This window comes from Rana temporaria, chromosome 4 (assembly GCF_905171775.1).
Source record: "Rana temporaria chromosome 4, aRanTem1.1, whole genome shotgun sequence".
Classification (NCBI taxonomy): domain Eukaryota; kingdom Metazoa; phylum Chordata; class Amphibia; order Anura; family Ranidae; genus Rana; species Rana temporaria.
The window spans coordinates 326,294,917-327,448,349 of record NC_053492.1 but is presented as its reverse complement, the minus strand read 5'-3'; the positions used below and the strand labels follow the sequence as shown (position 1 = coordinate 327,448,349).

Here is a 1,153,433-nt window from a genome sequence, read left to right as displayed (position 1 = left end):
GGAAGAGGGGGGCGGATGACAGAGAGGAAGAGGGGGGCGGATGACAGAGAGGAAGAGGGGGGAAGATGACAGAGAGGAAGAGGGGGAGCGGATGACAGAGAGGAAGAGGGGGAGCGGATGACAGAGAGGAAGAGGGGGGCGGATGACAGAGAGGAAGAGGGGGGGGCGTATGACAGAGAGGAAGAGGGGGGCGGATGACAGAGAGGAAGAGGGGGGGCGGATGACAGAGAGGAAGAGGGGGGCGGATGACAGAGAGGAGGGGGGGCAGCTGATAGTGATGAGGAGGGGGCAACTGATAGAGAGGAGGAGGGGGCGGCTGATAGACAGGAGGAGGAGGGGGCAGCTGATAGAGAGGAGGAGGGGGCAGCCGATAGAGAGGAGGAGGGGGCAGCTGATAGAGAGGAGGGGGGGTGGCTGATAGAGAGGAAGGGGGGTGGCTGATAGAGAGGAGGGGGGCGGCTGATAGAGAGGAGGGGGGCAGTGGGAGGGTTGATAGAGAGGAGGGGGCGGCTAATAGAGAGAGGGGGGGGCAGCGGGCGGCTGATAGAGAGGAGGGGGGGGCGGCTGATAGAGAGGAGGAGGGGGGCCGCGGGTGACTGATAGAGAGGAGGGAGTGGCTGATAGGAGGGGGGGCAGCGGGCAGCTAATAAAGAGGAGAGGGGGTGGCTGATAGAGAGGAGGGGGAGTGGCTGATAGAGAGGAGGGGGAGTGGCTGATAGAGAGGAGGGGGGGCAGCTGATAGAGAGGAGGGGGGGCAGCTGATAGAGAGGAGGGGGGGCGCGGGTGGCCGATCGAGAGGAGGGGAGGGGCCGCGGGTGGCCGATAGAGAGGAGGGGGGTGCGGGTGGCCGATAGAGAGGAGGAGGGGGGCCACGGGTGGCTGATAGAGGGGAGGAGGGGGGCCGTTGGTGGCCGATAGAGAGGAGGGGGGCCACGGGTGGCTGATAGAGGGGAGGAGGGGGGCTTCCGGGTGGCTGATAGAGAGGAAGGGGGGGCCGCGGGTGGCTGATAGAGAGGAAGGGGGGGCCGCGGGTGGCTGATAGAGAGGAGGGGGGCCGCGGGTGGCTGATAGAGAGAAGGGGGGCCGTGGGCGGCGGGTGGCTGACAGAGCAGATGAGAGAGACGGTCACAGACCTCAGGAGACAGTGACACACAGACAGCGGGAGCATGCAGGGCTGGCGCGATTACCCACAGTCCAGCTCCAGGCGAATCACAAGCCTCATGTATGCCCCGTACATGACCTGCTCGGCCAAACACATGACACCCGCCACTGCCCATTGCTGAGCTCGGCTCAAACACAGAGTTAGGCAGCAATTTGAACTTTGATTTGCCGCTCCCCTGAAAGTGCCGCCTGGGACCGCGGGTACCATTGGGTCCCATGGTAGGGCCGGCCCTGGGGATGGAGATGCGTTTGTGATACCCTTATACATTTAAGCGTTTTTTTCCAGTGCTCTTTACTACTATACAAATCATACAGTAGGTAGGGGCCGTGACACACCCCCCAGTCACCTGCCCTCTATCTACTCATCAGTATTTATATGCATCTATTGAGGAGAATTTAAAAGTTTAGTTATGACTGCAGAATGCAGAGAGCCATGGCGAGGCCTGCAGCTTAACTATGTATTTGCAAATGCGTGCAACCAATCCTCTGCTTTTAACATACACAGTTAAACAGTTGAATTTGGCCTGCTGTTTGGGTGGTAAGTGTGAGCCTGGTTATCACGTATACAACTTTATTTATACTTACTGTTTGCTTAAAAACGCATCTCATTCAAAGTCCCAAAAACTCCCCTCTCTTTTAACCAACAGGGATGGAGGCGTATGTTTTTCATATGCCTCATTTAAAGTACCAATCCTAGTTTTCTTTATACTATGCTGGGATGGAGATGCGTTTGTGATACCCTTATACATTTATGCATTTTTTTCCAGTGCTCTTTACTACTATACCAATCATAGGTAGGGGCCGTGACACACCCCCAGTCACCTGCCCTCTATCTACTCATCAGTATTTATATGCCTCTATTGAGGAGACTTTAAAAGTTTAGTTAGGACTGCAGAATGCAGAGAGCCGTGGCAAGGCCTGCAGCTTAACGATGTATTTGCAAATGCGTGCAACCAATCCTTTGCTTTTAACATACACAGTTAGACAGTTGAATTTGGCCTGCTGTTTGGGTGGTAAGTGTGAGTCTGGTTATCACGTATACAACTTTATTTATACTTACTGTTTGCTTAAAAACGCATCTCATTAAAAGTCCCAAAAACTCCCCTCTCTTTTAACCAACGGGGATGGAGGCGTATGTTTTTCATATGCCTCATTTAAAGTCCCAATCCTAGTTTTCTTTATCCTTAGGAGAGTCTGTGAGAAGCACCTCTGGGCATTTCTCTTCCAGAGCCTTCAGTACTAATCCTCCCAGGGTGTCTTCCTGTTGGTCTCTCCTTAATTCCTTCTTTGACAGCTTCGGGAGGCCCTCTTCTCTCATCTGAGTTATGTTACAGTAGCACTTGGGTACTCCAGCAGGCAAGACTCCAACTTCTTCTGCCCTGGACCCTCCTCTGGCTTGGAGTTCAGCCCCTTGGTATAGGGCCCGTACTCCTTCTGGGGTCAGTTGAGTCCATTCTTCGGTATAATCACCAAGGCCATGTGGCCTTCTGGATAGGGCATCTGCATCTCTGTTCCCAACACCTGGTCGGTATTTCAGGCTGAAATTAAATCCTGAAAGAGCAGTCAAGCATTGATGTCCTGTGGCATCCAGCTTGGCGGGAGTGAGAAGATAGGTGAGTGAATTGTTATCATTTCTTACCACAAATTCGGCCCCATACAAATAGTCTTTCAACTTGTCTACAACAGCCCACTTGAGGGCCAGGAATTCAAGTTTGTGTGTTGGATAGTTCTTCTCAGCTGGGACCAGGCTCCTACTTACATATGCAACAGGTCGCAGGTGACCATCATATTCCTGGTATAATACCCCACCTAATCCATCTCGACTGACATCAACGTGTAGTTCATATGGTTTCTTGGGGTCTGCATAGGCCAAAACAGGGGCAGTGGTCAGGATTTTCTTCAACTGAATAAATGCCTCTTCGCACTTGGAGTCCCACTGATCCTGGATAGACTCCTTGGGCTTCCTGGGCCTGTAGCAGGCTTCACAGGCTTGACCGTTTCTGGGACATCATCTTCCCCCTCAATCTTCAACAACTCATTCAGGGGTCTGGCTATTTTGGCAAACCCCTCCACAAATCTTCAAGGAATAGGAGCAGAAACCCAGAAATGACCGGAGTTTGGTCACATTGGTAGGCCTTGGCCAGGAGGTAACAGCATCCAACTTCCCTGGATCTGTAGCCACTCCTTCTGCAGACACAATGGGGCTGATTTACTAAAAGCAATGCGCTGCAATGCAATTAATATGTAAAGCCGCCGCCAAACTCCCTTTAGAAGTCTATGGGAGAAATCAAAAGTGTTCATTTTAATGGTTAATGTGCTATTTTTTGTCCTAAAAAGTGTTTGGGGACCTGAGTCCTGCCCCAGGGGACATGTATCAATGCTTTTTTTATTTTTTAAAACAGCTGTTTTTTCGGGAGCAGTTAATTTAATAATGCTTAAAGTTCAACAATAAAAGTGAAATATTCCTTTAAATTTCGTACCTGGGGGGGTGTAAAATAAGCATGTGAAATAGCGCGTGTTTCCCGTACTTAGAACTGTCCCTGCTTAAAATTACATTCTTTTTTTTAAATCAAAACGTCGTTTATTGAGCATAATATAAACGTGTTACAAAAAAAAGGGGTATAAAACGGTGCAACATGCACCACAAGCAAGGATAAAGTACAATGTCAATTATCATCCGTCTAGATACAGGAGACATATTAAAATAGAGGGCTAATCATCCGTGCAATTGCAGAACACAACCGGGGTCATAGCTAGCATACAAGTCGGGTCCTAGAGGTAAGGAAAGGTAAATAGTACGGAACTTTATTCATCTGGGGCAACACAGGTGGAGGCTTCACCCAACCATCTATCCCAGACCTTATGGTATTTGTCGGGACAACCCCTGTGAACATAGAGAAGCTTTTTGTAGGGCAAAGGGGCATTAACAGCTCTAATCCATTGCTGAAGGGTAGGGGGGGGGCCCCGCATCCACGTTTTCGCTATCTGAAGCCTGGCCAGGAATAGTGTCTCTTGCAAAAAGACATTAAGATATTTCTCGGCCTCAGACAGCGAAAAGAGCCCAAGTAAACATTGGCGGGGGCTTAGGGAGAGCGGGGAACCCATACGATCGTGGAGAAATTGGACCACCTGGGTCCAAAACCCCTGCACACAGGGACAGTCCCAGATGAGGTGATAAAAGGAGGCGTTGGGAAAATCACAGCCCGGGCAGTTGGGATTGCTACCTGTTCTAAATTTCGAGATACGGTATGGGGTTAGGTACGACTGATGTAGGATATAGAGTTGGGTAAGGCGGTCGGAGATTTTGGGGGAAACGAATCTACAATTAGCGAGGACTTCGTCCCAGTCCTCCACCGACACCGCCCCCAGATCGGGTTCCCAGCGGGACTTTGTCCGCTGGAGAGTGGCAGCCGCCGAGGGCGCGAGGAGATATAAATAGAGTTGTGAAATCAGTTTCTTGGGGTCCGAACCCAGCACAATGTCAACAGGCAGCGGGATCTCTAGCACTGGGATATCAGTGCCGAACTGGGTGGCAAGTGCATGGCGGAGTTGAAGATACCTAAAGAGCATATGGTTTGGTAGAGAGTGGGTGTCTTTGAGAGACTGAAAGGTCCTGACCGAGCCGTTAGCAACAACCTGTGTGAGGTAGATAATTCCGCTCTTAACCCAAAGACCACGGTCTGGGACCGTAGCCAGCTCGGGCAAGAGAGGGTTATCCCAGAGGGGTGTGTGAGTGCGGGGACGGTGCCTCGCCAACCGATAGGGCAGTTTGCCATATTTTGCGGTGATGGAAGAGTGTTTGACTCCTGTCACCTGACCGTTGGAAGCCGCGGGGCACACAGAAGAGGATCTGAAAGGGGTGCGAGACCGGGCCAGGGGCCTTAGAGCACACCATGGCCAGATAGCGCCCCCTGTCCGAGTGGTTAATATAGTAAAAGTGGGAGAGCTGGGATGCCACATAATAGAGGAAGAGATCGGGGACCGAGGCGCCGCCTTGACTGGAGGGGCACTTCAGGACCCGCCACGGCAGCTTGTGCCTGGAGGAGCCCCATATAAATGAGTTGATAATGGATTCCATGGATTTAAAAATACGGGGGGGGATATACAGCGGGGCGTGCCAAAAGGCGTAGAGTAGCTTAGGGAGGAGAATCATTTTAACCAGGCTTATGCGGCCCATGACTCCGATGGGGAGGCGGGACCATGTTTGTGTTTTGGTTTTCAGAGTGTGAAACAGTGGCTCAATATTGAGGCGTATATAGTCTTGGGGACACCTAGTGACAAGGACACCCAGATACTTGATGACGTCCGTTCTCACCAGTGGAAGGGCAGCCTGCGCCGCAGTGGGAGGGCCGAGGTCCAGGGGAAGGATGTGTGACTTTGACCAATTGATCTGCAAACCCGAGTATTCCCCGAACTGAGATATAACTTGGAGAGCTGTTTGGAGCGAAGGACCCGCATCCGATAAGTAGAGGAGCATATCGTCGGCGTATAGACTGAGTAGCTCATTAACCCGACCGCAGCGCAGCCCGTTAATCCCAGGATGGCAGCGCAGGGCTATACTAAGGGGCTCCACGGCGAGGGCATACAGCATAGGCGAAACAGGGCAACCTTGGCGAGTGCCGCGCGAAAGGGGGAAGGGAGAGGAGGTTCTACCATTGACTCTAATGCGCGCCGTGGGGGCATGGTAAAGAAGCTGAAGCCACTTCACAAAGCGGGGGCCGAACCCGAATCTGCCAAGGCACTCCCATAAGTATTCCCATTCGACCGAATCGAAGGCCTTGGCAGCGTCTAGGCTAACCACCACTCTGGCGCCCACCTCCGCATGCTGAGCCTGAAGGTTCATGTACAGCCTGCGAAGGTTAAAGGCAGTGTTTTTGTTGGGCATGAACCCAGTCTGGTCAGGGTGTATCAGGCTAGTTATAATTTTATTGAGATGCAGGGCGAGGATTTTGGCTAAGATTTTCACGTCCAGTTGAAGGAGTGAGATGGGGCGGTAGGATTCGGGGAGTAAGGGGTCCTTGCCAGGTTTAGGGATAAGAACAATGAGAGCTTCGCGCATGGTGGAGGGGAGCGTGCCCGTGTCGAAGACATGATTGTAGAGCGCGCACAGCCTAGGGACGAGAGTGTCCTGAAAGTGTTTGTAGAATTCGAGGGGAAGCCCGTCGGAGCCCGGGGTTTTGGAAGTGGGGAGGCTTGCCATAGCTGTCTCCACACACACAGTAGTGATGGGAGCTTCCAGCATAGATACTTGGTCCGCAGATAGCGTGGGGAAAGTAACATCCCGCAGAAAAGTGGAGAGCTCCTCCGCGGTATGTTGTGAGGTGGAGGTGTATAGCTTCGAGTAGAACGACCTAAATTCGTCCGCCACCTGGTCAGGGTCCGATAGTAGAGCCCCACACGCCGCACGGAGGGACACAACCACAGGGGGCTTGTGTTCCAGATGTGCCATATAGGCAAGGAGTCGACCGGCTCGCTCTCCATGTTCGTACATACGCTGCTTACTGAAAAAAATACCCTGACGCGCTTTTTCAAGGTGCAGTTGGTCCGTTAGCCTAATCTGTAGCCGAAGTTGGGAAGCGGTGTTATCCGACGGGTCAGCGCGGAAGTCTCGCTCGAGGGTCCCAAGCCGCTCCTCCGCTTGGCGGAGTAGCGACCTGGACAAGGCCTTGTGTCTATTGATGCGAGAGGATAGAATCATGCGCACGTGGAGCTTAAACGCCTCCCAAACAGGACCCGCCGTGGCAGAGCCATTATTTGTGGTGAAGAAGCGGTCCCATTCAGCCCCGACAGTGTCCAGGTCAGGGAGGACTCTCAGCCAGAAGGGGTTAAGGCGCCAGGTCTGGGCCATGGGGGGCGACGGGAGCTTGAGTTTGACCCAGTATGGGGAGTGATCAGAAAGCGACCTAGAGTCAAAACCTACCTCAAAGAGATGCGGGAGAAGGGAGGGGGTTACAAGGATAAGGTCTATGCGGGACATTACTGCTCGGGAGGGGGTGAAACAGGAGAATCCTAATTGGGTCGGGTGCCTATGTCGCCAGGTGTCGGTCAGGGCGAATTCAGCTAGAAACTTACCAAATCTAGTGGTCCCCGGCGAGGGACCCACCGGGGCGCTAGGACCCAGTCTGTCCAAGGACGGGGAAATGACCATGTTAAAGTCACCTGCCCAAATGGCAGGCACTGAGGGATGTAAAGCCATATAAGCTACCCCACGCTGAAGGGCCTCAAATTGAAAGGGGGGAGGGATATAAAAGGCAAGGAGGAGTACCTCAAGGCCTCCGATGGTGGCATGCAAAAATAAGTAGCGGCCCTGGGGATCTGACTGTAACTCATGGAGTAGGAACTGCTGTGATCTTGCCACCAGCACCGCCACCCCGCGGGAGTTAGAGGTGTGGGGGGCCTGATATACCCACCCCACCCAGGCTTTCCTGAGGCACAGCTGTTTTTGCCCCACTAAATGTGTCTCTAACAAAATGGAAACATCTGCACGCATGGATTTCAAATGTGAGAGGACTGCCGAGCGTTTAACGCGGTCCCCCAGACCGCGCACGTTCCAGGTTACTACCTTAAGAGATGCCATGCGTAGGTACGTTAAGAGCAGGGACTGAAAGACCGCCCTCCCAAAAGCCGGGAGGTGGCCAGCAGATCAGGGCATACCAGCGCCTCCACACAGTTATAGGAAGCATATAGGGAAGCATAGAGTATCCGGTGGGAGTCACACGTCCCCCGGGGGTCTCGACAGCGACCAACCGGGGGAGGTGCGAGGCCCACCGGGCAATGGAGGGACCGTCTAACATGAGCAAGAGCACAGAAAAGTATTCAATAACAGTTGTGCGATACATTGACATTGACATTTGCAAGGAAAAAAGGAAAAAAAAACACAAAACATAAATAACAACTTCTTGGTCAGCATGAGAACCAAGCCCTGCAAGAACACTGGACCGGCATAGCAGGTTTAACACCCCACCACCCACCGAAAGTCTGGGGGTAGGGGCCGGCCAGGGAAACCTCGGCTTTGCGGTGGTTGCCAGGGGTGATGACATTACCCTAAGTCCAGGACAACCAGCGCGATCAGGGGGGCGACCAAACTGAAGAGCACGCAGCGGTGCAAGGGGGGTATCTGATTATGTGGGACACCTGTGGGGGTGAGCCGCCCGTGGCTCAAGGTAGGGGAAGCAGTGTCTGGGGGGGTAAGGTGAGGGGTGAGCTGGCCACCAGGGCAAACAAGGATAAGGGGGCAGGGGCAGGCCCGAAGGCAACACGGCCAACTCACGGTTAGGAAGTCTGAGGTGCAGGGACAACGATGCCAGGGAGAAGTATCAAGGTAGGCGCTGTGGGACGGATGGCCAGCACGTCAGGCAGGGGACGGGTATTCAGGTGTGGGAAGATCCGGCGCCCTCTCGTCGCTCCAGCCAGGATAGAACAGCCTGCGGGTCCTCAAAGAACTGGGCCTTGCCGTCACATACGACCCGGAGCCGTGCAGGAAAAAGCATGGCGTATGGAAGGTGGTGCACCCGAAGCTGCCGCTTCGCCTCCGTAAAGCGCGCCCTTTTCTTCTGAACCTCCGATGAGAAGTCCGGATAGACAGCGATAGTGATGTTACCAAGAGGGATGTTCCCCTTCTCCCGGGTGAGCCTGAGGACAGCATCTCGGTCACGGTAGTTGAGCAGTTTAGCGATGAAAGTCCTCGGGGGTGCACCTTCAGGAGGGGGCTTGGCGGCTAGGCGATGGGCGCGCTCCACAACGAAAGTGGGGGAGAAGGCCTCTCTGCCAAAGGTTTTGATGAGCAGGTTTTCAAGGTAGGTAGGGGGATCCGCTCCTTCAGAACGCTCAGGGAGCCCCACAAAGCGTAGATTGCACCTTCGAAGGCGGTTCTCCATATCGTCCTGCTTGGAGAGCACCGCCTGCAGCTGATGCTGCAAACTTTCCACCGAGACCTGGAGCGGGTGTAGGCCATCTTCCACGTGCTCAAGCCTGCGCTCCGTCTCCGACACCCGCTCGCGTAGCTTGTGCATATCGTGACGCATATGGGAGATATCTACCTTCACCTCTTCGATCCGGGAGGTGAGGGAAGTTTGGCAGGCAGCAATAGCTTCCAGGACCCGGGCGGTATCGCCAGAAGGCCGGTCCTCTCCCCCCAGCAGCATGGCGGCGCCATCTTCCTCCCCCGTGTCCCGCTCACCATGCCGGCCTTTGTCCTGCTTAGCAAGGGCTCCGGGTCTCTTAGGGGGCAACATGTTGGTCCCGAGTATCGGGGGAAGGGGTGGATGTGCCTGCAGTCGGTTGGTAGGGAGGATTCCCCCAGGATTCTGTTGAAAGGATCAGCCACGAGCGGAGCTCTCACTCAGCACGTCTTACTCCATGCGACTCCAGACCACGCCCCCCTTAAAATTACATTCTGAAGGAAAAAAAATAATTTAAAAAATCACTCACGGCTATAATGAATTGTCGGCTCCCGGCAATTCAGAACAAATTCATTCATTAAAAAAAAAAAAAGCGTAGGGTCCCCCCAAATTCCATTACCAGGCCCTTCAGGTCTGGTATGGATATTAAGGGAAACCCCGCCGTAAAATAAATGATGTGGGGGCTCTCCCCAAATATCCATACCAGGCCCTTCAGGTCTGGTATGAATTTTAAGGAGAACTACACCCCAAATTTAAAAAAAAAGTGGCGTGGAGTTCCCCCAAAAATCCACACCAGACCCCTTATCCGAGTGCGCAACCTGGCCGGCCGCAGAAAAGAGGGGGGGACGAGAGAGCGGCCTCCCCCTCTCCTGAATCGTACCTGGCCACATGCCCTCAACATGGGGAGGGTGCTTTGGGGACAAGGGCCTCATCCCCACAACCCTGGCCGGTGGTTGTGGGGGTCTGCGGGCGGGGGGCTTATCGGAACCTGGAACAACCCTTTAACAAAGGGGACCCCCAGATCCCCCCCCTGTGTGAAATGGTAATGGGGTACATTGTACCTCTACCATTTCACCAAAAAAAGTGTCAAAAATGAAAAAAAAAGTAGGGCTGGAAATTAACTATTAATTCATCGATTAATCTTTAATTCTTTTGATCAATCAATTTTTTTTTGATTGGTACTCACTTCCCTGCCGGCTTCTGGGCCTTCAGGGAGTCTATCAACCTGGGATTCTACAACCATCCACTGGGAGTTGTGATAGTTCCCTTCATGGGACATCTACATGCCGACGGACTGATGTTAACTTGTCCTCATCTGGATTCAGCAGTGGCATCGTTGTACACATTTTATACCAGTATCATACTTAGCTACATGTTTTTATGACTGCTTTTGTTACCGTTTGGTATTACTCGCACCATTTTTACAGTTTATGTAGCTACATCGATTTTATCTCCAGTGCAATATTTTTTTGTTACCTACTTAAAGACTATAAAAGTTTTAATGCTATTCCCATCCAGTGCTGCCTTTGTGTGTTTTTTGTATCCTGCTATCCATTTTTCCAGTGGTTGGTAGCTGCATTGGGAATCAGCCTGCAAGGAGGAGATCAGCTAAAAGTAGTTGGATCTGTATGTGCGTTATAATTAATCGAAATTAGTCGATTAATCGATTAAAAAAAATTGATTAATCGAACACAAAAATTTTGATCAGTAACAGCCCTAAAAAAAGACAATAGCCGATTTTTGACAATTCCTTTATTAATGTCTTCTTTCCGCGCTTCTTCTTCTTCTCCCATCTTCTTCTTTTCTGCTTTCATTCTGGTTTCCTCCTCCATCTTCTTCTTCCTCTGCTTCTTTCTTGGGTCTTCCCGTCCGGCTCTTGCACCGGCTTCTTCCTCCATCTTCTTCTCCTTCCTTCGGTCTTCTCGTCCGCATCTTGCTTCTTCTTCCCCGGACGATCCGCTTCCAATTGAATTTCCCGCTGTGTGACGCTCCTGTGACCCCGCCCCCTCTGATGCCACAGGGAAAGTCATAAGAAAGTCCCTGTGTGGTACATGTGCGTCAGAGGGGACGGGGTCACAGGAGCGTCACACAGCGGGAACTTCAATTGCAAGCGGATCGTCCGCATCTTGCACGGCTTCTTCTTCCCCGGATGATCAGCTTCCAATTGAAGTTCCCACTGTGTGACGCTCCTGTGACCCCGCCCCCGTCTGACGCACATGTACCACACGGGTACTTTCTTATGACTTCCCCTGTGGCGTTCCCTCTTTTCTGCGGCTGTCCAGGTTGCGTGCTCGGATAAGGGGTCTGGTGTGGATTTTTGGGGGAACTCCACGCCATTTTTTTTTATTTAGGGTGGAGTTCCCCTTAAGGGGAAGGGCCTAGTATGGATATTTGGGGGGAACCCCATGTCTTTTTTTTTTAATTTGATGGCAGGGTTCCCCTAATATCCATACCAGACCTTAAGGGCCTGGTAATTGGATTTGGGGGACCCCCACGTTTTTTTTTTTGTTTTTTTTATGAGCAATGACTGTTCTCTGTATTCTTCATAGCCATGAGTACTTTTAAATTACTTTGTTTTCCCTTCAGAAATGACATCTTGTACAGGGACAGTTCTAAGCACGGGAAACATGCACTACTTCACAGGCATGCTATACCCCCCTCCCCCCTATGAAATGTAAAGGAATATTTCACTTTTATTGTTTCACTTTAACCACTTCCATACCACGCCTATTCTGGCACTTCTCTCCTTCATGAAAAAAATATATTTTGTTCCTGGAAAATTACTCAGGACCCCCAAACATTATATATATTTTTTTAGCAGCCACCCTAGGGAATAAAGTGGCGGTCATTATTTTTTTTTATTTCCAACGGTATTTGTGCAATAATTTTTCAAATGCCTTTTTTTGGCCAAAAAAAACGGTTTCATGAATTAAAAAATAACAAAGCAGTAAAGTTAGTCCAAAATTTAGGGATAATGTGAAAGACGATGTTACACCGAGTAAATAGATACCTAACTTGTCACGCTTTAATATTGCACACACTCATGGAATGGCGCCAAACTTCGGGTTACCAGTTTAGAGATACAGAGACGGTCTGGGGCTAGAATTATTGCGCTCGCTCTAATGCACGCATCAATTCCTCACATTTGTGGTTTGAACAGCGTTTACATATGTGGGCGGGACTTACATGGGCGTTCGCTTCTGAGTGCGAGCTACTAGGGACAGGGGCGTTTTTATTTTTTTATGGATTTTTTTTAGTTTTGCACTTTTTTTTTGTAAACATCCCTTGTAATAGGACTAGTGTGTGACAGGTCCTCTTTATGGAGAGAGGCGGGGTCAATAAGACCCCACATCTGTCCTCCAGGCTAGAAAGCATGAGATCAGAAAAAAAAACACTGATCTCATGCTTTCAGCCGCAATCATGTTCGTTCAGCACAGTGGTGTAGTGGATAGCACTTTCACCTAGCAGCAAAAAGGGTCGCTGGTTCGAATCCCGCCCGTGACACCATCTGCCTGGAGTTTGCATGTTCTTCCTGTGCCTGCGTGGGTTTCCTCCCACAATCTAAAAACATCGGTCGGATACATCCGCTCCTTTCGCCCATGTCTGAGTGGGGAGCCGTGTGTCCTTCCTTGTTGACCCCTCAGGCCCATGATCACTGCAAGTGGTTGTATCCAATGCTTTAAACGTACTACATTCTGGTGAGTACAAAATCTTAAGGGGGATATCACAGAGAGATCCTATCAGCAGTCAAGCAGATTAGTGCCTACACCTTGAGATTGCTTCCAACAAGAGAATTGATATCTGAGGAATTGCATGGACTATTAGTAATGGGACTGCAAGGAGTGGGAATCCTTGTAAAATATTGACTAGGGATTATAGCATACAGATCTTCACCACCATACACCAGAGGAGGAGAGCCGATGTGTGATCACTGCAAGTGGTTGTATCCAATGCTTTAAACGTACTACATTCTGGTGAGTACAAAATCTTAAGGGGGATATCACAGAGAGATCCTATCAGCAGTCAAGCAGATTAGTGCCTACACCTTGAGATTGCTTCCAACAAGAGAATTGATATCTGAGGAATTGCATGGACTATTAGTAATGGGACTGCAAGGAGTGGGAATCCTTGTAAAATATTGACTAGGGGTATTTACCGTTACATATATAGTCCAAAATTACTTATTCAAGTAATATTTGCAGTATATGGGTGATAGACTCATAAGCCAATTTATAGGCTCATTCCAGCGCTGTTAGTGTCTTGTTAATATCATTTAATAATACATTGTTTTTTAGTACTTTTTTATTATAATAGCTGCTTTTTTACTGCGTTAAACAGTCTTTCATTTTTCCATCGAGCGCTAGGATCAGAATAATCCGTAGATTATTTCTGATATATTTTTTCAATCTAAAAACATGCTGTAAATCGGATCCTGTCTAAATAAGCCCTAATATGCAGTAGTATATTTAGGTTTTGTGCTGCCCTAGGCCTGACTAAACTTCTGCACCTCCTAATAGAAAAATGACCCACCACTTCCTGTCAAGACCACACCCTGTTTTTTTATGACCCGCCCAGAAATTTTCAGGGGGGGCACACACTAGTTCTGGGGGGAGGGGGGCATTGGATTCCCTTAATTTGCATAGTTTTTCTCTCACTTCCTGTTTGGCTATGGGGCAGGAAGTGAAGGGAAATCTCCGCAATTGGGCAGGGATGGTATAAAATAAACTGACAGGGCTATAACCCTCCCTCCCTTACTCTATCCAAAATGAAAAAAAAAAAAGTGTTGATTAAAGTTCTACTTTAAGCACAAATTTCTGATAATTTTATTGAGAGGACTAAGAAAATATAACCATGCCAATAGGCCAGGATACAGCGTTGCTAATATGTATGAATGTGTGTTAGGGACCCCCACAAACACCACCCAATGTTAAATAAACAATTTTCTTAATTTGAAAATAAGTATAATGCCTTCCACAGAGACATTTAGCAGCAGTACAAGCAACTTCCTGTAGGGGCGTGATGTCCTGTGTGCTGGCCACCGCTTTCCGAGAACCACATATGGGCATATCCAATACACTGTGGTCGCGCATCTACGTGCAAGACCCCAATTTTTAGGGAAAGTGATAGTAAAGCAGATGCTGATATATTTTTTCAATCTAAAAACATGCTGTAAATCGGATCCTGTCTAAATAAGCCCTAATATGCAGTAGTATATTTAGGTTTTGTGCTGCCCTAGGCCTGACTAAACTTCTGCACCTCCTAATAGAAAAATGACCCACCACTTCCTGTCAAGACCACACCCTGTTTTTTTATGACCCGCCCAGAAATTTTCAGGGGGGGCACACACTAGTTCTGGGGGGAGGGGGGCATTGGATTCCCTTAATTTGCATAGTTTTTCTCTCACTTCCTGTTTGGCTATGGGGCAGGAAGTGAAGGGAAATCTCCGCAATTGGGCAGGGATGGTATAAAATAAACTGACAGGGCTATAACCCTCCCTCCCTTACTCTATCCAAAATGAAAAAAAAAAAAGTGTTGATTAAAGTTCTACTTTAAGCACAAATTTCTGATAATTTTATTGAGAGGACTAAGAAAATATAACCATGCCAATAGGCCAGGATACAGCGTTGCTAATATGTATGAATGTGTGTTAGGGACCCCCACAAACACCACCCAATGTTAAATAAACAATTTTCTTAATTTGAAAATAAGTATAATCCCTTCCACAGAGACCTTTAGCAGCAGTACAAGCAACTTCCTGTAGGGGCGTGATGTCCTGTGTGCTGGCCACCGCTTTCCGAGAACCACATATGGGCATATCCAATACACTGTGGTCGCGCATCTACATGCAAGACCCCAATTTTTAGGGAAAGTGATAGTAAAGCAGATGCAGATTTCCAGGATCGGACTAACAAATGTTTCTAGTGAAAGGCAACTTCTATTAAAAACATAAACAAACGGTGGAGTAGCGCTAAAGACTGAAGGGCCTTCATATAACTTCTAAATTGATGAGAAGGCTACATAAAAGTCCAATAAATATCAAACAATGTGAACAAATTGATATAGGAAAAAAAGATGTGAAATAGACAATTAGTTAATAGTCCAAACGTGTATCAAATTTGAGTGTAACACACTGCTGTATCAACGAAGGAAAAACTCTGGCTCCAAATGGTAAATGTAGCTTGCTGACCCTTACCAGAATGGAAGATCCTAACGGATCTAGTCAAGCTGAAATCCCTGGATGGTGTATGTTGGAATGGAGCTTGTCTGTTAAGACGATCCTTCAAGGGGTCACCGATCCGCCAATAAAGCAACCAAGAGAAAACTGATATGGTGACAGCATTGCAAGGAAAGGAGTTTGGTGACATTGGAAAGTGTTGTAAAGAGAGAAGTAAAGGTAGGAGAGGAAACAAGAGAGCCTGTCCAGGGCCGCATTGGATTTTCCTTGCTTGAGGGCCACATCGGATTTCTGGCAGGACCAACAGGACCTTTGCTGGTGTATTTGTTGTTATTGGCTGAGACGTTCCATTACTGCTACATCCCCTCTGCTTTGATTGATCCTGACGGATCACAGGTTCTGGTAAGGGTCAGTGTGTGTACTGGTGGTGGTTTCTCTTGTTCACACTGTCTGTTGCCAGTCACTGGGGGATGCGCTTTATGCTTTATTTATCACACGGATTTACACCATATCAGTTTTCTCTTGGTTGCTTTATTGGCGGATCGGTGACCCCTTGAAGGATCGTCTTAACAGACAAGCTCCATTCCAACATACAACATCCAGGGATTTCAGCTTGACTAGATCCGTTAGGATCTTCCATTCTGGTAAGGGTCAGCAAGCTACATTTACCATTTGGAGCCAGAGTTTTTCCTTCGTTGATACAGCAGTGTGTTACACTCAAATTTGATACACGTTTGGACTATTAACTAATTGTCTATTTCACATCTTTTTTTCATATATCAATTTGTTCACATTGTTTGATATTTATTGGACTTTTATGTAGCCTTCTCATCAATTTAGAAGTCATATGAAGGCCCTTCAGTCTTTAGCGCTACTCCACCGTTTGTTTATGATTTATATGTTTGTATAACATTTTTGAGTTAGCGGCTTTATTTTCTTGTCATTTTTTGTAAGCGCACTTTTTAACTTTTTATACCCAACTTCTATTAAACAAGGGCTAAATGGGCCATTGACATGCATCACAGTTGATCTGAGGAATGTGTCTTTGCAAATTTAAACTAAATTAAATCCTTTTTTACTTGGGGATAGAGTGCAGAGGGATTAAAAGGCTGCTCATTTTTTGGGGACGTCTGCACCTCTGATAGGGTGAAGTCACCTTCCACATTTTGTCACTCTCTACTTCAAATTCATTCACTTCCTGTCACATAGCCAAACAGGAAGTGAGGGTAAAACCTTACTAATGTAGCCCCTGTGTACTTTCAGTACAGGTGCTATGTTAAATATAGAGGGGGATGAGAGAGTTACTTTGCTCTCATCCATGTTGATTTGTGTAAATTGGGCTTCTGCCAGGATGGGCTGTTCTGTGGTTTCATTTTGTGTTTCAAAGATACATTTCCATCTTTGGATAGCAGGTGGCGCCAGAGGAGTCCAGGCTGGAGGCGCCTTTCTCCAGCAGCCAATCAGAGGAGTGTTTTTGCCTCGCGGGGCATGCTGGGGGAGGGTATTTCTTGGGCAGACGCCATTTTGTGGGGTCCTTCGCCCGTTCCTGTTTCCAGGTGCGGCACCCACCTTTAGGGTGTGCGCACATCACAGGACCCAGGGAGATGGCCTACCAGGTCAGGGCGCACGTGCTACAAGGAGTTCCCAGTTCTGGGCCCTCATGGCCCGGAGCAACTGAAGCTGCAAAGGGGCACCAGTGACTTACTGGGTCCCCACATCCGATGAAGGAGATCCCAAGCGAGTTGTGCTGTTCGGTGGGGAGTCGGTCTGAGGTGAGCCCGGAGACAGGTGATCCAACAGGGCTTAGACAATCCATCAGGGATCTGGGTGACCGGACACTGAGAAGTTGTATGCTGCAACTTGTCAGTCGGTGACCCCAAAACCAAGAATTCTACCTGAGGGAGATTCAGGCTAAATTATATTCATTGAGAGGATTCGCTCTATTGTCTACGTTCCTGAGTAGAGGGCCTGTGGCAGAGGTTCCACTCCTAATTCTAATTCTATTAGAGCCAAGTTGGTGGCAGAGACTTGTTCCTTCTCAAAAGTTCCGAGTGATACTCTGGCTGCCAGGTCGGTGTGAGAGGCCTGTCCAGGTGCACTATACCCACTCCGGCTGGAGTGGCGACATGAGTTAAAGTCCCATTGGAGGCAGGACTGCTTCCGTTATCCATAGACCTGAATCTGCAAATTCTCCTTTCACCAACCTTTCTCTGTCTACCTCAAGTTGATTGTTTGCCGTGTTGGGCAAGTAATAAAAGCACAGAAAACGACATCCCGCTGTTTGGACATTTCGTCATTGCTCATCATCATCATCATCTCTAGACACATCACAGAGGTAACATAACATGCCATCCCAAATCTAACCAGCGGCTCCTGAGGAGGCTCATCCGGGATCGGCTGTTACCTCTGGCAACGGAACTGTAAGTTCAATTTTATTATCAAGAGCAAGGAATTGTCCGGTGTCTACTGTGTGGTGAAGAAGGAGTTAACCTCAGGTAGAGGTAACCTGGGCGTACGTGCGGTGAAGCCGCGTGCGTCTGCCACGTGTGAAGAAAAAAAGTTTCTTTAAGTGGGAGGAGCTACCCACCCCTGCGTCAGACGTAGGGCGAAGTTTCGCGCCAAACCAGCAGAGTGATTGCCCACCTACGAGAGAGTGCCACGTGCAAGAAGTCTGCTCCCTTGGTGCCAACCACAACTTTTCAGAGATTGAGACCCCCGATGACTGCTCCGGGAGTCCCCGCCATGTCTGCTGCCGCCGGAGTACCCCTCACTGACACGGGAGTCCGGATGCACACCGATGGCAAGTTCGTGCTGTATTCGAGCGGAGGATCAGAGGCCCTTGGACTGTCCTGCCCTCGCTGTACGGAGCTGGCCGTACGGATTCTGCCTTTTGCCCGCTGCCACAAATGCCGGGCTTATTTGTTTCGAGTCCAGCCACCCACTGAAGCTCCCCGGGAGTACAGGGTGGACTGGATCTCTGGGACTGTGACCGCGGAGGAGGAGACCCCATGGCCGGAACCCTCCCCATCCGTGGAGATCGTTGAGCCGGAGGCTGTTGACGCTGACATTTTCACTGTCTCATCCACTATGACTCTGCTCTCAGCTACCGCACCATCCCGTTCTCGCGAGCATGCGAACTGAAGCTGTGTCTGAGGCTACCACCACTAATGTCGTCTCAGTATGGCGTGCTGCTGCCAGAGAGGGCCCTACACAGGTCTCCCGCGGCCGCAGTCGAGACCTGTCTGCCTGTTTCCCGGATTGGCCTACTGTCCCATCCAAGACATCCAAGTATTTGCCTGCGGAGGAGTACGACTCTTCCGAACTGGAGTCCCTATCGGATGACGGGACAATTGACCATTGGTTGGAGCCAGAATTTCCGGAGTCCCAAGGCTATGGGGGATTTCGGGCCTTCAGCACAAGGAGAAGGAAGAAACGCTCCGCCCAGAGCGCAACGAATGTATCCAGCACTTCGAACCCGAGTGTTCCGCAGCTGACCTGGGGAGTTGGTGAGTCCATTCCTGCTTCTACTTTCACCAACCCCATACCTGCTACAGTGCCTGTGCTCAGACGGGCACCGGACTCTATTGTGTTGCCGGGGTTCGGAGACCCTCGTATGTTGCCCAAATTGGCCCATCTGCAGCGCGTTGTTATGAGCAGAGTCGCTGCTAACTATGGTTGGGAGTACCCGTATGTGCCCCCAGCCCTACTCCTCGAGATCGATCGGGAACGAGAGAGCTGGTGCCATGACGAAATATGGTCTCATTTGAATGTGCCCAGGTGTGTAAAGAGTACAGACTTAAACCTTGCTCACCTGAACCCCAGGTTTGAACGCTGTCTCAGAGAATGGAGCCCAGACCTTTACATTTTTTGTGATCGTGTGGTTCTGAAATGTCCGGGAAGAGATGATCAGGTATTTTCTGTGACCTCCACAAATTCAGGAGGAGACATTGTTTCATTGCCTGACCCCCATTTCTATAGATAGGCCACATGCCTATGGTTTCCAACTTGCTGCTTTTAAAGAAGATCTGGACAAGAACACTTACCCCTATTCAAGTTTATTTTTGTTTGTCCCACCAGATCCACATTTTGGTGTATGTGCAGAACTTCGGGCTGGGTTTATTTCAGTCAGTCAGTTAGAATAGGGTCTTGCCGGTTTCTTTGCCGCATCAAGAAGAATTTCAGCGAAAGAGATGCCATGTTTTATATTTCTTTTCCTTTGCTGTGCATTTTGAACTGAACTATAAACTGCCGTGTAGTACCAGCGCACTGACCACAAGGGGCAGTGTTCTTCAACTTTTTACTACTGCAGAGATTTATTGTATATATCTACCATATTTTCCGGTGTATAAGACGACTGGGCGTATAAGACGACCCCCTAATTTTCCTGGAAAAATTTTGGTTTTGGGATATACTCACTGTATAAGACTACCCCCTTCTTACTAGTCTTTCTGGAAGCTGAGGGGTAGCCAGAACCGCTGACAGAAACAGGCTTTTTCAAATCTCACTGCACTGTGCCATTACATTACATTCCTCACTGTGCCATTACATTGCATGCCCCCACTGTGCCATCACTTGCCCCTCACTGTACCATCACTTGCCCCTCACTGTGCCATCACTTGCCCCTCACTGTGCCATCACTTGCCCCTCACTGTGCCATCACTTGCCCCTCACTGTACCATCACTTGCCCCTCACTGTGCCATCACTTGCCCCTCACTGTGCCATCACTTGCCCCTCACTGTGCCATCACTTGCCCCTCACTGTGTCATCACTTGCCCCTCACTGTGCCTGAACTTGTTGCCCCCACTGTGCCTGAACTTGTTGCCCCCACTGTGCCTGAACTTGTTGCCCCCCCGTGCAATCACCGCAAACACTCACTTTTTTTGCTGGCGGTGACAGTCTGCGTACTGCGAGCGCGAGCGTCAATGATTTGAAAGCCGCGCCTTCTCTTCAGAGTGTTCTGTGATAGGCGGAACACAAATTTTCCCAGCAGCGCCTCTGTTCTGTGTTCCGCCTATCACGGACGTCTTCTCATCTCGTCCGCTGCTGGGAAGATTTTTGTTCCTCCTATCGCAGAACACTCTGAGGAGAAGGAGCGTCTTTTAAATCATTGACGTTCGCGCTCGCAGCACAGAGACTGTCACCACCGGCAAAAAAAGTGAGCACGGAGACCGTACCCGGCGTATAAGACGACCCCCGACTTTGGATGCATGTTTTTGCATCCAGAAAGTCTTCTTATACGCCGGAAAATATGGTATATTGTGTTTTTTTTCTCTTGCAACTTAGAGAAAGAAAATGGAGATGTCTAGCACTTATTGATGCCTCTCTGGGAGGAAGGGAAATTTCACACTCTGGCTGGAGGGTGCAGTTTCAACTCTGTGACTCATGCGACCTTAGAGATTGTATATAGAGATGATTAATATAGGAGAGTATATATATTTTTGCGTGTATTGACATGGCAAAATTGGCTGTACGCAGAGCATACCGCCATTTTGCCCTGTGCTAAAAAGCACATACTCCATCTTAATGAAATAACCCATATTTAAGCTAAATAGGTTCACTCACCATTCATACAAAAAGACACCATCACCCATCAGCTTGTTATCAAGTCACCGTCATTGCCATCATTTTCATCATGGCTCAGCACAGCTCATTTTATTCACCCAAACAGGAAGTGATCACTCCACCAGTTAATCACCTCCCCCATGGGAGTGGTCATCACAGGATGTCCCCTTGACACAGCAAACACCATATAAGGACATTCCTTCTGACAGGAAGTCCCACAGAATACATGAATAGAATATAATACAATGAATACAATACAATACAATGAATAGAAATACATACAATGCTGCTAAAGTCTTATGGGCGTGTCCGGGCAGGGAGTGCCCCCTGCCTCCAGAAAGATCATCTAACTCTTCTATTAATCGCTAATAGAATCCTTAATCTGCGCCATTCCATAGAATAATGCATATCCAGATTATACCCTTATTAAAGGTGGAATGGAGGCTATCTACAGGCGTACGCTACGAATCCCAAGCCATGCTGATCAGACAAGACCCAGATAAGAGCGCACATCTGTCCATAACCACTCGTGTGCTTGCGGAGTGAGCGCACCCCCTCCTCAACGATCGTTGGTGCTAAATGCACAGAGGGCCCCTCGCCGGCGGACATATGCCCACACCGCAAACATCACACTCCAACCTCAAGACATTTTCTACTACCAGGCGAGATTCAACCAGCCTCAGACTGCCCCAGTCAGTTCTATTTAGAGCGGGTTGTGGCAGTATTAAGACTGGGTGCCATTATGACAATACATCTTCAAATTTCCACCACAGTCCTCCCTTTTTGTCATATTGCTCCCACTTGTCCTTCCAATCTTCTTCTTTACACCTGGAAATGAATCAGTCCTTACAGTCATGGGCGTAGGAACCGGGGGGATGGGGGGGGGACGCATCCCCCCCCCCAGGAAATAATGCGGGGGGACAGGTATGGTAAAATCCCCCCCAGCTTAGGAGGACTTGGAGCCAGGGGCGTCCTTAGGCCCGGGCTTAGGGGGCTGGAGCCCCGAATGGGTCCCCGTAAAGCCCCGAGTCCCGGGCATTAGGGTAGCCATTGTTAGCCCCGAGTCCTGCCGAGTGCCGCCGAGTCCGAGGCTGGTCCCGCCTTCTGGAGCCCAACGCCTATGATGGACGTCCCAATGATCCAATGCCGAGACTGCAGGACCTGTGACGTCCATCATAGGCGCCGCAAGCTTAGAAGGCGGGAATTACAATGCCGCCCCGGCGCGCCATGCGACATGCCCGCTCCCTGCTTTCTCTCCATGGCACGGCTCCTGCATCCCCGCTCGGCGGCTCTCCTCTCCTCCTCGGCTCCCTGGCTGCACTATGACGGGCACACCACGGCTAAGGTAGGATCATTGTGTATGCCTCACGCTCCTACCCAGCCTCTGGAATCTACTTGAGGACCCGGAGAGGTTCTGAAGGGACAGCAGCTCCTACCCTTAGTCTGTGAAGTGTGGAGAGGGATCTGAAGGGACAGGTCAGTGTTAGTGTAGGACAGGTCAGTGTATGTTGGTCAGGACAGGTCAGTGTATGTTGGTCAGGACAGGTCAGTATTAGTGTAGGACAGGTCAGTGTATGTTGGTCAGGACAGGTCAGTGTTAGTGTAGGACAGGTCAGTGTTAGTATAGGACAGGTCAGTGTTAGTGTAGGACAGGTCAGTGTTAGTGTAGGACAGGTCAGTGTAGGACAGGTCAGTGTTAGTGTATGTAGGTCAGTGTTAGTGTATGTTGGTCAGGACAGGTCAGTGTATGTTGGTCAGGACAGGTAAGTGTATGTTGGTCAGGGCAGGTCAGTGTTAGTGTAGGCCAGGACAGGTCAGTGTATGTAGGTCAGTGTTAGTGTATGTAGGTCAGGTCAGTGTTAGTGTATGTTGGACAGGTCAGTGTATGTTGGTCAGTGTATGTAGGACAGGTCAGGTCACTGTATGTAGGACAGGTCAGGTCAGTGTATGTAGGACAGGTCAGGTCAGTGTATGTAGGACAGGTCAGTGTTAGTGTAGGACAGGTTAGTGTAGGACAGGTCAGTGTATGTTGGTCAGGACAGGTCAGTATTAGTGTAGGACAGGTCAGTGTATGTAGGACAGGTCAGTGTTAGTGTTGGACAGGTCAGTGTTAGTGTTGGACAGGTCAGTGTTAGTGTAGTACAGGTCAGTGTTAGTGTAGGACAAGTCAGTGTTAGTGTAGGACAGGTCAGTGTATGTTGGTCAGGACAGGTCAGTGTTAGGCCCCATACTCACGAGCAAACATGTCTGCTGAAACTGGCCCGCAGGCCAGTTTCAGCAGACATGTTTGGTCGTGTGTGGGCGCGAGCGGGCCGAATTCCAGCAAACATTTGCCCGCCGGGCCTTTTCCCAGCAGACAAATATTCCTGGACTTGTTTTAAAACAGCCCGCTGGAATTCAGCCCGCTCGGACATGTACGGTCGTCAGTACAGACCTACCGTACATGTCCAGGCGCCCGCCGTCCCTCGCATGCGTCGAATGACTTCGACGCATGCGTGGAAGCATTTTAAAGGCGGGCCGCGCACGTCGCCGCGTCATTGTCGCGGCGACACCGCGTCATCGACGCGGCGACACCGCGGACACGCCCCGCGTATTGTTTACGCGCGGACTTCTGTACGATGGTGTGTACAACCATCGTACAGAAGCCCTCTGGCAGACATGTATGGTGAAAACGGTCCGACGGAAGGGAGGGGAGCGGACGGATTGATCCGGTGAGTCTGTACAGACCACCAAATCAACCTGCTGGACCTGATTCAAGCGGATACATTTCTTAGCATGCTAAGAAATTTATATCCGCTTGAAATCGATCGGGCCGAGAAATGTCCGCGGATAAATATCCGCTAGGCCGTACAGACGACCGGATTTATCCGCTGGAACTGATCCGCGAGGCCACGAGGCCTTAGTGTAGGACAGGTCAGTGTATGTTGTTCAGCACAGGTCAGTGTTAGTGTAAGACAGGTCAGTGTTAGTGTAAGACAGGTCAGTGTCAGGCCCCGTACTCACGACCAAACATGTCTGCTGAAACTGGTCCGCAGACCAGTTTCAGCAGACATGTTTGGCCGTGTGTTGGCCCGAGCGGACCATTTTGGGACGGATCGGACAGGTTTCCAGCGGACAACTGTTTCCCGGACTTGTTTTAAAACAGTCCGCTGGAAACCTGTCCGCCCGGACATGTACGGTCGTCTGTACAGACCTACCGTACATGTCCTGCCGCCCGCATCCCTCGCATGCGTCGAATGACTTCGACGCATGCGTGGAAGCATATTTAAGGCGGCCCGCCCACGTCGCCGCGTCATTGTCGCGGCGACACCGCGTCATCGACGCGGCGACACCGCGGACACGCCCCGCGTAATGTTTACGCGCGGGCTTCTGTTCGATGGTGTGTATAGCCATCGAACAGAAGTCCCCGGGCAGTCCCCGGCCAGACATGTCCGATGGAAACGGTCTGCAGACCGTTTTCATCGGACATGTCCTGCCGTGAGTACAAGGCCTTAGTGTAAGACAGGTCAGTGTAGGACAGGTCAGTGTTAGTGTATGTAGGTCAGGTCAGTGTTAGTGTATGTAGGTCAGGTCAGTGTTAGTGTATGTAGGTCAGGTCAGTGTTAGTGTATGTTGGTCAGGACAGGTCAGTGTATGTTGGTCAGGGCAGGTCAGTGTTAGTGTAGGTCAGGACAGGTCAGTGTATGTAGGACAGGTCAGGACAGGTCAGTGTATGTAGGACAGGTCAGGTCAGTGTATGTAGGTCAGGTCAGTGTATGTAGGACAGGTCAGGTCAGTGTATATAGGACAGGTCAGTGTTAGTGTAGGACAGGTCAGTGTATGTTGGTCAGGACAGGTCAGTGTTAGTGTAGGACAGGTCAGTGTTAGTGTAGGACAGGTCAGTGTAGGACAGGTCAGTGTTAGTGTATGTAGGTCAGGTCAGTGTTAGTGTATGTAGGTCAGGTCAGTGTTAGTGTATGTAGGTCAGGTCAGTGTCAGTGTATGTAGGTCATGTCAGTGTCAGTGTATGTTGGTCAGGACAGGTCAGTGTATGTTGGTCAGCACAGGTCAGTGTATGTTGGTCAGGGCAGGTCAGTGTTAGTGAAGGTCAGGCAGGGCCGGTGATAGCGCAAGGCAACATGGGCACTTGTCTTACGGCTACAGGGAGCAGGGCGGAAAATTGACAGTGTCACTGTGTCAGTGTCTCTCTCATCTATGTGAGTCCCAGGATTACACACAGCAGGCATCTCCCACTGTGTGTATTGGAGCTTAGTGTGTTAACTTTGGCCGCGCTGTGAGAAAAGTCCCGCCCTCCACCTAGATCAACTCGTGTGATAGGCAGAATAATGCGTCTATCACACAAGCTGATTTAGGAGGAGGGCGGGACTTTTCTCAAAGTTTTCACACTAAGCTCCGATACACACAGCGGGAGATGCCTGCTGTGTGTGAAGTGTAGAGGAGGAGGGAGGGAGGGAGGGGAGCGCTGCAGCCACACTGGCAGTGTGTGTGATAAGCCCCGGCAGCCCCTCCTCTCTTCTCCTCCATCCCTATTTGCTTGTGACATCATCTGGGATGGACGAGAAGAGAGGAGAGGCCACCGGGGCAGCGTGACATGAGAGAGAACTTATCACAGATGCTTCCTGCATACTGGCTGCCAGGTAAACGCTGTGCCCCAATGTGCTCCAATATGCCCCAATGTGCTCCAATATGATGTGTGCCAATATGCCCTGATGTGTGCCAAGTGCCCCGTGCCCTGATGAGCCATGTGTCCTGATGTCCCGTGCCCTGATGTCCTGATGTGCACTGTATCCTGATGTGTTGTACCCTGTGCGTGCATGTGCCCCGGGGGGGGGGGGGCGGCAAAATGCACCTTCGCCTGAGTTGGAAAAAATCCTTGCACCGGCCCTGAGGTCAGGACAGGTCAGTGTATGTAGGTCAGGTCAGTGTTAGTGTATGTAGGTCAGGTCAGTGTTAGTGTATGTAGGTCAGGACAGGTCAGTGTATGTTGGTCAGGGCAGGTCAGTGTATGTAGGTCAGGTAAGTGTATGTAGGACAGGTCAGTGTATGTAGGACAGGTCAGTGTTAGGCCCCGTACACACGAGGGGATATCCGCTGGAAACGGTCCGCCGGACCGTTTCCAGCGGAGATTCCTCCTCCGGATTTGGATCCGATGGCTTGTACTGACCATCGGATCAAAATCCGCACGGAATTCATCCGCGGTGACGTGTCGCGCCGTCGCCGCGATGATGACGCTGCGACGTGCGCGACGCTGGAAGGTTAGTACTTCCACGCATGCGTCGAATCATTACGACGCATGCAAGGGAGGGGAGCGGACGGATTGATCCGGTGAGTCTGTACAGACCACCAAATCAACCTGCTGGACCTGATTCAAGCGGATACATTTCTTAGCATGCTAAGAAATTTATATCCGCTTGAAATCGATCGGGCCGAGAAATGTCCGCGGATAAATATCCGCTAGGCCGTACAGACGACCGGATTTATCCGCTGGAACTGATCCGCGAGGCCACGAGGCCTTAGTGTAGGACAGGTCAGTGTATGTTGTTCAGGACAGGTCAGTGTTAGTGTAGGACAGGTCAGTGTTAGTGTAGGACAGGTCAGTGTATGTTGGTCAGGTCAGGTCAGAGTTAGTGTAGGACAGGTCAGTGTTAGTGTAGGACAGGTCAGTGTTAGTGTAGGACAGGTCAGGTCAGTGTTAGTGTATGTAGGTCAGTGTTAGTGTATGTTGGTCAGGACAGGTCAGTGTTAGTGTTAGTGTAGGACAGGTCAGTGTTAGTGTTAGTGTAGGACAGATCAGTGTTAGTGTAGGACAGGTCAGTGTTAGTGTAGGACAGGTCAGTGTTAGTGTAGGACAGATCAGTGTAGAACAGGTCAGTGTTAGTGTATGTAGGTCAGGTCAGTGTTAGTGTATGTAGGTCAGGTCAGTGTTAGTGTATGTTGGTCAGGACAGGTCAGTGTTAGTGTAGGTCAGGACAGGTCAGTGTTAGTGTAGGTCAGGACAGGTCAGTGTTAGTGTAGGTCAGGACAGGTCAGTGTTAGTGTAGGTCAGGACAGGTCAGTGTTAGTGTATGTAGGTCAGGTCCACAATGACCCAGAAACGTTTGAACCATGTTGCTATTTGCAACATCCATAGAGACGTAATGGATGAACTAGACATTGAAGCCATAGCAAAGGAATTTGCAATGTGTTGTGATCGTCGCAAAAAAGTTTTTGGATTTTAAAAACTTGCGTTTTTTAGATTTACAAATAAAACAAAATAGGTCAGCGCTAAATCACAACAGTAGAATAAGGCAGCAACCCTAAGAAGGGGATCCCTCTCAACCCTTCAAAATAACATACACGTTATAAACAACTCCCAGTTTACTGAATAAGAATATACCTGGCGAGTAAAAATGCTTCCCCCCCAGATTTGTAAGGGTTCCTACACCCATGCTTACAGTCCATATGAGTTCATAAAAGGAAAACACAGCTTGACATGTAGACTCTGTTCTTCAGGAGACATGACTTATAAGGAGGGCACAACTTGGTGAGCTGTAGTAATCGCAGATTGGTCTGGGGTCCTCTGTCTTGTACGTGGGTCCGGCTTCGGGGCGTCTAATCAAGGAAGATGTGGGCATCTGCTCCAGGTCTGGTCACGTGTCCAGTCAGGCAACAGGAGCCTAGAAATAAAAACGACATGAGTATATGTATTCCCATTTCCATCTACCACGATCCGCTAAAAAAATAAAAATGAAATCTCCTCAGATTCCCAGACCCTTCAAAGGACTCCCAACCTTCACATAGCTACAGCTCTGGCTCTGCCTTGCAGGGACCCAAACCTTATCCATATGGGCCTGAACTCCAATTCCCAGTATTCCCGATCCAGGTATAACAATCTTTACTTATGAATTCCCAGAAATCGTCCTTGGACTGTGAGAACTTCCTTGTAGCTTCAACAGTTACATGAAACATTCCATCCTCAATAGGTTAGAATTGTTCAATCGTATCATAATGTTAGAATTAAGTTCACCTGCTGGTGACACTATTCTGCTCTGGGCTGTTTGCTGCAGTTCCAGTGTCCACCAGCAGGTGTCTCCCAGAAGCCAGCAGGTTCTGATCAGCCACACCTGGCTCCAGCTGCCAGGTGGATATTTAAGGCTGCTCCTCCCTTCCCCCAGTGCGTTACGATTCTGGTCCCTTCCTGTCTGTCTGCTACCAGCTTGTGCCTAATAACCTGCCCTTGTCCTGATCCATCCTGCACCCTTCTTGCCTTGTTTCATGCTCTTGTCTAGTGTTGCTCACGAATATTCGTATTGCGAATATTCGTCTCGAATATGGCATATTCGAGTATTCGTGAATATTTCGAATTTTGCGGTCAATATTCGCTATTCCGAATATTGGGATTTTTTCAATTTTATTTTTAGAACAGATCACATCCTAGAGATCTCCATTGACGTCTAAAAGCATTGCTGGTATGATTAGAGACCCTGGGCCGAGTAGCTGAAGTGATCATTTTATATTGCCGAATATTCGCAATGCGATTATTCGGCAATAGGAATATTGCGCGATTATTTTCTTCGCCCTTCTTCTGCATCAGAGCGATTTTTTCAATTTTATTTTTAGAACAGATCACATCCTAGAGATCTCCATCGACGTCTAAAAGCATTGCTCGTATGATTAGAGACCTTGGGCCGAGTAGCTGAAGCGATCATTTTATATTGCCGAATATTCGCAATGCGAATATTCGGCAATAGGAATATTGCGCGATTATTTTCTCCACCCTTCTTTTGCATCAGAGCCAATCAGAGTTCTCCTACCACAGTTGTCATAGGTTAGCAACCTCCATAGCAACCATTAGGAACCTGCCTGCACGGCCATTATATAAGGTCACTCCCAGCAGCATTTCATTGCAGATTCACAAGGTGGCTAGAGAGTGTGGAGTGTTTCTGTGTTTCTGTGTGATCTTGCAGCATCAGCATTGTGCTTCATTGCTAGTGATTCCAGTTCATATTATCCTTCTTCTAAACTGCTTTTTTCAAAGCAAAAGACCCAACAGCTTTTTTAAAAGCTACGTTTTGTGTTGTATTGTCCACTGTCCAGGTTAGTTTAGCTTAGTGTTAGATAGATTTCTGTGTAGTAAGTGTACATACTGTTAGTGTACATTTCTTTCAGCTAGCTTAGTTTAGTGTGTGTTTAGTGTCTGTGTTTTGTGTAAAAAAAAAAATTAGTAGTTAGTGTTTGTTTAGTGCATATTTTTTATATTTTTTTGTAGTTGTAGTCCTTGTCAGTCAGTGTAAAAAAAAAAAAAAAAAAAAAAAAAATTAGCTTTAGTTTATAGTCATATAACTTTGTGTAAGCAGTTAGTGTTTGTTTAGTGCATTTTTTTAAATTTTTTGTAGTCCTTGTTTTATTATAGTTTAGTAGCTGTCTGTCTACGTCTTTGTCTGCGTGCCTGTCTTTTAAAAAAAAAGAAAATCCTTCCTCACATTTCCCCCCCCAATAAAGTTTACCCCCCCCCCTCCACATCAGCAATTATGAGCGGCATACGTGGCCGTGGCAGCAGGGGTAGGGGAGTTACTCCCAGTGCTGGGTCGCTGCCAGCACGGGGTACCTCTCGCGCCCCTACTATTGGTAGAGGATCAGGTGGAACGGGAGTCCGCCTCATCCGGGATTTTTTTTCATCGGGCAGCCGCCCGATATTGCCCTCTCAGGCTCCAGTAGTGGTGGACTATATGGGGCACAGCAGTGCCACTGAGTTGTCAGTCCTGACTCCCAGTAGTACCACCACTACACCGGTGCCTTTAGTACCCCCCCCCAGCCCCCAAGAGTCCAGCCTCTTACTGTTTGACAGCGACAGTGAGAGGGATATCTTGGGGGATGCCATGCATCAGGCAGGCATGCAGTTCTGTACTGATGGTCAGGACCTTTTTGAAGGGATGATGGAGCCGGAGGATGGGATACCTGCTGTCAGTATCCCAGAGACATCCCTTCCAAGTGGTGCTGGTGTTTTTGTGCAGGAAACACCCGCACCTAGTCAGACCCAGGCGTCGGTGAGGGGACAGCGGAGCCAGGCTAACGGCTCCATGTCAGCTGGTCCCCTCACCAGGGAGACCAGCGTCAGGGTCTCCACTGGTGATGGCAGCAGGAGGTGTCAGCAGCAGCAGCAGCAGCAGGCAGCTCCACCTGTGCGCACCGAGTCCCAGCAGGTGCAAGTCAGCGTCACCCCATCTGACAGGAGGGCGGCGCTGAAGTCACCTGTCTGGGCCTACTTCACCCTGGTGGCAGATAACCCTACCGTGGCCATCTGCCAGATCTGTCATGTCAGGGTGAAGAGAGGGAAGTGTTTGGCTCGGGTGGGTACCACAGCCCTGAACCAGCACCTGAGAATAAATCACTGGCGGGTGTATGACCAGATGAAGCGTGGTGGTGGTAGCAGCGCCACCACCACAAGTGAGCAGGGTACAGCAGCCCCTGCCACAGCTTCATCTGTTCCCAGCAGGTCATGCCCCCCCGCTCCCTCTAGTAGAGGTACTGGTACTGGCATCCAGACCTCTACTTCCACAGCACCCTCCTCGTCTGTGTCCTGCACTGCTGTCCGGCGCCAGGCGTCACTTTCCGACGCCTTTGAACGCACCACTCCCTTCCCCCCTGGAGACCGACGTGTGCGTTCCCTCAATGGGCTCCTGGCAAGGGTTATTGCCCAACATCTGCTGCCCTTCAACATCGTTGACAGCAACCCCTTCAGGCAGATGTTGGAGCAGGCCCAACCCCAATGGCGTGTCCCCAGCCGCCATTTCTTTGCCAGGACTGGTGTCCCTGCCCTACACCAGCACATTGTGCAGAATGTAACCCTGTTGCTGGATCACGCTGTCAGCGACAGGGTGCATCTCACAATGGATGGCTGGACCAGCAGGCATGGGCAGGGGCGCTACATCAGTTTCACGGCCCATTGGCTTTCCCTCCGAGGCGCTGGGGAGGGATCGGCGGCAACAGATTTTGTGGTGCCGCCCCGGGGTGTCCAGGGGAGAACTGCTGGTCTCCCTCAAGCCACCGTCTCCGCAGCTGCTGAGCCTCCCAGCAAGCGCCCCCATAGCTACTCAAGTGTGGGGCACGTGCGCTGTCAGGCCGTGCTCCAGCTTGTTAGTTTAGGGGACCGGAGACTGGTCCAGAAGTGGCTGACACCCCGAAGGCTCCAGGCAGGTATGGTTGTCTGTGATAACGGCAGCAACCTACTCTCCGCCCTCCATGCTGGCAGTCTGACCCACGTGCCCTGTCTGGCACATGTCCTCAACCTTGTGGTGCAGAAGTTCCTGCGCACCTATCCCGGGTTGAGTGACATTGTGCTAAGGGTGCGTAGGATTGCCAGCCACTTCAGGCGCTCCCCAACCGCTACCGCGTCCCTGTCCAATTTGCAGCGGGTCAACAGGCTGCCCCTTCACAGGCTGATTGTGGACAGTGTGACGCGGTGGAACTCCACCCTCCACATGCTGGAGAGGTTTTGGGAGCAGTGAAGGGCGGTGAAGGAGTACCTGCTGGACCTAGGCACTGACGGGCCTTCACATACACTCCCGTACATCACCAGTGCGGAGTGGGGGCAGATACACCAGGTCTGCCATGTGTTGGCCCCTTTCGAGCAGGCGACCAAGATGGTCAGCAGGGAGCATGTCGGCCTCAATGACGTGCTCCCTATAGTGTTCCTGCTGGACAGGACACTAGATCGCCTGCTCGAAGCTGGGGAGAGTGCCTTGGTGGAGCAGGAGGAGCCAACACTGCTCCACCAAGACCAGGCCCAGGACGAGGAGGAGGAGGATGATGATGAGGAGGTTACTGGTGTCGTCCTGGAGTCAGGGCCTGGTCAGGAGGGAGAGCCGGTGTTGGGGGCACCGATAGTCCGGGGGTTGGGCATCTCTGAGCGTGAGCAGCAGCGCCTCCGGGATGAAGAGTCGGACGTGATTGACCCGGGCAGCCTTGCGGAGTCACAGCGGGCTGTGCTCTTCCCCATGGCTGCCCACATGCTGAGATGCCTCAGGAGGGACCCCCGGGTTAAGACCATCAAGGAGAGGGATGAATTTTGGATGGCCACCCTTTTAGATCCCAGGTGCAAGGGGAAACAGTTCATCCCAGCCAGCCGGAGGCAGCGCCGGATGGAGGAACTGCAGGCAGGCATAGTCAGCCAGTTGGAGCAGGCAACTCCCCGGCCTCCAGTTGTCCCCCCTCATCTCACCCAGCAGGTGGCTGCACCCAGCAGCAGCCGAGCAGGGGACCTAATGGGTGAGATGAGGATGTTCTTCCAATCTGAGCGACCCAGTACCAGCAGCAGCAGCAACAGTCACCACCAGCGGCTGGCCCACATGGTGGCAGATTACATGGCATCCGTCGGTGCTTCTGACAGTATGATTACCGACGACCCCATGGAGTACTGGGTTGCCAGATTGGACACCTGCCGCGAGTTCGCTCAGTATGCGCTGGAGTTATTGTCTTGCCCCCCCTCCAGCGTACTATCTGAGCGGACATTCAGCGTGGCAGGTGGGGTGGTCACGGACAAGAGGACCCGTCTGTCCACAGACTCCGTGGACAGACTCACATTCATCAAGATGAATGAGTCCTGGTTCGGCGGTGACTTTCTGGCACCCGCCGTCGGTTCAGGGCGCTGAAGGGTCCCTTGTCATGCATTCCCTGATGTATTTACAGTGATGAAAATAATTATTTGCACACCTGAGAAAATCATTGTTAATATTTGGTACAGTAGCCTTTGTTTGCAATTACAGAGGTCAAACCTTTCTTGTAGTTTTTCACCAGGTTTGCACACACTGGAGGAGGGATTTTGGCCCACTCCTCCACACAGATCTTCTCTAGATCAGTCAGGTTTCTGGGCTGTCGCTGAGAAACACGGAGTTTGAGCTCCCTCCAAAGATTCTCTATTGGGTTTAGGTCTGGAGACTGGCTAGGCCACGCCAGAACCTTGATATGCTTCTTACAGAGCCACTCCTTGGTTATCCTGGCTGTGTGCTTCGGGTCATTGTCATGTTGGAAGACCCAGCCTCGACGCATCTTCAAAGCTCTAACTGAGGGAAGGAGGTTGTTGCCCAAAATCTCGCAATACATGGCCCCGGTCATCCTCTCCTTAATACAGTGCAGTCACCCTGTCCCATGTGCAGAAAAACACCCCCAAAGCATGATACTACCACCCCCATGCTTCACAGTAGGGATGGCGTTCTTGGCATGGTACTCATTATTCTTCCTTCTCCAAACACGGTTAGTGGAATTATGACCAAAAAGTTCTATTATGGTCTCATCTGACCACATGACTTTCTCCCATGACTCCTCTGGATCATCCAAATGGTCATTGGCAAACGATGGGCCTTGACATGTGCTGATTTAAGCAGGGGAACCTTCCGTGCCATGCATGATTTCAAACCATGACGTCTTAGGCCGGGTACTCACGGACAAACATGTACGGTGAAAGCGGTCCGTCGGACCGTTTTCACCGTACATGTCTGCCAGAGGGCTTCTGTACGATGGTTGTACACACCATCGTACAGAAGTCCGTGTGTAAACAATACGCGGGGCGTGTCCGCGGTGTCGCCGCGCCGATGACGCGGTGTCGCCGCGACAATGACGCGGCGACGTGGGCGGCCTGCCTTTAAAATGCTTCCACGCATGCGTCAAAGTCATTCGACGCATGCGAGGGACGGCGGGCGCCTGGACATGTACGGTAGGTCTGTACTGACGACCGTACATGTCCGAGCGGGCAGGATTCCAGCGGACTGTTTTAAAACAAGTCCAGGAATATTTGTCCGCTGGGAAAAGGCCCGGCTGGCAAATGTTTGCTGGAATTCGGCCCGCTCGCGCCCACACACGACCAAACCCGCGGACCAGTTTCAGCATACATGTTTGGTCGTGTGTACGGGGCCTTAGTGTATTACCAACAGTAACCTTGGAAACGGTGGTCCCAGCTCTTTTCAGGTCATTGACCAGCTCCTCCCGTGTAGTCCTGGGCTGATTTCTCACCTTTCTTAGGATCATTGAGACCCCACGAGGTGAGATTTTGCATGGAGCCCCAGTCCGAGGGAGATTGACAGTCATGTTTAGCTTCTTCCATTTTCTAATGATTGCTCCAACAGTGGACCCTTTTTCACCAAGCTGCTTGGCAATTTCCCCGTAGCCCTTTCCAGCCTTGTGGTGGTGTACAAATTTGTCTCTAGTGTCTTTGGACAGCTCTTTGGTCTTGGCCATGTTAGTAGTTCGATTCTTGCTGATTGTATAAGGTGGACAGGTGTCACTCTTTATGCAGCTAATGACCCGTTTATTATGCTAATTTAGCATAATAAACGGAGTGGAGGTGGACATTTTAAAGGCAGACTAACAGGTCTTTGAGGCTCAGAAATCTAGCTGATAGACAGGTGTTCAAATACTTATTTTCCTCACTGTATACCTTTGAAACTCATAGTGGGCAGGTAGTGTTAAGGGCATAAATATTTCCATGCTGTGTCATTTAGCCACTATAAGGAGTCCTGATGCTGCTGCCACATTATTTTAAAAAGTAATTGCTCATCATGAATTTAAAAAGTCACGGATGGCATAGAAATGACGTTAATCAAACTTTTAAATTATGAGGCACTATGGTATAGTCAGGCTACAGCTACTTAAGGCCTGTGTCATTCTGCTTTTCAAATTTAATCACCATGCTACTGCAACTTAAAGCTTTTGTAATTTTGCCACCATATGGGCTCCTACTGCTAATGCCAAAAGGCTGAGTGATTATGTACCGATATATTACTCATACTGCTGCTGTCACCTTTTGTCCGAGAGATTTGCCACTTTCTATTACTACTTCTGCTGCTGATGGCACCTCTTGGCCGAGCTATTTGCCTTTTTTTATTACTCTTACCACTGCTCCTGTTCATGGCATCTCTTGCCCGAGTGATTTGACACTATATTGTCTTGTACTACTACTGCTGATGCTCAGTCAAGACAACTGTGTCACAAGTTATTTGCCACTCTATACTACTATTGCCACTGCTGCTGCTGCTCATCATGGCACCTCTTGCCCAAGTGATTTGACACTGTATTGTCAATGTCTACTACTACTACTACTGCTGCTCAGTCAAGACACCTATGTCACAATTTATTTGCCACTCTATACTACTATTGCTGCTGCTGCTCATCATGGCACCTCTTGCCCAAGTGATTTGACACTGTATTGTCTACTACTACTGCTGCTCAGTCAAGACACCTATGTCACTAGTTATTTGCCACTCTATACTACTATTACCACTGCTGCTCATCATGGCACCTCTTGCCAAGTGATTTGACACTGTATTGTCTACTACTACTACTGCTGCTGCTCAGGCAAGACACCTATGTCACAAGTTATTTGCCACTCTATACTACTATTACCACTGCTGCTCATCATGGCACCTCTTGCCCAAGTGATTTGACACAGTATTGTCAATGTCTACTACTACTACTACTACTGCTCAGTCAAGACACCTATGTCACAAGTTATTTTCCACTCTATACTACTATTACCACTACTGCTTGTAAATGGTGCCTGTGTGATAATTACATTATATTTTAATACTACTGCTGCTGCCTTCATGCTGAGTAATGCTTCATGACCTCTCTGGCACAGCGGATCCACCAACAGCCTCCGCTACAAGCTACCAGACCGGACCGTAACAGCAAGTGTGACTAAAACACTGAACTTTATGTTAAACCCTGGTTTGCGGCCTTTATACTAAAACCATTGGCCTGTCTGCAAGAGCAAATCTGTATATAGGATATATATATATATTAGTATATAAGAGCAACTAGTATAAAATGTTTTTTGGTTATTATGAATTTAGATCTGTTGATGTTGATGTGTTAGATGTGAAGTTAGATGTGTTGAAAAACCTACCAATCTCAATAAGAAATGAAACATTCAAAAAAAAAAAATTTTATTACAAGAAAAAAAAATCAAAGATAGCTCTGTAAACGCTTCTGTATCTCTAACATCTCAGCATATTTCGTCATATGCTGTCGCTCCAGCTGAATATTTTGTTGCTCCAGATAACGCATTTTCTTTTGATTTGCGCGAATGCGATCATGGATCCTCTTCATTTCTTTTTGTTTCCCCAAAATCTCTTTCATAGCTGTTAGGATATAAGAAAAAAAAAATTTGATTTCAAAGACCGTTACCAAATACATAAAATATTTATGTTGCTTATTAAACAATCATAATCATGTATACACAATTGTTATGTGTCTAGCACATACTGTATACTTCTATCATAAATACCATATTATGGTTCTGAAATCTGACGGGTGCGCTTTAAATGTTGTCCATTTTTATATCTACATTTTATTGTTGAAATGTTATTAATCTTTGTGCACATATTTACCCTCCTGACCGAGGCTCATAGCAACGGTCTCTTCCACCTGCTCGACTTCCCCTGCAGCCGTAACTTCACCAGAAATTTGGGGGGGGAGGGAAGCTCCTCATCAGGAGCTGGGGGTGGCGAGTGGGAGGGCCCTGGCTGCTCCTCCTCATCCCTCTCCTCCTTTGCCACATCCTCCTCCTGCTCCTCCTCTTCATCCTCCTCCTGTACAGCCTGTCGCCTTGTGCGCTTGGGGCGCACAGCTGGTAGAGGAGCTCCTATAATAACACAATGTTTATATATGTAAAAATGTTTTCTAATGACGTATGCAAATTCTGTGTACTCTGCTGTATTGTATATGAATACAAATTAATTTATATAGACAGTTAACCAATGGGACAATGTTATATTAAAGGGTCTTGTGGGCACTACAGGGGACTGAGCGTGAGCTGGGCTGCCACCATGGTAAAATGAGCTGTTTTTGTCTCCTTTGTTTTGTTCAGACAATCTCATGTTAAAAAAAGGGCCTGATGGAGCACACGGGATTACTATAACAACCCCACGCCTAACACAGGAATTTAGTGGGAATCTATATATATAAAACTCAACGTGTGTGTGCATGTATGTATGTATGTATGTATGTTCCAGCATCACGTCCAAACGGCTAAAGATATTTACATGAAACTTGGCACACAGGTTACTTATATGTCAGCCACAAACATAGGATAGGTGGTTTAACCCTTACCCACCCCCATTTGCCATGGTCGGGGTTTTTCTTTAAAGTCCCATTCAACTCTATGGGAAATACATGTTACTTCATAACAGCTGTAGATATTTCGATAACACTTGGTCACATGTTACTTATACGTCCACTTAAAGTATAGGATCGTTAATTTATCCCTTAACTACCCCCATTGGTGAGGGTCTGGGTTTTTGTTTAACGTCCCATGCAAAGCAATGGGAAAAGTATGTTCTATAACTTCTGTGTTCCTGTCTGCTGTCCCATGTCTTTTTTCAACAGTACTATGAATACCTTGGCTGGTGGTGATATATGTTACCACAACATGGCGTCTGGGTTAACAACATCTGACCTTACATTAATTACATATGACCTTACATAACTGTCACCAATAACTTACCTGGATGATATTTAACCCGTACCCGTTTGACCCGGTGCATGTGGCGCCTCTTCAGGTCAGACAATTTTTTTAAAACGGCCATGCGGTCGTGTGTGCTGCCCTCTAGGTCGAATAACTCCCGCATTATGGAGCTTACGACTTTTTTTTTTCAGGCTGCCTGCGCAGCTGGTCGTAGCCCTTATTTAGGAACCTCTGCAAGATGAAGAACAAAGTATATTATAATACTTTTGTTTAAACCCTTAAGGATATATGACGTAAAGCTATGGTATTCAACAATTGGAAGCATTCTAGCATTATTAATCAATGACAGGGGTAACATGACAGATTTTATATCTTGCCATTTTGGTCGCCACCTTTTTTGCATAAATATAGCAGCCATTATCATTTGCATAATTATGTATATATGAGTAACAACACAGGATAAACGTATAGGGGAGAAATGCGTTGCTATTCATCTGACCGCTATAATTATTTTTGGACACTTATAATGGGCCTGTACAATAGATTATTTTTTTTCATCCCTATCTTTATATAGGAACAATAATATGTTTGTTTCTTTTGACTTTTTGATGAATTAATTTTGAATAAATAATGGAGTTGATGTTATTTAAAAACTACAACTACCATCATGCTCTGATACACCATGTAGCTCACCGTCACCAGCTGTACAACAATTATACTTTAACTCCCAGCATGCCTGGACAGTTAATGGCTGTCCGGTTATACCGGGGAGTTGTTTTGCAACAGCTGTAGGCTCCGTTTAGGAAACAGTGCCGTACCAGATGTTTTTTTTTTATTGTGGAGGGGAGGGTGGCTATGTAGGGGTATGTGTATATGTTTTGTTTTTTAATTTATATTTAGTGTGGTGTAGTGTTTTTAAGGTACAGTCAGAGGGGATTGGGGTTCACAGTAGTTTCCCGTTGAGGGTTTGAGCTGCAGCGCCAAATTTGCTTCAGCTAGAAGCACACTGTAAGCCACAGCCCATGTGAATGTACCCTGTACATTCTCATTGGGGGAGAGGGGGGGGGGGTTATTGCAGCCAGTTGCATGCAGGGAGTTGTAGTTTTGCAACAGCTGGAGGCTGAATGGTTGCAAAACACTGCGAGTTTGTTTTTTTTTTTTTTTTCACAATCAAAACGAGTTTGTTACCTAACTCAGGGTTTCAAGACCAGTCCACCTCCAGCTGTTGCAAAACTACTACTCCCATCAGCCATGGTCTGTCAGTGCATGCTAAGAATTTTACTTTTGCTGCATCTAGGGTGCCACAGTTTAGAGACCCATGTATAGTGGTCTGAAAAATGTGGGCCTGCAGAACTTGCAAAACTAGAAGACCCAGCATGCCCAGGCATGCTGGAAGTTGTAGTTCTGCAACATCTAAAGGGCAATATGTATTCGAACGTCCTTGGGCCGCAGCAGTCTGTGTGTCTTGTATACAGGAACTACAAGTCTCAGCAGTCTGTGTGTCTTGTATACAGGAACTACAAGTCCCAGCAGTCTGTGTGTCTTGTATACAGGAACTACAAGTCCCAGCAGTCTGTGTGTCTTGTATACAGGAACTACTAGTCCCAGCAGTCTGTGTGTCTTGTATACAGGAACTACTAGTCCCAGCAGTCTGTGTGTCGTGTATACAGGAACTACTAGTCCCAGCAGTCTGTGTGTCTTGTAAACAGGAACTACAAGTCCCAGCAGTCTGTGTGTCTTGTATACAGGAACTACAAGTCCCAGCATTCTGTGTGTCTTGTATACAGGAACTACAAGTCCCAGCATTCTGTGTGTGTCTTGTATACAGGAACTACAAGTCCCAGCATTCTGTGTATGTCGTGTATACAGGAACTACAAGTCCCAGCATTCTGTGTGTGTGTCTTGTATACCGGAACTACAAGTCCCAGCATTCTGAGTGTGTCTTGTATACAGAAACTACAAGTCCCAGCATTCTGTGTGTGTCTTGTATACCAAAACTACAAGTCCCAGCATTCTGTGTGTGTCTTGTATACAGGAACTTCAAGTCCCAGCAGTCTGCGTGTATCTGTCTTGCATACAAAAAATACTAGGAATACAGGGGGTATAGGGGGGTCTGGTGTTGTCTAGGAGTATAGAAGGTATGTGTTTGTGTGACTCCAGCTTGTGGCACAGCAATCAATGTACGCTGGAGGGATGATTTCAAATTGCCCTCTATGGAGATGGTTCACATCTCCACGCCGAACGCCGTACGCCTGCCGCCTGAAAACAAGTCCCGGACCTTTTTTTCAGGCGGCGTTCGGCATAGGAGATGTGAACCATCTCCATAGAGGGGGTGAAGGCTGCATTCACAATCGCAGCGTTTTGTCGCCGCAAATCGCGGTACAAAACGCCGCAATTTGTCGCCGCAATTCGCAGGACAAAACGCCGCGATTTTGGACGCCAAGGTGTGAATGCAGCCTAAAATGTCCCTTATTCTCAAGTTCCAAAGTTGGGAGGTATGCACTGGTCCTATGTCCACAACATGTTAATGCTAAATAGCAAGGAAAGTGCCAAAAATAAACATTTACCATTACCAACCAGGGTGTCTGCAGCTGTCCAGGCATGCTGGGAGTTGTAGTTTTACAACAGCAGGAGACACAATGTTTGGGAAATACTAAGATCTGATCTTATGTACTAACTTTTAAACTAGTCTAAAATGCAGTTAAAGATAATGAAATAACAGTGGTGATTGGTGAATACTTACACTGATCAACAGTTTCTCCTCACTAGGTGAAAAATTACTCCCCACCATTTTTTTGCTTCGCAGTGCAGCTTAAAGTACATGCGAAATTAGACTGGCATAGATCCAGGAAGTGCTCTCCGTTTCCGCATGTTGTTCGCGCGTCTGCGCATGCACAAGATCGCAATAAATTTGCATTTGCGAAATTTCGATAAAATATCAGGAATATTCGATTTCAGAATGATCCAATCAGAGTGCTCCTACAGCAGTTGTCGAAATTCCGCAATAAATATCGCTTTTTTTCAAGTACTCGCCGATACCGAATACCGATACTTTTTTTTTTTTTAATGTGATGTGACAGTGGCGTTTTTTTCTTTTGTTTGTTTTTTTTTACTTTTTTTTATTTTATTTTTATTTTTTACAGTGGCGTTTTATTTTTTATTTTTTTAGAGGGGGGGTAGTGGATTGTCAGTGTGTTTTTGAATTTTTTATTACCATTTACATTTTTTTTTATTTTTTATTTATTGCAATTTTTATTTTATTTTTTAATCAACCCTGTTGGGGGGGGCTTTGGTGAGATATCAGGGGTCTTAACAGACCTCTGACATCTCCCCTTTGAGACAGAGAAAGGGACTAGGGATACAGATTCCCCTGTCCCTTTCTCAGCAGCATCAGCTGCGCTGAAAATGAATGCAGAGAACACAGCGTCTTCTCTTCATTCATAAACTGAAACATTGTAATCAACAGGTTACGATGATTCAGTTCTGTGAATGGACAGAGTCATCGCTGACTCTGTCCATTCGGAACAGTAAGGAGCCGGGTTTACCGGCTCCTACCGCCGCTCTCCATCCTGACAGTTCCGGGGGGGGGCACAGGGGAGAGACGGAAACAGCGGGGGACGCACGGGGGGAGAGAAGGAAACATCGGGACGCACGGGGGAGAGAAGGAAACCACGGGGGGGGCACGGGGGAGAGAAGGAAACCACGGGGGGGGCACGGGGGAGAGAAGGAAACATCGGGACGCACGGAGGAAGAGGAGGAAACATCGGGGGTCACAAAGGAGAGAAGGAAACAGCAGGGGGGGCACGGGGGAGAGGAGGAAACAGCGGCGGGGGACAGGAGGGAGAAGGAAACAGCGGCGGGGGACAGGAGGGAGAAGGAAACAGCGGCGGGGGCACGGAGGGAGAAGGAAACAGCGGCAGGGGGGACAGAGGTTGAGAGACTGCATAAAAAGGGAGGGGGGGCTGGAGGAGGACACAGGACAAGTATCGGGTAAAGCATCGGGAGAATTTGCCCGAGTACAAGTACTCGGGCAAATGCTTGGTATCGGTCCCGATACCGATACTAGTATCGGTATCGGGACAACCCTAGTTGTAGATATTGTATATAGATAGCTGTTAGGTTTATTAGTTGTTCTTGTTTGCTGGAGTGGTTTATGTTTTCACTGGTTGTTGTGTATGTTTATTGGTGTATGTTCACTGTAAATAAATATCACTTAATATATATATCCTTTGTTTGGTCTCAGTTCCTTTGTGTAGCTACGTGTCTGGTCACCTTAGCTGCTGATCCTGACACATAAGCTCAAGCCCCCCCCCCCCACCACCTTGTACATGCAGGAAACCATGCCCAGACCTGGTCCGGGTTGGTGAACAATTCCCTTCTAGCTGCCCCTGACATTCCTACTTTCTCTTGCGCCATCAGATCCTTGCGATCGGCCGCGATATAGGATGCTGGGACAGCTTCACCACCATGCATGAACCTCTTGCATTGGGGGAATTACCTTATAAGCTGTAGATCTGCATAAACACCAACTAAAGTTACACACTTGTGGGCTACCTATTTGTCCTGATACCCAACCGACAAGAGGCAGAGCCATAAAAACGATAACCAATTTTAACCTCTAAAAACATCTCATTAAATTCCATTGACAAGTGTCTGTTTGGAATCTCTCTAATAGTTTGTCAATAATCCTCATACCAATAATAAATAGCATGAACCGCTGTTATCACTGGGGACTAAAGCTCGATGGAGACTCAGAACAGACCCCGCAATCGGTCCCGTTCACTTTCTTAATCAGTCATAGAATTCAATTTAAATAATAACTTGGGATGTATTTCATCATTACCATTGCTAAAATTCACTAAACAAACAAATACAAAATAAACAAAGATACTACTCATTTCTTTGATGTGGTTGAGCCGCTTCTTGCAGTGGCTGGCGTGGTCTCATCCATCAAGCTTCTTTACAAACGACCCAGTCACCTGGTTGGGAAAAATGAAAACCAATTACTGTGTCAGGGTTCAGGAGAGACTCCTGAACCCTTTGAAGTTCATGTTACAGTGATCGCACCCACCCCATCACCTGAGAATAGACGTGACAGCCGATGAGGGTAGTACGACCCTGGTTTTGGTTGACCTCCAAACAAACCTTATGTCAATAACCCAGACCTCGGGACTGTGTTCACTGCACAATCTGTGTGTGCCTCACCGTCGCCTGTAATCGCTTACCACCGCCTGTAATACCTAGAGCCATTGAGAGGTTCTTAGCATCTAAGATGGGAACCAACTTCACCAGACTGCTGCTTGCCGATTCAAATTCCATCAAAGAAAGACAGTCTTGGCACAAACTTGATTAGAATTAGAAAGATTAGTGTTTTTAGTTTGAAAAACTGTCACTTTTACATTTTTTTTCCCCCCCCCCCCCCCCATTACAGACTGGAGGAATAAATGTGTGGTGCAGGAAAAAAGAAACAATGAAGTAGCCTATGATACTTTCACCTCCTTAGACTCGTATTTATCCATGTGTACAGCTGTCTACATACACCTGCTCTCTATGTACAAACACTTCCAGAAACTCATTGGACCTGAAAAATACTTATAAGCAGAAATCATTACTCCATCCTTCATATTTATCCTGCAGAGAATGGCAAACAAAAATGACATTCCTGTAAATTTTCAATGACATTCTTTCAAAACCGATTCAAACAAAACTCTCTGTAACTCTTACTTTTCCCGTTCCTACAAAAATACAACAGCCGCGATGCGTCGGAGGATCGCCGCGGTAAATTCGAACATATTCACGTTACTACATAAAACATTCATATACAAATGTGGGGGATACATTTATAGTATCCACAACAAAAATGAATACAACAAAAACCAGACGGAAATCTGCCTTCACTTTCAGCAATAGAAGAAAATACAATGGGGAAAATATGAGAACAGCGTGAGAGCCTTGCATAGACCAGCTATATAAAGTTCTCCTCTGAGGGTCACCAAAGCGTGTACCACACCTCCATCCACACTCATCATTACAGATTTCTGAAACCGCAGCGAAACCACATCCACTCCAGAGGGATAACCAAATAGTATCCTTGGCAATCTTTTAAAGGGGTCTAAAGGCCTTTGCCCCCAAAACTAGGCTTTGTGCACCGTGTAACCGTCTGACTGTGGGAAGCCTTCCTTCCCATGCGATTCAAATCGGCTTATCGTCTTACCTCCTGCGTCCGGGAGAAACCGTTGCACCCATTTCGGGGAGCACCGCCCGGTGCCTTCTTCTATGGTGGATTGACGGACTACAACCACTATCTGGTCCAGTCCCTCAACTAGAAAACCCTAACCGAGGTATCATCTCTATGGCTTATTGTCCCAACACACTTGGCACAGAACTACAGAGTAACTATGCCAAATGATTCGTCAACAACCACAGATCAATCCCCAAATTAGGCCTCTACCCCTCACAGTGTATGCATCCCATACACTGCGTCGCCAGACTAAACTACACAGAACACTTACGCCCAGTTACCACCTGCAGAATAATGTGGCTTCTCTCTGCATCTAGATGTTACAACAAATAATAGTGATGCCCTCCCGTTTGCTCTCACATACCTAAAACTGTATTTACAGTATAAAACTTCACAAAAACCTGAAATTAAACTTAAACACTCTTTCAAACGCCAAAATTTTTCCATTGTCCCTACAGGACACAAATCTCATTGCTCATCTTTCAGAAGACTCCAAAACTCCTCCCACCAACTTCCTGTTGTATGCTCAGCTCTCAAACCCAAAAAATGGGTTTATTTACATAATGACAGGAAGAGGGAAGGGTGAAGCCTAGCCTTATTGCCTTTTCTCAACACATCAAAAAAATCCATGGACTACATATATATCCCCTGGAAGTATTATACAGTAGTAAACAAAGCCAAAACTGAATCTATTGCGCATTTTTCCTTTTAAAACAAAATACTTTTGGTTCAGGAAAGGGAAAAGGGTTGATCCCCCTGACCCTACGATCTTCAAAAACAATGAATTTCCCCCAGGGAAACTCCCAAACATTCAAACACAAAAACGCAATCAACGCCAGTCAACAATCCATCAAAATTCAGTGCATGCAAAGCAGCAAATCGGACCTTTTGCTAACACAGCGCATTCAAAAAATGTCAGTTACATGCGCAACATTAAAACAAAAACACTCTTTTTCTCAAAGCTCATGTAACAAGCCATTTAAAAAAATATATACACAGTGAGGTCACATCATTTAAAAAAAAAAAATTGGCTGTACGCAGAGCACACGGCCATTTTGCCCTGTGCTATTAAGAACATACTCAGTCTTAATGAAATAATCCATCTTAAAGCTAAATAAGTTCACTCACCATCCATTCTCTGCCTATCCATACAAGTCAAGAGACCTCACACCAGCTTGTTCTCAAGTCACTGTCCCAGTCATCACTGGTTTGCCGACCCCCTTACAGGCAGTTTTATTAAAGACCCAGTAGGAAGTGATGTCACAACATGTGACCGCCTCCATAGGAAGTGAGCTCACAGGGTGTCAGCTCCACCCAGCAGATGCCCATATACGGAAACCCTTCCAACAGGGATTCAATACAGTAATATAACAAAAACAAAATAATACAACACCACAATACAATACAATGAATAGAAATACATACAATGAATACAAATACATACAATGCTGGCTAAAGTCTTATGGGCGTGTCCGGGCAGGGAGTGCATGTGCCCCCCCACCTCCAGAAATGATCACAAGCATATTAATCACTAATAGAATCCTTAATCTGCGCCATTCCATAGAATAATGCATTTCCAGATTATACCTTTATTAAAGGTGGAATGGAGGCCATCTGCAGGCGTACGCTACGAATCCCAAGCCATGCTGATCAGACAAAACCCAGATAAGAGCGCACATCTGTCCATAACCACTAATGTGCCTGCGGAGTGAGCACATCCCCCCCTCAACGATCGTCAGTGCTAAATGCACAGAGGGCCCCTCGCCGGCGGACATACGCCCACGCCGCAAACATCACACTCCAACCTCAAGACATTTTCTACTACCAGGCGAGATTCAACCAGCCTCAGACTGCCCCAGTCAGTTCTATTTAGAGCGGGTTGTGGCAGTACTAAGACTGGGTGCCATTATGACAATACATATTAAATACATCTTTAAATTTCCACCACAGTATGTTCTTTTTTTTTTTTTTTTTTTTTTGCAGGTTGCTGACCTACTATCAACGCTGTCGGAGACTGGGGCAGATTAGATAGCTAGGGCTGTGTGATGTAATAGCTCTTATTGTAGTGTTGTGTAATACCATAGTTCTTAGGCCCCATACACACGATAGAATCCATGCGCTTGAATTTATCCGCGGATCGGTTTCAGCGGATCGGCGGATTTATCTGTTGGTCCGCTGGCACGTACACACTAGCGTATAAAAATCCCCGCGAACCAGAACGTATGCAACGTAAACCACGTAAGACGTCACTATAAAGGGGAAGACCAAAGTCAACGGCGCCGCCCTCTGTTCCGCTTTTCTAGTTCCGTGTTACAGCGTGCTAGTGAAGGTTTGGTTAGAGCCGATTCGTGCTTTTCAGTCTCCGCGTTTTGACAGGTGGTATTCTTTGGTTCAGTGCGTGTGCTTTGCGGGTTCGCAGTTGGCATTCGGGCACAGGCTTTCAGCACGTTTCAGCGTACTGTGCGCTCGTATCTGTGTGTTGTGCGGGCTTAGCAGGTTGTGCTGGATTTGGGGGTGCTTTCTGTTGGAGTGTGTTCTTGACTGACCAGCCGGCCGGTTTGAAGCCATGATGGAGCAGCATCGTCGATTCTCGCGAATTGGTGGTGTTTATGGGTTTGCTTATGGACAGGCTCAGCGAATCAGTTGTTTGGGCAGGGACAGTGGGAGGAGGCGTTTCTGGACCAAGAATTGGTTGCGCCAGCGTGACCATTTTTCTCATATGCCTCTGCTTAGGGAACTCCAGGAGAATAATCCTGATGATTTTAGGAATTTTCTCCGCATGACGGACCCCGTATTCAACCGTCTGCTGGAACTTCTGTCCCCCTATATCACGAGGCAGGACACTGTGATGCGCCAAGCCATCACGGCCGAGCAGAGGCTTATTGCCACGTTGCGGTACCTGGCGACTGGGAGGAGCCTGCAGGACCTCAAGTTATCGACAGGCATCTCTCCCCAGGCGCTTGGGGTCATCATACCGGAGACGTGTACTGCCATCATACATGTTCTACAGGAGGAGTATATTAAGGTAAGTTCCCTAATTTTAACATCACAATGTTTTTTTTTTTTAAATGTGTGCGAAAGTCTAATATTTTTTTCTTCCCTAATAACCATGAGATTGTAATCTGCTGTGTGTGGGATGTTCCCTTTTCTCCCCATGCATGTTGTTAACCTTTACATGTTTTTTTTTGGGCCTACCTGCATATTTTGTCCTTGCCCACCATAAACCTGTCCAGCATGCTTTCCTAGGCCCAAACCCACCTAGCCAAATTTTTTTTTTTGGCTAATCAATTGTAGCTCTGCCCCCCCCTCCTCCCCCCCGAAATTAGTTTATTGCTCTATCATCAGAGGGATGTGGAGTCTGATAATTAAGTGTGCCTATATTGTTTTAACTAAATACTCACTTCACAATGATTGTATGAAATTAGAATCCTGTTGTTGAAGTTGCACAATGATGGTTTTTGTATTGTGATTGCAATGTTTATCTGATAAATTACTAATATTTTTTCTTTTGTTTGTCCCCACAGCTACCCTCCACACCACAGGAATGGCAGTCTGTGGCTTCCCAATTTGCCCAGCGTTGTGATTTTCCGAACTGCGGTGGAGCAATAGATGGGAAGCACGTCCGCATTGTGCCCCCACCCCACTCGGGGTCCTACTATTTTAACTACAAGGGTTTTCATAGTATCGTGTTGATGGCGGTGGTGTCGGCACAGTATGAGTTTCTCTATGTGGACGTGGGGAAGAACGGCCGGCTGTCAGATGGGGGAGTGTTCTCACGGACTGAATTCTACGATCGTCTCCAAACTGGTGGTCTGGCATTGCCACCAGATGAAGATAATGTTGAAGGACTTCCGTTTGTGTTCCTAGCGGACGAAGCTTTCGGGCTTGGACCTCACCTAATGCGGCCTTTTCCCCATAGGACTCTCACCAACGAGAGGAGGGTGTTCAATTATCGGTTGTCCAGAGCTCGGAGGGTAGTCGAGAATGCCTTTGGGATTCTCACCAACCGGTTCCGCCTGTTCCTGACAGCTATACATCTGGCGGAATATAAATTGAACACCATTGTATTTGCCTGCTGCATTTTGCACAACTTTTTACGCAGGCATTCCCAGACGTACCTACCCGACAGAGTTTCTGAGGCAAGACTACTCTCAGATCCTCTCCCTGGTCTGGACACTGGTCGCGCTGGCATTGGCACCCAATCTGCTCGTGAGGTACGCGACAAATATGTTGAGTACTTCATGGGTCGGGGGGCCATTGCTATGCCAGATGATATTTCTTTCTAATTCGGCCCCCAAAAGAAAGGAATATTCACAGAAGTAATAAATAATTAGACCATTGGACTTTATACAGTTGTTTGTCATTACTGCTTTTTCTCTTTTTATCGGTCTTCCTGGTTTGCAACAAAAATAGTGCACTTCTAGTGCCAAATGTAGGGTTCAGGTTTTAGTAAATAAACACAATTGCACAGTATTCACTCATCTCCAAACTGGGTATTCAGCATATAAAAGAATAAAGCCACTCATTGATTGTATTTTGGAAAAGCTTTTTTTATTTTGAGCTTTTTCATTTACCTTGATTACTCAAAATATTTTTAGTAACAAACATGTCAACATTTTTGTTTTGCAAGGCTTTTATTTTTAGGTATATTTTTGATTTTTTAATTTTTCTTTTTTGGTACAATCATTATTAGCAAAAAATTTTGGTGTTCACAAACAATGTATTACAATTGTAACATTTTTCACACAAATATAATATTTCCCAAATGTAAACTTAACAAAAGTTTTATTTGATCATTTTTTTTGAATTTTTGCTTTCCCAAAAAAATTGGGATCTTATTTTTTTTGTTATTTTTTTTGAATTTTTTTTGGCAAATTTTTTTCTCAAATATTTTTTAACTTTTTTGTTTTTTGTATTTTTGCACAAATATTGGTAACATTTTTGTTAGATATTTCTCACCAAATATTTTTTTTTAAACTTTGAATTTTTTTATTGTTTTCGTCAAAAAAATCTTCAATTGTAGGAAATTTTTTAAACAATGTTTAAAATTATTTTTAAAATATATATATTTTTTTTTTCTAAAAAATTTGTTACATTTTTGTTATATATTTGTTACCAATTATTTTCATTTTTTATTTTTTGTTGTTTATATATTTTTTTTATTTTTTTAATGATTTTTCTGGCTTGTTGATTTAATCCTTTTTTTTAATTAAAACATATAAAATGTCAAACAAATATAAAAGACAAATGTGTCACTTTTACATCACAGTCATGGTGTGAGTTCACACCTGAACACGCCAAAATTTGAAGATGCACACATTCAGTGCAATTCGCCAAATGTCAGTTCTACAACATAGAAACACAGACAAAGGGCGACATGTGCTATCTGCCATCATGAGTGATCAATGTCTGTGTTATGTGGGAGCAAACCCTTCCTCAAAAACTACTTGAGAATCGAGGAGGGGTTTGTACCCACAAAGCACAGATAATCAATAATCTGTGATGGCAGATAGCACATGTTGCCACACTGTGTGTGCATCTTCATATTTTGGCGTATTGCTGAGTCCCAAAATAAAACAGGTTGGGGGATGGGCGGGTGGGGGGGGTGTTCAGTCTTTGACCCGGCCCATCATGTCAATGATGTTTTTATAGTTCTGTTCTATACCGATCATTTTTTGGCGCATAGTTTCCAGCTCTGTGCAGCACTCTAAAAAGTAACTTTTCACAATCTGTTCCATGAGAAGCAGTCGCATATTGTCCATCTCACTGCTGCACTCCATCACTTGCTGGATAATTATTCCAGCACTTGCGGCTGAAAAATGATGAACAACATCTTCATCCCCTACAAAATTAAGCCAAAAAAAAAAAAATTTGAAAAAGCCTATCTACATCTATATAGGGTTGTCACCTCATCCCTTTAAACCAGAACACATATTAATTTAACAGGTTCTGTGGCTGATTAAGGTGGTAATTAAACTCATCTGGTGCCATATCAGCATTACACTAGCCACAGAACATGTGTAATCCATATGTGTTTGTGATTAAAGGGATGAGGTGGCAAGCCTATCTACATCTGTTTTTCCATATAAAGCTGGTGTGACACTGACCTGATGGTGTGCTCCTTCCAACCTCCACATCTTCGCCATCTTCAATAACTCCTCCTTCTTGCACCACTTCCCCCTCATCCTCCACGACTCCTTCTTCATCTTCCATCAATCCACCATCTTCTAAATTGCAAAAATCCTCTTCATCAAATTCCCCTTCCTCATCCAGAAGTACAAGATCCAAAATGACTCCATCCTCCTCTCTTCCTTGCACATCCTCCTCCTCCACATCCTCCTCTCTTCCTTGCACATCCTCCTCCTCCTCCACATCCTCCTCTCTTCCTTCCACATCCTCCTCCTCCTCCACATCCTCCTCTCTTCCTTCCACATCCCTCCTCCTCCTCCACATCCTCCTCTCTTCCTTGCACATCCTCCTCCACATCCTCATCTCTTCCTTCCACATCCTCCTCCTCCTCCACATGGCGAGATGTTCGATTTTGGCCTTGTCTGGCCCTCTCAGCCTCCTCAAACTGCAGGCGTCTTCTTTCCCCTAAATAAACAAAGAAAAAAAGGTATACTCATCAACACACAGATATTGTAGAGCAGAAATCGCATACATTGCTTTATTAAGGAAGAGGCTTTATTTTTTTGCTAAATTGGGTCTTCTCCCCCCCCCCACTCAAAATTTTTGGATGACTTCTAGGCCAAGCTCTGATTCGGTCCCTTTTTAGCGAAGTGACACACATGGATGTCCCCCCCCTTAAAATTTTAACACGGAGACCATACAAATTTTTAGCTAATATTTTGGTGGAGACACAGGTGCTCTGGATTACAGATATGAAAACACCTGCTTAGTAGCACTGTTGGCATTACACAATCTTGGATTTGCATTTTCCACAACTATATTTGTACCCAATGTTTACAAACCATGTTTTTGGCCAGAGAGGCATGTCCAGGTGTTTTGTTCCTGGGCCAACATCGTATTTGGGAGAAAGAAGCTGATGTGAACGGTGTTTCCTATTAACAGTCGTTGCCCAAGCAAAATGTTTGTGCAAAACACCTTCTATTTCAACATGAGCTCAGAAGTACAACCAGGCCAAGGAGACAGATGTAGAAATGTACCTGACCAAGCTTAAAATCTTAAAATGTCCCCCCCCCCCAAATAATATAAATAACTTACTTTTCTTTAATATTTTTTTTATCTTCTTGTACTGATGTGGCTCCCTCAGTTTCAAATCGGACCACCGCTTCCGTAGCTGCTCCTTGGACCTGGTGATCCCAAACATCCTCTTCATTCTTCTTGCCACCTTCTCCATAATTTTCCCCTTTCTGCGGTTGGGGGTCTTGTATGGCCCATATTGGCCATCATAGTCCTTCCTCCGCATTATGTCCACAAGCTCAATCATTTCTTCAAAAGCCATATTAGTGGCCTTATACCGTTTTGGCCGGGATCGGGACGTTCCTGCCTCTGTCCCCTCACTTGTGGCCTGAGAGCTCCGTGCATGCTCGCCTGACATCGCCATCTTTCCTTCCCACAGAGATTATGGGCGTGGAAAACAGGAAATGTCCTGTCATGGGCGGGTACGAGGGCGGCGGTTCATGCATACGCGGAGTGTAGAGAATGAATAAGACGTGATTACGTAGGTTACGCGGAGATTATTCGCTCGTTTCACAGAAGTTACATAGTTCACGCCATATTTTTTGAGTTAACATTGATTAGGGGGCATGGCAAAGGTGACGAAGGCGGGGTGTCACGCACACGCGGAATGTATAGAAGGGAAGCCACGTGGTTACGTACGTTACGCGGAGATGATTATAACATTTGACAGAAGTTACACAGTTAACGCCATATTTTTGGAGTTAACATTGATTAGGGGGCATGGCAAAGGTGACGAAGGCGGGGTGTCACGCATACGCGGAGTGTATAAAAGGGAACCTACGTGGTTACGTACGTTACGCGGAGATTATTTCAAGGTGCTTCACGAGGAGCTAGAGATAATAAGGTAAGAAATTTTGAACATGGGATCAGCAGAGGCCTAAAAACTATAGAGCCATGGGATTGGGGTTTTGTCTGTTGTTTGCACCCTTTTAACGCTACTTATGTTTCTTGTGTCCCCAAAACGGTATTTACTTCTCACAATGCTTTCCCACATCACTTAAATCTAGATGTGAAGAATGCTCTACCTATTTGTACTTTTTGCCAGGTGTATTGTGATCATGCAAGTATTGTTCTGTGTTGGTTGGCCAGAGGTTATTATGAAGTGTATTTATATGTCAGGAATGATGAGGGGCATGCTAGGTACACATGAAATAGTGCCTTGAGGAATGGTCAAAATATCAAAAATGGAGGATGGTTATAGATGACACGTATTTAGCAAACTTTATTCCAAAATGGTCTGCATGTGAAATAATTGTTGGTCACAACAATGGGGCAGAGCTGGCCAGCATTTTAGCTGCAGGAGACACTGTGTTTGCATAGTACTTTTTAAATCTGGGGCCACATTATTACAATGTGAATGCTGTGCATTTTTTAATGCTTATTTATTTTGGTTTTAACAGTGTGTGAATTTTGAGTCTTGCAAAAATACCTTAAAAAAATCAATGGACCAGATTGAGGGCCAAGAAGCAATAAGTCGCCTTATTGAAAGGTATCGGGAGACGCCCCTACTTTGGGATAGCAGACACCCCCTCTATAAAAATCGGGCGCGACGAAGGACAGCACTTGCTGAGATTGCAACATATATGCAGACATGGGTTCCCGGCTGCACAGGCCACATAGTCAAGAACAAAATGAACAACCTGAGGGCCGCATTCCGCACCAAAAGAAAACAACTACGGGAGCAACGATCAGGAGCAGCAGCAAGCGAGTCCACGGAGGCCAGTCTGTGGTACTACCAGGAGATGGAGTTTTTGGGGGATCAAATGGATGGCTGGCGATCAATGTCAAGCCTTCCTTCCAGACAGCAGTGCAGCAGACCTTCCACGGATCACCGTAGCCAGGAGGAGAACAGTGAGGGGCTGGCTGGCATGCATCCAAATCTTCGACTGACCACTTCTTCTGAGGTAGAGTATTTTCCCCCAAATTTTTGTGCTGCTAATTATGGTTTAATTATTGAGTTGATATTGTAATCCCAAAAGAAAAAATGGCCTAGAAAAGTCGTGGGCATAAAAATAGGGGTCCTGGATGACAAGTGCAGGGATCAGAAGGAGAGTATATTCAAGATTAAAGTAAGATAAAACAAACCAGTCTAGAGCATGAAAATGTGTGTGATTTGCTGGTGTCAAATTGTAAAACATGTCCCTTTTTTTGCCACAGGAAGAAGTGACCAGCCAGGATTTGACGGCTACTGATGCCAAGATGCATGCCAGCCAGGAGGAAGGGGTCATTGGCAGCCAGGAGGAGGAGGCCGGCCAAGCACAAGTCAGGAGGGCCCCAGGCCCAGGGCTAGCACGAGCACGCATGTCCCTCCCCCCCAGGTCAGGCAAGCAGGCCTAATGAGGCGCAGGAGGGAAGTGGAGGATAGGAGCCTAGAAATGATAAGAGAGGCAAGCGCCATAATGAGGGCCCCCCTGACCCGCACTGAGGCCTACAGTGCCTATGTGGCGCACGAACTATCAGAAGGGGGGGAGGAAGATCAGAGGCGTGCCAGGAACCTCTTCAATAAGGTGATTTTATGGATGCAGAAGGGCTGGCTGACCGATGACACCGAGCTCAGTGACCCGGCCCATCCTGCCCAACATCTGTTACCTCCTCCTGCTGCCACATCCTCCCCACCTGCAAGGGGCCGTGGACGGATCCGTGGAAGATCTGCTGCAATGCAGGCTGCAAGGAGGGTTACAAGGAACAGGAGAAGATGATTCCCGGCCTTCCATTTGATCCCCCAAAAACTTTTATCTTTTTGGACTACCACAGCCTGGGCTCCATTGGCTCACTTGCTGCTGCTCCTGGTTTTTGTTTTTTGTGGTTGTTCTCTTTAGTTGTCGGTATGTGGTCCTCAAGGTTTGCCATTTTGTCCTTGACTATGTTGCCTGTGCAGTCTGGAACACAAGTCTGCATGTATGTTGCTATCTCATCAAGTGCTGCCCTTCTAGTTATTTTTTTTGTGAATTATGTTGAAAATAAATGGTGATTTTATTTTCAGAAATACCTTGTCTATTGTGTTTTTAGACTGTGTTGATTAGGCATGAAACATTTTTGGTAATATGTGTCATTTAGAAAGGACACCAACTCCTTGGGGGGGGGGGGACATTTGGTGTACCAACTTGGTAAAACAAAAAAGGAAAAACAGACGCATAACAAAAATGGTGACATAACTTCACCCAAAAAGAAGATAAATAAAAATGTGCAAGAAAAAACAATGGTGCCATAAATTGCACAAAAAAAAATATAAAAAAAAATGTGCAAGAAAAAACAATGATTGCCATAAATTGCACAAAAAAAAAAATATATAAAAAAAAATGTGCAAGAAAAAAAAAATGGTGCCATAAATTGCGCAAAAAAAAATATATAAAAACAATGTGCAAGAAAAAACAATGGTGCCATAAATTGCACAAAAAAAAATATATAAAAAAAATGTGCAAGAAAAAACAATGGTGCCATAAATTTCACAAAAAAAATATATAAAAAAAAAATGTGCAAGAAAAAACAATGGTGCCATAAATTGCACAAAAAAAAAATATATAAAAAAAAAATGTGCAAGAAAAAACAATGGTGCCATAAATTGCACAAAAAAAAATAAAAAATTAAACACAATAAAAAAAAACATTGAATTTAACAAAAAACAAAAAAACATAGACATGTGGAGGACAAAAAGAAAGTTACAACATCTGGATAGATAGCATCAGCAAGAGAACGGGTTTATTCTAGCAAGAGAACGCAGAAAAAAAAAGAGGCAAGAAACAACACAATAGAGATTTAAAAGGACGAATGTGCCATATCACAAACAAACGAGAGTTTTACCTGAACGAGTGCTCCCATCCCCTTATTTCGTCTGAGCATGCGCAGGGTTTTTATCCGCGGATATTGTGTACTAACCAACGGATCTATCCGTCGGATAGCTTCACAGTGGATTTGTTAAGCATGTCAGCAAATATTTGATCTGCTGAAAAGCCATTCGACGGAAAAATATCCGCGGAAAATTATCCGCTGGAGTGTACACACCATAGGATCTATCCGCTGAAATCCATTTGCACGGATTTATCCGCGGATGGATTCTATCGTGTGTATGGGGCCTTACTGTAGTATTCCAGGAAGCTAATGTTTTCTATCTCAAAGTTATGTATTTATTTTCTCACTTTTCTATTGCTGTTACGCAGATCAGGCCGGCATTCAGGCTTGAATGCCTTCTTTAGGACACTGGGGACAGTGTCATTTCAAGTGGGGGGAGTGTGTAGCGCCTGTGTACTTTCAGTACAAGTGCTATGTTAAATTTAGAGGGGATGAGAGAGTTACTTTGCTCTCATCCATGTTGATTTGTGTAAATTGGGCTTCTGCCAGGCTGGGCTGTTCTGTGGTTCCATTTTGTGTTCCAAAGATACATTTCCATCTTTAGATAGCAGATGGCGCCAGAGGAGTCCAGGCGGAGGCGCCTTTCTAAAGCAGCCAATCAGAGGAATGTTTCCCTCGCGGGGCATGCTGCGGGAGGGTATTTCTTGGGCAGATGCCATGTTGTGGGGTCCTTCACTCGTTCCTGTTTCCCGGTGCGGCACCCACCTTTAGGGAGCCCGGAGGCAGGTGATCCAACAGGGCTTAGACAATCCATCAGGGATCTGGGTGACCGGACACTGAGAAGTTGTATGCTGCAACTTGTCAGTCGGTGACCCCAAAACCAAGAAGTCTACCTGAGGGAGATTCATGCTAAATTATATTCATTGAGAGGATTCGCTCTATTGTCTACGTTCCTGAGTAGAGGGCCTGTGGCAGAGGTTCCACTCCTAATTCTAATTCTATTAGAGCCAAGTCGGTGGCAGAGACTTGTTCCTTCTCAAAAGTTCCGAGTGATACTCTGGCTGCCAAGTTGGTGTGAGAGGCCTGTCCAGGTGCACTATACCCACTCCGGCTGGAGTGGCGACATGAGTTAAAGTCCCATTGGAGGCAGGACTGCTTCCATTATCCATAGGCCTGAATCTACAAATTCTCCTTTCACCAACCCTTCTCTGTCTACCTCAAGTTGATCGTTTGCCGTGTTGGTCAAGTAATAAAAGCACAGAAAATGACATCCCGCTGTTTGGACATTCCGTCATTGCTCATCATCATCATCCCTAGACACATCACAGAGGTAACATAAAATGCCGTCCCAAATCTAACCAGCGGCTCCTGAGGGGGTAGCGCTACACTAATGTCTTTTCTTGGGGGACACACAGATCAATCTAAATAGTTTCCCATTATGTAAATTGCACTCTAGCATTTTGCTGTGTACACCCCAAATTATTAGGGATCTTGGACTTTGGGGTCCATTTACTAAAGGCAAATCCACTACAAGTGGACAAGCAAGGAAGAAAACAAAAAAAATACTTTGCTTCTACATGATTGGATGTTAAAATCATCAGTGCTTCCCCTCAGATTTTCAGCCACTACGCTTGTACTGCAGAGTGGCTTTGCCTTTACTAAACCCAAAACTAACTAATCATTTGGGGTGTACACAGCAGTGCTGGAGTGCAATTTGCTTAATGGGGACACTAGTTAGATTGACCTGTGTTTCCCCAAGAAAAGACATTGGTAGGGTTTTAACCTCACTTCCTGTTAAGCTGTGTGACAGGAAGTGAAGCCAATTTTAAGAAAAGGGACACAAAAAAAACCCAAGCAGGGGTTCTAACACTCACTTGGCTTCCCTCAAACACCCACAATTAGAATAGGATTGCCTTGCGCTAGATTTAAGCACAGTGCTGTAAATCAGCACTTCAAGCCTCTACGCCAACACACCCCCCCCCCCCCAACAGGCCATGTTTGCAGGTTTCCCTTCATCTTGCACATGTGCTTGGACAGCAATTCTTGATAAGATAAATCCACAAAACATGTCCTGTCGGGGATACTTGAGGACTGAGGCTGAGAACCACTGCAGTAAAAAGTAAAAAATTAATACTTACCGAGCTGTATTTTTCCTTTCCTCGTGACTACATGGCAGCAAACATTTCATGCATGAAGGCACCAGAAAAAGAGCTTTGAGACACAAATCACACCTGTTTTGTTAGGCTAATCAGCCTATTTCAGCTGCAGCTGTCAAAAATCTGTAGCATGAAAAAGTAGCAAAACAAACTTCAAAATTTGAAAGTAATTGTATTGGTCAACAAAACAAGGAAAGCAAAAACAAACAAAAAAAATCAAACAAAAATAAATAAATATAAAAAATAAAAATAAACATATGTTTATTTGAGACAGTAAACAGAATATGATTTATACTTTGGAAATATAACAGGATAAATAGACCCAGACATCTATTAAGAAATGAAACATTAATTAGTCACAACTAGGGTTGAGCGAACCCGAACTGTAAAGGGACTTTTGGGTTTTTGGTACCCGGACCCAAACAATTTACTGTAAGTTCGGGTTCGAGTTCGGGTTCGGCAATGTAATGGCTCACTGCAGGGCAGCCAATCAACATTTATTTAACTTGTGTGACCTAGAAGCCATCACAGCCATGCCTACTAATGGCATGGCTGTGATTGGCCAGTGTAGCATGTGACCCAGCCTCTATATAAGCTAGAGGCACATAGCACAGCACGTTACTCTGCTTTAGATAGGGTAGGGAAAGGCTGCTGCTGCTCTGAGGGAGAGAATTAGGAGTCAGACTGTCCTGCTTCAGAAATCAAATTACTCAGCGATCTACATAGCACAAAAGTGAAAATGGAGGAGGAGCGAAAAATGGACTTTGTAGGCACTTTTTATATAAAAATACAAAATTTTAATAAACAATCACATAGAAAGCATTGACAGGACAATAAATAATATAATTGATTAAAACATGTGTGGGGTAAATAGAACCAGATAGGTGGGCCGTGCTGAGTGATTGTGTTGGTATAAATCACTGAAGAACTTTGGTTCGCACTCGGTCCAGTCTTTGTTCAGCCCTTAACATGTACAATGTTCCGCAGATGGCTCTACTAGTTTCGCGGAGCTTATCCGTTTCATCGGGAGCTTGGAACTAGAATGTAGAAAGTATATGTATCAAAAACAATATAAAGACAGAATACAAGAGGCCTAGACCTGAGTTGAACCCAATCCAGGTAAAAAGGATTCCTGTAAAATGTACTCACCACATTAAATGGTATTTGTTCAAATGGGGAGCGCTATAGACAGAGGCGCCACCCGGTGGAGGAAACCACCACCTGACCGACCCAGCCGGGTCAGACACGAGTATACATCATCAGTCAGCAGGCATCAAAAAAGGCCGTGAGGGGCCGATCAAAAACAACCTAGGGGGGGGGCCACTGGTACTGCAAAAGTAATAATAGTGGTAATGAGCGCAGGCATAGTGTCCTGAGCATAATAATATGGTCAGGACTAACATGGACAAAAGGCTTATAGTGAAAAACGTGATTAGATAATAAAGTTTATAATTAAATTAAATAGGTTAAAGCTAAATCTAATGCTACCAAGAGAAAGCTGCATGTTGGATTAACAGCAAGAATATTTTGGGGTGCATAAAGGATAGTAAGGGCACTGACTAAGCAAACTCCCTAATTAAGGGTTAGACAGATACAAGATTCCCCATCTCATAAAAGATATATATAAACATATGTCATTAGATTGATGCACCAATATAACATTGGCTAGCAATAGCTAATAAATAAGTACTTGTCATGAAGGATCAATGAAACACAATTGACATAGCAAAGAAAAGGGGAGGAAAAAGTACAATTATTACCTGGTGAGGAAAAAACTGTCTACAAAGGAGCAGCTAAATTGGATGAAACACTTTAAGGCTGCAACGTTGCTGGGACCAGTCTAAACAGACAAAATTAGGGAGCAGTTGTTAGGGGGTTAATAATGATTCTGGGTAGAGCTAATGCCAGGGTCCGAAGGTTAAAGTCGCTTACCGAAGTTGTCTCTGGTGGTCCGAAAATAACAGGGCCGCGGCGGCGGTGTATAGTATGGCTCGCTCCACACTGACATTAAGTGTGTGCTGCCTGACTTAATATAGCCCCCCGTGCGCTGAACGTCAGAAAACGTCTGACGTCTTGCGCACCGGCCAAGAAGGGTCTACCGCGCATGCGCCAATCAGCGCCAGCGCTTCTGGGAGTTATAGGAAAAAACTCCCAGAGCGCTGTAGGGCGGATTCGACCATGGGCCGCTCGGTAAAAAGAGCGGTCCATTGGTTGCCACTAGGACAGAGGGATACCATTTAATCCTCCAAAGAGGACAAGCGGTAGCTTCGTGTAGTGGCTCGGGTGGCCACTAGGTTGAGGACTGGGTCCCCGGCCTGAGTGATGCTGCTGAGTGAATGGTGAGAATGGGCTCCCCCCTGAGGTTAGCCACCGTAAAAGCACTCCCCAGGAGAACACATATAAATTGGTATCAAGGACACGTTCTGAGGTAGTTCAGTTGGGGGAAAGATTGGTTGAACCCTCAACATGAATTACATATAAAAACAGTATTGTATCGAAAAAGATTTATGGCACTAGCCATTAGAGTATAAACAATTACATTTGATATTGGTTCAGAGGAGGCATAAATTAATATGGCACCATTCCAATAAACAGTGTGTAGTTGTATGTGTATAGGTCTGTAAGTACTCAGGGAACTAGAATAACAAGTTTTTAGAACAAATATGGTATTGACTAGGGCAGCATAAAGAGAAACATATGCCTTCAATGATAGTAATCAGCATATTTTTTCTCTGTTAGTAGAAGGGGTGCTTGGTGATATTTGCACATCAGTATGTTATTACATCTGCACAAGTGAAAATCCCACATTGAATACAAAGGCTATACTTTCCAGGAGAAAGAAAGTTAGGAAAATTGAAAGACCTATGTTTGCATAAAAATGAAATGAGGTATGACAGTTGTGGTTTAGGATCGTAAATATCTATAGCCATACGTCAGGGTAATTCGCCGGATGAACCTATCCGGCAGCTATCTAGGCACAAGGCCAATGGTTACAGAAAGGATTTGTAGGAGTGAATTTCATTGATGCCTGGGGGAATTGTCGCCCCTAACCGTTCTATCCAGAACGTTTCCTTCTGGAGTATACGTTGATCCCAATTGCCCCCTCTGGGGTCTTCAGGTATTACATCTAGGACTATGAATTTCACCTGGGATACATCAAATTTATGATATAAACCCAGGTTTCTGCTCACAGGGGTTATCATTTTTTCAAATTGCGAATAATATATATGATCGTACATGCGTCTTTTGAATTCTCTGATTGTCTTACCGCCATAAAATGCTCCACATTTGCATAACATAAGATAAACCACTCCTCTGGTGACAGGGCCGGCCTTAGGTGTTCAGGCGCCCTGTGCAAGCTAATCCTGTGGCGCCCCCCCCCCCCCATTTTCACCCCCTGGTCACCTAAACATACACAAAGAGGACAAAAATATCTCAGCCCTGCTATAAGTCGCTGATCTCCGCCATTACTAGAAAAAAAAATCATAAATAAACACTGATGATGGGGCAACCATTACTCACATTGACATCAATGATGGGACACAATATCTCTCAATGACATCAATTATGGGGCACAATTTCTCCCATTGACACCAAAGATGGAGCATTGTTTTTTCCCCACTGACATCAGTGCACATTGCAAAAAATGGCCTGTCATGAAAGAGGGGGGTAAATCTTCCAGAGGTCACGTGGTTAATCCGTGAAAATGTTTTGCCCAGAGTTTATTTATACTTTAGGCAATAAACCTGGGGTGTCACCAGGGCCGGTGCAAGGATTTTTGCCAACTCAGGCGAAGGTGCATTTTGCCGCCCCCCCCCCCCCCGGCATGCACATGCGCGCACACACATACACCATACATTATATATGTATATATATCAGACCCCCCTCCACTAACTACAGACCCCCCCTCCCGCAGTATGGATCCCCCTTACTAAGAACAGACCCCCCCTTCCTCAGTACAGAACACCCTCCGTCAGTATAGACCCACTCAGTGTAGAATCCCCCCTCTTATTGCAGACCTCCCATCAGTATAGATGTCCCCCCTTTAGTGTAGAACCCCGACTAGTATAGAATCCCCCTTAGTGCAGACCCCCACAGTATAGACACCCCCCGTCAGTAGAGACATCCCCCGTCAGTAGAGACATCCCCCGTCAGTAGAGACATCCCCCGTCAGTAGAGACCCCTCCTTCCATGGCAGCCGACAGGGGGTATCACGGGCACCAGCACACAGGGGGGCCCGGACAGCAGGGGGTTTGGAGTGGGGGCAATAAAAGAGGGGGGACAATTACAGAGATTGGGGGGGGCAATTACAGAGGAGGGGAGGTAATTACATAGATGGGGTACAAATAGAGAGGAAGGGGGTGCAAATACAGAGGGGGGACAATTACAGAAGAGGGGGGAATGCAGGGGGGGCAATGAAAGAAGAGAGGGGTGAAAATACAGAAGAGGGGGGAATACAGAAGAGGGGGGAGAAAATACAGAGGAGGAGGGGGGAGAAAATACAGAGGAGGAGGAGGGGGGGTGAAAATACAGAGGAGGAGGAGTGAAAATACAGAGGAGGAGGAGGGGGGGTGAAAATACAGAGGAGGAGGAGGGGAGGTGAAAATACAGAGGAGGAGGAGGGGAGGTGAAAATACAGAGGAGGAGGAGGAAGGGGGTGAACATACAGAGGAGGAGGAGGAGGAGGAGGAGGAGGAGGAGGAGGGTGAAAATACAGAGGAGGAGGAGGGGGGTGAAAATACAGAGGAGGAGGAGGGGAGGTGAAAATACAGAGGAGGAGGAGGAGGAGGAGGAGGAGGAGGAGGAGGGTGAAAATACAGAGGAGGAGGAGGGGGTGAAAATACAGAGGAGGGGGGGGTGAAAATACAGAGGAGGAGGGGGTGAAAATACAGAGGAGGAGGGGGTGAAAATACAGAGGAGGAGGGGGGGTGAAAATACAGAGGAGGAGGAGGAGGAGGAGGAGGAGGAGGAGGAGGAGGAGGAGGAGGAGGGTGAAAATACAGAGGATGAGGAGGAGGAGGGGGGGTGAAAATACAGAGGAGGAGGAGGAGGGGGGTGAAAATACAGAGGAGGAGGAGGGGGGGGTGAAAATACAGAGGAGGAGGGGGGGAATACACAGAGGAGGAGGAGGAGGAGGAGGGGGGGTGAAAATACAGAGGAGGAGGGGGGGTGAAAATACAGAGGAGGAGGGGGGGTGAAAATACAGAGGAGGAGGAGGAGGGGGGTGAAAATACAGAGGAGGAGGAGGAGGGGGGGTGAAAATACAGAGGAGGAGGAGGAGGAGGAGGAGGGGTGAAAATACAGAGGAGGAGGAGGAGGAGGAGGAGGAGGAGGAGGGGGGTGAAAATACAGAGGAGGAGAAGGGGGGGTGAAAATACAGAGGAGGAGCAGAGGGGTGAAAATACAGAGGAGGAGGAGGGGAGGTGAAAATACAGAGGAGGAGGAGGAGGGGGGGTGAAAATACAGAGGAGGAGGAGCCTCTGTCACTAGCGTAGCCACCGCCGCGTAGCCGACTCGCACACACTGACACTGACTACTCCGAGACCAAGTCCCCCTTCAGATGCCGCCCGCAGGCGCAGCGGCACACTCTCTCTCTGGGCAGACGACTCTCTACGTGCGGGCGACTGTCCCGGCGGCGGCGGTGACTCAGTGAATTTTCCGCCCTGTGTCCAGGGCGTGTGAGTATCAGCGGGCGCGACGCGCCCCCCCCCCCTCTGCAGCGCCGGTGTGCCGTGCCCATGCTGAACAGTGACTCGGGCGGCTTCTGTCCCATTCAACACATCTTTAACAGCAAACTGACTGCGAGCTGTGACAGCCGCACGGCGCCCATGTTGTCCATGGCGCCCTGTGCGGTCGCACAGCCCGCACAACGCAAAGGCCGGCCCTGTCTGGTGATACATGAAGCCTGGAATGGGGGTTTAAAGATTTCCCCATTGGGTAACTTAAATTTTGTACCTTCTAGTACCCATGGACAATATGTACACTGTCCACATTTGGTGAGGCCTCTAACCATTCCAGCGGTTGTCTGCTTGGGTTTATACTCACTAGCTGTAAGTTTGCTTCCCAGAGATGGGCATTTGCGAAACACAATTTCGGGTCTGTCCTTGACATATTTGCCCAGCACTGGGTCTTCTGTGAGGATATGCAAATGTCGCTCTAAACAGTTACGCAGTGCTCCATGCTGGGTAGCAAACTTTGTAATAAATTTGGTTGTTTGTAGTTGATCATCTTTTTTAGGATGTGAATATAGAAGAGACATTCTGTCTTTCTGGAGGGCTTGGTTATAGGCTTTTCTTAGCAGTGTTTTACTATAGCCACGTTGGAATAATCGGTTGCGTAGTTCTCTTGCTTGGTTTTTAAAGTCTACATCGAAAGTGTAATTTCTGCGCAGTCGGAGATATTGTGCATAAGGGATACTGTGCACTAATGTTTTGGGGTGCGCAGTGTCAGCGTGCAGAAGGGTATTTCCTGCAGTGTCCTTTCTAAATAGTTTTGTGCTAACGTTATCATTGCAGTCCCGAAAAACCAACACGTCTAAAAAGGATATTGCATTTGGATCCCAATTGTAAGTAAACTTTAAATTAAAGTTATTGATGTTTAATACATTTAAAAATTCTTCCAAAAGCTGTGGCGTGCCTGTCCAGATGACAAAGACATCATCAATATATCTGTACCAACATAAAAGCTGGCACAGATACTGCTGGTAAGATTCATTGGCAAAAATTTCACGCTCCGACCCCCCCAGGTACAAGTTGGCGTATGCCGGTGCACAGCAAGTGCCCATGGCAACTCCTTGTACCTGGAGGTAGTGGGAGCGGTGAAATGAAAAGTAATTATGCTTCAATATGAAGGACAAAAAAGAAATGATGAGTCGCTGGAAATTCCATTCCCTATGGTCTGTTTCCATAAGGAAGGATTCCACTATTTTTAGGCCTTTATTGTGTGGAGCAAAAACGAAAAGAACTCTGGACAGCCGCACTCCAAAATGACTTAAAATAAAGTTGGTCTTTTAATGTAAAAAGTACATTGCAGCGTGAAACGCGTCGGCCAATCTGTATCTGTTTGCAGTGCCTGTATGTACTTTTTACATTAAAAGACCAACTTTATTTTAAGTCATTTTGGAGTGCGGCTGTCCAGAGTTCTTTTCGTTTTTGCTATAATCAGCATTGCCGGCACCCTGGTGGTTCAAACTACCCTTGATGATCTACAAGACTCACCTGGAGCGGTGAAAGAAATTGTCTGTTTGTCTTATCTGGATTTTGCATCCTCTGATCACCAGCTCGGGAGTCTCTGTCTACGGGAATTCATTGTTGACACATTGGAATCACCAGTCTTTCTTATGGAACCAAGCACATCTTCATCTACGGCTTCAGATGCAGTTTTTAGCAGAACCCTCAAACCCTCAACAGAAAATCCGTTTCGATTGGGGACCCACACCACCTCGACACCCAGCCAAGATAACGGTACGTCCCTTCTGGCCATGTTCAGACGCTTGGAACAGTCCATGGCCAAGGAGATCAAATTGTATTGGGACACTCACTTTCTTTCGGATTATATTACTCTACAGCAAATACCTCGGGGTTTGCGCATTAAAAAGTTCCCCACCACAGAGTTATCCAATGAGACACTGAGACAGGAGTGGACTGACACATTGAACAAATGTTCATTTACCCTCATGAATATCCTTATTAAATCCAACTTGGAGCAAGTCAGCGTACTACAAGAGGAAATAACATCTGTTCAAAAGGAGCTTACAATCATGCAAACACACCCCGACTTTGCTGATTTGGATGGAAAGTTGAACAAGCGACTGGATAAACTGGAAAAACTCGTCATTGATACGAAAAAGGGAAAGCAATTAAGAGATCGTGCCGACTATGAAAACAATAAAGTTTACACACGCACACAGTTTCCCTTCCAGTCTAGACGTCCCCGGAAAAACAGAATTAAGAAAGTCAGTTTTTCTGACATTGAGAACGATGTGGCATATGACACCTTAGCCACATCAGGATCAGAGTCATCCCCAGATCGCCCCAATACCACCCTTAACTCACAGCCGGATCAGGAACCACAATCGGATGGACACCCTCACGGGAACAAAGACACCAAGAAAAGAAAACCCACCATAAAAAGACCAGAAGGGGAGGCAAGGGGAACAAAAACCACACACACCCCATATGCCTTGCGAGGAACCAGAAGGAAGTGACCGATAATGTCATTAATATTTCTAAGAAAGATTTAAACACGGATGAACTACATCTTTTATCCAAGGGTCTAAACTTCTGCCCTTCTAATCATTTTAATTTGTTTGGGACTATCCTGGATGTCAACAAGTTTGCCAGAAAGCTCACGCTTAAGAAACATTTTTTTTCATCATCCACCGAAGAGGACACCGCATCGATTAACAGTCTGGAGTCGGGTGAGTCAGTCTCTTCTCCCACTTTGTTTAAAGACGTGTGTTGTCTGCAAGATCTCACCGATCTACTCATAGAATCGGATCCCTGCCTTTTAGATCCTGCGGATGCCCCTACCCCAATATCTTTTAATGTACCATCTCGGTACTATCCGCTGGGTTCCAGGGGCAGTGAGCTTGATTTATATCAAAAATTAGTGGAGAGAGATCTTACTCACCTGGCACACAGATGTCATGGTGTTCCGCACCCCTCCAATTTGACACACTCCGAGAGAGAAGCCTTGACAGCACTAAGTTCTAACCGGGACATTGTCATAAGAAATGCTGACAAAGGGGGTGCGGTAGTAGTTCTGGACTCTTGTATGTATAAGGCTGAGGCCATGAGACAATTGTTGGACGTTTCCACATATGAATGCCTTAACAATAATCCCACTGCTAAGTTCACACAAGATCTAATTTGTCTCTTGGATAGGGGCGTATCTGCCGGTATCTTTTCAGAGTCTGACAGCAAACTTTTTGTTCCCCCACATCCTATTTTACCTGTTTTTCATTATCTGCCCAAAGTACACAAGGGGTTTACACCCCTGACCGGCAGACCGATTGTGGCCGGCATCGGATCGCTCAATGAGCGACTCGGTGAGTGGGTGGATGGCCAGCTGCAGCCACTAGTATCCGTCCTCCCGGGGTACCTTAGGGACACCAAGCATCTTCTATGCAAGTTAACGGGGGTTCCCTGGGGGCACGGATACAGGTGGATGAGCTTTGACGTGTGCAGCCTTTATTCCAGCATCCCACACCATCTGGGATTGCAGGCGGTGTCCTATTTTTTACAGCAATCGGGTTGCTATTCGCTTGCCCTACAAGAGTTCATTATTTCAGCCTTACGTTATCTGCTTACACATAATTTTTTTATGTTTGACGGGGTCTGCTACCTCCAGAGATGCGGGGCTTCGATGGGGGCCAAGTTCTCACCATCCCTGGCTAATTTGTACATGGGATGGTGGGAAAAGTCCCGCATATTTGGAGATACCAGCCCCCGCCGCCTAGATACTATTCTATATTGTCGTTACATAGACGACCTGCTACTTATCGTATCTGATGAATTTGCAGATTTAAACGAATGGCTGAAATATCTCAATGACAACAAGTTGAACCTGCAATTCACGGGTAATCTACAAACTACCACCATAGAGTTCCTGGATGTAACGCTCACAGGAGCTAATGGCAGTATCTCCACGGGACTCTACAGGAAAAGTACAGCAGGCAATGCTTTGCTGCGAGCTGACTCATCCCACCCGATACATACCATCAATAGCATCCCATATGGACAGTTTTTACGTCTGAAGAGGCTATGCACTTCTCCCAATGATTTTCTAAAAGAGGCAGATCAAATGGCGCTTAGATTTAGGGACAGAGGCTATTCAGCAACTGTCATTAACAACGCCCTACGTAGGGTTAACACTATATCTAGAGATTCATTATTAGCCAAAAAACGAGTAAAGGACATCCAGACTGGATCTTCGGCTCACAGATTTGCCCCCCTTTTTTCCACAGCCTACAGTACAGAGTACCATAAGATTAAACACATCGTTAATAAGTATCTACCTGTCCTTTATAGTGACAGTACTTATGCGTCTATTCTGTCTGAGGGAATCAAATCAGTGAGCCGTAGAGCCCCCACTTTAGGGGGTGTCCTTTCACCCAGCCTATACGTCTCACAATCTGCCTCCCCTACATGGCTTGATTTTGTTGGTACTTTCAGATGTGGCACTCATGGGTGCAGATACTGTCCTTTAATAGGCATTGGCAACACGGTTCAGTCATGTTCCAACGGCAGAGATTTTAAAATTAAACAGTATGTCAACTGCAACACAAAATTTGTAGTTTATGTCATCTCGTGTAGTATTTGTCATGTTCAGTATGTTGGTAGAACTATAAGGAGATTAAGGGATAGACTTAGTGATCATTTATACGACATTGAGAAGAATCATAACACTAATGTGGCCAAACACTGGAATAATTTACACAACAAAAATATTTCCAGTTTATCCATACAGGGTATGGAGAGGGTAGTGTGTCCACCCAGAGGAGGAGATAAGTTTAAGCTTCTCTGTAAACGGGAAGTTTTTTGGATTTTCCATCTTGACTGCAGACAGCCGCGGGGACTCAACTTTGACTGGGATGTCTCTCATTATCATGACTGAACATCGCCTTCCTTCCCCGCTTTTGTCTCATTCCCTCCTCTCGTGGAGATACATGCCCTCTCCTAACTTATCCTTCCCACATTCCTCTAGTCATATTATATCATATATTATCTATTCTTCTCCTTTTTTCCTTCTTCCTCATTCCACATGCTTATATCATATTATTTTACACATAGTGACTGCTTTTTATCCATTTACAATACTGCCCTAGTACACTAGGTCTAAAATACATGTGTTGTGCGGTGTCAATGACACTGCACAACACAGGTACATATTGGAACACAGATGGACCAGTCTCCATGCGGGTCCGGTATACATGCATCATTTTGCTGCACTTCACCTTTATTTAGACCAATCATCAATCGGGTTCCTTATTAAATGTCTTGAGATGCAGAGGGGTTCTGCTAGGAGGGGAGAGGGGACGGATTGGCACATATCTGTGTTTAGAGTATTCACAGTTATGGCCATTTCATTTTGAATGTCAATTTCATTTTAATTGATACACTTACTATGGACCTTTACTCAGTCTAGCTGGCCAGACACATAGTTATCATTGCAGTGTCTGTGTTGCTTTGTCTACCACATTTTTGTTCATCGACATTCAATCTTTATTTCCACATATTTCATTTCATAACATTTCACACAATATGGGAACATTTCTCATTTGTGTCTTGATACCAAAGATTTAAATCCCCCCCCCCCCTCCCCCCCTTTCGGTTCCAACGGTGCTTCTTTGAAGCCCAATTTTACGAAACATTATATCCATCACCATTTTTTCTTTTTTCCCTTTTTTTTTCTTTCTCTTCTTTTTTCTTTTTTCTTTCTTTCTTTTTTTGGGGACCATGTGTCCTCCTCTATAACATACATCATAACCACATCTTTCTTAAATCCATGATCTATTTTTCAGCTTAGTTCCACATATGCTGGATAATGCACATCAAGCATTATTGCCCTTAATGGTTTTACATTCCGGCCTTCTGGAGAGTCATGATCAGGGTCCCTATGACATATTGATTTTCCATAGTGTCTCACAGTGTTATATCACTGTTGACTTAATGTCCATACACACAAATTTTGTGTGTACTATGGACACAACACACCTGACCGTAATCTTGACCTAGTTATGATCATGTTAAACCATTAGCCATATATTACTGTTAACCTTTATGTACAGGGGATGTTCTTTTCCTTCCCGTTTTTTACGGTAAACTCTTTGAGCTTGTTCTATACTTATTTTTTGTCCATGAGAAAGACATTTACTCCATATACATTGGTATAGCCTTTTGGAGAGTCATGCCTCTGTGTTCTAGATATTGATTTCTGTATTGGAGAGCCTGTATTTGTCTCCCGACAATCAATCCTCACACTATAAGAGTACTATGTCTTCAACTCGTAACTAGACACATAGAGGCTTTAACATTAGCAATCTCCATATGTATACATTTTTTGGTCTGATATACATGACCTGGGGCAATCTTCTCGGGTTTACCGTATAAAATAGATGGATTACATCTTGACTTCCACTATGTGCTTATTAACACTAAGTCACAGTTGATATATTATATATAAGAATATCAATGAAATTTAAAATATTGGTATTAACACTAATACACAGAAGTCTATCTTTTCAATTGCAATTGCGATTATGATAATCTTCTATATTTAACACTTTATTTTTTCATTCTTTGTTTAGAATAACACATATAGTAAAACACCAGATAATTGATTCTTAAAAAACCTTTAAAAAACCTAAAAAAAAATTAATAATAAAAGACAAATATAGTCTAGAAAATATGATACACATAAAAAATAAAAAATAAAAAATGAAATAAAATATAAAAGATTTAGAAGCACTTCAATATTCACCCCCAGGACATAGTTCGATGGGTATATTCACTATTTCACACAGGAGTGTTTACATACATATTTTTATAATAGTTGTGTCTTTCACAAAACACAATAAACGAAATTTTATTTTATTTTATTTTCATTTTATTTTATTTTATATTATTTTTATTAACTCTAAGTGGAGTCATACACTAGTTACAAATGGTTATCTTGCCTATTTGGAGACCCCAAGATATATATAGGTGCGGTTTGTCTATTCACATGTCCTAGGCATATGTATGGTCTTATTTTGTTTTTGTTTCTTTTTTTCTTCACTTTAACATGTTAATTGCAAGATATGCTACATCACCTGTTCCATATAAATTGGTTTTAATATGCATGCAATTAACTATCTAATTGTTTAATTGATCCAGTCTCGCCATAGGCGAATGTTTTCTCACATGATGGTGGTATGGGTATATATGTATTTTCAGTGTGAACCTATGTTAGCCATGACTAAGCGCTGAATTGCAGCGTGAAACGCGTCGGCCAATCTGTATCTGTTGTTTGCAGTGCCTGTATGTACTTTTTACATTAAAAGACCAACTTTATTTTAAGTCATTTTGGAGTGCGGCTGTCCAGAGTTCTTTTCGTTTTTGCTATAATCAGCATTGCCGGCACCCTGGTGGTTCAAACTACCCTTGATGATCTACGAGACTCACCTGGAGCGGTGAAAGAAATTGTCTGTTTATTGTGTGGAATGCTGGAGTACAGCGCTTCCACATTGATTGTAACGAATAGGGCATGTTGAGGGATAGTGAGTCCATCTAGTTTCCTTAGCAGATCGATTGTGTCTTTAACCACTTGCTTACCGGGCACATATACCCCCCTCCTGCCCAGGTGAAATTTCAGCTTCCGGCACTGCGTCGCTTTAACTGACAATTGCGCTGTCGTGCGACATGGCTCCCAAACAAAATTGGCGTCCTTTTTTCCCCACAAATAGAGCTTTCTTTTGGTGGTATTTGATCGCCTGTGCGGTTTTTATTTTTTGCGCTATAAACAAAAAAGAGCGACAATTTTGAAAAAAAATACAATATTTTTTACTTGTTGCTATAATAAATATCCCAGTTTTTAAAAAAAAAAACACATTTTTTTTCTCAGTTTAGGGCGATACGTATTCTTCTACATATTTTTGGTAAAAAAAAAAAAAAAAATCGCAATAAGCGACTGGTTTGCGCAAAAGTTATAGCGCCTACAATATAGGGGACAGAATTATTATTTTTTTATTTTATTTTTTTTACTAGAAATGGCGGTCGATCTGCGATTTTTATTGCGACTGCGACGTTATGGCGGACACATCGGACACTTTTGAAACATTTTTGGCGCCATTCACATTTATACTGCGATCAGTGCTATAAATATGCACTAATTACTGTATAAATGTGACTGGCAGGGAAGGGGTTAACACTAGGGGGTGAGGAAGGGGTTAAATGTGTATACTGCTTAGTGTTCTAACTGTGGGGGAGGGGGGGTGACCGATCTATGTCCCTATGTACAAGGGACACAGATCGGTCTCCTCTCCAGAGACAGCACCGCTGTCTCTGTGTGAGCCGGCAATGAGAAATGATCTCATATGTTTACATATGAGATCCTCTCTCATTGGCCGCACAGATCGCATCGCAAACGGCCACTCTGATTGGCCGTTCGCGGCGATCTGTGATTGGCTGTGTCCAAGTGACACGGCCAACACAGACTTTCCCCGCAGCGCGCTCTGGAGCGCGCGCGGGGAACGCCCAAAGGGGCGGCCGTCAATTGACGGCCTGTTGGATATTTAGATCCGCGCTGAAGCCGTCATTCTGCTATAGCGCGGGTCTGTAGTAGTTAACGTATGAAGGTAAACTAATGACGTGTGGCATAAGGAAAAAGTCAACAAATCTACTGGTGTTTTCTGTAATAGAACCTATGCCTGAAATTATTGGACTTCCTGGAGGGTTAAGTTTATTTTTATGGATCTTAGGGATAGCATAAAAAATGGGTTGGTAAATGGTATGTTGAAGAACTCATACGTTTGTTTGTCAATTAATGCCTCTGTAAAAGCCGAATAAATCAGAATTTTAAATTCCAGTTTAAATTGATTGATCATATCTTGAGTAATCGGTTTGTACCAATCCTGATTATCCAAAATGTCGTAGCACATTCTCTCATATTGGTCACAGGTCTGTAAAACGATATTGCCCCCTTTATCGGAGGACTTGATAATTGAGGGCATTGAGAAGATGCTTAGGCAAGTTAGAGAGTAATGATGTTGCAGGCATAATTTTAATTTCTCTAACTGTAGCCATGAGAAAGGCAGCTATCTGAGGATTGATGTTTAAATCAGGAAATTGGTCAGACTTTTTTTTAAAAATTGGTGTTTTTTTATTATAGGCTTGGGCTACGGGGGTAGGTTTTTCTGATTGTGTTGGATTGGAGGTCTTATTCTCATCCAAAAGGAGCATGAGGTCTCTTAGAGCTCTAAATTCTTTCATGGAGTACTTTTTAATTTGTTGAGACAGTTCCTTCTCCTCTCTAAGTCTTCTTTTATCAGGATCAAAAATAAATTTGTATGTCAATTTACGTGCAAACAGATAGAGATCTTTAATCACTTCATACTTATCAAGATTTGCATTGGGGCAAAAACTAAGGCCTAGTTTGAGTACTGTTAGTTCGTCTTGGGAAAGTGGGTAGGGGGTTAAATTAATTACACTTAATTCTTCGTGATTGACTGGTTCAGGGAAGTCTCCCCTAAAGGGATTTCCAAGGTATGTATGTTTGGTCTATTAGTGTTAGGAGGCCTTGCTAGTTGTATATTAATAGCAGCTGGGCCATTGGTTCCACCTTCTGCTCCACGGGAAATTCCCGGGAGCGTGGGGGGTGCCTGTAAGGTGGGTTGAGTGTGTAGTTGTTGGAGGGCTTGTGCTGCAATAGGGCCCATGTAAGCGTATTGTGATAGGTCATAACTTGGTGCTTTCCCATCACCTCTACTCTGCCCACCGTGTGCTGGTGCCTGTGGAGTGAAGTTGCCTGTATTAGTTGGCTTTTTCTTACTATTAGGTGTATTGGGGTGCCCACCACCATAGAAGCCCCGCTTACATGATCCGTTTTGTGCGTATGTAGAGCTCGCCGTTTGTGTCCGATGCATCTGTGGAAAAGAAGAAACAGAGGAGTCAGATTCACTTTCACCTTCTGATATATCAGTATTTCTCCCTCTATTGTAGGGTTTAGAAACGGGACCACGTCCTCGTCCTCTTGGTGGTTGATCCCATTTGTATGCATATCCCTCCAAGAATGCCATTTTGTCTCTCTCAAATTTTGCTTGTTTTTTTTAAATAATATTTTTGTTAGTTTTATCAAGACACTATGTGGCTGATTTACCAAGCCTTTACTCCATGACTCATGGAGTAAAAGCAGGAGAAGCAGCCGTTTTGACATTTACTATTGAAATACGCTGCTAGTGCAGTGTATTTCAGTAGTTCCTAAAGTGCTCAGTGCGCCCAGGAGAGGGCGCATGGTGCGCCTGTATAGACCTGGCGCACGGCACATTGAAATGTAAATTGCGGTGGTTCGGGCGGGAGTTTATTAGGGGAGGGAGGGGGGTGATGCAGGGGAAGTGAAGTGACATGTGTTTGAATGTGTTTGGCGGGCCGAATTGAATGTGAAAGTGTTTTTTGGAAACCGATCCCCGTACGCTTGCACAGTGCGCCTGAACCTCGGGAGGTTCATTTTCATACTGGGCATGCGTACAGGGAAATTTCAGGGGTTCCCGTGCGCCTTGTCAGTACGCCGAGAAAATCTTGGTAAATACCAAGCTGCGTACCCGTGATTGCACTGCGTGACGCAGCGCACAGGAATCTCCGATCGGTTTTCAGCCTGCACTGACCATGAAGGGGAACTCCGCACCAAATTTCAAACTTGAAATCGGCGCGGGCCCCCCTCCAGGGGCACATTAGGCTCTTAGGCTTGGTCTGGAACGTGAGGGGTTAAACCCGCGCAGAAAATTTTCGGCGCGGGGTTCCCCCCCAGATCCAAACCAAGCCCTCATTCCAAGCACGCAGTCTGGCCGGACAGGAATGGGGGTGGGGACGAGCGAGCGCCCCCCCCTCCTGAGCCGTACCAGACCGCATGCCCTCAACATGGGGGAGTGTGTGCGGTGGGGGAGGGGGCACTGCCCCCCCCACCCCACAGCACTCTTGTCCCCATGTCGATAGGGACAAGAGCCTCTTCCCGACAACCCTGGCCATTGGTTGTCGGGGTATGCGGGCGGGGGCTAATCGGAATCTGATGCCGGCCCCCCACCCTATGTGAATGAGTATGGTGTACATCGTACCCCTACCCATTCACTTAGGGGAAAAGTGTAAAGTAAAAAAACACACAACACAGAATAAAATAATTTATTAGTCAGCTCTGGGCCCCCCCCCCCTTTCTTCTTTAGCTCTTTTAGAAGGGGGGGTTTCTTCTCTCCCGATCTTCCGCCGGGGGCCCTGGGCTTCGCCGATTTCTGCCGGGGAGGGCGCCATCCCTCGGTCCTCTCCGGAGCCTTCCGCCGGGGCCCCCCACCCCATTTAAGCTCTTTTACATTAGGGGGGGCATCCGGACTTCGGAGACTTCTGCCGGGGGATGGCGCCTATCCCCCGGTCTTTCCGGTGCCTTCCGCCAGGTCTCCGGTCTTGTTCCTCGTCTTCTGCCGGGGGTGCGCCAACTCCCCGGTCTTTTCTCTGCTTTCTTCTCTGTTCCCTCTTCTGCCTGGCTCCCCCGCGGAGCCAGGGCTTTCTTACCGCTTCTTTCTTCTCTGTTCCCTCTTCTGCCTGGCTCCTCCGGGAGCTCAGGGCTTTCTTTCCGCTGTCTCCTTCCTTCTCTTCCATTCGATGTTGACACGACATGCTGTGTGAGCGGCGGGCATCGACTTATATAGGGCAATGCCACCATGTGACCTCAACCCATGTGACATCACATTCCCTGGGCATGATGGGAATGTGATGTCACATGGGTTGAGGTCACATGGTGGCATTGCCCTATATAAGTCAATGCCCACCGCTCACACGGCATTCCAACGCCGGACCTCGCCGTGTCAACATCGAATGGAAGAGAAGGGAGAACACAGCGGAGACACGCCCTGAGCTCCCGGAGGAGACAGGCAGAAGCGGAAGGCACCGCAGAAGCCCGGAGAGTGGCGCCCTCCGGCAGAAAACGACGAAGCCCGGAGCCCTCCCACATAGGCAAGGAGCCTCATGGCGAAGGGGGCTCCGGCAGAAAACGGCGTAGAAGACGGGGGGTAGGTGCAATCCCCTGCAGAAACCGACGAAGCCCGGGACCCTCCCCCATAAGCAAGGGGCTTCATGGTGAAGGGGGTCCCGGCGAAGCCCGGGGCCTAATGGGGTGGTGGTGGGGGGCCCAGGCAGAAGACCCCCAGCTGACTAATACATTTATTTTTAAATGTGTGTGGTGTATTATTTTTTTAATTTTTTTTCCCCAGGTGAATGGGTAGGGGTACAATGTACCCCATACTCATTCACATAGGGTGGGGGACCGGAATCTGGGGGCCCCCTTATTAAAGGGGGCTCTCAGATTCTGATAAGCCCCCCGCCCGCATACCCCGACAACCAATGGCCAGGGTTGTCGGGAAGAGGCTCTTGTCCCTATCGACATGGGGACAAGAGTTCTTTGGGGTGGGGGGGCAGTGCCCCCTCCCCCACAGCACACACTCCCCCATGTTGAGGGCATGCGGTCTGGTACGGCTCAGGAGGGGGGGGGGCGCTCGCTCGTCCTCGCCCCCATTCCTGTCCGGTCAGACTGCGTGCCTGGGATAAGAGCTTGGTCTGGATCTTGGGGGGAACCTCGCGCCGAAAATTAAATTGTCGCTCTATTTTTGGTTATAGCTCTAAAAAATAAAAAAATGCAGAGGTGATCAAATACCACCAAAATAAAGCTCTCTTTTTGGGGAAAAAAAAAGGTTGCCAATTTTGTTTGGGAGCCACGTCGCACGACTGCGCAATTGTCAGTTAAAGCGACGCCGTGCCGAATCACAAAAACTGGCCCGGTCATTGACCAGTAATATGGTCTGGGGCTCAAGTGGTTAAAAATTAACAAAACACTAAAGTTAGCCCAATTTTTGGTGATAATGTGAAAGATGATGTTACACTGAGTAAATAGATACCTTACATGTCACGCTTTACTAATGGTGGTTTGAACGGTGTTTACATATGTGGGCGGGACTTGCGCAAGTCCCGCCCACATATGTAAACATCGTTCAAACCACACATGTGAGGTATTGACGCATGCGTTAGAGCGAGAGCAATACTTTTAGCACTAGACCTTCTTTGTAACTATAAACTGGTAACCTGAAAAAAAAAAAGGTCGCCTATGGGGATTTTAAAGTACTGAATTTTGGCCCCATTCCATGAGTGTTTGCATTAGTAAAGCGTGACATGTAAGGTATCTATTTACTCGGTGTAACATCATCTTTCACATTATCACCAAAAATTGGGCTAACTTTAGTGTTTTGTTAATTTTTAACCACTTGAGCCCCAGACCATATTACTGGTCAATGACCGGGCCAGTTTTTGTGATTCGGCACTGCGTCGTTTTAACTGACAATTGCGCGGTCGTGCGACGTGGTTCCCAATCAAAATTGTCATCCTTTTTTTTACCACAAATAGATTATTAAATGTGCGTGTTCACTTCTGACTAAGGACAGGGGCATTTTAATTATTATTATTTATTTTTGTTACGTAATAATTCACTAAGACCTCCCCTTCAGGCTGGAAAGCATGAGTTCAGGGGGGGGGAAAAAAAGCTCTCATGCCATTGCAGCTTTGTTCCTACATGTGTGATGAACTGAGTCTGCTCAGACACTTAGAAAAAAATTACCTTTCTTTTTAAAAGGTGAAAATCACTTGGATGCTCATAGAGCTTGGTTGGGTTAATACCAGGTGAAAGCACTTACAAGCTCACCCAAACTAGAGACTGAAATTTGTTCATGCGATTTCAATTGCTTCATTACTAGCACATGTTATAAAAAGCGTGGATCGATCAATCCTCAGCTGCCCTCATAGGGGCAGGCAGGCAGGAATGCTGTTGCTAAACAGAAATGTGGTTTGTTGCATGTTTTTTTTTATTTTGCCAATGGTTTTTGTTTATTTTTAAATGATGTTCACTTTGATGTATTTGTCTCTGCTGCCTTATTTTATGAAAAATTTGTGAAGATGTTGCGACGTTAAACCTATGTTTATTTTGATTTTTGAAATGTATTTTTGTTTGTGTGTTTGCTTGTTTGTTTGTCTTTTTTTTGCTTTCCTTGTTTTGTTGACCAATAAAAATTACTTAAAAATTTTGAAGTTTTGTTTTTTGTTACTTTTTCATGCTACATATTTTGACAGCTGCAGCTGAAATAGGTTTGGGCCTAACAAATGATGTGTGATTTTTGTCTAAGCTTCTTTCCTGGTGTGTAATCATGAAATGTTTGCCATGTTTATTCTCCATGACTTTAAAGACAAAGTGGTAAGTATTTTCTTTTTACTGCAGTGGTCCTCAGCCCTCAAGTACCCCCAACAGGACATGTTTTGTGGATTTATCTTATCAAGAATTGCTGTACAGACTGTCTTTTAAAGCACATGTGCAAGATGAAATAAAAAACCTGCAAACATGGCCTGTGGGGGGGGGCTATTGGTGGACAGGCTTGAAGTGCTGATTTACCAGCACTGTGCTTGAATCTAGCGCAAGGCAATCCTATTCTAATTGTGGGTGTTTGAGGGAAGCCAAGTGAGTGTTAGAACCCCTGCTTGTGTTTTTTTTTTGGGTTGAGCTTTGTGTCCCTTTTCTTAAAATTGGCTTCACTTCCTGTCACACAGCTGAACAGGAAGTGAGGTTAAAACCCTACCAGTGTCTTTTCTTGGGGACACAGGTCAATCTAACTAGTGTCCCCATTAAGCAAATTGCACTCCAGCACTGCTGTGTACACCCCAAATCATGGGTCTTCAAACTATGGCCCTCCAGTTGTTCAGGAACTACAATTCCCATCATGCCTAGTCATGTCTGTGAATGTCAGTGCATTACAAGGCCTCATGGGATGTGTAGTTCTACAACAGCTGGAGGGCCGTAGTTTGAGGATCCCTGCCCCAAATGATTATTTAGTTTGGGGTTTAGTAAAGGCAAAGCCACTCTGCAGTACAAGCATAGTTGCTGAAAATCAGAGAGGAAGCACTCACGGTTTTAACATCCAATCCTGTAGAAGCAAAGTTGTTTTGTTTTCTTCCTTGCTTGTCCACTTGTAGTCCAAAGTGGATTTGCCTTTAGTAAATGGACCCCAAAGTCCAAGATCCCTAATAATTTGGGGTGTACACAGCAAAATGCTAGAGTGCAATTTACATAATGGGAAACTATTTAGATTGATCTCTGTGTCCCCAAGAAAAGATATTAGTAAGGATTTACCCTCACTTCCTGTTTGGCTATGTGACAGAAAGTGAATGAATTTGAATTAGAAAGGGTGAAGACACCTCACAAATGTTGTCACTATCAGGGGTGCAGACATCCCCAAAAAATGAGCAGATAATACTTATTTGCAAATTACTAATTTTTTAGTTAACATTGGGTGGTGTTTGTGGGTGGCCCTAACACACACATTCATACATATTAGCAACGCTGTATCCTGGCCTATTGGCATGGTTATATTTTCTTAGGCCTCAATAAAACTCTCTGAAATTTGTGCTTAAACTAGAACTATAATCAACACTTTTTATTTTCTTTAATTTTGGATAGCGTGAGGGAGGGTTATAGGCCCTGTCAGTTTATTTTGTATTATCTGTGTCCAATAGGGGAGATTTGCCTTCACTTCCTGCCCCATAGCCAAACAGGAAGTGAGAGAAAAACTATGCGAATTAAGGGAGTCCAGTAACCCCCCCCCCCCCCATAACTAGTGTGTGTGTGTGCCCTGAAAATTCCTGGGCGGGTCATACAAAAACAGGGTGTGGCTTTGACAGGAAGGGGTGGGTAATTTTTCTATTAGGAGGTGCAGAAATGTAGTCAGGCCTAGGGCAGCACAAAACCTAAATATACTACTGCATATTAGGGCTTATTTAGACCGGATCCGATTTACAGCATGTTTTTATATTGTGGGAGGAAACCCACGCAGGCACAGGGAGAACATGCAAACTCCATGCAGATGGTGTCACGGGCGGGATTCGAACCAGCGACCCTTTTGCTGCTAGGTCAAAGTGCTATACACTACACCACTGTGCTGAACGAACATGATTGCAGCTGAAAGCATGAGATCTTTTTTTTTTCCAATACCATGCTTTCCAGCCTTATTGACCCCGCCTCTCTCCATAAAGAGGACCTGTCACACACTAGTCCTATTACAAGGGATGTTTACATTCCTTGTAATAGGAAGAAAAGTGATCCAAAATAAAAAAAGTGACAAAAAAGTGCAAGAAGAAAAATATGAGGTAAAAAAAAAAAACGCCCCTGTCCCTAGAAGCTCGCACTCAGAAGCGAATATGAATGTGACACCATTCAAACCACACATGTGAGGTATTGACGCGTGCGTTAGAGCGAGAGCAATAATTCTAGCCCTAGACCTCCTCTGTAACTCTGAACTGGTCAGCTGTAAAAAAAAAATCAAGCATCGCCTATGGATATTTTTATGTCCCAAAGTTTGGCGCCATTCCATGAGTGTGTGCAATATTAAAGTGTGACAAGTTGGTATCTATTTACTCGGTGTAACATCATCTTTCACATTATCCATAAAAATTGGGCTAACTTTACTGTTTTGTTATTTTTTAATTCATGGACCGTGTTTTTTTTTGGGCCAAAAATTATTGCGCAAATACCGTTGGAAATCAAATAAAAAATGACCGCCACTTTATTCCCTAGGGTGTCTGCTAAAAAATTATATATAATGTTTGGGGGTCCTGAGTAATTTCCCAGGAACAAAATATAATTTTTACATGAAGGAGAGAAGTGCCAGAATAGGCGCGGTATGGAAGTGGTTAAAGTGAAATAATAAAAGTGAAATATTCCTTTAAATTTCATACAGGGGGGGAGGGGGTTTACACGCATGTTTCCCATGCTTAGAACTGTCCCTGTACAAGATGTCATTTCTGAAGTGAAAAAAAAGTAAGTTTAAAGTACTCATGGCTATAAAGAATAGTCATTGCTCATTAAAACTAAAAAAAAAAAAAAAAAAAAAAAAATGTATGGGGGTCCCCCCAAATTAAATTACCAGGCCCTTCAGGTCTGGAATGGATATTAAGGGGAACTCCGCCGTAAAAAACAAAAAAAAATGGCGTGGGGTCCCCCCAAATATCCATACCAGGCCCTTCAGGTCTGGTGTGGATTTTAAGGGGAACTCCACCCCAAATTAAAAAAAATGGCGTGGAGTCCCCCTAAAAATCCACACCAGACCCTTATCCGAGCACGTTAACCTGGCCGGCCGCAGAAAAGAGGGGGGGACAGAGTTCGCCCCCCCCTCTCCTGAACCGCACCAGGCCACATGCCCTCAACATGGGGAGGATGTCCCCATGTTGATGGGGACAAGGGCCTCATCCCCACAACCCTTGCCCGGTGGTTGTGGGGGTCTGCGGGCGGGGGGCTTATCAGAATCTGGAAGACCCCTTTAACAAAGGGGACCCCCAGATCCCACCCCCCCCGTGTGAAATGGTAATGGGGTACACTGTACCCCTACCATTTTACCCAAAAAAGTGACAAAAGTGTGAAAAATGACAGTAGCCGGTTTTTGACAATTCCTTTAATAAAATCTTCTTTCCGCGGTTCCTTCTTCTTTCATTCGGGTTTCTTCCTCTGCTTCTTTCTTGGGTCTTCTCGTCCACCTCTTGCCATCTTGCCGTCTTCTCCCATCTTTTTCTCTGTCCGTCGACCTTCTCGTCCCGCATCTTCTTGATCTTCTGGGTGCTGCGCTTAAAATTGAAGATCCCGCCGTGTTCCCGCTCCAGGGACCCGCCCCCCTCTGATGCCACAGGTTAACTCATATGAAAGTCCGCGTGTGGTATATGTGCGTCAGAGGGGGGCGGGGTCACATGAGTGTGACACGGCGGGAACTTTAATTGGAAGCTGCTGCGGCGGCTTCTTCTTCTCCGGACGGCGCGCTTGAAATTGAATTCCCCCGCCGTGTGACGCTCTATGACCCCGCCCCTCTCTGACGCACATGACTTTCTAAGGAGTTTACTTGTGGCGTCAAAGGGGGGCGGGTCCCAGGAGCGGAACACGGTGGCCAATTCAAATTCAAGCGCTGCGTCCGGGGAAGAAAAAGGAGGTGGACAAGAAGGCTGGCGGACCGAGAAGAAGACAGGAGAAGACACCGGGCAAGATGCGGACGAGGAGGCTGAAGGACGGAGATGACAGGAGAAGACACCGGGCAAGATGTAGACGAGAAGGCTGAAGGACGGACGGAGAAGATAGGAGGAGACGTCGGGCAAGATGTGGACGAGAAGACCCAAGAAAGAAGCAGCGGAAGAAACCCGAATGAAAGAAGAAAAGAAGATTTTATTAAAAGATTTGTCAAAAACCGGCTACTGTCATTTTTAACACTTTTGAATTTTTTTTTGGGGGTGAAATGGTAGAGGTACAATGTACCCCATTACCATTTCACATAGGGGGGGCCAGGATCTGGGGGTCCCCTTTGTTAAAGGGGTCTTCCAGATTCTGATAAGCCCCCCGCCCGCAGACCCCCACAACCACCGGGCAAGGGTTGTGGGGATGAGGCCCTTGTCCCCATCAACATGGGGACATCCTCCCCATGTTGAGGGCATGTGGCCTGGTGCGGTTCAGGAGAGGGGGGGCGCACTCTGTCCCCCCCTCTTTTCTGCGGCCGGCCAGGTCAACGTGCTCGGATAAGGGTCTGGTGTGGATTTTTAGGGGGACTCCACGCCATTTTTTTTTTTATTTGGGGTGGAGTTCCCCTTAAAATCCACACCAGAACGGAAGGGCCTGGTATGGATATTTGCGGGGAACCCACGCCATTTTTTTTTTTTTACGGCGGGGTTCCCCTTAATATCCATTCCAGACCTGAAGGGCCTGGTAATTTAATTTGGGGGAACCCCTACACATTTTTTTCTCCTTTATGAATGAATCCCTTTAGAATTGCCGGGAGCCGACAATTCATTATAGCATTAAATGGCTTTTTTCCTTCAGAATGTCATTTTTTGCAGGGACAGTTCTAAGTGCGGGAAAAATGCGCTATTTCACATGCTGACATTACACCCCCCCTAGGTACGAAATTTAAAGGAATATTTCACTTTTATTGTTTCACTTTAAGCATTATTAATTTCACTGCTCCCGAAAAAACGGCCGTTTTAAAAAATAAAAAAAGCATTGATACATGTTCCCTGGGGCAGGACTGAGGTCCCCAAACACTTTTTAGGACAAAACTTGCAGATTAGCCTTTAAAATGAACACTTTTGATTTCTCCCATAGACTTCTATAGGGAGTTTGGCGCGGCTTTACATATTACTTGCAATGCGCCGGCTGCTACGCTGGTTCATGCGCTTAATTAAGGCTTCACCCGGCGCACTAATTAAGGCATGAACCAGCGCAGCGCACTGACAATAGTAAATCAGCCCCTATGCCTGCGCTCATTACCACTATTATTACTTTTGCAGTACCAGTGGCCCCCCCTAGGTTGTTTTTGGATCGGCCCCTCACAGCCTTTTTTGATGCCTGCTGACTGGTGATGTATACTCGTGTCTGACCCGGCTGGGTCGGTCAGGAGGTGGTTTCCTCTGCCGGGTGGCGCCTCTGTCTATAGCGCTCCCCATTTGAACAAATACCATTTAATGTGGTGAGTACATTTTACAGGAATCCTTTTTACCTGGATACCCCTTTTTTTGTATCCAATAGGGATGGAGGCGTGTGTTTTTCATACGCCTCATTTAAAGTCCCAAGCCTAGTTTTCTTTGTACCATATAGGGATGGAGATGCGTTTGCTGATACCCTTATACTATTATGCGTTTTTTTCCAGTGCTCTTCACCACAATACCAAGCATAGGTGGAGGCGGGGACACACCCCTAGTCACTTGTCCTCCATCTACCCATTAGTCTTTACATGCCTCCATTGAGGAGACTTCGCAGAGAGCTTTGGCGCGGGCTCTGCAGCTTACTCATGTACTTGCAAATGCGTGCAACCAATCTCTGCTTTTAACATATACAGTTAGACAGTTGAATTTGGCTTGCTGTTTGGGTGGTATGTATGAGCCTGGTTATAAACGTTTACTATTTTACTTATACTACTGTTTGTTTAAAAACGCATCTCATTTAAAGTCCCAAAAACCCCCTTTTTTTGTATCCAATAGGGATGGAGGCGTGTGTTTTTCATACACCTCATTTAAAGTCCCAACCCTAGTTTTCTTTTTACCTGGATTGGGTTCAACTCAGGTCTAGGCCTCTTGTATTCTGTCTTTATATTGTTTTTGATACATATACTTTCTACATTCTAGTTCCAAGCTCCCGATGAAACGGATAAGCTCCGCGAAACTAGTAGAGCCATCTGCGGAACATTGTACATGTTAAGGGCTGAACAAAGACTGGACCGAGTGCGAACCGAAGTTCTTCAGTGATTTATACCAACACAATCACTCAGCATGGCCCACCTATCTGGTTCTATTTACCCCACACATGTTTTAATCAATTATATTATTTATTGTCCTGTCAATGCTTTCTATGTGATTGTTTATTAAAATTTTGTATTTTTATATAAAAAGTGCCTACGTCCATTTTTCACTCCTCCTGCATTTTCACTATATTTAGGATGTGGCACTATGTTACTTAAGGATGACTGATTGCCATCCAAGGGCAAAGCAATCAAACCTTTACATAATTGTAGGTGGAAGCACCAATTTTGTCCACTGTTGTGGTCAGCCCTAATTACCATTATTGCATGTTCTGTAAAACATTTCTTTATAATTTACCAAAAATGTTTTCTTTTGTTGTATGTGTACTGTAGATTACATGGAACTTCTTTGTTTCTCTTTCTTCACTGAATAGACCTCTGCATAGGCCTGGCCTTTGTGGTTCTGTCTTGGATAACCGAATCTTGGAGGTTTACTCATACCTCTCTACAGATGGCACATGGAATATTTTAAATATTACATCTGTGAAAACAGTCCTCAAGGTCTAAGAGTTCAACTTTTTCCCACAATCAAACACACCTCCCAGGATCTCAAAAACTCCTGGGAAGGCGTGTTAAATAAATGTAGCCAGGATTGCATGCAACTCCTACTATCTCAATATTCCCTAGATACAGCGATGCTGGATCAGGAACTGGCCCTATTACATAAAACATATACATCTATTAAGACGCATGCTAAATTTGAAGAAAAGAGCTAGGAACTAAAATTATTCCTTGATAAAACCAACAAAAATATTATTTAAAAAAAACAAGCAAAATTTGAGAGACAAAATGGCATTCTTGGAGGGATATGCATACAAATGGGATCAACCACCAAGAGCACGAGGACGTGGTCCTGTTTCTAAACCCTACAATAGAGGGAGAAATACTGATATATCAGAAGGTGAAAGTGAATCTGACTCCTCTGTTTCTTCTTTTCCACAGATGCATCGGACACAAACGGCGAGCTCTACATACGCACAAAACGGATCACGTAAGCGGGGCTTCTATGGTGGTGGGCACCCCAATACACCTAATAGTAAGAAAAAGCCAACTAATACAGGCAACTTCACTCCACAGGCACCAGCACACGGTGGGCAGAGTAGAGGTGATGGGAAAGCACCAAGTTATGACCTATCACAATACGCTTACATGGGCCCTATTGCAGCACAAGCCCTTCAACAACTACACACTCAACCCACCTTACAGGCACCCCCCACACTCCCGGGAATATCCCGTGGAACAGAAGGTGGAACCAATGGCCCAGCTGCTATTAATATACAACTAGAAAGGCCTCCTAACACTAATAGACCAAACATACATACCTTGGAAATCCCTTTAGAGGAGACTTCCCTGAACCAGTCAATCACGAAGAATTAAGTGTAATTAATTTAACCCCCTACCCACTTTCCCAAGACGAACTAACAGTACTCAAACTAGGCCTTAGTTTTTGCCCCAATGCAAATCTTGATAAGTATGAAGTGAGGTGGTGCCTGCCATGGAGGGCAGGCAGGCACCACCTGCCAGGAGTGAGGAAGTAGGGGATGCTGCTCCTCCCCCCCTCCATCCCCACCCCATGCTCCATCCCCACCCCAGGCTCAACCACGCCGACTGAGGAGCCAGAGCCGGGGCACCCTTGGCACGAGGATGTCTAAAAAAAAAAAAAAATGTTTTTCCTGTCCCTTTATAGAACAGTACCCCTTCAAGAAGAGTGGGAAAAATCGGACTTTGAGGCTCGTGGAAGTATAAAAAATATATATTTTATTACATAAATTTACAAAATGTACACTAACAATGGTATAATGGAATGCAACTGATAACAATCACAATACAACCATTCAAAACAAGAGAATAGTGAAAGAATCCTATTGAAGTCGCCTACGCGTTTCACCGTGGGGCTTCTTCAGGATGAAATGAACAGGATTATTGCTACTATGTAGCCATGATTTGCACAATCTGTGAATAGTACACATCATATTAGTACAGCATAAAAAATGATAATGATGAAAAAAAATATGTCCGATCCGGGGGGAGTGGCTGGAGAGATGGCTGAGTGAGGACGTGCTGAGTAGGAGCTCCGTCCACCCCACTGAGCTCACCTGATGACCGTAATTTGATAGTGCTGTAAGGAGCGTTGTAAGGAGTTGTAAAGCCCTCTATCTCCCTGAACTTATCCGAGCTTATCTGCACGTCTGCTGTGCTGTGTTTGTTTGCATACTGTCTGCCTCTCTAAACATCAAGCCGTTCAGCATGAGAACAGCTAATCAGCGTGTTAAACAGCTTCAGACACGCCAGACACGTACATCCTGCAAGGCGGGGGCAGAACGGAGCGCAGCCTGCTATTGAGGAATATTTTACAAAGACAAACAAGCAGGAATCAGAATCCTCCACAGACGCTCAGGTGGAACTATTGAGAGAGGAGAGTGTTGCAGGGGAGAGCCCGGAGCTGAGCTGCAGTGGGAGAAGTGAGTGTGCCAACGCTGCAGAGAACTCAGCAGATCAGCCTCTGGAGCAGAGCGGCAGTGTTCGAGGAGAGCTCGCTGCATCAAAAAGTCCAGCAGACCAGCGTGGGGCAGTGAGTACCAAGGGGAGAGGTGACAGTACACGAGGTGAGACCGCGGTACCAAAGAGCCCAGCAGACCAACTTGGAGTGGTGAGTGACAGTACACTAAGTGAGACAGCTGTATTGAAGAGCCCAGCAGACCAGCGTGGAGCGGTGAGTGCTGTGGGAGGAAGCTTGGAACTCAGTGTCATAGGAGAGAAGCAGAGTGAGGCATTAAAGAGTCCAGCATCCCTACAAGAGATGGAGCATGATCTGAGGGCTTTGATACAGGCTCTTCCCACAAGAGTGGACTTAGAGGCACTGCCTACTAAAAATGACATAGAAGCTCTCATTGCTAAAATTGAAGAGGCACATCATGCTGACATACAACAAATATATGTAGAGATACAGGAGGTATCTGAGCGAGTGGAGGCAGGAGAGGTGAAAGTCTCAAAACTGGAGGAAAGAATTGGGAAACTAGAGAAGGAAAGAGAAGAACATACAGAAATGGTTTTGGAGATGCAGTTGCAGATAGAAGAGCTTGGGGACCGCAGCCGTCGCTGTAATTTAAGAATTAGGGGGGTACCTGAAGTTAATGAACAAGAAAATTTGCAAGAAAAGGCAATGAGTATTTTTCAATTGATTTTAGAGGGTAAAATCCCATCAAATTTGGACCTGGACAGAGTTCACAGAGCCTTGGGTCCCAAATCAGTGGACCCCCAGAGACCCCGGGACATTATATGCCGATTGCATAGATATGCACATAAAAAAGCTTTGCTTAGGAAAGCGTGGGACATGGGCACGATTAATTTTGAGGGGGGCTCAGTGAAAATGTTGCCTGACCTGTCTCGTGCCACATTACAGCGTAGGGCAATGTTGCGGCCTGTTCTGGATTGTGTGTGAAAGGAGGGGGGGACATATCGATGGAGGTACCCCATTGCAGTGGCTATAAGGAAGGATGCAGCTACGTATATACTACAAACGTATAATGACCTTCCAGGGTTTTTTTCTTTCCTGAAAGTAGAGCCTTTTACAGTCCAGAATTGGCGACTCCCAATTAAAAACTTGAGGAACACTGGGCATATGCGAATTTCTGAACGCTCGTAAATAAAATCATAAATAGACAACATATGAACTGATGTCCCTGCAGGAAAATTAACATTTAAAGAAGTATACTGGAGTTTGTGTTTTTTTTTTTTTTTTGAACGGCATATGCAAAGGAACTTCAATATAATGTTATATATCCTGTAGCGTAATTTTTTTTTTTTTTAAGGGAAATTTACAGCCCCACAGATAAATAATTTTTTTTTTTTTTTATCTAATTTTTTGGGGGGAATTGGAATTACTAAAAAATATTAAACTTGATTCCCCTCACTTTTTCCCCCTATTGGGGGGAATTTGTAATTTTTTATTTTTTATTTTTTCCTCCCGGCTGCGATGATATGAGATACAAAAAGTCTTGATTTTCCCCCTCTCATTTTTTCCCCCTTAGGAGAACCCTAGAAAGGAGCTATTTAGTCATTGCTATCAATTGATTATTAATGAATAATTTGTCTTAGAGCTCTCTTTAAATTATGGTAATAGGGTTTTTTTTTTTTTTTTTTTCCTCTTGCGCCCTTCCCCCTCTCCTTTTTCCTAGTGAAATAATGTATATGAGGATTTAATCTACGCTACCCCTCCCTCCCCCAGCCTCTTACCCTTTTTTTTCTTTTTTTTTTCTCTCTCATAATGGGGAAAAGGTGTAAGTGATAAAAATATGATTAAAGCGGGGGTTCACCCTATATAAAAAAGAAGATTTTTTTTTTTTCTCTAGCGTTGGGTTCGGCGTGGTGGCGCGGGATACGGTATGCCTGTCTGTGTTTTTTTGTCCCAGGGCTCGCTGTGCTGTTGTGCATTGGAGGTTCCGGGGGGTGGGCGTTCCTGTGGGGGGGGGTGGTTGGCGGCCGGCCCTGGAGCGTCGCGCTTCTCCGGGGATGGCCGGGGTGGGCTTGGCTCTTCACGGCGCCTGCGCATAGCCTGTGCGCGGGCGCCGTGGGGAGCCGGGGCCTGCTCCGGCTGTCTTCGGGGAGCGTGGCGTGCCGGGGCCGGCCGTCGGTCATCCTCCCTCTCCGTGGGCGCGCCCACTCCCCGCGGGAGTCGGAATCTTGGATGTGCAGTGGCGCTGTGGGTGCGGGGATGGAGGGATGCAGGCGGGCGTGCTGTGGCTCGCGCTACTGTGCCGAATGTAATGCTGCACTGTTGTTAAGGAGGGTGAACCACCGCTTTAAGATGTGACCAAAATTACGATATATGATATAATGTAACTGAATGGACTTTAAATGTTGGGTGATTATTACATTGGATATTGGCTAGTTGTAGGGGTTGGGGGCGGGGGGAGGAGGGGAAAGATAGGAATGAGTTGGTACATTGATATAGTAATAATATTAATAATTCCAATAAATTGGTAGGGGGAGGGTGGGGGTAGGGCACTAAGGGATAAATCACAGGCACATTATGAATCACCCTTTTTTTTTTTTTTTTTGGTTTGGCTGAGATTTGGGGATAAGAAATGGGAATCTGTCCCTATTGGGAGATTTACCTCGAAATGGGAGGGTAGGGAGGGGTGTTTGGTAGGTGGGAGGGGGGAGATATACTATTGGGGGAGGGGGGCAATGATGTTATTGTACACTATCACAGGACACTGGACACAAGTGGGTACTAATGGGCGTAGAGGAGACCCCCCACCTAGCTGGTAAGAGCGAGGGGGGAGGTACACGATAGATAGATGAGGGGAGGGGAGGGAGGAGTAGGGGATTGTGATGTTATTGAACACGGACACTGGAAATAATTAGGTCACATGGGGGATTAGGGGAGACCCCTCTAACTGGCTAAATGTAAATGGTAAGATAGCCCTTTTTTTTTTTTCCCTTCTTTACACTGAGAGGAGATGGAGTCACAGGACTAGAAATAGTACCCAGAGGATGGTTAAGAAATATGGGTAATGAGAGATATGAGAGGCAGGTGGAGAGAGGAAGAGGAGGAGGAGAGGGGGAGGGGGCGGAGGGTGATGAGGGGGAGGAAGGAGGAGAGGGGGAGGGAAAATTAGGGGAGACGAGAGGAAAAGGAGGTGTATTATTTAATGAAGATATTGGGACTTTTCCCCCTGAGGCCCCATACACACGAGAGGATTTATCCGCGGATACGGTCCAGCGGACCGTATCCGCGGATAAATCCTCTCGAGGATTTCGGCAGATTTTTATGCGATGGCGTGTACACGCCATCGCATTGAAGGCCGCGCCGAGATCCTCTGGCGATGATGTGTCGCGCCGTCGCCGCGATTATGACGCGGCGACGGGCGCTACGCTGTCATATAAGGAATTCCACGCATGAGTCAAATCATTACGACGCGTGCGGGGAATCCCTTTGGACGGATGGATCCGGTGAGTCTGTACAGACGAGCGGATCCATCCGTTGGGATGGATTCCAGCAGATGGATTTGTTGTGCATGTCAGCAAATATCCGATCTGCTGGAGTCCATCCCAGGGGAGATTTATCCGCGGAAAAAGATCCGCTGGCGTGTACACACCATAGGATCTATCCGCAGAGACCCATTTGCTGGGATTTATCTGCAGGTGGATTCTATGGTGTGTACGGGGCCTGAGGGGGTTTTCTTATTTTTTTTTTTTGATTGTTGTTGGATGGGACAGAATGAATAATGCTACTAAATTGTTTATATATATATATATATATATATATATATATATATATATATATATATATATATATATATATATATATATATATATATATATATATATATATATATATATAAATAGGTGGGCTATGGACGGAGAGTCCGCTCTGACTCAGCTGCTCTCTACCCTAACCCCTCAATAGGCCAACACTCAACTATAGGTTGGGAATTGAGTGTATAAAGCAAGAAGCTTTACTGACTTGTGCGGCCAAGTAAGGGTTGGTTGTCGAGTTATTAGGGGATTTTTTTTTTTTTTTTCCTTTTCTAGGGTTTTTTTTTTTTTGGGGGGGGGGGGTTTTTTTGGGGGTTTTTTTGGGGGGGGTTGTTTTTTTTTTTTTTTCTTCTCTCCTCTCCTTCTCTCTCCCTCTCTCTCTCTCTCTCTCTCTCCCTCTTTCTTTTGGCCCTCTCCTCCTCAGCGTTAGAGAATACTGTTATTCTTTATTCTCTCTCTTTGGACCTTGTGTACTGTTAGTCCTCTATTCAAACTTCGACCAGCTTTAAACGGGGTAAGGTAGGAAAAGGAAAAGGGAAAAATGGAAACTTTACAGATTATTTAATGTCAAAGGACTAAATATTCCGGAAAAACGCCGAATGTTAGCACAGGATCTCAAGAGATACCAGGTAGATATTGCCTTTATTCAAGAAACTCATTTTAAAGAGGAAAAGCTGAATTTACTTAGGAGTAGAGAATACTCAACGGTATACCATGCAACTAACCCAGAGGCAAAGACTAAGGGAGTATCTATTATGATATCTAACAGAGTAGCGTGGGAACATAGGGAAGTCTTGATAGATGCAGCAGGAAGATACTTGTTTATTAAAGGAACAATCAGAGGGATTACAATGACATTTGTAACTTATTATGCCCCAAATGTTCAACAAGATACATTTTTTAAAAGAATGTTGGGTGTACTCGTGGAGTTTTCAGAAGGGCAGTTAATTATGGGAGGAGATGCAAATATCCCTTTAATACCATGTGAAGATACATCAGGGGGAATATCATCAGTACCAGCTAAAGTTAGAAAGGGGATTTCAAAGGCATTGATAGAGGCAAGAGTAGTAGATATATGGAGATTATTACACCCGAATGAAAAAGATTTCTCCTTCTTTTCTAACCCTCATAGGTCTTACTCAAGAATAGATATTTTTTTAATCCCACATAAACAATTACAATTTGTTAAAGAAACTTCAATTGGTATAATTACCTGGTCTGATCATGCGCCAATTTTTCTAAAATACCAACCAGTAGAAGGGAAATATTTAATGGTAACCACCTGGAAACTTAATGAGAGCCTCCTCCAGGACCCAAGGGTCCTAGAGGACGTACAGAAAGAATTAGTATTCTTTTTTCAAACAAACGATAACTCGGAAAGCCCCACGGGGGTAATCTGGGAAACACACAAAGCCGTAATACGAGGAATTCTGATTAAGCATGGCTCAAGAATTAAGAAAATTAGGGAGGCTAAATTAACCGAATTACTAACAAAGATTCATACACTAGAAGCAAAACATAAACATGCTCAGACAACGGCAGTGGAACAAGAATTATTTAAAATAAGGACCCAGGTCATAGATTTACTACAATATAAAGCCAAAATGGCATTGCAGATAGGTCGCAAATGTAGTTATGAATCAGGTAACAAATGCGGAAGACAATTAGCTAGAGCACTAAGAGATGTACAAGCAAGGACTTATATACCCCTAATTAAGAAGCAGGATGGAACGGAGGTTCAGATGCCAGGACAAATTGCGGATGCCTTTGGTGATTTTTACTCCTCACTTTATAATCTAGATTTGGAGGCCCCAGACCAAGACGGAATGGAAGAATACTTAACATTAAGTGAAATGCCATGTCTGTCTATAGCAGATACTGAGGAGTTGGAATCACCAATAACAGTAGAAGAGGTGAGAGGAGCAATAAAATCATTAGAAAATGGGAAAGCACCAGGCCCAGATGGCCTTACGGCCCAGTATTACAAATCACTTTGCCCAGAACTTATTCTCTTTATGGTTAAAATGTTCAATGAGGTGGGAAATAAATCAGACTTTCACCCTGAAACAACAAAAGCCACAATAGCAGTGATTCCAAAGGAGGGTAAAGATCTGAGGCAATGCGGTAGTTATAGGCCGATATCCTTGCTTAATGTGGATCTTAAAATATTCAGTAAGATACTGGCCCTTAGACTGCAACAATATCTTCCCTCCTTGATCCATCAAGATCAGGCAGGCTTTATTCCAACAAGGGAGGCAAGAGATGACACTATTAGAGCAATAAACTTGATACACATAGCAGATTCGTCTAAAATTCCTTGCGTGTTCCTGGGGACGGATGCCGAAAAAGCTTTTGATCGGGTGGGGTGGGAGTTCATGTTCTCAGTTCTACGGCATATAAAACTAGGAGAGAAGATGATTGGAAGGATTGCAAGCATGTATAAGAACCCTGCGGCGCAGGTAAAGGTGAATGGAGTAACCTCATCCCCCTTTAAGATAAAAAATGGGACAAGACAAGGCTGCCCCTTATCACCCCTGATATTCGCCTTGACTTTAGAACCCTTCTTATGTAAAATAAGACTTAACAAAGATATCAAAGGAATTGAAATAAAAGGAACACAACATAAAATAGCAGCATATGCTGACGACATGCTATTTGCAATAACAAATCCGACGGTGTCATTACCGATCCTGATCAAGGAAATGGAATTATACGGTAGACTTTCATATTTTAAAATAAATTGTAGTAAGTCAGAGGCCATGATGATAGCAATACCAAAAGAAATATCAAAAGGATTGGAACTAAGTTTTAAGTTTAAATGGGCAGCTCATAGTCTGAAATACCTGGGGACAAGGATCGCAGTGACCTCAAAGGAAATGTATGAATTGAACTTTGTACCTCTACTGAACAAAATACGTGAATTGTTGGAAAAATGGAACAAAGGAATGTTTTCTTGGTTTGGAAGGAGCAATATAATTAAGATGAATATATTACCCAAAATATTGTACTTGCTCCAGGCAATTCCGATAACACTACCAAGAATTTTTTTTAAGAACTTACAATCAGTATTTACAGAGTTCATATGGGCAGGAAAGACACCAAGGATAAGGAGGTCACTGCTATCCTTACCAAGGCAATATGGAGGCTTAGCAGTACCAGATATCTATAAATATTACCAGTCAGTACACTTGGGTCGAGTACTTGATTGGTGTAGACATAAGAACACAAAGATATGGCCAAACTTAGAACAATTACAATGTAAAGAATTACTAAGTAAAGCCCCATGGTGCTATAAAGTAGTTGCAACTAACACAAAAAAAACACCCAACAATAGGCACAACGTTAAGGATTTGTTATAATTTGTTCTCTAGGCAATTAATTTCTACGGATAATTCGTCTCTTGCACCAATACTGGGTAATCCGCAGTTTATACCTGGCATACAGAAAGGCCCCTTCTCGGCATTGATTGAGAAGGGGATATACCAGATTTCCCATTTCAGAAACGAAGGCAAGTGGGTAACAATACAGAACTTGATGGATAAAAATGGACCTTATCAGCTGGAGTTCTGGCAAGCAGCACAATTAACACATTTCTTAAATTCCCAAGTGATTCCATGGTACCGGGATCGGGAAATGTCACAATTTGAGAAACAATGTATGGAAGAAGAACCAAGTATACATACAATATCTAAAATGTATGCAATATTGATTAGTCCATCAGGAAACTTCCAGTTGCCTTTTTTCCAGAAATGGGAATCAGACCTGGGTAGGATTTTTGAGGAAAAACAAAAAACTAAAATGATAAAAGCTATATTTAAGACAGCAACCTGTACCAAAATGCAGGAATGCAACTACAAAATAATTGCACAATGGTACAGGACTCCAGATAAGCTACATAGATACTACCCAAACATAAAAGACGAATGCTGGAGATGTAAGGCAGAAAAAGGTACGATGGTGCATATTTTTTGGACATGCTCTAAAATTAGGGGGTTTTGGGGAGGGGTCCGGAAGATTATACAAAAATTTAGCAAAAAGACTATACCAGAGGACCCAGCTTTCTTCCTGCTGCATCTGTCAGACATTTCCTGGGGAATAAAAGGGAACCCATTACTGTATCACCTGTTGAATGCTGCTAAAGCATGCATACCGCTTAAATGGAAACAAATACAACCCCCTACTTTGAGTATGTGGATTAGGAAGGTGGAAGAAGTAAATAGAATGGAGGATCTGATATGGGCAAGTAGGAAACAGGGAGAGGAGTAATGTACGTGGGGGGGGGAGAGATACAACTTCTTTTTTCCTTTCTTTTTCCCTCCTTTTTTTTTTTTTATTATTATTTTGATTAACTTTGGAATTAGATGGGGGTGGGGTGGGGAAATTTGTGAATGTATATTTTAATAAGGAACGAGAAGGAACTATAAGTACCATGGGGGGAGAGAGCACTGGGAGTGGGTTAAAATAAAATAATAGAAGGGAGGGCATGGGATAGCGTCCCCCCATGCCCAAATATTAGGGAATTTGAAATTTTTGTTTGTTTATCAAATGCTATCCCTTACAGTTCCCTCCCCCCCTTTGTTTATGGATTAATTTTGGGAATCAATTGGCCATGCCTTCAACTCGGCGAGTGGGAGGATGGGAATTAAATAAGGGAGATGGAAAGATCCCAATTGTAGGAATGTGATCGTTTGGTTCCTTCTTGTTTTGTTTCCTTTTCCTTTTCTTTCTTTCGTCTCTTCCTCTCTTGAGAGGAGTGAATAGAGAGATTGTATTATGCTAAATTCTTTGGAATGTATTTGGATTTATTTACTTATATTTGTTAAGATGATTGCTATTTCCCATGTTTTGTACAAATGAAGAGAAAAATTCATTTTGAAAAAAATAAAGAAATTGAAAAAAAAAAAAAAAAAGATAATGATGATATTTACATAAAAGAAAAAATTCCTAAAACATATATCTTTATCAGTTGATTAAAACCAGCAAAAAAACACACACATTTTTGCAATACATATGGGTTACAACATGTGGCTACATCACCTGATACACAGCGGTGGATATAATCATCCAGGAAGATTCCAATGATAGATGAAATATATACCGATGGTAGTAGATAGTACAAAAAATATGTTTAGAGATCGATGATCTGATAAAGAGGGGGAGGAAAAAAGCAATAAGCGCATATGTACGCTAACAATATATGTATATGTGTATAACCTTAAGCATTATAATATACGCCTATATATATATATATATATATATATGTCTACATGCGTATATATGTCCATGGAGAAAAAAGAGAGAAGTAAAGAAAATAAATTGCAAAGTCTTACATCCTATAATAGGGCAACAAGTAAACCATGTTGATTGGAAACATACCACAGGTCCAGGCCAAATATGTCAATAATGACATGAGCAAATACACATTACAGTCCCCAGCAGGGATGGACTGGGACAATAGAGTGGCCCTGGACTTCAGCCAGACCGGCCCACTTTATTTTTCCCAAACACACTAAAAAAAAAACATAAGTAAAAACATTCCACTGTAAGTATAAACAGGTTTTTTATTTTTACTCTTAATTTAGAAAAAAAAAAAAATGCATGCCAACATTACAGATGCCTTTAGAATGACATGTGTAAGTTACACTCCATTCAATGGCGGGTGTCATAAATAAGGAAAACAGTTATAAATAACATCTTATTTTTAAATATAACAACAAGAAACAGTTCAACCAATAACTTGTGGGAATCACAAACATAAAAAGACAGCGAAAAATCCACGCCAACATACAATTAACAAGGCAGTATAAACGGCTAACCACCCAAAAATGTTCAAAATCACTGGTAGGGCCTATAGCAGAAGCTTAGAAAATAATTCACTTTTCTCTGCAACTTTGTCAATGATCACATCAGAGTCAAGAGAACAGAGGATGTCCTTTTCTGTGGACATCAACATAAAAGCTTCCAGATGCTCTTGTGACAGCTTGGATCTGAGTCTGGTTTTGATGAACTTGAGTGTTGAAAATGTACGTTCACAAGCAACCTGAGTGATGGACAGGGTGACTAGGAACTGGTATGCAAGACCTAGGAGGTGGTAGGCATTTGACATTATATTGAACCTCCTGAGAATCTGGTAGCAACACAGTGGGCATTCTTTACAGGAGGAACACTTCTTACATTGGACTTCGACCTGCTCATCTTCACTTTCATTCTCCAATGTTTTCACCTTGTATTAATCTAGTGGAGACATTTTTAACCTTTCCCACTGAAGAGCAAAACTGCTTAATTCACACTGTAGATTCTCAGCACTTGCTTCGCTGTCAAACTTTGACAGACATTTGCTAAGTTCTTGGAACATCAGTGGTGAAATAGACGAGGACTTTAACTGAGTGAAGTTTCTTGGGTCCAGAAATGCAAGGTCAGCATAGAGTGTTCCATGACTCAGAAACCTTCTGTGCAATGTCTCTGTAGCTGTGTCCATTATTTGATTGTGTACGGTCACTCATATGCCTTTTCTGGACTTGTGATCGTTTCAGCATGAAAAATTTCTTTGCAGCTGCACTAACTGAGGCAAAATCTCTTGACATTTTTTTAAGACTTTCATGTGTTGCCATTACCATTCTATGAGCAGACAGTATATCCATCCCCTGTGTCTGAAGATATTTGGACAGTGGTGAAGTCTTCTCGAATATCCTGAGGAAGGTTTGTGCCGTAAGTATCATCTCATACTTGAGCAGAGCTTCTACAAATCCTCGTGCTTGAATGCGAGCAGTTGTTTTTATGGTAATGTCTTCCTGTATTGCTGTCAATGCAAGAATGACATCTACATAGAGACAATTGTCTGGATTTGCAAATGATCCAAATACTTTCCTGAGAGTGTTATCCTTGGCCCACCACCGTGTCTCTCCAATTAGTGAGAGTCGTCTCTGGTGCTTGTCTTGGCTCTTACTTTCCCACACATTCATCCTTTTATACGACTCTCGAAAGAACACTGCAATGTCATTAAGCACTGTAAAAAGTGATCCACATTGAATTACTGTTTGGGTTGTGTCAGCCAGAACTAGGTTAAGCACATGGGCATAGCACCAAACATGCACTTGATTTGGTGAAAATTTGGACATATGAGCAGAAAAGCCTTTGTAGCGGCCTTGCATGTTAGAGGCACCATCTGTAGCATGTCCGATGCACTTGCTCAAGTCCAAATTGATCTTATCCGCAAGCTCTGCAACAATATCCACAAAATGTTGTCCAGTGGATTCCTTACACTTGACAATGCTGATAAGCCTTTCATGAATGGTGTCCGTTACATATCGCAACACAATAGAACACTGGTCTTGTGAGGTTATGTCTTGTGTGGTGTCAATCTGCACAGAGAACATTACGGCATTTTTTATGTCTCTCACAATGGTCTCCTGAATAAGGTGCTGAATAGTGTCAATAACAGAATTAATGGTTCTTTTAGACAGTAACGTAACCAGGGAACCTCTGCCTGTTGCCCCAGTCTGATGTAGCTTCTTTGATTTTTCTGTGCATTCTTTTAAATGCTCTTTCAGACAGACATCATACTTACTTAATAGGAGTATCATTTCTAAGAAGTTGCCGTGATCAATATTGCTGTCATCAAGCATGTATGCAGCCTCATTCCCTGACCTATAGCTAAGACCTCTTTTGCTGATCAATTTTACTACATCAACCACACGCTCCAAGATTTGTCGTTTCTTTCTCATTTGTTCTCTGTGTGAGGACAGCTGACTTCCACTAAGTAAATGTTTAACGTCACATTTAGAGGCATTTAAGAAGTATGCTTCTGCGCAGGTTTTGTGTGCCATGCTCTTTTCATGTTCCACTATGCGCTGATGCACATGTTTCCAGTCTGTCATACCAGTTATGAACGGAGATCTGTCATATAACTTGGCAAATGCTATGCAGACAGAGCAATGTAATGCATGGCGTTCTTGGCAGTAAGTAAGCCAACCTCTATTAGTGCCATCCTTGCAACAGAACACTTTCTGTACCAATGGATTACTTGTGGTTTGTTGTGGATGATAATTAAAAAATATCTTTAAATTTTCCTGGTGGGGACGAATGTAATAATTCATGTTTTCCTCAGTGACTTCACTTTCATCTGTGTATGCTGCCATTACACTCTCTCCTTTGTTTCCATCTCCTCTGTCATCTACTATCTCATGCGTTATGTCTTCTCCTCTCTCTAATCCTCTGTCTTTTTTCAGAACTTCTCTCTCTTGTCTACACTCATGTTCCTGCTCATCTCCTCTATCGTCTTCACATTCATCGCCTGCCTCATGCTCCCTCTCCTCTCCACTCTCCTCTATTGTGGACCCAGCCTGAGAATAGACATATAGTAAGTCACAACTGTAGGCTAAATATGTTCCATAAAGTCCACAAATCTGTATGTGGTTTAAGAAGGAATAAATAATAATGTCTGACTTACCATAGCAGTCAGGCCCGCACTGCTCTCAGCTTTTGCGGACGTTCCAGCAAATAATGCATCTAATTTTACACATTTAGTGGCATCTGCCTCAAGTGCTTGCCTTTTTTTGTCTCTTAACTTCTCGGCTCCTCCCTTACGTTTAGTCTTGTGTTTTAACATGTTTGTTGTTGCAAGTCACACCTAATGGGTTTAGTTAAAGTGCAATACATTATTTAAAAATGTCTCTAAAATTTCAAAACTGCTTATATACTTCTGGAGTAAACTTCTATTAATCTTCTGTTATTATCTATGGTATAAAGGTTTGAACATGCAATACAGACACATATAAACTTTCGTGAATTGGCAAAATAATTTCAAAATCTAGGATAGGGCAATTGATCTGGAAAATATTGCTGCATTGTGCCCACTAGTCTTAAATAGAATATGTATTCAGGGGATTGGCGCTGCCAAGTTGGTACGGTAATGAGACTTCAATCTATTCTAGTCAAATAGGTGAATCCTATAAATAATGTCGGGTCCCCTCCTGAGATTAGCTCATGGGTAGAGCCACCACTAAGGTAAGGGTACCCCTTTTGTTGGTATGCAGTGTCCGACTGCGTATGTCCGTTGAAGGTGTGATCACCCCGTGTATCCCCAAACTCTATTGTGAATTAGAAAATAAAAAATATAAGAAGTTCCAAAGCCGTGTTCCCTTTGTCACTTTCAATTCCCCTTGTGTCACTTTCAATTTGTCCACTAGGGGTCACTCCTGTGCCCAGTGGAAAAATTAAATTATTATCCAGCAGGTGTAAGACATCAGTTTCCTGATGGTGAGAAGTGTAATAAAAAATGGAATAGAACTATTAATGGCAATCCTTAGTATAACTAGAGTAGTGTATCATTTATCTCAGATAAAACTATTAGTATCCAAACTAAGGCTTTAGTGAGCCGTGCTTAACAAAATAAAAGGAAGTGAAAAAAAACGTAAATCCAAAAAAGAAGAGATGTGCTATAACAATCTATCAGTGATTGTATGCTGATATCTGAGCCAATATCTGTTGTGTTATTGTTATATTATATATTAGTAAGTGCCTAAACTTGGAACCAACACATCATACCACAAAACATCAAATGAGTATTGGTCTGCGCCACTTAAACGAGAGGTTCAGGTCTGTGAACACCCTAGGGATACAGTGTTCTGATCCATTTTTTGATAGAACACTGTATCCCTAGGGTGTTCACAGACCTGAACCTCTCGTTTAAGTTTAAGTGGCGCAGACCAAATAGTCATTTGATGTTTTGTGGTATGATGTGTTGGTTCCAAGTTTAGGCACTTACTAATATATAATATAACAATAACACAACAGATATTGGCTCAGATATCAGCATACAATCACTGATAGATTGTTATAGCACATCTCTTCTTTTTTGGATTTACGTTTTTTTTTCACTTCCTTTTATTTTGTTAAGCACGGCTCACTAAAGCCTTAGTTTGGATACTAATAGTTTTATCTGAGATAAATGATACACTACTCTAGTTATACTAAGGATTGCCATTAATAGTTCTATTCCATTTTTTATTACACTTCTCACCATCAGGAAAATTATGTCTTACACCTGCTGGATAATAATTTACATTTTCCACTGGGCACAGGAGTGACCCCTAGTGGACAAATTGAAAGTGACAACATTTTCTACATTATTCTAAAGGAACAAGGGAACATGGCTTATTCCCTTTTTTCCAATCCTAGTTCCATTTATTTGGAACTTCTTATATTTTTTATTTTCTAATTCACAATAGAGTTTGGGGATACACGGGGTGATCACGGACATACGCAGTCGGACACTGCATACCAACAAAAGGGGTACCCTTATCTTAGTGGTGGCTCTACCCATGAGCTAATCTCAGGAGGGGACCCGACATTATTTATAGGATTCACCTATTTGACTAGAATAGATTGAAGTCTCATTACCGTACCAACTTGGCAGCGCCAATCCCCTGAATACATATTCTATTTAAGCCTACTGACCCTCATTGGAGGGTATTAACAGGGGGGCAGCAGCAAAATCACTTAGTCCTAGCGCGGATACACTAGAACATTAATTGTGCCCACTAGTTTTGCCAATCAGTCTCACCTAGCAGTGCCCATCATTGCCACCCATCAGTGCCCATCACTGCCACCTATCAGTGTCCATCACTGCCACCTATTAGTGCCAATTCTCACTGCCCATCAGTGCCACCTATCAATGCCCTTCAGTGCTACCCATCAGTGCCACCTCTCAGTGCCCACCAATGCTGCCTCTCAGAGCCCATCAGTGCAGCCTATCGGTGCCCATCAGTGCAGTCTCATCAGCGTACATCAATGAAGGAGAAAAAGTACACATTTGCACAATTTTATAACAAAATATAAAACGGTTTTGAATTTATTTATTTTTTATTCGGTCTTTAAAACTGCAGAGGTGGTCAAATACCACCGAAAGAAAGCTCTATTTGTGGGAATAAAAATGATAACAATTATATAAACAATTGTATTTGGGTACAGAGTTGTATGACCGCGCAATTGTCATTCAAAGAGTGAGAGCGCTGAAAGCTGAAAATTGGTCTGGACAGGAGGGGGGTTTAAGTGCCCAATAAGGAAGTGTTTAAAGAAGAGGACTGCAGCCCAGAGAATGAGAGCCCTCCAGAAGTGTCCTGTTTACCCATTTCCAGGGAGATAACAGCTCAGTGGTGGATGAGCACCTTAGCAGATCAGTTATTCCCCAAGCAGTGTGCTGCTGCCAAGACTGCCAGTACTGCCACTGGTCACTGATGAATGAATGTACTGCCACTGATGCATTGAAAGGGTTACCAAGTGGCTGTACATTCATTCATCATCAGTGACCATGACCAGCAGTGGCAGTACATTCATTCGTCTGTGGCCGTGGCCAGTGAATTAATTTGTCTGTGACCGTTGCCATTAAACTCATTCATTAGTGACCATCACCAGTGCAGGACATGTCACATTATTACATCAGTTACTCTGCCCAGTGGCAGACAGTACATCCCTCTCCCCGCCATGCTGCATATTAAAAAATCAGAATGGCAGTCACAGTTCATAATCTTCATACACATCACATTATTACATCAGTTAGGCCCCTTTCACATTGGGGCGTTTTTCATGCGGTACAGCGCTAAAAATAGCGCTGCTATACCGCATGAAAAATGATGCCCTGTAGTGTTCAATGTGAAAGCCTGAAGGCTTTACACTGAAGCGGTGCGCTAGCAGGAACGCTCCAAAAGTCCCGCTAGCCGCATCTTTACCGCGGTATAGGAGCGGTGTGTTCACCGCTCCTATACCGCGCCTTCCCATTGAAATCAATGGGAAAGCACGGTAATACCGCGGTAATACTGCCGCAACGCGGGCGGTATTAACCCTTTTTCGGGCACTAGCGGGGGTTAAAACCTCACCGCTAGCGCCTGAATATCGCGGTAAATACGACGGTATAGCCGCGCTACAAATAGCGCGGCTATACCGTCACCGCGGCTGCACGCCTCAGTGTGAAACCAGCCTAACTATGTCCAGTAGTGGCAGACAGTACATTTCCCTCCCCCTCTCCCCCCACCGCCCCGTCATGCTGCATATTAAAAAAATCAGAATGACAGTTACAGTTCATAATCTTCATACACAAATTACATTATTACATCAGTTACTATGTCCAGTAGTGGCAGACAGTACATTGCTGCCCCCCCCCCCCCCCGCCATGCTGCGTATTAAAAAAAAAATCAGAATGCTAGTCTGAGGGGGGGGGGGGGCAATGTACTGTCTGCCACTACTGGACATAGTAACTGATGTAATAATGTAATTTGTGTATGAAGATTATGAACTGTAACTGTCATTCTGATTTTTTTAATATGCAGCATGGCGGGGGGGGGGGGGGGGGGGAGAGGGGGAGGGAAATGTACTGTCTGCCACCCACTACTGGACATAGTAACTGATGTAATAATGTGATATGTGTAACACATACCACATTATTACATCAGTTACTATGTCCAGTAGTGGGTGGCAGACAGTACATTTCCCTCCCCCTCGCCATGTTGCATATTAAAAAAAAGAATGGCAGTCATCATGTGGATCATAATCTGCATACATCGGAATCTGCTAACTAAGGCATTAGGTAAAACATTCATAGCCAATAGGTAACACTTGTTGTTAACCTTACTTGCTGACGCTGTGGTGGTGGCACTGAATTATCGCTGTACTCGTACACTTTCTCGTTCCTCCTCGTTCCTCCTCGGCGGCGCTGGCTCCGCCTCCTCTTGTTGCTTGAACGGGCTCGGCTCCTCCCATACTCCTCCTCTCCTCCCGCATACGGCCGTGAGCGTGACCCCTGAGATACCTCACGTCGCTGGGGAGGTGATCAGGGCCGCTCTAAACATAGGAGGAGGCGGAGCCGGAGGGAAGTGGCAGGCCAGCGCAGCTTGATGGACGCCGGTCATTGGCTGACGGCGCCGCCGCCGCCAGCCGCCAGGTAAATGAATCAAAATCACACAGAAAATGACAGTGATTGACAGCCGGCCCATAATTCGATCGGCCCACCGGGATTCTCCCGGTACTCCCGATGGCCAGTCCATCGCTGGTCCCCAGGCAAAAGAAGACGTGTCGGGGATAGAGATGCAGGTAACCGAATCCCTATTCAGAGTGGAAAGGCAACACATGGATGCAAAGAAAAAAGGAAGAAAATGAGAGAAGAAAGGGGGAGAAAAAATAATAAATAAAATAAATATATTGGAAGTCCACGTCAGGCGGAGACGTATCTAAATATTAGACAATGTCTTTGAACCATTACATATAGCAAATGCCAGACATAAATACCTTAAAAATCCACTAGGGGACCTAAAGCTGGGGCAAAAGACAGCTCACAGAGGCAAACATAAGGCCATCCATCAATAAAGGAACAGCATCTCCCATGTAACAGAGATCGTCTTGCAAACACCTCTTTGGACATATAATAAACAGAGCACCGTTTTCAATAGACATCCAGGGGATATGGAAATGGATTAGGGAGATTAAGGGCGGTCAGCAGGTACTTACTGTGTGCATGTAGCGTCCGTGTATGCCCCAGGGTCACAGCCTGTGCTGAGTACACAGCTGATCTGTGCAGCTGGGTTTAAATACACTGGGGAATTGCATGCTGGCTTGATGACATCATCAGCAAGCGCCGTATGAATACATTGTGCTCCCTGAGAGTAGGAAGGGCTTGATTGGACAGCCCAAGTGGGAGGCACCAGGAGGCCAGAACCAGCCCTGATTGGCCAGATCTCGCCATATAGATAGAATGTAAGAACTGAATACAGCAGCCCAAGTGGGAGGCGCCAAGGAAGTGCACCGAATCCCTGATTGGTCGGGTATTGCCGTGTATACAGGGGGGCAGGGCATGTATAGTTAGTATCATAGATACAAGGCAGACACTGTGGGCGTAAAAAGAGGCGTGTCAGGGTGTAACATAGAAGTATAGGTAAAGCAGCAGGCGGCTAAATATTAAGGGACATTCTGAGTCCCAGCAGCAGAAAAAAAAAAAGAAAAAAGAAGGAAGGAACTGTCCACACGTCCCAGCACCATACAGATGGCCAAAAACGGGTCAACCAATGAAAAAACGAGACGACCGCTCAACACAATGCCATTTGGTAGTGTGTTCCTAAAACCCTGGTGGTAAGAAACCACTGCTACAGTAAATCATTTTCTGGTCAAATAATAAGAATAAAGGCCAGGAAAAGCAAAGCATCCCCTATTTAGCACAGTGATGCTTGCAAAAACAATCCCATCAGCCCCACAACAACATAGCAGAGGGCAGACATCATCAGCGCTTGCTGATGATGTCATCAAGCCAGCATGCAATTCCCCAGTGTATTTAAACCCAGCTGCACAGATCAGCTGTGTACTCAGCACAGGCTGTGACCCTGGGGCATACACGGACGCTACATGCACACAGTAAGTACCTGCTGACTGCCCTTAATCTCCCTAATCCATTTCCATATCCCCTGGATGTCTATTGAAAACGGTGCTCTGTTTATTATATGTCCACAGAGGTGTTTGCAAGACGATCTCTGTTACATGGGAGATGCTGTTCCTTTATTGATGGATGGCCTTATGTTTGCCTCTGTGAGCTGTCTTTTGCCCCAGCTTTAGGTCCCCTAGTGGATTTTTAAGGTATTTATGTCTGGCATTTGCTATATGTAATGGTTCAAAGACATTGTCTAATATTTAGATACGTCTCCGCCTGACGTGGACTTCCAATATATTTTATTTATTATTTTTTCTCCCCCTTTCTTCTCTCATTTTCTTCCTTTTTTCTTTGCATCCATGTGTTGCCTTTCCACTCTGAATAGGGATTCGGTTACCTGCATCTCTATCCCCGACACGTCTTCTTTTGCCTGGGGAATGTAATGTGTATTTGCTCATGTCATTATTGACATATTTGGCCTGGACCTGCGGTATGTTTCCAATCAACATGGTTTACTTGTTGCCCTATTATAGGATGTAAGACTTTGCAATTTATTTTCTTTACTTCTCTCTTTTTTCTCCATGGACATATATACGCATGTAGACATATATATATATATATATATATATATATATATATATATATATATATATATATATATAGGCGTATATTATAATGCTTAAGGTTATACACATATACATATATTGTTAGCGTAAATATGCGCTTATTGCTTTTTTCCTCCCCCTCTTTATCAGATCATCGATCTCTAAACATATTTTTTGTACTATCTACTACCATCGGTATATATTTCATCTATCATTGGAATCTTCCTGGATGATTATATCCACCACTGTGTATCAGGTGATGTAGCCACATGTTGTAACCCATATGTATTGCAAAAATTTGTGTGTTTTTCGCTGGTTTTAATCAACTGATAAAGATATATGTTTTAGGAATTTTTTCTTTTATGTAAATATCATCATTATCATTTTTTATGCTGTACTAATATGATGTGTACTATTCACAGATTGTGAAAATCATGGCTACATAGTAGCAATAATCCTGTTCATTTCGTCCTGAAGAAGCCCCACGGTGAAACGCGTAGGCAACTTCAATAGGATTCTTTCACTATTCTCTTGTTTTGAATGGTTGTATTGTGATTGTTATCAGTTGCATTCCATTATACCATTGTTAGTGTACATTTTGTAAATTTATGTAATAAAATATATATTTTTTATACTTCCTCGAGCCTCAAAGTCCGATTTTGCCCACTCTTCTTGAAGGGGTACTGTTCTATATTCTTATCATTACGGATGTGGCCAATGTGAGTGCTTTCCTTGTGGAACTTGTCCTCCCTCCCTCTCCCTCTTTCCTTTGTCTTTTCCTTTCTGATCATCCCTAGTTTTGTGTTTTTCCTTCCCTTCCCATCCCCCTCCTTCTTTTGTTTTCCTGTCCCTTTATTTTTTTTTATATATCCCTTGGTGCTCAGATAAGGAGCTTTTTCTATTTACTTTGATTATGCTCATAATTTTTTGATTTTTGGATATATTTTTTTTGCTCAGGTTATGAGCTTTTGTATTTTTCTTTAATGCTCAGATTATGAGCTTTTATATTTTGATTTTATGCTCAAAGTTTGAGGTTTTTTTTGTAGTCCCTACACACGGTGAGGAGTGTATACTACAGTGTGACTGGTGTGTGAATGGGGGGGGGTTGCTGCTCCCTAATACCATGGGGTATCCTTGGGTCTAATCCAATTTTGGGTGCATGTGGGGTGTGTGTGTTAGGGAACACAGTGGTGTGCACGCGTGAATTCTACTTGTGATATGATTAATGTTGTGTGTTTAACGTGCAAAGAGACGTTCCACGAGACCACTCCTGACTGCTCTTCCCTCAGTAGACCGGGTAGAGTTTCTTGGGGGGGGTTGTGTGGTTGGGGGGGGTCAGGTCATCACGTATGTCAATCTCCAGACCCTTTCTCATGGCGAAGTTGTGCAGAATACAACATGCCCCGATGATCTGGCACACAAAGTTTGGGGAATACAACAGGGTACCCCCAGACTTATCCAGGCATCTGAAACGTGACTTCAGGATGCCAAATGTGCGCTCCACCACTGCACAGGTACGTGCATGTGCTTCGTTATATCTTTCCTCTCCTGGGGTTTGGGGGTTCCGGAATGAGGTCATTAGATGAGACCCCAGTGCATATGCCGCGTCACCTGGAAGGGAAAAGACAGGAGGATGTTAGTCATGCATGTGCCCCTCGTGATGTCTGCATCATGGGGGGGGGGGACAGTCATACCTGACACCCATGTCACTCACCAACCAGCCAGCTGTCCCCATACATGTTCTGGTCAAATTCTGTTGGGATGCTGCTCTGACGGAATATAAAGCTGTCATGACAGGACCCGGGGTGTTTGGCACGGACGTGCCATATGAGGCCATGGGCATCCACTATGACCTGGACATTGATGGAATGCCAATGCTTCCGATTACAGTATATGTGCTCGGTCTCACGGGGGGGCTGTAGTACCACATGGGTACAATCAATGGCCCCCACGGTGCATGGGAATCTTGCAATCTGATAGAAATCTGTCACTGCCTTCTGCCGCAGGTCCTCCTGGGTGGGTTTGATAAATTGATTGGACATGCGTCTCAGGATTGCAGGGATAACCTGGTGCACACATCTGCTCATGCTGGATTGTGACGTACGCTGAAAAGAGCCAGTGGCCAGGAAATGCAGGGTTGCCACTACCTTGACCAGTGGCTTCACTGCATGTCCACGATGTGTCTGGCTGGTGATGTCATCATGCAGGATTGTGGCTAAATCCAGGATGACTTCAGGGCAGAATCTAAACATGCGATACACCTCCGAATCCCCCATGGCAAAGATGTTCCTGCGCACTCGGTATATCCTCTCCTGTGCCCTCCTACGAGTCGGTTCACTCAGTAGTATTGCTAGAACCATAGCTGCGCCTGGCATGTTGGCACACAGATGTGAGGTCCAGAAAGTGTGGGTGCTCTTCTTGCTCAGCTCGTCCGTAACGTTGCTGCTGTAGTGGCTCTCCAGCTGACCTGTGGACGTCTGTTGCCAAGTTGCCCCTGCTTTTATGAGGAGCAATTTTGCCCTGGCCAAACAGCTTGCGCGCTTGGTGTGCAACCTGCGCCTCACACGTGCAGGTTTTTGAATCAGCGTTAGTTCCTCATTTGCATATTTGCTGAGGGAAAACAATGAGAGCGCAAGTTGCACCCTGCGCAAAATTGCACATTACATGCGCCGGGGCAGAGAAACTGCGCCCGTGGAAAAATGCCTAATTTCAGGCTTAGCTTGTTTTCTGGGTCATCCGCATATTTGCCTGGGCGCAAATCCGTACTTGCGCGGCACATATCGCGATTGCGCCCGCGCAAGTCGTACCTGAATCCGGGCCACTGTTTATTGGAATGGTGCCATATTAATTTATGCCTCCTCTGAACCAATATCAAATGTAATTGTTTATACTCTAATGGCTAGTGCCATAAATCTTTTTCGATACAATACTGTTTTTATATGTAATTCATGTTGAGGGTTCAACCAATCTTTCCCCCAACTGAACTACTTCAGAATGTGTCCTTGATACCAATTGTGTTCTCCTGGGGAGTGCTTTTACGGTGGCTAACCTCAGGGGGGAGCCCATTCTCACCATTCACTCAGCAGCATCACTCAGGCCGGGGACCCAGTCCTCAACCTAGTGGCCACCCGAGCCACTACACGGAGCTACCGCTTGTCCTCTTTGGATGATTAAATGGTATCCCTCTGTCCTAGTGGCAACCAATGGACCGCTCTTTCCACCGAGCGGCCCATGGTCGAATCCGCCCTACAGCGCTCTAGGAGTTTTTTCCTATAACTCCCAGAAGCGCTGGCGCCGATTGGCGCATGCGCGGTAGACCCTTTTTGGCCGGTGCGCATGACGTCAGACGTTTTCTGACGTTCAGCGCACGGGGGGCTATATTAAGTCAGGCAGCACACACTTAATGTCAGTGTGGAGCGAGCCATACTATACACCGCCGCCGTGGCCCTGTTATTTTCGGACCACCAGAGACAACTTTGGTAAGCGACTTTAACCTTACTTGCTACAAGTATCGGACCCTGGCATTAGCTCTACCCAGAATCATTATTAACCCCCTAACAACTGCTCCCTAATTTTGTCTGTTTAGACTGGTCCCAGCAACGTTGCAGCCTAAAAGTGTTTCATCCAATTTAGCTGCTCCTTTGTAGACAGTTTTTTCCTCACCAGGTAATAATTGTACTTTTTTCCTCCCCTTTTCTTTGCTATGTCAATTGTGTTTCATTGATCCTTCATGACAAGTACTTATTTATTAGCTATTGCTAGCCAATGTTATATTGGTGCATCAATCTAATGACATATGTTTATATACATCTTTTATGAGATGGGGAATCTTGTATCTGTCTTACCTTTTAATTAGGGAGTTTGCTTAGTCAGTGCCCTTACTATCCTTTATGCACCCCAAAATATTCTTGCTGTTAATCCAACATGCAGCTTTCTCTTGGTAGCATTAGATTTAGCTTTAACCTATTTAATTTAATTATAAACTTTATTATCTAATCAAGTTTTTCGCTATAAGCCTTTTGTCCATGTTAGTCCTGACCATATTATTATGCTCAGGACACTATGCCTGCGCTCATTACCACTATTATTACTTTTGCAGTACCAGTGGCCCCCCCTAGGTTGTTTTTGGATCGGCCCCTCACGGCCTTTTTTGATGCCTGCTGGCTGGTGATGTATACTCGTGTCTGACCCGGCTGGGTCGGTCAGGAGGTGGTTTCCTCCGCCGGGTGGCGCCTCTGTCTATAGCGCTTCCCATTTGAACAAATACCATTTAATGTGGTGAGTACATTTTACAGGAATCCTTTTTACCTGGATTGGGTTCAACTCAGGTCTAGGCCTCTTGTATTCTGTCTTTATATTGTTTTTGATACATATACTTTCTACATTCTAGTTCCAAGCTCCCGATGAAGCGGATAAGCTCCGTGAAACTAGTAGAGCCATCTGCGGAACATTGTACATGTTAAGGGCTGAACAAAGACTGGACCGAGTGCGAACCGAAGTTCTTCAGTGATTTATACCAACACAATCACTCAGCACGGCCCACCTATCTGGTTCTATTTACCCCACACATGTTTTAATCAATTATATTATTTATTGTCCTGTCAATGCTTTCTATGTATTGTTTATTAAAATTTTGTATTTTTATATAAAAAGTGCCTACAAAGTCCATTTTTCGCTCCTCCATTTTCACTATATTTAGGATGTGGCACTATGTTACTTAAGGATGACTGATTGCCATCCAAGGGCAAAGCAATCAAAGCTTTACACGATCTACATAGCACAGCAAGTCACTCTGCATTAGATACTTTAGGGAAAGGTTCCTGGTTTGAGTCAGTCCTGCTTCAGAAATCAAATTACACCAGCACTGCATATGTTACTGTGAGATACTCTGCATTAGATACTTTAGGGAAAGGTTCCTGGTTTTGCTTGTAGGGAGAGAAATAAATAGGAGTCCGTCCTGCTTCAGAAATCAAATTACACCAGCACTGCATATGTTACTGTGAGATACTCTGCATTAGATACTTTAGGGAAAGGTTCCTGCTTTTGCTTGTAGGGAGAGAAATATATAGGAGTCAGTCCTGCTTCAGAAATCAAATTACACCAGCACTGCATATGTTACTGTGAGATGCTCTGCATTAGATACTTTAGGGAAAGGTTCCTGGTTTTGCTTGTAGGGAGAGAAATATATAGGAGTCAGTCCTGCTTCAGAAATCAAATTACACCTGCACTGCATATGTTACTGTGAGATACTCTGCATTGTCTGAATGGTCCAATGTTATCAGTGGTGTACCCCAAGGTTCAGTGCTGGGACTAGGGTTGTCCAGATACCGATACTAGTATCGGTATCGGGACCGATACCGAGTATTTGCGGGAGTACTCGTACTCGCGCAAATGCTCCCGATACCTAAATAGAATACTTTTTTTGTATTTATCAACATGTTCTATGAAAATTCTTTGAGTTTTTTACTACTGCGTGACAAGCAAATAAAACATTTTTATTCATTTTTACTCATTTTTATTCTTTTATAATGTCTTGAGTTAGAGTTCTTCATAATTCTAAAGAAAATATCCTTAGTCTGTATTGTGGTTTGAAAACTGTCACATGACATTTAAAAAAAGTATCGGTGACTACATGAAAAAAAGTATCGGTACTTGTACTCGGTCCTAAAAAAGTGGTATCGGGACAACCCTAGCTGGGACCCTTACTTTTTAATATATTTATAAATGATATTGGGTCTGAGATCAAAAGTAACATTTCTGTCTTTGCAGATGACACCAAGCTATGCAGTGGAATAACGTCCTTGCAGGATGTCGCCAATTAACAAGCCAACCTCAATGCTCTGTCTAATTGGGCGACTGAGTGGCAGATGAGGTTTAATGTTGATAAATGTAAAGTTATGCACTTAGGGAATAAGAATATGCATGCATCATACATGCTAGGGGGAGTACAACTGGGGGGGGGGATCTGTAGTGGAGAAGGATCTGGGGGTCTTGGTAGATCATAAGCTCAATAATAACATGCGATGCCAAGTTGCGGTTTCCAAAGCGAGCAAAGTCCTTTCTTGTATTAAGAGAGGTATGGACTCCAGAGACAGAGATATAATTTTGCCCCTGTACAAATCATTAGTAAGACCTCATCTGGAATATGCAGTTCAGTTTTGGGCCCCAGTTCTCAAAAAGGATATCGGAGAACTGGAGAAAGTGCAGAGAAGGACAACCAAACTGATAAGAGGCATGGAGGAGCTCAGCTATGAGGAAAGATTAGAGGAACTGAATTTATTCACTCTTGAGAAGAGGAGAATTAGGGGGGATATGATCAACATGTACAAATATATAAGAGGTCCATACAGTGGACTTGGTGTTTAGTTATTCACTTTACAGTCAAAACACTGGGGACAAGGGGGCACTCTTTACGTCTAGAGGAAAAGAGATTTCACCTCCAAATACGGAAACGTTTTTTCACAGTAAGAGCTGTGAAAATGTGGAACAGACTCCCTCCAGAGGTGGTTCTGGCCATCTCAGTAGATCGCTTTAAGATACTTTCCTAAATGTACATAAAATAACTGAGTACTAAGATTTGTAGGTAAAGTTGATCCAGGGTAAATCCGATTGCCTCTTGGGGGATCAGGAAGGAATTTTTTCCCCTGCTGTAGCAAATTGGATCATGCTCTGCTGGGGTTTTTTGCCTTCCTCTGGATCAACTGTGGGTATGAAGCTGGGTGTATGGGATTGTACTGTGTTTTTTATTTTGTTTATTTTTTGTGGTTGAACTGGATGGACTTGTGTCTTTTTTCAACCTGACTAACTATGTAACTATGTAATTAGATACTTTAGGAAAAGGTTCCTGGTTTTGCTTGTAGGGAGAGAAATATATAGGAGTCAGTCCTGCTTCAGAAATTAAATTACACCAGCACTGCATATGTTAGGCCCCGTACACACGACCGGATCGATCCACTGAAACTGGTCCGACGGACCAGTTTCAGCGGATAGATCCGGTCGTGTGTAGGCCCGACCGGACAATTGTCCGGCGGATCGGCCAGTTTCCAGCGGATCAAAATTTCTTAGCATGCTAAGAAATCTATCCGCTGGAAACCTGTCCGTCGGACGTGTTCAGTCGTCTGTACAGACTCACCGGACACGTCTGACGGTGGTCGCACAGAGCCACCAGCACAGTAGAAGAGGGAGCAGGGTGCAAAAGCGGAGCGTCCATCCCCTAGACAGTACGCCTGCTTCTGCCCAGCACACCAAAGCCAGGTCCAAGGAGTTCCCTAGTGTGGCAGTTCTTCACACAATGTGCTGATGACAAGACACAAGTTGTTTGCACGCTGTGCAATCAGAGCCTGAGGCGAGGCATAAACGTTCTCAACCTGAGCACAACCTGCATGACCAGGCATCTAAGCGCAAAGCACGAGCTGCAGTGGAGTAGACACCTCAAAAACCAAGAAAGGTCTCTGGCTCCTCCTGCTTCCTCTTCTGCTTCAGTCTCGGCCTCTTCATCCACCTCTGTAGTGACAGTGGCACCTGCCACCCCGCAATCAGAGGATCGGCAAGCAACACTACCACCTGGGTCACCAAACATCTCCACAATGTCCCATGGAAGCGTTTAGCTCTCTATCTCCCAAACACTGGAGCGGAAGAGGAAGTACCCCCCTACCCACCCACGATCCCTGGCCCTGAATGCCAGCATTTCAAAATTCCTGGCCTTTGAAATGCTGTCATTCCGTTTTAAAAGCCTGATGGCATTGGCTGTCCCACAGTACGTCGTGCCCAGCCGCCACTACTTTTCCAGGCGAGCCATCCCTTCCCTGCACAACCAAGTGGGGGACAAAAGCAGGTGTGCACTGCGCAACGCCATCTGTGGCAAGGTCTAACTATGGATACGTGGACCAGTAAGCACGGTCAGGGACGTTACATCTCCCTAACAGCACACTGGATAAATGCAGTGGCGACTGGGCCTGAGGCGGATAGCAGTTTGGCGCATGTCCTTCCACCACCGAGAATTTAAGGGCGCTTCAGTTTGCCTCCTGTTGCTAACTCCTCCTACTCCGCTTCCTCACCCTCTACCGCCTCCTCATCCGGTCAGCGTAACACATTCACCACTAACTTCAGCACAGCCATGGGTAAACGACAGCAGGCAGTTTTAAAACTTTCCTGTTTGGGGGAAAAAACCCACACCGCCCAGGAGTTGTGGAGGGACATTGAACAACAGACCGATGAGTGGTTGGCGTCAGTGAGCCTCAAGCCGGGCCTGGTGGTGTGCGATAATGGGCAAAATCTCGTAGCAGCTCTGGGCCTAGCCGGTTTGATGCACATCCCTTGCCTGGGGCATGTGCTGAATTTGGTGGTGCAGAGGTTCCTTAAAACTTACCCCGATATGCCACAGCTGATGCAGAAAGTGCGGGCCGTCTGAGCGTACTTTCGGCGTTCTCACCCTGCTGCTGCTCACCTGTCAGAGCTGCAGCGTAACTTCGGCCTTCCCGCTCACCGCCTCATATGTGACGTGCCCACAAGGTGGAACTCCACCGTGCACATGCTGGCCAGACTGTGCGAGCAGCAGCAGGCGATAGTGGAGCCTCGGCTGCAGCACGCACGCGTGAGTTGCTCTGCGGAACAGAACCACTTCACCACCAATAACTGGGTCTCCATGCGAGACCTGTGTGCCTTGTTGCGCTTCGAGTACTCCACCAACATGACCAGTGCCGATGACGCCGTTCTCAGCGTTACTATCCCAGTTCTATGCCTCCTTGAAAAAAATGCTTCGGGCGATGATGGAAGAGGATGTGGCACAGGAGGAGGAGGAGGAGGAATCGGGATCATTTCCAAGGCTTTCAGGGCAGTCATTCACAAGTGGCTACGAGGGTGGGTTCCTGCACCAACAAACGCCAGGTACACAATTGTCCAGCAAGGGCACAGTTCTGGAGGATGACGAGGTGGAAGATGAGGAGTAGGAGATGGAGGAGGAACCATCTTGAATGAATGAATGAAAGACTTATATAGCGCGGCACATGCAAACTGAATCGCCTCTGGGCGCTTGTTGTTCCTGTCTCTTGACATCAGAAGAGCAGAGTTTTGATCTGTCTTCTGAAGGCCAGGTGGTTTTCCTCCAACCGAATGCTGGCTGGTAAAGCATTCCATAATCTAGGACCCTGGAAAGCAAACCTTCTTTCTCCTTTGGACTTGTATCTTGCTTTGGGTACCTTGACCAGATGTTGGTCGGTAGATCGCAGAACGCGATTGGAATTATAGGGTTCTATCTTGTCGCAAAGATATTGCGGAGCCTTCCCATGGATGCACTTATGCGTCAGACAGAGTGCTTTAAATGCAATTCTGTCCTTTACTGGCAACCAGTGAAGGTTTCTCAACGAAGGTGAGATTGATTTCCATGTTTTTTTCCCAGTCACAAGTCTGGCGGCTGTATTCTGAACGACTTGCAGACGAGAGATTTGGTACTTTGGGAGTCCGAGGTAAAGGGCGTTTGCATAGTCCAGTCTGGAGTTCACAATTGTTCCCACCACGACTGCTACATCTTCTTTGGGAATAAATGGAATAAGTCTGTGTAGTAGACGCAACAGATGGTGAGATCCGCTGACTACTGACCCTATTTGTGCGTCCATTGTCATGTAGGTGTCGAAGATGACCCCAAGACTTTTGACTTTGGAGCTAGGGGTGATGATTTGGCCCAGAATGGGCGGGGGTGTCCAGGTTGGTGTCGGTTGACTCTTGCGGCTGGCGTGAAACATGAGAAGTTCTGTTTTAGAGCTATTGAATTTAAGATAACTCTTAGTCATCCAGTTTTCTATTAAAGAGAGACATTTCTCTAAACTGAGATGATGATCCTTTTTGTTGCAAATGCGAAAATACAATTGCGTATCGTCTGCATATGAGTGATAAAGTAGTTCTTGGCTACTGATGATTTTAAAGAGAGGCCGAAGATAGATGTTGAAAAGCACCGGCGACAGGGGGGAACCTTGGGGGACTCCACATGACACCGTGCGCTTCTCCGACGTGAAAGATCCCAGTTTCACTGTTTGTGATCGGTTTTCAAGAAAAGAGGAAAACCATGGTAGATCACCTTCTGCGACTCTGGCTACTTCAGCCAGTCGCGTCAGTAACAGTTTATGGTCTACCGTGTCAAAGGCAGCACTTAGGTCCAGTAAAACCAGGAGACAGGATTCTCCTTCGTCTGCTGCTTCAAGAACGTCGTCCCATATTTTCAGTAATGCTGTTTCCGTCCCGTGTCCGGGACGGAAGCCTGATTGAAATGGATCGAGTAGATTATGGGTATCCAGATGCTGTTGCAGCTGTTGTACCACTACTTTCTCCATTACCTTGGAGAGAACGTTTAGGCCTGTTATGGGACGGCGATGAGTTGGGTCCTTAGGGTCTAGGGTAGTTTTTTTCAAGATGGGCTGGATTGTGCCCTCTTTCAGCAGGGAGGGCACTGTGCCTTCCTTAAATGACTGATTAATAAGCTGCGTGATGGGTGGTGCCAGGATGTCGGCACATACTTCAGCAGTTTAGTAGGGATAATATCATTAGGTGCTGTGCTGTTTCGCAAAGTACCAATGATGGTTTTTGTGGCATCAATGGAAGTGGGTTCCAGAGTGAACATTGTCGACTGTGGGAAGTTTTCGTTGGTGTTATATGGTTGATTGAAGGGGGTATTGTTCTGCCGAATGCTTTCCCGGATTCCCTCAATTTTGTTGATGAAGAAATCCGACAATTCATCGCAAAATTCTTGGGAATCTGAATTGGGGGCTTCAAGACATCCTGGACTCATGGTCTGGGTGACCATCTTGAAGAGTTCGCGGGGGCGGTTTAAGGCGCTGTTGATAACCATAGAAAAATGTTGTTTCTTGGCTTTGAAGATTTCTTTATGGTATTTTCTCGTTATTGCCTTGTAGATGAAGAGGTTTTCCTCTGAAGCGCTTCTTTTCCAGGCGGCTTCCGCCCTTCTGCGCTCTTGCTTCAGTAGCGACAGCTGGTTGTTGAACCAGCCGGACTTGTTTTTCCGGATGCAGGCTTTGCGTTTCGGTGCTACTAAGTCGGCTGACTGTAGTAGGGCTGCATTTATGGCATCCAGTGTATCTGAGGCTGTTTGATGTGGATGGATTGTTTTGATTTTACTTCCCAAGGTAGATTTGAAAAGTTCCGAATGGAGCTTCTTCTGAGATCTAGTCCAGTGTGTTGTCACTGGCTTGGGTGCTTTTATCAATGAGGGAGTTTTTGAAATTGTGAATTTAATTGCATGGTGATCTGTCCATGGCAATGGTTCATTTTCCAAAATGCTTATTTTCAGATTATGTCTGAAAATTAGGTCGAGCGTGTGACCTGAAGCATGTGTTGGCCCGCATATAAGTTGCTGTAGCCCTAACCCTTCCAGGTGGTCAATACAGGCGTCGGCAACGGGATCCTGTGAGGAGTTGGCCCAGAGATTGAAGTCCCCGAGCAGCAAGAGGTGTTTGCTGTTAAGGGTGTAAGTGGAGATAAACTCTATCAATGATGGTAGGAGCTGCGATTTTGGCCCAGGTGGCCTATAGCAGAGAAGAATGTGGACAGTCTCCTGGGGGTTAGTTTGAAGTTGAAGCGTAAGGGTTTCCATGAATGGAAGAGGATTTTGAAGGGCCAGCTTAGTGATCGCAAGGTGAATCTTGAGGATCACCGCCAGGCCTCCTCCTCTTTGTCCTATTCTGTTTTCCGTTATAATCCGATAGTTTTCTGGCACCAGTTCTCCGAGAATGGTGTTACAGTCGGCAGAGAGCCAGCTTTCTGTAATAAAGAGGCAGTCTAGATCGTATTGTAGTATGAAATCGTGGATTTCTAATCAGTGTTTTACAGCAGGGTGGCACCCAGACCAGCTCATGGCCATCACTAGTGCGTGGCTGGGGGATACAGAGGACACAGATAATACACCTCCCACAGAGGACAGCTTTTCGTTGCCTCTGGGCAGCCTGGCACACATGAGCGATTACATGCTGCAGTGTCTCCGCAACAACCGCTGTGTTGCCCACATTTTAACAGGTGCTGATTACTGGGTGGCTACGCTGCTGGATCCCCGTTACAAGGACAATGTACCGTCCTTAATTCCCTCACTGGAGCATGATCGCAAGATGCGCGAGTACAAGCGCACGCTGGTAGACGCGCTGCTGGTGGAATTCCCACCTGACAGCGGGGGCACAGTGGAAGCACAAGGCGAAGGCAGAGGAGGAGGAAGAATTTGCCAACGCAGCCGGGGCACCGCCAGCACCTCAGAAGGCAGGGTTAGCATGGCTGAAATGTGGAAAAGCTTTGTCAGCACGCCACAACAACCAGCACCACCAGCTGATATGGAACGTTTTAGCAGGATGCAGCAGTGTGTGTGCACACGCCTACACGTACTGAATGACGGGTCTGCCCCCTTAAACTTCTGGGTCTCCAAATTGGGCACATGGCCTGAGCTTGCCCTGCAGCCAGTGTATTATCTGAACGTGCATTTAGCACGGCAGGGGGCGTTATCACAGACAATGCTCACATTCATTAAAATGAACCAGGCATGGATCCCACAGGACTTGTCCGTACCTTGTGCAGAATAGAAACGTATACCGGCCATACCCATCCATTCTGTATTTCTGTTCTTTCTTACTCTTTTGGGGTGTTCCCTAAATTAAAAAATAAATAAATTAAAAACAAAAACCTGTGTTGGCTACCTCTTCCTCCTTCACTACCGCTTCCACCTACACCGCCACATCCACCGCCACATCAACCTCCTACTCCATATGGACCTCGTGCATTTTATGTTATTTTAAGTTATTTCCCTATCCACATTTGTTTGCAGAGTACTTGCCATGCTCTTACCAACATTTTGCTGCCAGTTGCAGCCCTCTAGCCCTTTCCATTATTTTTTTAGAGACATTTTAGTACTGAAAAGTTCGGGTCCCCATTGACTTCAATAGGGTTCGGGTTCGGGGTCAAGTTCGGTTCCGAACCCGGACTTTTTTTCCGAAGTTCAGCCGAACCCGTCGAACCCGAACATCCAGGTGTCCGCTCAACTCTAGTCACAACATCTTGAGAAAGATTTAGCAAAATAATGCAGCGCAGACAATTACATCAAAGTGAACACCCTAAAAACAACATACATTGACAACCTCACAAATATTTCAGGCGAAGATAGCCCCCACCCCAAATAAATAAATAAACCAGTCAAAAAACCCTTGATCAAAAACATATATCAGTTTTGCAAAGACATTCGATAAGGACACACAAATTTAATCTTGCCAGCTGGCCCCACACACAATCTGGCCTCTTTTCAGGGCAGGTAACAACTTCTCTATGCAAGCTTATTAGGCTTGTGTGCTAATGAGGCAATTGAAAACACATGCACAGCCCATGAAACACACAAAACACAAGTTCACCCAATGTAGAGACTGAACTTTAAAGTGGGTACACCTGTCCTTAAATTACTAACCCAAAAACACGGTCTATGAGCATGCCCAGAAACAAGTGCTGTTCACACACAAAAAGCAACAAAAAAAAAGGAAAAAAAACTGTGCAAAAAGAAAAAAAATTACGTAAAAAAAAAAAATAATTAAAACGCTCCTGTCCCTAGTAGCTCACACTCAGAAGCAAACATGCATGCAAGTCCCACATATGTAAACGCAGTTCAAACCACACATGTGAGGTATTGACGCATGCATTAGAGCGAGAGCACTAATTTTTGCACTAGGCCTCCTCTGTAACTCTAAACTGGTAACCTGTAAAAAAAAAAACAAGCGTCGCCTAAAAATGTTAAGTTAAAAAAAACACACTAGACAGGTTTTTGAAGCAATTTATTAGTCAGCTGGGGGGTCGCGGCGGGGCCCCCTCCCCTTTAAGCTCTTTTACATTGGGGGGTGCGCCCGGTCTTCTCCGTCGTTTTCTGCCAGGGGGAGCCGGTCTTCTACGCCGCCTTCTGCCAGGGCACCCTCCCCCTTTAAGCTCTTTTACATTGGGGGAGGGTGCGCACGGTCTTTTTCGTCATTTTCTGCCAGGGGGGGGAGCCGGTCTTCTCCTCTGCTGCCTTCTGTTCCCTTTTCTGCCGGGCTCCAATGCGGGGCCCGGTCTTCTCCTCTGCTGTCTTCTCTGTTCCCTCTTCTGCCGGGCTCCAGCGCGGGGCCTGGTCTCCTCCTCCGCTGTCTTCTCTGTTCCCTCTTCTGCCGGGCTCCAGCGCGGGGCCCGGTCTTTTCCTCCGCTGTCTTCTCTGTTCCCTCTTCTGCCGGGCTCCAGCGCGGGGGCCGGTCTTCTCCTCTGCTGTCTTCTCTGTTCCCTCCTCTGCCAGGCTCCACCGCGGGGGCCCGGTCTTCTCTTCTAGCGATGTTGACACGACAAGCTCTCCCGCTGTAATGCTGTGTGAGTGTTGCGCAACGACTTATATATGCATGGGGCCTATATAAGTGATAAAAAAAAAAGAAAAAAAAATCGAAAAAAAATAAATGAAAACGCCCTGTCCCTAGTAGCTGGCACTTAGAAGCAAACACGCATGTAAGTCCCGCCCACATATGTAAACGCAGTTCAAACCACACATGTGAGGTATTGACGCGTGCATTAGAGCGCGAGCAATAATTTTTGCACTAGACCTCCTCTTTAACTCTAAACTGGTAACCTGTAAAAAAAAAACAAGCATCACCTACCCATTCACCTGGGGGAAAAATGTTAAGTTAAAAAAACACACACTACACAGGTTTTTAAAGCAATTTATTAGTCAGCTGGGGGGTCGCAGCGGGGCCCCCTCCCCTTTAAGCTCTTTTACATGGGGGGTGCGCCCGTTCTTCTCCGTCGTTTTCTGCCGGGGGGAGCCGGTCTTCTCCGCCGCCTTCTGCCGGGGGCACCCATCCCTTTAAGCTCTTTTACATTGGGGGGTGCGCCCAGTCTTCTGTCGTTTTCTGCTGGGGGGAGCCGGCCTTCTCTGCCGCCTTCTGCCGGGGCACCCTCCCCATTTAAGCTCTTTTACATTGGGGGGGGTGCGCCCGGTCTTCTCCATCATTTTCTGCCAGGGGGGAGCCGGTCTTCTACGCAGCCTTCTGCCGGGGCACCCTCCCCCTTTAAGCTCTTTTACATTGGGGGGGTGCGCCCGGTCTTCTCCATCGTTTTCTGCCGGGGGGAGCCGGTCTTCTACGCCACCTTCTGCCGGGCACCCTCCCCCTTTAAGCTCTTTTACATTGGGGGGGTGCGCCCAGTCTTTTCCGTAATTTTCTGCCGGGGGGGGGAGCCGGTCTTCTCCTCCGCTGTCTTCTGTTCCCTTTTCTGCCAGGCTCCAGCGTGGGGTCCGGTCTTCTCCTCCGCTGTCTTCTCTGTTCCCTCTTCTGCCAGGCTCCAGCGTGGGACCCGGTCTCCTCCTCCGCTGTCTTTTCTGTTCCCTCCTCTGCCGGGCTCCAGCGCGGGGCCCGGGCTTCTCCTCTGCTGTCTTCTCTGTTCCCTCTTCTGCCGGGCTCCACCGCGGGGGCCTGGTCTTCTCTTCTAGCGATGTTGACACAACGATCCCTCCCGCTGTAATGCTGTGTGAGTGTTGCGCAATGACTTATATAGGCATAGGGTGTGGTCACCAGCTGATACCACCCGGTGACCCCACCCCTTGTTACATCAGATTCCCGGGTATGATGGGAATGTGATGTAACAAAGGATGGGGTCGCCGGGTGGCATCACCCGGTGACCACGCCCCATGCCTATATAAGTATTTGTGCAACGCTCACGCGGCATTACAGCGGGAGAGCTTGTTGTGTCAACATCGCTAGAAGAGAAGACTGGCCCCCGCGGTGGAGCCCGGCAGAAGAGGGAACAGAGAAGACAGCGGAGGAGAAGACCGGGCCCCGCGCTGGAGCCCGGCAGAAGAGCAAACAGAGAAGACAGCGGAGGAGAAGACCAGGCCCCACGCTGGAGCCCAGCAGAAGAGCGAACAGAGAAGACAGCGGAGGAGAAGACTGTCTCCCCCCCCGCAGAAAACGGCGGAGAAGACCGGGCCTACCCCCCTTGTAAAAGAGCTTAAAGAAGAAAGGGGGGTCCGGCAGAAGACCCCCCAGCTGACTAATAAATTGCTTCAAAAACCTGTGAAGTGCATTTTTTTAACTTAACATTTTCCCCCCAGGTGAATGGGTAGGGGTACGATGTACCCCATACTCATTCACATAGGGTGGGGGGCCGGCATCTGGGGGCCACCTTATTAAAGGGGGCTCCTAGATTCCGATAAACCCCCGCCCGCAGACCCCGACAACCAATGGCCAGGGTTGTTGGGAAGAGGCCCTTGTCCCTATCGACATGGGGACAAGAGTGCTTTGGGGTGGGGACGCAGTGCCCCCCTGCCCCAAAGCACACACTCCCCCATGTTAAGGGCATGCGGCCTGGTACGGCTCAGGAGGGGGGCGCTCGCTCGTCCCCACCCCCATTCCTGTCCAGCCAGGCGGCGTGCTCGGATAAGGGTTTGGTATGGATCTTAGGAGGGAAACCCCACGCCGTTTTTTCGGCGTAGGTTTTCCCCCTTACAATCCATACCAAACCTAAGGGCCTGGTATGCTCCTGAAGGGGAACCAATGCCGTTTTTTTTTTATTTGGCGCGGAGTTCCCCTTCATGGTCAGCGTAAGCTGAAAACGATTCGGGCATTCACGTGCGCCGCTTCAAGCCATGCAAAGGCAGCTACGCCGCTTGATATTTACCAATATTTTGCCGGCGTAGTGAAGCGGCATGCGTAAGTGGCCGAATTTGCCACTCGCGCATGCGCAGTACACAAATAAACCTCCCGGAGGTTTAAACGTACTTGTTGGCGTAGCCGCTCGTTTTTACAAAAATCACTTTCACTTTCAATTCGGCCCGTAAATGTTAAACAAACACATGTCACTACACTTCCCCACATCACCCCACACCCCCCCCAATAAACTCCCTCCCAAACACTTTCATTTCACATTTCTAAATGCTGTGCGCCAGGTCCATTGGGGCGCACCATGCGCCCCCTCCTGGGCGCACTCAGCATTATAGTAAATAAGGAATTGTGCTGCTTTGGCAGTGCATTTCTTTAGTAAATCTCAAAACGGCTGTTGCTCCAGCCTTTGCTCCATGAATCATGGAGCAAAGGCTTGGTAAATCAGCCCCAATGTATCCCAGGTAGTGGACCGAGGACTGGAAAAATTGACACTTCTCTGGGGACAGCTTCAGTCTTTCCTCATGAAGTCTCTTTAGGACCTTCTCCAGCCTTTCTTCATGCTCTTCTAGGGTTTTTCCAAACACGATGACATCGTCCAAGTATACCAGAACTTCTATCAGGTTCATGTCCCTACTGTTCTCTCCATCAATCTCTGGAAAGTGGCCAGGGCCCCGGACAGACCCTGGGGCATGCGGTTGAACTCGAAAAACCCCACTGGAGTGATAAAAGCTGTCCTCTCCCTGTCTCCAGGATGCATGGGAATTTGATAGTACCCACTCTTCAGGTTCATCACACTGAACCACTTAGCCCCCGATAGACTCTGCAGGGCATCTTCTATCCTGGGGGTAGTATAATGGTCAGGGATATTTCCTGGGTTCAATGTTCAGTAGTCGATGCACAGTCTTAGGGATCCGTTCTTCTTTCGAACTACCATGATTGGGGAGGCGTAAGGATTCTAGGATTATTCCTGTCCTCTTGAGTCTTCTAAGTCGCCTAGAGGGACCCGTCTGACTCTTTCTCTGAACGGTTTATCTTCCTCTAAGCGGATCGTGTGAGTGGCACTTCTACTCCTCGCACACCCCACGTCATATTCACCTTTGGAGAATATTTTCTGCCATCTGGCCAACTGAGCTCTGGCCCTTTCTCTCCATTCCGGTGGGAGGGCCATGTCCCCCGTGCAGAGCTTCTCCAACGCTGCCTCACCCCCCTCTTCCTTCTTCCAATCAGATGGGGAGACTGGACTGGCAGAGTTCAATTGGCCTAGCAGCATTCTGGCTGGTACCTTCACAGGTGTGCTCATAGTGTTCCTGATACTCACTGAGACCTTCCCGTGGCTCCTTCGCAGTACCTTCAATGGGACCACTTCAGGGATCACCTCTATCCCTTTTTGTCTTTCCTGTGGATCTGCTTCGAGGACAACAAAGGGACCCGGCTGCTTCCAGGTTAGCTTAACAGAGGCCTTCAGGCAGGTCACTTCTCCTGACTGCAGTATTCTTTCCGATCTATCCAGACGCCAGATTTTACTGACTCCTTCTGTGGGAGCCTTCTTTTCCAAAACTAGACGCTGGAAGGCCTGCTTCAGCATTGGGTGCACTCTTGCAGGTGGGGTATCCTGTTCTTGAGCTAAAGGTGCCAGGAGCCTCCGGACTAAATCGGTGTTAGTCCCTATGATGAGGGAACTTTTTCCAGCTCCCGGTGGACGAGGACAGACTATTGCCAGAGTGTCAAAGGTTTCGGCTTCCCCTAACACTGAAGGGTCAAAGGTCAACCTAATTGGCAGGTATCCATCGTAAGGGAAGTTTTGAGTTCCGATTCCCCAGATCTCCAGCTCTTCCAGCTTGCGTAGCGGTAGGTGCTTAAGGTGTCTCAGGTGATCAGCCCAGAAACCCGCTAGCACCAGCCCAGCCCACCCAAGTGCAGTATCGATCGATCACTGTCACTTACAAAACACAACATACATAACTGCAGCGTTCGCAGAGACAGGCCTGATCCCTGAGATCGCTAACAGTTTTTTTTTGGTAGCGTTTTCTACATTTGCTGACAGGTCAGGTGCCTTTTTACCTGTGAATCCTTACTAGTGTACCACTAAAATTAGAGCCCAAAATGGCAAAGCGAATGTACACTAGTAAAGAGGCCTACAAGTTTCTGAGCCTGACATATAGTGAAGAAGGAGGTCACGCATCTGTCAGATTCTGGCTCAGAATACAATCCCGTAGAAGACAGCTGCTCCATGTCAGATAGCTCTGACGGCGAAGAAGAAGAGGTCCCTGCTAAGGGCAGGCGTACCTGACCCCATTCTGCTGTTGTTGAGGTGCAAGAACCGCAGGGCCCCCGTATGGAGCAGAGAGCCAGTACTAGCGCCTCCATTCCTTCTGGTGAACTGGCAAGCACCAGCGGCCTAGTACACCCTGGTCGTTCATCCTGCACTGCAGTATCACGTGGTGACGTGGCGAGTCCCATAAGTGCAGTTCAAGCTGGCGAGGCGGCAAGCACAAGTAGTGTCCCGCTGCTACTAAGAAGAAGACAAAGACCATAGTGCCCTTCCTGCTGCAATAGCCAATCATGATTGGGTCCCCACCACTTCTGCAGCACCCATACTTCCCCCATTCACTGGCCAACCCGGTATTCAGGTGGAAACAGCTGATTTTAAGTCACTTGATTTTTATTCGCTGTTTTTCACGGAAGATATCTATAGATCTACTGTGGACCAGACTCATTTGTATGCTGGTAATTTCATCGCCGCTAATCTCCAGTCCGCCCCTTGCCAGACAATGGAAACCACTTACGGTTTCCGAATTTAGGACCTTTTTGGGCCTTTGCCTCAACATGGGCATACATAACTTTCTGAAGTTGCGGACGTATTGGTCCACACGTCCACATGACTATATGCCCGTGTTCTCTGCTTCCATGGACAGGACACGATACAAGTCGATCTTGCAGTTCATGCACTTCAACGACAATGAACTTTGTCGTCCACGTGGAGACCCTGAATACTACCGTCTCTACAAAATTCGGCCCCTCATAAACCACTTCAACTAACGTTTTTGCAGCCTTGTATAGTCTCCATCAAGTTGTCGATGAGTCGGGGGGGAGTGGCTAGAGTATGGCGGAGTGAGGACACATTGAGGAGAGTTTAGCCAAGGATCAGGTGCACCCTTACAGGAGAACGACAGGAAAGGACCCCCCCGCTTAAGCCGAGATAGCCGAGATAGCGGTGTGCCGTGGTTTTCGGCTTGCGGCGGTTTGCGGCGGCTAATGTCGTGGCGAGGAAGGAACGCTGCCAAAAGCACGGGAGGAGCGCAGAGACCTAGCCACTCATATATCACCCGGTATATGACGGTATATGGTGGTGAACAGGAGCGAGGTGCAGAGGGAAGAGGACGGGCTAGTTGGAGGTCTGAGGAGACACTCGCTATCAGAGAGTTACTCCCTAGCCACTGCAGCGACATTCACTTCAACCACAAACTTTAAAACAGCAGAAGGAAGGCAAGGTCAACCTGGAGGTGTGGTGCATACCCCAGGTTTAGCCCCGGCGGGAACCCCAGACACAAATCTATTAGCGGCGGTAGCCCAGGAGCTATAGTGAGGACCTGCACATATTCCAGGGGGAGGGCGGCCACCATAAGCAACGGCACCAGCAACGGAGACAGAGAAGGAGACTGGAGGTGCTCTACAACCCCCCACAGAGGTACTGTCAACTCTTTCTTCAATGTTAAAATGTATTGGAGGTGCCTAGGGGATCCCCAAAACTCCATTGGAAGAATCAATTACATTGGGCAGGGCTATGGAGATAAAGAGTAAAGCCCAGGGAGGGGAAATGTGTAGATCCAGGGATACCGGGGCGGATCTAGCGGAGGAAATACTGCCTGGGCCACAGAATGCATGGGTCATGCAGGGGGGCGAACATGAGCTGTCCCCCGATATTAGGCAGCTTAGCAGGCTCATCCAAGCCCTCCCAACCAAAGAGGATATTCAAAAAATGTTAATGTGCATAACAGATACATTGAGAGAAGAGATTGAGGATGTTCGGTCAAAAGCTGCAGTGGGTGAGCAAAAAATATCTATCCTAGAGAAACAGCATGGCACCGTGGATATAAGGCTGACAGTCCTGGAGGAGAAATTGGAGAAACAACAACAGCATATGATCAGACTGCAGTTATACGCAGAAGAAGCCGATAACAGGAGTAGAAGGAACAATCTCCGCATTAAGGGGATACTGGAGAACTATGAGGGACAGGCTTTAAGGGAAGCTACTATGGCTATCTTAAATAAAGTCTTAAAAAATAGCCCAGATACATCACTAGAATTGGATAGAGTCCATAAGGTCCCCACAGTACGTAATCCAGCCCAGACCAACCCCAGGGATTTCCTATGTAGGATACACTTCTACAGAATAAAGGAGGAGATATTAAGAGCAGCATGGAGAGAGGGAGCAGTGACGTGGGAGGGAGTGGACATACAGATATTCCCCGATTTGTGCTGGCAAACCAAAACTCGACGGCGTCTGTTAAAACCTCTACTAGATTATATACGCAGCAAGGAAGCCACATATCGTTGGGGGTTCCCACTAGCTGTAATCGTTAAAAAGGAAGGGAGGAGCTTCAATCTGAGAGAACCCTCTCAACTTCCAGCATTTTTTGAGTTCTTGGGCTCTGAACCAATAGAGGTCCCCAATTGGCTGGAACTTCCAGTAAGCAGCGGAGAGAGGATATAAATGAATAGACAGTAGTGATGGCCTGATGACAGATTAGAGCCTGACCTAAACAACCTAAGTATCATTTATTCTACATGATATCATACAAAAGACAATTTATATCAGAAAAAAACAAATTCTTTTTTTTTTACAAGTCAAACAATAAAGGAGGAACCAAGAAGTTACAGAGACTCAAAGACACAGGAGGATAGAGAAAAGAAAAGAAAAAGGGAAAACATAGGGAGGAGATAAGACAGGATCGTTTTTCTATCCGTCCCTTTTTCTATACGTCCCTCCGTTGGGGTTTTTTCTTTTTTCTTTTTGCTTTTATGTCTGACTCTTTCTCCTTCTCTTTTTTTTTTTGAAGGAGGACAAGTTTCTTGTTAAAAGAGACATGTGAAGGAGGAGTCTGCCCATACTTTAGGAGACAAATGTTCCCCCCCATTTCCGTGAATTTTTTATTTTTTTTATTTTTTAGAGTCCCCCTAACCGAAGGGGCTTCTTCTCTTCCCCCCTTTTTTTTGGGGTGGGGGAGGGGGAAGGGGGAGAGGGTGGAGGGAGTTTTTTTTTTCTTTTTTGTGTTGAGTTGTGACGTAAATGTTGGGTCAATGATGGGTTTTTGGGGAGGGGGGAGGCTGGGGAGGGGGGGGATGTGGTTTTTGTGAATGTGGGGGTAGGGTTTATTATTAAGGTATTTAGGGGTTAGCTTAAGGAGTGAGGTATATAACACAAAACACCAACACAATAATTTACTAGTTTCCACATAAAGACAAAAAACAAAAAAAATAATTAAAAAAACACATTTAGAATAAAAAAACACAGACACAGATAAAATTGATCAATTGGATCTCGTTTAATTGCACAGGTCACAAAATGTTGACACAATAGGAGGACCCATTAGGCATATTAGGTGCAAGTAGGGGAAAAGGGGGGCGTACATTTTGAACACGGTGTCTCTTTTTTTTTAGGGGGGGGGTTGAAGATAGGGGGGGAGGGGGGGGTATATGACCTTGGGGAATGGGGAAGGGATAGGGAGGAAGAAATTGGATAGGTTTGGGGGGAGGCAAGGGAACGGAAGAGGGCAGATAACTAAACTTGGGGCAGTAGAACTACGGAATAATAAATAATAATGGAAGAGGGGGGAACTGCTATGTAATTAATAAATCAAATTAAAATCATGTAGTAAGGGAGGTTTGCTTAAGGAAGGAAATGGAGATATGGTGGGATAAGAGGAAGAAATTATGTGTACTCAGGCTAGAGGCTTTTTTCTGTTGATGATTTTTGTTAGATTTCCGTCTTATGCCATAGAGCAGTGGTTCTCAACTCCGGTCCTCGGGACCCACTTACAGGCCAGATTTTAAATATTACCTTGAGGAGAATGTTTCAGTTAATTTCAGTTATTTTGAAAACGTTTCAGTTATTTTGAAAACGTGACCTGTTAGTGGGTCCCTTGGACCGGAGTTGAGAACCACTGCCATAGAGGGTATCAGTATTTCACATCTCTACTGTATATGTATATGTTCATACAATGATTGTATATTATGGATAGTGTATCGGTTTCTAGGGGTCTAGAGCGATGGAGGGATGGGGGGACTCCCCCCTCTCTTCCCACGGCTGCCCCCCCCTAAGAATTGGGGGGGGTCGGGCGTGGGGACAGGGTGGGGGAGAACTTCTGAGAGGAGGGTGTGGGAGGGAGGAGGGAATAATCTAAAGTTGAATATTAAGAGGGTGCACCCAGAATGATACCAAGGCGTGCCCCTCCGCGGTGCTCTTACACTTACCCCCATAAGAGCGTCTCTCCTCCTAAAAGGAGGGAAGTCGGAGACACTTAATTGGGTTTTTTTTTTTTTTCTTGCACTTTCTTCCTGCAGCAGTGAGACATCACCGGGACTGGTGACGGACACTGAGGAGGAACGTAAGACTACTCGGAGACTCGGACGGTGGACTTGGAACCGAGAGACAAGGGGGGGGTTTCCTTCTCGTTGTTGTGCTTTCCTCTCTCCCTCAGCCCCTCCCCATTGTGTGCCTTAGTCGACTGGGATATCACCTAATTAGACGGAAGAGGGGTGGGGAACGGGGGAGAAGTGAGAGCTAAAATTAATAGAATAAATATCACCACTTACAATGTAAAGGGGTTAAATATCCCAGAAAGGAGAACTAAAATATTAACGGAATTGGGAAGACTTAAATCACAAATTGTGTTTATGCAAGAAATGCATTTTAGAAAAGATAAAATTCCAAAGTTTAGGAGCCAAAAATTCCCAGTAGTGTACCATGGTGCCTCCCAGATGTCAAAAGCAAATGGTGTTGCAATTCTGATAGCCAAGGGGATAATAGGGAAGGAAGAGAAGGTACTAGCAGATGATGAAGGTCGTTTTCTCTTGGTGAAAGGGACGATGAATAAGCAAAAGATCACCTAGTTAACATATATCTCCCAAACGAGGACCCAGTATCGGCGTTAGAGAAGTACTCAAACTTGATAAGTCAGGAGAAAGAGGGAGCCCTGATCCTGGGAGGGGATTTAAATTTGGTCCTAGAGCCTAGCTTGGATTCATCTAAAGGATCTTATTACATATCTAATATAAAATTGCGAAGAGCAAGGAAGATCCTTCAAGAGCTACAGTTAATAGATAGTTGGAGGACCTTACATGTCCATGAGAGAGACTACAGCTTTTACTCAGCAAAACATAAAACATATACAAGAATTGACCATGTATTTTTAGATCAAAATATATTGTTAATTTTAAGGGACGCATCAATGGGCTCATTTACAATATCTGATCACGCCCCAGTAAACTGTTCCATTGAATGGGGGATAGCAGGCCCAAGAGAATGGAATTGGAAGATCAACGAAACATTAATTAGGGATCCAGAGTACGAGTGAAAGATAGTCCAGGAAATAAAAACTTTTTTTTTAATGATTGACTCTATGACGCATCTATGTAGATGGGAAACGCATAAGGCCCCGTACACACGAGAGGATACATCCGCTGAAAAATCTCAGCGGATCGGTTTCAGCGGATAGATCCCCTGGTGTGTACGTTCCAGCGGATATTTATCCGCGGATATTTCCGATTTCCAGCAGATAAAAATTTGTTAGCATGCTAACAAATCTATCCGCTGGAATCGGCTCCAGCAGACTCACCGGATCGATCTGTCTGAACCCGTCCCTCGCATGCGTCGTAATGATTCGGCGCATGCGTGGATTTCCTTATATGACAGCGTCGCGCACGTCGCCACGTCATCATCGCAGCGACGGCGTGACACGTCACCGCGGGTGAATTCCGCGCAGATTTGGATCCGATGGTGAGTACATGCCAACGGATCCAAATCCACCAGAGGATTTATCCGCGGATACGGTCCGGAGGACCGTATCCGCGGATCAATCCTATCGTATGTCCAAGCCTCAGTGCTACTTGAGAGGGATCCTCATCTCATTAGGAGCTCATCGAAAGCGCTCTCTTAACGCAAAGCTGGACAGCCTGTTGGGGGAGATTAAAATCTTAGAAAACCAACATAAGAAATCACAAAGAGCAGATATTGAAGAGAGGTTAACTATTCTGCGAGACAAATTAAATTTGTTATTAATTGACAAGGCGAAAGCAAAATTAAGCCGATGTAGAAGGGCATACTATGAGTATGGGAATAAACCTAGTAGGATGCTAGCGAACGCGTTGAGAGAGACAAGAGCAAAGAGCCATATTCAAAAAATAAAAATCCAAGGGGATACTCTAGTAAACTCATCTCAGTCAATAGCTAAAGCTTTTAGAGAATACTATGGTAGCCTCTACCAATTGGAGAAACAACCAGTAACAACAAAAAATCATAGTATAGATCAGGTAAAGAAATATATAGTGGCCTCAGGAATGCCCAGGATACCAGAAGAAAGCGTTGGGACTATAGAGAAGCCGATAACATTGGAGGAGTTCTTAGAAACAATCAAAGCAATGAAACTGGGTAAAGCCCCTGGCCCAGATGGATATACCTTATTATATTATAAAACTTTTCATAAACAATTGACATCAAAATTTCTTGCAGCCTTTAACTTATTAAGAGAAGGAAAGCCGATGCTAAGGGAGACATTAGGGGCGCATATAGCAGTGATTCCGAAAGAGGGAAAGGACCCTACGTTATGTTCCAGTTACCGACCAATATCCCTGTTGAACGTAGATTTAAAAATCTTCTCGAAAATACTCGCTAACAGATTGATAATGTACATCCCATCCTTAATACACCCAGATCAGGTAGTGTTTACACCCGGTAGAGAGGGGAGGGAAAATACACAAAGAGTATTAAGCACTATTTATTTATCCCAACTCCAAAAAAAAACGTTAGTATTAATTTCAACTGATGCAGAGAAAGCCTTTGACAGGGTGGACTGGGGATTCCTGGGAACCATATTACAACATATAAGGTTAGGGAAAGGGATGCAAAATTGGATCTCAAGCTTATATTCCTGCCCCACGGCAAGGGTGAAGATAAACGAGGTGATGTCTGAACCATTTATAAAAAGGGGGGAACCAATGCGCACCACCAACCTAACCAGGGCATATAAATCTAAAATCTAAAACTAATAATCAAACAAACAGCAGCAGCCACAACTAATAGTGCTCACACACTGATCCTATGATTAAGTGACGTGTGATCGTCACGATACGCGTGAGGACGTGGAGGGTTGCTGGTGACGTCATCCGCTCGCGGCCGCAGAGCGGAGACATTCGATAGATGCTGTTACTACACGCTGTCTACGCTGTCTACACAGAACTGTCTGTAAGTTATTTGTTTTTACTTCATTAAATGCATAACGATTTTATACTATGGAGGCGTCCTTGTTTCTCCTTTTGAGTGCCAACGCTGGGACCTGGTGAGCTGCCTTGTGGGGGATCAATAACAGCAGGCTGGCTGTGGTTTACCTGGTTACCAGGATTTATTACAGGCTTATAAACAAGCCTACTTAAGGTAAGGGGCTTGTGAGAACACCTATATTCACACTGCGGATCGCCCTAGCGTTTGGATTTACAAGCACGTGTGCACTTTATTAATTTGCACTGCAGAATATTCTGTGAAAATTCGATTATCGGTGGAGCACACATACACTTTGAAGATTTTTGGATGGTCATTTATTTATTTAAACTTGCACGGTTGTGCACTGGACACGTTTTGTATATATATTTTTTTACATTTTTTGATACTAACTTTTAATCCCTTTTTTATATATATATTTTATATATATATCTTTATTTTTATAACTTTGTGAAATTTTTTTGGGACTATATACTGTATATATTTTTTTTTCACTATAGACACTTTATGGATTGGGTTATTCACACCCATGCATGCTGAACATTTTTTGAGGAATTTTGGTGCACGCATTATTGTACTGTTATTTATGTATTAGGTCTGACACTCACTCTTGCAATTTTGCACTCTATTGGATGGAGCACTGTTATTGATTTATCACTCATTTCTATTACTTATATAGTTCATTTATTCATATTGCTGAGCATTATTTGGACACTGCTAAGATTTCTTAAGTGTTTCTGACCTCATCAACACTGTGCTTTCATTGGCACGTTTGTTTAGTCTTATTCTTATTATTATTCCACTCTTATCACCCTCCACTTTAATCCATTGATGTTGGATGGTTATCGGATCTTATTTGGAGTGGAACACTTTTAACTAACAGGAAGAATTTCTATTTGGGACGCACTATTCCGTTTGAATTATTATTAAGAGATTATTAATATTACTTATTATTTTGCAAGCGCCATTACACCCCCCAATTTTTAATGTCTGAACCATTCCCAATACGGAATGGGACAAGGCAAGGATGCCCACTCTCCCAGATTATCTTCACCCTTACCCTTGAACCATTTTTGAGAATGATATGTGCAAATGTGGATATAAGAGGTATACGGGTACAAGGGGATGAATACAAGGTGGCCGCATTTGCAGACGATCTACATCGTTATTGAAAGAAAGAAGGGAATATGGAGACCTGTCCAATTTCAAGGTGAATTATAGTAAATCGGAGGCGATGGGTGTGGAGGTGAATGGACTGATGCAGGAACAATTAGCGGCAAATTTTCCCTTTAAATGGACAGGTTCCCATATATGTTATCTGGGTACAAAGATTCCGAAAAATTTGAATAGGACTTTTGAACTGAACTATGTTCCTTTAATAAAACAGATCAAAGTAGACTTCCAACGATGGGATAAGGAGACCTTTACATGGTTCGGAAGAATTAATATTATAAAAATGAATGTGATGCCAAGACTGTTGTATCTATTCCAGACCCTTCCTGTAAAGATTCCCATGGGATTTATGAGAGATCTAAGATCTAGATTTGCCAAGTTTATTTGGGCAGATAAACCGGCGAGAATAAGGAGGGATATTCTTACATTGCCGAAAGAGAGAGGGGGGGTGGGATTCCCAGACCCTATCAGGTACCATGATGCCTCTCATATGGCAAGGGTAGTAGAGTGGTGTTCCCACCAGAAGGAAAAACCGTGGATCCACATGGAATGGCATGGATTGCAGAAGTAGATATTCCACCTAGAGTGAAGAAACACCCTACAGTGGGAGCGACGATAAGAGCGATAAAGGATTTTCAGGAAAACCAAAATTTCAGAATATCTAAGCCCAATGATGCAGGTTCTTGGGAATCCGAGGTTTGAGATAGGCCTAACAGACTTACATTTTAATAACCTAAGACGAATGGGAATGGGCAGACTAATACATTATGGGAGCAATAATCAGTGGAGGACTAGTGGAGAAATTGAAGAGATAGTCAGGAGGGAACTGGATCCATTAAGACAATTGCAATTGAAAGCGGCAATCCGAGCAATGAAATCACAAGGGGGGACGACTAGAAGATTATCGGAGTTTGAGGAAGTATGCTTAAAGGGAAAACCAACGAGAAATGGCTTGTCCTGTATGTATAGTTTGCTAGTAGAATCAGAAGCCCCACAGACTTTCCTATTTATCCAAGCCTGGGAAACAGAGTTAGGGGTGACATTTTCAGAGACCCAGAAAAAGAAAATTTTCAGGTTTACACATAAGGCCTTGCTAGCCACCAAATACCAGGAATGGGGGTATAAAATTTTAACGAGATGGTATAGGACTCCAGTAGTACTTAAAAAGATATTCCCAGAAGTATCAGATCAATGTTGGCGATGCAGAGAGGCGGAGGGCACCATGGTGCACATATTTTGGGAATGCCCGAAACTGAAAGATTTTTGGGAAATGGTTGCGGATACAATAAGGGAAATCACAGAGGTGAATCTGGGAGATAGCCCAGCTGCATATCTGTTGAATGATTTCCCGATTTCCATTTAAATGGACAGGTTCCCATATATGTTATCTGGGTACAAAGATTCCGAAAAATTTGAATAGGACTTTTGAACTGAACTATGTTCCTTTAATAAAACAGATCAAAGTAGACTTCCAACAATGGGATAAGGAGACCTTTACATGGTTCGGAAGAATTAATATTATAAAATAAATGTGATGCCAAGACTGTTGTATCTATTCCAGACCCTTCCTGTAAAGATTCCCATGGGATTTATGAGAGATCTAAGATCTAGATTTGCCAAGTTTATTTGGGCAGATAAACCGGCGAGAATAAGGAGGGATATTCTTACATTGCCGAAAGAGAGAGGGGGGGTGGGATTCCCAGACCCTATCAGGTACCATGATGCCTCTCATATGGCAAGGGTAGTAGAGTGGTGTTCCCACCAGAAGGAAAAACCGTGGATCCACATGGAACAAAAAATTACAAATATCCCCTTGGAGGGAATGGCATGGATTGCAGAAGTAGATATTCCACCTAGAGTGAAGAAACACCCTACAGTGGGAGCGACGATAAGAGCGATAAAGGATTTTCAGGAAAACCAAAATTTCAGAATATCTAAGCCCAATGATGCAGGTTCTTGGGAATCCCAGGTTTGAGATAGGCCTAACAGACTTACATTTTAATAACCTAAGACGAATGGGAATGGGCAGACTAATACATTATGGGAGCAATAATCAGAGGAGGACTAGTGGAGAAATTGAAGAGATAGTCAGGAGGGAACTGGATCCATTAAGACAATTGCAATTGAAAGCGGCAATCCGAGCAATGAAATCACAAGGGGGGACGACTAGAAGATTATCGGAGTTTGAGGAAGTATGCTTAAAGGGAAAACCAACGAGACATGGCTTGTCCTGTATGTATAGTTTGCTAGTAGAATCAGAAGCCCCACAGACTTTCCTATTTATCCAAGCCTGGGAAACAGAGTTAGGGGTGACATTTTCAGAGACCCAGAAAAAGAAAATTTTCAGGTTTACACATAAGGCCTTGCTAGCCACCAAATACCAGGAATGGGGGTATAAAATTTTAACGAGATGGTATAGGACTCCAGTAGTACTTAAAAAGATATTCCCAGAAGTATCAGATCAATGTTGGCGATGCGGAGAGGCGGAGGGCACCATGGTGCACATATTTTGGGAATGCCCGAAACTGAAAGATTTTTGGGAAATGGTTGCGGATACAATAAGGGAAATCACGGAGGTGAATCTGGGAGATAGCCCAGCTGCATATCTGTTGAATGATTTCCCGATTTCCATGGTAAAGTTTAAAAAATCTCTGATTAGACATTTGCTGACCGTGGCAAAGGCATGCATTCCAATTCTTTGGAAGAGTACGGTTGTTCCGACAAGAAGACAGTGGTTGGCCAGAGTAACGGAAATTCAGCAAATGGAAAACTTGACCATGGGAATGAGGGAACAGGAGGAGAAATACAGACAGATGTGGACCCCATATATTACATATAGAGGGCAAAACCCCTGAAGTGGGGGGGGAGGGAGGGGGAGGGGTGGATATCCGAGAGGGAATTTTTTTGGGGGGGGGGGGGTTGTTTAGGGGATGGGAGGGGAAAGGGGGAGGGAGTTCATAACGATAAAGTTTTTGTTTAATAACTGTCAAGAAGTTAAGAAAGTAGAATTTTGAGAATGAGAGGAATAACAGTAGCTAAAATACTAAAGTAAGAGATAATTGAAATGTTAATTGTATCACTGTAACTATTTTTGTTTGAACTTTCGAGAAGAGAAAGAAAAATTTATAAAATAAAGAATTAAAAAAAAAAAAAGTTGTCGATGAGTCCCTAATTGAATTTTCTGGCCACTTGTCTTTCAAACAGTACCTTCCCAGCAAGAGTGCCAGATACGGGGTCAAGCTCTATAAGCTCTGTGACAGGGCAACAGGCTATACATGTATAATAAATATATTGCGCTAATCTGTAAAAACAAATGAAAATAGGCAGCCAACACAACAATGGAAGTTTGTGACAAAGATAAAAGGAAAAAAGTGCAGCGCCAATATAAACACCCCCTGGATGGCAGGAATTCACATAAAAAACAAAAATATAAAAATATGTAATGGTATAAGTGGTCAGGAGCAGATATTTCTCCTCTGGAATGTATGTCCCTCCTACCGTAATAGTGGGGACAATAACAAAGGGCCAAATCCACGAAAGAGATACGCAGGCGGAACTGCTGTTCAGCCTGCGTATCTCTGTGCCTAACTTTGGAAACGATCCTCAAAAGGATTTTTCCAAAGTTAGGCAGAAGATCTGACATCTGTAAGACACTTACACTGTCAGATCTTAAGATGCAGTACCGCATCCGCCGCTGGGGGCATTTCGAGTCGAAATGCCGCCTAGCGTATGCAAATGAGTACTTAAGCAGATCCACAAAGCTTTTAAGCTTTGTGTTTTCTGCGTAAATTACGATTTGCTTGCGCAAAATTAGGGCTGGTTTTACAATGTGTAAAGTTAGTACACCATGTAAAACCAGACCTTTTTTTCGATCGCCGCGTTTTTTTTAAAATTTTGATTTTTTTTTTTCGGCGCGTAACTTTTTTTTAACCCATCGCAACTTTATTGTCCCGTCGCAATCCACAAAGCCCGGCGTAAATTACGTTTGCACGCTGCCCGTCGGGAAAAATGACGTCACACGCATGCGCAGTACGTCCGGCGCGGGAGCGCGCCTAATTTAAATGGGAATCGCCTATTTTAATTAGGAACGCCTTAGGATGCACTGAGTTAAGTTGCACTGCCGCAATTTTCCGGGTAAGTGCTTTGAGGATCGCTACCTAAATTCGGAGAATTGCGGCCGTGTAACTTAACTCTCAAAAGTTAAGTTAGGCAGCTTTTCTGTGGATTTGGCCCCTAAACCTTAAAGTAAGCCCTGTGAAAGAAATTCAACAAAGAATGTGCAATAAGTGTGAAATAAACATTTCAATAAAGTTCAAAAGGTGCATCTCGTAGATATACTCCAAATCCAAAATAGAAGACAGTCCATACACTGTGAAAGTGATAAGGGAGTGATTCCCATAAGGAAGGCAAAAGATGAGGTATTTTCCCATTGATATAATCCCAGGAACAAGTAAAAGGTGAAGGTACCCTTACCGGATGGAGTGGACCCACAACTCACCATACGGCGGGGGGGTCACAAAGGCTTATTGGGCCGATTGCCCTCTCTGGTCACCGTCTCGGTCGGCTGGACTGTTTGACAGATGTGGTATGGTATACAAAAACAATTTTGTGGCGCTAAAATAAAAAGTGATATAATACTTATAATCTGTATCAACACCAATTAACAGTATGGTCAAGTGAAAAGTCCATGTAATAATGGTGAGTTATTGTAAATAAACTGTTGATAGATGAGTGGTCAGATGAATAGTTTCAAACACCACGATGAATAAAAGTGAATGAATAGTGAAAAAACCACCACCAAGAGCAGAGGCTTACCAGAGATATTGAACCCAAATAAGCATACGCCCAAAGGGTCAATATAGACTGAATGTAAATGGATGAAGACCACATCAACCGGATCTGGATATATGATTGGGAGGATATCCTGAAGACATCACGTACACAAGCACGAGGGGGAATATCGGTGACTCAAACGATCAGACCGTATCCAAAGTGCATAAAGAAAAACGAAGGCACATAGTGTGATACCGTAACAATGTTGAAATTTAATAACGGTTAAAAACACTTACAGTTTTGCTGTATAAAAAGGACATCAATAAAACATGGCGCATGGCAGCAGCAGAGTCCCTCCTACCGTAATAGTGGGGACACAGATGTGGTATGTACCAAGTTCGATCAGAATCGATCAAGATGTATCCGCGACCAGGTATCAGGCTCCAAACCGGATTCCGTGAAGGGAAATAATTCACCAAAATATTCCAATCGGGGGAACAAAAAAGAGAAGAGAGCGTCTCCTCAGTGTAAAAATGTAAAAGTTATTCTAAAAATATCAAAGATTAACACTGAAATCCAGCACACTAGCAAACCAAATCCACATCAGCCAAAAAACAAAAAACAAACAGTCTCCCAAAAGAAGGTTACATAGATGGAAGCTGTCGTGAAAAATGTGCAGTGAGGAAATGGTGAGGAACAGTGTACCCGACCGGTTTCATCTCAAAAAGACTTCTATGGACCCCCTAATGTAAAAGAGCTTAAATGGGGTGGGGGCCCCCGGCGGAAGGCTCCGGAGAGGACTGAGGGATGGACCCCCATTTCCCCTGCGCTTAAATAGGGACTGCAATGTACTCACGTGTGACCTGCTTTGCTCGCAATCAGCGTGCGTTCCAAATTATCCCTACTTCCGCCCACTCACAACAGCGTGCGTTCCAGGGACCGGAAGCGGAAGTATGGACCTTTCCCCTTTGCTTAGTAACCACTGGCGTGTCTGATTGGGTCAGTGCGGGATAGGGGATGTCTCTCCCCTTGTCTCATCCTCGGATGCAAAAGGTGGAGAGAGACAGAGCGCGCCCCCCAGACGTGCGCACTGCGTCGCCCGCGTGACCGATCACGCCACGCAGGGCATTGCAGCCAATCACGTGAGAGCTTGGCGAGGCTGAACTCCACCCCTGACATTATGCGCTCCACCAGCTCCCGGCTTGCGCTCTATAGGGGTTCATAGAACATCTGCCAACCAAGTGGCGATACTTGTATTTTAAAACAACAGTCTTGTCGCTCCTGCCATATCACTTCCAATGACACGACCACGGGTAACAATTCGCAAAGAAATGCAAAAATTATAATATGGGGAAGGAAAGTCCTATATCACTGCAATACGCCTCACTTGATGCAAAATGCCAGTCTAAATGGTCTATCCATTCATGATCATAGGAAAATGCAGGAATGTTAAAAAATAATTTTGGATACAAGATGGGTCACATAGGAAAAATAAATTGCAGTTATACAAATCGATAATCAATAATATCCATATATCTAAATCTCAAAAACTGAAAATCTAAAGAAGGGACAAAAATTAAATGAAAACATGTATAGGTCTATACAACCAACCTGAGTGATGAAAGCTATCAGGACTGGTTAATGAAGGCAATGATATCCCACTCAACATTAAGGCCAAAAGGCACATAACATTTGAGTTGGTATATCCAATACACTTCAAGTTTCGATACCCCTCTGACACTGGGTTCACCTCTCCAATGGGGGATGAATTTATCAATAATCTGGAAACTGGTACCTTCCACTTTCTTGTTATGTCGCTCAAGGTAGTGCCTGGGTACCGTATGATTGGTGAGGCCTTTTTTAATGTTGGTGACTAGGGATGAGCTTTGAGTTCCAGTCGAACTCATGCTCGACTCGAACATTGCCTGTTCGGCGAACAACGAACAATTTGGGGTGTTCGCGGCAAATTCGAAAAGCCGCGGAACACCCTGTTAAAGTCTATGGGAGAACACTAAGCATTTGTATTGTCCCTTTCCAATAAAATATCTCAGCTGGAAGCTCAACATAAGCTTTCTCAGGCCATTCAGATAGCTACAGAATAAGTGGACACGCGAACCTTGTTGTTGGAGGAACTATACAAGAGGGCGCAAAGAAGACATATCTTGTCTCAAAAAGTGTTTTATGAACAGGGGAACAAACCAGGCAAATTGTTAGCCAGATTCACGCAAAAGCGTACTTTAGCTCATACGATACATCATGTGACTGAGTCGGCGGGGACGATTTTCTCCAAAAATTATGACATTGCACGCCATTTCTGTGACTTTTACAGCAAACTCTACAATCTTAAAGGGGAGTTCCAGAACCAGTGTCCAGAGACAGCTGAGACCCGCTCCCGTTTGATTCGGGATTTTCTTAATGCTTACAGCCCGGGGGCTCTGTCAGAGCCTGATTGGACTGCATTAGAAGCCCCGTTGTCCTCTGAGGAATGGACGGAAGCCCTGAAAGCTACAAAACCGGGCAAATGTCTGGGTCCAGATGGCTTCTCGGCGCAATATTATAAATGCTTTCTGGAAATATTAGCCCCACACTTCCTTAAAGCCTTTAATACTCTGGCCACTGACTGCTGCTCCTCGGATACCTTATAGGAAGCGTACATCACGGTGATCCCCAAAGACAAAAAGGACCCAACTAATGTTGCTAATTACAGGCCGTTTTCCCTTTTGAATGTAGACATCAAATTTTTGTAAAAAATTCTGGCTACCCGTCTGGCATATCATGCTCCCACTTGGGTAGGCTTGGACCAAGTTGGTTTTGTTCCTGGCAGGGAAGCCAGGGACAACACCATAAAAGCCCTGAATCTTCACTACTGGCTCACCGCCTCCAACCAAGAGGAGTTCTTCCTGATGATGGACGCTGAGAAGGCGTTTGACCGAGTGGCCTGGGACTACATGGAGGCGGTACTGTTGGCTCTAGGATTGGGGAACCATATGCAAGCCTATATAGGCGCACTCTATGTGAACCCACGAGCTAGAGTCCGTGTGAATGGCCACTTGTCGGACGCCTTCTCCATCCATAACGGCACTCGGCAAGGGTGCCCGCTCTCGCCTCTCCTTTATATTCTGACCTTGGAACCGCTACTGCGTTGCATCCAGGCTAATCCAAATATAAAAGGCATACAAGTTCACCAAAAAGAATACAAGATTGCGGCCTTTGCAGATGACATCCTGCTATTTCTTTCCTCGCCACTAACTTCCCTGCCCAATCTCATGCCTGTACTAGACCTTTTCCAACGTATTTCGAACTTAAAGATCAACTTGTCAAAATCGTATGCCTTAAATATCTCGCTGCCAGGTAAGGCAGTGCCAGGTGAACTTCCCGTTTAAATGGGAAAAAGAGGCTATCACCTATCTGGGTATCCAGCTACCTAGCAACTTGGGGACACTGTATGACACAAATTTCCTGTCGGAATTGAAGCTCATTCATCAGGACCTTCTGAAGTGGGATGTACCCACCCTCTCTTGGCTTGGAAGAGCGTCTATCTTAAATATAACGGTCTTACCCCGTCTGCTATACAAGATGCAAACTGTCCCGATTCGCCTTCCGCCATCCTTTTTTACGGCCTACAGGAAAATGTGTAGATCCTTCCTGTGGGGAGCAAAGTCGGCTCGTATCAGCTGGGCGAAACTAGTACTGCCTAAAGAAAAAGGTGGCATAGGGCTTCCAGACCTGCAACGGTACTATTGGGCTGTTCATCTGTCCAGAGTAGTAGACTGGAATATACATACCCGCTGTAAAAGCTGGGTGAATCTTGAAAGTTGGATTGTGGGGTCTGATCTTGGCTTGACGCCCTGGATTTCTAAGCAGAATGTGCCGTCTACCCTTCCTGCTCATCCACTGACGGGCGCTACCCTACAGGCTTTTGATAGAGCTTATAAAATGTATGCTGTATCAGGCATTGACTGTCCGATTACTCCCGTCAGAAATAATCCGGATTTCTACCCGGGTTTATCAAAGTCTTTCCTTGTAAAGGAATGGCCGCACATACGTATGCAGGCCAAACACTTATTTCATAGAGGCAGGTTTCTGACGTTACAAGAGCTTGCGACGCGGTCCAACACTAAATCCTTCCCCTCTTGGCCCTACAGGCAATTAAAACACCTTCTGGATCTCCCAATGAAAGTGGCAGACTATGCGAGAAACTCCACAGTACTCAAATCTCTCTGTTCAAGCTCATCCCCCCAGTCTCACGTGATTTCGGCCCTGTATGCTTCCATGTTTGGGGAACCGTATTCTTCCCTAAGTGCGGACCATGTGTTTTGGGAATCGGCCTTGGACAGGGAGATGGGGGACGCCAGTTGGGATCGTATCCATTTACTCATACACAAAGGCTCTCTGAATGTAAACATACAAGAGAATGGGTACAAGCTCAAAACAAGATGGTATAAGACCCCGCAGGTGCTCCATAGGATCTCCCCAACAGTGCCTGAGCATGTTGGCGCTGTGAACGGGCAGTGGGCACTTTTCTCCACATTTGGTGGTCATGCCCGGCGATCCCGCAAAGTGCATGAAGTGACGACTGCCATCTCTTCACTACCCCTGGAGTTTACGCCAGCACAGTATCTCTTGCACCTCTCCAAGATTTCCCAAAGAGTATATTTCAAGTCCATAGCGATGCATTTGATAAACGCTGCTAGACTTTGCGTACCGGTACATTGGAGGTTCACGCGGGTGCCCTCTATGAAAGAGTGGGTGGCACGCGTTAACCGCGTGGCAACGATGGAGGAGCTGATATCTGCCTCGCAGGACACGATTTCCAACTTCTCGGCAATCTGGGAGGCGTGGATCACATTTAAAACGTCCCAAGCATATCAAGATCTGTTGCAACATATCATGTAACTCATTATCTAGATGCTTGATAGTCTGATGGTTCATTCCGGAACTCCAGAGGACTTTGTGGTGAACGGCAAGCAGTGGATGGTGGGGGTAGTAGGTGGGTTTCCACCCCCCCTCTTGTCATTTCCCTTCTTTGCTCTTTTTTTTTATTTATTTACCCCCCCCCCCCTTCTTTCCCCTCTTACTTTTTATGTTCTCTTCTCTTCTTTCTTATTTGAGCCCTTTATGGTCTGGGGGCTGGAGGTTGGTGCTGATCATTTGGGTTGGTAATGTCCTGCAGATTACCGGACAGAGATGCTAGAATTGGGTAATACAGGACTGCTATGGATAGGCTACGTCCGATGGGTCGGATAGCCCCTGAAAGTGTTAGTGGTTTATGTTAGAGTTCCATATGGTAGTGTCCGAACCATTGTCTAGAGTGTTTGCAACCTGTCAGTTATTATTGACTTTTTGTTTTATATGGATCCTGTATTCCAATTGGTTGTGTTTTCTTTTTGTTTTTGTATATTCTGTGGAAAACCCCAAAAAAATATTTAAAAAATAAATAAAAAAAAGTCTATGGGAGAAATCTAAAGTGCTAATTTTAAAGGCTAATATGCAAGTTATTGTCCTAAAAAGTGTTTGGGGACCTGGGTCCTGTCCCAGGGGACATGTATCAATGCAAAAAAAAGTTTTAAAACTGTCTGTTTTTTCAGGAGCAGTGGTTTTAATAATGCTAAAAGTGAAACAATAAAAGTGAAATATTCCTTTAAATTTCGTACCTGGGGGGGTGTAAAGTTAGTATGTGAAATATCGCATGTTTCCAGTGTCATTTCTGAAAGAAAAAAAAGACATTTAAAACTGAAACAGCTCAGCGGAATGACGCGGCTGGAGCTTTGACATTTCTTATATAGGGGAGGCGGGGCAACCTGTCACGTGACCCCGCACCCTCTGACGCACCTTCTGCTACATCACTGGGGAAGCCCAGTCTTCCCCCTTGCGTCAGAGGGTGCGGGGTCACGTGACGGGGGTCCACGCCATTTTTTTTCAATTTGGGGTGGAGTTCCCCTTAAAATCCACACTAGATCTGAAGGGTCTGGAATGGATATTTGGGGGGAACCCCACGTCATTTTTTATTTAAATTGACGGCGGGGTTCCCCTTAATATCCATTCCAGACCTGAAGGGTCTTTTTTATGAATGAATTAGTTCTGAATAGCCAGAGCCGACAATTCATTATAGCCGCAAGTCAGTTTTAAATGTCTTTTTTTCTTTCAGAAATGACACTTTGTGCAGGGACAGTTCTAAGTATGGGAAACATGCGCCATTTCACATGCTAACTTTACATCCCCCCTAGGTACGAAATTTCAAGTAATATTTCACTTTTATTGTTTCACTTTTAGCATTATTAAATTCACCGCTCCCGAAAAAACTTCCGTTTTTAAAACCCAGGTCCCCAAACACTTTTTAGGACAATAACTTGCATATTAGCCTTTAAAATGAGCACTTTAGATTTCAAACGTTCGACGTTTGGTGTGTTCGCAAGTTCTGGTGGGAACAGAACAGGGGGGTGTTCGGCTCATCCCTATTGGTGACATGTTCACCTACCCTTGTGGAAAAGGTCCGTATGGAGCTTTATGGTTTATGAGGGAAAAGATAGTTAGGTAGAGCCAGAGGACTGCCCAGATTACATAGGGAGCGCTGGCAAGATTGTGTGGGACTTGGTGTCACCCTTATTCGGAAAGGGGTACCACTTGTATGTGGACAATTATTACACGAGCGTGCCACTTTTTAGTCACTTGTTTGATCATCAGATTGGAGCATGTGGCACCGTGCAAACTAATCGCCGGAGCTTTCCCTAGCGGCTTGTAGATTCCCGTCTTATCCTGGGGCAGAGAGCCTGCTCAAGGTGTAATCATTTGCTTGCTGGGAAGTGGAGGGACAATAAGAATGTTTTCATTCTTACCTCTCTTCACGCAGACACGACAGTACGAATTTGTACGGTGGCAGGTGTTGTGGATAAACCCCTCTGTGTCCACGAATATAACCTTAATATGGGAGGGGTGGACCTCATCGACCAGTTGTTGCCACTGTATCATATTGCCCGTAAGGCGAGACGCTGGTACAAAAAAGTGTCTCCAAACTTATTTCAATTGGCTTTGCTGAACGCTCATGTGATATACAGAGCTTCAGGATGGACTGGATCCTTCCTTCAATTCCAGGATGAGATCATCACAGAACTCCTGTATCCAGGCGGTTCTGCACCTCACCATTCCCAACCAAATGCAGTAAGCTGACTGCATGAAAGGCATTTTCCTTTTGTCCTCGAGAGTACCCTTACCCAACAAGCCCCCCAAAGAAGATGTTGTGTCTGTAGCAAGCGCGGATATAGGCGTGACACCCTTTATTATTGTCCCCGCTGTCCTGACAATCCTGGTCTTTGCATTGGGAAATGTTTTGAACGCTTCCACACACTAGTGAAGTTTTAACGTAGGGTACAGCATTTCATAGGCTAGGACACACTTACACAGGGTCTCCCAAGATGCTATCGCATTTTGAGAGACCCAAACCTGGAACGGAAAAGTTGAACAGTTACAAAAAAAAGTAAAAAATAAAAAACACCAAAAACATTAAATTAAAAAATACAAAAATAGTTGTTGTTTTATTGTTCTCTCCCTCTCTATTCTCTCTCTATTGTTCTGCTCTTTTTTACTGTATTCTATTCTGCAATGTTTTATTGTTGTTATGTTTTATCATGTTTGCTTTTCAGGTATGTAATTTCTTTATACTTTACTGTTTTCAGGTACGCCATTCAGCTGTTGTGCGGATTTATTTATCTTGACCGCAACAGCGTTTTTTCCCACGATACATAAAGCTGTGACTCCAGTGCTGTAGGAGGTGATTATACCACCACAGTTAAAAAAAAGCATATATGCCGAAGCATGGGGGCAGCAGGGGCGGAGGAGCAATTTTTCTCCTAATGCCACGTACAGATGGTCGAAATTCCGACGGAGTCTTGATCGTAGAAAAGTCAGACCGTGTGTACGCGGCATAACTTTTTTGTGGGAGAATGCCCCCATTCTTTGGCATAAATTAATGGTGCATGTATGCTCATCATTAGAAGTGGGTGGATGGAGGGAGGTATTCTAATGGTGGGCATACCCACCGATCAATCTCCTTTTTTCGTTCAGCCAACAGGCTGCATGAAAAAAAAAAAGATTACAATACATGTCCAACAAGGACGATCAACGTATGGTATGTTGCTGGACTTTGAACGGTTATACCAGAATGATGCCTGCGGGTTTAGGTATCCTCTTGGTATCATTATTTTCAGCCAGCAGTCGGCTTTCATGTAAAAGCAATCCTAGCGGCTAATTAGCCTTGTACAAGCAGTGGGAGGGAATGTCCCCCCCCCCCTGGATATAAACAGCGCCATTGGGAAAGCATTTTATCACACTGATTTTGGTGTGGTCAGATGCTTTGAGGGCAGAGGAAAGATCTAGGGTCTAATAGACCCCAATTTTTTAAAAAAAGAGTACCTGTCACTAAAAATTGCTATCACAGGGGATATTTACATTCCCTGAGATAACAATAAAAATGGTAAAAAAAAATTGAAGGAACAGTTTAGAAATAAAATAAAAAATCACAATAAATAATAAAAAAAAAGCACCCCTGTCCCTTCCTGCTCTTGCACAAAGGCGAACGCAAGCGTCGGTCTGGCGTCATATGTAAACAGCAATTGCACCGTGCATGTGAGGTATCACTACGAAGGTCAGATCGAGGGCAGTAATTTTAGCAGCAGACCTCCTGTGTAAATCTAATGTGGTAACCTGTAAAGGCTTTTAAAAATGTATGTAGTTTGTCGCCACTGCGTGTTTGTGCGCAATTTTAAAGCATGTCATGTTTGGCATACATGTACTCGGCCTAAGATCATCTTTTTTATTTCATCAAACATTTGGGCAATATAGTGCGTTGTATTTTTTCCCCAAAAAATGCATTTGAAAAATCGCTGCGCAAATAATGTGTGGGAAAAAAATGCAACACCCACCATTTTATTCTGTAGGGCCTTTTCTTTAAAAAAATATATAATTTTTGGGGGTTCAAATTAATTTTCTTGAAAAAAAAAGATGTTTTCATGTAAAAATAAAAAAGTGACAGAAAGGGCTTTGTCTTCAAGTGGTAAAAGAGTAGGTGATGTGTGACATAAGCTTCTAAATGTTGTGCATAAAACGCCAGGACAGTTCAAAACCCCCCCAAATGACCCCCATTTTGGAAAATAGACACCCCAAGCTATTTGCTAAGAGGCATGTCGAGTCCATGGAATATTTTATATTTTGACACAAGTTGCGGGAAAAAGATTTTTGGGGTTTTTTTTCTGCACAAAGTTGTCACTAAATGATATATGTGGCATTACACCCCAAAATATATTCTGTTGCTTCTCCTGAGTACGGGGATACCACATGTGTAAGACTTTTTGGGAGCCTAGCCACGTACGGGACCCTAAAAACCAAACACCGCCTTCAGGCTTTCTAAGGGTGTACATTTTTTATTTCACTTCTCACTGCCTATCACAGTTTCGGAAGCCATGGAATGCCCAGATGGCACAAAACCCCCCAAATGACCTCATTTTGGAAAGTAGACACCCCAAGCTATTTGCTGAGAGGTATGGTGGGTATTTTGAAGATCTCGCTTTTTGTCACAAAGTTTTAAAAATTGAAAAAAGAAAAAAAAAAAAAAAATTTCTTTCTTCATTTTCAAAAACAAATGAGAGCTGTAAAATACTCACCATGCCTCTCAGCAAATAGCTTGGGGCAAAAAAAAAATATTCAATGGGCTCAACATGCATCTCAGCAAATAGCTTGGGGTGTCTACTTTCCAAAATGGGGTGATTGGGGGGGGGTTGTGTGCCATCTTGTCAATTTATGGCCTTCAAAACTGTGATAGCCTTTAGAAATCCTGAAGGCGGTGCTTGGTTTTTGGGGCACCATACGCGGCTAGGCTCCGAAAAAGTCCCACACATGTGGTATCCCCGTACTCAGGAGAAGCAGCTAAATGTAATTTTTGGTGCAATTCCACATATAACCATGGCATGTGTGAGCAATATATCATTTAGTGACAACTTTTTGTAATTTTTTTTGTCATTATTCAATCATTTGGGGCAAAAAAAAAAATATTCAATGGGCTCAACATGCATCTCATCAAATAGCTTGCAGTGTTTACCTTCCAAAATGGGGTCATTTGGGGGGTTTGTGTGCCATCTTGTTATTTTATGGCCTTCAAAACTGTGATAGGTAGTGAGGAGTGAAATCAAGAATTTGTGCCCTGAAGGCGGTGCTTGGTTTTTGGGGCCCTATACGCGGCTAGGCTCCCGAAAAGTCCCACACACATGGTATCCCCGTACTCAGGAGAAGCAGCAAATTGTATTTTGGGGTGCAATTCCACATATAACCATGGCATATGTGAGCAATATATCATTTAGTGACAACTTTTTGTAAATTATTTTTTTTTGTCATTATTCAATCACTTGGGGCAAAAAAAAAAAATATTCAATGGGCTCAACATGCATCTCGGCAAATAGCTTGGGGTGTCTACTTTCCAAAATAGGGTCATTGGAGGGGGGGGGGGGTTGGGTGCCATCTTGTCAATTTATGGCCTTCAAAACTGTGATAGCCCTTAGAAATCTTGAAGGCGGTGCGTGGTTTTCGGGGTCCAGTACGCGGCTAGGCTCCGAAAAAGTCCCACACATGTGGTATCCCTGTACTCAGGAGAAGCAGCAGAATGTATTTGAGGTGTAATTTCACATATGCCCATGGCATGTGTGAGCAATATATAATTTAGTGACAACTTTGTGCAAACAAGGTTTGTAATTTTCCCGCAACTTGTGGCAAAATATAAAATATTCCATGGACTCAACATGCCTATCAGCTTGGGGTGGCTACTTTCCAAAATGGGGTCGTTTGGGGGGGTTTGTGCTATTTTCGCATTTTATGGCCATCGAAACTGTGATAGGTAGTGAGAAGTGAAATCAAAAATTTGTGCCTTTAGAAATCCTGAAGGCGGTGCTTGGTTTTTGGGGCCCCATACGCGGCTAGGCTCCCAAAAAGCCCCACACATGTGGTATCCCCGTACTCAGGAGAAGCAGCTAAATGTAATTTTTGGCGCAATTCCACATATAACAATGGCATGTGTGAACAATATATCATTTAGTGACAACTTTTTGTATTTTTTTTTGTCATTATTCAATCACTTGGGGCAAACCAAAAAATATTCAATGGGCGCAACATGCATCTCAGCAAATAGCTTGGGGTGTCTACTTTCCAAAATGGGGTCATTTGGGGGGGTTGTGTGCCATCTTGTTATTTTATGGCCTTCAAAACTGTAATAGGTAGTGATAGGTAGTGAGGAGTGAAATCAAAAATGTATGCCCTTAGAAATCTTGAAGGCGGTTGTAACGAGACCCTTGCTTCTGCTCTCCCGACACTCCTCTGCTACTATTGAGTCAGCTTGCAGATTGCAACGTCTGATGGTTTGGTCATCCAAGGCTCTGGGATCCCAACTACAGCTATGTGCCGTTCGGGATCCATTAGAAAAAAACACCAGGCAGGCTGTATGGAAGTTCAAACAGGAAGACCTTTATTGGAAGTACACAACACACTTTTAAACAGAATTTGGAACATCCCGCCCCCAACAATCGCTTTCCTATTGGTCAATTGTAAAGTACATCGAGTTCTCCTTCAGGTCCTCATAACCATGCAAATGAGGACTTGAACATGAGTCAGCAGGGATTGGTCCGATAGCTTGAATGGAGGGACAGAAGCCCCAGGGGGCAATCAATGTACACAATGGCCAGACACAGAACAATGGAGCCGTCTGGCCTTAAGACAGAGCAGGAGACCCCCCACTGTGTAACAGATTTCAAAGAGATACCCTTAAGAATTCCAAGGCCCATGACATTACTTCCCCTGGGAAACAGTCCAACAGCCACAGTGGGACCCCGAACGGGTCAACTCGAGGATGTTGGAACAGTATGGAGAGAAAAAGTAACTAGGGGCAAGTTGTTGGACTTTTCAGGCACTGTATGCTGGTGAGAATATAGTCGCACAGAGAGAAATTCTCTAAAATTGAATTTATTTGAACATAAAAGTACAGTTGTCATGGACCTGCCCGACCACTAGGTGGCGCTAATCACGCATCAGCGCGCAATCGCGGCAATAGCGCATCAGCGAGCACGGGAGCGCGAGCTCGCGCCATGTCGGGGCGCACGGGTGCGCGCAATAGCGGCAGCGGCGCGCGGGCACGTGATGACGCCATTTTGGCGCCAGTTGGGCTATTTAATGGGGCTCATCCCATAGCCTCTTGCTGCTCAGTCAACAGCGTTCCTGTTACCTTACCCGACTTCTGTTACCTGATTGTCTCCTGCACCTGTGAACCCGGCTTACCTTTGGACCCTTCTGATCTCCGCCTGCCCTGACCTCCGGCCTGTCTGACTCCGCTCCTGCCTTCTCCTTCCAACGGCCTGCTGCCCGCCTGTTACCGACCCGGCTTGAATCACGACCCTGCCTCTGCCTCCTCTCTGTACCTGATCCGCCCGCCTGTGTTTGACCCGGCCTGCCTGACTCCGCCAGCATCTGTACTACAGTACACCTCCCACCTGCTGCCTGCTTCCAGCCATCTGCACCAAGCTCCTGTCGTCTGCTGTCTGATCTTCCCAGCATCTCCGCAGTTCCTGCACAGCATCTTCGGGGTCTTCAGGAAACCACCGCAGACCTGCACAGCACCATACCAGGCGCTTGTGCGACTCTGAACTCTTGCGCTCCCTGTCTGCTCTATCAGGGGTTCCGGAGTCAGAGGAGCAAGAGTTGCCACTCCCCGCACGTCAGGCTCTGCTCTATACCAGGTACGTGACAACAGTTCACATATTAAAAACTTGACGTTCCAACAGAACTATCTAACAAACTAACTAGACATTGCAAGATGCCGCCAAGACATAACAGGAAGTTCTAAACTAATGATCAAACATGGTAATACAGCGTTTCAAAGATAAAGTACAAACTATAGAAGATTAGTTAGATAATTAGAATATCCTGTATAAATGAAGGAGGTTCAGACATGAACTGTCTGAAAGATGGAGCTTGCAATGTAATGACTCGACCGGTTTTGCGCGTCTTACAGCGCTTCTTCGCAGAGTCTCTTAGGTGTAGTTTGCTACAAGACAAACAAATAAAAAATGGAAACACATACATAGTAAAACAGTTGGATATCAAGCAATTTATTACAAATATAAGTTGATGGGCGTGTGAAAAGGGCCAATCATTCACTCAAACATGGAAAAGGGGGGGAAAGGGGTCAAGATAAATGGGAAAAAGGAACAGGGACAAACAGGAGGGAAGGCAGAGGGGGCTGTCCCGAACGAGGAGAATGCGGCCCAGAACAGTCCATTCATAAGCATAGTGGGGACGAGGATATACAATAATGCATATAGGGGATCAAGAATATTTGAACGGCAGGGGAAGATCAGACAAGATAAGTGTGGTGGTATTAAATAGCTGGGTTACTTACATATAGTATTAAAACATCAGTAAATTCCAATAGTAGGTATACAGCATAGAAGAAAAAACTTCTTATAGAGGCTTAGTAACTAGGTCCAGGCTGCTGGACACTAAATAAGTGGAAAAGAGCCCTTCTGGGCGAAAAGATCTATAAAGTAAATATGGCAGGTTATTTTGTTTGTATTGAAGAGGTGTAGCAGAGGATATAAGTTTACAAAGTAGCTGCATCTTACCTTAGATGGAGTGTTGCATTGCCAGAGAGGGGGGGGCGTGGCTCCCAACACTATTGTAATATTCAAGTATTAGGAGGTTTGTGCCAGGATTTACGCCTTTAAGGGCTTGTGGCCCAGAGGCAGTATTAGTTCTGATGGATTAAGAAACAAAGAAGACATGTAATGTCAGTGTGACACGGTCAGTGGGATAGATCAAAAGGTATACGATCGGGCTAGGATTTAGAAGCTTACCTAGTGGTTAAAATGGCAGCGGGTGTATTCCATAAGCCTCCCAGGAGACTGCAGCATAGCACTATGTCTTGTAGCAAACTACACCTAAGAGACTCTGTGAAGAAGCGCTGTAAGACGCGCGAAACCGGTCGAGTCATTACATTGCAAGCTCCATCTTTCAGACAGTTCATGTCTGAACCTCCTTCATTTATACAGGATATTCTAACTAATCTTCTATAGTTTGTACTTTATCTTTGAAACGCTGTATTACCATGTTTGATCATTAGTTTACAACTTCCTGTTATGTCTTGGAGGCATCTTGCAATGTCTAGTTAGTTTGTTAGGTAGTTCCGTTGGAACGTCAAGTTTTTAATATGTGAACTGTACTTTTATGTTCAAATAAATAACATTTTAGAGAATTTCTCTCTGTGCGACTATATTCTCACCAGCATATATGTCATGGTCTTACCTCTCTTCTGTCTCCTTCGTTTGACATGTGCTGGCGGCCATCTTGGTTTCTGGGTCTCTTGTAGCCTCCCACCTGCGGCTCCTCCTTCCCCTGGGAGGAGCTGATGCCTGGCTCATATATATATGGGAGGTCTGTGGCTCAGTTCCTTGCTTGGTCCTCCTGTGTTCACATGCTTCTAAGACTGCTGCTGGTTCCTGATCCTGGCTTCGTCTGACTTCCCTACTGGTTCCTGATCCTGGCTTCGTCTGACTTCCCTGCTGGTTCCTGATCCTGGCTTCGTCTGACTACCCTCCTGGTTCCTGACCTCTGGCTTCGCAAGACTCTGCTTCGGATTCACCATCCGTTTGGACTTTGCTTCAATGCTTGATTTTCAATAAAGCCTTCTTATTTTCACTTATCTCTTGTTGTACGTCTGGTTCATGGTTCCGTAACATTAGGACCAAGCCATGAATTTTGACGGTACAGGGCCATCCTCGCTACCCACGCTGGTTGCCAGACTTGATCAGCTGGAGTCCCTGGTGGGTCAGTTCGCCGTGGCGTTGCAAACCCTGCTTGAACGCACGGCTCATTTCGCTCCCGTTGCCGATGGGTCGGTTGTCGCTCCTGGGTCCGCTCCTACTGTCGCTCCGGTTGTTGCGCCAGAGTCTACCCCGACACCTGTTGTTGCGCCTGCGGTGTTTCGGGGTATGACCGGTTCTGCCCCCCTTCCACAGCGATTTGGGGGAGAGCCAACTCAGTGCCGAGGTTTCCTTAACCAAGTGGGCATTTATTTCGAGTTGCTGCCACATGCCTTTCCCACTGAGAGATCAAAGGTGGGGTTCTTGATCTCGCTGCTCTCGGACAAGGCCTTGGCCTGGGCCAGCCCTTTATGGGAGAACAACAATCCGGTGGTTGCCGAGTTCTCCGGTTTTGTTGCTTCTCTTCGGAAGGTATTCGATGTGCCGGCTCGCGCCGCCTCTGCTGCGAAGCTCCTTATGTCCGTCAGACAGGGTTCACGATCCGTAGCCGAATACGCCATTGAGTTTCGTACCCTGGCAGCAGAGGTAGGTTGGAATAATGAGGCTCTGGTCGCTGCTTTCTCTCATGGTCTCTCGGATGCCTTGAAGGATGAGGTTGCAGCTAAGGACCTACCAGTGGAGCTCGAGGCTCTTATTTCTTTCCTGATTTTGATTGACACCAGACTCAGGGAGAGACCTTCCTTTAAGGTGAGCCTGCGGAGGCCTCCTAACAGTTTGGCGCCTACGTTTGCTGTCCCACCCGTGCCTCCCTCTCCTCCCACACCTCCTGGTGTTGACTTGTCTGGGGGTGAACCCATGCAGCTGGGGTTTGCTCGCCTGTCCGAGGGGGAGAGGGTACTCCGGAGACGCGAGGGCCGATGCATGTACTGTGGTCTCGGTGGGCATTTTCGGTTGGCATGTCCGAACCGTCCGGGAAACGCTCGCACCTGAGATCCTGTCGGGGGCAGATCTTGGGTGGAGTCTCCTCATCCCCGGCTTCCCGTGTTGATAAACCACTGATCACTATTGTCCTCTCCTGGGTCGGGGGCTCGGTGACGACCCAGGCGTTGGTGGACTCTGGTGCTGGTGGTTTTTTCATTGATAGTGAGTTCGCTGCCGCCAATTCCATTCCTCTACAGGCTCGAGGTTCCCCGCTGGCTCTGGAGGCGATAGACGGCAGACCCCTCCAGCCGTCACACGTGACTCATGAGACCCTTCCAGTGGGGATAGCCATTGGTGCCGTTCACAGAGAGTCGGTCTGCTTCCAAGTTATTTCGTCTCCACACTACTCGGTGGTCTTGGGGTACCCCTGGCTCCAGAGGCATAATCAGATTTTCGACTGGAGATCGGCCGAGATCCTCTCATGGTCACCACAGTGTGGGGCTAGTTGCATCCATGGGCCTGTCAAGTTGCTGTGTACTTCCTCGGACTCTATGTTGCCTCCTGAATACGAGGAGTACCGGGATGTATTCGATAAGGTGCGCGCAGTTGCCCTACCTCCGCACCGCCCCTATGATTGTGCCATAGAGTTACAACCTGGTGCCGTTCCTCCTCGCGGCAGGGTCTATCCACTGTCGGTTGCGGAGAATGAGGCCATGGAGGAGTACGTGATGGAGGCGCTGTCCCGTGGTCACATTCGCAAATCCTCGTCCCCGGCAGGGGCTGGATTTTTCTTTGTGAAAAAGAAGGGCGGTGAGTTGAGGCCTTGCATCGATTACAGGGGCCTTAATCGCATCACGATCAAAAACGCTTACCCGATACCCTTGATTTCCGAGCTGTTCGATCGCCTTAAGAGGGCCACGGTCTTTACCAAACTCGACCTGAGGGCGGCATATAACCTGGTAAGGATCAAGGCGGGCGATGAGTGGAAGACCGCGTTTAACACCAGGACCGGTCATTATGAATCCTTGGTTATGCCCTTTGGGTTGTGCAATGCGCCCGCAGTCTTTCAGGAATTCATCAACGATGTTTTCCGTGACCTGTTGCAACAGTGTGTGGTGGTCTATTTGGATGACATCTTGGTATACTCCGAATCCATGGAGGCCCACATTCTGGATGTCAAGCGAGTGTTACAACGGTTACGAGAGAACAAGCTGTTCGGTAAGCTTGAGAAATGCGAATTTCACCGATCCCAGGTAACCTTCTTAGGTTACATCATTTCCGCTGAGGGGTTCTCCATGGACCCTGATAAGGTTTCGGCTGTCTTACAGTGGCCTCAGCCCAGTGGTCTTCGTTCCTTGCAGCGCTTTTTGGGCTTCGCCAATTATTATCGGAAGTTCATCAGGGACTTCTCCGTGCTGGCCAAGCCTCTCACGGATCTGACAAGGAAGGGCAGTAATTCCCAGGTCTGGCCGCCCGAGGCCATCCGGGCTTTCGAGGTCCTAAAATCCGCCTTTGTGTCGGCTCCGATTCTGTCTCATCCCAACCCTGGGTTGCCCTTTGTCCTCGAGGTGGACGCGTCTGAGACGGGAGTAGGTGCCCTTCTGTCTCAGCGTAGAACACCAGAGGGTCCGCTGCTTCCTTGTGGGTTTTTACTCCCGGAAACTGTCACCTGCGGAGTGCAACTATCAGATTGGTGACAGGGAGTTATTGGCCATAGTGCAGGCTCTCAAAGAGTGGAGGCACTTGCTCGAGGGCTCGGTGGTTCCGGTTCTCATCCTGACGGACCACAAGAATCTGACCTACCTTTCTGAGGCCAAGAGATTGACACCACGTCAGGCCAGATGGGCTCTGTTCTTGTCACGTTTTAATTATGTGGTCTCCTACCTACCCGGTTCCAAGAACGTCAGGGCGGATGCCTTATCACGGCAGTACTCCGAGCTGTCCAGGGAGGAATCTATACCGACTTCGGTCATACCTCCGAATCAGATCCTGGCCGCCATTCGCACCAGTCTGACCTCTCCCCTTGGTGAGCAGATTTTGGCGGCTCAATCTGGTGCTCCCTCTGGGAGACCCAACGGCAGATGTTTTGTGCCTGGGGAGTTGCGCACTCGGTTGTTGCGAACCTACCATAACTCCAAGACCGCGGGGCATCCTGGTAAGAATCAGCTGTCCTGGGCTGTTTCACGTCTGTTCTGGTGGCCTTCCCTACGTTCCGACATCGCCGCATATGTAGCGGCATGCTCCGTTTGTGCCCAAAGTAAGTCCCCTCGGCACCTTCCGTTGGGTCTGCTGCAACCCATAGCCACCGGGGAGCGTCCATGGTCACACCTGGGGATGGATTTCATTGTGGACCTCCCTGCATCCCGAGGCCATACAGTCATTCTGATGATTGTGGATCGATTTTCCAAAATGTGCCACTGTGTTCCTCTCAAGAAGTTACCCTCTGCACAAGAGTTGGCCACGATTTTTGCCTGGGAGGTCTTCCGGTTGCACGGTTTGCCCAAGGAGATAGTGTCGGATCGGGGGAGTCAGTTTGTGTCCAGGTTCTGGCGCGCCTTTTGCTCCCAGTTGGGGATTCATCTCTCCTTCTCCTCGGCCTACCACCCTCAGTCCAATGGGGCCGCAGAACGATCCAATCAGGCATTGGAGCAATTCCTTCGTTGCTATGTCTCCGATCACCAGGACAATTGGGTTGACCTCCTGCCTTGGGCTGAGTTTGCCAGGAACACGGCGGTGAACTCTTCCTCTGGGACGTCTCCCTTCTTGGCCAATTATGGGTTCCAACCTGCCGTGTTACCGGAGGCTTTCTCTCCCCAGGATATTCCGGCTGTGGAGAATCACCTTTCCGTCCTACGCGCCTCTTGAGTACAGATCCAGAAGTCCCTTGAGGTCTCTGCGCAGCGCCAGAAACTCCAGGCTGATCGCAGACGAGCGCCTGCTCCTTCCTACCAGGTCGGAGACCGTGTATGGTTGTCCACTCGCAACCTCAATCTTCGAGTGCCCACTCCCAAGCTGGCTCCTCGCTTTGTTGGTCCCTTCCGAGTGCTTCGCAGGGTAAACCCGGTAGCCTATGCCCTTGCCGTCCTGGCATGCGGATCTCCAACGTGTTTCATGTCTCCCTGTTGAAGCCACTGGTGTGCAATCGCTTCACTTCCTCGGTTCCTCGGCCTCGTCCAGTCCAAGTGGGCAATCATGAGGAGTATGAGGTGAGCAATATCCTGGACTCACGCCTGGTCCGCGGTCGGGTGCAGTTTTTGGTCCACTGGCGTGGTTATGGTCCAGAGGAGCGTTCCTGGGTTCCCTCCGCAGATGTCCATGCTCCTGCTTTGCTCCGAGCCTTCCACGCACGCTTCCCTCAGAAACCGTTTTTTGCACCGCGGAGGAGGGGCCCTTGAGGGGGAGGTACTGTCATGGTCTTACCTCTCTTCTGTCTCCTTCGTTTGACATGTGCTGGCGGCCATCTTGGTTTCTGGGTCTCTTGTAGCCTCCCACCTGCGGCTCCTCCTTCCCCTGGGAGGAGCTGATGCCTGGCTCATATATATATGGGAGGTCTGTGGCTCAGTTCCTTGCTTGGTCCTCCTGTGTTCACATGCTTCTAAGACTGCTGCTGGTTCCTGATCCTGGCTTCGTCTGACTTCCCTACTGGTTCCTGATCCTGGCTTCGTCTGACTTCCCTGCTGGTTCCTGATCCTGGCTTCGTCTGACTACCCTCCTGGTTCCTGACCTCTGGCTTCGCAAGACTCTGCTTCGGATTCACCATCCGTTTGGACTTTGCTTCAATGCTTGATTTTCAATAAAGCCTTCTTATTTTCACTTATCTCTTGTTGTACGTCTGGTTCATGGTTCCGTAACAATATAGTGCCTGAAAAGTCCAACAACTTGCTCCTAGTTACTTTTTCTCTCCATGCTTATTAGGACGTGGCACCTTTTGACATTACTAAGTATCCACTTGTTCACTACATGTGAGGATACTGTTCCCCTTTCCTTATTCATGTTGGAAAAGTAGTCTTAAGGTTCCAGGTCTGTCTGTTTGCCGGGATAACCCATCAGCATTGCCATCTAGCTTACCAGGTCGGTAGCTGATGGTGAAGGTGAATAATGGAATTCAGTTCTGGAACAGTCACTTGCTTTGCTCTCTCAATGGCTCCCAAAACCTGTTGTTGATGCTCTTGGGAGAGATAGGGCACAACCTGCGCGCAAATCCCATTTAACCTTTTGACAATTTCAGCCTGTTTGTGCATTTCAATGTTCAAGCCATGGGACATCTCATAATACATGACGTAGTGTCGTTGCATCTCCGATTTCTCACTGGCCAACTTGTCACATTCCCATTTTAGACTGTGATATTGTGCCGGATCTACGGTACATGTCGGGGAAGGTAGTCTTACCCGGGTCTCCATAGGAGTGGAGTTGCCTTGAAGTTGGCTCTGACGTCTGGTGGTCACGGCCATGGCGGCCTCTGGGGCATACGAGGAAGTTAATGGCCCAAATCGCTCCCCAAAAAGTACTTCTGCGGGTAACTCGCGTAGTAATCCCACTCACACATGTCGCTCCCCTGAGCCCCAATCCAAGAGGACTTGGGCGGTGGATAAACATAGCACCTTGCCCCCTGCTACCCTGACTGCAACAGTCTGGTCGGTCCGGGCTGACTGGGGAATCATGTGACGCTGGATGAGAGTAATCGTAGCCCCGGAATCGCGGAGTCCCTGGGCCGGCTGCCCATTAACCCATACTGCCTGGCAATGGTGCTGCCAATTATCTCCGGCAGCAGCTTGGACAGGATCCGCTTCGAAAAGTTCGCCGCACTCTTCCTGAACATCTCGATAGTTGGGCTCATTCTGGAAGCAATGAGCCGTTGGTCTGGATGGATGATTAGTCTCTCGATACCTCGTGGATTGGGTAGGGCAATATCGTTGCAGATGACCGGTTCGGTTACAGGTATAGCACTTAGGTCCGGTAGGAGGGTTGGGTCGGGCTGGGGGTCTAGAGGCAGACCACTGAGGTACTGAAGTTGGCTTAGAGGCTGGTAAACTGGGCCAAGATAGTGGATAGCGCTCGTTTTCGCCTGACCTTCGAGAGTCCAGATATTCATCGGCCAAAGTAGCCGCTTGCTGTACCGTCCGTGGTTGCTTATCTCGCACCCAATCCTGTACTACCGGAGGGGTGTGGATAAAGAACTGTTCTAATAGTACTAGCTGGGTGATGTCCTCTATGGTATGAGCGTGGCTTCCCTGGAACCAGCTCTTAAGGTTCCGCTGCAGACGATGTGCCCACTCCACGTATGTTGTGTTGGTTTGTTTACGGGATTTTTGAAACTTAATACAGCTGGCTTCAGGTGTAATGGCAAATCGGGCTAGCAAAGCGTCGTAGTCTTTAGCGTCCTCGTCCTCCAGGGCCCGATATGCATCCGCCGCTCTGCCAGTTAAATTACTCACCAGTAAGACGACCCAATCTTGGGACAGTACTTCATGTATCTGGCATAGTCTCTCAAAGTCCTGCAGGAATCCTTCAATTTCCTCCTCTCCTTCCTTAAATAGTTTGAACGCCCGAAAGGGCAACTTACGGAAAGTCGCTGCATCTTTAGGCGTTTTCTCCGATTGCCGTATTTCTGCCATTCTCTGCTCATGTTGCCGCTCTCGTTCTCTCTCTTGTCGCTCATCCTGCAGCTTGATGTCTCTAATGGCATTCTGTATGGCATTCTCTGATGGGTTAGCACCATATAATTCCAACCGCTCTCGAACTCGTTGCTGAAACAAGTCTTCAACTGACCGGGGTCCTGCATCACCATCCCTCTGATCCATCTCGGCTAGCTCACTGATCAGGGTGGCCTTGTTCTTTGTCCCACCGGTCCCTCCACGGCTCTCAAGTTAGTCTTTCAGCGTGGCTCTCCTGCATGCTGCATAGCTGGTCATTGACTGTGGTGGTTTGGAGTGTCCCAGTAACTGGAGAGCAAATCCCACCGCTGCCAACCAATGTAACGAGACCCTTGCTCGCTCGCTTCCTCTGTCCCGACACTCCTCTGCTACTATTGAGTCAGCTTGCAGATTACAACGTTTGATGGTTCGGTCATCCAAGGCTCCGGGATCCGAACTACAGCTATGTGCCGTTCGGGATCCATTAGAACAAAACACCAGGCAGGCTGTATGTAAGTTCAAACAGGAAGACCTTTATTGGAAGTACACAACACACTTTTAAACAGAATTTGGAACATCCCGCCCCCAACAATCGCTTTCCTATTGGTCAATTGTAAAGTACATCGAGTTCTCCTTCAGGTCCTCATAACCATGCAAATGAGGACTTGAACATGAGTCAGCAGGGATTGGTCCGATTGCTTGAATGGAGGGACTGTTATGTGTATTGAGACAGAAGCCCCAGGGGGCAATCAATGTACACAATAGCCAGACACAGAACAATGGAGCCGTCTGGCCTTAAGACAGAGCAGAAGACCCCCCACTGTGTAACAGATTTCAAAGAAATACCCTTCAGCATTCCAAGGTCCATGACAGCGGTGCTTGGTTTTCGGGGTCTTGTTACCGGCTAGGCTGCCAAAAGGTCCCACACTTGTGGTATCCCCGTACTCAGGAGAAGCAGCAGAATGTATTTTGGGGTGTAATTTCACATATGCCCAAGGCATGTGTGAGCAATATATAATTTAGTGACAACTTTGTGCAAAAAAACGTTGTCATTTTCCCGCAATGTGTGGCAAAATATAAAATATTCCATGGACTCTACATGCCCCTCAGCAAATAGCTTGGGGTGTCTACTTTCCAAAATGGGGTCATTTGGGAGGGTTTTGTGCTATTTTGGCATTTTATGGCTTTCGAAACTGTGATAGGTAGTAAGGAGTGAAATCAAAAATTTGCGCCCTTAGAAATCCTGAAAGCGGTGCTTGGTTTTTGGGGCCCTATACACGGCTAGGCTCCCAAAAAGTCCCACACGTGGTAGCCCTGTACTCAGGAGAAGCAGAAAAATGTATTTTGGGGTGCAATTCCACATATAACTATGGTATGTGTGAGCAATATATCATTTAGTGACAATTTTTTTTGTCATTATTCAATCACTTGCGTATTCCCGGACGTCTTGATTCACAAAGAATATTCCCGGACGTCTTGATTCACAAAGCACTTGCCTGTAAAGTTGCGGCGGCGTAGCGTAAATCCCCCCGGCGCAAGCCCGCTTAATTCAAATGATCCGTGTAGGGGGCGTGGATCATTTAAATTAGGCGCGTTCCCGCGCCAAACGTACTGCGCATGCGCCGTCCCTAAAATTCCCCGACGTGCATTGCGGTAAATGATGCCGCAAGGACGTCATTGGTTTTGACGTGAACGTAAATGGCGTCCAGCCCCATTCACGGACGACTTACGCAAACGACGTAAAATTTTCAAATTGCGATGCGGGAACGACGGCCATACTTAACATTGGATACGCCACCTAGGGGGCAGCTTTATCTTTACGCCGCGTATCTCTTACGGAAACGGCGTAAATTTACTGCGACGGGCAAGCGTACGTTCGTGAATCGGCGTAACGACTCATTTGCATATTCTACGCCGACCGCAATGGAAGCGCCACCTAGCGGCCAGCGTAAATATTGCACCCTAAGATACGACGGCGCAGGCCGTCGTATCTTAGGCATGTTTAACCACTTGAGACCCGTGCTATTGACAAAAGACGTCAACAGCGCGGCTCTCAAGTACCAACTGGACGTCTTTGGACGTCATTTAAAAGCATCACCCGCGCGCGCCACTGGGGGGCGCGCAGCGGGTAAACACTGTCTGGCGCATCGCTCGGGAGCCGATGCGTGTACCTGGCGGCCGCGATGTCCGCCGGGTACACGCGATCGTCGTTAAGACAGCAGGGACGTGGAGCTCTGTGTGTAAACACAGAGCTCCACGTGCTGTCAGAGGAGAGGAGATCGATCTGTGTCTCTTGTACATAGAGACACAGCATCGGTCACCTCCCCCAGTCACCCCCCTCCCCCCACACAGTTAGAACACACCTAGGATACACATTTAACCCCTTCCTCACCCCCTAGTGTTAACCCCAATACTGCCAGTCACATTTTTACAGTAATTAGTGCATTTTTATAGCACTGATCGCTGTATAAATGTGAATGGCGCCAAATTTGTGTCAAAAGTGTCCGATGTGTCCGCCATAACATCGCAGTCCCAATAAAAATCGCAGATCGCCGCAATTACTAGTAAAAAAAAAATAATAAAAAAAAAATAATAATTCTGTCCCCTATTTTGTCAAAAAATACGTATCGGCCTTAACTGAGAAAAAAAATTGTTTATAGCGCAAAAAATAAAAACCGCAGAGGTGATCAAATACCACCAAAATAAAGCTCTGTTTGTGGGGAAAAAAGGACGTCAATTTTGTTTGGGAGCCACGTCCAGGGGCGGACTGACCATTGAGTCACTCGGGCACTGCCCGAGGGCCCCATGCCACTAGGGGGCCCCATCAGGGTTGCCAGGCTTAGTAAAACCAGGGACAGTATGTAAAAATCTGTGTTTTTTTTAGATCTGTCCCTGATATGTCCGAAACTGACATGCTTTTAATGTGAATATCCCAAGATTTTAGCTGCCCTGCCTCTGCACTGCCTCCTGGCGTGGTGGCCATCTGTAAGCCAGAGGGGCCCCATAATCTTCTATTGCCCGGGGGCCCCATGAGTTGTCAGTCCGCCCCTGGCCACGTCGCACGACCGCGCAAATGTCAGTTAAAGCGACCCCCTTCGCCTGGGAACGAAGGGGGTTTATGTGCCCAGTAAGCAAGTGGTTAAGTGTATCTCAGTTTGAGAATACACTTAAACATACAACGGGCTTAGATTCGGAGTTACGTCGGCGTATCTGCTGATACACCGGCGTAATTCTTTGAGAATCTGGCCCTATAACTTTTGCGAAAACCAATAAATATACGCTTATTGACATTTTTTTTTACTAAAGACATGTGGCTGAATACATTTTGGCCTAAATGTATGGCTAAAATTGAGTTTATTAGGGCCAGATTCACAGTGGAGATACGACGGTGTATCTGCTGATACGCCGTCGTATCTCTGTTTCTGTTTCTATCTATGCGACTGATTCATAGAATCAGTTACGCATAGATAGCCAGAAGATCCGACAGGTGTAATTGTTTTACACTGTCGGATCTTAGGATGCAATACCGCGGCCGCCGCTGGGGGGAGTTTGCGTCGTAAACCAGCGTCGGGTATGCAAATTAGGAGTTACGGCGATTCACAACGGATTTTCGCGTTCGCTACGTCTAGTCTAGTTTCCCGTCGCAAAGTTAGTCGTCGTTTTAGGTGCCCTAACTTTAGTCAGCAAGTGCATTGCTGTCTAAAGTATGGCCGTCGTTCCCGCGTCGAAATTTAAAAATCAACGTCGTTTGCGTAAGCCGTCCGGGAATACAGAATTACGCTACGCGCGTCGCCGTTCGAAAAAATGACGTCACGGCGCGCAATGCACGACAGGAGTTCGGAAACGGAGCATGCGCGGTAGGTCCGGCGCGGGAGCGTGCCTAATTTAAATGGCACACGCCCATTTAAATTGGCCCGCCTTGCGCCGGAGGCCGTCGGCGTAGGTTTTCATCGCAAGTGCTTGGTGAATCAGGCCCTTGCGATGAAAAATTGCGGCGGTGTAACGTATCTACGATACGTTACGCCGCCGCTCTCCTATGTGAATCTGGCCCTTAGATTTTTCTTATAACAAAAAGTAGAAAATATCATTTTTTTTCAAAATGATCGGTCTTTTTCCATTTATATATCGCAAAAAATAAAAATCACAGAGGCAATCAAATACCATCAAAAGAAAGCTCTATTTGTAGGAAGAAAAAGAATGCAAATTTTGTTTGGGTACAACATTGCATGACCAGTTAAAGCAGCGCAGTGCCAAATTGTAAAAACACCTTGGGTCCTTAACCACTAGGCACTTAAAGCGGAGTTCCAACCACAATTAGCATTTTTTAAATATATGTCCTTTCATCCTGCGTTTTTATAATATAAATCCGGTCACTTACAATTTTTCAATCCGCCGCCGATCCGCATAGATATTCAAAAAAGATAGTTTATAAAACTATGTCTACACGGTTGTCATTTTGCTTGTGGGCATTGTGAATCCTACAAGCACTTAGGGCCAGATTCACAGAGGAGATACGACGGCGTATCTCCTGATACACCGTCGCATCTCCTGTCCTATCTATGCGGCTGATTCATAGAATCAGTTCCGCATAGATAGCCCTAAGATCCGACAGGTGTAATTGACTTACACTGTCGGATTTTAGGATGCAATACTTCGGCTGCCGCTGGGTGGAGTTTGCGTCGTTTTCCTGCGTCGGGTATGCTAATGAGCATTTACGGCGATCCACGACGGTTTTCGCATTCGTTACGTCGTCGCTAGTAATTTTTTCCCGTCGCAAATTAACACCTGCTTTAACATGGCTTAACTTTAGTCGAGCCATGTTAAAGTATGGCCGTCGTTCCCGGGTCGAATTTCAATTTTTTTTTGTTTTGGCGTAAGACGTCCGGGAATACGAATGGACGCTACGCACGTTGCCGTTCTAAAAAATGATGTCACATCGCACAAAGCACGGCGGGAATTTCTAAACTGAGCATGCGCAGTACGTCCGGCGCGGGAGCGCGCCTAATTTAAATGGTACCCGCCCCATTTGAATTTGAATGTGTTTACGATACACCGCCGCAAGTTTACAGGTAAGTGCTTTGTGGATCAGGCACTTACATTGAAAACTTGCGGGGTTGTAACGTAAACGGGTTACGTTACACGGCCGCAATTATTCGTGAATCCGGCCCTTACTTCCTGGAAGTCTTGGATGGGGAGTGATAATTGGACAGCACACTGCATCCTGGGAAATGATGACACACATTTCCCAGGAGCATTAGAGGGAGATGTCAGAATCCTAGGTGGTTTCAAAGGCAGATTTCGTGGGACCGCATAGCAACGGGCATTTCCAGATGAGTAAAAAAAATATATATATTTTTTTTTTTACTTTTTTAGGTCTAATGAGCACAATAATGAAAAAACAATTGGGATGGAAACTCCACTTTAAACCCCCTTCCTAACCAGATCAATTTTCAGCTTTCGGTGCTCTCATAATTTGAATGACAATTACTCAGTCATACAACATTGTACCCATATGACATTTTTGTCCTTTTTTTCACACAAATAGAGCTTTCTTTTGGTGGTATTTGATCACCTCTGGGTTTTTTATTTTTTGCACTATAAAAGAAAAAAGACTGAAAATTCTGTAAAAATAAAGACATTTTTCTCGTTTCTGTCATATTAGCAGGATATTTCTCACACACAGCATTTTCATACCACAAATTACACCCCAAAACACATTCTGCTATTCCTCCCGAGTATGGCGATACCACATGTGTGAGACTTTTACACAGCGTGGCCACATACAGAGGCCCAACATGCAGGAAGCACCATCAGGCGTTCTGGAGCACCCAGGCCAATTCTGACATTTCTCTCCTACATGTAAAAATCTAAATTTATTTGCTAGAAAATTACATAGAACTCCCAAACATTATATATGCTTTTTTAGCAAAGACCCTAGAGCATACAATGGCGGTCATTACAACTTTTTATCTCACACAGTATTTGTGCAGCAATTTTTCTAATGCGTTTAAAATAAAAAAAAAACGTTTTGTGCTTAAAAAAAAAACAGTAAAGTTAGCCCAATGTTTTTGCATAATATGAAAGATGAAGATACGCCGAGTAAATAGATACCAAACATGTCACCCTTCAAAATTGCACACTTTTGTGGAATGGCGCCAAACTTCGCTACTTAAAAATCCCCATAGGCGATGCTTTACATATTTATACTGGTTACATGTTTTGAGTTACGGAGGAGGTCTAGGGCCAAAATTATTGCTCTCGCTCTAACGTTTGCAACGATACCTCACATGTGTAGCTTGAACCCTGTTTTCATATGTGGGCGGGACTTACGTGTGCGTTTGCGTCTGCATGCGAGCACACAGGGACAGGGGCACTCTAAAAAAAAAAAAACATTTTATTGTTCATTTTACTTTATTTATTTTAGTTTGACACTTTTTTCCCCAAAAATAAATTTTTGATCACTTTTATTCCTATTATAAGGAATGTAAACATCCCTTGTAATGGGAATATAGCATGACAGGTCCTCTTTACAGTGAGATGTGGAGTCAATAAGACCCCACATCTCACCTCTAGGCTGGGAAGCCTGAAATAAAAAATAAAAAAATTATCCTGGCTTTGATCGTAGCGGTGAGTTGGTAGAAGCATCGGAGGGTGGCGGGAGAGGGGGACGTATTGCGGGGTATTGCAGAGTATTGGCAGGGTATTGCAGAGTATTGGCAGGGTATTGCAGAGTATTGGCAGGGTATTGCAGAGTGTTGCAGGGTATTGCAGAGTATTGCAGGGTATTGCAGAGTATTGCAGAGTATTGCAGGGTATTGCAGGGTATTGCAGAGTATTGCAGAGTATTGCAGAGTATAACGGAGTATTGCAGGGTATGGCAAGGTATTGCAGGGTATTGCAGAGTATTGCAGAGTATTGCAGTGTATTGCAAAGTATTGCAGGGTATTGCGGAGTATTGCTGGGGTATTGTGGAGTATTGCAGAGTATTGCAGGGTATTGCAGAGTATTGCAGGGTATTGCGGAGTATTGCAGGGTATTGCGGAGTATTGTGGGGTATTGGCAGAGTATTGGCAGGGTATTGGTGGAGTATTGCAGGGTATTGCGGAGTATTGCGGGGTATTGCAGAGTATTGGCAGAGTATTGGCAGAGGGTATTGCAGGGTATTGTGTTTTGCAGAGTATTGGCAGGGATGGCTAAGCATGGAGGGATGGATGGCTGGATCTGTGACTGCAATTGTCACAGATCCAGCCCACAGCACTGCTGCTGCCATCCGCTCTCTCCCCTTCTCCTCTCACACTGTACCGAGAGGGGAGGAACGGGTGTCATCACATGACGCCGGTTTGTTTACAACTGATCGCTCCGTCATTGGACAGAGCGATCACGTGGTAAATGTCCGCTGTTCGTATGCATCCGAATTTCCGAATTACAAATTTAACGAATTTAAACAAACTTGAAAAAACGCGAACGAAATTCGAATTCGATTTGAATCCGAATCGAATGCGAAAACAAATTCGAATCGAATTTGAAAAAATAGAAAATCGATTTTCTAAAAACTACAATAAAATAGAATATAAAACAATAAAGCAATAGAATCAAAAAGAATAGAATAGAAGTTAATAGAATGTAATAAAATAGAACATGACAGTCTTCCGAAATTCGAATAGTATAAATTTGAATTCTAGAATAGATTGGAAAATAATTAAAATTTATGGAAACTAAAATATAAAAGAATAGAAAAACAATAGAACATAATAGAATCAATTATAATATATATTATATTTTATTATATTCTCTTGTTTTTCTTTTCTATTCCATTCTAATCTTTTCTATTCGAATTTGAATTCATTTTATACAAAATTTGAATTTCTTATTGAATGAAATCGAATTTGAAGAGAAAAGATTATAAAAGATTAGTTTCATATTAGAATTTGAAACATTTTTTACCGAATTCCTAAAAAGTCGATCAAATTTTAAATTTTTTATTAGATTAGAAAAAATCTACTGCATTCGAAAAAATTCTACCGCATTTGAAAAAAATCTACCGAATTAGAAAAAAAAAACCGCATTTGAAAAAAATCGACTAAATTAGAAAAAACTACCAAATTCGATTTTTGTTTTTTACATATAACCATTTTCCAAAATTTGAATTTCATATAGAATGAACTAGAACTGGAATAGAAAAGATTAGAATAGAATAGAAAATAGAAAAGTTAAAAAACTAGAAAAACAATAGAACAGAATAGAATAAATTATAATATATATTATATTTTATTCTATTCTCTTGTTTTTCTTTTCTATTCCATTCTAATCTTTTCTATTCAAATTTGAATTCATTTATACAAAATTCAAATTTCTGAATGAAATCGGATTTGAAAAGATTATAAAAGATTAGTTTCATATTAGAATTTGAAAAAATTTTGACCGAATTCCTAAAAAGTCGATCAAATTTGAAAAATGTAATTAAATTAGAAAAAATCTACTGCATTCGAAAAAATTCTACCACATTAGAAAAAAATCCACTAAATTAGAAAAAACTACCACATCCAAATTTTTATTACATATAACCATTTTCCAAAATTCGAATTTCATATAGAATGAAATCGAATTTGAATAGAAAAGATTAGAATAGAATATATTATATATTTTTTTATATTCTGTTCTATTGTTTTTCTATGCTTTTCTTTTCTAATCTTTTCTATTGGAATTCGATTTCATTCTATACAAAAGTCTAATTTCAGGAGATGAGATATATATTGTTGTAAGTTTTTGGCGACAATAAAAATATTATATTCAATATTTTTCCGGAAAAAATATGGGAAGTCCATTAAACCTCAAATTTGAGATGAATCACTGAAATGAGAACCTTTCAGGAACTAAGCCATATTTGCCCAGTTCCCAATGCATTAGCTATTTTAACTTTTACTAATTTGAGTAAAAGTGAAACAATGACATTTTTCTCACAGAACAAAGTGTTTGACCCAGCTTTGGTGTATAAACAAGAAGAGGTGTATTATCACCACTGGTCAGCTATCCTGCCATAGGGAGAGCTTTCACAGATACCTAACTGGGCTATTATCACGTTGGAGTAGAATAACTCCCATTGTATCACAGAAAAAGGTTGCTCTAAGGTAAACAGACAGTATTATCTCAGCTGCGACTTAGACAATGGCAGAAAAATCCAATTCATGGCTCACACCAAGGACAAGACATGCCTCTATCTACGAGATGGACAAATATGATACAAGTCAGAGATATTTTATAATGCATTGTATTGGAAGAATATATATCGAAATGAAATAAGTAATGTTTAGATAATCGATGAATTAGGACCGAGGGAAACATACCCGGTAGGTTAGAGCTTTGTTCGAGGAAAGAAATATATGAGAAATTTGTTTTATAAATAGAAGTGCTTTAGATAAGCTACCGTAATTGACATTATAAAAGATATCACATTGTGATTATAAAAATATGAAATGTAACACATATCCATCAAGGACATATCAAAATATTTCATGCATCTACATTAATAATTATTTTGCATTTGATTGAGAGATGTAACCTATGCATTGATTGCAAAGACTGTTTGAAAAACATTTATAATGGAATATAAGAACATATTGTATTGAAATCAACAGTATACTAATTGTATTTTATATAATACTAGCTGAATACCCGGCGTTGCCCGGTCTTCCTATCTTAACCTTTTGGGGAGGAAAATCATAGTAATATAAATATACCCATCTTTTATATAAGGGTGTATGTAAGGGTTAATTTAACTGTCATATATTTTTATTTGGCATATAAGTAATATGTGTACCAGGTATTATTGAAATATCTCCAGGCGTACAGAAGTTATGTGGGAACCTACACTTCCCATTGATTTGCATGGGACTTTAAACAAAAACCCCGACCCTCACAAATGGGGGTAGTTAAGGGATAAATTAACTATCCTATAGTTTAAGTGGACATATAAGTAACATGTGACCAAGTGTTATCGAAATATCTACAGCCGTTTGGAAGTTATGAAGTAACATGTATTTCCCATAGAGTTGAATGGGACTTTAAAGGAAAACCCCGGCCATGGCAAATGGGGGTGGGTAAGGGTTAAACCACCTATCCTATGTTTGTTGCTGACATATAAGTAACATGTGTGCCAAGTTTCATGTTAATATCTTTAGCCGTTTGGACGTGATGCTGGAACATGAAGTAACATGTATTTCCCATAGAGTTGAATGGGACTTTAAAGAAAAACCCCGACCATGGCAAATGGTGGTGGGTAATGGTTAAACCACCTATCCTATGTTTGTTGCTGACATATAAGTAACATGTATGCCAAGTTTCATGTTAATATCTTTAGCCGTTTGGACGTGATGCTGGAACATACATACATACATACACACGTTGAGTTTTATATATATAGATTACTAGCTGAATACCCGGCGTTGCCCGGTCTTCCTATCTTAACCTTTTGGGGAGGAAAATCATAGTAATATAAATATACCCATCTTTTATATAAGGGTGTAGGTAAGGGTTAATTTAACTGTCATATATTTTTATTTGGCATATAAGTAATATGTGTACCAGGTATTATTGAAATATCTCCAGGCGTACAGAAGTTATGTGGGAACATACATTTCCCATTGATTTGCATGGGACTTTAAACAAAAACCCAGACCCTCACAAATGGGGGTAGTTAAGGGATAAATTAACTATCCTATAGTTTAAGTGGACATGTGACCAAGTGTTATCGAAATATCTACAGCCGTTTGGAAGTTATGAAGTAACACGTATTTCCCATAGAGTTGAATGGGACTTTAAAGGAAAACCCTGACCATGGCATATGGGGGTGGGTAAGGGTTAAACCACCTATCCTATGTTTGTTGCTGACATATAAGTAACATGTGTGCCAAGTTTCATGTTAATATCTTTAGCCGTTTGGACGTGATGCTGGAACATACATACATACATACATACATACATACACACACACACACATTGGGGCTGATTTACCAAGCCTTTACTCCATGACTCATGGAGTAAAAGCAGGAGTAGCAGCCGTTTTGCCATTTACTAAAGAAATACGCTGCTAGTGCAGTGTATTTCCCTAGTTACTAATGTGCTCCGTGCGCCCAGGAGAGGGTGCATTGTGCACCAGTACAGACCTGGCGCACGGCACATTGAAATGTAAATATCGGGGATTCGGGCGGGAGTTTATTAGGGGGGGAGGTGGGGGGATGCAGGGGAAGTGAAGTGACATGTGTTTGAGAGTGTTTGGCGGGCCGAATTGAAAGGGAAAGTGTTTTTTGAAAACAGATCCCCGTACGCTTGCACAGTGCGCCTGAACCTCGGGAGGTTCATTTGCATACTGGGCATGCGCAGAGAGAAATTTCGGCGCTTCCCGTGCGCCGTGTCAGTACGCCGTGAAAATCTTGGTAAATACCAAGCGGCGTACCCGTGAATGCGCTGCGTGACGCGGTGCACGGGAATCTCCGAGCTATTTTCAGCCATGAAGGGGAACTCCGCGCCAAATTTCAAACTTGAAATCGGCGCGGGTCCCCCTCCAGGGCTACATTAGGCTCTTAGGCTTGGTCCGGAAAGTGAGGGGTTAAACCCGCGCCGATTCGGCGCGGGGGTCCCCCCCCAGATCCAAACCAAGTCCTCATCCCAAGCACGCAGTCTGGCCCGGACAGGAATGGGGGTGGGGACGAGCGAGCGCCCCCCCCCCTCCTGAGCCGTACCAGACCGCATGCCCTCAGCATGGGGGAGTGTGTGCTGTGGGGGAGGGGGGCACTGCCCCCCACCCCACAGCACTCTTGTCCCCATGTCGATAGGGACAAGAGCCTCTTCCCGACAACCCTTGCCATTGGTTGTCGGGGTATGCGGGCGGGGCTAATCGGAATCTGCGAGCTCCCTTTAATAAGGGGGCCCCCAGATGCCGGCCCCCCACCCTATGTGAATGAGTATGGGGTACATCGTACCTCTACCCATTCACATGGGGGAAAGTGTAAAGTAAAATAAAACACCACACAATAAAATATTTTATTAATCTGCTCCGGAGCCCCCCCTTTCTTCTTTAGCTCTCTTACAATGGGGGGGTTTCTTCTCTCCCGATCTTCTGCCGGGACCCTGGGCTTCGGTGATTTCTGCCGGGGGAGGGCGCCATCCCTCGGTCCTCTCCGGAGCCTTCCGCCGGATGCCCCCACCCCATTTAAGCTCTTTTACATTAGGGGGGGGCATCCGGACTTCGGGGTCTTCTGCCGGGGGATGGCGCCTATCCCCCGGTCTTTCCGGTGCCTTCCGCCAGGGTTCCAGTCTTCCTGGTCTTCTGCCGGGGGTGCGCCAACTCCCAGGTCTTTTCTCTTCTGTCTTCTCTGCTCCCTCTTCTGCCTGGCTCCCCCGCGGAGCCAGGGCTTTCTTCCGTCTTCTTTCTTCTCTCTTCCTTCTTCGGCCTGTCTCCTCCGGGAGCACAGGGCTTGTCTGCGCTGTCCTCTCCCTTCTCTTCCATTGGATGTTGACACGACGAGGTTCCGCGCTGACATGCCGTGTCAGCGGCGGGCATGGACTTATATAGGGTAATTCCACCATGTGACCTCAACCCATGTGACATCACATTCCCATCATGCCCAGGGAATGTGATGTCACATGGGTTGAGGTCACATGGTGGCATTGCCCTATATAAGTCCATGCCCGCTGCTCAGACGGCATTCCAGCGCCGGACCTCGTCGTGTCAACATCGAATGGAAGAGAAGGGAGAAGACAGCGGAGACCAGCCCTGTGCTCCGCGGAGGAGACAGGCAGAAGCGGAAGGCATCGCAGAAGCCCGTGGGTGTCGCCCCCCGGCGGAAAACACCGTAGAAGCCCGGGACCCTCCCCCAAAGGCAGGAGCCTCACTGGTGAAGGGGGTCCCGGTGAATTACGGCACTGAAGACGGGGGTGGGGTGCCAGTGCATCCCCCCCGCAGAAACCGTCGAAGCCCAGGACCCTCCCCCAAAGGCAGGAGCCTCACTGGTGAAGGGGGTCCCGGTGACTTACGGCGCTGAAGACGGGGGTGGGGTGCCAGTGCACCCCCCCCGCAGAAACCGTCGAAGCCCAGGACCCTCCCCCAAAGGCAGGAGCCTCACTGGTGAAGGGGGTCCCGGTGAATTACGGCGCTGAAGACGGGGGTGGGGTGCCAGTGCACCCCCCCACAGAAACCGTCGAAGCCCAGGACCCTCCCCCAAAGGCAGGAGCCTCACTGGTGAAGGGGGTCCCGGTGAATTACGGCGCTGAAGACGGGGGTGGGGTGCCAGTGCACCCCCCCCGCAGAAACCGTCGAAGCCCAGGACCCTCCCCCAAAGGCAGGAGCCTCACTGGTGAAGGGGGTCCCGGTGAATTACGGCGCTGAAGACGGGGGTGGGGTGCCAGTGCACCCCCCCGCAGAAACCGTCGAAGCCCAGGAACCTCCCCCAAAGGCAGGAGCCTCACTGGTGAAGGGGGTCCCGGTGAATTACGGCGCTGAAGACGGGGGTGGGGTGCAAGTGCACCCCCCCCCCCGCAGAAACCGTCGAAGCCCGGGACCCTCCCCCAAAGGCAGGAGCCTCACTGGTGAAGGGGGTCCCGGTGAATTACGGCGCTGAAGACGGGGGTGGGGTGCCAGTGCACCCCCCCGCAGAAACCGTCGAAGCCCAGGACCCTCCCCCAAAGGCAGGAGCCTCACTGGTGAAGGGGGTCCCGGTGAATTACGGCGCTGAAGACGGGGGTGGGGTGCAAGTGCACCCCCCCCCCCGCAGAAACCGTCGAAGCCCGGGACCCTTCCCCAAAGGCAGGAGCCTCACTGGTGAAGGGGGTCCCGGTGAATTACGGCGCTGAAGACGGGGGTGGGGTGCAAGTGCACCCCCCCGCAGAAACCGTCGAAGCCCGGGACCCTCCCCCAAAGGCAAGGAGCCTCACTGGTGAAGGGGGTCCCGGTGAAAGACGGCGAAGCCCGGGGCCTAATGGGGTGGTGGTGGGGGGCCCCGGCAGAAGACCCCCGGCAGACTAATAAATTAATTTATTCATGTGTGGTGTTTTATTTCTTTACATTTTTTTCCCCAGGTGAATGGGTAGGGGGTGGGGGGCCGGAATCTGGGGGCCACCTTATTAAAGGGGCCTCTCAGATTCTGATAAGCCCCCCGCCCGCATACCCCGACAACCAACGGCCAGGGTTGTCGGGAAGAGGCTCTTGTCCCTATCGACATGGGGACAAGAGTGCTTTGGGGTGGGGGGGGCAGTGCCCCCCTCCCCCATGTTGAGGGCATGCGGTCCGGTACGGCTCAGGAGGGGGGGGGGGCGCTCGCTCGCTCGCTCGTCCCCGCCCCCATTCCTGTCCGGCCAGACTGCGTGCCTGGGATGAGGGCTTGGTTTGGATCTTGGGGGGAACCCCACGCTGGTTTTCGGCACGGGTTTAACCCCTTATGTTCCAGACCAAGCCTAAGAGCCTGGTATGCACCTGAAGGGGAACCCACATTTTTTTTTTTTTGGTCTGGAGTTCCCCTTCATGAACAGCGATCTGTCATTTACCCATGTCAGTCCCCCCCCCCCTTCAGTTAGAACACACCCAGGGAACATATTTAACCCCTCCCTTGCACCTAGTGTTAACCCCTTCCCTGCCAGTGGCATTTTTAGAGTAAGCAATGCATTTTTAGAGCACTGATCGCTAGAAAAATGCCAATGGTTCCAAAAAAGTGTCCGATGTGTCCGCCATAATGTCGCAGTACCGATAAAAATCGCTGATCGCCGCAATAACTTGTTAAATAAAAAATACAACAAAAATGCCATATTTTGGAGACTTTTGCCGAAACCAATCAATAAACGCTAATTGCGAGTTTTTGGGAACCAAAAAGATGTAGAATATGTATCGGCCTAAACTGAGGGATTTATTTATTTTTTAGAATATATATTTTAGGGGATATTTATTATAGCAAAAAGTCAAAATTACTCTTTTTGTTTTTTTAAATTGTCGCTCTATTTTTGGTTATAGCTCGAAAAATTCAAAAAACGCAGAGGTGATCAAATACCACCAAAATAAAGCTCTCTTTGTGGGGGAAAAAAAGGTTGCCAATTTTTTTTGGGAGCCACGTCGCACGACTGCGCAATTGTCAGTTAAAGCGACGCCGTGCCGAATCACAAAAACTGGCTCGGTCATTGACCAGCAATATGGTCCGGGGCTCAAGTGGTTAAAAATTCACAAAACACTAAAGTTAGCCCAATTTTTGGTGATAATGTGAAAGATGATGTTACACCGAGTAAATAGATACCTTACATGTCACGCTTTACTATTGAAAACACTCCTGCTGTAGTTTGAGGATCCCTGCCCCAAATGATTATTTAGTTTGGGGTTTAGTAAAGGCAAAGCCACTCTGCAGTACAAGCATAGTTGCTGAAAATCAGAGAGGAAGCACTGATGGTTTTAACATCCAATCCTGTAGAAGCAAAGTTGTTTTGTTTTGTTTTCTTTCTCCACGCCATTTTTTTTTTAAATTTGGGGTGGAGTTCCCCTTAAAATCCACACCAGACCTGAAGGGCCTGGAATGGATATTTGCCGGGAACCGCACGTCTTTTTTTTTTTTTTTTTTTACGGCGGGGTTCCCCTTAATATCCATTCCAGACCTGAAGGGCCTGGTAATTTAATTTGGGGGAACCCCTACACATTTTTTTGTTTGTTTTATGAATTAATCCTGTCAGAATTGTCAGAGCCGACAATTCATTATAGCCGTGTGTGAATTTTAAATGGCTTTTTTTCCTTCTGAATGTCACTTTGTGCAGGGGCAGTTCTAAGTGCGGGAAAAATGCGCTATTTCACATGCTGACATTACACCCCCCCTAGGTACGAAATTTAAAGGAATATTTCATTTTTATTGTTTCACTTTAAGAATTATTAATTTCACTTTTTAAAAAAAAAAAAAAAAAACATTGATACATGTCCCCTGGGGCAGGACTGAGGTCCCCAAACACTTTTTAGGACAAAACTTGCAGATTAGCCTTTAATAATAACACTTTTGAATTCTCCCATAGACTTCTATAGGGAGATCGGCGCGGCTTTACATATTACTTTCAATGCGCCGGCTGCTACGCTGGTTCATGCGCCTAATTAAGCCTCCACCCAGCGCACTAATTAAGGCATGAACCAGCGCAGCGCACAGAGCATAGTAAATCAGCCCCATTGAGTTTTATATATATAGATAAAGATACCAGAGTCATACATAGAGGTATGGATAGATATATGTCGATAGTCTAAACCTAAAATATAGATATCCAACGTATAGATTATCTCACAATAAAGGTGAGACACCTAGTGGCTGGAAGTAATATTACTCGAGGTTCTCCAAGCCCAGAGAACAAGTCAATTATTAAGCTGTCAGCGAATAGAAACCAAACACGTCTTGGCAGGAACGCCCATATGTGCCACAGGCCTATGATTTAAGGACAGCTGTCAGAGGGGCAGAACTGGGTAGGATCTTGATAGTCCTATTGTTTTAATCAATATAAAAAGGGAAACCCATGAGATAGAAGGGATCCCAATCTAAGATCTAAAAATCTTAATCTTGAGCTCAATGGGAGGATGAGAAGAGGACCCCATCAATAGGAGCGCCCCAGGAGAGCACGCTTGCACTATGCATGAAGACTGCAACGATTTTAGCTCTGGTCACTTGCCAATAGGAAATAGCCACCTTGGGAATTGGTAATTATGTCATTTTGATTTTATCTCAAATATATTGTTGTTCCCTAGAAATGTTGAAATATTGAAGTATTGAATATCCTGTAGTTCTGGTTTGTTCTCATATCAATAACTTGTCACTTTTCCTTAAGAGCACAATTTTTATTATATTTTTATTTTTACATAGTTTCAATTTTATTGACAAAACTAACGTCCAATATATTTCACATTATTTGATCTTTTACTTACCTGCAGTAAAGTAACGATTAGACGTGTGAAATAGACGTTTTGTTTCATTGTCATTTACATAAAAGTTATCTTGATAACCTACCATGACTCAGATCAAAGGTATTGCATGCCCACTTTGGGGGTATTTTATTGATTTTCAAGTCGTTAATGTGACGCAACTGGTATTTTAATTTCATGTAAATATTCATATTTTGTCTACCAATAAATTAGCTATTTTGTATGATCATACGTCTCCGTGAATACGTTTCATATTACAGACTATGGCACATAGATTGTCTTGTATTTAAAAGCATCTTTGTTATAAAAGAATTCAAAGTAAATTACTGTGCGGGTAAATATGACCTTAAAAAAGCACAACAATATATATATATATATATATATATATATATATATATATATATATATATATATATATATATATATATATAGAGATATATAAAATATTTTTTTTTTCTGTTCTGTGCTATTGTTTTTCTATACTAATCTTTTCTTGTATTTTCGATTCTATTTTAATCTTTTCTAATCAAATTCGATTTCATTCTATACGAATTTCGAATTTCAGGAAATGGTTATATATAGTTTCGTTTAAATGTGGAAGCATTATTTCGAATTTGATCATTTTTTTCGAATTCGGTAGATTTGTTTTCGAATGCGTTAGAATTATTTTGAATGCAGTAGAGTTTTTTCGAATGCAGTAGAATTTTTTTTGAATACGAAATGAATCCCGAAAACGAATGTAATGAATGCAACGAACTTAACTAAACAAATTTAATTAAATAACGAATCGAAACAAAACAAAACAAATTTTTTCATCCTGCACATGTCTACTAGATACGCCTGAAAATAGGCTTCTTCCGACCGACGTAACGTTACAACGTAGGCGTATCATGGGCGCATATTTACGCTGGATGCATCTGGCGCACCCATTGATTATCTATGCAAATATGCAAATGAGGGAGGTAGGGCGATTCACGAACGTACATGCGCCCGACACAGGCTACGCGATGTGCGCGTAAGTTGTACTTCCGGCCTAAAGTTATACCTCATTAAGCAGGTGTAACTCAGCAACAGACGTGCACAGGTCAGCTGGAGAGCAGCTGCAGCAGCACCGTTTCGGACGAGCTGAGCAACCACACTTGCAGGACAACACATCCGTATGCCAACATGCCAGGGGCAGCCATGGTCATAGCACTACTACTGTGGCCCACCGGGACGTAGGAGGGCACAGGAGAGGATATACCGAACGCGCATGAACATCTCTGGCATGGGGGAATCGGAGGTGTATCGCATCTTCAGATTCAGCCCTGATGCCATCCTGAAATTAGCCACAGCCCTGCATGTTGACATCACCAGCAAGACACAACGCTCACATGCAGTGCAGCCACTGGTCAAGGTACTGGCAACACTCCATTACCTTGCCAGTGGATCTTACCAACGAACAAGTAGAGTCATGTCTGGGATGTCACAATCCACCATGAGCAGATGCGTGCACCAGGTTGTCCCGCAATCCTCACACGCATGTCCCACCACATCATCAAACCCACCCATGAGCATCTGCGGCAGAAGGCAATGCAGGATTTCTACAGAATATACTGCAGTCGTAAGCAGTGGCATTCCATCAACGTACAGGTGATAGCCGATGCCCAATGCCTCATATGGCACGTCCGTGGGGCCAGCCACGACAGCTACATATACCGTCAAAGCAACATCCCAACAGAATTTAAACAGAACGTGTACAGGGACAGCTGGCTGGTTGGTGAGTGACATGGGAGTCAGGCATGACTGTCCGACCCCATGATGCAGACATCACGAGGGGCACATGCACGACTAACATTCTCCTGTCTTTTCCCTTCCAGGTGACTCGGCATATGCATTTGGGCCCCATCTCCTGACTCCATACCGGAATCCCCAAACCAGAGGCCAGAGAAGATGCAATGCTGCACACATACGCACCCGTGCAGTGGTGGAGCGCACATTTGGCACCCTGAAGTCCCGTTTCCGATGCCTGGATAAGTCCGGGGGGACCCTGTTGTATTCCCCAAACTTTGTGTGCCAGATCATCGGTGCATGTTGCGTGCTGCACAACTACGCCATGAGAAAGGGCCTGGAGATTGAAATATGTGATGACCTGACCCCCGAACCAGACAGTCCCCCCCTAACCCAGGCTACCCCGTCTGCTGAAGGAACAGCAGTCATTAGTTGCCTTGTGGAACGCATCTTTGCACGTTAAACACACACATTCATCATGGCACACGGACAATGCACGCATGCACACCACTGTGGTCCCTAGCTCACACACACCACATCCACCTCACATTGGAGTAGCCCAAGTCCACCGCACGGGACTTGGGAGCAGCAACGCCGTGCCAAGGCCCCAATGGTGTTGCTGTCTGTAACAGGAGTGACTTTTGGGCACAGATTGAGCCAGGAGATGGGGTGGCAAGTGAATCATAATTCATGTATTACATGAGATGGGACATTAATAATAATTCATGTTTGCAGGATGTCTTGAGATATCACAAGTTGTTGGCTTATTCAATGTGGGGACACATTCTTTTTAAAGGTGTTAATTGCATCAAATCCTAGACATTTCATTGTCCATTGTGTAAAGGTGTTAATTCAGGTCTGCTCCTAGACCTTTCCATCGTGTGATAACACGGTTTAAAGCCTATTGATGCCCAGGTGTGACTACCTGTCTGTTGGAGACAGGCCATCTGTCTAAAGATGTGGATTGAAGGGAACTCATTGTGTGATGGTATTTTGTGTGAATTCTATTGATAAAAATATGTGATTGAAGCCCCATGGTGTGAAGGGGGTGGAGATTTCAATGTCCCTTTGATTACGGTCACCTGCTTGTAACTGCATAAAAAGCTGAGAAGAAACCATTAAAGCATTCTTGCATTTGAAACCAGAAAGCACAGAGCTGTGTCTCGTCTTATTCTGGAAAATGGGATGGATCGGATCCTGTTGGTTGGAGTGTCGATAAGCTGTCTTGGATGGGATGGAATATCGTGAACGGATTTAACCCCTGTCCCATTTGGGGTTCAGTTACACTGTCCATTCAAACCACATTCACACTGTCTTGGGGATAACCTCTCCCTGACAACCCAGGGTGACACGCCTTGCTGGCAGGAATGTCACCCACACCAGTCACACTGCACTCCTCACCGTGTGCATTCACTACAAAATAAAAAAAAAGGGTTCATGCCATTGGCCGACATGGCATGCCCTTACTGGAGGCCAGCAACATCCCTCTGTGCACGACACTCCAAAATAAAAAAGCTCATAACCTGAGCAAATAAATAAAATAAAAAAACTCATAACCTGAGCAAAAACAAATAAAAAAAGACACTCATTTGCCCTGTCGTGGGCCACGCATGGTGCCACGGCTCTGGCTCCTCAGTTGCCTGGGGGGAGCCTCGGGAGGAGGATCATCCCCAGGTCTGCCACTCCTGACAGGTGCTGGCTGCCTGCCCTCCAACGCCAGGGCAATGCGGGTGAGGACCGCATTAGTCTGCGCCTGCATCCGCAGCTGGTGGGTGGTGTGGTGGCGCTGGTGGCGCCTCGTCTGCCTCCCCTCTGCCTCGATGGCAGCAGTATTGGCCTTTAAAACCACTGCCAGGCTCTTTACCTCTGCCACGAGGCCTGCTGTTGTGGCCTTCAGCTCACCAACGCAGGTGACAATCGCAGCACAGTTCCCACTGACATCCTGCAGGCTGTCATTTATCTGGGCCGAGGAGGCCAGGCTGTCTGCCACACGTCGCAGGTCCCGGCTATAGCACCCATCTGGCGGGCCTGGTCCCTCGCAATATTTTCCTGGAGGGATTCAGGAACACTGCTTGTCTTCCTCGTAGCCTTCCTGGGGGCAGGAGAGGCTTGGGTCCGTCTGGACAGGGAGGCCCTTGAGGGGGTTTCCCTGATGAGGGTGGACCCTGAGGGGGTTTCCCTGATGGAGGAGGAGGGTGAGGGGATTGCCCTGATGGAGGAGGAGGGTGAGGGGCTTCCCTTGATGGAGTAGGAGGGTCCAGGGATGGGGACCTCCTCCTGGAGGTAGACACCTTCCTGAAGGTCCACTTGCTCCTCCACAACTTCCTCTAGAGGAGAGGTGTGGGCACACTCCTCCAAGGATGGCATGGGTCGTCCAGCAGCTGACGACGGGCCCGCTCCCTCCTGCACATCTGTGGATGACACAAAGCATTCACATGTTGGTGGACCCACACACTTGTCACATGTTCCCTTCCACCCCCTCACATGCTACACACCGGATAGGGGAAAAAAACACACTTACCTGTTCTCAAGGCCTGATCAATGGAGTCATAGCCCTCCAGGCCCTCCACCTGCTCACTCTCCAGGCATTGGGCAATCTCCTCCTCATCAGCAGTGAGCCTGATGGTAGTGGCTGGTCCGCCTCCCGTGCCCCTGGCGTGCCTCCTCACCTTGGCCAGTTTCTCTTTGACCTGACGACGCAGGTCGTTGATCTTTTTGCCAATGTCCCTTGAGGTCCTCCGCTCATGTCCAAAGGCATTGACCTGCATGGCGATCTCCTGGAGGATCTCCTTCTTGACTTTGCTGGTCGTGCCACTCTGTGCCCCATGGAGGTACACGTTGTACCTGGAGATGGCAGATATCACGATTGCCTTCTCCTTCGGGCTAAAATTCTTTTTCCTCCTCTCCCTCTCAGTCACAGGAGCAGACATCGCTCAGAACGCAAAAGTACCCACACCAAATGCTGCTGGTGTACTTTTGCGCTCAACGGGCGCATGTCTGGGCGTATTTATGCTCTGGGCGTAGGCGGTGGGCCGGCGTATCTTAGGGGTTACGCCGGGCGTAGTTGTAAGCATGCGCAGAGGGGAGCGGGACATGTCCACGTCACGGCGCATGCGCCGTTTAAGATACACCGGGCGTAAACCACTGCGACACGCTCGGACAATAATTTGCATGGGGTCACGCCCACTTACACTGGCCTGCGCCTTCGAAAATACGTTACGCTGGCGCATCTTGGTAAGCAATGGCTTTCTGAATACAGTGCATGCCTCTCCGCGCTGCTACGGCGTAGTGTAAAAAAGATACGATACGGCGGCATAAATATGCGCCGATGTATGTGAATCCAGGCCTATATATATATTTACTGTATGCCCAGAAAGCCAGTGTGGGGGAAGTAGTATGCAAATTAGGGGTGGGCATTAATTTGTGGGTGTGTTTCAACTGTAGTTTAAAAAAATGCGGCGCGCAGTTTGTCTCAGTAAAAACTGGGAGTATTGGGTGTAGCTTAAAGGGGGTGTGGTTAACCAATTGCCAACCAGGCCAATTCTGACATTTCTCTCCTACATGTAAAAATCATATATTTTTTGCTCGAAAATTGCATAGAACCCCCAAACATTATGGTCCGGATTCAGATAGGAGTTACGACAGCGTAACTCTGGATACGCCGTCGTAACTCTGAGTGTGCGGGGTCGTATCTATGCGCCTGATTACGCATAGATTTCCCCAAGATCCGACCGGCGTAAGTCTCTTACACCGTTGTATCTTAGGCTGAATATTTACGCTGGCCGCTAGGTGGCGCTTCCGTAGATTTATGCAAGGAATATGCAAATTAGGTAGATACGCCGATTCAGAAACATACGCCCGCCCGGCGCATTTTTTTACGTCGTTTACGTTAAGCTTTTTCCGGCGTAAAGTTACCCCTTCTATATGAGGCGTATCCTATGTTAAGTATGGACGTCGGGCCAGCGTCGAATTTTCCGTCGATTACGTAGTTTGCGTAAGTTGTTCGCGAATAGGGCTGGGCGTAATTTACGTTCACGTCGAAAGCATTGGCTTTTTGCGGGTTAATTTGGAGCATGCACACTGGGATACATTCACAGACGGCGCATTCGCCGTTAGCCAAAAACTTTATTTACGTGGGGTCAGCCTTCATTGCCATACAACACGCCCACTGCATGGAGAATTTGAATTCCGCGGGCTTACGCCGGATCACATACGCTACGCCACCTTAACTTAGGGCGCAAGTTCTTTCTGAATACGGAACTTGCGCCCTAAGTTACGGCGACGTAACGTATCCGAGATACGTTACGCCCGCCGATAGATACGCAATTGTATCTGAATCCTGGCCCTTATATGTTTTATTTTAGCAGAGATCCTAGAGTACAGTACTTGCACAGCAATTTCTCAAACAATTTAAAAAAAAAAAAAAAACTGTTTCTTGATTAAAAAAAAAACAGTAAAGTTAGCGCAAGAAGAAGAAGTTACGCTGAGTAAATAGATACCTAACATGTCACGCTTAATAATTGCACACACTCGTGGAATGGCACCAAACTTCGGTACTTTAAAATCCCCATAGGCGACGCTTTAATTTTTTTACTGGCTACATGTTTTAAATTATAGAGGAGGTCTAGGGCTCAAATGTTCACGGCGACACCTCACATGTGTGGTTTGAACACAGTTTTCCTATGTGGGTGGGCACTTAAGTGCGCGCTCGCTTCTGCGAGCGGAGACAGGGGCACTGTTAATTTTACTTAAACAAATTTAGTTTGACACTTTAAAAAAAATATATAATAATTTGATCACTTTATTCCTATTACAAGGAATGTAAACATCCCTTGTAATAGGAATATGGCATGATCGGTCCTCTTTACAGTGAAATATGGGGTCAATAAGACCCTACATCTCACCCCTGAGGCTGAAATAAAAATAAAACGATCTTGGCTTCCTAGCCGAGGCAGTGCCGTTTGTTTGAATGTAGAGGCCGGGCGTGATGTCATAACATCAGACCCAGCCTCCGTACAATCATAGAGACGCCGGGGACCATCTGGTACGCCGGAAATATCTATGGTAAACATACGGGGCCGCCAGATCCGTTCTACAACTAACCGATCGCCGCGACAGGAGGACGTCCCCTCTCGTCGATATGATCATTCTTATGGTGTAGGCAATCGCCGGATGAAAAAGTTAATATCTAAATGATAGCTGCAGGGATCATTCAGATATATTGGCACAAAGCCCAGGACGTCATATGACGGGCAGCCATTGGCAATTGGTTAAATAGAGTGAGATGACTTACATAGTGGAGAATGTAGTAATGTTAAATAGGGAATGTAGGCAAGGCAACGTACAGAGGCCCATAGAATGTAGGGCAGAGTACAGAGTCCAGACAGAGCCAGGTTTTCATATAGGAAAGCAGAGATAGTCAGAGACTGCAGGCGTACTACAGGAGAGAGAGGGTCAGAGACTGCATGGGTACCACAGGAGAGACTGCAGGTGTACTACAGGAGAGAGGGTCAGAGACTGCTGGCATACTACGGGAGAGGGTTAGAGACTGCAGGCATAGTATTCGACTTTTGGGTATTCGACTTTCCTTCTCTTCGACTTACCACCCTCAGTCCAATGGGGCCGCAGAGCGATCCAATCAAGCCCTGGAGCAATTTCTTCGTTGCCATGTCTCCGATCATCAGTACAATTGGGTTGACCTTCTGCCATGGGCTGAGTTTGCCAGGAACACGGCGGTTAACTCTTCCTCTGGGATGTCTCCCTTCATGGCCAATTATGGGTTCCAACCTGCGGTATTACCGGAGTCATTCTGTCCCCAAGATGTTCAGGCTGTGGAGAACCACCTTTCTGCCCTACATGCTTCATGGGTACAGATCCAGAGGTCCCTCAGGGTCTCTGCGCAGCGCCAGAAGCTCCAGGCTGATCGCAGATGGTTGCCTGCTCCTTCCTACCAGGTCAGAGATCGTTTGTGGTTGTCCACTCGCAATCTCATCCTCCGAGTGCCCACTCCTAAGCTGGCTCCTCGCTTTGTTGGTTCCTTCCGTGTGCTCCGCAGGGTGAACCCGGTTGCCTATGCTCTCGCGCTTCCACCTAGTATGCGGGTTTCCAATGTGTTTCACGTTTCCCTGTTGAAACCACTAATATGCAATAGTTTCACCTTCTCGGTTCCTCGTCCTGTCCAGGTGGGCGATCATGAAGAATACGAGGTGAGCGATATCATGGACTCATGCTTGGTCTGTGGCTGGTTGCAGTTCTTGGTCCACTGGCGTGGGTATGGTCCAGAGGAGGGTTCCTGGGTTCCTTCCGCAGATGTCCATGCTCCTGTCCTCCTCCGAGCCTTCCACGCGCGCTTTCCCCAGAAGCCGTATTTTGCGCCGCGGAGGAGGGGCCCTTGAGGGGGAGGTACTGTCATGGTCTTACCTCTTTGCAGGCTTCTCATCACTGACCTGTGCTAGCAGCCATCTTGCTTCATGGGGTTCTTGTAAGCTGCCACACCCTGCGGCTCCTCCTTCCCACTGGGAGGAGCTGGCTGCCCAGCATATATATATATATATGACGGCAGCTGCAGCATTTCCTCGCTTGGGCCTTTTGTCTGACACCCCTTCTGTGATCGTGCTGCCTGCTCCTGGACACCAACCCGGCTACGGACGTTCCTTCTGGTTCCTGATCCCCGGCTTCGTTTCACCCCCTCTCTGGCTACAGACTCCGGCTTGACTTACTCCCATCCCTGGCTATCGACCCTGGCACCGTTGGACTACTCTTCTGGCTGTTCCGACCATCAGTGTGGACTTTGACCTTGCTGTTTGGTTTCCAATAAAATCTTCTTATTCATTTATCTGTTTTGTACGTCTGATTCATGCTTCCTTGACACGCGGTGACGTAAAACACAACGACGTGCAGAGAAAAATGAAGTTCAATGCTTTCAAGCATGCGTCGACTTGATTCTGAGCATGCGCGGGTTTTTAACCGATGCTTTTGCATACTATCCATCGGTTTTGACCTATCGGTTAGGCGTCCATCGGTTCAATTTTAAAGCAAGTTCTAAAATTTTTGACCGAAGGATAACTGACCGATGGGGTCCACACACGACTTTAAATTTAGTTTTCTGTTGTACAGTTTGTGTATTTGTCGTCTGATCTGTGATACAGTACTTGTATTCAGGACGTATTTGTTTTGGCAGTGCGTTCTTGTGTGCACGGTGCTGTTTTGCAGGTCGTTCTTCAGAGGCCATTCTGTACTTCAGGTCGTAATTTAGTCTGATCTGATTTGACGACCGTTTTCTAGCCATGTTGCGGGTACGAACTCGTCGCCGAGATCGTGCTGTGCTTGCTGTTAGGATGCAGCTTTTGGCTTCGGTGTCGCCATATATCACCAGGCAGGACACTGTTATGCGGGAAGCCATCACTGCTGAGCAGCGGCTAGTTGCTACCTTGCAACAGGGAGAAGTCTGCAGGACTTGAAGTTCGACGGGCATCTCCCCCCAGGCTCTGGGCCTCATAATCCCGGAGACCTGTTCTGCCATCATTCAGGTTCTGCAGGAGGACTATGTTAAGGTAAGTGGTGTCCTTTCAATGCCCAAACTATGTCTATATTGTCTGCTTAATTTTGTTTCCAAAAACACTCCCTAATTAACCTGTTTGTAATATGCTGAGAATGTTCACTTTGTCTCCATGTATGCTGTTTTTCTAAATATTTTTTAGCCTACATGTATCTTTTAGTTAGCCAACCTGTCCAGCATTCTATTTTGTGGCCAAACCCACCTAGCCTAGTCCCTATATCCCCCTTCATTTGTGGCCTCCATTGTAGTGCTGCATTTTGTGTGTCCCTATATCCCCCTTTATTTGTGGTCTCCATTGTAGTCCAACCCCCCCCCCCCCCCCACACACACACACACACAATTGTTAATTTTTAATGTTAATATCTAGCAAAAATATATTATTTTTTTATTATTTTTGGGTGTTGTTTGTCAGGTCAAACTCATCTCGGGCCTCCCCCTAATGTTTTTTATTGCACATCAGAGGGGGTGATTAATCTGCTTAGTGATCCCATATTATTTAGGAATATTAAATTAAGTTATTTTATTTTATTGTGATCCCTTGAATGTTTATAGATATTCTGTTCTCAATGTTTGTTTGAATGTATTTTTTCTTATTGTTCTATACAGTTCCCCCACCACGCCACAGGAATGGCAGACTGTGGCAGCGGACTTCTCCCAGCGTTGGAACTTTCCGAACTGCGGAGGAGCCATTGATGGCAAGCACATCCGCATCGTGCCCCCACCCCATTGTGGATCCCATTTTTACAACTACAAGGGGTTCCACAGCGTTGTTTTGATGGCGGTGGTGTCTGCCAACTATGATTTCTTGTATGTGGATGTTGGGAAAAATGGCCAGATGTCGGACGGCGGTGTCTTTGCGGAGACGGAGTTCGCCCAACGGCATCAGTTGGAGGACCTTGCTTTGCCACCTGCGGAGGAGAACGAAGAGGGTCTGCCCTTCATGTTTTTAGCAGATGAGGCATTTGGATTGGGTTCCCACCTAATGAGGCCATTTCCCCAACGCACCATCACCCCTGAGAGGAGGGTTTTTAATTATCGGCTGGCCAGGGCAAGACGTGTGGTAGAGAATGCCTTTGGAATCATGGCCAGCCGATTCAGATTGTTTTTAACTGCAATGAACCTTGCGGAATACAAATGGAATCACATCATATTATGCTGTTGCATTGTACACAATTATTTGAGAAGACATTCGCCATACAGGCTTGGCCCCCCAAACCGCATGTGCAGTGCGTCAATCCTATGTTGATTATTTTATGGGGAGGGGTCATTGCAATGCCCGATCTTGGGTAAAAAATAAAATCTTCTTTTTTCTTGAATAAACAGTGTAATTAATTTTATTTTAATTGTGTTTTATAATTTTGGGTATTGTAGCTTTTTCCTAGGTTCTCATAGAGCCATGTGTTTGGGATGTACTAAATTCCCATCATTGTCAATCTTAACCAACAAAATATACCTGAGTTATTTAATGAGTCAGCATTGATACAAAGAACTAGCCACACATTTTTGATCGTACAAATATGTTTATTTTTTAACAGAGCAAAAATAACTTTTTCATATTTTTTGGGGTTTTTCATTATTCAAAAATAAAATCACTTTTTTTATTGTTTTGGTCTTTTTCATTATTCAAAAATCTAATTATTTTTTTATTTATTTTTTTGTAAAATTGTAAAAATTTAAAATCACGGCTTTTAAAACAAAAAAGGCCCCCAAAAAATTAAACCCTCCCCAAAACATTTATTAAAATTTTCAGCTGGCGTTCCAGAGTTTTGGCTTTGTGCCGAATTTCGCGGGAGGCAAGACGGATGTCTTCGACTTGTGCCCTGCACGACAAGACCTGGAGCTGGGCACTATAGGTGTCAAGTCCCTCACCAGCACGATTTGTTCCTGAAATGTGGGACCAAAACATGTATTAACATTATGTAGGCCTACATCTACATTACCTGAGGCTGTGGTATATGATACTTTACCCGATGTTGTGGCAGGTTCCCCTTCGTCTACATCCCTCGGGGGTGTGGCTTGTTCTTCTTGGGACTCCTGCCTTGCTGCTTCATTGTGCCCTACGAGAATGAAAAAAGGGAAAACATGAGTTTAAAACATTATAGAGGCCTGAAAGTCAAAGAAACTATGTTTTTTAAAATAAAAGATGGCACTATTTTTTTTTTGTAAAACCCTTCAAAAACCAGAGATCAGCATTTTAGCCATTCCCAAAGCACTTTAAAATCTTGGTATATTTGGTGTCGTTTTCTACATGGAAGATAACCAAGTATCCACTGGATCAGCTCACCTCTGTGTGACACCCGACATAGGTTGGGATTGTGACAAATAATTGTGCTACTGAGTCCACATGTGTAATGAACTGCTGAGCAAACGCTCCTTTTTCTGGATATTAAGGTATTAATTATTTGAAAAATCTAGTTAGAAACACATCTACATCAATACCACAATTGATGTCACCTCAAACCAAAAAGATGTCACAACTTTCATGTTTGTGGTTCGAATAATTGGTCCTAGGAGTCGTCCTTCGTTCGACCCTAAATAATCAAATAACGCTATTTTTGTCTGATACAGTGATTCAACTCCCCTTTGCCCATGCGAACTAGGCATGATGCCATTTCTCACAAAAAACGGCTTTTCTTATTAAAAGTCAGCGAATGAACGACGACTCCGACGACAAAATCTTGGGTCAACAATCATAATAACAATTCTGGTCAACCTGAAAGAAAAACCACATGGCACAAAGAACACACCCAAATAATTGATACACATGAAAATTACTTACTACTTCTTTTTCTAATCACCCTATTTATTCTAGCAAGTTGTTGGTGTTCTCTTTTCTTGAGGTCTGACCACCTTTTTCGCAGTTGCTCTCTGCTCCTGCGTTTCCCAAACTTTTGATGGAGCCTCCTGATCACCTTCTGCATTATTGCGGCCTTGACTTTATTAGGATGCCTGTACGGGCCATGCTTGGCATCATAATCCTCTCTCCTAAAAATGATGACCATCTCCACCATTTCGTGGAAGGACATGTTGGAGGCTCTGCACCTGGTTCTTCTGCCTGGTTGGGCCTGGCCTGCCTCCTGGCTTGAGCTAGAAGCTACATTCTCATGCATGTCGTCCATCATCATTCTCCCTCACAAAACGACAGAGAAGGGGCGGGGAAAGGACGATTCCGAACGTCAGGGGCGGGGTGTCGTGCTGAGCGTCACGCGTGCGTAGTGTAAAAAGGGATCGGATGTGTTTGAAAGCGGCGTGCAGAGTCTGTTGAAGAAGGCGGATGTAACGATCATTTCAAACGACGGTACGTAACTTAATTTTTGACTTTATTATAGTGAACAGGGAATGAGTTTGTGGGCTAGATATGGTGATAAAGCTTAGTAGTTTAGTAGTAGTGGCTTGACTGACATTAGGTTTTTGATTATATTTTCATTTTGTTTCATTTGCAGAAATAATGGATCCCTTCAAGGATGTGGACTTCATGACTGAATTCATTCAGAAATGGAAAGAACATCCTGTTCTGTGGCAAACAAAAAAGACAATTAATAAAAACAAAGATGCCAGGGAAAAAGAAAAGGAGAGCATGCTGGAATTTGTTAAAACAAGGGTCCCCCACGCCACAACAGACACAGTGAAGAACAAAATTAATTCCATCAGGGGCACCTACAGGGCCCAACGGGTCCAAGTCCTGGCCTCAATGAGGTCTGGGGCTGCAGCTGACTCCATCTACAAACCTACCCTGTGGTACTACAGTCAGCTGCAGTTCCTGGACGACCATATTGAGACCAGACCATCCCTGTCTACCCTTCCCCCAAGAGGTAGCTCCCAGCTTCCCAGCAGCCAATCCTCCAGTCTTCCCTGCAGACAAGAGCAGGCAAGCTCGGAGGAAGAGCAAGAGTTCCTGGAGGACCCCAATTGTGACCCATGGAGCCAGGTATGTCATTTTTATATGAATTTAGTATATGACAAGTATAATAATGATGTCAAATTGATGTTACTAGTGTTCTAAATTCAAAGGGAATGTACATTTTTTTTAGATAATATTAATAGACAGTAGTGGCAAAACAGGATGGGGACAAGATAGAAAAATGAAGGGGTCGGAATGATTGTGTGTTATTATCAGGTAGGCCAGTAGGGGGGGGGGGGACGCAATACACCTGCAAGGGGTCCCAGATGTCAAACACCCTTTTTGGGTAAAATCTAGTTGACACCAAATAGACTAGTTTGCTTTTTGGGGTAAAGGCCCCCTAATTCCCAAACTCAGCCTGCAACAACCCCCACAACTCCAGGGGGACCATGTCTGAAGGTGTGTAAGGGGCCACATAATTAGGGATGGCGACCCTGTGTGTAATATATATTGACATTCAATTTGCATCTCTCATGATTTGAAAAATGTGTGTGATTAATGACAAACAAAAATAAAATATGATTAAACCATTTTGTTTTTCCAATTAAACAAATTGATAGGGGGTGTACCATCGTCCTAGTATTGTGAAATAAATTGAGGGGTCTCAAGGATTCCCCAATGAACCCTGGGACTCCAGTGAATAAATGTGGGCAGGGAGGACTATACCGGTACTTGATAATTGGCTTCAAAAGCCTGAGTAGTTCATGTTTAAGAAAATGTTTATTCACATATACACATTGAAGACAAAAATAAAATTACATCACATTAAAACATTACAAGTATACAAACTTGACCACAATCAGGTCACCGGTTGTGCAATCCCCATTTAACAGACGGGGTAAAATATCGGTGAGAGAATTGAAATCATGAGACCAATAGTCTCGAGTCTCGACTAGTTTCGCTTTCGCTTCGTCAGGAGACGGTCTAAAAACATAACATAAAACAAACATCAGGCATTAAAAACCAACACAATTGTTATTCATAATGGGGGTCTTTTGTGTAGAAAGACTACCCAAAAAGTATTGTAATACGTAAGGGGAATTTTTTGTCAAATCATGTCTCCTACCTGGAGGCACAGAGGTCCCTTGTTCCCAGAGGGGGGGTCCCAGTTGGACGGTAAGTCAGTGGGTCACACGTGCACCAAGACCAAGTCTAATGAAACAGACCTGGATAATAAAACGGTAACTAATGAGTTGATTACGTGAGTAAATCTAATAGAAAAAGGAGCTCTGAAAGGTACAGAGTGTCACGTGCAGTGATGTGAGTCCCAAAGGATGGGAGGGGGGAAAAAAAGGGGGGGGAGAGGAAAGGAGGGGGGGGGGAAAGGGGGAGGGGGGAAAGGGGAAAAGGAGGGAAAGAAAAGGGGGGAAGGGGGGGGAAAAAGGGGGGGGGGGGGGAGAACGGGGAAAGATTGACAAGAGGGAAAAAAGGGGGGGGGGGAGGGAAACAAGGAAGTGCCCGACAAAACCTGGTACATAAATATATGTATACTGTAGCGCATAAAAGGAACCAAATCCAGGTAAAGTCCTACAAAGGAGTGCATATGTTTGTGCCTGGAGGTCGTGGTGAAACACCCAGAGTGAGAGTGAGTAGAATGAATAGGGCAAAGGAAACGAGAAAACGGGAAGGGTAAGAGGAAAAGAGGGGGGGGAAGAGGGGGGGAGGGAAGGGAGGGAAAAAGGAAAGTGAGAGGGGGGGGAAGGGGGGAAAAAGGAAAGTGAGAGGGGGGAAAAAGAAAGGGGAGGGGGAGGGGGAGGGGGGGGAAGGAAACAGGAGGGACAAGAGGAGAGAGAATGTTGGAGGGGGGAGAGAGGAGGGGAGGGAAAAATTGAAAGAATGCAAGGAAGGGAACCGAAAAGGAAAGGGGGGAGAAAGAAGGTGGGAGGGAAGAAACAGTGGAGTTGGGGGAAGGGGAAAAGGAGGAGGAAAGGGGGGAGGGAAAGAAAGGTGGGTTGGAAAGGGGGGAGGGGGGGAAAGGGGTGGGGGAGGAGTGAAAAAGAAGGGGGGGAAGGGGAAGAGGGAGGAGAGAAATGTGGGGAAGGGGGGGAAAGGTAGAATATAAGGAGGAAAAGGAATTTGTGTGAAAGGGGTGGGGGTGGGGGAACGCCGCGGGGGGGGGGGGGGAGGAGGGGGGGAACATGCGGATAAGTGAAGATCCAGTGCTATGCGGCCGTAGCCGAAAAGGTCCCATGAACAAAGATGGTGAAAATGACATAAAAGGTAGCCAGAGCATGCGCCATGGAGTATATAGTGTGAGTGAAACAAAATCACAGTGTGCTAGAAACGAAACGATCATTAAGCCCAAATCCCAAGAAAGGGCTATATAAAGTCTGATATAGTGTTAGTGTTAATACCTGTGTGCCCAATTGGGCATAGAATATTAAGGGGGTTGTGGGTCCCAGGACATAAGAGTCCTGTGAATCTGATCAATGCTCGCAGTAATGGCCAGGTAAACAAGCCAATGCAGAGGACTGGTAATAGTTCAGTTGCCAGTCTGTGGGGGTAACCAGAGAGCGAGCCTAATAAAACAATGGATGGTGGTAAAGGATCAGGGGATTGGTATCTATATCTATCCATCCAGTGCTCAATATTGTCTAGTACTTACTTTTAGTTGTGAAGGTGTGCATATGTCCTGGGACCTGGCTCCTGTGCACTGTGTCCTGCTGAGAGCTGCATTTAAATAGTTCCCTGTCTGCGTCTCAATCAGGAAGGGCTCCTGGACGCAGAGAGCGTGCTGGCGTGTGTGAGGTGGGGTCACAGAGAGGCGTGATTGCCTCTAACTGTATGGATAGGTCTGAACTGGTAGTTCAGCTATCCAATTAGATGCCCGCTTTACGTATGGCCGGGGGAGGCGCCGACCGTGATGGCCGCCGCCTACTCATGCATAGCCAGACTGACACAGCATGTGGGGAGGGCGGGATCAAGCGCTACTCTCATGGTGACCGCCGATGGGCGTCACCTTATGTAAATAAAGCCTCTAGTCGCTTGGTCTAAGTGTGTGGGAAGGCTAAATTGTGTAGATGTAGATTAATATACATGCGGCTCGTTGCAGAGAGTGCATAATGGAGCGTGGAGACAGGGGATATTAATTCTAGGGGCACAGATGCATACCACTTACAGTAGTTACTTAAATTGAATAAATTGATATTCTGGAATGGAGCAAGGACATAGATGGACAGGGGGATGGGAGGGGGGGAGAAATAGGAAGGGAGGGGGGATGGAGAGGAAGGATCTGGGCATCCCAGCTACAGGGATAAAGGGGACATTTCAGGTATGGAGACATGATGGACAATATAATATAGGATAATCAAATACATCAGCAATCATAGATATAGTTTACAATTTGTACACATTGCATTTGCAAGGTTTATATAGCAATACAGCCACATTTAGTGTTTAAACATATAAAGCAGTCTCCTGTATACCAGGAGATTGGTTGCAAGACATTTCTACAAACAGTATGTTACCTCAAAAACAGAAACAGAAATAAAGATGGTATTTGGGTGACATTAGAGGACAATTGACTAGGCATAGACAGCGTGTCAGAAAGCAAATTATTTGTATCTTTCTGACCCCGATAGGGGGAATTCAAGTTGCGAGTCGCACGCTGCTGCCTAGACAAATTGCTGTCCATGTCAGGACGGGTCAACTGTATGGATGGACCCTGATTGGCCCCCTGTCCCCAATAGGGGGGCAGGGTCCCAATCCAGGTCCACTCCATCAGAGGAATGGTTTGAATGAGTTCATTTCATTCAGGCCGGGGGACACAGTGGCCCCCAGTCATTCGATCCAGAGGCATTCACGCTGAAGTAGCGTTTTGTCTCTGTCGCCCCCTCGTGTATCCAAGGGTACTACCTCCAAAACAAAAAACTTAATAGCATTGGGATTAAATCTATGGTAGAGCCCTATATGTCGGCCAATAGTTGTTAATTTGCCATTTGTTGAGTAGTATAGGTGATTACCTATACGTTGGCGTAATTCCCTTATTGTTTTTCCTACATAAAATGCATGGCATTCACAAATCATGAGGTAGATGACTCCAGTAGTGCCGCAGTCAACCGAGAAGTGTGGGGCAAATAATTCCCCGTTTGGTAAAGTGTGTTTGTGACCAGGAAGTATCCAAGGACAGCGGGGACAAGACCCACACCTCGATGTGCCCCTGGGGCCTACTACTTTCAATTTGGGTGGTTTATAATGGCTGCTTGTCAGCCCATCGGCGGTCACCATGAGAGTAGCGCTTGATCCCGCCCTCCCCACATGCTGTGTCAGTCTGGCTATGCATGAGTAGGCGGCGGCCATCACAGTCGGCGCCTCCCCCGGCCATACGTAAAGCGGGCATCTAATTGGATAGCTGAACTACCAGTTCAGACCTATCCATACAGTTAGAGGCAATCACGCCTCTCTGTGACCCCGCCCCACACACGCCAGCACGCTCTCTGCGTCCAGGAGCCCTTCCTGATTGAGACGCAGACAGGGAACTATTTAAATGCAGCTCTCAGCAGGACACAGTGCACAGGAGCCAGGTCCCAGGACATATGCACACCTTCACAACTAAAAGTAAGTACTAGACAATATTGAGCACTGGATGGATAGATATAGATACCAATCCCCTGATCCTTTACCACCATCTCTTGTTTTATTAGGCTCGCTCTCTGGTTACCCCCACAGACTGGCAACTGAACTATTACCAGTCCTCTGCATTGGCTTGTTTACCTGGCCATTACTGCGAGCATTGATCAGATTCACAGGACTCTTATGTCCTGGGACCCACAACCCCCTTAATATTCTATGCCCAATTTGGCACACAGGTATTAACACTAACACTATATCAGACTTTATATAGCCCTTTCTTGGGATTTGGGCTTAATGATCGTTTCGTTTCTAGCACACTGTGATTTTGTTTCACTCACACTATATACTCCATGGCGCATGCTCTGGCTACCTTTTATGTCATTTTCACCATCTTTGTTCATGGGACCTTTTCGGCTACGGCCGCATAGCACTGGATCTTCACTTATCCGCATGTTCCGCCTCTCCCTCCCCCCTCCCCCCACGGCGTTTCCCCCACCCCTTTCACACAAATTCCTTTTCCTCCTTATATTCTACCTTTCCCCCCCTTCCCCACATTTCTCTCCTCCCTCTTCCCCTCCCCCCCCCCTTCTTTTTCACTCCTCCCCCACCCCTTCCCCCCCTCCCCCTTTCCAACCCACCTTTCTTTCCCTCCCCCCTTTCCTCCTCCTTTTCCCCTTCCCCCAACTCCACTGTTTCTTCCCTCCCACCTTCTTTCTCCCCCCTTTCCTTTTCGGTTCCCTTCCTTGCATTCTTTCAATTTTTCCCTCCCCTCCTCTCTCCCCCCTCCAACATTCTCTCTCCTCTTGTCCCTCCTGTTTCCTTCCCCCCCCTCCCCCTCCCCCTCCCCTTTCTTTTTCCCCCCTCTCACTTTCCTTTTTCCCCCCTTCCCCCCCCCCCTCTCACTTTCCTTTTTCCCTCCCTTCCCTCCCCCCCTCTTTCCCCCCCCCCTCTTCCCCCCCCCCTCTTTTCCTCTTACCCTTCCCATTTTCTCGTTTCCTTTGCCCTATTCATTCTACTCACTCTCACTCTGGGTGTTTCACCACGACCTCCAGGCACAAACATATGCACTCCTTTGTAGGACTTTACCTGGATTTGGTTCCTTTTATGCGCTACAGTATACATATATTTATGTACCAGGTTTTGTCGGGCACTTCCTTGTTTCCCTTCCCCCCCCTTTTTTCCCTCTTGTCAATCTTTCCCCGTTCTCTTTCCTCCCCCCCTTCCCCCCCTTTTCTTTCCCTCCTTTCCCCCCCTCCCCCTTCCCCCCCTCCTTTCCTCTTTCCCTCCCCCCCCCCTTTTTTTCCCCCCCTCCCATCCTTTGGGACTCACATCACTGCACGTGACACTCTGTACCTTTCAGAGCTCCTTTTTCTATTAGATTTACTCACGTAATCAACTCATTAGTTACCGTTTTATTATCCAGGTCTGTTTCATTAGACTTGGTCTTGGTGCACGTGTGACCCACTGACTTACCGTCCAACTGGGACTCCCCCTCTGGGAACAAGGGACCTCTGTGCCTCCAGGTAGGAGACATGATTTGACAAAAAATTCCCCTTACGTATTACAATACTTTTTGGGTAGTCTTTCTACACAAAAGACCCCCATTACGAATAACAATTGTGTTGTTTTTAATGCCTGATGTTTGTTTTATGTTATGTTTTTAGACTGTCTCCTGACGAAGCGAAAGCGAAACTAGTCGAGACTCGAGACTATCGGTCTCATGATTTCAATTCTCTCACCAATATTTTACCCCGTCTGTTAAATGGGGATTGCACAACCGGTGACCTGATTGTGGTCAAGTTTGTATACTTGTAATGTTTTAATGTGATGTAATTTTATTTTTGTCTTCAATGTGTATATGTGAATAAACATTTTCTTAAACATGAACTACTCAGGCTTTTGAAGCTAATTATCAAGTACCGGTATAGTCCTCCCTGCCCACATTTATTCACTGGAGTCCCAGGGTTCATTGGGGAATCCTTGAGACCCCTCAATTTATTAAACAAAAATAAACTATGTCCCTTTTTTTGATACACAGGCAGAGCAAAGCCAGGAGGAGGCAGGCCCCACAGGGAGCCAGGGGGAGGCAGGCCCCACAGGGAGCCAGGGCCAACTGCAAGGCAGGAGGTGGCAGAACCCACTGGGAGCCAGGAGGTGGCAGGCCCCAGTGGGACCCAGGAGGCACGCCGGCGGGATACCATCTCCCGGATCCCTCCACTGCGCACTCCCGCAAAAAGGGTCAGGAGTCTTCGACAAATGGAGGAGGAGACCCAGGTCCTGCTTCGCCAAGCTACTGCGGCCATCCGAGAGCCACCCAGTGAAGTAGAGGGGTTCACAGCGCTCATTGCAGCCAAGCTCCAAAATCTGGAGCAGAGCCAGCGTGTGCGCTGCGAACTCCTCATCTTCAAAGCCATAAGCATGGCATCCCTGGGGCAGCTCGATGACGACACCGACATTGTGCGGATTGCTCCTCCTGTCCTCCTTTTCATGAGGCTGCTCTGGCTCCTGGCACTACATCGCCTCCAGGAACCCAGCCCCCAAGGACTCGGGCTACAGGGAAGGCTGCAGGGAAGACTGCAGGGAAGGCTGCTGGGAAGAGAAAGACAAAAAAATAACAAGGTGCCCCTGATGGAATTTTTAGTTGACTCACAGCCTGGATTGGTGGCTTGGGGGACCCTTGTTCAAGCACGCTCTCAAGTGCTTGAACAAGTGCTGCCTTCCTTGGCATCTTTGTTTTTATTAAGTTGTGTTTTTTGTTTGCCACCATTTTATTTATTCATTTTTTGCCAGAATAAATGCACTTTTGATTTATCATAAAAATTTGACCATGTGTATTTTTTTGCTATTTGAGAGATCATTAGTGAGTGGGCAGACCCATTTTACAAAACTTTTAGGAAACATTAACAAGGTAAAAACACATGCTTGTGGGTAACTTAAAAAAAAAATTATGTTGTTGCAGCCACTTCACACACACTCCAAAATCAACCCAAAATATAGATTTCACCAAAAGTTTGGGCCAAAATAAAAACACACAAACAAAATGGTTGCCAAGATATATATTTTAAAGTTTGAAGATGGAAGATACACCTAAATAACACAACACAAACCTAAACATTATCTAACAAGAAATAATCAAGTTAAAAGCTTGTCATAACTTTGTAACAAGATCAGCCGCAACAAACGACCATTTTTGTGTAGCATTTAAAAGCAGGGTGTAAAGAAGCACATTCTTTTCTTCTATATAAGCTGAAAACGACCTAACGAATGTGCTTAATCCATTCTGAACAGTAGTTTTACCAGAACGAGCGCTGGCGTCTCCTAACTTGCTTCTGAGCATGCGCGGGCTTAAAACAAAGTTTTTACCTACACACGGTCAATGTTTATGACACAAAAAACAACGTTGGGCAAAAACGACACATAAAATTGAAGCATAAAAACAGAAGACATAAAACAACGTTTTCTCCCACACACGGTCAATTAAATTGACATTTTTCAAAACGTCGTTTTTTTAGATCGCATAAAGTGATGGTGTGTACGCGGCATTAGAGACTGCAGGCATAGTACGATTGTTAGGGGACAGAATGATCGGCTGTAAGGGGAATGTGAAGATCACATGACGGTGGATCAGGAAATGGTTGGTTTGCTTTTGTTTGAGCCTTGATGAGACCCAAGTTTTTAAATAGGAAAGCAGAGATTGTCAGAGACTGCATGCGTACTACAGGAGATGTTCAGAGACTGCATGCGGACTACAGGAAAGGGTCAGGGACTGCAGACGTATGGCAGGTGAGGGTCAAAGACTGCAGGCATACTACAGGTGAGGGTCAGGGAATGCAGGCGTACTACTGGTGAGGGTCAGAGACTGCAGGCGTACTACTGGTGAGGGTCAGAGACTGCAGGTGTACTACAGGTGAGGGTCAGAGACTGTAGGCGTACTACAGGTGAGCGTCAGAGACTGCAGGCGTACTACAGGAGATGGTCAGAGACAGCAGACGTACTAGATTGTAAGCTCTAACAAGCAGGGCCCTCCGATTCCTCCTGCGTGAATTGTATTGTAACTGTACTGTCTGCCCTCGTGTTGAAAAAGAGCTGTGCAAACTGTTGGCGCTATATAAATCCTGTATTATAATAATAATACTACTACTACAGGAGAGGGTCAGAGACTGCAGGTGTAGTACAGGAGAGGTTGTGTGGAAGAGAAATCCAGATGAATTTCTTTAAACAGTGCGGATTCAAATCAAGTGACCAAAGGAAAAGATCCTCCACCAAGATGAACAGATGGCCTCTCACCTCAATCATTCGACCCTCAAGGAGTCATAAAGCATGGTATACAATCATGGATCCTGATTCTGACAGTCAGCAGGTCAATAAAACAGCTCCGGATGGCAATAGTAGGCTCAGAAAGATATCAGCAATGGTGGACATATAAAAGAAAAGAGGGAGAGATCTAATGCTCTCAGTAGCAAAAAAGGGGGTGTTTATTAAAAACAATAAAAACCACTCACATGGTAAGGCACTCAGAACCGAGTGCAGGTTCACAGGCAGATAAGTATAACAAGTAAATTATGCGCAAAGACTTTCCAGAATATTGTCATTGAAGCAGCATAGTCAGTATAAGAAGCAGCACATAGAACAAGTATCTGAAATCAGAAAAAAGTTCCAGCTGCTATAGTGGTGATGGGAGATGTGCGGGTATGCTTGAGTGGGGGTATGTACTCAGGGCTGCCATCAGTAGGGAACAGAAACCATGTTCCAAATCTAGGAGACAAAACAAGGAAAGAGGCGCCTTTGGGTGCAATACTTTAAAACAGTTTTAATTTTAAAAGAGCCACAAGTTAAAAACCACTCACATTTTGGTGGTCAATCAAAGGCATATAGAAGAAGTTTCTCCAGAAGAGAGGTGGGTGTCATCTGGTGGGTTTCTCCCTCGGGTCCCTGGTATGGCGCTGTGGAGTGCAGGGGATCAGTCCTTCTGCCGCTGGTGGTTTTCCGGTGGTTGGCGGTGGACAGGGGGATCCTGAGCAGACACTGCAGGCGCGTGGGTACCGATGGACGATCGGGGATGACGTCACCAGGAAAGCGACGCGTTTCCGAATGCTGGCAGCGAATGACAGGGCTGCCGCATTCCTTTCTCAAGCTAGTGACGGGGAAGAAGGAGCTAAACTTTGTATGGTAAGGAGGTGGGAGGGGAAAGTCGGGGGCAGACTGCGATAGGTTAAGGGCTAAGAGCTGGGCGGGGGGATGTTGGCACGAAAAATAAATAAAAGGCGGAAGTAAAGCAAAAAATAACAATGGGACAAACAATGTGTGGGCATGAAAGAGTGTATATAGTAGAAATATGGGATTATGTTATGGTAATGAACTGGAAGGTATGACTAAAGAAAAAAGGACTAATAGTGGACTGGGGAAGGGATTAAATTATGACTAGAGTGGGTACAAGAAAAACGGTGGGAGGGGGGGGGGGGTTTGTTATATAGGAGAAAGGGATTTAGGTTAAGGAAGATGATAATGAAATTAAATTATTAATAATAATAATATGTGGCCAACAAAAATATGTAATATAGAGGGGATATTTTAAGGATCGTTTGGGGTTTTTTTTTTTGGAAAAGGTGGAAAGGGGAAATTAGGAATATGGTTTAAAGGAGATTAAGGGTGAGTTAAATTAAATTAGAGGTGTATACATAAAGCGTTTTGGCCAAGGATGGAAAGGGAAGGGAAACCGGGGGGGGGGGGGGGGCAAGGTGGTCGATGTGGAGATATATATATATATATTTTATTCACACCAACGTGGGGAAAAGTATACATACATGTAGGAGTGGATACAAAATAAAAACAGCAATATAGATACTAAAAATTCAATAGGATAAACCATTTTGGACGAAAGCTTATACAGTCGAACAAACCATTGTTATGAACAAACAATATTCTTATAGAGAAAAAGATATATGCAATAATAAATATATATATATGTACATATACACACAAACGCACGAATATACACGCACATATATATATACATACATACATACATACACACATACATGTACATAATTATATAATACATCGTGTGTATTATCCAGAAGGTAATGTAGAATTGGGAAAGGTGGGGGGGGGGCAAAAGAGGAAAAAGAAGGGGGGGGGGGTTTTGGAACGGGATATTGGTTTTCATATTTAGGTAATACTTACACCCACCAGACTATAAGGAAACACCCGCCAATTAACCCAGACTATGGATAGGCCTGAAAGTAGAAAATATATAATGAAGGTGTTAACAATGGTTTTTAATGTATGGTATGATGGGGGGTATGGAACTATAAAGGGGAAGGGGGGGGGAAGAAACAGAGGCAAGGGGGGGGGAAAGGTTTTATTGAGGGGGGGAAGGAAAAAAAGGGGGAAAGGGAGTGGGTGGGGGATGGATATTATAAGATGGTGGAGATTTCAATGCTCTCATTGATGCCGCCAGGCGAGAGGGTATCCAGGCTGTAGATCCAGTATGTTTCGCGGGCACACAGTTTTTTTAATCTTTCAGCTGGGGGGAGTGTTTTATCGATTTGTTCTATTATCCAAACTTGGAGTCCTAAAGTTGATTGTTGATGTAGCATAGTGAAGTGTCTGGGGAAGTGTCTGAACTGTCTAACTAGGCCCCTCCCCCAGGGGTCTCCCCATTGAGAGCGGTTGGGCAGTTGGACTGTAGTTATCCCTTGTTGCCAGAGGAGGTGAAATCCCAATGGACCAGGGCATCTCCGCCACTAGGTCCCCCTATGAGGGATCTCCCACAGCCCTCATCCAGGGTCCCCAGAGTCTCACAAATTTCCCATAGTTCCCTTGTCTGGTAAAGGACACTCTCTCGCTGGAAATGGTTAGGTTAATGGTCGCTACCCAATTTTTTACGGACGGGGGGGCATGTGCTTGCCATTTTTGAGCTATTATCTTGCGTGCCTGAAAAAGGCATCTTAATATTGCTTCCAGGTTGCCAGGTGTAACTTGATTGTCCTCCATGCATCCTAGCAGGCAGGTTAGCGCCACTGGGTCGAGAGAAGACCCAAAAACCCTATTAATCCTCTCAGTTATCTCCACCCAATAGCTGTAGAGCTTTGGGCACCTCCAAACCATATGTAGGAAATCACGTTTACCTCCACATCTTGGGCATTCATTGTTTTGCCTCCACCCTAGTGTGAACAATTTTTGGGGAGTATAATACACCCTGTGCAATAGGTACAGGTGGGACAGTCTCTGCGCTGGAGCTATTGAAACCAAAACTCCTCGATGCAGGATCTTGTCCCACTGTTCAGGGGTTACTGTCCCGATGTCCCTTTCCCACCCTTCTCTGCTCTTATTGGGGCCCGCTCGGCTTATTGCTTTAGTCCCCAGAGTGATGTATATTACTGAAATTAGGCCTTTCGCTGTTCTTGCCTTAATTAATCTGAGGAGGGCGGGAATCTGGGTCCATGTAAGTGTCTGTGAGGCAAATTGTGATTGGATGGCATGGCGCACCTGGAGATATTTATAAAATGTCTTATTTGGAATGTTATATTCCCTTACCAATGCAGAAAATGGTTTTATGGTGTCACCCTCGAATAAGTGTATTAACCGGGTTATACCCTGTCTCTCCCATTCCACTGGTTTCTCTATATTCATCACTTCCTGTAAATTTTTATTATTCCATATAGGGGAAAATTCTGTTACCCCGGTATACCCCAATATCGCCTTAGCTGTCTGCCATATTTTACTCACTAATTTTGTAGTCGGGCATTTGTAAAAAAAAAATCTGCCTCTAAAGCTTCCACGAGTAACCTATGGGGATTCCCTGCTAGCAGCAATCGGCTATTGGGATTATCTAGCTCCATGGTTCCACAACCCGCCAGATGCTGCAGCTGAGCTGCCACAAAGTATAGTCTAGGGTGTGGAACCGCCAAGCCCCCCTCTTTTACCGGCAGTTGTAATGTTTGCAGGCTAATCCGGGCTTGACCCCCCCTCCATATTAGTTCTCTGAATAGCGTCTCTATTTTTTTGAACCACGTTTGCCCTAGCCAGATCGGAGAGTTATGGAGCAGATATAGTATCTGTGGCTGCCATATCATTTTTATTAAGTTGCAGCGTCCTGCTACCGACAACGGTAAACGTTTCCATATATCACATTTTTGTTTTAATTTAAGTAAGAGTGGGGCGATATTAATATTTGCATATTGCATGACATCCTTCGTAACCCAGATCCCTAGATATTTTAATTTGGTGACCACACTCAGTTGCGAGATTCCTGGAAATGTCTGAGGACCGAGTGGGTCCAATGGTAACAGGGCAGATTTTTCCCAATTGATAGTAAGACCTGAGAACTGTCCAAATTCCCCGACCATTTTCATCACTCTATCTAGTGAAGTTTCCACGTCCCCTAGAAAAAACAACACGTCATCTGCAAATAGTGCGATCCTGTCCTCCCCCATCTGTCTTCTGAACCCCCATATGTCCGCCCTCGTCCTGGCCATAATAGCCAGGGGCTCCATAGCAAGGGCAAACAAAAGGGGGGACAGAGGGCACCCCTGTCTCGTCCCTCTTTCCAGGTGGAACACTTCTGACAACATGTTGTTTATTCTAACTTTAGCTCTTGGTTCCTTATACAGTAATCTAACCCAGCTAATAAAGAGAGGTCCAAAACCAAAATTTTCTAGCAATTTCCATAAGTACGACCATTCTAGGCTATCGAAGGCCTTTGCCGCGTCAAGTGACAACACCGCTCTAGAGCCCCCGTTGTCTATTGGTGCCTGTAAATTCAGAAAAAGCCTTCTAATATTGGTGCTAGTTGCTCTACCTGGTATAAAACCTGACTGGTCTGGATGGACTAAGTAATTAATACATCTATTTAAACGAGTCGCTAGTACTCTGGCCAGGATCTTTACATCAGTGCATAATAGCGATATTGGGCGGTAGGATGAAGGGTCCAGTTGGTCCTTCCCCTCCTTGTGGATTACAATTATGGTCGCTTCCGACATTGAACTAGGTAGTGCCCCCCCGCTAACTGCCCCCTCCAGGGTCCTAAGCAATTCTGGTAATAGTACCTCCCCATATCGCCTGTATACCTCTATTGGGAGCCCATCGGGGCCTGGGGACTTCTGGTTAGGCATGCCAGCCACTGCTTGCTTTATTTCCTCTAGGGTGATTGGTGCCTCCAGGTCCTGCATGTCCTTCACTGGCAACGTGGGGACTGTTATTGCTTGAAAGAAATCTTCCATATCACCACGCCTCGCCCCTTTTTTGGATTTATACAACGTTTTGTAATACTCGCAAAACGTGTTTATCACCACTTGGCCATTGGTCGAGATTTCTCCCCCTGCTGTCCTTATTGCTGGAACATTTGATGGAGGGGAATTAGTTCTGCACAAAAGCGATAGCATACGGCCCCCTTTCTCCCCTTCACCGAATTTACACTGCCTCTGTAGTATTCTCTTGCTCTCTAGCTTCCTCATGATGGCTGTTTTATGCTCCAGCTGCTTCCCCAGCCATTCTTTCTGCCCGGTTAAAGTAGGCTCCTCAATAAACCTCGCTTCTGCTTGGGCCACCTCCAATCCAAGTTTACCCTCTCGCTCTCTGCCTTCTCTTTTGACTCTTGCTACCTGTTGGATCAAAAGGCCTCTTAGATAAGCTTTCAAAGAGTCCCAGACCACCCCCGTCGGTGCCGACCCTGTGTTGATTTGTAGGTACTCTTTCAAACTAGGAGCCAGGTCTCCCGAGTCACCAATCAGTTCGAGCCAGCCCGGGTTAATTTTCCACTCGTTTCGGGGAGCCTTAACCCCTATTCTGATTGTCAGCACCAGCGGGGAATGGTCCGAAACCCCCCTGAGGCCATACTCCACCCCCTTCACCAAGGGTAGTATTTCCTCGCTACCCACCGCCATTTCAATTCTAGAAAGGGTTCGATAAGAGCTAGAATAGCACGAATATTGACGTGTCCGTGGGTTGCAGGTGCGCCATATGTCCCTCAGCCCTATTTCCTCCAGGAACCTTGCCAGTCAGCCCTCAGTTAGAGTAGTGGATTTGTTCCCGGGAGGAAATCTATCAAGGCTTCTATCCAGTACCTCGTTATAGTCACCAACAGCTATCACTGGGACTCCGGTTTTATCTGACGTAAACTCAAGGAGCCTATATAGAACCTCAAACTTAAATGGGGGTGGAATATAAATATTAGCCAGAATATATGGTCTATTCTCGATTAAACAAAAAAGGAATATATATCGGCCCTGATCGTCAATACAGGATTTTATACAAGAGAACATTGTTCCTCTCCCCACCAGTACACTCACCCCCCTTGAATAGGAGGAGTGTACCGAGTGGTACTGGGCTTGAAATCTACGACTATTTAGCTGAGCGACTGTATCCCTAGTCAAATGTGTCTCCTGTAGGCACAGGAGTCCCGGCATTCCACCCTCCAGGAGTGACATAACCGATGTTCTTTTAATTGGGTCCCCCATGCCTCGTACATTCCATGAGGTAATAGCCAATGTTTTATCCTGCATCTAGGGATATAAATGTAGTAACAGATAGGTCAAGTCCCGTCCGGTAGCAAAGATCTATATTTATCCTGCTCCACAATGTGCAGTCTCCCAGGTCAAGCTCTATCCTTCCTCCTCTTGGCTCGCCCCCTTCCCGTCCACTTCTTCTGAAACTTCGAAGGTATTAGTGCTTGTGATGCACGTTCCCATCAAAAAAGAAAGTCCTACCCAGAGCTGTTACCCTCAGTCGGGCCGGATACAAAAGAGCATATGTGACCTTATATTTTTGTAAAGTCTGTTTGATAGAGATAAACGCAGCTCTGCGCTTCTGTAGTTCAGGAGAAAAATCAGGATATATTGAGACCCTTACTCCATTATATGTGATGTCTCCTAGCTCTCGAGCTTTTTGAAGCATAGTCATCTTATCATTATAGTTGAGAAGCTTCAGTAACATGGGCCTGGGGTACCCCCCTTGCTGAGGTGCTTTAAAGGGGACCCTGTGGGCCCTCTCTATAGAGAAAAATGATGATAAGGTACTAGCACCGAAGATCTCCCTGCACCATCCCTCCATAAAAACTATGGGATTTGGGCCTTCACAACGCTCAGGGAGGCCTATCACTCTCACGTTGTTCCTACGGAGCCTGTTTTCCATTATGTCTAACTTAATTGCTTGGAGGCCTGTTTGCTCCTGGAGCCCCCTGAGTTCACCCTGAAGGGGATACAAAGCGTCTTTTACTGCACTTAATCTTTCCTCCAGTTCATTAGTCCTTACCACAGTCCTTTGCAGCTCATGATTCATAATTGACAGTTCCTCTTTAAGACTTATTAGCTGGTTATCGAAATGAACTATGTAGTCCTTGCACGAGTTAACTGCACATAACACATCCCTTAATGTGGGTTCCTCCTCTGCGACTACTGGGGGCGCAGGCATAGCAGAAATTACCGGGTTTGTAGATGAAATTACAGTTCCACAAATTTCTCCCCCCGGCCCTTTGGTACTCACATTTTTGACGCTTGATGCGCTGGCTGTACTAGGAGCGCTGGTTGGTTTTGCAGCTGCTGGGCCCTGACTTCTTCTATCAGACGCAGATCCCGTCTGTGGCTTGGCCTGTGACGTAGCTGGGGGGAGATGACCTTTTGCTGGCGAATTGGACACTGTATGCACAAATAACTTGGCCGCCGCTGCTGCCTGGTTGCTTTTAGCAGATCTGGTAGTTAACATCCCGTCCTGGAGCTGTTGGTCCTCAAGCCCCCGTCTCTTAGCTGCATTTGCAGTGTTAGGCTGCATTCACACCTGAGCGACAAAACGCCCGACGCCGGACGCTTCTGCCGCTAGAGGGGAGAATTCCCATTGCTGTCTATGGAGATGGTTCACATCTCATAGACGCCAAACGCCTGTCGCCTGAAAAAAAGTCCCGGACCCTTTTTTTCAGGCGACAGTGGCATTTTCCCATTGACAGCAATGGGAAGACTTTTGAAAAAAAAAAAAATTGAAAGTTTCACACCCGCGGCAAAATATGCCGCTACCGCCGAACGCGGCTGTTGCTCAGGTGTGAATGGGGTCTTAGTCATGTTATGTTATGTTGTAACTCTGGGTTTTCTTTTTTTTTTTTTGTCTTTCTCCTTCCCTTCCTCCTCTCCCCTCCTTAAATTGAGGCCAGTAATAGTGCAAAGATTTATTTTCCTTCCTTTCTTTTGCCCCTTTTTTTCCCCCCAGAGCAAGTCTATAGACCAGGGGATGTATCCTGCAAGTTCTGCAAACTTGTTACAGCGGCCCTCAGAAGTTTGGCAGCAGAGGGACAGACATAAAAAACTTAAGCAGGCAAAAAAGGGCTCTGGGCTCTGGCAGTAGCGCTTTGGGGGATTGGGGGATCGCGGACAGTAAGCTGTAAGGCGCTATGGCGGTTAGTATGGTTAGCCTACAGTCCCATAGAAGTTGTAGTTTATTTGCGTATTATTGCCTTTCTATTTACTGAGTAATTTTATCTAGATTTTTATAGTCTCATATTTTGCGCCTTTATACCAGGGTAAAGAGAATTTGAAGTGCACATCAGGTAACAGTCATAATTGAAAGTGATAAAGCCCATTTAAATCCAGCAGTGAATCAGATTCAGGGCATTTTCTGCTTACTTCAGTACAACAGGTGTCTCCTTACCAGTACCCTACTAGTTGCAGAGCGGGAGTCCTCTATTAGCTGCTCTATTCAATCCTCTATTGGGATCCTCTGTTAGTACCGCAAGGATCAGTAGTTTTCTTCCAGCTCTCCTGCGCCCTCCTCCAGCTCCGGTCCGTGCGGCAGTGAACTGGAAAAGACGCACACGCTCGCGTCCTCAGCGTCCTCGGGGTCCCGATATCTCGCAAGATCCCAACTTTCTGTGACATCGGCTCCAATCACCCACTGCTCCTCCGTGCAACCTCCGTCCTGCGAAAAAGCTGGCTCGAGGCAGGTAGATAGAGGCACACACGCACAGCCGCTGGACTCACCACACTGCACCGAGCAGCAACTAAGTCCTAATCACAGGGAGGCAGGGTAAGGATATGGTGGTCTTTTAAGTTGCTTCCCGGGGGAAGAGATCCATCCATAGCCGGAGCTTTAATACATGGAACGCTCACATGAGGGGAGAGGTGGCAGGATCCTCACACACTCACACCACCATTCTAACTCTCACTTCCTCCTGCATCCGGTCACGCCCCGCTATTCTCTAATCTCCCACGACGGCCATGCTTAACATAGAAAACGCCGCACATACCCCTCATATAGCAAGGGTAACTTTATGCCGAAAAAAAAAAAAACGAACGCAAACAACGTAAAAAAAAAGCCTCGGGCGGTCGTTCGTTTCTGAATCGACGTAAATAGTAATTTGCATATTCCTCACGTAAACAAACGGAAGCGCCACCTATCGGTCCGCGTAAATAATCAGCCTAAGATCCGACGGTGTAAGACACTTACACCTGTCTGATCTTAGGGATATCTATGTGTAACTGATTCTATGAATCAGTCGCATAGATACGACCAAGCGCACTCAGAGGGCTAGATTCACATAGATCAGCGGATCTTTAGATCCGCGTGATCTATGTGATTTAAGATCCGCTGGCGCAAGTTTGAGAGGCAAGTGGCTAATTCACTAAGCACTTACCTCCAAACTTGCGGCGGCGGATCGTAAATCCCCCGGCGGAATTCAAATTCCGCGGCTAGGGGCAGTGTACTATTTAAATCAGGCGCGTTCCCGCGCCGATTTAAATGCGCATGCGCCGTCTGCGAATTTTCCCGGCGTGCATTGCTCCCAATGACGTCGCTAGGACGTCAGTGGTTTCGATGCTTGCGTAAATGACGTCCATCCGTATTCGAGAACGACTTACGCAAACGACGTAAAAAAAAACAAAAATCGACGCGGGAACGACGGCTATACTTAACATTGGCTGCGCCTCATAGAAGCAGGGGTAAGTATACGCCGGGAAAACCGCTACGGAAACGTCGTAACAACACTGCGTCGGGCCGCGTACATTCGTGAATTGTCGTATCTCGCTGATTTACATATTTCTCAGTGTAAATTAGCGAGAACGCCCCCCGCGGCCATTTTTAAATTGCAGTTAAGATCCGACGGTGTAACACAGTTACACCTGTCGGATCTTAGGCATATCTATGCGTAACTGATTCTATGAATCAGTCGCATAGATACGACCAGCCTAAGTCAGAGATACGACGGAGTATCAGGAGATACACCGTCGTATCTCTCTGTGGGCTAGATTCACAGAGAGATACAACGGTGTATCTCGAGATGCGCCGGCATAAATATAAATGTGCGATGTCGTATCTATGCGCCGTACCCACAGAAGCAGATACGCGCGAAAATTGGCTTCATCCGTCCGACGTAACTGTCCTCCGCCGGCGGAACTTAGGCGCATATTTAGGCTGGGCGCATCTTTCGTTCCCATTGATTTCCTATTCAATTATGCAAATGAGGGAGATATGCCGATTTACATGCGTACGTTTGGCCGGCGTAGGCTACGCGCGGTGCGCGTAAGCTGTACGCCCGATCTAAAGTTACCCCTCATAAAAGCAGGGGTAACTTTGCACCAGACTTGCACAGGTCAGCTGGAGATCAGCAACAGCAGCAGCGTGACAGACGACCTGAGCAACAACACTTGCAGGACAACACATCTGTGTGCCAACATGCCAGGGGCAGCCGTGGTCATAGCACTACTGCGTCTACAGGCACGTAGGAGGAGGAGGAGGGCGGCACAGGAGAGGATATACCGAAAGTGCATGGACCTCTTTGCCATGGGGGAATCGGAGGTGTATCGCATGTTCAGATTTGACACTGATGCCATCCTGGAAATAGCCAGAATCCTGCAGGATGACCTCACCAGCAAGACACACCGCTCACAAGCGGTGCAGCCGCTGATCAAGGTACTGGCTACACTGCATTTCCTCGCCAGTGGATCTTTTCAAAGAACAAGTGGAGCTGTGGCTGGGATGTCACAATCCACCATGAGCAGATGTGTGCACCAGGTTATCCCTGCAATTCTCAGACGCATGTCCCACCACATCTTCAGACCCACCCAGGAGGTCCAGCGGAATAAGGCAAGGGCAGATTTCTACAAAATTGCCAGATTCCCACGCACCATCAGGGCCATTGATTGCACACATGTGGCACTACAGCCCCCCGTGACGCAGAGCATATGTGCCGCAATCGGAAGCATTGGCATTCAATCAATGTACAGGTGATAGCCGATGCCCAATGCCTCATATGGCACGTCCGTGCCAAACACCCAGGGTCCAGCCATGACAGCTTCATATACCGTCAATGCAGCATCCCAACAGAATTCGAACAGAATGTGTACGGGGACAGCTGGCTGGTTGGTGAGTGACATGGGTGTCAGGTATGACTGTCCCCCCCCCCCATGATGCAGACATCACGAGGGGCACATGCATGACTAACATCCTCCTGTATTTTCCCTTCCAGGTGACTCTGCATATGCACTTGGACCCCATCTCATGACTCCATTCCGGAATCCTGAAACCAGAGGAGAGAGAAAATACAATGAAGCACACGCACGTACCCGTGCAGTGGTGGAACGTACCTTTGGCCTCCTGAAGTCCCGTTTCCGATGCCTGGATAAGTCTGGGGGTACCCTGTTGTATTCCCCAAACTTTGTGTGCCAGATCATCGGTGCATGTTGCATTCTGCACAACTTCGCCATGAGAAGGGGCCTGCAGATTGACCTACGTGATGACCTACCCCCCCAACCACACAATCCCCCCCTAACCGAGGCTACCCCGTCTGCTGAGGGAAGAGCAGTCAGGAGATGTCTCGTGGTAGGCTTATTTTCACGTTAAACACACACATTAAACATGGCACAATGAGAATGCACGCATGCACACCACTGTGGTCCCTAGCACACACACCCCACAACCCCATTAAATTGGATTAGACCGAAGTACACCGCACGGTACTAGGGAGCAGCAACGCCACATCAAGGCTCATTATGTTGCTGTTTATTCATTTCAAAAATAAAAATACAACTCATATCGAGTATAATAATAAAATAATAAGACTCATATCATGAGTATAAAAATAAAATAATAAGACTCATATCGAGTATAATAATAACAAAATAACACTCATAATTGAGTATAATAATAAAATAATCTAACTGGCACTCATCTGGCCTGACGTGGACTACGCCTAGTGCCAAGGCTCCTGGCCCTCTGTTGCCTGGGGGCAGCCGCGGGTGGGTCATTGGGAGGAGGATCATACCCCGGTCTCTCCCTGGCTGCCTGGATTCCCTCCAAAGCCACGGCTATGCGTGTGAGGACCGCAGTTGTTTGAGTCCCCACCGCCTCAATGGCTGCTGTATTGGCCTGTATGGCCACTGCCAGGCTCCTCACCTCTGCCACAAGGCCTGCATTTGTGGCCTCCAGGTCACTCACACAGGTCACTAGTGCAGTGCTGTTTACACTGACCTCCTCCACACTTTCTGTGATGGCGGCAGTGTAAGCAGCCTGGGTCTGCTGCAAGGAGGCCAGGCTGTCTGCCACCCGGTGCATGTCAGACGCCACACAACCAACATGGTGGGTCTGCCTGGCCTGGTCCCTTGACAAAGTGGCTTCTAAGGTGTCTGGATCACCCCTCGTCTTGCTTGTAGCCTTCCCAGGTGCAGGTGTGGCTTGGGGCCGACTATATGGGAATGCCCTTGAGGGTACTTCCCTTATGGAGGAGGAGGAGGGGCTTCCCAAAATGGTGGAGGCCCTTGGGGGGCTTCCCATGATGGTGGAGGCCCTTGGGGGGCTTCCCATGATGGTGGAGGCCCTTGGGGGACTTCCCAAATTTGAGGAGGGCCTTGGGGGGCTTCCCATGATGGTGGAGGCCCTTGGGGGGGCTATCCCCTATGGAGGTATGGGAGGGTCCTGGGATGGTGGTCTCGTCCCCCAGGTAAATTCCATCCTCAAGGTCCCCGTGCTCCTCCTCTACTTCCTCTAAAGGAGAGGTATGGACACTGGCATCATGGGATGTGGTTGGTTGCCCTGCAGCCGAGGATGGGCCCGCTTCATCCTGCACATCTGTGGATGACACAAAACATTCACATGTTGGAGGACCCACACACTTGTCACATGTTCCCTTCCCCCCCACACATGCTACACACCAGATAAGAGATCAAACACACTCACCTGTCCTCAAGGGCTGATAAACTGACTCAAATCCCTCCAGGCCCTCCACCTGCTCCCTCTCCAAGCACCTGGCTATGACCTGCTCATCAGGTGTCAGCGTGATGTTCAGGGCTGGTCCACCTCCGGTGCCCCTTCTGTGCCTGTTCATCTTGGCCACCTTCTCCTTCACGAGACGCCGCAGGTCATTAATTTTCTTGGCAATCTTGTCTGGGGTCCGTTCCGCATGGCCAAGGGCACTGACCTTTGTTGCTATCTCTGCCAAGATCTCCTCTTTACGGACATTGCTGGTCTTGCCACTCTCCGATTCGTGGAGGTACTTGTTGTACCTTGCCATGCCATAAATTATGATCGCCTTCTCCTCTTTTGTAAAGTTTTTTAGCCTCCTTTCCTTAGGCACTGCTGCTTCAGACATGTTTAAATAAATACAAGACAAAAGTAGCCACACCAAACCAACCAAAGCTGCTGGTGTACTTTTGCGCTTGACGGGCGCATGTCTGGGCGTATTTATACCCTGGGGCGTAAACGGTGGGCCGGCTTATCTCGGGGGATACCATAGGCGGAGTTGTGCGCATGCGCAGTGGGACGCGGGACATGCGATCACGTGACGGCGCATGCGCTGTTCGATCGGCCCTTCATTTGCATGGGGTCACGATTCATTTAAATGGATCACGCCCACTTCCTTCCCACTTCGTATTACGTCGGCTTACGCCGTCTAATTTAAGTAACGCCGTCGCATCGCAGCGCGCATTTGCTTTCTGAATATGCTGTTTGCCTCTCGAAGTTTCGCCAGCGTAGTGTATATTTGATGCGCTACGCCCGCGTAAAGATGCGCCGAGGTACGTGAATCTAGCCCTGTGAATCTATAGCAGAGATACGACGACTTATCAGGAGATACGCCATTGTATCTCTTTCTGAATCCGGCCCAGTATAGTTTAGCTAGATCAGCTATTCCTATTTGTCAGGCAGTTGATTGTGCTAGCTGCAGTGTTCTAATTGCCCGTGTGCTGTATAGTTTGCACCTAAACGTACTTGGGGCCAGATTCACAGAAAAAGTACGCCGGAGTATCTGCTGATACTCCGGCGTACTTTCAAATTTGCCGCGTCGTATTTTTAGTTTGAATTCTCAAACCAAGATACGACGGCTTCTGGCTTCGATCCGACAAGTGTACGGCTTTGTACGCCTTCGGATCGTAGGTGTAGTACTTCGGCGCCCGCTGGGTGGAGTTTGCGTCGTTTTCCGCGTCGGGTATGCTAATTGGCTGTTTATGGCGATCCACGAAGGTACGCGCGGTCGTCGCATTCGCTTACGTCGACGCTAGTCGGCTTTTCCCGGCGTAAAGTTACGGCTGCTATTTCGTGGTTTATATTTAGACTTGCCATGTTAAAGTATGGCCATCGTTCCCGTGTCAAATTTTTTTTTTTTTGCGTAAGTCGTCCGTGAATAGGAAAGGACGTAACGCACGTCGCCGTTCAAAAGATTACGTTGGTGCGACGTCATTTCGCGCAAAGCACGGCGGGAAATTTCAAAACGGAGCATGCGCAGTACGTTCGGCGCGGGAACGCCGAATTAGGTGGGCTTGCGCCGGACGGATTTACGCTACGCCGCCGCAAGTTTACAGGCAAGTGCTTTGTGAAGCAAGCACTTGCCCGGAAAACTTGCGGCGTTGTAACGTAAATGCGATACGTTACGCCGACGCAATTCTATGTGAATCTGGCCCTTTGTGTTTACTGCACTTGTGCTGTTTAGTTTGCACCTAAACGTAATTGGTGTTTACTGCACTTGTGCTGTATAGTTTGCACCTAAACGTACTTGGGGCCAGATTCACAGAAGAGATACGACGGCGTTTCTCTGAAACGCCGGCGTATCTCTCAGAGTATCTATGCGACTGATTCATAGAATCAGTTACGCATAGATAGCCCTTACACCGTCGGATCTTAGGATGCAGTACCTCAGCCGCCGCTGGGTGGAGTTTGCGTCGTATTCCAGTGTTGGGTATGCAAATGAGGTTTTACGGCGATCCACGACGGTTTTTCGCATTCGTTACGTCGTTGCTAGTCTAGTTTCCCGTCGCAAAATTAGTCGTCGTTTTACCTGCCCTAACTTTACACAGCCCATATGGCCGTCTTACAAAAATTCTTGCGTAAGACGTCCGGGAATACGAAAGTACGCTACGCACGTTGCCGTTTAAACAAATGACGTCACTTCGCGCAAAGCACGGCGGGAATTTCAAAACGGAGCATGCGCAGTAGGTCCGGCGTGGGAGCGCGCCTAATTTAAATGGCACACGCCCCTTTGAACTACGCGGGCTTACGCCGGAGGCCGCCGGCGTCAGTTTTCACGCAAGTGCTTGGTGAATCAGGCACTTGCGATGAAAACTTGCGGCGGTGTAACGTATATACGATACGTTACGCCGCCGCGATTCTACGTGAATCTGGCCCTTGGTGTTTACTGCACTTGTGCTGTATAGTTTGCACCTAAATGTACTTGGGGCTAGATTCAGGTAGATGGGCGTATCCTTATTCCTGCGTAGTGTATCTCATATGCGCTACGCCGGCGTAATTTTGTGAGGTTAGTATAGTATTCACCAAGCACTTGCTCATTACGTTGCGCCGGCGTACCGTAAATTTGCAGGCGCAAGCCGGCGTAAGTGTAAGTGGATGTGCCCTTATGCAAATGATGGGCTGAACGTGGAGCAGTGGATTACGCCCGGCGTATCATGGACGGAGCATGCGCAGTCACGTGGATGTATGATCTCTTCCCTGTGCGGAAAAAGCTAATTAGCATACCCGCCGCGGAAAACGATGCAAACTCCACCCAGCGGGCGCCGAAGTATTGCACCTACGATCCGAAGGCGTACGAAGCCGTACGCCTGTCGGATCGAAGCCAGAAGCCGTCGTATCTTGGTTTGAGGATTCAAACTAAAGATACGACGCGGCAAATTTGAAAGTACACCGGTGTATCAGTAGATACTCCGGCGTACTTGCTCTGTGAATCTGGCCCAATGTTGGCGGCACTGACCAAGTACGATGCCGCCCTGCATGGTGCCAAACTTAAGGATACCACCAAGGCACAGAGGAGGGAAATTTTTGAAAACATCACCCTGGATGTTAATGCCATTAGCAACGAGACCCGGATGACATTCAGAAGAAGCTGAATGACATGCGACGTCGGGTCCGGGATAAGTTGGTCCTGATTAAAAAGCATGCCAGTGGCACGGGAGGAGGACCAGCCTGTGCATTGCGATTGACACCTGAGGAGGAGATCATTGCCAGGTTCTTTCGCAGGAGCAGGTGGAGGGCGTTCCTGGATATGTCTCCACTGATCGGGACTTGGGGACAGGTAAGTGTGTTTTATCCTCCATTCGGTGTGTAGCATGTGAGGGGGTGGAAGGGAACATGTGACAAGTGTGTCGGGCCAACAACATGTGTTTTTTTTTGTGTCACCCGCAGATGTGCTGGATGAAGCTGGGCTGTCGTCGGCTGTTGTGCGACCCACACCCTCCCCGGAACATCGTGTGGCTCAGTCGGCCCCCCTGGGAATCCTGGGCATGTTGGTGGAGGGGAGTGCCCATACCTCAGCTCTTAAGGTTGTTGTGGAGGAGTACATTGATCTCCACCAGGAGGACTCCATCTACTTAGAGGAGGTTTCCAGCATCCCTGGACTCTCCACCACCTCCCCGACCATCCGGTCTACCCCATCCAGGGGAACCCCCTCCAGGGGAACCTCCTCCAGGGGAACCCCATCCAGGGGAACCCCATCCTGGTCTTCCCCATCTGGACGGCCCCAAGCCTCTTCTTCCCCCAGGAAGGCTTTAAGGGAGACGAGGGACCTGCGACATGTGGCGGACAGCCTGGCCTCCTCGTCCAAGTCCCAGGCTGCATGCGCAGCGACATTGCAGCAGACCCTCACCCTGCATGCTGATCAGGGCGGCAAAATGACCAAGAGCCTGCATGATGTCAGTGCGAACTGTGTGGCGATGGCGACGTGCATGGTGGAGCAGCACGCTGCAACAGCAGTCCTCACGGAGGAGGTGAGGAGGTTGGCAGGGGCTGTAGAGGCCAACACTGCTGCTGTGCATGCGGAGGGGAGTCAGACCCGGCGGTACCAGCACCACAACACGACCCGCCAGCTGAGGATGCTCGCACAGATGAACTCAGTGCTCACCCGCCTCGCCATCGCTATGGAGGGCAGGCAGTCACCACCTGCCAGGAGTGACCGAGCAGGGGATGATGCTCCTCCCCCCTCCCCAGGCTCCCTCCCGCCAACTGAGGAGCCGGAGCCGTGGCACCCGTGGCAACAGCCTTGGCCCACATAAGAGCAGATGACTGCTCATTTTTTTGTTAATTTCTGCTCAGATAATTTTAGATTTTTTTCTTATGCTCAAAGTATGAGTTTTATTTTTTAAGTTGTAGTTCCTACACACTGTGAGGAGTGTAAACTACAGTGTGACTGGTGTGTGAATGTGGGGGGGGGGTGAAACTCCTGCCGGCAAAGGGGTGTCACCCTCGGTCGTGTGAATGGTGTATGAATGTTCAGCAACATAATTGGTGCCTTGGCGCGGCGTTGCTGCTCCTAAGTCCTGCTTGGTGGACTTGGGCTAATCCAATTGGATGAGGATGTGGGGTGTGTGCTAGGGACCACAGTGGTGTGCATGCGTGCATTCTCCTTGTGCCATGATGAATGTGTGTGTTTAACGTGCAAAGATACGTTCCATGAGGCAACTCCTGACTGCTTGGGGAATACAACAGGGTCCCCCCGGACTTATCCAGGCATCGGAAACGGGACTTCAGGAGGCCAAAGGTGCGTTCCACCACTGCACGGGTACGTGTGTGTGCATCATTGTAGTTTTGCTCTCCTGTGGTTTGGGGATTCCGGAATGGAGTCAACCAGATGGGGTCCAAGTGCATATGCCGCGTTACCTGGAAGGGAAAAGACAGGAGGATGTTAGTCATGCATGTGCCCCTCGTGATGTCTGCATCATGGGGTCGGACAGTCATGCCTGACACCCATGTCACTCACCAACCAGCCAGCTGTGTACATGTTCTGTTCAAATTCTGTTGGGATGATGCTTTGACGGTATATGTAGCTGTCGTGGCTGGACCCGGGATGTTTTTTGTCACGGACGTGCCATATGAGGCCTTGGGCATCGACTATCACCTGTACGTTGATGGAATGCCAGTGCTTACGATTGCGGTATATGTGCTCTGTGTCACGGGGGGGCTGTAGTGCCACATGTGTGCAATCAATGGCCCCCACGGTGCGTGGGAATCCTGCAATTCTGACAAAATCCGCCATTGCCTTATTCCGCAGATGCTCCTGGGTGGGTTTGATGATGTGGTGGGACATGCGTCTGAGGATTGCGGGGACAACCTGGTGCACGCATCTGCTCATGGAGGATTGTGACATCCCAGCCACTACTCCACTTGTACGCTGAAAAGATCCACTGGCAAGGAAATGCAGTGTTGCCATGACCTTGACCAGTGGCTGCACTGCTTGTGAGCGATGTGTCTTGCTGGTGATGTCATCATGCAGGGTTGTGGCTAATTCCTGGATGGCTTCAGGGCTGAATCTGAAAATGCGAAAGACCTCCGAATCACCCATGCCAAAGATGTTCATGCGCGTGCGGTATATCCGCTCCCGTGCCCTCCTACGAGTTGGTTCAAACAGTAGAATTGCTAGGACAATGGCTGCCCCTGGCATGTTGGCATACAGATGTGTTGTCCTGCAAGTGTGGGTGCTCAGCTTGCTCAGCTCGTCCGTAACGGTGCTGCTGTAGCTGCTCTCCAGTTGACCTGTGGACGTCTGTTGCTAAGTTGCCCCTGCTTTTAGGAGGAGCAAGTTTGCGCTGGGCGTACCAATTACGCGCACCACGCTTAGCCTGCGCCGAACACGCGTATGTTCGGGAATCAGCGTATCTCCCTCATTTGCATAGGAAATCAATGGGAGTGCAAGATGCGCCCAGCGTAAAAATGTGCCTAAGATACGCCGGCGGAGGAAAGTTACGTCGGTCGGAAGAAAGCCTAATTTCAGGCGTATCTATTTTGGTGGCTACGGCGCATAGTTACGACGGCGCACATTTTGACTTACGCGGCATATCTCGAGATACGTCGGCTTAAGTCCTACCTGAATCTAGCCCTTGGTGTTTACTGCACTTGTGCTGTATAGTTTGCACCTAAACGTACTTGGGGCCAGATTCAGAAAGATCAGCGGATCTTTCTGCTGGCGTAACGTATGTCATTTACGTTACGCCGCAGCAAGTTTTTCAGGCAAGTGCTTTATTCACAAAGCACTTTCCTGTAAAGTTGCGGCGGCGCAGCGTAAATCACGCGGCGGAATTCAAATTCGGCAGGGTAGGGGGCGTGTATCATTTAAATGAAGCGCGTCCCCGCGCCGAACGAACTGCGCATGCACCGTCCGTAAAATATCCCAGTGTGCATTGCTCCAAATGACGTCGCAAGGACGTCATTGGTTTCGACGTGAACGTAATTGACGTCCAGCCCCATTCACAGATGAGTTACGCAAACAACGTAAAATGTTTAAATTGCGACGCGGGAACGCCGGCGATACTTAACATAGGATACGCCACCTAGGGGGCATGTTTATCTTTACGCGGCGTATCTCTTACGGAAACGGCGTATCTTTACTGCGACAGGCAAGTGTACGTTCGTGAATCGGCGTATCTACTCATTTGCATATTCTACGCCAAACTCAATGGAAGCGCCCAGCGTAAATATTGCACCCTAAGATACGTAGGCGCAGGCCATCGTATCTTAGACAGGTTTAAGTGTATCTCAGTTTGAGCATACACTTAAAGATACGACGGGCTTAGATTCCGAGTTACGTCGGCGTATCTACTGATACGCCGGCGTAACTCTTTGTGAATCCGGTCCTTGATGTTTACTGCACTTGTGCTGTATAGTTTGCACCTAAACGTACTTCGGCCCAGATTCTCAAAGAAGTTACGCCGGCGTATCTCGAGATGCGCGGCATAAGTGTAAATATGCGCCGTCGTATCTATGCGCCATACCCACAGAACCAGATACGCCTGAAAATAGGCTTCTTCCGGCTGGCGTAACTTTTCTACGCCGGCGTAGCGTAGGCGCAGATTTACGCTGGGAGCATCTTGCGCTCCCATTGATTTCCTATTCAAATATGCAAATGAGGGAGATGCGCTGATTCCCAAACGTACGTCCGCCCGACGCAGGCTACGCGCGGTGCGCGTAAGCTGTACGTCCGGCCTAAACTTGCCCCTCATAAAGCAGGGGCAACTTTGCACCAGACGTGCATGGTCAGCTGGAGAGCAGCTTCAGCAGCACTGTTACGGACGAGCTGAGCAGCCACACTTGCAGGACAAGACATCTGTATGCCAACATGCCAGGGGCATCCATGGTCATAGCACTACTAGTGTGCGCCCAGGCACGTAGGAGGAGGAGGAGGGCACGGGAGAGGATATACCGAACGCGCATAAACATCTTTGGCATGGGTGATTCGGAGGTGTATCGCATCTTCAGATTCAACACTGATGCCATCCAGGAAATAGCCACAGCCCTGCAGGATGACATCACCAGCCAGACACACCGCTCACATGCAGTGCAGTCACTGGTCAAGGTCCTGGCAACACTGCATTTCCTTGCCAATGGATCTTTTTAGCGATGCCTGGATGAGTCCGGGGGGACCCTGTTGTATTCCCCAAACTTCGTGTGCCAGATCATCGGGGCATGTTGCATTCTGCACAACTTTGCCGAGAGAAAGGGCCTGGAGATTGACATACGTGATGACCTGACCCCCCAACCAGACATCCCCCCCCTGCCCGAAGATACCCCGTCTGAGGGAACAGCAGTCAGGAGTAGGGTTGAGCGAACCCGAACTGTAAAGTTCGGGTTCGGTACGGACTTTGGGTTTTTCCCGGACCCGAACCCGAATAGTTGGAAAAAGTCTGGGTTCGGGTTCGGTGTTCGGGTATGTTTCGGCGCGCTGCACGGCAGCCAATCGCCATTCGTGTTACAACTGTGACTGGGAACTGATTACAGCCATGCCTACTTATGGCATGGCTGTGATTGGCCAGTGCAGCATGTGACCCATCATGTGACGTGCCTCTATATTAGATAGAGGCACACAGCACAGATCGTCACTCTGCTTCACTGTAGATAGGGAAAGGCTGGTGGAATCTGCTGCATTGGGAAAGTTAGGTGTATCTGGCTGGATTTCACTTATGTGAGGGAAAGGTTCCTGATTGTTCTTCTGAGGGAAAGTGTTAGGTCTATGCTGTTCTACTGATCCAGAAATATCAAGAGGCACACTTTATTAATTTGATATCTGCATCATCTTATTGTATCTGGCTCGTTGTCACTGCTGCACTTATGTGAGGGAAAGGTTCCTGATTGTTCTTCTGAGGGAAAGTGTTAGGTCTATGCTGTTCTACTGATCCAGAAATATCAAGAGGCACACTTTATTAATTTGATATCTGCATCATCTTATTGTATCTGGCTCGTTGTCACTGCTGCACTTATGTGAGGGGAAGGTTCCTGATTGTTCTGAGGGAAAGTGTTAGGTCTATGCTGTTCTACTGATCCAGAAATATCAAGAGGCACACTTTATTAATTTGATATCTGCATCATCTTATTTCTGAATATTTCAACAACAGTACACCTGCCACAGCACCTGTGCACCTGTGATATACTGTGTTTCTGTCAAGTTCCTTAGCAGGCAGGCACAGTTTGCTGAAATATTTGTTCTGTAGGGGCAGTCAGCACTAAAGGTGACTGAGTATTTCAACAACAGTACACCTGCCACCCCACCTGTGATATACTGTGTTTCTGTCAAGTACCTTAGCAGGCAGGCACACTTTGCTGAAATATTTGTTCTGTAGGGGCAGTCAGCACTAAAGGTGACTGAGTATTTCAACAACAGTACACCTGCCACAGCACCTGTGATATACTGTGTTTCTGTCAAGTACCTTAGCAGGCAGGCACACTTTGCTGAAATATTTGTTCTGTAGGGGCAGTCAGCACTAAAGGTGACTGAGTATTTCAACAACAGTACACCTGCCACCCCACCTGTGATATACTGTGTTTCTGTCAAGTACCTTAGCAGGCAGGCACACTTTTCTGAAATATTTGTTCTGTAGGGGCAGTCAGCACAAAGGGTGACTGAGTATTTCAACAACAGTACACCTGCCACCCCACCTGTGATATACTGTGTTTCTGTCAAGTACCTTAGCAGGCAGGCACACTTTGCTGAAATATTTGTTCTGTAGGGGCAGTCAGCACAAAAGATGACTGGGTATTTCAACAACAGTACACCTGCCACCCCACCTGTGATATACTGTGTTTCTGTCAAGTACCTTAGCAGGCAGGCACACTTTGCTGAAATATTTGTTCTGTAGGGGCAGTCAGCACAAAAGATGACTGGGTATTTCAACAACAGTACACCTGCCACCCCACCTGTGATATACTGTGTTTCTGTCAAGTACCTTAGCAGGCAGGCACACTTTGCTGAAATATTTGTTCTGTAGGGGCAGTCAGCACAAAAGGTGACTGGGTATTTCAACAACAGTACACCTGCCACCCCACCTGTGATATACTGTGTTTCTGTCAAGTACCTTAGCAGGCAGGCACACTTTTCTGAAATATTTGTTCTGTAGGGGCAGTCAGCACAAAAGGTGAATGAGTATTTCAACAACAGTACACCTGCCACCCCACCTGTGATATACTGTGTTTCTGTCAAGTACCTTAGCAGGCAGGCACAGTTTGCTGAAATATTTGTTCTGTATGGGCAGTCAGCACAAAAGGTGACTGAGTATTTCAACAACAGTACACCTGCCACCCCACCTGTGATATACTGTGTTTCTGTCAAGTACCTTAGCAGGCAGGCACACTTTGCTGAAATATTTGTTCTGTATGGGCAGTCAGCACAAAAGGTGACTGAGTATTTCAACAACAGTACACCTGCCACCCCACCTGTGATATACTGTGTTTCTGTCAAGTACCTTAGCAGGCAGGCACACTTTGCTGAAATATTTGTTCTGTAGGGGCAGTCAGCACTAAAGGTGACTGAGTATTTCAACAACAGTACACCTGCCACACCACCTGTCCACCTGTGATATACTGTGCTTCTGTCAAGTACATAGTCAGGCAGGCACAGGTTCCTGAAATATTTTTTCTATAGGGGCAGTCAGCACTCTATAGGTGACTCTGTATATTTCAACAGCACTGCACCTGTGATATACTGTCTGTGCAGTACATTGTTTAGTGCTGGCTTCCTGCTTCTTGCTATAGGTGGAGAAATATATAGGTGAATCTCTGCCTATTTCACCAGCTTACACTTTTTTGTATTTAAAATTTGTCAAAATAAGGGCAAGACCCTAAATTTGAGAAATATGAGGAAACCGTCAAATAAGGGACGTGGCCGCGGGCGTGGTGCTGCTGGTGGAGCTCCTGTTACAGGGAGAGGACGTGGTCGATCTGTGCCAGCTACAAGCACAAGTGAAACACCTTTCTCAGGTGCGAGTAGCCGACAGAGCCTGCAGCGGTATTTGGTCGGGCCTAATCCAGCTCTACGAATGTTGAGGCCAGGAGCAGAACAGGCGGTAGTTGATTGGGTTGCTGACAGTGCCTCCAGTTCCTTCACATTGTTTTCCAACCAGTCTTGTGCTGAAAGCTCAGAGTTGGCGCCTGCAGCCGATGTCCACCATCAGTCTTTCACCTCACCCCCTTGCAAATCAGCCAAGCAGTCTGAGCCCCAAAGCATGCAGCAGTCTCTTCTTCTTTTTGATGAGTCTGTTAGCATGTGTTCCCAGGGCCATCCACCTAGCCCAGCCCCAGAAGGGTAAGAGATTGAGTGCACCGATGCCCAACCACTTGTATTTCAGGATGAGTTCATGGGGGGACCATCACAGCACGTCTTGCATGATGATGATGAAACACAGTTGCCAACTGCTGGTGCTTTTGCAATTGTGCAGACCGACAAGGAGGGCAGTGGTGAAGACTGGGTGGAAGATGATGTGGAGGACGATGAGGTCCTCGACCCGACATGGAATCAACCTCATGCAGGTGACCCATGTAGTTCGGAGGAAGAGGCGGTGGTCGCACAGAGCCACCAGCACAGCAGAAGAGGGAGCAGGGTGCCAAAGCAGAGCGTCCGTCCCCTAGACAGTACACCTGCTACTGCCCAACACAGCGAGGGACCGAGCACACCAAAGCCAGGTCCAAGGAGTTCCCTAGCGTGGCAGTTCTTCACACAATGTGCTGATGACAAGACACGCGTGGTTTGCACGTTGTGCAATCAGAGCCTGAAGCGAGGCATAAATGTTCTCAACCTGAGCACAACCTGCATGACCAGGCATCTAAGTGCAAAGCAGTGGAGTAGACACCGCAAAAACCAAGAAAGGTCTCTGGCTCCTCCTGCTTCCTCTTCTGCATCAGTGTCGGGCCTCTCTGCCTCTTCATCCACCTCCGTAGTGACAGTGCCACCTGCCACCCCTCAATTAGAGGACCGGCAAGCAACACTACCACCTGGGTCACCAAACATCTCCACAATGTCCCATGGAAGCATTCAGCTCTCCATCTCCCAAACACTGGAGCGTAAGAGGAAGTACCCCTCTACCCACCCGCGATCCCTGGCCCTGAATGCCAGCATTTCAAAATGACTGGCCTTTGAAATGCTGTCATTCCGTCTGGTGGAGACGCAGAGTTTTAAAAGCCTGATGGCATTGGCTGTCCCACAGTACGTCGTGCCCAGCCGCCACTACTTTTCCAGGCGAGCCATCCCTTCCCTGCACAACCAATTGGGGGACAAAATCAGGTGTGCACTGCGCAATGCCATCTGTGCTAAGGTCCACCTAACTACGGATACGTGGACCAGTAAACACGGTCAGGGACGTTATATCTCCCTAACAGCGCACTGGGTAAATGCAGTGGCGGCTGGGCCTGAGGCGGATAGCAGTTTGGCAAATGTCCTTCCACCACCGAGGATTGCAGGGCGCTTCAGTTTGCCTCCTGTTCCTAACTCCTTCTACTCCGCTTCCTCATCCTCTACCGCCTCTTCATCCAGTCAGCGTAACAAACTCACCACCAACTTCAGCACAGCCATGGGTAAACGCCAGCAGGCAGTTTTAAAACTTTCCTGTTTGGGGGAAAAACCACACACCGCGCAGGAGTTGTGGAGGGACATGGAACAACAGACCGATGAGTGGTTGGCGTCAGTGAGCCTCAAGCCGGGCCTGGTGGTGTGCGATAATGGGCGAAATCTCGTAGCAGCTCTCTGCACATTCCTTGCCTGGCGCATGTGCTGAATTTGGTGGTGCAGAGTTTCCTGAGAACATACCCCAATATGCCACAGCTGCTGCAGAAAGTGCGTGCCGTCTGTGCGCACTTTCGGCATTCTCACCCTGCTGCTGCTCGCCTGGCAGCGCTGCAGCGTAACTTCGGCCTTCCCACTCACCGCCTCATATGCGATGTGCCCACAAGGTGGAACTCCACCTTGCACATGCTGGCCAGACTGTGCGAGCAGCAGCAGGCGATAGTGGAGTTCCAGCTGCAGCACGCACGCGTGAGTCGCTCTGCGGAACAGAACCACTTTACCACCAATAACTGGGCCTCAATGCGAGACCTGTGTGCCTTGTTGCGCTGTTTTGAGTACTCCACCAACATGGCCAGTGCCAATGACGCCGCTCTCAGCGTGACTATACCACTTCTATGCCTCCTTGAAAAAACGCTACGGGCGATGATGGAAGAGGATGTGGCACAGGAGGAAGAGGAGGAGGAGGAGGAGGAGGAATCGGGATCATTTGCAAGGCTTTCAGGGCAGTCATTCACAAGTGGCTCCGAGGGTGGGTTCGTGCACCAACAAAGGCCAGGTACACAATTGTCTAGCAAGGGCACAGTTCTGGAGGATGATGCGGTGGAGGATGAGGAGGAGGAAGACATGGAGGAGGAGGAGGAACCATGTTCACAGCAGGATGGCATCCAGACCAGCTCATGGCCATTACTGGTGCGTGGCTGGGGGGATACAGAGGACACAGATGATACACCTCCCACAGAGGACAGCTTTTCGTTGCCTCTGGGCAGCCTGGCGCACATGAGCAATTACATGCTGCAGTGTCTCCGCAACGACCGGCGTGTTTCGCACATTATGACAGGTGCTGATTACTGGGTGGCCACGCTGCTGGATCCCCGTTACAAGGACAATGTACCGTCCTTAATCCCCTCACTGGAGCGTGAACGCAAGATGCGCGAGTACAAGCGCACGCTGTTAGACGCGCTGCTGGTGCAATTCCCACCTGGCAGCGGGGCCACAGTGGAAGCAGAAGGTGAAGGCAGAGGAGGAGGAAGAGGTCGCCAATGCAGCAGGGGCACCGCCAACACCTCAGAAGGCAGGGTTAGCATGGCCGAAATGTGGAAAAGCTTTGTCAGCACGCCACAACAAACAGCACCACCAGCTGATATGGAACGTTTTAGCAGGAGGCAGCATTTCAGCAACATGGTGGAGCAGTATGTCAGCACACCCCAACACGTACTGAATGACGGCAATGCCCCCTTAAACTTCTGGGTCTCCAAATTGGGCACATGGCCTGAGCTTGACCTTTACGCCTTGGAGGTGCTGGCCTGCCCTGCGGCCAGTGTATTGTCTGAACGTGTATTTAGCACGGCAGGGGGCGTTATCACAGACAAGCGCAGCCGCCTGTCCAGATCCAATGTGGACAAGCTCACGTTCATTAAAATGAACCAGGCATGGATCCCAGAGGAGTTGTCCGTACCTTGTGCAGAATAGACACCGGGCCGGCCTTACCCAGCCATTGTTTTTTTCTGAGCTTTCTAGGGTTGCCATCTCATCCCTTTGAAAGCAAAAACATATTAATTAGTTAATTTTTTTTTTATTCTATTGCTCTGGTTAAGAGTTTTTTTTGTGGTAATAATGCACATGGTGAGGCGTGCAGATTAGTGTGACTGGTGTGTGAATGTGGGGAGGGTGACACTCCTGCCGGCAAAGGGGTGTCACCCTCGGCCGTGTGAATGTGGTATGAATGGTCAGCAACATAATTGGAGCCTTGGCGTGGCGTTGCTGCTCCTAAGTCCTGCTTGGTGGGCTAATCCAATGTGATGAGGATGTGGGGTGTGTGCTAGAGACCACAGTGGTGTGCATGCGTGCATTCTCCTTGTGCCATGATGAATGTGTGTGTTTAACTTTAACTGAACTAGATGTGTTCCACGAGGCAACTCCTGACTAGAGTTGAGCGGACACCTGGATGTTCGGGTTCGGACCCGTTTCATGTCCTCCCGTAAGCTGTTTATTTCCCCTTTTATAGAGGACATTAATCTTAATTCCATACCTGCTAGCATTTCTGCCATCTCCCCTTTAGTTAATTGTTGCTTTTTTTGTCTTGTTTCCATTTCCCCGTCGTCCTCTAATTCCTCTCTCAATAAACTCGCAGAATCAGAGTTTGTTTTAGCGCCTGCCTTATTACCAGGGCTAGCTTTTCCCCCTTCCTGTAATATATATTTTCTTATGGATCCAGGGATCGCACTTGTCCTGGGTATATTTGCCACCGCTCCTCTCCCCGATCTCCCCCTCATCTTTAGACTCATGCAAAGAGTGCCCTGTATGTGCCCCTTCAGTAGGGGAGAGCAAGGGATGATGAGGGATATGGAAACCTAGCGGGCGATATTGGACCTCACTTAAATTAGTCCAACATGAGCTCTTTGAGCTCTCCCTGCCAATCAGTTGCTGCTAGTAATAGGAGTTTTGGCTAGATACCCTTACAAACTTGCTGTCTGGGGAGCACCAACACTAAAAACAACCAATGAAGTATGAAAGCAACTATAAAAATGTGGAATCAAACATAGGACTTCATAAGTCCAAGTAGGCAACAGTTGGTATAATGGAGTCCGTGAGAAAAGAATCTATTTTGACCAGTGTCAGTTAGCAAAGTCTTTAACAATAGAGCCTCAACCCCCCTTTTTTTTTTTTGCGGACAAGAATCACAGATAGACACTGCAGATCATCAAGCACAGCAACAAATATATTGAGACAAGTATTTATAATACCAGTAATTCGCCAGCAGTTACCAGTAGTTACCGGTAGTTCCAAAAAGTGAAGGTATTTATTCCGTGATAGAGATAGATATATAGCAGCGGGTAAACTCGAAAATCTCCCCGAAGATCCATATAGCAATATGCAGTATAAGTGGTAGCAAGTGATAGCATCAATAATCCATGATAATGAGATATTAGCGATAATGTCAGCGATGATATCAGTGATAATATTGGATATATAATTAGATATATGATGAACAAATGGTAGTAAATAATTGTGCAATCCGCTGACAACTATTAGCAGAGATGTTAATCATTCCTTTCCAAAATATTCCATAATTTCTATGGCATTTCAGCTTCTAATGTCTCTATGCAACCATACCATTTCCAGCCTCTTTGACCATTTAATCACTTGATCATTGTAACATCATAACCACCCGTTGACTGCTTCATTATCTTCCTTAGCTTCCCCCTGGTGCATACATATTTCATACTTTTATGCTTTAATTGCTGTACACCAGACTAACACCGATTACCTGACGTCAGACAACCGTCGGGTCACCGGGGAGGCCAGCCGCCCACCTCCGCTCACAGACACCCGAGTACCCGGGCTCAAAACAACAAGGGTCAGTATAAGTCAGTGCAAATCAGCACTGACTGTAATGGCAAGTGGCTTGGGTGTCACAGGTGTCATGAATGTGACTTGAATGTCACGGGTGTCACGCACTGGCGGGCACCTATCAGGCACTGGCCGTGTGTTCCGTGCTATACACTGCACTATGGTGCGAATCTCCGGGGGTGGGCGAGCAGCGGTAGCAGCAGCGGCGGTGGACGGTGAGCGGGTAACAGGGAGCAAGGGAGCCCAGAAGCAGCACCCAGCACCAGCACCCAGCAGTACCCAGACCGAGACCGAACCAGCCCGCTCCCCTGCCCTCCACGTCTCCCGTATCCCCCAGGGGTGCGATGCACTACTGCACAGCCCATTCAGCTCCGGCACCGGCTCCGGTACAGACCCGCTAAGAGATGAGATACACGAGAGTCAACTACTGCTGCTACAGTTGTAAGCAGCAAGGATAGGATGCACAGTGTACCTGTCACACGACTTGCAAATGACTCGGTTACGATATGCCTACGGCGTGTACGGCGTGTAGTCATCCCAGAATGCTGCGGGGGCGCGTGGACTGGATGGACGCTGGAGGCAGGTCTAGATCTCCATGCCGCTGGAGGGATAGGACGCGCTCAGCAGCAGCTCCGTCTCCAATCTCCCATCAGGCCTCCATCCCTTCTAATCTATCCCATGTATCCTCTGTGCACTCTGGACATGTCTCTGGGCCTTCATCCCTTATAATCAAACCTGTGTATCTTCTGTGTTCCCTGGAGATGTCTCTGGGCCTTCACCCCTTCTAATCTAACACATGGATCCTCTTTGTTCTCTGGACATGTCTCTGGGCCTCCATCCCTTCTAATCTATCCCATGTGTCCTCTATGTACTCTAGGCCTCCATTCTTTCTAATTTAACCCACGTATCTTCTATGTTCTCTGGACATGTCTCTGGACCTCCATCCCTTCTAATATAACCCATGTATCCTCTATATTCTCTGGACATGTCTCTGGGCTTTCATCCCTTCTAATCTATCCCATGTATCCGCTGTGTACTTTGAATACAGTACAGACCAAAAGTTTGGACACACCTTCTCATTCAAAGAGTTTTCTTTATTTTCATGACTATGAAAATTGTAGATTCACACTGAAGGCATCAAAACTATGAATTAACACATGTGGAATTATACATATCAAAAAAGTGTGAATCAACTGAAAATATATTTCATATTCTAGGTTCTTCAAAGTAGCCACCTTTTGCTTTGATTACTGCTTGGCACACTCTTGGCATTCTCTTGATGAGCTTCAAGACGTAGTCACCAGGCGCAGCACCCCATCACTCTCCTTCTTGGTCAAATAGCCCTTACACAGCCTGGAGGTGTGTTTGGGGTCATTGTCATGTTGAAAAATAAATGATGGTCCAACTAAAAGAAAACCGGATGGAATAGCATGCCGCTGCAAGATGCTGTGGTAGCCATGCTGGTTCAGTATGCCTTCAATTTTGATTAAATCCCCAACAGTGTCACCAGCAAAGCACCCCCACACCATCACACCTCCTCCTCAATGCTTCACGGTGGGAACCAGGCATGTAGAGTCCATCCGTTCACCTTTTCTGTGTCGCACAAAGACACGGGGGTTGGAACCAAAGATCTCAAGTTTGGACTCATCAGACCAAAGCACAGATTTCCACTTGTCTAATGTCCATTCCTTGTGTTCTTTAGCCCAAACAAGTCTCTTCTGCTTGTTGCCTTTCTTTAGCAGTGGTTTCCTAGCAGATATTCTACCATGAAGGCCTGATTCACACAGTCTCCTCTTAACAGTTCTAGAGATGTGTCTGCTGCAAAAGGTGGCTACTTTGAAGAACCTAGAATATGAAATATATTTTCAGTTGTTTAACACTTTTTTGTTATGTATAATTCCACATGGGTTAATTCCTAGTTTTGATGCCTTCAGTGTGAATCTACAATTTTCATGAAAATAAAGAAAACTCTTTGAATGAGAAGGTGTGTCCAAACTTTTGGTCTGTACTGTATGTCTCTGGGCCTTCATCCCTTTGAATCTTACAGGGGGAACTCTGCGAAACCTGATGTAAAGGGGAACACTGATGTAAAGGGCAATGCTGCAGACCATGATTTAAGTGGGAACTCTGATGTAAATGGGAATGCAGTGGACTCTGATATAAGGTTTAGAAAAATTCCCGGATCGGGGTAGGATATGGGACTTTCGTGATGCAAAAGGGAAAGATATGACACACACAACATAATGTGAAGTAAATAGATAGCGGCGATTTTCACCAAACCCACAACACATGAATAGAACAAACTGGTATTTTGATATAAAATTGTAACATTTATTAATACATATCATTGTAGAAAAAGTGCTACTTATGCAATCATGTGCAACGAGACTTCTTCGAAACACCCGTGTTATTAATTCTACATGTTTCGCCCTAATATGGGGCTTCTTCGGGAACACACGGGTAAATAGTGATTTATATGAAAAAAGTATCAAAAATCAAATAACAAATAATGATAATTCAAACAGATAAAATTATCAAACGATTAAATATTTTTAAATTTTTAGATTTTTTAGATACAGCGTACATAAATTACACAGATTTCATGATGTATAAGATTACATTAAGGAGTAAAATGTGTTTTATAAAGCAGGTCTATATTGTTCAATTAGTTTAAGACTTGAGCCATACCTCAAAAAATAAACCGGAGAGTTACTCGAGTAACGCAGTGGAAACAGTCTCCCCTGAGCAGATAGACCCTGTCTCGGAGGGTATGTCTAAAATGCATACACAGCCCATCCAGCTGTATGCAGACCTATTGAGAGAGGTATAGGGTGAGCTGAACCCCAGATTATGGTGTACAGAGCATCTATATATTAATTCTAATTAACAAAAATACAAACTCTACTTACTTTTGTGTAAATTAATACTTTTGTAAGCAGATGCTGGGAAAAAAGGTAAAATATGTGCGCAATCACTGTTCAAACGCTTATACAACACATGGTGCGGAGGTGGTATTGTTTAGTCAGCTGCCAAGTTCTGGTCAATCAGAACTGTGGAAAACAAGAGATAGAAAGAAAAAGAAAATATATAATACATATATATCTTCACAAGGGTAATGGTGTGAAAGACCTAGAGTGATGCGCTTGTTTCCTCTGTAGCTGGTTAAATACTGCATACAGATGGCCCGATTACATCCACAAAGGGATATAAGATGCCCAATAAGAGGAGTGGTAGATACAAGATTTAATAGCCTAACTGCTATAAAGATATGTGGATAATGATATACCTGTGTCACCAACAGTCCAGGGATAGAGGCTCACCCAGCAGAGCTCACGTTGACGGCGTCAGCTGGCGGGGCTCTAATATACCCGACTCGCTATGATGAAGCCGGATCACGTGTGAGGTGGGCGGCGTACATAGCGTCAGTGGGCAGGGGGAGGTGACCTGTTGGCTGGGGGAAGCCCTCAGTCTGGAAGCCGCAATCCACGCATGCGTGTTGATGCAAAAAACGCGGAAACGTGTCTCCAATGACGGAGGAGTGGCCGAGCCATCCCTCCAATAGGAGGGTACGGTGGCCGGCCAATCCCAGCAGTCACAGAGCGGACCAAGGCAAGCATCCGAGCCTCCGCTCGGGTTCAGCGTTGTATACACTCAAATTGGAGGGACGGCTCGGCCACTCCTCCATCATTGCCGCTATCTATTTACTTCACATTATGTTGTGTCATCCGGTGACCGGATGCAGGAGAGTGTGAGAGTGAGAATGAGAATGCCTGACTTGCGTGAGAGTCTCTTCGCTCCTCTCTCCTCCCCTCTCTGAAGAGAACCCACTGACACTTTAGATGCCTGAGTCCCCTTAAGCCAATACCTTTTTTGCGCTTCTGTGCTTTTTACTGCTACTGACTGTTGGCTTCCAGACTTTCCTAAGAGACCAGCGCTGTGCCGACATCTCCAGCCATACCCCCCCCCCCCACTCTTACCTGGGCTGTGAGAGAGAGTCTCGGCTGTGCGGGGGGCCAGAGACCGGAGCTTGTGCCCCGAGCGGTGGTTGGCTGCCTCTGGGGGTGTGGGTGTGAGAGCGGACTCTCGTCTTTTTCCGTCCGGAATTGGCGGAACTGTCAGACAAACCCTCCTGAGGAGCGGGGAAACCTGGGCTTCACGGCCCGTGATCTCGCGAGACTTCGGGGGCATCGCAAGATCTCGCTATCCCGCTGCAGGGGGAACGGACAGTGCGAGCGGTGAGTGGCGGCGAGTGGCGCCTGCAATCGAATAAGGCTGGTGCTGTACCTATGTTTCTGGGGTGCTCCACAAAAGCAAATATCTGCTGTAGGGTGGCTTGGCACAATATATAGAGCTTATATAGGAACTTCCCACCTGGGGGGTAACCCTGGACAGATTCTTGTCTTGCTTGGTTTTCTACTGAGTTGTGGAACGTTTGAGCTGTTGTTGGGCACCCCCAGCACTAATTTAAAAGCCCCCAGAGACACAATATGGCTAATGCAGCTAAGAAGCGGGGGCTCGAGGACCAAAAACTCCAGGAAGGGATATCAACTACCAGATCTGCCAAGAGTAACCAGGCAGCAGCGGCCCCTAAGCTATTTGCGCATACCACGTCTAATTCGCCAGCAAAGGGTCACCTTCCTCCAGTTACATCACAGGCCAAGTCACAGACGGGACCTTCGTCAGATAGAAAGAGCCAGGGCCCAGCTGCTGCAAAAACAACCAGCACATCCAGTACATCCAACACATCAAACGTCAAAAATGTGAGTACTAAAGGGTCGGGGGGAGAAGTCTCTGGAAATGTAATTACACCTGCAACCCCTGCAATATCTGTTATGCCTGCGCCCCCAGTAGCTGGGGTGGCTGCAAAGGAGGAACCCACATTGAGAGATGTGTTGTGTGCGGTTAACTCGTGTAAGGACTACATGGTTAATTTTGATAACCAGTTAACGAGTCTAAAAGAGGAATTGCTATCAATGAATCACAAGCTGCATAGGACTGTGGTAAGGACTAACGCTTTGGAGGAAAGATTAAGTGCAGTAGAAGATGTTTTGTATCCACTTCAGGGCGAACTCAGGAAGGTTCAGGAGCAATCAGGCCTTCAATCGATTAAGCTAGACATAATGGAAAATAGTCTCTGTCTGAACAACGTGAGAGTGATAGGCCTCCCAGAGCGTTGTGAAGGCCCAAATCCCATAGTTTTCATGGAGGGCTGGTGCAGGGAAATCTTTGGCGCCAATAGCTTCTCATCGTTTTTCTCTATAGAGAGGGCCCATAGGGTTCCCTTTAAAGCACCTCAACGACTTCCGTTTCCGGGGACGGTAGCGTGAGCATGGAGGAGTGAGAGCGCGCTAATTCAGCAGAGGTCCGTGGTGCACTTCGATAGGAGAGCGGAGGATTTGAAACCCCGACCAGCATTGGAGACGACAGGCGGGGAGAGCGGCTTCCGTAGCGACACCTGAGAGCGGCTTCGGTAGCGTCACCTGAACAGCTGATGCCGCGGCGGGGAAGGAGAGCTGGAAGCTCGGGAAGCATACAAACGCCTAGTCACACGTATATAACGAGGTATATGACGGTGAGGAGGGAGAGCACAGAGCTGGCAGACGCTGGTGGACGCAGCACTCTAAAAAGGAAATCCCTCATAGAAAGTTCCTACCAAGCCGCCGCTGTGACACTTGGAGCAGCGGCAGAGGTGAGAGCTGAAGGAAAAAGGCTGGACGCCGGAGCGGTGGGGACCATAACATCTATAGCCCCAACTACAGCTCCAGGGGTTACAGCGCAGAGCCGGGAGACGCTGAGAGAGACAGCCGCAACAGGAAGCTCTACAGTACCCCCTGAGGTGGAGACAGAGACGGAGGAGCAGCTCAGAGGGACCCCACACCCCTCTGCAGAGGTACAGATAGTATCAATAATTAAAGCATTAACTGTACAAGGTACACGAGACCTGGCAGGGGACTATATTGTAATGCCTACGGAAACACGTCCTGTAACAAATACATCTGAAGCCAGGACAATAAAGTGGACAAATTAAGGCAGGATGATGGTCCGGTGGGGGGGAACATACAGCCAGATCCCCAGAGTGCAGGGGTAATGACGGAGGTATGTGAGCAAGGGCTACCCCCTGATATGAAACAACTAAGTAGGCTTATCCAGGCCCTCCCATCAAAAGAGGACATTCAAAAAATGCTGATGGATATAACTGGCATGTTGAAGGAGGAGATGGAGGAGGTGCGGGTAAGAGTATCCGCCGGTGAACAAAAAATATCTGTCTTAGAGAGCCAGCAAGCCACAGGGGACTGTAGATTGGAAGCACTGGAAAGAAAAGTCCAAATACAGCAACAGCAGCTGATTAGATTGCAATTAAAGACAGAAGAAGCTGACAATAGAAGCAGGAGAAACAATGTTCGCATAAGAGGCATACCGGAAAGCTGCGAGGGGCTGGCATTAAGGGAGGCTGTCCCAGCAATTTTTAATAAAATCCTAAAAAAAAGCCCAGGATCACCAATAGAGCTGGATAGAGTACATAGGATTCCCGCAGCAAGGAATCTAGATCAGAGTGACCCTCGAGATGTACTGTGTCGGATACATTTTTTTGGAATAAAGGAGGATATTATGAGGGAGACCTGGAAAGCTGGAGAGGTGGAATGGGAGGGGTCGAATATACAGTTGTTCCCAGATTTATGTTGGCAAACAAAGGCAAGACGCCGCTTGTTACGGCCGTTGCTTGAGCACATACGCTCCCAAGAGGCCACATACAGATGGGGGTACCCGCTGGCTATTAATATTAAAAGGGGTGGCAGAAATTTTAATCTAAGAGAACCATCACAGCTCCCAGCACTTTTCGAATTTCTGGGTACAACGCCCATAGAGGTACCAAACTGGTTGGATCTGACGCCAGCCGAGAGTGGCTTCGAAAGGATATGAGATGAGATGAGAATAACAGTGTGCATTCGCCCTTCCCTCTTTCTCGCCTTGCGGACCCTGGACCTCTCTCTCTCTCTTTGCCCCTTTCTCTAATGGAAGGGTCCTTTGTCTTTTTTCTTTTTCTAGGACTCTCTTCCTTATATAAAATTTTTTTTTTTTTTTTTGAGAGAGATATCTCGTATTTTGAACAGAGAGGGGTAAAAACCTGAAACCTGAAAGCTGGAAGTTGCTGGTTTTTGATTAGGAAACCCTTTTTCTTTTTTTCTTTTTTTTTTTTTTTTTTTTTTTTTTCAAACTTTAACCCGGAAAGGACATAATTTTGTGATTCTTGCATAGACATTGAATAAGAAAGTTCTACTGATGGCGTAACAATGATATGTAATATTGCTATGCATGCGTTTTGGGTTTAAGAGATGCGGATATGATTAGTCTTCTTGTCCACCGTAGGGAGGGAAGGGAAGGGAAGGGGGGGGGATGGGTGGGACGGAGGTGAGGGTTTGGTGTATTTTGGGGTTTGAGGGGGGAGGGGGAGGGATATCTATGGGCTTCTTTGTTTTTTTTTGGGGGGGGGGGGGTTTTCATATATATATATATTTTTTTTTAATTTTCTTTTTTGGGCGTTTTTAATTTTCTTTTTTGGGGGGGTTCATGTGTGGTATTTTCTATGCAGGGGGGTGAGGATAAGGGGGGGGTGGATGGGTGGGTTAGGGCGGGGGGGATTAGGGGAGTTCACTATGTCACTAAGACACTAATTCATCAGAAGGGGGGCCAACACTATATGATTAAGGTAGAAGGGATTCAGGGGTGCATGAGAGTAACCCCTCACAAGGGTACTAATTAGAGGGATATAGGGAATGTCCAGTATTATTTAGTGACACTAAAGACACTAAAGATAAGGGGTACATAAGGCCTTCACAGGGTCAATTCACAATTCACTGAAGTAACAGGGGGGGGGATAGGGAACGTCAAACCTGGAGGGAGGGAGAGGATGGGGGATTGGGATAGGAGGGTAGGGGGGGGGGGTCGGTGGGCAAGGAGGGGGTAATAAGCAATTACCAAAGCGAATGAAAGGAGAGGACGGGATTAATGGGAGTTAAAGAGTGGAGGGAGGAGAGAGAGGGGGAAGAATGGGGGGGGAGGGGAACGTTATGTATATAAAATTTATGTATAATATTGTATAATATTGTGATCATGGAGAAGCGGAGGTTGCTGTGGGTGGATGAGCGGGGGGGGCGGGGGGGGTGGTCAATTGGGGGGGGGGGTATTTTCCCTCCAGCACCCGGTTCCTCCCCATTCCCTGTTTGGGCCCTACTCCTCCACCGGATAGATTGGAGGGGGGGGGTTTACAAGAGATAATTAGATGAGGTGCACCCGGACCTGTGCGAAGGCGTGACTCGCCTCGGTGCTCATATACTGATCCCCATTTTTAGCGCCTCTCCTCCGTGTGGAGGGAAGTCAGAGACGCTAGGGGGTTTTTTTTTTTTTTTGGTTAGTTGCTCGTCCGAGATCCTAGGGGATTAATCGGTGCGGGCCTTTTGTTGTGTGTTTTTTTTTTTTTTTTTTTTTTCTCTCTTCCCGCTTGCTCTCTCTCTCTTCGCGCGCACGGCGCTCCCCTCCCCCCCCCCGCCCCCTACCCCTCTTGTGTGACGGGTGTTCTCGCAACCGAGGGGAGCCTCCTCTCCCTCGATCCCCAGTTTAGGGGGAACACGGTAAAATTTAAAGGGAGAGGAGGAAAAAAAAAAGGGGGAAAAATGTCAATCACAGTAATGTCCTATAATGTCAAAGGACTGAATAGTCCGGAGAAACGATCTAAACTAAGGGCAGAATTATGGAGAGCGAAGGCACAAATAGTATTTCTCCAAGAGACTCATTTTAAAAAAAACAAAACACCAAAACTAGAAAATTATAGATTCCCAAAGGTGTATCATAGTTCTTCAACTTTAACAAAAACAAAGGGAGTATCAATCTTGCTCTCTAAAAATATCTCATGGAAAGAATTAAGCGTAATACAGGAAGAGGAAGGAAGGCTCCTTATTGTGAAAGGATACATTGACGACCGGAAGGTGACCCTGGTAAATGTATACTTGCCCAATGAGGGTCAAGTTGGAGCATTAGAGAGATACATAAACAGGATACAACAGAATATGGAGGGGATTTTAATAATGGCAGGAGACCTAAATATTGCCTTGGATCCAATTCTAGATACATCGAGGGGATCCTCACACCTGGCATACAGTAAATTAAGCAAAGCTAATAGACTCTTGCAAGAGATACAGGTAGTAGATTGTTGGAGAACCAATCATCCCTATGAGAAAGATTACACCTTCTTTTCAGCTAAATATAGAAGCTATTCTAGAATAGACTATATATTTATATCACAAAATTCCCTACAAAGTATAGAAGAGGCTTCCATTGGGTCATTTTCAATATCAGATCACGCACCGACAAAATGTACATTAAAATGGGGGAGTACTGAAGCACGGGAATGGCAATGGAAAATTAATGAGTCCCTTATAAAAGACCCAGAATATGAAGGAAAGATAATTCAGGAGATGAAGATGTTTTTCTCCAACAATGTTGCAGGAGAGGTGTCCCCAATGTGTATTTGGGAAACACATAAGTGTTTTGTTAGAGGAATCCTGATATCTTTGGGGTCCCATAGGAAACGTAAGACAGAAGCACAGATGGAAACCTTGTTAGGAGAAATTCGAAGATTGGAAAAAATGCATAAAAAATCATTAGCTATACAGGTAGAGAAGAAGTTGAGGAAGACACGAGAGGAACTGAACTTATTACTAACGGATAAAGCAAAAGCATCGCTGAGAAGGTGTAGACAAGCTTTTTACGAATTTGGCAACAAACCAAGTAAAATGTTAGCAAGAGCTTTAGGAGAGGTAAGAGCGCAAAACCATATAGAGGGTATAAAATCAACAGGAGATAAGATAACAAAATCCCCACAGGAAATGGCGGAAGTATTTAGGAACTATTATGTGGGTCTGTACCAGTTGAAGGGGGAGCAGGAGTCAGAAGAAACAGGGGAGAGGGAGAGAAAAATAAAAGAGTATATAGAGAAGTCGGAAATGCCAAAGCTATCAGAAGAAATAGGAAGAAGTTTAGAAAACCCAATAACAGCGGAAGAAGTTAAAAATACGCTAAAGCAGTTAAAACCAGGTAAAGCACCAGGACCAGACGGTTTTAACCTCCTGTACTATAAGACATATGTAGAAGAACTGTTGCCGAGATTCTTAGATGCATTTAATTCGATACGGGAGGGACAGGAGATGCCAGAGGAAACCCTAATGGCACACATAGCGGTCATAAAGAAAGAGGGTAAAGACCCAGCGCAATGTGCCAACTATCGCCCAATTTCATTGCTGAATGTCGATCTAAAAATCTTTGCAAAGATCCTTGCTAATAGAATAATACCATACATTCCTGGGCTGGTACACCAAGATCAGGTGGGCTTCACGCCAGGAAGAGAAGGCAGGGAAAACACCCAACGAGTAATAAATGCTATCCACCTCTCGCAGACATATAAAATGCCCTTAGTACTAGTATCTACCGATGCTGAAAAAGCATTCGATAGGGTAGATTGGAAATTTTTAAAAGCAATTATACAACATATAGGCCTGCGAGAGGGGATGCAAAGATGGATCACGAGCCTTTATTCCAGACCTAAAGCGAAAATTAAGATAAACAGCATGATGTCCAAACCCTTCGAAATACGAAACGGGACGCGGCAGGGATGCCCCTTGTCACCACTGATTTTTATTTTGACGTTAGAACCTTTTTTGAGGACAATAAGATTATGTACAGATATTAGAGGTATAAAAGCGAAGGGGGGAGAACAGAAACTAGCGGCATTTGCTGATGACTTAATGTTTTTTGTCTCGGAACCAGTGCTATCTCTACCCCCATTGTTAGCTGAGATAGATAAGTATGGAAAATTTTCAAATTTCAGGGTGAACTATAACAAATCGGAAGCGATGGGGGTAGAGATGAGCATTATACAACAACAACAACTGACTAACTTTTTTCCATTTAGATGGACAAACTCGCATATAGGTTACCTGGGGACTAATATTCCAAAGAAATTAAGCAGAATACATGAGTTAAACCTAGCACCTTTGGCAAGACAATTGAAAAAGGACCTACAGAAATGGGATAAGGAGGTGTTTACCTGGTTTGGTAGGATAAACATTATTAAGATGAATGCAATGCCGAGAGTGCTATATTTATTACAGACACTACCAACAAAAATATCTCAGGGAGTCCTCAAAGAAATCAGAGGGAAGTTTGTAGGATTCATATGGGCAGGGAAACCAGCTAGAGTAAGAAGAGATATCCTTACATTACCTAAGGAAAAGGGGGGAGTAGGATTTCCAGACCCGCTAGCCTATTACGAGGCAGTACATTTATCGAGAGCACTAGACTGGTGTGTAAGGCCAAAAAATAAACCTTGGATTCTACTAGAACAAGAAGTGACAGAGATTCCACTGGAGGGACTAATATGGCTCTCGAAATCGGTGATACCTCAGACAGTGAAAAGACATCCGATGATAGGGACGACAATTAACATTGTGAAAAAAATATTTAAAAATGTAACAGATGAAAACGGGGCGAACCCGATGACTCCAATCCTAGGGAACCCAGCGTTCGTACCGGGTATGAAGGACTTAGGGTTCGCGAATTTAAAAAATAGCGGACAAACCAGACTGATACATTTCCAGAGAGAGAATCGGATAATGACAAAGGAAGAAATAGAAAGGGATTTATCAGAGTACATAGATCCCTACAGGAGGAGACAGTTAGGGGGATTTCTTCGATCTATACGGGGACATATTAGGATGAGAGAAACACCAACAGAGTTCGAGAAAATGTGTCTTAGGGGAGAGTCGGTGAGACATTCACTTTCTATATTCTACTCCTTGATAAATGAAATGAAAGCACCGCGAGAGATAGGCTTTATTCAGAAGTGGGAAACAGACTTAGGGGTTAGATTTACGGAAATTCAGAAAAAAAAAATCTTCCAATTTAACCATAAAGCATCAATCGCTTCCAAATTTCAAGAAGGAGGATATAAGATACTGAGCCGATGGTATAGGACACCGGAGGTATTAAACCAGATTTACCCTCAGGTGTCAAATACCTGTTGGCGATGTCAAAAAGAAGAGGGAACACTCTTACATATTTTTTGGAACTGTGAGGGGGTTAAAGATTTCTGGAAAATGGTATCTGAAGTGATAGAAGAAATAACGGAGACAGCACTAGGAGAGGAACCGGCGACTTATCTGCTATTAGACATACCTATGTCAATGGAGAAATACAAAAGATCCCTTGTGAGACATTTAGTGGTTACAGCTAGATCGTGTATCCCGGTACTTTGGAAGAGCACATGCTATCCAAGTAAAGCACAATGGCTAGCTAAAATCAAGGAAATGCAATGCATGGAGAACCTTACGGCATTTCTAGGGGAGAGGGAGGAGATAGTGAGGGAGACATGGGAACCCTTTGTGAGATGGGAGCGGGGGGGGGACTAGGGAGGGATGACGGGGTGTGGGAGGAGGAGGGAAGGAGAGAGAGAGGGGATTTTTCCCTTTTTTTTTTTTTTTTTGGTGTTTTTTCTCTAAGCCCGGAAGAAGGGCTTGGGGGCAAGGGGGGGATGTGATGTTTTGAACCAGGGGAGAACACGAGTAAGGGGACGATACAATAGGATGAAGTGGGATAGAAAGGAATAACAGTTCTTGGAAATGCAAGAAACACAGCAATAGAAAACTGTTTATATTGTGTGTATTGATACTAAACTGAGTTCAAGACAATGTAAAAGGTGAAAAATGTAAAATAAAGAATATATAAAAAAAAAATAAAGCACCTCAACAAGGGGGGTACCCTAGGCCCATGCTCCTAAAGCTTCTCAACTACAATGACAAGATGACTATGCTTCAAAAAGCCCGAGAGTTGTGGGACATCACATATAACGGAGTAAGTGTCTCAATATACCCCGATTTTTCACCAGAACTTCAGAAACGCAGAGCTGAGTTTACGTCTATTAAACTGACTTTACAGAAATATAAAGTAACATATGCTCTCTTGTACCCGGCTCGGCTGAGGGTAACAGCTCTGGGTAGGACTTTCTTTTTTGATGCTCCGGAGGAGGTGGCCAGTTGGCTGGAGGACAAAAAAACAGAACTATAGCTCTCTAGAGACAGCGAGGCCTAGCATATAATTGTTGTCATATATAGATAATGTGTAGTAAGGTTCACCAAAAAATATAAAGCCTAGCCCAGTTGTAGGGCATTAGCACTAGGTGGTTTGACAATTGGGAGAGAAATTCCTTCTTTTTTTTCTCTCCAAAATTTTTTTTTTTTTATCAGAAGTGGTATGGTCATAGAGAAACGCATATTTTTAATGTCAGTTTAGTCACTTCAGTAAAACTTATGTAATACTTCAGTAACATTTGAAAACATGTAATAATGCTGATATGTTTTTTTTTTTTATGTTTATTAATGATTGGGGATGCTTTTTGTATGTCCTTAACACTAGGTGATTCACCAAAGAGGGGGTTGTACCCCTTTTTCCTTTTTCTTTTCTTTTTTGTTCTCTTTCCTTTTGGGGTAAACATCTCTGTGGGGGGAGTGCTGCTCTTGTTTTCTTTTTTTTTTTGGTACACATATTTCTCACTTGCTTTTCTTAATTTTATTTTATTTTTTTAGGGGGGAGAGAGGGTGGGAGACACTTGGATGGGTGTTCAGCTGATGTATGATGGTGTGAGAAGGTAGGTCATAGGAAAAGCCCCAAAGGGGAGCCCAGTTGGGCAGGGTAAGGGTAATGGAGGGATGGGAGGGAAGGGGGGGGACTAGGGTAGGAATCAGGGAGTGTACATTACAATTACACTTACTAATGCTTTTGGTGTCACAGGAGAAGTGGACGGGAAGTGGAGAGGCGAGAGGAGGGAGGATAGATATTGACTTAGGAGACTACACACTGAGGAGTGAGAGGAACATAGATTTTTGCTGCTGGAGTGGACCTGACTTTCCTGTTACTACATTAACATTCCTAGATGCAGGATAAGACACTGGCCATTACCTCATGGAATGTGCGAGGTATGGGGGACCGAATTAAGAGACTATTCGCTCCTGGAGGAGGGTATGCCGGGACTTTTGTGCCTACAGGAGACACATTTGACTAGAGACACAGTTGTTCAGCTAAATAGCCGGAAATTCCAATCCCAGTACCATTCGGTACACTCCTCTTATTCAAGGGGGGTAAGCATATTGGTGGGGAGAGGAATGACGTTCTCTTGCACAGAGTCCTGTATAGACGACCAGGGACGGCATATATTCCTTTTCTGTTTAATTGCGAACAGACCATATGTCCTGGCTAACATTTACATTCCCCCTCCATTCAAGCTTGATGTTCTATATAGGCTCCTTGAGTTTACGGTGGACAAAACGGGAGTTCCAGTGATAGCTGTCAGTGACTATAATGAGGTTCTGGATAGAAGCCTGGATAGATTTCCTTCTGGGAACAAATCCAGCACACCAAGCGAGGGCAGATTGACACGGTTCCTGGAGGAAATGGGGATGAGGGACATATGGCGAACTTGCTACCCACAGACACGTCAATATTCGTGGTACTCTAGCTCTTATCATACTCTTTCTAGAATTGACATGGCTGTGGGTAGCGAGGAAGTACTGCCCCTGGTGAAGGGGATAGAGTATGGCCTTAGAGGGGTTTCAGACCGTCCCCGCTGGTGCTGACAATTAAGATCGGGGTTAAGGCTCCCCGCAATGAGTGGAAAATTAATCCGGGTTGGCTCGAGTTGATTGGGGACTCGGGAAACCTGGTGCCTAAACTGAAAGAGTATGTACAAATCAATGCGGATTCGGCACCGACGGGGGTGGTCTGTGACTCTTTGAAAGCTTTTCTAAGAGGCCTTTTGATCCAGTAGGTAGCAAGAGCAAAAAGAGAAGGTAGAGAGCGAGAGGGTAAACTTGGATGGGAGGCTGCCCAAGCAGAGGTGAGGTTTATTGAGGAGACAACTTTAACTAGGCAGGAAGAATGGCTGGAAAAGCAGCTAGAGCATAAAACGGCTATCATGAGAAAGTCAGAGAACAAGCGAATACTACAGAGGCAGTGTCAATTTGGTGAGGGGGAGAAAGTAGGGCGTAAGCTATCTCTTTTGTGCAGAACCAACTCCCCTCCATCAAATGTTCCAGCAATAAGGACAGCAGTGGGAGAAATTTCTACTGATGGCCAAGCGGTGATACACACGTTTTGCGAGTATTACAAAGCGCTGTATAAATCCAAAAAGGGGGCGGGACGCGGAGCCATGGAAGCTTTCTTTTAGGCAATAACAGTCCCCACCCAGCCAGTTAAGGACAAGCAGGGCTTAGAGGCACCAATCACCCTAGAGGAAATACAGCAACCAGTGGCTGGAATGCCTAACCAGAATTCCCCAGGCCCCGACGGGCTTCCAATAGAGGTATATAAAGGACATTGGAGGGGGCAGTAAGCGGGGGGGTACTTCCTAGTTCAATGTCGGAAGCGACCATCATCGTAATTCATAAGGAGGGGAAGGACCAACTGGACCCTTCATCCTACCGTCCAATCTCGCTACTATGTACTGATGTAAAGATCTTGGCCAGAGTACTCGCAACTCGTCGAAATAGATGTATCAATTATCTAGTCCACCCAGACCAGTCAGGTTTTATACCAGGCAGGGCAACTAGCACCAATATTAGAAGGCTCTTTCTGAATTTACAGCCACCAATAGACAATGAGGGCTCTAGAGCGGTGTTGTCTCTTGACGCCGCAAAGGCCTTCGATAGCCTAGAATGGACATATTTATGGAAGGTCGATTTTTTTTTCTATAAATGCCCGACTATAAAATTAGAAAGTAAAATATGGCAGACAGCAAAGGTATTACTGGGGTATGTTGGGGTAACAGAATTTTCCCCTCTATGGAGCAATGAAAATTTACAGGAAGTGATGAGTATAAAGAAATCTGGGGAATGGGCGAGACAGGGCATAAGCCGTTTAATACACTTGTTCGAGGGGGATACCATGAAAACATTCTTAGAATTGACAAGGGAATATAACATACCAAATAAGACATTTTATAAATATCTTCAGGTACGCCATGCCATTCAAACACAATTTGGCTCACAAACAGTTATATGGACCCAGATCCCCGCCCTTCTTAAAGTAATTAAGGCAAGAACATCGAAAGGCTTAATCTCAGTAATGTACACCACTCTGGGGATTAGAGCAATCAGCAGAGCGGGCCCCATTAAGAGTAGAGAAGGGTGGGAAAGGGACGCGGGGTTAGTAACCCCTGAACAGTGGGATAAGATCTTACAACAAGGAGCACTGGTTTCAATTGCTCCAGCGCAGAGACTGTCCCATCTGTTCTTATTGTACAAGGTATACTATACCCTCCAAAAATGTTTAAACTAGGGTTTGAGGCAAAACAATGAATGCCCAAGAAAGGGGGGATTCTAAAGCGCTAGCCAATAGTGAAACGTGAGGTATACAAATAATAATAAAGTGAAGTGCAAACAAACTGCTGCTCAAATCTAAAATGTTACTAACAACAAATGCAGTGGTATGAATAAAAAAGTGATGAGCGCAATAATACACTGGGTGATAAGACTCAGTGGCACTGAGAGGGGGTGCAAACAAATATAAAGTGACAAATCACAAGGCAATCAAATAAGGACCACCACTAAAATAACTAAAGTGAATGGAAAACCAAAAATGCAAAATAAGGAATACATCTAATTCTGCTAAAAGAAAAATGTCCATATAAGTGGATAGACTAAATCCATAAATAGATGACAGTGAAATATATCATAAAGTGATGATAATCCAATAGATCTTCACAGGACGCTGGGCTCACAGAGCGCTTACCTCCCTGATGTGGGAAAAACACTTTGAATGGATCCTCGAATCGAGTGTATGAGAGCTGCTGTGTTCTCTCAACTGTAGTCCACAATGCGGGGCTTCAAGAAAATAGAGGCTCACCAGGGGATGTAGATCAATGTCCCAAATGAGAGAATAAAAAATAGAAGACTCCCATTGTGGAGTAGTCAAAATAAAGGGGAGTTTATTGGGCTAAAAATATGCTTACACGCGTTAAAACATCAAAGACGCCAGATACAGATACAGTCCTTCCGGGTTGAAGAACGGGGTTCCGCGTCACTTCCGGTTTAGGTCTAGCTACGACCTTACGTGTTACGTCTGTCAGGTCACCCGTAGCCAGGTGACAAGTGCACCCCGTAGGGGTCAGGGATGCACCACAGGGTGGTGAATCCTATGGCCGACTGCTGCTAGCAGAGACGAAGCGTGAACCTAAGATCACCCAGGGCGCGGAGTCTAAGACCCAGTATTGTATTCACCAGAGCCTTTGATGGTAAGGATGGTCTTGGCCGCTACTGGGTCCAGGTCGCATCCCCGAGATTCCTCAAGTCACACTCCGCAGGGAGAAGGGGGAAGCAGCCAGCAGACCAAACAGTGGTGATGGACAGGCCGAGGTCAGGGCAACAGGCAGACAAGGATAAACGTGGAACATGCAATTAGTCAGGGGCACAGGCAGACAGGGAAGTCAGGGACAAGCCAAAACGGTACACGGAAGATGATCGTAGCACTCTGCAAACAGGAACTAGCAATACACTGCAGACAGGAACTAAGCATGGAACACTGTTGAACAGCACTGCAGACCTGTAGAGCAACGGTTAATATAGGCTTCCTGGGATGGACTAGGGTGGAGCCATACAGGAAGAGGAAGTGACAAAAAGGGGAACCAGAGCAGGATCTGCCTCTAATGAACACATGGAGATCAGGTAGGCAGACAGGCTTTATGCATATTCATGACAACGTCACGGCACAGGACTTCAACAGATGCTGCTGATTGGCTGGGCTGAACTTGTTTATATACAATACTAAGCGGAAATAGAGCCGCGGCCATCTTGGAGACTGGATGCCCTAAAGCAACCACCGCGGACATCATAAATATAGGAATTCTCATGGGCAAATAGAAAATTACGTTAATCTCTTAATCCATGGGCATCAATATGCTATAAATAGTCAACATATGACCATAATTAAATATATAATTAAAGAATTGGACTACCCAAAGATCTATTCCAGGAACTGGTCCAACCACTAAGGCCCCGTACTCACGACCAAACATGTCTGCTGAAACTGGTCCGCGGGCCAGTTTCAGCAGACATGTTTGGTCGTGTGTGGGCGCGAGCGGGCCGAATTCCAGCAAACATTTGCCCGCCGGGCCTTTTCCCAGCGGACAAATATTCCTGGACTTGTTTTAAAACAGTCCGCTGGAATCCTGCCCGCTCGGACATGTACGGTCGTCAGTACAGACCTACCGTACATGTCCAGGCGCCCGCCGTCCCTCGCATGCGTCGAATGACTTCGACGCATGCGTGGAAGCATTTTAAAGGCAGGCCGCCCACGTCGCCGCGTCATTGTCGCGGCGACACCGTGGACACGCCCCGCGTATTGTTTACGCGCGGACTTCTGTACGATGGTGTGTACAACCATCGTACAGAAGCCCTCTGGCAGACATGTACGGTGAAAACGGTCCGACGGACCGCTTTCACCGTACATGTTTGTCCGTGAGTACCCGGCCTAAGTGTTAAACCAATAGATAATCAAATGGTCTCCTAATAGCTCATGGGGAAACAAATACACCACACAACTCACTTCATAAACTTTAATAAAACCATGATGGAAATTTAATAAAATGGGTGCGGTGTTAACCATACCCACTACCCAGCTAACCGCAAATACTGGGAGAAATTCAATAGTAAAAAAATATATATAAAATAAAAAATGTATAATAAAAATTGCGCAGACTAAACAGGGGTGACCCATAACTCCTTTCAATTACCTAAATATACATGTTTAATCCATATTATCTAGAATCTTTATATAAAAATTAAAAATTACTTAAAAAACAATTTATATCAAACTCCACATTTAAGCCATCTGGCACCATTGTGTTACGTACCTGGTTACCAGAGTCTGATGCAGGGCAGCCTCTCTTACAGCTCTGGTTCGCGAGCCACTGGATATGAGACAGCGGACTCGGAGCACAGAGGGGTAGGAGTGCCGGGTGGTGATGAGTAGATGCAGATGGACGAATATCTCTGATGAGAAGATGCAGGAATGCTGAGGGTGAGGATGGGTCAGCGACCCGCACGAGAGCTGCGACTACAGCGGCACAAGCTGGTAAATAGTTCAGGTATACTGGAATAGCAGAGTCAGACAAGCCGGGTCATAACAGGTAAACATGCAGGTAGAAGGCTGAAGAGTAATCGGTTAAACAGGCAGGTGAATCTGGCAACAGAGAGGTCAAGCAGGCGGATGGTTAAACAGAGCCGGGTCAGGATTGGAGAGGTGCGAAGCGTCAGACAAGCCGGGTTCAGCGTTCAATCAGGATTCAGGTAGAGTAGTCAGACAAGCCGGGTTCAGAGATCAATCAGGATTCAGGTAAACAAACAACAGGTCTCAGACAGGGATCCACGTCAGAACTGCAGATCAGGCAGCAATGTGCTGCAAACAGCAAAGGGTTTTTAAAGTGTCTTTTTGGCGCCACAGCCAATTAACGTGCACGCGCGCACTCCCGTGCACGCACGCGCTCCCGCTAATGCGCGTGCACGAGCGCTGGACCCGCGATGGCGTGCTGTCTGAAGGAAGCCTGCATGGAGGGTGTCTGCCGGGATGACGACGGCAAAGAGGTGAGTCCCTGACACATTGTATGTAAAGTATGAATCCACCGGGATTCTTTTTGGCTTATAGTTCTAACTAGATGAGCCCCTCTCCATGGCTTGTTGAACTTATCTATTTCCACTTAGTATTGTATATAAACAAGTTCAGCCCAGCCAATCAGCAGCCTCTGATGAAGTCACGTGCCGTGACGTAACGCGTAAGGCCGTAGCTAGACCTAAACCGAACCGGAAGTGACGCGGAACCCCGTTCTTCTACCCGGAAGGACTGTATCTGGCGTCTTTGATTTTTTAACGCGTGTAAGCATATTTTTAGCCCAATAAACTCCCCTTTATTTTGACTACTTCACGATGGGAGTCTTCTCTTTTTTATTCTCTCGTTTGGGACATTGATCTACATCCCCTGGTGAGCCTCCATTTTCTTGAAGCCCCGCATTGTGGACTACAGTTGAGAGGACACAGCAGCTCTCATACACTCGATCCGAGGATCCATTCAAAGTGTTTTTCCCACATCAGGGAGGTAAGCGCTCTGTGAGTCCAGCGTCCTGTGAAGATCTATTGGATTATCATCACTTTATGATATATTTCACTGTCATCTATTTATGGATTTAGTCTATCCACTTATATGGACATTTTTCTTTTAGCAGAATTAGATGCATTCCTTATTTTACATTTTTGTTTTTTCATTCACTTTAGTTATTTTAGTGGTGGTCCTTATTTGATTGCCTTGTGATTTGTCACTTTCTATTTGTTTGCACCCCCTCTCAGTGCCACTGAGTCTTATCACCCAGTGTATTATTGCGCTCATCACTTTTTTATTCAATGAATGCCCAAGATGTAAAGCTAAAGGAGATCTCATACATATGGTTTGGAAGTGCCCAAGGCTTTATAGCTATTGGGTGGAGATAATTGAGAGGATTAATAAGGTTTTTGGATCCTCCCTCGACCCAGTGGTGATGACCTGCTTCCTAGGATGCATGGAGGACAACAGAGTCCCACCAGGCAATCTGGAAGCAGTATTGAGATGCCTTTTTCAGGCATGCAAAATAATAGCTCAAAAATGGAAAGCATATGCCCCCCGTCCGTAGAAAACTGGGTAGCGACCATTAACCTAACCATTTCCAGTGAAAGAGTGAGCTTCACTAGACAAGGGAATTACGGGAAATTTGCGAGACTGTGGGGACCCTGGTTGAGGGCTTGTGGGAGACCCTTTGTAGGGGGACCCAGCGATGGAATCCGCCCTGGCCCACTGCGAGCCCACTTCCTCTGCCTATAACGGTCTACCGCGGTCTAACCCTGTCGCTTCTAGTGTGGAGTCTCCTAGCGTGGTTCTTAATTGTAATGTTCTCCTTGTAGACTCTCCCCGTCAATAACCCAAGGATGCACTGAGTTTATCTGTATGGTCCATTCTCTTTCTAGGTTAGGCAATTACAATGGAGGTAAGCTCCTTAGAGATGGGGTGGGGTGGGGTGGGGGGGGGTAAGGGAGCCACAGGGGAACAGACACAAGGGGAAATAATAGGAAGAAGATACCCTTTTTTTGTATTAACATAACAGTACACTTTTTCCTTATGGTACATGTATTGTATTTTGCCATTTCTCTATTTTGTAATTATGTCAATTGTACCTGTCAATAATTGAACTAAGAAAATAAAATAAAAATAAATGATTTAATGTTGTGTCATATCTTTCCATTTTGCATCACGAAAGTCCCATATCCTACCCCGATCCGGGATTTTTTCTAATTCTTACTCTTTTAGGGACATTGATGCAATTGGATACTGTAATGTAACAGTGCCTACAATTCACTTATATCTGATATAAGGTTGTCTCTGGTGACCAGAGCATCCCTTACATCAGAGTTTCTCCTTAGATCATGCTCTGCAGCATTTTCCTTTACATCTGAGTTCCCATGCACTGTAAGGGGGAGGAATTCTGCACACTCGGATGTAAAGGGTAATGCAGGGAACTGTGATGTGGGGACGACGACAACGACGACTCTGGTGACCAGAGACCACCTTCCACAGAGTGAGAGTGAATACAGGAAAATAATGGGGGGGTACCGATATAAGGGGAAACCTTTATATCAATGACCCCCCTCAGACTGGCCTGACAGCGCTGACACTGACCTCCTCTCAGGTGCACTGTGCAGGGCTCAGTTAGATGGCTCCAAGTTGGTGGCTCTGGTTTTATTCTATAGTCTCTTCTCCACAGTCCATACACGTCTGACTCCTCCCATAATCTCCATCCCGGTGGCGCTCTCACTCTTGATTCCTCTCCCAACTTCCCCTTAGAGAATGCAGACATGATAAAAGACAAGAGATAGTCAGAGATTGGAGGCATTATACAAGAGATGGTTAGAGGCTGTGGATGGGATACAGGAGGTGGTTAGAGGCTGCAGACATGGTACAGGAGGTGGTCAGATGATGCGCATAGGATACTGGCACTTCCAGCCCCTCCTTTGCTGAACCTCTGGGGCGCTATCGCACTGTCATTTCATACACAAGGTTAGTGCTGCTCACAGGGTAGTTCTATGGACTCTTGCCTTTTGGCTATTGTGGCTTTTACTTAACTAGGTAATTTTCTCTCTCCCTTTCCTTACTGATCATGCTGTTAGGCCGACTGTGTCTTTACACTTCGGGTAGGGTATAGGCATTCAGCCCAGCATTCCATTGTCAGCAACCAATTTTTGTGTATCTTCTATCTGGTCAATTGTTTTGAATGTCTAGGCAGGCATTGCACCTGTTTTAGGTAAGTGGTAGCGCTTTTTGATCCTGTGACCTAGGGGAGATGGGGTCCCTTTCTCCATGGGAGACAGGATGCCTGTACCCAGGGCATATGGGGTCCCTGCCTTTAGGGAAGATAGGTCAGACCCAGGGGAGATGGGGTCCCTGTCGATGGCTTTGTATGGCCTCTGCTAAAACATCTGCATTGCTTTGTATAGCGTCTGATAAAACATGTGCATTGCTTTGTATATTGTAAGCGTCTGCTAAAACATCTGCATTGCTTTGTATAGCGTCTGATAAAACATGTGCATTGCTTTGTATATTGTAAGCGTCTGATAAAACATCTGCATTGCTTTGTATAGCGTCTGATACAACATGTGCATTGCTTTGTATATTGTAAGCGTCTGCTAAAACATCTGCATTGCTTTGTATAGCGTCTGATAAAACATGTGCATTGCTTTGTATATTGTAAGTGTCTGATAAAACATCTGCATTGCTTTGTATAGCGTCTGATAAAACACGTGCATTGCTTTGTATATTGTAAGCGTCTGATAAAACATGTGCATTGCTTTGTATAGCATATGATAAAACATGTGCATTGCTAGCCTATGATTAAACATGTGCATTGCTTTGTTAAGCGTGCATTGCTTTGTATATTGTAGGTGACAGGGGATTGTAAACAAAGACCGCACAGGCGCAGTGCAGCGGGGAGTGGAGTTGGTGTATTTGATTTATTCACTGGATTATTGTGTGTTAATGAAAGGCCGCACAGTGTGGAGTTGGCGTTTCTGATAGGAAAACAATTGTGAAGCAGAAAGTTCTCGTGGACACTCGGTTGGAGATTTTGATAAATTGGAACTTTTGACAGAACACAGGCACTTCCAGAGTCTGTATGATTTAACGCTCTGCGTTGCCCCAAAGTGCACCTTCACCTGGGTAGACAAAATATCCTTGCACCTGCCCTGTCATTTAGTACGTCCCCATAACTGATCACATGTGCAGCACCAGAGCAGTTGCAGACAACGGCTAAGCTTCCTTTGTCGAAAATGACTAGGAAGGAGGCTTTACCATTTGGTGCAATCTGCAATGTGTAACTCCATAAAGTTTTTAGTTTCCACAAGCTTTTTGTGGGAATGCATATAAAATCCATCTTACCCATTTAAAGGTGCAGTCTTACTAAAGGACAGTTACAATCAGCCATTAATTCCCGTTTACACGAAACTCTAAACTCTACTATCTCGGAAACTGCTAAGAAGGTGACAGTCACGTGGTGGTGCAATCACATGACTTTTGTGCGCAGAGGGTTACAGCGCAGTCCCTGAGACTCCGGTAGTGACAGCGGAACAAGAGCGGACGGGCGAAGCGACATAAGTGGTATAGAGGACATGGACAAGTTGCGCAGAGTGTTAAATGGCCATGAGGATGAGGAGCGCGGGCTCACAACTCAGGTAAAGCTTAGTTACATTGTAAGTGCACAATATCTGAAAACCATCATGACATGCCGGGTACTATCGTGTTTTATTTTGCATGCATACAGGTAAGTTGGGGGGGGGGGGGGCTATTTAGAAGTAATTGTGCACTTTCAATGAAGTTACAATGGGGTGTGGTTAGCCAAATAGATGAGACTGAACTAAGAGTATGTTAAAGTAATTGTAAAGGCTTGATTTTTATCCCCCCCCCCCAATATAAAAAGGAACTTTTTTTACTTGCCTGCTCTGTGCGGTGGTATTGCACAGCATAATCCTTGTCTCCTCTTGGGGCCCCCATTGGCACAGTCGGCTCCTTTTCTCCGTGTGCCCACATAAGGAGGCTGCTTAAAGCGGTTGTAAACCGCATAAACTTTTTTTTTTCTTTTCTTTTTCAAACCTGAAAGGCAAAAGGCATAATCGGCTAGTATGCACCGCATACTAGCCGATTATGAAATACTTACCTCGGAACGAGGTGAACACCACTTACCTGGTCCACGCCGAGCAGGATGTCATCTTGCTCGGCGTGTCTTCCGGGTATCGCCGCTCCAGCGCTGTGATTGGCTGGAGCGGCGATGACGTCACTCCCGCTCGGGAGATTTAAAATCGGCAGGGTCCGGCGGATGCCGGTCCTTTCGCCGTGGATTCCCCCCTGCGCATGCGCCGCCCGCATTGCGGGGGGAATATCTCCTAAACCGTACAGGTTTAGGAGATATTCTCCTTACCTACAGGTAAGCCTTGTTATAGGCTTACCTGTAGGTAAAAGTGAAAAAGTAGGTTTACAACCACTTTAATAGGGGGGTACACACAAGGGCATGCTCCTGAGCTGTGCAGTGTGTCTATAGACACTTCTCCTACTGCTCTGAATCTGTCCTGTGAGATGAGAAACAGAGACCAGAGATGCTGCAGACCAGCAAGGCGCTGGAGAGGTGGGGGGGATTTTAAAGCAGTGCTCCACCCAAAAAATTAAACGTCCGGACCCCCCCCCCCCATTAGGTGTCAATTTGGCACCTTTCAGGGGGAGCAGATACCTGTCTAATACAGGTTTTTGCTCCCACTTTCGGCGAAAGATCGCCACAGTATTTACACCATGTCTGCCCCCCCCCCCCCTCCATCCCCCTGCTTTCTTATGGGAGACACACAGGTCCCAGAACACAGTAGGGTCCACTCAGAAAGCTCAGCGCGATTCGCACATGCGCAGTAGGGAACCAGACTGTGGGCTCCACTTCCTGCAGTGGCGTACTAAGTGGTGGGTGGGCCGCCCCGCGTGCCACACACTAGGGGCTGTCAGGCCCCCCCCCCCCCCCGTGACTGCAATGGACTAACGGCGATAGCGGGCAGGTAAAGACAGCAGCACTGCGGTGACAGGCACACGGAAAGCCTGAGGCGAGCTGCGGTGGCTGTGCAGGAGGGGGGGGGGGGTTGCGAGCCACTCCCAGGACCCGTCCATCCCCTTCTCTCGTGGCCGCGGCTCTGATTAGTCTCGGCTGTCATACACAGCCGAGCAGAGTGAAGCTGCCTCCCCCTCCTCCTCCTTTATATTTACACATGGGGAGGGGGCCTGATCATCTGAGGACTGAGGTACATTATGGGTCTATAGGGGGGGGGGTGTCTGTACTGTAGAGGTGGTCTTTAGAGGGGGTGGGTCTGTATTGTAAGGGGGTCTTTACTATAGGGGGGGTCTGTGTAACATGCAAGGGGTCCACAACTGTTAGGGGGTGTCTGTGTAATGTAAAGGGGTCCAGAGGTGCAGGGTGCTGTGTAATGTAAAGGGGTGCAGGGTGCTGTGTAATGTAAAGGGGTCTAGAGGTGCAGGGTGCTGTGTAATGGAAAGTGGTCCAATGGTGCAAGGGATGTGTAATGTAAAGGGGTACAGATGTGCAGTTGTGGAGAGGGGAGGGGGTACACAGTAGTGACAAAGAGATATTGAAGGATGCAGAGGGGGCACAGTGGGGTGTTTTTACATTTTAAGGTGGGGGTGCCAGATATAGGATCCGCCCCGGGTGCCAAATGCTCTAGGTACGCCCCTGACTTCCTTATTCCCTTACTAACAATGCCGGCGCCTCCACCCGGTGCCAAGGGACGGGTCGGCTTCGGGTGAGGACATCGAGCTGCTGGCTTGAATTATTATTTTTTTTTTAGGCAGAACTCGGCTTTAACCACTTAAGCCCCGGTAAATTGAAGAAAGAATTACTAAATGTTGGGACTTTAAATGAAGCACACTGCTGAACTCAATGAATCAACTGAAGTAAATACATTTATTAGTTACAGATAGGGCATGACAAACGCCACTAAGGAGTAGGTAGGTAGAATAGTAATGAGTTACAAAAACTAGAGTCTAAACAGTGCATGGTAGTACCTAATAATAAAAGCGTACATGGTAATGCATAGCAATTGTAGGTTACACTGAATATATATTAGACAGTACATAATTGTAAAAATATCTCATAAAAACAAAGCATGACAATAAACCTGGCGTGTGAAGGCCAAAGCTGTATTGGTAACACGTAAATAAATAATATGGTAGTTGATCCATGGAGATAATTGGTAAGGTAAAGGATAGGCCTATACTGTGACATATCATAGTGTAGAAGCTCTACGCGTTTCGTGGTTTGTACCACTCGTCAGGAGCAGATATGCAGTATGGGGGTATCTACAATAGAAAGAAAATGCCAATATAATAAGATGGTAATGAAACTATAAAACATATAATGCATAAAAGAAAGAGGGGGAGCAAACAAGGTCCCAAACACTCTTACCTATTGGTAGCATGATAATGTGATGATAGAATAATATCAATGGTAGGGGGCGGCTATGGACAGTATCTTCACCGGGAGCTGAGATGGTTAAACCCAAGGGTCCAGCGGCTACACCAGCAGAAGGTGAAAAACGTGGTAAATGATCGGTCGTCATCAGAAATGTATCAAATAATATAAACCATTCCCAGAGGTATCTGTGGAGATGGGTGGGTAAAAATGGTTGGTAATGTAGCTTGTGTTTTGGAAGAGAAATTCCAAGTGTAAAAGTAATAATAGTGCATAATTAGAAGAGCGCAGATAACCAAAACCAGGAAGGTGCCAGGGTAAAGGTGTAAGAAAAGTGGAGATAGGTGACAAGTAAGTTAGCAAACAATACCTGGTAGGGTATATGAAAGGGAATAATCCGAATAGGTGCAATCGTGTCATAAAAGGAAAATAATCCTAGAGTGTATGAGCGGTGCAGCTGGAGAATAAATAGTGGCCGCGGACCAATGGTGACCATCAACGCCACGCAACGTCATTACAGAGGGAGGAGCGGCACCAGCGTCCAAACGGCATGACGCGCTCGGCGCTCGGTGCCCAAGCCTCCCACATGACAGACGCAGATGGACAGACGTGGGAGCCCTGCGGCGTCACAAGTGACGCCGCACGCTAGCCACGTGGGCGTGGCGTCGACCCGCAGTGTGTGTCCGCCCCAACCCCCACGTAAGGAGGGGAGGGGGAGGTCTCAAAGCGGGTCGCAGCTCCCGGAAATGAAGACAAGCCAACCTAAACTGCATAAACTGGTCAATATAGCAGAACGAAGGGAAACATAGGCATATAGACAGATCACAATGGTATTAAGCATACCTATGGTAATAATGGGACAGTGTGCTTCCATCCCCGATAAGTTGGAAGGATTGCTAAACTAAAGCTAAAGTGGGACTTTAAATGAGGCAAAACCTAGTATATACCTCCATCCCCGGTAAATTGAAGAAAGAATTACTAAATGTTGGGACTTTAAATGAAGCACACTGCTGAACTCAATGAATCAACTGAAGTAAATACATTTATTAGTTACAGATAGGGCATGACAAACGCCACTAAGGAGTAGGTAGGTAGAATAGTAATGAGTTACAAAAACTAGAGTCTAAACAGTGCATGGTAGTACCTAATAATAAAAGCGTACATGGTAATGCATAGCAATTGTAGGTTACACTGAATATATATTAGACAGTACATAATTGTAAAAATATCTCATAAAAACAAAGCATGACAATAAACCTGGCGTGTGAAGGCCAAAGCTGTATTGGTAACACGTAAATAAATAATATGGTAGTTGATCCATGGAGATAATTGGTAAGGTAAAGGATAGGCCTATACTGTGACATATCATAGTGTAGAAGCTCTACGCGTTTCGTGGTTTGTACCACTCGTCCGGACCAATATGCAGCCTAAAGACCAAAGGTGTTTTTACAGTTCGGGACTGCGTCGCTTTAACAGACAATTGCGCGGTCGTGCGACGTGGCTCCCACACAAAATTGGCGTCCTTTTTTCCCCACAAATAGAGCTTTCTTTTGGTGGTATTTGATCACATCTGCGGTTTTTAGTTTTTGCGCTATAAACAAAAATAGAGCGACAATTTTGAAAAAAAAGCAATATTTTTTACTTTTTGCTGTAATAAATATCCCCCAAAAACATATATAAAAACATTTTTTTTCCTCAGTTTAGGCCGATACGTATTCTTCTTCCTATTTTTAGTAAAAAAAATCGCAATAAGCGTTTATCGATTGGTTTGCGCAAAATTTATAGTGTTTACAAAATAGGGGATAGTTTTATTGCATTTTTATTTTTTATTTTTTTTTTACTACTAATGGCGGCGATCAGCAATTTTTTTCGTGACTGCGACATTATGGCGGACACTTCGGACAATTTTGACACATTTTTGGGACCATTGTCATTTTCACAGCAAAAAATGCATTTAAATTGCATTCTTTATTGTGAAAATGACAGTTGCAGTTTGGGAGTTAACCACAGGTGGCGCTGTAGGAGTTAGGGTGCACCTAGTATGTGTTTACAACTGTTTGGGGGTGTGGCTGTAGGAATGACGTCATCGATCGTGTCTTCCCTATAAAGGGAATGACGCGATCGATGCGCCGCCATAGTGAAGGACGGGGAAGCCGTGTTTACACACGGCTCTCCTCGTTCTTCAGCTCCGGGGAGCGATCGCGACGGAGCGGCTATAAACAAATAGCCGCGCCGTGGTCCCGGATCGCTCCCCGAGCGGACCCGACCTCCGCATGTAGCGGGGGGGGTCCCGATCGGACCCCCCACCCGCTAATAGGCGAGGACGTACCTATACGCCCATGTGCCTGTACGTGCCATATTGTGGACGTATATGTACATGGGCTGGTCCTTAAGTGGTTAAAGGAGTTCTCTGACCTAAAACTTTTAACCCCCGCTGTGCCCGGGCTGTAAAAATATACAAAATAAACTGTCACTTACCTGCCTACGATCCCCCGTTGTTCCGATATCGCCGTCCCGTTCTCCGGTCCCGGTCTCTTCCGCTTCCTGTGTGTCGGTGACTCATAGTGCGCTCAGCCTATCAGCGGCCGCGACGGGACATTGCTGCGGCCGCTGATAGGCTGAGCGCACTATGAGTCACCGACACACAGGAAGCGGAAGGGGCCCGGGACCGGAGAACGGGACGGCGATATCGGAACAACGGGGGATCGTGGGCAGGTAAGTGACAGTTTATTTTGTATATTTTTACAGCCCGGGCACAGCGGGGGTTAAAAGTTTTAGGTCAGAGAACTCCTTTAAGGAATCGGTAGTGGGATTTTTTTTTTTACATTAATGCAGAGAATGCATTATGATAAACATAGATTAGACATTATAACCACTTTAACTGCTTCCCACCCACCGGCCGTCATATGATGTCCTGGACTTTGAGCGTTGATATCTGAATGATGCCTGCAGCTACAGACATCATTCAAATATCACAACATTTTTGATAAGAATTTCAGAGGAGGCTACGCAGTGACGTCACCACGCAAAGGAGGAGGGCTCCTTGTACGCCGGCCGGCATTTGTTTGGTTTTTACACGCTGTTTTAACCTTTATGCTTGCGAGTATATCTCATCATTTTTAAATAAACTTTTTTGTAAAACGGAGTCACGATATGGTGCACTTCTCTTTTATGTCCTAACCGAATGAATTGGAGCAATCTGCCATCGAGTGCCTGCTGTTAACCCTTTCCATCCTGGGTTCTTGAGGAGTTAAAGGCCGCGGCTGGGCTATAGCCAAATGCTCGATTTGCTTGCCCTCTGGTAAGCGGCCTCTTATTCCGGTGGAGGGTTCACCTATATTGCCATACATGTCACTTGGTGGTGTGGAATTTAGGATATTTTCTGCAGTGATCCGATCAGCAGGAGTTCTATGCTAATCACTCAAGTGTTATGCCATACTTTCCCACAGGCTTGTATGTATTTGAGAGTGATTCATGGTGCAAGATACATGTATATGGACTTTAAAATACCTATCCTCTGAAATTCTTATCAAAAATGTTGTAATATTTGTGGCGCTACTTTTTGTTTTTGTCATTTGTGTATCGCACGCCAGCTGCTGCCTATAGTGTGTTTTTTTTTTTTTTTTTTTTTTGATTTTATTAGCGCAGTTTTTTGTTTTTCCATCATTCAAATATCGTCTTTTAGAGCCGGTGATTCCCAACGCCATAAGAATGATCATAGCGGTTGTTCAACTGCTTGATCGTTCTTACGGGTGGCGAGAGGGGACATCTCCCCCCCCCTCACCCGGCGCCCTCCGGTTGTGACGTCGATGAAAGGAATCTGCCGGCCCTGGATGCTGACGATAGAGATTTCCGGAGTCTTTGTGGCTGTTTGGAGGCTGGGCGTGATGTTATGACGTCGTGTCTGGCCTCTGCATTCGAAAAAATGGGACTTCAGCTGGGATCGTTTTTTTTTTTTTTTTCCAGGCTTCCCAGCCTAGAGGTGAGATTTGGGGTCTTATTGACCCCACATCTCACTATAAAGAGGACCTGTCATGCTTATTTCTCAAATTGCCTTTCAGGACAACCTTGGAGAGAGCGCAGCTCCGCCCACTTTTTAGGAAACACGCATGATCCTTTAAGATCCCTCCTCTTCCACCATGGCCTCAGTTATTGTGTTTCCTCTGCCATGGTGGAAGCATCATAGGGAACCAGGGAGCTGCGCTCTCTCCAAGGCGGAGGGGTTGTTAGCTTACCTTTTGTTTGTATGCAGTGACCATCCCGGCCCCCCTCTTCAGGGAGGGGGCGTTCAGGAGTCCCCAGGCGCTCCGGCTCAGTGGAGCTTTCGGCTCCCTAGGAGGTGGCGGCGTGTGCCCGGGTACTGCGGTAGGGCCTGGTGGCCGAGCGGTAACCGCCGCAGGTCGGCGGTGTTCCGCATTACAGTACCGGGTCCCGGCCGGCGAGTGCGTTGCGCCGGTGACGCTGCTTCCTGGGGGGCGTGGCGCAGTGGTTCTCGACGCCTTGAAACGCAGCGTCTGTGGGGCAGGTCAGGTGACCGGCGCCGTTTCCGGCCCCCGATGATGACGCGGGACGACGGGAAAATTAAAAAAACAGAGCTTTTCAGCTACTATCTCGCTGCGCTCTACGATGGAGGAGAGACAGAGAGCTCCAGCGGATACAGGCGCTGCAAGCACCGTTCAGGCCCAGGTAAGAGGGGTACAATGGTGCCTTTTATTCTTACTTTGATGGGCTTATTTGTGTTTTATTGTTGATCCTCCCTGAGGGAGCCTGTGGTTACCAGACCAAGTTTTAATGTTCTTGGTCTGTATAGCCGTAAGGGGTAGTGGCACTTACTTTCCCCTTGTTTGTTTCTGGTGGTGGCAGCACTGGGTGTTTGAAAAAAATAAATAAATGGGTTGGTAATTTGGTTTGTCATCTCGTTGCAGGAAAAATCTGCAGGCAAAACCAAACACTTAGATGCACCAAGGAAATGCCCATCTTGCAGGAATCCTTTAAGGGATTCTTGGCAAAAACCTATGTGCAGATCCTGCATTAAAAATTTGGTGCAAGAGGAAACTTCACAACAATATAAAGACCTATTCTCTTCAGTTCAGGAACTGGCAAGCTCTTTAGGTTCGGTCAAGGATCTGATTGCACAAGGCTCCGCAAGTCAGGGGGAGCCTCAGCAGCCACCACCTAGCCCGAAAATCCCGTTGTCTAGGCAAACAGATGGGGATTCGGCAGATGAAGGAACTAGTACTCTCCCCTTCCTCAGGGATTCAGATGAGGAGGAACAAGAGGAAGATGATAGTAGCAAAACTTCTAAATTTAAATTGTCCTTAGAAGAGGTTCAGGAGTTACTTAAGGCAATTTACACTACCCTGGATATCCAGGAAGAAAAAGTCCAGTTATCCATACATGATAAAATTTATCAAGGATTGGATGAAACCAAACATCGGGTTTTCCCAGTCCACAAAGTCCTCTCGGACACAATCAAAAAGGAATGGAAAGACCCTGAACGGGCTCCTTTTTTTTTCCCAAGACCCTTAAAAGAAGGTTTCCTTTTGAAGACAGTGATTCCAAGTTATGGAACAAGAGACCTAAAGTAGACGCCGCTTTTTCGCAAGTTTCGCGTCATACAGATCTGGCGTTTGAGGACATGGGGGGTTTTGAAAGATCCGATGGATAAAAGAGCTGATTCCCTCCTAAAGAAGGCCTGGGATTCCGCTTCAACCAGCCTGAAGCCAGCCATGGCCGCCACAGTTGTTGCCCGCAATCTGGAGTGCTGGGTTGAAAAGCTACAAAGTCATGTAGAGGCAGGCACCCCAAGAAAGGATCTGTTAGAGTCCTTTCCTTTAATTTTGAAAGCCATCAAATATATGGCAGATGCATCTGCTGAGTCCATCAAAATGGCCGCAAGGTCTGCAGCCTTGGTAAACTCAGTAATGCGAGCGGTATGGTTAAAGACCTGGTCGGGTGATACACCCTCTAAAGTAAAACTTTGTGGTCTACCCTTTTCAGGGGATCTGTTGTTCGGTCAGGATCTGGAAAAGGTTCTTGACAGAACGGCCGATAAGAAAAAGGTTTTTCCCCTTAAGAAGGGTCAGAACCCCAAAAAGAATTTTCGTCCTTTTCAACAATCCCATAAGAATAAGGAAGAAAATAAAAAACGTTGGGGGTCCCAAAGAGGTAGAGGTAGAGGGGGTATCCTTTTCAAAAGCCACTCAGAACAGACTACCAAAAATAAGTGACGATCTGCTTCCGGTGGGAGGAAGATTGTCTGCCTTTCTCCCACGGTGGAAACAGATGCCCATCAGCCCCTTTGTGGAAAGAACAATAACAGTCTGGAATTTTCAGAGTGTCCCCCGAGAAGGTTCTATATCACAGCCCTTCCCCGGGACAAAGAAAAAGCTTCTGCAATGACGATCCTGCTTCAGGATCTGATGAGTCAGGGGGTTGTAATCCAAGTCCCAAAACATCAAGAAGGCCAGGGCTTCTATTCCCTCATTTTTTTAGTAAGGAAGCCCTCGGGCAAATTTCGCCTGATCCTAAACTTAAAGGTGTTAAACAAGTCGATCAGATACAAACATTTCCGTATGGATACCATCTACTCCATAACAAAATTACTGACCCCCGGTTGTTTCATGGCATCCCTGGACCTCAGGGATGCCTATTTACACGTCCCGATTGCCCAAGCATCCCAGCAATTTCTCAGGCTGGCGGTGAACCTGGGGTCCAGGGTATGGCATCTTTAATTCAGGGCTCTCCCCTTCGGCCTTTCCTCCTCCCCCAGGATCTTCATGAAGATCATGGCGGAAGCCTTGGAACCGATGAAGCTGAAAGGGATTTCGGTCGTCCCGTATCTGGACGACCTGCTGTTTTTCGCGGACTCCCGGGATCTAGTTGCGACGAATCTCCAGGTGTCACAGGTCCATCTTGGAGGTCTAGGGTGGTTACTAAACCGGGAGAAATCAAATCTGGTACCTTCTCAAGAGACAAGGTTTCTGGGATATACCATAAATTCTATCCTTCAGAAAGTCTTTTTACCCCAAGAGAAGATAGAGAAAGTTTTGGTTTCTGTAGCTCAGGCCCAGACAAACTTGGGGGTGTCAGTCAGGACAGCAATGGCAGTCCTGGGACTACTCACAGCCTCAATCCCGGCAGTTCCATGGGCGAGGTTTCACTCTCGTCCTCTTCAGAGGAGCATTCTTCAAACCTGGTCACACCAGGAGTCTCTAGAGAAACGTATCAGATTAACATCAAGCGTCAAAAGAGCACTCTGGTGGTGGAGGTGGTCTTCCCTGGGTCTTTCCGGTAGAGAAGCGCCTCACAACAGACGCGAGTTCCTGGGGGTGGGGAGCCCATCTAGAGGGACAAACTGCTCAAGGCACCTGGTCCAAACCAGAAGCCAGAAGGTCCTCAAATTGGAGGGAATTAAAAGCTATATTCCTGGGGCTTCAGGCTTTTTATCAAACGGTGAAGGGTCACCACGTGCAGGTCCTGTCGGACCATACCACAGCAGTGGCTTACATCCTCAAGCAGGGGGGAACCAGAAGCAGAAGTCTGATGCAGTTGGCCACTGTAGTCTTGGAATACTCCGGGAAACTACAGCTCCGGGGGCCTCCGTATCCCCGCTAGTTAGGATGGTAATAACACAGTCCACAACAGGGATTAAAACAACGAAGGCTTTACTGGCATGAAGGCAGGTGTCAAAATCTTCACATCGTTTAAACAGAGTGTCAAAATATTCTGCAGGCAGTCTCTGGATCACACAGCTGATAATGCTTGAGCTTAGTTGATCATATACTGTATATACTCGGCTGCAAAAGCCGGAATAGTAATTCAGGGCCTATGCTTAACTAGGCTGAAAAATAGATACACTTACTGAAGTGTCTGTAGACTTGAGGCTTTTCGCCGGAATAACGGATTGATCCGATAAATGAGCTGAAGTACTGGTTCTGTAATGTTTAGGGATACTCCACTCTTTGCTGTATTTTATCCTGGAGGCTTCAGGCCTGCACTGCTTCTCTGACTGTGTGTTGCTCTGCTCTGCCAGGAACTGAGGGAAGCATTAGACTGGCTTAAACAGGAAGTACAATCCCTTATAAGGGCCTGTTTAGACTGAAGCCTATTGGTTGAGAGCTGTGGATCATAGAGACTGACCTGCAGTATAACACAACACAATAAGTATTGTCTAGCATTCAGTCCTCCCGACTCTAATACACTTGAACATGAGATGGTAATACAACCATCTGCTATCTTGGGCAGAGCTAAATGTAGCGTCCCTGTCAGCAATACACCTAAAAGGGTCTCAAAACTTGTTAGCAGACCTACTGAGCAGGAGGTGCATAGTGGAGGCAGAATGGAGCTTAAACATGGAAGTTTTCATGTCAATCACTCAGGAATGGGGTCAGCCACAGATAGACCTGTTCGCCAACCAGCAGAATGCGAAGGTGCAAAAAATGTTCTCCCTTCACAGAGAGGACCAGGCAGTAGCCATAGACACTCTAGCTCAGCAGTGGCACTACCAGCTGTGCTACGCCTTCCCCCCCTTCACACTAATACCACTAGTCTTAAGAAAGTTCAGGGAAGAAAAATCCAGTCTGATCCTAATCACTCCCTACTGCCCAAAAAGACCTTGGTTTGCATCACTTCAGAATTTAGCCACAAAACCACTGTGGAAACTACCACTCAGGAAAGACCTTCTGTCTCGGGGTCATGTGAATCATTCGGAGGTGGAACGTCTACAGTTGACGGCCTGGTTTCTGAAGAAGACCTTTTAAGATCAAAGGGACTCTCTGATAAAGTGATAAAAACTCTGCTAGACAGCAGGAAAAGTGTAACCAGAGCAATTTACCTCAAGGTCTGGAGAAAATTTAATTCCTGGTGTACGTCCAAAAATTTCCAGATTAATAGCGTCATTTCTGTTGTGGAATTTCTTCATGCAGGAATGGAGAAAGGGTTAGCAATTAGCACCCTAAGGACGCAAGTAGCAGCTCTTTCAGTTTATTTGGAAAGAACTTTATCTAAGGAACATTTAATTTCAAGATTTTTTAAGGCACTGGGTCGAAGTAGACCAATAGCCTTTAAAACCTTTCCCAGTTGGGATTTATCAATTGTGTTACAGGGTCTCACGGGGACTCCGTTTGAACCCATAGGAAATATTTCTTTGAAAAATTTAGTATTAAAAACTTTTTTTTTTGGTGGCCATCACGACCGCAAGAAGGGTCAGTGAAATCCAAGCTTTGGCAGTCACAGAACCTTTTTTAAGAATTTTTCCGGACAGGCTAATTCTTCGAACAGATCCAGCCTTTCTTCCTAAGGTCTCATCAACCTTTCACAGGACTCAGGAAATAATCCTTCCTACCTTCTCTTCAGCTCCCTCTAATGCAGGGGAAGAAACCTTTCATACTCTCGACGTAAGAAGATGTGTACTTCAATACCTCTCTGTCACCAAAGAGTTCAGGAAGTCAAACGCCTTGTTCGTAATTTTCTCAGGGTCACGAAAAGGAGAGAAAGCTTCTAAAAGCACGTTGGGAAGATGGCTTAAACAAGCCATTGTAGAGAGTTATCAAGCCAAAGGAGAGGTGCCTCCTACGGGAATCACGCCCCATTCATCAAGATCTACGGCAGTTTCTTGGGCCGAAAGAGCCGGTGCTACGCCTGACCAAATCTGCAAGGCAGCTACATGGTCCAGCTATTCGACCTTTCTACGGCACTACAGGCTAGACTTTCTGTCCGCTGCGGAGCAAGCCTTCGGCAGGAAGGTACTGCAAGCAGTGGTCCCACCCTAGGGTAAGTTACTCGGTTATCCTCTCCAAGGTTGTCCTGAAAGGCGATTTGAGAAAGGCCTAGTTAGACTTACCGTTGACGGTATTTCTAAGAGCCTTTCAGGACAACCGCTATTTTCCCTCCCTAGGTATTTGAATAAGAATATGTTTTAAATGTCTATCATGGTTTGTTGTGGTTCTTCTGTGCTTTGTTTTCCAGTTGTCGGAGACCACAATAACTGAGGCCATGGTGGAAGAGGAGGGATCTTAAAGGATCATGTGTGTTTCCTAAAAAGTGGGCGGAGCTGCGCTCTCTCCAAGGTTGTCCTGAAAGGCTCTTAGAAATACCGTCACCGGTAAGTCTAACTAGGCCTTTCTATTACAAAGGATGTTTATATTCCTTGTAATAGGAATAAAAGTGATCAAAAAAAAGTGTCAAACTATAAAAATATAATTAAAAATAACATAATTTTTTTTTTTTAGTGCCCCTGTCCCCGTGTGCACAGTGTTTAAATCACACATGTGAGGTATCGCCGCAAATGTTAGAGTGAGAGCAATAATTCTAGCCCATCTAGGTCTACTCCTCTGTGAATCAAAACATGTAACCAGTAAAACAAATTAAAGTTTTGCCTATAGGGATTTTTAAGTACCGAAGTAGGTGCCATTCCACGAGTGTGTACACTTTTGAAGTGTGACATGTTGGGTATCTATTTACTTAACGTAACATCATCTTTCACATTATGCAAAGAAATTGGGCTAACTTAACTGTTTGTTTTTTTTTTTATTTATTTTTTAAAAGCATGAAATATTGCTGTGCAAATACCGTACGAGATAAAAAGGTGCAACGACATTTTATTCTCTAATGTCTCTGCTACAAAAATAAAATTATATATATATATATATATATATATATATATATATATATATATATATATATATATATATATATATATATAGCTGGATTCACATACCTCGGCACATATTTCTGCCGGCGTAGCGCATCTCATATGTGCTATGCCGACGTAACACAGAGAGGCAAGCACAGTATTCACAAAGCACTTGCTCCCAACGTTGCACCGGCGTAACGTAAAATCCTATGCGTAAGCCGGCCTAATTCAAAGTAGGTGGAAGTGGGCGTGATCCATTTAAATGAAGCGTGACCCCATGCAAATGATGGGCCGAACGGCGCATGCGCCGTCCCGTGGACGTAGCCCAGTGCGCATGCTCAGAATCACGTAGAATATACTCCCTAAGATACGACGGCTCAATGCCTACGACGTGAACGTAACCTATGCCCAGCCCTATTCACCTACTACTACGTAAACGACGTGAAATACGACGGCTGTTCCCTGGTCTATACCTTTGCATGAGTTGCAAACCGCGTATATTATGCGCCGGGCGCAACTACGTTCGTGAGTCGCCGTATCTCCCTCATTTGCAATGAGGCGGCCAGCGGAAATATGCACCCAAGATACGCCGGCATAGGAAAGTTACGTCGGTCGGAGGAAGCCTATTTTCAGGCGTATCTAGTTCTATGGGCACGGCGCATAGATACGACGGCGCACATTGACACTTACGCGGCGTATCTCGAGATACGTTGGCGTAAGTGCTACGTGAATGCGGGCCATAATGTTTGGGGGTTCTATGTAATTTTCTAGCAAAAAAATTATGATTTTTTACATGTAGGAGAGAAATGTCAGAATTGGCCTGGTAGGCAAGTGGCTAAATTCAAGGCATGCCTTAATCACTTGACCGCCGGAAGCTTTTAACCCTTTCTTGACCAGAGCACTTTTTGCAATTTGGCACTGCGCTGCTTTTACTGGTAACTTTGCGGCCATGTACCCAAACAAAATGTGCATCCTTTTTTTTTTTTTTTTCATACAAATAGAGCTTTCTTTTGGTGGTATTTTATTTTTACAATATAAACAATAAAAGTCTGAAAAATTTGGAAAAAATAAAATGTTCTACTTTTTGTTATAAAAAAAAAATCTAATACATTTTTGATATACATTTAGGCCAACATGTATTCAGCCACATGTCTTGGGTAAAAAATAACTTCAATAAGCGTATATTTATTGGTTTGCGCAAAAGTTATAGCTTCTACAAACTAGGGTATATTTACTGGAATTTACACAGCTTTTAGTTTATGACTGCCTATCTCATTTCTTGAGGTGCTAAAATGGCAGGGCATTGCACCCCCCCCAATTGCCCCTTTTTGGAAAGTATACACCCCAAGGAATTTGCTTAGAGGCATGTTGAGCCCACTGAATAATCATATTTTTTATTAAATATATTTTTTGTGATTGAAAAATGAAAAAAAAAAAATGTTTACACAAAGTTGTCACTGAAATGATATATTACTCAAAGTGCCATGGGTATATGTGATATTACACTCCAAAATACATTCTGCTGCTTCTTCCGAGTATGGGAATACCACACGTGAGAGACTTTTTGGCAGTTCTTTCTCAAGATAGGCCAATTTGCCCCAAAAAAAAATCAGGAAAAAAAATAAAAGATCGAATTCGGGGGGTTGTAGCTCGACGACCAGAGGTCACAGAAACGCCACATTTGGGGGGTAAGCAGTTGAAGACCTACCCCAAAACTGGTCAAAATATGGGACGGCTATCATTTATGGTTCCTGGAGATACAGGCCTGCTTGCACAGCCTGTCAGAAGCTACATTCAGAGCGGCCAATATAAATACAAGCTGACACTGCAGCAGACTGATAGGATCACAGTGCTTATAATCAGGCCCGGACTGGCCATAGGGCATACCGGGCATATGCCCGGTGGGCCGCAGTGGCCCACGAACGGCCCTCGGCGGCCCGCAGGCCGGTTGCAGCCCGCGAACGGCTTTCGGCGGGCCGCATGTCACATCTCCCCAGGCAGGGCTGTCTTATTGGGTGGGAACAGCGCAGGGGCCCCAAGTGGTCCTAGGCCCGATTAGGGCCGGTTCTGTCACAACCCTGCAGGATGCAGCAGAGCTGAAAAGACAGCACAGCAGTGTGGTCTGGTCTCTGCAGTGGAGCGCTGGCGCTGCCTGGTTCGGGAGTCAGTCGGGCGGCTGCTTTTAATGTGGTTTTGCCTGTGGGGAAGTGGGGCTGGCAGCTGTCACTTGTCTCTCTCCTCTGTCCTTCACCTTTTGTCTTCCCTGAGTCTGAGAGATGAATGTCAGCACCCGGCAGAAGCTCCTCCTCCACAGTCTCCACAAGGCAGCAGGTTGGGACTCCCCAGTTAACTGCGAAAGTGCTGCCTTGGTATCTGCCTGTGCCATTACTGCAGGTCTCACTCATATTATCGCACAGGACCTCAGAGTGCTGAAGACCCATCTAAACTGACCAATCCCTGATTTCCTGCTGTGCCCAGCCATGTTGGCAACCCCACCCACTCATGTGCACACAGCATGGTGCAAGGTGTGTGTGCAGCTGCAGCATGAAAACTGCAATTGGAGGAGACTAGAAGCTGAAAAATCGGTAAGTCCACTGTCCAGAGTGACATCCCCTTCAACATCAACACATGTCCTTCTCTGCTGCTCTGAGGCGGTTCACACTATGCGGTGCGGGAACTGCATGCAAGTTTGAACAGTAATCGCACCGCATTCCTGTTCAAATCACATGCGATTCTTCAGCAGTGCGAATTAAACCATTCATTCTGTATGGCTCAAATCGCTCCAAATCTGCACCATAGTGTTGCAAGACCCTTTTTTTTGGCCACCCCTAAATCAATTCTGCAAATCACACTGCGTTTTGCGAACTGATTTCAGTGTGTCGTTACCTTAACCTACACACCTGCAGCGGTTCGCATTAACAGGGTGTGATTTGGATGTGGTGCGGAATCTGCACAGAATTTGTTGCGAATTCAGAGAGCAAAAGTGTGAACTGGCACTTAGTCTCTTACTGTATAAAACTGCTGCACTGCAGTGGCGGCTGATGCTCAAAATGTTTGGGGGGCGCAAACAAACTGGAAAAAAACAAAAACAAACATCAAACGCAGCCACTGTGCCAGGCAAACGCAGCCACTGTGCCAGGCAAACGCAGCCACTGTGCCAGGCAAACGCAGCCACTGTGCCAGGCAAACGCAGCCACTGTGCCCATAAATTGCCACCACTGTGCCATCAAATGCAGCTACTGTAACCATCAATTGCCACCAGTTTGCCCCGTCAATTGCCACCAGTTTGCCCCGTCAATTGGCACCAGTGTGCCCACCTGCCTGTCTCGGGTCACGGCGCTGTCCTCCACGCTCCCTCTGAGCCCTTGATGTCTTCTCCTGTCCTCTTCTGCTATGATTTGACGCCTGATAGGTGTCCAATCACAGCACCTATCGCTTTAGCCAATCAGGTGACAGGTAGTCAGACCCGGTGCACCTGATTGGCTGAGAGGCGGGTCAGTGTTAGGGAAGCAAATTTATTCACTTCCCTAACACAACACTGTGTAAACGGTGAACGCACAGCATTGCACCCACTGTTTACCAATTTGTAAGCCTATTAGAGCCTATGGCTTTAATCAGGATGCCTATTAGAGCCCATGGCTCTAATCGGACGCTTCCAAAACACCCCCACCGCTATAATTCAGATGCCCGGTGCCCGACAAGGGGCCAGACACCTGAATAGGGGTTGTCAGTGGCGACAATAGATAGGTTCATGCAATGCATAAATCTATCTATTGGTGATTGACGGCAGAGAGGGGGTGGCACTCCTGCACCCTCTATGGACGCACTGACACTGTGCACATGGCTTGCTTTTCAGAGGTATTAGATGGGCGGTGAAGAGGTGATATGTTGCTTCCTCACCACCTATTTTAACCCACTAAAAGCTGCATCACCCCCACCACAACTATGTGCATTGGAAAGTTGCAGCACAGACTCTTATTTGATTGCATTTGGTAAGCAGTAGTGCCCACCAAATGCAACTGGTGATATAATTCTTGTTGCACACAGTCACAAATCAAAGCATTGTGGCTCCAGCATGTATACACCCCCCCCCCCCCCAGCTGCTGCCTTGTCAGCAATTCACCCAAGCTGCTGCATTACAACATGCTGTGCTTTATTTTTTAACCACTTGCCAACCGTATAATGTGTGTGTGTGTGTGATATATATATATATATATATATATATATAGTGTATGTATGTATGTATCGGTGGCGGCCCGTCCATAGGGGGCGCGACTGGGCGCCGCCCCCCCCCCCCAAGCTTTTGACAAAAAAAAAAAAATCACTTCGGGCGCCGAACACACGGCAGTCTATGGGAAGCTTCCCAGCTTGCAATCAGCTGATTGCAAGCTGGGAAGCTGATTTGTTCGCGTTTAGGGTGTGTGCAGGGCGCAAGCTGTGTGCCCGCACACACTCCCACTGATTTGTCCCTGGCTCCTGCCCTGTCTTTTTTATTGGCCAGACCGGAGGGTGATTGGGCGGTGCTTTTTCGGCACTGCCGCGTCACTTTCCCGGCACTCGGCAGGCTCACTGACTGCGACTTGTGGAGTGCGGACTCCGCAGAGTAAGGCAAGGACCGGGACCCTTTTGTAAGGCGAGGATCGCAGCGGATGGATGGATACAGAGCTGCAGCTGGCAGTGTACCAGAGAGCACCAGGTGAGTGCGGGGATTGGAGAGGTGTCTCTCTCTCTCTCTCTCTCTCTCTCTCTCTCTCTCTCTCTCTCTCTCTCTCTCTCTCTCTCTCTCTCTCTCTCTCTCTCTCTCTCTCTCTCTCTCTCTCTCTCTCTCTCTCTCTCTCTCTCTCTCTCTCTCTCTCTCTCTCTCTCTCTCTCTCTCTCTTCAGCACCATCATGCTTCCGGGCAGCTTCCTCCTCCTCGGTCTCCTCTGAGACCGAGGAGCAGCAAACCGAGTGTGTGACTGTTCCATCCAGTGAGCTGAGCAGTGAGTACTGTATCCTGCCCCCACCTCTGATCACTTTTCACAGCTGCATGGAGGGGGGGGGGGGCTGCTGAGTGTTGTGGTTCGTGGCAGTGACTGGCAGCTGTGGGGTTTCTCCACCCTAAACAGTGACAATGGGCACAGTGGCAACAATTAAAGGGAACAGTGACATGCACAGTGGCATCAATGGGCACAGTGGTGACAATGGGCACAGTGGAAACAATTAAAGGGCACAGTGACATGCACAGTGGCAACAATGGGCACAGTGGCGACAATTAAAGGGTACAGTGGTGACAATTGGCACAGTGGCGACAATTGAGGGGCACAGTGGCTGCTTTGATGGCATGGCACAGTGGTGACAATTGATGGCACAGTGGCTGTGTTTGATGGCATGGCACAGTGGCTGCGTTTGATGGCATGGCACAGTGGTGCGAATTGATGGCATAGTGACTGCATTTGATGGCATGGCACAGTGGTGACAATTGATGGCACAGTGGCTGTGTTTGAAGGCATGGCACAGTGGCTGTGTTTGAAGGCATGGCACAGTGGCTGTGTTTGAAGGCATGGCACAGTGGCTGTGTTTGAAGGCATGGCACAGTGGCTGCGTTTGATGGCATGGCACAGTGGCTGCGTTTGATGGCATGGCACAGTCGCTGCGTTTGATGGCATGGCACAGTGGTGCGAATTGATGGCATAGTGACTGCATTTGATGGCATGGCACAGTGGTGACAATTGATGGCACAGTGGCTGTGTTTGATGGCATGGCACAGTGACTGCGTTTGATGGCATGGCACAGTGACTGCGTTTGGCATGGCACAGTGGTGCGAATTGATGGCATAGTGACTGCATGGCACAGTGGTGACAATTGATGGCACAGTGGCTGTGTTTGATGGCATGGCACAGTGGCTGCGTTTGATGGCATGGCACAGTGACAGCGTTTGATGGCATGGCACAGTGGTGATAATTGATGGCACAGTGGCTGCGTTTGATGGCATGGCACAGTGGTGACAATTGATGGCACAGTGGTGACAATTGATGGGCACAGTGAGGCTGCAATTTTTTTTTTCGTTTGCGCTCCCCCAAAAATTTTAAGCACCAGCCGCCACTGGTATGTGTGTGTGTGTATGTATGTATGTATGTATGTATGTATGTGTGTATGTATGTATGTATGTATGTGTGTATGTATATACACATAATGTCCGCCGACACCCTAGTAAAAGCACCTCCCCATAGTAACCAAGCACAGGCTAGGCACACAGTTAAGCCCCGGGTATCATTAGTACAGTGACAGTGCAATGTGTTTAGCACTAATCACTTTATTGGTGTCACTGGTCCCCAAAAGTTGTCACATTGTGTCCGATTTATCTGCCGCAATGTCGCAGTCTTTATACATGTGTCTATCATTTTGAGGAAGGATGTTGTGCTCTAGAAGTTTTTGTACACACACTTAATAAGGCAGTTATCTTCTCTTATGTTTAGGGTACTACTATCTGTGTTGCGAAAAGTGTCTATAAGACAATATATTTTTTTGATTTGAGATTAAGATTTTCGTGTGCAATGTTACTTGTATATTTTTTGAGGTGGATAACCAAATTGGGGAAAGTTTGTAGGGGCCCCAGCGCATTACTTTGCCCAGGGGCCCATGATGATATTAGGATGGCCTTGTACCAAGGGGTTGCAGGCCAAGAGGGGACGCCCAAACTGGTAAACACCTGATAGCAGAGATCCCCCCACCCCCCGCCACCAACACAGTGCCAGATAGAGATGAGCAGGGCGATTTCTACCCTCCCCTTGCTGCCAGCAGGACCAGTTATTACCCATCATTAACCCCCGCCGAACCCCCCCCCCCCCTCCCGGGCTGCTCAGTCTAAAATGGCCGGGCCTATTTTTTGTCCCAGTCCGGGCCGGCTTATAATAATTATTCGTATATTACTCATGGTAATTAAACCCCTTGCCACCCAGGCCAATTCTGTAACTCTACTACATGTAAAAATCATCATTTGTTTTTTGCTAGAAAATTACTCTATGGTGGTCTTTGCAACTTTTTATGTTGCACGGTATAGAGCTGCACGATTCTGGCTAAAATGAGAATTGCAATTTTTTTGCTTAGAAGATAGGTCACGATTCTCTCACGATTCTTGCAGGGTAACATCATCTTTCACATTAAAACAAACAAAAAAAAAATGGACTAACTTTACTGTTTTGTTTTTATGGTTTTTATTATTCATTGAAATGGGCAAATGCAGTGTGACATAAAATATTGCAGCAATAGCCATTTTATTCCCTAGAGTCTCTGCTAAAATATATATGTTTGGCGGTTCCAAGTAATTTTCTAGCAAATATTGCTTTTTAACTTAAAGGGGAGGTTCACCCAAAAAATAGAAAGAAGCCGAACGTCGGTGTACAGGCGCCGTATAGAGCCGCAACGACGTTCGGCTTCTTTCGGCAACTCGTGATGCGCTGTATGCGACAGTCGGAAGCCTGTCAATCAGATAGGAACGCCCAGTCCCGCAGAAGACATACCCGGAAGCGGCGGTGAAATACGGTATGTACGGGGAAAAAAAAACAAAAAAACAGCCGATTGTCATTAGGACAACTCGGCTGAATGTAATGTTAAAAATATATATTTTTGGGTGAACCCCTGCTTTAAGAAACAAGTGTTGGACTTTAAGTGGTTCAATTTCCTGCATTTACACACAGACGTTTGATCTAAGAAGATAGTTAGTTACAATGTTTCATGTTGTTACAAACTTGGGGGATTTGTTCTTTACACACAGAAGTTTATGCCTTTGATCTAAGAAGGAAGCGTTGGTTACAATGTTTCCTGTTAAAAACTTGGCAGACTGCCCAGATATTTTCTTTTGACAGCTGAAAGTCTCTCCACTTGTTGTATGAAAGAATCAGCAAACTCTGAATTGGAGATCGTCAGAGGGGTTGAATCGAAATCACGATTTTTTAACGATTAATTGTGCAGCTCTAGCACGGTATTTGCACAGCAATTTTTCAAACGTGTTTTTTTGGAAATAAACTGTTTCAGTCATAAAAAAAAAACACTAAAGTTAGCACGATTTTTTTTTGGTATCCTAAGCGATGCTTTAAATTTTTTTTAGGTTACATGTTTAGCGTTACAGAGGAGGTCTAGTACTAGAATTCTTGTTCTCGCTCTAACGATCGTGGCGAATGTAACCTGTGTGTATCTGGCTCTGATACTAGCCAGTGCCTACCCAGCCACTGACTAGTATCTCTCCCCAGCCTGTCCCCACGCACCCTCTCACCTGCTGACCTGTGGATGGGGGAATCACTCCTGCAGTGTTATTGTGTTCTGCCAGTGCGTACAATGATCAGTGTTGCTAACTATAGCTGGCAGCACTGATTGTTTTGGGAAAAATATTTGTCACTTGGGCCCCCCCCCTCTTCTGGTGTCACTGGGTGTCCCTTCCCCTCTTCTGGTGTCACTGGGTGTCCCTTCCCCTCTTCTGGTGTCACTGGGTGTCCCTTCCCCTCTTCTGGTGTCACTGGGTGTCCCTTCCCCTCTTCTGGTGTCACTGGGTGTCCCTTCCCCTCTTCTGGTGTCACTGGGTGTGTCCCCCCCCTCTTCTGGTGTCACTGGGTGTCCCCCCCCCTCTTCTGGTGTCACTGGGTGTCCCCCCCCCTCTTCTGGTGTCACTGGGTGTCCCCCCCCTTCTGCCCAGGGGAGTGCAAGCAGGTCTGGTGTCACTGGGTGTCCCCCCCCCTCTTCTGGTGTCACTGTTCTGGTGTCCCCTCCTCCGCTCAGCACAAACAGCCATGCTCCCCGGGTGATGGTGTCTCCTACCGGCAGGTGCAGATCTCGGAGATGCTGTCTCCACATGTCTGCAGTTCCCGGGTCTATAGTCAGCGCGCTGAGGAGTGTCACGCTGTCTCCACTGGGGTGGAGCAAGATGGCCACCGCTCCGGAGCTAGGCCGAAGTCGGGGACTTTCCTACGGCCGCGGATCGCGTGGTGTGCCGATCCAAACGGGGTGGCCCGTTCGGATTACACGGATCGGTGACGAACCGTTGCACCCCTACTTTGCACTCCTCTCCTGTACATACTGCCCACTGTCATACCCTTCACACTCCTCTCCTGTACATAGTGTCTTTTGCCGTACCCTTTGCACGCCTCTCCTGTACATAATGCCCACTGTTAGGCCCTCCACATTCCTCTCCCTCACCTGCACATACTTCCCACTTATATACCAACCATACTCCTCCCCTATGTCGCTTACCCACAAAAACAGTTCTTTAAAATTATACTCAATACCCTCAATGTTACCAGCTCTAGAATGGACACACTTTTGATAGTTCAACTAAAGGAAATCTCCGTTCTCATATTTGTTCTGCCCCATTATTAGTACTCATTTATTTTTGTGATTACTACTGTGATGTATAGAGGAACATAGGGGATCTCAGCTACTCTAAATATAGCACTTGTATAAAAAAGTGTCCCTGAAAATATTTTTTAAATGTTGGCAACTATGCACTTAGGCACTGCCCAAGGGCCACCGCCCACCGGGTCAGTAGGGGGCCCCATGAGAGGTTCCTGGGATCCTGTGATATGTGGATATGATCAAATGGGTCATTTGATCATATCCACCCCAACTGCGCACTTTTTGTTCCACCTTCCTTGAAGTTTGTGTGCTCAGATGCTGTGATTCGTTTGCAGTGTTGTCCAATTTTGGATTTTTTGGTGTGATATTGTTTTGGAGACCCTTTTTCTGATATTTAGGGAACATGTCCTTTTGTGAAGTTTTTAATAAATTTTTTACGCGATGAGGAGGTGTTCTCTCTCCTTTTATTTTTATATTGGCACATTGGATTCCTTGAAAATTCCCACCGCTTCCAAGAACATCACATGTTCCTGGTTCCTGGTCTGATCAGTGTGAAAGAACCCTGCAGTCAAATTGGTCTAGGGTATACCCTATTGACCTCTGAATTTGTGGAGGATATTTTTGTCACTCCCTGTGTATTCATCATTCACCTATATTGCTCTTGTTGAGTTTACACGTGATCTTGCCCAACAGGGCATATCTGTTCCTATTGGCGCTGCACTTTTTCTTTATATTTTGTTTCACAGTTTTTCCATGTGGTGCTGGCAGCCTTACACATTTTTTTCATTTGCACATTGTGTTCACCATCACATTGTATTATAGCGCAGTATTATTTATTTTTATTTAAGGAAACACAATTAACAGAGTTTAAAAGACCCCACCCTTCCCTCTGTCCCACAGTTCTTGATTGTGTTTCCCACAAGATGCAGCCAAGCCTTTTTTTTTTTTCCATTCCTCAGGACCAAGGCCTGGGGCTGAGACCCCCCCGGGCGTCAGACCCGCGTCAGACCAGTGGTGGATGCAGGGTCTGATAAAGCTTGGCTTTGCCCAGGGGGATATTGTCCCCAAAGAGTACTCGGGGGGGGGGGGGGGGCAGCAGGATTTAGAAGAGTCCCCCTGAGAGCTGGAGGCCACTGGACACAATGAAAGTGTGTCCAGAACTCCAGGGACCACATTCCCTCTTTCTCCTCCTACCACACAGTGGTGCCAGGCAGAGGGTGGAGCGCACGCACGGCATCACTTTCCTTTCGCTAGGTCATTTCCAGGGTCGGAGGCTCTGGCAAAATGTTGGCAAACGGCACTGTTAAGCGAGCGTTAAAGCGGAGTGGAGTGGATGTCCGAAGTCCTGGTGCCTTCCAAGACTGCTTAAGGCAATCCTTCCCTGCATGGTCGGAGTAGCCTGGAACAGATGGAGAGGGAGGACGGGTCAAGTGCGGCCACAGCACTTGAGAAGACAACAGGGGACGAGTCTACCCAGCTGTTGTGGGGGTAAGGTTAGGGGCCCTATATCCTCACCCCCGCAGGACACCTTAAATGGGCGCTAGGCTAATGGGGATTTGTCTATTTGTTTTTACAGAAACAGAATGCCCTGCCCAGGGGAGTGCAAGCAGGTCCAAGTCAAAGGGCCCCTCTAGGTCAAAGCGGTGTGGGTACGGCAATGAGAAACTCTCGCAGGCCCACAACAAGCCATTTTGCTTCCAGTGCATACATAAGTTAGCGGGCAAGGAAAGAGTGCCTTGCTCTGCAGTCCGAGATGCTAGTGACTCTCCAGTCATTCAAGTCTACAATCGAGCCAGGAACCCAGGCGGGCCTCTCTGAGGACCATCATGAGAGTATTGGGGTAATGTCATCATGCATTCCAGCGGTACCCCTGGCCCAGCTCCATTCTTGGGTTCTCCGGGGATGCCTTCTTTCCTCCTGGGACGGGAGAAGAAAACCCTGGGACGTAAGGGTATCCCTCCCAGGGGAGATAAGAGACTCTCTGGACTGGTGGCTCAGTCCGAGCAACCTGTTGGGGGATCGGTCCTGTGCCCAGCTAGATCTGTTGAGTGTGACAACCGATGCAAGTGCCTGGGGATGGGGAGCTCACTTGGGAGATTTCTGCGCCCAGGGCCTCCTCCAATTTCAGGGAACTCCTGGTGGTCGGAAAAGCCTTAGAGTTTTTTGAGGACCAGATCTGGGGGAGAGAAGTGCAGGTCTTCTCGGACAATGCGGTGGATGTGTCCTACTTAAACCAACGAGGAACAAGGTCCCGGAGGCAAATGAAGTTGACCCAGGAGATCCTGGGGAAGCAGAGAGGAGAATCCCCTCAATCTCAGAATTCCATATAAGAGGGACCCTCAATACACAGGTGGACTTCCTCAGCAGGCAGCCCATCCATCATGGAGAGTGGGAGCTAAACAGCAAGGTCATTTCGCTGGTAAGCCAACACTTTGGCAGACCAGAAATAGATCTGTTTACTTGCAGAAAAAACAGGTCCAGAAGCTCTCTCTCGCCAGAAGTTGTCTCAAACACTGTTGTCTCATTCAAATTGCACCTTGGTGGCCAAGGAGGACATGGTTCCCCACCTTAAAGGGGTAGTCGATCGCCCCTCCGTTACATCTTCCATCCAGACTCGATCTCCTCTGCCAGGGACCAGTTCTACATCCCGACCTGGGGTTGCTTTCCCTGATGGGCTGCTGCTTGAGAGGGAAATCCTCAGGTAGAGGGGGTGTTCAGAAAAGGTGATTGATACCCTCTTACTAAGCAGGAAACCAGTCACCAGGTGGATTTACGCAAAGGTTTGGAAGGTCTTCTCTCATTGGACTCAAGCTAGAGAAGGCTCTCTCCAAACGCTCCAGATGGTCCTGGCCTTCATCCAGGAGGGGGTTGACCAGTGCCTGGCAGTCAGTACCCTCAGGGTATAGGGTACGGCCCTATCTGTACTTTTTGGATAGTAGACTCGTCCTGGACCCTCTCATAAAGATTTTTGTTGGCCAGGGAAAGAGTAACCCCGGTGAAAACAAACAGGTTTCCACAGTGGGACTTGTCCCTGGTACTGAATGCCCTAACTAAAGGGCCCATTGAGCCGGTGGCTCAGATTTCAGTTAAATTTCTTTCCCTTAAAATGTCCTTCCTTCTGGAGAGTTGGTGATATACAGGCTCTGATGATTAAATATCCTTTTTTGTTGCTCCTAGAAGATAGGGTAATCCTCAGACAGGACCCCCTGTACCAACCTAAGGTGACCTCAGTTTTCCACAGGTCACAGGAGATTGTGCTTCCCTCATTTTGTGAAAACCCCCAGAATGATATGGAGGAAAATTTTCATTTTCTAGACGTTAAACGGTGTCTACTAGTCTATTTGGAGAGAGTTGGATCTTTTAGGAGACCCAACCACTTATTGGTTAGTTTTTGTGGCTAGATAAAGGGTCTTCAGGTCTCTAAACCGACTGTAGCGAGGTGGATAAAACAGACTAACCCGGTAGCTTACGAGTACTCGGGTAGACCAATCCCGGATCACCTTTAAAGCTCACTCGACTAGATCACTGGCGACTTCCTGGGCAGAGAGGGCAGGCGCATCAATTCACTAGATCTGCAAGGCAGCCACATGGACGAGTCAGAACACCTTTCTGAGGCACTACAGGGTGAAGCTGTTGTCACCTCAGGACCTGGCATTCAGCAGGAAAGTCCTACAAGCGGTGGTCCCACCCTAAGGTAGGCCTGAGCTTCTTGTTAATTGTCTCAGGTGTGCCGTCCTGGAAGATGACTGGAGAAATTAAGGTAGGCCTGAGCTTCTTGTTAATTGTCTCAGGTGTGCCGTCCTGGAAGATGACTGGAGAAATTACCAGTTACACTTACCGGTAACGGTGTTTCTAGGAAATCTTCCAGGGCGGCAGGCCTACTTCCCTACCCTTATTTGTTGGTGATGTCCAATTCTTACAGAATGTACCCTCTTGCACTGGTGTGGGCTAATACTCTGTCACAACTACGGGACTGAGGGAAGGGTGGGGCCTTTTTAACTCTGTTGTTGATTTGTGTTTTCTGTCAGGTGAGACAAGTCATCTCAAATGTGCCATCCTGGAAGATTTCCTAGAAATTTTTCCCAAATTTTGTGGCAAAATATAAAATTTTCCATGGATTCAACATCCCTTTTCAGCAAATAGCTTGGGGTGTCTACTTTCCTAAAAGGGGTAATTTAGGGGGGGGGGTTGAACTGTCCTGGCATTCTATGCCCAACATTAGAAGCTTATGCCACACGTCACCCAATCACCTAACCACTTGAAGACCAAGCCCTTTCTGACACTTTTTGTTTACATGAAAAAATCATTTCTCTTATCGTCCATGGACGGACACAGCTCCTTAAATCTTGACAAGTGGGTTATGTTCCCTGTTTACAGGAGAGGACTAGGCAGAAACATGTTAAATACATGTTACATTAACAGAGTTAAACAGCCCCGCCCAGGGGGCGGTCCCTCCAGACATAACCCTCCTCACTACAGCTTGCAGCCTCAGTTTCGTTCTGCCTAGCATAGGAGAAGGACGTATGGCTCCCTTTGGGCCCAGCACCCTGAGGAGAAATTTTTATTTTATTTTACTTTTTCTTTGAAGAATCTTCTTTCAACTGTCGGCTGAGAGACAGGCTGGATAATATAGATCCTTGTAGTCTACTCAGTCCGACCAGCAAGCGTGGGCACACATTTGCAAAGAGGCTTGGTCTGCCACGCTATACCCCATGACTCCTGGGGTGGCCGGTGAGCTTTGCTCCGAGGTCCACATATTACTGGGCTGTGGTGTTGTCTCACTCACAGTGGACCTGGCCGACGGCTACCTCCGTTGCGGTTGTAGTTCTGTCAGGAATGCGTCAGCGAGTCCTCGCTTGGACGGGTAAGTACAGTCCCTCCTGCTTCGGTGGGTTGGTACGGCTGGGCATTCCTGGGGTTTGGGGGTCCCTTCTCCCTTCCCTGCTCCTTTCCCTTGCTGCATTGCTAACATTGCCGCTGTCAGGGGGGAGGGGGCCTTCCTGAGGGGACTGTGTTATCTGGCCTGTGTTTTTTCTTTTTTGTATTGGGCTTTCCTGTAAGGGGTTTTTCACTGTTAAAAAGCCCTGTGATGAGCACATATGTTTATGATTATACTTCAGCAGACGCTGACTGATTGGTGACACCTGTAACGGTTTTGCTTTTTATGCTGTATCTGTGTCTTATCCTTACATAAAACAGCCCTAGGAGGCTTTTCCTGTTTAAACACAGGTCCCTGCAAAGTTACCTCACGGTTCTTTTCCTCTCAGAGGCAGCGCTGGGCAGTCTCCTCCTGAGGGAATCCCCTGGTTACTCCTGGTCAGCGCAGCAAGTGGGTGAGAGGCCCTGAATAGGGCTCTAGGAGCTTTTTTCTATTTGTATGGACAGGTGTGCATATTATAATACACACTATGTAAATATTGGAGTCCGTATCTGGGTCCTTCCACACATGCTGGTGGTGGCAGCAGGTGTTAGCACCTGGGATTCCCACAGAGTTTTTATTGTTAGTCCTGGACACAGTTTGTGCCAGGGTGGGGGTGGACTGCGGGCGGGCGGTAAGAGTGCCCCCTTCCCCCGTTATCCCCTGGGGAATGCTCTGTTATGAAGCCATGGACCAGGTACCTAGTTAAAAAAAAAAAAAAAAAAGCAGAATAAGGCATTTATGGGTGCGCTTTTTACTGCTGCATGGGACTCTCCTAAGCTGCATAGTACAGCTGGGTTTCCGCCGAGGGCTCGGTCTTTTTTGGATCACACAAATCAGACCGCTGTGTAGGTTTTTTCCTTCTGTGCCCTTCTTTGATAATTTCTGAGATGCGGAATGAGAAAAGCCGCTGAGGGCTTTTGTAGTCCCTCACCGCCGGGCGAGAACCCCCGCTTGTATGGATCTGACTGATAGAAGATCCGAAGTACTGACCCGTTCCATGTTTACCATGCTGGGGTCTGGCTTGCGGCCTATTGTGGCCACTACACTGGGGTCTCAGTCTCATTGAAAACTCCCATTGGCGCCCATTTTGTCGTAGCCGTGCTATGGCGCAGCTTACATTGTGCCGGCCATTTTCCTGTGGCGGCGTTCTGAACGCTTAGCAGCCATCTTGGAGTAGTCCTGACCCCTAGTGCTGTATACAACTCACGGAGTGAGCATTTTGCACCAGACAGTGGAGGAGCACCGACTCTCTCCTGAGGTTATTAGGCTAGCGGACCAGCTGGTCCAGGGCCTCATATAGGTCTGTGATGCTTCATTGAATGCTGCGCCCTTGTTATCCAGGGCGTCTGTTTCAGAATGGTTTTATGCACACGGTGGTGTAGTGCTTAACTCCATTACTTGGCAGCAAGAGAGTCATTGGTTCGAATCCGGACACTGACGCCAATCTGCCTGGAGCTTGCATTGTCGCTCCCTGTGTCTACGTGGTTTCCTCCAGGTACTCCGGTTTCCTCCAAAGGCATGTGTGCATACATCTACATAATATACATACACATTATGTGTGTGTATTATTTAGGGGCAACCCTCCCAGGCAGTCAAAGGCCCAGCTGGGGGACTAATCCATCCCTGGGTGCGTAAGCCGATCACGCCGGCACCCAAATCCTGCCAATGTCCTTCCCTCCCTGTCTCTAGGGGGGAGGGGCGGCTTGCAGGTTCACAATTCGGTGAAACCTCCCTGCTCTCCGACCAGTGGGTCTGCGAGGTGGTCTCTTCGGAGTACTAGATAGGGTTTCCTCCTATCCACAGAAAAAAGTTCTTTGCTCGTGTCTTCCTCTCCTGGCCTGTCGGTCTGCCTTGGGCAGTGTGGGATTTGCTAAGCTGCGGGGTAATTTTACCTTTCCTGCAGGACGAGAGTTTTGGGGTTTTCTATGGGCCTCAGGCCCTAAATACCTTTGTGAGCGTCGGGTAGTTCCGCATGGAATCCATTTGTTCGGTGGTAGCTACGCTCCATCCGGGGGATGTCCTCACGTCCTCGGACATCAGGGACGCATACATTCATGTCCCGTTTTGCGCATGTCACAGTGTTTTTTTCTGTGCTTCGTGATGAGAGAAGGGTCTCTGTCAGCCTGTGGCCATCTCTTTTGATCTGGAGTCAGCACCATGGGTTTTCAGCTAGAAGCTCGCACTTATCCTAACTTTGTTGGGACAGCGAGGCTTTGCCTCATTGGCTACTTGGACAACTTTTTTTCTGAGAGCAGCTTCTGTCTCCGACCTAGTGGATGGGTTATTCCCATTCAGACCCTCCGAAGATTCGGGTGGGTGTTAAACGTTTAGGCCAGAAGGTGTAGCTCAGTGGCAGCAAGCCTGCCCTCCATGTGTGCGACCCAGGGTTCAAATCCTGGGCATGCTAGGTTCCGAATCAGGGTTGGAGTATCTAGTGTTGATCCAGACTCCTCGGTGGCAAAGGTCCTTCTTCCCCTGGAGAAATTGCATGCTCTTCAGTCTGCGGTGAAGGTATTGGCATCACGCAATCGGTCTTCTCTCCGGGCGCCTGCTGGTTCAGGGCCTGTGGGTAGCCTCCTTCAAGGCAGTACTGTATGCCCAGTTCCACACCCTGGTTTTCCAGGGGGAAATACTGTCCAGGTGGTAAAAATCTCTTGTCTCTGAAATCATTAGATTCCTGTGCGCCACCTAGTCAGAGTCTCTCTGAGTTGGTGACAGAGATCCCTGACTCTTTGGTCCGGGAAGTTGTTTCTTCCTTCCAGTGGTCGGTGTTTATGACGGATGCCAGCTCACGGGTTGTGAACCTGGGGGGTTCACAAAACTGGGGGGTCCAGTCGGCCCTGAGTCACTGGACTTGCGTGGACCTATGGCCACACTTCCCTGAATGTGTCTGGTCTCGGTAGCTACCCAGGGTCGGGCCTGGCTAGTGCCAGGTGGGAGACCGCCTGGGAATACCAGGTGCTGTCTACTGTTCATTGCCCTACTATTTTAGGCGATCTCCTTATGCTCCTCCTTATGGTCGACCGATCTGGTTTCAGCCGGACAACGCCACGGCCGTAGCTTCGGTCTACCATCAGGTATGCCGGCAGGCGGACTACTGGAGTCGCCAGATGCTGGACCAGGGCGACTGGTCTTTGTGCTTGGGGTTTTTCGGCTCCCTTGCAGGAGGTGAGCCTCACAGGGCATGGATATCCTGGCTGCTCGTCTCCGCCGCAAGGGTTTCAAAGTTAGTGGCCAGGTCTAGTGATCTGGTACAGACGCGTCAGTCACGCTGGTGGCCCTGTGGGGTATGTATCGGTGATTTTTTGCATTCTCCATGGTAGTTGCTCCCTCGGCCGCTCCACAGAGTAAAGGCTGAGGAGATCCCGATGATTCTAATCGCTCCAGATTGACCTTGGCGTCCTTGGTACGCTGATATCGGGCGCCTGGTAGTGGAGGTACCCTGGCGGTTGCCTGGGCAGGAGGTTCCTCTGCCTCAAGGTCCCATACTTCCTCCTGTTGTACAGTCACTGACTTGCTTAACATGGTTATTGGAAGCCAGACTTTAGGTGACCGGGGTCTGTCTGACTCGGTCATCTCAACAGGGCACCGTAGTCTTCTTCCGGAGGATCTACCGTCGCACCTCTCTTGGTGCGAAGGGATGGAGTGACGTCCACGGACATACTCGGTGTCCAGGGTCCTGCTGTTTTTAAAGCTTGGAGTGGATCTAAAAATTGCTTAAAGCACCGTTTGGGGGCAGATTTCAGCCTTGGCTGTGTTCTTTCAGTGGCCTTTTTGCGGCCCGTTCCCTGGTGGGTCCCCTTTTTTTGTGTGCAGGGGTTTGTCATATACTTTCCCCTCTTGGCCCATCTCTTCCCCCATGAGTTTTGACTGGTGCTCTCGGTTCTTCAGGAACCTTCCTTTTGGAAACATCAGAGAGATTTTCTCTTGACACTATCTCAGAAGGTGGCCCCTTTAGTGGCCTTTACCTCTGTTAGAGGGGTTTCTGAGTTGGCGGTCTTGTCTTGCAAGCCGCCATACTTGATCCTCCATAAGGATTAGGTGATGGTGCGCCCGCGACCTTCCCTTCTTCCGAAGGAGGTTTCGGCCTTTCATACTTTAGGCGTAGTACGCGCTTTGCGGGTATACCAGCCTACTACGGCTCCATTTCGGAGCTTCTGACTCTCCTTTTGTGTCGGTGTCTGGTCCACAAAAGGGCCTGGCGGTCTCGCCGACCACCATTTCTTGGTGGATCAGGCAGGCCGTCATACAGGCCTATGCTCCTAGGGGCGGGCCCCCCTTTCCGGTCACGGCACTTTCGACCAGGGCAATTGGTGCTTCCTGTTTTTTTTTTTATTTTTTTCGACATCATGCGTCGGTCTCACAGTTGTGCGAGGCGGCGATTTGCTCGTCCATTCACGCTTTTTCCAGAATTTACATGGTTGCTGTGAGCGCATCTTATGATGTTTTTTTCAGCCGCTAGTTTTTGCCGGCGGCTGTTTAAAGTTGCACCTCCTCCGTTGAGGAGCTCTGCTTGTTTTGGGGTGAAGTTAAAATTGGTTTTACTGATATATTTCCCACCCCTCATTTTTTGACACTGCTTGGGGACGTCCCACTTGTCAAGATTTAAGGAGCTGTGTCCGTCCATGGACGATAAGAGAAAATAGGATTTTTTGTACTCGCCGTAAAATCCTTTTCTCTTAAGTCCATGGACGGACACAGCTCCCACCCCTCCTTTTTTAGGTTTGTACTGCTTGTTACGAATTGAGGCTGCAAGCTGCAGTGAGGAGGGTTATGTCTGGAGGGACCGCCCCCTGGGCGGGGCTGTTTAACTCTGTTAATGTAACATGTATTTAACTATTTAACATTTTTCTGCCTAGTCCTCTCCTGTAAACAGGGAACATAACCCACTTGTCAAGATTTAAGGAGCTGTGTCCGTCCATGGACTTCAGAGAAAAGGATTTTACGGTGAGTACAAAAAATCCTATTTTTTTTGCTAGAAAATTACTTTGACCCCCCCTAAACATTATATATTTTACAGATTAAAATGATGGGTGTTAGTTTTTTATTTTTTTACAATTGCTGTGTACATACGACACAAGACCGATGCATGCGGGTGCTTTAAAAAAAAATTATTGTCACAGGGAATGTAAATATCCCCTATTATAGTAATAGGTAGTGACAGGTACTCTTTAAAAAAAAAAAAAAAAAAAAACTGGGGTCCATTAGACTCTCTAGATCTCTCCTCTGCCCTTAAAGCATCTGACCTCCCCCGCCGTGCGATCGCGCCGGCCGGTAATTGAGGCAGCGGCTTTGCGGCCTTCTGCAGGCCTAAGCTTCCTTCTGTTATCTGGCGCCATCTTGTGGTGCCGTTGGCATGACAGACAAGTTCCCTCTGTCCCTCAGTTATTGATTGTGTTTCCCACAGGATGGCAGCGAAACAGTTTATTATTTTTAGAAATAGACTGTCTGGGACCAAGGTCTTCCCTCCTTGAATATTCTGACCAAATAGCAATCAGTGGGGTTTGTGTGGACAGATAAAGGCTCTAGCTTCATTCCAAGGAGGGTCCCCCATTCTATATTTTCAAAAAGCAAGGTATGCTGGGCTTCCGCAAAGCTTCCTGAGAATACTGGCGGCATTTTGATCACGGTGAGGGTGTCTATGTCCCCAGGGACCATCTATCCCACTCTCTCCTCCTACCTGATAGTGGTGAATGGTAAGGAGGAGCCGCTCGGATGTCCCATTTGGCTGGGGAGGAGTCGCGCTGGCTACTGGTGTCTTTCCTGCTGAGGATTAGGCACAGAGAAACTTCTCTCAGCACTGTGCGGGCTTCAGCGTCCACGGGGTTCCACTGCGCATGTCCGGAAGCCTAATGAGCGGCGTGCTGAGATGACGTCCCTTCCGTGCGCCTGGGCTTCGCCAAAATGGCGGCGATTGGCATGCTGCGGGCCTCAGAGCGGCAATGGAGCGGGGGTCCACGGTCCTACATCTCCCCCCAGCCTACACTACAGGCAGTGATCTTTTGCCTACGGCGGGGCTGCCTTGGAGCAAGATGAAGGACAGATCGATTCCAGCAACACAAGTCGACACAGGGGGTGAGTGACTTAGCTGGTGGGGGTAGTGATTCTGGGGTGGCCCTTTATTTACTCTCCCCCAAGGGTAGCCCATAGGTAACAAGGGTTTCTTATTTGTTTTTCAGAAACTGAATGCCCTGCCCAGGAGACTACCAGTAAATCTAGGGGCAAGTTGTCTAGTAAATCTAAGTGCTGTGGGAACGGTGGTGATAAGCTCCTACAGGACCATACGAAACCCTTCTGTTTTAAATGTATTTATTAATTAGCAGGTAGGGAGACGGCGCAGGCCATGAAGGAGTGCAGAGCCTTACAGACTGAAATGCTCGCTACTCTACAATCCTTTAAAGCCATGGTGGCAAACAGGGATTTAGCCCCCCTAGGGAAGGAAGATTCCCCTTCATTGGGTGAGACCCAAACTAGTGTTACAGATGGGTCTCAGGGGCCGTCTTTGACCTACTCGAATGAAGAGTTAGAATCCCCGGGTCAATCATCTAAGAAAAAAGGGGAAAGATTCTGACCACCGTAGCATGAGGGATACTAGACCTGGCTGCCACCTGTTTTCTGTGGAGGATATGGAAGATCTCCTCAAAGCAATTTATACTTCTGAGGACATCCAGCTGCCGCCCACACAGATCTCGGTACAAGATAAATTGTACAGCGGACTTGGTAAAGCACAAACCAAATCCTTTCCTGTACATAAATCTCTTAAAGATATTATCTTAAGAGAATGGAAGGAACCGGAGTGCAGGGTGTTAAGGCTTAAAACCTGGAAGCATAGGTGCCCCTTCAAAGTAGAGGAAGAAGACAGATTCTTCAAAGTCCCACGTTTGGATGCTTCTTTAGCTCAAGTATCCAAACACTCGGATCTATCCTTTGAAGATTCCGGTAACATTTGGGATGACATGGATAAGAAATCCAAGACTCTGGTGCGCTGAGCATGGGATGCCAATGCAGCTGCTATGGGCCCTGCATTGGCCTCTGCATGTGTCGCTAGAAATGCGGACACTTGGGTCCGCAGATTAATGGACCACGTACACGTAGCACAGGACTGCAAATCCAAAGAAGTACTAGACTCCCTAGAAGTGGTGGGGAAAGCAGTGGCCTATCTAGCAGATGCCGCAGTGGAAACATTCAGAACTACTGCCAAGTCAGCAGCTCTTTTAAATTCTGCCAGAAGAGCCCTTTGGGTAAAGACATGGGATGGACATTTCAAATGCAAGTCTCGCCTTTGTGGGATTCATTTTGAGGGATCCCTGCTCTTTGGTTCTGACTTGGAGCAGGTACTGTCTCGTTCCACAGAGAAAAGAAAAAAGGTCCCTGCTAAGTCCAAAAAAGATAAAGGGAAGACATTTTTTCGAGGCCCCCCTTCAAAAAAACGTTTTCAGGGAAAGAAGGAACCAAAGAAAAAGTGGGGATTTGGTAAAGGCAAGGAAAAAGGTGGGATCCTAAAGTTGGCGTAAGGCTCTCGTGGTTTCTCCCTCAGTGGGAAAATATCACGCAGAGTCCTTATATTCTGAATCTGATAAAGGAAGGGTACAAGTTAGAATTTTTGTCTCTCCCTCCACCAAACTTTATCCGGACCCATTAAAAGCGGAGGGCCTATTGGAGAGTGTTCGGGAACTAGCGGGACAGCAGGTCATCATTCCTGTTCCAGTAGATCAAATCGGCCAGGGGTTTTATTCCCACATATTTGTGGTACCAAAACCTTCCGGAAAATTCCGGCTGATTATAAATCTTTGGAAACTAAACCAATTCTTGGTTTACAAAAAGTCCAGGATGGAGAGCATCTACACGGTCAGGAGACACCTCCAGGAGGGAGTCTTTATGATAACATTGGACCTAAAAGATGCTGACCTGCATGTTCCCATTTCCCCAGAACATCAGAGGTTCTTGAGGTTTGCAGTGCAGACAAGACAGGGCGTATGACACTGGCAGTTCTAGGCTCTCCCCTTCGGCCTAGGGGCCAGTCCAAGAATTTTTACCAAAGTTCTAGCCGAGGTGGTGTCATTCCTTCACCTCCAGGGGCTAGCCTTGATCCCATACTTGGCCGACATGCTGATTTTCAGTCCGGCCTTGGAACAGCTCCAGGCAAACCGAGACAAGGTGCTGTCCACACTAGAATATCTGGGATGGCTGATCAGCAAAGAGAAATCCTCCCTAGATCCCACACAATCCAAGGTGTTTCTAGGGTACCGGGTGGACTCAGTGAACCAAAGGATCTTTTCTTGTGGTACCACAAGAAAAGATCACCAAAGTGCAAAGAGCAGTCTCTGCTCTGCTCAGTACCAGAGAGGTTTCTCTAAGGGCCATGATGAGAGTGCTGGGACTCATGTCATCCTGCATCCCAGCGGTTCACTAGGCCCAATTCCATTCCCGGAAACTACAGGGATTCCTTCTCTCCTCCTGGGACGGGAGAAGAGAATCCCTGGACATAACAGTGTCCCTTTCAGAAGAGGCAAGGAACTCCCTAGACTGGTGGCTCAATGCGGACAACTTGTCAGAAGGTCGGTCCTGGACCGAACAGAATCCATTGATTTTGACGACAGATGCAAGCGGCTGAGGGGGTTATATAGGAAATCTCTTTGCCCAGGGCTCTTGGGACCGGAGCAGAGCAAAGCCTACTCCTATTTCAGGGAACTGTTAGCGGTTGGAAAAGCTCTAAAAAATTTCAAAGACCAGGTCCAAGGAAGAGAAGTACAGATCCTCTTGGATAATGCAGTAGCTGTGTCCTACCAAAATCATCAGGGGGGAACAATGTCCAGCAGACTGATGAAACTGACCCAGGAGATCCTGGGGGACATGGAGAAAAACATTCTCTGTTTCGGCGGTACACGTAAAAGGGTCCCTCAACATTCAGGCAGACTTCCTCAGCAGGGAGAGTGGGAGCTAAACAACAAGGTTTTCTATCTGGTAAGCCAACACTTTGTCAGACCAGAAATAGATTTATTTGCCTGCAAGAAGAACAGGAAAGTCCACAAGTGCTTCTCTCTCAGAAGAGAGCAGGACGCTTACGGGATAGATGCCTTGGCACAGAAATGGGAGTTCACTCTAGCCTATGCATTCCCTCCTCTGGCACTGATCCCCCCGGGTGGTACAGAAGTTATGCAAGTCAAAAGGATACCTTATTCTGATCGCATCCTGGTGGCCGAAGCGAGCATGGTTCCCCACATTGAGAAGGTGGTCGATGGCTCCTCCGCTACATCTCCCGTCTAGATGTTCTAACCAAAGAGCCTTTTGAGCCGGTGGCTCAAATTCCTGTTAAATTTCTTTTACTTAAAGCGGAGTTCCAACCACAATTAGCATTTTTTTAAATGTATGTCCTTTCCTCCTGCGTTTTTATAATATAAATCTGGTCACTTACTATTTTACAATCCGCCACCGATCCGCATAGATATTCAAAAAAGATAGTTTATAAAACTACACCGTTGTCATTTTGCTTGTGGGCATTGTGAAGCCTACAAGCACTTACTTCCTGGAAGTCTTGGATGGGGGGGTGATAATTGGACAGCGCACTGCATCTTGGGAAATGACACACATTTCCCAGGAGCATTAGAGGGAGATGATGTCAGAATGCTAGGTGGTTTCAAAGGCAGATTTCGTGGGACTGCATAGCAACAGGCATTTCCAGATGAGTAAAAAAAAAAACTTTTTTTTTTTAGTCGTAAGCTACAGTTTAAAGCAAAATTGTTTTTTTGATGGAACCTCCACTTTAAGATGGCCTTTCTTCTGGCAATCACGACAGCCAGAAGGGTTAGTGATTTACAAGCTCCGACTATAAAAGAGCCTTTTTTGTTGCTTTTAGAGGATAGGGTAATCCTCAGACAGGATCCTTTATATTTGCCGAAAGTGACCTCTGAATTCCACAGGTCACAGGAGATTGTCCTCCCCTCCTTTTGTCAGAACCCAAAAAATGACAGAGGCAAGATTTCATTTATTAGATGTTAGAAGGTGTCTTCTAGCCTATTTGGATAGAGTGAGTGAGTTCAGGAGATCAAATCATTTGTTAATTAATTTCTCCGGTCAAAAGAAAGGGCTTCAAGCCTCTAAGCCTACAATAGCTAGGTGGATTAAACGGACTATTGCAGTAGCTTATGAACAGTCAGGAAACCCTGTTCCAGCTCACATTAAAGCTCTCTCAACCAGATCTCTGGCGACCTCCTGGGCAGAGAGGGCAGGCGCTTTGATCAAATCTGCAGAGCAGCAAATTGGACGAGCCAAAATACTTTTCTGAGGCACTACAGAGTGGATCTGTTGTCCCCTCAGGACTTGGCATTCGGCAGGAAGGTCCTACAGGCGGTGATCCCACCCTAAGGTAGGCCTGAACTTCTTGCTCTTCGTCTCAGGTGTGCCGTCCTGGAAGATGACTGGAGAAAAGTACCAGTTACACTTACCGGTAACAGATTTTCTAGGAAGTCTTCCAGGACGGCAGGCCTACTTCCCACCCTTAAATGTTGGTGATGTTTGTGTTCACAGAAGGTACCCTCTGACACCGGTGTGGGTCTATACTTTGTCATAACTGAGAAACAGAGGGAAGGGTAGGGCCTTTTAAACTCTGTTGTTGATTGTGTTTCCTGTCGGGTGGGACCGTCATCTCAGGTGTGCCGTCCTGGAAAACTTCCTAGAAAATCCGTTACCGGTAAGCGTTCCCATGGAACATGTTCACATTAATGCATTTTTGTGCCTCTGCGTTTTTGGAAAGGGTCGGGGACTTTGTTCCGGCAAAATGCAGCGTTTTGCATGTAATAGACTTCAATGGACCCGCATCCAAAATGCATGTACTGCGATTTTGCGATTGTGTGTTTTTGTTTTTTTTGCTGTACATTGACTGTATATAGCTGGTTGCTTCCTGGGATCGGGAAGCCGGCCACGTACTTAACAACCAATTAGTCATCAGCTGTCAACGGGCTTCCCCGCTGAATGTAAAAAGAGTTGCCGGCCCAAAAAAAAAAAAAAATCGGGGGAAAAAAAACAGCGTGGGGGGGCCCCCAAAATTCATACCAGACCCTTATGCGAGCACCCCCCCCTCCTGAACCATATCAGGCCGAATGCCCTCAACATAAAGGGGGGGGTGCACCTCCCCCCCCCCCATGTTGATGGGGACAAGGGCCTCTTCCCGACAACCCTTGCCCGGTGGTTGTTGGGGTCTGCAGTTGGGGGGGCTTATCTGATTCTGGAAGCCCCCTTTAACAAGCCCAGCCTCTCCCCCATGTGAATGGGTATGGGGTATATTGTACCCCTACCCATTCACCAAAAAAAGTAGTGTGAAAAGATACTGTAGACAGTTTTTGACAAGTCTTTTATTAAAAATATCTTCTTCCCTGCTTCTTCATCTTCTTCCGCATTTTCCTCTTTCAGGCTTCTTCTTTTTCCGCTTTTCTTCTTTCTCCTGTCTTCTTTGTCTGGTGTTCTTCCTCTGCCACAGCCAACCCACCTCTGATGCTGCGTCCCGCTGATCTGTCTGCGCCGATGTCAAGAATGTCTTGGGTAACGATGGGGGCACTGCCCCCTTGTGACATCACAGACCCATCATGCTGCGGGCGGTGCCTCTGATTAACCCCAAACAAAGTTCAGCTGTTTTAGTAGGTCTTTCCTGACATTTCATTATTGTACATCACGGGACACAGAGCACCATAGTAATTACTATTATTATTATTATACAGGATTTATATAGCGCCAACAGTTTGCGCAGCGCTTTACATCAGGGAAGACAGTACAGTCACAATACAATCAATACAGGAGGGATCAGAGGGCCCTGCTCGTTAGAGCTTACAATCTAGAAGGGAGGGTCAAGTGGAACAAAGGGTAGTTAGCTGTGGGGGATGATCAGATGGACTCAAATGAAAATAGTTATGTGTGGGAAGGGTAGGCTTCTCTGAAGAGAAGGGTTTTCAGGGATCCTCTAAAAGCTGATAGAGAAGGAGATAGATGGATAGATTGGGGTAAGGAGTTCCATAGGCATGGAGAGGCTCTAGAAAAGTCCTGGAGACGAGCATGGGAGCAGGTGATGAGAGAGCTAGAGAGTAGGAGGTCTTGAGAAGAACGAAGAGAACGTACAAGTTGGTATTTAGAAACTAGGTCAGTGATGTAGCTGGGGGCAGAGTTGTGGATGGCTTTGTAGGTAATTGTTAGTATTTTGAATTTTAATTTGTTGGATGAGCGGAAGCCAGTGGAGGGATTGACAGAGAGGAGTAGCAGAGACAGAGCGGTTGGTAAGGTGGATTAGTCTGGCAGCAGCATTCATGATGGACTGAAGGGGGGATAGAGTATGCAGAGGTAAGCCAATGAGGAGGGAGTTGCAGTAATCGAGGCGAGAGATGACCAGGGAGTGAATTAAGAGTTTTGTGGTGTCATTGGTTAGAAATGGGCGTATTTTGGAGATGTTGCGAAGGTTGAGGTGGCAAGATTTGGACAGTGATTGAACGTGAGGCTTAAAGGAGAGTTCAGAGTCCAGGACTACTCCTAGGACCTTGACATGTGGGGATGGGCAGATAGTTGTACCATTAATTTTGACAGAGAGATCAGGGGAAGAGGCACGTGGGGGAGGAAAAATTATAAATTCCGTTTTGGATAGGTTGAGTTTGAGAAAGTGGTGTGACATCCAAACTGATATATCTGATAGTAAATTAGTGATACGTGAGGAGAATGAAGAAGTGAGTTGAGGGGTAGAGAAATAGATTTGAGTGTCATCAGCGTAAAGATGGTATTGGAAGCCGTGGGAGGCTATCAGCTCACCCAGGGAGGAGGTGTAGATAGAAAAATAGGAGAGGTCCAAGAACAGAACCTTGGGGGACCCCAACAGAGAATGGAAGAGGAGAGGAGGAAGTAGAGTTGTAAGCAACGCTGAAGGTGCGGTTGGATAAGTAGGTGGAGAACCAGCGAAGAGTACAGTCACGGAGACCAAAATTGTGGAGTTTTTTGAGGAGGAGTGGGTGGTCAACCGTATCGAAGGCGGCAGAGAGGTCCAGGAGTAGGAGCACAGAATAGTGTCCCTTAGTTTTGGCTGTTAGTATATCGTTTGTTAGTTTTAGGAGAGCAGTTTCTGTGGAATGTTGAGGACGAAATCCAGACTGAAGGGGATCATGGAGGTTATTTTGAGCAAGGTGGACGCTCAGTTGGTTGTAGACTAGACGTTCAAGGAGTTTGGATAAAAAGGGGAGCAAGGAGATGGGGCGTAGGTTGGACGGGTCCAGTGAGGGCTTTTATAAGTATGGGGCTGACTAGTGCATGTTTCAAAGAGTTAGGGAAGATGCCAGAAGAGAGGGAGAGATTGAAGATGTGGGTTAGAGAGTGTAGAATCGAGTCAGAGGGTGAACGTAGCATTTGCGAGGGAACAGGATCCAGAGCACAGGTGGTAAGATGGACGTTAGCAAGTAATTTAGCGACCTCGTCTATAGTGGTGGGGTTGAAAGAGGGAAGTAATGACTGTACCTGTAGGCATGAGGCGTGAGGCGTGGAGGGTATCTACTATGTGGATTATACGCCACCTATAGGTGAATGGACACTGGTACACTCAAAAGTCAGGAAGTCCCCCCCTCTATATAACCCCTCCCCTACTGGGAATACCTGAGTTTTTTCGCCAGTGTCTAAGGTAATGGTCAAGGTTAGTGAAGTGCTAAGAAGAGCTCCGCTAAGAGATCCCTGATGGGATCAAGGGGCTATTCAATCGGATCCATTCAAAGTGCCTGAAAGAGCCAAAATGGATGGTACACAAGCCTCGAGGAAGAAAAGCGAGGCTTTGGGGGGACCATCTGCCTCCAGCGCAGCAGTCAGGGTCCCCCTGGTGAGCACTCCTCGTCCCCCAAGCCGTCTCCACCAATAAGGCTTACCTGTAGGTAAAAAAAAATCTCTTAAACCTTCACGGTTTAGGGGATATTCCCCTCGCAAAGAGCCTCTGACTGCAGTGGCGCATGGGCACAAGAGATTCTCGGCTAAAGGCCCGGCAGACGCCGTACCTTGCCGGAAAGAAGTCTCCCACGCGCTTGCGTTGGAGTGAGGACATTGCGGCTCCAGCCACTCACATCGCTGGAGCCGCGATACTCGGAAGACTCGCGAGGCAACATGTCGGCTACCTCGGCATGGACCAGGTGAGTTACGACGCCTCGTTCTAAGGTAAGTATTTCATAATGAGCAAGTATGCGGTGCATACTCGCTCATTATGCCTTTTGCCTTACAGGTGACAAAAAAATAAAAAATACATTTGGACTATACAACTGCTTTAAGCAGGTTATAAAGAAAGTACCTGCTCAAGGGGAAGAAGCCCAATATTTATCTGAGCTACCAAGGGCTTTATGCTTTGCGTTAGATGCTATCAAGGATTCTATCCATCAGGCCTCACGCCTTGCGCTCATGTTGATGCGTATGCGTAGGATTCTGTGGCTAAAGAATTGGTCAGCTGGGTTGCCATGCAAAAAGCTCTTGGCAGGTTATCTCTTTCATGTGGAAAGGTTGTTTGGGGAAGATTTGGATAAATCCAACAAATTTCTAGTGGTAAAAGTACCCTTCTGCCGGTTAAGAGAAGGAGTAGGCCTCCTTCATTTAAACGTGGTTCTTCAGTACCAGGGGCAACAACCTCCAGGCAGTCACAATTGTCTCCGCCGTCAGGGTCAAAGGGTAAGCCTCATGGCCAAGCACAGGGCCAGAAGAAGCCCCGGGGTCAGAAGCCCACAAAGCAGAATCCCATGGTTTCCTTTAATGAAGGGGCGAGTGAGGGGGGGAAGACTTCAGAGGTTTTCAGAAACTTGGCAAGAGGAGATCCAAGACAAGTGGGTCATCTCTGTGGTAGCCCTAGGCTACAAGCTAGAGTTTCAGGCGTTTCCACCATTTTGTTTTCTAAGATCAAACGTTTCCAAAGACCCAGTAAAGAGAAAGTCCTTATTTCTGGCACTGGACCAATTGATGTCTCAGGGGGTGATAATGGAGGCCCCCTCAGAAGAACGGGGCACTGGGTTTTATTCAAATCTCTTTACGCTACCAAAACCAAATGGGGATGTCAGACCCATTCTAGATCTCAAGGATCTGAATCGCTTCCTAAACATCCACTCTTTGCATGGAGTCAATCCGGTAAGCCATCTCCACCCTATGGGGAGGAGAAGTTCTAGCGTCAATAAACATCAAAGATGCGTATCTACATGTGCCAATTTTTCCCACTCACCAGAAGTTTTTGTGGTAGAACAGCGCCATTTTCAAATTGTGGCCTTGCCCTTCAGGTTAGCCACCACTCCCCACACAGACAAAAGTTCTGGGGCCAGGGTATAGCAGTAATGTCAAACCTAGACAACCTGCTGCTGATAGATCAGTCAGGGGCATGTGTAAAAGGGGAAAGGGAAAGAGGAAAATTTGCGCTTGGTGAAATAAAGTGAAAAATATATTAATAGTCCCTGAGGGTAATATTTATAATCCCTGAGGGATCCTGCAGCTAGACACTAAAACCTCGATAACCAGTAAAAAAAACGTATGTAAATAAACATTTGTAGCGCTGGATGAGTAAAACAATAAACGTAAGAAATGAAAAATACGTGACATTCAAAAACCTTCAAAAAAACAATAAAGTGAAAATCTTAGGAAATATGCAATGACATATAATATATTCAAATGGTGAGTGATCAGTGAAAACAATTAAGTAGATTCAGGTAGAGTTAGGCCGACTTATCAGTAGATAAGTCGACCTAACTCAGAATCTACGCCGACATGTTTAAGCGTATGCTCAAACAGAGATACGCTTAAACGTATCTAAGATACGACGGCTTGCGCCGTCCTATCTTAGATTGCAATATTTTGGATGGCTGCTAGGTGACGCTTCCATTGCGGTCGGCGTAGAATATGTAAATGATGAGATACGCCGATTCACGAACGTACGCCCGGCCGACACAGTACTTTTACGCCGTTTACGTAAGAGATAGGCCGCGTAAAGTTAGAGCTAGGCCCCAGTGGAATAGTAATGTCAAGTATGGCCGCCGTTCCCGCGTCGAAATTCAAATTTTTTACGTCGTTTGCGTAAGTCGTTCGTGAATCGGGGTTTACGTAGTTTACGTCCACGTCAAAATCGATAGGCCCGTGCGGCGTACTTCGCTGCAATGCACACTGGGAAATGTAGGCGCCCGGCGCATGCACAGTAACAAAAAACATCAAAAACTTAAGGTCAAGCCTTATTACCATTAAACACGCCCCCCCTAACACAGATTTGAATTCGGCGCCCTTACGCCCGCCCGCTTTAGGCTACGCCGCCGTATATTAGCAGACAAGTACATTGAGAATCATTACTTGCCTAGCTAACTTACGGCGGCGTAGCCTAAACACGCTAAGCTACGCCGCCATAACTTTATTCCATTCTACCTGAATCTACCTAACTGAGTCCAATGAATCAGCAGATGGAAATCCAGAAAGGAAAGTTCAAAATTCAAAAGGAAGCTATGAACATCCAGTGTGTATTGAGTAGTTCCAGATAAACGTGAAATCAGCCCATCACCTGATAGTAAAATGGAAGGCTTACCAGAAAGCCTGTGACCGCCCTTCTCAGGGCGGCCAAAACAGGTTTATATGATGAAGTTATCCTGCAGAGCAGCTGAGAAGATCCTCCGTCTCTCACACCTTCTATGGCTCCAACCACGGCTCACAGGTCCTTCCAGGAGTATCACAGTTGTGTGTGTATAGTGTTGAATACACACTGAAAGTGGGGGTGGCTGTGCCGCAATGGAAAAGAAACAGAAAAAGAGTTCCATAGTGCAGGCGTTTAAAAATCAAGAGGGTTTATTGCGGGTTTAAAATCTAAACTCTCGTGTTCAGCGAGAGGTAATAAAATATCCTTGCAAGGAATTCTAAAACAAAGTAGCTCCGTTTGGCGTCAGGCCGCCTATGGGGAAGAAAAATCGCGCATGTGCAATGCATGTCGCCCGACGATCGTTTCATCACACTGACATCATCAGGGGCATGGACAACCAGGGGGTGTCCAGTACGGTCAGGTATCTGGAACACCTGGGTTGGATTCTCAACCTAGAGAAGTCATCCTTGCAACCAGTAAAGAGACTGGAGTATTTAGGTCTGGTTATAGATACAGCTCAGGAAAGGGTATTTTTGCCTCAGGCAAAAATCTACGCTATAAGAGAGCTGGTCCAGGTAGTCAGGGCAAGAAAGGGTCCTTCCATTCGCCTTTGCATTGAGATTGCTAGGGAAGATGGTGGCTTCCTATGCCCAGTTTTATTCAAGACTGTTGCAAAACAGTATTCTGTCTCCCTGGAACAAGAAGATCCAAGCCCTGGATTATCCAATGAATTTGGCCCCAAGGGTGCGCCAGATTCTCAGTTGGTGATTGATAACCAGGAATTTACAAAAAGGAATATCCTTCATACCGGTTACGTGGAAAGTAGAAACAATGGATGCCAGCCTATGGGGCTGGGGAGCAATCCTAGAAGAGACCACTGTTCAAGGGAAGTGGTCAGAGAAGACCTTGCTTATCAACATCCTAGAGATTCTGCAGTACGTCTGGCTCTAATGGCATGGACGTTCAGGTTGCGGGATTGTCCCGTCAGGATACAGTCCGACAATGCCAGAGCAGTGGCCTATATCAATCACCAATGGGGCACCAGAAGTCACACAGCCCAGAGGGAGGTGATCCATATTCTGACTTTGGCAGAGGAACGTGTTCCTTGCCTATCTGCAGTCTTCATCACAGGAGTGGAGAATTGGCAGGTGGATTTCTTGAGCCGTCTCTACATCCCGATGTCTTTCTGACCATATGCCAAAGATGGGGTACCCCAGACATAGATCTATTGGCGTCCAGGTTCAACAAGAAGTTGCACAGCTTTGTGTCAAGAACAAGGTATCCACTCGCGCTCGCGACAGATGCATTAGTGACCCCGTGGGATCAGTTTTCATAGATTTTGTGCATTTCCCCCAGTTCAGCTGCTACCGTGGCTTCTTCGCAGGATCAAGGAGGAAGGCAAGCCGGTAATCCTAGTAGCCCCGGCGTGGCCCAGGAGATCCTGGTATGCAGAGATCATAAGGCTGGCAGGAGGGGATTCATGGACCCTTTCATTTCGTCCAGACCTGCTGTCGCAAGGGCCAGTATTCAATCCTGCCTTACAATCGCTAAATTTAACGGTTTGGCTATTGAAGCCCACTTTCTAAAGAGTCAAGGGCTTTCAGGTTCAGTAGTTACCACCCTGATTAATGCTAGAAAGCCAGCCTCTAGGTCCATTTTATTATAGGGTCTGTAGGTCCTATGTCTCCTGGTGTGAAACCAAAGGTTGCCCCCCCCCTTTGAAAGTATGTAATGGGTAGAATTTTTGGAGTAGAGATGAAGCTGGCCTTAAAGCGGAGTTCCAACCACAATTGGCATTTTTTAAATGTATGTACTTTCATCCTGCGTTTTTATAATATAAATCCGGTCACTTACTATTTTACAATCCACCACCGATCTGCATAGATATTCAAAAAAGATAGTTTATAAAACTATGTCTACACCGTTGTCATTTTACTTGTGGTCATTGTGAAGCCTACAAGCACTTACTTCTGGAAGTCTTGGATGGGGAGTGATAATTGGACAGCACACTGCATCCTGGGAAATGACACACATTTCCCAGGAGCATTAGAGGGAGATGATGTCAGAATCTTAGGTGCTTTCAAAGGCAGATTTCGTGGGACCGCATAGCAACAGGCATTTCCAGATGAGTAAAAAAAAAAATATATATATATATATATATATATATATATATATTTTTTTTACTTTTTTAGGTCTAATGAGCACAATAATGAGAAAAAAATTTGGGATGGAAACTCCACTCGATCAAGGGTCAGATCTTGGCCTTGGCAGTATTTTTCCAAAGGCCGCTTGCTTCGCCAGTTAGGACACCCTTGTGCCCATGAGATTTGAATCTAGTTTTGTCGGTTTTACAAAGACGGCCCTACGCAATATTCCTTTTGATTCTTTTGACAAGGAAATCTTTTTTTTTTTTTTTTTTTTTTAGTTGCGGTAACCTCCGCGAGAAGAGTGTCGGATTTGGCTGCTTTTTCGTGTAAAGAGCCATGTTCATAAGGACAAGGTGGTTTTGCGTCCTCTTCCAACCTTTTTGCCCAAGGTAGTGTCAGGTTTTTATCTGAACCAGGATGTCTCCCTGCCTTCCTTTTTTCCAGAGCCTCGTTCTGCAGAAGAAAAATTGTTACATTCTCTCAATGTAGTGAGAGCAGTCAAAGCCTATCTGAGGGCGACAGCTCAGATATGGAAAACTGATTTTTTGTTGTTGCTGCCAGAAGGGCCCATAAAGGGCCAGGCAGCATCGAAATCAACTATTGCTAAATGGATTCGTCAGGTGATTAGTCAGGCTTATGGTCTGAAAAGAAGGGTTACCCCTTTTCAGGTTAAGGCGCACTCTACCAGGGCAGTCAGTGCTTTATGGGCAGTACATCATCGAACCTCTGACTCAGATTTGGGCGCAGTGTGCTGCAGGTGGCAGTATAGGTCCTCACGCCTGGCGGCGGTTGCTTTTGGTTTGTGTCTCCCTCCCCTCAGATGGCATTGCTTTGGGACATCCCACATAGTAATTACTATGGTTCTCTGTTCCTGGTGATGTACGATAAAGAAAATAGGATTTTACCTGTAGAATCCTTTTCTTGGAGTACATCACGGGACACAGAGGTCCCTCTCCTCCTCTTGGTGGGATATATATATATATATATATATATATATATATATATATATATATATATATATATATATATATATATATATATATATATAGTCCCTGACAAAAGTCTTGTCGCTTGTGTACAAATTTGACCTGAAGTGCCGCTAAAATATATTTCTAATCAAGATTGTGTTACAAGAAATGGGTCATTTTAATCCCAACAGCTTTTGTAATAGGGTTTCAGTGCAAAACAAAACTGACAAAGTATTCTAATATTCACAGCTTGGTAAAGCCCATTGAGTCAATTTTTGCCAAGACATAAGTGTTGTCGCCTTGTTATATGAGCTTCACCTGTGACTAAAAAATGGATAAATTGGGTCTCAGGTGTGTATAAAAACACCAGTACACCAGGGCTCGACAAATCCAGGTCGCCATGGCAACTAGAAATGGCCTCCTGGCGACTTGGCTTGTGAAGTCCCCAGCTCTTCCTTGTGTGAGCTGGCGCCATCTGGTGGTGGCTGTTGGTATTACAAGTTAAGCATTACAATGTCATTTTTCACTATTTTCACTGCCATCTTCTTCCCTCTAATTAGAACCCCCAAACATTATATATATTTTTTTATCCTAACACCTTAGAGAATAAAATGGCAATCGTTGCAATACTTTCTGTCTCGCCGTATTTGCGCAGCGGTCTTACAAGCGCACTTTTTTGGGAAAAAATTACACTTTTTTTTTATTTAAAAAAATAAGACAACAGTAAAGTTATCCCCATTTTTTTTTAACCACTTGCTTACCGGGCACATATACCCCCCCTCCTGCCCAGGTGAAATTTCAGCTTCCGGCACTGTGTCGCTTTAACTGACAATTGCGCGGTAATGCGACGTGGCTCCCAAAAAAAATTGACGCCCCTTTTCCCCCCACAAATAGAGCTTTCTTTTGGTGGTATTTGATCACCTCTGCGATTTTTATTTTTTGTGCTATAAACAAAAAAAAGCAACAATTTTGAAAAAAAAATCAATATTTTTTACTTGTTGCTATAATAAATAGCCCAGTTTTTTTCCAAAAAAAACATTTTTTCTCAGTTTAGGTCGATACGTATTCTTCTACATATTTTTGGTAAAAAAAAAAAAAAAAATCGCAATAAGCGCTTACAAAATATGGGACAGAATTTATTTTATTTATATATATATATATATATATATATATATATATATATATATATATATATATATTTTTTTTTTACTAGTAATGGCGGCGATCTGCGATATTATTTTTTGTTTTATTGGGACTGCGACATTATGGCGGACACATCGGACACTTTTGACACATTTTTGGCGCCATTCACATTTATACAGCGATCAGTGCTATAAATATGCACTAATTACTGTATAAATGTGACTGGCATTGAAGGGGTTAACACTAGGGGGTGAGGAAGGGGTTAAATGTGTACCTGTATTGTGTTCTAACTGTGTGTGGAGGGGGGTGACTGGGGGAGGTGACCGATCTGTGTCCCTATGTACAAGGGAGACAGATCGGTCTCCTCTCTCCCCTGACAGGACGTGGAGCTCTGTGTTTACACACAGAGATCCACGTCCCTGCTCTGTCATTACCGATCGCGGGTACCTGGCGGACATCGCGACCGCCAGGCACGCTCATCGGCATCTCGGGGGCGCGCGCGCCCCCCAGTGGCCGGAGGAATCCAGGACGTCAATAGACGTCCTGTTGGATTTACAGAGCCACCGTGAAGACGTAATTTTACAATGACCCGGGGCTCAAGTGGTTAATATTATGAAAGATAATGTTACGCCGAGTAAATTCATACCCAACATGTCACGCTTCAAAATTGCGTCCGCTCGTGGAATGCCGACAAACTTTTTTACCCTTTAAAATCTTCATAGGCGACGTTTAAAAAAATGTACAGGTTGCATGTTTTGAGTTAGAGGAGGTCTAGGGCTAGAATTATTGCTCTCGCTCTACCAATCGCGGCTATACCTCACATGTGTGGTTTGAACACCGTTTACATATGCGGGCGCTGCTCACGTATGTGTTCGCTTCTGCGCGTAAGCTCGTCGGGACGGGGTGCGTTTTCTGGCTCCTAACTTTTTTAGCTGGCTCCTAGATTCCAAGCAAATTTGTCAAACCCTGCAGTACACTAGACCAGTGTTTCCCAACTCCAGTCCTCAAGGCACACCAACAGGTCTTGTTTTCAGGCTTTCCATTATTTTGCACAGGTGATTTGATCAGTTTCCCTGCCTTAGTAATTACCACAGCCGTTTCATCTGAGGGAAATCCTGAAAACATGACCTGTTGGTGTGCCTTGAGGACTGGAGTTGGGGAAACACTGCATTAGACCTTCTCAACTGCAATTAGACCTCTGTAAACATGCCTAAGATTCACCCCGAGACTAAAGTGTTGATTATCAAGAGGCTGAAGACCAGATCTACTGCTGATGTGGCAGACACCTTAAATGTGTCTCAGCGTCAAGTTCAGAGGATAAAAAAAAGATTTGAAGAGACTGGAGACATTTTGGACAAGGCCAGGTCAGGCCGACCCCGCAAGACAACTGCTCGAGAGGACCGTTTGTTGGCTCGAAAATCCATGGCCAGCCCATTTTCCACTGCAGCAGAGCTCCACTAGACCTGGTCACCTGAAGTCCCTGTGTCAACCAGAACAGTTTGTCAGATTCTGTCTCGAAATGGCCTCCATGGTTGAATCAGTGCCCATAAGCCAGCACTAAACAAAAGACAATTGAAAAACCTGTGTGGCATTTGCCTAGGGCCACAGCCTGCTAAAAGGATGGACTCTGGAAAAGTGGCAGAAGGTGGATTTTTCAGATGAATCTTCTGTTGAATTACACCACAGTCGCCGCAAATATTGCAGGAGACCTACTGGAACCCGCATGGAGCTGAGATTTACCCAGAAAACTGAAGTTTGGAGGCAAAATCATGGTCTGGGGTTACATCCAGTATGGAGGTGTGCGAGGGATCTGCAGGGTGGAAGGCAACATCAATAGTCTAAAATACCAAGAAATCTTAGCTACCTCTTATATTCCCAACCATAAAAAATGCCAAATTTTGCAGCAGGATGGTGCTCCATCGCATAATTCCATCTCCACATCAAAGTTCCTTAAGGCGAAGAAGATCAAGATGCTCCAGGATTGGCCAGTCCAGTCACCAGACATGAACATCATTGAGCACATGTGGTGTAGGATGAAAGGGGAAGCATGGAAGAAGAAACCAAAGAATATTAATTAACTCTGGGAGGCATGCAAGACTGTTTTCTTTGCTATTCCTGATGACTTCATCAATAAATTGTATGAATCCTTGCCAAACCGCATGGATGCTGTCCTTCAAGCTCATGGAAGTCATACAAGATATTCAATTTGGATCTCACAGCACCACTACTTAATTTGCTGACATATTTTTGGATTTTCAGTAAAGTTGTTCAATTTCTGTATAGGCGACAAAACTTTTGTCTTGCCAAAATTTGACCTTTCTGTCTTGATTAAATGATCAATCTTTTTTTCAGTGAAACTAATTTATTTCAGTGCATTAAACATCATTTGGGAGGGCTTTAGCTTTTCATATGAGTTATTTCTAACACCAATTGATTAATTAAAAGTCAGGTTAATAGCAGGAGTTTCTACAAAATAGAGAAGCGACAAGACTTTTGTCAGGGACTGTGTATATGTGTAATATATATAATTAGGTTTGCAACTAACGATTATTTTCATAATCGATTAGTTGGCCGATTATTGTTTCGATTAATCGGATAATAGCCTTAAAAAATAAAAAATAAAAATAGGATTTTTACAATTTTTTGGGCCAATTTGTTGTTGGGCAGATTACAAAACACAAATTGCCGCAAAAAAACATTACATGCTTTTCTGCAGCTTCTCCATTGAAGTATATTGAACCAAAAAAAACAGAATAGCACCGTTTTGCATTAAAAAGTCCTTGCCCTTTCCAAATACGCAGCAGCTGAAAAAAGATCATGGATGTGAATGTGTCACATAGGAAAACATGTAAATGAACTGTAGTGTGTTTCTGCAAAAAGCACCAAAAAACAGGTGTGACCCAGGCCTGGGATGTTTAGTAACATAATGGGGTTAAAAAAAAACAAAAATAAGTACAAAAAGAGCAAATAATCGCTACTGTAAGGGGTTAATTTTTTTACTGTGGGACAGTGAAAGTAATATTTACAGTAGCGAGTTGCATTTTTGTACTATAAAAGGTAGGGTTGTCCCGATACCACTTTTTTAAGACCGAGTACAAGTACCGATACTTTTTCCCAAGTACTCGCCGATACCGAATTCCGATACTTTTTTTTCTCAATGTCATCTTGGTACACCCTGCACTCCGTTGCAGCAAGCAGCAGCAGACATCTTGTTACACCCAGCCCATATAGCTCAGGCTGGGTGTAACAAGATGTCTGCTGCTGCAGCGGAGTGCAGGGTGTACCAAGATGGGCGTTGCAGCATTTATTTTTATTAAATTCAGTGTCATATAACATAGACCCCCCCCCCCCTACAATAAAGACACACCCCCCCCTCCTACAATACAGATTCCCCCCCACTTCACACCCGTAATTACTGTAGGCTGCTCAGATTACCAGCGTGCGGCATTGCTGTGACAGAGAGACAGTGACACACAGGTTGAAGCCTGGCTTTGCGGGGGGGGGGGTCAGCCGCGGCTCTGACGAATCTCGGCTGTGACTGTCTCACAGCCGAGCCGACCGCAGCTGCCTTCCCCTCCTCTGTGTATACTACAAGTGCTGTGCACGGCGCACAGCACTTGTATACACAGAGGAGGGGGAGGCTGCTGCGGTCGGGTCGGGTCGGCTGTGTGACAGTCACAGCCGAGATTCGTCAGAGCCGCGGCTGGGTCCCGGGTGTGATGACGGACCCCCCCCCCCCCCGCAAAGCGAGGCATCAGCCTGTGTGTCACTGCCTCCCTGTCACAGCAATGCCGCACACTGTTCTCATCAGTCGCGGAAGCACCAGCCAAACTCCGCCTGCACTCCCCCCGCCCTCTCCTGCCTTCCCCAGACACTGACTCCTCTCCAGCCACATAAAAAAAAAAAAAGTATCGGGGAAGCATCGGGAGCATTTGCGCGAGTACAAGTACTCGCGCAAATGCTCTGTATCGGTCCCGATACCGATACTAGTATCGGTATCGGGACAACCCTAATAAAAGGCTAATTTTAGTTTTTTTAACCCCATTATGTTACTGGGCGATTAATCGATTATGAAAATTGTAATCGATTAATTTCATAATCGATTAGTTGTTTCGGCCCTAATTATATATATATATATATATATATATATATATATATATATATATATATATATATATATATATATATATATAAATTAGTGCCTTGCGAAAGTATTCGGCCCCCTTGAACTTTGCGACCTTTCGCCACATTTCAGGCTTCAAACATAGATATAAAACTTAATTTTTTTTTGAAGAATCAACAAGTGGGACACAATCATGAAGTGGAACGAAATTTATTGGATATTTCAAACTTTTTTAACAAATAAAAAACTGAAAAATTGGGCGTGCAAAATTATTCAGCCCCTTTACTTTCAGTGCAGCAAACTCTCTCCAGAAGTTCAGTGAGGATCTCTGAATGATCCAATGTTGACCTAAATGACTAATGATGATAAATAGAATCCACCTGTGTAATCAAGTCTCCGTATAAATGCACCTGCACTGTGATAGTCTCAGAGGTCCGTTTAAAGCGCAGAGAGCATCATGAAGAACAAGGAACACACCAGGCAGGTCCGAGATACTGTTGTGGAGAAGTTTAAAGCCGGATTTGGATACAAAACGATTTCCCAAGCTTTAAACATCCCAAGGAGCACTGTGCAAGCGATGATATTGAAATGGAAGGAGTATCAGACCACTGCAAATCTACGAAGACCTGGCCGCCCCTCTAAACTTTCAGCTCATACAAGGAGAAGACTGATCAGAGATGCAGCCAAGAGGCCCATGATCACTCTGGATGAACTGCAGAGATCTACAGCTGAGGTGGGAGACTCTGTCCATAGGACAACAATCAGTCGTATACTGCACAAATCTGGCCTTTATGAAAGAGTGGCAAGAAGAAAGCCATTTCCTAAAGATATCCATAAAAAGTGTCGTTTAAAGTTTGCCACAAGCCACCTGGGAGACACACCGAACATGTGGAAGAAGGTGCTCTGGTCAGATGAAACCAAAATTGAACTTTTTGGCAACAATGCAAAACGTTATGTTTGCGTAAAAGCAACACAGCTCATCACCCTGAACACACCATCCCCACTGTCAAACATGGTGGTGGCAGCCAGGGCTGTGGAGTCGGTAGATAATTGTTCCGACTCAGACTCCTCAGTTTTATGTACTTCCGACTCCCCAACTCCAACAAAAAGACAAACACAATGAAAACAAAGTTTTATTTTTTATTTTTTTATTAATCAATCAAGTGGCTGGATAGTAGCCGCAGGCATAAACATCAGGAACAGGATCTTTACCAGTTCAAAAATACAAACCACATTATTTGGTTGTTTTAGAACAAAAACAAAGCTTATCTATAATGAACCAAAAACAAAATCTGTAAAACCTAGAAATGGTTTATATTAATCTTGAAATGTAGTTATAGGCTTAGCAAATGCAAATCAATTCAATGCAGAGTTCTAAGGAAGAGAACTGCCTCTGCCAGATCCTCTTTCATAGAGTCTCTTACGTCAGACTTTATTATTTTTAGGGCTGAAAATAATCTTAGAGAGGTAGTTGGGCTGCTGCTTTCTCCTTTGTGTGCTTATGTGCTGCTTATTCTTACAGTAGAGAAGTCATTAATTATAACTTTTTGTGAATTGGGACATTTAAACTTGCTTTTTTTTTTTATTCCAATCTAAATTTAGTAGGAGTCGGAGTCGGTGCATTGTTTGCCGACTCCGACTCCAGGTACCCAAAATTTCCCTCGACTCCGACTCCACAGCCCTGGTGGCAGCATCATGGTTTGGGCCTGCTTTTCTTCAGCAGGGACAGGGAAGATGGTTAAAATTGATGGGAAGATGGATGGAGCCAAATACAGGACCATTCTGGAAGAAAACCTGATGGAGTCTGCAAAAGACCTGAGACTGGGACGGAGATTTGTCTTCCAACAAGACAATGAACCAAAACATAAAGCAAAATCTACAATGGAATGGTTCACAAATAAACATATCCAGGTGTTAGAATGGCCAAGTCAAAGTCCAGACCTGAATCTAATCGAGAATCTGTGGAAAGAACTGAAAACTGCTGTTCACAAACGCTCTCCATCCAACCTCACTGAGCTCGAGTGGTTATGCAAGGAGGAATGGGCAAAAATTTCAGTCTCTCGATGTGCAAAACTGATAGAGACATACCCCAAGCGACTTACAGCTGTAATCGCAGCAAAAGGTGGCGCTACAAAGTATTAACTTAAGGGGGCTGAATAATTTTGCACGCCCAATTTTTCAGTTTTTTATTTGTTAAAAAAAGTTTGAAATATCCAATAAATTTCGTTCCACTTCATGATTGTGTCCCACTTGTTGATTCTTCAAAAAAATCTACAGTTTTATATCTTTATGTTTGAAGCCTGAAATGTGGCGAAAGGTCGCAAAGTTCAAGGGGGCCGAATACTTTTGCAAGGCACTGTATATACACATATATATTAAATCTTTGCTACAAAAACTGAGGTACTCCCAGTATGGGAGGGATTATATAGACGGGTACTTTCTGTCTTTTGAGTGTACCACCTATAGGTGGCGTATAACCCACATAATATTTACTATAGTGCTCTGTGTCCCGTGATGTACTCCAAGAAAATGATTTTTACAGGTAAGCTGTTCTAAAAATCCTATTTCTCTTCCGTTCATGGACGGACACAGCAGCAATTGATTTTAGGGTATTATATCCTTCCTTCCAGGAGAGACTAGGCAGAAAAAACAGCACTTCAAGTGTTAAACTTTTCAGTACAGCTCCTCCCAGGGGGCGTGGTCCCCCGGGTATAACCCACTCTCTGAATCAGCAGCTCCAGTTTTTTTCTGCCTAGTGTCAGGAGTAGACATGGCCTTCTGGAGTCCAGTTCTGTACTCTGGAATTTTTGGGCGATTTTTTTTTTTTTTTTTTTTTCGCTTTTTATTTTGTTTTGTTCCTGCATTTTTGAATCCTGAGATTCTATCAACTGCCGACTGGGTGACAGGCTGGATCTCGATCCTTGTAGTCCCCCCAGATGCTCGGCCATCAAGCGTGTGCCGGCCCTTAGCTCAGCTCTGGGTCGTCCACGACATGCCCCATTGCTCCAGGGGTGGCCGCGGAACTACATGTTCAAGGACACACATATGACTGGTCTCTATGGCTTTGTCACAGTGTGTCTGGCCGACAGCCATGCCGTTAAGCGGACGTTGGTTCTGTCCGGAATGCCTCCAGCCGGTGGTCGCAGGACGGGTAAGTAGTGGCCCCTTGCCCTGGCAAGGTGGTATGGCTGGTGCTTTCCTGGGGAGGTTGAATGAGGGTCCGCCCTGCTTTCCTCTCTTCCTTCCTCTCCCTCCTTCCCCATGCTGGGTGGCGGCTGTAAGGGGGGGGGGTCCGCCTGGGGCTCTGTCACTACCGTGCTGCTGTGTGGTGCTATACATTTTTTGTAGTGCCTTTTTCACCATTAAAGGCTTACTTTTTTAAGATTCGTTAGTGTGCGGCTGTCCATACCCTGCCTTCAAGTTTTTGCCTCATGCATTGCAGGCACCCACCTGTTTCTGAAAGGACATTGATTGCTCAGGTGTGCTCACCTGGAGCAGCAGCTTCTCCCATCTTATTAGTTTGTTGTACTGGAGTTGCTGTGTGTGCTGGGCTGTGTTTTCTGCTGTCACTGTGCTTCCTGAGGGACGGCGCAGAGCGGACAGCACTCTCAGCGCTTCAGCAGCACTACAGCCTGGCCGGGTGGTGAGTTACCTGGGGGTCCCCTGCTCTCTGTTTTGTGGCCGGGAGGGTGACCTGTGGGTCTCTGCCTTGCAGTACTAGGGCGGCATAGCGGTGGGACAACATGGAGTCTGAACAGAGGCTTCTACCCCCAACCATGCCTGAGTTAACCCTTAGTGCCCCTGCGGTCTCTGTAGAGCCCATACGGCAGTCCCTTGGGCGTTTATCGCCAGGATTGGAGTAACAAGCGGCCAGAAGGGGGGTAAAAACCCCCTCCCTGTGCCTGCTTCTGGGGACTGCTCTGACACGGAACCAGACCCTGCTGCTGGCTTTGGTTCTGTCATGTAAGATGTTGCAGGCTTAGCCCACACGGTCAGTGAGGATAACTCTGCTTCAGGGTCAGCGCTTGACAAAGGCGTTTTGTTGGAGCTCTTATCACTGCGGTGCGGGATACTCAAAAACTTGAGGACGGCGGAGACATCAGAGACGCCGGTCCCTTTTGTGTTCCGCACGCAGCCCCGCACCGCAAAAGTGTTTCCTTTTGTTCCTTACCTGGACAAAATATTATACAAGGAATGGGATCGGCCGCAGAAAGTTTTTGATGTACCAAAATACTTTGCGGTCCGTTATTCTCTTGAGGAAGACTTAAAAAAAAAAAAAAAAAAAAAAAAGTCATCCGTCAGCGGACCCCCCTGTGTCCAGACTGAACAAGTCTACCACGTTACCTGTGGAAGGGGCTCCCGCCGATAGGAGAGCTGAGGCCCGCTCCATGTTCACAGTAGTGGGGTCGGCAGTGAGACCGTTTTTGGCTGTAGCTCTAGTGTCACAGACAATTACCGAGCGGGCAAAGTCCCTGCTGCAGGAGCTGGAGGCGCATAATGCTCCTGAGCTCCGTGTGGGACCAGTTGGTGCAGGGCCTGCAGTTTGTCTGTGAATACGCTCCTCTTGCTCTCCAGGGTACTATGCACCTCCTTAGGAGGACTTACCCTTGAAGGGTGTATGGCCTTTTGGGGCGTCTCTGGATGACCTCATTATAGATGCTACAGGGAGTAAGAGCACTCTGCTCCCGCAATCTGGGAAGGGTAAGGAGCCTCGTCATTAGCAGGGTCCCTCCTTTACCCCCCCCCCCCACCAATTTTTTTATTTATTTTTTCGCCTCAGGTGGAGGCAGGAAAATGTTTTCCAGGGTGCTAAGGCGCCCGCTGTAGATCAAAAAGCGCACCTGGTACCGCAAGCCCAACAAGCCTGCTTCTGCATGTAGCTCTGCCCCCGCCAGACACTCGGATGGGGGGCCGACTTTGCAGATGCGCGGCTCGGTGGAGATCCCTCTTTCCGACCGCTGGGTTTGCGAGGTAATTTCCTCGGGGTACAAGACAGTTTCTCTCTTGTCCACCAAACAGATTTTTCCTTCCAGCCTCCAGCTTCCTCCGGTATGCCGGGTGGCCCTGTCAGGGGCTGGTCAGGATCTGCTGGTCAGGGAAGTGATTATACCGGTTCCTTCAAAGGAACGGTTTCAGGGGTTTTTACTCCAATCTGTTGTCCCCAAAAAAGGAGGGGGTCCGTCCAATCCTGGACCTCAAGGCCCTTAACTCTTTTGTCAAAGTGCAAAGATTCAGGATGGAATTGTTTGCTCGGTAATGGCGGCTCTCCATCAGGGGGACTTTATGGCGTCCTTGGGTACTCAGGACACGTACCTGCATATTCCCATACGCGCGAAACACCAGAGGTTTCTGCATTTTGCGGTCAAAGAGGACTATTTTCAGTTTGTGGCCCTCCCCTTCGGCCTGGCTTCTGCACCACGAGTTTTCACAATGGTGCTCGCTCCGATTCTGGCCCTGCTAAGGCAGCGCACAATCACTAATGTGGGATGCCTGGATGACTTTCTCCTGAGAGCTTCTTAAAGCTCAGACTTAGGGGAGGATGGGTTCATCACCTGCCAGCCCCTCCAAAAGATTTGGGTGGCTACTGAATGCCCAGGAGTCAATGTTGGTTCCGTCCTAGTGACTGGAATACCTGGGGTTGGTCCTGGATTCCTCAGAAGCAAGTTTTTTTCTCCCGACGGAAGAACTCCAGACACTGCAATCTGCAAGAGAATTCTGGGTCCCATGGTAGCCTCTTTTTTAAAGCGGTTCCGTATGCCCAATTCCACACCCGAGTGTTACAGAAAGAGATTCTGTCACGTTGGCACAAACTCCCTTCGTCTCTGGATTACCAGATTTGGGTGAAGTCGCCTGGTCAGGTCCTCCCTAGTGTGGTGGCTGACATCTCCGGTACTTCGTACCGGGAAATTATTTTTGCCGTGCTATCGGACAGTGGTCACGACGGATGCCAGCCTCTCCGGCTGGGGGCGTTCTGGAGTGTCCCGTCTGCCAGTCAATGTCCTGGAGCTCCGGGCTATCGGGCTGCGTCTCCCCAAGTGGTTTCTGGGTCTGCAGGACTGTTCGGTCAGGATCCAGTCCGACAACACCACGGCCGTGGCGTATGTCTACCATCAAGGGGGCACGCAGAGCTCGGCCGCGGTGGTGGAAGTTGCACACATCCTCCGGTGAGCCACAAGGTACGCTTCGGCTCTGTCGGCCGTGTACATTCCGGGGGTGCAGAGTTGGCAAGCCGACTACCTAAGTCGCCAAACAATGGACCAGGGAGAATGGTCGTTGCACCAGGAAGTGTTTTCAGAGTTGTGCCAAAAATGGGGCACGCCAGGCGTGGACCTTCGGGTGTCCCATCTCAATCGGAAGGTGTCACGTTTCGTGGCCAGGTCAAGAGACCCTTGGGCAGACGCGTTGGTGGCACCGTGGGGTCACTATCGCCTAAATCTACGATTTCCCTCCTCTGAAGCTTCTCCCTCACCTGTTGCGCTGAGTGGAAGTGGAGGGCTTCTCCCTCACCTGTTGCGCAGAGTGGAAGCGGAGGGGATGCCAACAATCCTGGTCGCTCCGGATTGGCCACGCCTTTCCTGGTACGCAGACCTGGTGCATCTGGTGGCAGACGTACCTTGGATTCTACCCCTGAGAGTAGATCTTCTGTCACAGGGTCCGATTTTTTTTTTTTTCCTCACCCTGCTTTAGTCGATGGCTTTAACGGCATGGCTGTTGAGAGCCAGGAGCTGGAGGTCCTTCGGACTCGGTGATCTCTACCAGGCTACTTGCACGGAAGTCTAGGATTTGCCACCGTACGTGGAAGGCCTACATCTCTTCGTGTGCAGAGATGAAAAGACACCCCCGCACATACGTGCTGTCCCAGATGCTGCTGTTCCTGGGTAAAGCTCTCGCCTTAAGTACGGTTATGGGTCATATTTCAGCCTTGGCTGTTTATTTTTAGCGACGCACTCCCTGGTGCATATGTTTTGTACAGGGGGTCAGGCTTGTGACCTTCCTGTGTGTCCTCCACTGCCTCCTCTCGGTGCTTCTAAAGGGCTCCGTTTGAGGACATTCGGGAGATTCCTCTTTCTCTCTCTGTCCCAGAGGGTGGTCTTTCTTAGTAGCCATTCCTTCGGTCAGACGAGTTTTTGATCTGGCGGCCTTGTCTTGCAGGGCTCTTTTATAATGAGGACTATTCTTATGTCCTCAGCCGAAGAACTCGAAGGAGGCCACGTTACTTCCCTTGGACGTGGTGCGAGTCCTACGGGCGTACTTGTCTGCTATGGCTCCGTTCCAGAGATCGGACTCACTGTTCATGTCAGTGAATGGTCCTGAGAAAGGTCTGGCGGTCTCGTCGGCCTCCCATTTTCAGGTGGATCATACAGGTCGTGCTCCAGGCCTATGCCCTAAAGGGGCGGGCGCCTCTCTTTCTGGTTACGGCGCATTCAACCAGGGCGGTTGATCCCTCTTGGGTTTTTCGCCATCAGGCGTCTGTTTTACAGGTGTGTAAGACAGCGATCTGGTCGTCCATCCACACCTTTTCAAGTTTTACAAGGTGAATGTGAGTGCATCTGCGGATGCCTCCTTTGGCCGCAAGGTTTTGCAGGCAGCTGTTTCAGGTTGAAGTTCCTCCGTTGAGGAACTCTGGTTTGTTTGGGGTGAAGCTTAATTGCTGTGTTTTTTTTCCCCACCCCTCATATTTTGACACTGCTTGGGGACGTCCCTAAGGTCCTTAATTGCTGCTGTGTCGTCCATGAACGGAAGAGAAAATAGGATTTTTGTACTCACCGTAAAATCCATTTCTCTGAGTTCATGGACGGACACAGCACCCACCCCTCCTTTTTGTTTGTACTGCTTGTTACGAACTGGAGCTGCGGAGTCAGAGAGTGGGTTATACTTGAGGGACCACGCCCCCTGGGAGGAGCTGTACTGAAAAGTGTTTTAACACTTGAAGTGCTGTTTTTTCTGCCTAGTCTCTCCTGGAAGGATATAATACCCTAAGGTCAATTGCTGCTGTGTCCGTCCATGAACTCAGAGAAATGGATTTTACGGTGATAACAAAAATCCTATTTTTTCATAGAGGCAAAAACCATGGTCCGCAGGAAGCTTCCAAAGCATCCGAGGGATCTCATTGTTAAAGGGTATCATTCAGGAGACGGTACTAAAGAATTTACAAGGCATTAGATATACCATGGAACACAGTGAAGACACTCATCATCAAGTGGAGAAAATATGGCGAAACAGTGACATTACCAATAACTGGACGTCCCACCAAAATGTATGGAAAGACGAGAAGAAAACTGGTCAGGGAGGCAGCCTAGAGGCCTACAGCAACCTTAAAGGAGCTGCAGTTATATTGGGCAAGTACAGGCTGTGGTGGTACATGTGACAACAATCTCCCATATTCTTCATATGTCTGGGCTATGGGGTAGAGTGGCAAAGACGCCTTTGCTTTTACGAAGAAAAACAAGCAAGCCTGGCTAAATTTTGTAAAAACACATCTGAAGTCTCTCAAAAGCATGTAGGAAAATGTGTTGTGGTCTAATGAAACCAAGGTCGAACTTTTTTTTGGCCATAATTTTAAAATGTATGTTTGGTGCAAAAAACAACACTGCACATCACCAAGAGAACACTATACCCACAGTGAAGCATGGTGGTGGCAGCATAATAACGTGCTCCTAAGGGAGCATATTCGGCACAGTAGAAAACCCGTATCAAATCATGCTTCGTAGCTGTGTTTCTTCAGCTGGAACAGGGGCCTTAGTCAAGGTAGAGGGAGTTATGAACTGTTCCAAATAGCAGTCAATATTGTGACAAAACCTTCAGGCTTCTACTATAAAGCTGAACATTAGGAGGAACTTCATCTTTCAGCATGACAACGACCCAAAGCATACATCCAAATCCACAAAGGAATGGCTTCAACAGAAGAAGATTAAAGTTTTTTTGAATGGCCCAGCCAAAGCCCATACCTGAATCCAATTGAAAATCAGTGGGGTGATCGGAAGAGGACTGTGCATATGAGATCTGACAAATTTGGAGGGTTTTTGCAAAGGAGAGGGCAAATATTGCCAAGTCAAGATGTGCCATGCTGACTCATACCCAAAAAGACTGAGGGGGTTATTTACAAAAGGCAAATCTACTTTGCACTACAAGTGCACTGAAAGTGCACTTGGAAGTGCAGTCGCTGTAGATCTGAGAAGGACATGCAAAGAAAATAAAAAAACAGCATATCGGCTTGCACATGATTAGATGATAAAATCAGCAGAGCTCCCCCTCATTTCAGATCTTCCCCCAGATCTACAGCGACTGCACTTGTAGTGCAAAGTGGATTTCCCTTTTGCAAATAACCCCCTGAGTTTTGTTATAAAATCAAATGGTGCTTCCACAAAGTATTAGTTTAAGGGTGTATACACTTATGCAACCATATTAATATATATTTTTTATTTTTACTTCCCTCCACCTAAAAAGATTTGTTTGTTATTCAACTGAGTTGTACAGTTTATAGGTCAAATAAAAAGGTGGACAAAGTTCTGAAATTATTTATCTCTTGTCTTATTTTTTTACATCACAGAAACCTTAACAGGGGTGTGTAGACCTTTTATATCCACTGTATATTAGGCCTTGTTTAGAATCTCCTACATACCAGGGCAGAAAAAACCCTGGTTAGCCTTCTTTTTTTATGCAAAGAAAGACATTACCTTACATTGGAGAAAACAGGCTCCGCCTTCCATTCCCTTCTGGAAACATTTGATCTCAAATAATCTTTCACTATATAACGATACTTATGCTATTCTGGGATGCTCTGCCAAATACGATAAAGTGTGGGCCAAATGGTTGGCAGATCCTGCTATGGCTTCCTAGATATTAAATGAAGAGCCTAGAGATGCTAATTTAAACTCCTGGCACTTTCATGCAATGTGAGGGAAACTGAGTCAGCTCTCATCCCATAGATTGGGTTTTGGCAGCTGTCGGTGCAGGTTTTACGGTCACATCATTACCATCCTGGTGTTGCTCTATTTTACAGCCAGTATAACGTATGTTTGGAGTTTGTCCCCTGCATAGACAACGCAAGTCTATCCACTGTATTGTCTGTGTTGTTTTTTGTTGTACTTCTTTTTGTACATGAAAACTTTTTAATAAACAGATCTGAAAACAAAAATGTCCTTGTTGGGCATATATTGTAAAATAACAGATTCCTCCATTCACATCGATCGATGTGGATGAAAGAATCTCTGCCAGAAAAAAAGTGTGTGGTATGCCCACCATTAGAGAGACCAGGTTCGCCAGGACAGGAGGGACAAAAATGGCATGTGTCATGCTTGTATCCGTGCTTGCTACAGACACATCTTTTTTTGGGCCCTCTTTGGGTAGGGGTAGCAGGGAGGACATTCAGAAAATGCCTCTCATGCAGCCAGCTTACTGCATCTGGATTGGGAAATTTGGCCACAGCACCTTCTGTATACAAAAGGACTGCAATCTCTTCCTGGAATTTTAGAAGGGATCCACTTCTTCCTGACACTTTGTATAGTACATAAGAGTTGAACAGAGCCAATTGGAATAAATATACAGACGCTTTCTTGTACCAGCATCTGGCCTTACGGACAACTAAGTGCGGCTCCATCATCTGGTCGTTGAGGTCCTCCCCTTCCATTTTACGGTTGTAGTCGTGGACACAGAGGGGCTTCCAACACCAGTCGCAGTTGTAATTTGGGCTACCGTATCTGTGTGAATGGAAGACAGAACAAAAACGTTTTGTTTGTCCTTCCACCTCGCTGCAAGCAATTCATTGCACCTTAAGCAGGCGCTCTACCCCTGTCTAAGTGGGGCATTTACAAGTCGTTGGGGGGAAACCCCAGCGATTAGATTGCACGTTGCCACATGTGCCAATTGCAAATTAAAAGAGGTGTTTGACCACTTCCCGCCTGGCCTATAGAAGAATGACGGCCGGGTGTTGGTTCCGTTATCCTGACTGGATGCCATATGACGTCTTTCAGGATAACAAGCCAGTGCACACCCGCGGGGGGCTTTACCACGTGATCGGTTGTGACCAATCACAGCGTGAACCAAGTGCCGGTAATCGGCTTTTCCTCGGTTCGTGCTGACAGGAAGAGCTAATCGGAGGCTCTCCTGTCAGAGGGGGGTGTGCGCTAATAATCAGCACATTGATTGTCAGTGCAGCCCCCATCAGAGGTGCCCACCACACCTGCAAATCAAATCACCAATCAGTGCTCATAAAAGTGCCAATCAGTAACGCCTGTCAGTGCCTCCTCATTAGTGCCATCTATCGGTGCCACCTATCAGTGCCCATCAACTTTATATATTAGTGCCTACTCATCAGTGCCACCTCAACATTGCCCATTAGTCTCATCAGTGCCGGTCAGTGAAGGAGAAAACAAAATTTGGGGGGGGGGGGGTATTTGTACTTTTTCTGGCATATTAGGGTCTCAAGAAATGAGATAGGCCGTCAGTACTTCAGGTGTGATAAATTGTCAGATATTGGCACCATAGCTTATGGACTCTATAACTTTCACAAAGACCAAATAATATACACCAATTTGTACTGATTAGCCTCATCAGTGCCGGTCAGTGAAGGAGAAAACTAAATTTTACAACAGAAACTAAGAAAAACTTTTTTAGTTTGTTTAGCAAAAAATAAAAAACCCAGTGTGGATCAAATAACACCAAAAGAAAGCACTATTCGTGGGAAGAAAATTATAAAAATGTAGTTTGGGTACAGTGTTGTATGGCCGCGCAATTGTCATTTAAAATGTGACAGCGCTGAAAGATGAAAATTGTCCTGGTCAGGAAGGGGGGAAAGTGCCCTGCATATTGCAGTGGTTAAACAGTGTCACGCTTGTAGAAAAATTTTTCTGAAATTATAAAGTGCCACGCTAAATAATAAATATGTAGCAAATAAGTGTTATACAAAACTGTACAAATGTGCTAATAAAAACTTATAAAATACCTTAACCACGTGACAACTGGGCACTTAAACCCCCTTAATAACCAGACAAATTTTCAGCTTTCGGTGCTCTCACATTTTGAATGACACTCAGTCATGCAACACTGTACCCATATGGAATTTCCGTCCTTTATTTCACACAAATAGAGCTTTCTTTTGGTGGTATTTGATCACCTCCTGGGTTTTTTATTTTTTTGTGCTATAAATGAAAAAAGACCGAACATTTTGTAAAAAAATGAATTTCTTTGTTTCTGTTATAAAATTTAACAAATTGAGTAATTTTTTCTTCATAAATGTTGGTCAACATGTATACTGCTACATATCTTTGGTAAAATAAGTACAAATTGGTGTATATTATTTGGTCTTTGTGAAAGTTATAGAGTCCATAAGCTATGGTGCCAATATCTGAAAATGTATCGCACCTGAAGTACTGACAGCCTATCTCATTTCTTGAGACCCTAATATGCCAGAAAAGTACAAATACCCCCCCCCCCCCAAATGACCCCTTTTTGGAAAGAAGCCATTTCAATGTATTTAGAAAGAGGCATGGTCAGTTTTTTTGAAGTTGTCATTTTCCCCCCACAATTCTTTGCAAAAATCAAGATTTTTTTCCACAAAATTGTCATAGGTTATTTCTCACACACAACATATGCATACCACAAATTACACCCCAAAACACATTCTTCTATTACTCATGAGTATGGTGATACCACATGTGTGAGACTTTTACACAGCATGTCCACATATAGAGGCCCAACATGCAGGGAGCACCATCAGGCGTTCTGGAGCACCCAGGACAATTCTGACATTTCTCTCCTACATGTAAAAATCATCATATATTTGCTAGAAAATTACATAGAACCCTGAAACATTATATTGTTTTTTTTAGCAAAGATCCTAGAGAATACGGCGGTCGTTGCAACTTTTTATCTCGCACAGTATTTGCACAGCAATTTTTCAAATGTGTAATAAAAAAAAAAAAAGTTTTGTGCTTTAAAAAAAACAGTAAAGTTAGCCCAATGTTTTTGCATAATGTGAAAGATGAAGTTACGCCGAGTAAATAGATACCCAATATGCCACCCTTCACAATTGCACACGCTCGTGAAATGGCGCAAAACTTCGCTAATTAAAAATCCCCATAGCCGACGCTTTAACATTTCTTACTGGTTTTGAGTTACAGAGGAGGTCTAGGACCACAATTATTGCTCTCCCTCTAACGTTCGCAGAGATACCTCACGTGTGGTTTGAACAACGTTTTCATATGTGGGCGGGACTTGCGTATGCGTTCGCTTCTGCATGCAAGCACACGGGGACAGGAGCACAATAAAACATTTTTTTTTTCATTGTTCATTTTACTTTATTTTAGTTTGATACTTTTTTCCCAAAAAAATTTTTTTGATCACTTTTTTATTCCTATTACAAGGAATGTAAACGTCCCTTGTAATAGGAATATGGCATGACAGGTCCTCGTTACAGTGAAATATGGGGTCAATTATTACACTTCAAGCAGGCTCTCTCCCCCAGCCTAAGACTGGAATCTACAAGCCGCTGGAGATTGCACAGTGTCACATTCGTCAATTTGATGATCAAATAAGTGACTAAAAAGTGGCATGCTCGTGAAATAATTGTCCACATACAAGTGGTATCCCTTTCCGAATAAGGGTGACACCAAGTCCCACACAATCTTGCCAGCGCTCCCTATGTAATCTGGGCAGTTCTCCGGCTCTACGTGACTATCTTTTCCCTCCAGAACTTATTTCTTTTTCTCCTTTTTTCCAGTATGCCAAATAAGGTGGTCTTACTTTTTGTATATCTACTAAGATTATGATGCACATAAGGAATAATTTTTTTCTGTTTTTAACCACTACCCGACGGCCGTACGACTTTATACGGCCGCGGGGTGGTTCTGAATCTCTAACAGGCTGTAAAAACACGGCCTGCGCGCGCAATCCAGCGGCACGGGCGCGCGCGCTCGCCGCATCGCTGAGATGCCGATGCGAGTGCCTGCCGGCCGTGATGTCCGCCAGGGACTCGGGATCGGCGGCTACAGGGACATGACGTGGAGCTCTGTGTGTAAACACAGAGCTCCATGTCCTGTCAGGGGAGAGAGGAGACTCTCCTTGTAAATAGGGACATAGATCGGTCACCCCCCCTCCACCTACAGTTAGAACACAATTTAGGGTACACATTTAACCCCTTCCTCACCCCCTAGTGTTAACCCCTTCAATGCCAGTCACATTTATACAGTAATTAGTGCATATTTATAGCACTGATCGCTGTATAAATGTGAATGGTGTCAAAAGTGTCCGATGTGTCCGCCATAATGTCGCAGTCACAAAAAAAATGCTGATCGCCGCCATTAGTAGTAAAAAAAAAAAAATAATAAAAAATAATAATTCTGTCCCCTATTTTGTAAGCGCAATAACTTTTGCGCAAACCAGACACTTCTTGGGATTTTTTTTTTTTTTTTTTTAATTTCTTCCCAAAAATATGTAGAAGAATACGTATCGCCTAGACTGAGAAAAAAATGTTTTTTAAAAAAAATTGGGCTATTTATTATAGCAACAAGTAAAAAATATTGTGTTTTTTTTTTCAAAATTGTCGGTCTATTTTTGTTTATAGCGCAAAAAATAAAAACCGCAGAGGCGAACAAATACCACCAAAAGAAAGCTCTATTTGTGGGGAAAAAAGGACGTCAATTTTGTTTGGGAGCCACATCGCACGACCGCGCAATTGTCAGTTAAAGTGACACAGTGCCATAAGCTGAAATTTCACCTGGTCAGGAAGGGGTATATGTGCCCAGTAAGGAAGTGGTTAATGAATTTGTTAATATTTGAATGAGAAAAAAAAAAAGAATAAAGAATGAATAAAAAAAAAAAGTAGTTTGAGGGGCGAATTTTGTAGAGCCAATCGTATTCAGGGCCTCCACGAGGACGACAAAGTTCATTGTCGTTGAAGTGCATGAACCGCAAGATCTGCTCGTATCGTGCCCTGGCCATGGAGGCAGAGAACGCGGCATATGGTGAATTGGGCGTTTGGACCAATACGTCCGCAACTTCGTCAATTCATGTATGCCCATGTTGAGGGAAAGGCCCAGAAAGGTCTTAAATTCAGAAACCGTAATTGGTTTCCAATCTCTGACAAGGGAGGGCAACTGGGGATTAGTGGCAATGAATTGACCAGCATACAAATTTGTTTGGTCCACAATAGATCTATAGATATCTTCCCTGAAAAACAGCAAATAAAAATCAAGCGGCGTAAAATCAGCTGTTTCCACCTGAATTCCGTATTGGCCAGTGAATGGGGGAAGTACGGGTTCTGCAGAAGTGGTGGGCACCCAATCAGGATTGGAAAATTCTGCAGGAAGGACACTATGGGCACGACAGGCCTGTCTTTGTCTTCTTGGTGGCAGCTGGACACTACATGTGCTTGCCACCTCGCCAGCTTGAACTGCACTTATGGGACTCGCCACGTCACCAAGTGTTCCTGCAGTGCTGGATGTACGACCAGGGTGTACTAAGCCGCTGGTGCTTGCCAGTTCACCAGAAGGATGACTAGTACTACAGCAGAATGGGGTCGGGTACGCCTGACCTTAGCAGGGACCTCACCTTTTTTCGCCAGAGCTATCTGTCATGGAGCCGCTGTCGTCTACAGGATCGTATTCTGAGCCTGAATCTGACAGATGAGTGACCTCCTCTTCACTATCTGTCATGCTCAGAAACGTGTAGGCCTCTTCACTAGTGTACCTTCGATTTGCCATTTTTGGGCTCTAAATTTACTGGTACAACTAGTGAGATTCACAGGTAAAAAAGCACCTGACTGTCAGCGATTGAGTGAAACGCTACCCAAAAACTGTTGGCAATCACAGGGATCAGGCCTGACTCTGCGAACGCTGTGGTTATGTGTTTTTGTGTTTTGTGACCGATCGATACTGCACTTGGCTGGGCTTGGCAGAGGGGCAAAATGCAGGTGCTAGCAGGTATCTGGGCTGATCCCGCTAAAAATGCGTTTTTGGGAACCCTAAACGGCTGGGGATGCTAGTATAGATCTGATGCGTTCAGATACTATACTACTAAGGGAGGTGTATGCTTCGTGCGTGGGTGTTAGTGCTACTGGCACTAACCTGACGCTGCCTGGGGCGACGCACACCATATCTGACACTAAACCTAATTGATATCACCCGCCGAGCGATCAGGGGGTTAAAGCAAAGAAATGTGGTTACTGCGCTGGTCTAAATGTGAAATGACACAAAATAGTAAATTAAATCTAATACAATAAAGTGCTGAATCCAGTGCAGTGATATGCGTGATAAAACACAATAAATAACTATACAAATAAATAAATAAGTAAATAAATTGCAATGTCCAGCTGTCACCAGCGTGTGCTATTGCGTAGTGCTAAGTGCAACTACTGCGCCACCAAACAAGATTTAAATAAATAAATAAATAACAGTAAAAAATCTCACAAGCATGTGACTAAATAAATATCAGAATGTCATTCTGTTAGACATATGAGATATATACGTGATACTGTGTGCAACTAGTTTACCAACAAACAGATCTAAATTAATATAAATATGGGTACAAAGTGCAAAGTCATAACATATGTGCAAAAAGCTTTTTACAAAGTGCAAAGTCATAACATATGTGCAAAAAGCTTTTTAAAGTTCATGTGCCTGTATAACACAACTCCAAAATTGCCTGGAAAACCAGCAACTTGTCAGTTTGGAATCCAGTAAAGGGGAAAAAAAGTTTTGTGGTAGTTTGTCCTGGAGTTATATCTCATACATCTAGGGTGCAGCTATCTCTTCCACACGACGGAAACAAGTGCTACCACCACTAACTGCTGAAATACACACTCACCAGACCCCAGCTGGTAATAAGCCCAAAGCCTTATTCCGTTATGATCGATTGTGTCCTCTTTTCCTCTCTCACAAGATTTTCCTTTGTGCCTCAAAAAACAGGGGGCTCATCATAGTATAGTATGTTTTTAAAAGGTTTATTTCTTTAAAATGTTTAAAATCAAACTACTCACAAATGAGGTGCTTTAACCAGCACCTGGTGTATTTGGCAGTATCGGGTTTGGACAGCCGCTCACCAGCTTGTCTTTGGGTTGCACGCCCGGCTCCTGCTACACTTGTGGTTCCACTGGTCAGATGTACCCCCTCTATGCGTTGTCCACCTGGCTTCTACACGTTTCGCAAGTCTGCGTCATCAGGAAAGCTGGTGGGTATTGATAGTGCAACTGTATTTATACTCTCAACTGTTATTTCCATGAAATGGCGAAACCGGAAGTGGTTCTGCCGCCATCTTGGCTAAACCGGAAGTATCCCGGCCGCCATCTTTACTACTGTATGCTCTCAGCTATACTCTCAGCTGTCAATTGGGTGGGATGGCGAAACCGGAAGTAGTTCCGCCGCCATCTTAGCTGTACCGGAAGTACTCCGGTGGCCATCTTTACTGCTGTATGCTGGCCAGTACTATATATAGATCGTTGGGAGGATGTTTCTGCTGGGTGGCCGCTATGTGTGATTGTGCAGCAAAGCCCACGCTAGCACACCGCTGCCGCCGTTACCTCCCCTTTGTTGGTCTACCTCCCCTCTCTCTGTTTTGATCTGGGAATTACTGAATCGAAACCGGATGTACCCGTTCCACCATTTTGATGTCTGGCATATGCTACATATGTTATATAATTCCTAGTACCCTCACTATTTCTACCAGAAGTACCCGGTCGGCCATATTGGGTGCTGGATTCCGCCCTGACTTGCTATGTGCGTCTGTGCCCGATGCTGCCATAGACACCTTACAGAGACACATCGACATTTATCAAATAGTTCTTGTTGCTATTGCCCTTAAATGCCAAAAAACCTTAATAATGGGGAAAACAGTAGAGCAATCTTCATATGACAAATGGATGATTGCATCTATACATTTTTTTTTTTATACATTTTTTCATGTACTCTTGATGAAAAAATGTATAGATGCAATCATCCATTTGTCATATGAAAATTGCTCTACTGTTTTCCCCATTATTAGGGTTTTTTGGCATTTAAGGGCAATAGCAACAAGAACTATATGATAAATGTCGATGTGTCTCTGTAAGGTGTCTATGGCAGCATCGGGCACAGACGCACATAGCAAGTCAGGGCGGAATCCAGCACCCAATATGGCCGACCGGGTACTTCCGGTAGAAATAGTGAGGGAACTAGGAATTATATAACATATGTAGCATATGCCAGACATCAAAATGGCGGAACGGGTACATCCGGTTTCGATTCAGTAATTCCCAGATCAAAACAGAGAGAGGGGAGGTTTTTCCCCTTTACTGGATTCCAAACTGACAAGTTGCTGGTTTTCCAGGCAATTTTGGAGTTGTGTTATACAGGCACATGAACTTTAAAAAGCTTTTTGCACATATGTTATGACTTTGCACTTTGTACCCATATTTATATATATTTATATTAATTTAGATCCGTTTGTTGGTAAACTAGTTGCACACAGTATCACGTATATATCTCATATGTCTAACAGAATGAAATTTTGATATTTATTTAGTCACATGCTTGTGAGATTTTTTACTGTTATTTATTTATTTATTTAAATCTTGTTTGGTGGCACAGTAGTTGCACTTAGCACTACGCAATAGCACACGCTGGTGACAGCTGGACATTGCAATTTATTTACTTATTTATTTATTTGTATAGTTATTTATTGTGTTTTATCACGCATATCACTGCACTGGATTCAGCACTTTATTGTATTAGATTTAATTTACTATTTTGTGTCATTTCACATTTAGACCAGCGCAGTAACCACATTTCTTTGCTTTCACTTATAAACCTTTTTGGAGGTTTACACAGTACCGCAGCAGGTCAATATAATATAACCTGTTTTTTGCGCCGGTGACAATCGCATATAGATCAGGGGGTTAAACCTTTATTGGGTTATATACAGCGGGTGCCCTGATGCTATAAACAGCAATGTAACTAACCAGCGTCACCCGTAACACTTATACGGTGATCTCTGGTAAAAAGGTTAAAGGGGCTGTAAAGGTAAAAAAAATAAAAATTCCCTAAATAGCTTCCTTTTCCTTAGTACAGTCCTCCTTCACTTACCTCTTCCTTCGATTTTGCTTTTAAATGTCCTTGTTTCTTCTGATAAATCCTCACTTCCTGTTCTTCTGTCTTCTGTCTGTAACTACACACAGTAATGCAAGGCTTTCTCCCTGGTGTGAAGAAAGCCTCTTGAGGGGGCGAGCAGGCAAGTCAGGACACTCTCTACTTTGCAGATATAGAAAGGAGCAGTGTGATAGTGGGCGTCCTGACACTCCTGCTCACCCCCCCCCCCCCAAGAGGCTTTAAAGGAAGCTGTTTAGTGATTTTTTTTTTTACCTTTACAACCCCTTTAACTAGGGGAAATCAGGGGGTTAAAACCTTTATTAGGTAATATATCAGGGTCCCTGACACTATATAAATACCTGGCGGTGAACCTAAATAACTAACTGGCTAACCAGTGTAACCAGTGACACTTATACGGTGATCACTGGTGAAAGGGTTAACTCTAGGGGCAATCAGGGGGCTAAAACCTTTATTAGGCAATATATGGGGGTACCTGATGCTATTAAAACCTAGCGGTGAACCTAAAAAATTAACTGGCTACCTAGCCTCACCAGCGACCAATAATATGGCGATCAGAAAAAAAGATTGTTTAGTGACACTGGCGATGGGGTGAAAGGGGTACCTGGGCAGCAATCAAGAGGTTAAACCTTTATTAGGGGGGTACACTAAAGCTAACTGCCCTGACACTTTTTACAGTCACAAATGACACTAAATGCAGTGATCAGTAAATGACCACTGCAATCAGTGACACTGTGACTGGGGGTGATTTGTCTGCCTATGTGTACTGGTGTTGGTGTAGTTTTGGTGCAACTTACTATTGATGTCTTCTCTACTTGAGCTCCGGTCAAAAAGACCACCTCGAGTGACATCACTTCCTCCTGCCTGTGTTTACATTTCACAGGCAGGGGAAGCTTCACATTCACCATCAGCGATCGGGAGGGGGTGGCCAGAAATCAATGGCCGCCCCCTCATCATGGATCGCTCCTGAAGCAAAATGGACTGCACCCGGGGGATCGGACCCCCCACCCTCTGGAAGGCAGGCACGTACAGGTACATGCTTAGGCCTGTCCGTGCCGCCCTGCCGATGTATATGTACAGGTGGGGGTCCTTAAGTGGTTAATAGGGGTGCAACGGATCAAAAAACTTACGGATTGCATCGATCCTCGGATCAGAGTCACGGATCGGATCATTTTTCGGATCGGCAAAAAATAAATACAAAAAGACAAGAAAAATCTTCTTATACCCACCGGAGTTTTAGATTTCAGTTATTTTCAACACAACGGACTGACGGACTGTTTACATGTTAAATTTTAAAAGCCGCACCAAACCTGCTGACCTTACATGGTTGCTAATGTGAAAGAACACCTCCGATTTTTACATTTAACTAAATGTTAAAGAGGTGTTCTGTCACATTAGCAAGCATGTTTGCTGCTGCTTTTAAAATTTAACATGTAAACAGTGGTTGGATTTCCAAATACTGTATTTAAGCACATAAGCTCCGTTTTGTGTTGAAAAGAACTGTGAAATCTAAACCTCCGTTGGGTGTAACAAGATGTCCGCTTGCACCCTTCTCACTATCATTACTGTGCAGTAGTGTGGGGCGGAGCAAGATGGCAGCGACAAAACGTCACTTCCTGATGAGACAGCCACCGCCGGGTGTACCAAGATGGCCGCCACTCCGGAGCTAGGCCGAAGCCAGGGACTTTCCTATGGCCCAGGCTGCGGAGCGCTCCGCGGATCGCGTTGTGTGCCAATCCGAACAGGGTGACCCGTTCGGATCAGGGATCGGTGACGATCTGTTGCACCACTAGTGGTTAAAGAATTACATTTATCCTCAACTTTTGTATTCCATTGGGTATCAATTTTCCCCAGAGGGTTTTTGTAAGCGGCAACAACTTCATCCTGCAGAAGTAGATTCCAAGGCCTTGTTCAATCGTATGGATTGAGTAGGATGTATTTTTTCAGTTTGGTGGGAAACCCCCATTTGTATATTATTTTGTGGTTGTGTAACATTTTAGTGATGGAGTTTAGGTTTTTGCGAGCTTGGATGGTCGATTGGGACAGATCCGAGTACAAGATTATCGCTGCATAAGGGTCTGGAAACGTTGGGCGCAATCTCGCAAAATGCATCAGCGCATCTTTCACATGAAAGAAGTGAATTTTGGTGATCATATCCCTTGGCAGTTTTTCGGGTATGTGTGGTGGTTTCAGCAGCCTATGTGCTCTGTCAATCACTATTTCTCAATTTGGTAGTGAAGGGGGTAGATTTAGGATAATTTTCTGAAGAAATTGTTTCAAATCTTTGTTTTTGACGTTTTCAGGAATACCCCTGAATTTGATGTTATTCCTTCTAGATCTATCGTCGAGATCTGCCATTTTAAGTTTCAGTTGTTTAAGTTCCTCTTTTAGTGCAAAACGATCATCCACTAGTTTGTTATATAAACTCTTTAATTTTATTCTCTTATAATTAGGGTTGTCCTGATACTAGTATCGGTATCAGGACTGATACCGAGCATTTGCACGAGTACTTGTACTCGTGCAAATGCTCCCGATGCTTCACCCGATACCTGGGATGGAAGAGAGAGGCGGCATTCAACAGGAAGTCAGCGGGCGGGGACAAATCCCTCACTGTACTGAGATGGCTGCAGTGTGTGCGGTGGAATGGGCTCCCCCCGACAGATGCCCTCTAGTGCCGGCCCTGCCGTGACATCAATCAGCGGTTCAGGAGGCGAGATAGCTCCAGCAGCATTTTATTCTGCTCTCCTATCGGTGAACAGTGTGCATGTGAGTAATAACCTGCTGATCTGTTCTCACTCACACACACTCTGCATGGAGCGTGAGTGCGAGGAGCCCAAGAGCAGCTCTGCCCCCCCCCAGCTCATCTCTCACACTTCCCTCCTTGCAGTGGCTCCCAGGTCACGCTTGTAAAACATGAACAATGTCTTAAAGAGGGCAGGGCCTGCTGATCCCTGGAAGTCTCTAAGGAGGGGGGGGCTTTGAGCTAATGGGGGGTCTCTAAGAGGGGGTACTGACTGCTGATATAATGTGTGGTAACCAACCATTAGATCAGCAGCACCCCCCTTGGAGACCCCCATTAGCTCACAGCCCACCTTATATCAATGCCCCCCCTTATCAGTGCCACCTATCTCTGTCCATCATTGCCGCCTATCTGTGTCACACATCAGTGCAGCCCTATAACTGCCACTTCATCTGTGCCCATCATTGCCGCCTATCTATGCCCATTATTGCCGCACATCAGTGAAGCCTTATAAGTGCACTTCATCTGTGCCCATCATTACCACCTATCGGTGCCATCCTTAAGTGTGTGCCACCTATCAGTGCCATCTTTCAGTGCCAGCCATCAGTGCATGCCACCTATCAGTGTTCATCTGTGCTGCATAATCAGTGGTACCTATCAGTGCCCATCCATTAGTGCCACTGCCAGCCATCAGTCAGTGCCACCTTTTAGTGCCCATCAGCCAGTGCCATCTATTAGTGCGTCACATGACATTAAAAATAAGTATCTGTAATCGGTATCGGCGAGTACTTGAAAAAAAGTATCGGTACTTGTTAGAGGTCGACCGATATATCGGCAGGCCGATATATCGGCCGATATTTGGCCGTTTTGGAGAAATCGGCATCGGCTAATTTTTATCCAAATCGGGGCCGATATTTTACAATTCCCGCTAGCGATGCCAAGGCTCCGGAGCTAGGCCAGAGCCGCGGCCTTTCCTGATGCTGTGACCGCTGCGGCAATCCGCGGATTTGCGGATTGCCGCCGCGGTCACAGCATCAGGAAAGACCGCAGCTTCGGCCTAGCTCCGGAGCCGCAGCCATCTTGGTACACCCAGCGCGGCGTCCCTCCTCTGTTTACGCCCACAGAGGAGGTGGGGCCCGCGCTCGTGGGACACACACTGCTCTGGTGTCTGTACTACGGGGGGCAGGGGGGGGTGTCTATACTGGAGGGAGAGGGGGTCTGTACTGAGGGGGGGTGACACCATTTTTTTGCACCAGTGCCACCTGCCAGTGCCACTTGCCATCTGCCAGTAACAATACCAGCGCCACCATCCGGTGCCATCCGCCAATGCCACCTGCCAGTGCCAATTCCAGTGCCAATTAGTGCCACCTTCCATCAGTGCCATCCGCCAGTGCCACCATCCAGTGCCAATTAGTGCCACCTTCCATCAGTGCCATGCGCCAATGCCACCTGCCAGTGCCAATACCAGTGCCACCATCCAGTGCCAATTAGTGCCACCTTCCATCCAGTGCCATCCGCCAATGCCACCTGCCAGTGCCAATACCAGTGGCACCATCCAGTGCCAGTAAGTGCCACCTTCCATCCAGTGCCACCTGCCAGTGCGATCCAGTGCCACCTACCAGTGCCAACTAAAGCCGTAAGTGCCACCTGCCAATTCCAACCAGTGCTAACTATTGCCACTCAGTGCCACCTGCCAGTGCCATCAACCAGTGCCATCTGCCAATCAGTGCCACCTGCTAGTACCATCTTTCAGTGCCATCCAGTGCAACCTGCCAGTGCCAATAAGTGCCTTCTGCTAGTGCCATCTTCCTTCCAGTGCCAATTAGTGCCATCCAGTGCCACGAGCCAGTGCCACCAATAAAAAATAAAAATCGGCCTAAAATATCGGCCGCAAAAATCGGCATCATATATCGGCCATCGGCCGCCCAGATTTCTAAATATCGGCATCGGCCAGAGAAAAACCCATATCGGTCGACCTCTAGTACTTGTACTCGGTCTTAAAAAAAAGTGGTATCGGGACAACCCTACTTATAATCCACTCTTTCTCCTAAACTGTCTATTTCTTTTCTGGATGTTTGCATAAAGGCTCTCATGTCATATATTGCAGTGCTCCCCTCAGTGACTGTAACTTTCCTTTATGTCCTTGTCTAAAACCGCTGTGCCTATGGTTGAAAAGGCTGCTAGTTTTTCCTCATAAGGGTTACTAGGAAGTACAGGGTCACAATCAATGGGAGTTTCACTGTCATGGACGCACGGCTCTTAGACCTGTAACGGTGCTCAAGTGCATCCCTGCCAACAGGCTTCCAGAAGCGGACAGACGTGCACCAATGCACGTGCGCAGATTGCAGAGAGCGTGCATGTGCACACAGTAACTTTGCCTTGGCGCCCAGGGGCCTTTAAAAGGGGCTCCTACTGTTCAGTCCTTTGCTGTTTGTTTGATCTGCAGCTTATCATATGACCTGATCCTGAATGTGCACCTGATCTCATACTGACCCGGCTCTCTGACCTCACTGCTGTCTCCAGTCCTGACCTTTGGCTTCCTTGACCCTGCTCTGTTTACATGTCTGCCTGATCTTCCATTGTCAAAACCAGCCTGAAATCTGACCATCCTTTTGCCTGCCGTTTTCTGCCTTAACTGATCCACTGTGTATTACCTGGCTTATCTGACCCTGCTCCTGCCTACCTTTTGCAGCTGCATGCACCTGCATCCTCAGCATCCTACCAGTGCACCTGCTCCTGCATGCACATGCTGTTCCCTGGCGCATCAGTATCCTGCTGACCTGCATTCTGCTGATCTGCATCCTCAGCGCTCCAGCCGGCTACAGCCTCTCCCAGTGGTAAACATCTCCAGTCTCGGAGAACTCAGCAGGCACTCTTACCTCATTGTGCTCCTACGTCACTGTCCCAACTCCAGTGACCCTGAAACCAGGGCTGTACGAGAGGTCTCCCCCTGCACGTCAGGCTCACCTCCAAGGTACGTGTCATTCACTTGTTCCTCTGACACAGACAGCCTTCTTTTCTGTCTCACAGGACTGTAGCCATCAGACTGAGAGGAGTCTGTATCCTAGTACCGCTGCTGTGGCTGCATCTGTCCTCTCCCTTTCTCCTCAGAGTAGGCTGCTTGCCTGCTTGTGTGTGAGAGGAGGGACAGGCGCCATTATCATACCTGAGAGACCCGGGTGCGCTACAGAATTTGCGTAATTTGTGGGGTTTATTCCGCGGCTTATGCTTCTGCATTTGTGGGGTATTGTTCTCCCTACCTTCCAGCTACTTTTGTTACCCTTAGATTAGGGTGACCAGACATCCCCAGTTTCCGGGGACAGTCCCCAGATTGAGGACACTGTCCCCGGCCCAAGACTGTCCCTGGTTTTGTCCCTGCATTGCAGGGGCGGACTTGGGGTTGCCACCTGTCTGTTTTTTGAGACATGTGTCTGGGTTTCTGCCTGCCTCTAACCCAGACAGTACCTCATCCGACCCTCTTGTGGCTCACTGTGCCGCCATGGACACGGACGGGGAGGCGGAACCTCCATGTTGCTGGGTGATCTGGCTGGCTACAGACGGGACACAGAGGTGGAGCCTCCATCTTGCTTTGGGCTCTGGTTGGCTTCAGGAGGCATACGGAGGTGGGGTTGCAGGTGGAGCCTTGTGTTTGGGGTATTGTGTATCTCAGGAATTTAACAAAGGGGTTCTCACCTCCCCCCATACACCATCCATCAATGCAGTCCTCACCCCCCCCCCCATACACCACCCATACAGTCAGGGCCATTTAAATTAATTTGGGGGCCCCAATGGACATGGAGGACCGCACGCACGCAATGCCTACAGTACAGAAACTACAGAATATCGATACAGATTATAAATTATATAGATATTGGTCTAGCAAATTTCAAACTATTTAGGAACTATGGCTCCTTACTACCCTGAAGTGGCCCCTCTGAGCATCATCCCTGAAGATGCTGTTTAGCCATCCATTAAATTCATCAAATTGTTACTAATATGTCTGTTCTTCCTTGCTCGTAAACTTATAGTAGACAGATGATTGTCTTCCTGTCCCCCCTAATATGGCACAATGGTGAGATGCAGTTAACACTATATTGTAGAGAGAGAAACTTACCTACCAGCAGGGGCTCTCCAAAACTATTCCAAAAAGTGTGGTTTCCTTGTCATCCTCCTTGTTGACATCTCCAGCCATCTCTTCTCTGAACTAGCAGGAGTCAGGACCCATATAGTCATCTACAACACATATATATGTGTCCACAGGTTTGATGTACATATGGAACTGTCTTTTTTGCTCCTCATTAGATATCGTTGGATATACTGTGTCCACTGTACAAGATGTTTATCCCTTATCCATTATATGCCCAGCCATATGGGTGCTTTAAGACCTCATTGTTTACTGCCACAATGCTTCCATGTTGGTGTGTATCACAGTGTACGTAACCCTGCTATTTTGGTTGTTCCACTCTGGAACAACCAAAATAGCAAGGGTTACATACACACCAACATGGAAGCATTGTGACAGTAAACAATGAGGTCTTAAAGCACCCATATGGCTGGGCATAGAATGGATAAGGGATAAACATCTTGTACAGTGGACACAGTATATGTAACGATATCTAATGAGAGAGAGCAAAAAATAAACATTTACCATAGCAACAATTACCATAGCTTTCTTCCATTTTATTTCTTTACCATCCCATTTCCATCGTATTGCTTCTTTTTTGAATCAGCAGGTAATATTTATTAAAGCTTTTTTCAAAAATGTACAAAGCAGAGAAAAGACTTTACATTAGAGTCTACTGTAGAGTCTTTTCTCTGCTTTGTACATTTTTGCAAAAAGCTTTAATATATATTACCTGATTCAAAAAAGAAGCAATAAGATGGAAATGGGGTGATAAAGAAAGAAAATGGAAAGAAAGCTATGGTAATTGTTTTGTTTATGATACATATCATCCAAGTGAGGTTATGGTCAGCAAGCTACCATGTTTTTCATACTAAATGGGTCTTGATACCTGCCTCCCCCCTTACTCCCCCCCCCGTTTTTTTTACCCCCCCCGTCTACCACGTACCACGCGGCTGGAGATTTGCTGTTCCCAGCCGGCCAGACTAAAAGCAAGTGAGCACTCAGTGTGTGCACTTCCTGTGGGTCCAGCCGGGAACAGGAAACCATCGCCTGTACCGCGCGGTACCCGACCGGACTGCAAGAGGAAGGAAAAGGAGCTTGGCCACGCTACAGGCTGCAGCATTTATAGGAAGTGGCAGCGTGGCAAGGACCCGCCCTGCTGGGGCCTCAGGCCAGCTCGGGGCCCCAAGCAATTGCTTGTTTTGCCTGCCCTGTCGTGACGGGCCTGCATACAGTTCTCACCCCCCTATACACCATTCATACAGTCCTCACCCCCCCCCTCCCCCACATCCATCCATCCATCCAGTTCTCCAACCCCCCATACACCATCCACATATACAGTTCTCCACCCCCCCCCCATACAGGGCAGGCCCTACCATGGAACCCAATGGGCCCATGGTACCAGGCGGCATTTACAGAGGGGCGGCAGCCGGCAGTAATAAGTGGGCATAGCGTGAAGGGATACAGCTGCTGAATTGCCATAGTGACCCGGCTCCTGCTTCAGGGGGGCGGTGCATGTAGCAGCCACTTGCCTGGGAGGGGCACGCTAATGTGGGCGCACACCCCATGCAGCTTGTGCGGGGTGTTTGCTGCCTGTGCCACGCGATTTCAGCCTCAGCTCTTCATGGCAGCCGACATTGCTTCCTGCCGGCTGCCTCTCTCACTAGCAATGCACACAGTGCATGCCGATGAACCCACCCCTACCACGCCTCCTCTGATCTGACGCCTTCTGAGTACACAAACAGGAGGAGGAGCCAGGAGCATCTAAAGGTCTGTTTCCATTACACACACACTATCACACACACACTATAGATGCAGTGGGGGAGCTGATATAAATAAAAACCTGCAGTGATTTGTGTGAGGGGAGAGGGTACTGCATGTGCTAGGGGGCGTTTTAGGAAAATCTGCCCCCACCCCCAGCACATGTCCTCTCTCCTCCCAAAGTGCCCCCTAGCACATGCAGTATCCTTTCCCCCAGCCCTGATTCAAAGAGATGCTGGCTGTAACACAGCGGACAATCATGGCATCCCGCTAAACATGCAGGACAATCGCCCCAGGTGACAACACTATTACACTCCTGCCAGGCTAGTCAGTGGAGCCAGGTTTCCAGGACACGTAGCCAGTTCACACGATGAATCACGCAGGATCGCACTGCGTTCCTGTGCGATTCACATGTTTTCCAGAAATTGTGCTGAACCACACCAAGAGTTATAAGACGCACATGAACTGGATTGCAAGGTATTACTGTACTGTACGATCCTATGCAGGTAAACGCATTACATTTGGGGACCTGCATTTATGGTGCTATTAAGTTAACATTGACACCCACTGCAGATCACAACTGGAGTGCATTTTAAATGCAGTGCGAGAAACGCACATGGAACACAGGTTTTCAGGAATCCAGAAGTGGGGGGGGCTATGTATGTAAAGGGGTCCAGAGGTATGGGGGTTGTGTAATGGAAAGGGGTTCAGAGGTATGGGGGACTGGCAGTAGAACATAGTAAGTGTGCAGATGCCAGTTACGTGTATTCCTGTCTGGCACCAGCCACCCAATGACAAACCTCAGGTCAGTCAGCACCATTTTTGCAGAGGGGGGGGGGCTGGGAAGCAGAGGGTGGAGGATTCTTCAGGTTCCAGGCCACAGTGCACGGAGGCGCTACATGTACGTCACTTGGCTGCTAAATGCTGGTTAAATGCGCACGCTAGCGGCCGAAATGCGCTGAAAATTCCGCCTATAGCGTCGGCGGTAAAAAAATGTATTACGATTTTCTGATAAATTTAGTTTTAATTGTCATGATATAAAAATAATGAATGTGGGGCCTTTTGGTGGCGTGATTTTTTTTGTTGGGGGGGGCAGCATTTCATTCTTGGGCCCAGGCAGCACAATGTCTTGGGCCGCCCTGCCCCCATACACACACACACACACATAATAAATATATAATCATTTGAGGAAAATATGCCTATTAAATCGTTTACCATTCGCAAATAAAAAATGTCCCAGGATTTCATATTTTAATAATCTGGTCACCTACCTAGATATGCTTTGGGTCACTGTTAGCCGCTATAGGGTAACCCGTTGTTTTCGGAGCTCAGCTAGTGTGCACCCTAAGCCGCAGGCCCTGCCCCCTTGTGGCAACTTATTTTTACATGTCCAAATATTTATTTTTCTGGAGTTTAGCTCTTAAGGCCTCATTTACAGTTGCAGTACATGCAGTGTAGTATAAATGTCATCAAATAGTACCATACTTCATGTACCTACTTAAATCAGATTTACATTCTGGAAAGTTTATTTAGTAGATAATGCTAACTGATATGAACGCTTGCAAAAAGTATATAATCTGCAAAAGAAAAATGTACAATATGGAACCACGTTGCCTCCTACATGTTGATTGGACAAAGGTTTGGCTCATCCTGATGGTATCAAAACTTGCCTTCCACCTATCACCCTACTACTTTTAGCCAGGGAGGCCCATTGTAGCTACATTGATGGAAACAATATATATATAGAGGGCAGCAAGTTGCCTGAGTATAATTGTATTGCATTCAGTAGGGGGGATGGGATGTGCTGAAAGTATCTGTTGTTGTTTGCACTTTACACCCATCAGCGGCCTTTAATGGTAAAACCGGCCGTGGATTAGAGCTGCACGATTCTGGCTAAAATGAAATCACAATTTTTTTTTAGATTACAATAAAGATCACGATTCTCACGTATAACAACTTCTTTCACATTAACAAAAATAAATAAAAAATTGGGCTAACATTACCGTTATTTTATTTATTTTTAATTCATTAAAGGTGTATTTTTTCCCCCAAAAATTTAACTTTGAAAAACCGCTGCGCAAATACGATGTGACATAAAATATTGCAACAGCCACCATTTGATTCTCTATGGTCTCTGCTAAAGAAAAAATATATATCATGTTTGGGTGTTCCAAGTAATTTTCTAGCAGAAAATAATGATTTTTACCTGTAAGCAACAATGTCAGAACAGGTTTGGTCATTAAATGTTAAACTTCCTTCATCTACATGCCGAATTCTTTCATTTGATAAAAGAATGAAAAGATACTTTATTTCACTTATTTGCGTGTTGTAATAAAACTTGGCCGACTGCCTGTGATTTTTTTCCAGCTGATAAAGACGCTCTGCACTTGTTAGAAAGATCGTGACATGCTGTTTTGAAGATCTGGAAGAGAAAAAGATTGCGATTTTGATTCTTAACGATTAATCGTGCAGCACTAATGAGGATAGTGGGAACTCACTGGATTCTCCATTCGTGCTTGAGGAACTATTGGAAGCAATCACTGATGCACCGTCGGGTAAAAGTCCCGGTCCTGATGGTTTTACATCAAAATTCTACAAGACTTTTAAGGAACATACAGTGTAACACCAGTTATGCTTTGGTGTTTAATAGTATATCTGCTACCAATAGGTTACCAGCTCAGACACTTGAGGCGCATATCATATTACTTCCTAAACCAGATAAGGATTTAAAGCTTTGTATGTGTTATCGTCCCATATCATTAAACGGGGTAGATGTAAAAATATATGCCAAACAGATCGGATCACATCTTCAACCCCTTATCCCAAGTTTGGTACATACAGACCAAGTTGGGTTTGTCCAGGAGAGAGAAGCTTGCGATAATACGCTTAAATTGCTAATGCTCATGGATTATGCTCAATCAGCAAAAATACCAGCTTGCCTTCTCTCTGTTGATGCAGAGAGTGCCTTCGATCGTGTTGGCTGGCCTTTTTTTGAACAAATCTTGCTACAAATTGGACTAGGGCCAGTATTGTTGCAAACAGTTATGGCGCTATATACTAAACCAAGTGCTAAAATACGGGTTAATCAATCTTTGTCCTCAAGCTTTTCTGTTCAAAATGGTACTCATCAGGGATGCCCACGGTCTCCCCTCCTGTTCGTCTTAGTTTCAGAACATTTAGACTAAACTCCTCAATCACAGGTATACTTCAGATCAGGGGTGGGGAACCTTTTTTCTGCCAAGGGCCATTTGGATTTTTGTAACATCATTCGGGGGCCGTACAAAATGATCAACTTAAAAATTAGCCTGTTATAGCGGGGATTAAATGTGTCCCCCCCCCTGCATCACTGGACCCCTTTACATTACACAGCACCCTGCATCACTGGACCCCTTTACATTACACAGCACCTTGCACCTCTGGATCCCTTTACATTACACAGCACCCTGCATCACTGGACCCCTTTACATTACACAGCACCCTGCATCACTGGACCCCTTTACATTACACAGCACCCTGCATCATTGGACCCCTTTACATTACACAGCACCTTGCACCTCTGGACCCCTTTACATTACACGGCACCCTGCATCATTGGACCCCTTTACATTACACAGCACCCTGCATCACTGGACCCCTTTACATTACACAGCACCCTGCATCACTGGCCCCCTTTACATTACACAGCACCCTGCACTGTGCAGGACATTAATACATGAGTTACCATGACCATTGACCAGTGCAAGACATTTACCTAGGGTTGCCACCTGTACGGGATTGACCAGGACAGTACGGGGTTTGAATCATGTGTCCGGGTCTCCTTCCGCCTTCTACCCGGACACATGATTCAAACTGTACTGTGGCTTAGCTGGTGGAGGAACACTAGTAGTTAAAGTTGGTAGGGGAAAGTTCTTATCCTTATACAGCAGTTCGGACAATTTAATCTGAGCCCCAATGTCCTCTTCTATACAGATACACTGAGTAATGTAATTGCCAGGATCAGCAGCACAAGGATTACTCTGCAGAGACTATTTGATGGTTTTCGGGCTCAGGCGGAGTAATCCTTGTGCAGAGGTTCTCGGCAATTACATTACTCAGCCAGGGTATCTGTATAGAAGAGGACGTGGGGAGATTAGATTGTCGGGACTTAGAACTGCTGAATAAAGATAAGAACTTTCCCCTAATGACATTGTGATTTTTTTTTTAATATGCAGCATGGAGGGAGGGGGTAAATGTCCTGCACTGGTCATGGTAACTCAGTGCAGGACATTAATACATGAGTTACTATGACCAGTGCAACTGTGTAGGTAGGACATTTACCCCCTCCCCCCGCCGCCATGCTGAATATTAAAAAAAATCACAGACCGTCCTCACAGTTAATAATCTTCAGACTGCATACAGAATGATGCAGTCTGAAGATTATTAACTTTGATGACTGTCTGTGATTTTTTTTAATATGCAGCATAGCGGCGGGGGAGGGGGGTAAATGTCCTGCACAGTGCACAGGACATTAATACATAAGTTACCATGACCAGTGCAGGACATTTACCCCCCCCCCCCACATGCTGCATATTAAAAAGATCATATTCATCATTTACATTTAATAATTTTCAAATTGAATCATTGATGCAAATTGAAAATTATTAAATGTAAATATGATGAATATGATCTTTTTAATATGCAGCATGTGGGGGGGGGGGCGAGGGGGGGTAAATGTCCTGCACTGGTCATGGTAACTTATGTATTAATGTCCTGTGCAGGACATTTACCCCCCTCCCCCCGCCGCTATGCTGCATATTAAAAAAATACGCCGTATTTCATGATGCTGTCAGCATAATATTTATGGCTGCCTTACTTGCTGCTGGAAATGGTTCCTCGTCGGTGGCGCTGGCTAGTGCAATCCCAGCCAGCCATGAATGTAATCCCCGCCCGCCGTGAGTGCCGTCATGCCGCCGCCGCCGGGCGGGGCTGTAAGCCTAGGGGAGCAGCTCATCAGCTGCAGTGCAATGGCTGGAGGCTGGCGCCGGCTAACAGGGGCGGGCCGCAGGAGCGGAGTAAATGCTATTGGCTGGAGGCTGGCGCCGGCTAACAGGGGCGGGCCGCAGGAGCTGAGTAAATGTATTGCTAAACACACGGACAATGAATGAATGATCGCCATGATCATTCATTCATTGTCAGTGTGTTTAGCAATACATTTACTCCACTCCATAATGACAATCGGCGGCGCTTTGTTTCTGATCGCATGGGGGGCCGCATGGAATGATTTCGCGGGCTGCAGGTTCCCCACCCCTGCTTTAGATGGACAGGAGGTGAAGTTGGCTGTATTTGCTGTTGATTTGTTACTCTGTTACCAATCCACATGTGTCTATGCTCTCTATTCTGTATGAATTTCAACGTTTTGTGGCCTTGAGTAATTTATCCAAATCAGAAATTCTGAATGTATCTTTTACTACATCAAGTTGGAAGTCATTTCCCATTTATAATGTGTACCACAACGCTTAAATATCTGGGTATTAGAATTTCACCAAATCTTACTAAGTTCGAGAGGATCAACATCTTAAAAATGGACATAGTACCGCGTTTTCTTTATCTTTTTCAAACCATACCCATTGTGGTCCCCTGATCCTTTTTTGCTACGCTACAATTTGCTTTCACAAGGTTTATTTGGGGATGTAAGAAACCTAGATTACAAAGGAGAATTCTATCTCTGTAATGACACTGCTATGTGAGTATATATTGATACAGTTGGATCTCAGCTGCAGAGGCTTCCCAGGTCTAACCACCAGTTCACTCTCTATGCAATCAGAAAGTTTGGGGTTAACTCATCACAACCTCAGTTTGGTACCAACATAAAGCTAGCTTATTCCATCATAAGCGTGGCCAATAAAGGAAAACAATATTAAAGTCTCTCTGATAGGAGGAAACGTAAGTGTGCAAACTTGCTAGGCAGTATTTAGGAGATACGGTTGTATGCGGCTGAGTACTTAGTATATGGCAGTTATATAATGTTACTTCACATTAGTTAGGCTCTATACTGATACAGGCACAGTCTTTAAGAATATAGGATAACCTCTCAATGGGAGAGGTCACTCGGACTAGCAATCTCTCTACTTAGCAATGCAGACAGGGTAAAGGTAACAAGGCAAGTAATATATATCAGATGATGATACTTGCGGTTCTGCTGGGTCTTGTGGTACACTGTCTGGAGCATGCAGGGTGCATATAGCAGAGTCCCAGGGTCCTGGATGAAGGTGATTCCGTGTATGGCTGATCCTTCTTTGTGTCTGACAGGGTGCAGAGAGCTGAAGGCTTGCAGCCTGCTGGTTCAGGGGGAGCAGTTGTCCATAGGCAGGTAAGGAGACAGGGAGACAAGTTCTCTCCTGGAGTTGTGGGTGCAGATAGGGTGTTCCCAGGTGACGGCAGGCATCCGACAAAATAATGGAACACCCTGCCGTCATCTCTGGGGAATTTAAATAGCCGCAAATTCGTGGGGAAAGAGGAGGAGGACGCTGAGTCGCACTTCCGCGTTCCAGCGTGGAGCGCAGACGTCCGCGCACCGGAAATGACACAGACGTCTTACAGAACGGAGCGCAGCTGCTTGAATGAGGCACAGCTGCGCTCGTTCTGCAGATAGAGACAGCAGAGGTGATACAATCTCTCCCTAAAGCAAAGGGGGGGTTTAGGGGTACAGGTCCTATACTATTACCATGCCACATTGGTTTTGACCCGGTTAATGAATTGGTTCCACCATAAACAATGGGTTCAGATAAAGCAGTTGATTGCCTCTTTTGATCTCCAGGTACTTCCCTGGTTAGACACTTCTGTCCGTGGCCCACTCTCTGCTTTACCTTTTCTTACAGCGCATTTTGTGCATATCTGGGATAAACTACAAATTCAAAGTGGGACCAATGACTCCCTTATTTAGTAATCCACGGTCTCCTCCGGCAGTGGCTCGGAGTCGCTTCTTGTCATGAAGTAAGAAGACAAACTGCAGAATATCTCAAGATCTAAACCAGGGAACTCGTTTTCATTGTGGTCAAGTCTGATTCCTATGCAGCAAAAATTAATTACACATTGGCTGGAATATAGGCAATTATCGTCCTTTTATCTTTAATTCCTTCAAGAGACATATTTAACCACTTAAGGACTGAGCCTCTTTCTGAGATTTGGTGTTTACAAGTTAAAATATATTTTTTTTTGCTAGAAAATTACTTAGAACCCCCAAACATTATATATATTTTTTTCTATCACCCTAGAGAATAAAATGGCGGTCATTGTGGTGTATCTGTCACACCGTATTTGCGCAGCGGTCTTACAAGCGCACTTTGTGTTGGAAAAAATAAAAAAAAATTGCATTTAAAAAATAAGACAACAGTAGAGTTGGCCCAATTTTTTTTTATATTGTGAAAAATAATGTTACACCGAGTAAATTGATAGCCAACATATCGCGCTTCCAAATTGCGCCTGCTCGTGGAATGGTGACAAACTTTTACCCTTAAAAATCTCCATTACTCGTAAAAATAAAAATATTAATAAAAATGCCATAAAACTATCCCCTATTTTGTAGATGATATAACTTTTGCGCAAACCAATCAATCGCTTATTGTGTTTTTTGTTTTTTTTTTACCCAAAAAATAGAAGAAAACCTATCGGGCTAAACTGAGGGGGAACAAAATGTCCCGTTAAAAGCTATGGGAGGAAGTGACGCTTTGACGTTGCTTCCACCCTGCAATGGTATGAAGACTGGTGGGGGCCATCTTACCCTCACTCATCTCCATACCTAACACCGAGAAAGATCTGATCTCCAGTAAGCGGGGAGGGCACTGGGCACCAAAAAGTGGTGGGAGAGGGGGGGGGCTCTCGCGCCGCCGATGATGAACGTGATCTTGCGGCGAAACTATACCAGACCATATTTTTTCTACAGTATATAGGGCTCTTATCTTGAAAACCTATCCACACCTTCCAAAATATACAAATAGGTGGACATTAGATTTGAATGTTCAAATTAAACCTGAGGAATGGGAAAAAGGGCTTACTCGTACTCACTGCATGTCATTAACAACTAGGGCACAGGAGATGAATTTCAAGCTTCTCTCGTTGGTATAGATGCCCGACGTTGCTCCAGCGGACATACCTAAATGTTTCCGACCTATGCTGGCGTTGTCATGCCGCTAAGGTTTCGTTATTGCATATCTGGTGGGAATGTCCATGATTTCTGGGATGCGATTCTTCAGCTTTATACACATGCAACTGGGATAATTGTCCTCAGTATGCCACAAACTACTTTTTCTATCTATTTTAAACAGGCTCTTATGATAGCATTAAAAATGGTCTTCTTAGGCATTGGCTAACAGCAACAAGAAAAAACGGTCATACAGTGCCACTGCTGATCGGCCCATGCCCCACTTTTTTTAAATTTTTTTTTATATAAATTCTTTATTTTTCACAAGTTTCACTTTACAGATTATCACATTTCATATCATCCGTTTGTATCAACTATATCAAAGAAGGAAGAAAGAGAAGGGAAGACATCTTTGCCGTCGCTTCCCATCCCACTCTCCCCACCTCTTCTCTAGTTCCGTGTAACTTCTCATTTTTTTTCTACCTTACTTCTCGCGATTACCCCCCCCCCCCCCCAACTCCCAGCACCTTCCGGTAGAGCCATTGTGCTCTAGATGGGGAAATCTCCTGTTTCCACAGGGCCGGAATACACGCCCTTGCAGCTATTATACGATGTCTTGACAAATTTTTATATTTTTCCATTGACATAGGAATATCTAGTATTAAAACAGCTGCTGGTCTATCTTCTAAGTTAGTTCCTGTGATTTTTTTTATTGTATCTATTACCATTTTCCAGAATTCCTGTATTTTTGCGCATTGCCAGAAGATATGCAATAGTGTCTCTTCTGCTGCTTGACATCTCCAGCAAGCATCTGATGTTTGAGGATATATTCGATGTAGTACTGTTGGTGTTCTATACCATTTAGTTTAGAATTTTATATCCTCCCTCCTCATATTTACTTGCTACTGAAGCCTTATGTGTAAACCGCAGAATCCTAACTTTCTGTTTTTGGGAGAATTTTAATCCCAGATCTCTCTCCCATGCTTGTATGAACTCCAGTTCTTGTGGCGTGTCTAAATTAGTGTTGCATAGAAATATGACAGTGAGTGTCTCATAGGGTTCCCCTCTAAACATATCTGCTTGAATTTTGACAAAGTTCTAACTTCTGTATAATATGTTTGCTTTTGTCCGTAGGAACGCTTCTAGTTGCAACCGCCTGAGAAAGTCTAATTCTGGTGTAGTTTCTTTCAATCTCTCTCCCTGTCATTAGTCGGTTGTCTTTTAAGAAATTAATGATCCTGCTAATGCCCCTTTGTCGCATTGCATTGAATCTTGAATCTACCAGGCCTGGTTGGAATGCCTTAGTGCCCAGGATCGGAATCAGCGGGCTTGGATACATAGACATATTCGTTTTTTCAAAGATCTTTTTAAATATTCGTATGGTGGCTCCTATCATTGGATGTTTCTTTACATCTGTTATTTCAGTTTCTGGAAACCAGCCCAGGCCTTCCAGTGCTATTTCTGGAAGCACATTGCTCCATTTTTATCCAAGGTTTCTTATTCCGCCCACACCACTCCACTACTCTGACTAGATGAGATGCTTCCTGGTATTTTACCAGGTCTGGAAATCCGATCCCTTCTTCCCCCTTGGGAAGTGATAAGATAGCACTTCATATTCTCGCCGGTTTTCCCACCCATATAAATTTCAGGAATCTTGATCTCAATTCCCTTAGGAAACTTTGTGGGATCTTGATTGGTAGGGCCTGAATTAAATACAGAACTTTTGGGAGCACATTCATCTTTAATATGTTTGTCCGCCCAAACCATGTAAAAATGTCCTTATCCCGTCTAACTAGATCAGATTTTATTCGTCTAGCCAGTGCTACATAGTTAAATTCAAATAATGTATTTAAATTCTTCGTTATCTTTGTTCCTAAGTAGCTTATGTGGGAATCTGTCCACCTAAAATCAAATTGTGTTATCTGATCCAATAGTGCCGCTTTTATTTCTATTCCTATTGCCTCTGACTTCCCATAGTTAACTTTATAGTTTGACAGCTTTCCATACTCTCTTATTTCTGCCGCTAAGGACGGTAGGGATATAACTGGGGATGTTATATAGAAGATTAGATCATCCGCATATGCCGCCAATTTTTGTTCTTCTACTTTCGTTATTAACCCCCTAATATTCAGATTTGCCCGCATTTTCCTTAGAAAGGGTTCAATTGTCAAAATAATAGGTGACAATGGGCACCCTTGTCTTGTCCCGTTTCGAATAGAGAATGACTCGGATATCTTACCCTCTATTCTAACTTTTGCACTCGGTTGTGAGTATAGGTTCGAAAACCAGCTCATCTTCCCTTCTCTCAATCCTATGTGTTGTAACGTTGTTTTTAAAAACATCCACTCAAATCGGTCAAAATCTTTTTCTGCATTGCTAGATACTAATATCATTGGCTTCTTTTGTTTTTGTGCTAAATATATCGCATTCACCACTCTGTGTATTTTCTCAATTCTCTCCCAGGTGTAAATCCCACTTGATCTGGGTGTATCAGATCTGGGATATATTCTATTTGCCTTGTAGCAAGGATCTTAGTGAATACTTTTAGGTCCACATTCAACAGTGATATAGGGCGGTAGCTAGCGCATTGTGATGGATCTTTACCCTCTTTTGGGTTAACTGCTTAATGTGCCAGCAGCATCTCATTTGGTATTTCCTTTCCTTCCCGCAGTGAGTTGTAGGCTGCTGTGAATCTCTGAGCCAATTTCTTAGCAAACATCCTCTAATATGATAGGGTAAACCCGTCTGGGCCTGGTGCCGTGCCCAATTTTAACATTTTTATTGCTGCCATAAACTCCTCTGTTGTGATTGGTTTGTCTCATTTTCCAGCTGTTACCTCTATTTTTGGCATTTATGTTTCTTTAATGTATTCCCTGGCTGTTTCCAATTTCTCTTGGTCCTTCTCTAGAGAGGATTTCTCCTCCAGCTGGTATAGTTTCTCGTAGTAATCCTTAAAGCATTTTGCAATCCCCTGCGGGGTATTAACCATTTTGTGTTTGGATGTCCTAATTTGTGTAATCTGTTTACATATATGAGCTTCTTTCAGAGCATTTGCTAGCATTCTACCTGGTTTATTCCCATACTCATAGAATGTTCGCCTCCCCCTAGGTAATTTGGCTTTGTCGATCAACAGAAGGTTCAACTTTTCCCGTGTTTTATCTAATTCTTGTTCTATTGATTGAGCCTGAGATTTTTTATGTACGGTTTCTAGCTCCCCAATCCTTTTTTAAACATCAAGTCTATCTGTTAAATTTTTTCTATGTGCTCCCAATGCGATAAAATTGCCTCTCATTACGCACTTATGCGTTTCCCACAAACAGAAGGGGGTTGTTTCGCCTATAGCTTTCTCTGTAAAAAAAAAAATCTAGTTCTTCCCTTAAAGTGGAGTTCCACCCATAAATATAACATTACATCAGTAGTTTTAAAAAAATGTCATTAGTCCTTTAAGATTTTTTTTTTCTTTTAGATGCCTTCAAAGTGTTGTTGCTAGGCAGAATAGTTAATCCTTCCTCTTCCTGCACCTAGGTGCTTAAGCTTCCTAACCTACACCGCACAGACTCCTGGGAATGTAGTGGGTGTAACTTTACAGGAGTCTGTGCACTCCCCAGTCTCGAAGAATCATGCGACTTGGACAGTACAGGTGCTGAAACCTGATCTGAAACCTATTGCACTGCTTGTGCAGCACTGAGCATGTGCGAGATCTGCAAGGCTGAAATCCAGGAAGTCATACAGTCTGGCTTCATGATGCCCACACTTAAGATGGCCCCAGTCAATTTCTATTTTATAAAGTGTCTAAATGCTGTAACAACCTAACAAAACTGACCTTAGTTTACAGACTAACTTTACTAGAATACATTAAGCTTGTGTATTACAGGGGTATTTATATTTAAAAAGTGAAATTGTGGCCGTAACTCCTCTTTAATTTCTCTTCGTATTCACTGTCTTTTAACCACTTTAGCCCCGGACCATTTGTCAGCCTAAAGACCAGAGGTGTTTTTACAAGTTGGCACTGCGCTGCTTTAACTGGTAATTGCGCGGTCATACAATGTTGTACCCAAACAAAATTTGCGTCCTTTTTCCCCCCCACAAATAGAGCTTTCTTTTGATGGTATCTGATTGCCTCTGCGATTTTTTATTTCTGCGCTATAAACGGAAAAAGACTGACAAAAAAAAAAGATATTTTCTACTTTTTGTTATAAGAAAAATCGAACAAACTCAATTTTAGTCAAACATTTAGGCCAAAATGTATTCAGCCACATGTCTTTAGTAAAAAAAATGTCAATAAGCGTATTTTTATTAGTTTGCGCAAAAGTCATAGCGTCTACAAACTAGGGTACAGAGGTGCTAAAATGGCAGGGCAGTACAAACCCCCCCCCCCCCCCCCCCCCCCCCCCAAATGACCCTATTTTGGAAAGTAGACACCCCAAGGAAATTGCTGAGGTTGTGGATTCAAAAATGTACACCCTTAGAAAGCCTGAAGGTGGTGCTTGGTTTTTGGGGTCCCGTACGCGGCTAGGCTCCCAAAAAGTCTCACACATGTGGTATCCCCGCAGAATGTATTATGGGGTGTAATTCCACATATACCCATGGCATGTTTGAGCAATATATCATTTAGTGACAACTTTGTGCAAAAAAAATTCTCTTGTCAAAATATAAAATATTCCATGGACTCGACATGCCTCTCAGCAAATAGCTTGGGGGGTCTACTTTCCAAAATGGGGTCATTTGGGGGGGGTTTTGAATTGTCCTTGCATTTTATGAACAAAATTTAGAAGCTTATGTCATACATCACCCACTCTTCTAACCACTTGAAGACAAAGCCCTTTCTGACACTTTTTGTTTACATTGAGATATATTTTTTTATTGCAAGAAAATTGCGTTGAACCCCGAAACATATATTATTTTAAAGCAAAGGCCCTACAGATTAAAATGGTGGGTGTTGCATTTTTTTTTTCACGCAGTATTTGCGCAGCTATTTTCCGAAGGCATTTTTTTGGGCAAAAATACATATTTTTTTTATTTTAATGCACTAAAACACACTATATTGCCCAAATGTTTGATGAAATAAGGTGATCTTAGGCCGAGTACATAGATACCAAACACGACATGCTTTAAAATTGCGCACAAATGCGCAGTGGCGACAAACCACATACATTTTTAAAAGCCTCTACAGGTTACCACATTAGATTTACAGAGCATGTCTACTGCTAAAATTACTGCCCTCGATCTGACCTTTGCGGTGATACCTCGCATGCATGGTAAAATTGCGGTTTACATATGACGCCAGACTGACGCTTGCGTTTGCCTTTGTGCGACAGCAGGGGGGGACAGTTTTTTTTTTTATTATTATTATATATTTTGCTTTTTTAATTTTATTTTAAACTGTTTCTTCCTTTTTTTTTTATAATTTTTATTGTTATCTTAGGGCATGTAAATATCCCCTATGATAGCAATAGTTAGTGACAGGTACTCTTTTTTGAAAAAATTGGCGTCTATCAGACCCTAGATCTCTCCTCTGCCCTCAAAGCATCTGACCACACCAAGATCGGTGTGATATAATGTTTTCCCACTTTCCCAATGGCGCGGTTTATATCCGGGGGGGGGGCATTCCCTCCCACTGCTTGTAAAAGCAGTCTAGAGGCTAATTGGCCACTAGGATTGCTTTTACATGAAAGCCGACCGCTGGCTGAAAAGAATGATACCAAGATGATACCTAAACCCGCAGGCATCATTCTGGTTTAACCATTCAAAGTCCAGCAACATGCCATACGTTGATGGTTCTTGTTGGACATGTATTGTAATCATCTTTTTTTTTTCATGCAGCCTGTTGGCTAAACGAAAAAAAGAGTGATAGGTGGGTATGCCCACCATTAGAATACCTCCCTTCATCCACCCACTTCTAATGATGGGCATACATGCACCATTTATATATGTCGAAGCATGGGGGCATCCTCCCGCAAAAAAGTTATGCCACGTACACACGGTCAGACTTTTCCACTGTCAAGCCCCTGTCGGAATTTCAACCGTAATGTACGTGGCATAAAAAGTTATGGCGCATCCACACGGTCGGACTTTTCCACGGGCAAGCTTCCGTCGGAATTTCGACCGTATGTACGCGGCATTAGGAGCAAAATCGCTCCTCCGCCCCTAATGCCCCCATGCTTCGGCATATATACTCTTTTTTTAACTGTGGTGGTTAAATCACCTCCTACAGCATTGGAGTCGGGGCTTTATGTATCGTGGGAGCAAACGCTGTTGCTGTCACGCTAAACAAATCCGCGCTGCAACTGAATGGCGTACAGTACCTGCTAAGCAAATGATGGTTAACAATAAAACAATCATTACAGGTCAGGACAGGACAGGAGGGACAATAAAAGTGGGTGTCACGTCCAAATACCTGCAAAGTAAATACAATAAAACATTGTAAAAATAGAGAGAACAATAGATCTAGAACAATAGTGAGTCGACAGTAGAGAGTGAACATAAGAGAGAACAATAACGAGAGAGGAGAAAAATACAACCACAACTATTTTTGGATTTTTTATTTTATATTTTTTTGTGTTTTTGTGCTTTTATAAAAACTGTAAAAAAAACTGTAAACTGAACGTTGCAGATTATGGTCTCTCAAAATGTGATGGCCATCACATCTTCCGAGACCCTGTGTTAGTGTGCCTAGGACTGTGTGGTGCTGTACCCTACGCTAAAACTCAACTAGTTTGTGCTAGCGTTTGAAACATTCACCAATGCAGAGACCAGGTTGGTCAGGACAGGAGGGACAATAAAAGCGGGTGTCACGTCCAAATCCGCATTTGCTGCAGACACAACATCTTTTTTGGCAGTTGTTTTTGGTAGGGGTACCAGGGAGGACAAAAAGAAAATGCCTCTCATACAGCCGGCTCACTGCATTTGCGTTGGGAAGGGGCACAGCACCGTCTGGAAACAGAAGGGCTGCGACGATCTCTTCCTTGAATTTTAGGAAGGATCCAGTCCGTCCTGAAGTTCTGTATAGCACATGAGCATTCAGCAAAGCCAATTAGGGCTGCAACTAACGATTATTTTCATAATCGATTAGCTGGCCGATTATTGTTTTGATTAATCGACTAATCGAAAAGTCTTAAAAAAAAGTGTGGTGAACAATTTAGTTAATATGTAAATAATAAAAAAAAGGCAATTTATTCTGCAATATCCATATGCAGTGGTATATATAAATAACCAACTACAGTAATTGTAATGCCTTCTATTACCTCCACTTTCTCTGGGTTTAGATGTAGATCTTCCCTGCACAGAGTCTTTAAAGTGATTTTTTTTTTTAAACAAACTTGTTATAATGGTTTTGCACAGAGCAGCCCAGATCCTCCACTTCTGGGGTCCCTCACCGATGCTTCTAACTCCTCCTGCCTCAATAGGTCTGCAAAGTATAGTATAGAGCGCCCGCTATAGCAAGGTAAAAAACATCTGCCTTTAGAACCACTCACTTCCAGGACTACATGTCCCATGAGGCATTGCTCCTCACACTTTCACATTCACAAATTCTCAGGCACTTAGTGACATGTATGGATGGTGTACTGAGCTGTATGTGTGCTGCACTGTATTTCCTGATATGTAAACAAATAATGCATACTATATGCAGGCCAACTACTCAACTGGCCGATTAATCAATTATGAAAATAGTTGACAACTATTTTCATAAACAATTAGTTGTCGATTAATCGATTAGTTGTTTCGGCCCTAAAGCCAATTGAAACAAATAAACGGACACATTTTTGTACCAGCGTCTGGCCTTACGGGCAATTGGGTACGGCGCCAACAACTGGTCATTGAGGTCCACCCCTCCCATGTTAAGGTTGTACTTGTGGATACAGAGGGGTTTCTCCACAACACCAGTCACGTAGGAATTTGGACTGCCGTGTCTGCGTGAAGTGTGGACAGAACGAAAACATTCCGTGAATCCCTCCACTTCACTACTAACAAATTATTACACTGTAAGCAGGCTCTCTCCCCCCGACTAAGACGGGATTCTACAAGCTGTTGGGGGAAGCCCCGGCGATTAGGTCGCACGGTGCCACATGCGCCAATTCCATAATCAAAAAGGTGACTAAAAAGTGGCACACTTGTGTAATAATTGTCCACGTATAAGTGGTGCCCCTTTCCGAATAAGGGTGACGCCAATTCCCACACTATCCTACCAGCGCTCCCTATGTAATCAGGGCAGTTCTCCGGCTCTACGTGACTGTCTTTTCCCTCGTAAACCATAAAGCTAGATGTATAGCCTGTTGCCCTGTCACAGAGCTTATACATCTTGACCCCGTATCTGGCACGCTTGCTGGGAAGGTACTGCTTGAAAGACAAGTGGCCAGAAAACGTAATCATCCGCAGCTCACTCTTTTTAGTCATGCCCATGATGAGGGAAAGGCCCAGAAAGATCTTAAATTCGGAAACCGTAATTGGTTTCCAATCTCTGGCAAGGGACAGCTGGAAAATTAGCGGTGATGTATTGACCAGCATACAAATTGTTTTGGTCCACAATAGATCTATAGAGATCTTCGGTGAAAAACAGCGAATAAAAATCCAGTGACGTAAAATCAATTCCACCTGAATTCCGGGTTGGCCAGTGAATGGGGGAAGTACGGGTGCTGCAGAAGTGGTGGGTACCCAATCAGGATTGGCGAATGCAGCAGGAAGGGCACTATGGGGACGGGCCTGTCTTTGTCGTCTTCTTCTTGGTGGCAGCGGGACACTACTTGTGCTTGCCACCTCGCCAGCTTGAACTGCACTTATGGGACTCGCCACGTCACCACGTGATACTGCAGTGCTGGATATATGACCAGGATGTACTAGGCCGCTGGTGCTTGCCAGTTCACCAGGGGGTCTGGTACGCCTGACCCTAGCAGGGACCACGACTCCGTCGTCAGAGCTATCTGTCAGGGAGCCACTGTCGTCTACAGGATCGTATTCTGAGCTAGAATTTGACAGATGCGTGACCTCCTCCTCACGATCTGTCAGGCTCAGAAACAAGTAGGCCTCTTCACCACTGTACCTTCCATTTGCCATTTTGGGCTCTAAATTTAGGGGTACAGTAGTAAGATTCACAGGTAAAAAAGCACCTGACCTGTCAGCGACTAAGTCAAACGCTACCAAAAAACTGTTAGTGATCGCAGAGATCAGGCCTGACTCTGCGAACGCTGCAGTTATGTGTTTTTGTGTTTTGTGACAGTGATCGATCGATACTGCACTTGGGTGGGCTGGGCTGGGCGAAGGGGCTAAACGTAGGTGCTAGCAGGTATCTGAGCTGATCCCACTAACAATGCGTTTTTGGGAACCCTAAATTGCAGGGGACGCTAGTAAAGATCTGATTAGATCAGGTATTGATCCGTTCAGATACTATACCACTAAGGGAGGCGTATGGTGCGTGCGTGGGTGTTAGCGCTACTGGTACTAATCTGATGCTGCCTGGGGCGACGCAGACCCTATCTGGCGCTACAACCAAAATTTGATCATCCGCCGGGCAATCGGGTGGTTAAACCTTTATTGGGAAAAATATGGCGGGTGCCTTGATGCTACAAAAAAATAAACTAGCTAAACTGCGTCACCCGTGACACTTATACTGTGATCACTGGTGATGGGGTAATCAAGGGGTTAAACCTTTATTGGGGGGGGGTCCCTAGACTTATTAGGCCCTAAGACTAATTACCCTAACAATTATTTTAGTCACTAATGACACTAGTACAGCGATCAAAAAAAAATCTGATCGCTGTACTGGGTGACACAGTGACAGGCAGTGAAGGGGTTAATTTGGGGGTGATCGGGGGGTTAATTGTGTGCCTATGTGACCTGGTGTTAGTGTGCTGTTGTGCAACTCACGTTTTAGATGCTCTCTCCCTCTCGGTCTGGAACGAAAAGACCGACACGAGGGAGAGAGCAGCACTTCCCCTGTCAATGTTTACAAAACAGAGACAGGGGAAGACAACCATTGGCTGGGAGTGATCACCAGGTCCAGGCCAGATTTCATTGGCCTGGACCTGGTGATTGATCAGTTCCAAAGCGAATCTGATCGTCGTAAACGGCGGGGGGGGGGCGCTCGCCCCCTAGCCGTTCACACGCCCGACTGGGGCCCCGACCGGGGCTCTCGCGCAGGAGTGCCGACCTGCCGCCGTAAAACAACGGCGGCTGGTCGGCAACTAGTTAATAGGGTCTCGTTTATCTTCCAGTGCCATTCTTTCTTATCTACCTCTCCCCATTTTATTGTACAATCTGTTGGAGCATGGTCTGAGAGTGTAAAGGGTCCAATGGAGGCATCTACCAAGACTGAGGAATTAAAACATAATCAATTCTAGTATATGTCCCATGTCTTGCCGCAAAGAACATGTAGTCCCTCTCCTGTGCATTAGCCGTCCTCCAACTGTCAATCAATTGTAGCTCTTGTAAGAGTTTTTTTAGCTTTTCTTAATTTGATATGACAGATGAGAGATACCTTTCGAGGTGTCTTTTATAGGATCCAGGGCCATATTCAGATCACCCCCTATCGCCAATATTCCCTCCCTATGTTAATGAACCATTTGTAGACATGTTTCTAGAGAATTTATCTGATCAACATTGGGTAGATTGTCATGGTCTTACCTCTCTCCTGTCTCCTTCGTTTGACATGTGCTGGCGGCCATCTTGGTTTCTGGGTCTCTTGTAGCCTCCCACCCTGCGGCTCCTCCTTCCCACTGGGAGGAGCTGGATGCCTGGCTCATATATATAGGAGGTCTGTGGCTTCAGTTCCTTGCTTGGTCCTCCTGTGTTCACATGCTTCTAAGACTGCTGCTGCTTCTGGTTCCGATCCTGGCTTCGTCTGACTTCCCTGCTGGTTCCTGATCCTGGCTTCGTCTGACTTCCCTGCTGGTTCCTGATCCTGGCTTCGACTGACTTCCCTGCTGGTTCCTGATCCTGGCTTCGTCCGACTACCCTTCTGGTTCCTGACCTCTGGCTTCGCAAGACTCTGCTTCGGTTTCACCATCCGTTTGGACTTTTGCTTTACAGCTTGATTTTCAATAAAGCCTTCTTATTTTCACTTATCTCTTGTTGTACGTCTGGTTCATGGTTCCGTAACAGTAGATATATATTTACTAGCGTAACCTTCTGTTGGTTCAAAGTTCCTTTAACTATTAAGAGGCGTCCCACCTCATCCCTAATCACCGCAGATTCCTTCCAGGCCATTTGCTTAGAAATTAAAATGGACACTCCACATGTTTTTGAGCTCTGTGATGCAATCTTACTAATTTTTCCGGGGAAATTTTGCCCCTTGACATTATACGTAGTGAATGTTATATTAGTCATGTTTTGTCCTGTCAGCTAAAATTACCCAGCCAGAGGGGGGGAGAGAGGGGAGCACGACGAGAGAGAGAGCAACAAAGAGGGCAAAGGCAACCGGCACACAAAAAAAAAAAAAAACAAGCATCCTTCCCCTACCTTTATCCCCTCCGCCCATTCTATCCTCTTTATGATCTGTGTATACTACTTTCATTTACCCGATCCGTGATCCCCTTTCTCTTAACTCTTATTTCTTACCCCTATCTCCCTGTGAGTCGGCAAGACTTATTGCAAGTCTTCCTACAATTAATCAGTGTTTTCTCCTATCACCTTCCAGGACGGCACACCAGAGAGATGAGGGCTCCTCCCCACAGGAAACACAATCAATTGACAGTTTGTTATAAGTCCCCACCCATCCCCTTGCTCCTCAGTATTGATTGTGTTTCTCCCGAACACAGCGACATGTTTGTTTTTTTGTTAAAACCTGGAGACGGTGAGGTCGAAAGGTACCCCTGTTGAGGCAGGTTCAGGAAGGCCGGGGAGAGCTGAACTAACCTGTAGGCTTCGGCCCGCTCACAGGTCGCCCCAAAGGCGTGCACTGGCGCTCTGAGCTGCTGTGAAAAAGCCATCGCCTTAGTGCAAAAACGCCGCCACGATACTGCTCTCTCCTTCCTGAGGGGGTTGCCACCATTAGGAGCATTGCGCTCCAAGCCTCTCTCTGAGAGAAACAGGAACCGCGCCATTGGAGCGTGGGCGGTTCCTTACAGCGCAACCCGGAAGTGACGCATCGGCGTGGAGAGCAGCGTGGAGCGGTGGAGGTCGGCGGCGGATAAACCCTAACACAGGTACCGACAAGCCAAGGACCCAGCCAACCTCCTCATGGAACAGGAGGAGAGGAAGGCAAATGTGACTGCAGGCAAATCCAGGTCCGGGTGTGGTGAGTACAAATCCCCCTTGGAAAGGGAGGAGGAAAGGGAGTGAGAGCTCCTGGCTTTTAGGGGTCTGAGATCCCGGAACAGGACTGGATTTCACTTCTCAACTTACCCTTTCCCCTCCCCAGTACAAACCAGCAGTCCTAGGGGAGGACAGAGTAATGTGTATATCTCTTGTCTTTAATCCCCCCAGCGGAGCCCAGGAGGCCCCAAATAAACAATCTCCTGCCGCTACAGGGCATAGCTCCTCTAAAAATAAATATGTGGGTACTGTAAGGATAAACTCCCACTCAAAGCCCTTTTGCTAGGAATGCATTAATAGCTTAAGGGGTTCCTGCAATAATGAGGTATCTCTCATCTATCAAGACGGAAAGGCCAGCAACAGTCAAAACTTTCCGTGAAGCCACCAGGCAGTCAGTAACTTAAGGTCTGACATCCTCCCAGGAAGGCCTTGTCTGAATGGGATCTAGTGCCCTTCCCCCGCTTTCACAGTCATTCCCTCTAGTCCAGTAGAGGAAGCAAAGGGAGGATAAGGGGGAGCCGAGCAGAATAGGACGCCCCATTCACCCTAGAGGGTCTGGGTGGACTTCTGCAGGGAAAATCGGCCTCTGAGGACATTATAGAAGTCCCTAGAATAATTTCATATAGGGGCCTGAGCAAGGCTCAATCCAGGGTGGTGGTTTTCCACCCCATTAATCCCTAAAAGATTAGAGCCAGCTGCTATGAATCTGACAGCTTACAATGGTGCTGTTAGAGGTTTTTAGCCCCGCAAAACCTACCTCCTAAACTCTTAAGGGGGGGGGGCAGGGCACTCACAGGGGACATCTTAATAAATATATATATATATATATATATATATATATATATATATAATATATATATATATATATATATATTACCCTTGGGGGGGTTGCTTATTAGAATGTGAGCTTGCAACCCTTAATTGAGAGTTTTTTTTCTCTGGTGCAAACCTCTATGCTAAAGCTATGAAAATTAGCCTGTGTTTAGTGTGAAGCCCTACAGGTGTCTGATTGCCTCCAGCCTAAGATTGTGATCACCTCTTCTTGAGAGATCTAAGCGATTGCTGGGTCTGTGCTCGTTAAGACCTTAAAGACCAGGACTCGCTCCCACCTGTGTGTATGGACCAGTCACACACCTCAGGCTTACATTATTGGAACTACCAGGTTCCTCCACTAAGTGAAGGATTAGTATCTGGAGTTCAGGCTTTGCCTAGGATAGATTGTTGGCCTGACCGCATCAGAAATGCTATCCTATGGCTCACTAGAAATGCATAAGGTTGATTATGTAATGGCACACAGTTGCCTACCAAACGCATAACATTGAAATGTTGGTAACACTTCTATTATATAACCATACACTGTTGCTATTCAGAAATGCTCAACATAGTTTATTGATAGTAACATTTCTGTGGGTTACGCGACTTTACAAGGTTGCTAGTCAGGAACGCACAGCATTGGAAGTTTACCTTGTGTCTTTTCTGTTATATAAATATCCTATGGCTCATCAGAAATGCATAATATTGACTATGTAATGTTACACTGCTGCTTATCAGAAACACATGTCTTTGAGTTACTGATAGCGACATTTCTGCTGGTTGTATGACTGTACAATTTCTCTAATCAGAAACGCACAACATTGTATTGGATATTTATGTAGGTTAAGTGACCGTACACGGTGGCTATTCAGATATGCACTGAATTAAGCTTTTAGTTTGCTAGTGACATTTCTGTTGATTAGATGACCCTATAAGGTTGCATTAAATGGTCGGCAACATTCTGTTGGTCATATAACTGTACACGTTTCTAATCAAAAAATGCATAACATTGTATTGCTGGGAATGACACTTCTGTGGATTCAGTAACGGTATACTGTTGCTATTCAGAAACGCACAGCATTGAGTTTTTGGCTAGTGACTTTTCTGTTGAGTTGCCGGCAACATTCTGTGGTATAGCTGTGCAGGTTTTCTAATCAAAAAATGCACAGCATTGTATTACTGGCAGAAACGCACAGCATTGAGTTTTTACTAGTGACATTTCTGCTGGGTATATGACGGGGTTGTGTTACTAAACAGAAATGCACAATGTTATTGTTGGTAACGTTTCTGTCTTATGTCCTATACCCTATTAATTATTTGAAGTGTGTTGGTGCCACTCTCTGCTGGTTATGACTGCAGGTAGTCTAGCACCAGCAATACACAGTTGGGGTCACCTATGTCCTTTTTTTGTTGTCATACTGGCTATGCGACTGCATTTTCGTGATCATCAAAAATACACAAGAGGTGCTAGTATTTTTCTTGGTTATATGACCGTACTGCGGTCCGTATCAGGAACACACAACACTGAAGCTGTCCTTGTCCTCCTGTTTTGAATCTATTACCTTAGTTTGCTGTACATCAGAAAAACACAGCAGTGGAAGGTGCCCGTGTCTTCTGTGTTTAATTACTCAGAAAAACACCATAATTGCTATTGTCCTTTCAGTTGGATGAAGGACCCTAACCTATTAAGCATCAGAAGCACACATTTGGAGCCTCTGTCCTTTCCCTTTGCTTAGGTTACATGGTATCTTATTACATATTAGAAATACACAACATTTTAAGTTTGATTTGTGTCTTCTCTGTCCTACAGGTGACTGTATATCAGAAAATATAACAGTGAAGGCTGGGTGTGTCTTCCTGTTTTAATGTTCCATATTAAACCTGAGCTTGCTACCCTTCAGAAATACAGGATTTATGACCTGTATATCTGTGATATTAATTATATATCTGTCACTTTATTTCAGACCTTATTTTCCATGCACATGGAAGGCACAGGATTTCTGATGGCAAAAGATTCAGTCCTTTACATCTAGGCATGCCAGAGACATGCCCTAGACCAGAACCCAGTAGGGTTATAGGGCACTGGAAGAAGGTCATAAAATCACCTATCATGATTTTTTAGTAAAAAAGGGGTTACGCTTTTAGGAGTTGGTTGCTTGAAGATACAGCATCAGAGCTTATCTGACTAGTTCACCCAATCCGATAAAATTACAGCTCGGTATGTATCCTTCAGGTCACCCCATTGGACAAACTGGATGTGACTAACCAATATTCGTTTCTTACTCCTACTATAGAATTAATCACTTGTGGTAGGGATCTGCTTAACTTGGCACTCTTTGGTGCCTGGAGTAGATTATGCTCTCAAAGTCAAACGCCGTGTATTTACAAAATATTGTATTTTGTTGGCGTGTGGCACTCACGTGTTTTGCCCTGAGAATATAGGGCAAACTGTGCCTGCGTGTTATACGCAGGGGTGCCGTGGAGAGTTTCTTCCCCCGACACTTTTGTTTTATATGCCAGAAAAATGCAGTGGTTACTCGCAGTTCCACCAGGCTCCTTCTTGCATAGTTTAGCGCATCTGCCCGCAAGACTATAAGGAGATGGGGGATGTAGAACACCTTCACATCTGACATGTCAGCATTCAGATGGGAAGAGAACCAGAAGTTGGGAATGCCCAGGGGAAGATTGGACTTGCTTGCCAACAGGCTTGCAGAGCAGCCGTCTTGACCTGTCTAGTAGTGTGTGTAGGGGTTTGGTCCGCACGCGTTGGCGGGCGCATGAGTGAGCCACGCCAAGGCATCCTGTGGACCTGACACTGACCAATAGGTGTCCCTGCTATAGAGGCACATGCATTCTGATGAATGGAGGGGGGCAGGTGAACTGAAGGGGAACCACCCCTCCTTGAAGGTGCAGGAACACACCAAACGCCCTGCTTGGTTACATACCTGCCCAGTCATTTGAGTCCAGGGAATAGGCTTTCCTTAATCTAGTATCCTTGAGTGGGTTGATTTCCTTGTTTCACCATGACTATGACGGACAAGAAGGGGACTCACAAGGATTGTCCGTCAGGAGACCTTTTTTCCTCTAAACCATTCTCCTGAACAGACTAGTGGCTTAAAACCAGATGTTTTTTCTTGGTCGATCAAAGTAGTTCCTTGTTCCACAGAACAAATCTCTGATTAAACTTTTGATGGTCCTATGCAGACATTATTGACCACGACTGCTAGAATATTGGCACAGCCAATCTTTCTATCTTAAAAAATTCACAGGCTCTCAGATTTTTCTTTGAGAGCACATGCCACCTAGTTCCTGCATCCGAAAAGGAGACAAGGACATAGGTGGAGCAGACCTGCAGGTCAATTACATGATCCAGCTAGGATACCTTCATCACACACTAGGTAGTGGAGGTGGTGAAACAAAGTCAGATTCTGACATTTAGCAGAAAGACCTTGCAGGCAAGGGTCCCACCCTAAAGTAGGCCTGTGGTTTCTTTAATATCCTCTCTGGTGTGCCGTCCTGGAAGGTGATAGGAGAAAACTTACGTTAGATCTACCGGTAACGGTATTTCTACGAACCTTCCAGGGCGGCAGGCCTACTACTCGCTCTATTTGGAGGGGGAAAAAATAAGCTATACGCTAGGTGGTAAGTACCTATACGGAACAATGTCCCTTGTGAACCAGTTCAAGATTACTTTAATACATACTGAGGAGCAAGGGGATGGGTGGGGACTTATAACAAACTGTCAATTGATTGTGTTTCCTGTGGGGAGGAGCCCTCATCTCTCTGGTGTGCCGTCCTGGAAGGTTCGTAGAAATACCGTTACCGGTAGATCTAACATAAGTTTCCCCCCCCCTCCCCCCATTTTATCCCACCCCCACAAAAAAAAACATACACACCAATAATCTTCCTTCCTTCCGTACTACCCCTCCCCTCTATTCCCTCTTTGAATTGTGATCCCATGTTGCCTCTTCTCCCCCCATCCTCCCTCCAGTCGCTGTGCCTCTCTTATTACTATCCCCCTTTACCCCTCCGTGTCCCAACTAAACAACCTCGTCTTACCACTGTTATCCTAGAATTAATCCCTAGTGCCAGAAAAAAATAAAAATATTTTTCCCCCTTTTTTCTTCCCCTTTCCTTCCCTTGTATACATAAAAATATCCACCTCCCCCACACAGAAAAAAAAAGAAACCCCCTCCTAACACCCCACCACCTCACCATCCCCACCTTAATCTGATAGGGGCCGGGGGAGGAGGTCCCTCCCACCCGGATAGATGCAAAAAAGATGCAATAAGAAAAACATCAGTTTTGACCATAAGTTGTCCTTATCATGTATCAATTGGAGGGTTCCATAAACATTTTCTCCTTCTTGCTTTCAAAAAAAAAAACGGGGGGGAAAAAAAGGGGGAGACCTCCCCACAGCAAAAAAAAGTACTTTAAAGGGAGTAAAGTTATTTTTAACTATTCATTATTATTTAGTGGCCTACTGAGCTCCGGCGAAGCTATCTTTTTACTCTGTCTCCTCTGTAAAGTCGCATCTCTAACTGTATTGTTCTGTATTTCTCTCCAATTTGGTACTTCAATGGCTTCAGAGCCCAAGAACTGAAATAGTTCGGGTAGCTGTTCTGGGTCATATAGGTTAAATATTTCACCGTCTCTCTTGATTGTCAGGGAGATTGGATACCCCAATCTATATGACCCCCCCCTTTAGTCGTATGTGTTCTAGTAGGGGTTTTAGTCTCCGTCGTCTATCTCTTGTTTGGCGGCATAGGTCAGGAAAAACCTGAATTTTATCTTTATTTAGTTCTATCGGCCCTTTCTGCCGTGCTGCCCTCATTATCTCCTCCTTTATCCTAAAGAAATGCACCCTACAGAGGACATCTCTTGGAGATTCTTCTATCGGATTGAGCCCTGTAGGGGTCCTGTGCACCCTGTCCAGTTCGATATAGTTGTCAGGGGTATTACAAAGTAATTTGTTAAAGATGGACATCACTCTCCCTCTTAGCTCAGCTGTGGTAACTGCCTCTGATACACCTTTGATCCGTATGTTATTCCTTCTGCTTCTATTTTCATTTTCTTCTGCCTGCAGTTGTAATGTCAGCAGTCTCTAGTGTTGTAATCTAATTGTCTGCTCCTAACTGATCTAAACGTACATCAGTCTGTCCTTGTGCAGTTGTACAGCTGTGTATCTTTTTATCTAACACTTCAGTACTCAACCGTATCTCATCCAATTCCTCTTTCATAGGGCCCAGCCATTTGTTCATCATCCCTTGGATATCATCATTAGTAGGTAGGGTATTTAGCAGTTTTCTGATATCCTACTCTTCTCCCGGGTCTCTCTCCCATTTGTCCTGTACATTTAAGCGGGGGTTCTTATCAGCTCTATCTGTCAGACCAGCCATATCATCCAATACTGCCTTTGTACCCTCTACTCCCTTTACTTTTGAGCTGTTGACCAAAGAGTCCTGATCATATTTGTCTGCCATATTAGCCTCAGTATCTTGTACTATGCGCTGTATAATGTTTATATCTGGTGACTATAACTGGGAACGATATTTTTATATGCTCCGCTCTTCTCTCACCTGGCATACAGCGCTGTATCTCCAACGACTCCTTCACCTGCCGTGTCTGCTGAGATTGCTTTGATTGCTTTGGCTGCTTTAGCTGCTTCTCCGCCGGCAGATGGTAGTGTGGCTCTCTATCAGCTATCCTCTTGGTAGCTGGGTGAGACAGCACGCTCGTTCTCACGCTGCTTTCACTGCTTCCAGCTTGAGACTGCAGGCATGTGACTTATGAATGGGAGGGGGTATTCTGCCCTCTTACCTGCTTCTCATGTCCTGGCATGAGCCGCTCCACTCTCCCAGCTTCGGCACACGTACACGCGCACGTTTTAGCTATCAGTTCTCGGGTCACAGCGCACAGGTCGGATCGGATCCCCGCTCAGGTTTGCTCGGATCCCGTTCTAATTCAGCCCAGGTGCCTCCACGAGCTTCTCATGAGAGCCTTGTCAGGACGCCTAGCTCCGCACACAGCGTCTCACTCCGTCATGCTCAACCACACCCACCCACACTTTGCCCCACCTTTGAGCGGGTTATGGAGATGGACCATTTTTAAATGCTTTAGACGTCCTTGGCACGTGAATTGGACACACATGAACAATGTTGACAAATCTGTCTCCCTTGGAAATTGTTCAGAGTATCCTCTGAAATAAGAAATATATGTATGGGTCGGTTGTAAGATTTTAATTGGGGCTAGCGTTAAAATGAACGTGGAGTCGTCGGTATGTACGAGTGCCTATTCCTGACTGCGCTAGTCCCTTTTTTTTTTGTGTGGTGTTATATGTCTTGCACCCTTGCAGGAGTGGAAGAGGGGGAGAAGTAGCCATAGACTATAATTTGGTTGGGGTGAGGGAGATTTAATATGATTATTTTCTCCAAGGGTCCAGTAATCTGAGTAGTTGGGTAGACTATTCTATCTACTTTTCATAACATATAAGCAAATATATTGTTGGACTTATCCCAATAATACCTTAATTAATCAAGGCCATTATTTGGGCAAGGGTTTATGTAGGGGGGTTTGTGTGTGTGTGTGTGTGTGTGTGTGTGTGTGTGTATGTATATATTTGTAATCAGAGTGTTCGATAACCCTAATAACCAATGGCCTGAGTGTGTGCCTTTTGGCCCGCCGGTAGGTACGCCTGAAAGAGGGCATACCCTGAATAAGAAAAAGTACAATGAGAATATATGAAAGCTGAGGGAATGGGTGGGTGGGACCCAGAAACCCACGGCGACCCAGCCCTGACCGGGAGGGAGTCTTAAGTACCCTCAGACTCCTCCCACAAATACAGGCTGGCCTGTGGCCAGCCTTCTAACTTGTAATCAGAGTATTCGAGTAAGGGATGCGATAACCCTAATAACCAATGGCCTGAGTGTATGCCTTTTGGCCCGCCGGTAGGTACGCCTGAAAGAGGGCAAAAAAGACCCATATTTAGGTGGAGAGGGGTAGATAAGCGACCAGGAAGTAAAGCAGCACGCGCCCGGATGGAAACCGTATGCATACCCGATAAGTACGCGAAGAAGCTACCGACTCATGACCTATGAAAGAAGGAAGCCCCTGCCGAACGTGTGAAGCAGCCCCTGACCTCGACCAATGCCCCGAGAAAGATAGGTTCGAGCCTGCTGCCTGCGACAACCCAGCCGAGAGCCTGAAGCGTTAATGATACAAGGATACTTGGGGGCAACTGAACCGGAACTGGTCCGAGAAGCCCTTGCAACCATGCCTAACAACGAAACTATAACCGGACGCCAGGCTTAGCTCCGTGAGGAACCCCCCAACCCCTGGCCTACCCATACCTGATACGGAAAGTGAGTAGGTGAGTTGCAACAATTGACAACTGACAGGAGCCTGAGGTGCTGGATACCTAATGGATAAGTTGACAGAGCAGAAGGACGAGGCCCATGCGCTACGGCAGCAACAACCTAACATGGAACCATGTCGACACACGAAACCCGTTCCTACCTGATAGACTTGGCTGAAAGTACCCATAGAAGGGACGTCAGAGAATCGGGGATGGGAGATACCACCACCACCTCCCACAAGGAACACCCATGGCTCAGACATAACTAGAAGGACTGATAGACCGGACCCCAAGGGATGATGACATGGCCGGCCGAAATGGAAGAAGAGCAGGAACTGGGGGTGCGCAGACACAACCTAGACAAGACAGAAAACACACATGCAACAACAACAACACCCTATGAGCCTACCTATATATGATCAGAACATCAAGACCGCTGCGCATGAATGACCCCAATGACACCCCCACCCAGTGTGACTGGCACGTGAGCCTGAGTAACCTGCCGCGCAGAGACAGACAATTTAATTGAACACTCAAGGCTAGTGTACCCACTGACGGTGGTGGGTAATCGTATAGGTGTAATGAATGAACGTGCAACGTATGACGTATGTAAACAGGCGAGAAGATTGTGGTCAACAATCAATTAAAAACGAAAACCTCAGCCCGTAAGAATCTGAAGACGTGACAGATCCTGAGATGTGAGCACTAGCTAATCAACCCAGATGCAACATGGACAAATGGTATGGGAGACCCGCTGAACCCGAATACTGAGGCAAAAAATAAATAGGACAAAAATAAAGACAAAACCCTGGGGCATACATGGTATGAGAGCGACACTGAGCCTGAAATGCTGAGACAAACGCAATGACAGACAGAAATAAGACAAAACATGGGGGCCATAGTGCCCAGACAGAAAACGTGGGGGCCGTAGTGCCCAGACAGAAAACGTGGGGGCCGTAGTGCCCAGACAGAAAACGTGGGGGCCGTAGTGCCCAGACAGAAAACGTGGGGGCCGTAGTGCCCAGACAGAAAACGTGGGGGCCGCCGTGCCCAGACAGAAAAGGTGGGGGCCGCCGTGCCCAGACAGAAAAGGTGGGGGCCGCCGTGCCCAGACAGAAAAGGTGGGGGCCGCCGTGCCCAGACAGAAAAGGTGGGGGCTGCCGTGCCCAGACAGAAAAGGTGGGGGCCGCCGTGCCCAGACAGAAAAGGTGGGCAGAAAAGCTATGGCAGAAACGCTAAGACAGAAAACCAGGGGCAGAGACGCTATGACAGACAACCAGAGGCAGAACCGCCATGACAGACAACCAGAGGCAGAACCGCCATGACAGACAACCAGAGGCAGAACCGCCATGACAGACAACCAGAGGCAGAACCGCCATGACAGCAAACCTGGGGCAGAAACCCTATGACCGAAACCCTGGGGCAGAAACCCTATGACCGAAACCCTGGGGCAGAAACCCTATGACCGAAACCCTGGGGCAGAAACCCTATGACCGAAACCCTGGGGCAGAAACCCTATGACCGAAACCCTGGGGCAGAAACCCTATGACCGAAACCCTGGGGCAGAAACCCTATGACCGAAACCCTGGGGCAGTAACCCTATGACCGAAACCCTGGGGCAGAAACCCTATGACCGAAACCCTGGGGCAGAAACCCTATGACCGAAACCCTGGGGCAGAAACCCTATGACCGAAACCCTGGGGCAGAAACCCTATGACCGAAACCCTGGGGCAGAAACCCTATGACCGAAACCCTGGGGCAGTAACCCTATGACCGAACACCTGGGGCAGAAACGCTATGACAGCAAAACCTGGGGCAGAAACCCTATGATCGAAAACCTGGGGCAGAAACCCTATGACCGCAAACCTGGGGCAGAAACCCTATGACCGAAACCCTGGGGCTGAAACCCTATGACCGAACACCTGGGGCAGAAACGCTATGAGGGCAAAACCTGGGGCAAACGTAAAGACAGAAACCTGAGGCAGAATGGTCTGACAGAAACCCCAGCCTGGAACGCTGAGGCAAAATCTGGCAGAAACCTGGGCCTAAATGGTATGAGAGAAGCTGTGCCTGCAACACTGCGGCACAAATGACAAATGACATGTAATGACAAATGTTGTAACCGAAACCGTGCGGCCCGAACGCTATGACAGCAACCTGGGGGCAGAAACGCATAATACGTATGAGCGACTACCATGAGAAACGCATGAGCGATTACCATGAGAAATGTCACCAAATGAACGACTGCAATGCGAACCGTAACGTATGCGAAATGCCATGAGCCACATGAATGCGTGAGAAACGTCATCGCATGAGCAACCACCATGAGCACGTCACCGCATGAGAAACGTCACCGTATGAGAAACGTCATGAAAACCAGGGACAGAAACGCAATGACAGAAACCCAGGGACAGAACGTAATGCCAAAACCCAGGGACAGCAACGCAATGACAGAAACCCAGGGACAGAACGTAATGCCAAAACCCAGGGACAGCAACGCAATGACAGAAAGCCAGGGACAGAAACATAATGCCAGACATGAATGTACCCACCCCCCTCCGTGAGAACCGTAATCGCATGGGAACCGTGAACGCATGAGCAACTACCATGAAACATAATCGCATGAGAAAATACCATGTGAAACGTGATTGCATGAGAAACCTAACCGCATGACAAAATCGCATGAGACACAAATTCGCATGAGAAAATACCATGAGAAACGTGATCGCATGAGAAACGTAACCGCATGACAAAATCGCATGACACAAAATCGCATGAGAAATACCATGTGAAATGTGATCGCATGAGAAATATGACCGCAAGACAAAATCGCATGAGACACAAAATCGCATGAGAAAATACCATGTGAAACGTGATCGCATGAGAAATATGACCGCAAGACAAAATCGCATGAGACACAAAATCGCATGAGAAAATACCATGTGAAACGTGATCGCATGAGAAACGTAACCGCATGACAAATCGCATGAGAAACGTAATCGCCCCTCCCCCCGGCGTGAACACCGGAAGAAGCGGCGGGCGGCTCCCTCCATGCTGGAGGGAGTGAAACAGCGGGCGGAGGACCCCTCCCCCGGCGTGCACCTAGAGAAGCGGCAGGCGGCTCCCTGCTGAAGGTAGCAATGCAGCGGGCAGAAGTTCCCCTTCCCTCGGCGTGAACACCAGGAGAACGGGTAGCTCGCTGCACACCAAAGTAGCCATACAGCGGGCGGATGCCAACACCCCCCCACGCGATCCCTGGAAGAAGCGGACGCGCAGCTCCTCCTGCATTGCCAGATGGAGCCCCAAAAATAGCGGGCGGCTGAATCCCCTCTCCCGGGCGGGCAGGTCCCCATGCCAGAGGAGCCTCGATCAATTGAGCGGGCGGACTGCACCCCGAGCGGGCGGACCCCATGCTAGATGAAGCCCCGGAAAACATTAAGCGGGCGGATGGACACCCTCCCCGTGCGGGCAGCTCCCTCTTGCCACGTGGATGGAAAGGAAAACCTGAAGCTGCTGCCAACACCCTCTGCCGGAACGTGATGTGTACGGCTGCAAGACCCACCAGAAACCCACGGCGACCCAGCCTGACCGGGAGGGAGTCTTAGTACCCTCAGACTCTCCCACAAATACAGCCTTCTAACATATATATATATATATATATATATATATATATATATATATATATATATATAATATATATATATATATATATAATATATAGTATCTATGTATATATATCATAGTAAAGTTGGGGGTTGTTAGCTCAAGTGGGATATGCGTTTTTAAGTGATTCACGCCAGTCCTATATATTAAGGGCTTGTTGGCCCGTTTTTATTACAAAAGGCAAAAATAAAAGTCCAAACAAAAAAATGACTTCAGCCTCCTGGCTTACACATGCAAAAGAAAATACAGAGCCACCTGGCTCTTGTCAGCAGTAGCACAACTGCTCAGGCTCCAGCATGGAGCCCTCCTGACTCCTGTCAGGAACCTTAGACCTCAGGTCTCTGGGGCTTTACAGTGCAGCCTGCACTCTCCAGCTCTCTAGCTAATTCCGTGCACACCTGCACTCTCTGGATTCTCCCTTCCAAAGCCTGGACTCCTCGGGAGGGTGGAGCCCAGAACCATGGTCAGGTGTCTATATATGGGCCAGTACACACCTGACCAGTCAGTGTGCTGGAAAACCTGAAAATCTGGACCCAGGACTGGGGATTTCATCCCACCAGATCTCTACGAAATCCCGGGCTCCAGGTCCCAAAGTGGACTTTATTAACAATTGAGGAAACTGGCATTCCAGTTTCCTCAATTGTTAATAAACTGCAAGCTCCCTGGATATATACATTTTTATAAAAAAAAAATTGGATCCGAAAAAAGATTTTATTGTGCCACAAGGTCAGTTGTACAAATAGAATAGCACAGAAGAAAATATGATCAGATATACAGTAGAAATTAGAGCTGCACAATTCTGGCTAAAATGAGCATCACAATTTTTTTTGCTTAGAAGATAGATCATGATCTCACGGCATAACATCATCTTTTACATTAAAACAAAAAAAAATGGCTAACTTTACTGTTTCTTGTTTTTTATTATGTATTTTTCCCAAAAAATTGCATTTGAAAGACCGCTGGTCAAATGCAGTGTGACATTAAATATTAACATTTTTTCCCTAGGGCCTCTGCTAAAATATATATAATGTTTGGGGGTTCCAAGTAATCTTCTAGCAAAAAATATTGATTTTAACTTAAAACAAGTGTCAGAAAAGATTTGGACTTTAAGTGGTTAAACTTCCTGCATTTACACACAGAAGTTTGCTCTAAGAACGAAGTTAGTTACAATGTTTCATGTTGTTACAAACTTGGCAGACTGCCCATTTTTTCTTTACACACACAACACACACACACCACACATCCATTTGATCTAAGAAGGAAGCATTAGTTACAATTGTTTCCTGTTATGAACTTGGCAGACTGCCCTGATATTTTCTTTTGACAGAACAGCTGATGTGAGCAGATAAAGTCTCTCCACTTGTTATATGAAAGAATCGTTTAATCGAGATCATGATTTTTTAACGATTTATTGTGCAGCTCTAGTAGAAACAGTATATTATACATGAGACGGTTCATGGTTTCCAGTCACAGCAAAGAATACTGTGAGATTGGGGGATCAGACTCCAAGGGTAGATGCGTTTTTTCAGTGAGACGCCAATCCAATACTGAGTTTTTAAGGGCTGGTAGCCCACTTTTATTAAAAGCAAAGTTCAAAGAAAAGAAAAGTAGCCCTCGCAGGGGGTTTTCATCATTCCTGTATCTTGGAAATACGTCAACAATTCAGCCTCCCGGCTTTCACATTTGCCATCCGGCTGTTCAGGCCTTTAGCTTAGGCCCACGTTCTGCTCCTCAGCAACTACCCGCTTCTAGCCATAAGCACACGTCTAGCTTACGTCCTGCTGCAGCTAAGCACACACCTAGCTTACGTCTTGCTGCTCCAACAGTAGTCACCTCTGCCTCGTGCAGAGAATGCATCCACTCTGTCTTCTCTCGCAGAGCTTTTGGGAGTCACCTGACTCCTTAGCACAGACCTCCTGTCTGTGGGGTGGGGCCCTCAATGCTGCTCAGATCAGCCTTTAACCACTTCCGACCTCCTCATGTACATTTACGTCGGCAGAATGGCACGGACAGGCACAATCACGTACCTGTTCGTCTTCTCTAGACGTGGGTGGGGGGTCCGATCGGGACCCCCCCCCCCGGTACATGCGGAGGTCGGGTCCGCTCGGGGAGCGATCCGGGACGACGGCGCGGCTATTGTTTATAGCCGCTCCGTCGCGATCGCTCCCCGGAGCTGAAGAACGGGGAGAAGCCGTGTGTAAACACGGCTTCCCGTGCTTCACTGTGTCAGCGCAATGATCGCGCCATCCCCTTTTATAGGGGAGACACGATCAATGACGTCATTCCTACAGCCACACACCCCTACACTAGTAACACATACACAGTGATCCCTAACTCCTACAGCGCCCCCTGTGTTTAACTCCCAAACTGCAACTGTCATTTTCACAATAAACAATGCAATTTAAATGCATTTTTTGCTGTGAAAATGACAATTGTCCCAAAAATGTGTCAAAATTGTCCGAAGTGTCCGCCATAATGTCGCAGTCACGAAAAAAATCGCTAATCGCCGCCATTAGTAGTAAAAAAATAATAATAAATAAAAATGCAAAAAAACTATCCCCTATTTTGTAAACGCTATAAATTTTGCGCAAACCAACCGATAAACGATTATTGCGATTTTTTTTTTTTACCAAAAATAGGTAGAAGAATACGTATCGGCCTAAACTGAGGAAAAAAAAAAATTATATATGTTTTTGGGGGATATTTATTACAGCAAAAAGTAAAAAATATTGCATTTTTTTCAAAATTGTCGCTCTATTTTTGTTTATAGCGCAAAAAATAAAAACCGCAGAGGTGATCAAATACCACCAAAAGAAAGCTCTATTTGTGGGGAAAAAGACGCCAATTTTGTTTGGGAGCCACGTCGCACGACCGCGCAATTGTCTGTTAAAGCGACGCAGTCCCGAACTATAAAAACCCCTTGGGTCTTTAGGCAGCATTTTGGTCCGGGGCTTAAGTGGTTAAAAACCCAAAACACAGCTGACCAATTACCATGTGTTTCTTTACAGAATCTGGCATTAAAAATCCATTTCTCACCCAGCTCAAGGTCCTATCCTCACATATCCTCCCCCCCTGTTTCGAACCCGAGGGAGGAACACCTAGACCTCCCACCACTAATGGGACACCTCCAGGCCAGCCATAGGCTGCGTAGGCCCATGTTTTCCGGGTATGTTGCCAACACTTCACCGTGGCGCCCTTGTGCCAAATATCAGCAGCAGGAGCCCTAACCTGCCCAACCTTTTCTCTAAAGGGGCACTCCACCCACATCATCTTCCGGGTGTGCTTCCACCAGCACTTCTTCCTGAACCGTGGGCTCCCACTAATGTCTCTACCCCTTCTATCTGCTGGCCTCAAGATCCTTCTTTTACCTCCCACTGACCTACTCTCCTAGGACTGTTGGGGACCTACTTCCACAGGGTCTGTCAGGGACTGACCGCTCTCACTACCTGACTCAACATTAACCAACAACATTTGTTTATCAGGTTCACCAACCCCCACGTGGTTACCTTTGGCAACCAAACCTTCTGAGATCAACACCACACCCTTCTGTGTAACCTCACTGGCACTGTTCCACAAAGGGTTACTCAACTCAACATTGTCATTGGGACCTCTTGTCTTGCTAGGACAGTGTCTATGGAGGGACCACCTACAGGCAAGCAGCCAATCCCTATGGGACAATCCCGCAGTTTCACATCGCCCCCTGTTTTCCAACACTCCGATAGCAATTGTCCTACCAACGCACATTTTTCCATACCACTCTCTTTAACCACTTCTGTGTCCATTGGTACCTCAACCAATAGCTCAGAATTGTCTGACAGTGCTCTACAGTGCTTCTCACACACGTTTCATTAGTTACCACTACTGGTATTTCTGTCAAAGTTGTCTCCGGGTACCTCAAACTGCACCTCTTGGCGAGAGATGGACTGAATTCCCACTACTGCCACGTCCATTTGAGCCCTTCCTTTACATGAGGTCTAGAGGGTGAGACAGTAGGCGCGCCAAGTGTACCAACCACTGCTCAGCCGTACTCGGACCGCACCAGTAGGAACACACTCCATCACATCAGCAGACGGAGAGACTTCCACTATGTATACTATTTCTAACAATTCTCCTGAGCGCCTTCTGCACACAACCGACCGCTGGAGGCACTCTCGAAGAGAACTGTGAGTGAAATAAGGTTCTTAACTTGGCTTATATTTAAATAGCACACTTTCTGCTATTACATCAATCGTGAGACAGATTCGTGAATAAAATAACCGTGTGTTTAATATACACACTTAACATAAGTACAAGTACAGTCACAATGTATCAATAGCTTCAAATAAAAGAACAGTCTTAGAGCACATGTCCTTTAACATGGCTTCTCTGTATGCTTGAGAAAATGTCTGTGTGGTCCTTCCTTGATGATGGTAAAAAGAGAGAACAGCCTCAGGAGCAGACCTCATGTTTAAATATCAGACAGCATTCTTTGTTTGAATCCGCGCCGAAAAATAAACCCTCCCAAAGGGAGTGGTTATAATGAAACCTGAATACAACATGTGTTTTACATCTAGACAATCTCTATAGGAAATGGTTCTTGGTATGCAGTCTAAACATTTTAAAGCACCAGTCTATATACAGGATGTGGCCTGGCTCACTGACATTGGATCTTAAACTAAACATTCTGTTATCTCAGAGGAAATGGCTTGTTTACGTAAAAAGGGGGGTGGTATGCAGACACATTTTAAACAAGTACAATTCTCTTCTTACAACCATTTGAACATACATATAATATTTACAAAATCCATCAAACCTGTCAATTTCTGGAGTTTCAACTAGAGTTCAAGGGTCACATCAAGAATCATTAGTTCAAGAAGTCTAGCATTCATTCATATTAATCAGGGGAATATTTATATATTTAAAAATTCTACCCGGATAGAATTTTTAAACTTTAGAATATAACAGTGAGACAACCTTACACAAAATTAACCAACAAATACAGCGACCAAATTTTCATCAACCCTGCCTAACACATGTCTGGTACCACCTGTGTCCACCGATTGGTACTACGCAGTACCACGTCACTGCTCTGCTGTGGATACACGCAGGTGCACATCGGAAAGGTTCCCACCAATTGCAACAACATTTCAGTTATTTCTAGACATGCCACGTCTAAAACACACAACTCTAGGAATTCTCCCTTTACCAACGATGTGGAGGCTCATTCGCTAAAGCGTGAGAGGCTGAGTCATTTAAAGAGACCTCTACCTCAGAGGCAACTGACAAAAGCCATGATTAAGCACTAGCAGAGTGCGAAAACTAGTCGGCTGTCCTGGTTTATGGTTGTGGTGATTATGCATGTTCCTGCTTGAAAATAAGACAACTTTTTTGAAAAGTTATTTCGGAGTGCGGCTGTCCATCTCCTTCCTCCTATTGCTACAACTGACAAAACTTGCGGCTTCCCTTGAGCACTGCAAATCGCATGTGCGACACTCATCCTCTCACTTTCAGCAACACTGAGCGGTTCCAAATCGCTACCCATTACCATATCATTCTGAAGCGCAACATTCCTCATCTCTTTTGCTGAGGACAAAACTTCTGCCATGTATGCGCCCTTTTCAGATCCTTCCAACTGGAGAGGGTTAACTTCTGCAAAAGCCAACGCACCCGTGTCTACCGACCTTGCAGTCTCTCCATTTTGCATAGCATAATTTGTGTCCACCGCAAACACATTTTTAAACACAGCAGGCTGCAATAACATAACTTGACCACTGTGTGGCGCTTCATTAAACTCATGAGGACTTTTTCTGTCAGCAGTGACAGACTGTAGTAACACATCACTACAAGCAAATTCAGACATTTCAGTTTTACCATTTTTCTCATCACGAAGGTCAAGTACCCTCTTATTCATCAGAGCGGCACAACCGTCGTCCCCGGCAACCTCTGGCTCCAACACACAGAGCTCCCTGGAGGTTTCTAAGGACACCTCTGCAACCTTACCTACTGTTGCTAGGGAAATCGCATAACCTGTTTAGCGATCACCCTACCTCCTTACTAGTGAACACATCACCATAAGGTGCATGTATCATCATCAACAACATCATCATCATTCATAAACATAGCAGTTCTATAACCTTTATCAGATTGACTTTTATCAGAACGCACGGCACCCTGCATGCGACTCAGCACATTAGCCTTCCTCTCTAACGGAACTATTTTGCCACTAGGGCGGCTTCACAGTTCTCCTGGGAAACCCCTTGCCTTACCAATACAGGCTCCTTGGTGGTTTTCCTTGGCAACTCCGCAGCAGCTGTCTCTATCGCTAGGGAACATGACACACCGACTGTTTTGGTCACCCCTAACATATCTCTCTCAACATACTGCTGGACTACTTTAGGTGTACCCATAGTCCATATGTCATTTCAGACCTTGACCTTGCTGCAAGCAGGGCTTTACCGTGTGTCTCCCCACTGATCTGGGTAACACACTGCAGCAAGTCCTTCTTTACACCATCTGCAGATCTCCTCCTCACCGGGCACACCGCTACTTCCCTTGAATCACAAACTGTAACAGTCTTACCGTATCTTGAAACAGGTAACTCTGTCTTCATTTGAGGGAGCTGTCGTTCAGTTGCATTTTTATTGGCCAAACTCCCCCTGGTGGCCACAGGGTGAAATCGCAGCAGGCAACTCCCACTGTTTAGCACCCCCTGCAGGCACAGCAGAAAAAACTCCTTGTTGCCAGGGGTGACTGCAAACATATCTGTAAAGGAACCTTGGCCTACCGATAAAGAGTTCTGCTTGGCAACATCACTTTCAACGGACCCCAGAATCTAGGGCAAGAAATTATGCCGTGCCCCAGCTGACCACATTCAGGCATGGCACTTGGCGACGTTCTCCTGTTGCTAAGGGAGATGACACTCTCCCAACACGCAGAATTTCACTTGTATCTGACCCATTTTCTCCGGTTGCTAACAGAAATGGTGCTCTCCCAGCTGCACGTTGCTGGCTCTCCGACACATGTAGACTCTCTCCATGAAGCGGCGTTGCTTTAAACTTGCCAGGACTCTCTGTAGGCAATACTTTTTGTCTTGCGGTCCACCTACCTGACACCATAAGTGTTGCTTTGGGCAACTGCACCCAACTGCTCACTCTTCACATCAGCGCAGGCTTCTCATACCTTTGCTTTGTTGAAGCCTGGGACAAAGGGCATTTTGGACACTTCATGCCCCCAATCACTGCATCGCAAACAGCACACCTGGCTTTCAAAACGTTTCACCTTGACAGTTGGCCGGCCTGCACCAGCGTTGCTAGGGGCAACAGCATGAACTTCCCTTTGGCTTGGTTCAGCGCAGCCAAGTGCTTTTTGCACAATTCTGGGGCTTGTTCTGTCGGCAACAAACCCTCCAGCCACAAAGTTCTGTCTCTCATTTCAGCAAATATTGCTTTCTGTTTGCGATTTGACCTTCCCATCGCTGCAAACGGGGCAATAGTTTATCACACAGTTCCTTCTTAACCACTTGCCGACCTCCTCATGTAGATATACGTCAGCAGAATGGCACGGACAGGCACATGTACGTATCCGTACGTCCTCTGCTTGACGTGGGTAGGGGGTCTGATCGGGACCCCCCCCCGCCACATTCGGCATTCGGTAAGCTCGGGAGCCATCCGGGACGATGGCGCAGCTATTCTTTTATAGCCGCCCCGTCGCGATCGCTCCCCGGAGCTGAAGAACGGGGAGAGCCGCGTGTAAACACGGCTTCCCCGTGCTTTACTATGGCGCATCGATCGAGTGATCCCTTTTATTAGGGAGACTCGATCGATGATGTCAGTCCTACAGCCACACCCCCCTACAGTAGTAAACGCACACTAAGTGAACACTAAATGTTACAGCGCCCCCTGTGTTTAACTCCCAAACTGCAACTGTCATTTTCACAATAAAGGATGCAATTTAAATGCATTTTTTGCTGTGAAAATGACAATGGTCCCAAAAATGTGTCAAAATTGTCCGAAGTGTCCGCCATAATGTCGCAGTCATGAAAAAAAATCGCTGGATCGCCGCCATTAGTAGTAAAACAAATTAAAAAAATAAAAATGCAATAAAACTATCCCCTATTTTGTAAACGCTATAAATTTTGCGCAAACCAACCGATAAACGATTATTGCGATTTTTTTTTTTTATTTTTTTTTTTACCAAAAATAGGTAGAAGAATACGTATCGGCCCTAAACTGAGGGGAAAAAAAATTGTATATGTTTTTTATTATAGTAAAAAATATTGCATTTTTTCAAAATTGTCGCTCTATTTTTGTTTATAGCGCAAAAAAAAACTGCAGAGGTGATCAAATACCACCAAAAGAAAGCCTCTATTTGTGGGGAAAAAAGGACGCCAATTTGGTTTGGGAGCCATGTCGCACGACCGCGCAATTGTCTGTTAAAGCAACGCAGTCCCGAACTGTAAAAACCCCTGGGTCTTTAGGCAGCATATTGGTCCGGGGCTTAAGTGTTAATACAGGAAAAATGTTGGTGTACTTGCAAACAGCACACATTCACATGCAGACTTTACTCTCTGCGACTCCACTCAAAACCATCCATTCACTGGGCGTTCCCAAATGGATATGTCTTCTCAGAGCTCACTTCACAGGTATACCACTGTATGCAAACACAGTCCATTAATTGAAATCCTGTGCAATGCAGTTCTGATTACCACACACAGCTAACAGAAGTTCACAGCAGAAAACTTTTAACTTCCAGTTCATATTGGCTGTTCGTCATAGCATTGCTGCAAAAACCGCACGGTTGCTTTCTACTCACTGTTGGTATGCGTGGATCTGAACTCTTCCAAACTGCCCGTAGCGATACCTCCACCATATGTGAGATTGGGGGATCAGACTCCAAGGGTATATGCGTTTTTTCAGTGAGACGCCAATCCAATACTGAGTTTTTAAGGGCTGGTAGCCCATTTTTATTTAAAAGCAAAGTTCAAAGAAAAGAAAAGTAGCCCTCGCAGGGGGTTTTCATCATTCCTGTATCTTGGAAATACGTCAACAATTTCAGCCTCCCGGCTTTCACATTTGCCAGCTTAGGCCCCACGTTCTGCTCCTCAGACTACTCGCTTCTTAGCCATAAGCACACGTCTAGCTTACGTCTTGCTGCAGCTAAGCACACATCTAGCTTACGTCTTGCTGCTCAACAGTAGTCACCTCTGCCTCCTGCAGAGATGCATCCACTCTGTCTTCTCTCACAGAGCTTTTGGGAGTCATACTGACTCCTTAGCACAGACCTCCTGTCTGTGGGGTGGGGCCCTGAATGCTGCTCAGATCAGCCTTTAAAAACCCAAAACACAGCTGACCAATTACCATGTGTTTCTTTACAGAATCTGGCGTAAAAAAAGCCATTTCTCACCCAGCTCAAGGTCCTATCCTCACAATACTTATAACAAATGTACACCTTGCCAGATTTTACCACCATACATGCCAACGATGAGCGGACAACCAATTAGGGGACACAATAATAATCAAATAAGCAAAGGTAATATAGAGGAACTAGCTACCTTCCAACGGGAAGGTAAATAAACGGGAAATTCTACAGTAACAGTTATCTCCATTAGATGGCCAGTGAAAAAGGGGATACTTGGAATGATCTTTAATTCTGTGATTAGGTCCAAAGCCCTATAAATTGTTGTGCTATGGTGAGAATGAATAGCACTGGTTTCAAAGAGACTAAAAAATTACATTTGAAGAAGTCGACTGAGGACTAGTTGGGAGGGTGCTAAGCCTGGGGTGTCTAGCCAAGTTTGCCATATTTTTAAAAATGTATTAGCAGCGTTTCTATGTTGATATGTTATGTATTTACCTGCTCAATCCACTGTTTTATTGTTTGGATATGCGGTGATAGCCATAAATGAGCTGCTTGCGGGCATTATACAGTAATCTCAATACCGCCACATTAATTGGAGGGGTAAAAAAAATCCTTATCAACCTTGCCTAGTAAGCAAGTAACGGAACAGTGGTTTGATAAACGGACAATATAATACCGGTTACGGCTTTCCAATATCTAAAGAGTTTGGGGCAGCGCCACAGCAAATGTATGAGGTCCCCGTTGGCCTCCTCACATTTGGGGCACAAAGGGGACTCCCTTCCACTCCATCTGGGATACATCACCGGAGTACGGTAAGTTCTATGCAGGATGAACAGCTGCGAGAGCCTGTAAAAGAGGGAGACTGCGATGGTTGGCATAAGCTGCAAACACAGTTCCCAGTCCTCACCCCCCAATCTCACCTAGGTCTTGTTCCCACCTGTGTCTACTTGGTAGTTTAGCTGCATCCCTTGTCCTTGAGGAAAGAGTACTATATGTCTGAGAAATCATGCCCCTTTTATTCTGTGTGGCGAGTATGTCAGTTATTAAAGGATGTTCCATGAGTTCTAACCTGGATTGTTGTACCTGAGATTGTAAAGCATGCCGGAGTTGGCGGGGATCTATAAAAATGGTGTTTTGGCATCCCAAACTCCTCCTGTAGGTCCATAAAGGATTTTAAAATGGTCTGTCTGAGTTCGGAAATGTAGCGAATACCCATGGCCTCCCAGGACTGAAACCCCTCTAATTTATGTAGCGAGGGTTACGCCACAATAGAGTATGTACCATGACACCCGTCATACCCAGGCTGTGTTAAGATAAGGGCCCATAGCTTTGTCAGTGAATGTATGGTGGGCATCGATTTAGAGTACTGGGGCAAGCCGGCCTCAAGATGAGAAACAGCGGGGAGACTTGGTGTGCTGGATAATAGTAAATTACGGATTGGACCTGCCGTATCTACCTCACCCCAGCTGCCCAGGTGTTGAAGCTGTGAAGCCAGGAAATAGAAATCTGATGTTGAGCACTGCCAGGCAACCCTGGTCCTTGTTTTACTGCAGCGAGGAGAGTTTGATTCTAGCCGTCTTCTTTTTTCCAAATAAGACTTCTAAATAGAGTGTCAATGCGTGTGACCATCTAAGGCAGTGGTTCTCAACCTGGGGGTCGGAAAACTATCTCGGGGGTCGAATGGGGATTTGCCAGGGGTCACGAATCCTGGGCTGTTCCTGAAGCCCACACCACTCTCCTAGTCTTTTTGCGACCCGAGATAGAAACACAGTGAGTAACACTACCTGTCATTATAGTTGCCATTAAAAGTCCCCACTACAGTTCTCAGATCAGCAGATGACCTTGATCAAGAGCACCTAAGTTGGCTGATCAGAACTCCCTCAGCACTGCCACTGATCCCAACTCCCTGCCAGCACTGCCACTGATCCCAACTCCCTGCCAGCACTGCCACTGATCCCAACTCCCTGCCAGCACTGCCACTGATCCCAACTCCCTGCCAGCACTGCCACTGATCCCAACTCCCTGCCAGCACTGCCACTGATCCCAACTCCCTCCACCAGCACTGCCACTGATCCCACCCCTCACCAGCACTGCCACTGATCCCACCCCTCACCAGCACTGCCACTGATCCCACCCATCACAGCACTGCCACTGATCCCACCCCCCCACCAGCACTGCCGCTCATCTCATTCCCTCCACAAAGGAGTAAGAGAAGGAATACAAATAAAGAATACATGGAAAGGAGAGAAAGAGGGGGAGGAACAAAGAAAAAAGGGAGAGAAAGGATGGGGAGGAAAAAAACAAGAAGTTAGGATATAGAGAGATAAAAGGGGTTTTAATACTGTACGGGTGGAAGGGACCCAGGGAACGCTAAATGTCCGTGGGTTAGGGGCGCAAATTACTTGGCCTGCCTTGGGTGCTGACAACCCACGATACAAAAATGATTTTTCTGTTATGGGTCCCCACAACTTTGGAAAATGTATCAAGGGGTCACGGCACTAGCACGGTTGAGAACCATTGATCTAAGGGGAATCCATTGCGGGGAATTGGGAAGTATGTACAGGAGCTGATGTGCCCATACCATCTTTATAAGGTTATACCAGGCAGTGCATTTGACTTGTAGTTTAGTAGGAATAGGGAGTAAGTTAAGGGTTAAATACCTGGAAGTGTCTGGAGTGACCTGAACCCCCAAATACTTAAAGTAGGAGACAATCTGGAGAGACTGGGTGCAGTCCGGTAATGAGGATGGCATCTCATCCAGAGGAAGGAGAGCCGACTTACTCCAATTTATGGAGAAGCCAGAAAAGGTATCGAATTGTGCTATTAGGGCCATCGCGTTTTGCAGTGAGGTGGAGATATCCCCTAAGTAAAGGAGAGTGTCGTCTGCATATAAATAGACTTTATCCTCTACAGGACCTCTTCTAAACCCAGACATAATTGGTGATACTATCCTCATCTCCTACAGAGGTTCCAGGGCTAATGCGAACAGGGGCGACAATGGGCACCCCTGTCTTGTACTTCTGTGCAGCCAAAAAGGGTCAGAGAGATCGCCATTAATGCGTAGTCAAGCAGTGGGATTTGTGTATAGCAACTGGACCCAGCTGATGAAGTTTCCCCCCAATCAAAATCTCCCCAGGACCTCCCACAGGTACGGCAACTCGATGCAATCAAAGGCTTTGGCATCGTCGAGTGACAGTACCGCCCTATTGCAAGGTATATCTACTGGGATCTGCAAGTTAAGGAATAAATGCCTTATTTTTAACGCTGTTGACCTAGAGGAAATAAACCCTGACTGATCACGGTGAATGAGTTTCTGGATTAATTTTTTATTTATAACAGAGACATCGGTCCGGCCGGACCTTAACATTACAGTCAACGCATCAACATTGGCATGGGGTAAGAAACATTACATTGCACATACGTTTTAATACATGGTGAACGTCTCAGTTGACCCCCCGCTAGGCCCGCCCCCCCAAAGGGAGCCGCGGGGCCCAGGCGGGCGAGCCACCAGGAGTCCCTCACTCCCCAACACCCAGCCCAGCTGAGCTTTTTCCATTGATTCGTATCAAGGATTGCACTGACTTCCACTTATAACAAAACCTGTGTAACTGAGTCCAACCGGTCCAGTCTCTCCATCAGTTTTCCTGTTTCAAGGTAGTGAGATATAGTAGATAGTAGTAGAAAGTGAGAAAAGTGGGGGATAGGGGGAAGAAGGGGTAGTAGAAAAAAGGAGGGGGGGGGGGGTTTCGCACAAGCATGGACCCATTAAAGCGCCCCAGGGGGGCGTAAGTGGCACATGGGCCGCAGTCACACAGAGCCTCTAAGACTCTGTCCCTCGTCAGAGAATTTGAACACGTTCCAGATTTGCCAAGTTTTGGTGTAGGCCTCTTGTCTCTGCTGGCTTGAGAGGATCAGATCCTCCATCAGGCTTATTTAATCGACTTTCCTGAGCCATAAAGCTATGGTCGGCGGCTGAGGGGATTTCCAGTGTAGAGGCACGCAGGCCTTGGCTGCGTCTAGAAGATGGCGCACAATTGATTTTTTGTACAACCTCGCAGGCACATCCGTTGCATGTAAGAGAAAGTACGCTGGGTCATCCGGCACTGTACGTTCTGTAAATTTCTGGGTAATGCGGCGTACCTCCCTCCAGAATCCCCTAATCCGTGAGCATGACCAAAACACGTGCAGAAGTGTGCCCCTTTCCTGTCCACATCTCCAGCAGGTGTCTGTGGAGCCTGGGAACATCTTACTCAGGAGGTCCGGTGTTCTATACCACCGCACGAGTATCTTGTAGTTTGTCTCCTGGATTTTGGCACACAAGGAGGATTTGTGGGTGAATCTGACTATGTTTTGTTTCTTAGTTGCCGAGAACTGAATGCCCAGGTCCCGCTCCCACTTTGTAAGAGCCGGAATCTGGTATTCCCCCCGGGGTGTGATCAGCATGGAGTACATCAATGATAATGCATGGGGTAGCACCCCGGATTCCTCACAAAACTCCTCCAGAGTCGTAAGGGGGGTCTGTGGTCCCCTAGGAGGAGAGAGGCTGCAAAGGAAGTGGCCCAGTTGGTTTGCTCTCATGAAGTCCAGTCTATATATCCCTGTGGGGTCTGCTAGCTCTGTCACTGACCTCCACTTTCCCGCAGCACTAAAGTGAGATGCCTGAAAAAGCCCTAAGCGTCGGATGTCGAGGAACACCTTGCCCCGCATCCCAGGTTCAAAATTAGGGTGTCCAATAATAGGTCTGAGGGGTGAGGTCTGGTCTAATAGTGAGTATTGTGAGAACAGTCGTGCGCATATCCTGATCGTGTTCCCTACCACTGGGTGTCGTGCGAACTTGGCTGGCAGTGCCGCGAGGCACCAGGGGGCTCTGTGTAGTGGCACCTCTCCCTGTCCCTGTTCTATTTGTGTCCAGAGCTTGGTAACACTGTGACGGCACCAGTCGAGTAGTCTCCCTAAATGTATTGCTTGGTAATAGAGCCGAACCTCCGGTAGCGCCAGCCCGCCCTGAAGTTTTGGCAGAGAGAGCACTGTCCTTTGGAGGCGTGACTTCTTCCCGGCCCATAGAAAACGCAAAAAAGCTGAGTGTATTTGTTTGAAATAGTTACTCGGGATGTGGATCGGGATGGCCTGCATAAGGTAGAGGAATTTGGGCAGTATGGACATCTTGAGTATGTTACAGCGGCCTACCCAGGAATGTAGGCCGCCGGACCATTGATCAAGCAATTTCTGGACTTCCCTCAGCAGGGGAGGAAAGTTCAATTCAAATAGTTGCGAGAAGGAAGGTGGAATACGTGTCCCTGAGTATTTTAACGCTACTTCTGTCCAGCTCAGGTGAAAACTGTTTTTGAGGCGGGAGAGTTGTTGTGGCGGTATCCCTACCCCCATGGCCTCTGACTTTTTCAGGTTTATTTTTAAGTTAGAAAGCTGTCCGTATCTGTCAAACTCCCGCAAAAGGGGTGGCAGGGAAACTTCCGGTCTCGTCGGTGTAAACATTAAATCATCCACGTAGGCGGAAACTTTGTGCTGTGTGTCTTTAAGTTGTACGCCCACAATATCGGGATTGAGCCGTACACGGCATAGGAAGGGTTCCAGGGAGAGTGCAAACAAAAGGGGTGACAGGGGGCAGCCCTGCCTCGTCCCGTTAGTAATGGGAAACAGGTCAGAAAGTACCCCGTTGGCCCTAACTTTAGCCGTCGGTTCCCTGTATGCCGCCAAGACCCAATTTTGCATTTTGTCTCCCAGGCCAACGTATTGTAGTGTCGTCTGCAGGAACTGCCAGTCCACCCGGTCAAACGCCTTTTCGGCATCTGTTCCCAGGAACAGGCATGGTGTCTTACTGTCCGTCACTATGTGTAAGAGGTTGAGCACTTTAGTGGTGTTGTCCCTTGCCTCTCTGGATGGAACGAAACCCACCTGGTCTAGGTGAATTAATTGCTGAAGTTGTTTCTGCAACCTGGTTGCTAGGATTTTGGTGAACAGCTTTAGATCCACATTCAGGAGGGAAATCGGGCAGTAACTCCCGCAGAGGGCCGGATCTTTGCCCTCCTTGGGTATCACCGATATCTGGGCCTGCAATGTTGCAGCATGTAGGGAATTCCCTGAGCTTAGGTCATTATACAACCCAACCATGTGGTGTCCAAGGGAGGGCAGGAGAGCTTTATAGTAGGCGGTGGTCAGGCCATCAGGGCCCAGGGCCTTCCCTGGCTTTGCAGTCTTCAGGGCGAGCTGAAGCTCAGACAAGGCAAATCGGTTCCTCTAGGCTCTCCCTCATCTCTGATGTCAGGGAGGGCATGAAGGACGAGGCGATGTATTCCAGAGAATCCTCTCGGGTAGTCAGGACTTTCTCCAGGTTGTACAGGGCGTCGTAGAAGTTTCTAAATTCCTGCGTGATCTGTTGGGGTAGGGACCGCTTCTGTCCGGTATCGGAGACGATATAGGTAGCGAGACGTTGCGTGCGCAGTGTATTAGCCAAAAGCCTCCCGCATTTGTTTTCCCCGACTCGTAGGTTTTCCGCCTACAGATTTGCAGAGCAGATTTAGCTTTAAAGTGGAGGACATCTGTCACTTGTAAGCGGGTCAATTCAAGTTCCGCACCGAGCTGTCTAGTGGGGGTCAATTTGTGTGCCGTCTCCAGCGAGTGCAGTTTAGTAAGAAGCGTGGTCAACTGTGCGGATCTCTCGCGTTTTAGTCTCGCCCCATGCTTTATAAGCACCCCCCGAATCACGGTCTTATGTGCCTCCCATACCACTCCCACAGTGCAGCCCGGGGTTGCGTTTGTTTCAAAATAGTGTGCTAGTTCCCTGACTACATCTGCCAATACCTCTGAGTTCTGCAGAAGGCCCTCGTTAAGTCTCCATACATATCCCTGTCCCCCCGTTGGGTCTGAGATGGAGCATTTCAGGGTAATCGGGGCGTGGTCGGACCAGATGATCGACCCGATAGATATGTCTCGGACTGCTTGTAGTTGTCCGTGGGGTAGCAGGAAATAGTCTATTCTCGAGTATGATTGGTGCGGTTTAAAGAAAAAGGTGTAGTCTCTCTCTCCCCCATGGAGCAGGCGCCAGTCGTCTACTAGCTGCATAGAGTGGAGAGCGTCTCCTTTTCTTCTGCGTACGTCCCGGGATGTGGACTTCCCGGAGGAGGTGTCCTCTAGCGGGTTCAAGGGGATGTTCAGATCACCCCCCACTATCAGAAGGCCCTCTGCGAAACGTCGGAAACGAGCTAGTTTCTTTTTAAGGAAAACGTCCTGTTGGGTGTTGGGAGTGTATAGATTGGCAAAGGACACTTTCCTGTCCCCTATCGTGCCCTTTAAAAACAGGTATCGTCCCTCATTGTCCGAGCAGACCTCTAAGGGTTTCCATGGGACCCTCGAGGCCACAAGGATGGAGACACCCCTAGATTTCGCCTCCGCATATTGCGAGTGGTAGGTTGTGGGAAAGTGTCTATTTTTCAGTAGTGGCAAGTTACTTGCCTTAAAGTGGGTCTCCTGCAACATCACCACATCAGCTTTCATACGTCTCATGTCGTGGAGCAGCATACGCCTCTTTTCGGGCGTATTGAGGCCCTTCACGTTCAGCGATACAACAGTGAGGTCGTCCATGCCTGTGCGAAAGGAGGGGATGGGGGGGGAGCCCCCCGGCAGGGGAAAGGGAGAGCCCGGGAGGAGGGTTCTCTAGTAGAGAAGGAGTGAGCGGGGGGAATGAGAGGAAAAAGAGTTGAATGTAGACAAAAAGGGCGTACACTAGGGTGTGTAGCCAAGGGGAGTATACTAAGGTAGCCAAAAAACGGCTAAGACGCTCTCCGGGGAAACCCGGGTATTGAGCGCAGTCCTAGGTGGGGTAGGGACTAGAAAGAGCCAGGAGGTGAGCTCCCGACCCTCTCCGCCCAATCCCGGCGTGCAAGTATGGTGTTGTAACAAATACATCTCGGCAAGATGGGTATAGCATTAGCAACGTAACTGGTCAGCAGGTAAAGCTACAAGCAAACAGATCACATGTAATAATATATACTAACTGAGCAAAGAAAACTGAAACAGGTATGCATTTTAGTGACATGTACAAGCATTCGAGGACATCAGGCCTGGGCAGCATGAGGCGCAACATGAGGATCCCCCACAAGGGGGCGTCCAAAGACATATCCCTTCACCCCTCACCCCACAACGCAACCCACCTCCCTCTCCTCAGGACAATGCCCCAAAACAGGGGGGGCAGAGTAACGGTCGTTCCTCCTCCAACAGCAACATTTCGTTCCAGTTCAAGTTCCCTTGGCGTCAGCGCCCAAACCGTGGGCCACGCACCTCCATGCCGCATCGCTGCTCGCATTCCCCCCGATAGCCTCCCTTCCCCCTCCCGGGGAGCCCTGCCAGTTGTTTCGCTCAACCCCCACCCTCCTACACGGTAGTTCGTCACACCGTGACAGTCCAGGGAGCAAAACACTGTCCCGCATATTCCCCTCTCACCGTTGCACACACAATGCTGGGTTCCCGAGTGAGTTTCCCATTCCAGCCTAAGGCAAGGGCGGGGGAGCGGTGTCTCCGGCCGGCGGGGTACAAAATGGTCAGGTCTATAGGTGAGGGCTGCAGCTCTGGGGGTCCCATCCAACGGGGTCAGCCTCAGGGGGAAAGAGAAAAAAGAGGGGGCTCACATCCTCAGAAGGCGTCGTACCATGGGATCAGGGCAGCGTTAATGCAGGTGGGATGCCAGGGTGGGAGAAGGAAAGAGGGCACGGACCAAGTGTCCAAAAAAATGGGGGGACAACCTAGGGGATCCAGTGTCAGGGGAGTGCGGCCCAAGGCCTACTCACGTGGGGCTCCGACTTCGTTCTAGTTGCGCCGCCTCCCGTTCCTCCGCTGCCTGGGTTGCAAGGGACCGCGGTGGGCTGCTATTCCGGAACGGCCGGTCTGCCGGGGCAGGAGCTGTAGCCAGTCGGGCACCGGTATGGGATCCGTCTCCATAAACCGAAACAGAGCTGGGAGGTCTGCCGTCGTCTGGAGCGTGAAGGCGTCTGCATCTTTGCGGAAGGTGACAGCCAGGGGATATCCCCAGCGGTAAGTATGGTCGGTCTGTCTGGCGAGATCCAGCAGGGGTCTCAGCAGCGCCCTGCGGCGGAGCGTAGTTCTGGACAGGTCTTGCATAACTCTGACCCGGGCACCATCCACTCCGATGTCCTCCTGATCTCAGGCCCTTCGGAGGATGGCTTCTCGTTGGACATACCGGTGGAGCCGGCATATTATGTCGCGGGGTCTGTCCGGGTCCGTCGGCTTGGGGCCTAGCGCTCTGTGCGCCCTGTCCAATTCGATCACTGCCTCCGGTTCTCCCAGTATGCCCCGGAAGATCTCTGTCACTCGGGCCCCGACATCTTCCACCTCTGCCGTTTCTGGGACACCCCGGAGCCGCAGATTGTTACGGCGGCTCCGGTCTTCCACGTCCTCCAAGTGTAACTGGAGGGACACCGCCGACTCGTGGTGGTCCCGGGCCTGTTCAAGTGCTGCCACTCTAGCCTCCAGGGAAGACACCGATTCCTCTCCTGACGCCACTCTCTCCGTGAGGCCGGAAACCTCTCCCCGCACCTCCTGTATGTCGCGCCTGTGCGTCTCCTCCAGGCGCAGGATCAGGGCCTCAATGTCGGACCTGGTCGGCAGGGCTTGCAACAACGCCCGGATATCTTGGTCCATCCCCCCGTCACCCAGTATCTGTAGGGTCGGCATCTCTTCTGGGGGGTTCTCCGGAGAACTGGCCTCGGTGTGCGCGTTGCTGGTAATCTCCTCACTACAGTCCGGTGGTTGGGCCTCTCCCTCTGCTCCACGTGCAGCGCCTTGTGGTGTGGTTAATGCGTCCTCGGGGGGGATCTCCTGCAGGGACTTGAAATACTTCTGTATTTCGCCCGAGATCTTGCCGGTCGGTGTCTCCTTCGTTGCCGCTCTGGTTTTGTACCGTTTGGCCGAGTACATGCCGGTGTAAGGGTTATTTTAGCCGGTAATTGGGGGATCAGGCCGGGAGCTCGATGTAAAAGCGTCCTCACTCAGCCATGTCCAGGCCACGCCCCCTGGCCAAATGTTTTATGTCCTTCGTTAATAGTGAAATGGGCCTGTAGGAGTCCGGAAGGAGAGGTCTTTGCCTGGCTTAAGTATAAGAATTATGGTGGCCTTCATAATGAACGGAGGCAGTTGACCTAGTTCCAGAGCCTCCATCAAAATCTGCTTCAATTGTGGTAGCAGAAAGTCTGCATACTTTTTGTATAACTTTGCCGGTAGTTCGTCCGCCCTAGGGAGATTTTCTAGGAGGGGAAAGGGCCAGAGCCTCCAGTAATCCCTTGTTTGTGAGAGGAGCATTAAGCATACCCCTATGAGACCAAAAGTCGCTGCAAAGTGCACCCTGAGAGAAAGTCCTGGATTGCTGTGGTAGTATATAAGAATTTAGGAGTATAAGTCTGAAATGTTGTCATTACATCAGAGTGGGAATTTACCACCTGGCCTGAGATATCCTGGACAGCAGATATAAAGGAGCCTCTACTTGGCCATCATGAGGGTTTGTATATGTTTATGTGTAATATGTTTTATGTGATGTATATTTCTTTAGTGAAGTATGTTGAAAATTTCTTGTTTTGTAAAATTATATGAAAAATTTCAATAAAATTACATTGAATATAAAATGACTGTGACTGGAACTCTGTCAGGGTTCTCCTGCCACCTTGACCAAGTCTTACCTTTTTTTGTTCTGCTGTGTGTGTGTGTGTGTGTGTGTGTGTGTGTGTATGTATATATGTATATACGTATATGTGTGTGTGTGTGTGTGTGTGTATATATATATATATATATATATATAATCGTTTTTCACAAACGTGAGTATACCCCTCACGTTTTTGTAAAATATCTTATTACTTCTTTTCATGTGACAACACTGAAGAAATTTCACTTTGCTACATTGTAAAGTAGTGAGTGTACAGCTTGTATAACAGTGTAAATTTGCTGTCCCCTCAAAAAAACTGAACACACAGTCATTTAATGTCTAAAACACTAGCAACAAATGTGATTACCCCCCTAAGTGAAAATGTCCAAATTGGGCCCAAAGTGTCAATATTTTGTGTGGCCACTAATATTTTCCAGCACTGCCTTAAAGCGGAGGTTCACCCATAGAGAACACATTTTCCCCTTAGCTTCATGCTCGTTTTGTCTAGGGGAATCGGCGAGTTGTTTTAAAATATGACCTGTACTTACCGTTTACGAGATGCATCTTTTCCGCCGCTTCCAGGGTATGGGCTGCGGGACTGGGCGTTCCTTCTTGATTGACAGTCTTCGATAGTCGCATCCATCGCGTCACGATTTTCCGAAAGAAGCCGAACGTCGGTGCGCAGTATAGAGCAGCACCGACGTTCGGCTTCTTTCGGCTACGAGTGACGCGATGGATGCGACCGTCGGAAGCCTCTCGGAAGACTGTCAATCAAGAAGGAACGCCCGCTCCCGAAGACCCATACCCGGAAGCCGACGGAGAAGATGCATCTCGAAAACGGTAAGTACGGCTCATATTTTAAAACAAATAGCCGATTCCCCTAGACAAAACGAGCATGAAGCTAAGGGGAAAAGAGAAAAAAAAAAACGAATTGGGTGAACTCCCGCTTTAACCCTCTTGGGCATGGAGTTCACCAGAGCTTCACACGTTGCCACTGGAGTTCTCTTCAACTCCTCCATGATGACATCACAGAACTGGTGAATGTTAGAGACCTTACAACTCCTCCACCTTCCGTTTTGAGGATGCCCCACAGATGCTCAATAGTGTTTAGGTCTGAAGACATGCTTGGCCAGTCCATCACCTTTACCCTCAGCTTCTTTAGCAAGGCAGTCTTGGAGGTGTGTTTGGGGTCATTAATATGTTGGAATACTGCCCTGCGGCTCAGTCTCTTAAGGGAGGGGATCATGCTCTGTTCAGTATGTCAGAGTACATGTTGGCATTCATGGTTCCCTCAATGAACTGTAGCTCCCCATTGCCGACAGCACTCATGCAGCCCCAGACCATGACACTCCCACCACCATGCTTGACTGTAGGCAAGACACACTTGTCTTTGTATTCTTTACCTGGTTGCCGCCACTCACGATTGACACCATCTGAACCAAATAGGTTTATCTTGGTCTCATCAGACCACAGGACATAGTTCTAGTAATCCCATGTCCTTAGTCTGCTTGTCTTCAGCAAACTGTGGATTTTCTTGTGCATCATCTTTAGAAGAGGCTTCCTTCTGGGATGGCAGCCATGCAGACCAGTTTGATGCAGTGTGCGGTGTATGGTCTGAGCACTGACAGGCTGACCCCCCCACCACCTCTTCAACCTCTGTAGCAATGCTGGCAGCACTCATACGTCTATTTCCCAAAGACAACCTCTGGATATGACGCTGAGCACGTGCACTCAACTTCTTTGGTTGAGCATGGCAAGGCCTGTTCAGAGTGGAACCTGTCCTGGTAAACCGCTGTATGGTCTTGGTCACCAATTTCTTCAGTGTTGTCCCATGAAAATATGTAATAAAATATTTTACAAAAATGTGAGGGATGTACTCACTTTTGTGAGATACTGTAATATATTAAAAAAATTGCTACCGAAAAATGCTACATTATTTTTCTTTGTCAAAATGTTTTCTGATCTCTGTATTTTCAATGCTGTTATATTTTTTCATAGTGTACTTGATCAACTTTATTTGTAAGTATCTGTGTTCAATAGGTCCTGGGGGGAGGGGGGGGGACTTAAAATTGGAAGTAACGTGTATTTCTGCAAGTAACTGTCTTTTTTGTTTTGCTTTTGCTTGCCAAAGGATTGCCATCAACTTCAGAAAGGTAAAGCTGTTGGTTAAAAACAAGGTTGACAAGCTAGCAGTAAATTATAAGTTAGGCTGGCCATACATTATACAATTGTTTTATTCAATTTCCTTTACATTTACCTTCAACTATGTAGTGCAGGGACCTGTCTAATTGCATACACATTTAAAGTGTTTAGATTTGAACTCCTATTATATGGCTTTGGTAAATCTAAGGGAAAATTGTACAATGTATGGCCAGCCGAAGTATTGTGCTAACCATAGATGGTAGCCATAAAATTAGAAATATAGGATGCACCATTTATTTACTAACAATGTAGTTTGCAGTGCAAGCTTTCAAGCCTATCAAGAATTTGTTATTCTCAAACCTGCACTATGGTATATTAAACCAATCAAATATATAGACTGAATTTTCACTTTTCTGCAGCTTAAAGCAAGTAATATACTTTGACTCAATATTTCTCTTCTAAAATGCATGTTGTGAAATTCTTTGCATGCAAAACTACAATTTAAAGAGTTTGTTTTTATGTATTTTATTTTATCAGCAAATTCTTTCAGACAATGACAAAATCATTCTTAATTTGTGTTTTTAAGGTTTTGGATTCAACATCGCTAAGTTTTGGCACACGTGTGAAGTGGTTTGCAGTATTCTTTACATTGGGAATTGCATTTTCAATTCTAGTAAGTAAAAGTCACAGACTAAGGACTTCACCTACCAAATACATTTTGTGAATTTTCTTTTAACCCTGTTAGAAATGTCTATCGTGCAATTACATTTGCTTTGTTGTTTGTTTTTTGCCCTGCATGTTCAGTTGGTACCACTGGATTGGAGTAAGGCCAATGTGGTACCTATATTAAAAAAGGGATCAAAGTCTTTGCGTAATTACAGTCCTTTTAGTTTAACTTCTATTGTTGGGAAGACACTGGAAAGTTTATTAAAATACCACATAAATTAGTTTTTGATAGAAGAAAAAAAAAAATATTTCAAGCAATAGACAGCATTGATTCATGAAAGACAGAAGTTGTAAAAACAAATCAGATTTTTTTTTTTTGAGGAGGTAAGCAAACCTTAGACGTGGCTGTTGCAAAATAATTAACGTGTAAGTCTACAGGCTTGTCAAAATCATTTTTTTTTTAAATGGATAGAAAACTGCCTAAAAGACTGTATTTAAAGAGTACTAGTTTATAATTCATTCTCTGAATAGTCTAAGGTTAGTGTTTTGACCCTTACTTTAAATCTATTTCTAAATGAAATAAAGTCTTGGATTAAAAGTACAATTTCAGTCTTTGCGGATGACACCAAGCTTTGCAGTGTAATAACATCATTACAGAATGTCTCCAACTTACAAGCTGACCTCAATGCACTGTTTAACCACTTCAATGATGTCCGCAGATGGGATCTCCCATCCTGGGTGGGCGTCATATGACGTCCTCCGTTTCCTGCCGGTATAGACACATACTAGGGGGAGTACAACTGGGGTAATCGATGGTGAAGGATCTGAGTGTTCTGGTAGATCCTAAGCTATATAATGGCATGCGATGCCAAGCTGTGGTTTCCAAAGCAAGCAAAATTGTTTCTTGTATTCAGAGGTATGGACTGCCGTGAGAGACCTAATTTTGCCCCTGTACAAAACCGTAAAACCTCATCTAGAGTATGCACTTCAGTTTTGGGCACCAGTTCATTAAAAGGATATTGGGGAACTGAAGTAAGTGCAGAGAAGTTTCCAAACTGATAAGAGTCATGGAGGAGCTCAGCAGAGGAAAGATAAAAAAATTCTCTTGTGTTCATTGATGGACATAGCTCTTTCTTATTTTTGACAGTTGGGTTATATGGAGTAGGACAATAGGCACAAAAAAACACAGCACTGCCTATGGGCATTCCTAGCTGATAGTCGACCCCTTCTCTGCCATAAGCAGCTCAGTTTTCTTCTGCCTAGCTCCCTTCTGAGACCTGTGGTTTTATAGCTTTTTTTTTTTTCCTTTTTTCTGGGATTTTTTCTTCAGAGATCTTCAATGGCTGGGCGACATGCTGTATAATCTAGATCCCTGTAGTCACCCGAGCCTGGCCAATGAGAGCGTGACAAAGCCCCATCCTGGACTGGGGAGGCCAGCGAGTTAAACGGCTTGTGGGAACACATATGAACAGGCGCTAGAGTCCGTGTCAGTGTTACCCTGGCTGAAAAGCCTCCCACTTCAGTGGAGAGGAGGATTTGTCTTGGGAGCAGTTCTCGCTATCTCGACTGGACTGGTAAGTAGACGCCCCCTTTTTCCCTGAGGTGCAGTGGCGGACTGCGGGTTCTCCCTGGGGTGGTTGGCCCTCCACCATTTTTCTCCACCCTCCAGGATCTGGTCCTCTGCATCCAGGCTCTTCCTCCCACACCTGCCCTCCTATCGCCTTCTGCAAGGTTGTGTGTCTTCCCCTGGGCTTAGTGGATTTGGGGCTGGTCAGTCACCACTAGGACACCCCTCCCTTTTTCCAGTGGCACTCCCCTCCTGTGGTGCTGAGGAGGAGCCTAGCTAAGCAGAAAACATGCAGTGGCACCTCCTTCCCCTCTCTGGGCTCACTCCGGCTGTACGGTACCTGGTGGCCTCCATGTGGATGACAGCAGCCATTTTTTCTGGGTGGTTGGCTTTTACCTAAGTGGGCCTCCTCCTCCCTTTCCAGTTGGTATGTGAGTCTTGGGGCTGTGGGAATGTACGGTGTGGGTTTCCTGTGTGCCTCTGCTATGCAGTCTGGCAGCTCCCACGTTTTGTCCGCGGCTTGTGGCCTACTGAGGCAGATTGCAGCCATTTTGACTCGAGGCACTGCCCTTTTCTGTGTCAGTCGCCCACAATCTCTCTCTGAAGGGGGCAGATGTGTGTGCCTCCAGTGTCATCCTTTCTCTGGCCTGCAAGGGGAGGGGGTTGGCTACATCTGCCATTTTGCCTGTGGGCATTTGCCCTTCCGTTGCATTTTCTCTCCTGTGCTCTGCTTCCTGGCCAGGGGCGACGGTTTTTGTCCCACGCTCATTCTCCGTCTTGACAAAACAGTGCGGGCAGGTCTTACAACAGATCCCTGGTGTGCCCGTAGTACGGACTCTCTATGGCTGATTGGGCATGGCTGGTGCTGTCAGGGTCAGAGTCTAGGAGAGAGCCTTGCTGAGGTGACAGCAGAAGACAGGGTGGCATGGAACATCCAACCCACTCACCATAGCTTCACCCGCCTTTCTCCCTAGATGTCCTTGGAAGTAGCCTGACTGGCCCAGTGCAACAGATGGCCGAGAGTACAGCTCAACATTTCAGCAGGCCCTGCCACTTGAGTTGCACTATGCCTTGGATGGGTCCTCACCATATCTGCATCCCACCATGTCTGTGCCTATTGTGGGGACTTGGGTGGTGGCAGTTACGTCTGCTGCATCATGCATGTGTATGTTTGTCAGGGGACCCTGTGTAGTTATCCTTTGGGTCATAGGTCTGTGCATTTCCTTATGCTGAGGAATGGGTGTCCGTGGCCTCTCTGAGTTTTGTAGGCTGACCTTTTTGTTTTGTGCTGTTCTGCTTTGGTTTTCTCTTGTTATGACTGTTTCAATACATCTATTACATGTACTGGGAACGCCCGGAGCGGCCGTTTTGTGGTCCTGAGTCATTCTCAAGTACAGCTCCTCTTTGAGGAGGCCCTTCTATAGCAGTCAGCATCTCCTCCTGTCCTGGACACTGCCATTATTGGGTTTCTGGGAGTCTATGCTATGCTGTCAGGGTCCCTACCCATCCAGGATTGATCTCCCACCTGCTGTTTGCAGGTTGGCCCTGCCCCTTGCTTTGGCGGCAGATTTTGTATCAGAGTCTGTGGTCTAAACTCTTTTTTTTTTTGTTGAGTCTGTGTATGGTGCTGGTTTCACAGGTCTACCGGTGGCCTGGCTGAATCAATGACACAGCAGGGTATAGGAGAGTGCTTCTGTGTCATTGATTCGGCGGTCTGGCTGGTGTGTCCATTGCTCAGCTTCCACAATGCCTCATGGTTTTTGCATGTCTAGAATTTACTTCTGACACTTATGGGACACGTGTCCCCTTTTATCTGATTTTACTTGCCTTTGTTGCTTGTAATATTCAGTCAATTTAACACTATAACCAACGCACTTACTTACAGCGGGGGTTCACCCTATCGACAGGAAAAAAAAAAAATTTTTTTCTTTTACCTTTAAATCAGGCACTGTAGCGCGAGCTACAGTATGCCTGTCCCGAATTTTTTCCCCCCATACTCACCTTGTAGTCGTCCATCGAAGATACCGGGGAATGGGCGTGCCTCTGGAGACGGAGGATGATTGACGGCCGGCTCTGGCGCATCACGCTTCTCCGGAAATAGCCGAAATAGGCTTGGTCTTCACGACGCGTGCGCATAGCCTGTGCGCACGCGCCGTGAAGAGCCGAGACCTACTCCGGCTGTCTTCGGGGAGAGTGACGTGCCAGGGCCGGCCGTCAATCATCCTCCCTCTCCATAGGCACGCCCATTCCCCGCGGGAGCCGGAATCTACGATGGACGACTACGAGGTGAGTACGGGGTTAAAAAAATCGGGACAGGCATACTGTAGCTCGCGCTACAATGCCTGTCTCGATGGTAACATCATGGGATTGTGGGTGAACTACCGCTTTACTGATCGTTTTTGGACAATCCACCAGCCTTCTTTAACATCAAAACCGCTTGATGAAAGGAAACTACGCAACTTTATTATATATTTTATAATTTCCTATTGAGTTCAATCCTAAACCATTTCCATTACCGTGGATGAAATACCAATAGCTCCCGATGAAGCGGATCTTCCCGCGAAACATGTAGAGCTTGCCCTGAATATCAATATATATGATAGTCATCACTCTGTTGATGCCTTCTTTGGACCAGTTTTTGGTTTAAAAGTGTTTTGTAATCATTGTAATTTATGTCATTTTTTATTTTGTACCTTTTTTATGTATTTTATTCAATGTAATTACCTAGTGTTGATGCAACTACCCATGCTGGGTTTGTTTCAATAAAATAATATTTCTACAACAATTTTGTTTCTTGCTTTAGTCAAGGACGTGGCACTGTGCTATTTTGAGACACCCACAGTCCATCCTGTGGTTTGTGGACTCTTACATTTTAAATTCGGCATTCTTAGATGTTATTCCTCTGCTTTTCAACCCCCACTTCTCGGTAGTGGACTTCCAGCGAGTTGTTCGGTCTAAGTGGTGGTCTGCAGGCCTTGCGTGTTAGCGAGCCTAGACTGCATCCCACCTTCGGGGGGTGCACTTATTATTTGCATAGTGGGATACGGTACTATCTTATGTTCTGCTATCCAGGGCAGCACTGACGCTACTGTGTGGTAAGGTCCTCCTTCTCTGTTTACCGCTGGTGACACTCTGCACCCCCTCCTTCTCGAGTTCATGTGACCAACAACATAGCTCCACATACTGTGGTGGCTTGCTCCCGCCTACCTCCTGCAGGGTGAGGGGTCATCATTGTTGCGGTCCCATGGGCCTCTGTCTATTGGTAGTCACATGCCTGCCTCTCTGTCTTCTTTTTTTTTTTCCTGTCTCCCCTACCGGGTAATTATGACACGCTGCGGGAGGCTGTGTGTGCTGTAACGGGGGTCGCTTTGGGTGGGGGGCTCATGAAACCCAGAATCACTTGGAGAGGTTGGGAAACCATTGTTTCAGCTCCCCATGCACCTCCTATGTCCAAGTCGCCCTGTGTCTGTTACCGAGAACCCCAGTTTGATCTGTACTAATCGGACCTGCTGTACAACCACACTGAAATGATGTGTGTATGTATGTGTGTGTGTATATATAGATATATATATTGTATTGTCTCATACTGTTGGGGACTCTTTGCTGGGTCGTTTGGGGTGTGGCTGTATTCCATTGTTCTATTATGTCTGTCTGCCCTGGGTATTATGGGATGTATACAGTGGATATAAAGTCTACACACCCCTGTTTAAACCCTGTCAGGTTTCTGTGATGTAAAATAATGAGACAAAGATAAATCATTTCAGAACTTTTTCCACCTTTTGATGTGATCTAAAAAATGTACAACTTGGTTGAACAACAAACTGAAATGTTTTGGGTGTAGGGAAGTAAAGAAATTAAAAAAATTGAATTAATATGGTTGCATAAGTGTGCATACCCTTAAACTAATACTTTGTTGAAGCACCTTTTGATTTTATTAACAGAACTTGGTCTTTTTGGCTATGGCTATCAGCATGGCACATCTTGACTTCTTGATACTTACCTATTTTTCTTTGCAAAAACATTCAAAATTTGTCAGATTGTGAGGACATCTCCTGTGCACAGCCCTCTTCAGTTCACTTCACAAATTTTCAATGGGATTCAGGCCTGGGCTCTGTCTGGGCCATTCCAAAAATGTTATCTTTTTCTGGTGAAGCCATTCCTTTGTTGATCTAGATCAGTGTTTCTCAACCTTTTTCTAGTCAGGGCACCCTTAAAAAGTATTTTCAGTCTTGAGGCACCCCAGTCCAAGGCTTGGTTCACATTACGGTGTGTCGCAGAACACGGGCAAAATCGTGCTCACAGACAAATGCTCTGCTTCTTAATGGTACCCCCACAGATTGGAAAACGTGTGGTGCTTTTGCTGCAGTGCAATTTAAAAAAAAAAAAGTTTGGGGACTTGTTTCCCTGCATTTTGTGGGTACGGAAATTAATGGACTGCCCTACATGCAGCTACACAGATGTGAACCAAGGACTTGTTCACATGTCATAGGGGCGGTAAAACCACATGGTTGAACTGTTTTACCACCCCCAACTTCTCCACCTTAGCTGCAGAGGCAGCAGCTGAGGGTGTTCACATGCTGTGGCTGCAACTGGAGGTATACCGAGGGTGAATAGGGCTGCACTGAAACTACCCCGCAACTGTGTGCATTGCACAGTTGCAGTGTAGTGATGCTGCATTTACGGGCCTAAAACAGGTGGTGAGGAAGCAACATAATGCCTCTTTACCGCCTGTCAAATGCCTCTGAAAAGCGATCTGTGCATGGATTGCTTTTCAGAGGAGCAGCAGTCCTTGCTGCTATTAAACAAGCCCTACAAAAGCCATTCTGATGGTACAGGAATGGGGGGGGGGGTCAGGATTAAAAGTAACATACACACATACATACAGACATATGCTTACACACGCTTACACACATGCTTACACATATGCTTACATGCATACACACATGGAAAAGAGAAAAGCCCTAAGGCTGACGCAGCGCTAAAGGAAATTGGTGAAAATAAAAAATGATTGTGTATCATATGTTGAAAAAATAAATTAAATAAATGAAGCAGCTAGCACTAAAGTTCAGCACAAAAACTTCAAAGCAAGACCTAATACAAAGGAGTGCAGCGCTACAATACCCACTCATATAGAAAAATAAAGTGAAAAAAAAAACTATGGATTTATATACCACTTTTTTTCACTTTACGCATACACACATGCTTACATTTACACACATGCTTACACACACACATACCTACATGCACACACACGCACACACACACACACATACATACATGCACTCACATGTGCACACACACACACAGACACATGTATAAAGCCATTTTAAAATGAATAGCTTCTAGCTCAGTACCTTTCTAGATTCCTCATTGAGCCGGGTACTGCACTCTAGGGGGAAGCAGAGAGCACAGCACACTCCTCTGCACTTTACTTTCTATTTTGAAGCCGACAGAGCTTCTCACAGTTCGGCAGGAGAGCTCATCTGACAGCCTTCTCTCCACTGATCCTGCGGCACACCTGAGAACCTCTGACGGCACACCAGTGTGCCGCGGCACACTGGTTGAGAAAGGCTGATCTAGATGTATGCTTTGGGTCGTTGTCATGCTGAAAATTAAGTTCCTCTTCATGTTCAGCTTTCTAGCAGAAGTCTGAAGGTTTTGTGCCAATATTGACTGGTATTTGGAACTGTTCATAATTCCCTCTACCTTGACTAAAGCCCCTGTTCCAGCTGAAAAAAAAACCCGGCTCTAAAGCATGATACTGCCACCACCATGCTTCACAGTGTGTATTGTGTTCTTTTGGTGATGTGCAGTGTTGTTTTTGCGCCGGACATATCTTATGGAATTATGGACAAAAAGTTCAACATTGGTTTCATCAGACCATAACACATTTTCCCACATGCTTTTGGGAAACTTCAGATGTTTTTGCAAAATCTAGCCGGGCTGGGATGTTTTTCTTGGTAAGAAAAGGCTTCCTTCCGTCTTGCCACTCTACTCCATAGGCCAGACATATGAAGAATTTGGGAGATTGTTGTCACATGTGCCACACAGCCAGTAATTCCAAATCCTCCTGCAGCTCCTTTTAATGTTGCTGTAGGCCACTTGGCAGCCTCCCTGACCAGTTTTCTTCTCACCAATTTTGGAGGGACGTCCAGTTCTTGGTAACATCATTGTTGGTGCCATATTTTCTTCACTTGATGATTGTCTTCACTGTGTTCTAGGTATATCTAATGCCTTGGAAATGTATTATGTATCCTTCTGACTGATAGCTTTTAACAATGAGATCCCTCTGATGCTTTGGAAGCGCTCTGCAGACCATGGCTTTTTGTTGTAGGATGTGACTAAGAAAATGTCAGGGGAAAGACCCAATAGAGCAGTCAAACTTTAGCCCAGGTTCACACTGGGCCTGCGGGAATGAAGCTGTGTCAGTTCAGCTGAACTCTCACGATTTAACTCCAGCTTGTCAGTCCCAATTTCGGACGCGATTTCGGAGACATCTGTGCAGGTTTCTGAACAGATGTCAATGTAAATCGCAGCCCGAAATCACAAAAAGTAGTACAGAAATCACTTTTTAAAATTGGAGCAGATGCGGCGTTGCACCGATTAGGATGGTGTCATTGCCGGCAAATGCCGCCGATTTGACATGTCAAATCGCATGTCAAAATGCACCAGTGTGAACCAGGGCTAATTTGGGAATATTCAGAGTCACTTTAAATTATGGCAGGTGTGTACTGACTAGGGATGAGCCTGATGTTCGCGTCGAACAATTTGGGGTGTTTGCGGCAAATTGGAAAGCTGCGGAACACCATTTAAAAGTCTATGGGAGAAATCAAAACTGCTAATTTTAAAGGCTTATATGCATGGTATTGTCATAAAAAGTGTTTCGGGACCTGGGTTCTGCCCCAGGGGACATGTATCAATGCGACAGTTTTTTTGAGAGAAGTGATTTTAATAATGCTTAAAGTGAAACAATAAAAGTGAAATATTCCTTTAAATTTCATACCTGGGGGTGTCTATAGTATGCCTGTAAAGTAGCGCATTTTCCCGTGTTAAGAACAGTCCCTGCACAAAATGACATTTGTAAAGGAAAAAAAGTATTTTAAAACTACTCGCGGCTATAATGAATTGTCGGCCCTGGAAATACAGATAAAAGCCATTGAAAAAAACGGCATGGCCCCCCCCCCCCCCCCGTCCATTACAAGGCCCTTTGGGTCTGGTTTGAATATTAAGGGGAACCCCCAAACCAAAATAAAATGCGTGGGGGTCCCCTCAAAAAGACCCTTATCCGAGCATGCAACCTGGCAGGCCGCAGGAAAAGAGGGGGGGGACCAGAACCCCCCCCCCCCGAACTGTACCAGGTCACATGCCCTCCTCAACATAAGGAGGATGTCACCATGTTGATGGGGACAAGGGCCTCATCCCCACAACCCTTGCCCAGGGGTTGTGGGGGTCTGCGGGCGTGGGGCTTTCCGGAATCTGGAAGCCCCCTTTAACAAAGGGGACCACAGATCCCGCCCCCCCATGTGAATTTGTAACAGGGTAAATTGTACCCCTACCATTTCAAAAAAGTGTAAACAATTTTAAACCACACCAGACAGTTTGGGACAAGACCTTTATTAAAAAGAAAAAAAAAATCCATGTAAATCCATTCTCGAGCAATACGGAGAAGAAAAAAAAAACACTTGATCCTGCCTCCATGGGAGGCACCCATGGAATAACGTTCTCCCGCCGTGACAGCTCTTGTATAGCTGAGTGTCCAGTTGCGTCAGAGGGGGCGGGGTCACCTGTACATGTCACTGGGTAACCCCAGTGTTTCCCCGTTGCGTCAGAGGGGGGTAGGGTCACCCGTGCACGTGATGGGTGGCCCCGCCCTCAGTTATATAAAAGCTGTCGTGGCGGGAGAGCATCATTCCGCGGGTGCCTCCCATGGAGGCAGGATCGATTCAGCGTTTTTTTTTTCTCCGTATCGTTCTAGAATGGATTTACATTGCTGGATTTTTTTTTCTTTCTTTTTTTCTTTTTGATAAAGGACTTGTCCCAAGCTGTCTACTGTGTTTTTTTTTTACTGTGAAATGGTAGGGGTACAATGTACCCATTACCAATTCACATCGGGGGGCCGGGATCTGGGTGTCCCCTTTGAAAAAAGGGGCTTCCAGATTCCGATAAGCTCCCGCAACCACCGGGCAAGGATTGTGAGGATGAGGCCCTTGTCCCCATTAACATGGGGACATCCTCCCTATGTTGAGGGCATGTGGCCTGGTACCCTCTTTTCCTGCGGCCTGCCAGGTTGCGTGCTTGGATAAGGGTCTGGTATTGATTTTTTGGGGGAACCCCATGCCATTTTTTTTTTATTTTGGCACATGGTTCCCCTTAAAATCCATACCAGACCTGAAGGGTCTGGTGTGGATTTTGAGGGGGACCCTTATGCCGTTTTTTTTTTTCAATGACTTTTTTCTGTATTGCCGGGACCTGACAGTTCCTTTTATAGCCGCGAGTAGTTTTAGATGACTTTTTTTCAGTTTTTTAGAAATGTCATTTTGTGCAGGGACTGTTCTAAACACAGGAAAAATGGGGTATTTAATCAAAGATCAATCGCACCCAGACCTAGCACGAGCCGTAGCCAGGACGGTCCAGTTCTTGGAACTCCTGGGTCAGGTTCTAAATGGGGAAAAATCAGCCCTTCGCCCAGTTCAGGTTCTAGAATACCTGGACCTGATTCTGGAAATGGCCCAGGCAAGTTTTTTTGCCTTCCATAAAGGTCAAGGCCATAGTGGAGCTTGTCCGGATCATAAAAAGGAGCCTACTATTTGACTATGCATGAGGTTGCTGAGCAAGATGGTGTCATCATTCGACGCAGTCCCTTATGCACAGTTCCATTCCAGAACAACATTCTGGGAGCCTGGAACAAAGACGGTCAAGCTTTGGATTGTCCTATGTCTCTGTCCCCGAGGGTAAGACAGAATCTCTCATGGTGGCTGAAGCCCAACAACTTAAAAAGGGGGAAATCATTTCTGCCAATAATCTGGAGGATGGTGACCATGGACGCCAGACTTTTTGGCTGGGGGGCTGCTCTGGAGGAGGCATCAGTCCAGGGGAGATGGTCCCAATCAGAAAGAAGCCTACCCATCAATATCTTAGAGATTTGGGCCGCTTGGTTGGCTCTAGTTTTCTATACAGCCAGGTTTCAGGGATCCCCTGTCAGGTTTCAGTCCGACAACTCCACGGTGGTGGCATATGTCAACTACCAGGGAGGAACCAGGAGCCAGTTGGCCCAAGAGGAGGTAAATCATATTCTAGCTTGGGCAGAGAGAAATGTGCCGTTTTTTCTGCAGTGTTCATCTAGGGAGTGGACAATTGGCAGGCAGACTTTCTGAGTCGCCAACAGTTGTTTCCAGGGGAATGGTCCCTTCATCCCAAAGTTTTTCCTCAGATCTACCAACGTACCCCAGATATAGATCTATTGGCGTCCAAGTTCAACACCAAACTGGACAAGTTTGTATCCAGGACCAGGGATCCGTCTGCTGTCGGAACAGATGCGTTAGTAGTTCCTTGCGACCAGTATTCCCTGATGTATGCATTTCCTCCAGTTCAACTTCTACCGCGGCTGCTGCGCAGGATACAGGAGGAATGGAAGCCAGTGGTTCTGGTGGCCCAGGAGAGCTTGGTACGCAAAAATTGTAGACTGGCAGTGGGGATCCATGGTCTCTTCCATGCCCATGTTCCATACTGCTTTACGGTCGCTAAATTTGACAGTCTGGCTATTGAAGCCAGAATCTTGAAAGAAGGTATTTCGGGTTCGGTTTTATCAACCCTGATAAATGCTAGAAAACTTGTCTCTAGGGGCATCTACTGTAGAATCTGGAGATTGTATATTTCTTGGTGCGAGACCAAAAAAATGGCACCCTGACAGATATGCGATTGGGAGAATTCTTGCCTTTCTACAATCAGGGGTGGAATTGAAATTAGCATTAGGGACAATCAAAGGGCAGATCTCGGCCTTATCAAAAAAAATTCAGAGACCGATTGCATCACATTCATTGGTGCAAGCCTTTATTAAGGGGGTGCCGCACTTGGTCCCACCGGTCAAGCCGCCTTTATATATCTGGGATCTAAATCTAGTACTATTAGTTCTGTAAAAGCAGCCATTTGAGCCTATCGGGCATATTCCATTGATCCTGGTGTCAAGGAAATTGGTCTTTTTGGTTGCCCTTACCTCAGCAAGAAGGGTGTCGGAGTTGGTCGCCCTTTCTTGCAAAGAGCCTTTTTTGGTTCTACACCAGGACAGGATGATCATGTGCCCACGTCCTGATTTTTTACCTAAAGTCATTTCCAGTTTTCATTTGAACCAGGATATCATTCTCCCCTCCTTTTTTCTGAATTCTAGGACTACGGAGGAGAAGTCGATTCACTCACTTGATGTAGTTCGGGCAGTCAAGGCCTATTTAAAGTCCGCTACATTTCGGAAGACTGATTCTTTTTCTTTATCGTACATCACGGGACACAGAGCTGCATAGTAATAACTATGTGGGTTATAGAGTCTACCTTCAGGTGCTGGACACTGGTGTAATCAATTAAACAGGAAGTTCCCTCCCTATATAACCCCTCCCATACTGGGAGTACCTCAGTTTTTTCATCAGTGTCTGAAGGTGTTGGTCACGAATGAACATGTGCTCTTAGGAGCTCCACTGGAGGGATCCATGTTGGATGTAAAAAGCCTCCATAAATTCCGGATCAGTCCAAAGTGCTTCATAGCCAAAGTGGTCGGTACCCGGGCCTCGGTTGGAAGAACGAGGTTTGGCCTATAATGCTTCTCTCTGAGAGCTGGACACTGGGTTCCAGAACATTGGTCGATACCAAAGACCAAATGTTTTTCTGCTGCCAGGGTGCTATATAGGTCCAGGGGAGTGGTGTTCCTACGGATGGACCCCGGTCCCTGAAGGTCTTTGACAAAACCCACGGTGAGGGGTGAAGATTGGGCCTCTTGCTTAAAGCAACACCCTGCAGCGTGGAGAGGTAAGTGAAGGTGCCTACGGGACTTGGTCCGACAGTAGGTCCTTCAGTTTTTTCGGGGTCTATGGGGTGGCCTGTATAATGCTGCTGTGCATGGGCAACTTAACCACTATGTCTTTGTAGACAGGATGGCTCTAGCACCCATACACCTCCTCGAACTGGTCCTAGTCCTCTCCTGTGGTGGGGGATATTGGGTCTTGCCCATAATGCAGGTGTGCCTGAGCAAAGAGACCATGTCTATTAAGACAGGATGGCTGTAATACCCATATGTCTCCCCTGGAGAGGGCTGGATGGCCATGAGTAGCTGCATGTCTTATCTGTTCTCCACTACTAAAGGCAGTAAAAAGCATGCCTGGTGTTTCACTTACCATGCTTTCCAGAACGGAAGCTCAAGGTTAGCTGATCTATGGTGCGGCTTACTTCCTCCGCTTCAGGCTCTGCCATGATGGGGGGTCCCTCGTAGTCCGGGTCCACGGTGCTCCTTGGGGGATCCTTCTCTCCCACCGCCTTCACCATTCCCTACGCGCGAGGGGGGGGGGGCGCACTTTGTGGGCAGGGGGGCGATGTGGCAGACGCAGGGTGGCCCCTTCGATAGGCCCAGACGTCAGAGCTCGGTAAAGCCAGGGGGACACAGTAGCCTGGGCACATAATACACCTTGTGGATGTTGGTTACAGATTCATCTAAGACACCTACTCAGCACCTGGCTGTGCAGATTAGCAGGCATTATTTGCTAGACTAAGGATGCACCAGGGTTAAGTTCCTCTGTTTTTGGCTTGGGAGAAAAGCTCACACAATGAGCGATGAGCCCTGTCAGGTGTTGTAGCCTCCCCCAAGGTGAAGTCTCTCTGCATATGTTTTGTTGCATTGCATCTATGGGTCTATAAGAGGTTAACTGTTATATTCACAGCCTCACAAGCAGAAAACAGGGTGTGTCCCTTTCCCTGCTCTAAATTCCCAAACAGGGGATTGAAAGACCTGAGGATGAAGGTTCACTATCAGAGAACAATAGCAGGTGTCGGCATAATGAGGGGAAAATCTATCGGAAGCCCCACAGGCTCTGGTTGCAGATGCAGTCTTTTCAGAGATTCAAGCAGCATATAAATTCCCTCAGCCTAAACGGCCAAAGCCTCTGTCTCTATAAGGTCCTCATCCTGGTGTTGGCTTCAGGCTAACCGAATGCACAACGGGGGGGGGGGTGCACAGTTGCTGCTGTGCACATGGCTAATGTTGCAGGTTGGCGAAATCGCATATCTGGAGAGCATAAATGCCTCTTTACCAGTCCGCATGTTTGCATGATATACATGAGTTTGGAATGTTCAAAATGCATGTGGGGTAAAAACAAGTAACAAAGCATGTTTTATTGTTGATCACATAAATATTTTTTTGTTTATATGATGTTACATGGTCACATAAGGGTGTTTTAATCACAGCAAAGTGCCTAAAATCGCATAAAATGCTTAAGTGCATAAAGATGCGGGATCTCACATGGTTACCTGATAACTCGAGTCCGTGATTATCCAAGGATATTGGTTCACACGAAGAGGCTTGTTTCCACAGGATGCCTAAAATCGCATAAAGGTGCTCAAGGGCATAAAGATGCGGGATCACACATGGTTGCCTGTTAACTCGAGTCCTTGATTATCCAAGGATATCTGATCACATGGAGAGGCTTGTTTCCACAGGAATGACTAAAATCGCATAAAAATGCTTAAGTGCATAAAGATGCGGGATCAAACATGTTTACTTGATAACCCGGGTCCTGGATTACCCAGGGATATTTGGTCACACAGAGATGCTTGTTTCCACGGGAATGCCTAAAATCGCATAAAGATGCCTAAGTGCATAAGGATGCGGGATCAAACATGGTTACCTGGTAACCTGAGTTCTTTGATTACCCAAGGATATTGGGTCACACAGAGAGGCTTGTTTCCACAGGAATGCCTGAAATCGCATGAAGATGCTGGAATGCATAAAGATGCGGGATCACACAGGGTTACCTGGTAACCTGAGTCCTTGATTACCCAAGGATATTGGGTCACACAGAGGCTTGTTTCCACAGGAATGCCTGAAATCGCATGAAGATGCTGGAATGCATAAAGATGTGGGATCACACAGGGTTATCTGATCACCTGAGTCCTGGATCACTCAGGCATGTTGGTCACACAGAGAGCCGCAGAAATGCTAAAAGTCGCATTAAAATGCTTAAGTGCATAAAGATGCTGGATCGCACTGGGGTGCTCAATCATACAAGAATCCTTGGTCATACAAGAATCCTTGGTCACACAAGGGTACTTGTCCGCACAGGAGTGCTTAAAATGCATAGATGTTGGATCGCATGAAAATTGCTGAATCGCATAAGGATGCATGTTTGCCTAAATTTTGAGTTATGAGACATGATAATTAAGTTTTCCTTAATTATACAGGATTCCTTGGCCTTACATAGGAATTCGCGTCTGCAGGGGTGCATGTTGTGCAATGCTGCATAACACGTTCATAGTGCATACTTGGTTGCAAGATGCTTATTCATAGCTCACGTGCTGTATGTGTGCGTGTATGCAGCACGCCCCCTTTTATGTTTTTTGCCGAAAACATATTTGCATGATTTCATATTTCCATGTACACACGCTTCCATAGAGGCATGTGGCTTTTAAAAACTGGCCATATGCAGGTGTGTTTATTTACGAGGCTGCTAGGGCCCGCCTCTACCTAAGGGCCCAGGGTATAGCAGTAATGGCATACCGAAGCAAACTCCTGCTGACAGATCAGTCAGTAGCATGGTTGGGCCTTGGAGTCCAGCATGGTTATATATCTGGAACTCCCGGGTTAGGATCCCAGTCTAGTGGGAATATGCTGGCTTCATTCAGAGACAGTTCCCTATGCTCAGTTTTAATCAAGGCTGATATAGACATTGTTCGGTCGGCCTGGAACAAGTGGATCCTAACCTAGCATTATCCTAGTAGTCTGGTCCCAGGGATATGCTGGAATTTCAGTTGAGGGTTTTGACTGAATGATTGACAGAAGGGAAGATCCTTCATACCAATTACCTGGGAGCAGGTTGCGAGGGCTGGCCTCTAGGAATAGAATCCAGGCCTGGAAGAGACCACGGCACAAGGAAGGTGGTCATGCTCCAAGGGAGCTTTATCTGTCAGCCTTCTAGAGCTGCGGATGGTGCATCTGGCTTAAGGGCCTGAACGTTTAAGTTACGGGGTTGCTCTGTCTGAATACAATCTGACAGTACCTCTCTAGTGGTTTTCTTTATTTACCAGGGAGGAGCCTGTGCCTTGCCTATTGACAATCGTCAATTCATGGAATACTAGATTGGCAGGCGATTCGCTAGAGCCATCTACGATTATGTCCGGGGGATTAACCTCTACACCCCAACTTGTTTCTGACCAAATGTCACAGAAACGGTACCCTGTACATAAGGGGTGTTGACGTCCAGGTTCAACAAGAAATTGAACAACTTTGTGTCAAGGACAAAGGATCCACCTGCATGCGGAACATATGTGTTAGTGATCCTGGGGGACCAGTCATCGCTGGTTAGGTGTTTTTTCCCCCCAGGGCCTCAACTTTCGTGGCTTCCATGCTACATCAAAAGAACGGAAGCTGACCTAATTGCTCCGGCATAGCCCATGCGACCTGACTGTGCAGGCACAGCAGAAGTGATTGTATAGGAACTAGGACTCCTTATGGCTTGTCCAGGCCTGCTTCGCAGGGTTACATCCTGTCTTGCATACAGGGGTATTATTTGTCTGGCTGTTATAGCCCGCATTCTTGAGGATCAGGGTTTTCAGAATCAGCGGCAACTACCTTGATTCATACAGGAAAGCTGGCCTCCAGGACCAGATATCCTAGGATCTGGAAGGCCCATGTTCCTGGTGTGAAACCAAGGGGTGGCATCCTTGGTAGTATGTCTCAAGTAAGATTCTTGCCTTCCTACAGTGGTAAGGAGATGGAGCTAGCTTTAAGTTCCATCAACGATCTCGGCCTTGTCAATATTTTCAAGGGTCGCTTGTGTGTCACTCTTGATCCGGGCCGTTGTACAAGGGGTGACGGGTATAAGTCCGCCAGTTAGGTCGCCCTTAGGCTCGGAAGATTGGATCTAGGTGTGTCAGCTTACAGGGTCAGCACCTTGGGCTGATGCACAATACTCCCTTCATTCTTCTAAAGAGGGAATTGGTGTTCTTGGTTGCGGTTTCATCTGCAAGAATGTATTGGCAACTTTCTTTGTATAGAGCCATACTTAATTATTTGCACAAGAAGGGTGATGTTAAATCCTCACCCAACCTTAGTTACTAGAAGGATCTAGTGTTCTTTTGAATCCAAGATATTTTTGCCTTCCTTTTTTCAAAACCTTGGTCCGCGGAAGGAAGGTTATTGCTTTTTCTCTCAATAGAGACGAGAGCAGTTAACAATCTATCTGAAGGTTTTCAGACATAGAAAGCTGGCGTTTTTATGGTGCTGCCAGAAGACCCTAGATATGGGCAGGCAGTATTCAGATCAGCTATTAAGATGGTCTCTCTCTCTCTCTCCCTCTTGTTAGAGTAAGAAGGGTCAAGGCCTAGCTGAATCTACTCGGATACAGAAAACTGAGAGGTTTGCGCTGCCAGGAGGCCCCAGGAAAGGGCAGGCAGCGTCTAATTCAACTGTTTTCAATAGCCTAGATTCAGGTACGATTTGCGCATTCTCGATATGCGCCGCATAAGTACGGATTTGCGCCCACGCAACTATGCGGATGACCCAGAAAAAGAGCTACGCCTGAAATTAGGCTTCTTCCTACGGACGTAGTTTCTCTCCGCCGGCGCATTTAATGTGCATTTTTACGCATCGTGTCAGCCGCAGTTTGCACACAAAGCGCGCAAGCTGTACGGCCAGGGCAAACTTGCTCATCATAAAAGCAGGGGCAACTTGGCAACAGACGTCCACAGGTCAGCTGGAGAGCAACTACAGCAGCACCAATACGGACGAGCTGAGCAAGCAGAGCACCCACACTTGCAGGACCTCACATCTGTGTGCCAACATGCCAGGGGCAGCTATGGTTCTAGCAATACTACTGAGTGAACCGACTCGTAGGAGGGCACGGGAGAGGATATACCGAGTGCGCAGGAACGTCTTTGCCATGGGGGATTCGGAGGTGATTTGCATGTTTAGATTCAGCCCTGAAGTCATCCTGGAATTAGCCACAATCCTGCAGGATGACATCACCAGCAAGACACATCGTGGACATGCAGTGGAGCCACTGGTCAAGGTAGTGGCAACACTGCTTTTCCTGGCAAGTGGATCTTTTCAGCGTACAAGTGGAATTGGGGCTGGGATGTCACAATCCTCCATGAGCAGATGTGTGCACCAGGTTGTCCCCACAATCCTCAGACGCATGTCCCACCACTTCACCAAACCCACCCAGGAGGACCTGCGGCAGAAGGCAGTGACAGATTTCTATCAAATTGCCAGATTCCCACGCACCGTGGGGGCCATTGATTGCACCCATGTGGCACTACGCCCCCCCCGTGACATAGAGCACTATACTGCAATCGGAAGCATTGGCATTCAATCAATGTCCAGGTGATAGCCAATGCCCAATACCTCATATGGCACGTCCGTGCCAAACACCCAGGGTCCTGCCATGACAGCTTCATATACCGTCAAAGCAGCATCCCAACAGAATTTGAACAGAACGTGTACGGGGACAACTGGCTGGTTGGTGAGTGACATGGGTGTCAGGTATGACTGTCCGCCCCCATGATGCAGACATCACAAGGGGCACATGCATGACTAATATCCTCGTGTCTTTTCCCTTCCAGGTGACGCGTGTTATAGAAATAATTAATAACGCACGTACATAATTAATAATCAGAGAAATATTAATATCGCACGTAAATAATTAAAATAAGCTATAAAAACCTTTTTGTCTATATAAAAATTAAAACAAAGAATAGCTCTGCGAAAAAGAGAAAAGTATTACATTTATTGATACAGAGAAGAAACTTGTATTAGCCTAGGTTCACACTGCTGCGAATTCAAAATCGCGGTAAAATGCGCGATTTTACGGCTGCGATTTTGCCGCGATTTCGGCCGCAATTTAATGTAAATCGCGGCCCGAAATCGCAAAAAGTAGTACAGGAACTACTTTTTGAAATCGCAGATGCAGCGTCGCACTGATTAGGACAGTGCCATTGCCGACAATTGCAGCCGATTTGAGATGCGATTTGACATGTCAAATCGCATCTCAAATCGGTCCAAATCGTACCCAGTGTGAACCAGGGCTAACTCCAATATATACAATCATAACATAACACCTTTAAAACCAAGATAATATCCAAGGCACACAATTATACAAACAGTAAGACGGCTAAAAATGGATACATCAGTTCTGAAATGACAAGTTACAGGAAAGGAAAAGTTACAGAGATTAATCTTAGGCCCTATCTTAAAATAGGGGGGGGGGGGGAGAGAGATGAGAGAGAAGGGAGAGAGGAAGAAGGAGAGAGAGAGAGGCAGAAGGGGAGAGATAGAGAGATAGATAGAGAGAGAGAGAGAGAGGGGGGAGAAAGGGAGAGAGAGAATACTTCACCATGGTTCCCAAGTCAGATCATGATCCAGTCTGCTTTAGTCTGCCTGGTCAAGGCATCATACACTGATTTTATACCCCTCAGACTACACCTTTTCCCTCCAAAAAACTCAAGTTTCCCGCGGATACGATTGGATGACTTATGTTTCTTTACAGAATGACAGTTAGGGACCCTTTTTTAATATACACACACACCTAGTAACACAGTCCAAAATGTGGTCTTCAAACAGCAGATGACAGGAAATTCCTGTACTTCACTGAGGGGACACTTCTTATCAGATCCCCATCCCTTTGAGATAACCTCCCTATGTTATTATAGGTTTAAAAGCCTTTTGTTAGGTGAACTGTAACATCGAGTCACTCTGTTGACTAGAAAAACAGGACAGTCGACCAACGACTCATTAATAAAAAAAGCCTTGTACAAGAATTACATATACACCTTCATACAAATCTTATAAATATGGATTTGAAAAATCTCTATCACAGTTCCCCCTGAAGTTCATCCTTGAACTTATGTCCTCCTTCAATGATTCGGTACCAGCACCACTACCCTTGGCCCAAGTATTTTACATAAGGTTGGGACAATTCCTTGGCATCCAGGAGACACGACCCTTCCTTGTGCCAGCATCCACCAGTATCAATCATTTGAGGTTGTTCAGACTCAGAAACCATCAGATCATGATGGACTCGGGTGTGTTACACGGTAGCCCGCTATCTGTCCGGTGAACTTCTGTTTCATTATCTCAGACAATGAGGCAGTAGCTTCAATATGAGCATGTTGTAGATTTTCAAGAATATGATTCACATCTAGCTGCACCTCAACCCCTTCCCCAACCTGCTGTGCCAACCTACCTAGCTTGTTTCTGAGTACCTCTAAATCCCTTGTGTTTAGGCTACTCAGGACAACACCTCCTGCTCCTAAGGCAGTATCTATTAGGTTTCTCTTTGCTCTAATGGGGGAATATTCTCCCCACCCCCATATGTCCCACCAGGCGCTATCCTTTCCACACCTAGGTGTCCAAAAAAAAAAATATTTCTCTTATCGTCCATGGACGGACACAGCTCCTTAAATCTTGACAAGTGGGTTATGTTCCCTGTTTACAGGAGAGGACTAGGCAGAAACATGTTAAATAGTTAAATACATGTTACATTAACAGAGTTGAACAGCCCCGCCCAGGGGGCGGTCCCTCCAGACATAACCCTCCTCACTGCAGCTTGCAGCCTCAGTTTCGTTCTGCCTAGCAAAGGAGAAGGACGTATGGCTCCCTTTGGGCCCAGCGCCCTGAGGAGAAGTTTTATTTTATTTTACTTTACTTTTTCTTGAAGAATCTTCTTTCAACTGTTGGCTGAGAGACAGGCTGGATATTATAGATCCTTGTAGTCTACTCAGTCCGACCAGCAAGCGTGGGCACACCTTTGCAAAGAGGCTTGGTCTGCCACGCCATACCCCATGACTCCTGGGGTGGCCGGTGAGCTTTGCTCCGAGGTCCACATATGACTGGGCTGTGGTGTTGTCTCACTCACAGTGGACCGGGCCGACAGCTACCTCCATTTCGGTTGTAGTTCTGTCAGGAATGCGTCAGCGAGTCCTCGCTTGGACGGGTAAGTACAGTCCCTCCTGCTGGGTCCAGTCGGCCCTGAGTCGCTGGACTTGCGTGGACCTATGACCACACCTCCTTGAATGTGTCTGGTCTCGGTAGCTACCCAGGGTCGGGCCTGGCTAGTGCCTGGTGGAAGACCGCCTGGGAATACCAGGTGCTGTCTACTGTTCATTGTCCTACTATTTTAGGCGATCAGGCTATGCTTCTCCTTGTGGTCGACCAATCTGGTTTCAGCCGGACAACGCCACGGCCGTGGCTTCAGTCTACCATCAGGTATGCCGGCAGGCAGACTACTGGAGTCGCCAGATGCTGGACCAGGGCGACTGGTCTTTGTGCTTGGGGTGTTTCGGCTCCCTTGCAGGAGGTGAGCCTCACATGGCATGGATCTCCTGGCAGCTTGTCTCCGCCGCAAGGGTGTCAGTTAGTGGCCAGGTCTAGTGATCTTGTACAGACGCGTCAGTCGCGCTGGTGGCCCTGTGTTGTCTGTATCGGTGATTTTTTGCCATTCCTCCATGGTAGTTGCTTCCTCGGCCGCTCCACAGAGTGGATGCTGAGGAGATCCCGATGATTCTAATCGCTCCAGATTAATCTCGGCGTCCTTGGTACGCTGATATCGGGCGCCTGGTAGCGGAGGCACCCTGGCGATTGCCAGGGCAGGAGGTTCCTGTCTCAAGGTCCCATACTTCCTCCTGTTGTACAGTCACTGACTTGCTTAACATGGTTATTGGAAGCCAGACTTTAGGTGACCAGGGTCTGTCTGACTCGGTCATCTCAACAGGGCACCGTAGTCTTCTTCCGGAGGATCTACCGTCGCACCTCTCTTGGTGCGAAGGGATGGAGTGACGTCCACGGGCGTACTTTCAATGTCCAGGGTCCTGCTGTTTTTAAAGCTTGGATTGGATCTAAAAATTGCTTAAAGCACCGTTTGGGGGCAGATTTCAGCTTTGGCTGTGTTCTTTTAGTGGCCTTTTTGCGGCCCGTTCCCTGGTGGGTCCCCTTTTTTTGTGTGCAAGGGGTTTGTCATATACTTTCCCCTCTTGGCCCATCTCTTCCCCCATGAGTTTTGACTCTGGTGCTCTCGGTTCTTCAGGAACCTTCCTTTTGGAAACATCAGAGAGATTTTCTCTTGACACTATCTCAGAAGGTGGCCCCTTTAGTGGCCTTTACCTCTGTTAGAGGGGTTTCTGAGTTGGCGGTCTTGTCTTGCAAGCCGCCATGCTTGATCCCCCATAAGGATTAGGTGATGGTGCGCCCGCGACCTTCCCTTCTTCCGAAGGAGGTTTCGGCCTTTCATACTTTAGGCGTGGTACGCGCTTTGCGGGTATACCAGCCTACTACGGCTCCATTTCGGAGCTTCTGACTCTCTTTTGTGTCGGTGTCTGGTCCACAAAAGGGCCTGGCGGTCTCGTCGACCACCATTTCTCGGTGGATCGGGCAGGCCGTCATACAGGCCTATGCTCCTAAGGGCGGGCCCCCCTTTCCGGTCACGGCACTTTCGACCAGGGCAATTGGTGCTTCCTGGGTTTTTTTTTTCCCGACATCATGCGTCGGTCTCACAGGTGTGCGAGGCGGCGATTTGCTCGTCCGTTCACGCTTTTTCCAGAATTTACATGGTTGCTGTGAGTGCATCTTATGATGTTTTTTTCAGCCGCTAGTTTTTGCCGGCGGCTGTTTAAAGTTGCACCTCCTCCGTTGAGGAGCTCTGCTTGTTTTGGGGTGAAGTTAAAATTGTTTTTACTGATATATTTCCCACCCCTCGTTTTTTGACACTGCTTGGGGACGTCCCACTTGTCAAGATTTAAGGAGCTGTGTCCGTCCATGGACGATAAGAGAAAATAGGATTTTTTGTACTCACCGTAAAATCCTTTTCTCTGAAGTCCATGGACGGACACAGCTCCCACCCCTCCTTTTTAGGTTTGTACTGCTTGTTACGAACTGAGGCTGCAAGCTGCAGTGAGGAGGGTTATGTCTGGAGGGACCGCCCCCTGGGCGGGGCTGTTCAACTCTGTTAATGTAACATGTATTTAACTATTTAACATGTTTCTGCCTAGTCCTCTCCTGTAAACAGGGAACATAACCCACTTGTCAAGATTTAAGGAGCTGTGTCCGTCCATGGACTTCAGAGAAAAGGATTTTACGGTGAGTACAAAAAATCCTATTATATTTTATCCAGGAAGCCTACCCCACCTCCACCTAAAATGTTCTCTCAGCCAGCTCCATATCCGATAATTCCCAGCCGTTATTATATTTGTTCCACCCCCTCCCCTTAGCTTATAAACCCCTTGAGACGGGCCTTTTTATTCACGCCTTGCACAAACTGTTGGCACCATTTAAATCCTGTTGCCCGAAGTTTAACTACCTAACTTTTAATTCCTCCCCGAATCCCAACGGAAGTTTCAGTAAGTGTAAAGGGGATGTCAGGTTTGCTATAAAACCTTTCTTCCGGGCAACTCGGGGTGTAACCCGGGGTTCCGTCTATATCCATCCCAAGGACAAGAGAATAGGTACAATAGACTCCCCAAGGTAGTGTACCCTGTTGAGTACAATTCAACCTAATGCTGACAACAGTGCATCACTAGACCAGCACCCATACCCCAGCATTCGGTATTGAGTACAACAGCACATATACCATTGAAACAATGACAAAACCCACAAAAACTCCATCCCTGTGACTTGATTTTAGTGACCATGCCCCACTACCACCTGGTAGGTCCAAGGAACACCCTAGTTCCATGACTAACACCCCATCGGTATCCTCTAGGACAAAGAAACAAAACTCGCCTATGTCCTAAATTATACCTAGGTGTTTCCTCCCCCGTAATGATCTTCTCATCCAGAACCCACAGTGAAAATACCTTCCCAACATTCCTCCTTCACCACCGTGTATTGACCTGGAATGCAAAAGACATCGTGGTCACACTTCTGACAGGGGGAAATATCAACCTGCTCTCAGCTTCCGTACCCTCTGATCACATGTGGGTCACTTAGCCCCAAATGCACCAAGATAGAATCCCCAGTCAGTAAGCTCATTGATGCCAACATCTCTACAGACCGAGTCTGCACTTCCGTATATGGGATCATACAGCACCTCATCTCTCACAATCCAAACCAGTACAGCCCATCCCGGCATTTGACTATCATTTTGGATTAGTGTAAGCGACGAGTTCTGTCAAAGTCTTACTGAGTGGTGATGCTAACTCCTCAGGCTACCGCCCATCATACAGAGCTTTGTACAATCAGCCTGATACTGGTCAATAACTCTGCCTGCCCCTGCAAGTACGCCAGAGCCAATGACATGTTTTTGTCCTATACCCTATCACACTCTCTTCCAACCTCTTAACATGGTCGATAAAATCGTGAGCCATATTAAACTGGGTATTTATGTAACTCTATTGCATGTTGTCACAACTGTCACCAATCTCTCAGAGCAACAAAGCTGTGCTTATTGTCTGAAGCCATGGCTGCGGGTCTGTTCCTCAGGAGACCGCTGTCCACTCTATTACTAACACCCATCCCAGCTCCTATTACCCCTATATAGTGCTGAATACACCCCTCCTCTGTTGGGTTACTCCTCAGAAATAAGCGTCCTGCGTGAACCTTATGCTGTGTCTGCACATCTCTGGGAGAAAGCCACTGGTCACTTGACAATCACTTGATTCAGTGTATACTCAGCACATACAGGGTAATAGTCTTATCCACCACGCGGTACCCTGTTAGCCCGCGTGTATTCCCTTTATTTAACAGGGCATGTTCCTGTATGTAGTTACTGTCATTACTTGTGCAGGGATTCAACCTCTCAGGTGAGACATCAACTAGGTGTACCTCTCCCATGTCCAGTAAGCGAAAGCTTCTTTATAGGACTGCTAAGCTTGAGACACTGCCTCTACGAGGAAGTTTTCACCCCATTGATGTATCACCTGGCACCCTCTAGTTTGGCCAACAGACACCCTATTATGCATAGATGCCAGTCTCCTGGGTACCTGCACCACATACATTGATGTCATACTAGTCACCCATTCCAACATTTCTTTCAATTCCTATCTGGACTCACAACCCTCAGAACAGGATGGACTCCAGGGTGTAACCCAGTAGAGTCTGATAAAATAGTACACAAATTGACCGTGATATATGCACAAAGTTCCGTCCCTGCCCTTAGTTCCTTCCCTTAGGGATGAGAATAGAACGAGTTGGATTTACCTAACCCTTCCCTGATATGTAGCCCAGGGCCTCCCAATGTGTTCCCGATTATCTCCAGCTCTATAGTGATTACGGTACCCAATGACCCATCTCCCACTCCCAAGACAGTCGCCATTGAGCCTCTCTTTATTATGGGAAATAGTCTGGATACCCGGATTGAAAACCACCTGCCACCAGGTACACCCAATCCCTCATAGAGGCTGCACACTTTCTCCCTCCTCTATCAATTCAGTAATTAAACTATGTGATCCTTCACCCCTACAAAACACACTGCCTTCACCATTCAGACAGGACTCCCATGAAAGACAGGAGTCTAGTGCCACCCTGGGGCACTGATATTCTTGGCATGCAAGTCACAGACCACCAGTTAAGGTACCCAAGTAATCTAGGACAGGAAGGACACCTATGGATATTAACTGAGGAGAATACTGCATGCCCACATATATATCGGAAGTGAGGGCCTCTGGAACAGCCAAGAGCTGATATCACCCCATACAATCTTCCTGCACACCTTTTATCCAGACTCAACCCAAAAACTATACAATACGAGGCCATACCTATGCACTTTCAACTTGTATGCCACCAGGCAGGCCCTCGTACTACATGTCTGCCGGTAACTCTAAAAGAAATTGGAAAACAAGAATTGCATAATGTGTATCCAGCTCAAGGCAACGGGTGTTGACCAATAGACTACGAAAATTCCCTTGTAGCACTGAGGCGCCGGGATCACTGAACAGTAGGGGATACACGAGCCGACCAGTGTGCCTGGACACACACAGCTATTCATTAGGCAATTGGTAACAACTAGCCACCACAACTGACAAAAATAAAAACTCTAGGAGAGAAAAAAAATAAGTGTTGCATGGTGACACGAAAGGAAACCGCTGTGAACTTAATTTGGGGACATACAGATAGCTAGGGACATTAGCATACCTTAGCCTGAGGCAATGCAACCTTGTACAGCCAGGCTTAACAGCGGGGGGAGTTTAAGACGTCCTAAAAACACAAGTCTGGCCAAAGTAGCATCAGGATTTTATCTATTAGATCTATGGAACTACACGTGTCAGCATGGCTGATCTTCGGTAATAAGAAAACAGATATGCCACGGATCTATGGTCGATCCATTTCAACCTCTGGAGAATACCCCAAAACCCTTTTACCACTAAGTGTGGTACCCCTGAACGCTACTTAGCCTAATATATGTGTTAGAGTGCCAATTATCCCTTGCAGTCTTACTCAATTTTTCATAAAAAACGAATACACGGACCTCAGTTAGTTGGTTCTGCTATTCAGTGGATCAGAACATGTAACCCCCACTAGGTGGTCCAAAAACATAGCCAAATGGACTGACCACTAGACGTTCCAACTAGATAATGGTCATGAAAACCTAAACCTTGTGAAACCCGACCGACTGACCATCATAAAGATTTCCTCTTATTCTGAAATCCTGAAAACCCAGTTATCGATTCTGAGGGATTAAACACAAAATAAAAGTTAGTAATAAACATTAAATTTTTTCTTAACCTGGAAACAAAAAAAACAATGGTTATATACCTGTAACCAGACATTAGCATAGGAAACACAAATATACATTACATTATATTACATAAACCGTGCACTTTCTTTTAAAATACCAAAAATTGTTGAGCTCAACGTTTCATTAATATGTATTACTATAATACATATTAATGCCATATGGATTTTTGTTCTATGGTATACCAATAATTCCCCCCTAAAAAATGTATTTACCATGGTTAAAAATGAGCAGTTTTAAAACAAACACATGTTTTATAAGTTTCCCTTTTGTCTTGCAAGACAGTCATACTTCACCTATTCTGAGTACATTGGAAACCTTCAAAAACAGTTTCTTCTATGGAAACAAAGATTACCGTTAATACAAAAAAATACACACACATATATATATATATATATATATATATATATGAGGCATCTTACTTTTCTTTTACCATTTAATCGGCTCACTCAATTTGCATGACAATATAGCTGTTCACACACTCTCACAGAATAGAAGGGGGGTCATTCGGGCTGTCAGCACTGAGTCAGCAGCTGAGAACACACGTCACACACTCTCAGTTTGACTTGTGTCAAGGAAAGAGAGGGGGGTGGTTGCTCTGAACTATAGAACACCATTCCCAATTTTTAAACCTTAACCAACACAAAACAAATCCTCATGCCATCACACAACCTCACAATCCATGGATCTCACACATTTCCGCACAACACATTTAGCTAGGTCAAATATGACCTCAAGACCTTACACGGATCCACATGTTCTATATCCTACTTAAACCCATAACCTCTGTTTATCACTTCAAGGTTTAGGCTCTCTGGGAATGTGGATTCCCTATTAAAAATACTCACCTCATCAGTTCTGTTATCCTACCATCCCTGTGCTCCAAGCATCTTGCATTTCTCTTAAAAATACAGTTTCCAGTCTAGCGATTCCCATCATTTATATATTTCCCAACCCAAGGTCCATATTTATCTATCATTTCTTCCCTCGGAGTCAAGTGGTAAGGTTCCCCACGGTAATTCCGTTTTGAAGCGATTTGATTTCCCATCTTTTTACGAATGTAGGACCTTGAGCTGTTCCCGCAACCCTTATGGGGCGCTTATTCCAAAGCTAGCTACACTTTGACATGATTGGGTTGACAGGGCTTGCACCTGCCACCTTTACCGATTTTTTTTTTTTCACTACTTGCCAGAACAATCCCTGTACTGATTATAGTCCTTCAAAAAATTAGCCCGGAGATTTTCCAAACCAAACGGTTCAACCTCCCCGCAGACTTTCCAAAGTATTCTAAAAGAAATGCTTACTGTTCCACAGGGCTTCCCAAGCGTTAAGCATGATTAGACCCTATGATGGCTTGTACTAAAGGAGGCAATCTTAACTGACGAACACCTAATTACACTATGATTTTTTTTTTTTTTTTTTTTTTTTTTTTAGCAGTTACCATATAGCCAGTGTTTCCAGATTCAATTACACCGCTTACAACCCCCAGTTATTTGTTTAAACAGAGGAATAGATTCACACACATCCAGATAATTCAGTGTGATTTTAGTCTCCGTTTCCACTGATGCGATTTGCCATGCGACTTTGGACCCAAAGTCGCATTACAACTCGCAGCCCATTGATTTCAATAGCACCCATTCCAATCTATGTGGCTCAATGCTGCAGCGACCGATAAAGGTACCTGCACCATTTTGATGCGACCTCTGGATCAAAAAAACGCATTCAAAGCCACACCACAGTCGCATTAAAGCTGAATTTCCAAATCGCACCCTGAATCAGGCGACATTGGAGTTGCACCAGTGGAAACGCAGCCCAAAAGCATAGGTGCTGACGAAACTGAAAATTAACTTTTGTGAGATGGATAGGGAAGCTTTGCTCAACAAGAAAAAGCTTCATTAAGCACCTACCATGGATCTGGACTTTATCACAGTATACAGCAACCAATACCAACAATTGGAAAAGATCTTCAAATAGTATTGGCCCATTTTGAAAGAGCACAGAACTTTAGCAGCGGTATTGCCATCACGACCCAGACTCACCCACCGCAGAGCACCAACACCACGAACACACCCCGTCCACACTGCACTCGATCCCCCCCAGGGAAGCGAACACCCGTCCAGAACCTGAAGGACTCCACAGACGCCAGAGATGCCCACCGTGCAAAACAAATAAACCCCAGCCCCGGAGACAAACCACCCCCAAGTCCCATGTCCACAACAGAGAACCCCAGACAAAACAACTCACCACCTGCAATAGCACCCATGTGACCTACGTCATAGAGTGCCCCTGCCGACTCCAGTACGCGGGCCGTACCACCAGACCCTTACGTGTAAGAACACGTGAGCACATCAAAAACATACGTAATGGATTCCCAAAACATAGTCTCTCTAGACATTTTGAGGAAAAACATAAGGATCCATCCTGCCTCACGTTCTATGGGGTTGACCTTATTAAAGACCACTGCTGGGGGGGGGCAACAAAAAGATCCAGGTCTCACAAAATGAGACCCGTTGGATACACAGGTTGGGGTCTCTAGCCCCTAGAGGCCTCAACCTGGATATTGATTTGAACTGCTTTATTTCTATTTTTTTTTTATCACAAGTCACTTCTCTTTGCTGGCCTGCACAGGGTCCTGACTTTATTCATTCATCTATTTCTCCTACTAACGTGGAGGTTTCTTGGACACCAACTATTGGTGGAGGTTCACCAACTGAGTCACATAGGTTTAATAACCACTACACCCACACCTTATTGAATATTAATCATTATAGCGGCGCCATCGCCCCACTGTTTATTTACAAAAGCATAGGTGTGTTTCACTCACAAAGATTGGCCTAATCTCATTCAAAGGGTCAACTGCATAGAGGCACACTGGGCCAGATTCACAGTCAGCGGGGGAAAATTTGTGCGGGTGTAACGTATCCGCTCTACGTTACGCCTCTGCAACCCAGACGGGCAAGCGCTGTATTCTCAAAGCACTAGCTCCGTAAGTTTTGGCGGTGTAGCGCGAATCAGCCGGCGCAAGCGTGTTTTTTTGTAAATCTACTGTGACCCGATGTGATTGACGTTTTTGCCGAACGGCGCATGCGCCGTCCGTGGAATTTCCCAGTGTGCATTGCTCCAAAGTACGCCGCAAGGACGCCATTGGTTTCGACGTGAACGTAAATGACGTCCAGCCCCATTCACGGACGACTTACGCAAACGACGTAACTTTACTGCGTCGGCCGGGCGTATGTTCGGTAATTTGCGTATCTAGCTAATTTGCATACTCGACCTCCCTATGTTATTCTAGGTTTAAAAGCCTTTTGTTAGGTGAACTGTAACATCGAGTCGCTCTGTTGACTAGAAAAACAGGACAGTCGACCAACGACTCATTAATAAAAAAAGCCTTGTACAAGAATTACATATACACCTTCATACAAATCTTATAAATATGGATTTGAAAAATCTCTACCACAGTGAAGTACAGGAATTTCCTGTCATCTGCTGTTTGAAGACCACATTTTGGACTGTGTTACTAGGTGTGTGTGTATATTAAAAAAGGGTCCTTAACTGTCATTCTGTAAAGAAACATAAGCTGGGACCCCAGCTCATGACTCCATTCCGGAACCCCCAAACCCCAGGAGAGGAAAGATACAATGAAGCACACGCACGTACCCGTGCAGTGGTGGAACGCACCTTTGGCCTCCTGAAGTCCCGTTTCCGATGCCTGGATAAGTCTGGGGGTACCCTGTTGTATTCCCCAAACTTTGTGTGCCAGATCATCGGTGCATGTTGTATTCTGCACAACTTCGCCATGAGAAAGGGCCTGGAGATTGACATACGTCATGACCTGACCCCCCAACCACACAATCCCCCCCTAAGCAACTCTACCCGGTCTACTGAGGGAAGAGCAGTCAGGAGGTGTCTCGTGGAACATCTCTTTGCACGTTCAACACACACATTAATCATGTCACAAGTAGAATGCATGCGTGCACACCACTGTGGTCCCTAGCACACACACCCCACATCCATCAAAAATTGGATTAGACCCAAGGATACCGCACAGTATTAGGGAGCAGCAACGCCGCGCCAAGGCTCCAATTATGTTGCTGTACATTCATACACCTTTCACACGGCAGAGGGTGACACCCCTTTGCCAGCAGGAGTGACACCCCCCCCCCCATTCACACACCAGTCACACTGTAGTATACACTCCTCACCGTGTGTAGGGACTACAAAATAAAAAAGAAAACTCAAACTTTGAGCATAAAAATTAAAACAAAATACTCATAATCTGAGCATAATAAAAATAAAATAAATAAGCTCATAATCTGAGCATAATAAAAATAAAATAAATAAGCTCATAATCTGAGCATAATAAAAATAAAATAAATAAGCTCATAATCTGAGCATAATAAAAATTAAAACAAAAAACTCATAATCTGAGCATAATACAAATAAAATAAATAAGATCATTATCTGAGCAGAAATCTAGATTCAAAAAAAAAAAAAAAAAATGAACCGCAGGAAAATCCTCATCTTTTCCTTTTGGACATCCTGGTGCCAAGGGTGCCCCGGCTCTGGCTCCTCAGTTGGCGTGGTGGAGCCTGGGCTGAGGATGGAGCCTGGGGTGGGGATGGAGGGAGCATCATCCCCTACTTGGTCACTCTTGGCAGGTGGTGCCTGCCTGCCCTCCATGGCGTTGGCCAGGCGGGTGAGGACAGAGTTAGTCTGTGCCAGCATCCGAAGCTGCCGGGTGGTATTATGCTGCTGGTGCCACCAGGTTAGTCTCCCCTCCTCCCGCACGGCGGCAGTGTTGGCCTCTACCGCTACTGCCAACCTGCTCACCTCCGCTGTCAGCAATGCTGTGGCGGCCTGCTGCTCCACCATGCAGGTGACCATCGCCACACTGTTTGAGCTCACTTCCTGCAAGCTCTCCGTATCTTTTTTGCCCAGCTCCGCATGCAGGGTGAGGGCCTGCTGTACTGAGGAGGAGGAGGCCAGGCTGTCCGCCACCCGCCTCAAGTCTCCCACCATGGCCCCTATATGGCGTGTCTGCCGACCCTGTTCCTCCTGCAGCCCTTCTTGTAGGCCTAAGGGTACACCCCATCGTTTTATATATAGCCTTCCTGGGAGGAGAGGCTGGGGCCCGTACTGAGGAAGAAGATGGGGAGGGGGCTGCCCTGGAGGGGGCGACACTGGTGGGAGGGACACTGGAGGGGGGGACAATGGTGGGAGGGACACTGGAGGGGGCGACAATGGTGGGAGGGACACTGGAGGGGGATGACATGATGGTCGGAGAGGTGGTGGGGAGGTCAGGGATGGTGAGATCCTCCTGGAGGTAGATGGAGTCCTCCTGGTGGAGGTCAATAGACTCCTCCACCACTTCCTCCTCCATAGATGGCCTATGGGCGCTCTCCTCCTCCACCAACATGCCCAGTATTTGCATGGGGGCTGACTGGACCCCATGATGATGTGGGGATGGCGTGGGTCGCCCTGCAGCCGACGATGGCCCAGCTTCATCCTCAACATCTGTGGATGACACAAAAAAAAAACATGTTGGTGGAGCCACACACTTGTCACATGTTCCCTTCTACCCCCTCCCATGTCCTTAGTCCTTAGTCATGGCTAAGCACTGACGCCAGTGCGAAACGTTGGCCATACTGATTTTTGTGGGCTTGCAGTGACTGTATGCACAGTTGAAAATAAAGACATCTCTTTTAAAGAAAATTTTGGAGTGCGGCTGTCCAGCTTTTGTTCTTTTGTTTTTTCCCAATGGCATTTATGTCCAGGGTGATGGATTCATATATTGCCCTCCTTTGGGCTGTGCTGGTATTTTTACGCTGGGCACCATACAGGGCAGCATCATGCTTGGTCAGTGCCACCAGCATGACCTCCATCTCCGTGGAATTAAAATTATTCTTCCTCTTTTTTACCCTCTGAGGAGGTGCCATAGCAAATTTGGGGCAAAATTACCTTGCTCAGGGGGGGGGTGAAAAAAGCAGGATGTAATTTTGCGCAGGACGTGCGCATGTCTGCCCCTATTTATTTGCTCTGCGTAAGCAGGTGGGCCGGCGTAGTCCAGGAAGTAGGACAGGCGTAGTTGCACGCATGCGCACATGGAAGCGTTCGATCTGCTCATGCTCCGTCGAGGTTACGCCGGGCGTAAGCCACTGCTGAACGGTCAGCCCATCATTTGCATAGGGGCACGCCCACTTTCACTTGCGCCCTCAAATTTACCTTACACCGGCGCAAATTAACGCGAAAAGGCATCCTGAATCAGGTGGCAACCTCACACGATTGCGCCGGCGTAGCGCAATTGAGATGCGCTGCGCATGCATAAGAATGCACAAATCTACCTGAATCTAGGCCACTGTTGATTCGTCAGGTTATTATTCAGGCTTGTGGTTTAGAGAGTGGGATTCCCCCTGGCTTTTGTTGGGGCTCCCTACCAAGATAGTAATCGCTTTGCGCGATGCATTACCAAGCCTTTATAACTCAGATTTGCAGGGCCGCAACTTGGTCGTCTGTGCTTACGTTCACGAATTCCTATCGGGTGAACATAAGATGGCAGGAGGACGCAGCTTTTTGGCGCAGTATACTGCAGGCAGCATTATAGGTCCTCTCATCTAATGGCGGTATGTGTTGTTGGTGTCTCCCTCCCCTCAGTAGGCATTGCTATGGGACATCCCACATAGTTATTACTATGCAGCTCTGTGTTCCGTGATGTACGATAAAGAAAATAGGATTTTTATATACAGCTTACCTGTAAAATCCTTTTCTTGGAGTACATCACGGGACACAGAGCTCCCGCCCCTCTTGTTTGGGGTTATGGGGACACTTATTGCTTTGCTACAAAAACTGAGGTACTCCCAGTATGGGAGGGGTTATATAGGGAGGGAACTTCCTGTTTAATTGATTACACCAGTGTCCAGCACCTGAAGGTAGACTCTATAACCCACATAGTTATTACTATGCAGCTCTGTGTCCCGTGATGTACTTCAAGAAAAGGATAACATCAGGTAAGCTGTATATAAAAATCCTATTTTTTGTCCTGCCAGATGGTCCTAAAAAAGGGCAGGCAGCGACAAGTTCAACTATTTCTCGATGGATTCGCCAGGTCATTATCCAGGTGTATGAGTTAAAATGCAAGGTTCCACCTTTTTGGTTTAAAAGCACACTCAACCAAAGCATTGCTTTAAGACATCCCAGATAGTCATCATTATGGTTGCTCTGTGTCTCGTGATGTACAATAAAGAGAAAAGGAATTTCTCTTTTCGTCCATGGACGGACACAGCCTTCTCAAGTCTTGATATGGGTTATGTTCCGTCTAATAGGAGAGGACTAGGCAGAACATGTTAGATATTTAAATACATGTAACTTTAACAGAGTTGAACAGCCCCTCCCAGGGGGCGGTCCCTCTGGTCATAAAGCCTTACTGTGCAGTCAGCCCTTTGGGCCCAGGGTCCTGAAGATTTTTTTTTTTTATTATTTAATTATTTTGAGAAATCTTTTATCAACTGCCGGCTGCGTGACCGGCTGGATATTGTAGATCCTTGTAGTCCCCCTAGTCCTGCCGTCGAGCCTGAGCAGACCTTGGCTAGGCACTCGGTCGGCCACCACGGACCCCATGGCTCCTGGGGTGGCCTATATGATCCGGGGTCCACATATGACTGGTACTCCGTACTGCTCTGTTGTAGGCCTGTCAGGCACGTGCCAGCTGGTTCTCGCAAGGACGGGTAAGTACGGTTCCTCCTGCCTCGGCAGGATGGAACAGCTGGGCATTCCTAGGATTCAAGGGTTTCTCCTTTCCCCCCTTTCCCTGCCCTCTGTCACCTTTTCCTCCTGCCCTCGCGGGCTCGCTGCGACCAGGGTATACCTGTGCGGGGACTGTGGGGAGGCCAGGGGCCTGCTCTCCTGGGGAAAGCATCAGCTGTGGCCTTCTCGTCCACATCGTTGTGTTTCTGCGCCATTTTGGTAGCGCTGATGCCATGTTTTCCTTGCCTGCTTTTTAACATTGAATTTTCAATTGGCGGCCATTTTACCATAGCCGCCCTGTGACGCAGGTTTACCTTGCGGGTGGCCATTTTCTTGTGGTCCACACCCTTTTCTCTGAGGCGTCAGTGGCCATTTTGGAGTGGGTTTTGGCCTCTAGTGCTGGCTGGCTTCTTACACGGCGCAAACAGCGCAAATTCACCTCACATGATTCCTCAGACACACGCTGTGTGCAGGTGGAAAGCAGGCAGTGGCGCTGAAGGTCTCTAGCTAGGTGGTGAGTCCCCTGGGTAGGTCAGTGCAGCAAGGAGGGTGGATTTTATTTTGGTTAAGGTGTCTTGACTTAGTCCCTGAGGGCTGTCAGTGGGCAATATGAAGTCAGTAGCTGGCTTGTCTTCCCCAAGCATTCCAAAGGCAGCAACCGGTGCCCCTGCACCTGCGGTTCCCATGGATACTTTGTCGGCTGTCCTTTTGTCATTTTGTTGCCAGAGTGGAAGCGGCGTGCGGGCTGAAGGGGGGTAAAAAGCGCCTCTCCCCCCGCTATAGTTAGGGGAATGCTCTGACTCAGATTCGGGCCTGGCTGCGGCACAGGTCCCCGGTTCTGGAGTGTCAGAGGATGCGGACCAGGACTTCCCTGGTGAGGAGGACCCCTCGTCCGGGTCAGCGCAAGACAGGGCACTTGTGAGTGCACTTATCAATGCTGTGAGGGACTCTCTCAAGCTGGAGGATACAGCTGAGACTTCCACGGAGGGGTCTCTTTTGGGTCGCACAAAGCGAACTGCTCTGTTAAAGTTTTTTCTTATGTATCTTACTTTGATAAGTTCATTGATAAGGAATGGGAACGGCCGCAGAAGTCCTTTGTGGTGCCTCAGTGCTTGGCGGTTCGTTATCCCTTTGAAGAGAGCCTTTCAAAAAAATGGGCTTCTCCTCCGGTCCCCCCCCCCCGGTCTCTTGGTTAAATAAAGTAACCACTCTCCCGGTAGAGGGGACCCCTGCATTTAATTTATGGTGTCTCAGGCACTCACTGAATGGGCTAAAATCTGGAGGAGCATCAGCTTCCTCCTGAATACGCGAGACTGGCCGACCAGTTGGTACAAGAACTTACGTACGTCTGTGATGCAACCCCTTTAATTTCCAGAGCCTCTGTATCTGCGGTGGTATTGCGCCACCTGATTTGGCTGAAATGCTGGTCCATTGACCAAGCTTCCAAGAAAGCTCTGGCAGATCTGCCTTTCAAAGGTGGGAGGCTTTTTGGTACTGATACATTATTAAGTATGTCACTGGAGGCAAGAGCACACTTCTCCCTCAGTCCACTAAGGGGAAGGAGCCGTGCTGTAAGCCTGGGCCCTCCTATTCCACGCAGAAGTGGTATTTCCGTCAGTCAGGGTCAGCTTGCAGATCCTCCCAGACTGACAAAGGTCTAGCTGGGGGACAAACGCGTCCCTGGGTGCGCAAGCCAAACAAGCCTGCTACCGCATGAAGTTTTGCCCCCTGCCCGACTCATGAGTGGGGGGGACGGGTTTGCGGCTTGGTGGACCTCTTTACTCTCCGACCAGTGGGTCTGCGAGATGGTCACTTCGGGGTCCAAGATAGTTTCTTTCCTGTCCACCAAACAGATTCTTTCCCTCAAATCTTCCTCTCCTTCTGACTCATCGGACTGCCTTAATGGGGGCATTGCAAGACTTGCTGAGGTGCAGGGTAATTTTACCTGTGCCACTGCCGGAAAGGTTTCAGGGATTCTTCTCGAATCTGTTTGTAAACCCAAAGAAGGACGGAGTCCGTCCAATCTTGGACCTCAAGGCCCTCAATGCCTTTTGTAAAGGTTCGAAAGTTCCGGATGGAATCAATTAGTTCGGTGGTTGCTGCGCTCCACTTGGGGGATTTTCATACTTGCTTGTCCCCATCTGCACCAGGCATCAGAGGTTCCTGCGCTTTGCGATAGGTGAAGACCACTATCAATTTGTGGCTCTTCCCTTTGGCCTAGCGTCGGCACCAAGAGTTTTCACCAAGGTGCTCGCCCCGATTCTGGCTTTACTGAGACAGCGAGGCATTGGTATCGTGGGCTACTTGGACGATCTTCTGAGAGCGGCTTCTGGCTCAGAATTAGAGGAGGACGTGTCTATAGCCAGCATTCAGAAGTCGGTTTTGGTACAGAATCAGCGTCTGTAGTACCTAGGTTTGATTCTGGACTCCTCAGAGGTGAGAGTCTTCCTTCCTTTGGAGAAGTTGCTCCAGACTGCGGTGAAGTTGTTAATGTCTTGCAAATGGTCGTCTCAGTTTTTGCATGCGAGTCCTGGGCCTCATGGTCGCCTCCTTCGAGGCAGTGCCGTATTCTTAGTTCCACACTAGAGTCTTGAAGAAGGAGAGCCTGTCCAAATGGAACAAATCTCCATTGTCTCTGGATCATCAGATTCAGGTAAGTCACCTGGTCAGGGCCTCTGAGTTGGTGGCTGAGATCCCCGGCTCTTCAGTCCGGGAAGGCGTTCCTTCCCTTCCAGTGGACTGTTATCACGATGGACGCCAGCCTCACAGGTTGGGGGGGGAGTCTGGGGAGTCCTGTTGGCCCAGGGTCGCTGGACACCGGACGAATCCTGCCTGCCGATCAATGTACTAGAGCTTCGAGTGATCAGGCTGTGTCTCTCCTCGTGGTCGCAGAGGCTACATAAGCGTCCAATCAGGATCCAGTCGGACAATACCATGGCGTGACTTATGTCATCCATCAGGGAGGAACACGGCGCTCGGCCGCGGTGTTGGGAGGTCGCTCACATCCTGCGGTGGGCGGAAAGGAGCGTGCCGGCTCTATTGGCCGTTTACATTCCGGGTGTAGAAAACTGGCAGGTGGACTATCTAAGTCGCCAGATGCTGGATCAAGGGGAATGGTCGTTGCATCGGGCGGAGTTTCAATCCCTTTGCCGGAGGTGGGGCACGCCGGACGTGGATCTCCTGGCTTCTCGACGCAATCGCAAGGAAGACCTTCTGTTTCATGGTCCCATACTTCATTCTGCTTTACAGTCGCTGGCTTTAACGGCATGGCTATTGAAAGCCAGGTACCAAGGGAGCGAGGTCTGTCGGATTCGGTAATTTCAACCATGCTGAGGGCATGAAAGTCTTCTTCCGGGAAGATCTACTATCGCACTTGGAAGACCTACATCTCTATGTTTCGAGGAGATGGAGTGGCGTCCACGGTAATATTCGGTTTCCAGGGTCCTGCTGTTTCCTGGTGTGGATCAGAAGCTTGCTTTAAGCACCATTAAGGGACAGATTTCAGCCTTGGCTGTTTTCTTTCAATGTCTCTTGGCGACCCATTCACTGGTGGATACGTTTGTGCAAGGGGTTCAACATGTGATCCCCCCAATTAGACCACCGCTTCCTCCATGGGATTTGAATCTGGGGCTCTCGGCTCTTCAGGAACCTCCTTTTGAGAACATCAGAGAAATTCCGCTCTTGACACTATCTCAGAAAGTGGCCTTTCTAGTGGCCATTACATCTGTCAGACAAGTTTGAGTTGGCAGCTTTGCAAGTCACCATACTTGGTCCTCCATAAGGATAAGGCGGTGCTACGCCCACAGCCTTCTTTTCTTCCGAAGGTGGTTTCAGCTTTTCATCTAAATGAGGACATTGTACTTCCTTCCTTGTGTCCTCGGCCGTCGCATCCCAGAGAGGCTGCGTTACATACTTTGGATGTGGAACGTGCTCTTCGGGTGTACCTGTCTGCTACGGCTCTGTTACGGAGGTCAGACTCACTCTGGTGGTGTCTGGTCTGCAGAAGGGCCTGGCGGTCTCGTCGGGCACCATTTCTCGTGGATCAGGCAGACCGTTATTCAGGCCTCTGCCCTTAAGGGGCGGGCGCCTCCCTTCCATGTTATGGCGTACTCGTCCAGGGCAATTGGTGCCTCCTGGGCTTTCCGACATCAAGCATCTGTCTCGCAGGTGTGTAAGGCGGCGACTTGGTCGCCCGTTCACACTTTCTCTAAATTTTACAAGGTTGATGTTAGTGCATCTTCGGATGTTTCCTTCGGCCGCAAGGTTTTGCAGGCGGCTGTTTGAGGTTGCACCCCCCTTGTTAAGGAGCTCTGCTTGTTTGGGGTGAAGTTAGTTTTTTTTTATTGCTGTGCCCACCCCTCGTTTTTTTTTTTTTTTTAACACTGCTTGGGGACGTTCCATATGTCAAGACTTGAAAAGGCTGTGTCCGTCCATGGACGAAAAGAGAAAATAGGATTTTTGTACTCACCGTTTTATGTTTCTTCTGCTTTTTGCCAAACTGAGTTGCTGACTGCACAGTTAGGGGCTATGACCAGAGGGACCGCCCCCTGGGCGGGGCTGTTCAACTCTGTTAAAGTAACATGTATTTAAATATCTAACATGTTCTGCCTAGTCCTCTCCTATTAGACGGAACATAACCCATATGTCAAGACTTGAGAAGGCTGTGTCCGTCCATGGACGACAGAGAAGGATTTTACGGTGAGTAGTAAAACATGTAAACTTTAGCAAAGCTGAAACAGCCCCGCCCAGGGGGTGGTCCCTCTGGTCATAACCCCTCACACTGCTCTAAACAGGTCAGTTTTTTGCTGCCTAGTAGAGAAGGACCTTGCTCCCTTATGGGCCCATGGTCCTGAGGAACTTTTTATTTTTAAAGATTTCAATTTATTTTATTTTATTTATTTTTTGGTCCTGAGATCTTCTATCAACTGCCGGCTGGGTGAAAGGCTGGATAATATAGATCCTTGTAGTCTACCCAGTCCGGCCATCGAGCGTGAGCAGGCCTTGGCTACGCGCTGTTTTGGCCACGACATACCCCATGGCTCCAGGGGTGGCCATTGAGCTGTTTGCTGTCTGTGTCACAGTGGGCCGTGGTCGGCAGCTACTCCATACTGCTCGGAAGTGGGTCTGTCAGGAACGCACCAGCAGTCCTCGCAAGGACGGGTAAGTACTTTCCTCCTGTCTCGGCAGGATGGAACAGCTGGGCTTCCTAGGGGGGGTCGTTTTGGGGGTCTTGGGTCCTTGGGTCCTCCCTCTTCTTCTCCTCCCATTCCTCCCCATACATTGACCTGCCGTGACTGACCTGGGAGCCTGTGGGGTTGTTTTCTCTATCCTGGCTGAGGGGGTCCGCTCTCTGTGTGGGTGGTCTGCTATGGGGGCCACTGCGTTTTTTTTCCCGGCCTTCTCGTCCACATCATGTTCTTGCGCCGTTTTTCTTGAATCTGCGCCATTTTCTTGTGGGCGTGCTGTTGCTATTACAATGCGGCATTTTCTTGTAGCCATGCTGTGACGCAGGTAGCTACAGTGGGCGGACATTTTCTAGTAGCTCGCGCTCCTTTTCCTGAGGCAGCCGGCGGCCATCTTGGTGTGTTTTTTTTTTTTTTTTTTTTACACAGGTTTTGGCCTCTAGTGCTGAAGGGGCTTTATGAACGGGGCGCGAACAGCACAGTTTTACCTCAGAGACACTCAGACACTCACTAATTATATACAAATATGTCAGCGTTCAGAAATTTTAAAATTCAATCAGGAAATTAGGACAAATTGTCCCACAATTTCTAACACAATAAATATACTAGTCCATGGATAAATGTGATGGAGATGTCCCTGAAATAGGCAATCTTTTTTTTTAAAGTTGATGCTGTAGCACATCTGAAAGGTGACAACTGTAAGCACTGAGGGCAAGCTTTCCTATAGAGCAGGGGTGTCAAACTCCATTTCATCGTGGGCCGCATCAGCATTATGATTGCCCTCAAAAGGGCCGGTTGTATCTGTAAAATTAGATGTCCAGCACATCCCCTCCCCTTACATTAGATGTCAAGAGCCACCCCACCATCAGAAGTTGAGTCCCCCGCCCTCCCTTACATCACACTGCACCCTCTTTCTTTATGTGGGAAGAAGCTGGATTGGATGCATTTCTTGAAAGCAGAAAGTAAGGGTCTGAAGTAGGACCAGATTAGGGCTGGAGAGGTGTGAGTAGGGTGACCATGTGTCCGGATTGCCCCGCATTTTGCAAGTCCCGGGCACATTCATTCCAGGACAATACAGTGTCCCGGAATGAAACTGACACAACCAAACCCCCCCCCCCCCCCCCGGGCCAATCTGATGCCCCCAAAAAAGGCTGCCACATCACCGCTTTACTCACTTACAGTACTTGTCCTGGCCCAGAATGCCTGCAGAATCACAATCCTGCCCCCTGCTTGTGATTGGAGAAATCATAAATCCCGCCTGTTGTGTCCTATCACTGTGCTGTGATTCGTTACAGCACAAGCTGATTTTTGGGAAGGGAGGGTGTCCCTGAATGGTAGTTTGGAAATGTGGTCACCCTAGGTGTGAGGGCCACATGAAATGGCCTGGAGGGCCGGATTCGGCCCGCGGCCCTTGTGTTTGACACCTGTGCTATATAGCGTAGCCAGATCTGGTAAAAGACAAGAAAAGAAAACAAAGAAAAAGCGCCTCTTCGTGCAAATGTTTATTGGTTGGAACAAAATGTAATTTCACACTTACACTTAAAGGGTTTGTAAAGGAATTTTTTTTTATCTGAATGGCTTCCTTTACCTTAATGCAGTGCTGTTTTCATGTCCTCATTATTCGTTTTTGCTCTCAAGTTGCTGTAATTCTTCTCTGATCTCCACACTTCCTGGTTGTCTGTTTCCTGATGACAACGGTGCTGGGAGCTTTCTCTCTGTGGTCACTAACTTCAAGGAGGTGTGATTACTGTGTGTCTAGTTTCTAGTTTCGTTTTCCAAACCATTACTGCTCTATGGCTCTGTATGCTCTGTAAGGCAGAGAGGCAGGAAACAACATGCAAAAACTAAACTAGAAACTACAGGTACATTATATGATTGATTTTTATCTATTTTTAATCGTTTTTAAAAATAATCGGTTAATTATTATGGCCCGGATTCTCGTAGAATGGCCAAACTTAGGGCGGGCGTAACATATCTCATTTACGTTACGCCGCCGCAAGTTTTTCAGGCAAGTGCTTTATTCACAAAGAACTTGCCTGTAAAGTTGTGACGGCGTAGCGTAAATCCCCCGGCGCAAGCCCGCTTAATTCAAATTAGGCGGGTAGGGGGCGTGTAGCATTTAAATTAAGAGCGTTCCCGCGCAGAACGTACTGCGCATGCGCCGTCCGTAAAATATCCCAGGGTGCATTGCTCCAAATGACGTCGCAAGGACGTCATTGGTTTTGACGTGAACGTAAATGGCGTCGAGCCCCATTCACGGACGACTTACGCAAACGACGTAAATTTATAAATTTCGACGCGGGAACGACGGCCATACTTAACATTGATTGCGCCTCATATACCCAGGGGCAACTTTACGCCGGGACAAGCCTAACGTAATTGTCGTAACGTTACTGCGTCGGCCGCGCGTACATTCGGGAATTCGCGTATCTAGCTAATTTGCATACTTGACGGGGAAAACGACGGAGGCGACACCTAGCGGACAAAAAAAAATTGCATTTAAAATCCGACGGCGTAAGAGCCTTACGCCTGTCGGATCTAATAGGTATCTATGTGTAACTGATTCTAAGAATCAGTCGCATAGATACGACGGCCCAGATTAGGACTTACGACCGCGTACATGGCGTTGCGCCGTCGTAAGCCCTTTGAGAATCTGGGCCTATGTCTCTATACCCTGTAAACAGTCATTTCAGCAAAAAATATTTTTTTATTTACAACCCCTTTAAGTAATGGATAAAAAGGACCCAGAGGATGAGGAAACTGGAAGCTCCTGAGTCCGTCACTCGGCCGGTTCCTGGCAGGCAAGACTTGACAAAGGAGCGCGCATGCCTGTTGTGAGCTTGGCGCATGCTCTGAAACGCCTTGTGTTTCTCTTTCTCCCTCTGGTTACGTCACACGCCAGCTGATCCCGTCACAGCATGGAGTCTCACCACCTTGTCCTGCACTCCGAGTTGGACTGTCGGTTCCACCGGACACCGCGGCCGCTCCCGCCAGTGGCCTCAATTACATCTGCCTGCCAGGAACCGGCCAAGTGACGGACTCAGGAGCTTACAGTTTCCTCACCCTCTGGGCGCTTGTTATCCATTACTTAAGTGTTAGTGTGGAATTACATTTTGCTGCAGCCATTAAACATTTGTACTAAGAGGTGCTTTTTCTTTGTTTTTTTTCTACTCCGACACTAACAGTGTAGCGCAGGAGAGCGGACCGCGGCGCTGTGCAGTTTCTTGTCAGGGTGGTGAGTCCCCTGGGATACCCCTTTTGGTCAGTACAGCAAGGAGGGTGGGTCTCTCTTTTTTGTGCACTTGTACTTTGTACCTTAACTATAGTCCCTGAGGGCGGTCAGGCGAGCGGGTCAGCATGGCATCAGAAGCTGGCGCTTCTTCCCCAGAACTTCCAGTGGTGGCAACCAGTGCCCCTGCGGTCCCTGTGGACACTTGGTCGGCAGTCCTGGAATCATTTGTTGCCAGGGTGGAAGCGGTGTGTGGGCGCAAAGTTGGGTAAAAAACGCCCCCTCCCCCACCATCTCCTGGAGATAGCTCTGACTCGGACTTGGGCCCGGCTGCGGTATCAGAGGATACGGACCAGGACCTTTCGAACAGTGAGGAAGACTCCAGATCCAGGTCAGCGCAAGACAAGGCACTGGTTGGAGCTCTTATCACCGCAGTGCGGGACACTCTTAAATTAAAGGATGCTGAAGGCACATCTGCTGAGGGGTTGGTCCATTTTGGGTCCCACAAGCAGTGCTAAGGCGTTTACTTATGTGCCTTTTTTTTATAATAAATTTAAGCCAAAATGTATTCTGCTACATGTCTTTGGTAAAAAAAAAATCCTGTGTATAATTGGTTTGTGTGATCACGGACGCAGATGATCATGTACAGATGTGCGCAGGTGACCATGGACATATGTATGCAGATAATCATTGGGACATATGTTATTTTTACATATGTGGGGGACAGGTGTTTTTACTGTGTGGGGATGTGTGTTTTTGGGACATTGCGTGGGAGCTTTGTGTGTTTACATGTGTGGGGAAATATATTTACAATAATGGCACATACTAACAAAAGATAAAATAGTTTTCCCACAAAATGTCCTTTGAGCTATAATGGCTCTAAATGGATCTGGGCAGCCTTGTGTGGGGAGCCAGAGCCGGACTCCAATACATTGAACAGAGAGAGAAACCGAAAACAGGCGCCACTTAGAAAAACTGTAAACTTTAATGTTAAAATGGCATCAAAGCACTCATTGAAATTACTGTGTGCAGGCATGTAGAGGGGTCCAGATGACAGTCTATCCTCGGATCTGATGAGTGGTCCCTTGTCGCTGTGAGGCTTGGTCGCTGAGCTGTGCTGCATATGTGGGAGCCAGTACACTGTTCGCCGAGAGGCGATTTCCGGGTAAGCTCTGCGGCTTCCAGACCGAGGGCTGGAGCGCAAGCAGCGTGAGGCGGAGTGACGTCAGACCCGAGGACCAAGATGCAACGCGTTTCGGTACATGCGTTACACCACTCTCATGTGACTTCAACTTGAGACCTCCGATGAGTCACGTGAGAGTGATGTAACGCGTAGGACGCAGGTATACGGACACCGGAAGTGACGCAACAAGGTCCCGAGCTGGCTGCTCGTTTTGATGCAATGCACTTTACATCATTTACAAATGTGAGTACCTTTTTTATCTAAATTAAATTGTGAATCTTAAAAACGCCAAACGTACTACACCAAGAGGCTCTGTATTCTCTTATTTCTCCATCCATAGTGGCCCTCCATCCCGCATCCACACATTACTGGAAACGCTGGAGAAGGAAGGAATCCCCTCCCCCACTTCGAATGGCCTAACATTCCACCATATCTTTTAATGCTGCTTACCTTACAGCAGTAAGGTAAGAAGGTAGTACACCCACGAGTGTTACTTACAACGAAGAGCCACCTCTCAAAGAAGTCACAGTGCCACCTGTTACTGTTACAGAGCCCCAGCAACACTACACTCTGCACCCTGGATCCAGAGGAATTGATTTCCCCTTCTGAGATTCACCAGCACTTTAGCACCTTTTGCTACACTCACAATGGACTTTATTTCCAGTTGTTTCTAATTCTACACGCATTGTTTTTTATTCAAATTATTATAAATTTTTGAATATATTGTATCATTGCACTTTATATCATTGCACCTGTAGTCACTTGTTTGCAGCACAGCAGCACTTTATTTATATAATTGTTATACAATGTATTCTCTCTGCATTCATATATCTAGGTTTATATGTTATATGTGATTTTCCCCTTCTGAGATTCGCCAGCACTTTAGCACCTTTTGCTACACTCACAATGGACTTTATTTCCAGTTGTTTCTAATTTTACACGCATTGTTTTTTATTCTAATTATTCTCAATTTTTAAATATATATTATCATTGCACTTTATACCATTGCACCTGTAGTCACTTGTTTGCAGCACTTTATATATTTATATAATGTATTCTCTCTGCATTCAGATATCTAGGTTTATATGTTATTTCATGAGGGAGCGCAACACCACTATTTGATTTTTTTTTGTGATTCAAAAGTACATGAGCTTCTTTTAGGCAGATTACAGGCGGTTTTCCTGTTTACATTGGTGTGCTTTTGACCTGTACAAAATCGTGGTAAAAATCGCGGCAAAATCACGCGACTTTCCGCCAGAAAACAATATACTGTGGTGTTACTGCAGCCTCAGGCATTTCACTTCAGGCGACAGAACGCTCATATGTGAACAGGGGCCATTTAAATTAATGTAATTTTGCTTGTTGGGCACTTTTAACTTTTGAGATGAGCGTTTTACAAGCTGAAAATGCTCAGGTGTAAATGCAGCCTAAAAGCTGATTTGCACATGAGGCTCTAGACAATTCTGTACTTTTTATATATTAAACAACTTCTAATGAAACATTTGTAGTTCAAGCATAAACTTACATGTTCTTTATATTGTCTGTCTTTTAATAGGGTAGTGCACTACTTTGGATTCCTGGTGCTGGAATAAAACTTTTTGCTGTATTTTATACACTAGGAAATGTTGCTGCCTTAACCAGGTAAGCATTTTAGTTTAACCCTTTCAGTTCTTTATTTTTTTTATTTTTACTTTTTATTAGGGTTGTCCCGATACCACTTTTTTTTTTCTCAAATAACTTTTTTTATTGAAAAAGATAAGATTGCATACAGCATACAGGAACATATGGCACAGCATAAGAAGGGATAAGAAGATAAGGCACACATCTGCCTGCATTACAGGTATTCAAGTAGTAAGCAATGTAGGCCATCTACAAGTTTCTAGGCAGTAGTTAGTACAAAGCTGAGGTCGAGAGTGCCACATCATATCAATACATATAATTGCATTGCAAAACATTACCGTATTTTCCGGCGTATAAGACGACTTTCTGGATGCAAAAAAATGCATCCAAAGTCGGGGTCGTCTTATACGCCGGGTACGGTCTCCGTGCTGCTGCGACCGTCAATGATTTAAAAGACGCTCCTTCTCCTCAGAGTGTTCTGTGATAGGAGGAACACAAATCTTCCCAGCAGCGCCTCTGTTCTGTGTTCCTCCTATCACAGATGCCTTCTCATCCTCGGACGAGATGAGAAGACGTCCGTGATAGGCGCATCTTTTAAATCATTGACGCTCGCAGCACGGAGACTGTCACCGCCTGCTATTCAGAAAAAAAGTGAGTAAATGCACCGTTTGCAGTGATGGCACAGAGAGGGGGCAAGTGATGGCACAGAGAGGGGGTGTTACCAAGTAATTGTATATTTAAGATTTAATATCTCACATATATAATATATGGTTAAAATAAGAGAGTTCTGTGAAAGCTTTAACATAACACATATTTTATTAGAGAAAAGATATTAGCTATCTAATACACTGCATACAGTTACAGTATTTAAACTAAGAGAGTAAAAGTTAGTTTGCAAATATAAAGTAAGTACATCACACTAAAAGTATTAAGAAAACAAATTATGACAAAGTATATGATAAGTGCAGGGGAGAAGATAGATTCTGATAAGTTACCTTGCTACAGACATCCCTCTACTGACATCCCGGGCCTGGGATATCTCATCCTCTCTCTCTCCATCTATTGATGAGACCTCCTGATTTTTATAACCCAGATGTCACTTCTGATTGGCTAACGTTAGCTTTTCCAAATATGGGCAACTTCCTTCTATCTTTAGCTATGCATAGGTTTGAAGTTTAAACTAATTACCTCTAGCTTGTTAATTTCCGGTCTATTCATGGAAGAGTACAGTTTTTTCCAGGTGACTCCATATTGTCTACCTTTCCCACTGTGATTTCTTCCTGGCTTGCTTTGTATCTCAAAAGATGTAGTAGACTGGTCGTCTCCTGCCACCTTCTCACAAAGCAATCATGCATATCAAATACGGAGAGTGCTAATTAGATATATTCAGGCTCTAACTGTCAGCCTATTTAAATTATCAGAAATTCTCCCCCACGACATATCTACTCTTATCGTAATATATATTTATATCTATGTACAATTATGGTGATTAGACATTAACGATTCACCCAAGGCAACAGATGACCCCTTGTGGCCAGTTGAGACAGATGAGACTAGGCCACACTTTAAGTAAGTAATTGTTTATGTCTAATCTCCATTAGAATGTTAAGTTTCTCCCTCTTCCATTTTTGGAAGTCGGCCAAGATATATTACCATCCCCGTCATGAAAATCAATACCCCACATTGCAATATGAGAAGACCTTTTATTCCCATTTCCATCCAGGTCCTAGTGGTGACTAAGCTAAAATCCCCATCATGTAAACGTTCATTCAACCTTTCCTCTGTTTTCACCATATCATTACTAATTTGATCCTTGCAATTAGATTGTGGAGGTTTACTGACAAAGTATACATTTTTACATCAAAATGGGTTATGTATGTGCTAAGATCTGGGACATCAGGGGTACTCTCAATGATATAGTCTGCTGTTAACACTGGTATGGGGGTTACTATAGTTTCACCAATAGTAGTGTACTCATGTGGAATGAAGCAAAAATTTGGATAGGGTATTGGACACGACTGACCCCCATAGAGAAATGTCTGGTGATTGGTAACGACACAGTACAGTCCATCCATGTGGTAGGTGACCCTTGTGCTTGGTGTTCTCAATTTTGACAACTTCACTGGGCAGTTAGCCTCCATTTCACTTGGAATGGTTTCTTGAGGTGGTTGGCGTGGCCTTTCCAGTTGGGGGTCCCTTGCTACATTGGCTGTGGGATCCGGGTAATTTTTTAGACCACAGACTGGAGTGTCCATTTCAAACACATCACAATGGCATAAGTATCTATTGTCTTTGACAGTGCAGCAGGCAGTATGCGGTGCTTTTCCATCGCCCTTGAATTTGAATGAGCATTTCGGGGAGGTGCAGCCTTTCCTTGTACACATCATTCTCGAGGTATCCGAGGGAGTGTATGGACGCCATTGTGTTAAAGTAGTCCTCTTGTGGATGGAACACGGGCAGCGACATTGTGAAGGATATGTACATTAGGTCAAGGTAGGTGCACAGTGACTGGCTTTTCTTGCAAGCAAATGGCACTCTATTTGGGTGTGGTGTCACTATCCCTATACTTCGAATTATGGAAACTGGCAAAGGTTTGCACTTGTCTCCAAAATGTACATTCATTCCACCACTAGTATTAGTGTGAGTACAATACCATTGTGTAAGATCTGTGTCTTTTAAGATAAAATTTCCCTACGCAGTGCATATTACCTCTTGGCCCATACCATCCTTTCTAGCTTCATGTTATAAACCGTAGAAAAAACAAAATAACAAAAACCTTTCCTCCCCTGCAAGCCCCTCAACACCCTGCAGAACTGGTTTCAGCACTTGCCGAACATTTCCGGTTCACAATTTCCGATATGCCTGCGAATCGCTGTCACATCGGCTTGGTTCCAAATTGACATGTCAGTTTCAAAAAGTTCTGGGATGGATGCTAGTATGCTGTCCGTGCCCTTTAACTTTTTGAATCTGAAAATGCCCCTGTGGGGAGGAAGGTTTGGTTCTGCAAATGGATCCTGAGTTCGCTTGCATGGGAGGCAATAAAAATCTACTAGCAAGGAAGAGTAAAACAAAGATACATTTGTCCGGGCACATGAGCCGAATTCGGCCATGTTCCACTGGGACAAATTAAGTACCACCTGCCCATGAATAAACTTAACGTTATTAAACAATATTCCAGGGATTGAGGTTTCCGTTAGGCCACTAGGTGGTTCCTCTTGCAGTGTTGGGCATTCCAAGGAGGTTGGTTTGTAATAGGGGATTGCAGCTGTATTTTTTGGAAAAATTGTAGGAGTAGGGGTGTTAGTCTTTGGGGACACCTGCAAGGTCATTTTTCCTGGGACGTACTGAAGAGTGGATGCATGAGTGTTGCTGGACAAGGGGATGGAGATAACAAAATAATATTTCCACTCTCCGGCATCCCTCAACCGTGTCTCTTGAATCAATAAAGATCCGTTGTGAAAACTCATGACTCTGTTCTGGTAGTCCGTGATATTCCCAGCAACGCCATTAATCCAGACTAGGTGATTATCAATGGGACTCCACCAATAAACTTGCTTCCCTACAGTCCCTACAATGGCCACAGGCAATAAGACGGATTCCCCCTCTAGACAGTAAACCGGATTCTGGTCAACGATCACGCTGATGAGCGGTCCAGTCTTCTCTCCTTTGGTATGTCCGATCAGATGGAGCAGGATCACAATCCACATCGACTTCATGGCTCTAAAAGGGAAGAAAGCAAAACATTTTAGTTGCAGAATTTTGTGAAGGCCCAAACAATGGGGCACAAAACTGAGTCCAGTAAATTCAAAGGAATTTCCCAGATCTCCCCCCCTTGTGCTCCTTGTTTGGCCAAGCAATCTGCTATGTCATTTTGTTCCCAGTATGGGGCAGTGCCTGTATGACCTTTTACTTTGCACCCCCATGTTTTGACTGGCAACTTTTGCCCCAATGTTACACTATATTTCACCAGGGATACGTGTTTAAGTGGAGACCCATCTGAGGACATGTACTGGTGGGTGTGCCAGAAGGGCAGAAATTCTGTAAGAGCATTACAGACCCACGCAGAATCTGAGTATAAAACAATTTCTTGATCCCCTTTCATAATTTCTAGGGCATGAGCAATCGCAGCCATCTCAGTGAATTGTGCTGATTTGACTTGACATGACCGAAAGATTGATGTTTGGGTCTTTGCATGCGGATCGATAATGTACATTCCAAATCCTGCATGTGGGAAACCCTCCACATAAAAACATGATCCATCTGTGAAAATTGGGACTGCCTTTTCCGGGACCTTTTCATTTGCTGACAAAGGTCTAGAGAAATGTTGTGCCACTGATTGTGGGGTGATAGCACATTTATGTGGTATTCCTTGGTAAAGGAGGCCATGGGCCCTAGTGGAAAGAATATTTGTTTGTTTGACTTTAATGTCTTGATTTTGGAGCAACAGAGCCCAATGGGCCTGTCTGGCATTGAATACATTGCCATCTTCCACTCCTGTCTGTGAGTAGAAACTTAGTGGGCGTGTGCAGAATGACTGTGTTAAGTCTTATGATGTATGTGTAGTATTTCGCTGCCCACAACGTGACAAGAAGGTGTTTTTCACATAGAGAGTACTTCATTTCCACAGGAGATAATGCTTTAGAAGCATATAATATGGGTCTTTGTTGCCCATGGATTTCCTGTGCCAGAACAGCTGACAGGGCTGTCTCTGATATGGCAGTCTCAATGGGAAAGGGCAGTTGGTACTCTGGGTTGGCTAATACTGGCGCTTGCGCTAAAGCTTCTTTAAGCTTCTGCACTGGATTGGTGTGTTGCTCAGTCCCGTGCCAACGGGTATCCTTTTTTCCCCAAACATACAGTGGTGCGGACTTATGCGCACCATCAGGGATGATATCCCACAAATAATTTACCACTCCTAGGAAAGATCTGAGAGTGGGCATACTCACTGTTAGAGGGAATTGTAGGATGATTTTTACCTTCTCCGTTGCTATCTTACTACCGTTTGCTGCCACTGTAATCCCCAGAAAAGACAGATTCCTGCGACAATTGTGCCTGGCCAATAATGGGATTACATTTCTGTCCCGTTTTTCCTAGGATCCGTCGGAGTTCCTCCAATAGCCGCAAATGCTTTCCTTTGTCGCATGTGGCTATAAGCAAATTGGCATTGTACTGAAAAAGATTCTTAGTAGAAGACAAATCGGTTAAAAAAACTCTCATGGTTACATGTGAAGTACTGTGTTCCCGAGATCTAATTTTGCTAATGACATCAGCCATACTCATAATGATTTTTACCGGTTAAATTGGGTATACATTGGAAATCATCTCATTCCCTTCACTGTCAAACCCTAAAAATGTTTGTTTTCCTTCATTAGAAGATAAGATCTGGGGAGTACCCATGCTGGGGAGCTTGTCCTTCTCCTCATTTCTGGATCGCTGGTCCCCATTGTCTGATGAGTCTATGACAATGGTTCCTTCTCGATTTTCATGTGGCTTTGCGATTTCTCCCATCGCCACAGGGAAAGTAGAACTAGGATCCATATCTTCCTCAATTTCAAAGGCACAGGTATTACTATGTTCTCGTATGCTAGCCACAGCCTGTCCTTTAAATTTTCCTTTCTTAGGTTCATGTAACTGATCTTGCAACACTTTGTATGCAATAGTTACATGGTCCAGTTCAGTTTCAACTTTAGTTAGCATGCTTTTATATTGTACCACGTCTTTTTGGGACAATTTGTAATTTTTAAATGTTCCTCCTGTGAGGCATTAAGTATTTGATTAAGGGCTTGTACTTGACTTTGTAAAGCTGTATTCTCCTGTTCCCTTTCAGAAATTGTAATATTTTTATTACAGACTATACCTTCCAATTTCTTTATTTTAGCATTCAAAGCCATGCAAGCAGCAAACATGCCTGCGAAGGCTAGATTTTTAAGTTTTTTGTTATTTTTGGTTGCTTTTGCTTGCTCTTCCAATACTTTAGTATCACAGGCAAAATCATTGTTCTCGTGTTTATGAGTAAACGTTGCTACAAAACTTTCTAGCCAGGAATCCATTACGAACAGCTAGTATGCACAATTTGTGAGCTAAATTAAATTAATTGTTCCCCTCTACTATAAAGTCATTTACAGTAAAGGAGAAAGAAGCAGAGAAAAACAACCAAATAACTCAAATAAAATAAAATCCCCAAAAATACAGTTTAAAAAAAACAATATTTTCAGCTGTCCCTAACACAGTCTTTTTTTTTAGATTAGAGTGGAAAACTAATTATCCTTAACAAAGCATTGTGCCTACCTTGTCTGAATAATAGACACAGGGAACAATAGAAGCCCCCAAGGATCAATTAGGATGAACACCTCTAAGCTTTCAATAGCAAAGGTAAATAGAGGAGTGTTTACACTGTGTAACACTCAATTCAGTAAAAACTGAACAAAAAAAAAAATTCAAGGTATAATGTATTTTTCCTTTCAATGCAACTTATTTTACATTAATAAACATCTTTCTCAGATGTTAGTTTCAGTATCAAGCCTTCCACAGTCTTGTACTTTAACTGACATTAATGAGAACATTACTGCTTGTAACAGTTAGAAAAAAAATCAAATAAAACAACATAAAATTAAAACAAAAAAATCACCTTTTGTAGATTTGGTTTCAATGTTAGTGGACATACGATTCCACTAACAAAACTTGATGAACTTTTGAACAACAAAGTCCAGTCAGCTTTTTTCAGTGTCTTTCTGCAGACAACAGAAAACAAGCACGTTTTTGTGTCTTAATCAACAAAAAAAAAAAAAAAAAAAATCAAAATAAAAGCTAAAACTAATAATATATATAAAAAATGAATTCTAAAAACAAAAATTGTATAAATTGCAAAAAAAAACAATAAACATTTATTTTATTTTTTTCCACAAAACCAATGACCACTCTTTTAGTGTGTCAAAACAAAAATGTTTTCATCCCCTTATCTCCTCCCCATTACATTGACCGGTTATAATGGTACATCCAAGATACTTTATCAATTATGATTTGGGGATATTAATGAAACAAACACAAAAAAAAATCAAATAACCTTAGATTATACCCATTAATAAAAGGAAAAATATTTACCTATATTTTCCCTAGCTAGATAGGATAAACTGACTCAGTTTGAATTCCTACTAACCTTTAAAATAAATTATTTGTGGTGTATAGCCACTAAAAAACAAAAATATTTTACTTATATTTTCCTTAGATATTTGTTATTATTAAATACTTTCAGTCTTGTTCACAATTCCGTGGTCGCCAAACTGTTACCAAGTTATATTTAAGATTTAATATCTCACATATATGATATATGGTTAAAATAAGAGAGTTCTGTGACCAGAGTGAAAGCTTTAACATAACACATATTTTATTAGAGAAAAGATATTAGCTATCTAATACACTGCATACAGTTACAGTATTTAAACTAAGGGAGTAAAAGTTAGTTTGCAAATAAAAAGTAAGTACATCACACTAAAAGTATTAAGAAAACAAATTATGACAAAGTATATGATAAGTGCAGGGGAGAAGATAGATTCTGATAAGTTACCTTGCTACAGACATCCCTCTACTGACATCCCGGGCCCGGGATAGCTCATCCTCTCTCTCTCCATCTATTGATGAGACCTCCTGATTTTTATAACCCAGATGTCACTTCTGATTGGCTAACGTTAACTTTTCCAAATATGGGCAACTTCCTTCTATCTTTAGCTATGCATAGGTTTGAAGTTTAAACTAATTACCTCTAGCTTGTTAATTTCCGGTCTATTCATGGAAGAGTACAGTTTTTTCCAGGTGACTCCATATTGTCTACCTTTCCCACTGTGATTTCTTCCTGGCTTGCTTTGTATCTCAAAAGATGTAGTAGACTGGTCGTCTCCTGCCACCTTCTCACAAAGCAATCATGCATATCAAATACGGAGAGTGCTAATTAAATATATTCAGGCTCTAACTGTCAGCCTATTTAAATTATCAGAAATTCTCCCCCACGACATATCTACTCTTATCGTAATATATATTTATATCTATGTACAATTATGGCGATTAGACATTAACGATTCACCCAAGGCAACAGGGGGCAAGTGATGGGCAAGTGATGGCACAGTGAGGGGCAAGTGATGTAATGGCACAGTGAGGAATGTAATGTAATGGCACAGTGAGATTTGAAAAAGCCTGTTTCTGTCAGCGGTTTTGGCTACCCTTCAGCTTCCAGAAAGACTAGTAAGAAGGGGGTAGTCTTATACAGTGAGTATATCCCAAAACCAAAATTTTTCCTGGAAAATTAGGGGGTCGTCTTATACGCCCAGTCGTCTTATACACCGGAAAATACGGTACACATGGAGGGAGTCATAAGGGTGCTCCCAATAGGTAGAAGAAGGAAAGAGGGGAGAGAAAGGAAATAAGAGGAAGGGTAGAGAGGGAAGAAGAGGGAAGGGTCATCGAGTTAGCTTGTTTACCAGATCACGGCGGGTCCTCCCGAAGGCACCAGGGCCCCCAGACTGCGTCGTGGGCTTCCAATCTGTCCTGTATCCTGGCAGTCATTCTCTCCATCAGCTCCACATCCTTGATTCTAGCGTGTAAAGCCTCTGGGTCAGGGGGAGAGCGTTTTTTCCAGTTTAGAGCTATGAGGCAGCGGGCAGCTGTGAGGATATGGCGCGTTAACTTTCTACAGGGCACAGAGGTCCTCAGGGGAGATAGGCCCAAGAGGAAGAATTTGGGGGACATAGGGACCTGTGTGTCTAGGAGGCGGCCCAGCAGTTTTTGCACCTTGGTCCAGTAGGGGACAATCAACGGGCAACTCCAGTAAATGTGGAAGAGGGAGTCCCTTTCTCCTTGACAACGCCAGCATCGATCGGAACTAGTGGGGTATATGGTGTGAAGCACGTCAGGGGTCATATACCAAAATAGAAGGATCTTGTATGTATTTTCTTTATACAGTGTGCAGAGTGAGCTCTTTGCTGCCTGGGACCAAATAGTCCGCCATTGCTCCTTGGGTATTTCTTCGTTAAGGGCCTTTTCCCATCTGATCATGTAAGAGTGTTTACCCTGTGAGTCCAGGGGGTAGGCATTCAGTATTTAGTAAATATCAGAGATTAAGCCCTTCTGGGCCGATCCAGCCAAGACCAGCCTTTCAAAGGGAGTTGGAGGGGAAAACTGCAGAGTGGGTGCTATGGACAGGGCGTAGTGGCGGATTTGCAGGTAACTATAAAATGCCTGCCGAGGGATATCAAATTCAGTTTGTAGGCTGGAGAAGGGCAATAGTTTGCGCGACAGGGGATCTACCAAATTCCCAAAGTGGAATAGATTCCGGGACGTCCACGGGTGAGACATCTGGTGAGTGAGGCTATCTGGCACCTTGGGATTATACATGAATGAGGTCAATAGCGAGCGTTCCGAGGACAGACCACAGGGTCGTGACAGTCGACGCCAGAGTCGTCAAAGCTGTGACACAGAGCCCAGCAAGCGTTCAGGGGGGACCTCCGCATTCGCACTCCAAAGCAAATTGTTAGGGTGAGTCGGGGCTAACCACAGTTTTTCAATCTCCGTCCACTTGTTGTAGGACCGCCAAGTGAACCAAGAAGTTACTGCCCGGAGCTGAGTGGCCTGGTAGTACTTAACAAGATTGGGGAACGCAAGACCCCCGTCCGAGCGCGCTGCCATTAGTACCGTCTGGGGAACTCTGTCTTTTGTGATTCCAAGTAAATTTAAGTAGGTTGGATTGGAGTTTTCTCAAGTGTTTATAGGGGACAGGGATGGGTAACGTTTGAAAAAGGTAAAGGAGCTTTGTGAGTATCGTCATTTTAATGGAGGCGATCCGGCCGAGCAGTGATATGTGGTGCTTTTTCCATTGCATCAATAAGGATCTTATCAAGCGGAATAGGGGAGGGAAGTTTTCCTGGTACAAGGTAATGAAGCTTGGGGTGATGTGTATCCCCAGGTATTTCAAGGAAGTTGTTTTCCATTGATAGGAAAAGTTGGCCCGCAAATGAGCAATTTCCGCTCCCTGACGGGAGAGGATAACGTCGTCCGCGAACAGAGAAATTTTAAATTCCCTGCCTCGGACTGATACCCCCCGGATGGACGGGTTGCCTCGAATCGTGGCCGCCAAGGGTTCAACACACAACCCAAATAGCAGGGGTGAGAGGGGGAACCCCTGCCGAGTGCCATTGGTAATGGGGAAGGAGGGTGAGAGGGCAAAGGGTGTCTTGACCTGAGAGGAAGAGTCGGAATAGAGATGACAAATCGCACTGAAGAATAGGCCCCGGATCCCTACGTGGCGCAATGTGGCGAACATGAAGGGCCACCCAAGCTGGTCAAAGGCCTTCTCGGCGTCCAGGCTTAAAAGCAGGGACGCCGTATTTTCCCTGTTCGCCACATCCACCAAATCTATTATCTTTCAGGTGTTATCACCCGCCTGCCTGCCTAAACGGCACAAAGCCCACCTGGTTCTTGTGGATGAGAGAGGGAAGGACCATGTTCAGTCGAATCGAGAGTAATTTTGTAAAAATTTTCAGAATTTAGCAGGGCGATGGGTCTATAGTTGGCACAGAGAACGGGGTCCTTGTCCGGCTTGGGAAGGCTTTGTAATATTCATAAGGCAGGCCATCTGGGCCTGGGGACTTAAGTCAGGGCAGGGATTTAATAGTCTGCTCTATCTCCTCTTCCGTGATCAGCATGTTTAGGGACGTTGGGTCAGAGGGCTGGAGTCGGGAGACGCCACTCTGTTCCAGATATTGTTCCATGCTACGGGAGATGTCCGGGGGGAGTGGGTCACTGGGTATGCCAGGATTATTGTAAATGTGCTTATAAAATTCCGCAAACGTGTGGGCTATATCTCTGGGGTGGGACTGTAGGCAGCCTGAGCTGTCATTAATTTGGTGGGGCGTCGTCGAAAGGTGGGCATCTCGCTGTTTCCTCGCTAGTAGGGTGTGGGCTTTATTGCCTTTGTCATAATAAACCTGCCGTAGCCTGACAAGGGATTTTTCTATCAGGCCCAAAGCCAAATCTCTCAGGGTCGCTCGTAAGTTAATGATTTTCTTAAGGAGGGTGACAGAAGGGGATGTTTGCAATCGGCGCTCAAAAACCTCAAGCTCCCTCTCAGTTCTCTGGTGGCCAGTGCGTCCTTTTTTAAGGCAGTGGACAATGCCATACATCTACCTCGAAGGACCGCTTTATGGGCTTCCCAGAGCGTGGAGGTGGAGACGGCAGTGTTGTTCTCCGCGAAATAAAGTTGTAGGGTGGAGGTGAGTTCTGTTTTGGCCGGTAAGTGCTGGAGGAGGAAGGTATTTAGTTTCCAATTGTAGGGCCTCTGGACAGGGGAACCCAGATCTAGTGTCAGTAATATAGGGGCGTGGTCCGACCAAGATATCGGGAGTATCTGTGCTTCCCGTATCACTCTGAGCGTAGAATTGTTAGTAAAAAAAATAGTCTATTCGGGAGTGAGCTCTATAGAGGGATGACTAGAAGGTATACTGCCGATCGCCCAGGCGGAGGGCCCTCCAGTCATCAAAAAGAGCATAACGTCTAGAGATTTGGCGGAATAGCTTTGAGTCCCTAAGGGCCCGAGCCGACAACGCCCAGGGACCCACCACGTGACGATCGGCAGTCGCGGATTGGGTCAGATTAAAGTCGCCCCCCACCACCAGGAGCCCATGTTCCGATCGAAAGAGGCGAGTAAACACCCTAGTCAAGAATCTATGTTGTTGGAGGTGGTAGACTTCTGCTTCCATGGGGGACTGGTTTAGACATGGCAGCGTGTGACTGCTGGAGATCGGAGCCTAATTTTTACCACTGTGGACCCGTCAGTAGACCGGCTGAAAGAAATCGTCAGTCCCGCGGTTAAGAGACACAGACCCCGCCGAGCATCTGACGGGCTGAGGAGAGAAAGAAGTGAGCCACACGGAGTGGGCTGTAAGGAATCTATAGCCCCGCAACTCAATAGCATAGACCTCGCTGTGGTCCCGCTGAGAGAGGGAGAGGCGGGGAGTTACAAGGAGCCATACAGAGCGGCTGAAGCACGGATCTGCACCTTCCCATAAAATAAATCACGGACTGTGTGAGTCTGATCAAACGGGGGGGGGGGAGCAGCATCGGCAGAGCAGCGGGTGGTCCATGTCGAGACGGGGGAGGAACACAGGAGTCCCGTCCACGCCAACCCACTCGTATATAACAAGATACTTAACTGTAAAGAAGGATCTGAAACAGTCCGTTGATAACAGCGCTGGTATGGCTCTGACACAGGAGCCGTATCCGGAGGCGGCTCGGCAGGCATCGCTGCAAGGGTCAGCTGTTCTACCATCGCAGAATGGAGCAGAACTAAGGAGGGGAGGGGAATTTTTGATGGGTTTAAAAAGGTATTGTGCCTTAAGAGGCAAGGTGAACTGGATGTAATCCCTTTTTTTTTTTTTTTCAGTGTTTTGGGTGTGTCAGTTACCTATCAATAGACAAAGAGGAAAAGATGTCGAGATAGTGATAAGATTTTGAAGAGGGGCCTTCTTTTTCTTTTTTTTTCCAAGGGGGAGGGGAAGTTTGATGATAAAAGAGATAGATAAGGGTCTGAGAAGATGGGGGGGAGAGACAAGAAGGGGGTCTATAATAACATGGTGCTTTAGTCTTTTTTTATTTATTTTTTTATTGGGGGAATTTACCCACCATATAGCCTGTTGAGGAGGGGGGAATCACAATATATCACGTGAATCACATGAAAAATACACTTATTTAGCCACAGGCAGAGGTTTAGCCTGTGCCGATCGATACTTTATAATTACGCACTGGCAGATATATATATATATAATATATAATTATATATAATATATAATTTTTTTTGTGTGAAAAAAAGAGAAGGGAAAAAATCCTTTTTTTATTTATTTATTTTTGGTGTTTTGTTCCGTATGAGCAGGTCAATAATGTTAATAAAGTCAATGTTAATGTCAATAATGTCAATAAGGTGAATAAGTAAGTCTGTGATAGGAGAGAGGGATGGTAGAAGAATATCAAGATTATATCGAGTTAAGAAGGGGGATATTAGATGGGTAGGAGTTTTAACAGGCCTAAAGGAAGCGTGGATTAGGGGAACAAAAGATGATGGTAGATTAAGATGAGTGGGCGAAAAGTTGGGTGCACGTGGGTAGATAAGTTGGCTCGGATCGTTGCTGTATTTATCCACTCTTCCCTAATTCAACGTCTCTCCTCCAAGTGAAGGAAAGTCGGAGACTTCTTTTCTTTATACTAGGCAAATTGCAGGCAGCGTTGCAGGGACATAGAGCCTGCAGCAGCCTAGAGTTTACAGTACTTGGAGTTCAGGAGAACTAGCCAGACCCCAAGGTATATTCCCTTTTTTTTTTTTCCTCTCTCTGGGGTGGGTCCCCTCCCCTGGGGTTACCTGGGGATTAAGTGGACCTGAAATAGCAAGATGACGAGGTTAAATTTTACTTCATATAATGTAAAGGGGTTAAATAGTCCCGAAAAACTTACTAGACTGCTAGCCGAATTAGGTAGACTGAAATCTCAAATCATTTTCCTACAAGAGACACATTTCAGAAATGATAAAATCCCAACACTGGGGAATCGAATATTTCCAAATGTATATCCTAGTGCATCCCAAACCACAAAAGCAAATGGTGGAACAATTTTGGTGTCAAATCAAGTACCATGGAAAGAATCCAAGATAGTCAGAGATGAGACAGGCCGTCGTCTTATTATAAATGGATTTTTGTGCAAACAAAAGGTCACATTGGTAAATCTGTATTTACCAAATGAGGATCGAGTTACAGCGCTTGAATCATATCTGAACTTGGTTCATCAAAACAGAGAGGGGATTTTAATAACAGGAGATTTGAATATGGCATTGGATCCTACTCTAGATGTTTCAAAGGGAGTGTCACATTTGTCCTATTCCAAACTTCGTAGAGCCTAAAGACTACTACAAGACTTGCAACTGGTGGATACTTGGAGAGTCTTAAATGTTCATGACAGAGATTATACTTTTTTTTTCAGCGAAACATAAGACTTGCACTAGAATTTATTACATTTTTATATCTCAGAGTGCATTGCCGTGTATAGTGGAGGCCTCAATAGGCTTATTTACGCTGTCGGACCATGCACCAACTAGTTGTGTTATGGAGTTGGGAGAGGCAAGCTCGAGGGAATGGAATTGGAGGATAAATGAGACACTCCTGAAAGAATCTGAGTATGAACATCAAATAGCGCAGGAATTAGAGGCTTTTTTCATGGCCAATGAATCAGAGGAAATATCTCCACTATGTGGATGGGAAGCGCACAAATGTTATATTGGAGGCATTCTCATATCATTAGGGGCACATAGGAAACATGCCCTAGGGGCCAAAGTGGATACACTGCTTGGAGAGATCAGGGTACTAGAACTAGCGCATAAGAAATCCCAAACCCAACGGATAGAAGAAAAACGTATGAGTTTAAAGGACAAATTAGATGTTTTACTGATGGATAAAGCAAAAGCGAAATTAACCCGATGTAGGCGCGCATACTATGAGTGTGGAAACAAACCCAGTAGAATGCTGGCAAACGCTCTAAGAGAGACTAGGGCTAGAAACCATATTGAACAGATAAAAACGCAAGGAGACATTTTTGTCAAATCTACACAGGAAATCGCTAAGGCATTTTAGAGATTATTATACCAAGCTCTATAAGATAGAGGGCCAACAGTATACTTCAGGGAGGTCCAATAGAGAACAACAGGCGAAAGAATATATAGCGGCATCAGGTATGCCTGGACTGCCTGAAGAAGAAGAAGAAGCAGGAGTTATCGATGGTCCAATTATAAAAGAGGAATTCTTAGTAGCTCTGAAAGCAGGCAGGGCATCAGGCCCCGATGGGTACACATTGCTCTATCATAAAACTTTTTCTGAGAAATTCTTGCTGTTTTTTACAACCTCACCAGTGTTATCTCTACCAGTGCTGCTTCTGGAGTTGCGCAAATACGGGGAAATATCCAATTTTAAGGTAAATTACAGCAAGTCCGAAGCAATGGGGGTGGAAGTGAGTGGGAAACTAAAACGACAGCTTTCGGAGAATTTTGGATTTAGATGGACTGACTCACACATCTGTTATCTGGGGACCAAAATACCAAACAAGCTCAATCGAGTGTTCGAACTTAATTTTGCACCACTGTTTCGGCAAATAAAATTGGATTTTTTTGAGGTGGGACAAGGAGATATTTACTTGGTTTGGGAGAATAAATATCATTAAAATGAATGTAATGCCTAGATTGTTATATTTGTTTCAGACTTTGCCTATTAAGTTGCCTGCTGGTTTTCTGAGAGACCTTAGATCTAGGTTTGTGAGATTTATCTGGGCAGGGAAACCCCCGAGAGTACGTAGATCGGTTTTGACCTTGCCTAAAGAGAGAGGAGGGGTTGGACTCACGGACCCGGTGAGTTATTATGTAGCTTCACATCTGACATGAGTTGTGGATTGGTGTACAGTACAGAAGGAAAAACCATGGATACAGATGGAGCAAACTATAACTGCTATACCTTTGGAAGAAATAGCTTGGATTGCGGATGATATGATACCACAGGAGGTGAAGAAACACCCTACGGTGTGAGCCACAATTCAGACCATTAAAAAATATTTAAGAAAACAAAGATGTCGATACATCTGAGTCCTATGACCCCAATTTTGGGGACACCAAGTTTTAAACCGGGATTAGTAGATCAGCGTTTTAAAAAATTAAGGCGGCAAGGAATTAGTAGGATTGTTAATTTCTTCAGAAAAAACTTTGTAATGACCAGGGGGAGATTGAAAGCGTGTTTTCTGAAGACCTTGACCCCTTTAGGTTAGCACAACTTAATGCTTTCCTACGGTTAATGTACGCAACATATGTCAGAGATCCGTACACTATCTGGGTTTGAACAGATATGTTTAAAGGGAGAGCCACTTAAGACATTCACTCTCAGCTATGTATGCCCTGTTGATAGTTAGAAGCCCCTCAAGAACTGGCCTTTTTACAAGCATGGGAGAGGGATTTGGGAATTACCTTCTCGGAGATACAGAAAAAGAAAATATTGTTATTCACACAAAGCATCAATGGCAACGAGATACCAGGAAGAAGGGTATAAAATCCTAACCAGGTGGTATAGAACCCCGTCAGTACTGAATCGGATATTTCTGCAAGTATCCAATCAGTGTTGGCGGTGTCAAAATTCAGAAGGTACTATATTACACATATTCTGGGAGTGTCCCCGATTGAGAGAATTTTGGAAAATGGTTTCTGAAACAGTTAAAGAAATTACAGATGTGTCTCTTGGGGGAAAAACACGTCAGCTTTCCTTTTGCATCATATTCCGCTATCTAATGAAAAAATATAAAAATTCTCTTGTAAGGCATTTACTCACCGCAGCAAAAGCGTGTATCCCGAGTCTTTGGAAAAGTACAGTAGCTCCAACGAAAATACAATGGATGGGGAGAATAGCAGACATTCAGCAAATGGAAAATTTGACTATGATATTGAGAGAGCAAGAAGAAAAGTATCGGGAGGTCTGGTTACCATATATGGGGTATAGGGGGTCAGGATCCTTAGGTGGATGGTGGGGGGGGGGGGAATGGGGCCTGATATTAGTTAGTTTCTTTTTTTTTTCTCTCTCCTCTTTTTTCTTTTTCCCTTTTCTTGTTTTCTTTTTTCTTTTTTTGCTAGCAGGTCTAGCTGTTTCGAGTGGTGAGGATAACTGGGGCTTGCCCGGGTTAAGGAAAATGTATGGCATTAATATTATGGAATAATAATTGAGTTGTTAAGAACTAAGAGATAATAGTAGGAAAAGATGAACATAGGTATGTTAAGACAACATAATTATGTGAATAGATGGTAATAATTGGTTAAGTTGAAGAGAATAAGAGTTATAATGGAAGTGTTAATATACGTACTTATGTTATTGCATAATGTTACTGCTGTTGAGAAAATAAAGAATTTATTAAAAAAAGAATCTATGTTGTTGGACATTCGGGGCGTATAATGCACAAAAAGTCACTTCCTGTGTCTGCCACAAACCTGTGAGAATAACAAAGTGTCCATGGGGATCGCTATAGTAACCAGAGCAAGTGAACAGAGATCCATGTTTAATGAGTATTGCGACTCCGGGCCGCTTACGGAGACCCGTAGAGGAGTAAATCTGCGGAAATTGTCTGGAGGCGAACGCGAAGAACCCCTTGTTGTCAAAGTGTGTTTCTTGGACGAAAACTACGTCAGCGCCCAATTTGTCTAAACTCCCTTAGTGCCAGATGCCTTTTCCTATCAGAATTTAAGCCATGTACATTCAGGACAATATCTTAGCCATGAGGTGAAATAGGGAGGGGGGGAGGATTCTCTTACCTGAGGTGACGTGAAGCTGACAGAGAGAAGAGGCCAAGGACAGAGGCGCCCCGGGAGGTATTCCAAGCAGAATTCACGAACTCCGTGGCGAGCCACTCGATGAATGAGGGGGAAGGAGGGGGGAAGAAAGACCAAAAGAGAGAATGAACATTAGTACACACAAATAACAGTGCGCAACTAAAACTAACATTTGCGTCAGACCTTGAGAGGCCAACAGACCTAAGTCAGCACGGATTCCCGAGGACCCGTCCGGCCACACTCCAGAAGAATGCGTCAGACGAGTGCCCGGGAGCCCTAAAGTAGTCATCAAAAACTAAAAACACAAAACACTGATAAATACAGTCACTAAACCAAGGGGGGGTGAGTGAGCAAAAAAGGCTCCCAATCTCTCGAGTCTCAAGGGAGACATGCCCATTAGGCAGATTGGGTATTAAGTGGAGGGCACGATATAGGGGACTTTGGTATTCAAAAATATATAAACAAGTACTCCAACACTTATTGAAAAGGTAAGTCCATTCAACAAAAATAAAGCACAACAGCGCTACTCTATAGGTGGTGTTATCACTCCAACCAAGCAGTCCAAAAATCAATGCTGAGAAGAAGATGAGAAATGTCCCAGAAGGAGTGTTGAAAAAGAAAGAAAAATAGCAGCGTGCACCATCCACCAAAAATCTTCTTAATTCACCAGTTGTGATCACTCGCCCCGTCGGGGTTCGAACTCACCGCAATGAAATATAAAAGACGCCTTTCAGTGAATAACACTTCATTAACCATGTATCTCAGCGGACAGCTTCTATCATGGAACCAGATGCTTTAAGGACCCTCAGGTAAAACAAGCAAGAACAGAAAAAGCCACCATAGCCTAATTCAGCTTTTAATATGTAAAACCCTCAAGTCCCATTACATCAGGCTCCCCTTATATATTCAACGTACATTCATTCAAACAGTAATAGGCATTTGAAAATATCACCAGATCCTCATGCGATCGGCGTCAGTGTCTCCTCCTCGCACCGCTGACAGGATACCAGGCAGAGTTACAGCTGCCTCGTCCTGCTTCGGTGGAGCGCAGGGATCCTTCAAATGTATAGTGTAGCCTACACTATACATTTGAAGGATCCCTGCGCTCACCGATCGCATGAGGATCTGGTGATATTTTCAAATGCCTATTACTGTTTGAATGAATGTACGTTGAATATATAAGGGGAGCCTGATGTACTGGGACTTGAGGGTTTTACATATTAAAACCTGAATTACGCTATGGTGGCTTTTTCTGTTCTTGCTTGTTTTACCTGAGGGTCCTTAAAGCATCTGGTTCCATGATAGAAGCTGTCCGCTGAGATCCATGGTTAATGAAGTGTTATTCACTGAAAGGCGTATTTTATATTTAATTGCGGTGAGTTTGAACCCCGACGGGGCGAGTGAGCACAACTGGTGAATTAAGAAGATTTTTGGTGGATGGTGCACGCTGCTATTTTTCTTTCTTTTTCAACACTCCTTCTGGGACATTTCTCATCTGCTTCTCAGCATTGATTTTTGATTTTTGGACTGCTTGGTTGGAGTGATAACACCACCTATAGAGTAGCGCTGTTGTGCTTTATTTTTGTTGAATGGACTTACCTTTTCAATAAGTGTTAGAGTACTTGTTTATATATGCTTTTCTTTTTAAACGGCTGCTTTTGTTTAGGTTGTCTGCTATTCATTTAGCAGTTAACCTAAGATTTTGATCTTTTTTCTTTTACTCTAGGTTGTGTATAGGTATTCATCCAAGTGGCGCTAAGCAGTGTATTATAGGCCTTTTTTACACTACTTTATTAGGTATTCAAAATGTTCAGGGCAGGAACAGCAGACATAGTGAAAAAAATAGATCATTCAAAAGAGAAAAAAATAAATAAAGAGAGAATTAACATCTCAGGAGGAAGGCATGTCATAGTTCAGGTGCCTCTGTGGCGATTCGCCTTGCGAGGGGCCTCCTTACTCCTGGGGCGATTGGATGGGGGTACGTTCTGCCAGACAACTGGCGGAACAGGAGGCGTGGCCACCAGGTCCCATTCAGGGAGTTGGGGACAGGGATCTCCAAGACATCACAAAAAGCGTTGAGATCCTCCGGGTACCTCAAGATGGCCGACTTGCCCTGATGTTTTGCTGTGAGGCTAAAGAGGAAACCCCACGCAGCAAGGGTTGCAGGTGTCTGCGCTTTTGTAGAGTGATCCATGAGAGGTCTGGATACAGTTGCACTGGTACATCCTGGAAAGTCACTTTCCTCGCCAAGCGAGCTTGGCGCATGATCTCTTCCTTCAAGGGGTAGGAGCTAATCCTGCAGATAATGTCCCTCGGTTTGGAGGCGGTATTTTTAGGGCGCAAAGCTCGGTGGGCCCTGTCCATCTCAATATGAGCAGTAGGGGGCTCTCCCAGGAGATTATTGAACACCGTCTGCAGTGTGTCCTGAAGATCCTCTGGGCCCTCAGTTTCGGGGACCCCCCGCAGCCTAATATTATTTCTGCTCCCCCTATTGTCCAGGTCCTCTACGTGGCACTGCATATCCTGCAGCAGGGTGCGATGGTCTGCACCCTGAAGTTGAACTCTGTGGACCGCTAGCTTGGTTTCCTGGAGTTCTTTTTCTGCCATTTCCACTCGATCTGTCAGGTGCTTCATGCCTGACTGGAGGAGCACCTGAATTTCTGAGCGGCACGCCGTCTTAACTTCCTCAATGTTTAAAGTTCTCTTTGGTAGGGATTGCCTGTAAGTAGGAGTGCCATTGAGGAGGGACATGGTGAGCATAGTCTGGCAGCGGTGGGTGCTCAGAGGGGGGAGGATGGGATGGCTGAGAACGTGGGGTGGTATATCCATGGGCCTGGTATGCCAGATCTGTGGGAGAATGTCTTGGGTCGCTCCATGAGGAGGCCTGGGTAGTCGGGCGGTGTCCCCGGCCACCCGCTCTGGGGGGATACGTTGCAGGGGAGCCCGTCTTCTGGGCATAGGTGAGTGGCGCAGGCTGCACTCCAGGAGAGCAGGGGGGCTGCCGTTACAGTCTCTGCGCTTTAGGAGGGGGTGGTTCCAGAGCATAGGGGCTAAAGGCCTCATGGATCCCCACAGGCTCTTGTAGTACCTGAAAGATTAAAGAAGGAGTAAGAATCCATGCTTAGGCTGTGTATAAAAGAGCTGCTGCCTCCCTAGAAAGTCTCAAAAGATAGACCAATAAAAATGAACAAACAATGGGATGGTGGTGCTGCTGTACCAATTATTATTCAATAGAGTGTGGGTGTACTGGTTATTATACCTGTGTTGGGTACCTAAATAAGGGATAAATCCAATAGACGTGGACCCCCTTTTTTAGAGTCACACGGGATATGTGTGTGTAGGTTACTCCGTTAATAGTGCCACAAAAAATACTTGCTGGCAAGTATGTGGCTGAATTAGTGAACCTCCACCATTAGTTGATGTCCAAAAGAACCTCTGTGTTAGTAAGAGAAATAAATCAAGTCAGGACCCTGTGCAGGCCAGCAAATTAAAAGTGAACCTGTGATCAAGAAATAGTGCTCAGGTGTACCTCAAAGCACGATACGCCTTCCTGCGTGCCTTGGTTTGGTTCCTATTTCCTCAAGAACCAATTCTGTGAAAACTTAATGACACATAAATAAAAATTATATAATGAAATGAAATAAATATAAACGGCCTCCAGTGACTCCTAGTGGAAGTGTAAATATAAATAATAATAGCAGAAAAATATATAATAAGTAGAATAACAAGTGGGAGGTCAGGACCCTGTGCAGGCCAGCCAATAAAAAAGGTGGCTGGAACAGTGATCCCTGTTCAATTAACAATAATTAATATTGAAAATAGACCACCTGGATATTAGACAAATAAATGTGAAAAATCAAGTGATTGTCCAGTATAGAGACAGGAATAAAAATCCCCTGTAACAGTGGCAAAATCCGCACAAATGACAACTCAATGTGCCGTGGGGGTTACACTATTCCTGCTGGAGATAGTAGAATCAGAGTTCAGACAACAGGTACAATCTCTGAATGCAAAGTATAGCAGAATATAAATGGTGACTTGGTGTGCCGATCCCTCGCAATCCAATGATCAGTGACTTTTGTGCTCCCCCGTTTGGGTCCCCACTCACCAGATGTCGGTACTCCAGGGGGCAAAAAGCGGTTGGTGATAATGCCTCGATCACTCCTGTGGTGCAGTGCTCTCTGTTGAATCCTATGCGGTGCAGCTCCTCAGAGATGTAAACCACTGGGAGTATGCCCCAAGCAGCAATGATGGTGTCACTCAGGAATGCAAAAAAAGGAAGGTCCACATAGCGTGATATGTTTTAAAAACTTCCAAAAAGTAATTTATTTAAAACACTCAGTGGAGAAAGCACTCCACGGCAGGTCCCAGAAACACCTGGGTACCTCCCAAAAATAAAATAATGACTTTAAAAACAACAGTGAACAAACTAATGAAAAGACGAGGGTACGCTTAGCTAGCCGCCTATCCCAAAGAAGCTGCAGACCTGTGCTGATGACACCGCCGGTAATCCCCTCCGTGGGCGTCCGTGTCGAGCCGAGCAGCTGACAGCTGGGATGATTACATGCGGGCGAGCTAGCGTGCGTACGTGTATGCGTACGTACATGCTTGTAAGGTGGTCACCTGACGCGTTTCGTCATGTGACTTTTTCAAAGGTGATACAAGCACCGTACGTCCTTGGTCATTTTATGTACAGCGGCAGATGCGTCCCGCCCCCCAGCGGGGAAATGGAAAATGGCGATTGGGTATAGCAGATCCCCTAAAACAATCCTCCCACCTGTTAACCCCTAGGGATACCAAATGTAGGACGCAGGGATGGCATATGCCGCCGTCTTTAATCCATCTTTAGCCTAACAATATATGACTTGTATGGAATGAAGATACAACAATAATAATGGCAATGACATATTGGAAACTATATTAGCGACTGTGGTAGGAGGTTAAATAATAAATATTGGATAATGTTTCATTTAATGTACTCAGTTTCTATATATAAACCCTAGACTTAGGCATAATTAAAGAGATCATCAAAGGAATACTTATTATTTATAATAGGGATTTTAACCCTCTATGTGAACCAATGTGAACCAATATCATGAACAATGATTAAATAGATAATGAGAGGAACTAAAGAGCAGCACAAGAGTCCAGCTCGATCTTGCATCCAGTGACAGGTGTGAAATAATATATATATTAACTCCCTATGTAGGTGTATAATGAGAACATGGGGGGAACATGTAACAAGGGATGTGCATCTATTAGAGGAACTGTTAGTATACCAAAATCCATAGTAGAGAGCGGGTATGGCATGTAGGTGGGCCAAATCGATGTAGTATTCTTAAGGGGATATATAATGGATCAGCTAAATATAGCGAGGGGTGGAGTACCTCCTGTCTAGTGACCATAAAAATCGATCTCTCATGGGCTCATATGAGAGTAATCAATAAGACTCCAGGAGTACCGGAGAGGTAAGTATGCATATGAGAAATGAACTCCCCCTTCCGCCCAATTGGGAATAAGTTGGTAGGAGGGTCATTTCAAAAATAGAAGGTCATTTCAAAAATAGAATAAAAATGTAAATACTAGTGGGGTGAGAGTTTAATGGCCTTTGCCATAAAATGTAACCTGAAAAAATCCAATGAGAGAGCAACCTGCCCTCCCTGAGAGTGGTCTAATACATCATGCTACAATCTGTATGAAATGTACACCCTAAGGTGGATCATATCATAGAGGGTGAGGAATCAGCAAGAGCCATTACCCCCTTTAACGTGAGGTAACCTAAAAATTCGATAAGGTAACTTGAAGAAAGGTAGAGTAGTCAACACATGTTTTGGTCTAGGGCAGTAACTGGGAGGTCAAATAATATGAGTGCCCAGATATGGGTCATGTCAATCAATGTCAGCCCATCAATATATTTTGAAACAGTTTATGGCCTACTAATCACTAAAAATTAGAGATAAAGCAATTCAAATCAATATCCAGGTTGAGGCCTTCAGGGGCCAGAGACCCCAACCTGTGTATCCAGCGGGTCTCATTTTGGGAGACCTGGATCTTTTTATTGCCCCCTCGCCACTGGTCTTTAATAATGTCAACCCCATAGAAGTGAGGCAAGATGGATCCTTATGATGATTTTCCTCAAAATGTCTGGAGAGACTATGTTTTGGGAATCCATTACGTATGTTTTTAATATGCTCACGTATTCTTACACGTAAGGGTCTGGTGGTACAGCCCCACGTACTGGAGTCGGCAAGGGCACTCTATGACATAGGTCACATGGGTGCTACATAGTTACATAGTTAGTCAGGCTGAAAAAGGACACAAGTCTATCCAGTTCAACACAAAAAATAAACAAACCAAAATAAAAAACACAGTACAATCCCCATACACCCAACTCCATACCCACAGTTGATCCAGAGGAAAGGCCAAAAAAAAACCCCAGCAGAGCATGATCCAATTTGCTACAGCAGGGGAAAAAAATCCTTCCTGATCCCCCGAGAGGCAATCGGATTACCCTGGATCAACTTTACCTACAAATCTTAGTACATTTAGGAAAGTATACAGGCCTTTCTTAAAGCAATCTACTGAGCTGGCCAGAACCACCTCTGGAGGGAGTCTGTTCCACATTTCACAGCTCTTACTGTGAAAAAAACCTTTCCGTATTTGGAGGTGAAATCTCTTTTCCTCTAGACGTAAAGGTGCTGTTACATGTAATAAGTTCTTTTATCTGGAACTCTCTTTTATACACATGGGACTTGAATGTTGTTTTTTCTCCGAGGCTGGGTTTTATTGGTTTTACACGGTAGGCATCTGTAGAAATCCTTTAAGTTCTGGACAAATATTCACTTCCTTGGAAGGATCAGGTACATTGTGGACAAGGTGTGTTCGTAATGTTGGTGCTATGCGGTAGATGAATTTAGGTTGTGGTGGCAATAACGCTGCTAAAGTTCTATCCTCTTTCAAAATGGGCCAATACTTTTTAAAGATCTTTTCCAATTGTTGGTATTGGTTGCTGTATTCTGTAATAAAGGCCAGGTCCATGGTAGGTGCTTGATGTAGCTTCTTCTTGTTGAGCAGAGCTCCCCTATCCATCTCACGAATATTATCTTTCAGTTTCGTCAGCATATCTGTTTGTAGCCCTTTTCTAAAAATCTTTTGACAAGAACTTGAGCTTGGGTATCATAATCCTCCACTCGATGGCAGTTCCTCCTGATTTCTTAGCAATTGCCCTTTGGGAATTTTCCCAATCCATTTCGGATGGTGGCAACTAGACGTGGGAATGTACCCATTCCGGTCCTGTCTTCTTAAAGAAGGTCTTCGTGGATAATTCACCTCTGTCCTTAAAAATTTGTAAGTCCAGAAAATCATTGCTGTGTGTGTGTGCAATTTCCCCTGTGAAGGTTATGCCATACCTATTAGTGTTGAGTTGTTGTATGAAACTTTCCAGAGATTCAGCTGTTTCGTCCCATAAAATCATTAAATCATCAATATACCGTCTCTAAAGTTTAATTTGAGGTATGTTCTGACCATATATGTATTCAGCTTCCCACATGTCCATGAAAAGGTTAACTACGCTAGGAGCGTAGCGTGCTCCCATGGCTACTCCTTTCTTCTGTACGTAGAATTCCTTCTTATACCAAAAATGGTTATTTCACCATAGCCATTTTTAGTCCCTCCAGGATGAACATAATTTGTTCTTGTTTCATCCTAGTTAGTTGGTGTAATGCCAACTCTACTCCTTTTAGGCCGTCTAATTGTCTAATGCTGGTATACAAGGAGTCTACATCAATGGTCGCCAGTAGGAGGTTCCCTGTGTTCTCAATACCCTGGAGTTCAACCAATCAATTGAGTACTGTCTTTTAGATGGGATCTGCCTTGAAAAAATGGGAATTAATGCCACTTACAATGGGCCTTCCTGGTGTTTTTTTCCAATCTCTTGTGTATCTTTGGTACCAGGTAGATGACTGGGTCTTCGTGGATTCAGATATAAGATAGGTGGCCTCTTTCTCATTCAGAATTCCCAGATCTGCTCTCTTCTTTACATACTTTAATAATTGTTTTTTGTAGATGGGTGCGGGGTTCTTTTTAATTTTTCATACGTGTCAGGTACTTCTAGCAAATTTTTCATTTCTGTCTCGTAGTCCGTTTTGACCAGCCCCCCCCCCCCCTTATCTGCTGGTCTATTGACCACTCCTTTCTTTTCCCCAAGATGTTCGATCGTCTTCCAAATATCTTTGTTTCCTCTGTGTTGTTTCTTTTCAAGACTTTCGATATCGTTCTCCACCATTTTCCTGAAAGCAGTGAGGCATTGGTTGCCTGGTGTTTGGGGGTTGTATAATGATTTGTTTTTTCAATGTAGTGTGTGTATACATTGATGTTGCAGGTATTGGTTGGTCTGTGTTCATGGCGAAATGTTTTTTGAGATTTGGTTTTCTCATGAACTTTTGCAGATCTATATAAGCATCAAATTTGTTCAAGGATTTTTCAGGTGCGAATTTAAGGCCAAGGTCTAGAGCTTGCCACTCTTTATCCGTGAAGGTAGCATTACTGAGGTTTCTCATATGCATACTTACCTCTCCGGTACTCCTGGAGTCTTATTGATACTCTCATATGAGCTCATGAGTGATCGATTTTATTGGTCACTAGACAGGAGGTACTCCACCCCTCGCTATATTTAGCTGATCCAATTATATATCCCCTTAAGGATACTACATCGATTTGGCCCACCTACATGCCATACCCGCTCTCTACTATGGATTTTGGTATACTAACAGTTCCTCTAATAGATGCACATCCCTTGTTATATGTTCCCCCCATGTTCTCATTATACACCTTCATAGGGGGTTAATATATATATTCTTTCACACCTGTCACTGGATGTAAGATCGAGCTGGACTCTCTTGTGCTGCTCTTTAGTTCCTCTCATTATCTATTTAATCATTGTTCATGATATTGGTTCACATAGAGGGTTAAATTCCCTATTATTATAAATAATAAGTATTCATTTGATGATCTCTTTAATTATGCCTAAGTCTAGGGTTTATGTATAGAAACTGAGTACATTAAATGAAACATTATCCAATATTTATTATTTAACCTCCTACCACAGTCGCTAATATAGTTTCCAATATGTCATTGCCATTATTATTGTTGTATCTTCATTTCATACAAGTCATATATTGTTCGGCTAAAGATGGATTAAAGACGGCGGCATATGCTATCCCTGCGTCCTACATTTGGTATCCCTAGGGGTTAACAGGTGGGAGGATTGTTTTAGGGGATCTGCTATACCCAATCGCCATTTTCCATTCCCCGCTGGGGGCGGGACGCATCTGCCCGCTGTACATAAAATGACCAAGGACATACGGTGCTTGTATCACCTTTGAAAAAGTCACATGACGAAACGCGTCAGGTGCCCACCTTACAAGCAAGCACGTACGTACGTACGTACGTACGTACGTACGTACGTACGTACGCATGCACGCACGCTAGCTCGCCCGCATGCTATCATCCCAGCTGTCAGCTGCTCGGCTCGGACGCCCACGGAGGGGATTACCGGCGGTGTCATCAGCACAGGTCTGCAGCTTCTTTGGGATAGGCGGCTAGCTAAGCGTACCCTCGTCTTTTCATTCGTTTGTTCACAGTTGTTTTTTAAAGTCATTATTTTATTTTTTTGGGAGGTACCCAGGTGTCTCTGGGACCTGCCGTGGAGTGCTTTCTCCACTGAGTGTTTTTAAAATAAATTACTTTTTGGAAGTGACACCATCATTGCTGCCTGAGGCATACTCCCAGTGGTTTACATCTCTGAGGAGCTGCACCGCATAGGATTCACACCGAGCACTGCACCACAGGAGTGATCGAGGCATTATCACCAACCGCTTTTTGCCCCCTGGGGGTACCAACATCTGGTGAGTGGGGAGCACAAAAGTCCACTGATCATTGGATTGCGAGGGATCGGCACACCAAGTCACCATTTATATTCTGCTATACTTTGCATTCAGAGATTGTACCTGTTGTCTGAACTCTGATTCTACTATCTCCAGCAGGAATAGTGTAACCCCCACGGCACATTGAGTTGTCATTTGTGCGGATTTTGGCACTGTTACAGGGGATTCTTATTCCTGTCTCTATACTGGACAATCACATGATTTTTCACATTTATTTGTCTGTAATATCCAGGTGGTCTATTATCAATATTAATTATTGTTAATTGAACAGGGATCACTGTTCCAGCCACCTTTTTTATTGGCTGGCCTGCACAGGGTCCTGACCTCCCACTTGTTCTACCTATTTATATATTTTTTCTGCTATTATTATTTATGTTTACACTTCCACTAGGAGTCACTGGAGGCCGTTTATATTTATTTAATTTCAATATATAATTTTTATTTATGTGTCATTAAGTATTCACAGAATTGGTTCTTGAGGAAATAGGAACCAAGGCACGCAGGAAGGCGTATCGTGCTTTGAGGTACACCTGAGCACTATTTCTTGATCTTAGGTTCACTTTTAATTTGCTGGCCTGCACAGGGGTCCCGACTGATTTATTCTCTTACTAACACAGAGGTTCTTTTGGGCATCAACTAATGGTGGAGGTTCACTAATTCAGCCACATACTTGCCAGTAAGTATTTTTTGTGGCACTATTAATGGGGTAACCTACACACACATATCCCGTGTGACTCTAAAAAAGGGGGTCCACGTCTATTGGATTTATCCCTTATTTAGGTACCCAACCACAGTATAACAACCAGTCACACCCACACTCTATTGAATAATAATTGGTACAGCCAGCGCCACCATCCCATTGTTTGTTCATTCTTGTAGTACCTGGTCTGCTGGGTACATTGGTGCAGGCAGAGCGGGGAAGTCCACTGAGGAGATTGAGGGAGTGGGGGATCCTGGGTCCGTCTCAGGGAGGCAGGGGTCTGACATTGTCCTCAGCAGCTGAGGAAAGGCCCCAGAGCACTGCGTGTAGTGCGGAGGGGGGAGGCCTGTCATGGCGGCCTGTGCACCAGGTGGTGAGGTCCCAGAGGGGGCCGGGCTGCTGGGGCTGGAGAAACTCACCGCTCCAGAGGCGGATGGAGGGTCTGTGGAGCCCGGTGATGCCGGCGGGTGTCCCTCGGGCGACTGGGATCCAAAGCGATCCGGCCTGGAGAGCTGTGTAGACGGCTGGGAGCATGCCTTGGAGGGGTCCGGTGCCATCTTGGCGACGTGCTTTGCTGTATCAAAAAAGACCGGAGACTCGCTGTGGTGCCTGGCGGGGGTTTTTGAGGTTCCCCGGGGTTTTGAGGCTCTGGTGTACCTGGATCTGCCCATGAAGGTGTGGATTAATGTCCCCAAAAGTGCCATTTTAGTCTGGGCTGAGAGAGAGCAGAAGTCTCAGGCTGCCATCCAGGTCGGCTTCCGGTCACGCCCCTGATACCACTTTTTTAAGACCGAGTACAAGTACCGATACTTTTTTTCAGGTACTCGCCGATACCGATTACCCGATACTTTTTTTTAATGGCATGTGTCAGTATTTTTTTTATTTTACAATTTAAATATTTTCACAATGCTCAGTCATATGAATGGACAGAGTCATGATCACTGACTCTGTCCATTCGGAAAAGGTAGGAGCTGGGTTTAGCGGCTTCTACCAGTTGGTCTCCTTACTGACAGAGGTGGCGGAGGAGGACACGGAGGGGGGACACAGATCACGGAGGGGGGAAGCAGCCGCACAGGAAGGGGGATACAGATTCACGGAGGGGGGAAGCAGCGGCACGGAGGGGAGAGCAGAACAGAGGGCGGCACGGAGGGGTGAGAGCAGAACGGCAGCGGCACGGAGGGGGGGACACAGGAGCATGGAGGGAGAGTCAGGTATCGGTAAAGTACTCGGGAAATGCTTGGTATCGGTCCCGATACTAGTATCGGTATCGGTGACAACCCTACTTTTTATTATATAATCAAAATAGATTGTCATGTTTATGGTATGTGCCCAAGTATGGTAAAAGGAACAGTTTACCCATAGTATCAGTCAGAAATATGTTTTACTTTCAGATCTTAAAAGCAAAAATTTATACAGTAAAACCTTGGATTGCAAGCATAATTGTTCCAGAAACATGCTTGTATTCCAAAGCACATATCAAAGTGAATTTCCCCATAAGAAAAAATGGAATCTCAAATGATTTGTTCCACAACAATTTATTCATCGTCCTTCAGTTTATAGTCTATATTAAAAGATTATAGCAATGTGATTGTGTAACCATAAAATGTCCATCTACAAATGGCAGCCTCCACAAAGGGTATTAGAAGCAAAATCCAGCAGAACTACAGAGTACAAAAAAGAAAGAGAGGCACATTTATCAACTCACATGTTACAAACACATGGCTACAACATTTAACAACTCACAATGGTTGATTAAAACGGGCACATCTAAATATGCAGGCATCCAGGGTAAAGCTGTCCAACATAGACCGTCCTCCACACCGTCAGCTGCCCACCGCTGTCAGTCTGCAATCTTGCTGGTCTCACTACTTGTTCTCAGCTGGATTCATGCAATAGGTCCAGTAAGGACCATCTTCCTCTGCTTTAAGGGCAGAAGATGATGATTCTTTCTGTTATAGTTGCTGAATTACCTGGCAGTAAGGGAACACAGTACAGTAAATGTTCAGGGGTTTATTGTCCTTAGACGTGGATGTCTGCGCAAACTGACGTACATGTACCTGTACATCAGTCCGTAAAAGCAGGATGTCTGCGATGGCCAGCAATTGCGGCGAGGAGAGGGAACGCGGAACTGCCTATGTAAACAATGTCTTTTCCCATTCTACCTAGTGATATGACAGGGATCTTCTGTTCCAAGTGATTGGAAGCGGTGATCTCTGTCATGTTTCAGTAAGCCTACCCCCCTACATTAGAACATGCTGATGGAACACACTTAACCCCTTGATTGCCCCCCTAGTGGACAACCCCTTCCCTGCCAGTGTTATTTTTACACTGATCAGTGCATTTTTATAGCACTGATCAATGTAATAATGTCACTGGTCCCAAAAGTGTAATTTGGGGTCATATTTGTCTGCCGCAATGTCACAGTCCTGCAAAAAATCGCAGATAGCTACCATTGCCAGTAAGAACAATTAAAAATTTAAAGTCCCTAAATCGATCCTGTAGTTTGTATACACGATAACTTTTTGCACAAACCAATCAATATACGCCTATGCGCTTTTTTTTTTTTTAACAAAAATATGTAGAAGACTATACAGTCAGTCCATAAATATTGGGACATCGACACAATTCTAATCTTTTTGGCTCTATACACCACCACAATGGATTTGAAATGAAACAAACAACATGTTTTAACTGCAGACTTTGAGCTTTAATTTGAGGGCATTTACATCCAAATCAATTGAACATTGTAGGAATTACAACAGTTTGTATATGTGCCTCCCACTTTTTAAGGGACCAAAAGTAATGGGACAATTGGCCTGCTCAGCTGTTCCATGGCCAGGTGTGTGTTTATTCCCTCATTATCCCATTTACAAGGAGCAGATAAAAGGTCCAGAGTTAATTTCAAGTGTGCTATTTGCATTTGAAATCTGTTGCTGTCAACTGCCAATATGAGATCCAAAGAGCTGTCACTATCAGTGAAGCAAGCCATCATTAGGCTGAAAAAACAAACCTATCAGAGAGTTGGCAAAAACATTCGGTGTGGCCAAATCAACTGTTTGGAACAGCCTTAAAAAGAGAGAAGCACCGGCTGTGCTCAGCAACACCAAAAGACCCGGAAGACCACGGAAAACAACTGTGGTGGAGGCCCGAAGAATTCTTTCCCTGGTGAAGAATACACCCTTCACAACAATTGGACAAATCAAGAACACTCTCCAGGAGGTAGGTGTATGTGTGTCAAAGTCAACAATCACCAGAGTGAATACAGAGGGTTTACCACAAGATGTAAACCATTGGTGAGCCTCAAACAGGAAAGCCAGATTAGAGTTTGCTAAACAACATCTAAAAAAGCCTTCACAGTTCTGGAAAAACATCCTATGGACAGATGAGACCAAGATCAACTTGTACCAGAGTGATGGAAGAGAAAAGTATGGAGAAGCAAAGGAACTGCTCATGATCCAAAGCATACAACCTCATCAGTGAAGCATGGTGGTGGTGGTGTCATGGCGTAGGAATGAATGGCTGCCAATGGAACTGGTTCTCTTGTATTTATTGATGATGTGACTGCTGACAAAAGCAGCAGGATGAATTCTGTAGTGTTTCGGGCAATATACCTGCTTATATTCAGCCAAATGCTCAGAACTCATTGGACGGTGCTTCACAGTGCAGATGGACAATGACTCAAAGCAGGATCCTCAAAATACGGCCCCTCCAGCTGTTGCGGAACTACACATCCCATGAGGCATTGTAAAACTTTGGTATTCACAGACATGACTAGGCTGATGGGAATTGTAGTTCCTGAACAACTGGAGGGCCGCCGTAGTTTGAAGACCCATGACTCAAACGCATACTGCGAAAGCAACCAAAGAGTTTTTTAAGAGAAAGAAGTGGAATGCTTCACCTGACCTGAATCTGAGCATGCATTTCACTTGCTGAAGACAAAACCAAAGGGAAAATGTCCCAAGAACAAGCAGGAAATGAAGACAGTTGCAGTAGAGGCCTGGCAGAGCATCACGAGGGATGAAACCCAGCATCTGGTGATGTCTATGCGTTCCAGACTTCAGGCTGTAATTGACTGCAAAGGATTTTCAACAAGTATTAAAAAGTGAAAGTTTGATTTATGATTGTCCCGTTACTTTTTTTTTTTTTTTTATTCTTTATTTTATTATAATTTATAGTGTACAACATTTCATTTACCATAAGCCTTTTCTCACGTCATACAAGTATAACAGAATATATTAATCAATTTCTATACCTATATCCCTTTCCTCCCTCCTACCCCGGGCTGTTGCTCCTCACTATGTACTCCTAATTTCACTATATTGCTTTTAGTTTAATTCTTTCAATCTTCCCATCTCTTAGAAAATCCTTCTCTTGTGTCTCATAACTATGTCTAAGATATTCCATATTTCAAATCTCTTCTATCTTATCAAACCACTCCCCTATCTTTAGGCTGTCTACTTCTCTCAAATTCTTTGGTATCAGACTTTTTGCCAGCATTCATCATATGAATTGTCATTGAGTTTTGTATTCTTTCATCGGAATGTCCACCCCGTGGAATAAGCATGTCCATGGATCTTCTGGTATGTCAGTTTTAGTAATCTTCTTTATATACTTTAATATTTCCCTCCAGTATGTTCTAATTTTGGGGCATCCCCACCAAATATGGGCATCCTGGTTCCTGTTTAAGTCAATAGTTTGGTTTTTCCGCGCTAGGACTAGGTTATGAACGCTGCTGCCTCCCCTTAAGTACCCTCAAAAGAGAGTCAGTAAATATATATGTTGACGTTTTGGGGTAAGTGGCGCTGTGGTCTGGTGAGGGGCTATCTATCTTTAAGTGGTGTGCAAGTATATAGGCAAATGACGAATGTTGGGTTCCTTCCTTTGGTTTAGCTTAAATATATAGCCACATTAGGATATGAGGTCCCCTTTTTTATTGATTGGCAGTGTATTTCCACTCTCAGTTGATGAGTGATTCCTATGTGTCCGCCAAGAACATTAAAAATGTTTGTAAAAAAAACTCAGATTATATGTGGAAATCGATGCATTGGAGAAAGGGTAATGGTTGTGACCCCTAGAACCAGTATAATATTTGATATGCAATATCGATTATATTTAGACACGGAAATTTGTAAGTAATCCGATGTGCAAGCTTGTGCTGATAATCAGTTCACTATAAAAATATATATATATAAGTTGGCCAGGAAAATAATATGGCCCCCAAGTGAAAAATTCTTGTTCCGTGATAAGTGCTCCTTATCTAAATCATATATAAGGTATATATACAATACCAATGTTCAAACCAAAAAAAAAGAAGAATTGCACAAAAATAAAATAAACAATACGAGCTGTGATAGCTTCAAACTGTGCCAATTAAAGTGCAATGTGCTGCTCAAAATGGATAGCAGGAAATGTATCCTCTGGTGATAATAATGCAAGTTAAAAAAGAAGAAAAAACATATGTGAAAAAAATTAAAAAAATATATATATATATATATATATAGTTCACTAGATTTCACATTAAGCTGTGAGCCCCGCAGTTAGTGATTAGTTGCATATTGGATTATTAATGTATTAGTATTCAAAGTTTCTACTGCGATCAGTTGTATAGATGTTAGAAAGTATTAGTCACAATTTCATTCAGAAGATTCCAAAACAAAAGTAAGAAAAACAAAAAGCCAAAACGTCAGGGTGTTCCTTAATGAGGGTTAATTGGCAATGTGTTCCCCAATTGGGTTATACAGATAATCCTTATTCTGCTATCATCAATTTTCCTCTATTCACACTTTGATTTGGCTGACGATCCCCCCTGTTGTCTCCCCCACTCACCGGACAGATGTCCCTCAAGGGGGTGTAGGGCTTGTCTGAAATAAGCTTCAGTGGCTATCAGATGATTACCTCTCCTCCTTATTTCAGTTGGTATGGGGCAGCTTTCTCCAGGGTGCCGTTGTCTTTTCTCATAAGTTATCGATATTATGAAAGATAAAGGAAATCCACATAGAGTAGTAGATTCTGGACTTGATGATCAACTTTCATAAAAGGAGATCACATCAAGTACATAAAAAGTTTAAAATTGCTATAAGCCAAGCAAAAACGAATAACACAAATAAAAGATAAAATAAAATAAACCCGTTCTTGTACTGACGGTAGGTGTAAGACTAGGTTCCAGTCCTCCGACTAGTTGTACACTCGCCCGGTGCGATAGGTTAGTCCAGCGGTTATCCCGCAACTCGTGTGGCGGTTTGTGCTCCAAGGCTCTGAAGGTCCGTACCCGGAAGTGACTAGTGGCGGTGCGTACGTGTGAGGTAGCAAACGCTGAGGTCACCTGACTAGTTTCGTCTATGGACGTTTTCAAAGGTGATACCCGTCTGTCACTTCACACTCATTTTTGTATAATATTCGGCAGCCAATTCCCTCCTATCAGGGAGGGGCCAAACCCCTTCAGTCAATCAAGGATTTTGGATGTAATACGGGAGGCGTGTTTGCTAAATACATGTGAAGAATGTAATTTGTTAATCACCCAGTTGGATTGAGTGTTTTAAACCCTTACGGGGATAATCAAAAATGGGAATATATGGAATTAAGGATATCAAATATTTATACATTTTACTTAGGTTTGAGGCGGATGTGTTTTTTATAGAGCAGGTAATTGGGTGCCGTTTAGTATACCATATGAATGTTCAGCTTATACTTAAAAATATGTTACATTATATTAGTCCCTCTGTAAGTCTATAGTTAGTGTTTAGTAATTCCACCGTTATGTTGTGAATAGTGTGGTGTCTATAACATATCGGGGGCTATATATTATTAGTGAATCCAATGGTAAGTTCAGAAAAAAGTTTATAGAGAGTTGATAATGACAGTCTTTGTGTGTGAGAACATGTCGCTTAAATAAAATTAGATTTAATTTCTTATGTGAGCCCCTTAACCATTTGTTCCCTGGATGCGAACTGACCTAAATTAGGTATTGTACCAATTCCCATTATATATTAGGTTAATGTTCCTGCATAAGTTCAAGAGCTTGGAGGAACCATGGTCTCAAAGGTGAAGGTGGAAGGGTTGTGTACCATGCTTTCAGGATGGCCCCAGATAATGCAATTTCAAATAAAAAGCTACTGTGGATGGGCTGTGTGGATTGTATGGTATTTCTTTGTCTTCCCTTATTTTCTGTTATATTTTAAATACTTGTATGCGTTTGCTCCCCTTTACTAAGGGAATAAGTTTAAGAAGGTTTGTGTGGTAATTCAGATAAAGATAATTGTAACTGAAAAGGCTGCATCCAAAAAACTTATTTCAAGAGAAATAATTTTTAAAAATATATATATATATTGTTTTGGTGTATCTTAATGTTGTTTCTTATGGATCCTTGTGGGTTTGTATAATTTTTTTTGTTTTTTTTTGTTCTAGCTCTTCTCAGTTGCAATATCCCAGCTTATATGCTGTATAATTTATGTTATATTTCCTAATAATAATATCAAATTAATTATTATAGGGTCATTTCCTTGGTTTAAGAGTTAGTAGTTGGATATGTAACAGTTAAGATCAATGTCTATGTTCATTCCTTTTGGTGCCAAAGAATCCCATCCTATAAATCCATTCAGTTTTGTTTTGTGAAATTTGTATTTTTCTATTTCCTCCTCTCAGTGATCTTGTACTGTAATCTATGCCATAGAATATCATTTGAGAAGGATCATTGTTATGTGCTTCACTAAATGTTTTGACAAACTGTGGTATGGGAACCCTTTGCGGATGTTTTTTATATGTTCCCTTATTCTGACTTTTAGAGGTCTTGTGGTTCTGCCTATATATTGCAATTTGCAGGGGACATTCAACCACATATGTCACGTGCGTGGTATTACAGGTTATGAGTTTTCTCAATACGATATTCTTTATGATAAGTGTTCGATGAGAAGGTGAGGCGTCTCGTGTTTTGTTTCTTGCTTGTTTTACACGGGAGGCATCTTGACATCTGTAGAACCCTTTTAATTCCGGGCACAAATTCAACTGGTTTTGGTGGGTTCACCACATTGTGTACTGTTGTTTCCTCAAGGTCGGTGCCTTCCGGTAAATGAAGTGTGGTTTGTTAGGTAGAATTTTTGCTAGTGATATGTCCTCTTTAAGAATAGGCCAATATTTTTTCATAATTGTTTCCAATGCCGATATTGATTACTATATTTCTGTTATGAAGGCTGTATCATACGTGTTTCTCTTTGGTCTTAAATTTGTATTCAGTAATAGTGCTCTATCCATATTTCGTATGTTTTCTTTTAGTTTTAGTAGTGGTAGATGTTGGTAGCCTTTCTCTTCAAATCTTTTGAGTAACAGGTCCGCTTGTGTGTCAAAGTCCTCAATTCTGTGGCAATTCCTCCTTATTCTAAGGAGTTGGCCTTTTGGAATATTTGATATCATTTACTGTGATGGCAACTAATTGTGGGTATATACCCGTTTCTATCTGTTTGCTTGAAGTATGTCTTAGTACACAATGATCCTTCATGCTTGAAGATCTCCAGATCTAGGTATTCGATAATTTCTTTATGCCATTTGCCCGTGAATCTGATGTTAAAACGGTTCTGATTAAGTTTTTGCATAAAAGAGTTCAAGTGTATCAGATGATCCTTCCCATAAGATGATAATATCATCTATATACCGCCTGTATAGTTTCATTTGTGGTATGTGTTGATTATAGATGTCTGTTGTTCCCACATATCCATGAATAGATTTGCGACGCTTGGGGCATAGCGAGCCCCATCGCTACTCCCCTTGTTTGCACATAATATTCTTTATTATACAAAAATGGTTGTGTTGCATTGCTAGTTGGAGTCCCTCTAAAATGTAATGGATTTGTTTCCTGTCTCATATCCGATTTTTCATGTAGCGCTTCTTCTACACCTTTAAGACATCAGTTTGATTTATGCTGGTGTACAATGATTCTACATCTATGGTGGCAAGCAAAAGATTTTCTGTGTTATCAAAGTTTTGAAGCTCTTTAATCAATTGTGTGCCATCTTTCAGATGTGATCTCCCCTGGGATACTATTGGTTTCAAGTACTGGTCGAGGTATTCACCTAGTCTCGAAAAGACTGAGTTTATACCGCTAATGATGGGTCTACCAGGCGGGTTAACTTGTCGTTTGTGAATTTTTGGTACTTGGTATATTACAGGAGTCTTGCTGGCTTCAGTTACCAAGTACTCCGATTCCTTTTTTGTCAGGATCTGCATATCTCGGCCCTTCTTAACATACGTCCTGAGTAATTTCTCATACTGGAACTTTGGGTTTCCTTTTAATTTCTTATATGTTCCTTCCACCTTCAGTAAATTTTCCATTTCTTGTTCGTAGTCTTTAATATTTAAAATCACGAGCCCCCCCCCCTTTGTCTGCTGGTCTGAAAACCACTCCCTTCTTCTTAGAGATTTCTTTAATGGTTTTCCAAATATTTCTTGTGTGTTTCTTTCCTTTATTTTCAATCTGTTTTATTTCTTGTTCCACCATTTTCTTGAAGGCCGAAATACATTGGTTACCTTTTGTTTGTGGGTTATAAACAGAGCGATTTTTGAGTTTGGTTTGTTTATAAATAGATTGTTGTTGTGTTGTTTCATTAGGGTTAAGGGAAAAATGTTTTTTCAAATTAAGTTTCCTTATACATTTTTGAAGATCAATATACGTATTGAAGTGGTCCAAATTTTTTTCTGGGGCATATTTGAGTCCCAAATCAAGTACTTTCAGTTCATCTTCGGAAAAAATGGCTTCACTCAAATTATAGATTCCTTGGCCTAATGTTCTCGCTGTCTTTTTCTTCTTGCCCCCTCTCGTCCCTCTTGGTCTTCTGTTCTTTCTGAGGACCAATCTTCCGTTGTGATATTCCTGTCCCATTGTTGTATTCTTCCTTGTCTCCCATGAGGGTCCTGAGTATGTTGATATGTCTGATATCCTGCTCCTTCCTGTCCTCTCTGTATATCTCGCGGGGTCCCTTGTACAGGCGGTATATAGATGATATTATCATCTTATGGGAAGGATCATCTGATACACTTGAACTCTTTATGCAAAAACTTAATCAGAACCGTTTTAACATCAGATTCACGGGCAAATGGCATAAAGAAATTATCGAATACCTAGATCTGGAGATCTTCAAGCATGAAGGATCATTGTGTACTAAGACATACTTCAAGCAAACAGATAGAAACGGGTATATACCCACAATTAGTTGCCATCACAGTAAATGGATATCAAATATTCCAAAAGGCCAACTCCTTAGAATAAGGAGGAATTGCCACAGAATTGAGGACTTTGACACACAAGCGGACCTGTTACTCAAAAGATTTGAAGAGAAAGGCTACCAACATCTACCACTACTAAAACTAAAAGAAAACATACGAAATATGGATAGAGCACTATTACTGAATACAAATTTAAGACCAAAGAGAAACACGTATGATACAGCCTTCATAACAGAATATAGTAATCAATATCGGCAATTGGAAACAATTATGAAAAAATATTGGCCTATTCTTAAAGAGGACATATCACTAGCAAAAATTCTACCTAACAAACCACACTTCATTTACCGGAAGGCACCGACCTTGAGGAAACAACTAGTACACAATGTGGTGAACCCACCAAAACCAGTTGAATTGTGCCCGGAATTAAAAGGGTTCTACAGATGTCAGAGATGCCTCCCGTGTAAAACAAGCAAGAAACAAACACGGAGACGCCTCACCTTCTCATCGAACACTTATCATAAAGAATATCGTATTAGAAAACTCATAACCTGTAATACCACGCACGTGACATATGTGGTTGAATGTCCCTGCAAATTGCAATATATAGGCAGAACCACAAGACCTCTAAAAGTCAGAATAAGGGAACATATAAAAAACATCCGCAAAGGGTTCCCATACCACAGTTTGTCAAAACATTTTAGTGAAGCACATAACAATGATCCTTCTCAAATGATATTCTATGGCATAGATACAGTACAAGATCACTGGAGAGGAGGAAATAGAAAAATACAAATTTCACAAAACGAAACTGAATGGATTTATAGGATGGGATCTTTGGCACCAAAAGGAATGAACATAGACATTGATCTTAACTGTTACATATCCAACTACTAACTCTTAAACCCAGGAAATGACCCTATAATAATTAATTTGATATTATTATTAGGAAATATAACCTAAATTATACAGCATATAAGCTGGGATATTGCAACTGAGAAGAGCTAGAACAAAAAAACAAAAAAATTTATACAAACCCACAAGGATCCATAAGAAACAACATTAAGATACACCAAAACAATATATATATATATATTTTTAAAAATTATTTCTCTTGAAATAAGTTTTTGGATGCAGCCTTTTCAGTTACAATTATCTTTATCTGGAATTACCACACAAACCTTCTTAAACTTATTCCCTTAGTAAAGGGGAGCAACGCATACAAGTATTTAAAATATAACAGAAAATAAGGGAAGACAAAGAAATACCATACAATCCACACAGCCCATCCACAGTAGCTTTTTATTTGAAATTGCATTATCTGGGGCCATCCTGAAAGCATGGTACACAACCCTTCCACCTTCACCTTTGAGACCATGGTTCCTCCAAGCTCTTGAACTTATGCAGGAACATTTAACCTAATATATAATGGGAATTGGTACAATACCTAATTTAGGTCAGTTCGCATCCAGGGAACAAATGGTTAAGGGGCTCACATAAGAAATTAAATCTAATTTTATTTAAGCGACATGTTCTCACACACAAAGACTGTCATTATCAACTCTCTATAAACTTTTTTCTGAACTTACCATTGGATTCACTAATAATATATAGCCCCCGATATGTTATAGACACCACACTAATTCACAACATAACGGTGGAATTTACTAAACACTAACTATTAGACTTACAGAGGGACTAATATGATGTAACATATTTTTAAGTATAAGCTGATCATTCATATGGTATACTAAACGGCACCCAATTACCTGCTCTATAAAAAACACATCCGCCTCAACCTAAGTAAAATGTATAAATATTTGATATCCTTAATTCCATATATTCCCATTTTTTGGATTATCCCCGTAAGGGTTAAAACACTCAATCCAACTGGGTGATTAAACAAATTACATTCTTCACATGTATTTAGCAAACACGCCTCCCGTATTACATCCAAAATCCTTGATTTGACTGAAGGGGTTTGGCCCCTCCCTGATAGGAGGGAATTGGCTGCCGAATATTATACAAAAATGAGTGTGAAGTGACAGACGGGTATCACCTTTGAAAACGTCCATAGACGAAACTAGTCAGGTGACCTCAGCGTTTGCTACCTCACACGTACGCACCGCCACTAGTCACTTCCGGGTACGGACTTCAGAGCCTTGGAGCACAAACCGCCACACGAGTTGCGGGATACCGCTGGACTAACTATCGCACCGGGCGAGTGTACAACTAGTCGGAGGACTGGAACCTAGTCTTACACCCTACGTCAGTACAAGAACGGGTTTATTTTATTTAATCTTTTATTTGTGTTATTCGTTTTTTGCTTGGCTTATAGCAATTTTTAAACTTTTTATGTACTTGATGTGATCTCCTTTTATGAAAGTTGATCATCAAGTCCAGAATCTACTACTCTATGTGGATTTCCTTTATCTTTCATAAATATCGATAACTTATGAGAAAAGACACGGCACCCTGGGAGAAAGCTGCCCCATACCAGACTGAAATAAGGAGGAGAGGTAATCATCTGATAGCTCACTGAAGCTTATTTCAGACAAGCCCTACACCCCCTTGAGGGGACATCTGTCGGTGAGTGGGGAGACAACAGGGGGATCGTCAGCCAAATCAAGTGTGAATAGAGGAAAATTGATGATAGCAGAATAAGGATTATCTGTATAACCCAATTGGGGAACACATTGCTCAATTAACCCTCATTAAGGAACACCTGACGTTTTGGCTTTTAGGTTTTTCTTACTTTTGTTTTGGAATCTTCTGAATGAAATTGTGACTAATACTTTCTAACATCTATACAACTGATCGCAGTAGAAACTTTGAATACTAATACATTAATAATCCAATATGCAACTAATCACTAACTGCGGGCTCACAGCTTAATGTGAAATCTAGTGAACTATATATATATATATATATATATTTTTTTAATTTTTTTCACATATGTTTTTTCTTCTTTTTAAATTGCATTATTATCACCAGAGGATACATTTCCTGCTATCCATTTTGAGCAGCACATTGCACTTTAATTGGGCACAGTTTGAAGCTATCACAGCTCGTATTGTTATTTTATTTTTGTGCAATTCTTCTTTTTTTTTTGGTTTGAACATTGGTATTGTATATATACCTTATATATGATTTAGATAAGGAGCACTTATCACGGAACAAGAATTTTTCACTTGGGGCCATATTTATTTTCCTGGCCAACTTATATATATATATTTTTATAGTGAACTGATTATCAGCACAAGCTTGCACATCGGATTACTTACAATTTCCGTGTCTAAATATAATCGATATTGCATATCAATATTATACTGGTTTAGGGGTCACCAACCATTACCCCTTTCTCCAATGCATCGTTTTCCACATATAATCTGAGTTTTTTTACAAACATTTTTTTAATGTTCTTGGCGGACACATAGGAATCACTCATCAACTGAGAGTGGAAATACACTGCCAATCAATAAAAAAGGGGGACCTCATATCCTAATGGTGGCTATATATTTAAGCTAAACCAAAGGAAGGAACCCAAACATTCGTCATTTTTGCCTATATAATGCACACCACTTAAAGATAGATAGCCCCTCACCAGACCAGCAGCGCCACTTACCCCAAAACGTCAACAACATGGTTCCTGTTTGTTTACACCCCCGCCAGCATTCTGTTGTCTGTCCTATTTGGTACTATCCCAGAATATCTGGGGTTCTATACCACCTGGTAATACATCTGTAATTCATTTTACTGTCCTACTATTAGACGATCCATGTACAAGTTTTAGATTTATACTTATTTCTTGATTCCTCCCTCGCTCTTCCAGTTCTTTCTCCCCATTTTTTTTATAAATGTTGGCACTTCCCACTCTTGCATTTCTATGAGGATTTTATATATCTTAGATGTATTGAAAAAAATGTGATCAAACAATGGCGCCCTATTGATTCACACCTCTGCGCTCAGGACAACAACAATAGTAGAAATCACAGCTGCTGTTCTAAAAGGTCAATATGAAAAAGTATATATAACGTGTTTTAAACCAATAAACCAAAAATTATATATAAAACAGCGCTCACGTGTGTGTGATCCACCACTGTGATGAATAATAAATAATAATAATCCAAATATAAATGCAAATGAGTCAAAAGCCCGTGATAAAAGTGTTCATAGAAAAACATAAAGTTCATGGAAGAGCGAAAAGGAAAAACACTTCTTTCTCTCCTTCAAGGTGTAAATCTTCAAAACATATTCAAAGAAATCTTCCACCCACACCCGATGTGAAAAATAGTGAATCCTCCACCAATAGAAATGGCCACTCACCGGAACTATATGCCTAGCACTCTCGTGTTTTGGCACAGTAGCTTTGTTATAGTTAGTTTACATCAGCAGGCGAGCTTCCGTTCCAGACAGCGTGGACAAGTAAGATCCTCATAAATGAAGAAAGTGTGACATAGTGTAAAACCGTAAAAGTAATTTAATCACAAACCACAAGCAAAATCTTCAAAAGATGCACTCACACAATGCCAACATTAAAAGCGTGATAAATACACAGCAAAGATTCCTCTGTATTGTGCGGCTGAAATGCAACGGTCTCGGCGGACCCAGAAAATAAAACCCAGGCAACTCACACCACTCGATCCCCACACTGTGTTGGAAGTGAAATTGAAGCTGGCGTGAACGAAAACGAACGCCGGTCACTGGCGAACAAAACACGCAACTGGCCTAGCTTCTCACGTTAGCAATTGGTCACTGATCAGATGATAACCAAGCTTCCGACATGTTTTGTCATAAAATTGACTTATTCATGGAATGAGGTAATACATCTGAGATTCACTGTTTAAATAATGGTGGATATACTTAAAAAATTAAGAAGGAACATGATTCACCTGTGCACTGGCTCCCAATGTTAGGTGTCATTTCCTGTGCGACGTTTCTGGGGGTGGTGAGTAAGCCAATAGGAATCTTAATCATCCATCCATCATAATGGAGGGCCCAGAGACATTCATCACTGCTAGGATGCGTGTCTCCCTATTCTATTCTATTGGTGGAGGATTCACTATTTTTTCACATCGGGTGTGGTGGAAGATTTCTTTGAATATGTTTTGAAGATTTTACACCTTGAAGGAGAGAAGAAGTGTTTTTCCTTTTCGCTCTTCCATGAACTTTATGTTTTTCTATGAACACTTTTATCACGGGCTTTTGACTCATTTGCATTTATATTTGGATTATTATTATTTATTATTCATCACAGTGTGGATCACACACACTTGAGCGCTGTTTTATATATAATTTTTGGTTTATTGGTTTAAACACGTTGTATATACTTTTTCATTAGATGTATTGTCTCTGTTTTTTTCAGTTGTGCATAAATGCTCCATTGAAGTTAAATCATCCCCCTCTCTTTACGGCAGAGGGAGCTCCGCTATAAAATGCTGAGTTGGAAGTACCTCCATTCATTTATGTCCATTAAATCCTTCTTCATTTTTAACTCCTGTATAGTGCATATTTCCCCCCCTCCCCCCTTGTGTTATATCCCTAAGTTGTGCATTTTCTTTTTTTTATCCAATTTCCCCCTATAGAATGTTTCCCCGGTGAAAAATAATTATTAAACAGTGAAAATTCCGCGCCAAAACTCTAAATAATAAAATCTGTGCATACATAAAATTAATATAAAATATAAATACACAGTGACTAAAGCTGCTCCTCTAGAAAGCAAGTAATACTTGTTGAAATTTTGGTAGATAGTTAAGGGCGCTAATTATTATTTAACGTGCTAATATCCACTCTATGTCATATAATAAATATAAGTCCATATGTGATATCCATAAATATATGTGAATCCAAATTCTGAATATATCACCAAAAGTGTACTTTCAAAAAGTGCAGTCCCAATTAAGAATAATTATTATTATTCTACTGGATCCAGTGATCTAAATGGTGAAAAGGCTGTCCCAAATCTTGCTCAGCGTGAATAGAAGTTTCCTTCACCACACTCGAATCTTTGTGACCACCCAAAGTGCTCAAATGGTTAATGCGCTTACCAGATGTCTCTGACTTCTTTGGTGAGAAAGAAAGTAAGATATAGCCTTTGCAGGTTAGTGCCTGCATACACATCAATCGGACAGGAAAAATTCCAACCTCTTGCTCAGGAGTATATATGTAAAGAGGGAATATAGAAATCCATCGCGTAATACTGCTTGGTTTATTAAAATTAGGGTATAAAAAAACGGCTGATTGGCCTCCTTCATTAAAAGGTGCCTGTCCCGGCACCAAGGCTGCTTGCTCGTCTGTATTGTGGGCTTATCCTCCACCTCTGTGGCGGCGTGCGTTCCACCCAGCGGAACAGCAACCAGATGTCCGGAACTTGCGTTGACTACCACGTGACCAGGTCCGCCGCCGCCGTACGTTTTCGTTTTTTCAACTGTCTTCAGGGCGCGTACCTGGTCACTGAAGGATCATAGTATTTGTAGTTTGTATGCACCTCCCCTCCCAATTCAAAATGGAGAAATATTAACTGATTGTGTTGCAGCCTCTGTGCCGGTCAGCTTCACAATAAGATTACATTCATGTTTGTACTTATTTTACATCTCATGCTCACATTTGGTATACATTATAATGATACTACAGTGCCTCTTAGCAATATGTTTAAAACAAACGGAGCTATATTTGGTTCTCCCTTGGTGCCGGGACAGGCACCTTTTAATGTAAGAGGCCAATCGACCGTTTTTTTATACCCTAATTTTAATAAACCAAGCAGTATTACAGGATGGATTTCTATATTCCTTCATTTACATATCTCACTATATACTCCTGAGCAAGAGGTTGGCATTTTTCCTGTCCGATTGATGTGTATGCAGACACTAATCTGCAAAGGCTATATCTGACTTCCTTTCTCACCAAAGAAGCCAGAGACATCTGGTAAGCGCATTAACCATTTGAGCACTTTGGGTGATCACAAAGATTCGAGTGTGGTGAAGGAAAATTCTATTTACGCTGAGCAAGATTTGGGACATCCTTTTCACCATTTAGATCACTGGATCGAGTGGAATAATAATAATAATTCTTAATTGGGACTGCACTTTTTGAAAATACACTGAGTACACTTTTGGTGATATATTCAGAATTTGGATTCACAAATATTTACAGATATCACTGTACAGCGGTGGAACGCACTCTTCACAACTTCCTGGATACGCCGTCGTAGCCACGCCCTGACGCGTTTCGTCACATCCGAACTTCAACAGAGGACGCCCTCTGTTGAAGTTCGGATGTGACGAAACGCGTCAGGGCGTGGCTACGACGGCGTATCCAGGAAGTTGTGAAGAGTGCGTTCCACCGCTCTACCATCCATAGCAGACCAGGTGTCCTCGGCAGTGTGCATCCAGCACAAGCGCGACCCCCTGTGTGTGGAGGAGAGCGGTGAAGTTGACTCTTTATTCTTATGCTCATTTACAAGTAGATACATTGTACGTAGATAGGAAGCGGGGTGTGTTACCATACGGGATTTACTTTATTAAAGCGATATTACACTATTTTGGTGCTATTTGTTTTTTTCTATGAACCCCTGCTTGGAGTTGTTTATAAAATCCTTTGCTGCTTCTGGAATGAGGTTGGAGGTCCGATCATGATGATTTATGTCAAGGCAATTTATATTTGATCTTCTGGTGAGTTTAAACCCCAGAGGGAAGTGTGTCTCACGATTGGTGAAGATTGGAAATCGGTGAGGGTTTACTACCATTCCTAGGAAACATTTCCGTTATTATCTTGAACTTTACCTGACTCACTGATATATGGACTTTTTTCCAACATCTTTTATCTATATGTTTATGCATAGCGCTGTTTTATCATTTTTAACCTTTACACATTGGTTTTATCTGATTGATACTTTGTTTATATATCTGAATGATGCCTGACGCTACGGCATCATTCAGATATCAGCATTTTCAGCCGGCGATTCCCTACACCATAGGAACGATCATAGCGGCTGTTCCATCGCTTGATCGTTCCTACGGGCGGTGAAAGGGGACGCCCCCCCCCTCCCGCCACCCTCCGATGCTTCTACCGACTCACCTGTGCGATCAGTGAGTCGGTGACAGGAACCGCCGGCCCCCGGATGCAGATCATAGAGATCTTCGGCGGACCAGATGGTCGCCGAAGTCTCTATGATCGTCGGAGGCCGGGCGCGATGTTATGACGACACGCCCGGCCTCTGCATTCAAAAAAACGGCGCCGCTTCGGCTGTGAAGCGGTGATCTTTTTTATTTTTTTTCTATCCTTCCCAGCCTAGAGGTGAGATGTGGAGCCTTATTGACCCCATATCTCACCGTAAAGAGGTCCTGTCATGCCATTTTCCTATTACAAGGAATGTTCACATTCCTTGTAATAGGAATAAAAGTGATCAACATTTTTTTTTTTTTTAAAGTGTCAAAATAGTAAAAAAATAAGTAAAATTAACAATAATAATAAAAAAAAATGTTTTTAAAGTGCCCCTGTCCCCGTGAGCTCGCACGCAGAAGCGAACGCATATGTGAGACCCGCCCACATATGAAAATGGTGTTCAAACCACACATGTGAGGTGTCGCCGCGAACGTAAGAGCGAGAGCAATAATTCTAGCCCTAGACCTCCTCTGTAACTCAAAACATGTAACCAGAATTTTTTTTTAAAGCGTCTCCTATGGAGATTTTTAAGTCCCGAACTTTGGCGTCATTCCACGAGCGTGTGCAATTTTGAAGCGTGACATGTTGGGTATCTATTTACTCTACGTAACTTCATCTTTCACATTCTACAAAAAAAATGGGCTAACTTTACTGGGTTTTTTTTTAAGCATGAAACTGTTTTTATTTTTTTATTTTTTTCATTTAACTTTTTATTAAAGCGGAGCTCCACCCTGAATTGAACTTAATCTCAATATTAATAATGCTCCTACACAATTCTTAATTGGATAGTTTCATATAAAAAAGTTTTACAATACCATCTGAACTAGATAGGCTTCCGGTCTGCAGCCCCCTCGGGTTTCCGTCGGGTTTTCTGTTTCCTGTCCCGCGCTGTGTCTTCTGGGTGCTTGAGTCATAGCTCCCTAATTATCATATTCGGCCCTGTTACAGCAAACATCGCACGACTTCGTTTACCAGGAAGTGGCGCGGATGTAAACAAAAGAAGGAGGGCGGGCCTTTTTAAAAATCTACATTACAGCACAGTTACTGATGCTGTAATGAGAAGCATCCAGGGCGGTAACGCTAGCCGTTACTATGGGAACAGAGACGCTGACGCCGCCGCTCACGGGTGCGAGTGCGCGCGGCAGATCGAGCGGTGGATGCTGGGATTACAGCATCGCCGCATCCAGGAAGTCTCTGCTGGTGGGATTCACAATGCCCACAGCGAAGATGGCAACCGCTGACGCCTGCAAATATAACTTATTATTACAGACGGCTAAAGATAGGGACGGACACTAAACACCAGAAACGTGAGTTTATTTAAACAATGCCATGTACTGTTTAACTAACCCCCCAAAAAAAAAAGTTTAGGCATGGGAGATCCGCTTTAAATATTTTTTTAACAAAAACTTAACATCAACATGACATTCTTACATTTATATACTAACATACATATAACAACACATACATGGTCTCCTTAAAACCCCTTATTTTGGTTAACATAAGGTGACCCCTTTTTCCTTTTCTCCTTCCTTCCCTCTTCCTTAGAAAAGAAAAAAGCGGAGACAAATATACCCCCCTCCATCTCCCCCTCCCCACCTCACTTAGAGACAGGGGGGCGACCTCTATGGGATATGTACTATTCAGTCCGACTAGGTCCCTGATACAGGTACTAATAGGGCAGGTAGAGGTAGGGGAGGTGCAAGAAAGTAGAAAGGGGGAGGGACAAAGATACAATAGGGGAAGAAAAAGAGAGAAAAAAAAAAACCCACCTCATTTTTAACTGTGACTAAACCATCCCTTACTTCAAGGGCACTACTTTTTTAAATTGTCCTTTATATTTCTAAGTGATAGCTACCTCCCATACCGATATGTGAATAAATAAAAAAATAAATAAAAATAAAATAATAATTATCCCTGTTGTGACCTTCCTATTTTAAAATTACAAGATTCTATTGCATTGTGGCTTAAGAGAGAGGGGGCTTCTACTATCCCCCTCCTCTTTCAGGAGGAAGATAGGGGAGCCCAAAAAAAAAAAAAAAAAAAAAGGAAGATGAGGGGGTGATGACCCCCCCCACCCATCTTATATGTGTATGTGCCAAGCCTTCTTAATTATAAGGGGGCAGCCCCTGCCCCTGCTTCCAACTCTAGTGATCTAAAAAAAAAAAAAAAGTAACAAAGAAATTTAACCTCCACCGCTAACCCTAACCTCCGAGGGAGGATCTCTAACCCTCCCAGTATATATATATATATGTGTGCCTAGCCATTATTAACACTGGAGGGGGGCAACTCCTGCCCCTTACCTCCCACCCTAAATCCGGAGGAAAAAAAAAAAAGGGGGGGGAGCCCCCCTCCCCATTTATTAACTGTGTCTAAATCATCCCTTCCATCAAGGGCACTACTTATTTAAATTATACTTTATAGTTCTAAGTAATAACTACCCACCATATAGATATATATATATATATATATATATATATATATATATATATATATATATATATATATAAAAAAATAAATAAATAAATAACTAAAAATAAAACACTAAAATACAAAGGGAGAGAATAACCAAAGAAAAAGGAAAAATAAAATAAATAGGGGAGGGGGAGAGTAATTAGGGGGGATCTACCCCATCTACACCTACCGCTCCCACTCTCTCCCCCCCTCTCCCCTCCCTAAACCTCCTCCATCCCTCCCACACCCCCTCCTGTCCCCTCCAGGGGTTACCCTGGGATGCCCACAGGTCCTCCATCTTTCTAATTCTGTCTACTTCACTGAACCATTCCTCTATGGTGGGAACCTCTTTTTTTTTCCAGTTCCTAGGAATAAGCATCTTGGCTCCATTTAATAGGTGCGGAACCATAGACCCCCTATATTTTTTCCTCGTCATTTCCGAGTTGTGAAATAGACATTCCCAGGGGTCTTGTTTTACCTCATATCCACTGATCTCCTTTATCTGTGCCAATACCTCCTTCCAATAATCCTGGATCAGGGGGCATTGCCACCATATGTGGGCGTGGGATCCTTCCATCCCACACTCTCTCCAGCATAGGGGAGATATCCCTCTATCTATCCTGTGCATTCTCGTTGGAACATAATACCACTTACACAGAAGCTTATAATTCATTTCCTTAACTTTAGCGTCCATTGACTTAGAATGGACGTATTCAAGTATCTTCCTTTTTTTTTTGTGCAGATTGTCTGGTTCAATTCTACCTCCCAATTTTCAACTACCTTCAATGCCTCCGGCTTGCCATTAGGTGTCAGGATTTTATAGATATTGGAGAGTCCCTGCTTTCCTATTCCTCCTAGGAGGGTACATTTTTCCCATTGATTTAAATCATTTGGGGCTCGTAATGGTTTCGGTAGTGTGTTTATGAAATGTTTAATTTGCCTATATCTCCAAGTATCTCCAGGGAGTGCTCCATATCTTTCTCGTAATTCTGTAAGGGAACACAGATCTTCCCCTTTCATCACATCCCTCAGTTTTAATGTTTCTGATGTTCCCCACCTCTGGAATAAGCCTCCTTCCCTACCCGGCTTAAAGTAGTCTGTTCCTGTAAGATGCATCAGTGGACTGTTGTATGGCCATTCTTCCCTTTTACATATTCTATCATATATTTTATATGTTTCTTTTGTGATCGTTGGAGCATCCTGGGGCAGTCCCCTATACTTTTTCGGTACCCTTATTTTCCCTCCTAGTTTATTGGCACTTAGACTTTCTTCTACTTCTACCCATTTATTTTTCTCCCTTCCCTCCCTCAAGAACCAATCCGTCATCCTCCTAAGTACCGAGGCCTCAAAATACCGTTTAAAATTTGGGAGTAAGAGTCCTCCTTCGTGCCTGGGTCTGTTCAGAATTTCTAATGCTATACGGGATTTCTTACCCCTCCATATGAATCCCCCTATTATCCTACCTAGAATTCTGAAAAAAGCTTCTGGGATTCCAATCGGGAGGGTTTGGAAAATATATAGGGCTTTAGGTAGTATCATCATCTTTACTGTATTTACCCTTCCTAACCAGGACACTCTACTTATGCCGTAGCATTTTAGCTCTGATCTTATTTTGTTTAAAAGGAGAATATAGTTATCTTCATATATGTACCTGTCGGTAGTAGATAGAAATACCCCCAGGTATCTCATTCTCCTCTGCTTCCACCTAAATGGGTATAAAGCCTCCAGATCTCTGTGTTCTCCATGACCCACCGAGATGCTCAAGATCTCTGTTTTCTCTTGATTAATTCTCAGATTTGAGATCTCCCCATATCTCTCATATTCAGCCAATATCGTCTGAAGTGTTTTCTTCGGGTTAGATACATACAACAGCATGTCATCCGTGAACGCAGAGATCCTATGCTCCCTCCCTCCCACTTCTATCCCCTCTATTTCCCTATTCCTTCTTATTGTCTCCATTAACGGCTCCAATGTCAAAACAAACAGGAGGGGAGAAAGCGGGCTTCCCTGACGGGTCCCGTTGTAAAGTGGAAATCTATCTGACAGGGTGCCATTTACCCTCACCTGAGCCGAGGGGCTGGAATATAATGCCCCTATCCACCTAAGCATATTTGGACCCAAACCGACATGTGACAGGGTGGCTAGCAAAAATTCCCAGTCCACCCTGTCAAACGCCTTTTCGGCATCCAATGAGAGAAACAATGTTGATTTCTTACTTTTTTTGGCCTTTTGTATCAACAACAGGGCTCTCAGAATATTGTCCCTCGTTTCCCTCCCCGGTACAAATCCCGCCTGGTCGTTCTCGATCAATTCGGGCAGAAGTGGTCTTATTCTCTCGGCCAGGATTTTTGAATAGATTTTTATATCCACATTGATCAGGGATATGGGCCTATAACTTGCACATAATGAGGGGTCCTTATCTTCCTTTCCAATCAGGGTTATGTGAGCCCCTAGAGCCTCCTCCCGTATTCTCATACCTCCCCCGATGGAATTCATATACTTTTGGAAGAAGGGCCCCAGAGTCTCCCCGAATCTCTTATAATAAGCTGAAGTGTACCCGTCTGGGCCAGGGCTTTTCCCCATCTTGATGTTCTTTATTGTTTGGCTTATTTCATCTTTTGTGATTTCCCCCTCTAGCCTACTGATTACTTCCTCCGATAGGCCCGGGATCTTTACCTTTTCTAGATATTGTTTAATCTTCCTTCTCTTATTCTGGGTTTCAATTATACCCTGTTCTTGATTGACCTTATATAAGTTTTGATAGTACTCCTGGAATATTCTAATTATTTCCTTCGTAGAGTGTCTCAGTTCTCCCTTTTTATCCTTTATTTTTAGAATAAAATTTTGTGAGTTTCGTGGTTTAATAATCCTTGCTAAGAATCTACCTGGTTTATTCCCCAAAGCATAGAAATTATTATTCATTTTATTAAATACCCATTTTGTTTCCAGTTCTAACATGCTACATAGATCCTCTCTCTTCCTGCTCAATAATTTATAGGTCTCTTCTACCTGTGATCTTTTATGTAGCTGTTCTAAGCTCCAAATTTCCTCTAATAACTTTTGCTTCTGTGCCTGCCTAATTTTCTTTCTTTTAGCTTTTTGAGCGATCAACCTCCCTCTCATGAATACCTTGTGTGTTTCCCATAGCGTCGAGGGGGCGACGTTTTCTATGTCATTTTCCTGAAAGAATAGACACATATCCCTTTCCAGATCATCGGCTATCTTGTTGTTATTTAGGAGTGATTCATCTATTTTCCAAATGTTCTGCTCCATCGGAACCTCCCCTACATCTAGAGACATCACCACTGGGGCATGATCTGACAGTGTTATAGATTTTATATCTATACTTCTCATTCCTTCCAGTAGCCGATGATCTAGAATGATATGGTCTATTCTTGAGTATGACCTATGAACCGGTGAGAAGTATGTAAAATCTTTCTCCCTTGGATGCAGAATTCTCCAAGCTTCTACCAATTGCATTTGGTGGAGTTTTTGTTTGATTGCCCTTAGGTATTTTCCCTCTGATCTCATTGACACCGGTTGGGTATCCAAGACTGGATCGAAAACAAAATTAAAATCTCCTGTAAGAATCAAGTTACCTTCTCTAAATCTTTCTAATTTGTACAGGATTTTCTTCAAGAATACAGCCGATCTCACATTAGGACAGTACACATTTGCTAATGTATATTTCACATTCAACATAGAACCTTTTATAAATAGATATCTACCCTCGGGGTCCATTGCTATAGCTTCTGGAATAAAATGTGTATTTCTGTCGAACCCAATTGCGGTACCTTTTGATTTGTTATTCGGAGAATAACTGTGATACCAAGTAGGGAAGTCTTTAGATTTAAGTATTGTCATTGACGTTGTTTTTAAATGGGTTTCTTGTAAAAACACTATTGATTGAGAGTCTCCTCATTTCCTGCAATATCTGATATCGCTTATTTGGACTGTTCAAACCCCGTACATTGTATGTGGCAATTTTTAATGCTGCCATTCTCTATCTTTTCTTTTCATGCCTAAAATCAGACTTCTGCTTGACATAGGGGAGACTCCCGATCAATTCTGAGGCCACCAATATCAACCAGAAAAACCCACAAGAAAACATACCTATATAGAATACCTTTCCGAGACCACATACACCACATATACCCCCCCCCCCCCCCCCCCCCCCCACCCCCAAATACATTGTTCAACAATGCTTAAGACTCCCTCGATCTGCGCCCAATCAGGCGCTTGCCGAGCGGGCCTTTCTAGGGGCCTCTAATATGTCCCACCCTCTGCCGGTCACCCCCCCCCCTCGGTCTCCCGGACCGAGAGGCGCAACATATTTACTCAGTGCTTCCCACCCCCCCCCCCGCGGACCTAACCGGACCCCTTTTAAACTTAATTCTTAACACACTCCCTCTCCCCCCCCGCCGGTCCCTCCCCCCCCCTTTAGAAGGGGGGGGAGGGGAGGAGCAGAGGGGGACTGGAACCAGGGGCACAGAAAACCCAAGCGCATACAAGCATATAAGCTTCCATCGACCAGAGCCCCCCCAAAAAAAAAAAAAAAAACCCAGAAAAAAAAAATACGGAAAAATCATCAATAAAATAGTACGTGGAACCCCCCTCCACAAAAAAAAAAAAAAAAAAAAAAAGGGGGGGGGGGTAGTCTCTCGGGTTCCTTGATTACTTATAGTTCATAGCCTATATCCTGAGCACTACGCTCTGTTCCATTCTTGATTCTTCCACCCTGGAGGTCTTCTTTCCCAGTTATCCACCTTAATACACTGTATACTTAGTTTACAACAAAATTCCTCTACATCCTCCGGAAACCGAATGTACGCCGACACACCCTGATTCTTAGCTGACAGGCAGGCTGGAAACCCCCATCTATAAATAATATTTTTTTCACGGAGATGGGTTGTCACCGGTTTCAGCGCCCTTTTGCGGGCCAGAGTTTCTGGGGATAGGTCTGAGAATATGAGCAGTGGTAAACCTTTATAGTCCAATGTAACTGAATTTCTTGTACTTTGGGACACTAGCTCTTTCTGATCAAAGTCCTGAAATCTTACAATAGTGTCCCTTGGTGAGTCCCTCTGGGCAGTATAAGACCTTTGTATTCTATGAACCCTTACAAAATGCATCTGGGCGGTTGGATCTCGATTAAGCGCTTTGTTAAATATCTCTCTGTGTCTTTCCAAGTTCCCCATCCTTTACTTCTTCCGAGAGACCCCTCACCCGCAGGTTCTTCCTCCTGCTACGGTTCTCTTGGTCTTCCAGTCTATACCGTGTGTTTCTCTATCTCTATCCAATCATTGTCTACCCGGCCTCTCAACTCATTAATTGCATTCTTATGCTCTTCCAGTTGCTCCTCTATTCCTTCAACCCTCTGTAACACACTCTGTATATCTTTCCTCGTTGCCCCCATCTCCCCTTTAACAGTCCTTTCTAAGCTTAGTATCGTCTCCATCATATCTGTCATATCCTGTTTAGTGGGGGCTAGTGATCCTTCCGGGGGGGCAATCCAATTGTTGCTGCTTCTCAGGGGATTTTTGATCCTTGCTTACCCCTTTACCACCAGATGCTGTACCCCTTTTACCCTTGTCCTTATTCATTCCCGGGGTCCCTTCCCCGGCTTGGTGTGTTTCTGTGTCAGCAGTATTTTTTGCTGGAGAGGAATGGGACCCTTTTTTCATCGGGCTTTCTACCCCCTGACTGGGGCCTTCAGCCACTAGGTACGATGTTATGGTGTTGCCTTTGGCAGCCTTCTTCACCATTCTCCTTACTCTTACAGCTAGGACAATTTAAGCAGTTTAAGACAGACAGATATCAGTCAGTTGGTTCAAGTAGGTTGGGGTATACGGAGTGGAGGCCCAACCCGGGGAATTTCCTGAAATAATCTGTAATCTGTAATCACAGTAAACCTCCCTACATACGGGTAGACCTTTGCAAAAAAAAACAAAAAAAAAACAGTAGGGGGTCGGGCAATAGGGGGCCTTAGGGCCACTGTCCTCAGTTTTTTCTCCTCAGTGTTAGGAAGAAAGAGAGATAAAAAAAAGAGAAAAAAAAAGCAATTTCTCCGCTTACTCTGCGCACTCTGTTCTTAAATACTTCATGGATACTTCAATGTACTTGTTATCATGATACTCAGCATGCATCATACATAGGAGGGCAGGTATAGAAAAAATGCAACAGTCTTACCAACTTCTCTGCTGTCCTCCTCTCTTTTACTGTATTTCTATGCTGTTGCTATTGCTGGTAGGATCCATCAGGTGTCACTATTGTGTCATCTCCTATACTGGCTTTCTTGGTGACACTTGTTGGTCACCCCTCTGCAACTCTCCGTTCACATACGCCTCAGCCCGGAGCTCAGCCCAGAGACACCTGCTACCGAGGGACCCTCCTCACCACTCTTCACCGGCAGCTTGATTGACGGCGTCCGCTCCGATGGTCCGCGCTGTGCACCGCCCCGCACTGCTCTGCAACTCGCCGCAGCCCAGGAGGACCGACCCCCCTCCTCCTCTGGATCTAAACACCGGACACGGCCAGATACATGTAAGGTTAGGGCACCTTCGCTGCGCTCCAACAAGCCGCCAAGCCGCTCGGGGGTCCAGTCCACCGCCACAGGCAGTCTAACTCCCTCCTCTTAGCACCGCAAGCAGGGTACGGCCAGCCAGACCGGGATCACACAAGATCAGTCAGGATGCTCTCAGGATCTCCAGCGCTCCACAAGCAACACACCAGCATACACCTCACGGACACCTTACTGCAGACCCGCTTGCTCAGTTTAACGCACCATCTGGCTCAATCAAAGCTTCATTAGTCCGGCCTTATTGGTCTCAGCGTGGGGGAGTTGTAGGAGCTCTGAGCATGCCGCTCTCCTACGGCGCCATCTTAGATGACTCCCGCCCCTCCAGCTGGGCTGTTCCTGAGACCTGAGCTGTGTGTGACTGTTTTTTTTTTTTTAAAACGCGTTTGAAAAATTGCTGCGCAAATACTGTGCGAGATAAAAAGTTGCAATGACCGCCATTGTATTCTCTAGGGTCTCTGCTAAAAAAACATATATAGTGTTTGGGGGTTCTATGTAATTTTTTAGCAAAACAATATGATCTTTACATGTAGAAACAAATAGGTAGATTCACGTAGAAAGGCTTATCTTTAGGACGGCCTAGCCTGTTTAGGCTACACTGCCGTAAATTAGTTAGGCTAGTAGTGATTTTCAAACCACTTACCTGCTAATCTACGGCGGCGTAGCCTCAAACGAGCGGGCGTAAGTGCGCCTAATTCAAATGACTTGGAGGGGGGCGTGTTGTATGGAAATGAGGCTTGACCTCACGTTTGACACTGCGCATGCGCCGGGCGACTACATTTCCCAGTGCGCATTGCGGCTAAGTACGCCGTACGGGCCTATTCATTTTGACGTGGACGTAAACAACGTAAATCCCGATTCGCGGACGACTTGCGCAAACGACGTTAAAATTTAGAATTTTGCGGCGGGAACGGCAGCCATACTTAACATTGGCTAGGCCACTAGAGCATAGCTCTAACTTTAGGTGGCCTATCCCTTATGGAAACGACGTAATTCGACAGCGTAGGCCTGTCGTACGTTCGTGAATCGGCGTATCCCCTCATTTACATAATCTACGCCGGCCGCAATGGAAGCGCCATCTAGCGGCCATCAGAAACATTGCAAGCTAAGATAGAACGGCCCAAGCCGGCCTATCTTAGCTTTGTTTAAGCGTATCTCTGTTGGAGCATACGCTTAAACAAACGCCGGCGTAGATTCAGAGTTAGGTCGGCTTATCTACTGATAAGCCAGCCTAACTCTTTGTGAATCTACCTATTAGTGTCAGAATTGGCCCGGGCCTGAAGTGGTAACAATACTGCTTCATAATATTTTTGGAAATCAGGAACACTGAATCCTCCTTGGCTTTTTGTTTTTTCCAATGTTGCCAGTGCTATTCTAGGTTTCCTGTTATGCCATATTAATTTTGTAATTGGTGTTTTTAATATTCTAAAGTACGTTGGGGGTAAATATATAGGGAGCATCTGAAACTTGTATATGATCTTCGGGAGTATTTTCATTTTGAAAATATTTATCTGACCTAGCCATGATAAAGGACGTATTGCTATTCTCTTTATCTCTTGTTTTAATTTCCTCTAATAGTGTGATGTAATTTGCTTGGTATGTTGTTTTTTTTTTTTTTTTTTTTTTAGGCGAGGCAGTTAATTTAATCCCCAGATATTTTATTTCCATCTTTCTCCAAGGGAATGAAAATTCCTGTTGTAGGCATTGTTCCTCACTTATTTTTATATTAATATTTAATATCTCTGATTTACTCGGATTTATCTTAAAGTTTGATAATTCTCCATATTCTTTTAATGCTCATCAAATTAGGCATTGTAATTCGGGGGTTAGATATGAAAAATAACACCTCATCTGCGAACGCAGCTAATTTGTGTTCCTCTTCCCCAATTTCAATGCCCCCAAAGTCCCCATCTCCCTGCACCGTCGCCAAAAATTGTTCTAGTGCAAGCACGAAAATTAGCGGAGATAGGGGGCACCCCTGTCCTGTCCCCATTCTTCATACTGAATGGGGGTGATAGTGTTCCGTTGACTTTTGTCCTAGCCCACGCGCCTCCTGACGTGGAATTATCGTCATTCAAATTTCACCCCCCCCCCAAACCATCCAAGTTAACTCAAATGTAACTTCCCCTTATTTTTAATCCTTCCTATGCTGTCTCCTATATCCTGCCTCTTCCACTTCTTCTGCTAAATACCCCTGCTTTTCTCTTTTTTTTTTATTTATTTAAGTCCATCCAGGTATGTCCATTTTTGAGGTACCAATGTTCTTGCAGAAATCTTCTAAATCTGGGTGTTTCAGTCTAAAGAATCTTCCTCCTTTCTGGACCACCAACACGGCTAGGAACCCCCAACTATATTTAATATTTGCCGTTCTCATCTGCACCAATAAAGGCCTAAGGAGTCTTCTTCTTTCCAATGTCTCTGCTGACAAATCCGTGAAAATTTGGAGAGCTGCGCCTTCGTATTTTAATGGTGGTCGCTCTCTGTCTCTTACATATCTCCTCCTTATCTTCATATATCCGGAAACATGCTATAATATCCCGTGGGATTTCTTTGTTTAAATGAGGAGGTTTCCTAATCCTATGAACTCGATCGATTTTAAGTTCTTGATCTTCCCCTCTATCCAAGAGGGGGTTAAATATGTCCTTCATTTTCTTCAGGTTTTCTCCTCTTCCCTCTGGTACTGTCCTTATCCTTAGATTCTGACGTCTGCTTTGGTTTTCCTGATTTTCTAGCCTGTATAGTATTTCTCTCTGGCTAGTTTGTAGCGTTTTGACTTGTATTTTTACCTCTTGGATATCCAGTCCTTGCTTATCGTTCTTCTCCTCTGTTTCCTCTACCCTTTTCAGCAGTTGTCCCAGATCAGCTCTCATTGTTGCAATTTCCATCTTGAATGAATTTTCGAATCTTTTTTCCAGTCCTTCAAACATTTTCAATTATTTCTCTTTCAATCTTCTTTTATTTGATTTTTAAGCAGAAAAAGTAACATAAACTAGGGAGGCACTCCCTCTGGTTTTAAAACCAGCACATAATACAACCAAAGGTATCAGCACATATTGCAAATAATTCAGTGTCATCGCAAAAAACAAACAAAAAAAGAAACATTTTGTATATTTCTTATCACATCATAACTCTTTTTTCCCATCCTCAGTGACCCAGAGTCTACTCAACTAATACCCCCTTTAAATCTTTGGATTCCGTTTCTGCACTCCTATGGGCAAATAAGCCCCCGTCCCTCTGGGTACCCTGTGTCCCCGAGGAATTTGGGCAATTTATCCTTCCCCTGTTCTGTCTCTCTCTGCTTTACCACCCCTACCCAGCCCCCGCCCTCCTCCAAAAACATAACAAAAAAAACTCCCAATGTGGGAGTTACAGACCAATATCACTGTTGAATGAAGACCTGAAGCTCTTTGCTAAGATTTTGGCAAGGCGGGTACAGCAGTACATACCCAGGCTTGTCCACAAAGATCAGGTGGGATTTGTGCAAATGCGTGAAGCTCGGGACAATACGGTTAAGACATTTGGCTGGAATTTCCCGAAACCCATGTGTCTTTCTTGAAACGGATGCTGAAAAAGCTTTTGACTGGATAAATTGGCAATTCATGTTCATGGTATTGAGACACATGGGGTTTGGTGATAAGATGTTACAGTGGATCGCAAGTAACTATACCCACCCGACGGCCCAGGTCAGAGTGAATGGAATACTGTCACCACCTTTTAAGTTGTCAAACGGGACAAGACAGGGTTGCCCCCTATCCCCTCTTTTAATTGCGTTATCCGTGGAACCCTTACTAAGTAGGATTAGATTGAATCCAGATATTAAGGGGGTGTCTCTGGGAGGTACAGAATATAAGATCTCAGCATATGCGGATGACATGATGTATAGTCTGACCAGCCCGATGGAATCCCTTCCTAACTTGTTACAAGAACTGAAGATATATGGAGATTTGTCAAATTTCAAGATAAATTATGACAAATCAGAAGCGATGGGAGTGGCGCTCCCGGAGAAAGAATTGAAGATACTGAAATCCAAGTATAAATTTTAATGGTCTGACACATCTCTTACATATCTGGGCACCTCCATCCTGGCGGACCTAACACAAGTTTTTAAACTTAATTTTGCACCATTATTGGCGAAAGCACGGATCCTCCTGGATGGATGGCAGAAAGGGTTCCATTCGTGGTTTGGGAGATCTAACATTATTAAAATGAATATACTACCAAAATTTCTGTATCTCTTCCAGACACTCCCTATTGCAATACCGAAATTCTTTTTCAAGCAAACACAATCCCTCTTCAATAGGTTTATATGGGCAAATAAACGTCCAATAATTAAGGGTCGGATATTATCTTTAGCCAAACGATATGGAGGATTGTCGGCCCCAGATATCTATAGATATTATCAGAGGGCACTATTGAACCGGCTGATTGATTGGAGTAGACATACTGTAGAAAAAATATGGCTGGGGCTAGAGCAAGCCCAATGTGGCAGTATGCTGGCAGTATGTATGGTGTTACAGGGACTTGCCGACAGATATTAAAAAGCACCCGCTGATAGGCCCTACTCTCCAAATGGCACACAGGCTATTTGTGAAGGGGAAACTGTCAACAGTGGACTCACCGCTTTTCCCAATCTTGGGGAACCCGCAGTTCGAACCAGGATTGTTGAAGGGATCTTTTAGTGGACTAATAGAACAGGGGCTGTTTCAAGCATCTCATTTTCTGAAGGAGGGAACATGGTATACTATGCAGGAGATGTTATCGGGTGTGTTGCCCTACCAGTTGGATTTTTAGAGGGCACTACAGCTGCGACATTTCTTGGATACTTTGAAGTCCCCAGCCAGATACGAGCGCAGACTGACAATGTTTGAAAGGTATTGTAGTGGGAGTGGGATGCTTCGGCACTCTCTCTCAAGAATTAGTGAGCTATTGAACGCACCTGCAGAGGACTCTCAAATACCCTTTTTTAACAAATGGGAGGTTGAGCTTGGAAGACCCTTTACAGAAGAGCAAAAGAATAAAATACTCGAACATATTTGAATCGTCTGTGTATGTGAAGACACAAGAGACAAATTTCAAGATTTTATCTCAGTGGTATCGTACTCCTAAATAGGTGTTACCCAGATATGTCAGACAGATGTTGGAGGTGTGGGAGAAAAGGAGGAACTTTAATGCACATCTTTTTGGCCTGTCCTAAGATTTTAAGTTTTTGGACAAAAGTCTGGAAAATAGTGCAAAAATTCAGTGAGGAGGAATTACCAGAGGAGTGGCCCTTTTACCTGCTGCAGGATACAGAGATCTCGGTTAGGCGGTATAGGAAATCTGTAGCGTGTCATCTTTTAAATGCAGCGCGTGCTTGTATCCCAGGGATGTGGAAACAGTCTCAGCCACCAACTGTAAGGATGTAGCTTAATCGAGTGGAAGACTTGCATAGAATGGAGGACTTGGTTTGGACTTCAAGGCAGAAGCGGAAGGTTTATTTGGCTTTGTGGGCGGAGTGGAATGTGTTTAGGTATTCGGAGGAGGGGAAGGTTTTGATAGATGCGGATTGACGCCAGCGGCGGGGGGCGCGATGGGGAGGGAGATGCTGTTTGAGGATTGGGGGGAGGGGCTGGAGGAGAGGGTTTTTTTTTTCAGTTATTTCTAATTTGGTTGGCATTTGAGACTGTATACTCTGCTCTCCATTCAATGCCTGACCATTCATCTTGGCAACTTCTTTGTTTTTTCTTGTATGTCTCCCTTCTTTTCATTCCTTTTTTTTTTTTTTTTTTACCGTTTGCTGTTTTTCCGGGGTAGAAGTTCTAGGACTTGGTAAAAAAAAAAAAGGATGAGACAGAGGTCTCAAATAATGTCTTTGAGGGAGAATCAGCAACAGGGTCAAATGGAATGGTAACAAAAACTTTATTGGTGAACACATATACAATTTAATAAAAAAAAGGTCCAACTGGGGTGGTACAGAGACCTCCCGAGTGGGACCCGTTGCTCCAATGTACAGTTATCTATAAAAATGCAAAAATGACAACGTTGTATAATAGTTTGCTAAAAGACTGACCAGCCGCTACTGACTGGGGAGATAAACACAAACCTCCGATATAAAAACTGATCGCTGGCAAAAAATATATATGTGAATATATGTGTGGCTGGCCCCACTAGTCTGGGTCAGAGAAAAGGGGGAAGCGGATGCAGATTCAATCAGTTCAAGGAAGGTATCCAGGAAGTGCTCAATAAATTGCAGGATATCTCCAAATGCAATGGAACAAAATTTATCGATCTCAGATTAATAAAAATCAAACAAAATTATTCCTTAAGCGCATCCTGCGCAAAGTTAGCTCAAACAGGTCCATTCATAAAGGCATGTAGCTGCCATGAACATACAGGAAATAGATATCACTGTCTCTGCCAAATTTGAAGCACTTATCAAACCTCAATATGAAAATATTATGAAGTGATTTTGCTGCTTGGAAGGTAATAGATTTCCCTTGGACTTGTTAGACTGCAGGTTCAGCTTGAAACAGCATAAACACAATGGATAGTCTCAGTGTTAATGCAGGTTGGAGAGGAGGGGGGTACAATCAACTGGTGATTAGTTCAAAAGCAATATGTCTCCTATGTAATATTAGTTCAAAAGCAATATGTCTCCACACATGCAGATCCTGAAATCCAATGATGTATAAAGGGTTCTTACCCTTACTGAAGTCTGCCACAGTTCTCTCTATAGAGTGTCTGCAAGCCGTGCAGTGCAGTTGTCTGTGTGGTATTCAGGCAGTCCTGGCAAACACAGACAGCGTTTGTAAAACACGTGTGGAGATGTAAGGTATCCTCTCTGGTACTAAACAGGAACAAGTGTTCCTCCAGTGGCCAGTAGATGGCAGTCAAGATCCAAGAAAGCTGAACCGCAGATCAAAGTGAGCTGTAGCACTTCCGTGTTTCAAAGGAGATTCATGCTGACACAGATGGATTACTCAGTAAATGTAGCAGTGGTCGTCAAGTAGCAAACGCATCGTACATCGACTAGTTTCGTGACCCAAACCAGTCACTTCGTCTGGATGTTATGTCTGGGTTGTTGTGATCATTAAATAGGGCAGATTAGCCAATCAGAAACCAGGACCCAAAGACACATTAATTGTATATTGCCATCTAGTGGCCACAACTAAAATTGCATGTTGTAAATAGACAGATAAATCTGTTTGATTAAATGAGTGAACAGCGATTTAGCATCCAAACAGTTGCTCTTATAATTTAAATATTCATTGGCAACGCTATTCACTAATATAGAGTACTTTAATTAAAGAACTCAAATCAAACGAGGGGGGGGGGGTGTGGTTTTTCATTTGGGGCTGGCTTTGTTAACAAGGATACTTATGACATTAATATTAAAAGCCTAGAAGCAGATCTGATAAGGCAGTTGCTAAGATAAGTCACCTATTATCACGTAGGGACAATAGATGGAATGCATGTACCACAACAGACAGTATTGAGATTATCATATGTTGTATACTGTCATGCAGTGTATTAAAGGATATTGAGCACATGTTGTTACCCCCTGTGTCAATAGAATAAGGCACATAAGGGAACAACGTGTGCCACGTCTGTCAGACAAGGGCCTATACAGTCAAATTATGGCTCTAAAAAGATTTTTAGACTCAATTCAGTATTGAGGCCCTTTGGCTGAAGGGTCTGAAGACGAAAAATCTATAGTTTTTTCTTTCTGAGGAGGACCGTGTCATAGTCACCTCTCCGTTCTGGAAGGTCAAGGGCATAAAATCCCTTGACAGTCAATCCAGATGTTTTATTCTGATGGAATTGGAGGAAATGTTGAGCTATAGGTGTATCCTCCTTGGATATAATGCTTTTAAGGTGTTCCCCGAATCTTACCCTTAACTGGCGTTTAGTTTTGCCTATGTAGAGTTTATAAATTGTACATTCTGGAATGTCCCTGCCATAAAGGATCTAATTACAAATGTTTGTCTAGACTCTGAATCTCTAAATGTTTTAGAGTGGTTTAGACATGCTCCCGATAGAAGTTGGCTCGCCAACATGCCCCGGGTAACTGGCATGTTTGCATGTGGTCATTGCAGCACATGCAAATATGTGGACCGCTCTAAAACATTTAGAGATTCAGAGTCTAGACAAACATTTGAAATTATATCCTTTATAAATTGTACCACCACCTGGGTCCTCTACATTCTGGAATGTCCCTGCCATAAACTCTACATAGGCAAAACTAAACTCCAGTTAAGGGTAAGATTCGGGGAACACCTTAAAAGCATTAGATCCAAGGAGGATACACCTATAGCTCAACATTTCCTCCAATTCCATCAGAGTAAAACATCTGGATTGACTGTCAAGGGATTTTATGCCCTTGACCTTCCAGAACGGAGAGGTGACTATGACACGGTCCTCCTAAGAAAGGAAAAACTATGGATTTTTCATCTTGACCCTTGAGCCGAAGGGCCTCAATACTGAATTTAGTCGAAAAATCTTCTTAGAGCCATAATTTGACTGTATAGGCCCTTGTCTGACAGACGTGGCACACGTTGTTCCCTTATGTGTTCTATTGACACAGGGGGTAACAACATGTCCTCAATATCCTTTAATACACTGCATGACAGTATACAACATATACAGTAATAATCTCAATACTGTCTGTTGTGGTACATGCATTCCATCTATTGTCCCTACGTGATAATAGGTGACTTATCTTAGCGACTGCCTTATCAGATCTGCTTCTAGGCTTTAAATATTAATGTCATAAGTATCCTTGTTAACAAAGCCAGCCCTAAATGAAAAACCACACCTCCCCCTCGTTTGATTTGAGTTCTTTAATTAAAGTACTCTATATTAGTGAATAGCGTTGCCAATGAATATTTAAATTATAAGAGCAACTGTTTGGATGCTAACTCGCTGTTCACTCATTTATTCAAACAGATTTATCTGTCTATTTACAACATGCAATTTTAGTTGTGGCCACTAGATGGCAATATACAACTAATGTGTCTTTGGGTCCTGGTTTCTGATTGGCTAATCTGCCCTATTTAATAATCACAACAACCCAGACACAACATCCAGACGAAGTGACCGGTTTAGGTCACAAAACTAAGCGATGTACGATGCGTTTGCTACTTGATGACCACTGCTACATTTACTGAGTAATCCATCTCTTGTCAGCATAAATCTCCTTTGAAACACGGAAGTGCTACAGCTCACTTTGATCTGCGGTTCAGCTTTCTTGGATCTTGACTGCCATCTACTGGCCACTGGAGGAACACTTGTTCCTGTTTGGTACCAGAGAGGATACCTTACATCTCCACACGTGTTTTACAAACGCTGTCTGTGTCTGCCAGGACTGCCTGAATACCACACAGACAACTGTACTGCACGGCTTGCAGACACTCTATGGACAGAACTGTGGCAGACTTCAGTAAGGGTAAGAACCCTTTATACATCATTGGATTTCAGGATCTGCATGTGTGGAACAATCCTGTGATATTACATAGGAGACATATTGCTTTTGAACTAATCACCAGTTGATTGTACCCCCCCTCCTCTCCAACCTGCATTAACACTGAGACTATCTATTGTGTGTGTATGCTGTTTCAAGCTGAACCTGCAGTCTAACAAGTCCAAGGGAAATCTATTACCTTCCAAGCAGCAAAATCACTTCATAATATTTTCATATTGAGGTTTGGCAGAGACGGTGATATTTATTCCCTGTATGTTCATGGCGGATACATGCCTTTTATGAATGGACCTGTTTGAGCTTACTTTGCACAGGATGCGCTTAAGGACTATTTTTGTTTGATTTTTATTAATCTGAGATTGATCAATTTTGTTCCATTGCATTTGGAGACATCCTGCAATGGATTGAGCACTTCCTGGATACCTTTATTGAACTGATCGGCTATACATATTCAACATGTGTGTGTTTAAAACTGCATCCGCTTCACCCTTTTCTCTGACCCAGACTAGTGGGGCTAGCCACACATATATTCACATATATATTTTTTGCCAGCGATCAGTTTTTATATCGGAGGTTTGTATTTATCTCCCCAGTCAGTAGCGGCTGGTCAGTCTTTTAGCAAACATTTATTATACAACGTTGTCATTTTTGCATTTTTATAGATAACTGTACATTGGAGGAACGGGTCCCACTCGGGAGGTCTCTGTACCACCCCAGTTGGACCTTTTTTTTATTAAATTGTATATGTATTCATCAATAAAGTTTTTGTTACCATTCCATTTGACCCTGTTGCTGATTCTCCATCAAAGACATTATTTGAGACCTCTGTCTCATCCTTCTTTTTTTTACCTGTTACTCAGTGTCTATTGGGAGGTATCCCGTCTTATATAGACGTATCAGAGGTTTGGAATATAAATAATACACCCCATTCAATTATTTTTACTTCATTATTTAGAAGTTATAGGACTTCCCTCTTTAATTTGAAATTTTTGAATTGCGCTGGTATTCAAACTTTCTCTTGCTGTCTTAGTTTCAGTTACTTTTGTTCCTTTTGTAGTTTTTGTATATCTCCCTGTCATTCTAGTATATGCCAATCAGGAGGCCACCAAAACGATTACGGGAGACAATAAAACACTACTGGGGTACCAGGCAGTTACTTCCACAAGTCTCTGCTCCACCCTAATTCCAGAAATGAAAGTGAAAGGGGGGGGGGGGGAAAGACACAGATATACAGATTTCTTCCTTTAAATTGAGTTCCCATGCAATGCTGGTCGGAGCCAATATAGAAATCCTATGTACTCAGGGGGCCAGATCCACAAAAACCTGACGTAACTTAAAAAATCCAATTTAAGTTACACTGGCTTAAAGTTTCTACCTAAGTGCCTGATCCACAAAGCACTTATCTAGAAATTTCAGGCTGTGTAACTAAAATTCCGCCGGCGCAAGGCGTTCCTATTCAAATGGGGCGAGTCCCATTTAAATGAGGCGCGCTCCCGCGCCGGCCGTACTGCGCATGCGCGTCGGCCGTACTGCGCATGCGCGAAGTTACGTTACGCCGAGTTTTGAGGATCGCGACGGCTTAAAGTTGCGTCGGGGAAAAAAAAAATGACAGCGGCATGCATTCCTGAGGGAGAACTCCATGCCAATTTTCAAAGAAAAAACCGGCATGGGTTCCCCCCCCAGGAGCATACCAGGTCCTTAGGTCTGGCATGGGTTGTAAGGAGACCCCCCCACGCCGAAAAATTGACGTAGGGGGTCCCCCTACAATCCATACCAGACCCGTATCCAAAGCACGGTACCCGGCCGGCCAGGAAGGGAGTGGGGACGAGCGAGCGCCCCCCCCCCTCCTGAGCCGTGCCAGGCCGCGTGCCCTCAACATGGGGGGGTTGGGTGCTCTGGGGCAGGGGGGCGCACTGCGGGCCCCCCCACCCCAGAGCACCCTGTCCCCATGTTGATGAGGACAGGACCTCTTCCCGACAACCCTTGCCATTGGTTGTCGGGGTCTGCGGGCGGAGGCTTATCGGAATCTGGGAGTCCCCTTTAATAAGGGGGCCCCCAGATACCGGCCCCCCACCCTAAGTGAATGGATATGGGGTACATCGTACCCCTATCCATTCACCTGGAGGCAAAAAGTAAAAGTTAATAAACACACAACACAAGGCTTTTTAAAATATTTTATTATTCTGCTCCGGACGCCCCCCCTGTCTTCGTTATTAGCTCAATTACCAGGGGGGGCTTCTTCTTCCGCTCTCCGGGGGTCTTCTTCCACTCTCCGGGGGTCTTCCGCTCTCCGGGGGGGCTTCTCCGGACTCCGGGGGGGCTTCTCCGGACTCCGGGGGGCTTCTTCCATCTTCTCCCCTCTTCCGCTCTTGACTCGGCGAACCCCGGTTCTTCTGCAGCTCTCCGGTGCCTTCTTCTTCAGCGCTGGCTGCCTGCTATGTTTGTGTGTTAGCTCGATTTCAAACAGGCAGCCGGCGCGGTCTTCTGTGGCGTCAGGGTCTTCTGGTCTTCTGTTCTTCCGATGTTGTCTCGTCGCCTGTTGTCGCTGTAATGATGGAAGCGCGCCTTGCATCCCATTTATATAGGCATCACCGTCCCATCATGCTCCGGTAGGTACCCACGTGGTGGGTGCCTACCCACGTGCACCCACCACGTGGGTACCTACCGGAGCATGATGGGACGGTGATGCCTATATAAATGTGATGCAAGGCGCGCTTCCATCATTACAGCGACAACAGGCGACGAGACAACATCGGAAGAACAGAAGACCAGAAGACCCTGACGTCACAGAAGACCGCGCCGGCTGCCTGTTTGAAATCGAGCTAACACACAAACATAGCAGGCAGCCAGCGCTGAAGAAGAAGGCACCGGAGAGCTGCAGAAGAACCGGGGTTCGCCGAGTCAAGAGCGGAAGAGGGGAGAAGATGGAAGAAGCCCCCCCGGAGTCCGGAGAAGCCCCCCCGGAGTCCGGGGAAGCCCCCCCGGAGAGCGGAAGACCCCCGGAGAGTGGAAGAAGACCCCCGGAGAGCGGAAGAAGAAGCCCCCCCTGGTAATTGAGCTAATAACGAAGACAGGGGGGGCGTCCGGAGCAGAATAATAAAATATTTTAAAAAGCCTTGTGTTGTGTGTTTATTAACTTTTACTTTTTGCCTCCAGGTGAATGGATAGGGGTACGATGTACCCCATATCCATTCACTTAGGGTGGGGGGCCGGTATCTGGGGGCCCCCTTATTAAAGGGGACTCCCAGATTCCGATAAGCCTCCGCCCGCAGACCCCGACAACCAATGGCAAGGGTTGTCGGGAAGAGGTCCTGTCCTCATCAACATGGGGACAGGGTGCTCTGGGGTGGGGGGGCCCGCAGTGCGCCCCCCTGCCCCAGAGCACCCAACCCCCCCATGTTGAGGGCACGCGGCCTGGCACGGCTCAGGAGGGGGGGGGGCGCTCGCTCGTCCCCACTCCCTTCCTGGCCGGCCGGGTAGCGTGCTTTGGATACGGGTCTGGTATGGATTGTAGGGGGACCCCCTACGTCAATTTTTCGGCGTAGGGGGGGTCCCCTTACAACCCATACCAGACCTAAGGGCCTGGTATGCTCCTGGGGGGGAACCCATGCCGGTTTTGTTTTTTACAAATTGACGTGGAGTTCTCCCTCGGGAAAGCATACCAAATGCCGTCGCTGCAATGGGCCTTTACAAGGTGTGACTAACTTTACACTTTGTAAAACGAGCCCTAATTTTACACTTGCAAAATAACACTTACGGCGCAAAAAAGAAGCTAGAAAGCTTTGTGGATCGCCTTAAGTGCTAATTTGCATACTAGCAACGGCATTTCGACTCGAAATGCCCCCAGCGGCGGATGCGGTACTGCATCCTAAAATTAGGCAGTGTAAATCAATTACACATGCCGGATCTTCTGTGTAACTTTGGAAAAAGCCTTTTGAGGATCGTTTCCAAAGTTACACACAGACTGAACAGCACTTAAGTCGGAGTATCTCTTTTGAGGATCTGGCCCAGGGTTTTTCTGTTTGTTTTATTTTTTATTTTTTTATATGGGCATTCATTTACGCTTGTATTACAGAGGCCGCCTCCAAATGGTTAGCCACAGTTTGCGTACCAAGTTTCTTCCTGTGTTGCATGTCATTAAATTGTGCAATTGTCATTCAAAGTGTGACAGCGCTGAAAGCTGAAAAATGGCTTGGGCAGGAAGGGGGTTTAAGTGTCCTGTATTGAGCTGGTCAATATCCACTTGTCTTATAGAGACCTCCATCCCCACTAGTGCAGAGCTGGAAGGGAGGAAGTGTAAACTCCACAGCTTTTTGATGAAGGACTTGTCATCTGGTGTAATATGCCTTCACTCACTTGGGATTTGACAATACAAGCTTTAGAAGTTATGTGGGGTTATGTTGGCCATACACATTCTCTGTGATAGAAATCTATGTCAGGGTAAATGTACAGCCTTAGCACAAGTATCTTTTGGGCCAAAGAATTAAGTGTTCTTGCATAGCAAGACCACTTACTGTTATTTCATATATATATATATTATTATTAGTGGGAATGCTTTAATAAGCATTCCCAGTATTGATATTCGTTTTTTATTATTAGTGGGAATGCTTTAATAAGCATTCCCAGTATTGATATTCGTTTTTTATTAGTGGGAATGCTTTAATAAGCATTCCCAGTATTGATATTCGTTTTTTATTATTCTTCTTCTTAATTAGTGGGAATGCTTTAATAAGCATTCCCAGTATTGATATTCGTTTTTTATTATTAGTGGGAATGCTTTAATAAGCATTCCCAGTATTGATATTCGTTTTTTATTATTCTTCTTCTTAATTTTAATTTTAATTTTATTCCGTACGTTTTTTGGCTCTGCGTAACTTCTGCATACTTTCAGCTATTGAGACCATTCAACTTTTAAAATGTTCATCTCGTTCAGCTAACGATGGGACTTCTTCAAGTTTTTTTGTACTATTTATACTTTTTAAAATATTAAGCTTTTAGACACTTTTTTTTAACATTGAAGTCAATGAGAACATCCTTTTTCCTGCTTCAAAACACACGTTCTGCCAAAAGTTTCAGCTCCTTCATACTTTCACTTACAGACACCAAACAAACTTTAAAGCGGTCACAAAATATTCAGCTATCCAAACATGACTTTTCAGATTGATATCTTTTACGGTTTTTGTGAAAACGCAATTTACGTTTAGCGATTTTTTCAGAAAATGGAATCGGTTATAATGTAACCCTATGGAAGGGATTTAGAGTGTGTCATGTGACCTTTACAGTGGAGATCTTTGAAAACAAAAATTATCTTTAAAAAAAGGGCGAACAAATTGCTCTCACGCCCACAAGATCTACTTGTCATACACAATTTATATATCAAAACGTAGGTATGCTTGTCTGGTTTCAGGCAATGTGATCAGTTTTGTGATACGTATTTTAGTTTTCGTTCCAGGAGCTTCTAAAGGACAAGAGCGACAAAACCACTCTCATTGACCGTCATGTTAAAAATTTTAAAAATTTTCCTGCAAAACACACAAAGACGCTCTTTTCTAAATCGCTGGCATGGCCACAATTTTAAGTTTATCAACATAAATTTCATATCGATGCGTTCACAAGGGCCGTGTCTTTCAAACGGTGAAGTCGCTGTATCGATCGCATGTACGGTTGTGGATTTATTACGTTTTGTTTGAAGGCGTAATTCATGTATTGGTCTGTGAATTAAAAGGCGTTTGTAATGGAATTTCTTTCCATAAATAGCTTTCTACCTCAGTGCAATATTCCTCCTCACTGACCTGGGGGGAGGGGAAACCTCTTGAGGGGGGAGGGGCGACCAGGAAGTCAGCATACTCTCTACTTTGCAGATAGAGAAAGGAGCTGTGTGTCCTAAAGATACTGTAGTGGTTATGGTGAATGGCTTTGGTGCGGGCTCAGCAATTCAGCATTCCCACTCGCATTTTCCTCAGGAAATGCATTTTCTAGTTCTTTTTCTTAATTAGTGGGAATGCTTTAATAAGCATTCCCAGTATTGATATTCGTTTTTTATTATTAGTGGGAATGCTTTAATAAGCATTCCCAGTATTGATATTCGTTTTTTATTATTAGTGGGAATGCTTTAATAAGCATTCCCAGTATTGATATTCGTTTTTTATTAGTGGGAATGCTTTAATAAGCATTCCCAGTATTGATATTCGTTTTTTATTAGTGGGAATGCTTTAATAAGCATTCCCAGTATTGATATTCGTTTTTTATTATTCTTCTTCTTAATTAGTGGGAATGCTTTAATAAGCATTCCCAGTATTGATATTCGTTTTTTATTAGTGGGAATGCTTTAATAAGCATTCCCAGTATTGATATTCGTTTTTTATTATTCTTAATTTTAATTTTAATTTTATTCCGTACGTTTTTTGGCTCTGCGTAACTTCTGCATACTTTCAGCTATTGAGACCATTTAACTTTTAAAATGTTCGTCTCATTCAGCTAACGATGGGACTTCTTCAAGTTTTTTTGTACTATTTATACTTTTTAAAATATTAAGCTTTTAGACACTTTTTTTTAACATTGAAGTCAATGAGAACATTCTTTTTCCTGCTTCAAAACACACGTTCTGCCAAAAGTTTCAGCTCCTTCATACTTTCACTTACAGACACCAAACAAACTTTAAAGCGGTCACAAAATATTCAGCTATCCAAACATGACTTTTTAGATTGATATCTTTTACGGTTTTTGTGAAAACGCAATTTACGTTTAGTGATTTTTTTATCGGTTATAATGTAATCCTATGGAGCAGGTTTAGAGTGTGTCATGTGACCTTTAGAGTGCAGATCATCCACAAAAAATATTATCTTTAAAAAAAGGGGGAACAAATTGCTCTCACGCCCACAAGATCTACTTGTCATACACAATTTATATATCAAAACGTAGGTATGCTTGTCTGGTTTCAGGCAATGTGATCAGTTTTGTGATACGTATTTTAGTTTTAGTTCCAGGAGCTTCTAAAGGACAAGAGACATGTTAAAAAGTCTAAAAAATGTTTCTGCAAAACACACAAAGACGCTCTTTTCTAAATCGCTGACATGGCCACATTTTTAAGTTTATCAACATAAATTTTATATCGATGCGTTCACAAGGGCCGTGTCTTTCAAACGGTGAAGTCGCTGTATCGATCGCATGTACGGTTGTGGATTTATTACGTTTTGTTTGAAGGCTTCGATAACTGATTTTGTGTGTGGATGAAAGCGTTTCTAATGGTATTTTGATTCCCTAAATAGCTTTCCTTACCTCAGTGCAGTCCTCCTCCCCCACCTCATGTGGAGAAAGCCTCTTGAGGGGGGAGGGGCGACCAGTCAAGTCAGGACACTCTCTATATTGCAGATAGAGAAAGGAGCTGTGTGATATTAGGCTTTATAAGTACTGAAGGAACACTGCTTGTATGTCCTAAAGATACTGTAGTGGTTATGGTGAATGGCTTTTGTGCGGGCTCAGCAATTCAGCTATTCAGCATTCCCACTCGCATTTTCCTCAGGGAATGCATTTTCTAGTTATTCTTAATTTTAATTTTAATTTTATTCCGTACGTTTTTTGGCTCTGCGTAACTTCTGCATACTTTCAGCTATTGAGACCATTCAACTTTTAAAATGTTCATCTCGTTCAGCTAACGATGGGACTTCTTCAAGTTTTTTTGTACTATTTATACTTTTTAAAATATTAAGCTTTTAGACACTTTTTTTTAACATTGAAGTCAATGAGAACATCCTTTTTCCTGCTTCAAAACACACGTTCTGCCAAAAGTTTCAGCTCCTTCATACTTTCACTTACAGACACCAAACAAACTTTAAAGCGGTCACAAAATATTCAGCTATCCAAACATGACTTTTCAGATTGATATCTTTTACGGTTTTTGTGAAAACGCAATTTACGTTTAGCGATTTTTTCAGAAAATGGAATCGGTTATAATGTAACCCTATGGAAGGGATTTAGAGTGTGTCATGTGACCTTTACAGTGGAGATCTTTGAAAACAAAAATTATCTTTAAAAAAAGGGCGAACAAATTGCTCTCACGCCCACAAGATCTACTTGTCATACACAATTTATATATCAAAACGTAGGTATGCTTGTCTGGTTTCAGGCAATGTGATCAGTTTTGTGATACGTATTTTAGTTTTAGTTCCAGGAGCTTCTAAAGGACAAGAGTGACAAAACCACTCTCATTGACCGTCCATGTTAAAAATTTTAAAAATTTTCCTGCAAAACACACAAAGACGCTCTTTTCTAAATCGCTGGCATGGCCACAATTTTAAGTTTATCAACATAAATTTCATATCGATGCGTTCACAAGGGCCGCGTCTTTCAAACGGTGAAGTCGCTGTATCGATCGCATGTACGGTTGTGGATTTATTACGTTTTGTTTGGAGGCGTAATTAATGTATTGGTCTGTGAATTAAAAGGCGTTTGTAATGGAATTTCTTTCCATAAATAGCTTTCTACCTCAGTGCAATATTCCTCCTCACTGACCTGGGGGGAGGGGAAACCTCTTGAGGGGGGAGGGGCGACCAGGAAGTCAGCATACTCTACTTTGCAGATAGAGAAAGGAGCTGTGTGTCCTAAAGATAGTGTAGTGGTTATGGTGAATGGCTTTGGTGCGGGCTCAGCAATTCAGCATTCCCACTCGCATTTTCCTCAGGGAATGCATTTTCTAGTTATTCTTCTTAATTTTAATTTTATTCCGTACGTTTTTTGGCTCTGCGTAACTTCTGCATACTTTCAGCTATTGAGACCATTCAACTTTTAAAATGTTCATCTCGTTCAGCTAACGATGGGACTTCTTCAAGTTTTTTTGTACTATTTATACTTTTTAAAATATTAAGCTTTTAGACACTTTTTTTTAACATTGAAGTCAATGAGAACATCCTTTTTCCTGCTTCAAAACACACGTTCTGCCAAAAGTTTCAGCTCCTTCATACTTTCACTTACAGACACCAAACAAACTTTAAAGCGGTCACAAAATATTCAGCTATCCAAACATGACTTTTTAGATTGATATCTTATACGGTTTTTGTGAAAACGCAATTTACGTTTAGTGATATTTTATCGGTTATAATGTAATCCTATGGAGCAGGTTTAGAGTGTGTCATGTGACCTTTAGAGTGGAGATCATCCACAAAAAATATTATCTTTAAAAAAAGGGCGAACAAATTGCTCTCACGCCCACAAGATCTACTTGTCATACACAATTTATATATCAAAACGTAGGTATGCTTGTCTGGTTTCAGGCAATGTGATCAGTTTTGTGATACGTATTTTAGTTTTAGTTCCAGGAGCTTCTAAAGGACAAGAGTCATGTTAAAAAGTCTAAAAAATGTTTCTGCAAAACACACAAAGACGCTCTTTTCTAAATCGCTGACATGGCCACATTTTTAAGTTTATCAACATAAATTTCATATCGATGCGTTCACAAGGGCCGTGTCTTTCAAACGGTGAAGTCGCTGTATCGATCGCATGTACGGTTGTGGATTTATTACGTTTTGTTTGAAGGCTTCGATAACTGATTTTGTGTGTGGATGAAAGCGTTTCTAATGGTATTTTGATTCCCTAAACAGCTTTCCTTACCTCAGTGCAGTCCTCCTCCCCCACCTCATGTGGAGAAAGCCTCTTGAGGGGGGAGGGGCGACCAGTCAAGTCAGGACACTCTCTATATTGCAGATAGAGAAAGGAGCTGTGTGATATTAGGCTTTATAAGTACTGAAGGAACACTGCTTGTATGTCCTAAAGATAGTGTAGTGGTTATGGTGAATGGCTTTTGTGCGGGCTCAGAAATTCAGCTATTCAGCATTCCCACTCGCATTTTCCTCAGGAAATGCATTGTCTAGTTAGTGGGAATGCTTTAATAAGCATTCCCAGTATTGATATTCGTTTTTTATTATTAGTGGGAATGCTTTAATAAGCATTCCCAGTATTGATATTCGTTTTTTATTATTCTTAATTTTAATTTTAATTTTATTCCGTACGTTTTTTGGCTCTGCGTAACTTCTGCATACTTTCAGCTATTGAGACCATTTAACTTTTAAAATGTTCGTCTCATTCAGCTAACGATGGGACTTCTTCAAGTTTTTTTGTACTATTTATACTTTTTAAAATATTAAGCTTTTAGACACTTTTTTTTAACATTGAAGTCAATGAGAAACCCTTTTTCCTGCTTCAAAACACACGTTCTGCCAAAAGTTTCAGCTCCTTCATACTTTCACTTACAGACACCAAACAAACTTTAAAGTGGTCACAAAATATTCAGCTATCCAAACATGACTTTTCAGATTGATATCTTTTACGGTTTTTGTGAAAACGCAATTTACGTTTAGTGATATTTTATCGGTTATAATGTAATCCTATGGAGCAGGTTTAGAGTGTGTCATGTGACCTTTAGAGTGCAGATCATCCACAAAAAATATTATCTTTAAAAAAAGGGGGAACAAATTGCTCTCACGCCCACAAGATCTACTTGTCATACACAATTTATATATCAAAACGTAGGTATGCTTGTCTGGTTTCAGGCAATGTGATCAGTTTTGTGATACGTATTTTAGTTTTAGTTCCAGGAGCTTCTAAAGGACAAGAGTCATGTTAAAAAGTCAAAAAAATGTTTCTGCAAAACACACAGACGCTCTTTTCTAAATCGCTGACATGGCCACATTTTTAAGTTTATCAACATAAATTTCATATCGATGCGTTCACAAGGGCCGTGTCTTTCAAACGGTGAAGTCGCTGTATCGATCGCATGTACGGTTGTGGATTTATTACGTTTTGTTTGAAGGCTTCGATAACTGATTTTGTGTGTGGATGAAAGCGTTTCTAATGGTATTTTGATTCCCTAAATAGCTTTCCTTACCTCAGTGCAGTCCTCCTCCCCCACCTCATGTGGAGAAAGCCTCTTGAGGGGGGAGGGGCGACCAGTCAAGTCAGGACACTCTCTATATTGCAGATAGAGAAAGGAGCTGTGTGATATTAGGCTTTATAAGTACTGAAGGAACACTGCTTGTATGTCCTAAAGATAGTGTAGTGGTTATGGTGAATGGCTTTTGTGCGGGCTCAGCAATTCAGCTATTCAGCATTCCCACTCGCATTTTCCTCAGGAAATGCATTGTCTAGTTCTTCTTAATTTTAATTTTAATTTTATTCCGTACGTTTTTTGGCTCTGCGTAACTTCTGCATACTTTGAGCTATTGAGACCATTTAACTTTTAAAATGTTCGTCTCATTCAGCTAACGATGGGACTTCTTCAAGTTTTTTTGTACTATTTATACTTTTTAAAATATTAAGCTTTTAGACACTTTTTTTTAACATTGAAGTCAATGAGAACATCCTTTTTCCTGCTTCAAAACACACGTTCTGCCAAAAGTTTCAGCTCCTTCATACTTTCACTTACAGACACCAAACAAACTTTAAAGCGGTCACAAAATATTCAGCTATCCAAACATGACTTTTCAGATTGATATCTTTTACGGTTTTTGTGAAAACGCAATTTACGTTTAGTGATTTTTTTATCGGTTATAATGTAATCCTATGGAGCAGGTTTAGAGTGTGTCATGTGACCTTTAGAGTGGAGATCTTTGAAAACAAAAATTATCTTTAAAAAAAGGGCGAACAAATTGCTCTCACGCCCACAAGATCTACTTGTCATACACAATTTATATATCAAAACGTAGGTATGCTTGTCTGGTTTCAGGCAATGTGATCAGTTTTGTGATACGTATTTTAGTTTTAGTTCCAGGAGCTTCTAAAGGACAAGAGTGACAAAACCACTCTCATTGACCGTCCATGTTAAAAATTTAAAAAAATTTCCTGCAAAACACACAAAGACGCTCTTTTCTAAATCGCTGGCATGGCCACAATTTTAAGTTTATCAACATAAATTTCATATCGATGCGTTCACAAGGGCCGTGTCTTTCAAACGGTGAAGTCGCTGTATCGATCGCATGTACGGTTGTGGATTTATTACGTTTTGTTTGGAGGCGTAATTAATGTATTGGTCTGTGAATTAAAAGGCGTTTGTAATGGAATTTCTTTCCATAAATAGCTTTCTACCTCAGTGCAATATTCCTCCTCACTGACCTGGGGGGAGGGGAAACCTCTTGAGGGGGGAGGGGCGACCAGGAAGTCAGCATACTCTCTACTTTGCAGATAGAGAAAGGAGCTGTGTGTCCTAAAGATAGTGTAGTGGTTATGGTGAATGGCTTTGGTGCGGGCTCAGCAATTCAGCATTCCCACTCGCATTTTCCTCAGGGAATGCATTTTCTAGTTATTCTTCTTAATTTTAATTTTATTCCGTACGTTTTTTGGCTCTGCGTAACTCCTGCATACTTTCAGCTATTGAGACCATTCAACTTTTAAAATGTTCATCTCGTTCAGCTAACGATGGGACTTCTTCAAGTTTTTTTGTACTATTTATACTTTTTAAAATATTAAGCTTTTAGACACTTTTTTTTAACATTGAAGTCAATGAGAACATCCTTTTTCCTGCTTCAAAGCACACGTTCTGCCAAAAGTTTCAGCTCCTTCATACTTTCACTTACAGACACCAAACAAACTTTAAAGCAGTCACAAAATATTCAGCTATCCAAACATGACTTTTTAGATTGATATCTTTTACGGTTTTTGTGAAAACGCAATTTACGTTTAGCGATTTTTTCAGAAAATGGAATCGGTTATAATGTAACCCTATGGAAGGGATTTAGAGTGTGTCATGTGACCTTTAGAGTGGAGATCTTTGAAAACAAAAATTATCTTTAAAAAAAGGGCGAACAAATTGCTCTCACGCCCACAAGATCTACTTGTCATACACAATTTATATATCAAAACGTAGGTATGCTTGTCTGGTTTCAGGCAATGTGATCAGTTTTGCGATAGGTATTTGACTTTTAGTTCCAGGAGCTTCTAAAGGACAAGTGCCTCAAACGCCCTCCCATTGACCGTCATGTTAAAAAGTCTAAAAAAAATTCCTGCAAAACACACAAAGACGCTCTTTTCTAAATCGCTGGCATGGCCACATTTTTAAGTTTATCAACATAAATTTCATATCGATGCGTTCACAAAAGCCTTGTGTTTCAAATGGTGTAGTCGCTGTATCGATCGCATGTACGGTTGTGGATTTATTACGTTTTGTTTGAAGGCTACGATAACTGATTTTGCGTGTGGATGAAAGCGTTTCTAATGGTATTTTGATTCCCTAAATAGCTTTCCTTACCTCAGTGCAGTCCTCCTCCCCCACCTCATGTGGAGAAAGCCTCTTGAGGGGGAGGGGGGAGGGGCGACCAGGCAAGTCAGGACACTCTCTATATTGCAGATAGAGAAAGGAGCTGTGTGATATTAGGCTTTATAAGTACTGAAGGAACACTGCTTGTATGTCCTAAATATACTGTAGTGGTTATGGTGAATGGCTTTGGTGCGGGCTCAGCAATTCAGCATTCCCACTCGCATTTTCCTCAGGAAATGCATTGTCTAGTTCAGTGTTTCTCAACTCCAGTCCTCGGGGCGCACCAACAGGTCTTGTTTTCAGGCTTTCTTTTATTGTGCACAGGTGATTTTATCAGTTTCACTGCCTTAGTAATTACCACATCAGTTTGATCTGAGGGAAATCCTGAAAACATGACCTGTTGGTGCGCCCCGAGGACTGGAGTTGAGAAACACTGGTCTAGTTAGTGGGAATGCTTTAATAAGCATTCCCAGTATTGATATTCGTTTTTTATTATTCTTAATTTTAATTTTATTCCGTACGTTTTTTGGCTCTGCGTAACTTCTGCATACTTTCAGCTATTGAGACCATTTAACTTTTAAAATGTTCGTCTCATTCAGCTAACGATGGGACTTCTTCAAGTTTTTTTGTACTATTTATACTTTTTAAAATATTAAGCTTTTAGACACTTTTTTTTAACATTGAAGTCAATGAGAACATCCTTTTTCCTGCTTCAAAACACACGTTCTGACAAAAGTTTCAGCTCCTTCATACTTTCACTTACAGACACCAAACAAACTTTAAAACGGTCACAAAATATTCAGCTATCAAAACATGTCTTTTTAGATTGATATCTTTTACGGTTTTTGTGAAAACGCAATTTACGTTTAGTGTTTTTTCAGAAAATTTAATCGGTTATAATGTATTCCTATGGGGATGATTTACAGTGGACGATGACATCACTAGAGTGGAGATCATTGGAAAAAAAAAATTATCTTTAAAAAAAGGGGGAACAAATTGCTCTCACGCCCACAAGATCTACTTGTCATACACAATTTATATATCAAAACGTAGGTATTTTTGTCTGGTTTCAGGCAATGTGATCAGTTTTGTGATACGTATTTTAGTTTTAGTTCCTGGAGCTTCTAAAGGACAAGAGTCTGAAATTTTCTCTCATTGACTCTCATGTTAAAAAGTCTAAAAAATGTTCCTGCAAAACGCACAAATACACTCTTTTCTAAATCGCTGACATGCCCACATTTTTAAGTTTATCAACATACATTTTATACCGATTTGTTCACAAAAGCCCTGTGTTTCAAACGGTGAAGTCGCTGTATCGATCGCATGTACGGTTGTGGATTTATTAAGGTTTGTTTGAAGGCTTAATTCATGTATTTGGTCTGTGAATTAAAAGCGTTTGTAATGGTAATTCTTCCCATAAATAGCTTTCCTTACCTCAGTGCAATATTCCTCCTCACTGACCTGGGGGAGGGGGAGAAAACCTCTTGAGGGGGGAGGGGCGACCAGGAAGTCAGGATACTCTCTACTTTGCAGATAGAGAAAGGAGCTGTGTGTCCTAAAGATAGTGTAGTGGTTATGGTGAATGGCTTTGGTGCGGGCTCAACAATTTAGCATTCCCACTCGCATTTTCCTCAGGGAATGCATTTTCTAGTTAGTGGGAATGCTTTAACCTCTTGACCACTGGGCACTTAAACCCCCTTCCTGACCAGACCAATTTTCAGCTTTCGGTGCTCTCACAATTTGAATGACAATTACTCCGTCATACAACATTGTACCCATTTGAAATTTTTGTCCTTTTTTTCACACAAATAGAGCTTTCTTTTGGTGGTATTAGATCACCTCTGGGTTTTTTATTTTTTGCGCTATAAAAGAAAAACGACTGAAAATTCTGTAAAAAAACAAAAAACAAACTTGTTTCTGTCATATTCGCAGGTTATTTCTCACACACAGCATATGCATACCACAAATGACACCCCAAAACACATTCTGCTATTCCTCCCGAGTATGGCGATACCCCATGTGTGCAACTTTTACACGGCGTGGCCACATACAGAGGCCCAACATGCAGGCAGCGCCATCAGGCTTTCTGGAACACCCAGGCCAATTCTGACATTTCTCTCCTACATGGAAAATCACAATTTATTTGCTAGAAAACTACATAGAACCCCAAAACATTATATATGCAGAGTATTGGGGTATTGCGGAGTATTGGGGTATTGCGGAGTATTGGGGTATTGCGGAGTATTGGGGTATTGCGGAGTATTGGGGTATTGCGGAGTATTGGGGTATTGCGGAGTATTGGGGTATTGCGGAGTATTGGGGTATTGCGGAGTATTGGGGTATTGCGGAGTATTGGGGTATTGCGGAGTATTGGGGTATTGCAGAGTATTGGGGTATTGCAGAGTATTTGGGTATTGCAGAGTATTTGGGTATTGCAGAGTATTTGGGTATTGCAGAGTATTTGGGTATTGCAGAGTATTTGGGTATTGCAGAGTATTTGGGTATTGCAGAGTATTTGGGTATTGCAGAGTATTTGGGTATTGCGGAGTATTGGGGGTATTGCAGAGTATTTGGGTATTGCAGAGTATCGCGCAGGGTAATGCAGAGTATTGCGCAGGGAATTGCAGAGTATCGGGGTATTGCAGAGTATCGGGGTATTGCAGAATATGGGGTATTGCAGAGTATGGGGTATGGCAGAGTATCGGGGTATGGCAGAGTATCGGGGTATGGCAGAGTATCGGGGTATGGCAGAGTATCGGGGTATGGCAGAGTATCGGGGTATGGCAGAGTATGGTGTATGGCAGAGTATGGTGTATGGCAGAGTATGGTGTATGGCAGAGTATGGTGTATGGCAGAGTATGGTGTATGGCAGAGTATGGTGTATGGCAGAGTATCGGGGTATGGCAGAGTATCGGGGTATGGCAGAGTATCGGGGTATGGCAGAGTATCGGGGTATTGCAGAGTATGCAGAGTATGGCAGAGTATGCAGAGTATGGCAGAGTATGGGGTATTGCAGAGTATGGCAGAGTATGGCAGAGTATGGGGTATGGCAGAGTAGGCAGAGTATGGGGTATGGCAGAGTATGGGGTATTGCAGAGTATGGCAGAGTATTGCTGAGCTGGGAGGGATGGCTGGATCTGTGACTGCAGTTGTCACAGATCCAGCCACAGCACTGCTGACACCCAGCGCTCCCCCCCTCCTCTCCTCTCGCACTGTACCGAACGGTACAGAGAGGAGAGGGAGGAACCGGCGTCATCAAATGACGCCGGTTTGTTTACAAGTGATCGCTCCGTCATTTGACGGAGCGATCACGTGGTAAACAGCCGCGATTCGCGGCAATTTACCGTGATCCGTGATGCGCCGGGTCTTCTAGACCCGGCGAGCACGGACACTTCCGCGAGCGTGCCCCAGGGGACGCGCAAACGCGGAAGTGCACGAGGACGTCCCAGGAACGTCCTGTCACAGTAACTCGACCGCGCTGTAGCAGTATTTTTGCTATAGCGCGGTCGGCAAGAGGTTAATAAGCATTCCCAGTATTGATATCCGTAAATTTATTATTCTTAATTTTAATTTTATTCAGTACGTTTTTTGGCTCTGCGTAACTTCTGCATACTTTCAGCTATTGAGACCATTCAACTTTTAAAATGTTCATCTCGTCCAGCTAACTATGGGACTTCTTCAAGTTATTTTGTACTATTTATACTTTTTAAAATATTAAGCTTTTAGACACTTTTTTTAACATTGAAGTCAATGAGAACATCCTTTTTCCCGCTTCAAATCACACGCGCTGCCAAATGCTTCTTCTCCTTCATACTTTCACTTACCGACACCAAACAAACTTTAAAGCGGTCACAAAATATTCAGCTATCCGAAAATGACTTTTTAGATTGATATCTTTTACGGTTTTTGTGAAAACGCAATTTACGTTTAGTGATCTTTTCAGAAAATGTTATCGGTTATAATGTGTTTCTATGGAGCAGCTTTAGAGTGTGTCATGTGACCATTACAGCACAGATCATCCACAAATAAAAATTATCTTTAAAAAAAGGGGGAACAAATTGCTCTCACGCCCACAAGATCTACTTGTCATACACAATTTATATATCAAAACGTAGGTATTTTTGTCTGGTTTCGGGCAATGTGATCAGTTTTGCGATAGGCATTTGACTTTTAGTTCCAGGAGCTTCTAAAGGACAAGCGCCTCAAACTCCCTCCCATTGACCGTCATGTTAAAAAGTCTAAAAAATCTTTCTGCAAAACACACAAAGACACTCTTTTCTAAATCGCTGACATGGCCACATTTTTAAGTTTATCAACATAAATTTCATATCGATGCGTTCACAAGGGCCGTGTCTTTCAAACGGTGAAGTCGCTGTATCGATCGCATGTACGGTTGTGGATTTATTACGTTTTGTTTGAAGGCTTCGATAACTGATTTTGTGTGTGGATGAAAGCGTTTCTAATGGTATTTTGATTCCCTAAATAGCTTTCCTTACCTCAGTGCAGTCCTCCTCCCCCACCTCATGTGGAGAAAGCCTCTTGAGGGGGGAGGGGCGACCAGTCAAGTCAGGACACTCTCTATATTGCAGATAGAGAAAGGAGCTGTGTGATATTAGGCTTTATAAGTACTGAAGGAACACTGCTTGTATGTCCTAAAGATAGTGTAGTGGTTATGGTGAATGGCTTTTGTGCGGGCTCAGCAATTCAGCTATTCAGCATTCCCACTCGCATTTTCCTCAGGAAATGCATTGTCTAGTTCTTCTTAATTTTAATTTTAATTTTATTCCGTACGTTTTTTGGCTCTGCGTAACTTCTGCATACTTTGAGCTATTGAGACCATTTAACTTTTAAAATGTTCGTCTCATTCAGCTAACGATGGGACTTCTTCAAGTTTTTTTGTACTATTTATACTTTTTAAAATATTAAGCTTTTAGACACTTTTTTTTAACATTGAAGTCAATGAGAACATCCTTTTTCCTGCTTCAAAACACACGTTCTGCCAAAAGTTTCAGCTCCTTCATACTTTCACTTACAGACACCAAACAAACTTTAAAGCGGTCACAAAATATTCAGCTATCCAAACATGACTTTTCAGATTGATATCTTTTACGGTTTTTGTGAAAACGCAATTTACGTTTAGTGATTTTTTTATCGGTTATAATGTAATCCTATGGAGCAGGTTTAGAGTGTGTCATGTGACCTTTAGAGTGGAGATCTTTGAAAACAAAAATTATCTTTAAAAAAAGGGCGAACAAATTGCTCTCACGCCCACAAGATCTACTTGTCATACACAATTTATATATCAAAACGTAGGTATGCTTGTCTGGTTGAAGTCGCTGTATCGATCGCATGTACGGTTGTGGATTTATTAAGTTTTGTTTGAAGGCTTAAATCATGTATTTGGTCTGTGAATTAAAAGCGTTTGTAATGGTATTTCTTTCCATAAATAGCTTTCTACCTCAGTGCAATATTCCTCCTCACTGACCTGGGGGAGGGGGAGAAAACCTCCTGAGGGGGAGGGACGACCAGGAAGTCAGGATACTCTCTACTTTGCAGATAGAGAAAGGAGCTGTGTGTCCTAAAGATAGTGTAGTGGTTATGGTGAATGGCTTTGGCGCGGGCTCAGCTATTCAGCATTCCCACTCGCATTTTCCTCAGGGAATGCATTGTCTAGTTGGTGGGAATGCTTTAATAAGCATTCCCAGTATTGATATTTGTGACGAGATCCTTCCTCGCCCAGGTCCTGCTCTCCCGACACTCCTCTGCTACCAGTGAGTCAGCTTGCAGATTGCAACGTCTGATGGTCCAGTCATCCAAGGTTCCGGGATCCGAATTACAGCTATGTGCCATTCGGACCCATTGAGAACAAACACCAGGCAGGCTGTATGTAAGTTCCATGACATTACTTCCCCTGGGAAACAGTCCAACAGCCGCAGTGGGACCCAAACGGGTCAACTCGAGGATGTTGGAAAAGTAGTCTTAAGGTTCCAGGACTGTCCGCTGGGATGACCCATCTGCCTTCCTGTTTTGAGGTCCTGGCCCATAATCGGATGGCAAGAGGCTCACATTCAGTCCTCTCCAAAAGCCCCTGTCCCGGCTAGGTCTGTCACACATCTCCCCCTTTGGCAGGAGACTAGCACTGGGAGAGATCCCAATTCCGGTACCCACCCAGTACCCCAGATACCTTGTCCCAAACAGAGCATTACTCACCCAGCCAATCTCTGCCTCTCTCAGAGAACACGCCTGCCGCTGGGGAGAGGCCTGGACTGGCCCTTCTCCCTGGAGTCCTTTCAGCCGCTGGAGAGAAGACAGGGTGGCTGGGCTCAGTTCATCATGCCGTTGGGAATCTGGGCCAACTGGCCACCATTCCTGGGGTATACCAGTGGAGACTGCAGTCCCATCCACTGAGGCTAGGTAAAAATCCCCCGGTGCTTGCAAAGCAAAGCCGACATCCTCCTGTCTCAGTGCCGCACCATGTTCTGGGGTTGTGTCCGTGGAGATCGGAGTCCCATCCACTACCACCGGAACCCCCTCTTCTGTTAGTTGAGAGCAGAGGCCCGGGGCACTCTGCTCTGTTGCCAGCTCTTCCGCTGGGTTGATGTGAGTGGGGACCACAGTCCCATCCACCGATATCCGCTCAAGCTGTAGTGGTGTGCAGCAGCCAGTAGCATCCTGCCCTGCTGCCAGTGATTCAGCTGGAAGTAACAGCTTCACTACCTCAGCTTGTTGCTGCGGAGGGGGGCCAACCGCCCCGGCTCCCTGGAACTCCACAGTTGGTCCCGGTGCTGGGCAGAGATGGCTAGCATTCTGCCCTGTTGCCAGCACTTCTGCTGGGGGTGCATAATCCATAACATCCTCTGAACAGTCCATACATTCTGTAATCTGTGGCTGGGGAGTGATCGCCATCTTCTCACCCTGAGCCTCCGGAACTGCCACGGGGGTGGGGCAGAGGTCTTGATCCCTCTGTCCTGTGACCAGCGCTTCAGCTGGGGAAGTTCCTTGTAACTCCACAAATACTGTCCTTGGTGCTGGGCAGAGCACAGTGAAGTTTGGCCCTGATACCAGCTCTTCTGTTGGAGGCTCCCCAGGTTGTTCTTCCTCAGCAGAAAAGTCTATCAAATCCCCTGTCTCTACAACTGGTGTCTGGGGATAGAGGTTCACCATCTCCTGTCCATGGAACCCAGCAGATGCTATGGGTACTGAGCAGAGGTTAGCAGAGCTCGGCCCTGCGGTCAGCACTTCAGCTTTGGGAATGGCAAGCTCCCGATTTTCCACTGCTGATTCATCAGCCAGGATTTCATCACTGTCAGCTGATATTTCCTCATAGTCCCAGGTAAAGGGAACCTCACCCTGCTGCTGAGCGGAGTCTAGCAGCTGTTTGTAGGCAATTTCCAGTTCCCATTCCTGAGCGGCCAGGAATTCCAAATCTTCCTGTAACCAGTGCACTTCCGGGACATTCAGTCTTCGCTCTCTGTGCTCCATTATTTCCTCCCAACGCCACTCCCGCTCGCTCCCAAAGTTGGGATCCCTGGACATCCTCCAATACAACAATCCCAGGCCATCATAGTCAAAGCCTTCCGTGGGGCTGTCATCCGCTGACCACGGGCACTCTTGGACTACATACCACCGGAGGGCTCTGTAGCTCTCGTCCAACCGCATCTCTTCCCGGATCAGCCTGCTTAACTCTGCTGTCCACTCCTGCTTTGGTTGTTCCCCCAATAACAACATCCGTACTTCATACTGTGACCAGTACCTTACATGGATGGAGGGGAGAGCTTTTCCCTGGTGTCGCTGCTCGCAGGCTAGCGCTTCTTTCCAGAGTTCGCAGCGGATCGAATCAGACCATCCAAGCAGGACCTCCTCTGATACTGGTCCTCTGCGCTGTATCTGCTTCTCTCGCAACCTCCTTCTGAATTCCTCTTCCATGGTTACTGATATCTGTACCTCTCCTCTTCTTTCATTTGGTGCTGCTTCTTTAGGCGTTGTCACCGATCGCCGTATTTCTGCAATTCTCAGCTCCTGTTGCCGCTCTCGTTCTCTCTGTTGTCGCTCTCGTTCTCTCTCATCCTGCCGCTGGAGGTCTCTAATGGTATTCTGTATGGCGGTCTCTGATGGGTTCGCACCATATAATGCCAACCGCTGTTGAACTCGCTGCTGGAACAAGTCTTCAACTGACCGGGGTCCTGCATCACCATCCCTCTGATCCATCTCGGCTAGCGCAATGATCAGGGTGGCCTTGTTCTTCCCACCGGTCCCTCCACGGCTCTCAAGCAAGTCTTTTAGCATGGTTCTCCTCCAGGCTGCATAGCTGGTCATTCATGGTGGTGGTTTGGAGTTGTCCCAGTAACTGGAGAGCAAATCCCACCGCTGCCAACCAATGTGACGAGATCCTTCCTCGCCCAGGTCCTGCTCTCCCGACACTCCTCTGCTACCAGTGAGTCAGCTTGCAGATTGCAACGTCTGATGGTCCAGTCATCCAAGGTTCCGGGATCCGAATTACAGCTATGTGCCATTCGGACCCATTGAGAACAAACACCAGGCAGGCTGTATGTAAGTTCCATGACAATATTCGTTTTTTATTATTAGTGGGAATGCTTTAATAAGCATTCCCAGTATTGATATTCGTTTTTTATTATTATTATTCCGTACGTTTTTTGGCTCTGCGTAACTTCGGCATACTTTCAGCTATTGAGACCATTCAACTATTAAAATGTTCATCTCGTTCAGCTAACGATGGGACTTCTTCAAGTTTTTTTGTACTATTTATACTTTTTAAAAGATTAAGCTTTTAGACACTTTTTTTTAACATTGAAGTCAATGAGAACATCCTTTTTCCCTTTGAAATCACATGCCCTGTCAAAAGTTTCAGCTCCTTCATACTTTCACTTACAGACACCAAACAAACTTTAAAGCGGTCACAAAATATTCAGGTATCCGGCTATGACTTTTCAGATTGATATCTTTTACGGTTTTTTGAAAACGCAATTTACGTTTAGCGATTTTTTCAGAAAATGGAATCGGTTATAATGTAACCCTATGGAAGGGATTTAGAGTGTGTCATGTGACCTTTAGAGTGGAGATGATTGAAAAAAAAGTTATCTTTAAAAAAAGGGGGAACAAATTGCTCTCACGCCCACAATTGCTCTCACGCCTACTTGTCATACACAATTTATATATCAAAACGTAGGTATGCTTGTCTGGTTTCAGGCAATGTTATCAGTTTTGTGATACGTATTTTATTTTTAGTTCCAGGAGCTTCTAAAGGACAAGAGGGACAAAATAACTCTCATTGACCGTCATGTTAAAAAGACTTTAAAATGTTTCTGCAAAACACACAAAGACGCTCTTTTCTAAATCGCTGACATGCCCACATTTTTAAGTTTATCAACATAAATTTCATATCGATGCGTTCACAAGGGCCGTTTCTTTCAAACGGTGAAGTCGCTGTATCGATCGCATGTACAGTTGTGGATTTATTACGTTTTGTTTGAAGGCTTCGATAACTGATTTTGTGTGTGGATGAAAGCGTTTCTAATGGTATTTTGATTCCCTAAATAGCTTTCCTTACCTCAGTGCAGTCCTCCTCCCCCACCTCATGTGGAGAAAGCCTCTTGAGGGGGGAGGGGCGACCAGGCAAGTCAGGACACTCTCTATATTGCAGATAGAGAAAGGAGCTGTGTGATATTAGGCTTTATAAGTACTGAAGGAGCACTGCTTGTATGTCCTAAAGATACTGTAGTGGTTATGGTGAATGGCTTTTGTGCGGGCTCAGCAATTCAGCTATTCAGCATTCCCACTCGCATTTTCCTCAGGAAATGCATTGTCTAGTTTTAATTTTATTATTCCGTACGTTTTTTGGCTCTGCGTAACTTCTGCATACTTTCAGCTATTGAGACCATTCAACTTTTAAAATGTTCATCTCGTTCAGCTAATGATGGGACATCTTCAAGTTTTTTTGTAATATTTATACTTTTTAAAATATTAAGCTTTTAGACACTTTTTTTAACATTGAAGTCAATGAGAACATCCTTTTTCCTGCTTCAAAACACACGTTCTGCCAAAAGTTTCAGCTCCTTCATACTTTCACTTACAGACACCAAACAAACTTTAAAGCGGTCACAAAATATTCAGCTATCCAAACATGACTTTTCAGATTGATATCTTTTACGTTTTTTGTGAAAACGCAATTTACGTTTAGCGATTTTTTTCAGAAAATATAATCGGTTATAATGTAATCCTATGGAAGTGATTTAGAGTGTGTCATGTGACCTTTACAGCACAGATCATTGAAAAAATAATTATCTTTAAAAAAAGGGGAAACAAATTGCTCTCACGCCCACAAGATCTACTTGTCATACACAATTTATATATCAAAACGTAGGTATGGTTGTCTGGTTTCAGGCAATGTGATCAGTTTTGTGATAGGCATTTGACTTTTAGTTCCAGGAGCTTCTAAAGGACAAGAGCGACAAAACCACTCTCATTGACTCTCATGTTAAAAAAAAATTAAAATGTTCCTGCAAAACACACAAAGACGCTCTTTTCTAAATCGCTGGCATGGCCACAATTTTAAGTTTATCAACATAAATTTCATATCGATGCGTTCACAAGGGCCGTGTCTTTCAAACGGTGAAGTCGCTGTATCGATCGCATGTACAGTTGTGGATTTATTACGTTTTGTTTGAAGGCTTCGATAACTGATTTTGTGTGTGGATGAAAGCATTTCTAATGGTATTTTGATTCCCTAAATAGCTTTCCTTACCTCAGTGCAGTCCTCCTCCCCCACCTCATGTGGAGAAAGCCTCTTGAGGGGCGACCAGGCAAGTCAGGACACTCTCTATATTGCAGATAGAGAAAGGAGCTGTGTGATATTAGGCTTTATAAGTACTGAAGGAACACTGCTTGTATGTCCTAAAGATACTGTAGTGGTTATGGTGAATGGCTTTTGTGCGGGCTCAGCAATTCAGCTATTCAGCATTCCCACTCGCATTTTCCTCAGGAAATGCATTGTCTAGTTCTTAATTTTATTATTTTTCTCCTTTATTCTGTACTTTTTTTGGCTCTGCGTAACTTCTGCATACTTTCAGCTATTGAGACCATTCAACTTTTAAATTGTTCCTCTCGTTTAGCTAACGATGGGACTTCTTCAAGTTTTTTTGTACTATTTATACTTTTTAAAATATTAAGCTTTTAGACACTTTTTTTAACATTGAAGTCAATGAGAATATCCTTTTTACCGCTTCAAATCTAACGTGCTGCCAAATGTTTCAGCTCCTTCATACTTTCACTTACAGACACCAAACAAACTTTAAAACGGTCACAAAATATTCAGCTATCCGGCTATGACTTTTCAGATTGATATCTTTTATAGTTTTTGTGAAAAAGCAATTTACGTTTTGTGTTTTTTTCAGAAGATTTAATCGATTATAATGTAATTCTATGGGGATGATTTAGAGTGGATGATGACATCACTAGAGTGGAGAGCTGTAAAATTAATAAAATTATCTTTATAAAGGGGGAACAAATTGCTCTCACGCCCACAAGATCTACTTGTCATACACAATTTATATATCAAAACGTAGGTATTTTTGTCTGGTTTCAGGCAATGTGGTCAGTTTTGTGATAGGCATTTTACTTTTAGTTCCTGGAGCTTCTAAAGGACAAGAGTCCCAAAATTCCTCCCATTGACCGTCATGTTAAAAAGTCTAAAAAAAATTCCTGCAAACGCACAAAGACGCTCTTTTCTAAATCACTGACATGGCCACATTTTTAAGTTTAATAACATAAATTTCATATCGATGCGTTCACAAGGGCCGTGTCTTTCAAACGGTGAAGTCGCTTTATCGATCGCATGTACGGTTGTGGATTTATTAAAGTTTGTTTGAAGGCTTATTTCACTTATTCGGTGTGTGAATTAAAAGCGTTTGTAATGGTATTTCTTTCCCTAAATAGCTTTCTTTACCTCAGTGCAATATTCCTCCTCACTGACCTGGGGGGGGGGGAGAAAACCTCTTGAGGGGGGAGGGGCGACCAGGAAGTCAGGACACACTCTACTTTGCAGATAGAGAAAGGAGCTGTGTGTCCTAAATATAGTGTAGTGGTTATGGTGAATGGCTTTGGTGCGGGCTCAGCAATTCAGCTATAAAGCATTCCCAAGCATTTTCCTCAGGAAATGCATTTTCTAGTTATTCCTAATTTAAATTTTTTATTCGGTAAGTTTTTTGGCTCTGCATAACTTCTTCATACTTTCAGCTATTGAGACCATTCAACTTTTAAAATATTCAGCTCTTTCAGCTAATGATGGGACTTCTTCAACTTTTTTTCTACTATTTATACTTTTTAAAATATTAAGCTTTTACACACTTTTTTTAACATTGAAGTCAATGAGAGCATGCTTCAAATCCTTAAAACATTCTCCAGCTACAAAAAGTTTCAGGTCCTTCATACTTTTACCTTCAGACACCAAATAAACTTTAAAACATTCACAAAATATTCAGCTATCCGGCTATATCTTTTCAGTTTGATATCTTTTACAGTTTTTGTGAAAAAGCAGTTTAAGTTTAGTGATTTTTTTCAGAAAATGTTATCGATTTATACAGAGTTTCCATGGAGCTGTTTAGAGTGAATGTTGTCATCCATAGAGCAGAGAGCTTTAAATAAATTATCAGTTTTGTGATACGCCTTTAACTTTTGGCTGGATGAGCTTCCAAATGACAAGTGTTCCACATTTTCTTCCATTGACTGTCATGTAAAAATTTCTTCAGATTTCCCAGTGAAACGCACAAAGAACCTCTTTTTTAAATCGCTGACATGCCCACATTTTTAAGTTTATCAACATAACATTTCATACCGATACGTTCACAAAGGCGTATGTCTCTTAACGGTGAAGTCGTTAATTCGATAGCATGTATCGTTGTGGATTTATTAAGGTTTGTTTGAAGGGTTCTCTCACTCATTAGGTGTGGGGATTTAGAAGACCTCTAATCTTTATATATATATTTTTATATATATATATATACATTTTTTTTGTTGTCACTAAAAAAGTTGTTTGTTTTTGTGGTAAGGAATTTTTTGAACCTGATATAGGGGGACGCACATTTTTTCTTCCTGTACTTTTTTTCTCATTTTCTAAACTCCCCCCCTTTTTTTCTCCCTCTCCTCAATCCCACTCCTCTGGGGAGGGCACCCGCGGAGGCGCAATCTTTAGCAGTATGTCGGTCAAGATCCTCTCTTGGAACGTGAAGGGGCTGAATTCGCCGGAGAAGCGCTCTAGCTGAGCTCTGGACATTGCTCTGCACATTGCATTTCTCCAAGAGACTCATTTAAGGGCAGACAAGATACCCAGACTATCCAGCAAAAACTTTCCGATGGCCTACCATGTGTAGTGATCTCATAAATGTCTAATAAATGTAGTGATAAAGATGTATACTATGATGACTATAAATTACGTTGTTTCGCAGCAACACACCAGGCTCTCCAGAGAACGCAATTTTAATTTACTGACTTCCAATACAGAATAAAGTCCAAATTCCAAAGATGATACACACGTCAAACAGAGTAATGTAGTGTCAGTCTCATCTTAGAGAATACATGTTCTGATCACTTCCAGACCAACATATGTCCATGCAGAGAATACATAGAGGTATATTCTCTGAGTGACAACCAGAACTCCCAAGATTATATTGCCTATTTACTGAATAGCTGAGCAATTTGATTGGCCATCTTTGATCTGAAAGACAGGAACTACATCCTGTCTTTTAGAGTGGCAGGTATATAACCCCTGCCGGAGTCACTAATTAGTATGCATTCTTGCATACTAATAAGCCCCCTCTAATAAGTAATTAGATTGGTTTGATGTGTAAAAACGGATTCATCCTGGCTTTTTGCATATTGACAATAGACAAACCTCTTTTGATGTGTGACATGTAATTACAAGTTTGATGTGTAAACTAGACTTATGCTGTCTCTTAATTCGACAAGCGTCTTTTGAAGTGTAACATGTAATTACAGGTTTGAAATCTGGCCTGGTCAATTTTGGACATATATAATATAATATAATATAATATAATATATATATATATATATATATATATATATATATATATATATATATATATATATATATATATTATATAACACCCAACACATTACTACATATACTACAACACCATGGTCAGTTCTTAACCTCAAAATCTAAGGGGACGAGTATCCTCATATTCAAATCCCTACCATGGCAACTCCTCGATGTACACCATGATCAGGAGGGTAGATTCTTGCTTCTAAAGGGAAAAATCTGCTCTCAGACTTTCACTCTTGCGAACATATACCTCCCAAACCCCAATCTACTCCCAACCCTTGAGATCTTTTTATCCACCCTTGACACTTTTCTCGAAGGAACCCTGGTCTTGGGAGGGGACTTCAACTTGACCTTGGACCCACACAGAGACTCCTCTTCAAACTTATTCCCTCTACCCCAGGGAGCCCGACTTCACCTCAAGAACCTTTTGCACTCGCATCAATTGGTCGATATATGGAGAATATTTAATTTGCAGGAGTGGGATTACACCTTTTATTCAAATATACACAGCTCTTATTCCAGAATAGAGTTCTTCTTTTTAAAACACTTGGCGATACCCCTGGTCACCAAGACAGACATTGACCACATCACACTCTCAGACCATGCCCCAATCACTCTGGAGCTTTCACTCTCCCAAGCGTCCCTCAAAACTTCCACGTGGCGACTCAATGAGGCCCTTTTAAAAGACCCCGATATTGCAGCGGATATCCATAAAGAACTTGCCTTGCATTTCTCTACTAATGTAGGTTCTGTGGAAAACCTGACCTGTGTGGTCAACACACACATTATATTAGGGGAATCATACTTAAACATGGCCATTCAGCCAAGAAACGTTGTCTCAAACCTTGTTTGACCTTCTAGCTAGACTTCACTCCTTAGAATGTCAACACAAAGCCAGACCAGACCGTACAATTAAATCGGAACTGACCAGGCTCCGAGAAGCCATAAGGGATCATTCAATATACAAAGCGAAACGTTCTGTTGAAGGCCCACCACTCTTTTTACGAATATGGAGATAAATGCGGCCGCTTACTGGCCAATGCCTTACGTACTAAGCGATCACAGACATATATACCAGCTTTACTTTCGTCATCTGGGTCTAAAGTCCACTCTTCTCCAGAACTGGCGGAGAGCTTCCGAGACTTTACTCTAAACTGTACAACTTAGACCAACCTTCCACCTCTGATTTATCGCCCCGGAGCCCCTCGGACATCTGCGACTATCTTAGGGAAGCCAATCTCCCCACACTGACTACGGAAGAGCATGAGATTCTTTCTAAGCCTATCACAGTAGAAGAATTTGCAGCGGCAATAGCTGACACTATGGGAAGGCTCCTGGTCACGACGGATTCATCCTTATAAGGAGTACCAGGACTCCTTGGCACCTCACTTTATCACAGCTTTTAACGCTGTCTTAGACGGACAACGATTCCCTGCGGACATGCAATGTGCATCCATTTCAGTGAACCCTAAACCGGGTATAGGCCTATTTCCCTTCTAAACTGTGACATTAAACTATTCACCAAAATCCTGGCTTCCAGGATGAATGTCTTGCTGCAACGTTTCATTGCACTAGATCAAGTTGGTTTTATTCAAAATAGGGAGGCTAGGGACAACACTATCCGGACTTCGAAGATCATAGACACAGCAAAATGCACCCGTATTCCACTCTTACTCCTGTCCACAGATGCCGAGAAGGCCTTTGACAGGGTGGACTGGACCTTTCTTCAAGAGACACTCAAATTTGTGGGAATACCGGACCCCATCCTGTCATGGATTTCAGACATTTATAAGAACCTCACCGCTACAGTACGATTCCAGTCCCCTCTCTATATAAGGGCAGCACAGTGGTGCAGCGAGTAGCACTTTCGCCTAGCAGCAAAAGGTTCGCTGGTTTGAATCCCAACCACAACACCATCTGCCTGGAGTTTGCATGTTCTCTCTGTGTCTGGGTGGGTTTCCTCCGGGTACTCCGGTTTCCTCCCACACTCCAAAGACATGCTGGTAGGTAAATTGGATCTCGTCCAAATTGGCCCAGTATATATGTATATATGTGTGTATGACTGTGTGTCCCTAGCGTGTCATGATCCTACGGGGTAAAAATGACCGCACCAGCCAAGCAGATACTGGCTGGAAAAAGCGCGATTCAGTTTGCATGCGTTTGCGCTATACAAGTCATTCATTCATTCATATCCAATGGCACCAGACAGGGTTTTCCCCTGTCCCCACTACTATTTGTTCTCTCTAGAACCTTTCTTACAACATATTAGAGGTAACCCCTCTATGAGGCATCACAGCCATCTACTACCAACACAAGATGGTGGCGTACGCTGACGACCTCTTATTTTATATCTTTGCGCCTCTTACCTCCTTACCCTCCTTGCTACAGGAGTTGGAACGCTATAGTAGTTTGTCTAAGTGTAATAGAAACAAAAATAAAAGGTCTGCAGTCACCAGTGATGCACCTCCATCCCTATATACATATACAGAGAAAAAGAGTCACCCTTGAGACTTTAAATTAGGTGGTCACAGTTTGCCACTGAGTAACAAAAGTAGAAACCGTATAAATGTTAAAATTGGTGTACATACATGAATAATATAGCGTAATAGCCAATGGATTTGCACATAAAGAGAATAATTAAAATTGATACAAACGTTATACAATGCAGTATATACAAATGCACACATCAGAAAACCTGACGCACGTTTCGCAAGATCATTGCTCGCTCATCAGGGGTGGATGCGGATGGGATGCATCGATGAACGAAACCAGTTTCCATTGCTGAACCCTCAAATGGATGGCAGCAGCCAGAGTATGGCACAGGAGCTGAGGGGGAGAAAACAGACACAGATACCCCCAGGGGGGAAGCCAGGTGGCAGACATGGCATGGGAGAAGGTGAATGGTCCTAATTGTCTCAGTATGTGACTTGATGGATATCGGCTGAAAATATAAATGTATATGTCTCAATGATTTGCCAAAATTAGTAAGATAAACGTCAAGTTATATAGTATAATAATAATTTGTATGAGAGCATGTATACTCTAACATAAGTATGTATATCAAGCCTTACTAAATAAGCAAAGTAGACAAAGGTTGTACAATTATTTGTATAGAAACATATGTGGACTAACCTGATCCAATAATGGAGCAGACATAGAGACCATGGGCAGGCCCGTCAGAATCTGACACGCAAACCAAACAACTGCCTGGGGCCCTGAGCTGGCCAGGGGCCCCGAGCTGGCGGACCCTTGCCGCACTGCTGCTTCCTCCTGCAGTCCTGTCCGTCTTGCGGAACAGGAGATTCAGTTTCCTGTTCCCGGCAGCAATCCCCCCCCAGGCCTTAACTTAATAAAACTCAGTAAGGCCTCTGCCCCCCCCCCCCCCCCCCGCTTCTCAACTTGAAAATGTGACATTTTTTTTCTATGCTTGGGGCCCCCAAATTCCTTCAAACGGCCCTGATCATGGGTAAGAAAGTAAATCCTTAAAAAATGTGTTTGGATGTCTTATGTTTGTCTGTTTGTCTTATGTTAGAGTATACTTGCTCTCATACAAAAATATTATTATACTATATAATTTGACGTTTATCTTGCTAATTTTGGAAAATCATTGAGACATATACATTTTTGTTTATCTGTGTCTGTTTTCTCCCCCTTAGCTCCCGTGCCATACTCTGGCTGCTGCCGTCCATTTGGGGGTTCATCGATGGAAACTCTGGTTTCGTTCATTAATACATCCCATCCGCACCCACCCCTGATGAGCGAGCAATGATCTTGCGAAACGTGCATCAGGTTTTCTGATGCGTGCATTTGTATATACTGCATTGTATAACGTTTGTATGAATTTTAATTATTCTCTTTGTGAAATCCCATTGGCTTAGCTATTATGCTATATTATTCATGTATGTACATCAATTTTAATAAACATTTATACTGTTACTACTTTTGTTACTCAGTGGCAAACTGTGACCACCTCATTTAAAGTCCCAAGGGCGACTCTTTTTCTGTATTTGTCTAAGTTTAAGGTAAATTTACAAAAATTAGAGGCATTAAATATCTCCTTAACAGATGCTACCAGAGCAAGCTTACGCCCTTATTTTCCATTCAAATGGGCTACCCGCTCGATTCAATATCAAGGAATGAAAATTCTGGCAAACCTAAATGACATTCTCTCCCTAAACTACCAACCTTTTCTGTCACCGCTAACCGCTGACCTCCAAAAAGTGGGACTCTCTTGCCCTTTTTTGGTTTGGCTGTTGCAACGTACTTAAGATGAACGCGATGCCCAGACTGCTGTACTCATTGCAGGCACTTCCGGTGAGAATACCTCAGACCTTTTTTCATGTGGTTCGGTCGGTATTTATCAAATTCATATGGAGAGGTAAACATCCACGCCTTGGTAGATCATTACTGTTACGACCTATGATGAACGGCGGAGTGGGTTTCCCGGACCCGGCCCTATACTATACTGCGGTGCATATGGCTAGGTTCATGGACTGGTGCCGACACAGTGCCTTAAAACTCTGGGTATTGCTGGAACAAGAAACAGCCCAGGCTCTGCTTCCTGGCCTGCCCTGGGCGGGGAAAACCCAAGTTACACACTTAAACTACTCATCTGTTGATTGGCCCTACTTTAAAGGAACTGGACAGGTTTTTCCGACTTTCTACACTAAGCAGTTTCCCTTCCCCAATGACGCCGATTGTACGGCACCCTGGGTTTTTTCCTGGTCTCACCGATCCGGCTCTTATCGCAAAGCTCAAGGGGACTCCTGAGGGCCTCGCAGCTATTGCGACCATCCTGTTGGATGTCTCCAGAGACATTGCTCTCTGGACGGGCCCCTCTTAAACCGTTATCAGCACTTTTTTAGATCATTGCCTAGCCCGGCTCTTTACTCGTCAGCTCCACTATTTTGAGGAGCTCTGTCTGGGAGAGGGCCCGATACGGAGATCCTTATCAACCTGGAGAAAAAGGATTGTGATCCAATCAAGCACAGATATAATGGTCGCACCTCATCCCTGGTATAGTAGAGAAAATTATTGGAGCAAATAATGTTGACGGTGCTTAGACATAAACAATATCAGAAAATTAAAGTTTTTTTTATAACAATTTATTTAAAACCTCAAGAAAAGTCGGGTTTTGTATATTACATAATACATCATTTAAAAACAGAACAAAATTGCCAGAGTGTCTGATTTGGGTTGCTGGAATTTCCCAATTTTAGGGCTAATGGTCGGTATAGAGATGTTGTTGGACCCAATATATTTCGCCGTAGCCGGCTTCCTCAGGGGTTCCACAAGCGACCAAATTTTATAAAGCCAGCTCTAAGCAAAGAAAATGAAAAACAACATATAAGAAATTAATACATCATAATTTACATCTATATATTTAACATTACACATGCTGAATTTTCTTGAGAGGAATGCACCCTGACCTGACAGCTCGGAAAAAGTAGAAACCGACACCAAATTGCACGATGACCCGGACCTAGGGACAGATCAGCCCCCAAACAAAGGAGGGGGAAAGGATGCCTTCACCCGATGTGTCTCTGCTGCATAGGGGCATAGGCTGGACCATAGGGGAGGAAAGGGACCAAGCTGTAGGGAACATAATACACCTATTGAGCATAATGTTCCATTTATCCTAGAGAAGGAATTGCTTCGATGAAAACAGCACTATTACACTTACTGGCAAACAGCAAGATGTTTAATCTCAGAGGACTGCCAGAAAGCCAACGTCTTGTATTACAAGGAAAGAGGAAATATATCCAAACCCATAATCTTGAAAGAGACACAGAGAACAAATAGGTTAATGAGTCAGAGATATAAGGAAAGAAAAAGAATTATAAGAATCATATATACTTAGGGTATGAGAATGTATCCTACCAATACCACTAGGGGTTGCTGGTTAGCCAGATACATAAGAACAATATAAGCAGGGGACATTCAAAATATCCAAAAGATTGCTGGCCAGTCACAGAAAGGAAAGAGATAAGCACAGCAAGTAAGTTTGAAGAGATGTCTGGGGATAGAGGGTCATCACCTGTGTATGGTCACCGATCATAGAGAGCGCAATAGGAAGCAGCAGAATGATGGAGTAGGCTGGCTCCTTATAAACCCCCCCGCATGCCCGAGCGTCTGACGTCATCGGGCGTGCGCGGACAACTCACGCAAACGGCGCATGCGCCGCGCGGCCAGAATCTCCACAGTGCCTACAACTCCCAAGATCCCCCAGGCCAACAATCCAACTAAGGATAGGTGGGCGGGAATAGGGATCCTGGTGATGTAAACCAAAACAGTGCACAGCACAGGGGGAGGAGGCAAAGAGGGGAGGTACGGCAGATGACACACAGCAGCAGCGTCGCTGCAAACAATGGGCATTCAAAAGAAGCCCTTGTGTGTCCATACAGCCAAGCCAAAAAACGCCTCAAAGAGGCAGCAAAAAACAACAGCGGGTACATTCTAACTGAGGTGTCCAGGACCAGGCAATCATGAAGACACACAGCTCTAATGGAGGAACAAAATTCCCAAATGAGTAGCTGGGTGTCATAAGGTGTCAACTACTAGATGGCCACAAGATGGCCAAGCAGAGTTTAAAAGTATTCCCTCTCAGGCCTTGTACTCACGGCAGGACATGTCCGATGAAAACGGTCTGCAGACCGTTTCCATCGGACATGTCTGGCCGGGGACTGCCCGGGGACTTCTGTTCGATGGCTATACACACCATCGAACAGAAGCCCGCGCGTAAACATTACGCGGGGCGTGTCCGCGGTGTCGCCGCGTCGATGACGCGGTGTCGCCGCGACAATGACGCGGCGACGTGGGCGGGCCGCCTTAAATATGCTTCCACGCATGCGTCGAAGTCATTCGACGCATGCGAGGGATGCGGGCGGCAGGACATGTACGGTAGGTCTGTACAGACGACCGTACATATCCGGGCGGACAGGTTTCCAGCGGACTGTTTTAAAACAAGTCCGGGAAACAGTTGTCCGCTGGAAACCTGTCCGATCCGTCCCAAAATGGTCCGCTCGGGCCAACACACGGCCAAACATGTCTGCTGAAACTGGTCTGCGGACCAGTTTCAGCAGACATGTTTGGTCGTGAGTACGGGGCCTTAAGGAAAAACAGCATGAATATCAAAAATGACACTTTAATCATAATCATAATTTATAAGGAGCCAGCCTACTCCATCATTCTGCTGCTTCCTATTGCGCTCTCTATGATCGGTGACCATACACAGGTGATGACCCTCTATCCCCAGACATCTCTTCAAACTTACTTGCTGTGCTTATCTCTTTCCTTTCTGTGACTGGCCAGCAATCTTTTGGATATTTTGAATGTCCCCTGCTTATATTGTTCTTATGTATCTGGCTAACCAGCAACCCCTAGTGGTATTGGTATGATACATTCTCATACCCTAAGTATATATGATTCTTATAATTCTTTTTCTTTCCTTATATCTCTGACTCATTAACCTATTTGTTCTCTGTGTCTCTTTCAAGATTATGGGTTTGGATATATTTCCTCTTTCCTTGTAATACAAGATGTTGGCTTTCTGGCAGTCCTCTGAGATTAAACATCTTGCTGTTTGCCAGTAAGTGTAATAGTGCTGTTTTCATCGAAACAATTCCTTCTCTAGGATAAATGGAACATTATGCTCAATAGGTGTATTATGTTCCCTACAGCTTGGTCCCTTTCCTCCCCTATGGTCCAGCCTATGCAGCAGAGACACATCGGGTGAAGGCATCCTTTCCCCCTCCTTTGTTTGGGGGCTGATCTGTCCCTAGGTCCGGGTCATCGTGCAATTTGGTGTCGGTTTCTACTTTTTCCGAGCTGTCAGGTCAGGGTGCATTCCTCTCAAGAAAATTCAGCATGTGTAATGTTAAATATATAGATGTAAATTATGATGTATTAATTTCTTATATGTTGTTTTTCATTTTCTTTGCTTAGAGCTGGCTTTATAAAATTTGGTCGCTTGTGGAACCCCTGAGGAAGCCGGCTACGGCGAAATATATTGGGTCCAACAACATCTCTATACCGACCATTAGCCCTAAAATTGGGAAATTCCAGCAACCCAAATCAGACACTCTGGCAATTTTGTTCTGTTTTTAAATGATGTATTATGTAATATACAAAACCCGACTTTTCTTGAGGTTTTAAATAAATTGTTATAAAAAACTTTAATTTTCTGATATTGTTTATATCTAAGCACCGTCAACATCCCATTTGCTCCAATAATTTTTTCATCCTTATCAACCTCTCATACAAATCTTTGTTGGATCTCCATGCCACAGAAGACCCTCAGTTCTCAGCCAAATGGGAGAGAGACCAACAAGGTACCTTTACCAAAACTCAAAAGGAGAGCATACTTTTTTTGCTCAGAAATCCTCCCTATGCAGTAGGTACCAGGAAACAACATACAACATTTTGACACATTGGTACAGAACCCCATCAGTTTTGGCAAAAATATTCCCTCTGCAGACAGACCGTTGCAGGCATTGTGGCCTCCATTTTGGTACCCTTCTGTATATTTTCTGGGAGTGTCCTACACTTGCCACGTTCTGGCAACCAGTGCTTAAGCTTATACATAAGCTCAGACATCTCACTGCACGATAACCCAGCTGCGGTCCTGCTTAACCTCACCCCATTGTCGAGGAAACTTAACCACAAATCACATCTCAAACACCTCCTTAATGCTGTACGGGCTTGTATTCCGCCTTTGTGGAAACAGTCTGCCCCAACGGTAGCCCAGTGGTTCGTGAGGGTATGGGACATAGGGCAGATGGAAGATCTGACAGCGACATTGCAGGATACGTCTGAGGAACACAAGTACAGATGGATACATTGGGACCTCTTCTGCTTCTCGGACAAATTCCTCCATAATACCCAATTAAGATCCTTTAGCGGAGGTTTCTGCTGCCTGACTGACGTTGCTGATGCCTTCCCCTGGGAAGAAACACCTCCATCCCTCCCACCCCCCTCTTTTTTTCTTTTCCTACCTCTTCACTCTTTTTTCTGTTTCTTTTCGAATTATTTTCAATTAAGTAAATAAAATATGGTGTATACAGGTTAGCGTTCTCTACCCCATTTTAGACTTCCCTCTATGATGTGACGGATTTCCATAGCAATCTAGAGGTTTCCCCCCTCGGACAGGCTCGCCTTCGGTATGACCTGCCATAGGGGTTTTCTACATGAAGATAAGAATGTTTTGTATTTCTTATTGCCTTTAATATTTGTTTTGATATTTCATAATATAGTACAGAGTAATGGTTGTACTTCAAAAGTTTTGCATTGGTTGCTTGTTCTGAGAAGTTGCCTTTTTTATTGTACCTGTGATGCTTTATTAAATAAAGAATAAATAAAAAAGAAAATGGAAATGTGGAATATGGCTGCAATGGATGAGTGCCATCATCCCTAATAAATGGAAATGGAGAAATCCCTCAAGGGGTGGGACTGGTAGATTAAAGTCAAAGAGGTAGTAGGAGTTGTAAAAATCTAATTTTATGGCGTGGCCTGGCGGGGAGCTAGATAGGACGTGTTGCGGCTGAGCTTCGGCCAACCAGGCTACAATCTTTGGCATCCAGCTCCTAAGGCCCCGTACACACGAGAGGATCTATCCGCTGGAATTTATCCGCGGACCGGTTTCAGCGGATCGATCCGCTGGTGTGTACGATCCAGCCGATATTTATCCGCGGATATTTTTCCGGGCGATGGATTTCCAGCGGATCAAATTTCTTAGCATGCTAAGAAATCTATCCGCTGGAATCCAGTCCAGCGGATTGATCCGCTGGTCTGTACAGACTCAGCGGATCAATCCGTCCGATTCCCTCCCTCGCATGCGTCGTAATGATTTGACGCATGCGTGGAAGTCCTTATATTTCAGCGTCGCGCACGTCGCCGCGTCATCATCGCGGCGGCGGTGCGACACGTCACCGCGGAGGGAATTCCGTGCGGATTTTGATCTGATGGTTAGTACAACCATCAGATCAAAATCCGCCAGAGGATTTATCCAAGGAAACGGTCCGCGGATAAATCCGCTTGTGTGTACTAGGCATAAGAGACCCATCCTGCCACTATCTGAGCACCTGGAGCTCGCTGGGCAAGAACCGCTCTCCACAAGCCCGAAAGTGCTGGGGACCACTCGGGAGACGGATCGTGGTTCCGGACTAGTCTGGGATCGACGGCCAACTTCATCTATCTGCCTGAGGTACCCTCATCTGTTCCCGGCCTCCCCGGGCTTGGCCCTCACTCGGGGCGGGCTCCTGAGCCCGGCCACAAGCTAACCCCTGCCTCTGATCCCTGGTGATACCCATCTTCGGCGGCCTGTAGCGGGATTAGTGTCTCCGGCCTACTGCACGACGGCCATCTTGTTTCACCCGGCTATAACATCTCGGTCTGTCTCTGATCCTCGAGACTCTCCACGCACCCGATTCTTCCAAGATACGGCCACCGGTGCATACTTACATGCCCTCCACTGCCCACAACAGTTAGCGGCACCCCTTGTTGGTGGCCTGCGGGCGGTGAACCAGTTACGACCCTGTATTAGGCAGCCATCTGGCTGCACCCTGGTGCCCACCATTTGGACTCTCCCACTATCTAATCAGTTGCCCCTGGAAGCCAAAGTACTCTAGCTGACCAGTCTATGGCCCCTGAGCTGGATAGCAGTATACACTGACTTGCGCTATGTACTGAACTCCCAGCCTTGGGGGGCGCATACGCAGGGCTGGGGAGGATGCAAACTTGATCTCCCTGCTCTGCGCCATCGGACCGCCTAATCTCGGCAAATAAGGCACATTTTGCTTCCTGACGCCTTCACACCAGCTCCCTGAGTGACGGACATTTCTTGGCACCCGGCGGGTATGTACAATACACCCCGGAACCGGCAGCGCTACCGCTCTCAACAAAAGGCCTCTCCTACTGTGGGGAAGGGCAAAATGGCTCCTAAGCCCCCAGAGCCGGATGACACCACACAGCATTCTGAGGACAGCTTGCTCCAGTTCCCCACTAACTTGGTAAGCCCCACGGACACTGGCTCTGATGCTTTGCTCCAGAAGTTCTGCAGTATAGTGTGGGATGAAATAAATGCTGCCTCCCGTAAACTCTCAGATGAACTGGTGAGGGGTCTTAAAGAGCTAGACCACCGCACCAACCATCTGGAACAGCGGATGTATTTAACAACAGTGATGGAGGGTCACGAGGATGAGGTCGAGAAGCTGAATGCAGAACTTTTGAGCCTACAGGATAAATTAGAGGACTCTGAAAATAGGGCTCGCAGGGATAACCTTCATATACGTGGGTTCCCAGAGACCATCACTGAATTGCAGGGGACAGCCACGTGACCACATACACAGGTCCCTTGCTCCCAAACCTACCGAGGGTCCCCACAGAGACATTATCAAATTCCACTTCTACAGGACCAAGGAACGGCTCCTGCAGGCTGCCAGACATCTCACGGACCTCTCCTTCCAGGGTAATCTCCAACTGTTTGCGGACCTCTCTCCGGTCACCATAGCCAAACGGCGGAGTCTGAAACCTTATTTGCAGATCCTGCAAACTCGGGGCATCCAATTTATAGATGGGGGTTCTCCTTTAAGCTCTCCGTCTATCACCTTGGCCTGTTAGTTTCATGCCTCCTCCTTGCCTGACCTACGGCGACACTTTCAGGATCTGCAGTTTGATCTTCCTCCCTCCCAATCGGAGCCTTCCTCAGCCCGCCCACAAACATCCCGGTCACCCCACGGTTTCCCGCAGATGTCTCCAGCAGAGGTCCCAGGCTCTTCGATCACTGCAAGCACAGCTATTACAGGATGTCCCTAAGGGATGACAGCTTTGACTCTCATTTGATGCTCCGAGGACCTTGAGGGGCTAACCTGTTGGCAGCCTGTTTTGATGAATCGACTGTTGGATCTCATCTTGAATTATGAGTTTGACTATACATCTCACCCTTGACTTCTTTTTATGAGGGCCCAGTTGTAGTACATGGGCATTTCTGCTTCGAGATCTATAAGATAACTGGACTGCCCCTCCCCCCTTTTTTTCTCCCCTCTCTGGGCTTGGTATCCTGGTCCTGCCCCCCTCCCTTGCTCCTGAACGCCTTACCGTGTGGTTGCCCCCTTGCCCGGTGTTGCCCCAACTGTGTGATAGTGGCATTGGGCTTCTGTGATGGGGTTACGTTTGCATGGTCATTTGGCCCACCTTGGTTTGCGCCCCCTGTTTCCCCTCCCTCCCTTTTTTGGGGGTGTGTGTTTTTGATCAAGAGGTCTATCCTTGTGCTGTGCTGAACATTCCCACTAGAGTTGTGGGTGTGTTCTGCCCATCATGGATCAGTTTGGCCCTCATTGATTCAGTTATAGTCCTATGTGTGTCGTTGACATTGCATTTGCTGTGGGTCGGTCTTGTGCTCTGAACTCCCCGGTCTTTGGGTGGGGGCTCCAGGGCGCGAGGTCGGCCCCGGCCTACAGTTTACCGTTTGCAGTTAAAATTGATGTTATACAATTTAGGATTAAGAATGCTTTAATCTTTAGGTGGTGTCTATCAAACATGTTTTTCTGTTTACTCTGTGTCACTGTTGACTTGACCTCAGTATTCAGTCTACTTTAAAACTATGCCGAGTGGTTTCCGACAGACCACTGCTCCCCCATGTATCAGAACTTGGCCCGAACTGAAGTTTTGGCCAACTCTCGACCCTCCAGTGGGCTTTCAGTCCCACTACTAATTGCAACCTTGATGTCTGGAATGTGTTTACTCCGAGTTTTACTCAGTCATTTTGTTTTTCTATGTCTACTTTATTTAATGTTATCTCTACTTGACTTTCTGGCCTTTTTATCCTTTCTTTCCTCCACTAGGTCCGCGGGGTGTGTGCTTTGGGGAATGGTCTTCTGCCTATTGTTAGATCTGCTATGACACTTAATTGGCTGTCCCTGAATGTTCAGGGTATGAATTCTCCTCAGAAAAGGATGAAAGTTTTCAAGTATCTTGGGAAGCAGCGGATTGATATTGCCTGCTTACAGGAAACCCATTTTTTGGCCATTTCCTGCCCTAAGTATTTTGATGCTCAGTTCCCTCAGGTGTTTTTGGCTAATGCCCCAACCAAGCAAAAGGGGGTGCTCATAGCTTTTCACAAATTTGGACCTATTTAGTTGTTCTAGACAGATTGCAGACCCTGATGGCAGATATTTATTGCTACGATGCGCTATCCAAGGAAAATAGGTCACCATAGTGACTTATGCTCCAAATTCTAACACAGGACACTTCTTAACTCACGTCTGCACCCTGCTGGCATCCCATCACAAGGGTACCCTCTTTCTTGCGGGTGACTCAAATTTAGTTCGGAATCCCTCGTTGGATAAATATCCCTCGGAGCGCATTGCTCCCTCGCCCGATGTTAAAAAATTTGCTCGCTCTTTACAATCACATGATCTGGTCGATCTTTGGAGGGAATGCCATCCTCAGGGTAAGCACTACAATCGCCTAAACTCCTTTTCTTCCTCGGTTAATCGGGAAGGACCAGGTCAGTTTTATACCTCAGAGACAGGCTAGTGATGCTATTCGGCGTATACTGCAACACATAGCTCACACTCGCTCGCTGGAATCCATGCTGTTGTCTCTGGACGTAAATAAGGCCTTTTGACACTTTGTCATGGCCTTCTCTCATGTCTGTTCTTCTGCATTATGGCTTTGGGTCTTCGTTTATGCACTGGATGTCAGTCTTATAAGACTCCCCTCGGGAAAAAAAATAAGTATTATGGATTTGAATCTTCTCCCTTTAATATCACCTGTCACCTCTTCTTTTTGTATTAGCTCTGGAACCCCTGGCGGAGGCGATTCGCTCATCAGCACATACAAGGCATCGAAGTAGCGGGCTGTCCCCATAAAATTTCCCTATTTGCCAATGATATTCTTCTTACTTTGACCTTCCCCAGAACTTCCTTACCAAATTTACAATTCCTTTTAGATACTTTTGCTTCCCTTTTGGGGCTCCGGGTTAATCCCTCTAAATCAAAAGCATTATCGGTTAATCTCTCTCCTGGTTTGTTGGGGGGTTTACAGGTGTTATACCTCAGAGACAGGCTAGTGATGCTATTTGGCATATACTGCAACACATAGCTCACACTCGCTCGCTGCAATCCATGCTGTTGTCTCTGGATGTAAATAAGGCCTTTGACACTTTGTCGTGGCCTTATCTCATGTCTGTTCTTCTGCATTATTGCTTTGGGTCTTCGTTTATGCACTGGATGTCAGTCTTGTATGACTCCCCTCGGGAAAAAATAAGTATTATGGATTTGAATCTTCTCTCTTTAATATCAAGAGGGGCACCCGCCAGGGATGCCCCCCGTCACCTCATCTTTTTGTATTAGCTCTGGAACCCCTGGCGGAGGCGATTCGCTCATCCGCACATACAAGGCATCGAAGTAGCGGGTTGTACCCATAAAATCTCCCTATTTGCCAATGATATTCTTCTTACTTTGACCTTCCCCAGAACTTCCTTACCAAATTTACAATTCCTTTTAGATACTTTTGCTTCCCTTTTGGGGCTCCGGGTTAATCCCTCTAAATCGAAAGCATTATCGGTTAATCTCTCTCCTGGTTTGTTGGGGGGTTTACAGTCAGCGTTCTCCTTCCAATGAGTCTCCTCGCTGCCCTATTTGGGAATCCACCTTACCCCTACATACTCTGGATTGTACCAGGCTAACTTTCCACCCTTGTTTAAAAGGCTAACAGATATGCTGTTGTCTTGGTCACATTTGCCTTTGTCTTGGTTCGGCAGAATAACGGCTATTCGTATGTCCTACCTCACGAAATTACTATATTTTTTTCGTGTGTTGCCTGTTATGGTTCCCTCGCATATTCTCCACATACATCAATGTAGAATTATGCAATTTATATGGAGTTCGACCCACCCTCAAATTGGCAAACAGGTTTTGTTAGCTAAGCGAATTAATGACTTTCAGTCCCTAATTTACGGGCCTATTATATAGCTGCTAATATAGCTCTACTTTCACGCCTTCATGAGACTTTAACAGCTTCCGTTCTGGGCTATGCTTCATTTGGTTGACATCGACCCTATTTCTATCTCCTCATTGCCCTGGCTCCCTCCTGTGCATCGTCCGGCGGATATAGGGCCCTGTCTGGCCCACTCCTTGCGACTATGGGACAAGGTAAAGTACTCTGCAGGGTTGATCTCGCCTCATCTCCCACTCTTGCGACTCTTACACTGCCCGCTATTTCCTCCAGGCGGTGATAGTCCCTCCCAATTCTCATGGTGGACCACAAACAGGTTCACAGATGTTCAGTCACTCTTAAAGGATCACTAAAGGAATTTTTTTTTAGCTAAATAGCTTCCTTTACCTTACTGCAGTACTGGTTTCATGTCCTTATTGTTCGTTTTTGCTTTGAAGTAGCTGTAATTCTGCTGTGATCTCCACACTTCCTGCTTGTCTGGCTCCTTATAACCACAGTACTGGGAGTTTTTCATGGTGGTCTAAGCTGTCATTACTGTGTGTCTAAAACTCCTCAGAACCAATCAGATTCATTTTAAAAACAAAACACTGCCCTGGATTTGTTTGTTTTTGTTCTGTGTGTCTCTTTACTTCACAGAAACATGAAACCAGTTTAAAACCGAAAGTGAAACTAGAGGCACATTATATGATTGAATTTAATCTATTTTTAATCATTTTTAAAAGTAATCAGTTAACTTTTATGTCTCTATACCCTGTATACAGTCATTTCAGCAAAAACAATGTTTTCCTTTAGTGACCCTTTAAGGCCTACTAGGATTTTGACATTTGAAGTTTTAGGCTCTTCTCACAGTATTCCCTTGCGAGAGCAATATCGCTATTTACAACTTTGCCACTTTCTTCAGAATCGTAATAAGTCTCAACCTACCCCTTATACTTTAACCCCCTTTGAGGGCCTCTGTAGAGCTAGACCCCATTCACCGGGCCTGATATCACTGATCTATTCGGCTGTGATATCCACAAAGAGACCCCCATTGAGATCCAACCACCTTCAATGGTAGAAAGAGTTGGGGAAGCAGTTGGACCCTGAGGACTGGCAGGCGATGACACTAACTTTGTCCAAGTGCTCACGTAATGTGTTGATTTTGCAAAATGCCTATAAGGTTTTGTACAGGTGGTACTACACACCGGTGAGATTGGCTCACTTTATTCCAAATTATTCCCTGCTCTGTTTTTGGGGGGTGCTCCCAGGAGGGCTCCATGGCACATATTTGGTGGTCATGCCTGCTGGCATGCAGACTGTGGATTAGGGTATACACTCTCCTTTGCAATCTATTTCAGATTAACATTAAAAGGGACCCTTATGTGGCACTCCTTGGTAAACCTATTGTGGAATTACTGCGTCCAGAAAGGCAACTAGCCCAGCATCCTTTTACTGCAACTAGGTTGACAATCGCGAGAGCATGGGAAAACCCCCACACTTAGCTTTGAGGCAGTAAAAAATTGCCTGAATGTCGTCATGGTTAATAAGAAACTAACGGGCGGTCCTTTCTGACACGCATGACAAGTTTCTTAGGGTTTGGCAGCCTTGGATTACACACTACCACCCTTCTAGGTTTGATGCTGCATTACTGTCAATATAGGGCGCCTTTTGCACACACCCCGTGGACCTCCTACTCCTATCCTCTATTTCTCCCTCTTCACCTTCTACTTCTCTTCTTGCTCTGCTCCATTCTTCTTCTCCTTTTCCATTCTCCTATAGTCTTTTTTTGCAGTTAATCCTTTCTACTCTTTCTAGAGGATGCTAACCTTCAGGTTCTCTTGTTGTGTATTGTATATTTGTTCTACAGGTTGACAAAAAAACTTTTTGTAAAAGAAAAAAAGAAAATAATAAGACATTTGTAAAGCAAAAATATCAAATTGTATTACAAACTGTACATGTACAAAACACCAAATGAAAATGGTGTATGACAATCATACATGAATATTGAAAAGATGAGATACAGATATCTAACACATTTTGGGACTCCTTTTTCAGAGGTGTCTTTAATATACAGTACTTTCTGCAAGATACAATTACATATTGATATATACATAGACACAGGTGAAACTCAAAAAATTGTGCAAAAGTTCATTTATTTTACTAATGCAACTTAAAAGGTGAAACCAACTATATAATATAGACTCGTTACATGCAAAGCAAGATAGTTCAAGCTGTGATTTGTCATAATTGTGATAATTATGGCTTACAGCTCATGAAAACCCTAAATCCACAATCTCAGAAAATTAGAATATTACATGCAATCAATAAAACAAGGATTGTACATAGAACAATATTGGACCTCTGAAAAGTATAAGCATGCGTATGTACTCAGTAATTGGTTGGGGCCCCTTTTGCAGCAATTACTGCTTCAATGTAATGTGGCATGGAAGCTATCATCCTGTGGCACTGCTGAGGTGTTATGGAAGACCAGGATGCTTCAATAGCGGCCTTCAGCTATTCTGCATTTTTCGGTCTCGTGTCTCTCATCTTTCTCTTGGCAATGCCCCATAGAATTCTCTATGGGGTTCAGGTCAGGCAAGTTTGCTGGCCAATCAAGCACAGTAATCCCACGGTCATTGAACCAGGTTTTTGTGCTTTTGGCAGTGTGGGCAGGTGCCAAGTCCGGCCGGAAAATGAAGTCTGCATCCCCATAGAGCTTGTCTACGGAAGAAAGCATGAAGTGCTCCAAAATCTCCTGGTAGATGGCTGCGTTGGCCTTGGACTTAATGAAAAAAGGTGGACCAACACCAGCAGATGACATGGCTCCCCAAATCAACAGACTGTGGAAACTTCACACTGGTCTTCAAGCATCTTGCAGTGTGTGCCTCTCCATTCTTCCTCCATAGTCTGGGTCCTTGGTTTGTAAATGAGATGCAAAATTTGCTCTCATCCGAAGAGAGGACTTTGGACTTTTTTTTTTTTTTTTAGCCCAGGTAAGACACTTCTGAGGTTGTTGTTCAGGAGTGGCTTGACAAGAGGAATACGACATTTGAAGCCCATGTCCAGGATCTGTCTGTGTGTGGTGGCTCTTGATGCACTGACTCCAGCCTCAGTCTACTCTACACTTTTTAATGGCCTTTTGCTGACAAACCTCTCCAGGCTGCTGTCATCCCTGCTGCTTGTGCACCTTTTTCTTCCACACAAATTTCTATTAATGTGCTTTGATATAGCACTTTGGGAACATCCAACTTATTTTGCAATTGGATTTTGAGGTTTTCCCTCCATATGGAGGGTGTCAATGATGGTTTTCTGCACAACTGTCAGGTCAGCAATCTTTCCCATGATTGTGATTCCTACTGAACCAGACTAAGAGACCATTTAAAGGCTAAGGAACCCTTTGCAGGTGTTATGGCTTAATTGGCTGATTAGAGTGGGACCCTTTTAGCGGAGAATATTGCACCTTTTTCACAATATTCTAATTTTCTGAGATTGTGGATTTGGGGTTTTCATGAGCTGTAAGCCATAATCATCACAATTATGACAAATCACGGTTTGAATTATATTGCTTTGCATGTAATGAGTCAATCCTTTTAACCACTTAACGACCCCTTCACGCCGATATACGTCGGCAGAATGGCACGGCTGGGCACATCAACGTATAGGTATGTTGTCCTTTAAGCCCAGCCGCAGTCCGAAGCTCCGTGACCGCGGGACTCGTGGACCCAATCGCCGCTGGAGTCCCGCGATCGGTCCCCGGAGCTAAAGCACGGGGAGAGCTGTGTGTAAACAAGGCTTCCACGTTCTTCACTGTGGAGGCAGCATCGATCGTGTCATCCCTTTTTATAGGGGGACACACAATCAATGATGTCACACCTACAGCCACACCCCCCTACAGTTGTAAACACACTTCAGGTCACACATAACCCCATCAGCGCCCCCTGTGGTTAACTCCCAAACTGCAATTGTCATTTTCAAAATAAACAATGCATTTTAAATGCATTTTTTGCTGTGAAAATTACAATGGTCCCAAAAATGTGTCAAAATTGTCCGAAGTGTCCGCCATAATGTCGCAGTCATGAAAAAATCGCTGATCGCCGCCATTAGTAGTAAAAAAAATAAATAATAAAAATGCAATAAAATTATCCCCTATTTTGTAAACGCTATAAACTTTGCGCAAACCAACCGATAAACGCTTATTGCGATTTTTTTTTGTACCAAAAATAGGTAGAAGAATACGTATCGGCCTAAACTGAGGAACATTTTTTTTAATATATTTTTTTATATATTTTTGGGGGATATTTATCATAGCAAAAAGTAAAACATATTGCATTTTTTTCAAAATTGACGCTCAAAAAATAAAAACCACAGAGGTGATCAAATACCACCAAAAGAAAGCTCTATTTGTGGGAAATAAAGGACGCCAATTTTGTTTGGGAGCCACGTTGCACGACCGCGTAATTGTCAGTTAAAGCGACGCAGTGCCGAATCGCGAAAAGGTCCTTTAGCTGCATTTTGGTCCGGGTCTTAAGTGGTTAAGTTGCATTAGTAAAATAAATAAACTTTTGCACGATATTCTAATTTTTCAAGTTTAACCTGTGTGTGTGTGTGTGTGTATATATACAGTACAGAACAAAACGTTTGGACACACCTTCTCATTGAAAGAGTTTTCTTTATTTTCATGACTATGAAAATTGTAGATTCACACTGAAGGAATCAAAACTATGAATTGACACGTGGAATTATACATAACAAAAAAGTGTGAAACAACTGAAAATATATTTCATATTCTAGGTTCTAGTAGCCACCTTTTGCAGCAGACACATCTCTAGAACTGTTAAGAGGAAACTGTGTGAATCAGGCCTTCATCGTAGAATATCTGCTAGGAAACCACTGCTAAAGAAAGGCAACAAGCAGAAGAGACTTGTTTGGGCTAAAGAACACAAGGAATGGACATTAGACCAGTGGAAATCTGTGCTTTGGTCTGATGAGTCCAAACTTGAGATCTTTGGTTCCAACCCCCGTGTCTTTGTGCGACGCAGAAAAGGTGAACGGATAGACTCTACATGCCTGGTTCCCACCGTGAAGCATGGAGGAGGAGGTGTGATGGTGGGGTGGTGCTTTGCTGGTGACACTGTTTGCGATTTATTCAAAATTGAAGGCATACTACCACAGCATCTTGCAGCATGGCTACCACAGCATCTTGCAGCAGCATGCTATTCCATCCGGTTTGCGTTTAGTTGGACCATCGTTTATTTTTCAACAGGACAATGACCCCAAACACACCTCCAGGCTGTGTAAGGGCTATTTGACCAAGGAGGAGAGTGATGGGGTGCTGCGCCAGGTGACTACCTCTTGAAGCTCATCAAGAGAATGCCAAGAGTGTGCAAAGCAGTAATCAAAGCAAAAGGTGACTACTTTGAAGAACCTAGAATATGAAATATATTTTCAGTTGTTTCACACTTTTTTGTTATGTATAATTCCACATGTTAATTCATAGTTTTGATGCCTTAGTCATGAAAATAAAGAACACTCTTTGAATGAGAAGGTGTGTCCAAACTTTTGGTCTGTACTGTATGTATGTATATGTATGTGTATATATAATATATTGTGACAGGAAGTCGGGTAAATCTCTGGGTGTTGTCACAGACGGGAGATACATTTCTGCCTTGTTTAGACAATATACCAATTATTATCAGGTGTCGGCTGCAGAAGCAGCCAGAAAGATTTAAGGGCGTTGAAAAACTTCAGCTGTTCAGAATGAGGCAATTAAGGCCTCTATAAGTAATCCAGAGGATTACTACTGAATGCTGCATCCTGAGGCTTTTTTAGTGAAGGAGAGCAGTGAACAGAAATACTTCTGAAGAGGTGAGGTGCTGTTGATTTTTCTGTGTGAAAAAATCAAAAAGACTATTTGTTTTTTTCTGCTGTATGACCAGCAGTGTCTGCTCAGCAGTAGGCTGTGCCAGACTCCATAGATAGGTTCCTGTGTGGTGAAGGTAGACGCCCCAAGGGGCCAGGGTTTATTTTATGTTTGATTAGTTTATGCTGTTTGGATGCTTGCTATTGTTTCCAGCAAGATGGAAGAATAAACCAAATTCTTTGTTTTCAACCGTCTTCGGCTGTTTCTCTGTATCGTTCAGTGTGTAGTGAACCCATCCAGGGGGTCACACACCCCCGCTACCGAGCTAATCCCTTACAATATATATATCTGCATATACATGAGCAGAACCATAATGCGACTGCACCTACCCCAAATTTTTGAGTGATAAATCATATTGTGGAACTTAAAGCGGAGTTCCACCCAAAAATGGAACTTCCGCTTATCGGAACCTTCCCCCCCTCCGGTTTCACATTTGGCACCTTTCAGGGGGGAGGGGGGAGAAGATACCTTTTGTAATACAGGTATTTTGTTCCCACCTCTGGGCATAAATGCCCGAGCCACCCGTGGGTATCTACGCTACTTCCAGTGCCTTTTCCGTCCCCCCCAGTCTTCTGGGAGATGCACAGGTCCCAGAAGACAGCAGGGACCAGTGGGAACTCGCAGCACGAGTCACGCATGCGCAGTAGGGAAGCAAGGTGATCAGTATTTCCACGCTGAAAAATATATATGTAAGCTCTGCTGGATACATGTATCCCACATTGTTATTCATATACACATTTTCCACTGTGGACTCACTTTTTGAGCTAGGAATTACTGACCACCTGGCTTCATCACCAAACAACTGACTCGGGACTATTGCTGATTCATGGGGGATTCTTTTTTCTGTGGTATACATGTTACCATACATCTGCATATTTGGGTGCATTAACACATACATTTACATGTCATTACCCCCTTTAGATCCAAGTTCCCATTTGGGGCTTTATCCATCTTGTATCATCACACAGTCCCCATCTCTTCAGACCGCATTCTGGGGCAATCTCTGCAGGTCTGTTCCGAGTGTTCACATCAAGCTGGGTGTCAGGGAATACCAACGCGTGGCCCGCTGATGCATGTTCTTAAAGCGGAGCTCCACCAAGAAAAAAAAAATCAAATGCTGCAAAAAATTATTATTTTTTTTTTTTGTTGTATACATACCCAAAGTGCCTGTTGCTAGGCAGATCGTCCTAAGTCTCCTTATAATGTTGTTTTTTTTGTTAAACCGGACCTCCGCTTTAAGTTTCACGATATGATTTATCAGTCAAAAATTTGGGTTAATCAGTCGCATAGATGGATATATATAAGGGCTGTTACTGATCAACATTTTTCTGTTCGATCAATCGTTTTTTTTTTTATCGATTAATCGACTAATTTCGATTAATTATAACGCACATACAGATCCAACTACTTTTAGCTGATCTCCTTGCAGGCTGATTCCCAGTGCAGCTACCAACCACTGGAAAAATGGATAGCAGGATACAAAAAACACACAAAGGCAACGCACGATGGGAATAGCATTAAAACTTTTATAGTCTTCAAGTAGGTAACCAAATAAATATTGCACTGGAGATAAAATCGATGTAGCTACATAAACTGTAAAAATGGTGCGAGTAATACCAAATGGTACCAAAAGCAGTCATAAAAACATGTAGCTATGTTGTAGCTCTCCTGGATTTTGCATGTAATATATAATGTTGACACTGTATTGTCTGTAACATTGTTCTCTTTCTACTTTCAATAAAATCTTTATGGGAAAAAAAAAAAAAAAAACATGTAGCTAAGTATGATACTGGTATAAAAATGTGTACAACGATACCACTGCTGAATCCAGATGAGGAGAGGTTAACATGAGTCCGTCGGCATGTAGATGTCCCGTGAAGGGAACTATCACAACTCCCAGTGGATGGTTGTAGAATCCCAGGTTGATAGAGGGAAGTGATAGAGGGAAGTGTAACAGCCCTTCTGTGTGGCAGATAGTAAGGTCCCGCCAGCATGCAGATATGAAGGTACAGCAAAGGAGCCCTTCAGATGGACACGGCAAGCCCCGCCGGTGTCCGTGACGTTACTGGATCTCCGACGGAACTCCCTGAAGGCCCAGAAGCCGGCGGAGAGGTGAGTGCCAATCAAAAGAATTTTAATCAATCAAAAAGATTTTGATCGTTCAAAAAAATTAAAGATTAATCGATTAATTAAAAGTTAATTTGCACAGCCCTAATATATATATATATATATATAGATATATATATATATATATATATATATATATATAGATATATATATATATATATATAGATATATATATATATATATATATATAGATATAGATATCAATATCAATATGTAATGTTCCTACTACCTCTTTCACTTTAATCTACCAGTGCCACTATAGTCCCATCACTTGAGGGATTTGTTTATAACCATTATTTTTCATCACTGCCTTAACCGCACACTGCATCAAATTGGTCTGCATGACTGTCGTCCCAGAAGGAAGCCTCTTCTAAAGATGATGCACAAGAAAGCCCACAGTTTGCTGAAGACAAGCAGACTAAGGACATGGATTACTGGAACCATGTCCTGTGGTCTGATGAGACAAAGATAAACTTATTTGGTTCAGATAGTGTCAAGCGTGTGTGGTGGCAACCAGGTGAGGAGTACAAAGACAAGTGTGTTTTGCCTACAGTCATGTATGGTGGTGGGAGTGTCATGATCTGCGGCTTCATGAGTGCTGCCGGCACTGGGGAACTACAGTTCATTGAGGGAACCCTGAATGCCAACGTGTACTGATATACTGAAACAGAGTATGATCCCCTCCCTTCAGAGAGTAGGCCGCAGGACAGTATTCCAACATAACGACCCCAAACACACCTCCAAGATGACCACTGCCTTGCTAAAAACCTGAGGGTAAATGTGATAGACTGGCCAAGCATGTCTCCAGACCTAAACCCTATTGAGCATATAGTGCCTGCCGCCGATAATGTGTTTTTAGCACGACAGCATCGCGCTGATTCTCGGCGACAGGGTGCCGACATCTCGCACTCGCTGGAATAGTAAAAGCACATTCCAGCAAGCGCGTCATAGAAGCGACGGGAGATCCGACTTGGATTCCCACCACTTCTACACGTGTGCAGCGTTTGTTATGAATCCTGAGGGGGAACTCCCCGCTGGATTTTAAATAAAAATCCATATCCAAAGCACGCTGGCGGGCCAGGAAAGGAGTGGGGATGAGCGAGCGCCCCCTCCTGAGCCGTACCAGGCTGCATGCCCTCAACATGGGGGGGTTGGGTGCTCTGGGGCAGGGGGGCACACTGCGGGCCCCCCCACCCCAGAGCACCCTGTCCCCATGTTGATGAGGACAGGGCCCCTTCCTGACAACCCTGGCCGTTGGTTGTCGGGGTATGCGGGCGGGAGGCTTATTGGAATCTGGGAGCCCCCTTTAATAAGGAGGCCCCCAGATACCGGCCCCCCACCCTAAGTGAATGGATATGGGGTACATCGTACCCCTACCCATTCACCTGGAGGCAAAGTGTTAAAGTTAATAAACACAAATGACACAAGGGTTTTTAAAATAATTGATTTGTCTGCTCCGGAGGCCCCCCTGTCTTCTTTAGCTCTTTCACCAGGGGGGCTTCTTCCACTTCTTCACTCTCCGGGGGTCTTCTTCTATGTTCGCCGCTCTCCGCTGTTGACTCGGCGCACCCCGGTTCTTCCTCCCGCTGTCCGGTGCCTTCTCCTTCAGGGCTGAACGTTGTCTTCTTCTGTTCTGTGACTTCTTCTTCTCTTCTCTTCTTCTGCCTTCTCCCGATGTTGACATGTCGCCTCTTCTCGCTGCAATGACGGGTGCGCGGCTTGCGTCCGACTTATATAGGCCTCACAGTCCCATCATGCTCTGGTACCTACCCACGTGATACCTACCCACGTGGGTAGGTACCGGAGCATGATGGGACTGTGAGGCCTATATAAGTCAGATGCAAACCGCGCACACGTCATTGCAGCGAGAAGAGGCGACGTGTCAACATCGGAAGAAGGCAGAAGAAGAGAAGAAGAAGAAGACGTCACAGAACAGAAGAAGACGAAGACGTTCAGCCCTGAAGGAGAAGGCACCGGACAGCGGGAGGAAGAACCGGGGTGCGCCGAGTCAACAGCGGAGAGCGGCGAACATAGAAGAAGACCCCACGAGAGTGGAGATGACCCCCCGGATAGCGGAAGAAGCCCCCCTACTAAAGAAGACGGGGGGCCGACAGAAGCGACCCCCCCGGCAGTGGAAGAGAACCAGACGGCGGCGAAGAAGAGCGGCCCCCACCCGAAGACGTCAAAGAAGAAGCCCCCCTGGTGAAAGAGCTAAAGAAGACAGGGGGGGCCTCCGGAGCAGACAAATTATTTTAAAAACCCTTGTGCCGTGTTTATTAACTTTAACACTTTGCCTCCAGGTGAATGGTTAGGGGTACGATGTACCCCATATCCATTCACTTATGGTGGGGGGTCGGTATCTGGGGGCCCCCTTATTAAAGGGGGCTCCCAGATTCCGATAAGCCTCCCGCCCGCATACCCCGACAACCAACGGCCAGGGTTGTCGGGAAGGGGCCCTGTCCTCATCAACATGGGGACAGGGTGCTCTGGGGTGGGGGGGGCCGCAGTGCGCCCCCCTGCCCCAGAGCACCCAACCCCCCCATGTTGAGGGCATGCAGCCTGGTACGGCTCAGGAGGGGGGGCGCTCGCTCGTCCCCACTCCTTTCCTGGCCGGCCAGGTAGCGTGCTTTGGATACGGGTCTGGTATGGATTGTAGGGGGACCCCCTACGCCGTTTTTTTCGGCGTAGGGGGGTCTCCTTACAACCCATACCAGACCTAAGGGCCCGGTATGCTCCTGAGTGGGGAACCCAGGCCGGATTTTTATTTAAAAATTGGCGTGGAGTTCTCCCTCAGAATGCATACCAAACGCCGGCTAGAATTGGCGGGAATCCAAGTCGGATCTCCCGTCGCTTCTATGACGGCTTTGTCTCCATCGCGGCAAGCCAGCTCGGCGCTGGCTCCCGCGATGGGGCTCGTAGGTGGTCAATCTCGCCGAGAAAGGGAGCGAGATTGACACAATATCGCGGTCACCCACTGTATGTGGAGCATCCACAAATGGAAGGTGGAGGAGAGCAAGGTCTCCAACATCCGCCAGCTCCGTGATGTCATCATGGAGGAGTGGAAGAGGATTCCAGTGGCAACCTGTGAAGCTCTGGTGAACTCCGTGCCCAAGAGGTTAAGGCTGTGCTGGAAAATAGTGGTGGCCACACAAAATATTGACACTTTCGACCCAATTTGGATATTTTCATCTAGGAGTGTACTCACTTTTGTTGCCAGCGGTTTAGACATTAATTGGCTGTGTATTGAGTTATTTTGAGGGGGCAGCAAATTTAAACTGTTATACAAGCTGTACACTCACTACTTTACATTGTGTCAAAGTGTAATTTCTAGGGATGCACCGAAATTTTGGCGGGCAAAAATTGTGTTTTCAGCACATTGCCGAAAGAAAGTAAGTGCCGATAATTGCACATGCACAGTAGCAGTGGCCACACAGCCAGGTGCTCTCCATTGCGGGGTGTCATCCTGGCTGCTCAAGGTCTTGTCCTCCCCTTCCTTCTCCGCTCCTTCTTCCTCTTCTTGTAAAGCGGCGATCTCCCTGTGTCAGGGAGCTGAATTGTCCAGGCCGCAGTAACAATGTCCTGCCTCCTGTGATAGATGGCACATTTTTTAATCGATAGTTTTTATTGTAGATTAAAGACATACACAAGGTGCAGTGATATACACGCCTTCCATCGTATACATATTACTGATACCAGAAAACATCAATAGTCAAAATCAATGTACCAAACCTGGAGAACATCAGAAGTATTTGGGCCATATAGACCAACAGTTTGTTTGCTTCTCATAGAATTGTTGGCAATAAGTCTTTCAAATGTGTAGTTTCTGTGAGTCCCAATTATCACGTCAGAAACATTTATAGTCTTGTTGGATTTCCAATGTCGTAAGACTAGCGATCTCGTTTCTAGTAGTATGTGCGTTACGACCGATCTCAAGTGCTGGGTTTGGTTTCGTGAGAACCCCTGTCAGGGATGAAATAAGTTGGAAAACCTGATTCCATATGCTTTTTATGTTTGGGCAGTGCCATAACATGTGCAAGAGATTGCCCGTGTGACCACATTCCCTCCAGCAGCCAGCTGAGGCTCCCGGGAAGAATGTGGCAATTCTCAGAGGCGTATAATGCCACCTTTTTGTTAGTTTGATTGCCAGCTCCCAGTGCTTGATGCAGTGAGAGGCTTTGTGGATTTCCTTAGGCCCCATACACATGACCGGATCGATCCGCTGGGATTGATCCGCGGATCAGTTCCAGCAGATAGATCTGGTCGTGTGTACGGCCTAGCGGACATTTTCAGGCGGATAAAAATCCAGCCGACGGATTTTCAGCGGATAAAAATTTCTTAGCATGCTAAGAAAACTATCCGCTGGAATCCTGTCCGCCGGACTTATCCGGTCGTCTGTACAGACTCACCGTATAAGTCTGTCCGATCCCATCCCTCGCATGCGTCGTAATGATTTGACGCATGCGTGGAAGTATTTACCTTCCAGGGTCGTGCACGTCGCCGCGTCGACGGCGTGGCCACGTCACCGCGGATGTATTCCGCGGGGATTTTGATCTGATGGTGTGTACAGCCATCAGATCAAAATCCACCAGAGGATTTGTCCGCCGGAAACGGTCCTGCGGACCGTTTCCAGCGAAAATCCTCTCGTGTGTACAAGGCCTTAAACGCAAGTGACCATTGCTCCACCGAGAACGTGGAGTTCAGGTCCACCTCCCATTTTTGCATTGCAGCGGTTTTGGAGAACGTTAGCTTGTCCTGGAACATGTTATAAAAGACTGCTAGGCCCTTGGTGTCTGGTTTCACTGTGGAGTAAAAACGCCAAACTGCACCCGGGAGAGATATGCGTGGAGGAGGCAACGGTCGGAGAAAGTGGGTGATTCTCAGACACTTAAACAGAGTGTTATCAGGCAGGTGTAAATGTGTCATAATGTGGTTGACCGGCTTAAGTACGGTGCCTTCATAAAAGTCTGATATACTCGCTACGTTATGGTTAGTCAAGTCAGTAACCATTAACCTTGGGATTTTGGCTTCCAGTAACTGCAGGGGTAGCTCAGTCGATGTCTTGGACATCTTGTTGCCTGCATTCTAGGAGATACCTCCAGGCCCTTAACGATATCTGCACGGTGGGGGGTAAAACGGTCAAGTCTCACACAGCCCACCTGACGCTCAGTAATAGGAGCTTCAGATCCTTAGTCGGTGATACTGCCGTTTCTATCTCTACCCAAAGGGGATAGTCAGAGTCAAGGAACCAATGTTTTAGTTGGTCTAAACGAACCACCCATAGGTAGTCAGGGATATCAGCCAGGCCCCCCCACTCGTCTATGTGATATGAAGTTGTTCCGTGCGCACCTAGCTTTATCTCCAGCTGAGCTTCATTAGACCTTTGAGATAATGAAGAGGTATATGAATCGGCACGGTGTGGAATACATACAGTATTTGTGGCAAAATTACATTTTGTAAGCAGAGATTCTACCCATCCAAGATACCTCTTTTTTGGACACATCCTTAAACTGTGAATCCAGTTTGGCTGTCAGTGGGGCCATGTTGGCTCTGGCAAATGATGATATCTTATTCGTAAGCGTTATACCCAGATACGTGATTCTACCCGGACTGCAGGAGTAAGGTAGATGGGCTTGCAAAAAAAATGTTATTCGGGGAGGAACGCCCATGTCCAGGATTAGGGATTTGGTAAAGTTAATTTTGTAATAAGATATCTCCCCAAAGGACGTCAAGACCTTGTGAGCTTCCTTTAAGGATGTTGCCGGGTTAGAGAGAAGTAGTATAACATCGTCAGCGAAAAGATTGATGGTGTGCTTGCCAGAGCCAAACTGAAATTCCGTAATCCCTGGATTCGACCTGATGGCTTCAGCCAGTGGTTCTATCATCAGGTTGAAAACTGAAGGGGATAGAGGGCAGCCCTGTCTCGTACCATTCGTAATTTCAAATGGCCGAGAGAGGAATCCCAAGGAGTACACTTGAGCGGAGGGACACGAATAGAGGGCTAATATAGCCCTCAGGATTGGACCCCGAAATCCAAATTTATGCAGAACCATTTCCATATAAGTCCAGTGGACTCGGTCGAACGCCTTCTCTGCGTCAATAGATAACAACAGAGAAGGCGTCCGAGTTGTCTCAGCATGGTGTATCACATTGATAATACGCCTAGTGGCGTCCGAGGTTTGTCTCCCCGTCACAAAGCCCAGCTGGTCTCCCTGGACAAGCAATGGAATGATATGTGTCAGTCTTGTGGCTAACAGCTTTGCGTAAATCTTGACATCTGTATTGAGGAGGGATATAGGCCTAAAATTAACTGGTGCATCAGGGGTCTTACCTGGTTTTGGGAGTGTCACTATATGGGCCCTCAACATTTCCTGGGGAAGCGACGCTGATTTTACAAATTCGTTAAAGACTTTTGACATTTGGGGCGCTAGAATCTTTTAGAAGGATTTAAATTATTCATTAGAGAACCCGTCAGGGCCCAGTGATTTACCCGCGGGGATCGTGTGTATAATCCTCTCTATCTCTTGGGCAGTGATTGGAAAATTAAGGCCTTCAAGCTGTTGTGTGCTATTCTGGACTTTGTGCATGCAGCTTTGTGACGGTATCGGTATGATATCCCCGCCAAGCATTCCCTCCTCTCCATACAAGAACATCACAGGATTCCCCACACATGAGTCAAGACTGGATGCTGGAACCAAGACACTTTATTGACACAAAAACTCAGCTTATATGTGGTTACAGCCTGTTAGGAACGCCCCCCTCACACAGTGGGGTTTCCCATACAGATTATAGGAGACAAGTCGGAGCCGACCATGCAGACACGTTTCTTTAGATAAAGACATCAGGGGAGTTAATTAATACACTGAAGCAATCAGAATAATTAACATACCACTTCTCTAATCATTTAGCCTGATGATACAATACACATCTTTTAAGGGTAAACACAGATCTTCTTTACACAACACAATAGATCAATTAACGTTTAGAACAGTGAGGGGACATTAAAAAAGAAAAAGTGCAGCGCTGAATATTCAATGAAATGAATCAAAAAATATGGTAAATAATCAAAATTCAGTGAAAAATCAAAGAAAAAAAAAAAAAAAAAACACAAAAAAGGGGGACACACCCCCAAGTAATGTACGAGCTCCTAGGCAGCCGTGATGTCAGTGGGGAAGCTGTTTGATGTGCCGGCCTTTAATCCGCCAGGACGGGTCCAATCCAATGAGAGGAGACAGCTCGTGCAGGTGTGGTTCTCAGATGAAAAAGTATGATATGCAGGCCAAACGTAGAAACCATGTAAGGGAAAACGTACTCACATAGTGCGGTTAATCCCAAAACAAGCCTTTATTAGGCATAGAAAATAAAAGCCAAAATAGACAAAAAACTGGATAAAAATATATAAAATAGATAAAAAAGTACAAGCCCAGTGAAAGACGAGTACAAGTGATCACAAGTAAAATATGGCGTAATGAGCGAGTAACGTATGAGCTATGTACCCGACATGTTTCGAGCGGCAGAGCTCTTCAACTGGGGCATTGTGAGGGGACATTAGCACGTCAATAACCTGTCAGAGGAATGAATCACACATGAAATTCCTTTCTACCTCTACCCATGGCTAGCAGGGAGCAGTACACTGAGACATATAGGCAAATGTATCACAATGGCCCCCCTTTTGCTCCCTGCTCCGGCAAATCCGGTTGGACCTTTCCTGGTCCAGTAGGGTTGACGGGTTCAGAGCTTTTAGTCCGAGGTTAACTCCGTTTGGCATGACTGACCTCCCTTGGCAACTGTTTCAGACTCAGGTATGTCACCGGGTCGTCAGATCACACGTCGGTCAGTCCCCAAGTCTTTGTGCGATCTGCAAAGTCACCAGAAGTCAGTGTGAAGACAGCGAATGGGTCTGTGCGCCGCCGTCTAGCTGTCCCGCTATGGGAGAGGGCAGGTTATGGCTCTGAAGTGACAATCACAGGAGATTCATAAAAAGAAAAAGTTATATTTGTTGAAATGCTGTAGCACTGGTGCTCAGAGTCCGGGGGGGGGGGAGGGGACTCAGAGCCCCATAAGGTCAGCCACCCCCTGCTCCCTCCGCAGCCGCCAGTTCTCCTCTTTGAGCTTCTCCAGCTCCATCTCCAGTTCATGGAGCCTGGGGGGGTCAGCCCGCTGTGACCTCAGGTGGTTGTTCTCCTCCTCCATGCGGCTTATGCACTCCTCCAGCTCTATGTACTCACGGATCAGCTCCTGCTTGCTCATGTCCTGCAGGCTCTCCACGTGGTCCTTCATCATCAGGAACTGGGTGGTGGTGTAAGGGGCCACCGGTGGGCCCTTGGCGAACATCTCGGCCCGCATCTGGGACGCCCGCTGCGACTCCCTCTCCTCCAGTCGCTTCTTCTCCTCCCAGGTCAGCTTGTTATACGGCTTCCAGGACCTCTTCTTCTTGAAGGGTGGCCGGCGGTGCCTCTTTCTGCCCAGCTCCCTCCAGGGCCCCTCCGGCTCAGGGCTGGAGCCCATGACCAGCTGACAATGGTGTTCCCTGTTGTCTGTAATAGCAGATTGTACCATGAGGGCTTCGTAAGGGGTGCCCAATGGTTCTTCCCGACCCAGCTCCTGGAGATCCCAAGCCGAGTCTACACAATGGGCTGCTGCTGGTGGGCGGTACCCAGGTTGAGACCAATTTGACTTGGTGTTGTCGTTCATGGGGCAATTCTGCTTTAAGTGACCCAGCTGTTTGCACCGGAAGCAGCGTTGTTCGTTGTCCTCCTGGCGTGGATAGCGAGGGCTAGATGTCACCGGTCTGTTAGGAGGTTGGTATCTAGCGGCTGGTGGGTGTGAGGGCACCGTTTGTGGTGGAGGTTGTTCCTGTGGTGTGATCTGGTTCGTCTTGCGAGTATCCGCATATTCATCCGCCAACTTAGCGGCCTCTGGTAGAGTCATGGGCCTGCGATCTCTCACCCAATCTTTGACATCCGTCTGGATGTGATTGTAAAATTGCTCCAGGAGCATTAGTTGCAAAATGTCCTCTGCGGTGGTGGCCTGGCTGCTGTTAGCCCAGTTAGAGGCCGACCGGGACAACTGGCATGCCCATTCCGCATAAGAGTCTTTCGTGGTTTTGCGTGAGTCCCTGAACTTCTGTCGGTGGGACTCTGGGGTTACTGCATAACGAGCCAGGAGCACTTCTTTAACCCTGGCGTAGCTATGGATATCCTGATCTGGCACGGTCCGGAAAGCATCAGAAGCTTTGCCTGACAGTTTGCCTGACAATATTGCAACCCAGTCTCCTCTAGCTATTCGGTGCAGGTTACATTGTCGCTCAAAATCCGCCAGGAAGTTATCAATCTCACAGTCCTTTTCATCAAAAGCTTTAAAAGCGCTAAACGGAATCTTCCTTGCGTCTGCTGTGCTGTACTCACTGTTTGGAGAAGGTGCGGCTGCTTGTCGGACTGCTGCCAGTTTTAACTGTAGCTCTGCATCTCTTATTTGTTTATCCTTCTGTAGCTCTGCGTCTCTTATTTGTTTAGCCTCCTGTAGCTCTGCGTCTCTTATTTGTTTATCCTTCTGTAGTTCTGCGTTTACTAACAGGTCCATCACTTTCAGCACCACATCCGGCGTTGGGTTCGGGCCGAACCACGCTAGATTCTCTCTCATTAGCTTGTTGGCTGGCGATTCCTCCTCCTAAATCCCTGGTGTCTCCATCTCTTGTACTGCTGGCGTTGCTGCAATCCCGTCCTCCTGGTCTAGCTCCATTGATTCTGCTATGATGACCCGCTTGGTTTTGTTGCTAGCAATCCTTCCACGAACTTCCAGTAGTTCTTCCAGTGTCTGCTTGGAATCCGGGTGTAAAGGAGAGTAGAAGGGAAAATCCCACTGCTACCAACCAATTGTGACGGTATCAGTATGATATCCCCGCCAAGCATTCCCTCCTCTCCATACAAGAACATCACAGGATTCCCCACACATGAGTCAAGACTGGATGCTGGAACCAAGACACTTTATTGACACAAAAACTCAGCTTATATGTGGTTACAGCCTGTTAGGAACGCCCCCCTCACACAGTGGGGTTTCCCATACAGATTATAGGAGACAAGTCGGAGCCGACCATGCAGACACGTTTCTTTAGATAAAGACATCAGGGGAGTTAATTAATACACTGAAGCAATCAGAATAATTAACATACCACTTCTCTAATCATTTAGCCTGATGATACAATACACATCTTTTAAGGGTAAACACAGATCTTCTTTACACAACACAATAGATCAATTAACGTTTAGAACAGTGAGGGGACATTAGCACGTCAATAACCTGTCAGAGGAATGAATCACACATGAAATTCCTTTCTACCTCTACCCATGGCTAGCAGGGAGCAGTACACTGAGACATATAGGCAAATGTATCACAAGCTTTTAGCCTGTTCGCCAAGTATTTACCCGCCCTATCCGCGTTGGAATAGTGATTAAGCCGCAGGCGCCTCAGGTGCCTGTCGTATTGCTGGGTCAAAAGCTCCCTAATCCTTTCTCTGAGGGATTGCAGTTTAGTTGCCAGGGCGGCCGAGGGCGACTGTTTATTTTGTGATTCGGTGTTGCGCAGTCCTTACAGGACATCTTGAAAAATTTTGGACTGTTTTCCAAACTGTATGAGGATGCCTCTCAAAAAAGCTTTGTGTGCATTCCACATGACACAGGGATCCTTTACAGATTCAGAGTTGATCAGAAAATAATTGGTTAAATGCTCTGTGATAGCTTTTTGATAGTGTGGGTGTTGTATGATTTTGGGGTTGCATCGCCAGATGGGTGAGGAGGAAGAGACACCCCTCTCTACTATAGCTAATGATATGGCAGCGTGGTCAGACCAAGTTATGTCATGTATTGAGACCTTTTCTACATTTTGCAGTAGCCATTTGTCCGTTAGGAACATGTCAATACAGGAATAAGACCCATGCCTGCCGGAGAAGAAGGTGTAATCACGTTCATTTGTGTGAAGGCATCTCCAAGCATCAAATAGTTCCTCGGAGTGGAGCAGTGGTTGCAGTGTTTGCGCACCTTTCGTCAGCCCCGAAGAAGTGTCCAACAATGGGTCAGATGTGATGTTGAAGTCCCCGCATACTAAGAGATTGCCATATTTCATGGAATTCACTCTCTTGAGGACTTTACGCAGGAAGCACAGTTAGTGAGAGTTCGGGGCGTACAGTGTGACAATGGTGTACGGCCTGGCATTGATGTCACCCGAAACTATCACGTACCTGCCCCTGTCATCTAGCAAGCAAGTTTTTAAATGCCAGTAGAACCCCCCCCCACTTTTGGTATCTGGATTGGAGTCCAAGTAAACAGTTGGGAAATCCTTATGTGCACAGTACAGGGTTTTGTCCTTTTAGGAAGTGCGTTTCTTGCACGCACAGTATGTCCGCTCCTGACTTGCAGGCCTCACTCCACATGGAAAACCACTTTGCAGGGTGGTTTAGGCCCCTAGAATTAAGTGAGAGGATTTTAATCGTCATAGCGATAGTAAGGTGGTGGTATGTGCAGTAGTGGTGCTTTGGTACTCACGATTCCTGCAAGACACAAGCTGTGTGTGGCCATGTTGGATGGTGTTTCCCAGTTACAGCGGCATCCTTTGAGATGGCGGATCGGAAGAGACTGTGCATATCAAGGGAACAAAAAGGGAAAGCAGAACAAAAAACAAAAACAAACAACTTGGCAAGTGTAAAAAATGGATCCATCAATTGATCCTAGCGCAGTCGTAGCTGCTATTGAACAAACGGAGGGAAAAGGAGAGTTAGCGTGTAACATCTCAGCCCCGGAGATAGCAATGTGTGGGCCAACTTCATATTGGACCGTTACCACCGGCCTTTTTCTGGGAGGCCAGCTTGCGTGATACTACCTGCCAGTCATCTTGCAGTCCCTGGGGATTCATTGGGATAGAAGGCAAATAAGATTGGTCAGGAATGATCCCCCATTGGCGCAGTGCTTCCAGACCGTCTTCCAGCTTGGAAACCGAAATGGTGCTCCCATTATGGGTGATCGTGAGTGTAGCAGGGTATTTCCACTTGTGGATAATATTGTGGTTTCTCAACGCTTTGGTGACTGACAGCAGATTTCGGCGACATTGCAACGTGTGCCGAGACAGGTCAGGCAAAAGCCTGATGTTGTCGTATTGCTGAGGCATGCTCCCTGGCTTGCGTGCTATTTGCAGCAATTGATCCTTGATGTGGAAGAAGTGCACTCTGAGCAGCACGTCCCTGGGAGTGTCTTCAGAGAGGAACGACGGCTTAGGGACTCTGTGAATACGGTCAATAAGTAAGTCCTGGGCTGTTGCTGTCGGCAACAGGGTGGAGAACAGAGACTGGGTGAATTGTAGAAGCTGATTGGGAGGCACGGACTCAGGAATACCCCTCAGCTTGAGGTTATTCCTCCTGGATCTATCCTCGAGGTCAGCCATCTTGTCTTTGAGCCATGCTATATCCGCCCTTTGGTCCGAATGCGCTTCCACCATTGTGTTGTATGAGGAGGTATACTCCTCCATCTTGTGCTCAATCTTACTGACTCTGTTACCCAGAGCCTGTACCTCTCTCTGGCACTCGTTCAGTCCTCTGTACATGTCAGACCGCAGGGAGGACCTTAGGGACAGCAACATGTCCTTCAACATGGTGTTCGACACTGGTCTGTCAGCCGTGGGGAAGTCAGTGATGGGATCCCCCCTGCTCCCGAGAGCCTGGAGCGGCATGAGAAGGACCGCTTACCTCCATGGTGTGTTCCATCCGCTGCCTAGGAGGGGAGTCCCTCCTCGGTTTGGACTTAACCGGGCTCCTGGTAGTAGGGCTGGCCGTTCCGGAGGACGATCCGCTGAGCGGTGCAGTCGGGTGGGAGTTGTTGTTCGGCACTTTGCCGCTGGCGTGTCGTGTCTCGGGCCTGTCAGCTAGTTGCTGTGCACTGGAGCCACCACCATTTTGCAAGATCCCACGCCCTGTGAGGGAGAAGAAGCTGTCTAATTTCTGCGGCTGCAGCGGCTTCTTACGGCTTCTCCCCATCTCCGATCTGTCCGGCGGGGATTCACGGGTCAGATGAATCGGATCCTGTGCAGGAAAGTCACCGGTGGACGCTGCTGGTGGCTGTATATCTCCGGCGGGCTACGGAGCTCTCAAGTTAAGCGGCCATCTCGGAGTCCGGTCGTCACGCCCCCCCCCCCCCCCTGATAGATGGCACATTGATTCAAAGCTGGGGCATTAAATCAGTGTGACGTGATCACAGGAGGCGGGACATTGTTACTATGGCCCAGGCAATTCAAATCCAGCAGCGTGACACAGTGGGAGATCACCGCTTTAATCCGGGCACAGGCAGGCTGCATCATACAGGCACTGGTGAGAGGCTGCATCTTATGGGCACAGGCAGGCTGTATCTGACATGCACTGGCAAGGCTGTATCTGACATGCACTGGTAGGCTGCATTGATCTCCTGTATCATCTCTGCTAGAGGTGCACCAAATGGAAATGTTGCTAATACTATTAGCAGTGTATTTAAGTTTAACTAAGAGATTGCAGACATGATGCAAGAGATGGTTAGAGTCTTGGATATGATACAAGAGATGGTTAAACTGCAGACTGCATTTTTCTTGAGCCAATATTGGCCAACAATAAATTTGTATTAATTTAAATAGATAATATTATAATAAGTTGAATATAATACAATTGTATACGGTATATAAAAATATTAATATTTTTTAAAAGCTGTCATTTTCGGTTTCAGTTTTTGCAGCCTGCATTTTTGGTTTCAGCACCAAAATTCCACTTCGGTGCACCACCTTTTTCTTCAGTGTTGTCACATGAAAATATAAAATAACATATTTACAAAACTGGGGTGGGGTGTACTCACTTCTGTTTGAGACTGTATGTGCAGTGTTTACTTATCTCTCTCCTAAGCTCTAATGCCGCGTACACACCATCACTTTATGTGATGAAAAAAAACGACGTTTTTAAAAACGTCACTTTAAATGACCGTGTGAGGGGGAAAACGTCGTTTTATGTCTTCTGAAAAACGATGTTTTTACACCCGCGCATGCCCAGAAGCTAGTTATGAAGCAAGCTTCAATGGAAAAACGTGGTGAACGTAACCTCGCTTTGCTAGAACATTGTGAGAAAAACGATGGTGTGTAGGCAACTTCGTCTTTGAAAATTGAAGTTTCAAAAACGTCGTTTTTTACTTCACAGAAAATGTCGTATGCGGCATAAGGCTTCATTTCCATGGATGTTTTTACAGCCACTTTCTGAGCGTTTTTTCAGCTTAAAAAATCCTGTTCATGTTATTAAGCACTCCTGGGAATGTCATGTGTTTACAGAGGCTACAGTGACCCAAGACATTTTTGCTGATAAAACGCTGGAGCTCTAAAACGCAGAGGTAGCGTTTTTAGCGTTTTTGCGAGTTTTTTAGCGTTTTTTAACATCTGGCGTTTTTACAGCTCTAACGCTGGAGCTTCAGAACGCACTGGTCCTGTTTTTTTTTTGCAGCTTAAAAACGGCTCCGCCATCTACAGCTCCAAAACGTCATGGTGGGCATGAGGCCATAGACTAACATGGAGAGCCGTTTTTAAGCTGCAAAAAACGCTCAGAAAAGTGGCTGTAAAAAAAACGTCCATGGAAATGAAGCCTAAGGCTCCATTCACACCTGAGCATAATAAATTACTGGTGTATTTTGCAGATTTTTACAAGCATTTTTAAAGTGTTTCAGAAGCAAATTACAAGCGCTTTACAGCTTCAGGGTGTTTTTGTTTAGCCAATAGAAAGCACTGGGGGGAGGAGAAGAAAATTAGGGATGAAGAGCTGCTGTTTAATCAGAAAATGAGCGGCAAAATGCTTGTAAAACTCAAGTCAGGTGTTTAAATTGAAGTCTGTGGGGCCAGAAACTCTTGTAATCTGCCAAAAAGAAGCTCATGTACTTTTTGTGAGTGACAGGTGTTTTGCTTCAGACAACAGAAAGACGTGAAAAATTCCATTTTCTTTAAATGTCATTAAAAACGATCATGTGTAGGCTCCAGAGCATTTTTCTCAACGTGAAAAATGGGCATTAAAAATTTAGAACATGCTCTAATTTTTCGCGTCGTTTTTCACATCGTGAAAAATGGTCGTGTGTAGGCTTTGACGGGAAAAAAACGCACATGCTCAGAAGCAAGTTATGAGACGGAGCACTCCTTCTGGTAAAACTAGCGTTTGTAATGGAGATGGCACATTCATCAAGCTGTAACAGACTGAAAAGCACGAAGACTGAAAAGCGCAAATTGTCTCTCACCAAACTTTTACTAACACAAAATCAGCAAAAGCAGCCCAAAGGGTGGCACCATCTGAATGGAACTTCCCCTTTAAAGTGCCGTTGTATGCCACCGCGCTTTGCTCTAGCATTTTTTTTTCACGATCGTGTGTATGCAAGGCGGCAGGTTTGACAAGAATCACGTTGAGAAAAATGGCGTTTTTTCTAGGACATGAAAAACGGTCGTGTGCACGCGTCATAAGTGCCATCTCTCTCTCTCTCTCTCTCTCTCTCTCCCCCCATTCCTCTGATATCAGCATGAGAAGTTTTCCCGACACAAGATACAATTTGTGTTGGGAAAAGAGAAAAGCACGGAGATTGTCTATTCAGAACACAGTTATTCTGCTGTGTAAAGGGGTGTGTGTTTCTTTCCTCCAATCAGCTCTCACACACTGTAACTGCAGTCTTTCCAGCCCCTCCTCTGTGCTCCTAAAAGATGAAGAAAGATAAAAAAAAAAAAAAGGTCCCCATGACGAGTAGAATTTTTGTCCTGGCGCCTGGGGGTTTGTCAGCCCCAGTGGCTGTAGCATGAGGGGGCAGCCGGGCATAATGGAAGTTGTGGAATGTCAGTCCTAACACTGCCGATCTAACACTGATCGCACCTCTGCCAGCAGCGTGTGGAGAATCCTCCTCCCTTCTCTACACTGTTGGCCACGGTGTGTGAAACTGTAGGGAGAGAGAGGAGATGTCCAAATTGAGGTTGAATGTTGGGGGTGGGCGGAATCTGGGGTGGGTGAGACCCAGCTATCCAACACCTGCCAATGGGATGGGATCTGGATAGGCTGCTACGTGTTTGTGGCCCCGCCCCTTTCATAAACAGCTCAATCATTGGCTGGATAGCTGCTGGGTTCTGCCTACCACGGGTCCCGCCACCAACCTCCGACATCACACTGAATTTGTCAGCTCCTCTCTCTCCATACAGTTTCACACACCACAGCGCTGCAGAGAGCGTTCAGTTTTACAGTTACACTATTGGCTGTGAAACCTGCCAGTGCCATCTGCCGATGCCAACCAGTGCTTGCCAGTGCCATCTGCCAATGCCAACCAGTGCCTGTCAGTGCCACCTGCCAATGTCAGCCGGTGCCAATTGGTGCCAGTGACACCTGCCAATCAGTGGAATCTGTCAGTGCCACCTGCCAGTGCCAGTCCATTGCCTGCCAGTGCCATGTTCCAGTGCCACCTGCTGTCAGTGCCTGCCAGTGCCACCTGCCAAAAAAAAAAAAATATTGGCCGCAAAAATCGGCATCATATATTGGCCATCGGCCGCCCCGGTTTCTAAATATCGGCATCGGCCAGAGAAAAAACAATATCGATCGACCTCTGATTAATGCCATCCCATCAGTGCTCATCAGTGCAGTACCCATCCATGCTCATAACTGCAGTACCCATCAGTGCAGTGTCATTAATGCCCCCTCATCAGTGCCCATCAGTGAATAAGTATGTCGTCACCCGCTGCTATCCACAGACTCGATGCCATTACTTGCTGTTTATTTTCGGCTTCAATGCGAGTAGCCTGTGTATTTTTATAATAAATGCTTTTTTAAGTTTAACGGAGAGCACTTAGATCCTCTTTTTTATTGCATTTCCCTACGTTGCCTGCTGAGTGAAGGGAGACCGCTCATTTCCCGGAGTATAAACTGTTATTTAGGAGACGTTTTTGAGGCATCTGATCCATGTTTATTCTGCTTGCATGACTTCCTGTTGATTCAGGGGTCCATGCTGGAAGGTGAGAGTACCCAGACAGACCTAAGGTGGAGGGATTGTCACAATAATTAAGAAAAATGCGGCTAAAAAATCCAAATTGATATAGTGAACAGTCCAAGAAAATTGTGATGGATAAATAATAAATAAATAAGGAGTCCACAAAAATCTTCCACCAGTTTAAGAAAAATGTGGATAAAAAATCCAAATTGATATAGTGAACAGTCCAAGAAAATTGTGATGGATAAATAATAATAATAATAATTGGCTATCCAGCCAATGATTGGGCTGTTTATAAAAGGGGCGGGCGTGAATTCTTCAGCACCGGTGGAAGATTTTTGTGGACTCCTTATTTATTTATTATTTATCCATCACAATTTTCTTGGACTGTTCACTATATCAATTTGGATTTTTTATCCGCATTTTTCTTAATTATTTATTTTATCTTGGTTTATAATATTAATGCACTGCACGTTTCTGGTATATAATAAGAAAAAATACTTTTTTATTTTATTTTGTGTTTTGTTTTTTGCAAAAATGAAAACCGACATTGATGATTAAATACCACCAAAAGAAAACTATTTGTGTGCAAAACAAAATATATAAATTTCATATGGGTACAGTGTTGCATGATTGTGTAATTGTCATTCAAAGTGTGACAGCGCTGAAAGCTGAAAACTGGGCTGAGAAGGAAAGAGGTGAAAGTAACCAGTAGGCAAGTGGTTAAAAAAAAAAACTGGCGGGGGCGTGGCTTGGAGCGCGAGCCGGATGGACGCGTGAGACTGGAGCTCTGGACTAACGGGAATCAGAGCGGCACCTAGCAGCTCGTGTAAGGCCCACTCACACCCCAAATACCTGGAGGAACTGCCCGAGAGACCCGCCACTATGACCGGGAAGCGTCACACGGAAAGAAAGCCACAGCGGCTCACTGACTTCTTCGTCCCGCACGGAAGAGCCGAGAAGCAAGATGGAGCGGGGCCTGCTCGCCTGCACACTCCTCCACGCAGAAGAAGCCAGCTAATGCAGGTACCCGCGCCCAAATTTTATTATCCCCTGACGCTATGCCATCTGCTCCCTCGACCCCATCCTCCCGCAGCCCAGCTAAATCCAAACCCAGGCTAGATGATGGGGGATACGATAGGGCCGCAAGCCTAGATGGGAGCCAGGCCTCAGACTCTGGGGATGACACGCGGGATCTACCCGAATCCATTGTATCCTATCCCACACAGAATCAACCAGTAGTTGATACTGTTCTAAAGGACATGTTGATTTCACTGAGAAGCACTTTACAGTCAGATATGGCATCCTGCATGCATCGCCTCAGTAAAGACATTCAAGAAGTGGGCAGGAGGGTGGATCATATAGAGACCAAAATGGAGGAGTATGCCACAACTATAAACGACCTGACGCAAATGAGGACAGGGAAGGTGACTCCGAATGGGTTAAAGCGAAATTCGCGGTTTTAGAGGACAGATCCAGGAGGAACAACCTAAAAATCAGAGGGATCCCAGAATCTGTGCTGCAACCTGACCTGTGTCAATACGCCACTACCATGTTTAAGGCCCTCATACCAGATCTCGTTGATCTAGATGTCACGATCAACAGAATCCATCGTTTACCTAAACCGTCCCACCTCCCCGATCAAGTCCCCAGAGATGTACTTTTAAGATTGCACTTTTTTCATGTTAAAGAGCAACTTATTTAAAACAATGCCACACTAGGCCTAGTGGCACACCTCAGCGCCAGGTTGCACAGCCACAAATGATATGTTGACAAATAAATCAATCACCCAGAGGTTAATATTCTGACAAATAACCTCTAAGCAGTTAGACCAATATAGATATATTGGTATTTACCAAATTATACTAAAAACAGGCAAATATTGTGTGAAAGCAGCTATTTAAAACATACTATCAAGAGACGTATGCATCAAAACATAATAATGAAAAAACCACTATAAAAAACAAAAAGTTCAATATGGTCAAACAGCACTGAAAAATTGGTTGTAAATGTCCAATTTCAATAAAATAAGAGCATTCATCTGAAAACGGATTTAGAAGATCAAGGTAGTGGAGAAAGTTGATAGAATATCCTACACCTCTTCCCAGGATAAGACACCACTTGTGGGGCACACTCCCCTTCGGGGTACTCACTCACCAGAAGGCAAAATATAATATACACTGAAAGGTATCTTTTCTCCCTGGATCCTCCGTTTCTCAAGTAGGTATCAGGTAAAGGAAAGGCTCCACATAGAAACACAAAGGGTACCAAACAATAGTGTAATCCCGTTTTTATTTCACAAAAAGAAGCATTCCCTTTAAAACACCAGATCCCCGCTCTAAATGCACGTACTGCAAAATAGATGATAACAAACGTATATCCTCGGTAAGTGAAGGTGTCCTCTGACCAGCATCCGATTCCCCAGGTAAACTTTACAAACAGACTTGCTGAAAAAGTTGCAGGAAACCGCCGCCTAGGGAGAGTACACTTTGGAACGCACGCTTGAAGCGCACGCGTCACTTCCGGGTCGCCGTTTAGAATCCCACCCTGACCAGTTTTGCTGTCCAATCAGCTTCTACAGAGGGCGTGGACTGACGGCTATAATAGCCCCTATATATACAGCTCATTGTTCACGTGGTAAACATGAGCGGCGCATATTAATAGCATCAACAATAACACCAGCACGGAGGCCGTGAAGGCTCAAAAAGGTGTCAATACAGCGGGGAAATTAAATAGTTACTGCACAAGTCAGTAAACAGAAAAAATGACATATATTTTGATATCAATATTCTGTATACGAAACAATTATTAGTCATATAGACTTGGCATATATTAATGCGTCAATATTATATAACTCACAAATAATTAGAAAAAAACGTCTATGAAAAAAGCAGATATTATATGTAAAGTGCCCTGGGGTCATGGATCACCAATCAGATACACCTCCTGAAAACAGGATAAATACAGTATAAACTTGAAAACAATATAAATCCTAATATGTACAATCTCATTTAAAAGAGACAAATAGGTATATATTCAATATAAACATTCTAATAACTAGTTTAAAGCTTATTAAAAATATATATGTCAAAAAATTCGTAATTAATATAGCACTCATTCCTTAACAAAACGAAATGATGTAATAGATACTCGGTCAAAATTCAATATATAAGACATATTTTAGTATAGATTAACCTATCACATATACACAATTAAATATATATGTGGTATCTGTGCATTAAATAGACGTATACATAGTATCTGCACAGCAGAATCTCAATATGAATATATATTAAAAAAAAGCAATAGGTTTGAAACAAGAGACAATATTAAAAACCAAGCACAACTGTATATTCACATTCATAAAAATTAAAAATTAATTTAAAAGACTATAGTTAAAAGTTATCAATTAGTAAAAACTGGAAAATAAGATAAGTAGTAAGGGAGATAATTAAAATAATATACTAATTAAAAATCACTGATAAAACAATTAATATCTAATTCTACGTTCAGGCCTCTTGGAGCCAATGTGTCAAAACAATGGATCCATTTAGTTTCAAGCTTGGAGAGCTCTCTTACTCGGTTACAGCCCCTCCAATTGGGGCTCAGATGCTCTATTCCCCAAAATTTCAATCCAACTGGATTTTCATCATGAAACATCTTAAAGTGTAAAGACACATTATGATCCTTATAGCCAATCTTTATGTTGGCTATATGCTCCGCGATCCGTATCTTAAGTTTCCTTTTTGTGCGGCCTACGTAGAGTAATTTACAAGGACACTCTAATACATACACTACATAGGTAGTGTTGCAAGTCATAAAGTCCCTAATCTGAAATATAGTATCATTACGGGATGTGAACTTATCTAGACCTCCCATCCTGCATGTTACCTCTTTGCACGGACCACACTTTCTACATGCAAAAAAAACATCTTTTTGCCAGAAAGTGGCGGGTTTAGTAGGTGGGTCTAGGATTTTCTTCACAATCCTATCACCGTAATTAGGAGCTTTTCGATAGATAAAATTAGGTTTTAGAGGAATCACATTTCTAATAAGCTTTAAACTAGTTATTAGAATGTTTATATTGAATATATACCTATTTGTCTCTTTTAAATGAGATTGTACATATTAGGATTTATATTGTATTCAAGTTTATACTGTATTTATCCTGTTTTCAGGAGGTGTATCTGATTGGTGATCCATGACCCCAGGGCACTTTACATATAATATCCGCTTTTTTCATAGACGTTTTTTTCTAATTATTTGTGAGTTATATAATATTGACGCATTAATATATGCTAAGTCTATATGACTAATAATTGTTTCGTATACAGAATATTGATATCAAGATATATGTAATTTTTTCTGTTTACCGACTTGTGCAGTAACTATTTAATTTCCCCGCTGTATTGACACCTTTTTGAGCCTTCACGGCCTCCGTGCTGGTGTTATTGTTGACGCTATTAATATGCCACGTGAACAATGAGCTGTATATATAGGGGCTATTATCGCCGTCAGTCCACGCCCTCTGTAGAAGCTGATTGGACAGCGAAACTGGTCAGGGTGGGATTCTAAACGGCGACCCGGAAGTGACGCGTGCGCTTCAAGCGTGCGTTCCAAAGTGTACTCTCCTTAGGCGGCGGTTTCCTGCAACTTTTTCAGCAAGTCTGTTTGTAAAGTTTACCTGGGGAATCGGATGCCGGTCAGAGGACACCTTCACTTACCGAGGATATACGTTTGTTATCATCTATTTTGCGGTACGTGCATTTAGAGCGGGGATCTGGTGTTTTAAAGGGAATGCTTCTTTTTGTGAAATAAAAACGGGATTACACTATTGTTTGGTACCCTTTGTGTTTCTATGTGGAACCTTTCCTTTACCTGATACCTACTTGAGAAACGGAGGATCCAGGGAGAAAAGATACCTTTCAGTGTATATTATATTTTGCCTTCTGGTGAGTGAGTACCCCGAAGGGGAGTGTGCCCCACAAGTGGTGTCTTATTCTGGGAAGAGGTGTAGGATATTCTATCAACTTTCTCCACTACCTTGATCTTCTAAATCCGTTTTCGGATGAATGCTCTTATTTTATTGAAATTGGACATTTACAACCAATTTTTCAGCGCTGTTTGACCATATTGAACTTTTTGTTTTTTATAGTGTTTTTTTCATTATAAAGAGCAACTTATGTTAGTGATGCGGAAGCACAAATCTATCCCTCAGCAATACCAAGATTTGCAGTTTTTTGCAGACCTGTCCCACCAAAGTGCTCCGTAATCACAGAATCATATACCGCTGGGGATACCCAACTAAACTCTCTGTCCCCAAAGACAACCGCACCTTCACAATTACATCATTAGAAAAAGGCCTTGACCTGCTCAAAGAATGGGGTATTCTACCTGACAACAATGAAGGGCATTCGACAGACCACAACCCCCGCTGGATAGAACCCGAATGGAGACAAGTCACAGCCAAGAATGCTAAGTCACACACCTGAAGTGGGCCAGGGGCTCTATCCACACCTAGGTTCCCTGTACCCGGAACCGACTCAGTCTGTTCTAACTTTCGGAACCGACTCAGTCTGTTCTAACTCCCCCCCCCCCCCCGTTGCAATTTGCAGCGTGTCGCTGCTGAAGGAAACTAACCTTCTGTTCTAGCTGCTGCTAGTACCGCAGTAGCGTTGTTGTTTTTCTCCCTTTTCTTTCTTTTTCACGTCTTTTTTGGTTCATTAACTAGTTCTTCTCCTCCTCTCCGCACTGGATGTCGAATGACGTGCAACAAACTCTCCGCGCCGAAAGTCAGAGTATGTTCTTCAGACCTATTACCGGACCGATCAGTCCCATACACCTGGTCATGTGAGTACTATGTTTCTGATAACCGATCCAATGTTGTATGGCCATGTTACCCGTTCAAAGGTGGCTGAGGTGGATTCCTTGAGACTATTCACCTTATGCCACCAGGTAGCACTTCCTACTCCCCTACACCATGCCACTTAACATTCTATCCATGAACACTAAGGGGCTTAACCACCCGGTCAAGCGGAAGTCCCTGTGGAAGGAGGGTCTCACTCATCACTGTGATATAATTTGTGCCCAAGAAACGCACTTTTGTGCGAAGGCCCCACCAAGATGCTCTCACGGGAGTTTTCCTCATGTGTTCACGGCCAACGCGGACTCAAAAACCAAGGGAGTCCTAACTGCCATCAGAGATACTGTGGTGTTTAAGTTGCATGACCTCTTCAGAGATCCCTTGGGAAGATTCCTGATCCTGATCTGTGACCTAGATACCACCACTTACACTATAGTCAACGTCTACTCCCCCAACAAACATCAGGTGTACTTTTTCAATAAATTGATGAAGACAGTCCAGCGGGTCCAACAAGGTTTACTTGTTGTGTGTGGTGACTTCAACATGACCCCTGACCCAACTATGGACTCCACCACCACCTCTACGCGCCATCTCCCGGCATTGTCCCCATCAATTATCAAGAATAACCTCTATGATGCTTGGCACTGTCTACATGACAACGAAAATGATTTTACTTTTTTTCCCACACCTCACTGTGTTTATACGAGAGGATTGATCTTTTGTTGGTAGAGCAGAGGGTCTTATTTCAGGTTGAGTCGGTAAAGATTAATGATATATCTTGAAGTGATCATGCTTCTGTAGTATTGTCTTTGGCTGATTTTGCTTCCTGTAAACAAACTCCGGTTTGGAGACTTAATACCTTCCTTCTGCAAGACAGGGAGATTAAGGACAAAATCCGGACCCACATATCCGAGTTCTTCAGAAACAATCTCTGCTCTGTGCAAAGCCCTTTTACACTCTGGAATGCCCATAAGGCATTTATCCGAGGAATTTTCATCCAAACAGGGGCAAGGTATAAGAGGCAGAGGCAGAGGCGATTTGCGGAGCTTATGAGTCAAATATCAGATCTAGACAGCAAAAATAAACATAACCCAACTATCACAGTGTCTGAACAACTCACAAAACTTAGTTTTAACCTTAGGCTTCACCTACTGGAAAATTTTGAGCGGGCTTCCAAGCGTTTAAAGATGACCTATTATGCATCGGGTAATAAAGCAGGGAAATTGCTGTCAAGAGCCCTTAAAGGACATAGGTACAAAACGAAGGTCCCTTTCGTAATACATCCTGACTCTGCCCAAAAAGTGTTCCACCCCCAACAAATTGCAGATGCCTTCAGCTGCTAATATGGCAAACTGTACAATCTTAAAGATGACCCGTCTACCATTCAACCAACCCCTGAGCTTATCTCCCAATTTCTAGAGAAATTAGACATCCCCAAGCTGTCGAGCGATCAGCTTAATTTTCTTAACCTCCCCTTTAGCGATAGCGAAATCTCTAAAGTTATAGACTCCCTACCTCTTAATAAGTAACCTGGCCCTGATGGCTTTAGCAGCAAATACTACAAAGAATTCAAACCTTTGCTATCATCATGCTTATTGCAGATGTTTCAGTCTGCTGCTGCCTCTGCCTCTTTCCCACCATAAATGTTAGAAGCTCTCATAGTAGCACTACCCAAACCAGGTAAAGAACCCACCTCCCCGTCGAATTTTAGACCAATCTCACTACTCAATATAGACCTCAAAATCTATGCTAAACTACTTGCCACGCGTTTAGTAGATATTATGCCCACGTTGATTCATCCAGACCAATCAGGCCTCACTAAAAATAGACAAACATCAGACGCCACTAGGCGCATGATCAACGTTATTCACTTAGCAAAAACGCAGCAAAGGCCTTCTCTGCTCCTCTCTTTGGACGCAGAGAAGGCCTTTGACAGGATCCATTGGCTGTACTTGTCCAAGACTCTGGAGTCGTTTGGCTTCAGCGGTAACATACTCACAGCAGTTCAGGCCTTGTACTCTAAGCCATCGGCCAAAGTGTACATGTCGGGTATATTATCAGCCCCATTTAATATAACCAATGGCACGAGACAGGGTTGCCCCCTGTCCCCATTGATTTTTAACCTGTTAATGGAACCATTGGCTATTTCGGTGAGGTCACACCCTAAAATAACCGGGTTTAAGGTTGGTAAAGAGGAACATTCTATCAGTCTCTTCGCTGATGATATCATTATGATTTTGACGAATGTAGATACATCACTTGCAGCAACGCAAGACATTTTAGGTCTATTCAACAAGGTTTCATATTGTAAAATTAATGAAAGCAAGTCGTATATTTTGGGTTTGGGTCTAGATGATGATTTGTCTGTTAAGATTAGGCACCAATATCCATACACTTGGAGCACTAATGGTATCAAATACCTAGGAATTATACTGATGGATAACACAGATCACCTAGTCGAAGCCAATTACAATTCCTTTCTACTCTCCCTACCCTCTAAACTCAGAGAGCTCTCCTGGACTGAATCCTCATGGGCAGGGCATTTAGCGGCGTTCAAGATGATATTGCTACCCCAATTTATCTACTTGTTTAGAAACCTCCCCATCTTGGTCCCCGATAAAAAAATTTCCTCAGCCCAGTCCCAAGTGAATAGGTTCCTTTGGCAGGGACGGAGGGCCAGATGTGCCTTCCATAAACTGGTTAAGTCTAAATCTGCTGGGGGAGTGGGGCATGTGCTTCTTAAAGATTATTACTTGGCCGCAATCCTAGCACAACTGATATGTTGGTTCCAAAGTGGAACCCAATCGAGGTGGCTTGCACTGGAAATCTCCCAGTGCCCAAACCTCAGCTTATCTAATTTACGTTTAGCTAGTACCCATATGGATAAATTGCCCACAAACATTTCCTCAACTATCAGAGCAGCCCTCAAAGCTTGGGGAAAATTTGTGACCGAACCTCTGGTTGATCCCAACCCCCAAACCATACCATTCCCTATAACTGGCTTGCAGCTATTGGTCCCTGACCTCAATATTAAAAATTGGGTAGACAAAGGTATTAGGACTATTGCAGATATCCGAATGGGTCCTGCGACTAAGTCGTTCAGATCTCTCCAAATTGAATATGGCTTATCCTCCAGGGATCAATATACGGCTATTCAAATATCACATCTCCTTGACGCTACTTCTAAGCTGTCTGTTGACGTTCCTTGGTGGGTATTCCTATATCTCACTAACCCAGTTACCTCTATAAAGGGCATATCCTTATTTTATGGTCTGCTCAGTCAGAAGAATCTATTGACTAAAACACCATCTATGAGATCCTGGGAGTTGGACCTTGCTATTAAATACGACATATCCCAATGGAGGCTTGCCATCACATCAGTGTACAAAGCTACTAGATGCGCTAATCTTTGGGAACTCTACCAGAAGATTCTGCTACGATGGTACCTGATCCCCACAAGGTTAGCAAACTTTCAAGCCTAATCTTCTCCTTTATGCTGGCGATCGTGTGGACACAGGGGTTCGCTATTGCATATTCTGGGAGATTGCCCTAAGTTAGGGAAATATTGGAGCGAAGTGTTTGTCCTTATAAGTTCGATCACTAACTGCGATTGCCCCCCCCCAAATAGAATTGGCTATTCTATCATTAGGAATAGATTCGTTTCCCACGTCCCATAGATTGATAGTCACACATATCCTCCTTAGTGCAAGACTAGAGCTAGTGAGAAAATGGAGGTGCACCGAGGTTCCTACCCTGAGAGAGGTGGTCAGATCTACAAATCTCCACATTAACTATGAAATAATGTTTGAAGCATCGCAACGCAGGCCTGAGAATAGGGACCATACCTGGAAACCCTGGGTAGATTGGTACAAGGCCAACGAGTCTAGGTTTTAGACTCAAATCTGATACTTTCCTCCCTTTCTTCTTTCTTACACATACCGGAGTAACACATCCAGTTCCTGTTTTCTCTCTCCTACTTTCTTTCTTTTACCTTTCTTCTCCTCACCCACCTTTCCTACTCCTACGTTCTCTCCTTTTTCTTTTCTTCCTATTCTTTTTTTTTTGTTTCAATAGTTTTTATTGAGATTTTCAGCTTTAACAAAGAAAATACACAATACCAATAAAAGCAACAGGAATATGCATAATCATGAAATGCATAGCAGTAAATTTAAAGCGGTCAGTACATGCAATTTCCAATAACGTTGTGGCATCAATTCAAGAATGTATAACCATCACAGTAACAGAGGGTTTGAGCATATCTTTTCCTAACGAAACGGCTATAGCCAGCCACCCACGTTCTCTCTACATGGTCGCGGCAGCCAGCAACAGGAATGCTCCAAGCAATATGCCTCCTCTAGTTTCAAATCTGTATAGTATTCTACCTGAGGTAAAGTGGTAGAGTGTGTAACCAGTAGTGATAGCAAAGGAAGCAGGAAGTAAGTAAGAAGAGAAAGGAAGAGAAAAATAATAGAGTGAAAAGGTCAGAATAGAGAACAATGAAAGAAAGCAGGTATAGAACATTTTAACAAGATAAACAGGTAATCTATGCCCTTATCTCGCCAATTCGTTTACCTTACACAGTCATTTTTTTTTTTTTTTTTAAGTTAACTAATCCCTTTGTCAGGATACCAAACTTGCCAAGGTCTCCATAATGTCGACGCTCTCACGTGTTTGCCCGTTGCTGACGCGTGTAGGAGTTCATAGGTGGCATGGGTTTGTACAGTGCCTATGATTTCTGCAAATGAAGGAGGAGCAATGTCCTTCCAGTGCCGAAGAATGACCAGTCTCGTGGCCATAAGAATATGTAGTATCACTGTCTTGTGTGAAGCGGGAAGTGAGTCAGCCCCTATGGATAATATAGCTAGGCCAGGGCAGAGTAAGGAGCAAGTAGGTAGTAAGTTAACTAGTAAGTCTCCCACTTGTGACCAGACGGGTTTGATTTTTGGACATCCCCACAATATGTGGATCAATGTCCCCCTTTCCCCAAATTGTCTCCAACATCCCGGTGAAGCACTTGGGAATATCCTGGACAGGCGATGCGGGGTGAGATACCAGCGGAGAAGCAGCTTCTGCTGCATCTCCAACAAATTGGTGCTTTTGGTGGAAGCCAGTTGGGTGCTTATTGCTCTCTCCCATTGTTTAACGGAGTAATCCGTTCCGAGGTCACTCTCCCACGCCAGGATGTTGTGGGATTTGACTAGAATGTCCTTTTCCTGAAGTCCCCTATAAATAACTAATATACCCTTGGACTCGCTAGCTGGTCTCTGGTAGAATTGGGCTATCTTTGTCGGGAGAAAGGTGAGGGTCTTGGCTGACTTTTTAATCCACTGGGATACCCGTATGTAATTGAACTTCTCAGCAGTTGGTAGGTTAAACCTCTGCTGAACAACCTCAAACTCTTCCATGCAAGAGTCAGTAATTATATCTTCAAGGTAATATATACCTTTTTCCTCCCAAAGTGTGAGTTTTAAATCAGGAATTTGATTTTGAACCGCAGTTATGGGTAAGTTTAACGGGAGGGTAGGGCCCGTCCAGCCGCTGGCCGTGCAAAGATGAGACCAGGCTCTCAAAGAAGCCAGGATAGGTGGAGCGAAATTCCTGCCCTGAGACCCTCGGGTACGAGCCGTCAGCAAAAAGTCTTTGAGATTTCCCCTCGGTACCTGCGTCCCCTCTAAATCTTTCCATAGCGTTCTGGAGGTGGAATCAATCCAGTGGCTAAGCTGTCCTAGGATTGAGGCAAAGTAGTAGTCCTGCAAGTGCACGTGACCAATTCCTCCCGCCGTTCTATGTTTAACAATTCCCCCAAAGGCGCACCTAGCCTTTTTCCCCTGCCACAGAAAACTATTTAAGATGGACTGTAGGGACTTAAAGTAGACACTGGGCAGCAGTATGGGAAGGGTCCTAAAAATATAAAGAAGTTGCGGCAAAATTTGCATTTTAAATGCCGCCAACCTTCCCAACCAGGAGAGTTCAGAAACGGCAATTTTTTGTAATCTGGATGTAAAGGAGCTCAGGAAGGGGGTGTAATTTGCGGCAATTAAATCATCAGGGTTAGAAGTTAAAGTAATACCTAGGTAGGTTATGCCCTCCTCTCGCCAAATATAGGGAAATGTCTCCTGTAATCGTGATTTCACCTCATCATCCACCCCTAAATTCAATATGTGAGATTTTGTCTCATTAACCTTGTAATAAGAGATTGCTGAAAAGGAATGCAATGCTGTGTGGACTGTCGCTAAGGATTTGTCAGTTTTTGTCAAGAACAAAATGATGTCATCAGCGAAAAGACTTATGACATGATTTTTAGTGCCAACACGGAGACCTTCAATCTGGGGGTGTGACCTAATGTACGTAGCGAGAGGTTCCAACACTAAATGAAAGATTAGTGGGGAAAGAGGACACCCCTGGCGCGTTCCATTAGATATCTCAAACGGAGTAGATAAAGCACCCGCTATGTATACTTGGGCAGTTGGTTGCGTGTACAGAGCCATGATGGCCGAGAAGACCCAACCCTCAAAACCGAACCTGCGCAAGACCTCTCCCAAGAATCCCCAATGGACTCTGTCGAACGCCTTCTCTGCATCCAGAGACAGGAGCAGAGAAGGCGTTCCCCTACGTTTGGCTATGTGAATTAAATTGACTAGCCTCCTAGTGGCGTCAGCAGTCTGTCTCCCCCTAGTAAAGCCCGATTGATCCATGTCGATAATGTCTGGTAATATGTCCACCATTCTTGTGGCCAGTAGTTTGGCATATATTTTTACATCACTGTTTAACAGCGATATCGGCCTGAAATTCTGCGGGACATCAGGAGACTTCCCTGGTTTGGGCAGGGCTATGATAGTAGCTTTGAGCATTTCTCTAGGAAATGAGGAAGACGCAGCAGCAGGACCAAATACTGTAGTAAGAAGTGGGCAAAGAACATCCTGAAATGTTCTGTAGTACTCTCCGGTGAAGCCGTCGGGCCCCGGAGATTTGTTAAGCGGTAGTGATTGGATAACTTTTTGCACCTCACATTCGGAGATGGGAGAATTGAGACATTCCAGGTGGGCCTGCTTGAGTCTGGGAAGTGCAATGCTGTCAAGAAACGCATTGATAGCCTCTTCCGTAGGCTGTGGAGTAGTATGATCTTCTTTAAGATTATACAGCGAGCTGTAGTAATTGCTAAAGGCGTCTGCTATCGCCTGGGGGTGAATTTGTTTTTCCCCAGATTTGGGGTGGTAAACGTGTGGGATTTGAGATTTGATTCTATGGCCTTTTAGTTTACTGGCCAAGAGTTTCCCTGCTTTATTGCCACTTGTGTAATAGGCTAATTTCAGCCTCCTAGAAGCCCTCTCAAAATCCTCAAGGAACTTAAGCCTAAGTTCCGTGCGGAGACAAGCTATTTGGTTGGATAAAGTAATGGACGGTTTGATCATATTTTGTTTGTCTAGGGCATCAATTTGGGAAATAAGTTTTACGGTCTGCTGCTGCCTTTCCCTCTTGAGCCTCGCTCCCATCTGTATCATTATACCCCTTACAAACGCCTTATGGGCGCTCCACAAGACAAATGTATCTTCCACCGACCCCTGGTTCAATTCAAGAAATTCTATCAGCTTCTGTTTAAGGTAAGACCTGGACGGACCCTCCCTGAGCAGATAAGGGTTAGCCCTCCACAAGTAGGTGGGCCTATGAAGGGAAGGATTTCCCACAACGAGTTTAACTGAGGCATGGTCCGACCAGGTGATACCATTAATTGATACAGAGGTACATTTAAATAACAATGGCCTATCAACCAGAAAAAGATTGATTCTACTGTAAGAACCATGCGGGTTAGAGAAGAACGTATAATCCCTATCGTTGGCGTTTAGGCATCTCCACGAGTCATGCAATTCGTATGCCTGAAGGGAAGATTTCAAAGAAGGTGGGAGTCTCTTAGGGGTGGAGGTCATGTCCACTGAAGGGTCTGGCGTGATGTTGAAATCGCCGCACACCACTAGTAGACCTCTCTGCATTGCTTTTATTTTCTTCATAAGTCTGTGGAAAAATTGAAGTTGCCTGACATTTGGGGCGTACAGATTTACCACAGTGTATGTAATTGAGTTTATATCGCACACCAAAATGATGTAACGTCCTTGGGGATCAACAATGTGGTCGTGTAAGCGAAATGCCACCGAGTCCTTAACCGCTACCATCACCCCTTTCTTCTTGGCATCAGCATTAGCAAAGTTAACGTTTGGGAATTGGGGGTGTGAACATCTAGGGTGCTGGTGCTGAATGAAGTGCGTTTCTTGTACGCACAAGATATCGCATTTTTGCTGCAAAGCGTCCTTCCACCCGTTTAGCCGGGTGGTTGAGGCCTTTAGCATTCACAGTGAGAAAGGTTATCGCCATATGTGCATTACTAATGTATGCTGGTAAAAGAGGGGATATAGGGCAACACTCACATGAGAGGGTATTCTGGTTCCCTGAGGCAAGGCCGTCGGTTTCCATCCGGACTCCGTAGGATTCGCGGGTTGTCTTCCCGGCGAGGGCTGTGCAGAGGTAGGCATCGCTGCAAGGGCGATCAGAAGGGCAAAAAAAACAGTCTAAACAAGAAAAATAAAACCGTAAAACAATGGCTTCTGGCCATGGAGAAGAATAGCAAATCAAAATGAAAGGGTGCGATATTCAATCGCTCAGTAGGTAAATGGGGTGTAAAAAAAGTACTTGGAGCAGAGAGGTGTTTCTCTCCAGCGGAAGGTATTGCTTAGAGAAGGCCCTATCCAGATCAATTGTGAGATCGAGCGTTCCTGCGATCAACCGTGCGCCATTCTTGCTCCATACCCCCAGCGTTGTTTTTATGGTGTGGCGGTGGTTGTGGTTCAGGAACAATCCCCCAGGACTGCAGTAGGGCCAAGCCCTTAGCCATGCAGTCTATCACATAGTCCTTGTTATCTTTTGTGACAATTAATTTTGTCGGGAAGCCCCATTTATAGCTCAGTTTGTGATTCCTCAGTGCTTTAGTAATCGTGACAAGGTTTCTACGTTTCTGTAATGTATATTGTGACAGGTCAGCGTAAAATTGCAGGCTAGAGTACGGGGCTGGTACTTCATCTTTTTGCAGATAGGCAGGTTTAGATAGGCAGGTTTAGGGAGTCTGTGGATTCTATCCACCGTGAAATCAAGTTCAGACAGATCAGGTAGTAAAACTGTAAGTAGCTGGGCCATATAGCCGCGCAGCTCTGGTTGTTTAACAGATTCAGGGATCCCCCTGACCTTGAGATTGTTCCTCCGTGATCTGTCCTCAATTTCTGCCATTTTGGCCTTAAGAATATCAATGTCATCCTCAGCAGATTCGTTTGCATCAACTAGGGCATTTATGGTTGATGCATATTCCCCCATTTTGTTCTCCACGTGGGAGACTCTGTCAGCTACATTGCTCAGAACAGTGCTGAATCTATGGACACATGAGACCATGTCCGAGTGCAGGGAACTCCTGAGAGACACCAGCATCTCCTTTAGAACAGTATCTAGCACTGGCTTATTTGTGGTAGGGAAGAGGTCAATGGAGTCTGGCAAGTATCTGGTGTCATCCCCTGAGTCTGTAGGGGAGCTTACCTCCGTTGCTGTTCCTGTGACTGTTTAGGAGGGCTGCTCCGTTTTGCTCCCTTCCCCGGCTGGTGTGAGTGCTGAGGTGGAGACTTGAAGGCCCTGGATTGTGGCGTGGAAGAGGCGCCGGTGCCATCTTGTTTGGCCTCGAGGGAGAAAAACTCCGTCCGCTTGGTAGGGCGACTCCCGTCCTTTTTGCGCCTCGTCATTGTCACCGCCGCTTGTCCGGCTCCTTAGGCAGTAGTACGCCCGCTTTCTGAGTCAGAATGCTCGGTGGATGGGCTGCTGTGTGCCGCTGTGTCGCCGCTGGATCCGGAGGTCAGCTACACTGCGTCCATCTCGATCTCCGGCTAGCTCCGCCCCCCTTTTCTTCCTATTCTAACTGCTCCCTGTTCCACTAGCTTACATACCATTTAGTTTTTCGTCACCTTAGATGCAGAATGTTAGAATAATGTCATTGTAAAATGCTGGTTGATGCTCGGTGAGTGCGGCTCCTACGCTGCTAGGCGCAGTCTGTTCCCGTTAGGGGCGCGGGCAGTGTGGAGGGCCCATTATTGATTCAATTGAATCCATAGTCCATAAGAATGCCAATGGCATTGGGCTATGCTAGGATTTGGCTAACTATACATACATATATGTTTTTAGTATCAAGATAGTGTATCTCGCGGAAACATTCTTTATCTTTGTATTGTTATGCCTTATTATGCATCTATGTGACCCACGTTATGTTACATTATACGCAAACGTATGTAAGGATTGTTGTTATTCAGATATATTAATAAAAGACTATTGAATGAAAAAAAAACTGGCTCCTAACTTTTTTAGCTGGCTCCTAGATTCAAAGCAAATTTGTCAAGCCCTATTTTAAATGATACACCCTTTTGAAGGGGTGTAGAAAGAAGAAGACTTCAGATAAACAAGTTAAACCTATGTAGGAGGATTGGTTACATCTCTCATATGACGTTCCCCTGTGCTCATGCGCCTGCGCCTCCTGCAGCACGCATCAGCAGTTTTCTGCGATAGCCACATTCTTCGGACACAGCTGATCGCAGATCGGGCTAAAGAGCCAATCACAGCGGCTCTTTACTATGTGACCAGCTGTGTCCAATCACAGCTGATCACAGTGTAAACAGAATTTGCCGGTTATCAGCAGTCCTCTAATATAGTCCGTGTGGGGTACTGGGTTTAGTAAATCTTTTATAGTCTATCCTGAACAAACTACATTTTAAAATGTTCTGCCCTCTTAAATTACCCCCTTCTTCCAAAGTCAACTAGGTAATTATGTTGGTTGTGGGTGGGTATATATAGCCGAGACATTGTGGTTTATAGACAGATAGAATCCTGGGTACCAAATGATTGTAATGCACATATAATTCCAATGTAAAATAACCAATCTATATGAAAATGTAATGGCAATTATTTCTCTTATTTTTATTAGCACTTGTTTTCTTATGGGACCGGTGAAACAGCTTAAAAAGATGTTCGAATCAACCAGACTTATTGCTACTATAGTTATGTTGGTAAGTATAGCAGACTTTTTATATAAAGATGTGACTATGACCGAAACGCACAGACATTTTTTGTATGCAACACTACCTAGTTGTATTTGTATTTACAGCTGTATTGTATTTATTTGTGTCCGTTTAGCACTAGGACTGTTTCATTTTATTGTATTGAACTTGATAGAAAATAAAACGAGCCATTAGATTTACAAAAGTGTATAAAAAAATAAATGTGCCAAACTTTATTAAACCAATATATTAAAGGCAAATTGGGTCTCATTCACACTGGACGTTATAAAAATTACATTAGCGTTGGTAGAAAGCTGTAGAATGAGTTTTGCAGTAGCGTGTTTTTTTTTTTTTTTAAATAACTCCCACGAAAGCTTATGGCTCTTAAACGCAAAATAGTCAGCATTTTTTTTAGCATCGTGTAAGAATGTTTTCTCTTCCGTTCATTGACGGACACAGCATCCTTTGACAGTAGGGTTATATCCGCTTCCTTTAGGAAAGTTTAGGCAGAAAAAAAGCACTTTAAGTGTTAACAACACTTTCCTCAGTGCAGCTCCTCCCAGGGGGCGTGGCCCTCCAGGGTATAACCCACACCCTGCTCTAGCAGCCTCAGTTTTTTCCTGCCAAACGACAGGAGAGGTCAGGCACTTCTGGAGTCCTGTACTCTGGAGATTTTTTTTCTTGCGATTTTTTTTCGCTTTTATTATTTTGTTCCTGCATTTTTGAATCCTGTGATTTTTCTATGAACAGCCGACTGGGTGACAGGCTGGGTCTTGACTCTTGTAGTCCCCCCCATGTTCGGCCATCGAGCGCGTGGCGGCCCTTAGCTCAGCTTTGGGACATCCACGACAGGCCCCGTTGCTCCAGGGGCGGCCGGGGAACATCTTGTTCTAGGGCACACATTTGACCGGTCTTTTATGGCTTTGTCACAGTGTGTCTGGCCGACAGCCATGCCGTTTAGCGGACGTTGGTTCTGTCTGGGATACCTCCAGCCGGTGGTCGCAGGACGGGTAAGTAGTGGCCCCTTGCTCAGGTAAGTGGTCTGGCTGGAATTTTCCCCTGGGAGGTCGACTGAGGGCTTGCCCTGCTTTCTTCTCTCCCTTATATCCTCTCCCTCCTTTCCCATTTGGGTGACGGCTGTGAGGGTTTTTTTTTTCTGGGGTCTCCTATCACCTGTGTGCGTAGCGGGGGTTGTGTGTGTTCACTACAGGGCATTTTTGTGTGCTGGAATGTGAATTTTGTGCTCTGCTGTTTTTGCTGTGTCACTGTCTTTTTAAATGCGCAACGGCCGCCATTTTGTCGGAGTCGCGCCTTATATAGCTTGGCGGCCATTTTCTTGTGGTCCTAGGCTGTTTTTTACTCATTCGGCGGCCATCTTGAAATTAGTTTGGCCTCGTGTGGCCGTTTTCGTGCTGGAGAAAGACCGCGAATCTGCCTATGGGAGACAGACGCAGCACAGTCGGCTTCTCATCAGACGCACAGACTCTCTCAGACCGCGCCGCACAGGGAGGGTGGTGAGTTTCCCTGGGGGCCCCCCCATGCTCTGTAACGGCCGGGAGGTGACTGTGTTTGTTTTTCTGCTTTGCAGGTTGGTGACACAGCGGGGGGGGGGGATTATAGAGCCTGGACAGGTACTCTTCTCCTGTAAGCCTGAGTTAACCCTTGCTGCCCCTCCCCCTACCACATCTGCTATGACAATGGCGGTGGCGTTTTTTTCTCGCCAGGTTGAAGCGACTAGTGGCCGGATGGGGGGTATATTAGTGCCCCCCACCCTGGCCTGCTTCTGGGGATATCTCTGACACTGTATTGTCAGATGATGCAGGCTTAACCCACGCGCACAGTGAGAGTGACTCTGATCAGGGTCGGTTGCTGTTAGGTATTGTTGGAGCTATTTTTTCTGCAGGTGTGATATTGAGGATGGAGCGGGGGCACCTACTGTGCCAGTCCCTTTTTGGGTCCTGCAAACCGCCACGCACTGACAATGTTTTCCTTGTGTTCCTTTTTTTGGGACAGTTGTTCTACAAGGAATGGGAGACGCCGCAGACAGTTTTTGCATTGCGATCCATTATCCCTTTGTGGAGGACCTTTTTTGTTAAGGTGGGTCTCTCCTTCGTCCGTGGACCCTCCAGTGTCCAGGTTGAGCTGACCACCATGTGGACAGGGCCCCCGCCTTTGAGGACCCCGCGGATGGGAGTATGGTGGCTGTGGCCCGCTCCATCTTCGCGGTATGGGGGTTTGGCCGTGAGACTGTTTTTTGGCCGGAGCTCTGGTGTCATGGACTCTGACTGTACGGTTAACGTTTTTTTTTGCTGCAGAAGCAGGATGCTTCCGAGACCTGCAAGTACCTTGCTGAACAATCAGTTCTGGGTCTAAAATTTGTCTGTGAGTCGGTCCTTGTTACGCTCTCGCTTTCCAGGGCTTCCGCCTATATGGTGGTACTGCGCCGCCTTGTGTGGCTGAAGTGCTGGTCTGCAGCCTAGTCCTCAGAGGAGGCCTTGGTGAATTACCCTTTAAGGGTCCTTTTGGGACTTCCCTGAATGGCTTCATTAAGGCTGCCACGGGTGGTAAGAGCATGCTGTTCCCACAGTCTGGGAAGGGCTAGGGACCTCACCATGAGCACGGACCCTCCTTTACTACCCCCAAGAGTTCTTTTCGCCCGCCCTGTGCGGTGGGACAAGGTTTGCAGGTGCTAAGACCCCCGCTGCGGGGCAGCAGCGCACCTGGTACCGCAAGCCCATCAAGTCTGCGGACATACCTGCTTCCGCCTGAGGTTTTGCCCCCCGCCCGTGTCTCGGGTGGGGGACTGGCTGCGCGAATTCGCGGCTCGGTGGAGGTCTCTCCTCTCCGACCGTTGGGGTTGCAAAGTAGTTTCCTCAGGGTACACGTTAGAGTTTTTCTCTTGATTACCAAACAGGATTTTTTCCCTCCATCTTCTGGATTCCTCCGGTTCGCCGGTTGGCTCTGTCAGGGGCTGTCCAGGATCTTCTGGTCAGGGGAGTGATTGTGCCAGTTCCTCGATGGAACTGTCTCAGGGGTTTTACTCCAATCTGTTGGTAGTCCCCGAGGAGGACAGGGTCCGTCCAATCCTGGGCCTCAAGTCCCTCGTTTGTTTTGTCAAATTGCAATATTTCAGGATGGTGTCGATTCACTCGGTAATAGCAGCACTCCCTCAGGGGGATTTTCTGGCGTCCTTGGAGGTCATGAACGCGTACCTGCAGGTTCCCGTATGCTCAAAGCACCTGAGATTTCTATGCTTTGCGGTCAGGGAGGACCATTTTCAACTTGTGGCCTTCCTGCTCGACTTGGTGTCGGCACCACGGGTTTTCACCAAGGTGCTCGTCCCGATACTGGCCCGGCTGGGACAGCGGGGGTTTGTTATCGTGGGATGTCTGCACGACATTCTCCTACGAGTTTCTTCGAACTCAGGATGGGTGGAGGACACTTGTCAGACTCTCCAAGAGTTTGGCTGGCTTCTGTATTGTCCAGAAGTCAGTGTTGATTCTGTCTGAGAGACTGAAATACCTGGGACTAGTCCTGGATTCCGCCGGGCGGGAGTTTTTTCTCCTAACGGAAAAACTTCAGACTCTGCAATCTGCTGTGCAGCAGTTGTCGAACCAAGAAGTAGTCATTTCTGCGATTCTGCATGAGGGTTCTGGGTCTGATGGTGGCCTCTTTCGAGGCGGTTCCGTATGCCCAATTCCACACCTGGGTGCTACAGAGGGACCTGCTGTCACGTTGGGACAAGCTTTCGTCATCTCTGGATTACCAGTTTCATTTGAGTCAACTGGTCATGTCTCCCCTGGTGTGGTGGCTGGCTTCAGGCCGGGAAGTCGTTTTTTCTGCCGTGCCACTGGACAGTGGTCACGTCGGATGCCAGCCTCTCCGGTTGGGGAGGGGCGTTTGGGACACCCAGTCAGCCCAGGGGCACTGGACTCAGGTGGAGTCCCGCCTACCGATTAATATTCTGGAGCTCTGAGCAATCAAGCTGTGCCTTGCCAGGTGGTCCCTGGATCCGTGGCGTACGTCAATCATCAGGGAGGCACATGGAGTTCAGCTGCAGTGACGGAGGTCGCGTTCATCCTTCGGTGGGCCGAAAGGTCCGTTCTGGCTCTATCGGCCGTGTACATTCCGGGAGTACAGAATTGGCAACCCGACTACCTAAGTCGCACTGCACTAGACTGAGGAGAGTAGTCTCTCCACCCGCAGGTGTTTCAGGGTCTGTGCCAAAGGTGGGGCGCTCCGGACGTGGACCTTCTAGCGTCCCGCCTCAACCGGAAGGTGCCACAATTCGTGGCCAGGTCAAAAGACTTGTGGGCGGACGCGTCAGACGCGTTGGCTCCTTGGGGTCACTATCGCCTAATTTACACCTTCCCTCCTCGGAAGCTTCTTCCTCGCCTGCTCTGCAGAGTGGAAGCTGAAGGGCTTCTGTCAATCCTGATCGCCCCTGATTGGCCGCGTCGCTCCTGGTACGCGGACCTGGTGCGTCTGGTGGCAGACGCCCCCTAGCATCTTCCCCTGAGAGAAGATCTTCTGTCGCAGAGTCCAATCTTCCACCCTGCTTTACAGTCCTACATCTCTATGTGTGAGGAGATGAAATGGCACCCTCGTACATACACGGTGTACAGGATTCTGCTGTTTTTACAGCAGGGTGTGGATCAGGCTCTCGCCTTATGTACGGTTAGGAGTCAGATTTCTGCTCTGGCTGTTTACTTTCAGCCACCTTTGGCGTCGCACTCCTTGGTGCGTGCGTTTGTTCAGGGGGTCTGGCATGTGGCCCCTCCGGTGCGCCCTCCACTACCCCCGTGGGACTTGAATTTAGTCCTTTAGGTGCTTCAGGATGCTCCCTTTGTGGACATTCGGGAGGTTCTTTGTTGACTGTCACAAAAGGTGATTTTTTTCTGGTGGAAATTACCTAGATCAGACGAGTGTCTGAACGGGCGGCCTTGTCTTGCCTGGCTCCCTACTTGGTCATCCATAAGGATACGGTGGTGCTGCGGTCGCAGCCGTCTTTTCTCCCAAAGGTCGTTACGGCTTTCACATTTCTGTGGACATTGTTCTTCCATCCTTATGTCCTCAGCCGAAATAACAGGTGGAGGCCACTTTACATCCTCTGGATGTGGTTTGGGCCCTACAAGTGTACTTATCTGCTACGGTTCCGTTCCAGAAGTCGGACTCACTGTTCGTGTCGGTGGCTGGTCCTACAAGAGGGCCTGGCAGTCTCGTCGGCCACCATTTCTAGGTGGATCCGACATATTTTGCTTCAGGCCTATGCCCTGAAGGGGCGGGCGCCTCCCTTTCGGGTTACGGCGCATTCGACCAGGGAGTTCGGGGCCTCTTGGGCTTCCGGCATCAAGCCTCTGTGTTACAGGGGTGTAAGGCAGCGACCTGGTCGTCGATCCACACTTTTTCAAAGTTTTACAAGGTGGATGTCTGTGCATCTTCTGATGCCTCCTTCGGCCGCAGGTGTTACAGGCGGCAGTTTATGGTTGGAGTTCCTCCGTTGAGCAACTCCGGTTTTGTTTGGGGTGTAACCTGGTTTGCTGTGTTGTTTTCCCACCCCTCTAAATTTTTTGACACTGCTTGGGGACGTCCCTACTGTCAAAGGATGCTGTGTCCGTCCATGAACGGAAGAGAAAATAGGATTTTTGTACTCACCGTAAAATCCATTTCTCTGAGCTCATGGACGTACACAGCACCCACCCCTTCTTTTGTTTGTACTGCTTGTTACAAACTGAGGCTGCTAGAGCAGGGTGCGGGTTATACCCGGGAGGGCCACGCCCCCTGGGAGGAGCTGCACTGAGGAAAGTGTTGTTAACACTTAAAGTGCTTTTTTTCTGCCTAAACTCTCCTAAAGGAAGCGGATATAACCCTACTGTCAAAGGATGCTGTGTCCGTCCATGAACTCAGAGAAATGGATTTTACGGTGAGTACAAAAATCCTATTTTTCCAGCTGAAAAACTTCTCTTCAAACCCACTAGTTCTGTTTTTTTTTCCAGCCAGAAAATGCCCCTGCCAAAGAACGCTGATAAAAGCCTATGTGTGTATGGACACATAGGATAACATGCTGGGGAGTTTACTGGCTGCAGAAAAAAAAACACCTGAAGCCAAAAACAGCAGCTGTAAAAACGTCCAGTATGCATGAGGCCTTAGGCCGCGTACACATGGTTGATCCATCCAATAAGAATGGTCCGACGGACCGTTTTCATCGGTTCACCGCTGAAGCAGACTGATGGTCTGATGTGGGTACACACCATCAGTTCAAAAACCGATCGGGTCAGAACGCGGTGACGTAAAAGTTCAATGCTTCCAAGCATGCCTCGACTTGTTCTGAGCATGCGCGGGTTTTGCTTTTGTGTTCTAACCATCGGTTTTGACCGATGGTCAGCCGTCCCTCGGTTCGATTTTAAAGCGAGTTCTAAAACTTTGGTCTGAAGGACAAAAGTCTGATGGGCCGTACACACGGTCGGTTTGGACCAATGAAAATGGACCTCGGTCCGTTTTCATCGGTTTGGACCGGTCGTGTGTACGCGGCCTAAGGCCCCTTTCACACCTGCGGACCGTATGTTCGCTTTTTCATCCATCTGTGTGTGGATGAAAAAAAGACATACATTGGTCCCTATGAGATCGCGGGTGTCAGCGGATGAACATCCGCTGACACCCGATCTCGCCCGCTTCCGCATTCCTCCGATTCTGCAGATGGAGGAAAACCCTATTTTTCCTTCTGTCTTTTCTACGCTCTCCCCTATGGGGGGATCGGATGAACACGGACCGTCTGTCCGTGTTCACCCGATCCCCCCATAGGGGAGAGCATAGAAAAGACAGGGCGGTCCTTGCACAGTGTGTGGGGACCACCCTGTCATCCGCTGACTCAGAGGGGATCAACGGAGCGATCCCCGCTGAGCAAGCGGATGTTCACGGGGCGGATCATTACTGATCCGTCCCATCTGAAAGGGCCCTTAGAGTTTCATGTTTGAATATGCCAAGTCTGCTTTGCCTCTCATTTTTTGTGAACAAATTAACCACTTCAGCCCCGGACCATTTTGGTGGTCAAAGACCAGGCCACTTTTTTGCGATTCGGCGCTGCGTCGCTTTAACTGACAATTGCGTGGTTGTGCGACGTGGCTCCCAAACAAAATTGATGTCCTTTTTTTCCCACAAATAGAGCTTTCTTTTGGTGGTATTTGATCACCTCTGCGGTTTTTATTGTTTTGCGCTATAAACAAAAATAGAGCGACAATTTTGAAAAAATTCTATATTTTTAACTTTTTGCTATAATAAATATCCCCATAAAATAAATAAAAAAAAAATTTTTTCCTCAATTTAGGCCGATACGTATTCTACATATTTTTGGTAAAAAAAATCGCAATAAGCATTTATTGATTGGTTTGCGCAAAGTTATAGCTTCTACAAAATAGGGGACTGTTTTATGGCATTTTTTTTATTTTTTTTACTAGTTATGCCGGCGATCTGCTATTTTTATCGTGATTGCGACATTATGGCAGACACTTTTGGCACCATTTTGGGACCATTGACATTTTTACAGTTCTATAAAAATGCACTGATTACTGTAAAAATTACACTGGCAGTGAAGGGGTTAACCACTTGGTGGCGCTGCAGGAGTTAAGTGTTTCCTAGGGAGTGATTCTAAGGCCCCATACTCACGACCAAACATGTCTGCTGAAACTGGTCCGCGGGCCAGTTTCAGCAGACATGTTTGGTCGTGTGTGGGCGCGAGCGGGCCGAATTCCAGCAAACATTTGCCCGCCGGGCCTTTTCCCAGCGGACAAATATTCCTGGACTTGTTTTAAAACAGTCCGCTGGAATCCTGCCCGCTCGGACATGTACGGTCGTCTGTACAGACCTACCGTACATGTCCAGGCGCCCGCCGTCCCTCGCATGCGTCGAATGACTTCGACGCATGCGTGGAAGCATTTTAAAGGCAGGCCGCCCACGTTGCCGCGTCATTGTCGCGGCGACACCGCGTCATCGCGGACACGCCCCGCGTATTGTTTACGCGCGAACTTCTGTACGATGGTGTGTACAACCATCGTACAGAAGCCCTCTGGCAGACATGTATGGTGAAAACGGTCCGACGGACCGCTTTCACCATACATGTTTGTTCGTGTGTACCCGGCCTAACTGTTAGGTGGTGTGGCTACACGTGACACGCCACTGATGACCGTTCCCGATCACGGGGAACGGTCATCAGTGACAGTGTCACTAGGCAGAATGCCCATACCTACCGCGCTCGGGAGGCACGCCGCGGGCGCGCGCCCAATGGGCGGAAAATTTAAAGGGCTATACGGGTAGGCCCATTTGCCTGCCTGTGCCATTCTGTCGACTTATATAGTCGTGCAGCGGTTATTAAGCGGTAAAAACAAAGCAGGACACAAAGTTGGAAAAAAGGAAAAATTAAACAATGTGCAACAAATACTAATAGAAATAGCATTAACCACTTGCTTACCGGGCACATATACCCCCCCTCCTGCCCAGGTGAAATTTCAGCTTCCGGCACTGCATCGCTTTAACTGACAATTGCGCGGTCATGCGACGTGGCTCCCAAACAAAATTGACGCCCTTTTTTTCCCCACAAATAGAGCTTTCTTTTGGTGGTATTTGATCACCTCTGCGGTTTTTATTTTTTGCGCTATAAACAAAAAAACTTCTCAGTTTAGGTCGCTAAAAAAAAAAATAATCGCAATAAGCGCTTACAAAATATGGGACAGAATTATTATTATTATTTAATTATTTTTTTTACTAGTAATGGCGGCGATCTGCGATTTTTTTATTGGGACTGCGACATTATGGCGGACACATCGGACACTTTTGACACATTTTTGGCGCCATTCACATTTATACAGCGATCAGTGCTATAAATATGCACTAATTACTGTATAAATGTGGCTGGCATTGAAGGGGTTAACACTAGGGGGTGAGGAAGGGGTTAAATGTGAACCTGTATTGTGTTCTAACTGTGAGGGGGGTGACTGGGGGAGGTGACCGATCTGTGTCCCTATGTACAAGGGAGACAGATCGGTCTCCTCTCTCCCCTGACAGGACATGGAGCTCTGTGTTTACACACAGAGCTCCACGTCCCTGCTCTGTCATTACCGATCACGGGTACCTGGCGGACATCGCGACCGCCAGACACGCGCATCGGCATCTCGGGGGCGCGCTTGCGCGCCCCCCAGTGGCCGGAGGAATCCAGGACGTCAATAGACGTCCTGTTGGATTTTCAGAGCCACCTTGAAGACGTCATTTTACAATGACCCGGTGCTCAAGTGGTTAAATCAGTCTGTTCTGTCTCAAGGACATATAGCTAAACCTTCTTGTCCAATAAACTTCAGATACCATATTTCTTTGATCTCAGTTTTATTAGAATAAGCCAGGTGAAACTACAAAAATAACAGAAATAGACCTCAATAAGTACAATATTGCATACATTAGAGAAACACTGATATACAATAAGAGATGAGATAATTAAAACATACTTTTTAAGTTCTCTAAGGGATAGATGGCGATAAATTGAGAAATACACGTCTTGCTTCCTGCAGTATTTTCTCGAAGAATGGCGGCTGTTTAATTTCCTGTGAAGATTCTACCCAGAATTCCCTGCTTACTAACAACTTCCTAAACAACTTGAGACCCGCGCTATTGACAAAAGACGTCAACAGCGCGGCTCTCAAGTGCCAAGTGGACGTCTTTGGACGTCTTTTAAAGTGCATAAAAGACTGTCCCGGCGCATCGCTGAAGAGCCAATGCGTGTACCTGGCGGCCGCGATGTCCGCCGGGTACACGCGATCGTCGGTAACACAGCAGGGACGTGCAGCTCTGTGTGTAAACACAGAGCTCCACGTGCTGTCAGAGGAGAGGAGACACAGGGACACAGCATCGGTCACCTCCCCCAGTCACCCCCCTCCCCCCACACAGTAAGAACACACCCAGGATACACATTTAACCCGTTCCTCACCCCCTAGTGTTAACCCCTTCCCTGCCAGTCACATTTATACAATAATTAGTGCATTTTCTTTATCGTTACATCACGGGACACAGAGCGGCATTCATTACTATATGGGTTATATGGAGTACCTTCAGGTGTTGACACTGGCAATCTCAAACAGGAAATGCCCCTCCCTATATAACCCCCTCCCATAGGAGGAGTACCTCAGTTTTTACGCCAGTGTCTTAGGTGTTGGTCATGGTTTAGCTTGCCTCCGCATCCTTGGGATTAGGTGAGCTAACCGGTTCTGTCCAAAGGCCTCAGTGCTAAAGTGGTCAGTAACCGGACCCCAAACCCTTGGGGTATAGCCCATAATGCTTTTCTTTTTAGAGAGCTGGACCCTGGGCCCAGAACTTAGAAACCTTTGGGGGCCTAATGTTTCTGTTGCCAGGGTGCTATATGGGCCCAGGACAGTGGATCCTTCATAGGAACCCAGGGCCTGAAGGTCTAGACAGCCCCACGGAGATGGGGGAAGATTGGGCCTCTTGCTTGGCAAAGTCCTGCGGCATGGAGCAGGTAAGTGAGGGGAAAACTTGCGGAACTTGGTTCTTAGCAGGTTTTTTCTGGGGGGTCACAGGGGACATGCCTAAAGTTATGCACTGCATCTGGCAAACTAGTCACATATCTTTAATGATAGGATGGCTCTATGTGTATTTTTCCCCATAAGAAGTGACCTCCCTTGTAGTGTTGGAAAAGCATTGAGTGGGGCCTGTGTGTATGTGTGTGTGTGTTCAGAGAGCTGTGCTTACCTGCAAGCCTCCAGGCGGTGCTCCATCGGTTCTTCCTCCTCAGAGCCTGCAAAGCAGGCAGACGCTGACCTCCTCGTGGAGAGGCTCCCTTCCCCCCAACCCCCCCCCCCCCCTCGGCGGGCGCGCGCGCGCGCATCCCCGTGTTATAGGCGCAATTCGCGCCGTTGAGCTGAGGGGGGAAGGGCGGGTCAGCTGCTTAAGGAAGGGGCGGCCCTTCCTTTTTCGTTCCAGCAGCTCATTCTAAGATTGGAACTGAGGAGGGAAAGAACAGAGCGGCAGCACGGGGCGCCGAGGACACACGGTGGCCACAAAAGATATTACAGTCTTCTAGAAGACTGTTTTCAAGCCTAGAAATAGGCTGTTCTTTTCCATTTCAATAGTTTTTCTTTGGCAATACTACTTAGGGGGACAGAATGCTTTTTCTTTCCTGGATTTGAAAAACAAAAAAAAAAAAAAAAAAAAGAAAAAGGTCATCTAGGGGAGAGGAGGCATTTTTTATCCCCCAAACAGGTGTTTGGACAATTAACTATTTATAGTTCCAAGTACCAATAAGCTAGCAGGTGTACCTCGGTATTGTACCATGGCATCCGGGTCAGAGGGTACAAGAGGTGGGGGTTCCCCCAGAGAGTCTGAGGTCTCGGACAAGGTTATGCCACTGCTTTCCCCAGAAGGAGCCTTGGGGCCATCGGGATCTGGGGCTGGAGCTGGCGCGGGTCAGTCCAACCCTAAGGTGGTCACGGACGAGGTATTACTCACCTCTTTAAAAGAGATGGAGAAAAGAATGGGAAAAATGATAGCCACAGCTATGCGGGGCAGTAAACTGATTAGGTCTCCGTCGCCCGAGCGTGGACCCTCGGAAGAGGAGGTCCTTTCCTCAGGGGAATTGGACGACCTCTTGGACAAGGACCAAGCAGGTTCAGGGATCGAAGACCCGGATACAGAGGAGTCTGGAGCAGTCTCCCAAGGGGAGAGCTGGTGGATTCAAGCCTTAACGGACTTGGTCCATAGTGCATTCAACTTGCCGGTACCAGATCTCCAAGTATCGACGGTTTCAGCTTTGGGCTCACTAAGGGCGCCTCAAAGCAATGCAGTGTTTCCGATCCATCCTCTGCTAGAGGGAGTTTTGTTCCAAGATTGGAGCAAGCCAGATAGGATCTTTTTACCACCTAAAAGATTCTCTGCCCTATATCCTATGGAAGATAAAGTTTCCAAGAGATGGGCTACTCCTGCGGTGGACGCAGCCATCTCATGTGTTAACAAATCGTTAACATGCCCTGTAGAAAACATACAGGTGTTCAAAGATCCAGTTGATAAACGCTTGGAAGCACTACTTAAGAACTCCTTCACTACTGCAGGGGCAGTAGTGCAGCCAGCTGTGGCTGCGATTGGGGTTGCTCAAGCATTATCGGATCAAATTAAGCAGATGCTTAAACTTATTCCTGCCCAGCAGGCAGAAGAATTTTCGGATGTCCCTAGGGCCATATGCTTTACGGTAGACGCAATTAAGGATTCTATCCAGCAAGCGTCACGTTTATCGTTATCCCTTATCCATATGAGAAGACTCTTATGGTTAAAAAGCTGGGAGGCCGAGCCCCCATGCAAGAAGCTCCTGGTAGGGTTCCCCTTCCATGGAGGACGACTCTTCGGAGAAGACCTAGATAAATACATTCAGACCATTTCAAGCGGCAAAAGTACTCTCTTGCCAACAAAAAAGAAGTTTCAGGGGCCTGGGTTTAAACGACAGTGCTCCCCTGGGCAGGGGCCCTCTAATGCCAAACAGTATCGACGGCCTCCTGCGAAAGCAAACTTCAGCTTCAACAGCAAGTCGCAGGGACAGGCTGCTAGAGGCAGAAAGCAGTGGTTTCGCAAGCCAGCAAAACCAGCCCCCAAGCCGACCTTATGAAGGGGCGCCCCCACCCACGAAGGTGGGGGGAAGGCTGCGACTCTTTTCAGAGGTTTGGGAAGCAAGCATTCCCGACAAGTGGGTACGGTCTTCCGTGGCCACGGGCTACAAATTAGATTTCCTAAAGTTTCCTCCTCCTCATTTCCAGGAGTCAAGGATTCCAAACGATCCGGTGAAGGGAGCCGCATTAATGTCGGCATTAAATCATCTACTTTCCCAGGAAGTAATAGTGGAGGTACCAGTCCTGGAACAGGGGCTGGGTTTCTACTCCAACCTATTCATCATCCCAAAGTCCAATGGAGATGTCAGGCCAATTTTGGACCTAAAGATGGTAAATGCATACCTAAAAGTCCGCTCATTTCGGATGGAATCCGTGCGGTCAGCAGCTGCCACACTCCAAAGGGACGACTTCATGGCGTCCATAGACATAAAGGATGCCTACCTTCATGTTCCAATTTATCAGCCACATCAAAGATATCTACGCTTTATGGTGGCTTCGCGTCATTTCCAATTCGTGGCGCTTCCCTTCGGGTTGGCTACGGCCCCCCGGGTGTTCACGAAGGTCCTAGCTCCAATCCTAGCCAAGCTAAGGATCCAAGGGGTCACGATCCTAGCATACCTGGACGACCTCCTAGTCATAGATCACTTGTCTCCCGGCTTGGAGCGAGCAGTGGCCCTCACGGTCCAATACCTCGAGAGGTTCGGCTGGGTCCTAAATCGAGAAAAGTCAGCATTCCAGCCCACAAGGCAGTTGGAATATCTCGGCATGAGATTAGACACAGAACAACAAAGGGTGTTTCTACCTCTGATGAAGGTCAAAGCCATCAAGGAATTAATCCTACTGGTTCTAAGCAAGAAAGAACCGACTATTCGCCTATGTATGAGATTACTAGGCAAGATGGTGGCCACATTCGAGGCGGTACCATACGCCCAGAGCCACACTCGCATCCTGCAGGCAGCCATCCTGTCAGCATGGAGCAGAAGGCCACAGGCCTTGGATATCCCGTTGCCGCTCTCATCAAGAGTCCGACAAAGTCTGTGTTGGTGGTTAGACCCTCAGAATCTACTGAAGGGGAAGTCTTTCAGCCCAGTGGCTTGGAAGATAGTGACCACAGACGCCAGCCTGACGGGCTGGGGAGCAATTTTGGATGGTTGCACTCGCCAAGGTACTTGGGCAAAGCCAGAGAAGCAGTTGCCCATCAACATCTTGGAGCTCAGAGCTGCTCGACTAGCCCTCAGGGCTTGGACGTCAAAATTGCAGGGGTTCCCGGTGAGAATTCAATCAGACAATGCCACGGCCGTGGCATACATAAATCACCAAGGGGGAACCAGGAGTCAAGCCGCTCAGAGAGAGGTGAGCTTGATTCTCCTATGGGCAGAGGCTCATGTGCCCTGCATATCGGCAATATTTATTCCCGGAGTGGACAACTTTCAGGCGGACTTCTTAAGCCGCCAGACTCTATTGCCGGGGGAATGGTCTCTGCATCCACAGATCTTTCAAGCACTCTGCCAAAGATGGGGAGTGCCGGACGTGGATATTATGGCATCGAGACTCAACAAGAAGCTAGACAGGTTCATATCCCGCTCAAGGGATCCGATGGCCTGCGGAACCGATGCGCTGGTTTGCCCTTGGCATCAGTTCAAACTTCTTTATGCGTTTCCCCCGCTTCAGTTACTACCCCGCCTGCTGCGCAGGATCAGGGTGGAGCACATACCAGTCATCCTGGTAGCTCCAGCATGGCCCAGAAGGGCATGGTATTCACTAATCCTGAAGATGGTAGTGGGAGACCCTTGGACTCTTCCTCTACGGCCAGACCTGCTATCGCAAGGTCCGATCCTCCACCCTGCCTTACGGCATCTAAATTTGACGGCCTGGAAGCTGAATCCCTGATTCTCAGGGGTAGAGGTCTGTCTCAGAAAGTAATCTCTACCCTAATCAGAGCCAGGAAACCGGTCTCTAGGGTGATTTATCACAGGGTCTGGAAGGCCTATGTAGGCTGGTGTGAGTCCAAGCTATGGCTTCCTCGCAAGTTCACCATCGATAGAGTTTTAAGTTTTCTCCAGCTAGGAGTGGATAAGGGATTGGCATTAAGCACAATCAAGGGACAGATCTCAGCTCTGTCAGTGTGGTTTCAGCGGCCGCTGGCCACCCACTCGCTGGTTAAGACCTTCCTTCAAGGGGTCTTACGTATTAAACCTCCAGTTAAATCCCCGCTTTGCCCGTGGGATTTAAATCTTGTTCTGTCAAGTTTGCAGAAACAACCGTTTGAGCCGTTGGCTGAAATTCCTTTGGTTTTACTGACAAGGAAGTTAGTATTTTTGGTCGCCATAGTTTCCGCAAGAAGAGTATCGGAACTGGCGGCCTTATCCTGTAAGGAACCATATCTTATTTTTCATAAGGACAGGGTCGTTCTCCGCCCTCATCCTTCCTTCCTACCGAAGGTTATATCCAGTTTTCATCTAAACCAGGATTTGGTATTACCATCCTTCTTCCCTAAACCTACTTCCAGAAAGGAAGGGTTGCTGCATACCTTTGATATTGTCAGGGCCATGAAGGCCTATCTTAAAGCTACAGAGAAGATCCGGAAAACGGATGTGTTGTTCATTTTACCGGATGGGCCCAAGAAGGGGCAGGCAGCTGCAAAGTCCACCATCTCTAGGTGGATTAAGCAGTTAATCACTCAGGCCTACGGCTTGAAGGGGTTGCCTCCTCCAGTATCATTAAAGGCTCATTCTACTAGGGCCATGGGCGCCTCCTGGGCAGCACATCACCAGATCTCTATGGCTCAAGTTTGCAAGGCGGCAACCTGGTCTTCTGTCCACACGTTTACAAAATTCTACCAGTTGGACGTAAGAAGGAATACTGATACGGCCTTTGGGCAGGCAGTGCTGCAGGCTGCAGTTTGAGACCCTCGGATTCCGGGGGCTCCCCTTTTTTTAGTTAAATTTAAAATTTAAAATGATTTTTCTCAACTAAGTTGGATTTATTAGGATTTGAGTATATCTCTAAAATTAAATCCTTTTGTCTTGGAGATGTTCTCCCTCCCCTCATTGTAAGCATTGCTTTGGGACATCCCATATAGTAATGAATGCCGCTCTGTGTCCCGTGATGTAACGATAAAGAAAAAGAGATTTTTAATACAGCTTACCTGTAAAATCTTTTTCTTGGAGTACATCACGGGACACAGAGCTCCCACCCCTCTTTTGGGGACCATTTTGGGAGGCATACTGCTTGCTACAAAACTGAGGTACTCCTCCTATGGGAGGGGGTTATATAGGGAGGGGCATTTCCTGTTTGAGATTGCCAGTGTCAACACCTGAAGGTACTCCATATAACCCATATAGTAATGAATGCCGCTCTGTGTCCCGTGATGTACTCCAAGAAAAAGATTTTACAGGTAAGCTGTATTAAAAATCTCTTTTTTATAGCACTGATCGCTGTATAAATGTGAATGGTCCCAAATTTGTGTCAAAAGTGTCCGATACGTCCGCCGCAATATCGCAGATCGCCGCCATTACTAGTAAAAAAAAAATAATAAAAAAAAATCATAATTCTGTTCCCCATTTTGTAGGCGCTATAACTTTTGCGCAAACCAGTCGCTTATTGCGATTTTTTTTTTTACAAAAATACGTTGAAAAATATGTATCAGCCTTAACTGAGAATTTTTTTTTATTTTTTTTTAAAAAAATTGGGATATTTATTATAGCAACAAGTAAAAAATATATATATTTTTTTTAAATTGTCGCTCTATTTTTGTTTATAGCGCAACAAATAAAAACCGCAGAGGTGATCAAATACCACCAAAAGAAAGCTCTATTTGTGGGGAAAAAAGAACGTAAATTTTGTTTGGGAGCCACGTCGCATGACCGCGCAAATGTCAGTTAAAGCGATGCAGTGCCGGAAACTGAAATTTCGCCTGGGCACCAAGGGGGTTTATGTGCCCAGTAAGCAAGTGGTTAACTAAACATACAGTAAACCGAATAAACGGAACACTGCAGCATACCAAAAAAAAAAAAAAAAGCTAGATGGAGCCTGCACTCCACATATGATTGTCTTATGTAAATTACAAACCTTAAATGTTATTTCAACAACTCAGATACAGGTAATCAGAATATAAGTCTGGAGGACAGAACACTCCCCGCCTGATGTCAAGTGATGTCACTAATAGAGTCCTCCGTAGAAAGCAACAGAACAAGTTCGGTCACTGGTCTTAAGAATACTTTAGCCTCATTCCGTTGAAAGATCTTGACCTCGACCCTATGGACACGATTGTCCTTGCTTGGGAGTACTTTGGTGACCAGACCTAAAGGCCACATATTCCTTAGTGTCTGGCAATCTTTCATGAGCACAACATCACCAAGTTTAAGATTAGGTTTTTCAGTGTGCCACTTTCTCCTTACTTGTAGAGTAGATATATATTGTTCCCTACCGGCTCCAGAAGGTATTGGCAAGAATTTGTACTTGTCTCCATTGATGTTTGTAAAGGTCCTTCTCACAAAACTCTCCAGCTGGAGCACTGGCAAGACTAGTCTTTTGCGAGAGTAACATGGCAGGTGTGAGGACCACTGGATCTTCAAAATCACTTGAAATTGATGTCAAAGGTCTGGCGTTAATGATAGCTGTAACCTCTGCCATAAATGTCACTAAACATTTGTGGGTAAGCCTTGCAGTTCCTACGTGTAAGAAGATAGAGTCAAGAATTCTTCGAGCTGTGCCTATCATCCTCTCCCAAACGCCTCCTATGTGAATAGAGTGAGGAGGGTGGAAGATCCACATGCAGTCTTGTTCACTCAAGTATCATTCTACTCTGAGAACTTCCAAGTTAGAAGGAATTTGAAGTTCTTTTACTGCTCCTACAAAGTTAGACACTCTGTCAGAGCGAATGAGTTTCACTGGGCCTCTGATTGCAATGAAACGTCTAAGAGCATTAATGAAACTTGAAGTGTCCATGGTTTCCAGGTAAGCTACAGCAGCAATTGCTTTAACAGAAGCATCCGAAAACACACAAAATCTTTGTATCTGAACGTCTGCAGATGACAGAGGAGCATATGGGGGTGGAATTTTAAGGCTGGATAAAGCTATTAGTGAGTCCTTCCAATCCAGCCATAAGTTTTCCCTGTCGGTGGGGAGAGGGTGGTCCCAATCTAACGACTCAGGTTAAGTCTCTAAGTAGTGCCTTACCCTGGATGGTGACAGGTGCTGCAAAGCCTAAAGGATCATACAGGCTGTTTATGGTAGACAGGACACCTCTACGGGTAAAGGGTTTTTCTTCTGTGTTCACTTGGAAAGTAAAGGTGTCAGATCTTAAGTCCCAAAGCAAACCAAGGCTGCGTTGCATGGGAAGTGAGTCTGTGCCTGGATCTAAGGCCCAGATTCACAAAGGAGATACGACGGAGTATCTCAGATACTCCGTCGTATCTCTGAGTATCTATGCGTCTGATTCATATAACCAGTTACGCATAGATATCCCTAAGATCCGACAGGTGTAATTGTTTTACACTGTCGGATCTTAGAATGCAGTACCGCGGCCGCCGCTGGGGGGGGAGTTCGCGTCGTAAACCAGCGTTGGGTATGCAAATTAGGTGTTACGGCGATCCACGGTGTTTTTTTTTGCGTTCGCTACGTCGCCGCTAGTCTAGTTTCCCGTCGCAAAGTTAGTCGTCGTTTTGGGTGCCTTAACTTTAGACAGCAAACGTATTGCTGTATAAAGTATGGCCGTTGTTCCCGCGTCGAAATTTAAAATTTCACGTCGTTTGCGTAAGACGTCGCCGATCGAAAAAATGACGTCAGTTCGCGCAAAGCACGGCGGGAATTTCGAAACGGAGCATGCGCAGTAGATCCGGCGCGGGAGCGTGCCTAATTTAAATGGTACCCCCCCTATTCGATTTGGACCGCCTTGCGCCGGACGTGTTTACCATACACCGCCGCAAGTTTCCAGGTAAGTGCTTTGTGGATCGGGCACTAAAACTGAAAACTTGCGGCGGTGTAACGTAAACGGCTTACGTTACACAGGCGCAATTGTACCTGAATCTGGCCCTAAGTCCTTTAACCACTTAACGACTGCCGCATGTAAATATACGTCGGCAGAATGGCATGTACAGGCAGATGCACGTGCCGGTACGTGCCTGCCTATCCGCGGGTCGGGGGCGCGATCGCTCCCAGCCAATCTCCTTCCCCCGAAGGACTTCCTCTGCCTGTGTAATGTAAACACAGGCAGGAGGAAGTGATGTCATTTCTCCTCTTGGTGGTATTTTCGTTCGGCGAGCGGAGAGAAGACATCACAAGTAAGTTGCACCAACAGACCACTGACACCAGTGACACATAGGCACACTTAACCCCCCCCCCAGTCACCCCCCGATCACCCCCCCCCCCCCAGCCCCCTGTCACAGTGTCACTGATTGCAGTGATCATTTATTTACTGATCACTGCATTTAGTGTCAGTGTGACAGTTAAAAGTTGCAGGGCAGTTAGTCTTAGGCCCCTTTAGGTCCAGTGTAGCCCCCTACCCCCCTAATAAAGGTTTAACCCCTTGATCACCACCCTAGTTAACCCTTTCACCCCCTATTGCCAGCGTCACTAAGCGATCGGTTTTCTGATCGCTGTATTAGTGTCACTGGTGCCGCTACGTAGCTAGTTTTTTTTTTAGGTTCGCCGCCAGGTTTTTATAGCATTAGGTACCCCCATAAATGTTTTAACCCCTGGTTGCCCCTAGAGTTAACCCTTTCACCCCCTATTGCCAGGGTCACTAAGCAATCGTTTTTCTGATCACTGTATTAGTGTCGCTGGTGCCGCTAGGTAGCTAGTTATTTTTTGAGGTTCGCGCCAGGTTTTTATAGCGTTAGGTACCCCCATACATTTTCTAAATAAAGGTTTTAACCCCTGATTGCCCCTAAAGTTAACTCTTTCACCAGTGATCACCGTATAAGTGTTACTGGTGATGCTGGTTAGCCAGTTAGTTATTTAGATTCGCCGGCAGGTTTTTATAAAGCGCCAGGTACCCCCATATATTACCTAATAAAGGTTTTAACCCCCTGATTGCCCCCTAGTTAACCCTTTCACCAGTGATTACCGTATAAGTGTTACGGTTGATGCTGGTTAGTTAGTTTGCTGTTTATAGCATCAGGGCACCTGGTGTATATCATCCAATAAAAGTTTAACCCCCTGATCGCCCGGCGGGTGATATCAATTAAATTTTAGCGTCAGTTAGGGTCTGCTTTGCCCCAGGTCAGTGCCAGTAACGCTTACACCCACGTGCAAAGCATACACCCCCCTTAGAGGTATAGTATCTGAACGGATCGATACCTGATCTGATCAGATCTATACTAGCGTACCCAGCAGTTTAGGGTTCCCAAAAACGCATTGCGTTTTGCCCCTCCGCCCAGCCCAGCCCAACCCACCCAAGTGCAGTATCGATCGATCACTGTCACTTACAAAACACAACACACAGAACTGCAACGTTCGCAGAGACAGGCCTGATCCCTGCGTTCGCTAACAGTTTTTTTTTGGAAGTGTTTTCTAAGTAAAAAATAAAAACACGAAAAAAATATAAAATAAAAAAAACAAAAATAGTTTTAGTTTTATTGTTCTCTCCCTCTCTATTCTCTCTCTGTTCTGCTCTTTTTTACTGTATTGTATTCTGCAAAATTTTATTGTTATTATGTTTTTTCATGCTTTCTTTTCAGGTATGTAATTTACTTTACTGTTTTCAGGTATGCCATTCAGCTGTTGTGCGGACTTATTTATCTTGACAGCAACAGCGTTTGCTCCCACGATATATAAAGCCGTGACTCCAGTGCTGTAGGAGCATGGTGGCATTAGGGGCGGAGGAGCGATTTTGCTCCTAATGCCGCGTACATACGGTCGAAATTCCAACGGAGGCTTGCCCGTGGAAAAGTCAGACTGTGTGTACGCGGCATAATTTTTTTGCGGGAGGATGCCCCTATGCTTCGGCTTATATAAATGGTGCATGTATGCCCATCATTAGAAATGGGTGGATGAAGGGAGGTATTCTAATGGTGGGCATACCCACCGATCAATCTTTTTTTCGTTCAGCCAACAGGCTGCTTGAAAAAAAAATATTACAATACATGTCCAACAAGAACCATCAAACGTACTGGTATGTTGCCTGCAGGTTTAGGTATCATCTTGGTATCATTCTTTTCAGCCAGCGGTCGGCTTTCTTGTAAAAGCAGTCCTAGCGGCTAATTGGCCTCTAGACTGCTTTTACATTCAGTGGGAGGGAATGTGCCCCCCCCCCCCAAATATAAACAGCGCAATTGGGAAAGCATTTTATCATACCGATCTTGGTGTGGTCAGATGCTTTGAGGGCAGAGGAAAGATCTAGGGTCTTATTAAAAAAGAGTACCTGTCACGAACTATTGCAATCATAAGGGATATTTACTTTCCCTGAGATAACAATAAAAATGGTAAAAAATAAATAAAATGGAAGGAACAGTTTACAAATGAAATAAAAAAAGCTAAATATATATATATATATATATATATATATATATATATATATATATATATATATATATATATAAAGCACCCCTGCCCCCCCCCCTGCTCTTGCCCAAGGCAAACGCAAGCGTCGGTCTGGAGTCATTTGTAAACAGCAATTGTACCATGCATGTGAGGTATCACCGCGAAGGGCAGATCGAGGGCAGTAATTTTAGCAGTAGACCTCCTCTGTAAATCTAATGTGGTAACCTGTAAAAGCTTTTAAAAGGTTTATAAAAATGTATGTAGTTTGTCGCCACTGCGCGTTTGTACGCAATTTTGTATGTCGTGTTTGGTATCCATGTACTCGGCCTAAGATCATCTTTTTTAATTCATCAATAATTTGGGCAATATAGTGTGTTTTAGTGCTTTCAAATAAAAAAAGTGTATTTTTTCCCAAAAAAAAATGCGTTTGAAAAATCGCTGTGCAAATACTGTGTGGAAAAAAAATGCAACACCCACCATTTTATTCTGTAGGGGCTTTGCTTTAAAAAAATATATAATGTTTGGGGGTTCAACTTAACTTTCTTGCAAAAAAATAATGTTTTTATGTAAACAAACAGCGTCAGAAAGTGCTTTGTGTTTAGAAGTGGTTAGAAGAGTGGGTGATGTATGACATAAGCTTCTAAATGTTGTGCATAAAATGCCAGGACAGTAAAAAATCCACCCAAATGACCCCATTTTGGAAAGTAGACACCCCAAGCTATTTGCCGAGAAGCATGTCGAGTCCATGGAATATTTTATATTTTGACACAAGTTGCAGGAAAAATATTTTTTTTTTTTGCGCAAAGTTGTCACTAAATGATATATTGCTCAAACATGTCATGGGCATATGTGGAATTACACCCCAAAATACATTCTGCTGCTTCTCCTGAGTACGGGGATACCACATGTGAGACTTTTTGGGAGCCTAGCCGCGTACGGGACCCCAAAAACCAATCACGGCCTTCAGGCTTTCTAAGGGTGTAAATTTTTTATTTCACTCTTCTCTACCTATCAGTTTCGGAGGCCATGGAATGCCCAGATGGCACAAAACCCCCCAAATGACCCCATTTTGGAAAGTAGACACCCCAAGCTATTTGCTGAGAGGTATGGTGAGTATTTTGCAGATCTCGCCTTTTGTCACAGTTTTGAAAATGTAAAAAAGAAAAATAAATACATTTTTTCCCCCACAAAAAAGGTTTTTTATTAAGGAAAAGATAGTCATACATATACGCGTACAAAAATGCACAAGTACAAACAAAGCATGACAATACTGCTGGTAGTACAATTATGGCGTGACATAAGCAAGGTAACACAGTTTATCATGGCATCAATGAGCACGTAGGGTAGCACCATGCAGTACTTAACATAATAACACCAGGTAAATACCATAAGCCTATGGACAAACCATGGATAACCGACACTTGTGGTTCAGACAGGGGGCCTGGAGGAGGTGTTGGTCGGCTATATCGCCAGAGGGGCCAAGGGCCCTAGTTGGAGAGGGGGAAGGAGAGAGAAAAGAAAAGGAAAAAAGGAGAGGGAAAGAAAAAAAAAAAAGGGGGGGGAGTGGGGTGGGTCCAGGTCGTGAGAGTCCTTCTGACAGGTAATTTCTTGCTAGCAAGGGAAGAGGGACTTGTAAAAATCTGAGTTCCTGAAGTGTGACCAACAGGCCCACGTCGTTGTAAACTTCTGAATACGATCTTGGGCAATATAAATTAATTCCTCCATCTCCTCAATTTTGGACACCCTAGCCAGCCACTCTCTGATGGTTGGGATATCCGATGAACGCCAGTGGGTGGGGATGCAGAGTCTGGCCGCATTGACCATGTGCATGGCCAGTGATTTCTGGTAGGCGTGTCGGGAGAGGGATGTGTGGTGTAAAAGGTATTGAGCTGGGGTGTAGTCTAAGGTATAGGTGGTGACCGAGGAAATTATGGAGTGAACTTCTCTCCAAAATGGTTGGAGCAAGGGGCATTCCCACCAGATGTGAATCATGGAGCCTATTGCATTTTGACACCTCCAACAGGTGTTCGGAACTGAGGGCGAGAACTTGTGTAAGCGAGCTGGGGTCCTATACCATTTTGTGATGATTTTATATCCATTTTCCTGGATAGCTACATTCATCTAGCCTTTGTGAGCAGATGTATAGATGGATTCCCAGTCGTCTTCCGTGAGAGTCAGTTGTAGATCTGCTTCCCAGGAAGTATGTAGAGACTGTGTCAGGGAGGGGTCCTTGTCAGCTTGCAGAAGAGCATAAATATATGAGATTAGATGTCTCTGGGGCGTAGAGCGTGTGCATAGTGTTTTGAATGGCGTGAGACGTCTATTCCAAGGGTCGTTCGAGTTTGTGGAGGTAAGGAAGTGTGACAGCTGTCTGTATGACCAGAAGGGAAAGGCACCCGTACGAGAATCGGATTTCAACTCATCGTAAGAACGCCGACGGCCTTTATGAAAGAAATGACAAGCCAGAACCTCCTCGTGTGGCCATTCCCTTTGCAGGAATGTTTTGGACTCTCCCAGTGGGAACTCAGGGTTCTCTCTCACGGGAGTCAGCGGACCTGGTTGTGAGGATCGGTTGAAGAGAGACATTGCTTTCCTGAAGGCCAGAAGAGAGGGGAGAATGAGAGGGTGCTGCCTAATAGATGGGGGCCAGTATCTGGGCACCAACCAAGGTAGAGTATGTGTCAAGAACTGTGAGAAGGAGTTTTCTAACATCACCCAGGGTTTTCTTTGTTTGTGAGTTTTCCAGTCGACTACTCTGGTTAGATGGCAAGCTAGGTAATACTTGTTCAGGTCAGGGAGCCCAATTCCGCCCGACGTCTTAGCACAGGTCAGGCGCAAGAATTTAATGCGTGGGGTTGCATTTTTCCATATGAAGGCTGTGCAGGCCTTTTTGTATGTTGCAAAAAAGGAGGGGGGTAAGTGGATTGGGATAGTTTGCATTATGTATAAAAGGCGAGGTAGGACAACCAGTTTAACAAGTGCTGAACGTCCGAACCAAGATATGTTTAGTGCGGCCCACTCTTTCAAGTCTGATTGAATTTTAGTGAGGGAGGAAAGGAAGTTTTCGCTATATAGATCTGTTAACTTCCTAGTGATTTGGATTCCTAAGTAGGTAATGGCCTCAGCTTTCCACTGGAAAGGGAAGGAGTCCTGACAGTGAGAGACGTCTTGGGGGGATAGTGTCACATTGAGTGCATGAGATTTCGTGTAATTTATTTTAAGGTTGGACAGCGTCCCAAAGTGATTAATGTCTTTCAGTAGGTTAGGTAAAGAGATTCGGGGGGCAATAAATACATTTTTATTTTCTTTTTTAATTTTTAAAAACAAATGAGAGCTGTAAAATACTCAATATGCCTCTCCGCAAATAGCTTGGGGTGTCTACGTTCCAAAATGGGGTCATTTGGGGGGGTTTTGTGCTATTTTGGCATTTTATGGCCTTCGAAACTGTGATAGGTAGTGAGGAGTGAAATCAAAAATTTGCGCCCTTAGAAATGCTGAAGGCAGTGCTTGGTTTTTGGGGCCCCATACACGACTAGGCTCCCAAAAAGTCCCACACATGTTGTATCCCCGTACTCAGGAGAAACAGCAGAATGTATTTAGGGGTGCAATTCCACATATAACCATGGTATGTGTGAGCAATATATAATTTAGTGACAACTTTTTGTAAATTTTTAATTTTTTTTGTCATTATTCAATCACTTGGGACTAAAAAAAAAAAATATTCAATGGACTCAACATGCCTCTCAGCAGTTTCCTTGGGGTGTCTACTTTCCAAAATGGGGTCATTTGGGGGGGTTTTGTACTGCCCTGCAATTTTAGCACCTCAAGAATTGAGATAGGCAGTCATAAATTAAAAGCTGTGTAAATTCCAGAAAATGTACCCTAGTTTGTAGACGCTATAACTTTTGCGAAAACCAATAAATATACGCTTATTGCGATTTTTTTTTACTAAAGACATGTGGCTGAATACATTTTGGCCTAAATGTTTGACTAAAATTTAGTTTATTCGATGTTTCTTATAACAAAAAGTAGAAAATATATATTTTTTTCAAAATTTTCGGTCTTTTTCCGTTTATATCGCAAAAAATTTAAATCGCAAAGGCAATCAAATACCTTTAAAATAAAGCTCTATTTGTGGAAAGAAAAGGATGCAAATTTTGTTTCGGTACAACATTGCATGACCGCACAATTACTAGTTAACCACTTAAGGACCGCCTCCTGCACATTTACGTGAGCCGAATGGCACCGCTGGGCACAATCGCGTACCTGTACGTTCCTGCGACCCGGTCTGAAGCTGGAGCCCCACGATCGGTCCCCGGAGCTGAAGAACGAGGATAGCCGTGTGTAAACACAGCTTCCCCGTTCTTCAATGTGGCGCCGTCATCGATTGTGTGTTCCCTTATATAGGGACGCACAATCATTGATGTCAGACCTACAGCCACCCCCCCCCTACAGTTGTAAACACACAGTAGGTGAAACATAACCCCTTCAGTGCCCCCTGTGGTTAACTCCCAAACTGCAATTGTCATTTTCACAGTAAAACAATGCATTTTAAATGCATTTTTTGCTGTGAAAATGACAATGGTCCCAAAAATGTGTCAAAATTGTCCGAAGTGTCCACCATAATGTCGCAGTCACGAAAAAAATCGCTGATCGCCGCCATTAGTAGTAAAAAAATGTTTTTTATAAAAATGCAATAAAACTATCCCCTATTTTAAGCAATATAAATTTTGCGCAAACCAATCGATAAACGCTTATTGCAATTTTTTTTTTTTTTACCAAAAATAGGTAGAAGAATATGTATCGGCCTAAACTGAGGGAAAACAAATGTTATATGTTTTGGGGGATATTTATTATAGCAAAAAGTAAAAAATATTGCTTTTTTTTCAAAATTGTCGCTGTATTTTTGTTTATAGCGCAAAAAATAAAAAACGCAGAGGTGATCAAATACCACCAAAAGAAAGCTCTATTTGTGGGAAAAAAAAGGATGACAATTTTGCTTGGGAGCCACGTTGCACGACCGCGCAATTGTCAGTTAAAGCGACGCAGTGCCGAATCCCAAAAAGGGGCCTGGTCCTTTAGCTGCATTTTGGTCCGGGTCTTAAGTGGTTAAAGCAGCGCAGTGCCAAATTGTAAAAACACCTTTGGTCCTTTAGCTGCATATTGGTCTGGGGCTTAAGTGGTTGTTACTCACCACCGTGAAGGGAGGCTTTACTGCTGTGGTCAGTGACGTGTTCGCCCCCTCCTGGGAACTACATCTGTGCGGCAGGACACTCTCTACGTGTTAGAGACTTCAAGGAGGTGTGAATTACTGGGCGTGCCGCAATGCATACTGGGAAATGTAGTTCTTACATGAACGAGCGCCGCAAAACAGGAAGTGAATGAGAGAACAGAAACTAGAACGCCGGAGGTGATATAGATGAAGGAATTTAATAGGTATTTACTCTTTTTTTTTAACAGAATCATTACATTATTCTGTCTGTCTACCTGGCAGACATTAATTTTAGGCAAAACATTTTTTTTTCCTTTACAACTCCTTTAAAGGGAAGAGGTACTACCCAGTTATTAGTCACGTCTTTCTCCATACTCCTTTCCATAACTTTTAGGAAGAGCCTTTCCTCGATGGACATTGCTACCTGGTTATCTTCCTTGGTTCTCCTAAACACTGTGCGTCCTAAGTCGCTTTGGTCGTCATAGGTATTGCTGTCACAGAGGGGACTTAGGAAAGGAAGAGGTACAGGGTTGTTGTGTGGTAGCTCCTTTATGAGGATGTGATTTTGACAGGGTTGAAAACATTTATATACAAATTTGGTGGGTCTTTGCATGTTGCTCTGCTAATGGGATGGCCATCTATGCCCCACTATTAATGCATCTATACAGTTTCATTATACTATTATCGATCTCTTAGTGCCCCATTGTTGTGGGGTTCAGTTCATTTGCCTTTGGTGACTGGGGATCGAGGGCCGCATCTATCTAAGCCAAACATTGACAGCATATCCTTCTCTTCCGTTCATGGATGGACACAGCAGCATTGACATTAGGGTTATATACCTTTCCTTTCAGGAGAGACTAGGCAGAAAAAAACAGCACTTTAAATGTTAAAAACACTTCTCTCAGTACAGCACCTCCCAGGGGGCGTGTCCCCCGGGTACATCCCACTCTCTGGAACATCCAGCCTCAGTTTTTTTTCTGCCTAGCGATAGGAGAAGACATGGCCCTTCTGGAGCCCATGTGCTCTGGAGATTTTTTGCGATTTTTCGCCTTCATTTGATTTTTTTTCCCTGCATTTTTGGATCCTTGGATCTACTATCAACTGCCGACTGGGTGACAGACTGGATCTTGATCCTTGTAGTCCCCCCCATGTTCGGTCATCGAGCGTGTGCCGGCCTTTAGCTAGGCCGTCCACGACATGCCCCATTGCTCCAGGGGCGGCCGGTGAGCTACAGGCTACAGGGCACACATATGACTGGTCTCTATGGCCGTGTCACAGTGTGCCGGGCCGACAGCCACGCCGTATCTACCTGCCGACGTTAGGTCTGTCTGGAATGCCTCCAGCCGGTGGTCGCAGGATGGGTAAGTAGTATACCCTTGCCTCGGGAAGGGTGGCGGCTGTGAGGTGGGGGGTCCACCTGGGGGGGGGCTCTGTTACTGCCAGGGGGCTGTGCTGCTGTGGGGTGCGGTTGTTTTTTATTGTGCTTATGTGCTGTGTGTGCTGGACAGTGTTTGCTGTATGTTACTGAGTGTTTTAAACCTGTGTACGGCCGCCATTTTACCAGTGACGCAGTTCTATATGTCGGCGGCCATTTTCTTGTAGCCCACATGCTGTTTTTTCTGCATATCTGCAGCCATCTTGGAAAAGACTTGGCCTCTAGTGTCTGGAATAATGGCGCAAAGCCGCATCATTCTTCCTGAGGGACGGCACAGCATGGACAGCGCTGTCAGCTCTGCACAGTAGTACAGCCTGTTTCTGGGTGGTGAGTCCCCTGCTCTCTGTAACAGCCGGGAGGGTGGCCTGTGGGTCCCGTTTTTCTGAAGTACTAAGGCGGCATATATATGTGGGTCAGCATGGAGTCTGAACCAGAGGCTTCTACCCCAACCATGCCAGAGTTAACCCTTAGTGCCCCTGTTCCTGCGACCTCGGTGGATGCTATGGCAGCAGTCCTTAAGGCGTTTGTTGCCAGGATTAAAGCAGAAAGTGGCCCGAAGGGGGGGACAAAGCGCCCCCTCCCTGCGCCTGCTTCTGGGGATGTCTCTGACACGGAATCAGGCCCTGCTTTTGCATCTGGCTCTGGTTCCTTTATGTCGGATGATGCAGATTTAGCCCACACGGACAGTGAGGATGACTCTGCTTCAGGGTCAAAGCAGGATAAGGAATTTGTTGCAGCTCTTATCACTGCGGTGCGGGACACTCAAAAACTTGAGGATTTGGCAGAAGCATCAGACATGCCGGTTCCTTTTGGGTTCCGCAAGCCACCCCGCACCGCAAAAGTGTTTTCTTGTGTTCCATATCTGGACAAACTGTTATACAAGGAATGTAAATGGTTCCGCAATCCCAACAAGCCTGCGGATAAGCCTGCCTCCGCATATATCGGGTGGGGGGGCAGTTTCGCGAATTTGCGGCTCGGTAGAGGTCTCTTCTTTCTGACCGTTGGGTTTGCGAAATAGTTTCCTCGGGGTACAAGATAGAGTTTCTCTCTTGTCCACCAAACAGATTTTTTCCCTACAACCTCCGGCTTCCTCCGGATCGCCTGAAGGATCTGTCAGGGGCTGTCCAGGATCTGCTGGTCAGGTTTCAGGGGTTTTACTCCAATCTGTTTGTAGTCCCCAAGAAGGATGGGGTCCGTCCAATCCTGGACCTCAAGGCCCTCAATTGCTTTGTCAAAGTGCAAAAATTCAGGATGGAGTTGATTCGCTCAGTAATAGCAGCGCTCCATCAGGGGGATTTCCTTGCATCCTTGGATATCATGGACGCGTACCTGCATATCCCAATATGCGCAAAACACCAGAGGTTTCTGCGCTTTGCGGTCGGGGAGGACCACTTTCATTTTGTGGCCCTCCCGTTTGGCCTTTCCTCAGCACCACAGGTTTTCACCAAGGTGCTCGCCCCGATTCTGGCCCTGCTGAGGCAGCGCGGGATCGCTATCGTAGGATACCTGGACTACCTTCTTCTAAGAGCTTCCTCAAGCTCAGAGTTAGAAGAGGACGTGTCAATCACCTGTCAGACCCTCTGAGAATTCGGTTGGCTGCTGAATATGCAGAAGTCAGTACTGGTACCGTCTCAGAGGCTGGAATATCTGGGGTTGGTCCTGGATTTCTCAGAGGCAAGAGTTTTTCTCCCAACGGAAAAACTACAGACACTGCAATCTGCGGTGCAGCGGTTGGCGACCCAGAAATGGGCGTTGCTTCACTTTTGCATGAGAGTGCTGGGTCTGATGGTGGCCTCTTTCGAGGCAGTTCCGTATGCCCAATTCCACACTCGAGTGTTGCAGAAAGAGATTCTGTCACGTTGGAACAAGCTTCCTTCGTCTCTGGATTACCAGATTCGGGTGAGTCGACTGGTCAAGTCCTCCCTAGTGTGGTGGCTGACACCTCCGGTACTTTGGACCGGAAAATCGTTTCTGCCGTGTCATTGGACAGTGATCACGACGGATGCCACCGGTCAGAATCCAGTCCGACAACCCCCTGGCCGTGGCGTACGTCAATCATCAGGGGGGCACACGAAGCTCGGCTGCAGCGACGGAAGTCGCGCACATCCTCCGGTGGGCTGAAAGTTACGCTCCGGCTCTGTCAGCGCTGTACATTCCGGTGCTGAACTGGCAAGCCGACTACCTAAGTCGCCAAAAGCTAGACCAAGGAGAATGGTCACTACACCCGGAGGTGTTTCAGAGTCTGTGCCAAAAATGGGGCACTCCAGACCAGACATGGACCTTCTAGCGTCCCGTCTCAATCGGAAGGTGTCACGGTTCGTGGCCAGGTCGAGGGACCCGTGGGCGGACGCGTCAGACGCGTTGGTGGAGCCATGGGGTCACTATCGCCTAATATACGCCTTCCCTCCTCTGAAGCTTCTTCCTCGCCTGCTGCGCAGAGTGGAAGCCGAGGGGATACCAACAATCCTGATCGCTCCGGATTGGCCGCGCCGTCCCTGGTACGTGGACCTGGTGCGTCTGGTGGCAGACGTCCCTTGGCGTCTACCCCTGAGAGAAGACCTTCTGTCGCAGGGTCCTATCTTTCACCCTGCTTTACAGTCGCTGGCTTTAACGGCGTGGCTGTTGAGAGCCAAGTGAAGGACCGAGGTCTGTCGGGCTCGGTGGTCTCTACCATGCTACGAGCATGGAAGTCCACTTCACAAAAGATTTACCATCGTACGTGGAAGGCCTACATCTCTGTGTGAGGAGATGAAATGGCACCCCTGTACATATGTGATGTCCCAGATTCTGCTGTTCTTGCAGCGTGGAGTGGATCAGGCTCTCGCCTTGAGTACGGTTAAGAGTCAGATTTTCGGCTCTGTCTACTTTCAGCGACCCTTGGCGGCCAACTCCCTGGTGCGTACCTTTGTGCAGGGGGTCCGGCATGTGGCCCCTCCTGTGCGTCCTCCACTGCCTCCATGGGACTTGAATTTAGTTATTTTGGTGCTTCAAGAAGCTCTGTTTAAGGACATTCGGAAGATTCCTTTGTTGACTCTGTCCCAGAAGGTGGTTTTTCTGGTAGAAATTACCTCGGTCAGACGAGTATCTGAACTGACGGCCTTGTCCTGCAAGGCCCCTTACCTGGTCATCCACAAGGATAAGGTGGTGCTGCGGCCGCAGCCATCATTCCTTCCAAAGGTTGTTTAGGCTTTTCACATTAATGAGGACATCGTTTTTCCATCCTTATGTCCTCGGCCGAAAAACCCAAAGGAGGCCAATTTGCATTCCTTGGACGTGGTTCGGGCCCTACGGGTGTACTTGTCTGCTACGGCTCCGTTTCGGAAGTCGGACTCACTGTTCGTGTCAGTGACTGGTCCTAAGAAAGGTCTGGCGGTCTCGTCTGCCACCATTTCTAGGTTGATCAGACAGGTCGTGCTCCAGGCCTATGCCCTTTCAGGTTACGGCGCATTCGACCAGGGCGATTGGTGCCTCTTTCCGCCATCAAGTGTCTGTCTTACAGGTATGTAAGGCGGCAACCTGGTCGTCAATCCACACCTTTTCAAAATTTTACAAGGTGGATGTGAGTGCTTCTTCGGATGCCTCCTTTGGCCGCAAGGTTTTACAGGCGGCAGTTTAAGGTTGAAGTTGAAGAACTCTGGGTTGTTTGGGATGAAGCCTGGTTTGATGTTTTTTCCCACCCCTCGAAATTTTTTGACACTGCTTGGGGATGTCCCTAAGGTCAATGCTGCTGTGTCGGTCCATGAACGGAAGAGAAAATAGGATTTTTGTACTCACCGTAAAATAAATTTCTCTGAGTTCATGGACGGACACAGCACCCACCCCTCCTTTGTTTGTACTGCTTGTCTACGAACTGAGGCTGGATGTTCCAGAGAGTGGGATGTACCCGGGGGACACGCCCCCTTGGAGGTGCTGTACTGAGAGAACTGTTTTTAACACTTAAACTGCTGTTTTTCTGCCTAGTCTCTCCTGAAAGGAAAGGTATATAACCCTAAGGTCAATGCTGCTGTGTCCGTCCATGAACTCAGAGAAATTGATTTTACGGTGAGTACAAAAATCCTGTTTTCTCTTCCGTCAGCAGTGACCCGTGAGTACAAAAATCCAATTTTTTTACTTATTTTTTAATTATGATTTATGATTTTTTTTTATGTATTAAAAACTGTGTCATTTACTTTTCTGAAGTCGGAGCGACTTCAGTAGTGTATATTAAGTTGGCTCCCATTCACTTCCATTGCTTTTCTCGACAGCGCAACTTATGGAGACTTGAGGCGACCTGAAGTCAGATCGCAGGTCGCCCCAGTGTGAACCAGCTCTTATTATGTTTTCCATTTGTGTATATGTTTTGACAGCCATTATGCTCCTGAAGAAGCGTTATGACACGCAAAACGTAGAGCAGAGCAGGAAAATTCTTCTGTATAATAGCCATGTTTAAGGCTATTCAATTCATATTTATACTATTCAACTATTATTGTCTGTGTGGATATGTATTTCTCTCATTTGAGTTTACCAATGTCATCATAATCTTTGGAAGTGATATTAGAGCATTACTCTGGGCCATGTATAGACAAGTACTATACAAATATTTTTGAATGTATTATTGTACTTTTACAAATTTCTATAATAAAACCCCTAGATTTTTACATGAATTACCCATGTAATTGCTGATGTACATGCTGATGTATTGTGGTGCGGTCTATAGGCATACCTAGTAGAAGTCTTTTCTTTAGGCGCGCTGGGCTAAAACTTGCATAAGGTTGGCAGTTCGTACCAGCTCGTTGCATACACCTTTGGAGTAAAGACAGGTGTTTGATGTTTGAATGAAGGCTGGGTACCTTGTGGAGTAGAAGGTTTAGTTGGGACCGGATAGTCTGGATTTCTGACTATCACTGACTGGATTGCTTGTAGCACTGGGGTCCAAGGTTGGCTCGTTGCTGCTTTATTTGATGTGACTCACTGACATCCTGTTTAATTTCTTGTTGTGGGATGCTGCTTGGGTCACAGTGCTGGTAGACATAATCTGATGTGCGTTGCAAGGAATCTTGTTGATCCTCCTCTAGGCCTAGTATGCTGCCACCTACCCTTGGCTCATCGTAGATGGCTGCTTCTAAAGCTTCTGCTTCTACAATGGCGATGGCATCGTCTCTGTCTACTGCCAGCTTCTCCATGTTACCTTTGTAAGATAGCTTGCTGCAATTTCAGAGATGCTTCCTGCTGAGCTAGCTCGACCTCTAGGCGTATTCTTTGTTGTTCTTTCTCTTGCTCCATGTGTACTCTTTTCTTCTCTCTCTCTTGTTCCATGCGCACTCTTTATTTCTATCTCACTTGTTCGTGTCTCACCCTTTCTGCTTCAAGGTGGGCCTTTCCTTTTTTCATCTGCAGCTCTTGGTCTGCGAATGTGGCCCTGGCTCTTGCTGCTTCAGCTTTCAAACGGGCGATAGCTGCTGCATTTGCGACGTATGACCTAGATGAGCTTGTTCGTGATTTTTGTTTTGTAAGATGATGTCCCACTGTGAAACATGGCTTGCCGGGAAGAAGCGGTCTTGCTGTATAGAGACCATTCTAGCATCGATGCTGCTTGACAGAGCGTGTCTCTGTGTAGTGTGGATGCTTGCTTCGCCTGCCGCAGGCCTATTTCTTTAAGGCTTTTACTGCGTAGCCACAGGCTGTACAGACTTCCAAAGTCAGCTTATCTTCCCTTCAGAGGTCAGCTTAAAAATGTCACTGTTCTGTCGCAAGGATATATAGCTAAATCTTCTTGTCCCATAAACTTCAGATACCATATTTCTTTCATCTCTGTTTTATTTATTTATTGTATACGTTGTATACATTAGAGAAACAGTGATATACACTACAAGATGAGATAATAAAAACTTACTTTTTTAAGTTCTCTAAGGGGTGATGGCGATATATTGAGAAATACATGTCTTGCTTCCTGCAGTAGCTTTTCAAAGAATTCTACCCAGAATTCCCTGCTTACTAACAACTTCCTTAACTACACATACAGTAAACCAAATAAACAGAACACTGCAGCAATACCAAAAAAGAACACTAGATGGAGCCTGCACTCCACATATGATTGTCTTATGTAAATTACAAACCTTAAATGTTATTTCAACAACTCAGATACAGGTAATCAGAATATAAGTCTGGTGGACAGAACACAGTCCTAGCATAAGTTAATCATTTAATTTGGTTTCTTATGTATGGTGCCACAATGTTTAGGTGGTATCCATGGTCAGTAGTGGCTAAGTCCTGGATGTTTATGCTGACACATATTTGTATCATTAAAATGCAGCTGAAGGGCTGCATTTTAATAATACAATGTACAGCTTTTTTAAATGATGCTGCTGATGTATATTATGCGATGCAAATGCTGCTGGCACAAATGGAAAACCAAAATTATTCTGCAATAGTGGGTGTGCTGCAATCAGAAAAAAAGGGCCAAGACACCCAATGGTGTCCCGTCCTATTTGAAAATAGATGTGGTATGAGGATTGCGCTACCCTGGTGGTTAATCTATGTCCACCTGCTTCTGGGCAATATTTGTAATTGTTAGCCCCAATATATCTCACCTCTGTTAACAATACACCGAATATGTATAACTGTGGCTCATATACAAATATTCTTCTCATAAAAAATGCAAAAAAAAACACAAAAAACATACAGTGTCTTGCGAAAGTATTCGGCCCCCTTGAACTTTGCGACCTTTTGCCACATTTCAGGCTTCAAACATAAAGATATAAAACTGTAATTTTATTTTTGAAGAATCAACAACAAGTGGGACACATTGAAACTGGGTGGTACTCCTGCGCTGTGATGGATGGATATGGGGACAATGAAGTGGCTAGGTAAGGGGGTGTAAAGTTAGGGGTGAGCACTGCAGCAAACAAAAAGGAGGCCTTTCCAATGAAGGACACAAAAAAAAATGCAAAAGTGGTAAGTGTCTGCGCTGTGGTTAAACTAGTAGAGGATGGTCGGGCAACGGTGGAAGTGGAGGGAAGGGAGGGGGTGTTGGAATAGGGAACAAAACGTGTAAAATGCAACAAAGAATGTCCTAACAAATGGATAGCCTAAAAAATTGGATCACTCTGGTCCGTGCTGAGCTGAGTGATAGAACGCAAAATCGAGCAATAATTGTGTAAGATTGTGCAATATATCTGATATACTCCATCCAGCTTTGGAATAGACCGTGGAGAGTGGAAGCTCAATGCAGTGAAAAAAAGGTGTGCAAACGCAATTTAAGTGAAAGAAGTGACTAAGAGAAACGATGGGTGAAATGTCAAAGTCCAATGGTTAAAAGAGTGCAACCCAGTACACAGGTCATGCAACCCACACCATTAGGTGAAATAAGGGCTTACCTCCTCGTTATCACTCACATATAAACTGGCTTGCTAGTACTTCAGCCTCTTGTTGGTTAAATATCCTCTTGTCAGATCACAGTGATTTCACCATACATGTAGAGGAAAGAAATGTATATTTGTAGCAAGGGCTTCCTGCCACTCAAGAAGGAGGGGGGGGAAGGCTTTCTTCAGAGATGTAATGGGTAAGTATAAACTTACACAACTCACACTATGTATAAGGATAAGGTGCCTGTCTCCACGAGCGCCGAGCTCGTATCCTGATCTTCTCACTGTCAGCACTCAGCTCCTCGGATGTCCATGTGAGCGGCCGCTCATATCCGAGTGAGGGAGCAGAGAGGAGAGAGGAGAAGGGAGAAAGGAGGGGCGTATCGCGTGGACAGTGCAGTAAAAAAGGCTTTTAATGAACCAGTAAAGGATAAATAAAAAAACTCACATTGAGCGGTATCAAAACGATCGCATCTCCTACGAGCACCGCGCTCGTATGCCGTCCGTTAGGTGTTGCTCCCAAACAATGTTCTAGTGTCCCGACGCGTGTTCGTCACATCACGTGACTTCATCAGGGGATCAAGTGGGACACATTCATGAAGTGGAACGAAATTTATTGGATATTTCAAACTTTTTTAACAAATAAAAAACTGAAAAATTGGGCGTGCAAAATTATTCAGCCCCCTTAAGTTAATACTTTGTAGCGCCACCGACTTACAACCGACTTACAGCTGTAATCGCAGCAAAAGGTGGCGCTACAAAGTATTAACTTAAGGGGGCTGAATAATTTTGCACGTCCAATTTTTCAGTTTTTTATTTGTTAAAAAAGTTTGAAATATCCAATAAATTTCGTTCCACTTCATGATTGTGTCCCACTTGTTGTTGATTCTTCAAAAAAAATTACAGTTTTATATCTTTATGTTTGAAGCCTGAAATATGGCAAAATGGCGCAAAGTTCAAGGGGGCCGAATACTTTCGCAAGGCACTGTATATATGTGTGCTGTACACGTATTAAATAGTGCTCTTATAAAGCGTGCATTCCCCTATATCAGATTCAAAGAATCATTACCACAGAGACAAACAAATATTATAATAACCACAACGAAATTGAAAGTGTGTATATGAAAAAATATATACATGTGACAATTAGAGGATTTCTAAATTGGTCCTCTCCTCCTTAAAGTCCCAATATGCTAGCCAAGTGCTTATAAAAACGATCAATGCTTCTCCCGTAAGATGTTAAAACACAATGTAATTTCACTACTTCAGTGATATTCCTGTCACCGTTAAGAATGGCCACTCAACAGATCTCATTTAATAAATGCCTTTGGTTCATTCCCAGGATAACCATTCCTCGTATACGTTTTTCCACCAACTGCCAGGTGCCTTGGATATACTAGTGTTGTCTCTTTTTTTTCCTACAAAGACCTGTAAGAAAAGAGTGCCCCTCATGGTGTAGTACGTAAAAAATGTATTGGTTTCTTAGATAAAAGTAGGTATTGCACTCACATTTAGTCCTGAGGACGCAATATACCTTGTGAAACGCGTAGAGGCTGCTGACATCTACGGAACCACGCGCTGATCGTGAGATAGGCATAGGGGGAACACGAGAGGAACAGCTTTTATCCTTCACATGTTTTGCATACACGGCTGGAGAAGCTTGGTGCCGGCATATACGGGCACAACTAAATGTGAGTGGACCACCTACTTTTATCTAAGAAACCAATACATTTTTTACGTACTACACCATGAGGGGCACTCTTTTCTTGTGAGCTTTTGTAGGAAAAATAGAGACAACACTAGTATATCCAAGGCACCTGGCAGTTGGTGGAAAAACGTATAAAAAGAGTGGTTATCCTGGGAATGAACCAAAGGCATTTATTAAATGAGATCTGGTGAGTGGCCATTCTTAAAGGGTCACTAAAGGAAAAAGAAATTTCTGCTGAAATGACTGTTTACAGGGTATAGAGACATAATAGTTAACTGATTCCTTTTAAACATGATTAAAAATAGATAAAAAACAATCGTATAATGTACCTGCAGTTTTGTTTAGTTTTTGCTGTTGTTTCCTGGTTCTCTGATGTACAGAGACAAAGAGCCAATAGAGGGCAGTGATGTTTTGTAAAACAAAACTCGATTGGTGCTGACACACAGTAATCACACCTCCTTGATTAGTCACCACAGTGAGAAATCTCCCAGTACTGTGGTGATCAGGAAACAGACAACCAGGAAGTGTCCAGAACAGAGAGGAATTACAGCAACATCAAAGCAAAAACGAACAATGAGGACATGAAACCAGGACTGCAGTAAGGTAAAGGAAGCTATTTAGCTAAATAAAAAAAATCCTTTAGTGACCCTTTAACGGTCACAGGAATATCACTGAAGTGGTGAAATTACGTTGTGTTTTAACATCTTACGGGAGAAGCATTGATCGTTTTTATAAGCACTTGACTAGCATCATCCATCCGTTTGCGCATGAAAAAGGGACATACATTGGTCCCTATGTGATTGCGGGTGTCAGCGGATAAACATCCGCTGACACCCGTAATCACCGCCTCCGCAAAGATCCGATTTTGCGGACGGAAGAAAACCCTATTTTTTCTTCCGTCATCGGATGAACACAGACACACGGTCCGTGTTCATCCGATCCCCCCCTAGGGGAGAGCAGAGAAAAGACAGGGCGGTCCCTGCACAGTGTGTGGGGACTGCCCTGTCAGCCGCCGGCTCAGCGGGGATATACGGAGCGATCGGGGATATACAGGGATATATATACGGAGCGATCCCCGTTGAGCTTACGGACACACGGAGGCGGATCATTACTGATCTGCCCCGTGTGAAAGGGCCCTTATTTATTTTGGGGCATTCAACTGAATATATACACTCAATGTATTTATTGTATATTTAATGTATTTTTTTTTTATTTAGTGTTCTATTAACCTCTTTACCACCGGCTTGTTTTTCAGATTCGGTGTTTACGAGACTAAAACATTTTTTTTTGCTAGAAAATTACTTAAAACCCCCAAACATTATATATATTTTTTTCTAACACCCTAGAGAATAAAATGGCAGTCATTGCAATACTTTTTGTCACACCGTATTTGTGCAGCAGTCTTACAAGCGCACTTTTTTTGAAAAAAAAAACACTTTTTTTAATTAAAAAATAAGACATCAATACATTTTGCCCAATTGTTTTATATATTGTGAAAGATAATGTTACGCCGAGTAAAATGATACCCAACATGTCACGCTTAAAAATTGCGCCCGCTTGTGGCATGACGTCAAACTTGTACCCTTAAAAATCTCGATAGGCGATGTTTAAAAAATTCTACAGGTTGCATTTTTTGAGTTACAGCAGAGGTCTCGGGCTAGAATTATTGCTCTCGCTCTAACGATGGCGGCGATACCTCACTTGTGTGGTTTGAACACAGTTTTCATATGCGGCGCTACTCGCGTATGCGTTCGCTTCTGTGCGCGAGCTCGTCGGGACAGGGCGATTTAAAAAAAAGTTTTTTTGTTTTCTTATTTATTTTTATTTAGTTTATAATTTTTTACACTGAAATAAAAAAAAAATTGATCACTTTTATTCCTATTACAAGGAATGTAAACATCCCTTGTAATAGAAAAAAAGCATGACAGGTCCCTCCTAAATATGAGATCTTGGGTCAAAAAGACCTCAGATCTCATATTTAGACTTAAATGCAAAAAAAAGAAAAAAAAATTGAAACTGTCATTTTTTCAAATGACAAAAAAAAAAAATGTTTCTTTAAGACGCTTTGATGTCACTTCCACCCAGCAGAGCTATGGGGACGGGTGGGGGCGATTTTTCCCTCACTCGCATCCCCAGTCAGCTGCCGAACGGACCCGATCACCTACGCCGCTACCGACGACTCCGGTAAGCGGCGGAGGGCGCGGGAGAGCGACGGGAGGAGGGGGCCCTCTCTCGCCACCGATAACGGTGATCTCGCGGTGAATCCGCCGCGGAGACCCCCTTTATCGTGTACAGGACTGCCCACTGAAGAGATGGATATCTCGGTTGTGGCAGCAGCTGCTGCCGTTACCGAGATATCCATCTTTAAAAAGAGGACGTCTTTTTACCATGGGGCGGTGGTCAAGAGGTTAATATATTTTGAGTGGTTAATTCACAATTATTATATGATTTATATTTCTAATGGTTTAGTCATTAATTGAGATTGACTAATTTTATAAATTTCCTCACTTGGATCATTCACTTAATGTGGTGATGCCTTTTTAGGCAAACCACGCTATCTATTTGTATTATTAGTGAATTCGTAAGAGGTCGTGGGCTGTTTTTTGTTAAATAATTGGTTAGCCGTTTTACTATGGTGCCAATTTTTAATTCTTATTTTATCTTAATTAAATCGTTTTTTGCCATAATGGGCCCTTTTGTAGCCATTATTGGCATCTATGCCCATATTGAAGATGGCGCTGTTTGACCCGATCCTCACATCTCACAGCAAGGCTTGGTCTTTTTAAGTGGTGTGTCAGTATGTCGCCCTATCCCCATTGACAGCGTCTGCTGTGACTAAAATGCGTATGGGAGCGTCGTGCTGACGTCACCACGCTTTAGCAGAGGAGGAAGGGCTTCCTATGTGCCGGCCGGCAACTGTATTTTTTGCTGTTTTTAACTTCATTTATGTAAGTGCATTACTTTTTTTTTATATATAAATATATCCTACGGTATTACGCTATGGTACGTGTCTTTTTTTCCTTTCATATTGGTTACATGGAGCATTTGAGACTGCAATGAGCGTATTCATATGATTTATATTGTGGCTTATCCTGTTTCCTGATGCATTTCCGGTACACGTGCAAGTCAAAGGCCGCGGCTGGGCTATAGCCGACTGCTGTTTAAACTTGCCTTCTGGTAAGCTGACATCTTATATGGTGGTGGGCACCTTTGTCCGTGGTGTGAATCACCGGGTGATATGCAAAGAATCAGAATTCTCGTGTGATCCAATCTACATGCAATCTGCCATCTATCACTATTAATTTGGACTTTTGTTACAGATTAACCTAACCTGATCAGTTATTTCTAATCTGGTACAGATTAGCCTAACCCAATCAGTTATTTCAAATCTGTTTTTTATTATTCTGTGGTGATTGGATGTGTCCAATCGATTTGGATACTTTTAATTTATCTCCGCGTGTGCATTTGTTCGGTTTAGTGTGCACTGTTTTTTACATAATATCACCATTGGTCATTTTATTGGCGCAGCTCTTTTTTTTTTTTTTTTTTTCATCTACTGAGGTGTCGGTCCCTTTTGGGTCCCACAAGCCGGCCCGTACTGCTAAGGTGTTTCCTTACGTAACTTATTTTGATAAGTTTATAGACAAAGAATGGGAAAGATCGTAGAGGGCCTTTTCGGTCTCAAAACGCATGGCGGTCCGTTGTCCATTTTTTCAGGAGACTCTCCTAAAAAGGGGTATCTCCCCGCTTGTGGACCCCCCTGGTATCCAGGTTAAACAAGGTAACCACAATTCCGGTAGAGGGGACCCCTGCCTTTAAGGACCCTGCAGATAGGAGGACCGAGGCGGTTGCCAATCCATGTTCGCGGTGCTGGGGTCAGCATTGCGGCCAGTATTGGCCACGGCCCTAGTGTCAGATACTTGCAGAATGGGCAAAGTTGTTGCACTGTGAGTTGGAAAAGCAACAGGCTTCCCCCGGTCTGTGTGGAACTGGCCGACCAGTTGGTGCATGGCCTTAAGTACTGTATATACTCGAGTATAAGCCGAGTTTTTCAGAACATTTTTGTGTGCTAAAAATGCCCCCCTCGACTTATACTCAAGTCACCTTTTTGCGCCTGATATACCAGACTTTGGGGACCCGGTACTTGGCACACATATAGCCCCAGTTCTCATCTACAAGTGTGCAAAGTTTGCTGTCTGGGGGACCTACGGCCGGGGAGCACCGATTTTTCAAATCCGGGCACCCCTTCTATATACTCCCATGCTAAACATAAGTCTAGTCATGGGCACAGTGAGGCATGGACACAGTGAGGCCTGGGCACAGTGAGGCATGCAGATGGACACCCTAGGCTTATACTCGAATCAATACGTTTTCCCAGTTTTTTTGTGGTAAAATTAGGTGCCTCGGCTTATATTCGGGTCGGCTTATACTCGAGTATATACGGTATGTCTGCGATGCAGCCTTGGATAAAGCTCTCTTGCTTTCCAGAGCCTCAGTATCTGCTGTGGTGCTACGTCGCCTGATTTGGCTAAAATGCTGGTCCGCGGACCATACTTCCAAGAAGGCTCTGGCGGATTTGTCCTTCCAGGGTGAGAGGCTATTTGGAGCCTTGCTGGACGACATTATTAGGAATGTCAAAGGAGGTAAGAGCACGCTGCTCCCAGAATCCAGAAAGGGTAAGGAGCCACACAGTAGGCCAGGGCCCTTCTTTTCTGCTCAAAAGCTTTTTTTTTATCAATCTGGGCCCGAAGGTAAGCGTTCCCAGGCCGACAAAGGGCCAGCTGAGGGACAAAAGCATCCCTGGGTTCGCAAGCCTGCGAACAAATCTGTGACAGCATGAAGGTTAGCTCCGCCCGACTCTCGTGTGGGGGGTCGCCTTTGCAGCTCGATGGACCTTCCTGCTTTCCAACCAGTGGGCTTGCAAAGTGGTTTCATCAGGGTACAAGATAGAATTTCTTTCTTGTCCACCAAACAGAATTTTTCCCTCAAACCTTCATCTTCTTCTGGCTTGTCGGAAAGGCCCTATTTGGGGAAGTGCAGGACCTGCTGAGGCAAGGGATGATACCTGTGCCGCTGCCGGAAAGGTTTCAGGGATTCTACTCCAATCTGTTTGAAGTCCCAAAGAAGGACGGGGTCCATCCGATCCTGGATCTTAAGGCCCTCTACACCTTTGTAAAAGCACAAAGCTTCAGGATGGAGCCAGTCCGCTCTGTGGTCGCTGCTCTCCATCCGGGGGATTTTCTGGCATCCTTGGACATCAAGGACGCATACTTGCATGTCCCCATATATGTTGGAAATCAGAGATTTTTGCGCTTTGCAGTCAGGGACAACCACTACCAATTTTTAGCTCTCACCTTTGGCCTGGTGTCGGCACCAAGGTGCTACCCCCGATTCTGGCTCTGCTGAGACAGTGAGGAATCGCTATCATGGGCTACCTGGTTGACCACCTTCTCAGAGCCGCTTCAGACTCAGAATTAGTGGAGGATGTGGCGATTGCCAGTCAGACCCTTCAAGAGTTTGGTTGGGTACTGAACCTCCAGAAGTCGGTGTTGATGTTGGCGCCTGGAGTACCTGGGCTTAATTCTGGACTCCTCAGAGGCGAGAGTTTTTCTCCCTTTGAAAAGGTTGCAGACTCTTCGGACTGCGGTGAAGCTGTTGGCATCCCACTGGGTCTCATGGTAGCCACCTTCGAGGCGGTACTCTATGCTCAATTCCACACTTGAGTCTTGCAAAGGGAGATCCTGTCCAAATGGGACAAGTCTCCATTGTTCCTGGATTGTCAAATCCGGGTGAGTCAGCTAGTCAGGGCTTCCCTGGTCTGGTGACTGAGATCTCCAGCCCTTCAGTCCGGGAAGTTGTTCCTTTCCTTTCGCTGGACGTTGATCACGGTGGACGCCAGCCTGACCAGCTGGGGGGTGTTTGGGGCATACAATTGACACAGGGTCACTGGACGCAGGAAGAATCCCGCCTGCCAATCAATGTGCTGGAACTTCAGGCGATCGACCTGTGCGTCTATGAACTTGAGAGAAAATGATTTTACGGTGAGTACAAAAATCCTATTTTTTTGTATGGTATTCCCCTTAAAATCCATACAAGACTCAAAAGGGGTGACCCCCATGCTGTTATATATTTTTTTTCTGATTGAATTTGCGCTCAACATTGATGAGATGTGCGATTCAGATGCATTCCCATAGAAGGCAATGAGCTTGGAATTTGCATCTATAATGCACCACAGTGCTCAGAAAGCGCACAGGTCTCTCTTTTTTTTTTTTTTTTTTTCAATTCACAATGAATTTGCAATGCATATATGTGAACCGGCTCCAAAAAAGCTGGTTTGGTTCACATGTCATGCAAATTGGATGCAGTTAAAAAAAACGCATTATGTGAATGAAGTTTTATCTGCCTATCTGAATGCTGTTTCTAATAACGTTACTAAATAGATATAAATCTCTACTTACAAGCCTAAAATGTTTATATTTATTAATTAAAGTACACATTTGAACACACATCAGTTAAAGTGGTTGTAATCCTCAGACATAAAATTTGTATAAAGCACATCCTTCTATTCTCTGTACTTGTCTCTATGAAAAGCACTGACTCTGATTTCTCTGTGCTGCCTTATTCATCCGATATCTGCCTGAGTCACTTCTGACAGCCTTTCCCTGCTCCTAGAGATAATTGGTGATCAGGGAGTAGAGCCCCAGCACACAGCCTGTGATTGACAGCCACAACTGTGCATGTTCCCATGTACTGTGAGGAGGGGAGTGTGTCCCTCCCCTCCAATTAGGGCTCAGAACTCTCCTCTGCAGTGTGAGACTACAGGTTTCCACCCCTTGATTTTTAGAGCTAAGATATTCTGTGTAAAATGTGTTTTGGAAGACTGTAGGAAGAGAGGAAGGCATAGACAGGTTCAGCCTACGGTGTGTAGGACTGATTTCATCTCTAGGTATCAGATGCTAGTCACTTCACTGGGCATGCTTAAGGGTTTTCAACCACGTTAAGCTTTAAAGCAGTTAAAATTAATTACTTACGTTTTTTTCTTTTTTTTTTTCTTTTACAGCTTTGTCTAATTTGTACCTTATGTGCCGTGTTTTGGGTAAGTCACATATATATATAAACAAATGCAATCAATTTACTAATGTACGTTAGACACCAAATTAAGAAGTAATGAGAAGGTAAATAGATATTAAAATATGTATTATGTTTGGGTTACCAGCAATGCTCTTACAGCATCCTAAATGAGCCTTATCACCTGAAGCTTTGTCATAAGATTATATATTTTAGGTATGATGTAAAAGCCTCAATTTTGACATTCAAAAGCCTTTGAACTACTGCTGCATAATCAATTAGTTGGCCGATTATTGTATCGATTAATTGGACAATAACCTTAAAAAAAGTGAAAATAGATTATTACCACGCTACCAGGACAGGGGGGGGGAGAGGGGCAGGAAGAAGGGGAAGAAAAGGACAAGGGAAAAAAAGGGGGGGTGGGAAAAAGGAGGGGTGAAGTACTGCTGCAGCACTGGAGGTGTATCAAAACCTGAAGTGAATAAATGCATAGATAGTGCTGTGTGGAATGAAGGAAATAGAAATGAATCTTAAGTAAAATAAAGTGCTAAACCAAATAAAGGCATGTAGACATCTAAACAGTTATTAGGTAATATCCTTGCAGTTGTGGATGACATCAAATCCAAAGTGAAAAAAACCCAATGCATAACAAAGTGCTGGGTGGAACTAAATTGAAGCTAGCGCTGCTGGGAAGAATCCCTAGATCGCAGAGCTAGGACAACACACACACAGGTGATTCATATGGCACATATGTGAACTAAAAAGTCTGTGTTCATGCAAAGGCAGCGGACCAGATGCTGCTAGGAAAACATATAGCCAGAGTGCTGGTGCTTGTGCCAGGTATTAAACGTAAAAAGTGCTTGCAGAAAAAAGGGTTCCAATTTCCTTTAGAAGTGATAAGGATGTCCCCTTACCTTACTGCTGTAAGGTAACAGCATATATATACTCTGTATAGGCGGATACAGCAAAGGAATTCAAGCCCTTTTTGGGGCCGCAATGACCCTCACACAGGGAGAAAAAAAAAAACGCAAATAGTGTAGTATCATAGGAACAGTTTAATAGCAAATAAACATACACTGAGGTTCTCACATAGGTAAAATATAAACGGGCATATAAAACTAGTAATGAATTCGCTGACGTCACCTCCAGTACCTCCTTAGTGGACTTGTATGCGTATTCGTCACCGACACGTGACTTCTTCAGTGTCGGTGACGAATACGCATACAAGTCCACTAAGAGGTACCGGAGGTAACGTCAGCGAGTTTGTTACTCGTTTTATATGCCTGTTTTATATTTTACCTATGTGAGTACCTTAGTGTATGTTTATTTGCTATTAAACTGTTCCTACGATACTACACTATTAAAGCAGGATCAAAAATTGTCTCTGGACAGCCGCACTCTGAACATATTGTAGCCTTTATCTATATATATAAAAAATTGCGCAAAACTACAGAATTACAAAAATTTAGGCTGCCAACACAACAAAAGGATAATTGTAAAGTAAAAAGGTAAAAGTGTGGCGCCAGTGTAGACCCGCCTGTTGAGGAAGGGTCTAATACAGTAGGTGTTTGTGATATTGTGTTTTTAGCACGACAGCATCGCGCTGATTCTCGGCGACATGGTGCCGAGATCTCGCACTCACTGGAATAGTGACAGCACATCCCAGCAAGCGCGTCATAGAAGCGACGGGAGATCCGACTTGGATTCCCGCCAATTCTACACGTGTGCGGCGTTTGTTATGAATCCTGAGGGGGAAGTCCCCGCCGGATTTTAAATAAAAATCCGGCATGGGTTCCCCCCTCAGGAGCATACCGGGCCCTTAGGTCTGTTATGGGTTGTAAGGAGAGCCCCCCTACGCCGAAAAAAACGGCGTAGGGGGTCCCCCTACAATCCATACCAGACCGTATCCAAAGCACAGGTAGGTATCACATGGGTAGGTACAGAGCATGATGGGATTGTGAGGCCTAAATAGGTCCGATGCACCCACGCACCCGTCATTGCAGCGAGGAGAGGCGACGTGTCAACATCGGGAGAAGAAGAGAAGTGAAGAACATGACGTCACAGCACGGAAGAAGAACTCACAGCGGAGAGCGGCGAACATAGAAGGAGACCCCCGGAGAGCTGAGAAGACCCCCCGGATAGCGGAGAAGACCCGTCGGGATAGCGGAAGAAGCACCCCCGCCGAAGACGCCGGAGGAAACCCGCCGGGGGGTGGGGGCTTTTTTAAAAGCGACCCCCCCCCCGGCGGTGGAAGAGAACCAGACGACGGCCCCCACCCACCCGAAGACGTCAAAGAAGAAGCCCCCCCTGGTAAACAGAGCTAATAAAGAAGACAGGGGGGGCCTCCGGAGCAGAAAAATAAATTATTTTAAAAACCTGTGTGTGGTGTGTTTATTAACTTTTACATTTTTCCTACAGGTGAATGGGTAGGGGTACGATACCCCATATCCATTCACTTAGGGTGGGGGGCCGGTATCTGGGGGCCCCCTTATTAAAGGGGCTCCCAGATTCCGATAAGCCTCCCGCCCGCATACCCCGACAACCAACGGCCAGGGTTGTCGGGAAGGGGCCCTGTCCTCATCAACATGGGGACAGGGTGCTCTGAGGTGGGGGGGCCGCAGTGCGCCCCCCTGCCCCAGAGCACCCAACCCCCCATGTTGAGGGCATGCAGCCTGGTACGGCTCAGGAGGGGGGGGCGCTCGCTCGTCCCCACTCCCTTCCTGGCCGGCCGGGTAGCGTGCTTTGGATACGGGTCTGGTATGGATTGTAGGGGGACCCCCTACGCCGTTTTTTTTCGGCGTAGGGGGGCTCTCCTTACAACCCATAACAGACCTAAGGGCCCGGTATGCTCCTGAGGGGGAACCCATGCCGGATTTTTATTTAAAATCCGGCGGGGACTTCCCCCTCAGGATTCATAACAAACGCCACACACGTGTAGAATTGGCAGGAATCCAAGTCGGATCTCCCGTCGCTTCTATGACGGCTCTGTCTCCATCGCAGCAAGCCAGCTCGGCGCTGGCTCCCGCGATGGGGCTCGTAGGTGCTCAATCTCGCCGAGAAAGAAAGCGAGATTGACACAATATCGGGTTCACCTACTGTATATAAGCCCTCTGGCAGATGCAGAAGGTATCAGTGATACTAGTGCAAAAATAATGTGCAAATTGGTGAACAACAACACAAATGAGAAAAAGAAACGGAAGAGGAGGGCTGTCTTATGACACGGTGATGAACCCGTCAATGCAACCTTCCTACAATCCTCAGTGTATATGAACTATTAAAAGATATCATGTACCCATACTCAAATCAAAATTAAGTACACCTGTGAGGCTTCAAGTGATATTCATAAACAAAAACCATGTGTGGTCAGTAGATATAGAGTATCAGTTCATATATTGTGAAAATAGTGAGGATCTGTCCAAGCCACCGATACTCAGGAAATCTCTTATTAGGCGATATTCCCCACTCAGGATCAACTGATCTGTGGGTCAGGGAAGACAGGAATTAGTCCATATATTGAATATGTGGATATAATCCTCTTTGGACCCCGGTCTGATTGTTTCAGGAAATGCAACCCTCCAATGGTTAAAACAGTGGGTAAGTATGAATGAGGTACCCTTACCAGACAAGGTGGATCCTCTACTCACCATACGGTGGGAGGATCTTACGGGCTTGTGTGGGCCGATTGCCCCCCTGGGTTATCGTCCGGGAATTCCTCCTGGTCAGGTTAACGTCAAATGTACACGGCCTTGGTCTCCAGGTCAGGGGTCACAGTCCCATCAATGAATGAAGTGACCCAAAAACGTGATGGTACCAATTCAAAGGTTGTAACAATCAGAGGGAGAGAGAAAAAAGCTTCTCATGGTGTAGTTGGTAAAATTTAATTAAAAATCCAAATCCATACATCACATTGGTGACAAGACAGATCACAGCAAAAATTAAAATAAAAAAATATAAAATAAGCCACGCATGAAAATAACAGCAATCTTCCACCCAGTATGGGTGAATAGAAGTATCCAAAAGAGGTTAGTGCAGCGGAGAAGCTGTGAGGCTTATAGTACCCGACCGGTTTTGTCTAATGCAGACTTCAACTGGGGTATACTAATCGCCAACGCCTCTCCCTTGCACTTAAGTAGCTGCACCCACCTGAATGAGACCACCTGTCCTCCATGAACGGCGTGCGTTTCATCAGTATTGTAATACTGCAAATCTGCGTTCTATAGAACCGGAAGTGGGGGGGGGCGGGCCTTGGTGATTAGGTCCCATAGGTCAATGGTTAAAATCCCCCATAGCCTATTCGTCACTTAGTATGGCATTTCCCCTCTATGTTCCGCCGACCTGGAAGTAGAGGGGCGTATGTGTTGCGCTTATAGGTCCGCGTCATCCAAAACGTCCCCAATAGTCACTCTGTGTATTGTCTCCCCCCTCTCCCCACCAATTGGGGGACTTACGAGCGAACAGACTCCTAGACTCTGGAGCTCCGCCTCGAGTGGCCGCGGCGAGCGTCATGACGTACAACGTCCAATGCGCTCCGCCATGCGTTCCACTCGACTTTCGCATCTAGTGCTCGGAAAGAGAACCAGACCGGAAACAGCGTCGATGCAGGAAGTGGTATCATGCGCTCCAACTGCTAGAGTGTGCGCTTCAAGTGATCATTGAACGTCGTGGGACGTATGAAACGATGCGGCCTGCGCATATTATACATAAAATTAAAAATGAATTATATTCATGTATATGAGAAGAGACAACCTAGACTCCCCATCCATAGAAGGGATGGAAATTAGACCGGTAAAAATGAATATAGACTAAAAATCACTTGTTCAGGTCCCAGGTAGATGGGTGCAGGCTACTAACATAGTAATGAGCCACGATTAGATCAAACCAAAATATTTGTAAGAAATACATAACTATGTTGGTGACGAATACGCATACAAGTCCACTAAGAGGTACCGGAGGTGACGTCAGCGAGTTTGTTACTCGTTTTATATGCCCGTTTTATATTTTACCTATGTGAGTACCTTAGTGTATGTTTATTTGCTATTAAACTGTTCCTACCATACTACACTATTAAAGCAGGAACAAAAATTGTCTCTGGACAGCCACACTCTGAACATATTGTAGCCTTTATTAACTGCTTGCCGACCAGCCGCCGTCATTCTACGGCGGCAGGTCGGCTCTGCTGTGCGAGAGCCCGTAGCTATACGGCGGCTCTTTGAGCCGCCACTAGGGGCCACACCCCCCCCCCCACAGTAAGAACACACCCAGGCATACTTAACCCCTTCCCCACCCCCTAGTGTTAACCCCTTCACTGCCAGTGGCATTTTTATAGTAATCCAATGCATTTTTATAGCACTGATCGCTATAAAAATGCCAATGGTCCCAAAAATGTGTCAAAAGTGTCCGAAGTGTCCGCCATAATGTCGCAGTACCGAAAAAAAAATCGCTGATCGCCGCCATTACTAGTAAAAAAAAATATTAATAAAAATGCCATAAAAATACCCCCTATTTTGTAAACGCTATAACTTTTGCGCAAACCAATCAATTAACGCTTATTGCGTTTTTTTTTTAACGAAAAATATAAAGAAGAATACGTATCGGCCTAAACTGAGGAAAAAAAATGTTTTTTTATATATTTTTGGGGGATATTTATTATGGCAAAAAGTAAAAAATATTCATTTTTTTCAAAATTGTCGCTATATTTTTGTTTATAGCGCAAAAAATAAAAACCGCAGAGGTGATCAAATACCACCAAAAGAAAGCTCTGTGGGAAAAAAAGGACGCCAATTTTGTTTGGGAGCCACGTCGCACGACCGCGCAATTGTCTGTTAAAGCGACGCAGTCCCGAATCGCAAAAAGGTCTCTGGTCTTTGGGCAGCAATATGGTCCGGGGGGTAAGTGGTTAAAAGGACAGCAAAGTAAAATGGAACCCAACTGCTGACGCGTTTTGCACTGAAACTAGTGCTTAGTCATAGCTAGCTTCAATTTAGTTTCATCCAGCACTTTGTTATGCAATGTTTATTTTTCACATTGGATTTGATGTCATTCACAACTGCAAGGATATTTACCTAATAACTGTTTAGATGTCTACATGCCTTTATTTGTTTTAGCACTTTACCTTTACAACCCCTTTAAGTAAAATAAATGTTTTTTCACCCTTCATTGGTTGAAGATCCCTTCATTGGTTGCCAGTAAAAGACAGAATCACTTTCAAGGCACTCTGCCTAATGCATAAGTGTATTCAAGGTGACGCACACCAATATCTATGCGAAAAAATAAAAGCCCATAAACCCAATCGCATTGTGTGATCCACCAATCAAAACCTACTCCAGATACCCAAAGCCAGATACAAGTCCAAAGGAGATCGAAGATTTGCAGTCCAGGGACCTCAACTGTGGAATGCTCTACCAACCACCATCCGATTGGAGTTAGACCACTTGGCCTTCAGGAGAAAGATTAAAACCCATCTCTTCTGAGTTCAAGGGGTTCCTTACCCTGAGAATGGATACAGCGCCCAGAGGCGATTCAGTTTGCATGTGCTGCGCTATATACGTTTTTCACTCACTCACTCACCTTAATGCATCCTATGCATTAAGGTAAAAAAACAACCGACGGTAACGCTCCCCCCACCCCCAAACCTCCGCGCGTCCACGTGATCCTCTTGGGTTCCCAGCCTGGCCGTTGATTGGCTAGGCTGGACGGTTTGATAGCAGTGCAGCCATTGGCTGGCGCTGCTGTCAATCACAGTGGATGATGCAGCGCACCAGAGCCGAGTGGTACAGAAGACAGGGTTAGGGGACACTCTGTGCAAAACGAGCTGCACAGTGGAGGGAAGTATAACATGTTTGTTATTTTAAGAAAAAAAAAAAGTTTGCCTTTAGTGTTGCTTTAAGATTCATTTCCATCTCCTTCATTCCACACAGCGCAGCACTATCTATCCATTTATTAACCTTAAAAAAAGGGTGGTGTATAGTTTAGTTTATATGTAAAGTTTAAAAAAAAATGTATTCTTAAATATCTATATGCAGTGGTAAATATAAATAACCAGCTATATAGTTGGGGAGCAAAATCTCTAATCCGCTCTGAGAATAACAGACAGAAGAGATGTACTGTATATACAATTAGTGGTTGAATCTGGTAAATATCACTCGGATCAAATTTTTTATTGAAAGAAAAAAATATTAAAGACCTGTAATATATTATATGCTGGTCAAAAACAATGTAATTTTAAGAAAGTTTGTTAAATTTTCTAATCATTAGTGGGGTTAAATCAACGTTCTTTTGGATCACAGTGACGAGAAAAATCGAAAAAGCAGAATAGAAAACTTCTTGGTCATAGGAATTTTCAGACAGCGTATGCGACTCTCGTTCAGAAATTACATTCATTTTAAAACTGAATGTTAAAACAGAACTCCGGGCAATTTTTTTTCCCTGTCCTTGTTGCTGATCTCCTACCTTCAGCAACTTTGCCATCCAGGTTCTGAGCTCTGTAGTTCCTCTTTAACCACTTAAGGACCGGACCAATATGCTGCTACATGACCCAAGGGGTTTTTACAATTCGGCACTGCGTCGCTTTAACAGACAATTGCGCGGTCGTGCGACGTGGCTCCCAAACAAAATTGGCGTCCTTTTTTTCCCACAAATAGAGCTTTCTTTTGGTGGTATTTGATCACCTCTGCGGTTTTTATTTTTTGCGCTATAAACAAAAATAGAGCGACAATTTTGAAAAAAATGCCATATTTTTTACTTTTTGCTATAATAAATATCCCCCAAAAACATATATAATTTTTTTTTTTCCTCAGTTTAGGCCGATACGTATTCTTCTACCTATTTTTGGTAAAAAAAATTGCAATAAGCGTTTATCGATTGGTTTGCGCAAAATTTATAGCGTTTACAAAATAGGGGATAGTTTTATTGCATTTTCATAAAAAAAATATTTTTTACTACTAATGGCGGCGATCAGCGATTTTTTTCTTTGTGACTGCGACATTATGGCGGACACTTCGGACAATTTTGACACATTTTTGGGACCATTGTCATTTTCACAGCAAAAAATGCATTTAAATTGCATTGTTTATTGTGAAAATGACAGTTGCAGTTTGGGAGTTAAACACAGGGGGCGCTGTAGGATTTAGTGTTCACCTAGTGTGTGTTTACAACTGTAGGGGGGGGCGGCTGTAGGACTGACGTCATCGATCGAGTCTCCCTATAAAAGGGATGACTCGATCGAAACGCCGCCACAGTGAAGCACTTCAGTTCTTCAGCTCCGGGGAGCGACGGAGCGGCTATAAACGAATAGCCGCGCCGTCGTCCCGGATCGCTCCCCGAGGGAATCTGACCGCCGCATGTAGCGGGGGGGTCCCGATCGGACCCCTGACCCGCGGAAAGGCAGGGACGTACAGGTACGCCAATGTGCCTGTACGTGCCATTCTGCCGACGTATATCTACATGCGGCGGTCGGGAAGCGGTTAATAGGCTGCTGAAAAAACTTTAGTTCTCTTATCGTCCATGGACGGACGCAGCTCCTTAAATCTTGACAAGTGGGTTATGTTCCCTGTTTACAGGAGAGGACTAGGCAGAAACATGTTAGATCATTAAATACATGTTACATTAACAGAGTTGAACAGCCCCGCCCAGGGGGCGGTCCCTCCAGACATAACCCTCCATTGCAGCATGCAGCCTCCGTTTCGTACTGCCTAGCAAGGAAAAGGACGTATGGCTCCCTTTGGGCCCAGCGCCCTGAGGAGAAATTTTATTTTATTTTACTTTTTCTTGAAGAATTTTCTTTCAACTGTCGGCTGAGACACAGGCTGGATAATATAGATCCTTGTAGTCTACTCAGTCCGACCAGCAAGCGTGGGCACACCTTTGCAAAGAGGCTGGGTCTGCCACGCCATACCCCATGACTCCTGGGGTGGCCGGTGAGCTTTGCTCCGAGGTCCACATATGACTGGGCTGTGGTGTTGTCTCACTCAAAGTGGACCGGGCCGAAAGCTACCTCCATTGCGGTTGTAGTTCTGTCAGGAATGCGTCAGCAAGTCCTCGCTCGGACAGGCAAGTACAGTCCCTCCCGATTCGGTGGGTTGGTACGGCTGGGGTTCGGGGGTCCTCTTCTCCTCCCTTCCCTGCTCCCTTTCCCTTGCTGCATTGCTAACATTGCCACTGTCAGGGGGAGGGGCCTTCATGAGGGGACTGTGTTATCTGGCCTGTGTTTTTTCTTTTTTGTATGGGGCTTTCCTGTGAGGGTTTTTTCACTGTTAAAAAGCCCTAGGAGGCTTTTCCTGTTTAAACACAGCTTTTTGCCGCCATTTGGCACACAGGTCCCTGCAGATGCCGCACAGTTGCCTCACGCTTCTTTTCCTCTCACACGCTGTGTGCTGAGAGCGGACGGCATCGCTGGGCAGTCTCCTCCTGAGATGAGTCCCCTGGGTACCCCTGATCAGCGCAGAAAGTGGGTAAGAGGCCCTGAATAGGGCTCTAGGAGCTTTTGTTTATTTGTATGGACAGTTGTGCATATTATACATACACACTATGTAAATATTATTAATATTTGCAGTCAGTATCTGGGTCCTTCCCCAACATGCTGGTGGTGGCAGCAGGTGTTAGCACCTGGGATTCCCACAGAGGTTTTATTGTTAGTCCTGGACACGTTTGTGCCAGGGTGGGGGTGGACTGTGGACGGGCGGTAAGAGTGCCCCCTTCCCCCGTTATCCCCTGGGGAATGCTCTGTTATGGAGCCATAGACCAGGTACCTGGGTAGTTAAAAAAAAGCATTTATGGGTGCGCTTCTCACTGCTGCAAGTGACTCTTTTAAGCTGGATAGTGCAGCTGGGTTTGCGCCGAGGGCTCTGTCTTTTTTGGATCACACAAATCAGACTGCTCTGTGTAGGTTTGTTTTCCTTCTGTGCCCTTCTTTGATAATTTCTAAGAGGCGGAATGAAAACAGCCGCTGAGGGCTTTTGTAGTCCCTCACCGCCGGGCGGTTCAGTACCCCTTTGAGGAAAGCCTTTTCAAAAGGTGGGCTTCTTCTCCGGTGGTGGACCCTCCGGGTGTCATGTATAGGTGACCACTCTCCCTATTGTGGGAGCCCCCGCTTGTATGAATCTGACGGATAGAAGATCCGAAGTACTGACCCGTTCCATGTTTACCATGCTGGGGTCTGACTTGCGGCCTATTGTGGCCACTACTCTTGGGTCTCAATCGGCTCTGGCGCAATTTTTTGGGAGGTTTTTCAATTACATTGAAAACTCCCATTGGCGGCCATTTTGTCATAGCCGCGCTATGGCGCAGCTTACATTGCGGTCGGCCATTTTTCCTTTGGAGTAGTCCTGACCCCTAGTGCTGTATACAACTCACGGAGTGAGCATTTTGCACCAGACAGTGGAGGAGCACCGACTCTCTCCCAAAGTTATTAGGCTAGCGGATCAGCTGGTCCAGGGCCTCATATACAGTTGTGTTCAAAATGATTCAACCCCCCAATGCTGTAAAGGGTTTTAGGGAATTTAGTGTACATTTGTAATTGTATTCAGAATGAAATCCTACAAGGACTTCCTAAAGAACCATATGCAACTAAAATGACATCAATTGGTTTTGTAATACAGTAGTAAATGTTTATTTTGTGAATTCTTCATTTACACACTTATTCAACCCCTTAAAGACTACCACTCTGAAGAACAGAGGTTCATTGAAGTGTTTTCAATCAGGTATTGAAAACACCTGTGGATGTCAGGGAGCAGCAATAAAGCCTAATAAGCACCAATCAGGCAGCTTTAAAATGACTGTGATACTCAGCTCCTTCTAGACATTTACTGGTGTGGTTACAAACATGGTGAAGTCAAGAGAAGAGGTGATTACTCTTCACAGGAAGGGCAATGGCTATAAGAAGATTGCAAAGATGTTAAACATACCAAGAGACACCATAGGAAGCATCATTCGCAAATTTAAGGCAAAGGGCACTGTTGAAACGCTACCTGGTCGTGGCAGAAAGAAGATGCTGACTTCGACTGCTGTGCGCTACCTGAAGCGTAGAGTGGAGAAAAGTCCCCTTGTGACTGCTGAGGAACTGAGAAAAGATTTGTCAGATGTGGGTACTGAAGTTTCTGCTTAGAAAATACGGCGCACACTGCATAATGAAGTCCTCCATGCCAGAACTCCCAGGCGCACCCCCTTGCTGTCTCCAAAGAATAAGAAGAGTCGACTGCAGTATGCAAAAATCATGTGGACAAACCACAGAAGTTTTGGGATTGTGTTCTGTGGACTGATGAAACAAAATTAGAACTGTTTGGGCCCATGGATCAACGCTATGTTTGGAGGAGGAAGAACAAGGCCTATGATGAAAAGAACACATTGCCTACTGTGAAGCATGGCGGGGGGTCAATCATGCTTTGGGGCTGTTTTGCTTCTGCAGGTACAGGGAAGCTTCAGTGTCTGCAAGGTACCATGAATTATCTTCAGTAACAGGAGATAGTGGATAACAATGTGATGCAGTCCGTCACAAACCTGAGGCTTGGGAGACGTTGGACCTTTCAACAGGACAATGATCCCAAGCATACCTCCAAGTCCACTAGAGCATGGTTGCAGATTAAAGGCTGGAACATTTTGGAGTAGCCATCGCAGTCACCAGACTTAAATCCGATTGAGAACCTCTGGTGGGACTTAAAGAAAGCAGTTGCAGTGCACAAGCCTAAGAATGTGACTGAACTGGAGGCTATTGCCCATGACGAATGGGCGAAGATACCCGTAGATCGCTGCAAGACACTTGTGTCAAGCTATGCTTCAAAAGGATGTTGTACCAAGTACCAAGTACTAAGATTGAATGTCAATTGGGGGTTGAATAAAACTGATAATGATGTGAGCACAGAAACGACATTTGTGGTTATTTCATTATAAATGTTATGTTATATTTGTCTGACCTACACGTGCCTCTTTGATTTAATTGTAAGCAGGATGACTGAATGATCAAAATCAATGTCAAACTGGGCAAAACAATCAATTTCAGTGGGGGTTGAATAATTTTGAATACAACTGTAGGTCTGTGATGCTTCATTGAATGCTGCGCCCTTGTTATCCAGGGCTTCTGTTTCAGAATGGTTTTATGCAAACGGTGGTGTAGTGGTTAACTCAATTACTTTTACAGCAAGAGAGTCATTGGTTCGAATCCGGACACTGACGCTGATCTGCCTGGAGCTTGCATTGTCGCTCCCTGTGTCTGCGTGGGTTTCCTCAGCGTACTCCGGTTTCCTCCAAAGGCATGTGTGCATACACCTACATAATATACATACACACCATGTGTGTGTATTGTTTAGGGTCAACCCTCCCAGGCCGTCAAAGGCCCAGCTGGGGGACAGATCCGTCCCTGGTTGCGTAAGCCGATCACGCCGACACCCAAATTCTGCCAATGTATGTAGCCTTCCCTCCCTGTCTCTAGGCTTGCAGGTTCACAATTCGGTGAAACCTCCATGCTCTCCGACCAGTGGGTCTGCAAGGTCTCTTCGGAGTACTAAATAGGGTTTCCTCCTATCCATAGAACACAGTTCTTTCCTTGTGTCTTCCTCTCCCAGCCCATCGGTCTGCCTTGGGCAGTGTGGGATTTGCTAAACTGCGGGGTAATTTTTGCCTTTCCTGCAGGATGAGAGGTTTGGGGTTTTCTATAGGCCTCAGGCCCTAAATACCTTTTGTGAACGTCGGGTAGTTCCGCATGGGATCCATTCGTTCGGTGGTAGCTGCGCTCCATCCGTGGGGCGTCCTGGCGTCCTCGGACATCAGGGACGCATACATGCATGTCCCGTTTTGCCAGATGCTGGACCAGGGCGACTGGTCTTTGTGCTTGGGGTGTTTCGGCTCCCTTGCAGGAGGTGAGCCTCACAGGGCATGGATCTCCTAGCCGCTCGTCTTCACCGCAAGGGTGTCGAAGTTAGTGGCCAGGTTTACGATCTGGTACAGACGCGTAAGTCGCGCTGGTGGCCCTGTGGGGTCTGTATGCGCGACTTTTTGCCGTTCCTCCATTGTAGTTGCTTCCTCGGCTGGAGGCTGAGGAGATCCCGATGATTCTAATCACTCCAGATTGACCTTGGCGTCCTTGGTATGCCGATATCGGGCGCCTGGTAGCGGAGGTACCCTGGCGGTTGCCAGGGCAGGAGGTCCCTCTGTCTCGAGGTCCCATACTTCCTCCTGTTGTACAGTCACTGACTTCCTTAACATGGCTATTGGAAGCCAGACTTTATGTGACCGGGGTCTGTCTGACTCGGTCATCTCAACAATGCTGAGGGCACGGTAGTCTTCTTCCGGAGGATCTACCGTCGCACCTGGCAGGCCTACATCTCTTGGTGCAAAGGGATGGAGTGACGTCCACGGATGTACTCGGTGTCCAGGGTCCTGCTGTTTTTACAGCTTGGAGTGGATCTAAAAATTGCTTTAAAGCACCGTTTAGAGGCAGATTTCAGCCTTGGCTGTGTTCTTTCAGTGGCCTTTTTGCGGCCCGTTCCCTGGTGGGTCCCTTTTTGTGTGCAGGGGGTTTGTCATATACTTTCCCCTCTGGCCCATCTCTTCCCCCATGAGTTTTGACTCTGGTGCTATAGGTTCTTCAGGAACCTTCCTTTTGGAAACATCAGATAGATTTTCTCTTGAAACTATCTCAGAAGGTGGCCCCTTTAGTGGCCTTTACCTCTGTTAGAGGGGTTTCTGAGTTGGCGGTCTTGTCTTGATCCTCCATTAGGGTTAGGTGATGGTGCGCCCACGACCTTCCCTTCTTCCGAAGGTGGTTTCTGCCTTTCGCCGGAATAAGGACATTGTTCTTCCATCCTTCTATCCTCAGCCGGCGCATCTTACGGAGGTTGCCTTTCATACTTTAGGCATGGTACGTGCTTTGCGGGTGTACCAGCCTGCTACGGCTCCGTTTCGGAGTTCTGACTATCTTTTGTGTCGGTGTCTGGTCCACAAAAGGGCCTGGCGGTCTCCTGTCAACCACTATTTCTCTGTGGATCAGGCAGGCCGTCATACAGGCCTATGCTCTTAAGAGGCAGGCCCCCTTTTCGGTCAAGGCACTTTCGACCAGGGCAATTGGTGCTTCCTGTTTTTTTTTCGACGTCATGCGTCGGTCTCACAGGTGTGCGAGGCGGCGACTTGTTCATCCGTTCACGCTTTTTCCAGAATTTACATGGTTGCTGTGAGTGCATCTTCTGATGCTTTTTTCGGCCGCTAGTTTTTGCCGGCGGCTGTTTAAAGTTGCACCTCCTCCGTTGAGGAGCTCTGCTTGTTTTGGGGTGAAGTTAAAATTGGTTTTACTGATATATTTCCCACCCCTCGTTTTTGACACTGCTTGGGGACGGGACTTGTCAAGATTTAAGGAGCTGTGTCCATCCGTGGACGATAAGAGAAAATAGGATTTTTTGTACTCACCGTAAAATCGTTTTCTCTGAGTCCATGGACAGACACAGAACCCACCCCTCCTTTTTAGGTTTGTACTGCTTGTTACGAACTGAGGCTGCATACTGCAGTGAGGAGGGTTATGTCTGGAGGGACCGCCCCCTGGGCGGGCTGTTCAACTCTGTTAATGTAACATGTATTTAATGATCTAACATGTTTCTGCCTAGTCCTCTCCTGTAAACAGGGAACATAACCCACTTGTCAAGATTTAAGGAGCTGTGTCCATCCATGGACCTGGAGAAAAGGATTTTACGGTGAGTACAAAAAATCCTATTTTCCTGGTGACATCCTGTTTGTAAGACCGCTGGCTTCTATCCCTCTCTTAAAGTGGTTGTAAACCCTTTACAACCACTTTTACCTACAGGTAAGTCTAGATTTATGCCTCGTACATACAATCGGGTTTCCCGTCGGAAAAAGTCAGATGAGAGCTTTTGGTCGGGAATCCTGACTGTGTGTATGCTCCATCGGACTTTCTGCAATGGAAAAAGATAGAGAGCAGGTTCTCTTATTTTCTCGTCGGGGGGGGGGGGGGGGATACGATCAGAATTTCCAATCGTGTGTACAAATCCCGACGTTCGGAAGCTGGAACTTTATTTTCTCGGCTCGTCGTAGTCTTTTACGTCACCGCGTTCTTGGCAATCAAAAGTTCACCGAACTTTTGTGTGGCCGTGTGTATGCAAGGCATGCTTGAGCGGAATTCCATCCAAGTTTTTCCTGACGGGAATTCCGCTTGTGTGTACAGGGCATAAGGCTTACCTGTAGGTGCTCTAAATATCTCCTAAACCTCCACGGTTTAGAAGATTTTTACAAAAGATACGGGCGCCGATGTCTATGGCGCACTTTAGAAACCTTTCAGAAACTGCGATCATGCCAATTCCAAAGGAGAGCATACTGTGACTGGCAGCTTCTGCGCACATGCGCGGGAGTGACATCACGGCTCCGGCCAATCACGGGACCGGAGCCGCGATACCCGGAAGGAGGATGGGTGCTTCGTGGAACGGGGGACAGCGATGACATTGTAGGCTTGGGTTTCAGTTAAGTGAGACACATAATGGGCTACTATGCAAAACTAGGGAAACAAACCGGAAGTAAAACCCATCAGGGTTTACTTCCTCTTTAAGCTCAGCCAGCGTTCTGACACGCCCAGTTGTAGTTCTCTGTAAAGCGAGCAGGGAGGAAGCAGACATGTTGTGGGAAGAGGGGTCTCACAAACCCCAGTCTGTGCTGCCCATGGAGGAGCTGTCCTTCTCTCTCCTCCCTCCTCCTATGCTCCTGCCAGTCACCGCCTCTCTACTCAGTCACCGCCGCCCGCCTGCTATCTCCGTGCAGAGCGGGGATTATCATCAGTTATCACTTGGATGACACACTGGGGATCTCCCGCTGTGTCAGGTATTGTATATGAGAAAACCGAGCGCTGATGTCCCGCCTCCCGCTTGTATTGGAACAGTGCGCTGTCTATCATAATAAGTGTTCTCACATACAATACCTGACACAGCAGGCAATCCCTGCTGTGTCATACAAAAATTACTGATAATTCCGGCTTTACACTGGTGGTCCCCGACAGGGTGGTCCCTGACGAGCGGCACTGGTGGTCCCTGACGAGCGGCACTGGTGGTCCCTGACTAGTGGCACTGGTGGTTCCATGACTAGCGGCACTGGTGGTCCCTGAAGAGTGGCACTGGTGGTCGCTGACGAGCGGCACTTGTGGTCCCTGATAAGCGGCACTGGTGGTCCCTGACATGGTCCCTGACAAGCGGCAATAGTGGTCCCTGACATTCAGTACTGGTGGTCCCTGACATTTGGCACTGGTGGTCCCTGACATGGTGGTCCCTGACCAGCGGCACTGGGGGACACTGATGAGCTGCACTGGTTTGCATTTGTAATAAATGCATTTAAATGTTTTTAATAAATTCATTAAATTACCGTAATATTATATTAATATGCATTTATATTAAAATGCTTTGCATTTATAAGGTTGTAACCTATCATCCCTTGCGTTATGTATGGCTTGCTGGCTGCAGAATGAGGGGTGTGATTTATGTTGAATTGGGCTTGTTCACATTTACATGTACAAGCCTAGTGTACCTCCCACATTCACTCCCATCCCAAGGATTCATGGGAAATGTAGGTTGATTGCAGTTAGAGAGAGAGAGAAGAGGATATGATGCAATCACTGTTCTAAGAGATTCTCCCTGCCAGAAAAGATGATGCATTTTTTGAATCACAAAGCTGACTTACTGACAATTAATTCAGTCATATCTCTTAAACAGTAAGAAATGTCACAAATGTAATAACTGTTTAGCGTTTTGTGTGGGGGATTTTTTTAAATGTATATTTTTTAAAGCATATGTAATTTTCAAATGATAGTCTTTCATTCAGCGAATGTACAAAGATGTTTTGTAAGAATATTCTCGTCTGAAAAATTATACATGTATGGCCAGCATATGGCTCCGGTCACACCTATGCAGTTTGCTTTTGATCCATTTCAGCAGTGCTTTTTGCTGTGCGTTTTGCATTTTTGCACATGCGATTTTGCTGCAATTTTAATTTGTTTGGCCAATTTGTTGTTGGGCAGATAAAAAAAACGCAAATTGCTGCAGAAACGCACTACAAAACTATGCTTTTTTGGGGTTGAATAGGCTTCAATGGTGAAGCTGCAGAAAACTATTCAACCAAAAAAAGCACAGTTTTGCGTTTGAAAAAGTCATTGACCCTTTCCAAATACGCAGCAGATTAAAAAAGCAGAGATGTGAACGTGTCCCATAGGAAACCATGTTAAAAGAACTGTAGTGCGTTTCTGCAAAGCCCCAAAAAAATGCATAGATGTGAACAAGGCCTAAGACTGTTAGTAGCAGCAGCATGCATTTTTTGTATCGCCTGTCATAATGGGGTTTAAAAAAAATACAATTGGCCATTTAGAGTACAAAAAGAGCAGATAATCGCAATAAGGGGTTCATTTATACTGTGAAATAGTGAAAATAATAATATATATATATACTATCATATAATAATCAATACACCCAGAAGTAGGATATATGGGCATTATAACTAGGAGTCTGATATGAAGCTATATGAAGGGTGGAAGGGAGATAGAAATCTTTTATAACTAGAAAATGCATTTCCTGAGGAAAATGCGTGGGAATGCTGAATTGCTAAGCCCACACCAAAGCCATTCACCATAACCACTACACTATCTTTAGGACATACAAGCAGTGTTCCTTCAGTACTTATAAAGCATCTCTTTGATCATTAAAGGTGTTGTAAAGGTAAAATAATGTTCCCTAAATAGCTTCCTTTACCTTAGTGCAGTCCTCCTTCACTTACCTCATCCTTCCATTTTGCTTTTAAATGTCCTTTTTTCTTCTGCAAAATCCTCACTTCCTGTTCTTCTGTTTGTAACTACACACAGTAATGTGAGGCATTCTCCATGGTGTGGAGAAAGCCTCTTGAGGGGGGAGGGCGCGAGCTGGACGCCGAATATCACACAGCTCTTTTCTCTATCTGCAATATAGAGAGTGTCCTGACTTGCCTGGTCGCCCCTCCCCCTCAAGAGGCTTTCTCCACATGAGGTAAGGGAGGAGGACTGCACTGAGGTAAAGGAAGCTATTTAGGGAAACAAAATACCATTAGAAACGCTTTAATCCACACACCAAATGAGTTATTGAAGCCTTCAAACAAACCTTAATAAATCCACAACTGTACATGCTATCGAAACAGTGACTTCACCGTTTGAAACACAAGGCTTTTGTGAATGAATCGGTATAAAATTTATGTTGATAAACTTAAAAATGTGGGCATGTCAGCAATTTAAAAAAGAGGTTATGTGTGCGCTGGGAGATTTATAGATTTTTTTACATGACAGTCAATGGAAAGAATTTTGGAACTCTTGTCATTTAGAAGCTCCAGAAACCAAAAATAAAATGTGTATCACAAAACTGAGCACATTGCCTGAAACCAGACAAAAATACCTACGTTTTTATCTATAAATTGTGTATGACAAGTAGATCTTGTGGGCGTGAGAGCAATTTGTTCCCCCTTTTTTAAAGATAATTTATTTTTTTGATGATCTGTGCTCTAATGATCACATGACCCACTCTAAAGTAGCTCCCATAGAAACACATTATAATCGATAAAATTTTCTGAAAAAATCACTAAACGTAAATTGCTTTTTCACAAAAACTATCAAATATATCAATTTGAAAAGTCATTTTCGGATAGCTGAATATTTTGTGACCGTTTTAAAGTTTGTTTGGTGTCTGTAAGTGAAAGTATGAAGGAGCAGAAACATTTGGTAGCAGATGAGATTTAAGGGGTAAAAAGCATGTTCTCATTGACTTCAATGTTAAAAAAGTGTCTAAAAGCTTAATATTTTAAAAAGTATAAATAGTACAAAAAAAGTTGAAGAAGTCCCATCATTAGCTGAACGAGATGAACATTTTAAAAGTTGAATGGTCTCAATAGCTGAAAGTATGCAGAAGTTACACAGAGCCAAAAAACGTACGGAATAATAAAATTAAAATTAAGAAGAACTAGAAAATGCATTTCCTGAGGAAAATGCGTGGGAATGCTGAATAGCTGAATTGCTGAGCCCGCACCAAAGCCATTCACCATAACCACTACACTATCTTTAGGACACACAGCTCCTTTCTCTATCTGCAAAGTAGAGAGTATCCTGACTTCCTGGTCGCCCCTCCCCCTCAAGAGGTTCCCCCCCCAGGTCAGTGAGGAGGAATATTGCACTGAAGTAAAGAAAGCTATTTATGGAAAGAAATACCATTACAAACACCTTTTAATTCACAGACCAAATACATGAATTAAGCCTTCAAACAAACCTTAATAAATCCACAACCGTACATGCGATCGATACAGCGACTTCACCGTTTGAAAGACACGGCCCTTGTGAACGCATCGATATGAAATTTATGTTGATAAACTTAAAAATGTGGCCATGTCAGCGATTTAGAAAAGAGTGTCTGTGTGTTTTGCAGAAACATTTTAAAGTCTTTTTAACATTACAGTCAATGAGAGAAAATTTCGGTCTCTTGTCCTTTAGAAGCTCCTGGAACTAAAAGTCAAATGCCTATCACAAAACTGATCACATTGCCTGAAACCAGACAAAAATACCTACGTTTTGATATATAAATTGTGTATGACAAGTAGATCTTGTGGGCGTGAGAGCAATTTGTTCCCCCTTTTTTAAAGATAATTTTTTTTTTGTGGATGATGTGTGCTGTAATGGTCACATGACATACTGTAAAGCTGCTCCATAGAAACACATTATAACCGATAAAATTTTCTGACAAAAACACTAAACGTAAATTGCTTTTCACAAAAAACGTAAAAGATATCAATCTAAAAAGTAATTTTTGGATAGCTGAATATTTTGTGACTGTTTTAAAGTTTGTTTGGTGTCTGTGAGTGAAAGTATGAAGGAGAAGAAGCATTTGGCATCACATGAGATTTTAAGGGGTAAAAAGCATGTTCTCATTGACTTCAATGTTAAAAAAAAGTGTCCAAAAGCTTAATATTTTAAAAAGTATAAATAGTACAAAAAAACTTGAAGTCCCATTGTTGGCTGAATGAGATGCACATTTTAAAAGTTGAATGGTCTTAATAGCTGAAAGTATGCAGAAGTTACACAGAGCCAAAAAACGTACGGAATAAAAATAAGAACTGGAAAATGCACTTCCTGAGGAAAATGCGAGTGGGAATGCTGACTTGCTGAGCCCGCACCAAAGCCATTCACCATAACCACTACACTATCTTTAGGACACACAGCTCCTTTCTCTATCTGCAAAGTAGAGAGTATCCTGACTTCCTGGTCGCCCCTCCCCCTCAAGAGGTTTCCCCTCCCCCCCAGGGTCAGTGAGGAGGAATATTGCACGAGGTAGAAAGCTATTTATGGAAAGAAATAGCATTACAAACGCATTTTAATTCACAGACCAAATACATGAAATAAGCCTTCAAACAAACCTTAATAAATCCACAACCGTACATGCGATCGATACAGCGACTACACCGTTTGAAAGACACGGCCCTTGCGAACGCATCGATATGAAATTTATGTTGATAAACTTAAAAATGTGGCCATGTCAGCAATTTAGAAAAGAGTGCCTATCACAAAACTGATCACATTGCCTGAAACCAGAAAAAAATACCTACGTTTTGATATCTAAATTGTGTATGACAAGTAGATCTTGTGGGCGTGAGAACAATTTGTTTCCCCTTTTTTTAAAGATAATTTTGTTTTCAATGATCTGCACTGTACTGGTCACATGACACACTCTAAACCTGCTCCATAGGATTACATTATAACCGATAAAATTTTCTGAAAAAATCACTAAACGTAAATTGCGTTTTCACAAAAACCGTAAAAGATATCTGTCTGAAAAGTCATAGCCGGATAGCTGAATATTTTGTGACCGCTTTAAAGTTTGTTTGGTGTCTGTAAGTGAAAGTATGAAGGAGCTGAAACTTTTGGCAGGACGTGTGATTTGGAGCGGGAAAAAGGATGTTCTCATTGACTTCAATGTTAAAAAAAAGTGTCTAAAAGCTTAATATTTTAAAAAGTATAAATAGTACAAAAAAACTTGAAGAAGTCCCATCGTTAGCTGACTGAGACGAACATTTTAATAGTTGAATTGTCTCAATAGCTGACAGTATGCAGAAGTTACGCAGAGCCAAAAAACGTACGGAATAATAAAGGAGAAAAATTATAAAAAACGAATAGCAATACTGGGAATGCTTATTAAAGCATTCCCACTAACTAGAAAATGCATTTCCTGAGGAAAATGCGCGTGGGAATGCTGAATAGCTGAATTGCTGAGCCCGCACCAAAGCCATTCACCATAACCACTACACTATCTTTAGGACACACAGCTCATTTCTCTATCTGCAAAGTAGAGAGTATCCTGACTTCCTGGTCGCCCCTCCCCCCTCAAGAGGTTTTCTCCCCCCCCCCAGGTCCGTGAGGAGGAATATTGCACTGAGGTAGAAAGCTATTTATGGAAAGAAATACCATTACAAACGCTTTTAATTCACAGACCAAATACATGAATTAAGCCTTCAAACAAACCTTAATAAATCCACAACCGTGCATGCGATCGATACAGCGACTTCACCGTTTGAAACACAAGGCTTTTGTGAACGCATCGATATGAAATTTATGTTGATGAACTTAAAAATGTGGCCATGTCAGCGATTTAGAAAAGAGTGTCTGTGTGTTTTGCAGAAACATTTTAAAGTCTTTTTAACATTACAGTCAATGAGAGAAATTTTGGCGCTCTTGTCCTTTAGAAGCTCCTGGAACTAAAAGTCAGATGCGTATCACAAAACTGATCACATTGCCTGAAACCAGACAAAAATACCTACGTTTTGATATATAAATTGTGTATGACAAGTAGTTCTTGTGGGTGTGAGAGCAATTTGTTTCCCCTTTTTTTAAAGATAATTTTTTTTTTCAATGATCTCCACTCTAAAGGTCACATGACCCACTCTAAATCCCCTCCATAGGATTACATTATAACCTATGAAATTTTCTGAAAAAATCACTAAACGTAAATTGCGTTTTCACAAAAACCGTAAAAGATATCAATCTGAAAAGTCATGTTTGGATAGCTGAATATTTTGTGACCGCTTTAAAGTTTGTTTGGTGTCTGTAAGTGAAAGTATGAAGGAGCTGAAACTTTTGGCATCGTGTGTGATTTGAAGCGGTAAAAAGGATGTTCTCATTGACTTCAATGTTAAAAAAAGTGTCTAAAAGCTTAATATTTTAAAAAGTATAAATAGTACAAAAAAACTTGAAGAAGTCCCATCGTTAGCTGAACGAGATGAACATTTTAAACGTTGAATGGTCTCAATAGCTGAAAGTATGCAGAAGTTACGCAGAGACAAAAAATGTACAGAATAAAATTAAAATTAAGAAGAACTAGACAATGCATTTCCTGAGGAAAATGCGATGTGTGGGAATGCTGAATTGCTGAGCCCGCACCAAAGCCATTCACCATAACCACTACACTATCTTTAGGACACACGGCTCCTTTCTCTATCTGCAAAGTAGAGAGTATCCTGACTTCCTGGTCGCCCCTCCCCCTCAAGAGGTTTCCCCTCCCCCCCAGGTCAGTGAGGAGGAATATTGCACTGAGGTAGAAAGCTATTTATGGAAAGAAATACCATTACAAACGCCTTTTATTCACAGACCAAATACATGAATTAAGCCTTCAAACAAACCTTAATAAATCCACAACCGTACATGCGATCGATACAGCGTCTACACCGTTTGAAACACAAGGCTTTTGTGAACGCATTGATATGAAATTTATGTTAATAATCTTAAAAATGTGGCCATGTCAGCGATTTAGAAAAGAGTGTCTTTGTGTGTTTTGCAGGAATTTTTTTTAGACTTTTTAACATGACGGTCAATGGGAGGGATTTTTAGGCACTTGTCCTTTAGAAGCTCCTGGAACTAAAAGTCAAATGCCTATCGCAAAACTGATCACATTGCCTGAAACCAGACAAGCATAGCTACGTTTTGATATATAAATTGTGATCTTGTGGGCGTGAGAGCAATTTGTTTCCCCTTTTTTTAAAGATAATTTTTTTTTCAATGATCTGCACTCTAAAGGTCACATGACACACTCTAAAACTGTTCCATAGGATTACATTATAACCGATAACATTTTCTGAAAAAATCGCTAAACGTAAATTGCGTTTTCACAAAAACCGTAAAAGATATCAATCTGAAAAGTCATGTTTGGATAGCTGAATATTTTGTGACCGCTTTAAAGTTTGTTTGGTGTCTGTAAGTCAAAGTATGAAGGAGCTGAAACTTTTGGCAGAACGTGTGTTTTGAAGCAGGAAAAAGGATGTTCTCATTGACTTCAATGTTAAAAAAAAGTGTCTAAAAGCTTAATATTTAAAAAAGTATAAATAGTACAAAAAAACTTGAAGAAGTCCCATCGTTAGCTGAACGAGACGAACATTTTAAAAGTTGAATGGTCTCAATAGCTGAAAGTATGCAGAAGTTACGCAGAGCCAAAAAACGTACGGAATAAAATTAAAATTAAGAAGAATAACTAGAAAATGCATTCCCTGAGGAAAATGCGAGTGGGAATGCTGAATTGCTGAGCCCGCACCAAAGCCATTCACCATAACCACTACACTATCTTTAGGACACACAGCTCCTTTCTCTATCTGCAAAGTAGAGAGTATGCTGACTTCCTGGTCGCCCCTCCCCCCTCAAGAGGTTTCCCCTCCCCCCCAGGTCAGTGAGGAGGAATATTGCACTGAGGTAAGGAAAGCTATTTATGGAAAGAAATACCATTACAAACGCCTTTTAATTCACAGACCAATACATTAATTACGCCTCCAAACAAAACGTAATAAATCCACAACCGTACATGCGATCGATACAGCGACTTCACCGTTTGAAAGACACGGCCCTTGTGAACGCAGCGATATGAAATTTATGTTGATAAACTTAAAATTGTGGCCATGCCAGCGATTTAGAAAAGAGCGTCTTTGTGTGTTTTGCAGGAAAATTTTTAAAATTTTTAACATGGACGGTCAATGAGAGTGGTTTTGTCGCTCTTGTCCTTTAGAAGCTCCTGGAACTAAAACTAAAATACGTATCACAAAACTGATCACATTGCCTGAAACCAGACAAGCATACCTACGTTTTGATATATAAATTGTGTATGACAAGTAGATCTTGTGGGCGTGAGAGCAATTTGTTCGCCCTTTTTTTAAAGATAATTTTTGTTTTCAAAGATCTCCACTGTAAAGGTCACATGACACACTCTAAATCCCTTCCATAGGGTTACATTATAACCGATTCCATTTTCTGAAAAAATCGCTAAACGTAAATTGCGTTTTCACAAAAACCGTAAAAGATATCAATCTGAAAAGTCATGTTTGGATAGCTGAATATTTTGTGACCGCTTTAAAGTTTGTTTGGTGTCTGTAAGTGAAAGTATGAAGGAGCTGAAACTTTTGGCAGAACGTGTGTTTTGAAGCAGGAAAAAGGATGTTCTCATTGACTTCAATGTTAAAAAAAAGTGTCTAAAAGCTTAATATTTTAAAAAGTATAAATAGTACAAAAAAACTTGAAGAAGTCCCATCGTTAGCTGAACGAGACGAACATTTTAAAAGTTGAATGGTCTCAATAGCTGAAAGTATGCAGAAGTTACGCAGAGCCAAAAAACGTACGGAATAATAAAATTAAAATTAAAATTAAGAAGAACTACTAGAAAATGCATTCCCTGAGGAAAATGTGATGCGTGGGAATGCTGAATTGCTGAGCCCGCACCAAAGCCATTCACCATAACCACTACACTATCTTTAGGACACACAGCTCCTTTCTCTATCTGCAAAGTAGAGAGTATGCTGACTTCCTGGTCGCCCCTCCCCCCTCAAGAGGTTTCCCCTCCCCCCAGGTCAGTGAGGAGGAATATTGCACTGAGGTAGAAAGCTATTTATGGAAAGAAATTCCATTACAAACGCCTTTTAATTCACAGACCAATACATTAATTACGCCTCCAAACAAAACGTAATAAATCCACAACCGTACATGCGATCGATACAGCGACTTCACCGTTTGAAAGACACGGCCCTTGTGAACGCATCGATATGAAATTTATGTTGATAAACTTAAAATTGTGGCCATGCCAGCGATTTAGAAAAGAGCGTCTTTGTGTGTTTTGCAGGAAAATTTTTTAAATTTTTAACATGGACGGTCAATGAGAGTGGTTTTGTCGCTCTTGTCCTTTAGAAGCTCCTGGAACTAAAACTAAAATACGTATCACAAAACTGATCACATTGCCTGAAACCAGACAAGCATACCTACGTTTTGATATATAAATTGTGTATGACAAGTAGATCTTGTGGGCGTGAGAGCAATTTGTTCGCCCCTTTTTTTAAAGATAATTTTTGTTTTCAAAGATCTCCACTGTAAAGGTCACATGACACACTCTAAATCCCTTCCATAGGGTTACATTATAACCGATTCCATTTTCTGAAAAAATCGCTAAACGTAAATTGCGTTTTCACAAAAACCGTAAAAGATATCAATCTGAAAAGTCATGTTTGGATAGCTGAATATTTTGTGACCGCTTTAAAGTTTGTTTGGTGTCTGTAAGGGAAAGTATGAAGGAGCTGAAACTTTTGGCAGAACGTGTGTTTTGAAGCAGGAAAAAGGATGTTCTCATTGACTTCAATGTTAAAAAAAAGTGTCTAAAAGCTTAATATTTTAAAAAGTATAAATAGTACAAAAAAACTTGAAGTCCCATCGTTAGCTGAATGAGACGAACATTTTAAAAGTTAAATGGTCTCAATAGCTGAAAGTAGGCAGAAGTTACGCAGAGCCAAAAAACGTACGGAATAAAATTAAAATTAAAACTAGAAAATGCATTCCCTGAGGAAAATGCGAGTGGGAATGCTGAATTGCTGAGCCCGCACCAAAGCCATTCACCATAACCACTACACTATCTTTAGGACACACAGCTCCTTTCTCTATCTGCAAAGTAGAGAGTATGCTGACTTCCTGGTCGCCCCTCCCCCCTCAAGAGGTTTCCCCTCCCCCCCAGGTCAGTGAGGAGGAATATTGCACTGAGGTAGAAAGCTATTTATGGAAAGAAATTCCATTACAAACGCCTTTTAATTCACAGACCAATACATTAATTACGCCTCCAAACAAAACGTAATAAATCCACAACCGTACATGCGATCGATACAGCGACTTCACCGTTTGAAAGACACGGCCCTTGTGAACGCATCGATATGAAATTTATGTTGATAAACTTAAAATTGTGGCCATGCCAGCGATTTAGAAAAGAGCGTCTTTGTGTGTTTTGCAGGAAAATTTTTAAAATTTTTAACATGGACGGTCAATGAGAGTGGTTTTGTCGCTCTTGTCCTTTAGAAGCTCCTGGAACTAAAACTAAAATACGTATCACAAAACTGATCACATTGCCTGAAACCAGACAAGCATACCTACGTTTTGATATATAAATTGTGTATGACAAGTAGATCTTGTGGGCGTGAGAGCAATTTGTTCGCCCTTTTTTTAAAGATAATTTTTGTTTTCAAAGATCTCCACTCTAAAGGTCACATGACACACTCTAAACCTGCTCCATAGGATTACATTATAACCGATAAAAAAATCACTAAACGTAAATTGCGTTTTCACAAAACCCGTATAAGATATCAATCTAAAAAGTCATGTTTGGATAGCTGAATATTTTGTGACCGCTTTAAAGTTTGTTTGGTGTCTGTAAGTGAAAGTATGAAGGAGCTGAAACTTTTGGCAGAACGTGTGTTTTGAAGCGGTAAAAAGCATGTTCTCATTGACTTCAATGTTAAAAAAAAGTGTCTAAAAGCTTAATATTTTAAAAAGTATAAATAGTACAAAAAAACTTGAAGAAGTCCCATCGTTAGCTGAACGAGACGAACATTTTAAAAGTTGAATGGTCTCAATAGCTGAAAGTATGCAGAAGTTACGCAGAGCCAAAAAACGTACGGAATAAAATTAAAATTAAAATTAAGAATAACTAGAAAATGCATTCCCTGAGGAAAATGCGAGTGGGAATGCTGAATTGCTGAGCCCGCACCAAAGCCATTCACCATAACCACTACACTATCTTTAGGACACACAGCTCCTTTCTCTATCTGCAAAGTAGAGAGTATCCTGACTTCCTGGTCGCCCCTCCCCCCTCAAGAGGTTTCCCCTCCCCCCCAGGTCAGTGAGGAGGAATATTGCCCTGAGGTAAGGAAAGCTATTTATGGAAAGAAATTCCATTACAAACGCCTTTTAATTCACAGACCAATACATTAATTACGCCTCCAAACAAAACGTAATAAATCCACAACCGTACATGCGATCGATACAGCGACTTCACCGTTTGAAAGACACGGCCCTTGTGAACGCATCGATATGAAATTTATGTTGATAAACTTAAAATTGTGGCCATGCCAGCGATTTAGAAAAGAGCGTCTTTGTGTGTTTTGCAGGAAAATGTTTTAAATTTTTAACATGGACGGTCAATGAGAGTGGTTTTGTCACTCTTGTCCTTTAGAAGCTCCTGGAACTAAAACTAAAATACGTATCACAAAACTGATCACATTGCCTGAAACCAGACAAGCATACCTACGTTTTGATATATAAATTGTGTATGACAAGTAGATCTTGTGGGCGTGAGAGCAATTTGTTCGCCCTTTTTTTAAAGATAATTTTTGTTTTCAAAGATCTCCACTCTAAAGGTCACATGACACACTCTAAACCTGCTCCATAGGATTACATTATAACCGATAAAAAAATCACTAAACGTAAATTGCGTTTTCACAAAAACCGTATAAGATATCAATCTAAAAAGTCATGTTTGGATAGCTGAATATTTTGTGACCGCTTTAAAGTTTGTTTGGTGTCTGTAAGTGAAAGTATGAAGGAGCTGAAACTTTTGGCAGAACGTGTGTTTTGAAGCAGGAAAAAGGATGTTCTCATTGACTTCAATGTTAAAAAAAAGTGTCTAAAAGCTTAATATTTTAAAAAGTATAAATAGTACAAAAAAACTTGAAGAAGTCCCATCGTTAGCTGAATGAGACGAACATTTTAAAAGTTAAATGGTCTCAATAGCTGAAAGTATGCAGAAGTTACGCAGAGCCAAAAAACGTACGGAATAAAATTAAGAAGAAGAATAATAAAAAACGAATATCAATACTGGGAATGCTTATTAAAGCATTCCCACTAATAAAAAACGAATATCAATACTGGGAATGCTTATTAAAGCATTCCCACTAATAATAAAAAACGAATATCAATACTGGGAATGCTTATTAAAGCATTCCCACTAATAATAAAAAACGAATATCAATACTGGGAATGCTTATTAAAGCATTCCCACTAATAAAAAACGAATATCAATACTGGGAATGCTTATTAAAGCATTCCCACTAATAATAAAAAACGAATATCAATACTGGGAATGCTTATTAAGCATTCCCACTAAAAACGAACATCAATACTGGGAATGCTTATGAAGCATTCCCACTAATAATAAAAAACGAATATCAATACTGGGAATGCTTATTAAGCATTCCCACTAATATTAAAAAACGAATATCAATACTGGGAATGCTTATTAAAGCATTCCCACTAATAAAAAACGAATATCAATACTGGGAATGCTTATTAAAGCATTCCCACTAGTAATAAAAAACAAATATCAATACTGGGAATGCTTATTAAAGTATCCCCACTAATAATAAAAAACGAATATCAATACTGGGAATGCTTATTAAAGCATTCCCACTAATAAAAAACGAATATCAATACTGGGAATGCTTATTAAAGCATTCCCACTAATAATAAAAAACGAATATCAATACTGGGAATGCTTATTAAAGTATTCCCACTAATAATAAAAAACGAATATCAATACTGGGAATGCTTATTAAAGCATTTCCACTAATAAAAAACGAATATCAATACTGGGAATGCTTATTAAAGCATTCCCACTAATAATAAAAAACGAATATCAATACTGGGAATGCTTATTAAAGTATTCCCACTAATAATAAAAAACGAATATCAATACTGGGAATGCTTATTAAAGCATTTCCACTAATAAAAAACGAATATCAATACTGGGAATGCTTATTAAAGCATTCCCACTAATAAAAAACGAATATCAATACTGGGAATGCTTATTAAAGCATTCCCACTAATAATAAAAAACGAATATCAATACTGGGAATGCTTATTAAAGTATTCCCACTAATAATAAAAAACGAATATCAATACTGGGAATGCTTATTAAAGCATTACCACTAAAAACGAATATCAATACTGGGAATGCTTATTAAAGCATTCCCACTAATAATAAAAAACGAATATCAATACTGGGAATGCTTATTAAAGCATTCCCACTAATTATATTACCTCCCATCAGCCTCCACCTTCTGATTTTCCCTCTTGAACATGATTTTTTTCTTTTTTTAAACAACAAACATATTCTACGTATCTGCTCTGTGAAATGGTTTTGCACAGAGCAGTCTTGATTCTCCTTTTCTGGGGTCCCCCACCAAGGAGAATATGGCTCCTTCTGCCTTCAGAGTGCCCTAATAGCAAGCTGCAAAGTGTAATATAGAGTGCCCCTATAGCAAGATTTAAAAAAAATATATATATATATATATAAAAAAAAAAAAAAACTTCTGACTTTAGAACCAATTACTTCCAGTCCAGGACTACATGTTCTCAGGCACTTACTTACATGGATGGATGGTGTACTGAGCTGTATGTGTGCTGCACGGTATTTCCTGATATGTATGTAGCGCCCCCTTGCTTTCAGCATGGGCACTACGCCTAAATTTAGTGGGGAAGGGAGTGTTACCTTGCTCCCTTCCAGTGTTTGTTTAAATTCGGGACCTATGTCATTCTGGAAATGTCCACTGGGTCAGTTTGCGGTCAGGGAGTGCAATGCCACCCCTGGCCGGCAGCTGGCACCAGAGGCGTTCTAGCAGAGCAGATCTTCTCCCAGCAGCCAATTGGAGAATATTTTCCCTCGCGGGGCATGCTAAGGGAGGGTATATCTGTGAGAGAGGTCATGTGAGAAGTCTCTTCGCGGGGTCTCCGTTCCAGGTGCGGTACCCACCTTCATGGTACGCGCATCCATGGACCCCGCCGGCGCAGCCCACCTGGCCAGAGCTGAACTTTGCAGCGAACCTCATCCTGATGAGAGAAGGGACCTCAGCGTTCCACTGGGTTCCAAGGCCTAGTGACAGAATCCCAGCCTGGGATCGGGTGTCCGGACCACTGACAGGTATGCTTACTGTCATCCGGGGACCATTTATAGAAAAGTCTACTGGAAAGATTCTCTTTCCTCATTCACTCAAGTCCTCTATTGAAATTGGCCTGTGGCAGGGGCCCTAGAGACAGGTCTGTGTGAGAGACCTGTTCCTCCCAGTATTATCCAGAGTGACGCTCTGGCTGCCAGGCCTATTATAGGGGTCTGTCCGGGGGCACTTCACCCACTCCGAGTAGAGTGGCGACGTGTTACACAATTGGTTCAATGCAGAGCAGTGTATTGCTCAGTTCTATATCCAGGCCTGATACCGCATGGTTCTCTTTTCTTCCTTTATCAACTTTGATCTTCCAAATTGTGTTGATGTTGGCCGTGTTTGGCCTGGGCAATAAAGCATTGAAAACTCTTTATTGGATGTCTGGACCTCCACTCACTGTTGCTATTCTCACAGTTACACCCCTAGACACTGCCAGGGTAACTTAGTAGGCCGATCCCCAAATCAACCAGCGGCTCCTTCGGGGGTAGCGCTACACGTGGGGGCTCGTCCGGGATTCGGCCGTTACCATTGGCAACAAGAAAGTGAGATTATTTGGTGGAGAGTGTCCAGTGTTGTGTACTTTGAACTGTCCGGCAGCGAGGGGGTTAACTTCGCATTGCTGAGCCTGGGCATGGGTGTGGCCTAGCACACGCCTGCAACGTGTCCGGATAGGTTCATTTCAAGTGGGCGGAGCCACCCTCCCTTGCGTGTGGCGTGCAGAGAATTTTGTGCCAAACTGGAAGGAGAAGCGCCCAATTTCGCGCCAAGGGGGCAGAGTCACTATTTTCCTTGAACGGGACAGATCGCTGCCGGAGAGATGTCCGGAACTTCGGAGACCCCAGCTGCCCTGAGGCGCCCTGTGACTGTTCCCAGGCTATTCTCTGAGCCTATGAAGACCGGAGTACCCGTGACAGATACAGGCGATCAGTTGTCCACGGCGGGACAGTTTGTCTTGCTGTCCTCCGAGGGGACGGAGATGTTGGGCCTCCGGTGCCCCAGATGTGAGGAGTTGGCTGTCTGCCGCTTACCCTTTGCCCGATGCCAGAGATGCCGGGCACCCCTATTTTCCACAATGCCAGTGGCTGGACCCCCACGGGACTATCACGTGGACAGATCCTCCGGAACCCTTACCGCGGAGGTGGAAGCCTCATGGCCGGAGGTTTCTCCTGCTAAGGAGAGCGCAACCCCAGTCACCCCGGATGATGAGAGTGCATTCACAAAGGATCCTCTGCCGGCTGCCTGGATTATTGGCCCCCAGGAGGTAAGCCCGTCAGGTGAGAGGGGACCGTTGAGTGTGTTTGTGGCCAGTGCAGCCTGCATACAGGCCAAGACCACCTGCGAGGCTGTCCCAGTCGGCGCGGCTTAGGTTCGATGTATGTCCACTGAAGGAAAATCTACCCAGCCCATTGACTGGGGCAAACTGAGGAAACTTATTCGGCCTGACGAGGCCATTGCTTCAGCCAGACACAGGGTTTACCTTCCCTCTGAGGCTGAGGATTCCTCGGAGCTTGACCGCTGGTCAGAGGGTTCTCAAACGGACGGTGGCGACCTCCCCGATCATTTGTTCGAGCCCCGCTTCCCGGAACAGCAGGGCTTCGGGGGATGTCAGGTCCCGGGGAGTAGAAGGAGGAAAAAGAAGCGCCCTGTCCGGGGCATATCCAGTGGCCCGTGTTTGCCATAAGGAGCGGGTGAGCCTATCGTGTACTGTTCTGTTTGGCTAGACTCACTGTTCCTCCAGCCCGGGACAAGTTGTCCCATCTGGGATGCTGATGCTCCCGCTGTGGGGCCCTGCGTATAATCAGGCAACCTGCCTAGTTGGGTATTCATTTAACAAAAAGGGAAGTTACGGACAAGTATGCCCCCACTCCATTTAACTTTTTTTTTTCCTTTTTCCCAGTTTCCCCTGTTCCCCCCTTACTTCTCCAGAACCACAAGAACTATTGTGTAGAACACTTGGAAGGGTTTGGGTTCAGCCAGTTAGAGTGGGGACTTGGTCAACTTTTCTGTAGCAGCTTTGGAGCGTTTCACCAGGAGAAAGAACTGTGTTTTTTTCCCTTCCATTTTGTATTCACTTCCCTTTGCTGCTGTTTCGGCATTTTTGGATTTGTGACTGTTGCAGTACCAGCGTGCTGTCCACTAGGGACAGTGTTCTGCATCGTTCTTCATAGAATAATACTGTTATGTTTTATTTGCATGATTCTTGCACAGAGTATTCTTCCACAGCACTTATAGCTTAGAGCTCTTTGGGGGGGGGGGGGGGGGACTTCGCGTTCAGGCTTGACCTTAGAGGTTGTAAATATTAGGAGAGATATTGTACTTCCTGTATGTTTTTTTTTCCCTATGCAGGACCGTTTCTGGACCCACCTGTTGTCGATCACTGCGGAGAATGGGCAGATAGATAGCAGGGTTGTGTATGTTGTATGTCTTACGCCGTTTTAAGAATTGTATTACCATGTGTGCAATCTGTCCTCTCCTCTTCTTTTCCTCCTTTTTTTGGCAGGTATCAGGTCAGCATTCAGGCTCGAATGCTTTTGGACACTGGGGACAGTGTCCGTTCAAGTGGGGGGAGTATGTAGCGCCCCTTGCTTTCAGCATGGGCACTAGGCCTAAATTTAGTGGGGAAGGGAAAGTTACCTTGCTCCCTTCCAGTGTTTGTTTAAATTCGGGACCTCTGTCATTCTGGAAATGTCCACTGGGTCAGTTTGCGGTCAGGGAGTGCAATGCCACCCCTGGCCGGCAGCTGGTGCCAGAGGGGTTCTAGCAGAGCAGATCTTCTCCCAGCAGCCAATTAGAGGATGTTTTCCCTCGCGGGGCATGCTGGGGGAGGGTATATCTGTGAGAGAGGTCATGTGAGAAGTCTCTTCGCGGGGTCCCCGTTCCAGGTGCGGTACCCACCTTCAGGGTACGCGCATCCATGGACCCCGCTGGCGCGGCCCACCTGGCCAGAGCTGAACTTTGCAGCGAACCTCATCCTGATGAGAGAAGGGACCTCAGCGTTCTACTGGGTTCCAAGGCCTATTGACAGAATCCCAGCCTGGGGTCGGGTGTCCGGACCACTGACAGGTATGCTTGCTGTCATCCGGGGACCATTTATAGAAAAGTCTACTGGGAGGATTCTCTTTCCTTATTCACTCAAGTCCTCTATTGAAATTGGCCTGTGGCAGGGGCCCTAGAGAAAGGTCTGTGTGAGAGACCTGTTCCTCCCAGTATTATCCAGAGTGACGCTCTGGCTGCCAGGCCTATTATAGGGGTCTGTCCGGGGGCACTTCACCCACTCCGAGTAGAGTGGCGACGTGTTACACAATTGGTTCAATGCAGAGCAGTGTATTGCTCAGTTCTATATCCAGGCCGGATACCGCATGGTTTTCTTTTCTTCCTTCATCAACTTTGATCTTCCAAATTGTGTTGATGTTGGCCGTGTTTGGCCTGGGCAATAAAGCATTGAAAACTCTTTATTGGATGTCTGGACCTCCACTCACTGTTTCTATTCTCACAGTTACACCCCTAGACACTGCCAGGGTAACTTAGTAGGCCGATCCCCAAATCAACCAGCGGCTCCTTCGGGGGTAGCGCTACACGTAAACAAAAATAGTGCATTCTATATGCAGGCCAACTAATTGGCTGGCCGATTAATCGATTATGAAAACAGTTGACAACTATTTTCATAATCGATTAGTTGATGATTAATCAATTTGTTTTTTCGGCCCTCCTTTGAATTGCTGCTTGGCAACACTATCTTGGATGGTGAACAAAAAAGAGGTATTCCTAAGAATAAACGAATGGGTGCCAAATATAATCCAAAGATACAAATGTGGCTGTTGCACTGTACGTGTGCTTGCATTACAGTGAATGAGCTTAGGAGATTCAGTCATATATTTTGTTATTCGTTCTGTATGTCACTGCTTCCCTGCAGTTCTGTTCTGTGTTTTCTGGAATGGCGGGGTACTGAATTTTTTTGGGCACAGTGAACAGATACATACTGTAGCAGTACTTCAACACATTTTTGAAAGTGGCTTTGTTCCTTCATCAGAAATGGCATAGTAACATAAACAACACACTAGTAACAGACATACAAAACTTCTAATAGAGGCAGAAACTGTCAATTAGGAATGCTTTCAGAAATAAAAGTATAAAATAAAAAATGTGCAGTGCCACTGTATAGTATATAACAGTGGCGGCCCGTCCATAGGGACGCCCGGGCGCCGCCCCTCCCGTAGTCACCCAAAAAAAAAAGGGCCCTTTAAGAACTTTTATTTGGCTAAAATTTCATTTTTACATTTTAACTGCAGTTCTGGCAGCGCCACCCCCTCTCGCAAATAACATACATTCATGCGGTATTGCACAAATGTACGTTATTGTTGGTTGCCAGGCTGCCTGGTCTATTCAGGTCGCCGGTTACCTGAATAACGGCAGCTGGTTGGCTCTGATAGGCTTTCCAAGTACAGCCCTCCGGCTCTCGGATGTCTATTCTCGGAACGCAGGCCCCCTGCGTTCCTTGGATAAAACTGACGGCCGTTTCAGCCAATCAGGTTCCCGGATTTTGGTTATCAGGAACCTGATTGGCTGAAGCGTCACCAAGGCGAAAAGACATCGAGGGAGGACATGGAAGCTTCAGGTAAGTGCATTTTACAGGGAAACTTGGGACACTTCTCCTTTCCTCTGCTCTATACAGTACTCGCTCTGTGTTTTTAGAAGAGCTGGGAGACTTTATAAATAATTGTTGGTGGCAGTGTGTGTCTGGAGACTGGAGAGGACTCAGGAGTTTGTTTTCCCAGGCTGTGTAAGGTTGGTGCTATACTTGTGTCCCGACTCTGGAGCAGCAAGGACAGCTGCAGTGTCTCTGCCTTTGCTTTCCTGATAATCTCCCCCCCCCCTCTTCACCCCTGCATGTGGTCGGCAGTGTTCGGTCTATCTTGTCAGCAAGATGAAAGAGTGAGGAAGACATTCTCTGATATTGTTTCACCTCCTCCCTGTTCACACTGTGCTCTGTGTGTACTGTTACCTCTGGTGTTTGCTGCAGAGCTTGCAAGCTTGCATGGAGTAGAGCTTCTGCTGCAGGGGGAGAGTGGGGGGGATTGGTGTTTGTCTGTCTAATGCTGGGTAGCCTGAATGGTCTACCAGATATTGTTTGCTTTGTGCTGAGGTCCCTTCTCCTGACATTTGCTAGGTGCACTTGGTTTAGGAAACACCATAGCTGTGTAACAGCCAGGCACTTGTTGATCTCCTTGAAATGTGATCTTCCATTCCTACAAGAGTCAGTGGATCACTGAGGTTGTGCACTATCACACAAGTTGAAGTTTGCTGTGGTGCACCAAAGCTGACCTGTATATTCTCACAGCACAATAATTGAAGAAAACTCAGGACATGGTTACAGTATATACAAGCATTTATTGGCACATTGTTTTAAAGCATTTTGATGAATTCACATTTGCTTTTGTGTATTTGGCATATTTGATGCTATAACACTAGAAGTAATAAGTGTATATGTATTTCCATTTAAATATCCTGACATTGTAGTGTGCTGCTATTTGGTATTCTTACACTCAGCACAGTGTTTTTTTTTTTTTTTTTTGTATTTTGTGTGCACAAATTGATGTGACACGGGCTGCATTGGATGTGACACAGGCTGCATTGGATGTGACACAGGCTGCAGATGCTAACCACACCACTTTAGAGCTACGCCCACTTTTTAGCTGAAACCCTGCCCATTTCCAACAAGTGGGAGGGGTAAAAAAGGAAGGGTAATAATAAAATAAAAAAATATACAGTTGATATTGATAAAAAGAGAAAACAGATGCTCAGGGATCCCCCAAGAGACATCTGTGATTGTCAATTGATAGATTGGTCAAGGTCTCGACTAGTTTCGCGGTAAACCGCTTCCTCAGGAGAGCCAATCTATAGAACAGATAATACAGTAAGGACATATAAAAACAAACAATAATTGAGAATAACTACAGCATGTAATACATAGGTAGAACAGGTAGCTTACCCAATGAATGAAAATTAGTGTGTGAACCGCGGTCGCCCATCAAAATTCCCCCACCGCGGCGGACATGGGAGATTATGGGTGGATCTCTGTGGTATAAAGTATAGGAGGTAAAAAAAGGGTAAAACCGATACAGAGTACATGGCATCCATAAAGAAGGAATGGGAGAGAGAGGAAACAGGGGAGGGGGAAAAAAAGGGAGAGGGGGAGAGGAAAGGGGGGGAGGAAGGGGGGATTGTATGGTCATACAACACCTTTATGAATTTTTTATAATTTTTTTTACACAAATAGGGCTGTCTTTTGGTGGTACATATATGTTCCCAATTAAGGGATGGGGCATGGGACTGTACGAATACAATTGGGTATATCTAGAAAATTAATTCTAAATGTGAAGTAGACGATACCGTTGATAGCTCTGAGACCACAGAAACCGTACACCGATAACAATTTATATATAGAAAAATTATAATTTTAATAATACACATTATTAGATACATACAAAAGGTTTAAAAGACATAATCATATAAATGATTGAATTTCACCATTGGTTGATTTCTTTTTTTCACATTCAAAAGTTTTATTGAAAGTCAAAAGGTAGCAAGACACGCATTAAAGACATCTCAACACAGATGCAACTGTGCACGGTTCAGGCAAAAATGCAAAAACAGTCACATATTTCCATTAACTGACATATATATATATATATATATATATATAAATATTCTATGACTCATTTCTAGTGACATGCTAATTGCGTCAGGGCCTGGGAGACAGTCCATTGTCCTTGTGTAAAGGTGTTGTAGCGGACAGGTGTTAATCCCAGGTCTGCTCCCAGACCTATAATTATGCATACTAAATACTGCTTACGTGTGATAACACTGTCTAGAGCCTAGCCTATTGATGCTCAGAGTTGTCAAGCTGTATGCGGAGACGAAATGTCTGCCTATGAGACGGAGTGGGTGAAGGTGTTTTGTTGTTGATTAAGGAATGTTAAGTAATTACCCTTAGTGTGTGATTAGGGGGGTGGAGATCTCATTGTCCCTTTGAATACTGTCACATGGTTGTACTGTATAAAAAGCTGAGAAGAAACCATTAAAGTTATCATTACATTTGGAACAAGCACAGAGCTGTGTCTCGTCTTGATTCGGGGCAAATGAAATGGGATAGGGTCCTGTTGGTTGGAGTGTCGATAAGCTGTCGTGACTGGGATGAAAGGTCGTAAACATTGGTGACCGTTACAGTGGTGGCAAAGCAGTGGGATAATTCCATCCCTTAAAGGACGGCTACAAGGACACAGGACGATGGAGACGCTGTATGAACGGCTGACGCTCTCTTCCCTCAAGGACTTACTGGAGAGCCGGGGCAGATTGGCCAGCAACCGTAAGAGAAGGGACATTATCGCACAACTTGTCGAAATGGATAGAGCTGAGAGGCCCAGCGTAACAGACAGGACACCCGATGAAGAGTTTTGGGACCGGGCTGTTAGACGTGGACTGGCACAGTATGGACCTAATCCTCCACCGGAGATCATAGACCGGGTTATAGCGGCTGTGGATGCCACTTGGCTAGAGCAAAGGAGGTGCTGCAGCAGCAGAAGTCACAGCAGCACAAACTGAAGAGAGGGGAGAGGTACAGATGCCAGTCACCATGAAAGTGGAGTTCCAGGGAGCCGGGGCAATTGGCCCCTCTCCCCAGCAACAAGCTGTGGTGGTAAAGCATTTACCCCCAGCTGAATCCCTGGCAGCAGGGCAGGATGCGACTGGCTGCGGCACACAACTGCAGCTTGAGTTGACATCGGGGGATGGGACTGTGGTCTCCCCTCAAAGCGACCCAGCAGAAGGGCTGGCAACGGAGCAGAGAACCACAAGCCTCTGCTCTCAACTAGCAGGAGAGGGAGTTCCTGTGGGAGTGGATGGGACTGTGGTCTCCACTCAAAGCGACCCAGCAGAAGAGCTGGCAACAGAGCAGAGTGCCACAAGCCTCTGCTCTCTACTAATGGAAGAGGGAGTTCCTGGGGCAGTGGATGGGACTGTGGTCTCCACTGACACAACCCCAGAAAATGGTGCGTCACTGAGACAGGAGGATGTCGGCTTGGCTTTGCAAGCATCGGGGGATTTTCACCTACCAGTGGATGGGACTTCAGTCTCCACTGGTATACCCCAGGAATGGTGGCCAGTTGGCCCAGATCCCCAGCAGCATGATGAACTGAGCCCAGTCACCCTGTCCTCTCTTCAGCGGCTGAAAGGACTCCAGGGAGAAGGGCCAGTCCAGGCCTCTCCCCAGCGGCAGGCAGATTCTCTGAGAGAGACAGAGGTTGGCAGGGTGAGTAAGGCTCTGTTTGGAGCAATTTATTTGGGGTACGGTATGGATACCAGCATTGGAGGACTGGATCTACTGACTGACTTCGGAGTCAACCCGTTCGGGGTCTCCTCCTGTGTCAGTCTCCCACCGAAAGGGGAGAGATGTAACGGAATGACCCGGGACATCCAGAGACTTTGTGAGGATGGGGGATACTCCTGTGTCAGCATCACTGATAACTCTTGGGTCTGAGTCCACCATGTGCCTTTTGGGCATGGGGTGGCAAGTGAATCATAATTCATGTATAACATGAAATAGGACATCACGGATAGTTCGTATTGCAGGATTTTGAGATACTGCAAGATGTTGGATTGTTTTGGCATGGATAGTGATTTACAGTATATTCCTTAATGCCTGCAAAGAATATTCTATGACTCATTTCTAGTGACATGCTAATTGCGTCAGGGCCTGGGAGACAGTCCATTGTCCTTGTGTAAAGGTGTTGTAGCGGACAGGTGTTAATCCCAGGTCTGCTCCCAGACCTATAATTATGCATACTAAATACTGCTTACGTGTGATAACACTGTCTAGAGCCTAGCCTATTGATGCTCAGAGGTGTCAAGCTGTATGCGGAGACGAAATGTCTGCCTATGAGACGGAGTGGGTGAAGGTGTTTTGTTGTTGATTAAGGAATGTTAAGTAATTACCCTTAGTGTGTGATTAGGGGGGTGGAGATCTCATTGTCCCTTTGAATACTGTCACATGGTTGTACTGTATAAAAAGCTGAGAAGAAACCATTAAAGTTATCATTACATTTGAGCAAGCACAGAGCTGTGTCTTGTCTTGATTCTGGGAAAATGAAATGGGATCGGGTCCTGTCGGTTGGAGTGTCGATAAGCTGTCGTGACTGGGATGGAAGGTCGTAAACGGTGGTGACCGTTACAAGTGCCCCAGGATGACAATCAAGGGATAAAAGGCTCAGTAAGTTTTCCATATTTAAATCATTGCATCACTGCATCATACTCTTGTGAAAATCTGAAAGCAAACCATGGCCGCCAGGTGTCAAGGAATTTCTCAGCTGTCCCTCTGTCCTGGGCCAACGTGTCCTCCATCTCGCACACGTCCACCACCCTGCGTAGCCACTCCTTAGCGGAAGGCACTCTGGGGGTGTTCTAATAGAGGGGGATCAGAGATTTGGCTGTATTCAGCATGTGTTTGGTCAACGAATTTTTGTAGCGTGTAAGCGAGAAAGAGGACAAGTGTAGGAGGCAACAAGCAGCGGACAGCTCCAAGGACGTTTCTGTGATCTGCTTGATTAGGCTGCAAACCTCTTTCCAGAAGGCAGAGATCGCGGGGCAATTCCACCAAATGTGAATCAGCGAACCCACCTCAGACTGACACCTCCAACAGGTATCTGGCCTCAAGGGGTTCCAACTGTGGAGCCTTGTTGGTGTGTTGTACCATCTAGTTAACAATTTGTAACTTGTCTCTTGTATCTTCGTACTGATGGAACATTTGTGGGCCAGTATGCATGCATGTCGCCACTGTTTGTCAGTAATAGGCTAAGATCCTCCGACCAACTCCATCTCTGTCTGTCTAATCCCTCCGGACCTGTACACTTTAGCCATGAATATGCCCCTGAGGTGGCTCTAACCACTGGGGTCTGAGCACGGCAGATAGACTCCAGGTTGGTCTGAGGTCTAAATAGGTCAGGTGAGTTTCTGAATCCATGTAAGTAGCTGCGCAGCTGGAAATATGACCACTGTTTCATATGGGGGAGGTCATTGTCAAGTTTAAGGGCGGGCCAGTCTTTAAGTTTGTTCCCATTATAGCAGTCTCCCGCCAATAAGGGGCTGCCTGAGCGTGATGATCTAAAGGTCGGGGTACCCAATCCAGGAGAGAAGTAAGGGTTATCGGTCAAAGGGGTGAGTGGGCTGGGAAAAGTGGAGAGCTTCTTCAGCTTGGTGAGCGAATGGAATATCCCTAGGGTGGGTCCAGTGAAAGGGTTCTGACGAAGAGCCAGGGGGCACTTGGGCCACGAGGGGAGTACATGAGCGTCACGGGGCTAAGTTTGTTCTCCAGTGACACCCAGTCCTTTGCGTGTCCATGGCAATGCCAATCAATGATCCTAGCTAGGTGGGCCGCTTGGTAATATTGTTTGAAGTTGGGGAAACCCAAACCCCCCCTCTCTTTATGTTGCATTAAACTATGTAGTTTGATTCTAGGCTTCCTACCATTCCAAAGGAAACAAAGAAGAATAGAATTCAATGAGGTGAAGAAGCGTCGCGCAATTGCAGTCGGGAGCGTGCGCATCAAGTAGAGGATCCTGGGTAGAACCACCATCTTGACTATGGACGCGCGTCCAAACCAAGAAAAATTTCGCGAGCCCCATTGGTTAAGGTCCTCCCTACAACTTTTAAGGAGCGGCGGGAAGTTCCTTTCAAAGGCATCCTGAGGGTGGGGGGTCAGCCACACCCCAAGGTACCTGAGGGCTCCGGTCTCCCAGCGGAAGGGTGAATTAGCTTTGGTCTGGGCCAACAGTCTGTCCGGGAGCAAGATGTTGAGCGCTTCCGATTTTGTGTAATTGATTTTCAGATTCGATAAGTAGCCGTAGTGTGTGAACTCCTTCATCAAATTGGGGAGGGATATGTGGGGGTTGGACAGGAAGAAAAGAAGGTCGTCGGCATAAGCCGCCACTTTGAACTCGCAGCCACCCACCCCAAACCCATTCACAGCCGTGTTCAATTTAATCTTTCTGATAAATGGTTCAAGTGTCAGGATAAAAAGCAGGGGCGACAACGGGCAGCCCTGTCTCGTCCCATTTGCTATTGTGACTTTTTCCGAGAGGAGGCCATTGATCTTGAGGCGTGCCGACGGATTTTGATATAGCGCAGCAACCCACGCCATCATGTGCGATCCAAAGCCTACATGGCTGCACACCGCTGTCATGAAGTTCCACGCCACCCGATCGAAGGCCTTCTCCGCATCTGTGGAGAGGAGAAGGCCTTTGATCTTCCGGATCCTCGCCGCGTGAGTCAGTAACAAGGCCTTAGTAACATTATCTTTAGCTTCCCGGTTCGGCATGAAGCCCGCCTGCTCGAGGCCAATCAGCCCGGGGAGCAAAGGGGCTGAGTCTGGTGGCAAGGATCTTGGCAAACAGTTTCACGTCCAAATTAAGGAGCGAAATGGGACGGTAGCTCGAGCACGACGCAGGATCCTTGCCAGGCTTTGGTATCACCGCAATGTGGGCCGAAAGAAAATCTGGTGTTATCGGACGAGGTGTAGACAGCGAGTTCAGAGCCTTTCTAAGGGGTTCAGTGAGGTGTTCAGCAAAGGTCTTATTGTAGATCGCCGAGTACCCGTCCGGTCCCCGGACTTTTATTAGTTTTCAGTTGTCCAATCGCCTGTCCTATTTCTGCCGCCGTAATTGGCTCTTCCAACAGGGCAATATCATGGGCCGAGAGCGTCGGAAGGCCACTCTCGTCCAGGTACCTTCTTATAATTTGCGATCTGTCGCCCGTCATGTGAGGTTGTCTGTTTTGGGGGGGGGGGAGGTTATAGAGCTTTGTATAGAAGTTGTGGAAGTGGTCTGCGATCGCTTCAGTTGTCACATCTAGTCTCTCGTCGTCTCGTTTTATACCAGTAATATTGTTGGCAGAAGAGCACTCGCGAAGCGCCCTCGCCAAGAATCTACCGGGCTTGTCACTCGATTCGTAGTAAAGTCTTTTCTTGAAAAACAATAGGCGTTTGACCGAGGAGTCCAGCAGTTGCTGTAGCTCCCGCCTTAATTCAAGCAACTGTGTGGCAGAATCAAAAGAGAGCGACTGTTTGTGCAATCTTTCCAATCTGTTGATTTGGTCAGTCAATTTATGCATTAAGGCCTCCCTGTCTTTTTTACGTTTGGAACCCAAGCCCATCAAAACCCCCCTGACAGTGCACTTGTGGGCTTCCCAAACCGAAAGTGGGTCAGACCCAGGGGTATTATTACGAGTAAAGAACTCCGTCAGGGATTCAGTTATGGAGGGAAGCAAAGTCGGGTCGGTTATGAGGGACGCATTAAGCCTCCAAGAAGGCGAGCGGCGGGTGGAGTTCGCCAAGTCCATCGACAGTGACACAGGGGAGTGATCTGAGAACGTCTGGATGCCTACATGTGCCCCGGTCACTCTTGAGAGATCGCGTTGCGTGACAAAGAGATAATCCAGTCTGGCATATCTTGCGTGTGGTATTGAGAAGTGAGTAAAGTCGCGGCCCTCTGGGTGTGAGAACCGCCACGTGTCAACAAGATGGAGTGACTGTAGCATCACCTTAAGACGCTTCAGGATTCTATAAGTGATGCATGACCTCCCGTTGGAGGTATCCACCAAGGGGTTGAGGGGAACGTTAAAGTCCCCCCCCAAGATGATGCACCCATTGGTAAAGCCAGCAAGCTCCCCAGCAACTCTCCGGCAGAATGAGCCATGAGCCTTGTTCGGGAAGTATACGTTCGCCAGGGTCACTGGGGAACCTCCATACATGCCCTTGATAAAAAGAAATCTACCCCCAGGATCGCTCATCTGGTCTGTGATCTGGAAGGGGGCGTCTCTGCTCACTAAGATAGTGACACCCTTTGATTTTGAGTCGTTGGTCACGTGGAATACACCTGGGAAATGGGAATTAGAAAGTCTGGGGACATGATGGGTCTTAAAATGGGTCTCCTGGAGGAAAACAAAATGGGGCCTACCTTTTTTCAATTCTCGTAGGAGGGAGGAACGACGCTCCGGGACGTTCAGTCCCCTGACGTTGTGTGAAATTACCAGAGGACACCTTCCCAGGGAGGAGTAGGCCATTATGAGCGTCTCAGACGGAGGAGTCGGTCGGCGGAGCAGCCTGGGAAGATACAACTGTAGTAAACAAGTCAGCAACAGCACCGGTGAACCTAATATCATCACCGCACAATAGGTAGACTAAGGAACTTTATTAGCACAGGGTAAGGGGTTAGGCAAGGGGGGGGTCAAAGGTTGGTGCAGACAAAAAGAGAAGAGAGAGCAGTAAAGAGAAAGGTGTAGAAAGAGTCAGGAGAAGGCCACCTTGTAGGAGGTCTCCCCCACGAGGCCGAAATCGGAGTACCCTGAAAAAAAGTACCAAGAAAAGAGCCACGTCCAGGGCAGGTACGGTATAGCGTTAGAGGTTCCAGCCATGTATGTGCTGCGAGCAGCGTTGTCGGTTGCAGGAGCTTCCAAGTGTGCAGCGTGTCAGTCAGAAACCAAGGTAAGGAGACGGGTTCAGAGGGCAGCCCCCACAGGTCAACATAGAGGGATCAGGGGCCGAAGTGTAGACAGGATGCAGTCATGGGTGACCAGGAGTGAGGCAGAGGGGCAACAGATGAGGGGGTAACATAGCAGGGAACACGATTCAGACAGAGCGCTGGATTATTACTCACGATCAGTCCTCCGCTCTACGCCCCTGGGGGCGTCAGATGGGCGACTCGGGGTATCGTTCTTCGGTCCTCCATCCCGGCCTTGCTTGTGTCTCTTTGTCAGCCGTTTGTCTGGCGTGGAGAGCGGTGAGTCCGGTGGGCTACGAGCCGGCGGCGGAAGTAAGAATTCCGCATACCAATCAGGCAGATCTATTTGGCCCAGGTCAAGGGCTTCACAAAACTCAGGGAGATCAGCCGGAGTACGCAGCGTGAACTGGTGACCATTGTGGGAAACATTCAGGGCGAAAGGGAAGCGCCATGTGTATCGGATCTCCCTCCCACGCAATTTCTCCAGTAAGGGGCGCAGAGCTCTCCTATTCCGCAATGTTATTTGTGACAGGTCTTGGAATAACATAATAGTGGAGCCATTAAAGACGATGTTGTCGCTCCTTCTTGCCTTTCACATAATTTCTTCTTTAAGCACATAGCTCTCCAAACAGCAGATTATGTCTCTCGGGGGCGCTGTGTCAGGACCTCTGGGCCGCAGCGCTCTATGTGCCCTCACGAAATTAATGTCAGCATCATCCTGTCGTTCAAGCAGGCTGTTGAAGACACTTCTCAACGTGATTGAAATTTGGTCCGGGTCCACAGATTTCGGTATGCCCCGCACGCGCACGTTGCACCTTCGACCTCTGTTGAGGTCTTCAATGTGGCGGTTCATTTCTATTAGGTGCTGAGCATGAGCCAGGGTGACCCGTTCTATCTTCTGAATCGCTCTATCTCTGCGTTTCCCTGCTGATTCTGTGGCCGCCATTTTCTCATTGAGCACAAGCATGCTCGCCTTTAAGTCTGTTAGGGCGGCTGAGAAAGTGGCCTTAATATCCGCCGCAATCACGGACATATCTGCGAGGGTTAGCGGGTGGTCAGGGATTGACTTACCCCTCGCAGGGCCCTCCGGAGCGGACTGAGAGTCATCGCTGTACTCCTTGTGGTGGATCGGCGCCATCTTGGCACCCGCCGCCGTGCTATGTCCCATTGGTCTCGGCTTGAAGAGTTCTGCTATGTTCTTGGCCGATGAAGACACCGAACTCCGCCGTGTGCGGGACGAGGGTGTAGAGAGGGACTTCTTGCCAGGCATCTGGGATCTTGCGATCGGGTTTAGTCTGCTAACGGGCCGTGTGTGCCGGAGAGCCGTCTCAGTGAGCTGCCATCCTCGCCGCGTGCCAAGCCATGCCCCATTGGTTGATTTCTATGATATTATATACAGAGGGGCGGACATGTTTCGCCCATTCGGGCTTCCTCAGGGACATGTGTGTATATAAAAACTCAATCTATGAATGAATGAATAAGTAAAAATATGATGAGACATCTTAACAAGTATAGATTTGTATCATATTATTTTTATTATTATTTTTATTTTTTCCGCTATAAATGAAAAAAGAAAGAAAATTTTGTAAAAAAAAAAGAATTTTTCTACATTTCTATTATAAAAGTATTTTTTTTTTTCATAAATGTGGCCTAAAATGTATACTGCTACATATCTTTGGTAAAAAAAAAAAAAAAAAAAATTGGGTTATTATTTAGTCTGGGTGAAAGTTATAGGGTCTACAAGCTATGGTACCAATTACTGAAAATTGATCAATTTGATCACATCTGATGTACTGACGGCCTCTCTCATTTCTTGAGACCCTAACATGCCAGAAAAGTACAAATACCCCCCAAATGACCCCTTTTTGGAAAGAAGACATTCCAAGGTGTTTAGAAAGAGGCATGGTGAGTTTTTAGAAGTTGTAATTTTTTCCCACAATTCTTTGCAAAATCAATATTTTTTATTTTTTTCTTACAAAATGTTCATATTCGCCGGTTATTTCTCACACACAGCATATGCATAACACTAATTACACCCCAAAACACATTCTGCTATTCCTCCCGAGTATGCCGATACCAAATGTGTGAGACTTTTACACAGCGTGGCCACATACAGAGGCCCGACATGCAGGGAGCACCATCAGGCGTTCTGGAACACCCAGACCAATTCTGACATTCCTCTCCTACATGGAAAAATCATCATTTATTTGCTAGAAAATTACATAGAACCCCAAAACATTATATATGCTTTTTTAGCAAAAACCCTAGAGAATACAATGGCGGTCGTTGCAACTTTTTATCGCGCACGTTATTTTCGCAGCAATTGTTCGAATGTGTTTTTTTGAAAATAAAACGGTTTTGTGCTTTTAAAAAAAAAAAAAAACAAAGTTAGCCCAATGTTTTTGCATAATATGAAAGATGAAGTTACGCCGAGTCAATAGATACCCAACATGTCACCCTTCAAAATTGCACACGCTTGTGGAATGGCGCCAAACTTCGCTACTTAAAAATCCCCATAGGCGACGCTTTAAATATTTTTACTGGTTACATCTTTTTAGTTGGAGAAGAGCTCTAGGGCCAAAAGTATTGCTCTTGCTCCAACGTTCGCAGCGATACCTCACATGTGTGGTTTGAACACCGTTTTCATATGTGGGCGGGACTTACATGTGCGGTCGCTTCTGTATACGAGCACGCAGGAACAGGGGCGCTTTAAAAAAAAAAAAAATATTTTTATTGTTCATTTCACTTTATTTATTTTAGTTTGATACGTTTTTCCCCAAAAATAAATGTTTTGATCACTTTTATTCCTATTACAAGGAATGTAAACATCCCTTGTAATAGGAATATAGCATGTAGAAACAAAGAAAACTGCGCTAATCAAAAATACAGAGGCTGCAGGCAGACGTGTGATAACACAATATAACAAGAAAAACAAAATAAGCTGCGCCAAAAAACATAAGTTTGATCATAAGGGGTAATCCCTATAATGTTAAAAAACAGTCCGTGAGGTTTAGTCCACAATAAATGATATCACAGAAAAAATCATGGTTAAAACGAATCCAGCAGACATACTGATGTAGTTAATCTTTATACGACCACCACTAAGTGAGTAAATACATTGTCTGAAGTGATCCCTTCACCAATAAAAAGTGGCTGCTTACCAGAGGGTAAGCCAAATATGCATGTGGCTATAACCCAGCCGCGGCCTTTTAGTCCAGCAGATATTAGATCACAGTGGAGGAAACAGCACTCAGGAATACGCCAGATGACACTTTTTTTCCTTCATGAGCAACTTTCTCCTCCCAGCAGCTTCCCGTCTCTGGTTCCAGGTAATGACCGCAGGTGAGTACAAATTCCCAGGTAATGTCTGCAGTGACAAGGCGGACACTCTCGGCTGTAGACAAGCAGTATGCAGGACAAGCAGTATGTTTTTTAACATTATAGGGATTACCCCTTATGATCAAACTTATGTTTTTTGGCGCAGCTTATTTTGTTTTTCTAGGAATATAGCATGACAGGTCCTCTTTACAGTGAGATGTGGGGTCAATAAGATCCTGGTTTCGATCGTAGCGGTGAGTCAGAAGAGGCACCGGAGGGAGAAGGGAGGGGAGACGTCCCCTTTCGCCTCCTGTAAGAACAATCAAGAGGTGGAACAGCCAACATTTTTGTTCTTATGGTGTAGGGAATCACCGGCTGAAAAAAATGATATCTGAATGATGCCTGTAGCTGCAGGTATCATTCAGATATCCCTGCACAAAGTCAAGGACGTCATGACGGCCGGTGGGCGGGAAGTGGTTAAAACGCATTTTTTCCCAGAGTATTTTCTGGGTACTGCAGAGTATTAGCCGGGGTATTGCAGAGTATTGGTGCGGGGGTATTGCAGAGTATTGGTGCGGGGGTATTGCAGAGTATTGGTGCGGGGGTATTGCAGAGTATTGGTGCGGGGGTATTGCAGAGTATTGGTGCGGGGGTATTGCAGAGTATTGGTGCGGGGGTATTGCAGAGTATTGGTGCGGGGGTATTGCAGAGTATTAGTGCGGGGGGTATTGCAGAGTAATGGCGCAGGGGTATTGCAGAGTATTGCCAGGGAGTAATGCAGAGTATTGCCGGGGAGTAATGCAGAGTATTGCCGGGGAGTAATGCAGAGTATTGCGCAGGGGAGTAATGCAGAGTATTGCGCAGGGGGGTATGCAGAGTAATGGCGCAGGGGTATTGCAGAGTATTGCCAGGGAGTAATGCAGAGTATTGCCGGGGAGTAATGCAGAGTATTGCCGGGGAGTAATGCAGAGTATTGCGCAGGGGAGTAATGCAGAGTATTGCGCAGGGGGGTATGCAGAGTATTGCGCAGGGGGGTATGCAGAGTATTTCACAGGGGGGGATTGCAGAGTATTGCGCAGGGGGGTATGCAGAGTATTGCGAAGGGGGGTATGCAGAGTATTGCGCAGGGGAGGTATGCAGAGTATTGCGCAGGGGAGGTATGCAGAGTATTGTGCAGGGGGGTATGCAGAGTATTGCGCAGGGGGGTATGCAGAGTATTGCGCAGGGGGGGTATGGAGAGTATTTCGCAGGGGGGTATGCAGAGTATTTCGCAGGGGGGGTATGCAGAGTATTTCGCAGGGGGGGGTATGCAGAGTATTTCGCAGGGGGGGTATGCAGAGTATTTCGCAGGGGGTTATGCAGAGTATTGCGCAGGGGGGTATGCAGAGTATTGCGAAGGGGGGTATGCAGAGTTTTGCGCAGGGGAGGTATGCAGAGTATTTCGCAGGGGGGTATGCAGAGTATTGCGCAGGGGGGTATGCAGAGTATTTCGCAGGGGGGGTATGCAGAGTATTTCGCAGGGGGGGTATGCAGAGTATTTCGCAGGGGGGTATGCAGAGTATTTCGCAGGGGGGGGGGTATGCAGAGTATTTCGCAGGGGGGGTATGCAGAGTATTTCGCAGGGGGGGTATGCAGAGTATTTTGCAGGGGGATATGCAGAGTATTGCGCAGGGGGGTATGCAGAGTATTGCGCAGGGGGGTATGCAGAGTATTGCGCAGGGGGGTATGCAGAGTATTGCCGGGGGTATGCAGAGTATTGCGCAGGGGGGGTATTGCAGAGTATTGTAGGGGGGGTATTGCAGAGTATTGTAGGGGGTAATGCACAGTATTGCAGGGGGTTTCAGGGATGGCTGAGCAGGGATGGATGGATCTGTGACTGCAATAGTCACAGATCCATCCACAGCGCTGCTGACACCCGTGCTCCCCCTCTCACACTGTACCGCTCGGTACAGAGAGAGGAGGGAGGAACCAGCGTCATCAAAAGACGTCGGTTTGTTTACATGTGGTCGCTCCGTCATTGGACGGAGCGATCACGTGGTAAACGGCCGCTATCAGCGGCCATTTACCGCGATTCGTGATCGGCCGGGTCCTCTGGACCCGGCGGTCACGGATGTTCCCGTGTGCGTGCCCCAGGGGACACGCGGGAGAGCGACTCTGGGAGGACGTACATTGACGCCCTCCTAGAGTTAACCACCCGTCCTGTAGACGTATATTGTCTATGGGGCGGTTACTAAGTGGTTAAAGAGAGGTGTATGGAGCAGAGGAGGATAGGATGAGGCACTATGTACTTCTGAACAAGTGCCGCCATAGATTAACCTACATAAGGGATTATAAGGAGACCATGTATGTGATGTTGTATGTATGTCAGTATATAAATGTAATAATGTGTCTTTTGTTGTAAAGTCTTTGTTAAAATAAAAATGTTTAAGTGGAAGAAAATAAATACAATTTTGCAAACAAGTGATGTGCACTCATAGGCCACACTGATGGGCATTGATCGGCACTAATACGGAGGCACTGATGAGGCTGCACTCATAGGCAAGACTGGTAGGCGGCACTGATAGGGGACACTGATGAGGAGGCACTGATGGGTATAGATTGGCAGCACTGTTGGGACTGCACTGATAATCAGTGCCCTTGTCTTTTACAGAAGCCAGTTATCTGCTCTCTTGTTCCTTCCTCACGCTATCAGAGTGAGGAAAGAAGTGCCGATAACCAGCTTTTGTTTAAATCGTGATCAGCTGTGATTAGACACTGCTGATCATGTGGTAAAGAGCCACTGATTGGCTCTTTACCTCAATCTGCGATCACAAAGGGTGTTGCACCAGACACACGGTGGCTGCGATCACGGGAGGCCATCATATGATGGCCTCCCAGAACTGGCCGGCCGCATTATATCCGAATGACGGTCGGCAAGTGGTTTAATACATCCTTCAGCTCTGTATATACAAATGAGCATGATTTTTGATATTGACACAGTCCCAAAATTGATATGGTCCAGAAATATTTAGACAGAATAAAGGTGAATTAAGCACTTGGATTTGATGGCATATACCCACTGATTCTAAAAGAATCGAGCTCTGTCATTCCAAAGCCCTTGTTTCACATTTATAGGGACACTTTAATGACCTATATTTAAAAAATCATCAAAGTCTTTACCAAGTAACTATAGACCTGTTATTAAATCTTCCCAACTATAGAAATTAAACTAAGAGACCACATAGATGAGTTCTTGCTGGAAAAAAATATTTAAAGTAACAGACAGCATTGATTCATGAAACACAGAAGTTGTCAGACAAATCTGATTTATTTTTATGAGGCGGTGAGCAAAACATTGAACAAAGTAGTACATGTAGATGTAGTATAGATTTAGCCAAAGTGTTTGACACCGTTTCCCACACACGACTAATGTGCAAGGTAAAGTCTACAGGCTTGGAAACATCAGTTTGTAAATGGATAGAAAACTGACTAAAACATTGAATACAGATAGCAGTGGTTAATGATTCATACTCGGAATGGTTTAAGATTGTTAGTGGTGTATCTCAAGGTTCAGTGTTGGGACCCTTACTTTTTAATATACTTATAAATGATATAGGGTCTGTAATTGACACCAAGCTATGCAGTGGAAAAATGTCCATACGGGATGCGTCTAACTTACAAGCCAACCTCAATGCACTTTTGAATTGGGAAAATTATATGTGGTAAATGAGGTTCATTGTTGATAAATGTAAAGTTATGGATTTAGGGGCTAGAAACATGCATGCATCTTGCATACTAGGAGCAGAACAGCTGGATGAGTCAATGGTGGAGAAGGATCTGGGTGTTTTGGTAGATCATAGGCTTAATAATGGCATGCAATGCCAAGCTGCAGTTTTCAAAGTGAGCAAAATCCTTTTTTGTATTAACCTCCCTGGTGGTATGATTCTGTCTGGAATTACCTACCAAAAGCGGTACAATTATTTTGCAAGGAAATTTAGCGTTTTATACTGTAGGCCTGCAATTATTAGGAATAACTCATTTAAAACTGATCAAACAAGAGTCTAGTAGGCATCCCGGGTATGAATTTTTTTTAAAAACAAAATTATAATATAATAAATAATTATAACAAATAATATATTTATAATAAAAATTATTCAATAATGTAATCAACTCAAAATCACTGAAATTGTCTCAGTTGCAGAATTGTCGCTGTCATTATTTTTATTTTTTTATGACGAATTTCCCCACAAATCGCTATCGCACAATTCTGCAAGTGATTATAATTTATTATCGCTGTTTTCTAGCTGCTCTAAAACCATTTTTGACATAAAGGGACACTTTTGGTTGCTATGGACAATCTACAGTTTGCAGGCAGATAGAACAATTTTTATTATACAAAAGAACATGTAGGGCACTGGGCAGACCACTAGGGACAAGGGGGGTGTGTATTTTTTATAGGGCTGTTACTGATCAAAATTTTTCTGTTCGATTAATCGATTTTTTTTAATCGATTAATCAGCTAATTTCAGATTAATTATAACGCACATACAGATCCAACTACTTTTAGCTGATCTCCTTGCAGGCTGATTCCCAGTGCAGCTACCAACCACTGGAAAATGGATAGCAGGACACAAAAAACACACAAAGGCAGCACTGGATGGGAATAGCATTAAAACTTTTATAGTCTTCAATTAGGTAACCAAATAAATATTGCACTGGAGATAAAATCGATGTAGCTACATAAACTGTAAAAATGGTGCGAGTATTACCAAACGGGAGCAAAAGCAGTCTTAAAAACATGTACCTAAGTATGATACTGGTATAAAAATGTGTACAACGATACCATTGCTGAATCCAGATGAGGAGAGGTTAACATCAGCCCGTCGGCATGTAGATGTCCCATGAAGGGAACTATCACAACTGCCAGTGGATGGCTGTAGAATCCCAGGTTCATAGAGGGAAGTTATGGAGGGAAGTGTAACAGCCCTTGCGTGTGGCAGATAGTGAGGTCCCGCCGGCATGCAGCTATGAAGGCACAACAAAGGAGCCCTTCAGATGGACACGGCAAGCCCCGCTGGTGTCCGTGACATCACCGGATCTCCGATGGACCTCCCTGAAGGCCCAGAAGCCGGCGGAGAGGTGAGTACCAATCAAAATAATTTTAATCGATCAAAAAAATTAAAGATTGATCGATTAATTAAAAGTTAATTTGCACAGCCCTAATTTTTTACATACAGTACTGTAATCTATAAGAAGATGAAGACACGTGATCCCGTGTCGTAACGCGTAGGGATTGGACAGAACGTACACCTGGAGTGACGTAAGCCGGCACTGAAGACGCCGCTCGTATGTTTTATTCGTTGCACTCATTTTAATGTTTTGATGTAAGTGCAGGTTTTTTCATAATAAACTACCCCCCTGAGTCTTACAATATCACACTATTGGAGCCCCTGTGTTCCTTTCTTTTCCCTCCCTGTTTTGGAGCTGTATTAGGAATTGGCTGAGGAGACGCTCCAGCAGATATTAGTAAGAGAGAAGATCTCTATGGTGGTTAACAGAGAAGTTGTACTCAGGATCTATTGGATGCATATTAATTTATGTTTTGAGGTAAGAGTTCTGGGAGCCTGGTGAGGGAGTGAACTACACATCTGTCAATTATCCGCTTAGTGGAAATTCAGCTACACTGCGACCACCATCTGACAGCTTGGCACACCATTATTGGGACACTCTTCTCATTTTTCACTCATTTTATATTTTATTTTTTATCTCTATTTTTGGATTTATTCGATTCTTGCTCAATCAATTTATTATTTTTTTTTTTTTTAGAGTTTTACACTTTATATATTTATTTCACATATTGGGACTGTTCACAATCCCATCCTCTACCATTTGTTCACATTCACCATATATTTATATATATATATTTAGAGTGATTTACCTTTTTTTCACCAGTGTGTTGGTTCGCGCAGAACCCCTTTATTTATGATTTCTGTATTTGTGTATTGTAAACACTATTAGGTTTTGCTGCTGTTTTGGGTTATCACCTTTAATGAGTCTGTAGTAGCGCGGAGGTTTTTTCTTCATTTTGGTACTGTATGTAATGTGTTTGTTTACTTTTTTGAATTTGGTGCCGTTCTCCGCCCCCGTGTGCCGTAACGTCGCAGGGAACTGAGATCGGCGGCACACGGGGACACTGTGTTTTGAGCGAGGACCCGCTCGCTCACACAGCGGGGATGCATCGCTGGATCCAGGGACAAGGTAAGTGAACCAAGCCTGTGGATTCAGCGAGAAGGTAAGCCGCGCCGCTGCACGCTCTGCACATCTACCCCGAGCGTGACTCAGGGATACCGATAATAGCATTGAAAAACCACCAGAGTAACGCACAGGGATACCGCTAACCAGGTTAAAGGGGTTGTAAAGGATTTTTTTTTTTTTCATAATAAGCATCTTTTACCTGAAGACATTCCTCTTTTCACTTCCTCATTGTTCGTTTTTGCTCAGAAGTTGCTCTATTTCTTCTCTGTTCTGTTCACTTCCTGCTTGTCTGATTGTTACTCACCACCATGAAGGGAGGCTTTACGTCAGTGAAGTGAAGTGCTCACCCCTCCTGGGAACTACATCTGTGCGGCAGGACGCTCTCTACGTGTTAGAGACTTCAAGGAGGTGTGAATTACTGGGTGTGCCGCAATGCATACTGGGAAATGTAGTTCTTACATGAACGAGCGCCGCAAACCAAGAAGTGAATGAGAGAACAGAAACCAGAACGCCGGAGGTGATATAGATGAAGGAATTTAATAGGTATTTACTCGTTTTTTAACAGAATCATTACACTATTCTGTCTACCTTGCAGACATTAATTTTAGGCAAAAAATTGTTTTCCTTTACAACTCCTTTAACCACTTAAGCCCCGGACCTTTAGGCAGCTTAATGCCCAGGCCAGGTTTTGCGATTCGGCACTGCGTCGCTTTAACAGACAATTGCGCGGTCGTGCGATGTGGCTCCCAAACAAAATTGGCGTCCTTTTTTCCCCACAAATAGAGCTTTCTTTTGGTGGTATTTGATCACCTCTGCGGTTTTTATTTTTTGCGCTATAAACAAAAATAAAGCGACAATTTTTTAAAAAATTCAATATTTTTTACTTTTTGATATAATAAATATCCCCCAAAAACATATATATAAAAAAAAAATTCCCTCAGTTTAGGCCGATACGTATTCTTCGACCTATTTTTAGTAAAACAAATCGCAATGAGCGTTTAGCGATTGGTTTGCGCAAAATTTATAGCGTTTACAAAATAGGGGATAGTTTTATTGCATTTTTATTAATTCTTTTTTTTTTTACTACTAATGGCGGCGATCAGCGATTTTTTTCATGACTGCGACATTATGGCAGACACTTCGGACAATTTTGACACATTTTTGGGACCATTGTCATTTTCACAGCAAAAAATGCATTTAAATTGCATTGTTTATTGTGAAAATGACAGTTGCAGTTTGGGAGTTAACCACAGGGGGCGCTGTAGGAGTTGGGGTACACCTAGTGTGTGTTTACAACTGTAGGGGGGTGTGGCTGTAGGACTGACATCATCGATCGAGTCTCCCTTATATAAGGGATCACTCAATCGATACGCCGCCACAGTGAAGCACGGGGAAGCCGTGTTTACACACGGCTCCGGGGAGCGATCGCGACGGAGCGGCTATAAACAAATAGCCGCGCCGTCGTCCCGGATCGCTCCCCGAGGGAACCCGACCGCCGCATGTAGCAGGGGGGGTCCCGATCGGACCCCCGACCCGCGGAAAGGCAAGGACGTACATGTACGCCCATTTGCCTGTACGTGCCATATTGTGGACGTACATATACATGCGGCCATCGGGAAGTGGTTAAGAGAGCCATGGACTGCAGAGAGAGAGAAAAAGAGACACAGACATAATTTTGCCCCTGTATACAAATCAATAGTAAGACCTCACCTGGAATATCCAGTTTTGAGCACCAGTTCATAAAGAAGATATTGGGGATCTAGCGAAAGTACAGAGCAGGGCAAGCAAACTGATAAGAGGCATGGAGGAGCTCAGCTATGAGGAAGGATTAGCTGACATGAATTGATTCTCTCTTGAGAAGAGGAGATTAAGGGGGGATGGGAGCAACATGTGGTCCATATAGGAAATTTGGTATTGCGCTATTCACTTTAAGGGTCACTCTTCACACCTTAAGAAAAAGAGATTTCATCTTCAAATATGGCAAGGCTTCTTCACAGTAAGCTGTGGAAATGTGGAATAGACTCCCTCAAGAGGTTATTCTAGCTAGCTCAGTAGATTGTTTTAACCACTTCAATACTGGACACTTTCTTGAGGCTCAAAAATGTCAGGACAGTACAGATATCCCCCAATGACCCCTTTTTGGAATGTAGACAGCCCAAGGTTTAAATGTTACCATGTTTTTATTAAACACCATGTAAACATTCACAGTGCAGGTGGAAAACGTTTGTGAACCCTTGGATTTAATAACGGCTTGAACCTCCTTTGGCAGCAATAACTTCAACAAAACGTTTCCTGTAGTTGCAGATCAGACGTGCACAATGGTCAGGAGTAATTCTTGACTATTCCTCTTTACAGAACTGTTTCAGTTCAGCAATATTCTTGGGATGTCTGGTGTAAATCACTTAAAGGAACACTAAAGGCAAAAAAAATGTTTTTTTAACCACTTAAGACCCGAATCAAAATGCAGCTTAAGGACCCGGCCAGGTTTTGCGATTCGGCACTGCGTCGCTTTAACAGACAATTGTGCGGTCGTGCGACGTGGCTCCCAAACAAAATTGGCATCCTTTTTTTCCCACAAATAGAGCTTTCTTTTGGTGGTATTTGATCACCTCTGCGGTTTTTATTTTTTGCGCTTTAAACAAAAATAGAGCAACAATTATGAAAAAAATGCCATATTTTTTACTTATTTGCTATAATAAATATCCCCCAAAAATATATAAAAAAACGATTTTTTTCCTCAGTTTAGGCCGATACATATTCTTCTACCTGTTTTTGGTAAAAAAAAAAACGCAATAAGCATTTATCGGTTGGTTTGCACAAAATTTATAGCGTTTACAAAATAGGGGATAGTTTTATTGCATTTTTATTATTTATTTTTTTTTTTTTTTTTACTACTAATGTAGTAATTTTTTTTTTGTGACTGCGACATTATGGCGGACACTAAGGACAATTTTGACACATTTTTGGGAACATTGTCATTTTCACAGCAAAAAATGCATTTAAATTGCATTGTTTACTGTGAAAATGACAGTTGCATTTTGGGAGTTAACCACAGGGGGCGCTGAAGGGGTTATGTGTGACCTAATATGTGTTTACAACTGTAGGGGGGTGTGGCTGTAGGTGTGACGTCATCGATTGTGTCCCCCTATAAAAGGGATCACACAATGGATGACGCCACCACAGTGAAGAACGAGGAAGCTGTGTTTACATACAGCTCTCCCCGTTCTTCAGCTCCGGGGACCGATCGCGGGACTCCAGCGGCGATCGGGTCCGCGAGTCCCGCAGTCACGGGGCTTCGGCCCCACGGCTGGGCTTAAAGGGCAACGTACATATACGTTGATGTGCCCAGCCGTGCCATTCTGCCGACGTATATCGGCGTGAAGGTGTCCTTAAGTGGTTAAATAACAAACATGTTATTTTTACCTCCATTGTGCAGCTCGTTTTGCACAGAGTGTCCCCTAACCCTGTCTTCTGGGGTCCCTCGGCGGCTGTCTCGGCTCCTCCTCGCAAAAGCTTTCCACCTTCATGCGACCGAGCATTAAGGTGAAAAAACATTTACCTTTACAACCCCTTTAAGGTCATGCCACAGCATCTCAATTGGGTTGAGGTCAGGACTCTGACTAGGCCACTCAAGAACACGTATTTTCTTCTGTTTAAGCCATTCTGTTGTTGATTTACTTCTATGCTTTGGGTCATTGTCCTGTGCAACACCCATCTTCTGTTGAGCTTCAGCTGGTGGACAGATGGCCTTAAGTTCTCCTGCAAAATGTCTTGATAAACTTGTGTAGCGCTGACATTCTTGTATATTGATGTGTGTTTGCATACTTTAATACAACGTCTATGGACATTGCTATGTTTAAGTATTTGGAGCCATCTAGAGACCCAAATACTGGTAATGCAGAGAGATGTTTGGTTGAGGATTTTGGGTTGCCTTGGAGACGAGGGGAGACAGGAGTGTAAACAAAAAGCCTTCTGGATGCGGATGCCGAGCTGCTGGGGAGCGAAGGCTGAGCTCGGAGAGCTAGAGGACAGTGGCCGGATTGCAGAGACCGGATTGCAGAGACCGAGAGACACTCATCCGAGCATCGGAGAACCGGATCCATCCAGCGGAGCTGAACAGAGCTGACGGAGAAGCAAGTTGCAGTCACAGGACCCTGAACAAAAGTTACTACCCGGAGCTCCGATCCAGTGGGTGAGCGGGTCACGACCCACAGTTTGCTAAGTTTACACGCAGTTAGACTCATATACAGGCCTCACTGGGATTTATAGTTCCACAGAGGAACTGAAACTGAGAAGGCTTGAGGCCTATCTAATTTGACGTTTCAAGCGATTTTAATAGTTGTTGCAGTTACACCAGGAGCATTTTCACTTCAATTTGACTCGTCAAAACTGTGGATTAAAAATCACTTTAGCTAGCGAAGAAAAGAAGATCCAAGACCAAGTACTTTAAGTGAGATCTCACACATAGCTAATAAAGTAGGGGGAGCTCCCAGGTATAAAATGTTTATGTATACTGTTTTCAAATAGCTTATGTTTAAATCAATTGTGCTGTCGTCTTACGTTGGGATGACAGCACAATTACTGTAATCACTCCTTTGCATATTTCACAGTAAAATATATCTCTGGTTAAGTATCCAGTTGTTGTGGCGTACTGTTTTTCTCACTCCAAGTGCAATCAGTGGATCCTGGGGTTATAATACAGGTATTTTGTATTGTCTTACATTGTATTGTATCGCATTGCATCACAGCTGTGCCAAGGGGATTGAGCCAAGTTAGTGGGGTTTATTGGTAGAGTGCAGGCCCAAATTAAACCAGCAGCTCCTTCGGGGGTCAGTGCTACACTTGGGAATTCATTTTTCCTTCGATGATAGCAATCCGCCCAGGCCCTGATGCAGCAAAGTAGCCCCAAACCACGATGCCCCCACCACCATACTTCACAGTTGGGATGAGGTTTTGATGTTTGTGTGATGTTCCAGTTTTTCTCCACACATAGTGCTGTGTGTTACTTCCAAACAACTCAACTTTGGTTTCATTTGTCCACAGAATATTTTGCCAGTACTGCTGTGGAACATCCAGGTGCTTTTGTGCAAACTGTAAACGTGCAGCAATGTTTTTTGGACAGCAGTGGCTTTCTCTGTGGTATCCTCCCATGAAATACATTCTTGTTTAGTGTTTCACATATTGTAGATTCGCTAACAGGGATGTTGGCATATGCCAGAGACTTTTGTAAGTCTTTAGCTGACACTCTAGGATTCTTCTTCACCTCATTGAGCAGTCTGTGCTGTGCTCTTGCAGTCATCTTTACAGGATGGCCACTCCTAGGGAGAGTAGCAGCAGTGCTGAACTTTCTCCATTTATAGACAATTTGTCTTACCGTGGACTGATGAACAGCAAGGCTTTTGGAGATACTTTTATAACCCTTTCCAGCTTTATGCAAGTCAACAATTCTTAATCATAGGTCTTGAGAGCTCTTTTGTGCGAGGCATCATTTACATCAGGCAATGCTTCTTGTAAAAAGCAAACCCAGAATTGGTGCGTTTTTTTTTTTGTTTTGTTTTTTATATTGCAGGGCAGCTGCAACCAACACCTCCAATCTCATCACATTGATTGGACTCCAGTTGGCTGACACCTCTCTCCAATTAGCTCTTGGAGATGTCATTTGTCTAGGGGTTCACATACTTTTTTCCACCTGCACTGTTAATGTTTACATGGTGTGTTCAATAAAAACATGGTAACATTTAATTCTTTGTGTTTCATTAGTTTAAGCAGACTGTAATTGTATATTTTTTGTATCTTAGATGAAAATCAGATCACATTTTATGACCAATTTGTGCAGAAATCCATATCATTCCAAAAGGGTTCACATAATTTTTCTTGCAACTGTATAAAGTGTGTGTATGATTGTATGTATGTATGTATGTATGTATGTATGTATATATATATATATTGTGGAATGGGGGTTTGTTAGCTCTCGTGGTAGATGCGTTTTTCCAGCGATTTAAGCCAGTCAGGAACTATATTTAAGGGCATGGTAGCCCATTTTTATTAAAAAGGCAAAATAAAAGTCCAAACAAAGGTTTCTTGTGCAGGGGTTCTTCTCCATCAAATACACAGAACAGAACATGTTAGCCCACCTGGCAGTATCTGTAGCAGTACTTCTGCACTTTATCCAGGTCACCCAGACCACCGGACCCCTCAAAGTAGACGGCTTCCCTTTAGCATCCACAGCTCTGCCTCTTGCAGTCACCAACATTCTGGCTGTCTCCTACAGCCTCTCTGACTCCTGATGACCTCCTGTCTCTTGGTGTGGAGCCGTCTCCAACTGGGAGCCATGAGGTCTTCCCATACACTCAATATAAGGGCTGTGCTCACCTGAGCACACACCCTGCTGGTAATCAACAAAGTCTGGATACAGGGTTGGATATCATGTCCCACCCAAGACACTGTGGAATCTCCAAACTACAGAGCCCCATGACAAAATACCAAAGCCTGGAGAAACCTGCAAAAGCAGTCTTCTCCAGTCCACATCTACGCTCTGTAGTCTTGCACCTCGCAAATGTGCATATCCTGTGTCCAGCAAACTGTCCGTTTTCCTTGACAGTAGCTCCTACTGTCACATATCCCCCCTTGTTTTGAACTCGAAGGGGGTGGAACACACCAGCCCAAATCCTTGATTGGGGCACCTCTGTGCCAGCTGTTCACTGCATAGGCCCAATCTCTTTTTCGGGTGCGTTTCCAGGCACGCCCTACCCTGGATCGCAACGGTGTCCTACAGTTCGGTATTCTCAGCCTACTCCCTCTCTCCTTGGGGTTCCTGAGCTCACATTTATTTTCTGGCGGCCCCTGCCTTTCCTGCTACTTCCTTTAAACTCAGTTTCCGGATTCTGTAGGGAACCTGCTCCAGACACTACCCCTGATGAGGAACCACCTTTTCCTTCACTGGTAGCCGTTTTCCCCATCACAATAGGTCCCTTTGGTTTACCAACTCCTTTGCCATTGCTCTTGACCACCAACACCCCAGAGCTCATCATCTGTGTATCACGCTAATTTTCCAAGAAATTATCCATTTTCATATCCAGGCCATTATTTACATTATCATTCAGTAATAAGTCACCATTTCTCCAATTACCAATACAGTCAGTTCTTTCTTGCTCGGGGTTGGTTAGGGCCAGGCCCAAGGAGGGACAACACACAGGTGAACAGCTATCCCCTATGAGACCTTCACAAGGCTTCACTTCACCTGTTGTCCAAATCTCTGTCTTCTAACAACTGACATTGAACAAAGCATGACCCATTTCTAGCAGTACCCACCTTTGCCAGCTCACATGTTTCCATGTTACAATTTTTGTTCCTCTCCATACTATATTTGAGAGCATCTCCGGGTACCCCAGCTTGTACCTCTTTGCAGGTAACAGACAGAATCTCTGCTTTTTGCCACACCCATATCTGGCCCTTCCTTCTTAGGAGGTCTAGCGGATGAGGCAGTATCTGTGCCATTTACTAATCTCTGCTCAGCCGCACCCCGGACCGCACCAGCAGACATGTCCATCACCGCATCAGGCGGAGAGACCTCTGATGTCTCCAGCAGCCCCCCAAAGCGTCTTCCGTACTGAACCGTATCCAGAAGCACCCTCACAGGAAACCGGGAGATCACTTGCCACACTATTAGAAAACACTGTACCAACCAGTTCCACTGGTGATTAATTTTAACCGGCACAGGTTGTACTACCTGGCTCCATCCATTGGTGCCACACAGCACCACCACATCCGACTGTAATGGAGGCAGCCAGGTATACAAGGACTGTGCTTTCACCCTTTCAAGCGGTTCCACTAGCACATCTGCAATTTCTACACACTTCACAGAAATATGCAAAACATTTTTGGGGACCTTAACCTTATCGGAGACATGGAGGGGCTCATTCACTGCAGCTTGAGGGGCCGAGACATTTAAAGGGGCCTCCACCTCACTGGCGGTAGCCATCACAGCCTGATGCTCCCCTGGAACACTGTCAGATGCATGTCTCACACTCATCCCTTCCAACACAACAATGAGCTCCTGCAAATCAACATTTGTTACATTGTCACCTTGACACTTGACATGCAGCAGCTGGGCTGTGAACACCACATCTGCCATGTATGCGCCCTGATCTGGTCCTTCCGACTGGAGGGAAACAACCCTTGCAGGGACCAACGCACCGTCAACCATCAGTCACTCTGCAATCTCCCTGTCTGGCATAGCAGTGGTTGTGTTCACAACCCTGTCGCCCAACATAGCCTTGTCTAACATGGCTAGTAATTGTTTGGCCCAACTGTTCCAATCTGTTGTGTTTTCATTATGAGGGCTTAGCAGTACCTCATCACCTGCTGTTGGAGGCACCTGGGATTCTGCAGCACAAACAGTAACTTTGTCAGTTCTATAGAAATCACATTTTGACAACATTCTTTTACTCTTAGCTAATTCTTCATCAAACAAGGCGGGCTGCAATACAGCATCACCACCTTGCTCTGGGAGCGCTAACGCACTCAGCTGTGTACCTTCAACTTTGGCCATCTGACTTAACCCTTCACCAGCTGGTTTACACATAGGGTGAGTTGACTGCTCACACAAACTCTCATTGCATGGTGTGGACCCAGTCTGTTCCACCAGAGCAATATCAGGGCTGTCCTGGACAATCTCTGGCTCCATCATCTGGAGACCCCCAGAGATTTCCATGGACAACACTGTGGTTCTGCTTCTGGTTGCCAAGGGAGACATCCCCACTCCCTCATTATTAGTGAACACATCACCAACATAAGTGCACATACCAGCAATATCTCCATCGTCAGCATTCACAAACATAGCAGTGTTATAAGCATTATCAGGCTGTCTTTTGTCATAACGCATGGCACCCTGCATGCCACTCAGCACACCACCCTTGGCGCTTTCCCTGGGCAACTCTGCAACACCTGTCACTGTCGCTGGGGAACATGGCACAGCAACTGATTTGGTCACCCCTAGCACATCTCTCCCAGCACTCTGCTGGATTACCTTAGGTGCACACAGAGTCCATATGTCCTTTTCAGTCCTTGACCTTGCTGCAAGCTGGGTTTTAACCTGTGTCTCCCCATTGCTCTGGGTAGCACACTGCAGCAAGTCTATTTTTACACCTTCTGCTGATCACATGCGTGGTGTCTCCACGGGCTGACTCCCCCATGTGGGCATGGAGCAAAACTGCAGCCTTTCTGGACCCACTGACACTGACACCCCTTGTAGGTAACACAAGATCCCTGTTGCTAGGGGTAACCACAGACTTGCACTCCAAATCTGGTTGGCTATACCTAATGCAGGATTCAGGCTGATGTGCCCTCCTTTCTGGGCTGACCACATCCCCTAAGCGGCCATGACAGAAAACCTTGCATTTCTATGGATTTCCAAAATCTAGGTCTTCCGGTGACACTTCTCCCATCCTGGAGCATTTCTGGAGGATCATGATACGATGGAACTCTCCTCTGAGAAGGATTTCCTCTTTAAACTCGTGGTCGTCATCCTGGTCCCCATCCATCAAATGGTAAACCGACCGGAACTCTATCCGTAATAAGGTTTGCAGCAATTTTGGCCACCAGTCCCTAGGACATTTTCTTTTTACAGCAACTCTTTCAAATCTTAGCAGGAAGTCCCCAACCTCCTCTGTAGGCAACATGGGTTGCACATAATCAGAGGCCAAGATCACAGCCTCTTGCACTGCATCCCACTCTTTGCGATTCCGCTTGGACCATCCATTTACTGTCTCATACATCACTAGGCCTTCTGGACTGGCCCTCCTAGGTGGAGACATCTCACACAGCTAGCAGCAGTTCACCGCAGAAAAAAAATTGACTTTTCGTTCACAGGTATACTACCTGCAACACACAATGCCTTTTACCTGGCTGCACTTCCACACACAGCCAACAGTTCTTGACCTGAACTCGCTGTGGAGCAAGGATCCGGATTCCACCGTCTTGTGCCCACATTCTCCACCACTTGTGGGATGGGGGTTTGTTAGCTCTTGTGGTAAATGCGTTTTTCCAGTGATTCAAGCCAGTCAGGAACTATATTTAAGGGCATGGTAGTGCCGCCGATCGGAGTTGTTGATCAGTTTAGCTTTGATTGGCGGCACCCCCCCCCCCGGTGAACAATTACTTTGTGCTTAAACGCACGTTTGTATCAAGCTCTTTGGTACAAGGAATATGAAGTACTTCAATGGCACTAGGTAGATTCAGAATCGATGCTGCTTCAAGCTGGAATCTCAGGCTTCTGGGCAGAGCACAAACACTTGGGTTATTTTATTCATTGGAAACAAAAGAATAACAAAACATGAAGTGATGGCCCCAACAGCCAATCACTTCCCTTAATACAAAATGACATCACAGGAAATGATGAACAGTAAAGGGGAGGGCACTCACAGAAGGGGAAGGAAGTGCACACACCCCATCTTAATCAGCATGGAGCCCACTCAATACTGTTCAAAGTAAACATTATCTACTTGTTCTTACAGGCTTGAGACTAGGGATGTCCCGATACCAATACTAGTATCGGTACCGATACCGAGCATTTCCCGGAGTACTTGTACTCGGGGGAAATGCTCCGATACCTGGGCAGGCAGGGGAGTTGCAAGTCTTCTCTCCCCCGTGCTCAGTGCTGTCTTTCCCCCCATGCTGTTGTCTTTCCCCTCCCGTGCTGTTGTCTTCCCCCCCCCCGTGCTGTTGTCTCCCCCCCCCTCCATGCTGTTGTCTTTCCCCGTGCTGTTTTTCCCCCATCCGTGCAGCTCTCTCACCTCCCCCTGTCTGTCCGTGCAGCTCTCTCACCTCCCCCCCGTCCGTCTGTGCCGTTCTCTCTCTCCTCCCCTTCTCCCTTCCGTCCGTGCAGTTCTCTCTCCCCCATACATGCGTGCAGTTCTCTCTCCAACCCCCCCCCCCTCACCATCCGTCCGTGCAGTTCTCTCTCCTCCCCCCGTCCGTCCGTGCAGTTCTCTCTCCCCCCGTCCGTGCCGCTCTCCCCCCTCAATCTGTCAGGGGTGAGAGCGGAGGTAGGAGCCGCTAAGCCAGGCTCCTACCTTTTCCGAGGTGAAAAAAAAAATCACTGTTAAAAAAAATAAAAATTTAGTACAAAATTGTAAAAAAAATACTACCACTGTCACATGACATTAAAAAAAAGTATTGGTAATCGGTATCGGCGAGTACTTGAAAAAAAGTATTGGTACTTGTACTCGGTCTCAAAAAAGTGGTATCGGGACAACCCTACTTGAGACAATCTGCAGGGACATTGCTACTGCTGTTGTCAATATACGGTACAAGTACACCAACAAGGCAGATATCAATGTCCTCTTATAAAAACAGATATGTATTCATAAGGGGATAACGAAGTCCGCAAGAGAGATATAATAGGTTTCTCCCGTTATGCAGACTTCACTTCTCTAATGTGTATAGTCATTGTAAAGCGAGCAGTCCAGCACATTGTGCTTGATATCTACAAACCAAATCTACAAACCAACAAACGCCCACACACACAGAGAACACGTTTCCACCCCATAAGCAGGTTTTCATACTGACTGTTTTTACGGCTGGTCTCAATTCAACCCAAGTGCGCTCTGCTAGAGCACTCCACGATTAAACATCGGACACAGGGAGACAGATGACAATCTAAAAACACATATCCTAGAATAAAATGTCCACATAAATTTTATATAATAAAATTTCCACAACAGTCCTTCCTTTTTGTCAAATGCTCCCACGTGTCCTTCGATGAAACTTGATCTCTTTCTTACACCTGGAAATGAATCAGTCCTTACAGTCCACATGAGTTCATAAAAAAGAAAACACGGCTTGACACGTGGACTCTGTACTTCAGGAGACCTGACTTAAGGAGGATACAACATGGTGAGCTGTAGTAATTTCCGATCCTCTGCATCTGATACGTGGGTTGGGCTTTGGGGCGTCTTATCTCATTGAGGAAAATGTGGTCATCTGCTCTGGGCTCTGGGCTCTGGTCACGCGTCCAATCAGACAACTAGAGAACCTCATCACGACATATAGAAGGAGTAGAAACAAAAATCACATGAGTATATACACCCCTACAACCACGATCCAATGTAAAATAAATCCCCAAAGTTTCCCAAACCCTTAAAAGGATTCCAACCCTCACTAGCTATAGCTTTGGATTTGCCTTGCAGGGATCTAGCCTTATCCATATGGGCCTGAACTTTGTCATTGGTATCCTCAGTCCAGGTACAACAATCTTCACCTATGAATTCACAGAAACCCCCCTTGGATGCTAACAGATAATAAAGGGCCATCTTTTCCTGTAAAAGAAGGGTCCTGATTTGCGGTTGTTACTGTGAGTTTTCCCTTACAGCCTCTACAGTTTGATTGAATATCCTATCCACAATGGATGAGAATTATTCAATTGTTTCATAAGTTCAATCCCCCACCCCATCCAAGCTGAAAAACCATGCCCAGGCCTGGTCGGAGTTTTTGAACAATTCCCTTCTAGCTTTTCCTGATGTTTTTTTTACCTTCTCTCGCGCCATCAGATCCTCTTGATCACCCGCGATGTAAGATGCTGGGACTAGTTTAACCATGAACCTCTTGCATTAGGGGGGATTACCTTATACAGTGGGGATCAAAACTTTGGGCACCCCAGGTAAAAATTTGTATTAATGTGCATAACGAAGCCAAGGAAAGATGGAAAAATCTCCAAAAGGCATCAAATTACAGATTAGTCATTCTTATAATATGTCAAAAAAGTTAGCTTTTATTTCCATCATTTACACTTTCAAAATTACAGAAAAAAAAAAAAGGGGGTCCGGAAAAAGTTTGGCCACCCTGCAGAGTTAATATCTTGTACTGCCCCCTTTGGCAAGTATCACAGCTTGTAAACTTTTTTTGTAGCCAGCCAAGAGTCTTTCAATTCTTGTTTGAGGTATCTTTGCCCATTCTTCCTTACAAAAGTCTTCCAGTTCTTTGAGATTTCTGGGCTGTCTGTCACGCGCTGCTCTTTTAAGGTCTATCCATAGATTTTCAATTATGGCTACAATGATACCCCAAAGCATGATTGATCCACCCCATGCTTAACAGTTGGACAGAGGTTCTTTTCATAAAATTCTGTGCCCTTTCTTCTCCAAACGTACCTTTGCTCATTCCGGCCAAAAAGTAATATTTTAACCTCATCGGTCCACATAACTTGTTTCCAAAATGCATCAGGCTTGTCTATATGTTCATTTGCAAAGTTCAAACGCTGATTTTTGTGGTGAGGACGTAGAAGAGGTTTTCTTCTGATGACTCTTCCATGAAGACTATATTTGTGCAAGTATCTCTTTATAGTGGAATAGTGTACCACAACTCCAGTGTCTGACAGATCTTTCTGGAGGAATCGTGCAGTCAAACGTGGATTTTGAATTGCTTTTCTCACAATCCTGCAAGCTGTTCTGTCTGATATTTTTCTTGGTCTTCCAGATCTTACTTTAACTTCCACTGTTCCTGATGACTGCCATTTCTTAATTACATTCCGAACAGAGGATATTGACATCTGAAAACGCTTTTCTATCTTCTTATAGACTTCTCCAGCTTTGTGAGCGTCAAACTATTTTCAGTTTCAATTTTCTAGACAACTGCTTAGAAGAACCCATGGTGCTGATTGTTGGGGCAAGGTCAGATGAGTCTGGGCATTTAAAACATTTGAGATTGACATCACCTGGTCTTCCCAGACGATGATTGAGAACAATCCATGACACTGGCAGGTCTCAGCTTTGCAAAGGGGCCAGTGCATGCTATAATATCTGCAGGGTGCCCAAACTTTTGCAGACACCATTTTTTTGTTTTTTGTAATTTTGAAAGTGTAAATGATGGAAATAAAAGCTAACTTTTTTTGACATATTATAAGAATGTCTAATCTGTAATTTGATGCCTTTGAGATTTTTCCATCTTTCCTTGGCTTCGTTATGCACATTAATACAAATTTTTACCTGGGGTGCCCAAACTTTTGATCGCTACTGTAAGCTGAGGTACCTCATAAGAAGTAGTAGGGGCCAGTCAGAGTTGCACAGGGGTAATCACTCTGACGGTTACATACATTGAGTAGTAACAGGATAGACTGGGGGATAGCTCCCTCGGTCTGAACGTCACACCTTTCCTTCCAACAGATGTAATCTGGTCTATTAGTGTTATTAAAGAAGACAGGGGTTTCGTTGGTTAGATCAACCTTTACAGGTGGTGGACCCAACAAAGTTATCCCCTCTACCGAAACTAAAGTTGAAGCACACTTGTGGGCTACCTAGTTGTCCCGATACCCATACTGGTTTTGTGAGGGAGGGGCAAAAGCCAGAGCTAATGTTAAAACTATAACAAAATTTACCCTCTAGGAATGTATTGTTAAGTTCTATTGACAAGTGTCTGTTTGGAGTCTTTAGTTTCCTCATACCGATACGGACATCATATATAGCATGTACTGCTGCCATTGCCGGGGCATCAAGGCTTGGTGGGGGTTTGGAGCATACCCAGCAGTTGTTCCTGTTCGCCATTTTTGCCAGCTGGAGATGCATTTTAAACGATAAATTGGGATGCTTTTCATCATTACCTTTGCTAAAATACACTAAACTAAAACTATAAATAAAGAAGATACTCCTCATTCTTTGATGTAGTTGAGCAGCTTCTTGCAGTGGCTGGCATGGATCCAGTTTTCCCGTTCTTCAAGCTTTAGTGAGGTGGCGTGATTGCTTTTTGAACCGGCCATGCCTCTGGCCAACCTGAAAACATATCTACAAAGACCAAGACGTGTTCGTACGGCCCACTCCATGGCAACGTAATGTAGTCTATCTGGATGCACTGAAATGGATATTCTGGTCGGGAGGAATGTCGTTCGGGTACTGGTACCATCCTACCTGGGTTGTGCAATGCGCAAACCAGGCAGGCTGCTGCAAAATTAGCAGCTACGGCAGTAAATCCAGGGGAGATGTAATGTTCATCCACCTGCGCACACATAACCATCTTTGACTGATGCCCTGGATAATGAGCCGAATGGGCCATCATTGGAAAAAGCGATCTTGGCAGACACCATTTATTACCAAGACCCCAGATGTCATCTTGACCTTTTGTGGCCCCTAGTGCTGTCCATCTCCTCTTTTCCTGTAATTCCGCTTGTGACTGTAGTCTCTTAAACTCTTCCAAAGACGCATCAGAGGGAATAGCTAGCATCAGGGTTTCCCCAGGAGGGTTCCGAGCACCTTCTTTAGCAGCTCTATCTGCCAAGGCATTGCCATTGGCCTCCAAAGTCCTATCAGTCGTGTGGGCCTTAACTTTTAGAATGGCTATCTCACGCGGCAGGTTGAAAGCAACGAATAACCTGTTGATTAACTGCGCATGTTTCACAGGCTTCGCCAAACTAGTCAGAGACCCTCTTTCTTTCCAGATAGGACCAAAATCATGAGCTATCCCAAAAGCATACCTAGAATATGTGTAGATATTGATCCTTTGACCCTCTTAGGTCTCACAGGCTCTTGCCAGTGCCCACAGCTCAGCTTCCTGTGCAGACATGTTGGAACTCAATGAACTCTTTTCCACAATTTCACTGACTGTAATCACTGCATAACCTGTGTGTGGCTTACCATCTGGGTTGTAATACCTGGAACCATCGACAAAAAGGTTATTAGCGTTTAGGATGGGGGTCTCCTTCACTGGGCTGATGGTTGTTGACTCGAGTTCCATCAAAGAAACAGTCGTGGTGATCATCAGCATGTTGTCCTTCTAAATTAACAAGTTGGTTAGCGGTAGAAAGGTTAGTATTGTTAGTCTGGAAAGTTTGAGTGTCGTTTTTAACACCATTATCCCCCCCTTCTTTTCCTCCTCAGTAGGAAGAAGAGAGGCCAGGTTTAGAATGGTGCATTGTCTTAAAGTCAGGTTAGTAGGGGTTAAGAGAGACACTTTGTACTTGGTCAATCTGGCAGCAGAGAGGTGTCTTGTCTGAACTTGATTTAGGATTTCCTGCACTGAATGGGGAGTATAGCGGGTCAGTGGGGAGTCCAAGACTATGTCACCTACCTTCTGTAACAATACAGCACAGGCGGCTACGGCTCGTACACAACCTGGTTAACCTTGAATGACTGGATCTAGGGCAGTTGATACATGATGAGTCGGTACCTGGACCCATGTAGTTGGGTCAGTACTCCAGTGACATGGCCTTTGCTTTCATAGCAGAAAAGGTAGAAGGGGAGGTCGTAGTTGGGCAGACCTAAAGCAGGTGCTTTGGAGAGTTCTTGGATCAAGTCCTGTAGGGTTGACCAGTTATCAGTCAGTTGAAAGGGAGTTTGGGATAGGATATCGTAAAGGGGTCCTAAAGTCGATGAGATGTTAGGGACCCAGTCTCTACAGTAGTTAAGACCAAGAATGGCTCTCGTTTGTCATGCGTTTCGGGAAGTCTTTCAGTGTCTGAATTCTCTGGGTTGTCAGGTGTCGAGTACCCTGAGATATACAATGTCCTAAAAAGGTGACATTCTCCCTGCAAAACTGTAATTTCTCCTTGCTAGCTTTATTCCCCATGGACGCCAGATGGTTTAGCAATGAGACAGTATGCTGATAACAGACATCCCTTGCGGGGCAACAAAGCAACAAGTCATCAACATACTGTAGCAGCACCACCTCTGGATTTGTTGGGGTCCATTGATCCAACACTATTTTAAGTTTGCAAATGTACTCCAAGGGACTATTCACATACCACTGAACGAGACGTGTCCAAGTCAGTTGTCGACCCTGGAATGAAAAAGCAAAAAAGGTACTGGCACTAGGGGTCCAGTGGTACCAAAAAAAATGCATTAGTCAGATCAATAACACTAAAGAAAGTTGTGTTAGGTGGTATAGAGGCCAACAAGGTGTGTGGGTTGGGTACCAAAGGGGCATCGCTGATAATGATTTTATTGATAGCCCTTAAATCATGTACTACATTTAAAGTTGTTTCCTGACCCATGACAGACTTCTTAGCCACTGGAAACAAAGGGGTGTTACAGGGGGATTTGGTTGGCGTAAGAACTTTTATCAGCAGGTACCGGTCTATTTGGATTTTAAGGCTATCCATCTGAGCCACACTCAAGGGTATTGTGGTAATTGGGGCAAAACGCTCCCTGGTCTGATGTTTACTGTGGTTGGTGGGACCGGCAGAAGACCCACATCATACTTGTCAATCGCCCAAAGTTTGGGATCCACTTCTGCTAGCACATCTAACCCCCAGAAAACAACCAGGTTCTATCATATACGGTAGAGCCACCATTGCACATAGGTGCTCATCCGACAACGCACTGCTAACCACAACACCTGTTGGAGTGTACTCAATGACCGATTTCATTTCCGAAAAAATATCATCTCTCAATAGGTTGATGGGAATATCATCCGATACTAGCACAGACCTAATGGCTTCTGTGTGTTGGCCCAACCTACAATGGAGTGGTTTGGTGGTATGTAGAGAGACTGTCTGACCTGTGAAACCCACAGTGAGTATAGACTCCCCAGAAAGGGGAACCTTGCCTCTGAGATCTTTGGATCTCAGAACAGTTCGAGCGGCACCGGTGTCAATGAGGCAAGGGAGGGGATCTTTTAATTCCTCGATTAAAAAGGTTGATATGTCCTGACACCGCTTTGCCAACATCCTATGAATTATCATATTTGTGGCTGGCCATCCCTACAACTGAAGTTGTCGGATCGCGTGAGCCTGGTACTGGATCGTCTGGGATGAACTGCCACTTACCCTTGGGTCTGTTAGGACAGTCACGCCTTAGATGTCCTTCCTTTCCACAGATGTAACAAGTTCAGGCTTTCCAGCGTTGTGTCTTTTTCCCACCATCCTGGCCCGTTTGTCCTGCAGAAGGGGCTTGAGACACAAGGATTTTGGATGCTTTGTCCTGATTCTTCCTATCCATCTCTCTCTCTATAGCAGAGAGAGAGGATAGAATGGCATGTATTGTCATTTCATTAAATTTGGGTCTGGCTAATAATAACCTGTCTCAAATTTTCATGTGGATGCCTTCGAAAAATGTGTCTCTTGACAATGCCCTCAGAACCTGGGCACAATCTGTTCCGCTCATGCCATAACTAAATTGATTTTGACAAAACATTCTCGCAAACCCTTGTGGATTTGTTCTATAGTCAGGCAGTTCGGCCAGTATGGTACTCATATCTGAGGAAGCAAAAGGGACATGCCATATCACCCTTTCCCCTAAAGTCCTTTCACCGTTGGTATTCGTATCACCCTCATATTGTTGCACCCGGACTGGGTAAGTACCAGGTTCAGGGACCTAATTGGGGCTAGGTGTATACTTTGGAGTTTGTGGCTTCATTGGTTGGCTAATGTGTGCTACTGTGCCCACATCGTTCCCTGTCTGAAAGCCAACCAATGAAGGGTAGATGGCAGGTATATCTGAGTCAAAAGCTCTCAGCGCAGTTATGTAATCCCCACGGTTCCTTAGTCTGGTCTCAATTCCCTCAGACTCACATAGCATCTGTAGATCACCAGTTGAAAATGATTCATAATCAGCCGCAGTCGGCGGAGAAAATGCCCCAGATGTGGCAGAGGGAGGCTGATAGAGAGGGTTAGCTTGAGGTTTAGCGATTAGGTGGAGACGTGGGAGAGAGAGGTGTTAGTTGGAGAGTGCAGAGTAGGATTGGTTAGATTGGTGGCAGAAGCATCTGTTATGTTCCACGTACCTGGTAGCCAGAGCCTGGTCGCAGGAGGAGGCCTCTCTTACGGCTCTGGCTCACGAGCTGCTGGAGTGGGAACAGCAGGCTCGGGAGCGCGGCAGGGTAGGAGTGCCGGTATAGCGTGCAGTTGATGCAGGGTGCTGATTCCTTCTGGAGCGGTTGACTGGAAACCACTGAAGAGGAGGAAGTGGGTCAGCGACCCTAACTGAAGGTGCAGGTACAACGGCAACAAGCTGGTAAGGTAAGCTGGTTAGTATCAGCAGTCAGACAAGCCAGGTCACAATGGATGATCAGGTACAGAAGGCTGGAGCGTAATCGTGGTACAGGCAGGAGGGTCTGGCAGCGGTGGATCAATCAGAGAAGCAAGGTCAACGGAAGCCGAGGTCAGAGGTTGGAGAGATACGGATGGTCAAGCAAGCTGGGTCAGAAGGTTCAAGCAAACAATCAGGTTTTCAGATGCAGATTAACACTCAGAAACTGCAGATCAGAAAGCAGTGTGCTGGGAAAACAAGTGAGCTTTTAAAGGAGTTTTGGCGCCAAGCGTGCGCCATGCTGTCTCAACTGGACGGTGGTCCTGCGGGATTGAGAGGTAAGTCCCTGACAGCATCAGAGGAAACTACAACAGATCCAGTGTTGGTGGACCCAGCCTGTCTCAGCAGAGTTAGCCCAGAAAGAGCCTCTTCCGCTTCCAGCATTGGATCACCAGTCACTGCTATCCCCTCAGGCCAAGTGTACATAATGCGGTTCTTCTGGACTGAAACCGCTTTCTGTATACCCTGCCGGTTTACCATAATAGACTTCTGATGCCACAGCTCAGCTACATTTGCTGCCCAGAGCCTGGGTTTAAACTCAGTTATTTCTCCCACCTCCAGGCATCAAATGTCCCCTCTAGAGGAATAGCCCATGTAGTATCCTTGGACCACCTATGCCATTCCTTTAGAGGTTTCATGACTTTTGCCCCAAAGCTAGATTTCATGTACTGTGCAGCCGTCTGACTCTGGGAAGCCACATTCCTTCCCTTGCATGGACTTCAAATTGCCCATGGTGATTCAAATCGGCTTATGGTCTTATTCCTGTGGCCCTGCACCTATTTAGGAGAGAACCGCCAGGTGCCTCCTTCTACGGTGGATTGACGGACTACAACCACTATATCTGGTCCAGTCCCCCAACTAGAAAACCTAACTGAGGTGTTATTAACTCTCACTTTTGGCACAGAACTACAGAGTACCACTCTTTTACAACCCAATACCCGTAAAAACTATGCCCAATGATTAGTCAACACAACCACAGACCACCCCCGAATTATGTCTTTACCCCTTACAGTGTGTAAACTGCACAGCACACTTCCGTTTGTTTTCGCTACAGAGCAATGTGGCTTTTCTAAATAATCCCCCAAAAAATAAAAAATAAATGAATAAAATGAGGATAGCCTTCTGTTGTCTATTTCAACAGTTGTACGATGTCTCAGTAGTTACACGATCAAACTACACGATCAAACACGATCAAATGTGGGCAGGACCAAGAGACCTCTACAGGTTCGTCTTAACGAACATATCAATAACATCCGATTAGGTTATACCAAACACTCTGTGTCCAAACATTATTTAACAGCCCACAACAGAAACCCAAATAATACCATCTTCCTGGGAATTGATAAATTTAGCCCCCACTGGAGAGGTAGCCATTTGGTGAGAACCATCTCCCAATTAGAGATGTCGTGGGTTTATAGGTTGAAATGTTATACACCTTTCGGCCTTAACATCGAAGTAGATGTTAATTGTTTTATTGCTAATTCATGATTGAATTTTTTATTAACGTTTTATTATTGTTTATTCCTCATATTTTTCTCATATTTTTCTTTTTATGTAATAATTATTTGTATTATTTTAAATTTATATCAAATAATTTCAATTTTTAAACAATTTATATAAATATTTTATATTATTATACAGATGGCTGTGAGCTCGATGAGGTGGCCTATGAGTGAATAGGGTATTCACCTTTTTTTAAATTTATGGCCCCATTTATTATTTTTTTAAATAAATTTATGTGTTTCGATGCCCAACCATTATGGTGCAGCACCTTTTGGGTATGTAAAGTTTGTGTCCCCAGAGCTATTTATACTATCCAATATTGTGGTTCATACATTCACTCTATGAAATAGGGGACATTGGATGCTATATATACATATAAATTTATTGTTTATAGCCAGGTGCATCAGTGCGCCGGTGAGGGCAACTGTCTGACAGTGTAGGTGCGCTGTTGCAGGCAGATGTTTAGCAGCGTTTGACATTTATCAGCGCCTTTGATGTCCATATACTCAATATATATATATATGTGTTCAGATGTCACTGTAATGTGACTTGAACCCGGTAAGTGCACCCTTTTTGTGAGCGTAGTTTATATGTCTCTCTGGTTGCCCTTACAATGTGTGGGTTTGGGGCACCAGCAGTGATTTTTTCCAGCAGCCAAGATGGCGGATTCGATTTCAGGTGCCTTTCCACATCGAGGCTGCATCCGTCTGTTTTCTGTATATACGCGGTGACTCAGAGCGCCGCCCGTATCCCGTGATCAAGTCCTATCGCGACGAAACGTTGGGAGACGGCGTGCTGACGTCACCGCGTACCTTCTACCCGGATACGGGCTGTGTTTCCAAAGCTGGCCGGCTTTTATGTGCTCGTTTTTAATCTGTTTCATGTAAGTGCGATTTCATTTACTTTCTACATTAAAAAAAGGATTTTACACTATGTGAGCCTTTTTGTTTTTTGCATACCTGTGGATGCTCTAATGGGAAGCTCCTGGCTTAATGAGGACATACTCAGATAAGGATTCCAGTGTTGTGGCTGCCTATGTGATATCATTCCAGTACCTCTTATCATGCTGTGTGAGATCTCTTATAATCTAGAGATCAATTCCATCCGGTAAGAGGCCCTTTGTAATCTTGGTGGAGGATCTTTCCTTTCAAGCACTCTTCTTGTGGATTCGTTGTTGCACCTGGGAGATTGTTTTATGAATTTGCCTGTGTGGCGGGACTATCTATATTGATTTGAACTTTTTTCACCATTTATTGTCACTATAATTTTAGCGCGATCTCCTTCCCTTTAAATAATAAACAGTCTGGGCGTGAACAAAAAATTTACTACTTGCTGCACAAAAGTAACTCAACAATAAAGTGAATATAAAGCAAGTTTTAAAACCAAAGCCTTTATTTCCTACCGCAAACTATACAATAAAAGATGCAGCAATAAAACCCAAAACAATGGGGGAGGGGCATGAATTTCCCTCTGAGAAACTTAAAGAAAATGCCCAATTAAAAATAAAAAATGTAAATTAAAGTAAAAATAAAGAAAAAAAAATAAAACACACATACTGTTAAGAGTACAAAAACTCACAGTTAAAGTTAGTTTTACTATCTATTTAAATTCTGTGTAAAGTAGAGATTTCACTTTAAACCGATATTAAAAAAAAAAACAATAGTTTTACTAGAAAATATGCAAAAATAACTAAACCTGAAGATTGGATTCATACAAAGAAAAACAAAAACGGTGACTTATAGCTGAACACACACAAAGGAAGACAAAATGGTGTCTTCAAAACAAGATGGAGCCCTCAGGCCACATGGCTGAATATACACAAAGGAAGACAAAATGTTGTCTTCCAAACAAAATGGTGCCCACAGGCCCGCATGGCTGAACACACACAAAGGAAGACAAAATGGTGTCTTAAAAACAAAATGGTGCCCTCAGGCCGCATGTCTGAGCACACGCAAAGGAAGACAAAATGGTTTCTTCAAAACAAAATGGTACCCTCAGACCGCATGGCTGAACATACACAAAGGAAGACAAAATGGTGTCTTCAAATCTAACAGTGAGAAAAACTATTTAGCGAATTTAACATCAAACAAAACAGTTTCTCAGTTTACTGTGTCTACTCCTGAAATTGGAACAAATTTCCACTCTGCGGTGATTTATAAGCTAACGGTATTAAAAAAATCCTTCACAATACGGCTTTTCCTGTATAAGCGCTAACAAGACCAAACCGTGCCTCTTACAAACAAAAAACACTGTTTTAACACAAAACAGACTGTGCTACTTAACTCATACTAAACGTTAGACGAACTATAATAGCTACACACTTTACAAAGTTATTTCACACAGTGACCAGCACTATGAAATAACTCAGCCACACAATGTTATTGTCATTCAATCTCTGCTGCACATTTAAAACATCAACTAGCACACTCCGTGCATACCGGTAACGTTGTACTACAGAAATGGTTTTACATTTAACATAACCCCCATACAAAGACCCTCTAGGCTGTATTGACCAGGGGTCTACAGAGGACAGTAATATAGACTCTATCCCCAGCTAATACAACTATCCCTCCCAGTACAAATATAAATCCCAGTCCTTGTACACAAAGAGTGAAACCGCAAAAATGTGTTCTTTTGCTAAGCGGAGTTACCTGCAACAGTGAGCAGAGAGATCAGATGCCGGTTCTAGAACAACAACAATTTAAATGGAGTCTGTCTTACCAAACTTTGCTGCCCTTTTCCTGTCCCAGAACCGGGGACCCAATCTCTCCTCTCGGATCTGGAACTACGTTGGCTCCAAGCTGGCTCGCCAAAAATGTTGTGGAAAAATTCTCTTGGGCTTTGTACACAAATCCACACCGCGCCAAAATGTACACTCCCAGCGTCTAAATGCATACAAACCCCAAAACAATTCCTTTGTGCTTAAAAGGACGTTTGTATCAAGCTCTTTGGTACAAGGAATATGAAGTACTGCAATGGCACCAGGTAGAATCAGAAACGATGCTGCTTCAAGCTAGAATCTCAAGCTTCTGGGCAGAGCACAGACACTTGGGTTATTTTATTCATTGGAAACAAAAGAATAACAAAACAGGAAGTGATGGCCCCAACAGCCAATCACTTCCCTTAATACAAAATGATATCACAGGAAATGATAAACAGTAAAGGGGAGGGCACTCACAGGAGGGAAAGGGGAGGAAGTGCACACACCCCATCTTAGTCAGCATGAAGCCCACACAATACTGTTTAAAGTAAAGTAAACGGTATCTAGTAAGATCATTCTACTTGTTCTTACAGGCTTGAGACATTGCTACTGCTGTTGTCAATATATGTACAAGTACACCGACAAGGCAGATATCAATGTCCTCTTATAAAAACAGATATGTATCCATAAGGGGATAACGAAGTACGCAAGAGATATTAAATTATAGGTTTCTCTTGTTGTGTGGACTTCGCTTCTCTAACGTGTTTAGTCATTGGAAAGCGAGCAGTCCAGCACATTGCGCTTGATATCTACAAACCAACAAACGCCCACACACACACAGAGAACACGTTTCAATCCCATAAGAAGGTTTTCATACTGACGTTTTTACCGCTGGTCTCGATTCAACCCACGCGCGCTCTGCTAGAACGCTCCTCGATGAAACATCAGACACAGGGATGACAGATGACAATCTATAAAAGACACATCCTAGAATAAAATGTCCACATAAATTTTATATAATAACATTTCCTCAACAAGGCTTACCGGAATAACCAACATAAGCAGTGCTCTGGAATAAATGCAACAATTAGTGTAAAATAATTATAGGTCTAAACCTATTATCATCATGCCTCTACAATACAAATAGTAGTAAATGAGAGCAACGATAGAACACTGCCCTAAGGGTGTGTTATCCTTCATGCAGTCATGCTCTATATTAAAAAATAGAGAGAGAGATGATCGTCCACCAAGTGCAAGAGCATTAGTCTTTCAGTGGATATAACATCAGTGGATATAAGCTATACAGTGATCCTCATACACAATCGCTACAATCACCATGAGTGCGTCCCGCTCCCTCTGAATTCAACACTAGAACGCATGTAATGCTGATGTTTGACTACAATCTACCTGCTGGCTCGTCATCCACGCTCACAGATCTAATGCCCCATGCAATCCAGATATCAAGGGCTCTTCAACATTTTTGGTAGCGCGGTGTGGTTGCAGTGTCACTTTTCCTTTTCTCTTTTCCTCCTCTTTTGTCTTTTTGTTCTTTTTCCTATCTGGAGATAAATGTTTTTGTTTGCATTAAAATTGATATGGCCTTCTGGACGAGAATTTTGCAGTAGTAATTGGGGCTGTTGCAACGGTAGTACAAGAGTTATTGGGGATGGGGTATATGCCAGCTCTTCACCCATCAGTGTATTTACCAGAATTACTGGCTACACAGTTAAGTGCAGCAAACACACATTGATAATCATGTGGAATTGGTGTGTCCTAGCCTTTATCCTAATTGATGAAACTCCAGATATACCGGAAAGAAGAAAAAATGTGTATGGTATAATACTGTTACAATTCAAATTAATTACACCCAAGTGAATGACATTCCATGAAAAATATATGTGCAAACCTCAGTCACCAGCTTTTACACCCATGTAATGCACACTCACGAAAGAAAATATCCTTTAAGGCAACAAGGGTAAAGTTAGGAATATTCACAGGCTTAATTAGAAAGGATTCTTCCCAATCTTTTTCACTTTACAGGGTAGAGCTCCATTCATATGTCCCAAAATACCAAAGGCAATAAACAAAAATATGCCTTATAGTGCAGTATTTATTGGAAAGGAAATGCAATAAAAACAGATATAAAGTACATAAAAACAATGTAACAAGCCGCTACACTTACATCTAACACTGCAGACCTCTTAAATCCTACCCATCAATTCACATAAACTTTGTGCCGCCACATCGGAGGTCCGGTTGGCATTATTGGATGTAAGTGTAGCGACGTTACATTGTTTTTATGTACTTTATACCTGTTTTTATTGTATGTCCTTTCCAATACTGCTCTGTGACAGGTAGTCAGAAAGTGTAATGAGGAAATGATGCCCTTTTAAAGACTGAAGGTGCTTATTGGATTTTGGTGTCCTGTACACGGCTAGACTGGCAAAATATGTCTCACATGTCGTATCCCCATACTCAGAAGTAGCAGAATGTATTTTGGGATGTAATTCCACATATACCCATGGCATGTGTGAGCAATAAATAATTTAACCACTTGCCTACTGGGTACTTAAACCCCTTCCTGCCCAGGCCAATTTCCAGCTTTCAGACCTTAAATGACAATTGCGCGGTCATGCTACACTGTACCAAAATGACATTTTAATACAATAAAAACACACAAATAGAGCTTTCTTTTGGTGGAATTGAATCACTACTGATGTTTTTATTTTTTGATACACCAAAAAAAAAAAAAAAATTTGAAAAAAAAAAAAAAAAAACGTTTTTTATAGTTTGTTATAAAACTTTGCAAACAGGTAATTTTTCTCCTTCATTGATGTGCACTGATGAGGCTGCACTGATGGGCACTGATAGCTGGCATTAATAGGCTGCACAGATAGGCACTGATGAGGTGGCACTGATAGACACTGGTAGTAGACCCTGATAGGCAGCACTGTTGAGGCACTGATCGGCACTGATTGGCAGCATTGATTTGCACTGATAGGTTGCACTGATAGGCAGCACTGGTAGGTAGCACTGGTGGGCACAGATGAGGTGGCATTGGCTCTCTGTGTGAGGGACCGATGTCCCTCTGACAGAAGCCGGTGATCAAGTTTTTTTTCTCCTCACACTGTCAGCGTGAGGAGAGAAAATAGCCGATTACTGTCTGTTTACATCAAGTGATCAGCTGTCATTGGCTGACAGCTGATCACGTGGTAAGGGTTGGGATCGGCCCCTTACTCCGATCTATGATCAGCCAAGTCTCGTAGACTCTGTAACCACAGAGGGGCCCGCAGGCAGCTCGAGCACGATAGGACGTACATGGATGCCCTCCCGGCAATTAAGGCCCATGTTTTAGCAGTCTTTCAGCTATAGCGTGGACACAAAGAGATTAAGTGACAACTTTGTGTAAACAAAAAAAATATATATATATATATATATATATATATATATATATATATATATATATATATATATATATATATATATACATAATTTCCAGAAACTTGTATAAAAAATAAAATATTCCATGGACTCAACCTGCCTCTCGGCAAATATCTTGGGGTGTCTACTTTCTAAAAATGGGTAATTTGCAGTTTAAACTGTCCTGTCATTTTATGCCAGGGGGGGGGGGGCAAACACAGAGGAGTCAAAACATAAGGGAGAGAGGTGACAGGCAGCTGCTGGTGCAGAAGTTTTTAATAAAATAAATGCTTAAAAACAATCCACTCACTCTTCATGTTAGAGCTGTAGGCATGTCAGTCTGAAGTCGGCTGTCCCATTCTCCCCTTCGATCCACACTGCTGTTATCACTGAATCGCTGGAGGAAACAGAGAGCTGTGGGAAACTCATGTGAACTGTCAGCCTTTGATGATGGAGGCATGGTTAAGCCTCTGGAACGCTCTGATTGGTCACAGCACCCCAGGCTGACGGCTCACTGCAGTTTCCCCACAGCGATTCAGTGAAACAGCAGCGTGGATCAGAGGGGAGAATGGGACAGCTGACTTCACAGACTCACATGCTTACAGCTCTAACATGAAGAGTGAGTGAATTGTTTTTAAGCATTTATTTTATTAAAAACTTCCCCACCAGCAGCTGCCTGTCGCCTCTCTTTCTCCCTTATGTTTAACTTGCTCTGTAATTGCTTCCCCTACCCGCCGCTCTGATCCCCATGCTGTCCGGCCCCATGGTACTGGAAATGGTGTCTGGGTGTGAGGCAGAGGTAAACTCGGGCACAGCCTCCTAAACCCGTACTGTCCAGGTCAAAACCGGACAGGTGGCAACCCTCCACTGAGCTGAATTGCACGGACCACAGTAACAATGTCCCACCTCTTGTGATAGATGGCACACTGATCCAATGGTAGGACATTGTTACTGCGACACGGGCAATTAAAATCCGCTCCTTGACACAGAGATTGCAGCTCTGATCTGGCCACAGACAGGCTGAATATGACAGGCAATGTTGAGGCTGCTGGGCATAGGTAGGCTACATATGATGGGCACTGGTGAGGCTACATGTGACGGGCACTGCTGATGCTGCAATGAACTCTTGTATCATGTCTGTAGTCTCTGACCATCTCCTGTATCATGTCTGCTAGAGGTGCACCGAATGGAAATTTTGCTAATACTATTAGCAGTGTTTTTAATTTTAAGTAGGAGATTGCAGACATGATACGAGAGATGGTTAGAGACTGTGAACATGATACATGAGATGGTTAGAGACTGCAGACTGCATTTTTCTTGACCTTTCTTGCACTAGAGGTGCCAATAATGTCCAGAAATAAATTCATATTAATTTAAATTGATATTATTAAAAAGTTGAATATAATACAATTATATATAAAAATATAAATATTTTTTAAAAACTGTCATTTGCGGTATCGGTTTTGGCCTAGTGTTTCACCGTTGCAATTCGAACTGTTGTATCTGCGTGAATGGAAGACAGGATGAAAATATCCATTTGTCCTTCCACTTCACTGCAAGCAATTCTCTATTTCTCAAGCAGGCTTTATCCCCCCCATCTAAGCCGGGTATTTACAGGCCATTGGGGAAAGCCCTGGTGATTAGGTCGCACGGTGCCACATGTGCCAATTCAAAAAGCTGTCTAAAAAGTGGTACGCCCTTTATTAGGCTGACTAGACATCCCCGGTTTCAGGGGACAGTCCCTGAATTGAGGACACTGTCCCCGGACCAAGTCTGTCCCGGTTTTGTCCCCGGATTGGATTTGAACAGGGGCTGGGGCAATTTCAAAGACAGTCAGTGCAGAATAAAAAAAAAATTAAATTACGCACCCCCGCTCCTACTAGCTTAGGGGGGTAAAAAAATGGCCAAATTTAGAACATGCTCTAATTTTTCTCGTTGTTTTTCACGTCATGAAAAACGGTCGCGTGTAGGCTTTAACGAAGGGGAAAAAAACGCATATTCTCAGAAGCAAGTTATGAGACGGGAGCACTCGTTCTCGTAAAACTAACATTTGTAATGGAGATGGCACATTTGTCACGCTGTAACAGACTGAAAAGCACGAAGACTGAAAAGCGTGAATCGTCTCACACCAAACTTTTACTAACACGCGGTAACACGAAATCAGCAAAAGCAGCCCAAAGGGTGGTGCCATCTGAATGGAACTTACCCTTTATAGTGCCATCGTTGCTCGAGCATTTTTTTTCATGATCGTGTGTACGCTTGACAAGTATCGCGTCGAGAAAAACGTCATTTTTTTCCCCATGACATGAAAAATGGTCGTGTGTACGCGGCTTTACTCTTCGGGCCCCCGGTTACTACTGTCGTCATTACTAGTAAAAAAAAAAATATGTCCCCGGATTTCATTTAAAAAATCTGGTCACCTTACCCATTATCATAACTGCCCACATACAAGTAGTACCCCTGTGACGAACCCTCTGTCCTCAAACAGATCCAGATCTACCATCAATGCTTCCTCTGGCCATATCCAGCACCTTCCAAGATCACCAGACAACACACCTCAGTGTAGAGTGGCAAAAACAAACTGATTTTATTATCACACATGGACACACGGATATCTCTCCTCAAAAACCCATCCCTCCCACCCTTGGAAAACATGGCGGGTCAAACTGTCCAATGACAATGGCCACACAGGTCAGGTGTGTTCAATCATCTCAATACACAGTCTTATCAGGGTGTTTGGAGGAATCCCCCCTCCCTTTTTCCTCACAGCAGCCACAATAGAACAATAGAACCCCAAACCATCACAGCAAATAGTCCAACAGCATGAGACAGCACACATTATATATACATATTGTAAGATTGGGGGATCATACTCCAACGGTAGATGCGTTTTTCAGTGAGACGCCAATCCGGAGCTGAGTTTTAAGGGCCTGGTAGCCCACTTTTATTTAAAAGAAAAGTTCAAAGTTCACAAGAAACAAAAGCAGCCCTCGCAGGGGGGTTTCATCATTTCTGTATCTTGCAAAGAAAATCAACAGTCGCACACAGCGACTTATCTGCACACAGCATTTGATTCGCACACAGCGACTTGTCCTCTTGACACACACGGCTTCTAATTCGCACACAGTATCTAGCTTACATCTTTCTGCTCCAACAGTCATCACCTCTGCCTCCTGCAGAGATGCATCCACTCTGTCTTCTCTCACAGAGCTTTTGGGAGTCACCTGACTCCTTAGCACAGACCTCCTGTCTGTGGGGTGTGGCCCTGAATGCTGTTTAGATCAGCCTTCAAAAGCCCAAACCACAGCTGGCCAATTAACTTGTGTTTGTCTCTCCCAAAATATGGCAAAAACCCGCCATCATTCAGGTAAGACAGACCCAAACCACCACAATATATACACATTATATATACATATATACAGCATTGAATCTGACTAGCACAGATTATAGTGGGGTTCTCATTTACCCTGTGCCCTTATTAGAGACACAGGGTGATTTACACATGAGAAGCATCGGGGAAGCTGAACAAGGAGCCTCCAGAACTCTCCAGGGCAAGCTGAGCCGCACAAACCCCCGACCCAAAGTCACTCCTGGCACAACCCCTTTCTGAATAAGGGTGACACCAAGTCCCAAACAATTTTGCCACTGTTCTCTATGTAGTCTGGCCAGTTGCGGGGCTCCACGTGACTATCTTTTCCCTGGTAAATACGGAAACTCCATGTATAGAGCCCCCGCCGTGTTGCGGTCGTCATCTCCACCCCTTACCGGTAGCCGTTTGTAGCGGGTAGAGACTATCGTGTCCTTCCCCCTGGCAGGCATGGAGCCGAGTGAGGGAAAGATGGCCCCACTTAGCACAATAACATTGAATGACAGAAGCGACGTCAAACGACATTTCATTACTTTTTTAATTGCATTTTTGTGTAAATGTATTTTTTTTTTCTACTACAAGGCATGTTTACATTCCTTTTAATAGGAATAAAAGTGACCCAATTTTATTTAAATTTTTTTTAAAAGGACAGTGTCAAAATAAAAAACTAAAAAGCAAAATAAATAAGATATTTTTTTTTTTTTTTTTTAAGCTCCCTGTTTTGCTGAGCTTGCATGCAAACGCGAACGCATACGCAAGTCGCTCACCCATATGAAAACGATGTTCAAACTGCACATGTGGGGTATTGCCGCGATCGTTAGAGCAAGAGCAACAATTATATCACTAGACCTCCTCAGTAACTCTAAACATGTAACCTGTAGAAAGTTTTAAATGTCACCTATGGAGACTTTTAAGGGTCAATGTTGCCGCCATTCCATGAGCGGGCACAATTTTGAAGCATGACATGTTGGGTATCAATTTACTCGGTGTAACATTATCTTTCACAATATAAAAAAATTGGCCTAACTTTACAGTTGTCTTATAGCTAGATTCAGGTAGGGCGCCGCATCTTTAAGGTGGCGTAGCATATAGTATTTACGCTACGCCGCCTTAAGTCAGAGAGGCAAGTACTGTATTCACAAAGCACTTGCCTCCTAACTTACGGCGGCATAGCGTAAATGGGCCCGGCGTAAGCGCGCCTAATTCAAATGAGGATGGGGGGCGTGTTTTATGGAAATGATTGGTGACCCGATGTGATTGACGTTGTTTTACGAACGGCGCATGCGCCGTCCGTGTACATATCCCAGTGTGCATTGCTCCAAAGTACGCCGCAAGGACGTATTGGTTTCGACGTGAACGTAAATTACGTCCAGCCCCATTCACAGACGACTTACGCAAACAACGTAAATTTTTTAAATTTTGACGTGGGAACGACGGCCATACTTAACATTGGCTAGGCCAGCTATTTGTTGGAATAACTTTACGCCGGAAAACGCCTTACGTAAACGGCGTATCTTTACTGCGACGGGCGCATGTACGTTCGTGAATTGGCGTATCTAGTCATTTACATATTCTACGCCAAACTCAACGGAAGCGCCACCTAGCAGCCAGCGGAAAAATTGCACCCTAAGATACGACGGCGCAGGCCGTTGTATCTTAGCTAGGTTTAAGTGTATCTGAGTTTGAGCATACACTTAAACTTACGACGGCTTAGATTCCGAGTTACGTCGGTGTATCTACTGATACACCGGCGTAACTCTTTGTGAATCTGGCTATTAATTTTTAAGTAAAAAAAGTGTATTTTTTCCAAAAACATTGTGCTTGTAATACCGCTGCGCAAATATGGTGTGACATAAAGTATTGGAACGGCCGCCATTTTATTCTCTAGGGTGTCTGAAAAAATATATATATATATCTGGGGGTTTTTCTAGCAAAAAAAAAATTATTTTGTTCATGGACGGACACAAATATTCTTGACAGTAGGGTTATGTTCCGTCTATAAGGAGAGGCAGACATGTTAAATGGTTAAACATGTAATACAGCAAAGCCGAACGGCACCGCCCAGGGGGCGGGCCCTCTGGTCATAACCCCTCACCCTGCAGTCAGCAGCTCAGTTTTTTCTGCCTGGCATAGAAGGACCTGGCTCCCTAGGGGCCCAGAACTTTTTATTTTTAGACTTTTATTTATTTTTTGTTTTTGATCCTGAGATCTATTATCAACTGCCGGCTGGGTGATGGGCTGAATAATATAGATCCTTGTAGTCTCCCCAGTCTGTCCATCGAGCGTTAGCAGACATTTAGCTGCATGCGTGGTCGGCCACGACATTACCCCATTATTCCAGGGGTGGCCGGTGAGCTACATGCTCCGGAAGTTACTTATGACCGGGCTACTGCAGTCCGTGTCATGGTGGGCCATGGCCGACAGCCACCCCATACTGGTACAGTGGTGGGTCTGTCAGGAACGCTTCCAGTGGTCCCCACGGGACGGGTAAGCAGGTTCCTCCTGCACTGGCAGGATGGAGCAGCTGGGCATTCCTGGGGCGGTCGTTTAGGGGGTCTCTCTCCCTCCCTTTCCTCTCCCCCCATCCTTCCCTCCTTCCCATGGGTTGCTGGGCCTGCTGTTTTCCGGGGTCCCTGGGGGGGCTCCGGGTCCTGTACTGGAGGCTGTGCACTGTGTGGGGGTCTGGCAATTAGGGGGCCTACACTCGGAGGCTCAGCATTTGCGGCCTTTTTTTACCTCAGGATTCGAGCTGGCGCCATTTTCTTGTAGCCGCACTGTATTTTACAATGCAGCCGGAGGCCATTTTCTTGTAGCTCGTGCTTTTTTTTTTTCATGAGGCGAGCACCGGCTATTTTGTTGTGGTTTTAACATTGGTTTTGGCCTCTAGCGCTCAAATGGCTTATTCTGTACGGCGCAAACGGCAGATCACCTCAGAGACTCCTCAGGCACACACTGTGCTGGGTGTTAGTGCGGACCGCAGTGCTGAACAGTACCCAGGTCGGGGCAGTGAGTTCCTCTGGGGTTAACCCCTCGGTCTGTGGCAGCAAGGAGGGTGGGTTTTTATTTCAGTATACCCTGATGTGGTCTCTAAGTGGCTGTCAGGTGAGCAGTATGGCGTCAGAGGCTGGCACTTCTTCCCCAGAGATTCCAGTGATAGCAACTGGTCCCCCAGCACCTGCAGTACAGGTAGATGCTTTGTCGGCGGTCCTGGAATCATTTGTTGCCAGGGTCGAAGCAGTGTGTGGGCGTAAGGGGGTAAAAAGTGCCCCCTCCCCCCACCATCATCTGGGGGACAGCTCTGATTCAGACTCGGGTCTGGCCGTGGCGCAGGGCCCCTGTTCTGAGGTATCAGAGGACGCGGACCGGGACCTTTCGGACAGTGAGGAGGACTTTGTGTCCAGGGCAGCACAGGAGAAGGTGCTTGTTGGGGCACTTATCACTGCGGTGCGGGAAACCCTCAAATTGAAGGGTGCAACTGGGGCATCTGCTGAGGTGCGGGTCCGTTTTGGGCCCCGCAAGTTGACCCGCACTGCAAAGGTTTTTTCCTTGTGTCTTGTTTTGATAAATTTATATACAAGGAATGGGAACGGCCGCAGAGGACCTTTGTGGTCCGAAAACACATGGCGGTCCGTTACCCTTTTGAGGAAAGCCTTTTGATAAAATGGGCATCCCCCCGGTTGTGAACCCCCCCCCCTGTTGTCTAGGTTGAACAAGTTCACCACAATTCCGGTAAAAGGACCCTGCATTCAAGGATCCTACTGACAGGAGGTCCGACGCGGTGGCCCAGTCCATGTTCACCATGCTGGGGTCAGCATTGCGACCAGTATTGGCCATGATCCTGGTGTCACAGACTCTTACCGAGTGGGCAAAATTGTTGCACCGCGAGCTGGAGAAGCAACAGGCTCCCCTGGTCTGTGTGGGGTTGGCTGACCAGCTGGTGCATGGCCTTACATATGTCTGCGATGCAGCTTTGCATACAGCTCCCTTTCTCTCCAGAGCCTCAGTATCTGCTGTGGTACTACGTCGCCTGATTTGGCGAAAATGCTGGTCCATGGACCAGATTTCCAAGAAGGCTCTGGCAGATTTACCCTTCCAGGGTGAGAGGCTATTCGGAGCTTCGCTGGACGACATTATTAAGAATGCCACCGGGGTAAGAGTACTTTACTCCCACAATCCAGAAAGGGTAAGGAACCATGCCATAGGCCAGGGCCCTCCTTCTTTGCTCAGAAAAGGTATTTTTGTCAGTCTGGGCCCGCATTTAAGCATTCCCAGGCTGACAAAGGGCCAGCTGAGGGACAAAAGCGTCCCTGGATTCGCAAGAAAAACAAGCCTGCGAACAAATCTACGACAGCATGAAGGTTTGCCCTGCCCGACTTTCTGGTGGGGGGTCGCCTTTGCGAGTTTGCAGCTCAATGGACCTCCCTGCTTTCCGACCGGTGGGTTTGCGAAGTGGTACAAGATAGAGTTTTTTTTTTCTTGCCCACCAAACCTTCATCTTCTTCCGGCTCGTCGGAACGCCCTATTGGGGGCAGTGCAGGACCTGCTGAGGCGCGGGGTAATGGTACCTGTGCCGCTGCCGAAAAGGTTTCAGGGATTTTACTCCAATCTGTATGTAGTCCCGAATAAGGACGGGGTCCGTCCAATCCTGGATCTCAAAGCCCTCAACGCCTTTGTGAGGGTACGAAAATTCAGGATGGAATCAATTCGCTCTGTGGTCGCTAAACTCCATCCATATTTTCCATATATTCCAGGCATCAGAAATGTCTCTCCCTTTCGGCTTGGCATCAGCACCAAATGTTTTCACCAAGGTATAAACTAAAAAGTCAGTGCTACTACCGATACATCATATGGAAAGCAGAGCTCCCGGGAGCTCGATCCACAGTCGCTGGCTGCGTAGAATAATGAAGAAAAGGTGATCCGCACTTCGGTCGTTGCTTTTAAACAATTGACGTATTTATTGACAAGCCACAGTAGACAAACGCAATAGGAAAGGTTGACATGTTTCAGCTTATAAGGCCTTAGTCATAACCACCAAAGTGCTCGCTCCGATTCTGGCCTTGCTGAGACAGTGAGGAATCGCTATTGTGGGCTGCTTGGACGACCTCCTGCTCAGAGCCGCTTTGGGCTCAGACTTAGAGGAGGATGTGGCGATCGCCAGTCCGACGCTTCAGGAGTTCGGTTGGGTATTGAACCTACAAAAGTCGGTGTTGGTTCCGACTCAGCGCCTGGAGTACCTGGGTTTAATTCTGCACTCGAATTATGCGAGTCCTGGGTCTCATAGTGGCCACCTTAGAGGCGGTACTGTATGCTCTATTCCACACTTGGAAATCCTGTCCAAATGGAACAAGTCTCCGTTGTCCCCGGATTGTCAGATCCGGGTGTGTCAACTAGTCAGGGCTTCCCTGGTATGGTGGCTGAGATTTTCCGGCCCTTTAGTCCGGGAAGTCGTTTCTTCCTTTTTACTGGATGTTATAAGTGTCAAAGGCTTTTATTGACAATTACATTACGTTTATGCGAAGAGTCAATATTAGCAGTGTTGACCCTTCTTTTTAAGACCTCTGCAATTTGCCCCTGGCATGGTGTCAATCAACTTCTGGGCCACATCCTGCCTGATGGCAGCCCATTTATAATGGCGTAATCAGTGCTTGGAGTTTGTCAGAATTTGTGGGTTGTTTTTTTTTGTTAACCTGCCTCTTGAGGATTGACCACAAGTTCTCAATGGGTTATGATTATCACTTTTGCCTTATGGCAAGGTGCTCCATAAACATGGAAAAGGCATTGTTTGTCACCAAACTGTTCTTGGATATTTGGGAGAAGTTTCTCTCAAAGGATGTTTTTGTATCATTCTTTATTGATGACTGTGTTCTTAGGCAAAAGTGAGTGAGCCCACTCCTTTGGCTGAGATGCAACCCCACACATCAATGGTCTCAGGATGCCTGTTGACATGACACAGGACCAGTAGGACCAGTGTTAATTTCATTAACAAAAACGTTTTTGTCATAATTTTCGTCAGTGGCATTTTTACAGTGATGAAAACAAAACTAAAAGTACAACACATTTCTTTATCGTACATCACAGGACACAGAGCAGCCATAGGGTCTAAGGTGTTGGTTGCGGTTAATGATGTGCCAAGAGAGCTCCGTTAAGAAGATCCTTGACAGAATCAAGGGGCCATGCTATCGGATCCATTCAAAGTGCCAAAAAAGGTCAAAGTGAATGGTATCTGAGCCTCGAGGAAGAAGACGAGGTTGTTGCCTGTAATGCTCCACTTGTGAGGGCTGAACCCTGGGATCCAGCTCCTTGGTCACATATATGCTGTACCAAAGGTTTGCTCTGACAGGGTGCTGTACAGGTCCAAGGGAGAGGATCCCATATACAAAGGGGACCCAAGTCCTTGAAGGTCTGTCATGACAAAGCTTGCCGTGATGTGTGAAGATTGGACTGTTATCTACAGAGTCCTGCAGCAGGAATGTTAAGTCTGCATTTGTTTGCAGTATCTCTTTTAACCACTTGACAACTGGGCATTTAAACCCCCTTCATAACCAGACCAATTTTCAGCTTTTGGTGCTCTCACATTTTGAATGACAATTACTCAGTCATGCAACACTGTACCCATATGAAATTGTTGTCCTTTTTTCCCACACAAATAGAGCTTTCTTTCGTTTCAGAACAAGGGGGGGGGGGGGGTTGGAACAGGGTGGGACTTTAATTGTGCCTCTGAGGAGTGTAAAGAATGAAATCCAGATACATAAATTTGTAGAAAAATAGATACATTTTTTATTTTTCTGCCACAAGGCAGTACAAGATAAAAATTCAATAAAAGTACTTTACAGTCTTGAAATTTAAATTTGGGGTGTGCAGGTCCCAAACAGTGAAAGCAATGTGGCCAACGTGTTTCGCGGACAATTCCGCTTTGTCGGGGCCTTGAGAATTGCACAGTAGGATACCGAATAGGTTCTATGGATAAGATATAAAAAAAAACATAATATAATTTACTCATACAGAAGTTCAGATATATAACAGATACATAGATTAATACATTTGTTTAGTATGAATTTAAATACATTTCCTATAACATTATACAACAATTATTACAGATTGTATGTTGTATTTACAAAGCATGAAACACGGTTACACTGGTATGTTTAATATGCAGCGGTATCTTGCACATAGGGAAATTTATACTGCTACATATCTTTAGTAAAAATAAGTACAAATTGATGTATATTATTTGGTCTTTGTGAAAGTTATAGAGTTCTACCATGACAGAAACCGTCCTGCTGGTCTGCCCCCTCTAAAGAAGATGACAAAGTCGTGCTTAATCTCCTGGAGGTAGCGCGTTACTCGGCTGACGTACACCAGATACCCTTGGTTCCCCAGCAGCTCAGCTGGGAATAACAGATGTCGATGAAGACTGTTGTGCACCACCGCCATCCCATCTTTTTCTCTCGGCCCGGAAAGGACGACCCTCACCACTCATTATGTGGAAACCTTGCAAACCCGGCCCATCCAACAAGCCCTTTACCGAGTTCCAGAAGCCATCTGGAACACCATATAACAAGAACTGAACGGAATGTTGGACCTGGGAATTATCCAACCCTCCCAGAGCCCCTGGGCCTCACCTGTTGTAATTGTTCCCAAGAAAGATGGCACCATTCTATTTTGTGTAGACTACAGATGACTTAATGACCACACCGTTAGCGGTGCCTACCCGATTCCCCCTATAGATGACCTGCTGGATTGTATGTTTGTGGCCTGCTATGTCACTACACTGGACTTGAGCAAGGGTTACTGGCAAATCCTCTTAACCAGGGATGGTAGGAAATGGTCCGCCTTCATCACCCCCTTTGGGCTGTTTGAATTTCTCAGCATGCCCTTTGGGATGAAGACTGGCCCTGCCACCTTCCAGGGCTTTGTGGATCAGTTGCTGCAGGGCTGCCAAAACTTTGTCTGTGCCTACCATGATGACATTGCCATCTTTAGTGAAACATGGGAAGACCACCTCCGGCATGTGGGCACGGTCCTTGACCTAATTACAGGGGCCAACTACATTATCTGGCACGATAAGTGGCCCACTCCTCAGAATAAAAAACAGGTTATGGCCGTTTTATTTCAATCTTAGTTTTATTGAAAAGTTATTAGACAAGTAACAAATAGTGATGGACGAACATCTGACGGGGCGGTTCGCGAACGCTAACCGCAAACTTTATTAAATGTTCGCGAACCGCAAGTTCGTGGCGGGCCCCATTGACTTTAATGTCAGGCGAACATTAAAAACCTGCAGGTCATATTTGCAGCCACAAAATACTTACTAGCTGTGTACAAATAGTCCCACAACATGGACACTGACCTACCAGAAGTATTAAGCAAAAAAACAGATGCAGAAGTAAGTGTCAGCCATTACAGGCCCCATAAATGAGCCGACGGGCGTTCACCTGACAGCAAACAACTTTGTATTCTGTGGCTGGAGGTACATTAGGCATTCATCAGATACATACAGTGCCTTTCGAAAGTATTCGGCCCCTTTGAACTTTGTGACCTTTTGCCACATTTCAGGCTTCAAACATAAAGATATAAAACTGTATTTTTTTTTTTGAAGCATCAACAAGTAGGACACAATCATGAAGTGGAATGACATTTATTGGATATTTCAAACTTTTTTAACAAATAAAAAGCTGAAAAATTGGGCGTACAAAATTTTTCTGCCCCTTTACTTTCAGTGTAGCAAACTCTCTCCAGAAGTTGAGTGAGGATCTCTGAATGATCCAATGTTGACCTAAATGACTAATGATGATAAATAGAATCCACCTGTGTGTAATCAAGTCTCTGTATAAATGCACCTGCACTGTGATAGTCTCAGAGGTCCATTTAAAGCGCAGAGAGCATCATGAAGAACAAGGAACACACCAGGCAGGTCCGAGATACTGTTGTGGAGAAGTTTAAAGCCGAGAATCAGACCACTGCAAATCTACGAAGACCTGGCCGTCCCTCTAAACTTTCAGCTCATACAAGGAGAAGACTGATCAGAGATGCAGCCAAGAGGCCCATGATCACTCTGGATGAACTGCAGAGATCTACAGCTGATGTGGGAGACTCTGTCCATAGGACAACAATCAGTTGTATACTGCACAAATCTGGCCTTTATGGAAGAGTGGCAAGAAGAAAGCCATTTCTTAAAGATATCCATAAAAAGTGTAGTTTAAAGTTTGCCACAAGCCACCTGGGAGACACACCAAACATGTGGAAGAAGGTGCTCTGGTCAGATGAAACCAAAATCGAACTTTTTGGCAACAATGCAAAACGTTGTGTGGCGTAAAAACACAGCTCATCACCCTGAACACACCATCCCCACTGTCAAACATGGTGGTAGCAGCATCATGGTTTGGGCCTGCTTTTCTTCAGCAGGGACAGGGAAGATGGTTAAAATTGATGGGAAGATGGATGGAGCCAAATACAGGACCATTCTGGAAGAAAACCTGATGGAGTCTGCAAAAGACCTGAGACTGGGACGGAGATTTGTCTTCCAACAAGACAATGAACCAAAACATAAAGCAAAATCTACAATGGAATGGTTCACAAATAAACATCCAGGTGTTCGAATGGCCAAGTCAAAGTCCAGACCTGAATCCAATCGAGAATCTGTGGAAAGAACTGAAAACTGCTGTTCACAAACGCTCTCCATCCAACCTCACTGAGCTCGAGCTGTTTTGCAAGGAGGAATTTCAGTCTCTCGATGTGCAAAACTGATGGAGACATACCCCAAGCGACTTACAGCTGTAATCGCAGCAAAAGGTGGCGCTACAAAGTATTAACTTAAGGGGGCTGAATAATTTTGCATGCCCAATTTTTCAGTTTATTTGTTAAAAACGTTTGAAATATCCAATAAATTTCGTTCCACTTCATGATTGTGTCCCACTTGTTGTTGATTCTTCAGAAAAAAATTACAGTTTTATATCTATGTTTGAAGCCTGAAATGTGGCAAAAGGTCGCAAAGTTCAAGGGGGCCGAATACTTTCGCAAGGCACTGTAAGTAATGCCGGCCATTACAGGCCCCAAAAATTAGCCCACAGGTGTTCACCTGACAGCAAACAACTTTGTATTCTGTGGCTGGCATTCATAGGATAAATAAGTGCAGGCCCCAAAAATTAGGCATTCAACTGACATAAAAGGCCCTTTATGCCGCTGTATTTACCTAAGACAGGGACCATGAATTGTTATGGGTGGTGGCGGATATTTGTGGCCTGTCATGAGGAATTTGAATCAAACATGGTTTACTGGTCACATGTGTTGAATTCCTCCGAGATCCATGTCTCATTCATTTTTAGAAATGTGAGGTAATCAACACTGTCGTGAGCTAGGCGAGTGCGCTTATCGGTGCTGCATTCTGATGGCCCTCTGTGATGGTGGTAACATTTCCGCCATGTTTTGTTTGTACCGGGGGTCTAAGTACGTTGCCACCCAGTACTGGTCCTTGCCCTTTATGCTTTTTATATGGGGCACTGGAGCACGAAGGCCCCCATTTGCACTAAACTGGAAGCGGTGTAGTAGCCTGGCTCCTGCTCATCATCCAGGATAATGTCGTCCTTGTTCTCCTCCCCCCATCCACGGACAACACCAGGGATCCCAGAAAGGTTTAAAGCATGCTCTTCTTGCTCCTCCTCATCCGCCCCGACACCATCCTCCTCTGACTCCTCTTCAGACTCCCGTTGTTGACTTGTCTCAGGTGGAGTAGCCCCCCTGGGAATTTATCCAGCATTGCGACTTCCTCATCTTCCTGCTCCTGCAAGTCGACGGCTTCATCAATGACACAACGCAATGCACGCTCCAGAAAGAAGGAGTAAGTTACGATGTCACTGATAGTGCCCTGGCTTCAACTGACCAGTTTGGTGATCTCATCAAATGGCGCAAGTCGCGCATGAGCAGCTACTTGCGCAGTGAAAAAAAACAAGCTCCCCAGAACCTGTCCTGCTGCAGAGTTCGTACAGGTAGTCGTTAACTGCACGTTTCTGCTGGAGCAGCCTATCAAACATATACAAGGTTGAGTTTCATCGCGTCGGGCAGTCACAAATAAGACGTCTGACGGGCAGGTTGTGTCGCGGCTGAATGTCAGCAAAGCGAGCCATGGCCGTGTAAGATCTTCTGAAATGGCCGGAGAATTTCCTGGCCTGCCGCAAGACGTCCTGGACCCCAGGGTATTTGGCAACAAATCGCTGCACGACCAAGTTCATGACGTGTGCCATGCATGGCACGTGTGTAAATTTGCCTTGTTTCAGCGCGCTCAACAGATTGGCACGGTTGTTGCACACCACTTTACCAACTGTCAAATTGAGCAGTGTTAGCCACTGATCTGCCTGTGAACGCAAAGCTGAAAGGAGTGCAGGACCAGTGTGGCTCTTGTCTTCCAGGCACAACAGACGCAGCACAGCATGGCAATGTCTCACCTGGCATGTCGAATAGGTTCTGGGGATCTTGGGTGGCGCAGTGGAAGAGACGGTAGCATCAGAAAAGGAGGAGTCAGCCGAGGAGGAGAGGGAGGATGGAGGAGAAGAGGCGGCAGGCCTGCATGCAATCTGTGGCGGTAAAACCAAATCTACATGGGTGCCACAGGTTACATGCTTGATGGCCGTGAGAAGGTTCACCCAGTGGACAGTAAAAGTTATATACCTTCCCTGCCCGTGTTTGCTAGACCACGTGTCTGTGGTCAGATGTATCTTGGCACCGAGTGTGCCAGAGATACATTCACTTGCCACTGAACATGGCCATATAGCTCTGGGATGCCCTTCTGTGAGAAATATTTCCTTCCTGGGACCTTCCATTGTGGTGTTCCAATGGCCAAAAATGTTTGAAAGGCCTCTGAGTCCACCAGTTTATTTGGCAGTAGTTGAGGGTTATCCGACGTCATCGTTTTTTACGATCTAACATTTGGGCCACGGAAGCCTGCCTTTTTGCAGAAAAACGCGAGGATGACATGATGGAAGGTGGAGTGGAGGACAATTGTGAGTATAGAGGAGAAGGAGAAGAGGCTGGAGGGTGAGAGCCTGGAGTGTGGCTTTGTGGGTTCGGATGGCGTTGCTTCCACTGGGTTCGGTGATGGGAGGCCAGGTGCCTTCTTAAAGCCTCGTACACACGACCGGATCTATCCGCTGGGATTGATCCGCGGATCAGTTCCAGCGGACAAATCCGGTCGTCTGTACGGCCTAGCAGATATTTATCAGCTGAGATTCGTCTGGCCGATCGATTTCAAGCGGATAGAAATTTCTTAGCATGCTAAGAAATCTATCCGCTTGAATCGTGTCCAGCGGATTGATCCGGTCGTCTGTACAGACTCACCGGATCAATCCGTCCGCTCCCCTCCCTCGCATGCGTCGTAATGATTCGATGCATGCGTGGAAGTACTTACCTTCCAGCGTCGCGCACGTCACCGCGTCATCGCGACACGTCACCGCGGATGTATTCCGCGTGGATTTCGATCCGATGGTGTGTACAAGCCATCGGATCAAAATCCGGAGGAGGAATCTCCGCTGGAAACGGTCCGGCGGACCATTTCCAGCGGAGATCCCCTTAAGGTGGTCGTCCCTAGGTGAGTGAGGCTTACCGCGACTTATGCGTTGGCTACAAAGCCTGCAGATGGCAACACTATTGTTAGCAGCGGACCCGTTAAAAAAAAGCCCAAACTGTGGAGCCATGGGCCGGTGTCCTGGGAGCGCCAGATGTGACCGTACATGGTTGATGGCTCGCTCCTGATACATTAGCAGTCTGGTTTGGCCCTCCTGTGCAATGTAAGTTCGGCCTGCTTCTCCTTCCTATCTGCTGATCCATCTCTCCCTCTGAACTCCCCTCCTCTTCCTCTCTTGTGGGCACCCACGTGATGTCTGTAGACACGTCATCATCAACGTCGCCTTCCCCACCACTAACACTAGAGATCTCGGAGTAGGCAGCAACAGCGGGGACCAACCTCCTTGGGCTGATCTGGATACTGTTGTCAGACTGCTGAGTGGCGGCTGTTGCTACCTCCTCTTCCTGATCCAATGCCAAGAATGGCTGCGCATCGGAAATGTCTTCTGATGGATCAGAAAATAATTCCCGTGACTCAAGCAGAGGGTATATGGTGGTGGTGGTGGTGTTGGTGGTGAGCCACTCAACCAAGTCTGGTGCGTCCTTTGACGTAATCGAACGCACCTTGTGCCACTTCCCACTTTGGCTCCGGCTTGGTGCTCCTGCTCTATCCCTACCACCCCTGCGGAAGGGCCTGCCTCTTCCTCTGCCTGTCATTTTTTAAATGACCCTGTGACAAAAGTCTCTAGAGAAGTGCAGTATATGTGGAAGAAGGTATATAACACCCCGCTTCAATCTGTCGTTTTGGGGGGCCACTGGTTTATCGCACCAGTTATAAAACTTTTTTTCCAGTAACGTTTGTCATTGTGTGTAGCAGAGTTAAAGCAGCAAAACAGAAAAAAAAATTCTGCAGTACCCAAATACACCAGTCACAATGCTGCACAGTGCACAATACAAATCCACTATAATATGCTTTCCATGTTAGAAAGTATATTATAAGTGTATTACACCCCTATATACTGCACACCAAACAATAGTACACCTATACCAGTCCTTAAAAGGACTTTTGTGGACCTTTTAGATAGCGATTTGTTTCAATACAGCATGTCCCTGCTCCACACAGCAACCTCTCCCTACACTGACAAAAAGCAGAATGTAAAATGGCCACCAGATCAGGTCTATCTATAAGGTAGGGGGTATGTCCATGTGCTGAAATGTCTCAATTGGCTGTCCTGTACCACCTGATGGATGTGTCATGAGTCAAATATATATAGTCGAATATCGCCAGATGTCCACCGGTTCGGCGAACCACGAACAAGCAAAGTTTGCCGTGATCCGGGCGAACCGCCAGGCCATCTCTAGTAACAAATATACATACATTAATGGTATTATCATACCATCAAAACATCTTACAAATACATTATACAAACTGATACAAAACATCAAACAAACAGCCACCAAAGAAAAAAAAAAAAAAATTGACATACAGACATCCTCTATTGAAACCTTATTAGATCATATTTAGTTTCTATTCTAGTTTCCGTTTAACCATCTAGGTTTCTGTTGATTTCCTGAAGGCCTTCCAGGGGGCCCATACCTGCTGACATTTTTCAAGTATGTCCAATTCATATGCCAGGACGGTCTCCATCTTCTCAGTATGGTCCATTTCCACCACCCATTCATTCAATGATAGGGATTGGTTGTTCCGCGCCATTGGCGAACAATACAATCTCGCAGCTATCATCCAATGTCTAAGCAGACCCTTTTTTGATATTTTTATATGAGCCTGATGGACAACCGGGTAATTTGCGGTTTATTGGGGATTACCTCCCCTGTAACTGTAGTATACAGCGGCATGATCCTGTCACAATGTGTAACAATGATCCCTTGGAAGAATGACATCGCCAACATTTATCTGATGCGTCTGGAAATATGTGCTGTAAAGATGTTGGGTGTCGATGCCAGCGAGAAACAAGCTTATAGCTTGTCTCTTGGGATTTAGTTGCCAATGACAATGTGTGAGGGTAAAAGACTTTTCCCACTCTGCTGCTCCAATTTGAACATTTAAGATCACATTCCCATTTATTTGTAAATTTTGGGAGCTCAGGATGATTTTTTACAATAAGAATCTTATATATTGCTGATAAAACATGTTTTGGTCTAGATGGACTCAAACAGATTTAAATCTCTGTCAAAAAATGTGTTTAAGGGAATAGAGGACAACAAAGACAATAGTTGCATATATTCCTTCCATTGCCTAAATGAAGGCTGTTGTATAGGCATTAAGGGCCAGATTCACAGAAGAGATACGACGGCGTTTCTCTGAAACGCCGTCGTATCTCTGAGTATCTATGCGACTGATTCATAGAATTAGTTACGCATAGATAGCCCTTAGATCCGACAGGTGTAATTGTCTTACACCGTCGGATCTTAGGATGCAGTACCTCGGCCGCCGCTGGGTGGAGTTTGCGTCGTATTCCAGCGTTGGGTATGCAAATGAGGTTTTACGGCGATCCACAACGGTTTTTCGCGTTTGTTACGTCGTTGCTAGTCTAGTTTCCCGTCGCAAAGTTAGTCGTCGTTTTACCTGCCCTAACTTTACACAGCCCATGTTAAAGTATGGCCGTCGTTCCCGCGTCAAATTTAAAAACATTTTTCTTGCGTAAGACGTCCGGGAATACGAAAGTACGCTACGCATGTCGCCGTTCAAAAAAAACGTCACTTCGCGCAAAGCACGGCGGGAATTTCAAAACAGAGCATGCGCAGTAGGTCCGGCGCGGGAGCGCGCCTAATTTAAATTTGAATTTTTCCGCAAATCATTTGATCAAGTGAAAATGGCCCTGCACCATAGGGGCCAGATTTTTCCGCAAATCATTTGATCAAGTGAAAATGGCCCTGCACCATAGGGGCCTGAAATACAGTATGCTTTTTCCTGCCCGGCTACAGTCGGGGAGTCTCACCGCTTTTTTACAGTCCCTGAAGAAGCTGCCAACTGCGCTTAGCGCTGAGTCTATGTAAGCCAAGCCTCCCTGTTTTCCTTTATCTGGTGGGTGAGTTCCTATACGATACAGTGCACTCCTGCTCACACCTATTGACTACTTGACATTACCTAATGCATTGTTACCCCATTCTCTACTGGAGAGAGATGTTCTTCTTGCGGACACTGAAGTACGGAATCACCCGCTGCACTTTATCCGGCCACTGCTGATCGCGATGAACGCTTTAACTTGCCATACTCCTGAATAGGGGGTTTCTCACGTTTCTATGGCGGTGTTCTACAGGATATCGATTGTTGATCCTCCATTATAAGGCAAGGAGGGAACGGGAGGTTGCTGTTACGATATAACCTTCCCTTTTTCCTGTTGGTGGGGGGGGGGGGTTATTATCCACACTCAGTTATACGTACCTGTTTTTTACTTTACAAGTATTCTCTTATGGTTCACTGCAAAAGAATGTGCCCCCAGTACTACCTGGGCGAATAACTCTTCCCGCAAGCATAACATTTTTCCTTTTCTTTTTTCCTGCCCATGAATCGGACACTGTTTGAGAAGCAGGCAGCACAGCTGCTGATTAGTTTGCGAGCACTCTATTGTGCCTCCTAGGCGCCCTGTTGGTGCATTGCCTCCCAGAGACTAAGTCATGCTTTGTTTGGGTTATCAAACGCACCCAAGTTTTGGGGGTTGCGTGGGGTGGGGAGGAATTTGTTTTTAAAAAAGGTACAGTATTGTTTTATTGTGTGATGCTTATGGTTACATTTTAAGTTAATTCCTGATATATCTGGCAGGGGTAAGGATACTGATGAGATGTTTTTGTATCTGTGCCTGCTCGTGGGTCTAGGTGGAGATCCAGATGGGGATGGAGATGTAATTAATGTCCCCTTGCCACTATGGCCACCCTGAAGGTGATATCCTGGAATGTGCGGGGGTTAAACTCCAAATTCAAAAGATCCCTGGTATTCTCATACCTGAAGAAATACCACCCGCACATATGTATACTCCAGGACACCCACCTCATGGGGTCCAGAATTCTCTCCCTTAAAAAGCCCTGGGTGGGATCCTATTTTCACTCGACTTTTTCCTCTCACTCCCGGGGGGTTAGTGTTTTAATCCATAAGGTGCTTCCCTTTGTACTGATGGATCTAAACCTGGACCCTGACAGACAATATGTAATTATCCATGCTCTCTGTTATTGGTTGGATGTGGTGGTCGTTGGCCTATGTTTGCCCCCACCAGCAAGTATTGCAGTTCTACATAAAATACAGGCTATTGTTGCTAGCTACCCATATAATCTTGGCGGGAGACTTTAATATGGCCCCCGATGCCAATGCTGACAGGTTGAACCCTGGCCAGTCGACCGACTCAGCGTTGTCCCAGTGGGTGGAGTTACATGGTCTGAGTGACGTGTGGAGATGGAAATACCCGCATGGTAAACAATTTACATGTCATTTTGCAACTCATGCAACACTGTCTCGCATAGATTTAATTTATGTTAGCGACCCTTTGTCTAGGGTAAGTGCGGTGGCCCATCTACCACGTGGCAAATCGGACCATGCTCCAGTCATGCTGGACCTCTCCACAGACTTGATTGCTGATGTGGGACTTTGGAGACTTTCCAGATACTGGATCACGGACGAAAAGCTGGAACCACTAATGTTGTCGGAACTTTGGGACTACTGGACCCGTAATGACCAATCGGCTCCTCCAGCCGTGGTATGGGACATATTTAAAGTGTATGCTAGAGGTAGATATCAGTTCAATACCTCCAAAGTCAGGAAAGAATCCAGATTAGAACTATCAGAGGCTGAGACGGGCTTTGAGAATGGAGACACGATATGCAGAATCCCCTGACCAAGGCTCACACGCTGACATGCTTACAGAGAACTGGCGCTCCTTTGCGCTGCTTCTTGCCGTCGCTTCCTCCTCGCTCAGACCCAGCGCATCTTTGAACAGGGTGAGCGATCAGGTAGGCTGCTGGCCTGGCTGGCAACTGAACGGTCAGGGAGCTCCTGTATAGCAAGTATTAGGGATGAGGATGGTACTTTGCTCTCGGACCCTCCAACAATTAATGCCAGATTTGAGCAGTACTATCGGCATCTCTACACATCCAGAACATCACACTTCCTAGAAGAGTTAGAGTAATTTATTTTTATTTTTTTAAAAGGATGTAATTTATTTATGTACATTGCTTTTAGTCCCGAGCAAAGAGTTTTTGCTTCTTCAATTTCTTCTGAGAGATCTTTTTCTTCTGGGCAATTTCCTCCTCTGGTTTGGGGACAATTTGCTCCTTTTCAGTTAAGATCATCTCAATGTGGCAAGGGGAGCTCATGTAAGGGTTGATTCGCCTGTGAGCACGGTAGGTTTGTCTGCGCATCTTGGGAGCCTTGTTCACCTGAATGTGCTCAATGACCAGGGAATCACCATCCAAACCCTTGAGTTCTGCATTGCTCTCGGCATTCTTCAGCATGTGCAGGAGGAATTCTGCACTCTTCTTAGGCCAACGTCCCTGTGTCCAGTCCCACTGTTTGGCCTGCGCACACCTGCCAACACCTCCGTTGTAGCGGCGGAAAGGAACGCATTGCTTCTTTAAGGTGACATCTTTCAAATACTTGGTGGCCTTACGAATGTGCCTGCCCTTGATAGCTTGAGCTGTCTCACGAGTGTTCTTGAAGTGCACTCGCAAGTTGGAACCCTGAGCCTTGCATGATTTTGTTGGGTTTTCGGGGTCAAGCGAGCAGAGGACCATTTTGAGATATTACCTCAGGCCACTGTTAGAGTAATTTTTACACACAATGGACTTCCCAGCCCCCTCCGACTTCCATGATGGAGGCTGTGATTGTCGTGATACCTAAACCCGGGAAAGATCCAGAACTGTGTTCCTCCCATCGGCCCATATCCTTGCTTAATGTGGATGCCAAAATCCTGACTAAGATTTTGGCCAATAGATTGAACGCAGTGATACTCTCCCTAATTCATGGTGACCAGACAGGGTTTATGCCGGACAAGGGCACAGACATAAATATTTGTAGGCTCCACACCAATATAGCGACCTTCCGAGACCAAAACACTTGCAGGGCTGGTGCCTCACTGGACGCAGATAAGGCATTTGATCATAGGTGTGCGCACAGGGTGTGCCTGGGCACACCCTAATTACCCTGTGTAGAGAAGATTCCCCCTACTGCCCTGGCTTCCCCCGCAGCGCTTCCTATTCTCTACCACCGGCTGCTGCTGGGACACACAGGGATGTTTTAGAATGAGTGTGGGAAGGGGCCTGTAAATATGTAATTTACCGACGCCCTCCCTTTCTGAATGAACACAGTGAGTGAGCAGTACCATGTGTTTGAGCTTTGGAGTGCACCCCCTAATGCAATAGGCTGCACACACCTATGCATTTGATTCAGTAGAGTGGGACTTCCTGTGGCAGGTAATGGCTAAATTCGGGTTCAGATCTAAATTTATTAGCTGGATCAAGCTGCTGTTTAGATCACCCATGACAAGACAAGGCTGCCCACTGTCCCTGGGGCTTTTTGTCCTGGCCATCGAGCCCATTGTTATACTTCTTCACTCGGGAAACATGAGGTGAATGAACTAGAGGTGGGTCCATTGATGGAGCGCATATCACTCTATGCAGATGACACTCTTCTATATCTTGGCGATGACTCTCAATCTCTCGTGGCGGCCCTAGCGATTATAGATAAATTTGGCAGTTTCTCTGGGGTTAAAAATAACTGGAGTAAGTGCAGCCTATTTTGCCTGTCTGACCTTGCCCCCCCCTATGTCGAACTTGACCCCCCTACGTAGAGTCTCTAAGTTTAGATACAGTGGGGATTGAAAGTTTGGGCACCCCAGGTAGAAATTTGTATTAATGTGCATAACGAAGCCAAGGAAAGATGAAAAAATCTCCAAAAGGCATCAAATTACAGATTAGACATTCTTATATTCTTATATGCCCAAAAGGCATCAAATTACAGATTAGACATTCTTATGTGTCAAAATTACAGAAAACAAAAAAATGGCGTCTGCAAAAGTTTGGGCACCCTGCAGAGTTAATATTTTGTACTGCCCCCTTTGGCAAGTATCACAGCTTGTAAACGTTTTTTTGTAGCCAGCCAAGAGTCTTTCAATTCTTGTTTGAGGTATCTTTGTCCATTCTTCCTTACAAAAGTCTTCCAGTTCTTTGAGATTTCTGGGCTGTATGTCACGCACTGCTCTTTTAAGGTCTATCCATAGATTTTCAATTATGTTGAGGTCAGGAGATTGTGAAGGCCATGGCAAAACCTTCAGTTTACGCCTCTTAATGTAATCCCCTGCGGATTTTTGAGGTGTGTTTAGGATCATTATCCATTTGTAAAAGCCATCCTCTCTTTAACTTCAGCTTTTTAACAGATGGCATCAAGTTACCATCCAAAATTAGCTGAAATTTTATTGAATCAATTTTTCCTTCTACTCGTGAAATGTTCCCTGTGCCACTGGCTGCAATACAACCCCAAAGCATGATTGATCCACCCCTTTGCTTAACAGTTGGACAGAGGTTCTTTTCATTAAATTATGTGCTTTTTTTTCTCCAAACGTACCTTTGCTCATTCCGGCCAAAAAGTAATATTTTAACCTCATCGGTCCACAGAACTTGTTTCCAAAATGCAACAGGCTTGTCTATATGTTCATTTGCAAAGTTCAAACGCTGATTTTTGTGGTAAAGGACGTAGAAGAGGTTTTCTTCTGATGACTCTTTCATGAAGACCATATTTGTACAAGTATCTCTTTATAGTGGAATAGTTTACCACAACTCCAGTGTCTGCCAGATCTTTCTGGAGGGATCGTACAGTCAAACGTGGGTTTTGAATTGCTTTTCTCACAATCCTGCGAGCTGTTCTGTCTGATATTTTTCTTGGTCTTCCAGATCTTGCTTTAACTTCCACTGTTCCTGATGACTGCCATTTCTTAATTACATTCCGAACAGAGGATATTGACATCTGAAAACGCTTTGCTATCTTCTTATAGCCTTCTCCAGCTTTGTGAGCGTCAACTATTTTCAGTTTCAGTTTTTTAGACAACTGCTTAGAAGAACCCATGGTGCTGATTGTTGGGGCAAGGTCAGGTGAGTCTGGGCATTTAAAACCTTTGAGATTGACATTGCCTGGTCTTCCCAGACGATGATTGAGAACAATCCATGACACTGGCAGGTCTCAGCTTTGCAAAGGGAGCAGTGCATTCTATAAATTCTGCAGGGTGCCCAAACTTTTGCAGACGCCATTTTTTTGTTTTCTGTAATTGTGAAAGTGTAAATGATGGAAATAAAATCTAACTTTTATTTACATATAAGAATGTCTAATCTGTAATTTGATGCCTTTTGGAGATTTTTCCATCTTTCCTTGGCTTCGTTATACACATTAATACAAATTTTTACCTGGGGTGCCCAAACTTTTGATCCCCACTGTATCTTGGTATTGAAATCAGTAATGACCTGATGCAATACCTAACAGATAACCTATACCCGGTGTTGCAAAACCTGATTTTAAAATGTCACTCCCCTTAACACCGGTGGGAGGTGAACCTATTAAAAATTACGTTTCTCCCTAAATTTTTATACATTTTTCGAAATATCCCGATCCCCATCCCTGCCTCCTTCTTTCAAAGACTGGATGGAATAGTCTCTTCCTTTATTTGGGGCGGGAAAACCCCCAGAATAGCACAACGCAAACTGCAGCTCCCTCTATCCTTTGGTGGGCTAGCTTTACCATGCTTTAGGAAATATTACTGGGCGGCAGTTCTGATCACTGTTCGCTGGTGGTTTAAACAGACCAGATCCAACCCTGCGGTAAACCTTGAAACTGCTATTATGGGCTCCTACTCTGCTCTCACCAATCTAGTTTACAGAGGAACTAAAGCTGCCCCTCAAGTAACTCTCCCAATGCGTACCACGGTCCAGGTTTGGGAGAAAGTCACTGCGGCTGTTGCCGAGCCTGACTTCATCTCCCCTCATAACCCCAAAATCTTACATTTCAGCTCTATCCCGGACCCCTGCTGGCAAGCTACTTCCCTTCCCAGATCTGCGCGCAGCATATCAGCTCCTTTCGTGGATGCTATTCCTGTATCTGCAGCTGAAACACGTTGCACATGCACAGTTTCCCAGGGCAATTTCAGTAGAGCCACATATGATAGAGAGGTTTCTTATCTCCCGTGGGGTAGATAGAATATTATCCTCCTTATAAGAGACTCAGAATGAGAATCTTCCCTACACCGAGTCTGGAGGATGGACATACCAGACCTATCGGAGGAAGATTTGGAATCAGTACTGCAACAGTATATACCGACAGTAATCTCTGCTAGAGACAGATTTATTCAACTGAAGTTTCTGCATAGGGCCTATTATACCCCTCAAAGACTAGCCCGGATATATCCTACGCAGTCAGAACTGTGCCCAAAATGCCAGCAGACATTAGGAACATTTTATCATGTTATCTGGGACTGCCCCATCATCCAGGAATATTGGAGGGAAGTGGTCGCGGAGATTAACACTGCTACCAACCTTTCAGTATCACTGGACCCTAAGGTTTTTCTGGGTATCACAGAATTGGTGACACATTCCACGCATGCTAAACTGCAACTGTTTTATCTGTGTTTCTATGCCAGGAAAGTGTTACTACAACACTGGAAATTAGCGAACCCCCACGATGACCCAGTGGCGAACACTGTGCTACCTCTATACAAATTGACGTATATGGGCCGCAAATGCCCTCAAAAATTTGATAAAGTTTGGAAATCATGGGTGACTGCTAGATCGATCACTGTATAATGTTATAACTAATGATAGACTTGAAGACAGGGACTTTCCATGATTGGACGATTACATTTCTGCTACATTGCAGCGAATCAAGAACTGACGATTGATCTTAGCCTACCTTGACCCCCTAAGGGATACTGACATACTCCTGTTTACATATTCGAGACTCGCATACCTTCCCCTATTTGTCTCCTCACCTTCCCCTTCTTGCAAGAGCTGATACCTCTTCCTATCAACCTCCTCTCACCCCAAAATCTTGAAGGCCAACTGCCAATGACACAAGACAAATTGCGATCTCTGCAACACCTGGACCCTCATAGACCCCCCCACCATTATAATTGGCACCTCCCAAATTGAACTATTCTTAGATTAGAATCACCTCATCCCATCCTAGATCTTACAAGGACTAGCATCATCAACTACTCTGACTATCCTGGTCATCTTAATGTCTTGTATTTCTCTATATTGTAATCCTATGCTGTACCTCTGTTCTGTTTTACTTTTTTGTATAATTTTCCTTGTGTTACAATATAAACGTTTCTGTTAAAAATAATAATAATAATAAAGATCCGGTGCACTCACTCCTCCTCCTTTCGTTTTGGGTAATCTTAACTTTTTCCAATTTAATCTAGATCTCTTGTACCTCCAGATAAACTTGACAAAGGCAGATTGTAAAACAGAGAAAAAAGATCTGGGGATAGAAACAGGGATAGTTTGAAAATGATACAGAAAATGCGGTATTATGTCCATTTTCAATATGTTAATCCTCCCGAACCAGGAATATAAATTTTGAGTCATATTTTTTAAGATCTTGTAAAGTACGTTACATTTAAGGGATATAGTTAGCCGAATATAAATGAGTCAGATCTGTGGGTATATTCCAAGGTATTTTAGTGTAGAGGAGCAGAATCAAAATGAAAAGTTATTTTTCAGCATCGTCACTTGGTGGGGTGAAAGTGACACATTAAGAATTTCAGATTTTGAACCATTTACTTTGAAATTACTCATGGCTCCAAAGCGCATTCAAATAGGATAGAAGGCATAGATATATAAGAGTTGGTAACATAAAGTAACAGATCGTCAGCAAACAAGGCAAGTTTTATTTCTTGTCGATCTAATCTTATGCCGGTGATAGAAGGCTCCTGTCTGATTGCTTTTGCTAAATGTTCCAAGGGAAACTTGTAGTCAATGATCCATTGATCCTTATTCTGGCCTTTGGTTTAGTATATAGCGCTAAGATCTTATTAAACATACATCAAAAGTGTAGCGCATAAAATTAATAGATCACACAATGAAAGGATAAATAAACAGTGCATCAAACAAATGGTCAAAAAATTATGATGAAAAAAATATGACATATCAACCAAAAAAGTGATGTATATGTATAGACACTGGATGGTGTATATATAAAATATAAATAAATATATGTGAAAAAAAGGTCCAATGTGATGAAAATTGGTGATAATAGTCCCAATGCATCGGAATGAAGTGCAGTAAAGAAATCCACCACCGATCATTGAAAGAATGGCTTACCAGAGATACTGTACCCTAATGGACATATGCCCAGAGGGTCAGTAAAGCAGGGTATAAACCACTCTCAGGCCTGGATCATCGGCTGCAATTCTCATGGAGACATCTTGCACCTCAATCAGAGAGGAACCCAGGGATCGAATCAGGGAAAAGGTCGCTTCCAGGGGAACCCAATGTGGGCCAACATGTAAACCAATATGTAGAGATGTAGGAGAAGAAGAGAAAGGCACGTAGCGTAATACTGAAAGGTACCAATGTTTAATGTAGGTAAAAACACTTACATTATAAAAGGTGATCAGCGCTTTCAAATGTACAAAGTGGCAGCGGTGGAGTCCTCCGACGCATTTCGCATCAAATAGTGCATCGTCTAAGATCTTAAGTAAATTTGGGCCCATCCCTATTTGCCTTAAAGAGTACTCAAGAAAAGGCCACCCAACCGATCGAAAACCTTCTCTGCATGAACCGAGAGAAGGCATGCTGGTATTTTAGCTGTTTGGGCATGGCCCATAAGTAAGAATGTTTTTATCGCGTTGTCGCGTGTTTCTCTTCGACAAATCTGGTCTGGTCTTTATGTACCAGGCTAGGAATAATAGATTGGAGCCTTACGCAATCAGTTTAGCATATATTTTTTATGTCTACTCCAATTAAAGGTATTGGACGATAACTAGAGCATAATGTTAAATCTTTACCTGGTTCGGGAATCAAGGTGCTTCCAATGTTTGAGTCGGAAATGGGTTAGTGGAAGAGATGGAATTCAACACCTGCAGCATAAATGGAAACAAATGTTCTTTATATGTTTTATAAAATTTTGGAGTAAATCCATCAGGACCAGGGTTCTTACCTGATGGAATATCTGTGATTACCCCTAGTAATTCTTCCATTGAGAAAGAATAATCCAATGATTTCCTATGATCATCATCTAATGTAGGGATAGCAGTTTTCCGCAAATAATCTTCAATGCTACAAGCATCAGATTCAGGTTATGGCCTTTTTGGGCACGGTAAACTATCGAAAATGTGTTCCCCTTTCCTGCTCAATTGCCAAGCCACTGATGGACCTGACTAAGTAGACTATGTCCAGGATGGTGACGTGGACGCCGGCCTGCCAGACCACCTTTGACCAGCTGAAAGAGGCCCTCTTCCGTGACCCCAAACTACAAGCGAAGGTTTATTGTACAGACGGATGCCTCCACATATGGGCTGGGGGCTGTTCTCAGGAGGGGGAGGAGCTCCCGGTTGTCTTCCTCAGCAGAAAGTTGCTGGACAGGGAGGTACCACCATTGAAAAGAAGTGCCTGGCTATAGTATGGGCCTTGAAAAAATTGCAAGCCTATTTGTACGGCAGGGAGTTCACCATTCTTACGGACCACAACCCCCTCATCTGGCTGAATCGGGTCTCAGGTGATAGCGGCCGCCTGCTTAGGGGGAGTTTAGCCTTACAAACGTACAACTTCACTTTTCAGTACCAAAGGGGGAGCCAACACCAAAATGCAGATGGGCTCTCCTGTCGGCAACATTCCCAGTAAATCCCAGTCACCCTGTTTTCTCTCCAGCGGCTGAAAGGACTCCAGGGATAAGGACCAGTCTATGCTTCTCCCCAGCAGCAGATATGTTCTCTGAGAAAGGCAGAGGTTGGCTGGGTAAGTAATGCTATGTTTGGGACAATTTATTTGGGGTACTGCGGGAACAGCTCTCCTTGCTGATTGGACAGTTTACCCTGCCCTGAATTCCAAAGGGAGGGGTGATTGTCCCCTGAGTTGTATATCTCTTTGTACATGTGTTATAATAAAGAGTCTGATGTTTTTCACTCTACACTGAGTTACGGCTAGTGACTGGATGGGCTAAAGAGTCTTGGATCGTGTGGTATCAGACAGAGAAAGCATTTACGGTGGACATAGTCCTGTTGAGGCCGGAGGTCTGTTACAGACATCAAGTATGCTTACCTGCATATTCCAATATGTGCCCAACACCAACGATTCCTCAGTTTTGCTGTGGGAGAGGAGCATTATCAGTTTGTGACGTTAACCCTTTGGTCTCGCCTCCACTCCTCGGGTCTTCACAAAAGTGTTGACCCCGGTTCTGCCGTTGCTGCATCAGCGGGGGATTGCGGTTCTGGGCTACCTGGACCCAGACTCTGACAAAGTTTGGTTGGCTTCTAAACTACCAGAAGTCTGCTCTGATTCCAGCCAGAAAATTGGATTATGTGGGCCTGACTTCGCTTTAGTTGCATGCTGTGATTCATCTACTGCTGTCCAGTAGGTGAGCCTCCCTGCAGACTTGTATGTATGTACCTTTGAGGCGGTTCTCTACCTTAGAGGCGGTTTCGTTTGCACAGACCCCTGAAAATGGAGATCCTGGTGAAATGGGACAAATGTCCAGGGTCTCTGGACAATCTGATTTGGTTGAGCCAGGACACCAGGAGGTCCTTGGTCTGGTGGCTTCGCTCTCTGACTCCTTACCAGAGCAAATCCTTTCTCCCCTTGTACTGGACAGTGGTCACCACTAATGCCAGCCTGGCCGGGTGGGGAGGTATCCTGGGCCTGAGCTCCGCTCAGGGTTTCTGGACGCTGGAGGAATCCAGACTACCAATCAACATCTTGGCACTTTGGGCAATCAGACTATTTGGATCATTGGCGGAACCACTTCAGGGGCTCCCAGTATGGATTAAGTCAGACAATGCCATGGCGGTGGCCTATGTCAATCACCAGGGAGGAACAAAGAGTAGCCGGCATCCTCCGGTGGGCAGAACGCTCTATTCTGGCCATCTCCGCTGTTCACATTCCGGGAGTGGAAAACTGGCAGGCGGATTACCTCATTCGACAGGTGCTGGACCACGGGGTGTGGTCCCTTCACTGGGATGTGTTTCATCAGATATGTCTCCAATGGGGCACTCCCGAGGTAGATCTGTTGGCGTCCTGGCTCAACAGGAAGGTACCAAGGTGTGTGGACAGGTCACGGGATCCTCTGGCGGACTCCACAGACGCTCTGGTAGCCCCATCGTCTGATCTATGCTTTTCCTCCTGTCAAGCTTCTGCCCATGATCGAGAACGAAGGGATTAGGGTCATTCTAGTGGCCCCAGACTGGCATTGTCAGTCTTGGTACGCTGACCTGTTCGCCAGGAAACCCCTTGGTGGCTGCCTCTCAGGTGGGATCTACTGTCCCAAGGCCCGATCTTCCATCCTGCTTTACAGTCACTGGCTTTGATGGCCTGGCTGTTATAAGCCAGGTGCTGAGGGATAGAGGTTTGCCTACAATGGTGGTCCCAACACTGCTGAAAGCTAGGAAGTCTACCACTAGGAAGATATACCATGGGACGTGGAAATCATACATTTCATGGTGTAAGTCAATTGTAGTTCACCTTCGTTCCTTTCCGGTGGTTTAGACTTTGACTTTTCTTCAACAGGGTGTCGAGCAAAAATTGGCTTTGAGTACCATCAAGGGCCAGGTGTCGGCCTTGGCAGTGTTCTTTCAGCATCCCCTGGCCTCACACTCCCTGGTGTGTACCTTTTTTTTTATTCAAGGGTTTCAACATCTGGCATCACCGGTGCGGTCTCCTCTACCACCATGGGATTTGAACTTGGTGCTTTCAGTTCTCCAGAAGCTTCCCTTTGAAAATATTTGGGAGATTCTCCTGCTTACTCTGTCTCAGAAGGTGGCCTTTTTGCTGGCTATTATATCTGCTCGCAGGGTGTCAGAACTGGCGGCTCTATCTTGTCGTATGCTTTACCTGGTGGTCCTCAAATATAAGGTGGTTCTTCTCCCTTGTCCGTCATTCCTTCCTAAGGTAGTCTCTGATTTCCATTTGAATGAAGACCTTGTGTTGCCTTCCCTGTGCCCCATGTCAAAACATCCTAGGAAATTTGCCTTGCTTGCCCTGGATGTGGTTCGGGCGATTCGGGTGTATTTGGCAGCCACTGAATCTTTTCAGAGGTCAGACTCACTGTTTGTGATCACGGGCTGGCCAAGAATAGAGCTATCCACTTCTGCTACCATTTCTAGATGGGTCAGACAGACAGTGACTCAGGCCTATTCTGTCAGAGGTCAGGTTCCACCTTTCCCTGGTACAGCGTACTCTACTCAGGCTCTTAGTGCTTCTTGAGCCTTCCATCACGGGTGTCAGTGGCACAAGTTTTTAAGGCGGCCATCTGGTCGTCGGTGCATACTTTCACTACATTCTACAAAGTTGATGTGCTGGCATCTGTGAATGCTTCTTTTGGCTGCAAGGTTTTGCAGGCTGCGGTTTAGAGGGTCTGACCCTCTTGAGGGGGTTTTTGTTCAGGTTGGGCTTCTGCTCTTATTGAGCTCATGTTACCTGGTTGGCTCTATAGTGTTAGTTTTGGGATTTTTTGGGTTGTCCCACTCCTCATGTTTTGGCACTGCTTTGGGTCATGCCTATGATTCTGAATAAGGAAGTGCTGTGTCTGTCGGTGAACGAAAGAGAAAATAGTTTTTTATGACCTATCGTAAAATCCATTTCTCTGTGTTCATTAATAGACACAGCACCCACCGCTCTATGGAGTTTTGATACTTCTGACACTGCTTGTTACTAAACTGAAGGCCTATAGCAGAGAGGGGTGACGTGGCAGTTTTGGTGGTATGCAGAGCACACCGCCATTCTGCCTGTGCTAGTAAGCACACACTTTATCTTGGTGAAATAATCCATCTTTAAGCTAAAAGGTTCACTCACCATTCATCCTCTTCCATTCATTCAATAACAGACCATCAACACCAGCTTGTTCTCAGTTCGCCATCATTGCCTTTTCAAGCTCCTCACGGCTCCTTTTATTCACACACACAGGAAGTGATCACTCCACCAGCTAATCACCTCCCCCATGAGAGTGGTCATCACAGGATGTCCCCTCAACATAGCAAGCACCATATAAGGGCATCCCTCTAAGAGGATGTCCTATACAATGAATAGCACACAATGCTGGCTAAAGTCTTATGGGCATGTCTGGGCAGGGAATGCATGTACGCCTTCCCTGACTCCAAAAACGCTCACAAGCTCCCGTATTATCGCTGATAGAATCCTTATTTTGCGCCATTCCATAGAATAACACATATTCAGATTATACCATTATTGTAGGTGGAATGGAGGCGATCTACAGGCGTACTCTCCAAATCCCAAACCATGCTGATCAGACAAGAGTGCACATCCGTCTATAACCACTAATGTCCTTGCGGAGTGAACCACCGCAAACATCACACTCCAACCTCAAGACATTTTCTACTACCAGACGAGATTCAACCAGTCTCAGACTGCCCCAGTCAGCTCTTTTAGAGCGGGTTGTGGAAGTACTAATACTGGGTGACACTATGACAATACATATTAAATACATCTTGAAATTTTCCACAATAGCTCCTTCCTTTTTGTCATATTGCTCCCAGTTGTCCTTCGAATCTTGATAGTCTTCTTACACCTGGAAATGAATCAGTCCTTACAGTCCATAAAAAGGCTTGACATGTAGACTCTGTTTTTCAGGAGCATGACTTATAAGGAGGACACAACTTGGTGAGCTGTAGTAATCGCAGATTGGGTTGGGGTCCTCTGTGTCTTGTACGTGTTTCCGGCTTCGGGGCGTCTCATCAAGGAAGACGTGGTCATCTGCTCGGGCTCTGGTCATGCGTCCAATCAGGCAACAGGAACACTCATCACGACATATAGAAAGAATAGAAAAAAACCGACATGAGTATATATATTCCCATTTCTGTTGACCATGATCCGCTGTAAAATAAAAATTAAATCCCCAAAGATTCCCAGACCCTTCAAAGGACTCCCAACCTTCACTTAGCTATAGCTCTGGATTTGCCTTGCAGGGATCAAACCTTATCCATATGAGCCTGAACTCTGTCACCAGTATCCCCGATCCAGGTATAACAATCTTTACTTATGAATTTCCAGAAACCCCCCTTGGACCGCAAGAACTTCCTTGTAGCTTCAACAGTTACATGAAACATCCTATCCTCAATGGATGAGAATCGTTCAATCGTACCATAAATGCAAGCCCCCCCCCCCCCCACCTTGTACATGTAGGACACCATGCCCAGACCTGATCAGGTTGGTGAAAAATTCCCTTCTAGCTGTCCCTGCTATTCTTAATTTCTCTAGCGCCATCAGATCCTTGCGATCGGCCACGACATAGGATGCTGGGACAGCTTCACCAGCACGCATGAACCTTTTGCATTGGGGGAATTACCTTTATAAGCTATAGAACTGAATAAACACCAAACTAAAGTTACACACGTGTGGGCTACCTAGTTGTCCCGATACCCAAACCGACAAGAGGCAGAGCCATAAAAACAATAACCAATTTTACCCTCTAGAAATGTATCGTTAAATTCCATTGACAAGTGTCTGTTTGGAGTCTTCACTAGTTTGTCAAAAACTCTTTATACCAATAATATCATAAATAGCATGTACCACTGTCATCGCTGGAGACTGAAACTTGGTGGAGATTCAGAACAGACCCCGCAATCGGTCCTATTCACTTTCTTAGTTAGAGAATACACTTTAATAACTTGGGATGCTTTTCATCGTTACCCTTGCTAAAATTTACTAAACAAACAAATACAAAATAAACAAAAATACTACTAATTTCTTTGATGTGGTTGAGTTGCTTCTTGCAGTGGCTGGCGTGGTCTCGTCCCTCAAGCTTCTTTACAAATTACCCAGTCACCTGGTTGGGAAAAATTAAAACCGATTACCGTGTCAGGGTCCAGGAGGGACCCATGAACCCTGTGAAGTTCATGTTACAGTGATCGTACCCACCCCATCACCTGAGAATGGAAGTGACAGCTGAAGAGGAAAGTACGACCCTGATTTTGGTTGACCTCCAAACAAACCTCATGACGACAACCCAGACATCGGGACTGTGTTCACTGCATAACCTGTGCGTGGCTTACCATCTCCTGTAATCGCTTACCATAGCCTGTAATACCTGGAACCATTTGACAGGTTTTTAGCATCTGGGATGGGAACCTACTTCACCAGACTGCTGCTTGCCGATTCAAATTCTATCAAAGAAAGACAGTCTTAGCACAAACTTGGTTAGAATTAGAAAGGTTAGTGTTATTAGTTTGAAAAACTGTCATTCTTACCTTTATTTATCCCCCAATTTTCTTCCTCATTACAGACTGAAGGAAGAAATGCGTGGTGCAGGAAAAAAGAAACAATGAAATAGCCTATGATACTTTAACCTCCTTAGACTCGTATTTATCCATATTTACAGCTGTCTGCATACACCTGCTCTCTATGTACAAACACTTCCAGAAACTCCTTGGACCTGAAAAATACTTATAAGCAAAAATCATTACTCTATCCTTCATTTTTAACCTGCAAAGAATGGCAAACAAAAATGACATTCCTGTACATTGGTAAATTGTCAATGACGATCTTTTCAAATCCGATTCAAGCAAAACCTTCTGTAACCCTTACTTTTACCGTTCCTACAAAAATACAACAGCCACGACGCGTCGGAGGATCACCGCGGTAAGTTCAAACATCACGTTACTACATACAAACTTTCAGATACAAATGTGGGGGAGATATTCATAGTTTCCAAAAAAAAAAAAAAAAACTGATGGAATCCTACCTTCACTCTTCCAGCAATAGAAGAAAATACAATGGAGAAAAACGTGAGAGCAGCTTGAGAGCCTGGCATGGACCAGCCATACAAAGATCAAACAAACGGGCATGAGAATTTTAACCATAGTTCCTCCTCTGAGGATCACCAAAGTGTGTACTACACCTCCAACAACACACTCATCATTGCAGATATCTGAAGCCGCAGCTGAACTACATCCACTCCAGCAATCTTTTAAGGGGTCTAAAGGCCTTTGCCCCCAAAACTAGGCTTTGTGCACCGTGTAACCATCTGACTGTGGAAAGCCTCCATTCCTTCCCATGCGATTTGAATCGGCTTATCGCCTTAATCCTGCGTCCAGGAAAAAACATTGCACCCATTTCGGGGAGCACCGCCACTTCTATGGTGGATTGACGGACTATGGCCGCTCCATTAGTGACCGGCAAAAAAACATGGGAATCAATCTCACCTTCACTGAGATCCCTTCATTGGTTGGCAGTAAAAGACAGAATCACTTTCAAGGCACTCTTCCTAATGCATAAGTGTATTCAAGGAAACGCCCCCCAATATCTATGCGAAAAAATAAATGCTCACAACCCTAATCGCGTTCTGCGATCCACCAATCAAAATCTATTCCAGATACCCAAAGCCAGATACAAGTCCAAAGGAGATCGAAGATTTGCAGTCCAGGGACCTCGTCTGTGGAACGATCTACCAACCACCATTCGATTGGAGGTGAATCACATGCCCTTCAGGAGAAGCGGCTTTACGCATGAAGCGATTCAGCGCCCAGAGGCGATTCAGTTCGCATTTGTTGCGCTATATAAGTTTTTCACTCACTCACTACAACCACTATCTGGTCCAGTCCCTCAACTAGAAACCCTAACCGAGGCATCATCTCTATGGCTTGTTGTCTCAACACTGTTGGCACAGAACTACAGAGTAACTATGCCAAATGATTCATCAAAAAAACACAGATCAACCCCCAAATTAGGCCTATACCCCTCACAGTGTATGCATCCCATACACTGCGTTGCCAGACTAAACTACACAGAACACTTGCCCCTTTACCACCTGCAGAACAATGTTGTTTCTCTCTGCATCTAGATCAGGGCCGTCTTTAATATGGTTTGGGCCCAGGGCAAACATTTTTTTTGGGCCCCCCTCCAGCTTATTTTGGGCCTGGCTGGTTCACATGTATGTTTTGGCGGTCCTCATTTGTGCAGGTACAGCAGCCCATTGATTTGAATGGGCTGCCATGCCTTTGCTTCCTGCAGAAAAAAGGTGCATTCAGCATTTTAAAAATACAATTGCCTTGAAATCCATTCTGCTTTTGCACCATGCTACTTACCTGCAGTTCTTGCACACACAAACGCACTGTGTTTTTAAAAGCGTGACCTAAACATCTAAAAATGCAGCAAGTTTGACAGTGCGGGAACTGCAGATAAGTCACAGCAGACAGCAGAATGGACAGACAGTGCTGCATTTCAGTGCTTGATGGGCATAGGCGTGCCGTGTGCGCAGCCTATTACATGAGGCATGCAATTTTCTTTGCAGGAAACGCAGGCATGGCGGCCCATTCAAATGAATGGGCTGCTGTGCCTGCGCAAATGTGGGCCGCCAAAACACATACATGTGAACCAGCCAGGCCCAAAATAAGCCCATCAAGCAGTTAAATACAGACAGTAATGTCATGTACTCTGAGGCTTTACTCAGCCTGGACTGCAGGTCTAGTCTGTGATTTAAAGAGTTCCTCTATCTTACACATGGCATGGGGTCCCATGGTGCTAAAGCAGAATGGACAGACGGTGCTGTGACCCCATGCCATGCCCTGTGTAAAATAGAGGAACTTTTTAAAACACTGACCAGACCTGCAGTGAATCATCAAATATTATAAAGACTTTGGGCACACTCTACAGAAAACTTCAATTTACAATATAGATTAGCAAACGGTGACATACCTTGAGGAGCAGGACATGAAGAAGTCAGCCTCAGGAAGAGCAAACTGGGGATGTTATAAAATCACATTCTAATTCACTTTTATATGCAAGCAGCACCCAGTGGCAGGAAGGGAGAAGTGCGCGTCTAAAGGGAAGCCAGGGGTGCTGTACATTTTAAAACACTGGGAAGGGAAGCAGTACTGTCACTGGCTGCGTGCCGCTGATGATTTTCAGCCTGGTTTGTGGGCAGCACAGGGGCTTAACGGGCGACAGGGCCGCCATCAGGAATTATGGGGCCACTTACACAGCTTCAGGCATGGGCCCCCTGGAGCAGAGAACCGGGATGGGGGGTGCTGCCGCCTGAAATTGAGAAGCAGGGGGGGGGGGGCTGCCGCAAATTTAGAAGCGGGGGGCCCTTTACAAAAAAAGAAAGAAATAAAGAAAAATATATATAAAAAAGGGGTGTAGCCATCCGGGGCCCTGGGCCCTTTAATAAAAAATATATATAAAGAAACATTTATAAAAAAAAGGGGGGTTGCCATCCAGGGCCCTGGGGACCTCTGGGCCCTTAAATAAAAAATAAATAAAAAAATATATAAACAAAAATAAAAAAATAAACATTTATAAAAAAGATAAAGGGTGTTTGCCACATGGGGACCTCTGAGCCCTTTAATAAAAAAAAAATATATATATATATAAAGAAATAAAATATATAAAAAAAATGTTTTTTATAAAAAAAAAGGGGGGTTGCCATCCGGGGCCCTGGGGACCTCTGGGTCCTATAATAATAATAATAATAAACATTTTTATATATATATATATATATATAAATATTATAATTATAAATATATAAATAAAAAGATTTTTTTTTTATAAAAAAAAGGGGGGTTGTCATCCGGGGCCCTGGGGAACTATGGGCCCCTGGGGACCCCCAGACCTCTAAAAAAAATTGGCCCTTTAATAAAAAATAAAATAAAAATATATTAAAAAATTGGCCCTTTAATAAAAATATATAATTTTTTTTTTATTATTTAAAAATAAATAAAAAAAAGGGGGGGTTGCCATCTGGGGTCCTCCGGGCCCCTGGGGGCCTCCGGACCCCTAAAAAAAAAAAAATTGTATTTTTTTTTTTTTTCAAAGGGGGTTGCTTTGGGCCCCCAACAGTGACAGGGCCCAGGGCACCTGTCCCATTTGCCCTGCGGTAAAGACGGCCCTGATCTAGATGTTACAACACAAATGGTGATGCCCCCCTGTTTGCTCTCACATACTACTCTCTATCCAAAACTGTATTTACAGTATAAAACTTCACAAACAACTGAAATTAAACTTTAAAACACTCTTTTAAACGTCAAAATATTTTCCATTGTCCTTTCAAAATCCAAATCTCATTGCTCATCTTTCAGAAGACCCCAAACTCCTCCAACCAACTTCCTGTTGATACATAAATGCTGAAAATAACTTCCTGTTGTATGCTCAGCTCTCAAAACCCCAAAACTGGTTTATTTACATAACAGGAAGAGGGAGGGGGAGGGGGAAGCCTAGCCTCATTGCCTTGTCTCATCAACACTTCAAAAACAATCCATGGCTAAACATCATATATATTTCCCCTGGGAAGTCAAACCACAAGTTTTGAGACCTAAATATTATACAGCAGTAAACAAAGAGCCAAAACTGAATCTCCTGCGTTTTGTTCTGTTAAAAACAAAACACCTTTAGTTCAGGAATAGGAAAAATAATCCCCCCCCATACTGCAAAATGGGAGTTGATCCCCCTGACCCAAACATCCCCCCCTGCAGGCCACACAATACCAGCTCCAAAAACAATGAGTTGCCCTCTGGGAAACTCCCAAACACAAAAACAACACACACCGCTGTGCACAAAAACACAGTCAAAGCCAGTCCCACAATTCATCAAAATTCCTTGTCAAAATATCTTTTTATGTGATTCAGAGAAAATTGTACAAGTAAAATATAACAAATACAATACATAAGGGAGAAACTCCTTTGCGCATATACAAGAGTATACTAATCCAATGAAGACTTAACTGACACAATATTTGAAAAAAAAAAAGTTAATAACATGTATGCAAGAAGCTATAAAGCGTCTCGCATTACAATTATGTCTTGTATTAATAAATTCCTAATTTAGAATTTCATCTAGTACAAATAAATATCATGCTAATAACGAGAGTTTTGAAAATATAATAGTGAATCAAAAAACAGAAAGAAAAAAAAAGGGGGGGTTAAATAAAGGAGTCTACAGGACTAGGCCGAGTTCCACTGGCTAAAAAGTACAGTAGGTAATTTTAATGCTTAGGCTACCATGGCATAAGTACTTTATTATTAAAGGATATTGGCATTGCATATGTAATCCAAGGTTTCCATATTCTCTCAAACTTGGTGATCGTGTCCGTATCTATTGCCGTCATTTTAGCATAGGTCATAGAGTTATTCATCCTTTCTTTCACTTTGTTCACTATCCGAGATTTCCAGGCCTTTGCTAATGTCTGCTTCGCTGCTGTGAAGAGCTGCAATAGCAGTTTAAAATGCATATGTGTTATATTATCAGGTTTCAAGTTGAGCAATGCTGTTTTGAGGTCTAAAGCAATTTTCGTTTTTGTCAATATACTTGCTATATTAAAAATCTCTGTCCAAAACGTCAGCGCCTTCGGACACAACCACCAAATACGATGATATGTACCTGTATCAGAACATCCCCTAAAACATTGCGCAGAATAATTTTGCACATATTTTGCTACCCTAGCCGGTACTGAGTACCATCTTGTTAGTACTTTATAATTTGCCTCCATCGCTAGTACATTTGGGGAGGCTGTTTTTGTGTTATACCATATTTGATTCCAATCAGAGGCTTTTAATTCAGTTTCTAGATCCTCCTCCCATTTTCGGACATATGATAGTTTATCCATATTGAATTGTATTAGAGATTGAGAATATAAAGCAGATATTGTACCCCTAGCATGCGGATCTTTTTTACAAATATTTTCAAAAATAGACAAGTGGGTTAACAAAGGTGAAGAAGTTATTGGAGGCATACATTTTTTTTTTTGGAGGTATCAGAATAATTCCGATTGCGGTATACCATATGATTCACATAATGTCGGGAATGGAATGAAAGATGTGGAGTCGACCAATTTGTGCATGTACAGGATATCCCTAACAGCCCATTCCTTAAATGATTTGGGAAAGACCCATGCAGGATTAAATGCCGGATTTTTATAGAATGATAACAATGGATTGTGGGGAGATTGTAGTTGTTTTTTTATTTTGAATCTATCCCATAGGGAAAGTAAATGTTTAATAATGGGGTTTCTTATATTTTTGCGCGCTTTGGGAGAGACCCACAGCACATTGGATAGTGGAATGGGATCACATTCAATTGCTTCTATTGATACCCAGAGAGGTATTTCCTGTTTTGCATGATATTTAGCAAGTGTTGCTATTTGTGCAGCTCTGTAATAATGCGCAAAGTTCGGGTATCCGAGTCCCCCCTTTACTTTGGGGAGGTATAGAGTTTGTGTTTTTATTCTCGGTTTGGAAGAACCCCAGACAAAAGATGAAACTCTTTTCTGAACTATCCTCAAGTAATATGCAGGTATTGGGATGGGTAGCACTCTAAAGAGGTATAAAAGTTTTGGCAGTATCGTAATTTTGACTGCATTGATTCTTCCAAACCATGATAATGGGAGATGGGTCCATGAATTAATTAAATTTGATATTTGTTTTAGAATTGCGGGATAGTTATGTTAGAATAAATCTGATATGGATGCAGTAAGATGTATCCCTAAATAAGGGATGCATTTTTCTGGCCATTCAAATGGGAGGCCTGTTTTGGCGGCACTCAGTTCTATGTTTGAAATGGATATATTTAGCACTAAACATTTTTTTGGATTGATTACTAAGCCTGAAAATGTTGCAAAATGATTCAGGATTGGGATGAGATTAGGGCCTAACACTTGGGGGAATGAGAGAAATAGGAGGATATCGTCAGCAAATAGGCATAGTTTGTGTTTTTGTCCTCCTAATTCTATGCCTAAAATAGTGGGGTCAGATCTGATCTTTTGCGCAAGTGGTTCAATAAGGAGGGCAAATAATAATGGGGATAGTGGGCATCCCTGTCGCGTGCCTCTTTTAATGCTAAAAGGGTCTGATTTATACCCTGCATACTTAACATATGCTTTCGGATTATTGTAGAGTTCCATGATCCATTTTGTAAAATTAGGGCCAAAACCCCATTTTTGTAATGTGTATTTTAGGTATGACCATGAAATGGAGTCAAATGCTTGTTTGATGTCTAAAGAGAGAAAAGACGCTGGAATTCCTCGCTTTTTTGCTATGTGTGCTAATAGGCTCGCCCTACGTATATTGTCGCCTGCTTGTCGCGTGGGCATAAAACCAACTTGGTCTCGATGGATCAGCGTTCCAATAATTTTATTAAGACGATTTGCTAATATTTTGGCTAGTATTTTGATATCCGTATTCAACATAGAAATAGGACGATAATTTGTACTAAGGGTGTCATCCGAAAGTGGTTTAGGGATCATACATATTATGGCCAACAATGATTCTTGCCTAAAGGTTTTTTGTTTTAATAAGTCATTAAATGCTTCTGCCATCCTTGGGGAGATAAGGTCCTTGAAGGTTTTATAATATCGAGCTGAGAATCCATCAGGTCCTGGCCTTTTTTTTTAATTTGAGTTCTTTAATGGCTATAATAGCTGCTACGTCTTCTTGTGTGATTGGTTTTTCTAGTTGTGTTTTTTGAGTTTCCTTAATTTGTGGTAATTGAATTTGTGAGAAGGAGTCTGCTTCCGTGTTTTTAAATGTATTAGCCTCTGAATAAAGTGTTTTCAGGTGGGAACTGAACTTCTGTACTATTTTGAGTGGGTTGCTAGTAATAATGTTTGCTATTTTAAGTTTGATAGGCTTGAAGGTCTTATTAATAGAGTTCAAAATATGTGCCTGGTTTATTAACGTTCTTATAGAATGTATGTTTAGTTCTATTTAATGCTTTGTCTGCTGAATCAGTAAGGAATAAATCATACTCTAAACGCGCTTTATCGAGACAATTTTTGGCGGTGGGAGTATGATTATTTTGGAAGGCCATGAATGATAAGTTAAATTATGTTTCTAATTGTCTTGCCATTTGTTTACGCTCTCTTTTAAGGATCCCTAATTGTCGTTGGAATGTTCCTCTTAATACTGGTTTGTGCGCTTCCCGAAGCGTGAGTGGGGATATATCTGGGCTCATATTGTGCTTTAATAACCACTTCCATACCAGGCACTTGCGCACCTTCCCGCCCATGCCAATTCTCAGCTTTCAGCACTGTCACACTTTGAATGGCAATTGCGCGGTCGTGCGACGTGGCTCCCAAACAAAATTGGCGTCCTTTTTTCCCCACAAATAGAGCTTTCTTTTGGTGGTATTTGATCACCTCTGCGTTTTTATTTTTTTTGTGCAACAACTAAAAAAAGACTGAAATTTTTTTAAAAAAATTACGTTTTTATTTTTTTCTGTTAATTTTTTTGTAAATAAGTAAGTTTTCTCTTTCAATTACGGGCACTGATGGGCACTGATGAGATGGCACTGATGGACATCGATGAGGTAGTACTGATGGGCACAGATGAGGTGGCACTGATTGGCGGCGCTGGTATGCGGCACTGATGGGCACACATAGGCGGCACTAATGGGCACACATAGGCGGCACTGATGGGCACACATAGGCAGCACTGATGGGCACTCATAGGCAGCACTGATGGGCACTCATAGGCGGCACAGATGGGCACTCATGGGCGGCACAGATGGGCGGCACTTATGGGTGGCACTGATGGATACTTATGGGTGGCACAGATGGGCACTGATAGGTGGGCACGGATGGGCACTGTGGGGTGGCACTGATGGGCACTGTGGGGTGGCACTGATGGACACTGTGGAGTGGCACTGATGGACACTGTGGGGTGGCACTGATGGACACTGTGGGGCAGCACTGATCTACCCATATTGCCAGTCAGTGCCCATTTGTGGGCACTGATTGGCATCTTTTTTTTTTAAAAAGCTTCTTTTTTTTCAATGCTTTTTTTTTTTTTTTTGGCCCACCCTGGTGGGCTTCCCTGGTGGTCCAGTGTGGCGATCCGAGGGGGGGCTGTGCTGATAAACAATCAGCGCGAACCCCCCCTGTCAGGAGAGCCGCCGATCGGCTCTCCTATACTTGCGTCTGTCAGACGCGAGTGAGGAAGAGCCATCAACGGCTCTTCCTGTTTACATCGTGATCAGCCGTGATTGGACACGGCTGATCACGTGGTAAAGAGTCTAGGCCGGAGGCTCTTTACCGAGATCGGAGATGCAGGGTGTCAGACTGACATGTAATAATAGGGAAAAGCGGAAGGGAGAAATTGTACCTAATGCAGAAAAAACTGCCAATGTATAGTGGCGACTATATAGAGTAGGCCTTCCCTATGTATGGGATTTTATCGTAGCCAATCAATATAGGCACAAAAAAAGGGGGAATGCCCCAGGGAGACCCCAAGAGGGGAGGTGTCCAAGGAGAAAATAGGGGCTACTATAGGTAAAAAAGCGGGCTATACTCATGAACCAAATGTATACAAAATATGCAATTTATTGGATAAAAAAAGGGTTGCTACAAAATCTCGATTCATTGGCAGTAAAAAGTGCAAATGCAACTAATGAAACAAACAATTGATCCATATGATTGAGCAGCATGCACCAGTATAGATTACTATGTGCTGAAAAACACACAAACATACATAAAAGACAATAACGAACATGAAACAAATATAGACAAACAGTCCGGACATTTCAAAAAACCACCTCTGCTGTATTTTCCACTCGGCGGGCTCTCTCACCCTATTGATTTTCCATATGCACAGGCTTTTTTTCTTTTTCAGTGGTATCATACCCTCTTTTCCATCCCCCCGCGGGGTCATCTCTGCTGTTTTTGTTCCACAACATTTATATCCTACTCATCACTTATATGTAAATTTTTCTTATTAAGTGGTCTTGCATAGCAAGAGCACTTATTGTTATCTCACATATATATTATTATTCTTATTATAGCCAAATTTGCCACCCTAACTCCTCCCACAGTTTTTACACTACATAGACGAGTAATATATCGAATCGTGCGGATTGTTCCCGATCGGTGGGCTATTACCTTGTGCAACGTTTCGCCGAATCGTTCGCGAAATATCGTCATTTTTGCGGCAAAATTTTCCCATAGGAATGAATGGGGAGAGGTACAGTGTAGAATGTCAGAAACTGAAAAATCAAGACATGATTTGTAAACTGCGACCACTCCCTCATTTTCAAGCCGACCTACACAAATCTTATATCAAAACGTTCAGCTATCCCTGCTGCCACCAGATGTGTTCACGGCTACGTGATTGATCAAACCGTTTTCACAATATGATAATTTGTTTGCAACCTACGCCATCCATTATTTCAATGGAAGTCAATGGAGGTCAAGGTTTAGAAAACTAAAATCTGCTTTGGAATTTGTAAACTGCGACTGTGCCTTCAATTTTATTATTTCAGAGACATACTATACATCAAAATGTAGGTCTGGGTCTTGTGATTCGTAAAATATAAAGATATTCGCTGTGCGATTTATAGTTTTTAAAATACAACAATTTGAAGGACAAATATTAAAAAATAAATCCAGGATCTGAGAATCTGCCTAGAGTGTGTTTGCATATGTTTACATTTGGTTTCCTAGGAGACGCTGAGGTAATTAAAAGTCCTCACAGCTGTAAGGGGATTATATAGCTCCTCCCACACAGTTGTGAGGTGTTTTCTGTGAGGTGAGTTCTGTGAGGTAAATACCTTCATACACACAGTTGTGAGGTAGCTGTGAGGCGTTTTCTGTGAGGTAAATACCTTCATACACACAGCTGTGAGGTAGCTGTGAGGCGTTTTCTGTGAGGTAAATACCTTCATACACACAGTTGCGAGGTAGTTGTGAGGCGTTTTCTGTGAGGTAAATACCTTCATACACACAGTTGTGAGGTAGTTGTGAGGTGTTTTCTGTGAGGTAAATACCTTCATACACACAGTTGTGAGGTAGTTGTGAGGTGTTTTCTGTGAGGTAAATACCTTAATTTGAAGGACAAGTATTCAAAAAACATTCCTCAATTTCTGCTGTGTTTACAGAGAGCCTGCAAACCAAACAATTGGTTTCCTAGGAAACGCTGAGGAGTTTAATAACACCTCACAAACAGTTGTGAGGTGAGTTGGCTCCTCCCACACAAGGCTGAGGGAACTTTCCTCTGCTAGCAAGGGTCTCAAACTGGTGGCCCTCCAGCTGTTGTAAAACTACAAGTCCCATCATGCCTCTGCCTGTGGGAGTCATGCTGGTAACTGTCATTCTTGCAATGCCTCATTGGACTTGTAGTTTTGCAACAGCTGGAGGGCCGCCAGTTTGAGACGCCTGGAGAGGCTGCTTGCATATGTTTACATTGGTTTCCTAGGAGACGCTGAGGTAAAATCCTTCATACACACATCTGTGAGGGCTTTCTATAGCTCCTCCCACACACTGTGAGGTGATATGGCTCAGTTTTTTTTGGCTCTGCGTAACTTCTGCATGCTCTGCATATAGCAACCATGCATAGCAACCAGTCCATAGCAACCAGTCCATAGCAACCGTCCATAGCAACCAGTCCATAGCAACCAGTCCCTAGCAACCAGTCCCTAGCAACCGTCCATAGCAACCAGTCCCTAGCAACCAGTCCATAGCAACCAGTCCCTAGCAACCAGTCCATAGCAACCAGTCCCTAGCAACCACTCCATAGCAACCAGTCCATAGCAACCACTCCATAGCAACCACTCCATAGCAACCACTCCATAGCAACCAGTCCCTAGCAACCAGTTCATAGCAACCAGTCCATAGCAACCAGTCCCTAGCAACCAGTCCCTAGCAACCAGTCCCTAGCAACCAGTCCATAGCAACCAGTCCATAGCAACCAGTCCATAGCAACCACTCCCTAGCAACCAGTCCCTAGCAACCGCAACCAGTCCCTAGCAACCAGTCCCTAGCAACCAATCCCTAGCAACCAGTCCCTAGCAACCGTCCATAGCAACCAGTCCCTAGCAACCAGTCCATAGCAACCAGTCCATAGCAACCAGTCCATAGCAACCAGTCCCTAGCAACCACTCCCTAGCAACCAGTCCCTAGCAACCAGTCCCTAGCAACCAATCCATAGCAACCAGTCCATAGCAACCAGTCCATAGCAACCAGTCCATAGCAACCGTCCATAGCAACCAGTCCATAGCAACCGTCCATAGCAACCAGTCCATAGCAACCAGTCCATAGCAACCAGTCCCTAGCAACCACTCCCTAGCAACCACTCCCTAGCAACCGTCCATAGCAACCAGTCCATAGAAACCAGTCCATAGCAACCAGTCCATAGCAACCAGTCCCTAGCAACCAGTCCCTAGCAACCAGTCCCTAGCAACCAGTCCATAGCAACCCTCCATAGCAACCACTCCATAGCAAACGTCTATAGCAACCAGTCCAAAGCAACCGTCCATACCAACCACTCCATAGCAACCAGTCCATAGCAACTGTCCATAGCAACTGTCCATAGCAACCATTCCATAGCAACCCTCCATAGCAACTCTCCATAGCAACCACTCCATAGCAACCAGTCCATAGCAACCAGTCCATAGCAACCATCCATAGCAACCCATCCATAGCCATCAGTCCATAGCAACCCTCCATAGCAACCAGTCCATAGCAACCCTCCATAGCAACCAGTCCATAGCAACCAGTCCATAGCAACCCTCCATAGCAACCCTCCATAGCAACCCTCCATAGCAACCACTCCATAGCAACCCTCCATAGCAACCCTCCATAGCAACCGTCTATAGCAACCAGTCTATAGCAACCAGTCCATAGCAACCGTCCATAGCAACCAGTCCATAGGAACCAATCCAGAGCAACCGTCCATACCAACCACTCCATAGCAACCAGTCCATAGCAACCAGTCCATAGCAACCGTCCATAGCCATCAGTCTATAGCAACCAGACCATAGCAACTAGTCCATAGCAACCCTCCATAGCAGCCAGTTTTTGATGGGGCAAATAGGATGGTGCAGTTTTGATGGTGCAGTTTTGATGGGCTAGTTTTTGATGGAGCAGTTTTTGATGGGGCAATGGACCGAATTGGATCGACACACGGTTGGATCACATTTACATCTCCAGGGGCACCGTCTCCAGTCAGGAGTATTGGTGGAGGCAAGACCACGCCACACAATTTCCCCAGAAATTGTATCTTTTCTAGTTAGGATATTATATCATTTCTACGGTTATTCCGAGTGGAAAATACAGCAGAGGTGGTTTTTTGAAACGTCCGGACTGTTTGTCTATATTTGTTTCATGTTCGTTATTGTCTTTTATGTATGTTTGTGTGTTTTTCAGCACATATTAATCTATACTGGTGCATGCTGCTCAATCATATGGATCAATTGTTTGTTTCATTAGTTGCATTTGCACTTTTTACTGCCAATGAATCGAGATTTTGTAGCGACCCTTTTTTTATCCAATAAATTGCATATTTTGTATACATTTGGTTCATGAGTATAGCCCGCTTTTTTACCTATAGTAGCCCCTATTTGCTCCTTGGACACCTCCCCTCTTGGGGTCTCCCTGGGGCATTCCCCCTTTTTTTGTGTCAGACTGACACCCCGCATCACCAATCGCCGCGCTGCGCGCCCCCGCGGCATGAAATCCTGCAGGACGCCCATGGACGTCCTGTCAGGATTTCAGAACCACTTCACGGACGTAAATCGGCCATAGGCCGGGCGGGAAGTGGTTAAATATTCTTTTAGGGCTTGTTCAATCACTAAGCAATAGGTAGGATGCTTAAGCAATATCTCTGGGAGATACCAAGTTGGATCATGATCTTTGGGTATAGCAGATGCTACTGTGGTGAACACTGCATTGTGATCAGACCACGGGATGGGTATGATATTAGAGTTGAGTATTTCTGGTATCATTGGTAAATTGTTAAAAATATATGATCAATGCGACTGAATGATTGATGTGGGTTAGAGAAATAGGTATAATTACGTTTCGTTGGATTAGATTCTCTCCAGGAATCCGCTAAATTATATTTGGATAGGAGGTTAGAGAGAGACCACTTGGCTTGATATTTTGGAGGAGCATATGGGGGGGGGGGGTTTTGTCCAAAAATGGAAGGAGGACCTGATTGGAATCACCGCATGGGAGCCCATTTTGTGAGTATTAATAATTTGGAAAATATGTGACATAAAGGGTACTGGATTAAGATATAAGTGGATTGACAGAGCATAAACATTGATTAAATAAGGATTGACTGTCAGCTTTCAAGTCCCTCTATGAAAGAGGATATATGGGGGTTTCCTTATACAGGAAAAATATGGGGACTCTTGTTAAAGCATCGACAGTAAAATTCTGTAGAAATATGTGGGCCTGGTCAAACCTCAATCATGAGAGCCACAACACCGATATGAATATCAAAAATATTTATTTTGTAAAAAGGTTTTCTTTATAAAAAGACATAGAAAAAGAAAAAAAGAAAAAAAGCAAAAATATTGTACATTGAATACTATAGAATGCATACTAGACAAATTCCAGACTATCAAGTAAAATGATACTTCAAGTGCATATAGGTGCAGGTGATCTTCATTTCATCCCACATGTAACGGTTCTACTAGTTTCGCCCAAGGGGGCTTCGTCAGGAACCAATGGGGGGCAGTAGTCTGAGCAAACAAAGAGTATATCAATGAACAGGAACATATAAATCATAATATATACAAATAGTCACATAAATTGATTATATCGGTACATACAAACGTGTCTGGTTGACCATAGAGTTTAACACAATCATCGTTTACCATAGAACATAAAGATAATGTATTTGATTTAAATAAACGAAGGTCGAGTTAATGGAGTATCTGTGGTAGCTGTGGACTTTAACGAAAAAAATATAAATAATAATTATAAAGAATATATTTACCTGTAAAAGTGGACTAAAAAAAACCTGAATGATTGGCCGTGATTGGCTCAAAGTCCCAGATGGAAAATCCCAGATAGATGGAAGGAGGGATGGGAAAAAGAGGAAATGATCCTCTTAAGCATGCGGGTAGGATCGCCGTGCAATGCACAGAGCCTGGATGCAAGCCTATAGAGGAAGAGGAGCCGGAGGCAAGCAGGTACTGTAGGTACAGAATAAAAATATTAGGAATATTGGAAATTTAACAAGTAAAAAAGGAAAAAGAAAAAAGGTAACCAGAAAGGAAGAAAAATTGCGATGGACAGACAACTGTAGAGAAATATGTGTAAAAGAATTAATGATTATTACCTGATTAAAATGATGATAGAAAGAATGGGAAGATTGATGATGAGGTAGTCTCAGAAGAGATGGATATAATTCATCCCAAGAGGTTTCTGTCAATACTATACTGCACAAAATAGGAAGTCATTCACTACATCATCAGATTGTATAATGACAGATTAGTTTGAAAATTAATTATTAAAACTGCAAACGACAGCAGTAATAAAGATAATATTAATATAAATATTAATATAAATATAAACGCCTATATAGGCTGCAAAGTATCAAACGAATCTAAATTAATTAGAAGAATGTAGCATTTTTTGTGTAATAATTCAACTTTATAGTTGTTATACCTATCATAGTAATAGGGGTATAGCATAAAAAGAAAATGCAAATACTAATCTAATTAAAAGGAATAATGGTAATGGTTTTACCTAATTCTAGTTGCAATAATAACTGCCGAGAATAGGGCAGATAAATTGCCCAGGAGAACTGTATAGTCCAGATACTGAATAGTGAAAAATAAAAGAAAGAAAGTCAATCCAGGAAAAAATATATTTCCTCATTGTTGACAGATAAGTGAGTAAAAAGTATATTTTCACAAAGTCTGCAAGTGGCAACAAAGTATCACATCCAGATTGTTGTGAATAATGAATTAAACTTGGAAGGAAAGAAAATAATGAAATAATGATGAGACAATGGTAGATGAAAGCATACCTATGACCTGCTGTTGCCTCTGTATACCAAGGAATGATTCCTCTGGCAGAGCTCACGCTGACACATCAGCTGTGCGGCTCACTAATAAGCTGCCCTCAATCAGAGTGAGATGATACACAGCTGAGTAGGGGGCAGCTCCTCACTCTAAGATGGGCGTGGTAATCACGGCAGATGTCATGGGGATTGCCCATAGGAACCACAGGGACCGCGTCTGCGCAGAAGAAAAGCATCCCTCTAGGAGATGCTGAATCTAACGCGCCGGCGCGGGGAAGGGGAACTCCTGGGAAAGTGCACCAGCGTCACAAATGACGCATCAGTGCCTACCATATGGGTGCCGTGAAGAAGCGGACGCGCACTAACACTCAAGCCTCCGCTTGAGTTCAGATCAGTGACACTGAGCTGGTGCGTGCCCCCTAGCGCCCAAAATGGCTTGCAGCAATACTAATAGATGTCTGATGATAACGGCAGTGTGCTAAAGTGCAGGAGATCAATGCTGGTGATAGGAGAGCATGCAAAACAAGTTTGAATCCGTGTCAGGCAAATAAGTGAAAATAGATGTGGGGAAAGGGGGAAGAAGAGAAAAGGGGAAAAAAAAAGAGAAAAAGAAAAAGAGGGAAAGCAAAAGTAAATGTAAGTATAATAATTGGGAAATAAGAATTGGTGAAAAAAAAGGGAAAAAAATATTGTTTAATTATAAAGAATATTAAAGGAATATAATATTATTTATAAAATCAAAATTAAGAAAAAAAAAAAAAAAATAAAAAAAAGGGGATGGAAAAAATAATAATAATAATAAGAAAAATAATAATAAGAAAAAAAAGGAAAAAAAAGAAAGAAAAGAAAGAAAAGAAAAAAAAAAAAAAAAGAAAGGGAAAAAATAAATAAAAAAGTGTAAAAATATATAATGATAATAAGGAATATGAAATAAATATGTAAAAGAAGGGCCCCCAGTGGACCCAGAAAAAACAAAAGAAAGAAAAACCGTAGATAAAGTCCACAGGTCACAGCATAAAACCACTCGAAATCCATTACAGTAATATTTGACATTAATGTTGTCACATCAAAGTATGTTCTTCTGTATAACCGAAAAAAATGGTATTCAAAAAACAAATCAAGTTAATTATAAAGTGTTGTTGCATACCTACAGTCATATAAGCTGCACAATAAAGTTCTATACTCCCAAGTGTCGGGTGGTGGGGTATCGCAATAATGGGGCTCGTATAAGTGTGGAAACACAGTACACGGCGCCAATTGCACCACCTCCTTCTATCAACAGGAAGTATTAGTGCTCAAGGGACTCGGACAAGATTGCTTGATAGGCCTTGATGGATTAAGGCTGATAGCCATTTGGTAAAGCCTGACCATGAAAGATGGAAGAACAGCTCAGATAGAAGAGCTTCAAATTAACAATGTAGTCACCCCGGTATGTCCAGCTTGTGGTCACTGGATTAAATTAAAGAAAGGGTTTATAGCTAATATTTTCATTTAACCCTGGATGCTGAGTGGCATTAAGTGTATATATCCAGCGTGCTTCCGCTTGTAGCAGTCGTTTGTCAGCATCACCTCCTCTCTCATTGAGAGGAATATGTGCCAAGGCAAAGAAGCCTAACATTGCCTGGTTGTGGTTATGGAACAAGCCCATGTGGCGGCTAATGGGTGTTTCCATAAGTTTTTTCTTTACAGCTAAGACATGGTCTCTCATTCTACAAAAGAAATTGCGTTTAGTTTTACCTACATAGTAGGCACCGCAATTGCATTTCATTATATAGATAATGCCAATTGTTTGGCAGGTTGCACGGAACTTGGGTGAATATGTTTCGCCATTAGGTAGAGAAACACTTTCACCTGGCAGAATATATCGACAAAAATTGCATTTACCGCACGGGAAAGTTCCTGTCTTAGTTGGTTTGGGCACCATTTGTGTCGCATAGTGGCTGGTAACGGCTCTATCCCGAATTGAGGGAGAGCGTTTGAATGTTATCTCCGGTTTTAAATGGATGAATTTTTTAATTTTATCATCGGAGGTAAGGAGGTACCAGTATTTGCTGTAAATATTACGAATAGTTTGGTGCTGACGATTGAAGCGTGTAATCACCCTAGTAGTGTTGGCTTTAGAGACATTTTTAGATTTATAGATAAGATCGTTTCTGTCTAATCGACTGGCTTTATTGTAGGCACGGCGTAAGCAAGTCTTACTGTAGCCTCTCTCTTTGAGGCGGGCGTAAAGCTGTGCTGCTTCTTTTTTGTAATCTTCGTCGCGGGAGCAATTGCGCCTCAGTCTTAAATATTGACTGTATGGAATACTGTTGATTAGCGGACTGGGGTGCGAGCTGGAAGCATGCAGTAGGCTGTTGCCTGCTGTAGGTTTCCTGTAGAGTGTAGAACACAGGCTACCTTTATTATCGATAAAGAGTTCAACATCCAAAAAAGTTATATTTTTTTGGCTATAATTGTATGTAAATTTTAAATTGTAGTTGTTAATTAGTAAAGGGTACTGGATTAAGGTTGGGTGCATAATAAGAGACCACTGTAATAGCGGTGTCCATGATAAAGCCCATTAGAATAAGGTATCGACCCTCTGGGTCTTTGATTTCTGATTTCAGTACAAATGGCGTAGTTTGGTGGAATGCTATTAGGGATCCTCTTTTCTTGGTAGTAGCAGATGCTGTATACACTTGTGGATAAAAGGCATTATAAAATTTAAGAGTTGTGTTTGTGGTGAAGTGCGTTTCTTGCAAACAAACAATGTGAGCTTTCTTAACCTGAAACGATCTAAATGCTTTTGTTCGTTTCTGAGGTACATTTAGACCTTGTACATTAAGAGTCAATACATTCAATGGAGCCATGATAGCCTAACCATTAAGCTAATCTTACCATTATTCATTGTGAAGTGGCTTCTCGGCCCAGTCCGTGCAGAAAAAGAAGAAAAGGGGGATCCAAAATAATCATCCCTAAAAAGAAAATGAGAGACAATACAGATTAAAGAATATCTGAATACAATTAAGCAGATAAAGTACTTGAGGTTTACCCGTGATAAGGGATAAAGTCCCCTATCAGGGGGAAACGGGCCCTCGTCGAATCCCCACATAATATTATGGGGATCCGAGGAGATCGTAGTGTTTTTTCCTTGCACTGGAGAACCGTTTACTAAATGTGATATGCGCACCCCTTAGGGTGCAAATTTTTCGCCCTAAATAAATATAACAAAACCGTGAATAAGTTATATTTGATTTCCCATACATGAAAGTAAAATTGGGGGGGGGGGGGGGAATGCAATAACGACTAAACTACTGGGGTAATACTGGGTATTTTTAAACTATTCCCACAATAAAATGTGGGGTTATTCATGGTTTAAAATAATGTTGAAATTTCCCCTATTGTAACAATAAGCATTGTGACTATAATAGCCAGAATGTTTAACAAACAAAAAAAGAATGTAACTTTTCCTTATCTTTGTTTAAGGTGTGTTAATAACTATGCTTCACTTGTAAACAAATAACCTTAAAGTGTTTGTGAAGCAAAATGGTACAAAAAGTACATTAACAAACTGGCTAAATTAATATAGGTGGTTTATACACTACCCTGAATTTACACACAAGTAGTAGATGATAAGATAGTAATATTACTCTGTGTGTTTAAAATATACAAAGTAAAGATATAAAGTGTAGCGCCAATGACTCAGCTCTACTTGGGATGCCCCAAATGGAGTAAGACACTCCTAAAAGGAATGAAAAACAAACGTGTATCCACACAGTGATAGTGGGATAATGTATAGTATCACAAATGTGAAATATCAATCACAAAAAAATGAAAATAGGAATAATAAATGAACCTGTAAATTGAACAAAGTGTAATAACACAAACTCAACCCAACACCATATTATACATAATCAATAAGTGTTATTGTGCGTCCATAGAGATCAATCCGGCAATCAAAAAGGTGTTTAATAGCCAAAAAAGGAGGTAGCAACTCTCCCAATTTGGCATATGAACCAGACACCCAGCATCAACATAAATTAATATGTGGAAGAATCCCTATATTCCTCTGCAACAGTTTGCATAGAAACAGAAGATGTGAAGTCCGTCCCCCTATTGGTGGTGATATACAAGTATAAACTCTTTCCACTCGTATGGACTTGAAGAGATGAATATCTTCAGCAACTCATTCCAATCACTTTAGGGAAGGTAGTAAATGGATACTCTTACCAGATTCCAATGACCCACTGCTCATCGTACGATGGGTGGGTCTCCAATGCTTGTATGGGCCGGTTGCCCTCTCTGGTTATCCTTGCGGTGGTACCCTTCCAAGGCTATTTCAAAGCCTATGTGACATCAGGACTGTTGCTGGTGGGAGATTATACTCACAGTCCAGGGGGGTTCGGATGTTTCCAAGGGTGATTGGAAAATCGTGATACAGCCAGTAATTGATCATACCAAGGTATGTGAGGAAAAAAGAAAAAGCTCCTCATAGTGTAAAAAAGTTGTGATTTAATAAAAAACATCAAACTAGTGTCACTACAAAGATCAACACTTTGGATAAAATTTGCAATAAAATTCAGTAGTGAATCCAAAAAAGAAGAAAACAGTCCAACCAGAAAAACATGCAGCAAAAATAAAAACTTCAATGCCCTGTGAAAGGCTGAAGGAATCCACAGAGTTAAGCAGATGGTGGCAATGTGACCTGTATACCCTACCGGTTTCGTCGCAAATGGACTTCTACTGGGGTGTGTACACAGTCCCATGCCCTCACCTGCCTTTATAGCCCATTACCCACCTGTTTGGAATCATTCATTTGTTAATCCGCCGGCGTTCGTTACCCATTAGGAACATGACACTCAGCTGCGCTTCAAAACCCAGAAGTAATGGGGAGGAGTCACTCAACCCAATAGTGGAGCGCAATGGTGTACCCCTCATGCTCTTAGGAGCTGGCTGTCTCCTTCCGTGTCTCCACTGGGAGAGAAACAAGCCTGCGTTACGCCAGACAGCCATCATGACGTCATGCGCATGTGCCCTCCGAGTCCTGATGCCGCACTTCCGCGTGTCACGATGTGTGTTACGATGCGCTCCACGCCTCGTTTTCACACTATGTAGCTAAATAGGCTACAAGTCCATATACGTGGCAGCGGCATGGATTGTAAAATATACAATCAGGTCTTCAGGTATTTCATAAAAAAAATATTTAAATTGAGAGAAAAAGAAAAAGTATAAACAAAAAAAAAATGTTGAAGAGTGGAAATTAAGTGTAAGGCCGTGTACAGACGACCAAACAAGTACGATGAAAGCGGTCCGCCGGACCGTGTTCTCCGTACATGTCTGGCCGGGGCTTTCTGTACGATGGCTGTACTAACCATCGTACAGAAATCCGCGCGTAAACAATACGCGGGGCGTGTCCGCGGTGTCGCCGCGTCGATGAAGCGGCGACATGGGCGGGCCTGCCATTTAAATGCTTCCACGCATGCGTCGAAGTCATTCGACGCATGCGAGGGATGGCGGGCGCTCGGACATGTACGGTAGGTCTGTACAGACGACCGAACATGTCCGAGCGGGCAGTATTCCAGCGGACTGTTTTAAAACAAGTCCAGGAATATTTGCCCGCTGGGAAAAGGCCCGGCGGGCAAATGTTTGCTGGAATCCTGCACGCTCGGGCCTACACACGACCGAACATGTCTGCTGAAACTGGCCCGCGGACCAGTTTCAGCAGACATGTTTGGTCGTGTGTATGGGGCCTAACACTTATTTCCTTTTGGGGAAAAAAGTCTTTACATGAGTTGTATTTTCCTTTCCCAAAAAGTGTTGTTGAAGCAAAAAAGAAAAATGAGGAAACTTTTGTGATGGTCAGTCAGTCCATTGTATCTTCTTTTTTTTAAATCAGAAAAGTGTTTATTTATTTTTTTTCTTTTGAAAAAGGAACACAGTAACAGTACAGAATACCAGGAATGTACAGCATTAATTAGCGGCAAAAAGTAAACAATGCCATTCAGGGTACAGAATTAGTAAAACATCTGACCAAGAAACAGTATATATTCCCAGTGGCAGTACTAAAGCAATTCCTCCAAACTCCTGGCACACTGCTTTTAGGCACATTGAGCACAAAAGAAGTATAAGGCGATAAGTGATAATGAAAATAAAAATAAAATGGAAAGAACAGGGAAAAAATAAAAAATAAAAACAAAAACAATAAGGGGTGGGGAAACCACCCCAGCCTGTTGCCAAAAGTATCTTATATATTAGACCATACATCCCATGAACTCCTCGACCATCAGTATAGAGAGATGATCCCATCCCTCCATTGCTCACAACCCGGTCCTCAACCGAGTAGTAATCTGTCAAGTACCAGTTGTGGAGGGGCCACTTCCGGGGAACTTAGCCACCCCTGCCATATGTTGTCAAATTTTTGCGGTGCCTTTCTGTGCAAGTATGTGTTCTTCTCCCTTATAAGGATCCTATTGACCTCCTGTATCCACTGTCGGCTCGACGGAACTCTGGCAGACAACCAATATCTCGCTATAAGCTTCCGTGCCAAATACAGTAGTCTAAGCAAGGCAGTGTACACAGGAGGCAAGAACAGGTCCTCATCCACGCCGCCCAGCAAGCACACCAGTGGGCTTACCGGCAGCTGGACCTGATAGACAGAATTAATGATCTTAACCACAGCATTCCAGTATCTCACCAACTTGGGGCACCTCCACAGCATGTGGATGAGGTCTCCCGGGTGTGCCTGACATTTGGGACATATGGGTGTATCACGCCTACCCCATCGGTGCAATTGTACTGGGGTCCGATATACCCTGTGAAGAATAAATAAATGCGACAATCTTTGGGCTGCCGAGACTGAAACCAAGGGCCCCGTACTCAGTATTTGCTCTCATTGCTCCCCATCTATCGGACCTATATCGCTCTCCCATTTCCCTCTGCAGGGAAGGACATCAGGGGCTTGTAAGGGTGCTAGTAGTTGTAGGTACGTCCTGGAAATGAACCCCTTTTTCTCCATCATTGTATCTTCTTGGTCCTGGGGTTGGGATGCAAATCTGCCTCGTTTATGTGAATGGTGGGTACCATTATTCATCCCATGCTGAGGTAAATTGTTGTGGGAAGAAGCAGATGCTGATCTTCTGCGTGAGGTGGTTGCTGTGGCTGCTCCTTCAATTAGCTTGAGGTCAAGTAAGGTTTGTTGAAGTTGGTCAGGTGTTCTGCAAGTAATTTTGGTTCCTTGGTAGGTGAAGCACAGGGAAAAGGGGAATCCCCATTGATATTTAATCTTGTGGTGTTGGAGTTCCAATAAGAGAGGTTTCATTACCCGCCTCTTGGATATAGTTAGCTGGGAGATATCTGCAAATATCTGATAGTTATATCCTTGGAAGAGTAAATTGTTCTTTTCTCTGGCTGCTTCCAATATCTGCTCCTTTGTTCTGTAATAATGGAACTAGGCAATAATGTCCTTAGGGGGACCCTCTGTCTTTTTGGGCATAAGTGCCCTGTGGACTCTTTCCATTTCCATCCGTTCCACTGCTATTCCTGGCAGTAATTCCTGACATAAGGCTAGTATGGTAGCTTGGAGGTCTAAGACTGATTCAGGAATACCTCTGAATCTTAAATTGGACCTTCTGGCGTGGTTTTCATAATCCTCCAACCTATTTTGTAGTGTTATATTTTCCTCTTTAAGTGAGTCCAGTTCAGTCAGACATTCTTGGGTGAAAACTTCAATTTCTTCAACTTTCATTTCCAATGTTTCTGTCCGGTGCCCCAATTCTCTAATCTCCTTTGTGAGATTAGAGGTGATTTGTTCTGAGGTGTGCTTTAAGGCTTTATGCAGCATTTTCTCAAATTGCTTTAATAATCCTGAGGGGACAGCTGTGTCTTGAAGTGCTGCTTGAGAAATGTCATTATCATCTTCGCTGTCAGAGTTCAAATCTCCCAGGGAGATAGTGGGTTTCATCTGCTTTGCCATACTCTTTTTCTCTGAGGAGAATACAGCTGAGGGGGCTGGGGCCTTTTTTGCTGTACTTTTAGTCTGCTGGCTGCTGCTTTTGGGGTTCGTTTTTGACTTGTTTCGGGCACCCCCCAGCACCATTTTCCTCATAAAAGGTCCCCCTCACCTCTTAGGCAAATGAGTCCACGAATTTTATCACTTTTGATTTGACTGGCGTACTGAGATATGCGGCTTTTCTCCCTCACAGAGCAGAGCTCTAGCCCGACATGTCCGTCCTGCTAGCCTCCACACATGTGCCTCCAACAATTCATCAAAATTCAATGCAAAGCAGAGTCCTTCACCCAAAAATGAAATTCTACACAAAAATCTCCACTCTTACACTGCAAAGTCAACCGGTAGGTTAGTCAGATCCTTATATATAAAATTGTCCTTAGCATGTGTCCGCAAGCGTGTCGGACCCCTCGAGGCAAGACCGCGCCAAATTTCGAATCGCTCCCCCTCTATGATGACCCACAGAGCAAACAAATTGTTCCCTACTAGCCAAAATATCTCCACAAAAACTGAGAAACATGGGACATCAAAAATGAACACTTAAAAACATTTTTAAGAACAACCAATCTTCACACACTTTAGGCTACTTCAAATCGGACCTTTTGCCAACTAAACAGCACATTCAGAAAATGTTAGTTATATGAAACACAACATAAAACAAAAACATTCCTTTCTCAAAGTTCATATATACACCGTGCCATCACCTTTCATAACAAGCTATTTGAGAAATATAAACAGTGATGTTACATCATTTAAAACCTTAAAAAAAATCCTAAAACCAAAAACACTCCTCCATGCTAGCATCCAAGGAAAGCCTGATTGCTTTCAACAAGCAGCTTCTATTGTCTGTGTCACGTACCTTACCAGAGGCCGAAGTGCTGAGAGGGCTTCCCTTGCGACTAAGTGTAGAACGCCCCCTGGAGGTGACACAGGGGGAGCTATGCCCAGAGATGCAGGAGTTGCTAGCTGCGACTTGCTGAGTAGATGTTGGAGATCAGCTGTAGACCAGTATACGCAGTCAGGCAGGGGTACCACGGAAGTAGCAGATGAGGTGGACTGGCAGGAAACCAAGGGGCGGAGTCAGGAGCCGAGCCGGTAGTCATACACAGGAAGCAGAAAGTGACTGGAACAGGTCAGAAGGCAAGCCCAAAGAAGACGTAGCAGTCGTGGTGGGAACAATCGTGAATTCCAGACTGGACTATGCTAACGCCCTGTACCTCGGACTCCCAAAGTACCAAATCTCCCGTCTGCAAGTCGTTCAGAATACGGCCGCCAGACTGGTGACTGGGAAAAAAAAAATGGGAATCAATCTCACCTTCGTTGAGAACCCTTCACTGGCTGCCAGTAAAAGACAGAATTGCATTTAAAGCACTCTGCCTGACACATAAGTGCATCCATGGGAAGGCTCCGCAATATCTTTGCGACAAGATAGAACCTCACAATTCGAATCGCGTTCTGCGATCCACCGACCAAAATCTGGTCAGGGTACCAAAAACCAAATACAAGTCCAAAGGAGAAAGAAGGTTTGCTTTTCAGGGTCCTAGACTATGGAACGCTTTACCAACCAGCATTCGGTTGGATGAAAACCACCTGACTTTCAGAAGACAGATCAAAACTCTGCTCTTTTGATGTCATGAGACACGAACAACTAGCGCCCAGAAGCGATTCAGTTCGCATGCGCCGCGCTTTATACGTTTTTCATTCATTCATTCAAGGTCATACACTGGATCCAGCAGACAGGAAAAGTACAAAGGATGAGCCGAGAGACAAGCCAGGGGTCATGCATGGAGAAGTCTGGTCAGGCAAGCCGGGTCGTCAACAGGAATACAAGGAAAACAGGAACAAGAACTCAGGATCACACCAAGGGCTGAAGATCATGCAGCAGTTGGTGACTGCTGCAACAAGCTTTAAATAGAGCACTGACGCCAGGAGTCCCGCTCGCATTGCGTGCGTAATGGCCCGTGCGCAGTAAAGAACAATGTATTTATGGTGTTGTTGCCCGTATGCGCGCGCATGCGCATTGTGCTCGTATATTGTGCTCGTATGCGCCTTGTGCTCGTATGCGCAGGCATTGTGCTCGTATGCGCGTGCATGCCTACTGTGCTCGTAGGTCCGTGCAAGACAGGTCTGCCAGTTTTTCCACGGTTGGTTCTCTGACAGTCTGGCCACTTACCCAGTGGTATATTACACCGCAAAGAGCCAGGAGATGGTTCAACACAGCTTCAGACACATGCTGGCGCTGTGGAAGGGATGTGGGAACCTTTCTACACATCTGGTGGGAGTGTCCCCCCATTTTTGATTTCTGGCAGGGGGTGATTGAATGGATCAGGCACATCACGGAAACGACAATAACTCTTGATGCTGCTGCTTGCCTGCTCCACGTCAATCGCCTACCGATTAGTAAATACAAGAAAACTCTCACTAGACACCTACTAAATGCTGCCAAAACTCTTATCCCCCTGCACTGGAAATCAACTCAGACTCCGAGGGTCAGGGATTGGTTAGACAGAGTTGCCTATATTTACAAGATGGAGAAAATCTTAGCTATGAAGAATGAGAATAGCACTAACTTCAATGCTTTATGGCAACCATGGTTTCTGTTTACCTACTCTGCTGAATACCAAACACTATGTCAATGAATATGCTTTACGCCTAAACTTGCCTATTGTGAATTGAGTTTGATGATATTGTTTGGTGCTCCTTTTACTCATTGCTTTGTAATGATATATACGATACGTGTATGTCCTGACTATATCCAGATGTCAATCTCCCCTGCTACTAACCCCCCCACCCACCTCTCCACTTTCTCTTTCTGCCTTCTACCCCCCCCCCCCCACCCTCTCACAAAATACTATATCGGGTATTTTATTACTGTCCTGAATTATTTGTACTAAGCCTTCTCAGCTACTGCTACAATCTATTGTAAACCGACATATGATGTTATTTTACTTGTTTTTGATCTGTTCACACACTGTAACGGATATGTCCTTTGTAAGCTTTGTTTAATCTTCAAATAAAAACCTTGATTGAAAAAAAAAAAAAACAATGAATATGCGGCGGGAATTTTCAACTTAAACCAAACCCTTTACTTAAAATATTTTTACACTTATGGAGACTTGTGTCTTGGTCCCATACAAAGGTAAACATCACAATTTATCCATTTCTATTCCTCACATAGATCATGAACATATTACACATAACTTTGCTCTAAAAATTGTAAACTCAAGAAACACACAGAGACCCAACAACACTAGTCGCCCCTCCCCCGAGCCGCATGGCACACCAAACAATCGCCCCTTCCCCATTCAAGCACATGGCAAGCGGCCATCTTGCACAATGAATCGCCATGCCTGGCTGCACAAACTGTACACAAAGGTAACTTTTCCAAGCAGTTTCAATCTGGTCAGTTAAACACTATACAAAATTCAGACATTCACACACGATCAAAATCACACATACACATCCAATCGATTTCACAAGCGCACACAACCATACACGGTCACACTTCCAGTCCATGTGGACGGATCACACACACATACACACAGGCCCACATCTCTCATACAACAGATACTCACATGCACACAAACAGCCACACACAATCGAACTTCAAGCATTATTTCAAAAAGACGAAAACTTTGTTGTTTTGCAGAGCATAGCCTTCCCAATGCATCAGAACGTACATCCAAATCTACCCCCATCTGAAGCCCGGGGAAGGCCATGAACTGTCCTACCTTTGGCCCGCCATACTGACGTGGCAATTTTGGTGGTATGCAGAGCACACCGCCATTCTGCCTGTGCTAGTGTGCTTATTTCTTAGTGAAATAATCCATCTTTAAAGCGGAGGTTCACCCACACATGACCCTTTTTCCCCTTAGATGGATGCTCGTTTTGTCTAGGGGAATCGGCTAGTTGTTTTAAAATATGAGCCGTACTTACCGTTTACGAGATGCATCTTCTCCGCCGCTTCCGGGTATGAGCTGCGGGACTGGGCGTTCCTATTTTGATTGACAGTCTTCCGAGAGGCTTCCGACGGTCGCATCCATCGCGTCACGATTTTCCGAAAGAAGCCGAACGTCGGTGCGCAGGCGCAGTATAGAGCCGCACCGATGTTCGGCTTCTTTCGGCTACTAGTGACGCGATGGATGCGACCGTCGGAAGCCTCTCGGAAGACTGTCAATCAAGAAGGAACGCCCGCTCCCGAAGACCCATACCCGGAAGCGACGGAGAAGATGCATCTCGAAAACGGTAAGTACGGCTCATATTTTAAAACAACTAGCCGATTCCCCTAGACAAAACGAGCATCCATCTAAGGGGAAAAGATAAAAAAATATATAATTGGGTGAACTCCCGCTTTAAGCTAAAAGGTTCACTCACCATTCATCCCCTTTCATTTATTCAATAACAAACCATCAACACCAGCTTGTTCTCAGTTTGCCATCACAGCCATCATTGCCTTTTCAAGCTCCTCACAGCTCCTTTTATTCTCACAAACAGGAAGTGATCACTCCACCAGCTAATCACCTCCCCCATGGGAGTGGTCATCACAGGATGTCCCCTCAACACAGCAAACACCATATAAGGGCATCCCTCCAACAGGATGTCCTATACAATGAATAGAACACATGAATAGAAAACATGAATAGAACACAATGCTGGCTAAAGTCTTATGGGCGTGTCTGGGTAGGGAATGCATGTACGCCTTCCCTGACTCCAAAAACGCTCACAAGCTCCCATATTATCGCTGATAGAATCCTTATTTTGCGCCATTCCATAGAATAACGCATATTCAGATTATACCATTATTGTAGGTGGAATGGAGGCTATCTACAGGCATACTCTATGAATCCCAAACCATGCTGATCAGACATAGCAGAGACAAGAGCGCACATTCGTCTATAAACATTAATGTCCTTGCGGAGTGAGCATATCCCCCCCTCAACGATTGTCAGCGCTAATGCACAGAGGGACCCTCGCTGGCGGACATATGCCCATGCCGCAAACATCACACTCCAACCTCAAGACATTTTCTACTACCAGACGAGATTCAACCAGTCTCAGACTGCCCCAGTCAGCTCTTTTAGAGCGGGTTGCGGAAGTACTAATACTGGGTGACACTATGGCAATACATATTAAATACATCTTGACATTTTCCACAACAGGGGGATGTATACCACCTAGGATTGCCCATAGGTGTAGCCAAGTCTTTTTTCTGCCTAGTGACCTACTCCTGGTGGTTGCAGTATTATGTTGTGGGGGTGCTTTTCTTCAGCAGGGACAGGGAAGCTGGTCAGAGTTGATGGGAAGATGGATGGACCCAAATACAGGACAGTCTTAGAAGGATAACTGTTAGTCTGCAAAAGACTTGAGACTGGGGCGGAGACTCGCCTTCCAGCAGGTCAACATACAGCCAGAGCTACAAAGGAATGATTTAGATCAAAGCATAATAATGTGTAGGGATGAGCCCCTCGGTTCGGTTTGCATCAGAACCTTCGAACGGACCAAACGTTCGTGCGAACTTTAGAACTCTATTAAAGTCTACGGGACTCGAACGTTCGAAATCAATAGGGCTCATTTTAAAGGCTTATATACAAGTTATTGTCCTAAAAAGGGTTTGGGGAACCGAGTCCTGCCCCAGGGAACATGTATCAATGCAAAAAAAAGTTTTAAAAACTGAAGTTTTTTTGGAAGCAGTGATTTTAATGATGCTTAAAGTGAAAAAAAAGTGAAATATTCATTTAAATATCGTACCTGCTGGGTGTCTATAGTATGCCTGTGAAGGGGCATGTGTTTTTTCCGTGTTTAGAACGGTCCCTGCACAAATTGACATTTCTATAGGAAAAAAGTAGTTTAAAACTGCTTGCGGCTATAATGTAATGTCTGGACCCGGCAATATGGATGAAAATCAGGCCCTATATACTCTGAACAGCAGTATACAGGCGGTGCAAACAATACAGGGACTGTAGGTTTGTTAAGTAGAATCTGTTTGTAATTTTGAACTGATACATTTTTGCAAAGGACACGGTACACTATCTGACTGTATTCAGGTAGCTTTAGGTGCACACCGTGCAAAGACACAGTACACAAACTGACAATACTTGGAGCTCCCTGACTGTGGCATTAGTATGAGAACACCAGCAATTGTATTCAGGTAGCTTTAGGTGCACACTATGCAGAGGACACAGTGCACCAAGTGAAAATACTTGCAGATCACTGCCTGTGGTATTAGTATGAGAACACCAGGAATTGTATTAAGGTAAGCTTTAGGTGCACACTGTGCAAAGGATACTAAAACTGAATACTGGAGGTCCCTGTCTGTATTTGTATGAGAACACCAGCAATTGTATTCAGGTAAGCTTTAGGTGCACACTGTGCAAAGGACACAGTACACTAAGTGAAAATACCCCAGCTAGCACAATCACCTGCCTGCCTGTCAGTATATTATGAAGAGAATAACAGGAACGGTTTTAGCTAAAGTGAATACAGTGTATACATTATATATATATATATATATATATATATATATATATATATATATATATATATATATATATATATATATATATATATATATATATATATATATATATATATACACCTGGGATGCATATACAGTACAGACCAAAAGTTTGGACACACCTTCTCATTCAAAGAGTTTTCTTTATTTTCATGACTATGAAAATTGTAGATTCACACTGAAAGGCATCAAAACTATAAATTAACACATGTGGAATTATACATAACAAAAAAGTGTGAAACAACTGAAAATATATTTCATATTCTAGGTTCTTCAAGGTAGCCACATTTTGCAGCAGACACATCTCTAGAACTGTTAAGAGGAGACTGTGTGAATCAGGCCTTCATGGTAGAATATCTGCTAGGAAACCACTGCTAAAGAAAGGCAACAAGCAGAAGAGACTTGTTTTGGGCTAAAGAACACAAGGAATGGACATCAGACCAGTGGAAATCTGTGCTTTCGTCTGATGAGTCCAAAATTTAGATCTATGGTTCGAACCCCCGTGTCTTTGTGCGACGCAAAAAAGGTGAACGGATGGACTCGACATGCCTGGTTCCCACCGTGAAGCATGGAGGAGGAGGTGTGATGGTGTGGGGGTGCTTTGCTGGTGACACTGTTGGGGATTTATTCAAAATTGAAGGCATACTGAACCAGCATGGCTACCACAGCATCTTGCAGCGGCATGCTATTACATCCGTTTTGCGTATAGTTGGACAATCATTTATTTTTCAACAGGACAATGACCCCAAACACATCTCCAGGCTGTGTAAGGGCTATTTGACCAAGAAGGAGAGTGATGGGGTGCTACCTCTTGAAGCTCATCAAGAGAATGCCAAGAGTGTGCAAAGCAGTAATCAAAGCAAAAGGTGGCTACTTTGAAGAACCTAGAATATTAAATATATTTTCAGTTGTTTCACACTTTTTTGTTATGTATAATTCCACATGTGTTCATAGTTTTTAAGCCTTCAGTGTGAATCTACAATTTTCATAGTCATGAAAATAAAGAAAACTCTTTGAATGAGAAGGTGTGTCCAAACTTTTGGTCTGTACTGTATATCCTCTACACACTGTAACTGGAGCTAACTGATTTGTCTGCCTGCTCTATCTAACTCAAATGAAATTACACTGTGTGTCTCTCTTTCTCAGCACGCTGGAACACACTACACAAGGCCGACTTCTAGGCGGCCTTATATAGTGTGGGGCGTGTACTAAATCCCCTAAGGCATAATTGGGCAAAGCCACCCTGGCTTTGGCCAATTTCGGTTCTCTGTACAGACCATGCTGTGATTGGCCAAGCATGTGGGTCATAGTGCATGCTTGGCCAATCATCAGCCAGCAATGCACTACCACAGTGAATTATGGGCCGTGACGCCCATAACGTTCGCAATTCGACGAACAGTCAAATATGCGATGTTCGAGTCGAACGTGGGTTCGACTCGAACTCGAAGCTCATACCTATTAATGTGTTAGAATGGCCCAGTCAAAGTCCAGACCTAAATCCAATTGAGAATCTGTGGCAAGACTTGAAAATTTCTGTTCACAGATGTTCTGCATCCAATCTGACAGAGCTTGAGCTGTTTTGCAAAGAAGAATGGGCAAAAATTCCACTCTCCAGATGTGCAAAGTTTGTAGAGACATCCCCAAAAAGACTTGGAGCTGTAATTGCAGCGAACTGTGGTTCTACAAAGTATTAACTCTTCACTTCAGGGATGCTGAATACAAATGCACTCCACACTTTTCAGATATTTATTTGTGAAAAATTTGAAGACCATTTATCATTTTCCTTTCACTTCACACTTATGGTCCACTTTGTGTTGGTCTATCACAAAAAAATAAAAATAAAGTAAATTTACGTTTTTGATTGTAACATGGCAAAATTAGGAAAATCTCATGGTGTCTGAATACATTTTTCAAGGCACTGTATAGCTGCAGTGTTTACTTGCCTCTCTTCAAAGTTCTTCTGTTATCGGCATGATAACGTCTGACAAGTTCTCCGTCAACTGATATAAAACCAGGCTGAATTTTGTGTCGGGGTGGATGCAAAGAAATAGATTACAGACAGCTGGTCTATTCACAGAACGACTCTGTATTGTTTCTTCTTTTTTCTGCATATGTGGAGAGGGGGTGTGTGCCTTTCCTACAATCAGCTGTGTCACAGTGTATGGCAAGAATCCACACCCACAGGTGAATCAGGAAGAGAAAATTCTAACAGAACGTGCACTTTCTAAACCGTATATAAAGCTGAAGGCAGCAGATATACATGTAAAACTTATGTAGGGAGATTTGTTTCATCCCTGTGTATCACCCGAGGCTGTTCACTTCACTGGGTATATGTGAGGGTTTACATCCACTTTAAGTAGTGGAAGTGTATGGATTATTTTTGGACTTTAGTGTCACTTTAGGACTTAAACTGAAGATTAAATCAATTGTCAGATTTTATTTCTTCTTATAACCTTTGAAATTAGTGCTTTGATAACAGATAAGATAACATTGCTTTCTCATGGTCAGTGGACTGTATAAACTTGCTGTTATTTTTATTCAGCTTATTCCTACCTCACAACTTCCCTTGCAATAGTTTAATTTGTCTAATGCAACCAAGAATTGTGTTTTAATGCTGTTTTTTATTTTATTTTTAGTGGCATAAGAAAGGTCTGGCACTCCTCTTCTGTATCTTGCAGTTCCTGGCAATGACATGGTAAGTATCTATAGCTGTATCTTCCATTTGACTAAAAATATGTTCTGAAGTTTGATTTGGAGCTTATTGTTTACCCCAGCATTTCTTAAGCGGCTTCCATGGTGCCGTGGCAAAATTACCAAAAACTTCCCGAACTAAGCAGGGATCTAGTTAAAGATTGTTCTTGCCACCAGTTAAAGCGGAGTTCCACCCTAAAGTGGAACTTCCGCTCATCTGATTCCCCCCCTCCTCCGGTGCCACAATTGGCACCTTTCGGGAGGGAGGGGGGACAGGATACCACTTCTGAGAGTCCGGGCCTTGATGTCACTGCGGGGCTCCCTCCTCCTCCCCCGGGACAATAGGAGAGAGGAGCAGGGCCTCACGCATGCGCAGTAGGGTTCCCAGCATGAAGCAGAAAAGCTACACTGCTGGGTTCCCTTACCCGCAATGGCGGCGGCAGCACCCGACAGCTGATGGATGGACTCCAGGACAGGTAAGTGTCCCATTATTAAAAGTCAGCAGCTGCAGTGTGTGTAGCTGCTGGCTTTTATTTTATATATTTTTTTTTTTTTGCTTGGAACACCGCTTTAAGCTTTTTTTTTTTTTTTTTTACAAGGGTGTCCATCCGCTGCATGCAGCTGCCACAGGTAAGCAGAAAGCTGTGGGCTGCCTGCCCGCTTCCTGCCAACCCATGACATCTGTTGTTAAGGGCCATTCGGGTGCACATGTTTCTGGGATGTGATCTGTTTTTTTCTGTGATGCTTCTGTCAGTGTAGCTGGGGAGGCACGTGCAGCTGCGTGAGAGGTGTGAAGAAAAGACACTGTGAGAAGGCAAAGCACTGTGGCTACAGCATGTGTACAACCCTATAAAAGCAGGGTGTACAAATATCTGTGCTAACTTATAGAAGCAAGAAAAAAGCAGCTAGCACAGTCTGTTGATTTTAGCAAACACAAATATAATAGTCTAAAATGCAGTGCTTCAGTGAAAGTAAATAATAAATGGCAATGTGATAGTCTATATAGAAAAAATATATGTGCGATAAAACTGATAAAAAGGCGATGTGAAACCTCCAGCAAGCTTCAGTGTGCAAAGCAAAAGCACACTACACCAAAGTGCTATCACCTTCTTACCAGAAAGATAAGACAATAAGCGATTTAATCATACAATGCAGAGGGTTAGTAGTAGATGGGACACTCCAGACTTGATGGATCAATCAAATAATATCCAAAATCGCCAGCATCAGAAAGACCTCCAGGACTCACAAGACCAAGTGGGTATATTATGCAATCAATGGGAAATTACCCAGTATGAAGAGAGAAGCAATAATAGTGAAGCCTGTAAACATAAAAGCATACAATATTTATTGTAGTCTACTTACAGGAATATAAGAACATCATGACATACAATCACGCTAGGAGCAGCAATTTTATATCGGCCAGCCTGACATGTTTCATCCTATGTGGATATCATCAGAGGTATTTTCAACATAGAATGAAACATGTCAAGCTGGCCGATACAAGCACGTTAGGAGCGGCGGAGTTTATTATGTCATGATGTTCTTATATTCCTGTAAGTAGACTACAATAAATATTGTATGCTTTTACATTTACGGGCTTCACTATTATTGCTTCTCTCTTCGTACTGGGTAATTTTCCATTGATGATTGCATAATATACCCACTTGGTCTTTTGAGTCCTGAAGGTCTTTCTGATGCTGGCGATTTTGGATATTATTTGATTGATCCATCAAGTCTGGAGTGTCCCATCTACTACTGACCCTCTGCATTGTATGATTACATCGCTTTTTGTCTTATCTTTCTGGTAAGCAGATTGATAGCACTTTAGTGTGGTGGCTTTTGCTTTGCACACTGAAGCTTGATGGAGGTTTCACATCGCCTTTTTATCAGTTTTATCGCACATTGATTTTTTTCTATATGGACTATCACATTGCAATTTGTTATTTTATTTTCACTGAAGCGCTGCATTTTGGACTATTTTATGAGTACAACCCTGGCGGCTGCCTTTGCAGGTAAAGGGAGAGTAGTTTGGGGGGTGGTAAAATATGACAGTCACATTAATTTTCCACTCCCCAACCTCTTGTGTGAATGAGCTCTTAAACTAGGTTAAAACTAGTGTGGCTCTGCGAGCCACGTTTGCTTGGTTACAACAACTCATTCATTTGAGTGGGCTGCTGTGCCTGCATTTAACCTTTTCACTGCCAGGTCCGCACTGTTTCCAGCTGGCCAGGTCTGTACGCCGCGCAGACCTTAGTCCTCCATCTGCTATAAGCTCATGGTCGGCTTATAGCCAAACTGTTCAGCAGAGATGCTGCTGAACAAATCAATAGCTCTTATTAGTGGCTAAAAAGCCAATAATCAGAGCTATTAACCTAAAAAGATAGCCCCCTTGCTGCTGCCGCTTCTTTGCCTTTTTTCCGTTGTTTCCTCTCCTCCACTTCCCCTGCTGCACTACACTTAACATGTCTTCCCTACCCTCCCTAACTGTCCCCTTCCTCCACCACCTATCCCCCTGCCAAGTTAACCCGGATCCCTTGTGGATCCGATGCAATTGCCAGCTTTCCACCACGGCTTCTCCTGCTGGCAATTGCAGTAAATAATTTTTTAAATGCCACCCCCCCCTTTCAGTGCCCCCCCATGTAGCTTTGCTGGTCTGCATTCCCTCCACCCACTGCAGCTGCTTCCCGGGAGCTCAGTAACCTTCAGGATGGAGAGCGGTTATTAAACATGCGTTTACCAGCCCCTCTTCTTTCAAGAATAATCAATAGCGTTCACTCTGTTCATTCATCACTGACACAGAGTAAACAGTGTGTGAGTCTCTATACAGAATTCCATGTCGTTGATTACAGTGCAGGTCAGGATGCAGAGAAAGGAACTGTCTTCAGTCCCTTTTCTCTGTCTCAGAAAAGAGACATTAGGGGTCTGTTTAGACCCCTGATGTCTTTTCAAACCCAAAATGTATATATCTTTTAAAAAGTAAATAAATACAATTCCTTTCATACAGCCTGTCCGAACAAGTCCGTCTGTCAGTTTTTCAGGCAGGCCTGATTGGACCCTCCAGTCTCCCCTATGGAGCGGTGGATGTCATCGGTGGCATGTCCGCTTACATCAGCCACTATCCAATCCTGTCCACAAAATTCAGATGGCTAGTGGTCTTGTTTTCCATCTGTCTGGCAGATCGGACCAGATATGATCGGATGAAAACGGTGAGCAGAGATGGGCATGTCACCTGCCTGCTCAGTGGAGATCAGCGGGGCAATCCTCTGCTGAGCAAGCGGATTCTGGAAAATGGAGGCACCCGTGTGAAAGGGGCCTAAGGGTAAATTTAGACAAATGCGTCTAAATCTCCCTTGCCTCTGAAGCACAATTTGTGTTCGGATTGCTCTCCAGAGGCTACTGACAGGCAGTGAGAAAGTGATGCAATGCCTCTTCATTGCCTTTTCTAACCCCCTTATTGGCAACAAATGCGCTGCAACCGCATGCATTGCAAGAAGTTGTGGGGCGTTTGCGGCACTTCCCTATTGACCTGATTTAAGAATAAGGATAAGGATTTTAGTGTTTTTTTCAGTAAAAATAGCAATTTGATAAACATTTGCATGGTCTTAAAAATCAGTATAACCATCTTTTTATTCCTCTTTTCACGTGCTTTCAGAAAATATATGGTTTTGGGGGTCTTTTGCAAACTCTGAAAGCTGTAAGGGAAAAATGAAAACCACCTCGATTTTTCGAGAAATTTGATTATTTAGATCTTTTGCATATGTTAGATTTTCAGCATTTTACAAAAAAGGCACAATTTATTTATGAACTTAATACAGGTTTAGCTTTTATATTTTCTTTTAAGTACGTTTTTATTTTTTTCTATCGTGTCTACATTTACATTCGTCAATATTATTATGTTTCTTCATTAACTCTTTTCCCATTTCATAAATACAACCACATCAACAGAAAAAAAGTGTCATTATACATTACATTCCACCTTGAAAAAAAAAATAAGATGGCAAAAAGGAAAACAAAACAATAAAAACAAACTACCCCTTTACCCAGGTTGCAGCGCCCCTCCCCTAGCTTTTATGTTTAGTAGGTATTTAGCAGGAATTTTGTAAAAATGTATGTTTGTATATGCTTGTAATGATATTTGTAGCAAAAATATTGATTTGATAAACATTTGCGCAAATATAATGAGACCTTAAAAATCAGTAGCACCTTCTTTCTATTCTACTTTCAGAAAATGTATAGTTTTAAATTTACAAATATTTGTTATTTATTAATTTAGGAATTCTGTAACATTTGCTATGTTTGTATCTGCTAATTATGATTTTAGAGTATTTTTTTGAAAAAATATTGTTTTGAGAAACATTTGCGCACATATCTCAGGGCCTTAAAAATCAGTAGCATCTTCTTTTTATTCTACTGGTCATGTGCTTTCAGAAAATGTATGGGTTAGGGGGGTCTTTTGCACAATCTGAAAGCTGTGAGGCCCCGTACACACGATAGAATCCATCCGCAGATAAATCCCAGCAAATGGGTTTCTGCGGATAGATCCTATGGTGTGTACACGCCAGCGGATCTGTTTCCGCGGAGAAATCTCCTCTGGGATGGATTCCAGCAGATCGGATATTTGCTGACATGCACAACAAATCCATCTGCTGGAATCCATTCCAACGGATGGATCCGCTCGTCTGTACAGACTCACCGGATCCATCCGTCCAAAGGGATTCCCCGCACGCGTCGTAATGATTTGACGCATGCGTGGAATTCCTTATATGACAGCGTCGCGCCCGTCGCCGCGTCATAATAGCGGTGACGGCGCGACACATCATCGCCAGAGGATTTCAGCGCGGATTTCAATGCGATGGTGTGTACACTCCATCGCAGAGAAATCTGCTGAAATCCTCGAGAGGATTTATCCGCGGATACGGTCCGCTGGACCGTATCTGCGGATAAATCCTCTCGTGTGTACGGGGCCTAAGGGAATATGAAAACCTTCAGATTTTTTGAGACATTTGGATATTTACATTTTTTGTGTGCTTTCGATTTTCACCATTTTGCAAAAATGCACAATTTAAAATTTTACAAATATTGGTTATTTATTAGCTTAACACAGGTTAAGCTTTTATATTTAGTAGGAATTTTGCAGGAAATCTGTAAAATTTGCTGCGTTTTTAACTGTTAATTATTTTATTGTATTTTTAGCAAAAAATATTGTTTTGATAAACATTTGCGCAACGGTCACAGGGCCTTAAAAATCAGCAACACCTTCTTTTTTCATTTAAAATATTTTATTATGTTTTCCAAAATATAAAAAAGGTTGTACAATTATAGCATACAGTACGTGTTTATACAATTCAATGAGAAAATAGAGTAATAATAAAGCTTCTCTGGTGAAAAGTGTGAGATAAGAGGTAAAGTAAGGAGCATCATACGAAGCAATATTTTTAACATGTATAACAGGAGCTATGATTTCAGCTATTGGTATTGCAAACGTAGAGAGTCAAGGTAGGAAGATAAGATCATGTAACTAAGAGTATTAACACCTTCTTTTTATTCTACTGGTCATGTGCTTTCAGAAAATATATGGTTGTGGGGGGGGGGGGTATTTTACACACTCTTAAAGCTCTAAGTGAAAAATTAAAAAAATTCAAATTTACAAATATTTGTTATTTATTGTGTGCAAAAACAGTGTAGCGCTGGACAGCATATACCACATAAGTATTTAAAGCAACAGGTGTAAACAATGGTGTTTGATAAACACACGCTCACATACATCTATGCAAGTTCCATTTGGAAGCAGTGGTTAACCCTATGAGGAGCTGTGGATTATAATCTGTGGAGAGATCCGGATTCGTTCCTGACACCCCAAAGGATCAGAATTTCCTGCTATGACTGTTTAGACCAGGGATCCTCAAACTACGGCCCTCCAGCTGTTGCGGAACTACACATCCCATGAGGCATTGCAAAACTCTGACATTCACAGACATGACTAGGCATGATGGGAATTGTAGTTCCTGAACACCTGGAGGGCCGTAGTTTGAAGACCCATGGTTTAGACTGTTCCTGAAAGGGATTAGTCACAGGCTTTCTGGTAAGCCTTTATTTCTACTGGTGTCGGGCCACTTATGTCTGAAATCTCCCTCCTTTCTCACCTGTGGATCTCCTAATTGGACTTTCATTGTTTGCATCTTTTCATCACCTGCATTGGAAGGGGCTAATAACTCCCAGCTTTTTTCTGTGAACTTCCAGCTTTTTTCTGTGGACTCTTTTTGTTTTGCACCTCATATGCTGAATTGGTCACTTTATTTTACACTGTTTATTCATCTGTTGATATTTATAAGTAATTTATGCTCAGTGCCATAATGATTGGCACAGTGTTATAACAACCTATGCATTTATAGCTGTTGTGTATTCACATATTGAATTAAGTTTCAAAAGATTGTTACCACTTATAGATTAACATTGTTTACACCTGTTGCTTTAGATACTTATGTGGTATATGCTGTCCAGCGCTACACTGTTTTTGCACATTTTTCTTTACACTTTATATCTAAGTTGTAGTGTTTAGCAGCAGGACGTCCTTCTCAGGACCCTATCTTAATTGTTTTATTAATATACATTCCTTACTAAGCGCAAATTACTCCCATTCCCTTTTCCCTATTCTTTTACACATTTGTTATTTATTAACTCAATACAAGTTAAGCTTTTTTATTTGGTAGGAAATTTGTAAAATTTGCTGAGTTTTTATTGGCTAATAATGAATTTAGTGTATTTTCAGCAAAAATATTGCTTTGATAAACATTTTCACAAAAATCGCATGGTGATAAAAATTAGTAGCCCCTTCTTTTTATTATACAGGTTGTGTGCTTTCAGAAAATATATGGTTTGGGTGGTCTTTTACAAACCCTGAAAGCTGTAAGGAAATAATAAAAAAAGCAATGGAAAAAATGCAAAATGGTCCTGCCACTGAGTTTTAAAGGGGAGAACAGGGCCTGGCAGCAAAAAGGTTAATGCAGGAAAAAGGTTCCTGCACCATTTTTAAGCCACAGTGGCAGAGAAATCACATGGTACAAAAGCACCATGCAAATTCCCAGCAATTGCCACATTTGCAAATTAACTGTTTTTATATATGTGTGGGGGTGCAATTAAGAATGAGTGGCAGTCCCATGCATCTGTAAAGAGCAGCACGTTTTAGTTGTGGATGGTTGCGGGTGCAGGAACAGCTGCGATTCCTGCCCCCAGGACCACCTGTATTAGTGTAAACCTATCCTTAGACTAGGGTATCTTGATGCTGAATATACTTTCAAAGGGTTTCATGACTGAAAAAAGGTTGAGAAACACTGGAGTACAAAAATCTAGTGTGATTGCCCTTTTTTCCCCTTTCTGGGTCTTTTCATTATTGTAAAAACCTTGTTTATCGTGAAACCCATAATGAAAAGTGACCTGAGACATTTAATTCACTATGCTTGATTCAATTAGCAAAACCAGTGAAATATGTTTCGACCAGCTTATTGCATTTTAAGAAGTCTACACATCTGTAATTATTTATGTCCATCCTGTACTAGTTGTCTTGGAGAACCACAATAAATAACCAGTTGCATGCTAGTCACGCCCAAAAAATGTCATCAGTGTATATCGGGCTTGCCTAGTATGTCCAACCATGTCCTGCTGTCGGGATCCTCCCTGTCCTAGTACACGGCAATTCAGTTCTGATGGATCATAGCTGTATTGCTGTGTACACAGAGATGGTCCGGGTGGCTAGAGCTGTAAAAAAAAAGCAGTCTGACAATGTTTTGAGGGAATATCAGAAACTTGGTTTGACAGCTCACATGACTGGTTGGCAACTGTTCAGGGGTACTCCCTATATCTTAGAGAAACGGCAGTTAGAATAGGGGGAGGGGTGTGCATGTACATCAAAAAGGATTTGCAAGTGAACCTTATGCATCAAGAGAGGAAGTGGAATCCTTGTGGTTGGAGCCCCAAAGGGCAGAAAACTAATGGGAAAGTAATTGTTGGCATATGATACAGGCTCCCTAACCTGAAAGATGAGGACTCTGACCTCCTGTCACAGTTAGGAATGTCAGGACGACAGGGCAATGTAATTGATGGGGGATTTCAATTATCCAGATATCAAATGGGCGGAAAGAACTGCTCTTTCATCTAAGGCTCGCAATTTCCTAAATGTCTTGCAGGACAATTTCATGGGTCATTTGGTAAATGCACCTACGAGAGAGAATGTATTACTGGACCCACTGATTACCCACTGATTACAGATATCACAGACCTGATCGTGGATGTAAAAACATGGGGGCAACTCAGGAAACCGCAATCACACTTTAATTACATTCAGTATAAACCAGATGAAAAAAAAGCACAAGAGTAATACAAGTACACTGAATTTCAAAGGAGCAGACTTCCCTAAACTGCGCTCTGTGCTGCACAATATTAAATGGGATAAAATCCAAGAAACACTCAGGCCCCGTACACACGGTCGGACAAAACCGATGAGAATGGTCTGACGGACCGTTTTCATCGGTTCACCACTGACAGCCTGATGTGTGTACACACCATCAGTTCAAAATCCGATCGGGTCAGAAAGCGGTGACGTAAAACACACGACGTGCTGAAAAAAATGAAGTTCAATGCTTCCAAGCATGCGTCAACTTGATTCTGAGCATGCGCAGGTTTTGAACCGATGCTTTTCTGTACTAACCATCGGTTTGGTCCGATGGGGAAGCGGTCCATCGGTTCGGTTTTGAAGCATGTTTTAAAATTTTGGACCGAAGGAAAACAGACCGATAGCCTATACACACGGTCGGTTTGGTCCGATGAAAATGAACTTCGGTTCATTCTCATCAGACCAAACCGACCGTGTGTACGGGGCCTCAGGGAAAAATGGGAGTGCTTTCAAGAACATATTAAATAAAGGTATTGGCTGCATTCCAATGTATATAAAAGAGCCAAGATTAAACCTGTGTGGCTAAACTATAGCTGAAAATTTAATAAAAAAGAAACAAAAGGCCTTCAAAAAATATAAGGCTGGAAATTGCTTCTACTTCTCATAAAATCTGCCTGTTTGCGGACGATGCACTTCTATTTGTAACTTCCCCCGTTTAACCCTCCCAAATCTATTACAAATCCTCTGAAAATTTGCTAAAATCTCTGGCCTAGAAGTCAATCAATCTAAATCGTTGGCTCTCAATGTGTCTCTCCCCTGGGAGGTAGCCCATCTTCAAGAATATTTCCCCTTTACCTGGTCCACTTCTTCTCTACCATACCTAGGTATAAACCTGACTAGTGACCCTGCTTCTCTCTTCAGGTCTAACTATCTCCCTATGTTGTCACAGCTATCATCCCTGTTGGACTCTTGGAAACCATTGTGTGTTTCGTGGTTGGGGCGAGTGGCTGCTGTCAAAATGTCCCTGCTTCCTAAGCTATTATACCTCTATAGAGTCTTGCCGATAGCTGTCCCAACTTATTTTCACCGGACTGTCCAGTCCCGGGTGTTCAAATACATATGGGGTCCTGTTAAACGTAGGGTATCTAGATCTATTCTTCTCCGCAATAGACTTAGTGGAGGACTTGGGATTCCCAATTTTCTTCGCTACTATCAAGCCTCCCAGCTGGCCCAGATCACCTTGCTTCATGCGTCCACTGAAATTCCAATATGGGTCAGCTTGGAGGCTATAGACATTTCTCCTTTATTAGTCTACAATCTATTGTGGTTACCCCCGTCGATCCGTACTCCTATTACAAATCCGATTAAGCGTCATTCGCTCAAAATTTGCGATACCTTACGTGGCCCTTTTCAATTAGTTTCTACCCATACCCCGTTACTTTCGATTTTTGGCCACCCACGTTTTTACCCTGCTTTCACTGAACCGGAATCTTTTCGGCTTTGGTCCCAGACAGGGTTACGCCGGATCTGTGATGTAGTGAATAAAACTACTCTCAAAACTTTCCTGGAACTCCAGGCCCAGGTTAAATTACCCTCTGCTGAATACTTCCGCTACCTTCAAATAGCTAATTTTACTCGAACAGTGACAGGTGTTCGTCCCTCATTTGACGGTATGTCCTTTTACGAAAATATTTGTAACTTGTATTTGTAACTGGAATCGGATGACTGGGCGAATGTGTGGGCCTGCACTAAAGCTTCCACTCAAAATGTGATAGCCTTAGAGGCCAATTATAAAGTGCTCATGCGGTGGTACTTAGTCCCCGCTAGGATATCCAAATTTTTACCTTCCTACCCACCTGTATGTTTCCGAGGCTGTGGGGAGAGAGGTACTCATGCGCATATTTGGTGGTTTTGTCCTATTGTACAACAATTTTGGATAATGATATTTCATATGGCCTCTACACTATTGCATGATACTCTCCTCCCTGATTCATCTTTGGCCCTACTAAATCATGTTGATAGAGACTACACTAGGGCCCAGGTTCGCCTTCTCCTCCAATTAACCACGGCCGCTAAACAAACTATAGCCAGGGCCTGGAAGACCCCTAAACTCCATATAGCTGAAGTGAAAAATAGAGTGACCCATGATCCATAGTAAGACTGAAGCAATAATTTTAGGCCGAGTCCCCCAGCACAACAGGGTTTGGAACCCTTGGGTGGAGAACTTTCTCCCCCCTGATTTTGATGCTACCTTACTTACCCCGTGAAAGTTGAGATGATATCTCAGTTTGACACTATGACCCTTCGGGGGTCTGTGCGACCACGCCGACATCGTTTTCTTCTACTCTTCTTTCCTCCTTTCCTTTTTGCTTCTAGCTCTTACTTTTCTATCTCTCTTTCCACGCTCCCCTTTCTCTGGATTTTCTTGTCCCCATGTTAAAACACCTTACCTGTGAGCACAAGGGCAGTACTGTGATTTACTGCCCTTATTTAGCTTACGGTTTCTTAAAGCGGGGGTTCACCCGAATTTTTTTTTTAACATTAGATTGAGGCTAATTGTGGGAAGCACAATTGGGTGTTTTTTTTTTTTAATCAATGCAGTACATACCGTTTTAGAGATAGATGTTCTCCGCGGCTTCCGGGTATGGTCTGCGGGACTGGGCGTTCCTATTTGATTGACAGCCTTCCGACCGTCGCATACAGTGTGTCACGAGTTGCCGAAAGAAGCCGAACGTCGGTGCGGCTCTATACGGCGCCTGCGCACCAACGTTCGGCTACTTTCGGCAACTTGTGACGCGCTGTATGCGACAGTCGGAAGGCTGTCAATCAAATAGGAACGCCCAGTCCCGCAGACCATACCCGGAAGCCCGGAACATCTATCTCTAAAACGGTATGTACTGCATTGATTTAAAAAAAAAACACCCGATTGTGCTTCCCACAATTAGCCTCAATCTAATGTTAAAAATGTGTTTTTCGGGTGAACCCCCACTTTAATCTTGAACCTACAGAGTACAAATTATTATTTTGCACTGCTCTTGGAATGGAGTCGTTTTCTTTTTTATTTTAGATTTATTTGCCCCTAGTTAATATGTCCCCAGTAGCTCTCGTTATAACGACACCCTTTAAAATGTACTGTTTGCTTACAAGTTGTCTCTACTTAAATGATCTTGCTGTTATGATTGTATCCATCATATCCAAGATGTACCATTATATTTCCTTTATCGTTTCATCCAAAAATGTTTGTCATATTACTCTTTGTTCTTTATTTTCAATAAAAAATTTGAACAGAAAAAAATAAATATAAGGCTGAGGGGTCAGTGTCAGCATTCCTACACTACAATGAAAGCAATAAGAAATGTAAGAGCACAATCAGGGCTGATGAAATAGACCACAAGGGCACATAGCGGAGGAGAGTAATTAAAATCCCAGGACATTTTTTTTTTATATATTAACAGCTAGAGCATATTGGCCCATAAGAGATGATGAAGGGAATTTAGTTACAAAAGACAAGAATGCATTATTTTCCTCAGTTTTCACAAAGGAAATATAGTAAGCAATACTTTATTGTTAACAAATCACAGAATACACCCTTGTGGCTAACAGAAGCCAGTGTTAGAAATAGACTTGAAAAACTTAATACAAACAAATCACCAGGACCAGATGGCTTATACCCGACAGTCTTTAAAATACTCAGTCAGGTGATAGCCAGATCGTTGTTCCTAATTTATATGGATAGTTTACTCACTGGAATGAAGCCAGATGATTGGAGAAAAGCCAACGTGTTACCAATATTTAAAAAAAGGCAGAGACATATCCCTGCAAACTACAGGCCAGTCAGTCTAACATCAATAGTTTGTAAACCATTGGAAGGGATGATAAGGGACTATATCCAAGAATCTGCTAATGGAAACAGTATCATTAGTAGCAATCAGCATGGATTTAAGAAGGATCGTTCTTGCCAGACTAATCTGTTAACATTCTATAAGGAAGTGAGCTGCCATCTTAGATAAAGGTAGGCCTGTGGTTGTGGTATATCTGGATTTGTCAAAGACTGAGGTGTGTCGGCATGGACCATAAGGTATGTCCCTGGATAGATACCTGATTACAGGGGGATGTCCAAAGGGTGGTGATGAATAGTGAGTACTCAGAATGGTCTGGTGTGGTAAGTGAGATCCCCCAAGGATCTGTCTTGCGACCAATTTTGTTTAATTTATATGGAGGTTGGTACAAATAGCTCAAGCTCCATGTTTGCTGACAATATAAAGCTAAGCAGGGCAATAACTTCACAGAAAAATGTGGAAAACTTACAAGACCTCAATCAAATAGGTTGGGAAACGACATGGCAAATGAGGTTTAATATTGAAAAATGTAAAGTAACGCATTCGGGTGCTAAAAATATGAGTGCAAGTTACTCGCTAGGTAAAGAACCACTGGGGGAATCAAGGTTGGGAAAATATCTGGGGGTTCTAGTAAATGACAGGCTTAGCAATGTCATGCTGCAAACAAAGCCAGCAGAATATTAACATACATTAAAAAGGGGATATATTCAAGGGATAAAATGATTATTCTACCACTCTACAGGTCTCTCTGGTCCAGCCGCATTTTGAGTATGCTGTCCAGTTCCGGGCACCAGTCCTCAAGAAGGATGTGCTGGAAATTGAGAGAGTCCGGAGAAGGGCAACAAAACCAATAAAGGACTAGAGGACTACAGTTATGGGGAAAGACTACACGCATTAAACGTATTCTCTCTGGAGAAGAGATGATTGAAAGGAGATATGATAGCGATATGCAAATGCCTTACTGGTGACCCTAGCATAGGGAAAAAATCCTTTCAGCAGTCGGGACTGGGAAACTGGTCAGAGTTGAGGGAAAGATAGATGGTGCTAAATACAGGGATATTCTTGAGCAAAATCGGTACCACTCTGTATGTGATTTGAGGCTAGGATGGAGGTATACCTTCCAGCAGGACAATGACCCCAAACACACTGCTAAAGCAACACTTGAGTGGTTTAAGGGGAAACATGTCAATGTGTTGGAATGGCCTAGTCAAAGTCCAGACCTCAATCCATTAGAAAATCTGTGGCCAGACTTAAAGATTGCTGTTCACAAGCGCAAACCATCCAACTTGAAGGAGCTGGAGCAGTGTTGCAAGGAGGAATGGGCAAAAAGCTCAGATTTATTCAACGTTATGGGCATGTTCTGTAAATTAAATGATGCAAATCCTCAAACAATCCATCTTAATTCCAGGTTGTGAGGCAACAAAACACGAAAAATGCCAAGGGGGTGAATACTTTTGCTAGGCACTGTACGTAGCTTCCATAACCCCCAGTATTTATTTCAACGGCTGGCGGTCCGCTTTGCGATAAAAGTGGTCTCTGCGGCGAGATCACTTTTTTGGCAGAGGGAGAGGTGCCCCCCTCCCGCTGCGTCCCGGTCATCTCTGACGCTTACTGGATCCATCGGTAGCAGTGGAGACGATTGAGGGAGCGATATCCCCCACTCGACCCTCCACCCTCTGGCCTTAAAAGGACCATTTTTAGTTTATTTTCTATTGCTTTTAAGTGTAAATGTAAGATCTGAGGTCTTTTTGATCCGAGATCTCACATTAACGACCGCCGCATGTAGATATACGTCGGCAGAATGGCACGGACAGGCGCATGTACGTACCTGTATGTGCCTGCCTAGACGTGGGTCAGGGGTCCGATCGGGACCCCCCCCCCGGTACATGCGGCGGTTCCGTGGACTCTGGGAGCGATCCAGTGAATCATCTTCCGCCTCTGCCCACCTCTGCCTGTGTAACTGTAAACACAGCTAGAGGAAGTGATGTCATTTATCCTTGTGTCGGTCTTTTCGTCCGACACAGAGGAGAGAAGACATCTAACAGTGAGTTGCACCAAGCACCACACTGACACCAGTACACACAGGCACATAAACCCCCTAGATCACCCCCCCCAGCCCCCTGTCACAGTGTCACTGATTGCAGTGATCATTTATTTTCTGATCACTGCATTTAGTGTCATTTGTGACAGAAAAAAGTGTTAGGGACATTATCCTTAGGCCCCTTTAGGTCCAGGGTAGCCCCCTTCCTCCCCTAATAAAGGTTTAACCCCTTGATCACCGCCCTAGTTAACCCTTTCACCCCCTATTGCCAGTGTCACTAAGCGATCGTTTTTCTGATCGCTGTATTAGTGTCACTGGTGCCGCTAGGTAGCTAGTTATTTTTTGAGGTTCGCTGCCAGGTTTTTATAGTGTTAGGTACCCACATACATTTTCTAAATAAAGGTTTTAACCCCTGATTGCCCCTAGAGTTAACCCTTTTACCAGTGATCACCGTATAAGTGTCACTGGTGACGCAGGTTAGCCAGTTAGTTATTTAGGTTTGCCGCCAGGTTTTTATAAAGCGTCAGGTACCCCCATATATTACCTAATAAAGGTTTTAACCCCCTGATTGCCCCCCTGGTTAACCCTTTCACCAGTGATCACCGCATAAGTGTTACGGGTGACGCTGGTTAGTTTGTTGTTTATAGCATCAGGGCAACTGCCGTATATAACCCAATGAAGGTTTAACCCCCTGATCGTCCGGCGGGTGATATCAATTAAATTTTAGCGTCAGTCAGGGTCTGGGTCGCCCCAGGCAGCGTTAGGTTAGTGCCAGTAATGCTTACACCCACGCGCAAAGCATACACCCCCCTTAGTGGTATAGTATCTGAACGGATCGATACCTGATCTGATGAGATCTATACTAGCATACCTAGCAGTTTAGGGTACCCAAAAACGCATTGTTGGCGGAATCAGCCCAGATACCCGCTAGCACCTGCATTTTGCCCCTCCGCCCAGCCCAACCCACCCATGTGCAGTATCGATCGATCACTGTCACAACACACATAACTGCAGCATTCGCAGAGACAGGCCTGATCCCTGCGATCGCTAACAGTTTTTTTTTAAGCGTTTTCTACGTTTGCTGACAGTCAGGTGCTTTTTTTACCTGTGAATCATTACTAGTGTACGACTAAATTTAGAGCCCAAAATGGCAAATCGAATGTACACTAGTGCAGAGGCCTACACGTTTCTGAGCCAGACAGATAGTGAAGAGGTGGTCACGCATCTGTCAGATTTTGGCTCAGAATACGATCCTGTAGACGACAGCGGCTCCATGCCAGATAGCTCTGACGACTAAGTTGTGGTCCCTGCTAAGGCCAGGCGTACCTGACTCCGTTCTGATGATGTTGAGCAGCAAGAACCGCAGGACCCTTGTATGGAGCAGAGAAGTACTAGCGCCGCTATTCCTTCTGGTGAACTGGCAAGCACCAGCAGCCTAGTACACCCTGGTCGTTCATCCAGCACTGCAGTATCACGTGGTGACGTGGCGAGTCCCATAAGTGCAGTTCAAGCTGGCGAGGTGGCAAGCACAAGTAGTGCCCCGCTGCCACAGAGAAAAAGACAAAGACAGGCCCGTCGTGCCCATAGTGCCCTTCCTGCAGAATTTGCCTGTCCTGATTGGGTCCCCACCACTTCTGCAGAACCCGTACTTCCCCCATTCACTGGCCAACCCGGTATTCAGGTGGATACAGCTGATTTTACGTCACTTGATTTTTATTCGCTGTATTTCAAGGAAGATCTCTATAGATCTATTGTGGACCAGAGTAATTTATATGCTGGTACTTACATCGCCGCTAATGCCCATTCCGTCCTTGCCAGAGAATGGAAACCACTTACGGTTTCCGAATTTAAGACCTTTCTGGTCCTTACCCTCAACATGGGCATACACCAATTTCCGAAGTTGTGGATGTATTGGTTCACAAGTCCACACCACCATATGCCCATATTCTCTGCTTGCATGCAAACGATACGAGGCGATTCTGCGGTTCTTGCATTTCAGTGACAATGCACTTTGTCGTCCGTGTGGAGACCCTGAATTTGACCGGCTCTACAAAATTCGGCCCCTCATAAACCATTTCAACGAACGTTATGCAGCATTGTTTAATCCCCAGCAAGTTGTCTGCATTGATGAGTCCCTGATTAAATTTTCTGGCCGCTTGTCTTTCAAGCAGTACCTTCCCAGCAAGCGTGCCAGATACGGGGTCAAGCATTATAAGCTTTGTGACAGGGCAACAGGCTACACACAAGCTTTAGGGTTTATGAGGGCAAAGATTATGAGGTAGAGCTGAAGGGTTGCCCAGATTACATGGGGAGCGCTGGCAAGATCGTGTGGGACTTGGTGTCTCCCTTATTCGGAAAGGGGTACCACTTATACGTGGACAATTATTACACCAGCGTGCCACTTTTTAGTCACTTGTTTGATCATCAGATTGGAGCATGTGGCACCATGCGACCTAATCGCCGGGGCTTTCCCCAGCGGCTTGTAGATTCCCATCTTAGGCTGGAGGTGAGAGCCTGCTGCAGGTGTAATAAATTGCTCGCTGTGAAGTGGCAGGACAATAAGAATGTTTTCGTTCTTACCACCCTTCACGCAGACACGACAGTACAAATTCGTACGGCGGCTGGTCTTGTGGAGAAACCCTTCTGTGTCCACCAATATAACCAAAATATGGAAGGGGTGGACCTCAACGACCAGTTGATGGCACCGTATCATATTGCCCGTAAGGCGAGATGCTGGTACAAAAAAGTGTCTCTATATTTATTTCATTAGACATAAGCATTGACTTTACTGAATGCTTATGTCTTATACAAAGCTTCAGGATGGAATGGATCCTTCCTTACATTCCAGGATGAGATCATCTTAGAACTCCTGTATCCAGGCGGTTCTGCACCTCACCATCCCCTACCAAATGCAGTAAGCCAACTGCATGAGAGACATTTTTCTAATGTCCTCAGGAGTACCCCTACCCAACAAGCCCCCCAAAGAAGATGTCGTGTCTGTACCAAACGTGGATATAGGCGTGACACCCGTTATTTTTGTCCCCGCTGTCCTGACGATCCTGGTCGTGTATTGGTGAATGTTTTGAACGCTTTCACACACTAGTGAAGTATTAGCGTAGGGTAAAACATTTCACAGGCTAGGCACACTTACTCAGAGTCTCCCAAGATGCCATCGCATTTTGAGAGACCCAAACCTGGAACCGAAAAGTTGAACAGTTACAGTTACAAAAAAAAGTGTTAAAAAAATAAATAAAAAATAAAAACACAAAAAAAATATAAAATAATAAAACCAAAAATAGTTGTCGTTTTATTGTTCTCTCCCTCTCTATTCTCTCTCTAATCTGCTCTTTTTTACTGTATTCTAGTCTGCAAAGTTTTATTGTTATGTTTTTTCATGCTTGCTTTTCAGGTATGTAATTCACTTTACTGTTTTCAGGTATGCCATTCAGCTGTTGCGCAGACTTTTTAATCTTGACAGCAACAGTGTTTGCTCCCACGATATATAAAGCCGTGACTCCAGTGCTGTAGGAGGTGATTTCACCACCACAGTTTAAAAAAGAGCATATATGCCAAAGCATGGGGGCATTAGGGGCGGAGGAGCGATTTTGCTCCTAATTCCGCGTACATACGGTCGAAATTCCAAAATTCCGACGGAGGCTTGCCCGTGGAAAAGTCCAACCGTGTGATTTTGGTATCATCTTGGTATTCTCTTCAGCCAGCGGTCAGCTTTCATTTAAAAGCAGTCCTAGCAGCTAATTAGCCTCTAGACTGCTTTTACATTCAGTGGGAGGGAATGTCCCCCCCCCCCCCGGATATAAACAGAGCCATTGGGAAAGCATTTTATCACACCGATCTTGGTGTGGTCAGATACTTTGAGGGCAGAGGAAAGATCTAGGGTCTAATAGACCCCAATTTAAAAAAAAAAAAGAGTACCTGTCACTAACTATTGCTATCATAAGGGATATATACATTCCCTGAGATAACAATAAAAATGGTAAAAAATAAATAAAATGGACCAGTTTACAAATAAAATTAAAAAAAAGATAAATATAAAAAAAAAAGCATCCCTGTCCCCCCCTGCTCTTGCGCAAAGGCGAACACAAGCGTCGGTCTGGAGTCATATGTAAACAGCAATTGTACCATGCATGAGAGGTATCACCGCAAAGGGCAGATCAAGGGCAGTAATTTTAGCAGTAGACCTCCTCTGTAAATCTAATGTGGTAACCTGTAAAGGCTTTTTAAAGGCTTTTAAAAATGTATGTAGTTTGTCGCCACTGCGCGTTTGTGCGCAATTTTAAAGTATGTCGTGTTTGGTATCCATGTACTTGGCCTAAGATCTACTTTTATCAACAATTTGGGCAATATAGTGTGTTTTAGTGCTTCCCCCAAAAATGTGTTTGGAAAATCGCTGCGCAAATACTGTGTGGAAAAAAAAAATGCAATACCCACCATTTTACTCTGTAGGGCCTTTGCTTTAAAAAATATATAATGTTTGGGGGTTCAACTTAACTTTCTTGCAAAAAAAATGTTTTTATGTAAACAAACAGTGTCAGAAAGGGCTTTGTCTTCAAGTGGTTAGAAGAGTTGGTGATGTATGACATAAGCTTCTAAATGTTTTGCATAAAATGTCAGGACAATTCAAAACCCCCCCAAATGACCCCATTTTGGAAAGTAGACACCCCAAGCTATTTGCTGAGAGGTATCTTGAGTCCATGGAATATTTTATATTTTGACACAAGTTGCGGGAAAAATAAATATATATATTTTTTTTTTTGCGCAAAGTTGTCATTAAATGATATATTGCTCAAACATGCAATGGGCATATGTGGAATTACACCCCAAAATACATTCTGCTGCTTCTCCTGAGTACGAGGATACCACATGTGTCAGACTTTTGGGAGCCTAGCCGCGTACGGGACCCCAAAAACCAATCACTGCCTTCAGGCTTTCTAAGGGTGTAAGTTTTTGATTTTACTCCTCACTACCTATCACAGTTTCGGAGGCCATGGAATGCCCAGATGGCACAAACCCCCCTCCCAAATGACTCCATTTTGGAAAGTAGACACCCCAAGCTATTTGCTGAGAGGTATGGTGATTTTTTTGCAGATCTCGCTTTTTGTCACAAAGTTTTGAAAATTGTAAAAAGAAAAAAAAAGTTTTATTTTCTTTCTTCATTTTCAAAAACAAATGAGAGCTGTAAAATATTCACTATGCCTCTCAGCAAATAGCTTGGGGTGTCTACTTTCCAAAATAAGGTCATTTGGGGGGGGGGGGGTTATGCTTTTTTGGCATTTTATGGCCTTCAAAACTGTTATAGGTAGTGAGGAGTGAAATCAAAAATGTATGGCCTTAGAAATCTTGAAGGCAGTGCTTGGTTTTCAGATCCCGTATGCGGCTAGGCTCCCAAAAAGTCCCACACATGTGGTATCCCCGTACTCAGGAGAAGCAGCAGAATGTAATTTGGGGTGTAATTCCACATATGCCCACGGCATGTGTGAGCAATATATAATTTAGTGACAACTTTTTGTAATTTTTTATTTTTTTTGGTCATTATTCAATCACTTGGGGCAAAAAAATTCAATATTCAATGGGCTCAACATTCCTCTCAGCAAATAGCTTGGGGTGTCTTCTTTCCAAAATTGGTCATTTGGGGGGGTTGTGTGCCATCTTGGGATTTTATGGCCTTCAAAACTGTGATCGGTAGTGATAGGTAGTGAGGAGTGAAATCAAAAATGTATGTCTTTAGAAATCTTGAAGGTGGTGATTGGTTTTCAGGGTCCCGTACGCGGCTAGGCTCCAAAAAAGTAACACACGTGGTATCCCCGTACTCAGGAGAAGCAGCAGAATGTATTTTTGGGTGTAATTCCCCATATGCCAATGGCATGTGTGAGAAATAGATCATTTAGTGACAACTTTGTGCAAAAAAAAATCAGTTTGTCAAATTCCCGCAACTTGTGTCAAAATATAAAATATTCCATGGACTCGACATGCCTCTGAGCAAATAGCTTGGGGTGTCTACTTTCCAAGATGGGGTCATTTGGGGGGGTTTTATTCTATTTTGGCATTTTATGGCCTTCGAAACTGTGATAGGTAGTGAGGAGTGAAATCAATAATTTGCGCCCTTAGAAATGCTGAAGGCGGTGCTTGGTTTTTGGGGTCCCGTACGCGGCTAGGCTTCCAAAAAGTCCCAAACATGTGGTATCCCCGTACTCAGGAGAAGCAGCAGAATGTATTTTGGAGTGCAATTCCACATATAAACATGGCATGTGTGAGCAATATATAATTTAGTGACAACTTTTTTTTTTCATTATTCAATCACTTTGGACAAAAAAAAATATTCAATGGACTCAACATGCCTCTCAGCAGTTTCATTGGGGTGTCTACTTTCCAAAATGGGGTCATTTGGGGGGGTTGTACTGCCCTGCCATTTTAGCACCTCAAGAAATGAGATAGGCAGTCTTAAATTAAAAGCTGTGTAAATTCCAGAAATGTACCCTAGTTTGTAGACGCCATAGGCGTGTGCACATGGGGTGTAAGGTGTGCCTGGGCACACCTTAATCACCCTGTACTATGCAGATTCCCCCTGCTGCCTGGCTGCAGAGAAAGGGACTGGGGAATCTGTCATCAGTCCCTTTCTCTGTCTCAAAAGTTAGACATCAGGGTTCTGTTTAAACCACTGAAATTTCACCAAAGCCCCCAAACATAAAAAAAATATTTAAAAAAATAATAATAAAAATAAAATTGTAAAAAAATAATAATAATATAATACAAATAAAGATAAACTACTGACACTGATCTCTGCCCTGCTGACAAAGCCCTACTGACTTTCCCACTGCCATATATGGTATATTACACACGCATGTGTGTTTGAGCTTTGGTGTGCACACCCTAATGCAATAGGCTGCGCACACCTATGGTAGACGCTATAACTTTTGCGAAAACCAATAAATATACGCTTATTGCGATTTTTTTTTTTTTTGTTTTTTTTTACTAAAGACATGTGGCTGAATACATTTTGGCCTAAATGTTTGACTAAAATTTAGTTTATTCGATTTTTCTTATAACAAAAAGTAGAAAATATCATTTTGTTTTCCAAATTTTCGGTCTTTTTCCGTTTATATCGCAAAAAATAGGCAGAGGCAATCAAATACCATCAAAAGAAAGCTCTATTTGTGGGAAGAAAAGGACGCAAATTTTGTTTCGGTACAACATTGCATGACCGCGCAATTTCCAGTTAAAGCAGCGCAGTGCCAAATTGTAAAAACACCTTGGGTCCTTTAGCTGCATATTGGTCTGGGTCTTAAGTGGTAGGGTTGTCCCGATACCACTTTTTTAAGACCGAGTACAAGTACCGATACTTTTTTTCAAGTTCTCGCCGATACCGAATACCGATACTTTTTTTAATCTCATGTGACAGCGGCACATGTGTCAGTATGTTTTTTGACCTCTGACATCTTCCCTTTGAGACAGGGAAAGGGACTAGGGACACATGTTCCCTTGTCCCTTTCTCAGCTGCATCAGCTGCGCTGAAAATGAATGGAGTGAAGACAGCGTCTTCTCTTCATTCATAAACTGAAACATTTGTAAACACAGGTTACAATGTTTCAGTTATGTGAATGGACAGAGTCAGTGATCACTGACTCTGTCCATTCGGAGCAGTAAGGAGCCGGATTTACCGGCTCCTACTCCGCTCTCCAGCCTGACATTTACAGGGGGTGGAGGAGAAGCACCAAAGGGGAGAGAAACACGGCCGGATACACGGGATACACACGGCGGCATACACGGGATACACACGGCGGCATACACGGGATACACACGGCGGCATACACAAGGCAGCATACACGGGATACACGGCAGCTTTCAGCTGCTTTAAAATCAGTGGTGATCGGTGCTTGTAACTTCCCCACGCACTTATCACCGCCGACAATACAAGTATCGGGTGAAGCATCGGGAGTATGCTGAATGTAATGGTATATACATGTTTTTAGGGTGAACCTCCGCTTTAAGGATGTGGCACACACTTTGATCAATTTTTGTATCCATAGTACCATCCTGTGGTAGGACCTTGAACCAATCCTCAGCTCAATTATTAGGACAGAGAGGGCAATCTGTCACAGACTGTAAGCGCAGAACTGTATGATGTTTATAGCAGGAGATTAGGGAATTTAACAAGAGGAGCTGGTTTATAAAGGAGGGGTTTGGATACCTTGAGAACTGGTTCCGACTTCTCGGTTTGTTACCGGCTCTTTAGCAAGGACAGACTGCACCTAAATGGGGAGGATGCAGCTCGGCTAGGAGAGAAGATGGCCAAAAATTTAGAGGGGCTTTTAAACTAGATAATAGGGGGGTCCAGATGTAGAGCTAGCCAGCATGGAACAAGGTTCAGGTAATATTGTGGGCATTAGCGGTAGCATGACTAGAATACCAAAACCCAGGGTAAGTAAGTTGACAAATACAAATTTCAGCCTCATAACAACTAACAAGGAAATAGTATGCAACCAGAGAAAATTACGAGGCTTGTATAACAATGCTAGAAGTCTGGCTAACAAGATAGGATAATTGGAGCTGCTGATGTATGAGGAGGATTTAGATTTTGTGGGAATTTCAGAGACTTGGTTGGACAGCTCTCATAATTGACTGGCAACCATTCAGGGGTCTTCCCCTTTTCACAGAGATATGGAGGGTAAAAAAGGGGGAGGGGTATGCTTGTATATCAAGAATTATGTGAATGTGAGCAACGACATCACTAATAGCGCTAGGTAGGAGGTGGAATCCTTATGGGTAGAGCTTCAAAGGGAGGAAAACGAAGGGGAAAGTAATAGTAGGGCTGCAACTAACGATTATTTTTATAATTGATTAGTTGGCCGATTATTGTTTTGAGTAATCTCTAATCCACTCTGAGAATAACAGACAGAAGAGATACAGTATACTGTATATACTATTAGAGGTTGATGCTGGTAAATATCATCAGACTAAAAATTAAAGACTGTTTTGCCAATTTTTTGACAGAACTGTAATATATGCTGGCTATACAAAAACGATGTCTGTCTTAAAAAAAAAAATGTCTCTTTCGTTTATCGACGGACACAGCGCCTCCTTAATCTTGACCATTGGATTATATTGCCTCTGCAGGAGTAGAACTAGGCAGAACAAATAAAACCTGGCTATGCCCATGGGCTGTCCTCAGTCAGTATATAACCCCCTCCCTGATCTAAATATTCAGTGGGGTGGGGGGAAATCTTCGCTGGTTTCCAGATTTGTGGACCTCCTTCGGGAGCATCAAGGAGGTCCGCGAGTTGAACCTTTTGGATTAAGTTTAGGGCGGCGTAGCATAGCCTGTTTAGGCTACACCGCCGTAAATTAGCTAGGCTAGTAGTGATTTTCAATCTACTTACCTGCTAATCTACGGCGGCGTAGCCTCAAACGAGCGGGCGTAAGGGCGCCTAATTCAAATTGGTTGGAGGGGGGCGTGTTGTATGGAAATGAGGCTTGACCTCAAATTTTTTGACGTTTTTCTCTACTGCGCATGCGCCGGGCGCCTACATTTCCCAGTGCGCATTGCGGCTAAGTAGGCCTATTGATTTAGACGTGTACGTAAACGACGTAACTCCCGATTCGCGGACGACTTGCACAAACGACTTAAAAAAATTCGAACCTTGCGGCGGGAACGGCGGCCATACTTTAACATTGTAATTCCACTTCATAGGTGGAATAACTTTAGGCCGCCTAAGGCCTTACGGAAACGACGTAATTCGACTGCGGCGGCCGCGCGTACGTTCGTGAATCGGCGTACAAGCTCATTTACATAGTCTACGCCGGCCGCAATGGAAGCGCCACCTAGCCTTCAGCCAAAACATTGCAATCTAAGATAGGACGGCGCAAGCCATCCTATCTTAGATATGTTTAAGTGTATCTCTGTTAGAGAATACACTTAAACATAGGTCGGTGCAGATTCAGAGTTAGGTCGGCTTATCTGTAGATAAGCCGGCCTAACTCTTTCTGAATCTACCTATTTGGGTGTACAAAAAGTGAGTGACAGAATTTGTCCACTCTGGGGGTCCCTGTGTCTCCTTGTGTGGGTATCATTTCTGTAAAGGTTTGGGCGAGTGAATGCTGACCAGGTTAGTAGTTTTTCTTCTCAAATGTTTGCCCCTTCAGCAGGTTAAGTTCAACGGGAAGTAACTGAGGCTCGGGGGAATCTCGCCAGTTCCTCTGATAGATGCCGCAGTTGTCCTAGTGCTATTGCGGGGCCAACACCTTCCTCTTCTGCAGTGACTGCGAAGGACCAAGGGCGAAGGTCTTCTGGTGGCAGTAAACATCCCTTGGAAGCTACCTCTCAGAGGACCAGTTGTACCGAGGGCTGAGCTTCCATCCTGCTTTACAGTGACTAGTTTTAATGGCCTAGCCATTGAAAGCCAGGTACTGAGAGATAGAGAACTGTCGAGATCAGTGATCCCTACTATGATGAAGGTGAGGAAGTCAACTTCTAGTAAGATATACCATTGTAGGTGGAAAGCGTACATTTCTTGGTGTGAGTCGATTGGCGTTCATCCTCTATACTTTTCTGTGGCTCAGATCTTGGCTTTTCTTCAACAGGGCGTTGAGCAGAAGTTGGCTTTGAGCATCATCAAGGGCCAGGTGTCTGCCTTAGCAGTCTTCTTTCAGCGACCCCTAGCCACTCACTCTTAGTTTGTACCTTCATTCAAGGAGTTAGGCATGTGGCTCCGCCTGTACGGTCTTTTCTGCCGCCATGAGATTTAAACTTGGTGTTATTGGTTCTCCAGAAACCTCCATTTGAGAATATTTGGGAGATTCCCTTACCTACGTTGTCCCAGAAGGTGGCATTCGTGGTGGCTATTACCTCGGCCCACAGGGTTTAGGAGTCGGCAGCATTATCCTGTTGTAGTCCCTATTTAGTACTCCATAGGGATAAAGTAGTTCTTTATCCCTATGAAAAAGAGGGGTGTACTGCGCTAATTCGATAAATAGTAAAGCGGCAACTAAAATGTTATACAACACTAATAATAATGGTCAAAGGAAGAGCTGTGCTGTTGTAAGCTAAAATGTGACACTAGTGATAATGAAGTGCTAGATAAATATCAATTATAATTATGAAATACTTAGTGAAAAAATGATATCTGTAAATAGGTCTGTAAGAACTCAATAAGGAGGGGTTAATTTCTAAATTAGGTAGAAACCTGAGAATTATCAAGTGAATAAATGCAGTCCGTGTGAACAAACCCCCAAAAAAACCTTAGGAATACCATTAACCACTTAAGGACCCCTTCACGCCTATATACGTCGGCAGAATGGCACGGCTGGGCACATCGATGTATATGTACGCTGTCTTGAAGCCCAGCCCCGCGACCCGGTCCGAAGCTCCGTGACTGTGGGACTCGCGGACCCGATCGCCGCTGGAGTCCCGCGATCGGTCCCCGGAGCTGAAGAACGGGGAGAGCCGTGTGTAAACACTGCTTCCCCGTTCTTCACTGTGGCGGCAGCATCGATCGTGTCATCCCTTTTTTAGGGGGACACAATCGATGACGTCGCACCTACACCCACACCCCCCTACAGTTGTAAATACACTTCAGGTCACACATAACCCCATCAGCGCCCCCTGTGGTTAACTCCCAAACTGCAACTATCATTTTCACAATAAACAATGCATTTTAAATGCATTTTTTGCTGTGAAAATGACAATGGTCCCAAAAATGGTGTCAAAATTGTCCGAAGTATCCGCCATAATGTCGCAGTCACGAAAAAAATCGCTGATCGCCACCATTAGTAGTAAAAAATAAATAATAAAAATGCAATAAAACTATCCCCTATTTTGTAAACGCTATAAATTTTGCGCAAACCAACCGATAAACGCTTATTGCGATTTTTTTACCAAAAATAGGTAGAAGAATACGTATCGGCCTAAACTGAGGGAAGAAAATTGCTTATATATTTTTGGGGGATATTTATTATAGCAAAAAGTAAAAAATATTGCATTTTTTTCAAAATTGTCGCTCCTATTTTTGTTTATAGCGCAAAAAATAAAAACCGCAGAGGTGATCAAATACCACCAAAAGAAAGCTCTATTTGTGGGAAAAAAAGGACACCAATTTTGTTCGGGAGCCACGTCGCATGACCGTGCAATTGTCAGTTAAAGCGACGCAGTGCCGAATCGCAAAAAGGGGCAAGGTCCTTTAGCTGCATTTTTGTCCGGGTCTTAAGTGGTTAACAAAGCGTCCAAGGTAAAAAATGTGAATATAATACAAATTAATGCAGTGTCCATATAAACTTAAATATCCCCAGTGTTCAACTAGTCCAATAGTCCAGGAAAAACTGCTGACAGGATAGTGCCTCCACCAAACAATAACACTGGACGAGATCTCTAATTATAGGAGATCAATATACGCATATGGTTGATATCCCAGCCTGGGAGTACATCAACCACTGCATAAAGGCTCCCCTGATGAAGGAATATTACATTTTATTGTGAATCTCTGAAACATGTCGGGATATTATGCTGTAATTTTGTCTACTTGACTCCCATTGTTTTTTGGGCAGTGGATTGCAAGTTTCTGGGTTGACACCTATATCTTGTATTTAATTGATTCATTTACCCTATTTTAATTGAATTTTGTATTTCTATGTATTTCCATTAGGGATGTCCCGATACTAGTATCGGTATCGGGACCGATACCGAGCATTTCCCCGAGTACTTGTACTCGGGGAAATGCTCCCGATGCTTCACCCGATACTTGGGCGGGCAGGCAGGGGAGTTGCAAATCTTCTCTCCCCCCGTGCTGTTGACTTCCCCTGTCCGTGCTGCTCTCTCACCTCCCCCTGTCCGTTAGTGCCGTTCTCTCACCTCCCCCTGTCCGTCCATGCCGCTCTTTCTCCTTCCCTTCCCCCGTCCGTGTCGTTCTCTCCCCGCCCCCCCTCTGTCCGTGCAGTTCTTTCCTCCTTCCCCCCCCGTCCGTCTGTGCCGTTCTCTCCTCCTTCCCCCCCCCGTCCGTTCGTGCAGTTCTTTCCTCCTCCCCCCCCCCCCGTCCGTCTGTGCCATTCTCTCCTCCTTCTCCCCCCCCCCCGTCCGTCCGTGCCGTTCTCTCCTCCTTCCCCCCGTCCGTCCGTGCCGTTCTCTCCTCCTTCCCCCCCTCCGTCCGTGCAGTTCTTTCCTCTTTCCCCCCCCCCGTCCATCCGTGCAGTTCTTTCCTCCTTCCCCCCTGTAACGGCTACCCACTGGTGTGAGGGTCTCAGCCGTTGGAGACGTCCTTTTCCCTGGCAAGCTGCGATATGCAGGTACCGCCGGTATATCCCATTGAACGCCCTTCCAAGAAACGAGACGGGCTACGTTTGAAGGGTCAAGCAGACTGACTTTATTTGCCACATTTTTCTTTCCTTATATCTGGTTACAACTGTACAGAAACAAATGACACTCCCCCCCCCCCTCAGGGGGGACTTCAATACACACACTTTGAAACAATGACACTCCCTTGAGCCAATCAGCCGCTAGCCGTTTTGGCTCCTTAACTTGATCAGACAATAGAATTCAATTAACCTTTAAAACAATTATCACTCACACATAATCCCCATCAGCAGACACCTCACAGGGGGGCTGTTTACCTCCACAAAAGAGAGAGTTCATTAGCTATGCGAAGGGAACAGTAGCATTCAGCAGTGAAAGACCATTGTCCAATTAACCCTTTGAGCTCAGAATACAATGTGGTACATCCAATTGTGACAAGCCATGCAGTTCCTTGTAGTCCTCATGAAGATTATAACTGTCCCAACAGCATAGTCCATGATCCGTTACACTGCCCCCCTTTTGTGGAACACTCCGGCAGACCCGGATTGATCCTTTTCGGATCAACTTGGGGATGTCCGGTCTGCTGTTAGGGTAAAAGTTCCGTTTGCCTGGACAGTCCGTCGGCCTTCCCATTGGCTTACCAGGTCGGTAGCTGATGGTGACGGTGAAGAATAGAATTCAATTCTGGAACAGTCACTTGCTTTGCTCTCTCAATGGCTCCCAAAACCTGTTGCTGATGCTCTTGGGACAGATACGGCACCACCTGGATGCAAATCCCATTTAATCTTTTGACAATTTCCGCCTGTTTGTGCATTTCAATGTTCAAGCCACGGGACATCTCATAATACATGACATAGGGCCTGATTTACTATGCTCTGTGCGCTGCGCTGGTTCATGCCTTAATTAGTGCGCCGGGTGGAGGCTTAATGGGGCGCATGAACCAGCGTAGCAGCCGGCGCATTGAATGTAATATGTAAAGCCGCGCCAAACTCCCTATAGAAGTCTATGGGAGAAATCAAAAGTGTTCATTTTAAAGGCTAATCTGCTAGTTTAGTCCTAAAAAGTGTTTGGGGACCTCAGTCCTGCCCCAGGGAACATGTATCAATGCTTTTTTTATTTTTTAAAACGGCCGTTTTTTCGGGAGCAGTGAAATTAATAATTCTTAAAGTGAAACAATAAAAGTGAAATATTCCTTTAAATTTCGTACCTAGGGGGGGGTGTAATGTCAGCATGTGAAATAGCGCATTTTTACCGCACTTACAACTGCCCCTGCACAAAGTGACATTCAGAAGGAAAAAAGTCATTTAAAAATTCACACGCGGCTATAATGAATTGTCGGCTCTGACAATTCTAAAGGGATTCATTCATAAAACAAACAAAAAAATGTGTAGGGGTTCCCCCAAATTAAATTACCAGGCCCTTCAGGTCTGGAATGGATATTAAGGGGAACCCCGCCGTAAAAACCAAAAAAAAAAAGACGTGCGGTTCCCGGGAAATATCCATTCCAGGCCCTTCAGGTCTGATATGGATTTTAAGGGGAACTCCACCCCAAATTGAAAAAAAAAATGGCGTGGAGTCCCCCTAAAAATCCACACCAGACCCTTATCCGAGCACGTTGACCTGGCCGGCCGCAGAAAAGAGGGGGGACAGAGTGCGGCCCCCCCCCCCTCTCCTGAACCGCACCAGGCCACATGCCCTCAACATGGGGAGGATGTCCCCATGTTGATGGGGACAAGGGCCTCATCCCCACAACCCTTGCCCGGTGGTTGTGGGGGTCTGCGGGCGGGGGGCTTATCAGAATCTGGAAGACCCTTTTAACAAAGGGGACCCCCAGATCCTGGCCCCCCCCCTATGTAAAATGGTAATGGGGTACATTGTACCTCTACCATTTCACCCCAAAAAAAATGTCAAAGTGTTAAAAATGACAGTAGCCGGTTTTTGACAAATCTTTTAATAAAATCTTCTTTTCTTCTTTCCTTCGGGTTTCTTCCGCTGCTTCTTTCTTGGGTCTTCTCGCCCACATCTTCCCCGACGTGTTCTTCTATCTTCTCCGTCCGTCCTTCAGCTTTCTGGTCCCGCATCTTGCCCGGTGTCTTCTCCTGTTTTCTTCTCCGTCCGTCCGCCAGCCTCCTCGTCCGCATCTTGTGTCTTCTCCGGTCTTCTTCTCGGTCCGCCTGCCTTCTCGTCCCCATCTTTTTCTTCCCGGACCCAGCGTTTGAATTTGATTTGGCCGCCGTGTTGCGCTCCTGGGACCCGCCCCCCTCTGACGCCACAAGTAAACTCCTTAGAAGGTCATGTGCGTCAGAGGGGAGCGGGGTCACAGAGCGTCACACAGCGGGGGAATTCAATTTCAATCGCGCCGCCCGGAGAAGACGTTCCCGCCGTGTCACACTCATGTGACCCCGCCCCCCTCTGATGCACATATGCCACACGCGGACTTTCATATGAGTTTACTTGTGGCGTCAGAGGGGGGCGGGTCCCAGGAGCGGGAACACGGCGGCCAAATCAAATTATAACGCTGAGTCCGGGGAAGAAAAAGATGGGGACGAGAAGGCTGGCGGACCGAGAAGAAGACCGGAGAAGACACAAGATGCGGACGAGGAGGCTGGCGGACGGACGGAGAAGAAGACAGGAGAAGACGTCGGGCAAGATGCGGGACCAGAAGGCTGAAGGACGGACGGAGAAGATAGAAGAACACGTCGGGCAAGATGTGGATGAGAAGACCCAAGAAAGAAGCAGCCACATCCTCCCCATGTTGAGGGCATGTGGCCTGGTGCGGTTCAGGAGAGGGGGGGGGGGGCGCACTCTGTCCCCCCCTCTTTTCTGCGGCCGGCCAGGTCAACGTGCTCGGATAAGGGTCTGATGTGGATTTTTAGGGGGACTCCACGCCATTTTTTTTCAATTTGGGGTGGAGTTCCCCTTAAAATCCACACCAGACCTGAAGGGTCTGGTATGGATATTTGGGGGGACCCCACGCCATTTTTAGTTTTTTTTTTTACGGCGGGGTTCCCCCTAATATCCATTCCAGACCTGAAGGGCCTGGTAATTTAATTTGGAGGGACCCCCTTTTTTTTTTTTTTTTTTTTTAATGAGCAATGACTGTATTCTTTATAGCCATGAGTACTTTAAACTTCCTTTTTTTTGTTACACTTCAGAAATGACATCTTGTACAGGGACAGTTCTAAGCACGGGAAACATGCGTGTACCCCCCTCCCCCCCTGTATGAAATTTAAAGGAATATTTCACTTTTATTATTTCACTTTAACCACTTCCATACCGTGCCTATTCTGGCACTTCTCTCCTTCATGTAAAAATTATATTTTGTTCCTGGGAAATTAATCAGGACCCCCAAACATTATATATAATTTTTTAGCAGACACCCTAGGGAATAAAGTTAGCGGTCATTTTTTATTTGATTTCCAACGGTATTTGCGCAATAATTTTTCTAACGCCTTTTTTTTGGCCCAAAAAAAAAACACGGTTCATGAATTAAAAAAAAAAAAAACAGTAAAGTTAGCCCAATTTTTATGGATAATGTTAAAGATGATGTTACACCGAGTAAATAGATACCTAACTTGTCACGCTTTAATATTGTACACACTCATGGAATGGCGCCAAACTTCGGGACATAAAAATATCCATAGGCGATGCTTGTTTTTTTTTTTACAGGTGACCAGTTCAGAGTTACAGAGGAGGTCTAGGGCTAGAATTATTGCTCTCGCTCTAACGCACGCGTCAATACCTCACATGTGTGGTTTGAATGGTGTTTACATATGTGGGCGGGACTTACATGCATATTTGCTTCTGAGTGCGAGCTTCTAGGGACAGGGGCGTTATTTTATTTTTTTGTTTGTTTTTTTTACCTCATATTTTTATTCTTGCACTTTTTTGACACTTTTTTTGATTTTGGATCACTTTTCTTCCTATTACAAGGAATGTAAACATCCCTTGTAATAGGACTAGTGTGTCACAGGTCCTCTTTATGGAGAGAGGCGGGGTCAATAAGGCTGGAAAGCATGGTATTGAAAAAAAAAAAAAAATTATCATGCTTTCAGCTGCAATCATGTTCGTTCAGCACAGTGGTGTAGTGTATAGCACTTTGACCTAGCAGCAAAAGAGTCGTTGGTTCGAATCCCGCCCGTGACAGCATCTGCATGGAGTTTGCATGTTCTCCCTGTGCCTGCGTGGGTTTCCTCCCACAATATAAAAACACGCTGTAAATCGGATCCAGTCTAAATAAGCCCTAATATGCAGTAGTATATTTAGGTTTTGTTCTGCCCTAGGCCTGACTACATATCTGCACCTCCTAATAGAAAAATGACCCACCCCTTCCTGTCAAGGTCACACCCTGTTTTTGTATGACCCGCCCAGGAATTTTCAGGGGACCCACACACTAGTTCTGGGGGGGCACTGGATTCCCTTAACCACTTCCATACCAGGCACTTACGCACCTTCCCGCCCAAGCCAATTTACAGCTTTCAACACTGTCGCACTTTGAATGGCAATTGCGCGGTCATACAACACTGTACCCAAACAAAATTGGCGTCCTTTTTCCCCCACAAATAGAGCTTTCTTTTGTTGTTATTTGATCACCTCTGCGATTTTTTTTTTTGCGCAACAACTAAAAAAAGACTGCAAATTTTGAAACAAAAAAACGTTTTTATTTTTTTAGGTTAATTTTTTTGTAAATAAGTTTTTCTCTTTCAATTACGGGCACTGATATGGCGGCACTGATGGGCACCGATGAGATGGCACTGATGGACATCGATGAGGTAGTACTGACGGGCACAGATGAGGTGGCATTGATTGGCGGCGCTGGTATGCGGCACTGATGGGCACTCATAGGCGGCACTGATGGGCACTCATGGGCGGCACAGATGGGCACTCATGGGCGGCACAGATGGGCACTCATGGGCGGCACTGATGGATACTTATGGGCGGCACTTATGGGTGGCACTGATGGATACTTATGGGTGGCACAGGTGGGCACTGATAGGTGGGCACTGTGCATGGATGGGCACTGTGGGGTGGCACTGATGGACACTGTGGGGTGGCACTGATGGACACTGGGGTGGCACTGATTTTCCCAGGTTGCCAGTCAGTGCCCATTTGTGGGCACTGATTGGCATTTTTTTTCTTTTTTTTTAATGCTTTTTGTTTGTTTTTTTTCAATATTTTTTTTTTGCACACCCTGGTGGTCCAGGGTGGGCATCCCTGGTGGTCCAGTGTGGTGATCCGAGGGGGGGCTGCGCTGATAAACAATCAGCGCAAACCCCCCCTGTCAGGAGAGCCGCCAATCGGCTCTCCTATACTCGCGTCTGTCAGACGCGAGTGAGGAAGAGCCATCGATGGCTCTTCCTGTTTACATTGTGATCAGCCGTGATTGGACACGGCTGATCACGTGGTAAAGAGTCTCCGTCTCCGTGAGAGACTCTTTACCGAGATCGGAGATGCAGGGTGTCAGACTGACACCCTGCATCACCGATCGCCGCGCTGCGTGCCCCCACAGGCGCGCGCGGCATGAAATCCTGCAGGACGTCCTGTCAGGATTGTGTAACCACTTCCCGGACGTAAATCGGCCATAGGCTGGGCGGGAAGTGGTTAATTTGCATAGTTTTTCTCTCACTTCCTGTTTGGCTATGGGGCAGGAAGTGAAGGCAAATCTCCCCAATTGGACACAGATAATACAAAATAAACTGACAGGGCCTATAACCCTCCCTCACTCTATCCAAAATTAAAGAAAATAAAAAGTGTTGATTATAGTTCTAGTCAGGGGCGGACTGACCATTGAGTCACTCGGGCACTGCCCGAGGGCCCCATGCCACTAGGGGGCCCCATCCGGGTTGCCAGGCTCAGTAAAACCAGGGACAGTATGTAAAAATCTGTGTTTTTTTTTTAGATCTGTCCCCGATATGTCCGAAAATGACATGCTTTTAATGTGAATATCCCAAGATTTTAGCTGCCCGCCTCTGCACTACCTCCTGGCGTGGTGGCCATCTGTAAGCCAGAGGGGCCCCATACTCTTCTATTGCCCGGGGGCCCCATGAGTTGTCAGTCCGCCCCTGGTTCTAGTTTAAGCACAAATTTCATAGAGTTTTATTGAGAGGCCTAAGAAAATATAACCATGCCAATAGGCCAGGATACAGCGTGGCTAATATGTATGAATGTGTGTGTTAGAGCACCCCACCCAATGTTAACAAAAAAATTATTAATTTGCAAATAAGTATTATCTGCTTATTTTTTGGGGATGTCTGCACCCCTGATAGTGAGAACATTTGTGAGGTGTCTTCACCCTTTCTAATTCAAATTCATTCACTTCCTGTCACATAGCCAAACAGGAAGTGAGGGTAAAACTTTACTAATATCTTTTATTGGGGACACAGAGATCAATCTAAATAGTTTCCCATTATGTAAATTGCACTCTAGTATTTTGCTGTGTACACCCCAAATTATTAGGGATCTTGGACTTTGGGGTCCATTTACTAAAGGCAAATCCACTTTGCACTACAAGTGCAAAGCAAGGAAGAAAGAAAACAAAACAACTTTGCTTCTACAGGATTGGATGTTAAAACCATCAGTGCTTCCTCTCTGATTTTCAGCAACTATGCTTGTACTGCAGAGTGGCTTTGCCTTTACTAAACCCCAAACTAAATAATCCTTTGGGGCAGGGATCCTCAAACTACGGCCCTCCAGCTGTTGTAGAACTACACATCCCATGATGCCTTGTAATGCACTGACATTCACAGACATGACTAGGCATGATGGGAATTGTAGTTCCTGAACAACTGGAGGGCCGTAGTTTGAAGACCCATGATTTGGGGTGTACACAGCAGTGCTGGAGTGCAATTTGCTTAATGGGGACATTAGTTAGATTGACCTGTGTCCCCAAGAAAAGACACTGGTAGGGTTTTAACCTCACTTCCTGTTCAGCTGTGTGACAGGAAGTGAAGCCAATTTTAAGAAAAGGGACACAAAGCTCAACACCAAAAAAAAAAACACAAGCAGGGGTTCTAACACTCACTTGGCTTCCCTCAAACACCCACAATTATAATAGGATTGCCTTGCGCTAGATTTAAGCACAGTGCTGTAAATCAGCACTTCAAGCCTGTCCACCAATAGCAACCCCCCCCCCCCAGGCCATGTTTGCAGGTTTTCCTTCATCTTGCACATGTGCTTTAAAAAGACAGTCTGGACAGCAATTCTTAAGAGAAATCCACAAAACATGTCCTGTCGGGGGTACTTGAGGGCTGAGGACCACTACAGTTAAAAGAAAATACTTGCCAGTTTTTGTCTTTAAAGTCATGGGGAATAAACATGGCAAACATTTCATGATTACACACCAGGAAAGAAGCTTAGACAAAAATCACACCTAATTTGTTAGGCCCTAACCTAGTTCAGCTGCAGCTGTCAAAATATGTTGCATGAAAAAGTAACAAAAAACAAACTTCAAAATTTTAAAGTAATTTTTATTGGTCAACAAAACAAGGAAAGAAAAAAAACAAACAAACACACACACAAACAAAAATACATTTCAAAACTCAAAATAAACAGATTTAAAGTCGCAACATCTTCACAATTTTTTCATAAAATAAGGCAGCAGAGACAAATACATCAAAGTGAACATCATTTAAAAATAAACAAAAACCATTGGCAAAATAAAAACCCATGCAACAAACCACATTTGTGTTCCACAACAGCATTTCTGCCTGCCCCTATGAGGGCAGCTGAGGACTGATCGATGCACGGTTTTTATAACATGTGCTAGTAATGAAGCAATTGAAATCACATGAACAAATTGCAGTCTCTAGTGTGGGTGAGCTTACACCTGGTTAATTAACCCAACCCACTCTCTGACCATCCAAGAGATTTTCACCTTTTAAAAAGAAAGGATTTTTTCTAAGTGTTTGAGCACGCTCAGTTCATCACACATGTAGGAACCAAGCTGCAATGGCATGAGAGTTTTTGTTTTTTTTTCCCCTGATCTCATGCTTTCCAGCCTGGCCTGGTCATTGACCAGCAATATGGTCCAGGGCTCAAGTGGTTAAAAATTAACAAAACACAAAAGTTAGCCCAATTTTTGGGGATAATGTGAAAGATGATGTTAGACCGAGTAAATAGATACCTTACATGTCATGCTTTACTATTGGAAACACTCCTGCAATGGGGCCAAAATTAATTCCGTGAATATCCCCATAGGCGACCTTTTTCTTTTTTTCCAGGTTACCAGTTTATAGTTACAAAGAAGGTCTAGTGGTAAAAGTATTGCTCTCGCTCTAACGCACGCGTCAATACCTCACATGTGTGGTTTGAACGATGTTTATATATGTGGGCGGGACTTGCGTAAGTCCCGCCCACATATGTCAAATTTTTTTTTACTTTTTGCTATAATAAATATCCCCAAAAATATATATTCTAAAAAAGAAAAAAAACCTCAGTTTAGGCCGATACGTATTCTACATCTTTTTGGTTCCAAAAAATCTCAAATAGCGTTTAGTGTTTGGTTTTGGCAAAAGTTATAGCGTCTACAAAATATTTTTTTTTTTTGTTTTAACTAGTTATTGCGGCGATCAGCAATTTTTATCGGTACTGCGACATTATGGCGGACACATCGAACACTTTTTTGGAACCATTGGCATTTTTCTAGCGATCAGTGCTGTAAAAATGCATTGCTTACTCTAAAAATGCCACTGGCAGGGAAGGGGTTAACACTAGGTGCGAGGAAGGGGTTAAATATGTTCCCTGGGTGTGTTCTAACTGTAGGGGGGGGGGTGGGACTGACATGTGTAAATGACAGATCGCTGTTCATGAAGGGGAACTCCAGACCCCCAAATAAAAAATAAGGTGGGTTCCCTCCAGGTGCATACCAGGCTCTTAGGCTTGGTCTGGAACATAAGGGGTTAAACCCGCGGAAAAAAAAATAGCGTGGGGTCCCCCCCAAGATCCAAACCAAGCCCTTATCCCAGGCACGCAGTCTGGTCAGACAGGAATGGGGGTGGGGACGAGCGAGCGCCCCCCCCCTCCTGAGCCGTACCAGACCACATGCCCTCAACATGGGGGAGTGTGTGCTGTGGGGGAGGGGGGCACTGCCCCCCCACCCCAAAGCACTCTTGTCCCCATGTCGATAGGGACAAGAGCCTCTTCCCGACAACCCTGGCCGTTGGTTGTCGGGGTATGCGGGCGGAGGGCTTATCAGAATCTGAGAGACCCCTTTAATAAAGGGGTCCTCAGATTCCGGCCCCCCACCCTATGTGAATGAGTATGGGGTACATTGTACCCCTACCCATTCACCTGGGGAAAAAAATGGAAAAAAATAATACACCACACACATTTAAAAATTAATTTATTAGTCAGCCGGGGGTCTTCTGCCAGGGCCCCCCACCACCACCCCATTAGGCCCCGGGCTTCGCCATCTTCTGCCGGAACCCCCTTCACCAGTGAGGCTCCTGCCTTTGGGGGAGGGTCCCGGGCTACTACGACGGTTTCTGCGGGGGGGGTGCACTGGCACCCCACCCCCGTCTTCAGCGACGTAATTCACCGGGACCCCCTTCACCAGGGAGGCTCCTGCCTTTGGGGGAGGGTCCCGGGCTTCCACGACGGTTTCTGCGGGGGGGGTGCACTGGCACCCCACCCCCGTCTTCAGCGACGTAATTCACCGGGACCCCCTTCACCAGTGAGGCTCCTGCCTTTGGGGGAGGGTCCCGGGCTTGTACGGTGTCTTCCGCCGGGGGGCGACACCCGCGGGCTTCTGCGATGCCTTCCGCTTCTGCCTGTCTCCTCCGCGGAGCACAGGGCTTGTCTCCGCTGTCTTCTCCCTTCTCTTCCATTCGATGTTGACACGACGAGGTCCGGCGCTGGAATGCCGTCTGAGCAGTGGGCATGGACTTATATAGGGCAATGCCACCATGTGACCTCAACCCATGTGACATCACATTCCCATCATGCCCAAGGAATGTGATGTCACATGGGTTGGTTGAGGTCACATGGTGGCATTACCCTATATAAGTCCATGCCCGCCGCTGACACGGCATGTCAGCGCGGAACCTCGTCGTGTCAACATCCAATGGAAGAGAAGGAAGAAGACAGCGGAGACAAGCCCTGGGCTCCTGGAGGAGACAGGCAGAAGAAGGAAGAGAGAAGAAAGCCCTGGCTCCGCGGGGGAGCCAGGCAGAAGAGGGAGCAGAGAAAAGACCGGGGAGTTGGCGCACCCCCGGCAGAAGACCAGGAAGACCGGAACCCTGGCGGAAGGCACCGGAAAGACCGGGGGATAGGCGCCATCCCCCGGCAGAAGACCCCGAAGTCCGGATGCCCCTCCCTAATGAAAAAGAGCTTAAATGGGGTGGGGGCATCCGGCGGAAGGCTCCGGAGAGGACCGAGGGATGGCGCCCTCCCCCGGCAGAAATCACCGAAGCCCAGGGTCCCGGCAGAAGATCGGGAGAGAAGAAACCCCCCCTTGTAAGAGAGCTAAAGAAGAAAGGGGGGCTCCGGAGCAGATTAATAAAATATTTTATTCTGTGTGGTGTGTTTTTTTACTTTACATTTTCCCCCAGGTGAATGGGTAGAGGTACGATGTACCACATACTCATTCACATAGGGTGGGGGGCCGGCATCTGGGGGCCCCCTTATTAAAGGGAGCTTGCATATTCCGATTAGCCCCGCCCGCATACCCCGACAACCAATGGCAAGGGTTGTCGGGAAGAGGCTCTTGTCCCTATCGACATGGGGACAAGAGTGCTGTGGGGTGGGGGGGCAGTGCCCCCCTCCCCCACAGCACACACTCCCCCATGTTGAGGGCATGCGGTCTGGTACGGCTCAGGAGGGGGGGGGCCGCTCGCTCGTCCCCGCCCCCATTCCTGTCCGGGCCAGACTGCATGCTTGGGATGAGGGCTTGGTTTGGATCTGGGGGGGACCCCCGCGCCGAATCGGCACGGGTTTAACCCCTCACGTTCCGGACCAAGCCTAAGAGCCTAATGTAGCCCTGAAGGGGGACCCGCGCCGATTTCAAGTTTGAAATTTGGCGCGGAGTTCCCCTTCAGGGCTGAAAACAGCTCGGAGATTCCCGTGCGCCGCGTCACGCAGCGCAATAACGGGTACGCCGCTTGGTATTTGCCAAGATTTTCACGGCGTACTGACAAGGCGCACGGGAATCCCTGACTTTTCTCTCTGCGCATGCCCAGTATGCAAATGAACCTCCCGAGGTTCAGGCGCACTGTGCAAGCGTACGGGGATCTGTTTTCAAAAAACACTTTCCCTTTCAATTCGGCCCGCCAAACACTTCAAAACACATGTCACTTCACTTCCCCTGTATCCCCCCACCTCCCCCCTAATAAACTCCCGCCCGAACCCCCGATATTTACATTTCAATGTGCCGTGCGCCAGGTCTGTACTGGTGCACAATGCACCCTCTCCTGGGCGCACGGAGCACATTAGTAACTAGGGAAATACACTGCACTAGCAGCGTATTTCTTTAGTTAATGGCCAAACGGCTGCTACTCCTGCTTTTACTCCATGAGTCATGGAGTAAAGGCTTGGTAAATCAGGCCCATAGTGTCGTTGCATCTCTGATTTCTCACTGGCCAACTTGTCACATTCCCATTTTAGACTGTGATATTGTGCCGGATCTACAGTACATGTCGGGGAAGGTAGTCTTACCCGGTTCTCAGCAGCAAGTGGGTTGATTCCAGCAACGCGGGTGGTCACGGGACAAGCAGCAGCAGGTGTAGGTAAATAAGCCGAAGTCAGAGGGCCAATGTCGTTGCCCAGCACCACCTCGGCAGGTAGGTTGTCCATGATACCAACTGTGGTCTTTCCTGACCCGGCTCCCCAGTCTAAGTGCACCCGGGTGGTGGGTACGCGAAATACAGCACCCCCTGGGACCCGGACGGCAACTGTGCGAGTGGACACGTTCTCTGGCTTTACCAGATGTTTTTGAATCAGAGTGATAGTAGTCCCGGTATCTCTCAAGCCTTGTGCTACTTGTCCATTCACCCGTACCTCCTGACGGTGATGCTGACGGTTATCTGGAGAGGCAGCTTGTATTGGGTCTGCCTCATACCAAATTCCCAGACATTCCTCAGGGCCCCCCTCGGGCTCCAGGCAGTGGGCCACAGAGGGACGTGATGGAGTGACCTCTGTGTTGGGTGTTGTGCGTCTCCAATTGTTATTTGTAGCTCTCAAAGGGCAATAACGAGCAATATGTCCAGTGTCGCTGCAGTGATGGCACGTCACCCTAGGCGAATCCCGGGGGTAGTTGCTAGGCCCCTGAGGACGTGGTGGGACTGGAGCCCGAAACTCTGGGCGTGGGGTGACGGTTGGAGTATGCGGTTCTACCTTCTGAGCCAGCCGCATAGTACCCTGGCTTACTTTCCTTGTCTCCGCGTACTCATCTGCTAGCCGAGCCGCCTCGTTTAAGTTAGCGGGACGGCGATCTCGTACCCAGTCTTGTATGTCTGCGGCCAGGTCTTGGAAGAAATGTTCCATTAGGAACAGCTGTAATACTTCCTCCCCGGTGTTGGCCTTGGACCCAAAGGGATGCCACCCTTTGTAACTGGTTGTCCCATTCCATGTGGGAGTCCACAGCCCTCTTCTTGGACTCCCGGAAGCGCCGGCGGTAGGCTTCTGGAGTTACGGCGTATCGGGTTAGCAGCGCCTTTTTAACTTGCTGGTATTGTAAAATATCCTCTGGAGCAAGACCCCGAAAGGCTTCATTGGCTTTGCCCGACAATTTCCCCGACAAAATAGTGACCCATTGGTCTGGTGGTACCTGGTGTAGTGAGCACTGCCTCTCAAAGTCCGCCAAATATCCATCGATTTCCTCCTCACTTTCTACAAAAGCTTTAAATGCAGTGAACGGTATTTTCTTTCCTGTAGCAGCAGGTGGGGGGGTAGGAACTGCAGGTGTAATGGGCTGTCTCGCTCTTACCAGTTCCAGTTCTTGTCCCCTCTTCGTTTGTATCTCTTCCCTTGCTTCCCGGAACAGCTGGTTGATTAGTTCCATGGACGTTTCTGGATACAAGGATAATCTCCGCTGTACAATCCCAGTAATTACATCTTCTTTGCTGACCGGTACAAGGGGCTCCGTTCCTTCCATGGATCCATCCATTTCGTCCAACTCCAGCAGTTCAGCTATCAGCTCCCTCCGTGGTCTGTTGCTGGCGCTCCTACCACGACTCTCCAATAGATCTTTTAGTGTGGATCTTTTCAGCCTGGTGTACTGCGACTCCATTCAGAACTTGCTCTTTGGATAAAAGGACCATCCCACCGCTGCCAACCAATGTAACGGCTACCCACTGGTGTGAGGGTCTCAGCCGTTGGAGACGTCCTTTTCCCTGGCAAGCTGCGATATGCAGGTACCGCCGGTATATCCCATCGAACGCCCTTCCAAGAAACGAGACGGGCTACGTTTGAAGGGTCAAGCAGACTGACTTTATTTGCCACATTTTTCTTTCCTTATATCTGGTTACAACTGTACAGAAACAAATGACACTCCCCCCCCCCTCAGGGGGGACTTCAATACACACACTTTGAAACAATGACACTCCCTTGAGCCAATCAGCCGCTAGCCGTTTTGGCTCCTTAACTTGATCAGACAATAGAATTCAATTAACCTTTAAAACAATTATCACTCACACATAATCCCCATCAGCAGACACCTCACAGGGGGGCTGTTTACCTCCACAAAAGAGAGAGTTCATTAGCTATGCGAAGGGAACAGTAGCATTCAGCAGTGAAAGACCATTGTCCAATTAACCCTTTGAGCTCAGAATACAATGTGGTACATCCAATTGTGACAAGCCATGCAGTTCCTTGTAGTCCTCATGAAGATTATAACTGTCCCGGCAGCATAGTCCATGATCCGTTACACCCCCCCCCCCCTCCGTCCGTGCAGTTCTTTCCTCCTTCCCCCCCCTCTGTCCGTGCAGATCTCTCCGTCAGTCCGTGCAGTTTTTTTTGCAGTGCCGCTCTCCCCCCTCAATCTGTCAGGGGGGAGAGCGGAGGTAGGAGCCGCTAAGCCCGGCTCCTACTTTTTCCGAATGAACAGAGTCGGTGATCACCGACTCTGTCCATTCATATAACTGAGCATCGTAACCTCCTGTGTTTACGATGCTTCAGTTTATGAATGGAGGAGCTTCCCTCCATTCATTTCAGCTGAAGCTGCTGAGAAAGGGACTGGGGAATCTCTTCTCTGCTGAGAAAGGGACTGAGGTTTCCCTAGTCCCTTTCTCTGTCTTAAAGGGGAGATGCCAGAGGTCTGTTAAGACCCCTGAAATCTCACCAAAGCCCCCCAACAGGGCTGATTAAAAAAAAAAAAAATTGCAATAAATATTAAAAAATAAATAAAAATAAAATGTAAAAAAATAAATAAATACAAAAAAAACACACGGACAATTCACCCCCCCCCCTAAAAAATAAATAAATAAATCACTGTAAAAAAAAAAATAGTGAAAAAAATAAATAAATACTGCCACTGTCACATGACATTTAAAAAAAGTATCGGTATTCGGTATCGGCGAGTACTTGAAAAAAAGTATCGGTACTTGTACTCGGTCTCAAAAAAGTGGTATCGGGACAACCCTAATTTCCATGATTTTTTCTACCTGAACGCACTTGTGTGCGTTTTTTTATATATTTCTACTCCTCTTAATATTTCTTCTGCCTTAAAAGTCCTAAGGGGCAACTCCCTGTGCACTAGTTGCACTTATTTTCCTTCTATAAAATAAATATGTTAATAATGGAAAAATAAATAGAACTAGAAAATGCAATACTCTTTATAAACTAGACCAGGGGTCTCCAAACTGCGGCCCGAGGGCCGGATGCGGCCCTTTGCTAGCCTTCATGCGGCCCTTGGGGCAGTATTGCTCCCAACGATATGAGCCACTATTCCTCCCAATGGCACCAACAATGGGACAACATTTCTTAGACTAATAGCAATGATGGAGCACTATTCCTCCTCCTACTGCCCACCAACACTGGGGCCATGTTCATTCTCACTGATGCTCGGCCCTGGGGCATTTTGTACCCTGACTGGTCAGAATCCAGCCCCCCTAAAGTCTGAAAGACCGTAAACTGGCCCTTTGCTTGAAAAGTATGGAGACCCCTGAACTAGACAAAAATACCTATGTTTTGATGTATAAATTGTGTATGACAAGTAGATCTTGTGGGCGTGAGAGCAATTTATAGAGAAGGAACTAAGATCATTTTTTTTAAGGCTCTAGCTATGACATCATCCACTCTAAGAAGCCCAACCGACACTCTGTTTAATCGATAAAATTTCCTGAAATGATCACTAAACTTAAACAGCTTTTTCACAAAAACTGTAAAAGATCTCAAACTGAAAAGATATAGCCGGATAGCTGAATATTTTGTGAACATTTTAAAGTTTGTTTGGCGTCTGTAGGTGAAAGTATGAAGGAGCTGAAACTTTTGGGAGCCGAAGATTTTAAGGATTTGAAGCATGCTCTCATTGACTTCAATGTTAAAAAAAGTGTTAAAAAGCTTAATATTTTAAAAAGTATAAATAGTACAAAACAATTAAAGGAGTCCCATCATTGGCTGAAAAAGCTGAACATTTTAAAAGTTTAATGGTTTTAATAGCTGAAAGTATGCAGAAGTTATGCAGAGCCAAAAAACTTACAGAATAGTAAAATTAAAAAATAGAAAATGCATTTCCTGCAGAAAAAGCTAACTGGATGAATAACTTAAATCCGTAAGAAAAAGTTGAAGAAGTGAGAATAGTTGGAAGGGTAGGAATGGTTTTAAAATAAATATGAATTTCATTAAAAAAGTTTAAGACCATCACTAATGTATGAAAGATGTGGGATATTTAAAGGTTTTTTGAAAAGCTGACACTATAAACAATTTATTTTTATTTTTTTAAAAAACATATTTTTTTTAACCACTTAAGACTCGGACCATTACGCAGGTAAAGGACCTGGCCAGTTTTTGCTATTCGGCACTGCGTCGCTTTAACTGACAATTGCGCGGTTGTGCAATGTGGCTCCCAAACAAAATTGGCGTCCTTTTTTTCCCACAAATAGAGCTTTCTTTTGGTGGTATTTGATCACCTCTGCAGTTTTTATTTTTTGCGCTATAAACAAAAATAAAGCGTCAATTTTGAAAAAAAATAAAAAAATTTTTTACTTTTTGCTATAATAAATACCCCCAAAAAAGATATAAAAAAAAACATTTTTTTTCTCAGTTTAGGCCAATGCGTTTTTTTTACCAAAAATAGGTAGAATACGTAATAAACGTTTATCGATTGGTTTGCGCAAAATTTATAGTGTTTACAAAATAGGGGATAGTTTTATTGCATTTTTATTAATATTTTTTTTTACTACTAATGGCGGCGATCAGCGTTTTTTTTTTCCGTGACCGCGGCATTATGACGGACACATCGGACAATTTTGACACATTTTTGGGACCATTGTTATTTTCACAGCAAAAAGTTCTATAACAATGCATTGTTTACTGTGAAAATGACAATTGCAGTTTAGGTGTTAACCACTAGGGGGCGCTGTAGGGGTTATGTGTGACCTCATATGTGTTTCTAACTGTAGGGGGCGAGGCTGGACGTGTGACATCACTGATCGCCTTTCCCCATATCAGGATACAGACGATCAGTGACATTGCCACTGTGAAGAACGGGGAAGGTGCGTTTACACACACCTCTCCCCGTTCTTCAACTCCTGTGACCGATCGCAGGACACCGGCGGCGATCGGGTCCAAGCGGTTACAGAGCTTCGGACCGGGTCGCGGGCGTGCGCCCGCCCGACAGCTGGGCACTTAAGGGGGACGTACAGGTACATGCCTGTGCCCAGCCGTGCCATTCTGTCGACGTGAATGTGCAGGAGGCGGTCCTTAACTGCTTGCCGACCAGCCGCCAGTCGGCTCTGCTGGGCAAGATCACATAGCTATACGTCATCTCGCCGAGCAGCCAATAGGGGTGCGTGTTCCCCCCCCTCGTCCCTGACTCCCGCACGCGTGCCCGGCGGGTGTGATCGCCGCCGGCACCCGCGATCGCTCGTTACAGAGCGAGAACCGGGAGCTGTGTGTGTAAACACACAGCTCCCGGTCCTGTCAGGGGAGAAATGCCTGACCGTCTGTTCATACAATGTATGAACAGTGATCAGTCATTTCCCCTAGTGAGTCCACCCCCCCCTACAGTTAGAACACACCCAGGGAACATACTTGACCCCTTTCCCACCCCCTAGTGTTAACCCCTTCCCTGCCAGTGGCATTTTTATAGTAATCAATGCATTTTTATAGCACTGATCGCTATAAAAATTACAATGGTCCCAAAAATGTGTCAAAAGTGTCCGAAGTGTCCGCCATAATGTCGCAGTAACGAAAAAAAATCGCTGATCACCTCCATTACTAGTAAAAAAATATATTAATAAAAATGCCATAAAACTACCCCCTATTTTGTAAACGCTTTAACTTTTACACAAACCAATCAATAAACGCTTATTGCGATTATTTGTATACATTTTATGTTTGGGAGCCACGTCGCACGACCGCGCAATTGTCAGTTAAAGTGACGCAGTGACAAAAAAGTGCTCTGGTCTTTGACCAGCAATATGGTCCGGGGCTGACGAGCAGTATGGTCCGGGGTTAAATGTTTTTTGTTAAAAAATACTTTTATACAGGACAGTCAATAGAAGAAAGAGAGAAAGAACTCTTGTCATTTGGAAGCTCAACCAGCCAAAAGTAAAAGGCGTATCACAAAACTGTGATCTTGTGGGTGTGAGAGCAATTTATAGAGACGGAACTAAGAGTAATGCCCCGTACACACCATCACTTTATGTGATGAAAAAAAACAACATTTTCTGTGAAGTAAAAAATGACGTTTTTGAAACTTCAATTTTCAAAGACGAAGTTGCCTACACACCATCGTTTTTCTCACAATGTTCTAGCAAAGCGAGGTTACGTTCTCACCACTTTTTCCATTGAAGCTTGCTTCATAAGTAGCTTCTGGGCATGCGCGGGTGAAAAAAACAAGTTTTTAAACGACGTTTTTTTACTACACACGGTCAATTTATGTGAAGTAAAAGTTGACGTTTTGAAAAACGACACATAAAATTGAAGCATGCTTCAATTTTTTTTGGTCGTTTTTTAGAAGACATAAAACGACGTTTTCCCCCACACACAGTCAATTAAAGTGACGTTTTTAAAAACGTCATTTTTTTTCATCACATACAGTGATGGTGTGTACGGGGCATAAGGCTCTGTGGTCTATAGCTGTGACTTCATCCACTCTAAGCAGCCCAATAGACACTGTTTAATTGATAAAATTTCCTGAAATGATTACTAAACTTAAACAGCTTTTTCATAAAAACTGTAAAACATATCAAACTGAAAAGATCGGATAGCTGAATATTTTGTGAACATTTTTAAGTTTGTTTGGTGTCTGTAGGTTAAAGTATGAAGGAGCTGAAACTTTTGGGAGCGGAAGAAGATTTTAAGCATGCTCTCATTGACTTTAATGTTAAAGTGTTAAAAAGCGTAATATTTTAAAAAGTAAAAATAGTAGAAAAAAAGTTGAGGAAGCCCCATTATTAGATGAAAGAGCTGAACATTTTAAAAGTTGAAAGGTTTTAATAGCTGAAAGTATGCAGAACTTATGCAGAGCCAAAAAACTTACAGAATAATAAAATAAAAAAACTAGAAAATGCATTTCCTGCAGAAAATGTGTGGGAATGCTAAATTGCTAAGCCCACACCAAAGCCATTCACCATAACCACTACACTATCTTTAGGACATACAAGCAGTGTTCCTTCAGTACTTGTAAAGGTAAAACAATTTTTCCCTAAATAGCTTCCTTTACCCAGTGCAGTCCTCTTTCACTTACCTCATCCTTCGATTTTGCTTTTAAATGTCCTCATTTCTAATGAGAAATCCTCAATTCCTGTTCTTCTGTCTGTAACTCCACACAGTAATGCAAGGCTTTCTCCCTGGTGTGGAGAAAGCCTCTTGAGGGGGAGGGTCAGGATGTCAGGATGCCCACTAACACACAGCTCCATTCTCTATCTGCAAAGTAGAGAGTGTCCTGACTTGCCAGCTCGCCCCCTCCCCCCTCAAGAGGATTTCTCCACACCAGGAGAGATAAGCCTTAAAGTGGATGTAAACCCAATTTTTTTTATGTCACAATGTAGAGTATAAGATTCCCTATCATCTGTGCCCAGTACTTGCCACACAGAGTTAATCCAGCGCTGAGCAATCCTCTTTTACTGTTCAGTGAAAATTAACAGAATTCCAGATAAAAACTTGCCAAATTATAAGTCCGTTTCTCTGTTCTTGCTTTGTGTTACAGGTTATTTACATATCTAGAGCATGACATGTTTATCCATATGTTATGTATGTTTATCATAATATGAGGTGATCCAAAGTTCATTGTATATTACCAGGAATGTAAATAACCTGTAACACAAAGCAAGAACAGAGAAACGAAAAAAGATTTGGGTTTACATCCACTTTAAATTACTGCGTGTAGTTACAGACAGAGAAAAGGAAGTGAAGATTTCTCCAGAAGAAATAAGGACATTTAAAAGCAAAGTGGAAGGATGAGGTAAGTGAAGGAGGACTGCACTGAGGTAAAGGAAGCTGTTTAGGAAAACCCCTTTAATCCCCACACCTTAATGAGTGAGAGAACCCTTCAAACAAGCCTTAATAAATGTCCTTATTTCTTCTGAGAAATCCTCACTTCCTGTTCTTCTGTCTGTAACTACACACAGTAATGCAAGGCTTTTTCCCTGGTGTGCAGAACGCCTCTTGAGGGGGAGGGGGCGGGCAGGATGCCCACTAACACACAGCTCCTTTCTCTATCTGCAAAGTAGAGAGTGTCCTGACTTGTCTGCTTTCCTCCTCCCCCTCAGAGGTTTTCTCCACACCAGGTAAGTGAAGGAGAACTGCACTGAAGTAAAGAATCTATTAAGGGGGAAAAAATTACCTTTACAACCTTCAAACAAACCTTAATAAATCCACAATAGTACATGCTATCGAAACAGCAACTTCACCGTTAGAAACACACAGCCTTTGTGAACGTATCGGTATACAATTTATGTTGATAAACTTAAAAATGTGGGCATGTCAGCGATTTAAAAAATAAGTTCTCTGTGCTTTTTACTGGGAAATCTGAACAATTTTTTACATGACAGTCAATGGAAGAAAGTGTGGAACTCTTGTCATTTGGAATCTCAAACAGCCAAAAGTAAAAGGCATACATATCACATAACTGAGCACATTGCCTGAAACCAGACAAAAATACCTACGTTTTGATGTATATATTGTGTATGACAAGTAGATTTTCTTGGCGTGAGAGCAATTTGTTCCCTCTCTATAAAGATAATTTTTTTAAAGCTCTCTGCTCTAGCGATGAAATCATCCACTCTAACCTCTCCCCATAGACATTCTGTTTAATCGATAACATTTTCTGAAAAACTCACAAAACTTAAACTACTTTTTCACAAAATACCTAAATAGCTTCCTTTACCTTAGTGCAGTCCTCCTTCACTTACCTCATCCTTTGATTTTGCTTTTAAATGTCCTTATTTCTTCTGAGAAATCCTCACTTCCTGTTCTGTCTGTAACTACACACAGTAATGCAGGGCTTTTTCCCTGGTGTGGAGAAAGCCTCTTAAGGGGCGATCAGGATGCCTAATAACACACAGCTCCTTTCTCTATCTGCAATATAGAGAGTGTCCTGACTTGCCTGGTCGCCCCTTCCCCCCTCAAGAGGTTTTCTCCACACCAGGTAACTGAAGGAGGACTGCACTGAGGTAAATGACGCTATTTAGGGAAAAATACATTTACAACCCCTTTAATTCCCACACCTAATGAGTGAGTGAACCCTTCAAACAAACCTTGCTGAATCCACAACCGTACATGACTATCGAAAACAGCGACTTCACCGTTAGAGGACATACGGCCTTTGTGAACTAATCGGTATGAAATTTATGTTGATAAACTTAAAAATGTGGGCATGTCAGCGATTTAAAAAGAGGTTCTCTATGCGAAACGCATAGAGAACCTCTTTTTTAAATCGACTGACATGCCACATTTTTAAGTGGGCATGGGAAATCTGATTTTTTTTTTTATACATGACAGTCAATGGAGGAAAGTGTGGAAACTCTTGTCATTTGGAAGCTCATTCAGCAAAAAGTAAAAGGTGTATCACAAAACTGAGCACATTGCCTGAAACCAGACAAAAATACCTACGTTTTTGATGTATAAATTGTGTATGACAAGTAGATTCTTGGCGTGAGAGCAATTTGTTCCCTCTCTATAAAGATAATTTTTTTTAAAGCTCTCTGCTCTAGCAATGACATCATCCACTCTAACCCAGCTCCATAGACATTCTGTTTAATCGATTACATTTTCTGAAAAACTCACTAAACTTAAACTGCTTTTTCACAAAAACTGTAAAAGATATCAAACTGAAGTCATAGCCGGATAGCTGAATATTTTGTGAACGTTTTAAAGTTTGTTTGGGGTCTGTAAGTGAAAGTATGAAGGAGCTGAAACTTTTGGTAGGGGAAGAATGTTTTAAGGATTTGAAGCATGCTCTCATTGACTTCAATGTTAAAAAAAAAAAAAGCTTAATATTTTAAAAAGTATAATTAGTAGGAAAAAAAGTTGAAGTCCCATCATTAGCTGAAAGAGCTGAACATTTTAAAAGTTGAATGGTCTTAATAGCTGAAAGTATGCAGAAGTTACGCAGAGCCGGAATACAATTTAAATTAAGAACTAGAAAATGTCCCAGGCTGCTGTCCCTCTTGTCCGAGATATCGGAGTCCGGTGCTCTCCTGGAATCGATGAGTGACGCGGTAATAGTGGTCATACCCAAGCCCGGTAAGGACCCTGCCCTTTGTTCCCTCTATCGACCCATCTCTCTTCTCAACGTCGATGCTAAGATTTTCGTGAAGGTGCTGGCCAACCGCTTAAACTCTGTCATCACAGCCTTGGTCCACCCGGACCAGACAGGCTTCATGCCGGGCCGAGGTATGGATATCAATTTGCGTCGCTTGCACACGCACTTAGCGATAGCGGGACCGGGACGCCCCTGGTGTGGTAGCCTCACTCGACGCTAAGAAGGATTTTGACTCCGTCGAGTGGGGCTATCTCTGGACGGTCCTCTCCCGTTTCCTTTCCTGGATTTGCATGCTCTATGCTCATCCCAGGGCCCGCGTCCGCACCAACGGCACCCTGTCGGACTCCTTCTCCCTAGGGAGGGGGACTAGGCAGGGGTGCCCGTTGTCCCCGGGGGTTGTTTGCCCTTGCGCTCGAGCCCCTAGCTGCCCATCAGCGGGGGGACTCCGGGGTTAGGGGAATCCGGGTGGGTCCCCTGGAGGAAAAACTGTCCTTATATGCAGACGACTCCTTATTGTATCTGGCGGACGCCTCCTCTTCCCTGTGCAATGCCCTTACTCACTTTGATAACTTCAGTCAGTTTTCGGGGATCCGAATTAATTGGGACAAGTCGATACTCTTCCCACTTCATCCGTCGGTACCCCGGGTGGACTCGCATACGCCCCTTTGCTGGGTAGAGGAATTTACCTATCTGGGGGTCCGGGTGGGCTTGGAGCAGGGAAGCTATCTTACTAGGAATGTGCTCCCAGTGTTGGAGCAGCTAACCAAAAAATGTGCGACGTGGCGAAACCTCCCTCTCACACCGGTCGGGCGTGGGAACCTAATTAAAATGATATACCTACCCAAACTGTTGTACTTTTTCAGGCAGACCCCGGTCGTTTTTTTGGCAACTGAATGGTGTAATCAAACCTTTGTCTGGGCTGGGCGTCTGCCCGGGTGGTGCGGCGCACCCTCTATCTCCCATTGTCGAGCGGGGGGTTGGCGCTTCCGAATTTTTTGTTATACTACTGGGCGGCGAAACTGGTCACGGTGCGATGGTGGTTTTCTCAACCCAAACAAACAAGGCCGTCACGTTGGAGGCCGCGGTGCTGTGCTCGTATGCAGCACTTTCCAATTTGGTCTTTAGGGGCCCCAGGGCCCACCCGTTGGTCACTGCACCCATGAAGACTGTCCTGCAGGTATGGCGCTCCTCCAGGGACAGGATGGTTAAACCCGGGTCTGTCTCCCCCACACTCCCTTATGGGCAATCCCCTTCTTCCCCACCTGTACAAGATTCCTGATCCTGCGTTATGGGCGAAAAAAGGTATCCTTACCCTCCGGCATGTGATGCCGAATGGCAGGATTGTGACATTCCAGGAACTAAGACGGACTTACCACCTTCCCCTCTCCTTCCAGTTTCGGTACTGGCAGCTCAGACATGCCCTTGCCTCACAATTCCCGGGCCCGGTGACCCTCGTGTCCGACTCCATTGAGCGCCTGCTGATCTCGAGTGTGATGGGAAGCCCTCTTTCTTTACTTTACTTCCGATTTACGGTAGCTCATGACGTGGACATGACCGGGGCCCTGAGTAAGTGGAGTGCGGACATCCCTGACCTTGACGAGGAGGTGTGGGAGTATTGTTTCTTCTCCTGTATCCCCTCCATGATAGCCTCCCCAGACCGTTTTATCCAACTGAAGTTTTTGCATAGAGCATACTACACACCGCAGAGGTTGGCGGGGATATATCCCGCTCTGTACCCGTTGTCTACTTGACACAGGGACATTCTTTCACATGGTATGGTCCTGTTCTAAGCTGCGCATGTTTTGGAGGGAGGTGGCTGACACTCTGTCTGATCTATATGGAGTTAACCTGGCCATGGATCCTCGCGTTTTCCTCCTTAGCTATCTGGGCGAGATTGAGGGTGATAGATATGTCAAGCTTTGTATCACTTTTGCTTTGTTTTACGCCAGGAGGGAGATCCTCCTTCGTTGGAGAAGCCCGGAGCTTCCTACGGGATCCTTGTGGCGATCGGCGATTGATAAGGTTTTGCCGCTTTACAGGATTACATACGAAAGCAGAAATTGTCCGACAAAATTCGACCAGATCTGGTCCAGCTGGGTCGATGCCTCTGGCTAGGTGCCCCCCCTTGGTCTCATGGTTCTTTTGGTTTAGGTTCTGCTCACCTATCCGTAGTACTTTATGGCCCTTACATCGTACTTACCTTGATTTTTGTAACCAATTTGTAAATGCAATCTGTGATTGAATGTAAACATTTACCTTTCAACTGTCATTGTTTTCTGTTACTTGTCAGTATGTCAATAAAAAGAAAAACTTTAACTGTAAAAAAAAACTAGAAAATGCATTTCCTGTAGAAAATGCATGGGGATGCTGAATTGCTAAGCCCACACCAAAGCCATTCACTATAACCACTACACTATCTTTAGGACATACAAGCAGTGTTCCTTCAGTACTTATAAAGCCTCTTTTTGATCATTAAAGGGGTTGTAAAGGTAAAACAATTTTTTCCCTAAATAACTTCCTTTACCTTAGTGCAGTCCTCTTTCACTTACATCATCCTTTGATTTTGCTTTTAAATGTCCTTATTTCTTATGAGAAATTCTCACTTCCTGTTCTTCTGTCTGTAACTACACACAATAATGTAAGGCATTCTCCTCCCTGGTGTGGAGAAAGCCTCTTGAGGGGGGAGGGGGTGAGCAGGACGCCCACTAACACACAGCTCCTTTCTCTATCTGCAATATAGAGAGTGTCCTGACTTGCCTGTTCGCCCCTCCCCCTCAAGAGGTTTTCTCCACACAAGGTAAGTGAAGGAGGACTGCACTGAGGTAAAGCAAGCTATTTAGGGAAAAAAATACCTTTACAACCCCTTTAATCCCCACACCTAATGAGTGAGACCACCCTTCAAACAAACCTTAATAAATCCACAACAGTACATGCTATTGAAACAGTGACTTCACCGTTCGAAACACAATGCCTTTGTGAATGTATCGGTATAAAATGTATGTTGATAAACTTAAAAATGTGGGCATCTCAGCGATTTAAAAAAGAGGTTCTGTGTGCGTTTTGCTAGAAGATTTATAGAATTTTTTACATGACCGTCAATGGACGAAAATGTGGAACTCTTGTCATTTAGAAGCTCCATCAACCAAAAGTAAAAGGTGTATCACAAAACTGAGCACATTGCCTGAAACCAGACAAAAATACCTACGTTTTGATATATAAATTGTGTATGACAAGTAGATCTTGTGGGCGTGAGAGAAATTTGTTCCCCCTTTATAAAGATAATTTTTTTTTTAAAGCTCTCTGCTCTAATGATGTCATCATCCACTCTAAAGCAGCCCCATAGAAACACATTATAATCGATAACATTTTCTGAAAAAATCACTAAACTTAAACTGCTTTTTTACAAAAACTGTAAAAGATATCAATCTGAAAAGTCATAGCCGGATAGCTGAATATTTTGTGAACGTTTTAAAGTTTGTTTGGTGTCTGTAGGTGAAAGTATGAAGGAGCTGAAACTTTTGGTAGCAGAAAAGCTTTTAAGGGGTAAAAAGCATGTTCTCATTGACTTCAATGTTAAAAAAAGTGTCTAAAAGCTTAATATTTTAAAAAGTATAAATAGTAGAAAAAAGTTGAAGAAGTCCCATTATTAGCTGAATGAGATGCACATTTTAAAAGTTGAATGGTCTTAATAGCTGAAAGTATGCAGAAGTTACGCAGAGCCAAAACAACGTACGGAATAATAATAAAAAATGAATATCAATACTGGGAATGCTATTTATAGCATTCCCACTAACTAGAAAATGCATTTTCTGAGGAAAATGCATGGGAATGCTGAATAGCTGAATTGCTGAGCCCGCACCAAAGCCATTCACCATAACCACTACGCTATCTTTAGGACATACAAGCAGTGTTTCTTCAGTACTTATAAAGCCTCTCTTTGATCATTAAAGGTGTTGTAAAGGTAAAATAATTTTCCCTAAATAGCTTCCTTTACCTTAGTGCAGTCCTCCTTCACTTACCTCATCCTTTGATTTTGCTTTTAAATGTCCTTATTTCTTCTGAGAAACCCTCACTTCCTGTTCTTCTGTCTGTAACTACACACAGGGGCTGATTTACCAAGCCTTTACTCCATGACTCATGGAGTAAAAGCAGGAGTAGCAGCCGTTTTGCCATTTACTAAAGAAATACGCTGCTAGTGCAGTGTATTTCCCTAGTTACTAATGTGCTCCGTGCGCCCAGGAGAGGGTGCATTGTGCACCAGTACAGACCTGGCGCACGGCACATTAAACTGTAAATTGCGGGGGTTTGGGCGGGAGTTTATTAGGGGGGGAGGTGGGGGGATGCAGGGGAAGTGAAGTGACATGTGTTTTGAAGTGTTTGGCGGGCCGAATTGAAAGGGAAAGTGTTTTTTGAAAACAGATCCCCGTACGCTTGCACAGTGCGCCTGAACCTCGGGAGGTTCATTTGCATACTGGGCATGCGCAGAGAGAAAAGTCAGGGATTCCCGTGCGCCTTGTCAGTACGCCGTGAAAATCTTGGTAAATACCAAGCGGCGTACCCGTGAATGCGCTGCGTGACGCGGCGCACGGGAATCTCCGAGCTGTTTTTAGCCCTGAAGGGGAACTCCGCGCCAAATTTCAAACTTGAAATCGGCGCGGGTCCCCCTCCAGGGCTACATTAGGCTCTTAGGCTTGGTCCGGAACGTGAGGGGTTAAACCCGCGCCGATTCGGCGCGGGGGTCCCCCCCCAGATCCAAACCAAGCCCTCATCCCAAGCATGCAGTCTGGCCCGGACAGGAATGGGGGCGGGGACGAGCGAGCGCCCCCCCCTCCTGAGCCGTACCAGACCGCATGCCCTCAACATGGGGGAGTGTGTGCTGTGGGGGAGGGGGGCACTGCCCCCCCACCCCACAGCACTCTTGCCCCCATGTCGATAGGGACAAGAGCCTCTTCCCGACAACCCTTGCCATTGGTTGTCGGGGTATGCGGGCGGGGCTAATCGGAATCTGCGAGCTCCCTTTAATAAGGGGGCCCCCAGATGCCGGCCCCCCACCCTATGTGAATGAGTATGGGGTACATCGTACATCTACCCATTCACATGGGGGAAATGTAAAGTAAAATAAAACACCACACAGAATAAAATATTTTATTAATCTGCTCCGGAGCCCCCCCTTTCTTCTTTAGCTCTCTTAGAAGGGGGGGTTTCTTCTCTCCCGATCTTCTGCCGGGACCCTGGGCTTCGGTGATTTCTGCCGGGGGAGGGCGCCATCCCTCGGTCCTCTCCGGAGCCTTCCGCCGGATGCCCCCACCCCATTTAAGCTCTTTTTCATTAGGGAGGGGCATCCGGACTTCGGGGTCTTCTGCCGGGGATGGCGCCTATCCCCCGGTCTTTCCGGTGCCTTCCGCCAGGGTTCGGTCTTCCTGGTCTTCTGCCGGGGGTGCGCCAACTCCCCGGTCTTTTCTCTTCTGTCTTCTCTGCTCCCTCTTCTGCCTGGCTCCCCCGCGGAGCCAGGGCTTTCTTCCGTCTTCTTTCTTCTCTCTTCCTTCTTCTGCCTGTCTCCTCCAGGAGCACAGGGCTTGTCTCCGCTGTCTTCTTCTTCTCTTCCATTGGATGTTGACACGACGAGGTTCCGCGCTGACATGCCGTGTCAGCGGCGGGCATGGACTTATATAGGGTAATGCCACCATGTGACCTCAACCCATGTGACATCACATTCCCTGGGCATGATGGGAATGTGATGTCACATGGGTTGAGGTCACATGGTGGCATTGCCCTATATAAGTCCATGCCCACTGCTCAGACGGCATTCCAGCGCCGGACCTCGTCGTGTCAACATCGAATGGAAGAGAAGGGAGAAGACAGCGGAGACAAGCCCTGTGCTCCGCGGAGGAGACAGGCAGAAGCGGAAGGCATCGCAGAAGCCCGTGGGTGTCGCCCCCCGGCGGAAGACACCGTACAAGCCCGGGACCCTCCCCCAAAGGCAGGAGCCTCACTGGTGAAGGGGGTCCCGGTGAATTACGTCGCTGAAGACGGGGGTGGGGTGCCAGTGCACCCCCCCCGCAGAAACCGTCGTGGAAGCCCGGGACCCTCCCCCAAAGGCAGGAGCCTCCCTGGTGAAGGGGGGTCCCGGTGAATTACGTCGCTGAAGACGGGGGTGGGGTGCCAGTGCACCCCCCCCCCGCAGAAACCGTTGTGGAAGCCCGGGACCCTCCCCCAAAGGCAGGAGCCTCCCTGGTGAAGGGGGTCCCGGTGAATTACGTCGCTGAAGACAGGGGTGGGGTGCCAGTGCACCCCCCCGCAGAAACCGTCGTGGAAGCCCGGGACCCTCCCCCAAAGGCAGGAGCCTCCCTGGTGAAGGGGGTCCCGGTGAATTACGTCGCTGAAGACGGGGGTGGGGTGCCAGTGCACCCCCCCCCCCCCCCCGCAGAAACCGTCGTGGAAGCCCGGGACCCTCCCCCAAAGGCAGGAGCCTCCCTGGTGAAGGGGGTCCCGGTGAATTACGTCGCTGAAGACGGGGGTGGGGTGCCAGTGCACCCCCCCCGCAGAAACCGTCGTGGAAGCCCGGGACCCTCCCCCAAAGGCAGGAGCCTCACTGGTGAAGGGGGTTCCGGCAGAAGATGGCGAAGCCCGGGGCCTAATGGGGTGGTGGTGGGGGGGCCCCGGCAGAAGACCCCCGGCTGACTAATAAATTAATTTTTAAATGTGTGTGGTGTATTATTTTTTTCCATTTTTTTCCCCCAGGTGAATGGGTAGGGGTACAATGTACCCCATACTCATTCACATAGGGTGGGGGGCCGGAATCTGGGGACCTCTTTATTAAAGGGGTCTCAGATTCTGATAAGCCCTCTGCCCGCATACCCCGACAACCAACGGCCAGGGTTGTCGGGAAGAGGCTCTTGTCCCTATCGACATGGGGACAAGAGTGCTTTGGGGTGGGGGGGCAGTGCCCCCCTCCCCCACAGCACACACTCCCCCATGTTGAGGGCATGTGGTCTGGTATGGCTCAGGAGGGAGGGGGGCGCTCGCTCGTCCCCACCCCCATTCCTGTCTGACCAGACTGCGTGCCTGGGATAAGGGCTTGGTTTGGATCTTGGGGGGGGACCCCACGCTATTTTTTTTTGCGCGGGTTTAACCCCTTATGTTCCAGACCAAGCCTAAGAGCCTGGTATGCACCTGGAGGGAACCCACCTTATTATTTTTTTTTTGGGGGTCTGGAGTTCCCCTTCATGAACAGCGATCTGTCATTTCCACATGTCAGTCCCACCCCCCCCTCTACAGTTAGAACACACCCAGGGAACATATTTAACCCATCCCTCGCACCTAGTGTTAACCCCTTCCCTGCCAGTGGCATTTTTAGAGTAAGCAATGCATTTTTACAGCACTGATCGCTAGAAAAATGCCAATGGTTCCAAAAAAGTGTTCGATGTGTCCGCCATAATGTTGCAGTACCGATAAAAATCGCTGATCGCCGCAATAACTAGTTAAAAAAAATATATATATATTTTGTAGACACTATAACTTTTGCCAAAACCAAACACTAAACGCTATTTGCGATTTTTTGGAATCAAAAAGATGTAGAATACGTATCGGCCTAAACTGAGGGTTTTTTTTAGTTTTTAGAATATATATTTTTGGGGATATTTATTATAGCAAAAAGTAAAAATAATTTTGACATATGTGGGCGGGACTTACGCAAGTCCCGCCCACATATATAAACATCGTTCAAACCACACATGTGAGGTATTGACGCGTGCGTTAGAGCGAGAGCAATACTTTTACCACTAGACCTTCTTTGTAACTATAAACTGGTAACCTGGAAAAAAAAGAAAAAGGTCGCCTATGGGGATATTCACGGAATTCATTTTGGCCCCATTGCAGGAGTGTTTCCAATAGTAAAGCGTGACATGTAAGGTATCTATTTACTCAGTGTAACATCATCTTTCACATTATCCCCAAAAATTGGGCTCACTTTTGTGTTTTGTTAATTTTTAACCACTTGAGCCCGGACCATATTTCTGGTCAATGACCGGGCAAGTTTTTGTGATTCGGCACGGCGTCGCTTTAACTCACAATTGCGCAGTCGTGCGACGTGGCTCCCAAACAAAATTGGCAACCTTTTTTTTCCCACAAATAGATTATTAAATGTGCGTGTTTACTTCTGTCTTTAACACCTCCCCTTCAGGCTGGAAAGCATCAGATCAGGGGAAACAAAAAAAAAAAAAAGCTCTCATTCCATTGCAGCTTGGTTCCTACATGTGTGATGAACTGAGCATGCTCAAACACTTAGAAAAAAAATATCCTTTCTTTTTAAAAGGTGAAAAACACTCCTTGGATGCTCATAGAGCGTGGTTTGGGTTAATTGCAGGTGTGCCCAATTACAAGCTCACCCAAACTAGAGACTGCAATTTGTTCATGTGATTTCAATTGCTTCATTACTAGCACTGTTATAAAAAGCTTGGATCGATCAGTCCTCAGCTGCCCTCAGAAGGGGCAGGCTGGCAGAAATGCTGTTGCTACACACAAATGTGGTTTGTTGCATGGGGTTTTGTTTTATTTTGCCAATGGTTTTGGTTTATTTTTAAATGATGTTCACTTTGATGTATTTGTCTATGTGGCCTTATTTTATGAAAAATGTGTGAAGCTATGGTTATTTAGAATTTTGAAATGTATTTTTGTTTGTGTTTGTTTGTTTGTCTTTTTTTGCTTTCCTTGTTTTGTTGACCAATAAAAATTACTTTAAAATTTTTAAGTTTGTCTTTTGTTACTTTTTCATGCTACATATGTTGACAGCTGCAGCTGAAATCGGTTTGGGCCTAATAAATTATGTGTGATTTTTGTCTAAGCTTCTTTCCTGGTGTGTAATCATGAAATGTTTGCCATGTTTATTCTCCATGACTTTAAAGACAAAATTGGTAAGTATTTTCTTTTTTCTTCAGTGGTCCTCAGCCCTCAAGTACCCCCGACATGACATGTTTTGTGGATTTCTCTTATCAAGAATTGCTGTCCAGACTGTATTTTAAAGCACATGTGCAAGATGAAGGAAAACCTGCAAACATGGCCTGTGGGGGGGGGGGGTTGCTATTGGTGGACAGGCTTGACATGCTGATTTACAGCACTGTGCTTAAATCTAGCGCAAGGCAATCCTATTCAAATTGTGGGTATTTGAGGGAAGCCAAGTGAGTGTTAGAACCCCTGCTTTGTGTTTTTTTATTTTTGTGTTGAGCTTTGTGTCCCTTTTCTTAAAATTGGCTTCACTTCCTGTCACACAGCTGAACAGGAAGTGAGGTTAAAACCCTACCAGTGTCATTTCTTGGGGACACAGGTCAATCTAACTAGTGTCCCTATTAAGCAAATTGCACTCCAGCACTGCTGTGTACACCCCAAATCATGGGTCTTCAAACTACGGCCCTCCAGTTGTTCAGGAACTACAATTCCCATCATGCCTAGTCATGTCTGTGAATGTCAGTGCATTACAAGGCCTCATGGGATGTGTAGTTCTACAACAGCTGGAGGGCCGTAGTTTGAGGATCCCTGCCCCAAATGATTATTTAGTTTGGGGTTTAGTAAAGGCAAAGCCACTCTGCAGTACAAGCATAGTTGCTGAAAATCAGAGAGGAAGCACTGATGGTTTTAACATCCAATCCTGTAGAAGCAAAGTTGTTTTGTTTTCTTTCTTCCTTGCTTTGCACTTGTAGTGCAAAGTGGATTTGCCTTTAGTAAATGGACCCCAAAGTCCAAGATCCCTAATAATTTGGGGTGTACACAGCAAAATGCTAGAGTGCAATTTACATAATGGGAAACTATTTAGATTGATCTCTGTGTCCCCAAGAAAAGATATTAGTAAGGTTTTACCCTCACTTCCTGTTTGGCTATGTGACAGGAAGTGAATGAATTAGAAAGGGTGAAGACACCTCACAAATGTTGTCACTATCAGGGGTGCAGACATCCCCAAAAAAATTAGCAGATAATACTTATTTGCAAATTAATAATTTTTTAGTTAACATTGGGTGGGGTGCTCTAACACACACATTCATACATATTAGCAACGCTGTATCCTGGCCTATTGGCATGGTTATATTTTCTTAGGGCTCTCAATAAAACTCTATGAAATTTGTGCTTAAGCTAGAACCAGGGGCGGACTGACAAGTAATGGGGCCCCCGGGCAATAGAAGATTATGGGGCCCCTCTGGCTTACAGATGACCACCACGCCAGGAGGTAGTGCAGAGGCGGGCAGCTAAAATCTTGGGATATTCACATTAAAAGCATGTCATTTTCGGACATATCAGGGACAGATCTAAAAAAAACCACAGATTTTTACATACTGTCCCTGGTTTTACTGAGCCTGGCAACCTGGATGGGGCCCCCTAGTGGCATGGGGCCCTCGGGCAGTGCCCGAGTGACTCAATGGTCAGTCCGCCCCTGACAAGAACTATAATCAACAAGTTTTATTTTCTTTAATTTTGGATAGAGTGAGGGAGGGTTATAGGCCCTGTCAGTTTATTTTGTATTATCTGTGTCCAATTGGGGAGATTTGCCTTCACTTCCTGCCCCATAGCCAAACAGGAAGTGAGAGAAAAACTATGCAAATTAACCACTTCCCGCCCAGCCTATGGCCGATTTACGTCCGGGAAGTGGTTACACAATCCTGACAGGACGTCCTGCAGGATTTCATGCCGCGCGCTCCTGTGGGGGCACGCAGCGCGGCGATCGGTGATGCGGGGTGTCAGTCTGACACCCTGCATCTCCGATCTCGGTAAAGAGTCTCTCACGGAGACGGAGACTCTTTACCACGTGATCAGCCGTGTCCAATCACGGCTGATCACGATGTAAACAGGAAGAGCCATCGATGGCTCTTCCTCACTCGCGTCTGACAGACGCGAGTATAGGAGAGCCGATCGGTGGCTCTCCTGACAGGGGGCGTTCACGCTGATTGTTTATCAGCGCAGCCCCCCTCGGATCACCACACTGGACCACCAGGAATGCCCACCCTGGACCACCAGGGTGTGCAAAAAAAAAAATATAGAAAAAAAAACAAAAAGCATTAAAAAAAAAGAAAAAAGATGCCAATCAGTGCCCACAAATGGGCACTGACTGGCAACCTGGGAAAATCAGTGCCACCCCACAGTGTCCATCAGTGCCACCCCACAGTGTCCATCAGTGCCACCCCACAGTGCCCATCCATGCACAGTGCCCACCTATCAGTGCCCACCTGTGCCACCCATAAGTATCCATCAGTGCCGCCCATGAGTGCCCATCTGTGCCGCCCATGAGTGCCTATCAGTGCCGCCTATGAGTGCCCATCAGTGCCGCATAGCAGCGCCGCCAATCAATGCCACCTCATCTGTGCCCGTCAGTACTACCTCATCGATGTCCATCAGTGCCATCTCATCGGTGCCCATCAGTGCCGCCATATCAGTGCCCGTAATTGAAAGAGAAAAACTTATTTACAAAAAAATTAACCTAAAAAAATAAAACGTTTTTTTGTTTCAAAATTTGCAGTCTTTTTTTAGTTGTTGCGCAAAAAAAAAACGCAGAGGTGATCAAATAACAACAAAAGAAATCTCTATTTGTGGGGGAAAAAGGACGCCAATTTTGTTTGGGTACAGTGTTGTATGACCGCGCAATTGCCATTCAAAGTGCGACAGTGTTGAAAGCTGAAAATTGGCTTGGGCGGGAAGGTGCGTAAGTGCCTGGTATGGAAGTGGTTAAGGGAATCCAGTGCCCCCCCAGAACTAGTGTGTGGGTCCACTGAAAATTCCTGGGCGGGTTATACAAAAACAGGGTGTGGCTTTGACAGGAAGGGGTGGGTCATTTTTCTATTAGGAGGTGCAGATATGTAGTCAGGCCTAGGGCAGAACAAAACCTAAATATACTACTGCATATTAGGGCTTATTTAGCCCGGATCCGATTTACAGCGTGTTTTTATATTGTGGGAGGAAACCCACGCAGGCACAGGGAGAACATGCAAACTCTATGCAGATGCTGTCACGGGCGGGATTCGAACCAACGACTCTTTTGCTGCTAGGTCAAAGTGCTATACACTACACCACTGTGCTGAACGAACATGATTGCAGCTGAAAGCATGAGAACTTTTTTTTTTTTTTCAATACCATGCTTTCCAGCCTTACTGACCCCGCTTCTCTCCATAAAGAGGACCTGTCACACACTAGTCCTATTACAAGGGATGTTTACATTCCTTGTAATAGGAAGAAAAGTGATCCAAAATCAAAAAAAGTGTCAAAGTGCAAGAATAAAAATATGAGGTAAAAAAAAAAAAAAAAAAAATTAAATAACGCCCCTGTCCCTAGAAGCTCGCACTCAGAAGCAAATATGCATGTAAGTCCCGCCCACATATGTAAACACCATTCAAACCACACATGTGAGGTATTGACGCGTGCGTTAGAGCGAGAGCAATAATTCTAGCCCTATACCTCCTCTGTAACTCTGAACTGGTCACCTGTAAAAAAAAAACAAGCATCGCCTATGGATATTTTTATGTCCCGAAGTTTGGCGCCATTCCATGAGTGTGTACAATATTAAAGCGTGACAAGTTAGGTATCTATTTACTCGGTGTAACATCATTTTTAACATTATCCATAAAAATTGGGCTAACTTTACTTTTTTTTTTTTTTTATTCATGAACCGTGTTTTTTTTTTGGGCCAAAAAAAAGGCGTTTGAAAAATTATTGCGCAAATACCGTTGGAAATCAAATAAAAAATGACCGCTAACTTTATTCCCTAGGGTGTCTGCTAAAAAATGATATATAATGTTTGGGGGTCCTGATTAATTTCCCAGGAACAAAATATAATTTTTACATGAAGGAGAGAAGTGCCAGAATAGGCGCGGTATGGAAGTGGTTAAAGTGAAATAATAAAAGTGAAATATTCCTTTAAATTTCATACAGGGGGGGAGGGGGGTACACGCATGTTTCCCGTGCTTAGAACTGTCCCTGTACAAGATGTCATTTCTGAAGTGAAACAAAAAAAAGGAAGTTTAAAGTACTCATGGCTATAAAGAATACAGTCATTGCTCATTAAAAAAAAAAAAAAAAGGGGGGGTCTCTCCAAATTAAATTACCAGGCCCTTAAGGTCTGGAATGGATATTAAGGGGAACCCCGCCATAAAAACCAAAAAAAAAAAGACGTGCAGTTCCCGGGAAATATCCATTCCAGGCCCTTCTGGTCTGATATGGATTTTAAGGGGAACTCCACCCCAAATTGAAAAAAAAATGGCGTGGAGTCCCCCTAAAAATCCACACCAGACCCTTATCCGAGCACGTTGACCTGGCCGGCCGCAGAAAAGAGGGGGGGACAGAGTGCGGCCCCCCCCCCTCTCCTGAACCGTACCAGGCCACATGCCCTCAACATGGGGAGGATGTCCCCATGTTGATGGGGACAAGGGCCTCATCCCCACAACCCTTGCCCGGTGGTTGTGGGGGTCTGCGGGCGGGGGGCTTATCAGAATCTGGAAGACCCCTTTAACAAAGGGGACCCCCAGATCCTGCCCCCCCCTATGTGAAATGGTAATGGGGTACATTGTACCTCTACCATTTCACCCCAAAAAAAATGTCAAAGTGTTAAAAATGACAGTAGCCGGGTTTTTGACAAATCTTTTAATAAAATCTTCTTTTCTTCTTTCCTTCGGGTTTCTTCCGCTGCTTCTTTCTTGGGTCTTCTCGTCCACATCTTCTATCTTCTCCGTCCGTCCTTCAGCCTTCTGGTCCCGTATCTTGCCCGTTGTCTTGTCCTGTCTTCTTCTCCGTCCGTCCGCCAGCCTCCTCGTCCGCATCTTGTGTCTTCTTCTCGGTCCGCCAGCCTTCTCGTCCCCGGACCCAGCGTTTGAATTTGATTTGGCCGCCGTGTTCCCGCTCCTGGGACCCGCCCCCCTCTGACGCCACAAGTAAACTCATATGAAAGTCCGCGTGTGGCATATGTGCGTCAGAGGGGGGCGGGGTCACATGAGTGTGACACGGCGGGAACTTCTTCTCCGGGCGGCGCGATTGAAATTGAATTCCCCCGCTGTGTGACGCTCTGTGACCCCGCCCCCCTCTGACGCACATGACCTTCTAAGGAGTTTACTTGTGGCGTCAGAGGGGGGCGGGTCCCAGGAGCGCAACACGGCGGCCAAATCAAATTCAAACGCTGGGTCCGGGAAGAAAAAGATGGGGACGAGAAGGCTGGCGGACCGAAGAAGACACAAGATGCGGACGAGGAGGCTGGCGGACGGACGGAGAAGAAGACAGGACAAGACAACGGGCAAGATGCGGGACCAGAAGGCTGAAGGACGGACGGAGAAGATAGAAGAAGACGTCGGGCAAGATGTGGACGAGAAGACCCAAGAAAGAAGCAGCGGAAGAAACCCGAAGGAAAGAAGAAAAGAAGATTTTATTAAAAGATTTGTCAAAAACCGGCTACTGTCATTTTTAACACTTTGACATTTTTTTTGGGGTGAAATGGTAGAGGTACAATGTACCCCATTACCATTTCACATAGGGGGGGGGCCAGGATCTGGGGGTCCCCTTTGTTAAAGGGGTCTTGCAGATTCTGATAAGCCCCCCGCCCGCAGACCCCCACAACCACCGGGCAAGGGTTGTGGGGATGAGGCCCTTGTCCCCATCAACATGGCCGTTTTAAAAAATAAAAAAAGCATTGATACATGTTCCCTGGGGCAGGACTGAGGTCCCCAAACACTTTTTAGGACAAAACTAGCAGATTAGCCTTTAAAATGAACACTTTTGATTTCTCCCAAAGACTTCTATAGGGAGTTTGGCGCGGCTTTACATATTACATTCAATGCGCCGGCTGCTACGCTGCTTCATGCGCCTGATTAAGCCTCCACCCGGAGTACTAATTAACGCATGAACCAGCGCAGCGCACAGAGCATAGTAAATCAGGCCCACAGTAATGCAAGGCTTTTTCCCTGGTGTGGAGAAAGCCTCTTGAGGGGGAGGGGTGAGCAGGACGCCCACTAACACAGAGTTCCTTTCTCTATCTGCAAAGTAGAGAGTGTCCTGACTTCCTGGTCGCCCCTCCCCCTCAAGAGGTTTTCTCCACATGAGGTCAGTGAGGAGGACTGCACTGAGGTAAAGGAAGCTATTTAGGGAAAGAAATACCTTTACAAACCCTTTAATCCGCACACCTAATAAGTGAAAGAAGCCTTCAAACAAACCTTAATAAATCCACAACCGTACATGCGATCGATACAGCCACTTCACCGTTTTTAACACACAGCCTTTGTAAACGCATCGATATGAAATTTATGTTGATAAACTTAAAAATGTGGGCATCTCAGCGATTTAGAAAAGAGCTTCTTTGTGCGTTTTGCTGGGAAATGTTATAGACGTTTTAACATGACAGTCAATGAGAGAAAATTTGGAACTCTTGTCCTTTAGAAGCGCCACTAACTAAAAGTAAAATGCGTATTACAAAACTGACCACATTGCCTGAAACCAGACAAAAATACCTACGTTTTGATATATAAATTGTGTATGACAAGTAGATCTTGTGGGCGTGAGAGCAATTTGTTCCCCCTTTTTTAAAGATAATTTTTTTTTTAATGATCTGTGCTCTAATGATCACATGATCCACTCTAACCCAGCTCCCATAGAAACACTGTTTAATCGATAACATTTTCTGAAAAAATCACTAAACGTAAATTGATTTTTCACAAAACCTATAAAAGATATCAATCTGAAAAGTCATTGCCTGATAGATGAATATTTTGTGACCGTTTTATAGTTTGTTTGGTGTCTGTAAGTGAAAGTATGAAGGAGCTGAAACTTTTGGTAGCAGATGAGATTTAAGGGGTAAAAAGCATGTTCTCATTGACTTCAATGTTAAAAAAGTGTCTAAAAGCTTAATATTTTAAAAAGTATAAATAGTACAAAAAAAGTTGAAGAAGTCCCATCATTAGCTGAAAGAGATGAACATTTTAATAGTTGAATGGTCTCAATAGCTGAAAGTATGCAGAAGTTACGCAGAGCCAAAAAACGAACTAGAAAATGCATTTCCTGAGGAAAATGCGCGTGGGAATGCTGAATAGCTGAATTGCTGAGCCCGCACCAAAGCCATTCACCATAACCACTACACTATCTTTAGGACACACAGCTCCTTTCTCTATCTGCAAAGTAGAGAGTATCCTGACTTCCTGGTCACCCCTCCCCCCCCTCAAGAGGTTTCCCCCCTCCCCCTAAAGAGGTTTCCCCCCTCCCCCCAGGTCAGTGAGGAGGAATATTGCACTGAGGTAGAAAGCTATTTATGGAAAGAAATAGCATTACAAATGCTTTTAATTCACAGACCAAATACGTGAAATATGCCTTCAAACAAACCTTAATAAATCCAAAACCGTACATGCGACCGATACAGCGCCTCCACCGTTTGAAAGACACGGCCCTTCTGAACGCATCGATATGAAATTTATGTTGATAAACTTAAAAATGTGGCCAATGTCAGCGATTTAGAAAAGAGCGTCTTTGTGTGTTTTGCAGAAACATTTTTTGTACTTTTTAACATGACGGTCAATGGGAGGGATTTTGAGGCTCTTGTCCTTTAGAAGCTCCTGGAACTAAAAGTCAAATTCCTATCGCAAAACTGATCACATTGCCTGAAACCAGACACAAATACCTACGTTTTGATATATAAATTGTGTATGACAAGTAGATCTTGTGGGCGTGAGAGCAATTTGTTTCCCCTTTTTGTAAAGATAATTTTTTTTTCAATGATCTCCACTCTAAAGGTCACATGACACACTCTAAAACTGTTCCATAGGATTACATTATAACCGATAACATTTTCTGAAAAAATCACTAAACGTAAATTGCTTTTTCACAAAAACTATAAAAGATATCAATCTGAAAAGTCATAGCCGGATAGCTGAATAGTTTGTGACCGCTTTAAAGTTTGTTTGGTGTCTGTAAGTGAAAGTATGAAGGAGCTGACACTTTTGGCAGCGCGTGTGATTTGAAGCGGGAAAAAGGATGTTCTCATTGACTTCAATGTTAAAAAAAGTGTCTAAAAGCTTAATATTTTAAAAAGTATAAATAGTACAAAAAAACTTGAAGAAGTCCCATCGTTAGCTGAATGAGATGCACATTTTAAAAGTTTAATGGTCTCAATAGCTGAAAGTATGCAGAAGTTACGCAGAGACAAAAAACGTACGGAATAATAAAATTGAAATTAAAACTAGACAATGCATTTCCTGAGGAAAATGCGAGTGGGAATGCTGAATAGCTGAATTGCTGAGCCCGCACAAAAGCCATTCACCATAACCACTACAGTATCTTTAGGACATACAAGCAGTGTTCCTTCAGTACTTATAAAGCCTAATATCACACAGCTCCTTTCTCTATCTGCAATATAGAGAGTGTCCTGACTTGCCTGGTCGCCCCTCCCCCCTCAAGAGTCTTTCTTCACATGAGGTGGGGGAGGAGGACTGCACTGAGGTAAGGAAAGCTATTTAGGGAATCAAAATACCATTAGAAACGCTTTCATCCACACACAAAATCAGTTATCGAAGCCTTCAAACAAAACGTAATAAATCCACAACCGTACATGCGATCGATACAGCGACTTCACCGTTTGAAACACAAGGCTTTTGTGAACAAATCAGTATAAAATGTATGTTGATAAACTTAAAAATCTGTGCATGTCAGCGATTTAGAAAAGAGTGTCTTTGTGTGTTTTGCAGAAACATTTTAAAGTCTTTTTAACATGAGTGTCAATGAGAGTTTATTTGTCCCTCTTGTCCTTTAGAAGCTCCTGGAACAAAAAATAAAATACGTATCACAAAACTGATAACATTGCCTGAAACCAGACAACCATACCTACGTTTTGATATATAAATTGTGTATGACAAGTAGATCTTGTGGGCGTGAGAGCAATTTGTTTCCCCTTTTTTTAAAGATAACTTTTTTTTCAATCATCTCCACTCTAAAGGTCACATGACACACTCTAAATCCCTTCCATAGGATTACATTATAACCGATTACATTTTCTGAAAAAATCGCTAAACGTAAATTGCGTTTTCACAAAAAACGTAAAAGATATCAATCTGAAAAGTCATAGCCGGATACCTGAATATTTTGTGACCGCTTTAAAGTTTGTTTGGTGTCTGTAAGTGAAAGTATGAAGGAGCTGAAACTTTTGGCAGGGCATGTGATTTCAAAGGGACAAAGGATGTTCTCATTGACTTCAATGTTAAAAAAAAAGTGTCTAAAAGCTTAATATTTTAAAAAGTATAAATAGTACAAAAAAAATTGAAGAAGTCCCATCGTTAGCTTAACGAGACGCACATTTCAATAGTTGAATGGTCTCAATAGCTGAAAGTATGCAGAAGTTACGCAGAGCCAAAAAACGTACGGAATAATAAAACTAACTAGACAATGCATTTCCTGAGGAAAATGCGAGTGGGAATGCTGAATAGCTGAATTGCTGAGCCCGCACAAAAGCCATTCACCATAACCACTACACTATCATTAGGACATACAAGCAGTGTTCCTTCAGTACTTATAAAGCCTAATATCACACAGCTCCTTTCTCTATCTGCAATATAGAGAGTGTCCTGACTTGACTGGTCGCCCCTCCCCCCTCAAGAGGCTTTCTCCACATGAGGTGGGGGAGGAGGACTGCACTGAGGTAAAGAAAGCTATTTAAGGAATCAAAATACCATTAGAAACGCTTTCATCCACACACAAAATCAGTTATCGAAGCCTTCAAACAAAACGTAATAAATCCACAACCGTACATGCGATCGATACAGCGACTTCACCGTTTGAAAGACACGGCCCTTGTGAACGCATCGATATGAAATTTATGTTGATAAACTTAAAATTGTGGCCATGCCAGCGATTTAGAAAAGAGCGTCTTTGTGTGTTTTGCAGGAAAATTTTAAATTTTTTTAACATGGACGGTCAATGAGAGTGGTTTTGTCGCTCTTATCCTTTAGAAGCTCCTGGAACTAAAACTAAAATACGTATCACAAAACTGATCACATTGCCTGAAACCAGACAAGCATACCTACGTTTTGATATATAAATTGTGTATGACAAGTAGATCTTGTGGGCGTGAGAGCAATTTGTTCGCCCTTTTTTTAAAGATAATTTTTGTTTTCAAAGATCTCCACTCTAAAGGTCACATGACACACTCTAAATCCCTTCCATAGGGTTACATTATAACCGATTCCATTTTCTGAAAAAATCGCTAAACGTAAATTGCGTTTTCACAAAAACCGTAAAAGATATCAATCTGAAAAGTCATGTTTGGATAGCTGAATATTTTGTGACCGCTTTAAAGTTTGTTTGGTGTCTGTAAGTGAAAGTATGAAGGAGCTGAAACTTTTGGCAGAACGTGTGTTTTGAAGCAGGAAAAAGGATGTTCTCATTGACTTCAATGTTAAAAAAAAGTGTCTAAAAGCTTAATATTTTAAAAAGTATAAATAGTACAAAAAAACTTGAAGAAGTCCCATCGTTAGCTGAATGAGACGAACATTTTAAAAGTTAAATGGTCTCAATAGCTGAAAGTATGCAGAAGTTACGCAGAGCCAAAAAACGTACGGAATAAAATTAAAATTAAAATTAAGAATAACTAGAAAATGCATTCCCTGAGGAAAATGCGAGTGGGAATGCTGAATTGCTGAGCCCCCACCAAAGCCATTCACCATAACCACTACACTATCTTTAGGACACACAGCTCCTTTCTCTATCTGCAAAGTAGAGAGTATGCTGACTTCCTGGTCGCCCCTCCCCCCTCAAGAGGTTTCCCCTCCCCCCAGGTCAGTGAGGAGGAATATTGCACTGAGGTAGAAAGCTATTTATGGAAAGAAATTCCATTACAAACGCCTTTTAATTCACAGACCAATACATTAATTACGCCTCCAAACAAAACGTAATAAATCCACAACCGTACATGCGATCGATACAGCGACTTCACCGTTTGAAAGACACGGCCCTTGTGAACGCATCGATATGAAATTTATGTTGATAAACTTAAAATTGTGGCCATGCCAGCGATTTAGAAAAGAGCGTCTTTGTGTGTTTTGCAGGAAAAATTTTTAAATTTTTAACATGGACGGTCAATGAGAGTGGTTTTGTCACTCTTGTCCTTTAGAAGCTCCTGGAACTAAAACTAAAATACGTATCACAAAACTGATCACATTGCCTGAAACCAGACAAGCATACCTACGTTTTGATATATAAATTGTGTATGACAAGTAGATCTTGTGGGCGTGAGAGCAATTTGTTCGCCCTTTTTTTAAAGATAATTTTTGTTTTCAAAGATCTCCACTCTAAAGGTCACATGACACACTCTAAACCTGCTCCATAGGATTACATTATAACCGATACAAAAATCACTAAACGTAAATTGCGTTTTCACAAAAACCGTAAAAGATATCAATCTGAAAAGTCATGTTTGGATAGCTGAATATTTTGTGACTGCTTTAAAGTTTGTTTGGTGTCTGTAAGTGAAAGTATGAAGGAGCTGAAACTTTTGGCAGAACGTGTGTTTTGAAGCAGGAAAAAGGATGTTCTCATTGACTTCAATGTTAAAAAAAAGTGTCTAAAAGCTTAATATTTTAAAAAGTATAAATAGTACAAAAAAACTTGAAGAAGTCCCATCGTTAGCTGAATGAGACGAACATTTTAAAAGTTAAATGGTCTCAATAGCTGAAAGTATGCAGAAGTTACGCAGAGCCAAAAAACGTACGGAATAAAATTAAAATTAAAATTAAGAATAATAAAAAACGAATATCAATACTGGGAATGCTTATGAAAGCATTCCCACTAATAACTAGAAAATGCATTCCCTGAGGAAAATGCGAGTGGGAATGCTGAATAGCTGAGCCCCCACCAAAGCCATTCACCATAACCACTACACTATCTTTAGGACACACAGCTCCTTTCTCTATCTGCAAAGTAGAGAGTATGCTGACTTCCTGGTCGCCCCTCCCCCCTCAAGAGGTTTCCCCTCCCCCCAGGTCAGTGAGGAGGAATATTGCACTGAGGTAGAAAGCTATTTATGGAAAGAAATTCCATTACAAACGCCTTTTAATTCACAGACCAATACATTAATTACGCCTCCAAACAAAACGTAATAAATCCACAACCGTACATGCGATCGATACAGCGACTTCACCGTTTGAAAGACGCGGCCCTTGTGAACGCATCGATATGAAATTTATGTTGATAAACTTAAAATTGTGGCCATGCCAGCGATTTAGAAAAGAGCGTCTTTGTGTGTTTTGCAGGAAAATTTTTAAAATTTTTAACATGGACGGTCAATGAGAGTGGTTTTGTCACTCTTGTCCTTTAGAAGCTCCTGGAACTAAAACTAAAATACGTATCACAAAACTGATCACATTGCCTGAAACCAGACAAGCATACCTACGTTTTGATATATAAATTGTGTATGACAAGTAGATCTTGTGGGCGTGAGAGCAATTTGTTCGCCCTTTTTTTAAAGATAATTTTTGTTTTCAAAGATCTCCACTCTAAAGGTCACATGACACACTCTAAACCTGCTCCATAGGATTACATTATAACCGATAAAAAAATCACTAAACGTAAATTGCGTTTTCACAAAAACCGTATAAGATATCAATCTAAAAAGTCATGTTTGGATAGCTGAATATTTTGTGACCGCTTTAAAGTTTGTTTGGTGTCTGTAAGTGAAAGTATGAAGGAGCTGAAACTTTTGGCAGAACGTGTGTTTTGAAGCAGGAAAAAGGATGTTCTCATTGACTTCAATGTTAAAAAAAAGTGTCTAAAAGCTTAATATTTTAAAAAGTATAAATAGTACAAAAAAACTTGAAGAAGTCCCATCGTTAGCTGAACGAGATGAACATTTTAAAAGTTGAATGGTCTCAATAGCTCAAAGTATGCAGAAGTTACGCAGAGCCAAAAAACGTACGGAATAATAAAATTAAAATTAAAATTAAAACTAGAAAATGCATTCCCTGAGGAAAATGCGAGTGGGAATGCTGAATTGCTGAGCCCGCACCAAAGCCATTCACCATAACCACTACACTATCTTTAGGACACACAGCTCCTTTCTCTATCTGCAAAGTAGAGAGTATGCTGACTTCCTGGTCGCCCCTCCCCCCTCAAGAGGTTTCCCCTCCCCCCAGGTCAGTGAGGAGGAATATTGCACTGAGGTAGAAAGCTATTTATGGAAAGAAATTCCATTACAAACGCCTTTTAATTCACAGACCAATACATTAATTACGCCTCCAAACAAAACGTAATAAATCCACAACCGTACATGCGATCGATACAGCGACTTCACCGTTTGAAAGACACGGCCCTTGTGAACGCATCGATATGAAATTTATGTTGATAAACTTAAAATTGTGGCCATGCCAGCGATTTAGAAAAGAGCGTCTTTGTGTGTTTTGCAGGAAAATTTTTTAAATTTTTAACATGGACGGTCAATGAGAGTGGTTTTGTCACTCTTGTCCTTTAGAAGCTCCTGGAACTAAAACTAAAATACGTATCACAAAACTGATCACATTGCCTGAAACCAGACAAGCATACCTACGTTTTGATATATAAATTGTGTATGACAAGTAGATCTTGTGGGCGTGAGAGCAATTTGTTCGCCCTTTTTTTAAAGATAATTTTTGTTTTCAAAGATCTCCACTCTAAAGGTCACATGACACACTCTAAACCTGCTCCATAGGATTACATTATAACCGATAAAAAAATCACTAAACGTAAATTGCGTTTTCACAAAAACCGTATAAGATATCAATCTAAAAAGTCATGTTTGGATAGCTGAATATTTTGTGACCGCTTTAAAGTTTGTTTGGTGTCTGTAAGTGAAAGTATGAAGGAGCTGAAACTTTTGGCAGAACGTGTGTTTTGAAGCAGGAAAAAGGATGTTCTCATTGACTTCAATGTTAAAAAAAAGTGTCTAAAAGCTTAATATTTTAAAAAGTATAAATAGTACAAAAAAACTTGAAGAAGTCCCATCGTTAGCTGAATGAGACGAACATTTTAAAAGTTAAATGGTCTCAATAGCTGAAAGTATGCAGAAGTTACGCAGAGCCAAAAAACGTACGGAATAAAATTAAAATTAAGAAGAAGAATAATAAAAAACGAATATCAATACTGGGAATGCTTATTAAAGCATTCCCACTAATTAAGAAGAAGAATAATAAAAAACGAATATCAATACTGGGAATGCTTATTAAAGCATTCCCACTAATAAAAAACGAATATCAATACTGGGAATGCTTATTAAAGCATTCCCACTAATAAAAAACGAATATCAATACTGGGAATGCTTATTAAAGCATTCCCACTAATAATAAAAAACGAATATCAATACTGGGAATGCTTATTAAGCATTCCCACTAATAATAAAAAACGAATATCAATACTGGGAATGCTTATTAAAGCATTCCCACTAATAATAAAAAACGAATATCAATACTGGGAATGCTTATTAAAGCATTCCCACTAATTAAGAAGAATAATAAAAAACGAATATCAATACTGGGAATGCTTATTAAAGCATTCCCACTAATAATAAAAAACGAATATCAATACTGGGAATGCTTATTAAAGCATTCCCACTAATAAATTTACGGATATCAATACTGGGAATGCTTATTAAAGCATTCCCACTAATAATAAAAAACGAATATCAATACTGGGAATGCTTATTAAAGCATTCCCACTAAAAAACGAATATCAATACTGGGAATGCTTATTAAAGCATTCCCACTAATTAAGAATAATAAAAAACGAATAACAATACTGGGAATGCTTATTAAAGCATTCCCACTAATAATAAAAAACGAATAACAATACTGGGAATGCTTATTAAAGCATTCCCACTAATAATAAAAAGCGAATATCAATACTGGGAATGCTTATTAAAGCATTCCCACTAATAAAAATGAATATCAATACTGGGAATGCTTATTAAAGCATTCCCACTAATAATAAAATTAAGAATAAAAATTTACGGATATCAATACTGGGAATGCTTATTAAAGCATTCCCACTAATAAATTTACGGATATCAATACTGGGAATGCTATATATAGCATTCCCACTAATAATAAAAAACGAATAACAATACTGGGAATGCTATATATAGCATTACCACTAATAAAAAATGAATATCAATACTGGTAATGCTATTGAGCATTCCCACTAAATATCAAAACTGGAAATGCTATTGAGCATTCCCACTAATAACTAGAAAATGCATTTCCTGCAGAAAATGCGTGGGAATGCTGAATAGCTGAATTGCTAAGCCCACACCAAAGCCATTCACCATAACCACTACACTATCTTTATTACATACAAGCAGTGTTTCTTCAGTACTTATAAAGCCTCTCTTTAATCATTAAAGGGGTTGTAAAGGTAAAACAATTTTTCTCTAAATAGCTTCCTTTACCTTAGTGCAGTCATCTTTACCTCTTTACACTTACCTCATCCTTTGATTTTGCTTTTAAATGTCCTTATTTTTTCTGAGAAACCCTCACTTCCTGTTCTTCTGTCTGTAACTACACGCAGTAATGCAGGGCTTTTTCCCTGGTGTGGAGAAAGCCTCTTAAGGGGGGAGGGGGCGATCAGGATGCCTAATAACACACAGCTCCTTTCTCTATCTGCAATATAGAGTGTCCTGACTTGCCTGGTCGCCCCCTCCCCCCTCAAGAGGCTTTCTCAACAACAGGTAAGTGAAGGAGGACTGCACTGAGGTAAAGGAAGCTATTTAGGGAAAATAAATTACCTTTACAACCCCTTTAATCCCCACACCTAATGAGTGAGAGAACCCTTCAAACAAACCTTAATAAATTCACAACCGTACATGCTATCGAAACAGCGACTTCGCCGTTAGAAACACACGGCCTTTGTGAACGTATCAGTATTAGTTTTTGTTGATAAACTTAAAAATGTGGGCATGTTAGCGATTTAAAAAATAGGTTCTATGTGCGTTTCACTGGGAAATCTGAAGACATTTTTACTTGACAGTCAATGGAAGAAAATTTGGAACACTTGTCATTTGGAAGCTCATCCAGCCAAAAGTTAAGGACGTATCACAAAACTGAGCACATTGCCTGAAACCAGACAAAAATACCTACGTTTTGATGTATTGTGTATGACAAGTAGATCTTGTGGGCGTGAGAGCAACAGCTCCATAGAAACTCTGTATAATCGATAACATTTTCTGAAAAAATCATTAAACTTAAACTGCTTTTTCATAAAAACTGTAAAAGATATCAAACTGAAAAGATATCGCCGGATAGCTGAATATTTTGTGAATGTTTGAAAGTTTGTTTGGCATCTGTAGGTGAAAGTATGAAGGAGCTGAAGCTTTTTGTAGCGGTAGAATGTTTTAAGGATTTGAAGCAGGTTCTCATTGACTTCAATGTTAAAAAAAGTGTCTAAAAGCTTAATATTTTAAAAAGTATAAATAGTACAAAAAAAGTTGAAGAAGTCCCATTATTAGCTGAAAGAGCTGAACATTTTAAAAGTTGAATGGTCTCAATAGCTGAAAGTATGCAGAAGTTACGCAGAGCCAAAAAATGTACGGAATAATAAAATTTAAATTAAGAATAATAAAAAACTAATATCAATACTGGGGATGCTATTGAGCATTCCCACTAATAAAAAACGAATAACAATACTGGGAATGCTATATATAGCATTCCCACTAATAATAAAAAAACGAATAACAATACTGGGAATGCTATTCAGCATTCCCGCTAATAATAAAAAAACGAATAAAAATACTGGGAATGCTATATAGAATTCCCACTAATAACAATACTAGGGATGCTATTGAGCATTCCCACTAATAAAAAACGAATAACAATACTGGGAATGCTATTTAGCATTCCCACTAATAAATAAAAAAAATGAATAACAATACTGGGAATGCTTGGAGAGCATTCCCACTAAAATAAATAAATAATTGTAAACCTGTACTGTTGGTTTGTATGATAATAAAACTTTTGTAAAAGAAAAAAGCGAATAACAATACTGGGAATGCTTGGAGAGCATTCCCACTAATTAAAGATAAATAAAAAAACGAATAACAATAGTGGGACTGCTGACGCATTCCCACTAATAAGAATAATTAAAAAAACGTATAACAATACTGGGAATGCTTGGAGAGCATTCCCACTAATAATAAAACTGGGAAAAAAAGGAAAGGTTGGGGAAGGGGCACTAATCCAATTATGCAAATCCACTTAAAACATGAGTTGCTAATTAAACAGTTCAGGTTAAACTCTATATTCATTCCTTTAGGCTGGGTTCACACTACTACACTACTTTCATCCTACTTTGCTCTGCTACATTGGTCCTACATTTATCCTACATTGGTCCTACATCCATCCTACTTTCATGAACAGGATACTACTTTGGTCCGACTTCAATGATATTCAATGGGCCTGAAGTAGGATCAATGTAGGACCAAAAGTAGTACAGGGAGCATTTTCAAAGTCGGACCGACTTGTGTAGGACGCTACAAGACGCTCTCATAGGGAAACATTGAACGCAGAGCAAAGTAGGATGAAAGTAGTGTGAACCCAGCCTAAGAGGCCAAGATGTGAGTGTTCTATATCCAACAGGGATGAGTTTGGCTTAAAGCCCTAATAAAACTGTTGCTGTTTTAAATCATCTTTTAATGCTGTATATATGCTCCCTTAATTTTACTCCAAGCATCCCATCTTACTGGAGATTACACTGGCAGGCATGCCAGTATATATACATACAACTGCTTCACATTTCTACTACCGTATCCCCAAGTGTGGGAGCCTTTCTGTATATGAATTTTGAAGTAAGGGGGTCAGATTTCTATCCTTTTTCAGAAGAGACCAATGTCTACTAACGATTTAAATATTTTTTTTTTTATCTTGGTAACTATACTCCAAAATATTATATGTGGGGAATGTGGATTCCTTTTGATGAACCAGTGCTTAGACCAATGTAAGTATGCATATCTCACTCATGCATGACCAATTCCTGTGTGATTTACAAATCACTCTAGCAGTTGCTGCAGTAGTAGGTAGCAGCAGTCTTCTGGGTTTGGTGCCGAGTGGATGCACAGCTGTTTAGTAACTATAGGGGTTTCATGCACTACCGCTAGTCAGAGAAAGCCTTGTATTTTTAATATATATATATATATATATATATATATATATACACACACAAGTAGAGGTCGACCAATATATCGGGCCGATATTCAGTTATTTTGGAGAAATCGGCATCGGCCGATTATTATCCAAATGTGGCCGATATTTAGCAGATCTGCATCAGCAGAGTGTGGAGAAGGAAGGAGGAACATGGGGTTCCCCCTCCCTTCTCCACACTGTCTGCAGAGCAGTGCCGTGTGTGTGAAACACTAAGGAGATAGAGAATGGAGCTGTCGGACTGATGTTGTGGGCGGGACCCGGGGTGGGCGGGACTCAGCTGTCCAACACCAGCCAATGGGATGAGATCATTGGCTGGATAGCTGCCCACCCCGGGTCCCGCCCACCTCCAACATCACAATGAATCTGAGCTCCTCTCTCTCTCTGCTCTCACAGTTTCACAGCACATAATGTAGCTGATAATGTGTGAAACTCTCTCTCCATACAGTTTCACATGGTGCTGCAGAGAGAGAGGAGCTCAGATTCATCGTGATGTTGAAGGTGGGCGGGACCCGGGGTGGGCGGGACAGCTATCCAGCCAATGATCTCATCCCATTGGCTGGTGTTGGACAGCTGAGTCCCGCCCAACCCGGGTCCCGCCCACCTTCAACATCACAATGAATCTGAGCTCCTCTCTCTGCTCTCTGCAGCACCATGTGAAACTGTATAGAGAGAGTTTCACACATTATCAGCTACATTATGTGCTGTGAAACCTGCCAGTGCCATCTGCTAATGCCAACCAGCCAGTGCCACCTGCCAATGCCATCCAGTGCCACCTGCCAATGCCATGCCAACTAGTGCCACCTGCCAATGCCAACTAGTGCCATCTGTTAATGCCATCCAGTGCCACCTGCCAATGCCATCCAGTGCCACCTGCCAATGCCACCTGCCAGTGGCAACGCCATCCAGTGCCACCTGCCAATACCCTCCAGTGCCACCTGCCAATGCCATCTAGTGCCACCTGGCAGTGCCAATGCCATCCAGTGCCACCTGTCAATGCCATCCAGTGCCACCTGCCAATGCCATCCAGTGCCAACTAGTGCCATCCAGTGCCATCCAGTGCCACCTGCCAGTGCTAACTATTGCCATCCAGTGCCACCTGCCACCTGCCAGTGCCAACCAGTGCCATCTGCCAGTGCTAACTATTACCAATTAGTGCCACCTGACAGTACCAACCAGTTTCACCTGCCAATGCCATCCAGTGCCACATGCCAATTAGTGCCACCTGCCAGTGCCAATTAGTGCCACCTGCCAGTGCCAATTGGTGCCACCTGCCAGTGCCACCTGCCAGTGCCATTCAGTGTCACCTGCCAGTGCCATCTGCTATTGCCAATTGGTTCCATCCAGTGCAACCTGCCAGTGCCAATTAGCGCCACCTGCCAAAAAATAAAAATCGGCCTAAAATATCGGCCGCAAAAATCGGCATCATATATCGGCCGCCCCAAATTCTAAATATCGGCATCGGCCAGAGAAAAACCCATATCGGTCGACCTCTATATACAAGGCATTCTCTGATTGGATGAGGTGAGGAGGCAGGGCAGTCACATCACAATCTTTACTAATATATATATTTTTTAAATATAGATATTTTTGTATTGTACTTTTGAATGCAAACGTTTATACATTTTTGTATTATTTTTCGCAGGTACAGCATCTCCTACATTCCATTTGCAAGGTAAGATGATACAATTCCTAATTTTAACCACCTAAATTACTTTTTTTGTAATAAAAAGGGGGCTAGGGGTCAGATGCAATTTACTGGAGTGCCATTTATAAATGGTGCTGCAGTAAATGGATGTGAGCACCCAGTGCAACCGTGAATGGCTGTAATGGAGTTATCATTGGGCAATTCAGATCATATCACAATGTGCAAAGCCAATCAGAGTTGCTCTGTACTTTGGGATTGCTATGAACCAATCACAGCCATCACAAGTTGTGACGAACCCTCTGTCTTCAAACAGAACTGGGTCCGCCGTCAATGCTTCCTCTGTCCAGATCCAGCACCTTCCAAGATCACCAGACAACACCTCAGTGTAGAGTAAAAACCAATAGCCTTCACCAGTCTTTGAGTACATCAGGACTAACCTTTTATTTGAGATCTCACACAAATATATACACAAGAGTGACAATAAAGACTGAACCAGAAACCTAATTACCATGAGCTAATTGGCAATCCTTAACACAACATTGGTGACTCATAGGCATGACCTTTCAGGCCCTAGTCTCCTTCCCTCTACCTCACAGCAAGACACTTACACATCCCATAATAGCTGAGGCAGACAGCCACAATAGACAACAGAACGCCAAACCATCACAGCAAATATTACACAACAGGCAATCAACACACACAATATACAAACAATATATGCAATGTATACAGCATTGAGTCTGACTAGTACAGATCAGACTGGGGTTCTCATTTACCCTGTGACCCTATTAGAGACACAGGGTGATTTACACATAAGAGGCATCGGGGGAAGCTGGACAAGGACCCTTTAGAACTCTCCAGGGCAAACTGTTCCCCACAAACCCCGACCCAAAGTCACTCCTGTCACACAAGTGTAAACACTGTCAAGTGCAATCACAAGCAGGAAGGAAAATCACAACGAATTGAAAGTGGAGATGGGGACTTCACTGCCACCAATGCACGGCGGCTGTGCACTTGCACACCGATGCACTTGCAGCGGCGATCGTTGTGTCCCCGGACACGGGATTACATTACTGGGTACAGGGCCAATGAAATTGTAAACAAAATAAATTAAAAGTAAACATTGCTTCTCTCTCCTCTCACAGAGATCACCTGTCGGAGGAGAAGGAACCGTTACCGCAGCCAGCGAATAACACACAGCCTGTCACAGCGTTAACGCACACAAAACACAAGTGCCAGGCTGCCCACAATGTCCCTGATCACTGCCCCCCCCAGGTTAATGCAAATAAACATTGCAGCCAGCAGCCAGCCCCTGTCACACCTGTCTCACACCTGACAGTAACACCCCATACCAGCATCCTTATCACCGCCATACACCATACCATTATCCTTATCACTGCCATACACCATATCCGCATCATAACCGCCGTACCTCATACCAGCATCCTGAGCACCGCTATACCAGTGTCCTGATTACTGCCAAACTCCATACCAGCATTCTGATCACTGCCATACCAGCAGCCTGATCACCATCATATGCCATACCAGCATCCTTATCACCGCCATACCCCATAAAATACTGCCATACTAGTGTCCTGATCATTGCCATACCAGTATCGGCAGAGCCAGAATTTCCAATTGTTTCCACTGTCCTGGTGCTCCAAGGTCTCCAAAAATGTGATAGGTAGTCAGGAAATTAAATGTGTAATTAATGCATCTAGAAAGTCTTATGGTCCCCCTTGGATTATGTGCCTCTCTGTGTGGGTAAGCTGTGAAAGTCTCACACCCATGTTATCCTTAAACTCGGGAAATGTAGCAGAATGTGTTTTGAACTGTAATTCCAAGTATGCCTATGTTGTGTATTAGAAATATCCTTTTAATTGACAACTTTGTATATATATAAAAAATAAAAAAAAATCTTTCCACATTTTCCCAAAACTTATGGCAAAAGTGACTTTTTCAAAAGACTCATTATGCCTCTTAGAAAATATCTTGGGGTGTGGTCATTTTGTGAGTGTTTTGAATGTCCTTGTGCTCCAGGGCCTGCAATAATGGGACAGTCAGGAGATTAGCTGGGTAATTTATCCCCCTAGACCAGGGATCCTCAAACTACGGCCCTCCAGCTATGAGGCATTGTAAAACTCTGACATTCACAGACATGACTAGCCATGATGGGAATTGTAGTTCCTGAATAACTGGAGGGCTGTAGTTTGAAGACCCCATCCCTAGACCACCTTAGGCTGGGTTCACATGGAGCATATCCATTGGATGGGACTCCGTTAGCTAAGCAGAGGATCACTCCGTTGAACAGGCGGATGACCGATCCTTCTCTGCTCACTGTGCAAGGATGGACCTGTCAGAGCCCTGCTGTTCTCTATGAGGGTATTGGGTTAAAAATGACAGCCTGTGGTTGCAGTAGGTGACTCTAATAATGAATTTCAGACTGCCCTCAATGGGTTCTGAAACTGTATATAGTGCGTAAATAAAGTGTTTGTGAATATCTGCCTTAGATAACCAATAGCAATGGGAATCCCAAAACCACTGAGAAATATATATATAACAAAAAATATATAATAGTGAGTGCACAATAAGCAAATGATTATAGTGAAAAAGTATTAAGCATTGAATACTTAAATCCAATCCTGGTGCATCAACTCTAAATTGAAAAAATGTAATTAAAAAAGCTGTGTCTGTGGTCTGAAAGCTACCATAACACTGATCCACACAAAATAGGTATGCAAAAAGACCAAAAACTCTGGAGTGTCCACTAATGAAAAAAGAGCGGTGCAATCAACAATATGAATAACAGTACAACATATATCCTTTTATTTTCCATTTGAAACAACATCACACGTGGTTCCCGTACCTCGCTGAGGACACCATCCCTCTGAAGACAGCTGGTAAGCTAACAGCAGACCTCTTCCGATTTCATAAGGCTTAACACCCCCTCGTGGGGAGGTCTATCTGGTGAGTGGGGACGCAGAAGGGGGGAGCACAGATGACATATTGGAGATCAAGATACAGAAATTGATTCTTCTCTTCTTTGCCTATCAACTATTCCACATTCAATATAATATGTCGTACTGTTATTCATATTGTTGATTGCACCGTTCTTCTTTCATTAGTGGACACTCCGGAGTTTTTGGTCTTTTTGCATACCTATTTTGTGTGGATCAGTGTTATGGTGGCTTTCAGACCACAGACACAGCTTTTTTAATTTAATTTTATCAATTTGGAGTTGATGCACCAGGATTGGATTCAAGTATTTAATGCTTAATACTTCTACTTTTTCACTATAATCATTTGCTTATTGTGCACTCACTATTATATATTTTTTCTTATATATATATATGTAACAAGGCCAGTATGCTGGCCTGAGTTTATGGGAGGAGCCCGGGGGTATTTAACCAGCCCACTCACCTGTGGTCATTGTTGGTTTCCTGTGAGCTATACCACACATCACTGGGCTGACTTCCCAGCTCACCTCACGTTTGTGAATCCTGGCATTGTGATCGCAGGTGCATTTTGGCTTCTTCGTTCGTGCTCTTCGTCGGCGGTTCCCGCTCACTGTTGCAGGTACTTTCTGAATCTTTCGCATCATGTGCGATCTTGCAATTTGTTATGCTAAATGTCCCGCATCCTTTTGTTAAAAAAAAAAAAAAAGCCTGCTTCTTAGTTGTGGTCTGCCAAACATATGTTAATTTATAATTTCAAACCTCTTAGTCGCGGTCGGTCGTTGTCCGATAACACTCGCTGTAGATTTCACTGAATATAAAGATTCACTGTCCCTGGGTTTGCTGTCTCTTCCATTAGAGACAAGCATGTATTGTTTGTACAGGTTTCTGTGGCTGATTGAGTTGATAATTAGGCCCACCTGATGCCTTCTCTGCACTGGGTTAGCCTGGGGGAGGGATGGTTGGTGTTCAGTATCAGAGTTAGGCTGGGTTCACACTACTACACTACTTTCATCCTACTTTGCTCTGTGTTCAATGTTTCCCTATGAGAGCGTCTTGTAGCGTCCTACACAAGTCGGTCCGACCTTGAAAATGCTCCCTGTACTACTTTTGGTCCTACATTGATCCTACTTCAGGCCCATTGAATATCACTGAAGTCGGACCAAAGTAGTATCCTGTTCGTGAAAGTAGGATGGATGTAGGACCAATGTAGGATAAATGTAGGACCAATGTAGCAGAGCAAAGTAGGATGAAAGTAGTGTAGTAGTGTGAACCCAGCCTAAGGCTGGGTTCACACTACTACACTACTTTCATCCTACTTTGCTCTGCTACATTGGTCCTACATTTATCCTACATTGGTCCTACATCCATCCTACTTTCATGAACAGGATACTACTTTGGTCCGACTTCAATGATATTCAATGGGCCTGAAGTAGGATCAATGTAGGACCAAAAGTAGTACAGGGAGCATTTTCAAAGTCGGATCGACTTGTGTAGGACGCTACAAGACGCTCTCATAGGGAAACATTGAACACAGAGCAAAGTAGGATGAAAGTAGTGTAGTAGTGTGAACCCAGCCTAAGGCTGGGTTCACACTACTACACTACTTTCATCCTACTTTGCTCTGCTACAGTGGTCCTACATTTATCCTACATTGGTCCTACATCCATCCTACTTTCATGAACAGGATACTACTTTGGTCCGACTTCAATGATATTCAATGGGCCAATGTAGGACCAAAAGTAGTACAGAGAGCATTTTCAAAGTCGGACCGACTTGTGTAGGACACTGTGACGGTATTGGTATGATATCCCCGTCAAACAGTCCCTTCTTCCCATAAAAGAAATCACAGAAGCATCCATACATGAGCCAAGGCTTAATGCTGGAACAACACAGACTTTTAATGGTAAAAAAACAGAGCTTATATGTGGTTACAACTGTTACAATGACAAATCTCCGCCCCCCCCTTACACAGTGGGGGGTCTTCAATACAGCTCCTTTGAAATAAGGATATTTCTTTGAACTAATCAGTATCTAGCCGGTTCGGCTCCGCATATAGAGAGATAATTACCACAATGAAGCAATCAGCATAATTAACATGAGCCACTTGTCTAATCACAGTAACCAGTAAACACAGGGCTAGAGCAATTAACATTTGAAACAGGACTGGCTGCAGAAGGGTAAATACCATTAACAGCCTTAAACAAGCAGGGAGGATTAACCTGAAGCATATAGGTAAAAAGTCCTTCACAATGGCCCCCCTTTTTCTCCCTGCTCCGGCAAACCCGGTTGGACCTTCCCTGGTCCAGTAGGGTTGACGGGTTCAGAGCTTTTAGTCCAAGGTTAACTCCGTTTGGCGTGACAATCCATCAGCATTCCCGTTTTGCTTGCCTGGGCGATAATGAATCGTAAAGTCATAGGGCTGTAAGGCCAAGCTCCAGCGTAGCAAACGGGCGTTGTCCCCTGAAACCCGGTTAAGCCACACCAAGGGGTTGTGATCGGTGATGAGAGTGAAAGCCCGGCCATAAAGGTAAGGTGTGAGCTTTTTGAGTGCCTATACCAAGGCCAAACACTCTTTTTCAATGGTGGCGTAACTGACCTCCCTTGGCAACAGCTTCCGACTCAGGTAGGCCACCGGGTGCTCTCCTCCATCCTCCCCGATCTGGCTTAGTACTGCCCCCAGTCCAAACATTGAAGCATCTGTGTGGACAATAAATCTTTTGTTAGGATCTGGGGTAACCAACACTGGAGCATTAACCAGAGCAGTCTTTAGGGTTTGGAAAGCCACCTCGCATTCCGGGGACCACAGGACTTGTCGGGGTAGCTTCTTTTTGGTCAAGTCGGTCAGGGGTTTGGCCAGGGCGCTATAGTCGGGTACAAAGCGTCTGTAATAGCCGGCTGTGCCCAAGAAAGCCATGACTTGTGTCTTGGTGTGGGGAGTGGGCCAATTGGCAACGGCCTCGATCTTGGCCGGCTCCGGCCGTTGCTTACCACATCCTACTCGGTGGCCCAAATATTGTACCTCTGCCATACCCAAATGACATTTGTCGGGTTTCAGGGTCAGCCCGGCCCCCTTGATCCTATCCAATACTACCCCTACGTGCTCTAGGTGCGCTTCCCATGTATCGCTGTAGATGGCGATGTCATCCAGGTAAGCGCAGGCGAAGCTCTGGAGGCCCCCAAGTAACTGATCCACCATCCGTTGGAAGGTGGCCGGGGCGTTCTTCATCCCGAACGGCATAACCCGGAATTGGTATAGGCCGAACGGGGTGATGAAGGCCGACTTGAGTCTGGAATCTTCTGCTAGGGGAATCTGCCAATATCCCTTGCATAGGTCTATTGTGGTCAGATACTTCCCTGCAGAGATACGGTCAAGCAGCTCGTCCATCCGTGGCATCGGATAGGCGTCCGTAACTGTCTTGTCATTGAGGCGCCGGTAATCTACACAGAAGCGGGTTGTCCCATCCTTCTTTGGCCCTAAGACTACCGGCGAGGCCCAAGGACTGTCTGAGGGTTCGATTACGCCTAGCCGAAGCATCTCATCTATTTCCTTCCGCATCCCTTCCCGGACTGCTTCGGGGATACGGTAAGGAGGCTGTCTCAGGGGTGTCTGTCCTGGAGTCTCCACCTTGTGTACGGCTAGGCGTGTGTATCCAGGCTCCTGAGAGAATGTGGCCTGTTTTTCTTCTAGTAAGCGGCCAGCTTGAGCCCGCTCTTGCGGCTCCAGCTGGTCACCTAGCTGGACTTTCTCTATCTGGGTCATCCCTTCGCTACTGCCCAATAGGTCGGGAAGGGGTAGGGTCTCTGTGTCTTCTCCTGCTGGTGCACAGATAGCGGCTACCTCCTCTGCCCGTTCCTGATAGGCCTTGAGCATGTTGATGTGAAAGGTTCGTTTCACATCTTCATCCTCGCAGCTGGCTATCGTGTATGTAGTGTCGCATATCTGTCCTATAACTTTATAGGGGCCCTGCCAGGTGGCCTGGAGCTTGTCTGTTCGGACCGGCCTTAATACCAGCACCTTTTGGCCTATCTGAAAGCTCCGGTGCCTAGCCCGTCGGTCATACCATACCTTCTGGCGCTGTTGGGCCGCCTGGAGGTTCTCTCGCACTGTCTGGGCTAATTCCTCCATGCGGTCCCTCAGCTCCAGGACATAAGGTACAACCAGGGTCCCCTCAATTTCTGTTTGCCCCTCCCAGTGATCCTTGATGAGATCTAAGGGCCCCCTCACCCGCCTCCCATAGAGAAGTTTGAAGGGTGAGAATCCGGTCGATTCTTGCGGTACCTCTCGGTAGGCAAAGAGAAGGTGCGGCAGGAATCGCTCCCAATCCTTGTACGCCCCTGTGAACGATTTCAACATTTGCTTTAGCGTTCCATTGAAGCGCTCGCACAGGCCGTTAGTCTGGGGGTGGTATGGGGAGCTAGTCAGGGATTTAACTCCACAGGTTTTCCATATCTGCTGGGTTACCTCGGCCGTGAATTGGGTACCTTGGTCGGACAGAACCTCCTTGGGAAAGCCTACTCGGGAAAGTACTTTAACTAGGGCCTCTGCTACAGTCTCAGCCTGTATGTTAGAGAGAGCTACCGCTTCGGGGTAACGGGTGGCGTAGTCTACTACGGTGAGTATATACCGCTTGCCGGAACGGCTAGGTTGGGCCAGGGGCCCTATAATGTCCACGGCTACCCTTGTGAACGGTTCTTCAATAATGGGCATGGAAACTAGTTTAGCCTTTGGGTGGTCTCCCTTTTTTACCTATACGTTGGCATACCTCGCACGTTTGACAATACGCCCTGACGTCGTCGGATACCCCAGGCCAGAAAAAGTTCTGGGTTATCCGATACCCTGTCTTGCGTATTCCCAAATGGCCTGCCAAGGGTACGTCGTGCCCAATCCTCAATAACTCCTGCCGGTACTTCCGGGGAACTACCAGCTGGCGTTTTTGCTTAGGCCCTGGGGCATTACCCCGGGTCTCGGTGAGCCTGTACAAGCGGCCTTCCTCCCAGATAAATTGCTCCTTCTCTAACCCCCTTGGCCCCTCCTGGCTTTCTCTCGATACTTTCTGAGGGAAGGGTCTCCGGTCACCTCCCGCCCAAAGTCCTCTGGGGTGTCTCAGGGTAGGGGTTCCACAGTCAAGGGTAGGTTGGGTTGGCTTACCTGGGTCTCAGTAGGAAGCGGATGGCTCTCGGCAGCGCGACTTTGTGCTCTGGTGGTTACTGCGTGGGCCTCCTGAGCGGTGGTAGAGGCGAACGCCGAAGTCAGGGGGCCAATGTCGTTGCCCAAGATGACTTCAGAAGGTAAGTCTTTCATGACGCCCACATGAACATCGCCAGCTCCCGCACCCCAGTCCAGGTGTACCTGTGCAGTAGGAATACGGTATACTGCCCCCCCTGCCACTTTCACAGCAATTGATTTCCCCGGTTTCTCTGATACAGTAATAAGGTGTCTTTGTACCAACGTGATGGTCGCCCCACTGTCTCTTAATCCTCGGGCGGTTTTTCCGTTAACCATGACCAGCTGACAATGGTGTTTCCGGTTGTCCGTAATAACAGATTGTACCGTGAGGGCTTCGTAAAGGGGGCCCAATGGTTCTTCCTGACCCAGCTCCTGGGAATCCCAAGCCGAGTCTACACAATGGGCTGCTGCTGGTGGGCGGTACCCAGGTTGAGACCAATTTGACCTGGTGTTGTCGTTCATGGGGCAATTCTGCTTGAAGTGACCCAGCTGTTTGCACCGGAAGCAGCGTTGTTCGTTGTCCTCCTGGCGTGGATAGCGAGGGCTAGATGTCATCGGTCTGTTAGGCGGTTGGTATCTAGCGGCTGGTGGGTGTGAGGGCGCCGTTGGTCGTGGAGGTTGTACCCGTGGTGTGACCTGGTTTGTCTTGCGAGTATCCGCATATTCATCCGCCAACTTCGCGGCCTCTGGTAGAGTCATGGGCCTGCGATCTCTCACCCAATCTTTGACATCCGTCTGGATGTGATTGTAAAATTGCTCCAGGAGCATTAGTTGCAAAATGTCCTCTGCGGTGGTGGCCTGGCTGCTGTTAACCCAGTTAGAGGCCGACAGGGACAACTGGCATGCCCATTCCGCGTAAGAGTCTTTCGTGGTTTTGCGTGAGTCCCTGAACTTCTGTCGGTGGGACTCTGGGGTTACTGCATAACGAGCCAGGATCGCTTCTTTAACCCGGGCGTAGCTATGGATATCCTGATCTGGCACGGTCCGGAAAGCATCAGAAGCTTTGCCTGACAGTTTGCCTGACAATATTGAAACCCACTCTCCTCTAGCTATTCGGTGCAGGTTACATTGTCGCTCAAAATCTGCCAGGTAGTTATCAATCTCACAGTCCTTTTCATCAAAAGCTTTAAAAGCGCTAAACGGAATCTTCCTTGTGTCTGCTGTGCTGTACTCACTGTTTGGAGAATGTGCGGCTGCTTGTTGGACTGCTGCCAGTTTTAACTGTAGTTCTGCGTCTCTCTTATTTGTTTATCCTTCTGTAGCTCTGCGTCTCTTATTTGTTTAGCCTCCTGTAGCTCTGCGTCTCTTATTTGTTTAGCCTCCTGTAGTTCTGCGTCTCTTATTTGTTTAGCCTCCTCCGCTAACAGGTCCATCACTTTCAGCACCACATCCGGCGTGGGGGTTCGGGCCGAACCACGCTAGCTTCTCTCTCATTAGCTTGTTGGCTGGTGATTCCTCTTCCTGAATCACTGGTGTCTCCATCTGTCATGATCTGTGTCATGGCTTTGGTCACCTGCTGGTGGCACTGTTTCTCCCAGTAACAGGGGTGCAGTTCTGGTGTCCACCAGCGGGTGTCTCCCATGGGATGACTCCTCTCAATTAAGGTGAACTGCTACAGGTATATAATCCCGCCCTTCACTACAGTTCAGTGCTTCAGTATTTTGCTTGTCAGCCTGTTCCCTGCCTGATCTGTTAGCTGTTGCCAACCTGTCCCTGCTTCGCCTCCCTGCCCTGGACTCTGTCGCTTATTGCCCCCGGCTTGTATTTTTGGACTTTGCTGCTCTCTCCAATCCTTGACCTCTGGCTTAACCTTGGACTTGCTTGTGTCTTATCCCTGCATTACCTGCTTGGTGGGTTTTGGTTTGCTGTGTCATTATTGCTTATCTTGGGGGTTTTCTGTTTGTTTTTCACGTGTGCTTTTGCTTTAATAAAACATATATGTTTCACTATTTTGGTGCCTGTTTCCGTTAGTGCAGCCCATTGACCTGTTACTCAGTACTCGGATGCCTGCGTGGGCATCCCTTGACATAATACTGAAGCCCTATAAACAGGTCGGCTGCACTTGGGAAACTGGCTCTGGGCATTTGCTATTATAAAATGCATCTGGAAGATATTTTGTACCTGTCACTCCTGGCAACAGATGACAGAGATTTCTGGAATTAAGTGAATACACTAGAGAGGAGTTATTGGAATGTATCCGTATGGCTCATGTTTTTGTTGATCAGGGCAGTTTTTTGTTTGAGGATGTGCAGCCATTGATTCGGGTCTGCACAGAGTTGGCTCAGTCTGATGCTGCTAGTGGACGTGATGATTACACACCTCCTTTTAGTGCAGCTCAGGTAGAGTCTTTGGTGTGGCTGTTGGAAGATGATTCAGCCTTTTTTCATGAGCAGTACTCAGCTTGTCCTCAACAGGTGATTGCAGCATGCATTGATTCTGTGCAGTCTCTGGTCAGACAAGCTGTGTGCAAACCTGATTTTGTGCAACCATTATTACAAGCTTGGTCTAGTTTGTTGTACTCAGCCCCTGTCAGCTCCCAACCATCCATTTCTAGTTACCAACCTGCTGGGATGTCTTTTTCTTTACCCCCAATTCCCACTTTTGCTGAACAATACACCCTGCTAACAACAAAGTACCAGTCCTCTGTTTCCTCCTGCTGCACTTACCCTGCCTTTAACCCTTTTGCTGCTTCTCAACTGCCTCCGTTTGTTCCACCAAAATCCTCTTCAAGGTCGGGACCCTCTGTTTCACCACCCCTCCGCTCTTCACCCCTACCAGCTGTATCCATTACCTCCAACCCTATACCCATATACAAATCCTCAGTGGTGAAACCAAAGAAGAAGAAAAAGTTTTTTCCAACCCACTCGATCCTGCCACTAACCCAATCTGCATCCACTTCAGCCAACCTGCTTCAGCCTGTTCCAGTGCCAGCCGCTCCGCTTGTTGTACCTGCTGCCCAGTTTAAAGTTCCAGTACCTGCTATCCAGTCCGATGCACCTGCTGTTCTGTCTGATGTGCCAGTGTCTGTGCCCGTTGCCCAGTCTACAGTTCCAGTACCTTCTGCCCAGTTTAACGTTCCAGTACCTGCTATCCAGTCCGATGCCCCTGCTGTTCTTCCTGTTGTGCCAGCACCTGCTGTTCTGTCTGATGTGCCAGTGCCTGTGCCCGTTGCCCAGTCTAAAGTTCCAGTACCTGCTGCCCGGTTTGAAATTTCAGTACCTGTTATCCAGTCCGATACACCTGCTGTTCAGCCTGATCTGCTGCCCAGCCTGATCTGCCGCCGTCTGCTGCCCAGCCTGATCTGCCGCCATCTGCTGCCCAGCCTGATCTGCTGCCCAGCCTGATCTGCCGCCATCTGCTGCCCAGCCTGATCTGCCGCCGTCTGCTGCCCAGCCTGACCTGCCGCCGTCTGCTGCCCAGCTTGATCTGCCGCTGTCTGCTGCCCAGCCTGGCGGCCCGGTTCCTGCCTTCCAGCCTGATGTACCTGCTTTCCAGCCTGGTGTCCTGGTTCCTGCTTTCCAGCCTGGTGTCCTGGTTCCTGCTTTCCAGCCTGGTGTCCTGGTTCCTGCTTTCCAGCCTAGTGTGCCCACCTTCCAGTCTGACGTGCCCGGCTTCCAGTCTGACGTGCCCGGCTTCCAGTCTGACGTGCCCGGCTTCCAGTCTGACGTGCCCGGCTTCCAGTCTGACGTGCCCGGCTTCCAGTCTGACGTGCCCGGCTTCCAGTCTGACGTGCCCGGCTTCCAGTCTGATGTCCCGGTGCCTGCCTTCCAGTTCGATGTGTCACCTTCCCAGCCTGATGACTCGGAGCTCGCTACCCAGCCTTATGATCCGGTGCCCTCCGCCCAGCCTGATGTCTTGGTACCTGTTAAACCAGTTCCGGATGCTCAGCTTGCCGCTGATTCTTCCCTGTCCTATCTTCAGCCTGATTATGATGCTCTCGTGTTGTCGGCCCCCGAGAGGTTTATACATGTTGCCCTGCCTGTTTTCACCTCTAGATCCAAACTTCCAGACCCTGGTGGTGGTAGGATGCATGCTCTGTTTTCGGACTCGGGGGGGCTTGTTTCCCAATGGGTTAAGAGACTTTGACCGGAAGACTTTTTGGGACCTTTCCGCATCTACATGCACTACCAGGACAAGGGCAGAATGGAGTGTCCAGAGGCCACTCCTTGGGGGGGGGGGGGGAACTGTCATGATCTGTGTCATGGCTTTGGTCACCTGCTGGTGGCACTGTTTCTCCCAGTAACAGGGGTGCAGTTCTGGTGTCCACCAGCGGGTGTCTCCCATGGGATGACTCCTCTCAATTAAGGTGAACTGCTACAGGTATATAATCCCGCCCTTCACTACAGTTCAGTGCTTCAGTATTTTGCTTGTCAGCCTGTTCCCTGCCTGATCTGTTAGCTGTTGCCAACCTGTCCCTGCTTCGCCTCCCTGCCCTGGACTCTGTCGCTTATTGACCCCGGCTTGTATTTTTGGACTTTGCTGCTCTCTCCAATCCTTGACCTCTGGCTTAACCTTGGACTTGCTTGTGTCTTATCCCTGCATTACCTGCTTGGTGGGTTTTGGTTTGCTGTGTCATTATTGCTTATCTTGGGGGTTTTCTGTTTGTTTTTCACGTGTGCTTTTACTTTAATAAAACATATATTTTTCACTATTTTGGTGCCTGTTTCCGTTAGTGCAGCCCATTGACCTGTTACTCAGTACTCGGATGCCTGCGTGGGCATCCCTTGACACCATCTCTTGTACTGCCGGCGTTGCTGCAATCCCATTCTCCTGGTCTAGCTCCATTAATTCTGCTATGATGACCTGCTTGGTTTTGTTGCTAGCAATCCTTCCACGAACTTCCAGTAGTTCTTTCAGTGTATTTCTTTTAAGCAGGGTGTAGCAGCCTTCCATTCACTGTTCCCAGTGTCTGCTTGGAATCCTGGTGTAAGGGAGAGTAGAAGGGAAAATCCCTCTGCTGCCAACCAATTGTGACGGTATTGGTATGATATCCCCGTCAAACAGTCCCTTCTTCCCATAAAAGAAATCACAGAAGCATCCATACATGAGCCAAGGCTTAATGCTGGAACAACACAGACTTTTAATGGTAAAAAAACAGAGCTTATATGTGGTTACAACTGTTACAATGACAAATCTACGCCCCCCCTTACACAGTGGGGGGTCTTCAATACAGCTCCTTTGAAATAAGGATATTTCTTTGAACTAATCAGTATCTAGCCGGTTCGGCTCCGCATATAGAGAGATAATTACCACAATGAAGCAATCAGCATAATTAACATGAGCCACTTGTCTAATCACAGTAACCAGTAAACACAGGGCTAGAGCAATTAACATTTGAAACAGGACTGGCTGCAGAAGGGTAAATACCATTAACAGCCTTAAACAAGCAGGGAGGATTAACCTGAAGCATATAGGTAAAAAGTCCTTCACAGACACTACAAGACGCTCTCATAGGGAAACATTGAACACAGAGCAAAGTAGGATGAAAGTAGTGTAGTAGTGTGAACCCAGCCTTAGGGGTGACATACACTCTACAACCAATTCATGTCAGATTAATTTAATCCTTCTGATTCGTATCGGATTCATTTCATATATATTTACAAACTCATTCGGGTCACATACATTGCATACTTTCTACCGTTGCCATTCGTTGTTTTCCCCCATGCCGTGTGTTTTAGTTCCTGCAGTGGAACTTACAAATCGTTTGCACACGTTTCTCTCTTTGTTTACCAAACCAAAGTAATTTTTTGTGCGTCATCCACAGGGTAACACCATGCTCTTCAGATGTCTTGCACACCCACCGTGCTTTTCGTAGATAGTCTTTTTTTCAAACTGTCGCTGGTAGGATTTGTACAAATTCTTTGTTTCACGCACCATTTTGCCAGATAACCCGTGCCATCAAAACCCCACTGTGGAACTTACGAATCATTCGTCAAGTCTCCGTATGCAGCCTCATTTGAGGTTTGTGCAAGACCACGGTCTTGTCGTGCAACTTATGAGCACATGCCACATAGTAGGCCCATGTCACTTAGAATTGCACTGTCTATCATTCCAGTTACTTTACATTACCCTCCGGTCGAATTTAGTCACATCAGCGACTCGCCGGTTCATCCCTGCTGTGTGTTTATTTATTTTTTTATATATTTTTTATTTTTTTCTCTCTTTCCATCTCATTCACTGAGCCCTGGTTCACATTGATGCTACTTTGAAATCGCAATACTTCACTTGAAATGGCAAGTAGCAAGGTCAGTGTGATTTCAGGTGCTACTTGAGAGACATCTGTGTGGCTTCATGCTCAGATGACTATTGAAGTCGCACCGGATAACAGCATAAGTAATGCAGGAACTACTTTTGCAAATCGGTGCAGTGCCGCAAAATCTGTGTCGCACCGATTGGAACAGTGCCATTGCCTCCAATATGCAGCAATTTGATCTCTCAAATCGCAGTACAGATCACTCCAATGTGAACCTAGGCTGACAGTAATTTAATTTGTCACATTTTGTATTCCCTTCACTCCAATTCGAACACAGTCGCGTCTGCGATACACTGATTCATGTCAACTCGTGCTAGTCATTCTGGCTCATGCATCTCATGCTCCACAGTCAGGTCCGTTATCAGTCACAAATTGCAGCACACCTGTTAGCGCCACTGTTATGGCAAACAATTTCACTTACCCTTCAATCTGATTCGAATCCAAGTCGCATCCGATGCACCGATTCGTTCCGGCGTGCCCCAGTTGTTTGTTGGCCTTATTTCAGTACATGCTCCAGAGTTCGCTCATTGTTAGTTGCACCCGCGGTGCACCGACTTGTGCCTCTGTCATGGGAAATTTCTGTCACTCATTTCACTGTCACGCACCTGATTTGAATCCACACGCATTCTCATGTGCAGGTTTATCTCAAGCGTGCCCTAGTTGTTGTTGGCCTTATTTCAGTACATGCTCCAGAGTTGCTCGTTGTCTGTCGCATCCGCAGCACAGCGATTCGTGCCTCTGTCATGGAAATTTCTGGCACTCCTTTTACCAAAATGCATCTGATTTGAAACCACACCCGTTCTCGCATGCACCAGTTCGTCCCAGCGTGCCCCAGTTGTTTTTCAGCATAATTTCAGTACATGCTCCAGAGTTGCTCATCAGTCGCATCTGCAGTGCAGCGATTCGTGCCTCTGTCATGGGAATTTCTGTCACTCATTTTACTGTCACGCATCTGATTTGAATCCACACGCATTCTCATGTGCAGGTTTATCTCAAGCGTGCCCTTGTTGTCCTCATTTCAGTACATGCTCCAGAGTTGCTCGCTGTCAGTAGCATCTGCGGCACAGCGATTCGTGCCTCTGTCATGGGAATTTCTGTCACCGAATTTCACCAAAAAGCATCCAAATTGAACCCACGCACATTCTCGCGTGCTCCAATCGCATCCTCATGCACCAATTCATCTTGGCGTGCCCCAGTTGCTTTTCGGCCTCATTTCAGTACATGCGCCAGAGTCCAGTCGCAACTACGGCCCGACCAATCCGCGCCTCTGTCGTAGCAATAATTTCATTAAACTGTCACATACCGCACTCTGGTTTGAATCTAGTTGCATCCGTGATGCACCTATTCGTCCCAGTGTGCCCCAGTTGTTTGGCCTCATTTCAGTACATGCTCCAGAGTCCGGTCGTTATCAGTCGCACAGGCGGCACACCGATTCATGCCTCTGTCATGGCAAAACATTTCACTGTCTTGTATCATGTTCCAATTCTAATCCGGTCGCATCCTCATGCACCGATTCGTCTCAGCATATCCCAAAAAAAAGCCCAAGCACTCACCAACAGCCGATCTGAATCTAGTCGCAACGTCGGCCCTATGATTTGGATCCTCAGTTACCACAAACCCCTTTAACCACTAACACCATCAGCCGATCCGAGTCTAGTCATATCATTGGTGCAATGACTCGGATCCGGCACACAAGCCCCCCATCACCTTACATACACAGCCCATCCGAATCCAATTGCATCATCGGCGCAATGATTCGGATCCTCGGCAATACAAACTTCACCAACCGATCCGAGTACAGTCGCAGCACTGGCCCAATGTTTCAGATCCTTCACAAAACAACCCCACACCTCGAACTATTCGCATCGGCGATACGAATACAGTGGTATTACGATTCAGATCCCGGGCCTTATGTTTTGTCAAGCATACACATTTGCATCTCACTCCATCTGTATTTACAGTGTTGTGCACGGTCGTTCCTACATACTCCAAATTTCCGCTAAACTTTGTTTTCACCTTTCTAATAAATCTGCTTAATTGCAATTGTGGCTCAAATCGGTCACTCATCTCCACTAGCAACTCGGCTGCTCACCTATTTTTTGTCGCACTAACACGCAAACTAGCTTTCACTACGCCTATTGTTTCTTCAAGTTGACCCGCATCAGGCCAGTGCTCCAAGACTTCACCCACACAAGGGGTGTACTAAGAAGCAGCTTCAATCTCTCCCGGGGATGCTCAATTTGCAGTTAGGATCATTCCCCAGGGTCGATCTTTTGTATCATGCCTCCTGGTCTTCCTCTCCCAGTCACAGGACTCCGATCAGATCCTTAACTTAGACACCCCGGCAGTAGCGGACCTGTCAATATGGGAGGAGTTCCTTACTACGTGAAACAGTATCAACGTTATACCATCAATATCGCCCCCATCACCGCAGCTAGGGACAGATGTCGCAGCCTCCACAGGCTTCGCTGCAATTTTTGGCCACTATTAGTTTGCAGGACCATGGCCTCCAGAGACACTCTTAATCCCAGGGTTTACCCGGACTTCCTCCATGTTCGAACAATTCCCGATCGTGGCAGCCGCTCAGCTCTGGGGGCCATATCTGGACAGGACGAACCGTGGCCTTCACAGCCAACATTATTAGTAAAGGCAATTCTAAGTTATGTCCTTCCTACGCAGGCCCATACAACTATCCCCACAGCAGCAGTCAATGTCCACTATCTTTGCTAGTTCCCCATTTGGCTTTCTCCTCAGCCTGGTCATTCAAGCAACCGTCTACTCGGCCTACCACAGGTTCTTGCGGCCTAGCGAGTTCACCCGCAGCTACCCCGCCGGCCAAGTTCTACATAGACCTCACTTGGCTCGCTACCACGATCACTTCATTCTCCACCTCGCACTATCCAAAACCCAGCGATCAGGCACTGGGGTAGACATCCAACTCTAAAGCAAACAATGTCCGGTGTGCAGTAACCATACTCGATCACTTTCTGTCACTCCTACCTGAACAGTCAAACTCTTATCCCCTAAGACCTTTCCCGATCAAACCCTTGAGTGCCTGCCAGTTCATCAAACACGTCAGAATTAATTGGGGCACAACCAACCATAGGAAGTTGATCCAGGGTTCACCCGATCGCCTCTCGGGGATCAGGAAGGAATTTTCTCCCCTGCTGTAGCAATTGGCCTAAGCTCGGCTGGGGTTTTCGCCTTCCTCTGGATCAACGGGGGGGCGGTTAGGTCAATTTGGGTCCTGTTACCTTCACACTTGCTCACTCACTCTTCCACGCTACCTACACCTCAACCCCAGTCAGTGCTCCAGTCGCTCTTATCGTATTGGAGCGTCCTCGGCCACATCCCGGTGTGGGATCCCAGATCATGACAATTGAGAGACTTGACAGGTGGAAGTCTGCCTGCTTTTCCCAGCACATCCCCTAATCCACAGGTGGAAATGGCACAAGCCTTCACCAAACTTGCTCAATGAATAAAGCTAAAACCAATAAAACTACACCCCTACCTGAATGTTTTTGCCCCCTTATCTTGGCATACTGTCCATCAGATCAGGGCACACTTCAGGTCTCTTTCATGTAGTAAGTCTATCTATCTTGTTCATATCCGTATCGGACATAGGGCTTCGACCATAAGTAACAAGGCCAGTATGCTGGCCTGAATTTATGGGAGGAGCCCGGGGGTATTTAACCAGCCCACTCACCTGTGGTCATTGTTGGTTTCCTGTGAGCGATACCCACCCTCCCATCCCCTTTTTAGAGCATTTCTCAAATTCATTTCTCCCCACAAAATAATCATCTCTAATCTTGGGTATGCCCCCTTATCTTGGCATACTGTCCATCAGATCAGGGCACACTTCAGGTCTCTTTCATATGGTAAGTCTATCTATCTTGTTCATATCCGTATCGGACATAGGGCTTCGACCATAAATATATTTCTCAGTGGCTTTGGGATTCCCATTGCTATTGGTCGTCTAATGCCGCGTACACACGATTGTTTTTCGGCATAAAAAAAAAACGTTTTAAAAACGTCATTTAAAATGATCGTGTGTGTGGGCTTCACATCGTTTTTCGGCTTCTGAAAAACGAAAAAAATAAATTCGAACATGCTGCATTTTTTCACGTCGTTTTTTTTAAATTTCGTTTTTCGTGTTGTTAAAAATGATCGTGTGTGGGCAAAAACAACGTTTTAAACCCGCGCATGCCCAGAAGCAAGTTATGAGATGGAAGCGCTCCTTCTGGTAAAACTACCATTCATAATGGAGTAAGCACATTCATCACGCTGTAACCGACAAAAAAGCGCGAATCATCTTTTACTAACAAGGAATCGGCTAAAAGCAGCCCAAAGGCGAATAGAACTTCCCATTTAGAGTGCCGTCGTGTTGTACGTCACCGCGCTTTGTTCATCATTTTTCAAAAACGATGGTGTGTGGGCAACATTGTTTATGGACATGCTGAAAAACAAAGTTTTTTTTCATGCCGAAAAACGATCGTGTGTACGCGGCATTAGGCTGATTGTCACAATCAGTTTATTTACGCACTATATACAGTTTCAGAACTTATTGAGGGCAGTCTGAAATTCATTATTAGGGTCACCTACTGCAACCACATTGGGGGCCCCTGTTATGAGCCCAGAGGTGCCTGACACTAATTTCTTGTACACACCCTCACTTTTATAGAGTGTTAGCCATTGATAACACCGAGAAATATATATATAGAGCTTGCACTTATAATGTAAAAGTAATGGCCAAATGCATTGCCGTCCCTGGTAGAAAAATGTATATAAATTCCCGTTCACGGGATGGATCGTGGGACTTTATGAATGCATAGTGGATAATTCACAGAATACTGATTTAAATAGAGATCGTATTGGTAACCTTGAAACCACAGAGGTCATTCAAAGATACATGATATTATAAAAATATATATATTTAATAATACATTCTGATATGATAAAAAAGCTAAAAAACATGATCACATGAGAGACTTAGTGACATTATATGAAGACTTATATACAAATCACATGCGGGTGGTCCTACATGTTTCGCCCATTGGGGCTTCTTCAGGGACGCATGGGTATATAAGGTAGTCTAAAATGAATAGATGAAAATTTCATAAGACAACATGAAAACGTGAAGCATTTTGCCATAATGCATGAGACATGAATCTTAGAGCGCATCATAATTAATCATGTAAATAATTTATTAAATTAATTAATCAGTTGAGTAGTCATATATATAAAAAGAAAACATCAAAAAAGGAATTTAATTCATGTTATATATCATAAATCTTGCATCGGTATGGGACGTACATACCTCCTGGAGTGATCGCGGATCGTTCGCTGATGGTGTGTACGGGTCAACTAACAGCAGATGCTGTGTTGAGTACAGCATATGGTGCAGCTCAACCTACTCATGCGAGTCTGATCCTGCCTGAATACCTGAGTGGGGAGTATATAAAGAGAAGGTCTTAGGGGGTAGAGTGGGTGGTTATATAGTTAAATAAGTAGGTGGATAAAAGAATGAATTCCTGTGGGAATGGTATCAAATGTGGCATAATAATCAGATGGAAATAGTATATCGAGATATTTTACGGACCTTTGGTCTCTATATTAATTTTCAATTGGATGCAGGTGGAGAACATTGTTTACCAGACTGCGATGGTCAATATAAAAGAGTATTAGGATATAAATGAATACCGTATTTATCGGCGTATACCGCGCACTATTTTGCCCTGAAAATCAGGGCAAAATCGTGGGTGCGCGATATACGCCGATACCCGCTTTCCCGCCATGAGTTTGAATACTGCGTCCGCATATAGCGAGCGCAGTACACTCGTGAATCTTCGGGCAGTCTCGGCGCCTCTCGTACTGACGTCCTGAGCGTACAGGACGTCAGTGCGAGAGGCGCCCGAGCCTATATAATACGGTAATTAAATTATGCCACACAAAAATTCCAATCCCTAATACAAAGAAATTAATTAGGCAGGACTTGCATACTGATACTGCTGTGTCCCACTAAGACTGGGGAGGACGGGAGAGAGTGATAAGGTCTTCACTGAAGAATATATAAATTGAATGCTAGAGTGGTTATATCTCAACAACCATCTAAAGGATGGTGTGGGATAAACAGCACAGAAAAGAAAAAGCAAAAAAAGGATAGATAATTTATATGTGAACTGAAATAGATTGACTGAAACAGAATCAGCAAATTGTTACTGGTATAAATAATGTATGAGCATCATAAAGTACCTCTAGATGGAACATTCCTAGAGGGAAGGTAGATGGGAACTCGGTTCCTCAGTGTGAGGTAAAAAGGAGCATCTACATAAAGAAAAAAAAAGGAAAGAAAGAACATATGCGTGCCAAGGTGTGCAGATTAGATGGCTTGGTTCCAATGAATCTGTCTGCAAATGCAGGCATCCGCATCATACCTAAAAGAGATTGAGGTTACCTTGTTCTAAGACTGTTCGAGTGAAGTCCTCCCCGGAATGGCCCGTGCAGCGTGGAACAGACAAGCACTTTATATAGACCCTCACGTGTGCGGTGGCAGGGCACAGGCGTATGACACGGAGAGCGTCATAACGCGGGGATGGGCATGGCTTGTGCATCATCGGAGGTGTGTGGATGCCACCTACTCGAGAGCCCGCCGCCGTAGTGCACGTGTGCCGCGCACGCGCGGCACGGAAACACGCCCCATGGGCGGGGCGCGTGTGAGATGACAGTACCTCAGTGCAAGTTGGTCTTACTGCGGGAATGGCACGAAAGTAGGGCAACCTCAACATCAAAGCCTCCGCTATGATTCAGCGCTGAATTAACAGCTGCTGGTGATTATCCCTGGGCGCCCAAACAAAGGGTTAACTGGCTGAGTATGATCGCATGAGATTGAGTAGCACCATAAGGAGAGGGATGTTAAGCTAATCATCTACTTGGTGTCTCATATGGCAGGAGACACATGCGTGCCATAAGGATGGCTACACTGTATGGCAATATAGGAATCCAAGTGATCACCCAGAGGCATCCAATGTACATTGCTCCATACCTGCAAAATAAAGAAACACAATAATAAAAATAGAAATAGAGAATACAGAATTCACGAAGGTACATCGTTGGGATTCTACAGGCAGCAGATTACTGTCTATAAACGACTTCATTATGTGTCGTCATAACCATTAATTAGATTGAGCAATAACTCCGTAAATAGACACAGATATTCTATGTCTATACAACATCAATTGTTGAAATATATGTATATAATAAGAATAGATATTTAATGGCCACCTCGGTTAGATTCTTCTGGGATGATCAGACGTCTCCTCTCGCTATTACTGCGATGGAAGGAGAACGAGTAATCATACCCATGGGGGGTCGCCGAGGAATACCTAATAGGTAACGTATTAGCCAATATTGTGGAAGAGGGTAAAGGGGCAAGGGTGGTGATGGTTGGAACGTATAGCTGGTGTCTGTTCCATATCTCAGGGAAGGTTTATTGGGCTGAATTAGATGTTACTATAGGGGGTCACAGAGTAGGGTAAAGCAACTTAGATGAAAAATAGCCATGACATGTTACAGAAAGGGTTTATAACTAATAATTTCGTTCAGGCCAGGGTGTTGAGTGGCCTTGAGAATATATATCCATTTGGCCTCAATCTGGAGGAGGCGTTTGTCTACTTCTCCTCCTCATGCCTGGCTCCTTCATATTCACAGGAATATGTTCAAGGGCAAAAAAGCCCATCATTTTCAAGTTATGGCTGTGGAAGAGACCCATATGTCTGCTAATGGGTTTCTAATAGCTTTTTAGATACGGCTGACACATGATCACGTATGCGGCAGAAAAAGTTTTGCTTGGCAATTACATCTCATCATGTAGATTACACCAATGGTCTGGCATGTGGCTCTGAACCTTGGTCTGCAGATGTCTCCATTTGGCAGACCAATGCTGGTGCCTTTAATAATAAACCTACAGAAGTTACACTTATTACAAGGGAAAGTGCCTGTGTTGGTTTAGGGATTGTCTGCGTTGCGTAATGGCTTGATACAGCACTATCGCGTATAGAGCAGGATCGCTTGAAAGTGATTTCTGGATAGGTATTAATAAATCTACAAATTTTGTCGTTTGACGTTAGTAGATACCAAAATTGATTGTAAATTTTCCTAATTTTGGTATGTTGTCGATTATACCTGGTGATTACTCTATTGGTGTTAGAGTTCTTCTTAATTTTCGACGCATATAACAATGCATTCCTCTCCTGTAAGTTTACTTTGTTAAAGGCCTTACGCAGGCATCTTTTAGTGTAACCTCTAGCTCTAAGGCGAGCAAACAGCTGTTTGGATTCATTCAAAAAATCCTGCTCCTGCGACCAGTTGCGTTTCAGTCTCAGATACTGGCTGTACGGAATACTCGCAACCAAAGACTTTGGATGTGAGCTAGATTCGTGTAGAAAACTATTCCCCGCTGTGGGTTTCCTGTACAATGTTGAACAGAGATTACCTCCTGTATCAACATACAGTTCCACATCAAGGAAGGTAATCCTTTCTTGGCTACAGTTATGCGTAAACTTTAGGTTATACATGTTAACTTGTAGTTGGTCTAAAAAGATGTTTAAACTTTCTTTTGATCCTGCCCATATCATAAAGACATCATCAATATATCTTTGCCATGTCAGTACATGCTCTAATGGTATATCGCTGTCATCTCCACCAAAAAGGTCATGCTCCAACCCCCCCCCAGGTACAGGTTGGTGTATGAGGGGGCACAACCTGCCCCCATAGCCACACTCTGCACCTGGAGGTAGTGGGAGCGCTTGAAGAGGAAGACATTACTAGTTGAGATAAATTCTAGCATCTCAACAATAAAATTATTGTACTTGCGTGAATCCTTATCACGCTCACTGAGGAAGCTCCTGATAACTTGTATCCCCTGCACATAGGGGATGGAGTTATACAGGCTTCAATATCAATGGCAACCAGCCAGGCATCTTTGGGTATTGCTAAGCCATCTGTGATCTTTAAAAGTTCAATAGTATCTTTTACATGTGAGAAAAGTCCTCGTACGTGAGGGTATAAGTATTCGTCAATAATTCTGCTAGCATTTTCTGTTAATGAGCCGCATCCAGAGACTATGGGTCTTCCTGGGGGCGGAATGACCCCTTTATGCACCTTGGGAAGTGCATAAAAGGTAGGGGTTGTGGGATGTTCAATATTCAAGAACTGTAAAGTATTATCGTCAATAGTGCCTGTCCTGTGTGCCCGGTTTAGGATCTCACAGTATTTACCAATGTTGCGAACAACAGAGGAGGCCAGGACGAGCTTATACCAATCTTTGTTTTTAAGAATGTCAAGGTACATGGTTTCATAGCCTATTCTGCTCAAAATGACGACATTACCACCCTTGTCCGAGGGCTTAACTACAATGTTGTCGTTGTTGCGCAGATCGTTGATGGCTTTTTTCAAAATGGAACTAATGTTAATAGGGGGACCTGATTTCCACTGAGTGTTTTCAATTGCTTCGGTAACCTGTAGAACAAAAGCCCATATGTTGGGATTGCCCTGTAAAACGGGAAATGGTTGTGATTTAGGTTTGTAGGTCTTTGGGGGCACATAAATGGGTTTACTTGATCTGGATTGGAAGGACGTTCCAGGCACCACTCCTGGTATCTGGAAAGTCCATCCCTCTTCCTCAGGGTTGCTCTCATCCCAAAGGGACATAAGATCTTGTAGGACCTGTAGTTCCTGTAAAGAAACTTGATCAATATTGGAAGGATAGCGAATGTATCGACATCCGTCTGTTTTTAGTGGATCTTGCCAGATCGGATAGCAGGTGCGTGTCAGCGAACATATCTCTGCTGACATCCACCTGCCCATAGAAGTCAATAGCTGGTGGATCCAAGCGGGCCAATCGAGTGATAGGGGCCTTAAGGTGCTTCTTGGATGTCGGCCCCTCTGTGTGGCTATCCCCATACTCGGCAGGAGTAGCAGAATGTGTTTTGGGGTTCTAATTCTAAATATGTCCATGCCGTGTGTGAGAAATATTGTATTAAACTATTATATTATATTGTATTAAACTGACAACTTTGTGTAAAAAAAAATATATATATTTTCATTTTCTTTCCACATTTTCAAAAAATGTGGTTTTCAAAAGTCTCACCATTGTAGTATCGCCATACTCTAAACTAGTAGCAGAATGTGTTTTGTGTGTTTCAAGGTATGTATATGCCGTTTGTGTAAGATACATTATTCCACATTTTTCAAAAAACCTGTGGCACAAAATTACATTTTCAAAAGGCTCGCTGTGCCTTTCATAAAATACATTGAAGTGTTTGCTTTCCAAAATGTGCTATTTTTATGAGTATTTCCACTGTCCTTGTGCTCCAGGGATTCCATAAATGGGATAGGTAATCAGGATATTAGATGTGTAATTTATGCCCCTGGAATGACTGAAGGGTGCTTCTTGCATTTTGGGCCCCTCTATGCATACAGGCTGTGAACGCCTCACACATGTGGTATCCCTGTACTTAGGAGGTGTAGCAGAATATGTTTTGGGGTGTAGTTGTAAGTATGAGTATGATGTGTGTGAAAAATAGCTTGTTAAAATGACAGCTGTGGATTAGTGTATATTATTTAACCACTTGAGACCCGCGCTATTGACAAAAGACGTCAACAGCGCGGCTCTCAAGTGCCAACTGGACGTCTTTGGACGTCATTTAAAAGCGTTACCACTGGGGGGCGCACAGCGGGTAAACACTGTCCCGGCGCGTAGCTGGGAAGCCGATGCGTGTACCTGGCGGCCGCGATGTCCGCCGGGTACACGCGATCGTCGGTAAGACAGCAGAGCTCTGTGTGTAAACACAGAGCTCCGTGTGCTGTCAGAGGAGAGGAGACCGATCTGTGTCTCTTGTACATAGAGACACAGCATCGGTCACCTCCCCCAGTAACCCCCCCTCCCCCCACACAGTTAGAACACACCTAGGATACACATTTAACCCCTTCCTCACCCCCTAGTGTTAACCCCTTTACTGCCAGTCACATTTATACAGTAATTAGTGCATTTTTATAGCACTGATCGCTGTATAAATGTGAATGGCGCCAAATTTGTGTCAAAAGTGTCCGATATGTCCGTCGCAATATCGCAGTCCCAATAAAAATCGCAGATCGCCGCCATTACTAGTAAAAAAAAAATAATAATAAAAAATCATAATTCTGTCCCCTATTTTGTAGGCGCTATAACATTTGCGCAAACCAGTCGCTTATTGTGATTTTTTTTTTTTTTTACAAAAATACGTCGAAAAATACGTATGGGGCTTAACTGAGAGAAAAAATCGTTTTTTTTTTTTTTTTTTTTTTTTAAATTGAATATTTATTATAGCAACAAGTAAAAAATATATATATTTTTTTTAAATTGTCGCTTTTTTTTGTTTATAGCGCAAAAAATAAAAACCGCAGAGGTGATCAAATACCACCAAAAGAAAGCTCTATTTGTGGGGGGAAAAAGGACGTCAATTATGTTTGGGAGCCACGTCGCACGACTGCGCAAATGTCAGTTAAAGCGACGCAGTGCCGTAAGCTGAAATTTCGCCTGGAAACTGTCAGGGCACTGCTCAAGTATTACTTTGCTTGCTGTCCGTTGGAGCCTAGTTCTGAACCTGTACTTCTGCGGACCAATCAGTGACCAGTGCGGCCTATTTAAGCCAGCCTCTTCCTCCTTGCTAATTGCTGGTTCGTTGTCAGCTTTACCCTGTGAGAGAACCTTGTAACCTGACCTGTTTGACCCGGATTGGACCTTGACTACTCTCTGCCGTCTCCTACACTTGACCCCTGCCTGCTTATCGGATTTGCTGTTGTCTCCTGCCCCTTGACCTTGCTCTCACGGACTTCCTCTGATCTCCCCAACTCGTCAGCTGCACCAAGTCTGCCTACCAGTTCCCGGCATCGGTGCCTCCTTGTGCCGTCCCTCCTCTGTTCTAACTCCAGGGAGTGGTCTGCATAGGGTCGCAAAGGTGAGCCGCCCTCAGCATCTCGGCCTCGGTGAGTACTTACCTTAATGGTCCTGACAGTACGAACCAGCCATTATGTCTGAGGCCGACAGGGCATGCTCACCCCTTGAAAACCTGTGTCAACAGGTGTCTGTTTTGACGGTTGCCGTTCAAAAATTGCAAGAATTACATAATGGACTGACGGATAACATGGAGTCCGCAGACTTGTTCAAAATGCTCACTTCCTTGGCTCTGCAAGTCTCCAGCCTGAACCATATTATTCAGGAACTACAACAAGAAGTCCAAAAATTTAAAGAGACAACACGCCCAGCCCCGGAACCTGTATATTATGAGCCATTTGTTCTTATGCCAGAAATATTCGATGGGAACCGTGCATCCTTCTTGTGCTTTAAAACTGACTGTGAGCTATTGTTCACCCTTAAACCTAGGACCTATGCCACGGACTATATTAAGGTTAGAGCCTCCGTCAACTTGCTAACAGGGCAGGTCAAATCGTGGGCTCACCTGCTGCTGCAGGAAAAAAGTCCAGTCTTGGACAGCTGGGAGACGTTTATGTCTGCTCTGGACTCATATATCCCTGCTTCCAAGAGGACCAGCACTCCCAGGTCTGCTCTTAGTTCACGGGGCCTACGGGTACCCAAGGATAGGAAGCCCCAGTACGGTTATGACCTCCAGCCAGCCCAGTGTGTGCCAAATTATGTGACTCCGTATGTGCCCAGCCTGGAAGTTTCCCCATCACAAGGTCTTGACATTTCTGTGGATGCACACACGCCTATCTTGGAGGAGGAAGAACCCATGCAGATCGGGGCCATCCGGTCCAGCCTATCTACGGCAGAAAGAGAGCGGAGAAGAGCCCTTGGACTTTGCTTTTATTGTGGTGCTAGCGGGCACCTTATATCGCTTTGCCCAACTCGCCCACCTCGGCCAAAGCTTCTTCAGGTGGGTACTATTGGGAGTTTCTTCTATGCCTCAGAACCTGTACCTACCTTTCCAGTGTCTTCAGTTCCAGTGTCCCCGGTTCCAGTGTCCCCAGTTCCAGTGTCTTCGGTTCCAGTGTCCCCAGTTCCAGTGTCCCCAGTTCCAGTGTCCCCAGTTCCAGTGTCCCCAGTTCCAGTGTCTTCAGTTCCAGTGTCTTCAGTTCCAGTGTCTTCAGTTCCAGTGTCTTCAGTTCCAGTGTCTTCAGTTCCAGTGTCTTCAGTTCCAGTTCCTGTGTCCCCAGTTGAAGTTCTCCCTCCAGACTGCACATATGCCTCAAATGGTACTATGGTCCGTAAACAGGATCTGGAGATATTGGAACGAGCTTTACAAGCAAGGAGGGCGCCCCCTACCAGAACTTCAGGATCAAAAAAGCCAAAAAAGAAAAAGTAACAATCTACATGCTCCCCGTTTTATCCAAGCTTCCCATCAGGAGCTTCCGGAACTAACGGACAGGTTGGGTGTCCGGAGTCCGCCCCTAGGGGGGGGGCACTGTCAGGGCACTGCCCTTTGCGGTCACATTTCCCCAGTTGGCTCTGGGTGGAATTGAACCTGGGATCTATCCGTTATAAGTCCAGCTCTTTGCCTTTGAGCCACTGCTCAAGTATTACTTTGCTTGCTGTCCGTTGGAGCCTAGTTCTGAACCTGTACTTCTGCGGACCAATCAGTGACCAGTGCGGCCTATTTAAGCCAGCCTCTTCCTCCTTGCTAATTGCTGGTTCGTTGTCAGCTTTACCCTGTGAGAGAACCTTGTAACCTGACCTGTTTGACCCGGATTGGACCTTGACTACTCTCTGCCGTCTCCTACACTTGACCCCTGCCTGCTTATCGGATTTGCTGTTGTCTCCTGCCCCTTGACCTTGCTCTCACGGACTTCCTCTGATCTCCCCAACTCCTGACCCACGGCCTGTGACCCGGATTTGCCTTGTTTCCTGTTGGTTCCTTCTGGACTTACCTGCTTGTTCCTGCCTGATCAACGACTGTCTCCAGTCCTCTGCACCTGCCCTGTTTTCGTCAGCTGCACCAAGTCTGCCTACCAGTTCCCGGCATCGGTGCCTCCTTGTGCCGTCCCTCCTCTGTTCTAACTCCAGGGAGTGGTCTGCATAGGGTCGCAAAGGTGAGCCGCCCTCAGCATCTCGGCCTCGGTGAGTACTTACCTTAATGGTCCTGACAGAAACGAAGGGGGTTTATGTGCCCAGTAAGCAAGTGGTTAATCTGTGTGAAAGTTATAGAGCCTACAAACTATGGTGTGTATATATATAGGGCTTCAACTACTGATTATTTTCATAACCAATTAGTTGGCCAATTTTTTTTTCCAAATAATCAAATGAAACTCTTAGTTTGTTGTATAATTTATTTATTATGTAAAGTTTAAAAAAATATAATGTATTCTTGAATGAAAATATATATATATATATATTGTACAGGACGCCGTGGCTGGGTCCTGGAAGGACATTATATTTCTCCTCTATTTGGACTGTGGTCCTTTTTAGAGGAAAAGGAAAGGGTGAACGCACCTGTCCAGGATATGGTTTAAATAAAGACAGGAAGTTGCAGGTGAGGGTGAGGAGTGTAGCAGAGACTGTGTATGGTAGTGCTGGACAAGTAAAAGCAGTGGAAGCTATGAGAAGCAGTGAACAACTTTGAAAGGACTTGGCAGTGGCCTGCCTGAAAGCCTGCTTTTGGAGAACTTTAACTGCAAGGACTGTTGGATTGCAATAACAGTACTGAGATCTACGAGTCGGTGAGACTAATGATTTATTTTGTTTTGCTGCTGTAAAGCCATTTGTGTTGAATAAACCTCCCTTGTGATTTAAGAGCCTGTGTCCTGCAGTCAAGCTGATCCCTCCCAACCTTACACTGGTGCTCGAATGCGGGCAGGACAGAATAACAGGCATAAGAAGATAAAGAAAAAAAAAAAAAACACTTTTTTTTTTGCATTGGACTTTATATTGAACTGACATTTAAAGGGACAGTGCATTGAATTTATGTCCTGGGTTAAAGCTGCACAAACATTGAAAGCTAAAGCAATGGAGGAGCTAATTAAACAGCTGACCCTGGCTAACATGCAAGCGCAGACTCGCCATGAGGAAGCTAATCAGCGCTTGGCAGCCCAGCTGGAGGCACAACAAACTTACCACAAAGAAGCGCTGGCTCTGCAGCAAGAAAATACTCGCCTGTTGGCGGCCCAGCAAGCAACGCAGCAAGGGGTTATGCAGGCTCAGGTGACGGCTTTAAAGGAAGCAGTGCAGCAGCTGTCTCAGGTTCGGGAACAAGCAGCTGTTGCCCCTGGCAACCAGGTGACTGTGAGGGCAAGCCATTTTCTGCAGAAATTGTCCCCGAGCGATGATGTAGAGGCATTTCTTGCTACATTTGAGAGGACGGCAGAGAGAGAAGGGTGGCCTCAGAACCAGTGGGCCGGCCTCATTGCTCCTTTTCTCACTGGAGATCCTCAAAAAGCCTACTTCGACCTGCAGACCAGATGATGCTAAAGATTATCAAAAGCTAAAGGCAGAGATTCTGGCTCGTCTGGGGGTGACTACGGCCGTTCGAGCCCAGCGTGTACACCAATGGAAATATTGTCCAGATCGGCCACCCCGGTCTCAAATGCATGGCCTGGTGCAACTAGTAAAAAAATGGCTGCAGCCTGAGGTGTTGTCTGGCCCCCAAATCGTGGAGCGGGTCGTGTTGGACCGATACCTGAGGTCCCTGCCAGATGACCTTCAACGGTGCATCAGCCATGGAGACCCCAAAACCGCAAACCTCCTTGTTGAGATGGTGGAACGATTTACAGTGGTGGAGGACCTGCTCGTGCCAATTAAGCGCATAGGGTCCAGTTTGCCACGGCCTGTTCGACCAACTGCTGCCCTTCGAAAGGATGTTCCAAGGAGCCCGGGAACAAATACCCCAGAAGGCCAAGAGTCACTCCCTGTACCTCCTCAGCGTTCTGTTCCTGTTCGGAGAGGAGGGGATGTACAATGTTGGCGATGTCATTCCTGGGGTCATACCCGGGCACACTGCCCACTGCAAGTGGAGCCCATGGAATGCGGGGTTCTTCGGAGGGGGTATTGCTGTGCCCATAAAGTATGCAACACACATCTCGACATGGATGAGGACAAGTTTGAGTGTGAAGTCCAAGTGAACCACCTCTCTGCCTGGGCTTTGTTGGACTCTGGAAGCATGGTAACCCTTGTTCATCCTAGAGTAATTGGGAAGATCGGTCCGGTAAGCAAAACTTTACGGGTGGTGTGCATTCACGGGGACACTAGAGAGTACCCTATCATTACAGTGACTATCTCCTCAGCATGTGGCACTTGTACTCAAGAGGTGGGGGTAGTAAAGAACTTGGTACATGATGTTATAATAGGACGAGACTGTCCATTGTTTACCAAACTGTGGGAACAAGGAGAACAGTTCAGAGACTGGGGAGAAACTAGCCCCCCTGTTCCTGCTGCTGAGAGGAATAACCCTGAACTGCCAAATGTTCTTAATGTGGATCCAGATGAGGAAAATGCTCATGATGTGGTTAATGGTGATGAAAGTAGTGTTGATACTGTTGAGAATGTCAAGATATGTGGTACACAGACCTACCAAAACCCTAAGGGGGAGGAGCCTTCCCCACTTCAGGTAATGCTGGGGGAAGAGGATGAAGAAGTAGCCTCTATCCCTGCCTTGCCAGATTTGGGTGTTCCCCAGGGGGCGTTTGGTACTGCTCAGATGCAGGACCCCACTTTGGCCCGTGCACAAGAACAAGTTGTAGTAGTAAATGGGGTTCCCCAAGAGCCAAGTGCGAATGAAAGGTGGCCACACTTTGCAATATATAATGAATTACTGTATCGGGTTACCAAGGAGAGAGAAAATGTGGTAGAACAATTGTTGTCACCCCAACAATATAGACAAAAGGTTCTGGAACTGGTCCATGATGTGTTAGGGGGATACCTGGGAGTTGAGAAGACGGAGGCACGGATCACCAACCGGTTTTACTGGCCAGATCTGAAAGCAGAGGTAAAGAGATACTGTGCCTCTTGTCCGACCTGTCAGTTGACCGCTCCGGTGATTCACTTTCGGAGCCCTTTGGTTCCTCTGCCCATAATTGAGGTCCCGTTCGAGAGGATAGCCATGGATATAGTGGGTCCTTTAGTAAAGTCAGCTCGAGGTCACTCCTACATATTGGTGATTCTTGACTATGCCACCCCTGCGAAATACCTCCTCAAAAGCCATTGCCCGGGAATTATTCCAGTTGCTTACACGGACGGGTTTCCCCAAGGAAATACTCAGACCAGGGTACCCCATTTATGTCGAGGGTTATGGCCGATGTGTGTTAGCTGTTCCGAATTAAACAGCTGCGCACATCGGTCTACCATCCCCAAACGGACGGGTTGGTAGAACGCTTTAATAAGACCCTTAAGTCTATGCTCAAGAAAGTGGTACAAAGGGATGGGAAGGATTGGGACTGTCTGTTACCAGCTCTCCTGTTCGCTATCCGGGAAGTGCCCCAGGCCTCCACTGGGTTTTCGCCTTTTGAGTTGGTATATGGGCGGAGACCTCGTGGACTGCTCGACTTTATTAAAGAGGAATGGGAAAGTGAACCTGTTCAGCATAAAAGTGTCCTGGAATATGTCTTCCAAATGCAGGAAAGGATCCAAACCGTGATGCCACTAGTAAAAGAGCATTTGCAAAAGGCCCAGGAGGCTCAATGACGGGTCTATAACAGGGCTGCTAAAATAAGGCACTTTCAAGTGGGGGTCGAGTAGCGGTGCTCATTCCCACTGTGGAAAGTAAATTCTTGGCCAGATGGCAAGGTCCCTTTGAAGTTGTGGAGAAAGTGGGAATGGTAAATTATAGAGTGCTCCAGCCAGGCAAGAGGAAACCGTATCAGATATATCATGTTAACTTGTTAAAACCTTGGACAGACAGGGAACTGGTGACCTCCCTGGCCAGTGCACGGCTTGAGCCTCAGGTTGGGGTGGAGAGGGTCCAAGTAGCAAATACCCTGTCTAAAATCCAAAGTCAGCAGGCAAAGGAGTTCTTGCAGAGAAATAAAGAAAAGTTTTCAGACTTGCCAGGGCAAACTAGTGTCATAGAACATGATATTATCACAGAACCTGGAGTCAAAGTTTTTGTCCGGCCCTACCGCATCCCAGAGGCTCAAAGAAAGGCCGTTTCAGAGGAAGTGAAGAAAATGTTAGACCTGGAGATCATCGAAGAATCACAGAGTGAGTGGTCGAGCCCGATTGTGTTGGTACCAAAGCCCAACGGGACTCTGTGATTCTGCAATGATTTCCGGAAACTTAATGAGGTTTCACGGTTTGATGCCTACCCCATGCCCCGGGTAGATGAACTTATTGAGAGACTAGGTCCAGCCAGGTACATCACAACATTAGACCTTACCAAGGGGTATTGGCAAATCCTGTGAACTAAGGCTGCTAGAGAAAAAATTGCTTTTTCTACTCCAGAGGTGAGTTTTCAGTACAAACTAATGCCTTTTGGACTGCAAACTGCTCCAGCCACATTCCAGCGAGCAATGGATAGGATTTTACGACCTCATCGGGAGTATGTCTCAGTGTACTTGGATGACATAGTCGTTTTTAGCAGAGACTGGGAATCACACTTGCCCAAAGTCCAGGCAGTACTGGACTCTCTTTGGAAGGAGGGGTTTACAACAAACCCTGAAAAATGTGCTTTGGGGATGGAGGTGGTGAAATACCTGGGCTATATTGTGGGTAGGGGGGTGGTGAAACCTCAGGTCAACAAGGTAGAGGCTATAAAAAGTTGGCCCCGCCCCCTCACAAAAAAGCAGGTACGTGCATTCCTGGGCATGGTGGGATACTACAGGAGGTTTGTACCCAACTTTGCCACATTAGCGGCTCCATTGACCGATCTGACCAAGGGTCAGAAATCGGTCATGGTCGAGTGGAATGCAGATGCTGGAAAGGCTTTTTTGGAGCTCAAGTCAGCACTGTGCCAACACCCTGTCCTGATAGCACCCAATTTTTCTGAAGAGTTCATTGTCCAAACTGATGCTTCCGATGTAGGATTGGGAGCTGTATTATCACAGGTTGTTCATGGTGAGGAGCACCCAGTAGTCTTCCTCAGTAGGAAATTGACACCAGCAGAGAAAAACGACGCTATTATTGAAAGAGAGTGTCTGGCCATTAAGTAGGCTCTGGAGTCCCTCAGATATTACCTCTTGGGGAGGAAATTTAGGTTAATTTCTGATCATGCCCCTTTAACGTGGCTGAGGCAAGGTAAAGGGACTAATGCCAGGATTACCAGGTGGTTCCTGGCGCTCCAAGAGTTTGTTTATAGTGGAGCATAGGCCCGGGAGACTGCATCAAAATGCAGATGCCCTCTCCCGAGTCCATTGTTTGGGCTCCACTGTTGCCCCCACCTCCTTGGCGTTGGGGCACAGGGGGGGGGGGGGATATGTACAGGACGCCATGGCTGGGTCCTGGAAGGACATTATATTTCTCCTCTATTTGGACTGTGGTCCTTTTAGAGGAAAAGGAAAGGGTTAACGCACTTGTCCAGGATATGGTTTAAATAAAGACAGGAAGTTGCAGGTGAGGAGTGTAGCAGAGTCTGTGTATGGTAGTGCTGGACAAGTAAAAGCAGTGGAAGCTATGAGAAGCAGTGAACAACTTTAAAAGGACTTGGCAGTGGCCTGCCTGAAAGCCTGCTTTTGGAGAACTTTAACTGCAAGGACTGTTGGATTGCAATAACAGTACTGAGATCTACGAGTCGGTGAGACTAATGATTTCTTTTCTTTTGCTGCTGTAAAGCCATTTGTGTTGAATAACCCTCCCTTGTGATTTAAGAGCCTGTGTCCTGCGGTCAAGCTGATCCCCCCCCAACCTTACACTATATATATATATATATATATATATATATATATATATATATTGTGACGGTATCGGTATGATATCCCCGTCAAGCATTCCCTCCTCTCCATACAAGAACATCACAGGATTCCCCACACATGAGTCAAGACTGGATGCTGGAACCAAGACACTTTATTGACACAAAAACTCAGCTTATATGTGGTTACAGCCTGTTAGGAACGCCCCCCTCACACAGTGGGGTTTCCCATACAGATTATAGGAGACAAGTCGGAGCCGACCATGCAGACACATTTCTTTAGATAAAGACATCACTGGAGTTAATTACTACACTGAAGCAATCAGAATAATTAACATACTACTTCTCTAATCATTCAGCCTGATGATACAATACACATCTTTTAAGGGTAAACACAGATCTTCTTTACACAACACAATAGATCAATTAACGTTTAGAATAGTGAGGGGACATTAGCACGTCAATAACCTGTCAGAGGAATGAATCACACATGAAATTCCTTTCTACCTCTACCCATGGCTAGCAGGGAGCAGTACACTGAGACATATAGGCAAATGTATCACAATGGCCCCCCTTTTGCTCCCTGCTCCGGCAAATCCGGTTGGACCTTCCCTGGTCCAGTAGGGTTGACGGGTTCAGAGCTTTTAGTCCGAGGTTAACTCCGTTTGGCATGACTGACCTCCCTTGACAACTGCTTCAGACTCAGGTATGTCACCGGGTCGTCAGATCACACGCCGGTCAGTCCCCAAGTCTTTGTGCGATCTGCAAAGTCACCAGAAGTCAGTGTGAAGACAGCGACTGGGTCTGTGCGCCGCCGTCTAGGTGTCCCGCTATGGGAGGGGGCAGGTTATGGCTCTGAAGTGACAATCACAGGAGATTCATAAAAAGGAAAAGTTATATTTGTTGTAGCACTGGTGCTCAGAGTCCGGGGGGGGGGGGAGAGAGGGGACTCAGAGCCCCATAAGGTCAGCCACCCCCTGCTCCCTCCGCAGCCGCCGGTTCTCCTCTTGGAGCTTCTCCAGCTCCATCTCCAGTTCATGGAGCCTGGGGGGGTCAGCCTGCTGTGACCTCAGGTGGTTGTTCTCCTCCTCCATGCGGCTTATGCACTCCTCCAGCTCTATGTACTCACGGATCAGCTCCTGCTTGCTCATGTCCTGCAGGCTCTCCACGTGGTCCTTCATCATCAGGAACTGGGTGGTGGTGTAAGGGGCCACCGGTGGGCCCTTGGCGAACATCTCGGCCCACATCTGGGACGCCCGCTGCGACTCCCTCTCCTCCAGTCGCTTCTTCTCCTCCCAGGTCCGCTGGTTATATGACTTCCAGGACCTCTTCTTCTTGAAGGGTGGCCGGCGGTGCCTCTTTCTGCCCAGCTCCCTCCAGGGCCCCTCCGGCTCAGGGCTGGAGCCCATGACCAGCTGACAATGGTGTTCCCTGTTGTCCGTAATAGCAGATTGTACCATGAGGGCTTCGTAAGGGGTGCCCAATGGTTCTTCCCGACCCCACTCCTGGGGATCCCAAGCCGAGTCTACACAATGGGCTGCTGCTGGTGGGCGGTACCCAGGTTGAGACCAATTTGACCTGGTGTTGTCATTCATGGGGCAATTCTGCTTGAAGTGACCCAACTGTTTGCACCGGAAGCAGCGTTGTTCGTTGTCCTCCTGGCGTGGATAGCGAGGGCTAGATGTCACCGGTCTGTTAGGAGGTTGGTATCTAGTGGCTGGTGGGTGTGAGGGCGCCGTTGGTCGTGGAGGTTGTACCCGTGGTGTGACCTGGTTTGTCTTGCGAGTATCCGCATATTCATCCGCCAACTTCGCGGCCTCTGGTAGAGTCATGGGCCTGCGATCTCTCACCCAATCTTTGACATCCGTCTGGATGTGATTGTAAAATTGCTCCAGGAGCATTAGTTGCAAAATGTCCTCTGCGGTGGTGGCCTGGCTGCTGTTAACCCAGTTAGAGGCCGACAGGGACAGCTGGCATGCCCATTCTGCGTAAGAGTCTTTCGTGGTTTTGCGTGAGTCCCTGAACTTCTGTCGGTGGGACTCTGGGGTTACTGCATAACGAGCCAGGAGCACTTCTTTAACCCGGGCGTAGCTATGGATATCCTGATCTGGCACGGTCCGGAAAGCATCAGAAGCTTTGCCTGACAGTTTGCCTGACAATATTGCAACCCACTCTCTTCTAGCTATTCGGTGCAGGTTACATTGTCGCTCAAAATCCGCCAGGTAGTTATCAATTTCACAGTCCTTTTCATCAAAAGCTTTAAAAGCGCTAAACGGAATCTTCCTTGCGTCTGCTGTGCTGTACTCACTGTTCGGAGAAGGTGCGGCTGCTTGTTGGACTGCTGCCAGTTTTAACTGTAGTTCTGCGTCCCTTATTTGTTTAGCCTTCTGTAGTTCTGCGTCCCTTATTTGTTTAGCCTCCTCCGCTAACAGGTCCATCACTTTCAGCACCACATCCGGCGTTGGGTTCGGGCCGAACCACGCTAGCTTCTCTCTGATTAGCTTGTTGGCTGGCGATTCCTCCTCCTGAATCACTGGTGTATCCATCTCTTGTACTGCTGGCGTTGCTGCAATCCCGTCCTCCTGGTCTATCTCCATTGATTCCGCTATGATGACCCGCTTGGTTTTGTTGCTAGCAATCCTTCCAGTAGTTCTTCCAGTGTCTGCTTGGAATCCGGGTGTGAAGGAGAGTAGAAGGGAAGATCCCGCTGCTGCCAACCAATTTGTGACGGTATCGGTATGATATCCCCGTCAAGCATTCCCTCCTCTCCATACAAGAACATCACAGGATTCCCCACACATGAGTCAAGACTGGATGCTGGAACCAAGACACTTTATTGACACAAAAACTCAGCTTATATGTGGTTACAGCCTGTTAGGAACGCCCCCCTCACACAGTGGGGTTTCCCATACAGATTATAGGAGACAAGTCGGAGCCGACCATGCAGACACATTTCTTTAGATAAAGACATCACTGGAGTTAATTACTACACTGAAGCAATCAGAATAATTAACATACTACTTCTCTAATCATTCAGCCTGATGATACAATACACATCTTTTAAGGGTAAACACAGATCTTCTTTACACAACACAATAGATCAATTAACGTTTAGAATAGTGAGGGGACATTAGCACGTCAATAACCTGTCAGAGGAATGAATCACACATGAAATTCCTTTCTACCTCTACCCATGGCTAGCAGGGAGCAGTACACTGAGACATATAGGCAAATGTATCACATATATATATATATATATATACATACAATACTGTATATTAACTAGCGCAAGCTGTTAATCACATTTATAAAAAACAAGGCAGGGGGTGGGAGAGCAGGCATCCTCAATACAGAGGTCAATAGTCTGAGTAATGCCTATGAAAAATATAGATAGGGGGAATAAGTCTCTAAAAACAGGCAACAGATGGTGATCCAATGATGATGATGGACAGTTCTGAACTTAAGGCAAGCCTCTTGAGGGAAGCAGAAGCAAACTCCATGAACATGTAAAACAAAGATAAAGGTGCCGCTGAAAAGTAATCTGTATAACAGAAAAAAGGGGTTGTAGCCAAGCTAGCCCAACCTAACGATAAAGTGAAACGCATGTATTGAAATAGTGATCAATAGTTGGAGTGATGTCATCCGCGCCCCACCTGTTGCTCGCGGCTACACACTGTTTTTATACCAGGCCGCTGTGCCTTTTTTGGCTTGTCATCTGATTTCAAGCTTTTGTTGTACTTCTGGAATAAATATCTACACTTAGATTGCTTCCATATTTTTATTCCTTCATATGGTTCTACTACTGATTGATGCCTGTCTGCTACCCTGCAGAGGATGTCACTGGGGGTGAGAGCACTCTCCTCCCTCAGTCCACCAGGGGAAAGGAGCCGTGGTGTGGGCCAGGTTCTTCAGTCCCTGCTCAGAAGCAATATTTTTTCGCGTCAGGGCCCAAGGGTTGACCCTCCCAGGCTGACTAAAGGCTCAACTGAGGGACTGAAATTTCCCTGGGTGCGTAAGCCGAACATGCCGGCACTCTATCCCGCCAATTTTTGTAGCCTCCCCCTGCCCGTATCTTGGGTGGGGGTACGGCTTTGCAGGTTCACAGCTCGGTGAACCTCCCTGCTCGCCGACCAGTGGGTCTGCGGGGTGGTCTCTTCAATAGGGTTCCTTCCTATCCACCGAACAGCTCGTTGGTCTGCCCTGAGGCAGTGTGGGGCTTGCTAAGCTGCGGGGTAATTTTTACCTGTCCTGCAGGACTTTGAGGGATTCTATCCGAATGTGTTCTCGTTCCCAAAGATGGACGGGGTCCGTCTGATTTTTGGGCTTCAAGGGCCTAAAATGCCTTTGTGAACAATGGGTAGTTCCGCACTGAATCCATTCGTTCAGTGGTAGTTGTGCTCCATCTGGGGGACTTTCTGGCGTCCTTGGCCATCAAGGACGCATACATGCATGTCCCATTGTGCGCAAGTCACAGAGATTCTGTGCTTCACGATTGGGGAGGTCCACTGTCAGTTTGTGGCCCTTCCTTTTGATCTAGCGTCAGCACCAAGAGTTTTCACCAGGGTGCTCGCACTTATCCTAGCTTTGCTGGGACAGCGAGGCTTTGCCATCATGGGCTGCTTAGACGCCCTTTTTCTGAGAGCAGCTTCTGGCTCAGAATTAGTGGAGGATGTGTCTATAGCCATTGTGGACCCTCCGAAAATTCGGGTGGGTGTTAAACATTTTGAATTCGGTCCTGGTTCCGACTCAGCGTTCGGAGTACCTAGGGTTGATCCGGACTCCTCGGTGGCAAAGGTTTTTCTTCCCTTGGAGAAATTGCAGACACTTCAGTCTACAGTGAGGGTGTTGGCTTCCTGCAATCGGTCATTTCTCAGTTTTGCATGCGAGTCCTTGGCCTGTTGGTAGCCTCCTTCAAGGCGCTACTGTATGCCCAGTTCCACACTTGTGTTTTCTAGTGGGAGATACTTTCCAAGTGGTACAAATCTCTTTTGTCTCTGGATCATCAGATCTGGTGAGCCACCTACTCGGTCTCTCTGAATTGGTGGCTGGGATCCCCGACTCTTCGGTTCGGGAAGTTGTTTCTTCCCGTTTATTGGACAGTGATTACAATGGTCACCAGCCTCACGGGTTGAGGGGGGCGCCTGGCGGGTCCAGTCGTCCCAGGCTCACTGGACTCTAGTGGACTCCTGTCTACCTATCAATGTCCTAGTACTTTGGGCGATCAGGCTATGCCTCTCCTCGTGGTCGAGGAGGTTGAAGGGTCGCCCGATCTGGATTCAGTCAGACAACGCCATGGCCGTGGCTTGGGTCTACCATCAGGTATACTGGCAGGCGGACTACTGGAGTTGCCAGATGCTGGACCAGGGTGGCTGGTCTCTGTACTTGGAGGTGTTTCAGCTCCCTTGCAGGAGGTGAGACTCGCAGGACATGAATCTCCTGGCCGCTCGTCTCGACCACAAGGTGTAGAGTTCGTGGCCAGGCCTAGTGATCCCTGTACGGACGCGTCATACGCATTGGTGGCCCTGTGGGGTCTGTATCGGCTACTTTGTCTTTCCTCCATTGTAGTTGCTTCCTCGGCTGCTCCAGAGTAGAGGCCGAGGGGATCCAGATGGTTCTAATCGCTCCAGATTGGCCTCGGCGTCCTTGGTACACCGATCTCAGGTGCCTGGTGGTGGATCTACCCTGGCGGTTGCCAGGGCGGGAAGACCATTTGTCTCAAGGTCCTGTATTTCCTCCTGTGGTACAGTCGCTGGCTTGCACGACATGGCTGTTGGAAGCCAGAATTTAAGAGACCAGGGTCTGTCCGTCTCGGTCATCTCACCCATGCTGAAAGCAAGGTAGTCTCCTTCCAGGAGGATTTACCATTGCACCTAGTAAGCCTACGTCTTTGTGCGAAGAGATGGGGTGATATCCACAGGCGTACTCGGTGTCCAGGGTCCTGCTGTTTTTACAGCTTGGAATGGATCTAAAAATTGCCTTAAGCACCGTTTGAGGGCAGATTTCAGCCTTGGCTGTGTTTTTTGTCAGTGGCCTTTTGCGGCCCATTCCCTGGTGGGTACCCTTTTGTGCTAGGGGATTTTCATACACTTCCCCCTCTTAGTTCACCTTTTCCCCCATGAGTTTGGACTCTGGTGCTCTTGGTTCTTCAGGAACCTTCCTTTTTGGAAACCGAGAGATTCTTCTCTTGACACTATCTCGGAAGGTGGCATTTTTAGTGGCCATTACTTCTGTCAGAAGGGTTTCTGAGTTGGCGGTCTTGCCTTGCAAGTCGCCATGCTTGATCCTCCATTAGGATTACGTGGTGGTGTTTCCGAAGGTGGTTTCGGCCTTTCGCCTGAATGAGGACTGTGTTCTTCCATCCTTTTGTCCTCGGCCGGGGCATCCTAAGGAGGTTGCGTTTCCTACTTTAGACGTGGTACGCGCTTTGCGGGTGTACCTGCCTGCTACGGCTCAGTTTCGGATAGGATAGGATTTTTTGTACTCAGCGTAAAATCCTTTTCTCTGACGTCCATGGACGGACACAGCACCCACCCCTCCTTTTTAGGTTTGTACTGCTTGTTACGAACTGAGGCTGCATACTGCAGGGAGGAGGGTTATGTCTGGAGGGACTTTGAGAGTCCTGTGTCCATTTTATGCTAATTTTCACCAAGACAGGGGCTCTCACTATATATATATATATATATATATCCCTGCAGGATCACAGATCAGCCCTGCCTCACCGTCATATGGTGTGACCATTGCAGGTTCATGCTTTCCTGCAGTATGGAGTCCCATCACTTGGGCTGCTAAATGGGCCACATAAGTATGGGCATTCAGGAGCATCTCCTTCTCCTCTGTGGCTTTTTGCTGGCTATTCCAGGGGCAAGACAGCACAAGGTACCTTTTTAGAGCCTACAATGGCATTTTTTGTCCTCATCTTCTCCATACTGACACTGCCTTCATGTGCACCTAACACTCCATCCATATGCATCTGACACTATTCACTGCCTCCATGTGCACCTGACACTGCCTCCATGTGCACCTGACACTGCCTCCATGTGCACCTGACACTGCCTCCATGTGCACCTGGCACTGCCTCCATGTGCACCTGGCACTGCCTCCAGGTGCGCTTGGTACTACCTCCAGGTGCGCCGGCATACTGTCTGTGACGGTATTAGAATGATATCCCCGTCAAAGATTCCCTTCTCCCCATAAAAGAACATCCCATCCTGGAATCGCCATAATAATACACACATGAGTCAGTGCTTACTGCTGGAACAACACACTTTAATGGCAGCTTGCTGCTGGTATATATACAGTTTTCAAGCTAAATCCTCAATCAAGGAACAATGAAATCTCCACCCCCTTCTCACACACAGTGGGGGGCTTCCATACAGATGATAGGCAGACTTTTCGGAGTCGATCCTGAAAACACATTTTCTTTAGATAATGACATCAGTGAAGGTAATTACTAGTTGTACAGAATACATTATCTAGACGGCTTGGCCCCGCACATAGAAGGGATAATTACCACAATGAAGCAATCAGAATAATTAACATTAGCCACTTATCTAATCACAGTAAACACAGGGCTCCTTCACACACACAATTACCCTTTGAAATGGTACTGGCTGAGGAAGGGTCATTAACATTTCAAAAGCCTGTTACACTTAACCCACACACAATATTACTTGGCAGGGAGAATTTAAACTGAAGCATCCTTCACACTGTCCTTCCATGGCTCCCTTCCTGGAGCTGTCAGTGGCCTGACAATGCCGCCGCGTGCGCCACCATATTCCCCCCTTCTGTGTGTGCAGGCACTTTGCACGCGTCTCCTAGCACAGCTTCATTATCTCGGGGGGCAGAACGTCACGGCGCATGCGCAGTAGCCTTCTGAGGCTGAGCGTCAGCCATTTTGGTACACCCTGGCCGAGATTTCCTATCTCAATAGATTAATGGTGAATTTAGTCTGCCAAAGTAAAGACATCTCCAGGTGTCTGCTTCCTTTTACCTCCCTTTATTATTTGTTATGGAGTCTGGCCAATTAATGATGGTGTGTGTATATATATATATATATATATATATGTGGATATGTATATATGTATATTGGTTAATAATTAATGAATACATTTTTATTAATGCCATTCCTTTTTTTTTTTTCATTCAAATTTAAGTTTATTTTCAATAAAATAAATACATACATTTGTATTAAATTAGCAAGAAATAAGTCAATAGCACGCAGAAATATAATAATTTAAATACATTTCAATTCATAATAATCATTCCTGTCTTATTAACTGCCACTTATATCTATCCATCCTATATGCTATACACCATGTGGTGAAAGTAAAGCAGTTCACATAAGCTAAATTAAAAGACTATTTCAAAGTAATACTTTAAACTTGAAAGAGAAACAGAATATTTTCATATATCAAGGAATTCCTAGGTCTAGCGTTATCACACAATAAGCTATATAAGGGATAAAACTAATTGAGTGTACCAGATTAAATTACTTAGAATAATTAAAGGATAAGATATCCAGAGTGCATCAACCTCTCCGACACCCCTAACGGGAACTTTCTGTGTCCAAGAGGTTGAGCAAAACCTCCAATCCTCCCTCCCTCCCTCCAATAACTATTACTGGAACTCTCCGATAACCGAAAACATATTTTCGGAATCCCCATCAAATCTAATTATTTCAAAGGTTTGGTAGAATCCTTCAATTACTTAAACATAAACTTATCTTTTCAAAATAAAACAAACTGAGGACCAAAAATCTTAAAGATTCTATCCCCAGAGATAAAATAATGAGATAAAAACCTAAGAAGAATCAGAAGAAAAGAAGAGAGTGACAAAAGACAAGAGAGGAAGTGAAAAAAGAAAGCCAGAAGAAAATCAGGAGAGATAGAAAATTAGCCTGTCTGCCATCTACCAGCATCGTCCAAAAGACACTGATGTCATCAAAACCTTCACGGAGTATAAGTTATCCCCATGTATTCCAACCAAGGTTCCCAGATTTCATAGAAAAGAGTAGACTTATCCAACATGGAGCAGACCCTTTTCTTTTGTTCCATAATCCATGTGACCTTTCTTTTCATATATAGGATGGAAACATTAGTCTTTTTCCATGCAGCTGCGAGTGTAATTCTGGCACCTGTCATAATATATAAGATGAGTTTTCTGGTAACCTTGGAAGTTAGAGGTAACATTCCGTTAAGTAAAGCAATAGTAGGAGATTGATGCAGGTTACAGCCTGTGACTCGTCTGATTATATTGAACACCTTATTCCAGTAACCCCGAATTTTGGGACATTCCCACCAAATATGTATCATAGACCCCAATCCATGGCAGCCTCTGAAGCATAGGGGAGAAGTTGTCGGATACATAGAGGTCAGTTTGACGGGAACTAAATACCATCTAGTATAAATTTTTATGTTAGCTTCTATAAGAGAGACATTCACATAACCTTTAATGGATCTGGTATAATTCTTATACCAGTCCGACAAATCCCATTCGTTATTAAGTTCCTTTTCCCATGCCAGCATATGCGGCAATTTGGTGTCATTAGTAGCAAGTGAATTATATATAATTGAAATATTCCCCTTCCTGGACAAACCCTGATCACATTTACTTTCATAGGGTGTCAAAAATCCTGATATCGAGTCACTATCCCATAGGCTTTGAGCGTAGTCATGTAGTTGAGAAAATCTTAGTTTTTCTGAAACAGGAAGGTCTAGCTTGTCAATAAAATGTTGCTCGGGGAGGGGACCCGAACGAGAAAAGAAGCGTCCTATACGATACAACCCCTTATCATGCCACCATTTAAAGGAATCTTTATCAATTTTAGAAGTAAAGGATGGGTCTATGAAAATATTCGATAAAGGCCTACCTTTAGAGATTAGAGAGGGATTGTTTTTAAGTGAATCCCATAAAACTAAAGTTTGAGATAGAGTCGGAGATAATACAGAAGGCCTTTTCTTGGTATGACTCCACATTAAATCCTCTATCGTTAGATTCGGAATCGCCTGTTCTTCGATGTCTATCCAATCAGGACGTTCATTTTTAAGAAAAATTTCTGATAATTGCGCTAATCTCGCTGATTGGTAGTACCATATCAAATTAGGCACACCTAGACCGCCTTGTTCAGATAAGTTATAGAGAGTGCGAGATGGAAGGCGTGGACCCTTGTTGTTCCATATAAACTTGGTAATTTTGCCTTGAAAGGATTTTAGTTGACTTTTGATTATCAGTATAGGTAATGATCAAAAGAGATACAAAAGCCTAGGGAGAAGAGTCATCTTGACCGAATTAATTCTACCAATCCAACCTATATTCTGAGTACCCCAGTGTTTCAGATCCTTCTCAAGTTTTCTATACATAGGGGGATAGTTGGCTAGATATAAATTCTGAATATCGGGGGTCAAATTAATGCCTAGGTATTTAATATAAGAGGCGTCCCATTTGAATCTATAACGTTCTTTCAGTAGAGAAACGGTGGACTCAGTAAGTGAAACATTGAGGGCCCTGGATTTGGCTATGTTTACAGCAAGACCTGAAACCAGAGAAAATTCGTCCATAAGAGAGTATACTTCGGGCAGGGATGTTTCTGGTGCAGTCAAAAAAAGTAAAAGGTCGTCTGCAAATAAGGCGCACTTATGTTCCTTTTTGGCACATCGAACACCCCTGATATTTGCATTTTCACGAATAGCTATAGCCAGGGATTCAATCACAATTGCAAATATCAGGGGAGATAAAGGGCATCCCTGCCTTGTACCTCTACGGATCTCGATAGATTCTGAAAAAATACCTTGAAAGCGTACTTTAGCTTCAGGGGAATAGTAAAGTGCAGACAGGATACCCAGAAATTTAGCGCCAAACCCCCAATGGTTCATCACCTTGAACATAAAAGGCCAAGACACTGAGTCAAATGCTTTCTGAAGATCTATGGAAAGAAGCATACCCTTCTGACCAGTATCACCAGACCATCCTGAGTTCAGTATAGAAATCAGATCAATAGCTCTCCTAACCTGATCCTGACCTTGCCTCCCAGTAATGAAGCCAACTTGATCTTTACTAACATATTGACCAATGAAAGAAGATAACCTATTGGCCATTATTTTAGTAAGTATCTTAAGATCGTTATTGATAAGAGATATCGGTCTATAGTTCTCCACCAGGCTATGATCCTTTTCCGGCTTAGGGATCACCGATATATAAGCCAAATTGAGTTGTCTTTCTATAGGATCTCCCTCGGTCATGTGGTTGAAAAATCTCACCAAATAGGGCGTTAAAATGCTTGAAAATGTTTTGTAATATGAACTCGAAAATCCATCAGGTCCCGAGGCTTTATCTAATTTTAGGTGTTTAACCACTTAAGCCCCGGACCAATACGCTGTCTAAAGACCCAAGGTGTTTTTACAATTTGGCAATGCGCTGCTTTAACTGGTAATTGCGCGGTCATGCAATGTTGTACCGAAATGAAACTTGCGTCCTTTTCTTCCCACAAATAGAGCTTTCTTTTGATGGTATTTGATTGCCTCTGCGATTTTTATTTTTTGCGATATAAACACAAAAAGACCCTAAATTTTGAAAAAAAAATATTTTTCTTATAACAAAAAGTAAAAAATATCGAATAAACTATATTTTAGTCAAACATTTAGGCCAAAATGTATTCAGCCACATGTCTTTAGTAAAAAAAATCGCAATAAGCGTATATTTATTGGTTTTCGCAAAAGTTAAAGGGCCAAATTCCCAAAAGAGATACGCAGACTTAACTGCTGTTCAGCCTGCGTATCCCTGTGCCTAACTTTGGAAACGATTCTCAAAAGGCTTTTTCCAAAGTTAGGCAGAAAATCTGACATGTGTAAGACACTTACACGGTCAGATTTTAGGATGCAGTACCGCATCCGCCACTGGGGGCATTTCTCATTGAAATGCAGCTTTGCGTATGCAAATGAGGACTTAAGCAGATTTTCAAAGCATTTCATCACTGTGATTTCTGCCTAAGTTTCTGCCTAAGTTCCGAATTTGCCATTCACTTAGGGTGGGGGGCCGGTATCTGGGGGCCCCCTTATTAAAGGGGACTCCCAGATTCCGATAAGCCCCTTCCCGCAGACCCCGACAACCAACGGCAAGGGTTGTCGGGAAGAGGTCCTGTCCTCATCAACATGGGGACAGGGTGCTCTGGGGTGGGGGGGCCCGCAGTGCGCCCCCCTGCCCCAGAGCACCCAACCCCCCCATGTTGAGGGCATGCGGCCTGGCACGGCTCAGGAGGGGGGGGGACGCTCGCTCGTCCCCACTCCCATTCCTGACCGGCCGGGTAGCGTGCTTTGGATACGGGTCTGGTATGGATTGTAGGGGGACCCCCTACGTCAATTTTTCGGCGTGGGGGGGTCTCCTTACAGCCCATACCAGACCTAAGGGCCTGGTATGCTCCTGGGGGGGGAACCCATGCCGTTTTTTTCTTTGAAAATTGGCATGGAGTTCTCCCTCTCAGGAATGCATGCTGAGCGACGCTGTAATTTTTTTTTATAATTATTTGTTTTCCCGGCGCGTCTTTTTTTTTTCACCCGTCGCAACTTTAGTGTCCCGTCGAAATTCTCAAAGCCGCCCGGCGTTAATTACATTCGCGCGCTGCACGTCGGGAAAATGACGTCACACGCATGCGCAGTACAGCCGGCGCGGGAGCGCGCCTCATTTAAATTTTAAACGCCCCCAGGAGAGGAGGACCGCCTTACGACGGCGGCACTTAAGTTACACGGCCTGAAATTTCTACGTAAGTGCTTTGACGATCGGGCACTTAGGTAGAAATTTTAAGTCAGTGTAACTTAACTGCTGAAATTTAAGTTAGGCAGACTTTTTGAGAGTTTGGCCCATAGCATCTACAAACTAGGGTAAATTTTCTGGAATTTACACAGCTTTTATTTTATGACTGCCTATCTCATTTCTTGAGGTGCTAAAATGGCAGGGCAGTACTAAACCCCCCCCCAAATGACCCCATTTTGGAAAGTAGACACCCCAAGGAAACTGCTGAGAGGCATGTTGAGTCCATTGAATATTTTTTTTTTGTCCCAAGAGATTGAATAATGACGAAAAAAAAAAAAAAATGTTTACAAAAAGTTGTCACTAAATGATATATTGCTCACACATGCCATGGTTATATGTGGAATTGCACCCCAAAATACATTCTGCTGCTTCTCCTGAGTACGGGGATACCACATGTGTGGGACTTTTTGTGAGCCTAGCCGCATACGGGGCCCCGAAAACAAAGCACCGCCTTCAAGATTTCTAAGGGCATAAATTTTTGATTTCACTCCTCACTACCTATCACAGTTTTGAAGGCCATAAAATGCCAAGATGTCACACAACCCCCCCAAATGACCCCATTTTGGAAAGTAGACACCCCAAGCTATTTGCTGAGAGGGATGTTCAGTCCATGGAATATTTAATTTTTTTGCCCCAAGTCACTGAATAATGACCAAAAAAAAGAAATTACAAAACGTTGTCACTAAATGATATATTTCTCACACATGCCACGGTTATATGTGGAATTGCACCCCAAAATACATTCTGCTGCTTCCCCTGAGTACGGGGATACCACATGTGTGGGACTTTTTGGGAGCCTAGCCGCGTACGGGGCCCCGAAAACCAAGCACTGCCTTCAAGATTTGTGTGAGTGAAATCAAAAATTTATGTCCTTAGAAATCTTTAAGGCGGTGCTTGGTTTTCGGGGTCTCATACGCGGCTAGGCTCCCAAAAAGTCCCACACATGTGGTATCCCCGTACTCAGGAGAAGCAGCAGAATGTATTTTGGGGTGCAATTCCACATATAACCGTGGCATGTGTGAGAAATATATCATTTAGTGACAACGTTTTGTAATTTCTTTTTTTTGGTCATGATTCAATCATTTGGGGCAAAAAAATTAAATATTCCATGGACTCAACATGCCTCTCAGCAAATAGCTTGGGGTGTCTTCTTTCCAAAATGGGGTCATTTGGGGGGTTATGTGCTATTTTGGCATTTTATGGCCTTCGAAACTGTGATAGGTAGTGAGGAGTGAAATCAAAAATTTACACCCTTAGAAAGCCTGAAGGCGGTGATTGGTTTTTGGGGTCCCGTACGCGGCTAGGCTCCCAAAAAGTCTCACACATGTGGTATCCCCGTACTCAGGAGAAGCAGCAGAATGTATTTTGGGGTGTAATTCCACATATGCCCATGGTGGCATGTTTGAGCAATATATCATTTAGTGACAACTTTGCGCAAAAAATAAATATATATATTTATATTTCCCGCAACTTGGGTCAAAATCTAAAATATTCCATGGACTTGAGATGCCTCTCAGCAAATAGCTTGGGGTGTCTACTTTCCAAAATGGGGTCATTTGGGGGGGTTTTGAATTGTCCTGGCATTTTATGCACAACAATTAGAAGCTTATGTCACACATCACCCACTCTTCTAACCACTTGAAGAAAAAGCCCTTTCTGACACTGTTTGTTTACATAAAAACATATTATTTTTTTGCAAGAAAGTTAAGTTGAACCCCCAAACATTATATATTTTTTTAAAGCAAAGGCCCTACAGATTAAAATGGTGGGTGTTACAATTTTTTTTTCCACACAGTATTTGCGCAGCGTTTTTTCAAACGCATTTTTTGGGGAAAAAAATACACTTTTTTTTATTTTAAAGCACTAAAACACACTATATTGCCCAAATTATTGATGAAATAAAAATTATGATCTTAGGACGAGTACATGGATACCAAACACGACATACTTTAAAATTGCGCACAAACACGCAGTGGCGACAAACTACATACATTTTTAAAAGCCTTTAAAAGCCTTTACAGGTTACCACATTAAATTTACAGAGTAGGTCTACTGCTAAAATTACTGCCCTCGATCTGCCCTTCGCGGTGATACCTCACATGCATGCTGCAATTGCTGTTTACATATGACTCAAGACCGACGCTTGCGTTCGCCTTTGCGCAAGAGCAGGGGGGGACAGGGATGCTTTTTTTTTTTTTTTTATATATATATTTATTTCGCTTTTTTTATTTTATTTGTTAACTGTTCCTTCCATTTTTTTTTTTTTTTTTTACCATTTTTATTGTTATCTCAGGGAATGTAAATATCCCTTATGATAGCAATAGTTAGTGACAGGTACTCTTTTTTTTTTTTAAATGGGGTCTATTAGACCCTAGATCTTTCCTCTGCCCTCAAAGCATCTGACCACACCAAGATCGGTGTGATAAAATGCTTTCCCATATTCTCAATGGCGCCATTTATATCCGGGGGGGGAACATTCCCTCCCACTGAATGTAAAAGCAGTCTAGAGGCTAATTAGCCGCTAGGACTGCTTTTACATGAAAGCCGACCGCTGGCTGAAAAGAATGATACCAAGATGATGCCTAAACCCGCAGGCATCATTCTGGTATAACCATTCAAAGTCCAGCAACATACCAGTACGTTGATGGTTCTTGTTGGACATGTATTGTAATCTTTTTTTTTTCATGCAGCCTGTTGGCTGAACGAAAAAAAGATTGATCAGTGGGTATGCCCACCATTAGAATACCTCCCTTCATCCACCCACTTCTAATGATGGGCATACATGCACCATTTATATATGCCGAAGCATGGGGGCATCCTCCCGCCAAAAAGTTATGCCGCGTACGCACGGACTTTTCTATGCCGCGTACACACGGTCGGACTTTTCTATGCCGTGTACACATGGTCAGACTTTTCCACGGGAAAGCCTCCGTAGGAATGTCAACCGTATGTACGCGGCATTAGGAGCAAAATCGCTCCTCCGCCCCTAATGCCCCCATGCTTCGGCATATATGCTCTTTTTTGAACTGTGGTGGTGAAATCACCTCCTACAGCATTGGAGTCGCGGCTTTATATATATCGTGGGAGCAAACGCTGTTGCTGTCACGCTAAATAAATACGCACTGCAACTGAATGGCGTACCTGCTAAACAAATGATGGTTAACATTAAAACAAAGTAACATTCCAGTATAACAGTAAGATCATACCATACCTGCAAAGCAAATACCTATAAAAAAAACATAGTAAAAAATAAAACATTTTTTAACGCAACCTGTGCCTAAAATATATATATGCCGAAGCATGGGGGCATCCTCCCGCAAAAAAGTTATGCCGCGTACGGTCGGACTTTTCTATGCCGCGTACACACGGTCTGACTTTTCTATGCCGTGTACACATGGTCAGACTTTTCCACGGGAAAGCCTCCGTAGGAATGTCAACCGTATGTACGCGGCATTAGGAGCAAAATCGCTCCTCCGCCCCTGCTGCCCCCATGCTTCAGCATATATGCTCTTTTTTTTTTAACTGTGGTGGTGAAATCACCTCCTACAGCACTGGAGTCGCGGCTTTATATATCGTGGGAGCAAACGCTGTTGCTGTCAAGATAAATAAGTCCGCAACAGCTGAAAACAGTAAAGTAAATTACATACCTGAAAAGCAAGCATGAAAAAACATAACAACAATTATATTATATATTTCAGAAATGAAGAAGTAACCTCCTCCGTATTAAATAGTAAAAATAAGAGGGAAAAAAAATATATATATTTTTCCCTTCTCCCTTTTCCCTCTCCCTCTCTCCTAAAAAAATAAAAAAAAAAATATTCTCGGACACTGTGTGACATAAAAATATTCCTGAGAGATACTTCCTGGGTAAGACTATTCAATATTCAGGTGATGGAGTCTTTTCCAACTTTTCTGTATTTGACCTTGTTCCAAGGATTCAGATTTGGACTAGTAGGCGTGGTCCTCTTGCCTGATGGTAGTTGAGGTGAAGTAGTGTCCATAGCTGGTTCAAGAGAGATAATTTTTAGATCAATTAGAAGTTTTTCACCCTCGCGGAGATTATGTATCACATGGTGTCTGCCATTATGATTGAACTTTAAGGCGAAGGGAAAGGCCCATTTTTATTTGATGTCATTGTCCATGAGGGCCGACAATAACGGTTTCATCGCTCTTCTTCTCTGGATGGTGTATGGAGAAATGTCAGAAAATATTTGTATTGTAGCACCATGGTATTGGAGATTCTCCTGTTGTCTAGATCTTTTCATAACGTCCTCCTTGGTGGAGAAATAATGAGGTTTGACCACCACATCTCTGGGTAAACCATCTCTTCTTAGTGGACCCAATGATCTATGAGCCCTGTCTAATTCCATTTTTGGAGTAGGTATAGATGGTAGAAGGATTTTTATAATGTCCTGTATTGCTGAGTGGACATCCACAATGGATTCAGGAAGACCCCTGACCCTAAAATTCTCCCTTCTTGACCTGTTTTCTAAATCATCCATCTTATTCTGAGCAGCCTCCAGTTGATCTTGCAAGAAATGCATATGGCTATCATGTTGTTCAGTTTTCGAAACGTTAGCATCTAACTTATGTTCTATAGAATCAATCCTGTTGCCAAGACAATGAAAGTCAGCCCTGATATCGTTAGTGATTTTCTCGGCAGTAAGAGCTAAACCCCTTTCCATCATTTCAGATATTTTGTTATACAGTTCAGCAACATTGAAAGAATCTTCCGGAACATGTTCAGTATTTGCAGTTACCTGTTTAGGATCCTGAGAGACGGACTCAATAGGAATCATGTGGTCAGCCATTGTAGTTGTGAGAGCTCCCCCAATTGTAGAAGGATATAAATTTAGAAGCTTTGCTGAACCCAGAGAAGGAGGTGATGAGGTGGGAAGTAGAAGTGACGAGACTTGTCCGTCGAACTCAGTATCTCCAACAGATGTCTGAGGGCTTGTAAGAGGAGGGGAGTCTATATCATAAAGAGACTCTTTGATGATTCTATTTTTGTTTTTTTTACTTTGTTTCCCCTTCATATATATGAAGTGTTAAAATAAATATCTGACAACAGTATTCAAATATCAATGTATTGCGAAATCTGCAGTGTACTCCTATACCAGCTCCCTTAGGTAGAACTCTCTTACCACAGTTATCAGTCAGCAGAAGTCAATCTTGCGAACAGCCTAAACCCAGCTTAGAGTATATAAGTAAAGGAAAAGACCATCTTTATGGGAATGCCATAAATGTCATACCATTCAGATATCCTATTAATGTATAGAGAGTCAAATCTGCTTCTTTCGTCGACAGACTTCGGACGGTGTGTAAGAATACCTCAGTGAATTCCCATTACAGGGATAATCATAGTATAATCCGACGGTGTATATGACAGCCACTGAGAACTGTATCCAGTCGGATACAATAAGATACTTTCAGTGCCCTGTAAGCGAATAGCTGGGTAATGGTTTTATGCTGTAATAAACGTGTATACCACAAGATGGCGTTGTTACCTCAATGGAAGAGTTTCACAGTGCATCACAACCAGGCAATTCCAGCATTCAGGTAGCTAGATAGTAATAAAGCAATTCAGTAAGGGAAAGATTACCCGTTAGGTATCAAATATTGATAATATCAATAATAGACCGGGTCTTAAATCCTGCACTGTAGTGTGTTAACATGAATCACATAAATTGCAAACAGTTTCATGAGACTTCTTGAGGAGAAGGTGTTTCAAGAAACTATCAGGCCCTTGTAAATATATTGCTGGATTATGAGCCTCTGTCCCCACACTGAGCTGCAGTCTCCTGAGGTGAATTATACGAGGACAGCGGTCAAGTACATTAATTATCACCTCAGTTTATGTATTTCTAGCACTTGGAGATCCTAAAATGGTTTCGGATTCCTATTATATAATATATAATTATCTCTTGTCCGTGCAGAGTCTACAAAAGAGGGATGTCACATAGCCTCCTCAGAGCATATCCATATACCTCCCGTCCTGGCCTCTGACACCCTTTCAACTGTTTCATATAACCATCAAAGGGTATTATGCCATAAAATAAAGAAATGTTCTATCCACCTTGAAGGATGTAGGGGAAGCAGTATTGAGCTCTGAGGAGAAAGGGGTATATGAGAGTTGAGGCAGTGGGTGAAGCAAGATGGCCGCCAGGCCTCCGGAGGTAGGCCGAGACCACGGGCCTTGAGTGACTGAGGGAGGTGAGGGAGTGTCGCCTGTCTCATAGGAGAGGAATCGGGTGTAGAATTCCAGAGGGATTCGAACAAAAAGTAGTTAAATCTGCCCACGATCCCCGAGCCGATGCCTGTACTGGACTCCCAGCCTATAGCGGTGTATCCCGGGTGGACGGAGGGGTGGATGCAGCTTAATGGGCTTAGCGATCCGTACTCGAGTCCGGGGCTGTCTGATAATCTGTAGGCCTCAAAATGGCGATGACGCCACTGTATGAAGAGGAGGCCCCGGGTCACAGCAATGGATGAGTTTGTATCGAAACTCCTCAAAGGTATTTTATAGATCAGGTAAAGTCGCTGATACAGGATGGGGTGTTTTTGTAATTAAAACGGTAATACCGGTAACCGATGGGTCCAGATTACAATCTGCTAGACGGAGCTCGTCCAGAAAGCGTCCATCGCCATCCTCGTCCGGCCACGCCCCCCTCATCCTTCATTAATGCCATTCCTATACCTTTGCGCAATTAAATTTAATCTTAGCCCTAGCCGCCTCTGGTGTTACAATGCTGCATCAAAAAAAAATCTTCAACATACCGCTAGGTAGGGGCTGCAACAAGCAGGTAAGTTCCTGCATTCAAAGAGCTTAGGGCATATGGAAATATCCTTTTTCCGCAGCCCACACTGAGAGTCACCCTGCAGGAGTTCTCTCAAGGGGCATACCTCCCGCAGCGACGAAGGTCACCCCCAGCATACCACTAACAGGCATGACTCCCAGCGCAAATCTGCACATTCAAGGGAAAAAGCCTGTTGAGTTTGTGGGAGCAAGCCCTACCGGAAAATTGGCATCTGGTCAGTTCCTCCTGGAAGTCACGGCGGACAAGCAGAAATCCAAAGTCCGTCTATGGAGGGAAGTGCAGTAGAGACTCCTTTCTTCTCCAGACCAGTTCAAAAGCTAAATTCAGAGGATGAATCGGTCACAGCCAATAAAGAACATATCAACATTTGATGTCGGTTTAGTAGAATCGCATCGCATTGTTATTATTTTAGTTTAGTGAGAGGAAGATTCGGAATCCTCTGTCCAAACTGGAAATATTTTTCCTCACCTGCCAAAGAAAGTTTTCAACCTTACCTTTATGAGGTTAGGGGAACGAGTGGCAGAAAGGCCCATCTCCTACAATCGATTTCTCAAGTTTTCCCACTGGTGGAAGCAGATGCATAGCTCTTTGATTCAAATACGACTGTCGGCGCATCGGTCATGAGGTTAGCCAGGAATACAAAGTTGCCTTTCGAAGACGCAGTCTCCTTCAGAGATGTCCTAGACCGCAGGATCGACTCAGTTCTTAAGAAACTGAATGAGTTGAATTGAGCCTCAATTTTTATGGCAGAAACATCCATCCATGTCCTGGTGTGTTCCTCCAAAGCCATGCTATAGCATATGTACTCCACAGCCGGAAGGGCATTACGGCTAAAGCCATGGTCGGCGGACCCATCTGCAATGCTATCCTGGTTTTGCATCCCATGCGACAGAAGGCCCTGTTTGGCGATAAATGGAAATTCCTAGAATAGGAGAAGAAAATTTGCCTTGCGGTCAGCTACCAAATAAAGATCGAGAGGCTGGAAAGGCTCACAGGCCACTTTTCTCAAATTGGGAAATCCTAAGGCCGCGTCATCGGTGGTTGAGAACCAGAAGCCCTTTTGACCCCTTACCCACCGGTCCGGTAGGAGCAAAACTCAGGCCTTTTGTCTAGGTTTCGGTGGAAAATTGCACTGATCCATGCAACCTCTCCACGGTCCTTCGAGGTCTTCCACCCTTTTTTCTCTCCGACCCACCAAATTCAGATCTCCAAAGAGAAGTAATAGCTCTCTTTTAGTATATTCAAATACTTCTACACCAACAAACAGTATTACCAATACTAGACTTGGAGAAGCACCTGGGGCTCTACTTCCCAGTCTTTTTTAGTCCCCAAGAAATCGGGAGGCTGGAGGCTTGCATTGGACCTAAAGAGGTTAACAGGATACATTCAGGTACAGCACTTCAAACTGAATCCCTAGGTATAGTAATTCTGTCCGTACAGCCAGGGATTTGGATGGTCTCTATAGGTCTCCAGGATGCATACCTTCACATCCTCATCCACCATTTCCAACCTTTTTTCTCTGGGGTCAAAGTAGACGATCTGCACCTCCAGTTTCCTATATCTTCCCTTTGGAATTTCATCAGCTCCCAAAAAGCCTTTACCAAGGTTTTGGTGACCATCCTAGCTTCCCTCTAGGAAAAGGAGATCAAGGTCCTGCATTTCTTCCAATACGAGTGACTTATCAACTGCTCAAAAGTCAATAGACGCCTACGCCAGGGTTTGACAAATTTGCTTGGAATCTAGGAGCCAGTTAAAAAAGTTAGGAGCCAGAAAACGCGCCCCGTCCCGACGAGCTTGCACGCAGAAGCGAACACATACGTGAGTAGCGCCCGCATATGTAAACGGTATTCAAACCACACATGTGAGGTGTCGCCGCGATTGTTAAAGCGAGAGCAATAATTCTAGCTCTAGACCTCCTCTGTAACTCAAAACATGTAACCTGTAGAATTTTTTAAACGTCGCCTATGGAGATTTTAATGGGTAAAAGTTTGTCGGCATTCCACGAGCGGATGCAATTTTTAAGCGTGACATGTTGAGTATCAATTTACTCGGCGTAACAACATCTTTCACAATATAAAAAAAATTGGGATAACTTTACTGTTGTCTTATTTTTTTTATAAAAAAAGTGTATTTTTTCCCAAAAAAAGTGCGCTTGTAAGACCGCTGCGCAAATACGGCGTGACAAAGTATTGCAACGATCGCCATTTTATTCTCTAGGATGTTAGAATAAAAAATATATATAATGTTTAGGGGTTCTAATTAGAGGGAAGGAGATGGCAGTGAAAACAGTGAAATTACACATTAGATCTGCTGGTTTACTTGTAATGCCAACGGCCACCACCAGATGGCCTCAGGTCACAGAAGGAAGCTTGGGACTTCACAAGGCCGCAAAGCCGCGGCCTCAATTACCGTCTGTCGCAGGCCGGCCGCGATCGCTCGGCGGAGGAGGTGGGGGCGCACAGAGACACAGGATCCGGCGGGCCCGCGACGGACGGTAATTGAGGCCGCGGCCTTGTGGCCGCAAAGCCGCGCCCTCAATTACCGGCGGGCGCCAGGTCACAATTTCCTGTTGCAGTTGCGACCTGGCGCCTCGGATTTTGTCGAGCCCTGGCCTACGCAAAGAAGACATTCAACACCCCAGAGAAGGCTGTGTCACTTACATCAGAGAGGATCCCTGTATTGGTACAGAAGGTGGGTGAAGTGAACCAGGTGGCATCTACAAGATCTCCAGTTGGTTTTTCTGGCACAATGGAGAACGAGGCACCTGAGACAAATGATAGTCATCCAGCCTTTTTGTGTCACTACTACCTTGACCCATCTCATGGACCATTCTTACATCTGAAGCAAGTCAACTAGGGCTGGGGGAGGGGCACACCACCATAAACCAGTTAGTACAAGGAAGATGGCGTTTTCATTTCGGAAAGGATGATTTCCAATATCCTAGAGCTAAGGGCAGCATGGATGGCACCCCTAATCCCTCTTCTCAGAAACAAGTCCATACTGGTACAGATGGACAACAGGGCGTCCATGGCCTATGTTCAAAGCCAAGAGGGGGATGCACAGCAGGTCCCTGACCAGCAAGGTGGCCCCAATTAGTTCATGGGCCGAGGACAATTTGGTTAATCTTCAGACTGCCTACATCCCAGCCCCCTAGAAGCGGCTAACCGATCGCCTTTCAAGATCCTTCAACAGCAGCAACGAATGGTCACTAGGCCTATGGATTGTCTGCTGGATATACCAACAGCGGATTACCCCCTATTTAGGTCTTTTCTAATGCGAAACACCTCTGTCTTTTTTACTAGATTCCCACCTCGGAGGTCAGCAGGCGTGGATGTCCTAGTTCAACCATGGAACTTCCAAAGGGGATATGCGTTCCCTCAAGATTACTCCGATACAGAGCTTCCTCCAGCTTCTAACATCCGAGAAGGTCACTATCCTGGCAGTCATGCCATACTGTAAAAAGAGACAATGGTTTCCACTCTTAGTCAAAATGGCTTGATGTAGCCCACTTCTGCTTCCACACATGGACAACCTCCTATATCAAGGCAAATTTTTACCCACGTCCGGAGATCCTGGACTTGAGGGCCTGAAAGTTGAGCAGAAGAGACGGGCGACCTAGGGTGCTCATATGATGTCATCCAAACATTATTACAGGCAAGAGAGTCATCCACCAATGCCACCTTCCACAGGGTTTCGAAGGAAGTTCACGGAACTGGCAGAATCCAGCCATTTCAATCCGCTAGGTCCTGGAGTCCAAAGATTCTACTTTCTACAGGCTGGTCCGGACTTAGGCTTAGGTCCTAGCACTCTGAAGGTTTAGATTTCAGCCTTGTCAGCCCTAACAGGCACACGCTGGGCACTGAGTCTCCTCGTAGAAAACAGTCCTGAAAACAGTCAGACTATATCTTCCCGGGAAGGCACATACCCCAAATGGGGTCTGACAGTTGTCCTCAATACCTTGGCAAACCCTCCCTTTTGTACTCACTAAAGAGTGTGCATTGGAAGACATTACCTGGGAATTTCCAGAGATAGAGACCCAGAATGAGTTTATTCTGGACCTTCTTGAACTGGCTTTTGAAAAACAACTTTTTTAAATTCGCCAACTCCGTGGAACATCTATGGGAGCTCTGTGGGCCCGGCCTATGCCTGTCTCCACTTAGGCTGGTGGGAGGAAGACACTGTCTATACCTCAGCCATGTTAGTGCCTGGCTGAGGTACATTGATGATGTGAAGATGGTGTGGACTGGTACCCAATTAGAACTCGCTACCTTCATGGAGGAACTGGGTAGAAAGACCCGCAATATACGATTGACGTATATAGTAGACGAGAGACAAATTCCATTCCTTGATCTTTTGATTAAGATAGAGAATGGTGGATTCATTACCAAGACTTTTTGTAAACCTACAGCTGCAGATACATTCTTGCGTGCTAACTCTCCTGAAATGTGGAATACCAGTTGGACAGTTTCTCTGCATCCGCAATAAGATTTATTACCCCTTTTGGTAACCAATGGCAGCAGGTAAGATCCATTCTTACACAACATTGGCACATTCTGACAAGATGTAAGGTATTGAAGGGTATAGTAGGTGATCGACCCCTCATCACGGCTAAGAGAGCTAGAAATTTACGCGATGATATTGTAGAAAGGGAATTCCGACGTCCAACAAACAGAAGCTGGTTAACGGATATGCCACGTATTACAGGCATGTTTTCATGTGGCCATTGCGGCACATGCAAATATGTAGATAAATCTAAAGTATTCAGGGACTCTGACTCTAAAGAGACATTTGCGATTAAATCATTAATTGTGCTACGTCAAGAGTACTGTATATCTTGGAGTGCCCTTGCCACCTGCTATATGTGGGTAAAACAAAACGACAATTAAGGGTAAGGTTCTCTGAACATCTAAAAAGTATACGTCTAATAGAAGATACCCCCATAGCCCAACATTTTCTGCAATACCATCAGGGCAAAAGTAAAGGACTGAGAGTAAAGAGTTTCTTTGCACTGGACCTCCCAGACAGATGGGGGGACTATGATACTGTACTTATCCGCAAAGAAAAATCTTGGATATTTAAACTCCAAACTTTCCAGCCCAAAGGTCTCAATACAGAACTAAGTTTAAAGATCTTTTTGGAACCTTAAAATAATTTCCCTATCAGTTAGCCATCTGATATGTTATCCTATGTATCTTTAGGCAACCGAAACATATATGGATTTAATCCCCTGGGGTTAAAAAACTGTTTGAGTATTCCAAAAATCGAATTTATAAAGTGACACTCTGGGGCCATCATGATTCTTGATAACATTGTCTTGGCCTTTAAAGTGGGCTTTTATGATTAATGTAGTGTAGGGCCCCTCCATGTAGTTTGTAGTTTGGGTTTTGGTATGCTCATTTGCATATGTATATTCTATGCATATCGTTTTCTGGACTCTGGGTGATTCTCAGATACTCTATAACATATTTACAACATATGTGCCTTTCTCTTTCTATAATTCTCTGTTCCTTCTTCCCCTACTGTTTCCCTACCCCTATATCAATATCAGGATGATTTATTCTCGAATACTTAAAGGGTCACTAAAGGAAAAAAATTTTTTTGCTGAAATGACTGTTTACAACAGGGTATAGAGACATAAAAGTTAACTGATTCCTTTTAAAAATGATTAAAAATAGATTAAATTCAATCATATAATGTGCCTGCAGTTTCACTTTCGTTTTTAAACTGGGTTCATGTTTCTGTAAAGTAAAGAGAATCACAGAACAAAAACAAACAAATCCAGGGCAGTGTTTTGTTTTTAAAATTAATCTGGTTCTGAGGAGTTTTAGACACACAGCTTGGACCACAGTGAAAAGCTGCCATGAGATTTTTCATAAGGAGCCAGACAAGCAGGAAGTGTGGAGATCACAGCAGAATTACAGCTACTTCAAAGCAAAAACGAACAATGAGGACATAAAACCAGGACTGCAGTAAGGTAAAGGAAGCTATTTAGCTAAAAAAAAAATTCCTTTAGTGATCCTTTAATTATCTGAGAATTAACAATATAATCACAATGAGCCCTGCTGAGTCTAGTAATTTATGTATCCATGGATATGTTCTATTATTGGCACATCTATGGACTTAACAAGCCATTGGAATCACAATCCTGCCTATTTACTCTGTAATGTGTGTTGTTACCACTAGGTGGTACTATACAATCTTAAAGCGGTGGACAATGATTGGTTACACGACCCTATTTAAACTTGGTTACATTCCCCGCTCTACATCCAGATGAAGTGACCGAGTTCTGTCACAAAACGCGTCGATGCTAAGATGCTGTGGGTAGTAGATGACTGTGACCACTAAGACTGGACCCCAATCCGTTTGATTTTTACGACGGTGTAACTACTCTGAGCCGGACAATCCTAAGAGCAACGACATCTCCTTTTGACTCCAGCTGAGCCACCGTATACCACGCATCTGAACCCTGAACCAGGCCGACGCGGTCATATGACCTAGGACATACGAACAGTACAACGATCAGTTGACCAGATTCTCTGAGCAATCCGCTCGTCCCAGTCCGATCGTGGTGCGCTTTGGGCGCAGGATTTTTCCAGCTCGCTGTACATATCGGCACGGAGCCCAGGACGGGTAAGCAACTCTGTTCCATCAGTGTTCAGATACCCAAGGCTTCCATACCACTGCTTTTTAGAAGTATGGAAATGTGATCAGCTCTCATGTTGACAACATTGTACAAATTGATTTGGAGTGCTTATACTATGGACTAGCACACTGTAACCCATGAATAAGGAATTTGATTACTATCCTTGCTACAAATTGACTGATTCGTCGGATTGATGGTTACAGTGATATTTCATGCCTCCACCACCCTTGATGCCAAGTTGTCTTACTGGAACTATGCTCAATAGCTGAAGTAATTTCCCAGCTCTATCTACAGATTCGCAGCCATTCCAGTAATTTCAATATCCAATCTCAGAGTTTTTTCTATCACCGCCACACCCTAATGACTGCATTCATCCAGATAAATAGGGGTCTATTTTTCATTATTTAGGTCTAGTGGTCCACTCAACTCCCCACTTTTAACACAACGTTGTACTATTTATAGTGTAATTTATATTGATATAGATACCCTGGAGGAACATTCCCCTTTAGATAGATTGTTTTGTATATATTTCCATTGGAATCTTGTTTGAATTTTTGTATACTCATCAATAAAGCCTTGTTTATTCACTGATAATTATCTGTGGTTGATTCGCTCTCAGATCATTGTGTGGGTCCACTATTGGTCCCAAACCAAGCCCCCCCCCCCCCCCCCCCCCCACACGTTGTTTTTCCAGTATCTTCATTGTCCGATGAGCGGATGGGAAAGGGGAATAGCCACTCTTCTCTTTTTTTCAATTTTTTTTTTTTCTTAAAGGGTCTATTGGGAGCAGCGCCGACTTGTCCCAGTTAACGATCAGTCCTGGGAACCTACCAAACTCCCTGACCATTTGAACCACTGGGACCAGTGAGTTATTAACGTCTCCTATAAAGAAGAGGATATCGTCCGCAAACAGCGCTATCCTATCTTCCTCTAAGCCCCTTCTGAACCCCTGGATATCTTTCTTAAGCCTGGTTTTAATGGCTAAGGGTTCCATGGCCAGTGCAAACAGGAGTGGGGATAGGGGACACCCCTGTCTCGTTCCCCTCTCTAGTCCAAATAAGTCTGAAGCTTCACCATTGATTTTGATTTTTGTTGTATAGAAGTTTAACCCACCTGTAACGGACCTATGCATGCTGCCTGGACATCGATAACCATCATGCAGTGAGGACTACAAAGAACTGCATGGCTTGTTACAATTGGATTTACCACATTGTGGGCCAGATCCTCAGCCAGCGGTGCAAATTTAGTTTGTCCTAACTTATGTCATTTAAGTTACGTTGCCCTAAGTTGGTGTCGTAAGTGCCGTATCCACAGCGCATTTGCGTCTAAATTTGCGCCAGCGTAACTTAAATTCAGAGGCGTAAGGCGGGGTTTTTGCAAGTGGGAAGGAAGTGGGCGTGCTTCATTGTAATGAGCCGTGACCCCATGCAAATGAGGCGCCGGCCGTACTGCGCATGCGCGCACGAATCGGGACCTCACTGGGCATGTGCAGAACTGGTCTCGGCGCAATCAGTGAGATAGGTAAGAGGCCAAGTGTACTTAGTTTGAGGATCGCCCTGTGTGTAAAAAGCACCACACACACACACTTCCCTTGCAAAAGTATATCCCATTGTTCCCCTTCCATGAGCAATTTGCTTCTGCTCTGTTTGTTTGTGTGTTGGTAAGTTGTGTGAAAAGTGTTTGAGGAGTTGGAGAGTCTAGTTGTTGTTTGTTTTTGAGAAGTGTCTTTATTTAATTTGTTTGTTATTGTTTTTGCTGATTGTTTTTTGGTGTTTGTTTTTTGTTTGTTTGTTGGTGCGTGTTTGTTTTTGAGAAGTGTCTTTATTTAATTTGTTTGTTATTGTTTTTGCTGATTGTTTTTTGGTGTTTGTTTTTTGTTTGTTTGTTGGTGCGTGTTTGTTTTTGAATTACTATTAGCTGTGTCCTTGTGTGTTTAGATTTTGTTTAGTTTTTTGTGGTATATATTTTTGTCAGGTTTTTGGGTGTGTATTGTAGATTGTTTGTCGGGTGTGTTTGTTGTTGCTGGGTGGTGTATGTGATGCCCCCCAAACGCAGGAAGCTTAATTTCACCCTGGGAGAGAAGCAAATTCTTGCTCGGGGCATTGTGAAATATGGGCGATTTCTGCATGGCCCTGAGAGCCAGAACACCACCCCGGCCAGGAGGAGGCAGCTTATCCAAAAAATCACCGACCAGATCAATGCGGCGGGGGGGGGGGAGACTAGGACCCCCGCTGGCATACAGAAAAAAATAAATGATCTGAGAAGCGTCGTCCGGAATAAGATGGCAAGGATCGACGCCCATACCAGGGGCACTGGAGGAGGGGGACCCTGCCCAGTCAGACTGACGGAGGAGGAATGGGCAGTGGCCCAGTGTTTCCACCCACAGCAGGTGGTGGGCCTGCCTGGCTATACGTCAGATGTTCCTAGGAGGACAGGTAGGTTTTTTTGTTTATTCTCTGTTGATTAGCATGTGTGGGTGGGGGAAGGGAAGATGTGCCAAGTGTGTGGTTCCTCAAACGTGATTGTTTTGTGTCCTCCACAGATGGCCAGGAGGTTGCAGGACAGGAGGTTACACGCCAGGAGGTTACACGCCAGGAGGTTGCAGGCCCATCGGGCCAGGCTGCAGCACCACCCCCAAGACAGGCTGATGATGAGTCCCAAGAAGGGCAGGATTCCCCAGGGGAGGGGATTGGCCAAACCTCCACTCATGAGGAGGTTGAGGGGGAGGAGGTTGAGGGGGAGGATGAGTGGGAGGAGGATGATGAGGGGGAGGAGGAGGAAAATATGCAGATTGGCCGGGAAGTCCTCCTGGCCACTGATATGATGACCTTTGAGTCTTCCTCTGAGGCTACCCCTGAGGCTGGCACCAGTCAGGCCACCATCAGGGGTAGCCCCTTCCACTTCTCCCCCAACAGGCCTCCAGTCACCAGGGTCACTCTCTCCCCTCCTCCAGGCCCGCAAGACTCAGCCGCAGCCAGGGGGCCAACCCAGGAGACCGTGGCTGTGGGCGAGCGTCTGTCGGCCAGTGTGGTGAAGGACAATGCCCGGCAGACCCGCACTCTTGGAAAAATACTGGAAAAACTTACGCAGATGGAGCACAGCCAGGGTGAAATGATGGAGGCACTCGGTGATGTGGCCACCAACTCAACGGCGGTCATTACATGTTTGAACGACATACAGACCGCCACAACACGCGTGGCCCATGAGCTGAGTGCCCTGACCCAGGCTGTGCAGGACAATACAAGGTCTGGCCAGGCCAATGCGGCTGCCCTCACTGCCTGTCTCACTCGCATTGCAGGGGCCATGGAGGGCAGGCCAGCAGGGGCGGCTCCTCCTTCCCCAGCTCACCCCCCCAGGAGGCTCCTCCTTCCCCAGCTCACCCCCCCCAGGAGGCTCCTCCTTCCCCAGCTCACCCCCCCCCCAATGGACATCCTCCGCGACGGCGTGGCCGTGCCCCTGCCCGTGCCCCTGCCCAGCCAAGGCGTAGCAATCGCCGCCGCTAATTAATTTGCTGGGATACTTTTGTTTTTTGGTTTATGCTTTTTTTTTTGTATTATTTAATTTGGTCTTCTGTACTTATGATTTGATTTATGTGTGTGAATGATGTGTGAATGTGGGGGGGTGGCATTCCTGAGAAATTAAGGGTGTCACCCTCAGTTTTGGTGGAGAAGGGATCCCCAGGACCAGGGAGAAGTGCAATCCCAGGTTCCTGAATGGTGTATGAATGCACAGTGACATAATTGGAGCCGTGGCGTGGCGTTACTGCTCCCAAGTCCCAAGGGGGGGGGGGACTTGGATCTAATCCAATTCGATGTGCATGTGATGTGTCTGTGCTAGGAACCACAGTGGTGTGCATTCATGCATTATCATTGTGACTTTATTGATGTGCATTTACAGGGAAAAGATACATTCTTATTGTGACATTAATCATGTACGTTTACTGGGAAAAAATGCCTTCTGCAAGGCGTCTCCTGGCTGCTGTGCCCTCAGCAGACCGGGTCGAGTTGGTTGGGGGGGTATTGCCTGGGTCAGGGGTCAGGTCATCACATAAGTCAATCTCCAGGCCCCTTCTCATGGCAAAGTTGTGGAGTATACAACATGCCCCGATTATCTGGCACACAAAGTCTGGGGAATACAGCAGTGTACCCCCAGACTTATCCAGGCATCTGAAGCGGGACTTCATAAGCCCAAAGGTCCGTTCAACCACTCCCCGGGTACGTATGTGCGCCTGGTTGTAGCGTTGCTCTCCTGGGGTTTGGGGGTTCCTGAATGGGGTCATTAGATGAGGTCCCAAGGCATATCCTGAGTCACCTGTAAGGGAAAAGACAGGAGGATATTAGTCATGCATGTGCCCCTTGTGATGTCAGCATCATGGGGGGGACATACATGACACACATGTCACTCACCAATCAGCCAGCTGTCTCCATACATGTTCTGGTCCAAATCTCTGGAGATCTGGGTCTGCCGGTAAATATAACTATCATGGCAGGATCCCGGAAATTTAGCACAGACGTGCCAGATGAGGCCATGGGCATCTACGATCACTTGCACATTGATGGAATGCCAGCCTTTACGATTCCGGAACATGTGCTCAGTATCATGGGGTGGTTGTAGTGCCACATGGGTACAATCAATGGCCCCGATGGTGCGTGGAAATCTGGCAATGTGATAAAAGTCTGTCATGGTCTTTAAACGCTGATCCTCCTGGGTGGGTTTTTGAAACTGATTTCCCATGCGCCGCAGGATTGCAGGGACCACTTGGTGCACACACCTGCTGATGGAGGATTGTGCCATCCCAGCCACGCCTCCACTTGTGCGTTGGAATGAGCCAGTGGCAAGAAAATGCAAAGTTGCCAGTACTTTGGTGAGTGGCTGCAGTGCATGGGAGCGTTGTGTTGGGCTGGTAAGATCATCCTGAAGTATTGTTGTTAATTCCAGGATGGCCTCACGGGTAAATCTGTAGTTGCGGAATACTTCAGAAGCAGGCATGCCAAACAAATCTTGGCGTGGGCGGTATACCCTCTCCTGTGCCCTCCTCCTCCTCTGTGCCCTCCTCCTTCTTTGTGCCTCTATAGACACTAATGCAGCTAGTATCATTGATGGTCCTGGCATTTTGGCAGAGAGATTTTAGTCCTGAAAGTGTGTGTGTGCTGAGCTCCTCCTGAATGGTGTTGCTTCAGCAGACATTCAGACGGCATGTGTAAAATTAGGGCTGCTTTTATAAAGTGTAAATTCCCACCAGGAAACTAACAGGTGCGCACAGGGCGTAATCTACGGCGCACACACTTAATTCTGTGGATCGCCCTATCTCCCTCATTTGCATCTTTGCCTATCAAATAAAGCGGCGTGCCTAGCGTAATTTGCGCCCGAGAATGCGCCGGTGTAATTATTTTAGGTAGGACGGAAAAGCCGGAATTTCAGGCGCTTCTCGTTTTGAGGATCGGGCGCAAAGATACACGCCGTGTAAAATTAGAAAAATCGAGTTAAGTCGGCGTATCTCTTTTGTGGATCTGGCCCTGTATTCTGAGCTAAAAGGGTTAATTATAAAAGGGAACTCTTTCATTGCTAAATGCTTATATTCCCTTTGCATAGCTAATTGACTCTCCTTTGTGTAGTACAGCCTCCTGTCGGGTGTATGCTGAGGGGATGATGTGTGAGTGTGTAATTGTTTTAAAGGTTAATTGAATTCTATTGTCTGATCAAGTCATGTTAAATGTAAGATTGGAGCCAAACGGTCTAGGCTCAAGGGAATGTCATTATTTCAAAGGATGTGTATTGAAGCTCCCCCTGTGTGAGGGGGGGGGCGGAGAGTGTCATTGTCCCTGTAAGTTTTTGTAACCACATATAAGCGAGGTGAAATGTGCCAATAAAGTCAGTCTTGTTTGACCCTTCAAACGCAGCCTCGTCTCGTTCTTGATGGGGGACCCTCTCTCTCTCCGGATCTTGGGGATGGAATGATACCGGTTTTTACTTGCATATCGCACTTTGCCAGGGAAAAGGACGTCTTCAACGGCTGATACCCTCTTACTAGCCGGGTAGCCGTTACACCACCTAATAAAGGACGGGCCAAATCCAAAACTTTCTAATACCTTCCATAGGTAGGTCCACTCCAGGCTGTCGAATGCCTTAGCAGCATCCAAGGCCAGCAATGCTCTAGGGCCCTCATTGTCAGTAGGGATCTATATGTTTAAGAAGACCCTTCTTATATTAAGGCTTGTTGACCTGTTTGGAATAAATCCTGACTGATCAGGGTGAATAAGGCTCTCAATACACCCTTTTAGGCGTGTTGCAAGGACTTTTGCAAGTATTTTTACGTCCGTACAGAGCAGTGAGATTGGGCGATAGGAAGAGGGGTCTAGTTGATCTTTTCCCTCTTTATGGATGACAATAATTGTTGCCTCCATCATAGAGGCAGGGAGATGCCCTGCCCCTTGGAGAAGGCGAAAAAGAATAGCCGCTCTAGGTGGGAACCCAGACGAGCATCCACCGTTGCAGACAACTCAGGTGCAGGCAATGCACTTGGCAAAGCAGTAACAAAGATTGTCTCTGGACAGCCGCACACTGAACAAATTGTAGCCTTTATTGAAAAAAAGGACAGCACTACAAGTCACAGCAAAGTGAAGTAAAATAAAACCCACCACTGACGCGTTTCGCACTAAAACTAGTGCTTGGTCATAGCCTATGACTAAGCACTAGTGTTAGTGCGAAACGCGTCAGCAGTTGGGTTTTATTTTACTTCACTTTGCTGTGACTTGTAGTGCTGTCCTTTTTTTCAATAAAGGCTACAATTTGTTCAGTGTGCGGCTGTCCAGAGACAATCTTTGTCTGATGAGCGGATCCCGTCTTTAAAAGTCAAATCAATTTATCAGTGCTTTAGTACTCAAAGGTTTAGTTTGGATTCAGATAATTTGAAATTATTTACCTGGGAACTACCTTACTGATCGCCATCATGTCACGACATAGAGCGTCAGAAACTCAGGCTCTAGGGGAGATCAGGAACCCCAGACAGGGTAGTCCTACAGCCTATTCATCAGTGTGTCCCTAAAGTACCTGCAGTCCAACAAGGAATAGGTTCTCCTGAGAAGATACAAACTACATGCTTTCGATGTAACCAGTTCCCTAAAGCGTTATTCAGAACTAACACAACAGTTCAGCAAGGATCAATGTTCATTCATTATTCCCAAGGGCGCCAAAAAAAAAGGCGCCCTCCAAGCTAATCCAAGGATGTATCGGACTAGTGGTCTCCCAGTCCAAAACACGCTAAATACGCACTCATCACAGGGAATAACCTCTTCCTCGGCAGCTTTTGGGCTAGAGTCTCTTCTGAGACAACTTGCAGGATGGATAGTTAGTCATCCTTCAACACCTTTATGTCGCACTGTAGCCTAGATCCAGCAATCCTTACCTCCTGAGAATTTGGGAGAAGGTCTTTGGAATTATCAGTTCTGTAAACTCATTTAATTTTATTATTGCAGTACCCTCCCTGTAAGCGAGTTAATTACCGTTGGTATGCTGCCATGGAGGCACCAGGAAAACGGAAAATTGAATACTTACCTTTCCGTAATTTTCCTTTCCTGGTGCCTACCCATGGCAGCATACACCCTCCCTCCAATAATCCTTAAAGGTTCTGAAGACTAGTTTCAAGAATACCTGAGGGGAGGAGCAACACTTTCTTTTATAGAGTTGCGTGGTCCTGTGGGTTGGACGAGGGCGGAGCTACCAACCAATTGGTATGCTGCCATGGGTAGGCACCAGGAAAGAAAAACGATGGAAAGGTAAGTATTCAACTTTCCGTTCTCTTTTCATGTGACAACACTGAAGAAATTACACTTTGCTTCAATGTAAAGTAGTGAGTGTACAGCTTGTAAAACAGTGCAAATTTGCTGTCCCCTCAAAAAAAATCAACACACAGCCATTAATGTATAAACCGCTGGCAACAAAAGTGATTACAGTGATTGATTTGCTCAGTGCACAGTGTGTCACATGTATGCAAAATTGGTGCAACAGCTCCAAGATGGATACCGCTGTGACAGATGTGAGCAGGTTGCCCTTCTGGAAGCTCGTATTAGAGATCTGGAGGAGCAAGTTGCAACACTGGGTAGAAATGACAACCTTGAAAGGGGTCCTCTGCTCGCTGAGCAAGTGGTCAGTAAGGTTGATGTGGAGGGTGGAGGGGAAAGTCAGGATTATCAGATAGGGAGATGGGTTAATGCAGTTAGAGGGAGTGGAAGGGGCGTGAAGAAAGGGAAGGCCAGTCCTGTATTTGTGCATCAAAACAAATTTGCCAAGTTGGGTGATGATGTGGAGGTGGCAAACACAGAGGTGGCAGCCCTAGATGTTACTGCTACCCCTAACAGCCGGGAGAGCAACCCATCTAGTAGAGGTGGGGAGGGGAGTGCAGGTAGGCCTAGACAGTTGGTGGTAATAGGGGATTCTATAATCAGAAGGACTGATAGAATAATTTGTCGCCAGGATCGCTTCAACCGAATGGTTTGCTGTCTCCCTGGTGCCAGGGTTCGGCATGTGGTGGACCGGGTGGATAAATTACTGGGAGGGGCTGGGCATGACCCAGCTGTCTTGGTCCACGTTGGAACCAATGACAGTATACATGGAAGGTGGAGGCTCCTTAAGAATCAATTTAAAGAACTAGGCTGCAAGATGAAGGGAAGGACCTCCAAGGTGATATTCTCTGAAATATTGCCTGTGCCATGCGCAACACAGGAAAGACAGGGGGAGATTAGAGAGCTGAATGCATGGCTAAAGACCTGGTGTAGGAAGGAGGGATTTGGGTTTCTAGAGCACTGGGCTGACTTTTCATTGGGGTGCAGCCTATATGCTAAAGACGGTTTGCACTTGAATGGAAGGGGGTCTGCTGTGCTGGGGGAGAGGTTTATGGGAATGCTGGAGGAGTATTTAAACTAGGATTGAGGGGGGAGGGTGAATTAGAATTACATCGAGCAGACAGGTCAGTTAGTGATCAGACATTAAAGGAGAGTGGAATGGGGATAGATGGGGGGAGGGTTATGGCAGGTGACAAGAAAGTTCCCATGTTGCAAACAGCCATTGGAAATAATAGTGCCATTTGTACTACTATAAATTATATGAAAAACACCAGAGAAAAATGTAACAATACATTTAAGTGTTTGTTCACCAATGCCAGAAGTCTGCCAAGCAAAACAGGTGAGCTGGAAGCTCTGGTGCATGAGGAGAGCTATGATGTAATCGGTATTGCTGAAACTTGGCTTCAATCCTCACATGACTGGGCTATTAATATTCCTGGCTATGCTCTCTTTCGGAAAGACAGGGTAAAAAGGAAAGGTGGAGGGGTCTGTCTCTATGTGAGAAGTGACCTCAAAGCAAGCGTGAAAGAGAACCTGGTTGATGGAGAGTGTGATGAGGCTGAAGCATTATGGGTGGAACTGCATACAGATGTGCGTAGTTCAAAATTAATCATTGGAGTTTGTTATAAACCACCCAATGTTAATGAGGAGGTGGAGACTCAGCTCCTTGCACAGATGGAAAGGGCTGCAAGGTCTGGGACGGTGATAATAATGGGGGATTTTAACTACCCAGAAATTGACTGGATTAATGGCACTTCTGGGACAGTTAAAGAACAAAAATTTAAAAACCTATTGCAGGACAATTTTATGGTGCAGTTTATTGAGGCCCCAACTAGGAATGATGCCCTGTTGGACCTGATAATTTCAAACCATGCAGAGCTTATTACTAATGTTCAGATAAAGGAACACCTGGGTAGCAGTGATCATAACATGATTTCATTTAATGTTGACTATAAGCAAGAAATACATACAGGAAATATTAAAACACTAAATTTTAAGAGAGCAAATTTTCCAAGGATGAGGGCTGCTCTCCAGGACTTGGACTGGGAGGGACTATTGGCACAGATGAACACAGAACAGAAATGGGAATTCTTCAAAAAGACTGTGTGGAACCTCACTGCAAAGTATGTTCCCATGGGCAATAAGTTTAAAAGGCTAAAAATAAAACCTATGTGGCTCACGGTCAAAGTTAAAAAAGCTATAAACAATAAGAAAGTAGCTTTTAAAAAATATAAAAATGAAGGAACACTAGTGTTGTTTAAATGTTACAAAGAATATAACAGGATATGCAAAAAGGAAATCAAGGATGCAAAAATTCAAAACGAACGACAGATTGCAAAAGATAGTAGGACAAACCCCCAAAAATTCTTTAAATATATTAATAGTAAAAAGGTGAAGTCTGAGCATGTAGGCCCCTTACAAAATAATCTAGAGTGGGTGACTGGGGACAAAGAGAAGGCAAATTTATTAAATGTTTTCTTCAGCTCTGTGTATACAATGGAGCATGGGGGAGCTCATGTCCAAAATGGGGGTGGGAGTGACACAGCCCCAAATCCACAATGGCTCAAAAGTGATATGGTCCAGAAATATTTAGACAGAATAAAGGTGGATAAAGCACCTGGACCTGATGGCATCCATCCACGGATCCTAGGTGAGTTGAGCTCTGTCATTTCAAAGCCACTGTATCTAATATTTAGGGACTCATTAAAGACAGGAATAGTACCACTGGATTGGCGCAGGGCCAATGTGGTGCCCATATTTAAAAAGGGAACAAAGTCTTTACCAAGTAACTATAGACCTGTTAGTTTAACTTCTATAGTTGGGAAGATACTGGAACGTTTAATAAAAGACCACATGGATGAGTTCTTGCTGGAAAAAAACTATTTAAGCAGCAGACAACATGGATTCATGAAAGACAGAAGTTGTCAGACAAACCTGATTTCCTTTTATGAAGAGGTAAGTAAAACCCTGGACAGAGGCGTGGCTGTGGACGTGATATATTTGGATTTTGCAAAAGCGTTCGATACAGTTCCGCACACACGGCTCATGTGTAAGGTAAGGTCTACAGGATTGGATATATCAGTTTGTAAATGGATAGAAAACTGTCTGAAAGACAGAATTCAGAGAGTCGTGGTTAATGATTCTTACTCTGAATGGTCCAAGGTTATCAGTGGTGTACCCCAAGGTTCAGTGCTGGGACCCTTACTTTTCAATATATTTATAAATGATATTGGGTCTGAGATCAAAAGTAACATTTCTGTCTTTGCAGATGACACCAAGCTATGCAGTGGAATAACGTCCTTACAGGATGTCTCCAATTTACAAGCCGACCTCAATGCTCTGTCTGATTGGGCAACTAAGTGGCAGATGAGGTTTAATGTAGATAAATGTAAAGTTATGCACTTGGGGGCTAAGAATATGCATGCATCATACATACTAGGGGGAGTACAACTGGGGGGATCTGTAGTGGAGAAGGATCTGGGGGTTTTAGTTGATCATAAGCTCAATAATGGCATGCAATGCCAAGCTGCGGTTTCCAAAGCGAGCAAAGTCCTTTCTTGTATTAAGAGAGGTATGGACTCCAGAGACAGAGATATAATTTTGCCCCTGTACAAATCATTAGTAAGACCTCATCTGGAATATGCAGTTCAGTTTTGGGCACCAGTTCTCAAAAAGGATATAGGAGAACTGGAGAAAGTGCAGAGAAGAGCAACCAAACTGATAAGAGGCATGGAGGAGCTCAGCTATGAGGAAAGATTAGAGGAACTACATTTATTCACTCTTGAGAAGAGGAGAATAAGGGGGGATATGATCAACATGTACAAATATATAAGAGGTCCATACAGTGAACTTGGTGTTGAGTTATTCACTTTACGATCATCACTGAGGACAAGGGGGCACTCTTTACGTCTAGAGGAAAAGAGATTTCACCTCCAAATACGGAAAGGTTTTTTCACAGTAAGAGCTGTTAAAATGTGGAACAGACTCCCTCCAGAGGTGGTTCTGGCCAGCTCAGTAGATTGCTTTAAGAAAGGTCTGGATTATTTCCTAAATGTACAGAATATAACTGAGTACTAAGATTTGTAGGTATAGTTGATCCAGGGTAAATCCGATTGCCTCTCGGGGGATCAGGAAGGAATTTTTTCCCCTGCTGTAGCAAATTGGATCATGCTCCGCTGGGGTTTTTTGCCTTCCTCTGGATCAACTGTGGGTATGGAGTTGGGTGTATAGGATTTTACTGTGTTTTTTATTTTGTTTTTTTGTTTTTTTGTGGTTGAACTGGATGGACTTGTGTCTTTTTTCAACCTGACTAACTATGTAAGTGAAAATATCCAAATTGGGCCGAAAGTGTTAATATTTTGTGTGGCCACCATTATTTTGTAGTACTGCTTTAACCCTCTTGGGCATGGGGTTCACCAGAACTTCACAGGTTACTACTGGAGTCCCCTTCCACTCATCCATGACAATATCATGTAGCTGGTGGATGCTAGAGACCTTGTGCTCCTCCACCTTCTGTTTGAGGATGCCCCACAGATGCTCAATAGGGTTTAGGTCTGAAGACATGCTTGGCCAGTCCATCACCTTTTATCCTCAGCTTCTTTTGCAAGGCAGTGGTCGTCTTGGAGGTGAGTTTGTGGTCGTTATCATGTTGGAATATTGCCCTGCGGCCCAGTCTCCAAAGGGAGGGCATCATGCTCTGCTTCAGTATGTCACAGTACATGTTGGCATTCATGGTTCCCTCAATGAACTGTAGCTCCCCAGTGCTGACAACACTCATGCAGCCCCGGACCATGACATTCCCACCACCATGCTTTTTTTTGTTTTCAAAAAAGGTTTTATTTGGAAGACAAGGAATAATACAGTTCAGTACAATGCGTTGGGTTAGAAATAACATAAAGACTATAACATGGGGGATAAAAAGAGTTGGGACCATGGAATGGATGAGAACATAAAGTGGGAGGGTACAGATATCTAAAATCATTTATACAGGAGCATAAGTTATACATGAAGCATAAGAGGGAAAAGGTCACCTTATCGACCAAGGATATAAGTGAGGATAGGCTATCAGATATTCTTAGTATAATGGGAAGATTGAAGATGGGGGAATTGGTTAAGGTGGGGAAGACCAATATATTCATTTGCCAGTAAAGATATGCATGCTATCAAATAGGGTGTGATGGATTCTTTCTGAGAGTCTGATGGATTCCATTCTGGATTCCACCTGGGGCCATGGTAGGTTTTGTGAACGCCAGTTACAAGCGATCATCCATTGTATTGCGCTGATAAAAGAATGGATCAATCCATTACATGGAGGTGGAACATCCAGGAATGTGGCATATAGTAGACATATATGTGGGGTGAGGGAGATTTTCTTATTGAGGGTGTTTTCTAGTCTATTCACTAGTGCGAGCCATATAGGTTTTAAGAATTTACATTCCCAGAAAATATGGAGATAGTTACCCACCGCAGGGCAACCTCTGAAGCAGTTCGGGGAGGTATTGGGGTAGAAGGAGTGAATTTTAGCAGGGGTCATATACCATCTGGTGAATATTTTTAGGGGAGTTTCTCTGAGTGCAGCAGCACGGTTGCTCTTATGGAGATTTTCTGTCATTTCAGTCCACTGATCAACAGGGAATGAGAAGTTAAGTTCCAGTTCCCAGCGCAACATCGGGCCGATTTCTCTGGTTGGAGTGAGGTGATAAGGTTATTATAGAAGCTAGAGATTAAACCCTTGACAGGTTAAGCAAACATGTTCAAATAGAGTACTAGGAGGGGAAATATGTGTGGAGAAGTATAGTGAAAAGAAGTCTCGGATTTGTGAGTACTGGGGGAGACTGGAGGGAGGAAGGTTGAATTTGGATTGTAGGGAAGCGAAGGGGAGAAATTTTGATGTGGTGAGATCTCTGGAAATCCAAACATCAAAAGGGGTCTTGTCTAGAAAGGCAGGGGGAAATCTGGGGTCTCCAAGGTATGAAGCAAGGGGAGGGGTCAGAGAGGAGAGGATATGTCTAACTTTGATTTTTTTCCAAATTTGCAACATCTGGGCCACTATTATGTTCTTCTTGGAGAGAGCATGGTATGGCATTGCGTCAGACCACAAAATGCCCTTAATATTAAGAGGCAGTATCGAGGAAGATTCGAAACTGAGCCATGGGATATTAGGATCTGAGGAAAACCATTGTGCCAGGTGTACTAATTTAGCGGCTAGGAAATAGAACCAAAGGTTTGGTAGACCGAGTCCACCATTAAGTTGGGATCTGTGCATGAGAGAGTAGCTGCATCTGGGTTTTTTGTCATTCCAGATGAATTTATTAATTTCTCTCTGTAGAGATTCTAGACGGGTTTTGGGGACATTGATGGGTAGTGCCCTGAAAAGGTACAAAATCTTGGAGGATGGTCATCTTGAAAGCACATATCCTGCCCAAATAAGAAATATGATAGGAAGACCACACCTTAAAGGGTCACTAAAGGATTTTTTTTTTAGCTAAATAGCTTCCTTTACCTTGCTGCAGTCCTGGTTTCATGTCCTCATTGTTTGTTTTTGCTTTCATGTTGCTGTAAATCCTCTGTTCTGGACACTTCCTGGTTGCCTGTTTCCTGATAACCACAGTACTGGGAGATTTCTCACTGTGGTCACTAATCAAGGAGGTGTGATTACTGTGTGTAAAACGAAACTGGATTGGTGCTGAGGAGTTTTAGACAAAGTATCACTGCTCTCTATTGGCTGACTGCCCTCTAGTGGCTCTCTGTACATCAGAGAACCAGCAAACAGCAAAAACGAAACTAAACTGCAGGCACATTATATGATTGTTTTTTATCTATTTTTAATCATTTTTAAAAGGAATCAGTTAACTATTATGTCTCTATGCCCTGTAAACAGTCATTTCAGCTAAAACAAAAATTTCCTTTAGTGACCCTTTAATCAGAGCACTAATATGTGAGAACAAGGGCAGGTAGTTGGATTTGTATAGTAGGTTGTGCGAGGATGTGATGTGAACACCAAGATATTTAAGTGACGAGGGGGACCATATAAAATTAAAGTTTTGCTTCATTAGGGAGACAAGATCGGGGGGACAGTTGATGGGGAGGATGGAACATTTATTTGTGCTAATTGACAGGCCAGAGAGTTTATGGAAGGTGTTGAGTTCTGACAAGTACCCCCACCACCATGCTTGACTGTAGGCAAGACACACTTGTCTTTGTACTCCTCATCTGGTTGCTGCCATACATGATTGACCCCATCTGAACCAAATAAGTTTATGTCGGGCTCATCAGACCACAGACATGGTTCCAGTAATCCAAGTCCTTAGTCTGCTTGTCTTCAGCAAACTGTTTGCGGGCTTTCTTGTGCATAATCTTTAGAAGAGGCTTCCTTCTGGGATGACAGCCATGCAGACCAATTTGATGCAGTGTGTGGCATAGCCCTAGATTGGTTTTGGCCTGAAAAAATGCTGAAAAATTTCTTTCTGAACGGCGCGAACATCGCAGAAACACATCGGATGCAGGAGAACATCTCAGGCACAGACAGTGCAGGAGAAGGAGTGGACCACAGCGCTAAGCAGTACCTGGGCCAGGGTGGTGAGTCCTCTGGGGGGCCCCCTCGGTCTATAACAGCTAGGAGGGTGGACATTTTGTGTACCTTGCCTTTAGTCCCTAAGTGGCTGTCAGGCGAGTGTGGGTCAGCATGGCGTCAGAAGCTGTCGTTTCTTCCCCAGACATTCCTGTGGATCAACCGGTGGTCTTGGAAACCTTTGTTACCAGGGTGGAAGTGGTGTGTGTGGGTGCAAGGGGGGTAAAAAATGCCCCCACCATCTTCTGGGGAAAGCTCTGATTCAGACTTTGGCCTGGATGCGGACCAGGACCACTCGGACAGTAAGGAAGACTCCGTGTCCGGGTCAGCACAGGAAAGGACGCTTGTTGGAGCACTTATCACCGGAGTGCGGGAGACCCTCAAACTGGAGGATACGGCGGGGGAATCTACTGAGGTGTCGGTCCCTTTTGGGTCCCACAAGCTGGCCCGCACTGCTAAGGTGTTTCCCTACCTAACTTATTTTGATAAGTTTATATACAAAGAATGGTAACGACCGCAGAGGGCCTTTTCAGTCTCAAGACGCATGGCGGTCCGTTACCCCTTTTGAGGAGAGTCTCCTGAAAAAATGGACATCTCCCCCGATTGTGGCCCCCCGGTATAAGGTATAAGGTCTACCTTATTCCGGTAGAGGGGACCCCTGCCTTTAAGGACCCTGCAGATAGAAGGGCTGAGGCGGTGGCCTGGTCCATGTTCACGGTGCTGGGGTCAGCATTGCAGCCAGTATTGGGCCACGGCTCTGGTGTCACGGACCGACCAGTTGGTGCATGGCCTTAAGTATGTCTGCGATGCGGCCTTAGATACAGCTCCCTTGCTTTCCAGATCCTTAGTATCTGCTGTGGTGCTACGTCGCCTGATTTGGCTGAAATGCTGGTCCGCGGAACAGACTTCCAAGAAGGCTCTGGCAGATTTGCTCTTCCAGGGAGAGATGCTATTTGGAGCCTCGCTGGATGACATTATTAAAAATGTCACTGGCGGTAAGAGCACACTGCTCCCACAATCCAGAAAAGGTAAGGAGCCGCGCCGTAGGCCAGGGCCCTCCTTTTCTGCTCAGAAGTGTGTTTTTCGTCAGTCCTGGCCCGCAGGTAAGCGTTCCCAGGCCAACAATGGAACAGAAGCGTCCCTGGGTTCGCAAGCCAAACAAGCCTGCGAACAGATCTGTGACAGCATGAAGGTTTCCCCCTGCGCGACTTTTGGGTGGGGGGGGGGGGTCACCTTCACAAGTTTGCAGCTTGTGCAGATGGACCTCCCTGCTTTCTGACCAGTGGGTTTGCGAAGTGGTTTCATCAGGGTACAAGATAGTTTTTCTTGTCCACCAGATTTTTTCCCTCAAACCTTCATCTTCTTCCAGCTCGTCAGAATGCCCTGTTTGGGGCAGTGCAGGATTTGCTGAGGCGTGGCGTAATAGTACCTGTGCCGCTGCCGGAAAGGTTTCAGGGATTCTACTCCAATCTGTTAGTAGTCCCAAAAAAGGACGGGGTCCGTCCGATCCTGGATCTCAAGGCCCTCAACACCTTTGTAAAAGTACGAAGGTTCAGGATGGAGTCAGTTCGCTCTGTGGTCGCTGCTCTCTATCCGGGGGATTTTCTGGCATCCTTGGACATCAAGGGACGCATACTTGCATGTCCCCATATATGTCAGGCATCAGAAATTTCTGCGCTTTAAAAAGAGATGTGCAACTAGTGCACAGGTTGTTGCCCCTTAGGACTTTTTAGGCAGAAAAAATATTAAAGGGAGTGGGAATATGTAAAAAACGCACATAAGTGCTAACTTTATTAAAGGTAGAAAAAAACCATAGACACACATGGAAATACAAAATTAATAAAAAATAAGGTAATTGAATACAAGATATAAGTATCATCCCAAAAGCTTACAATCCACTGCCCAAAGTAGGATTAGGGTCAAGCGGACAGAATTACAGCATAACATCCCAACATGTTTGAGATTCACAATAATATGTAATATTCCTTCATCAGGGTAGGCTTTATGCAGTGAGTGACATACTTCTTGTCTGTATTGTAAATATAATAGCAGCCCTCAAAATTTTCACTCGCCTGTTCGCATTTGGCGAGTGAAAATTTATTGAGGGCGAGTATTCCGGCTCGGGTGGGGGGTGCATCTGCTTGGCTCGGGCCAGGTCAGGTCTGCTTGGGCAGGTTCACTCGGCTCGGGCGGGGAGCATTGCCACTCGGCTTAGACAAGCTACACAAGCCGCCTCCCCCAGTCATCTCTATGGAGGGTTATGTGTGCCGCGCTGAATGCTGGGAAGTGTAGTTTCCAGCGCAGCCCCGCGGATTCTCTTCTCACCGATATGATGATGGCAGGCAGAAGGAGACGGTCGTCAGAGGACAGTGGGGAGGAGGAAGAAGAGTCTGGCAGGCTTCAGGTACAACCTACTAGGAAGAAGTGAGTACTGTGAGGTTGGGGAGACAGTCAGAGACAAGTCTGTGTGTGTGAGGGTGCACAGGCTGGCGAGCACAGGGATGGTGAGCACGGGCTGCCCACTTACTGACTCACACCCCTACCTACCTTATTCAGTGGAGCACAGTGCAGCCACCCATAGCAGCCTATCAGAACTCGGCTCACTGAGACCTTACACCAATGTAAGGCAGGCTCTGATTGGTTACTAGGGATACTGCACTATGTGTGTCTATGTTCTTGTCTCTAAAGTCTGAGGATGTACAGACAGTTGGGCCTAGTCACTCAGTGCAGTAGCCATAGCAACTGTACTGGCTTCTGATTGGTTGCCAACTTGCCATTAGGCCCCCTTTACAGCCCATTAATTTAAATGGGATACCCTACACAAGGCAAAGTAGTTCATTGAGCCATTGCTACATAAGTTTTTACACCACTCATTTTACAGTGTTTACACATTTTTACATGCAGAAAAATGCATGTCAGCTTGCGGTGTTTGGGATGCCATTTACAATGAATCGCACAGCAAATGTGATGTGGTTTTAGCACGTTTTATAAATGCATGCAGAACTACGCAATTTTGCATGTGTTTACAAAACGCACAGGTGTGAGTGGAGCCTTAGGGATGGAAAGGTGTCACTCCTGCCCAGTCACCCAGTCTAGTGCACCTCTCAACCCTGCAGTCTGTGCATGTTTACTTAACAAGGCAGTAATGATGTGTACGGTGTTAATAGCAGCCAATCATATTTTATGCTTTTTTCATTTATCACAGTCAGATCAATGAAATATGCTTTATGTAAATATTTATTTTTGAACCTTAATTCTGCTTGAAGCGTTTAACAGTGTAATTTCATAAGACAATTGAAGAGGGCGTGTTTAGGGGCGGGCAGGGTAGGGGTAGGGTGGAGCAAATGGTGGCGAGTAACTCTTAAGGCCTGGCTAGTAGCTCAGGACTTGAAATTTTGAGCCCTGATAATAGTATAACAATATTTTGTATAATCACATTAAAGCACTATAATCACATTAAAGCACTTTTTTAAGTTAAAGGGGTGGTTCACCCTAAACACTACTTTTTCTTATTACACTGGCCCCCCACATTACAATACGATTAAGGCTATTCGTTTTTTTTTTTATGCTGTACATACCTTTTGTACAGCATATTCACCCGTGGCTTACCGGGTTGCGAGTCCCGCGGGAGTGGGCGTTCCTAACATGTCTGTGATTGACGTTTTGACCAAAAACGAGCTCCCCCCCGTCGCGTAAGCCGCGTCACGATTGGCGAAAGGAGCCGAACGGCGATGCGCAGTATAGCGCCGACTTGCCGTTCGGCTCCTTTCGCCAACCGTGATGCGGCTTACGCGACTGGGGGGAGCTCGTTTTTGGTCAAAACGTCAATCACAGACCTGTTAGGAACGCCCACTCCCGCGGGACTCGCAACCCGGAAGCCACGGGTGAATATGCTGTACAAAGGTATGTACAGCATCAAAAAAAAAACTAATAGCCTTAATCGTATTGTAATGTGGGGGGCCAGTGTAATAAGAAAAAGTAGTTTTTAGGGTGAACCACCCCTTTAAAGATCCTCGCATAGATACAATTCATTGTGTGGCAAAGTAAAAACAACAACATTGGCAATGCAAGCTGGCTGGCTGGTCCAGAGAGATGGGCATGCAAAAATTGACAAATTGAAATTGACAAAAATAAAGTACTTTACGTCAATCCTATATAGGTGTCCAAAAAACAAAAGAGTACAGGAAATGGACAAACTGAGTAGAGATAATAATCAGTCTGAGGCAGAGACGCGCGGTGTAACCACGTCCATACATGCGCGATAATGTCACACGTCTCGGCGTCACCGCCGGATATACATACACCAGATGCCTGGCAAAAGTCGGGTCTGGTGACGTGGAGAAGCCCTGCCTAGTGGGAATGGCATGCGGGATGGGAGAGGAATGCCACCCGCCCAGGGCCGGACTTACCATTGGGCTTGACTGGGCTCAAGCCCATGGGCCCCACTCAATAGGGGTCCCCCTTCAAAAAAAAAAAAAAAAAATTTTTTTTTTTTTTTTTAGGGGTCCGGAGGTCCCCAGGGCCCCGGACGGCAACCCCCCTTTTTTTATATATATAAAAAAAAAATGTTATATATATATATATATATAATGTGTGTGTATATTTTATTATTAAAGGGCCCAGTGGTCTCCAGGGCCCCCGAATGTCAACCCACCTTTTTTTTTATAAAAAAATTTACATTTTTTTTCTATATATATTTTTTTATTAAAGGGCTCAGAGGGCCCCATGTGGCAACCCCCCCCCCCCTTTTTTATAAATGTTTATTTTTTTATTTTTGTTTATATTTCTTATTTTTTATTAAAAGGCCCAGAGGCAACCTCCCTTTTTTTATGTATTTTTTTATTAAAGGGCCCAGAGGTTTATTTTTTCTTTATTAAAGGAAGGGCCTAGAGGTCCCCAGGGTCCCGGATGGCTACCCCCCTTTTTTTATTTATATATATATATATATATATATATATATATATATATATATATATATATAATTTTTTTTTTTTCCCCGCTTCTCAATTTCAAGCGGCAGCACCCCCCCGCCCCGGTTCTCTGCTCCAGGGGGCCCATGCCTTAAGCTGTGTAAGGGGCCCCAAAATTCCTGATGGCGGCCCTGCGCATACCTCCCAACACGCACGGATTCTGAGGGACTTTCCCACACAGACAGTTTCTTCCCGCAGTCCCGCAAAAGAGTTAATTTTCCTGCACTGCAAGAGGAGGCAGCACGGAAGCAGGAGGAACCGGAGCGGCCGTGTGTGGAGGACTGTGGCAGCTGAAGGGAAGAAAGCCGAGAGCCGGGCTAATGACAGTCTGTTGCCCCGGCTGTTGGCACAGGTGAGAGGCACTCCCCCGCTCAACAACTGCAAAACCCCCCCCCCCCCGCTCAACAACTTTAATGCATTTCAATTCGCCCCCCCGCTCAACAACGTCGACCCCCCCCAATTCTCGGCTCCAGGGGGCCCCTTCAACACTCAAGCCCAGGGGCCCCCACCACCCTAAGTCCTGCCCTGCACCCGCCACACACGGACGAAACTTATTTGCCAGGTGTCTGCAAAGAATGCAGCATGGCCTGTGAGCTCTGCATAGCACCACCATGTGGACAGAGGGGGAATCTCAGCCAGCTTGCTTACAATGCAATGTAGATCTGGCATTACATAAATCACTAGAAAGGAAAAAAAGGAGGAATGAGAATATAATGTGAAAAAAACTATACAAACAGCAGTTATAGCTACCGAGGCCAGCAACAGACAGTTTGCTGGTAAATGATTGAAAGACAAAACAGATGAAAGATTACAACGTTGTATGTACAAAGATGTAAATTAATAATAAAATCAAGGAATAATAATAAACATCAACAAAACATTAAATACAGTAAGAGAGATAACATATACAGTGATACTGTATATGTAACATTAAAAAACTTTGAAACAAATTGTGATGGTGTCAGGGAGATAGGGGGGACACAAGAGAACATAAACCTTTTTTAAGAAAGAGATACAGAGAATGCATTAATACATTGATGTAGACACTGGGGTTCCGGGGATGGAAAGGACAAGAAAAGGGGGAATAAAACCCCTATAGATTGAGTTCACAGACTCCTGAAGTGAATCCAGATAAAAATGGTCGAAAATGTAATGCCTCATTGAGGCCTGGAGGCTGAGTCCCCTGTAGGTTAAATATCCACCTGAGCTCACATTGGAGGAGACGTTTGTTAAAGTCGTCTCCTCTGTAGCCAGGGTGGATACGGTCGAGAGCAAGAAAATGAACTTTGGGGGTAAGTTTTGGGTGAACCAAAGCCATATGTCGGCCAATGGTTGCAACCGGGTCACTTTTTTTATGGTGGTAAGATGTTGGTATATTCTTTTCCAGAATTCCATTTTTGTTTTTCCAACATAATAGCATCCGCATTTACGTAGTGTTTGGGATGAAAACATTGGCCGTTGGGTAGGTTCACATGTTTGCATCTAGCCATGTACTAGAAGTACGCACATCCGCCGCATGGGAATGTTCCCAGTGTTTTGCAGGGGTTGCCTTTGTGAGATTTGTACTCACTTGAGACTACCTTGTCACCCACAGAGGGGGCCCTCCTGTAGATGACCACTCTTTTGTTTTTTGGACACCTATATAGGACTGACGTAAAGTACTTTATTTTTTGTCAATTTCATCATGAACAGTACATCTTCACTGCCAGTTACACAAGAAGGCACCTCTTGTGAATGCAGTAGCAGCATTTGGCCCTGAGCATGCCCATCTCTGTGGACCCCCCAGCCAGCTTGCATTGCCAATGTTGTTTTTACTTTGCCGCACAATGATTCGTATCTATGTGAGTATCTTTAGCCTAAAAATATTATATAAAGTAACAAATGTATAGTGCTTCAATGTGATTATACAAAATATTGTTATACAATACAGACAAGAAGTATGTCACCCACTGCATAAAGCCTCCCCTGACAAAGGAATATTTTTGTGAATCTCTGAAACATGTTGGGATGTTATGCTGTAATTCTGTCCACTTGACCCTAATCCTACTTTGGGCAGTGGATTGTAAGCTTTCGGGCTGATACTTGTATCTTGTATTCAATTGATTAATTTACCTTATTTCAAATAAATTTTGTATTTCCATGTATGTCTATGGTTTTTTCTACCTTTAATAAAGTTAGCACTTATGTGCGTTTTTTTACATATTCCCACTCCCTTTAATATTTTTTATGCCTAAAAGGTCCTAAGGGGCAACTCCCTGTGCACTAGTTGCACATCTCTTTTGATTATATGTAAGGATGTTGGCAGCACCATATACATTTTCCAATTCTCACACCTCTTTCTAAATTTCTGTGCTTTGCAGTCGGGAACGACCACTACCAATTTGTGGCTCTCCCTTTTGGCCTAGCGTCGGCACCAAGGTGCTCGCCCCGATTCTGGCTCTTCTGAGACTATCGTGGGCTATCTGGACAACCTCCTTCTGAGAGCAGCTTCAGTGTCAGAATTAGAGGAGGATGTGGCGATTGCCAGTCAGACCCTTCAAGAGTATGGGGACTGAACCTCCAGAAGTCGGTGTTGGTGCTGACTCGGCGCCTGGAATACCTGGGCTTGATTCTGGACTCCTCAGAGGCAAAGGTTTTTCTCCCTTTGGAAAAGTTGCAGACTCTTCAGACTGTGGTGAAGCTGTTGGCATCCCGCAGGTGGTCATCGCTGTGCTTTTGCATGCAAGTCCTGGGTCTCATGGTAGCCACCTTCAAGGCGGTACTGTATGCTCAATTCCACACTTGAGTCTTGCAAAAAGACATCCTGTCCAAATGGGACAAATATCTGTTGTCCCTGGATTGTCAAATCAGGGTGAGCCAGGTAGTTAGGGCTTCCCTGATATGGTGGCTGAAATCTCTGGCCCTTCAGTCCGGGAAGCCAGCCTGACCGGTTGGGGGGAGTTTGAGGCCTACAGTCGATACAAGGTCCCTGGACGCAGGAAGAATCCCGCCTGCCGATTCTTCCTGTGCTGGAACTTCGGGCGATCAGGCAGTGCCTCTCCACATGGTCACAGAAGCTGCAGGGATGTCCAGTCAGGATCCAGTCGGACAACGCCACGGCGGTGGCGTATATCAACCATCAAGGAGGAACAAGAAGCTCGGCTGCAGCATTGGTGGTCGCTCACATCCTGCTGTGGGCAGAGTGCAGCGTGCCAGGTCTGTCGACTGTATACATTCCGGGTGTAGAAAACTGGCAAGCGGACTATCTAAGTCGCCAGATGTTGGACCAAGGAGAAGTGTCTTCTCTAAATGCCGCCACTGGGGGGAGTAACGAGTTGTGAACTCACCATGCGTGTTATGTCAGCTAAGCTCAATTTCCCTGCTGTAAAGCCTGGCTTCAGTGTCTCCTCCTCCCCTCCCCCTCTCAGAACACTACAGGTGGCACAGAGGCTAGTAATGGGGAACAAACTACACAGGTTTAAACAGCCATTACTATGCTAAGCTAAGGGCTTCTACCTGACGGCTTGAAGGGACAGGGGAGAGAAAAACTTACCTATACGATCACCACCATTGCCTGGTCGATCGGAGTAGGGGCGTGTGCACGAAAATGGCGCCAATTCAAACGCCATGAAGGAACTACAGATGCCAGCAGGCTTTCTCCGTGAATGGATACAGCAGCACTACAAGGGACACATGAGACTCCATGTGGTTGGGCTGGTAAACACCAAGAGAGACACTCACTTGGGCATTGAAACTGTGTTTGAAGTTGCATACTTTATGTAGATTGCTAAACTAAGCACAGAAGTATATGCTCTGAGGTACCTCAGCTTTGCTTAAACAGTATGTTTAAAAAAAAAAAAAGGCATCGCCACTTGAGACAGAAGGCTCTAGCAATACTGGCTCAGTACCTTCCTCACCTGTTTTAGCTGACGCACCTGTACAGGATAAGCCATTGCCGCTATCAGGAATAGCGGCCTCCCCGGTGAGGTCTGGGCCTACATATGTCATAATAAACAAATTTGTCATACTTGGTTTTGCACAGAGTAGCCTTGATTCTCCTCTTATGGGGTCCCCCCCACTGGCTCTTCTGGCACCTCAGAGTGCACCTATAGCAAGCTGCAAAGCATAGTATAACGTGCCACTATAGCAAGGTAAAATAAACTTCTGCCTTTAGTAGCACTTTAAATCTCTTCCTTCTCCTGCCCAGGACTACATGTCCCATGAGGCATTGCCCCTGACACATTTACAGTCACAAGTTTTCAGGCACTTAAAGACATGTATGAATGGTGTACTGAGATGTATGTGTGTATGCTGACATGTATAAACAGTGTACTGAGCTGTATGTGTGCTGCTCTGTATTTCCTGATATATAAACAAATAATGCATTCTGTATGCAGGCCAACTAATTGGCTAACCAACTAATTGACTATGAAAATAGTTGACAACTATTTTCATAATCGATTGTTGATTAGTTGTTTCAGCCCTAGGTATATATTTTTGAAAATTGATTAATCCTGATGTACTGACTGCTTATCTAATTTCTTGAGGCCCTAAAAGGCCAGGACAGTACACATATCCCCTAAGACCCCTTTCACACTGAAGCGTTTTTACAGCATTTTAGCGTTAAAAATAGCGATATTAAAACGCTCATAAAATGCTCTGCATGCATCTCAATGGACCCTTTCACACATGCATCTCAATGGATCCTTTTGGCGCTGAAAAAAAACGCTCAAAAAACGCCCCTCTCCATTGAAATGAATTGAAAGCGCTGTAAAAACGCCTTACCCTTTCACACTGAGGCACTGCAAAAATGCCCTAAAACATTTAGGGTCTTAGCAGTGCTTTACCAACACATTGGGATTGCAGACGAGGCTTCGCTCAAAAAACGCTTGAATAACGCCCCAGTGTGAAAGGAGCCTAAATGTCCCCATTTTGGAAAGTGAACATTCCAAGGAATTTAATAAAAGGTATGGTGAGTTTTTTGAAGTTCTAATTTTTTTGCCACAATTTTTTGAACAAGTAAGAAATTAAACAAATGTTTTGTTTTACCAAATAAATGTAGCATAATACATTTTGCCCTAAATTCATGGGAAAACGTAAACCAAGAACAATGTGGGGTTTTTCTAAATTTTTGGTATTTTTTTTTGTTTATATAGCACCCAGTGGTGATTAAAGAGTAAAGTAAATCCATCCCTAAAACAGATTCATTTCTGGCACGTGTCGGAAATGTAACACTCCCATTTGTTTGTGCTCTTAACCAAACTGTCAAACCATCCAATGGCTAGTGTCGTAACTGATCACATGTGCAGCATCATGGCTGTTGTAGATTAAACAGAGACAAAGATGGCAGCTTCCTTGGCTGAAAACAATAGAGGGGTTTACTTATGCCTTGTATACACGAGCGGAATTTCTGATGGAGAAAGTCAGACGGAAGCGTTTCATCGGATATGCCGTCCGTGTGTATGCCCTATCGGAATTTTTCCGTCTGAAATTCTGACGGAATTAGATAGAGAACATGTTCTCAATTTTTCCGACGGAAAAAAATCCTATCAAAGTCTGTATGGAATTCCGACGTAGAGAAAACATGCATGCTCGGAAACAATTTGACGCATGCTCGGAAGCATTGAATTTCATTTTTCAAGGCTCGTCGTAGTGTTGTACGTCACCGCTTTCTTGACGGCCGAATTTAAGTGTGACCGTGTGTATGCAAGACAGCTTGAGCGGAATTCTGTCAGAACTCCGTCGGAAAACCCGTCTGAGTTTATTTCGACGGGAAAACCGGTCGTGTGCACAGGGCATTACACTTTAAATGCCACCAAAACAAAGCTCTCTCTGTCTCAAAAAATAATACAAATTAAATTTGGGTTGGCCTGGACTGGAAGGGGGTGAAGGTGTCAGACCGCCAATGAGACCTTTTTTAAGGATTGAGGGGGTGGGGGGTATTATATTGCCACTGTGGGATTGTTTTTGTCTTGTTTTTTGAGGGAGGGGCGAGCAATTAAAGTGCTACTGACCACCAATATTTAATAAGTAAAGAATTTAAATGTAAGTGTTACGGAGACCCTACTCCCCTGATTGCCCTACGGTTCCCTAGCACCAAGCCTACAAGTGTTTGTGCCAAGTGTCACTGGGATGGGAGTCACTTTGGTTGTGGTTGTATTCCATTGTTGTGTTGTGTCTGTTGGCCTTGGGAGAAAAATACATTATGGGATGTATGTCTAGGTGGAGGGTGGAACTCCTCCAGCAGCCCCTCCCTGCTCATAAGACTGTTAACTGATGAGAAGTTTGAATACACCTGACCTGTGTGTCTATTGTTATTGGACAGTTTACCTCGCCCTGAATCCAAGGGTGGGGGGAGTGTCCCTGAGTTGAAAATCTGTTGTTACATGTGTTTGAATAAAGTGTCTGTTTTTCATCCTACACTGAGTTACAGCAAGTGACTGGGTGGGCTGAAAGGTCTTGGATCGTTTGATACCAGACAGAGGAAGCATTTATGGCAGACATAGTTGAGGACGGAGGTCTGTTACAATTGGTTGGCATCAGCGGGACGAGAATGCTCAAGATGGCTGACAAAAGTCTGAACACCAGGAGCACTGAGGCCCCAGAGTATCACCATTGGACAGCAAGCAGTCTCCAAGAAAGAGCTATAACATTTGGTCTCAACCAGGTCTCTGAATAAGGACCAGCATGTTCAGTTGCTGGAGGAAAACAGCGAGTGGGAGGAGTTGACCACACTTGGGGGTCAGGCACTTTCCAGCGAAGACAGACCAGAAACTCCCAGCCCTTGGGCTGTCTGGTATGAGGAAGGGATGGCAACTCTGATGGATTCCACCACCGAAAAAAGCTTGCAGAAAAGGCACTGTAACAGAATGACCCGTGACACCCAGAGACTTTGGAAGGATGAGGGGTACTCCTGTGCCAGCGTCACTAATGACTCTTGGGTCACCCTGTGCCCCTTTTGGGCATAGAGTGACTGATAAATAATAATTGATGTTTTGCAGGATATCTTGGAATATTACAAGTTGTTAAAGTCTGACTCCAATTGGAGTGTTTTCATTCAATGGGGGGGACACATGCTTTTGAGGTGTTAATTGCGTCTTCTCCTAGACATTCCATTGTGTGATGCTAATACTTTTATACTGTTTGTGTCCATTGTACTAATTAAGTCTGAAAGGTCAGATGTCTCCTTTCAGGGGTAGGGAATTAGCATGTCAATTATGTTTAGTAAAGGAACGTGTTTTGTGTAACAGGTGAGGGGAACTTGTTTGGAGACAGGACGTCTGGGGGATAATTAACTCACCCGAATGTCATTATCTAAAAGAATGTGATTGAAGCCCCTTTGTGTGATGTGTGGGTGGAGTGTGTCTTTGTTCCTTTGATTACTGTAACATGCTTGTACTGTATATGAGAAAGCTAAGGAACCATTAAAGTCATTCATACATTTTGAAACCAGAAACAGAGCTTGTCTCGTTATTCTGGGAAATGAGATGGATCATGTCTGATGTCTGTCGGACTGTCGGATAAGCTGTCGTGGGGCGATGGAATGGGGATATCATAAACGGTGGTGACTGTTACAGGCACATAAAAAACAAAAGGAACGTGAGACCGCAAAAAAAACAAGCCTCTACCCCTGTGTCTCTCCTTGCAGTACGGGAGACCCAAAGAATTTCCAGGAAGGACTTTAAGCCCTACCAAGACAATACAGGGGAAGTGGATGGGTTCTTTCAGGACTTTGAACATCAATGTGAACTACAGTATAGTGATGTCGCGAACCTAAAATTGCGCGATCGCGAATGGCGAATGCAAACTTGTGCAAATGTTCGCGAACGGGCGAACCTCCATAGACTTCAATGGGCAGGCGAATTTTAAAACCCACAGGGACTCTTTCTGGCCACAATAGTAATGGAAAAGTTGTTTCAAGGGGACTAACACCTGGACTGTGGCATGCCGGAGGGGGATCCATGGCAAAACTCCCATGAAAAATTACGTAGTTGTCGCAGAGTCCGTTTTTAATCCATAAAGGGCATAAATTGTTTGGAATAACGTGCTTTAAAACATCAGGTATGATGTTGTATCGATCAGGTAGTGTAAGGGTTAGGGTTAGGGTTAGAGTTACAGACAGGGTTAGGGTTGCAGTTAGGGTAACAGATAGGGTTAGGGTTACAGACAGGGTTAGGGTTACAGTCTGTAACCCTAACCCTATCTGTAACCCTAACCCTGTCTGTAATAGGGTTAGGGTTCACAGTGACAGACCAAACTCTGAGGCCCCGTACACACGACAGAGGAACTCGACGTGCTTGGCGAGTTCCTCGTCGAGTTTTGGGATGAAGCCGCCGAGGAGCTCGGCGGGCCGCCTTCTCCCATAGAACAACGCGGACAACGAGAAAATAGAGAACATGTTCTCTATTTTCTCGTCGAGCTCCTCGGCGGCTCCATCGAGCCAAAACTGTACAGACGACAGAGTTTCTCGGCAGAATCCGGGTTTTGACCGAGTTTCTCTGTGAATTCTGCCGAGAAACTCTGTCGTGTGTACGAGGCCTGACAGATCAAACTCCCCGTTTAACGCACCGCAAACACCTGCAAACAGTCTATTTTCACAACCGCAAACTCCCCATTTACACAAGGTTGGTTACCAAGCTAGCCATGTCCCGTTCTTTGTCCTCACTGACGTCAATGAACGTTTTGGAGATTGCAGGCGATGGGGGTTTTTCAAAGCCTATGGTCGTGCTGAGGTAGTTCAGTGACAGCTAAGTGACCCAGAAAACAATGATTCTGCAGTGTGGGCCCATTGTTGGCCTAGTAGGCTTTAATGATCACCTTAGATGATCACAAAGAAAATTAATGTTTTTTCTATGCAAAATTATCCAGCCGATCGCTTTTGGTCTGTTCACAATGAAGCAACGACCTTATCATCTGGGGTGTGCCAACATTGCCATTGCCAACACACTCATAGAGGTGGTTGCTTCATTGTGATACGCAAGCCCCTTCACCACAACAAGGTAACGATCACGAAAGGGAATTGACACATGTATGTGCTTTTTTTTTGTTTTGTTTTTGCAGCCACAGTGCAGCACAAGAGGCCAGAAAAATTAGGCATGTACACATGCCTGAAACAGTAGGTATTGTTGCAGCTGCTGCTGTAACAGCGGCCAGAAAAATTGATGTTTTCCAGGCAGAAAGTGCACTAAAACATTGCGGCTTGAACCCTATTTGGTGGCAGATAAGTCACGCAAGTCATCCGGCATGCAGAGATAAAATACAGCAGCGTGTGGACCATTTGTAGCCCAAGGAACCTCATCTCATCAGGCCTTTAGTCAAATGTATCGCCCACTGTCAGTCCCTTCGGGATCCATGCCTCATTCATCTTAATAAAGGTGAGGCAATCTAGACTTTTTTGACCTAGGCGACTTCTCTTCTCAGTGACAATACCTCCTGCTGCACTGAAGGTCCTTTCTGAAAGGACACTTGAAGTGGGGCAGGCCAAAAGTTCTATCGCAAATTGGGATAGCTCAGGCCACAGGTCAAGCCTGCACACCCAGTAGTCAAGGGGTCCATCGCTCCTCAGAGTGTCGATATCTGCAGTTAAGGCGAGGTAGTCTGCTACCTGTCGGTCGAGTTGTTCTCTGAGGGTGGACCCTGAAGGGCTGTGGCGACGCGTAGGACTGAAAAAGCTCTATATGTCCTCCATCAACACATCTGTAAAGCGTCCTGTCCTTGCCGGAGTGGTCATGGTAGGAGGAGGATTACTTTCACCTCTTCCACTGTTAGATTCCCGTTGTGCTGTGCCATCACCCTTGTATGCTGTGTAAAGCATACTTTTTAATTTATTTTGGAACTGCTGCATCCTTTCCGACTTCCGGTAATTTGGTAACATTTCAGGCACTTTCTGCTTATACCGGGGGTCTAGTAGCGTGGCCACCCAGTACAGGTCGTTCTCCTTCAGCCTTTTTATATGAGGGTCCCTCAACAGGCACGACAGCATGAAAGACCCCATTTGCACAAGGTTGGATGTTGAGCTACTCCTGTCCCGTTCCTTATCCTCACTGATCTCACTGAAGGTCTGTTCTTCCTCCCAGCCACGTACAACACCACGGGTACCAGATAGGTGACAACGAGCACCCTGGGATGCCTGCTGTGGTTGGTCTTCCTCCTCCTCAAAGCCACATTCCTCCTCTGACTCCTCTTCCTCACACTACTCTTCCAGCGTTTCTTCAGGTCCAGCAAGTGATGCTAAGGCTGTTTCTGGTGGTGATGGTGACCACAACTCTTCCTCTTCCTCTCACTCATCTACGGCCTGATCCAGCACTCTTCGCAGGGCAAGTTCCAGGAAGAAAACAAATGGGATGATGTCGCTGATGCTGCCTTCAGTGCGACTGACTAGGTTTCTCACCTCCTCAAAAGGACGCATGAACCTACAGGCATTGCACATGAGCGTCCAGTAACGTGGCAAAAAAATTCCCAGCTGCGCAGAGGCTGTCCTAACACCCCGGTCATACAAATACTCGTTGACAGCTTTTTCTTGTTGGAGCAGGCGGTCGAACATTAGGAGTGTTGAATTCCAATGTGTCGGGCTGTCGCAAATCAGTCGCCTCACTGGCATGTTTCGCCGCTGGATATCTGAAAAGTGCGCCATGGCCGTGTAGGAACGCCTGAAATGGCCACACACCTTCCTGGCCTGCTTGAGGACGTCCTGTAAGTCTGGGAAGTACCCAGACTTACAGGACGTCCTCAAGCAGGCCAGGAAGGTGTGTGGCCATTTCAGGCGTTCCTACACGGCCATGGCGCACTTTTCAGATATCCAGCGGCGAAACAACATGCCAGTGAGGCGACTGATTTGCGACATAAAAGGGGAAAGTGTACCGCGCTTAGGAGCAAATTAGTGAGGGTGGAGCAATGAACTAGGGTGATATCAGTAATGAAAATAACTCAGAGGCACTGAGTGTGAATGTAGCTGAAGACTGCAGCCCCCCTAATAAGTAATCCCCTAGGGGATACAAACAGAAATAAAATAAAAGGTGAAAGAGGTAGTGGCGCTGTCTAAAATATAGGCTAAATGTACCAATGAAAAGGTACAATAGTGACTTGTATGTGATCAAAACAAGTAAAAAAGATACAAGTGCCTGAGTGTAATAGTATGTGATGGCCTAATTGGCATATACTATACACTCTAATATAAATATACAACAAGTGTGCAAAATACAGGTTAAATCAATAATGGCTCTAAGCCGCAAAGGTGGTCACCCAGTAGGTGAACTATAGGTTATAAGTGATGCCAAAAAAAATTTCCAAAATAACTACAAACTGGAATATATCAAATTGAGCCGTGATCGCCAATCAGCGATAAGTGAAATCAAAAAAGTACCAGCATAGTGGTGAATACCAGTAAGTGTGTGGCACAGCAATAAATACGGTGGAGCTATAACCAAATGAAAATAAAAATAAAAATAAATAGATGCATAAGTCCAATGGTTAGGTGTAGCAGCCAAGCTCTTCAGTCCACATAATATCAAAAAATAAAAATAAAAATAGAAATAAACATAGCATAAAAAAAGTATATGTTTTAAATATATTTATATAAGTGTCCGTGACTGGTGCATCCACAAAGGGTGATGTATCACAAAAATGCAGTGGTGTGGATTCGCACAGTGCTCCGGTGCTCCCCTCCTGGGTCCCTACTCACCGAAAGCACTCACCCCTGCAGGGGTAAAGTGCAAGAAGAATTAATCTCCAACAGCTGCGGTATCGTCTTCCTGGGTCCTATGGATGCACGGATGTCCTAGCCTGGATGGCTCTGCTTCTTTTTAAATTGTCCGGGAATCCTCCAATGAAAAAAATATTCTCATATCGCAGTATGTTCAGAGTAAAAAAGTTTTTTTTTATTTAATTAACACTGCCACAAAGGCATGTGCAACACAGCAGACATTAACTTAAAACGTATAAAACCAATTTCCAATAGGGGGTACTGAAATAAGGACAATTGGTGGGGATAAAAAATAAAAACAAAGTAGCAGGCAGTTTAACATGCAATAGCATAAGCCTCCCAACACAGCACTAGTAGCCGGTGAATCAAAAGTGTCAGCTCCAGCTGGGGAACGGCGCGCGCTCCACAGGGTAACAGCTGATCAGTCCGGGAGTGCGTGTGGGTGTGCGTGTATCCGCTTTACGCACGTTTCGTATTGATTACGTCTTCTGAAGCGGGTACACGCATACCTCGTCAGATAGTTTATATAGCGAGCGTCGACATGCAGGCATCCCTCCCCCTTTACGGAAGAAGCCAATCAGGAGGTGTTGGGGAATCCCATCTAATTGATACATTTTAGAATATCTCCATGGACGTTCCTATTGCCGCATGTTGGCGCTGGTATCCTTGGGCATATTGCAAATATATTTAAGCAGTAATTTAGACAGTGGAACATCGGCATTGCATCCGGCAGTATTACTACAAGGCACATGCAAAAATCATTGTCCACTGTGCTATTTCCCTAGATAATGATACATAATACATTTGATAAAACCCTTTATGGGAAGGTATCTCTTTGGCATTGCTTATAGGGGGAAATGTTGCTCATGTAACATTGTGAGTCCACCCACAATGTGTCCAAAAGTAAAGTATCAAAATGTAAAGTGGAAAGGGACAAGTCGCAAATATTATCGTTTGAATACTTAGTGATGGATAATTATACACTAAGAATTGAGCATTAAAATATAAAATTATAAAAATTATAATATAAATAATTATAACATAATAAAGAGGATATAGTGGAAGGAATAATATGAACCCCAGCCTTCATTAAGGAGCTGGATATGTGGATTAAGTGACATCTAGTCAGAATGTAATAGTATGTAGACCAATGACTGGATAGCATAGGTTATAGATTAGATGAATATTTATACAAAAGTAGGACTACCAGATAAGGGCAGTGAGTCCGGGTGCTATGGTATATGTGGCATCATACAGAATGCTCATAATAACTAGTCAAGGTGTATGGGCTGTTAAAAGCACAATGTTAGTGGGGTACCATTGCGCAATGCTACATTGCCATCTAGGAGCAAATGCATTAGTATGGTTGATTCAAGCCAAAAGGCACGGTAGTTAATGGGAACACAGGGCGTGAACATAATCTCAAGGGCACCAAATATATGCAATAGTTGATAAAATTCTACTCCCCGGAGGGGGAATAGGTGATTCTAGAGGCACATTACAGCTTCAAAAAATTTAATTAATTAAGTGACAGCCATTCATATACAACATTACGCCCCTATAAGCAAGCAACTACACAAAAGAGGCTAGAATGTGACATTGTGTACAGATTACTGGCTTACGGCATAGGAGGATGGACTGCCTATAACGTGTGTATTAACCCTCAAAGGGGGTTAACTGTATCTGTCTCTAATGTGAACATGAGGGTAGAGCTAAAGAGCTCAGAGGTGTCCAGAAAGGGGACTAACCCGCAACGTGGAATGGTAAGAAATAAGATAGTGGGATTGGGAACATTATACTGGTAACGTGTATGTGGGCAGCACTAAAGATGCTAGCTACGATGGTGAATCGGTGTCCACTAGTGACATCCCTGCTATAATCTCAGGAAAGTGAGAGAGGTCATAGATGGGTAGACAATAAAGAATATATAGAGTAGTTTACCGGGTGGGTCATCTGTATTCTAAATGTGATAGACTTAAGGGTTGGCCAAAAAGCAATTTAGGTCGATATCCTTATTTAACCCAAAGGGCGCCAAGGAACCCAGACGGTATATCCATCCAGTCTCATTTTGGGAGATGGCTGTTGTCTTATTCCCACCCCTCCAGTTGTCTTTAATGGTGTCTATACCATAAAAGATCAAACTAGTCGGGTCTTGCTGGTGTAATTCTTTGAAGTGGCGTGAGAGATGATGTTTTGGAAAACCGGCTTTGATCCTGTTGATATGCTCTCTGATTCTCACTTTCAAGGGTCGGGTGGTTCTGCCCACGTATTGTAAGTGACACGGACATTCGATGACATATGTCACGTGTGTAGTGTCGCAGGTAATAAGCTCCTTAATTTGGTATTCTTTGAAGTCATTTCTTGATTTAAAACTTGTTTTCTTTCTGGGTTGTTTTTTACTCACCCTACAGGCCAGGCATCGCTGGCATTTGAAAAAGCCCTTGAGTTCAGGGCAAAGACTAATAGTCCGTGGTGGATCAAGGACGTTGTGCACAAGGTGGTGACGTAACGACGGTGCACGTCTGTAAATTAAGCTGGGTTTTTTACCTAAAACTTTAGTGAGGGCGTGATCTTCTTGCAGGATCGGCCAATATTTTTTGATGATATGTTCGAAGTCTTTGTATTGGGAATTAAAGCCGGTAATAAATGCCACATCTGTTTTGTTGTTTTTGTTCTTTTTTTTGAGTGACAACATGGAGCCTCTATCCATGTTCAGAACTTCAGCTTTTAGTTTTACCAGATGTTCTTCCTTGTATCCTTTCTCCTTAAATCGGTCGACAATTATATCCGCTTGGGCTATATAATCTGTAATAGAGCTGCAGTTCCTCCGGAGTCGCATCATTTGCCCTTTAGGTATGTTGGCTTTCCAGCGTGGGTGATGACAACTTGTTGATGGAATGTATCCATTACGGTCCGTGGATTTGAAGTATGTTCTTGTATGTAACTTAGGTCCCTGTTTATAGATCTGAAGATCAAGGTAATCTATACATTCCATATTGTACTTCCCGGTAAAGGTGAGGCCATACCTGTTGGTGTCCAGATCTTGTAGGAAATTTTCGAACATATCAGTTGTTCCGTCCCATAAAATGATAAGGTCGTCAATATACCGCCTGTACAGTCTGATCTGGGGGATATTTTGGCTGTATATATGTTCTTCCTCCCAACAGTCCATCAATAGGTTGGCAACACTGGGGGCATAACAAGCCCCCATCGCCACCCCCTTAGTTTGTACGTAGTAGTTTTTCCGGTACCAAAAATAGTTACATTCCATCGCCATTTTAAGGCCTTCTACAATATAATTGATTTGTGCTTGTTTTAACGTAGTATTTTGGTGTAGGGCTTTTTCAACCCCCAGCACCCCATCTGCTTGTGATATACTCGTATACAACGAATTGACATCAATAGTAGCTAGGAGCAAATTTTCTGCACCATCAATGTGTTGCAATTCATTGATCAATTGAAGGCTATCGCGGAGGTGTGACCTACACTGCTTGACGATTGGTTGTAAGTACGTATCCAGGTACTCTCCTAAGCGGGAAAAGATGGAGTTAATCCCGCTTATGATCGGTCTACCTGGGGGTTTCTCTAATCTCTTATGTATCTTCGGGGTGTAATAGATTACTGGTGTTTTGGTAGAATTGGACACTAGGTAGTCAGCCTCTTTTTTATTCAAAATTCCCAAGACTTTGCCTTTTTTAACAAATTTCTCTAGTTTTTTGGTGAACCTTACTTTAGGATTACCCTTTAGTTTTTTGTAGGTATTTTCGACTCTGAGCAGGTTTTCCATCTCTTCTTCGTAGTCTACTTTATTTAAGATGACAAGGCCACCTCCCTTGTCTGCCGGTCTAATTATAACTTAATTTCTATTACCAATTTCTTTAATGGTTTTCCACACATTCTTATTTTTATTTTTAAATTTTCTCTGCAATTTTTTCAAATCTGCTTCCACCATCTTTTTGAAAGCTCCTATACACTGGTTCCCTGGTGTATTGGGATTGAACGTAGAATTGTTCCGTAAATTGGTTTGAGTGTATTCCGATACTTCCGTTATGTCCTCATCTTGGTTGTTCAGAAAAAATTTACGTAAATTAAGTTTTCTAAGAAACTTTTGAAGGTCAATAAACACCTCAAATTGGTCTAATGCTTTTTCTGGTGCATATTTCAAACCTAAATCCAGGATCTGCAGCTCTTCCTTAGTTAGTTGGATATCACTAAGGTTAAATATGCCTTTCCCTAATGAGTCGAAAATACCTACAAAAAACTAAAGGGTAATCCTAAAGTAAGGTTCACCAAAAAACTAGAGAAATTTGTTAAAAAAGGCAAAGTCTTGGGAATTTTGAATAAAAAAGAGGCTGACTACCTAGTGTCCAATTCTACCAAAACACCAGTAATCTATTACACCCCGAAGATACATAAGAGATTAGAGAAACCCCCAGGTAGACCGATCATAAGCGGGATTAACTCCATCTTTTCCCGCTTAGGAGAGTACCTGGATACGTACTTACAACCAATCGTCAAGCAGGGTAGGTCACACCTCCGCGATAGCCTTCAATTGATCAATGAATTGCAACACATTGATGGTGCAGAAAATTTGCTCCTAGCTACTATTGATGTCAATTCGTTGTATACGAGTATATCACAAGCAGATGGGGTGCTGGGGGTTGAAAAAGCCCTACACCAAAATACTACGTTAAAACAAGCACAAATCAATTATATTGTAGAAGGCCTTAAAATGGCGATGGAATGTAACTATTTTTGGTACCGGAAAAACTACTACGTACAAACTAAGGGGGTGGCGATGGGGGCTCGTTATGCCCCCAGTGTTGCCAACCTATTGATGGACTGTTGGGAGGAAGAACATATATACAGCCAAAATATCCCCCAGATCAGACTGTACAGGCGGTATATTGACGACCTTATCATTTTATGGGACGGAACAACTGATATGTTCGAAAATTTCCTACAAGATCTGGACACCAACAGGTATGGCCTCACCTTTACCGGGAAGTACAATATGGAATGTATAGATTACCTTGATCTTCAGATCTATAAACAGGGACCTAAGTTACATACAAGAACATACTTCAAATCCACGGACCGTAATGGATACATTCCATCAACAAGTTGTCATCACCCACGCTGGAAAGCCAACATACCTAAAGGGCAAATGATGCGACTCCGGAGGAACTGCAGCTCTATTACAGATTATATAGCCCAAGCGGATATAATTGTCGACCGATTTAAGGAGAAAGGATACAAGGAAGAACATCTGGTAAAACTAAAAGCTGAAGTTCTGAACATGGATAGAGGCTCCATGTTGTCACTCAAAAAAAAGAACAAAAACAACAAAACAGATGTGGCATTTATTACCGGCTTTAATTCCCAATACAAAGACTTCGAACATATCATCAAAAAATATTGGCCGATCCTGCAAGAAGATCACGCCCTCACTAAAGTTTTAGGTAAAAAACCCAGCTTCATTTACAGACGTGCACCGTCGTTACGTCACCATCTTGTGCACAACGTCCTTGATCCACCACGGACTATTAGTCTTTGCCCTGAACTCAAGGGCTTTTTCAAATGCCAGCGATGCCTGGCCTGTAGGGTGAGTAAAAAACAACCCAGAAAGAAAACAAGTTTTAAATCAAGAAATGACTTCAAAGAATACCAAATTAAGGAGCTTATTACCTGCGACACTACACACGTGACATATGTCATTGAATGTCCGTGTCACTTACAATACGTGGGCAGAACCACCCGACCCTTGAAAGTGAGAATCCGAGAGCATATCAACAGGATCAAAGCCGGTTTTCCAAAACATCATCTCTCACGCCACTTCAAAGAATTCCACCAGCAAGACCCGACTAGTTTGATCTTTTATGGTATAGACACCATTAAAGACAACTGGAGGGGTGGGAATAAGACAACAGCCATCTCCCAAAATGAGACTGGATGGATATACCGTCTGGGTTCCTTGGCGCCCTTTGGGTTAAATAAGGATATCGACCTAAATTGCTTTTTGGCCAACCCTTAAGTCTATCACATTTAGAATACAGATGACCCACCTGGTAAACTACTCTATATATTCTTTATTGTCTACCCATCTATGACCTCTCTCACTTTCCTGAGATTATAGCAGGGATGTCACTAGTGGACACCGATTCACCATCGTAGCTAGCATCTTTAGTGCTGCCCACATACACGTTACCAGTATAATGTTCCCAATCCCACTATCTTATTTCTTACCATTCCACGTTGCGGGTTAGTCCCCTTTCTGGACACCTCTGAGCTCTTTAGCTCTACCCTCATGTTCACATTAGAGACAGATACAGTTAACCCCCTTTGAGGGTTAATACACACGTTATAGGCAGTCCATCCTCCTATGCCGTAAGCCAGTAATCTGTACACAATGTCACATTCTAGCCTCTTTTGTGTAGTTGCTTGCTTATAGGGGCGTAATGTTGTATATGAATGGCTGTCACTTAATTAATTAAATTTTTTGAAGCTGTAATGTGCCTCTAGAATCACCTATTCCCCCTCCGGGGAGTAGAATTTTATCAACTATTGCATATATTTGGTGCCCTTGAGATTATGTTCACGCCCTGTGTTCCCATTAACTACCGTGCCTTTTGGCTTGAATCAACCATACTAATGCATTTGCTCCTAGATGGCAATGTAGCATTGCGCAATGGTACCCCACTAACATTGTGCTTTTAACAGCCCATACACCTTGACTAGTTATTATGAGCATTCTGTATGATGCCACATATACCATAGCACCCGGACTCACTGCCCTTATCTGGTAGTCCTACTTTTGTATAAATATTCATCTAATCTATAACCTATGCTATCCAGTCATTGGTCTACATACTATTACATTCTGACTAGATGTCACTTAATCCACATACCCAGCTCCTTAATGAAGGCTGGGGTTCATATTATTCCTTCCACTATATCCTCTTTATTATGTTATAATTATTTATATTATAATTTTATATTTTAATGCTCAATTCTTAGTGTATAATTATCCATCACTAAGTATTCAAACGATAATATTTGCGACTTGTCCCTTTCCACTTTACATTTTGATACTTTACTTTTGGACACATTGTGGGTGGACTCACAATGTTACATGAGCAACATTTCCCCCTATAAGCAATGCCAAAGAGATACCTTCCCATAAAGGGTTTTATCAAATGTATTATGTATCATTATCTAGGGAAATAGCACAGTGGACAATGATTTTTGCATGTGCCTTGTAGTAATACTGCCGGATGCAATGCCGATGTTCCACTGTCTAAATTACTGCTTAAATATATTTGCAATATGCCCAAGGATACCAGCGCCAACATGCGGCAATAGGAACGTCCATGGAGATATTCTAAAATGTATCAATTAGATGGGATTCCCCAACACCTCCTGATTGGCTTCTTCCGTAAAGGGGGAGGGATGCCTGCATGTCGACGCTCGCTATATAAACTATCTGACGAGGTATGCGTGTACCCGCTTCAGAAGACGTAATCAATACGAAACGTGCGTAAAGCGGATACACGCACACCCACACGCACTCCCGGACTGATCAGCTGTTACCCTGTGGAGCGCGCGCCGTTCCCCAGCTGGAGCTGACACTTTTGATTCACCGGCTACTAGTGCTGTGTTGGGAGGCTTATGCTATTGCATGTTAAACTGCCTGCTACTTTGTTTTTATTTTTTATCCCCACCAATTGTCCTTATTTCAGTACCCCCTATTGGAAATTGGTTTTATACGTTTTAAGTTAATGTCTGCTGTGTTGCACATGCCTTTGTGGCAGTGTTAATTAAATAAAAAAAAACTTTTTTACTCTGAACATACTGCGCTATGAGAATATTTTTTTCATTGGAGGATTCCCGGACAATTTAAAAAGAAGCAGAGCCATCCAGGCTAGGACATCCGTGCATCCATAGGACCCAGGAAGACGATACCGCAGCTGTTGGAGATTAATTCTTCTTGCACTTTACCCCTGCAGGGGTGAGTGCTTTCGGTGAGTAGGGACCCAGGAGGGGAGCACCGGAGCACTGTGCGAATCCACACCACTGCATTTTTGTGATACATCACCCTTTGTGGATGCACCAGTCACGGACACTTATATAAATATATTTAAAACATATACTTTTTTTATGCTATGTTTATTTCTATTTTTATTTTTATTTTTTGATATTATGTGGACTGAAGAGCTTGGCTGCTACACCTAACCATTGGACTTATGCATCTATTTATTTTTATTTTTATTTTCATTTGGTTATAGCTCCACCGTATTTATTGCTGTGCCACACACTTACTGGTATTCACCACTATGCTGGTACTTTTTTGATTTCACTTATCGCTGATTGGCGATCACGGCTCAATTTGATATATTCCAGTTTGTAGTTATTTTGGAAAAATTTTTTGGCATCACTTATAACCTATAGTTCACCTACTGGGTGACCACCTTTGCGGCTTAGAGCCATTATTGATTTAACCTGTATTTTGCACACTTGTTGTATATTTATATTAGAGTGTATAGTATATGCCAATTAGGCCATCACATACTATTACACTCAGGCACTTGTATCTTTTTTACTTGTTTTGATCACATACAAGTCACTATTGTACCTTTTCATTGGTACATTTAGCCTATATTTTAGACAGCGCCACTACCTCTTTCGACTGATTTGCGACAGCCCGACACATTGGAATTCAACACTGTACATTCAGATTCATCACATGTGCCATGCATGGGACATGTGTCAACTTGCCCAAATTCAATGCCGCCAACAAATTGCTTCCGTTGTCACACACCACTTTGCCGATCCACCTGTGCGTTCAGGGCGGACAGGAGTGCTGGTCCGGTGTGACTCTCTGCTTTCAGGCAAGTCAACCCCAAGACGGTGTGACACTGTCGTATTCGTGATGTGGAATAGCCCCTGGGAAGCTGGGGGGTGCAGTTGATGTGGAGCAAGACGCAGAAGCAGAAGAGGACTCAGCCGAGGAGGTTATCGAAGAGGATGGAGTAGGAGTAGAGGAGGTGGCAGCAGACCTGCCTGCAAGTCGTGGCAGTGTCACCTACCCCTCTGCAGAGCCATGCATTACATGCTTGTCAGCCGTCAGCAGGTTTACCCAATGCGCAGTGTAGGTGATATACCTGCCCTGACCGTGCTTTGCAGACCAGGTATCAGTGGTCAGATGGACCCTTGCCCCAACATTGTGTGCCAGGGATGCCATGACTTCCTTTTGTACAATAGAGTACAGGTTGGGGATTGCCTTTTGTGAAAAGAAATTTCGGCCGGGTACCTTCCACTGCGGTGTCCCAAAAGCTACACATTTTTTGAAGGCCTCAGACTCCACCAGCTTGTATGGTAAAAGCTGGCGGGCTAAGAGTTTCGACAAGCCAGCTGTCAGATGCCGGGCAAGGGGGTGACTCTGTGACATTGGCTTCTTATGCTCAAACATGTCCTTGACAGACACTTGACTGTGGGCAGATGAGCAGGAACTGCTCAAGGTGAGAGACGGAGTGGCGGATGGTTGAGAGGGGGCAAGGAGGACAACAGTGGTTGACGTGACTGAAGATGCTGCACCAGGAGAAGGATGGTGGCTTTGAGCTTGTGTGCTGCTTGTACTCGTCATCATGTGTTGATCCCATAGGCGTTTGTGATGTGCAATCATGTGCCTTCGCAAAGCAGTTGTACCTAGGTGGGTGTTGGATTTCCCACGGCTCAGTTTCTTTTGGCACAGGTTGCAAATGGCATCACTGTTATCAGAGGCAGACACACAAAAAAATGCCACACTGCTGAGCTTTGCAATGATGGCATTCTGGTGGTGGCATTGATTTGATTGGCGTGCTGTCTGGCTGACCCCGGGTGCCGATACATGCTGTCTGACTGTGCCACTAGCTCCTTGCGACGACCTCCCCCTGCTTCCAACTTGTCGCCTCCTCCTCTCTGTCTCCACATCTGAACTCTCCCCCTGTTCTTCTCTTCGAGCGGGCACCTACGTGACATCCCCGGACACATCATCATCATCAACCGCTTCACTTGTATCTGACAACTCAGCAAGAAGGAGCAGCGGGTACATCATCATCACACCATACGTCCATGTGTGTAATGCTGCCTGACTGAGTCATATCCCTTTTATCTACAACCTCTGGCAATAATGGTTGCGCATCACTCATTTCTTCCAACTCATGTGTAAATAACTCCTCTGACAGATCAAGTGAAGCAGCTGTGATGCTAGTGTTGGTGGTGGTGGTATGCGGGCGAGTGGTAACTTGAGAGGTGCCCGAAGCTGAGCTGGAGGAGGATGGTGCTTCAAGGTTACGAGCGGAAGCTGTAGAAGATTGGGTGTCCTGTGTTAGCCAGTCAACTATGTCCTCAGAACTTTTCGAGTTCAGGGTACGTGGCCTCTGAACACTGGGCATTATTCTAGGGCCAAAGACAATCACAGCACCACGACCACAGCGGCCCCTGCGGGGTGGCCTGCCTCTGCCAGTCATTTTTTTTTATTTGTTTAGTTGTACTATGCGTGCAAGCTACTGTGACACCAGATATGAGTGGCACTGTGCACTGGCAGAAGTTGGCAGAGTAGAAGCTGTAGGCCTGACACACGCCTGCAGACAACTAACTGCTATTCTATTGCAGTCAAAATTGTGTTTTTTCTTTTTAAATTGAATCTACTATGCCACCAGATATGAGTGGTGGCACTGGGCAAGTAGGCACAGTATACACTATGAGCCTGACACACGCTGGCAACTGACTACTATTCTATTGCAGTACATTTTTTGGGGGTTTTTAAATGTTCTGTACTGTGCCACCTAGATGAGTGGTGGGTGGCACTGGGCACAGTGTACGCTGTACCCCTGACACACGCTGACAGCCAGGCAACTGACTACTATTCTATTGCAGTAAAACTATTTTTTTTTAAATGTTATGTACTGTGCCACCAAGATACTGTAGATGAATGGTGGGTGGCAATGGGCACAGTGTACGCTGTACCCCTGACACACGCTGGTAGCCAGGCAACTGACTACTATTCTATTGCAGTAAAAAAAAAAAAATGTTTAAATGTTATGTACTGTGCCACCAAGATAGATGAGTGGTGGGTGGCACTGGGCACAGTGTACGCTGTACCCCTGACACACGCTGGTAGCCAGGCAACTGACTACTACAGTATTCTATTGCAGTAAAACAAATATTTTTTTTAAAATGTTAGCTACTGTGCCACCAAGATAATGAGTGGTGGGTGGCACTGGGCATAGTGTACGCTGTGATCCTGACACACACACACTGCCTAGCAGGTAACTTCAAATAGATTACAGAGAAAAAAAAAACAGACTGATATACTAGCCCTAAAAAGGGCTTTTTGGGGTCCTGTCCTTACAGAAGAGATCAGATGAGTCTTTCAGGACTGGAGTGGACACTGAAAACACTAGTCTAGCTATAGATTCCCCTATAAATTCAGCAGCAGCAACACTCTCCCTCCTCTCACTATAGAATGCAGGTTCAGAATGAATCTAAAATGGATGCTGCCCGAGAGGTGGGAGGGTCAGGGAGGGAGGGTATGCTGCTGATTGGCTGGAATGTGTCTGATGACTGTGAGGTAAAGGGTCAAAATTTGCTCAATGTTAACTAATAGGAGGTGGATCGAACAGCGCATATGTTCGCCCGCAGCGGCGAACGCGCAAAAATCGCCGCAAATTATTAGCCGGCGAACAGTTCTGTACATCTCTAGTGAACTACTGGGGGTCCCACCCACAGACTGGACCCGCCATGTAGTAGGACTGCTTACAGGGGGAGTTGAGGCTTATCAAATGATGGGTCCTCTCAAGAAACATAGCTATAAGGACCTAAAACGGGCAGTACTGGACTATTACGCTGTATCGCTAGAGGCATATCTGGCCCAGTTCCGCACTACCCCTTAGGTCCCCGAGACCTCCTTCAAAATGTTTGTGCACAAGCTGTCCGTAGCATGCTGCCAATGGCTGGAAGGGGAGAAGGCCACCTCCCCTAAGGGGATCATACAGGCTGTTTTGAAGGAACAATTATTTTTCAAGTGTCCCCCTGAGCTCCGACAGTGGGTGTGGGATCGAAAACCTGCCACCCTAAAGAAAGCTGCAGCCTTAGCGGCTGAGGCCCTTTTTAAACGGCACACAATGGTGGAAGCAACCCGCCGAGGCACCCCGAGTTCCCAGGGTGTCCAGCACCACCTCTGGGCCCTACATGCCTCCCCATCATCGAATGAACCCCCAGGCAGCACCAACACCTCGCGTCCCGATCCCCCCACAACAGACCGCAAGACTCGCCTTGTAAAGGCACTAATTTGGCTGTGGGCAAGCTGGTCACTATCAGATGCCCTGCCAGAACCAAGACTCTCGGACCTAGCCCTGGCATGCCAGTACATTATGTGGATCTGTACCGAGTTCCCGAGGACCTGCCACCATCACCTCCAGACTGGTGTTCCTCTTCTGTAGACTGGGACACGCTTCCAGGAGTCTTTGGCCTACAACCTGCTAAGACACCTACATCGCTTCTCCAAGGAAAGCGCTTACAAGAGATCACTGTGGACAGTCAAAGGTGGTGGGTTTTCGAGATTCGGGTGCATTCCTCACTGTTGTGGACCCATGAGTTGTGCACCCTGGCGCTCTCCAGCCCGGCCCAGGAATAGTGATCAAATTGGCGGGCGGCGCCAAACACTTCATTCCCCTTGCTGTCACTATGGACTGGGGCCCAAATGCTGTGATGTAGGAGTAATGGGAGGATTACCTGCAGATGTGCTTCTTGGGAATGATGTTGGTGACCTCAAGTGTCACTTTGTCTGGGCCATCACGCAAAATCAAGCCTGCTGGGAAGCCACCCAGAGGAAGTAGGAGCTCCAGCACCAGGATGGAAATCTGCCACCTGCGGTGAGTGACCCTTCCCCAACGCCTGCCGCTAGTGGGATAATCTGGGATTCGGACCAGTTTAAATAGGACTTGGTCACGGACCCTACTCTGATAGGCTTCTGGACCCGGGTAGAGCTGCCCAGGTTCGGGAGCGGGGGACAGATTATTATACCGAATTGTAGAAATCGCTCCTGGGGGTGGACCCCAGACCATTACCCAACTGCTACCCCTTGCCCATGGCATTCCCATTGCAGGGCATCAAGGGAAGTTACAGACAAAAAAACGGTTAGCCCAGCCCTTTCTGTTGGCCCGGGATGTCTCAAGCAGTAGCCCACTATTGTCGCACCTGCAATACATGTCAGCGACGTGGGAGGATCATTGAAGAACCGTTCCAGCGGATAGCGATCGACATTCTGGCACCCTTGGCTCGCCCCAGCAAAACTCGAAAAGCGGTACATCCTGACAATGGTGGATTATGCTACTCGTTATCCAGAAGCAGTGGCCCTCTCCAACATCACAGCTACCAAAGTCCCAGAAGCCCTAGTTACGGTGTTCATGTGAGGTGGGCTTTCCAGCCGAAATTCTGTCAGACCAAGGTACACAGTTTATGTTCGATCTGATTCAGTCCCTCTAGCAGACCTGTGGAGTGAGGGCTATCTAGGCCACCCCCCTATCACCCCAAAACCAACGGACTGTGTGAGCGTTTTAACAGGACCCTGAAGGCCATGCTATGTGCCTTTTATCAACCAGGAACCAGACTGGGAACAGTACCTCCCTCACCACATCTTCGCATACCGGGAGGTCCTGCAGGAATCTACTGGGTTTTCCCCGTTTGAGCTGCTGTATGGGAGGAAGGTCCGAGGCCCCCTGACCCTGCTGAAAAAATACTGGGAGGGCCAACTACACGATATGGGGGTTCCTGTGGTGCCCTACGTCCTGCGTAAATGAATGGGCCAACTTGCTGGGCTCGCGATGGACCATCTCAAGGCTGCCCAAACCCGCCAAAAGACATGGTATGACCGCAAAGCTCTAACCCGCAAGTTTGCAGAGAGCCAACAGGTTCTCATGATGGTCCCAAATCCCCAAAACAAATTACAATCTACATGGAAGTGACCCTTTCGAATCATCAACAAGGTAAATGAGACCAACTATGTTCTTGCGCTGGATGATCGGGCGAAGCGGCAAAAGACTGTGCACATCAATATGATCAAGGAATACAACGACAGAAACCTTCCTGTCCTGGCGGTATGCCCCCTACCTTCTGAAGAAGATGACAAATTTGTGCTTGATCTCCTGGAGGTAGTGCGCCACTCAGCTGACGTACACCAGGTACCCTTGGGCCCCCAGCTCAGCCAAGAACAGCAGGTGTCCATGAAGACCATTGTGCACCACCGCCGTCCCATCTTTTCCTCTTGGCCCGAAAGAACAATCCTCTCCACTTATGTGGAAACCTTGCAAACCCGGCCCATTCCTGAGTTCCAGAAGCTGTCCAGAACACCATAAAATAAGAACTGAATGGAATGTTGGATCTGGGAATTGTCTAACCCTCCCAGAGCACCTGGACCTCACCTGTTCTTGTACCCAAGAAGGGTGGCACCATTCGATTGTGTGTAGACTACCGACGTCTTAAAGGGGTTGTAAAGGAAAAAAAATGTTTTCATAATAAGCATCCTTTACCTGCAGACATTCCTCTTTTCACTTCCTCATTGTTCTTTTTGCTCAGAAGTTGCTCAATGTCTTCTCTGTTCTGTTCATTTCCTGCTTGTCAAATTGTTACTCACCACCATGAAGGGAGGCTTTACTGCGGTGGTCAGCGACGTGCTCGCCCTTTCCTGGGAACTACATCTGTGCGGCAGGACGCTCTCTATTAGAGACTTCAAGGAGGTGTGAATTACTGGGTGTGCCGCAATGCATACTGGGAAATGTAGTTCTTACAAGAACGAGCGTCGCAAACCAGGAAGTGAATGAGAGAACAGAAACTAGAACGCCGGAGGTGATATAGATGAAGGAATTTAATAGGTATTTACTCGTTTTTTAAACAGAATCATTACACTATCTACCTTGCAGACATTCATTTTAGGCAAAACAATTGTTTCCTTTACAACTCCTTTAATGGCCACACTGTTAGTGACGACTATCCGATTTCCCATATAGATGACCTGCTGGACCATCTGGCTGGGCCCGCTATGTCACTACACTGGACTTAAGCAAGAGTTACTGGCAAATCCCCTTAACCGGGGGAGGGAGGGAATGTTCTGCCTTCATTACCCCCTTTGGGCTGTTTGAATTTCTCAGCATGCCCTTTGGGATGAAGAACGGTGGATCAGTTGCTGCAGGGCTTCCAAGACTTTGCCTGTGCCTACCTTGATAACATTGCCATCTTCAGTGAAACATGAGAAGACCACCTCCAGCATGTGGGCACCATCCTAGACCTAATTACAGGGGCCAACCTCACTATCTGGCCCGATAAGTGCCAGATGGGAATGGCTGAGGTCCAATACTTGGGACACTGGTTGGGGGAGGCAGACTGCGTCACCAAACCAGCTAAAATCAAAGCCATAAGGGACTGGCCCACTTCTCAGAAAAAAAAACAGGTTATGGCCTTTTTGAACACTGCAACCTATTATCGTAAAATTGTTCCCCCTTTCAGCACAATTGCCAAGCCACTGATGGTCCTGACCAATAAGATTATATCCAGGGTGGTGATGTGGGCCCCGGCCTGCCAGACTGCCTTTGACCAGCTGAAAGAGGCCCTCTCCCGCGACCCGGTCCTGACGGCTCCAAGCGAATGTTCATTGTACAGACGGATGTCTCCACATATGGGCTGGGGGCTGTCTTCAGCCAGGTAAATGAGGAGGGGGAGGACCACCCAGTGGTCTTCCTTTAGCAGAAATTTGCTGGACAGGGAACCACCATCAAAAACGAGTGCCTGGCTATAGTATGGAATAGGAGAGGTAACTGTCAGCGCAGATACAAAGTACATGTATGGGTAGGGGTATGGTGATTAGTCCATTAGAAATAATAGTAACAGGCAGTTCAATGGTTAAAAATGCAGGTGATTTGGCTGTTCAATGGCGGCTGCTGTCCTCAGAGAGCTGACTCTGTGGTAAACAAAAGAGGGGTAGAGAAAGGAAGCGCCACCTAAGTGCAGTATTAAAGAGGTTTTTTTAATGACACATTGTACAAAACACACTTACAAGAAGGTAAGGAATGAAGGCTCATCTGTAACATCCTGTAGTCCTCGTCCCGGATCCATGGGTTGCTTAGAAGTGAAGATAGCAGAATGTATGGAGTCTTCAGGCTTGTCCTGTGGCCATCAGGATGAGGCCTGTTCCAGCCTCACGGGTCACGTGATTACTTCCGAGGATCACTCCCGGGAGGAGGGTCAGACAGGGAGAACAAAGGCTGATTGGGCTACGCGCTCGGAGCCACTTCTCCTTCTATTGGCCTCCATAGAGCAGTGGCTCCTAGCGCGTAGCCCAATCGGCCTTTGTTCTCCCTGTCTGACCCTCCTCCCGGGAGCAGGGCCGTCTTAATAGCATCATGGGACCCTGGGCAAAGTAATGCTCTGGGGCCCCTACAATGGAGGCAACGCAGGTAAACAGACCTCAAATAGGTAGAAGGCGAACAAGTGGAGCTTGCCCCTTTGGGTGGAGCTCCGCATTAACTACATGAACAATCATTCTGTACAGCAAAGAAACAGTGGGAAAATACTACATACTGACAAAGCTGTCCTGTGCATAAAATATATCTGCTAGACTAATGCCTCCCCAGCACTCTGACCCCTCTACACCCCAGATATCCCCCCAGCACCATTGGGCCCCCAATTTCTGGGCAGCGTGGGCTCAAGGACCAGCAACTTTGGTAAAAAGTGCAGGGGCCCCCCATGTAGCTGGAGCCCCTGGGCAGTGCCCATGTGTGCCCACTCATTAAGACAGCCCTGCCCGGGAGTGTTCCTCGGAAGTAATCACGTGACCTGTCACGTGACCCGTGAGGCTGGAACAGGCCTCATCCTGATGGCCACAGGACAAGCCTGAAGACTCCACACATTCTGCTATCTTCACTTCTAAGCAGCCCATGGATCCGGGACGAGGACTACAGGATTTTACAGATGAGCCTTCTTTCCTTACCTTCTTGTAAGTGTGTTTTGTACAATGTGTCATTAAAAGAACCTCTTTAATACTGCACTTAGGTGGCGCTTCCTTTCTCTACCCCTCTTTTGGCTATAGTATGGGCCTTGAAAAAACTGCAACTCTATTTGTACGGCAGGGAGTGTACTATTCTCAGACAACAACCCCCTCATATGGCTGAATCAGGTCTTAGGCGATAACGGCTGCCTCCTAAGGGGAGTTTGGCCATACAACTGTACAACTTCACTATTCAGTACCGAAGGGGGAGCCAACACCAAAATGCAGCTGGGTTCTCCCGTCAACAAGATTCCCATCAAATCCCAGCAACCCATTCCCATCAAAACCCAGCCTCTATGGTAGCCTGTTGAGGTTCCCCTTTTGGCACTCGTAAAGTGGAGGGGGAGGGGTTCTTACTGGGACCCTACTCCTCTGATTGCCCTATTGTTCCCCAGCATCAACGTCAGCCCTACAAGTGTTTGCGCCAAGTGTCACTAGGACAGGAGTTACTTTGGGTGTGGTTGTATTCCATTGTTCTGTTGTGTCTGTCGGCTTTGGAAGAAAAGTATATTATGGGATGTATGTCTAGGTGGAGGGGGGAATTCCTCCAGCAGCCCCTCCTGATAAGACTGTTTACTGATGAGAAGTTTGAATACACCTGACCTATGTGTCTATTGTTGTTGGACAGTTTACCCCGCCCTAAATCCAAGGGAGGGGGGGTGTCCCTGATTAGTATATATGTGTTTGAATAAAAAGTCTGATGTTTTCCACCCTACACCGAGTTACGGCTAGTGACTGAGTGGGCTAAAGGGTCTTGGATCTTGTGGCACCGGACAGAGGAAGCATTTACAGCGGATATAGTCCTGTTGAGGATGGAGGTCCGTTACAGTAAGCAATCTCAAGTTTTGAAACTTTATCCTTTACATATAGTAAAGGATAATATTTATTTTTAATATAGTAAAAAAAAAAAAAAAGTGGTTATTAGACCCCCTTTCACACTGGGGTGCTTTTCAGGCATTTTTGCACTAAAAATAGCACCTGAAAAGTGCCTCTCAAGCCATCCCAGTGTGAAAGTGCTTTCAAACTGGGGTGGTGTGCTTGCAGGGCAAGAAAAATAAAGTCCTGCAAGCAGCATCTTTGGGGCGGTGCAGGAGCGGTGTATACTGCAACTGCCCATTGAAAATAATAGGCAGTACTGCCAAAGTGCCTGCAAAGCTTTTAACCGATTATTCGGCCGTCAGCGCAGGGGGGTTAAAATCGCCGCTATGACAGCGGTTAGCGGCGCTTTTCCCGCTAAGGCTCCTCCATCCCAGTGTGAAAGTAGCCTTAAATGTAACCAAAAGCTCTATTTGTCTCAATAAAACAAGAAAAAACTAAGCGCACAATCCATAGCGCAGTTAAACCTTTGTTAAATTCAAATAAAGACAAACATTGTACTCACATGTTGAACAGTGGTACTTCATTTCTCGTGGATGACACTGTGCTACGCTATTGGTGGATGGCACGGAGCTGCTGGTTTGATGCCACTGCTCTACTTGTGGTAGCCTGCTCCTTGCCAGAACACCTTGGCACACTTTCCTCTTCCTCCGATTCTCTAGAAGACCCACTATTTAAAATGGGTTCATATGCAGAATCGGATTGAGACTCAGAGAGCTCCTGGCTGCTCTCTTCGCTCAGGCTAAGAAGCTGGTATGCCTCCTCACTGGAAGAATATTTTTTTTGCCATACTGGTGACTGTGGGCTGTAGTGCAATAGGGACTGTAGGACAGATGTGGCTGCATTGATGGGTGCTGATGAGGCTGGTCTCCTAAGGCTGCACTGATGGGTGCGCTGATGAGGGTGCATTTATGTGTACTGGTGAGGTTGCACTGATGTACACTAATGCACTGCACTGACGCTGCACCGATTAGGATCCACTAATAGGGTGGCACTAATGATCACTCGCTTATGGGCACTGATGGCAATATAGTGACACTGATAGGCACTGTTGTGGCACTGTAGAGCACTGTAGTGGTGCAGATGAGCATTGATGGCACTGTAGTGACACAGGTGGCACAGATGAGCTCTGTGGTGTCACTGATGTGGCACTGTATTGGCACGGTTGGGCACTGTAGTGGCAGATGAGCATTGTGGCTTTGGGCACAGGTGGCTCTGACGGCACAGATGAGCACTGTAGGGCACAGAAGAGCACTGGTGTGCCTCTGTAGGGCACTGCTGAGCACAGTAAAAATTAATCAAACTCAGTTTGGCACTCTATCTCTCTCCTCTCCTCACATGCTGTATGAGCACTGTAGTGGCACTGATGTGGCACTGAAGGGCACAGAAGAGCAATGATCTGATACTGCTGGGCACAGTAAAAATTTTGCACTTAATCTCTCTCCTCTTAATGCTGTATCGGTGTGAGGAGAGAGCTGAACCCCTGCATGACCCTGGATTGTTAAATTTTGATTGCTCGATCATTGGACGGAGCGATCACGTGGTAAAGGGCCACTGTCATTGTCCCTTTACCATGATGCGCGGGGTCCGGTGAACCCGACAAGCACGGACAATTGTGTGTGCGCGGCCAAGTCTGGGAGGACATCATTGTACACCCTTCCAGAATTAGCCGACCACGCTGTAGCCGTAATTTGGCTGTGGCCCGGTCGGCAAGTGGTTAAGCCATTCCCTTATTGAGGGTCTTTCTGGGTCTAGCCATTTTTTTTGGAATCACTCCTTTTGCAGCATTTAGCAAATATGGCAGAACTGTACTGTATTGTTTTATCGTTTTTACTGATACTATGGAATAGATACCATGGATTGTTTGGTATCTCTATACCTGGGTATTCCCACCATAAATGTTTCATAGTGCCCTTCATATTACAGCCTCTCCAGCATAATGGTCTTTTCTCGGGTTGATATTTTTGTGCTTTCTCAGAAGTTATATACCATTTTGACACACATTTATAGTTCATGTCAATTATATTTATATCTACCGCAGAACTATGTACTGCTCTCAGTATTTTACTTAAACTACTGGCTTTCTTGTGCACCATCTTTAGAAGAGGCTTCCTTCTGAGACAGCCATGCAGACCAATTTGATGCAGTGTGCAGCCTATGGTCTAAGCACTGACAGGCTGACCCCCCACCCCTTCAACCTCTGCAGCAATGCTGGCAGCACTCGTACGTCTATTTCCCATAGATAACCTCTGCATATGATGCTGAGCACATGCACTCAACTTCTTTGGTCGACCATGACGAGGCAGAACTTCCAGTGACCAGTATGAGAGAGTGAGAGCAATAAAACCAAATTGAACACACCTGCTTCCCATTCACATCTGAGACCTTGTAACACTAACAAGTCACATGAAACTGGGGAAGGAAAATGGCTAGATGGGCCCAACTTAGACATTTTCACTTTGGGTGTACTCACTTTTGTTGCCAGCGGTTTAGACATTAATGGTGTGTTGAGTTATTTTGAGGGGACAGCAAATGTACACTGTTGTACAAGCTGTACGCTCACTACTTTACATTGTAGCAAAGTGTAATTTCTTCAGTTTTGTCAGATAAAAAGATGTAATAAAATATTTACAAAAATGTGAGGGGTGTACTCACTTTTGTGAGCTACTGTATATACATCAAACGTTCTATACCTTTGTGGAATCCAAATAATATTATTCAATTGTGCCTTAATGTGTTCTCAACCTTCACCCTTTTTTTGTAACCTTTAATCTTGCTCCATTTTAATATTCGTGCTAATATTACTGTATCGTAGTATCTTTTAACCACTTCAGCCCCGTACCATTTTGCTGGTCTATGACCGGGCCACTTTTTGTGATTCTGCACTATGTCGCTTTAACTGACAATTGCGCGGTCGTGCGACGTGGCTCCCAAACAAAATTGATGTCCTTTTTTCCCCGACAAATAGAGCTTTATTTTGGTGGTATTTGATCACCTCCTGCGGTTTTTATTTTTTGCGCTATAAACAAAAATAGAGCGACAATTTTGAAAAAAATTCAATATTTTTTACTTTTTGCTATAATAAATATCCCCCAAAAATATATAAGAAAAAGTTTTTTTCCTCAGTTTAGGCCGATACGTATTCTTCTACATATATTTTTGGTAAGTGTTTGGTTTGTGCTAAAGTTATAGCGTCTACAAAATAGGGGATAGTTTTATGACATTTTTATTAATAATCGTTTTTCTACTAGTAATGACGATCATCGATTTTTATTGTGACTGCAACATTATGGCGGACACATCGGACACTTTTGGCACATTTTTGGGACCATTGTCACTGGCAGTGAAGGGGTTGCCCACTAGGTGGCGCTGTAGGGGTTAAGTGTTCCTTATTGAGTGTTTCTTACTGTAGGGGGATGGGCTGTGTCACATGACACTGATCTCCGCTCCGAGTACAAGGAGCGGAGATCAGTGTCATTGTCATTAGACAGAGCAAGAAGATGCTTGTTTACACAAGCATCTCCCCGCTCCATACCTCCGTGAGACGATCGCAGGGATGCCCGCGGCGATCGAGTCCACGGGACCCACAGTCCGACTCATGGAGAAGGCGGCAGGGTCGCGAGCGTACCGCCGGCGGCATCTTAAAGGCGACGTACCTGTTTGTGCCTTTGCCTGTCCTTGCCATTCTGCCGACGTAAATCTAAAGGGGCCGGTCCTTAAGTGGTTAATGTCTGGTGCAGCTAAACCCCAATGTGTTTTACATTTACTTAAAGTGGTTGTAAACCCTATAAAAAAAAAAAAAAAATCGTTCAGGTTTAGGAAATATCCTGGGTAGCTACAGGCAAGCCTTATTATAGGCTTACCTGTAGCATAAACTGAGTTGTAAGGGTTTACAACCACTTTATTACTGAGTACTGTATTCTCGGTTTCTTGTTTTGCTATATAAACCCTAAGATCATTGACTTTAATGTTCTAAAGTATGTCTGTGGTGAGCCGAACACCCCCCGGTTCGGTTTGCACCAGAACTTGCGAACAGGCAAAAAACACCATTAAAGTCTATGGGACATGAAAAATAAAAAATGCTAATTTTAAAGGCTTATATGCATGGCATTGTCATAAAAAGTGTTTGGGGACCTGGGTCCTGCCCCAGGGGACATGTATCAAAGCAAAAAAAGTTTTAAAAAACATTTTTTTCGGGAGCAGTGATTTTTTTTCCTCCGCATTTTCCCGTGTTTAGAACAGTCCCTGCAGCAAAATGACATTTCTAAAGGACAAAAGTCATTTAACCACTTCAGCCCCGGACCATTTTGCTGGTCAATGACCGGGCCACTTTTTGCAATTCAGCACTGCGTCGCTTTAACTGACAATTGCGTAATCGTGCGACGTGGCTCCCAAACAAAATTGGCGTCCTTTTTGTCCCACAAATAGAGCTTTCTTTTGGTGGTATTTTATCTCTTCTGCGGTTTTTATTTTTTGCGCTATAAACAAAAAATAGAGCGACAATTTTGAAAAAAAATGAATATTTTTTACTTTTTTGCTGTAATAAATATCCCCTAAAAATATATAAAAAACGAAATTTTTTCCTCCGTTTAGGCCGATACGTATTCTTCTACATATTTTTTGTAAAAAAAAATTATCGGTACTGCGACCTTATGGCGGACACTTTTGACACATTTTTGGGACCATTGGCATTTTTATAGCGATTAGTGCTATAAAAATGCATTGATTACTGTAAAAATGTCACTGGCAGAGAAGGGGTTAACACTAGGAGTCGAGGAAGGGATTAATTATGTTCCCTAGGTGTGTTCTAACTGAAGGGGGGGGTGGGACTGACTAGGAGAAATGACAAATCGCTGTTCATACATTGTATGAACAGACAAACAGTCATTTCTCCCCCTGACAGGACCGGGAGCTGTGTGTGTAGGTTCTCGCTCTGTAACAAGCGATCGCGGGTGCCTGGCGGTGATCTGGCCACACAGGGGGCACGCGCATCGGCACCAGGGGCGAGCAGGGGGCGGCGCGCATGTGCCCCTATTGGCTGAAATGCGAAATGACGTATACCTAAGTGATTTCACACAGCCGAGCCGGCTGGTCGGCTAGGGGTAAAAACTGATCGCGGTTGTAATGAATTGTCGGGTCTCGGCAATACAGATAAGTAATTGAATAAAAGCGGCATGGGTTCCCCCCCAGTCCATTACCAGGCCATTTGGGTCTGGTATGAATATTAAGGGAAACCCAGAACCAAAATGTAAAAAAAAATTGCGTGGGGGGTCCCCCCAATTTCCATACCAGGCCCTTTAGGTCTGGTGTGGATTTTAAGGGGAACCCTGCGCCAAAATTAAACAAAAAATGGTGTAGGGGTCCCCCAAAAATCCATACCAGACCCTTATACGAGCATGCAACCTGGAAGAGTGAGGGAGGAAGAGAGAGCAACCCCCTCCTGAACCGTACCAGGCCCACATGGGGGGGAGCTTCAGAGTAATCCCCAAAGCACCTCCTCCCCACAACCCTTGCCCCGGTGGTTGTGGGGGGCTACGGGCGGGGGGCTTATCGGAATCTGGAAGCCTCCAGATCCCACCCTCCATGTGAATTGGTAACGGGGTACATTGTACCCCTACCAGTTCACCAAAACATTTTCAAAAATTTTAAAAGAGGCAGCTTGGGACAAGTACATTATTAAAAGGAAAAAAAGCACTGCAATAGCTCTGCCTCCATGGGTGGCTCCTGCCGAATGACGTGTCTCCCGCTGTGACAGCTGTTATATAGCTGAGGGCTGGGCCACTTGGTGACGTGTACGGGTGACCCCGCCCCATCTGACGATACATCTCTTGTCTTTTTTTTACATTTTTGACGCTTTTTTGGTGAAATGGTAGAGGTATAATGTACCTGTTACCAATTCACATGAAGGGGCAGGATCTGGGGGTCCCCTTGTTAAAGGGGGCTTCCAGATTCCGATAAGCCGCCCGCAGACCCCCACAACCACTAGGGAAGGGTTGTGGGGATGAGGCCCTTGTCCCCAGGGGTCAAGTCCTGAGGGTGAAAAAGTGTGGGAACTCAACCAAGATTCCCCACCCGCCTCAAAAATAAAAAATTGCATGTGTGCATGTATGTAATAAAAAAAAAATATATATATATATACAGTACCTGCCGCCGAGAATGTGTTTTTAGCACGACAGCATCGCGCTGATTCTCGGCGACAGGGTGCCGACATCTCGTTTTCGCTTGAATGGTGACAGCACATTCCAGCAAGCGCGTCATAGAAGCGACGGGAGATCCGACTTGGATTCCCGCCAATTCTACACGTGTGCGGCGTTTGTTATGAATCCTGAGGGGGGAAGTCCCCGCCGGATTTTAAATAAAAATCCGGCATGGGTTCCCCCCTCAGGAGTATATCGGGCCCTTAGGTCTGTTATGGGTTGTAAGGAGAGCCCCCCTACGCCGAAAAAACGGCGTAGGGGTCCCCCTACAATCCATACCAGACCCGTATCCAAAGCACGCTACCCGGCCGGCCAGGAAAGGAGTGGGGACGAGCGAGCGCCCCCCCCCCCCCTGAGCCGTACCAGGCTGCATGCCCTCAACATGGGGGGGTTGGGTGCTCTGGGGCAGGGGGCGCACTGCGGGGCCCCCCCACCCCAGAGCACCCTGTCCCCATGTTGATGAGGACAGGGCCCCTTCCCGACAACCCTGGCCGTTGGTTGTCGGGGTATGCGGGCGGGAGGCTTATCGGAATCTGGGAGCCCCCTTTAATAAGGGGGCCCCCAGATACCGGCCCCCCACCCTAAGTGAATGGATATGGGGTACATCGTACCCCTACCCATTCACCTGGAGGAAAAATGTTAAAGTCAATAAACACAACACAAGAGTTTTTAAAATAATTTATTAGTCTGCTCCGGAGGCCACCCCCTGTCTTCTTTAGCTCTGTTTACCAGGGGGGGCTTCTTCTTTGACGTCTTCGGGTGGGGGCCGCTCTTCGCCGCCGTCCGGTTCTCTTCCACCGCCGGGGGGGTCGCTTTTATAAAAGCGTCCACTCCTCGGCGGGTTTCCTCCGACGTCTTCGGCGGGGGGTGGTGTGCTTCTTCTTCCGCTATCCGGGGGGGTCTTCTTCGGCTATCCGGGGGGTCTTCTTCACTCTCTTCACGTCTATCTTCTTCTTCCGTGCTGTGACGTATTCTTCTTCTTCCGGGCTGTGACGTCATCTTCTTCTCTTCACCCGATGTTGACACGCCGGCTCTTCTCGCTGAAATGATGGTGCGCGGCTTGCATTGGACCTATATAGGCCTCACAGTCCCATCATGCTCTGTACCTACCCATGTGATACCTACCCACGTGAAGAATACGTCACAGCCCGGAAGAAGAAGAATACGTCACAGCACGGAAGAAGAAGATAGACGTTCAGCGCTGAAGGAGAAGGCACCGGACAGCTGGAGGAAGAACCGGGGTGCGCCGAGTCAACAGCGGAGAGCGGCGAACATAGCAGAAGACCCCCGGAGAGTGAAGAAGACCCCCCGGATAGCCGAAGAAGACCCCCCCGGATAGCGGAAGAAGAAGCACACCACCCCCCGCCGAAGACGTCGGAGGAAACCCGCCAAGGAGTGGGCGCTTTTATAAAAGCGACCCCCCCCCCCCGGCGGTGGAAGAGAACCGGACGGCGGCGAAGAGCGGCCCCCACCCGAAGACGTCAAAGAAGAAGCCCCCCCTGGTAAACAGAGCTAAAGAAGACAGGGGGCGGCCTCCGGAGCAGACTAATAAATTATTTTAAAAACTCTTGTGTTGTGTTTATTGACTTTTAACATTTTTCCTCCAGGTGAATGGGTAGGGGTACGATGTACCCCATATCCATTCACTTAGGGTGGGGGGCCGGTATCTGGGGGCCCCCTTATTAAAGGGGGCTCCCAGATTCCGATAAGCCTCCCGCCCGCATACCCCGACAACCAACGGCCAGGGTTGTCGGGAAGGGGCCCTGTCCTCATCAACATGGGGACAGGGTGCTCTGGGGTGGGGGGGCCCCCCAGTGCGCCCCCCTGCCCCAGAGCACCCAACCCCCCCATGTTGAGGGCATGCAGCCTGGTACGGCTCACGGGGGGGGGCGCTCGCTCGTCCCCACTCCTTTCCTGGCCGGCCGGGTAGCGTGCTTTGCATACGGGTCTGGTATGGATTGTAGGGGGACCCCCTACGCCGTTTTTTCGGCGTAGGGGGGGCTCTCCTTACAACCCATCACAGACCTAAGGGCCCGGTATGCTCCAGAGGGGGGAACCCATGCCGGATTTTTACTTAAAATCCGGCGGGGACTTCTCCCTCAGGATTCATAACAAACGCCGCACACGTGTAGAATTGGCGGGAATCCAAGTCGGATCTCCCGTCGCTTCTATGACGGCTTTGTCTCTATCGCGGCAAGCCAGCTCGGCGCTGGCTCCCGCGATGGGGCTCGTAGGAGGTCAATCTCGCCGAGAAAGGGAGCGAGATTGACACAATATCGCGTGCACCTACTGTATATACACACTACTTTTTTAACAAATAAACTGCAACATTTAATGTGAAGTGCCAGTTTACGAGTCGAGGACACATCTAAAATTCGCATTAAACAAATATAGCACAGATGTTAACAACAAAATAATTTTCAATACTTTTTTTTTTTTTTTTTTTATCTTTATTAATTTTCCAATTACACATCTCATGAATACCTAATACCCAACATATCAAAAAGATTAAGTATGAATGTATCTTAATAAAAAGTATCCCACAATTCCCTCCCCCCAGACCTCGCTCGTATATCACCGACTTCCACACTTCTCTCTTTAATGTGTACTTCTCTTTCTCACCTCTCTACCTCCTTTTTTTTCCCCCGGATTAATTTATAGTGTCCTGTATCCCATTAAATTGAACAGGTCGAACACGGGATAAAATACCCTATGCCAGCGGTCATCAACCCTGTCCTGCAGGGCCCACTAACAGGCCAGGTTTGCAAGATAAATGAAATACATCACAGCTGATATCATTTGCTCCTCAGTGATTGCAGTATTCTAGACTGCATCTCCCCAAGGTAATGCATAAAACCTGGCCTGTTAGTGGGCCCTGCAGGACAGGGTTGATGACCACTGCTGCTACCTCATGCCATTAGATATTAAATTATGTTATTCACCCATCACTTCTGCGTGGCCCATACAGTAGTATACTTATACCCTATCCATTCCTTCCACTTCTCTTCAAACTCCTCCCTATTCTCTCCTTCGCTAAATCTCAGATGTTCCATATTGTAAATTTCGTCTACTTTGTTGCACCACCCCCTCAATGTGGGACTCTCCAGTTCTTGCCAGTGTAGGGACAACAAAATAATAAAATGTGTATGCTATACTAACAATAAAACTTCTGTACTTATCCATCATGCCATACCATCAGGGAGGGGTGTGATTGGCCACAATTTTTGTCTGCATGAGGACAATAAACCCCAAACAAACTGTCCTTGGAAACTATTTTCAGCTTAAAGAAGAGAAAGGAGTCCTGAAAGTGATGGTTTCGCCCCCATAGAGCTCTGATCTCAACATCGAGTCTGTTTATGATTCCTCAGAGACAGAAGGAATTGAGGCAGCCTACATCCACAGAAAATGGCTATGGCTATGGTGGCTACATTTCCCCCCACTTTGGCCAACTTATTTATGGCGAAATTGGAGGAGGATGTCGTCTCTGCCTGTGCCCGATCGGAGCTTGTCCTTTGTGCCAGGTACATAGATGACATCCTCCTCCTGTGGAAAGGGAGTCACAAATCCTTTGAACAATTTATGGGATGCTTGAATTCCAATGATCGAGGTATAGTTCTTGCATATGAGGCTCATACCAATACGATAATTTCTCTTATCGTCCATGGACGGACACAGCCTTCTTAAGTCTTGGCAACTGGGTTATGTTCCTGTTCACAGGAGAGGACTAGGCAGAAACATGTTAGATATTTAAACACATGTTACTTTAACAGAGTTGAACAGCCCTGCCCAGGGGGCGATCCCTCCGGACATAACCCTCTTGCAGCCTCAGTCGGCCATTTTTCTGTGGACGTGTTCTGCTCTATCTGAGGCGTCCGGCGGCCATCTTGGATGTGATTTTGGCCTCTAGTGCTGGTTCCTACGGCACGCAGCACAGGTCTCCTCAGATTACCTCACAGCTTTACCTACCGGTTTTCTTCCTCTCTCACACGCTGTGTGGGCGGGCAGTGGCGTTGTACAGTCTCCTCCTGTGGTTGGTGAGTCCCCTGGGTAACCCCCCCCCCCCCCTCAGCGCAGCAGGACTTGTTTAAGTCTGAATAGGGCCCTGAGAGCTGTCTGTAATGGAGTCAGTATCTGGTTCTTCTTCCCCAAACATGCCGCAGGGTGGAAGCGGGGTAAAAAGCGTCCCCTCTCCCCGCTATCCCCTGGGGAATGCTCTGACTCAGACCAGGAACTGGCTGAGGCTCAGGTCCCTGGTTCTGTTTTGTCTGAGGATGTGAACCAGGACCTTCCTTGTGAGGAAGACCCCTCACTTGAGTCATGACAGGGCACTTGTCAGTGCGCTTATCAATGCTATAATGGACTCCCTTATGCTGGACAGTGCTGCTGAGGCTTCCACTGAGGGCTCGGTATTTTTTGGGTCACACAAATTAGACCGCTCTGAAGGTTTTTCCTTATGTACCCTTTTTTGACAAATTCATTGATACAGAATGGGAATAGCCGCAGAATCTGGTACCTGCTAGAATTGCCAAATTTATCCCCACATACCCAACTAATTGTTTCAGAGGTTGTGAAACACCAGGTACACATTTCCACATTTGGTGGCAATGTCCAGTAGCCCAGGAATTCTGGAAGAATGTTTTTTTAATGGCATCTACAGCCTTAGAAACCTCAATTCACCCTGATCCCGCTACAGCACTTCTTAACCTTTAGGCTTTAGCCCGATACACTTACCCACACGCAATTTCAACTGCTCATCCAACTTACCACAGCAGCTAAGCAAACTATGGCCAAAGCATGGAAATCACAAACTCTAATCCTAGCGGAGACTAAACACAGAATGAACAGAGCACTTGTAAATGCTAAGGCGGCAGCTATAGAAGGCAATAAAATAAATACATTTCGTAAGATTTGGCAACCATGGGTTAATCACTACCTCCCCACTGATTTTGACCAGTCTTTTCTATTACCACACTAGGTTACATAGTCTATTTGCTAATTATTTGTCTTTCTCAATCGGGAGCCAGGCCATCACCTCGGGAAATTCTTCCTCCCACCCCTTCCTCCCCCCTCTCTCTGTCACTAATTTTTTGCTTTTAAGCTTTCTCTTTCTTTAGGTTGGCATGTTATAATCTGACATGTCAGTTAATCTCTTTTTTTTCTTTTTTTTTTTCTCCCTGTATGATATTTATAATATAGGGATACTTATTTCTCTCTTTTTTATTAGACATATCCTACCACTGTAGAATTATATTTAGACGGTTTGATTGATCAATATTTTTATTTTTTTTATTTTCATTTTACTGTTTTCACAGTTCAAAGACAGTGGTATGATAGTTATAAAAACTTAATTATAAAGATTATAATTTGTTAGGAGATCGTTATACCCTTTTTTCTATAACACATCATTTACTACTCAATTACCTCAATAACTCTCACATTTACTGTGCGTGCCCCCACTCGTCCACAGTTTGAGCCCATTCGGGGTGGATGGGTGGTCAGGAGGCATGCTCTACAGAATTTTACCCTCAAAAATGTTTGACCCATAATTGGGTCCTCACATTTGTTATCCAACTATGTGTTATTCATGAAGTTTTCTTTCTACTCTCCTGTTAGTTTTGTGTTACATAGAGTTATGTAAATATAGATGTCTCTACTTATTATATATGTATCTCATAATATATTGCTTATTATATTTAGTTTTTTCTTGTAAAACTCAATAAAAATATTGAACAAGGGAATAGCCGCAGAAGGCCTTTTGTAGTTCCTCACCGCCTGGCGGTTCGGTACCCCTTTGAGAAGAGCCTCTTAAAAAAGTGGGCTTCTCCTCCGGTAGTGGACCCTCTGGTTGCCCCGTTAAATTAAGTGACCACTCTCCCTATAGAAGGGACCCCTGCCTTTAACCACTTCAATACAGGGCTTTAAAACCCACCTCCATACCAGGCCTTTTCTGGCACTTCTCTCCTACATGTACAAATGATCATTCTTTTGCTAGAAAATTACTCAGAACCCCCAAACATTATATATGTTTTTTTAGCAGACACCCTAGGGCAGAGGTGCCCAACCTTTTGAAGAGCAAGGGCCACTTAAGCGACTTGCCAGCTTGCATTTGGCATCACTCTTCCTGTGACAGGAACACTATACAGGCTTATGTTTTGGCTTGCCAAACTGCCATCCCAGAGCAAGAGGTCGCGGGCCACATTAGAAGGCTCCGCGGGCCACTGGTTGGGCACCCCTGCCCTAGGGAATAAAATTGCAACTTTTTATCTTGCACGGTATTTGCGCAATAATTTTTCAAACGCCTTTTTAAAAAAAAATGGTTTCCTGAATAAAAAAATAACAAAACGGTAAAGTTAGCCCAATTTTTTGTAAAATATGAAAGATGATGTTACGCCGAGTAAATAGATACCTAACATATCACGCTTTAAAATTGCGCACACTCATTGAATGGCGCCAAACTTCGTTACTTAAAAATCTCCATAGGCGACGCTTTACATTTTTTACAGGATACCAGTTTAGTTACAGAGAAGGTCTAGTGCTAGAATTGTTGCACACGCTCTAACACATGTGGCGACACCTCACGTGTGGTTTGAACAACGTTTACATACGTGGGCGGGGCTTAGGTCTGCTTTCGCTTATAAGCGCAAGCTACTGGGGACAGGGGCGCTTTAATTTTAATTTTAATTTTTTATTTTATTTTTTTACTTATTTATTTATTTTTTACACTTGTTTTCCTTTTTTTTTTTTTTTTTTTCGCTTTTATTCCTATTACAAGGAATGTAAACATCCCTTGTAATAGGAATAGTGTGTGACAGGTCCTCTTTAAGGAGAGATGCAGGGTCAATAAGACTGGAAAAAATGAGATTGTGAAAACAAATTCACAGATCTTATACTTACTAGCCGCAATTGCTGTTTGTTTACGGGTACCCGGGCGTGACGCCATCACATCGCGCCTGGGCCTCCGACGGTCAGAGATCAGTCATCTCTATGCCTCCCATCCGGCGCACAGCGATCATTTCTCCGGGCCCCCAATGGCGCGGGAGAGCCCGGAGAAGCACCGGATGGCGGCGGGAGGGGATGTCCCCTCCCGCCGCCTATAAGAACGATCAAGTGGCGGAACCGCCACTATGATCGTTCTTATGGTGTGCAGGATCGCCGCCGGAACAAAATTATATCTAAATGATGCCTCTAAGTGCAGGTATCATTCAGATATCACCACACAAAGTACAGGACGTCATATGACGTCCACCCGGGATAAGAGATCCCCTTTTTGGACGTAATATGATGGAGTGCGGTTTTGAAGTGGTTAAGGACCAGACTGATAGGAGGTCCAAGGCTCTGACCCGCTCCATGTTTACCATGCTGGGGTCTGCCTTACGGCCTATTGTGGCCACAACTCTGGTGTCTCAGACACTCACTGAATGGGCAAAGATTTTGCACCAGACTGTGGAGAAGCACCAACTCCCTCCTAAAGTTATTAGCAGACCAGATAGTCCAGGGCCTTGTATATGGCTGTGATGCTTCACTGGATGCAGCACCCTTGATATCCAGGGCTTCTGTTTCGGCGGTGGTTTTGCCGCCTCATTTGGTTGAAATGCTGGTCTGCTGACCAAGCTTCCAAAAAAGCCCTGGCGGATTTACCCTTCAAAGGTGGGACGACTTTATTAAGGATGTAAGAGCACTCTCCTCCCTCAGTCTACGGAGGGGAAGGAGCCCCGCCGTAAGCCGGGTCCTTCCTTTTCCACGCAGAAGCAGTATTTTCGTCAGTCAGGGCCCGCGTGTAAACCCTCCCAGACCGACAAGAGCTCTGCTGGGGGACAGAAACATCCCTGGGTGCGTAAGCTCACAAGCCGGCGTCCAAACCCGCCACTGCATGAAGTCTTGCCCCCGCCCGACTCGTGGGTGGGGGGGCGGCTTTGCAGGTTCACAGCTCGGTGGACCTCCCTGCTCTCCGACCAGTGGGCAGGTGGTCTCTTCAGGGTACAAGATAGTTTCTTTCCTATCCACCGAACATATTCTTTCCCTCAAGTCTCCCTCTTCTTCCGGCTCGTCGGGCTGCCCTGTTAGGGGCAGTGCAGGACTTGCTGAGTTGCAGGGTGATTTTACCCGTCCTGCCTGCAGGACAAGAGGTTTCAGGGATTTTATTCGAATCTGTTTGTGGTCCCGAAGAAGGACGAGGTCCGTCCGATCCTGGACCTCAAAGCCCTAAATGCCTCCGTGAAGGTAAGGGAGTTCCGCATGGAATCCATTCGTTCGGTGGTAGCTGCGCCCCATCCGGGGGACATTCTGGCATCCTTGGAAATCAAGGACACATACTTGCATGTCCCAATTTGCCCAAGTCACCAGAGCTTTCTGCGCTTCACGATAGGGGAGGACCACTATCAGTTTGTGGCCCTTCCTTTTGGTCTAGCCTCGGCACCAAGAGTTTTCACCAAGGTGCTCGCACCGATCCTAGCTTTGCTGAGACAGCCTCACAGGTTGCGGGGCATCTGGGGGGTTCAATTGGCCCAGGGTCGCTGGACTCTAGAAGAATCCTGTCTGCCGATCAATGTCCTGGAACTTCGGGCAATCAGGCTATGCCTTTCCTCGTGGTCAAGGAGGTTGCAAGGTTGCCCAATCAGGATCCAGTCGGACAATGCCACGGCGGTGGTGTATGTTAACCATCAGGGGGGAACGCGGAGCTCGGCTGCAGTGTCCGTGGTAGCTCACATCCTAAGGTGGGCGGAAAGAAGCATGCCATCTCTGTCGGCCGTCTACATTCTGGGCTGGACCAGGGATAATGGTCATTGCATCCGGAGGTGTTTCAACTCCTTTGCAGGAGGTGGGGCACACCAGATCTGGATCTCCTGGCCTCTTGTCTCAACCGCAAAGTGTCAAGGTTTGTGGCCAGGTCCAGAGATCCTTGGGCAGACGCGTTGGTAGCCCCGTGGGGTCAGTATCGGCTACTTTATGACTTTCCCTCATTGAAGTTACTTCCTCGGCTGCTCCGCAGAGTGGAGGCCGAGGGGATCACGATGATTCTAATCGTTCCAGATTGGTTTTGGCCTTTCACCTTAACGAGGACATTGTACTTCCGTCCTTGTGTCCTCGGCCGGCGCATCCCAAGGAGGTTGCGCTAAATACGTTGGACGTGGTACGCGCCTGTATGCTATGGCTCCGTTTCAGAGGTCTGACTCACTTTTTGTGTCTGTATCCGGTCTACAAAAGGGCCTGGCGGTCTCACAGGCCACCATTTCTCATGAATCAGGCAGACCATCATACAGGCCCCCCTTTCCGGTCACGGCACATTCGACCAGGGCAATTGGTGCTTCCTGGGCTTTCCGACATCGGGCATCTGTCTCACAGGTGTGCAAAGTGGTGACTTGGTCGTCTGTTCACACCTTTTCCAAATTTTATAAGGTTGATGTGAGTGCATCTTCTGATGCTTTGGCCGCAAGGTTTTGCAGGCAGTTGTTTAAAGTTGCACGTGCTCTGTTAAGGAGCTCTGCTTGTTTGGGGTGAAGTTTGTTTTTTACTGATACTGTTCCCACCCCTCGTTTTTTTTTTTAACACTGCTTGGGGACGTCCCACTTGTCAAGACTTAAGAAAGGCTGTGTCCGTCCATGGACGATGAGAGAAAATAGGATTTTTTGTACTCACCGTAAAATCCTTTTCTCTGTCGTCCATGGACGGACACAGCCCCCACCCCTCCTTTTTAAGTTTGTACTGCTTTTTTACGAACTGAGGCTGCACGCTGCAGGGAGGAGGGTTATGGCCGGAGGGACCGCCCCCTGAGCGGGGCTGTTCAACGCTGTGTAAGTAACATGTATTTAATTATCTAACATGTTTCTGCCTAGTCCTCTCCTGTGAACAGGAACATAACCCACTTGTCAAGACTTGAGAAGGCTGTGTCCGTCCATGGGCGACAGAGAAAAGGATTTTATGGTAAGTACAAATAATCCAATTTTTTTAGGCCTTGAGATTTGAGCTGTAGACAACAGACTGAACACTAGTTCAAAACAACTGATCGGAATTTGTACATACCCACTGACAGTTGTCACCATAAAACCTGGCTTAAATCTGTACCTCGCAGTCAGTTAGACTTGGACCATTGTACCATGACTAACGATTTCGACATCTCTTTTAAAAGATAGATTCATTGAGAAGGGTTATAATGCAGCCGTTTTGGATTTTTAACATGAACCGTTTTTTAACATGACTATGTTACAAGTCTGGATAGCAACTCCTTGCTAACTGTCAAAACCAAACCTAATGTGTCCCAGAGATTTAAGTGGCCATTTTTCACTACCTTTTCTGGACAACATTATAAAATCAAAAAGATTTTCAAAAAACACTGTAAAAATTGTGTTCTGGTTCCCATACTTCCTGACAAACCTGGGATCATTTTTAGAGGGTTGGCCTCCTTACAGGCCAATGTGGCATCCAATATATTGGATCCTCATAAACGGGCAACCTTTTTTCAACAGTTAGTGGGCTTTTATCCCTGCAAAAGGTGTGCAGTATGCGGAATTAATAAATATGTGAAAAACAAAACCTGCTCCTTTTCTTCCACTGCCACATGTAAAACATGCCCGATTAAAACACTTTATTACTTGCATTACAAAAAAATGTAGTTCATCTTATTACATGCCCATGTGTCAAACAATATGTGGGATGAACAATTAGGACCTTTTCTACATGGGCTAACAAGCACATTAACCACTTCAGCCCCGGAAAGGATTTACCCCCTTTCTGACCTGTTAACTTTTTGCGATACGACACTGTGTTACTTTAACTGACAATTGCGCAGTTGTGTATTGTTGCACCCAAACAAAATTGACGTCCTTTTTCCCCACAAATAGCTTTCTTTTGGTGATATTGGATCACCTCTGCGGTTTTAATTTTTTGCACTATAAACAAAAAAAGAGCAACAATTTTGAAAAAAATATATTTTTTTTTAGCTTTTTGCTATAATAAATATTCCCCAAAAATATATAAAAAAACAAATATCTTTCTTGGTTTAGGCCGATACGTATTCTTCTGTAGAAAAAATATAGCTGCTCTGCATTGCACATAAATTAAACAAATATACCTAAAAGATAATACCAAAAACGAATTGAAATATATATTAAACATAAGTATCTGTGAATAAATATCTGCAAAAGTCCAAGGTTACTATGCACAGTGTGGAATAATGAATAATACCCCTGCTGTACTGATTGACACTGTGAACATCGAGTGATCAATATAGAAGCATTTAATGTTCCAAAATAACATAATAAAAGTGACAGTCCGTTCTGTGAGTAGGTTATCCGTGACTTCAAGCAGGTTCACACCCAAGAAGTGCCAAGAAGTTAAAGAAAGGAATCCTCCACCTCCTAAATCAAATCTCCTTACCGACTCCAAGGGATCTCTTGTTATGGAGATCACTGTAGCATGTGGCTATTTCCCCGCCCAGGGTCTCTCAGTGGTAAGTAGCAAGAGGTATCCTATCTCCTCCACGTGGGGGCTCCTCAATACATCTCCCGAGTGGACGTTCTGCATACGGATACAAGAACTGCCATAGTGTAGTACTTTCCAGTATTTAATAAAAAAAGACAAAGATGTACACTTAGGCCCCATACACACGAGAGGATTTATCCGCAGATACGGTCCAGCGGACCGTATCCGCGGATAAATCCTCTCGAGGATTTCAGAGGATTTCTATGCGATGGCGTGTACACACCATCGCATTGAAATCCGCGCTGAAATCCTCTGCCGATGACGTGCTATTATGCCGCGGCGACGGGCGCGACGCTGTCATATAAGGAATTCCACGCATGCGTCAAATCATTACGACGCGTGCGGGGAATCCCTTTGGACGGATGGATCCGGTAAGTCTGTACAGACGAGCGGATCCATCCGTTGGAATGGATTCCAGCAGATGGATTTGTTGAGCATGTCAGCAAATATCCATCTGCTGGAAATCCATCCCAGGGGAGATTTATCTGCGGATAAATATCCCACGGAGTGTACACACCATAGAATCTATCCGCAGAAACCCATTTGATGGGATTTATCTGCGGATAGATTCTATGGTGTGTATGGGGCCTTACAGTTGGTATGTAGTAAAAAAGCGTGACTAATAAAATTAGTTCAAGCCGGCCGGCTCTCACTATCCGCCCGTCCTTCCTGGATTCCAGCGCTGTCTCGTCGGTGACGTCAGCACGCCGCTCCTCCCTACGCCGTTTCGTCAAAAACTGACTTCTTCCAGGGGCACGAGCGGTGCGCTGACTCACCGCTATTTATTCTTCAATGCATTAAGGAACGCCCATTTCAGAGCTCTGGGAATTTTGCCAATACTAGCTAAAACCACCATATTGAAAAAGGGAATTTTGCCATACTTCACCACATTCAAATGATAGAAAATCACGAGATGCGGTTACGGAATTATTTCTTAAAATTATTGATTATGATAATCAAAAGACCTAATCGGTCTGAGGAAAAAGACAAATGTCAGATTGCTGACATTAATGGAGTGACCTCTGTAGAGATCTACATTATTTTATCACAATAAAACCTAATTTTATGATGGCCTAAAGATACCCCCTGATTGGCAGATACCAGGTGGGCATCTACAGCCACCATCAATATTGGGTTTTCATTGGTATAATGACTAATGAAAATATAAAAATATTGCCTTAACGGCACAGTATTAAAAACGTATAGGGAAATTCCCTGACAATGAATGCAGTTGAATTAATATTGTGACTGATCAGTAGAAAATAACTGTAAACATACTGATTAGACGTAGGACAATTAACAATCAAAAATTCATGTCCAACTGATGGATTGATATTATCTATAATCAAGGAAAATTAAATATATAAATTGATTGAAAAAGTTGGGATTATAGGTCGAAGAGGGACATAAAGTCCACATATGCCTTTCAAGATAAAGGTGAGAAAACACCCTATTCATTTCACATATTTGAAAGATAGCCAAAACCAGTCCGAAAGTTAGACTAGTGAATACATGGATAAAAATGTATTCACAACCTATCCCTCTCTAACTCCAGATTCAGTGAATATCACAAGATATAGGTATTGCCCGGACATCTGAGCTGGTTTACACGAAAGATCATGTACACAGAAATACAAAAGGAAAAAAAGGTTCTTCACAATTATCCATTATCAATAAAAGCATTGACGTCGGTGTCAATGTTCAGGCCATGGGGAGTGTAACACCGCACCCGGTAAATCCAGGCCATCTCGAGTTTGGATAGTTCCCCAACTAGCAAACTACCCCTCCAATGTGGATCGAATCGAGTTTATCGATCCCTAAAAAGAGTGTGTTCGCCGGGTTATGATCATGATGAGTGTCGTAATGTTTAGAAACCAAGTGATTTTGAAAGCCCGATTTGATATTGGTGATGTGTTCACCTAACCTGACCTGCATAGACCTTTTGGTCCTGCCAATGTACTGAAGCCCGCATGGGCACTGCAACAAGTATACTATGCCCGTTGAACTGCAGGTGATAAAAAGCATCTATAGTATGTTCCTTCAGAGGTACTAGTTGAAAAAAACGATTCAGTTTTCTTAGATTTACTCTTATTCAGTACGCATATTTGGTATCTACGGCATTGATGATAGCCAGTTAAATTATTTTGAAAAAAATAAACCTTTTTAGTGGGAGGGTCCACCACATTGGGAGAAGGTACTCTGAAAATTACTTGGGGGTTAGATGGCAAAAACGTATTGATGATTGGCCTATACCTGTTTTCTTTAAGGCGAGAATCTAACAGTTGAGATCTATCAATCTTGACGACTTCCTCAATAGTAATTTCCAAAGACTCAGGATCATAACCTATTTCTTGTAATCTGCCCTTTAATATCCCTGCCTGTGATTTATAGTCATCAATATTCGTACAGTTTCGTCTCATCCTGACAAACTGGCTCTTTGGAACCGATCTTGGCCAGGAGTCATTGTGACAACTCCCCAGAGGGATAAATGAATTCCGATCCATCTGCTTAAAATACGACTTAGTTTTGAAAAAGCCATTATCCTTCATTATGGTGATATCCAAAAAATGTATTTGTTTCCTGGCTAGCATCAGGAGGAGGAGGTACCTAAAGACGACTGCCTACCCCCAATTGGCCATGAATAAATTAGCCAAGCTAGGTGCGTACTTGGCCCCCCATAGCAACACTGCGTGTTTGGCGATAATGATTGTCAAACCAAAAGTAATTATGCCCTGCTGCGTATTCTAATAGGTCCATTAGATAATCCCTTTGTAATTGTGGTAGACTAGAGAGCAGGTCCAAATAATATCTGACCGCTGAAATCCCCAGATGGTGTGGAATGATGGTGTATAACTATATAAGTAACGTCAGCTGTCACCATCCACATTTGTTCATTAGGTTCAACTAGAGACAATAAATTGATTGCATGTCTAGTGTCTTTTAAATATGATGGCATTTGTTGAACTATTGGCTGGAGGAAATGGTCTATATACTTGCCCACCCGGGACGTGACGGAGTCAATGTCACTCACGATTGGGTGTCCCGGTTGGCAAGTAAGGCTCTTGTAGATTTTGGGTAAACAGTAGAGCACTGGAACCCTAGGGGCCCTAGGTATAAGGAATAATTGCTCCTTTTCGTTCAGAATACCCTGATCCAAGCTTATCTAAACCAATCCCCCCCAAGGTTTTCCTATACTGGATAACCGGGTTGCCGGATAAAGTAATGTATGTGTCACGATCTTCGACGATCTTATGCATTTTCCTTATATAGTCAGTTCGATCAAGAACCACTATTCCACCCCCTTTATCTGCAGGGTGGATTACCAACTCCTTGTTAGTACAGAGAGAGTCAAGTCCTTTTTCAAGGTTTTTATCCATCTTGGTGTTGGAAATTTTGACTGTTTCTAAATCGCGTAAAACTACATCCCTAAATACCCTCAATGAAGGAGCCAAGATTCCAGGGGGATTCCACGTTGAGGCATTAGCCAATCAAGAATGTTGAAAAGTTTGTTGAACAGGTCCCTTATCTGTACTCGGTAGACCAGCAAAATACCATTTGATATTAACTCTACAGACATATTTGTGAATGTCCATATAAGTTTGGAACTTATTCAGTTTCTTAGGGGGTGCAAATTTGAGTCCCTTGTTAAGCAAGGTTAATTCTGGTTGAGTCAGGGTTTGGGATCGAAGGTTAAAGATGCCATCACCACTCACATCTTCAACTCTTTTAACCACTTGCTTACTGGGCACATATACCCCCCTCCTGCCCAGGTGAAATTTCAGCTTCCGGCACTGCGTCGCTTTAACTAACAATTGTGCAGTCGTGCGACGTGGCTCCCAAACAAAATTGACGTCCTTTTTTCCCCACAAATAGAGCTTTCTTTTGGTGGTATTTGATTGCCCGTGCGGTTTTTATTTTTTGCGCTATAAACAAAAAAGAGCGACAATTTTGAAAAAAATACAATATTTTTTACTTGTTGCTATAATAAATATCCCAATTTAAAAAAAAAAAACAAATTTTTTTTTCTCAGTTTAGGCCGATACGTATTCTTCTACATATTTTTGTTAAAAAAAAAAAAAAATCTCAATAAGCGACTGGTTTGCGCAAAAGTTATAGCGCCTACAAAATAGGGGACAGAATTATTATTTTTTATTATTTATATTTTTTTACTAGAAATGGTGGCGATCTGCGATTTTTATTGGGACTGCGACGTTATGGCGGACACTTTTGACACATTTTTGGCGCCATTCACATTTATACTGCGATCAGTGCTATAAATATGCACTAATTACAGTATAAATGTGACTGGCATTGAAGGGGTTAACACTAGGGGGTGTGGAAGGAGTTAAATGTATCCCTGCATTGTGTTCTAACTGTAGGTGGAGGGGGGGTGACTGGGGGGGGGTGACCGATCTATGTCCCTATGTACAAGGGACACAGATCGGTCTCCTCTCCAGAGACAGCACCGCTGTCTCTGTGTAAAAACGGCAATGAGAGATGATCTCATATGTTTACATATGAGATCATCTCTCATTGGCCTCACAGATCGCATCGCAAACGGCCACTCTGATTGGCCGTTCGCGGCGATCTGTAATTGGCTGTGTCCAAGGGACACGGCCAACACAGAGTTTCCCCGCTGCGCGCTCTGGAGCGCGCGCAGGGAACGCCCAAAGGGGCGGACGTCAATTGACGTCCTGTTGGATTTTGGGATCCGCGCTGTAGCCGTCATTTGACTATAGCGCGGGTCCCAGGAGGTTAAGCTGTGCTCTCCTCCCCCCTCTGGTTCCTCTTTGCCTTCTTACTCCTTGATTGGGTCTGGGAAAACCCCAATGTTCTTGATTTTTTTCATATTGGCCTGGGTCGATGGCCCTGACCTATAAGCTTCATGAACCCTCTTTGCCTGTTCATAGTTGTTATATCCAGAATTTCTCGGTCCTTCCCTGTCTCGCAAAGGGAAAAACCTATTTCGGGTCTCCAACTCACTTTCAAAGTCAAAGTCATCCCTTCCCCTCTCTGAGTAATAACGGTTTTCATAGTGTGGTCTCTGATCAGGGTATATGTCGTGACCTTGATTGTCATGACTTATTCTCTCTGGGCACCTCATGTGCCTCGGAGATTCTCTATATGCCTGATAATATCCCTGGTTATGTTGCTGTCCATAATTTCGATCATAATTGCCACCCTGTTTCACCTGTGGTTGTTTTTTCCACCCTGAGTTCCTCCCATGTTGGCCACCCTTCATGAGTGCGGATGTTCTGTTTGGTGATTGATAAGATGCTCGTCTACCCTTTTTCCCCCTGTTTACTATTATTCTGGACTTTCTTAGGAGTTTTGAATGATTCATTCCTAATAGGTAGATGTATGTTAGTAGCTAATCCAAAAGGGGCATTATCCCCCTGGGTAATCGCCTCCATTTTATTTTTTTATCAATACATTTTTATTGGGTTTATCAATTTACAACACTTGAGATAGTTGCATTCAATATACAACTTGAGTAGTATAATCACCATGTACAGGCAAACATTTAACAGAAAAAGAATACGGTACTCAGCGACCTAGGCCAGTCTACCCCAATTGGGTACAAACTGTAGGACTGGGAGGTCACCAAGATGATCAGTGGTACACCTATACAGCTAAAGTAAAGACAAATAAAGGAGGGGGGGAAGGGATGGAGAAAACTGAAATAAAGGCTGCCGTTAGTCATTATCTATACCAAAGATTCAGTATTTTATACTGTTATTCTTCAGACTATAGGAAGATTATTAAAGTAAGGAATCTTTTAAATATTTGGAAGCTTTCGGGTGGGTTAACCACATTTTCCATTTTCTACGATAGGGGATTATAGAATCATTCTTATAGGCTAATAATAGTTCTAATTGAGCTTGGGTGTTTAATCTGGTGATAACCATTGGTAGGTTTGGGGCGTCTGCGGATTTCCATAGAGAGGCCACTGTAATTCTTGAGGCTATCAAAATATGTAAGACAATAGTCCTATACAAAGTGGGGTATTTGTCTAGATCTATACCTAATAATGCGTTAGTAGGAGTAAGCTTGGTAAGGTTGCCCGTAAGATTGGCGATAAAGGATGAGATAGAGTTCCAAAAACTTTTTAGAGTCTTGCAACTCCAAAGCGTGTGCAGGAGGTTTCCCGTTTGCTCGTTACATTTCCAACAGATGTCAGATGCTGTTGGATAAATTTTGGATAACTTGTATGGTGTTAAGTACCATCTATTAATTATTTTTTGGGCATTATCCCAGTGTTCAATGCAAGAGGATGACTTACTTATTGTTTGAAATGCTTTAATCCACTGAGTCGGGGAAAAAATTTGGTCCAGATCCTTTTCCCATTTCAGCATATTTGTGTTTTTGGTAAAGAGTTGGGAGGATAACACATCGTAGAAGAAAGACATACCTTTCTTTTTATCATTTTTCTGAGGAGAGAGGAACTCCCAAAGGTTCATAGGGATTTCGATCAAATTACTGGGAGAGAAATCTTTCAGTCGGGCACACTTACCAATCTTAGTCTCGATGATGTTCTTAACATTAGGGGGTAGGTTCTGGTATAGATTATATCCATTACTGATCCACTCGTTTACAGAGAATCTGATTCTGCAATAATTAATGACTTCTGTGGGAAGATGTAATTTAGCCTTTTTCTCTACATGTCTGGTTTTTGAGAGAATGTGTTTCCAAGCGAATAAAGTAGTTTTAATGCTTATTAGGTTGGGGATTGTTATCTTGGGGATAATGGCGCTAGCTATTGCGAGAGAAGGGAGGTCAAAATTGTGTGTGGCTAGGCGTTCAATGTTTACCCATAATTTGTCATTTGTTGGGTTAAACCAATGTTTCATCTGATCTAAGATAGAAGCAAAATAATAATTTCTAATGTCTGGGAGGCCCATTCCACCGGAATTTTTTTTAGTAGTAAGGATCGAGAAAGCAACTCTGTTTTTTTTTTTGTTCCAGATAAATTGTCTAAGTTTGCTGTCTAGTTGTTTAAAGAACTTAGCAGGAATTGGTATGGGGAGGCATCTAAAGAGATATAAAATTTTAGGTAGAGTTTGCATCTTGAAAGCGGCTATTTTACCAACCCAGGATAAGTTGGTTTTTTGAATATGTGATAAGTCACGGGATATTTGGCCTAAAAGTGTGGGGAAATTGGCATCATACATTTTTGTTGGAGGAAATGTGAGTTGGATCCCTAGGTATGTTATCGATTTGTTGTCCCAATTGTATTTATGTGTTGTGCGTAGAGAGTTGATTGTCGAGTCTGGTATGTTCATAGGGAGGATAAAGCATTTTTCCTGATTGATTTTATAGTATGAGACATCTTTGAATTTTTCTAGTATTGCGTGTATTGTAGGCAGAGATACATCAGGTTCTGTCAGTGTCAATATGATATCGTCTGCGAATAGTCCTAGTTTGTGCACGTCTTGGCCAATCGTAACACCTCTGACGTTCGGGGATGATCGAATGTATTCTGCTAGGGGTTCTATAGCTAAGGCAAAAATTATAGGGGATAGGGGGCAGCCCTGTCTGGTTCCGTTAGTTAATGGGAAGTTTCTAGATAAGATACCTGAAGTGTAGACCTTTGCGTTGGGCTGGGTATATAATGCCATGATTGCTGAGTGGATAAAACCGTTAAAGCCGAATTTAGTTAAGGTTTTTGATATATATTCCCAATGCATTCTGTCGAATGCTTTTTCAGCATCTTAAGCTAAGAGCAGGGCGGGGGTTCGATTATTGTGTATAGAGTTAATAATATTGAGCATTCTTCTTGTGCTATCTGGGGCCTGTCTACTTTTAACAAAGCCAACTTGATCTGGTTTAATTAGAGTGGGAATTATATTAACGAGTCTATTCGCCAGTATCTTTGCGTAAATTTTCAGATCTGAGTTTAGTAGGGAAATGGGCCTATAGTTTAAAGGGGAAGTGGGATCTTTGCCTGATTTAGGTATAGTGATAATTATTGCTTCTAGCAGTTCTTTTGCGAGGGCTTCTGAGTTAGCTGCTTGATTAAATAGGTTGGAAAGATAGGGGACTAGGGTTTCTTCAAAGGCAGTATAATATTCTCCTGATAGGCCATCTGGGCCTGGTGATTTATTTTTTGGTAGTTCGTGTATAACCTTAATAATTTCTTCATCTGATATAGGTTTGTTGAGTAGAAGGAAGGACAATATTGTCTAAAAATGATGAGATGTTATCAGCGTTTGGTTGGGGGGTGAGAGTGTCATTTTTTAGATTATAGAGTGTCTCATAGTACAGTGAGAAAGTATCTGCTATCTCTTTAGGATTGAGGATTGTTTTGCCTGAGGTGTGGTGGGTTAGTTTATGAATTTTGTTCTTTTGTTGGCGAAGTTTTATTTGGGAGGCCATTAACTTACCTGCTTTGTTACCTTGGGAGTAGTATTTTAAATTGAGTTTTTTAAGATATTTGTCATGGTCAGCAATTAATAAGGATCTAAGATCAGATCTAAGGTTATTGAGTTGGCGTTCTAAGATTATGTTTTGGGGTTTTTTTTTGTGTAACTTTTCAAGGTTGGAAATTTCTACTAGTATTGAGTTGATCGTGTTGTTTCTATTTTTTTTCTCTCTAGCGGTGATTTGAATTAAGAGACCTCTCGCATATGCTTTGTGAGCACACCATAGAGTAGTGTTGTTAACGGACATATTATCATTTACATCAAAAAATTCTTTTAGACCTTTTTTCATCACAGATCTATGTTTCTCCTGGGAGAGGATATATGTATTGTTTCTCCAAAGATAATTGTTGGGGCAATTTTGGTTCGAATTAATATCAAGAGTGATTGGAGCGTGATCAGACCATGTTAGGTTGTGAATACTAGCATTCGCTACTTTTGTGAGGAGATTTTTATCTGTGATGAAATAGTCTATTCTGGAGTACGTCTTATGAACATTGGAGAAGAAAGTAAAGTCTTTTTCTGTGGTATGAAGGCATCTTCAGGGATCGTACAGGTCTTCTGCTGAGAAAATGTTGGAGAGACCCTTTCTGGGAGCTTTTCCTTTCTTGGAGGTGTCCATATCAGGATCCATCGGTGCGTTTAAGTCTCCACAGATCAAGAGGTGGCCTTTCTGAATTTTTCTTGTCTTCCCAATCACTTTTTGGATGAATTGGTGGGGATTTTTATTGGGGGCATAAATATTGACAATAGTGTATGTCACGTTGTCTAAGGTGGCAACCAGAATTATGTATCTTCCTTGGGTGTCAGTTTTGAGATCTATTTGTTGGAACGAGACAGTGTCTTTGATAGCTATAGCCACCCCTTTTTTTTTCTTTCTTTCGTTGCTGGAGAGGAAAATGTGGGGAAAATTATGATGTTTGAAGGTAGGTGTTTTATCCTTAGCGAAATGGGATTCCTGGATGCAAACAACATCACTTCCGAATTTAATTGCATCTGTCCACAATGCTTTTCTTTTATGAGGGCTGTTCAAGCCTTTGACATTGAAAGACATGAGTTTAAGTGGCATATCTTATCAGTTGAGGATGCTTTGTTGTAGATTCAGTCTTGTAGGAGATAGTTTTTTTGTGGGTAGATGGGATATCATTGTGGCGTAGTAATATTGTTTTGCCAGTAGATGGTGGTGTTGCTTTAGAAATAGTGTACAGGCAGCAGAAAAAAAACAGAAAATGGTGAACGAACCAGGGAAGAAAAATCAACAAAAGCTTAGTAAAACTGTGAAAAAAGAATAGGAGTTGTTGTGCTCCAACTCCTGTGTACATGACTATGTACTTCCAATCGATTGGGGGTAAAAACTTGGAGAGAAGTCCAGTCAGGAATTATTCAAAATCTGGATTCCCTGAGCTGCAAAAGGCCCTTAAACATGGGCATAAGAGATTTGTGAGGCCTCAGTTTGTGCCTGGACATTAAAACTTGTCATGAGAGGATTTTTTTTTTTTTTAATCGCCATGAGAGGATTTTTAAGCTGTTTTCCAGTCCTGGGAATTGGGACCAGGTGTAGTAGTGTCCATTTTGGTATTTTCTTGGTTTGGGAGTAGACCCCATGAGCGGAGGATTTTCAGACCTTGTTCCATTTCGTTAATAGTGTATGAGGTGCCTTTAAAATCTACCAGAATTTTTGTGGGGAAGCCCCATTTGTAAATTATGGCATGGTTTCTCAGCACTTTAGTGATCGAGTTTAGATTTTTGCGAGCTAAGATTGTTGCTTGTGAGAAAAGGATTATTCCAGAATACGGATCTGGGAGTGGCGAGTGGCGCCGAGCGAATTGCATCAGTTGTTCCTTGACATTGAAAAAGTGGATCCTAGCAATGACATCTCTAGGTATTTTCTCTGCTATGTAATGCGGTTTAGGTAGTCTATGTGCCCTGTCAATTTCCAGCTCTTGTTGAGGAGTGGCAGGGATTAGATCAGAAATCATGGTTTTAATGAAGCGTTTTAGGTCTGGTGGCTTCACATTCTCAGGTATACCTCTGAATTTTATATTATTTCTCCGATTTCTGTCTTCAATTTGTCCGACTTTGATCCTGAGTTGTCTCATTTCTTCTTCTAGATCAAAGTGGGAGTCCACTAATTCATTGTGCGCAGCAGTGAAATCGCACATTTTATTCTCCATATAATCCACTCTTTCTCCCAGAGCATCAATCTCCAATTTAGATTTGTGCATAAGGCTAATCATATCATGCTGTAATGCACCTCTTAAAGACATGATCATATCTTTAAAGGTAGTGTCCAGTACTGGTAAATCAGTAGTGGGCATAGCCTGTAGTTTTTCATCATAGGGATTTTTGTCCAGGCTGCAGGCAAGGCCTGTATGAGGTGTGTGAGGATTACCTTGTTCAGAGGAGATCCTCCTTTTCTGCCTCACTGGACTCAGCATGTCATCCAGGCGATCGCTGTCAGGCTGGGGCTGTGTAGCTGTGAGATTTTCTCCCTCATGGAGAGAGGGAGCAGCACGCCGTTCTGCATTGCAGTGAGGTGAGGGGGCAGCGCCATCTTGTTCTCTCTGCAGCCCAGCAGGCCTGCAGAATGCGCTGAGTTTGCGGGGTCCCTCACTGTTCTTCCTCTTAGCCGACATGTCTGCTACAGTCCCGGTAAGTTCCAGTATCGCTCTGTGTTGTTTAGGGCTCACAGGTTGCTGTGTAAGTTGCTCAGGGAGATCCGTTCTCAGAGAGCTCCCTCAGAATGCAGCCATACAGTTCTGCGGCTGACCACGCCCCCTAATCGCCTCCATTTTAGAGCCTGTCTCAGGTTGCTGATCATTCACAAGTTTTTTCTGCCATTCGAAACACTACAGCATTACATGCCCATGTGGCAAACAATATGTGGGACGAACAATTAGGACCTTTTCTACACGGGCTAACAAGCACAGTTAAATTTTTGCGATACGGCACTGTGTCGCTTTAACTGACAATTGCGCAGTTGTGTGATGTTGCACCCAAACAAAATTGACGTCCTTTTTCCTCCACAAATAGAGCTTTCTTTTGGTGATATTGGATCACCTTTTTTGCACTTTAAACAAAAAAAGAGCAACATTTTTGGAAAAAAAAAGATATTTTTAAATTTTGCTATAATAAATATCCCCCAAAAATATATAAAAAAAAAATCTTTCTCGGTTTAGGCCGATATGTATTCTTCTACACATTTTTGGTAAAAAAATGCAATAAGCGTATATTGATTTAACTTGTGCAAAAGTTATAGCGTCTACAAAATAGGGGATAGATTTATGCCATTTTTATTATTAATTTTTTAATTAGTAATGGCGGCAATCTGCAATTTTTATTGTGACTGCGACATTGCGGCGGACAAATCAGACACTTTTGACACTATTTTGCGACCAGTGACATTTATACAGCGATCAGTGATATAAAAATGCAGGGAAGAGGTCAAGGGGTTAAGTGTGTCCTAGGAAATGATTCTAACTGTGGGGGGGTGGGCTCACTACAACATGACAGAGATCACTGCTTCCGATGACAGGGAGCAGTAGATTCCTCTCATGTTGCTAGGCAGAACAGGGAAATGCCTTGTTTACATTTGTTTGCATCTACCCGTTCTGCCTCTCCGTGTCACGATTGCAGGCCCCCTTCGGACATGCTCACAGAGTATGTGGTGGGCGCACACGCCCACTATGCCACGATTTAAAGGGAACGTACCTGTACGCCCATTTGCCCAGCCATGCCATTGTGCTGACGTATATCGTTGTGCACTGGTCGGCAAACAGTTAATAATAATTTAAAAAGTAGGATTTTTAACCACTTCCCGACGGCCGTACGACTGTATATGGCCGCAGGGTGGTTCTACTTCTCTGGGGCGCCGTGTTTTCATGTCCGCCCCTTTCCGCGTTCCCCGCGTGCGCTCCCGAGCACGCAGCGGGGAACTTCTGTGCTGGCCGTGTCCCTTGGACACAGCCAATCACAGATCGCCGTGAACGGCCAATCGGAGTGGCCGTTTGCTAGGCGATCTGTGCGGCCAATGAGAGATGATCTCATATGTTTACATATGAGATCATTTCTCATTGCCGGCTCTCACAGAGACAGCTGTGATGTCAGTGAGAGAGGAGACCGATCTGTGTCTCTTGTACATAGGGACACAGATCGGTCACCTCCCCCAGTCACCCCCCTTATCCCACAGTTAGAACACTATATAGGGAATACATTTAACCCCTTCCTCACCCCCTAGTGTTAACCCCTTCCCTGCCAGTCACATTTATACAGTAATTAGTGCATATTTATAGCACTGATCGCAGTATAAATGTGAATGGTGCCAAAAATGTGTCAAAAGTGTCCGATGTGTCCGCCATAATGTCGCAGTCGCAATAAAAATCGCAGATCGCCGCCATTACTAGTAAAAAAATAAATAAAAAATAATAATTCTGTCCCTTATTTTGTAGGCGCTATAACTTTTGCGCAAACGATTTTTTTTTTTTTTTTTTACAAAAGTTTTTTAGAATACGTATCGGCCTAGACTGAGGATAAAAATTTTTTTTTAAAAAAAATTGAGCTATTTATTATAGCAACAAGTAAAACATTTTTTTATTTTTTTCAAAATTGTCGCTCTATTTTTGTTTATAGCGCAAAAAAAAATCGCAGAGGTGATCAAATACCACCAAAAGAAAGCTCTATTTGTGGGAAAAAAAGGACGTCAATTATGTTTGATGAGCCATGTCGCACGACCGCGCAATTGTCAGTTAAAGCGACGCAGTGCCGAATCGCAAAAAGTCCTCTGGGCAGGAAGGGGGTTTAAGTGCCCAGTAAGGAAGTGGTTAATAACTTACCTGTAAATCCTTTTCTTTGAGTACACCACGGTACACAGAGCCTTAGTTATTACATAGTGGGTTGTATGGTCACCAGAGGTGATTGGACACTGGCACAACCTATGAGAACAAGTTTCCCCAGTTTTGTAGCAAAGCAGTAAGTATCCCATAGAAGGGGGACCTCTGTGTCCTATGGTGTACTCAAAGAAAAGGATTTTACAGGTAAGCTGTTATTAAAAATCCTACTTTCTTTATCTTACACAACGGGACACAGAGCCTTAGTCATTACATAGTAGGACGTCCCAGAGCAATGCTCAATATTAAGGGTGGGAGACACAGATCAAGCAGGCCTCTTGCGGACAAGAAGCCCTATACTGCTGCCTGCAGCACACTTCGTCTGAAGGCGGTATCCTCAGGTCCTTTCACATCTAATTGATAGAATCTGGAAAATGTGTGGACTGAAGACCAAGTTGCAGCTTTACAGATCTGAGTCATTGAAGCCTGGTGATGCACTGCCCATGAAGCACTTATCGCTCTCGTAGAGTGCGTCTTAACAGATAAAGGACTCCTGTTCTTTAAACCATAAGCTTGAATAATTACTTGTCGAATCCACTTGGAAATGGTGGATCTCGATGCTGCTTGGCCCTTCCATGGTCCATCTGGCAAAATAAACAAAACATTTGTTTTACATACTTGAGAGTTGCTTGCAGATACACTTTTACTGCTCTTACTAGATCCAGAGAGTGCAATGATTTTTCCTCCGCTGTCCACGGATCCGGAAAAAAAGAAGGCAGAACAATGTCTTGGAAAAAAAAGTCGACACCACCTTATTGGTAAAAAGGCAGCCAGCCTGGTCGTAGTACAATTTTGTCTTTGTGACAAATTAAATAAGGCTTTTTGGAAGATAGAGCTGTTTCTTCAGATACTCTTCTAGTCGAAGAGATACCAAAAAGGCCAATTTCCTGCTTAAAAAGATCAGCAGAATCTGGCGAGTATGGTTCAAAAGGTTGCTTCTGCAACACTGACAATACTAAATTAAAATCCCATGGGCACAAAGAAAGGTTTGACTGGCGGATAGATCCGCAGTACCCCTTGAATGAATGCCCGCACTAGGGAATGAGATGTCAGTGGTCTTTGAAAAAAGACTGATAGAGCTGATATTTGACCCTTGATGGTACTAAGGGTTAATCTCATATACACTCCTAACTGGCAGAAAGCAAGAATTTTGAGGATTCCATTCTCTGGATTCACACAAGGAAACATCTGCTTTCCAGACTCTATAAAAGATAAGTCTGGAGGCTGGCTTTCTAGCATTAATGAGCGTAGAAAGAGCTGGCCCAGAGACCCCTCGTTTTTTTCAAAATGTGGGTCTCAGCAGCCAGACCTTCAAATCTAGCTTTGTAAGGAAGGATGGAACACTGGACCTTGCAACAGCAAGTCGTGCAGAAGCTTCCAGGGCCTTCCTACCGCCATCTTTACGATTTTGGCGTACCAAGGCCTCCTGGGCCAATTTGGGACCACTAGGATTACTGGTATTTCCCCCTTTTTGATCCTGCACAGTAGTCTTTGTAAGAGAGGGATCGGAGGGAATGTATAGATCAATGAGAACTGATTCCAGGGAATTATTAGAGCATCTGTTCCGTAGGCTAGAGGATCTCTCGTCCTGGACACATATAGCCAGATTCTGAGAGACTTACAATGGTGTATCAGTAGATACGCCGTCGTAAGTCCGAATGAGCGCCGTCGTATCTTTGCGCGCATTTTTAAACTGACATACGCCTCACTGTTGCCAAGATACGACCGACGTAAGTCTCCTACGCCGTCGTATCTTGGCTGAATATTTACGCTGGCCACTAGGGGCGTGTACGTGGATTTACGCTGTCACGTACCTCAGAGGGTGAGCCCGACGTGCAGGAAGTGGCAGCCGTTACTCCTCTGATTCCGGGACCCCTGATAGAGTAGACAGGAGGAACGGAAATGCAGAGTCGCACAAGCGCCTGGAGAGACGCTGATGCAGGGGCTGTTGGTCGCTTCTGCAGGATCTGATGGAGTCTCTGGAAGGCAGGTGCAGCCTGGCAAGTAGCAGACCGGTGGGAAGAGGTCTGGAAGATCAAGCAGCAACAAGTCCCAGAAGACAGTGCAAGTCCCAGAAGCCGGAGAGAAGCTGGACCAGCCGATCAGGCGCAGGGAGGTCAGGATGGTAGAGGGGTCGTCAAGCCGGGTCAGTAACAGGCGGGCGGCAGAGTACCAGGGATGAGGCAGAGGGATGGTCGGAGCAAGCCAAAAGGTCAGGGCAGGCGGAAGACAGGATCAACAGGAACAAGCCGGGTATCAGGATTAGGATTCAAGCAGGGGTAACAGGTACTGGCAGGTTCAGGAAACACTTCAGACCGGACAGCAAGGGGCCAGACTCCCAGGACGCCTTAAGTACCTTGTTTTGGCGCCGAATTGCCGTTTGCACGTGCCCGTGCGCCGTTGCCGCCGGTGCGCGTGCCCGTGAGCGCCGTTGCCGCCGGTGCGCGTGCCCGTGCGCGCCGTTGCCGCGATTGCGTGTGCCCCGCGCGCGCCGATGTGCCGCTAGCGCCATCTGGTGGCTGAGGTATTTCATGACATTGCCCCCCTCCAATGGGCAGCCTCCGGATGCCCAATCGAGACATCTCCAGTGGATGCGAGTCCTTAAATGATTGGATTAGTCTCTCAGCATGTATGTTGTCCTCTGGTTCCCATGAATTCTCCTCGGGCCCATACCCCTTCCATTTAACGAGGAACTGAATTTGGTTGCGTCTCCTCCTGCAATCAAGGATGGATTCTACCTCAAATTCTTCTTCCCCATTGACTAATACCGGTTCTGGGGGACCAGTATCTCGTTCAGGAAAGGGATTGGGAACATCCGGCTTGAGCAAAGCAACATGGAAGACTGGATGAATTCGAAAGGTTTCTGGTAAATCAAGTTCGTAGGCTACCTCATTTATCTTTCTTTTAACAGAGAAGGGGCCCACAAATTTAGGGCCTAGCTTCTTCGTGGGACATGCAAGTCTTAGATTCAGAGTGGATAAATAAACTTTGGTTCCAGGTTCCAGATTGAGTTCTCCTCTTCTTCCCCTGTCAAAGATCTCTTTATTGCGTTCCTGTGTCTTAGTCATTGTCTCCTGCAGGATCCTGTTATTTGTGTTGAAAAAGTTTAGAGTATCCTGGACAGCGGGTACCGTACTCTCCGGAATAGAATTAGACAGGAACAGAGGATGAAACCCGTAGTTGGCATAAAAGGGTGACTGTTTGGTGGCGGAGTGAATAGAATTATTGTAAGCGAATTCCGCTAAGGGCAGCAGGGACACCCAATCTTCTTGAGAGAACGAGGAGAAGCAGCGGAGATACTGCTCAAGAGTTTGATTTGTTCTCTCCGTCTGCCCATTTGACTGTGGGTGGTATGCTGATGAAAAGGAGAGACCGATTTTGAGACTACTGCAGAGTGCCCTCCAGAACCTAGACGTGAACTGCACCCCCCGATCGGACACGATGTCCGCTGGGACGCCGTGAAGCCTAACAATTTCCCTGATGAAAACTTTGGCTGTTTCCGGGGCAGAGGGTGTGCCTTTCAAAGGGACAAAGTGTGCCATCTTTGAGAGCCTGTCCACGACCACAAAGATAGTGGTGAAGCCTTCTGATGGGGGAAGTTCCACAATGAAATCCATGGAGATCATTCTCCATGGTCTCTCTGGCACTGATAACGGTTTAAGGAGTCCCCAGGCTCTAAGCTTGCTTCCCTTGTTGCGAATGCACGTGGTGCAAGACTCCACATAGTCCTTGCAGTCCTTCAGAAGTTGAGGCCACCAAAAGGTGCGTTGCAAAAGTTCCGAGGTTTTTTGTATCCCAAAGTGACCGGCCAACTCATGATCGTGACAAGAGCTCAGAACATCAATTCGTAGACTCTCGGGCACGAAGATCTTGTCCTGATGCCATAGCAAACCGTCCCTGGACTGCAGCTCCGAACCAGATAAAGGGAAAATTCCAGCAGAGGCTTGCCTGATTTGCGGTAATAAGTCCCTTTGTAACAATAGAAAGTTCCCAGATGACAAGATGGTGTCAGGGGGACTGAGAGACCCTGAATCTCCGTACATGCGGGAAAGAGCATCCGGCTTGGTGTTTTTTGACCCTGGCCTGTATGTGATATGAAAAGAGAATCTCGTAAAAAAAAGTGCCCATCTGGCCTGGCGTGGTTTAAGTCTCTTGGCCACCTTCAGGTACTCGAGATTCTTGTGGTCAGTGTAAATTGAAATTGGGTGCGCTGCGCCCTCCAGGAGGTAACGCCACTCCTCCAGAGCGGCCTTTATTGCCAACAACTCTCGGTCCCCGACGTCATAATTTCTTTCTGCTTCAGACAACTTACGGGAGAAGTAAGCAACGGGGTGTAACAGAGCCTTGGGGCCCTGTCTCTGCGAAAGAACTGCCCCAACCGCGGTTTCAGACGCATCCACCTCAAGAATGTATGGCAAACTCGCGTCGGGGTGTCTGAGAATGGATGCCGAAGTGAACAAGTTCTTCAGGGTTTCAAAGGCTGTTTGGGCTTCTGTAGTCCAGCGGAAACGAGCAGTCTGTTTGGTCAAATCCGTTATAGGAGCAATGATGCTGGAGAAAGCTCTGATGAATTTCCTATAAAAATTTGAGAAGCCGACAAATCGCTGAACGCCCTTTCGGTCCGTAGGTGCTGGCCAGTCGAGAATCGCTGAGACCTTCTGGGGGTCCATCTCAACGCCTTTTATGGAAATTATAAGCCCCAGGAACTGTATACTTGAGCGTTCGAACTCGCATTTATCGGGTTTGGCATACAGTCCGTGGGTTCGGAGACGCTCAAGTACATTCCTGACGTGTAGCCGGTGTTTTTCCAGAGAAGGGGAGAAGATCAGGATATCGTCCAGATAAATGATGACAAAGAGGTCCAGGTAGTCTCTAAAAATGTCATTCACGAAGTGTTGGAACGTTGCTGGGGCGTTACAGAGCCCGAAGGGCATGACTAAATATTCGAAGTGCCCGAAACGGGTACGAAAAGCGGTTTTCCACTCATCCCCTTCACGTATGCGGACTAAGTTGTAGGCCCCACGGAGGTCTAGTTTGGTAAAGACAACCGCGGACCCAAGACGTTGAAACAGTTCAGGCACCAAGGGGAGAGGGTACCGGTTCTTAATTGTTATCTTATTAAGTTCCCGATAGTCCACACAAGGGCGAAGGGAATGGTCTTTTTTTTCCACAAAAAAGATGCCTGCTCCCGCGGGTGATGTGGATGGGCGGATGAACCCCTTCCTCAGACTTTCATCGATGTATGTTTTTAAAGTCTCTAGTTCAAGTCCTGTTAAGGGAAAGATCCTTCCGAAGGGAACTTCAGCACCTGGAAGGAGTTCAATGGGGCAATCGTAGGCCCTGTGTGGTGGAAGGGTCTCAGCCCCCTTCTTGCTGAAAACATCCAGGTAGTCGTGGTAAGCTTCTGGAACAGATTGACGGGTCTCGATGTCGAAGTCCATACAAAGTAAAGGCAGAGGAGGAGGTGACACTTGTAAGCAGTGCTGTCGGCAGAACAGAGAACCGAAGCTGACCTTGCCCGTGGTCCAGTCAATCTGCGGGTTGTGAATTTGAAGCCATGGTACCCCCAGTATGACAGGAAACAGGGGAGAGTGAATCACATCTAGGCATAGCAATTCATGGTGATTTTCAGCAATGGTGGTGGGTAGAGGCTGGGTTTCTCGAGTGACTGGTCCGGATTTTAGCACCGAGCCATCCGCTAGGTAAACAGAGAGTCCAGTAGTCCTGGGACGAAGAGGGATCCGATGCTTGATGGCGAAAGACTGGTCCAAAAAGCAGCTGCAGGCCCCTGAGTCAATTATAGCGCTGACTTGGATGGACTCTCCTGGAAGCTGGAAGAGAATAGGAATAGCCAGATGAGCGGAATTACTTGGCAGAACAGGTAGGTGAACGGAAGACATGGACAGACACTTACGAAGTTTGGCAGGACAGGTCCTCACGTAGTGCCCGGCCTCTCCGCAATACAGGCATAAGTTGTTGACCCTGCGGCGTTGTCGTTCTTCGGGCGTCAGGGAAGGACGGAGGAGACCCAACTGCATGGGCTCTGAGGTGTCAGGAATAGATGAGGCTGAAGGAACCGGAGGAACTATACTGGAAACGGGAGGCACCCGTGGCAGCATCCAGACCGGACGAGATGGGGTAGTGGTCCTTTCCGTTCGGCGCTCCCTCAGGCGCCGATCGATCTGGATGGTCAGGTTAATTAATGCCTCCAGGGTCCCTGGAACTCCTACCCGGGCCAGTTCGTCCTTCAGTGGCTCAGAAAGACCAAGGCGGAATTGGTAGCAGAGGGCCGAGTCATTCCAGGTTGTGTCTGAGCTCCATCTGCGAAACTCGGACACATAGTCCTCTGCTGGTCTGCGACCCTGTTGCAGGGCGTGCAAAGCGGCCTCCGCGGAGGCGGCCTGGTGAGGGTCCTCATACAGCAGAGACATGGCTTGGAAAAAGGTAGTAACATTGTCAAGTGATGGATCTTTGTTTTCCAGGAGGCGATGGGCCCAAGCTTGCGGTTCGCCAGACAGCAGTGAGATGGCGAAACCCACTTTAGTGGCTTCTAACGAAAAGGTCCGTGGCTGCAGAGCAAAGTACAGTTCGCAAGCATTGCGGAAGGCCCGGTATCTACTACGTTCACCCGCGAACCTCTCGGGCATAGGGACTTTGGGTTCGGGCGGCAGCATGATCACGGATGGGGAAGCAGATGCCCCAGAAGCCGCTGCAGCGGTGGTGGGAGTAGATAGAGCCTGGACACGATTCTCCAAACGCGTGTAGCCTTCTTGTAAGGTTCGGACGGCCTGGGTCAGTCCCTCAAGATGGCGGCAAAGTTCCTGCATAGGATCCACTCCCTGCGCGGGCTCGGACATGGCTGTCCGGTACTGTCACGTACCTCAGAGGGTGAGCCCGACGTGCAGGAAGTGGCAGCCGTTACTCCTCTGATTCCGGGACCCCTGATAGAGTAGACAGGAGGAACGGAAATGCAGAGTCGCACAAGCGCCTGGAGAGACGCTGATGCAGGGGCTGTTGGTCGCTTCTGCAGGATCTGATGGAGTCTCTGGAAGGCAGGTGCAGCCTGGCAAGTAGCAGACCGGTGGGAAGAGGTCTGGAAGATCAAGCAGCAACAAGTCCCAGAAGACAGTGCAAGTCCCAGAAGCCGGAGAGAAGCTGGACCAGCCGATCAGGCGCAGGGAGGTCAGGATGGTAGAGGGGTCGTCAAGCCGGGTCAGTAACAGGCGGGCGGCAGAGTACCAGGGATGAGGCAGAGGGATGGTCGGAGCAAGCCAAAAGGTCAGGGCAGGCGGAAGACAGGATCAACAGGAACAAGCCGGGTATCAGGATTAGGATTCAAGCAGGGGTAACAGGTACTGCCAGGTTCAGGAAACACTTCAGACCGGACAGCAAGGGGCCAGACTCCCAGGACGCCTTAAGTACCTTGTTTTGGCGCCGAATTGCCGTTTGCACGTGCCCGTGCGCCGTTGCCGCCGGTGCGCGTGCCCGTGCGCGCCGTTGCCGCCGGTGCGCGTGCCCGTGCGCGCCGTTGCCGCGATTGCGTGTGCCCCGCGCGCGCCGATGTGCCGCTAGCGCCATCTGGTGGCTGAGGTATTTCATGACATACGCGTTGAATATGTAAATGAGCAAGATACGCCGATTCACGAACGTACGTACGCCAGTCGCAGTGAGCTACGCGTTTACGTAAGACATACGCCGGCGTAAAGATAAAACAGCCCTACTGCAGTAGCATTGTCGGATTGAAACCAGACCGGGTAGCCCTGTAACCTGTGTGTCCCGGTCCTGAGGGCTAGATATATTGCCCGGATCTCCAGCTGTTGATGGGAAGACTCTCTTTGTCTTGGCCCAGGTTTCCTGGGCTGAGGCTTCTTCGAATACTGCTCCCCAGCCTGATAGGCTGGCATCCATAGACACCACCTGCCAGGTGACTGGAAGAAAGGCTCTTCCTTTCCGCAAGTTTTCGGTCTTTAGCCACCAGTTGAAGCTTTGGCGTACTTGTGGAGCACGATGCGTGGGTAAATCCAGAGCTTGGATCTCTTTGTTCCAGGCAGTAAGGATACTGCTTTGAAGTAGTCTCGAATGCAACTGGGCGTAATGGACAGCCTCGAACGAAGCTACCATCTTTCCTAATAGCCTCATGCAAAGGCGAATAGACGGCTCCCTCTTTGCCCTGACCTTGTGGATCCGGTCTTTTAGAGACTATCTTTGGCTCTGGCAGGCATACCCTGCTTTGGGCTGTGCCTATGATCATGCCCTGATACTCTACCCTTCTTTGGGTTTGTAGAGAGGATTTTTGTAGATTTACAATCCATACTAAATGCTTCAGGTACTTTACCGTAGTGAGCACAGTGTGATCCAATCCTGCCACTGATTGATTTATCACAAGTAGATCGTCCAGATAGGCTGTTACCGCTATGCCTTATGTCCTCAGATTTGTCAACAGAGGAGCTAGCGCCTTTGTAAATTCTCTAGGCGCGGTAGCTATCCCAAAGGGTAGGGCCACAAATTGAAAGTGGCTTTGTTCCACCGCAAACCTTCGGAATCTTTGCGCAGGATGGATGGGTACATGTAAATATGTGTCCTAGCTGTCTATGGACCACCCCTTGTAGGGTGGCGACAACGGATCGACTCGTTTCCATTCGAAAATGGCGAATGTTCAGAAATCGTTTTAGAGATCTTAGATCCGGGATGGGTCTGGCGTCTAAATTTGGTTTTGGGATCACAAAGAGGTTTATATAAAATGCTGAACCTTGCTCTTTTTTAGGGGTACTTCTGTAACTACCCCTCAAGACAGCAAGTGATCCAAACCCTTAAAGAAGGATCCTCCTTTTTTTTTTTTTCTTGGGGTATTTTTGGAGAGTCCTGAACTTCAGAGAACCAAGAAGATAGGATCTCTCAAAATTCCAGTTTGTACCTCTGCCATGCCGCTGAAAACTGACAAAGCCGTCCCCCCAATCGGCCGAGCCCCTTCACAGAGGGGCTTTGGGGTCTTTGCTTGATAGCTTTTGAACCCCACGGCTTCTTGAGCCTGATTTCCTTTGGGCTTTGTGACTGGCTGAAAAGGCCGTCGCCACTGGCTGGAGGCAGGTTTACCCGGAACAGGGGAAAAAGAACGTTTAAAACAAGGTTGATTGTTTGTTTTTCTTTTTCTCAGGTAAAAAAGTGGTCTTGCCACTTGATATCTTCTGGATACTTTTTCAGGTCATCCCCAGGTCATTGGCCATGGAAGGGGAAACTGGCCAGAAGTTTTTTTGCATGGAGCTTCTGCTGGCCAATGCTTTAACCAAAGAACTCTGCTTATATGCACCAGCAGGCGCGATGCTTGCCGAGCAGAATCTCTCATGGCACATACCGACTGCTGCTACAGCAGGTTGGGTAACTGAACCTGCCAAAAGTAAAGAGGATTTTTTTTTTTTAAATATTCAAATTTCTTTTCCGATGGATCTTTACACACTTGTGCATTATCCACTGGGCAGGTCAGGTTTTTATTTCTACAAGAAATAGCTGCATCTACCAAAGGCAGGCTCCATTTCTTGGAAAACTTCTCCAGGAAAAAGAATATCAAACTTCTTAGGAGGTTAGAAATGCTTGTCTGCGTACATTAGCTCTTCTAGTAACAGGTGAACCGGAAAGAGCCTGCACCTTGCTGGGATTTTAATGAACCCAGCGAGGAGACAGGCGATTCAGTTAACTCCAAGGAGGGTAACTTAAATGCAGAAGGCACTATTTCAGCATTGCATTGCACCTGCGATTTCAGAATCTGGGACGCAGAGAAAGCTCCTCTCATCTCCCTGATCCATCCGACTCCTCATCCTCTGCAGGTGCCAGGCTCCCCTAGAGCCACCATGTTGATACCAGTCTTAGCATGGACACCTATTCAACATAGCACAGGGTAGACCAGAACTCCTGGACTCAAGCAATCCAACAGCATCAGCCTCCCAAGTAGCTGGGATTACAGATGCAAGCCACAGCACCACAGAAGGAGATCTGTCTCTCTATTTGTCGTCTTTTGTGAATTTAGCGATAAATATATGCGATTCTACTTTATAAATCGTCTAGGGCTACTGCCAAAGTGTCTTCAGTGACATATGTAGGCCCAGAGCTCACCGGGGAGGCCGCTATTTCTGATATCGGCAATTGCTCATCCTGTACAGGTGCGTCAGCTAAAACCGATGAGGAAAGTACTGAGCCAGTATTGCTAGAGCCTTCTGTCTCAAGTGGCGATGCCCTTTTTTATTTAAACATACTGTTTAACCACTTAATACCCGGACCTTTAGGCAGGTATAGGACCATACCAGTTTTTCCGATTCGGCAGTGCGTCGCTTTAACTGACAATTGCGCGGTCATGCGACGTGGCTCCCAAACAAAATTGGCGTCCTTTTTTTCCCACAAATAGAGCTTTCTTTTGGTGGTATTTGATCACCTCTGCGGTTTTTATTTTTTGCGCTATAAACAAAAATATCCCCCAAAAACATATAAAATATAAAAAAAAATCCTCAGTTTAGGCCGATACGTATTCTTCTACCTATTTTTTGGTAAAAAAGGTAAAAAAAATCTCAATAAGCGTTTATCGATTGGTTTGCGCAAAATGTATAGCGTTTACAAAATAGGGGATAGTTTTATTGCATTTTTATTAATTATTTTTTTTACTACCAATGGCGGCGATCAGCGTTTTTTTTTCGTGACTGCGACATTATGGCGGACACATCGGACAATTTTGACACATTTTTGAGACCATTGTCATTTTCACAGCAAAAAATGCATTAAAAATGCATTGTTTACTGTGAAAATGACAATTGTAGTTTGGGAGTTAACCACTAGGGGGCGCTGAAGGGGTTAAGTGTGACCTCATCTGTGTTTCTAACTGTAGGGGGGTGGGGCTGGACGTGTGACGTCATTGATCGTGTTTCCCTATATTAGGGAACACACGATCAATGACAGCGCCACAGTGAAGAACGGGGAAGCTGTGTTTACACACAGCTCTCCCCGTTCTTCAGCTCCGGGGACCGATCGCGATTGGTCACAGAGCTTCGGACTGGGGCGCGGGCGCGCGCCCGCGACCCACGGCTGGGCACTTAGAGGACATACAGGTACGTGCTTGTGCCCAGCCGTGCCATTCTGCCGACGTATATCTGCAGGAGGCGGTCCTTAAGTGGTTAAACAAAGCCGAGGTGCCTCAGAGCATATACTACTGTGCTTAGTTTAGCAATCTACATAACGTATGCAACTTCAAACACAGTTTCAATGCCCAAGTGAGTGTCTTTCTTGGTGTGTACCACCCCAACCACATGGAGTCTCATGTGTCCCTTGTAGTGCTGCTGTATCCATTCACGGAGAAAGCCTGCTGGCATCTGAATTTTCTTCATGGCGTTTGAATTGGCGCCATTTGCGTGCACGCGCCCCCAATCCGATCGACCAGGCAATGGTGGTGATTGTATAGGTACGTTTTTTCTCTTCGAGCCGTTAGGTAGAAGCCCTTAGCATAGTAATGGCTGTTTCAACCTGTGTAGTTTGTTCCCCATTACTAACCTCTGTGACACCTGAGGTGTTCTGAGAGGGGGAGGAGAGGAGACGCTGAAGCCAGGCTTTGCAGCAGGGCAATGTAGCTTAGCTGATATAACACACGTGGTGAGTTTACAACTCTTTACTCCCCCCAGTGGCGGCATTTAGAAAAGACACCTACTTTACAAGAAAAATGTTTAAGTAAAATCTTAATTTTTTTTTCTGCTTACCTTATCCACCAGCTAAAAAAAAAATCTTCACCCATCACTGCGAGTATTGTGTGCCAATAGTGATGTACAGAACTGTTCGCCGGCGAATAGTTCCTGGCGAACATCGCTTGTTCGCGTTCGCCACCGCGGGCGAACATATGCGATGTTCGATCCGCCCCTATTCGTCATCATTGAGCAAACTTTGACCCTGTACCTCAGTCAGCAGACACATTCCAGCCAATGAGCAGCATACCCTCCCTCCCAGACCCTCCCACCTCCTGGACAGCATCTACAGTGATGAAAATAAGTATTTGAACACCCTGCTATTTTGCAAGTTCTCTCACTTGGAAATAAAGGAGGGGTCTGAAATTGTTATCGTAGGTGCATGTCCACTGTGAGAGACATAATCCAAAAAAAAATCCAGAAATCACAATGTATGATTTTTTTTAACTATTTATTTGTGTGATACAGCTGCAAATGAGTATTTGAACACCTGAGAAAAACAATGTTAATATTTGGTACATTAGCCTTTGTTTGCAATTAGAGGTCAAACGTTTCTTGTAGTTTTTCACTCGGTTTGCAAACACTGGAGGAGGGATTTTGGCCCACTCCTCCACACAGATCTTCTCTAGATCAGTCAGGTTTCTGGGCTGTCGCAGAGAAACACAGAGTTTGAGCTCCCTCCAAAGATTCTCTATTGGGTTTAAGGTCTGGAGACTGGCTAGGCCACGCCAGAACCTTGATATGCTTCTTACAGAGCCACTCCTTGGTTATCCTGGCTGTGTGCTTCGGGTCATTGTCATGTTGGAAGACCCAGCCTCGACCCATCTTCAAAGCTCTAACTGAGGGAAGGAGGTTGTTGCCCAAAATCTCGCAATACATGGCCCCGGTCATCCTCTCCTTAATACAGTGCAGTCGCCCTGTCCCATGTGCAGAAAAACACCCCCAAAGCATGATGCTACCACCCCCATGCTTCACAGTAGGGGTGGTGTTCTTGGGATGGTACTCATCATTCTTCCTCCAAACACGGTTAGTGGAATTATGACCAAAAAGTTCTATTTTGGTCTCATCTGACCACATGACTTTCTCCCATGACTCCTCTGGATCATCCAAATGGTCATTGGCAAACTTAAGACGGGCCTTGACATGTGCTGGTTTAAGCAGGGGAACCTTCCGTGCCATGCATGATTTCAAACCATGACGTCTTAGTGTATTACCAACAGTAACCTTGAAAACGATGGTCCCAGCTCTTTTCAGGTCATTGACCAGCTCCTCCCGTGTAGTCCTGGGCTGATTTCTCACCTTTCTTAGGATCATTGAGACCCCACGAGGTGAGATTTTGCATGGAGCCCCAGTCCGAGGGAGATTGACAGTCATGTTTAGCTTCTTCCATTTTCTAATGATTGCTCCAACAGTGGACCTTTTTTCACCAAGCTGCTTGGCAATTTCCCCGTAGCCCTTTTCCAGCCTTGTGGAGGTGTACAATTTTGTCTCTAGTGTCTTTGGACAGCTCTTTGGTCTTGGCCATGTTAGTAGTTCGATTCTTACTGATTGTATGGGGTGGACAGGTGTCTTTATGCAGCTAATGACCTCAAACAGGTGCATCTAATTTAGGATAATAAATGGAGTGGAGGTGGACATTTTAAAGGCAGACTAACAGGTCTTTGAGGGTCAGAATTCTAGCTGATAGACAGGTGTTCAAATACTTATGTGCAGCTGTATCATACAAATAAATAGTTAAAAAATCATAAATTGTGATTTCTGGATTTTTTTTTTGATTATGTCTCTCACAGTGGACATGCACCTACGATGACAATTTCAGACCCCTCCATGATTTCCAAGTTGGAGAACTTGCAAAATAGCAGGGTGTTCAAATACTTATTTTCCTCACTGTATTTTAGATTCATTTGAAAGCTGCAGTCTTAGTGAGAGGAGGGACAGTGTAGCTGCTACTGTTTTAATAGGGAAATCTATAGCTAGGCCAGTGTTTTCAGTGTCCACTCCAGTCCTGAAAGACTCATCTGATCTGTGCTGTTAGGACAGCGTCCTGACAGCACCCCAAAAAGCCCTTTTTAGGGCTAGTATATCAGTCTGCTTTTTTTTTTTTCTCTGTAATCTAATTGCAGTTGCCTGCCAGGCAGCGTGTGTGTCTCAGGCTCACAGCGTATACTGTGCCCAGTGCCACCACTCCTATATCTGGTGGCACAGTAGATAACATTTAAAAAAAAAAACACAATTTTGACTGCAATAGAGAATAGTAGTCAGTTGTCTGCCAGCGTGTGTCAGGCTCACAGCGTATACTGTGCCCAGTGCCACCCACCACTCATATATCTAGTGGCACAGTGGATAACATAAAAAAAAAAACATTTTTGACTGCAATAGAGAATAGTAGTCAGTTGTCTGCCAGCGTGTGTCAGGCTCACAGCGTATACTGTGCCCACTTGCCCAGTGCCACCACTCGCATATCTGGTGGCACAGTAGATTAAATTAAAAAAAAAACTATTTTGACTGCAATAGAATAGCAATTGGTTGTCTGCAGGCGTGTGTGTCAGGCCTACAGCGTCTACTCTGCCAACTTCTGCCAGTGCACAGTGCCACTCATATCTGGTGTCACAGTAGCTTGCACGCATAGTACAACTAAACGAATCAAAAAGGCAGGCCACCCCGCAGGCGCCGTCGTGGTGCTGTGATTCCCTTTGGCCCTAGAATAATGCCCAGTGTTCAGAGGCCACGTACCCTGAACTCGAAAAGTTCTGAGGACATAGTTGACTGGCTAACACAGGACACCCAATCTTCTACAACTTCCGCTCGGAACCTTGACGCACCATCCTCCTCCAGCTCAGCTTCGGGCACCTCTCAAGTTATCAATCTCCCACCTGCCGCCACCATCAACACTAGTACCACAGCTGCTTCACTTTATCTGTCAGAGGAGTTATTTACACATCAGTTGGGAGAAATGATTGATGCGCAACCATTATTGCCAGAGGATGTAGATAAAAGGGATATGTCTCAGTCAGGCAGCATTACACACATGGACGTATGGTGTGATGATGTTGTACCTGCTGCTGCTTCCTTTGCTGAGTTGCCAGATACAAGTGAAGCGGTTGATGATGACGATGTGTCCGTGGATGTCACGTGGGTGCCCGCTCGAAGAGAAGAAGAACAGGCGGAAAGTTCAGATTGGGAGACAGAGAGGAGGAGACGAGTTGAAAGCAGGGGGAGGTCGTCGCAAGGAGCTAGTGGCACAGTCAGACAGCATGTATTGGCACCCGGGGTCAGCCAGACAGCATGTCAATCAACACATGCTGTTGCCACCACCAGAATGCCGTCGTTGCAAAGCTCAGCAGTGTGGTATTTTTTTTGTGTCTGCCTCTGATAACAGCGATGCCATTTGCAACCTGTACCAAAAGAAACTGAGTCGTGGGAAATCCAACACCCACCTAGGTACAACTGCTTTGTGAAGGCACATGATTGCACATCACAAACGCCTATGGGATCAACACATGATGACGAGTACAAGCAGCACACAAGCTCAAAGCCACCATCCTCCTCCTGGTCCAGCATCTTCAGCCATGTCAACCACTGCTGTCCTCCTTGCCCCCTCTCAACCATCCGCCACTTCCTTTCTCGCCTTGAGCAGTTCCTGCTCATCTGCCAACAGTCAGATGTCTGTCAAAAACATGTTTGAGTGTAAGAAGCCAATGTCAGAGTCACCCCCTTGCCCGGCGTCTGACAGCTGGCTTGTCGGAACTCTTAGCCCGCCAGCTTTTACCATACAAGCTGGTGGAGTCTGAGGCCTTAAAAAAATTTGTAGCTATTGGGACACCGCAGTGGAACGTACTCGGCCGAAATTTCTTTCAACCTGTACTCTATTGTTCAAAAGGAAGTCAAGGCAATCCCCAACCTGTACTCTATTGTTCAAAAGGAAGTCATGGCATCCCTGGCACACAGTGTTGGGGCAAGGGTCCATCTGACCACTGATACCTGGTCTGCAAAGCACGGTCATGGCAGGTATATCACCTACACTGCGCATTGGGTAAACCTTTGACGGCTGCCAAGCATGTAATGCGTGGCTCTGCAGAGGAGTTGGTGGTGACACCGCCACGACTTGCAGGCAGGTCTGCTGCCACCTCCTCTACTCCTCCTACTCCACATGCCGGATACGACAGTGTCACGCAATCTTGGGGTTGACTTGCCTGAAAGCAGAGAGTCACACCAGAACAGCACTCTTGTCCGCCCTGAACGCACAGGTGGATCAGTGGCTGACTCCGCACCAACTGGAGATCGGCAAAGTGGTGTGTGACAACGGAAGCAATTTGTTGGCGGCATTGAATTTGGGCAAGTTGACACATGTGCCGCGCATGGCACATGTGTTGAATCTGATTGTACAACGCTTTGTGCATAAGTACCCAGACTTACAGGACGTCCTCAAGCAGGCCATGAAGGTGTGTGGCCATTTCAGGCGTTCCTACACGGCCATGGTGCACTTTTCAGCTATCCAGCGGCGAAACGACATGCCAGTGAGGCGCTTGATTTGCGACAGCCCGACACGTTGGAATTCAACACTCCTATTGTTCGACCGCCTGCTTCAACAAGAAAAAGCCGTCAACGAGTATTTGTATGACCGGGGTGCTAGGACATCCTCTGCGCAGCTGGGATTTTTTTTGCCACGTTACTTGACGCTCATGTGCAATGCCTGTAGGCTCATGCGTCCTTTTGAGGAGGTGACAAACCTAGTCAGTCGCACTGAAGGCACCATCAGCGACATCATACCATTTTTTTTCTTCCTGGAACGTGCCCTGCGAAGAGTGCTGGATCAGGTCTGTAGATGAGTGTGAAGAGGAAGAGTTGTGGTCACCATCACCACCAGAAACCGCCTTATCAGCATTGCTTGCTGGACCTGCAGCAACGCTGAAAGAGGAGTCAGAGGAGGAATGTGGCTTTGAGGAGGAGGAGGAAGACCAACCACAGCAGGTATCCCATGGTGCTCGTTGTCACCTATCTGGTACCCGTGGTGTTGTGCGTGGCTTGGGAGAAGAACTGACCTTCAGTGAAATCAGTGAGGACGAGGAACGGGACATGAGTAGCTCGGCATCCAACCTTGTGCAAATGGGGTCTTTCATGCTGTCGTGCCTGTTGAGGGACCCTTGTATAAAAAGGCTGAAGGAGAACGACCTGTACTGGGTGACCATGCTACTAGACCCCCGGTATAAGCAGAAAGTGCCTGAAATGTTACAAAAATACCGGAAGTCAGAAAGAATGCAGCAGTTCCAAAATAAATTAAAAAATATGCTTTCAACAGTGTACAAGGGTGATGTCACAGCACAACGGGAATCTAACAGTGGAAGAGGTGAAAGTAATCCTCCTACCACGACCACAACGGCAAGGACAGGACGCTTTACAGATGTGTTGATGATGGAGGACATGCAGAGCTTTTTAAGTCCTACGCATCGCCACAGTCCTTCGGGGTCCACCCTCAGAGAACGACTCGACCGACAGGTAGCAGACTACCTCGCCGTAACTGCAGATATCGACACTCTTGAGGAGCGATGAACCCCTTGACTACTGGGTGTGCAGGCTTGACCTGTGGCCTGAGCTATCCCAATTTGCGATAGAACTTCTGTCCTGCCCTGCTTCAAGTGTCCTTTCAGAAAGAACCTTTAGTGCAGCAGGAGGTATAGTCACTGAGAAGAGAAGTCGCCTAGGTCAAAAAAGTCTAGATTACCTCACCTTTATTAAGATAAATGAGGCATGGATCCCGAAGGGACTGACAGTGGGCGATACATTTGATTAAAGGCCTGATGTGATGAGCTGCCTTGGGCTAAAAATGGTCCACACGCTGCTGTATTTTATCTCTGCATGCCGGATGACATGCGTGACTTATCCGCCACCAACTAGGGTTCAAGCCACTGTTTTAGTTCACTTTCTGCCTGGAAAACATACATTTTTCTGGCCGCTACTACAGCGGCTGCAACAATACCTGTTTTTTCAGGCATGTGTACATGCCTAATTTTTCTGGCCTCTGGTGCTGCACTGTGGCTGCAAAAACAAAAAAAAAGCACATACATGTGTCAATTCCCTTTCGTGATCGTTACCTTGTTGTGGTGAAGGGGCTTGCGTATCACAATGAAGCGACCACCTCTATGAGTGTGTTGGCAATGGCAATGTTGGCACACCCCAGATGATAAGGTCCTTGCTTCATTGTGAACAGACCCAAAAGCGATCCGCTGGATAATTTTGCATAGAAAAAACATACATTTTTCTTGTGATTATCTAAGGTGATCATTAAAGCCTACTAGGCCAACAATGGGCCCACGCTGCAGAATCATTGTTTTATGGGTCACTTAACTGTCACTGAACTACCTCAGCATGACCATAGGCTTTTAAAAAACCCCATCACCTGCAATCTCCCAAACGTGCGCACGAGCACAGTCATCACTACACCAAGATTGACGCTTAGAGGAATACAATTTATGTCATGAGTGTGTCAACTATTGACAACTCTTTGCGGTTGTCTAAATTCTATTCCATACACGTCCCCTGATAGGGGACGTAAAAGGAATTAAACTGATATGAATAGTACTACTTAACATACCACCCATATTGGGATTGCACAGTACATTCCAATTTGGAAGTAAGAGGACCGACCAAGCATCTTTTTCCATCTCCCGGTTCCTAAAATCTATTTGATACACCGGTCCCTGATAGGGGACAAAACAGAGGTGACTGTTAAGAACAGCTTTTTTTTTTATTAAAAAAAAAAGACCACAGCCTCTGCGGAGCTGGGTATTTTTTGGCCGCGTTGCTGAACGCTCATGCACAATGGCTATAGGCTCATGCGTCCTTTTGCAGAGGTAACAAACCTGGTCAGTCAAACCCAAGGCAACATCATCGACCTCATCCCATATGTGTTTTTCTGGAGCGTGCCCTGCGAAGAGTGCTGGATCAGGCCATAGATGAGCATGAAGAGGAAGAGTTGTGGTCACCATCAGCAGCCTTAACGTCGTCAATTGCTGGACCTGCGGCAACGCAGAGAGAGGAGTCCGAAGAAGAGGAGTCAGAGGAGGAAGGTGGCTTTGAGGAGGTGGAAGACCAACCACAGCAAGCGTCCAAGGGGGCTTGTTGTCACCTTTCAGGGACCCTTGGTGTTGTACATGGCTGGGTGGAGGAAGAGACATTCAATGATGTCAGTGAGGACAAGGAACGGGACATGGCTATCTTGGTATCCAACCTTGTGTAAATGGGGAGTTTGCGGTTGTGCAAATGGACTGTTTGCGGTGCGTTAAACGGGGAGTTTGGTCTGTCAGCGTTTGGTCTGTCACTGTGAACCCTAACCCTGTCTGTAACCCTAACCCTGTCTGTAACCCTAACCCTGTCTGTAACTTACAGACAGGGTTAGGGTTACAGTTAGGGTTACAGACAGGGTTAGGGTTACAGATAGGGTTAGGGTTACAGACAGGGCTAGGGTTACAAATAGGGTTGCCACCTCATCCCTTTAAAACAGAACACATATTAATTACACAGGTTCTGGGGCTAATTTAATGCAGATAAGGCAGCAAGTGAGTTTGATTACCACCTTAATCAGCCACAGAACCTGTGTAATTACTATGTGTTCTGTTTTAAAGGGATGAGGTGGCAACCCTAGTTACAAATAGGGTTAGGGTTACAGACAGGGTTAGGGTTATAGACAGGGTTAGGGTTATAGACAGGGTTAGGGTTATAGACAGGGTTAGGGTTACAGACTGTAACCCTAACCCTATCTGGTACCTTAAACCTGTCTGTAACCCTAACCCTGTCTGTAACCCTAACCCTTACACTACCTGATCGATACAACATCATACCTTATGTTTTAAAGCACGTTATTCCAAACAATTTAGGAATGTTAGGTGATTTATGCCCTTTATGGATTATAAACGGACTCTGCAACAACTACGTAATTTTCCATGGGAGTTTTTTTTTTTTTTTTTTTTATTAAAACGACTTTTATTGAGCATAAGATAAAAATAGGTAAACAATCGGGTCAGAAGTGCAACATGCACTACAGGTGCAGATATTATCCATTCGACATTCATGAGGACATGCATAGTTGATACACATTGAAATAAGGGGATATGGGGAATAGATGTTTCAAACCAGAGGAGGAGACACAACACGGCCAGGGCGCGGCAGCGCCAGGCGTACAGACGGAGGGAAGTCATTGCATTTTGAAGGGGACCAAAAGGGGTAGGGGGGTAGGGAGGAGAGCAGGGGGAGAGGACAGATAGCAAGTGGGGGCAGCGTCTAGTTCCCAGAGGACCATGTGGAGGGCTCCTCCAGCCACTTGTCCCAAATTTTGTTATACTTCTTCGGGCAGCCCCTGCGGGAATACATCACTTTTTTGTAGGGAAGGGTAATGTTGACAGCCCTAATCCACTGTTGCAGGGTGGGTGGTGCCCCTCTCATCCATCTCCTAGCGATCTGCATCCTAGCAAGGAATAATGTTTCCTGCAGAAATGTATTAAGGTACTTTTGGCTTTCGGGGAGCGAGAGGAGCCCCAGCACACACTGACGTGGGCAGAGCGATACGGGGGAGCCCATGCGATCGTGGAGGAACCGGACCACCTGGGTCCAGTATCCCTGTACGGGCGGGCAGGTCCAGAGTGGATGGAAGAAGGACGCGTCGGGGTGGCCGCAGCTGGGGCAGTTAGGGTCGTGGTCTCGTCGAAACTTAGAAAGGCGGTGTGGGGTCAGGTACGATCTGTGAAGAATGAATAGATGGGTGAGGCGGTCAGAGAGCTTGGGAGAGACTGTCTTGCAGTTAGTGAGGGCCTCCCCCCAGTTCTCGTCGGTCAACGTGCCCAGGTCGGGTTCCCAGCGTGATTTCAGGCGGTGGGCCATGGCAGCCGCAGCTGGCTGAAGGAGGTATGCATAGAGTTGGGAGATTAGTTTTTGGCTGTCTGACCCCGATACAATATCCACAAGGAGGGGAATCTCAAGGGCCGGTATGGGGCCACCGAATTGTGTATTGAGTGCGTGTCGAAGTTGAAGGAATCGAAAAAACATATGATTGGGTAGTGTAAATTTAGTTTTAAGGGACTGAAATGACTTGACTGAACCCCGGGCCACCACCTGTGACAGGTAAATGATACCCCTGTTAATCCACAGGCCGCGGTCAGGAATAGAGGCAAGCTCAGGCAGGAGGGGATTGTCCCAAAGAGGAGTGAGGGGAGGGGGCTGCACTGATGCGCAGGGCCAGCTGCCAGACCTTGCAGTGATGGAAGAGCATATGTCCGGCTGCATCTATGCGGGGGGGAAGGGCACATGGGGCTCGCAATAGAAGTTGGAAGGGGTGAAATAGGGGCCCGGGGCGTGTGAGCAGACCAGAGTGGAGTAGCGATTTCTGTCGGATCGATTGAAATGAAAGAAATGTTAAAGCTGGGAAGCTAAGTAATAGAGAAGGAGGTCCGGGAGCGCAGCTCCGCCTAATTCGGCAGGGCACTTCAGGACCTGCCAGGACAGCTTGTGACGGGAGGAGCCCCATATGAAGGAGTTGAGGATAGTTTCCATGGCCTTAAAGATGCGTGGGGGGAGATACAGTGGGGCTTGCCAAAAAACGTAAAACAGTTTGGGGAGGAGGATCATCTTAATAAGGTTGATGCGGCCCGTCACCCCAAGAGGGAGACGGGACCAAACTTGTGTTTTGAGTTTAAGCAGAGCAAATAGGGGTTCAACATTAAGGGTGACATAGTCAGAGAGGGACCTGGAGATCGTGACACCTAAATATTTGATAGTGCTAGCTCTAACGAGGGGAAGGGAGGCCTGGTCGGCGGTGGGAGCACCGAGGTCCAGGGGGAGGATTTGTGATTTAGACCAGTTTATCCGGAGTCCAGAGTATGAGCCGAACTCCGTGATAACCTGGAGGGCCGTCCGGAGCGAGGGCCCCGCGTCTGCGAGGTATAGGAGCATGTCGTCCGCATAGAGGCTGACAACCTCGGTCAGCCGACCGCAGCGGAGGCCTTTGATGTCAGTGTGGGCTCTAAGGGCAATAGCAAGGGGTTCTACGGCCAATGCATATAGCAGGGGAGAAATAGGGCGTCCCTGTCGCGTACCGCGGGAGAGAGAAAAGGGGGCCGAAGTTTGACCGTTGACCTGGATGCGCGCCGAGGGGGAGTGGTACAGGAGTTGGAGCCACTTAACGAAATTGGGGCCAAACCCGAAGTTATACAGGCATTCCCACAGGTATGCCCATTCGACGGAGTCGAAAGCTTTGGCCGCGTCCAAACTGACGACCACCCTGGACCCGGTGTCCGAGTGGTGCGTCTGAAGGTTCATGTGCAACCGCCTGAGGTTAAAGGCCGTGTTCTTGCCTGGCATAAACCCGGATTGATCCGGGTGTACGAGGCTGAGGATAACTTTGTTGAGACGCAGGGCTAGGATCTTGGCTAGAATTTTGATATCGAGCTGAAGGAGGGAGATGGGCCTATAGGATTCAGGGAACAGGGGGTCCTTACCCGGTTTGGGTATAAGGACAATCAGGGCCTCGCTCATGGACGGTGGGAGGGAGCCTGTGTCGAATATGTGTTTGTACAACTGGCAAAGCCGTGGGACAAGGGTCTCAACGAAGCTTAGCTTTTTCAGAATGTAGCTGATCTGTAAGTCTAGTCTGCACCCGGACGCGGGCGGCGTTAGCCGCTGATGGGTCACTCCGAAAGTCGTGTTCAAGGGCATCAAGACGCTCCTCCGCCTGGCGGAGCAGCGCCCTAGAGGTGGCCTTATGTCTATTAATGCGCGTAGATAGTATCAGGCGGGCATGCGATTTGAAGGCTTCCCAAACGGAGCCAAATGAGGCGGAGTTGGTATTCGTGCAGAAAAAATGGTCCCATTCGAGCCGGATCGAGTCTAGATCGGGCAGAACAGTAAGCCAGAACGGGTTCAGCTTCCAAATTCGTGCGGTGGGGGGAGCCATGAGCCGAAGCTTGATCCAGCATGGGGAGTGCTCAGAGAGGACCCTTGTGCCAATTTCTGCCTCTAGGAGGAGGGGGAGGATGGGGGGGTGGAGAGAATGAGGTCAATGCAGGACATGGCGGAGCGCGAGGGGGTAAAGCAAGAAAAATGCGTTTGCGTCTTGTGCATGTGGTGCCATGTGTCCGTAAGAGTGAAGTCTGCAAGGAATTTTCCGAATCTGGTAATGTCAGGGGCTGGAAGGGAAGGAGCAGTGGGACTCAGTCTGTCAAGGGACGGGGAGATCACCATATTGAAATCGCCGGCCCAGATGGCCGGCACTGTGGGGTGACGGGCCATGTAGGCCACCCCCTCCTGAAGCATAGTGAATTGGGAAGGGGGAGGGATGTAGAAAGCAAGAAGGAGAAGCTCAAGGCCCCCCACAGTTGCATGCAAAAACAATGATCTGCCCTGGGGGTCCGACTGCAGGGAACGAAGGCAAAACTGCACCGACTTGGCTACGAGGATAGCAATCCCCCGGGAGTTGGAAGTGTATGGAGCCTGGTAGAGCCAACCAACCCAGGGCTTTTTAAGGCATAGTTGTGTCTGGCCTGCTAGGTGGGTCTCGACCAAGATGGACATCGGGCCGGAGGGTTTTGAGATGGGAAAGGACGGCAGTGCGCTTCACCTTACCTCCGAGGCCCTGAACATTCCACGTTAAAATCTTAAGAGAAGCCATGACAAGCTTGTAATAATCAGTCGGGCAGCGTAATACTGTAAAAACATCTGAACCAATACAGCACATAGTGTATCATAGCATGAAAGAGCCAGGCTGTTCCCAGTACCAAGAAAGCACGTGGAAGGCCTGGGCACAGGAGACATGTCAAAATGGAGTCAAATAAAGTAAAGAAAATTAAAAAAAACACAGAACATATGTACATGTGAGCCGAAGCTGAACAGTCTGCATAAACACTGGACCAGCGGTGCAGCTCCATCACACTACCGATCACCAAACATGGGTGGGCAGAGGCTGGCCAGGGAAACTTAAAGTGGGTGACAGTGTGCACATATGGCGGGGAGCCATACCGTTAGTGGGGCCGGGGGGGGGGGGGGCCCAAGCTGAAAAGCGCACAGTTAAGCAGGGGGGGTTGTTGTGACCCAGAAACTCTGGTTGTGAGTACAGGTGAGCCGCCAGAGACCAACACAGGCAAGGGGGGAAGAGGGGGGAGTTCAAACATGAGGAGGGGGACCAACAGTGCCAAACATCCCCGGAGCAGGGGTGTATCTTCCACCTGGGCACAATGGAGGGCATGCAAATAAAGGGGGTGTCCTTGCACAGGGGTCAACTCACGGTTCTGCAGGGGGCCATAAGGGCGCAGGATGTCCACGGGGGAAGAGACCACGGGTTTGACGGATCAGCAAACACTGTCAGCAAAACGGCGGGGATCCCGGCCGGGATCTGCAGTTCGGATCATGATGCGGAGTAGAGACGAGGGAGGACAGCCAGGGAATTAAGCAAGGGGGGGGGAGGAGAGATGGGCATCACTCGATTCCGCGGGTTCAGGATGAGACAAGGCCCCTCTGTCTGTGCAAGGCGGGGATCAAAGGAAACTCTGGTGCAAAAGCAGGTGACTTACGGCTCCGGAGATGTGTCAGGGATGCAGGATAGCCAGGGGACGGGGGTCATTCGTTGCTGCGCGGCGGAGGCCAACAGGGGAGGCGGGTACTAGGCCGGAGCCCAGCCGGGGGCCCCATGCTGATCAAGCCAAGTCAAGACTGCTTGCGGGTCCTCAAAGAACTGGACCTTGCCCTCGCACACCACGCGAAGCCTCGCGGGAAAGAGCATCGCATAGGGAAGGTGGTGGGCGCGAAGTTGTCGCTTGGCCTCGGTGAAGCGTGCTCTCTTTTTCTGGACCTCGGCTGAGAAGTCCGGATACACCGCCACCTGCACGTTGCCAATGGGGATGTTGCCCTTCTCGCGGGTGAGCCGGAGGATCGCATCGCGGTCGCGGTAGTTGAGAAATTTTGCGATGAAGGTCCGCGGCGGGGCTCCAGCTGGGGGAGGTTTTGCGGCAAGGCGGTGAGCACGTTCCACGACGAATGTCGAGGAGAAGGCCTCTCGTCCAAAGGTCTTAACCAGTAGGTTCTCAAGGAATGTGGGGGGGTCGGCGCCCTCCGATCGTTCAGGGATGCCCACAAAGCGGAGGTTACATCTCCTAAGACGGTTCTCCATATCGTCTTGTTTGGAGAGGACGACATTGAGTTGGTACTGCAGCTGTTCTGTAGTGACCTGGAGGGGATGTAGGCCTTCCTCCACCTGGTCGACCCGGTGCTCCGTTTCAGACACCCGGTCACGGAGCTTCTGGATGTCTTGGCGGATCAGGGAGACATCGATCTTCACCTCCTCGATTCTGGACGTGAGGGTAGTTTGGCACAGGGCAATTGCCTCCAGATCTCTGGCTGTGTCTCCCCGAGGTCTGGGGCTCCTCCGCACGTGGCGAGTCGGCGCCATCTTCCCCGTCCGTATCGTGCCCATCCTGGCGAAGGTGAGCATGTTTGGCCAGGGCCCCGGATCTCTTGGGGGGGGGGGGACATGGGTGTACACCGGCAGGTAGGTCGTCCGGGGACTGCAGGCAAGTTGTAATGGGGAAGAAATTCCCCCAGGATCGATTGAAAGGATAGGTCTCCGGCGGAGCTCTCACTCTGCACGTCCTGCTACATGCAGCTCCAGACCACGCCCCTTCCATGGGAGTTTTGCCATGGATCCCCCTCCGGCATGCCACAGTCCAGGTGTTAGTCCCCTTGAAACAACTTTTCCATCACTATGGTGGCCAGAAAGAGTCCCTGTGGGTTTTAAAATGTGCCTGCCCATTGAAGTCTATGGCGGTTCGCCCGTTCGCGAACATTTGCGGAAGTTCGCATCACTATGTGCCAACCTTCAGGGATATGGGTTCCTACTTCTTTAAGATGCCTCTTCCCTGGGCCATGTAAAAGACTCTGCCAGGACTTTTAGCGTTTGAAAAAAGTGCTGGACCCTAGAGCCCAGTCCTCCGAAGAGAGACATTACAGGCGATACCTCGTGCGCGAGGCCCGGATACCATCCAATGGGGCTTAATAAATTAAGCATCTTGGATCGACCCGAAGTATAGCTCTTTTGCCCAAAAGGGCCTCCATGGTAGAGCTTCCTTAAGCACTTATTCTCATTGCATCCAATCTTCTTAGACACTGGCGAAAAAACTGAGGTACTTTTTGTATGGGAGGGGTTATACGGAGGAAAACTTGTTCTCGTACACTTTGCACAGTGCCACAATAGAGAGCCTCCTTTATGGCAATAGACAGATACACAACGCCTTGGAGAGGAGGGTCCATTAAAGGGGATGTTTCTCAAATGGAGATTAGGTGGGTTTATGAACTAAAGTCTTATACTCCATTTGACATGAACATAGACTGGGACATGAATGCATTTATTAACAATCCTTGATGTCTTCATCGTTTAATTAATCTTTTTTTTTTTTTTGTGTAAGTTAATATACATTTTGTGGATTCTGAATGTAGCGCTATTTGTTGTTTAATAAAGTATTTACTGTGTTGGCCCTTTGCAGAAATAGGACAGTCCTTTAGATTTTAAAAAATGTTCTTGTTTTTAATTATTAATATAACTTTTTTACATATACTGTATTTGTCCTTGTATAGCGCGCACCGGCGTATAGCGCGCACCCCCAACCTAGAAGGGGAATTTCAGGGAAAAAAAGAAAATACTTAGTTTGAATGCCCCTCGTCGGTGTCTTGCCCGGCGTCCGTCTGCGGCCTTGGTGGTGTCCTCCCCGCTTCTCCCACGCTGTTTTTGAGCCGATCCCCGCTTCCCGCGCTGTGTTTCAATGCCGCCGCCGACATATACCGAGCGCAGTACACTCAGGCACGCTCGGCTCCTCTCGCATAAAGGCTAGGAGGCGGCACAGGGCGTGACCGCGAGCGGAGCCGAGTGTACTGCGCTCGGTATATGTCAGCGGCGGCGTTCAAACACATCGCGGGAAGCGGGTATCGGCGTATATCGCGCACCCACGATTTTCCCCTTATTTTAAGGGGAAAAAAGTGTGCGGTATACGCCGATAAATACGGTATAGGTTTTATTTTCTGGCCCTAGGTCAGGTACGCTATTCCAGTTTGTGTTTGCCTTAATTAGTCCACTTTTGTTCACTGCTGTCATGTACACACTTAGGCCCGGATTCACATAGATCGGCGCATCTTTAGAGTGGCGTAGCGCATCTCATATGCGCTACGCCGACGTAACATAGAGAGGCAAGAACAGTATTCACAAAGCACCTGCTCCCTTTGTTGCGCCGGTGTAACGTAAATTGGCCAGCGTAAGCCTGCCTAATTCAAAGTAGAAAGGTAGTGGGCGTGATCTATTAAAATTAAGCGTGACCCCATGTAAATGAAGGGCCGAACAAACGGCGCATGCGCGCGCATGCTCAGAATCACGTCTCATATACTCCCTAAGATACGACGGCTCAATGCCTACGACGTGAACGTAACCTATGCCCAGCCCCATTCACGTACGACTTATGTAAACGACGTAAAATACGACGGCTGTTCCCTGGTCCATACCCTAACAACACTTACACCTGCTTTATGTGGCTTAACTTTACGTCGGACGTACGCCTTACGTAAACGGCGTAGATTACTGCGCCGGGCGTAAGTACGTTCGTGAATCGGCGTATCTCGCTCACTTACATATTCGACGTGTAAAACAATGGAAGCGCCCCTTGCGGCCAGTGTAAATATGCTCCGAAGATATGACGGCGTAGGAGACTTACGTCGGTCGGATGGAGCCAAAATTCAGGCGTATCTTATTTCAAGAATCAGGCGCAGAGATACGACAGCGCATCCGTGCACTTACGCGGCGTATCAGAAGATACGTCGGCGTAAGTGCTTTCTGAATCCGGCCCATAGTGCAGGATGTTTTGCCCCTATCCTGTACATCTCCGCCCATTTTAGTCCTGGGGTGACGCCATAGGATCTCTTTTGGAAATGAGGTTTGGTTTTTTATCCTTTTAAACGTGGCCATGCCAGCTTGGAAAGGAGGCTTGGTCTCTTTCTATGGTTCAAACCGAGGTCCCTTTATCCATCCTCGCGGCCATGCCGATTTAGAAATGAGGCTTGGCTATCCATCTGACATTACGAATGGCTGTTCTATAATACAAATGAGGCTTGGTTTCCTGTTTAACCACTTGACCACTGGGCACTTAAACCCCCTTAATAACCAGACCAATTTTCAGCTTTCGGTGCTCTCACATTTTGAATGACAATTACTCAGTCATGCAACACTGTAACCCATATGAAATTTTCGTCCTTTTTTTCACACATCGCTTTCTTTTGGTGGTGTTTGAGCGGTTTTTATTTTTTTCGATATAAATGAAAAAAGAACAAAAATGTTGTAAAAAAAAAATGCATTCTATTATAAAATATTGCAAAAAAGAAATTTTTCTTCATAAATTTGGCCAAAAATTTATACTGCTACATATCTTTGGTAAAAAAAAAACTATTACACTTTTGAAGGCCCTGGAGCACCAGGACAATGGAAACGCCCACAAAGTGAGCCCATTTTGGAAAGCTAACACCCCAACGTATAATCTATGGGTCATAATGAGTCTTTTGAACGGTTCATTTTTTTCCAGATGTTTTTGGAAAATTTGGGGAAAAAAATGAAAATGCATTTTTTTTTACACAAAGTTGTCCATTTATAGAATATTTCCAACACATAGCATGTACATGGCAAAAATTACACCCTAAAATATATTCTGCTGCTCCTCCTGAGTATGGCGATAGCACGTGTGAGCTTTTTTAACAGCCTAGCCACATAGAGGCCCAACATCCAAGAAGCACCATCAGGTGTTCTAGGGACATAAATTACACATTCAATTTCCTTACAGTCTATCACATTTTTGAAGGCCCTTCATATTTCTAACACAGCATGTACATACCAAGAATTACACCCTAAAATACATTCTGCTGAGTAATGGGTAAAAAATAAATTACCTGTGGTTTTAGTAGTACAATTGTCCACAGGAGGAGAGCCCTGATCCAGGCAGCAGGCAGGGACGTGGTCAGCGACAGTGAATGGAATTGTCCAGGCAGCAGGCAGGAATATTTTCCATAGTCAGTACAGGGCCAGTGCAAGTAGAGACATTGCCAGCAGTGCCAAAATATTGGTCCTGGTAGTAAGCAGGAACCTGGTTCAAGTAGTAGGCCAGGAAAGAATGGGGACAGGGGTAAAGGCTTCTCCCACCCAAATCTCTTTGAAGCCTCCGAGTCTCCAGAATAGGAAAACTAAAAAATAAATTTTCTTCACCCAGAAAAACAATTCTGGAGCCCCTCACATATGTGAGACCCCTGTGTTCCCACTAGCATAGCAGGGCAAAAGATCAATCCAAGAGGCAGGCAAAAAAACGTGGTCAAACAGTCCAGGGTCAGTTCGAGCAGGCAGAGGTAGATACAGTTTAGCGTTAGGCAAAAGTGTGGTCATATAACAGTCCAGGGTCGGTTCCGGAGAAGGCAGAGGTATGTACAGTTCAGTGCAGTGGCATAAGGGGTGTGGAGTAAAATGACAGGAAATTAGAATTCAGTTTACCATACTTCCCTAATAATGTTGAGCAGTATGGTAACGGCGGAAACATACACTTATACAGAGACCTGGTTAGGAAAGACAATTGGTTGTGGTGTGTCTTCTGACTCCTCCTCTGGCGCACACCCGGCATCTCTTCTAACGTTTGTGTCCTGTTTCACGGGGGGAGATTTTCATTGACAAGTTTTTGCGGGAAGCCCTTTCTATGAAGATTGTGGGGCAGGCTGGTATAAAAATTATCCACATAAAGGAGGTATCCCTTTCCAAGGAGTGGATAGATAAGCTCCCAGACCACTTTTCCGCTGGTTTCGATGTATTCTGGGCATTCGGGGGGATGTAGTTGGGAGTGCTTACCTTCGTACACCAGGAAGGAGTAGATGTACCCCATAGCTCGGTCGCAAAGTTTTTACATTTTAACCCCATATCGGGCCCTTTTGCTGGGGATCAACTGTTTGATGCCCAGCCTGCCTGAGAATTTTCCAAGGGACTCATCCACGGAGATATTCTGTTCGGGGGTATATAACTGAGGGAATTTTTCTGAGAAAAAATTTAGGAGTGGCCGAATTTTAAATAATTTGTCAAAAGCTGGGTCATTTCGGGGAGGGCACTGGGTGTTATCATTATAGTGGAGGAACCGCATAATCATTAGGTATCTTGATCTGGGCATACAGGATTAGAAGACTGGCATGTGTTGGATGGGTTTGGTAGACCAATAGGAGTACATTTTTTTTTTTTTTAAATAAACATATTGAAAGTTAGGCCTAAGAATATTTTGAATTCCTTTATGGCTAGTTCTCTCCACTCAAAGGGACGGGCATAACTGGAACCAGGGTTGCTTATTATGTACTGCTTTGCAAAGAGGTTGCACTGGGCCACAATGAATGATAGTAATTTTTCGGTAAAAATCAAATGAAAAAAATCAAGCATGGCAAAATCATCGGTGTTGACCTGGACACCTGGCTGGGCGGTGAAAGGGGGGATATTTGTTGCTCCGGAATTAGGGGGAAGCCACAGGGGGTTTTGAAGGCCATAGGGAAGGCTGGCATGGCCCCTATCCCTTTGGGCCGAAGAGGACATTCTACTGGTGCCTGGCCTTTGTTGCAGTGGCACTGCTCTTGAGGTGGACGACACTGCTCTCAAGGTGGACGGCACTGCGCTGCTAGTAGTAGGCTGCTGCTGCTCCACGCCAGAACGCCTTCTTTTAACAGGCACACGTTCCTCTTCTGATTCTATATCAGACCCGCTGCTTGTAACGGGTTCATAGGCTGAATCCGAATCGGACTGAGAGCTCCCCACTGCTCTCATTGGTCATGCATAGGTAGGCCTCCTCGGTGGTAAAATATTTTTTGCCATACTGGTGGCTGGTGAGGCTGCACTGCAGAACACTGTGGTGGCACTGATGTGGCACTGCAGTGGCGCAGGTCGAACTGATGGGCAAAGGTGGCACTGGTGTGGCTCTGGTTGCACTGCTGTGGCTCTAGGGTCACTGATTAGCACACAGGCGGCACTGGTGGGCACATGTGGCACTGCAGTGGTGCAAAAGAGAAATGTGTATAATGCGCAACCTAAAGTCGCATAACTATGCGACTATTAATGATTGGTGTAATATAATTAAAAAATTAACCACAGTGTTTACTATAAGTGAAATAGTTAACCACCAACACCTTGCATGTGAAATAATCCTGAATGATCACATAAATCAATACAAAAAAAAAGGGGAAAAATAGTCCAAATGAATGAATGTGACAAAAAAAGTGCAAAAAAGCTAGGAGATAAAGTCTGTGATGGATGCACCGCTCTGTCAGCTGGATTGCAGATATTCCATTACAAATCTTCAAAATACTTGACACTTTTCCTATATATGTATAAGGTGGCCGCTTACCGCAACTCAGATGAAAATGGGCTCATCACAAAGCAAATGGATCCTCTGGCTCCAACCTCTCCACCAAGATTTCACCCTTAAGGATTGATCACCGGGATCCTGCAGCCCTGGATGTCCACTCACCTCTCAATAGAGGGATTTCTCAGTAAGCAATAAATGTAATGTTGCAAAAAAAGAGAAAAAAAGCTTCATGGTGTAGTTGAAAAGAACTTGCTCTTTTATTGCTGAGCAGGTAACTTGGCATAAAAAGTTAGAAAACAAATTCAAGGAAACAAACAAGCAAACACACTCTGTCAGTGCCTTGGCTCACGCCTGACTGTCAGGTGTGTGTAATGTCTGAAATCTCAGCTCCACCCAACGCAGCGTTTCTCCATAAGAGGCATCAACTGGGAAAGGAGGCCTGCAGTGGTGCAGGTGGAACTGATGGGCAAAGGTGGCACTGGTGTTGCTCTGGTTGCACTGATGAACACAGGCGGCACTGGTGGGCACAGGCGGCACTGATGTGGCACTGCAGTGGCACAGGTGGAACTGATGGGCAAAGGTGGCACTGGTGGGCACAGGCGGCACTGATGTGGCGCAGATGAGCACTGATGGGCACAGGCATCACTGGTGGGGCACAGATGTGGCACTATTGGGCACTGCTGAGGCACTTACAGTTGTCTCTAATTGCTCTCCTCTCACGCTGCATTGGTGTGAGGAGAGCGATGAACTCAAAGTGACCCCTTGTTTGCTTTGTTTACATTTGTGATCGTGCCGTTATTGGCCCTTTGCCGTGATCCTTGTTGCTCCGGGTCCCGTGAACCCGGCGAGCACAGATGATCGCGTGTGATCGCCCGAGGGGCTCACGGGAACGATTCTCTGGGAGGGACGTTCAAGGATGTCCTCCCAGAGTTAAGGAACCGCCCTGTAGCCATAATACGGCTATGAGGCGGTGGTTAAGAGCCAACCCTTTTTTCATAATGAGGCTTGGCCATCTGTTTCTAAATAATGGCGGCCATTTTTGAAAAAAATATCTTGCACAAACAGCTGTGCTCTTTCTGTCATGGACCCAATAAAAGTGTGGGCTTTGGCATAGACTCCATGCACCTGATGACGTCATGCATAATGAAACTAGTAGGGCAGAGTCTATGTCCAACTATACCACGCTACCTTGATCCTGATCTGAAGATTTTTCTGTAGGAACTTTTAATTCGTGTGATATACTGTATTGGACCTGTGGTCACTTTTAATATAATTTTTACAATAAAACCACCACAGATGTGGCACTATTGGGCACTGCTGAGGCACTGAAATGCACTTAGTTGTCTCTAATTGCTGTCCTCTCCCTACGTGGTGACTTTCTGCCTTTTTTTAATTACTTTCATGAGAGAGAGTGAAAAACCAGCACTGCAAATCAATTTATAATTTTTTGTATATTGACTGTCAGTCACTTTATAGTAGGCATCACTTTAGCCAGACATGATCGCATTTTATTGACAATATACCCTGAAGAACTGAACAGTCTTTTGCGCGGAACAGATGTTGCCGATACACAAAGAATTGTCTGCACAAAACTGCTTAGGACAGGAAAACGATGGTTATTTTTGCCCCCTTCCCCTGATGGAGCCTGATGCATCCTCCTGCTCCACAGATGCAAAGGTACCTCAATCCAATGGGTGCAGTTTGCTCGCATCCAGCAGGGTAAGTCTCACTGTCCAGGCTGTCCGGTGACGTCAAGAATTTTGATTGATCAAAAGAATTTTGATTGATCAAAAGAATTTTGATTGATCAAAAGAATTTTGATTGATCCAAAAAATTAAAGATTAATCGAGGAATTAATCTTTAATTTCCCCAGCCCTAATATTTTTGTTCTGTCTCTCACTGTTAAAATAAAATGATAAAACAATAAATTTAATTAAAGACTGATCATTTCTTTGTCAGTGTGAAAAATCAGCAGGGGATCACTGTATGTAGTTGATTGATTTACTATTTTTTATGTGTTAATATATGCTTTGAGGGGTGTATGTTTTGGTTTGGGAACAGCATCAATTACTAATCTTTTTTATCTTAAAGTTTTTCTCTAAAATCAGTTATTTTAGATGAATAATCATTGTATAATGTTTTAATTACTTTAGGTGGTTAACTATGTAAGCCTTTCTTAAATTCTCTCCTACAATTTAGGCTTAGTTCAAATGTAGCATTTTGAGATCTTGGGCAGAATCAATGATCATCTGCCCACAATTCCAAATCACACTCCAGCAGTGGAAAAATGCACGTTTGTTTGCCATTTATTTTTAATGCCACCTAAATGTGGTGCAATTTTACTGTTTAGGGCCCTTTCACACGGGGTGGATCAGTAATGATCCGCCTCCATGTGTCCGTACAGCTCAGGGGGGATCCTCCGTAAAATCCCCGCTGAGCTGGCAGCTGACAGGGCGGTCCCCACACACTGTGCAGGGACCGCCCTGTCTTTCCTCCGCTCTCCCCTATGGGGAATCGGATGAACACGGACCGTATGTCCGTGTTCATCCGATCCGATCCGGCAGACGGAAGAAAAATAGGGTTTTCTTCCGTCCGAAAATGCGGATCTTTGCGGAGGCGGACAAATTACGGGTGTCAGCGGATGGTCATCTGCTGACACCCGTAATCACATAGGGACCCATGTATGTCCCGTTTTCATCCGCAACGGACGGATGAAAATTCGGACATACGGTCCGTACGTGTGAAAGGGCACTAATTGTCGTGCAAATCTTTTTGGTCAAATAGGAGCCGGGGCTTCTTTTGGGCGACCAGCTTCGCGTAATTTTGCTGTTTCTTTATAATGGTGCTTAATGGCTGTGTTTACATTTGTTTGGTCGAAAATATAGTCAACCTTGAACATTTTAACTGCTAACAAAATACCACACTGGTTTCCATTTGTAGAGGAACCGCCCTGTAGCCATAATTCGGCACTAATATTGTTTTATAGAGGGGTTTCATGCGACAAAGCTATTTTTATTCAAAATAAAGAACACCTAAAGTAGTATTTAACAAGGTATTGTATTTGCCTAATATGTCTTCTCTTCTCCCTCTTCCCCCAAGGGATGCCATCATTAAATGCTTTTCCAGCTGTTTGAATTGAATTGAAGACGGATCATTCTCACACCGCTTTTTGTGCAAAGCACAAATCTAATATTTCAGTAAACAAGAGTTTTTTGTTTTGTTTTTTGTTTTGTTTTTTGTTTTTATTAATGGATGCATGTTCATGATATGTTGGCTGTAGCTATTCTCTTACATCTGTTCTGGACATTTCACGTATTACTCCACAATGTTTTTGACCATTTTCAAACCTTATACTAGTTTTAACAAACTTTTCATTAATCTGCTTTAAAAAAAAATAGGTAAGAAATTAACAATATAAATATTAAACGACTGTTGAAGAAAGTTCCAGCATATGTAAACATCACTTTGTGCAACCAATCAAAATACTAGATAAAAATCTTCTGTGTGTAGTGGGATGCTTCAACATTAGTGGAGTATAGAGTTAATTTCTGACCAAGCAATTCAATAGAAAAACAAGAAAATAAACGTTTATCAGCATAGTGTGTACAAAAAGACCCTTTATTGCATTTCATTCAAGTTTAAGTTTATTTTCAGAAAAAAAATCAGTACAATGTAATGAACATCAATGGAAATTATTACAGTGTGGCATACAGTCAAAAACAACATGGTACATTTAGTTCATTTCCTGCCCTTCCATTCCACATTGAAACAGAGTACCATTAAAACGTAAAATAAATTGTGAATAACAAAAAAGACTAAATATATTGAAGAAAACAAAATCCAACCCAATTGTCCTCCCCCACCTCCAGAGATACTATAATCAGTATAATCCAATCCATACCCATGAACTTTTAATAAATATAATAGATTGTTTGTTTAGATCTATAAGGAGGATAGGCTAAACTCCACCCCCCCCCCTGACACCCCTAATGGGATCACTCTGTGCCCCAAGAGGCAGAATAACCCCTATCATCCCCCCTCCCCATTAATAAATAATAAGAATAACCCGATAACAAGAGGACAACTTCAAAACCATCCTCTATATAACATATCTAAGAGGGTTTAAGAAACCTTAGAATTAGGTTCAATCAAACCATTTTAAAATAAAATGTAACATATGGGAAGAATAATAAAGAATATATATTATTCTTGTCAAAATAAAGGAAAAGAACAATATATGTATGCAAAACGTGTTCCTTATTCATATAAAAATAAAAAAGAAACAACATAAACAAAATAATAAGATAGAAAGAGAAATAATGATAGAGAAAAAAAAAGACAGTGTAATAAAAGAAAGAAAGATAGAGAAAGGAGTTGGAGAAGAGATAAAAGATGGACAAAGAGCCTACCTGCCAAAAGTGCACATCAGTCCAAAGCGAAAGCTAATACTAAATCCGCAAGGTATATGAGATTCCCATAAATTTCAACCAAGGCTCCCATATTTCATTGAACTGGGTAAGTTTATCCATCATGGAGCCAATTATTTTTTCTTGTTCCATTATCCATGTGACTTTTCTTTTCATACTTGGTATAGAAACCAATGGTTTCTTCCAGGCAGCTGCTATAGTAATTCTATCACCCGTCAGGATAAATAATATCAATTTCTGGTAACCTATTGAACCTGAGGTATGAACTCCATTCAGCAAAGCAATCGCCGGGGACTGATGTAAATTACAACCCGTGACCCGTCTAATAATATGGAATACCTTGTTCCAGTATCCACGTATCCTTGGACATTCCCACCATGTGTGTATCATAGAGCCCACCCCCTGGCATCCTCTAAAGCAGTGTTTCCCAACTCCAGTCCTCAAGGCACACCAACAGGTCATGTTTTCAGGATTTCCCTCAGATGAAACGGCTGTGGTAATTACTAAGGCAGTGAAACTGATTAAATCACCTGTGCAAAATAATGGAAAGCCTGAAAACATGACCTGTTGGTGTGCCTTGAGGACTGGAGTTGGGAAACACTGCTCTAAAGCACAGAGGTGAGGAGGAGGGATAAATAGATGCCAGTTTCAGAGGAACAAGATAGCACCTGGTAAATATTTTCACATTTGCCTCTAGTAAAAGCCTTTAATAGATCTAATAAAGTTTCCACACCAATCTTTCAAGTCCCATTCATCATGAAGTTCCCTCTCCCAAGCAAGCATATGAGGTAATTTATTATCATTTGCCGCAAGTGATTTATATATAACCGAAATAACTCCCCTTCTCTCCGAAGCTTGATCACATTTATACTCGTATGGGGATTGATGTCCAGATACAATTTTGTCTGTCCAAAATCGTAGATTTGAGAAAATCTCAATTTCTCAGAGGAAGGAAGATTAAAATTATCCACAAAATATTGTTCAGAAAGGGGACCTAAATGTGAAAAAAACGCCCAATACGGTACACCCCCTTGTCACGCCACCATTTAAATGATTCGATATCAACATTAGAGGTAAAGATCGGATCTTGAAAAATATCAGCCAAAGGTTGACCCTTCGAGGTTATGGAAGGATTATTCCTAAGTTAATCCCAGAGAACTAAAGCCTGTGAAAGAGCCGGGTACAGAATAGAAGGTCTACGTTTGGGGATACACCACAATAAACTTTCTAACGAATACGCGGGGGATGCCTGTTCTTCTATATTAACCTATTCAGGACGATCCTTTTTGATGTATACGTCCGATAGTTGGGCCAATCTAGCAGCTTGGTAATACCACCACAAATTTAGAACTCCCAGACCCCCTTGTTCAGGGAGATTAAAAAGACAACGTGAAGAAACACGCGGACCCTTTTTTGTTCCAGATAAATTGGTAATTTTTACCCTGAAAGGATTTCAAATGATTTTTTTTATCCGTATAGGTAGAGAGCAAAAAAGATATAGAAGTCTGGGGAGAAGAGTCATCTTAACCGAATTAATCCTGCCTATGTTCTGAGTACCCCAGTCGCACAAATCCTTTTCAAGTTTCTTATACATAGGAGGGTAATTAGCTAAATATAAAGACTCAAAATTCGGAGTCAGATTAATGCCCAAATATTTAATAGATGAATTGTTCCAGCTGAATTCATATTTATTTTTCAGTAAGGATACCATAGTTTCAGGCAGCAATACATTAAAGGGGAGGTTCACCCTATAAAAAATTTCTAACACTACATCCAGCCCAGTTCTGCATATAAAATTACACTGACCTTTTTTTTTTTGCCATAGATATCGTTTAGCCTTAGAATTCGCCGCGGCTTCTGGGTAGGGAATCCCGCGGGAGTGGGCGTTCCTATTGACATGCCAATTGATTGACATGCTAAACGACGGCGCACACAGCGCGTCACGACTTCCCGAAGGAAGCTCAGGTCGGCTCGGCTCTATTCGGCACCTGCGCACTGGCGCAGAATAGAGCCGAGCTGACCCAAGCTTCTAAGGCTAAACGCTATCTACGGCGGGAAAAAAAAAGGTCAGTGTAATTTTATTTGCAGAACTGGGCTGGATGTAGTGTTAGAAATTTTTTATAGGGTGAGCCTCCCCTTTAAGGGCTTTAGATTTGGCCATATTGACTTTAAGCCCTGAAACTTCGGAGAAATTGTCCAGCAAAGAGTAGATTGCAGGTAAAGAGGAGGTTGGTGAGGTTATGAATAGTAACAGGTCATCTGCAAATAATGCACATTTATGATCTTTTTGGGTACAGTTAACCCCCCTGATATTCTAGTTACTTTGAATAGCTAATGCCAAAGATTCTATCACGATCAGGAATATCAGGGGAGACAAGGGACACCCCTGCCTCATACCCCTTTTTATTTTAATAGATTCCGAAAATATACCTTGTAATCGTATTTTAGCCTCAGGAGAAGAATAAAGTGCAGATAAAATTCCCATAATTCTGGAACCAAATCCCCATCTCCTCAGTACTGCAAACATATATGGCCAAGAAACTGAGTCAAAGGCCTTCTGAAAGTCTAATGAAAGGAGCATACCCTCTTGCTCATGTTCCCCAGTCCATCTAGATTGCATTATAGAAATTAGATTGACAGCCCTCCTTATCTGGTCTGGACCTTGTCTCCCGGGAATAAAACCCACTTGATCCTTATGAATATATTGACCTATGAAAGATGACAATCTATTGGCCATTATTTTAGTCAAAATTTTAAGGTCATTGTTTATCCTTATTGGTCTATAATTCTCAACTTGAGTGTAGTCCTTGTCAAGTTTCGGGATTACCGAAATATATGCCATATTGAGTTGATTACCTATAGGTTACCATCCGTTAAGTAATTATAAAATTGTGCGAGATAGGGCGACAGGACAACTGAAAATGTTTTGTAGTAAGGAGAAGAAAAACCATCCGGACCGGGAGCCTTATTCGTTTTCAAATTATTGATCACCGTCTGAACTTCCTCGGCCGATTTATTTTATTTTTTTTGTGGTTGAACTGGATGGACTTGTGTCTTTTTTCAATCTAACTATGTAACTATGATATGGGAGCCTCCAATACCTCTCTATGTACCTCTGTCAATTTAGGAAGATCTAAGCCATCAAGAAACTTCTCCACTTTATCAGATGCATAGTCGCCATCAAAAGCGTAAAGTTTGGAATAAAAGTTTTGAAAGGCTGTCATTATCCGCCGAGGGTTCAGAGTAAATGAACCATCTGCTTGTCTAATTTTGGGTAGAATCATTGATCTAAATCTAGGGGACAATTTATTCGCCAGCATCGGACCTATCCTATCTTTTAATCAGTAAAGTCTAGCACCAATCCATTTCATAGCCTCATCTGCCCTTACTGTAAGCACTAGATTCAATGCAGTTCTAGCTGAATCAAGTTTGGAAGTAGGAAATCAAGAAGGATCCAATTTATGTTTTCTACTCAAGTCCACGTATGTCTCCAAGTTTTTCCACCTCTAACGTCTTCATTCTTTTTAGTCTAGCTGCAATCTGTATAATTTTGCCCCTAACAGTCACCTTATGAGCAGCCCATAAAGTTTCTGGGGACATTTCTTCTGTATCATTAAAATCAAAATATTATTTTATAGCTTGTTCGATTTCTGCTACTAAAACAGGATCCTTTAAAATTGACTGGTTAATCGTCCAATGAGACACTCTTTGGGTAGAATTCTCTTTTCTTAAAGATAACAGAACCATGGAATGGTCCGACCAAGAGACATCCACAATAATAGATTTTATAGCTGAAGGGACGTGACGATTGGAAAGCAATATATGGTCTATTCGTGAATATGATTGGTGGGGGTTAGAAAAGTGAGTGAAATCTTTAGTTTTAGGATTCAATTCCCTCCATATATCAGTCAAACTAGATTGGTGAAGCATACGCCCCACCTGTGTACTAGCTTTAGTTGGTCTAATAATTTTAGCATTATGTTGTTTAGATTTATCTAATCTCGAATCAAAGGCTAAGTCGGAATCTCCACCCATAATGATGATACCCTCCATAAAAGGTTGGAGAACATCAAACCTTTGATAAAATAATCTCTTTTGTCCCCTATTAGGTGCATAATACGAGATGAAAGTATACAGATTTCCTTCCAGGGTTCCCTTTACCCTACCCTCCGGTAAATCTACCCTCCGGGTCCGTGTATTCCTTAATCAAGTCAAAATTGCAGAATTTAGAAAATAAGACGGCTACCCCTTTAGTCTTTTTTCTGCTTTAGACAGGTAAAACACCGGAAAATGTGCATGCAAAAAAGAGGGGGCATACCGTTGTGGGAAGTGTGTCTCCTGTAGGAAAACCACATCGACATGAAGGGACTTGTAGGCTTACAGGGCCTTTCGCCTTTTAATTGGAGAATTCAACCCCTGAGTGTTGTGTGAAACAACACAAAGGGGTGTAGAAGGGTTATTTGAACCAGCCATGAGTCGTGATCAGTACCAGTACGGGTTGCATAACGATGGCTGTATCCACAATCCAGTAAAACCACTAATTGGCAGGCAGGCTGACATGGTAAATAAGGTGGGAGAGAAAGAAAAGGTATAGAAGTAGAAGATGAAGAAATAAAAACAAAAACATAAACAATATAGTAAATTGTAGGATAAAAGAAGGTCAAACCACGACCCAGAATCCCTCCCCTAATTCAAACACTTGACCTTAGAACAGCCCATATATAGGGCTAGGTAGCTACTCCCTAGGACGACCAAATGTCGACCCAAGAAGCAAGCTGAGGCCCAATGCCTCACCGCCGGCCGTCATGACGGTTAAATAATGATAAATTAAATTCTTGTGTAAGAAGAAATTGACCCAAAAAGGCATAGTAAATATAACAAATATTAAAATAAATTTTCCCAGATTTCCCTGGCACAAATAAAAAAAAAAAAACACACTCCAACCCCTCCCTTAACCCTTCAAAATATATAATCATATGCTAAAAAAATTGAAAATTATATATAAATTAATAAATCTAAGTTTATATATTTAAAAAAATATTGAAAAATGTTCCTTGGGAAAATGCAGACAAAAAATGTTTTGGTGAAACCATTTCTACCGATCGTAAGAAATAGAAAAAGAAAGAAAAAGTAAAAAAAAATTGACGACCATCCGAAGGAAAAAAAAGGAATCCAAAGAAATGTATCTCATCTTCAGGTAGCAAAGTCATTCTTAACCTTCCTGTGCTTGACTCTGTTCCAGGTAGAAGAATTCGGGCTAATAGGGGTTGGTCTTTTGGCCGAATTTTGCTGGGTAGGCGTAGTATCCATGTCCAGTTCGACAAAAATAATCTTCAGATCCAATAATAGTCTTTCACCCTCCTGAAAATTGTGATTCTCTCAGCATTCTGTGCCAGTCCCCTGTCCAGCATTTCAGATATTCTGTTAAACAAATCAGTGACATTGAAGGAAACATCAAGAGCCTGTTCAGCATTAGTATGCACATTAACAGGGTTCTGTGAGGGAAATCTCTGCAGAAATTATATGTCCAACATTACTAGGAATCACTCCTTCCTGCAGTGCAGTGTCAGAACGAGATGCCTGAGGCAAAGATGCAGCCAGCAAAGGAGATAAAACTTGTCTTCCTTTTTTTGCATTTCAACATCAACTTTTAAATATACTGACCCGGATTCACAACGGAGTTACGACGGCGTATGTCCGGATACTGAATCAGTTACGCATAGATTTCCCTAAGATCCGACCGGCAGATATGTCTTCCTGCTATGCAAACTTAATAAGTTTAAATGTATCATTGCTGCAATCTATGTCCCCCCCCCCCATTCTCTGCTGTATCCCTGAGAAGGCTGGCACAATTCATGGCTCTATATCCAGATACCCCTGTGCTAGCATTGGGGGATTTTAATAACACTTTGGATCGGGGACTAGATAGAATGTCTTTGACATCTAATGTGACAGGAAAGATAGCTGGCAAAACTACGTTTGCCTTACTGCTTGCGGAACTGGGACTCTGTGATGTTTGGAGGGAGAGACATGGCGACGATAGATGTTACTCGTGCCACTCTGCCTCGCATGGCAGACTTTCTCAAATAGATCTGGGCCTGAGAAACAAAGTATTAATGCAAAGGGTAAGGGATTCGGCCTATGAGCCAAGATTGTCGGATCACTCGCCATTTTGGGTTAGATTGGATGCCACCGTAGCATCGGGCCGCCCATTATGGAAAGTGAACCCATTTTGGTTGACCTTACTCCCATCTCCAGACAGGACGGTAGGTCTGCTACAGGAGTATTGGCAACTCAATAGGGGGGGTACTGCTAGCGCAGGGGTGGTATGGGATACATTAAAAGCATTTCTGAGGGGGTGCCTGATTAGGGAAATCTCTGGCATTAAGACCCGTTCTAGGGAATGGGAGGATAAAGTCCGGGATGAAATGAAAAACAGAGAACAAGCTTTGGTAGCGGATCCTTCTCAAAGTAATCAGGATTCTTTGGGTGGAGGCGCAATCTTTGTACAATTCGGTACTGTTGATAGCAGCGGAGAAGAGGAGATATTTTCATCAACAGAGTCACTTTGAGGAAGGGGAAAATACGGGACACATCCTAGCACTGGTAGCTAGGGAGCAACGAGACTCCTCTAATATTTTGGCTATAGGAGAGGAGTTGGGGGAGACGCACACTATTAGCTCCGATATCTTAAATGATTTCTATGAGTTTTATAGGGAGCTATATTCCTCAAAAACCAATACTGTAAATTCGGAGATGATCTTGTTTCTCCAAGGTTGTCCCATCCCCCAACTGTCGGAGGATGATAGGGAGATGCTAAATCTACCTATCACAAAGGAAGCTTTGGAAGGGGCCACGCAACATAAATCCCCAGGTCCAGATGGACTGCCAGTGGAGGTATACTCTCAATATGGAGAGGTTATATTGCAGCCTTTGCTGGAAGCACTATCCGAGGCCGTGGATACGGAAACGTTACCTGATAGTATGCTAGAGGCCACAATTATACTACTTCCCAAACCAGGTAAAGATAAGCTGTCTCGAGACTCATACCGTCCAATCTCTTTATTAAATACGGATGTCAAGCTTCTAGCAAAAATTTTGGCCAAGAGGCTAGCGCAGGTTATAGGCAGGCTAGTACATCGAGACCAGTCTGGCTTTATACCTAACCGTTCAACGGCTGATAATATAAGAAGACTCTATATGAACTTGCAGGTCCCGGTGGATAACCCTGGGGGTAGGGCTATTCTGTCACTGGATGCTACCAAAGCGTTCGATAGTGTGGAATGGCCCTACCTCTTAGAAATATTGACTAGGTTTGGATTGGGGAGGAGGTTCATAGCATGGGTAAAGGTGCTCTACTCCAAACTTAGAGCTAGACTCAGAGTCAACAATAACCTCTCCCCCTCATTTGAGCTACATAGAGGCACCCGTCAGGGATGCCCGTTATCCCCATTGCTGTTCGCCTTGGCAGTTGAGCCCCTGGCGATATTGCTTAGAACTACTCCGGAGGTGGTCGGGTTTCTCAGGGGCCAGAGGGAAGAAATAATGTCCCTATATGCAGATGATATAATTATATATCTAGGAGATACGGTAGCATCGATGCGAACAGCAATGGGGATAATAGGAGAATTTGGAGGCTTTTCTGGGTTTAATATAGATTGGTCCAAATCAATATTAATGCCTATAGATCCGTTGAGGGAACAGTTACCCGTAGGAGCAGAGCAGATTACTATATCAAGTAGTTTTTGCTATTTGGGAGTGGTGGTTTCCCCGGATACGGCTGAATACCTTCGGCTGAACCTGGGTCCACTACTAGCAAAACAAAGAGAAAAATGTAACAGCTGGTGCAAACTCCCCCTATCAGTGGTAGGTAGGGCCAATTTAATAAAAATGATATGGGCTCCACAACTTCTATATATTTTTTATAACTCACCGATGTGGATACCGAACAAATGGTTCAAAAGAATTGAGACCCAGATGCGGGAGTTGATATGGAAGAAAACTGTAGCTAGGATCAGTTTAACTACTTTGCAATATGGAAAGGATAGGGGGGACTTGCGGTCCCCCACCCCAAAATGTATTTTTTGGCCTCTCAGATACAACAGCTGGCAGGATGGGGACGGGAAGAAAGAGAGGACCCGAATAGAAATTTGGTGACCAGCACGGTTCCCTCATTACAGGCAGCCTCTCATCTTAAGAAGGACTTGCCCCGTATGCCACATTCAGCACCCACAGGAATCCTCCTTAAAAAGGGGGGGGAAGTTCGGAAGACCCTGAGGACAGAGGGTGTGCTACCATTCACTCCAATATGGAATAATCCCAGATATGCAGAGCTACAGGATTTATCAGGCTTCACCTCCTAGAAAAAGAGGGGAATCTGGTCATTTTTGCAGTTATACGAAGGCGAGGTACTAAAAACATACGTACAGTTATGCAGGGAATACCAATTAGCACCACGTGGCTTTTATCAGTATCTCCAGCATCGGCATGCTCTACAGAAACAACAACAAACACGATCGCTGGTGGTAACATCACCGTCACCTTTGATGACGGCGGTTCTGCAAGCAGAAGCCCGAAGAGGACTGATAACAAAATAAAATGAGGGACTGCTTATAACAATACAGAACCATGCCTCCTTCAGAAGTCGTAGGAAATGGGTAGAAGACATTGGGGAGATAAACAAGGAACAGTGGGAAAGGGCACTTGAATCTGTTCCTGTGATGTCCGTATCTGCATCTCACAAACTATCGCAACTTTTTATTCTACACAGGGCCTATAGAACAGCGCCACAATTACATAGATGGGGAAGAAGGGATACCCCTATGTGCCCAAAGTGCAAAGTTCAGCAAGGGGACTTCATACACTTAATTTGGAGATGCCCAAAGCTACATAGGTACTGGGAGGAAGTATCCCAGTGTATTACCAGAGTAGCACAGGTACCAGTTCCATTGGATCCTCAGGTATACTTGCTAGGGGCCATTGACCCTGGAGAGTATACAAAAGGAAAGTACTATATGATAACAAGGTTGCTGAACCTTGCACGTTACTGGATGGCCCCGGGGGTCCCCACAGGGAAGCAATGGATTGCGTATGTCAACTCCCTGTTGGGTAGAGAACATTTGGCAAATAAAAGAAGGAAAGCGGAGGGTAAATTTGAGGAGATCTGGCATTCCTGGTTGGGAGATGCGAGTGTTGCACCACCAAAACTGGTGATGGATAGATTCCTTATGTAGAGTGCAGAGGATGGTGGGGAGGGGGGGGGGGGGGGGGGGGGTTAAAAAAAAAAAATTAAAAGAGTAGTACATTGGAATATTATGAGAATGTAAAAATGTCGTACAATGTATTCTAATTGAATTGTAATGGATGCCGCATAGGCATATGTATGTATTAAATTAGAAAAAAATAAAAATAAAGTGGATTTAAAAAAAAAAATCTGACCGGCGTAAGTGTCTTACACCGTCGTATCTTAGGCTGCATATTTACGCTGGCCGCTAGGTGGCGCTTCCGTATATTTCCGCGAGAAATATGCAAATTAGGTAGTTACGCCGATTCAGAACAGTACCTCCGCCCGGCGCATTTTTTTACGTTGTTTACGTTAGGATTTTTCCGGTGTAAAGTTACCCCTGCTATATGAGGGGTATCCTATATTAAGTATAGATGTCGTTCCCGCGTCGAATTTTAAAAATTTTACGTCGTTTGCGTAACTCGTTTGCGAATAGGGCTGTACGTAAGTTACGTTCAGCTCTAAAGCATTGATGATTTGCAGAGTAATTTCGAGCATGCGCACTGGGATTCTTTCACGAACGGCGCATGCGCCATTCGTAAAATACGTCAAATACGTGGGGTCACAGTGAATTTATATAAAACACGCCCACATCATCCACATTTGAATTAGACGGGCCTACGCCGGACCACATACGTTACGCCGCCATAACTTAGGGCGCAAGTTCTTTCTGAATACGGAACTTGCGCCCTAATTTACGGCGGCGTAACGTATCCGAGATACGTTACGCCCCGCCAAAAGATACTCAATGTATTTGAATCCGGGCCACTGTGTGCAAACCCCCTAGTATTGATTAGCTACACATCATATAAAATGCTAGTGTTACAAAAAGTATTTTTGTATAATAAAAACAGCAGAGCTTCCCCTCATTTCAGATCTACCCCTCAGATTTACAGCGACTGCACTTCCAAGTGCATTTTCAGTGCAATTTCAAGTGCACGTTGCACTTGTAGTGCAATGTGGATTTGCCTTTCATAAAAAAAAACTTGGGGGCAGATCCACAGAGATCTGCACCCGCGCAGCGTATCAGAGATACGCTACGCCGCCATATCTTACCTGGCTTTAGTTTGAATCCTGGAAGAATTTGCGCCGTAATTTACGGCGGCGTAGTCTATCTCTGGCGGCGGAATTCAAATCGGCGATTAGGGGGCGTGTTTCATTTAAATGAAGCGCATCCCCGCGCCGAATGAACTGCGCATGCTCCGTTTCTAAATTTCCCGCCGTGCATTGCGCTAAATGACGTCGCAACGACGTCATTTTTTTTTAAACTTAGACGTGAATTACGTCCATCCCGATTCACGAATGACTTGCGCAAAAAAAAAAAAAAAATAAACGCGGAAACGACGGCCATACTTAACATGGCAGGTCTAACTATACGCGACGAAATACCAGCTTTAACTATACGCCGGAAAAAGCCGACTAGAGACGCCGGAAAAAAAATGCACTGGCCGCTCGTACGTTCGTGGATCGACGGAAATAGCTAATTTGCATACCCGACGCAGAAAACGATGTGAACGCCACCCAGCGGACGCCAAAGTATTTCATGTCTATGTATTTCCACTACCAAAACTGCACACTCATCAGATGTTGCTTGATCCCAACCATTTAGTAAGCCTAAGAACTAGGTCTGCAGCAACTGATAAATGCTCCCACGCATGGTTCGGGTCACGCCCTCAACCTCACCTTCAAACAAAATATGGACATCAACATACTGGACAACACGCCTTTACCATGGACGGACCATCAAATTCAAAATAACCACCAGCGCAGCTTTCCAAAAACGTACAAAATCAAAAACAACACACTGGATAAGATCGCAGAAAAAGCTACACTCGCAGTTCTTCAAAACCACACTAGCAAACCAAATAGCAATGCTAAATCAAAACTGTTCAATGGAAGAAACACTCCACAAAACATTACTACAGACAGCAGACATAGTCGCTCCGAAGCACAGAGCACTCATCCGCAAAAAAAAATCAGGTTGGTTAAATGACTCTAACATCACTGAAGCAAGAACGTTGAAGAGCGGAAGGAGCCTCGAGAAGGAACTCAACTAAGGAAAACAACACAAAATACAAATTACTCACTAATAAATAACACAAAGCGATCTTCACAGTCGTAGGGCTGTGGAACTCGCTACCAACGATCATCCGCATAGAAGATAACCATTGCGCCTTCAGGAAAAAACTGAAGACCCACCTCTTCTGAAGGACAAGGACGACTCCAGATACAAGCGCCTTGAGGCGATTTAGTTCCCATTTGTTAGTGCTATACAAGTTACTTACTCACTCACTAATATATACAAAGAGACCCAAAAAGAGATTCTGCAGCATCTTCTGGTAGTTGAAATGTCGGACCTCCGGTCTCTCAGTCACTCCTCCTGGCTTTGTTTTCACTCAATTTACAATTGGTTTTAATAGCTTTTACTCTGCTAATGGGCTATATCTTCTCCTCTCCTCTCTAGTTTATTCACCCCAAGCAGGTATATGTGAGAACAGGTGAGAACAAAGATTGGCAATGGCAATGGAGAGTGAACATTTTTTTCTCCAAGAATAAAAAAAGGGCTGTGCTATATTAATGCCTAAACCAACATTTTGTTTTTTCCCAATAGTTGGTCTTTGACTCTGTTATGGATCTTCTAGAAGATTTGTTGTTGGATTCCAAATCTCTCCCTTCAATGGAAATGAAGACCTCACCAGCCAATTTTAGTTTCCATGCTCTTCTCTAAAATGTAAGGATACTGCCACTCTCTTCCCTAGCAGAGTGTCTAGTCTTGGGTCCCATGTACCAAAACACTCCACCACAGTTTCCTCATCGCCCCTTATTCATTTACTTTATTTACAAGGAATGCATACACCCAGACAAAGGGGGTTATTTACGAAAGGCAAATACACTTTGCACTGCAATTGCACCTGAAAGTGCACTTGAAAGTGCAGTCGCTGTAGATCTGAGGGGGACATGCCAGGGAAAAAAAACGTAATTTTTACATGATTGGACAATAAATGCAGCAGAGCTTCCCCTCATTTTAGAGCTTCCCCTCAGATCTACAGCAATCTAAAACGACTGCACTTCCAAAAAACGTAGTGGATTTGCCTTTCGTAAATAACCCCAAAAAGTAATCCCTTGACCCTAAGCACTTCTGGCACTTTACACAGAATTTCACCCTAATAAGGCACCTCTTTCAATGACACGCCTTCAAGTACTCCACTGTTAAAAATTTGGAAGACATTTTTTTTAAGCCTTTAGCCTACTTTGCAAGGGCATGCTGATTTAAGCACTCATCTCTCACACTTTGGCTTACTGATCACAATCCCTCAGTTGGATGTCAGATGAATGTTACAATAAACTTCCTGTGTGACGTGGCACTGGATGCTACCTGGGAAATTTCTTGAGTAACCATTTTGATTATACAGATCAGGGGTCAAGTCCTGGGGAAAAAAGTGTGGGAACTCCCACCCAAGATCCACTCCCCCACCAAAAAAAAAAAATGATACGCTCATATGCATAATTACTAAACCGTATGTTTTTTTCGATCCACTGTACCTTAGTAATCCTTTATGTTACTGGAAGCAAATTCTTTCTAAGTCCCGCGATAACGCGTGGCAGACCTCCGCAATGTCTCCTGGGAACAATGACAAAAGCTCCCAGGAGACATTGCAGCATCAAGAAAGTGACGGAATACCCGCACACTACCCGATTAATCCATATACAAGAAGCGGCCAGTAACATAAAGGATTACTAAGGTTCACCTGCCCCTGACAGTGACTCGAGCTGACAGTGACTTAGTGAAGGCTTGGCTGCTCTAGTCCTGCAAAGGGAACTGAGTTCCTGCTGTGAAAAAAGTGCGGGAACTCTGTTCCCACGCGTTCCCGCAGGACTTGAGCCCTGATACAGATCCATATGGCACTCTGGATTCAATGCTGGCATGTAACATCTTCCCATTGTTGGAGAGAGTCTTTTTGGTTCTTTATTGGACAATAAAAAAATGTATGTAACAGAGGCTTAAGAGTACTCATTTGCTTCAGGTGTGCAAAGTTTAGGAGTGACAGCTTTTCTTCATCTTGCCTAAGCATTCCTTTTGTTCTTCAAAATCAGGTTTCAGTTCCTAGTCCTAGTCCCACAAGAGTTCCTCCACCTTCTCTGGAGGATCTAGAAAAAAACTTGAATCTATAGTAAGCCCAGGATAGCTTAGCCACCACAGAGCATTCCATCTTCACCGGTTCCTTAAAAGGTGTGAGTCTACCTGCTAGAACTATGTAACTATGCAACATAGTGGACACATGGAGGTGAGAAGCAGTGTCCAGCGGCTAGATTATAGTTTCACACCTGCCCTTCGCCTCAGGTCTTTGCTTAGCACCCACTGAGGGAGAATTACTAAAACTGGTGCACACAGAATCCAGCGAAGCTGTGCATAGTAACCAATCAGCTTCTAACTTCAGCTTGTTCAATTAACTTTGATTCTGTATGTACCAGTTTTAGTAAATCTCCCCCACTGTGTCTGTCTCTGTAGTGCCAGATGGACCTCCTTTTGCCATTCAGGGATTGTTGGCTCAATGGCTTGTTGTTCCTGCCCCCTTCCTGATAAAATGTTTTTAGGCAGTTTCCTTAACCACTTCAATACAGAGCTTTAACCACTTTACAACCGGGCCTATTTTGGCACTTCTCTCCTTCATGTAAAAATCAAAAAAATGTTGCTAGAAAATTAATCGGAACCCCCAAACATATTTTTTTTTAGCAGACACCCTAGGGAATAAAATGGCGGTTATTGCAACTTTTTTTCTCGCACGGTATTTGCGCAATCATTTTTCAAACGCCCTTTTTTGGGAAAAAAAACTGTTTCGTGAATTAAAAAATAAAACCGTAAAGTTAGCCCAATTTTTTTGTATAATGTAAAAGATGATGTTACACCGAGTAAATAGGTACCTAACATGTCACGCTTTAAAATTGCACACACTCATGGAATGGCGCCAAGCTTTGGTACTTAAAAATCTCCATAGGTGATGCTTTAACATTTTTTACAGGTTACTATTTTCGAGTTACAGAGGAGGTCTAGTGCTAGAATTGTTGCACACGCTCTAACGCACGCGATGATACCTCACACCCCACATAAATGGTGTTTACATATGTGGGCGGGACTTGCACTTTACTTTAATTTTTTTTTTTTTACACTTTAAAAAAAAAAAAATTTGATCACTTTTATTCCTATTACAAGGAATGTAAACATCCCTTGTAATAGGAATCAGTGTAACAGGTCCTCTTTATGGAGAGATGTGGGGTCAATAAGACCCAACATCTCTCCTCCAGGCTTACATGCATGAAATCGGTGGAAAAAAATCACGACCACATGCCGACAGCCACGATTGCGGCTTTGTTTACTTCCGGGTACCGGGCATGACGTCATAACGAACTGCCCTTCTGAGCGATCACCCAGTGCAATCGGACAATGTCTTGAACAAGTTGTTGTAAAGGCCTATGAGTTGCAAGGCAGCGGCAGTGAGTGATTTTTGGGCTTTTTGCCATCAAGTATCTAGGCCTCGGGTCTTTTTTGTTTTATTTTACTTTGTTGGTATACTTGTTGGGCTGGTTCACCTGTTATTGTTTTCGGGGTGGCTTCCCCTTTGTTTAAACTGCTATTGGACAACCTCAGGTTGCTTAATTAGAAGCTATCTCTTTCAACAAACAGTTGAAAAAAAGGGCAATTATAGCTCCTGGGGCCTAGCCTCTTTTGTTGAAAGAGATAGCTTCTAATTAAGCAACCTGAGCATGTCCAATAGCAGTTTAAACGAAGGGGAAGGCACACTGAAAACAATAACAGGTGAACCAGCCCAACAAGTATACCAACAAAGTAAAATAAAACAAAAAGAAGATTTTTCACCATCAACAAAAAAATCTCTTTTACGAGGAATGAAATTGTGCCATATACTTCATACCTGTACTATCTCCCACCATTAAGTGTATCTTTAAAGAGCAGAGTCTACATATTAAAAGGAAACATTTATATTTATATTTACATATAATTTATAAAGGAAACCACAAAGGCAGTGGTATAACATCTGTATATAAAAATGTGCCACATCTATAAATGTAGTAGCAAAATTTTAATTGGTGTGGTGCATTTCCACAACTCAAATGATTCCAAAAAAATAAAGAAAAAATTATGGGGAAATTAGTTACGCTCAAATTCTCCAACAAGCTTCACTAAATACATCCTCCTCCCCATCACAAAGTTAAAACTGCTAATTGTCGTTAATCTGTTGACATATTTGTGAAACCTTCTGGATGTTTCAAAGTTCCCCTATTGTCAGTTTTACCTTCATGTCATGGGGAGGGGGAACATAAATGAATGGGGATGTTCTCAATTAAGTTTGTTGGAGAATTTGAGTGGGTCAGGGACAGTAAGGTTGGGGAGGAAAGGGCTTGATGATGCTGGATGTTCTCTAGCCAGAAAATAATAAGATCTCTCTCTGGCTTGCTGCAGAATATTGTGAGAAGCTCACAGTGTGCATTGAAATCAGACTAAGCATTTTCAGTACAGGAGAGGAGCCTGTACAACTGCTCAAGACTTAAAGCTATAGTAAAGTCCGCCGTCATTTCCATTTTTTGGGGGCCCCTGGGTTGGTTATGCCATAATGTGCTAGGTATGCACATTATGACAGGCTTACCTGGCAAACCGAGCTCTCCAGCCTGCGCTATAAACAAGCCAGTGCTTCCATCTTCACCCAGTCTTCCTTCCATGTTCCGTGCCTTTGGCTGTTTGATTGGCGGAGCCACGATAATGCCATTCCAGCCCATGCGCACAGTAGTAACATCGCAACGATACAAATCAGGGACGTAAATGTTCGCTGAGCTGCACAGCTCAGTGTACATGACGGCTGACAGACAGGCGGAAGCATTTATGGCAGAAGAGAGACTGATAGTCTTTTGTCATAAATATACTGTCTGTCTGCAATATTTAAAAAAGAAAGTTGCATAGTTATCCCCTCTTAAAGAGTGCTCTTACATATAAACAATTCTTGGTAACAAACACAAGGTAGGGCCTAAAATGTAGCTTGTAAGCATTTGATTATCATTCTAATAGCTTAAAGTAAAGAATTAAACTCTGAAAGCTGTGCACAAAAAACATACAGGCAGAAGGAAAATGACTAGCCATTAGTATTGCCTAGTGTGGATTGTTTTGCACAGTGTCTCAGTATGGAGATTGCCTTCTTGGCAGAGGCAGAGCTTTGTTTCCTCCTGATAGAGCCTCCAGAAAGGAGAACAGTAGACTAGCAATCGGAGGCAGTGGTGCCCTAGATCTCAGGTCTCTTAGGTATACAGATTTGGTACTGTAGGCACATCATGTGCCTATGCATATTCACATGCTATTTTTAAGGAGACTTTCCAGACAAGGTACCAACTATCATTTCCATATGATTCCTATGGCATGCAAACCTTTGTCCAGGTCCACTTTAAAAATACAAAACGTTACTTATACATGTTTTTTTTGTTTATAAATATTCTGTAACTATTCTCCTTTATGTAATTAAAGAAACACTAAAGGCAATTTTTTATTTTTTTTTAAATAACAAACATGTTATACTTACCTCCACTGTGCAGCTCGTTTTGCACAGAGTGTCCCCGAATCCGGTCTTTTGGGGTCCCTCGGCAACTGTCGCGGCTCCTCCTCGCAAAAGCTTTCCACCTTCATGTGAGCGACCATGGTGGAAAGCTTTTGCGAGCACGCATAGCGCGGGCATAGCCGCCGACTGTATCACTCGGCCCCGGCGCACCATGTCATCCGATGTGATTGACAGCAGCACAAGCCAATGGCTGCACTGCTATCAATCTGTCCAGCCTAGCCAATCAACGGCCAGGCTGGGAACCGAAGAGGATCACGTGAACGCGAGCGGGACTTTCGAGGGGTCAGGTAAGTAAAGCGGGGGTTCGGGGGGGGGGGGGGCGGTACCATCGGATGTTTTTTCACCTTAATGCATAGGTTGTATTAAGGTGAAAAAACATTTACCTTTACAACCCCTTTTAAGATTCATCGATGTCAATGTGTATTGTTGCTGTCTATATTTTTTTTTTTTAATTGTGAACCTAAGATAGGGAGGAAATAATTTGTTCAGCCATTCGAAATCTGCAGTAAGTAAAAATACTATTGAAAGACATTTTGGATATTTCTTGAGTTCAATAAGTAAAATAAAGAAGATTAAAATCTACCTTTTGCTGGCTAGTATTAGACTGGTATAGAAAGAACTGCACACTTGAACTATGGAGAACGTGGACTGGCAATAACACCAGACCACAAAATGTTAGGGAATGCGACTGTGCTCCAATAAAATATTTATTCACTTCCCAGAAATACACCATATACATACAGATAAACATGACCAAACATCTTTCATTGAAAAAGTATGCAACTAAAATGCAAATACTGAGCCTGATTTATAAAAAGCAAATGGGGGGAAATAACAGCTTAGTTGTATCTTTCTACTCTGCAATTACACTTGCAAAATAAGGCCCCTTTCACACGTACGGATCTCGTGAGAATCCATACCTTTCTTACACTTAATTCTTACATTCACACTTGATTTGCATGTGGCTCACAGCAGGGGTCCGGTGCGTCCCTGTTCTCTGTTTCAGGTACGAATCGGGCCCTAATTTTTGCCTGAATTCGGACCTGAAACTAAGCCAAAGACACACAGGACCCCTGTGCAATTCGCTCCACAGCCACCACGAAGATGTGTGAACAGACTCCATTGAGAGCTGGGCACACTTTCCTGTCATGCGAATTGGATGTGGGGAAACCAGCATCCAAATTCGCACTAGTGGGAACCCAGCCTCAGTTTGGTTTTTACATTTGATTTTGGAATAAATGGACTTTACTGAATGGAAACCACATACACTGTTAGAAATGTGTTTTTGAGAAAAAAATTCCATCCTGCACCTTTAAATTTTGTCATCACTGCAGATCAAAACATCAATTTGACCCACTAATTAGACAAACTTTCTTAGAACATGATTTTGCTAAGAAGTGTTTGTTCCACATTCTATCAATATGAGGCTAGCTTAACCACTTAAGCCCCGGACCATATTGCTGGTCAAAGACCAGAGCACTTTTTCCGATTCGGCACAGCGTCGCTTTAACTGACAATTGCGCGGTCGTGCGACGTGGCTCCCAAACAAAATTGGCGTCCTTTATTCCCCACAAATAGTGCTTTCTTTTGGTGGTATTTGAACACCTCTGCGGTTTTTAGTTTTTGCGCTATAAACAAAAATAGAGCGACAATTTTGAAAAAAATGAATATTTTTTACCATAATAAATATCCCCCAAAAATATATAAAAAAATCATTTTTTTTCCTCAGTTTAGGCCGATACGCATTTTTCTACATATTTTTCGTAAAAAAAATGCAACAAGCGTTTATTGATTGGTTTGCGCAAAAGTTACAAAATAGGAGGTAGTTTTATGGCATTTTTATTAATATTTTTTTTTACTAGTAATTGCAGCGATCAGCGATTTTTGTTTTCGGTACTGTGACATTATGGTGGACACTTCGGACACTTTTGACACATTTTTGGGACCATTGGCATTTTTATAGCGATCAGTGCTATAAAAATGCATTGATTACTATAAAAATGCCACTGGCAGGGAAGGGGTTAACACTAGGGGGCGGGGAAGGGGTTAAAAGTATGTTCCCTGAGTGTGTTCTAACTGTAGGGGGGGTGGACTCACTAGGGTAAATGACGGATCGCTGTTCATACATTGTATGAACAGACAGTCAGGCATTTCTCCCCTGACAGGACCGAGCGATCGCGGGTGCCCGGCGGTGACCGCGACCAATGGGCACGCGGGCGGGAGTCAGGAGCGAGCGTGATCTCGCCCAACAGAGCCGACCTGGTCGGCAAGCAGTTAACCAGTTGCCGACTGCGGCACGCCAATATACGTCGTCAGAATGGCATGGGCAGGCAAATGGGCGTACAACAGGTACATCCCCTTTAATTTGTCTGAAGCGGGCGCGCACACTCTGCCGGCGGTCATTCCGCATGCGGCGTTCTCCTTGTCCCTGCCTCTCCGTGTGATCGTGACATGGAGAGGCAGAACGGGGAGATGCCTATGTAAACAAGGCATTTCCCTGTTCTGCCTAGTGACATGACAGCGATATGCTGCTCCCTGTCATCGGGAGCAGTGATCGCTGTCATGTCAGTGGTAGCCCATCCCCCCAGTTAGAATGACTCCCTAGGACACACTTAACCGCTTGATCGCCCCCTAGTGTTTAACCCCTTCCCTGCCAGTGTCATTTACACAGTAATTGTTGCATTTTTATAGCACTGTTCACTGTATAAATGACAATGGTCGTAAAATTGTGTCAGCCATAATGTCGTAGTCATGATAAAAATCGCAGATCGCCGCCATTACTAGTTAAAAAAAAAAAAATATTAATAAAAATGCCATAAATCTATCCCCTATTTTGTAGACGCTATAACGTTTGCGCAAACCAATCAATATATGCTTATTGCGATTTTTTTTTTTTACCAAAAATATGTAGAAGAATACAGTATATATTGGCCTAAACTGAGGAAAAAAATGTTTTATATATTTTTGGGGGATATTTATTATAGCAAAAAGTCAAAAACATTGCTTTTTTTTCAAAATGTTTGCTTTTTTTATTTATAGCGCAAAAATAAAAAACGCAGAGGTGATCAAATACCACCAAAAGAAAGCTCTATTTGTGGGAAAAAAGGACGTAAATTTTGTTTGGGTGCAATGTCGCACAACCACGCAATTGTCAGTTAAAGCGACAGTGCCGTATAGCAAAAAGTGATTTTTTATTTCTGTGTAATACTTTATAACTGTATAAGGAGCACATGCTTAAAAATAATTGCTTAGCTCTTCTGATGCTAGACTGACATCCCTTAGTCCAGCTGGTACACTTTAGACCTGCTGATGACCTTTAAAAGCAGACAAAAATTCTAAATTAATGACAGGTTGTAAAACAGAGACCAATACCTTCAAAAATCTTTATAATTGATAATACTGTGTAGATGATATTAAAGCCTTGTTTTTTTTTTTTAAATAACATACATGAAAAGAAAAACATTAAATATTATACCAATAGCTATAAAATACTATAAAAAAAATCCAGAAAACAATACTCCAACACCAAAGAACCAATTTAGAGTATTTAACCAATGCAAGAATCCTCCCAATTTGACCCATTCCTTCTTAGTGTGTACTTTAGAGAATTCCTGCTTTAATCGCTGAAGTCTTTCAACATGAGCAACAATGGCGTGTTCTTCCTCTGTAGAGTTCAATATGTAGTTGCAAGAGGAAGTCTCTGATACAGTACTCATACCTCCTTGACTTGCAGTGATAAAATCCAACACCAGCCGGTGCTGAAGCACTTCTCTTTTTATCATGTTTAACTCATTAGCAACAATAAGCAATGTATTATCTTATATAGCAGTTATATGTAAAAAGAGTGCAGCGCTAAAAGTAAAAATTATATATATATATATATATATATATATATATATATATATATATATATGTGTGCATTCGTGCAACTACAAACAAATCTGTCTTTTTTTCTTTTATAGCGCAAAAAATAAAAAACCCAGAGGTGATCAAATACCACCAAAAGAAAGCTCTATTTGTGTGAAAAAAAGGACAGAAATTTCATATGGGTACAATGTTGTATGACTGAGTAATTGTCATTCAAATTGTGTGAGCACCGAAAGCTGAAAATTGGTCTGGTTAGGAAGGGGGGTTAAGTGCCCAGTGTTTAAGTGGTTAAAGAAGTAACCAGAACATAAATTAACATGAGCTAATTAACGAATCATTTACCCAGACTAGGCGACTCCGAGATATGATCTGTCAGAGTAGACATCCCAGCTCCTCTCACCTGCTATACAATACACATTATCTTAAGTGTAAACACAAGACATCTTCACACAGAATAGAATAGCACAGAGAACAGAGAGATGTCTGGAGGTGATGGCATTAGCATCTATGAATGAGTCACTTACAATTAACCCTTTGAGTTTAGAATCAACAACCAGTAAATCGTGCTACAGATATCCTGGAATATTGGGGATAATAAATACAATATAATCCCATCTCAGTCCGTTTTCATCAGTTTGGACTGATCGTGTGTACAAGGCCTCAGAGTAGACATCCCGGCTCCTCTCACCTGCTATACAATACACATTATCTTAAGTGTAAACACAGGACATCTTCACACACAGGGTCAATTAGCACAGAGAGATGGCTGGAGGCGAAGGCATTAGCATCTATGAATGAGTCACTCTTACAATCAACCCTTTGAGTTCAGAATCAACAACCAGTAAATAGTGCTACAGATAGCATGGAATATTGTGGATACTAAATACATAATAATCCCATCTCAAGTAGTCCAAGATATCATTTCTCAGTCATCCTTTGCCCCTATTGGACCTAGGATGATTTTAGACATAAGATGGTTCATGGGTGTCCCGGGTGAGTCTGTCTAGTGTCTGTCTAGTGTCATTTTTCACCGTGGGGAATCCTTCTACCCAGGATGAAAAAATGTCTACACACATCAAAAGATATTTTAATTTACCACACAAAGGCAAGTGTATCTATATCATTTGAAATGGGAGGTGTCTTGTTGCAGTTTGTACCTTTTTTCCCTATATTTTGTTCTTGACACTGTTTTACTTACAAAATCTCTGAAGCCTGGTGCCCACGGGCATTGATTTATTGATCTGATTACCCCCCCCCCCTGTTGAGGTATGGCAAGGCCCATGGCTCAAGAGAAAAAGGGAAGGAAATTAGCTGCTGGGGGCAATTGGCTTACCATTCATCAGCCAGACCCCCTCAGAAGAGTGCGTGGCTCCCCTAGTTTGCCATAAGTGCAGATGGGGGGATGAATTCTGTAGGACAATGAGGATTGCCTAACAGGACTAAAATGTATGTCAGAAATGCCCCAAGGGTTGGGGCTCGGTTTCAGCAGATGATCCCACAGAGAAGTGACAGAAGCTCTAGTGCTAGTAATATTCGCTTCAAGTACGGTAGGATTGGTTATCTTGCAAGAGACTGTAGTTTTTTTCGATAGGATGAGGCGGAGTATGGTGATCTGATTAATGAAAATGTCATTCCTTCCCCTGAGCTTGCTGTCCTGAATTTGGGAAAAATACAGACCAATGATTGATGTGTGTTAATTGTTTATCTATCCCGTGTTTAATAGATACAGGTGCTTCAAAGAGTTTTCTACATATATGCAATGCCAATTTTCCTACTTTGATTTAGCAAATCTCGGGATAAGTAATGATATAATCACTGCCAAAGTCATTGAACCTCTACAGGTAAGAATTGGAGGTCAGTGCCATAAATATTAATTTGTTTTATCGCCATAATCCCCTTGTAGTCTGCTAGGCAGAGATCTAATAACAAAGATGGGAGTAACTATAGCTTTAACCCCTGAAGGGATGGAAGTAAACATACCCGAATCAGTACAGACCGAGGCATCAGATTTGCTATTTATGCCAGTATTTGATTCACCCCCAACAGGAGCGATTCCAGAAGCCTGTCAGAACATTTGGGGTTAAAAGAATATACGAAAAATATGTAGTAAATTCCGCGCTAAGGATTAGCCGAGTCAGCGATTGGAGGGCGGCGGTCAGCTGACCGGACCACGTGATCGGCTCGGCGAATCCCGGCGTGTCTCGGCTGAAGGACGGTGAAGAAGGTGCTCCCCATACTGAACTTGCTTGATAGAGAGCTCCTGTGTACTCTGTCGCACCCTGCTGGGGAAAAAATAGACTGCAGCGAGTGAGATTTGCAAGGAGACAACTTTCTCTGCAAAGAAACGAGAGAAGTCCCAGGTCTATAATTTTTTCTTTATTTTTTGACCGTCATATCTGTAGCCCGTGGTGGGGGGGCGACTGGGCGAGCTGCCTTCTGTAAACATTCTTCTTTCCTTAATATGTCCAAGGGACAGGCGGGAGCCCTAGTTACACGGTCCGCAAAGAGCCAGGCAAACGCATTAGTATCACCAGCAATATCAGCAGCCGCCGCAGCAAAACTTGATCGCTTTGCCCGGACCTCTCTGTCTCCGGCGAAGGGGACCCAACCACAGACGGCACAAGCAACAAATCACTTGGATAGGAGAAGCAGGGGCACGATCACAACAAAACCAGCAGCAGTACCCCCTACGAAAACCGTGAGTACCAAAGGGGCTGGGGGAGGAAAAGACTACACGGTTGCAACGAACACTGCCAGTTTACCCACAGTAACCATGGAGGGGGGCACAACAGTAAGTGAGGGGGAACCCACTTTGAGAGATCTCCTACATGCTCTTGCAAGGACTCAATAACAGGCCTAGAGACCCAACTGAAAGGCATTAAGGAGGATTTATGTTCAATGGGGGACAGGTTGAGCAAGACCATAGAAAGAACCTCTATATTAGAGGAAAGACTAAGTGCAGTCGAGGATGACCTATTCCCGCTTAAACAAGAAATCTCAGGGCTAAAGAAACAAATGGACATGCAGGGCGCGAAGCTCGATGACCTGGAAAACCGTAACCGCAGGAATAACGTCAGAATTATTGGCATACCGGAGCGGAGTGAGGGAGCCAACCCCATTGTATTTCTCGAGGACTGGTTTAGAGAGACATTTTCAGGGCCACATCTTTCTCACCCTTTTTTGGCATTGAACGTGCCCACCGGGTCCCTTTTAAACCACGTTTGCCAAATGAGCGCCCTAGACCACTCCTTGTCAAAATATTTAACTATAATGACAAAGTGACTCTGTTGCGAAAGGCTAGAGAAAAAGGGGAGATTTTATATAATGGGGCCAAAATCTCGCTGTATCAGGACTTTTCCCCCGATCTGCAGAGGCGCAGAGCAGAATTTATTCCAATTAAGAAAACTCTACAAAAACATGGACTTCCTTACGCTTTGCTTTATCCAGCCCGTCTGAGAGTCTCTGCACTGGGGGGAACTTTTTTCTTTGATTCTCCGACAAGTACCGCGAAGTGGCTTGAGGACAATAAGAAAGATCTATGACCCATAGAGAAGAGGTGAAGGGGAGAAAGAGAGGAAATTGGACTTTTTTCTTTTTTCTTTTTTTCTGGACACTTAACGCACTTTTAAATATGCACATGGATAGTAATATGGTAAACAGCTGAAAATAGGCTTGTTAAACATAGGGAATCCCTCCTCAAACACAATCAAATAGCACTAAAACTTCACAAAATGGGAGGAGGAGAAGGGAGAAAGTAAGAGGCACTGTAATGACGTTAGAGGGAGGGGGGGTGGTGGGGGGATGGAGGGTAGTATGGTTGTGGTTTGTATAGGGAGGTATGGTAGTTGGGAGGTCCCAACAATGGTGTGTAGTGTGGAGGCCATAGGTGGAGCCCCTAGTGGAGGCCCAGGTGGGCCAAGGGAAGGAGGGTGGAGTAGTGGGGGAGGGGACGGGAGGGAGGGATTCATTGGGGTGGGTCGGGGGAAGGGGGGGAGGAAGGGTTGGGTTACACACCACTATTAAGCGTTGGATGACACTACTTACAATTGCAATTCCCTTATTCAGATTATTTTTATTATTTTGCTTTTTTTGGCAATACCCCAGGGAAGTTTTTTTTATATAGTAACACATTATTCCTGGAAGAACATGTTTTTCTGGCTTTCTTTTTTTTTTTTTAGTATATACAATTTTTTGACTGATGTGTGGTTTTTTGAGCCTTCTCCTTTTATTACCGGGACCTCCTCTTTCTTCTTCTTTCTTGTCCCTAAGATACAAACTGGGCAAAGGTCAAGGGTTGCTAAACTCAACTATAACACATGGTAGATAAGACGGTCTGTATAAAATCCCTGAATGTACGTGGAATGAGGGACCCAACCAAGAGAGCAACTATTTTGGATATGTTGGGGGGGGGGGGGTGCCGGTCTGCTCTGCCTACAGGAGACACACTCAACTGCAGGTTGAGCGGTCCAAAATTCCAGGCCACTTACCACTCGTATCACTCATCCTACTCTAGGGGAGTGAGTATACTGGTGGGGAAAGGATTGGTATTCTCCTGCAGAGAGAGCAGGGTAGATGATCAGGGAAGGTTTATATTTTTATTCTGCTTAATTGAAAATAAACTATTTGTGATAGCTAGCGTTTATATTCCCCCCCCATTTAAATTTGAAGTCTTAAATAAATTGATCGAGTTTACATTGGACAAACCAGGAATACCGATAGTTATTATAGGCGACTTTTTTTTTAATCAGAAAAGTTTTTATTTTGAAGAATAAAATAGGTACAGTAGCAGTACAGAATACCAGGAATATACAACACGGATAAGCAACACAAAGAAGATAAGCACCTTCACAATACATAACTAGTCAAACCCATAGCCTATGGATGATACACATTCCTGGTGACGGTGCTAAAACAATATTTCCATAAACCTAGCATTTCTTCTGTAGGCACTGCAAGCCTGAGAAAAATCTAAGGCAGATAAACAATAATAAAAGTAAAGATCAAATAATAGGGAACAAAGAAAAAGCAAAAACAAACAAAAAAAAAAAAAAAAGGGGGGGGGGGGGAATCTGCCCAGCCTGCCGCCAAAGGCACCCTGTTTGTTACCCCATACATCTCATTAGCTCCTTAACTCACAGTTTTTAAAGAGATGAACCCATCCCACTCTTGCAATCCTCCAGGTCCTCAACCAAGCAGTAATCTATCAAGGACCAGTTGCGGGGGGGCCACTTCCGAAGAACTCAGCCACCCCTGCCATATGGTGTCAAATTTGTGCGGTGCCTTCCTATGCAAGTACGTGTTCTTTTCTCTAATAAGAATTCTATTGACCTCCTGTATCCACTGCCGGCTCGATTATAGGCGACTTTAACGAAGCCTTAGATAGGACCCAGGATAGATTCCCGCCAGGAAATAGACCTAAAACAAAAGGAGAAAACCGATTAGCGCTATTTTTGGATGAAGTGGGGCTATGTGACATTTGGCGCATGCGATATCCGCAGGAGCGTCAATACTCCTGCTTTTCGAAGACTCACCACACTTTATCCAGAATAGACATGGCGTTGGGTAATAGACATGGCGTTGGGTAACGAGGAGGCAGCATCACTAGTAATAAATATAGAATATGGCCCACGAGGAGTCTCTGATCACTCGCCGATCGAGTTGACAATAAAAACCAGGGGTAAATGGTACCCAAGAGAATGGAAAATTAGCCCTCACTGGCTCGAACTAATGAGTGAACACAGTATGGTGATGTCGGCTCTTAAAGAATTTATTCAGATAAATGAGGGAACTGCATCAGTGGGGGTGGTATGGGACTCCCTAAAAGCCTACCTCCGAGGTCTCCTAATCCAAAAGATAGCAGGGATTAAGAGGAAGAACAGGGAGGGAGAGAGTGAGACAAGGAATCAGTTGCTACAGGCAGAGAAGAGATACATTGAAACCCCAACTTCTCATAGCTTAAAAGAGTGGCTAGAAAAACAACAAATATACAAAATGACTATATTAAAAAGAACAGAGGGAAAACGAATATTCCAGAAACAGAATCAGTTTGGAGAGGGAGAGCGAGTGGGGCGCTTATTATCTCTGCTTATTAGAACCAATCCCCCCCCCTCCACTGTTACAGCAGTAGTTGAAATGTTTCAACTAGAGAGAGGAACGCGACAGGGCTGTCCCCTTTCTCCCCTACTGTTCGCTTTGGCGATGGAACCATTAGCTATTAAAATTAGGGAAACCAAAGATATACAGGGGTTCCACAGACAGACTATTGAGGATAAGATCGCACTGTTTGCGGACGATGTCCTCTTCTTTTTGGGAGACGTTGAAACCTCGTTAAAAAATGTGATTAAAGTAGTGGGCGAGTTTGGGCTATGCTCCGGATTGGTCATTAATTGGGAAAAGTCAGCACTACTGGCAATTGACCCCCTTGGTGCCCAGATACCTCATGGAATCCCTCAATTAAAAGTAGTAGTTACGATGAAATATCTCGGGATATGGATCACGAGGGACATTAATAGCTTTGTCCAAAATAACCTAATTCCTCTTTTGTCTAAATGGGAACATAAAAGAGACGCCTGGTGTAGACTACCATTATCAATAGCGGGACGATGTAATCTAATAAAGATGCTATGGTTACCCCAGTTACTCTATATCCTCCATAACTCCCCAGTCTGGATAGCTCAAAAATGGTTCAAAAAGATAGAATCTCTCTTCAGAGAGGTAATTTGGAAGAAGAGACAAGCTAGGATTTGTCTCCAGACCATGCAGTTGCCAGCTAAAGAGGGGGGTATGGCAGTGCCTCACCCGAAAACATACTTTCTAGCCTCACAGCTACAACAGCTTGCGAACTGTGGACTGAAGGGAGGTGGAAACTCCGGTAGATTGATGCTAACTGGGGCACCACATAGGACAATAGTGGAGGCACTTGAGGCTGGTTCGTTCGTCCATAGATGTCCAACTATAAAACCAAGCCTTAAAGTGTGGCAAACAACAAAAGCTTTGATGGGCTACAAGGGAAAAACAATATTTGCCCCCCTCTGGTGCAACCAATACCTAAGAGAATTAAAAGACATCGAGAGATGTAAAGAATGGGAGAGACAAGGGATAAGCCGTTTAAACCAACTTTACAATGGAGAACAGATTTGCGTCAGGAATTTAATATAACAAACAAAACATTTTACAGATACCTACAGATACGACATGCTATCCAAGCTCAGTTTGAGTTACAACCCATTGTATGGTCCCCAGCCCCATAACACATGGTAGATAAGACGGTCTGTATAAAATCCCTGAATGTACGTGGAATGAGGGACCCAACCAAGAGAGCAACTATTTTGGATATGTTGGGGGGGGGGAGGTGCCGGTCTGCTCTGCCTACAGGAGACACACTCAACTGCAGGTTGAGCGGTCCAAAATTCCAGGCCACTTACCACTCGTATCACTCATCCTACTCTAGGGGAGTGAGTATACTGGTGGGGAAAGGATTGGTATTCTCCTGCAGAGAGAGCAGGGTAGATGATCAGGGAAGGTTTATATTTTTATTCTGCTTAATTGAAAATAAACTATTTGTGATAGCTAGCGTTTATATTCCCCCCCCATTTAAATTTGAAGTCTTAAATAAATTGATCGAGTTTACATTGGACAAACCAGGAATACCGATAGTTATTATAGGCGACTTTTTTTTTAATCAGAAAAGTTTTTATTTTGAAGAATAAAATAGGTACAGTAGCAGTACAGAATACCAGGAATATACAACACGGATAAGCAACACAAAGAAGATAAGCACCTTCACAATACATAACTAGTCAAACCCATAGCCTATGGATGATACACATTCCTGGTGACGGTGCTAAAACAATATTTCCATAAACCTAGCATTTCTTCTGTAGGCACTGCAAGCCTGAGAAAAATCTAAGGCAGATAAACAATAATAAAAGTAAAGATCAAATAATAGGGAACAAAGAAAAAGCAAAAACAAACAAAAAAAAAAAAAAAAGGGGGGGGGGGGAATCTGCCCAGCCTGCCGCCAAAGGCACCCTGTTTGTTACCCCATACATCTCATTAGCTCCTTAACTCACAGTTTTTAAAGAGATGAACCCATCCCACTCTTGCAATCCTCCAGGTCCTCAACCAAGCAGTAATCTATCAAGGACCAGTTGCGGGGGGGCCACTTCCGAAGAACTCAGCCACCCCTGCCATATGGTGTCAAATTTGTGCGGTGCCTTCCTATGCAAGTACGTGTTCTTTTCTCTAATAAGAATTCTATTGACCTCCTGTATCCACTGCCGGCTCGATTATAGGCGACTTTAACGAAGCCTTAGATAGGACCCAGGATAGATTCCCGCCAGGAAATAGACCTAAAACAAAAGGAGAAAACCGATTAGCGCTATTTTTGGATGAAGTGGGGCTATGTGACATTTGGCGCATGCGATATCCGCAGGAGCGTCAATACTCCTGCTTTTCGAAGACTCACCACACTTTATCCAGAATAGACATGGCGTTGGGTAATAGACATGGCGTTGGGTAACGAGGAGGCAGCATCACTAGTAATAAATATAGAATATGGCCCACGAGGAGTCTCTGATCACTCGCCGATCGAGTTGACAATAAAAACCAGGGGTAAATGGTACCCAAGAGAATGGAAAATTAGCCCTCACTGGCTCGAACTAATGAGTGAACACAGTATGGTGATGTCGGCTCTTAAAGAATTTATTCAGATAAATGAGGGAACTGCATCAGTGGGGGTGGTATGGGACTCCCTAAAAGCCTACCTCCGAGGTCTCCTAATCCAAAAGATAGCAGGGATTAAGAGGAAGAACAGGGAGGGAGAGAGTGAGACAAGGAATCAGTTGCTACAGGCAGAGAAGAGATACATTGAAACCCCAACTTCTCATAGCTTAAAAGAGTGGCTAGAAAAACAACAAATATACAAAATGACTATATTAAAAAGAACAGAGGGAAAACGAATATTCCAGAAACAGAATCAGTTTGGAGAGGGAGAGCGAGTGGGGCGCTTATTATCTCTGCTTATTAGAACCAATCCCCCCCCCTCCACTGTTACAGCAGTAGTTGAAATGTTTCAACTAGAGAGAGGAACGCGACAGGGCTGTCCCCTTTCTCCCCTACTGTTCGCTTTGGCGATGGAACCATTAGCTATTAAAATTAGGGAAACCAAAGATATACAGGGGTTCCACAGACAGACTATTGAGGATAAGATCGCACTGTTTGCGGACGATGTCCTCTTCTTTTTGGGAGACGTTGAAACCTCGTTAAAAAATGTGATTAAAGTAGTGGGCGAGTTTGGGCTATGCTCCGGATTGGTCATTAATTGGGAAAAGTCAGCACTACTGGCAATTGACCCCCTTGGTGCCCAGATACCTCATGGAATCCCTCAATTAAAAGTAGTAGTTACGATGAAATATCTCGGGATATGGATCACGAGGGACATTAATAGCTTTGTCCAAAATAACCTAATTCCTCTTTTGTCTAAATGGGAACATAAAAGAGACGCCTGGTGTAGACTACCATTATCAATAGCGGGACAATGTAATCTAATAAAGATGCTATGGTTACCCCAGTTACTCTATATCCTCCATAACTCCCCAGTCTGGATAGCTCAAAAATGGTTCAAAAAGATAGAATCTCTCTTCAGAGAGGTAATTTGGAAGAAGAGACAAGCTAGGATTTGTCTCCAGACCATGCAGTTGCCAGCTAAAGAGGGGGGTATGGCAGTGCCTCACCCGAAAACATACTTTCTAGCCTCACAGCTACAACAGCTTGCGAACTGTGGACTGAAGGGAGGTGGAAACTCCGGTAGATTGATGCTAACTGGGGCACCACATAGGACAATAGTGGAGGCACTTGAGGCTGGTTCGTTCGTCCATAGATGTCCAACTATAAAACCAAGCCTTAAAGTGTGGCAAACAACAAAAGCTTTGATGGGCTACAAGGGAAAAACAATATTTGCCCCCCTCTGGTGCAACCAATACCTAAGAGAATTAAAAGACATCGAGAGATGTAAAGAATGGGAGAGACAAGGGATAAGCCGTTTAAACCAACTTTACAATGGAGAACAGATTTGCGTCAGGAATTTAATATAACAAACAAAACATTTTACAGATACCTACAGATACGACATGCTATCCAAGCTCAGTTTGAGTTACAACCCATTGTATGGTCCCCAGCCCCCACCCTCCTGAAAATAACCTCCTCAAAAACAACCAAAGGCCTGATATCCGAGCTGTACTCTAGACTAGGAGCCAAAACAATAAGTAGGTCAGGCCCCATTAAGAGCAGGACAGGATGGGAGAAAGACTTGGGTCAAATGACCACGGAACAGTGGAGTGCGATCTTGAAGAGGGGGGTATTGGTTTCGATCTCCCCATCTCAGAAAGTATCACACTTGTTTCTCTTGCATAGAGTATACTATACCCCCAGGAGAATGTTCAATCTCGGGTGGAGAAGTACTGACGAATGCCCAAGGTGCAGAGCGACAGGCAATCTTATCCACATGATGTGGAAATGCCCAAAGTTATTCAGATACTGGGAGGAGGTGGTTACCACAATAAATAAAACTTTTAAAATTAAGCTAGAAGTTGAGTCTAAGACATGCTTGTTAGGCAGTACAGAGGAGAATAGAGTGCCAGCCAGTTCCCTTGAAGTGGTACTGAGATGCCTCTTCCAGGCAAGGAAGTTAATTGCGTTAAGGTGGCAGGCCAAGATACCACCCACTGTCAAATCCTGGGTTGAAACTATCAATCAACACAATGATTTGGAGTGAGAGAGTGACACTTACTCGACAGGGGAATTATAGTAAGTTTGTGAGGATGTGGAAACCCTGGCTAGACGAAACAGGATGTTCTATATAAAAATCGCCATTCAAATTTAATAAATATTTTAACCCGCTATCGGGCATTCCTTTACGGGGAAGACGTACTTAACGAAGTACATTAACTTCAAAAACCTGCACAGGGTGTGATGGGAGGGTGGGAGGGTGGGTGAGGGTTTGTGGGGTGGGGGAGGGGAGGCGAGGCGAGGTATGACAGTTCAGAAACAAGTGTTTCTTCATTTATTCACAATGTCACTAAGAACGAGGGTAGGAAAAGATAAGGGGAAAACAGGGAAAAACGTATGGTTGTGTATTGTTTATAATATGTACGATGATGTAACACTTTTTTTTTTATTTTTTTATACGCAAACAATAAAAAAACATTGAAATAAAAAAAAAAAAAGGATTAGGTATATGGGCTGCTGCCCCCCTAGTGGGCCCCCCAAAAGAGAGGTGTATAGTAAAATGAAAGTGGTGTGGTATAGGGGTGATGGCGCGACCTAGAAATGGTTCCTAAAAATACTGTCACCTGTGTTAACACTCCGTGTGGGTGAGGTTGTGAGAGAAAATCAATGTCGGGCACCTCTGTGCTCATATCAAGGGCCCCCGAGGTAGTTACGGTAGGTGACCCTTATGATGAACTTCACACTGCCCTGGATGGGTTCTGGAACTGTGGTAAGGTGCCAATACAGGTATATATGTTTGGCAGCCTTGGACGCCCAATGGCAATGGGGATCCTAGAGTCACTGAAAAGTGCGTGTATGTGAGGAAGGATAATAATTAAATTATTGAGTGCAGAATAGACAAATGCTTGTAGTGAAAAAAAGAAGAAGAAATAATAAACATTGATAACTGATATTTAATCCTGGTGTTCAAAAATTTAACAATATTAAGTCCGTCAAAAGACTAGGTGCATAAACACTAATGTAGCGCTCACCCCCGAAGGAGCCTCTGGATAATTTGGGGATCGGCGTATTAAGTTACCAAGTTCTCTTGTCTAGGGGTACAACTTGTGGGTGTGGATAGGGAGCAAATGTCCAGACAACAGTGTGAGTTTCCAATGCTTTATTCCAAGGCCAACATAGCCAACATCAACATGGCACACAATAGGAAAGGGTTGATGAGCAGAGCAAAAAACTGCAGTATCAGGCCTTGGATATCAAGAACATGGAGAGCAAGCCAGCTCTCAGCATAGACAGTTCAAAAGTCGCCACTCCCGCCGGAATAGGTAAAGTGCCCCTGGACAGGTGATTAACTTGAGCCTGGCAGCCAGAAGGTCACTTGCAAACAAAGTCACTGGGAGGAAAACAGGGCCCCTGCACAGGTCTGATATGTATTCAAATATAGTTAAATGGTAGAACTAGCGAATCCTCCCAGTAAGTCCAATTCAGGGTCACCAATAGACAGCTGAAATGTACCTGTCATGTGGCGTGGTGATTAGATCCACGATGCCACGTCCAGACCTCGCAGACAACCTCTGTATCTAGGTTCTCCCGAGCAGACCTCCCATTGTACAGCTCCCAGCTTAGGATCTGGGACCCAGCGAGCCGCTGGGGTCCCTCTCAGCATCAAGGTGAGATTTTGCTTGGTGCGTAGCTTCGACCAGGCAGGCCTCGATAGCAGGGCCCATGGATGCACGCACCCTGAAGGTGGATGCCGCACCTGGGACTCGGACCCCGCGTAGAACAGAACTACTCATGGCGGTCGTCACAGATATACCCCCCGCCAGCATGCTCGAAGAGGGAAAACCCATCTGATTGGCTGCTGAGGAAAGATAGGTCCGTCAGAACCCCTCTAGCGCCAACTGTCGCCCAATAATAACACACCCCTGGCATGCAGACTGACCCATGAGGCAGTACCAAACTGGCAACAGCATAAACTAAACAATTTGTGAGTGGGAGCGACTTAAATCTCCCACTCCCTACTAACTTTAGCATAACGCCCCACTAACTAAAAGGGGGGGCGCTACACTAAATTGACACAATCAGTGTCTGTGATCTGTATCCGACCAATAGCAGTGATCCCCAGAAATATAATTAAATATGTGAGAAACCAGATATGCAAAAAAATTCACTTAAACTCCGGGGTGTCCACTATTGGAACAAGAGCGATGAAATCAACAATATGGATGGCAGTACATCATGTTATATTGAATGTAAAGTGGTTGACAGGCACAGAAGGAAAAATCACTTTCTAGATCTTGGTCCCTAATATGTCATCTGTGCTCCCCCTATTGGGTCCCTACTCACCGGATTGAAGTCCCCACGAGGGGGTGTTGTGCCTTAAGGAATCGGGAGGGGTCTCCTGTTGGCTCACCAGCTGTCTTCAGACGGGTGGTGTCTTCGGCGGGGTGCAGGAGCCACGTGTGATGTTGTTAAAAATGTGAAAGAAGATACCACATGGAGTAGTACAGCAAAATACTCTGGGCGATTTATAAAAAAAAATTCAATATCCAAAGATGGATAAAGCTTGCTTGCAGACAGGATAAAAACGACAAATGTCAGCGGTAAAAACAAAACAAAACTGTCAAACAGTCAGATCCTGGGTATAGGCTGCAGTGTAAACCGCAATAGCGAGTGTGCGGTGTAACGGCTTGCGTTCCACACCTCTATGTGCTTGGTACCCGGAAGTGACTCTGACGTATGACGCTGCTAAGTCACTTGACGCGTTTCGTCCAATAGACTTTTTTAAAGGTGTCAGCAGCCTCAAGGGTCGTACGTCCATAAATACTCTAAACGGCAGCCGGGTCCCTCGTATATGGGCAGGTGCAAACCTCCCCTACTAGGCGTGCATAAAGCAGTTAACCTATGCCGCGGTGAGGAAGCCAATACAGTTAATTTGCAAGTGTCGGTCAGATCAACTTAGACCGCGGGTTTGAAGGCAGAGGTGAAATCGTGGAGTTGAGCCATATGATTCCCAAAAAAGGGAATACGTTACCTGGGTCTCGGCTGCCACTTAGCAATACCGATGTTCCCCTATGAAGTGTCCCAATGCTAGTATTCACCTTGATTTAGAGGCAATAGAAGCAAGATTAAAATACATCAATCATAATATGTAGAATACATGAAAGAGAATAGACTCCTTTGTTCATATCAGAGGAAAATATATAATAGAAAAGGAGAAAACAAATATGAATAAAAAGGAGAGAGAGAGAAGAGCAAGTACGTGGTCTTGCACTAATAAACTGCTGAAGGGGAGGAGGAAAAACTTTTATCTTACAAGGACTAAAGCCAGTGTGAATATATATATGAGGCATAATAGGTGATTCCTCCATAGCATGGATAAATATATGCCTTTCCTTATAATAGAGGTGTGCATGATGGGTGGGTACCGCAACCATCAGGCTAGCAAATATATAAGTATTGCAGTATTGGTAATTACCTGCTTGAATATGGTGGGAGAACCATAACTTAACTAATGCTATCAGTATAAACAGAAGGGTAATAAGAAGCGAAAAATAAGACTCTTTCACTTGTTCATTTTTTACCACTGGTAAATGATTATACTATGACCTTATGCTTCAATAAAAAAACGTTTGTAAACAAAAAGAAGCGAAAAATAAGGGGGCAAAGACCACCCCAAGTTATTAATAATGTAATTAACACCGCCCTCACCTTACAATGGAGTAGTGTACGTATGTAGGGTGGAGCCCAAAAATGACTAACCTACTGCTTGAGGGGATGTATTACATGGTATGTTAAGTGAGTAGGTGGTCAGAGGTGTGGCTAATATTCAATGTCAGTGCCAGAGGTAAGATTCCCACTCAGGTGGGGATCAGTCACATATTGGTGAGATTAGGTTCGCTCTCGTGATACTTAGTGAGTGTGGATGTTGTAAAATCTTCAATCCATCTTCTTGTGGGTGCGCCACTATAATGTGGGGTTAGAACAAGTCGGGGCAACCCCCCCTGATAAAGTTACCCCCACCCAGTGTTCGGTGTGATTAGTTTTAGTATTTCTATATTCGCCTACATTAGTGAGCGTGGAAATTCTAGTAATTTGATATGTAGCAGTTCAAGTCTATGTCAAGGTTTAGGCCTGGGTTGACTACATTGTTCACTAGGTGGTTCCTCAAGGTAGGTGCTCTGCGGTAAATAAAATTGGGTTTGCCTGGCAGGATGTTTCCTAATACTCTGTCTTCCTTTAAAATGGGCCAATACTTTTTCAAGATTTTTTCCAACTGAAGATGTTGGGTACTGTATCCCGTTATGAAGGCTATGTCATTAGGGTTCCTCTTGGTTCTTTTGGTGTTCTTCCTTAATAATGTGGTCCTATCTGTATTTCGTATTGTTTCCTTCAGTCTGGTCAGCTGTGGTAATTGGTAACCGTTCTCTGTGAAGCTGTCTGTCAAAATCTTCAACCCTATGTCAGTTCCTTCTTATCCGTAGAAGTTGCCCTTTTGGAATGTTGGTTATCCACTTCGGGTGGTGACAGCTTGATGTGGGTATGTACCCATTACGATCTGTTGTTTTGAAAAACGTTTGGGTGCAAAGTGCATCTTCACTCTTGAAAATTTGAAGATCCAGGTAGTCTATAGTGTTCTCGTGCCGTTTTCCCGTAAACTTAATACTGTATATGTTGTTGTTGAGGTCTTCCATGAAAGCTTCTAGTGATTCAGATGTTCCTTCCCACAGAATGATGATGTCATCTATATATCGTTTATATAGTTTCATCTGTGTTATGTTATGGCTGTAGACATATTGTTCTTCCCACAAGTCCATAAACAAATTAGCTACGCGGGCTTCCATAGCTACACCTCTCCTTTGCACATAATATTCCTTATTGTACCAAAAATGGTTGTTCCCCATGGCCAATTTAAGACCTTCCAATATATAGGAGATCTGTTCTTTCCTCATCTCAGTCCGTTCATGCAGAGCTTTTTCTACTCCCTTCAGTCCAACCACTTGCCTACAGTGCACATACACCCCCTTCCTGCCCAGACTAAATTTTAGCTTCCGGCACTGCGTCACTTTAACTGACAATTGCGTGGTCGTGCGACGTGGCTCCCAAACAAAATTGACGTCCTTTTTTTCCCACAAATAGAGCTTTCTTTTGGTGGTATTTGATCGCCTGTGCGGTTTTTAGCTTTTGTGCTATAAACAAAAAAAAGCGTCAATTTTGGAAAAAAACACTATTTTTTACTTAAATATCCCATTTAAAAAATCGCAATAACCGTATAGTGACTGGTTTGTTATATTGTCTACAAAATAGGGGGACATAATTATGATTTTTTATTTTTATTTTTTTACTAGGAATGGCGGCGATCTGCAATTTTTTTTTCAGGACTGCGACATTATAGCGGACACATTGGACATTTTTGACACATTTTTGGAACCATTCACATTTATACAGTGAACAGTGCTATAAATATGCATTGATTACTGTATAAATGTGACTGGCAGGGAAGGGGTTAACCACTAGGGGGCGGGGAAGGTGTTAAATGTGTTCTAACTGTGGGGGGAGGGGGGTGACTGGGGGAGGTGACCGATCTGTGTCCCTATGTACAAGAGACACAGATCGGTCTCCTCTCTCCCTGACAGGACGTGGAGCTCTGTGTTTACAAACAGTGCTCCACGTCCCCGCTCAGTTACCAGGCAATGGCGAGAGCCCGGGGGCCATCGCGGCCGCCAGGCACGCGCACAGTGTTCCCAGTAACGCGACGGGTGCGCGCGCGCGCCCCCTAGCAGCTTCTAATGACAGGACGTCTTATAACGTCCTGTCAGAACAACAGGGGATTCCGCCCGCCATCATTCGATGGCGTGCGGTTGTAAGGAGGTTAATGCTTGTATACAGGGATTCCACGTCTATGGTGGCCAATAGGTAATTTTCTGTCCCTATAAGTCCTTGCAATTCATTAATAAGCTGTGTGCTATCTTTAAGGTGGGACCTTCCCTGGGGTACCAGTGGTTTTTAGAAATTGGTCAAGGTATTCACCTAATCTTGAGAAGAGGGAATTGATACCGCTGATGATAGGCCTACCAGGCGGATTAATCTGTCTCTTATGTGTTTTAGGTACTTGGTATATAACTGGCATTTTGGTGGCTTCCGCCACTAGATAATCTGCTTCCCTTTTTCTCAGGATGTTTATATCTCGTCCTTTCTTCACATAAGTACTTAGTAGTTTGTCATACAATATTTTTGGATTGCCCTTCAGTTTTGTGTATGTATTTTCCACTCTTAATACATTTTCCATTTCATTCTCATAGTTTTTAATATTTAAAATCACCAACCCCCCCCCCCCCCCCACTTACCACTTCCTTTTTCTTGGATATTTGTTTTATAATCTTTCATGTATTCTGTTTCCTTTTCCTTTCCTTGTGTCTTATAGTTTTGATATCTTGTTTGACCATTTTTTTGAAGGCCATCATGCATTAGTTTGTAGATTAAAAACCGAATTATTTTTTAATCTGGTTTGCTTGTAAATGGGCTCTTCAGATATTCGCTCCTCTGTATTTAAGGCAAAGTGTTTTTTCAGGTTGATCTTCCTCAAGAAGGAGGTCTATATATGTTATAAACTGGTTTAGGGATTTCTCTGGGGCAAATTTAAGTCCCAAGTCCAGAATCTTTAGCTCCTCCTCTGTGAAATTGGCGCTACTTAGGTTGTAAATGCCTTCCCCTAGTATTCTCTCTGCCTTTTTTCTTCTTCCCCCCTCTGGTCCTTCTGTTCTTTCTATATCCCAATCTTGCATTCCATTGTTCCTCTCCCATTCTTGGGCCCTCCCTTGTCTGATGTTCATATCCTGAATATGGGGGCGCGGATGGTATTCCACCAGCCAGTTCTTGTCCCCTCTGCATGTCTCGGGTGTATTGTTTCCTCCGGCCGCTCCTCTTTGTTTACAGGTATGTCCCCTTCAATTTGGGTTCCTGTATGAGGGTCTGGCTTACCAGGGTCCTGGTGGTCTGTCTTGGAAGCCAGCCCTTGTAAAACCCCTATTTTCCCTCTGTGTTGGCCTATTGTATGGTCCTGCCTAGTGGCCCTACCTTCAACCCCCCTGTGAGGAGGGCTTCTATGCCGTCTTGCGGTATTTGTTCTCTGGAAATTAGGGTTCCTAGAGTACCTTGGTGTATAGTCTTGAGATTGATTATGTGGACTTCTTTCTCCAAAAAATATTGTATGACAAACTACTAAGGACTTATGTGAAGAAAGGACGAGATATGAACATCCTGAGAAAAAGGGAAGCAGATTATCTAGTGGCGGAAGCCACCAAAACGCCAGTTATATACCAAGTACCTAAAATACATAAGAGACAGATTAATCCGCCTGGTAGGCCTATCATCAGCGGTATCAACTCCGTTTTCTCTCAGGGAGGGTCCCACCTTGTAGATGGCACACAGCTTATTAATGAATTGCAAGGACTTATAGGGACAAAAAATTACCTATTGGACACCATAGACGTGGAATCCCTGTATACAAGCATTAAAAAACCTGATGGACTGAAGGGAGTAGAAAAAGCTCTGCATGAACGGACTGAGATGAGGCAAGAACAGATCTCCTATATATTGGAAGGCCTTAAATTGTGCAAACGAGAGGTGTAGCTATGGAAGCCCGCTATACTCCCAGCGTAGCTAATTTTTTATGGACTTGTGGGAAGAACAATATGTCTACAGCCGTAACATAACACAGATAAAACTATATAAACGATATATAGATGACATCATCATTCTGTGGGAAGGAACATCTGAATCACTAGAAGCTTTCATGGAAGACCTCAACAACAACATATACAGTATTAAGTTTACGGGAAAATGGCACAAGAACACTATAGACTACCTGGATCTCCAAATTTTCAAGAGTGAAGATGCACTTTGCACCCAAATGTTTTTCAAAAAAACAGATAGTAATGGGTACATACCCACATCAAGCTGTCACCACCCGACGTGGATAACCAACATTCCAAATGGGCAACTTCTACGGATAAGAAGGAACTGCCATAGGGTTGAAGATTTTGACAGACAGGCAGATGTTCTAATCAAAAGGTTCACAGAGAAGGGTTACCAATTACCACAGCTGACTAGATTGAAGGAAACAATACGAAATACAGATAGGACCACATTATTAAGAAAGAACACCAAAATAACCAAGAGGAACCCTAATGACATAGCCTTCATAACGGGATACAGTACCCAACATCTTCAGTTGGAAAAAATCTTGAAAACGTATTGGCCCATTTTAAAGGAAGACAGAGTATTAGGAAACATCCTGCCAGGCAAACCCAACTTTATTTACCGCAGAGCACCTACATTGAGGAACCACCTAGTGCACAATGTAGTCAACCCACCAAAAATTGTGGAACTATGCCCAGAACTGAAAGGTTTCTATAGGTGCCAGAGATGTCTCCCATGTAAGAAAAGCAAAAAACAAGCTAGAAGGCGTCTGAAATTCACATCTAGTACCACTAATAAGGAATTCCAAATAAAAAAGCTTATCACCTGCAACAGCACAAATGTTACTTACGTAGTGGAATGTCCTTGCAAACTCCAGTACGTGGGGCGTACCACCAGACCCCTTAAAGTTCGAATACGAGAGCATATAAAGAACATACGGAAGGGATTCCCCAATCATAGTCTATCCAAACACTTTAGCGATGTGCATCACAAGGACCCATCACAAATGATCTTCTATGGGGTAGATATCATACAGGACCACTGGAGAGGAGGAAACTAGAAGATTCCGATATCCCAGAACGAAACTGAATGGATATACCGGCTGGGGTCTTTAACGCCAAAAGGCCTTAACCTTGACATAGACTTGAACTGCTACATATCAAATTACTAGAATTTCCACGCTCAGTAATGTAGGCGAATATAGAAATACCAAAACTAATCACACCGAACACTGGGTGGGGGTAACTTTATCGGGGGGGTTGCCCAACTTGTTCTAACCCCACATTATGGTGACGCACCCACAAGAAGATGGATTGAAGATTTTACAACATCCACACTCACTAAGTATCACGAGAGCGAACCTAATCTCACCAATATGTGACTGATCCCCACCTGAGTGGGAATCTTACCTCTGGCACTGACATTGAATATTAGCCACACCTCTGACCACCTACTCACTTAACATACCATGTAATACATCCCCTCAAGCAGTAGGTTAGTCATTTTTGGGCTCCACCCTACATACGTACACTACTCCATTGTAAGGTGAGGGCGGTGTTAATTACATTATTAATAACTTGGGATTGGTCTTTGCCCCCTTATTTTTCCCTTCTTATTTTTCCCTTCTTATTACCCTTCTGTTTATACTGATGGCATTATTTAAGTTATGGTTCTCCCACCATATTCAAGCAGGTAATTACCAATACTGCAATACTAATATATTTGCTAGCCTGATGGTTGCGGTACCCACCCATCATGCACACCTATATTATAAGGAAAGGCATATATTTATCACCCATCCATGCTATGGAGGAATCACCTATTATGCCTCATATATATATTTACACTGGCTTTAGTCCCTGTAAGATAAAAGTTTTTCCTCCTCCCCTTCAGCAGTTTATTAGTGCAAGACCACGTACTTGCTCTTCTCGCTCTCTCTCCTTTTTATTCATATTTGTTTTCTCCTTTTCTATTATATATTTTCCTCTGATATGAACAAAGGAGTCTATTCTCTTTCATGTATTCTACATATTATGATTGATGTATTTTAATCTTGCTTCTATTGCCTCTAAATCAAGGTGAATACTAGCATTGGGACACTTCATAGGGGAACATCGGTATTGCTAAGTGGCAGCCGAGACCCAGGTATCTTATTCCCTTTTTTGGGAATCATATGGCTCAACTCCATGCTTTCACCTCTGCCTTCAAACCCGCGGTCTAAGTTGATCTGACCGACACTTGCAAATTAACTGTATTGGCTTCCTCACCGCGGCATAGGTTAACTACTTTATGCACGCCTAGTAGGGGAGGTTTGCACCCGCCCATATAGGAGGGACCCGGCTGCCGTTTAGAGTATTTCTGGACGTACGACGCTTGAGGCTGCTAACACCTTTGAAAAAGTCTATTGGACTATCAGGTGACTTAGCAGCGTCATACGTCAGACATCAACGTCACTTCCGGGTACCAAGCACATCGAGGTGTGGAACGCAAGCCGTTACACCGCACACTCGCTATTGCGGTTTACACTGCAGCCTATACCCAGGATCTGACTGTTTGACAGTTTTGTGTGTTTTTACCTCTGACATTTGTCTTTTTATCTTGCCTGCAAGCCAGCTTTTTAATTCCATCTTTGGATATTGTTTTTTTTTTTTATAAATCGCCCATAGTATTTTGCTGTACTACTCCATGTGGTATCTTCTTTCACATTTTTAACAACATCACAGGTGGCTCCTGCACTCCGCCGAAGACACCACCCGTCTGAAGACAGCTGGTAAGCCAACAGGAGACCCATCGTGGGGACTTCAATCCGGTGAGTGGGGACCCAATAGGGGGGAGCACGGATGACATATTGGAGACCAAGATCTAGAAAGTGATTTTTCCTTCTGTGCCTGTCAACCACTTTACATTCAATATAACATGATGTACTGCCATCCATATTGTTGATTTCATCGCTCTTGTTCCAATAGTGGACACCCCGGAGTTTAAGTGAATTTTTTTGCATATCTGGTTTCTCGCACATTTAATTATATTTCTGGGGATCACTGCTATTGGTTGGATCCAGATCACAGACACTGATTGTGTCAAGTTTAGTGTTTATGCACCTATAGCTAGATTCACATATATTGCCTTAACTTTAAGGTGGCGTAGCTTAGCGTATTTACGCTACACCGCCTTAAGTCAGAAAGGCAAGTACTGTATTCTCACAGTACTTGTCTCCTAACTTACGACGGCGTAACGTAAATGCGGCGGGCGCAAGCGCGCCTAATTCAAATTCGGCTGAGGGGGCGTGTTTTATGTTAATATGCTTTGACCTGATGTGATTGACGTTTTTTTTTGACTGCGTATGCCCCGGGCGCCTACATTTCCCAGTGTGCATTGCGGCTAAGTCCGCCGCACGGGCCTATTGATTTCGACGTGGACGTAAACGACATAAATCCCTATTCACGGACGACTTACACAAACGACGTAAAATTTTCGAATTTCGCCGCGGGAACGGCGGCCATACTTAACATTACTATTCCATCTGTTTGATGGAATAACTTTAGGCTGCCTATCTCTTATGTAAACGGCGTATCTGTACTGCGTCGGCCGGGCGTACGTTCGTGAATAGGCATATCTAGTGATTTACATATTCTATGCCGACCGCAATTGAAGCGCCACCTAGCGGCCAGCCAAAATATTGCAACCTTGCAATCTTAGATAGGTTTAAGTGTATCTCTGTTTGAGAATACACTTAAACCTAGGTCGGCGCAGATTCTGAGTTAGGTCGGCGTATCTACTGATACGCCGACCTAACTCTTACTAAATCTAGCTACTAGTCTTTTGACGGACTTAATATTGTTACATTTTTGAACACCAGGATTGCATCTCAGTTATCAATGTTTATTATTTCTTCTTCTTTTTTTCACTACAAGCATTTGTCTATTGTGCACTCAATAATTTAATTATTATCCTTCCTCACATCCACGCACTTTTCAGTGGCTCTAGGATCCCCATTGCCATTGGGCGTCCAAGGCTGCCAAACATATACACCTGTGTTGGCCCACGCACCTTACCACAGTTTCAGAACCCATCTAGGGCAGTCTGAAGTTCATCATAAGGGTCACCTACTGTAACTACCTCGGGAGCCCTTGATATGAGCCCACCACACAGAGGTGCCCGACATTGATTTTCTCTCACAACCTCACCCACACGGAGTGTTAACACAGGTGACAGTATTTTTAGGAACCATTTATAGGTCGCGCCATCACCCCTTTACCACACCACTTTCATTGTAAATGAATATACGGTACGTATAAAGTTGCATATTGTATAATTTTTCATATTTCTCATATTCTTATATATTTGACATGAGAGAGGCCATTTTGGCTTTTAAAGTTAAATTAAAGTGAATGTAAACCCACTCTCATCCTTTCTAAACTACTGCCATAGTGCTGATCTATAAGTATATAGATGCCTCCTGCATGTATCCTCGCCATTGGGCTTCCAAGGCTGCCAAACATATACACCTGTGTTGGCCCACGCACCTTACCACAGTTTCAGAACCCATCTAGGGCAGTCTGAAGTTCATCATAAGGGTCACCTACTGTAGCTACCTCGGGAGCCCTTGATATGAGCCCACCACACAGAGGTGCCCGACATTGATTTTCTCTCACAACCTCACCCACACGGAGTGTTAACACAGGTGACAGTATTTTTAGGAACCATTTATAGGTCGCGCCATCACCCCTTTACCACACCACTTTCATTGTAAATGAATATACGGTACGTATAAAGTTGCATATTGTATAATTTTTCATATTTCTCATATTCTTATATATTTGACATGAGAGAGGCCATTTTGGCTTTTAAAGTTAAATTAAAGTGAATGTAAACCCACTCATCCTTTCTAAACTACTGCCATAGTGCTGATCTATAAGTATATAGATGCCTCCTGCATGTATCCTCGCCTGTCAAATGTCTCCCCTCTGTCTGTTATAAGAACTGAAAAACTGTAGATTCTGTGGGTGGATCTGTTGTCTGGAGCTCTGTGGGTGGAGTCGTGATGTCAGTAGACTCCCCGCCCACCTCTACACTCCCCTTACACTGAATTCTGCTATGATCACTAACATCCAGTCAAAATCCAGAAAAGTAACCACATGACTTCAGAAAAGGAGTGGGGGTGGGAATTAAAAAATAATGCCTGTCTCCAAGCTAGTGCATGAGATATGTAAATAACCTGTCACTCACAGCAAGGGGGCGGAACGGACTAAGGTTTTTGCATTGCTTGCATAGAAATGTATGTGAATATTATCTGAACATTAATCACCCTTTATAAACAAAAATAGTGACTTTTTTGGCCTCCTTTCACTATCCCGGTGCTCAGGAATTCCCAGGATTCAAATAACTTAATTTAAAATAAATATATAAAATTGTGTTACCACTAAGATAATTATAAATATATAGAAATATAAACAATTCAGCAGCCGCTTTGAAATATATAGATATGTAAAGCAAAAATAGTAAAAAAACAAGTCTATTCAAGTCCTGTGGTTTACTAAAGCAGCGCAAATTATCACTCCACTCAGTGTGACCAATCTTTTCTTATAGTATAGTTCATAAGAAGTGTAACATTTAAGGAATATATCCAGGTGTCCACAGAAGTGCTTCTAAACTATATGGTGCTCTTTAATCCAAACAGCTTCCACCGTGTGTCACACATTCTTTCGGGTTTGTACTCACCAAAAGGCTGAGTTTAGTAGGCACTGACAAGCAGTATATTCACTCCTCTCCCATGCACTGCACTCCATCTCCCAGACTGGCTCTCTGGATCTCCTCGGATGTTCCAGGTTTATAGAAGAGAGTAAAACTCACAATAGTGTAATTCTGTTTCTCTTATTTATTTCTAAAACTTTCAAGACATCCACAGAATCGACACAGTGCTGCTAGTTATACACTATGTGTTAAACAGACGCGCCGTCCATAGCATCCATACAGGTATGTAAGCATGTAAATGCTGGTCGCGTCCACCGCAAACCAACACGCCGCTACTTCCTTGTGACTGGAACGCACAGCGTCGCTGGATTGCTTCCTGACACCGTGAGGTCACCCTGACATTTCGTCCTTACGACTTCTTCTGAGGGCTTGACCTCACGGCACGGTATCAGAGATTTTATAGGAGGAGAGTAGAGCCAGAGTATTAAACCCCTCCAGTCCTAGCCCGTATTATCCACATAATCGGGAGAACCTGAGCTTCCATTTCACTGGGGACATGCCAAACTCTCACTCCATTACTCCTGCTATTCTTTTAAACACATTTGTAGGAAGCAGGTATTAAATAGAATAACTATCTAAATATAGCAGCCAATTAATTCAAATGATCATATCAATGTGTGTCCTCATAAACTCACACATTAATAATCAATACAAGCAATATGTATAAACGGTGTATATAAACAAAATATCCCCGAATATTAAAATTAAAATCACAAATTAAATTTAAAAATGTTTAAAAATTTCAAGAAAGTCCAGGGGGAATGACTACAGCTTCAATACAAAGATCACTAAAATATTTCAAAACAAAATTACATATTAGAAAACTTTACATAATAAAATGTTTATCTCGATCTGTCATGGTCTTACCTCTTTGCAGGCTTCTCATCACTGACCTGTGCTAGCAGCCATTTTGCTTCATGGGGTTCTTGTAACCTGTCACACCCTGCGGCTCCTCCTTTCCACTGGGAGGAGCTGGCTGCTCAGCATATATATATGACGGCAGCTGCAGCATTTCCTCGCTTGGGCCTTTTGTCTGACACCCCTTCTGTGATCGTGCTGCCTGCTCCTGGTCACCGACCCGGCTACGGACGTTTCTTCTAGTTCCTGATCCCCGGCTTCGTTTCACCCCATCTCTGGCTACAGACTCCGGCTTGGCTGACTCTCATCCCTGGCTTTCGACCCTGGCACTGTTGGATGACTCTTCTGGCTGTTTCGACCGTCATTGTGGACTTTGACCTTGCTGTTTGGTTTCCAATAAAATCTTCTTATTCATTTATCTGTACACCTGATTCATGCTTCCTTGACATTAGGCCCAAGCCATGAATTCTGACGGTACAGGGCCATCCTCACTACCCATGCTGGATGCCAGACTTGATCAGCAGGATCACCTGCTGGGTCAGTTCGCTCAGGCGTTGCAAACCCTGCTTGCTCGCACTGCTCATCTCGCTCCTGCTGCTGCTAGGCCGGTTGTCGCTCCTGCTACCGCTTCCACTGCCGCTCCGGTTGTTGCGCCAAAGTCTACCCTGGCACCCGTTGTTGCGCCTGCGGTGTCTCGGGGTATGACTGGTTCTTCCCCCCTCCCACAGCGCTTTGGGGGTGAGCCAACTCAGTGCCGAGGCTTCCTTAACCAAGTGGGCATTTATTTCGAGTTGCTGCCACATGCTTTTCCCACTGAGAGATCGAAGGTGGGCTTCCTGATCTCGCTGCTCTCGGACAAGGCCTTGGTCTGGGCAAGTCCTTTTTGGGAGAACAACAATCCGATGGTTGCCGAGTTTTCTGGCTTTGTTGCTTCTCTTCGGAGGGCTTTCGATGTTCCGGCTCGCTCTGCCTCTGCTGCGAAGCTCCTCATGTCCATCAGACAGGGTTCACGATCGGTAGCCGAATACGCCATTGAGTTTCATACCCTGGCAGCAGAGGTGGGCTGGAATAATGAGGCCCTGGTGGCTGCCTTCTCCCATGGTCTCTCTGACAGCTTGAAAGATGAGATTGCGGCTAAAGACCTACCCGTGGAGCTCGAGGCTCTCATTTCTTTCCTGATATTGATTGACACCAGACTCGGGGAGAGACCTTCCTATAAGGAGAGCCTGCGGAAGCCTTCCAACAGATTGGCGCCTACGTTTGCTGTCCCACCCGTGCCTCCCTCTCCTCCCACGCCTCCTGGGGTTGACGTGCCTGGGGGTGAGCCCATGCAGCTGGGGTTTGCTCGCCTGTCTGAGGGGGAGAGGGCACTTCGGAGACGTGAGGGTCGTTGCATGTACTGCGGCCTCAGTGGGCATTTTCGGTTGTCATGTCCGAACCGTCCGGGAAACGCTCGCACCTAAGATCCTGTCGGTGGAGTTTCTTCGTCCCCGGTTTCCCGCGCTGATAAACCACTGCTCACCGTTGTCCTCTCCTGGGCCGGGGGCTCGGTGACGGCATTGGTGGATTTTGGTGCTGGTGGTCTTTTCATCGACAGTACATTTGCTGCCGCAAACTCCATTCCTCTGCAGGCTCGAGTTTCTACGCTGGTTCTTGAGGTGATTGACGGCAGACCCCTTCAGCCGACGCAGGTGACTCATGAGACCCGTCCAGTGGAGATAGCCATTGGGGCCATTCACCGGGAATCGGTCTGTCTTCAGGTCATTTTGTCTCCTCACTACTTGGTGGTCTTGGGGTACCCCTGGCTCCAGAGGCATAATCCGACTTTCGATTGAAGATCGCCTGCCTCCTCGGACTTCGTGTTGCCCTCTGAATACAGGGAGTATCTGGATGTATTCGATAAGGTGCGCACTGGTGCCCTGCCTCCGCACCGCCCATACGATTGTGCCAACCAGGTGCCATTCCTCCTCGTGTCAGGGTATATCCACTGTCGGTTGCTGAGAATGAAGCCATGGAGTACGTGAGGGAGGCGCTTTCCCAGGGGGCACATTCGCAAATCCTCTTCCCTAGCGGGGGCTGGATTTTTCTTTGTAAAGAAGAAGGGCGGAGAATTGAGGCCTTGCATCGACTATAGGGGCCTAAATCGCATCACGATTAAGAATGATTCCGTTGATTTCCGAGTTGTTCGACCGTCTCAAGGGGGCAACGGTTTTTACCAAACTCGACCTGAGGGCTGCGTATAACCTTGTAAGGATCAGGGAGGGTGATGAGTGGATGACCGCGTTCAACACCAGGACCGGTCATTACGAATCCCTGCTTATGCCCTTTGGGTTATGCAATGCGCCCGCAGTCTTTCAGGAGTTTATCAATGATGTTTTTCATGACCTGTTGCAGCAGTGTGTAGTGGTCTACTTGGACGATATCTTGGTATACTCTGAATCCATGGAGGTCCACATTCTGGACGTCAAGCGAGTGTTGCAACGGTTACGAGAGAACGAGCTTTTCTGTAAGCTTGAGAAATGCGAATTTCACCGGTCCCAGGTAACCTTCTTAGGTTACATCATTTCTGCAGGGGGGTTCTCCATGGACCCTGAGAAGGTTTCGGCTGTCCTACAGTGGCCACAGCCCACTGGTCTTCGTTCCCTGCAGCGCTTTTTGGGCTTCGCCAATTATTATCGGAAGTTCATCAGGGACTTCTCCAGGCTGGCCAAGCCTCTCATGGATCTGACCAGGAAGGGCGGTAATTCCCATGATTGGCCGGCCGAGGCCATCCTGGCTTTTGAGGCTCTAAAATCAGCCTTTGCTTCGGCTCCAATACTGTCTCATTCCAATCCTGGGTTGCCCTTCGTCCTTGAGGTGGATGCGTCTGAGACGGGAGTAGGCGCCCTTCTGTCTCAGCGTCAGACACCAGAGGGACCTCTGCTTCCCTGTGGGTTCTACTCCAGGAAACTGTCTCCCGCGGAATGCAACTACCAGATTGGTGACAGAGAGCTGTTAGCTATCGTGCAGGCTCTCAAAGAATGGAGGCACTTGCTCAAGGGTTCTGTGGTTCCGGTTCTTATCCTGACGGACCACAAGAATCTGACGTACCTTTCGGAGGCCAAGAGATTGACACCCCGTCAGGTCAGATGGGCTCTGTTCCTGTCACGCTTTAATTACGTGGTCTCCTACTTACCCGGTTCCAAGAACGTCAGGGTGGATGCCTTATCATGTCAATACTCCGAGCTGTCCAAAGAGGATTCGATACCGACTTCGGTCATACCTCCAAATCAGATCCTGGCCACCATCCGCACTAGCTTGACCTCTCCCCTTGGAGAGCAGATTCTGGCGGCTCAATCTGGTGCTCCCTCTGGGAGACCCAATGGTAGGTGCTTCGTGCCTGAGGAGTTGCACACCCGGCTGTTGCGAACCTTCCATAACTCCAAGACCGCGGGGCATCCTGGAAAGAATCAGCTGTCCTGGGCTGTCTCACGCTTGTTCTGGTGGCCTTCTCTACGGTCCGACATTGCCGCATATGTAGCGGCATGCTCTGTTTGTGCCCAGAATAAATCCCCTCGGCATCTTCCGTTGGGACTTCTACAACCCATTACCAATGGGGAGCGCCCTTGGTCACACCTGGGGATGGACTTCATTGTGGACCTTCCTGTGTCCCGAGGCCATACGGTCATTCTCATGATTGTGGATCGGTTCTCCAAAATGTGCCACTGTGTTCCATTCAAGAAGTTACCCACTGCACAGGAATTGGCTACGGTTTTCGCCAGGGAGGTCTTCCGGTTGCACGGTTTGCCTAAAGAGATGGTTTCGGATCGAGGGAGTCAGTTTGTGTCCAGGTTCTGGCGTGCTTTTTGCTCTCAGTTGGGTATTCGACTCTCCTTCTCTTCGGCTTACCACCCTCAGTCCAATGGGGCAGCAGAGCGATCCAATCAAGCCCTGGAGCAATTTCTTCGTTGCCATGTCTCCGATCATCAGGACAATTGGGTTGACCTTCTGCCATGGGCTGAGTTTGCCAGGAACACGGCGGTTAACTCTTCCTCTGGGATGTCTCCCTTCATGGCCAATTATGGGTTCCAACCTGCTGTATTACCAGAGTCATTCTCTCCCCAAGATGTTACGGCTGTGGAGAACCACCTTTCTGCCCTACGTGCTTCATGGGTACAGATCCAGAGGTCCCTCAGGGTCTCTGCGCAGCGCCAGAAGCTCCAGGCTGATCGCAGACGGTTGCCTGCTCCTTCCTACCTGGTCGGAGATCGTGTATGGTTGTCCACTCGCAATCTCAACCTCCGAGTGCCCACTCCTAAGCTGGCTCCTCGCTTTGTTGGTCCCTTCCGTGTGCTCCGCAGGGTGAACCCGGTTGCCTATGCTCTCGCGCTTCCACCTGGTATGCGGGTTTCCAATGTGTTTCACGTTTCCCTGTTGAAACCACTAATATGCAATAATTTCACCTCCTCGGTTCCTCGGCCTTGTCCTTTCCAGGTGGGCAATCATGAAGAATACGAGGTGAGCGATATCCTGGACTCACGCTTGGTCCGTGGCCGGTTGCAGTTCTTGGTCCACTGGCGTGGGTATGGTCCAGAGAAGCGTTCCTGGGTTCCTTCCGCAGATGTCCATGCTCCTGTCCTCCTCCGAGCCTTCCACGCGCGCTTTCCCCAGAAGCCGTATTTTGCGCCGTGGAGGAGGGGCCCTTGAGGGGGAGGTACTGTCATGGTCTTACCTCTTTGCAGGCTTCTCATCACTGACCTGTACTAGCAGCCATCTTGCTTCATGGGGTTCTTGTAACCTGTCACACACTGCGGCTCCTCCTTTCCACTGGGAGGAGCTGGCTGCTCATCATATATATATGACGGCAGCTGCAGCATTTCCTCGCTTGGGCCTTTTGTCTGACACCCCTTCTGTGCAGCCTGCTCCTGATCACCGACCTGGCTACGGACGTTCCTTCTGGTTCCCGATCCCCGGCTTCGTTTCACCCCGTCTCTGGCTACAGACTCCGGCTTGGCTGACTCTCATCCCTGGCTATCGACCCTGGCACTGTTGGACTTTAACCTTGCTGTTTGGTTTCCAATAAAATCTTCTTATTCATTTATCTGTTTGTACGTCTGATGCATGCTCCCTTGACACGATCAAACAGAAATAAATTAAATATATTTGATTATTAAAACTCCTATATAGATTACTCCACTCATTATACTCCCATTAGATCCAATCGAACTAATATGCTTAAAATCACTCCATGATCTGATACTCTCTTTAAATGTAATATCAATATTTATACTAACTCATTGAAACTATCCTTACTATTCCATATTAGTGGTTTATAGAGCATTATCTTAAAGAAAACGTTATTGTTCATAGCCTGAGGTGGGAAGTAGCACCTCAGGATGGTTAAAGTTTTTTAATGGGGTTGGTCTGCAGTTGCAAAAAATTAATTTTGCAAAGGAAAAAGAGAAAAATGGTTAACTTAGAAAATAAGATCAATCAATTACAGACACAATTGGACCAAATTAAGGACTCACAGCAGATTACTGTTTAAAATAATAGAATTAAGAAAAGATTGGAAAAAATTGACAGACACTCAAAAGAAAAAAATTAAGAAATTTTATCTTGATGTAAATGATTTTAAGAGCAATTCCGTGTATTATTGGCAAGATACAGCTAATGGAGGAACTTTTAATAATAATGACACACCCATTGAAGTAGAACCTACCCCGAGCCAAAATTCAATGCCTGCACTTAATACTATAAGACCTGTGCAAACGACACAGAGGAATACTAATCCCAATAGATCAACCACTACCCACCCTATATCCAACCACCTCACCCCAAGGAGAGAGAATCAGGGGAGAGGGAGGGGAATGAGGGGACGAGGAAATGTGAATGGGAATCAGCAATATGCGGCATATGACAACTCCTATCATATACCTGTATCCAATAGGTATGAAACCTTAGGGAATTATGGAGACAGAAATGGTCTCCAATCCCCACGTCCTTTACTTTGGAGAGGAAGAGGGAGGCTATCAGGAGGAGAGGACGAGGCTATCCACCACAAAGGGGGAGAATTCCATCACAATATACCCAACAAGCTCTACCTTACCAGCAATCTGTACCCGAGTACAGAGAACAACAGTGGAGGAACCAACAAAATTGGAACCAGGGACAACAACAAAATCACAGGATGGAAGAAAACGCGGCTGTAGGGTGTTGTGGAAATTTCTATTATTGTATGTTGTCAGATGTCCCCCAGTGTCGGTTTTGCTGTAATGCGCTCATGTGAGCGTATTCACACATACAGACATTGGTGGAAGACCATTGGCGCAAACACCTTCTCTTGCCCAACCCATGTACCAGATGCAGAGGATCCCAGACCGATCAGTGATTACTACAGCTCACCATGTCGTGTCCTCCTTATAAGTCATCCCTCCTGAAGAACAGAGTCTACATGTCAAGCTGTGTTTTTCCTTTTATGAACTCATATGGAATGTAAGGACTGATTAGTTTCCAGGTGTAAAGAAGAATATCATCGCGGGACACTTGGGAGCATATTTCTATTATTGTATGTTGTCATGTCCCCCAGTGTCCGTTTTGCTGTAATGCGCTCATGTGAGCGTATTCACACATACAGACATTGGGGTAGATTCAAAGAGCAATTGCGTCTGCGTAACCATAGTTACGCAGCGCAATTGCTTACCTGCGCCGGCGTTACGAATGCTCCTGATTCAGGAACCTCGTTACGCCGACTGCAGCCTAAGAAATGACTGGCATAAGGCTCTTTATGCCGTCATATCTTAGGCTGCATTCTTACGCAGGCTGCTAGGTGGCGTTCCCGTTGTGGTCAGCGTATAGTATGCAAATTGCATACTAACGCCGATTCACAACCCTACGCGAGCCCTGCGTACGCAGTTTACGTCGTTTGCGTACGTCGGTTTTTGCGTAAGGCTGCCCCTGCTAATAGCAGGGGCAGCCAATGCTACGTATCCACAGAATGGCACGTACAGGCAAATGGGCGTACATGTACGTCCTTGCCTTTTCGCGGGTCGGGGGTCTGATCGGGACACCCCCACTACATGCGGCGGTGGGGTTCCCTCGGGGAGCGATCTGGGACGACGGCGCGGCTATTTGTTTATAGCCGCTCCGTCGCGATCGCTCCCCGGAGCTGAAGAACGGGGAGAGCCGTGTGTAAACACGGCTTCCCCGTGCTTCACTGTGGCGGCGTATCGATCGAGTGATCCCTTATATAAGGGAGACTCGATTGATGACGTCAGTCCTACAGCCACACCCCCCTACAGTTGTAAACACAAACTAGGTGAACCCTAACTCCTACAGCGCCCCCTGTGGTTAACTCCCAAACTGCAACTGTCATTTTCACAATAAACAATGCAATTTAAATGCATTTTTTGCTGTGAAAATGACAATGGTCCCAAAAATGTGTCAAAATTGTCCGAAGTGTCCGCCATAATGTCGCAGTCACGAAAAAATCGCTGATCGCCGCCATTAGTAGTAAAAAAAAAAAAAATTAATAAAAATGCAATAAAACTATCCCCTATTTTGTAAACGCTATAAATTTTGCGCAAACCAATCGATAAACGCTTATTGCGATTTTTTTTACTAAAAATAGGTCGAAGAATACGTATCGGCCTAAACTGAGGGAAATTTTTTTTTTATATATATGTTTTTGGGGGATATTTATTATAACAAAAAGTAAAAAATATTGAATTTTTTTCAAAATTGTCGCTTTATTTTTGTTTATAGCGCAAAAAATAAAAACCGCAGAGGTGATCAAATACCACCAAAAGAAAGCTCTATTTGTGGGGAAGAAAGGATGCCAATTTTGTTTGGGAGCCACGTCGCACGACCGCGCAATTGTCTGTTAAAGGGACGCAGTGCCGAATCGCAAAACCTGGCCTGGGCATTTAGCTGCCTAAAGGTCCGGGGCTTAAGTGGTTAAATGATTCCTGCCCCCTACGGGATCATTTAAATTGCGCGCGCTTACGCCGGGCATTTTGCCGGAGCGCCCACGCAATTTACGGAGCTACTGCTCCGTGAATCAAGGGTAGCGCAGATAATTTGCGGGGGCGCAGGGCAAAAACGGTGCCCTGCGCCTCCGTAAAAACTGCGCAAAGCTACCTCAATCTACCCCATTGCTGGAAGACCATTGGCGCAAACACCTTCTCATGGACACAGCAGATTTGCATGCTCCTTTTAGGGATGTTCATTTATGCCTCAGCAAGGGACTGGCCACTTCTTGCCGACTGCATTAAATGACTCCGAGTGGACAGATCTGCGTACATGGGAACTATAGCATAACTATACGAAAATTATGGTTATCTGATCCATGATTTAAGTATGGTTTGCGGCAATGGCAGCAGTGAGTTGGTTTGCACACGGCTTTGTGCAGAGCCATGCTTTCTAGTGTTCCTTTGTCTCACAGAGCATGGTCACTGCACCCAGCTGTTTGCACACATCACTGCTAGCATTCTATTTGAATCACATGTCTGTGATTAGTTTATTTGAAAGAATACAAAATGTCTGATTGGCTGTTTTGTGAAGCCACCACCTTCTTTTGTTACTGATGTTTGACACTATAAAATAAATGGAAACAGGCTTTTTAAGGCAGTGATGGCTGGGAGCTATGCATGAGAACAATTTTTCAATCTCTTGACTTGAATGAATGAATGGAAGACCGAATGCATGGTGAGTGAAATTTTTAGTTTTAAACATAGATTATTTCACTAAGATGAAGTGTGTGCGTTTAGCACAGGGCAAAATGGCGGTGTGCTCTGCATGCAGCCAATTTTGCCACAACAAAATGGCGGGCCAGAACTTTAGGAGTAGATGGAGCCCCTTTGGGCATCGGTTCAGATGGGGGAGAGTAGTCATATGTTCCGATGCGTGGGAGGGCTCTGCTCAGGGCCGTCTTTACCGCAGGGCAAATGGGGCAGGTGCCCTGGGCCCTGTCACTGTTGGGGGCCCAAAGCAACCCCCTTTGAAAAAAAATAAATAAATACAAATTTTTTTTTCTAGGGGTCCGGAGGCCCCCAGGGGCCCGGAGGACCCCAGGGCCCCAGATGGCAACCCCCCCTTTTTTTTATTTATTTTTAAATAATAAAAAAAAATTATATATTTTTATTAAAGGGACAATTTTTTAATATATTTTTATTTTATTTTTTATTAAAGGGCCAATTTTTTTTAGAGGTCTGGGGGTCCCCAGGGGCCCATAGTTCCCCAGGGCCCCGGATGACAACCCCCCTTTTTTTATAAAAAAAAAAAATCTTTTTATTTATATATTTATAATTATAATATTTATATATATATATATATAAAAATGTTTATTATTATTATAGGACCCAGAGGTCCCCAGGGCCCCGGATGGCAACCCCCCTTTTTTTTATAAAAAACATTTTTTTATATATTTTTCTTTATATATATATATATATATATATATATATATATATATATATATAATTTTTTTTTATTAAAGGGCTCAGAGGTCCCCATGTGGCAAACACCCTTTATCTTTTTTATAAATGTTTATTTTTTTATTTTTGTTTATATATTTTTTTATTTAAGGGCCCAGAGGTCCCCAGGGCCCTGGATGGCAACCCCCCTTTTTTTTTATAAATGTTTCTTTATATATATTTTTTATTAAAGGGCCCAGGGCCCCGGATGGCTACACCCCTTTTTTATATATATTTTTCTTTATTTCTTTCTTTTTTTGTAAAGGGCCCCCCGCTTCTAAATTTGCGGCACCCCCCATCCCGGTTCTCTGCTCCAGGGGGCCCATGCCTGAAGCTGTGTAAGTGGCCCCATAATTCCTGATGGCGGCCCTGTCGCCCGTTAAGCCCCTGTGCTGCCCACAAACCAGGCTGAAAATCATCAGCGGCACGCAGCCAGTGACAGTACTGCTTCCCTTCCCAGTGTTTTAAAATGTACAGCACCCCTGGCTTCCCTTTAGACGCGCACTTCTCCCTTCCTGCCACTGGGTGCTGCTTGCATATAAAAGTGAATTAGAATGTGATTTTATAACATCCCCAGTTTGCTCTTCCTGAGGCTGACTTCTTCATGTCCTGCTCCTCAAGGTATGTCACTGTTTGCTAATCTATATTGTAAATTGAAGTTTTCTGTAGAGTGTGCCCAAATTCTTTATAATATTTGATGATTCACTGCAGGTCTGGTCAGTGTTTTAAAAAGTTCCTCTATTTTACACAGGGCATGGCATGGGGTCACAGCACCGTCTGTCCATTCTGCTTTAGCACCATGGGACCCCATGCCATGTGTAAGATAGAGGAACTCTTTAAATCACAGACTAGACCTGCAGTCCAGGCTGAGTAAAGCCTCAGAGTACATGACATTACTGTCTGTATTTAACTGCTTGATGGGCTTATTTTGGGCCTGGCTGGTTCACATGTATGTGTTTTGGCGGCCCACATTTGCGCAGGCACAGCAGCCCAGCAGTCCCTCCTGGACCCTGACACGGTAATTGGTTTTCATCTTTCCCAACCAGGTGACTGGGTCGTTTGTAAAGAAGCTTGAGGGATGAGACCATGCCAGCCACTGCAAGAAGCGCCTCAACCACATCAAAGAAGTAGTATCTTTGTTTATTTTGTACTTGTTTGTTTAGTAAATTTTAGCAAGGGTAAGGATGAAAAGCACCCAAGTTATTATTTATAGTGTATACTATGACTAATTAAGAAAGCGAACGGGACCGATTGCGGGTCTGTTCTGAGTCTCCACCGAGCTTTAGTCCCCAGCGATGACAGTGGTACATGCTATTTATGATGTTATTATTGGTATGAGGATTATTGACAAACTAGTGAAGACTCCAAACAGACACTTGTCAATGGAATTTAGCAATACATTTCTAGAGGGTAAAATTGGTTATCGTTTTTATGGCTCTGCCTCTTGTCGGTTGGGTATCGGGACAACTAGGTAGCCCACAAGTGTGTAACTTTTGTTTAGTGTTTATGCGGATCTATAGCTTATAAGGTAATTCCTTCAATGCAAGAGGTTAATGCGTGCTGGTGAAGCTGTCCCAGCATCCTATATCGCGGCCAATCGTGAGGATCTGATGGCGCAAGAGAAATTAAGAATGGCAGGGACAGCTAGAAGGGAATTGTTCACCAAACCCAACCAGGTCTGGGCATGGTTTCCTACATGTACAAGGTGGGGGGGCTTGAGCTTATGATACGATTGAACAATTCACTTCCATTAAGGATGCAATGTTTCATGTAACTGTTGAAGCTACAAGAAAGTTCTTACAGTCCAAGGGGGGTTTCTGGGAATTTACAAGTAAAGATTGTTATACCCGGATCGGGGATACTGGGAATTGGAGTTCAGGCCCATATGGATAAGGTTTGGGTCCCTGCAAGGCTAAGCCAGAGCTATAGCTAAGTGAAGGTTGGGAGTCCTTTGAAGGGTCTGGGAATCCAAGGGGATTTAATTTTTATTTTACAGCAGGTCGTGGTTAATGGAAATGGGAATATATATACTCATGTCGTTTTTATTTCTATGTCGTGATGAGCTCTCCTGTTGCCTGATTGGATGCGTGACCAGAGCTAGAGCAGATGACCACATCCTCCTCGATGAGATGAGACGCCCCGAAGCCCAACCCATGTACCAGATGCAGAGGATCCCAGACCGATCGGTGATTACTACAACTCACCATGTCGTGTCCTCCTTATAAGTCATCCCTCCTGAAGAACAGAGTCTACATGTCAAGCTGTGTTTTTCCTTTTATGAACTCATATGGAATGTAAGGACTGATTAGTTTCCAGGTGTAAAGAAGAATATCATCGCGGGTCACTTGGGAGCATATTTCTATTATTGTATGTTGTCATGTCCCCCAGTGTCGGTTTTGCTGTAATGCGCTCATGTGAGACATTGCTGGAAGACCATTGGTGCAAACACCTTCTCATGTACACAGCAGATTTGCACGCTCCTTTTGGGGATGTTCATTTATGCCTCAGCAAGGGACTGGCCACTTCTTGCCGACTGCATTAAATGACTCCGAGTGGACAGATCTGCGTACATGGGAACTATAGCATAACTATACGAAAATTATGGTTATCTGATCCATGAGTTGGTTTGCACACGGCTTTGTGCAGAGCCATGCTTTCTAGTGTTCCTTTGTCTCACCCAGCCGTTTGCACACATCACTGCTAGCATTCTTTTTGAATCACATGTCTGTGATTGGTTCTTTTGAAAGAATACAAAATGTCTGATTGGCTGTTTTGTGAAGCCACCACCTTCTTTTGTTACTGATGTTGACACTATAAAATAAACGGAAACAGGCTTTTCAAGGCAGTGATGGCTGGGAGCTATGAATGAGAACAATTGGTGAGGTCTCTTGACTTGAATGAATGGCAGACCAAATGCATGGTGAGTGAAACTTTTAGTTTTAAACATAGATTATTTCACTAAGATGAAGTGTGTGCGTAAACGGCACAGGGCAAAATGGCGGTGTGCTCTGCATACAGCCAATTTTGCCACAACAAGGGCAGGATCAAGAGTCCAGCAAAAAAGGGTGGCTGGAAACAGATTAAGTGGAATTTACAATTTAAGTGGAGTCAAGCTAACTCATAAGGAAAACTAATATATTACAGCTTGGTTTAAAGTGTGGTCTGAAACGACCAATCAATAAATTTGATGCATATGTCGATATCCATCGATACATGAGAAAACTCAGCATTAAAAAATACTTTTTGAATAAGGTTTCTAACCCCGTGGGAGGGAGCACTATTTCATCTATTGCAGTGAATAGTGGATTGAAAAACAAATCCTTATTTAATCCTCCTAATACAGCAGGTGTTCAAATGTCTAGTTTTGAGAGACATGGAAAAAATAATCCCTAAAAAAGGTGTGAACCCCAGGTTTATACAAGAAGGAATTGAAATGCTCGAAACCAGAAATGATGTAATAGGGGGCGTGACTGGATGGAGTGAGTGAGTGGCTGCGTGTCTCCTCTCCGCACCGCATACTATCGGACCGCCGATCGAGCGTTTGTAACCCCCAGACGGACGCCGGAAATATTTGCCTATCCCCACAGCGGCTCACGGCGCTACTCCTGACTCTCCTCGTGTCTGACGACCGCCCGCCTGTACTGAGCTGATGCTGTGCACGGTGCGGGCGCCTTGAACCCTGACCCCCGCTCTGCTCCGCTCCTGTCTGTCTCCTGCATCTGCCCATAGAGGATTGAATGGCATACTGAGGACTTGGTTTGTCGGCACGCTGCTCCGTTCTGCTCTGTATGCTGAGCTTGGAGACACAGGAAGGTGAATGACAGCGTGGTGTGAGGGAGACATGGAGCTGTAAAGCTGGGAAGTGAATGGAGGATCTGGGACTGGAATGTTGACAAAAAGTGTGCAGTGACCCGGAGCAGTGCAGTGTATCCCTGTGCCTCTGTGCTCCCCTTCCTCTCTCTAGATGGGACATGGGATACGTGAGTAATGATTTGTAACAAACTGCTGTTTGAAATACCATCAGAATGTCACTTGGAATGATGAGCCTTGTACTTTCTTATTTTGCATAAGGAGGAGATCTGGTCAGTAACATCTCAACATATTATTATTCGATCACAGTGGTGCAATGTGGCGGCTCTGAGGGACTTTGGGTCTAGCAAATGAGAAAATCCCTCCTTGATAGGTGCAGTTTGAAACCCTTTACATTTATTGTGGCTCCTGGAGTGCAGTCAGATGAAAGTTTTATGCATTTTTTAGCCCTTCGTTCTTTGCCTGTCCTGTCCTTGGCTCTGGAGGTGACGCTTAAGGACTGCCGTAAAAGTTGTAGTAGTAACTGCCTAAAATAAGAGCGACTAATATGTTCTGCTGGGATTTATATTGAAAACTGACTGAAACAGTGATTGTTGGAAATTATCTCTGAGCAGACTGGTAAACCAGATACCCTGCTAAAGTGTCTTTTGTAGTTGCACCTCTTTTATAGGATGGCAGCAGTTATAAAAAAGGGGCAGCCTAATCAGGAGAGTGGGGACCCTCAAATAACGCGAGCAGCGAAAGATAAGGAGAAGGCAGCACAGGCTGCAGCAGTGGCAGCAGCTAAACTGGAACAGTTTTCACACACTCTAGCAAAGTCGCCTGGAATAGGAGTTCAGCTCCCACAACCTCAGGTTAAAACAGGGACAGTAACGGACAGGAAAAGTTGTGGACAAGGTCCATCAGCTCCCAAAACAAAAAAAACCTGTGGTAGAGCCCCAGGGGGGGGGGTGCAATGGCATCAGCAAAAAAATCCTATAGAAGAAGTCCTCTCGGCAGGTATAGCAGATGACCCCAGGCGGGAGGAAGAGCCAACATTAAAAGAGATATTAAGTGCTATAAATGCATGTAGGGGGTCACTGAATAACTTAACTGACCAGATAAAAGAAATCAAGGAAGAACTAGTGACAATGGGCCAGGAACTGCCAAAGACTGTGCAAAGGATAATTTCAGTAGAAGAAAGAGTGAGCCGGGGAAAGAAGAACATCATGGCGCCGTAAGGATCCTGGGCGGCAGCAGCAGCAGCTCCGTGCTCCTCTCCAAGTGATTCAAAGGAGAGACGCTGAAGCTATATCATCCCATGGCCACAGCTAAAACTCTATCTACCTTCTCCTACCTGGTGATGGCGATGCTGGTGGCGGTGTTGTCCTGTAGTTGAGGGGTGTCTTGGGCATCCCCCGTGTGGGGTGTCGGAGTCCCGGCCGTGGACCCCCCCGAGTCGGACCTCTGGAGGTGTGTCTGGGCCCGTGGTGTACGGTGTCCGGGAGGTCCTCGGGCGGAGCGTGGGCTGCTGAACCCTCGCTGATTGGCCATAGGGCGGAGTAACGCAGGAGGTGGAGGTAGCCGCTGGGGGACTGGAAGCATTTCACGAGGTCCCGCTGGGTGCCGCGCCGAACGCTGACCCCGACCCCGCCGGACGAGACGCGGGGGGGCTGTGAGGATCCAAGGGGACCTGAAAGAAGGCCAGTTAGGCCAAGCCGAGTGGTCAGAGGTTAGCCCTTTGTTGCATACATAAAACGGATGAATTCCTCCCCCACTGGACCCGTCCTGGATTGTCAGGATAAGAGGGAGGTGAATGAGAAGCCGTGAGCCTGGAGGTGGTAAGGCTAATGAACTTGAACTTGTTGTTGGCAATTGTGCTCTTGAAACTGTTACCTTGCTAAAAGAAATATGCTGGTGATAATCATATAGAAATACATACATAAGCTCTCAAGCGTATATTAGCCACAGATAGTTCTGGAAATAAGGAAAAAAGGATTGTTTGTCTATGTGAGCTGAAGAGGATCCAGGACTGTTAAATATTCTGTGGAAATAAGGGCTTTAAATGGTATGTGATAAACAGTAGTGCTTGAAGAGATACACCGACGCAGAGGAGGGTGGCCTATTTTAAATCTCTACATACAGGTGCTATTTAAAGGGCAAGATGGTGCGGAAGGCCCCAAAAAACACGCAGGGAGGGGGTTCAGGCCGCAGCACAAGAGGTCCTATCTCGTGTCTGAAGGACTGGACCGGACATTGAATGGTCCCAAAGGTGATGGTGAAAATGGTATATCTGGAACACCTACAAAGAGCAAAGGTCAGACCGAGGGGGGGGGGCTCAGGGAAAAAGGAGAAAAATAAGGATCAATCCCCAGTAGTAAATGGCCAGAGAAAAGTAACAAAGACCCCTGAGAGCCAACAACAACCCAGTTTATTTTCTGACACCCCACCGGAGGACTCTCAAGCCCCACCAACTAAGCAGGATATGATGGATATGACAGAAATGATATTACGCTTAGAAAGAACTATCAAAGGGGAAATGGGAGCAACTAGAAGAGATATACAGAGTGTATTGCAGAGAGTGGAAGGGATAGAAGAACAACTGGAGGAGCACAAAAATGCAATAACAGAATTAAGAGATAGAGCTGACAGGGACTGGAAAAATACTCGCTATAAATTGGAGGACCAAGAGAACTGCAGCAGAAGAAAAAATTTGCGTTTAAGAGGCCTCTCAGAAGAAGTTAAAGATATAGAATTGGGGGAGGTGCTGCGAGGGTTATTTAATACAGCTCTAAAAAGGGAGGCGACAGCTCCCATGTGTTTTGAACAGGTTCACAGAATACAAAAATCATATAACACACATAGAGACCTACCAAGGGACACTATAGTGAGAAGTCTAGAATACAATCAAAAATAACTGGTATCTCAAAGTGCAAGGAACTCTGCCACTCTGGAATACAAGGGTGTAAAACTACTGTTGTTTTCGTATCTATCATCAGAGACACTAGCACGAAAAAGGGCACTGAAGCCACTAACCAGTCATCTACAGATAAAGGACATTCCATATAGATGGGGCTTCCCAGCGTGTCTGTCGGTTAAGAGCCAGGGGGCCTCAGCGGTCATCCGTTTTCCTGAAGATGTAAAGGATTTTTGCAATAAGCTGAATATACAACCTATGCAAATAGATAATTGGGAAAAGAGACCTCTGGCATGGAGAAGATGGAAGGAACAGGACTGGAACAGGGCTTAGATTATTAAGTCTATATAGGATAAGGGGTGGGTATGGGGTGCTCTCTCTGGGATATTGGGGTGTAGGGAGGAGGGGGGGAAGATGATTGGGTACTAGATATCCGTGGGGATCGTCCCTCGCCCTTCTCCTCCTCATGTCCCCTTTTTTATTTTTTTTTGAGTAAAGGCTTTCAGAATAGAAGGGACAGAATAGAAGGGAGTCACTTGGGGAGGGGGGAAACATGGAGCTGATATGTTGTCCCTGGACCAGGTGCCATCCCAATGGAGTGGACGGAGCCCGGGAAATGGGGGGTCATAGTAGACGTCCCAAGGAAGGGCCCACTCGGCAAGTGGCCTGGTTGGGCACGGTCCGAGTGAGTCCTAGCATTGAGGTTCAATGCGCAGGGGGTGGGTGGGGAGAGGATGGGGGGTATATGTTGTATATGTGGTCTCAAGATACTTTGATTAAGATGTTTTTGAATGATATAAGTTGGATGTTGAGTCAGGAATTTGGCTTGTTCTCCCTTTATATTGAGAAGGGGTCAAGGGTCTCTCATACCCTGTGGGCGTACGATATGCGCCTTCTACTTGGGGAAAAAAGCGAATTATAATAAATGGCTGCATTAAAAATCACTACGTACAACGTGCGAGGGTTAAATAGCCCAAGTAAGCGATATCAGATACTACAGGAGATGAAGAGACTCTCGGCCAACATAGTGTTCCTGCAAGAAACCCATTTAAAGATTACATCAAAGATCAGATTAAACTAAAAGGAATTCCCTACATGGATTCATAGTTACTCTCCTAATAAGAGATCAAAGGGAATTGCAATAGGGTTGAGCAGGGACATACGGTTCTCCCTAGAAGCCACAGAAATAGATCCCGATGGGAGATACTTATTTGTCAAGGGTACTTTATTGAATATGAAGTACACATTGGTAAATGTGTATTGTCCCAATGTAAGGCCGGCTGTATATTTGAGAAAAATTCTGAATAAACTAGAAGGATTTAGAGAGGGTATGGTGATCCTAGCAGGTGATCTAAATTTTGTATTTGATCCATTACTAGACACTCAACCTGTTTCACTGAGGTCAGAAGGGAAATACCTTAGAATGGTTAAACATAAACTATATCAGATGCAATTGGTGGAGGCATGGAGAATTTTCCATCCAAAAGATAAGGATTTCACATATTTCTCATCGGTTCATGGGTCATATTCAAGAATTGACCATGTCCTGCTGGATCATCGGTTGCTTGAAGGACTGATAAGGATAGAAATAAAATCGATAACGTTGTCTGACCATGCTCCAGTGGTGATGTCCCTGGATCTAGGGGAGATCCCGTCGGGACAGAAATTGTGGAGATTAGATGAATCCCTAATAAATAACACTAAAACAGCCGATGATCTAGAAAAGGATATGTGTATATTCTTTAAAGAAAATAATATTGAAAATATCGCTCCATCTACGCTATGGGAAACGCATAAGGTATTTATGAGAGGGAGGTTGATAGCAGAGAAAGCCAAGATGAAGAAGATTAGACAGGCAAGAAAACAAACATTACTAGAAGAAATTCAGGCCCTTGAGAGGAAACATAAAGAACTACAGGAAGAGCAGGTCCTAAGGGTATTAAAGCGGGGGTTCACCCTGTTAAAAAAAAAAAAAATGTTTTTTTTATTATACCATTACATTCGGCATCGTAGCGCGAGCTACGGTATGCCGGTCTTACATTTTTTATCCCCGTACTCACTGTGCTATGGCTCATTGAAGATTCCGGGGAATGGGCGTTCCTATGGTGAGAGAAGGTGATTGACGGCCGGCCCTGGCACGTCACGCTTCTCCGGAAATAGCCGAAATAGGGTTGGCTCTTCACGGCGCCTGCGCATAGCCTGTGCGCAGGCGCCGTGAAGAGCCGAGACCTACTCCGGCTGTCTTCGGGGAGCGTGACGTGCCAGAGCCGGCCGTCAATCATCCTCCCTCTCCATAGGCACGCCCATTCCCCGCGGGAGTCGGATTCTTCAATGATCGATAGCACAGTGAGTACGGGGATTAAAAATTTAAGACCGGCATACCGTAGCTCGCGCTACGATGCCGAATGTAATGGTATAATGATGTGAAGGAGGGTGAACCACCGCTTTAACTAGAAAGAGAGAAGATCTTCGTGATCTACTGGAACAGGAAACTAAATGGATATTTAATAACATGAACAACAAATTCTATGCCCTGGGTAATAAACCAGGGAGACTGCTAGCAAGGACCATAAAACCGAGAAACGCACAGAACTCTATCCTGAAAATAAAAGATAGAAACGGAGATATTAGACACTCCACCAGTGAGATAATTAAAATATTCCATGAATATTATCAAAATCTATATAACGTTAACAAATTAGAAGTTCAGAATAAAAGGGAAAAAATTAAACAATATTTAGAAAAGGTTAAGACCCCGGACCTGGCAGAGGAAGTAATAAACAATTTAGAGAAAGAAATAACAAAGGAGGAAATAAGCCAAACGATCAGGAACATTAAAATGGGAAAGAGCCCTGGCCCTGACGGGTACACGTCACTATATTACAAGAGATTTGGGGAGACATTAGTGCCATTCTTCCAGAAATATATCAACTCTATAGGGGGGGGGTATGGTAATGCGGAAAGAGGCTCTGAATGCCCACATAACTCTGCTAGGGAAGGAGGACAAGGATCCATCCCTATGTGCCAGTTATAGGCCCAGATCTTTGATAAGTGTGGACATAATAATTTACTCAAAAATTCTTGCTGAGAGAATAAGACCGCTCCTGGCAGGTCTGATAGAAAATGACCAGGCAGGGTTCATACCCGGGAGAGAAACGAGAGAAAATACTCTAAGAGTAATATTTTTGCTACAGAAAGCTAAAAAGAATAAAAAAAACAGTAGTATTCCTGTCCTTAGATGCTGAAAAGGCGTTTGACAGGCTGGACTGGGAATTCATGTTAGCAAATCTGTCCCATATAGGATTTGGCCCGAGTATGCTTAGGTGGATAGGGGGCTCTGTATTTAAATCCCTCGGCACAGGTGAGGGTAGCTTTCCACTTTTCAATGGGACCCTTCAGGGTTGCCCGCTATCGCCCCTCCTATTCGTTATATCATTAGAGCCGTTATTGGAAACAATACGGAGGAATCAGGAAATAGAAGGGATAAAACTAGAGAGAAGGCAGCACAAGATATCTGCATTCGCGGACGACATGATGCTATATGTATCCAATCCTAGGGTGGCACTGCCTAGGATAATGTCGGAATATGAACGATATGGCGAGATTATGAATCTTAAAATCAATAAAGAAAAAACGGAGATACTGAGCATATCACTGAGTCCACAAGAGCGCAGGGAACTGGAGGTCCTATATCCATTTTTGTCTAGCACAGAAAGATACTTGTATGAAGATAACTATATACTATTATTGAACAAAGTTAAATCAGAATTAAAAGGATATAGTATAGATAGAGTATCATGGTGGGGAAGGATTAATACTATAAAGATGATGATCTTTCCTAAAGTTTTATATATCTTTCAAACACTCCCGATAAAAATTCCTGTAATATACTTTAAAGTCCTGGAAAGGATAATAAGAGGTTTCATATGGAGGGGGAAAAAGCCTTGTATAGCAGTAGAGACCCTGATTAGACTAAGGCCCCGTACTCACGACCAAACATGTCTGCTGAAACTGGTCCGCAGACCAGTTTCAGCAGACATGTTTGGCCGTGTGTTGGCCCGAGCGGACCATTTTGGGACGGATCAGACAGGTTTCCAGTGGACAACTGTTTCCCGGACTTGTTTTAAAACAGACCGCTGGAAACCTGTCCGCCCGGACATGTACGGTCGTCTGTACAGACCTACCGTACATGTCCTGTCGCCCGCATCCCTCGCATGCGTCGAATGACTTCGACGCATGCGTGGAAGCATTTTTAAGGCGGCCCGCCCACGTCGCCGCGTCATTGTCGCGGCGACACCGCGTCATCGACGCGGCGACACCGCGGACACGCCCCGCGTAATGTTTACGCGCAGGCTTCTGTTCGATGGTGTGTATAGCCATCGAACAGAAGTCCCCGGGCAGTCCCCGGCCAGACATGTCCGATGGAAACGGTCTGCAGACCGTTTTCATCGGACATGTCCTGCCGTGAGTACAAGGCCTCAAAGAGGAAGGAGGAATACAGCTGCCGGACTTTAAAAGGTACTATGAGGCGGCCGTATTAAGGAGGATTATAGACTGGGCACAGGGAGAGGGTGGAAGTAAAAAAAAGTGGGTGGAAGTTGAAGAAAGCCTAAGTAAAAAAGAGTTGGGAAACACAATATGGGTACCGAAGCAATATAGAGGTCTGCCTAGTGATACTCCTGTAATAACAAAATAAACGTTTAGAATATGGGACAAGGTTTGTAGGATAAAAAATGGCTTTACAATAGTCCGCTGTTGCCACTCACGGTACAGATTTCTTCCCACCTGGTAAGGGAGGAGGGATGTACCTGAGGTGGGCAACCTCGGACACGTTAAAATTGAAGGATGTAATAAAGGGCAATGAACTATGTTCGGTGGAAGAACTTCAAGAAAGATATGGATTGTCCCCAGGGGACAGGTGGAGCTACAGACAAGTTCAACATTTTGTAAACACTTTGCCAAAACCCCTGAGAGCTATGAATGAATTAAATCAATGGGAAAAATATATGACCCAAGGAGGATTGGGAAGGCAGGGAATATCAAGTATTTACAAAATGTTGACAACCAAGATAGAACCAGGTGGATTGAAAGTAATAGAAAGTTGGGAAAGAGAACTGAATCAAACTATATCTAATGAAAAGAAAAGACAGGTATTAGACTATGTCCATGCTACATCAATGGATGCAAAAGTAAAAGAAACCAATTATAAGTTACTTACTAAATGGTATTGTGTCCCAATGAAATTACATTAGAATGAATAGTGAGGCCTCCCCCCTATGTTGGAGAGAGTGTGGGATGGAGGGAACCCATGCCCACATATGGTGGCAGTGCCCCCTGATACATGTATACTGGAGGGAGATATTGGTGTTGGTTAAAAAAATAAGTGGATATGAGATAAAATATGATCCATGGGAATGTCTGTTTCATACTACCTGTCCAGGAAAAAGTATAGAGGTTCCCTGGTCCCGTTCTTATTGAATGGAGCCAAGGCACTAATACCCAGGAACTGGAGGAAGAAAGAAGTGCCCTCGATAGGAGAATGGCTCCAGGAAATTGATAAAATTAAAATGATGGAGGAATTGTGGTCTTTTCATGTTAACTCCAGGCCAAGACATGAGATGATCTGGAGGGGATGGAGGGAATACAGGGGTGGGTGAGGAGGGAGAGAATGGAGGGGAGTAGAGGAGGTGGGTTGTTTGGACTCTTATGTCCCCCCTCCCCCCCTTTTTGTATTTTTTTTTTGTTATTGTTTTTTTTGTTTTTCATTTTTCTTTTTTTTTGTATATACATAATAGGGGGAATTATTCCCCCTATAATATATTTTTCTCCTTTCACTTTTCACAATATAGGGGACTTTGGCCCCCTTCCTAATTATTTTTTTTTTTCCGTCACTTTTTTAGTATATACACAATGAGGGGCATTACTCCCCCTATAATAATTTTTCTTTTTATATATGTTGGCGTGGTGTGTCTTTGCACTTTAATAATAATAATATTGATATTAATAATAATACATACACATTATTAATTCTCTTGTTTATTTTTTATTTTAATTTTTTTTTCTCTTCCTTTTCTCTTTGTTGTTTCATAATGTAGGGAACTTGTTTTCTCCCTCTTTTCACATTTTGTAAATACAGAAAAGGGGGTAATTTATTCCCCCCAGAATAACTTTCTCTGTTTTTCTATCCCACATTTTTTTTTTTTTTTTGTGTTTCCCCTTCCGCATAAGCCGGCCTAACTCTTTGTGAATCTACCTAATCATCTTATAGACCGATATCACTGCTATGTTCAGATGTCAAAATTCTGGCCAAGGTGCTGGCAACGAGAATAAATAAATATATTCAGAAACTTATACACCCAGACCAATCCGGATTTATTCCAAATAGGTCCACGAGTATTAATATTAGAAGGTTGTATTTAAATTTACAGATACCAACAGAGAATACAGGAGATAGATCTATCCTGTCATTGGATGCCACCAAAGCCTTTGATAGCTTAGAGTGGGATTATCTCTGGTATGCTTTGGAGAAATTCGGGTTTGGCCCATTGTTTATTAAATGGATAAAGTTACTGTACAACTCCCCAAGTGCAAAAATAAAAATTAATAATGAATACTCAGTCGTTTGGACTGGAAAGGGGGACTAGACAGGGATGTCCCCTGTCTCCCCTTCTATTTACCCTTGCAATTGAGCCATTGGCAATTATAATCAGATCCAGACATGACATACAGGGGTTTCAGAGAGGGGTAGAGGAGGAAAAAGTCACGCTTTATGCGAACGACATCCTCCTTTTTTTGTGAGATTCTACAACCTCCCTCAAAACTGCAGTGCAAACAGTAGAAGCGTTTGGACGATTCTCGGGCCTGGTAATAAACTGGGGAAAATCTACACTTTTGCCAGTGGACCCAGCGAGTAGTATGGATGGAGCAGGAATTCCTCAATTATAAATAGGGGAGAAGATGGAGTATTTGGGAATCGTGGTAACACGAAACCCAGAACAATTCATAAATAATAATTTAGAGACACTTTTGGGTAAATTTAAACGCAAAGCGGATATCTGGGGACGTCTTCCACTTTCAGTGGCTGGCCGCAGTAATCTTATTAACCACTTCCAGACCTTAGGTGTTTTTCAGATTTGGTGTTTGCAAGACTAAAACAGTTTTTTCTGCTAGAAAATTACTTAAAACCCCCAAACATTATATATATTTTTTTCTAACACCCTAGAGAATAAAATAGCGGTCATTCCAATACTTTTTGTCACAGCGTATTTGCGCAGCGGTCTGACAAGCGCACTTTTTTTGGAAAAAATTCACTTTTTTGAATTAAAAAATAAGACAACAATAAATTTGGCCCAATTTTTTTATATATTGTGAAAGATAATGTTACGCCGAGTAAAATGATACCCAACATGTCACGCTTAAAAATTGCGCCCGCTCGTGGCATGACGTCAAACGTTTACCCTTAAAAATCTCGATAGGCGATGTTTAAAAAATTCTATAGATTGCATTTTTTGAGCTACAGAGTAGGGCTAGAATTATTGCTCTCGCTCTAACGATCGCGGCGATACCTCACTTGTGTGATTTGAACACCGTTTTCATATGCGGGCGCTACTCGCGTATGCGTTCGCTTCTGCGCGCGAGCTCGTCGGGACGGGGCGCTTTAAAAAATTATTTTTTTTGTTTTATTTATTTTTATTTATTTTATTACTTTTTACACTGAAAAAAAAAATGTATCACTTTTATTCCCATTATCCCTTGTAATAGAAAAAAGCACGACAGGTCCTCTGAAATATGAGATCTGGGGTCAAAAAGACCACTTCCGCCCAGCAGAGCTATTGGGACGGGCGAAGGAGATTTTTCCTTCAGTCTAGTCCCCAGTCACCAGCCGAACGGTCCCGATCTCCTCCGCCGCTACTGACGGCTCCGGTAAGCGGCAGAGGGCGCGTGGGAGGGGGGGGCCATCTCCCGCCACAGATAACGGCGATCTCGCGGCAAATCCGCCGCAGAGACCGCCGTTATCGTGTACCGGACCGCGCACACTAAAGATCGATACCTCGGTTGTGGCAGCAGCTGCTGCCGTTACCGAGATATCAATCTTTAAAAAGAGGACGTACATCGTCGTGCGCAGGTTTGGAAGTGGTTAAAATGATCTGGATGCCACAATTGCTCTATATACTTCATAATTCCCCATTATGGATTGATAACCTATGGTTTAAAAAGATAGAGACCCTTTTTAGAACTCTAATCTGGAAAAAGGGAAAAGCAAGGATTAGCCTCCAAACGTTGCAGTTACCAACAAACAGAGGAGGGCTGGCGGTCCCACACCCTTACAGTTACTTTTTGGCGGCACAGTAACAGCACCTGGGGGGGGGTGCAGCATAGAGGGAGGAGGAAGTGCAAGTGCGAAAATGATGTTAACCACTTGCCGACCAAATAGAGCGACAATCAAAATTGTCGCTCTATTTTTGTTTATAGCGCAAAAACTAAAAACCGCAGAGGTGATTAAATACCACCAAAAGAAAGCTCTATTTGTGGGGAAAAAAGGACGCCAATTTTGTTTGGGAGCCACGTCGCACGACCGCGCAATTGTCTGTTAAAGCGACGCAGTCCCGAATCGCAAAAAGTACTCTGGTCTTTGGGCAGCAATATGGTCCGGGGGGTAAGTGGTTAATAGGGTCCCCACATAGATCTGTAATAGAAACCCTAGAGGCCAACTCTTTTTCGGTAAAAAGCCCAACCTTAAAGATGATTGTAAGAATATGGCAAGCAGGAAAATTGGCTTTAGGCTATAAAGGACTAACAGAATATTCCCCATTGTGGGAAAATAAGAACTTAAAAGAAATCTTGGCCATGGGGAAATTAAAAGAATGGGATAAACGTGGGATAACCAGACTGGTACAATTATATAGAGGACGCACATTAAAATCCTTCTCAGAGCTAAGTAGTGAATATCGTATTCCAAACCTCATGTTTTTTACCTATTTGCAGGTTAGACATGCACTACAAGCCCAATTTAAGCTACAGCCGGTAAGGTGGCAAAAGCGTATACATCTCAAAAGATTAATTAAGCCGGGGGTCTTGAAAGGTCTTATCTCAGAACTATATGAACGGATTAGTGATCGGCTTATAGGAAAAGGGAAGTTAAGTAGGAATAAACAGAGATGGGAGGAGGATGTTGGTCTTATAACGGATGATCAATGGGATAGGATATTGGAACTGGGGACAGTGGTCTCATTAGCTCCATCACAAAGGGTCTCCCATTTATTTTTGATCCACAGGGTTTACTATACCCCCAAGAAATTACATAGTTTTGGAAGGAAGTCAGATGATAAATGCCCCAGATGTCAAAATTGTATAGATATTGGGTTAAGATCTTGGACATTATAAATGCAACCTTTGGGACTACTCTGGAACTCGAGGCCAGGGTATGCCTATTGGGTTGCATCGAGGAGAGTATGGGGCGGAGGGACACATTAGAAGCAGTTATAAGATGCCTGTTCCAGGCGAGGAAATTGATAGCATTACATTGGCAAGCACAAAATCCACCCACAGTAACGGAATGGGGAAGGAGAGGGGAACATGGATTAGACGGGGAAACCTCAAAAAATGTAATGCAATATGGGAGCACTGGTTGAGTAAAATAGGCCGCTCACTATAATTTAAGAAAAAGGAAAATAAACCTGTAAAGGACAAATTAAGAAAGAAATATGGAAAAAATGTATATGCACTTTAGAAGTAGGTGAGGAGGGAGGGGAGGGAGGGGAATGGGATTAATGGATATTTTGGGTCTATATAACTAAATGTTTTGTATGTACACGAAATGTATGGATTGTAATATATGGATATGCAACCTTTTGTATTTGTATGGGGAAAAAAAAAGTATTGAAGTTAACAAAATATACAAAATAAATGATTTATTCAATTTTTAAAAAAAATGATGTAATAGTCAGACCAGCTGACAAAGGAGGTGGAGTTGTTGGCCTGTCCAAAGAATTTTATATCAACTAACAGAAATGTTGTCGGATGGTGAGACGTATCAAAATCTGGACAGTGACCCCACACCCCAGTACAATCATGAATTAAAGTTTCTCGTGGAATATGGATATAAAAGACATGTATTAACCTTAAAAGAAAATAAGTATTTAATTCCAAGCTGTACTCGAATTCCCATGATCTACACCCTTCCCGAAAATACATAGACTCCCAAAATCCTCCCGCTAGACCAATTGTTAATGGTATAGAGTCGGTCACTTCTAGGATTGGTCAATATCTAGACCAGTTTTTACAGAAAAGTGTCAAAGTGACTAAAGCATACCTGAAAGATACTAAAGATCTATTCGTCTTTTCAAGATGTGAAACTAGAAGGTAGAGGAGAAATATTTATGGTAACTTCTGATGTATCATCACTATACACGGTGATACAACATAATGATGAATTATTGGCCCTTAACTGGTTTTTAAGCGAGAAAGAAGACCTACCTCACCACCAAAAAGTTTTTTTAAGGGATGTTTTAGATTTATGTCTTTCGCACAATTATTTTTGGTCCAACAATTGTTTTTATACTCAGAGAAAAGGTGTGGCGATGGGCGCGAAATTTGCGCCAAGTATCGCCAACCTATTTATGGGAGAATGGGAGGACAAGTATGTTTTTTTGCGAATAAAAGAAGAGAACTACTTTTTTACAGGCGTTTTATTGATGACGTAATGTTTTTATGGGAAGGATCGGAATCATCACTTTGTGATTTTTTAGCGTATCTTAATAATAATCTGAATAATATTAAACTCACAAGCCAATGGAGTCGAGAACAAATAGATTTCTTGGATTCTAAATATAGAAACGGTGATCAATTAGAAACTAAAGTATTTTTCAAATCCACTGATCGGAATAGTTTTTTGCCTATACAAAGTGGACACCATCCGGCCAGGCTCAAAAACATTCCGAAAAGGGCAGTTAATGCGGGTGAAAAGGAATTGTTCTACAGTTGAAAACTATGAATCCCAGTCGGAAATATTGAAAGGACGGTTCAGAGAGAAAGGGTATGATGCCCAGCAACTGCATATAATCTCTGAAGAAATAAAAATTAGCCCGCGGAAAGAAGTATTGAAGGATGTAGTGAAAGCCAATACTACTGGGAACCATGAATGGGGTTTCATTTCATCTTGTCATGCACAATACAAAGAGGTGGAATCTGTTCTTAAAAATCATTGACATATTTTATGCTTGGATAAAACTTTAAAACCAGTACTCCCTGGTGCTCCGAAATTCATTTATCGTAAAGCACCAAATGTGGGTGATAAAGTAGTGAAGAAGGTATTGGACCCCCCCACGCGACCATCATCCTTTTGGGATAGGAACGTTTTTTTTGCTTGTCGAAAATGTAGAGCTTGTAGAGAGGTGGCAGAACCAGTGAGGGGAATCGATAGTTTTATATCCACCGTGTAACAAAAGGAATTCACCATTAAGGAGTTTATAACATGCAACATTACACATGTGGTGTATGTTTTATTATGTCCATGTGGGCTGATGTATGTAGGTCGGACAAAGAGATGCTTAAAGGTGAGAATAGGGGAACACATTAAAAATATTAGAATAGATTTCAAAGACCATAATGTTTCATAACCAGGACCCGACTGGGTTGAAATTCTGGAGTGTGGACCACATCAAGCCATCATGGAGGGGGTGTAATATGTTGAGAGAACTATCGAAACGAGAAAACCTATGGATCTATTTATTGGATACGCTCACCCCTAAGGCCGCGTACAGACGAGCATACATGTATGATGAAATCGGTCAGCCGGACCGTTTTCACCGTACATGTATGCCCGGGGATTTCTGTATGGTGGCTGTACTCACCATCATACAGAAATCCGCGCGTAAACAATACGCGGGGAGTCGCGACGATGACGCGGTGACGTGGGCGGCCCTGCCAGTTCAATGCTTCGACGCATGCAAGGGATGGTGGTCGCTCGGACATGTACGGTAGGTCTGTACAGACGACCGAACATGTCCGAGGGGACAGGATTCCAGCGGGCTGTTTTAAAACAAGTCCGGAAATATTTGCCCGCTGGGAAAAGGCCCGGCGGGCAAATGTATGCTGGAATCCTGTCCGCTCGGGCCTACACACGACCGAACATGTCTGCTGAAACTGGTCCGCGGACCAGTTTCAGCAGACATGTTCGGTCGTGTGTACGGGGCCTAAGGGGTTAAATGTTGAGCTTGATATAAATTGCTTCATTAGTGATCACTAATTTTATGTAAATTTGTATAGTGGTTGTGTGCCTTTTACATGACTTTTAAGGGCATATAAGTATTTAAGTTTATAAACCACTAATATGGAATAGTAAGGATAGTTTCAATGAGTTAGTATAAATATTGATACCGTGGGAGGGGGGGGGGCCATCTCCCGCCACAGATAACGGCGATCTCGCGGCAAATCCGCCGCAGAGACCGCCGTTATCGTGTACCGGACCGCGCACACTAAAGATCGATACCTCGGTTGTGGCAGCAGCTGCTGCCGTTACCGAGATATCAATCTTTAAAAAGAGGACGTACATCGTCGTGCGCAGGTTTGGAAGTGGTTAAAATGATCTGGATGCCACAATTGCTCTATATACTTCATAATTCCCCATTATGGATTGATAACCTATGGTTTAAAAAGATAGAGACCCTTTTTAGAACTCTAATCTGGAAAAAGGGAAAAGCAAGGATTAGCCTCCAAACGTTGCAGTTACCAACAAACAGAGGAGGGCTGGCGGTCCCACACCCTTACAGTTACTTTTTGGCGGCACAGTAACAGCACCTGGGGGGGGGTGCAGCATAGAGGGAGGAGGAAGTGCAAGTGCGAAAATGATGTTAACCACTTGCCGACCAAATAGAGCGACAATCAAAATTGTCGCTCTATTTTTGTTTATAGCGCAAAAACTAAAAACCGCAGAGGTGATTAAATACCACCAAAAGAAAGCTCTATTTGTGGGGAAAAAAGGACGCCAATTTTGTTTGGGAGCCACGTCGCACGACCGCGCAATTGTCTGTTAAAGCGACGCAGTCCCGAATCGCAAAAAGTACTCTGGTCTTTGGGCAGCAATATGGTCCGGGGGGTAAGTGGTTAATAGGGTCCCCACATAGATCTGTAATAGAAACCCTAGAGGCCAACTCTTTTTCGGTAAAAAGCCCAACCTTAAAGATGATTGTAAGAATATGGCAAGCAGGAAAATTGGCTTTAGGCTATAAAGGACTAACAGAATATTCCCCATTGTGGGAAAATAAGAACTTAAAAGAAATCTTGGCCATGGGGAAATTAAAAGAATGGGATAAACGTGGGATAACCAGACTGGTACAATTATATAGAGGACGCACATTAAAATCCTTCTCAGAGCTAAGTAGTGAATATCGTATTCCAAACCTCATGTTTTTTACCTATTTGCAGGTTAGACATGCACTACAAGCCCAATTTAAGCTACAGCCGGTAAGGTGGCAAAAGCGTATACATCTCAAAAGATTAATTAAGCCGGGGGTCTTGAAAGGTCTTATCTCAGAACTATATGAACGGATTAGTGATCGGCTTATAGGAAAAGGGAAGTTAAGTAGGAATAAACAGAGATGGGAGGAGGATGTTGGTCTTATAACGGATGATCAATGGGATAGGATATTGGAACTGGGGACAGTGGTCTCATTAGCTCCATCACAAAGGGTCTCCCATTTATTTTTGATCCACAGGGTTTACTATACCCCCAAGAAATTACATAGTTTTGGAAGGAAGTCAGATGATAAATGCCCCAGATGTCAAAATTGTATAGATATTGGGTTAAGATCTTGGACATTATAAATGCAACCTTTGGGACTACTCTGGAACTCGAGGCCAGGGTATGCCTATTGGGTTGCATCGAGGAGAGTATGGGGCGGAGGGACACATTAGAAGCAGTTATAAGATGCCTGTTCCAGGCGAGGAAATTGATAGCATTACATTGGCAAGCACAAAATCCACCCACAGTAACGGAATGGGGAAGGAGAGGGGAACATGGATTAGACGGGGAAACCTCAAAAAATGTAATGCAATATGGGAGCACTGGTTGAGTAAAATAGGCCGCTCACTATAATTTAAGAAAAAGGAAAATAAACCTGTAAAGGACAAATTAAGAAAGAAATATGGAAAAAATGTATATGCACTTTAGAAGTAGGTGAGGAGGGAGGGGAGGGAGGGGAATGGGATTAATGGATATTTTGGGTCTATATAACTAAATGTTTTGTATGTACACGAAATGTATGGATTGTAATATATGGATATGCAACCTTTTGTATTTGTATGGGGAAAAAAAAAGTATTGAAGTTAACAAAATATACAAAATAAATGATTTATTCAATTTTTAAAAAAAATGATGTAATAGTCAGACCAGCTGACAAAGGAGGTGGAGTTGTTGGCCTGTCCAAAGAATTTTATATCAACTAACAGAAATGTTGTCGGATGGTGAGACGTATCAAAATCTGGACAGTGACCCCACACCCCAGTACAATCATGAATTAAAGTTTCTCGTGGAATATGGATATAAAAGACATGTATTAACCTTGAAAGAAAATAAGTATTTAATTCCAAGCTGTACTCGAATTCCCATGATCTACACCCTTCCCGAAAATACATAGACTCCCAAAATCCTCCCGCTAGACCAATTGTTAATGGTATAGAGTCGGTCACTTCTAGGATTGGTCAATATCTAGACAAGTTTTTACAGAAAAGTGTCAAAGTGACTAAAGCATACCTGAAAGATACTAAAGATCTATTCGTCTTTTCAAGATGTGAAACTAGAAGGTAGAGGAGAAATATTTATGGTAACTTCTGATGTATCATCACTATACACGGTGATACAACATAATGATGAATTATTGGCCCTTAACTGGTTTTTAAGCGAGAAAGAAGACCTACCTCACCACCAAAAAGTTTTTTTAAGGGATGTTTTAGATTTATGTCTTTCGCACAATTATTTTTGGTCCAACAATTGTTTTTATACTCAGAGAAAAGGTGTGGCGATGGGCGCGAAATTTGCGCCAAGTATCGCCAACCTATTTATGGGAGAATGGGAGGACAAGTATGTTTTTTTGCGAATAAAAGAAGAGAACTACTTTTTTACAGGCGTTTTATTGATGACGTAATGTTTTTATGGGAAGGATCGGAATCATCACTTTGTGATTTTTTAGCGTATCTTAATAATAATCTGAATAATATTAAACTCACAAGCCAATGGAGTCGAGAACAAATAGATTTCTTGGATTCTAAATATAGAAACGGTGATCAATTAGAAACTAAAGTATTTTTCAAATCCACTGATCGGAATAGTTTTTTGCCTATACAAAGTGGACACCATCCGGCCAGGCTCAAAAACATTCCGAAAAGGGCAGTTAATGCGGGTGAAAAGGAATTGTTCTACAGTTGAAAACTATGAATCCCAGTCGGAAATATTGAAAGGACGGTTCAGAGAGAAAGGGTATGATGCCCAGCAACTGCATATAATCTCTGAAGAAATAAAAATTAGCCCGCGGAAAGAAGTATTGAAGGATGTAGTGAAAGCCAATACTACTGGGAACCATGAATGGGGTTTCATTTCATCTTGTCATGCACAATACAAAGAGGTGGAATCTGTTCTTAAAAATCATTGACATATTTTATGCTTGGATAAAACTTTAAAACCAGTACTCCCTGGTGCTCCGAAATTCATTTATCGTAAAGCACCAAATGTGGGTGATAAAGTAGTGAAGAAGGTATTGGACCCCCCCACGCGACCATCATCCTTTTGGGATAGGAACGTTTTTTTTGCTTGTCGAAAATGTAGAGCTTGTAGAGAGGTGGCAGAACCAGTGAGGGGAATCGATAGTTTTATATCCACCGTGTAACAAAAGGAATTCACCATTAAGGAGTTTATAACATGCAACATTACACATGTGGTGTATGTTTTATTATGTCCATGTGGGCTGATGTATGTAGGTCGGACAAAGAGATGCTTAAAGGTGAGAATAGGGGAACACATTAAAAATATTAGAATAGATTTCAAAGACCATAATGTTTCATAACCAGGACCCGACTGGGTTGAAATTCTGGAGTGTGGACCACATCAAGCCATCATGGAGGGGGTGTAATATGTTGAGAGAACTATCGAAACGAGAAAACCTATGGATCTATTTATTGGATACGCTCACCCCTAAGGCCGCGTACAGACGAGCATACATGTATGATGAAATCGGTCAGCCGGACCGTTTTCACCGTACATGTATGCCCGGGGATTTCTGTATGGTGGCTGTACTCACCATCATACAGAAATCCGCGCGTAAACAATACGCGGGGAGTCGCGACGATGACGCGGTGACGTGGGCGGCCCTGCCAGTTCAATGCTTCGACGCATGCAAGGGATGGTGGTCGCTCGGACATGTACGGTAGGTCTGTACAGACGACCGAACATGTCCGAGGGGACAGGATTCCAGCGGGCTGTTTTAAAACAAGTCCGGAAATATTTGCCCGCTGGGAAAAGGCCCGGCGGGCAAATGTATGCTGGAATCCTGTCCGCTCGGGCCTACACACGACCGAACATGTCTGCTGAAACTGGTCCGCGGACCAGTTTCAGCAGACATGTTCGGTCGTGTGTACGGGGCCTAAGGGGTTAAATGTTGAGCTTGATATAAATTGCTTCATTAGTGATCACTAATTTTATGTAAATTTGTATAGTGGTTGTGTGCCTTTTACATGACTTTTAAGGGCATATAAGTATTTAAGTTTATAAACCACTAATATGGAATAGTAAGGATAGTTTCAATGAGTTAGTATAAATATTGATATTACTTTTAAAGAGAGTATTAGATCATGGAGTGATTTTAAGCATATTAGTTCGATTGGATCTAGTGGGAGTCTCATGAGTGGAGTGATCTATATAGGAGTTTTAATAATCAAATTTATTTAATTTATTTCTGTTTGATCGAGATATACATTTTATCAGGGCTTTTTTTCTCAGAGAATAGGTGCAGGAACTCCTCCTTTCTGAGTCATCCCATTGACTCTGCCCCCTACCTACCTCCCAGTACCACCCCTTTTAGAGAATACAGAACCAAGTATCATTTTATAGTGCTAATTATTTTGTATGGAATTTGTTAATGATAATGAAAAGGATCTAGCAACAATGGACACCCCAGTGACAATACACTCCCAACAGCCAACATCAATAGACCCTCCAGAAGCTAACAATATTAGACCCCTCCCTCAACAGCAGATCCCACCAGCACTGATTGACCCCCTGCAACATAAGACCCACCCCAGCAACAATACAACCCCCACTGGCAACAACAGACTTCCACAGCAACACAAATAAGTCCCCTCCAGCAAAAATAGATTCTCCAGTAGCCAGCATTAATAGATCCTTCAGCAGCCAGCAACAAAGACAGCTTAAATCCCCCCCAGCAACATAAGACTCACCCAGCAACAATAGATCCCCCATGAACAACAGAAGACCGACCCAGCAACAGTAGATCCCCCGTCCTCAGCAAATAGATTCCCTCCAGCAACAACAGATTCCCCAGCACCAGCATCAATAGATCCTCCAGCACCCCTTGCCATTACATATATTCAGTTCTGGAGGTGCCGGAACTGCGTTCCCCCGCGTTCCCGCTGAAAAAAAGCCCTGCATTTTATTATGTAAAGCTTTCTAATATGTAATTTTATTTTGAAATATTTGAGTGATCTTTGTATTGAAGCTGTAGTCCTTCCCCCCCGGACTTTCTTGAAATTCTGAACATTTTTTAGATTTAATTTGTGATTTTAATTTTAATATTTGGGGATATTTTGTTTATATACACTGTTTATACATATTGCTTGTATTGATTATTAATGTGTGAGTTTATGAGGACACACATTGATATGATCATTTGAATTAATTGGCTGCTATATTTAGATAGTTATGCTATTTAATATCTGCTTCCTACAAATGTGTTTAAAAGAATAGTAGGAGTAATGGAGTGAGAGTTTGGCATGTCCCCAGTGAAATGGCAGCTCAGGTTATGTGTATCTCTGATACCGTGCCGTGAGTTCAAGCCCTCAGAAGAAGTCGTAAGGACGAAACATCAGGGTGATCTTGCGGTATCAGGAAGCAATCTAGCGAGGCTGTGCGTTCCAGGTGCGTTCCAGTCACAGGGAAGTAGCGGCATGTTGGTTTGCGGTGGACGCGACCAGCATTTACATGCTTACATACCTGTATGGATGCTATGGATGGCGCCTCTGTTTAACACCTATTGTATAACAAGCGGCACTGTGTTGATTCTGTGGATGACTTGAAGGTTTTTAGAAATAAATAAGAGAAACAGAATTACACTATTGTGAGTTTTACTCTCTTCTTTAAACCTGGAACATCCGAGGAGATCCAGAGAGCCAGTCTGGGAGATGGAGTGCAGTGCTGATATGGGAGAGGAGTGAATATACTGCTTGTCAGTGCCTACTAAACTCAGCCTTGTGGTGAGTACAAACCTGAAAGGGTGTGTGACACACGGTGGAAGCTGTTTAGATTAAAGAACACCATATAGTTTAGAAGCACTGGATATATTCCTTAAATTTTACACTTCTTACGTACTATACTATAAGAAAAGATTGGTCACACTGAGTGGAGTGATAATTAGCGCTGCTTTAGTAAACCACAGGACTTGAATAGACTTGTTATTTTACTATTTTTGCTTTACATATTAATCACCCTTTATCTCTGATATATAGAAGTATATCATTTATTTGTTTTATCACAAATTATACCTGATTTTAATTTGCACTGTATTTTAGTTAATAAATATATATATTTTAAGTAATAATCATTTGTGTCGCTTGTCTACAAAATAGCACGGATAAACGAACTTGGATTTCTTGATATTGTAGAAATTTCTAAATCACCCAAATCAAAGATTTGCATATTTCCATAATTCTAATACGATTTTATTATTTCAGTATAAACATTCTGACAAGCCCACAAGGGGTTTATTGATCCAGCAGTCTGGATTACTGGAAAAAATTCACCAGGCTATATGAAAGTTCCCCCAATGAGAACTCATAGGGACTTAACCCTGCCAGTACCAAGAATTCCTCAGTATCCTCTTAGCAGAGAGGCCACTGAAGGAATCCACCCTGTGATTAAAGAATTGTTGGATTTTTTCTCACAGCACCAATAGCTTAATTTGCATGGTCAATTGTTGGCTATGTAATCTTCTTTTTCCACCTGGGCAGGGGGTTGTTTTTTGTTATTTTTTTTTTCGTAGCACCAATGGTTTAATTTGCACAGTCAATTGTTGGCTATGCAATCTTCTTTCTTCACTTGGGGGGGGGGGGGGGGGGGGCTTTCTTTTTTATTATTATTATTTTTTTCCCCATTTTTTTTTTTTTTTTGAACACTTGGTATGGTAAATTTTATGAACATGGAATATGAATATTGAATGTTTTCAAATGTATCTGAATGAATAGAAATGTATATTGATTGGGTTAAGTCAGGGGAGATATATATGCACAGTTGCACCTTATTAAAGGCACTTAATTAAGTTTATTTATTTTACTCTACACAGTTCAATTTATTTATTTATTTATTTGTTTTTTGTTTTTCTTCTTGTTTTTTTTCCAGTTTGTTTTTGTTGTCTTATGTAACAATATATAATAGGAAAAAGGAGTTCATGGAGTTAGTGTTATGCATATACTCCTACTGGGGGATGTGGGTCGGGGGTCGGGAAAGAGGGGAGGGGTAATTCGGAGCGACCTACAAATTTTGTGGAAGTAGGGGTTCTCCTGTTTAGCCCCTTATATTTGAAGCGTCCTTGGGCTGTTGTGCTCCTTTCCTCTTTTTTCTCCCTTCTCTCTCCCCCCCTTGATGGGTGGGGAGGGGGAGAGGACGGAGTTGTAAATCTTTAAATATACAGGCTGGACACCTTACGAATTGCATGCGACTTAGGTAATGCTAAGTTACATGAAATATCTTATTGTTTTCAGTTTTTCGCCTTGAAATAGAGATAGAAACGTTACTACTGGAAGCAGCCCCACCTCCCCACTTGATACAGATCACTAGCAAAGAAGTTAGGAACTCGAGAGAGAGAGTGTTGCCCCTGGAGACCATCAATCTTAGGGGGAAAAAAAACACGAATGAATATGAATTAATGTACATTTTTATCATGGAATGTAAGAGGAATGGGTTCAACCACTAAGAGAAGTGGATATGTATAACTATTGGACAAACCAAAGTAAAAATAGTATGCTTGCAGGAGAATTTAAAATAAAAAATAAAATAAAAAAAAACTATGGGTTAATCATACCTACCACTCATATCACACATCATACTCCAGGGGAGTGTCTATGTTGATGGCTCAGTGTTATGGGAATGTAATAACTATAAATGTGACTCTGAGGGTAGGTATGTATTTATTTATGAAACACTATATTCTTTACCATTTGTTTTGATGGGAATTTATAACCCACCTCATGCGGGTATACATGTGTTAAAAGGAGGCAGTATTGTTTTTGGCCCAATATTCTGATGCCTATGTGATAGGGGATTATAATATGCTATTGGACCCAACGTTAGATAGATGTGGAGGGGCTACCCCTAAACAGGCCAGTAGAGAGAACACCCTGAAAAAACTTATGGCTGAGGTAGGCTGGACTGACCTGTGGAGAACTAGGAATTCATAGAGCAGGGTTTACTCATTGGCAGCCCCAGAAGAAAGCTGTTTGTCGCATATAGATATGGTCTGTGGGAATGATAGTTCAACCATTGGTACAATCAGTTGGATACCTTCCTCAGGGGGTATCCAACCACTCCCCATTAATGTTTGGACTAAATATTGGCCCCGGGGGTAATCGTCCAACTTAGATAATGCACCCATATTGGCTACCACAGATTGGGCCCAAAGATCGTATTCCACACAAGACCTATGTAATGGATGGTAATGTATGGGATGCATTTAAGGCATATTTACGGGGGGTCCTGAAATCAACTATATCACATGTTAAACATATTAGTAGGCAAGGGGGGGAGGAATTGGGTAAGCAGTGTATAAAAGCAGAGGAGGAGTTTATATATAGCCCCTCGAGTGAAAATCAGGCAAAATGGGATAGCCTACTCAGGTTATATAAAAGCCATGTTGATATATGTTGTACAGGACGCCGTGGCTGGGTCCTGGCAGGACGTTATATTTCCCCTCTGGACTGTGGTGCCTTTAAGGGAATGGAAAGGGTTAATGCACCTGTCTAAGGAAGTAGTTTAAAGCAGACAGGAAGTGCAGGTGAGTGTGAAGGAGTGTAGGAGAGTGTATGCATGGTGAATGGTGGACAAGTAAAGCTGTGGAAGCTATGAAAAGCTGTGAAAGGACTTGGCAGTGTGTTGCCTGAAAGCCTGCTACTGAAGGACTTACCTGCAAGGACTGTTTAACTGCGATAGCAGTTCTGAGCTGTACAAGTCGGTGAGACTGTTATTTCTTTTGTTTTTGCTGCTGCTAAGCCGTTTAAGTTTAATAAACCTCAGTTTTGATTTAAAAAGCCTGTGTCAAGCTGGTCCCCCAAACATTACACTGGTGCTCGAATACGGGCAGGACAGAATAACAGGCATAAGAATAGAAAAAAAAACGTTTTGTTTTTCTTTTTGCATTGGACTTTATATTGAACTGACATTTAAAGAGACAGTACATTGAATTTATGTCTTGGGTTAAAGCTGCACAAACATTGAAAGTTGAAGCAATGGAGGAGATAATTAAACAGCAAGCGCAGACTCGCCATGAGGAAGCTAATCAGCGCTTAGCAGCCCAGCTGGAGGCACAACAAACTTACCACAAAGAGGCGCTGGCTCTGCAGCAAGAAAATACTCGCCTGTTGGCGGCCCAGCAAGCGACGCAGCAAGGGGTTATGCAGGCTCAGGTGACGGCTTTAAAGGAAGCAGTGCAGCAGCTGTCTCAGGTTCGGGAACAAGCGGCTGTTGCCCCTGGCAACCAGGTGACTGTGAGGGCAAGCCATTTTCTACAGAAATTGTCCCTGAGCGATGTCCCTTGCTACCTTTGAGAGGACAGCGGAGAGAGAAGGATGGTCTCAGGACCAGTGGGCCGGCCTCATTGCTCCTTTTCTCACTGGAGATCCTCAAAAAGCTTACTTTGACCTGCCACCAGATGATGCTAAAGACTATCAAAAGCTAAAGGTAGAAATTCTGGCTCGTCTGGGGGTGACTACGGCCGTTCGGGCCCAACGTGTACACCAATGGAAATATCATCCAGATCGGCCACCCACCCCGGTCTCAAATGCATGACCTGGTGCAACTAGTAAAAAAATGGCTGCAGCCTGAGGTGTTGTCTGGCCCCCAAATCGTGGAGCGGGTCGTGCTGGACCGATACCTGAGGTCCCTGCCAGATGACCTTCAACGGTGGGTCAGCCATGGAGACCCCAAAACAGCAAACCTCCTTGTTGAGATGATGGAATGATATACAGTGGTGGAGGACCTGCTCGGACCTACCAAGCGCATAGGGCCCAGTCTGCCACGGCCTGTTCGACCAACTGCTGCCCTTCGAAAGGATGTTCCAAGGAGCCCTGGGACAAACACCCCGGAAGGCCAAGAGTCACTCCCGGTACCTCTTCAGCGTTCTGTTCCTGTTCGGAGAGGAGGGGATGTACAATGTTGGCGATGTCATTCCTGGGGTCATACCCGGACACACTGCCCACTGCAAGAGGAGCCCATGGAATGCGGAGTTCTTCGGAGGGGGTCTTTTTGTGCCCATAAAGTGTGCATCACACACCTCGACCTGGATGAGGAAAAGTTTGAGTGTGAAGTCCAAGTGAACCACCTCCCTGCCCGGGCTTTGTTGGACTCTGGAAGCATGGTAACCCTGGTTCATCCTAGAGTGATTGGGAAGATCGGTCTGGTAAGAAAAACTTTACGGGTGGTATGCATTCACGGGGACACTAGAGAGTACCCGCTCATCACGTTGTCTATCTCCTCAGCATGTGGCACTGTTACTCAAGAGGTGGGGGTGGTAAAGAACTTGGTGCATGATGTTATAATAGGACGAGACTGTCCATTGTTTACAAAACTGTGGGAACAAGGAGAACAGTTCAGAGACTGGGGAGAAACTAGCCCCCCTGTTCCTGCTGCTGAGAGGGATAACCCTGAACTGCCAAATGTTAATGAGGACCCAGATGAGGAAAATGCTAATGATTGGGTTAATGGTGATAAAAGTAGTGTTGATACTATTGAGGATGTCAAGATATGTGGTCCACAGACCTATCAAAACCCTAAGGGGGAGGAGCCTTCCCCACTTCAGGTAATGCTGGGGGAAGAGGATAAGGAAGTGGCCTCTACCCCTGCGCTGCCGGATTTGGGTGTTCCCCAGGGGGCATTTGGGACTGCTCAGATGCAGGACCCCACTTTGGCTCATGCACGGGAACAAGTTGTAGTAGTAAATGGGGTTCCCCAACAGCCAGGTGCGAATGAGAGGTGGCCACACTTTGCAATATATAATGAATTGCTGTATCGGGTTACCAAGGAGAGAGAAAATGTGGTAGAGCAATTGTTGGTACCCCAACAATATAGACGAAAGGTTCTGGACCTGGCCCATGACGATGGGTTAGGGGGACACCTGGGAGTTGAAAAAACGGAGGCACGGATCACCGACCGGTTTTACTGGCCAGGTCTGAAAGCAGAGGTAAAGAGATACTGTACCTCTTGTCCCACCTGTCAGTTGACCGCTCCGGTGACTCATTTTCGGAGCCCTTTGGTCCCTCTGCCCATAATTGAGGTCCCATTCGAGAGGATAGCCATGGATATAGTGGGTCCCTTGGTAAAGTCAGCTCGAGGTCACTCCTACATATTGGTAATTCTTGACTATGCCACCCGATATCCTGAGGCGCTACCCCTGCGGAATACCTCCTCAAAGGCCATTGCCCGAGAATTATTCCAGATGTTTACACGGACTAGGAAATACTCACAGACCAGGGTACCCCGTTTATGTCAAGGGTTATGGCCGATGTGTGCAAGCTGTTCCGGATTAAACAGCTACGCACATCGGTCTACCATCCCCAAATGGACGGGTTGGTGGAACGCTTTAATAAGACCCTTAAGTCTATGCTCAAGAAAGTAGTACAAAGGGATGGGAAAGATTGGGACTGCCTGTTACCAGCTCTCCTGTTTGCTATCCGGGAAGTGCCCCAGGCCTCCACTGGGTTTTCGCCCTTTGAGTTGGTATATGGGCGGAGACCTTGCGGACTTCTTGACGTGGTTAAAGAGGAATGGGAAAGTGAACCTGTTCAGCATAAGAGTCTCCTGGAGTATGTCTCCCAAATGCAGGAAAGGATCCAAACCATGATGCCGCTAGTCAAAGAGCATTTGCAAAAGGCCCAGGAGGCTCAACGACGGGTCTATAACAGGGCTGCTAAAATAAGGCACTTCCAAGTGGGGGATCGAGTAGCGGTGCTAATTCCCACTGTGGAAAGTAAGTTCTTAGCCAGGTGGCAAGGACCCTTTGAAGTTGTGGAAAAAGTGAGAGAGGTCAATAATAGAGTCCACCAGCCAGGCAAGATGAAACCGTATCAGATATATCATGTCAACTTGTTAAAGCCTTGGACAGACAGGGAACCGGTGACCTCCCTGGCTAGTGCAAGACTTGTGCCTCAGGTTGGGGTGGAGAGTGTCCAAGTAGCAAATACCCTATCTAAATACCAAAGTCAGCAGGCAAAGGAGTTCTTGCAGAGAAATAAAGAGAAGTTTTCAGACTTGCCGGGGCTAACTAGTATCATAGAGCATGATATTATCACAGAATCTGGAGTCAAAGTTTTTGTCAGGCCCTACCGCATCCCAGAGGCTCAAAGGAAGGCCGTTTCAGAGGAAGTAAAGAAGATGCTAGACCTGGAGATCATTGAGGAGTCGCAGAGTGAGTGGTCAAGCCCGATTGTGTTGGTACCAAAGCCCAACGGGACTCTGCGATTCTGCAATGATTTCCGAAAACTTAATGAGGTTTCACGGTGTGATGCCTACCCCATGCCCCGGGTAGATGAACTTATTGAGAGACTAGGTCCAGCCAGGTACATCACAACATTAGACCTTACCAAGGGGTATTGGCAAATCCCATTAACTAAGGCTGCTAAAGAGAAAACTGCTTTTTCTACCCCAGAGGGGAGTTTTCAGTACAAACGAATGCCTTTTGGACTGCAAACTGCTCCAGCCACGTTCCAGCGAGCAATGGATAGGATTTTACGACCTCATCGGGTGTATGCCTCAGTGTACTTGGACGACATAGTCATTTTTAGCAGAGACTGGGAGTCACACTTGCCCAAAGTCCAGGCAGTACTGGACTCTCTCTGGAAGGAGGGGTTTACAATAAACCCTGAAAAATGTGCTTTGGGAATGGAGGAGGTGAAATACCTGGGCTATATCGTGGGTAGAGGGGTGGTGAAACCTCAAGTCAGCAAGGTAGATGCTATAAAGAGTTGGCCCCGCCCCCTCACAAAAAAGCAGGTACGTGCATTCCTGGGCATGGTGGGATACTACAGGAGGTTCGTACCCAACTTTGCCACATTGGCAGCTCCATTGACTGATCTGACTAAAGGTCGGAAATCGGTCATGGTGGAGTGGAATGCAGACGCTGAGAAGGCTTTTTTGGAGCTCAAGTCAGCACTGTGCCAACACCCTGTCTTGATAGCGCCCAATTTTTCTGAAGAGTTCATTGTCCAAACTGATGCTTCCAATGTAGGATTGGGAGCTGTATTATCACAAGTTGTTCATGGTGAGGAGCACCCAGTAGTCTTCCTCAGTAGGAAGTTGACACCAGCGGAGAAAAACTACGCTATTATTGAAAGAGAGTGTCTGGCCATTAAGTGGGCTCTGGAGTCCCTCAGATATTACCTCTTGGGGAGGAAATTTAGGTTAGTTTCTGATCATGCCCCTTTAACGTGGCTAAGGCAAGGTAAAGGGACTAATGCCAGGATAGCACGTTGGTTCGTGGCGCTCCAAGAATTTAAGTTTGTAGTGGAGCATAGGCCCGGGAGACTGCATCAAAATGCAGATGCCCTCTCCCGAGTCCATTGTTTGAGCTCCACTGTTGCCTCCACCTCTTGGGGTATGTACAGGACGCCGTGGCTGGGTCCTGGAAGGACGTTATATTTCCCCTCTGTTTGGACTGTGGTGCCTTAAGGGAATGGAAAGGGTTAATGCACCTGTCTAAGGAAGTAGTTTAAAGCAGACAGGAAATGCAGGTGAGTGTGAAGGAGTGTAGGAGAGTGTATGCATGGTGAATGGTGGACAAGGAAAGCTGTGGAAGCTATGAAAAGCTGTGAAAGGACTTGGCAGTGTGTTGCCTGAAAGCCTGCTACTGAAGGACTTACCTGCAAGGACTGTTTAACTGCGATAGCAGTTCTGAGCTGTACAAGTCGGTGAGACTGTTATTTCTTTTGTTTTTGCTGCTGCTAAGCCGTTTAAGTTTAATAAACCTCAGTTTTGATTTAAAAAGCCTGTGTCCTGCGATCAAGCTGGTCCCCCAAACATTACAACGTGTAGCGCTTAAAATATGATATATAATAAAATAATTATATTCAGAATTAACATAAATAGTAAATGCTAATAGTGACAAACAAATATGTGAAGTAATCCAGTGAAGTCTCACAAAGATGAAAATGATATACAAATTAAACACCAAATGATTAAATGTCCATATGCAACCATATGTGGCAAAAACATCCATCACATGTCACAAGTGGATTTGAAACTCGAAAGTGATGAGAAAAATATTGCAAGTGACTTCTTATGTGCAGTGAGATAACCCTCCACCGATAAGGATGCAGGCTTACCGGAACTTGTGGACTCAAAGAAATATATATCTCAAATGAGTCAGACAAGCTTAGGGACCGATATGAACTCCAAAGGGGTCTCTTAAGAAGCAATGGCTCTTCAACAGAGATGCATTCGCCCAGGTGACGAGTAGACAATAGCCAAAATAGCTTACAGCTTGCCCTCAGTGTGTTTCAATAGTAGAAGGATATGGAGAAGGAGAGAGGAGGCAACATAGCGTGATTCCGTAAAAAATATTAAGGTTTAATAGGCAATTGCACTTAAAGATGAAGCGGCAATGGAGTCTTCCCGCTGTGTTTTGTATCATAACACATCATCTGGGGGTGTCTCTCCATTGCAGCCCACTCCAATTTATATAAATACTGGCCCCCCCGTGATGAAAGCCAAGCTCACCTCGTCACTGCGGCATCCTATACATCTACTTCCGGGATTCGGCAAGATAGCAGAGCGGCGTGCGTTCTCAGTATGGTACGCCGCTTACGTTCCAAGCGTCATCACGGTGCTGGAAGTCAAGCGGAGAGGACGTGTGCACCTCTGTGGAAAGATGGTGTTTGCGCTCCAAACGTCGCTCTACCACTGAAGCAAGCAACTGTGTGGAAAATCTCCACACAGCGGAGCTAGACTGCACCTGAAACATTATAATAGGAGGGGAAGCAGGCCGGATATATACTAAAATATATCCCTAAGCTAAAAAGGGAGGAAAACTTGGTTGAAATGTTAGTAGTCCTCAAAAATGTATGGGCCATGACTATTTCCAGGGGTGAATAAATATCGCACACAAAAATAGTGTGCAAAAATAAAATATATAATAACTTTTTAAATTATGAAAAAAAAATTCACAATCCTGGTTAAAATATTACAACATGAGCTAATATTGGTAACAATATAAACACAGAAAGCCATGTGGAAGGAAACCACAGTTTATTAAAGGGCTATTAAAATATAATAAAATAATATGTATAAAATGGTCTCATGTAAAAAGAGATACCAAATATCTCAAACATGATAATTAAAAGGAGAATGTAAATCCCTAAAATAGGACCGTATGTGAATGTGAGCGTGAGCTGGACTCCCATACGGTAACGGTGCAAACACTTTACGTATCCAATATGTCAAATGAAATTAGAAAGTGTAAGCCTGAATGTAAATAAAAAATATTGGGTGGGAAGATATTTGGGACTTTGAATGAGGCTGCAGACATGGTGCGGGTAATAAAAGAAAGCACAAATTTAATGATCACAGAATTGCAAAACATGTATCAACATCCAGAGAGCATGTAAATGAAAAACATACATTTCAAATAAATGACATTACCGCGTATTAAAACACATAGTATGTGCGTATATGGTGGGGGCAGCAGAGATACATCAATGCTTGGCCGAATGCCGCATGATCATCCGCATGGATTAATGAATGCATAGAGTGAATATACAATATGTACAGATGTCAAGATAACAGTATTAGCGAATATGTAAAAGTGAGACAGACTGGTAAAAACATATAATCAGATCAATCAAATATTGTCATCAAGTATATGTAGCATCCATATTGGCCCAACGCGTTTCGTGTATTTAACACTCTTCAGGGGCGGATGCTTGACTTATCTAAAAAATATATATAGATTAAGATATAATAAGTAAGTAAAAAATGTATTATAATTAACCAGTATAAGGTGGGAAAATGTCCACCTAAATTACTCACATGGAATCTGAAATGAGTGAATACGGTGTGTATGGAGCCACGGACAAATGAATATGTCCGTCACAGGAGCTGAGGGGGCAGTGGAATGCACGCAAGAGGGAGGCAGCAAGGAAATTTCCCCAAGCAAAATGGCACAAGATTAAATGTGCAGGCATATATAGTATATGGCAAAGGTAAAAACCACTGAGAATGACCAACTGGAGTCTACAAAAAATAATAACAACAAAAAGTCAGTAAATATAAGGACCAATCAGGAGGCAGCCAACCCAAATATATGGGTAGGTATAATAACCTAGTAATTGCGTCCAGGGTTCCCGAGTATCCAGCAGGAAGGATGGTGTGGTATGGCCTGTTTACAGCTCATGGACAATGAAATGCAAGGGGAGGACCTTTATATAGCCGCCTCACAGCTGTGCACGCCAGCATGCCGTCAGCATCACGTGGAAGGGAAGTACACCAATGGAGGGTGCCGCAGCGGGTGGGGACCGCCCACAGCATCTACCCTGTAGTCCTGGCAACTAGAAAAAACACACGCTCAGTGTAGTGACGTCAGAACTGGCATCACAGGCTGGGCGGGATGCGTGGTGCTGATGCACTGTGCGCGCCGCCCCCCCAAAAGACCGAGCAGCCCCCCGCCCGATGGGCAGGAGGCGGCACGCAGAGTGCGTCGCAGCTCCCTATTGGCAGACAATGTAAGGCTGTGGACATACAACATACCGCATCAAGTGCCAGACCCATGACAAAACGCACAGCTGTTAACTCTCAAGGAGCATATCCTGAGTGTGCTATGTCTGGGCCTGATGAAAAAAATGCCCAGAGCTAAGCCGCCCAGCACTGGGATGGCAGGGGAACACTGTCGATCCTGTCTAGCAAGCCTCCATCCCTGAGCAAGGAAATAGGAAGGGGGAATTTCACTATTTCCACCACTCAGATGATGGTGGAAAGCTTATTGAGGAGAAACAGGAAGTGAGAAATTCAAACAAAAAATAATTTAGAAGGGAAATCGAAGGAAAGGGTAAGTGAACCAACTGTTACGACTCTGCAGTTATCTTGGATTCTAGATTATAAGTTTGGATCTCAGCTGCGGAGGCTTCTCAGGTCTCAACCACCAGTTCACTCTCAGTTAGACAGAGAGTTTGGGGTTTAGGTCATCACAACCTCCAGTGAGAACAAAACATATATTTGAGATAGCTTATTAATTCATAAGCATACTTGGCCAGTAAAGCATATTATAGTCACTGTAATTAGTAACTGGCAGGTTTGATTAACAAGAGGTACTATAGTTGGAGTAAGCTGGGTATTGTATCACTACAGGTTCACTCCACCTTCAGTGGTGAATGCAACAGACAGGCAAAGTTCATTTAGTTAATGAGGAAATGAAAACACAGTCCTTCCTAGGTACAGCAATGACTATAAACAATACTTCTTGTTATAGCTGAGATAAGATACTTGCGGTTTGAGTTGTTACTGCAGGTGGTTGCTTCCAGGTGGATACTGTTTAATAGTGCTCCGATTAACAATGGAGCAGGTGGAGGCTGGTGGTCCAGTATGTGGTGCGTCTCAGACAGAGGGGTAGAGGATGAGTCCCATGGGGCAGTTCCCAGAAGCAGAGGAGAGCCTGGGTCTGCTGTGGTATGAGAGTCCTGGAAGGAAATGTTCCACAACAGGGGGTCCCGGGTCCCAGGTGGCGGCAGGGGTCCAACAAGAATAACCGAACACCCTGCCACCGAACCTGGGGGTTTAAATAGCCCGGGTGTGCTGAGACGCTCTTCCGCGTTCCAGCGTGAAACGCAGACGTCCGCGCACCGGAAATGACGCGGACGTCTTACAGAACGGAGCGCAGCTGTTTGGGAAATGTACAGCTGCGCTCGTTCTACGTGTCGTAACGACAGTGGCGTTACACCAACAATGCACTAGCTTAAAGGAACCAATTTAGAAAATAAAAGACGAACCTTTACAACCCCTTTAAAGATCTTAACAGCAGGGGCGACCGGTACTGAGGGGTTAAAAAGTGATTAGATAATCCAGAATGTACCGTGCCTGAAGAGGCCGCCCTGCTGTCATTCTTATATGTGTTAGAAATCAAATATCTTTGGATGTTGACCTTCCGTATGTATTTCTGAATGTCAATAAAGGTCCCAAATTTGCTCAACTTCTTGGGAGGAGCAAACTTGAGACCCTTGTTTGGCGTTCCTAAGTACCTTATTACTAAGGTTAAAAACACCCTGGCCTCTCACATTCTCCTTCTCTTTCCTCTTCTGAATTCTCAGTCCCCCTCTGCACCCTCTCTTGGGTTTTGACCTTTTTTCCTTGAAAGGTGGTCCTCGTGAAAACCCTGAGCCCTGTGAGTATTAGAATCTCCATAGTACTGTGGAGATTGTTCATAGTCATTGTGACGGTATCGGTATGATATCCCTGTCAACGTTCCCTTCTTCCCATAACGAAAATCACCCCAATATTCCACGAGGAGGGATATCCCTGGAATCGCCCAGAAAGCCACACATGCCAAGCTTACTGCTAGAACAAGACACTTTAATGACACAAAAACTCAGCTTATATGTGGTTACAACCTGTTAGGAACGCCCCCCCTCACACAGTGGGGTTTCCCATACAGATTATAGGAGACAAGTCGGAGCCGACCATGCAGACACGTTTCTTTAGATAAAGACATCAGTGGAGTTAATTAATACACTGAAGCAATCAGAATAATTAACATACTACTTCTCTAATCATTTAGCCTGATGATACAATACACATCTTTTAAGGGTAAACACAGATCTTCTTCACACAACACAATAGATCAATTAACGTTTAGAATAGTGAGGGGACATTAGCACGTCAATAACCTGTCAGAGGAATGAATCACACATGAAATTCCTTTCTACCTCTACCATATGGCTAGCAGGGAGCAGTAAACTGAGACATATAGGCAAATGTATCACAATGGCCCCCCTTTTGCTCCCTGCTCCGGCAAACCCGGTTGGACCTTCCCTGGTCCAGTAGGGTTGACGGGTTCAGAGCTTTTAGTCCGAGGTTAACTCCGTTTGGCATGACTGACCTCCCTTGACAACTGCTTCAGACTCAGGTATGTCACCGGGTCGTCAGATCACACGCCGGTCAGTCCCCAAGTCTTTGTGCGATCTGCAAAGTCACCAGAAGTCAGTGTGAAGACAGCGAATGGGTCTGTGCGCCGCCGTCTAGGTGTCCCGCTATGGGAGGGGGCAGGTTATGGCTCTGAAGTGACAATCACAGGAGATTCATAAAAAGAAAAAGTTATATTTGTTGAAATGCTGTAGCACTGGTGCTCAGAGTCCGGGGGGGGGAGAGGGGACTCAGAGCCCCATAAGGTCAGCCACCCCCTGCTCCCTCCGCAGCCGCCGGTTCTCCTCTTTGAGCTTCTCCAGCTCCATCTCCAATTCATGGAGCCTGGGGGGGTCAGCCCGCTGTGACCTCAGGTGGTTGTTCTCCTCCTCCATGTGGCTTATGCACTCCTCCAGCTCTATGTACTCACGGATCAGATCCTGCTTGCTCATGTCCTGCAGGCTTTCCACGTGGTCCTTCATCATCAGGAACTGGGTGGTGGTGTAAGGGGCCACCGGTGGGCCCTTGGCGAACATCTCGGCCCGCATCTGGGGCGCCCGCTGCGATTCCATCTCCTCCAGTCGCTTCTTCTCCTCCCAGGTCCGCTGGTTATATGACTTCCAGGACCTCTTCTTCTTGGAGGGTAGCTAGCGGTGCCTCTTTCTGCCCAGCTCCCTCCAAGGCCCCTCCGGCTCATGGCTGTCGCCCATGACCAGCTGACAATGGTGTTCCCTGTTGTCCGTAATAACAGATTGTACCATGAGGGCTTCGTAAGGGGTGCCCAATGGTTCTTCCTGACCCAGCTCCTGGGGATCCCAAGCCGAGTCTACACAATGGGCTGCTGCTGGTGGGCGGTACCCAGGTTGAGACCAATTTGACCTGGTGTTGTCATTCATGGGGCAATTCTGCTTGAAGTGACCCAACTGTTTGCACCAGAAGCAGCGTTGTTCGTTGTCCTCCTGGCGTGGGTAGCGAGGGCTATATGTCATCGGTCTGTTAGGCGGTTGGTATCTAGCGGCTGGTGGGTGTGAGGGCGCCGTTGGTTGTGGGGGTTGTACCCGTGGTGTGACCTGGTTTGTCTTGCGAGTATCCGCATATTCATCCGCCAACTTCGCGGCCTCTGGTAGAGTCATGGGCCTGCGATCTCTCACCCAATCCTTGATGTCCGTCTGGATGTGATTGTAAAATTGATCCAGGAGCATTAGTTGCAAAATGTCCTCTGCGGTGGTGGCCTGGCTGCTGTTAACCCAGTTAGAGGCCGACAGGGACAACTGGCATGCCCATTCCGCGTAAGAGTCTTTCGTGGTTTTGCGTGAGTCCCTGAACTTCTGTCGGTGGGAATCTGGGGTTACCGCATAACGAGCCAGGAGCACTTCTTTAACCCTGGCGTAGCTATGGATATCCTGATCTGGCACGGTCCGGAAAGCATCAGAAGCTTTGCCTGACAGTTTGCCTGACAATATTGCAACCCACTCTCTTCTAGCTATTCGGTGCAGGTTACATTGTCGCTCAAAATCCGCCAGGTAGTTATCAATTTCACAGTCCTTTTCATCAAAAGCTTTAAAAGCGCTAAACGGAATCTTCCTTGCGTCTGCTGTGCTGTACTCACTGTTCGGAGAAGGTGCGGCTGCTTGTTGGACTGCTGCCAGTTTTAACTGTAGTTCTGCGTCCCTTATTTCTTTAGCCTCCTTCGCTAACAGGTCCATCACTCTCAGCACCACATCTGCCGTTGGGTTCGGGCCGAACCACGCTAGCTTCTCTCTCATTAGCTTGTTGGCTGGCGATTCCTCCTCCTGAATCACTGGTGTCTCCATCTCTTGTACTGCTGGCGTTGCTGCAATCCCGTCCTCCTGGTCTATCTCCATTGATTCTGCTATGATGACCCGCTTGGTTTTGTTGCTAGCAATCCTTCCACGAACTTCCAGTAGTTCTTCCAGTGTCTGCTTGGAATCCGGGTGTGAAGGGGAATAGAAGGGAAAATCCCACTGCTACCAACCAATTGTGACGGTATCGGTATGATATCCCCGTCAACGTTCCCTTCTTCCCATAACGAAAATCACCCCAATATTCCACGAGGAGGGATATCCCTGGAATCGCCCAGAAAGCCACACATGCCAAGCTTACTGCTAGAACAAGACACTTTAATGACACAAAAACTCAGCTTATATGTGGTTACAACCTGTTAGGAACGCCCCCCTCACACAGTGGGGTTTCCCATACAGATTATAGGAGACAAGTCGGAGCCGACCATGCAGACACGTTTCTTTAGATAAAGACATCAGTGGAGTTAATAAATACACTGAAGCAATCAGAATAATTAACATACTACTTCTCTAATCATTTAGCCTGATGATACAATACACATCTTTTAAGGGTAAACACAGATCTTCTTCACACAACACAATAGATCAATTAACGTTTAGAATAGTGAGGGGACATTAGCACGTCAATAACCTGTCAGAGGAATGAATCACACATGAAATTCCTTTCTACCTCTACCCATATGGCTAGCAGGGAGCAGTAAACTGAGACATATAGGCAAATGTATCACAGTCATTTCTCCCGTATAATCATACGGGAGTCATGGCTGTGATGATCTTTTAAGGGGAAAAATCTATTACGAGTAGATATGGGGGGTGCGTTGTAATATTGAGGATAAGAATGGTGGGGATCATAATGCTCCCTGTATGGGCCAGGAGAGGCATTATGGGCATAACCATCCCGACTATAGTGGGGATACGGCCCAGTGTAATGGGAATTACCCCTAGACTGACCCACCGCGTTTACCCCGGTTGTTCACCTCTCCCTCTACCTTGATTGTTGACTGTTCCACAGAGATGCATTCGCCCAGGTAACGAGTAGACAATAGCCAAAATAGCTTACAGCTTATGAAAAAAGGACGGTTTCCCCAGTGGGGTTTTTAGGCAGCAATTGTTGTTACTTGTTGTAGGAAATTACAGAGGCGTACCAATAATTGTAAAAAAGGTTGAAAAGATATTTATTTTAACAAGTAGAAAAAGTTTGATTATAAAACAATGAGCTCTGGTACAGTATTGACATTGAGAACACATACATGTGATGATAAAGCACCAAAATTACATGACATTGATCAACATGATTGGTTGATCTTTGAGTCAAATTGTTCCTGACGCGTTTCGACCCTTGCATGTGAGTCTTCTTCGGAGGAAAAGGTATATGATGCAAACTATAACAAAAAATAATAAATATATAGTAACAGAATACATAATATATAGTGCAGTCTGAGTAAAGATAAGTTTTAAAATGTATAGTTACCAACTCACAGGTTGTGTTTCTCAATTTTATTTGGACCAGAGTAGAATTAAAGTCCTGAGGATCCCTGATAGCTTGTCTCCATACGGGTGGTCTATGCCCCCACACGAGAGTCCTCAGAAATGCCCCTTATGAGTGGCCTACAGGAACTCACAGTGTGAGTGGGAAGGAATCCAGGTCCAGCCAGGGAGCGTGGGCCGGGCAGGTGGACAGGGGGCCCAGCAGAGCAAGCTGCCTGAATGATGCCTGTTTAAGAGTTCAAAAATGGAGTAGTATGAGTACCAAATTTAAATATATATTAAAATATAGAAGTAGTAGAAGATTGTATCAGTAGATGGCACTAGACTTGCACATATACCCCATTATAATAATATATATGTAAAAACGAATATCTAAAATTTAATTATGTAGGTGCATATGGAAAGTTCAGTGATGTAAAGAAAGGGGTGATAGAGATGAGAGGGGTAGTCAAACTCAATTGCGGTTTGTTATATAAATTACAATATAGATTAAAATAGGATACCAAAAATTCTATGTTGGTATGGTGTGTAGTGAATCAAAACAAAAGTGTATGTGTAGGGATAAATTACTTTGTGAGTGTGAAATGTGTATGTGTGGATGAATGTGTGAGAGACAGGAAAACATAAAAAATAAAAACTATTGGGTAAAAATAATAAATAAATATAACAATAAAAATAAATGAGTGAATAGATGAGTGAATAGTGATGTGTGAATGTAGTAATAGATGGTAAAAAATAAACAAAAAAAGGGGACAAAGCTACTATAAGTGGGGACTAATGGGGTGAAAGGTAAGTAAAAATGCTAAATAAATAAAAAAGTTGCCAGTTAGATTGGTGTCAAAGTGTGCAGCTGAATGATGAAAACGTGCATTATTAATAGATAGTGTTGTTGTAAAGATTAAATAGAGTTGTAATAAAGTTACCTTGTTTGGATGTATAATAATAAATTATCAAAACAAATTCCGGAAGGGGCATTAGTAGGCGTATTCTGGAGAAAAAGATGTGATTCGTAAATAATATTGAATCAACAGAAAAAAGTTTTTTTCAAGTGTGCAGGGTTTTAAAAGATTGTAGTCTTACCCTCTGTGTGGTGTATCCAGTAAGGTATGGGAATGGGATCACAGGCAGGTGTCAGGTGTAGACCTAGTGTGTTTAAATATGTGCAAGTCAGGTGCCTCCACTTAGGCAATCACTCTTAGGCAGCTGATGCCCTGCTTGGAAAATCCCTGTCCAGCCTGATGGACTGCCCCTCCCAAACAAACTCCTCCAGCTGAGTCAGGATGCCAGGGTCAGGTGACCCTCCCAGCTGTGAGCTTCTCGGCGTCAGAGAGGGGATTAACCCCAACCCTCTGTTGCGATCGCGAGCGCCGCAGTGACGTCACGCGCGCGCGCACTGCGCATGCGCGCGCGCACGGGGCGTCCACGGCTCCAGGGAGCGTCGCTGACGCCGTCAGTGGGGAGGAAACACCTCCATCATGGCGCAGTAAGCACCATCTTGTGGAGGAAGAAGAGAACACAGGGCCCTGCGTCTCCCCCTCCCCACTGAGAGACCACAAAGGTAGCAAATTGTAGAGGCACTCAAGAGGGAAAGAAAACACCCGGTGGAGACATGACAGGGTCCTATAGGAAGAAAAAAGATATATTAATAAAATACTTGTTTATAGATATAGAAATAAATTCTGCTAAAAATGAACATATTATGCCCATCACAGCAGAGATTACATACATGATTATATTACAGTCACAGCATTGATCATGAGCAGTAGATGTCAAAAGATTTATGCATAGACCATATATACTTATTTTTGGAGTTTTGTCATGAACACCTGGCATTACAGCTGTGGGTGGGTAAGCATATGTTGGATTGTCTAACCATGGACTGTGATACTTAAAGAGGGATATAGGGATATAGAGATGTTCCGAGTGGCTATTTGGAGTTTTAGGAGTGAGAGAAAATGTACAAAATAATAATAATATTGGTTGTACTAATTTTATGTATTTGGAACAAAAGCATCCAGATATATGGATATTAGCCATATATTAATTCTGATGGTGGTACAGTGGATATGACATGTGTGGGTATATTACGGAGAATATATATATACATAGAACAATTTTATTGGGTTTTTCCCGAAGTGAAACCTTTTAAAACCTTTTTTTTTTCAAATAGCTTACAGCTTTCCCTCGGTGTGTTTCAATAGTAGAAGGATATGGAGAAGGAGAGAGGAGGCAACATAGCGTGATTCCGTAAAAAATATTAAGGTTTAATAGGCAATTGCACTTGCATGTGATTGGAAGTTACAGCTCATATAAATATGTAAAGATGAGGCCGCAATGGAGTCTGTCCGACGCGTTTCGTATCATAACACATCATCTGGGGGTCCATCTCCATTGCAGCCCACTCCAATTTATATAAATACTGGCCCCCCGTGATGAAAGTCAAGCTCACCTCGTCACTGCGGCATCCTATGCATCTACTTCTGGGATTCGTCAAGATGGCGGTGCGGCATGCGTTTCCATAAAAGCCAAAAAGAAATAAAAGCGAAACGTAAACATTTTTTTGCACGACAGAATTTTTTTGAACAGGGGAACCTGGCTAGTAGACTATTGGCATTTATAGCCAAACAACAGTCATCGTCAGTTATCTCTAAGATACAAAACGGACAGGAATCTTTAGTGTGTACGCTGGATGAAATTTTTAAATGCTTCCATGAATACTATGTTAGAATGTATGCCACTTCATTAACATGTACAGAGGAAGATATAGTGGGGTACTTGGAGGAAGTAGAATACCCAAAATTAACAAGTGAAAATGCAAAATTAATGGATGAGGAGATTACTGAGGAAGAAGTAAAGGAAGCGATTAGTTCATTGGCAAATGGTAAATCCCCAGGTCCAGATGGTCTACCTTTGGAGGTGTATAGCCAGTATGTAGACCTGATAGCCCCAATAGTAACTAAGGTTCATGTGAATGCACCTCATATAGACCAATATCCTTGCTGAACTGCGACTATAACATTTTGGCCAGGGTACTGGCCAAAAGATTAAATACTGTAATAACTTCTATAGTACATGAAAATCAGACAGGATTTATAACCGGTAAATCAACGGTATCGGTAATTCATCATCGATAAATATTCGCAGAACACAACTGGTAGTACAGATGAAGGAGTATGTCCCAGAGACAGGGGCTTTGGCATCTCTTGACACATCCAAGGCCTTTGACTCTGTAGAGTGGAGATTTCTGCAGGCAACACTAGGAAAGTTTGGGTTCGGAAATAGATTCAAGCAGTGTGTAAAAATATTATATGCAGCCCCGCGATCTAAGTTATTGATTAATGGCATACTGACCCCGTCAATTAACTTATTTAGAGGTATGAGGCAGGGTTGTCCGTTATCGCCTCTCTTATTTGCTATTACTAATGAGTCATTGGCTTTAAGATTCCGGCAGTCGGAAGAATATTTGGGCATAGAGATGGGAGATAGTATATAACAGATTGGACTGTATGCAGACAATGTTATATTGTACATGCGAGATACACATGGTACTCTGAGGAAGGCTATGAGTATAATAGATACGTTTGGCCGGTATTCTGGACTCAAGATTAATTGGCAAAAATCCTTTCTTATGCCATTGCATCAGAAGTTGGAAGAGGATGGGACGACGGACACCCCACTCAAAATTGTGGATTCTTTTAAGTATTTAGGGATCCATATAACAAGACAACCTCCGGCTGCATTGGCGGCCAATGTATACCTACTGATGGAGTATATTAATGTTAAATTGAGGATCTGGACCTTTGTCAGGCGTGGGAAGAATAAACTTAATTAAAATGATTCTACTACCAAAATGTTGTATATCTTTTCACAATCCTCAGTGGCAGTGTCTAAAAAGCTCTTTAAAAAATTTACCTCACAATTTATACAATTTATATGGGCTAAAGGTAGATGTAAAGTAAAACTTACAACATTACAGTGCCCAAAGGAAGAGTACTTGGCAGGACAAATGAGACATCTGCAAAATTGGATTGTACAGGAACAAACCCTGGGAGTAGAGAAGTATCTGTTAAAAATATTACAGGTTGAGAACTTCTTGGTAGCACTATAGGTGAAGTGTACACATATATCAAGGGTCAAAATCCCTATGTTTTTACTTGCACGATTAGTATGGGGGGAGGTAAAAAACAAAAGGCTTCAAGGATATCCCGGCGGAATTATCCATGTGGGATAAGCCCCTGTTCGAAGAGTTGTATGCATTTGAGAATAGTATATTTTGGAAGCAAAAAGGAATTGCAACTTGGAACTTGGAACAGGTATATCAAACTGTGAGCATATGTTCATTTGACCATTTAAAGGCACACTATAATATAGTTGACAATTTTTGTTTTCGATTTTTACAGTTAAGACATGTGTTAAGCACCCAATTCGGTAGCAAAAGTATGGATATATCTAAGTTCCCTCTTATAGGGATATTGAGAACACAGGGACCAAAGGGATTAGTGTCCAAGCTGTATACATAACATGTAAATATATTTAAAAAAAAAAAAAAAAAAAGATTATAAAAAACAAAACAAAAAACCCTTGTGCAGAAACAAACGCTTGTCTATTTTGTTACCAGAAAAAAAAAGGGGAGGTTGAGAACAGAATAAAAACCCCCGAAAAAGATACAAATGGAGTGGCTTCTTCTTTCTATGCTCAATACCAGTATGTACATGTGTGACTACTGTGCAATTGTGTTTATTTACTAAAACTGAGAACTACATTTGGCACTAGAAGTGCACTAGAAGGAGAACCAGGGAGACAGAGAAAATGAAACCAAAGCAAGAATGACAAACAACTGTATAAATTCCAATGGTCAAATTATTTATTAGGTAATTAATATTTCTTTCTTTTGGGGGCCGAATTAGAAAGAAATATTTTCAGGCATAGCAATGGTCCACCCATGAAGTACTCAACATATTTGTCGCGTGCCTCACAAGCAGATTGGGGGGTCAAGCCAGCGCGACTAGTGTCCATGCCAGGAAAGGTATCTGAGGGTAGTCCAGCCTCAGCACCAATGTTGGCTAGGTACAACTGGGAGTGCCTGCATAAAAAAAAGTGCAAAATGCAACAGGCATAAACAACGGTGTTCCATTTATATTCCGCCAGGTGTATCGCTGTCAGGAACAGGCGGAACCGACTGGCGAATATCCCAAAGGCATTCTCGACTACCCTCCGAGCTCTGGTCAGCCGAAAATTGAAAACCCTCCTCTCCAGGGTGAGGGTCCTCTGGGGAAAAGGCCGAATGAGGTGAGGTCCAAGCCCAAAAGCTTCATCCGCGAGAAAAACAAACAGAAGTCCCTCCAAATTGTCTTCAACCCGTGGCAGTTCCAGACCATCAGATTGTAGACGCTTGGCAAACTCTGTCTGCGCGAACACTCCCCCATCAGACAGCCGGCCGTTCTTCCCCACATCCACATACAAAAATTCGTACTGTGCCGACACCACCGCCATTAACACGATACTATGAAAACCTTTGTAGTTAAAATAGTACGACCCCGAACGGGGTGGCTGCACTATCCGGACGTGTTTCCCATCTATTACCCCTCCACAGTTCGGAAAATCACACCGCTGGGCAAATTGGGAAGCCACAGTCTGCCATTCCTGTGGCGTGGAAACTGTGGGGAGAAACAAAAAATTACAATTAGAAATTTGCAAAAAAAAACATTGCAGTCACAATTCCAAAAACATCCTTGTGCCACATCATTATAATATTTACTAGCATTGGAGTGAGTATTACACAAAGATATAGGCCCACTTAAATCAGACTCCTCACCCCTCTGATGGGGCATTAAACATTTTTAGGTGGGGTCTAGCTGAGTGTAGGCCCTAAAAATTATATACAGGTAGCACTATGCCTAAAAAAATTACAAAAATCAAAAAAGACCAAAAACAAAAGGGGGGGGGGCAGAACTACAATGGAGCAGACAAAAATAAGGTTGAAAAAAGACTAGGCTAGGTGTGTTTGGCCCTAGGATAGCATGCTGGACAGGTTTAGTGAAGGGAAAGATGCATGTAGGACAAAAAACAAGCATGGAAAGCTTCAAACAGGCATGGGGACAAAAGGGAACATTCACAGCATAATACAATCATGGGAAGTAGGGAAATCTGCTAAAAATAGAGATATTAGCATACATTTAATATATATACTCCTCCTGCATGGCTTGAACGATAGCAGAACACGTCTCCGGTATGATCATCCCAAGCGCCTGGGGAGAGATGCCTGTCAAGAACTTGAGGTCCTGCAGGCTCCTCCCAGTCGCCAGGTACCGCAACATGGCAATAAGCCTCTGCTCGGCCGTGATGGCTTGGCACATCACAGTGTCCTGCCTCGTGATATAAGGGGACAGAGGATCCTATTGACGGTGGAAAACGGGGTCCGTCATACGGAGAAAGTTCCTGAAGTCATCAGGATTATTCTCCTGGATTTCCCTAAGCAGAGGCATATGAGAAAATTGGTCACGCTGGCGCAACCAATTCTTGGCCCAGGAACTCCTCCTCCCTCTGGTCCTGGCCAAAGTCCTTGAGTAATTATGAACTGCAGAAGCCAGCCCATACGCAGCACAAATTTTAGAAAAATCATACTGCTCCATCATGGCTTGAAACCGGTCGGCTGGTCAGAACGCACTTCAAACAGAAAGCACCCCCAAATCCAGCAATACCTGTAAAGAACGCACTGCACCCAGATACGAGCGGACAGAACGGCACTGCAAAGCAGAAACGATCCGAAAGCCAGCACTGAATGACAAATACGAACCCACAAGCACACACTGAACCCGAGTATACGATCTGAAAAAGCACGGAGACTGAAAAGCGCGAATCGGCTCTCACCAACCTTTCACTAACACGCGGTTACACGGAATTAGCAAAAGCGGACTCAAGGGCGGCAACGAAGGCTGTGGCCTACCCCTTTATAGTGACGTCGTACGTGGGTCATGTGTCCGCGTTCTGACCTGATCGGATTTTGGACTGACGGTGTGGCCGTCAGGCCACTTCAGCGGTGAACCGATGAAAACGGTCCGTCGGACCATTCTCATCGGTTTGGATCGACCGTGTGTACACGTGGCCTTACACTTATCAGCCATAACTTCCCATGCAGCCAGACATTTGATCTCCTCACAATTAGATTGTTTCATTAGTATGCTAAACAATGCATTAATTTTATCATTATCAAACGAGCAATCAGGTGGCCACCATTTAATCGTCTCTTCTTCATAAGCTTTGCGTGTTATTTTACACCATTTTTCATGATACATTAATGCATTCTTTCCCCCACTTTTAAGCATCACAACAACAGGCGTGCTACACTTGAACTCTACTATACCAAACCTGTCTTTTTGGCCACTTTCTGCAAAACTTTTACACTACGTTCATTTAAACCGCATTCCTTCATTAATAATTTCCCAATTGACGATAAATCAATTGTCATTAAGTTATCTGAATTCAAAGTCCAAACAAAAATGATGTGATGGTCGCAAGGGATGCAGGACCTTATATTCTGACATCAGTAAGTCTAATTATCACAATTTCTTCAGTAAATCTGTTCTCTGCTTAGGGCATTCCCGTCTGAGTGGTAATAGGCTAGCCTTGGCAATCTACGAACCCCAAAGAACACTCAGCAGAAGCATACATCACACTATCACCACCTTAAACTCCCCTTGATGGCACACCTAATAGCATTCAAGAAATCACATGCATGCAATTTAGGAAATATAAAACCAGTAACCTTTACACAGACCGCAAATGAGCACTGACATATATTAGACTGTGTTACCTTCTGTATCCTGGACAACCGAGCAACCCACAGCCGCAATAAAGTGAAGAATTAGAAAATGTTTTTCACACCTGTAATTATGATCAGTTAGATTCTTCCCTTCAGATGCGGACAGAGGTGCTGAGCCGGCCAAGAGCAGAGAGACACGTCTTGGGGTCACCATCTGTTAAGTCGAGCCTTCAAATGAAAGACATCCACACCAGTGCTTCAATGCAATCAGTATAAGGTTTACTGGTATAATACGGTACCGTTGCATCTTTAGTGAGTTAAGCAAAAGACAATGGGGTACCACAACAATTTATACTAAATCTTCAGCATTAAGCTATATCTCGGGCACATAGACATGGGAAAGAGGAAACCATAACAACCAATGATCAAGATGCGAGTTGATCCTTGACCTATAAAAGGGTACTTTCCAAAGACATCCTATCTTCCCAGAACTGTATTAGAACATATGATAATCAAATAACAAAGAGTTATATATATCCGCCTTTCCCACCACTAATGCTAACTACAGCTGAATGCAAATTAACCACTTAAGCCCCGGACCAATATGCAGCCTAAAGACCCAAGGTGTTTTTACAGTTCGGGACTGCGTCGCTTTAACAGACAATTGCGCGGTCGTGCGACATGGCTCCCAAACAAAATTGGCGTCCTTTTTTCCCCACAAATAGAGCTTTCTTTTGGTGGTATTTGATCACATCTGCGGTTTTTAGTTTTTGCGCTATAAACAAAAATAGAGCGACAATTTTGAAAAAAAAGCAATATTTTTTACTTTTTGCTGTAATTAATATCCCCCAAAAACATATATAAAAACATTTTTTTTCCTCAGTTTAGGCCGATACGTATTCTTCTACCTATTTTTAGTAAAAAAAATCGCAATAAGCGTTTATCGATTGGTTTGCGCAAAATTTATAGTGTTTACAAGATAGGGGATAGTTTTATTGCATTTTTATTTTTTATTTTTTTTTTACTACTAATGGCGGCGATCAGCAATTTTTTTCGTGACTGCGACATTATGGCGGACACTTCGGACAATTTTGACACATTTTTGGGACCATTGTCATTTTCACAGCAAAAAATGCATTTAAATTGCATTCTTTATTGTGAAAATGACAGTTGCAGTTTGGGAGTTAACCACAGGTGGCGCTGTAGGAGTTAGGGTGCACCTAGTATGTGTTTACAACTGTTTGGGGGTGTGGCTGTAGGAATGACGTCATTGATCGTGTCTTCCCTATAAAGGGAATGACGCGATCGATGCGCCGCCATAGTGAAGGACGGGGAAGCCGTGTTTACACACGGCTCTCCCCGTTCTTCAGCTCCGGGGAGCGATCGCGACGGAGCGGCTATAAACAAATAGCCGCGCCGTGGTCCCGGATCGCTCCCCGAGCGGACCCGACCTCCGCATGTAGCGGGGGGGGTCCCGATCGGACCCCCCACCCGCTAATAGGCGAGGACGTACGTGTACGCCCATGTGCCTGTACGTGCCATATTGTGGACGTATATGTACATGCGGGGGTCGGGAACTGGTTAAGAACAGGAAAACAAGATAATAAATTCTCTAACTAGCAAAGCTGACTCCATTCTGTATAGCTTCTGTAGATGCTAAAGTTTTGTCTCAAAATCAGCCCCACCCCCTCTGTCTCCTGATTGGCTCACTGGCTGTGATTGACAGGAGCGGGAGCCAATGGCACCCACTGCTGCCAAAAGCTAATCAGGAGTGCAAGTCACTGGAGAGGCAAGGCTCTTGTGGACACAAGATCATTGTTTTAAAAGATGAGAAAGCACAGACTTTTATGCATATGTGTATGTACACAAACAAAGGCCAATTCACCAAAAAAAAAAACACTTGTGGCTATTACCTTAATTATTGCACCAGCTCAGAGCATTTAAAGAAAAGTCCTACATTTTATTTTAAAATATCCAACAGGTTTAAACTTACCTGCTTTGTGCTGCCCTGAACCTCCTCTTCTTGGGTCCCCCACCACCGGTCCTGCCTCCTTCTCTTCTGGGTGTTCCACCATTGGAAGCTGCTTCCTATCGTGGCACACCTGCATGCTTGATCCTGAGGCATGCTGCCTGTGTCAATTGAGGCAGACAGCGTGGCTCGGCCCAACCCCCACTCCTCATCACAGGGTTTGACTCACAGCAGGGGCATCCAATGGCTCCTGCTGCTTTCAGAAAAGCCTGTGAGAGCAGCGAGAAAGGGCAGAGCACTGGATCAAGTGAGGACTCGGGTAACTGTTTGGGAGGGGGGACAATTCTTTAACCTAAACATGTTTTACTTTACTGCCTGGAATGCATGAAGGTAAAAAAGTTTATGCTTTAGAACCACTGTAAAGTGCGCACAGCAACACATAGCTGTAGAGCTTGCGCACATACAGTAAATATGTAAATGTCTAAAAGTGTGCCGTGATGTCCGAACAGTATGTTGTTTACCAGGTTAGCCAAATAGCAGATTGGATGGACAGATTGTTGGTCGGGGCTGGGGAGGACCCAACGGTCATGGTACATATTGGTGCCAATGACAAAGTTAGAGGAAGGTGGAGCCTCCTAAAACATTATTTTTAGGGACTTAGTGGTTATATTGAAGAAAAGGATATCCTAGGTCAGGGATGCCCAACCTTTTGAAGAGAGAGGGCCATTTAAGCAACTTGGAGAACCGGTCACGGGCCACAAAGAGCAGAGCAGGTGGATGACAGGTCTGTGTCTGTCAGCGGCCCTGATAGGCTTTTTCCAGTAAAGCCCTTCAGCTCCCGGATGTCTTATCTTAGGAACAGCCGTCTCAGGCAATCAGGTTCACTGATTCTGGTTATCAGTAACCTGATTGGCTGAGGCGTTATCGAGGGCTACAGAAGACATCGAGGGACCGTGGAAGGAGGATGGCGAACCCCAGAAAGGTTAGTGCCGGGCGGGGGGGGGGGGGTTTGGGCAATCTGACTGGCAGCATTTTACAGGGCACAGTGGGGACAATTGATGTGGGGACAATTGATGTGGGCACAGTGGCGACAATTGATGTGGGCACAGTGGCGACAATTGATGTGGGCACAGTGGCGACAATTGATGTGGGCACAGTGGCGACAATTGATGTGGGCACAGTGGGGACAATTGATGTGGGCACAGTGGCGACAATTGATGGCATGGCACAGTGGCTGCGTTTTATGGCACAGTGGCTGCGTTTGGCATGGCACAGTGGTGACAATTGATGGGCACAGTGGTGACAATTGATGCCACAGTGGCTGCGTTTGATGGCACAGTGGCTGCGTTTGGCATGGCACAGTGGCGACAATTGATGGCATGGCACAGTGGCGACAATTGATGGAATGGCACAGTGGTTGCATTTGAGGGGCACAGTGGCTGCCTTTGATGGGCACAGTGAGGCTGCAATTGTCTTTTTTTTTTTTTTCATTTGTTTGCGCCCCCCCAAAAATTTTGAGCACCAGCCGCCACTGGTTAAGAGTAGTAGGCACTGCAGGACCACATATTGGGCGACATCCTTGACAGACAAAGCATGCTGCAGCCAGCTAGATTAATTTATATTGCCTTTTTGTTTACTCTTATAAAGAGTCATACATTGAGTTAAATATTAGGCTGTGAGGGGGGGCGGAGCCAACGGCCGACATGTGAGCAGCGCTGGTCCGGAGCTCCGTGCAGGGCAGACGAATCCTGACCTAATCCTGGGCGATCGAGCAGCCGAACACCGCAGGCAGAGACATCCCCCGACTCCTGATCCTGTGCTGCCCACGTAGGGATGGTCAAATACGGCCGTGCACCGATGGCAACTCCGGAACAGCGCCCGGTCCACTTTGCCTGGAAGTCCCAAGATGGCGGCCGCCATGAGGCAGAGGGACAGGGCCCCAGCGCGGAACGGCCTTCGGATGACGAATGGCCTTCACTGTCCGACACCCAGGTGAGCCAGCTACCTCCCAGAACTATGGGGCTGAAGCAGGGCACACAGCAGGCCGGATCACAGCCACAGGAGGGGGGTGATGAGGCTTCTGAAGCAGGAGGAGGGGAGCCCTCCCTGAAGCAGATCATGGAGGCCATATACACGTGCCAGGCCACCCTCACTGACCACATAGATGGCATTAAGACTGAACTGTCGTTCCTTAAACATGACGTGCAGACCATCAGGGAGAGAGCTGGGGAAGCTGAGCAGAGGATTAGTGACCTGGAGGATGTGGTGCGCCCTTTGGAGAATAAACTGCAGACCATCCACTGTGAGGTGGGAGCTCATACAGATAAGTTATAGGACATGGAAGACCGCCAGAGGAGGAATAACATACGTTTGGTAGGCTTCCCTGAGAAGGCAGAGGGCAAACAGCCTGAGGACTTCCTTGAGCTCTGGCTAAAAGATACTTTGGCTGACACTACTTTTTCCCGTCTGTTTGCTATAGAGAGGGCACACCGCATTCCGTCTAAACCCCCTCCACCGGGCGCCCATCCGCGTCCTATGATTGCACGTATCCTACACTTTAGAGATCGTGAAAATATTCTGAGGGCAGCTCGCACTGTAGGGGATCTCCAATTCAATGGGAATAGGATCTCTATTTATCCTGATTTCTCTGCAGCTACGCAGAAACAGAGAGCCAGTTTCCTGCATGTTAAAAAGAGACTGAGAGATATGCACATGGCCTACACTATGATGTACCCTGCGAAGCTCAGAGTGGTCGACGAGGGCAAAGTGTTCTTCTTTAATTCCCCTACAGAGGCTTCACGATGGTTGGACACCAGGGGGCGACCTAGTCCAAGAAATGATCACTAACTGCATTACATAGGCTGGGCTCTTAATCTGGGCCGTTTGTTTCTGCCTGCGCTCTGTTTGCCGCTGGGACGGGTGTGGTCAATCCCACTGCGATTGTTTTGCTCTGACGCCTCGGTTTTCCTGAACTGAGCCCTGCCCGGATTCACCAGCATTCTTTCTCTATCGGTTTTTGTGTGGTTTGGGTTTTTTTTTGTTTTCTCCCCCCTTTTTTTTTTTTTTTTTTTTTTTTTTTTTTTTTCCGCTGTTTTTTTTTTTGAACTTTGACTTACTGAGTCCGTGTCAACGGCAATGTCAACATAGACTCCCTGGAGGGAGTTGGTGGTTGGGGGGTGAGACTGTTATAATCCCCTGACAATTTGTTTGCTGAAGTTATGGGATACAGGCACTCGGCAGGTTGGGGCTGTGTGCAGGGTGGGGGGTGGGGTTCTGTTTCTCTCTGTGAACTTAGGTCGTGTGTCGTTGTCTCTCTTTTGTTAAATCTCCACAGGTTGCTATGGTGGACCGCACCGGAGGTGTCCGGGGAAGCCCTGGGTATGCACCTGCGATTCGTTACCTTACAGGATGACGGGTAAGATAAATGTGTTGTCCTGGAATGTCCGGGGTATGAATTCAAGGATTAAGCGTTCCCTTGTCTTTGACTTCATAAAGAGGTATAAACCCCATATTATTATGCTGCAGGAGACACATCTCCAAGGTTCTAAGGTATTAGCGTTGAAAAAAGCTAATGTGATGAGGGTAATACATGCTGAGTATTCTACTTACTCTAGAGGAGTGGCCATTCTAGTCACTAAGAAGGCGGCTGCACATATTTTACAGGTTAAGAGTGACCCAAAGGGGAGGTATGCTGTTCTTGTCTGCCAAATGTTCGGGATCTGTATGACGCTGGTGTGTGTATATGTCCCTCCCCCCTTTTCCTTCCAGGTCCTGGAAGAAATCCTTACAGCTGCAATACAGGTGGCCCAGGGTCCACTACTGCTGCTAGGAGATTTTAATGTGGTGTCAGATGGGTCACTCGATAGACATGGGAGTGTGACTGGTCCACGCCATACTCTTTCCGCCTGGTTGGACAGCTACGCCCTCACTGATGTGTGGCGGTGTCGCAACCCTGGGGTCAGAGAATACTCATGTCAGTCGGGGACGCATAGGACGCTATCTAGAATTGATATGGTGCTGACCTCTGTGGATGCATTACCCCTGGTTTCAGGAGTTAGATACCTCCCCAGAGCTTTATCGGATCACTCTCCTATGGAGGTCACGCTGACTTTAGGTGTGCCTGCTGGGAGACGATTATGGCATATGAAAACGCAGTGGTTGGAGGAGGAATATGTAAAGATCAAATGTAAGACGGCTATTGACCTATATTGGAGGGAGAATAGCTCCGGCACCTCGGTCCCGATTCAATGGGACACTTTTAAAGCAACTTTGAGGGGGGTGTTTGCCAAGGAAACTAGGGACTTTGCAAGGGCCTTAAATTTAGATGTGAAACAGGCTGAACAGGCTACTGTAACTGCTGAACGACAGTATATTCAGGCCCCATCCCCGGATACCTATAGCTCATGGCAGGACTTAACAAGACAATATAAACTACTACTAACGGATCAGACTATGAAACTGCAACTGAAACAGGCTAGGTCCATTTTTGAGTTTGGGGACAAAAGCGGCCGTCTGCTGGCATTTTTGGCAAAACCCTTATATGCCCCTACATCGATACTGCAGATTAAGCGCCCGACCGGGGAATTAGTGAGCGACTCCCAGGATATCCTGTCCACGTTCCGAGACTTTTATAATACACTATACCAGTCCCAATCTAGCTCTACAGTTCAGGACGTCTCTTCCTATCTAGACGCTATGACTCTCCCATCTTTGACGCAGGGTGAAAGTGCTGCTCTTGATCAACCCATAACATCAGAAGAGGTGGCTTGTGCCATTGCTTCTTTTAAACCGGAAAAGTCGCCAGGCTTGGATGGCCTCCCGGCCGAATGGTATCAGTTGCATAAGGAGAGCTTAATCCCACGCCTCCAAACGGTGTTTAGTGACGCAGAAAAGGAGGGCATATTACCAGAGTCGATGCGTGAAGCACTGATTGTGGTAATTCCGAAACCGGGTAAGGACCCGCTGGAGTGCGAGTCATATCGGCCGATTTCTCTGATCAACACCGACGTTAAGGTGTTGGCAAAGATATTGGCAGGTAGATTGCAGTCGGTAATACTGAAATTAATCCACTCAGACCAAACCGGCTTTATACCGGGGAGATGCACTCAGATGAATCTCAGGAGGTTGTATGTCAATTTGCAAGTGTCCCATGCTAACTGTGGTCAGAGGGTGGTGGCATCACTAGACACAAAAAAGGCATTCGACTCCGTGGAATGGACTTACCTTTTTCCCCTACTTCTAAAACTGGGCCTAGGACCGAGGTTTGTGAACTGGGTCAGGTTGCTCTATGCTGAGCCGAGGGCTAGTGTCAGGGTCAATGGCCTCATCTCGGACTCATTTCTGATCAGGCGGGGAACTAGGCAGGGTTGCCCCCTGTCGCCACTTTTATTCGCACTAGCCATAGAACCTCTGGCAACTAGGCTCAGGGATCGAGCTGACATTGCCGGGCTGTTGGTGGGGGATCTGGAGGAACGTGTGTCACTATACGCGGATGATATGCTCCTATACCTGGGTGATCCCGGGGACTCCCTGGCAACCGTGTTTTCCTTGATCCGGGAGTTCGGTGATTTCTCTGGATTCCGGATCAATTGGTCCAAGTCGGCGCTCTTTCCTCTGGACCCACAACCAGATTTAGCTCTCCCTGCTCAGTTCCCCCTGCAGGTGACGGACCGCTTTAAGTATTTAGGAATAACCGTAGAATTTCCTATAGAGAAATTTTCAAAGACAAACTTATGGCCAGTCATACGAGACTTCGAGGACAGGGTGAAAAAATGGAAGGACCTCCCGCTTACAATGCTGGGGAGAGCCAACCTGTTTAAAATGATCTTCCTCCCAAAATTCCTGTATATTCTTTCTAATACCCCCTTAGGCATCCCCAGGAAGACCTTTAGATACATCGACTCCCTGCTGACCTCCTTTCTGTGGGGTGGTGGGGCAGTTCGGGTGGCGCTGGCTGTGCTGCAGTTGCCGGTGGGGAGAGGAGGTCTGGCGATTCCTGACCTCCGTCTATACTACCTGGCGTCGCAGCTGGTTCATGCCCACTGGCGTATGTTCCCCCAGCTGAACAATGCCGCTGTAGCGGTGGAGGCGGCTGTGGCAACCTCATATGAGACATTGCTGAACTTTTTTCATAGAGGGGAGGTCCCGACAACAGATGGAATGGTGATCCTTAGATCAGCCAAAGCGGTGCTTGAGATATGTAGGAGACACACTCTGGACACCCCCCTGCACTTGTCCCCTAATGCTCCACTGTGGTTTAACCCCAGATTAACCGACATCTTTCTGCTGGAAGATGGACATAGGTGGGCCAAATTTGGCCTGGTTTATTTACATCAACTGTTTGACAGGGGGGAGTTGAAAACGTTTACGCACTTGAGAAGGGAACTGGGGGTGCCCGAAACTTGGAGATTTCAGTACACGAGATTGAGACATGCCACTCAGGCGCAGTTTGGTACGGGGGTAGTGGTGTTAGAAAACACTAAGTTAGAATCATTATTGTTGAATCCTGAACATACCAAGTTAGTCTCTACCTACTATACTATGCTCATGAGTAAGATACGACCGAGGGAGGAAAAGACGAGACTTAAGTGGACTACGATAATACCAGAACTGACGGAACCCCAGTGGGAGGAAGTCCTAGGGTCATATCTCCCTACTGTGATCTCGGCAAGGGATAAACTAATACAACTGCGATACCTGCATCAAATGTATTACACACCACACAGATTATATAGAATGGGCAGAAGAGAGAACCCTGTTTGTCATAAGTGCCTGGTGGCAGAGGGCACCTTTATGCATATGGTGTGGGACTGTAATAGGATTCGACCGTTTTGGTCGCAGGTTACGCAATTTATTGCCGACACCTTTGATCTCCCGAACATATGCAGCCCACTCTTGTGTCTTCTAGGTATTATAGAGGATGATATCATGAGTAACAATATGCGAATTTTCCTGAGACTACTCTTCTACTATGCCAGGAAGCTCATTGTCTTGAACTGGATAAAGAGGGAATTCCTCACTCTATCTGCTTGGAAGGGGTTAATCAATGCTAATATTACGATGTACAAAATGACCTATGAAGCGAGGGGAAGCAAGAAAAAATTTCATAAAGTGTGGGGTAGTTGGGTAGACTCCAGGGACACTAACTCTGGAGAAGTGTAAGGGACTCTGTTTCTTGTCCTATGTATACAATGTATGAGGCGTATTGTGCAGCTCTGGTGCGGGCGGATCTGGGGAGATGGGGAGACAACGACACACGACACTTGGGAGAGAGGGTTCTTTTTCTATGTTTGTTTATATGCCCTAGTTTTGTGGTTTTTATTATTTTAGTTTCTGATGGGCATGGTGCTCTGAACTTATGATATATGCTATAACCTAGCTACACTGCTCAGTTTTTTTTTTTTTTGATCAGGGGCCCAAAGTTTGAATAATTAGTTCTCTGTTAACAAAATAAAAGGCTATATGCACTTTAGAAGAATCCATGTTAGGATTATTCCCTATCACTTTTAAGGACATGGAAATGTACAATGGGGGAATCTTTTTCCCTTTAATTTTTTTTTTCTTTTCTCCTTTTGACTGTCCTACATAAGTACTTGTCATTTCTATGCAATGCTATTTCCTGTAACTGTGTATATGGCTAATAATAAAAACCTTTTTAAAAAAAAAAAATATTAGGCTGTGAGAAGTATAGTAACATTTATATGTTAAACGGTAGAACAGGCGAGAATTGCATTAATAATTAAAAAGACAGCTGACTTAATTTTTGCACATCCTTAATGTGATAAAGCAAACAAATACTTGAAAAAGGGTATGTGTATATATATATATCATAGGCGTGCGCAGCCTATTGCATTAGGGTGTGCACCCCAGAGCTAAAACACACATGCGCGTGCGCGTGTATATATACATATATATATATATATATATATATATATATACACATATACACACACACACACTATAATGTCAAAAGTACACGCACATGAACTTTAATGACATCCCAGTCTTAGTCCGTAGGGTTCAATATTGAGTTGGTCCGCCCTTTGCAGATATAACAGCTTCACCTCTTCTGGGAAGGCCATCCGCAAGGTTTAGGAGGGTGTCAATGGGAATGTATGACCATTCTTCTAGAAGAGCATTTGTGAGGTCAGGCACTGATGTTGGATGAAAAGGCCTGGCTCACAGTCTCCACTTTAATTCATCCCAAAGGTGTTCTATCAGGTTGAGGTCAGGACTCTGTGCAGGACAATCAAGTTCCTCCACCCCAAACTCGCTCATCCATGTCTTTATGGACTTTGCTTTGTGCACTGGTCCAAATCATTTTGTGGAGGTGGATTATGGGTGTTATGGTGTTTTTTTTTTTTTTTCAGGGGTTGGGCTTGGCCTTTTAGTTGAATGAAACTCTTAAGGCGTCAGCATAACAAGACATTTTGGACAATTTCATGCTCCCAACTTTGTGGGAGGAGTTTGGGGATGACCCCTTCCTGTTCCAACATGACTTCGCACCAGTGCACAAAGCGAGGTCCATAAAGACATGGAGGAGCGAGTTTGGGGTGGAGGAAAATTAAACTTCAAGTGCAATAATTTACATTATAATAGTAACTAAAACATAAAAAGTGTAACAATCTAAAAAATTAAACCTCCCAACTAAAAAGTTGTTGCACTCGAACTTAATTTGTATTGCAATTATCCGTAGAGGGGTTTCCACCATCCCTGCAAAGTTTAAAAAAAAACAAAAACGTATGTCTTATTCTCATTTATTTTGATGTGTATTACATGTGCAACCACATATAACTGGAATTGTTGCAGTTGGAGTCAATCTGTATGGCAAATATCTATAGGAGGGGTTTCCATCATCCCCACTAAGTTTAATTTTTATGTATTTTTTCAGTTTGATGTGACGTTACACATTTCAGAGACCGGTATTGTGGAAATATTGACGTTTATTGAGATTTCTATACATTAGAGGGTTCCACCATTATTGTTAAGTTATTGATCAGTAAGTTAGGGCTGCACCTTTTTTTTGTGGTGTGGGAACACATAACAGTGCTTAGCGGCAGGCCTTTTACTGACACTTTTTTATTTTACCTCCAGTAGTTTATTGTTAATAGTAATGTGGTGATTACCTATTATATTAAAGGTGGCACTGATTGGCACTGATAGGCAGCACTGATTGGCATTGATAGGCAGGACTGATTGGCAGCATTGATGGGCAGTAATTGGCAGCACTGATAGGTGGCACTAATAGGCGTCACTGATTGGCACTAATGGACACTAATAGGTGGCACTGATAGGCAGCACTGACTGGCAGCACTGAGCAACACTGATAGGCAACACTAAGCGGCACTGATTTGCAGCACTCATGGGCACTGATAGGCAGCATTGATTGGCACTGATGGTCAGCACTGATAGCGGCACTGATAGGCAGCACTAATGGGCACTGATAGGCAGCACTCATGGGCACTGATTGGCAGCATTGATTGGCACTGATGGGCACTGATGGGCACTGATTGGCAGCATTGATTGCCACTGATGGGGAGCGCTGATTGGCACTGATAGCGGTACTGATAGCGGCACTGATAGGTAGCACTGATAGACAGCACTGATTGGCAGCATTGATTGGCACTGATGGGCAGCGCTGATTGGCACTGATTGGCAGCACTGATTGGCACTGATTAGCAGCACTGATTGGCACTGATAGTGGCACTGATAGACAGCACTGATTGGCAGCACTGACTGGTGGCACTGATTGGCACTGACTGGCAGCACTGATTGGCAGCATTGATTGGCACTGATGGGCAGCAGTAATTGCAACTAATGGGCACCAGCATTCATTGACACTGACAGAGGAGAGAAGTTTTATATGCAGTAGATCATGACAAGAGCTGCTCGGTGTGTGAAACTTTCATGATGTAATGTATCTGCATGCAGTCACATGTGGAACTGTCACATCAGACAGTCAGGTGACTTCTTCCACCAATCAGGTGCCCTCAGCCCTATGACCCCCAGTACAGAGCCCTGATACTTCTCTCCTCTGCTCTCATCACCTCCCCTCCAGCCTTCTCCCCAGACAGGTCCCACTCACTTTCTGTGGAGGAGGCTGGATCCTGGATCAACTTTTCCAGCACAGCCCAGAACTCAGATCACCTCTACCAGCTCACCGAACCCCGCAGACAGCCCGCACCCAGCAGCCCTTCCTTCACAACTCACTGGGTGATGTCGGGGGAGGGGCGGGACTGAGCAGCTATCAAACAACCAATGATCGGGCTGCCTAAGAATGGGGGCGTGGCCACATACATGTAGCGGCCCGCCCAGTCCACATCCCATTGGCTGGTGTTTGATGGCTGTTCAGGCCCGCCCACCTCCGAAATCACTTTGACTTTTCGTCAGCTCCCGCAAGAAGTTTTACACACAGTGAGCGGCTCTCTCCACATGATCGGATCCGCTGTATGTGAAAGTGATTCACAGGCAGCGCGAGCCACACACTGCTTGGATTGAACATTTGACAGTGAATGAGAGGCAACATGGGATGAGGGTGTGCCCAGGCACACCCGGCACACCCTGTGTGCACGCCTATGATATATATATATATATATATATATATATATATATACATACATACATACATACACTCATCAGCCACTTTATTGGGTACACCTGTTAAATTGCTTGGTAACACAAATTGCTAAACGGCCAATTACATGGCAGCAACTCAATGTATTTAAGCATCTAGAGTGGTCAAGATGAAGATTATTTAAGTGACTTTAAACATAGCATGGTTGTTGGTGCCAGATGGGCTGGTCTGATTATTTCAAAAACTGCTGATCTCCTGGGATTTTCACACGCAACCATCTCTAGGGTTTACATACATACATGGTTCCAAAAAAGAGAAAAATATCCAGTGAGCGGCAGTTGTGTGGAAGAAAATGCCTTGTCGATGTCAGAGGAGAATGGGCAGACTTGTTTGAGATGATAGAAAGGCAACAGCAACTCAAATAACCACTTGACAGAATTTGCCGTAAACAACATGAAATCCATCCTGCCTTGGTTCAGGCTGGTGGTAGTGGTGTAATGTTGTGGGGGATATTTTCTTGGTACACTTTGGACCGCTTAGTACAAATTGAGCATTGTTTAACCACTTCAATACCAGGCTTTTATACCCACCTCAATACCGGGCCTATTCTGGCACTTCTCTCCTACATGTACAAATCATCATTCTTTTGCTAGAAAATTATACAGAACCCCCAAACATTATATATGCTTTTTTAGCAGACACCCTAGGGAATTAAACGACGGTCATTGCAACGTTTTATCTTGCATGGTATTTGCGCAATAATTTTTCAAACGCCTTTTTTTTGGAAAAAAATTGTTTCATGAATTAAAAAAATAACAAAACAGTAAAGTTAGCCTAATTTTTTTGTAAAGTATGAAAGATTATGTTACACCGAGTAAATAGATACCTAACATTTTACGCTTTAAAATTGCACACACTTATGGAATGGCGCCAAACTTCGGTACTTAAAAATCTCCATTGGCAACGCTTTGAATTTTTTTACAGGTTACCAGTTTAGATTTACAGAGGAGATCTAGTGCTAGAATTGTTGCAGGCACTCTAACGCACGCAGCGATACCTCACATATGTGGTTTAAACGGCATTTACATATGACGGTGGGACTTACGTGTGCGTTCGCTTCTGCGCGCGAGCTACCAGGGACAGGGGCTTTTTAAGTTTTTTATTTTTTTACTTATTTTTTTTTACACTTTTATTCCTATTACAAGGAATGTAAACATCCCTTGTAATAGGAAATGTGTGTGACAGGTCCTCTTTATGGAGAGATGCAGGGTCAATAAGACCCCACATCTCTCCTCCGGGGGGTGGAAAGCATGAGATCGGTGAAAAAAATGTCACCGATCTCATTATTAGTGTTGCTTACTAGCCGCAATCGTGGCTTTGTTTACTTACGGGTACCCGGGTGTGACGTCATCACATCGCGCCCAGGCCTCCGACGGTCATAAAGATGACTGGTGACCATCTGGTCACCAGTCATCTCTATGCTTCCTGCCTGCGCCGGACGATTCTTTCTCCGGGCCCCCGATGGCACGGGAGAGCCCGCAGAAGCACCGGATGGCGGCGGGAGGGGGGATGTCCCCTCCCGCCGCCTATAAGAACGATCAATCGGCAGAACCACCGCTATGATCGTTCTTATGTTGCACAGAATCGCCGGCAGAAGAGAAAAATATCTGAATGATGCCTCTAGCTGCAGGCATCACTCAGATATCCCCCCACAAAGCCCAGGACGTCATATGACGTCCACCCAGGATGGGAAATCCCATCTGTGGACGTCAAATGACTATGGGCCGGTATTGAAGTAGTTAAATGCCACAGCCTACCCAAGTATTGCTGCTGACCATGTCCATCAATTTATGACTACAGTGTACCCATATTCTGATGTCTACTTCCAGCAAGATAATGCACAAATGTCACAAAGCTCAAATCATCTCAAACTACTCAAACTAGTTTCTGGAACATGAAGTACACTGTACTTTAATTGCCTCCAGTCACCAGATCTCAATCCAATACAGTACCTTTGGGGTGTGGTGGAACGGGAGATACGTATGATGGATGTACATCCGACAAATCTGCAGCAACTGTGTGATGCTATCATGTCAATATGGACCAAAATCTCTAAAGAATGTTTCCTAAATCTATGCCACAAAGAATTAAGGCAGTTCTAAAGGCAAAGGGGGGTCCAAATTGGTACTAGCAAGGTGTACCTAATAAAGTGGCCGGTGACAATATCATTGTCTGTAATGCATTGGGATTTATGCTGTCTACATATTAAAGTCCAGTTTATTCTTGCTTTAATATTACTGTAATTCAGTCAGACTGCATACACTTTTTTTTTTTTTTTAAACTGTACTGTTTGCTGTGTCAAGGGTTATAACAAGGTGTGCTAGCAACAAGCTAGAAAACCAGACCTCTGCTCAACACACAGCTCAGCAGATGTTGAGAGAGTCCCCACATAGATCTGTAATAGAGACCTTAGAGGCCAACTCTTTCTTGGTAAAAAGCCCAACAGTAAAGATGATGGTAAGAATATGGCAAGCAGGAAAATTAGCTTTGGGCTATAAAGGACTAACAGAATATTCTCCATTATGGGAAAACAATAACTTAAAAGAAATTTTGGCCATGGGGAAATTAAAAGAATGGGATAAACGTGGGATAACCAGAGTGGCACAACTGTACACAGGTTGCACATTAAAACTCTTCTCAGAGCTAAGTAGTGAATATAGCATTCCAAACTCCATGTTTTTTACCTATTTGCAGGTCAGACACGCACTACAAGCCCAATTTAAGCTACAGCCGGTAAGATGGCAAAAGCTCACGCATCTCCAAAGACTAATCAAGGCGGGGGTCCTGAAAGGTCTTATCTCAGAATTGTATGAACGGATCAGTTAATAGGAAAAGAGAAGTTGAGTAGGAACAAACAGAGGTGGGAGGAGGATATTGGCCTTATAACAAACGACCAATGGGACAGGATATTGGAACTGGGGACAGTGGTTTCACTAGCCCCGTCACAACGGGTCTCCCACTTATTCCTCCTCCACAGGGTTTATTATACCCCCAAGAAATTATATGGATTTGGATGGAAGGCAGATGATAAATGTCCCAGATGTCAAAATACAGGGGACCTCATCCATATGATGTGGAAATGCCCAAAATTGTATAGATACTGGGTTAAGATTCTGGACATTATAAATGCAACCTTTAGAATCACTCTGGAACTTGAAGCCAGGGTTTGCCTACTAGGATGCATTGAGGAGAGAATGGGGCAGAGGGATATATTGGAAGCAGCTATAAGATGCCTGTTCCAGGCGAGGAAATTGATAGCACTAAAATGGCAAGCACAAAATCCACCCACAGTAGCGGAATGGCTTAATGTAATGAACAGCACAATACGGAAGGAGAGGGGGACATGGATAAGACGGGGTAACCTCAAAAAATGTTATGCAATATGGGAGCACTGGTTAAGTAAAATAGGACGCTCACTTTAGGTAAGGAAAGACGGGTAAAAAATAATTTAAGGAAAGCAACAGGATCAAAAACGTGTATGCACTTTAAAAGCAAGATAGGAGGGAGGGAGGGGAGGGTTGGGAATGGGATTTATGGATATTTTTAGCTTATGTAAGTAATTTTTTTTATGCACATAAAATGCACTGAGTGTAAAATATGGATTTGTATTTTTTCTTTTGTATTTGTATGGAAACAATAAAAAAAAGTATTGAATTAAAAAAAAAGTATGGCCGTCGTTCCCGCGTCGAAATTTGAAAATTTTACGTTGTTTGCGTAAGTCGTCCGTGAATGGGGCAAGACGTAATTTACGTTCACATCGAAACCAATACGTCCTTGCGGCGTACTTTGGAGCAATGCACACTGGGATATGTACACGGACGGCGCATGCACCGTTCGTAAAAAACGTCAATCACGTCGGGTCACCAATAATTTACATAAAACACGCCCCCTCATCCTCATGCCGCCGTAAAAATGCACGGATCTACGTGAATCCGGGCCGGAATCTTTTATTTCTCCCATCAGTTCTTCCCCCAGTTATTACTTTTTTATCTACTTACCCCTCCCTATTAGATTGTGGGCTCTCAATAGCTAGGCCCTCCTAACCCTCTTGAATAGAAAATTATATAAATATGGTCCAAAATGTATAGATTCACCCAAGAAAAAGGCACCTAATCCCAAATAGGTAGATAAAGTTTTTTCCAATAGGAAGGGAAAGGGGATAATTTGCGGTGCGTGTTTTTACAAAATAATAGTGATGAGAAAGCACAAATTCTTTGTTACAAAATTTACAAAAATACTTTATTCATAAATACAAGATATACAAAATATTCAATTGATTAATTTAAAAGGAAGTGGATAACCAGTAGTTGATTTGATTCAGTGGATAACAGAAAGCATTAATCAGTTGGAAATACAGATGCAACTGGAAAAGGAAATTGCATGGACACTACATGTTTCGCGGACTTCCGCTTCTTCAGGGGAGGGAGCGATATCCAGTCAGAATAAACAACTGAAAAGGTATATACAAAAACATTAACCAATGAGATATGATACACAATCAAAAATATTGGGTAGCATAAATCTGGTATGGCATATAATGATAAATGATAAAATGGTTCCAGAGCTTAAAAGACAACAAATTCTTACCCACGAGTTGCCCACAGTTGGTGACAAACACAGAGTCCCGCCGAGAATGAACTGGTCATGTGCGTATTCCTGCAAATTAGCAGGACAAGTTTTACATTGGTCGCAAAAGGACAGTCAGAGAAGGGTTAATATGTGAGTGAGACAAAATAAATTAAATAGAGATAAGGATAAAAGGCAAAAATAGCCAATCCAAAGGGATTGCTAAATGTTATAATAATTATTGAAAAAATATATTTGAAAAAATAATGGCCATAGTGTTAATTAATACATAAAAGGCCATTGGCAATAGTTGCTCTAAGACAATAAGACAAATGTTGCTCACATAAATAGCGATTTGAGGAGTTAATTAACCAGGAACATCAGTGAGTAATTAGGCTGCAGTGCTAGTTCAATAGAAGAACCATGTATATTTCACAGAATGACTGTTAAGAAAATAACAACAATTGGCTACAATTATAAAGGTGTCCCAGCCTCCAAACGGGACAACCATAAAAAGAAACAAAGAATAATAAACAAATCGTATACAATGTATCAAAGCAGACAGATGGTTCATTGAAAAGGAATTGCTACATAGAAATTCACATACCTGCATAAGATCTGTATAAAGATCAGAGGCAGTGTGGCAAAGTCATATACCACAGTATACTTGGTGTATATAAAGCCAGAAGAAAATCAGGTGCTTAGTCCGAAAAGGAACTAATCTCATCTAACTGCACTCTTTCTTGTTGTGTATTTTCTTTAGTTCCTTTTCTGCGGCCGGCCAGGTTAACGTGCTCGGATAAGGGTCTGGTGTGGATTTTTGGGGGGACTCCACGCCATTTTTTTTTAAATTTGGGGTGGAGTTCCCCTTAAAATCCATACCAGACCTGAAGGGCTTGGTATGGATATTTGGGGGGACCCCCACGTAATTTTTTTTGGACGGCGGGGTTCCCCTTAATATCCATACCAGACCTGAAGGGCCTGGTAATTGAATTTGGGGGGACCCCCACGTTTTTTTTGTTTTAATGAGCAATGACTGTATTCTTTATAGCCATGAGTACTTTTAAATTACTTTTTTTTTTCACTTCAGAAATAACATCTTGTACAGGGACAGTTCTAAGCACGGGAAACATGCACTACTTCACAGGCATGTTATACCCCCCTGTATGAAATTTAAAGGAATATTTCACTTTTATTGTTTCACTTTAACCACTTCCATACCGCGCCTATACTGGCACTTCTCTCCTTCATGTAAAAATTATATTTTGTTCCTGGGAAATTACTCAGGACCCCCAAACATTATATATATTTTTTTAGCAGACACCCTAGGGAATAAAGTGGCGGTCATTTTTTATTTTATTTCCAACGGTATTTGCTCAATAATTTTTCTAACGCCTTTTTTTTTGGCCTAAAAAAAAACGGTTTCATGAATTAAAAAATAACAAAAGCAGTAAAGTTAGGCCAATTTTTAGGGATAATGTGAAAGATGATGTTACACCGAGTAAATAGATACCTAACTTGTCATGCTTTAATATTGCACACACTCATGGAATGGCGCCAAACTTCGGGACTTAAAAATCTCCATAGGCGATGCTTGTTTTTTTTTACAGGTTACCAGTTCAGAGTTACAGAGGAGGTCTAGGGCTAGAATTATTGCTCTTGCTCTAACGCACGCGTCAATACCTCACATGTGTGGTTTGAACGGTGTTTACATATGTGGGTGGGACTTACATGCATGTTCGCTTCTGAGTGCAAGCTACTAGTGTCCCTAGCGTTTTAATTTTTTTTTTTACATAATATTTATCTTTTTGCACTTTTTTGTCCCTTTTTTTTGGATCACTTTTATTCCTATTACAAGGAATGTAAACATCCCTTGTAATAGGAGTAGTGTGTGACAGGTCCTCTTTATGGAGAGAGGCAGGGTCAATAAGACCCCACATCTATCCTCCAGACTGAAAAGCATGAGATCGGAAAAAAAAACACTGATCTCATCCTTTCAGCCGCGATCATGTTCGTTCAGCACAGTGGTGTAGTGGATAGTACTTTCACCTAGCAGCAAAAAGGGTCGCTGGTTTGAATCCTGCCTGTGACACCATCTGCCTGGAGTTTGCATGTTCTCCCTGTGCCTGCGTGGGTTTCCTCCCACAATATAAAAACATGCTGTAAATCGGATCCTGTCTAAATAAGCCCTAATATGCAGTAGTATATTTAGGTTTTGTGCTGCCCTAGGCCTAACTAAACTTCTGCACCTCCTAATAGAAAAATGACGCACCCCTTCCTGTCAAGGCCACACCCTGTTTTTTAGGACACGCCTAGAAATTTTCAGGGGGACACACACACACACACTAGTTCTGGGGGGGGGCACTGAATTCCCTTAATTTGCATAGTTTTTCTCTCACTTCCTGTTTGGCTATGGGGCAGGAAGTGAAGGCAAATCTTCCCAATTGGACAGGGATGGTACAAAATAAACTGACAGGGGCTATAACCCTCCCTCCCTCACTCTATCCAAAATGAAAGAAAAAAAGTGTTGATTATAGTTCTACTTTATGCACAAATTTCTGATAATTTTATTGAGAGGACTAAGCAAATATAACCATGCCAATAGGCCAGGATACAGCGTTGCTAATATGTATGAATGTGTGTTAGGGCCCCCCCCACAAACACCACCCAATGTTAAATAAAAAATTATTAATTTGCAAATAAGTATCATCTGCTCATTTTTTGGGATGTCTGCACCCCTGATAGGGTGAAGACACCTCACAAATGTTGTCACTTTCTAATTCAAATTCATTCACTTCCTGTCACATAGCCAAACAGGAAGTGATGGTAAAACCTTACTAATCTTTTCTTGGGGACACAGAGATCAATCTAAATAGTTTCCCATTATGTAAATTGCACTCTAGCATTTTGCGGTGTACACCCCAAATTATTAGGGATCTTGGACTTTGGGGTCCATTTACTAAAGGCAAATCCAATTTGCACTACAAGTGGACAAGCAAGGAAGAAAACAAACAAAAAAAACTTTGCTTCTACAGGATTGGATGTTAAAACCATCAGCTTCCCCTCTGATTTTCAGCAGAGTGGCTTTGCCTTTACTAAACCCCAAACTAACTAATCATTAGGGGTGTACACAGCAGTGCTGGAGTGCAATTTGCTTAATGGGGACACTAGTTAGATTGACCTGTGTCCCCAAGAAAAGACATTGGTAGGGTTTTAACCTCACTTCCTGTTCAGCTGTGTGACAGGAAGTGAAGCCAATTTTAGGAAAAGGGACAAAAAGCTCAACCCAAAAAAATACAAGCAGGGGTTCTAACACTCACTTGGCTTCCCTCAAACACCCACAATTAGAATAGGATTGCCTTGCGCTAGATTTAAGCACAGTGCTGTAAATCAGCACTTCAAGCCTGTGTGCCAACACCCCCCCCCCCACCCCCCAACAGGCCATGTTTGCAGGTTTTCCTTCATCTTGCACATGTGCTTTAAAAGACAGTCTGGACAGCAATTCTTGATAAGATAAATCCACAAAACATGTCCTGTTGGGGGTACTTGAGGACCACTGCAGTAAAAAGGAACCAATACTTACCGCTCTGTCTTTTTCATTTCTTGGTGATTAAACATGGCAGCAAACATTTCATGCGTACACACCAGGAAAGAAGCTTACAGACAAAAATCACACCTGATTGTTTAGGCCAAAACGATTTCAGCTGCAGCTGTCAAAATCTGTAGCATGAAAAAGTAACAAAAAACAAACAAACTTCAAAATTTGAAAGTAATTTTATTGGTCAACAAAACAAGGAAAGCAAAAAAAAAAATTAAACATAAAAACACAAACAAACATAAATATAAAAACTAAAAATATACATTTAAGACAGTAAACAGCATATGGTTTATGCTTTGGAAAACACAGGATAGACCCACAGACAGGATTGAAACTTTAGTCAAAACATCTTGAGAAAAAATTAGCAAAATAATGCAGCATAGACAAATAAATCAAAGTGAACATCATTAAAAAAACATACATTGCCAAAAAAAACCTTGCTCAAAAACATATCTGTTTAGAAAAGTCATTCTTGCCCCCCCCCCCCCCCCCCCCAACCCAACCGCAACCCAACCCAACCCGCCCTCTCTCAGGGCAGCTGACAACTGCTGTATACACGCTTTATATAACATGTGTGCTAATGAAGCAATTGAAAACACATGGACAAAGTTCAGTCTCTCTCTCCATTGGGTGCATGCTCAGAGACATCCAAGTGATTTTCACCCACAAAAAGCAACATCTAAATTTCTAAGTCCCTGGGCATGCTCAGTTCAGCAGAAATACAGAAACATAAACAAAGCTGCAATCGTGGCTGAAAGGATGAGATCTGTGTCTTTTCCCCTGAACTCATGCTTTCCAGCCTGAAGGGGAGGTCTTATTGAATTATTACGTAAAAAAATAAATAATAATAATTAAAAGGCCCCTGTCCCTAGTAGCTCGCACTTAGAAGTGAACAAGCATTTAAGTCCCGCCCACATATATAAACACCGTTCAAACCACACATGTGAGGTATTGACGCGTGCGTTAGAGCAAGAGCAATACTTTTAGCACTAGACCTCCTCTGTAACTCTAAAGTGGTAACTTTAAAAAAAAAAGTGTCGCCTATGGAGATTTTAAAGTCCCGAAGTTTGGCGCCAATCCATGAGTGTGTGCAATATTAAAGCGTGACAAGTTAGGTTTCTATTTACTCGGTGTAACATTATCTTTCACATTATCACAACAAATTGGGCTAACTTTACCGTTTTGTTATTTTTTAACCACTGAGCCCTGGACCATATTGCTGGGCCGGACCGGGCCAGTTTTTGCGATTCGGCACTGTGTCGCTTTAACTGACAATTGCGCGGTCGTGCGACGTGGCTCCCAAACAAAATTGGCGACCTTTTTTTCCCACAAAGAGAGCTTTCTTTTGGTGGTATTTGATCACTTCTGCGTTTTTTTTCGCTATAAACAAAATTAGAGCGACAATTTTAAAAAATAAAGAATATTTTTGACTTTTTGCTATAATAAATATCCCCAAAAATATATATATAAAAACGTTTTTTTCCCCTCAGTTTAGGCCGATACGTATTCTTCTACATCTTTTTGGTTCCAAAAAATCGCAATAAGCGTTTATTGATTGGTTTGCGCAAAAGTTATAACGTCTACAAAATAGGGGTTATTTTTATGGCATTTTTATTAATATTTTTTTTTACTAGTAATGGCGGCGATCAGCGATTTTTATCGGTACTGCGACATTATGGCGGACACATCGGACACTTTTGACACATTTTTGGGACCATTGGCATTTTTATAGCGATCAGTGCTATAAAAATGCATTGCTTACTATAAAAATGCCACTGGCAGGAAAGAGGTTAACACTAGGGGGAGGGAGGGGTTAATTATGTTCCCTGGGTGTGTTCTAACTGAAGGGTGGTGGGACTGACATGGGTAAATGACAGATCGCTGTTCATGAAGGGGAACTCCAGACACAACCGGTGCTGAGAGCTCCTGGAGATCCCAGAGGCTATGGAGGCTTCAAGCCCAGGGGATGGCTCAAATCCCCAGTCAATGTCTCAGGTTTTGCCAATGGAGAGTGGGCCTGGAGGCTCACATAAGATCTCAGGTTCTTTGGATGGATTAAAGCCAAGTAAGGTTGAAGTACTTTACCTACATTCCCAGGAGAAAGTCTGTTGGCTTGCAGCACAGCCGGGGGAGGATGTCAGTAAGAGAGATCTCAGGATTCAAGCCATGTATTGCCTAATGGAGAAAGTGGTGGTGTATCTTGAGGCTGCATATGCTGAGCTGGCCCGGCTGAGGAGTGCTAGAGACTCTGTTAATAAGAACCGCAGAAAGGGCTTTCGGCTAAACATCCAAACCCTGAGGGATGTTACAGTTGAATACACTGCCCTACTAAATGGACTTGTCATGTCTGCAGGTACTGTAACTCCCGAGATGTTTGACTTCAATCAGCGGATTGTGGTTGCCCATGGAAACTGCAGCCAGGCCGTTAGACGGGGTTCCCGGGCCGGGACCTCTGTTGCATCTCGGCCGCTAGGTGGCGCTGTTCCCGCTCGCGGGAGTCCCGCGAGTGCCGTGTGTGAGTCCAACCAGGAAGTGTTTGTGATGGACGGAGGTGCTGCTGCTGAGTGTATGGAGGTCGGAGGTGCCGCGATGGAGGATGAGAGAGCTGAGGGAGCCGAGATGGAGGTCATGGCGGGAGGTGAGAGACTCGATCCGGCGGAGGTCACAGTGACGGAGGTCCCGCATGGACTATCTGGTGCAGTGGCAGCTGTGTCCCCAAAAACGGAACTGACACAGCCAGGTGCTGTCCCCCCAGTAGAGTTGCCCCCTGTGTCCTTCTCCCCTGTTGTCCCCCCAGGGGAGTTGCCTTCTGTGTCCCCACCCTCCCCAGCCTTGATGTGTTCGGCTGCGGCAATGACCCCTCTGCCCGGTGAGTGGGGTGAGTGTGAGCAGGGTAAATCACCAGGCTCAAGCCTTGCCATTAATTATATCAGGCAGATAGAGGGTGAGCCGTGTAAAGTGGTTCAGGGTGCGGATGGTGTCATCATGGACAATTTGTCATCAGATGTTCTAGTGGTCCCTTCTGGGGGTGACCAGCAAAGTGGACAAGTTCAATCTCAGGGGGTTGGTGTTGGGTCACCTCTGGTGGCTGGGGGTAATACTGGTACACCCAGTGTTCCTGATGCTCCTGTGGGCGACCAGAGCAATATGGTCAATGTCATGTTAGATGCTGATAATGTTTTGG

The 1,153,433-nt window shown here is 45.1% G+C and overlaps 2 protein-coding genes and 2 long non-coding RNA genes across 8 annotated transcripts; 2 read left to right on the top strand and 2 right to left on the bottom strand.

Moving 5' to 3' along the window:
- Positions 1-102,017: 102,017 nt before the first annotated feature.
- On the bottom strand, positions 102,018-102,630 carry LOC120937460. Its single transcript, XR_005748720.1, has 3 exons — positions 102,493-102,630; positions 102,274-102,396; positions 102,018-102,090 (listed from the first exon to the last, which is right to left on the bottom strand). It is a non-coding gene; the product is annotated as an uncharacterized LOC120937460 (long non-coding RNA).
- A 642-nt stretch (positions 102,631-103,272) lies between these two features.
- Positions 103,273-104,512, top strand: LOC120937459. Of its 2 annotated transcripts, XR_005748718.1 has the most exons (5): positions 103,273-103,389; positions 103,486-103,608; positions 103,788-103,892; positions 104,158-104,263; positions 104,430-104,506. It is a non-coding gene; the product is annotated as an uncharacterized LOC120937459 (long non-coding RNA). The 2 variants fall into 2 exon arrangements; XR_005748719.1 differs by lacking the exon at positions 104,158-104,263 and having other exon boundaries at positions 104,430-104,512.
- Positions 104,513-248,338: 143,826 nt separating this feature from the next.
- On the top strand, positions 248,339-1,024,027 carry SFT2D1 (SFT2 domain containing 1). Of its 4 annotated transcripts, XM_040350713.1 has the most exons (9): positions 248,353-248,809; positions 383,477-383,498; positions 384,074-384,160; positions 429,522-429,607; positions 578,622-578,703; positions 622,590-622,625; positions 769,529-769,587; positions 847,803-847,832; positions 1,023,530-1,024,027. In XM_040350713.1, exons 1-9 carry the CDS (start codon positions 248,772-248,774, stop codon positions 1,023,567-1,023,569), a joined length of 480 nt encoding a protein of 159 aa, XP_040206647.1. In that variant the 5' UTR covers positions 248,353-248,771; the 3' UTR covers positions 1,023,570-1,024,027. The 4 variants fall into 4 exon arrangements, with proteins under 4 accessions (XP_040206648.1, XP_040206647.1, XP_040206644.1 ...); XM_040350710.1 differs by lacking the exon at positions 383,477-383,498 and having other exon boundaries at positions 248,353-248,827; XM_040350712.1 differs by lacking the exon at positions 383,477-383,498 and having other exon boundaries at positions 248,377-248,809.
- On the bottom strand, positions 723,656-724,257 carry LOC120937457 (60S ribosomal protein L17-like). Its single transcript, XM_040350709.1, has one exon. It carries the CDS (start codon positions 724,238-724,240, stop codon positions 723,686-723,688), a length of 555 nt encoding a protein of 184 aa, XP_040206643.1. The 5' UTR covers positions 724,241-724,257; the 3' UTR covers positions 723,656-723,685.
- Positions 1,024,028-1,153,433: the final 129,406 nt, after the last annotated feature.

Coding starts and splice junctions, on each gene's coding strand:
- SFT2D1 (XM_040350710.1), top strand. CDS start 248,747: ATGGACAAGTTGCGCAGAGTGTTAAATGGCCATGAGGATGAGGAGCGC. Junction 248,828..384,073: donor AGGTAAAGCTTAGTTACATT/GTAAGTGCACAA, acceptor TGTGTTTTTAAG/GTTTTGGATTCAACATCGCT. Junction 769,588..847,802: donor CAGTTCCTGGCAATGACATG/GTAAGTATCTAT, acceptor TATTTTTCGCAG/GTACAGCATCTCCTACATTC.
- LOC120937457 (XM_040350709.1), bottom strand. CDS start 724,240: ATGGTCCTCTGCTCGCTTGACCCCGAAAACCCAACAAAATCATGCAAG.